Source organism: Homo sapiens, chromosome 10 (genome assembly GCF_000001405.40).
Source record: "Homo sapiens chromosome 10, GRCh38.p14 Primary Assembly".
Classification (NCBI taxonomy): Eukaryota; Metazoa; Chordata; class Mammalia; order Primates; family Hominidae; genus Homo; species Homo sapiens.
The window spans coordinates 63,798,438-64,951,870 of record NC_000010.11 but is presented as its reverse complement, the minus strand read 5'-3'; the positions used below and the strand labels follow the sequence as shown (position 1 = coordinate 64,951,870).

The window sequence follows — 1,153,433 nt, the reverse complement described above, 5'->3', positions numbered from 1 at the left end:
CAGCAACACAATAATAGTGGGGGACTTTGATACTCCACTGGCAGCACTAGACAGGTCATCAAGACAGAAAGTCAACAAAGAAACAATGAATGAATTAAAACTATACCTTGGAACAAATGGACTTAACAGATACATATGGAACATTCCATCCAACAACAGCAGAATACACATTCTATTCAACAGTGCGTGAAACTTTCTCCAAGATAGACCATATGATAGGCCATAAAACAAGCCTCAATATATTTAAGAAAATTGAGATTATATTCAGCACTCTCTCAGACCACAATAGAAAAAAACTGGAAATCAATTCCCAAAGGTAGCTTTAAAACCATGCAAATACATGGATATTAAACAACCTGCTCCTGAATGAGCATTGGGTTAAAAACAAAATCAAGATGGAAATTTAAAAATTATTTGAACTGAACCACACAACCTATCAAGACCTCTGGGATACAGCAAAGGCAGTGCTAAAAGGAAAGTTCATAGCCCTAAATACCTACATCAAAAAGACTGAAAGAACACAAACTTACTTTTTTTTTCTTTTTTTTTTTTTTGAGGCAGAGTCTCGCTCTGTTGCCCAGGCTGGAGTGCAGTGGCCCCTGATCTCGGCTCACTGCAAGCTCCGCCTCCCAGGTTCATGCCATTCTCCTGCCTCAGCCTCCCAAGTAGCTAGGACTACAGGCACCCGCCACCACACCTGGCTACTTTTTTGTATTTTTTTAGTAGAGACGGGGTTTCACCATGTTAGCCTGGATGGTCTCAATCTCCTGACCTCGTGATCCACCCGCCTCAGCCTCCCAAAATGCTGGGATTACAGGCGTGAGCCACCGTGCCCGGCCCAAACTGACATTTTAAGGTCACACCTCAGGGAACTAGAGAAACAAGAACAAATGAAACCAATACCCAGCAGAAGATAGGAAATAACCAAGAGCAGAGTAGAACTAAATGAAATAGAAACAAACAAACAAAATACAAAAGATAAGTGAAACAGAAAGCTTGTTATTTGAAAAGATAAATAAAATTCATAGACCATTAGCAAGATTAACCAAGAAAAGAAAAGAGCAAATGCAAATAACCTCATCAAGAAATGAAACATGAGATATTACAACTGACATCACTGAAATAAGAAAGATCGTTCAAGGCTACTGTGAACACCTTTACACACATAAACTAGAAAACCTAGAAGACATGGATACGTTCCTAGAAAAATACAACTGTCTTAGTTTAAATCAGGAAAAATTAGATACCTTAAGCAGGTATCTAATTTTAACAAGCAGTGAGATTGAAATGGTAATTTAAAAATTACCAACAAAAAAAAGTCCAGGACCACACAGATTCACAGAAGAATTCTACTAAACATTCAAAGGAGAATTGGTACCAATACTTTTGACACTATTCCACAAGACAGAGAAAGAAGGAGCCCTCCCTAATTCATTCTATGAAGAACTCTCCCTATTCATTCTATGAAGCCAGCATCACCATAATACCAAAACCAGGCAAGGACAAAAGAAACCAAAAAAGACAAACCAAAGGATAAAAGAAACCAAAAGACAAAAGAAACAAAAAAAAAAAGAAAACTATGTACCAATATTCTTGATGAACATAGATGCTAAAATCTTTAACAAAATACTAGCTAATTGAATCCAACAACTTATCAAAAAGATAATCCAGCACGATCAAGTGGCTTTCACAGAAGGAATGCAGGGTTGGTTTAATATATGCAAGCCAATAAATGTGATACATCACATAAACAGAAATAAAAACAAAAATCACATGATTATCACAATAGATGCAGCAAAAGCATCCCACAAAATCCAGCACACACCTTTATGATGAAAACTTTCAGCAAAATTGGCATAAAAGGGACATACCTCAATGTTATAAAAGTAATCTGTGACAACATAATACTGAATGGGGAAAAGTTGAAAGCATTCCCTCTGAGAATTGGCACAAGACAAGAATGCCCACTCTCACCACTCTTCTTCAACGTAGTAGTGGAAGTCCTAGCCAGAACAATCAGATGAGAGAAAGAAATAAAGGGCATCCAAATCGGTAAAGAGGAAGTCAAATATATTGCTGACAATATGATTGTTTACCTTGAAAACCCTAAAGACTCCTCCAGAAAGCTCCTAGAACTGATAAAATAATTCAGCAAAGTTTCGGATACAAGATTAATGTACACAAATCACCAGCTCTTCTATATACCAACAGTGACCAAACAGAGAATCTAATCAAGAACTCAACCCCTTTTACAATAGCTGCAAAAAATAAAATAAAATACTTAGGAATATACCTAACCAAGGAGGTGAAAGACCTCTACAAGGAAAACTACAAAATACTGCTGAAAGAAATCATAGACAACACAAGTGGAAACACATCCCATGCTCAAGGATGGGTAAAATCAATATTGTGAAAATGACCATACTGTCAAAAGCAATCTACAAATTCAATGCAATCCCCATAAAAATACCAACATTATTCTTCACAGAGTTGGAAAAAAATATTAAAATTCATATGGAACCATAAAAGAGCTGCATAGCCAAAGCAAGACTAAGCAAAAAGAACAAATCTAGAGGCATCACACTACCTGATTTCAACCTATGATATAAATCCATAGTCACCAAAACAGCATGGCACTGGTATAAAAATAGGCACATAGACCAATGGAACAGAATAGAGAACAGAGAAATAAACCCAAATACTTACAGCCAATTGATCTGCAACAAAGCAAACAAAAACATAAAGTGGGGAAAGGACACCCTTTTCAACAAATGGTGCTGGGATAATTGGCTAGCCACATGTAGGAGAATGAAACTGGATCCTCATCTCTCACCCTATACAAAAATCAACTCAAGGTGGATTAAGGACTTAAATCTAAGACCCGAAACTATAAAAATTCTAGAAGATAACATTGGAAAAATCCTTCTAGACATTGTCTTGGGCAAGGATTTCATGACCAAGTACCCAAAAGCAAATGCAATAAAAACAAAGATAAATAGTTGGCACTGAATTAAACTAAAGAGCTTTTGCACAGCAAAAGGAACAGTCAGTAGAGTAAACTGACAACCCACAGAGTGGGAGAAAATCTTCACAATCTATACATCTAACAGAAGACTGATATCCAGAATCTACAACGAACTCAAACAAACCAGTAAGAAAAAAACAAACAATCTCACCAGCAAATTGGCTAAGGACATGAATAGACAATTCTCAAAAGACGATATACAAATGGCCAACAAACATATGAACAAATGCTCAACATGACTAATGATCAGGGAAATGCAAATCAAAACCACAATGTGATACCACCTTGCTCCTACAAGAATGGCCATAATCAAAAAGCAGTAGATGTTGGCATGGATGTGGTGTACAGGGAACACTTCTACACTGCTGGTGGGAATGTAAACTAGTACAACTACCATGGAAAACAGTGTGGAGATTCCTTAAAGAACTAAAAGTAGAACTATTATTTGATCCAGCAATTCCACTACTGAGTATCTACCCAGAGAAAAAGAAGTCATTATATGAAAAACCTACCTGCACATGCCTATTTATAGCAGCAAAATTCACAATTGCAAAATTGTGTAACCAACCCAAATGCCCATCAATCAACCAGTGGATAAAGAAACCGTGGTATATTTATATGATGGAATATTACTTAGCCATAAAAAGGAATGAATTACTGGCATTCACGGTGACCTGGATGAGATTGGAGATTATTATTCTAAGTGAAGTAACTCAGGAATAGCAAACCAAACATCATGTGTTCTCACTGATATGTGGAGCTAAGCTATAAGGACACAAAAGCATAAGAATGATACAGTAGGCTTTGGGGACTACAGGGGAAGAGTGGGAGGGGTCGAGGGATAAAAAACTACAAATACTGTGCAGTGTATACTGCTCAGGTGATGGGTCCACCAAAATCTCACAAGTCACCACTAAAGAACTTACTCGTGTAACCAAAATTCACCTCTTCCACAATAACTTATGGGTAAAAAAAAAAAAAAAAAGGCCAGGCATGGTGGTAGGCGCCTGTGGTCCCAGCTACTTGGGAGGCTGAGGCATGAGAATCACTTGAACCTGGGAAGTGGAGGTTGCAGTGAGCCAAGATCACACCACTGCACTCCAGCTTGGGTGACAAAGGGAGACTGTGTCTCAAAAATAAAAAATAATGCAGTAAAAAACAAAAACAACAACAACAACAAAAAACCCTGAATTCGGCCAGGGGCGGCGGCTCACGCCTATAATCCCTGCACTTTGGGAAGCCGAGGCAGGTGGATCACCTGAGGTCAGGAGTTCGAGACAAGCCTGACTGATATGGTGAAACCCCGTCTCTACTAAAAATACAAAAAATTAGCCAGGCATGGTAGTGGGTGCCTGTTGTCCCAGCTACTCGGGAGGCCGAGACAGGAGAATTGCCTGCACCCGGGAGACGGAGGTTACAGTGAGCTGATATCGTGCCACTGTACTCCAGCCTGTGCAACAGCAAGACTCCAAGAAAAAAAAAACTGAATAATATATTGCCATATTGCTATATGATTATTAAATCAAAGATGTCATCTCACTCCCCACCTCAGAAGTACATTTTTTCTCAGAATTTTTAGAAATATTTACATAAAAATACATGGATATAAAAGCACACATTTTAAAAATATACAAATTGCATTGCATAAATAACTAATAATAACATTAGATTATATATATATGCTCTTATCACACACCAGCCATATTAAGGTACTCGGCATATATACCTTGTGCATATACTTACCCCAGTTCAACCCTGTTCATCATTTGCAACTCAGATCCAATTACACATCCTCAGAGAAGACTTCAAAATCCCTCCACTGTTGTTCTAGGCTAAATTCTTTTCTTACAGGTTGGCAAAGAATAGCACTGCTTTTTTTTAAAGAATGTGTCACTTCTCTAGTAAACTATAAACTTCATCAAAATATATAATACCTCTTTCTCTCTCTTTTATAACTCTAGTATCTAACATATTGTTAAGCAATAGTAGATGCCTAATAAATATTAATTAATTTATTTAATTAGTTAATAAATCTGCTGTGAAATTTCCTCGCCGTAACACTCAATATAGATGCAGTTTTTCACTTACTTTTCTATTTCTTCTACACACTTTTATCTGATATTTTGATATTTTACTATAAAAAATCAACATTTACTTTTTACTAATATTCAGTCAGATTAATTTCCTATTTATAATTGTTAATCTACTTTTTCTGTAATTTTATTCTTTGTCTCAGCCAAATAAAGTTGGTGTAAGAATTGATATATGATATGAATTTCTTGAAGTAGGTATCTTTGGATGTGATTGCTTATTTACAACTTCATTTATGTCTGCTTTGTCTTTTCCTTCCTCACACTTTCAAAAGCTGAATATGCTGCACAATTGCCTGTCTTACGGAAGTTTTATAATTAATTATTTAGATTGTTATTTAATTGATAAAGTTTCCTCACAGTACCATTTTGGCTACATTAGGAAGGGTTTTATTCATAATGCCATAGTATTGTTATTTATTCTCTTAAAGTCCTTAATTATTTTACTTATTGTTTCTTCTTGTTTTTCAATTAATTTTGATGGATTGTAATTATAAGGTTGTACATTAATTCTTTTATGGAATCTATTGACTTTTCAAAACATTTAATACCCAAGATATTATCAATGTTTATGAATATTTATTGAGTAAACACAATAAATATTTTTTATTTTGCTGCAATTTTTGGAAATTTTGACATACAACCTAATTCTCTATACACTTATAGATGGGACATGTTAATTATTTCATTACTATCCATATGCTTGTTTTGGGTTTTGGTGCCCTTATTTGAGCATAAGTTGAGTTGAAATTTTCCACTATCTGTCTCGTGAGTCACCGTGATGAAGCTTTGGTACACAGCAAGGATGGCAGCAGTACAACTCTTAAGACTCCAAAATCAGTGCTGGTTTTAGAAATTAGTATGAATGAAAATATAACCCTATGTTCTTGGATAATTTGTTATAATTTTTCACTGTATTAAGGTATTTCATTTTACTTTTTTCTTTTGAAAAAATGTTATTGATATATAATAGTTGTACATATTTTGGAGGTATATGTGATATTTTGATACTTGAATGTGCAATGATCACATCAGGGTAATAGGATATTCATCACCTCAAACATTTATCTTTGTCTTTGTATTGTGAAATTACAAATCTTCTCTTCTTGCTATTTTGAAATATAAAATAAATTATTTTAAGTGTAATTTCTCTACTGTACTATCAAACACAAACATACAGTTAGAGTATAGATGAAGTCTTTTTTATTTTTATTTTTTATTTTAGATTCAGGTAGTACATGTGCAGGTTTGTAAGAAGGGTATGTTATGTGATGCTGAAATTTAGGCTTCTATTGATCCCATCACTAAGATAGTGAACATAGTATCAAATGGGAGGTTTTTCAACCTTTGCCTTCTCTCTCCATCCCCATTCTGATAGTCCCAGTGTCCGTAGTTCTCATCTTTATGTCCTTGTGTACCCAATGTTTAGCTCCCACACATAAGTGAGAACATGTGGTATTTGGTTTTCTATTTCTGCATTAATTTGCTTAGGATTATGGCCTTCAGCTGCATCCATATTGCTGCAAAGGACATGACTTTGCTATTTTTTATGGCTATGTATTATTCCTTGGTGCATATGCACCACATTTTCTTTATCCAATCCACCACTGATGGGCACCTATGTTGATTCCATGTCTTTACTATTGTGAATAGTTCTATGATAAACATAGGAGTCACAGGAGTGCATGTGTCTTTTTGTAGAACGATTTATTTTCCTTTGGGTATATATGTAGTAACAGGAATGCTGGGTTGAATTGTAGTCCTATTTTCAGTTATTTGAGAAATCTTCCAACTTCTTTTTACAGGGGCTAAAATACTTCTTTACATTCTTACCAAAAGTTTATAAGCTTTCCCTTTTGTCCATATTCTTGCCATCTGTTATGTTCTGACTTTTTATTAAAACAGCCTGACTAGTGTGAAATAGTATCTCATTATGGTTTCAATTTGCATTTCTCTGATGATTAGTGATGTTGAGCATTTTTTACATGTGTGTTGGCTGCATGTATGTCTTCTTTTCAGAAATGCCTGTTCATGTCCTCTTCCCACTTGTTGATTGGTTTAAGTTCCTTATAAATTCTGGATATTAGTCCTCTGTCAGGTACATAGCTTGTGAATATCTTCTCCCATTCTGTAGGTTGTCTGTTTATTCTGATGGTAGTTTCTTTTGCTGTGCAAAAGCGCTTTAATTTAAGGAGGTCTCAATTGTCAATCTCTGAGGGAATTTTTTTTTTTTTTTTTGCAGTTGTTTTGAGGACTTTGTCATAAAAACCTTTGCCTCGGTCAATGTCCAGAAGAGTATTTCCTAGTATTTTTTTCTAGGATTTTTATTGTTTTTGGTTATACATTTAAATCTTTAATCCATCTTGAGTTGATTTTTGTATACGGTGAGAGAGAGCTGTGCAGTTTCATTCTTCTCTAAATAATATTCAGTTTTCCTAGCACCATTTATTGAGTAGGGAGTCCTCTCTCCATTGCTTATTTTTGCCCTCTTTGTCAAAGATCAATTGGTTGCAGGTGTGCAACTTTATTTCTGGATGATCTGTTCTGTTCTGTTCAGTTGGTGTGTCTATTTTTGTACCAGTATCATGCTGTTTTGTTTACTGTAGACTTTGATTATTAAAATGTGTGATGTTACAAAAAACATCATACATGTTATTAATATTTTTCCTTTTGATTAAGTGCCTACATTTTTAAATGAAAAGTATTGATGAGACAGGATCTGATTTGAGGGACATATCACTTACTTATATTTACTCTGAAAACTACAAGTCATTTTTTTTGGCTGACTTCTATATTACTAAAACAAGCATTTCCAATAGTTATTTCCTCCAAAAATATTTATTGACAACTTTATTTATTAGGAATCTTCAATTCAATATTGATCTTTTCATTAGATTAATCTGTCTGCTCAGGGTACATTTATTGTCTGTTATTGCACATTTCTACAATCAAGAGAGTGATTTATCTTGACATTTTATCCATAGAATAATTAAATACCTGGATGCTTTATCAAACTGACCCTGAAGTTAAAGTTATTTTAATGGATACTTCAAATGTTAATAGGAACAAATGTCAAAATTTACTTTTGATTTATAAGCAGATGTATTATGTACCTATTTCCATACCAGTTTTTTCTTCTTTTATTTATTTTTAATATTTATGGATACATAATAGTTATACATATTTGTAGGCTGTGTGATATTTTAATACAAGAATACAATGTGTAATGATGAAATCTTGGTAATTGAGATATCCATTACCTCAAATATTTATCATTTCCTTGTGTTTGGAGGATTCCAAATATTCTTTTCTGGTTATTTTGAAATATGAAATAAATTACTATTAACTATAGTCGTCTTATTGTGCTACCAAATAGTTCATCTTATTTCTTCTGTCCAACTGTATTTTCATACCCATTAACCAACATAAGTATATATCCAAAAGAAAAGAAGTTAATATATAGAAATGATATCTGCATTTCAACATTTTCTTTATGCATTTATCCATTTACATACACTTAGGTTGATTCCATATCTTTGCTATTGTGAATAGTGCTGCAGTAAATATAGAAATACAGGTATCATGTACAGAAAAAGACAGGATGTACTTCAAGATCTGGATTAGAAAATATATGTGACCAACTCAACTTTGTTTATATTTTTCTTAGAAAAATGTGGAATCTGCCTGTGTTTCTTGATGGATTCTCTCCAGTTGTTGGAAAAAGAGTGAGAAAACATAGTGAGGTGATATAAGTCACCAGCACTAAAAGTAACGTCTCTTTGGAATATATTTGGTGCTAATTAGTCTTCAATAGGACAGTGTACCTTCCATTTAGGGCACAATTGAAGGTAAAAAAATTCCACACATGTCAGAAAAAAAAGGAGAAAAGAAGCAATATATCTTTTGGAATAAGCTGCTTGCAAGCTATCTTACTTTTCTGTTTTGCTGTCCCTGCCATGCTTCTGAGTGGAATCATGAGAAAATGAGTGGAATTTACTAAGAGAATACAATCACAGTTTTGCCATCATGTGGGTTTGCATTCACACAAAAAATCAGGCTTGGGTATTATCTAAAAGCAGCTGCAGATTAGAATAGCCCCAGTGTAGCTGAAGGAAGCAGAAATTGTCCCTGAGTGGGACCCATCCTCAAATCAAAAGATTTCCAAAGAATAAGATGAGCCATCTGAATATGAGCTTAACAATGAAATTTAGAAGCACATATGAAAACTGACCGCTGAGTGAGAATTAGAAGAAAAGAAACAATAGAACACAAGGCATACATTGTGGACTTGGAAGATAAATGGCTCTAAAGTTTTTAAGTAGGTTAAAATAAATGTTTTTTTTTTTTTAAAAAAAAAAGCTAATTTGTAAAAAATTTAAAGGAGATTCTAAAAGTTAAAAAAGGTAATAATTTAAACTAAATTTTCAAAGAATAGATTTTTGTAAATTATTCACAGATTCAAATATACTAAAACTAATTAACAATCAGAAAATACAAATCAATACTACTATACAATGAAATACCATTCTACATCTATTTATTGGAAAGTTTTAAAAAATTTAGTATAACCAGTATTAGCTAAAACATGTAAAAGAATTTTTTTATTTTCTTGTAAATTTGGAACTTTTCCTGACTCTCTGTTCCAAGAGTTTATTTCCAAATATATACAAGAGAAGCTATGGTGCATGTTCAAAAAGAGACATGTGCAATAATGTTATAGTTGCACTGCTTATAATAGCAGACTTGAAAGATCTCGAATTTCACAGAAGAATATATAAAGTATGTTATAATCACGCAATGGAAAACTATGTATAGGATTTTACATATATATTTATATCTATATAAATTTATACTAAACAATATAGATAAATCCTGCTGACAGTCCATTGAACGAAAAAAGTAATTCCAACAAAATTGCATACAACGTAATAGACTTTTATGAACTTCAGAAGCAATTTAAACTACATATATTATTTAGGCATGTCTATCAATCTGATAAGATTATTTTTAAAACCAAGGTCCTTACAAAGAGACACAAATAATGCTTTATGGTCTTGAATATTTTTTATTATATTGGTCATTTCAGGATGTATGCAGTAGTAAAATGTCATTGTATTATATAGTTAATATAGTGTGTTTGATTGTATGTAGATTATACATAATAAAGTTGACCAAAAAACAAGAGAATATAACACCAAATTTAGACATTATTTACCATTGCAGTAAGCAGAGGGATGGAAGACAGATGAGAACATAGATAGAAACTATTTTCAATGATTTACTTAAGTTGGCTGTTGAGTTTAATAATGTTTATTATATATTAAGTTAACCAACAAAATAAGGATTCTGTTTCAATCCCTAGCATGGTAAGAGTTCCTAGCATGAATGAGTATTGAGTTTTATAGAATTTCTTTTTTTCTCTTTTTGCACCTACTGAGTATATGGTGAGTGTGGTTTTTTTAATACAAGTTTGCATTCCTATAATAATTCCCACTTGGTCATAAGATTGGTTTTATTTGATGATATTTTGTTTTAGATTTTTGCATCCATGTTCATGGCAGAAATTGTTCTATAATTTTTGTTCATTGAAAATCTTTCTCAGGTTTGGTAAGATTTTTCTGGGAATGAGCTTATTTTCATCTAGAGAGATTTTTTTTTTCTGTAATAAATTTTCTGAAATTTGGTATTGTATTAATGTCTTCAGATTTGGAAGAATTCACCAGTGAAGGCATCTGCGCCCGAGATTTTCTCTGTGAGTACGTTTTAATTGTGTATATCACACTCACCAGGGTAGTAAAAACAAATGGCTGAAAATATCCCTTTTGTGAATACTAGACAGCCACAGAAAATCTTATACTTGGCTGGTACAAAATTGGTTAAAAAAAAAAAACTACTTTGGAAAAACAATTTGGCAATTTGTAGCAAAGTTAAAAATTCATATACCCAATTAGCAAAACCACCATCAAGAAGCACTAAAGTATATGCGAAATTTATGTGCATTGGGAAAAGTGTACAAGAATATTCATAGCAACATGGTCTCCAATAGTAACACCAGAAATAACAAAAATGTTTATTAATAATATTTGGACAAAAACTGTGATATATTTACCTAATGGAATAGTATATAGCAACAAACATTAAAGAATGGAAAAACAATTTGGCAATTTACAGCAAAGTTATGTAAATTAAAATTTAAAATTTATAAACATAACAAACAGCAAGTAAAAGCAAGAAATGAATAGCTTGGACATGCCTAAGTAAGATTCTATTTATATATGCAAAACTATAATTTTAAGGATCAAATTATACATGCAAGGAATATAATATTAGTAAAGTGCTTGTGCCTCAAGTAAGGAGGCAAAAGAGTTTGAATAAGGAAGACAAAGCAGGAAGTGTCTGGCATACATCCAAGGTAATTCTTCTTGACTTGGTTGGTGCTATGAATATGTTAACTATATATATATATTTACATGAACTCTTTCATGTATATTAAGTATTTAATTATAAACAATCCAAAAAAAGACAAAAAAATATGCTGTAACTGTTCAAATTACAGAATCTTTTTGCATCAGGGAAGCTCCCTTTAGTATTCTCTTCAGGATGAAGAAGCAGCTGAGAGTTATGCACATAAGGACAAGAAGGATGATCAATAGTGATTCCAGACCACACTGGGGTCCATAGATGTGTGTGTGTGTGTGTGTGTGTGTGTGCGTGCATGGAAATTAGATTAAAAATTGAAAATTTTCATTTCAAACTCTTCAAACTGCTGAAAGAGGAGAGGTGGTCAGATGGGTTGGAGGAACACAAAGTTGGTTTAGAAATAGAATTTTAAAAATCGAAAAAATATTTTAGACAAATATATAATTATTTTTATAAAGTTAACTCAGAGATAATTCTGTGAAATATGGTTAACATTGAAAACTAAGTTAATTCTAGAGATATAAAATAAAATTCAAAACTTCCAGCTAAGCATAAATGCAATTTATTGTAGAGATATTTGTGAGATAACGTCTTCTTTTAGCATAATTTTAAAAATCAGTTACTTCACTCAGGTATTGCAACAAAGAATTTACCAAAATTTTCTGCATGTTAGAATGCTCCTGAGATGTGTTTCCCCCTTTTCTTCCAATTAGCGTAACATCACACTTACATAATAACATTTAAAATAATTTATAGCTATGCATATCAATTTTTATAGAGTATCATTCTTCCTACTGCTCTAACCAATAACACATAATTAAAGGTACCTGAACTTAATGACAAACAGAAGTTTCAATGTAGGATAATGTACATATTCTCAATGTGTTATACTCTTGCTGGCAGTATTGCCTATTAATATGAAGCATTATTTAAATTGTTAGTTTTGTATGTTAATGAATATTTGGAGCAATTAAGTTATTCCTCCTTTGTGCTTAGAACTAATCATATATATTTATAATGTAAACATTTTTTACCCTAGAAAATGATGATTGATCATACTTTAGCTTAACTGTCATTCAATAAACTTCTAAGACCTGGTCTTGAGAGGACAAATCTGATTTCAGCTAGCATTTTCATGAATTGAGGTCTCTGTGTTACAGCCCCTTTGAAAAATTTCACTGGACATTATTTGCTTCATTATGTAAACATTTAACTGTATGTAAGTATGCTTTTTTAGTTATGAAAATCTCAAAAGTAACAGTTTGAGATATTTTAAGCAGATATTCCAGAGAATGTCTCTACCTCTTCATGAAGTCTTTCTCAACACTGTGGACTTGCTTTCACAATTGTAAAATCAGGCGTTTGGAAGGCCTTAACTTTATTTTCACCATAGTTGACATTTGAACAATGTGGGAGTTAGGGGTGCTGACCCCCCACACCCTGTGTAGTAGAAAATCTATACATAATTCCTACTCCCCCAAACCCTAACTACAAATAGCCTACTGTACCAAAAACTTTACCAATAACATAGACAGTCAATTAACACATATTTTGTATGTTATATGTATTATATACTATATTCTTACAATATAGTAAGCTAGAGAAGAGAAAATGTTATGAAAAGTCATAAGGGAGAAAATACGTTTACTATTCATTACGTGGAAGCAGATCATGATACAGGACTTCATCCTCATTGTCTTCAAATTGAGTAGGCAGAAGAAGAGAGAGAAGAGGAGGGGATGGTCTTGTTGTCTCAGGGGTGGCAGAGGCAGAAGAAAATCCACATTTAAGTAGACCAATGTAGTTCAAACCTGTGCTGTTCAGGGATCAACTGTATTTGACTTGCTTTAGTACATGTTGTGACTGAACATTTTTTCCTTCAAAAATATATAATTCTAAATTTTTAGCAAAAATTTGATCACCTTTGACTTCATGCTGTAAGATTAAAATAATTTGTTTTACCTAGGTTCATTTGTAAAGTTGATTTTTTCAATCTAACTTGACCAATTCAATTACATCTGCACCATCCACTCCATTCTCTGAAGAGCAACATGAATTCAGTTCACAAGAAATTCAGTTCATAAGAAATATTTCTCATCCATAGACTAGAAGTCATAATGCGTTTGAGAATAGGTATACTAGGAGAGGCCATGAAGGAGAAATAAAACAAAATTTCTTCCATAGTGTAGAATCTCATGTTAAAGATTTTGGAGGTAAGATAATTCATGCTAGCAAGAGCAAAAATGTGACAACCAGTATCCATCGCTAAAGTAGTTGGATCTACTAACAAACGCCACAGGAATAAGGGTCACCTATTTGGTTGTCAGAAGACATCAGAGATTGTACGATGGCAGTCCAGATTCCAAGTCTATGAGAAACATAGATGTTAACATTAGCATGGCTGTAAGAATGAGAATAAGATACTATCCAAAGGTAGTATATGTTTTATAGGAGTAGAAAATGTCAAAAATAAAAATATAAAATATTATATTGAAGGTATATGGGAAAATCAAACAAAACCTGGCTAAAACTTCTAGTTCCAAATAGAGATTGCAGAATGAAAGTCAGCTCTTGAGAGTATTATAAGTAAAGCAGTATTTTTAGGATAAATTTTTCTGTTAAAAATAGAGAATTGAGAGGGCTGATAACAGAAAATATTGATTGCATTTAATCCTTAGGGCATCTTTTATTTTAAAAACATTTTACTGATGCATAGTATTTGTATTAATTGTGGGATACAGGTGACACTTTGTTGCATGCATAATATCTGTAATGATCAATCAGGGTATTCAGAATATCAATAACCTTGAGTATTTATCATTTCTATGTATTTTATCATTTCAAATCCTCTCTTCTAGCTATTTTAAAATATACACTACATTGTTATTAGCTATAGTCACCCTACTCTGCTGTCAAATATCTAAACTTATTGCTTCTATCTACCTGTATTTTTGCACCTATTAACCAACTTCTCTTTACTCCCCACTCCTACATACCATTTTCAGCCTTATAACTATCATTCTTCTTTCTACCTCCAAGAAATAAACTTTTTTAGCTCCCATATAAGAGTAACAACATGTGGTATTTGTCTTTCTGTGCCTGACTTATCAAACAAATACTCGTGCTTCTTGTTTTCTGTAGCACTATTCACGGTAGTAAAGATGTGGAATAACCTAAGTGCACATCAGTGAATGAATAGATAAAGAAAATGTGGTATATATACACAATGGAATACTACTTGGACATAAGAAATAATAAAATTTTGTCATTTGAAGCAACATGGATGGAACTGGACATTGTTATGTTAAGTGAATGGCATGTTTTTGGTAAGTATTCTCATTATAACCATTTAAAATAATAAAACTGAGGTCCCAAGAAAATAGCCCTATACAAAATAGTAATGTCACATATCTGGGAAGCAATTTAGTTGGGATTTGAAAGCCTGTCATTATAATAATCACTATCTTGTATAGAATATTCCAGTACTTAGAAACAGTTTATTAGCTTGATAGTTGCTTCAATAATATTTATGAGAAAAGAATCTCAAATTTACTTAATGCTTACTGTGTAGTGACAACATTGCTGCTGCAAACTCTTCTTTTATTGACATACTGAGTTTCTTTCCTACGGAAATCTCTCTTCTTCTCTACTGGATCACCTAATCAGAAAGAAACATTCTATATTACTCAGCATCATTTTGATTAAAAGTGGTTGTTGATTAAAAAAAAGTAATTTTCATTTTGTAATCCCACTGGGTTCGGCCTATTCAATAACCCATCCAGGTACATACAATACACATAATGCAATAGTAAAAGAATGCAAAATAGTGCTAATTCAATCACTGATAAAAATGATGATTGTTAGCATTTTCCAAAGATAGCTTATGTCTTAAACACGTCTATTTAATCATAACATATTAATTCTAAAATAAACTTAAAATCCTGAAAAAAGTAACCAAATTAGAGATAATATAACGTGTATGGTTAGCTCCTGTGTAAAAAAAATTGACAGACTTTTTAATCCATTAAGCAAATTATACCTTCTTTATGTCATTGCTTATTAATTACATCTTAGAGTCAGAAAGTAGTAAGTACTCTATAAGCTATCCATTTACTTTACACATTTATTTAACTTCTTATGTCATTGATTGATGTGATTGTAGTTGTGATAATTTTACTAAATCAAGTACTTTTCAAAAATCTGTTTTTCATTTCCTCAAAATCATGCACTTATTTATCTTTAATGATGTAAACATAAGAATGTATAATGTTATTGCTGCAAATGAATCTGTCTTAATTCTCAAAAACAAGAAAACTAATAAATGTTAAATACCTCATATGAAAAGGTTCACATCATTCTTTTAAATACACTTGTCCATTCATGAGTTCAAATGTTGAATAGAATGGCATTAAACCATTTTTCATCTTGTCATTGCATAAATCATTTGATTGTTTGCTAAAATTATAGATAAGTGTAAGACTTGTGAATAGATTAAAGCCTAATTATGAAAATGTATCTGGTAGTCTTGTAAAAGCCACTATAGCATTTTAATGATAATAGCTAAAATTAGATCTATGGAGATTTTTGGAATTTCTAATGCTACGTCAAAGAATCTAAGTTCCTGTTAATACAACTGGCAGACAAAATCACTGTCAGTTCTCTCTCAGCAGGTTGAATGAGTGATTATTTTATTTTGCTTAATAATAACACTGTTTACCTACATTCAAATTGAATATATTACTAATATAAATATTATGAGCAAAACAAAAAACTAAATAAAAACAAAAGGAACTTCAAGAAAAGAGAAAATAAACAATAATCACTGGTGTTATTCTTTCAAAAATGACGGCATAGTAGAGGGAGAAATAGACTTCAATTAGGATTCAGAACATAGGATCAGTAATAACCAATTCTGAGCTGTTTGAATTATTTATTTTTTTCTGTACATCAATTTCTATGGAGTTTATCTTCCACATTTTCTTTATGCCACTCTTCAATATTCTGCTAGTTTAAATGATATTATATATAGCATTTTTTAATTGTAAAATATTTTTTACAATACACTGTTATTACTGCATGTACAAATTTCACTTATTCATTTTTGTAGACTAGTGGTCGTGAAAATGTCAAAAAATACTCTCAGAATTGAATGATGGAGATCTACCTATTGTCACAAAGTGCTCCCCTATTCCCCACCTCCTCACATAAACAAAGCCTGTCTTCATTAACACAAGTATGAGTCAGAGCAAGAGAAATAACAGTAGTATGGAGCCAAGGTCTCAATCTAGTTTATTAGGTTCAGTTCCCAATGTTCATGAAGGCTGGGACATGCAGATCTTGCCCCTTATTCTATCTCTAACATCTAGCACAGGCACATAATAGATTCTCAGCAAAAGTATCTTGAATTAATTACTAAATGTATGACATTTTGACGTTATTCAACGACAAAGGTAGAATGCATGTAAGGAAAGGCTGCCATAATAAAAAATACTTAAACCATTGGGAATATGTTAAAGAAATTGGCTACCAGGATAAAATGAATCATAATATCAAAAATGTCTCCAAATATTTACAGGACTGTCATATTGAAAAGAGATTGTTTATTTTTTCTCTGTAGAACAAGCAATAAAAAATATTGAGAAGTCATTAAAAAGTTAATTTTCTGTTCCATAAAATAACAATTATTGTAGCTGGTCAAAAATGAGATGTTTTCTGGTGAAAAAAGTCTGCTTCCCTAATACTGGAGGGGTTAAATAAAAGGTAGAGAATATTTGCCAGATTATCTACAAAGGAGATTGGTGAAGTAAGATAGGAAAGGAAGAGGGCAAAGAGTCAGAATATTTTCTGTCCACACCCTAGGCACAGACCATACTAACTTTGTAACATTGAAAAATGCCTTTCAAAATGTAATGTGCAAGTGAATCACAAGGCTAAACTTTGCTGAAATGTAAATTTGGGTCTAAGAGATCTGGGATGGGGCCTGGGATTCTGTATTCTTAAGGAGCTCAGGCTGTGGGCTTTGGACCTAACTTTAAGTAGCAAGCCAAATTAATATGTTTCTACCTCAGTGTTCCATACTCTATAAATTATATAGTGCTTGTTAGCATTAAATGCAAAAATTCCCAAAAAAGTCAACATATAATGGAAAATAGAGTGTATTTTTACTCATTATTATCAGTGCTTCTTTAGGATTGTATGATAATATGATTATTTTCTTTAAAAATTCTGGAATTTAAATATACATTTTATGACTCTGTCAAAGCTAACACCTGAAAGAAAAACTGATTATTTAATAGCTGTAGGTTTCACTCTTTAAAAATGTCTTCCTCTGGCCAGGGGGATGGGGCAGGAGGGGGCGGGTGCAGAGGTAACAAAGGAAGAATAGGCAGAGCCCAGAGGATTTTTAGGGCAGTGAAACCATTCTGTATAATACAACAATGGTGGATATATGCCATTATAAGTTTAACCAAACCCATGGAATGTACAACACTGAGAGTGAACCATAAGGTCAGCTATGGCCTTTGGTGATAATGATGTGTCTTTGTAGCTTCATCAGTTGCAAGAAATGCACCACTTTGGTTGGGGATGTTGATAATGTGGGAGGCATAAATGATGATTTCATTTTTGCCTAATAATAACACCGTTTAGCTACATTCAAATGGTGTATTTTACTAATACAAATATTGTGAGTAAAACAAAAAATAACAGTATGGGAAATCTCTTTGTCTTCTGATTTTTTGCCGTTAATCTAAAACTGCTCCAGAAACAATCTATTTTTTTAAAGTCATGTTCATTCAGCACCAACGTCTTACATATAGGCATAATGGATATTAATCTCAGGCAAAACAATGTTTCTTGAAATATGAGCTGCTAGTACATCAATAATGGCAAATATTGGTGTAGAATAAATAGCATTAGGGATAGAAATTATTTTTACAAGGAAAAATGAAAATAGCTGCATATCTGTCATTTAATGAAAGGAATTTTCAATAAATGGTGATACATACCATGTTAATGGATGTAAAGTCTTTATATTGCAAAAAGCTCCAATCATTCCCAAATTCTTTCATACCTTCAGCACGATTGCCATAAAAATCCTAAAATAAATTTGTGTGGTATTTACAAGCTGATTCTAAAATTTGTTGGTAATATGAAATAATTAAGATACTTTTGAATAAAAGAACAAAGGCTGATAACCAACAATTATCAATACATAAAATACAGCTATAATTTAAATAGTGATACATTAGAGTATAAAATCACAAACATAAATAATAAATGGAGGCTTTCTATGTGTAGAAATAATTTAGTATAGGGCTTTCATTTTGTTTTGCTGCTTATCCTCTGATACTTGTTTGTAAATCTGAAGAAAGCCTTGCATTTTGATATCTAGAAGACCTTAGCTTTATCTGTACTTTTACAATACATTTTAAAAGACATATGAGATCATATAATTCCTGTTTAACTTTTTGTTTTTTTTTTTTGAGACGGAGTTTTGCTCTTGTCGCCCAGGCTCGGGTGCAATAGCGCCATCTCAGCTCACTGCAACCTCTGCTTCCTGGGTTCAAGCAGTTCTCCTGCTTCAGCCTCACGAGTGCCTGGGATTACAGGCACCTGCCACCACACCCAGCTAATTTTTATTTTTTATTTATTTATTTTTTTTAGTAGAGACAGGTTTCACCATGTTGGCCAGGCTGGTCTCGAACTCCTGACCTAGGCCTCCCAAATTGCTGGGATTACAGGTGTGAGCCACCATGCCCGACCATTCCTGTCCAACTTAAAAAGAGTTTACACATTGATAAAACTGGAAAGCAAGCATTCCAAATATTAATTATAATGTCTGGGCACTGATAATATTTAGAACTTACCTATTTAGTTTTCAAATATTTATCTAATATCTTATGTAAAACACATATAATTAGAAAAATAATAACAGATGAAAGAGATTACACTGCAGCTTCAGAACTCCTGTACTAATAAATAGGAAATGTAAGAAATCTAAAAAGATAAAGTCTAGATAGCAAGATAAGTAGTAAAAAAGCTCTGTAGGTTAATCAAGTAAAAGATTGTATGGAAAACCAACATAGATTATTACAACTACAAAAGAAGAGACATATGTATTTTTTTCCAATGGTAAAATAATAGCTGGGAAACTTGACCACTTGCTAAACTGAACATTTCTCAAACACAGCTAAATGTAGTGGCACATCTCTTTGTTGTTATATTTTATGTGAATAATAGATAACTTTTCACTAACATGTTCAAGAAGAATAGGTTGTGATGGCGCGGTGGCTCATGCCTGTAATCCCAGCACTTTGGGAAGCCGAGGCAGGTTGATCATCAGGTCAGGAGGTCGAGCACCAGCCTGACCAACATGCTGAAACCTCGTCTCTACTAAAAATACAAAAAAAATTAGCCGGATGTGGTGGTGCACGCCTGTAATCCCAGCTACTTAGGAGGCTGAGGCAGGATAATCACTAAAACCTGAGAGGCAGAGCTTGAAGTGAGCCGAGATTGTGCCACTGTACTCCAGCCTGGGCGACAGAGCGAAACTCCGACTCAAATAAAGAAAAAAAAAAGAATAGGTCAAATTCAGATTGCCTGTAGTTGCACAGCAATGTAATAGTTGGTAAACCAAAAGCTAAGTAATAAAGAAAGCTTTCTCAGTGTATTCATGATTATACAATTTTCATTACTCTGTCATTTATCTATGATAATAAAAGAAGAAGAAATCCAAGAGAACACATTGCTTGTGAAAATTGTTTTACCAAATATATTCACTGTATTAATAAAATTGTACACTGGATAAATGAATATATTTATAATAAGATTTTAAACATTAATGAATTCTAGAAAATATATTGTATATAAACATATTTTGGCATATTAGCCTTTTACAGTAACTGTATCAACTCTTTCATTTCATTTAACTTATCCCGTATCAACAACACATTCATGCTCTGATTGGCAATGTCTCCTAAAATTATTTATTTTGTATATGTTCCTAATCATATTTATGTAGACTTTAACAAAACCTTGCAAAATGATATAATTGTATTTCAAAACATAAATCTACAAAAAATGCATGTTTTTCTGTCATCAAGATATGACATACACACACACAAACATGTATTTGCATGTATTTGTGTATTATATACAGCATATTTCAGAGAACAATACAAACTATATTAAACATAGTATATTGCTACTTTTGCCTCAGATAATTTTTTGAGTATAAGTAATAATTTCAGATACATTTAATGCTTTCTGTGTACTCTTCCCAAACACACTACCAATCCTACTCAAAAGGAAGAGAAGTCCTACAAACATGTGAGGTTTTCATTTGGCAAAATATTACAACTCCCTAGATGTAAACACTGCCCTGCTTTCTTGAATAGCCAAGATTCCAAAGAATAACAAAATTAGCATCCTATACCTCAGCAACGGCATTAAAAGCTGAAAGCCTGTAAAGCAATGTGTTTGAAGTTTTGATAGAAAATTACTTCAAATCTAGGATTTAATCCCAGTCAAATTACTTATCAAATTACTTATCAAATGGGAAACATATATTTAGAATATCACTTAAAGCTCAGCATACATATATTTAAAAGTACATTACAGACTGAGAAAAACAAGGAATCCAAGAATGTAGCACAAAGAAATTTTTAGAAAGTATTTATTTGGCCACCAGAGAAAGCAGATCAATCTCTCTTATGAACATCTGTGCAAAAATCCTAAACAAATTATCAGCAAAATTAGTGCACCAGTTCAAAACCAGTATAGACATCATGACCAAGCTTAATTTAACTCACAAATGCTAAGTTGTTCTAGTATTTGAAAGTCAATTAACATAATACACATTAGCAGATGAAGGAGAAAAATCATGTAATAATCTTAATAGTTGCCAAACTTAGTTGATAATATTAAATATCTATTTTTAATGAAAAATGTTACTTACAGTACCAGAAATAGAAGAAAACTTTCTTAATATAAAATTACATATCTACATAAAATCCAAAGAAAGCACTGTATTTTTTTTTAAAGAAACTTGTATTTATTTTTATGTTGTTTATTTTTTTTAATTATTATTATACTTTAAGTTTTAGGGTACATGTGCACATTGTGCAGGTTAGTTACATACGTATACATGTGCCATGCTGGTGCGCTGCACCCACTAACTCGTCATCTAGCATTAGGTATATCTCCCAATGCTCTCCCTCCCCCCTCCCCCCACCCCACAACAGTCCCCAGAGTGTGATGTTCCCCTTCCTGTGTCCATGTGATCTCATTGTTCAATTCCCACCTATCAGTGAGAATATGCGGTGTTTGGTTTTTCGTTCTTGCAATAGTTTACTGAGAATGATGATTTCCAATTTCATCCATGTCCCTACAAAGGACATGAACTCATCATTTTTTATGGCTGCATAGTATTCCATGGTGTATATGTGCCACATTTTCTTAATCCAGTCTATCATTGTTGGACATTTGGGTTGGTTCCAAGTCTTTGCTATTGTGAATAATGCCGCAATAAACATACGTGTGCATGTGTCTTTATAGCAGCATGATTTATAGTCCTTTGGGTATATACCCAGTAATGGGATGGCTGGGTCAAATGGTATTTCTAGTTCTAGATCCCTGAGGAATCGCCACACTGACTTCCACAATGGTTGAACTAGTTTACAGTCCCACCAACAGTGTAAAAGTGTTCCTATTTCTCCACCACCTCTCCAGCACCTGTTGTTTCCTGACTTTTTAATGATTGCCATTCTAAATGGTGTGAGATGCTATCTCATTGTGGTTTTGAATTGCATTTCTCTGATAGCCAATGATGATGAGCATTTTTTCATGTGTTTTTTGGCTGCATAAGTGTCTTCTTTTGAGAAGTGTCTGTTCATGTCCTTCGCCCACTTTTTGATGGGGTTGTTTGTTTTTTTCTTGTAAATTTGTTGGAGTTCATTGTAGATTCTGGATATTAGCCCTTTGTCAGATGAGTAGGTTGTGAAAATTTTCTCCCATTTTGTAGGTTGCCTGTTCACTCTGATGGTAGTTTCTTTTGCTGTGCAGAAGCTCTTTAGTTTAATTAGATCCCATTTGTCAATTTTGGCTTTTGTTGCCATTGCTTTTGGTGTTTTAGACATGAAGTCCTTGCCCATGCCTATGTCCTGAATGGTAATGCCTAGGTTTTCTTCTAGGGTTTTTATGGTTTTAGGTCTAATGTTTAAGTCTTTAATCCATCTTGAATTAATTTTTGTATAAGGTGTAAGGAAGGGATCCAGTTTCAGCTTTCTACATATGGCTAGCCAGTTTTCCCAGCACCATTTATTAAATAGGGAATCCTTTCCCCATTGCTTGTTTTTCTCAGGTTTGTCAAAGATCAGATAGATGTAGATATGCGGCGTTATTTCTGAGGGCTCTGTTCTGTTCCATTGATCTATATCTCTGTTTTGGTACCAGTACCATGCTGTTTTGGTTACTGTAGCCTTGTACTATAGTTTGAAGTCAGGTAGTGTGATGCCTCCAGCTTTATTCTTTTGGCTGAGGATTGACTTGGCAATGCGGGCTCTTTTTTGGTTCCATATGAACTTTAAAGTAGTTTTTTCCAATTCTGTGAAGAAAGGCATTGGTAGCTTGATGGGGATGGCATTGAATCTGTAAATTACCTTAGGCAGTATGGCCATTTTCACGATATTGATTCTTCCTACCCATGAGCATGGAATGTTCTGCCATTTGTTTGTATCCTCTTTTATTTCCTTGAGCAGTGGTTTGTAGTTCTCCTTGAAGAGGTCCTTCACACCCCTTGTAAGTTGGATTCCTAGGTATTTTATTCTCTTTGAAGCAATTGTGAATGGGAGTTCACTCATGATTTGGCTCTCTGTTTGTCTGCTGTTGGTGTATAGGAATGCTTGCGATTTTTGCACATTGATTTTGTATCCTGAGACTTTGCTGAAGTTGCTTATCAGCTTAAGGAGATTTTGGGCTGAGACAATGGGGTTTTCTAGATATACAGTCATGTCATCTGCAAACAGGGACAATTTGACTTCCTCTTTTCCTAATTGAATACCCTTTATTTCCTTCTCCTGCCTAATTGCCCTGGCCAGAACTTCCAACACTATGTTGAATAGGAGTGGTGAGAGAGGGCATCCCTGTCTTGTGTCAGTTTTCAAAGGGAATGCTTCCAGTTTTTGCCCATTCAGTATGATATTGGCTGTGGGGTTGTCATAGATCGCTCTTATTATTTTGAAATACGTCCCATCAATACCTAATTTATTGAGAGTTTTTAGCATGAAGCATTGTTGAATTTTGTCAAAGGCCTTTTCTGCATCTATTGAGATAATCATGTGGTTTTTGTCTTTGGTTCTGTTTATATGCTGGATTACATTTATTGATTTGTGTATATTGAACCAGCCTTGCATCCCAGGGATGAAGTCCACTTGATCATGGTGGATAAGCTTTTTGATGTGCTGCTGGATTCGGTTTGCCAGTATTTTATTGAGGATTTTTGCATCAATGTTCATCAAGGATATTGGTCTAAAATTCTCTTTTTTGGTTGTGTCTCTGCCCAGCTTTGGTATCAGAATGATGCTGGCCTCATAAAATGAGTTAGGGAGGATTCCCTCTTTTTCTATTGATTGGAATAGTTTCAGAAGGAATGGTACCAGTTCCTCCTTGTACCTCTGGTAGAATTCAGCTGTGAATCCATCTGGTCCTGGACTCTTTTTGGTTGGTAAGCTATTGATTATTGCCACAATTTCAGATCCTGTTATTGGTCTATTCAGAGATTCAACTTCTTCCTAGTTTAATCTTGGGAGGGTGTATGTGTCGAGGAATTTATCCATTTCTTCTAGATTTTCTAGTTTATTTGCATAGAGGTGTTTGTAGTATTCTCTGATGGTAGTTTGTATTTCTGTGGGATCGGTGGTGATATCCCCTTTATCATTTTTTATTGCGTCTATTTGATTCTTTTCTCTTTTCTTCTTTATTAGTCTTGCTAGCGGTCTGTCAATTTTGTTGATCCTTTCAAAAAACCAGCTCCTGGATTCATTAATTTTTTGAAGGGTTTTTTGTGTCTCTATTTCCTTCAGTTCTGCTCTGATTTTAGTTATTTCTTGCTTTCTGCTAGCTTTTGAATGTGTTTGCTCTTGCTTTTCTAGTTCTTTTAATTGTGATGTTAGGGTGTCAATTTTTGATCTTTCCTGCTTTCTCTTGTGGACATTTAGTGCTATAAATTTCCCTCTACACACTGCTTTGAATGTGTCCCATAGATTCTGGTATGTTGTGTCTTTATTCTCGTTGATTTCAAAGAACATTTTTATTTCTGCCTTCATTTCGTTATGTACCCAGTAGTCATTCAGGAGCAGGTTGTTCAGTTTCCATGTAGTTGAGCGGTTTTGAGTGAGATTCTTAATCCTGAGTTCTAGTTTGATTGCACTGTGGTCTGAGAGATAGTTTGTTATAATTTCTGTTCTTTTACATTTGCTGAGGAGAGCTTTACTTCCAAGTATGTGGTCAGTTTTGGAATATGTGTGGTGTGGTGCTGAGAAAAATGTATATTCTGTTGATTTGGGGTGGAGAGTTCTGTAGATGTCTATTAGGTCCACTTGGTGCAGAGCTGAGTTCAATTCCTGGGTATCCTTGTTGACTTTCTGTCTCATTGATCTGTCTAATGTTGACAGTGGGGTGTTAAAGTCTCCCATTATTAATGTGTGGGAGTCTAAGTCTCTTTGTAGGTCACTCAGGACTTGCTTTATGAATCTGGGTGCTCCTGTATTGGGTGCATATATATTTAGGATAGTTAGCTCTTCTTGTTGAATTGATCCCTTTACCATTATGTAATGGCCTTCTTTGTCTCTTTTGATCTTTGTTGGTTTAAAGTCTGTTTTATCAGAGACTAGGATTGCAACCCCTGCCTTTTTTTGTTTTCCATTTGCTTGGTAGATCTTCCTCCATCCTTTTATTTTGAGCCTATGTGTGTCTCTGCACATGAGATGGGTTTCCTGAATACAGCACACTGATGGGTCTTGATTCTTTATCCAATTTGCCAGTCTGTGTCTTTTAATTGGAGCATTTAGTCCATTTACATTTAAAGTTAATAGTGTTATGTGTGAATTTGATCCTGTCATGATGATGTTAGCTGGTTATTTTGCTCGTTAGTTGATGCAGTTTCTTCCTAGTCTTGATGATCTTTACATTTTGGCATGATTTTGCAGCGGCTGGTACCGGTGGTTCCTTTCCATGTTTAGTGCTTCCTTCAGGAGCTCTTTTAGGGCAGGCCTGGTGGTGACAAAATATCTCAGCATTTGCTTATCTGTAAAGTATTTTATTTCTCCTTCACTTATGAAGCTTAGTTTGGCTGGATATGAAATTCTGGGTTGAAAATTCTTTTCTTTAAGAATGTTGAATATTGGCCCCCACTCTCTTCTGGCTTGTAGGGTTTCTGCCGAGAGATCCACTGTTAGTCTGATGGGCTTCCCTTTGAGGGTAACCCGACCTTTCTCTCTGGCTGCCCTTAACATTTTTTCCTTCATTTCAACTTTGGTGAATCTGACAATTATGTGTCTTGGAGTTGCTCTTCTCGAGGAGTATCTTTGTGGCGTTCTCTGTATTTCCTGAATCTGAACGTTGGCCTGCCTTGCTAGATTGGGGAAGTTCTCCTGGATAATATCCTGCAGAGTGTTTTCCAACTTGGTTCCATTCTCCCCATCACTTTCAGGTACACCAATCAGACGTAGATTTGGTCTTTTCACATAGTCCCATATTTCTTGGAGGCTTTGCTCGTTTCTTTTTATTCTTTTTTCTCTAAACTTCCCTTCTCACGTCATTTCATTCATTTCATCTTCCATTGCTGATACCCTTTCTTCCAGTTGATCGCATCGGCTCCTGAGGCTTCTGCATTCTTCACGTAGTTCTCGAGCCTTGGTTTTCAGCTCCATCAGCTCCTTTAAGCACTTCTCTGTATTGGTTATTCTAGTTATACATTCTTCGAAATTTTTTTCAAAGTTTTAAACTTCTTTGCCTTTGGTTTGAATGTCCTCCCGTAGCTCAGAGTAATTTGATCGTCTGAAGCCTTCTTCTCTCAGCTCGTCAAAGTCATTCTCCGCCCAGCTTTGTGCCGTTGCTGGTGAGGAGCTGCGTTCCTTTGGAGGAGGAGAGGCGCTCTGCTTTTTAGAGTTTCCAGTTTTTCTGTTCTGTTTTTTCCCCATCTTTGTGGTTTTATCTACTTTTGGTCTTTGATGATGGTGATGTACAGATAGGTTTTTGGTGTGGATGTCCTTTCTGTTTGTTAGTTTTCCTTCTAACAGGACCCTCAGCTGCAGGTCTGTTGGAGTACCCTGCAGTGTGAGGTGTCAGTGTGCCCCTGCTGGGGGGTGCCTCCCAGTTAGGCTGCTCAGGGATCAGGGGTCAGGGACCCACTTGAGGAGGCAGTCTGCCTGTTCTCAGATCTCCAGCTGGGTACTGGGAGAACCACTGCTCTCTTCAAAGCTGTCAGACAGGGACATTTAAGTCTGCAGAGGTTACTACTGTCTTTTTGTTTGTCTGTGCCCTGCGCCCAGAGGTGGAGCCTACAGAGGCAGGCAGGCCTCCTTGAGCTGTGGTGGGCTCCACCCAGTTCGAGCTTCTCGGCTGCTTTGTTTACCTAAGCAAGCCTGGGCAATGGTGGGCGCCCCTCCCCCAGCTTCGCTGCCGCCTTGCAGTTTGATCTCAGACTGCTGTGCTAGCAATCAGCGAGACTCCGTGCAGGTAGGACCCTCTGAGCCAGGTGCGGGATATAATCTTGTTGTGCGCAGTTTTTTAAGCCCGTCGGAAAAGCGCAGTATTCGGGTGGGAGTGACCAGGTGCCGTCCATCACCCCTTTCTTTGATTAGGACAGGGAACTCCCTGACCCCTTGCGCTTCCCAAGTGAGGCAATGCCTCGCCCTGCTTCGGGTCGTGCACGGTGCGCGCACCCACTGACCTGCACCCACTGTCTGGCACTCCCTAGTGAGATGAACCCGGTACCTCAGATGGAAATGCAGAAATCACCCGTCTTCTGCGTCGCTCAGGCTCGAAAGCACTGTATTTTATGGCGAAATGTTGAAAGCTATGCTTGAAATGGAAATAGGTAAGAATGGCCATTACTCCCATTTCTGTTCTATGTTGTATGGGATGTTAAGCCGATGTAGTAAGGAAAGAAAAATAAACAAAAGGAAAGGAAATATTTGTAATAGTCAAAATAAAATTGCCATGGTATTTTCTTTTAAAAATACATTGTAATATAAAGCAAAGACCCAAAGCCATGTAAAACAAACACACCGCTTAGTAAACTATTATATAACTTGATATATTCTAAAATTAAATAGAGGAGTCTTTAGGGTTTTCTATGTATAAGATAATGTCACCAGCAGAGACAATTTACTTCCTTTCCTATTTAAATGCCTTTTATTTCTTCTCTTGCTTAATTGCTCTGGCTAGGACCTCCGGTATTACGTTGAACAAAACTGGCGAGAATGAGCAACTTTGTTTTGTTCCTGATCTTAGAGGAAAAGCCTTCACCTTTTCTTCCTTGAGCATAATGTTATCTGTGGACTTGCCATATATAGCTTTTATTGTGTTGAGAAACAGTTCTTCTATATCTAATTTGTTGAGAGTTTTTATAATGAAAGGATTTTATTTTTTTCAAATGCCACTTATTCATCTATTGAGATGATTATATGTTTTTTTTCCCATTTCCATTCTGTTAATGTAGTGTACCACATTTATTGATTTGTGTATGTGGCAATATCCTTGCATTGAGTGGGGACAAATCCCACTTGATCATGGTGAATGATCCTTTTATGTATGATTATATATGGTTTGCCAGTATTTTATTGAATATTTTTGCATCTGTGGTCATCAAAGACATTGGCCTGTGATTTTCTTTTCTTGTGTCTTTGTCTGACTTTGGTATCGGAGTAATGCTGGTCTCATAAAATGAGTTTGGAAGTAATTCTTCCTCTTCAATTTTTTAAAAGAGTTTGAGAAAAATTAGTGCAAATTCTTTAAATGTTTAGTGGAATTTGGCTGTGAAGACATCTGGTCCTGGGCTTTTCTTTGGTGGTAGACTTTTTATTACTAAGTCAATCTCCTAACTTACTGGTCTGTTGGGATTTTAAATTTTCTCATGATTTAGTCTTGGTAGGTTGTATGTGTGTATGAATTTATCAGTTTCATCCTAGTCACCCAATTTGTTGGCATATAATTGTTTATAGTAGTCTCTCGGGATCCTCTGTACTTCTGTGTCAGTTGTCAACATCTCTTCTTTAATTTCTGATTTTATTTCAGTCTTCTCTCTGTTTTCTTAGTTTGTTTTCTAGCTAAGAATTTGTTCATTTTCTTTATCTCATAAAAACCGCTTAATTTCATTTATTATTTAAATCAAATTTCTTTACATTTTTTTTGAGATAGGGTCTCACTCTGTCATCCAGGCTGTGTTGCAGTGCTTTGATCGTAGCTCACTGCAGCCCTGACTTCCTAGCCTCATGTGAACCTCCCACCTCAGCCTCCTGAGTAGCTGGGACCACAGGCATGTGCCACCATGTTTAGCTGACTTTTAAAATATTTTAAAAAGGTTTTGTGGGTTCAGAGTTGTTGTACATATTTATGGGGTACATTAGATGTGTTAATACAGCATGCAATGTTAAATAAGCACATCAGGAAAAATGGGGTATTCATTCCCTCAAGCATTTATTCTTTGAGTTATAAACAATCCAATTACACTCTTTTAGTTATTAAAAAATGTACAACTAAGTTATTACTGACTATAGGCATCCTGTTGTGCTATCAAATAGTAGGTCTTATTCATTCTTTCTATTTTTTGTGCCTATTAACCATTCCCACCGCACCCCACCAACCCACCCCCAGCTACACTTCCAAACCTCTGATAACCATCCTGCTACTCTCCGTGTCCATGAGTTCAATTGTTTTGGTTTTCAGATCCCACAAATAAGTGAGAATATGTGATTTTGTCTTTCTGTGCCTGGCTTGTTTCACTTAACATGAGCTCCAGTTTCATCCATGATTTTGAAAATGACAGGAATTACAAGTTACAAGGGTGTTCATCTTATAATAATTTTAATAATGTAATCTTATAATATTGATCATCAGAGAAATGAAAATCAAAACTACAATGAGATATCTCATTGCATTTCTCTGATGATCAATATTATAAAATTACTTTATTACAATTAAATAATAATTTAATAAGGTTAAATTATTATAAATGTGGTACATATACACAATAGAGTACTATGCAGTCAAGAAAATAAAAATAAAAATAACTCTTTTTTATTGGCTGAATAGTACTCCACTGTGTATACATACGACATTTTCTTTATCCATTTATCTGTTGGTAGAAACTTTGGTTCCTTCTAAATCTTAGACATTTTAGGATTTTTTTTCTATTCCTGTGAAGAATGTCCCTGATATTTTGATAAAGATTGCATTAAATATGTAGATTGCTTTGTGTAGTATGGACATTTTAACAATATTCAGTCTTCTAAACCATGAACATGTCAATTTTTTTTCCATTTTTGTGACCTCTTCAATTTCTGTCATGAGTATTTTACAGTTTCTGTTACAGAGATCATTCCCTTCTTTGGTAAAGTTAATTCCTAGGTATTTAATTTTACTTATTGCTACTGTAAATGGGATTACTTTTACATTTATTTTTGACATTGTTCACTGTTAGTGTATAGAAGTGATACTAATTTTGTATGTTGATTTTGTATTCTGCAACTTCACTGACTTTGTTTATCGGTTCTAATAGTGTTGTTGTGGAGTGTTTAAGTTTTTCAAAATATAAGATCATATCATGTGAAAAGAAGGATAATCTGACTTCTTCCTTTCCAATTTGGATGCCCTTTACATCTTTCTCTTTTCTGATTGTTCTAGCTAGGAATTCCCCTACTCTTTTGAATAACAGGGGTGACAGTGGGCATCCTTGTTGTATTCCAGATCTTAGAAGAAAGGCTTTCAGTTTTTCCCCATTCAGTATCATTCTAGCTGCAGGTCTATCATATATGGCTTTTATTATGTTGAGGTATATTCCTTCTATAACCAATTTTTGTAGGGTTTCATTATGAAGAGATGTTGAATTTGATCAAATGCTTTTTCAGCATCGGTTGAAATGATCAAGTGTTTTTTGTCCTTCATTCTGTTGATATGACATAGCACATTGATTAATTTGCATATGGTTAACTATCCTTGCATCTTAGGGGTAATCCTCCATCCCAGGCATCTTCCAAAGGATGATCTTTATACTGCATTGTTGAATTCTATTTGATAGTAGTTTGTTAAAGATTTTTACATTGATATTCATCAGAGATACCAACCTATAGTTTTTTTTTAATGTGTCCTTGTCTGGTTTTGGTATCAGAGTAATACTGGCCTGGAAGTATTCCCTACTCCTCCAGTTTTTGAAATAGTTTGAGCAGGATTAATATTAGTTCTTCTTTAAATGTTTGGTAGGATTCAGCAGTGAAGCCATCATTTCCTGGACTTTAGTTTGCTGGGAGACGTTTTATTAGAGCTTCGACCTTGTTACTTGTTATTGGTCTGTTCAGGTTTTGGATTTTTCCTGGTTCAGTCTTGGTAGGTTTTATGTGTCTAGAAATCTGTCTGTTTCTTTTAGGTTTCCAAATGTATTGGCATATAGTTACTCATGGTAGCCACTAATGATCCTTCGCATTTCTGCATTATCAGTTGTAATGTCTCCTTTTTCATTTTTTATTTTATTCATTTGGATATTCTCTTTTTTCTTAGTTTTGTTTCATTGATATTTTTATTGTTTTCTTCATTTCAATGTCATTTATTTCTGCTCTGATCTTTACTATTTCTTCTACTTTTGGGTTTAGTTTGCTTTTGTTTTTCAAGTTCTTTAAGATGCATCATTAGATTATTTATGTGAAGTTTTTCCTCTCTTTTGATTTTGTACTTATAACTATAAACTTCTCCCTTAGTACCTCTTTTGCTATATCCCATAGGTTTTGGTATGTTGTCTTTCCATTATCATTTGTTTCAAGAAATTTTGTGATTTTCTTCCTAATTTTTTTATTGACTCACTGGTTATTCAGGAGCATATTGTTTAATTTCTATTTATTTTTATAGTTTCCACAATTATTCTTGTAAAATATCTTTTACCATCCCTTTATTTTCTGTTTATATGTGTTTTTGTATGTGAAGTGTGTTTCTTGTAGGCAACAGATCAATGGGTTTTGTTTTTTAATTCATTCACCCATTCTATGTCTTTTGATTGGAGAGTTTAGTCAACTTACATTCTATTATTCATAAGTAAGGACTTACTCCTTTTTAAGATTACTTTATTTGTTTACTGGGTTTTTTTTTGTGGCTCTCTCTTCCTTCTTTCCTTCCTCTCTTCCTTGAGTGAAGGTGATTTTCTCTGGTGATATAATTTAGCTTATTAATTTTTGTTTTTTTGTGTATCCACTGTATGTTTTTTGGTTTGAGGTTACCATGAGGCTTACAAATATTATCTTCTAACAAATTATTTTAACCTAATAACAACTTAACACTGTCTGCATAAACAAACAAGCAAAAATAAAACTAATAAAAACTCTATGCTTTAACTTCATGCCCCCACTTCTAAACTTTTTGTTGTTTCTATTTATATGTTATTGTATTGTCTATGTCTTGAAAAGTTGTGGTTATCCTTTTTGATTGGTTCATCATTTAGTCTTTCTACTTAGGATAAGAGTAGTTTACACACCAACGTTACAGTGTTATAATATTCTTTGTTTCTCTGTATACTTACTATTCCCAGTTAGTTTTGTATCTTCAGGGGATTACTCATTGCTCGTTAATTTTTTCTTTCTGATTGAAGTACTCTCTTTAGTATTACTTTTAGGACAGGTCTGATGTTGATGAAGTCCTTCCACTTTTGTTTGTCTTGAAAAGTATTTGTTTCTCCTTCATGTTTAAGGATATTTTCACCAGATATTCCATTCTATGGTAAAAGCCTTTTTCCTTCAGCACTTTAAATATGTCATGCCATACTCTCCTAGCCTGTAAGGTTTCCACTGAAAAGTCTGCTGCCAGATGTATTGGAGCTCCATTGTTGTTGTTGTTGTTTTTCCTGCTACTTTTAGGATCTTCTTTCTATATCCTTGATCTTTGGAAGTTTGATTATTAAATGCCTCGAAGTAGTCTTCTTTTGGTTAAATCTTCTTGTGTTCTGTAACTTTGTTGTACTTGAATATTGATATCTTTCTCTAGGCTTGGGAAGCTCTCTAACTTTTCTCCCCTCTCTCTTTCTCTACCTCCTCTTTAAGACCACTAACTCTTAGATTTGCCCCTTTCAGGATATTTTCTGGATCATACACGTGTGCTTTACTGCTTTTTATTCTTCTTTCTTTTGTTTCCTCTGACTGTGTATTTTCAAATAGCCTGTCTTCAAGCTCATCAATTCTTTCTTCTGCTTGATCAATTCTGCTGTTAAAGAACTCAGATACATTCTTCAGTATGCCAATTGCATTTTTCAGCTCCAGAATTTCTGCTTTTTTTAAAATCATTTCAATCTCTTTGTTAAATTTATCTGATAGAATTCTGAATTTCTTCTCTATGTTATCTCAAATTTCTTTGAGTTTCCTCAAAACAGCTATTTTGAATTCCCTGTCTGAAAGGTCACATATTTCTGTTTCTCCAGGATTGGTCCCTGGTGCCTTATCTAGTTGATTTGGTGAGGTTATGTTTTCCTGGGTGGTGCTGATGCTAGCAGATTTTCTTTGGTGTCTAGGCACTGAAGAGTTTATTATTTATTATAGTCTTCACTGTCTGAGCCTGTTTGTATCCATCCTTCTTGGGTAGGCTTTCCAGACATTTGAAAGGACTTAAGTGTCATGATCTAAGCTATATCTGCTTTAAGGCACACCCCAAGCCCAGTAACACTGTGGTTCTTAAAGAATCCTAGAGGTACCACCTTGATGGTCTTGGACAAGATCCGATAGAATTCTCTGGCTTACCAGGCAGAGATTCTTGTTATCTTCCCTTACTTTCTCCCAAACAAACAGAGTCTCTCTCTCTCAGTTCTGAGCCACCTAAAGTGTTAGGTCCTCCAGGCCCTGGGTGGGTCTAGATGTGCCATTCAGGAGCCAGGGACTAGTTTCAAAAGCATTAGAAGTCTACCTGGGGTTCCATTGCCCTGCAACTGAGTGCCAGCCCAAAAGACACAGTCCTTCTGACTTTTCTCTCACCTTTCCAAAGGCAGAGGCCTCACTTTGCAGCCACCACCTCCCCAGGCCATGAGGAGTACTGCCAGACTACCATCAGTGTTCCCTTAAGGTCCAGTGACTCTTAAGTCAGTTTGTGGTGAATGCTGACTGGCTTGGCACTCACCCTTCAGGGCAGTGGGCTCCTCTGTGGTCCAGGGCAGGTCCAGAAATGCCATCCAAGGGTGAAGTCCTAGAATATGGGACCACAAGAACCCACATGGTGCTCTACCTCCACCTCCCATGGCCTCGCTTGTACCTAAGGTGCAAGACAAAGTCCCCTTTATGTTTCCCTCTGCTTTTCTCAAGCAGAAGGAGTTCTGCACCCTAGTTACCACATCTGGCAATGTGCAGAGTCTCACCTGAAGGCAGCAATTCTCAGAGGTTCACCCAAGGTACTTAACATAGTGCCTGGGTATCATTACTTGTTACTCAGGGCCCAATGGCTCTTTAGTTAGCAAGTGTTCAATGCTGCCAGGACTGGGTTCTTTCCTTTAAGGAAGTGGGTTGCCTTCTAGCCCACAGTCTGTTTAGAAATGTCATCCAGAAGCTATGGACTGGAATGATGGCCTCATGATGCTGACTGGTGCCCTATCCTGCTGTGGCTGAGCTGGTATCTGTGATGCAAGACAAGCTCCCTCTGACCCTTCTGTATCTTGTCGTCAAGGGGAAGGCAGGGATCTCTTTTGGAGTCATAAGCTGGGCAGCCTGGGGTTAGGGTAGGGGTTACACCAGTAATACCACAGCCATCCCAGCTGATGTCTCAGTAGGTCACATGCCTCTCTAATCCACTGTCTCTGGGCCTACTTAAGCACTAGGACTGGCCCAGGGGTTGCATTCCTTATGGCCTAGATTGACTTTCAAGTTTACTTGGAGACACTATAAACCTTGGTGGCAAGGTTTGCAGAACTCAAGTTCTGACTGCTGGGATTGGTGGCTCCCCTCTGGCTAGGGCTGGTTTAAATGTTCCTTCTGTGAGTGGGTGTCAGCAGAGTTTGGTACAAGTTTTTTTTTTTTTCTGCTCTAACACGACAGCGCTGAGTTCAGTGCCTCACAATTTCTTTGTTCTCCCTCCTCCAGAGCACAGAGATGCTCTCCACACCAGGCCACTTCTGCTCAGGGTGGAAGAGGGGTGGTGTTGGCAATTCAGTATTCTATCTCCTCAGTGCCTCTTTCAGTTATATGAAGTTAAAACCAGTTACTACAAGTGCTCAATAGATTTTTGGTTCTTATGAAGTTGTTTTTTCTATGTAGATAGTTGTTAAATTGGTGTCCTGTCCTTGCAGTGTGGGGAATAATTGGTGGAGCCCTCTATTCCACCATCTTTCTCTGCCTCCCCAGCTAATTTTTTACTTTTTATTATTATTATTTTTTTTATAGAGATGGGGTCCTTCTGTGTTGCCCAGGCTGGTCTTGAACTCCTAGGCTCGAGGGATCCTACTGCCTCAGCCTCACAAAGTGCTGGGATTACGGCATAAGCCACCATACAGCAGCTTTAAATTATTTTTCTAGTCTCTATTTTATTGATTTCTTCTCTGATTTTTTGTTGTTTTCATCCCACTGCTAACTAACTATGGGTTTAGATTTTTCTTTTTCTAGTTCCTTGAGGTGTAACATTCGTGGTTTATGATCTTTCTTCTTTTGAGAGGTAGTTATTTAATGCTATAAAATTTCCTCTTTACTGTTTTTACTGTGTCTCTTAAATTTTGGTAATTTATGTTTCCATTTGTATCAAACTCAAGATACATACACACATACACAAAAACATACACATACATATATATACATTTAAATTTCCCTTTTAATTGTTTAATGTCCACATATTTATCAATGTTTTATAATTCTTCTTGATATTGATTTCTAGTTTTATACCATTGTTGTCAAAAAATGATACTTGATATGATTTTAATTTTCTTAACTGTGTTAAGATTAGATTTATTAGAATTGACACATTAATTTAATAAAATTGCAGACCACAAGATCAACATGCAAAAATCAGTAGCATTTCTATATACAACAATGAACTATATAAAACAGAAATACAGAAAATAATATCATTTACGATAGCATCAAAAAATACTTACAAGTAAATTTACCAAGGACCTAAAAATTCTGTATGCTGAAAACTATAAAATATTGATGAAACAAATTAAAAATGGCACAAATAAATAAAAACACATTTTGTATTCATGAGTTGAAAAAAATACTGCCAAAATGTTGATACTGCCCAAAATAATGCAATTCCCATCAAAATTTCAATGTCATTCCCCACAGAAATAGAAAAAACAATACTAAAATTTGTATAGACTCTCAAAAGACTCTGAACTGCCAAAGCAGTCTTGACCAAAAAGAACAAAAAGCTGGAGGCATCACACAATGTGACTTCAAACTATCCTACAAAGCTATACTAATCAAAGCAGCATGGTACTGGCATAGAAACAGAAATGTTGTTCAATGGAATAGGATAGTGAGCTCAGAATAAGCCCATATATTTACAATCAACTGATTTTTGACAAAGTTGCCAACATCCCCACAATGGGGAAAGCACATTCCTTCAATAAATGGTATTGGGACAACTGGAAATCCACATATAGAAAAATGACATTGGACCTTCATCTTACCCTGTGATATTGTTTGGCTGTGTTCCCACCCAAATCTCATCTTGAATTGTAGCTCCCATAATCCCCACATGTCATGAAAAGGACCTGGTGGGAGGTAATTTAATCATGCAGGCAGGTCTTTCCCATGCTGTTCTCATGATAGTGAATAAGTCTCATGAGATCTGATGGTTTTATAAAGAGGAGTTCCCCTGTACATGCTCTCTTGCCTGTCGTCATGTAAGACGTGACTTTGTTCCTCATTCACCTTCAGCCATGATTGTGAGGCCTCCCAAGCCATGTGGAACTGTGAGTCTGTTACACCTCTTTCCTTTATAAATTACCCAGTCTCAGATATGTCTTTATTAGCAGTGTGAGAAGAGACAAATACACCCTATATACAAGAATCAACTCAAAATGGATTAAAAACTTTAACATAAGCCTTAAAACAGTGAAACTACTGGAAGACAATATAAGAGAGAAGCTCTATGACATTGGTCTAGGCAATAATTTCCCCAATATGACTCTAGCCACATAGGTCATAAAAGCAAAAATGGACAATTGCGATTACATAAAGTTAAAAAACTTCTGCATAACAAAGAAAACAATTAACAGAGTGAACAGACAACTCATAGATTTGAAAAAACATTTACAAACCATATATCTTGTCAGGCGTTAATATCCAAAATACCTAAAGAACTCAAACAACTCAATTACAAGAAAACAAATAACCTTATTCAGAGAGGGCAAAGGACATGAATACTTAAAAGAAAACACACAAATAGACAACACATAAATGGAAAAAGTATTCAACATCACTAATAATTTAAAAATACAAATTAAAACCACAATGAGCTATCACCTCATACTTTTTAGAATAGCTATGATCAAAAAGATGATAAATAATGTATAGGCTAGAATGTAGAGAACAGAAAACCCTTATATGTTGTTGGTGAGAATGTAATGTAAACAGCCATTTTGGAAAACAGTATAGAGGTTACTAAAAAAACTAAATACATATTTACCACATAACCCAACATTCCTACTTTTGAGTAGCCAACAGAAATTTAGTCTGTATGTTAAAGAGATTTCTGCACTCTTGTGTTAATTGCAGCATTATTCATAGTAGTCAAGATATAGAGATAGCCTAAGGGCCCATCGACAGATGAATGAATTTCTAAAAATGTGGTATTCCCACAATGCTATACTTTTAGCATTAAAAAAGAAGAAAATTCTGTCATTTTCTACAACATAGATGAATCTAGAAAACATTATGCTAAGTGAAATAACCCACACACAGAAAGACAAATATTGCATGATCTCACTTATATGTGGAATCTAACAAAGTAGAACTCATAGAAGTAGAGAGTAAAATATTCATTGCAGAAGGCTAATGAGGGACAGCAATATGCAGAAAAAGGTGTTATTAGTCAAAAGGGTACAATGTTTCAGTTAGGAGGAATATATTCTAGTGATCTATTGCACAGCATAGTGACTGTAGTTAATAATAATAATGTATTGTATACTTCAAAATTGCTATAAGAGTAGATTTCAAGTATTTTCACACAGAAAGAAACGATAACTCTGTTAAGGTGCTGGATATGTTAGCCTGATTCACCATTCCAGAATGTACACATGTATCATAACAATACATCTTAGACTATAATATATATGATTATAATTTATAAATTAAAAACAAAACTGTAAAATCAAATTAAATTAAATGGATAGGCAAAGGAATAAGAATAGCAAACATTTTTAAAACTCTATTAAAGATAAAAGAAGTGCAAGGTAGAAATTTTGTCCATACAGACATCTGAACTTCTTATAAATCTAAACTTTGCAAGTATTGTGGTAATAATGAAGTAATACACAAATAGGAAGACAAAATCATTTAGAGATTTAAGGAAAAAATTCATGTAGACATGAATAGCAGATATTTCAAAAATGTCAGATATATGTAAAAAATTGGAAGGATATGAGAATATTTTCAATAAATGGTGCCAAGATAAATTTTCCCCTATATGAAAAACATGAATTTTAGTCTGTACCTCACACCATAATATAACAAACCCAATTTTCAGTGAATATTAGATGTATTACGATAGATAAAACAATACATTTCCAGGAAAGAATTATAGAAATATCATCAAGACCTTGGGAAGGTAAATATCTCTTATTTAGAATACAAAAGACACTGTCAACAAAGATATGGTTTATAAATTTAATTCTATCAAAATAGGAACTCTATTTCCTCAAACAATACCTTAAAAAAGTGAATGAGGGAAGGTACTTATAACTCATAAAACTGTTGAATGTCCTGAATCCAGAATATATAGAGAATAACTTACTTAGAATAAACAAGAAATGAAAAGATAGGGAAAAGACTTAATCGTACACATCACAAAATCAATAATAATAGTACAAAAAAGTTCTGAGTTTCATTTGTAATCATAACAATAAGAAAAAAATTAAAATTACAGTTGTTGCTACATATCTACCAGTGAAACTGCTTGGGTATTACAATAGTGTATTTTTCAGCCTTGGACTTGGGAGTAGATACATGCAAACCTTATAAAAACACTGGAAAAACACCTAGTTGTTATAATGTATTTGTTAAATTGTAATGCATGTCTTATGTAGCTTCATGAATGTATGCTATATTTTAGAATTTAAAACAGCTTAATTTTGTTTAATCAAAAAAATCCGGCCGGGCGCGGTGGCTCACGCCTGTAGTCCCAGCACTTTGGGAGGCCGAGGCGGGCGGATCACGAGGTCAGGAGATCGAGACCATCCCGGCTAAAACGGTGAAACCCCGTCTCTACTAAAAATACAAAAAATTAGCCGGGCGTGGTGGTGGGCGCCTGTAGTCCCAGCTACTTGGGAGGCTGAGGCAGGAGAATGGCGTGAACCCGGGAGGCGGAGCTTGCAGTGAGCCGAGATCCCGCCACTGCACTCCAGCCTGGGCAACAGAGCAAGACTCCGTCTCAAAAAAAAAAAAAAAAAAAAATCCAAAATACATATTATTTTCTGATGGATAAAAATAAAAAATAAGCCTTCAAAATTGGACTTCTAGGAGGATTTAAGTTAAATTCTGAATTACTTTTCTGTTGAATTTGAATGTTTATTTTGTTGACCATGTATCATGTTTATAAAGGTAAATATAATTATAAAAAGTGTAATGTTTACTGATTATCTTGTCAGTAATCTAATTAATGGGAGAGAAATTACACAAAGATTGTAATGGGTTCTATATTTGATAGTATACAAGTATGATATTCAGTTAATGGGTACAATTGTTAAAATTTTTCTCCTTTTGAATTAATTATGTAGTTTGATTTTTCCTTTTATAAAAATTAAAATATAAATATTTATTAGAACCATATAAACTTGCCTGTTATTCCCTTGTTTCTGACATGGAAAAACAGGAAATTCACATTTGAGGTGACTATGTATATTACAGAATTTTTTTAAAGATGGAAAGCAAACATTACTCTAGAACCTAGTTAGCCACACACACACATACACAAATACACACAAACATACATAGAGTCAATCCTCATTATTTGAAGATTTCATATTTGTGAATTTGCCTACTCTTCTAAAATTAATTTGTAACCTAAAAATCTATACTTGTGGCACTTTTGCAGTTATTTGCAGACATGTGCAGAGTGGTGAAAATTTTAGATCACTGTCAACACGCATTCCCAGCTGAGGTAATAGGAGACACTCTGCCTTCTTGTTTTATCTCCCATATGATAAACAAGTATCGTAAACCTCATGGTTTATTTTGTGCCATGTTTTTGCATCTTCGTTCTTTTTGTTGGTGATTTTGCTGTTTAAAATGTCTCCCAAAAGCAGTACTGAAGTGCTGTCCAACATTTCCAAGTGCAAAAAGGCTGTGATGCCCCTTACAGAGAAAAGATCCAGGAATTTAGACTACTTTTCTACCCATGTAAAATCTTTTTAATTCTCGTTAAAGTTTTATACATATTTTTCTGAATACCAGAAAAATTATGCAGGTATCAACATTTAAAAGTAAAATACAGTATCTTTTCTTTAAATTGAAAAAAATTTGAATGTTGTAATTAAAATAGCTCTATAAGTATTATTAAAGAGACAAACATCTAAACATAGCTTGATGATAGTTTTGAAGGAAAGACAGTCTTCTATTAGCAACTATAGATATTTGGGTTAAGTCATCTTCATTTTTTCTTCGATAAATGAGTCTTTTTGTCAGTTTCAAATTGTAAATATGGTTTAATATATTCATGAATAAATTCAGACTCTGTTAAACTTATAAATAAAAGCAACTTATGTGTGTACAGTTAGTCTCAATGGGATAAATTGTAGTGCACGTAAAATTGATGATTTTTACGTGTTATAATACAGCGAAATACTACGTATGTTAAAATTTTGTTTTTCAATACTTTAGACATTTTATATGTAATTTTGTTGTATTCCATTTATAATCAAAACAAGTAATTTATTTAACTCATGCTACTTGTAAGTTTAGTATATATTTATCTGATCAGAAACATTATGAATATACTATTTTGATAGAAATACTAAGCCCATTTTATTAGTTCTGTTATGAAAAATTATGGCTTCAAATGCAAGTATATGTATTATTTAATTGTAAGTGACTAAGATATAAGATGTTTAAAAATTTCGTTACTTATATTCTAATTTTGTAAGGAAAACTTTGCCATAATTGACAGCTTGCAAGCAAAACAAAGAAGATAAAACTAATGGGATGTTTCTTGGGCAAAAAATTAGAGAATATTTTGAATAGTTATTGAAAAATAAATTACTGCCTCATTGCCATCAAAAATAAATTGAAAAAAATCTGTATTAAGTTTTCTAAAATCAGACCTGGTCTAGTTTGTGATCTTCCAAAAGAAGACCCTGAGGCAAAGATACAAATAGTCCTAGTTAATATAGGAAGTTCAATTAGGGGAACAGGGAAATGGTACCTGGAAATGAAGACAGCCAGGGATGAAATATTAACCCCCATATTACCACATACCATGAAACTGCATACAAGGCAATCACCAATTCTCTGGAGTCATTTGCTGAGGGCTGCTACCAGGAGGTGTTAATTTACCATAAGAACAGACTAACACAGTTCTTCAGCAGCTAAATTCCAGGAAAAGACCCTCTGCTCCAGAGAGGTAGGTGCTGGAAGTCCTCAGAAGCCATTCAAAATGGTTAGGATCAGCCTGAGCACAGAGTCTGCTATAAATATTACCCAATATTATTTTAGCAAAAGATGCGAACTTGAATTAGACACAATTTTGTAAAGCCCAGTAAAATTTGTAGGAATAAAAAAATCACGGTAATGAAATAGTAGTATATCATGCACTTGATTTTTATAACAGGTTTTTAAAATAATAAAAATCATGCATGCACAAAGCCAAGAAAAATACAAAAATTCAAAGAGCTTTAGAAGAGAATATAAAATAGGAAAATTTCTCGCGTTTATCTTTATTCTTTCTTTCCAGATATAACAAGTTTTGTTTACTACTTAATGTTTAAATGCTTGAAATAAAAACATTACAAAATATCTGCCAAAATATTTTAGCTTTTGCTCCCTATTGTTTGGTTCTGAAACTTTACAAAGTTGAGTCTCTGGGAGTTCTTGTTCTTTATCATGTGGGTTGATACTTTCAATCAAAGGATTACTATCTTTAGCTTTGTGAATTTTTCTTGTATTTTTTTCTTTGTCAACTCCATTTGATCTGTTCTATTTTTTTATGAAAATTTGGCATACAAATATAATGCTTTCTAGATTTATATTACATTTAATTTTCAGTAAATAATCAACTGGTTTCCTATATACACTTAGATCTGTGTTCAATGTTCACCCCTCTCATTTCACATTCCAAGTTTAATATAGTTTTGTTCATTTATCCAGTAGATTTTTTATATCAATAGTCACAGCCTAATTTTCCAAAAACTCTTCCTTCTTTCATTTTGTTCATCTTTATATTAACCTCTGCATGCTGTGTATAAAATACTCTCTCAATCCTCTAGGAATACTAACATAACTTTTAAGTTATTTTCTAGTCCTCTAATAATGTCAATTTCCTTAAAGTCAGTTCTCTTTGGTCATCTGAGTGTTTTTGTTCATTTTGTTTTTCTTTAAACTATCTGTTGCTTGTGTTACTTTCTGTTTTTCTATTCAAATTTATGAAAGCAAGGTTCCCTTATTTAGTATAGATGTCTGGTGCAACTTACCTCTCTAGTTGTGTTAAGTATATTTCCCTAATTGGCTTCTCTGCCAGATGATAGACCAGCTACTCTAGAGAGAGCGTGGATTTGACATGAGGAAGCAAACTCCCCCAAACTACTGTGACAAAGATAAATCTAGGGGAGAACATTAGCTTATTTCACTTTGGGGGAAAAATTGATTCTCTCTCTCCTTCCTCCTTCTCTACACTTCCCTCAGTTCCTGAGACCCTAAGATTCTCTGTTTCTCTACACAGGAACTAATACTCTTCCTTACACTTCTTCTTAGGCAGAGTGAAATTTCTTCCACAAAAAAAGTCCCAGATTTCACCTAAGAGCAGAGGCTATCACTCCCAGCTGTAAGTTCTGTGGAGGAAAAGCATAGGCTGGCATCTGCAGCAATTTACAAATACAGTTCTCCTACCCACACCCTTCCCAGATCTTAGTGTAATTTATGCTAGGTTTGGAGCTCTCTGATGACTCTTTTGGGAAACGATGCACTTTGGTTTGTCTTAGATTCGTGTCTTCTCTACTGTTTTTTAATACTACCTGCCTTGTCTTTTCCAAAATCTCAACAGCATTTCTGGTCTACTGATATAACAACTTTAAAAAATTATATACCATAATTATTTTCCATTATTTTTCATATTGACTGTTTTGTAATTAATATAGTTTTTTTAGAGCAGTTTTAGATTTACAAAAAATGGGGTGGAAAAGACAGAGAATCCTCATACACACCCTTCTCCCCTGCACAGAGTTCACAGTTTATTTATTTGTGTGGAACATTTATGACAATTAATGAACCAATATTAAGATATCACTATTAACTACAGTACATAATTTATATTGGGGTTTATTCTTTGTTTATTCTATAGATTTTGGAAAATGCAAAATTACATATATCCATCATAATATGATTTTTTTAAATAGAGCTGCTGTTTTACAAAATGAACAGATGTTTTTTACAGTAAAATTATAAGTAGATGTGTATTTCTCCTTCACTGTTGTTAGCAAAGCTAGGTCTCTCACCTCATCATAAACAAGGTTTTATCAAACTTTAGGAACACAATGCACACACATGCATGCACAGATAAATAAATACAGATTGTTTCTGCTTTATCGTTTTTATTTTTACGAAAGTAGGATTAGATTTGTATGATAATATATATATAATATTCTATCACTTGCTCTTTGTGTGTGTGTTTGTGTGTGTGCACACACATACCTATTGTTGCATGATCACAAAGGTCCACGTAGACAATTAGGTTCACAGAAAACACAAGTTTAGCACCAAATGACTTGTTTTAGCAAAGGGCATAGGAAAAAAATATATACACTACATGAATACTGGCAATGTTCTGAACCTATTAGATGTGTGTCTTTGAGCCCTATTTCCATACCTGGGCAAGTCTGCTTTTCAGAGTGATACGCACTAACTGTGGGTGGGGGATGATTTAGTACATCACTTAATATTGAGGTCTCCCAGCTTGCTGACATCTCTTAGTTTTGCTATTACTGTATTACGTGTTTTCTTTACCCCTATTTATAATGAATACCTTTTATCAACTTAATAATTATTTCATTACATCTCCTATGTTCAATTATGAATGTGGTTTCAGCCTTTTGAACTGGACCCCAATAGATAAGGCCCCAACACCTCCCTAAGGTCTTGAATATCATCAAACTTCCATGGACAGCATGAAAGGTCTCATCTTTCAGTGAACTCTCTCTCTCTTCCTGGCACCTATTTTGCGCTCAAGACTATTTATTCAATTTTTTAAAAAATTGTAACAAGTATATTTTAACTTGTTTTCCAGAAAAGAAGAGATTTTATTATGTTTTATTCACCATCGTTACTAAATACTACATCTTTCTTGTTGTTTTTGTTTGGATGGTGTTAAACTATAACATACTACATCTTAAAAGGTTTATCATGGCCATTTTCTAAATTATGTGCATTTTTTCCTGTTTTATCTTAATTTTGTAAAAATTGAATGTAGAGAAGAATTTTTCATAATTGGTTTTAATAAAAATAAACCCCAATTAAAATATTTATAATTAATAATTGTATTAATATTTATCATAATTTTTATAGTGCTAATGTTACTATAACATTTGAATTCTATATTATCTAAATGGATGTTTTATATAACTGAGTTTATAATAATTTTATTTATACACGATTGTATTGAAATGACAGGTGAAAATTAATTATTCTCCTGATAACATGCTAATATAGTATCATAATTCATATTAATAACTTTTAGCATAAGGCCTTTTAATATGCCTGTTTCTTTTTACTTGCTTTCTTAGCCTTAAAAACCTCAATTACTGTGAAATCATTTTGCTAAATGGTTGTGACATATAAATAAGAAATCATTAGGCTAATTTTATTATCAAATTTCAAAATTTATTCATAATGTTTTTCATTTAAAATATTAATGTTGTTATAGGAATGTGTCTATTGAGACATTGGAAAAATTTAACTTCAGAGTATTTCTATAGAGAAAGAATGAAATTAACCCAACCTTAGATGAAGGATGGAGCCCAAAGAATATTATATACATCCTTGTTGCTGAAAGTTATGACTTCTTATATTTATGTAGCTAAGGAACAATTTATACATATTTTAATCAATAAATACAAATTTATTTTGGAGACTAATGTGGCAAGCCAGGTCTCACTAACAGCTGAACAGACAGGCCTCCATGACAACTGTTTCAGCACTGAGTGGTTAAGTTAAATATTAAAAGCTGATAGAGCCAGAGCCCTCATATAAAGGCTGGAATGTAGAAAAAGTCCACTAAGAGTTTTGCCTGGGCCTTGAAGCATGACAAGATAATGAAGGAATTCTTAACAGGACCCGTTTAGGATTAAACAAGTTTTATTGGGGGTCTGAAGAAACTCCCCAGACCTCCACGAACAAGTTTTATTGGGAGTCTAAAGGAACTCCCCAAACCTCCATGATTTAGAAGAGACAAGATAAGGGTAATCACCCCAGCACCTGGGCCCATCTAGATAAGCAAATTGACTGAGGCTCCGGAGGAAGGCTTTCAGGACTCAGCCTTAGTTATAGATCAGAAGTTAATCACTTCCGTCTTTAGATGAATGCACACTTACACATAGACATATAGCTTAGAAGGTCTATAAGCTCTGGAAAACTTTGTAATTTTGAGTTGATCTAGTGATATTTTCCCAGCCTTCTCTCTGTACCTGGCTACAGAAATAAACTCTCTTCTTTCCCAGGCATCTGCTTCTCATTATTAGGCTGTGAGAACAAGCAGCCTGACCCTCGGTTCTGTCCAGGAACACAAAGACATGGGTTAGTGGAGTATGGATAATAGCCAAGAGCAATAGGACCTCAAAGAATTTCTTTTTTGGACATGTCTAGGTGAAATCTATCTGCCTATTTGATTTCAAGCAACTTTGACATAGTTAGTTTACGGAGATTATGGAGAGATTATGCATTTTCCCAAACCATTCCTTGGTCTAGCTACTTACCAAGAAAGTAGACAGAAACAGAGAGAAATTCAAATGAAATTTTTTCTTCTTGGAATCTGGAAGTATGAAAAAAAAATGTTAAAGCCATGCTCAGCATAAAACCAAAAGCTATTTCTATTGAATGAGTTTCATATTCTTTCAAAGTATAATCTGAAGCTATAATTGTTCAGCAGCTTGTTACATCAATGCATTAAAGAAGCAGTGGTGTGTCGTCATGGATCTCAGAATTCTCCTTTTTATTGAAATATAGGTGACACAAATAATTTAAATTATTAGGGGAAGCCAAACTTTTAGCCATCTCTCAATTTGGTTTTTGGATAAGCAACAGCATATTTGATGATTTAGCCCTATAAAACAAACTTGATTGGATATACTGTACATTGGTTTTACTGCTAAAAATCAGGAAATCAATTTGTAAATTAATTTCAACTGCATATATGTGAAGGGTAACTAAGCACTTAACTTTTTTGATTATAAGAAATGTAACAATATTGGCATATTTGGGCTATATGTGAAATTAGTTTAAGTACTTTTAGGTGAAATCAGCTAAATTATAACTACTGAACTATAGTTGACATTTTAAATTATTATAATTACAAAGTATCCTGAAAATAAAAAGACAATAAATAGAAACACTTTTTTTTTAGGTATGAGTGATTGCATCAGTTTTAACTAACTTCATATTAAACCACAACATTGTGTGGTTCCAGATTTAGAATTTTTAATTATTTTCCCTCACGTCCTCTTTTTCCTAATCATTTTTACAAGTCAACTCAACATACTGTCTTACTTATTTTCAACATTCCCAATTTATTTCTCCATATTACTATAATTTAAACTTTAGAAAGTCAACTAAAACAATCCACCATATATTTTAGCGGAACTCTCACCATTTACTCCAGATAATGAGTAAATCATGAAGTCACATTTTTTTGGAAAGGGTGCATAGAACAGAGAAGATGGGACTAAACATTAATGTCATATTAAATACATAGTAAGTTCCCACATTTTGAATTGAAGCATTAATCCAGCATCTCAAAAAATGTGTAGGTACAATAAAATAATTATAGTTTATCATAAACATATTTAGAACACCAAAGGATTTTTTAAAAAATGAGTTATATTTCAAAAGGTCAATTTTAGATAGGCACTGAATTTACTATTCTTTTTCCTAGAATCTTTCCCATCATCTTTTTCTACAGCTTTCCATCTTTTAAAGTCCTGGATCAGTCTTGCTGGCACTTTTTGTGATCAAGGCTAGAGTCCACTAACCAATGGCAAGACCATGGGTCCTTGTAAGCAAGGTCCTCCTAAGTTAGTACCATTTGTTTATTCAGATGTTTCAAAGTGGAACATTTATCAGATAAATATCTTCCTCTTACAAATACTTTCCTATCATAGCACTAAATTGATATGTTCTTATAGGAGAAAACACTTCTCTAGTTAGGAAGAAGGAATGCAGAGGGTAAGAAAAAAGAAAAAGTGTCCTGCCTGAGGAACGGCAAACAATTTCCTCTATGCCCCAGACTCACTGATAAGAGATATATTTTAAAATGTTCTGAAAGAAAAAAAAATCCTAGTTATAATACATATAAAATGAACACAGCGCTTATAACAAGATTTCTGATGCACAAAAATGAATCTGAGGAAGCCTCTGAAAAAGGCATACAATGTTGAGTCACTAATTTACTAACATGACTACGGTGTTGTAAAAAAAGAATGTACTGCCTGATCTCTCTTAAATGTGGAACTGAAAAAACTCAAACTCATAGAGCAGCGTAGACTGGTAGTTGCCAGAGATTAGGGTGAGAGTGGAATGGGGAGATATTGGTCAAATGGTACAATGTCTCTGTTACACAAGATTAATAAGTTTTGGTATTATTAATACCAAATATTGTATCTATCGTATAGTCCAAAAACTACAATTAATAACAATGCATTGTATACTTGAAATTGCCAAAAAAGTAGATCTTAAATGTTATCACTACAAAAAAAAAAAGTATGTGAGGTGATGGATATATGATTTAGCTTGGTTTAGTCATTCCACAGTGTCTATACATATATATCAAAACATCACATTTTACACCATGAATACATACAATTTCACTCATCAGTTATGCTTTAATAAAGTTCATTTTATAAAAGAAATGCAACTCTTACTTCTCTATAGCTGATTTTATCTCCTTCATAAGCACTACCATGTTTTGGGGAGCAAACAGAATGTCTAAAATTAATAAAATCAAGGCTAAAATTTATTACTGTTCAGAAATCTAAACAGTTCATTCAGGTTTAAATTAGTCCTTTAAATTTTTCTCTTCTCCTTCCTTCCCAATTTTTCACTAGGTGCAGTGGATGAGATACTGTTTGATAACATGAGAAGACCAACAAGATCAGAACAGAAACCCTCAGGCTACAAATACATGGAAATAGCAAATAGTGCCACCACGCCCAGCTAATTTATTTTGTATTTTTCGGGGTCTCACCATCTTGGCCAGGCTGGTCTTGAACTCCTTACCTTGTGAAACACCCACCTTGGCCTCCCAAACTGCTGGGAATACAGGCATGAGCCACCACACCGGGCCAATACATAGTTTTTTATAAAGAGATATTCGCCTGTGAAAGAAATTGAATCCATGGTTGTCAGAAGTGAATAGAAAGTTAAAAACCATTAATAAGTTAATATTTTCATTAATTCAACAAATATGATTGAGTACAATGAGATCCCAGGCACTATTCAGGATTTCCACAGACATGAATGAAACAAAAGTCTTCCTAATGTCAGAGCTAAAGTAATAAACACAGTACTTTTCAATAAAATCACAGGGATTATTGGACAAGGAATGAGTATTCACACCTATATTCTTTTCTTGAAGACAAGAATGTTCAAGCACACTGAAGATGAGGAACTAAAACTAAGACAATGTAAAGAGGTCAAATCGACTTTCTCTATAAGCAAAGCAAAAGCATCATCAGTCTACCATGACTCTCAGTGAATCAAAAGCTATTTATCAGAAAAAAAAGTACATTCGGCCGGGCGTGGTGGCTCACGCCTGTAATCCCAGCACTTTGGGAGGCCGAGGCAGGTGGATCACAAGGTCAGGAGATCAAGACCAACCTGGCTAACACAGTAAAACCCCGTCTCTACTAAAAATACAAAAAATTCCCGGGCGTGGTGGCGGTTGCCTGTAGTCCCAGCTACTTGGGAGGCTGAGGCAGGAGAATGGCATGAACCCGGGAGGCAGAGCTTCCAGTGAGCCGAGATTGTGCTACTACGCCCCAGCCTGGGCGAGACTCCGTCTCAAAAAAAAAAAAAAAAAAAAAAAGCAGAAAAAAGTACATTCATGGCTTGTATCTCAGGTATATGTGGGCTTTGATTTTTTAACCAGTCTGGTAAGTTGATGAAAGAAATCCCTGCTAAATATCAGCTCCCTACAAAAACCAGTGTACTATCTGTTGACAATGCAAAGTTAAGTTCATTAAAAGTACCACAATAAGAAAGAACTCTACTTTGAAAGAGTCTTAAAAAGGGCAAATTATGAATGAATGTTTACATGGTTGTTGAATCTGAGCTTTGGTTGTCTTTTAAGGGGACTGCTTTTTGAGATTGGATAATTTTGTCACATAATCATTTAGGGTTGTTTGACTTCTTTAAGACAGAAACCTTGAAGTAATTCTTGGTAAGAAAATTGTTAGATTAATATTTAATTGCTCGGATAGCAAACAATTTGGTTAGATAAATTGGTTTCATTACTGTCTTAAATATTACAGTGAGGGTTTATAGTCTTATTCTTGTCCTCTTAAGCAAAAATTTCCCAGACCAAAGACTCAGCCCTGATCATTTGTCATCCTGAACTAGAGGATATATAATCGTCATCTGTGGAGATGATCAGTCCAGATCCGAACTGCTGATTGAGGAGTGGCCGTTATGTGTTATGTTTCTAATGGTGATCACTTCAACGTCTAGGAACATCAGGTTTTCTTATCCCTTTTCTGGATGATCAATTGTGGTTTTTAAAATTTTTTTTTATCTTTTTAGTGGGGCAGCAAATGTGCAACAGCATTCAGACTTTGCAGAGCTCATCTCTAAACAAACCAACATGACCAGCGTAAATATCTATATTCAGAGTTCATATCCAATTCTAAGCCAGAATCCAAGTGTGCCTAAATTAAAACAGGAGTTGGATTCAATCTCCAACCTGAAGAGAACAGAAATCTACATATTACATTATTCTATTATGATAGCACATGTTTCACCTGTTGAGTATAACTGTCTGCCCAATCTTATTAAATTTTTATGTGATGTTTTCTAAAGCTTTAGTGATATTTTCTTGATTCCCTGTCAGTTTTTGAACTGGATGGTTTCCCCTGTTTTCCAGGCTTTGTGTAAAGGATAAGGAGGAAGATGCTTGAAGAAAAAGGAAAGCAATTCAAAATTACCTGTGAGTGGTTAAATTTGTCAGATATCAAGTAAACATGAGGACAGGTGATTGATGATAAAAGGAGCTGGATATTGATCAAGAAAAAATGTGACAAATTCCACATTTGATTTAAATGTATAACCACTTTACATTTCCTCACTATCTTTCTTTCATTGTTAATGTCCATAATTCTAAAAAATAAAGTTATATTGTTATGTCTTGATTTTTCTTTTTTGAACATTAGCTGAAGTTATTCAGTCATTTCTTACTATAGAATAAATCAGATCCTATATCCTCTCCACCTTTTGATGGTGGAGTATATTTATGTACAGAAATAAATTATTTTAGATTCTGAATATCTAAAAATGTCTCTCTTATGTTGTCAAACTTTTTTATTTCTTGGATAGATATACAATTCTAGTTGTTAATACTTTTCTTTCACAACTTAAGGGCATAATTCTATTTTCTTTAGATATCTATATTACTCTTGAGAAATCACCTACTGATTTTTTTATACAGAGATTCTGCTTTTGCTGCTGTTTTGGTGGTAGTGGGGTTTTGGCTGTTACCTTCACTTTTACTCTTTACCCTTAGCATTGTGTCTTTATTCTTGACATCAGCATTTGATGTTTATCTTGCTCCTTGATCACTGATTTTGCTCATATTATGTGAGTTCTTTCAGGTTGGAAACTCATGTCATTAACTTTGCACAAAGCATTGTATCATTCTTTGCTAATTATTGCCCATATATTTTCTATCTTACATATTTCTGGAACTACTATGAGCCAGACCTTGGACCAACTAGATGAATCCTGCTATTCTGCCATATTTTTCCTTATATATTAACACTTTACATTTTTACCCAAGATTATAAAAGCTTTTTCAAATTTGTTATTTATGATCTAATGGTTTTAATTTCTAAAAGTTATTTCTTATGCTTAAGATAATCCCATTTCATGAAAATTTGATCTTATTTCATAAATGTCATGTCTATTCTCAACTCTACAGAGGTTCTTATAGGCTTTATTGACATCATCTGTTGTTACCTACATTTTCATAATTTCCTCTAAGTTCATGGTTTTGTTTGTATAGGACTCTGTTTATGATACGGTACTACTCAAACTAAATTTGAGTTTTGGATATAAATTTATATGTATACACAGGGCTTTACAAAGTATGATAAGCTCTATGGATAAAGAAAGACAGAGCCTATATAATAACAAACAGGCATTGTTTCTGAATAAAGAGGCAGGTAATTAGGAGTATGCCTAAATACCAGTGTTGATAGATGCTTTTTCTTGGTTAATATCTTAGAGCTATTGACATTGTTCACTGAAGAATATGTTGGGGGTTTAGTGGTACAAATGGCTTTCTTCTTGTTGACTTTTCCCTCTTCTAATACATTCTACTGGTCCACACATTTTTTCATTTTTCATCTTACAAAATTAGTTGACATTCCTCATCTAGTGTCAGTGCCTTACACATGCACACATTTATGGGTACTTTACAGGAATTAGTAAAAATGCATGCATATTTTCAGTCAGCCATGTTAAACCAGAGATCCTTTATAATATTCTTTTAGAGAAAGAAAAGCTCTATTACATATGAAAATATTTTGCTTCTGTGTTAGCTCTGTTGGCAATAAAGAGCATTAAAACATTTTTAGGAAATTATATTACAATGTAAATAAATCTTAAAAGGATACAAAACAACAAAACAAAAATACTGGTTGCTGCTGATAAAAATCTAGAAATGAAGCAAAAATAAATATTTAAAACTGAAATGATGGTAGTGAGTTGTAGCATAACTGAAGTTTACTTAGAGTCAATATTAAAGCACTGTTGATCTTAAAGCTCTACCTCATTTTCTTTCCTAATGATGAGAATAAATTAAGAGAGACAGCCAGTTATAAGGCCAAAACACTGAATAGAAATGAGGTGATGTGAGACTTAATCTTCCGCTTGTCAGTAATTAATAGTCTTTGTGATCCAGAAAAATATACTTAATATCTATTCATCTTAGGTTATCTATAGTACCAGAGAGTTAGATTGAAGGGTCCCTAGATTTCTTTATAATGTTCATTGTAACAAATCAAAAATAAGTTTTTCATATGAAAAATTATTTGAAATGTTGAAAAATAGATTACATTTATAGGTATCTACTTGATGTTTAAAAGACTACAGCATTTTAAGTCCTAGCTAGATCAGAAAGAGAAAGAAATAAAGGGCATCCAAATTGGAAAATAAGTCATCAAATTATTCTGTCTACAGATTATTTGATCTTTTAGTTTAAAAAACCTAAAGACTGCACACAAAAAATTAAAACTGATAAATTTAGTAAGCTTGCATGATACAAAATCAACATACAAAAATTAGTAGCATTTCCATGTGTCAAATAGCAAAAAATCTGAAAAAGGTACCAAGAAAGTAATTTCATTACAAAAGCTACAAATAAAATGAAATACCTAGGAATTAACTAAACAAGAGAAAGATTTTGACAATGAAAATTGTAATACATTAATGCAATAAGTTGAACAGAAAAAGCAGAAGAACATTGATGGGTTGGAAGAATAAATATTGCTAAAATGTTGACACTACCTAAAGCAATCCACAGAGTGAATGCAATCCCTATCAAAATACTAATGACACTCTTCACAGAAATAGAAAAAAAAAATTCTACAATTTATATGGAACCACAAAGGATGCAAAGTAGCCAAAGCTGTCTTGAGCAAAAAGAACAAAACTGGAATAATCATGTTACCAGACTTCAAATTATACTATGAAGCTATAGTAACCAAAACAGCATGGCACTGGCATAAAAACAGACACATAACCAATGGAACAGACTGCAGAACCCACAAAAATAGATTCATACATTTGCAGCAAACTAATTTTCAACAAAGGTGCCAAGAATATACATTGGGAAAAGAACAGTCTCTTCAATAAATGATGCTGGAAAAACTGGATGTCCATATGCAGAAGAATAAAAATAAACTCCTATCTCTCATTATATGCAAAAATCAAATAAAAGTAGATTAAAGACTTAAATCTAAGACTTCAAACTATGAAACTACAAAAATAAAAAATAAAAAATAAATAAAACATTGAGGAAACTCTCCAAGACATTGAACTAGGCAAAGATTTATTGAGTAATGCCCCACAAACACAGGCACCCAAAGCAAACATGGACAAATAGGATCACATCAAGTTAAAAGCTTCTGCACCACAATAAGAAACAATTCATGAAGTGAAGAGACACCTACAGAATAAAAGAAAATATTTTCAAACTGCCCATATGACAAGGAATTAATAACCAGAATATATAGGAAGCTCAAACAACTTAATAGGAAAAAAATCTAATCATCTGATTTTAAAACGGGCAAAAGATCTGAATAGGTATTTCTTAAAAGAACATATATAAATGGCAAGCAGGCATATGAAAAGGTACTCAACATCATTGATCATCAGAGAAATGCAAATCAAGACTACAATGAGATATCGTCTCACCCAAGTTAAAATGGCTTTTATCCAAAAGAAAGTCAAAAATAAATACTGGCAAGCATATGGAGAAAAGGGAAGTCTTTTACACTGTTGGTAGGAATCAAATTAGTACACCCACTATGGAGAACAGTTTGGCAATTCCTCATAAAACAAAACAGAAAGCTACTATATGATCTAGCAATGCTACTGCTAGGTATGTACCCAAAAGAAAAAAAATCAGTATTTTGAAGAGATATCTCCACTCCCATGTTTATTGCAGCACTATCCACAATAGTCGAAATTTGAAAGCAACCTACATGTCCATCAACAGACGAATAGATAAAGAAAATATAGTACTTAAATACAATGGAGTCCTATTCAGTCATAGAAAACAATGAGATCCAGAGTGGGAGGAGGATGGTGGAGAGGAGGCAGGGCTAACATTCAGCTCCCACCTGGGCAAACATAACAGCCTGTGGAGACTCATACTGTAGACTTTTGCTCCAAGAACCACCATAGGAACATACCAGAAAAACCAAAAGAATTCATAGACTCTTTGAAAGAAGTGGCACACTGCTGCAAATTCCATGAGATAGACAAAAAACTGTGAGTTCCCAAAGTGTGAGAGGGGGAAAACCTGCCTCTGAACACACGTCTCCGCTAGGAAACCTGAAAATTCAGATTGTTGGAGAAGGATTTAACCTTATCTAGAGCTGAAATGGATTTAGTGTGAAATATAAAAGTATAAGTGGCAGCACGAAGAGCCTTGTAGACACTCCCATTCTCCAGCTTGAGCCCAGGAAAGCCATCCGTGACTCTATCTCACAGGGGCCCTCAGCAAAGGCAGCCGGTGAAATTTGGGAGAGGTCACAGTGTGAAAGAATCTTCCAGCTGAACTTTGCAATAATTTTGACTGGGCACAAAGTCTCTTGAACAGAATTTGGAGGGCAAAGGAGAACTACTGCAGAAAGGAGCACAGGAGCCATGGTCTACATTGTGGGCGGATAGAGAGGAGGTGTGGCTTGAAAGTTGTTCTTGCTTTCTCAGCAGGGAAGCTTATATCCTGAGGAAAGGTCTGGATTCTATGCACAGCTGCTTGGAGATAAACTCTGGTCTTAACAGCCTTGGTGGGAGCAAGACCAGCCTTTCCAACATTGCAGGAGCTGGGTGAGGCCTATCTCTACCAGGTTTTCCCCACTCCCCTGGTGACAGAGGCAGCCATAATCCCCTCTGGAACATAACTCTATTAGCCAGAGAACCACCTCCTTCTCTCTCACAGTGGCTGCTGCAAGCCCCGTCCAAGGAAAGTCTGAGCTCAGACCCACCTAACCCTGCCCTGACCTGATGATATTTTCTACCCACACTGGTAGTCAATTACAATAGAGATAAACTCTTCGGAGCTTTGTGGTTCCACTCATTGCCTGAGAAACCTGAATACCTATCCTGGCCAAATTAAGGCAAGCTTATATCCCTCTTCTACTACCACAGCTGGTGCTCTTAAAAGTTGCACCTCCTGGCTGAAGGCCAACCAACTCAGGACATTACAGCAACTCATGACAGAATAACCCTGCTCCAAGGAAAGAGAAAACAACAGCTAATTCCACTGCCTGCGTCATCCTGGCTAATCGGAGGCCCTGAGTTTGTTCAGATCACTGCCAGCATAATCAGCATTCAAGAAAGCCAGCATACTAAACATATCTATAACCAAGGAATCTCACAGAGTCTACTTCACTCCCCTGCCACCTCCACAAGAGCAGGTCTTGGTATCCATGCCTGGGAGACCTGAAGATGGATCACATCACAGGACTCTTGGCAGACATTCTGCAGCACCTGCCCAGCCTGGTAGCCCTGCTGAGTGGCTAGACCCAGAAGAGCATTAACACTCAATGCACTCCAGTTCCCAGGAATCCCCATCCCTTAGGAAGGGTGAGTGCACATATCAGGGGATCACTCCATGGGATGAAAGAATCTGAACAGCAGCCCTGGAGTTCCAGATTTTTCCGCTAAAATAGTCTACCCAAATGAGAAGGAATCAGAAAAGTAATTCTGGTAATATAACAAAACAAGGTTCTGTGATACCCCCAAAAGACCACACTAGCTCTCAAGCAATGGATTCAAATCAAGAAGAAATCTATGAATTTCCAAATAAAGAATGCAAAAGTTTGACCTATTCAAGGAGATATTAGAAAAAGGTGAAAATCAACTTAAAGCAATTAAAAAGAAAAATACAGCATATAGATTAAAAATTCCCCAGAGAAATAGGTATTATAAAGAAAAAAAAATCACAACTTCTGGAAATAAAAGAAACACAGAAATACAAAATGCACTAGAAAGTGTCAACAATAGAACAAGTAGAAAAAAGAACTTCAGAGCTCAAAGACAGGCTTATTAATTAACTCCATCAGACAAGGACAAAGAAAAAACAATAATAAAAAAAGAACAAAGCCTCCAAGAAGTTTGGGGTTGTGTTAAATGATCAAACCTAAGAATAATTGGTGTTCCTGAGGAAGATGAGAAATCTAAAAGTTTGGAAAATTTGTTTGATGGAATAATTGAAGAAAACTTCCTTGGCCTTGCTAGAGATCTAGACATCCAAATACAAGAAGCCAAAAGAGCACCTGGGAAATTCATTGCAAACATATCATCATCTATGCATACAGTCATCAGTTTATCTAAAGTCAAAACAAACAAAAGAATTTTAAGAACTGTGAGGCAAAAGCATCAGATGACCTATAAAGGAAAATCTATCAGATTAACAGCAGATTTCTTAGCAGAAACCCTATAAAAAAGAAGAGATTAATGTTCTCTTATTAGCCTCCTCAAACAAAATAATTGTCATCCAAGAAATTTATATCAAGCAAAACTAAACTTTATAAATAAAAGGAAGATACAGTCTTTTTCAGAGAAACAAATGCTGAGAGAATTTGCCACTACCAAGCCAGCATTACAAGGAATGCTAAAAGTAATTCTAAACCTTAAAATAAAATCTTGAAACACATAAAAATAAAACATCCTTTAAGCATAAAACTCATGGGGCCTATAAAACAATAACACAATGGAAAAAAAAGATATTCAGAATGAATAAAATACTATCTCACATCTCAATGCTAACTCCTAATGTAAATGGCCTAAATGTTCCATTTAAAAGATACAGAATAGCAGAAGGAATAAAAATTTACCAACCAAGTATCTGATCTCTTCAACAGACTCACCTAATACATAAGGACTCACATAAACTTAAGATAAAGGGGTGGAAAAAATTATTCCATGGAAATGAAAACCAAAAGCAAGCAGAAATAGCTATTCTTATATCAGACAAAACAGATTTAAAGAAACAGTAGTTAAAAAAGACAAAGAGATACATTATATAATGATCAAAGTATCAGTCCAACAGGAAAATATTGCAATCCTAAATATATATGCATCTCACATTGGAGCTCCCAAATTTATAAAACAATTACTACTAAACCTAAGAAACGAGATAGATGGCAACACAGTAATAGTGGGGGACTTCAATAATCCACTGACAGCACTAGATAGGTCATCAAGATGGAGAGTCAACAAAGAAACAATGAGCATAAACTATACCCTAGAACAAATGGACTTAACAGATATTTACAGAACATTCTACCCAACAACTGCGGAATATACATTCTTTTCATCAGCACATGGAACATTCTCCAAGACAGACCATATGATAGGCCACAAAACAAGTCTCGATAAATTTAAGAAAACTAAAATTATATTAAGTACCCTCTCAGATCACAGTGCAATATAACTGGAAATTAACTACAGAAAGAACCTTCAAAATTAAACAAATACATGGAAATTAAATAATCTGCTCCTGAATGATCCTTGGGTGAACAATAAAATCATAATGAAAAATTTTAAAAAATCTTTGAACTAGATGATAATAGTGATGCAACTTATCAAAATCTCTGGGACACAACAAAGCAGAGCTAACATGAAAGTTCATAGCATTAAATGCCTACATCAAAAAGTCTGAAAGAGCACAAATAGACAATCTAAGAGCACACTTCGAGGAACTAGAGAAACAAGAACAAACCAAACCCAAACCCAGCAGAAGAAAATAAATAACAAAGATTAGAGTAGAACTAATTGAAATTGAAATAAACAAACAAGCAAAAAAAGATAAATGAAACTTAAAGCTGATTCCTTGAGTAGATAAACAAAATCGATCAACCATTATTGAGATTAACCAAGAAAACAAATAAGCTCATTTAGAAACAAAACAGGAGATATTACAACCAATACTACAGAAATACAGAAGATCATTCAAGGCTACTGTGAACACCTTTATGCACACAGACTTGAAAATCTAGAGGAGATGGTTAAATTCCTGGAAATATACAACCCTCCTAGATTAAATCAGGAAGCAGTAGAAACTCTGAACAGACCAATAACAAGTAGTGAGATTGAAATAGTAAAAAAAAAAAAAAAAAAATACCAAGCAGAAAAATTCCAGGATCAGATAGATTCACAGCTGAATTCTATCAGGCATTCAAAGATTTCATACCAATCTTACTGAAAGTATTCCAAAACATAGAGAAAAAGAGAATCCTCCCTAAATCATTCTATGAAGCCAGTATCACCCTAATAGAAAAACCAGGACATGTCATAACAAAAGGAAACTACTGTATTAGTCAGGGTTCTCCAGAGAAACAGAACCAATAGGATACATGTATGTATTCAGGAAAGTTTATTAAGGAGAATTGACTCACACGATCACAAGGTGAAGTCCCGTGATAGGCTGTCTGCAAGATGAGGACATTTGAAGCCAGTAGTGGCTCAGTCCAAGTCTAAAAGCCTAAAAAGTAGGGAAGACATTAACGCAGGCTTCAGTCTGTGGCCAAAGGCCTGAGAGCCCCCAGCAAACCACTGGTGTCAGTGCAAGAGTCCAAAGGCAAAGAATCCAAAGTCTGATGTCCAAGGAAGCATCCAGGGTGACAGATTAAAGCCAGAAGACTCAGCAAGCCAGCTTATCCCACCTTCTTCCACCTGCTTTGTTCTAGCCATGCTGGCAGCCAATTGGATGGTGCCTGCTCACACTGAGATTGAGTCTTCCTCCCGGCAGTTCACTGACAAATATTAACCTCTTTTGGCAACACCCTCACAGACATACCCAGAAACAATACTTTACCAGCTATCTAGGTATCCTTTAATCCAATCAAGTTGACACCTAATATTAACAATCACGAGTCCACCCCTTATCAACTTGAACCCATATATATATGCATATATGGGTTCAAATATATACATATATATTCAAATATAATAAAGATATTTTCTCAGTACAAGTATATACATACACAAACATATTCTTAACAAAATAGGAAGGAAATACTCATGACAATCACAGTCTTCAGTTCTGCAACTAGTCACATGGTCACAGCTGGTATTGAAAACTACCTTCTTCGACTACCCATTCTGTATTCTCTTTGCTTTCAGCAAGCACCTCAGCTGGTTGTGGTTTTTTACCTGGCAGAGTGACAAAAACCTTCATTCCTGAGGGGTCTGGGTCATCCACAGTCCTGCCTGGATTAGGTTGTTGTACTTTCCCATTGACCTTAATCACAGGGCATGGTAATACTGAGAGATACCCTAAGGGATCTGCTATATTCCACGCACACTCTTCCGTGCCTCCATTGTGGAGTAGTAGGCTAATTTCATCTTTATACTCTGGGTCAATGACCCCAGCCAACACTGTAACTCCCTCCTTAACCTGTTGACCTAGAGGTAGGAGAAGCCCAAAGTGACCAGGTGGCAATTTTAACTTCCAGTTTAATGGAATCATTGTTGTGTCTCCTCATGGCAGCATTCCTCCCTCTGTAATTAAGACCTCTAAGTCAGCAGAACCTAATGTAGTGGGAACAGGAAGCAAATATTTTGCTAGTGGATCACTAGGGGTGATGGTGAGTGGTGCCACTTCCAATTCCACCCCTTGATTTCTGGACCTGTGGATCCTGGCTATGGGAGAAACAGTAACATATATTGGATGCTGACTGAGAGCATACACACTTTCTGGAGAACTTTGCTCCAGCCCTGAAAAGTATTGTCACCTAGTTGGTATTGTAATTGCGACTTCAAAAAGCCATTCCACAATTCCATCAATCCAGCTGCTAGGGGATGATGGGGAACATGGCAAGACCAGTGAATTTCATGAGCCCACTGCTGCACTTCTCTAGCTATAAAGTGATTGCCTGGGTCAGAGGTAATGATGTGTGGAATATAATGATGGCAAATAGGACATTCTGTGAGTCCACAAAAGGTAGTCTTGGCAGAAGCATTGCATGAAGGATAGGAAAACCCATATCTAGAAGTAAGTGTCTATTTCAGTGAGGACAAACCGCTGCCCTTTACATGATGGATGAGGTCCAATATAATCAACCTGCCACCAAGTGGTGGCTGATCACCCCAAGGAATGGTGCCATATCCAGGACTCAGTGTTGGTCTCTGCTACTAGCAAATTGGGCGCTCAGCAGTGGCCATAACCAGGTCAGCCTTGGTGAATGGAAGTCTATGTTGCTGATGCCATGTGGAACCTCCATCCCTGCCACTATGGCCACTTTGGTCATGAGCCCACTGGGCAATGAGAGGGGTGGCTGGGGAAAGAGACTGAGTGGTGTCCATATCACGAGTCATGTTATCCATTTGATTATAAAAATCCCCCTCTGCTGAGGTCATCCTTTGGTGAACATTCACATGGGACACAAATACTTCACAGTTTTTGACCACTCAGAAAAGTCTGTCCATATACCTCTTCCCCAGGTGTATTTGTCATCAGTTTTCCAGTCATACTTCTTCCAAGTCCCTGGCCATCCAGCCAAACCATTGGTTACAGCCCGTAAGTCTGCATATAATCACACATCTGGCCATTTCTCCTTCTAAGCAAAGTACACAACCAGGTACACTGCTCAAATTTCTGCCCACTGGGAAGATTTCCCTTAACCCCGGATATCCTAAAAAGAGGCTGTAGTGCTATAGCTGTCCACTTTCAGGTGGTGCCTGCATACCATGCAGAACCATCTGTAAACCAGGCCTTAGTCTTCTCTTCCTCTGTCAGTTGATCATAGGAAACTCCCCATGAGGTGATTAGTGCAGGCTGAGAGAGAAAAGGCAGGGTAGCAGCAGTGAGGACCATGGGCTTTTGAGCCACTTCCTCATGTAATTTACTTGTGCCTTCAGGACCTGCTTGAGCCCAATCACATATATAGTACTTCCACTTGAAGAAATGCTGCTGTGCACCCAACATTGTGGCTAGATGGATCAGAAAGCACCCAGTTTATGATACGCAGTTTAGGTCATATGGTAACTTGGTGACCTATAGTTAAGCATTCAGTTTCTACTAAAGCCCAGTAACAGGCCAAGAGCTGTCTCTCAAAAGGAGAGCAGTTTATCTGCGGAAGATGGTAGGGCCTTGTTTCAAAATCCTAGAGTCCAGCCTGTCTCAGTGGTTCAACCCTGTAATCCCAGCACTTTGGGATGCTGAGGCAGGTGGATCACTTGAGGTCAGGAGTTTGAGACCAGCCTGGCCAACATGGTAAAACCCCATCTCTACTAAAAATATAAAAATTAGCTGGGCATGGTGGCACGCACTTATAATCCCAACTACTTGGGAGGCTGAGGCAGGAGAATTGCTTGAACCCAGGAGGTGGAGGTTGCAGTGAGCCGAGATCATACCACTGCACTCCAGCCTGGGCAACAGAGTGGACTCCGTGTGGAAAGAAAAAAAAAATCCTAGAGGCCTCTACTGTGATTCACCTATTGTGGCCTGCCAAAAGCTCCAAATGGCATCCTTATCTGCCACAGACACCTCAAGCACCATTGGATCTGCTGGGTCATACGGGCCAAGTGGCAGAGCAGCTTGCACAGTAGCCTGGACCTATTGCAGAGCCTTCTACTGTTCTGGACCCCATTCAATAAATGGGTTGAACTAACACACTCAAATGAGAAATGTGTGGCCTCCAAAATCCAAATAGGCCCACGAGGCATTGTGCCTCTTTCTTGGTTATAGGACAGGCCAATGCAACAACTTATCCTTCACCTTAGAAAAAATATCTCAACAGGCTCTACACCACTGGACCTCTAGAAATTTCATAAAGGTAGAAGGTCTCTGAGTTTTTGTCATATTTTTTCCACCCCCTGGCATGCAAGTATCTCACCAATAAGTCTAATGTGGTTGCTACTTTTTGCTCACTGGATCCAATCAGCATAAGGTCATCAATGTAATGGACCAGTGTGATATCTTGTGGAAGGAAAAACTGATGAAGAGTTCTGTGAAAAAGATTATGACACGAAGCAAGAGAGTTGATATATTCCTGAGGTAGGACAGTAAAGGTATATTGCTGGCCTTGCCAGCTGAAGGAAAATTGCTTCTGATGGGCCTTTTGGACAGGAATGGAGAAAAAGGCATTTGTCAAATCAATGGCTGCATACCAGGTACCAGGAGATGTGTTAATTTGCTCAAGCAGTGAAACAACCTCTGCTACAGCAGCTGCAATTGGAGTCACCACTTGGTTAAGCTTATGATACTCCACTGTCATTCTCCAAGATCCATCTGTCTTCTGCACAGACTAAATAGGAGAGTTGAATGGGAATGTGGTGAGAATCACCACCTTTGCATCTTTCAAGTCCTTGATGGTGGCACTAATTTCTGCAATCCCTGCAGGGATATATTGTTTTTGATTTACTATTTTTCTAGGAGAGGAAGCTCTAATGGCTTCCATTTGGCCTTTCCCACCATAATAACCCTCACCCTACCCATCAGAAAGCCAATGTGAAGATTCTGCCAACTGCTAAGTATGTCTATTTCAGTTTTGCATACTGGCACAGGGAAAATGACCACAGGATGAGTCCGGGCATCCATCGGATTCATTGTAAGTTAGACCTGAGCTAAAAATCCATTAATTACCTCCATAAGCTCCTACTCTAACTGGAGGACCACAATGATGTTTTGGGTCCCCTGGAATCAATGTCAACTCAGAGCCAGTGTCCAGTAGTACCTAAAAGTTCTGATCATTCTCCTTTCCCCAATACACAGTTACCCTGGTAAAAGTCCAGAAGTCTTTTTGGGGAAGGATGGGAGAAAGAGTAACAGTATACATTCTCAGAAGTGTAGTGAAGTCCTTCCCCAAAGAGACCTGGGTCTGTAAATTGGTTCAAATCTGGAAATTGATTGAGGAGTCATGATTCTCTATTTTTATAATTTGAATTAGTTTTTTGTCCACTTGACCTGGAAGTTTTCTGCTTATACAAATTAAGTAAGAATGTAGTAGGCTTCCTGTCGATTTCACTTTTAGGAACATCATGATTAATTAGCCAGTTCCAGAGCCCTACAGTAGTCAGACTATTCTGATTGCTGTCTTGCCTCTGCAGTCCTTTATTGTAATTACACCCACCTTGCCTTTGACAGTTGAGTGCTGCCACTTGGACCCTGCCACTTCAGGATCGAATATTCCCATTGCATTTAACTTTTCCAGTTGAGTGAATGAGGTTCCCACTGTAAAATTTGGTGTACAGAGAAGAACAATCACAGAGCTCCTCAGGGATTCAGGTGCTCCCCTCACAAATCTATTTTGCCAGATATTGATGAAGAATATGTCCTCTGGACCCTCTTGATTGGGATCAGTAGGTCTAAAGTGACTAATCCACTCTAGCATTCCAATCTCCCTAAGCCTTTGGATCCCTTCCTCTACATTAAACCAAGGGAGATCAGGCATTCCAGCTCGCTCATAGTGGGCCCTCTTTTGATCCATGTTTCAGCTAACCAAGCAAATAAACTATTAGAACCTTTTTAACTACTGAGCTGCAACATTAAATGCAGAATCTCATTAAATTTCCGGATACAAAAATCAATGTACACAAATCGTAGCACTGCTATACAACAACAAAGACCAAGATGAGAATCAAAGAATGATTGATGAGAATTAAAGAATCAAGAAATCAACCCCTTTTACAACAGCTCCAAAAAAAAAACACCAAATAAATAAAAGTTAGAAATATACCTAATAAAGGAGGTGAAAGGTCTCCACAAGGAAAACTACAAAACACTGCTGAAGGAAATCATTGATGACACAAACAAATGGAAACTTATCCCATGCTCGTGGATGGGTAGAATCAATATTGCAAAAATGACTATGCTTCCAAAAGCATTCTACAAATTCTATTCAATTCCCGTCATAATACCATGATCATTCTTCACAGAACTGGAATAAACAAACCTAAAATTTCTATGGAACCAAAAAAGAGTCTGCATAGTCAAAGCAAGACTAAGCAAAAGGAACAAACCTGCAGGCATTACATTACCTGACTTCAAACTATACTACAAGGCTATAGTTAAAAAAAACAGCATGGTACTGGTATAAAAATACGCAAGTAGACCAAAGGAACAGAATAGGAAAGCCAGAAATAAAGTCAAGTACTTACAATCAACTGATCTTTGACAAAGCCAACAGAAACATGAAGTGGGAAAAGGACAGCCTATTTAACCAGTGGTGCTGGGAATATTGACAAGGCACATATAAAAGAATGAGGCTGGATTCTTATCTCTCACTTTCTACAAAAATCAACTCAAAATGGATCAAAGACTTAAATCTAAGACCTGAAACCTTAAAAATTCTAGAAGATAACATCGAAAAATCTTTTCTAGACATTAGCTTAGGCAAAGATGTCATGACCAAGAACCAAAAAGCAAATGCAACAAAAAGAAAGATAAATAGATGGGACCAAATTAAACTGAAAAGCTTCTGCACAGCAAAAGAAATAATCACCAGAATAAACAGACAACACATACAGTGGGAGAAAATGTTTGCTAACTATGCATCTGGCAAAGGACTAATATCCAAAATCTATAAGGAACTCAAACAAATTAGCAAGAAAAGACCAAACAATCCCATAGAAAAATGAGCAAAGGACATAAAGAGACAATTCTCAAAAAAAGATATACAAATGGCCAACAAACATCAAAAAATGCTCAACATCACTAATTATCAGGGAAATGAAAATAAAAACCACAATGAGATACCATCTTACTCCTGCAAGAACGGTTGTAATTGAAAAATCAAAAATAGCAGATGTTGGCATGGATGTGGTAAAAAGGGAACACTTTTACACTACTGGTGGGAATGTAAACTAGTATAATCATTCTGGAAAACAATATGAAGATTCCTTAAAAACTAAAAGTAGAACTACCATTTGATCCAGCAATTCCACAATACTACCACTGAGTATTTACCCAGAGGAAAAGAAATCATTATATGAAAAGACACTTGCACATTCACGTTTATAGCAGCACAAATCACAATAGCAAAAGTATGGAACCAACCTAAATGCCCATCAACCAATAAGTGGGTAATGTGATAGATAGATAGATAGATAGATAGATAGATAGATAGATAGATAGATGTGTGTATGTGTGTATACCATGGAATACTACTTAGCCATAAAAAGGAACAAAATAATGGCATTCATGGCAACCTAGATGGAGTTGGAGACCATTATTCTAAGTGAAGTAACTCAGGAATGGAAAACCAAGTATTGTATGTTCTCATCTATAAGTGGGAGTTAAGCTATGCAGACAAAAAGGCATAAGAATGATATAATGGGCTTTGGGGACTCACGAGGATGGGTGAGAGGGGCTTGACAGATAAAAGTCTACACATTAAGTACATTGTACGCTGCTCAGGTGACAGGTGCACCAAAATCTCAGAAATCACCACTGAAGAACTTTTCCATGCAACCAAACACTACCTGTTCCCCAGAAACTATTGAAATTTTAAAAAGGTAAGAGTGTCCATGAGTTTAAGGTGATGTCCAATTCATCGCAGTGTAACTGCATGCTCTACGCATCTGTATGGCATGAATCTATGACATCACAGAGCATTTTCTTTAGCCAATTTTGAACATCAATCCAGTCCTTCCCCTTGAAAGTCTATTTGTTTAAATGAACTCTTTTGAAATGTTACAATTTGAAATTTCATTACAAATTGTTTGGATTGTAGGCAAAATTTAGAAAACTCTGTATATGTCTATTAAATCTTTGAAAAATTGGAAATTTAGACATCTTTTCAGCATTAAACTGTCACCAAAAATTAAAAGTGCATTAAATTTAAAAAAATTTCTCCAAAGCAGAACATGTACAAAGTACATTATTGAAGAAACAAAACAAGAATATAAAACAATGAGATCCTGTCATTTGCAACAATATGCCTGAAACTGGAGGTCACTATGTTAAGTGAAATAAGCCAGGCACAGAAAGACAAACTTTACGTATTCTCACTTATTTGTGAGAGCTGAAAATTAAAACATTTGAATGCTTGGAGATAGAAAGTGGAAGGATGGTTACCAGAGGCTGAGAAGGGTAGTAGGGAGTGGGAGTCAGGGGTGGGGAGTGGAGAATATTAATAGGTACAAAAATATAGTTAGATAGAATTCATAAGATCTAGTATTTGATAGCACAACAAGATGACTACAGTAAGTAATAAATTATTGTGCATTTTAAAATAACCAAAATAGCATATTTTGGTTACTTGTAAAACAAAGAGAGGATAAATCCTTAATGAGATAGATGATGGATATACCATTTACCCTAATGTGATTATTACACATTATATGCCTATATCAAAATATCTTATGTACCACATAAATATATACACCTATTATATACCCACAAAAATTAAAAATTAAAAATTTTATAAAAAGACTATAATATTTTAAGATCTTAAGACTTTTATTACACTTTATATATAGTACTGAAAATAACAAGAAGTATAATTTTTGTAACATTACTGTGTTAATATTTATTGAGTAACTTATATTTATCAAATACAGGATGTATACCAGGATGTTATTATTAAGCTGTTATTCTATAATGATAGAAGTTACTTTGGGTAATTTGACCAAGGCTCAATAACCGATTAATGACAGATTCAAACCTAGGTGTAGCTATTAAGTACAGATGACTGTGCATATTGTAACAGCTTTTCTATATAATTTTATGGAATTTATTCTCTACTGTATCTACTACTTTCTCTCTAGATTTATTATCTGTCAGTCAAAAAGAAATGCTTCTTTTATAATGTAAGAAGGAGGTTCATTTTCATTAACAATTATTTCTTACAATTGTAAAGTGATTTTTGAAAAAATGTCTTTATGCCTTTTGAATTAATTTTGAAAATTACATGAATAATATAGTCATTGTTTCTTATAGCTAGGAATATATTTGCTTGTTTTTTCTTATCATTACAGTAAAATAAGTAAACAAATGTTTTATACGTTAAAAATACATTTTCATGACTGAGAACCGTCTTATTATTTTAAGATATCTTTCAAAAAGTATTAATAGAAATAGCAAATAATTTTGAACAAGTTATCACTTTGCTTTCTTTGTTATTGCCATATTTATGTAACAATCAACTATGTAGAAAGTATCATTTTCCTATCTACAAAAGACAATACTGAAACACAAATGGGTTAAGTTAAATAACCTGCCTATTTTATTCCAAAGCTAAAGTGTGAAATAGCTGTAATTTAAACCCCAGGGTCCCTAACTCTAAATTCTGCATTATTGAACATGCTACTGTGCTTGTTAATTAATAAGTGGTACAAAGATTTGTGCAAGTAGAAAAAACAAATCTACTCAAATAAGCCTTCAACATCAGATGAATAAAGATCATGTGCACAAACTCTGTTGAGTTTCAATACTTAGCTATCAATTAAGGCAACTACTCATCATACTAAAGAAAGGACAAAGGAATAAAATTAAATATGATTTGTCTCAGCATATAATCTACTCAGGTGGACTAAATACTCAATATTTAAGTTATTTTTGAAGGAAAAACACATTAAGAAAAAATCTACATATTACAAATGTATAACTCTTGCCAACTGTGTCTTTGAAATTAGCAAATGCCTGGACGGGAAAGGCAGCAGAAAATATCTTACCTGGCTTTCCTTCGTGTGAACGTGCTTTTTCTTCTCTCTCTGATGTTAAAACCCGATGTCTTTCCTGCCTTGGTTGCTCCCTAATGCCTTCAACTAGCTGTTTTGTTAAATTATTATTTTACCTGGCTTTTATAGTTTTCATTAGTGGAAGTGTTGTTCTGCAGCCATAGAAGCTTCTGGTTGATGTTTTATGAATTGCACGTAAACATGATCTAAATTTAAAATAGGAGATCAAATTAATTCATAACGTGGTAGAATTATGCCAATTAATTATACAGAAGCAAAACAAAATGTTAGCGTAATAACATGTAGTTTGGTTTGTTACATGGGAAAATGTTAAATGTCCACGGTCCAATTTAAATAGTTTGAACATACATTCAAATGTAAGCAACTTAGTACAGTAAATTAAAGGAATTTTATGATAACTAAGCAGTGCTCCTGTACATACAAATGGCACAAAGAATTTACATAATTTGGGAAAAGAATAAAAGATAAAGAATATTTATTTGTTTATTTTATTTATTTATTTATTTATTTTGAGACGGAGTCTCGCTCTGTCGCCAGGCTGGAGTGCAACGGTGCGATCTCGGCTCACTGAATCCTCTGCCTCCCAGGTTCAAGTGATTCTCCTGCCTCAGCCTCCCGAGTAGCTGGGACTGCAAGCGCATGCCACCACGAATGGCTAATTTTTGTATTTTTAGTAGAGACGGGGTTTCACCATGTTGGCCAGGATGGGCTCCATCTCTTGACCTTGTGATGTGCCCGCCTCAGCCTCCCAAAGTGCTGGGATTACAGGCGTGAGCCACCATGCCTGGCCAAGAATACTCTAATGTGTAACAAACAAGGGGACAACCCAACAAGTGAATAGTTGAGTTGGTTTTGTAAAACTCATCTAAGTGCATGAAATCTGAAATGTTTAACTAATAGAACTTTTAGAAAATAATGTGCTGACACCATATAACAGAAATTATCATGGCCCATATTCTACATTATATAAATATATTTAAGTGAGAAAAGTAAGCAGATATAATGGCAAAACTCTTTATGGAAAACTGGAAAATAGGAATCTATATATATAGTGATCATCTGGGAGATCCCTCCAATAATGACTGTAATATACTTACAAATAATCTACAAGAGATTCAAATAAAAGATGAAGTATAATTGGTAACTATTGTCGAATAACAGGATAAAGTTTTCTTTTTTAGAGAGAGTATTCTAAATCTGCTAACATTTCAATTTTTTTCTTGTAAAATGTTTATTTCTATTTTTGTTTTTTAAATTTCAGCTTATTTTAGATTCAGTAAGTACATGTACAGGTTTGTTATAAGGATATATTGCATGATACTGAGATTCAGGGTATGATTGAACCCATCACCAAGGAGTGTGCAGGACACCCAATAGGTAGTTTTTCAGTCCTTGCTTCCTCCCTCCCTCCCTCTCCCATCTTGTAGTCCCCAGTGATATTGCTCCCATCTTTGTGCCCACGTGTACCCAATGTTTAGCTCCCACTTACAAGTGAGATCATGCAGTATTTGATCTTCTGTTCCCGTGTTAATTCGCTTAGGATGGTGGCCTCCAGCTGCATCCATGTTGCTGGAAAGGACACAATTTTGCTAATTTTTCTGGCTAGTATTCCATGGTGTATATGTAACGCATTTTCTTAATTCAACCCACTGTTGATGGATGCCTAGGTTGATTCCACATCTTCGTCATTGTGAATAGTGCTGTGATGAACATAAAAGTGCATGTGTCCTTTTGGTAGGATGTTTGTTTTCCTTGGGTATATACCAAGTAATAGAACGACTGGGTCCAATGGTAGTTCTATTTTAGTTATTTGAGAAATCTTCAAACTGTTCTTCACTGTGGCTGAAATAATTTACATTCTCACTAACAGCATATAGTGTTCCCTTTTCACTACATCCTCGCTAACATCTGTTATTTTTTTTATCTTTTAATAATAGCCATTCTGACTGGTGTAAGATGCTATCTTACTGTGGTTTTGATTTGCATTTCTCTGATGATTAGTGATGTTGAGGATTTTTTCACATTTGTTGGCAGTTTAACATTTCTAATTATAAAATGTCCCAGAAAATTAATTAGAAAAGAAGAGAAAACCATGCTAAAATCCATAAGATGTTAAAACTTTCTGAACAAAAAAATGAATAATTTTAATAAAATATATACTTTACTGACACTGAAAACATAATAATGATTACAAAAAGAAAAATAATTTAGTGTTGTCATTCTGCTTCTAATGACAAACAAAGCTGATTTTTAATCAACACAAAATGTTGTTGCTTCTCAATGAATAGGGAGTGTAATATGGACAGAATTACATTTAGTGAGCATATTGCAAACCACAAAATCTTGAAGTATACAGTAATTAAATAAGTGAGGTAAACTACATACAACAGAAAGATGGTCCAAGAAGATTACATAAGTTGCAGTCTATGCAACAGATGGCCCATATGCTTGATGGAATTACCTAAAGGCAGAAATTGTGATTTAATTAACACTGAAGAGTGCTGTTGAAATTTGGTTTACCAAATGTGCAAACAACAATAAATATGCACATTAGGAAAAATTATGCAAGCAATAACAATAATGTCTAATGAATAATTATTAGATATTTTATAGCAAAAACACAAATTTGTGACTTTAGAGGATATACAAAAAATATGTAAACTTTAAATTTCTGAACTCAATAAGTCAAAACAAAAAAATAAAGAAGTTACTTCTAAATGTTCCCACCTTTAGATGGCAAGCAAATAGAGTTAAGTTGGATTTTTTAAAAATTGTATTTGCGAGAAAACATGATCAAGTACAATTAAGATACAAATGATGATCTTTGACGTTTATACTATATGTTAATACAAATATAACCAGAACACCTTAATGAGCTCTAATCAATGAAGTTACACCAATGCTAGCATTCCAAAGTTCTTACTTTTGTTTTCATCATTGACCACACAATTTTTTGTTTACTGCAGTGCAATCCACTCTTCTCATAAGTCCTCCAAGGGACCCATCTCTGTTCATAGACATATTTGCTAGTGTAATCACCAAGTAGCTCCTTCCACATTCTGCTTTTTCTTGAGCCAGATAAAGCTTTCTCATGTTTCACTGATCATGATGCCCTCTGTATGGCCCACAGGTGGCATGCCCCAAATAGCTCCTCCAGCTTCCAACGGACATTGAGATTCTTCACCAGTGCTGAGCTACATGCAAAACTGAAGAGGGAGTTCTTTCCTCAGTCGGGGCTGCCCTTTGCGTATAGACTCCAAAGCATCATTTGTCACAAAAATTCCACTCATCTTTTATGAAAAATCTCCTTTATCTTCTATAAAATGAATCTAGTGAAGAATTAACTCAGCCATATGCATTAGTAAGAATTGGCAGGAAAAAAATACAATATATTTCTTGAAGTGAAAATAAAATAACACAAAAATATTCTGAGGGCAGATTTGTAGAGAGTTCTTCAGCCAAGAAACTAATTGCTTTATCAACCTGAGCATTATTCCCCTCAGAGCCTTAATGTTCTCAAAATTTTTTTCTTCCTAATCAAAACACCATGAAATAACACATTTAGTCTTTTTTTCCCAAACTGTACATTAATCTACTTGTTGTTTCTAATAACATTTTTCCAGATTCTATCATTTCATCACAAAAATTCATTCTAAATTATAATGAAAACTCTTGCTCAAGTTACTCTTCTAGTGTAAGACTATTTCTCCTTTATATTTTATATCAAGAGGATCTCATTTTTCCTGCAAGAATTTGATATCTTCTAGTCAAACTTTTGTTTTGTAAACAACTTTCCCCTAGTCCCCCCCCATGTACTTTAGATGAAGGTGACCCCATTCAGCACCAGTGAGTCACATCACTTGAATTTAACCAAAGGTGCATTCCATTTTCCTCTTTCAGGCATTCAAGAATGACTCCAGAGAATGAATGAGACTCAATCACAGCATTTATTGGAAGTACATAAAATGAGAATCTCCCTTTGTACTAGAACCACTGACTATAAAATTTAGGGATGTCAGGGGATACTATGTTTGGGGAGTTGCTGTGTGACAGTGAAACAAACCTAAAGAAAGCACAGACAAGAGATGGAAAAAAAATTGGCCAAATCTTTGCAGCGTTGTATGATCTTGAACACATGGCTATGCCTTGAATCAAACATATCCCTGAGTTTTCAGTTTATATGATCAAATGCATTCTTTTATTTGTATAAGCTGATCTGAGTTGAATTTATCTTATATGCTACTAGAATAAAGTCTGATTATTAAATCTAGTTGTATAAATCACTTTACTCTCCCAGTGCAATAACCTCTGTTTTATAAAGGTGAAAAAATCAAATATTCCGTGTTAGCCATTTAATGAAAATATCATTAAAATGCTATAAATGTGTTGTTTGGTCAAACTATATTATGATAAATAGTCCTGAAGATCTCTGTTCTATTTAGCAACTATGTATGTGTATGTGTGTTTGTGTGTGTGCGTAGTTACTAAATAGATCATAAATCTGATTATATATCTGTGAGTATATACATATAGTTACTAAATAGATCAGTAACTATATATGTGTGTGTATATACGCAGTTACTAAATATATATATTTATACACACAGAGAGATACACATATATGTATATATATGTATATATACACACAGAGAGAGATTGATCAACATCAAGAACAAACAGAAATATATAGCTATACAGGCATTTTTTTTTCATGAAAATATGTTATGGCTTTTAGGCATATGCATAGGAAAGAGCAGTCTGTGAAATCAATCACCTGAAGTATATACTGAAATTAAACTGAGATGCTCTAAGTGAGAATTATAATCAAAACTGGAAATTATCAGTGTGAATTTAAGATGTTATGGTTGTTAAATGAAATAATTCAACAAAACCTGTTAATCCTGTAAAATACTAGTGCAATTTTTATTTTGCTCACCACAGCCTGTGATCATCAAACATGGAAAGAGCAAAATGAATTTTCTCAATGTAAGAAAACACAGTAGAATTTCCTTATCTTGGAAAAATCCTGTAAATGAATGCATCTTGTACAGGTATGGAGTTTTTTTGGCTTCATTGTCAGCCACAGCTTTTCAAAATAGTGCTTTCACTCACGCAGATTCTTCTAGGGACAAGTATTTAGAATACTACCCTGACTTTTTGGACCACTTAGAAGATCAGAGCAGACATTTACTAAATGATATAATCTTCAAAGGGAATTGAAGTAAGTCAGGCCCTAGGATAGCTGAGAGAGCATTTGGTTTGTTACGCATCTATTTATTGTCTCTGTGACTTCCCAGGCAGCCCAGAGAACAGTTTCCTAGTCAGTCTGAAAATTGCCTTAATTCAGCTGTCAATACAAACTAAACTTGTTGGGCCCTAAAGGCTGCATGTGCAGGCTTCTTTCTGACTCCATGGAAATGCCAGAGAAGCTGACATGGAGGTAAGTCAATCGTTATTGTTCAGGAATCGCAATACTAATTCTATTCTAACACCCCATGGAAGAAGTACCAAAGATGCTGAACATCCTACATATTACAAATAAAATTCCAATTCTACTCATGTGAATATTTAAAGGGAAACAATTATTATTACATAATCAGAATGTTATCTTTCCAACTGCAGAAGACGTCTGTAAATCCATAACTTGTCAATCCGAAGAAAACAACTAAAGCCACTGAGACCTGGATAGCACATTGGTCCATCAGGCAATTCTAGAACACAATTGAGTCAGCAATATAACTTTTTGTTGTTGTTGTTGAGACAGAGTCTTCCTCTGTTGCCCAGACTGGAGTACAGTGGTGCAATCTCGGCTCACTGCAACCTCCAACTCCCAGATTCAAGTAATTCTCATGCCTCAGCCTCCCGAGTAGCTGGGATTACAGGTGTGCACCACTACACCTGGCTGATTTTTTTTTTCATATTTTTAGTAGAGACAGGGTTTTGTCATGCTGTTCAGGCTGGTCTCAAACCCCTGACCTCAGGTGATACACCAGTGTTGGTCTCTCAAAATGCTGGGATTACAGGCATGAGCCACTGCAGCCAGCCAAAACTTTTTTTATTATCAAACATGTCTTAATGTCCATCTTCCCATTCACTATTTCAATAATTTGAACATCATTTTCATTAAATGCAGTTACTCCACTCTTCAAGTGAGACCCGCAGACACTGAAGAATGGAAAGTCAAAACGCCTTACCATAACATTGAAAATCTAAGCATTAAAAATCTATTATGGTGTGGCCTCAAGTTTTTATCAGTTTTATCTAATGTTGCACAAAAATTAAAACAAAGGCCCCTATTTGCATGATATTATACTTACTTGCCTAGTCAGGAATAAAAAACAAAAAACTTTGTTTTAAATATATGTCCACAGTATCTTATGTGGAGTTTTTTTTTTTCTTTCCTAAAATACATTTGCCTCAATTATCAAACAGTTCTGTAACCACCATTTAGGTTATAGTTCTTTTTAGAAGAAACCCTTCAGCTAAATCGTAGATGACAATTTTTTTAAGTTCTTCTCAGCATTGGAGAACATTTTTTTCCTGGAGTTTTTTTCAAAAATGAAACTAACTTGTGACACAGAAATTACTGTTCTGTCAACTAAATCTAAAAAGTAATAGTGAGTGTTCAGGTGTTATGGATAAAACATTGTATCAATTCAACTCTAATCATATCACTAATAGGCAATGGTTTCCTTTCTGAAAAGTGATATGAGAATCTGCTCCCAATTTGCTGTTCATTATTTAGGGAATACATGATTCACAGTTGATTGACAGCATGACAATGATAAAGTAGCTTATGGAATTTTGATACATTTGTGTCAATTTTTGAACACTCTGGAAATAAACAAAACCATCCAAATAAGAAAATCAACCATCCTCACTTGCATTTAGCTAAAATTCAAAGATAGAGAGGGACATGGGAAAGTTTTATAGTGAATAAGAGAGAAGGTTTTTACATATGCTCTGATTGGAGGTTATTGGCATAAGGAGGCTGGAGGTGGGCTAACTAGAAGTGGGGACTCAGGTGATTGGTTAGGGGAGCATATTTGGCTTTCTTGGATCTGTCCTTATTTAGAAATCAGGTTAAAAAAAATAGAGAAGCTGGCAGTTACTGATTAAGTCCTCCCCATTCTGGGCCAATTGCTGCAAAGATTGTGGCTTGCTCTCGTGGGCTAGTTGCTGTAGAAGTTCTGTTCTGGCCTCCCAGACTAGTTGCTACAGAGGCTACAGGTCAGAGTTCTACTGTTATATATGGTCTGGCCATTGCCCATTTGTATATTCAGTTGCTCAACATTTACTGAATCGTAGAATATGTATATCAATTGAAGTAAACTTTTTTTAATTTGAAACATAATAAATAGTGTTTACGTTCTTAGTTTTCTTGAAGCGCACACACACACACACACACGAGAACACATTTTCCTCAGCACTTTATGTCTAAATCACTTTAATTCTTACAACAATGTTATGGTGTACAATTATACTAATTTTACAGACTTACAGCTAAATCACAATGGAAGCCATACTCAGATCCCTCTGATGAATCTTTAGAGTAAAATTTGACACTGACTCCTTTTAACTTTTATACAGGCCATTTTTGAAAAATTGATGTCCTCAAATTAATATTCTCCCCTTTTATCTTCTTTAAAGTTGATATTTAAAAAGATTTAAATAATTTTATGCATAGGCAACAACATGCAAAGTCTAGACTTCTGTGACTCCCAAGGGGAGTTCAGAATAATGCTGGTATTGGCCATCAATATGATCATAGACTAGTGATATTTGGAAAAATAGGGATCTATTTACTAAAAAATGCCAAAATAAAATATTGTGAAATAATAAAAATTGTGTTATTGTTCTCACTTCTCCAAATTTCTCACAGTGGATGTGTGCTATATGTATGTATGATCAGAATGAAAATGATATGCGATATAGAAATAAAGTATATTTTATTTGTTTTACATATTCATTTTCATCTCTATTATGGCTGAAATCAATGTGATTTGTAATATGCATGGAAAAAGACTCTTGTCACTGAAATAGAAAACATCTGGCAATAGCAAGTAAAAACAAGCCCTTTTAAGCATCTAAAAATGATTTGTTTGCACAGAGGGGAGAAGTGGAAAATACCCACTAAAATATTCTTGTATTGTCAAGGGAGCATTACAATAATCCTTCACTGTTCCCCAAATGAGTTTTCTTTTTTGGGTAACTTTGAATGTACTATTCTGTGGGATGTAGTAAGGGAAAAGAGGAAGGATGACAGGTAATGGAGACCTAGAGAATAAAACAATTATTCAAGGACTTCAACATTTAAGATACTAGACTATGCAAAAAATACTTTTGCTACACAACAATGAGAATGAGACAAAAATGCCATGAAAATTATGTGATACAGTATTCCTTTCTTCCTTTCTTCTCTCCTTTCTTCTTTTTTTTTCTTCCTTACCTATTATGTATCAAGCACCGTTCTAGCCACTTGTGTAAGATTTGGGAGCAAAGTGCATAAAATATTCTGTCTTCATACACTTTACATTCGAGTTACTAAAATCTTGGCTTCAGACCTGATTCAGCATCTTCGGCCTCCTAACTTTATTAATTAATACTTTTATGATTTTGGCAAAGTTTTTTTTAAATTTTTTAAACCTCAATTTCCTCACCTACAAAATGTACATAATAACATTAGCCATTTGTAGATACAATATAAATATATATTTTTAAATGTTAGCATTAAAAGATTCTTTGTTTTCTTGCAGGCCATGGGCCCAGGATGCTTAATCACTGCTTATATTTCCTTTCTCACTTAAAATTACAAAAACAATAAAAAATATTTATGCAAAATTAAAGACATCTTGTCCAAATTATGTTGGACAAATTATTCATTTTTTCATAGCAAGTTGACTTTGTTGCAACAGGCAAGCACATCTAAACCCATGGTTTTGTTTTTCATTAATTCATTCTTTGGCACGTTTTATGAGTATCAGCTCACACGGGATTGGATTAAAGAAAAAAAAGAAAACGTCTTTTACCATAGATGGTGAAAGATGAGCCTTGACATAGTGAGTCAGTGCACAGTTCTCAAAGTGATATTTGATTTTTTTAACATCATGTCTTTCAGTATGTCTGTTCACATTCTGAGCAAACTCATCAATGGCACCAAATTACTAAGAACATAATGAAAGGATGCTAACTGATGCTGCTTCAAACACAAGATGGAGAAACTTCGTGTGAGCAGTCTTTGGGTTGTTACTAGTGAATCACAGAAACTCAAGCCCTAATTGGGTCATCTCTCTGGTTAACCAGGGACATTGTGCATTCCAGAGGATAACTGATAATGTTGGGATACATTTTTCATTGTCACAGCTGGAGGGGTATACTACTGACTCTTTGAAGACAGAGGCCAAGGATGCTGCAAGACATTCTACAATGCACAAAACTACCCATCTCTCCACCATGCCAACAAAGAATTATCCAGCCCAAATCATCACTAGTACTGACATTGAGAAACCCTGTTGTAGAACAATGTGACAATAGGGAAAGAGAAAATGCAAGAATACAGCCTGTTGCCTGGCAAGAATTATGCCATCTTGAAGCAAAACTGCCATGATGACCAATGTTTGACTCCTGCATACCAAAGTGTTCTGCAGCAAAGTCTTAAAACAATGCCCACAGCATAAATAACTCCTCACAAAGATGCATATCTAACATTCCCAGTGGTCACAAGTTTTGGCAAAAAAGCCTGAGACGTGACCAACCAGCTGCACGTGTTTTACCCTAAAACCTTGCTATGTAAAAGGTATTTTCTGGAGAGCTGGTGCAGGGATCCACCATCTTGCAGCCACCTGAGACATCACTTCTTTTTGTAAGTCTCTAGTAAGTAGTTTCAGAGAAACTGGATTTGTCAGCCTCTTTCTTTGGACTTTCAGCTCCCTTGACCCTTGGGTGTTTTTTGTTTGTTTTGTTTTTTTGCATGTATTATAGCCGCTCGCCGCAGAACAGAATCAGTGGCAACCCTGGTGAATAATCCAAGCTGAATAGAGTATTCATTTAACAGCATTGAGTGTGACAATTTCCCCATCTGTTTATTTTCACTCATTCAGCCATGATTTTATTTAGCAAATATTCCTGACTAATGTAGGTACTGTACTGAGCCTTGGTGACACAGCAGTAAGTAAAAAAGACAAATTTATATAGCTCTCTATTACTTTATGTGATTGGCCAAAAATAAATAACTGTATTTACTTGTCATTATTTTGAACTGGATGTGCCTGTGAAATTAGGTAATTATACAAACAGTTCTTTCTAACCATTGGGTCACAGAAAAGGAAACAAGTATCCGATGGCATAGTAAAACTAGGATAACTAAAGATCCTCCACAATTCAGATGATATTTTCTCCTAATACATATTTTTCTCTAGTTAATATTTGGTTGTAGAAAGAGATGTGATAATAAAGAGTCAGTAAAACAGACCGAGTAAAGTTAGATTAATCATCATCAGTCACAGAGGAAACTCTGAAAAAAATATTGATAAAGAAGCAGAAGAGAGAAATTATCTAATGTTTGCTTATTTTCTTTACTTTCCACATTGCTTCTGAGTCACTTCCACGTATAAATAAAGCAGGAAGCTGCAAGAACATAATCATCAGTGACATGCTGTTAAAAAAACAATCATGATCAAAATTTTCAAAAAAGTACAAAAGAGACCAAAATGCAAGCACTATAATTGTCAATGTACCTTGGTTATTAACTCTGATGAATTCAGCAAATGTCCGATACACTTACAAGACTATTTTTTAATCCCTCAAAAATAAGCAATTGAATTAATATGACATATTTATTTTCTTCCAAGAATCCTCAAAAAAGGTTTTTTTCTTAATTTTTATTTTTATATATTCAGGTGGTACATGTGCAGTTTTGTTACATGAATATATTGCACAGTGGTGAAGTTGGGATTTTGGTGTGCCCATCACCTGAATAATGAACATTTTACCCAACAGGTAATTTTTCAACTCTCATCCCTCTACCTTACCCCCTTTATGAGTCCCCAGTATCTACTATTCCCCTCTGTATGTTCATGTGTACCCACTGCTTAGCTCCCACTTGGGAGTGAGAACATCCAGCAGTCAATTTTCCGAGTTATTTTACATAAAATAATGTCCTTCATTTCCATCCATGTTACTGAAAAAGCATGATTTCATTCTTTTTTAGGTTGTGTAGTATTCCATGGTATATATATATACTACATTTTCTTTATCCAGTCATCCACTGATAGACAGTTAGGTTCATTCTCTAACTTTGCTATTGTTAAGAGTGCTGAAATAAACATATAAGTGCAGGTATCTTTTTAATATAATGATTTCTTTTCCTTTAGATAGACATCCAGTAGTGGGATTTCTGTATGGAAAGATAATTTTATTTTTAGTGCTTTAAGAAGTCACACTGTTTTCCACAGAGGATATACTAATTTACATTCCCACCAACAGTGTATAAGCATTCCCTTTCCTTCACTTCCTTGCCAATATCTGTTTGTTTTTTGTTTTTTGACTATTTTTATAGTAGCCATCCTGACTGGTGTGAGATGGTATCTAAATGTGGTTTTAATTTTAATTTCTCTGATGATTAATGACTTTGAACATTTTTTCCTACGTTTGTTAGCACTTGTATGCATTCTTTTGGGAAATGTCTGCTCATACATATCCTCTTCCCACTTTTTTTTTTTGAGGTGGAGTCTTCCTCTGTTGCCCAGGCTAGAGTGCAGTGGCATGATCTTGGCTCACTCCAACCTCCACCTCCTGGGTTCAAGTGATTCTCCTGCCTCTACCTCCCGAGTAGCTGGGATTACAGGTGCCCACCACCATGCCTGGCTAATTTTTGTGTTTTTACTTGAGATGGGGTTTCACCATGTTGGCCAAGCTGGTCTTGAACTCCTGACCTCAAGTCATCTGCCCACCTCGGCCTCCCAAAGTGCTCGGATTACAGGCGTAAGCCACCAAGCTCGGCCTTCTTCCCACTTTTTAATGGGGTTATCAGGGTTTTTCTTAATGAGTTGCTTGATTTTCTTGTAGGTTTTGGATATTAGTCCTTTGTTGGATTCATAGTTTGAAAATATTTTCTCCCAATTTGTAGGTTGTGGATTTACTCTGCTGATTATTTCTTTAGCTGTACAGAAGCTTTTTGGTTTAATTAAGTCTCATTTGTGTATTTTTGGTTTTGTTGCATTTGCTTTTGAGACCTTAGTCATAAATTCTTGGCCTATGCCAATGTTCAGAAGAGTTTTTCCTAGGTTTTCCTGTAGGTTTTTTATTTTTTCAGGTCTTACAGTTAAGTCTTTAATCCACCTTAATTGCTCTATATGGTGAGAGATAGGGGTCCGGTTTCATTCTTCTGCATACGGCTAGCCAATTTTGTCAGCAGCATTTACTGAATAGGGTGTCCTTTCTCCATTGTATATTTTTGTTGACTGTGTCAAAGATTAGTTGGTTGTAGATATGTGGCTTTATTTCTGTAGGTATGTGGCTTTATTGTCACAGTGTTCCATTGATCTATGTGCCTATTTTTGTACTAGTATCATGTTGTTTTTGTTACTATAGAGTTGTAGTATAATTGAAAGTCAGATAATGTGATGCCTCTAGATTTTTTCTTTTTGCTTAAGATTTCGTTAGCTATTTGAGCTCTTTTTCAGTTCCATGTGAAATTTAGTTTTTTTTTCTAATTCTGTGATAAATGGCAATGATAATTTGATAAAAAGTGCATCAAATCTGTACATTTCTTTGAGCAACATGGTCATTTTAATGGTGTCTATTCCAATACACAAGCGTAGGATTTTTTAAATTAGTTTGTGTCATCTATGATTTCTTTCACCAGTGTTTTGTTGTTCTGCTTGAAGAGATCTTTCATGTCTTTCATTAAATGTATTCATAGGTATTTTATTTTTTGTGATTTTTATGTCTTTTTTATGTAGGGATTTGATGCTATAAACTTTCCTCTTAGCACTGCTTTTGCTGTAACGAATAGGTTTTGGTATGTTGTGCAGCTATTTTCATTTGTTTCAAAAAATGATTTGATTTCTGCCTGAATTTTATCATTTTCCCAAAGATCATTCAGAAGCAAGTTGTTTAATTTCTGTGTGCTTGTATAGCTTTCAGAGTGCCTGTTGATATTTTTTAGTTTTATTCCTGTGATCCAATAAGATACTTGATATGATTTTTGTTTACTTGGCCTTTATCTTATCTTTGCATCATATGCTATTTAGTCAAAAAAGCCTTTATTTCAAACACAAATATTATTTATAATTAAAATAAACAGATAAATAAGCAAACAAAAGAAAAAATTCATTTCAACTTTACAGACCAAGGTTTTTTAGAAAAACATATTGGCGCATCCTCTATGATATCTGCATTCTCCTTATGGAAAAAGAATTATTATGGGCACTATTTGTTTCTTTATGTATGATAGAAGTTATATTAAGCATTTTCCATAGATGATAGATAGATGGGTGATAGTTAAATAGAAATATAGATAAATATATTTCTATATACCTACAGATACTTCCATTCGAGATATATATATAGATAGATATAGTGCAAAATATGGTTTTATGTTGCTCTAGATGGCATTTATCTGAGAAAACAGAAATCCAAATAAATCAGGTTTGTATTAATATCACTTTTCTCAGGAGATCTTTATAGATACATATGGGAGGCTGAGCAGTGCTTTGTCAACTTTGCAGAGCTAGGAAGACTAAAAGTCAGAGCTGAATACCAGCCAGGGGTGCCAGAAGTGTGGCCTAGAAAACCAAAGAGAAATTATAGATAGAAGAAATGAAAATATCTGTACCCTTTCAGTAAAAGTAAACTAAGTAAAGCATAAAGTACATCCAGCTTCTAGTCATCAGGTTATGTCAGAAAATCTCAAAATTTGAAAATGGATTAAGGTCACCCTAGATTACTACTAGTGCTCAAAGTGATCAAAGTAAAGTGATGTTCTCTCTGAAGGAAAATAAGACCATAGGTCACACACAATTTCTTTGAATAAGTTTCCAAACACAAGTACAGAAAAAAGTCACAGATAACCATTTATGCAAGATAAAAAGATAACATAAGTGGAAACCAGCACAAAGCATGGCTGTAGAGAAAGACCCACAGATATTTCGGGTTGTGGAGTTAACAGACAGAGGTTTTAAAACAATTATAGTTGCTCTTCTTATGGAAGTAAAACAAAACTTAAACATTTCGGCAAAGAACTAAAGGTATAAAAGAACTAAATAGAATATTTTTCAAAAAATACAACTGGAATGTATTGAAATAAAAAGTAAAGTAAATAATTAAGAGCCTAGTATTATATACACTTAACAGCAGAATCAATGTAACTAAAGACAGAATTAGTTTAGAAAACATGGTTCAAATAAATTATTTATAAAGAAGCAAAGAAAGGAAAACGATAAAAACTATGAAAGAAAGTGAAGGATATAGAGGATGGGGTAAGAATGCCCGGCATACATTTCAGAAAAGACATAGCTGAGAGACGGCTAAACTTCCAAAGCCCAAAAGACTTTCAAGAAGGAATAAAAAAAATTACATAAAGAAACAATACAGTTTAACTGCATAAAACTACACACACATGCACGCACATACACACACACAATTCTAAAAGCATATATGATGTATGTAGAAGATGAGGGAAAATTGCCATCAAATAAGCAACAATTAGACTGACAGTTCACCTCATAAAAGCAAGAAAGCCAGAATACAGTAGAAGGATGTGTTTAATCTACTAAAGGACAATAATATCCATATTAGAATTCTATACCTGGGAAAAATACCCTTCAATTAGGAGAGTAAAATATACTGTTAGTGCTGGGCACAGTGGCTCACGCGTGCAATCCCAGCACTTTGGGAGACCGAGGAGGGTGGATCACCTGAGGTCAGGAGTTCAAGACCAGCCTGGCCAACATGATGAAACCCTGCCTGTGCTAAAAATACAAAAATTAGCTGGGCATGGTGGCAGGCACTTGTAATCTCAGCTACTCGGGAAGCTGAGGCAGGAGAATCGCTTGAACCTGGGAGGTGGAATTTGCGGTGAGCCAAGATTACACCACTGCACTCCAGCCTGGGTGACAGAACAAGACTCTTTCTCAAAACAAACAAACAAACAAAATTGTTAGATTGATTTTTTTTAAATTGATAGTCTTCACAATCAGCAGATTTGCATTAAAGAGAATAAAAGCTAGTTAACTTTAGGCAGGAAGTTAATTTCAGGAAATGACTTCTGTCAGAAGCACAGAAATGTGACAAGGAATAAAGAATGGGAAGTCAAGTTGAATTAAAATTGACTGTTAAAATGGATGTGGACATATAAATACATGAAAAAACAGCATATTCATGCAAGGAGAAGAAGAAGTACAGTCTAAGAGCATAAGGTCTTTTCATTTTCCTAGTAGGGTAAAGATGCTAATTAACATTAGACTTTTAAAAGTCAAGGATCCAGCTTGTAATATCTCTGACAGTAACTAATTGAATAAAAAATGAATGAATCGTCTCTCAACCATTACAAAATAAGGGATAATAAAACGTATTAAATCAGAACAGTAAGGAGAAATAGATAAATAAGAATTATAAATAAATCATAGTGGGATATTTAAATACATTTCTCAGTTTTTGATAAAACAAACAGACTCAACATTAGTAAGCATATAAAAGTTGTACCCCACAACTTCAGGATACCTGTTCTTTTCAAGGACATGTAAAATATTTTTTCAAAATGGATCTATATTGGACCACAAAGCAAGTCTTATGTTATTTCAGTGATCAGGATCCTTATAAAGCAAAGGTCAACAAATATTTTATGTAAACAGACTGTGGGTAAATATGCTAGGTTCTGTGGGTGACATGGTCTTGAGAGAAGAGAGAGAAAGGAACCAGTTAGGCAGATAGCTGGGACAAGTCCTCGGTAGAATTTCTTTTTCTAACAAAGGAACAGCTTGAAAGATCAAGGTGCAAGCACAGATAAGGGGGCAAAGTCCAACATAAAAATGCCTTCTGTATAACTAACAATGGTTACATATACATGGTAGGCTTCAGTGAATACATCCTTTCCTTTCTTGGACATACTCAGATAAGGGAGTTTGCATGGGGAGGGGCTTACTTGAAACGTGCCTGTGCTGCACAGATAAAAGAAGTTACACAGAACCAGACATGTCCACAATAGAGAATTCTGCCCCCAGCACGTGCACAGTGAGGAAAATTAAACAATATGGAGTGACTAGGCTAAGAATCTCCACATGTGCACTAAAAGGACAAGGTGGAGCTGTCAGGAATTCACACCTTATGCAAACGAAACACTTCTTAACCAGTTTTTCATGCCTTTTGAAAATGAAACTTCCCTCCCTACTAACCTGTTTATAAAAGGCTTTGTATTCAACCATAGAATGGCAACCCCTCTTCAATGTGGAAAGCTTTCTCCTTTCCCTTATTAAACTTTTGCTCCAACCTCACCTTTGTGTTTATGGTCCTTAATTCTCCTGGTCATGAGACAAAGAACTCTATGTCCTACGTCAAACAACAAAATTGAAACATTGTGGTGCACTGGCAAGACTGCAACAGTCTCTGCCATTGTAGTGTGAACACAGACATAGACAATATAAAAAAAATAATAATGAGCCTGGCTCTGCACCAGTAATGCCTTATTAAAAGAGGGCTGGACTTGCTCAGCAGGCCATAGTTAACATAGTTAACTAAATCCTCATATAGAGCATACTTCTTAATTACAATAAAATTAGGTTAGAAAAATATAATAAAAAGAAAATTGGAATATCCTCAGACATACAGAAATTTAAAATTTCACTTTTAAAGATGCCATAATTCAAAGAAAACATTGCTAGGATAAAAAATGGCTATAATACATGAAAAAAATACCTCATATCAAAATCTGTGTTACTCACTAAATGAAGTAGGGGTGCTCAGGGAGTTGGCTGATTCCGCATCTGAGGCAGGATATGAACAAGATGAGCCTAAAACCTGTTGTGAAAAGAGAAAATTAAGAAATTTTTCAAAATCACAGTAAAACCACAGGAACCATTTTAAAATTTATCCCTCAGAAGTTGAGACAATTTTTGTATCAAAAAGAATAAAGGTTTCAATGGTTTGAAACATACTGAATACTTTAAAAAATCCATTAGTGTCTAAGAGAAATGAACAAATGGTTATATGGTTAACTTTGGAAGACGATGTGTCAAATTATGAATTAGAAATTATTCATTAAAAGAAATTAAAAATTTTTGCACCCTTTCCTGGAAGAATTTCACATCAGAATAATCAAGACTCCTTGAGGGAAATATTGTAATAGAATTTTTTAGCTTAATAAACAAAGAATAAAAATTGTATTATTATAAAAACATATAAAGTCTACTAAAATAATGGATATAGTCAATAACCATAAATGGCTTCTAAAACTGTAAGTGAAATAGTGATAGAAAAATGTATAATAGATAAATCAGACAGGTAACAACTGTATCAGCTGATCACTTTCAATATCTTAAATAAAGAGACAATCAGAAAGATATGCTGGTAAAAAAGTACTCAACGTCATCTATGAAGTATTCTTTCCAGAAATTCAAATCTTTCATCTGGTCAAGTCTCTAGATTTAACTATCATTTATGAGAAATTCAGGCCAACTAGAAATATATCAAAGGCAGCACAAGATATAGTGAACACATTCTCATATTTAGAAATATCTGTGGAATAAATAACATCATATCTTCAACAAATATAAGGGGAAAAAAGCTGACAAGTAAAAGCTATAGTTTAAAAAACATTTAAAGTACATAACAACCCAATTCAATGTGTGGACCTTTTGTTTAAATTTTGACTTAATAAAACTGACTGTAAAAAGAAAGATGAAAAACAGGAAAGTTCAAAGATAGACTGGCTATTGTAGCATATTGAGAAGTTGTTATTAAAAATGTTAGATGGTAATAATGTATTGTTATTTTGTTTTAAGTATCCTGTCTTTTAGTGATAAATACCATAATGTTTACGGATGAAATCATGTGATATATATGTAAATCTCCTTAAAATGTTAAGGAAAGGATGACAAAGTGTGGGGTAGATATTGTGAAGGAAAATCTTGGGGTCTGAAAATCACTAATCTAAAGGAAAAAGTCAAGCTGGGAACTGCTTAGAGCAAACCTGCCTCCCTTTCTATTCAGAGTCATCCATCTGCTCACTGAGAAAAATGCATATCTGATTGCTTCCTTTGGAAAGGCTAATCAGAAACTCAAAAGAATGCAACCATTTTTTCTACTATCTACCTATGACCTGGAAGTCCCCTTAACACATCACGTTGTCCCACCTTTCTGGACAGAACCAATATACAACTTACATATACTGAGTGATAGCTCATGTCTCCCTAAAATGAATAAAACCAAGCTGTGCCCCGACCACCTCCGGCACATATCATCAGGACCTCCTGGGGCTGTCATGGGCGCACGTCCTTAACTTTGGCAAAACAAACTTCCTAAATTGACTAAGACCTGTCTCACATAGTTGGGTTTCACAATATCAAACAAGATTGACCATGAATTGATAGTAATTTATACTGGAATTTATGTACATGACAGGAGGGTATAATTTTGCTATTTTCTCTACTATGTATATATGTGAAACATTTCTTAATATAATCTCTTAAAACTTAAAAAAATGTGTGGGAATCAGCTGTAGTTGTGCCAGAGGAAACAATATAGCCTAGAATTCATATATAAGAAAAAAGATTATATAAAAAAATCTTATCCATATTAAAAGTTTATAAAAGAACACTAACTAAATTCCAAAGAAAATACAAGAAAAAGGTGATACAGACTAGGAGATCATAAAACTAAAATATAAGCAACAATAAAGAGAATAAAAAAGACAAAATATTTTTGAAAATCCAGTTGAGTTGGGATGTTTCTGATGAGACAGAGAAGTCAAATGTGAGAAAAATTGTAAATGATGAAAGTCAATATCAGGGATAAACAGAGGTGTTACAATAGATTCTGTAGATATTACAAAAACAATAAAAAAGTTATAGAAACACACAAATAAAATTTAAAAGCTACATTAAATGGATAATTTTCTGGAAATAAACAATTATGACACAAGAAGAAAAAGCTGAGCATTGTTTACTATTATAAATGTAGAATTTATAATTACAAAGCTTTTCATGCTTTACAGAAATATTGTATCAATTATTTTAAACAAAATTATATTCGATTTGACATAAAGTTTTCCAAAGAACTGAAAATTTCAGAAGAGTGACAGACTCGTGTTACTAATCCAGTATCACCTTTATGCCAAACATTAGGTTGTTGCAAAAGTAATTTCAGTTTTTGCCGTTGAAAGTAATGGCAAAAACCACGATTACTTTTGCACCAACCTAATAGAGAATACTGAGAGAACAGAACATTATTGGTATCTTACCTCACGGATTTTGAAGCCAAACCTTAAATTCAACAAGGTACGGAATGAATAATAAAGGAACAATATGTTGGATGTGATAATGGAATGCCTGTTTAGCTTAATATTAAAAAAGCAGTCATACTTTGCCACAGCAATATATTAAAGAAGCAAAATTGTATAACATTTTTACTAGATGCATTTGTAAAAGCACCAAACTAGGACTAGAAAGGAATTTCCTTGATATGATACAGTCTGTTTTCACAAACTATAGAGCAAACACTTTATGGTGAAACAGCAACCTTTTTTTTTTTTTTTTAACTAGGACCTTACCAGGTGAGGTAAAAACAGCTTGATTTTCAACTTCCAGCAAGTGCTTCCTGTTGCCTGAGGGCTTTCTCCTGCTGCTGAGCCAGCTTTGGTGCCCCTGTGGCAGTCCAGATGTGCCAGGGAATGAATAGCCCTAGAAGCAGCTCTCTGCATGGCTGATAGGAATTAATGCATACATACCCACCATCTGCACCCTGGCCCTTGGGGGGAACAACTGGGAGGCATGTGTCCTCCACTGATTCGTAGTTTCTTACCCATGCAAAAGTGCCAGTAGCCCACAGTAGAAGCTGGCATCCTTTATCGGCTATCTTATTTTCCTTCATTTTTTCATATCTTTAATAAACTATTTGCACTAGAATCCTAATCTCAGTGTCTGCTTCTGGGGAATCCAAACTAATTCATAATATAATTTTTGAAAATCTATTTACTTTGATAATAATAAATTCATTTATAAAATAACGTATAATTTTAATTGATTTTACAGCTATTAACTTCTCTTCTTACCATTTAAAAAATGGAAAATGCCTAACAGTCTCACTCATTTAGGATAAACAAAAATGCACTCTGCTTTAGCACAATATTTAATAGAGTCAAGCATTTCATAATCACAGGAATATAGTTCAACAGTTTCACAGGCACATATGAATATACAAACCTTTGTATGTATGTTTTGTTGTGGTTGTTGTTTTATAACAGGACTACTTCTAATTCATATTTTAGATTAGGTATAAAATAATTACAGAACAGTGATGCAATAGAGGTGGCTTATTTCCCTGTATTCTAAACATTACACATAAAAGAATTTAAGACAAAGTAACATTACTGGTTAGTTACTCCTTACACCTTACCTCTTCCTCTAGGAATGAGGAGAGATTATCTGATACAGTGGGAGAAGAAACTGATCCTCATTAGCTCATCAGCTTTTTCTTTGGAGCAAGCCTATTCACAAGATGCACGAATTCCTGTGAGAGGCTTCCTCTCAAGGAGAGCCCTGGGATTGTCTACACTACAGTATTAGGTTAGGGATGTCTGTCCAATTCAGGAGTGAAGTCTGAGTAAACCCACTGTATTAGCCTGTTCTCACACTGCGATGAAGAAATACTCGAGACTGCATAACTTATAAAGAAAAGAGATTTGATTGACTCACAGTTCCACATGGAGGCCTCAGGAAACTTACAATCATGGTGGAAGGGGAAGCAAACATGTCCTTCTTCAATGGCAGCAGGAGAGAGAAGTGGAGAGCAAAGGGGGCAACACCCCTTATAAAACCATCAGATCTCATGAGAACTCACTCATTATCACAAGAACAGCATAGGGGAACTGCCCCCATGATCTAATCACCTTCCACAAGGTCCTCCTCCAACACATGGCGATTACAATTCATATTACAGTTCGAGATGAGATTTGAGTGGGGATACAGAGCCAGACCATATCACCCACTTAGCTGCAAACCAAAGCTGTCCTTTAAATAGCACTTTCAGTTAAAAGTGGTATTTTCATCTCCATTTATAAAATTCCTACATGTATCTCTCAATGTGCTTTGAACTCAAGGGGGAAAAAGGGAGGTATTTATCAGCCCCTTAAAATCACAAACTATTGAAAAAGAATCTCTAGGGGTGAATCCAGACACTTTATTTTTAACAAGCCCCACAAATTATTTTAGTGCACACTAAGTTTGGAGAATCTTTAGAGACAATGATATATATAAGCATACAAGTTACTTTCCTGGAAAGAAGATTTTATTCAAAATTTTAAATTTGTAATTTTTAAAGCTTTCATTTAAGTTTTTATTAAGTACACAATAGAATTTTTTAAAAAAATTATTACCGTAAAATTATATTTAATCAACTAAACCTAGTTTAGAAAATAAATATTTAATTAAAATATTTAAAATGCTTATTTAAATTGAATAATGATAAAACAGTTAACATATTTATAACTCTTTCAGTGTGTTCAATGGTATACTGGGAAATTCTCTAGAATATTATCTTGATTGAGGAAGATATTTTCCCTCAACGCCCACATCTGCACTCAAGATGTCCAGATTCCAAGTGTGCTGTTCAGTGGGCCTCTGTGTATCCAACTCTCCAGGACTGTTGGTTGGGTTGATCCCAGAATGGATTGGTGGTTTTCTGTGGATTTTCAAATATTAGAAGAGCTGGAAGTTGAGACTCTCCTGTCTGTGCCCGGAGCTTTCTTCCCTTCCCTAACTGAAGAATTCTTTCCTTTTTCTCTTCCTCTTCACTTCAGCCCTCTACTTCTGGTTTGGAGAATAGACAAACTAGCTGTGTAGATATGCATTCAAATATTTCTATCTTATGCTAAAGCTAGTGTCTTTTTTCAGACTTTGTTTTTGCTTTGTGTTATCTTGTAAAGTAAAAGTGGTACTGCAGTAACTAATGACAGAGGAAAAGGAAAGCAAAAATTTGGAAAGTAAATAAATTCATAATTTAGAATACAACAAAATAGAAAGGCTAAAAATAAGAAAATAGACTTGCCCTTTAAACTTCAAAACCCATTCAAGATCAATGGAAAAAAATAGATAATGAGAAAGTGTCCATATGTGTGTGTTTCTAACCTCAGTCTTTCTCTCTCCCTCTCTCTCTAGCCTTTCCATACATATTGTTCACATGACAGCAAAGGGACAGATGGTAAATATTTTAGTGTTTATAAGCAGTCATTCTCACAACAACTTAGCTCTGTCTTGTAACGCAAAAGCAGCCATATACGTACATGGACAAATAAGCATGGTTGTGTGCTATAGTTTGGCTCTGTCCCCACCCAAAACCTCATCTTGAATTGTAATCCGCATGATCCCCACATGTCAAAGGAAAGACCAGGCGGAGGCAATGGAATCATGGGGGCGGTTTCCCTCATGCTGTTCTTATGATGGTGAGTTCTCACAAGGTCTGATGGTTTTGTAAGTGTTCCATAGTTCCTCCTGCGTTCATTCTCCTTCCTGTCACCATGTGAAAAAGGTGCCTTGCTTCTCCTTCACCTCTGACCTGATTCTAAGTTTCCTGAGGCCTCCTTAGCCATGCCGAACTGTAAGTCAATGAAACCTCTTTCCTTTATAAATTACCCAGTCTCAGGCAATTATTTATAACAGTGTGAAAATGGGCTAATACAGCATGTTCCAGTAAAACTTTACTTTCAAAAGCAGGTAGTGGGATTGCCTCCTGGTTAAATTTAAAAAGATATAATCCTACAGGGAGAAAGGGTAGAAAATTCAGTAAATGGCAAGGTACAATTTTTCAAACACCCATTTTGTAACCCACAAGTAACTTCCAGATAGTACTATAAAATCAAACTGACTTTTAAACCTATTATCTATATTCTAAAATATACAAAAGACATAGTGTCACAGACTTATTTATTACAAATAATTTTTTCCAAGAGAGTTCTTGATGGCCTCATTTAAAAATTGAACATGTGGTTTCTTTTACTCTTGACAATGAGTATTACTACAATACAGCTTGGAAGGAGAAGCAAAATGCAGGGATTTAAAATATGAAAGTAAAACTTAAAAAAAAAGTTATTGCCCTGAACTTAATTTCAATACCTTCTATTTATAGTGCTTCATTGGTGACTTTCTTATTCCATAGTGCTTTAAGACCAACTCAAATTACTTTCATTCTAGATATAAAACTCATTCTAGATATAAAACTTCCATAGGTATTTTGACATTGTCATAGTAATTAGTATTAAATATTGACAAAAAGTTTTGAAGAACATATATGCCGGGGTTTTATCAATACACTAACTAAAAACATAAAAGCCAAACTAGAATTGCAGGCAATCTTATTATCTGATTCCATTAATTTGGTTTGCATTTTTTGAATATCACTGAATTTTATTTTACTTTTCAAAGAGAAAGGCTAAAGAGGACATTGATAATTAGTGAGACCTTCAAGATTCAATCTCATGAGAACAAAAAAATGTACAGTGTTTTCTCTTAAGGTCTATCTCTTCTTTTGAGTAAGAGTGCCATCTGCAGCTGTGAATCTGGATGCTGTCAAAGTAAGCTCTTCGTGTCAGCACAATCACATCCAGGTTATGCCTTTGTGGAAGAGTAACCTGCTTCTATTTGCTGAAAGTAGGCATACCAATTTATCCAAACCCAGGCAACTCGACCCTTCAAAATAGGCAATGTTATCTCACTTATATCTTTGACTATAATTTCAAGGCAACTCATTTGAAATACTAATTTACTTTAGATATGAAAAACGTATTCTTTACATCTGACAAGATACCACATTTTAACACCGGCCACAGGTAAGGGAACGTAGTTATAAATATAGCATCAACTTCTTGAGGAATGATACACATCTATCATATAATTGAAATAAGATCTATTATGAGAGAAGTTCTTCACAGTGAGCACGTCTCCATCATGAAAATCATCCTAATTGCTAATAATACCTACAACATTTTCATTAGTTATACATATAATTATGAAAGTATATGTATTATAGAATTGGATGTCAGAAGGATCAGTATTATCAGCTAGAGCAAAATAAATATAGGAAAGCATGCTATAGTTAAAAAGTAATAAATTTGTATCCAGATGAATTGGATTTGAGTCTGAGTACCTCCACTGATGGAGTCAATTTATCACCATAAACATGTTTCCCTCCTGTAAAAATGATTTGAATAATTATTTCCTACTTGACATATTTTTAAAAATAATTCTGTAATGACATAGGAATGGGAAAGACCATTGTAAACCTCAAAGTACAGAGTCATTTTCTTGGTCATTAACGAAGAAACTCTGGGGGTTTTATTTTTATTTTTATTTTATTTTTTTGAGACAAAGTTTTCCTCTGTCCCCCAAGCTGGAGTGCAGTGACATGGTATCGGCTCACTGCAACCTCCACCCACTGAATTCAAGTGATTCTCCTGCCTCACCCTCCTGAGTACATGGGACTACAGGCCTGTGCCACCATGCCCGGTTAATTTTTGTATTTTTAGTAGAGACAGGGTTTCACCTTGTTGGCCAGGCTAGTCTCAAACCTCTGGCCTCAAGTGATCCGCCCACCTCGGCCTCCCAAAGTGCTGGGATTACAGAAGTTTTCTTTTTAAATGTATGCCAATGTTGTCTATTTTTACCTTTTTGTAAAAGTCATCTGAGATAATTTCTCCACATAGAGATTCCCAAGCCCTTTCCCTAGAGATTCCGATTAAGTCTTATTCTAGCAGATCTCAGTAATCTTTATTTTTTTGTCAAGGCATGTATGTATCTTTCTAATGATCAGGCCAGTTTGGAAAATATTGACTTATATTCTTCATTTTAGTAAAAGTTATGCATATAATGACTCAAATGTTATGGAATTTGAACTGAAATAAAATTTTAGGTATGCAATATGAAACAAAATTTCTTACTCTACTGTTTGGTCATCCATAGAAAATTTATCTTTTATTTTAATGACCAGTGGTATACCCAACATGAAATATATTTAACTGATATCTTCTTTTTGTTGGTAGAAACACATTCAGGACTTAAGGAATTCTATCATCTTCTTTATGATATTTCTTAACTAGAGGGATACATTAGAATCAATCTTGACATTTTTCTGAATATATTTGCCTAGGAAATTCATTGTCAACATGTTAATATTATAAAAAGGGAACCATTAACCAGTCATTCCTCCAGTGTTATTCCTCCTGATTAAAGAACACAGCACCTCCTATGTTATCCTATATATGAACATAAGAACATATTATCTGACCCCACAAAAGTGAAACCAGAAAAATCCAACTAGTAGAAATTCTGCAGAACGATCATTGTGGTTTTCTCAACAAATAAAGTGACCGGGAAAAAATAGAAATAGAAAGAAATGTATACATAACAAGAAAATTAAAAACTCAGACTTCGACTATAATTTACACAAATAAACAAAGGGAGATCATTTGAAATTTTCACATTTATAAGATGTCTGATTATATTAAGGAAATAATCATATTTGTTTTAGGTATCATGGTAGTATTGTGGTCATGTTAAAGATTCTATCTTTTAGAGATGCATACAAAAATATTTCTGGAGTAAACAATATGATGTCAGGAATTGCTCAAAATACTCCAAGAAGCAGAGAGTAAAAAGGTTGTGGGTGACGCTGGTGGTGTTTGGGAATGGGTGATGGGCATATGAAGGTGCATTTTGCAGTCTTTCTGCTTTTAAGTATATTCAAAACTCTCCATAGTAGACAATTAAAAATAATAAATATATATAGGCCCATCTCTAACAGTGCTGACTTCACAGTTTGGTGGTAAACCCTAGGCATCCAAATTTTAAGTAAGATGCACAGATGCTATCTGATGCACAATCATGGCTTAAACGTACTATAAAGGATGTATTTATATTTTATTATATTTATATTTGATACATTTATTCATATTTCTATCATTTCACTTATTTATATGTGGGGCATTCATACAGTCCATCTTTAATGAATCATTGAAGTAATTAAGTTTTTTCAGACTTGACAGATCAGTTTTCTTAAAATGATTGCAGATATGCCTGTGATTTTATTAATGCAGATATTAAACTTGCTATTTTCATGAAATGCAGAACTCCTGACAATAAGATATTATAATAAAGACTTAAATATTTAAACCTAAAATATTATAGGCCTTATAATATTTTAAATATGTTGGGGTAATCCAGGTTGCATTATTAGAATAATTCTATTGAGAAAGAGAAGAAAAAAATTGTTCACATGTGAGTAAATATGTAGAAGTAGAGCTCTTACCAACGAAAATAATATTGAAGCATTTTCCTTGAACACTTAGAGAAAATGCAATCATTAACATACACTGATCCATGAGAAAAGAAAAAATAATCACATCCAACTAGAATCAGTGGTTCTCAATTCTGGTTATTTTCAAATTGCTTAAAGAGATTTTTTAAAATTATCAATGCTCATACACCAAATATTTGGATGCCATTGTGTTAGGGTTGAGTCTGAACATTGGTATTATTTTTAAATTCTACAGATTATTCTAATATGTTGCCTGGTTGAGAAATATTTTGTTGTAGACAAAACAACTCTCTATTTGGATAAGAACTTTCAGGAATTTGCTCATTATATTTATTTCAAGAACAATATAACCTGGTTATAAATAATAAGGGAATATTACAATCTAACACCCAACGAGTATGAATAAATGAATTCATTTCAATTGAGCCCTTGGTGTGGATTTTTTTTTCTTACTACTGACCTGTGTGTGTTATAACAACATCTTGACTACATGTGTGTTCTTTCTAGAGAACTCTGTGGAATGTCATATGTTAGAATAAGATGAGTCAAGTACATCTTTTGCCACCACGGAGATTTTAATCAAGGCTACAGTTAAACATGATTACATAATCATGCAATCAGCAACATACATGTATTGACTGATTACTATGTGTGGGAGCTTCTATCAGTAGCTAGGAGACACCACAATGAATAAGAGCTTAAATCCTGGCGAATTTCATCCTAAAAGATAAAGTGAACAAGCAAATAAATGTAAACACAGTGCTTTCAAATTCTGACAATTACTATAGGTGATATGTTGGAGGCTGTTGGGTTCGAGGATTGTTTTGCACTTATTGCTAAGGAAAAGCTTCACTTAAGGATACTATCTGAACTGAAACAAGAATGAAGAGAATGGGTTAGATATGTTGAGATAGGGGGAATTGTTTTCCAAGCAGAGAGAATAGCCTCATCAAACATAATCAGTAAAGATCCTTGCACCTCCCAGGAACAAAGAGGAAAACAGTATGGATGAAGCTTATTGAACAAGAGCAAGAGGGAGAGATAGGAGAAAAGGTCAGAAAAGTAACCAGAAATCAAATCAAGTCGTGTAGTAGTGTCTTTCATCTATAGTATGGATGTTTTATTTGTTTTGTTTTGTTTTTTGTTTTTCCTCAAGGGCAGTGGAAAGCCTTTTTAGAGTTCTAGGCAGGGAAGTGACATGGTCTGATTTATACTTTCAAAAGGTCACTCTGGCTGCTGTGCAGAAAAAGGATTACAAGGCAAGAGTAGAAGCAGGGATCCCCTGCAGAAGAAAATTGCTGTATTCCAGGGAGGAATGATAAAATTATTACATAACATGATGAAATAAGAATAAGATGCAAGTAAAAAATCTACATCAGTGTGAATTAAAAAAAAAATACTTATGGGGCCAGGCGCAGTGGCTCACACCTGTAATCCCAGTGCTTTGAGAGGCCAAAGTAGGAGGATTGCTTGAGGCCAGGAGTTCATGACTAGCCTGGGAAACATAGTGAGACCTTGTCTCTATTAAAAAAATAATTGTAATTATATAGTGTCATGGTGCACACCTGTAGTCCTAGATACTAGTGAGGCTGAGGCAGGAGGATTGCTTGAGGTTGCAGCGAGGTATGATCATGCCACTGCATTTCAGCTTGGGCAGCAAAGTGAGACCTTGTCTCCAAAAGTAATAATAATATATATAACATATATATAATGTGTATAAATTTAATTTATACATTATATATGTTATTATATACATGACTTTTTAAAAATCATTTCACATATACATGTGCAATTTCCTAACTACACAAATTTAGACAGCAGAACTATTAGAAGGATCATCATTTAATCCCAATTTCTTTTTTGTCAAATTTCATCTAGTTGATAGACTATGAAGCTATTGTTCTGGATTTCCAAAAGCATGTGAAAACAACTCTTTCATTGAATTGTTATGATAATCTTTCACTGCTTTGTATCAATCCATATACTGTTATGAGATAAAGATAAATGGTGTGTTATAAATTTAGACTTTATAAAAACAGAATCACCTGGGCATCTTTTAAGTAAGGCAGTTATACAATCTGATTTCTGCATTATCAAGGTCACTCTTGATATTGTCTAAGAAAGTCAAGAACAAAAACAAAAGATATGTTAGATGATCTTTGCCTTTTAAAATTATGGATTAGATCATGTCACTTTCCTGCTTAGTATTCTTAAATCCAGAGAAGCTATGACATTATCTTAGGCAGCTGTGTAGATGCTGGGACATGATAGGATACATTTTGGAGGAAGATCCAAATCAGAAGTGTGATATTAAAAAAAGAAAGAAATCAAACATTGGGTTTTGAACTTTATAACTTGATGACTGTTAATGCCATAAACTGAAGTAGAGAAGACCAGGAAAAGAAACCGTTTTCGGGGAGAAATAAAGAACTGCAGTTGGGGCATGTTAAGCATATAATATCTCTTTTTTTTAAATGAATCAATTTCTTAAATTGATGTATAAAATTGTGTGTATTTATCATGTACAACGTGATGTCTTGAAGTATGTTTACATTGTAAAGTAGTTAAATCTAACTCAATTAGCAAATGCATCACCTCACATAGTTATCATTTGTGTAGTAAGATCACTTACCATCCAGTCTCAGCATTTTTCAAGAATACAATATATTGACCAAAGGGAGATGTTAAGGCTTGGGTGCATAGCTTAGAACTCAGGCGGATATTGAGGATTTGAGATGTAGATCAAAGCCACGGGCCTGAAAGTAATCATTCAGGGCACAACTAATGACCATGAGGAAGGCTGAAGACTCACCTTTAGGGTACTCTAACATTTAAAGAAGAATGAGATACCAGCAAAGACATCTGAGAGGAAGCAGCCTATAATGTAGGTGAAGAGGTTAAGGTATCTGTTAGTATGGAATTCAGAAGATAGAAGTATTGCAAGAAGCCAGTGGTAGCAGAACATTTCAAATACTGGTAAGATATAAATAAATTTTATGAATTTCTCTTCTGAGGACAGAGACTAAACAAAAATTAATTGGAGGTGTTTCAAATGAATTGATGCTTATATAAAAGAAAGAACACAAATTGCATTAGTTAAAATAGTTCATCTGGTGACATAATGAGTCTAAATTCTTAGTGGTCTGTAATCTAGTAAAATGGAATCTAAGTTTAGTGGCTCCACCAGTACCTGAGATCTGAAATGACTCTGTGGACCTCTTGCCTCCAGGCAGGAAGCAACGGAGAAGGGAGAAATAGAATAAGTAAGAGCTTTTTAACTGCCTTGGCCAGGTAATGATACATCACTTTCGTCAACTTTGCATTGGAAAAAAATAAGGAATATGGCAAGCAGGATGAGACATTTCATTTATTGGTGTTCCCTATAACAGAAAGTAATTTCACTAATTTCTAGCCAGTCTCTGCTACATGAATATTTTAAAAAATCATTTCAATATCTCTAATTATTTTATTTTATTAAAATACTGGAATATTATTCCATTGATTATGTAAGTTGGTGCCTTAATTCAATGCATTTGGTTTTGCTGCTGTCCATATCCCAGTTACAGACTTTCCTTATGATGCTGCTATGGAATTTAACTGACTTGATCTGGTAATTAATTTATCAAGTGCTCTGGAATTTATGTAATTCCCGTGTGAACTGTAGTCTATACCTTTTCATTAGGTATACTTCTCATTTAGACTGTCTCTTATATAATAAAAATATAGTATACTAAAAAGATAAAGTATTACATACTAATTTTAAAATATTCTGGCATATTTACATTCCTTATTTGAATATACATATATATGTTTATATACACACATATACATGTATATATCAGGTATATGTATATACATGTGTAGGCACTTATGCACATATATACACTTACACACAGGCATATATAGGTGTAAAGAAATATGTTTAAGCTTGTATTTTAGAAAACATCACCATATTGCACTTATCACATTAGAACACTGCCTCCAAGGCTACTTACTTATTTCCCCAAATATAGTAAGTCATTAGATATTAATATGCAAATATAGTTCAATGATAATATTGTGTTCTATATAGTCAATTTAGAAGTTCATCAAATTGGCAGGGCACGGTGGCTCATGCCTGTAATCCCAGCACTTTGGGAGGCCCAGGCGGGTGGATCACCTGAGGTCAGGAGTTCGAGACCAGCCTGGCCAACATGGTGAAACCTCGTCTCTACCAAAAATACAAAAAATTAGCCAGGAGTGGTGGTGGGTGCCTGTAATCCCAGCTACTCGGGAGGCTCAGGTAGGAGAATCACTTGAACCCAGGTGGCAGAGATTGCAGTGAGCCAAGATCGCGCCACTGCACTCCAGCCTAGGCAACAAGCGTAAAACTCTGTCTCAGAAAAAAAAAAAAAAAAAAAAAAGTTCATCAAATTATAAAAACTTCGATAGGTGGTAAATAAGAAAAGAAGGCAAGATTTTATTCATTAATGCTCATTTAAATTGAAATTGTTAACAAAACTGCTTGTATATTCAGCATTCAATAAGTTGCTTCCCTAAAAATTGGACTAATAACAAACTAGAAATTTAAAATAATGTATCTGCTGACTCCTAGTTGTACATCACTAGACATAAATTGTGATTATTTTAACATGCGGCACATCATTACTTTGAATTATGGTATTTGAAAACAGAATTTTTTTAAGTGTAGCTGTTCCTTTGGTTGAACTGTCCTGAAAAGAACTGGTTAGGTGAAGGATGATACTGTTGACCTCCTGAGAGTGCTTTGCATGATTATAACAAATGCTAATGAATTAGCTTCAGCTATCCTCGTCACTTCTAGTCTTTCCCACACAATTTTTCAAAATAATTAGCAAAAGATATGGAGGCAACCTACACTTGTGACACACATCATGTATTATAGATTAATTCTATCTAAGCTAACATTGTTCTCATTAATAATATGCTTACACCAACCATGTCAATTATTAGAAAAAGCTAAGAATTACAGAATGGGCATATATAGATTTGCCAGTGTGCTACTCTTCACTTTTTTAATGACTATAAATTCAGTTTCAGTTAGTGCTTATTTAAGAATTGGCACACTCAATTAGTGATAAAAATGTCAAACATTCACTGAGTCAGGTATTAATATTTTAAAACACTTGGAGGCCGGGTGTGGTGGCTCACACCTGTAATCCCAGCACTTTGGGAGGCTGAGGCAGGCAGATCACAAGGTCAGGAGTTCAAGACCAGCCGGGCCAACATAGTGAAACCCCATCTCTACTAAAAGTACAAAAATTAGCCAGGCATGGTGGTGTGTGCCTGTAGTCCCAGCTACTTGGGAGGCTGAGGCAGGAGAATTGTTTAAACCCAGAAGGCGGAGGTTGTGATGAGCCGAGATCGGGCCACTGCACTCCAGCCTGGGCAACAGAGTGAGACTCTTGTCTCAAAAAAAAAAATCACTTGGAGAGTACAAAATTAAGTACTTTATTTACACTACATTTTATTTGAAAAATTTTGTCCACAAAATGAATTATCTATGATACTTGGTTCTCTAAAGTGTAAGTGTAAACACATTTCTTTATACCAATATATATGCCTGTGTACAAGTGTATATATGTTCATAAATGTATACCCACATACATATATACAGTATATGTGTACATATATATTCAGGTAAGTATATGTGTGCACTGTGTGTATATATGTGTGCATATGTATGTTGTATATACAAATGTGTGTGTGTGTGTGTGTGTGTGTGTATATATATATATTCAAATAAGGGTCACAAATATGCCAGAATGAAAAATAACAAAACATCGGCTTAAGTAGAGACCAAGCAACTATGACATGCTTTCACCTAAGATTCTATGAAATAACAAAATAAATGTAAAAAGGCCAAATGAATTTAAAGCATCACAGGGAAACACAAAACAGCATCATTAAAAACAAAAAAAAATCCAGAAAGATAGAAAGGAAATAGGTTCAGATAATCAGATAATTTTAAAATGGAAGCTATAATGGCACAAATGCAGTAAGGGTAAAATACATTCATTATAAACTCCTTAGCACTTAAGCAAGCTAGCCCAACTCATACAAAAAGTGGCACAGGGCCCATTTGGAAAAACAAACTGGTTGACCTCTCCCTCTCCTGGATTTGTACTAAGCAATAAGTAAAAATGTCATTAACCCACAGGTTAAGCAGTTAGTGTGGAAATTGGAATAGCAGAATCAGGAAAATGTCTTCAATAGCTGCTAAGTAGGTAACAACCACCCTGAGATGACAATCACTAAGAAACTGAGACTTAAATCATGTAGCATACATTACTGCTATTTTACTCCACTGTAGACTAAACTGACATGTAATTTATAATCAACACTTTAAAACAACATGCAGACAATCAAGATTCATAAGATAATTGAGTAAAAACATTGAAAGAAGGCACTCACCTAGACCAATTGATCACACTTAAAATAAATTTGTAGTGCAAACAAGTTAATATCAGAATAAATATCAATACAATTCAAGTTATCTACCTACCTCAAACCTCACATAACTAATGCAAGAGGGATTGTGGGCTATAGGTAAAACATAAAACAATAACGTTTTCAGGTAAAAATATAAGAAAATATATTTACAACCTTAGGGAAAGCAATGACTACTTAAGTAGTATAAAATGTAGCAACTATAAAGAAATGCCAATAAAGTAGTTTTAATCCAAATTCAAAACATTTCTAGTAAAAGATGAAATTAACTGAGTGAAAATGCAAGCCGAAGTCCAGGAGATGTCATGTGTAACATTAATGTTAGACAGTGAAATCTATCCAGAATACATCAAAACATGTTACAATTTAATAAGATAATGTGGTAAAAATGGACAAAATCTTGAGAAGACACTTAACCACCTTAAATATGCCTACAGCCTGTAAGATATGAAAATCATTTACCATTATTAATCACCAGGGAAAAACTAAAACTTTAATGATATACCTCTACAACTCTCATTAGATTAACTATAAGAAAAGAGAAAACTCAAGGTTTAAGGGTATGTAATAAGTAGAACTCATACATTGCTAGTGGTGTATGTTAAAGACAAACACACACAAAAAATTGTAACCCAGCAATTCCCTCTTTGCTGCACACCACACAGAAAAATACAGAAATGTACAAACATGTCCACAGGTGTGTTTGTAGTTGTTTCTTTATCATTTCATCTTTTTTCTATAACCAAATATTAAATGGGGGAAATTCTGGTGAGGGTTAAAAATGTCATTTAGATATTTTAGAGATTTTGATAGATTTGATAGATTTCCTATTATTAGAATATTGGCAAAGATAAATGTCTTTCTTTTCATAATTTTTCTGCCAGAGTACTAGTTTTCTCTTTCCCCTACTTCCCTTTTTTCTTTTTCTCTCTGTATTCCAAAATAAACACTTGTTATTCCGTTTATCATTCATTTTTGCTCAGTCTTTTAAAAAGTAATTAAGTATATTAATTTTATATTGTCTATTGTCTACTATATCACCATGTCTTAGCATATATCGATGACTTAATAAATGTTTATTGAATGAAAGTATGGTATTTTTAAATGAGTAACTATGGAAAGATGTGGAAAAAATTGCAAAACGCAATTGTAAAATGACTATTTAATCACCTTGGATTTCTGTTTATTGCATCTCTATTTTCTCTGTTTCTCTTATTTCTTCAAAAGTGATGCATAAATGACCACATCCTGGTTTCAGTGTCCTTCTGTGCTTCATCAGTAATACATAGTAGCCTGCTTATGTTAAATGTGCTCATCAATGTTCATGATGTAGTATGAGCTTACTTCTTCAAGATGCACTCATTACACTGGTGATCTTGACTGGCTTATTCCTGGTGAGATGAGTAAACTCACTGAAAGGAAACTTGTTGGAAAATCAACTGGTCAATTCAAGAAGTGTGGAATCACAATGTTCAAGTCTCTCAAACTACCTTTAGAAGAACCATTTCTAGTTATTTTTATTTTTTTATTTTTTATTTTTTGAGATGGAGTCTCTCTCTGTTTCCCAGGCTGGAGTGCAGTGGCACGATATCGGCTCACTGCAAGCTCTGCCTCCCAGGTACAAACAATTCTCCTGCCTCAGCTTCCCAAGTAGCTGGGACTGCAGGTGCCTGCCACCACGCCTGGCTAATTTTTTTTTTTTTTTTGTATTTTTAGTAGAGATGGGGTTTCACCGTGTTAGCCAGGATGGTCTCAATCTCCTGACCTCGTGATTACTCGCCTTGCCCTCCCAAAGTGCTGGGATTACAGGCATGAGCCACCACGCCAGGCCTCTAGTTATTTTTTAAAAAATTCCTTAACTATCATGCACTGATACAATCAAAAGAAATTACTAGGTTAAGAATTGCATGCTTAAAGGTCAAACTGCTGTGAAAGTTTCCAAATGCTCTTCTTTTTGGTAGTTTTCTCTTCATAGACAGTGGTGAGCAGTTTGCAGACACAGGTCCATTGACCACACTTTGAGTATTGATGCTGTGAATTATATAGGAGGGGGTAAAGATCAGGGTTTCAGCAGAAAACCAATGGCATAATCAAATTGATGCTATTCAAAGAGGTTTCAGAATAGGAGTTATTTGCAAATGTATGGTCAAGAAATAGAGAAAAAACAAGAGGTAGTAATAAGAATTTCTATCACAGATGAGAATTTTTAGTCTCATAGAAGTAAGTTTTCACAACAGATAAGCTCTTGACCCAAGATATAACCTCAATCAGGCTGACCTCCAAAGAAATGTAAAAAATAATATTTTGAGGGAGCCTTAATTGAACACCTGAAACATAAAAAGATTAGGGATGATATATTACTTGGTCTATGAATAAGTATAAAACAATCGAGTATAGGCTGAAACATAAGCACTAGAGAGACAGAGGGAGGGTGATCAAAAGAAAATGGTCAAGCTAAGAAATATATATCTACTGAAGAAAATTACTGAGTTCCAGGGCATGTTAGAAAGAAAATATTGACAACGTAACATTGAGGAAAAGGATTATTGAAGAGTTGAAATGAAGCATGAGAAAACTCAACCAGGTGTGATCCAGCAATTTGTATTTGGAAGTGTGCAAAAGGTTTCCTCAATCAATGCAGAGTATACGCTGAGAAGTAATGTGAGATGACTCAGAAGTGGCCTCACTGTCATCATTTAGGGACCTGCACACTAGCAGGTCGCAGATTAAATAAATATTTTTTAAAAGATTACTGAAATAAAGACTTTCTTTAGGTGTGCAATTTATTATTTTATGCTCTATTGGTGAGTAGTGAAACAGAACTCTACAGGTTTCGTGTTCAAAATAAATCGGGGCATGGAAAATTGTTACTGCTCCCACTTCAATAACTAGCTAAGGAAATTTATTCTGAGGTTTAATGGAGTCTTTGAAAAAAAAGTTTGTTAAAAAGCAGCATCAGCACCTTTCAAAGTTTGTCATTTTCCATCTGTCACTCTGCCATAAATACCTCTTCATTTATATTATTTTTGCAAAATTAGACATAAAACATTTATTGTAGATAATAATGTCTGTCTCAATTTGTTATCCAAACTGTAAAATAAATCCAAATATGCAGTTAATTGATATTTAATAACAGTTGCATATTTGGTTAAATTATAAATCACAAGGACTTTGAATCAAAGCCTTTCACCAGGCAAGTACATAATGCACCCTTAACAGGGATTAATATTCCAGTCCTAACGATTTGAAAAAACCTATAAGCAAACACATCACCATCCAAATTATTCTCGTTCAAAAAGTTATAAAATTCTTGCCAGGTTTCTCAAATAAGATGCATGAAAAGATAGCCCTTCTTTTGTGCAGTTTATACTTTAAAATGTTACATGATTGTTACAGTCAATTCCAAAGACTAAAGTTTCAACTGTCAACCTGGATGCAAACAATGAGTTTATTGTGTTAAGGAGGTCCTATCAATAAAATTTACATATTTAAATATATTTAATTTATATTGAAAGCTTTTGATTTTAGTCCTTATTAGATTGTTGACTTACGCAGACATACTTTCAAGGTATATTAATGTGGTTCTAATAAAATATGGAATTGTAGGACAGCATTTTAAGGTGTGTTAATTGAGCAGCTCTTAATATTTTCTGTGTCATCAATGGCTACTGTTTCATGCCCTAACTGTGCAAAAATATCAGGAAAATTTTGCTTTTCTGAATAGATGGTAGAGAACGAATAAATGAATGCAACTGTCAGCATGACACACTCTGACAGTTTTTATTTGTAGTATGTTTTAACTTTAAAAAGTATAAGCCATAAAAATTCAACATGTTGAAACAATTAAAAATGTAACTAAACATAAAGCTAAACAGGTGATATTACAACTCATGTGTTTTCTATTAGATACCCATAGTCTGCAAGTTAATTTAGTTAGACCAATGTATCCGCATCATCAACAAAAATATTCATGATCATTATCACTTTTCAGCTGGCAGAAATTTGCAACAGATGTTATGGAAGTTTTCCATGTTTATATTCAGAGATGTTCAACATTCCCCTGTGAATTCAAAATAGGGAAACACAATGAATCATGTCCCTGCAGTCATAGCAAACCATACTTTGCATCATAATAACCATTTGTCTAGCGCAAATTCATTTCAGATTTGTTGCCCCTCAAAGGTAAAGGAGTTAGAAAACAGTTGGGTCTCCATAAAAATGCTCTTCCTATTGCTCAGACTAAAAAGTAAAAAATAGTTTTGTTTATAAAATGTCATCTAGAATCTAATAACCAGAGGATATCTGTTGTGTTCCATTTTATTGTTTAGCTTACATATTAATACAATATTTATTTAAAGATTATAACCCTTTATTACCACACCTTTCCAAATTAATTAAGAAAACCAATTTTTTTGTGTTTCTAAAGTGGAGAAGTACCTTACTCAGTGTATGAAACAGAGCAAGTAAATATTTTAAAAGAGCAAAAATAACTAAATCCCCTGATGTTATCAGACACCCAAATGAGCTTGTAACTACAATTTAGCATTGCACTTAGCACTGCATTTACTCATAGCAATGTCAAAAAGTAGCTCATCTTACAAGCATAAACGTTTTTCTAATATCAATTCTGAGAAGTAATTACTGTGTGGGTCTTGATATAAGCTGTGAATAATGTAATAGATGACATTTTCAACTGAATTTTCAGTAGAAATAAAAGCGTTCCTAAATGGTATAACTTAAATCACTATTGATAAACACTGAAGAAATGGCATTTAATTTTAAACCCCAAAGGCATGGAAAGCTATGAAGGCATTAGAACGGATATATAAATTTCTGGTGATGTTAGTAAATAGATGATTAGAGATCTCTAGTAAGTGAGTTCTAGCATGGTTTCTCAACATTATTTCTTTGAGTTCTAAGTTATCAAGATAGTCTATGATTAAAATGTTCCTTATTTACATAATGTTGGGAGTCATTACTTGTTTTCTGATTTTCTAAATTTTCAGAATTCATATTAGTCCATTTGAGAAGTTCTGCACGAAAAAAGCTGGTCATATTTGTAAAATTTGTATTCTAAAGGTCATTTAACTTTTTTCCTATAACATGTATTAAACTAGCAATGTCTTCTTTAATTAATATTCCAGAGGACAGATTTTGAAACTTACTTAAATGGCAGGACTGGTAAGTGACAGGTGCCCAAATAAAGTAAGTCAACTAAAGTAGTTGACCATCATGATTGGTGATCACATCATAGTTGTCTTTTCTGATGGGTACCTAAAAGGTCAGCATTATATTTGTTGTTTTTCATAGTGATGAAGCAGCTTTATATAACACATATATGAGACAAAACATGGACACTTCCTAGGGAAATTAAGAACATAGAATATGAACTTACATGGAAGACAAACTTGTCTTGTGCCAAGAGTTGAGTCAAGAGTTCTGTTGGAAAGACATTTTTATTTTTAATTAAAAAGGGCTTTGAAAATGCTTAAATTCTTTCAGGGAAATAATGATTGAAAGTATCTTACGTTAGATTCTAAGAACTGAAACTTGATATGAGGATTCTTGTCCAAGTGCTCTGTAAGGAAGAGAGGAAAGCAGGACGGGGTGGCACAAAACACTAAAGATAGTTAGATGTCCTTTCAACCCAAAAGTCTGACCTCAGCCTGATACTGCAAGAGACTCTATAACATGCTCTGGGGATTAAAGGAGGGAGTATGGCCTCTTCAGGCATCTCCAGGAATGAAGCCTGAGCAATTCTCTAGAGGAGGGTAAAGCTGTAACCTAGAGAAAGCCAATACTCTCTACCTGGTAAGAGGATATGAGGAGAACCAGCAGCAAACAGCATCTACTACAGATGTACTTTAGCCTGTTAAATTTTAAAAGTTTAGCAGTCTTTTTTATAAGTAGTGCCATCGACAGTTCATTAATATAAAGCTCAGGAAATGATTATAAGGCAATGAGCTAAAACTTAGTCACCTCCATGAACAAACAACAACATATTTATATATTTCAAATGCCATAAGGTTCAAGGAATTCAACAAATTGAAAACTAAACTACTATTCCAACTTAGCCTAAGCCCTCCTCCATTGCAATGGCACTACCATCTGTGAACAAGCTCTCTTTGGTTTTACTATGAAATATCTCTTGAATCCATTTGCTTTCTTTTTTTTAAATTGTTTCCCAGCTTTATTGACAAAAGTTATATATGTTTATGGTGTACAACATGATGTTTCAATTTATGTATACATTATTAAATGAATTGAGTCCATTTGTTTTCATTCATTCCTTAGCTACAAATTGTCAATCAAAACTATCATCTGTCTAGCTTAAATTTCAGAAAATATCTTATGTGTTTCATTGCATTTGGTTTTAATCCCCTTTAATACAGTTCCACACCACAGCTGGAGCTATCTTTTAAAAGCAAATCTAATCTTATATCCTTCCCTTGTAAAATTTACATTGGATTTCTGTAGTTCTGAGGACAAAGACTCAAACCATATATTTGACAAACTTCAAAATATTAGAAAGTCCTAAGGACCAACCCTTAGCTCTGTTGTTTTCACCATCTTCACTCACTGCCAGTTCCATGCTGAGGATACCTAGTTTTATCTCTCTAATCCCTACTTTGCCTTTGTACTCCAGACTTATGGATCCAAATTGCCCACTCAACATCTCTACTGGCTATTTAATAACTAGTGCAATATCTATTGTTGACATCTTTTTTCTTACCGTATCTACATAAAATTCATCAACACTACCATCAGCTTTTCCAGAATCTGACTCTTTTTTACAACCTCAGCATTCTAGTCTAAGCCACCATCTTCAGTCATCTGTATTTTTTCATCATAACTAATCTCCAAATTCTATTCATGTCCCTCAACATACCCTATTCTACATACAGTTGTCACCATGATCACCTTAAATACAAATCAACTGTACAAGTCCTTTTAAAACTATACAATTTATCTTCACTTTGATCCATCTAAGTCCTTCACTTTGTCTAAAGACTGTACAGGTTCCACTCCTGGCTAACTCTCTAAATTTCTCTCTCATAATTCTCTTCATTCTCATGCTATTCTAACCGTACTTAACTTTTTTCTGTTCCTCTCTCATATTTTCCCAGAATGTCGAGATAGCTTGCTCCCCTCTTTCAGATAACTGGTCAATTATTACTTTAAAAAAGGCACCATTCTACAACATTGCTCTATATCACATTACTCCTTTAATGTTGTTCATAATTATTATCAGCTCCAGATCTCTATTTAGTCAGATTGACTTCAACATAAAGCACCTTCTTTAAAAACAAGATCTTCATTTTGTTTAATTTGTACTCCCTAGTACTAAAAGTAGTGCCTGATACATAGTATTTGTTAAACAAATATTTTTGGTAGAAGTTATCGATGCTGATTCAATTTTTATTCATTCAACTAAGCCAATATAACCTTTCTCAGTTTCTTTGAATATGTGTCAAGACACACAACCAGATACTTTTCTCTTGCTTCCTTTATATTTCTTGGAATTAAAACACTTACATATATGACTAAAAGCCAGTATATAGAGAAAGATAAAATCACATGTTCTATTCTCTATGTGTATGTTTCATATCACAAGTAAAGGTTTTCTTTTCTTTCTTTCCTATTCTTTAGTTCCTATGATAAGTCAATGAATGGAGCACTACTTAACAAATTGTTCTAAATTTCAAAGGGAAAGTATTAGTATATTTTGGTAAAATGGCTACCATTGTGAACTATTGTCAAGTTAACTTGAATCAATAATGATGCCATATCCAAATAAGAATGGTTATTATACTGTTTGTTGTAAAGTTTCACTCAATAAAATTTTATTGTGGAAAATCTCTATAATACAAAAATTTTAAATCAACATTAGGGTAGATTACTTCATTTCATTTATGACAGCACTAAAATATGCAATAGGATTATGATGTTAAATTCCTGTGGCTGGATTTCAATGCTGTTCATTATCTGGCTCCACCTCGCCTCCCATCACCCATAAACTTCATTTCAGACTATTCCACAGTGGAATACTAGGTTAGTTTTACCTACACAACTATGTGCTCTTTCCCACTTGTCAGACTTTTCATTTGATTTGATCATAACACAGAGAAATCAATTTGGCTAAAAGCAATGTAAACTTAGTAGTGGTAATAATGAAATAGGGATTTATTTTTCTTATAAGAATGCTATAGGTCAAAAACTCAAGACAGAAACAGTGTCTTAATACGTTGGTATCCTAGGTTCCTGTTATATTTTTCTCCATAATATTTAGCGTCTTGACGTTTTTTCTTCCTGATTATTGCCTTATGGTTTCAAGGTGGCCACAAACCATTAGACTTCAAATACATCTTCCAGGTAGGATGGAGAGAAAAAAAGCAAAAGGAAAAGCATAGAGGCTAAAGGACTTTCCCTTAAAGAAGCCTTAGTGTGTATTGGGAAGGATGCCATTTCCAGGGAGCTTTGACCACATAATACTGACATAAACATGACAACCTACCACTCAGTACATTTTGCCAAGCTCCCAAGTATAGGCCATGGACCTCACTCTGAGTAGTAAATTATATACCAAACTTTAAAAAATTATAATATAATCTAAGTCCTCCTCAGGTTCGTATACAAACTTGCCTCTCTAGGCAATACATTTAACATTCAGTTTTCCTATATCTAGGCTGCGGATAACAATAAAATCAAATTATGGTTATGAAATAAAATTAAATTACAGTTTATATGAAGCACTTGCGCATAGTGACCATCCCCCCAAAGAATTGTTCGATTTCTTTTTAGCAATTTCTGATATTTGTATTATTACCATCTGAAGCCAGCATTTTCCAAGTGTTTTCCATGATATAATAAAAACTGTTATCTAAGAAAATAATAATAATATATTTGGAAAAAAAACCTGGGTTAAATAGATAACCAAATTAAAGGACCTGAAGAGTCTAATCATAAATAAATTTTCCCAAGCCCTATAATTTACTAATATGATTTATGAATCTCCAATAAGGACTATGACAATTAGCATTTCACAAGACTATCAACCAATAAAGCCATTTTTTTTTTTTGTGAGCAGAGCTCACGAAATTATGGCAAAGCCATAACATTCTCAAATTCCCTCTTAGTCTATGTGACGATTCTTCTTAAGTTTGTTCAGGACCTTTACGACTATGTGCAGCAACTCTTCACTGATACCTACTCTTGGAGCACAGTTTGAGAAACAATTCAGGAGACACCTGACATAATTTAGGTGAGAGAGCCCATTAGAAAGAGGGGATAGTGATGGCCTTCAGAAGGAGGGTCATGAAGGCTTTACAGAAATACAGAAGGGGGAAAAAGAAGAAATAGGAGAAGCAGAAGGCAGGAGAATATCTATACCCAGGAAGTTCTATGAACATCTCTTGATTCTTGTGCATTTCGTACCCTTAAACTAAGGAAAAGGAATTCCTTCCTAGTACAATTTTACCAGAGATGTTGTGATATTGTTATTTATGTGGTTCATAGTGACTTGTTTTACAGGCTTTCTTTTACTAAAAAAAATAAGTGAATGATCAATTAATCTGGTTATATTATGCTAGAGGGTGAAATTATATTTACACACATCCATATTAGACAAATAAATACTGAGTTGATGTGCAGATGAAAGTGTCAACTGTGATACCAAAATCAAGAGCATTGATAAAACAAGATGATACAGATTAATTAGAAATTATTCCCTGGAAAATCACCCTGTCTTCCCTCTTTGTCATCCCTCCAATATGAGGCCCAGTGAATTTGTGATTGGTGTTCAAATAATACACTATTTTCCTACGCAAAACATTGTAGCGCCCTGAGGAGGAAAAGGGCAACTGTTTTGGAATTAAACCATGTATCCTTACATATGTCCAAACAAATATCATTACTGACGCTAGGAATTTAGAGCTCCATTAGTAAATGGGAAAATATAAAAATTGAAATTAATCATAAGAAAATGGCTTCTCAAAACACCCTTGCAGTCCTATCTGATAAAACTCAAATATTATTCAAAAGATTATTTTGAAAGAGCATCGAAAGGGAAAGCTAACACTAAGATGAAAGTCACTGGCACTCACAACATATTGTGCACCACTCTTAGAGCCCAAGAGCAGATGGATCATCATCGTGAAGTCCTGACATTCTTCCAAGGGTGTACATTATTGAAATTGATGCGGGATTTTTCTCGGCCCCTTTGCCGGACTCATGGCAGGGGTGCCACCTCTACCCCTCCCCCGGTACTCAACCCCCTGTGGAAGGGAGCACGTGAGTGAGCGAGTGCAGGATTCAGCTGGCTGCTCTGGGTGCTGACACAGGAACAAGCTCCGTGCAGGACCCGTGGCCAGACCAGCTGTGTCACCTTGAGGGGAACGTGGCGGCACCCAGATGAGGGTGCCCACGACCATGAAGCCCCAGAGGGGGTGTTGCAGTGTCCCTGTACTTCTGCCATCAGCAGTTGGTTGTGTGTTAGCAGCTCAGTTGGCCCCTTGTCTCATCGTGTGGGCCAGCTGCCCTCCTCTGGCAAGGGCAAAGGGCCAGTGTGACAGCCTTTCTTGGTACCCTCACTCGGTGGGTCCTGCGCTCTTGTCCAGCATCCAAGAAGAAAGAGAGCACATGGACAGTTGAAGGATGGTGAAGGTGGAGAACTTTATTGAGCGATGAAAACGGCTCTTAGCAGAGAGGGGAGCTGGAGCAGGGACAGGAAAGCAGGCCAACCTCCTCAAAATCAGGTTGTCTCTTCCCCAAGTCAGGCCATCTCCCCTTATACCAACTGATTCTGGGGTCTTTATAGGCACAGGATGGGGAGTGCATGCTGATTGGTTTGTGAGAATGCAAGAGGTTAAAGTGAAAATAGCACTTAAAGGTGGGCACGACAGTGTAGAGAATTTGGAAAGGGTAGGTATATGCAAAATAGGTGAAAGGTGGGGATCAATTAAAGGAAAGTGCTCCAAACAGGACAAAAAGTTATCAATCGGTCTGAGGATTTAACCTGTAGCTTGGCTTTCAGGCTTTAAATTTTCTTAGGCTTGGAGGTGGGGTTTCGTCGGGTACCCACCCCTATCTGCCCCCATCTGCCTAGACATTTGGCTGCCTCCTGTCACTATCAAAATGATTTTAAATACCCACCCAGAAGTTATAGACCTTAAAAAATAGTATGCCATAATTAGTATCCGTGGACCAATCCATTGGCAGTTACCTGCCAATTGATATCAACAATGTAATTAAAAGACAGTACCTTAAATATGGTTGTCTACTGAGCATTGAAGACACATTACAATCACAATATCCCAGGGCCAGAGGTATGGGGGGTGGAATACACTCATAGAAAAAAATAGGAGCTGGATTTAACACTTTCTTCAAAAATTCTCGAAACTGATTGCAGATGAGGACTCTGTGCTGGAAAAAAAAAAACTCAATAGACTTTTTTTTTTTTTCCCCCTGAGATAGAGTCTCGCTCTGTCATGCAGGCTGGAGTGCAATGGCAAGATCTCGGCTCACTGCAACCTCTGCCTCCTGGGTTCAAGCGATTCTCCTGCCTCAGCCTCCCAAGTACTGGGACTACAGGTACCCGCCACCATGCCCAGCTAATTTTGTAGATGGGTATCGCCATGTTGGCCAGGCTGGTCTCGAACTCCTGACCTCAGGTGATCCACCCTCCTCGGCCTCTCAAAGTGCTGGGATTATAGGCGTGAGCCACTGTGCCTAGCCTCAATAGACTTTCAAAGCAAATATTTGCACAAAATTATTAGGTAGAATAAGAGACCTAGTATTTTCTAAGAAAAACAAATTTATTTCATTGAGCAGTGGTTTGTAGTTCTCCTTGAAGAGGTCCTTCACGTCCCTTGTAAGTTGGATTCCTAGGTATTTTATTCTCTTTGAAGCAATTGTGAATGGGAGTTCACTCATGATTTGGCTCTCTGTTTGTCTGTTATTGGTGTATAAGAATGCTTGTGATTTTTGTGCATTGATTTTGTATCCTGAGACTTTGCTGAAGTTGCTTATCAGCTTAAGGAGATTTTGGGCTGAGACAATGGGGTTTTCTAGATATACAATCATGTCATCTGCGAACAGGGACAATTTGACTTCCTCTTTTCCTAATTGAATACCCTTTATTTCCTTCTCCTGCCTAATTGCCCTGGCCAGAACTTCCAACACTATGTTGAATAGGAGTGGTGAGAGAGGGCATCTCTGTCTTGTGCCAGTTTTCAAAGGGAATGCTTCCAGTTTTTGCCCATTCAGTATGATATTAGCTGTGGGTTTGTCATAGATAGCTCTTATTATTTTGAGATATGTCCCATCAATACCTAATTTATTGAGAGTTTTTAGCATGAAGGTTGTTGAATTTTGTCAAAGGCCTTTTCTGCATCTATTGAGATAATCATGTGGTTTTTGTCTTTGGTTCTGTTTATATGCTGGATTACATTTATTGATTTGCGTATATTGAATCAGCCTTGCATCCCAGGGATGAAGCCCACTTGATCATGGTGGATAAGCTTTTTGATGTGCTGCTGGATTCGGTTTGCCAGTATTTTATTGAGGATTTTTGCATCAACGTTCATCAAGGATATTGGTCTAAAATTCTCTTTTTTGGTTGTGTCTCTGCCCGGCTTTGGTATCAGGATGATGCTGGCCTCATAAAATGAATTAGGGAGGATTCCCTCTTTTTCTATTGACTGGAATCGTTTCAGAAGGAATGGTACCAGTTCCTCCTTGTACCTCTTGTAGAATTTGGCTGTGAATCCATCTGGTCCTGGGCTCTTTTTGGTTGGTAAGCTATTGATTATTGCCACAATTTCAGAGCCTGTTATTGGTCTATTCAGAGATTCAACTTCTTCCTGGTTTCATCTTGGGAGGGTGTATGTGTCGAGGAATTTATCCATTTCTTCTAGATTTTCTAGTTTATTTGCGTAGAGGTGTTTGTAGTATTCTCTGAGGGTAGTTTGTATTTCTGTGGGATCGGTGGTGATATCCCCTTGATCATTTTTTATTGCGTCTATTTGATTCTTTTCTCTTTTCTTCTTTATTAGTCTTGCTAGCGGTCTATCAATTTTGTTGATCCTTTCAAAAAACCAGCTCCTGGATTCATTAATTTTTTGAAGGGTTTTTTGTGTCTCTATTTCCTTCAGTTCTGCTCTGATTTTAGTTATTTCTTGCCTTCTGCTAGCTTTTGAATGTGTTTGCTCTTGCTTTTCTAGTTCTTTTAATTGTAATGTTAAGGTGTAAATTTTGGATCTTTCCTGCTTTCTCTTGTGGACATTTAGTACTATAAATTTCCCTCTACACACTGCTTTTAATGCATCCCAGAGATTCTGGTATGTTGTGTCTTTATTCTCGTTGGTTTCAGAGAACATCTTTATTTCTGCCTTCATTTCGTTATGTACCCAGTAGTCATTCAGGAGCAGGTTGTTCAGTTTCCATGTAGTTGAGCGGTTTTGAGTGAGTTCCTTAATCCTGAGTTCTAGTTTGATTGCACTGTGGTCTGAGAGACAGTTTGTTATAATTTCTGATCTTTTACATTTGCTGAGGAGGGCTTTACTTCCAACTATGTGGTCAATTTTGGAATAGGTGTGGTGTGGTGCTGAAAAGAATGTATATTCTGTTGATTTGGGGTGGAGAGTTCTGTAGATGTCTATTAGGTCTGCTTGGTGCAGAGCTGAGTTCAATTCCTGGGTATCCTTGTTAATTTTCTGTCTCGTTGATCTGCCTAATGTTGACAGTGGGGTGTTAAAGTCTCCCATTATTATTGTGTGGGAGTCTAAGTCTCCTTGTAGGTCACTCAGGACTTGCTTTATGAATCTGGGTGCTCCTGTATTGGGTGCATATATATTTAGGATAGTTAGCTCTTCTTGTCGAATTGATCCCTTTACCATAAGAATCAATAACGTGAAAATGGCCATACTGCCCAAGGTAATTTATAGATTCAATGCCATCCCCATCAAGCTACCAATGACTTTCTTCACAGAATTGGAAAAAACTACTTTAAAGTTCATATGGAACCAAAAAAGAGGCCGCATCGCCAAGTCAATCCTAAGCCAAAAGAACAAAACTGGAGACATCACGCTACCTGACTTCAAACTATACTACAAGGCTACAGTAACCAAAACAGCATGGTACTGGTACCAAAACAGAGATATCGACCAATGGAACAGAACAGAGCCCTCAGAAATAATGCCGCGTATCTACAACTATCTGATCTTTGACAAACCTGAGAAAAACAAGCAATGGGGAAAGGATTCCCTATTTAATAAATGGTGCTGGGAAAACTGGCTAGCCATATGTAGAAAGCTGAAACTGGATCCCTTCCTTACACCTTGTACAAAAATTAATTTAAGATAGATTAAAGACTTAAACATTAGACCTAAAACCATAAAAACCCTAGAAGAAAACCTAGGCATTACCATTCAGGACATAGGCATGGGCAAGGACTTCATGTCTAAAACACCAAAAGCAATGGCAACAAAAGCCAAAATTGACAAATGGGATCTCATTAAACTAAAGAGCTTCTGCACAGCAAAAGAAACTACCATCAGAGTGAACAGGCAACCTACAAAATGGGAGAAAATTTTCACAACCTACTCATCTGACAAAGGGCTAATATCCAGAATCTACAATGAACTCAAACAAATTTACAAGAAAAAAACAAACAACCCCATCAAAAAGTGGGCAAAGGACATGAACAGACACTTCTCAAAAGAAGACATTTATGCAGCCAAAAAACACATGAAAAAATCCTCACCATCACTGGCCATCAGAGAAATGCAAATCAAAACCACAATGAGATACCATCTCACACCACTTAGAATGGCGATCATTAAAAAGTCAGGAAACAACAGGTGCTGGAGAGGATGTGGAGAAATAGGAACACTTTTACACTGTTGGTGGGACTGTAAACTAGTTCAACCATTGTGGAAGTCAGTGTGGCGATTCCTCAGGGATCTAGAACTACAAATACCATTTGACCCAGCCATCCCATTACTGGGTATATACCCAAACGCCTATAAATTATGCTGCTATAAAGACACATGCACACGTATGTTTATTGCGGCATTATTCACAATAGCAAAGACTTGGAACCAACCCAAATGTCCAACAATGATAGACTGGATTAAGAAAATGTGGCACATATACACCATGGAATACTATGCAGCCATAAAAAACGATGAGTTCATGTCCTTTGTAGGGACATGGATGAAATTGGAAATCATCATTCTCAGTAAACTATCACAAGAACAAAAAACCAAACACTGCATATTCTCACTCATAGGTGGGAATTGAACAATGAGAACACCTGGATACAGGAAGGGGAACGTCACACTCTGGGGACTGTTGTGGGGTGGGGGGAGGGGGGAGGGATAGCTTTAGGAGATATACCTAATGCTAAATGACGAGTTAATGGGTGCAGCATACCAGCATGGCACATCTATACATACGTAACTAACCTGCACATTGTGCACATGTACCCTAAAACTTAAAGTATAATAATAATAAAATAAAATAAAATAAAAATAAAAATAAATAAAAAAGAAACAAATTTAATGTCACAAATCATCATAGAGTAATTATTACCTATGTATCTTTCATAAGCAACATCCTCTTTTATGCTAGTTCTGTCCACTTTTGCACAAATAGTCAAATTGCTTTTTTCTTTTTAAAACTAGTTTCCATCCTAAACTAAATACATAATACAAGTGACAAAAGAAATGAGTCATATAGGCCCCAAAATGTTACTACAACAATGTACAATTTATTTGGAGTCCCCAATATGATTAGAAGGCTTAATGGATTACGAAATGAAACAATGAGTCTCCCTGGAGAATCAGCACAAAATTGGGAGCATTACCCCTTTTGAAAGGGATAATTAAAATACTTCTATATAGATACAAAGAGGTATAAGGGAGACTTCTAGAACTTTTAGAACTCTGAAGACAACAAACTTTCCTGTCTAGTACAAAGCTCTAGTACGTCTTAAACAATTTCTTAAACATTTCTAAAGCAGATTTTTTTCCCTTTACTATTTCTATTTATGGTGTATTCCTCAAGAGCACAGCTAATATAGCCCAAATCCTTTCTTTCTTATCCTGTCCTGGTAAAAATTCAGAATAAAAAGGTATTTGGGGGTGGCTTGGAGCTAGAACATGCTACAGGAAAGTTTTGTGTGACTTAGAACAGGTACTCAATCAGGGAGAGGTAGTCTGGAATCAGTAGGAAGACCTGGGTGTTGCAAGGAAGTAGCTTTTACTGATACAGTAAACATTGTATTGGAACTCACCTCAACATAGTTTCAATGTTCCCTATTTCTGAATGCTTGATGACTAAAGAGAAGACTGTAAAAATCTCCAAGGCTGGCGTTCATTTGTAGAAGCCTAAGCTATTGTACTCTATGACACAGCTGCCAGAAAGAAACACCAAAATAAGGAAGTGTGCTCTTTCTACAGGAGAAAAACATTCATGTTGGGAGATGTGCAAGCAAAGGGAAAGAAATTCTAGACAGCAAGCTCTGAGAGCAACTAAAGGCATCTGAGAAATAGTGTCATCTAGAGAACAGAAAAATATGGCACGAAAGCAGTAAGTAGAACTGTAAACCAATAAATATCAAGACAGTGAATACATTGTGGGGTAGGCCCCAAGGAAATGCTATTCAGTAGGGATAATAAACAATCTATAACTACATAAACTATATGGTGAAATATCACATACATGGAGCAGAAGTTGTAGAAAAAGTATTCATACCTGTGATTCTTTTTAGATAAAGAACTAGCTGGATGAAAATAATTTATACTAAAGATATTAGAACAGTAGTTACTCTTGGGAACAAGTAGCATCAGGAAAGGGGCACAAGGGAATCCTCTAGAACACTGGTGACATTCTATTCCTTGAGCTGAGGGACAATTATACAAGGAGTTACATTTGTGATAGTTTATCGATCTATATATCTATGATCTGAAGACTTTTCCTAGATAAAATTATTTGAAAGAATGTTATATTGAGCATATTAGTTATATATTTTTGGTTTGCGTTACAATTACTTTCAAGATTTTGTGTTTTGTTTGGTTTTGTTTTGCTTTTGTGGTTGCAGTGCATTCTCCAAGCAAACATATTATTTAAAAATACAGACAAATTAATCAATATTTTATTCCTGATTTCTCACTTTTGTGTCATACTTGGAAGTTGTTTCCATCAAAGGTCATTATACACGAAATAAAAGGCTCCTATGTATTTTTCTAAGAAACTATAGAGCTTTTTCCTGTTTTGTTGTTTACATCTCTGATCCATCTGGAGGTTATTTTTGTAAGGAGTGAAGTATGTTTTATTGTCTTACTGGGATTGTATTCCCTATTCATTTAACATGTAAAATCCGCTTTTCAAATTTAACAATGATCAGCACTTAAGATAGATTTTCTTGTCAATATAGAGATTTTCTTGTCAACATCATCTATTGCAGACACAGGTGAGACACAGTATGTATAGTATGATTCCATATTGCAACACCCAGTTGATTATTAGAAACATATTCTGCAATATACCTGAAATGTTAGCACAGAGTATCTCCAGGTTGTAGGTTGGCAGTAGAATCCATATACTTATCTTTATTTTCTGTTTTTCTCTATTTTCTAAATTATTTGTTTATGATTTAAGCATATAATCTTTTGTTTTTAAAAAAGCACTTTTCTGCCCTTCTTCCAAACACAAATTGACCTCCTGTTCCTCTGATAAAAAATATGAGGGTTTTTTGTTTTTTTGATTTTTACTGTGGCCTTTAGAAAGTATTCTTTCTTAACTAGTCATAGAATACCTCTTCATCCACGTTGAATTTTTCACATTGACCTGAATGCCCCATGACCTTCCATGTCTCTATAAGCTTCTACGCCTTTTTTCTGGATGCTTCTCTTTTTTTTCCTATGTGAAGATTTTCCAGAGTTCTATAAACAGTTATTTGCTCTTTTTTATATACCCAAAAATTGTAACTTTAGATCACACATTAAGTTAAATCATATAATTTTTTTCCTATACATGACTATCTCTTCCAGTAAAGTTAATTCCTGAGGCCAGGGCCTTCTATAATTTTCTTTTGTATCCCCATCACTGTTCAAGGGATGCAAATGACCAAAGTTTGTTAAATGAATGAATTACATCAAGACACCGGTAATTTTGATCTGATGTCTACAGTTTGAACCACGATGATGAGAAACAGGAGGTTAGTACCCAAATGACATCAAATGATAAATAAGAATCTTTAAATTTTACTTAGCAGAGCTGGAGAGTCAAATTTATAAATATGACTGATATTTTTAGCCCCCTCTAATTTTAGAGTACAAAGAAAATACTAAACCATAAGGGAACAGATGACAGCATTTATTATTAATTAACTAACTCACGTATTCAACAAATATAAAGTGGATATCTGACAGATTTTTTTAATATGAAAAACTTAAAATACTTGTCCTCAATGTTTCATAATTTTCTAGATGTTCAGAAAATTGTAATTAGCCTGTAAAAAATTTTGATCAAAATATACTGTTTAACAATTGGATTACTAAAAGAAACAAATATCAAGAACAGCCTGAGTTAGCTCACATGTTCCTATATTTTATCAAATAACTTTATGTCATGAACTTGTCATCAAACAAGGACAGCGTATGAAATGAATTATATCCTCTTACTCAGTTCCTATTTATGTTCTAAAAGAACATGAATATATTCTTTTTTCACACCATTGTATCCCCATATCTATCAGAATTCCTGCTTCCTAGAAGTATTTGATAAACACTTGTTAAATAAATGAAGAGTGAATGAATGAGCCATACTATCCTCTTCAATTTTAGCATTTAAATGCAAATTCTGAAACGCTGTTCAAATTGATAGTGCACAATTACCAGAGAAGGAATGCAGGAGATATAGAAAAAAATAGTACATTGGAAAATAAATACAAATGAATGCTCATTACATATATTAAGTATACAGTGCAACTCTGGAAAGTAGTTCACTCTTTACTGGGCTCTATAATGTTGTTTTATATATGAGTTTAACTCATGGGTAAATTTGTCCTAATGTGAGATACATTTTAAACATGAAATACCATAATGACAAAGTTTGAATACATTATTCTTACAAAGATTTTTGCTCTTTAATAGCCTGAAAGAATATCACAAAAGATTTGTGAGAGATATTTTCTTTTCACCTTCAGCTGAAGTATGTGGGTTGGGATAAATGGGGTAGTGTGTTTATGAGAATTTGAAAATTACACAGAACGTAATTGACTTCTCAAGATCAACTCTTTAAAATCTCTTACATACACACAAGCAGAGAAACACACCTTTTATTTTTATGTAAATGAATTTAAAACAAAGGGATTTATCATTTATGAAATTACATGGATTAAATGTTTGACTCACCAAAAATGTTCTTCAAAGGGAAAAGTCTACCTCAAAAGAATGTCTGTGTCAGAAAAGCAGCTTGTTTATCGACTTTAATGCGTTGTAATGATGTTTTACTTTTGTTTCCAGTATACACTATTACCAGAATTAATATTAAATAATTATATTTTAATTTTAGCTCTTACAAAATAAAAACTGTTAAAATCTTACTTGTAAGTAGAGTATTCTACTGGCTAATATAAGTTTCCTATTTAGTGTTTTATTACAATGCATTATGTATGCATTCATATTTAATTTATTTGTTTAAGCCTATGACCAATATAGCCTAATATATTCACTACTTGCCTAGAAACTCAATGTATCTTGGCGATTGCAGACATAAGCACACTTGTATCAGACCTTCAGCTGGCCTGATAAATGGTCCAGTGTTTTTTTCAAATCAGCTGGGACAAGTCAGGTGACAAATGATTTCCATTAGCTTCAGCAGAATGGAAACAAAACAGATCAATACAAATGATTTGCAGCAAGTTTAGATCATAAATTTCCTTTTGCCCGTGTACATCATTTTAATATAGAAGCTTTTTCTTTTCATAGCAGAGAAAAAAGTCATTAGAGAATTGAAAATTCTTGTTACAGCAAACTGTCTCTGATTTAAGGTGAGACCATTTTAATGCACTATTAGTTTTATCCAGTGGTACATAACGATATTATTTTAAAATATGGAAAACAATAAAAATGTTAATGAGCAACGTTCCAGAAAATTAATTTTATGTGTAAGCTGTGTACCAACCATAAAATGCTGAAGTCTATAAAGTAAGCTTTTTGTGTCTATTTTAATTTAGGACCTTCATTGTTTGAATATTTTTCTTTAGTTCTATTTCTTAACCATTTTTTAATAATTAGTTTTTGATCGGCAAAGTATCTTCACTTCCTTGCTTCATGTTCTAAAGATGTGGTACTCCCTTTACGTATTATGTTTCAACGGTAGCAAATTATAGAAAAAGAAGGATAGGGAAAGAAAGAAGAAGAGGATTAAAAAAATCAAGCCACAGAAAGCAAATTAGGGTTATTTACCTTTTCCCTAAGTTATTCCAGTGTATATAGATTCTTATATAGTCATGGAGGAATTTGTAAAGACCCATAGAAACATACCCAGTGATTTCCAAGGAAGTCCTGGCAGTTAATAGAATTATTTATTTATATGACTTTGTGGACCTATAAAGGCTGAGCATAAAACTATCAGTCATGCTACATGTACCAAGAGCATCCACTCTGAACAAGTTCTGCTACACCCAAGGAAAATATATGATGTAAGTGCCATTCATTGCACCCATGGGGGTCCTCTCGCTGCTGTAATAAGCAGACAGCTTTTACCTCAGTATAGAAATGGTAGTTCAAATTCATCACCACTACCTGAGAGAGAGAGAGAGGCTGGGATACATGAGGCGCTCTCCAGCTGACTACTGTTGCTGCATGAACAAGCGCAAGGGGACAGTAAGTATCTCAGCTTCTATAGCCTTTCTAACAAGTCAGTTAACCTTTCTCAGGATTATAATTTATAATTTAAATTTATAATTAAATTTATAATTTATATCACAAGCATACAGCAAGAGAAGAAGTTTCAAGATGAAAATAGAAAGAGAAACAATAAAACAAACTTGCTTTTATGACCCAAATAACTTAAAGGAGTTTTGGCTTTGTTTGGACAGTAGGGGAAGTGTACATGGGTGTGAGATTAGGACAGGGATACATTTATCCCCTCAAGAGCAGATTTTAAAGTTTCCAACGTCACCCAACTTGTCTTAGTAGCATGGAATAATTTTTCTAGACTCATAATTTGGTTCATAGAGAGTGCTCTAGTCCTGTATGAAAACCCGTGTTTAAAGCCTGACTCCATTCTTTATTCTCAGTAAGATCCCTAAAAATCATTTAAATAGTTCCTCATCAGACTACTATTTGAAAATCAAGCAAAATAATATCCCCTCTGTCTAGATCCTAATGCCTATCAGCGTCTGGTTTTCAAACTGCCCTAATGAGTCCAAAGTGTGTATGAGTAGAGTACAGTGTTAAAGAGCGTGGAGTCTCCAGTCACATTGCTTGTATTCAAATCCAGACTTTGCAAGTTACTAGCTTTGTGATTTTTGGCAAGTTTTTTAACCTCTGTGTGACTCAGTTTCTTCAACTGTGAAAGACGGATAACAATCATTCCTACCTAATAGGATTGTGGTGAGGATTAAGGAAGTTAATAGAGTAAAGCGCTCCTAATAGCACCTAAATCATGTCTTCCTATCTGTTTTAGCTGTTATTATTACTACTACTAATAGTATTATTATTATTATCATTATTATTGGTGTGTGTTCAAGAATGTCAAAAACAATTTGAAACAGGAGCTGAAGACTTGGAAGAAGGTAATAGAGGATTAGGAGTCTTATAAAAAAAAAACAAAAACAAAAAACCAGCAAACAACAACAAAAAAAGCTTTTACCTTCCAGGCACTCACTGAATTTTGTGACATATTGGAGAACTTTAGTTTGGTTCTCCTGGGAATCCAGCCATTATGTAAAATATCTGAATGCCAAGAGGTTGCTATGATGGAGAGGACTTGTGTAGCCTCGTTGGTCACCAGATTAAGCTGAATTCCTTGGTGAACCCTAGCATTAATGGCCATGAGAATGAGCCCTATTAGATGCATATTTAACTCCAAATATCAGATGACTGGCCCAGCTGACAACGACTACAACCAGGTGAGACACTTCAAGCTGCCCAGCTAAAGCTTTCTTGAATTCCAAACATGTAACATCATGAGCAAAATAAAAGGGTTCATTGTTTGATGGTGTTATGTTTTGAGGATTTTTATCATGCAGTAATAGCAACCAGAACAGCACCAGTTCTGTTCTCTGCTCCTACCTTCTTTCCAAGAACCCAACTTTTTAGCCTTTTAGTTTTCCTGCCTCCTACCTACCTTTATGGCCCTCCAGCTCAGCTCTTTGCCTGGAATCATAGTCCATTACCTTGTAATGAGCATTTGCATGTTCCATGAAGAAATGTAACCAGCTATTAGCTCATCTTTCCAAGATATATGACTCTGGAATCTTGGTCTCTCATATTATTCCTGTATTACTTTTGTATTGCCTTGAAATAACTTTTGTTTTGTTCTGCTTTGTTTTAAATGTTATTTGGCTTTTCCACTTGTAGAAACATTGGACTACAGCAAGCTATTCTTTCTTAGTCAGAAGCAAAGTTATTATTGCCTTAATAATGAAGATTGGATTCTAAAATCATTATTGACTCAATTCCTTAATTGTATGCAAAGAACTAGAACTTGACTCATATTAAAATTCAAAAGATTTTATATTAACCATAAATTATTCAGAAGTCTTCTACTTCTTAAACCTAGTGTACTTCAATAACATTCCTTCTGAACACAACCCATCTTCTTCAAAATTTCTTACTCTAAAACTAACAACAAGCCATTTATCACCATCAAGACATCCTCTGAGTCTTCTTTTACTTGGAGTCAGCTGATGTTCTTTAGAAAGAGAAAACTTACTTTCCTGTGGAGCCAGCATTACATGAGTGACCACCCAAAAGACTCCCTTGCCAGAATTCTTAATTCATCAGCTCTTTTCTGTAAATCCTCAGCCTGGATTCAGTCACATATTTCCATTTGCTCTTCCAAATGGAATTTACAATTAATTGGAGAAATGCAACAACACGTGAATTGGTGCTAATGCAAACTTACAGTTCTAGGAGCCTGTGCTGACAGAAGTGGACCTTTAGTACCCTGCCAGTTTTTGAGTATTATATATTCTATATAATGCTGGAGGTTCTAGATAGTGAAGTAAGTCAGGAGAAAAAAAGAGATATACATATTTAAAAGGAATAAATAAAATTTCACTTTTGTAAAATAATATGATTGTGCATAAAATCCATAAAAAGAAGTGCATAAAAAGAACACTTATGTAATTTTCAAATTTGTGTAACTTTTTATAAGGTAATGAGCAAGAGTAAACAAACAGACATATATTGTATGTCTATTGCAATAATTAACAATTAACAATTACATATTAAAATGCAATTTAAATGTTATTAAAATATAAGAGATCTACAAATAAATCAAACAAATATAACAAACAACCTATTTGGACAAACTATAAAATATCACTAGAGAAATTTTAAAATATCTGAATTAATAAAGTATTATGTTATCATCAGGATTATAAGATTCATTTGTAACAATGACAATTTTACCCATATTGATTACAGTTCAAAATTATAATAGATTTGTAAATCCTAGCCAAGCTTATTTAATTTCCTTTTGAACATTGAAAGGATAGAATTTGTCAAGGTTTCCTTGAAGAACAACAATGTGGCATGACTTGTTCTACAGATACAATTTTGTAATATAAAGTTACAATATTTAGTATACATACAATCGTTTTAGTAAATGGTAATGAGAAAATTAGATAGGCTTATTTGGAAAAAAAAGACTCAAATGTGAGTCATGTCAATATAGAATAAAATACAAAAAGCAAAATACTAAACGATCCAAAAGTTAATATAGATAAATATATTCATAACTTCAAGGTATATAAACATTTTCCTTTTTTTGTTTCTAAAGTACAAATTCAGTTTATTCATCTGTTTATGACACAGTACACAGGAGGCAAAGTGTTTCACATCATAGATTTCACTTCCAACTGCTTGGAATGTACATTTCTTTGGCTTACAGGAGAGACTAGACAGGAAAGCCAGGCTATGCTTACGCAACTAAAATGAGGTTGGGGGCAATGCTAATGTCATCTTCACAGGGACGGCCACAGGGACTGTTAGCCACAAGCTGGTTTTCTAGACCTGTTAGCTGGAAGCGTGGGGAGCACCGTTTCTGGAAGCTCAAGCTATGTTGGGCTTCAGTCATCTCCACCACACAGGTACAGCAGTGCTTTTTGGGTAGTCGTTCTTAGTGTCTTGCTGGATGTAATAGTACGGGGACATGCCATACTTTCTCTTGAATTCAGACCTAATTTTCAACATGTCCACTTCACTGCGGGAGACGATGATTCTGATCAGGACCTTATCTCGAGCCCCCGGCCCTTCATGGAGTAGTACAGCCAATCAGCAAAATACAGGGGCTTGTTCTGAATGCACTGGACCAGGTTCAGGAAAGCATTTTCCAGGTCTCCTTTAACCTCTTTCTTGATGCTCTCTCTTGATGGGCTGTAGCTCTTGTACCTATCAAATACTTTCTGGAGGTGGGACATGCTCTACTCGGTCATCATGCTGATCCACTTGGGAACATCAGTTCTTTTCCTCTTCACTCCAGCATCACAGAAATCCCGGGCATCTTGGTCAATCAGTTCATAATCAACGACAGAGCCATCCTCTGGTCTTCTAACATTTGCCAGGGCAAACATCAGCTTGCAGAAGTCACCATATGTGTCCGAAATAATGTCCTTCTCCAGATCAGTTTTGTACATTTCTTTGTAGACTCTGTTAATTTCCTGGAGCTCCTGGTTGGTTGTTGAGCAGATGATCTCAACGAGGGAGTCCTCCTCAGTTCCCAGCCCCTTCATGGAAGCTTTTAGCTCAGAAGCATCATACTGAGCAGGTGTCTTCAATAGGCCCAAAATGACTGTCTCCAGGTGGCCAGTAAGGCTGACTTCAGTGCTGATGTAAGTTCCTTTGTGGTCCTTCTCTGCTAGGCAAAGGCAACATCCTCTCTCCGAGCATTCCTGCTGTTGGTCAAAATGTTGACAATGGTGAACTTACCCACACCTTTTGTCCTGATGGTCCTTTCAATGTTCAAAGCATCCCCCTCAGCATCAAAGTTGGTGTAGGCTTTGACTGACCCATATGCACCTGAGGGTGTAGAGTGATGACCCTCCAAGCTGAGCTTGCACAGGATTTCGTAAATAGTATACATTTTGAAGGAAGCTGGGCCAGGCACTGAGAGCTGAGAGCGTCCCCAGATGCTGAGCCAAAAATTTTCAACAGAACACAAAAAGCACTGATCATTAAGTTTATTTTTTATTTTTATTTTTATTATTACTATTATTATTATTTTCTTTAAGATAGACTTTCACTCTTGTTGCCCAGGCTGGAGTGGAATGGCATGATCTCGGCTCACTGCAACCTCTGCCTCCCGGGTTCAAGTGATTCTCCTGCCTCAGCCTCCTGAGTAGCTGGGACTACAGATGCTGGCCACCACGCCCAGCTAATTTTTTGTATTTCTAGTAGAGATGGAGTTTCACCATGTTGGCCAGGCTGGTCTCGAACTCCTGACCTCAGTGGTCCACCCACCTCGGCCTCCCAAAGTGCTGGATGACAGGCGTGAGCCACTGCACCTGGCCTGATCATAAATTTTAAATGTAAGCTTTGGTCATAAAGATTTGATCACAAAAAAAGTTAAAGTCTGAAACCATATTTGAAAATTCTAAATAAAAGACACATAATCAGAAAACCTAAAGAATTACAAATCAATTAGAAAAATATAAACAAACAAAAAAGGGTAAAAAATGTGAATAAAGAGGAAATTGGCATGTACAGTAAAACAATTGAAAAAAAGTTGTTCAATTTCATTAGTCATCAAGGAAAAGAATATTAAAGTTTCAATAAATTGCACCCAAAAAAGAAGATAAAATTAAATTCCCATTGTTTGTATGAACGTAGAAAAACTCATACTATTTCTTTTAGGGGATATAAATTCATGCTATCGCTTTGGAAAACAGTGTGATATTATCTAGTAATTTAAAAATATGAAAAACGCAACTATTTCCTCATAGGTATATAGACAACAGGAATGTATTTATATATGAACTCAGAAACGTGTAAGAATATTCACAGCATTCATCATAAAAGCCCTAAACTGGAAACTATCCAAATGTCCATTAACAGGAAAACTGTTGTATAAATTGTGGATATATTCATCAACTGAAATGCTTTACAACAATCACAGGAAAATGGAACTACAACTACACACACTACTTTCAACTGATCTCACAAGTATAACATTGAGCAAGAGAATTCAGACCCACATTTATGTATAATGTATTATTCCATTTATATAATGCTCAAAAATAGGCAAAACTGAATGATTCCATTGAGTTATCATTCTTTAGGTAGTAATACTACAAAGAAAGTGAGTGGTTATTACCTTTACATTGAGGATAGTGATTGCCTTTAGAAGAAATGGACCAGTTTGTGATTTGAATGGGTGTGCAGGGAGCTCATATTATTTCACATCTTGACCTTGAAAGTGGTTATAGAGGTGTTAACTATATAATAACTTTTTAGCTGCACGTTTAGATTTTATGCAGTTTTCTCTGTGTTTTTAATTCAGTGTAAGAAATGATTAGAAATACTGTCAACATCTCATGTCTTTTATATTTTTCATCTTTTTCTTCATCAATCTCTGCCAATTATAATTTTATGTAAAAATATGATGAGTAAATATAATTAGAGGAGTAGGAAGAAGAATGGAAACTACTAAAGTGATACTGTGGAAATTCTTCATAGTAAGAAAAATTTTATGACAAACACTCACTGCTGCTTCAGTTAAGGGAGGTCATGTTTAACCAGACTTCTGAAATTATTTGAAAATATTACACCTATAATAGATGATAGAAATTCAATGATGTAGTACTCCTGTAATTTTCTTCAGGCAAAAAGCCATGTTACATATGAGAAATTAATGACTAAGGTAACAAGTTATTGAATAAGAGGTTAGAAATAGTGCTGGATAGAAAACTGACAGCAGCATTCCTTTTACTCACAGGCTAAAGCCATAAAATCCCTCCTCTAGTGTCTGTTTCTGGAATATTCTAACCACGAGATAAGCCATCCTCTAGGTACTGCTGAGACCTTAAGGACTGAAGGAGTCAAGGAAGTCAGGATTCCTTTAATCCTCTACCTTCAAGGGCCACCCCATTTAAAAGTTGTGCTGACCTTTCTTCTTTCTCTCCTTTCTCGCCTCTCCTCTTCTTCCTTATCTTCTCATTCATCCCCTTTTCTTAACCATTCATATGTTTTTTCACCTTCCTGTAAGGGACAGGAAGTGTGGAGCTTTCCAGCCAGAGAAAAGTAAGACTTGCCAGGTGTTTAGCAATTCTGCTCCTGTAATCTCAAGATATTGCAAGTAAAGATTTTGAAAGTAGAATCATCTATCCTATTTTTGAAATTCAAAGACTCAGATATAATTTGAATATGAAGATTAAAAATTCAGTAAAATTTTATTCATCGTTATATGCAATAATGGTCATTTTCTTAGGGAAAGTAAGGGAGATATGCCACTTTCTATTTAAGCACTTTGCTTTAATATACATTAGGAAAAATCATTATATTTGGCAATCATCAAAGTAATTTGGACAAACACACTTTTAAAAAAACACTATAGAAACTGGCTTTTCCAGCATTGTACAGTTTGGTGAACTATAATAATCACCACAGATCAGTTCATTACCAAGTCCCCATCTTCTCTTTGCTTTCAAGACTGGTTTCTAGAATCTATTTGTTAGGTTACACACACACAAACACACACACACGCACAGACACACACGTTTTCACACACACGTGTAATGTGGCTTTTTGCCTGGAGAAAAATACATACAAGAGTACTACATCATTGAATTTCTGCTATCTATTATAGATGTAATGTTTTCAAATAATTTCAGAAGCCTGATTAAACAGGACCTCCCTTAACTGAACATACTGTATATGTTCACAAACATAACAGTAGTCCCCCTTATCTATGGATTACATGCTTCAAGATTTCCAGTGGACAGCACTAAACTGTGTTTTTTTTCCTACATGCATGGAAACCTGTGTATATTTTTCATATACATAAATATCTACAATAAAAAGTTTAATGTATAAATCAGGCACAGTAAGAGGTTAACAACAATAATTAATGAAACGGAATAATTATAGCAATATACCATAAGCAAAAGTTATATGAATGTGATCTCTTTCTCTCTCAAAATGTCTTATTATACTTACTCACCTATTTTTAGGCTGTGATTGACTGTGGGTAACTAAAACCAAGGGAAGTGAAATCACAAATAAGGGGGGAATACTGCACTGTGAAAACTCTCTTATGAGAAATGTCATAAATATTATATAATTTTCTCATATTTCAGATTGAAAATATGGACAATCTTTTTAAATTAATTAATTTAATTTGTAGAGATGAAGTCTCACTATGTTGCCCAGGCTGGTATTGAACTCCTGGGCTCAAGTCATCCTCCCACCTTGGTTTCCCAAGGTGCTGGGATTACAGGTGTGAGCCACTGCACCTGGCCAGATAATATCAACAAACTTAATCATACCATAGCTGGCTTTCTCTGCACATTTTGAATGAAACCATCTTTGAAACATTGAAATGTTTTGCTCATATATGATTTGCTTTTCTAGTGCCTTAATGCTAGATTTGACTAATTTATATTAGGAAATTAATTAGATTCATAAATAGAAATTATCTTTGCTAATAATAATTGGAAGTAAGAACTTTTACCCCAGTGAACATAAATATCAAAATTTCAAAATTAATCAGAGGTTTCCTGCAGATATATCATGTATGGAGAATAAGGAGATGTCATTTCTAGGAGTATTTCCTAACATCCAAGGCTGAATTTGTTGCCTCTGCTCTGTACACCATTTATCACACTTTATTATTAATGTCTATTTTATTTTCACTTCCCCTCCAGGTCAGCACTCTTCAATAGAATATTCTGTGAAGATAGAACGGATCTGTATCTGTGCTGTCCAATAGGTTAGCTACTGGCCACATATGGTTATGACACACTTAAAATATGGCTATTCTTAATCAGAATGTATCGTAATATAAACTACAGATTATATTTCAAAAACTTAGTGCAAAATTAAAATATATAGCATTAATATATTTTTACATAGAATGCATGCTGAAATGATAATATTTTGAATATATGGGGTTACATGAAATATAATTAATTTCACTCATTTTTTCTACTTTTTAAATAATGACTACTATGAAAATTTAGAATTATGCATATAGCTAGAAATTGTAGAGTACTGTATCTCTATGAGGAGGCATGCTTTATGTCTGTGAAAAAAAAGCATTTTTCTACATACTACATACAGTATTTTGTAACACTATATTCTAAGTTATATTTTAACTTCTATTTTCTATTAAATAGTAGTGTGTGCAGGTCATAATTTACTTGGGGCCTTTTCTTTTCTCTTTTAGTGTTTCTGTTTTTGCTTAGTGCATCTTATAATCAGTTATAAGTTAGGACCAATAAAATATGTTTTCTTTCTATGTTTGCCACATAAAAACACAGTGCAAATCAGTTGATTCTTAATCCTGTGAAAATATCACCAAATAACTAAAAACATTATATTTCAAAACGCTTGAATTAGTGTGCTTGCCAAAAGGAAGCTTACCCAGAAGCTTACCCAGAAGAAAGTGCTTTCTTGCTTACCCAGAAGAAAGTGTTAGCAAATACTTAAATAAAATGCAGCTCTCTAGAGAAATAATTGAGGCAGATCAGTTTCTCCTTCTCTTTGAATATTACTATAATCACTTCAAATAAGTCTACAGTATTGACTTTAGTTAGCATAAAAGAGAATTTGAATGATGGCTTGAAGTTTGTTGACATTATTTCTAACTAATAATCATACAATAGATTTGCACTGCATGTTTACATTGGTTGGAAGGAAGGGTTGGGAAACTTTGAGGAAAGAAAATTTAAGAAAAGTAAAATTATGTAAATTTTACTTTTACTTTTCTTTGATGTTAATATTTGTTGGTTTTTTCCTTTTTTATTTTAAAAATAATATCTGAAACAAAAAGTAATACAAACAGATGGTGTCTAATCAAATATCACGGTCCACGTTAAGGCACCTCCAATTTCACTCCTAGTAGCAACTCATTCCACTTCTGTCACTTTAATATATCTGGTGATTTCCACATAATTCTTCATCATGTGTTAACATCTTTATTTCTGAATTTATCAAATTTAGAAAAACATATATTAATGCTCAACAATTAAAGATAGAGAAAAGCCTGCATCATACTAAGCCCTATTTTCCTGTGATGTACTCCCATAGTCAATAGTGTACTATGTTTAGTTTTGTGTAGATTACCTTCCTATCTTAATTAAAAAATTAATTATCCCATTAACTTATGACAGTGTCTCTTAACTCACCATGTCTTCATATTAGAAAATAAGGGTTTTAGTACTTTCATCTATTCTTCTTTCTATTAGTAAATGTATTCCTTCCCTCTTCTATTTTCTATCATTCACGTTGCTAGAATATTTATTTATTTCCTGCAACCATAACCAAGTTTTTCAAACATTGATTCTTCCATAAATTCTAAAGTTGAAACCCAATAGCCACATTTCCACTTCTATGACTATGTAAATATTATCTACAGCCAAGTTAGGCTAACTCTAAGTCTATGTATCTTTACCCTCACTTCAATTCATTGATCTCAAAAAGACAAAAGCAATTATTTCTATTTTTTAATAAAATGCATATATTTTGCAAGTGCACTTTTATAACAGTTTGTGATACCTAATTTTACCAAAAACTTCCTGGGTTTTTCTTCCACAATCTAATTTTTAAAATGCAGTTTCATGTGGCTTGAATTATCAGAGTTAATAATATGCATTCCTGATATTAAAAAAAGTGACTTTTTATCTAGATGAAATAGTAACAGTGTTGAGTATATAGTAGATGCTGAACAATTATTTGTTAAATGAATGAATAATTCATCTTTCAAAGAAAGTTTTAATATCTAGATATAGAAATTTTTGAATTCAAGAGTAAGGTTCTTTTTTTACTGAATGCAGTAGATGAGAATAAATTATTAAAATGATTCTTAATATACTTTTGATGTAAGGATACTAAGAAAGAACTAACTGGATTTTTTTAGGTCAATGATTTTAATCATATAATTCAAACCTGAAAAATATTTGAATTACACGTGAACTTTTTACAATATGAGAATAGTTGACCACAAATTTGATAACACCATATTAAATTAAACCATATTAAATTAAACCATATTAAATTAAATTAATACCATATTGTCTAATTAAAATAAATTAAAGAATATTTCTAGTCTTTAAATACACATGAAAATTAAGCATTATTTTAAGAGTATGTTGTGACTCTTTCATGCAGTAAAAATTATTAACATTTTCTTTTAAAAATATGCACTTTATCTTAAAACAAGGCATAATTAAGGTGGGAGCTAGGTAGCAACTTTTTTTTATTTTTAATTTTTAATTTTATATTAAAATAATTTTATTTTTTATTTTATCAAATATATATTTAAATTATTGATGGTTTTAAAAAGTAGTAAACTTTTAATAAGGTTAAAAATTTAAATTTTTAATATTTTAATCATGTTCATAATCCTGATGCTGATGATGAGGCATTATCCTAAATCAAGAGGTAAACCTTTGAGGTTTGCTGTAATACAGTTGGGAGCACTGTATGAAGAGATGGATGTAAAACAGTGATCTTGTCATGTCTTATTTGTAATTAATGGAAAAAAATTCATAAATGCTCATGAAATAAGTTGCTAATAAATGTCCATAAAATAAAAAGAAAATTTGCTTTCTGTGTTACATGGAATATTCATAATTAGTGTCATTTCACTTCCATTCAATGGATTTTAAAGAATTTTGACCATCCTAGTATCTTCCAGATTGTTTTCATCCTCATAAGCCCAATCTGTCATTTTTCCCATTTTAAATGATTTGACATGTTGCTAAAACAGGACTCAGAAGAATTGGCTAAATATATCTATAACTGAGCTACCATTCTTTTGAATAAATGTTTAGTTTCACTTGGGCGATTTAGAATCAGAAGCAGAAGTTCCAGGAGGATAAAATGGAATGTGAACAGTATAGACAGATTAGAACAAATGAAAGATACGTAAAATCACCATGGGAAACAGTTAAGTTTTAACATTCATTGTCATGAAATTGTGTGATAGATGTTCACTGAACTTGTGTGACACTCCCTGCATAGCAGGCACTCAAGAAAGGTGATTGATGGACTGGCAACAAGTTTCCAAACTTTGGAATTTATTTAGCATGTCAAATTGAGAATTTATTTTTAAATACTACATTTGTTTATAGTTAAGATTAATGCTATTCAACTATTCAAAAAAATCACAGTTGCAACAATTCCCTAAGGAAATATTTCCCTAAGGAAATATTTCTTTTTATCTGGCCTTATTTTATTTCACTGTGTTAGAGAGTGATAGACCATGAGGGAGTTATTCTAGAGATGACTACTTCAGGTAGTTGTGAATGCCTAAGAGATACTTCTATAAATGATGGTACTTTCATTACAAGAAATTGTTCAAGTTGCCTTTCCATCTTGACTAATATTATGAAAGTTAAGTGGCAAAAAGTCAAGGAAAAATTTTGACATACCTTAGATCAAATACTGATCATTGCTGCTTTCTAACATATAGAATTAACAGAGACATAAAACAGTAAATTCAAGTTTTGGATCCATTACATACGTAAGTTTTACTAATTCATCACAATCATAGACACAGTTGCACAAAACAACATCCTGCTGATATTCTATATAATATGTAGAGTGTTCACTAATTTTAATTTGTTTTGTTCTTTCTTGTGAGTTAACCGATTGGTTCACTAGAGGCAACGGAATCCATGAGACCATAGCAAACACATATCTCCTACAAAAATGTCTCATTTCTGGCATTGAGTTAGGAAATTTTTCCAGAATTTCCTTAAAGTAGCACTATAAAAAATATAAGGATACCAACATCTAGAATGATTAGACACTATATCATAAATAATATCAAATATCAATCCTTACACTCAACTGACATTGTAGTATTGTGGTAACAAACAGTTTACAGTGGGATGTCATTGTTTGCTTTTGCTGTGAAATAACCTACCCCAAAACTCAATGCCTAAAAACAAGAATCAATTCTGTCCAATGTCAGTATGGGTTTGAATCAGCTGGGTGGTTTTTCCACTGGTAAGGTTGGAGCTTCCACATCACCTACAGTCAGCTTGGGGCTGATTTGTCTAGAATGAACTAACCCACAGGTCTGGGGGTCAGTGCTTCCTATCATCTGTGGCTATGACCATCAGGCTAGCCTGGGACTCATTTGCATGGGGGTGATCATAGTTTTCAAAAAAACAGCAAAGTAAGGTATATTCCAAAGCAGAAGCACATTGAAGTCCCTCCTTCTATCACATATACCTGTTACCCCAGGGCTTGCTGTCCAAAGCGAGTCACGTGACCAAGTTAAGTATAAATGGATTTTAGTCTTCTCAATAGCATGGATACAAACAGCCATGATTAAATTGAGGGCTATTGCTATAACAATCTATAATGCTGGAATAATGGCTTGCTAATTAAATACAAACAAATCAGGTCTTTATATTGTCCTAGTTGAATCAAATCAATGTATTAGTAATATATAAACTTTTCTTTATCCATTAGTTCATGAATGTATTTAAATATTTATTTATTCAATTCATGGTAAAAATGTAGAATTAAAACATGACTTAAATTTAAGTTCTAAGAAAGATTTATTTATTTATTTATTACTTCCCCATGCCAATTAAAATATTTGGAACTGAATACTTAGGTATGCAGCAGAGAGAAAAAAGTTGGCTGGTCCTCAAGAGGCACTCTGAGTCCACACACACAGCCATGTAAAATTGGCATGGAGATAAAACACAAAAAGAGAATTATAAGAGACGAAACAGAAGAAAGCATCTTAATTTTAATATAAAATAATCCTAAACACAATTGTTTGTGCCTATATCCAATTAGAAATTCCTCTTCACATGCAGAGGAAGATAGAAAAGCTTAGACAAAGTGGGACTATGTTTGAGAGAGAGACGAAAAATTCCACTTGAGAAATAACTTCATACCAAATATTTTAAATGATAAAACTCAACACTGCATATACAACCTGCTTAGGTAAAATGGTAAAACACATGTAAACCTTAGTGATGATACACAGAAAGAATGAGGAAAATGTTACCATATATCTGTAATTTCACACCTAAGAAATTATGCTAAAGAAAATATTCAACAGAACATTCTGGCTTAATAACAAACTATTTTTAAAAATTGAAAACAATTATAGAAATATGGTTTAAATTACAATTGAACATAGAGATAATTGGGTAGCCATTAACATTATAATTATGAAGATTTTTTTCAACACAGAAAATGTTTAACATGTAAATAACATTGAGTAAAAATGCTAATTTATATGATTGCTACCATGTTTTACATACACACCCATACGTGTATATGTAAAAAAACCCCATAAATTTTGAGTTACAGTGGTTAACTTAATGAGTAATTGTTTGAAAGTAGAAATTATTTATATTTCTATGTATTAAATTTGAGATATAATAACATTCCTTGAAATAAGTATACCCTGAATTCATTAAAAATTCATAAAAACAATTTAAAATAAGAGCAAAATATATAAAATGAGTTTTATGCCTTAGTTACCAATTGTTTCAATTCAAATTCACTGGCTTTACTATAGGTATTAAAAGGTTGCATAGCAGAGTGGGTCAATCTATTAAGGTTTCATTGTTTTCTTAGTAAAAAGTTACTTCAAAAATGAAATAGAAAATAGAGAATTATATTTGCATTCAAAACTAGAAATTGTTCCAATAGTCCAAACCAAGCAAAGTCCTTATTTAACATAAATAACCAGGGTAACTGACTTACTACCTTACTTTTCTGTGTACATATAGTCTACAAAGAAAATATATTCAGTGTTTTAATTATACTAGGCATCATGTTATTTATGTCTCACCTATATCTAGGTAAAATACGTTTCTCAAATATCATTAAGTGAATTTCAACTTGACTTTCAAGCCAAATTATTAGTATTTCTAGAATATCCATCTCCTTTGCCCTGCTATAGAATTACTCCAAATGTAACTCTAAGTTATCAAGCTTAGAAAATTGAAATGGAAATTTAGTTGTAGGCTGTTTTCAGCTCAGTTAGGAAGCATGCAATTGCAATTGAATGCTCAGCAGCAAACACTGCTTGAGCCTGAAGGCCTTTCAAATTTTTGTTGAGCAACTCACGTAAATGATTAAAGCATATGGCAGTGCTGTCTTTTCTTTCCTCCATAAATAAAAGAAATGTTAGTAGTATTTAACTTTGACCCAGAAACACAATGCTATTGTCACTGCAAAATGTCAGCCCCATTATGAAGTTTAAGATAGATCAGGTCAGACTTGCATTGTATTTTCTTAAGTGAAGAGAAACATTGAGTAATATATATCATGATGAAAAAAAGACATTGGAATGTTTAGGGAAAAAATTATGGTAACCTGCTATTTTACTTCTGAAACATATAAACTTTATTTTGCATGGTGTATTAATGTCTCAAAGGGAGAAATGCAATGGAAAATATGCAAAATGAATAGAAAAGTTACTAATCTGTGGTATAAGTTTCGGGGGATTTCTTACCTTTCATGTAGGCTGTGAGATACCTCCAAACACCAAGAAATTAGACCTGTTAATATAATTCCCAAAATATTGGTCTATTACTGATACTGTATTAACTCCTAAGGAGATTTAAAGAATTTAAATAACTCACTCAACGTTGCTAAATACAAACAAATAAAAAGTAACACTAAAGTTAACTTTATAATATGGGCATCTGATTGATTAGGAAGAAGGTGGAAAAGGAAAAAAACAATTGGAACAGTAAATATTTCACACTTTCTCTCATGCTCTGAATTTGAAACTCATTGTTTATTTGGGAAACTTACCATTGGGTGGACCCAAAGCATGATTTTGGTTGTAGTTCCAACCTCTTAGTTTCCATTATTTCCTGCCCTTTTCATGAACCTTGCTTCATAAATCACCAAACATTGTTGGAGAAATATCATGTTTTGAAGTACATTTTTTTCTATTCCAATTACTCAGAGTTGGTTAATCTTGTTTACCTCTCAAACATGAATTTGAAAACATTATGTTAGAGCGTGTTACAGGCAAGAGACCTGAAACCTGATATTGGTCACTGGCCCGGGTGTGAATGAAAAGTAAAGCCTGGTTCACATTAAGATAATTGGATCTGGCAGCCTATAGTTTGCAAGGTGAAACCATTAATAAAATTATCCATAATGCACTGTGAAAGCCAAGTTTGCAGGATGGAGTTGCCACTACTAGAGGAGAATATGCACAACACAGTGAACACAAGACCTATGGTGTGATGGGACTGAAATTAACAGATCTAACCAGCTTAGAGAAATAAATCACAAGTTTAGATTGCTAAATTTCAGAATTAAGGTATAGACTGAAACTCAGCAATTTTCTGCAATTGTGCTGAAAGAATAACTTACCTCTTATGAGGGAAAACATGTAATGCCCCAGGTACTATTCTAGTTATAGGACAAACAACAATAAACCTAACTAGGAAAACTCCTCCAACTATAAAGAGCTATACTTAACATAGTAAGGCAGAAAAGTAATAAAATTTTCATGATGAATAGATTAGATAGATAGGTAGATAGATAGATGATAGATAGATAGATAGATAGATAGATAGATAGATAGATAGATAAATAGATAGTTTCATTTATTTAATTTAGAGATAGATGAAAAGAAAGTGAGTATCAGAGAGGGTTGTCTGTGAGTGTATGGGTGTGTCTGGGATGGGAGTCTTGTTTTTTATATAGTGGTTAGAGAAGGTGTCACTGGCAATTTGACGTTTAAGAATGACTTAAGAAAGTATTGGAATGAACCATGTGGTTATTTGGGGGAAAGAATGCTGGAGGCATATTGATTAGCAAGTACAAGAGTCTTAAGGAAGGATCATGTCTGACATTTTAAAGAGAAAGCAAAGAGGTCAATGTGGTTGGAGCAAAGTAAGTGAGCTGGAGACTTACAAGAGATAAGTAACCACAGGCTATTCCTAGGGCTTTGGATTTCTCAAGCCACGTGAGATAGTAAGCTATGAGTCTTTAAAGCAGAGAACTGATATTATCTGACCAACTTGATTGCTCTAGTAATAGTATACTCTGATAGTCAGGGTGGAAAGAGTGACATTTGTTAAAAAGGAAAAAAAAAAGTTATCTAACATTTTTGACCTGCGAAATCAAAAGAACAGATCAATGACTTACCATGAAGGGAAAAATGTTTAGGCAATGCAAGTCAGTGTGGATTTTGAAATCATTAAGTTCAGTATTGGATATTGTGATGGTTAATTTTAGGTGTTAATTTGGGCTAAGGAATACTCAGAAAGATGGTACATCTGTGAGGGTGTTTCTGGAAGAGATTAACATTTGAACCTATAGACTGAGTAAAAATCTGAGCAAAGATCTCCTCAATTTGAGTGGACATCATCCAATGGCAGAAGAAGGGCAAATGTGCTCTCTGCTTGAGCCAGAACATTGATATTTTCCTGCCCTTGGACATCAGGGCTTCTGGTTCTTGAACCTTCAATTTGGACCAGAACTTACATCATTGACACCTCAGTTCTCAGGACTTTGCACTTGAACTGTGAATTACACTACTGGTTTCCATGGTTCCCAGGCCACCAGATTTAAGCTGGATTCAAAGTAGCACTTTGGCATCCCTGGGCTTCCAGCTTGCAGACAGCTGGAAGGTTATGAGACTTCTCAGCCTTCTTAACTTCTTTGGAGAACCCTGGCTAATACAGATTTTAGTGTTTAGAGTAGTTCTAGGAAAACAAAATTTTAAGGATGAGTTTTCTGAATTGTTTCTGGGGTATCTAGAACTGATTCCCTAATCTGATTAAAGACAATGATGACTTTCTTTTGTTAGTAAAGAGAACACTGATAGTCCATGGCATGAACTGTTTATAAAAAATATGCAACATATCTGCATTGTATAATTCTAATCAACCACGTATAAGAAACAAGGAGCTAGGTGACTCTGTATATGATACTTTCAAACATTTTTGGAAAACTAATTAATATAATTATGTTCGTTGGTTACTTCTAATGTCACCGGATATGTCTATGGCCCTACCACCCTGAACACACCAAATCTCACCTGAAAATGTCACTGGATGAATTGGTAAAGAAAAGAATGTGCTCTAGGATTCAAATTCCTAGCTCAAGTACCAAATAAATGACCTAAGAGCATCTGTGTGTGTCCTGAAAGGGTCCCTTATTTCCTGTAGCTGAAGGGCTGAAATTGCTAAAACTTAAACACAAAACCTCATCCTGCAACTGGTTAAATTACAGTGCAAGTTGAACTCTCATCTTTGAATGATTTCTACTCTTAGGGTGAGGGTATTGACTGGAAAAAGAAAATGGGATCCTATATATATATATATTGCAGTGGGGATGTGTGGAACGATCTTGATGAAACTAGATACATTCACCCCTAAATTCTGTTAAGTCTTCCATACCAATGGAAGAAGTTTTCTCACTCCTAATGGAAGTGGCCTTCTAAATCCTAGTGGCACTGGTCTCTTCACCTCTGGTGACAATGGCAACACCACTCCCAGAGATATTGGTCTCCCCACCCCCAGTGACACAGTGACAATGACCTCACTACTCCCAAGGGTCAGTCTCTCCACCCTCAGTGGTATCTGCCTTTGTCTGTACTCACAATAGTCTGGGCCTTTGTATCCATCTGAGGGGATTGACCCTGCCTTCCTTGAGCAATGACAACAGTAATGGACTCCCCTAAGGCAGTTGCCACGTAATTCGAAGCTGATTTTCCTCAGGACACCCCTTATCTCTCATCTTTGCTTCCAGACCTATAATTGGACTCAAGTTTCAGTAGACTTCTAAGAGTGAGGTGTAAAATGTGACCCATGAGGATGTAAGCTACACTCACAAAGCACTTCTTGAGTTTTCTAATTTATAAGGCAGAATCCAGAGAATGTATGTGGGGATGATACTAACAGTATGGGGTAATGGTGGCAGAAAGATAATGTAGGATTAGGCCATATTTATTGATATGTGCTCATTTAGCAGAAATTCTGCATTTAATGTTGTAGCTTCTGGGGATAGAAAGCGTTCTACAGTTTGGTTGCCTGGTTAGAACAAGGACCAAAGGATGGTCCACTGTGAGCAAATTGGAAATGCTGGATGTACCTTGGTTTAGTGTAGAGAAAGTGATTCAAAGGCTTAGGAGGTTAGAATATTAGAATGAATTTATAATTTAGTAACTACCCACCCACATTGGGAGGGTACAGAAGACATACCTTCCACCACTCTATGAGAAATAAATTTGTGAAAGAAACCCCAGGATCTTTGAAGAACTCTGGGTTCACTCTTTCTGTATGTCACACTTCAAAGTGGGAACTGCAGTCACTGAATTGGAAAATCTAAATGCAATGGGAGTAACTGGTTCCTGGGGTATCAGAGACCAAGTGGTGGAACTCAACCACCAAAGGCAGGCTGGGCTTGGTTACTGTAATGGGCAGCAGGGTGAAAGCAGCAATCAGGATAGTCTGACTTGCCCAGACCTATGAAATTAGCTAGTTTAATCATGATGTACTTAGAAGTGAAATAGTAAGACTATTCTTTTTTTAAAACGTATGTATTTTTTAATTGACAAATAGAAATTGTGTATATTAATCATGTACTGAGGGCTGGCAAGATGGCCAAATAGGAACAGCTCTGGTCTGCAGCTGACAGCAAGACCAATGCAGAAGGTGGGTGATTTCTGCATTTCCAACTGAGGTACCCAGTTCATCTCACTGGGACTTATTAGAAAGTGGGTGTAGCCCACAGAGGGCAAGCAGAGCATGGTGGGGCATCACCTCACCCAGAAAGCACAAGGGGTCAAGGAACTCCCTCCCCTAGCCAAGGGAAGCCTTGAGGGACTGTGCCATAAGGGACCGTGTTATCCAGCATAGATGCTATGCTTTTCCTGTGGTATTTGCAACCCACAGACCAAGAGATTCCCTCGGGTGCCTACACCACCAGGGCCCTGGGTTTCAAGCACAAAAGTGGGCAGCTGTTTGGGCAGACACCAAGCTATCTGCAGGAATTTATTTTTTCATACCTCAGTGGTGCCTGGAACACCAGAAAGACAGAACTGTTCACTGCCCTGGAAAGGGGGCTGAAGCCAGGGAGACAAGTGGTCTTGCTCAGTGGATTCTACTCCCACAGAGCCCAGCAAGCTAAGATCCACTGGCTTGAAATTCTCGCTGCCAGCACAGCAGTCTGAAGTCAATCTGGGATACTCAAGCTTGGTTGTGGGAGGGGCATCGGCCATTGCTGAGGCTTGAGTCAGCAGTTTTCACCTCACAGTGTAAACAAAGCCGCCAGGAAGTTTGAACTAGGTGGAGCCCACCAGAGCACGACAAAGCCACTGTATCCAGACTGCCTCTCTAGATTCCTCCTCTCTGGCCAAGGCATCTCTGAAAGAAAGACAGCAGCCCCAGTCAGGGGCTTATAGATAAAACTTCCATCTCCCTGGGACAAAGAACCTGGGGAAAGGGGCAGCCATGGGCCCAGCTCCAGCAGACTTAAATGTTCCTGCCTGTCAGCTCTGAAGAGAGCAGCAGATCTCCCAGCATAGCACTCAAGCTCTGCTAAGGGTCAGACTGACTCCTCAAGCAGGTCCCTGACCTCTGTGCCTCCTGACTGGGAGACGCCTCTCAGCAGGGGTCAACAGACACCTCATACAGTAGAGCTCTGGCTGGTATCTGGCAGATGCCCCTCTGAGATGAAGCTTCCAGAGAAAGGAGCAGTCAGTGCAGCCTCCAGTGGTGAAACCCAGGCAAATAGGGTCTGGAGTGGACCTCCAGCAAACCCCAGCAGACCTGCAGCAGAGGGGCCTGACTGTTAAAAGGAAAACTAAGAAACAGAAAGCAATAACATCAACATCAACAAAAAGGACACCTACACAAAAAACCCCATCTGAAGGTCACCAACATCAAAGATCAAAGGTAGAAAAATCCATGAAGATGAGGAAAAAAATAGCACAAAAATGCTGAAAGTTCCAAAAAAAGAATGCCTCTTCTTCTGCAAAGGATCACAACTCCTCACCTACAAGGGAAAAAAACTGGACAGAGAATGAGATTGATGAATTGACAGAAGTAGGCTCCAGAAGGTGAGTAATAACAAACTCCTACGTGCTAAAGGAGCATATTCTAACCCAATGCAAGGAAGCTAAGAACCTTGATAAAAGGTTAGAGGAACTGCCAACTAGAATAACCAGTTTAGAGAAGAACATAAATGACCTGATGGAGCCAAAAAACACAGCACAAAAACTTTGTGAAGCATATACAAGTATACAAGCTGAATCAATCAAGCAGAAGAAAGGATATCAGAGATTGAAGATCAACTTAATGAAATAAAGTGTGCAGACAAGATTAGAGAAAAAAGAATGAAAAGAAATGAACAAAGCCTCCAAAAAATATGGGACTATGAGAAAGATCAAATCTACATTTGATTGGTGTACCTGAAAGTGACATGGAGAATGACACCAAGGTGGAAAACACCCTTCAGGAAATTGTCCTGGAGAACTTCCCCAACATAGCAAGACAGGCCAACATTCAAATTCAGGAAATACAGAGAACACCACAAAGATATTCCTCGAGAAGAGCAATCCCAAGACACATAATCATCAGATTCACCAAGGTTGAAAAAAAGGAAAAAATGTTAAGGGCAGCCAGAGAGAAAGGTCGGGTTACCCATAAAGGGAAGCCCATCAAACTAACAGTGGATCTCTCTGCAGAAACCCTACAAGCCAGAAGAGAGTGGGGGCCAATATTCAACATTATTAAAGAAAAGAATCTTCAACCCAGAATTTCTTTTTCAGGCAAACTAAGCTTCATAAGTGAAAGAGAAATAAAATCATTTCCAGGCTAGCAAATGCTGAGGGATTTTGTCACCACCAGGCCTGCCTTACAAGAGTTCTGAAGGAAGCACTAAATAGGGAAAGGGAAAAATGGTACCAGCCACTGGAAAACATACCAAAATGTAAAGACCATCAACACTATGAAGAAACTGCATTAACTAATGTGCAAAATAACCAGCTGGCATCATAATGACAGGATCAAATTCACATATAACAATATTAACTTTAAATATAAATGGTCTAAATTCCCCAATTAAAAGACACAGACTGGAGAATTGGATAAATAGTCAAGAACCATCAGTGTGCTGTGTTCAGGAGACCCATCTCACATGCAAAGACACACATAGGCTCAAAATAAAGGGATGGAAGAATATTTAAAAGGCAAATGGAAAGCAAAAAAAGGCATGGGATGCAATCCTATTCTCTGATAAAACAGACTTTAAACCAACAAAGATCAAAAAAGACAAAGAAGGGCATTACATAATGGTAAAGGGATCACTGCAACGAAAAGAGCTAACTATCCTAAATACATATGCTTTCAATACAGCAGCACCCAGATTAATAACACAAGTTCTTAGAGACCTACAAAGAGACTTAGACTCCCACACAATAATAGTGGGAGACTTTAACACCTCATTGTCAATATTAGACAGATCAGTGAGACAGAAAATAAACAAGGATATTCAGGACTTGAACTCAGCTCTGGACCACGTGGACCTAATAGACATCTACAGAACTCTCCACCCAAAATCAACAGAATATACATTTTTCTCAGCACCACATAGCACTCACTCTAAAATTGAACACATAATTGGAAGTAAAACAGTCCTCAGCAAATGCCAAAGAATGTAAATCATAACAGTCTCTCAGACCACAGTGCAATCAAATTAGAACTCAGAATTAAGAAACTCACTCAAAACCACACAACTATATGGAAACTGAACAACCTGCTCCTGAATGACAACTGGGTAAATAAGAAAACCAAGGCAGACATAAATAAGTTCTTTGAATCTAATTATAACAAAGACAAAATGTACCAGAATCTCTGGGACATAGCTAAAGTAATGTTTAGAGGGAAATTTATAGCACTAAAGGCCCACATGAGAAAGCGGGAAAGATCTAAAATCCACATCCTAACATCACAATTACAAGAACTAGAGAAGCAAGAGCAAACAAATTCAAATGCTAGCAGAAGACACAAAATAACTAAGATCAGAGCAGAACTGAAGGAGATAGAGACAAAAAAAACCCTTGAAAAAAATCAGTGAATCCAGGAGCTGCTTTTTCTAAAAGATTAACAAAATAGATAGACCACTAGCCAGACTAATAGAGAACAAAAGAGAGAAGAATCAAATACACACAGTAAAAAATGATAAAGGGGATATCACCACTGATCCCACATAAATGCAAACTACCACCAGAGAATACTATAAACAACTCCATGGAAATAAACTAAAAAATATAGAGGAAATGGATAAATTTCAGGACACATACACCCTCCCAAGGCTAAACCAGGAAGAAGTCGAATCCTTGAATAGACCAATAACAAGTTCTGAAATTGAGGCAGTAACTAACAGCATACCAAACAACAAAAGCCCAGGACCAGATGGATTCACAGCAGAATTAGACCAGAGGTACAAAGAGGAGCTGGTACCATTCCTTCAGAAACTATTCCAAACAATAGAAAAAGAGGGACTCCTCCCTAACTCATTTTATGAGGCCAGCATCATCCTGATACCAAAACCTGGCAGAGACACAACAAAAAAAGATAATTTCAGTCCAATATCCCTGATGAACATCGATAAGAAAATCCTCAAAAAATAACAAATAAATAATAGGCAAACTGAATCCAGCAGCACATCAAAAAGTTTACCCACCAAGATCAAGTTGGCTTCATCCCTGGGATGCAAAGCTGGTTCAACATACGTGAATCAATAAATGTAATCCATCACATAAACAGAACCAATGACAAAAAACACATGATTATCTCAATAGATCCAGAAAAGGCCTTCAATAAAATCAACACCCCTTCATTGCTAAAAACACTCAATAAACTAGGCACTGATTGAATATTTCTCAAAATAATAAGAACTACTTATGACAAACCCACAGCCAATATCATACTGAATGGGCAAAACCTGGAAGAATTCCCTTTGAAAACCGGCACAAGACAAGGATGCCCTAACTCACCAATCCAATTCAACTCAGAATTGGAAGTTCTGGCCAGGGCAATCAGGCAAGAGAAAGAAATAAAGCATATTCAAACAGGAAGAGAGGAAGTCGAATTGTCTTTGTTTGCAGATGATATGATTGTATATTTAGAAAACCCCATCGTCTCAGTCCAAACTCTCCTTAAGCTGATAAGCAAATTCAGCAACGTCTCAGGATAAAAAATCAATGTGCAAAAATCACAAGCATTACTATACATCAATAATAGACAAACAGAGAGCCAAATCATGAGTGAACTCCCATTCACAATTGAACTAACCTGCTCCTGAATGACAACTGGGTAAATAACAAAACTAAGACAGAAATAAGTAAGTTCAAAGAGAACTTGAACTTATTTATTACAAATAAGTTTAGTAATTTAAATAATTACAAAGAGAATAAAATACCTAGGAGTACAACTTACAAAGGATGTGAAGGACCTCTTCAAGGAGAACTACAAACTGCTGCTCAAGGAAATAAGAGAGGACACAAACAAATTGAAAAACATTCCATGCTCCTGGATAGGAAGAATCAATATCTTGAAAATGGCCAGACTGCTCAAAATGATTTATAGATTCAATGCTATTTCCATCAAGCTACCATTGACTTTCTTCACAAAATCAGAAAAAAAAATACTTTAAATTTCATATGGAACCAAAAGTGAGCCCATATAGCCAAGACAATCCTAAGCAAAAAGAACAAAGCTGGAGGCATCATGCTACCTGAATTCAAACTATACTACAAGGCTACAGTAACCAACGCAGTAACCAAAACAGCATGGTACTGGTACCAAAACAGATATATAGACCAATGGGACAGAACAGAGGCCTCAGAAATAACACCATGTATCTACAACCATCTGATCTTTCACAAACCTGACAAAAATAAGCAATGGGGAAAGGATTCCCTATTTAATAAATGGTGTTGGGAAAACTGGCTAGCCATATGCAGAAAACTGAAATTGGATCCCTTTCTTACACCTTATACAAAAATTAACTCAAGATGGATTAAAGACTTAAATGTAAGACCTAAAACCATAAAAACCCTAGAAGAAAATCTAGGCAATACCATTCAGGACATAAGCATGGGCAAAGACTTCATGACTAAAACACCAAAAGCAGTTGCAACAAAAGCCAAAATTGACAAATGGGATCTAATTAGAAAGCTTCTGCACAGCAAAAGAAACTATCATCAAAGTGGACAGGCAACCTACAGAATAGGAGAAAATTTTTGCAATCTATCCCTCTGACAAAGGGCTAATATACAGAATCTACAAGGAACTTAAACAAATTTAAAGAAAAAAAAAGACCCCATCAAAAAGTGTGTGAAGGATATGAACAGACACTTCTCAAAAGAAGACATTTATGCAGCCAACAAACATTTGAAAAAAAGCTCATCATCACTGGTCATTAGAGAAATGCAAATCAAAACCACAGTGAGATACCATCTCATGCCAGTTAGAATAGCAATCATTAAAAAGTCTGGAAACAACAGATTCTGGAGAGGATGTGGAGAAATAGGAATGCTTTTACACTGTTGGTGGGAGTGTAAATTAGTTCAACCATTGTGGAAGACAGTGTGGTGATTCCTCAAAGATCTAGAACCAGATTTGACCCAGCAATTCCATTACTGGGTATAAACCCAAAGGATCATAAACCATTCTACTACAAAGACACATGCACACATATGTTTATTGCAGCACTATTCACAATAGCAAAGACTTGGGACCAACCCAAATGCCCATCAGTGATAGACTGGATAAAGAAAATGTGGCACATATACACCATGGAGTACTATGCAGTCATAAAAAAGAATGAGTTCATGTCCTTTGCAGGGATAAGAATGAAGCTGGAAACCATCATTCCCAGCAAACTAACACAGGAACAGAAAACCAAACACTTCATGTTCTCAGTCATACACGGGAGTTGAACAATGAAAACACGGAGGGAACATCACACACTGGGGCCTGTTGCGGGGTGGGGGGCTAGGGGAGGGATAGCATTAGGAGAAATACCTAATGTAGATGACAGGTTGATGGGTGCAGCAAACCACCATGGCACATGTATACCTATGTAACAAGCCTGCACGTTCTGCACATGTATCCCAGAACTTAAAGTATAATTAAAAAATTAAAAAAATAATTGACCACATGATGTTTTGGAATATGTATACATTATGAAATAAAAGTCTACTAAAGTCTTATTGGATATGTATAAACAGAAAAATTCCAAGTCAAGTAAACAAAAGTGTATCTCAAATTATAAAGTTAGTCATCATCTTTCAATCAATTCTCAGACTTGAGCCAATTTATAGGCCCAGAACCCCCTTGAAGTAAGGGGGAATCCAGTTCCTCTTGAGGAAATATTCCAACAGACTACCAAAAAGTATGTTGTAAATCTTTCTCCCAGTCTTCCCCAAAAAGATCTTGGCCAGTGCATTAGGAAAAATAAAATAATCCAATTTTAGGGGAACTACTGGACGCTAGCTCTGAAATAATATTAATCATCATCGTGGCTCACCATTCAGAGTAGGAGCTTATGAAGGTCAGTTGATAAATAAAGTTTTAGCTCAGATCCATCTCATAGTGGGTCGAGTGTGTCCCTAAACCCATCCTGTGGGTATGCAATTATGCATTCCCGGTTCTAGAATGCATAATTGAAAGAGACATACATAGCAGCTGCAAGAATCCCCACATTTGCTCTCTGATCTGTGTAGTTAGGGCTATTATGATGGGAAAAGCCAAGTGAAAACACTAGAATGGCCTCTACCCATGAACATAGTAAATCACTGATAATAAAACATTCATTGAGGGATTGCAGAGATTATTAGTGCCACTGTTAAGAAAAGATGCAAGGATAGCAATTCACACCGTATCTCCATTCAACTCTCCTATTTGGCCTATGCAGAAGACAAATGGATCTTGGAGAATGACAGAGGATTATCATAAATTTAGCCAGGTTAGTGACTCCGCAGATTCCCCCCAAAACTGGGCAACAGCATCACAACAGCCCCTCTCAAGGACATCCCTGAAGGAGAGTCATGATGGAAAATCTTCCCAGTGAGTAGATCTTTGAACAGGGTACCTGGTTGCACACATTTTGCCACAAAGGAGAAATGAGAAAAAGTTCTTCTATCCCAGTTCATGGGCTGTAGCCAATGGTTTGACTGGATGGTCAGGGAATTTGAAGAAACGTAATTGGAAAACTGCTGAGAAAGAAACATCGGGAAGAGATATATGAATATATATCTCTGAAGGAAAAAAAATGTTAAAATATGTGTGTCCCACAAGAATGCTCACCAAGAGGTGACCTCAGCTGTGGAGGGGGGTTTTGAAATCAAGTGGACAGAGTAACCCATTCTTTGAATACCAGTCAGCCTCTTTCCCCAACCACCCCTGTTATCACCCAATTGGCTTACGAATAAAGTGACCATGGTGATAGGAAAAGAGGTTAAGCATGGGCTCGGCAACATGGACTTTCATTCATCAAGGCTCACCTGGCTATGGCCTCTGCTGAGTGCCCAACATGCCAGCAGCAGAGACTGGCACTGAGACCTCTATATGGCATTATTCCCCAAAGTGATCAGTCAGATACCTGGTGGCAGGTTGATTACACTGAATTATTTCCATCATGGAATGTGTAGTATTTTGTCCCTATTGGAATGGACACTTACTCTGGGTTTTTCTTCCCTGAGTGCAGTGTTTCTGCCAAAGCTACCATATGTGGATCTACAGATTGCCTTTTACACTGCCATGGTATTCGTCACAGCATTGCTTTTAATCAATGAAATCATGTCACAGCAAAAGAAATGTGGTAAGGAGGCCATGCTCATGGAATTCACTGGTCTTACCATGATCACCACCATTCTGAAGCAGCTTGCTTGATAGAGCAATAAAATGGCCTTTTGAAGGTTCAGTTACAGTGCAAGTGAGTGTCAAAACTTTGCAGGGCTAGGGTATGGTTTTTCAGAAGTCTGTATATGCTCTAAATTAGCCTCCAATATATGGCATTGTTTCTTTCATAGCCAGGATTCATGAGTCTGGAAATCAAGAGGTGGAAACAGGAGTAGCACCACACCTCTTATTGTCACCCTTGGAAATTCACTAACAAAATGTTTACTTCCTGTTCCCATGACATTCTGCTCTGCTGGCCTAGAGGTCTTGTTCAAGAAGGAAGAATGTTTCTACCAGGAGGCACAACAATGATTTCACTGAATTGGGATTTTTAAGACAAGTACCTGGCCACTTTGGGCTCCTCATCTCACTGAATCAACAGGTAAAGAAGGGAGTTATGGTGTTAGCTAGGGTGATTAATCCTGACTACCAAGGGGAAATTGAACTACTTCTCCAAAATGGAGGCAAAGAAGAATATGTCTGGAATACAGGAGATCCCTTAAAGTGTCTCTCAGTGTTACCATGCCCTGTAACTAAGGTCAATGGAAAACTACAACCCAATTCAAACAGGACTACTAATAGGTGAGACTCTTCAGGAATGAAGGTTTGGGTCACCCTACCAGGTAAACAACCACAATTAGCTAATGTACTTGCTGAAAGCAAAGGAAATACAGAATGAGTAGTAGAAGAAGATAGTTATAAATACCAGCTACAATCATATGACTAGTTACAGAAACAAGGACTCAAGCTGCCATGAGTGTTTTCTTCTTATTTTGATATATATACACACACATATATGCATTTGATATGTACACATATATATACACACAAATACATCTGTGTGTATATATTTATATACATACATATATTAAGCCAATATCTTTGGTTTCTTTTCTCTCTTTTTTTCAATTATATAATATAAAATGTACCGACTTTATATCACCATTTTAGTATTATTAATTTTACATAATAGTATTTAAGAATGGGTTACCAGGAGAAGAGAAAACCACTCATGGACTTTACCTTCTCTACTGGAAAATGGACCAACGTGCAGGATAGCTGTATCACATTAGTTGGAATTAGGACCTTATTATTGTCTTTATTTAGGTATTTGGTATTTAAGAAGAGGTTTATAAATGCCAAGTTGATAAAGGGTAGGATTGTGATGATTAATTTTAGGTGTCAATTTGACCATGCTAAGGAATGACCCAATATATGGCAAAATATTATTTCAGGGTGTGTGTGAGGATGTTTTCAGAAGAAATCATTATTGAATCTGTAGGCCGAATGTGGAAGATTGCCCTCTTCAATGCTGATGGACACCACCCAACCTGTTGAGGGCCTGAATAGAACAAAAGGTAGAGGAACAGCAAGCTTGCTCTCTGCTTGAGTTGAGACATTCATCTTCTTCTGCCCTTGGAAATTTTGCTCCTGGTTTTCTGGCACTCAGACTTGGACTAGGATTTAAATCATCAGAATGTTGGAAGAAATATGGACAGTAGAGGCCATTCTGATGAGGTATCAAATGGAAATGAGCATGTTAGTTGACAATAGATTAAAAAAAATCTTTGTTACAAAGTGGCAAAGAGCTTTGCTGAATTGTATTTGTGTTCTAGTGTTTATTCGAAGCTACTTGGCTGAAGTTATTTCTAAGCAAAGTTGTGGAGTCTTAACTGTCCCTGACTGCTTATGGTAAGCAGAAAGAAGGATAAACGGTTTAAAGTGGAATTATTAAGCAACAAGGAGGCAGAACTTAAAGATTTGAACATTTTTCAGCTTATTCATATGGAAAGAAAAAGAGACCTTTTCGTGGAAGAACATTAAGGGCGTGGCCAAGATAAGGAGATTCATATAGATGTGAACCATGGACTTACTCAGCCACCAGAGCAGGAAAACTGCCAGTTTGACTTGAAGAAAAAGGACACAAAAAGGAATAAAGGAAGACTGTCCTACTTTCTGTATTTTATAGGACAGAACTATAGAGCTACTCAGCTTCAAATGTGCACTATTCTTTAAAACCGGAGAAGAATGACCTCAAACGCAATTCAGAGATCATTAGGGCTGCCTCCTTGGTTTCAAAAGGGGAGACCATCACCTTTCTTTCAACAGGCCTAACAATTGTGCGAAGCTGTGGAGGCGGGACCACTGCCCCAGTGGTTTCAGAGGCAGGATTGTCACCCCAGTGGGTCAGAAATGTAGGACTACTGTCACTGTGTGCCTAAAAGGCACAACATTGAGCCGAAGAGGATTATTCTGAAGTCTTAAAATCTCATGGAGTTTGCTTTGTACTTTGTACTTCATACTTACTTGGAATCTGTTACCCCTTTCTTTTTTCCTGATTTCTCTCTTTTGGAATGGAAATGTGTATTTTATGCCTGTCCCATGATTGCATTTTGGATACACATGAGTTGTTTGGTTTCACAATGTCACAGCTGGAGAGCAGTTGGCCTCAGGATTAACTGTACTTTATTTAATTTAATTTAATTTATTTATTTATTTACTTTTTTGAGATGGAGTCTCACTCTGTTTCCCAGGCTGGAGTGCAGCAGCACGATCTTGGCTCACTGCCAGCTCTGCCTCCCGGGTTCACGCCATTCTCCTGCCTCAGCCTCCCCAGCAGCTGGGACTACAGGCGCCTGCCACCACACCCAGCTAATTTTTTTGTATTTTTAGTAGAGACGGTGTTTCACCGTGTTAGCCAGGATGGTCTCCATCTCCTGACCTCGTGATCCGCCCGCCTCAGCCTCCCAAAGTGCTGGGATTACAGGCGTGAGCCACTGCGCCCGGCCAGGATTAACTGTACTTTAAATCTCATCCATATCTAATTTAGAGGATATTTAGATGAGACCTTGGATTTTAGACTTTAGAGTTGATGATAGAACAAGTTAAGATTTTAGGGGCTGTTGAGATATAATGAATGCATTTTGCCTGTGAGAATAGCATGAGCTTTGGGGGACCAGAGGCAAAATGCTATAGACTGAATATTTGCTGTCCCCACCCCCAATTCATATGCTGAAATCCTAACCACCAATATGACGGTATTAGGTGGTGGTGGTGCCTTTTGCAGGTGATTAGATTTTGAGGGTGAAGCCCTCATTAATAAAATTTGTGCCCCTATGAAAGAGGCTCCCGATAACTCCCTTACCCCTTTTACTATGTGAGGACACAGAGAAAAGAAGACCACTATGCATCAAAGAGTGTGCCCACATCAGACTCTGAATCTGCTGGGATCTTGATCTTGGACTTCCCAGTCTCCAGAACCATGAGAAATAAATTTCTGTTGTTTATAAGCCACCTAAGTATGCTACTTTGTAATAGCAGCCCTTGACTTAGACAGCTATGTTAAAGTTGAGATGCTCCTTGGATTTATAATGGTAAATATTGAGTTGGCTGTTGGCTATACAAGTTCAAAGTTTAAGAGAGACTTGCAGGATAGAGATTTAACTTGGAGAGGTTTTTAATCATACTGACAATATTTAGAAATATGAAATTAGGTGAGATAACCTAGAAGAGGTTCAAGAACTTAGTTCTGAGGTCATCCAAGAAGAAAGAAAGATATAAAGAAAGCACCAAAGGAGACTAAAGAGGATCAGCTATTGAGTTAGAAAGAGAATAATGAGGGTGGGATGCCAGAAGTCAAGTGCAGAAAAATAAAAACAATTAGATGAAGACTGAGATTTGACTCTTAGTGATAGATTGGATTATTATTTGCAAATTTCCACACTCTCTCTGAATTGGAATTATACTTCTCCTATCCTATGCAGCATAACTTAACAGTATACTCCTACAGTGAGTGGAATTTCTTTTCCTAACATTGTTAATATAGGGCTCATGGACATTACTTGCTTCAGCCAATGGAATGTTAGCAAATGCAATATAAAAAGATGCCATAAAGATTTGCACAATTTGGTTCAATCTCTTATGCTCTTGCTACTTATTCTGACAAAAACATGCCATCATTCACTATGAAAAAGATATGCTCTGGATAGCAGCTGGGCTAGGGATGATGAGAGAAATGGCCAGCTTGAATCCAATCCAAATAAACAAGCCACCTAAAGCAAAGCCACTTATCTATGCCCATCCTAAATTAGTCCAGCTGTACTCAACCTGCAACATGCGGCCCTGATAATAAATTTTTTTGTAACCCACTGAGATTCTGAAGTTGTTATGCAGCATTAATTTGGCAATAGCTGGATAATTCAGTGTTGTATTTGGCAGTTTAATGTCATGTAGTTATTTTGCCAGTGCTATTTCAGAGTCATGTCCAGAACAAAACTCTGATTAGAGTGGATTAAAAAAAACAAAAACAAAAACAAAAAAAACAGGAGGAAAATACAGAGAGAATGTATAACAAACTTTTTTGAGAATCACATATATAAATGGGAAAAAAAATTCAATGATATAAATTAGGCTATAAATGTATAGTAAAAATAAATTGTCTTCATTTATTTCTTGTGTTTCAAAAAACTATAGTCAGGTTAGTCACAGTGGCTCACACCTGTAATCTTGGCACTTCGGAAGGCTAAGGCAGGAAAATCTTTTGAGCCCAAGAGTTTTAGACCAGCCTGGGCAAGTTAGGGAGACCTCATCTCTGAAAAAGAAAAAAAAAAGAAAATAGCCGGGCATTGTGGCATGTGCCTTTAGTTCCAACTACTCGTGAGACTGAGGTGGAAGGATCACTTGAGCCCAGGAGGTTAAGGTTGCAGTGAGCTATAATCACACCACTGCACTCCAGCTTGGTTGACAGAGTGAGACCCCGTCTCAAGAAACAAACAAACAAAAAAGTATAATCATGGGGTATCTTTCACAATTTAACTTCAAGTAATATGTTTGGTTCTTAAGTAAGTATACATCCATAGGGAATACCAGGTGTATTAGTCTGTTCTCACACTGCTAATAAAGACATACACAAGACTGGGTAATCTATAAAGAAAAGAGGTTTAATTGACTCACAGTTCCACATGGCTGGGGAGGCCTCATGATCATGGTGGAAGGCAAATGGGGAACAAAATCACGGTGGCAGGCAAGACAGCTTGTTCAGGGGAACTCCTATTTATAAAACCATTGGATCTCATGAGACTTATTCACTACCATGAGAACGGTATGGGGGAAACTGCCTCCATGATTCAATTATCTTCACCCAGCCCCGCCCTTGACATGTGGGGATTATTACAATTCAAGGTGAGATCTGGGTGGGGACATGCCCAAACCATCTCACCAGGAAAAGGAAAGCGTTTTATTAATTTGGTCTATATTAGCTAAAACTGAGCCTTGAGAATGAATAAGATTCTTAAGACTCAGAACTGTGTTGTATTAAAAGCATCATAATCTGCATAATCTTTTCTGATTTACTCTACTTAGTTAAATGGAATGCCACTAGAAATAAAAAAAAATCCTTTCACTCTCCAACCCCATCTTGACACTACTCCTGGGACTATCTTAAATTTAGAGCAAGTATTCTTGCCTCAACAGTATGCTAAGAAGTTTAATTAACAGAAAATTATATTTCACACCTATGTCAAGTATGAAATACATGCATAGAAAATAAGCATGGAAATCATGGGCAAACTTGCTTTACAGAACCCATCTGCCAGACATACTAAAATGGCATTATTTACCTTTTCTTGAGCAGGTAGCTAATTTCTGTGGGAATTTTTAGATGTTAAACCTCAGAAATTCTCAGAAATCCTGTTTTCTTTGCACTATGTACATGAAAAGAGTGAAAGCAAACAAAAACAAAAAATCTCTATTTGTAGTTTAGCACCTCTGGCCCCTCCTCTTTGGCTGAGAAGAGATCAGATGTCCAAATATCCTGCCCCTAGAGAGAGCACACAGATGGACCTCAGAAGGATGTTGAAGTCTGTGGGCTCCCCAGAAAGCTGAGATAGTTATATGTGAGCCCTTTTCAGGCAGGGATAGGAGAGCTTTCACCAAAACTAGTGAAATCACCTAAGCCAGAGACTTATGGATATCCATTCTAGGGAGACAACTCATCTTTTGGCCTGAAGTTATTAGATTATTTTTCTCCATTACTTTGCTGTTTTTGCTCTTGAGAAAAGGGGGTTTTTTCATCTTTCCTATGTTATCCTGAGAGTCAAATATGGTGAATAGTCGAATGGGGATAACATCTCACGAAGTCATTCTGAGGATCAGATAATTTCTGGGTGGATGGCAGGCCAGATACCTCTTTGTTGTTTGCATGTGTTTTTTCAGTTATAGAACTTTCAAAGATGAGATTGGAGTTTAGAGATATGTCCTTAAATCGTGGGACAATGACAATCCTACATGCATTCGACAAATATTTATTGAACACATTGGTAAACCAGATAACACAATCCCTGCATTCATGTAGCTTTCATTTTAGTGGTAGACAGAATGTACTACAAAGGAACAAATAAAATAACTGCAGATAGTGACAACAGCTAACATGACTAGATAAAGTTGTTCTTTTGAGTAGTCGGTCAGATAAAAAGCCTTTCAGAAGAAATGACGATTGAACTGAAACCTGGCTTATGAGAAAGTGCCAGCCAAGCAAAATCTGTGGGAAAAGCATTCAAAGCAAAAGAAAAAACAAGTGAAATACTCTTAGGGGAAAAAAAATGACCTTGGCGTGCTTTAGATGAATTCTACATAACTAGAATGTAGTAAAAATAGGGAGACTATAAGGTCAGAAAAATAGATAAATAGGGATTGGATCATGTATGAAGTATGTTACCCTTTGAAAAACATGCATTATATCTTTTAGTAATGATGATAATATTTGAAATACAAGTTGACCCATTGCAAAAGCCTGGTAATGATTTGTGAGAAGAGATACAGTATTAGGATAATGAATTCATATTGCTAAGCCACTGTAGACATAAAAAAGATTGCCTCTATGTGATAAAAACTTAAATAAATATCTAGGAAGAAAACAGGCCTTCAAAAAATCCTGTATCAGCTATATGGCTTGTCTATATTACTCTCAATATCGGCATTTTAGGGATCATCCCAATATTCCATTTATTTTTTTAAAATACATTTTTCCTTCAAGTAGTTTTAGATTTACGGAAAAATTGAGAAAATAGCGTACAGTTCCCATGTAGCCTATGCTCTGTTTCCTCCATTGTTAACATCTTATATTGGTATGGTATATTTATCACAATTAAGGAACTAATATTGATACATTATAATTAACTAAATCCATACTTAATTTAGATTTTCTTTTTTTTTTTTTTGAGACAAGAGTTTCACTCTGCTGCTCAGGCTGGAGTGCAATGGCATGGTCTCAGCTCACTGCAACCTCCACCTTCTGGGTTCAAGTGATTCTCCTGCCTCAGCCTCCCTAGTAGCTGGGATTACAGGTATGTACCACCAAGCCCAGCTAATTTTTGTATTTTTTAGTAGAGATGGGGGTTTCACCATGTTGGCCAGGCTGGTCTGGCCTGACGTCAGGTGATCCGCCCACCTTGGCCTCCCAAAGTGCTGGGATTACAGGCATGAGCCAGTGCACCTGGCCTAGATTTCTTAAATGCCTTTTGTTGTTGTTCCAGCGTAGCATGGTAGACTGAGTTGTCGTGTGCCTCTATGGTCCCTTGCTTATCACAGTGTCTCAGATTTTCCTTAATTTTGATGACCTTCACAATTTTGAGGAGCATTGGGCAGCTATTTTATAAAACGTCCTTTAATTTGGATTTGTCTGATGTTTTTCTTATGATTAGACTAAGAGTATGTAGTTTTAAGAATACCACAAAAGTAAAGTGACATTTTTATCACATCATACCAAGGAACATAGCATTAAGATGACTTATCACTGTCGATCACCTGGCTATGGTAGTTATTTTTAGGTGTTCAACTGTAACGTTACTCTTCTCTCTGCCCCCTTAGGAAACAGCTTCCTCATTGGAGTAGATTACTTACATGCGGTGTCTCTTGTCTTCAGTCTTACAAACTCTGCTCATTTCTAAAGTTATTTTGGTTGACATTTCCCTCCACCCCCACCCCTTCGGTGAGGTTATTTTATAAACTTATCATACAGTTATATCAAAGTTTGCATTCCATACTGGGATCCTCCCTAAATGATTTGTTTAAATTTGCATACACTAAGGTTCATTATTCTTGCTGCAATATTCTATAGGTTTTCACAAATGCAGTGTCATGGATCTACAACTTAACTATCATACAGAATAGTTTCACAACCCTAAAGGTTTCCCTATGTTTTATCTATTTAACCTTCTTCCCTCCTTCAACACCTGGAAATCACTTGTTATCCTTGCTATAGTTTCATCTTTCCAGAATATCATGTAATTGGAATCATGTGGCATATAGTCTGGCAAAATGTTTTCCTTGGAGTGTAGACCTGTCTTAGTCTGTTTGTGTTGCTATAAAGGAGTAGATTAGGCTGGGTAATTCATAAAGAAAAGTGGTCTACTTGGTGCATGGTTCTGAAGACTGTACAAAAAAGCATGGCACCAGCATTGCTTCTGGTCAGAGTTTCAGGGAGCTACCACTCATGGCAGAAGAGCCAGCTATGTAGAAAACATATGGTGAAAGAAGCAAGAAAGAGAGAAGGAAGAAGGTGCCAAGGTCTTTTTAACAACCAGCTCTCATGGGAACTAACAGAGTGAGAATTCACTCATATCTTCCCCCTCCACCAGGGAGGGGATTAATCTATTTATGGAGGATCTGCTCCCATGAGCCAAACATCTCCCATTAGGCCCCACCTCCAACATTGGGGATTAGGTTTCAACATAAGGTTTAGGGGACAAACATCCAAAATGCAGCAAGGAATTTGATATGGAGCCCTCCATGGGTAAATTTTACGGTGATTCTTCTTTTCCCATTGTCAGAGCCACAAGGGGGGTTGTCTCCTGGATCTTCACTATAAGAACTGGGTAGGACTATTGGGGGAGAACCCAAGATAGAGTGAGCTCCCACTAAGACTATGGCCCCATGCATTTCTCACTATCATGCCAGTGTACACTTACACTCTAAAAACTGGTCAAAGTGATCATGTAAGTGCTCCAACAGCTGATGGCCCCAGTGGCTTCTCTTCCAGATTTCAGAGTGGGAATTTGCTCGCAACTTCAGTTTTCTGTTGAGTACAATAAAAGTCATTGGTTTTTAGTTTGTTTAGATTTTCATATTGTAAGGATGGGCCTGGCAACTTCTAAGTTATTTCCATGTGGAAACTAAAACTATAAGTCCTTTATTTATTTTTCCTTAAATATGTTAATATCTTCTTACATTTTTCCTTTCTCAGGCACTGTGTTACTCGCACTAAACTTACTATCTTTCTGGGTGTTTTCATACAGTTAAGTACATTCTCAAGGAACCTCAACAAATTATACTGTCTCTTTGTCCTGTACTTTTTTTGTCTTTATTTTGTTCACATTTTTTCTTTTGTTTTTTCATAGTGGGTTCCCAATAAATTATTACCTGCATACATTACTAATTAATTAATAACAAATAGAGATATAAAATGAGAATAATAAATTCCGTTTTCAAATCTACAAGATTAAAAATGCCATGCTAACTTATTTTACATCAGTTTTATACTTGGGTTCTTTGTGACATAAGGAAGATAATAATAATTTTAAACAATAATAACCTATGCTATAAGCTAAAGAAAACCTACTAGAGATTATATGGTTATCATTAAGGTGACACCTTTTACATCAAAACATATTGTCATCATCACCAGCAGAAAATTTACAAAGGTCAATCTGGGAACTAAATGACTCATCTAGAGAGCAATTTTTCTTTATTTGCTTAACATAGACCCTTATCACTTAGTGACATTCATTTATGCAGTTGTAATAAGCTTAATAATAATCCTTGAATTAAAACTTTTATGCAAAATAATTTTATATTACATGTATTATAATTTTATATCCTTGAATTAATTTTTATTCCTTGAATTAAGATGTCATGCAAAATAAAATAATTTTATATGATATTTTATATTAATTGTAATTTTATATTTTTATGCAATAATAACATAACTCATTTCTAAGTGGATCTAAAGAAAAATCTCTTCCAAGAATTCAGCATTATGAGATATATCACCTGTTCCATTCATTTTAATGTTTTTCCTCCAATGTACGTATGGATCTTTTATTTTTCTCTGAATTGTGGCCAAAGCCAAAGAAATAATTCAAAATATAACATTGTTACCCAGACCCTACATTTATATTCTCTGTTATTTGGAGGTGATATGTTATGAAAAAATTCTACACATGACTTAAAAGTACATATTTTAACATCTGAGTCCTTCAAACTGACTTCAACCTTTATTGAACTTCAGACTTCTCCAAAAATACTCATGTTTTCTTTAAATCAACTGGTGACAGAAAGACACAAGGTCTCTCCCCATATCTAACAAGGAATAAATTACCTATAAAACCACCAAAGTAAGTAAGTAAAGTACTTTACTCAGGAAGACCCAGTTTCTCATAGTATCTAGGTGTTTTTAAAGAGGGTTTATGGAAGAGGCATTAACTCTTTCAGATCAGCCAAGGTCTGAATACATTGAAGCAATAACACAATTTTGACTTGAGAACAATATAAAGTAGTCATATAATGTAATGTAATATAATATAATGAAGTGTACTGAAAGGAATTTAAAGCCCTGGAAACTGGGTTCCAATCTGGTTCTCACATTAATTTATGTACACAAATTTGAATCTAATGAATGCTAAACTTACTAGCTTTATTCATCCCATATATTTACTGGGTTTTTCACCTCATCCCCAGTAATTAGGTTTAGCTGATAAGACATGTTATATAAAAGGCTGAATCCAATCTAAAAGAACAAGCCACTTTCTCATAAGTGTCATCTAGTAAGTTACTGTTTGGCATTGTGTTTCCTTGAATTTACATAAGCTATTATGAAAGAAGAGATAATTTTAATAACTTAGCTTTTTTTAAGATTCTTTCTTCAGTTATCTTACTATTTCCATGATGCTTCTTATGAGAAACCTCCAATTCTTTCCATTCCCTACACACTATTTTCTATGTGTAAGTTATTCATTGATGGAATGGCAATAATCTAACATACATTGATTCATGCTCCTCTGTTAATAGAGTTAAGGTGTTACAGTATTATTATTCTCAGAATCCCTGCCATTTTCTCCTTTTCCAGGAAAGCTGAGAACTGGATACCTTATTAAGCCCAATTCCAATAAATAAGTGCCTAAGCCTACCTTCTGAGAAAATAACTGCCTTCTGAGAAATGCATCTATAGACTCAAGTCTTTCTGTCTCCTTAAATGTGTCCCATAGAGAAAGGTGGAATGTCCCAGTGGATAAGTTAGGCAAGTGTTATCTGCTCTGTAAATGCAATCTTGCTTACAGGCAGATCCCAAGCTCCAGACTTGGGAGAGTACATAGAGCAGCATGGAAAGACTGCTTCTGGCTAGAATTCTAAGTTGCATTTTCCTATTCAGATTTAGCACGTTAACATTAATAAATGTATTCTCTCCCACATGACTTCCAAATCTATCTACTAAAACTTCAATATGGAAAAAAATGTATTGTGAATATGGAAATATACATTTTTCTTTTAAATTCCTTAAACAAGAGTTCATTGACATAAACTTGGAAAAGTTAATCATAGACACGTATTTATTATTTATATAGTTATTTTTTAATATGATGTACCAAAACATTAACTTGTGGTAAGATAACAAATTCACCTATATTATTTGGTTCTATGGATCATTTTGTGATATAAAAGCACACACACTTGTATACATGCACTATGGGAAACTACAAATAACTCAAGTAAAAGCTCTTTTGTATAAATGTCTTCAATGATTCTGTACCAAATTGGATTATTTCCTCTGTAGACATCGTGACTCAAGCAGTATACCTTTAATTATTTTTCTATTTGTGCTTAAACAAAAGCATTTGTTTTTATAGTCCACATTTAAAAAATATGGTTGAATATAAAAATATCGATCAAATTTGTTATTTTTAAAAAAGGTTCCCTTAACTAATCCTGATGGGAAATTCAGTGGAAGTAGATAATTTGAGCTAGATATAATACTAGAACAATTCCTCTCTGGGGACGTTTGATGAGACTCATTATAGAACCAATTACTATGTGCAGGTGAATTGTTAGACTGTGGAGATGCTGCATGGTCATATAACTATCTTCACTAAGTCCTGCTACTGCTATACTAGCATAGCCTTATTGCTGCCTGTGAAGACTGATCAACCTCAGCTCCAAGAACACACTTAACTTGATCTAACCTTAGCTTTTGTGGCTACACAGACTCTACAAGCAAGTTGATTTCATTGTTCCCCCTTTGCAATTAGTCTACTAGTCTCTATTTCTCTTTTACTGTTGCATTATTATTCTTTCCTTATAAACCCATTTTATCTGCTTCCCGATGCACTTAAGGGAACACCTCTTCCCACTCCCCTCTCCCCCGCCCCAGTTCTAGAGTTCATTGCTAAGCACTAATTTTTAATTGTTGGGAGAGAGGAGATGTTTGTCACAGTTTATTTGGGTATTTACTTTGGTTTGGTTGGAGAGCAGGAGGCAAGTGGGGGGAGTGGGGAGAAGGTGAATCTCAAGTAGTTCAAATAATACAAATATGGTCGTCACTTTTGTGGCAAATATCTGGGAATGCCTACACCAAAATCCTAATATGGAAAGTAAAATTTTATTTTAAAAATGCATTATCCATCTGCTTTTTGTAGTGTTTCTACTGTGATCACGTTACATTTGTTTCTTAACCTCTTTTATGAGCAAAGAATGGCAAAATTAAATCTAAGACTACCAATTTTATCAAGTTAGCTAGATTTCTTAAATAATAAAATACAAAGTTAATATTTCATAATGGAAATGAGCATGCTCATACACTGCTAACACAACTTAAAGAGTTACAATCTTCTTTCAGTGGCAATTTGGCAATCTGCATGTGAGTCCTTAAATCAGTGCATTAGCTTTTAGTAATTTCACTCAAGGGAAAAATTAAGAATGTGTACACAGACACAGAAAGAAAAATGCATATCACATGAGTTTATTATAAGAAATTATAGGAAATTATGCCTCATTCTATGAAACTTATTAAAAATACTTTTGATTGAGTTGTGTAACAAATTCTATGCAATCCTTTTTAAATGGTGATAGGGAAAACCCTTCAGTGACATGGAAAATTGTTCCGTGTTTATTTTTAAGTTAAGGAAAGGTAGATAAAATACTTTATGGTTTATCAACCGCAATATTTTTGTAATAGGTAGTCTTCAGCTTTTATGTGCTCAACATTCACACAGCCAAATTTTTGTATGTTATTTAACAATTGTATTTCTTGATCAGTCTTGCTAGTAGTTAACATTGTTCATTATTTAAAAAACCAAATTTGTCTCATTTTCTTTCTTTTTTACCTATTTCTACTCTTATTGTTTTTATTTCTGTTCTTCTATTTATTTAGTGGTTCATTTGCTCTCTTTTATCTACATTCATAAAGTGAAACATATATGCAAACCTGTTTTCCTTTGAAAGAAGTAGCATATCCATGTAAGGCAATAACTTTCTCTCTAAATAACACTCTAACTCCATCTTCCAGATATTCAGTTTTCATAATCATCATTTGGGGAAAATTTCTCTGTGACAAATAAAGTTCTTTAGAATTGTGTCATTTAATTTTCATATATTTGGGACTTTTTGATATCTTATTTTTATTAATTTCTTTAATATTATTTTTCTGATTTATAATTTAGTACTCTTACAGTGCATATTGTATAATATTTGAACAATTAGAAACTCAAGAAACATTTGATCAAACTTTGTGAACATTTCCTATGAATTTCAAAGAACAAATATTTTGTTATTGTGTGTCATATTCTATAAATAGCAATTTATTCAAGATGATTAATAGTATTGGTCACATTTTTATATTATTATGAGCCTTTTTTGGACTTGTTTTATCAATTAGTGAGAGATAATAAACTCTTATGCTTTTGCCTTTGGTTTCCTCAATTTTGCTTCATATATCTTGGGTCCTGTTATTACATGCAAACACATTTATAACTGTTAATTCTTCCTCATCATTTGACCTTTATATCTGTATGTAATGTCCCTATTTTGTTCTGGTGCACTTGTCTTAAATGAATCGTATACACATCCAAATTTTTCAGTGAATCCAAGCAAATTTAACAGCTTTTGTTGAGCAAAAGTGTCATCTGCCATAACAACTCCCACAATTCTAACACACAAACTGCAGACAAACTTCTTTCATGCTCCAATGTGTATGTTTATGCCTCAGGATTTGCTAACACTTCTGCAGTGGAAAACATTTGCTGTTGAAACAAATAGTTCCTTCATAAATCCCCAACTTGGCTGTGAAGATACTGACAATTTTGTTGATTTTACAAACAATCATCAGTCATGTCTCATCCAAGTAAAAATATGTTATTTGTCCATAGAAAGCTATGTTATATAAATAATAAATTTAAGGAAAAACATATCCCATTACATAATCATTATAATTGTACATTAATGTGTTTATTTTTTCATTACATATTTATTTTTTGTCTACTCTGCACAAGGTACTAGGGTTACAAAAACGAGTAAGAAGAGACAGTAAAGGGCATGGCTCTACCCCCAAATAAAGAGATGGAATATAAAAGCGAAGAATTGACTGGGTGTGGTGGCTCACCCCTGTATTCCGAGCACTTTGGGAAGCTGAGGTGGGCAGATCACTTGACGTCAGGAGTTCAAAACCAGCCTGGCCAACATGGTGAAACTCCATCTCTACTAAAAATACAAAAAAAAAAAAAAAAAAAAGCCAGACATGGTGGCAGACATCTGTAATCCCAGCTACTCAGGAGGCTGAGGCAAGAGAAGATCTTGAACCTGGTAGGTGGAGGTTTCAGTGAACCAAGATCATGCCACTGCAGTCCAGACTGGGTGACAGAGTGAGACTCTGTCTCAAAAAATAAAATAAATAAATGAAAATGAAAAATATATGTACATTTAGAATACATGATATAAGCCATACACGGTGGCTCATGCCTATAATCCCAGCACTTAGTGGGGCTATAGGGTATTTGGACAGAAATATTGAGACTTATTTAAATGACTTTTGCATAAAAGTTGAATGTAGATTAAAGAAAGTGCCTTTGAGGCAAAAATTTGCAAGAGAAAATGCATATGTTTAGAAATAAATGTGAAATGTTAAAGGGAAATTTGGTAGAAATTTGGCTAAAGTCAATTGTTCGTGTTAAGAGAAGAGTGATAACTAATGTTGGATATTTCATACATGCTACACTGAAGATTGTTTTTAATGTTGGGACATTGCTTCACTAAGAATTTTTGAGATGGAGGAAGCCAATGAAAAGACTGAAGTGGGTAGCTGACACCAATATGTTTAGTATGGACTAGATGAGAAAGAGAAGTGAGGTTGTCATAGCAACGAAGACACTACTGCAGTGGTCTAATTACATCATTGCATTCATTTTTCTAAGGATGATTTTTGTGTGTTTGTAAGAAGAGCATTTTTTATACTAGTTAATTGTTTTGAAAATGGACAAACTGTAGAAACAGTAGAACAGGCACTTCTGGTTACACCAACATGAAACATTACTGATACATTCTTTGCGGAGAATGTCTAAATGTAGCAAACTAATCTAAATAGAGATGTTTCAGATTAAAATGTTACATGATCTCCTTATTAATGTTACTTGAGTGCATATTTCAGCACTCTAGGAACTGATTTTATTATTAAAACTATCTTTTCTAAATCTTAATTTCTGGATCTCCAGTTTCAGAGTCACTTGTTGATAATTGTTGAAAATGTAGATTCCTGACTCTCACTTCATGCTTACTAAATCAGAATTACTGGAGGTGGGACCAGGAATTTGCATTTATTTAATGAAAAAGATAAGTGTTTCTTAAGCACATGAGGGTGAATTCAAACTCAGCTTTGTTTTTTTTCTTTTTCCCCCCGTGAATACTGTAAGATATTTCTGTGCTTTATGTTAGTGCTACCCCTTGAGTAGTTGTGAGTGTGTTTACATATACATGTGCTATGATTTAAGCAATTGATTTAAGCACTTAGGCACTGAAGTTTATGAACAGACATGCTTAACACTGCAGGAAAGAAATTTACAACCAATAACTTCTGTTCACAATGAAAGAAAAACTACTAAAGAAATGGAACTACTTTGTAGTGTTGATGATTTCTTATCTGAATCACACTGTTAATATCCTACATGTGATGTTACATAACACTAAATGACATTAATGTTGCAGAGGTCTAGAAACTAGTTTATTTTGATTGCCTTTGTGGGTTCATAGTGAAGCAGGATATTTCCCTGTCCCCCTTCATGGGTGGAAACAGGAGTGCATGAGCGCTGGAGTCAGCTGGCTGCTCTGGCACCAACAGGGACAAACTCCACTCACTGGAACTGGCTGTGTTCCACCTCTTGCAGGTGAGGAGCCCCTTTGTTCCACCCCTTGCTGGGGGAGCATGCAGTGAGTGAGTGCAGGAGCTGAGGCAAGTGCTTTTGGGTGCCAATGGAAGCAATTTCCATACTGGCCCTGCAGTAGCATCTGGGGGTGGACGCCCACAATCCCTGAAGCCCCAGAGAATGTTACAATGTTCTTTCAGCTCAGCCATCTGCAGATGGCTTAAGTATTAACAGCTCAGTGGGCCCTCTGCCTTTCCATGTGACGCAGCTGCTTTCTGCCAGTGAAGGCAAAGAGTCAGTGTGATGGCCTTTTGCATCTGCATTCGTGGCACCTGAGCTCTTGTCTGGTGTCCAGGAGAAATGAGGTCACACAAACAAATTGGAGGATGGTAAATGCAGGAGATTTTATTGGCAATGGAAGTGGTTCTCAGTGGGAAAGGGAGCTGAAAAGAGGATGGGGTGGGAAGGTAATCTTCCCCTGGAGTCCAGCCATCTCCAGCCAAATTATTCTCTGAAATTATGCTGTCAAGCTGTCCCTCTGAAGTCAAGCCACTTCTCTCTGATATCCAGCTGTAGTCTCTGACATCTAGCTACTTCTCCTCTCTCTGCCAGCTGAGCCTAGGGTTTTTATGAGCACATGATGGGGGGCAGGGTGGGCCATGGATAGTTTTGGAAAAGGCAACATTTGAGTGGGAAAACAGGAATGTTAAGTGCTCACTTTGGGCCACAGTAGCAGGCTTTTCAGCTTGAGGGTGGGGCCCTTGCAGGGGAACCTCCTTTTTCTGCCCATAATTTCCCTACCTCCTGTCCTTATCAATAGAGCAATACTGAGAGGTGAAGCCAGCTGGGCTTCTGGGTCAGGTGGGGATTTGGAGAACCTTTCTGTCTAGCTAAAGGATTGTAAATGCACCAATCAGCGGTCTGTGTCTAGCTAAAGATTTGCAAATGCTCCAATCAGCACTCTGTAAAAACACACCAATCGGCACTCTGTGTCTAGCTAAAGGCTTGTAAACTCACCAATCAGCACTCTGTAAAAACACACCAATTGGCACTCTGTGTCTAGCTAAAGGTTTGAAACTCACCAATCAGCACTCTGTAAAAATACACCAATCGGCACTCTGTGTCTAGCTAAAGGTTTGTAAACTCACCAATCAGCACTCTGTAAAAATGCACCAATCAGCACTCTGTGTCTAGCTAAAGGTTTGTAAACACACCAATCAGCACTCTGTAAAATGGACCAGTCAGCAGGATGTAGGCGAGGCCAAATAAGGGAATAAAAGCTGGCTACCCGAGCCAGCAGTGGCAGCACTCTTGGGTCCCCTTCCATACTGTGGAAGCTTTGTTCTTTCACTCTTCGCAATAAATCTTGCTGCTGCTCACTCTTTGGGTCTGCACTACCTTTATGAGCTGTAACACTCACCGCAAAGATCTGCAGCTTCACTCCTGAAGTCAGCAAGACCACAAACCCACCAGGAGGAAAAAAAACTCCGGATGTGCCACCTTGAAGAGCTGTAACACTCACTGTGAAGGTCTGCGGCTTCACTCCTGAAGTCAGAGAGACCACGTACCCACCAGGAAGAATGAACGACTCCAGATGCACCACCTTTAAGAGCTGTAACACTCACTGCAAAGGTCTGTGGCTTTACTCCTAAAGTCAGCAAGACCACGAACCCACCAGAAGGAAGAAACTCTGGACACATCTGAACATCTGAAAGAATAAACTCCAGACACACCATCTTTAAGAACTGTAACACTCACTGCGAGGGTCCACGGGTTAATTCTTGAAGTCAGTGAGACCAAGAACCCACCGGAAGGAACCAATTCTGGACACATTTTGGTGACCATGAAGAGACTGTCACCAAGTGGTGAGTACCGTCGGACCCCTTTTGCTTTCTATTCTGTCCTATTTTTCCTTAGAATTCAGGGGCTAAATACCAGGCACCTGTCGGCCACTTAAAAGCGACTAGCGTGGACACCGGACTAAAGACACGGGTGTCAGGCTTTCTGGGAAAGGGCTCTCTAACAACCCCCAACTCTTCGGAGTTGGGAGCATTGGTTTGCCTGGAACCAACTTCCACTTTTCCTGTACTTCCGGGCTGAACTGAGGGTCAACAGAGAGGAAAGCCATTCAGCTCTGGGATCCCAACAACAAGTTGGTTGACCCTGCAGCCATGAACGGAACTTTCAAAGTCATGTCACCCAAGCAAGACTCGCCCATCTATCCTATCTATCCTGACCCTTGCCTCCTGGGTCCTAACGCCTGTCAGACAAACTTCCTCCCACCTCCCTTCTCTGAGGCTAGTACTGCTTCTAAAAACCACTCCCTGTCTCTGGTGCTTTTCTAGTTTCTCCTATAAGAATGATTTATAGTATAAACTTCAGGATTCTGTTAACTTCTTTGGGCACCCAGGCTCACCAATCAGAAAGACTTAATTTTTGCGCAAAGCCCCATTGGAGGGGGGCCTATCTGGAATTTTAGGATCCCTCCTCAGACTAGCAGGCCTAAAAAAAGTTATTCCTGAAGCTAGGATATGGGGAGCTTCAGAAATGATATCCTTCCTATTCAAGTGAGGACAAAAGGCATCACTCTTCCCACTCTGGAGTTCCCTTCCCTCCCTCAGGGTATGGCTCTCCACTTCACTTTTGGGGCATAACATCTTTATAGGACATGGGTAAAGTCCCAATACAAACAGGAGAATGCTTAGGACTCTAATAGGTTTTCAAGAATTCATCAGTAGGGCCACTAAATATGATTTTTCTCGATCCTCCTTGTGGTCTAGGAGGACAGGCAAGGGTACAGGTTTTTGAGAATGCATTGGTAAGGGCCACTACATCTGACATTCCTCGGTCCTCCTTGTGGTCTAGGAGGAAAACTAGTGTTTCTGCTGCTGCGTCGGTGAGCACAACTATTCCAATCAGCAGGGTCCAGGGACTGTTGCAGGTTCTTGAGCAAGAGGTGTTTCTGCTGCTGAGTCAGTGAGCGCAACTATTCCAATCAGCAGGGTCCAAGGACCGTTGCAGGTTCTTGGGTGTGGGAGAAACAGACCAAAACCATGGGCATTTTTGTCTTTCAGAAGGGAAACACTCAGGCACCAAAAGGCTCACACTTGAAATGCATCCTAAGCCATTGGGACCAATTTGACCTGCAAACCCTAAAAAAGAGGTGGCTCATTTTTTTCTGCACTATGGCCTGGCCCCAATATTCTCCCTCTGATGGGAAAAAATGGCCACCTGAGGGAAGTATAAATTAGAATACTATCCTGCAGCTTGACCTTTTCTGTAAGAGAGAAGGCAAATGGAGTGAAATACCTTATGTCCAAGCTTTCTTTTCATTGAAGGAGAATACATAACTATGCAAAGCTTGCAATTTACATACCACAGGAGGACCTCTCAGCTTACCCCAATATCCTAGCCTCCCTATAGCTCCCCTTCCTATTAGTGATAAGCCTCCTCTAATCTCCCCTGCCCAGAAGGAAACAAGCAAAGAAATCTCCAAAGGACCACAAAAACCCCTGGACTATCAGTTATGTCCCCTTCAAGCTGTAGGGGGAGGGGAATTTGGCCCAACCCGGGTACATGTCCCCTTCTCACTCTCTGATTTAAAGCAGATCAAGGCAGACCTGGGGAAGTTTTCAGATGATCCTGATATGTACATAGATGTCCTACAGGGGCTAGGGCAAACCTTCAATCTCACTTGGAGAAATGTCATGCTATTGTTAGATCAAACCCTTGCCTTTAATGAAAAGAATGTGGCTTTAGCTGCAGCCCAAGAGTTTGAAGATACCTGGTATCTTAGTCAAGTAAATGATAGAATGACAGCCAAAGAAAGGGACACATTCCTACCACTCAGCAAGCCGTCCTCAATATGGATCCCCACTGGGACCCCGACTCAGATCATGGGGACTGGAGTTGAAAACATCTGTTGACCTGTTTTCTAGAAGGACTAAGGAGAATTAGGAAAAAGCCCATGAAGTATTCAATGATGACCACCATAACTCAGGGAAAGGAAGAAAATCCTTCTGCCTTCCTCGAGCGGCTACGAGAGGCCTTAAGAAAATATACTCCCCTGTCACCCAACTCACTAGAAGCTCAATTGATCCTAAAAGATAAGTTTATTACTCAATCAGCTGCCGATATTAGGAGAAAGCTCCAAAAGTGAGATCTGGGCCCTGAACAAAATCTGGAGGCATTATTAAACCTGGCAACCTCGGTGTTCTACAATAGGGACCAAGAGGAACAGGCCCAAAAGGAAAACCAAGATCAGAGAAAGGCTGCAGCCTTAGTCATGGCTCTCAGACAAACAAACATTGGTGGTTCAGAGAGGACAGAAAATGGAGCAGGCCAATCACCCTGTAGGGCTTGTTATCCAGTATGGTTTACAGTGACACTTTAAAAAAGATTGTCCAGTGTGAAACAAGCCACCCTCTTGTCCATGTCCACTATCTTGAGGTAATCACTGGAAGGTGCACTGCCCCAGAGGACAAAGGTTCTCTGGGCCAGAAGCCCCTAACCAGATGATCCACCAACAGGACTGAGGGTGCCCAGGGCAAGTGCCAACTCATGTCATCACCCTCACTGAGCCCCAGGTACATTAAAACCATTGAGGGCCAGGAAATTGACTTCCTCCTGGACACTGGAGCAGCCTTCTCAGTGTTAATTTCCTGTCCCAGACAACTGTCCTCAAGGTCTGTTACCATCCAAGGAATCCTGGGACAGCCTGTAACCAGGTATTTCTCCCACCTCCTCAGTTGTAATTGGGAGATTTTGCTCTTTTCACATGGCTTTCTTGTTATGCCTGAAAGTCCCACACCCTTATTAGGGAGGGATATATTAGCCAAAGCTGGAGCTATTATTTACATGAATATGGGCAACAAGTTACCCATTTGCTGTCCCCTACTTGAGGAGGGAATCAATCCTGAAGTCTGGGTATTGGAAAGACAATTTGGAAGGGCAAAAAATGCCCACCCAGTCCAAATCAGGCTAAAAGACCCCACTACTTTTCCTTATGAAAGGCCACATCCCTTAAGGCCTGAAGCTTATAAAGGATTACAGGATATTGTTAAATATTTAAAAGCTCAAGGCTTAGTAAGGAAATGCGCAGTCCCTGCAACACCCCAATTCTAAGAGTACAAAAAACAAACGGTCAGTGGAGACTAGTGCAAGATCTTAGACTCATCAATGAGGCAGTAATTCCTCTATATCTAGTTGTGCCCAACCCCTATACCCTGCTCTCCCAAATACCAGAGGAAGCAGAATGGTTCACAGTTCTGGACCTCAAGGATGTCTTCTTCTATATTCCCCTGCATTCTGACTCCCAGTTTCTCTTTGCCTTTCAGGATCCCACAGACCACACGTCCCAATTTACGTGGATGGTCTTGCCCCAAGGGTTTAGGGATAGCCCTCATCTGTTTGGTCAGGCACTGGCCCAAGATCTAGGCCACTTCTCAAGTCCAGGCACTCTGGTCCTTCAGTATGTGGATGATTTACTTTTGGCTACCAGTTTGGAAGCCTCATGCCAGCAGGCTACTCTAGTTCTCTTGAACTTTCTAGCTAATCAACGGTACAAGGCATCTAGGTCGAAGGCCCAGCTTTGCCTATAGCAGGTCAAATATCTAGGCCTAATCTTAGCCAGAGGGACCAGGGCCCTCAGCAAGGGATGAATACAGCCTATACTGGCTTATCCTCACCCTAAGACATTAAAACAGTTGCGGGGGTTCCTGGGAACCACCGGCTTTTGCCCAGATACAGCGAGATAGCCAGGCCCCTCTACACTCTAGTCAAGGAAACCCAGAGGGCAAATATTCATCTAGTAGAATGGGAACCAGGGGCAGAAACAGCCTTCAAAATCTTAAAGCAGGCCCTAGTACAAGCTCCAGCTTTAAGCCTTCCCACAGGACAAAACTTCTCTTTATACATCACAGATAGAGCAGGGATAGCCCTTGGAGTCCTTACTCAGACTCATGGGACAACCCCACAACCAGGGGCATACCTAAGTAAGGAAATTGATGTAGTAGCAAAAGGCTAGCCTCACTGCTTAAGGGTAGTTGCGGTGGTGGCCGTCTTAGTGTCAGAGGCTATCGAAATAATACAAGGAAAGGATCTCACTGTCTGGACTACTCATGATGTAAATGACATACTAGGTTCCAAAGGAAGTTTATGGCTATCGGACAAACTGCCTACTTAGACACCAGACACTACTCCTTGAGGGACCGGTGCTTCAAATATGTATGTGCATGGCCCTCAACCCTGCCACTTTTCTTCCAGAAGATGGGGAACCAATTCCAGACACAATACCACATGTAATATCTCTCATGAAGAGATGCTTTCACTGTCAATTGGCAAGTGGACAATATGAGGCAGTAAATGAAGATGGTGTAGGCAACATCCATCTAGGAAAAAGGGGATATACTCCTTTTTGTACTGATATTTAAATGTGGAAATAAGTCTAGCAACCTGTTGGTTAGAGTCCAGCTGGCACGTACCATAAAGGTAGTCTGAGACTTACCCAGAGAGATAGTCTATAAGGGACTCTGAGGATGTGTGAAGTATTACCAGAGGATGAGAACATCTGTGCCCAAGAGCATCCTCATAAGCACCATTATCTGCAGCAATACCAGAAGCATTCATGGAGATGTAGAATAAAACAATTTTAGTTGAAGAACATGAAATACACACATCTGAGCACATATAAGGCAATGCCATAGATAATAATTAGTGGAGATTTTCTTTTAATGATTATTCCTTGCTGGAATTGACATTTATAATTTTGATTTTAGTATTACGACTACTTTTTAACCCCATATTCGTTAGATCTATGACTTTTGGTTAGACTTTATTATCTTAGTTTAAGTTAAGACATAATACGATGACCTTGGTCAATAATTTTAAAATGATTGCTTCCCTCTTTAGCCTATGCCATCAAATATAGCTCATAGTATCTAAGAAGCAAACAAGTAGGTTTAGCGCAACTTTTCCCCATAGCTCAAAAACAAGTTTTTAAGAGGAATGTTCCATAATACATGGTTATGTACACAAATGCACAGCACATGAGATTTGCAATTTCTAAACAACCATTCAGAAAACTCTCATTGCTTCAGTGTCTATAATCACTGGGGCAACCTGTTCTCTTGCATAGTTTTTCAAGTGTATTTTCTAAAATATATTTTCCAAGTGTATTTTCTAAAATATATTACAAAACATTCCCCACTAGAGTTCTGGAGGAAAAATACATTTAGAAAATAGTGCACACCTGGAGCCTGAAAATACATTAGCTTGGACCATAAGTGTAGTAAATACTCTGAGAAGGCCTGCAGTAAAGAGACTCCTATAACTTTGATAATTCTAACTCAATCTTATTGGAATATGAAAACTCATTTTCTATGTTAAATGTATTACATGTTAGTTACACACTAGATAATTCTAAAATGGGAGTATTGTAGACCTTGTGATCACATATATATATGCATTTACATTCCAGCATAGCTACTTACTACCAAGGACCTGTCATTTGTTGAATTTCGACAAATGAAGATAGATCCTTCCCAGGGAGTTTTATTTTTAATTTGTTGAAATACTGTATATAAAGAATCTAGGAAAATCCTGTCCATATTCTTGCTTTAAAACAAAATTTTTAGTTTCTTACTCGTCTTCAGAATTTTCTAACGAAATCTCTGAAACTCTTCTTAAGTCAATATTTTGGACTTGACTAAAAGTCAAAGAAGCAGAGTCTCCGTATATTAAATAAAAATATTTATAGGCACAGAGTAGAGTTTATAAGGAATAGCACAAAATATGGAAAAATAAAGAAAATGTTGATGAGATTGTATTTGCCATCTTTAATCAAGAAATATGCTCATTTTATTTCTTGCTAATGAAAAATAAGGTCCAAATAATGCATATAATGTTACTGCAATTAGAAATAAGTTTAACTTATCACATTACTAAACTCAATATGTTAAAAACAAAAAGCTTGTGGCAAAAAAATTCTAGGTAAAGACAAATTATTACCTTCCTAAAAATGTGCAGTTTATACTTTTCACTTCAAATGACTATACAAACAAGATTATTTGGCAATATAAAAAAACAATTAAAATTTACAGACTTACTGATCTTGACTCTGTTTTGGTGACCTCTCATGTGCATCTCACCCACAAATAAGATGATATAGAAAATAAACTATCAATTTTTGCATGACATTTTGCTCACTTTTTTTTTTTTCCTGTATACTCAATATATGTGAACTATTCTCAAAATAAGGCTCCTAGGATAGGCAAGGTAGACTTTGTTTGAAAATTATCAGAAAAACAGCAACAATAAAAGGCACACAATTCACTTAGTTCCAATAATCTTTAAATATTTCTTCCCATTTCTAAATACCTGTCAAGGATGTAAAAATTTTATTTGGTTTAAGTCACTGCTTCACCATGCAGTAAGCAAAGGTTATTTGAACAGCACTCCTCCTCCTTCTTTTAAGTAATGTGTTTTGGAGAAGAATCCTTCTGATAATCTATTTAATAAAAGTTATGGGTGAGTTCAAACAAGAACGTCTGTCAGAATTTCAGTTCTCTCTTATACAGCTCTCCTCAAGTTTCCTGTTACCTCTGGGAACCAAAAATTCTGTCTCCCCATTTCTGGCATTACTTGTAAGACTAACAGTGGGAGGCAGTTATAAAAAGAGCCATGAATATATAATTAGGTGATCTGAAATTTAGCACTGGATAACATTGGTTCTCTTCGTACCTCACCGTATCATCTTAGGCAAGACAATGAGTCTTTTTGAGCCTCAAACTCTTCATCTGTAATATGGACTTTAGCTGATCTGTAAAATTCTTCTTAAATATTATATTTTGCATTCAAAGGTCCATTCTCTCTCTTACAATAAATCAAAGAAACTTTGGTAGTAAATAATAAAGTAGACTGAATCATTGTTACAGTAATGTGTTTGTGATTGTAAGCTATCTCTTGCATCCTCATACAATGCTCACTCCCTACTAGATAATCAAAATCCACGGAAGCCTTCGAAAGTCAAAGGAGCTGGGTGCAGTGGCTCATACCTGTAATCCCAGCACTTTGGGAGGCCAAGGCTGGAGGATCACTTGAGCCCAGGAATTTGAGACCAGCCTGAACAATAAAGTGAGACTCCTGTCTCTACAAAAAAATTTAAAAATTAGCCAGGTGTGGTGGTGTGTGTCTGTAGTCCTAGCTACTTGGGAGCCTGGAGTGAGAGGATTTCTTGATCCAGGAGGTCAAGGCTGCAGTGAGCCGTTTTTATGTCACTGCTATCCAGCCTGGGTTACAGAGTGAGAACTTGTATCAAAAAAAAAAAAAAAGAAAGAAAGAAAGGCAAAGGATAGCCCAGTTGTGGGACCCAAAGGATCCCTGGCTAACCAGTGGTGGATATATTGGAGAAAGATAGCAAATTATCATGTAAATCTAGTCATCTGTATTAAGGAATATTTAAAAATTGCTAATACCTACCAATGTGGGGACACAAGTCAGCTAGGAAAAAAAATATATAAGAAAAGTTTCCGGAATAGACAAGAGCTTTCATCTGAAAGGCTAGTGAGAGGAAAACAGCTTTTCATGTGGTTTTCACATCTCTGGAATTTCTCTCTTCTCCATGGATTTCTCTTATGTTGATTCTCACAGTCACCACCATACTCTAAATAACCTCTCCTCAAACTCTGTTCCCTTTTTTCCTTTTGAACCTAAGGATGATTTTGAAAAATTATTTTGTTTTTATCCTCTTAATATAGTGACATAGGAAAACATTTCAGGATTTTACTGCAAATAAAGGAAGGAAGAAAGCCAAATATACACACATTCTCTCTTTTATGTTAACTCAATTTATGACATCTCCCCACCTTCTAGAAAATTCCTCTAGGTAAAAAATAGCAAAACTCCTCTTGTATCTCCAATATTCATATTTATCACCATAATAAACTGAGCATTCATTGGTGATAAGAAAATGTGATAAATTGAATATGAGATAAAAGTATTTTAATTTAGCAGGTGCAATATTTAGTAGAGGTGAATGAATATACTTATTAATGAAATAGTGGTTTATTAAAGACATTTTCTTACTTGGAAATGTTTAAGAACAGGTACTGAGACAACAAAAAGAAAGACAACCTTGTATTCTACAAAAGGGTGGCATGATGACTTCAGGGAGAGAAATGGTTGGCCTTATGTTATAGTTGAGCACGCAGTTGCAGCACAGCTACAGATACCAATAGAGATATTTTCAACTAATTGCAGCTTGACTTGCTGTTTGTTTGCTTGTTTCTGGCAACAAACTAATTAGCTTAAAGATTTGGAGTCATCAACACTAGAATTATAAAATTCTTAAGCTAAATTTTGACACTTCTATTATTATGTCTAGCATAATAAGAAATGCATTTTACAACGTCACAACTAAGAATTAGGTAAGTTCTACACTATTTGACTCAACTATACATCCAAATTATTATGTCTATAGTTGAGATGGAAAACATCTGTGATCAGAGAGATTTCATAATCCAATGAGAAGAGGGGAAGGAGGTAGCAAATCAAGAAATGTAAGCAACAATAACCACAGGAGCATGTAAATTAACTGCAAACAGGGCTTTTAATAGATACACTGTTTTAACAGTCATTAATTGCTGAATTTTTAGTCCTGTGATCTCTAGAAATGCAGTCATATCTAAAGGTTTTCCTGCATTTCTGGGAGTTAGTGCAGTCCTTCCAATAATTTCTCCTTCTTGTTTATCCTTACAGGCAAAACAAATTTATTTATTTGTTCAAGTTAAGCTCAGATTGCTAAAAGCTTCCAATTAATAATTTATTTTTTAGAATGAAAATGAAGAGATAGTGAACTATCACTGACATAGTAGAATTTACGTAATACTGCTTAGAATCATAAGATTTCTGTGAGCAATATTAAGCTAAAATCTATCAGCTGGTCTAGGCAGCAAAACGATCTAATATAAGCCATTAATTTAGTAAAGAAAAAGAGTAATAAATGTATCTCATAATAAAGCCTAATTAATTCCATACATAATATACTTACAGTATATACACCTAATCAATGTTCAATATATTAGAAAAATCAAATGTTAATAACATAAAATATGTTATAGAAGAAAAATTCAAAATATACTCATCAGTTTTTTTAATCTGTGCCTATTTCTGATGAAATAACTATATAAGCTCATTCATTGTACTGCTTCCTTACTGCCACCAGTGTCAGAGGTTTGTTTTCTTGAATAGTTTAATGACGGCAATCTAAAGAGGTTAAATCAGAAGATCTAGAAGACAAATTGGAAGAGGTTTTTATATTTTCTGATTTCTGTAACCACTTTAAAATGCATTCATGTTTTTCAAAGATGGCATGTGATTCTACCATCTTTAATTTCTACCTTTTTATTTTACCCACAGTACCGTAAGTATAATTATATGACATAGCAAAAATCAACTACTGGTCTTATAAAATATTAGCACGAGTTTAGTATGCTATGAGCATTTGTATACATTTATCTATACCTATGTAATTATCTTAACAACACTGAGGAAATATGAGATGTAAAAATCAAGAGGATAGCCAAGTAATTTTAAGAAGATGAAGTTTTTCATAACATCAAAAATTCAAACTGAAAGTTAATGACATTTAAATTGTCTAATATTTTCTTCAGCTTTTTAAGTACTTGGGCTTCTAAAAATGCCATTTACTCTTTCCATGGTTTATAAAACTTGGAAACATCAAACTATGATAAGATTCCCATAGCCAGGCACTGCACAACATCAACCTTACAGACTCAATTAGCGAATTACCTCAAAGCTGACCAATGTTCAAATTTGAATTTTGTACTACAAAGACAAGGAAATCACATTAGTATTATTTAGTGAAAGGGATTTTAATAATTTTGAAGGACAATGGTAGAGCTGAAACATACAGACCCATCATAAATCAAGAAAATATAAAGCATTTGGCAGAATATTGTTTTTTGAATATGTATTTTATGGTCATTTACATGTCTAGAATGTTCTACCTATGAATGTTTAATAAAAGATGGTTCATAAAGAAATGAGTAAGAGCATATTCAAGCACTTTTTCGGTATCTGAGTGAGATTTAACAAGGTTGAAACCACCGTTACAAAGATTATGACAATGGGGGAAATCTAGCATGGCTGATTCCATCTTGCTTCTAGCCTCACAGGCTGGCTATCCTCATTCACTCCTGGGCATATGCCATGCTAACCATGGGAATAATTTAGTTTCTAATTTAACTTCAAAGCAATGATGCTAATAGCCCCTCTGTAAAACTGAGCCCTCTTTTCCTGTCTTTGTAAGATTAATGAAAGGCCACAAGACTAGGATTTTGGGAGAGGCTTGAATTCTGCTTGATGTAGGCCTAGTTAAAAGTAACCAGCCATTGTTCTCTAGCTTGCTTTTCTATCAGCTCTCACTGCTCAGGAGTCATGAAGCTAGAGATCATTTATAAAGAAGATTTATAACTTCTCTAATTTCTCCTATAGATGACATCACTATTGTCAAAACTTCAGATTGGTCTTTGGGATATTTTTCAGACTTTTGCATTCTGATGACCTACTGACTCCACCTGGACATGTGAGTCATACCAAGGAACTGACTCAACCTGTGATTCCCACCCAGAAACAGACTCAGCACTCAAAGACAGTTTGGACACTTCTACGATTTCATACCCAACCAATCAGAAGTGCCCATTCCCCATCCTCTTGCCCACCAAATTAACCTTAAAAACTCTAGCCTGCAAGCTCTTGAGGAGACAAACTTGAGAATTAACTCCCCTTCTTCCAATTGGCCTGTCCTGCAGTTATTAAACTCCTTCTTTGTTGCAAAACCCTACTGTTCTCATTGAATTGGCTTTTCTGGGCGGTGGGCAAGATGAACTCACTGGGTTAGTCTCACAGGATTAGTCTTATAAGCAGCAGGCCCCAAACTTTTTTGGCACCAGGGACCGGTTTTGTGAAAGACAATTTTTCCTCAGACAGGGGTGGGGCGGGGGGAAAGGTGGGGGATGAAACCGTTCCACCTCAGATCATCAGGCGTTAGAATCTTGTAAGGAGAGCAACCTAAATCCCCTAAATCCTTTGCATGTGCAGTTCACAATAGGGTTTGCACTCCTGTAAGAATCTAATGTAGCCACTGAACTGACAGGAGGTGGAGCTCGGATGGTAATGCTTACTTGCCCACTGCTCACCACCTGCTGTGTGGCCTGGTTCCTAACAGGCCACAGACTGGTACAGGTCCGCATGGCCTGGGGGTTGAGACCCCTGTTATAAAGGGCCCATACAAGTCTAGCAGCAGAAAATTACAATCTCCAGGAATACAAAAAAAAAAAAAAAAAAGAATGAAGATATCACAAAGAAGCTACAAAAATGCAAACATTAAAATTAAAATAATTCTATTTAACACACGTAATATACATTTTCAGAAAGAAATGCAACAAAATGCTAAAAAAATTTAATATCAAATTTTTTCTCCATCTTTCTGGTACTCTTTCTCAACCTTTGTCTAATGATAGAATCTTCATGACCTAAAGGAACTCCATTCTCTGTGCTTTATGTGAACCTAATCCAGCTCTCCTTTCTGCCCTCAGTCACTAAGTATTTCTTACAGGACCCAACACTTAGTGAAAAAATGGGTACATATCTATGTATCATATATGGACTGAGGGCCACAATATATGTATGGTTCATGACATGTGAAGATAACCATGCAAGAATTTACCTTTGCAGAGATTATGACAGTGAGGGAAATCTAGCATGGCTGACTCCATCTTGCTTCCAGCCTCATTCACTCCTGGGCATAGGCCAAGCTAACCATGGGAATAATTTAGTTTCTGCTTAACTCTGAAGCAATGATGATAATAGCCCCTTCGTAAAACTGACTTCCTCTTTGTTTGGGGACTGAAATTGTCTTCGTAGGACTAATGAAAGGCTACAAGATTCAGCCCACACTGAATTAGATGTTAGAAATGGAGAAAAACAATCAGATAGTTCACTAAAGGAAGACTTTGAAATCTTAGGTCAGGCAATGTCTAAAGTTATCACCAGCCTGTTAATGAGAACACATATTTCTTTTTTCTTCTTTAAGTTCAACTTCTTGGTGACAGGTTTCTGTCACCTGGAACTAGAAAATTGCTAAGTAACATGGTTCTGTTTCAACAATAAGATTGGGGAAATTTGAAATATATATCTAATTTTCTAACTATTCTACAATACATTTATGTTTTTATTATCAGACGGATGTCATATATGCTGTTAAGAACTTTGCAAATATTCTAAGATGTCATTAAATGAATAACTTTAATGATCCAAGTTGATAATTAACAAAGTGAGTAATACAAGTCCAGAAAATATCTACTTGAATACTAAAATAAGACTATCACTTTAAACCCTATGTCAAGGAGCTAAAGCAGCACCATTGTTCTGTATAACATTCTTTTGTTCTACCATTTTTTCAAAACAGCAACTTTTTCAAATTCGTGCAATGCCCCAATTTTGTAATTTAATGGCTCTTTGCACCACCAGCCTCTCCCTTCTCTTCATTGGCATGACCTATCCTTTTTAGTTTCTCATGCTCCTTCACTAGAAACCATGGCATGAAATCCACAATCTCATACTGAAATCGTTAAATGCATTCTTTTTAAGATAGTGACCAGATAAGGATGCTGTAATTTAATATAGTTCTGTGCTGTCTTTATATCTACAGATGCAGTTGGCTCTGGCCAACACGATAATAGAATAAAAACAAGAGTAAGAAATAGAACCAGCTACAATTGCCATTATGTGCAGATGATAAAATCATCTGTCTGGAAGAGCTAGTAGGATCAACACAGGAACTATTATGAAATAAAAGACAATTTTTCCAGACACAAGATAGACCAAAAAACTTCATTAAATCATTACATATTTTAATACCACCAACAATCCATCTAGAATATGTATTTTAAAAATAAGATTTTATTTATATTATCAACCAATTTATAAAATAATCCAAATAAGATTTCCAAGTTGGCTGGGCTATGGATAAACTTTTAATACTAAAATGAAAGATGTTGGCCTGGCACGGTGGCTCACGCCTGTAATCCCAGCACTTTGGGAGGCCAAGGCGGGCAGATCACCTGAGGTCAGGAGTTCAAGACCAGCCTGGCCAACGTGGTGAAACCCCATCTCTACAAAAATACAAAAAAAAAAAAAAAAAATTAGCCGGGCATGATGGTGGTGCCTGTAATCCCAGCTACTTGGGAGGCTGAGGCGGAAGAATCGCTTGAACCTGGGAGGCAGAGGTTGCAGTGAGCCAAGATTGTGCCATTGCATATTGCCTGAGCAACAAGAGCGGAACTCCGTCTCAAAAAAAAAAAAGAAAGAAAGAAAGAAAGAAAGAAAGATGTAGAGAATGATTAGAATAAAAAGGTAATTGTAATATAATATTTAATAATGTAGCTGCTATTTCTCCTCAAGTTAATATCTAAACAAAATTAAAGCCAAAGCCAATATTTCAGTTTATTTTTTTGAGGGGGGAAATGTATTCTAAATTTATGTGCAGAAAAATTTTATGAATAGCTAAATCAACCTTAGGAAAAAAGAGCAAAGAGGGGTTATCCCTTTTTTTTGAATATTAAAATATGCGACAACAAAACCACCATTAGTAATAAAAAATAATTTGGAATAGCCACAAGAAGATAAAAAAATTAAACCAACAAAATGAGAGAACAGAAACAGAACCAAGTAAACACAGGATTTAACATATTATAAAAACTACATCAAATATCATTGGAAATGATAGATGGCATATAAATAGTATTGGAAAGTGTCACACTTCCTAAGATAAAATTGGATCTTTCCTTAACATTACAAAATGTTAATGTCTTGTTAGATTAAAAGTATAAATATGAAAGATAAACCTAATAGGTAATTGAAAAAAAACAGAATATTTTATTCAAACACAGAAAAAAGATTCTCAAATAAAACATTAAAAGTTTGAATTCCAAGTGATGTCAATAAATGTGATGACATAAGAAATGCTTTTTGTTCATTGAAAAGCCTCTTAACAAAGTCAAGAAATAAATGAATGAATGAAGAAAGCATATTTGCAAATTTTATGAACAATTATTCTTCAAAAAAGGAAACTCAAAAAACTAAAGATGACATAATGTGGTCCTCAAAATAATTAATACCCGGTAAAATGCAAATGAAATTACTGAGATACTGCTCTGTACCTATTTGTCTACCAAAAATAGAACACTTTATAATGTCAGACATTAGTTGGTATTTGCTAATGCAGGAACTCTCATGTACTGACACTGTTTTGGGGAGTATGGACTGGTTGAGTCATTCTGCACAGCAATTTGGTACACTCGGTCAAGTTCATTATATGCTCTTCTATGGCCCAGAAATTCTGTTCCAAGGTATATGTAGCCTAGAGAAATTCCTACCAACGTTTTATAAGGGACAAACATGAAGGTGGTCCTTACTGCAGTATTTACGGAAGTGGGAAATTGGAGGCAACCTGGATGTCTATCGGTAGGTGAAGGGGTAGGCAAAATGGGCTGCATGTGCACATTGAAACATTATGCAGTAGTCAGAAGCAAAAGGTATATGTATATACACAGAATAATACTTAACAACTTGGTTGGACTTTCAAACCTAGGGCTTAGTGAGAAAAGTAAGAAACAGAATGACCTATTTTTGGATATATATATACACATACACACAAACATACATTACTATAACTCACTATATTATAGATATATAAATCATATGCATACGCATTTATAACAGTAATATACATTTTACAATAGCATATACAAACAATACAAGACATCTTAGAATATATAATAGTTGTCTATAGCTAAGGTGGTGGTGAGAGGAAGGGAGTGGGAAACAGGGATAAATCCAAATAAATGAATAAAAGAAAACCGAGCTAACAAACCAAACCCAGAAGGGACCTTGCAAGGACCAGTGATGGTAATTTGCCTCAAAGTGAGAAGTATGATTAATGCAAACTTCTGCTCCATATTCCCAACATAAAATGAAATATTATGATTCATCAAATTACTAACGTCTTAGTGATCCATGTAGTGAGCCAATACAAGTAATGCCATTCAACTAGTATGTATCAATAAAAATTTTAAAAACAAACAAAATAATGCCAGTGTAAAAATATCCATGATAGAATACAAAGAAGCAAGGTTTTTGATTGTTAGCATCATGTGTATGACAGGAAGGTGATGGGACAGTGGTATCAGCCAGAGAAACAACCAAATAAAGACCATAAAACCAGTGGGGAGTAGAAGAAAAACAAAAGGCAGAACAGTAAACAATAAGACCTATTTTTGTTACTAAAATCACTAATGGCTGAATTTGACTGAATTTCTTATGGAGAATGTTGAATAGGTAAAATGATCTGTCTTGGATTGAGACTAGTGGGAACAAGGAAACTGCTACAACCACAGCTGCTGTAAATGAGGTCAATGTGTGTTGTCTTATGCACTCAAAGTAGGTTTTGTGCACAGAGAAGAGTAGTTGGATGTGTACTTTAAAATCCCATTCTATCTGTAAATTAAAATTTTAATCTAATAATTTTGTGAAATGTTTAACTTAGAAATTGAATTACTCTACTTCTGCATCCAGGGAATTTTAATATTCAAATGTTTGGTCCCATTCTGATACTTAATTAACTAAACTCAATTAACATTTTAAAATAAAGTTATAAATTCAATGTATTGAATTTCTTTTTAATTATTTAAATAGTTTGACTACCAAACTACCTCTTCCCAAGCACTAAAGTAAGTCTTGTAAGTTAATTACATTAAACTTAAAAGTAAGCTAATGAGGTTTTCTTAAATGGTTTAATGCTTTTTATAAATTTAGAAAGATTTAAATATAAAAATCACAAGTTTAAATCACCTACAGAGTTAGAGATTTTAAGTTAAAATCAAAGATGTATTTTCTTGACGCTTTGTTGTGATAATTTTTATTAATCATTAAACTTATTTAAAATAACAATGCACAAATTATTCCATAACATAAAAAATAATGTTATAATTTGGATTCATTTTATTATTCTCACAATGACTTTATATTTCTCATACACCTACCCACTAGAGAAAAATAAATTCTTGTCTTCCCATGTTTATCAAGTGGATGTTTTTGTCTCATTGCATTGATTTCCTAACAATTACACTCCCAGCTATAGCACTGGTGTAGGTTGTTGCCCACAACAAGAAAGGTCACATTCAATCCTATTATAAACAGAATAGAAAAGAAAACCTCCTACCTTTAAAACGAAATAAGCACTAAATTCTTGCATTCAAGCCACCTAAATTTTCAAACTGCAGTAAATTATCCCTAATATCATTCATTACTTCAGTAGTGCTTTGCATTTATTTGACTCTTTGCATGTGTGGTAGAAGTGTCTTTTAAATAATTACAATGATAGGAGAGAGATTTTAAAAGAGAGAGATTTTAAAAATATTTTTAACATCTTAATTTAGCCAAAATAAATGAATCAGCATTCTATGCTAATTACCTCAAAAAAAAAAAGAAAAAGAAAAACAAAGCCTCCCCAAGAAATCTAAAAACCTGAGATAATAATAGTTAAGGTCTATTTTTTAAACTGGGGGCCGCCCCTCTCTACTAATAGTAGAAATAAAATATTCCAATGCTTACAACAAACCTTTTGGGAGTGAGAGGAAGCTAGAAACAGGTAGTTTCTTTCTTTCTTTCTTCTTTTTTTTCTTGTTTGAGGGGGAGTTTCTCTCTTGTCATCCAGGCTGGAGTGCAGCGGCATGATCTCGCTCACTGCAACCTCCGCCTCCCAGGTTCAAGCAATTCTCCTGCCTCAGCCTCTTAAGTAGCTGCGATTACAGGTACGCACCATCATGCCCAGCTAATTTTTGTATTATGATTAGAGACAGGGTTTCACCATGTTGGCCAGTCTGGTCTGGAACTCCCGACCTCATGTGATCCACCTGCCTTGGCCTCCCAAAGTGTTGGGGTTACAGGCATGAGCCACTGCATGCATCCGGCCTGGTATTTTCAATTAATACAAATTTTGATGTTTTCCTTGTAGTTAATGTTTTGATTTTTTACTTGCACCTACAGGTGATTTTGTTTTTATTTTATTCAGTTTTGTTATTAAGGACTTGACAGGGTTTTTAAATGAAAATAAGCCATTTAGGAAATAGTTGGTTCAGGTTCTATTTAGAAGGGTATATATATTTAATCTAAATATTTGTCAGTTTCTGCAAACCACATTATGCCTTCCAGTTAACTGAAATGCAAATGAATTAAGGAATTAAGTGTACTTCTATAAACCTGCTCTCTAGTTGTAGTTTTGCTACTCAGTAATTTAATGACCTTAAATTTAAGCTTCAATTTCCTAAAATAAGATTATAATTATTATTGAAAATGCTGTTCTGATTTTTTTCGGAAATTTTGGTGGGAAACTGCAAGAATACTGACATTCCAAGGCTTAACATGGATCTTTATCACACTGGGTAAGTGGCATGACAGTAAAAAACAATCTTGTTAAACTATGCCTGTGGCCAACAGGTAAAGGGGACTCCCTGTGGCTATCTGAGGTGCTCAAAGTTAAAACAGAATAAGGTTGTCATGGCTGGAGTGAGGGAGCAGTCACATACTCTTTGTTCTCAGAAAGATATTGTAAAAATATCACAGGACTTCCCTTTCTACACTCAAGCCAATCCAGTTCCTGTTGTCTGGATTAAGATAAACTGTAGCCAGAAAGACGGCCCCTGCCTCACACCCCCATAAAGCCCCCACCAGTAGTTTGAAAGAAATATCTGCCAGAAATTTCTGGTTTGGGGCCTGGAAGCCAACCAATCAGAGATCACCTGAACAAACCCACCAGCCTCACTACCCCATCTAATCGGAGCTGTATCAACCAATCAAAACCCAGCTGTGCTGACCAATCAAAATTAAGCAAGTTTCAATCCTTCACTTGCATAAACAAGCATTATTGGGAACTTGGGCAAGAACTTTTGCTGCAAAACCCTAACACTCTCTTTGTTCTCTGGAACACTTCTTCATTTTACGTTACAGGTTCTAAGATTCCAAGGCCCCATCTCCCTGATTTGCAAACTGTTCACTGGAATAAAGTGTCTTTCCTCCAAATTCCTTTTCAGAGAAGTTTTGTTCACAATCTAAAAAGCAGGCATGACTGGTAGTCATGGAGAGAGACAGAAGCAGCCAGTACTGTAGGAACAGAATCAGTGACAGATCTGAGGTCATATATTTGAAAATAGGTGAAAGATTGGAAGCTTACAACATCAGGAATGGTTTGGAAAATTGAATTACAAAGCACCCTGCATTAAATATTTGCAGAAATAGGTTATGAGAAGAGAAATGGTATTTTGCTTGCATTTGTGTTTGTTTGTGTGGTTCCGGGTCAGTTTTGTCTGTTTGTTTTGACTTAGGAGCACAGAGCTAGTGAGGCCACAGAGTACCTTTAGTTACCAATGCAGAGTAATTAGTTACCACAGAGTAAATGAGTTACCAATGCACAAACACTTGCAATATGTAATTACTATTTTTTAATGTGCCAAATGAACACGTAAGTCAAAATTAAGTATTTTAACATTGGGGTTTCTTATTCTGATTCAAAAATAATTATTGAATATTCTCCATATGTAAGCAATATTGTTATTGTTTTGGAAATAAAAGTAAAAACAAAATCTTCTCCCAACACAGAAATAATCTCCACAAAGTTAGTAGAAAAGAAAACACTTTTATTATTGAATAAGCATTAATACAGAATGTGGCGGGCATCACAGGCCATCTGCTAAGAGATTGAAAAGACAGAAAGAAATCTTACACTTTTATATAGTCAAATAGATAAAACTCGTATACATGCTTTCAAGATAGTAACTCGTCCTCAAGTAAAAGGACTTGACAGCACCATTTGTCATATATAGTTCACACTCACTTCACCTGGTAATTAGGGTGACCATCTGTGTTAGCTAACTGGCTTTATCCACAGGAAAAATAAACTTATCATATATTTATCATAGGAAGCAGTTTTGTAGTTTGAAACAATCAAAGTTAGGTTCCTATCCATCCATAGAAAGTGAGAGATAGGAATTTTATCTTCTTTGATTATTACATTTCAAATAAATGGCTCCCAGGTGCTCGAGGAAGACATTCTTGATCATAAAGCAGACAAACGGTCTATCTACTTTTCAAAAGGATTGACATACATTTCAAAGAGAGGATAAAGTACTTAAAATTACAAGTTTTCTAAAGTAAATATTCTAAGAAAAAGGGGAAGGGATAATTCTCTTCCCTTATTTTAACAGGGAGAATTAAGTTGACAATTTTTACTTATTCATGTATTTATTTGTTTGTTTTAAGTAGAAATAGGGTCTCCCTATGTTGTCCAGTCTGGTCTCAAACTCCTGGCCTAAAGCAATCCTCCTGCCTTGGCCTCTCAAAAGCCTGGGATTACACTGAACCACAGTGCCGAGACAAGCTTCTTATTTTAAATTTGGATTTATCCTTACACTAGACACTGTACAGGATACAGTGATGAAAAAGATAAAGTTTATGACTTCAAGACATGTATAGAAAAGGCATCTGAATTAGGACCAGAATTACTATATTCATCATCTATCCCAGTTTATAAGATCAAAGATTCCCAAGTGAATGTTGCAAAAACTTTTATTTCCATCTGACCAAATTAGAAAACTCAACTTTTCTTTATTCATATATTTTAGCATGTAGTATTGAACTCAACAATCAAATGAATCAATTAACTGTTTTTATATGTATTGATTTCAAATTGATAAAGTAATTTGATAATTTCTTAACTACTATAAGCAAAACTAATTTTGAGAAAATAACACAAAAATGCATAAACAAAACTATAACTTCCATTATTTCAAATCATATCTGTTGATTTCCACATTCAATGAGTTATTATTTATTTAATATGTATCTCCTTAGCAATAATAGGTACTCATCACTGTATCACATGCTAAAGATAATATGTTGAAAAATATATTACAACAATATTGAGATGAAAGTGGATTCAGATTCTACCTTTTTTTTAGTTTTGCAATTAGCAAGTTGCTTAAGCCCTCTGACTCTTAGTTTATTTATCTACCAAATGGTGACACTACATATGCATTTTATTGGGATAATGTAATAATTCAATAAGATTATACTTTTTAAAAATTAACACAGTATTTATTATTTAGAAAATGCTCAAAATGGTCACTATTACTTTCAATTAATATAAAAAAGATATAGATATATGAATATATGCGTAAAAGCAATTTTTTAAATGTTATACTGGCAGAATATCAGAAATTATTGGTAATCTACTTGGCCCAGCTTTAAAAATTGGTTATGGAAAAAGGCATCTGCATTATGGGGATGGGAATGTGGCCAAAAATCCCCAAATAAACAAACAAAAAACCAGCATAGAGAATCTTTAGCTTAATTCAACCTAGGTCTTTTATTGTTAGTCATAATTGCCATATTGAATATAGGCATTGTATTTTAATTCACTTTCATCTTTTATTTTCATCTGTTACCTGATTAGCTGAAAGTAAAAATAACTGGCTCTTCACCAGCAATAGTTTAAGGCGCATTGCATTACATTATTAAACCTCTCTGGTTTTCCATTTTCTCATTGCATAGGGTTTCAGCCAATCTGGTTACAATATTTTTGTGAACTATAATAAAATTATCAGAAAAAAACAGAATAAAAATTTAATACTTGCCTTACATAATCTCCAGTTGCCTTATTAGAGTCAGCAGTCACAAAATTAGTTTAATGAATATATTCAGAACAAGCAAAACAGGGAAAAAGAAAATAATCATGAACTCTGTCTATATTGTTTATTGAAAGTATGTGTATAGATGACTAATATAGACAATTGCCATTGAACTTATAGTTTTTTTCATTCCTCTATTATATCTAAACAAGCTCTTCCTTCCGCTCCAGCCGTGTAAGACATGCTTGTTTCCCTTCTCCTTCCCCCGTGATTCTGTGTCAAAGGGAAGCTCCCACATGACCTCACTTCTTTCCTATTTGTTGGAAATATTCTACAGTTAAATAGTAAGAACCTCAGCAAATCCATAACCATGCTAGCAAAAGATTATGGCCCTGGGTTCACTGTGTATTTTGGCATTAAGCCCACTGTGGTTGTATGGTTTCAAAATAATGAAGGAAGCCCTGATTGATCGGAGACAAGAGTTTTCTGATAGAAGGAGTTTCCCAGTGATGGAAAAAATCACCCAAGGATCAGAAAAGTTTTTCTTTGCAGAATGTGTGTGGGTTTGTAAGTTGTAAAGACTTAAAGTAAACTAAGAAATTAAGAAATTAAAAACAAACAAAAACTAAACAGTTTGAAGTTAAAAATTCTTCATAATAACTGCCTATATACACTTTGAATGAACACTGTGTATACCAATGTTTAAAGGTTTTAACATGACAAAGGCATTCTGCATGTTAATTTTTAATCTTTAAATTTTAATTTAGGTTGGATGATGACAACACTATTTGCATAGGATAATATATTTTTAAGTATATCTGTGTTTTGTTAGAACAGTGCTCACAGTAGAGTAACCAGTCTCATAAAAGTATGTTGATAGAAACAGAAGAAGAAACTTTTGGAAAAAATTTTAGCAAGACCAAAATTTTTGTCTTTAATTTTTATCCAGAATGATACAAGTGATGCTGTATTTTCAAAATTCACTCAGGTCTCATTAGTAGTCAGTTCCAATTCATCTCATAAATTTAAATTAGTTTTTTATAAAAGACATGAATTCTGCATCATGAGTTTCCTATGTATAGGTTTCCTTTTGGTAGAAATAAAACCAAAGTGATTTATTAAATGAAAAAAATGTTCATTGACAAACTTTTTGCAAATATGCAATATCAAGATTATCATTCACATCATTTACAATTGGTGTCAAATTTTAGAACATGTCATTACAATCTGTAAACACTGTTTTTTTCAAATTTTTAACTTTTGTGTGTGCCCTCAATTTTATCTGCTATTGATATACATTAAATTTCTTTATTGCATGAAAGTAATAAGATAATTAAAAATACCAAGCATATCAGATCAATAAGCAATTTTGGCTGTCCATTTCACTTCCTTAAAAAAAAAACTATGACAAAACTAATTTATCTTTAAGAATCACTTAGAGTTTGTTCCGTATTTCAATCACTCTAAATCCAATATTTTTTTCAATTAAACATCATACTTCTACATGCAATACCACGCACTCATAATTATTTTCCGTATTATCATAAAATTAAAATGTTAACCTTTGCATAACTCACATATAAGCCAACTTATAGTTGAGAGCTGACGAGCTCTTTTTTTTTTTTTAATTTTTTGGCAAGATTTTTTTGTGTGTGTGATGAAACACTGTGACTAAGTGACTATCCCACAGAACATAGATCTACATAAACCTTGCATGTGAAGTCATATTTATTGACAATATTATTTTTTATAGTTGTACACAATTTAGAGCTAGCATTTAGAGCTAGAGTTTATCATATCAATATTATGTTTAAGTTGCTTAAGTTCTAAAATAATTACCTTGTTGGGCTATGAATTTATCAGGTTACAATAAAAAAATACTATGGTAAGTTCATTTTTTCTATTAGTCTTCTCTATCATTAGTTAATTCTTGAATGTGTCAAGGTATAGTGTTGGAGAGCGGTACTTGAGTCAACTACTTTGCTACAGAAACATTTCTAGACAAACCCCTTTGCTACAATCATTCATTAGTTTCTCAGTAATTGTACATGGTGTTTTTATTCTTGGGAAAATGAAGTGCCATGTTATATAAATTCTGCCAAGCACTAATGTTTGTATTCAAAATATTGAACATCTGTTGTCAGCTTTCTATTTTAACACTTTTTCTTTCATATAATTCTGTGGTTTTGAATGCATCTCTTTATGTTGTGTATATAATTGGCCTTAAGTTTGATGCTTTAATCGTTTCAGCAGCCAATTCATCTCCTCAAATAACATACTTTTTAATCATTTCATCACCAATTACAGCTACAAAATGAAATCAATATATGAGAGATAATACTTCCGAGTAAAATTAGTTTGACCTTTTTTTTGGTCTTTGCTTTTTAAAAAAACTTCCATTATCACTATTTAATATACTACTGAAATAAAAGATGTGTCATTTTTTGACAAAAAATGTCCAGTTAATCTTCTTTTACCATATGTAAATTAGCATTAAAATTTTTTAGCCCTTCTTTGAAATAACTTTCATTATTGCAATTTCATATACTACTACTGAACAAAAAAATGTGTCGCAACTTTACAAAAAAATTATTATAAATCTTTACTGTCTCTATATTAGGGTTAAAATTTTGATTACTTAAATAGCTAATAATGGTAAGCTATACATTTAAAATATATCTGATAAAACCTTAAAATTTTCTGTAAAATAAATGAGCACACACATGTTATCATATTTTTATTGAATTACACCTCACAAACCAACTTTAAAACATCATGTCATCCCTTGGTCCTCCTGCGTATAACTAAAATGCAGCTCTTGCCTCTTATGACTCATCAGGCTAGTTGAGCAACACTTGGTCTAGTTTACACCCTGTTTAGTGAGACAAATCCACTGATTGTAAGTGGGATGACATAGAAACGACAATTTGATCAATAGTGTTAAAATGTACACTGCTCAATTTTTGTTCTTATTACAGGCCTGTGACGACCAACTCACAGATAAGTATCAGTCCTCCTATCACATTGAGTAGTGGCGATGCAGCCCCCAGCACCCAGCTGGTAATTTTCACAGATGGAATTCACATCCAAATCTGGCATACTTCAAAGCCCAAGAACTTGCCTCTGCACCATACTACTTCCCGAAGCTATGGGAATACTTACTTTGTACCAAATACATTTTGTACTCAATTGTTCCATTTTCTTCTCTTTCCAGAAAACAAGGCCTTCCCAGTGATTTCAAACTTAAGCTGTTCTACAACAATAACTCTACTTCTTATACTTCTCATACATGATTGGAGGGCAATTAGCAGTGCCTAAAAAAATCCTCAACATTAAAATGTAAGTTTAAGGAAGAGAGTACATTGAAAGAGACAGTCTCTAGGCTGTTTTTTTTTAAACATTTAACTGTAACATAGTTAAAACTATTTCAAATCTAAAGGGACTTTTTTAAATTTATTTTTTATTGTACTTTAAGTTCTAGGATACATGTGCAGAACGTGCAGGTTTGTTACATAGGTATACATGTGCCATGGCGGTTTGCTGCACCCACCAACCTGTCATCTACATTAGGTATTTCTCCTAATGTTATCCCTCCCCTTGACCCCTACCTCTGACAGGCCCTGGTGTGTGATATTCCCCTCCCTGTGCCCATATGTTCTCATTGTTCAACTCCCACCTATGAGTGAGAACATGCGGTGTTTGGTTTTCTGCTCCTGTGTTAGTTTGCTGAGAATGATGATTTCCAGCTTCATCTATGTCCCTGCAAAGGACATGAACTCATTCTTTTTATGGCTGCTTAGTATTCCAAAGACATTTATGTGGCCAACAAACATGAAAAAAAAGCTCATCATCACTGGTCGTTAGAGAAATGCAAATCAAAACCACAATGAGATACCATCTCATACCAGTTAGAATGGCGATCATTAAAAAGTCAAGAAACAACAGATGCTGGAGAGGATGTGGAGAAATAGGAACACTTTTACACTGTTGGTGGGAGTGTAAATTAGTTCAACCATTGTGGAAGACAGTGGGGCAATTCCTCAAGGATCTAGAACTAGAAATACCACTTGACCCAGTCATCCCATTATTAAGTATATACCCAAAGGATTATAAATCATTCTACTATAAAGACACATGCACATGTTTGTTTATTGCAGCACTATTCACAATAGCAAAGACTTGGAACCAACCCAAATGCCCATCAATGTTAGACTGGATAAAGAAAATGTGGCACATATGCACCATGGAATAAAGGGACTATATTTAATTTTACTTTTGAAATGTATTTTTATCCCAATTTCTTTCATTGTCTAGCTAAAAGAGGATTTGAGGTGATAGTGCCTTAAATGGAATGTTTGTTTCTTAGAAAAGCCATTTTATCATTGCAAACAAATACCGTAAATAAGAAAAAAGACAGAGAGAGAAATAGGAAAACTATACTATACTGAGCTTACCAAATAGAGTGTCACCATAAATAATTGCTGAGAATAGCCACTACCAGAAACTTAATTTAAGTATAAAATTATTTTCTCAGATAAAGTATGTGGGCAAAAACAAAACCAGAAAAGTCATAAGAAAGCCCCAATTCTAACAGTGAAAACAATGGATGAACCTGGAGGACACTGTGCTAGACTAATCAGATGGATAGAAAGTAGAATGGTGGTTGCCAGGCCTGGGGTGGGGAAAAGGGAGCAGTTGCTTAATAGGTATAGTTGTTTAATAGGTATAGTTTTATTTTTGCAAGATGAAAACATTCCAGAGATTGGTTACAAAATAATGTGAATATACTTAACACTATGGAACTCTACACCTTTGAAAATGGTTAAGATGGAAAATTTCATGTTGTGTGTATTTTACTACAATTTAAACAAAAATTGTTGTGGTTGCTTCTTCTCATACTCCATTTCATTGGAATTTTCAATAACCTTGAACTCTTAAACCACAATGATCAGTATTGCTATCAGTTCACATAACCTGCCTTCCTGAAATAAAATCTTTATCTATATTTAAAAATGAGGAAACATGTATCAAGTTATATGCAACAGAACCACTGCTCAAATAATATAAATATATTCATTTAAGGAAATAATTTGGGGATGAGTTAATATACTTAAATGGTGTTTGTGAGATATATTTTGACCACTAGTTCCTTTCTGGAACAGCAGAATTTATTGTGAGTAAACTGGGGGATGGGAGGGGAGCATTATGTCTTATTATATGAAATAAAATTAGTATGATATTGTATTGGAGTACAGTTTCATTTAATCGGAAGTTTGTTAAGTCAAGTAGAAGAACAGTGCCAGTAACTTATTACTGGCTTATTCTGTGAGAACTTACTTTCTCAACCTGTTTGAAAGGCACTATAGCAACTAGAAAATAAATTTGCTATTTTACCCTTGTCTCATGGGAGGCCAGGAAAAATCTGCTAAATAAAATACAACTTTCATCACACACTGATGATTCAATGTTTGGGCTTCAGGATTTTGAAGAATAAAATATCAGTGTCACCCTTAATTATGTTAAAGTTGGGTTTACCACTTTTATACAAAAAACATACAAAATATTGAATTTACAGGCGACAGGATCAAAATAACTCAAAAGGGCAAATATAGTGTGTGACAGAGACTGCTTGTTACCTAAATCCTTATCCATTATTTTTCTTTAGTAAAATAACCCAAGTTTTATTCAGCACAGTGTGTAATAAGCAAACAAAACCCATTTGTTAGCCTTCCTTCCAGCTTGGTGAGACCATGTGAATAAGTTCTAGGCAATGCAACTTAAGCAAATGTGTGTTACTTTTGTGAAAAACATAAAAATAAGCTGGCACAAATCCTTTGCTACTTTTTTTTTTTTCTTTCTTCTTTCATGGTGGCTGACTACCAAAGTGATGGCTGGGACTCTCACAGCTCTGGGCCATGGAGTCATAGGCTAAGTGTGGCCTAGTGGCTAGATAATAGAAGCCTGAATCTCTAACACTATAAAGACACTTACTTTGGTGTCTGAATTTGGCTTACATAAAAATGTAAAGTCTATGTTTTATTAAGTAATGATGACTTTGGATTGTTCTGTCACATTTAAGTAAAAGTTAGCCTAACTGCACAAATTCAAAGCAGAGTGTAAAACTATGATTATTAAATAAAAATAGGATGGGTAGAGAGGACCCTAACAGCAACAACAAAAAGGTAAATATATATGTTATTAAAATTTTATTATAGACTTAATTACTGTTTAATTTAATTTTATATTTACCATTATACATTGTGTGTGTGTGTGTGTGTGTGTGTGTGTGTATACACCTATATATGGGCTTTCAAATATACTTTCAACTATTATACTATGCCATATAATATAGTTTGACTATGTCCCCACCCAAATCATGTCTTAAATTGTAATCCCTGTAATCCACATGTGTCAAGGGAGGGACCAGGTGGGAGGTAATTGGATCATGGGGGCAGTTTCCCCTACTCTGTCTTGTGATACGGAGTGAGCGCTCATGGGAGCTGATGGTTTTATAAGCACCTGTCATTTCCCCTGCTTGCACTTCTCTCTCCTTCCACCATGTGAAGAAGGTCCTTGCTTCCTCTTCCCCTTCTGCCATGATTGTAAGTTTCCTGAGGCCTCTCCAGTCATGCAGAACGGTGAATCAATTAAATCTCTTTTCTTTATTATTTACTCAGTCTTGGCTCATATCTTTATAGCAGTGTGAGAAAGGACTAATACACCTTATATAGTATGGTATCTGTAGTTAGTTTAGAGATTAAGTGTTCTACAAAGCTTGTTAAAACAGAGAAAAGAAAATGAAGACATTTCACAGCTCTCTCCATTTGATATTTCATAGAGGTAACCACTTTTAAATTTCTCTAGTAAATTATTTAATTTTTTATGAATAGCATTTATAAATAGCATGAGTATATTGACCCTCCACCCCCATCATAAGTTAGCTCTGATATTTTGACCTGTCATTTTGGTAGATGACAATCTAGCTCTCTTTCACCTTCTTGCCCCAATAATTTTATGGACACATTTGAATTATCTGATGCATTTATGTCTTAAATTTGGTTAGATCAATATTTAGTGTTCACATTGTTATGGCTTTGTCAATGCTAGTTACAACTAAACCATATACAGCTGAGCCTGAGTAACACAGATTTAAACTGAGCAGGTCTATACATGGATATTCTTCTGCCTATACCACCCCTGAGACAGCAAGAACAATTCCTCCTTTACCTCCTCCTCAGCCTGCTCAATGTGAAGATGATGATCTATTTCCACCTAATAAATAGTAAATATGTTTTCTCTTTCTTATGATTTTCCTAATGCCATTTTCTTTTCTCTAGCTTACTTTATTGTAAGAATACAGTATGTAGTACAGATAACCTACAAAATATGTGTTAATTGACTATGTATGTTAACAGTAAGGCTTCTGATAAATAGTAGGCTATTTTTAGTAGTCAAGTTTGGGGGAAGTCAAAAGTTATATGTGGATTTTTGACTTTGCAGGGCTAAGTGCCACTAACCCCCATGTTTTTCTAGGGTGAACTTTAGTAATGCATTACATTGCGATTGCTTTTTCTTTCCCCCACATTTTGTTTTCCTTAGAGATAATCATTTTCTAGTTTTACATATTGGTTTTATTTTTCATGTTCTTAGTAGCAATTCTATACTAATGCCCCCTCAGTATTATAAAACTCCTCTTAGTGTTATCAAATTAATTATCTCTTAATCAGTTCCGTATCTTTTGATGAAATCCCTCATGGTGCTACCTGACTTGTTCCACTCTGGCTAACCTTCTCTGCAAGCAGGCTAATCACTTTTCACCTCGGGTAGAAACAGGTCATCACACCCTTTTCTAGTGTTGAATTCCATTTCCTGAATTGCATGAGTCCCTCCATCTGAGTTATTTCAAATTTTGATGAGGAACATTCCCCATTTGCATCCTGGGAAAAGTGCATAAGAGGCTGTCTTAGATGGCTGACTAATCTCCTTATCAAACAGTCATTTGGGCACAGCTTTGTGTTTTCCTAAGCAGGTTTTTCTCATTTATTTCAATATGGATAGTGTGAAAGTTTTCTGAATCTTTAAATTCTTCTTTCTGATTAATAATTTCTTTTCAGTTTTTCTACTTTTTTTTTTTTTTTTTTTTTTTGAGACGGAGTCTTGCACTGTCGCCCGGGCTGGAGTGCAGTGGTGTGATCTGGGTTCATTTCAACCTCTGCCTCCCAGGTTCAAGCGATTCTCCTGCCTCAGCCTCCCAAGTAGCTGGGATTACAGGTGCCTGCCACCATGCCCAGCTAATTTTTTTTTTGTATTTTTAGTAGAGGCGGGGTTTCACTATGTTGACCAGGCTGGTCTCAAACTCCTGACCTCGTGATCCACCTGCCTCAGCCTCCCAAAGTACTGGGATTACAGGTGTGAGCCACCGCACCCGGCCTCACTCTCCTCTTTTCAAGTTTTAGTATAAGCAATCAAAAGGAACCAGGCTACTATTTCAACAATTTGCTTACTTACTTCCTCAGACAAATATCCAGGGTTATTGATTATACATTTTATCTTTCACAAAGCAATAGAACATGAACACGACTTAACCAGTCTTTGCCACTTTATAACTAAGATTGTCTTTCCTCCATTGTCTGATAACATATTCCTGATTTCCATTTTTAGAGCTCATTAGAATGACCTCTGCTGTCTATGTTTTTACTAATATTCTGTTCAGAATCACTTAGGTATTATCTAAGAAGACTGAGGCATTGTCCACAGCTCACCTCCTCTCCTCCCAAGCTTTCACCTGAATATCCCTTAATGGTCCATTCACAGCAAAACAGGCTTTTTCTAACATGCACTTTACAACTTTTCAGCCTCTATCCATTACTTTATTCTAAATCTGCTTCAACATTTTTAACTGTTTAACAGCACCCTCACTTCCTAGCACCAATGTGTGTCTTAGTCCATGTGGACTGCTATAATAGAATATCATAAATATCATAAACTGGGTGGCTTATAAACAATAGAAATTTGTTTCCCACAGTTTTGGAGGCTGAGAAATACAAGATCAAGCTACCCGCATACACAATGCCTGGTAAAAACCTAATTCCTGGTTCATAGATGGCAATCTTCTGGCTATATGCTCAAATGGAAGAAGAGGTGAGGGATCTCCCTGGAGCTTCTTTTAAAAAGACACTACTGACTTCCCAAAGGCCCTTCCTCCAAACACCATCAATCACATTGAGGGTTAGGTTTCAATATATAAATTTTAGGGGAGTACAAACATGCAGTTTGTGGAAATCACTTTTTCCATCAGCTATTTTTTTTCCTTTTTGTTTGTCTAGGTCTCTGATTTTTATGTTAGATGTTTTCCTTAGCTAGCCAGTAATCATTGGCTATTCTTTCCTTTTAAATTTCCAATTGGCTCCAGTTATACCTATAAACTTCATTCTAACAGAACCTGGTCAGTCCATCTCATTGAGAAATCCTTAATCACTAGTTCCTCAAGTCTTTTTTAGAAGACTGATCAGGTTCCTGAATGAAGTTTTTTTTTCAACCTTTTGCTTGTTGCGGGTGCAGAGAGAGAGAGTATATATTCAGCTGAAAGCATTTGAAATCCTAGTAAGGTAATAAACTTAGGGGCTTTCAACAGTTGTTACTATTAAACTTATTTAAATACATGCTGACATCAGCCTAAATCCAAGAAGGATTAGCCTTGCCTTAATGAAAAAAAGGCAAATATTGCATTGTAAGCCATTTTTACCCAGCACAGTTGCAGATTCTAAAAGTTTTCTAATATGCCACATTGGTAGTACTTTGGAAAAGTTGATGTCCAGATATCGGGGACAGCAAATACACTAGTAATTTAAGAAGTCAGAGGTATTTGTTCAAGACTAATATCACAAAGTCATTAGTTTAGACAACATGAAAAAGAGCCAGATCATAAGAAGGTCTGAAATAAAATTAGGATTGAATGAGGATGTATTTGGGACTGGAGGGAGGGGTGTGTTAGGAAATGAGTGGGGAGAGGCAGGATGGTTTTTGACAAATGGTATAAACTTTAATGCCCAGCTGGTTTCCCACCAGATTCATCCACAAGCAGGACAGAAAGTGAAATTATCAGAAATTTCCTGACTCTTCCTGCCTACTTTCCACATTATTATTGGTCTTTAACATAGAAATAAAAATGGTTAAATTGATAAAAGCACCTGTAAGGTTAATAATTCAATTACTTGACGAGTATCTTTGACTGCTCTCTACATACTCTATTTCCTTGATTCTAAAACACTTTGGATTATAAAATACACTATCAATTTAATAAGCTTTTTTTAGAGAAAAACTATTTCTACCACATTTGATGTATATACTGATTAAAAATATCTCAATTTCAGAAACTAAAATAAGATAACCTATGTTGGGAATAAGAGACTGATACCGCAAAATATGGCATTTTAACATGCTGAACTAAAGAAGGAGGCTCATAATCTCTCTGATCTCACTACCCGCTCTCCCAACTATTGTCCCTCAATCCTCTGTCTGTCCTGAAGCACAGGAGGAAGTTCGTCTCTAAATTTCCTTTATCTCCCTAAAGTCCAGACCTAACAAACAGAACAACTGTTTTTCTTTTGCTCTCTCTTGTTTTATTACCTATTGCAGAAAAGAACATCAAGAATGTAACCACACCTGAACAGATTCCTTCATAAGATAATTTTTGTCTATGAGGATCATTCAAATTCCATGAGCAATATTTACAAGTCACTCTCTGTTCCCTATCCATTCATTCTCCCTAGTAATCATTTATTGCCCTCAACAGAATTCTTCTTCTCCCCCTTCCCATAAAATGTTTCCAACCATAACCTCTTTTGTGAGGATCCAAGCCTCCATTCTTTCTGTAAACTCAACATGGTATATGAGCTTCTTAACTCCAGTGGGGAAAAGGGTAATCATTCTGTGGTTCTTTGCCATGTGTATGTTAATAGGTTTATAGACCAAAATTAAAATTCCTAAGCCATCCAACTGACTGAATGGACACCCATTTCGGCCAAGGGAACCCAAAGAAACCTGAAACACTATTTGAGGTCATGATGGGAAGGGGGGATAAGATATGCCTCATACCCTCCTCCCTTCAGAGTTCAGGCACAACTGATCAGCATTAACATTAAAACAAAATACGTTCTTTGTAGTAGTAAGATACCAAATTCGAACCTGACTCTAGTATATCATCACATGACATATAAAGAAGGAAAGCAAAATATTTTACCCTCAAATATGAGTTTCTTTGCCATTTTTTGAAATGGTCCTGCAATGCTGCCTTTTTTAGGAGAAAATTTGCATCTGTAAAGAATCTCTATTAACATAACTAGATCTTTCCAGGCCCTCCCAATCCTAAATAGATTAATTGAGAGTCTAACACTTTTTAAAGGCCGGAATAGGAAACATTTGCCATCTGTTGTCTGTAAGGGCAGCCAGCTATGAGACTTCATCTACATAATAAGAATCTTCAGCTCCACACCCCTTATCTTAACCCATCCAATCCTCTTTATTGATTCTTTAGATCATAATTATTCTTTAGATAATAATTAAACTCTTTCAATCAACTGCCAATCAGAAAATCTTTGAATGCATCTATGACCTTTATGCAACCACTTTGAGTTGTCCCACCTTTCCAGACTGAGCCAATGTAAACTTCACACATATTGATTTATGTCTTAAGTCTTCCTCAAATGTAAAAACATCAAGCGGTAACCCAACCACCTTGGGCACATGTTCTCAGGACTTCTTGAGACTATGCCTCTGGCCATAGTTACTCATATTTAGCTCAGAATAAAACTCTTCTGGCTGGGTGCAGTGGCTCATGCCTGTAATCTCAGCACTTTGGAGGCCAAGGCGGGGGGGACATCACTTGAGGTCAGGAGTTTGAGACCAACCTGGCCAATGTGGTGAAACCCCATCTCTACTAAAAATACAAAAACTAGCTGGGCATTGTGGTGGGTGCCTGTAACCCCATCTACTTGGGAGGCTAAGGCAGGAGAATCAGCTGAACCCGGGAGGCAGAGGTTACAGTGAGCCAAGATTGCGCCACTGCACTCCAGCCTGGGTGACAGAGCAAGACTAAAAAAAAAAAAAAAAAAAAAAAAAATTAGGTGTGGTGGTACATGCCTGTAATCCCAGCTACTCAGGAGGCTGAGGCATGAGAATCACTTGAACCCAGGAGGCAGAGGCTGCAGTGGGCCAGGATCATGCCTCTGCACTTCAGCCTGGGTGATAGAACAAGACTCCATCTCAAAATAAATAAATAAATTAACTAATTAATTAATAGCCTCTTTCAAATATTTCACAGGGTTCAGCTTCCTTTTTTTTTTTTTCCATGAACAGATTTGTTTGCCTTTTCTCCAATTAACCTGCCTTCTGTGAGTTGATTTTTCACTAAGCCTTCAGAGGGTGAAGGGAGTTTTTCCCTAGGCCCCTACAAGTATAACCTATCCTTGAGAAACACAGAACTAAGCATCCATTTCTCTGCACTTGCAATTCAAGAATGTCTTCAAATAGAAATTAGCAAGTATGATTTCATCTCCATAAATAGTACTGCAAACATTGCCTCTTGAAAAAGGGCACTGTCAAGTCCTCCTCACAGAGTCAACCCGTTCAAGCAAAAAGCGTAGGGTCTTTTGCTTGTCTTATAACTAAAAACAACTACAGAAGTAATTTAAAACCTTGTTCTGAAAAATAAAAATGTTATTTTATCTTCTCTAATTTGGAAAATATATGAATGATATTTGCCTAGTGACATCTTAAACATCAGTGAATTTTTCTTCATTTGTCTGTATAAGGAAATTTGGTATTTCAAGTATGTCACTGAATGCAGATACGTGACAAAGAGATCTAACAACTGGGAGAGTGTCATGCCAGGTCAGTCTTGAGCACTTTGTAATGATATTGGGGTGGTTGAGTGGGTAGGGTGGCAGATATAATTTTCACAGCTTTAAAATATCTCATACAGCTGGATGCATAGGAAGTGTTATTAGAGATCCATCTTAGATTTGAGTAAGTATCCCCAGACAGCACCCTGGATGAAGGGGTAGAAGAATATTCCTGGATCTTATTGTTCCCATCACAATTCCTGGGTTTATTTCTTCCAGTATATGGTGATCATATGACAGCTACAGCCCCAATTTTAATGATTATCTGAGAAATGTGAAAACTTTAGTCATTTGCCAAACAACAGTGTATTGTGGAATAAAATAATTTTTTTCTGAAAATCAATTCGACTGCTTTAACTAAGTTATAAAATCAGCATGGCGCATTTTATTTTGTTTTATCTTCAGTTTTCTGAAAACGGAGAAAAGACGTAAAGCTAGGAAACAAGGAAAATATTTCCTGTTTCTATGTTCCATGCTTTAGGAGCCCTATCCATTAATTGCACAATAGAGTGATCAAAAGAAAACCAAATAACTGTACCTGATCAGCATGACTTGCTCGGATATGTCATTCATTCTCTGGCTTTCATTGTTCAGGTCCAGAGTCAGTCATTTGTTAGCAACTCTACATATCTTCAAAGGCAATACTGAGCAAGAAATAAGTAATATCACTCTGTGTATCTCATTGCAATTACATTTCTTATATGCAGTCCATCCACAGAATTAATTACACGATAACATGTCTATTTCATAACCAACCACATCTCTTTCTGCTTATATCTACTCTATCTTTTTTATTTTAAGAATTGGATATAAAAACAATTTCTTGCAAAAGCCAGTGCAACTACTTTTACTATCTACACAGAACTAGACTAGAAGTTATTTCAAGAGCAGACAGATGCTGGAATTGAGAATTTAGAGTCCATAACATCAACCCCCATAACATCTGGTACTTTTGAGAATATTTTTTATACACTTCTATTTTTTCCTGGTATTTTTAAAATCATTTATTTTTGGACTCACCCCATCACTAGTCTTATCCTCATCCTTTCTGATATGTTTTCATTTAACAGAGCTGCATTAACTCAAATAGGCATTCATTTTATTCATTCACTCAACAGCTATTTATTTTATACCTACTTTGTGCATGGCTTTGTTTTAGACATTAAAGACACCACAGATAAGATCCCTGTCCTCATGTGTTGTAAATTCTAGTGGATAAAGACATAATTTCTAAAAAATCAGCTACAAGTATAATTATAATTAGGAAAGAAAAATGTAGTTTTCAAGGAAACATGTACCAAAAGGATATCTTCTAGTTAGAGAGATGGAGAATCAGGGATTCATCCCTAAGAAGGTGACAGCAGTGTTGATCTCCCTTACTGGCACATGGAAGGTACTTATTCAGATGAAAGACCTGTGCATCCTTATAGAATTACTAGTTCTGGAGAGGAGTCAGACAAGAAGAAGAGAGAATATGCCTTAGTATGTTTTCCTGGATTCATCTGACAGCAGTGAGTTAGAGTTTTCACATGACCTGCCTCACTCATCATAACATAAGCTAATGAATGACCTCCAGATTATGCCTATAGATATGTTCCAAATATTCGGTGAAATACTCATCAGGGATCTAAGTTGAAAACAACTGAAACAAACTCTGGGAAATATAAGCTGTATATATGTAGGATAAATTTATTTGGAGGGCCAGATAAACAAGTGTGAAGTTTACATGGGCAAAACAGTTGCCTTAGCCCTCCCTCATTTTGGAGGTTGTCCACTAAAGATATGATCATCAGGACCACTAGTGATCAGAAACTTCAAGCTGCACCTCACATTCTACCATGTAGACACAGGGTCCTGTGATGGGCACTGTCACTATTGCTTATCTAATTCAATATAGCTGCAAGCTCTGCCATCACTCTCTACCCAAAATGAATTCTTCAAGGAATTTATTTTATCTCCTCAATATCTCCCCAGATAGAATCTATGTAAGTGGATCTGATTATTAGAAACTTGATTACCTGCCTGGATCAGCATAATTTCAAGCTGGATTGAGAAAGTAGACATTTGGTATGTCAGCTATATGGAAGAAAGTAGACTGCATGTTTAAAGGTGAGAATAGCCCCAAATAAAGGTTAGAGCTGAAAAAACAAACAAACAAAAACTGATGAATTTCTCAATTTTCACAATTTTGATTTCCTAGTACTCCATTTTTTTTCATCTTTAGACTTAAAAACATTTCCACCTAGCTTGATTTAACTTTCTGACATAATGTTACCTGACTTCAAATTATACTACACAGCTATAGTAAACAAAGCAGCATTGTATTGGCATAAAAACAGACACATAAACCAATGGAATGGAATAGAGTGAAATCCATACATCTGCAGTGAGCTCATTCAAGTTCACTCATGTCAAGTGAACACTTGACAAAGGTGCCAAGAACATACACTGGGGAAGGGACAGTATCTTCAATAAATGCTGCTGGGAAAACTAGATATCTATATGCAGAAGAATGAATTTAGACCGCTATCTCTTGCCATATACAAAAATCAAATCAAAATGGATTAAATATTTAATTATTAAATTAAATATTTAAGACTTAAATATTTAAGACTTTGAACTATGAAACTACTAAAATAAAACATTGGGGAACTCTACAGGACATTGGACTGGGCAAAGATTTCTTCAGTAATACCCCACAAGCACAGACAGCCAGAGCAACAGTGGACAAATACAGCCATACCAAGTTAAAAAGCTTCTGCACAGCAAAATGATAATAATAATAATAATCAACAAAGTGAAAAGATAATCCACGGAATGGGAGAAAACACTTGTAAACTATCCATCTGACAAAGGATTAATAACCAAAATAATATAAGGAGCTCCAACAACTCATCAGGAAAAAATATAATCCAATCAAAAAATAGGCAAAAGATCTGAATAGACATTTCTCAAAACAAGACATGTAGATGGCAAACAGGCATATTAAAAGGTGCTCAACATTATTAACCATCAGAGGAATGCAAATCAAAACTACAATGAGATACCATCTCACCCAAGTTAAAATGGCTTTTATCCAAAATACAGGCAATAGCAAATGCTGGTGAGTATGTGGCGAAAAGGAAACCCTTGTATATTGTTGGTGGTAATGTAAATTAGCATAGCCACTATGGAGAACAGTGTGAAGGTTCCTCAAAAACTGAAATAGAACTACCATATGATGTAGCAATCCTACTGCTAAGTATATACCCAAAAGAAAGAAAATCAGTATACTGAAGAGATATCTGCGCTCCCATATTTATTGCAGCACCATTCACAACAGCCAAGAAGCAACCTAAGAGTCTATCAACAGAAAAATGAACAAAGAAAATGTTGCACATATGAAACTGCCTTTACAAAATTATGACAGTAAGAGAAATCTGACATAGATTACTCCATCTTGCTTCTAACCTCCAAGCTCTCCTTGGTCATTCCTGGGCATAGGTCAAGCTGAATCTGGGAGAAATTTAGTTTATAGTCTAACCTTAAAGCAAGGATGCTAATAGCCCTCCCCAAAACTAAACTTCTTTGTAAAATTAATGAAAGGCCAGCCAGGCACGTTGGCTCACACCTGTAATCCCAGCACTTTGGGAGGCCAAGGTGGGCAGATTACCTGAAGTCAGCAGTTTGAGACCAGCCTGGCCAACATGATGAAACCCCGTCTCTACTAAAAATACAAAAATTATCTAGACGTGGTAGCAGGCACCTGTGATCCCAACTACTCAGGAAGCTGAGGCAGGAGAATCACTTGACTCCAGGAGGAAGAGGTTGCAGTGAGCTGAAATCATGCCATTGCCCTCCAGCCTGGACAAGAGTGAAACTCTGTCTCAGACAAAAAAAAAAAAAAAAAAAAAAGAAAGAAAAAGAAAAAAGAGCTAATGAAAGGTCACAAAGTTAGGATTATGAGAGGGATCTGAATTTTGCTAAGATCTAGGTGTCAGCAAATGACAACCGGCCATTGTTCCAGAAAGCACAAGATTTGTACCTTCTCTAATGATGCCTAATGTTAGATAACATCACTATTGTGGAACTTAAGATTTGCCTTTTGGATATCTTTTCAGACTTTTGCATTTCTGAAGACTGTCTAATTCCACCTGGACTTGTGACTCGTGTCCTAATAGTGAATACCCACTCCCTACCCAGAGACTGACTCAATGCAGGATAACTACTTTCCACATCCCTATGATTTCATCCCCAACCAATTAGCAGCACCCATTCCATAGTCCTTTGCCCACCTAACTATTCTCAAAAACCCCTAACCTCTGAGCCTTCAGGGAGATTGATTTGAGTAATAACTTTATCTCCCATGTGGTGGTGTTAGAGTAGGCAGGTAGCCAAAAATGAGCAGGAAAGGGAGCCCTCTGGGAAAATAAGTCCTGGAGATGCTGCCCACTGACAATCAGCAAAAAGGACAATGGTTACAGTAGCTACATCTGGCCTTGCAGTTAGGTTCTTCTATCCCTGAAGGGGACTTCTCAGGTCCTAGCTGGAGGTAACCATGCTAGAGGTTTTTCCCACTAACAAGTATGTGTGATCCTCCAAAACCTCATCCTAGAGTAGTCTTCTGCTCATTATAATAGTAAAAAACACACCCCTGGGTGGAGATTTTAAGCTAATGAGACATACAATATGTGTACTAGCATGCACAACCACAGAACATGCATTCCCAAAGGAATCTCCCTAAACATGCTTTCAAGTGACACTCCCTCATGCCCCTATGTGAATAATAATGTAAATTTCTCATAAAGAGAGCCCCCAGCACTAGCTACACCTGGCTCATTCTCTCAAGCTGTGCACTCTGTCTCATCTTTCAGAGTGTACTGTCTCCTTAAATAAACGCTGCTATTTTTTCAGCTGAACCAGCCCAGAGCTGTTTTCTACTCCTCTGTAGGATGTACTTTATCCTCCTTCAATAAACTCTGCTACTTAACCCTTGCTATACATCTCTTAGCTGAATTATTTCTTCCAAGGTAAACAAAAACCAAGGATTCCCACACTTCCCAGGAAAAATCCATTGACTGATTACACGTATACACAATGGAGTATTAGCCAAACTTAAAAAAGAATGAAAGCCTGTCATTTGCAACAACATGGATGGAACTGGAGGACATTGTGTTAAGTGAAATAAGCCAGACACAGAAAAACAAACTTAGCATGTTCTCACTCATGTGGGAGCTAAAAATTAAAACAATCAACCTCATGGAGATAGAGAGTAGAATAATGGTTACCAGAGGGCTGGCAAGGCTAGTGTGGGGCAGTGGGAATGGTTAATGGCTACAAAAATATAATTAGATAGAATTAATAAGGCCTAGTATTTGATAGAAAAACTGGATTGATTGATTGTATATTTAAAAATAATTAAAATAGTATAATTGGAATGTTCATAAAACAAACAAATTATAAATGCTTGAGGTGGTGGATACTCCATTTACCCTAATGTAATTATTACATATTGTATGTCTGTATCAAAATATTTCATGTACCCAGTAAATATATACATCTAATGTGTACCTATAAAAATTAAACATAAAAAATTAACATAATGCAGCTGAAAAATACTCTTACCCTCCTCCCAAAATCCAATCAGCAATTGCATCTATCTCCAAATTTGGGATCACTCAGTAATGTCATGACCTCACCCAAGAATACAAAAACCTCTCATTAATAAGCTGTGATATGTGAGCCAAAATACAAATTTCACAACCACCAACATATTTCACATAAAAGATAAGGAACAAAAATGCATACATATAAAACAACAAAAAAGTAACACAAATGTTTCATTCTTTATTTTCACAACTGCAAACAAAATATTGTAGACCCATAACGTGAGCCAAATCCCCTTTCAGACAAAATAGAACCATTCCAAGTTCTCATCTAAGGTGGAATTTTCCTTCCCCACCATTCTTCAAGGCTACCATTGTGTGTGGTTTAAAAGGTTTTCTACTCCCTTTCTGACCTGGTGCCAAACTGTATAGACATGGGTGTAAATGAAGGTTCAATACGTTTCTCCTCAGACAACTCATCAGAAGGAACTCCTGAGGCTTCAATGTAAGTAAGATATAAATGCGTTAGTAGTGTAAACCACCTAGTATTGCAATTTACTTGTATTCTTAGGATGTACAGGGTCTTAATCTCCTAAAGACCACTCACATTTCATGGTGGACCTGTCTAGGAATGTTTAACTTAAGGATTTAGTGGGGCAAATAGAGAATATCTTTGTTGCCTGTTGATCTATAATATGTCGCATATTTTGGTCTTTAATATGGGTAATAGCAATAGCGAAAAATAGTTGAGCAAAAATAGCATGGCTGTGACATTATCCCAATTTACAATCACTGCTGTGATTCTGTGGAAAGACCCAATATAGCACCCAGATCTGCCACAAACATTGTGACTACTTTTGAATCAGTTATATTCTAAAAGCCAAGCAGCAGAGGAGCTTGCCCTACACACTGGACCACCTGTAGAACCTTCTTTTGCTGGGTCTCACACGGGCATTCAGGTCAGTTAACAGCAAGTTAAAACTGCAATCCCAAATTGTTATGTGGGGCCTCTAGTATTTAAGGTCCCCACTAAGGGAGGTAGTTCTATTTCAGTAGCTATTATAACATATTGCAGCTTGAATTTTGCTTCAGGCTAGACATATTAACATTCCCATCAACTCTAGAATCCTCATTAAGGAAATCATCTTTGGAAAATCTAAAAAATTACTTCTGATCTTATGCTATGCATGTATAATATCAGATACCTGAGTCCCTACCTTGATCAGAAGCTTTGACTGACACCACCAGCTAATTAATGTGATCAATAAAGGAAAGACTTTTGATATCATATTAGGATTACTTTTTTATATTTCAGATTTATTTTATATTGGCAATTGTGTCCATGTTTTAGGAAATCCAACTGATGAAATAGTAGGAACCCCTTGAAGATACCTGAGCTAAACACATTGAATCCAAAATTTTTGATAAATGTATTCACTTTTAAGTTTGCTACTTCCTTGATCTAACACAGCAGAATTCATTCACAAAGTATTCTTTACATTTTTCTGTATTTTGAATTAGCCAAATCTTGTAACTTGGGGAGGGGAAATATTACTCTTTCTAACTTGGCTTATATAAGTGCCTTCTTGGAATATACTCTAACCTGGAATCCGTTTCTAGTTCTAGAACAGGAAACAGCAAAATGGATTTGAGTAAGGCTAAGGAGAATTAGTTTTTTGATAGAACTGTTTTCCATAGGCATTTTGGCTGGCTCCTCCTGTGTTTATGAGAAAGTACAATAGGTCAGTTCTGCAGATGTTGAAAATCTGCAAATTGGATTAAATTGTTGATACAGAAATAAATGAGAATTGCTGGAATTATCTTTGTCCTTTGCTATAACAGAATTCATGAGACTCATGTACTTTTAAAAAGTTTATTTGGCTTATGATTCTAGGGACTGGCAAGTCCAAGGTCATGGCAGCAGCATATTGTAAGACCATTTGTATTGTACTTTTTCATAACATACACAAAAGCAAAAGCACAAGAAAGCGCTTGCAAAGAAAACTAAAACAGCAAGCTGAACTTGCTTTTAAAATAACCAACTCTCTCAAGAGTTAACTTACTCTCACAAGAAGTAATTCACTACTCCCACAAGAACTAAATTACACCCAAGATAATGACATAAATCCATCCAGGAAAGCTCTGCCCTCATGACCCAATCACCTTTTAAAGGGCTCACCTCTTAATACTGTTAAATTGGCAATTAAGTTTCCAACACATAATCTTTTGGGGGACACGTTAAATCATAGCATTCTACCTCTGGCTCCCCAAATTTATGTCCTTCTCACAATGTAAAATACATTCATTCCATTCCAACAGCCCAAAAAGTCTCAACTTCTTCCAGAAAAAACTCAAAAGTCCAAATTCCAGAGTCTCATTGAATCAGATATGGGTGAAACCCAAGGCATGATTCACCTTGCAAATTCCTTCCAGCTGTTAGCCTGTACATGTAAACAAGTTACCTACTTTTAAAATATTATACCTACTTTTAAAATATTATGGTGGGACAGGCATAGGATAGGCATTCCCATTCCAAAAGGGAGAAATAGGTAAGAAGAAAGGAGTAGCAGGCCAAGTAAGTCCAAAACCCAACAGACAAAACAATGTTTAGTCTTAAAGCTGGAAAATAATTTCCTCTGACTGCTTTTTCTGCATCCTGAGCACACTGGTCTAGTCTTCTTCTAACTCCTCACCAAAATTGCCCTTAATGTTCTGTTTACAGCAATACAGATTTTCTCTAGGCTGATCCTCCAATCCCTTCCAGCCCCTACTCATTACCCAGATCCAAAGCTGCTTCCACCTTTTAAGGTATCTGTTATAGCAACAACCCCAATTTTTGGTACCAATTTTCTGTCTTAGTTTGTTTTCTATTGTTATAACAGAATATCTGAGACTGAGTAATTTATAAATAAAAGTTCATTTGGCTCATGATTTTGAAGACTGAGAAGTCCAAAGGCATGGTAGTAGCATCTGGGTAGGACTTTCATATTGTGTCATAACATGGTGAAAAAGCAGAAAGACAAGCAAATGCATGTAAAAGAGGCTGCAAGAGCAAGCCCAGCTCACTTTTATAACAATCCACTTTCTGGGGAACTAACTTTAATTCCGAGGGTAATAACTTAATCCATGAATCAATCATCTTATCTTATCTCTTAATATGGTTACATTGGCTATTAAGTTTCCAACACATGAAGTTTTGGGGGAGACATTCAAACCATAGCAAGAATGAAAAAGTGGGGCTGAGTGATGTTGACAGAAATGAGAAACAAACAGAAAGAAACAAGTATCTTCTTTCTCCTCCAGCCTTCCCATTTTCTTAAGTGTTCACTGCTAACATAGCCTACCTGGGAACCAACTGGCAAAGCAGAAAGGTGGTTTGCTGAGTGTTAAACTCTAACTCTCAAAGCAAAGAACAGAGAAGTGAATTTGAAGTTGAGGGAGAATACCTGTTATTAAGCATTGACAGCACTATCACAGGATGCCCATGATTTTCAGGCCAAGTTTTGAATTTAGATTTTAAGATATCCAGCTTGTCTATTCCTTTCTTTAGGGTGTGGATTATCACTAGAAACAACCACCAAACCCCACAATTCTTATATCATTTATCTTTTTCATAGAGTTCCATGGCAGTAGTCCCTGTGATTCTAAAAGGCACTTTTTCTCCAGGTTATCATCAGTGTTATTTTTGTTATTTTTTTAAGTCTGTGCTATGAACACCCGGAGTTTTATCTGATATCACTAGCTAGATTTTCACTGTCTTCAAATCTAGCAAGCTCCTATAACCAATCCAGATTCACTCTGAGTGGCTAAAGCAGAAAAATATGTTTCTTAAAAATATTTTTGTTAACTCACAGAATGCCCTCAAGAGGTAGAGCATTAGGCTGAGAGGATACTCAGCCAGAAAAGGTTCTGTATCATTTCCGAGTACTAGATGTAGCTTGTGATTTAAGCTCCACTAATACTAGAGAGCCGCTAACACCAATGACACTACTCTCCCTGGAAACTACACACAACTTCTGGTGCTACCATGATCCATATTTTAAACAGATCCAGAAATAATTTCTGGATTATAGTCTGGGTTAGATGAATTTGGTTGGTGGTACCTGAAACAAATTCTCATGCTTTTACTACAAAAGAGATTGAGGAAGCAAATATCTGGGATTTTAACAGTGAGAGTCAAACTCTACCTTGTAAGTTTATCATCACAATACATGAGAAAAGGGAAGGATGCCGGGCAGCCAAAAAAAAAAATTTTTCCTCTAGAGTGTTCAGCATTAAAGGTGGCCTTAACACAGTCGACATGGTCTAGAGATAACACAAGAGGTCTGATGGGCTTCTCAGGTTGTTGATCCTGTACAACCTGGGATATAACTCAAAAGATTAGGAAAACCAAATGTTTTGCCTTCGTATATTTAATTAATCTTCTTTCTGTAGTCTCTTGTTGTTAGTTTTGGGAATCTTAGGCCAGGCTATAGGTTATATACTTTTCCAGGAGTTGAGTATGGGCCCAAGATGTACAAAGAATTATTTTCTCTAATAAGTAACCTAGGCTTAGGTGAATAAAACATCACAGAGATAGATTTTATAAAGAGAGTGGCTGCATTATTTTATAAATACAGTATAGAATCAGAGTTAAAAGCCTTTGAAGCTTTTAAAATCATAAAATCATTCAATCCAACTCCTAATGAAATAAGAATTCTCTCTTCACCAACCTCAAGTCATGGTCACTTGCTTCTGCTTGACGACATCCAAAAATGGAGAACTCACAATCTCTAGATGGAGTTCATACCATTGAGACAATTCTACTTGTAAGAAAGTTTCTCCTAATGCTGAACTCAAATCTACTATGTCTTAAGCTAGATTCCCAGAAATAGACTCTGAGATGGAGATTTGTGTACAGGTTTACTGAAAGGTAACCCCTACATCAACAAGTCTGGGGGAGTGAAGGAAGTAGGACTGGGCAGTGGCAGGAGTTTAGCTGTGGTTGCAAGAGGCCTCTATTATGGACATTTGGAGCTAAAATAGGCCTTTTAAGTTGCCCTGCCTTGAGCAAAAGAACATGGGAGGGTTCTACTTACCTTACCAACTGACCATTAGACTTGAGCTATCCCCAGGGAGGGGACTTACTCTTGGGTGAAGAGACTGTATTCAGCTTAGGAAGATTACAAAGGAGCAGAAGGTCCTTGCAGAAGATCATTCCCAGCAGCTGAAGTGTTGCCTCAATTCTGAGAAAAAAAAAAAAAAAGTAGCTAAGCTCAACATTAGCTACTGCTATAAATTTATCTCATTATTTCTTGTCTGCCCTCAAGAGTCAATGAAGTTCAATCACTCTTTCACATAGGGCAAAAATATTAGGGCACACATTTTTACCTTTCACAAGTCTCTTAAGTTTTGCTCAGTTATAGTAGTTGCAATGTTCGACTCATATATTGACATGATTCTTCTTAAAGTAGAAAACATAGAATCAAATGAATTACTTAGCTGTGTTTTCATCCCACAGTGTAATCTAATCAAGGAGAAAACTATTACAACATTCTCTTGACTTCTTTTCAAGAAAGATTTCCTTGACTTGGAATCTAACCTGGGGTGTAGCAGTGAGATCACCAAATCCTAACCACGAGACCACCAGGAAGCTGCTACTGACAACCTAACTCACCCTAAAATCATATTAAATTTTAGGTAACTTCACCCCACCATTGACTTACAGCAAAGTGATAGTCAATGAATACCTGTAATTTTCTCTCATATATTGCTATTTTGCTTTATTCTCTCATTTTGTTCTTGTAGAGATAGTTTTATGTTTTATTGTACCCAATGACAGAAGCTCACGTTTCTAAGAGATTACATATTGCATCTTTCTAAACTATCAATAAAAATTTTCTAAATATTTTCTTATTCTGTATCCACAGCACCTAGCCTGAAACATAATGGGTGCTTAATTAATGTTTTTTGAATGAATGGAAGGAATTTAGTTTCTAAATGACTTGTAAGTTGTTTGGTTAAATCCAAAATCAGATAAAAACTCTCAGAGTGCCTACTCATCTGAAATGTAACCCTTATATTGTTACTTCATTGCTTTAAAACAGAGACTTGATGAAATACAATGAAGACAAAAGAGTTCGATAGTCTCATAATTCTGGTCTTATTTGTTTCAATTCCCTTGAAGTTTCTTGTGTGTAAAAAAGCAGCTTTGTTAACAGATGCCCTTGTGATTTTGAGAAGTGATGAGAAAATTCCAAACCAACTCTTCACTTTTAATTTAATTATATTGATGGAAACTTACACTGAGAGTAGCACTAGCTATCAATCAACTTTACCTACTTCTGTGCTCTGGAAAAACTCATTTCAGCATTCCCCCCACTCTTTTATCACTGTCTTCCTTTTTGTGATTAAGCTAAGATCAACCATCTTTCCAAAGATAAGTCAGAATTCCATCCAGATTCGTTTATGGTGGTCAAAGCAATTGAATGTATTTTCCCCAAGATGTAGTTCACTATTAACTGAGTTTTTGTTTCTATTGTTTTCCTCACAAGTAGAACATGTTTGTGATCAATTTCCTCTTACTAGGAATGATTATTTCTTAGTCAAGGGGTATCACATAGAAAATTTCAAGTAAAGAGGATAAGAAACAGATAGCACCAGGCTAATTTAATGGACCAGACAATTCTTCACACTCCAATTCACCTGAATGTCTGTTTTAACTACAGGACAAAGTTTAATTATTGAGGAACACTTCATATATAATTCCAATCCTATATAATTCAGAGTTATTACAGTGTGGTGCTAGGAGATGGCAGAAAAGTGGCAGTTGTATTTCAGGTGCTGGCCTGGTGTTTTACAAATTACAAGTAGTGAAAGTAATTTTTAAAAAAGTAATTACTTGAAGTTTCCTGAAAACTAAAGCTATGTATTTTTTAGTGCAAAAAAGGACAAGAACATGAAATATTTTCAGGGACCTCTTCCTATATGAAAGAATGTTAAATTTGATAAAAAAGAGAACTCATTTTCTTCAGTATGACAAGTAATGTTCTAACTGATTTCTTTGTAATAACCCTCCTAAAACCACATGTTAGAAACTGCCTATCCTCATTTTATAAATTAGAGAACTGAGACATGGTAAAGTTATGTAAATCACCCAAGTTTACAGAGCTAGCAAGGGTATTGTCTAGATTTGAGCCCAAGCAGTCTGATGCCAAGTTTATTATCTAAACAAAATACTCCTGAAATACTTCTCTGAAAAAGAAATTATCTGCACATAATGTGTAAATGCAAACTCCCCCTTGGAAAATTACTTTTATCATTAAAGTAATTTGTTTTTATTTTTATAAATTTCATGATTTACTTTTACTTCCCTATACAACATTGCAATCCTTGAAAATTAACTCAGTCAATGTTTAACTTGGTGTTATCTGTCAGGGTTCCACTATGGAATAATAAAATTGAATGAAATGACATGTTACTGGGGAGATTCTGGTGGACAAGTATGATCAAAATTTCTGGGTATAATCAAAGTTTCTAGGTAAAATCAGGAGTCTGAGGTTTGTCACTAATTTTGTAACTTTGATATATCACTTAATACCTCCAGATTTTAGAATTTTAGGTCTTAAAGCTATTAAACTAGATTGAAAAGCTTAAATCTGGTACACCATAGAATACTATACAGCCATTAAAAAGTGTGAGAGATCATTTTCTTTGTAGCAACAAGGATGAAGCTTGTAGGCCATAGGCCACTATCTTAAGCAAACTAATACAGGAATAGAAAACCAAATACTGCTTGTTCTCACTTACAATGGGAGCTAAACATTGAATACACATGGACCAAAGTAGGGAAAAAAAGACACCAGGGCCTATTTGAGGGTAGAGGGTGGGAGTAAAGTGAGGATTAAAAAATTACCTATCAGGTACAATGCTTATTACCTGAGTGATGAAATAATTTGTACATCAAATCCCCATGACATACAATTTGCATATATAACAAACCTGCACATGTACCCATGTATTAGTCCGTTTTCATGCTGCTAATAAAAACACAGCCAAGACTGGGCAATTTACAAGAGAAAGAAGTTTAATTGGACTTACAGTTCCACATGGCTGGGGAGGCTTCACAATCATGGCAAAGGGCAAGAAGGAGCAAGTCACAGATCAAGTGGATGGCAGGCAAAGAGAGAGCTTGTGCAGGGAAACTCCTGTTTTTTAAACCAACAGATCTAATGAGATTCATTTGCTATCACAAGAACAGCACAGAAAAGACCCGCCCCATAATTCAATCACCTCTCACTGGGTTCCTCCTACAGCATGTGGGAATTGTGGGAGTTACAACTCAAGATGAGATTTGGGTGGGGACACAGCAAAACCATATCAACCCCTGAACCTAAAATAAAAGTCAAAAACAAGTTTCACTTCTGATTATTTGAAACTTACCACTGTTCCTTGATCACAATCTTCATCACTAAGATTATCTGTACCATTTACTGAGCATATCCTGCATGATTTGCAAACATCATCCTACTTAATCCTCATAGACCTATGAGGTAGATATTATTCTCAGTTGAGGAGACTGAAGCTCAGGCAGGTTAAGATAACCCTCCCAAAATCTCACTCCATGGAATTAGTGGAGCCTGATTTATCCGACTCTGAAATCCACATATTCATCACAACAAGATGGCTCATGATATAATTAAAACAAATAAAGTGATAGATAAATTCCCTTAACAGCTGTACTGGTGTTTCTATTAGTCAGGGTCCATTAAGAAGAAAAAAAAAATCATAGCAATCATATAAACAGAGATAATTTGATTTTTTTATATTTTATTTTACAAGGAATTTCTATATTCCTGCTTATGTTTAATAGGCAGAATTTAGTATGAAAAAACTTTAAACTTTGTATAAAGTTGTTATTTAGGTATCTAAGAGAAATGTAAAGTATCACGAAGGTAGCAACTATAGGAAGTAGAAACCACTCCTACGGTAGAGGGAATAAAGGAAAGAGATTGGAATTATTAAAATGTGTATTTATATGGGGCCCCTTACAGCTTACAGAGAAACCATTGTTTGGCTGGTGCTGGTTTATATGGAATGGAGAAAAATGAGGCTGTTTTTGAAGATGTTGGAAAAACTGCAAATTGGATTCAGCTACTGCAATGAAGAAGCGCTGCCGATGCGTGAACAGAGACCACAGACAGACAGGAATTCCGCATGAGACAGACAGGAATTCCACAAGAAACCGACAGGAGAAAGCAAGTCTCATCTCCTTCCACCAGCCTTGCTGTCTCTGCTTGGCTGCTCTTCTAGAGGGTCTTACACAGAGCCATGGAATAATGCAGAAATGTAAAGTGAAGAGCCCCAGCTCCAATCTCAAAAAGTAGAGAATGGAAGGTGAGTTTAGAACTCAAATATAATAACATATAACTCATACCACAATAAAACTAATTATGGATCTCACCTACAGTTCCTGATCTGTAGCACTTTAGGATCAGCCTTTTATACACCTGCATGTCTATGGGAGACACTTAGCACTCAATTTTAAGTGATCTGGGATTTTTAAGTCAATTTTTCCTTTTTTCTTTCTTTCTACTTCTCATCACTCTAGTAGATTAACGACAACCCCTTCCTACCCTAATTTTTTTTACCAACTGGAATCCCAAATTATGGTTTAAAGGAAAGAGTGGATAGTAAGAAAATGGTATCAACAAGAAAAACACGGAGAAGGGAAATATGAAAAACATACCTAGTGTATTCAGACTATGATTCCACAAGACAACTTGCATATTTGAGATAAAACATTGGGTGACTTTCATTTTAACATTCTCAATGAAAGGTAGAAAGAAAAATGTTCCACATGTATGCCAGCTCTATTCTCAACACCAATACATGAAGCAGACAACAAAATAAATTATTTGTATTGTCACAATTGTAGTGGTTTCATAAATATTTTATCATCAAGTCCATTTTCTCATACAACATCCCTATTGCTAGAATTATTTTTGCCTTTAACAATAGTACTTGGCAGGTATACAACGTAGGAAGAATAATCAGCGTGAAATCTTATGTTTCTTTTATAAGAGCCTTGCCAATGCCAAAGCATACAGAACAAACTTGTCTCATCTTTTTTAACTGATGCTAGAATATAGTTTTGAAAACAAATATAGTCAACAAATATGTATTAAGTCCCTACCCTGCACCAAGGTCTAGACACTGAGAATACACAGAAGAATAAAGCAAATGGCATTTAGTTTATAGAATTTGTAAATAAGTGTAAGTCAAGATAAAAATGTGAACAAGGGACCAGAGATATGAAGAGATTAAAAGAATTATGGAAAAATATTATGTACAATTCTATGCCAATAAATTTTATGATCAAGATGGTGTGGTAATATTTAGGAAAACATAAATTACAAATGATTCAAGAGGAATAAAAAGAAGACCTAAACTATCATGAACCATAAAGAATCAAAATTTGATAAAAGTGAAACTCAATATAAGTGGCAGGCCTAAATAGTTTAACAAACATATTTTAAGTAATTTTTAAGGTCATGTAACCTGACTTAATTTAGAGATACAATTTTATTTTATTGGTAAAAAGACATAAGTATTTAAAGGCACTCAAAATTTAAACATAAGTGCAATGTATATTTATTTTATATTTCAACTGTTGAAAGAGAAACCATAGTTCTGCTCTTTTGTCCTCCAATATGGAGGGAATATTCATTAGTGTCACATGCCTGCCATCTATTGGCCACCTCACTTACCCATGGAAGGAAGAGTATATTGTTTGAGGAGTGAATTTTGGCTAAGAAAATGGGCATAAGTGACCCCCACATCTTCCCTTTCTCTCTGTTTGGCATCTGTTTATCTATGCTGTTTATCTATGCTGTTTATCATATAATATATGGCATGTTATCTGCAATAAACTCAACAGCAAATTGGCTATGCTTCCAGACACCTATGGTTTTCCAGCAATGTCAGTAACTGGCTAGGTATGTCTAATTATGGGATCTAGTTTTAGAAAACTCATTATTTTATAACATCTAACCCATGGTTTTTCATCTGACCTTTGCTTGCAATATAGGTGATTTTGTGTGTGTGTGTGTGTTTTTTTTTTTTTTTTTTTTTCTTGACAGAGTCTCATTCTGTTGCCCAGGCTAGAGTGCAGTGGTGCAATCATGGCTCATTGCAGCCTTGAACTCCTGGGCTCAAGTGATATCCTCCCACCTCAGTCTCCTGAGTAGTAGAGTAGCTGGGACTACATGTGTGCACTACCATGGCCATATAATTTTTTCATTTTCTTTTTCTTTTTTTCTAATTAGAGATGATTTCTCACTAAGTTGCCCAGGCTGGTCTCCAACTCCTGGGCTCAAGCAATCCTCCTGTCTTGGCCTCCCAAAGTGCTGGGATTGCAGGTGTGAGCTACCATGCATAGCAAGGATGATATTATTTATTACCATCTGCTTAAATGTGTTGTTCCCATCAGGAATGATATTTGTTAAATTTCCTTAAAACCCAACACTTACTAATATATTTTGCTTTAAAACTAAAAATTTTATTTTAACATTCTTCTGGAAAAATAATCATACAAGCATGTCAACTAAGCTCGAGGCAAATATAATAGAAAGTAGAATGTGAGTGCTGCTTTTCCCTATCAGGTAGATTTATAAATAAAAGAACATGTCACTACCAAATGATATGATCTGTCACTTCATGCAGTATATCAGGTAGCTATAGGTAGTATGAAACTTGGAAAAATATGAGGCAGAGGATGAACATGATAAAGTTTTATGTGCAACTTCATTATCATTCCCTCAGCTACGCTATAAACAATGTCTATTCTGAATCCACTTTTAATAGTCACCAAGAGAAGAGAGAAGAACAACAGAACAGAGAGAAGTAGATTCTTCAACTCAGCTGTCAAGTGAACTCAGGATATCAAAGGACTGTGCAATGTGTTGTCAGAGGTCATGTTCTTTGACCACTATATTTTCCCATACTATATGTTACTGGTGGCTGGTATCAGAGTTTCCCCAGGTTATCAGCAGTGTATCTTAATGCGTCTGCAGCAACTTCAATTTTTGCCTCCTGAGAAGAAAGAATTCTACTGAGGAGCACAAGGCAGAACAAGACCGAAGTGAGTTTCAGAGCAAGAGTGGAAGTTTTTTTTTTAAAGGCTGTAGAATAGGAAAGAAAGGAAAGTTCACTTGGAAGAGATCCAAAAAGGCGTCTGAAGGTCAAAGAGAGCATTTAACCTTGGTCTCCTAGGACTTTTTGGCTCACTTCTTTTCCATGATTCTTCCCTTAGGGTGGGCTTCCCGCATGCGCAGTCTCCTCTTTGCCCCTGGGAACTGAGCATGCGGTAGTGTGTTTAGGAAGTTGCTCGTATGCCCATCTGAGGCTTTCTTCCCTTTTCTGGTGAAGTGTCCCTGGAAGATCATACTTCTCTATTTTGTATGTTAACATGCATGCCCCGGAGGTTTCTTCTCCCTGGCATCTCTATTCCCTTAACACTTTAATGTTAATAGCTGTGGATCATCAGGAGATTGTCTCTCTCTGGTGCCCTAGCACTCCCTACTGAGTTGTCATTTTTAGCGAGGCAGTGTGATAATTGTTGAACCATCACCTGACATTCCTAGTGGGTGGGGGAAGAGCCCTCTCCCGCCTCACTCATCCCTATCTAACTACCTGTAACACTATACACATTTGTCTTCTGTGATAATGGAGCTGCATTTCTAAGCCCTGAATATTTGGATTTCACTTTCCTTTAACTACTGTTTATGCATGCACATACCACTTCCTTGCATCCCAACACCATAGGGGCTAGCTGCAGGTCACATGGAATAGGATGTTCACTTCTAATGAGGAAAGAGGCCATTCCTCCTACTGTCCCCTGTCTCCAAAGAAAAGGAGGAAGTAAAAACTGAAAAACAACAGACTGATCCGCGCCACTGGCCAGGCCTGTAAGTTAAAGATTAACCACCACCCTAACCACTTGTGCTGTCTATAGATCACAGACAATGGTATGGAGAAATACTTGCCTTGCTCACCACCCCCACCTAGTCACGTACCCCATGCTTGCACAATCTATCACACGACCCTTTCACGTGGACCCCTTAGAGTTGTAAGCCTTTAAAAGGGCCAGGAACTCTTTCTTCAGGGAGCTCAGTTCTTTTTTTTTTTTTGAGTCGGAGATCTTGCTCTGTCGCCCAGGCTGGAGTGCAGTGGCCCGATCTCTGCTCACTGCAAGCTCCACCTCACGGGTTCACGCCATTCTCCTGCCTCAGCCTCCCCAGCAGCTGGGACTACAGGTGCACGCCGCCACACCCGGCTACTTTTTTTTTGTATTTTTAGTAGAGACGGGGTTTCACCGTGTTAGCCAGGATGGTCTTGATCTCCTGACCTTGTGATCCGCCCACCTCGGCCTCCCAAAGTACTGGTATTACAGGCGTGAGCCACTGTGACCGGCCAGAAGCTCGGTTCTTGAGACCCAAGTCTGCAGATGCTCCTGGCTGGATAAAGCATCTTCCTTCTTTAACCTGGTGTCTGAGGGGTTTTGTCTGTGGCTCCTCCTGCTACACTTACAGAGTTCTTACCTTCAACAGTTATGATGCTCTTCTAGTCCTAAAATCCACTTCAAGAAATAGATTCTGAGCACAAACCTATGACATTGACAAAGTTCAAGCAAGTTTCTTCAGGACAGGATGTGTTTTAAAATTGAGTATGCTTTACAATGAATCATAGGTGGTGACTAACTTAAAATGCACACTTGAGTTATCACAACAGAATAGAAAAATTGGCCCTGGATTATTCAGTTTTTAAGAACAGGTTATATTATATATATTATATAATAAATTTATTGTATATGTTATATTTATATAGAGAGCTATATAATATATAACTAGATATAGTATTATAACCTCATTCTTGAAATCAGGGCCAAAGAGAACATGGCTACAAGACTAAATGTTGATATTCTACAATTTGATTGAATTTTGAGTTGTCTAACTTCTTTTAATTTAATAATATATTTCATTTAGATAATTTCTAAAACATTATCGTTTCAACACATAATCAGTACAAAATATTATTAAGATATTTTACATTTTGGGGGTACGAAGTCTTCCAAATTTGGCATGGATTTTTCACTTTACAGCCATGTCAATTCAGACACTAAATTTGTATCAGAAATACTTGATTTCTATTTAGATTTTATAAAATTTACATTAAGAAAGTAGATTCAGCCAGGCACGGTGGCTCACACCTTTAATACCAGCACTTTTGGAGGCTGAGGAGGGCAGATCACGAGGTCAGGAGATGGATACCATCCTGGCCAACATGGTGAAACCCTGTCTCTACTAAAAATACAAAAATTAGCTGGGCGTGGTGGGGCGCAACTGTAGTCCTAGCTACTAGAGAGGTTGAGGAAGGAGAATCGCTTGAACCCAGGAGATGGAGGTTGCAGTGAGCCGAGATCGCACCACTGCACTCCAGCCTGGTGACAGAGTGAGACTCTGTCAAAAAAGAAAGAAAGAAGGAAGGAAGGAAGGGAGGGAGGGAGGGAGGAAGGAAAAGAAAGAAAGAAAGATTTTTCTGAAAAGGTTTTCAAAAATTGAATTGAATGTTTAACTATAACTACAATTTAATTCAAATTAAATGAAATTAAAAATTTATTTCTTCAGCTGCACTGGCCACATGTCAAATCCTCAACAGACAGCACAACACCAGACTCAACTCCTGACTCTCTTTGCCAAGTCTTATCAGCCTTTTCCTCAGAATATGTTTCAAAGCTATTCCTTTAACCCACTTCTCTCACTCCTAAATTCTTAATAACTTTTTACTCCTATAAGACAATGTTAACTATACTTCCACTAAAAATATAATTATAATGCAGTTAACATGTATTGGCCACTTAGTATGTACCAGAAACAGTTCTCAACAGTTTCATGTGATAACTTGTCATATTATAGTAATTAAATGAATTCTATTAATACTTCCCATTGTAAAGATGAAGAAATGGAGGTGTGAGGAGATTAAATAACTTCTCCAAGGTCATACAGTTACTGAGTGAAGAAGCTGGAATTGAAACCAGCCCAGTTAGTTTTATCCAGACCCCACACTCTGTACCTTTCTGCTGCCTCTCTCACATATATACATAAAAATAATAGTTTGAGTAATGAAATTATAGATGATTTTATTATCTTCTTTTTATTTCCCTATATTTTGTCCATTAATGAAATATGTCACTTTTGTAATTTTTAAAGTTGTTTTAATAAGTCAAATAAATATCGGCTTAGTTTGTTTTTAGTATACTCTTACCTTGAGACAGGAGAATAAACAAAATGACTTTTTCAGTGTCTCCTCATCCCAGGAATGTATTTTTTTTAGCCCCCTCTAATATCAAACAAAAACAACACACATTACTACCCTATAAGTACTTCAAGATAAGTGGATAATTTTAATTTTTTTCTCTGGTTTAAACATCCAACCTCAGTGGTTCCAAACCAAAAGAATCACTTTAAATCATATACTTCTGTAAAAAATATTTCCTGAAATCTCTAATCTCTACATCCAGCATATTTTTCATATCCACACATTTCCACTTATCCCACTGCCACCATCCTCGTACATTCCCATTGTTAACCTTCTACTTGACCTCAGTCTAATCTACTGAACCAGCATCCCATCCTCACCTCATCTTTCTGCTCTCAACTTTCGGCCTACCTCAACCATGTTTACTTCATATTCTTGTTAATCCCCTCTGATTAGGCTGCTATCTGTGCCTCTGTGCCAGAAATCCTTCAGGGATTCTCTACATGGTGGTTTCTCACTTTCCAACCTGATCATTTTTGTACACCACACCTACTGCAAATTCCAACCCTTATCATTTTTGTGCCTCATACTAGTCTACACTTCAGCCAACTGGTCTCCTCGCAGTTCCTAGGATCATTTGCCTTTTCTAACTGTGGACCTTCCTCAAGCTCCTCCCTCTATCAGAAAATACCCTTCCTCCACCTCTGACCATTGAAATGCTACTGATTATTTCAGAAGCAGGTCAAGTGCCAAGTGTTCAATAAGTTTTTTTTCTCCTCTTTTCCTGTCAAACTTTACATTGCCACTTCTGCACAGTTCACCACGTTAACCTCATGTCATCATTTATATGTCATTATTTGTGTACTTAACTTTTCTGCCTACCAACATTTCTTAAGCACCTCTGACATGTCAAGGGTATGTACTAGGCACTTTATATGTGTTACCTAATTTAATTTAATCCTTACAACAGCCATATGAGACAGGTAACACCATCCCCATTTTACAGATCAGAAACCTGAGACTGTCAGAAGTTAATTAACTTGCTTGAAGTAGCATCCTTACTAAATAGCAGAGTCATCACTCATTCAAAATATTTTATTCAAATCCATGTCTGCCAGGTTTGTAGGCCCCAGGGGCTTTTCAGTATCGGTTGGGAAGTCCCTTTGGGAGCAATTAGCACTGGAGCCTCAGGACAAGGTGTATGGTATTAAAAACTTGTTTTCTGCTCCTCTCTCATTTGATTTAGATGCACTGTGCCATAGGAAATGCTCCTTTGGCCGTCAGTCAACACTTATCCTGGGATAGCACAGGGCTTGGATAAATATCATACAGGACATTTAGTTCCACTGGTGACCCTGATTATGGTAAAACTGAGAGAGGAACACCAAGCCCCAGCACACATCTAGCAGTTTAGAACTCCCAATTCTCCAACAACTCAGTTTAGGCCTCAAGCTACAACTTTCTGTTTCTTGATTAGTTCCAGAGGGATCCATTGGCTTTCATAAACAAGGCTGCAACAGCATTGTTGCCATTAGGGTCAGCATAGCCTGATAAGAGTCACTGCCATTAACTCCTACCATAGACTCACACATAAAAAATATAATATGGAGATTAAGAACAGAGAAGGGCAAGTTTACCTTGAATTGCTTTTTCACCATTTGGAGTTGAAAGTCCCCAAACTTGTTGGATCAGGTTATACTGGCAAACAAAGATTACTATCATAATGAGCTATCAGGGGAAATTCAGCCAGATATCGGGCAAAATTCACCCCTGATATTTCACGTAGTTTCTTTTCTATTTTCCCTCAGTGTCGGCCGGTTTGAGAAATAAAGGGACAGAGTACAAAAGAGAGAAATTTTAAAGCTGGGAGTCAAGGGGAGACATCACATGTCTGTAGGTTCCGTGATGCCCCAAAAGCTGCAAAACCAGCAAGTTTTTATTAGTGATTTTCAAAGGGGAGGGAGTGTACAAATAGGGTGTGGGCCACAGAGATCACGTGCTTCACAAGGTAACAGAATATCACAAGGCAAATGGAGGCAGGGTGAGATCACAGGACCAGAGGACTGAGGCGAAATTAAAATTGCTAATGAAGTTTCGGGCACCACTGTCATTGATAACATCTTATCAGGAGACAGGGTTTGAGAGCAGACAACCAGTCTGACCAAAAATGTATTAGGCGGGAATTTCCTCATCCTAACAAGCCTGGGAGCGCTATGGGAGACTGGCGCTTATTTCTTCCCTACAGTCTCGACCATAGAAGGCAGCCACACCCAAGGGGGCCATTTTGGAGACCCACCCTCAGGGGCACATTCTTTTTCTCAGGGATATTCCTTGCTGAGAAAAAGAATTCAGTGATATTTCTCCTATTTGCTTTTGAAAGAAGAGAAATATGGCTCTGTTCCACCCGGCTCACCGGCGGTCAGAGTTTAAGGTTATCTCTCTTATTCCCTGAACATTGCTGTTGCCATGTTCTTTTTTCAAGGTGCCCAGATTTCATATTGTTCAAACCAACATGCTCTACAATTTTTGTAGTTAACACAATTATCACAGGGTCCTGAGAAGACATACATCCTCCTCAGCTGACAGGATTAAGAGATTAAAGTTGAGACAGGCATAGGAAATCACAAGGGTATTGATTGGGGAAGTGATAAGTGTCCATGAAATCTACACAATTTATGTTTAGAGATTGCAGTAAAGACAGGCATAAGAAATTATAAAAGTATTAATTTGGGGAACTAATAAATTTCCATGAAATCTTTACAATCCACATTCTTCTGCCATGGCTTCAGCTGGTCCCTCTGTTTGGGGTCCCTGACTTCCCACAACAATGAGCTGATTCTCTTCCTTTTTTGTTTTGGAGTCAACAGTGTCCACTGTTTGCTCAAGGAGAGTGAAACAGGACTTGCTGGTGCCTGTGGCCAATGGGCATGTCTTCTACATCATTTTCAACCTGGCATAGGGTGTGCATCTAATGTTAAAGAAGTTGAACTGAGGCCAAGCATGGTGACTCACACCTGTAATCCCAGCACTTCAGGAGGCTGAGTCAGGCAGATCACCTGAGGTCAGGAGTTTGAGACCAGCCTGGCAAACATGGCAAAACACCATTTCTCCCAAAAAAAACAAAAACCAAAAAAAAAATTAGCAGGGCTTGGTGGTGCACTCCTGTAATCCCAGCTACTTGGGAGGCTGAGGCAGGAGAATTGCTTGAACCTGGGAGACAGAGGCTGCAGTGAGCCAAGATCATACCACTGCACTACAGCCCTGGGTGACAGGGTTTTATTGTAATATCCATTCTACAGATCCAAAAACTGTGTAGTAAGTAACAGGACTGACGCTGTTATGTTGCACTTTCCTCATACGTGGATACCCTGGGCAAAGCTATAATCCGCACCATGGGTGAGATGGAGGGGGATGGTGTGAGATTTCATCATGCTACTCAGAATGGCATGCTCTTTAAAATTATGAATTATTTATTTTTGGAATTTTCTATGTAATGCTTTTGTACCATAATTGATCATGGGTAATTGAAACTGCAAAGAGTAAAACAATGAGAAAGTGTTTTACATCACTACTCCTGAGCTTTAGGGCCATTGTTAAGAATAAGAGCTATTGGACACAAGTACTGTGATACCACACTAGTTGATCTGTTAACCAAGACACTTACTAGGTGACTAAAAGATAGCCTGTTATTATATCTTCCTCTATCTCATAATCTCTAGATAGGATACAATAAACAATGGATATAGATTATTAGGACAACTCAAATGTGAAAATTAACAGATAGCCTTGAAGCACCAAACATTTGAAGAAAACCAAGATGTTGAAAGAAATGTACCAAATTGAAACAGAAAAATCAGCACCAAATAAAAGATTTTATAGAACAAACAGAATTTTAAAAAATTAAAAATATTAATAACTCCAAATATTCAAGAGAATATCACATCTGGAGAAAAGAATACAGATCATAGAATTTTAAAATGTGATTTAAAATTAATTGAAATTTCAGTAAAGTATCATTTCATTTATTTAATGAATATTTTTTGAGTTTTACTTCTAAGTTCCAAGTCTTGTTTCTGGTAATATATTACAACAAGGAACAAAACAAAACAGATCTGTGTTTTAATATGACTGTATTTCAAGTAGGTAGAGACACAATGAATGAAAGATGTGTCTGTTATTCTTTTCTCTTTGAAACCTACTTAAAAATTTAAAAAAAGATAGAAAAGAAAAATAAATAGAAAAGGAACTACATTTTTAGTGAAAGTAGGAAATAGAAACAAGCAAAGTAAAATCTATGAAAACATGGTCGCCCAATGCAGGAAAATCGGGCCTGGTTCATGGACAAGTTCAAGAGCAGACACATGACTTGCAAAGTTTTAGAACACACATATTTGTCAAAAGTAGATGGTACCTTTCACAAAGCCAAAACTCTCATCCCAGTGAGCTATGACTGTGGGTTTCTTATCAGCATGTCCCTGAACATCCTGGAAACCGTGGACTGGAGGAGAAAATATGTTAAAAGAGAAAATATGAAGATATACTATCTTTGCAAAAAGCAAAGCCATCAGAATGGCAGAATAAAGAGGAAAAAGTAAATTGGAATCAGCTCTACAGTGTATTTTCTTAGTCAATGAACACCATCTGGTTAAATCTAGTGGTCTTTTCTTGATCTTCATTTTGCTGGGCATTTCAGCTGCATTTGACAAAAGACTAATAATATCCTCTTAAAAGCCTTTCTTCCTTTTACTCTGGTACATCAGACATACTTTATTTCATCCCTGCTTCACTGGCAATTCTTTCCCAGCATCTTTTTTTTTTTTTTTTGTCTTCTTACTCTCCCTAGTCCTTAAATGTTGGGTTGCCAAGGGCCTAATCTAAATTTTTTTTCTTTTCGTCTATCAGCTCTTCCTCCCTAAGTAATGTCATCTAGTCCTACAATTAGTACCATTTATATTCTGCAAATTCCAAAATTTATCTGCAGCCTTAATGTCTCCCCCTGAGAATTTGATTAATAGCCTGCTCCCTGCCTAACAATTCTGCTTGGCCATGTAATAGTCAGCTAACATGAAACATGCCAATGTCCAAAAATAGATTTCCAATTCTCAATCTTTTCCACACCAACAGCTCCTCCAGGAAAAACATAAAAAGAGTAAGTTAAATTTATGTAATTGCTCAGAACAAAAACATATTTGTCATTCCTGAGTTCAGTCTATCTTCCAAATTTTCACTAATATGGAGAAAGGAAGCGTAAAATGAACTCTATTGAATTGGATCATGGGTATTCGTATCAACTCATGGTATTTAATATACACACGGATAATTAGAAGAGAGGTAGGTAAACGGACGGACAGATAGATAGATGATAGACATAGATACAGATGTCTGTATATGTAAGGATCAGTATACATACACATATTTTCTAGTTCTGAGCAGTGAGAGTACTTAGCAAAAATGACACCCCAGTAGTGAGAATACTGAGTGCCCAAATGTTGGTTTCTAAACATCATTCTCCAACAGCAGGAGGCAGGCCACTTTGGAGAAATTATTGATTCCAGGACTGGGAGAGTGAAGACACAAAATGAGTCCAGAATAAGTAGGGCTACCAAAAAGTAAAAAGATAATTTTAAAAAACAGGATTTCACAATGGGCCAAAGCTTAAACAATTTGATCAACAAAATACTGACAATACTGTGTTTTAACTCATAGATCCACCTACAGATATTAAAATTAGGTGAAAGTTGGTAGAGAAACATGATTTAATAGTCTCAAAGTAGCTCCCGCAAGATATCTTTCTTTTCTACACAGGTTAATTTAGTAGCTTACAGTTGAGAACCCCAGTACACACTATCATAACCAATTGGTCCAGATTAATATCCCAAATAAGATACATCGATCTCATGAACTGTTTTGTAAGATCCACCTAAAGGATATACATTTTTTTTTGTTATTCTTGCCTACACTGCATAAACTCTTCTCATTCTGATCACAAGAAAATATCAGACAAATCCAAAATTAAGGGACATTCTACAAAATAACTGATAATTCTCCAAAAGTGTTAAGATCATGAAAGAAAAAGAAACATTGAGGAACTATTGAAAATTGGAGGTGGCTAAGGAGAAATAAGAACTAAAGGCAACACAGGATCCTAGATAGGCTCTTGGAATAGAAGAAAAAAAAAAGACATTAGTGGGAAAACTGGTAAAATTTGAATAAGGGATGTTAATTTCCTGAAGTTATAATTGTACTACAGTTATATAATGTTAACATTAATGGATTTTAGATAAGCAGTAAATAGAACCTCTCTGTACACTGTTTGCAACTTTGCTGTAAGTCAAAACTCAATTAAAAAAATGTTTTCCAAAAAATAAACAAACTGCCATGGAATATTTGTGTGGTGTGCAAAGAACTGAAATCTATACTTTTTACATTTGAAATCTATTTAGAACTGCTTTTAAGGATAGAATTATCTAATGAAAGAAATTTAATAATTGCTGTATGTGAAATTTTTGTTTTCTGACAATTTGGGAAGCTCACATTTCTTATGTCATGGAGGCTGAAGTAGAAACCTGGGCAGAGTCATCATTCCAGACAGAAAATGAACCAGAGTTCAAATAAAGACCATATATATGTCTTCCTGCAATCCTCTGTCATTGTTTCATTGCACTTCCCTTTTCCCAAAGGTCCCTTCATGAACTATGTATTATCTGTCTCTAGGCTTCCCAGAGATTCCACAACCAGAAACATTCCAAGTAACACCTCTATGATAAATTCTCAGTAAGCTGGGGTCTTTTTCTTTAATGTGTATGAAGCAGTCACTTTGGTGACTGAGACCCCAGTAAAAAGTACAAGCAACCATTCGTCTCCCATTCTATTCTGACCACATAAAACAGCAGACCTTTGCTTGACTTTGAAATAAGAGGAATTGAAGTCCCAAATCCCCACAGCCCCTCTAGCCAGACTCCCATTAACCAGCCCCTCTCCCAAGCTGACTTCTAAAAGAACGAGCTCAAATACGGATGAGGAAGAATTTTAAGGAAAATCTAAAATATTTTGATAATAATATTCAGTGTATATTTAAATTCAATAGTGAAAATGAATTAAATTTATTTAGGAAATATCCATTGGAAACCTTTTTTTTCAATCCAGTTTTTAAAAAAGTAAATCCTAAAAAGAAAGTTGACTGTTATTTTACATATATTTTACACTAATAGGTACAATTTTTGAAACACTGAATATAAGAAATACTAGCTTACAAAGATAATTTAAAACAAAATCTCCAGATAGTTTTTTTAACTCCAAAACTAATCAGTCCGATAGTTCTTACAATAACAGAGGCTACTAATGCCATTGGAGAATATAAAATTAGAAAGAACATATAGAATATTAAAAGGAATAGACCTAGAAAAAAGTATCTACTGAATCAATGCTAATAATGTCATTATTTATAAAATCACAAGTTAAAAATGATTCCATGTAAATAAACCCACCGTGATACAAAGATATAAATACTCCAAATTCAGGTTTTTGCTTTTTAACTCTTTCAGAGTGTTCTCCTGGTACACGAAAGAGAAAATCTCTCTTCTTTTACAAATCCTCACCCACTTCAGTGCTGAAGGTGGATAACAGCCACTAGAGTAAGAGAGAGTTTTTACTATTTGCCTGTTAGCTGGAGAAGAAATTACCATAGAGGTCTGTGTATTTGCATTTGCCACTAAATTAGGTGCCCTGGAGCTTTCCGTGTATAAACAGTGTAAGCTGAAACAGTGTTCAAGGGTAAAAGTTAGACCTATCAATTTGAAGATTCTTTCTTGAGGAAGTAGTCCAATCTATATTTTTGTATTTAGTAAAACACTGCTTGAAGTGGAAATCAATTCCTAAGTTAATTTAAATCTAAAGCCGTTTGAGTATCCCGAAGTCTCACAGCACCTTAAAGCATTTTGTTACAAGGTTCCATTAGGGATAAAAATATACTTATGAAATACAAAGGTTACACATTGAATTTATACATATTATATAATAAAGCATACTCTGCACATAATATAGTGATGTGAATAAAATTTAACCAGGCTTTCCTAATCACTTTGTATCAGTCAGCTATTTGATTAAAGAAATGGAATATTAATAAATTTGCACAAGCTGCTAGAATGGTTGTCAGCCTCATTATTTCTAATTCCTTTTTCCCAGAATTTTTCATACCTCTAAGTTATTTTTACAAATTTCAAATCAAACTTTAAAAAAGACGTATAAACAAATTTATAAATGACAACTACAGATTCATATAGTAGAGCGGTCATGCAATAATTGTAGTTAATTGAGATTTTGATAACCATAAAAAATTCTAAAATGTTCTTAATTTAGCAAATAGTTTCTCTCATAATCTGAGCTACATTTGAAAAGATACATGTATGACTATTAAATACCTTGCATTAGAATACAACTTGTCTTAAATGAGCCTCTCTTGGTAGCCCTAGTAAAAACTAATGTATTGCATATTTTTCTTCCCCCAAAACGAGGGATTATTATAAACTTTAGGGAAATTTTATGAAACAAGAAGATAAAGTACAGTTAGTTTCAGGCAAAACTGAACCTTGAGGAGAGAAAGGACAGTTCCTCAGAAGGAATTGGACCTTGAAACTAGAAAGCATTCTGGGGGGGCTCTCTCTGTTTCTCTTTCTCTATGCTTCAGGGTCACTTATCACTAATATGAGCCGCACGTATCAACATTTCTGATGGGTGGATTCCCCAATGGTTCAAACCAAGGTTCTTGAAGTTCCCAGCACTTACTGAAGAGCCTGACAGTCTTCTCTGAGGCTCAATTTCATATTCCTATGGAGGTGACCCCAATGTTCCCATCTTGGCTCAGTTCCTTCACCAAGAGAGGGGGATTATGAGGGGTGCACAGGATCACAAATGACTCACCCTGGAAAAATAAAGGAGGGGAAAACGTTGCCCAATTCAAAGGCATTATAATAAAATAATAATAATAAAGTTGCAAAGCAAAGTCCTATATGAACATAGATGCTACATCTATGAACAGATAAAGTTTAGCAATATATGAAAAATATAGTACCTCAAGTTCAGCTGAAGTTTATCTCAGGTATGCAAAGTTCTTTCAATGTTTAAAAACAATCAAAGCAATTTATGCATTCAAAGAATAAAGAAAAAGTTATATAATCATCTCACTAGATGGAAAAAAAAGTTTGGCAAAACTTAACACCCATTGCTTATTTAAAAAAAAGAGCCTCAGCAAGTTAGGAATATAAGAGAACATTCATAATACGATAAAGGGCATCTATAAATATGTGTTGCTAATGTAATATGCAATGCAAAATATTGAATATTTTCCCTATAAGATAGGAAGGGTGTATGGATGTCTGATTTTACTTCTTCCATTCAGTATTAGGCTGATGGCTGTGACTAATGTGATTAAATAACCCCCCCAAAAAGTTATAAAGATTGGGAAGAAAAAAATAAAACTGCTTGTGATGGTTAATTTTGTGTGTTGACTTGGCTGGGCCACAGTGCCCAGACATTTGATCAAACATTCTGGATATTTCTGTGGAGGTGGTTTTTTGGAAGAGATTAACATTTAAATCAGTGGACTATGAGTAACGTCTATCACCATCCATAATGTGAGTGGGCCTCATCCGATCCCTTGAATGTGTTAATAGAACAAAGACTAAATTTCCCTGGACAAGAAAAAATTCTTCCAGCAGACTCCCCTTGATCTTGAACTGCAACTCTTTCCTGAGTCTGTAGCCTTCTGGCCTAACCCAAAACCCATTTTGAGCTTACCTAACCTCCACAAGTCATAAACCAATCCCTCAAAATCTTGCGCTCTCTCTCTCGCAAACACACACACACACACACACACACACACACACACACACACACACACACACGTACATCATGTTGGATCTGTCTCTCTGGAGAATCCTAATTGGTATAGATATTTATGTAGGAGAAATAAAAACCTATGTCTACAAACAGATTACACAAACGTGTTTTTAGCAGCTTTATTAAAAGTAATTTTAAGCTGGAAATACCCCATAACTTCATCAACTGAAGAATGAATAAACTGTGGTATAATTATATAATGCAATACTTCTCAGCAATAAATAGGAGCTAATAGATATATGAAACTACAGAGATGAATTTTTAAATAATGTGGTCTGGTCTAGGAAGATCTCATGAAGAAAATGACGTTTTGACAAAGACTTGATGGTGAAGAATCAGTGAGCCATGAAGCTATCTGGGAAAAGAGTGTTCTGGCAGAGATAGCAAGATCAAATGTCCCAAGGCAGGAACATGCCTGACATGTAGGTGAAAGAACGAGAAAGTGGTGTGGCTTGGAGCAGCTAGTGCACGGATCACAGAAACCCTGGAAAGCCATTTTCAGGACTTTGCCTTTTTATTCTGAGTAGATGGGGAGCCCCTAAAATGTTGTCATACAGGACTCACATCACCAAGCTTACATTATAAAAGATTGATCTGCAAATTCTCTTTTCATTTAGAAAGATTTGATTCCCTTTGGCATGTATAAAAGTAAGCAAGAAGTTGTGCATTTAGTTATAACTTAATTACTGAGCTCTGTCAAGCCCAATCTCTATTACAATAATATTAATACACTTAGCAAGTATTAAGATGGAAACAATTAAAAATATTACTGTATTTCTGCAATTTGATCACTACTCTTATCAGTATTTCTCAACAATGTCATGTAAAAAGAAAGTGATCTTATCCTAAAAGTCGTACAAGCCCTAGTTGGTAAACAACATAAAAGCTAATTTTCCAAATTGCAAAATCCTAGGTGACATGAAAGAACTTGCATCTGTGCATTTGTGTTTTAGTTACAAAGAGAAATAAATGTTTGACTAATATGCAAAGCAAAGTTTGAATTCTTAACACTACTCATTGGTCTTCTCATTTATATAATGAGTTTTTTCAGAAGTACTCAGAAAATATATGTTAAAATTAATCCTTTTTGTAAATTAGGTATGAAATAATTTTCAGATTTGAGTTTATTTGTGTAGTCTTAAGGACTGTTTAACCCACTGTGTTAGGTTGAATAATGTCCATCTAGATATCCACATGCTAACGTCTAAACCTGTGAATGTTAGCTTACAGGGTAAAGGGACATTACAGATGTAATCGAATTAAGGATTGTGAGATGGAGAGACTATGATAGATTGTCCAAGTGGGTCCGATGTAATCGCAAAGATCTTATAAGAGGGAAGCAGGAGATCAGAGAGGATAAGGTCACCTAATGATGGAAAGAAATTAAGACTTGAAGACGCTATGCTACTGGTTTTGAAGATGGAGGAAGAGACCATGAGCCAAGGAATGTAGGGAGTGCATCTCTAGAAGCTGGGAAAGGGAAGGAAGAAGATGCTCCTTTCATGGTACAACAACTTATATTTCTTTGGGTATATACCCAGTAATGGGATTGCTGGGTCAAATGATAATTCTGCTTGGAATACTTTGTGAAATTGCCAAACTACTTTCCATTGTGGCTGAACTAATTTACATTCCCACCAGCAGTGTACAAGCATTCCCTTTCCTCCACAACCTCACCAGCACCTGTTATTTTTTTTACTTTTTGATAATAGCCATTGTGCCTGGTGTGAGATGGTATCTCATTGTAATTTTGATTTGCATTTCTCTAATAATTAGTGAGGTTGAATATTTTTTTCCTATGCTTGCTGGCTGCAAGTATGTCTTCTTTTGAGAAGTGTCTGTTCATGTTCTCTGCCCACTTCTTAATGGGGCAAACATAAATAAAACCAGTCTAATGTTTAAAAAGAAAATTCTCCCTTCAGAACTTCTGGCAGGAACCATCCATGCCAACACCTTGACTTTAGTTCGATAAATCTGATTTTAGACTTCTATCCTTCAAAACTGTAAGAGAATAAATTTGTGTTGTTTTAAACCAATAATTTTGTCAGAATGTGTTACAGTAGCAATAGGAAACTAATACACCCACAGTATGAATTAAAAATCAGAAATTTTCCTTTTTTATACTATGTCAAATGCTGCCAATGAAAAAATTACACTAATTTTTTTAGGAGCTTACAGTCGGAAGAATTGTCTAAAGTTTAGTCAAGCTGAAGGGAATATTAAACCTATTTTTGTTAAAGGCTACTAAAAAACTCTTGAAACCAAAGCAGATATTTATCTCAGTAAAATTCTCCACTTATATAAACATATTTGTTTATACTTTTTATTAAAAATATGGAAGTTTTATAATTACAGCAATAAATCACATTAACAAAAAAAGACAATAATTATTTTAAAGAAACAAATTGAAAGTGTCACTTTAAGCTCTTAAAATGTAAATAAAATTATTCCTAACTGGACTGTGAATGTTTTTTGTTCGAACAATGGGAAAGAAATATTACAGAATCTTGAAATTATTTAATGAGCTTATTTCTCCTTAACATGGAGGAGACCTAAGAAAGAATAAGAGAGTTGTGAAAATGCAATGTACAATTAGGAAAAAGTAGCAAAATTTTTAAAAAATTAAATACTAGTAGGGAATATTGGTGCATTTTATAGAATAATTCTCAAGTGTTCTGAATTATTCTTACAATATTTGTTGAACAAATATTATGTTGTAAAAAATGGGAAAATAAAATTATTGAGAAAAAGTATATACACTTAAAATATACATAAACTAACATATGAACATAAATAAATTGCAGTAGAACGTCTTAAATGACGTTATAGAGATAGAAGGAAAAACACTGTGGGGTTTTAGTATTAGAATATCTAGCTCTGCCTCCAGAATGAGAAACTCTTCTCATTTGGGAGGAAGTAATATCTGAACTGACTTGAAGAGGAATGAAAATCACAACACAAAAAGAGGACTGGAAAAAGAATTCAGAAGAAATATCATGTGAAAATTCTTTAAAAATAAATAACCTAATTTGTCAAGATTATGGAAAGTTCACTTTTATGGGAAAAGTAAGGCACCGTTAACATATAATAGAGATAAAAGCAGCCAAAGTGTACAAATATCAGTGATGGTAAAATAAGTAACTACATAAATATAATAATATTAGAATAGAAGCAGTATAAATAGCTACCATTTATTGAGCACTTAGGCAAGACACTCAATTGAATTATATGTTTTATAATATTTAATTATCAAACATAAGGAGAAGATTTTATGTTTGTTTTACTGATAAAGACCCAAAGTTTAGAGAAGGTAGAGAATAGTTTAGAAAATTGGGAAAGACCTTGTGTGCTCTAAGAAATTTGGAGACTAATCTCTGGAAATATGGAACAAATAAGATATCAATGTGGCCTTTTTGGTTATATTATTATTATTATTATTAGAGAAGGAATAGGGTGAAATATGTTATTAAATAAAATAACTTAATGACAACATAGAGAATATAGTTGGCAATAAAATTGAGAGATCACTGGTGATGTAGCCAATATAGTGGCCTAATTAACAGTTTGTGTTAAAGATGGTAAGATTCTTAAGCATGAGTTTTATATATTATGTACATCTGGACTCAGCCCAGATCCAGGCAATAAAATTCAATATACATGAGTTTAGCAGAACTGAATAACAAACTAGAAAAGTAAAATATTCAGAGGCAAAATGGAAAATAAAAACTATTATAATAGCCACTAAGTGGCTGATGCTTATACTTATTTTCTCACTTAATAACCAGAGAAATTTCTGAAATAATTATTAATGCAATTTTAGAGACAATACCACTGAGCCTCATAAATACATTCATTGAATATAAGAATCATCCACCAAATTCATAGTCTACAGGCTAGGCAAGAATGGCACTGGCTAGCTGGAGTTGTTCACGTAGCAGTGGCAGGATTTTGAGAATGAACAAAAATGTGCAAGGCATCTTGAGGCTAGTACATCGTCACATAGCAAGTACATCGTCACTTCTGCCAAATTCTATTGGTCAAAGAAATCACCAATTCAGGGTGGGGTAATGGATTCTACCTCTTGATTAGCATATCTGCAGGGCCATATGGAAAGAAGTTTAGATAGAAGAAGAAGTAAACATTTGGAGTTATTTTTTGTAATCACTCTACCAAAATGGGTAAGTCTTGGAGTTCCTCTTTCTGCCCTTGGATTTCTGCTACCTAAAATTAGGAGGGGTAGAGACAGACTTTCCAAAGATCTGTTGGCATTTAAGGCAAAATTGTTCTGAAAATAGTATCTGAACTATAGGCTCCTCGACACACGATCCCAGATTCTGTTCCAAGTAGCACCTTGTACAAGGGTAGGTCTTGCATAGGTCTGCTGGGAGACCTATGTACTGATACTTGAAAATTTTTGCAATGATAGAAAAATGAATCTACCCAGTTTCTCTGCTACATCATTATAAGCAAGTTATGTCACAAAATATAATTAACCAAAGCCAAAAGAACAAAAACCACAACAACAACAAAAAAAAACCAAAATCCTCTCTGCACCTATCTTCCTCTTCTGGGTTTGAACATTCACCAAAAGTTTCTCTCTTGATATGGTCCCGACACAAGATCAGATCTTATGACATTAAGCCCTGTTTATTTTACATTGATTCATTTGTTTATCTATTCAACAACTTCTGACTAATAAGATCCAATAATGGGAATTTGTCATAGCTTAATGTGATTTAAATGAGAAGAATGGGTTTAGATAACTGTTTAGAAATCTCTTTTTAAATTAAGACACTATTGGGAGTATATATGTATCTAAAACCTGATATTCAACTTCCATATTGATTGTTTGCCTCCTTATTTGCTGGTGACATAGTGGAGACAGCAACTTTAATAGTGCATTAACAAGAATAGTCAGAATGATTAAGTGTAATTTGAGGAATGGCTTGGTAAGAGTATTATATTCAGAAGAGAAAAGTTCATACGAGAGACATCGTAAAGAATGTCCAATTTTGTTTAAAGTGGATACTGGGTGGAGTAAAGACTTAATGAAGACCCGAGGGGGAGGAGTTTGTCTTTAAAAGAAGTCAGAATACTTTAAAGAGAGAAACAAAGTACGAAAAGCTGTGTGAGAATCTACAAATAGTTTTATAAGAGAAAAACAAAAAGGATACTTGAAATAGGTTATACTAATGTCTATAAGCTCAGTAATGCAGATAATGAGCTCATTTTCTGATAAGCGTTATTTAGGAAGACAGTAAGAGAAGTTCTAGTACAGTTAACTGTGGAAATTTTGAAATGGACTTGTCTGGAGAAAAAAAAGTAAGCAGAGCCAGTTAAATCTGATCACCAGGGACCAGTTAAATCTGATCAGTATGACTTGCAGTGGACCTGCAGAGCTCACGACACAGGTGGCTCATCAATAGTACTGAGCAGTGCCCCATTTTGACAAGGGGTCAAAATGAAATGGTTTTAGATAACTGTTTAGAAATTTCTGTTTAAATAAAATTACCCCAGATGCTCTGAGTGCATCATTCAACACTGCATAAAAGTATCCTGATACTTTACAGTACTAAGTGCTTTATGAACACTTTCATTAGTTATCTTTTCCTCGGCTTGCCTGAAGGTTCCAGTGTGCAAATAACTCTCAGTTAGTTCTTGGAAAGTGCATTAAGTCTTTGAGGTTTAATGCTCTAGGGTGACATTCAGTCTCTCAGAGTAGTAATTTACTAAATTGTAGGGTGGGGTGCTGTCTCCTTTATCCAGAGAAGTGAACTGGAGCAAAGAATTAAGGGACGCGTCCATATTCAAAAAGCCTACTATAGAACTGTAATAGTAGAACCAGTGAACATAGGGCACGAGTACTACATAAAAAAGAAAAGTGGGTTTCCCTTTGATAATATATTATTTCCAATTGGCTAATAAAAAGGAAGCTAGCATATAAAAAGCATGCAATTTTGTTAATTAGATCAGCGTGATCTCTGCAGTCTTCTCTAAAAGTATTCAATACTTTGGGCTATTTAAATCCATTTATCCCTTTTTGAAATAAACTAAATGGAAAGCATACTTTCAGTGGTAGATATAGCTTTCTTTTTATCTGGGACAAAGGATTTCTCTCAAACTTACCAAACATCTTGTCTTCAAGTAACAGGAATTTATTTTGCATCAGTTCAAGCTGTCCTGTCTGCCAAAATGATCCATGTTCAATGACTTTTAAAATGACTGGAGCAACTCAACTCAACTGTGCTCTCGTACCCAGGCTTTTATAAAAGCAGGGAAATTGTTTTAATATTTTGAAAGGCATCAATTAGGATGACTCCATTTAAAGCACTAAGTGGCTTAATGGCATTTTCAGTGCTATGCAAAATATTCTAGCCATGAAAAAAAATTAACTAACTACTAATATGTGGGAGCTCATTAACTTCAAAAGATATGCCTGGCATATAGAAGTCTAGTGCAGCAGCTAGAAAATTTCTGCGTAGTTAGTTCTTTTATCTTCTTAATTTAAATGAAAATGAATAGAACACATTACTCTAACCATCTAATTGAAAAATAATTTTATTGGCATAAATATGGCATATAAATGAGAATTAAAGTGTAAAATTTGCAGTATAGATGTAATATAAAATCTTTGGACAAGCAATGTGTCTAAGAAAACATTTCAATTAAATTGCTATCAATTGCTAAATTAAACATACACTATTCAGATTTGTAGAGAAGTGTCTTTGGATGAGGAGTAATAACTGTAAGCCACATTACAAGTAGGTCTAGCTTTTAATGTGTAGATTTTATTGCTGTTTTTTCTATTAATGCCAAAAGAAGGCTAAAAACACAAATAGCAAAACCAGGCAACTGTAATGAGATTATAGATTGGACTCAGAGGAAGTAACCACCTGAAACCTGGCTCCATCTGATTTTTATAGCATTCTAGGAACAGAATATTTCCCAGGACACTTATTTACTTTGAAGAGCAAAAAAAGTTAGCTACCAACCTTCATTTGCTTCTCCCAAAGATATTGTTTCCTTTACATCAAACAATGCTAACAACCAATTCTGTTCAAAGATAGTATTAAAAAAGAAACCTTTGATCTAGCTTTTGAGTATTATAAGTACATCAGATTTCCAAAAAAAAAAACATTTATTTTCAACTCACTAAAATCATATATCTTCCATTTCTACTTTTAGCGTATTCAAAAATGGATATTCAGAAACTCACAAGGAAAAAATCATTTACATGGCCTTTTATTTGGCATTCAGTATAGAAAATAAGGCAATTATTACAGATTTTGGAAGTATTGTATTATCAGTGTGGACAGTCCTATGTTAGTTTCATACAAAACAAAGAAAAACTCATTTTCAGTAAGCATTCTCAAAAACTGATAACATGAGGAATTTTCAGCTTTTATGTTTGCATTTTTCCTAATATTGTTATAGCTTACATCAAGCCAAAGAGGAAAAAAATTTACTAAGATGGAGATTCTTTCTGTTTTCCTAAATCCGTGACACCAAATATGTCAACTGTGGCATGAGTAGACAAATCAGAAAAGGAGCAAAACATAAGGGTACAATACTGATAACAAAGTCCCTAAGGAGATAGAAATTTGTTGTTGTTGCTGTTGTTGTTGTTATTGTTGTTTCTGAAACAGAGTCTCACTCTTTCACCCAGGCTGGAGCGCAGACGCATGATCTTGACTCACTGTAGCCTCCGCCTCCAGAGTTTAAGCAATTATCCTGCCTCATCCTCCCTAGTAGCTGAGACTATAGGCATGCACAACCATGCCGGCTAATTTTCGTATTTTTAGTATTTTCGTATTTTAGTAGAGACAGGGTTTTGCCATGTTGGCAGGGCTGGTCTTGAACTCCTGGCCTCGAGTGATCCACCCGCCTCAGCCTCCCAAAGTGCTGGGATTACAGCTGTGAGCCACCACACCTGGCTGAGAAATTTGTTTTGAATGTTAAATTCTGAGTATAGTTTGGGTTACAAAATTAGTATCAGTTTTCTTCTCTCTCTCCTTCTGGAATTCCAGTCAGCATGGGCAGCACTATGTTTAGATTGAATCAGATATGTACTCAAGATCTCAAAACACTTCGTAAAAAGTCACAAATTGAGAAGGTGGGGACAAATACCTAAAGTTGAAATTCGTCTCCAGTCAATGTCAATACATTAATTTAAAATATGCCTGAATATAGTTTTGAAAATTTAGTCTTTCTACATAGTAGTTCAATTCACATATTCACCATTAAATCCTGTAAGGCTAATTTTCAATAGTTACATAACCAACTGCATAGACCAAGAAAGTAGTGTGTCTGGGTCTCCTCTGTTAGACGTGAAGCTTCCTCTAAACTCCACCCTACAAGATAAGGAATCTTGCATGCTGTCAGTTAAACTCAAATGCTAGGATTATACCTCTAAAGATTATAACCAAAGATTGTTCTGTAACCATTAGATTTCCATATACATAACCCCATAAGAAGGACCTACTAGATGGAAATAATCTTCTATTACAAAGTTTATTTCAGAATAAGGCTATGCAGAAGAACTGCATTGTTCAAATCTCTCTTATTCATTAATGAATGTGATATGAAATGTAAGCTCATCTTGGACTCTTAATAGATTCTGTACAAATAAAATTAACAATTAACTTAGTATTGTCTTGTTATCTGGTGACTAAAGGGAATCAGGTTAAGGGTCTCTAATCATCCAAATTTATAGTAAAGGCTTTCATACCAAAGTCATGCCTGCTAGACACTCTCTGATATGGTAGTACTAATTTGTAACAGTGGTTAAGCATAGGAAGTCTAGAAACAATAACCAAATTCAAATTCTAACTGTATCATTTGCCAGCTATATGGCTATAACCCAGTTACTTAACTTCTCTGTGCCTCGCTTTCCCCATCTATAAAATGAAGATAATAATAATAATAAAATACACATCTTCTAGGATTGTTGAGGGGACTAATTAGTTAAATGTAAGCAAAGAAGAGTAGCTAGTTCAGGGTCACAATATGAAAATCTTCCCTATGATGGGAAAGGCAATTTAGAATAACTGTTATAAACACAGACACTGGAACCAAAATGCCTGGATTCAAATCCTGGTTCTTTATGTACCAGCTATAATACTGTAACCTTGGAAACATTTAATTAATGTCTGTCTGCTTCAATTTACTTACCTGCAAAGTTTGAAAAATAATAGTAACTAACTCATGTAGGGCTTTGTGGAAAGTCAATAGTAACTACTCATGTAGGGCCTTGTGGAAAGTCAATAAGAGGTTTATGTATAACGGTAAGTTGTTATACATAAACCTTGCTGGAAGACACCTAGCAAAGATAAAGTGGTGTGTAAATGTCTGACATCATATTTTTACTACTGGGATAAAGATTCCAAAATTGCTTTGATAACTTCATATACTGAATATTCAGGAATGTGAAGACCTTGTAATCTAGAGGGTAAAGCATAAATGTCCAAGTTATGGTTTCACTAAGTACGTTCTCTTGTAATCATACAACAATGATTTTATACTAACAACGTGAGTTGCTATAATTGCAGAAATGCATGTTGGTCAAGATACCAAACTTATAAGTGTTAAATACAAATATATCTGATCTGCTATAAAAATTGTCATGAGAAGAGAGGAGAAGGAAGTAGCTGTTTTCACAGGAACTGACCTATCTTCCATACTGGGATATCTGCTTTTATCTAGGGTAATGATCAACAACTACATTTTTACAAAAAGAAAGTAAGATCAGGGTTTGTATGAAAGTCAATATGCTGTTTGTGATCGTGTACTCTAGTTTTGCAAGTGTTAGCACTGAGGGAAACTGGATAATGGGTTCACGGATGTCACTGTATTATTCCTCACAAGTTCATGTAATCCTACAATTCTCTAAATGAAATTTTCAACTCAAAATGTGAACTTTTCCCAAAAATGGAGTCTTGCATGTCCTACCCTTCACCACAATACATCAGAAAAATGTGAATGACACAGAGAATGCAAAAATCAATCAAAAATGATGGAGAGTCTAGAGGAAAAACTATTACATAGCTATTTTAAAATACAGTGTATTCATAGAAAATGTGAGGTATCTTAAAGACAACAGATCAAGAAACACTCCTATTGAAAAGACAGTTTGTTACTCACAGTTCCCAGGAGGACATGGCATGTCACCAAGGTGGGGGAGTGGGAGGGAGTATAGGGCACATGGGAAGCACAAAAGCCAGTCAGGAGAAGGTAGAAGGAGAGCAAGTAACTATGAGCAAGAGCCTGTTTTGTGGTTTCTGCGAGAAGAAACTGGAGAGGCAGAGGAAGCAGGTTTAGGAATGGCTAGCTGGAATAATTTCAACAGGCTCTAGGGCATGGTGGCTGTCCTTAGTTGCCTGGTACCCAACCTTGGGGTAATCAGGGCAGGAAGATAGTGGCCCAGTGAGATCTAGATAAATTAAGTGGTTGGTGTATAGGTTCTGGATTACTTGGCTTATATTTGAAAAAGGCACCCCTAGGAGGAGGACTCCATTAAGTGGGGTCAGAGGGGAGGGGTGATGAGGTGGAAAGAGGCCAAGGGTAGGTGACTCAGATGTAGCAACAAGTTGTTCATAACAAGGAATGTCCAGCATGTGCATGCAGGGCAGATAGTAAAGCATCAAGTTTGCAGAAGCATGAAACATGGTTAATGCAACGTCTAAGTATAGACGCATATGCTTTCCTGGATGCATAAGTAATGCAGGCAGCCAGCATGTGCCAAACATATTAGAAGGAGACAGACCCTTTTAAAATGAATTGGTAATAGCTGAATTTCAAGTAGGGATCTGGGGCATTTGCAGAGGCAGCAGTTAAGTACTTTTTACTAATAGTTACATAGCACTCAGGTGAATACATTCATTTACACGAATTTGTCCAGGTAATTAGTTTTGTCAATTAATAACGTGTGGTATATTTTCACCACTTTTAAATTGGTATTCTTTAAAACATCTGATTTATAGAATAAATTTATATAACATTATATTAAGAAGTTTAATGAACCTAAAAAATTATTAATACAGATATTAAATGTTGTGGGTATAGAATACATAGTGGCACAGAAGCCTGAGCTGCATAATCCATTAGCTTCACCCAAACACAGATGCTTCCTTCCTTTGGGAGCTTCCAAGCATCTTTTAGATGTGCTCATTTTTCCATACAACCTTCAAGTTTTCCCAGAATGCCATGCATAGGCTAATTTCCATCTTCTCCCAGACTCACACAAAATCTCATTAGTGTCAGAAGCTTGTTCCTTCCCCTAGGCTGATCCCCAAGAAAAGCATATATTTGGTCTTGGTGATGGGAAGAAAAAAATCCTCTCAACCTCATCAAGTCATATGCTCCTTCTTCTTAAAGTCCCATAGGCCACCCTCAGTTTCACAGGAAGACTTTTTGATTTTTCAACCTCTTCTCCACCTGAGGCAAACACATTATTTATACCTATATAAAATGCTAGTAGGAAAAAGGATTTTTATTCATTTGCTGATAATCACTATTTTTTTGTACTCTCCTTTAAAGTATACCCAGCTCTTATTTTTTGTTTGTTTGGGTTTAATCATGTGGTCTTAATGTTAAATCATTACTTTCCCATTAAACTGTCTTTGCATTCCTTAGACAAAGTCCCAACCTGCTAGTCCTTGTTCTGCATGATAGGAATAGAAACACTGATACTTGCACATTATAGAGGTTTTGTGAAGACTATAAGATATAATAGAGGCAAGTCACTAAACATAGTATCTGATAAATACTAAGCACTAAAATTTAGTTATTATGGATATGATTATCTAAAAACTCTAGATAAATTATATATGGTGCTTGGTTATTTTGTTTCTGTTTCAAAGTTACTGTGACATTAGTGATATAAAATAAAAATGAGGAAGTAGATAATCCTAAAAAAGCCAGCATAAAAAATGGATTCATGATGTATTTAAGATTTCCCCTTTCTTGAAAAACATAAAAAGAAATAAATCCAGAAAAGATAAGAACAATTAGTATTTCTCAGCCATTTTCAGCTGAGTATTCACACAAATTTTTAGAGAAAACGAACAAAACATTTCTACCAGAATCTACTGCGTACTCTTTAGCATGACTGCAAATATTACGCATCTTTTCCTGCAGTGTAAGCACAGTTATTTTAAAAAAAAGCATTGGTGTCTCTACAAAATTCTGATATTGTTATTTAGCCTGGTTATGGTGATCATTTCACAATTTGTACATATATCAAAACATCAAGTTGTGTACCTTAAATATATACAATTCCTATGTGTCAATTATACATTGAGAAAGCTAAAAATAATTTTTAAAAAAGAAAATCACCATTTGACAATCATCATCACAATCATTATTGACCAAGAATCATCAATGGATCTTAAAAGTTTGACGAGAAACGGGATATTAACATAGTCTCAAAGTATATCCTAAAAATACTAAATTAATATTCATCAATACATTATTAATTAATAAACACAATATACTTTTAAATTAACTTTGCCAACTACAGTACTTGGGAGATACCATCTAAATCAATTGGTTACATTTTACCTAAATAAAAACTGGTAACAGGGCAAATTAACCTTGTGTTTTCTCCTGATACCATATACTGAGAAGAATACCGCATCACTTCTTATGCATAAATGTATAAGTCATAAGGAAACATCAGACAAATGAAAATTGAGGGAAAGTCCAAATAACTGACTTGTACTTTTCAAAAATGCCAAAATTATGAAAGTAAAGATTGTTCCAGACTGAAAGAGACTAAAGAGAGGAGACAACTAAGTGCAACAGGTGATCTTGAGTGGAATTCAAACCTATAAATGACATGAATGGCATAATCACTATAATTTCAATAGATTTTATGGATTAGATAGATTCCAAAACATCAGTGTTATTTTCCTGAGTTGAGATTGTGCTGTGGTTATACAGAAGAGTGTCGTCGTCTTTAGGAAGTACATGCTGACCTGTGAAGTAATAAGGAACATCACATCGGCAACTTACTCTCAGATGATTCAGAAATGTTAATAATTGAATGAAGACTATAAAGGAGCTCTTTGAACAATTTTTGCGTTTATTGAAAATGTAAACTGATTTCAAAATAAAATATTAAAAAGGATTTTTAAAAAGAATCAAGGTTAAAAGATAATTTGTTATTAAGTAAATAAAATAGTTTTCTGAGATTTTCTGGGATTGACAAAGCACTACGTCCTACAGCTCAACACAGCACTATATAATTTTTTCATTAAGAAACCTAAAATGTAGAATATGCAAATCCTGGAAACTTGACCAGTAATTTCTTTCTTGAAAAACCATGCAAAGTGCGGCCCTAGGAGAACAAACTGGAATTTTAACGTAACAAGAAGCCCCATTATAAAAAATAATAATAAGTAAAATGCTAATGTTTGATACATTGGGAATTCCCTGCATAGAAGACAGCAGGAGATGAAAAACAGAAGGACCATTAACACCCAGAACTCATTTTCCTCAATGCTAAAGAGAAATGTAGCCACACTGAAAACTAATGAGAAAGTAACTAAGGCAAGTGGGAAGCAGAAAAAGAGGCATGCTGAGGGTTCCTGGTAAACATCCTTAACCTGTCAGCTCTTACTTAACATAAGCACCAACAGAACTTTCATGCATATTTCCTTCTTCTTTCAGAAAATGGGAGGTCCCACTGGAACAGAGGAAAGAGGATGAGAATTCAAGTCGCATCTGTTTGAGGGATGTTGCTGTTTTTGAGGAAACTTTGAAGCCCAAAGGCGCTCCAGAAGACAGTGAACGAATGAGTATCTAGTGCTGATGAAAACAGAAATTTTCTGATAAATACCTGTTCAAATATAAAGGTGGCATAGATTCTCAGAAGTATAGCAATTATAGGCATTTCTTCATATCAAAAAAAAATCACTCAAGGAAACAACTTCTTTAGCCAAATGAAAAGGGGAATCTCAGCAGAAAGTCAAGGAATATGCATCAAGTCCACGTGGAAGAAAAGGTATGTTAAACAATTATGAGAAATAAGAAACACATTGAGATTTGAAGTTTTACATTTGATAATGTAAAAATTAAAATGTAATATAAATGGTGAGGTAAAGGTAAAGGCATAATGTAAATAAATATAATTTAATCCTAATAGGCTTGTATTGACTTTCACAAAGTCTTATCTAAACTGGATTAAACAACTGTGATACTCACCGTCTCACATAGCTACAATTTCAGTTAGTGAGACATCCATACAGTGAGCAATCTGTACCTCAATGATGTCATCAAAGACCCGAGACCTTTTTGACTTTGTTCTATGATTGTCAGCATTGACTTACCCTCTGCTTATTTTCATAAGTAAGCACCTAGAAGTGATCCAAATCATGTACCTTGTCCCCCTTCACGTTTGACATTAAAGTTAGAGTAAACCACTCCCACAACTATGAAACATTATTCCTTCCTTGCAATGAAATTGAAGTGACATATCTCCCTACTCACTATTAGACTAATAGCTGCCATCGGAAGTAATAGCATTTGCTGACTGACATAGATAGAATAAGAAGGTCAGTGTCTGAGTTCAGACACAGCATCCCCAGGGTCATATTGCTGTGTGGAGCAAAGGTATATAGTTGTATAAAACAGAGATCTGTTAGGAAGGCAGCAGGTATGAGGAAATGAAGGAGGTGGGATGAATACTGGGAAGGAAATCCAGATTCTATGTTCTCCATTTTTGACTTAATTTTAAGTTTACTTCTGCTTGTTATTGTACATAAGCACCTATGAGTGATTCAAGTCCTGTACCAGTTCCCCCATCACATTTGACAGCAAAGTCAGAGCAAACCTCTCTCCCACAACCATGAAACATTAATCCTCCCTCTTAAGATGAAGGTGGATAACCAAGAAACAGATTTAACTATATAATTTAAAGTCATAAGTATATTAACCAAATAATGATTTTTAATTTTCGTTAAACATTTTTTGCAGTTTTATTGAGATATAGTTGACAGAAATTGTATATATTTATGGTGTGAAATATGATGTTTTGATATATACACACATTGTGGAAATGATTACCACAATTAAGCTAATTAACATATTCATCACCTCACATAGTTGTCTTTTACAGGAATAGAATTATCACCTGATATAAGCTACAACAATAAAAAAAGTATTAAATATTCTTACCTAATGGAGTAACAGATATTTGAAAAAAGAAATCTAAACAAAAAGAAAATAAAATGCATCTATTTGCTATAAGAGACATGAATAGAACAGGTGACTGAGAAAAAATAAACTCAGGTGGCTGAGGAAAATAAATCCTGGAAAGAGACTTTCCAGACAAATATTAACAGATTTTAGATAGTTATAATATTAATATCATACCTTAATTTGTGTAAACTACACAAAATGTTTCACTTTATAGCAAAAAAGATTCGTTCCATAATGTGTATAACTGTCATAAATATATAAACATCAGAAAATGTAATCAATACAATTCATAAATCAAAAGTTCCAGAAGTGCAAGAATAACTTAATATAACAGGAAACAAATAGTAGTAAAATGTACATTATCACTGTCAGCCAATGAGAAATCAACTAGATTAAAAACAAGTAATGGTTGCACCAGATAACTTGAAGTGGACCTAAATGTAAGAGCTAGATTGGAAAAACATTTTTTTTTTTTTTTTTTTTTTTTTTTTTTTTTTTTTTTTTTTTTTTGAGACGGAGTCTGGCTCTGTCACCCAGGCTGGAGTGCAGTGGCGCGATCTTGGCTCACTGCGAGCTCCGCCTCCCGGGTTCACGCCATTCTCCTGCCTCAGCCTCCCAAGTAGCTGGGACTACAGGCGCCAGCCACCATGCCCGGCTAACTTTTTGTATTTTTAGTAGAGACGGGGTTTCACTGCGTTAGCCAGGATGGTCTCGATCTCCTGACCTCGTGATCCACCCGCCTCGGCCTCCCAAAGTGCTGGGACTACAGGCATTAGCCACGGCGCCCGGCCGGAAAAACATTTCTAAATAATATTACAGAGATAGGGTTACATTTCTAATTTGCAAAAATGGATAAAAATTAATTAGAAACACATAAACAAATTAAGTAACAGGCAAAGAACACGAGGAATAGTATATAGAAAAAGAAATACAAATGGCCAAATAATTACATATTATTTTTTATCTAAGAGATTAGATGATACTCTATTCCATCAATGAAGTATGTAAATGGGCATTCATATTCATATGCATTTGGTGTGGTAAAAGATTAGTGCAAATTTTCCAGAAGACATCGTGTTGTCAAAATATACAATGGTCTCTTTGAATAAGCATCACATTGCTAAATACCTTAAAGACACAATGACAAGTTTGCTAAGGAAAAAGAAAAAGCAAGAATGCTATTAGACTCAGACACGTAAATACAAAGGAAAGCCCTCGCCCAACAATGGAATCCCAGCAAATAAATTGAGCTATATATTTTTAATGAAGTGGCTTGGTGTTTACTGACAACAAAATGCTTTTCTTGTAGATTATTTAGGGAAATTTTCAAGATGCAGAACTACTTATAAAACCTGGTCGTTTTGCAGTAAATAATACAATAATACGTAAATTGACATACATGTGAGAATTTGATGTACATGTGCATGATGTCTACATGTGTGTCTATGGGTATGTGGAAATTGAGAAAATAACCATACTAAGAGATACCCTGAGAAGAACAAGGCAAACTGTAGCCCAAACACATTCAAAAGGAATCTAAATTTCAGAGTCAGAAATAATTACATGAAGTTCAGCTGTTAAGGAATGTGCAGAAATTCTTTTTTACCTTACATGACTTTATTAGAAATTTTTTTTGGATTGAAAGATAAATTGATTAAATATTAAACCCGATAAGTTTGAAACATGATAAAATAAAAGAAACAAGAAGAAAGGGCTTATAAGGTAAAAGAGAAATTAAGGAAATAGAAAACAAAGAAGATGGCGTAGATTGCATCATGAAGAAAAAAAAATTGTAACTATTTATTTAGCACCTCTTAGCTTCCAAGTACTGTATGCCAGGTACTAGGAATATGTTTCTTTTTTGGTTTGTTTTGTTTGGTTTTTGTTTTGTTTTGTTGTGTTTTTTTTCCTTCAATTTTTACGGTAAGCTCAGGGGTACATGTGCAGGATGTGCAGGTTTGTTACGTAGGTAAATGTGTGCCATGGTGGTTTGCAGCACAGATCATACCATCACCCAGATATTATACCCAGCATGCATTAGCTGTATCTTTCTGATGCTCTCCCTTCCCCTGACACCCTCCCTGACAGGCCCCAGTGTGTGTGGTTTCCCCACCACGTGTCCATGTGTTCTCATCATTCAGCTCCCCCTTATAAGTGAGAACACACTGTCTCTGGTTTTCTGTTCCTGTGTTAGTTTGCTGAGGATAACGGCTTCCAGCTCCATCCATGTTTCTGGAAAGAACATGATCTAATTCCTTTTTATGGCTGCATAGTATTCCATGGCATATATGTACCACATTTTCTTTATTCAGTGTATCACCGATGGGCATTTGGGTTGATTCCATGTCTTTGCTATTGTGAATAGTGCTACATTGACCATACATGTGCATGTATCTTTATAATAGAATGATTTATATTACTTGGGGTATATACAGTAATGTGATTGCTGGGTCAAATGGTATTTCTGCCTCTAGATCTTTGAGGAATCGCCACACTGTCTTCCAAAATAGTTGAACTAATTTACACTCCCACCAACAATGTAAAAGCATTCCTTTTTCTCCACAACCTCACCAGCATCTGTTGATTTTTGACTTTTTAAATAATCGCCATTCTGACTGGCATGAGATGCTATTTCATTCTGATTTTGTTTTGACGTTGAGCTTTTTTTCATGTTTGTTGACCATATGTGTGACTTTTTTTGAAAAGTGTCTTTTCGTGTTCTTAGCCAACTTTTTTCTTGTAAATTTGTGTAAGTTCTTTGTAGACTCTGCATATTAGAACTTTGTGAACTCTGGGCTTCCCCATAGCAATAAATAGGCAGGAGTAAGGGGTGGTGTTAAAAGGCAATATTTTCTAGACTTCAAAGGAAGGGGGCCCCCAAATGATATTTTCCCAGTCTACACCAATTTATATTAAGTTTTTTGTGTGTGTGCTGTAATTATACAAATTATTTGGCTTACTTTCAAAGTCTCTTTCCTATAACCTTTACCTATAGTTATCCCCATTGGCACCAGCAAAAAACATTATACTCATCGCCCTTTGCTCAGAGGCTTCCCTGCCTCTGAAATATTTTTTTTTCCCCAGTGTCATTAAATTCAGTCCTTCTCTGAAACAGAGCTTAAGCCTTAATCACTATATAACCTTCACTAGAAGTGAACAATTCTCTTCACCTTTCTATGGCTTAGAATTTTTTTTCTTTAAAATAAAGGGATTGAATTTTAAATCTCTTAATTCCAAAATTCCATATTCTTAAACCTCGGTCTTATAAAGTCACCTCTCCAGCCCAATATGTGAAAGTGCATTGTGTGTTTTCTAGCAAATAGAATAATTTTGAGATTAAGTTCTACATAAACTTGTCTAATTGACAAAGACTGAAAAAGGAAAATTGAAAATAATATTTTTAATTTTTATGTCAAAATATTATTTTCTTATTGTTTAATAAATGCTCGAAATATTCCTTAAGTAACATAGTAGCAATCACACACACACACACAGAATTGTAATTACACTAGACAAAAAAAATTGAAATGCTTTCTAAATTAAAAGAAAAAACAGAAGACACTGAAATACCTTAACTGCCAGTAGTGAACTGTGTATGCATGTTTACATGTGCCCTATGATGTTTTTATATATTCCAATTTTCTCCTCTGCTACAAATTTATTCCATTGGCATTTCTTTCTACTTGTGAGTCCAGGTAAGACATATCTCTGCATGTAAGCACCAGAAAACTTAGTTTTAACTATGTTAAAAAATCGTAAGTCAGTATAAATTTTCTAAATAACAGTAATTCAACAGAAGGAGCTGCAGTTAAAAAAATCACTTCATAATTTTGTCATTGAGAGACATTATCTGAAATGAAATCAGAGCCTATTAATTCTTTTGGGCTAATTCTAGATACTGACAATAAAATATTTTTATTGTTCCAAAGAAAATACCCATATACAAGATAAGGGAGGATAACAATAGTTGGTAATATAAAAGAACATCCACAGGGTTTTGGGGTGTTACTACCCAACTTAAGAATAGTGATAAGGATGTCAATCATGTTATGTAAGTTTATACCAACAGTTTTAAACTATAGAATATCTAAAAGGTGAAATAAAGAATAAGAGACTAATGGAAAAAACTCTACGCTTATAAAATAATAATATTCACGAATACGTGTAAATGAACAAAATAATGCCAGGAATAATTTTTCTGAATATACAGAACTCTATAAAAAGAGGTTAATGATTGTCAGAGACATCAAAAATAAGAATATTGGACACTAGTATGTTTTACTGAGAAATAAGTACTACCATCTTGTCTCACATATTACATGTAATATTCTTCATATATTAAAGCTATGATAAATAAAATTACAATTCTGAAATCACTAGGCTAATTTGTTATAATAGTAAAATAAAATATGTCCACTTTTAAGGAGGTTTCTTCTCAGAATCACCCCTGAGAAAGTTACATATGTATGACTTCTTAAAACTCTGTAGAATTACAAAGCTCCTTTTGAACTACTTAATTTTGAACATCAAAGTACTGCTTGAGAGAGATATACCTTCAAACAAAGTGAATTTGGGATAATTAAAAGGTCATCAAACACACCGGTTTTTAAAAAGAAAAATAAATTAAACACAGATTTACTCATTATTTCAGAGGTATTTCACAATTGCAGGCATAGTGTTTTTTGTAGATCAACTGCTTATTTTAAGAAGCAGTGAAATAAGTGGTTATCTATTATGGGGTATAAATAGAAACCTATAAAAGAAATGACAAAAACTGTACATAGTAATACAAATATATTTCTGTGCCTTGAGGTCAAATTTTCAGAGACTCCAATGTACATGAACTTTGAAAGCACTGTGATTTTGTTTGGATGTTTGTCCCCTCCAAATCTCACGTTGAAATGTGATTCCCAGTGTTGGAGGTGGGGTCTTGTGGGAGGTAACTGAATCATGGGGTGGATCTCTCATGAATGGTTTTGCACTATGACTTTGGTGATAAGTGAGTTCTCATTCAGTTCACTGTAGATCTGGTTGTTTAAAAGTCTGAGACCTCCCTCCTCGCCCCCACCTTGTTGTTCCCACTCTTATCACGTGACATGCCTATTCCCACTTCTTGTAAGCTCCTGAGTTCCTCACCAGAAGCTGAGCAGATGTTGGTGCCATGCTTGTACAGCCTGCAGAACAGTAAGCCAACCTCTTTTCTCTGTAAATTATCCAGCCTTAGGTATTCCTTTATAGTAATACAAGAATGAAATGGTACACATTAGTTTTGTAAATTGGTTGAACAAACCTATTCATGAAATACAGGACTGCAACACAATAGTGTCATAAATTAATATATTACTTTATATTATGTATGCTTGAATATTAATAACTAATTTTATCAATTGAATGTTATAAATAGAATAGAAATTTAACAATCCCATCGATATCCGAAATGTTTTAATATTTAAGTTGTTAACCAAATAAACATTTTATTGACTCCTCTCTGGAAAGTTTAAAGCTGCCTTATACATAGACACAGATCCTGTGCCTATGGGATTATAGTAGGGGCTTCAAGTCTGGTAAAAATTACTTGGAATAAGATAGAAGTGGTGAAGAAAAATGAACAGAGGACATTAGTAATTCAAGCAAAAATAGATAATGAATGTTCTCTCATTCAGAGGAGATACCAAATTTATTTTTTAGAAATGAATAAAGCAATGATAGGGCATCTACTTTCTGTATATGCTAGAAATTCTTTCTTTTATAATTTCAACTTTTATTACAGATTAAGGGGTAAGTGTGCAGTATATTGCATGACGCTGAGGCTTAGGGTCCCAGTGATCCCATCACCCAGGCAGCTAGCATAGTACCCAAAGGCAGTTCTTTAGCCCATGCCCTACTCCCATCCTCCTCTGTCTAGTAGTCCCCAGTATTTATTGTACTCATATTTACATTCATGTGTATTTAATGTTTAGCTCCCATTTATAAGTAAGAATATGCAGTATTTGGTTTTCTGTTCTTGCGTTAGTTTACCTAGGATAAGCCTCACTTAGGAGGCTTAGGAGCCTCCAGCTCCATCCACGTTGCTGCAACGGACATAATTTTGTTTTTTTTTTTTTATAATGGCTGCTTAGTATTCCATGGTGTATATGAAGCATATTTTTTAAATCAAACCCAGTGTTGACGGGCACCTAGGTTGATTTCATGCCTTTTTTATTGTGAATAGTGCTGCAATGAACATACGAGTGCATGTGTCTTTTTGATAGAATGAATTACTTTCCTTAGGGTATATAGCCAGTAGTGGGGTTGCTGGGTTGGATGATAGTTCCATTTTAAATTATCCAAACTGCTTTCCACAGTGGCTGAACTAGTTTGCATTCCCACCAACAGCGTGTAAGTGTTTCTTTCTGTCCTCAGCCTCACCAGCATCTGTTATTTTTTGACTTTTTAATAATAGCTGTTCTGATTGGTGTGAGATAGTATCTCCCTGTGGTTTTGATGTGCGTTTCCCTGATGATTAGTGATATTGAGAATTTTTTCATGTTTGTTGGTTGCTTGTGTGTTTTGAGAAATATCTATTCATATCCTTTGCCCATCGTTTAATTGGATTTTTTGTTTGTCTATTTCTTTAAGTTCCTTGTAGATTCTGGGTATCAGACCTGTTGGTTGCAGTTTGTGAATATTTATTCCCATTCTGTAGGCTCTCTGTTTACTGTGTTTTTTTGTTTGTGTGTTTTGTTTTTTGTTTTGTTTTGTTTTTTCCTGTGCAGAATCTCTTTAGTTTCATTAGGTCCTACTTGCCAATTTTTGGTTTTGTTGCAATTTCTTTTGGGGACTTAGCCATAAATACTTTGCCAAAGCCTAGGTGGAGAAGGGTATTTTCTAGGTTTTCTTCTAGGACTTTTCTTATTAGTATGAAGTCTTTCATTTAAATCTTTAACCCATCTTGAGTTAGTTTTTATATATGGTGAGGGGTAGGGGCCCAGTTTCATTCTTTTGCATATGGCTAGCCAGTTATCCCAGCACCATTTATTGAATAGGGGGTCCTTTCCTCACTGCTTATTTTTGTCAAAGATCAGATGATTGTAGATGTGCAGCTTTGTTTTTGGGTTCTCTATTCTGTTCCACTGGTACATACCTGTTTTTGCTCCAATACCAGGCTGTTTTGGGTAGTATAGCATTATAGTATAATTTCAAATCAGGAAATGTGATGCCTCCAGCTTTGTGTTTTTTGTTTGTTTACGATTGTTCTGGCTATTCAGGCTATTTTTTGGTTCCAAATAAATTTTAGAATAGATATTTCTAATTCTGTGAAAACTGACATTGGTATTTTGATAGGGATAGCGCTGAATCTGTTCATTGCTTTGGATATTATAGCCATTTTAACGTTATTGATTCTTTCAATCCATGAGCAAGGAATATTTTTCCATTTATTTGTTTCTTCTCTGACTTCTTTCATCTGCTAGAAATTCTATGTGGCTAACGATATCACTTTTGATAAGTTCTGAACGGATATGCTTGTCTTTATGAAGTTAAAAAGTATCAAGGAAAAACTACCACAGCATGTCTCATCTTCACTAATAGATAGATATGGCCTTTTGTTTGATATTTAATACTTCCATAAAACCATAAACATAGATATACATGTTTAACTGTTAATATTCTTACTTGAATAACCGAGCCATATGGTGACCATATTACTTTTTCCCATTTTCCCCAATTTACACTGCTTCTATATATGTATGTGTGTGTGTGTATATATCAATATCTAAATACTTCATGTGTGTATACAGTGTATATAGTTTAGTGTAAAGTATATACTATATACTATAGTAGATAGTATGTAGACAAGTGTATGCTTTATATATTATAATATACGATTATATAGGTATATATATTTTAAATTTATATATATGTAGAGCGAGCCAACAACCATTTGTCTTTGATAGCCATGTCAGACTATTTAACATTTTAATATGTATATATTTAATTTAGTCTTTTAAGGCACATTTGTTTAATCCCAAGAGAAAAATCTATAGAAAAATAAGCTTAGCCATATTTCAATGAACAGAACTTTAGCCTGGGTTTTAGAATTAAATCTAGCATTTAAAAACTATAATAAAATTAAAAAATCTCTTCATCTCTCTGTGTATACTTGTCTGGAATTAAAACTTGAGATAAGTAATCCATTGAAGGGTGTTATGAGGATTGGAGTAAGATGTGAGGAGGGCTACAATTTAATAGCTTCAGTAACTTTAATAACTGGAGGGATATAATTGACAGAAGTTCCAGAGAATAAAACTAGTACCCAATTTAGAAGCCAAGGCAGATATTAGCGTGTTACAGAAAGACATCTTTTTTTTTTTTAACAATCAAAGCTCTCTAAAAAATGAATTGCAATCTCTTGAAGCAATACTATTCTATCACTGGGTATATTCAAACACAAATTTTTCCTGCAATGCACTTATAGAAAATTATAGTATACATCAAATATATGGCTTTATCTGCATACCCTTGCATAGGATGTATATATGACCCAGTTGAGTAGCTCTGGTGCGGATAAAACTACTTAGGAAGTTATCCTGATCCTTCCTTTTAGACTAAAAAGTCTGTGTTTCTGGGGCAGAATATCAGGTCTAATTTACCAATTAGCAACAGGCCAAGAGAGCTGGAAGAGATATCAAGCCCCACATTTGCAGCTCATTCCTTACAGAAATACAATCATGAAAAGTGGCTCAAAGAATGTCTCCAACTCTGAACAACTACATTGGCCACATCTCCTAACTAGAAAATGAATTAGTAAGTGTTGAATGAAGAGTGGAAAATGGTGCAAAATGTAGAAAGAAATGCACTTTATAGGCAGAGGTCAAAACACGAGAGAATCTATTTTCCTTCTACCTTTCCAACACATGCTAACAGGATTCCTATGCACAATTTCCAGCCTGCTAGTTCTGATTCTACCTCCTTTATCTCCCACTCAAGAATCTTATCATTGGTTGGTAGTGAGAGTATTATAATAATTCAGTATTGCATTAATGTTGCTTTAATAGTAATTCAATACTGCTTTAATAGTAATTCAATACTACCTTAACATTGCATCAACAGTAACAAAATTTTTGTAACATATGCCTGTAAAGTCATGGGAAGCTATATTATGAAAGAATAAGTCATAGAAGATCAGAAAAGATGGGGACAATTTCTCAGTCTATTATTTTCTAGTTTCTTTATTCTGGCAAGCCTTGAATGCTTAAGTTTTTCTTTCTTTCCCACAAAAAATCATGAAAATCAAAATATCTACCTCATTAAAAAAATGTCATTTTTTCCAGCTTCCTCACTGTGTTACCCTAAACTTGTCAATTTACTCAGCTTATAAAATAAGGTGATTAAACTAATCAGTGTTGCCCAAGCTTCCCTGATGATTAGATACATCTAGGAAGCTTGTTAAACATACAATTTTACAGGCCCTTCCCTGCAGGTTCTGATCTAATGAGTCTCATGGTTCCTGAGTATTTGCATAACTAACAAGATTCCAAGATAATTTCATCAATTTGGGAAACACTTACCTAGGTTATTTTAAAAATATAAACTTCTGGGCACCACCCCAAATCTGATTACTTAAACTCCAGAGAAGACATCTTGTAATGGTAACTTTAATGAGTAACCCAGATAATTTTTTATGACTAGGCATGTTTGGGAAATTACATTGAGAAATGACAAGACTGTTAAAATCTCAACCAGCTATAAAATTCTGGGAATAAGGTAACAGATTAGATTTTGGACCAGTTTTTATAAAAAGCATCCTATCCCAGACATAAAACCCTGTTTCATCGCTGAGTAGCTCAGATTACTCTCAATATGTGGAAAAATACAATACCCAATAAAGGGAGACAGACCTTTTTGCATGTCCTGTCATTTTCTGATTAGGGAGAGGCTAAAGATAACACCTTGACTTGGTTTCTTTTTGTTTTTCTGACAGGCATATTTATCTTTTATGTACTACTTTTATTGCTTCTTCTTCCTGAAAATAGTAATCAGTTAATCAATTCTGAGGAGAATCCATACTTTCACCTGTTAACTATCCAAAGCAGACTATACTGAAAAGTGATTTACTTCTGGCTAGTAGTTCCTTAAGCAGAATGGATATCATTTTTACATGGATTGTACATTGGGCTTCATTGGCTTACATGAAACTCTACTAAGTCTCATAAGATCATGAATTAAAAATGTTGTAAAATGGAATTGTTCTTGTTTTCACTTAAAATGCATATCGGTATATTTGGTATATAGGCTTAAAAGGTATGGAATATACTTTCTCCAAACACATTCATAAGGTATTGTAGTTTTATCTCCCCTTCTTCATCTATCTAACTCCTTCAACATTTAACTCAAGATTCACCCAGTTTAATTTGGATGTTCTACTTATATACACATACAACACCCTATGCTTCATTTTATCACATATGGCATGAAAATAGAATCATTAAGTTAGTCATATCCCATACTTTCTAAGAGTGAAGACTATGCACTTTTTAAATATAAATTATGCAAATATAATGTGGTACCTGCAAAATACAATAGTAGATGCTTAGTAAGTATTTGATGAACAAATATATGATTGCTCACAATGATGACTAGTTTACTAATACATTGAATTATATAGCCTTATACTTACTAAATTATGCCTATAAGCTAGAAAATGTTCAATTGAGTATTCGAAATGTCCAGGAACCAACGCTGCATTTTAGACACACATGTAAAATCGTTCAACAAATGTTTTAATCACTCATTACATACCATATATAACTTGTACTTTTGATATTACAAAAATGAGTAATAGCCTTAGAGGTCTTACAGGCTAGCAAGATAAAAAAACATGGAAATATACTGTAGGTAATATAAGAGAGGTCTGTATAGCATGGAGTTATGTAAAGGGAAGGTCTGCTATTAACATAACTTTGAGAGGTAGTTGCATTAGGACTAGTCAGGAAAAACTTCACAGAGAACATATTGCTTGAACTTGATCTACAAAGAGAAGATATAAGGGAAATGGAGGGCAAAGGATAAGATATTCCATGAAAAGGTAGCAAATGATGAAGAAAAGCATGCTTTATTATAACTGGTTTGTTGGATTCAAGGGGTCACAAGTAGAAAATGAAGATGAAAAAGCCAGCAAAATCATCAAGAAGATCATGTTTCTCGAGCCAGACATTTGAACATTTTTTAGTAGATAATGGGAAGTAATCAAAGAGATGTAAGCATGGAACAAATATGACCAGATTTATATTTGAGAAAGATTACTTTGATAGAAGACTAGAAAATGAACAAAAAGGTTACAAACCTAAGACGGAGATATTAATTAGGCAGCTACTTCAATAGTTCTCATAGAAAATTATAAAGACATTGTATAAAGGCCATAATAGATCTTTTGGAAGAGAAAGTTTAATTCTTTAGGAATGTAGAATTAACAGAACATGAATATAAATGGAGGTATGAGAATAAAAGAATAAGTAATGTACAATCATATCCACAAAGTTTATTTTGATGACTAACCTGAAAAAAAATGAATTCACTCACTTGTCCAGTAACAAACGAATCCACAAGAATGTAAATTTTAATCAATAGGAGTTTTATTACTTAGCACAAGTAAGGAAGCATTCCTCAAAGCAGTGTCTCCCTGAGAGAGTTTATGGCGCTATGGAGAGAGGAGAGTGTGCATCATCACATGTACGGGACGGGTCCCAGTTGCTTTAGACGCAGTGAGCCTTTATGCCAGCACAAAGGTTGCATGTTCTGGTAATGAAGCTATAGTTCCTTTCGGGATGGAGACTTTAGCATGATAATGAGGAAAGTTCACTCAGGTTCATCTGTCAGTTGCTGGGGTCTGTCAGGAGCTGGTTCCAACCAACTAGGTGACCACATCCCACATAGAGTTTTGGAAAAAGTAGTCTCCAAGGCAGGAGGCTGTAAAACAGGCTGATTGCTCAAGTTGATTAATTCGTATAGTTCCTGGAGACTCTCCTTCTCTGCTTAAAACTGCATAAATAGTGGGGTCATTCCTGAAATCGAAAATAAAAGAAGAAGAGCTAGTTTATCCTAGTGTGGGAGTAGAAGTGAAGTAAATAAAGAGTTTTAGGTTTGGTTTTACAAATCTATACATATCTGTCAGACTCCTAGGACAAATATCCTATAAACTCTGGAAAAAACATGACTTTATCTTGGAAGAGTTATCCAAGATAAAGATATCTATTTTAGACAACCATATAGTTAGCAGTTTGTATCAAAACATTGCATTCTAACTGATGAGAGCATATTGTCTGTCCTAAACAATTCTGATATAAATTTTAATAGCTCACTCTTTCACAGTCAAAAATGACCCAGTTTGATGGGTAAACCAGAAATAGAGTTTTTGCCAAGAACCTAATCATGCTGGCACCCTGATTTCAGACTTCCCAAACCCTGGACTGTGAAAAATAAATGTTTATTGTTTAAGTCACCTAGTCCATAGTATTTTCTGTAGCAGCCCAGGCTCAGACACTTTTAAAGAACTATTTCAAATGTCATTTCTGCCCATCAAAGTATTTTTTGTCCAGACAGATGATGTGTTTCTTTCATCATGAAACATATAATTATTGAATAAAAATAGTAAACACTATTCTAATATCTAACTAATCTAATGCTTACTATTTACACATATTAGTATTTTCTGTATATGTTTAATAACATTTGCAAATATTTGTAAAGTTATGTGCTTTAACTTTGATATCCAATGCAAATCTCAGAACACTGCCATTTTATAGATAAGAAAAATAGGTTTGGAAAGATTATATGAGTTACTCTGAAACTCATGTTAGTGAGTGGTATGACAAAATTAGATCTGAGGTCCAACCCAAAGCCCAGGATTCTGATGACTATGCCCTATTACCTTTTAATCATAAGCTTTTTTTAAACATAAGTGAATGTGGAACATTAAGATTCATAAGCACACATTTGTTTGAACATAAAAAAGTAGATTAAAGAAATAAATACTATCAAAGGTACCTTTGAATAGTTTGTCAAATAATGTACATCAGTAAATAATTTTCTGTCTTTGGCAGTTTGATGTTTGATCTAGAAAAAAGACAAAATATTCAATTGTCTTATTTTTCTTTTGCAATCAATCAAAGCAGTATTATTTTAGCTTCATGGATTATCCTCAAGTAGAAAATTAGTTTAATCAGTTAACACTTTCAAATTTTCTTTAAAAATAAAAGTTTTCAATGCACTACTGTTTGAGGAAAAGGTTGACAATTGAAGATGGCTGGAGGCAAACAAATAATCCAAGAATATTATTTAAAGGGTCTCTATGACTTCTGCAACATGCATATGTGAAATAATATAAGAACATCAATGATTTTTGTCCTTGAATTTTTCCCTCCAAGATATCATGTTTTTAACTTTCCTGAAACATATTATTGTGAGCTCTTTACTCATTCTGTAATTTGTTTGTATCTTTTTAAAAATGTTTACAAAGCTGTGGTAAATTAAATAATTGCTCAATCGTTTTCTAAAAGATTAAGAAGAATAATTGTTGTACTGTTTAAATATTATAAAAGCACCAAATAGAAGGTAAATTGGGGCTACTTGCTAACATAAAAATAAGAGCAGCATTTAAAGGTTTATTTCTGGCCTTTAGAAGGATTTTGTATTACTTTTAGTTCTACTTCACTTAAAATAACTACCCATCTGTTATTTTCTTTCCAATTCTTCACACAATTGAGACTGACCCCATATTTACACTATCATCTTTCCAATAGATATGCTGAAATGGAACTCTGGCTCATAGACTAAATCATTTGGGTATAGGAAGGCACTGTATATAATTTATCATCACCACAAAATCTTCCAATTTTCTTCCCACTAACATTTTTTCTCAATGTTTTAATATTCAGCTCTTCTGTCAGTAAGGCTTAGCCTAAAGATGACAGGTGGTGCAACTTCTGTGGATCTCATTATCTTTAGCTTTTCTAACAAAAGTCAAAACATAACGAGAAAGACAAAGGGAGTCAACCAACCAAGTGTAATACTCTGAAACTAATTATTCACCAGCTGGCCACAGCCATTTTAATGTATTCTTTGGTGGGAACTTCTGTTAAGAGTGAATACATACATTGTATGGAAGGAATAAAACTTGACTTAGGGGGAACTACACAGGGCTTCCTGCGACTTCAAGACAGCCTATGCAGACAAGAAGTATTATGCATTACAAATGATAGCTGCTCCTGTACCATGTAACCGTAGGTGTCAATGCAAATGGGGCCAACAGCAAAAGGCTGACATCTGGCATCTGTGACAACTGCCCTACCCACATTCTCCAGCAGAAGCAAGTCCATAAAGAAAATTATATTCATGAGTATTTTAGACAGTCCTGTTTGTCTTCTGACATCCATGTGTTTTAAATCACAAACCAGGCTTCTTCCATTGTCTTTAAGAGGGATTTGTCTTTATCATTTGTGATGGCAATTTCTCAGCTAATGCATTCATTCACACTATTTTAATAATTTCTTTCTGGTTTTTAATATATACATTTGTATATATCTGAAATCTCTCTCCTTGAGAGTCTTTATTCATTTTCCTATATTAAAATCATTTGCACTAAAATATTGTTATACTATTTAGCGTATTTTTCACCTTATTACTGGATTATTGGATAATCACCATGACTGATTAACTAAGACTTGGGATATATACAAGGTCAAATTCCAGGGCTTTGTCTAAAGGAATTCATATCTTAAAGATTAATGTTCTTCAGAAGAAGATCACTCCGGTATGCTTTTGAGTGATCTCTGAGAGAGACCTGCAGCAATTCTGATGTGAGTAGGATTTCTGCTCTTGGCCATCTGGAGAGATGTAGGGGTAGGTGAGCAACTTCTCCAAGCTTCTACTGATTCACAGTGAAGAGAAGGCAGCTATAGGCACACAGAAGTGGTGCGATATAGGGGCAGCCAGAGACTAGTACAGCAGTGTAGGGTCTTCTAGAGAGCTGTGTGAACCACAAGCACTAATATAAAACCATAAAGGCAGAGACTCCTGCATAGGGTCACCATGAGACATCAATGTCAGTCAGTGACCCTTCTGAAGCAATCACTATGACATGGTTAGGAAAGGAGAGCCTGAAAAGAAACACCAAATGACTTGTTCAGTAGGACACATGCAACAAAACCTGTGAAACTCTCAGAAGCAATGAAGAGAACTTTTCAGGAAACTAATTTCCAGCAAGTAGCTAAACGGAAGCTTGATCTTTCATAAAAAGTAAAAAGGAGGAAGTTGATCCTATTTTTCCTGTCAAAAAGTATAGTTTATTTTGTTCAGGTTTTTCCCCAAAGTAGATACCATTTACTACCAACTTTGGAAAACTGATTGGGTTAAAGTGTTCCTTACAAGTACAGGGTAAAAAGTAAACACAGGCCATTTATCAACACCATTTGAAGAGTTTGAAAACTCTGAAGAGTTATTAAAATATGGATTCCTAGATTTAACACCAGACCTACTGAATCACAACCACTACATATAGGGAGCAAACATCTTTTATTTTAACAAGTTCTTCACATTGTTCTTACGTGGCAGGTCTGATAACTGCCTATAAACTAGCAGTTGAAAGCTCCAATAAAGTATTTACTACTGAAATGAAAAACTATTCAAATTCATATACTGTCTTTCATTTTAGTGTTTATTGTGCCTAAGTAAAATTTATGTCAAATAGAGATCAACTTTGACCACTCAACTTGCCATTTATAGTAAAAACTTTAATTATGTATGTTAATGTACAAGAAAGAAAAACAATATCATGTGTGAAAATATTGTACACATATCTATCATCACATCAAAGGTTACATTGATGTAAAAATTAGAATGGGTGAGTAATAAATTATTAGTAAAATCCAATTTATATATAGGAATATTTTCTATACTTATCAAATATATTATTCTTTATTTTCTAAAGTTTTCATTTAAAAATAATAGTTTATTAAACAGTAAGGTAATATGAAAGGTTAGGATGCAAAGTGTTCTTCAAAATTTTGTGTATATTTCAATAAAAATTTTATTATTCAAATATGGATTAAATACTTAACTAAAGATAATTGCTTGGCATAAATAGAATATTTTAGACATCTTTATTTAAAAAAGAAAGCATGATTTCTGATTTCATCAGAGTGAAATAAACATTTACACTGTCATAACAGTTATATGATTTTCAAAAAGTGCATTCTTCAATAAACAATACTTATCTAAAACATTCATATTTGATAATTAACAACTGGTTTTGAAATGTATAATAAACAACAGAAGTTACCACTTTAAAACTCTGGCCTTCACTTTCTCTTGTGAACATTTCTGACAATTTCAAATCTGACACACAGAGATTTACTTAAGACTATGCTAAATAAACCAATGCTAAGTACAATTTCTAAAAAATCCGTGCTTGACTGGGTCATGTTGTTGCAGCTGCATTTGCCATTTTTCCAAAGAAGACAAAATGTGATTATCCTCATCAAATTTCTCTTTGAGGAAGAAAAAATGAGACCACTGGCTAAAATAAAAATAATGTAGTTACTGGCACACTTTTTGGCTTTATGAATTGCAATAGAGAAACTCATGAGAGGAAAATATGAGATTGCTTTATTTTTTATAAACAAGCTTAGCTTTTTACCTCCATATTAATGGAAAATCAACCAGATTCTTACGTGAAGCACAGTCACTCCTTAGACTCACTGGGTCTTGTCAAGGTTCTGGAATCTCAAAGAGTATCAAGTATTTGAGAAGGGACCTGCTTTTTCTTATTAATCTATGCACACACATGTCATCGGGTCACAGCTAAGAAATACTGCTTCACATTAAAATTGTGCCTTCAGGTCTAGCAGCTCCAAAGCTGCCTTGCCACACCAGGGAAACTGGAATCTTTTACAAGGTTAAGAACCCTAGCACTTTTAGACCCACCTTTCTAAATACATGATGGAAGCAGCTCTCTCTCAGTCAAGCATCTTTGGATGTTTTCAGGAAAAGTAATCAAGTTTTCATTATTCAGGAAACCAGAAAACTTTCTTCTACCTATTCTGGGGGAATCCACCCATGTAGAAGAAATACTTTTCTTTGTCAAACTCCATACGTCTGTTTTAGTCCATTCTCATGCTGCTATGAAGAAATACCCAAGACTGGGTAATTTATAAAGAAAAGAGGTTTGATTGACTCACAGCTCCATATGGCTGGGGAGGCATCAGGAAACTTACAATCATGGCAGAAGGCATCTCTTCACAGGGCAGCAGGAGACAGAATGAGAAACGAGTGAAGGGGGAGGGCCCTTATAAAACCATCAGATCTTGTGAGAACTCACTCACTATCACAAGAACAGTATGGGGGAAACCGCCCCGTGATTCAATTATCTCCACCTGGTCCCTCCCACAACACATGAGGATTATGGGAACTACGATTCAAGATGAGATTTGCGGGGGGACACAGACAAACCATATCGTCTCAAAAGGCTTTGGTTTGGGGAAAACAAGCCGGTAAGTTTCTAAAGTGCCTTCTGCTTACAGTCCAATCAAACACTTTCTCTGAGGAAATAAAGCACAACATTTGCCTTCCTGAATGAGCAGAAATAGAAGAAAAAGTGCAGAAAATGAATAAATATCTAAAATGAAAATCAATGACATGCTCAAAATATTTTTATTCAGGTTTTAAATTTCAAATACGTGATCAATATCATTAGTCATTGGGAAAATACAACTTAAAAATCAGTAAAATATCACTATTAGAATTGTTTATGCTAAGAATGAGGCTGTGTGGTGTTGCGTGTCTGTAATCCTAGCACCTTCGGAGACTGAGGTAGGAGGATCACTTGAGCCCAAGAGTTTAAGACCAGCCTAGGCAACATAGTGAGACATCGTCTCTGAAAAATTTATATTAAAAGATAATAAAATGAGAAAACATAATACTGAGAGCTGGTGAGAATGCAGAGCAATTGCAACTCTCATGAAGTGTTGGTGAAAATTTTTTAAAAATTGCATGGCAACTTTAGAAAACAGTTCGGAATTTACCTACCCAAAGCCACATCACTCTCAGTCTTGGATATTTACTCCAGTGAAATGAAAGCATAGTTCGCACACAAACCTGCACACAGATATTTATAGTGGCCTTCCTCATAATCACAAAAGACTGAAAACAACCCAGATGTTCCTCATTTTGGGAATGAATAAATAAACTGGAAACCATACACTGAAACACTAAACTTAAAGAAAAAGTAATGAAGTACTGATATAGACAATAACATAGATTGACCTCAAAAAATTATGTTTAATAAAAGAAAGCAGACTCAAAATGCTGCATACTTTATAATTACATTTACATGACATTCTATAAAAGCCAAAACTATAGGAAAATAAAATAGGTCAGTGATTAACAGGGACAGAATGAGGAAAGGGACTGACTACCAAGTACCACATACTAAAAAAAATTAATTTTATTGTATGTACATTACATGCTATTAAAATTGGAAAAATTTTAGTTATGACAATATTATAAGAAACAATAGAAGTACTTTTGATTGGTTTCAAGAAAAGTTCTATATTAATGATAGTTTGATCCAACTTCTCAAAAGTTAAGGCAAACTTTTGAAATGTTAATAAGTATTTAGAGTCAGGAAGAAGGATGATACAGGTCTTTTATTTAATTGAGATCTGAGGTATTAAATTATAAATATTATATACTCTTTCTTTGAAAAGGTTGGATTTTTCTTACAAAATTCATAAATATTTCTTTTACTTTAATCTTTTTAAAAATATGAATAATTCACTGTTTAGAAACCTTAAAAAATTTGAAAAAGTAATAAATTGAAAGTAAAAGAAGATGATCACTATATAGAGACAATCAAGGTAAAAATTTTGATCTTAAATCTTCAATGTCTTTTTCTTTTTCCTTGTATATTTTTTGTACTTGTAAATGGATTTTTAAAAAAAATTTTTATTCATGCTTTTGTCAGATATTATGTTTGAATTGTCTTATAACCATGTATATATTATATATGCTCTATATACCATACATACTGTATATTTTCTATAAATAGTATGCATATAGTTTATATATTTATGTATGCACATATCATAGTAAAAATATTCAGTTTGTGATGTATTTCTTTTCTTACAGCAATAAACTATGAACGTATTTTATAGTTTTCTATAAAATCATGTATTATATTTTCTTAAATCTCCTTTAGAAATCATGTTGGAGCAGAAGTCCAAGTCATTTTTTTTAATCAAGAAAGAAAATACATTAATGGAAAATGAATGACGCCTTCTAGAAATACACAAAGTACAAAGTAGAATCCATTTATTTACTTTAAAATAAATAAAAATTTTTACAAAAATTAAGGATAAGAGGGTTTCAGTCTCACAGAATATGTTCTTTGCCACCATCTAAAGAGTTCAGTGACTATTTTGCTTTAATCTAGTTAGAAGATATAAAAGTGCATAAATATTACAAACAGAAAAAAAAAGGAAAGAAACAGAAAGGATAGCAGGAAGGGAGGAAGAAAGGAGAGAGGAAATATATTACCTAGTATCAAAAACCGATATGAATGTTTTTTTGAAGGCATCCACCCAAAACCCAAGATTCCAAATGCTGAAAAAGTGGGTTTAAGAAATTAGGCCGGGTGCGGTGGCTCACAGCTGTAATCCCAACCCTTTGGGAGGCTGAAGTGGGTGGATCACTTGGGGTCACGAGTTCAAGACCAGCCTGGCCAACGTGGCAAAACCCCGACTCCACTAAAAAATACAGAAATTAGCCAGGCATGGTGGTGGGCACCTGTAATCCCTGCTACTTGGGAGGCTGAGGCAGGAATTGCTTGAACCTGAGAGGCAGAATTTGCAGTAAGCAGAGATTGTGCCACTGCACTCCAGCCTGGGCAACAGAGTGAGACTCCATCTCAAAAAAAAAAAAAAAAGAAAAGAAAAAGAAATTAAAAGATTTTATTCTCATGGTCAGTATTTGTTAAGATCTTTGGATAAGTGAATTTTACTCTGCTTAAACAGACACTGGTCAAATTTAACATACTATTAGTTATTGTCTCAGGTAAAAGTGCCATATACGTAAAATTGAACAAGATATTTGTTTTTATTTTCCATTAGTAATATTTTGGTGATAAAAATAATTATTATATAAACATAAGAAATTTAGACATCTTAAATCATTTAGTTAACACTTAATGAATGAGAAAATTATACAGGTGATCCAAATAGACATTAATTTATAGACATCATATTGATATCATTATAATTGTATTCAATCAATTTATCAGCTGAATCATATGCCAAATGTTGTCTTCTTAATTGGATATGACTAAAGTTAAAAATCAAATGTGACATGATTAACTCACAAAATGGATATACTGTCATGTATACATGTATAATGACATTTTAGTCAACACACTGCATATTCAGTGGTGGTGCCATTAAGTTATCATCCCATATTTTCACTGTACCTTTTCCATGTTTACATATGTTTAGATACATAAATACTTACCATTGTGTTAAAATTGCCTACAGCATTCAGTACAGTAACATGCTGTATAGGTTTGTAACCTAGGAGCAATAGGCTATATCATATAGCCTAGGAGTGTAGTAGGCTATATCATCTAGAGTTGTGTAAGTACATTCTATGATATTTACAAAACAAAATTGCCTAATACATTTTTAATTGATGTTTTAAAGTTTAAAAAAGCCAAAAGTGGTTAATGATGCATTTCTCAGAAATATGCATTTCTCAGAGTGCATCCCCATCAGTGACACATGACTGTATACTTTAAATAATCCTATACAATATTTAAAAAGTTTTTACTGTATTTGTAAATATTTTTTCGTAAGTTTCATAAATTGTGTTTAATGACCATTTGCTACCAGAAAAAATAGGATAATTTTATTGCAGTTTGTACCTTTATGGGATCAGTGATACCCTTTATTTAAAGTTTATACTATTTCTGACCAGGCGTGGTGGCTCAGGCCTGTAATCCCAGCACTCTGGGAGGCTGAGGCAAGTGGATTACTTGAGGTCTGGAGTTCAAGACCAGCCTGGCCAACATGGCAAAACCCCATCTCTACTAAAAATACAAAAATTAGCAGGGCGTGATGGCACATACTTGTAATCCCAGCTACTCAGGAGGCTGAAGCAGGAGAATCACCTGGGAGGTGGAGGTTGCAGTAAGCCAAGATCATACCACTGCACTCCAGCCTGGGTGACAGAGCAAGACTCTGTCTCAAAAAAATTTAAAAATAAAAAGTCAAAATCACAATGGGCTATCACTTCCTACCACCTAAAATGGCTAAAATAAATAAATAAATAAATTAATTAAGTTTATACTATTTCTTCAATCCTGCACAATTTTTCAAAAACAATTACAAATGACTACCTCAATTTATTGATTTTCTTCCTATGAGTATCCCGCTTTTTAAATTTGCGTATGCTTAAATATTCCAAGTATTCTTTAACCTATTTTATATAATAGTTGGGAGGGTTTGATTACATTTTAATTACATAGATAGCTTTTCTTTGTGTTCTTATTCAAGGAAGATATAAAATGTTAAGAATTCCTCATTTTAATATTGTCATTATATTCATGAATCTCCTCACGTGATAGCCAGGCTATTCCTCCCTTCTGCAAAGCAAAAATTTCAAAGTTGCTAATTATTCTTATTTATTTTATTTTGTTTGTTCATTTTATCTTTTGACAGAGAACATTCATAGATATGCATATATTTTATTTTGTCCTCTTTAGATTTCCCACAGCCATTTGGCAATATTCAGTATTAGCCAACAATTCTTAAGTAATTTCACCATAATCTATGGGAATACCATCAATCTAGTTATCCCATGAGTAACATTTGTATCTGATGAAAAATGCATGAAGTAGGACTCCAGATAAAGATGGAGAATAGGAGGCAGGACTGGCTTGCAGCTCCCACTTGGAAGGACAGAGCAGTGTGTGGAGTCTTACATTGTAAACTTTGGCTACAAGAACTACCACAGGAACATACCAGGAAAGCTGAGAGAATCTACAGACCCTTTGAATGAAATGGATCACCACTGCAGGCTCCCCAAGTGGCCAAAAAACTGAGTTGGCTTGCTTTCTCAATAGGGAGGCTCATGGTCCAGAGCAAGTTCTCAGCCCTGGTCACAGGCTGCCTGGAAATAGACTTGATGCTGTTGACAGGTCATGGTGGGAGTGAGACCGGCCTTTAGGAATGTTGGTTGCATAGGAATCTAGTGAGGCCAGTGACTGCTGGCTTTCCCCCACTTCCCTGGTGACCTGTATGACTCAGCAGAGGCAGCCATAATCCCCTGGGAACATAGCTCCATTGGACTAGGAACAACACCCCATCCTCCACAGCAGCAGCAGCAAGCCCCACCCAATGAGAAGCAGAGCTCAAACACGCCTATCCCTTCCGACACCTGGTGGTCTTTTGCTACCTGCCCTGGTAGCTGAAGACAAAGGTCATAATCTCTTGGGGACTCTATGGCCCTGCCCACCACCTGAGAATCCTAGTGCATGTCAGAATCCTCCCTATAGGATTGCAGTTGATACACTCTTGAAAGTGCCAGCTCCTGGCTGGAGACCAACCAACACGAAACCAGTGCACTATACAAAAACACAACCAAGGACCTTTAAAGAGTCCACTTTACTTCTGCTGTCTCCACCAGAGCAGGTGCAGGTATCCATGGCTGTAAGACCTGAAGACGGATCACATAACAGGACTCTTTGCAGACACTCCCCAGTACCAGCCTGGAGCTGGTACCTCCACTGGTAGCTCTGCTGGGTGGCGAGACCCAGAAGAGCAAAAACAATTACTAAAGTTTTGCTCTCAGGAAGCCACATTCCTAGAGGAAGGGGGAGAACACCACATCAAGGGAGCACCCTATGGGACAAAAGAATCTGAACAGCTGCCCTTGAACCCAGATCTTCCCTCTGACATAGTCTAAGCAAATAAGAAGGAGCCAAAAAGACAATTCTGGTAATATGACAAAACAAGGTTCTTTAACATCCCAAAAGATTATACCAGCTCACCAGCAATGGGTCCAAATCAAGATGAAATCTCTCAATTGCCAGAAAAAGAACTCAGAAGGTCAATTATTAACCTAGTCAAGGAGAAACCAGAAAAAGGTAAAGTCCAACTTAAAGAAATCCAAAACATGATAAAGGATATGAAAGAAAAATTCTTCAGTGAAATAGGGAGCATAAATAAAAAACAATCACAACTTCTGGAAATCAAGGACACACTTAGAGAAATGCAAAATGCACTAGCAAGTCTCGGCAATAGAATTGAACAAGCAGAAGAAAGAAGTTCAGGGCTTTAAGACAAGGCTTTCAAATTAACTTAATCCATCAAAGACAAAGAAAAAAAAATTTTTTAAATGAGCAAAGGCTTCAAGAAGTTTGGGACTATGTTAAATGTCCAAACCTAAGAATAATTGGTGTTCCAGAGGAAGAAGAGAAGTCCAAAACTTTGGAAACATATTTGAGGGAATAATTGAGGAAAGCTTCCCCAGCCTTGCTAAATATCTAGACATCCAAATATAAGAAGCTCAAAATATACCTGGAAATTCATCACAAAAAGATCCTCACCTAGGCACATACTCATCAGATTATCTGAAATCAAGATGAAGGAAAGAATCTTAAGAGCTATGTGAGGGCAAAAGCATCAGGTAACCTATAAAGGAAAACCTATCAGATTAACAGCAGATTTCTTAGCAGAAACCCTATAAGCTAGAAGGGATTGGAGTCTTACATGTAGCCTCCTTAAACAAAACAATTATCAGCCAAGAATTTTGTAACCAGTGACTCCAAGTTTCATAAATGAAGAAAAGATACGGTCTTTTCCAGACAAACAAATGCTGAGAGAATTCACCACTACCAAGCCAGGACTACAACAACTGCTAAAAGGAGCTCTAATTCTTGAAACAAATCCTCAAAATACACCAAAATAGAACATCCTTAAACCATAAATCTTACAGGACCTATGAGACATAGCACAATGAAAAAAAAAAAACAAGGTATTCAGGCAACAAATAGCATGATGAATAGAATAGTACCTCACATCTTAATACGAACATTGCATGTAAACGGCCTATATGCTCCACTTAAAAGATACAGAATGGCAGGATGGATAAGAATTCACCAAGCAAATTTTTGCTGTCTTCAGGAGACTAACTTAACACATAAGGATTCACATAAACTTAAGGTAAAGGGTGGAAAAAGATATTCCATGCAAATGGACACCGAAAGCGAGCAGGAGTAGCTATTCTTGTCAGACAAAACAAACTTTAAAGCTACATCTGTTTAAAAAAGACAAAGAGGGACATTATATAATGATAAAAAGACTTGTCCAACAGAAAAATATCACAATTCTAAATATATAGGCATCTAACACTGAAGTTCCCAAATTTATAAAACAATTACTACTAGATCTAAGAAATGACATAGATGGCAACACAATAATAGTGGAGGACTTTAATACCACTCCACTGACAGCACTAGACAGGTCATCATGACAGAAAGTCAAAAAAGAAACAATGGACTTAAACTATACAGTACAACAAATGGACTTAACTGATATTTACAGAACATTTTACCCAACAACTATAGAACATACATTCTATTCATCAGCACATGGAACATTCTCCAAGATAGACCATATAATAAACCACAAAACTGGTCTCAGTACATTTAAGAAAATAGAAATTATATCAAGTACTCTCTCAGACCACAGTGGAATAAAATTGGTAATCAACTCCAAAAGGAACACTCAAAATCATGTAAATACATGAAGTTAAGTAACCTGCTCCTGAATGATTGTTGGGTCAGCAATGAAATCAAGATGATAATTTAAAAATTATTTGAACTGGGATGGGTGCGGTGGCTCATGCATGAAATCCCAGCGCTTTTGTAGGCTGAGCTGGGCAGATAACCTGAGCTCAGGAATTCGAGACCAGCCCGGCCAACATAGTGAAACCTCATCTCTACTAAAAATACAAAAATTAGCCTGGCGTGGTGGTGCATGCCTGTAGTTCCATCTACTTGGGAGGCTGAGGCACGAGAATTACTTGAACCTGGGAGGCGGAGGTTGTGGTGAACTGAAATTGTGCCACTGCACTCCAGCCTGGGCGACAGGGCAATACTCTGTCTCAAAAAAAAAAAAAATTCTTTGAACTGAACGGTAATAGTGACACAATTTATCAAAACATCTGGGATACAGGAAAAGCGTTGCTAAGAGAAAAGTTCATAGCGTCAATCTAGGAAAATGACAAGAAAAGCCTCAATCATTTTAGGAAATTTATTTGCCAAAATTAAGGACACCCCTGGGAGACAATTCTATGCCTTTCTCCGAAGATGATTTTGAGGGCTCCAAATTTAAAGGGGAAAAGATGGTATATTGAGAAGCATACAGTTTTCATATAAACAAAAGGAGCAGAGGAAAAATGTGGAGAATCTGCATTTTACATAAGATAACCCAGACAAAATGGGGTAGGGGAACAATCAGATATACATTTGTGTCTGGCGGGCTAGAGTGACTGCACCTGTAAAGATAAGCTATCAATTTGCATCGTCAAGGTGAAGTTTTAAAGCTCACCAGGCATTTCCTTGTGGGCAACATATCGGGGAGGCATGTTGCTTTTCATCTTGGAGTCATCTTATTTAGAAACCTAAAAGGGAGGCAGATTTGTGTGAACCAGTTCCCAGCTTGACTTTTCTCTTTGGCCAAATGAGTTTGGGGTCCCAAAATTTAATTTCTTTTAATAATAGCATTAAATGCCTACATCAAAAAGTCTAAAAGAATACAGATGGACAATCTAAGGTCACACCTCTAGAGCTAGAGAAATAAGAACAAACCAATCCCAAACCCAGCAGAAGTAAAGAAATAATGAAGACCAGAGCAAAACTAAATGAAATTGAAACAACAACAACAAAAAACAATACAAAAGATAAATGAAACAAAAATCTGCCTCTTTGAAAAGATAAATAGAATTGATAGACCAGTAGTGAGATTAACCAAGAAGAGGAGAAGAGCTAAATAAGATCAATCGGAAATGAAATAAGATCCAAATAAGATTAATTAGAAATGAAATAGGAGATATTACAACTGATACTACAGAAATGCACAAGATTATTCAAGGCTACTATAAACACCTTTACATGCATAAACAGAAAAACCTAGAGGAGATTAATAAATTCCTGGAAATATACAACTCTCCTAGATTAAATCAGGAAGGTACAGAATTTCTGAATAGACAATAACAAGCAGCAAGATTGAAATGGTAATAAAAAAAAAACTGCCAACAAAAAAAAAGTCCAGGATCAGACAGATTCACAGCTGAATTCTATCAGATATTCAAAGAAGTATTGGTACCAATTATATTGACACTATTCCAAAAGATCATAAGAAGGGGGAATCCTTCCTAAATCATTCTATGAACCCAGTATCACCCTAATACCAAAACCAGAAAAGAACATAACAAAAAAAGAAAACTATAGACCAATATCCCTGATGAACATAGATGTAAAAATCCTCAAGAAAATACTAGCTGACCAAATCCAACAGCACATCAAAAAAAAAAAAAAAAAAAAAAAAATTCCACACGATCAAGCGGGTTTCATTCCAGGGATTCAGGGATCATTTAACGTATGTAAGTCAATAAATGTGATAAACTCCATAAACAATTAAAAACAAAAATCACATGATCATCTCAATAGATGCAGAAAAAGCATTTTACAAAATCCAGTATCCTTTTATGATTAAAACCCTCAGCAAAATCAGATTAAAGAGATATACCTTAAGGTAATAAAAGCCATCTATGACAAACCCATAATACTGAATGGGGAAAAGTGGAAAGCATTCCCCCTGAGAACAGGAACAAGACAAGAATGCCCACTTTCACTACTTCTATTTAAGACAGTACTGGAATTCCTAGCCAAAGCAATCAGACAAGACAAGGAAATAAAGGGCATCCAAATCTGTAACGAGGAAGTCAACCTGTTGCTATTTGTTGATGGTATGACAGTATACCTAGAAAACCCTAAAGACTTATCTAAAAAGCTCCTAAAATTGGTAAATGAATTCAGAAAAGTTTCTGGATACAAAATTAAGGTACCCAAATCAGTAGCTCTGCTATACACCAACAGTGACCAAGCTGAGAATCAGAAAAACTCAACCCCTTTCACAATAGCTGCAAATAAAATAAAATAAAATACTTAGGAATATACCTAACCAAGGACATGAAAGACCTCTGCAAGGAAAACTACAAAACACTGCTGAAATAAATCATAGATGACACAAACAAATGGAAACACATCCCATGCTCATGAATGGGTAGAATCAATGTTGCAAAAATGACCATACTGCAAAAGCAACCTAAAAATTCAATATAATTCCTACCAAAATACTACCATCATTCTTCACAGAACTAGAAAAAATAATCCTAAAATTCATATGGAACCAAAAAAGAGCCCACATAGCCAAAGCAAGACTAAGCAAAAAGGACAAATCTGGAAGTATCACATTACCCAACTTCAAACTATGCCCTAAGCCATAGTTACCAAAACAGCATGGTACTGATATAAAAATAGGCACATAGACCAATGAAACAGAACAGAGGACCCAGAAATAAACCCAAATACTTACAGCCAACTGCTCTTCGACAAAGCAAACAAAAACATAAAGTGGTGAAAGGACACTCTATTCAACAAACGGTGCTGGGATAATTGGCTAGCCACATGTAGAAGAATGAAACTGGATCCTCCTCTTTCACCCCATAAAAAATCAACTCAAGATGGATCAAAGACTTAAATATAAGACTTGAAACTATAAAGATTCTAGGAGATAATACTGGAAAACCATTCTAGACACTGGCTTAGGCAAAGACTTCGTGATTAAGAGCCCAAAAGCAAACACAACAGAAACAAAGATAAATAGATGGGACTTAATTAAACTAAAAAGCTTCTGCATGGCAAAAGAAATAATCAGCAGAATTAATGGACAACCCATAGAGCGGGAGAAAATCTTCACAGTTTTTTCATCTGACAAAGGAATCTGCAAAGAACTCAAACAAATCAGCAAGAAAAAAATAAACAATTCCATCCAAAAGCGGGCTAAGGACATGAATAGACAATCCTCAAAAGAAGATATACAAATGGCCAACAAGCATATGGCAAAATGCTCAACCTCACTAATTATCAGGGAAATGCAAATCAAAACCACAATGCGATACCATCTCACTCCTGCAAGAATGGGCATAATAAAAAAAATCAGAAAATAATAGATGTTGGCGTGAATGCAGTGAAAAGGTAACACTTTTACACTGTTGGTGGAAATGTAAACTAGTACAGCCATATGGAAAACAGTGCAAAGATTCCTTAAAGAACTAAGAGTAGATCTGCTGTTTTATGCAGCAATCCCACTACTAGGTATCTACCCAGAGGAAAAGAAGTAATTCTACAAAAAAATATACTTGCACATGCATGTTTATAGCAGCACAATTTGCAACTACAAAAATATGGAACCAGCTCAAATGCTCATCAATCAGCAAATGGACAAAGAAAATTTGGTACATATACACGTACATGTATATATGTATGTATGCGTATACATATACGCATACATACATACACCATGGAATACACCATACAAAGGAACAAAATAATGGCATTCGCAGCAACCTGGATGGAATTGTAGAATATTATTCTCAGTGAAGTAGTTCAGGAATGGAAAACCAAACATTGTATGTTCTTACTCATATGTGGGAGCTAAGCTATGAGGACGCAAAGGCATAACAATAATACTTTCGATTTTGGGGACTTGGGGGAAATGGTGGGGTGTGGTGAAGGATAAAAGACAACACATTAATAAGTACTTTAGTAGTGATTTCTGAGATTTTGGTGCACCCATCACCGCAGCAGTGTACCGTGTACCCATTCATGTAACCAAACATCACCTGTTCCCCAAAAGCCTATGGAAATTTAAAGCAAATAAATAAATAAAAAGTGAAAAATGCATAAGGTAGCAATCACACTGGATGACTTAATCATTAAATATATCTCTACTACAATTGTTAAATTTCTAGGAAAGTAAGGAGTTCAACAAAAGTTCAAAGAGGAAAATTTGAGATATTAGTGAAATTATTCAGGCTTCTTGGAGAGGCTCAACACATAAAATTATTTGTTGTGTTAAGTGTTACAGTACACTAATAATAATAGCTCTGTGATTGGCAATCTTTTGTATTTATCCTACTGCATATGTGGCAATACCTAACACAGTAGGTTTGCAATGCAGAGAGGTTAAATAATCTAAATATTTCAAAAGAAATGGTGATGAGAATAGAAACTTTTTCATAACAGCAATAGTTGAAGGATTTAGATAATCTCTCTATCTTAAAGTCTGGTGTATTATATAATATAACCTAATCACAGGAGTAAAATCCATCATATTCTCTGTCCCAAGCAATATTCAGTGTCTTTATACTATCAGGATAAGTTGGGGGCCACCTGAGACCTCTGCCATCACACAGTCTCCTCATTATACAGTAGAAAAATAAGAGTGTTTATTACCATGTAATCTTATGGTAAGAACTAATGTTTTCTGCAGTGCCTAATAGTTAATATTCAATAAAAGTTATTACTTGTAAACATATCAATAATGGCAAATTAATCCATCAACATTTAGGAAATTTTCTCTTTCTGAAAGAATCAATTTATACAAACATTAACCCAAAAAGCATGAATTAAGTCTTTGTATGCTTATAGTGTGTACTTTCAATTCTTTTTTTTTTTTTTTTTTTTGAGACAGAGTCTCGTTCTTTTCGCCCAGGCTGGAGTACAGTGGCACGATCTCTGCTCTCTGCAACCTCCGCCTCCTGGGTTCAACCAATTCTCCTGCCTCAGCCTCCTGAGTAGCTGGGATTACAGGTGACCACCACCACGCCTGGCTAACTTTGGTACTTTTAGTAGAGACGGGGTTTCACCATGTTAGCCAGGCTGGTCTCGAACTCCTGACCTCAGGTGATCCGCCCGCCTTGGCCTCCCAAAGTCCTGGAATTACGGGCATCTGTTTTAAAGAATCTAGCTAAAGTCCTTAGCGTAAGAGCTCACAAAAGTGTATATATGAGAGAGCAGTTTATTTACTCTTTGAATTACAGGCTACTAAGCTGTTGAGAGGAGGTGCTAAATCTATGTTGACAGGTTCCTTAGCTACCTTTTCTGTATTGCCAAGTATTCTTACTCAAAATATGACAGCATATCACCTGGTTTCTCATATGTGAAGGGGTTTACTTTTGATCATTGTTTTTCCAAGCATAAAAATTGATTTTCAATAATTGAGGCTCAATCTATGCTCCATTGTAGCCATAACTTTGGGTACCCATTACTAGCGTAACCAGGTAAAGATGTTAATGGCTAAAAACAACTATCCTCATTTTGTTTCCATTATAGTGTGGAGAAAAAGCCTCAGGTTTTTTGAAATCAATTCAGTAGTGAACAGAATGTTAGTTTATGTACATTAATTAACTCTAAATGTTTGAAAAGAAAGATGAAGCCCCAAGAATGTATAATGACTTATTGAAATGCACCTAAGAAATTACAGGTTGATGAACTCTTCGTTATAGTATTGTTACTTATATTATAAAACCAAGGCCTTTTCAGTGATGAGGTATGAAACGGACAATTTCTCTGGAATTCATTAATTTCGTTACCATAGAGGAATTCATTCATGGATTAGGTCTTTGCTATTTGTGTGCTTTTACTAATTTTTTCAGGTTGTTTAATTGGTAGAGTGAAAAAAGCATTAAACCTTAAAGTTACTTTCTGCACTATTTAACTGGATAAACTTGGCACTTAAAATTTGTATTCCATAATTTCATCTGTAAAATGAGGCAGTTGCTTTAGACTAAGTTTCCCGAAATGCCATTACAACCTATATTCCCAGGAAATGCAACAGAGAAAGACCATTATTTCTGATCACTTTCTTCCTTTTTTTCTCTTTCCAAATTACATTTTCTTTTTCATCCTTTTGCAGAACATGTACTCCCAAGTGTATTAGGACTATCAAAAAATGAAAAATTCATGCCTTCATATTTCTTATAGAAAGTTGAATAAACCTGGTGTATCATGATGCAAATAAGAAACTTTGTAAAGAAAGTATAGCAATTTCATTCCATTTTGGAATATAGAAATGCAGAAATAATGAATTGCTTCATAGATCAGTAAAGACAAAATAAAATCTAAAAAGTAGGGCAACATTATATTACCTATATTTATTTATATGTATATACTTTTCATTAATTCATTTGTTTTATTAAGACAAATCTAACTCACATAACTGAAAAGTAATCCATTGCCAGAATTAATTACTTATATATTAATCTATGAACTATTACTTACGCTAGACCTTGTGTTACAAGCTGCTAATTAAGTATTAGGAAAAGCAAGTATCTTCTCCATCTACATGGGATATACTCTTCCTGGAAGAACAGACAAAAATTAATCAGATAACAAATGTAGAGTGTAAAAACTGTAATAAGACTCAGAAGACAGAATACTATAAACACAGCATATTGGGATCTGACTTAGTTTGGAAGAATTGGTGAAGGTTAATTGTGATAGGAGCATTGGACCTGGTATATGAAATATGCATGAATAGTATAGAACTAGGTGTATGTGTGTATGTGTGTGTTTGGGGGGATGAGAGAAGAATGAGGTCAGAATGAAAACTGCAGGATTCCAGGCCATATGGGACATTGATAGACCACTGGCAGGGTGAAGTATAAGGATTCTAACAAACAATGCTGACTTGGACTGAGAATGGACAATGAAGGTTTGGTATAACATGCAAGAACAGTGTTCAGAAGAGATTCACCAGTTTCCTTATAAGAAAATGCAATGATTCTGTATTGTATTTTTTATCTCAATGGATATGGGAATCTATTGAAAAGTCAGAAGCAAAGAATGCCATGCTCTAATATTTCCTTTGAAGAGAATACTTTATAGTCAGGAGGAAGCAGTCAAGGCAAGATATGTTGGAAGGTATTGAAGAAATCCAGGTAAAGAATAATAGTAGGCAATAGTCCGGAGAAAAACTGACAAAACATTAAGGTGGTTTTGGTAAAAGGACAAGGAAAGGATTAAAAAGAGAGAGCTGGGCGTGGGGGCTCATGGCTGTTGTAAATCCTCTCACTTTGAGAGGCTGAGGCAGGAGGATTGCTTGAGCCCAGAGTCCAAGGCTGCACTGAGCTATGATCTCGCCACTTCACTTCAACCTGCGTGACAAAGCAGGACCCCATCTCTTTAAAAAAATGAATAAAATAAAATAAAAAAGAGGACAGATTTTGCTAGAAAGTTGAAAAATAAAAGTAAAAAAATTACATGAAATTAATCAGGTAATCCTATCAACTTGTAAAATAATGTTTCACAGAATATCTTCAGTGCTGAATATAATAAGCCCTGATTTTTGTGTGTGTGTAAATGTGAAGTTTTCTTCTTTTTTAGAGGCAGAATGTCAGTCTGTCACCCAGGCTGGAGTGCAGTTGTGCAAACATGGCTCACTGAAGCCTTAACCTCCAGGGCTCAAGTGATCCTCCCGCCACAGCCTCCTGAGTAGCTGGGACTACCGGTGTGCACGCCAAGCTCTGATAATTTTTTTTGTAGAGACAGGGTCTCACCAAGTTGCCCAGGCTGGTCTTGAACTCCCAGGCTCTAATTATCCTTCTGCCTAAGCCTCCCAAAGTGCTGGGATTACAGTGTGAGCCACTGTGCCTGGTATGATTTACCAACATTTATCAATGGATTTACTCTGTTACCAATTTCTATATCATGCAGCTCTTTATAGAGGCCATTAATATTAAAGCTGATTGAATAAACATCACACGTGTATATACTTCAGTGATACAGTAATTTGATTAGGAGACTGATTCAGTGAAACTGCAAATGTTTTCTCTGAAATAGTCTGCATGTGCACAGGAGATTTTTTTCATACTCCCTAAGCTTCTGAAGATTAGCCTTGTAAATATTCCGATTGAATCTTCAGCACCAGGCCATTATGACTTCCTGCCTGCTTCTGAAGCTTTTTCTCTGCTAGCCTGGTCAGATAAAAGCTTTATTCTTCTTTTTCTCTTTCTTTGGATTTTTTTTTTTTTTTTTTTTGGCTTCTTAGACGCTGTAAACATCTGGGACATGCATCTCACTTGGAAGCAAGAGAAACTCTGTTTCAATCAGGTTCCTGGGGTGCAGGATTTAGATCAAAGCACAGTGGTGGCTGACCAGTTGGGTCCAAAATAACAAAATATATTTCTATATTAATTAGGAGGCAGTGATGCAGTAAGAGAAAGTTTCTCCTTAAAGTTGTAGGAAGTAACATTTAAAAATTTACATGAAACAGTAGAAATGCATTACACTGAAATTCTAGTTAATTTATACCTTAACCTATTAGTATGACAGATGAATACTTTTAATTTTACTCACAATTCCCCCATCTATTTTTCCAGTTACGTAACTAAATAAAAGCAAATAGAAGACAAACTTTATCATTAGCACTCTATCGATGTACGACAATACTGCTTAAGTGTTGATCTTAAGCTAAGAGATATTTCTCTCAAATAATTAGTGTGAAAATGATCACTGATGCCATCTATAATTTAAGTCATACTAAGTGTATTTGTCAGTTAATCAATATATATCATATGAATTCCAACTCTGAAGGTAACACCAAGAAAATACTAGATGGATAATAATTTCAGGGTTATCAGGGTTAATAAATACAAGCATACAATGGAAACAGAATTATTAACTCAAAGATCAATTCTCCTCATAAAAAGCTAACTAAATTAAAATAAAATCCCATAAATTCATTTACTGTTTCTGTAACAGCAAAAAATCGATTTGCATTCCAGCCTTGCCACAATGGTTATTTCCCAAACTCTACAACAAAATCTTACCTAAGTTTGACCTGAACTGCATCAAAGTTGTACCTTGAGAAATCTTATTTTCACTTTTTCATTTTCTCTTCTCAGCTCATAGGCAAACATATATTTGCGACAAAGACCTATTAATATTTTTTGTAACTTTGCTAAGAAGCATCCTGTCTTTCTTTACACTCCTATCCCATTATCTATTATTATTATTATTTTTTAACAGACAGGGTCTCACTCTGTCATCGAGGCTGGAGTGCGGTGGTGCAATCACAACTCACTACAGCCTTGAACTCCTGGACTCAAGTGATCCTCCTGCCTCAGCCTCCTGAGCCACCATGACTAGATGTGCATGCCACAACACTCAGCTAAGTTTTAAATTATTTTTTGTAGAGACAGGGTCTTATTTTGTAGCCCTGGTTGGTATCAAACTCCTGGCTTCAGGTGATCTTTCTACCTCAGCCTCCCAAAGTGTTGGGATTACAGGCATGAGCCATTGCACCCAGACTAGGACATTATCTTGTTTACACTGTTCTAAACTTCATTCACTTTATTATTACAGAAGCCTATATTTTTCACTAGTTCATTGTCTTCTTCCAACTGTCTGAAATCTAATCATTGGAATAAACTTTTAAAATGTTGTTTGATCACATCAACTCTTACACTAACAAAAAGAAGTTGTAGATAGAAGAAATAAGCTCTAATGTTTGATAGAAGACTGAGGTGACTATACTTAGCAGAAATATTTACTATATTTCAAAGTAACTAGAAGAAAGGACTTAAAATGATACCAAAACATGGGAATGGTAAATACTCAGCTGGGCATGGTGGCTCACGCCTGTAATCCCAGCACTTTGGGAAGCCAAGGTGGGAGAATCGCTTGAGCTCAGGAGTTCAAGACCAGCCTGGGCAACATGGCAAAACCCTGTCTTTACAAAAAATTAGCCAGGCGAGATGATGCATGTCCGTAGTCCCAGCTACCTGGGAGGCTGAAGTGGGAGAATCAACTGAGCCTAGGAAGTTGAGGCTGCAGTTAGCTGTGATCATGCCATTGCACTCTAGTCTGGGTGACACAGTAAGATTCTGTCTCAAAAAAAAAAAAAAAAAAAAAACTGGTAAAAATACTCAGGTTGTGGATACAGCAGATACCCTGAATTGATCATCACACATTCTATTCATGTAGCAAACACTCACCTGTACTCCCATATATATGTAAAATATTATATATTAATAAAAGAAAATAAATGGAAAAAGAAAACAAATCTTAAACAGAAAAGAATACACTTAAAAAGAAAAATATTTCCAAACTTCACATCCTGATACTTCAGGTTGCTAATCTTAAATAAATTTTAGTAAGCATACGAATTACACACAGATATTTTTAAAAATCCAGAATCAGAAATTCTCATTAAATTGGTCTGGTGAGAGTCACCAGAATCTACACTTTAGCAAATATTTTAAGCAACTCTAGCACAACTCGCCCTAGGATATACTTTAAGAAACTTAATCCTAAGTCTTACTCACTGGTAAGTTTTGTGAACAATTTGGTCTAGCTAACAAAAATGTTTTTTTTTAATTTTTCTGGTTCTGTTACTATGCTAACCCAATTGCCAAAATTTTACTATTTATGTTTTGTGTGTGTGTGTGTGATGGAGTCTCGCTCTGTCGCCCAGGCTGGAGTGCAGTAGCGCAATCTCGGCTCACTGCAAACTCTGCCTCCCAGGTTCACACCGTTCTCCTGCCTCAGCCTCCCAAGTAGCTGGGACTACAGGCACCTGCCACCATGCCCAGCTAATTTTTTGTATTTTTAGTAAAGATGGAGTTTCACCATGTTAGCCAGGATGGTCTCAATCTCCTGACCTGTGATCCACCTGCCTCAGCCTCCCAAAGTGCTGGGATTACAGGCATGAGCCACCGCGCCTGGCCTGATTTATGTTTTATAATCCACTGCAAATTTTAAATATCTACTAACTTTCATATAAACTCTAAAGCCGTCCCCAATTAGTGCCAGACATGTCATCTTTTTTCCCTGTGCAATTGTAGTCCTAGTTTCATATGACATTTATTATATACTGCTTGCATAGTTTTCCATAACAACATTAAAAAGTGCCATAAATTTAGTAGCTCAAAACAACACCCACTTATAAATCACAGTTCTATAGGTCAGAATTCCACAACAGTGTTGTTGGCTTCTCTGCTCAGACTGTAATCAAGGTGTCATCTGGAGCTTAGGATCCATTTTCAAGCTCATTTATGTTATTGGTAAAATTTACTCCCTTGCATTTTTAGGGCTAAAGTTTCTACTTTGTTGCTGGCTATTAATCAGGAACGCTCTCAGATCTTCAAGGATGTACCCAGGTCCTTGTTACCATAGCCCCCTTGATATCAGGTAAGAGAACTCCCATGTGGATCCATCTCACTCTTCTAATCACTCTGATTCATCGTCTTTTACCAGCTGGAGGAAACAATCTGCTTTTAAAAGGTTCCTGTGATTTAAGTCAGCCTCACTTGGGTAATCTCCCCATGTCAATGTCAGCTCTGCTACGTAATATAACCTAATCATAGGAGTAAAATTCCTTAAATTCACAATTGACAACTAACACCAAAGTGTTAGACAATTTTGAAACATTTTTAGCAATCTTGTTTTAATCTCTTCTAAAATATATGTTTCTAGAGAACAAGGACAATGCATTACACGTTTTTGTGTATCATGAATCACCTGTGTAATGCATCAAATACAATAGCATTCAATAAATAATTGTTGAATGAATAGGCCCTTCATGTGATAACCTCTTTTCTGATCATTAAATTTAAATGAACTAATGGAATTGGGCCTAGCAGAAGTAAATGTATAGTCAGTCATTCACTCTTGAAGAGATTGAAACAGTTGAGAACCTTACATACTGAGTTCCCTATTTTATTCATGTTAGTGAATAGTAATGCCATCTATCAAAATCCCTTGCTATCCGAAGACATAGCAAATGAAACCACCTAAAAACAAAACAGAGAAAAAATTTTAAAATAAACAACTCTTTAATGTACTGTGGGACAAAATTTTCAAGTGACATAATATTTGACCAACTGAAGAGCAAAAAAGAGAGAGACAAATAATCTTTCAAGTAATAATGAGCTAAATTTTTTCAAATTTGATGAAAACTATGAACCCATATACCCAAGCAGGTCAATTAACCTCAAGTATAAGTAATATGAAGAAAATCACGCAAGACACACCATAATGGAATTTCTTGCAATGAGTCAAAAAATATTAAAATGAGAAAAAAATTAAATACCTCTAGAGAACTAGATAACCCAGAAAGAAATAGAATTTGTAAGTGAAAATTCTCCCACTATGAAAACTTTAGAAGAATAACTTCCCTGACAAATTCTACCAAATATTTAAGGGAGAAACAACACCAATTCTACACAATAGAGTACAGAATATTGAAATAAAATAAATACTCCCTACTAATGTTATGTGACCACAATTAACACAATATCAAAACTAGACAAAGACACTGAGAAAAAATAAAACAACAGATCATACACCTCCTGAATAAACGTAAAATTTCTCAATGAAATGCTAACAAGTGGAAATCAAAAGCATCTAAATATATTACTTTATGACAAAACAGGGTTTTTCCAGCAATAAAGGTTGGTTAAAAACCTGAAGATCAATCAATGGAGACTTTTGGTTCCAAAATGGCAGCATAGATCCAAGCTGGTTTCACCTCTCCCCAGCATGAGAAAACAGAAAACAAATATACAGTGCTGGGATTATCACCAGCAATATCCCAAAACTCAAATATGAGGAAGTCAGTTTCCAGAGCTACAGAGAAATTAAAAGCTCTGAGGAGATGGTAAGAGAATCAGATTTACATATCCATGATGCCCCTTCCTCCAATCAGGAAGCATCATAAGTGCCTAAAGGCAAATATATCCCTGACAATGGTCAGAAACAAAGAGGAGAGGTGGGACTGCTATCCCCAGCCATGGAAACTCTGCCCTGTACCTTGGCCAAAGGAGATGCCAAATTAGAGTGGCCGTTCAGCAGCAATATGCTATAAGAGGTATGTGCCACAGATCCCCTGGGCACAAATCCCTAGAAAGCCTTTCCACACGGCTGGGATATCCCATTTGTGAACTTCCCACCACTCTGATTGGTTCCTAGAGTGGAGGCAAACCTTGGCTTAAGGTGCTGTATAATACCAAAAGAAGACAGTGGCCTAGTGGGAAAAAATGTAAGAAATTCAAAAGTTAAATTACAAATAACTTCTAAGAAAACATATCCAATAAAAAAAAAGTCAAACATAGACAATTGGCATAAATAATGAATTCTTTAATGCAAAGGCATAGATGTACATCCACAAGAAATGGCAACAAACATGGAACTATGACCTCTTACAATGAACAAAACAAGAAACCAGTGACTGACCCTAATGAGATGGCAATACATGAGGACTCTAACCAAGAATTCAAAATAGCGGTTGTAAATGAAACTCAGAGATCTCCAAGGTAACAGAAAAGCAATCTAGAAGCTTTATCAGAGAAATTTAACAAAACAATTGAAATTTAAAAAAAAATTCTTGCAACTTAGAAATACATTTGCTAAACTGAAAAATTCATTGGAGGTTCTCAATAGCAAAATTGATGAAGAGATGAAAGAATTAGTGTGCTTGCAGACAGGCTATTTAAAATTACACAGTCAGTGGAGAAAAAAAGAATGAAAAAAATAGATTGCCTGTAAGACATACAAAATTAATGAAGATCAAAGCAGAAATACATGACAATAAAAAAATACAGAAAATCAATGAAATGAAAAGGTTTTTTGTAAAGAGAAACAAAATTGACAAGCCTTTAGATGGACTAAGAAACTGAAAGGAGAAGACTCAAATAGATTCAGACACAAAAAAGGGGACATAACTGAGACCACAGAAATACAAAGGGTCATTAGAGACTATTATGAACAACTATATACCAACAAATTTGAATACCTACAAGACATGGATAAATTCTTGGACACATACAACCTACCAAGATTAAGCCATGAAGAAATGGAAAACCTCAGTGAAGCAATGATGAGTATCAAGATTGAAGTTGTAAAAAGTATTCCACCAAAGAAAATCCCAGACCTGATTTCTTCAGTGCTAAATTGTGTTAAACATTTAAAGAAGAACTAATAATACCAAGTCTACTCTTCAAAATAATTGAAGAGACGTAATACTGTTAAACTAATTCCTTGAGGTCAGCATTACCCTTATACCAAAACCAGATAAGGGCAAGGCCAATATCATTGATAAACATAGATACAAAAATCCTCAGCAAATCTGGCCAACTGAATTCAACAACTGAATTAAAAAGATTACTCACCGTGATCAAGTGGTTTCTTCCCAGAAATGCAAGGATATTCACCATATGCAAATTAATAAATGTAACATATCACATTAACATAATTAAGAACAAAAAACATATGATCATTTCAATAGTCACTGAGAATGTGTTTGGTAAAATTCAATGTTCCTTTGTGGAAACAACTCTCAACAAACTGGGTATATAAGAAACATACTTCGAAATAGTAAAGGCCAGGCCAGGTGCAGTGGCTCTTACCTGCAATTATAACACTTTGGGAGGCCGAAGTGGGAGAATTGCTTGAGCTTATGAGTTTGACACCAGCCTGAGCAACATACTGAAGCCTCATCTTTACAAAAACTTTGTGGTGGCAAACATCTGTTGTCCCAGCTACTCAGGAGGCTGAGACAGGAGGATCACTTAAGCCTGGAAGGTCAAGGCTGCAGTGAGCCATGATCACACCATTGCACTCCAGCCAGGGTGGCAGACCAAGACCCTATCTCAAAATAATAATAATAATAACAATAAAGGCCATAAATAACAAATCCATAGCCAACATCATACTGAATGGGGGACAAACTGAAAGTCTTTCTTCCAAGATCCTCAACAAGACAAAGATGCCCAACTCTTCACCACTTTTATTCAGCAAAATACTGGAAGTACTGGACAGAGAAATTACATAAGGAAAAGAAATAAAGGCCATCTAAATTAGAAAAGAAGATATCTGATCAACTTTGTATACAGACAACATGATCTTACATTTTGAAAAACTTAAAGTTTCCACCAAAAAAAGTTAGAACTGATAAATGGATGTAGCAATGTTGCAGGATACAAAGTCAACATACAAAAATCAGTCACACTTACATATATCAACAGCAAAAAGTCTAAAAAAAAACTAACCCCATTTACAATAGCTAGAAAAAATATAAACTTCCTATGAATCAATGTATTCAAAGATGTAAAAGATTTATACCAGAAAAACTAGAAAACTTCAATTTCTCTTATCAGAGAAATTGAAAGGGACAAAAAAATCAGAAATATATTCCATGCTCATGGATTAAAATAATTAATATTGTATGGAATATGACAATAATATTTAAAGAAATTTACAGATTCAATGCAATCCTTGCAAAATACCATGACATTCTTCACAGAAGTAGAAAAACAACTTTAAAATTTATAAAGAAATGCTAAAGGCCCCAAATAGCCAGAACAATTCTGAGCAAAACAAAGCTAGAAGTATCGGACTACCTGACTTCAACATATATCACAATGCTATAGCAACCAAATCAGCATGGTACTGGCATAAAAATAGACACATAGATCAATGGAACATAATTGAGGATCCAGACATAAATCCAAGCATTTACAGCCAAGTCATTTTTGATAAAGTTACCAAGAACACACAATGAGGACAGTCACTTTATAAATGGTGCTTGAAAAACTGCATAATCACCTGCAGAAAAATGAAACCAGACCCTTGTCTCTAACTATATGCAAAAATTAACTCAAAGTGGATTTAAGTTCTAAACAAATGACTCAAAACTATAAAACTACTAGAAGAAAATGTTGCAAAAATACTTCAGGACACTGATCTGAGCAAAATTATTTTGCATAAGACCTCAAGAGCACAGGCAATCAATGCAAAAATAGACAAATGGGATCACATTGAACTAAAAAGTTTCTGCAAAGGAAAAGAAACAATCAACAAAGTGAAGAGACAACCTGTAAAATGGGAGAAAATAGTTACAAACTATCCATTTGACATGGGATTAATAACCACCAGATATAAGGAGCTCAAATGACTCAATAGCAAAACAAACAAAAAATCTGATTTAACAAAGGGCAAAATACATGAATAGACATTTCTCAAAAGAAGACATGCAAATTGCTAACAGATAAAAATGCTCAACATCACTTATTATCAGAGAAATGCAAATCAAACCCACAATCAAACATTATCTCAATCCAGTTAGAATTTCTTTTATCAAAAACACAAGGAATAATGGATGCTGGCTTAAATATGGAGAAAGGGAAAGCCTAGTATATGATTGGTGGGAATGTTAGTACAGCCACTAGGGAAAACAGTATGATGGTTCCTCAATAAACTAAAAATAGAACTACCATGTGATCCAGCTATTCCACTACTGGGTATGTATCCAAAAAAAGAAAAAAAGGAAATCCATATATCGAAGAGATAGCTGCACTTTCATGTTTATTGTAGCATCATTCACAATAGACAAAATGGAATCAAACTAAGTATCCATCAGTGGATTAATGGATAAAAGAAAATGTGGTATATATACACAATGAAATATTATTCAGCCATAAAAGGAATGAAATCCTCTCATTTGCAGCTAGATGGATGGAAGTGAAGGTCATTATGCTAAGTGCAACAAATACCACATGTTCTCACTTGTATCTGGAGGCTAAAAAACCATATGTCATGAAGATACAGAGTAATTGGTGGTTATAGGAGGCTAGCATGGGAAGTGGGGAGGTAGGTACAGAGAGGCTTAATGGCTTCAAATATACATATAAAATAGATAAGACTGGGTGTTCATTAGATTAGTTGAATGACCACAGTTAACATTAATTGATTGTACATTTCAAAATAGCTAGAAGAGAATAATTCGAATGTCCATAACATAAGGAAATGGTGAATATTTAAGGTGATATATTTCCCAGTCACCCTAATTTTATTATTTATATGAATGCATCAAATTATCACATAGACCATGAAAATATGTACAGCTATTATGTATCAATTTTTAAAAATCAATTAATTAATTAATTAAAATATCAAAAGTATAAATGAACATCAATAAAAGAAAAGCATTCAATAAAATAATCTGTAATATCAATAGACTAAAGAAGAAAAATAATTTAATCATCTCATAGATGAAGAAAAAATGTGACCAATATTTAATCTTATTTCAAGATAAAAAGTTTGAACAAACTGGAGTAAAGGAAATGTTTCTGACCTGGGAAAAGTACATTATGACAAAATTTATAGCTGATATGGTTTGGCTGTGTCCCCACCCAAATCTCATCTTGAATTCCCTCCCATGTGTTGCAGGAGGGATCTGGTGGGAGATAATTGAATCACAGGGGCAAGTCTTTCCCCTGCTGTTCTTGTGATAGTGAATAAGTCTCATGAGATCTGATGGTTTTAAAAAGAGACAGTCCCCTGCACCAGCTCTTTCATTCTTTGCCTGTCACCATCCACATAAGATGCGACTTGCTCCTCCTTACCTTCCACCATGATTGTGTGACTTCCCCAGCCACGTGAACTGTACTTCAATTAAACCTCTTTCTTTTATAAATTGCTCAATCTCAGGTATGTCTTTAGCAGCAGCATGAAAATGGACTAATACAATAGCTAACGTCCCAATGGGAATGACTGAAGTCTTCCCCTATAGTTAAGTACCAGGTAAGAGTATCCACCCCTACCACTTCTATTCAACATGGCAAAGAATCTCCTAAACGAAGCCATAACCCAAGAAAAAGCAATAAAGTCACTGAGATTCAAAGAAGTAAAAACCAAATTTATTGTCATACAACATTATCATGCTTAGAAAACTCTTAAGAATCTACAAAAAAAAGCTATACAAAATATTCAGTGAGTTTTGCAAGCTGGGAAGACGTAAGATAAAAATATGAAAATCAACTATATGTGTGTATACTGACAATCAACAATTGGAAATAAAATGTGGAAAATATTACCATTTACAGTAGGGCCACAATTAAATAAAAATAATGTAAACAAATAAAGAAATAATATATAAAGTTAAATCTGATACAATTTGCAAGACTTGTATACTGAAAATTAGGGAATATTTCCAAGAAAAATTAAAGGAGACTTAAAGAAAATGAGTGCGATAATGTATTCATGGATCATAATGCTCAATGTTGCTTAGATGTAGTTCTCCAAAAAATGATTACAATGAAATGCCATTCAACATTCTCATAGGGTTTTTTGTTTATTTGTTTTTTTCTCAGAATTAAGAAGCTAATTCTAAAATTCATATGGAAATGCCAAGATATCTGAATAGCCAAAACAGCCTTTCAAGAAAACCAAACCAAAAAAACAAAGTTGGAAGACTTAAATCACTCAATTTCAAGATTTTATTAAGCTACAGTAATCAACTCAGTGTGGTTTGGTCTAAAAGTAGAGAAGTAAATAAATGGAACAGAATAGAGAGCCCCATGATAGATCCATGCATATATGGTCAAATAATCTTCGATATAGGTATGAAGGCAACCGAAGGGTGAAAGGGTTGTCTTTTCAACATATGGTAGCGGAAGAATTAAATATCCTTCTTAAAATATAAATTTTAATGCACATCTCATGCCAGACACAAAAGTTAATTAAAAATCAATCATCAATCTAAATGTAGTGCCCCAAACTATAAAATTTCTAAAAGAAAATAAGAAAATCATTGTGACGTTAGGATAAGTCAAGATGTCTTGTATATGACAAGAAAAGTACAATCCATAAAGAAAAAAACAGAAGCATTGAACTTCATCAAAACTAAGAACTTCTGCTCTTTTTTTTAAAATTTTTTTATTTTTATTTTTTTATTATTATACTTTAAGTTTTAGGGTACATGTGCACATTGTGCAGGTTAGTTACATATGTATACATGTGCCATGCTGGTGCGCTGCACCCACTAACTCGTCATCTAGCATTAGGTATATCTCCCAATGCTATCCCTCCCCCTTCCCCCCACCCCACCACAGTCCCCAGAGTGTGATATTCCCCTTCCTGTGTCCATGTGATCTCATCGTTCAATTCCCACCTATGAGTGAGAATATGCGGTGTTTGGTTTTTTGTTCTTGCGATAGTTTACTGAGAATGATGATTTCCAATTTCATCCATGTCCCTACAAAGGACATGAACTCATCATTTTTTATGGCTGAATAGTATTCCATGGTGTATATGTGCCACATTTTCTTAATCCAGTCTATCATTGTTGGACATTTGGGTTGGTTCCAAGTCTTTGCTATACACTCTTAAGAAAATAAAAAAATAAGGCATACATCTGAAGAAAATGTTTTCAAATCACTTACCTGCTAAATTACTGTTTTTCAGAATATATGACTCTCAAAACCTAGCAATAAGAAATGAACACCACAGCCGAGGCAGGCGGATCACGAGGTCAGGAGATCGAGATCATCATGGCTAACACGGTGAAACCCCGTCTCTACTAAAAAATACAAAAAATTAGCCAGGCATGGTGGCAGGAGCCTGTAGTCCCAGCTACTCGGGAGGCTGAGGCAGGAGAATGGCGTGAACCCAGGAGGCAGAGCTTGCAGTGAGCCAAGATCACGCCACTGCACTCCAGCCTGGGCGACAGAGCAAGACTCCGTCCCAAAAAAAAAAAAAAAAAAAGAAATGAACAGTACAATAATAAAATGTACAAAAGATAAATTACCAAGTAAAATAAAAAGGTAGCAAATAAGCATGTGAAAATATGTTCAACATCATTAGTCTTCTGAGAAATGCAAATTGAAACCACAATGAGATATAACTACCTTAACTAACCATTAGATTAACTAAAATTAAAAAGACCAACAATACAACATGTTGTTGGGGATGTGAAGGAACAGGGACTCTCATACACTGACGGTAGAAATGTAATGGTACAACCAATTTGGAAAATAATTTAGAACTTTCCTAAAAAGGTAAACATGCACACACCAAATGACTCAGACATTCCAGTCCTATATATACACCCAATAAAATGACAGTATGTCTAGAAAAAAATATTCAGAGCAGATTTATTGTGGTAACCAAAAGCTGGAAAAAAACAGAATGTCTAGCAGCAGCTTAATGGATAAAATGAATACTAATCACAATTAAAATTAAAATACTATTTATATATGGAATAACATGAATAAATCTTAAAACAATTTTATTGAGTGAGAGGCCAGATTCCATGAAATAAAAAGAGTACATATTGTGTAATTTCATGTACATAAATTTTTACAAAATATAAGCTAATCTATAGTGATGCATAAAAACAGTAGATCAGTAGTTGTTTGGACACAGGGATAGTGGAGAAAGAAAAGGCACAAGGTAGGAAATACCAAGGGGTACAAGGAAACTGTTGGGAGTAACAGAATGTTCATTGTCTTGGTGGTGGTAGTGATGGTGATGGTTGTGGTACTGTATACATATATCAAAGCTTACCAAATTACATACTTTAAAGATGTTTGTTTTAGTGTATGTCACATACATTTCACTCATATGTCAGTAAAACTGTTTTTAAAAATGAGGGCTAAGATTGATAACCAAGAGACACTCCTCCAGAGTACATGGAGGTTCCACCAAGCACAAGCACCCCTCAGAAGCAAGGGGTTACAGGAGAGGAGAGTTCAAGAATATTCATTAAAGGCATTCTGAGCACTCAATTTTGGGAGGCCCACAGCAGGTAAGAGTGAAACTCCTTGAAAAAATTCAGGCTTTCAACTACAAAGACTGAGAGGTTAGGGGATGTGAGCCAAGACAAAGGCATTCGAGGCTTTTACAAGCTACAGGGCCACTACCTGCTCAATTTAGACGAAGTCACAACAGTGCTAAAGAGAAGTCTGAGGCATGGAACATAGGGAACAAGATGGGAGAGCAAAGAGAACATCTCAGCAAATAAAAAACCTGGATGCTGAGTTACAATGCATGGAGAGATACCCCACAGTTCCAAAAATTGGCAGTTTTTCTGTGAAGCACAAGCAGATCTCTGAAATCACAGCAGTGCTTAGAACCTAAAGCCTGTATCAGAAAGTCCTGATCCCATTTTCAAAACATTTGAAGCCAGTGTTGAAATAAATCAAACTTAAACTTCAAAAAACCAGCAAACTACAGATCATCTTTTTTTTTTTGCTCCCAGTTTAGCAGTCTGACTTTCTAAAGGTAAAAATAATGTATCTTAGTCTCCATTGTCATCTATTTTTTTGTTGTACCAAATACAGATTTGAGATTTGTAGTACAAATTCAAATAATCTAACATTTTAATTAAAATACCTAAATTAAAAAGAGGGTGTGGCAGAAATATTTGAAGAGCTAATTCCCAACTTAAAAACACTGATAATCCTCAAATCCAAGAATCTTATTTAACCTCAATCAGAGCAAATAAAAAGAAAACTACACTTTACTGGAAAGGCTGACATGGGAGAATCACTTGAGGCCAGGAGTTTGAGGATGCAGTGGCTATGATCACAGGTGTGAAAAGCCACTGCACTCCAGCCTGGGTAACATAGCGACCCCACACGCCCCACCAAAAACAGCAACAAACAAAAGCACACCTAAGCACATTATAATGAAAACACCAAAAACCAAAGATAAAATGTAAACATTAAAAGCACCCAGAGGACAATGGCACACTATCCACAAGGGCAAAGTATTATGCATGATGACTTTCTTAACTAAAATAATGGAGGCAAGAAGGCAAGGCAATACAAATAAATCTTCAAAATGCTAGAGAAAAGAAAGTTTCAATCTAAAATGTTACATCCATTGAATATATCTTTCAAAAATTAAAGCAACATAAAGACAACCTTAGAATGAAAAAAGTTGAGAGAATGCATCTTCATATACCTGTACTAAAGAAATACTAAAACAAAACGAAACAAAACAAAAAAATCTTAGTCTGAAGAAAAAAATAGCACTAGGTGGGTCTCCAATTCTGTAAGAAGGAATAGAGCAAGAGAGTAAATAAAATCATGCTACCCTAAGTTTCTAAAATGTCTATTCAGTAGTATAATAATATTTAATGCTCTAACTTAAAGACAGAAGCAACTACTGAAAAAATAACACAAAGAAGTTTAGTTAAAATATCAATATAGAATATAAAGTAATATATTCATAATATTTAATTTACCGAAGAAAATAACAGAATACCTGAACAGATGAACAAAACAAATACGATAAATATGCAATCAATACCAAGTTGGGAGACTTGAACCCAATACATTAATTATTATACTGAATGTAAATGGAGCAAACTTTTCAATTAAAATCTAAGAGTAGCCAACTGTGTGTTTAAAGTGTGCTTGAAGTATTAGAAAGCATGTTTTAAAATAAGGACACTTTGAATTTAGACATTGATGCGTTAAAAAATTAAGGCAGAAAAACCTATGCAATACAAAGATTAAGTAGAAGAAAACTGGCTTAGCTACATTAATGTAAGACAAAATAGACTTAAAGACATAGACATGGAAAGATGTGTCATATAATAACACTAGAATTAATCTATCAAGAACAAATGGCAAGACTAAATGTCTATGCCCTAACAGAAATTCAAAATATACAAGAATTGACTGAATTAAAAGAAGTAGAAAACTCTACATTTATAGTTAGAGATTATAGCACATATCTTTCAGTAATGGATAGGAGAAATTGATTTTTTAAAATCGGTACAAATAAAGAAGAGTTAGCCCTAAAAGACCTAATTGTCTTTGCAGATCACTACACACCACTAACTGCATAATGCATACTTCTTTCAAGTGCTCATAAATATTTTCCGAAGTAAAGTATATATTCAGCTATAAAAGGTATCAATAATTATCAAAAAATTGAAATCATAGAGAGTATATTCTCTGATCACAACTGTATTAAATTAGATATCAATAACAATAAGATATGTAGACATTCCAACTATTTGGAAAATAAAGCACAGCCTTCCAAATAACTCATGGATAAAAGAAGAATTCATGTGAGAAATTGGAAAACATATTAATTGAAGAATTATAAAATGCAACAAAATGTGGAGAACACAGTGAACATATTTCTTAAAGGAACATATATAGCTTGAAAATACTTATAGTTCAGATACTTGGAAACCACAAAAGAGGTAAAAATTTACCATCTAAACTCCCACCCTAAGAAACTAGAGAAAAGCAAATTAAAACCAAAGTCAGTAGGAGAAAGGAAGTAATAAAGATAGAAGTGAATTATTTCATTACTCAAAGAAATAGATAAATAATGGAGAAAAATCAATGGAAGTAATAGTAGTGTTTTTGATAAACCTAATAGAATTCATAGACCTCTAGAGAGATTTATCATATTACAAAAAAGACAGAAGAAATAAATAACTGATAGCAAATAAAATACTGTAACTCACCACAAGCTTTATGGACTATGAGGAAAATAAAGTATTCTGACCTAAAGATTTATTTGAACAAATACAAAAACACTAATCAAAAATTTTTACAATCTATACATTTGACTTCACTTTAAAAACTCTTTTTCTCAAGAAACCACATTAAAACAATATGTAAAAACTACATAGTGGGAAAAATATTCTCTTTACATATGTCTGAAAAAGCAGTTGTATACTGAATATATTAATAATTCTTGCAATTCAACAGCAAAAATACTAACAAACAAATAAATATGGGCACAATAGCTTCAAACTGGAAATAACTCAAATGTCCATCAATAGGAGAATGTATCAAAAGATGTTGTGGCAGATGCATGCCACATGATAATACAGATAAATTTCATAGACATTTAAACAAAAAAAGCCAGACACTAGACAATATATACCATATAATTAACTTACATATATATTTAAAACAAAAAGAAATACAGACTGATAGAAATCAGAAAGGGGTTGCTCTCGGTGGTGGTGAAGTCCAATGTAAGAATGTTTCAATTTTTGATTAGTGTTTTTTGTGTTTTGTGTGTGAAAAGTATGTATGACCCCAACTATGTAACGTTCTGGAAAAGGCAACAACTATGGAAAGAGTAAAAAGATTAGTGATTGCCAGCTGATTGGGGGTGAGAGAATGCACAGGTGGAGCACAGAGAGTTTTTAGGGCAGTAAACCTACTCTAAATAATATCATGGTATGTATTATAATACATATATTATATATTATTAATATGTTATATTATATATTACGTATTTATCATACATATATATATAAAACGATACATCTATCCAAATCCATAGAATACACACCATCAACAATGAACCCTAAGGTAAACTATGGACTTTGGATAATAATGATGAGTCAGTGTAGGTTCATCGATTGTAGCAAATGTACTATTCTGGTGAGGGATGTAACGAATAGCAAAGACTGGACATGTATGGGGGCACAGAGTACAGGAGAAATCTCCGTACCTTCTCTCTGTTTTATCTTACATATCTATGAAAAATATTGCAGGTTACTTCTTTCCTTTGTATGTGATTAATTCACTAAATGTGCCTGTCATGGGAAACATCCCAAAATAATTTATGTAGCCAGCAGCTCATGAAAAATGGAACTGTGATCTTATGATGAAGAGTCCACTCACTTTCTTCTTAAGAGAACAAGACCAGCATATAGCATGAGTTTCTTCTAACAATAGGAAGTCAGTAACCACCAATTAATAACAAAATAACAGAAGACTGCAGAATAGAATATGCTATTCATAATTCCTGGAGATTCCCAACTATCTACCCCCCTGTTGGGGCCCCTGAAATTATTCTTATTGTGATAATATGGTCATAACTGCAGGTCGTGACCCATAATAAACCAAAGAAATAAACACCAGAACACTCCTGAAAATGCATCTCCTTGCCTACCTGAATTTATGCTCTGTTGCAAGAGCTTGCATAGCTCCGATAGTGTTCAGCATAACTGATTAAATAGGACCTCCGGTGAACTCCTTAATTGGTTAAGATGGAGAGAGCAGGGGATGGATATTTCATAGCATTATATAGAAACACTATGGGCTTGAATTGATTAAATAGCAACACCCTTCTACACTACACAAAAAGTTTCATGGTGCTGCGTAATGTAGATTTGTTTTCAGCTTAAACTCCAAAAAGAAACTGAATCTTCCCACTAGGGAGAAGCAAGAATATTATCAATGTTTTCACTCATAGGTGGGAATTGAACAGTGAAAACACATGGACACAGGAAGGGGAACATCACACTCAGGGGACTGTTGTGGGGTGGGGGGAGGGGGGAGGGATAGCATTAGGAGATATACCTAATGCTAAATGACGAGTTAATGGGTGCAGCACACCAACATGGCACATGTATACATATGTAACAAACCTGCACATTGTGCACGTGTACCCTAAAACTTAAAGTATAATAAAATTTTTTTAAAAAAAGAATATTATCAATGATCCTGCTATTACCTCATCAAAGAATGTTGACTGAGCAAAATCAGGGCTGAAGCAGAAGAGACCATTCACAGAGCCCTCACTTTAGAGACACAAAGTTATGACACTATGTGCCTATCAAAGAGCACACAATGTGGGTTTAGCATCATGTTTTGCCAACTGCATGTATCCTAAAGTTAAAGGATCTTTCCAGGTAATGTATCTACATTCAGATGTGAAGATTCAGATGCCTAAAGTCAACATAATCAAGTAATAATTACCATTTGTAGTATATAAAACTTATCAAATGAGGCTAATATCTGTTTGTGTAGGTAACGTATTAAATACAACATGATTTCTGTTTCTGACAATTTAGATATTGTGGGGGAAGAAATGACAAGGAAAAGAGTGCACGTGGTTTTACATTTCAATCCTGGACTGGAAATATTTCACTTGCTCCTCCAGATCCTTTGCCCCTTCTCCACTGTTTTGTCCCCTGAACAAACGTCAGCCTCTATGAACTGCATCAACTGACTCACCTGCCACCTGGGTTCCATTGGATCAAATCATAGTGCTAGCAGAAGATCATAGTGCAGGAGGGGAGCAAAGTTCTGTTTATTCCCTGGCTCCCTTCCTCTCAGGTCACTGGGGTCTTCATAGAGCTTTCTCTCCAGGTTCCACTAACTCTTCCTTCCTCTTTTGACTTCAAGCCTGTAAGTGATATTGACCCTCTTTGCCATCAGATGCTGCACCATTCCTGGTTGTCATCTTCCAGTGTAAATAATACCTTTATTTGCCTTCAGTTACCTAGTTTGAGTGTGTCATCTCCTTCTCGCCTGTATCCTGACTGCTACAGACACGAAAGAGCAGCTGTTCTTTTTCTCAAAACATTTTCAAATACTTTTCCTTTAGTAGAAGCATAGGCTCAATTCAGAAAGAGCTGCCAAAGAACATTAAGAGTCAAGATACAGGCGGAAGAAGCGGAGTCATACAAATAGATTTTGTTTAAATCAGGAATTCAGAATGACATTAAGAAGTTGGAGAGAGCTGTAAATATTACAGATAAGTAACTACTGGTGGGCATTTTGTCAATTTGATTAGAGCAAAATCTCCATAGCATTATTGTTGATAAAGACATGGTATTTAAAATAAATTTGAACAAACATGTATACAAAAAATATTAATTTCCTGCAAATTGTACCATAGGAGCCCTGATGTAAAAAAAAAAAAAAAACCCAGCAAAAAATAAGAGGAGCCCAAGGCAAACAGGAAATAAGCAAAGCTTGAATAATGTCAAAAAATCCAGACTGACTCAAGATATTTTCTTAGCTCTTTTAAGCTAAAATATTCCACCATTCCATCATGAGAAGGTCCATTAGATTATTGTATCAAAACCTGGTGGTAAATTTTTATAATGTTTTGCATATGTGTAGTAGATCACTTTTATATAATTTGTTGAGCCATTCATTTAATTTGAAACAACTGCCTTAACTTTTTTTTCTCTCTACTATGGCCCTGTCCCTTGACCTCCTCAGTGGGCTTCTGACCAAGCTGTGCCAATCAGAATGCTTCATCTGGGAACCTGGAATTAAGGTAAGAGACAGAATTACAGTTACACTATGTGTACAGAACATAGTGTGCAAATTTGTAAACCATGGGTAATCATCTATCCTCTCTGTTGTGGGTCCTCCCACCAGCAGACCAGCGATCCAGAGAAAGCTGGTCTGCTGAGGAAGGAGAATTAAGCTGATGTAGATGGGCAGAACACAAGTTGAGAGTAAGAGAGAGAGTGTCTTAAATTCCTGAAAGCTGCCTGCTTCCTCCTAGTAGTCTCTGGTGAGGACCAGGTACATTCCTGCCAAATTTTGGTTCTGCAAGATGATATATTCATATAACAAACAATGCTACATAATTTATTTTTTTCCTTCAGCTTAGCTTATATTGACTTCTGTCACTTGTAATCATAGTCACAATACAATATTAACTTTCCAGAGTGTGGATCCAATCTTTTTATCTCAGAAAGTAACAGCTTAAAGAATTCCTCCAAGATGGATATTTAGATTAGGTGAACCATACCTAAGGATTGTAGTCAAGATTCTTGAACTCTCTTCATCTAATTTGCCTTTGAGAGACCTTTTTCTTTATCTTGATTCAACACATTATGCTTTTATTGTAATGCAATCCAAGCACATATCAGGCAAGATCTTGAGAACTTTGGATTATAAGTATCATTCTACCTAAATAATTAAGTTGAAGAAAAACATAAGGATACATGGTGAAATACAGGCCAGTATGGAGCACGAAGGCTATCATTTCTTCCTGATTTATGATATGCACTCAGGAAGGCCCAACAGGCAGAAAGGTTAACCGTTTTTATAAGATCAAAATTGGGTTTTCTTGGTATAATAATAGGTAGAATTTATTGCATAGCTTTTGTACCTAACATTCCTCCAAATGTCCTACATTGATTAAATAATTTAACTTTTGCAATAACCCTTTCGGTAGTTACTATTTTTATCCCTATTTTACAAATAACTCAGTTGAAGACACAAGAGGTTACAAAACTTGTCCAAGGTGACACCACCATTAAAAGCTGAACAGTCATTAAAGGAAGGCGATCTCTCTCCCCAGCACTTGCTAGCTCATCCACTGTGCTAGCTGCTTCACATATATCATAAGCACAATGCATTTCACAAAACTGCCTCTGTGTGTGACTTAGGCCTAGGAAGAAATAGGGATTTCAGACAAAAGATACATACATCAAGTCCCAATAATGAAACTCTGATTTTTTGTATTACATTATTATGCATGAAATGCCCATCCCTTCCATATATTTAAAAAAGTCCTAAAACCAACATGCCAATAACAGTTACATTGAGGCAGTACTTAATGTCCTCCTTATATTTGTTCAAGTTATTTTTTAATAAAAAGAAAATGAAGAAAACCCTCATAACTCAGTAGCAATCGAAGCAAAAAATTATTTTAAAAGATACTGTTACAGTGTATATATTATACATGAAACACTGACTTTCAAACTCAGCAAAATATTTTTAATCCAGCCATATTGCTTCTGAGTAATTATCCTGGCTGTAAACACCAGTAAGTCAAATATAGGAAATGGTATGGCTTGATGTTGTGTTAACCAAGTTAATAAAAATTTTAAATAGCAGTAATAAGCTGTTGAGGAGAAAATAAAATGCTATGCTTATGGAGAGCCTAGTAATGACTCTGAGTTAGAGAATTGCAAAGAAATAGAATCAAACAGCCCTGTGCTACAAATTGCTGGAGATGTGGCACTGGTATTAGCGGTAGGAGAAAAGTCTTACTTACAGTCATATTGCTAACCATCCATATTAGGAGGCAGTTAACCAGGACCAGAATGCCTAGGTTCAAATACAAAGTCCATATTTTGGCAGAGTCATAGCTGTGGCATATTACTTAGTCTCTCAAAACTTAAGTTTTTACCTCTGTAAAGCAATGTTACTAATAAAACACACTTCTCAGGGTTGTTCCAAGGATCAAATAAAAATACATATAAAGTGTTTATCAAGATACAGAGAATATGGTAATTGCTCAACAAATATTAGCTAATGGTAACAGTAGTGAGCTTGGCTCTTTATCTCTTTTTAATTATATTAGTTTTGTTTACTTCGCTAGGAATATAACTGTTATATATGAAAAATATCAGCATCTTTGATATGAAGGAAAAATTACTGATGAAAGATTAAAGGCAAAGTAACAAAACACAAAGTTGTTAAATTAATAAAATAATTTATTATTTTATATGAAATAGAATGTCCTAGGATCAACCTGTAAATTAATACAAATATGCCACATTTCTAGCAATACCTCAGATATCAGCACATCAAGCCTTCTTTCACTCAACTAGCTAAAAGACAAGTGTTTGCCTAGAATCTACTTCTTAAGATATTCTTAAAAATTCTCAAAAAAGAGAATGTTCACTCTACACCCCCACAAGTCTCTGAAACCTGAGTTAGCATGATTTTATTCTGGAACACCTGAGTGAGTATGGAAGAAGATCACGCATCCAATGAGTTATTAGCTTCCACTTTGCTGTCTCTCTGCCCTGATGTCCACTGTCAACGCCCCCTTTTGACTCTACTGTTCATTGTCACTGTATTACCCAAGGTCAATCTCTGGTCTGACTGCAGTCTGGGACCTCTGGACCTCTGCTAATCATCACAACCCTTGGGCCACTGCCATTACCTATACTGCTGATGACTCCTCTAAAGCATTGAGCCTGAATACACCTCTCTTCAGTCAGTGGGGGAATGCCTTTCCTTCTGTGTCTCAAGTTGGCTTTGTCAAAGAACTGTAGAACTGTAGAGCTTCTGGTCACATTTCAAAAAATATCACTCAATGCTTATCCAAAATCCTTTCTCAATTTTTTCCTTAATAACAGAACAGGAAAATACACAACTAAACTGAACACCAAATACTCCTTTATCGCTAAGGGTGTTCCTGTGACCAAATGACCCTGTTCAGAGCCTATAGATGTACTTTGAAATTTCCAATGGGTGGAGCTTTAAGGAAAGAAAGATTACAAGAAAATTGCAATCCATCCCCAGTGGGTGGAGCTTTCAGGAAAGAATTCAGCCTTCAGCTTTTTTTCTCTTCTTCATTCTTTTTGTTTGAAATTAGATGAGATTCAGGAGGTACAATGGTCTTGTTGCTACCATGAGACCAAAAGCATAAAAACAAAATTATATATTCTTAGGATGAAGTACAAAAAAGATGGAAAGATCCTGGCTTCCTAAACATATCAATGAGCCATTGCATTAGTCTTGGACTATGTAACTCTAGACTCCTTATTGTTTGAGACTAATTCATTTCTTGTTCGTCTAATTTTTCTATTGTTTAGTGCCAATAGCGTTTCCAACAGGCAGAGCTTTTAATGACAGAATGTGTTCCTCTATACTTGAAACTTCTCCTTTCCCCAAAATAGAAATGGCTTACAGCTTGCACAAGAGCATATTCAATCATGTGATTACTGGAGTGGCCAGGGAGGGCATAGTTGAGCACAATTTCTTGCCCTGTGTTGACAGCACCTTCCACGCAATGATGCTGAGCCTGACCCAGTCTGTCATACTGTTTTCCTTACTTGAGGCAATTGGCTTTTAAATTCCAATTGCCTCTCTTACCAGGGCTCTCCTCTGAGATTTCTCTTCCATCAAAAAGAGATTTTGGCCAGGCACAGTGGCTCACATCTGTAATTCCTGCACTTTGGGACACTGAGACAGGTGGATGGCTTGAGCTCAGAAGTTCGAGACCAGCCTGGGCAACATAGTGAGACCCCACCTCTATAAAACAAACAAAACATATTTTTACAAATGAATTGCCAATGTGAACAATGTTCAGGAAACATCCTATAAGACTTCTGGGAATGTAACAGGGTAGCTGTTCTAACAACTCCTGAACCTCCCATCTAATTTAAGCAGTTTTCAGTTTCTGAAGTAGTATTGTTAGCCTGTCTCCTTGAACACACAAAGGATTTATGGATGGTATTAAATAACCGCACAGATCAACCTATTAGAATTTCAGCCTTGATCTGACCTAGACACTTTGAGGAATCCAAAATGTCTTTTCGGACTGGTAAGGTAGGAGAAAATTAGGTAAAGAAATCATTATATTGAAAACATTTTTATTAGATGATTCCATATATTTTCCCACTCATACATTTTGGTTTCATAATTTTATGATTAGGACTATGGCTATGTGTCTTACTTATATTTGATTTAATATTTTGTTAGAATAGCAGTCCTTACAGATACATATTTTAATTATTTATAGGCTAAGTATCTGTTTATCTAAAACATTCACATATTTACTTCGAACATTTTAAAAAATCTATGATTAAATATAAACAATATAATTATTGAAAAGTATAACTTTCAATGTTCAATTCCTCCCTCTAATAAGAAAAAAAAACACTTTCACAAAGTCCCATTTATTTTCCTATAATATAGATATGATCTCTTATTTCCTAGCTTGTTGGTTCTCTAACTTGTGAAAATCACAGATAACCACCTTTAGGTTTAAAAACAATATTAAATTCATGCTTCAAAATAAGGTGAATTATTTTAATGTAATTATTCTAGTGGTTTCAATGTGGAATCAGTCAGAAATGAATAATAATATGCAAAATTGTCAAAATAGCTGAGTTTGGACAAAAGAAAGCCAGACATTTCTTGAATTCTTCTGTTGCTATGTTATGCTCTAAGAAACAGCACATTTAATTCATACAGCACTCCCACTGACTTCTTCATGAACACTGAAAAAATCTGTTTCAAATAGAGGTAATTAGTCAGTGATTAAGAGACAGAGGATAATTAGTGCAAAAGAGAAATGACTTTGTTTGTATAAGAGCTGCCAGTCCAAAAGAAAAGAAGCCTTAGGAAAAAACTTTTTAGAAGAAGTATCTAAAGTTTTAAGGTTAATTGATTCCAAAGTTAAAAGTTCAAAACTATCAGCACAAAAGTAGAAAGTCAGGCAGTGTAAGTACACCCTTAAATGTGTTGTTCACACTACTTGGAACACTCTTTCCCATGACCTCACTTGACTGTCTCCTCATCTGATTCAGGCTCATTTACAAATGACTTCTCTTCCAAGGGGGTTCCCTGATTATTCTAGCTAAAGTAGACCTCAACTATTTACCCTGCCTTCTCTTACTCATTTTATTCATCAGAATCTGGAATTTTATCATGATTCATTTTTTTCTTGCCAATTATCACCTGTCTCTCCCATTAGAATATAAGTTGCATGAGGACAGAGTGCTTACCATGTTCTCCACTAAATCTCCAACACTTATAGTAGTCCCTGGCACATATTAGTTGACCAAATATTTGCTGAAAAAATGAATACCTGAAGGAGTTTCTTTCTTTACAAAGATCTTTATGGGGGTTAAAAGTGTTGTCTGTTGTAAAAGATTTTCTTCTCAGTAACAGCTGTATGAGATTTTCAGGTATATCTTGGAATGATGCTTAGAATTCATGTGAATTATTTGCCTGATCTTTCATTAATAAACCCTGGATTCCACCTCCTCTCAGAAGACTTCCTATTAAGTAGAAGTAATCAACTCCACAGTTGTGCTCTAAAAATGCCTTGTTCATTTGTGCATGTATCTCCTTCAATAGCAAACCACTCAGTGGTGAGGATTATGGCCGATTTGTCTTTATCATTGCCTCAATACTTAATACTGCATGTAGCATCACTGTCTGAGAAAATCACATCGCATGACTAACTCAAAACATCACTAGACACAAAATCTCTTCCCATGAAAACATTCTCTTTTCAAATACTTAATGAAGTGCTCTGTCCAATACCAATGCTGCCCAAATCTAAAGCCTCGCCCCTTAATATGACACACTTTTCTTTATGGTCCACTGGATGGCCATCGCTGCAGCTGAATGATCAATACAGTTAGACTATTTTCACAACACAATTTTTAAAATAACAGTTGTCACTTACTATATTAGCTGACCTTTTCTAGGTGCTCTAGCATCCACTCACCCCAAACCAACTAGATAATAAAAACAATATATGAATAGCATTGGTAAGCCAATAGAAATTGCTGTAACTTCTTTTTGCCTGCCCATCCTCCTACTCTAAGCAAGCAAGTTTATTTTCCATTCAGCCCCAGAAGCTCACATGTGTCTAAAGATATAGTATGACCCAAACCTCTCCATATCAGGAAAAACACTGAAGAGAGTTAAATAAAATTCTTACAATCTTAATTATGAATACAAACTATAAATGAGTTTAATGTCTGCACATTTTCGTATTATCAGAAGTCTGAAACAAAGTCACTGTAACTAACCTTCCACCTTGTCTTTGTACATTAATATTTTAGATTGCAGATTAAAATGTACATTTGAGTGAAGCTATTTCATATTTGTGGTGTATGCCAGAGACTATAGAACAGAAAATGGAGTTGAAGTTTCCACAGATGTTTATAGATGTATAAAAGGAATTTTTAAATTTACTTTTGAAAAGTCAAATATATATTCTTTTTAGTGAATAATGTGATTATCTTTTAATAAACCTCTCATTTCCTGGAAAAAATAAACACTTTCTAATTATGCCAAGAAATAAATAGAAGTGTATTTATATCAAAGCATAAGAGAGATTTTTTTCCTAAAATTATTTCTTAGAAAAAATAGAAGTCATGTTATGTTTGCATCTATATAAATACTCTCCACATAAATATTCTCATAGAACAGGGGCATGTTTAATATGACATTTTATAGTGAAGAATATGGCACTTATCTAAAGAGATATTCATCTAAAAATCCTATATAAATGCCACATTTGGATGACTATAGCAATTATTTATTTGTTTTCACTATGTGTAGTGAAAACAAAACAAAAAGATAAAAATGAAAATAGCTTTCAAATTTAAAACACACATAATAATTTTAGGATTCTGATCTTCACAATTTCAAATGCTGTATATGGTCATACACAAGCATTTAAAATCAATTTTAAAACAGTATAGGAGAATGGGTGCAATGCAGACCTGGAGATCTTTTTAGGTTCAGTTTCACATTCATTCACAAAAAAGAATGGGTCTAGTTGGCATCAGATTCACTTAAGAGGATTCAGGACAGGACATGCAGCTTCTCGGGTGGGCAGTGTTGAGCATTCTCTATCAAGAAGAGTGGACCTCACAGCAATCCATACAGCAGTCCACACAGCCCCACAGAGATAGTTCCGAAGTGAGAAAAACTCACATTTGTCAAGTTCAAGAGGCAGCCTGGCTTAAAAGTCTCATTCTCCACAGGAAACAATTTATTGTAACAACCCATAGGCATAACTTATGGGGGTCCTGGGAGCACACGCCCAGTTACAAGAATCATCACCCTTAGGGAAGCCCAACAGTATAGTGCTGCAGTAAGTCACTTGTTGTTCACTTAGAGTCTCTCTCAGTATAAATGCTATTTGCCAATCTGTGATCATTTTAATTTTAACCAATGTTGTTAATAACATGTTCTTCCATTTTAGGTTTCTAGGGAAAGAGATCTAGAAACCTAACTAAAGCTCATATTATCATGCAGAAAGGAAAAGTTTTTCTTAGCCCGTTACCCACAGATGGATTTCAGTGAAGGAAGAGTAACATGTATCACACAAACCCTCTTGCCAAAAATATTTATAAAGTCTAGGAAAGCAATATTTTTAAAAATGAAACTGTTGGAAGGCATTAGAGAACAGCCGAAAGTGGACAGAACCTTGTGAGGAAACAACCTTATGAAAAAAGAAATAAATTCGGTGAGATCTGTATAAATCCAGCTTTTATCCTGGGGCATGCTTTAGTTTGTGTACTGCATGGGAGATAAGGCACAAGCAGAAAACAGAAGTTCTGCTGGCCTAAGTTGTGAAAGATCAGAGCTCAAGACTTCCATGAGGCAGAAAATGTATGCTGATTTTAAGGAAAAGAAAAAACTGCAAGGAGAGAAATCCTAAAATCCACATATTCTTTTAATATTCTCAGCTGATGCTGAACTGAAAACACAGTGGGAAGACCCCCAAAACTCCATCAAAACTCACCATGAAGGCTGCAAGAACTGAGCAGATTTTGGTAGTTATCTAGCATTTGGGTGATAAAGTTTGAGATCAAATCCCACTAAGTTAAGGAGATCTAATAAACACAGTAGGCCTTTCACTGAAAACAAAGAAGAACCCAAAGCTAGAAGTAAGCATCACGTTCCTGGATTAAGCATACATGTATGGTATTGATAATGCTTAAAAATTCTACAAAATGAAGGTGATCCACCACTAATTTTACTCCTTACTAAAACAAACTCTGTGCTCTTCACAGAGAGATCATGGGTCCAAACTCTATTTAAAGTACCATGCACATTGTTTAATATGAAGTCAAATATTATTCGGCACGAATAAACAGGAAATTGTATTCTAAATAAAAAATATAGTCAGTAAAAATAAAGTATTAGATAATTTAGATCTTAGAATTGCCATGAGATATTTAAATAATAATAGTATATATTTTAAAGAATGTACAGGAAATTGTAGATATAATGGGTAAAGACAGGTAATTTGGGGATAGAGATAGAAATTAAAGAAAAAAATGGAGCTCTAGGATTAAAAATTCAATATCTGAAGTATGAAAATTATCTGAGCTTCAGCAAGTCATCATCTTTTGCTGGTGGAAGGTCTTGCCTTGATGTTAATGGCTGCTGACTAATCAAGACATGATTGTTGAACACTGGGGTGGCTGTGGCAGTTTCTTTTCTTTTTTTTTTTTTTTTTTGAGACAGAGTCTCTCTCTGTCACCCAGGTTGGAGTGCAGTGGTGTGATCTTGGCTCACTGCAACCTCCGTTCCCTGGGTTCAAATTATTCTCCTTCCTCAGCCTCCCAAATAGCTGGGACTACAGGCATGCACCACCACACCCAGCTAATTTATTTTATTTTATTTTTGTTGTTGTTGTTGTTGTTGTTGTTGTTGTTGTTGAGATGGAGTCTTGCTCTGTCTCCCAGGCTGGAGTGCAGTGGCGCGATCTCGGCTCACTGCCAGCTCTGCCTCCCAGGTTCAAGCCATTCTCCTGCCTCAGCCTCCCGAGTAGGTGGGACTACAGGCTCCTGCCACCATGCCCGGCTAATTTTTTTGTATTTTTAGTAGAGACGGGGTTTCACCATGTTAGCCAGGATGGTCTCCATCTCCTGACCTCGTGATCCGCCCACCTTGGCCTCCCAAAGTGCTGGGATTACAGGTGTGAGCCACCACGCCCGGCCTGTCACACCCAGCTAATTTTTGTATTTTTAGTAGAGACGGGATTTGGCCATGTTGGCCAGGCTGGTTTCGAATTCCTGACCTCAGGTGATCTGCCCACGCTGGCCTCCGAAAGTGCTGGGATTACAGGTGTGAGCCACCATGCCCGGCCAGCAATTTCTTTAAAGAAGAAAACAATAAAGTTTGTTGCATCAATTGTCTATTCCTTTCACAAAAGATTTATCTGCAGCATGTGATACTGGTTGACAGCATTTTACCCACAGAAGAACTTCTTTCAAAATTGGAGTCAATCCACTCAAACCATGTTGCTGCTTTATCAACTCAGTTTATGTGATATTATAATATTTTGTTGTCATTTCAACAATGTTCACAGCATCTTTACCAGGGGTAGATTCCATTTCAAGAAACCATTTTCTTTGCTCATCCATAAGAAGCAATTCCTTATTCATTCAAGTTTTATTATAATATGGCAGCAATTCAGTCACATCTTCCAGCTCCACTTCGAACTCTAGTTCTCCTGCCATTTCTACCACATATGCAGTTAGTTCTTCCACTGAAGTCTTGAATCCCTCAAAGTCATCCATGAAGATTGTCAGCGACTTCTTCCAAACTCCTCTGAATGTTCACTAAAACCTTCTCCATATCAGCAATAAGGCTGTATTGCTTTCTAATCATTTGTATGTTCACTCGAGTAGCGCTTCTAATTTCCTTCAAGAACTTTCCCTTTGCATTCGAAACTTGGCTGTTTGGTACAAGAGACTTAGCTTTCAGTCTGTCTTAGTTCCACACAAAACTTAATCATTTCAAGCTTTTGATTTAAAGTGAGAGGCGCCTAGCTTTTTTTTTTTTTTCACTTGAACTCTTAAATGCCATTGTAGGGTTATTAATTCACCTAATTTCAACATTGTTGTGTCTCAGGGAATATGGAGGCCCAAGGAGAGGGACAATTATGGGGGTACTGAAAAGTGGAGCAGTAAGAACACATGCAACATTTGGCCAGGCACGGTGGTTCACGCCTGGGTGGGAGGCTGAGGTGGATGGATCACTTGAAGTCAGGAATTCGAGACCAGTCTGGCCAATATGGTGAAACCCTGTCTCTACTAAAAATATGAAAAAATTAGCTAGGTGTGCTGGCACACACCTGTAATCCCACCTACTCAGGAGGCTGAGGCAGGAGAATCAGTTGAACCAGGGAGGTGGAGGTTGCAGTAAACTGAGATCATGCCACTGTACCCCAGGAGTCTGGGCAACAGAGCAAGACTCTGCCTCAAAACAACAAACAAACAAACAAAAAAACCGACCACATACAACATTCATCAATTACGTTTGCCATCTTATATGGGCATGGTTCATAGCACCCCAAAACAGTTACAAGTGTAATATGAAAGATCACCATAACAGATATAACAATAATGAAAAAGTTTACATTATTGTGAGAATTATCACAATGTCACACAGAGACACAAAGTGAGCACGTACTGCTGGAAAAACGGTGATGATAGACATGCCTGACTTAGGGTTTCCGCGAACCCACAATTTGTGGAAAAAAAAAAAAAGAAAAGAACAAAAAAAGCCGTGCATGATGGCTCACGACTGTAATCCCAGCACTTTGGGAGGCCAAGGCGGGTGAATCACCTGAGGTTAGGAGTTCGAGACCAGCCTGCCCAACATGACAAAACCCCATCTCTACTAAAAACACAAAAATTAGCTGAGTGTGGTGGCACGTGCCTGTAATCCCAGCTACTTGGGAGGCTGAGGCAGGAGAATCACTTGAACCCAGGAGGCGGAGGTTCCAGTGAGCCGAGATCGTGCCATTGCACTCCAGCCTGGGCAACAAGAGTGAAACTCCACCTCAGAAAAAAAAAAAAAAAAACCCTTAATATCTGTGAAGCACAATAAAGTGGCACAGAATAAAACAAGATATGCCTATAATACTCGTGTAATAAATGATTTCTAGTTACAAATAAAATTGTGAAAAAATGCTGAATTTTCAGTTTGTCAAACATATTTCACTCCAGACCTTTGTTGATATTGTTTCCTTTTCTCAAACACTTTTCTCTGTCATTCTTTGGCGATCTACTTCTTTAGATGACATACTTCCCAAGAAATTTTACCTGAAACACCAGTTTGTTTTAGCTGAGCACGTATTTTAGTTTCATTTAATTGAGTGTATGTTTTTTCATTAAAACCCAAAATTTGCTCAATTATGTGTCTCAATACTCTCAAAACAGTTAAGCTTGATTTACCTGTTTTACTTTCAGTATGTAACATTTACTATTCCTTTAGTAAATGCTTAGTATTTAATAAATATTTAGTAAGAAATATTTGTTGAATAGATGAATGGCATAAATTTATTGTTTAATCAAAGAAAAAGAGAGTATCAATAGACAGGATAGATTATCAATCAGAAAATCCTCCATATATATTATTGCTCACCAGCCAGATTGTGATACATATTAACTGGCAAGAAATTGCAAGTTACACTCTCTGGAAGTTCAAATAAAGAAGTTATTCTATTTTGCAATTGAAGTCCAAACTTCTGTGTTTTAACAATCTATATTCTCAAAGGAAGAATTAATAAGGTCTTATAAAAGATGGAGCTTTACACATGCCTAACTAGAAGGTCACCCAGTACGGCATAACATAGTTATCTATCTTTTTTCAGACCTGTTTTGTCATGTTTATTACTCACTTGCATCTTTTCATTCAATTAATTCATAAAAATTCTCTCTATATTATGCTATATTTACTTTTTGACATATAAATTGGTTATGTTTTCTCAGTTTGCGATTTCAAATGGAAATGTATTAAATTGGCTTTTAAAAAATCTCCAGCTATACAAGGACATATGAAAAGGAAAAAAAAAAGGAACATGCTTTTATATATTGACTGGTTTCATATTAACAAGTGTTTACAAATATATATATATATTTTGAGACAGAGTCTCGCTCTGTTGCCCAGGCCGGAGTGCAGTGGCACAATCCCGGCTCACTGTAAGTTCCGCCTCCCGGGTTCACGCCATTCTCCTGCCTCAGCCTCCCGAGTAGCTGGGACTACAGGCGCCCACCACCACGCCGGGCTAATTGTTTGTATTTTTAGTAGAGACGGGGTTTCACTGTGTTAGCCAGGATGGTCTCGATCTCCTGACCTCGTGATCCACCCGCCTCGGCCTCCCAAAGTGCTGGGATTACAGGCGTGAGCCACCACGCCCGGCCTACAAATATACTTTTTAAGCAAATACTATGTGCCAGGCATTGGAGATGAAATGACAGGGGAGATGATAGAATTTCTATGCCCATGAAACCTGTCTTCTGAAAAAAAGAAAAATTCATTGATTTAAAATACATTTCTCAAAATACTTTTTTGTGCTTTTATTATGCTCGGAAGGATAATCTTGCATCTACTTGGGTGACGAATATGTCTTTAGTATTTAGAATGCATTTAAAATATATAAAAATAAGAAACTATGCAATGCATGAATTGTGGACTTATCAATATTGTTCTTAACCGTCCATATGAACATGCGGATCTTAAATGAAATATAAGTTCTCATAAATATAATCAACTGTTAAAGTTGATTACGTAGCTTGAACAACTTAAAATAATTCTGTTCACAGTGAGACCTTTGATTATTCTTACAGGATATTTCTGATTCCTGATTTCCTAGTGTTCTTACAGGATATTTCTGATTCCTGATTTCCTAGTGTTCCACTAGGAAAGAATCAAAGAGTTAATGTTCACAGTTTGTATTCACAGACTACTCAATATAGATTTGTAAAAGGAAGTAGGCATATCTTTAATTAAGAGAAAAATGGAAAGAGTAGGAGGAACTAAAATGTGCTCAACTTCAATAACATAATTGGGAAATAGTTATTTCAAACACAGTTTATCTTTTGAAAGCTAACAAACCATCAGCATCTTGATTGCATAAGCAATTCTGTAACTGTTTTAAGCAGATACATTGAAAAAAAGAAAAAAATTAATTTCAGTCACACAATAAGACTCATCATTTTTCCAAAAAGGAGCACCTTCTACAATATAGCTCTTTGTACATTGTGTTAGTAACAGAAATGTATGAGCAAATGCCAAATTCCTGTCTTCAGAAGCCATCAGGAGATTTGGATAAAGAACTTCTTACCATGTTAAGATTTCATTCTTTTTCATCTTTCAACCTTTTACCAGCATTCTGTATCCACATCCATACACATCAATATACACACAGATATGCACAAGTGGCAATAGAACACATCTCTATATTTAGTTATTTATCCTTCAATATTAATATGGTGTTTCGATTTTTGAGCAGCAAATACAAATATTTAAAAGGTAGTTTTGAAATATTTTATCTTTTCTATCGTATATAGGTGAAAGGAATAGGATATGGCGAGCTGTCCACGTTTCTCTAATCCAGGTTAATATCTTTAAAACAAGGCTTGCATGCTTAGAATTCTGCAGCAGACAGGATACCAGGTAGAGTGATTTTAGGTCTCAGTAGAGAATGATGCAAACTCTGGGAAACTAGTCAGTGAGAGTCCCACCAAAAAGCAGTTGGTCCCCCGCTTCAGCTGATTTTCACTAAATATAAGTTGAAAGTTGCCATATTTTTAAAAATCTAGATATGTGTGCAAAATCTTCATATGTTTAAAACACTGTAAACATACATGTTTACAAATAAACACACATGTATCCTACCTGACCCAAATTCACCACATCTACTTTCAAGTAAATCATGAAATGGGCATGTCGGGTTCAAATTGAGTCTCTTGATCTTGTGTTTTACTCTACTTCGAACTTCTTAAAATGAAAAGTATAACCGTACCTTTTTAGTATAACTAATCAAAGTGCTTTCATATAAAATATCTCATTAGAATTCTGTGAAATTTGATAGATATGTTATAATTAATAATAATCTAAAATGAGTAAAACAGCAAATTAAAATGATAGTTATAGTACATTAAATATAAATAGGATCATGGAAATGATATAGCCAAACCTTCCAATTTGCAAATGAGGAAACTCTAGCTGGAGATAGTGACATATTAATTTTCATGTTTTAATAGGGGAATAATAAAATATATTTTATATACTGAGTAACAAATGTCAAAGTTATGGCAACCAAGAGAATCTTTTGAAATGAAAATGTATTGTAGTTATTCTTCAGGGCTAGTAGGGAATTCACTGGAAAGGCATAGTTCAAAGTGTGTTTGCTTGTTCATTTGTTTGTCTGATCAATTTTAAACCCTCAGTCTTTCACACGGCTGCAGGGAAGTTACATGACCTAGAGGAATTAAACCACTGATTTCCAATTTTCTGGAACCTCTACCTGCTCTCAGGGCTAATTTCACAGGAAATAATTGAACTAATATTTGACCATTTCTGAGATAAAGGAAAATTTGTGGGAAATGAGCACCAAGTACAAATAAAATCCAATTTAGCAAAAGGAAAGAATCCTTGATAATTAAGGAGACACAATTATCTACATACCAATGATACAGTGACACTTAGACACAATTATCTATGTACCTATGACACAATTACACTTAATGCCACCAAATTATACACTTAAAAATTATTAAAAATACACTTAGCTGCATTTCAGCACAAGTTTACCTATGATCTTTAGACAGTCTTCTATAAGATATATATATTATTCATGTTTTAAATAATACTATGTGCAAATAAAATTTTCACTTTGTATCAGATTATGATGTAGTTAATATTTTTCCCACGTCTTTTTATGGTATATCATTTCCCCCACGTGTCTTTTTATGCTATATAACCAAGGGATTTCTAGTGTAATCTCTTAATTTTAAAGTTAAAATAAACAAACAAACACACTTGAAGGCCAGAGGTCATGGACTTTTGAAGACAAGAGTAGAACCAGTGGTTTTACTTTATTTTAATTTTTTTTTAATTGGCAGGTGCAATTGTATGGGTTTATAGTTTCCCAAGTATCCTAAAAGCAAACTTAGTTTTCTTCCCTTGACAACCAAGCTGCCTCTCCTGAGCAAGGATCTGTTAATGCTTTAAAGCTTAAAACATGACTTTCCTAATGTGATCTCATTTTCTTTCCTTGGACTACAGTTTAGAATGGAGCTAAATAGAACTATTTCCATCTAAAACAGTTTCTATTTGTTCCCAAATATTTTAGTTCAATTCATTTTTTTCACAAATAACAAGAGAAGTATAACTAATTCAATTAAGCAGCCTATAATTTAAGCACTTTGAGAGGCCAAGGAGGGAGGATCACTTGAAGCCAGGAGTTTGAGGTTACAGTGAGCTATGATCATGCCACTTCACACCAGCCTGAATGACAGAGCAAGATCCTTTCTTTAAATAAACAAATAAATTTTAAAAAAATCATTTAAACAAATATCAAGAAACTGTAAAGAGGAAGAGTAAGATACAATCTTTGGCCCCAAGGAGTTCACAATCAAAAGGAAATTAAATACCTGATTAAATGAATAATATGTAGCAGTACGAAAGCTGTAGCAAGAAAACAGAGAGGGCAAAGTAGTTAAATCACCCTAGGTGAAGAAAAGGAGTTTTAAATGTATCAAGTAAACCAAGGAATTTGACAGTGACATCAGCAAAGTGGAAGCATGGGCTGCTCCAATTTCTCGTTCCCCATAGAAACAATGAAAAACAAGCAGAAACTGTTGGAACCAAATGATAACAAAGCATTGTGTTGTACGTACCCTCTCCCCAACCATTCCCTAGCACAGCAGTGCTCCATCTCATGAGAATGTAAGATAATGCAACCATTGTGGAAAATAGTTGGGCGGTTCATCAGAAACCTAAACATAAAATTACCCTATGCCCCAGAAACTCCACTCCTATTTATATACCCAAAACATTGAAAGCAGGGGCTCAAATAGATAATTGTATGCTAATGTTCACTGTACAGAGTTAAACAGAGTTAATCTCTATTAATCATTTTGCATGTCCAAAAGCATTTTATTTTTTAAAATCCCATTTGTAACAATACTTCAGTGACACATAAAAAATTCTGGGCAGTGTCTCCCCACATGAGGCAAGGGGAAAAAAGTTTATTTAATGCCCTAGCTCTGTTTAAATTCCTTGTTTATAGTATAATTATACTCCATGTTAAAGCACAAGTGATAATTTTACTATCATCATTTTTCTGTAAGCTACCCACTGATGATCAGTGAACACAATATCACAGTTTATTGTAGACTTGAAGCTCAGTAAAGCTTTTCATTCAATCAAATGCTGTTGGGCTATGTGCTGATCTCTAACTCCAGCCCCAGTGAATGCCAGGTATTTATCTTACTCTGTTGTACTCTAATGTATACCTCTCACATGAATTTAGAATACAAGTTGATTTGCAATCTCAATTTTGTACAGAAATATTATTCCTACTCTCATGTAAAAGTAGAGAGATGTACTATTGGTGACACAGAATTGTGATCTATATAGAACAAAGACACTAAATGCCAGGATCAAAATAATTCATTTTGTTTGGCTTTATAGTTTTATGCAGCAAAATTTATTAAAAGTACACACACACACACACACACACACAGTCACAGGCCATTAGTGTTTCTTGATTAAAGGATCTTGAATATTTTTGAACAAAATTTATTATCAAGATTATCACTCTGCTTTTTGTCCCTCCTACATGAGCTTTTCTAATTTGCCTAGGAAAAATTTCACTGGTAAAATTTCTGAGGGAAAATAAAGTTTTCACTGGATCTGTGCTCTAAGTTATGATACTCCGTGTTCTGTCTTCACTCTCCTCAGCCATGATTCCAGCTGCAAATTCTTGCACTTTGAGCCACATATGCTGTTAAATTTCATTTTGAAGTTATTGTAAATTAAGAGATTCTTATGGAATAATTTCCTCTTACTTAAATGGAACAGAACATAAATATCAGGAATGAGAGAAGGGACACCACTATAGATTCTATGAATCTTAAAAGGGTAACATGAAAATATTATAAGCAAATTTATGCCAATAAATTTGATAGCTTAGATGAAATAAACAAATTCCTCAAAAGCCGCAAACTACCAAAGCTCATTCAGGAAGAAAAAGATAACCCGAATAGCCCAATATTTATTAAATAAATTGTAGTTGTAGTTTAAACAGTTGTTCACAGAGAAAATTCTAACTTCAGATGGTTTTTGAGGGGGATTTATATAAATAGTTATGGAAGAAATAATTCAATTGCTTCCCCAAAATTGAAAAGAGAAAGAGTACTTCCCAAGTTATTCTATGCGGTTACCATTATAACCCTGATACCAAAGGCAAACAAAGGTATTATAAGAAAATAAAACTATAGCACGATGTCCCTCATTAACTAGGATATAAAAATTGCAACAAAATTTTAGCAAATTAAATTCAACAACATATAAACAAGATAATATATCATGGCCAATATATATACAAGGATGTGATGTAAACCAAGAATGTAAGGTTGATTTAAGATTTGAAAACTTGCCAATATTACTCTCTACCTTGACAGACTAAAAAACTTTTTAAAAATATGATCATCTCTATAGATGTAGAAAAGTACTTAACATAACCCAACATCCATTTCTTAAAAATGTCCTACAAAGTAAAAATAGAAAAAAATTTCCTTCACCTAATAATAAAAAAATCATTCACAAAACACCTATAACAAGCATGACATAGCAAACTTTACTCAATATTAAAGTTTTCCCAAGTGTCTTTGATCTGGATGATGTAATTTCTGATATATTTAGCCTATCAAATAAATATACACAGCCACAGAAACTAATTGGGAGTTTGGCATAATATCCTGCACAGACTACTAAAAGTAAAATGCAATTTCCACATTTTCATGTACCTAATGCTATAACTGAATACTTCTATTAGGATCATTTTAAATTAAAAATTCTGTGTATGAAAAAAGCATGTAACAAAGTAAATGATCAAATATGGCTTGAGGGCTAGAACATATAAAGACTTAAAATCAAAAAGGAAAACAGAAGCAATCCATTAGATAAATGAGCCACAACAAACACAGGCTTTTCATAGAGGATGAAGAAATAACCAATAAAAAGTGAATAGAGACTCAAACTAGGCAGAAGTTAGAAAAACGGAAACAAAACCAAAATGTATTGTTTTATACGCATGAGATTTCAAAGGAAAGTTAACAAATTCTCCCATTATTCAGAAGTAAATACACTGAACTTAGTTATCAAATCAGCATGGATATATCTCAGAAATGCAATGTTGAGCAAAAAAGTAATTCTCAGAAAAAAAAACACAGATAAAAATAAAAATATAAAAACAAATAATATAGCTTATTATGAATGTTACATATAGTAAAACTAAAATGAAGTGAAATATGAGGACTATAAAAGGATTATGTCAATAATCTCTATGAGGGAAAATGGAAGGGTTCATAGCAGGTTTGAAGCTAATAATGTTTATTTTCTAATGGCAATGGAAGAACTCAAGTGCACATTGTATTATTCTTTGTACCTTTGATAAATTACTTTTATGTTAAAAATAAAGGCCCTATTGTTAAACACGCACACCACACACGCTAATTTCTTTCTATTTTCTTTCTTTTTTTTTTTTTTTTTTTTTGAGATGGAGTCTCACCCAGGCTGGAGCGCAGCGGCGTGTTCTCGGTTCACTGTGATCTCCATCTCCTGGGTTCAAGCGATTCTCCTGCCTCAGCCTCAGAGTAGCTGGGACTACAGGTGCATCACCATGCCCAGCTAATTTTTGTATATTCAGTGCAGACCGGGTTTCACTATGTTGGCCAGCCTAGTCTGGGACTTCTGACCTCAAATGATCCGCCCACCTTGGCTTCCCAAAGTGCTGGGATTACAGGTGCGAGCCGCCACGCCCAGCCCCTAAATTTCAACATTTGTCCCTTACTGCTTGATGGATTGATGGACTGCAGGAATTTCTGTCTATAAGCAAAACTATTCTACTATTTATGCTTGAATGTCAAAAAAATAAACACGCATGTAAATGAGCTCTTTGCACTTGATATAAACAGTAAAATCTGATACTTCTCAGAGATTTTATTAAAAAGTAAAAATATGCCTTAAAATTAAACATATGCCTTTTCGTTGTAAATAATACTTTCTAATTACCAGAAGTAATAGTTTGATCATCTGCAAGTTCAACTTAAATCACCAAGCCTTATTTCTAGAATATAGGGAGCAATTGCTGTGTTTCTCTATGTAACATCACTGGGTGCCTTTCTCCAATCTGGAGAATTACCTTGACAACCAAATCACTGACTCACAGTCAGTGCCGCAATTTATCCCTAACCTCAATGTCACACCAAAAATTGTTTTGCCTACAATAATAAGGATTACTCTTTAATTAAAACTGTAACCCTTTACTCCTTTCCAATTGTCTTAAGAGCATTTCATTTATCATGAGCAATTTATAACACAGTAGTTTTTAAATAATTGCAAATGGTTTAATGGAGTACTTCCCTCAAATATGTTTTAAAAATTAAATATTAGTAGAACTTGACCTTACCCTGCAGCACATTGGGGTACGTTAATTTGCAAACAAATAGCTTTATTTCTGTTGACTGAATATAGTTAACCTCCACAAATTTAAAACATTAGCTTAAAAAATTCATCATAACTCTTTATATTCAAATCTATTTATAATCAATACACACTATTTTTGTCTGAGTCAGCTTTATAAATTTCCTATTTCTTAAACAGCCACAACTATTGAAAGAAAAATAAAAATAAGTTACATTATTTGAGTGTATATGATGAAAATGCCAGCACAGTTTTAATAGAAAATGCATTCAAATAATCATGGCCAAAGGCAATAAAATGACTTACTATTCTTTGTATGTGGCTGCAGAATCATTTTTTAAAGAGAGTTTTAATTTGTAAATCAAGTATTACAGAGTCTGAACATTAGATTGGATCCAAAAAGATAAATCATTTTATATAAAGATTACATTGTTGTGTGCCAAACATATTTCATCTGTTTTCTCCAAAATACCTGTCTAAACATTCATTTGTAACTATCATCATAGTTAATATATGTAAATATATAAATATGAAATTCTGCTGCTGCCCAAATACAACTTCTGTTAGTATTAGTAGGAATAGCACAGCCTAGGTAAAACGTAATATCCTCATTATTGTGAAAGTTAACTTCTGTTTTCCAAACTACTTTAGGAAACAGATTTATAATACAACCTACTACTGATGACTGATGGTTTTATTTAAAAAAAAACCCTAAAATCTGTCAGAATAAAAGACAAAAATCCTTCATTTCAAAATCTCAGTTTTATTGCATACAACTGAAGATATTACTTCCTGAGCAGCTATTCTTAAAACATGCACCTTTTTCTTAATCCTAAAAATAACTACTTAAGTATGAAAAATTGCAGCAGGTTGTTGGAAAGAACCTCTTCCGTGACGCATTTCATCAATTCAGAGTATAAAATCATTCTCTTCTTAAAAGTACACAATTATTTTTTCACACATTAGAAAATTCAGAATGGTGTTTTTCATGATTACAAAAATTAATTTTATAACCAACTGGGTTAATATTAGGAAAACCAAAAAACATTCTGATACAAGATAAGCTTCTTTTATGATAATCTAGTGTTTACAGGTCAAATGTGTTGAATGTAGCCAAATGAAATTAATATGAAGATTGTCATGGAGTGGGTTAGCTTGTTAGGAAGCTGCTCACTAAGGAATGAGAACACATCTATTTTAAATGCATATTTCTTCCTGATGTACTAGGACTCTCAAAATAGTTCTGTGGCCAGCACTTGCTCTGTTTCTTCTCTCTTTTCATCATACTTGTTTTTCCCCCTAAATCTATGCACAAAAATAACATACACCAAACAGGATAGAGGGAAACAATATTTTCCATTTTAGTCGAACCAGGATGATGAAGTTATCCAGAATAAAGAAGGCTTAAATGTAAATGGTTTTAAAGCTATCTTTTATAAGTGACTTTATATAATCTCATCTCTACTAGGACACCATCATAAAGGAAAATGTACAAGGAATAGAATAAAGCAATATTTGAATATTGCTCACATAGGAATGAATAATAAACTACCGGGGAGAAACTTAAAGAGCTAAAAAAGCATTGTTTATGAAAGAGAAAATAACTTAGAGGATACAATACTAAAAGAGCAAATGTAACACTGCATCTTAAGCACTGTGTTAGGTTTCTTCACCCAAACTCTTTCACTTAGTCCTAAAAATAGCCATGAAGTGAAGAGTTTAATCCCTTACTTATAAATAATGAAATTGGAGCTTTCAAGAAAAAGAATTACTTACCAAGATGGTTGAGTTATTGAAGGGCAGAGTCTCAAGTCAACACACGCCTTATAATTCCAAATAGAAGAAAAATATATAGCCTACAGATAAGTTAATGAATACTAATAAAGCTGGTGGGTTCAATTTACTAATCTGGTTTACATAAAAGTTAGGCAGTTAGGGAGATGATTACTCGTGGTCTGGGTGGTAAGAAACAAGGAGATCATTTAAAAGTATTTTTCATCTCTCTTTTTTCTTTAATTGCTTGTGTGTTTTCTTTTGTTTTGTTTTGTTGAGACAGGTTCTTTCTTTGTCACCAAGGCTGGAGTGCTTTGGCGCAATCCTGGCTCACTGCAGCCCCAAACACTCAGGCTCAAGTGATCCTCCCACCTCAGCTTCCTGAGTAGCTGGGATGACAGATGTGTGCCAGCACACCCGGCTACTTAAAAAGAAGAAAAAAAAAAAACAAGCAAGAAAAAAAAGAATTAGAATTGGAAAACAGAAATCATCTTTTTCTATTGTCTCATTCATTGATTAGTTATTAATTCAACAAATATTTTTTAGTGATAAGTAAAATGTTGATCATAAAAACAAAGTACAATCATGTGTTGCTTAACCACAGTAATACATTCTGAGAAATGTGTTATTAGGTGCTTTCATTGTTGTGTGAACAATATAGAGTGTACTTACACAAATATAGGTCATATAGCCTACTACACACCTAGGCCATATGGTATAGCCTATTACTCCTAGGTAACAAAGCTGTGCAGCATGTTACTGTCCTGGATAATATAAGCAACTGTAACACAATGGCAAGTGTTGGTGTAACAGACATATCTAAACATGAAAAGGTACAGTAAAAATATGGTCTTGAAGATAAAAACGTTATACTTGTTTAGGGCACTGACTGAATGAAGTGTGCAAGACTTGAAATTGCTCTGGGTGAGTCAGTGAGTGAGTGGTGAGTGAATGTGAAGACCAAGAACATTGCTATACACTACTGTAGACTATATAAATATTTAGAGCAAGCTAAATTTGTAAAAACAATGTTTTCCTTTTTTTAATAATAAATTAACCTTAGCTTACTCTTTTTTATATTAGAATCTTTTTAATTTTTTAAACTTTTTGACTCCTTTGTAGTAACAATTTACACCACAAATACATTGTACAGTTAACAAAAATATTTTCTTTCTTAATATCCTTATTTATAAGCTTTTTTCTATTTCTTTTAAAATTTGTAAACTTTTTTGTTAAAAACTAAGACATAAACGCACCTTAGCCTAGGCTTTCACAGGGTCAGGGTCATCAGTATCATTATCTTTCACCTCCACATCTTGTCCCACTGAAAGTTCTTCAGGGGCAATAACAGGCATGGAGTTGTCCTCTCCTGTGATAATAACTCCTTTTTCTGCAATACCCCTTGAAAAACCTGCCTGAGGCTGTTTTACAGTTAACTTTTCTTTTTATAAGAAGTACACTCTAATTATTAAAAGCATAGTTTAGTAAATACAAAGGCAGTCACATAGTTGTTTGTTATCATTGTCAAGTATTTGTACTGTACATAACTGTATGTACTATACTTATATGACTGGCAACACAGTAAGTTTGTTTACACCAGCATCACCACAAACACATGAATAATGTGTTGTGCCACGACTTTATGATGGCTATGTCATTGTGATCTCTAGGCAATAGTGTTGTTATAAGGCAATAGTGAAGCAGGATATTTCCCTGATCCCTTTGCTGGCAGGAACTGGAGTGCTTGGATGCCAGCAGGGGAAAACTCCAATCAATCGCTGCTCCACCCCTCACAGGAGGGGGTGCTCAGGTGAGCAGGTGCAGAAGCTGGGGCAAGCACCTTTGGGCGCAGCCAACAGCAAACTCCATGCTAGCCTTGCAGCAGCATCTAGAAAAGGGTGCCTGCAACCCCTGAAGCCCCAGAAGAAGTGTTACAGTGTCCTTTTAGTTTACCATCCATGGATGGCTTAAGTGTTAACAGCTCAGTGGAGAGTCAGTGTGACAGCTTTTTGCACCCACACTCGTGGCACACAAGTTCTTGTCTGGCATCCAGGAGGAATGAGGTCGCATGAACGAATTGCAGATGACAAATGTAGGGGATTTTATTGCCGATGAAATTGTCTCTCAGTGGGAAGGAGAGCTGAAAAGTGGATGGAGCAGGAAGGTCATCTTCCCCTGGAGACTGGCCATCCCTGGCCAAACTCATCTCCAAAGCTATACCATCAAGCTGTCCCTCTGAAGTCAAGCCGCTTCTCTTCAACATCCAAGCATAGTCTCTAATGTCCGCCTGCTTCTCCTCACACTGCCAGCTGAGCCTGGGGTTTTTATGGGCATAGGATTGGGGGCAGGGCAGGCCATGGGTGGTTTTGGAAAAGGTAACATTCAAGCAGGAAAACAGGGATGTTAGTTCCCAATTTGTGCCACCATATCAGGCTTTTCAGCTTAAGGGTGAGGCCATTGCCAGGGACCCACCTCTTCTGCTAAGAAGTTCCCTGCCTCCTGTCCCTATCAGTAGGAATTTTCCAACTCTGTTATAATGTTATGGGACCACTATCACATATGTGGTCCATCATTGACCACATGGTCATTATGTGATGCAGGACTGTATTGTATTGGAGGCAGTAAAAAATCAGGGTTTACTAGTAGCAAAATAAATAAATAAATAAATAAATAAATAAATAAATAAATACCTAGTAAATTATAAATTCAGATAGGACTGTGTAACTTGGCAAAATATTGTCAAAAAGACAAATAAATAAATGAGGAAACAAGTTGGATGGTAGCCAAAGGACATGATATTGAGGGTTTAGACTTGAGTTCTGCATTCATACTGCCTGAACAGCCCTCTCTGAAGCCATTGCTTCATAAAGAGAAATTCTAGAGGGAGCACAGTATGTGTGTCCACACACATAAGATCTTAGATCCTGTCCTGTGAAAATTTAGTTTTGTTGGCAGAGAAAGGGAATAAAGGGGTAAACAAATGTATAGTGATGTAAGCAAATAAGCATATAATAAAAATAAATAAATTAATGTCCTACAAAATCTTAAAATACAGAATTCTAGGAATGAGGCAGAAGGGAGGGACCTACATAGATGAGTTCAACACAAAGACCTCTTTGAAGGGAGCTCATTTAATCAAAACTATGACAAGAAGTCATCAGCAATGTAAAGAACTTAGGGAAAAGCATTTCGAATAGACACCTCAACAATGTGTGCAAAGGTTTTAGGCAAGAAAAAGTTTGGAAGAATATTTGAAGCTGAAAATATTTCTGTGCAACCAAAAGTTAGTAAGACTAGCTGGAGATGAGATTTGAAAGGTAAGGAGTGTCCAAATTTCCAGACCTTTGTCGTTGAGAAAACTGGAGGCAATGATCGTGTGAACTGTCTAATGTCAAATCAGCTGGACATAAAATAAACTACAATATAGGTCTCTTAATTCACTCTCAAGAGCGATTTATCTCTTATATATCATGGGCTCTAATGATGGACTATATAAACTCGAAAATATGTTTAGAAGGAGGAAAAGCCATTTAAAGGCTGACCTTTGCCTGCTTATGCTGATAATCAAGTATTCCATGCAAAAGTCGTAATTCGACTAAACCATGGCTACAGGATGACTGTGGTCTGCCAATTGGCATCTTTACTTCTCCAGTAATTTAAATGCCCTAATGTTAGAGCTATCCAGTTTTCTCAGTATCAATGTTTTATAATTTATAAAAATGATGTCTAAAATTTTAAAAACTTTGTCAATTTTTATTTTGGTAACAAAGAACGCAAAACCATTATAACATGTTGTAACTTTTCATTGTGCATATGTAATCCAGTTCTAGAAAAAGAACCATGCTTTCTCAGTGTTATATTGTAATGAGCTGGCTTACATGGCAGCTAAAATGCCCTGGGGGGTTTTGGATGGGAAATTAAACTCTGTCCACATTTGCAATTCCAGTAACTCTAATCTACTCTCATAGGCTGAGTGAACTTCAATTCACATCCATTTTCAGGGCCCTGAGGGAAAACAAATCAATAAGAAGAAAAAAATCAATGGAAACAAGTAGTTCACAGAAAGTTGAACAAGTCTTTAGGTTCAAAGTACAGTTTGATGGTTGGTTCCTGAACCTTGCTCATTTCCACCAGCTGTTAAGGCTTGAGAAATTTGGGATATGCATCTCATGTACAATTATACTGTTCTCTATTTTAAAAGATGCTGCAACTCACAGTGCTTGTATTTTTGTGTTTATTTCTTGCTAAAGATATCTTCGGATATATAGCATTTCGTACTTTTTAGCAGAACGAGTCGACCTGCATTGATTTGAGATTCTGCCCGTCAGTAACTAAACGACCCTGAGTAAGTAATTTTATTCTCCAGTGTTCAATTCCACAATTTATAATACAGAATATTAGTCTCTTTAATTCATGAATACTTTGAGGATTAAATTTAAAAGCACAGGCAAAGAAATTTAACATAATTCTTGAGAACTGCAGCTGCTCAATTATAGGCCTTACTATATTTACTTTATCGCTCAGACGTTTTCTTGTTGGCTTTATTTATTTTTTCTTTTTAGCTTGATTCGGCTTGAATTGTTGCAACACCAACCTTAAAATCTCATACTAGACAGACTTTTGATTTTCTATACTTTTCTGGGTAGCCACAATTGTTCCTTGACGCTGCAATGCTTAATTTTTATTCCAAACAACTTATTTCTCAAATAGCTGCAGGAGAAAAAAAAATTATATATATATATATGGCATGTGATAAGATTAATCGCCATTACAATTAATTTTTTCATTTTATTAATATAAATTAGTGCCAGATCAAAACAATACCATTCAATTTCATACAATTAATAGTCTTCAGATAAGAGAGATTTAAAAAAAGCATTTAAATTACTTTAAATGTAAAATGTCTTCCAGCGGCAACACTTTTTTTATATCTTTAACATTGTATAGCATTCTTCTGAATGTACGGTTAAAAGCTAGATACTCAATGTAAATAATCAGAGACATGAAAACGAGTATCTTGCTGTGGTTTAAATTGCTATCATTTTGATTACTGGTGATGAAGAAGATATTTTCATATGTTTTATAATTTGCATTTCCTTCTCTTCAAATGTATATTCATATGCTTTGCTCAATTTTTCTGTTTGGATGCTTTTCATTTTGCTGATTTATGAGACTATTTCTATGAAAGATAGCCTATACAGGAAAGGATGAAAATAAAAACAAAAATAATTAGTAATTTTACAACCCAATGACTAACATCTTGGTAGTTTCCTTGAGATATGCACTTTTATAATTCTAGGGTTATTTTTAACCCAATATATTATAAGAATGTTTTATACTATTAATTTTTCAAATAATAACTTTATCTTGCATACATAATAATAAATATAGTTCTCACTATAACAGGCACTGTTCTAAAAATATGTTATAAAAATTGTCAACTCATTGATTACTATGTTTTATTTATGTTTTACTTTTTCCTTCAAGTTTTTCTGAGTATATTTTTTGTTTTAAATGTCACATAGTCAATTATATGTATATATTTTTTGTAGTTTCATCTTTTGGACTCTTGCTTGGGGTGCATTATCACTCCATGTTTATACAAAAGTTCAAAGTTCATTTACATTTACTTTTTAAATGGGAAATAATCCTTAATTTTTCAGTGATATTTCTTGAGGGAGGAGTGAATGAATCTATGAGAATCAGTGGGAGTTACTGATCAGAAAAATGAGCATACTACATGAACACAGAAGTTAGCATACAATTTCAAAAGATTTGTAAACCTTCCAAAGTCCACTCATAAACAACCTACAGATCCTTGAAACCTAGGATAAAAAAGCATGTTACAGATTTTTTTAAAGCAACGTAATCAAGATTGAAATAGTTACTAATCCAGGGGTTTATAGGCTCTCCTTAATATTTTTGTTGTGTCTTGTTTTCATTATTTACAATATATGAAAAAGGATGTGCAGTGTTTTATATATGGTGTATGATACTGTGAAGAGAGAACCAAATACAGTGGAATGGGTAGAAGCTAGAAGCCTGAGTCTTATCCTAACTCTATCACTAGCTCAATGAACTCAGAAAAGTCCTTTAATTTCCCTTAGTATCCAAATCCGAATCTGTAAAATTTTTATGTATGTGGGTATATATTACATGTGTGCTATAAATGTGAGTGCATCTGGTTGAAAGGTTGAAGAGAAGAATGAACAATTCCTAAGTTCTTTTAAATTTCTTATATAAAAACCAAAGTTATGCAATGTTATAAAACCTTATTTTCATTATTGTTTTATTAAGATTAATTGTTCGTACAATCCAAAGCATAAAATTCTATGAGCTTTGATTAAAGTATACAGATATGTACCAGTGAAATCAATACCATAGTTAAGTTGAAAATATTTCCATCACGCAGAAAGCTCTTTCCTGACCTGTTTCAGTCACAGGCAACCATTGATCAGATTTTTATCAGAAATCAGTTTTACCTGTTTCAAACTTTATGTAAATTTAGTCAAAGAGTATGTAGTCTGTAGCTTGTCTTTGTTTCTCTCACATATATTACATAATGTTTTTGAAATTGATGCAAGTTGCGTGAATCAGTAGTTCCTTTTTTACTTTTAATTGGCGTGCAATATTTCATTGTATAAATATACCACAGTGTTTTTTAAATTCATTTTCTTACTGATAGACATCTGGGTTGTTTCTAGTTTGGAACCATGATGAATAAAACTGCTAAACCATATACAAGTCTATCTGTGGACATAAGTTTTTATTGCTTTTGGGTAGATACCTAAGTGTGAAATTACTGAGTCACAGAATAGATTCATATTTAACTCTATGAGAATCTGCCAAATCATTTTTCAAAGTGGTTGTATAACTTTCCACTCTCATCAACTATGTGCTAGATAGAGGTCCAGTTACTTCTTGTTCTTGCCAACGTTTGATATTCTAAGCTCTTGGAATTTTAGCCATCACCATGAAGTAATAACTTAGAATAATACCAGGTACATAAAACAATTGGTCTACCAATTCATTAAATATATATATAATACATACTCAAGTTATTTAGTTCTTATTTAATTTCTCTTAAAAATCATTTGGCATTATGAATGTATCTTTGTTAATTCTTTATTATTATTGATAATATTTATTTTGTGTTTTTTAAATATTTTCAGAGACAGTATTAAACTTTTATTTGCTAGAATAAAATATTGTGTTATGTACCTGGTATTCTATGATCTTGCTAATTCCACTTATTGGTTTTAGAATCTCCTATAAATTTCTTAGGATTTTTTTATATATATAATCACATAATTGCAAATATTTACATTTTCTTTTTTATGTGATTCTTTTCTTTTTCTTTTATTTTTATTCTGGCTTATTACTAGGAACTCCAGAACATTATTAAATATAAGTGATGAGAACAAACTTTTTTTAATCTTGGTTCCGATATTGGAGGAAAAGTATTTACTGTTTCAGTGCTGAATATGATGAAATTTTTGCATAAGTCCTCTATCAGGAATAGAGGAAATTCCCTTTCATTTTTATATTGCTGAAATGTATATCATTAATTGATATGTTATACTGACTTTAATGCCTCTATTGGGATATTTAAAATGTTTTCCCTTTAGTCTGTGAATATATTTAATTACACTGAATGTTTTCTAGTGATTAACTTTGAATTGCTGACATAGATCCTACTTGAACATGGTATATTTTCTGTTCACTGTGGGAATTAATTTGTTATATTTTTGTTGAGTATTTTTGCCTTTATGTGCCTCTATTTTATTTTTGTAATGTTTTTGTCAAATTTTTTTATATCAGGGTTATGACATCAGTGTCATGATATGAAGGTTATGGTAGTTTTATAAAATATGTTGGGAAATAATTCCCTTCTCCTTTGTGTTTTGAAAGAGTTATGTAACTTTGGTACTATTTCATCATTAAACGCTTAATAGGAATTTATGATTTAAACCATCTGGGGAAATTTTTAAATTATTAATTCATTAAAGGACTACTTTGACTTTGTTTCTTCTTCTTACAGTATTAAATAGTGGTTTTTAAAGGAACTTTTTTCAATTTCACCTAACTTGTCAAATATATTGGCATAAGAAGTTCATCATATAATATTTTACATAGAATATGTATTGGCATATCATTGTTTAATGTTTATAGTATATATCTATGATAATTTGTCACATTCTACTCAATCTTTTACTTCTTTATGTAGAACATAAAAAATTTACAACAGTAAAATTCTATTTTCCCACTCTCAGATGCCTGTATGTTTTTAAAAATGTTTCATATCTGCATATGTTATAAACTTAACACTGGAATGTTATTTTTTATTCAAATAGTAGTTTGCCTTTTAAAGAAATTTAAAAAGGCCAGGCGCGGTGGCTCACGCCTGTAATCCCAGCACTTTGGGAGGCCGAGGTGGGCAGATCACAAGGTCGAGATTTCGAGACCAGCCTGGCCAATATGGTGAAACCCCATCTCTACTAAAAATACAAAAATTAGCCAGGCATGGAGATGGGTGCCTGTAGTCCCAGCTATTCAGGAGGCTGAGGCAAGAGAATTGCTTGAACCTGGGAGGTGGAGGTTGCAGTGAGCCCAGATTGCGCCACTGCACTCCATCCTGGGCGACAGAGCGAGACTCCATCTCAAAAAATAAAAATAAAAAGAAAAAGAAAATTTAAAAAAATTAAAGGAAGAAACAAATGGTCTTACATATTTATCATAAGTATCAATTCTGGTGATCTTCATTTCTTCCTACAGATCTCATACAATTTTTTTTTTTTTTTAGTCCCTGAATATTCCTTTAGCTATTTTTTTTTTTTTTTTTTTTTTTTTTTTGCAGTGCAGGTCCCACACACAAATTTCTCAGCTTTCATTTATCTGTATGTTGTCTTGCCTTATTTTTTTTTTGAAATATATTTTTACTGGATTTACAAACCTGAATTGACAGTGTTTTGTTTTTCTTTTACCACTTTTAGAGGTGTTCTTTCATTGTCTTTTGCCTTCCATTGTTTCTGATTTTTTAATCAGTTTTTGATAGTGTGTTTGGTTACATTTGATATATGTTTTTCCTAAACATATAAATTAGATTGGCAGTTGAATTAGTGTTTCGCTGGTGCCGTAATGAATTAACATAAACTTAGTGGCTTCAGGCAAAGCAAATTTATTATCTTAGAAGTTTACAGCTCAGAAGTCTGACACAGGCTACACTGGATAAAAATAAAGGTTAGCCAGGCTGTACTCCCTTCTAGAGACACTAAATATAACCTGTTTTCTTGTCATCCTCTTTTCTAAAGCACACCTGCATTCCTTGACTCATGGTGCCATTCCCTCACCTTCAAAGCCAGAAATAACAGATGAAGTCCTTTTTAAGTCATGTCATTCTGACCTTCCTTTCTGCCTTCTTCTTTCACATTCTTTGTTTCGTTTTTTGGATTTTGTTTTGTTTTGTTTTTGTTTTTTGGTCCATGGGATAATCCAAAATAATCTTCCTATGTTAAGGTAAGCTGATGAGCAACCTTAATTTCATCAGCTACCTCTATTTCCTTTGTCATGTAAGCTACCATATTCAAAAAGTATGAGAATAAGGACATAAACATCTTTGGAGGCCATTATTCTGCCTACCACAAGACATAATTTACCGAAATGTACTGGTGTCCAATTTTACTAATTCAAATGAAGAATATTATAGAAACCATCTTTGTTTATGTCCCTTTACCCTCTCCCATTTATAATATGATTATTAAACATTTCTTCTACATACATTAAAAACACATTAGGCATCAGACAGTATTATAATATTACTTAAACCATCAAACAGCACTTAGAAAATTTAAGAGGAAAAGAAAGTTTAATTTACTAACCATAGTTTTTCTTCTTCCATGTTCTTTCTTCTTTTCTGATATCCCCATAATTTCTTCTACTGTCATTTCCTTTCTATTTAGAAGATTTCTATTAGTGTTCTTTTGGGGTAGGTAGCTGGTAACAAATTCTCTTAGTTTTCCTTCATCTGTGAATGTCTTTACTTTCCTTATATTACTGCAGAATAATGTCACTGGATGTAAAATTCCGGGTTGACGGTTGTTTTTAATTTCAGCACTTGAAAAACAATGTTCTCTTCCAATAAACAATCTGAGATGACCTCTGAAAAATGGTTTGTTATTCATTTGTCCTGAAAATTTTACAAAATTCCACAAATCTAGAAGTTCAAATCTTCACATTCACTTTAAGAATAACTAAAACTGTCCAGACCATCAAGAGTACGCATATTCAAAATATCATTGTGAATCTGAAAGACGTCCCTTTACAGAAGAAATGCATATTATTTTATCATTACAGCAGTGGAGTTGTTGGGCTTACCCAAGTCAAACAATACAGTTGGACACAAGGTCGATGGCTTAAAAAGAGTGCTGAATTGTTGCTACACATGCTTAAAAATGCACAAATTAATAGTGAATTTAAGGGTTAGCTGAATTTAGACATAGATTATCTAGTCAAAGATATCCAGCTGAACAAAGCACTCAAGATACCACCATACTTACTGACTTTACAGTTCAATTAACTCATACATTAGCTAACTTTGCTACATTGAGATGATTTTTACTAAAAAGAATAAATTGTTTCCAAACCAGTAAAGCAGGTTGTACAGAAGAGAAAGACATCCCAGAAGAAACTGAAGAAACATAAATTTAGGGTCTAGAAATAAATTCTGCATAAATTAAGTGAAAATAAAAATAAATCTAAACAAAACAACAAAATGTCATATTACTTTCCGGGCTTTACAGTTTCTTATGAGAAATCCACTGTTACTTAAAAATTTTCCCTATAAGTATGGTGATCTTTTGCTTTTGCTGCTTTTAAGATTTTTTTCTCACATTAGTTTTCAAAAGATTCACTACGCCGTGTCTTGGTGTGGATTTCTTTGGGTTTATGCTGATTAGTCTATGATTAGCTTTTTGAATCCATAGGTTTATGATTTTTGCCAAATTTGGGAGATGTTCATATTTATATTTTTAACCTCATCCCTTTTCTCCTCTCCTTTTGGACTCAATATTATGAATTTAATGTGTTTTTTTTTTAGTTCCACATGTTCCTGAGATTCTGCTCATTTATATTTTTAGTCCATTTTCTCCTTATTGCTCAGATTAGATAATGATAATTTACATTATTCTAACTTTTGATTCTTCTGTCTTCATTTTATGTTGATCTGTCCCATTGACTTTTTTTTTTATTTTAGTTATTGTATAATTTAGTTCGAAAATTTCCATTTGGCTCTTATTTATATATTCTATTTCTTTGCTGAGGTTTTCTATTTCTTTTCTGAGACTGTCTATTTTTTCATGCTTCAAACATGCTCTTAATTGCTTATTGAAGCATTTTTATTATGGTTGCTTTAAAATCTTTGCTAAATAATTCTAACACCTGTATCTTCTCTGTGTTAGCATCTGTGGTAGGCTATATAATGGATCCAAAAGATAACTACATCCTAACGATGGGACCTACAAATAACACCTTATATGACACACACACACACACACATACACACACACAAGTCTTTCCACATGTAATTAGGTCAAGGATTTTGAAATAAGGGGATTATCCTGGATTATCCAGGTAAACCCAAATATAATCACAAATATCCTTGTAAAAGAGAGGCAAAAGGACACTTGACTATGCAAGAGAAGCAGGCAATATAACCACAGAAGCAGAGATTCCCATGTTGTTACTGCCAAGTAGAGATGAAAGTCCGAGTTCAGCAGCTGGCCTCCATTAACAGTTAGGCAGAGAAGGGCTCCTACTGCTGGTTAAAGGTGAGGGTTCAGGCTATCCATTAGGGCTTCATTCAGTTTCTCCCTAGCTAGGAGGAGGGTTGCTTCATTACTGTTCCCCCACGTGACCTCCACTGATATTATGGGGGTGGTGGCATTATCACCACTGAATGGTGGTGAACAATCTGACTCCACTAGGCATCCCATCTGACACCTCCCTGGCAGGGAGAGAGAAGAACACATCATTGCTGGAAGTATGGGCATAGAATTTCTGGCTCTGCATGTGGTCTCTACAGACACCACAGTGAGGGAGGGGAGGCTCCCTACAATCTAGTGGGGGTTTATGAGCCAGCTTCCAGTTGGATTTTTCTGACATCTTTCAGCACAGTGGTTTGGCTGCTTTGTGACAGTCTGGCAAGGGTAGCTACATGGGCTCTACTTGGCCTTTGCTATTGATGGTGGTGTGTTGCAGCAGCTTTTTCTGTGGTATGTGATTGTAGTAGAATGGTTTTAGTCTAAAAAGTTTCTGTCTTGCTGATTGCTACTTTCATGGTCCCTTGGCTAGAAAGAGGAGTCTTTGTCATTTTATGTTTTTATTCACATTTGCTGACATTTCCAGTTTTTGTCTCTAGTATCCAGGCTGGGCTATGTTAGCTGGCAAGAAGAAAACCCAGGGAACTCCACTATGTTATTCCTTTGGTCCTGAGGCCCCTAGCTAGCCTGCTCTTTTCTCTCCATCTTTCAAAATCTTGTATTTGTTTAATATATATACATATGTACAATTGTGTGTATATATGTATATACACACATATACAATTATTGTATATAAAATATAAAATAATTTGTTATACTTAGTGGGGGGAATAGGAAAAAGTAAATCTACACTACCTTCTTAGAAGCAGAGGTACCCCTGTATGTTTTTAAAACCATACAACCTCTATAAATAAATGATATTCATTCTATTAATGCACATCCTTTGATAGATACTGTCAACTTTTAACTTCTCCCTACTGAGAGAATTGCTCACTGACATAACCTACTATCTTGATGACCATGCTTGCTACTGTCTTACCCCTTTTATTTCCACCTCCACCTCTACCAGTAACCAATACAAGTGATGGTCAATGGATGAAGGTCAGCAAATCCATAGACCTTCAGGAAGCTTAGCTAAGGCTGGAAGTGAGAAAGTTAGGAGAAACAAGTAAGGAGAAAAGTGAAGAAAATGGAAAAAAAGAGAGCCAATAGTAATAGAATGGAGAAAAAAGGGCCAGTCATGGTGGCTTACGCCTGTACTCGCAGCACTTTGGGAGGGTGAGGCAGATGGATCATCTGAGGTCAGGAGTTCAAGACCAGCCTGGCTAACATGGTGAAACCCCATCTCTACTAAAAATACAAAAAATTAGCTGGGATTGGTGGCATGTGCTTGTAATCCCAGCTACAAAGGAGGCTGAGGCAGGAGAATTGCTTGAACCCAGGAGGCAGAGGTTGCAGTGAGCCAAGATCGCACCACTGCACTCCAGCCTGGGTGACAGAGTGACACTCCGTCTCAAATAAACAAATAAATAAATAAATATAAAAAGAAAGAAAAAAAGGGATAAACTGTAGTAAAAGCCTTGACCGGGTAAAATTCATGTCCAGTACTAAAGAGAAATCAAGTAACAGATGTAATAAAAGCAAACACTGTGTGGTGCCTATTTTTTCAAAAACTGTTCTTGGTACTTTAAATATATCAAAATTCATATAACCCATAAAGTAACCAAATTAGTTAAGTTCTGTTATTAGACTGATTTACAGCTAAAGAAACTGGGACACAGATTGCTCAAGATCACTTACACGAGGGTTTTTATCTTAAGCCTCACATATAGTTGGATGCTATGATATTGACAATATCTCTCTGTTTTTGAGCTTAAAAATATCATTTTCATTTAATTTCATCTAACAGCTTCAGAGCCCATGCAGTCTCTTAAAAGCAGAGATAAGAAGCCAGTCATTAGACAGCAGAAACTGGAAAAGAAGAAGAAACATAAGGGAGAGGTGATCGGGCTGTATAAATTCCATTCCGGTGAGTCTTATCTCTCTGCAGTTAACATTCAAAGGTTATTCCTATGAATTCTTTTTGTATTCTTATGACAAAAATCACTTTGCTAGCTAGTTTGGTTGAGTCTCTTTTCCTTTACAACTCCCACAAATAGATTCTAAACTACAAAAAGGGAGGGGAAAAAAAACACTTTTAGTACTAAAATCTAGACAAAGAAAATCTGAAAAGGAAGCCTGCTGAAAATTCTTCTTGGAACAGGTCAGACTATTTAGATTCTAAAATTTGGTATGCTCAAATGAATTCCTCATCATTTGTAGTGACGGAAGACATGAAAACAGTTAATGGTCCTTTGCACTTATATTCCTTTCTTCACTGAAACCAGCAGCAAAGATGGTGGTTGACTCGGAAGATTGTGCCAAACCTGCCAAATAAACCACGTATGGCCTTTAATTTAAAAGAATCTAAAGAAGCAAGTGCATGTAATCAAGTATTCGGAATTCTCTCCTCCCCACCATCCAAAAACATACCTGGTCATTTTTCTCATTATTTGGCAAATACTCAACTGCATTTCAAGGTATAAATTAACAATAATCATTTTTTTCCACAGCACTTGTCAGGATAATATATAGTCACCCAATGTAAGAGAAGGTGTTCAGAATTAATAATTGGCAAGCTTAGTTTCTAGCTTGAATGGTATTTTCTGCAAAAACTAGCAAAAACGTTTTTAAAAGTAAGGCTACGTTGCTGAATTTCCACACCTTTGCTCTTAAAATTTTTAGAGATAATCAAACCCAGGTGAGTGATTTTCACTAAAATGAAACCAAGACTGTTTTTTTTTTGTTTTACATTTACAATAAGAAATTACTTCCTCAAGTCCAAGAATATTCTAAGTGTGCATGATCAGTGTCTTCTCTACATTTAGGCAAATTTACTTGGGCAGATAGATCCAATCAGTAGGTTTCTAGTGGAGCATGAAATAAGGAGAGTAAGATGAATAGAATATATATTGACATTATGCTAAAATCACCTCACCATTCCTCTCACAATCTAGATAGTCTATCACTCATAATGAAACTTCATTTGCTGAAATCCTAATGAATCTACTTCCTCACTAAATTCAACCTTGTCACCAAAAAAAAGAGAAAACAGTCCAAAAATTAGGACCCCTGAACACAGATACTGTCATTATGTCTAGTCTTTTTCTAAGTTCCCATTGCTGACAAACCCTTAATAACCACTTCTAATTGATGCATGTTTTATGTAGATATTATAGCTCAATTGAAACAATTTACAGTCAAGTTCCACCTGCCAAGATGCTTCTATATCTTTTGGGATACATTGCATGTACGTGTTTTGATGCATTAATTGTTATTATTCCAGTGATGGACCAAGAACAGTGGGCATTGGGAGAGTCCCACCCTGCAGGGAGGATTATTTTATCCCTGACACGGTATAGAAATGTGGGTCTTATGATAATAAAAAGTGGAACGCAATTTAGCTGATTTTTAAAATATGAATTCTTTCCAGACAATGCAGCACACCCTTATTGCTTCACTCTGGGATGGCTGCTTCTGTGACTCTGAGCTTACTGCTCAATTAGTGGTTTCTTCTATTATGGCTATTATTTTAATTTAACTTTCTTTTCTGTATGATAACTCTCTATTCATATATAACTCTATCAGCCAGAAATCTGTCAGGAAAGGAGAAGCCACTTTACTCATTTGGTCTGTAAATGGTTTAATGCAGCCACTGTATTAAACTGTATCTGATCCACACAGCCTCCTGAGAATGATGGCTCCACTCTTTCTCCCTCAACTCTCATACAAGTTCCTCTTATTGACAAATGCTAATTCCCTCATAGAAAAAGGGATTCTGGGAACCATGGTTCTCAGCCTTAGATTATTATGGTGAGGTGATGCTGAGTCGACAGCAAGGTGCAGCACAACAATTTAAAATATATTATATACAAGCTATCTTCATATCTGTTTTCAGTTGTACTTCCTTAAGGTCTTGGGTAAAAAAAAATCTTAGGGAGCATGGGTAAGGGAAAGTTACAGTGTTAGATTAAACTCTACTTGGGGCCGGCTGTGGTGGCTCATGCCTATAATCCCAGTGCACTGGGAGGCCAAGGCGGGAGGATTGCTTGAGGCCAGGAGTTTGAGACCAGCCTGAGTAACATAGCCAAGACCCCATCTCTACAGAACTGAAAATTAAAAAAAAATTAGCCAGGGAGGTTTGCTTGAGCAAACCTATGTAACTATGTAAATTCATAGTTACAATGAACTATGATCATGCCACTGTACTCTAGCCTGGGAGACAGAACCAGTCCCTTTCTCTAGGGAAAAAAAAAAATCTACTTATCTGTCTATTTCTAGTTTCAAGGGCTTTACTGTTGAATTCATAGTTAAAAAGTCATGCACTTTCATAAAGTTTCATCTGTAATAATAAAGCTGATTTCCTTTTCCTCTTTCTCCTCTTTTTGCTGCTTCTTATTCTTATCTGTCTCCTACCCTCAGCCCATCCTCATCTAGCCTTTGTCCACCTTACATATTCAATATTCACAATTTCGTACTCTTTCATTTATATGTTACTTTGTATTCTTATAAAGAAATGAAGAAGGTTAATAGGTTTCATTGTAATATACCATATCTCTATATATTAAGGTGAATTTAAACATAAAAGTTATATAGTTTCAATTGTTTTACAAAAATATTATTTTATACTGTAGCTCTCTGCATCTTGTTTTCTCCTGTAACTCTGTCTCCAAGCCATCTATTATTGATTTATTTCATTCATTATAATGACTTAAATATACCATGATATAAATAAACTACAAAATATTTAAGCATATTCTTATTACAAAATAATCATTTTACCTACTTTTTTGCTACTACAGTCAAAGACATCAACATCCAATTGCATATGTTGATATATGTCAGTTCTTTTACTTCTAGAAATAGATTTGCAGGGATGGCATTATTAGAAGATAGGCACATAAAATGATAAAGGAAGTCATTAGGTGACTTTTTATATGCTGTAAAACTCATTTTTCTACTATGTTTGAGAACACTCCGTTTTCCACATCCTTGCCAGTCAACGTTATCTACTTTATTTTTCCTTCTACCAATGAAATATGTGTAGTGTATATGTCAAAATGTTATAATACTTTAATAATCCTTTTCCTAATTACTAGGAAGGACAGGTCTTAATCATGTATTTATTGGTAATGTGAACACTTAACCTTGTAATAGTTCTCTTTTCAAAATATTTGCTTGTTTTCTATTCAGCTGTTTATATTTAGTACAATTGAAATTTGAATATACAGTGTTTGAACTACGGTTGGAATTACGTCCCCCCAAAATTTATATGTTGAAGTTCTAACTCCTGCGCTCTCTGGATGTGATCCTATTTGGAAACAGGATTGTTGCAGATGTAATTAGTTAAGTTCAAAAGGGGTCATATTTTCGTAGGGTGGATCCTACAAAAGAATGGCCTGTGAAGAGACAGACAAGTGCACAAGAGAGAATGCACGTGAACATGAAGAGGTGGGGGTGATGCATCCACAAGCCAAAGCGTGCTACAGATAGCCCAAAAATATCAGAAGCTAGGAGAGAGGCCTGGAACTGGTTTTTCCTCTCAGCCCTCAGAAAGAACCAACCAACATCCTGATCTCAGACCTCTAGGCACAAGAACTGTGGAACAATAAATTTCTGTTTAAGCCACCCGGTTTGTGAAACTTTTTTATGGCAGCCATCACAAATTAATACATGTAGTTACATGAAAATTTTATTTTCTTTTAGATGGAGTTGTGACAGCTACATTTATTAAATTACGTTGCCTCCACTGAAATGAAATATTACTTTTCTCATACACTAAATTTGTTATTGATGTATATATATATTCTCAAATATAAATATATAAAATTCTACATTCTCAAATCTACCAGAATCTGTTTTCTCTATTCCATGTTACTGACTTATTTGTATATATTCTTTTTTTTTTTTTTTTTTGAAACAGTGTCTCACTCTGTCGCCCAGGCTGGAGTGCAGTGGCGCCATCTCAGCTCACTGCAACCTCCACACCCCAGGTTCAAATGATTCTCGTGCCTCAGCCTCCCGAGTAACTGGGATGATAAGCACCTGCCACCACGCCCAGCTAATTTTTGTATTTTTAGTAGAGATGGGGTTTCACCATCTTGGCCAGGCTGGTCTTGAACTCCTGACCTCGTGATCCACTCTCCTCAGCCTCCCAAAGTTCTGGGATTACAGGTGTGAGCTACTGCGCCTGGCCATATTTGTATATAGTCTAATACTCATCAGTGAGATACTTTTTCTAATAGCAGAAACTTTACCATTATTTTTAAGATTCACATACTTTTTCTATGTACGGCTATTAATTGATTTTTATATAATCATGAGTCATTTAAAACTAATTCTCAACAACTAAGAAAAAAACTTCTGTTGGAATTGTACTTGGCATTACATTAAGTTTATATATCAACATTTAGAGAATAATTAAATTTGTTAAGATATTCTTTCAATTCATGAACATGATTTGCCATCATTTGTTCAAATATTTTTATATGCTTTTTTAAGGCAGTAAAATTGGTAAAGGTCATGGTTTTTAAACTAATTCATTTCTAATTTTATTCTATTTACAGAGACAGTATTTGTATTATCAATGTTTATATTACTTCTCATCTTTGGATGTGAATTCACTGAAATCTCTTTGCAACCTCAGTGTCTTTATGGTCAATTGTCATGTCTTCTGTTCTTCAGTTTTATATTTATATATGATAGAGATATACATGTATAGTATTTATAAACATAGATATATATGTACAGACATGTGTATGTATTTAAGACTCATACTTCAATCATATTCAATTTGAATTGTTTTGTCCATATGATACTCATGGACATAGAGTAGCATCACATTACTAATATTGTTCTGGCTATGTTTCTTTACTACCCACTGTCTTATGTGTATATCAGCGGTGTTCTCGTGACTTTCTGCTTGAAGTTTTTCCGCCTTTATGAGACAGTTGATGACACTAGAAAAGCCCTCAGGCCAATACCAGATATAAGTTGGAGAAAATGTTTCCTGGGTGTCCTGCCCCTGCTGTGGTCTAACTCTGAGCTCTGTTCTATATTGTCTTCCAGAATTCCTAGCAAGGATAGGTTTCCGTGGCCTGCAGCAAAAATCACTGATTAGACATCCTTTCCTGGCTTCCTTAACTTTTCCTGTATCACCTTTCTCCTACTGTACACATGCTTTGTCGGATTATCTCCCAATTGACTTCATATCATTGTCTCAGAATGCATTTCTTGGTTAACCCAGTCTGAAACAGTTTCTATTTTTCCTTACATCCCTTGCAGTTTTTACTTTATAAAAATGTTCACTATGTTAAATCTTTAAACTGACTGTAAGTCTTTAGCAAAGAAAAGTACTATGTGTTGCTTCCCTTACTGCTTTTTTTTTAAAAGAAAAATTAACTCCCACTTTGTCAGTCATCTGGATTCTAGATTGCAAACCTTGCTTTCTTCTCAATTGCTCCTACTCAGTAGAATCATATTCACTTTCTTGTTTTTAACTTTTCTGAGTCACTTTATGTTTCACAGTCCTATTATATGTCATACTACTATATTTTGTTCTGTTAGCCAATCTGAAAATTATTTTCTTTGTTTTGATAAATTAAGCCATGTGTGTTTTTGACATGACTGATGAGTTTGGCCTCAGTTATATCTAATGATAGTTTCATGTTTTACCCTTTCACAATATCATCTGTTTTAGTTTGTCTTTTCCATTTATGGCTTATCTTGTAGTTAAGACAATTTTTTTCTCTCTTTCTCCCACTTTAATAATTTTACTAAATCTGCATAGTGTATAACCATCACAACTCTACCATCCCTCTCATGCTTATTCTTTAGTACTAGTTCTATAGTCATATATGTATTCAGGGCTCACCACTCATACTATGCCAATGTCTTTCCAGTGACTTTGGTTATCTAAAATATATTATCTGGTAGGTTGCACGGGAACAATATGTCCTGAGTTCTTGCATGTTCGTGTTAGCCCACAGCTTTGATACTGAAAATCATTTTTGCCTGAATAGAAAACATTTGGCTCACATTTTCCTTCCTTGAGTATCCTACATATATTAGTCCTTTGTCTTACAGCATAAAACATCCTTGTCAAAGAGTTTGACATCAATATGTTTTTCTCTCCCGTGGAAGTGACCTGATATTTTTTCTGTTTTTTTTTCTTCTGCATAGTGAAAATACTTTTAAAAAAATTTCATTTCAAGACCAAAAGATTCACTAGAATAAGTCCCAATGTTGGCCATCGCAGGACAGTTTTGCCAGGAAGAATATGTAGTTTCAAGTCTTTATTTCAGGAAATTTTCCTAGAAATAATACATAGGTCCAAATCTTGATTTATTCCTGGAAATATTCCTAGGAAAAATAGATTAAATTTTGAAGACAACACCAGTAGGAGAGAAGACAAACTGATTCCTTGTTCAAGAAAATCTCAGGCACAGAAGCTCAAAATATCTTTTTAATTTCCTATGCAAGCCATTTTCTCCACAGTTTTAACTTTTATCTGCCACTGAAACACTTCTTAAACTTCAATTCAGCTGTCAAAAATCAAATGGAATTTCACAAGATCATGTTTAGTTTCTTACTTGTTGTATTTCTTTCATTTGAATTTGATATCATTGCATTTAGGTTGCTTTACTATAGTGTCATTATCATGATGCCCATGAAGTGATTGTTGTGAAACATAGATGCTCTGCTCCATTAATCAAATTCTAGCTCACTGTGTGGCTCATCCCACTATTATGGTTGGCAGAACCTAAACATGCTGCAACTTCCTCTCCTTACCCCATCTCTATCTTCATATGTCTTAAAAAGTATTATTCCCATACTGATTTAATGCTTCTATTTATACTATTGTAATATATCAAAGATTTCCAAGTGTCAGTACTCATATAATTAAACTGTGGTAAACTCTCTAGCCAAAAAATATCAGATTGTTATTTATAAAATTAATTTCTTTTTATCCTATAATACAATCTGATACATTACACAAAACAGTACTATATAATATTGCACTTGAGAAAGTTTTTCTACTCTGGACTTCAGTTTTATCATACATAAAATGAGGACTTTTTACTAGATCCCAAAAGTTTTGAGTATTTCCTCCTGTCACCCATTATAGAGTGGCAGGTAGAGTGAATGAAGTCCCAGGAACTCCCAATGCTTGCCTTCTCTAGCCAGAATAACTCTGAAGTTCTCTCTTTTATACACTGGAGTTCCAGGAAAAAAATGAGTTTTGAAAAATTTTCAAGGCTAAAAAAGAAGTGCTAAAATAACTGCATTGGATGATTATAAAGGTGATTCCTAGACTTTAAATGAAAACAAAGAAAGAGGAAGGAAGGAAGACGGAAGGAAGGAAGGAAAGAAGGAAGGAAGGAATGAAGGAAGGAAGGAAAGAAGGAAGGAAGGCAGGAAGGGAGGGAGGGAGGGAGGGAAAATTCTTATGCTTCCTTGATTTTCTAACTTAATCCTCGAAGATAATAATTATTTTCTTTCCTAAGGATTATACATGATATCATTAAGCCGGATAAAAAGAAGTTGCAAATGGTGTAGTGTATAGACTGTGACTGCTGTCACATGTTATTTAGAGAGAAAATATAAGGACCTAATAATCAGTTGTTTTGCATCAGTGTAGTCGCATACCTTTTTATGCTGGATCTCTTTTGTTTAGGTGGGTACCCATGATTTGTAAAATATTTTGCATATCTTTCTTAAAACTCAGACATGCCTAGCAAGAAAGCACTGTAGACATGTAATTGTGAGGGAGAAATAATCTGAGCACATCTTTGTTTACATTTCATCATTTTTGATAGTATATGCTTGTATTCAGAAAATTATTTTGCTAAGTTTCAACATGTAACCTTTATTCATAAGATTGGCTCACCTCTTGCATAAAGATTAAAAATATAGAAAAGATGAACATAAACTCTTAAGAGCAGACAACTCCTGTTTTAATATTGGTTATCATAGGTATGATGTTGTGAGAAACTAAATAAAAATCTATATGTTTTCACCTATTTTTATCTATCGGCTATATTTTGGTATGTTTTTTAATCTCAAAAATATAGCCTATTAAGCTATCACTTGTCAGAGGACACACACCTCAATACTCTGTAGTTCCAAGTTAGAGTCTTGGATAGCAAAATTAAGACGTTTGCTTGATTTTGCCTCACATGAGTTACTGTTCCTTCTAGAGAAACACAAAAAGGGATACAAATAGATAGCTTCTCCCTCTTGTGCTGTCTTTCTTAATAGGTACTGCACTTGACCCAGGAGTGGACTTTAAAAATTAATTCTAGGCCTGAACTGCTAACTTTAGCCTTTCAAGTGTAACTATTTTAGAGTCCAGTTTTTCAGAGTTGAACTCTGGTGTCCATTTTAACAAGGCTATTTTGACCCAGGGGATCTTTTTCTATGGGGCTTGGAATCTGCAAGAAATGTGGCTAAGACATAGAATGAAAATTAGCAAATGTGTTGTACATATTACTTGATAATTGAAAAAAAAGAAGAATTAAAAAGTGAATTGATTTGCTACTCAACATTATCAAAATATCCCTGACATCAATCTAACATGTCAACATGGCATACACACGAGCCATTAGCACCTACACAGGCCTGTCTACAATCTGCCCTTGTGCTCAAGGGAGGAATGGGCATCCCTTTCCTTTGCTTATCTGTTCTCGTTACCTGAGGAATGTTCTATCTACATCCTTTTCCATGCCTATTTTATCCCCTGTCCACCCCTCAAATCCAAATTCCAATTACTTCGCAGTAAATTTTCTATTCCTCAATTACTCCTGGCCACAGAGGAGTCTCCCTTCTTTAATTTACATAACACTTACAATCTTCTCCAAACAATTTATACCTAAATATAAAATTTATTTGGCTTTCTAGACATTTTAGCTGCTTTTCTTTAGGTAGCTATTAATGTTTTTGAGACGAGAAACTAGATATTTCTCTTTGCTAGCAAACTTCAACCTAGGTGCTTAAGAAATACAGTTTTTTTTAAAAATAGGAAAAAAAAAAGTCAAGACTGAATTGCAAACATGTTTCTATCACATAAATATGCATATTATTAAAATATGTAAAGATCTGCATTCCAGTTGATCAACAGCCACCGCCCCACTCCCTCATCTCCCACTCCCCCCAAGTTCTCCCTCACTAATCTGGAAGCCTCCCTTCAATCCATCAACTAAAGGGGTAATACAAGGCACAAAAGAGGATGCCAGCTCACCGCTCCAGTCTCATGGCCACTACTATCTGTTCTGAGGTGTTGTTCAGGTGCTACAGGGATGATACCACTAATTAATGCTTAATATAGCTTGAATCCAGGAGATAGTTTTTCCTTCAGTAGAGGTCTGTTCATAAAGTAAATTTTCATTCTTTTTTGCTTGGGATACAGAGTCTCACTCTCTTTCCCAGGCCGGAGTGCAGTGGCACAATTATGGCTCAGTGCAGCCTCAACCTCCTGGGCTCAAGCAATTCTCCTACCTCAGTGTACCAAGTAGTTGGGACTACAGGCATATACCACCATGTCTAGATAATTTTGGGGTTTTTTTTTTAGAGATAAAGTCTGGCTATGTTGCCTAGGCTTGTCTCAAACTCCTGGCCTCAAGTGATCCTCCCACCTAGGCCTCCCAAAGCACTGGAATTATAGGCGTGAGCCACTAAACCCAGCCTTTCATTCTTAATTTAAAATATTACCATATAATCCTTTTCCAATAAGAAAAACATGTGCTATAAAGAGCCCATGTTACTTACCAACTTGTAATATATATTCCCTTGTAATAATAAGCAAAGTGTTTTTGCTTATTATATACAGATGATGACCATATTACTTTTAACACCAAATTATTCTGCCTTTTAGAAATTAATGGCACTTAAATGATAACATAGGAAGTCAAATTATTTATTTGCCATTTCTCTAGAATCCCATTTGCATATTGGGTTCAGATATCCCTAAAATAATATTTCATTGTATTAATTTATCTTAGCTCTGAAATATGCCACTCTGTTTTTCAATAGCAATGGTGAAAGTAGACCAAGGCAAATTTTAAAATGCTTTTATAAGTAATATATCTAGAAGCCTATAATTGAAAGTAATTAAAATATTTTTGTGCTGATGGACATGCAACGAAGGACAATAATATTATTGACTCAAATATTTAACCGAACATCTGTTCTTGATCATAATTCCTTCTTAAATTATCACACTGTTTTATATTTAAGAAATCACTCTTAATGTTTTACAAGGGCAGTTACCTTGTGAATATGATATTAGAGCTATATGTTTGATACTTCATGGACTTCATGACTCCATTGGAGACATCTGCCCTTTTGGTTGCTGTGTACCTCTTTTCCAATATCCAGATAAAATGGATGTAGATGCTTTATTTGATGTCCATATGTAACATATATGATTCTACATTGTCCAGTCTTATGGAGTCATTTTTCTTATTTGAGAACCCCAAATTTAGTATGAGCTTCAATTATGAATTACTGAGGGAAGTCTTTCAATATGCTCCCCTTCTTGTTTCTGAGAATCCCTACAAAATACTTGCTTGCTCCACAAAACTATTTTGTTTCTCACTTACTACCTTCCCCAGCCATTTTACCCCAGACAGCCTTTCCATTTCTTGAAGGACCTCCCTTAGTCACTGTGACATAACCCGGCCATTTTCCTTTTTCTCCTTCCATGCAGAATGGACATTGACAAATTTCTTAATTCATTGGAACACAGGCAACAAAAAAACCTTCATAATGTTAAATTACTGTACCTAAGGATTGGAGATAAAATTAAAAAGCTAAGAAGGAAAATATAAAGGTAGATGTTCATGGTAGATATTATTCAAAAATGGCCATGAAACTTTCTCTGTTTATAGGAGCACTCTGTTCCTGCAATGAATATACAGAGTTAAATTCCCCACCCTTTGAATATGAACTGACCAAACGAAGCGCTTTGATCAATAAAATTTTATGGAAATGATATTGTATCTGTTTGGGGCCTAATTTTCAAGTGACTTTTAACTTCTACTTTTTTAGAACTCAGTCACCATGTCATCATAAAATCAGGTTATTCTACTACAAAGTGACATCCCTTAGAGAAGCCCTGGAAGATGAGTCATAAGGAGAGAGAGGGCACATGAAGGAAAGTTGAGGAGCCCTGGCTAGCAGGAAGCACCAAACCTTCAGAGTGTGAATGAGCCCTCCCTGAACTTTTAGTTCCACCCATCCCCCAGAAGAGGACAACTGGATAAGTGATCCCAGCCATACCTCCTGGAGCAGAAGAACAACCCAATTAACATACAGAATCATAAGAAATGATAACTTATTGTTTTAACATGCTGAGTTTTGGAGAAGTTTGTTATGCATAGAAATCTGAAGTCCTTGATATCACTTCTGATGGAGCCAACTTGCCAAATCCCTTCATATGGGGTCACCTGCTTGATTTCTCTTGCCTAAGCACCAACTTCTCCCCACCATCATTTAGATGCTGGTTTACTTCCCATTATGAGGAATAAATCCTTTTGACACTAACAGCCCAGGGTTCTAGACTCTTAACTCATTGGTTTTAAAATTTTGTTTGTTGGCCTTTATTGTAGCAAAATGAACATAATGTAAATTTTATCATTTTATCCATCTTAAAGTGTAAAATCCAGTGACTTTTTGTAACAATTACCAATATCTAGTTCTATCACATTTTTATCACATCAGAAAGAATCCATATTTCCCAGAGCCCCTAACAACAATTAATGGATTTTCTCATCTATGGATTTGCCTATTCTGGATAATTCATATAAATGGAATCATTCCATTTGTTTCTGGCTTCTTTCACTTAGCATAATATTTTCAAAGCCCATCCATCCAAATTATTGCTTTGCATAAAGGAAGAAAGAATTCTTCCCCTAGTTAGCATCTTGCTAGAAGTGCCACCCTACCCATAAGGAGGAAAATTTTTAAACTGTTCTCTATTTCAGAGTAAGATCAAGGCATTACTTTCATCTAACTAAGAGGTCCAATGGAGTTGTTTTCTTTCTCAAACAAAAGAGTAGCCTCTTATAAAAAGTGAATTCTATATTCACTCTTGTGGAAAAAAAAATCTCAGGCAGTTCTGTGTTTAGCAGATTGTCACCAATGCTTATACAAACTGACACAGATCCTGGTTGTGGGGGTTAATTTTTCGTGTCAATTTGACTGGGCATAGGGTGCCCCGATACTTGGTCAAACAGGATTCGGAGTATGTCTTTGAGGATATTTCTAGATGAGATTAACATTTGAATTGATAGACTTGAGTAAAGCAAATGGCCCTCCCTAATGTGGGATTTCACCTAATCAGTTGAGGATCTGAATAGAATAAAAAGGCTGAATAAGATGGAACTTCATTCACCTGCCTGGCTGTTGAACTGGAACATGGGTCTTCTCATAAACTTAGACTAGAATTTAGACCATTGACTCTCCTTGGTCTCAGACCTTTGGCCTTGAACTAGAGCTATACCACTCACTCTCCTAGGTCTTCAGCTTGCCACTACCTTTCTTGGAACTTCTCAGCTTCCATAATCATGGGAGCCAATTCCTTATAATAAGTAAATATAATATGTGTGTATATATATGTGTACATATGTGTACATATATGTGTACACATATACATACATATACACATATATACATACGTATCTATTTATATAGAGAGATTTATTATCCATTGGTTCTGTTTCTCTGGAGAATTCTGGCTAATATACATGCCTTTTTTCATTTCTTAGCAAATATACTACTAGTATATAAACTACTACAAGTAGGTCAGAATAGATGTGCATCAGCAACAATGTCTATTCACATCTCCAGAGAAAGTCTTCTCCTAAGACTCTATTCACATCTCCAGAGAAAGTCTTCTCCTTTTTTACAGTATAAAATAATTGGGGGCCAAGAGAAGATTAATACAATTGGTACAGTAAAATACTGTCTTCCTCTTCTTCACCCAATATTCTCCCCAATATAAAATAGGGAAAAAAGTAAAACTGTATTGAAAATATTGTATTTATTTAATCTCTGTTAGTATGATGTTAATTAAAACTAGTGCCTAATTTTCTCACTACAGCTCAGATAGGTCGTACTATTTTCAGGTGACCCGAGATTGCGTTTTTCAATGTTCAGTTTTCATAAGTTATGATGGAGACCACTATAAAAAAATCTCACCCCATGAGAAAAGAGAGTCAAAAGGTGAAAGTTGGTGCAAAATAAAACTGGCTTGTGTCCAAAGGGAGGGGAGATGTTGAACACTAGCAGTGCCATTCATTTAGTCTATCCTCTGATACAAGCTTCGTGGACTCATGCCTGAATCCTCAGGCAACAGAGTTATGACTCAAAAACTATGTCTGAACTAATAAATTGGAAATTTGAAAAGTCAAGGTGACAGCAGTATTAAGTGCCAGTGGCTTCAGCAATGAGACACAAAAATCTCTCAACATTGGACGGTATTGTTGTTTTAAGCAGTTCAGGGCACGAAGTACAGCATCCTTGGCCTGTACATTAGCACACCCAGCAACAGGCATCAGTAACCATAAGCCAGAAGTCAGTGGCCTCCAGCAACCAGCACTGGCAGCGATTTTTGGACCGTATAGCTGTGGATATAGGTAGCTTACCAGGTCAAGACAGTAGACAAATTGTGGATACCATATTGATTCCCACAGGACCAGCTTGCAGATCATACTGGAGATATGCCTTGAGAGGGCAATTATGGGGACTGCCAAGTCAGAAGCAGAGATACACTGATTTGTTACTGTTATGGTAAAACCCTTTGTCGTCCCTGGTTAGGGTGGCTGATTTTTATCCATAGCAATGTCTTGGCCTATCCTCTGCATTTTCTTCAATGCAGTTTATAAATTCAATGCCACCTGACCTACACAGCAAACAGTTATTTTCAGAAATAGAATGACAGAAGTCCTTTTAACTGCACACCTCTGCAGGTAAATTTGTTTCCAGCCTTTATTAGATTGTTTACATTAAGTCCACTATTTAATTTTGAAAATGAAACTTTCGATAACAAATTCAAGCACTAGTTTATGTATAGAAATTTTTGAAATATAAATTAATTTTGAATAATGCAAACTCACACTATATTGTTCAAGATGAAGCTTTTCCATTTAAATTTCATGAAAGATTAAGGCAGCTGAAAAAGAAACGTGGATGGACTCAAAGTAACAGTTTGCATTTTGATATTGGAAAACAGTAAGATAAATGGTTTTATGTTCCTTTCATTTGCATATATATGTGGCTAAAGACAGGAGAAAGGATCAAAAATCTAAACTCTGAAATGGCATTTCAACAAAACAATCTGATGACAAAGATTTTTTCATAGATCAACCAGTTTTCTTTTTTCAGCATTTCTACATGAAATACGATAAGCCTCACTTTCCCAACTCCTGAAATTTTAGGGTGAGAAATGCTGTTTTGGAAAATATCCACATGCAATCAACTTGATGTTAGCTAGAAAGTGAAAGCATCATCTCTTTCCCATGTCAATTACAATTATGCTTCAATTTAAAAAGTAATATACAGTGGTATATACATTATTCTTGAATTTAAATCCAATGTCAAACCTTCAAAAAATTCAGTATTATAACAGTAAAAGCACAAATTTATATGGTTTATTATTATTATAATATAAAATAGTATTATTTTACTTAAAATATATTAAAATATAATATATTACGTTATAATGGAAACCAAAATAAAATATAATAAGCTGATACTGGTAAGTCTCATCTGTGGCACCAGTTAATAGTCATTTTGTTTTAAAGTTTTTAGAATTGTAGAATCTTAGAATTATCTTAGAAGATAATTTCTTAATAATTTCTAACATTCTTTCCCTCATCGTTCTTCCCCTCCCTCACCTTTCTAACCTGTGCCAAGTGATAGTCAGGAAAAGAGGTGTTTGGTTACACAGCTATGAAAAAAATTCAAGAATTCTAACAATGATCATAAGGTTGCATTGATAGTTAATCTAAGGAAAAAAAATCTCTTACATGAGATGGTTACTATCCAATGGATTTATGTAATCCTGTTGCCAGAGATATTAACACTTTATTTCAAAATATGTAACTGTAACAAAATATAGTATTTTCTTTCTTAAACAATCACTTCATTGACATGTACTGAGCACATTATGTGCAAGACATTGTTGAATATCAAAACAAGCTCTTAACAAAAGGTAAAAAATATAATAATCAAAGGGAATATCTGATGGGTCATGTACTCAGCTTTTAGACAGGCATAACTTTATGTCCTTTTAAAATGTGAGAACCTACCAGCTAGCACACCAATGTACCCAGTTATCTTTTTCATTGAAGGTGCAATTTGAACTAATTTGATGACATTTAGGTAATGCAAGCCTTATGAAAACAAATAAAATGAAATAAAACAAAATAACTTTAAGATTATTATCAATATAATCTGGAGATTTATTGAGTCATAGCCTAAGCAATCACTAAAAGATGCTAAATAGATTTAGGAAATAATTGTTGCATGAGAGAAATAACACTTCGTTTTTTTGCATTAAAAATCTTGTTTATAGATCCACATACAGTTTAATTTTCTAATACCATCACATGTAAAATTGCATGTTCTATCATCATAAGTGAATATCTAGTTTTAAGGATTCCTCTTGAAACATCTGCAACATTACCTAGCAACATTATCACAGTGGTCTCCATCCATCTGAGAGCAAATGGTGAACATCTGTTTTGAACACAGTCGGGAAAAAAAAAGCAAAACAATATAAATTTTGATTATGATCAGAGTTTGACACGAATGTAGATAGGCACAGACTCCTTACATGAGTCAACTTTTAGAGTATTGTTTCTCCTCATACTTTTAGATATGTTGTGAGTATCAAAATGTGCATTGTACATATAGAATTTAAGGTGATAATGTATCAAATTAAAGCATTAAACTTTCAAGCTCTGAAATAGACTTAAAAGCCTATAGAACACCATAAGGGCTTTAAATTAGTCCTAATAAAAATTGAGTGAGTTGGTAGGCAAGTTATAAATTACTTACAAATAGGCTGCTGAGAAGTCTCAGACTGCTAAATGGGTCGGTCTAATTATATTCTAAACAAAATTACAGAATATGACAGTGTCTATTTTTCTACCACAGTTGAAGCTCATTGATTACTCTGTTGACCACTTCTTCAAATACAATGACTCCAGAATGTTGCTGGAAGCAAATTCAGGAGTAATGATGGACATTCTTCCAAAGACCTTCTCACCAGAGGAGTAAGCCAATTTTATTTTTGTTGCAAGAGTCACCTTTACTTTCTAGGCTGGCCTCGTCACTTGACTTTATTAGTAAACTATAGCAGAAGTGATGCACTGCCACTTCCAGGCCTATCCTGTAATAGACCTGGTAGGTTCTACTTTCTCTATGGGGATCCCAATCATCAGGCTGTAAAGAAAATTGTGCTTTATTACTGAATTAGGAGAGATCAGATAAAAAGCAAAGCCAAATGGAAATGAAATAAGCTGCAAAATGTATCAGTAAAGCTTTATTAGACTTTTCAGTACAGCAGCCATGTAAATACAGGTGATTGAGTGATCTCAGTCCATGCTAAGTTGAAAATATCTATACCATATCAGCAATGAAGAATGACCTCAATGGTTATATTAGCAGAGTAGACTCAGCTGAGAAAAGAATTGGTGAACTTGAAGATAAGTCCATTGAAATTCCTTAAACTGAAACACAAAGAGAAAAAGTAAAGAAAAGAAGTATAACAACATTCAAGAGCTGAGGGACAATATCAAACAATTTAAGGTATGTTTCACTGGAGTCCCAGAAGAGATGAAAGAACGGCAACAATGACATATTTGAAGAGGTGATGGTTGAGAATCCATCAAAATTTAAAAAGGACCAAGAACCACAGATGAAAGAAGCTCAAGAAACCCCAAACAGAATAAATAGTAAAAGGAAAAACAAAAACCTAGATATAGCGTAACAAAACTGCTAAGAATAAAAGAAAAGGAGGACTCCCTAAGGCAGCTACAGAAAAAAGATATATACAGAGAAACCAAGAAAGACAAAAATTACGTAAGATTTCTTTTCAGAAAATATTCAAGCCACAATAAAAAGTATCAATATTTTTAAAGTATTGGAAGAAAAAAAGCTTTCAACCAGAATTCTATAACTAGCAAAGTATATTTGAAAAATGAAAGACAAAGAAAAACAGAGAAAAATTATTGCCTACAGATCTGAAGTACAATAAATGGTAGAAGAAATTTTTCAGACAGAAGAAATATGATACTGGATAGAACTTTGGATAACACAAAGAAATAAAAAGCACCAGAAATAATAAAAATGACGGTAATATAAAATATATTTTTCTTATCTATACTAATCTAAAATATAATTAACTGTTTAAAGCAAATATAATGTGTTATGAGTCTTTTAACATATAAAACTAAAATATATGACAATAATAATGTAAAGAATATAATAGAGAAGATGGAATTTTCTCCTTATACAGTAAGTCAACTAAAGTCAACTAATGTAATATTTAAAGTTAAACCGAGATAAGTTAACGATGTATAATGTAAACCCAAGAAAGTATAACTAATAAGCCAGTCCTGGAGATAAAATGGAAACATAAATTTTATTCATTAATCTAAAAATAGAACTGTTTTTGAAGCCACATACTTCCACTTATAAGTGGGAGCTAAATAATAGGTACATACAGATATACAGATTGAAATAATAGACATTGGGGACTCCAAAAGGGGGGGTGCGGGAGGGAGGGAGGGTTGAAATACTACCTATTGGGTACAAGGTACTCTATTTGGGTAATAGATACAATAAAAGCCTAGACTACATCACTATGCAATGTATCTATGTAACACAACTGCACTTGTACCCCTCAATCTATGAAAATTAAAAAAATTGGTTTTCAGTATTTAAAATGTGTTAGGCACTGTGCCAGGACACAATGATGAACAAAACAAAGTCCCTGACTTCATAAAGCTTGTATCCTGGTAAGATGGAAGAAACAATAAATAATTAATAAAGCCTGTATTTAATACTGCGCAAAAAGAAATTAAACAAGCTATGAAAGGATTTAACAGACTGACCAATCTGGTCAGGAAGTTCTTTGCAAGGAGATGGCAATGAACAATTTTCTATTAATCCAGTAACCTTTAGCCTTATTACACCACTTAAAAATTACAGATTCTTTCATTTCATTGTATTCTCAGAAAGAATACATGGTAGTAAGACTGAATAACCTACATATAGATACATCACAATTGCCTCTTATGAGATAGAAAAGCATTCTGCATACCTATCATTTTTACTAAACACCACAGTACACTGATAAATAGCACTGTCAGCTATAAATGCTAAGCTGCTATTTCAGAGTGAATGGAAATATTCTCTAGAAAATAGATTTCTCTTTAAATGTCTGTGTTGATCTGTTTTTCAAATAAGTTTATAACAAGATAGCAATAGGATAAATTAAAACCCTTAGCCCAGTAGAAATTCTAATATTTGTTTTGAATGCTGACCCCTTAGGTAAAACACGGTTCATAATATGATTTTGATTTTCCTTTATAATCAGAACTCTTAAAGCTATTTGCAAAATTTTAATAGAAGTACTTGATATTCGTGATTCCCTGATCAGTGTAGTTATGTACAGAGAAAATTAAGGATAAAATGTCTTCCTAGAGTCTTTAAAATCTTAAAGTCGGCCGGGTGCGGTAGCTCACTCCTGTAATCCCAGCACTTTGGGAGGCCGGGGCGGGTGGATCACTTAAGGCCAGGAGTTAGAGACCAGCCTGGCCAACATGGCGAAACCCCGTCTCTACTAAAAATACAAAAACTAGCGGGGCATGGTGGCGCCCGCCTGTAGTCCAGCTACTTGAGAGCCTGAGGCAGGAGAATCATTTGAACCCGGGAAGTAGCAGTTGTAGTGAGCGGAGATCATGCCACTGCACTCCAGCCTGGGCCAGGGAGTGAGATGCTGTCTCAAAAGGAAAAAAAAAAATCTTAAAGTCATATATTTTAATTCTAAAATTTTAATTTATATTTGATATAAATCGCCACTATAAAGGGGTTACATTGAAATGACCTTATTATAGAAGGTGCATGAATTTTGCACCGTCTTCAAGCCTTGCATAGCAGGGACGGCTGCAGGAAGCTGCTCTTCTCCTGGCTGCCCCAGACATCCAAACTAAGTCAAATCTTCATGTAACTTGTTGCCTGTGGACGTTCTGCCTTACCAGACTCAGACAACTTGGTAATTATTGCATAGTGAACCTAATTTACAGTATTTAGTTACACTAACAGCAAACTGTCTGAAAAATAAATCAATAAAACAATCCCTTGTGGTATAGCATAAAAATAAAATAATTAGGAATAAATTTAACCAAGAAGAAAAAAAATCTGTACACTGAAAACTATAAAACACTGGTGAAAGAAATTGAAAAGACACAAGTGGAAAGATGTCCTGTGTTTATGGATTAGAATACCTAATATTGCTAAACTGTCCACACTACACAAAGCAATTTAAAGATTCAATGAAATCCCTATAAAAAATCCAAATTGTATTTTTCAGAGGAATAAAAAACAAAGACCCTAAAATTTATATGGAACCGCAAAAGGACATGAACATCTAAAATAATATTGAGCAAGCAGGACAAAGCTGGAGGCACCAAATTTTCTGATTTCACAATATATATTACAAGGCTACAGTAATCAAAAGAGTAAGGTACTGGCTTAAAATTAACAAATAGATTAATGAAACAGAATAGAAAGCCCAAAAACAAATTCAGACATTCACAGTCATCTTATGTTTGACATGAGTTCCAAGAATACACAATGGGGAAAGGATATTCTCTTTAATAAATGATTTTGAGAAAACTGAATATCCACATGCAAATGACTGCAGTTGGACCCTTATTTCACTCAATATGCTAAAGTCAACTCAAAACGGATTATAGACTTAAACATAAGACTTGAAACTATAAAATGAATAGAAGAAGACAGTAAGAGAAAAACTCCTTGACATTGTTCTGGGAAATAATTTTTGGATATGACCCCAAAAGCACAGGCAACAAAAGCAAAACTACAGAAATTGGATAGTGTCAAACCAAAAATCATCCTCTGCACAACAAAGAAAACAATCAACACAATGAAGAAACAACCCATGGAATGGAAGAAAATATTTGTAAACCAGCATATGTTGGTTAATATCCAAAATATACAAAGAACTCAAACAACTGAAGAGTAAAAATAAAAATAAAATAAAATAACCCAATTTTAAAGTGGGCAAAGGACCTAAATAAACATTTTTGCCAAGATATAAAAATGGCCAGTAAGTGCTTATCATAACTATTATCAGGGAAATGCAATTCAAAACCATAACAAGATATCACACCTATTCAGATGGCTATTATCAAAAAGATAAATGATAACAAGTATTGTTATCACAATCTCTTTTACCTGTGAAATCTATGCGTACAAAGTTTTAGTCATAAATAGGAATTGCACAAAGCAGCTCCATCTCCTAAGGCTGGGGCAATAAAGGAGGAATCGGGTGTTATCAGAAGCTAGAAGTGTGAAGGTGAGGGCCTGGACCTGAGCCTCAGGTTCTGAAGAGGTCGCCGCCTGACTGCTGCTGGTACCCTCCAAAGGCTGAATCTGGAAGTAGCAGAGGGAAAAAATAAACACTAGAACAAATTGCTGTTGTTTATAGGAAGGTCCTTTACTGAGATGACTCTAATAAGAAAAAAAAAAAAATGGAAGCAGCACTTTTTTTTCGTACCTCCTGCTTCTTATTTTCTCTCCATTGTACCCTATTGGAATACTTTAACAGCAAAGGAAGAATATAGTTTTCAGAATCCCAGGAGCAGAATCATAAAGCAAATGGAAGGTGAGTTCAGAGCTGAAAAACAATACCTTAATAACTATCCCAGCAGGAATACTGTAATTTCAATAGGCTGAATGAATTGTAAGTAGAGATTTTAAACTGTTTTCAATTTTATAATTCATGTCTCATTAAGTCCCAATATCTACAGTAAAAAAAAAAAAATTCATCTAAATAAACTTACCTTTGTAGAACTGGTACATTTTAAAACTTCTATTATCAAAGAAATGACTGTCAGTTCTAAAGCCCTAGAGCTAAGTATCATTCTTATGGACTGCACATTACTGATAGTGATAGAAGACAACATTTTCACTACTTCTTAGTTTTACCAAATGTCAACTGAGTTGCAAGTTGCATTAACTAGGGAATTTCCACTTAGCTGTTTTGGACATTGGTTATTCCAGAAAGTATTTCTTTTAATAATATATGCTTAGTGGATTAGTCAGAATTCTCCAGAAAAATAGAACAAATAGGATACAGAATACATATTAAGAACTATGTAAAATTATATACTATATATGAATAGATATATGTACAGACAGAGAGAGAGATTTATTATAAGGCATTGGCTTACATGACTATGGAGGCTGAGAAGTTCTGTGAACTGCCCTCCATAAGCTGAAGACCCAAGAGAGCTGGTGGTATAATTTCAGTCTGAGTCTAATGGCCTGAGAACATACTCTTGAGCATGCATTAGCTCTTAGAAGAACCAATGGTGCAAATTACATTCTAAGGGCAAAAAAAGACCAATGTCCCAGCTCAAGCAGATAGGCCAGAAGTAAAAAAGTAAATTTCTCTCTTCTTTTTTTTCTATTCAGGTCTTTAACAGATTGGGTGATGTCCACCTACCTTGGGAAGGACAATCTACTTTGTTCAGCTAACTGATTCAAATGCTAATCTCACTCAGAAACACTCTCACAAAGATATCCAGAAATAATGCTTAAGAGTTTGGGACCAGCCCGGCCGACAATGGTGAAACCCCATCTCTACTAAAAATACAAATATTAGTCAGATGTGGTGGCAGGTGCCTGTCATTCCATCTACTCCAGAGGCTGAGGCAGGAGAATGGCTTGAACCAGGGAGGTGGAGGTTGCAGTGAGCCGAGATGGCGCCACTGCACTCCAACCTGGGCAACACAGCAAGACTCTGTCTCAGAAAATAAATAAATAAATAGTGCTTAATCTGGGCACCCCATGGCACATCAAATTAACACATAAAATTAACCATCACAACAAATGAATTTATAAAACTTTAAAAAATCTTGATCTGCCATAAGTGAGATGCTTTTTGTTACATGTTCATTAAATTAGAGATCAAGGTCTATAAAATAGAAAGAAATAGATAAGTAAAAAGAAAGAAGAAAAAATGCATTGTTAGTATAGATAACTTTATATTTCCAATATATTACTCATACTAATAACTGGAACTCTTACACATCTTGTTAAGTTGATAGATTTTTATGTTATATATTTTAGGATCATTTTAATTTTCAAGTGTCATGTAAAACTGAGTTCTCAGTCATCAGTAGACATGTAATCCCTGTTATTTGGCATGGGTGCATGACTAAACTGAAAAAAATGACTGAATGAACAAATAAATGAAATTAAATGCTCTCTGCTCTGGGAAATTTTCAGGAAGACAAATTCACCAAATGCATTCGGTTTATTAGAAGTGTATATTCATCAGCACACTGGTTAAACTGTATTTTACAATATAAAATACCTAGTTACAACCTATACTCACTAGGATAAGTATTACCCTCCCTTTTGAAAAAATTATAGTACTTATCAATATCATTAATATCAAAATTGCAATTTGATTGATTGATTGATAAAATAGATAGATTGAGTAAAGTTCCTTGATTCTTGAACATTCCGGAATTTCAGACTTGGAATAGATACAAAAGAGAAAGACTGGACTCCTTATTAGTATGGGCAGGTTAGATCTTGAGAGAAAAGTTATAAAATGTGACTATGTTTACCTCGGGTTAACAAAATGAATCATCCCAGCTATATACATTCATAGCAGGTTTGAGAAAAAGTACATGCCCTTGAAAGGAAGAGGATAAATTGGGTATTGCATCTATTCGAAAACTTAATTATAAAGAATTTACTTTTGAAAATTTGCTAAGAATTTCTACAGTAATTGATTCAACTTTTCTTTGTTACTTTTATTCTATTTCAGAAATATATCATCTTTTCTTTGAGACTTTTTTTATTCATTGAAAGCCAACATAGTCAGGAAATTGGGTTCTTCTACTGAAGACACTTATCAAACAGATTGTTTCAAATTGCCTTGGCTTGGAGACAGAGAGAGTCAGTTTCAGTAAAAGCACTGTTTATTTTAAAAGGAAATATTCATTTTAAAAATACTGATTAAAATTTATTTCTCAGACTTAGAAATGTATCCTTAATACAAAGCTGTCACCATTATTTTACCTGAACAATGTTTAAAAACATTATTACAAATATATATACATATGTACAGTGTATGGAAATATTTCATCTTACCATTTATAACCAAATAACTTTAAAGTTGAGCAAGGAGCTTTCTTCTGAGTATGCATAAACAGATGTTATTCTGTTTCCTCCAAAGATAAGCCTTGGGCAGAAACTTGTATAAATTATGTCTCTAAATAAATCTCAATAATGCTTCATCTGAAATCAAACAAGTAGGTTATATAATTTTCAAATGTTGGAACTGTCTAGTCTTTTTGTTTCTAATTTAATTTTATTATTTTCAGAGAGCTTGACATATCTTAACACAAGTTTTTTATGAACTTGTGTTTCATTAAAAACTCGTGTTAAGATATGTCAAGCTGAAAATACTTTGAGCTGAAAATATTTTCTAATTTTCTTACCCTGTAACTTTTAATAAGAGTAGGTTACATAATTCCAAATACTGGGGAATGTTCTAGATTTTTTATCTTTAATGTAATTCCATTCTTTTCAGAGAACTACTCTGCTGTATTTATATCATTTGAAATACATTAAGATTTGTGCTATAGCCCAACATATGGTCTATCTTGATAAATATTCCATATGCACTTGAATACATATTCTGTAGTTTTTATATCCAGTGGTATGAAAAATTAAGTGAGCTTGGTTGACAGTTTTGATCAGATCCTTACTGATTTTTTGCTTACTCATTTTACCAAATACTGAGAAGAGTGGCTTAAAATTCTCAACCCTGATAATTAATTTGTCTCTTTTTCTCTCATTGGAGAGTTGTCATAGATGTTTTGTTTTACATATATTGTTATAGAGCTTTTACATTTACATCTAGGCGTCTTAGGTCTTTTTGATAAATTGTTTCTTTAGCAAGTGAAATACCCTCTGATAGCATTTCTTGTCTTGAAGCCTACCTTGGCTGATATTAATACAGCCATATCTCCTTTCTTTTGTTTAGTGTTTGCATGGTATATCTTTTTTTCCTCTTACTTTCACCTCTATATTTAAAGCACATCTTGATTACATCTCTGATAGTTGTGCTTTGTCTTTTAATTGCCTGACAATTTCTGACTTAAAATTGGAATGTTTAGTCCATATATATCTAATGCAATTATTGGTATAATAGGGCTCATATGTCAATATGGCCCTATTTTGCTTTCATTTGTTTTGTTTTCAAATTTTATTCTACACTCTTCTGATTGAATTAACTGATGAGTTATACAATCCAGTTATCTTAATGAATACTGCCTTTTGATTTATATTTAACTTTCCATTTAAAAAAAAATCTAGCTACTATTAAGCCTACTGTAAACTTTCCACTGCAGTTCTTGCATCACTTGTTTAGTATTTCCATTTTGTTGCATTTTTAATTTCTATTTCTCTGCTGAGGTTCTTTATATAGTTACTCATTGAGACCATATTTTTCTTGAAGTCCTCGAATGCACTTATACTGTTCTAAGATTTGTCTCCTAAATCTCACATCTGAGCCATCTTGGAGTGTGTTTCTATTCCCTCGCTATATTTTTTTGGCTATGAGTCAAAATTTCATATTTATTTGGAGAAACGGTATTTTTATTATATTTTGGATATTATAATTGATATATAGATTCTGAATTCTGTTATCTTTCTCTGCATAGTGTTGATTTTTCTTCCCTAGGCAACTATTGACTGAACTTTTTAAACATATATGGGCTTAGATTTATGTAGTGTTAGGATGGATTTACCTCCTCTAACTTGTGAGTATTCAAACTCCTAGTTCTTACTATCTCATATATTTTGGTTTGGCTATGTTTTAAGATTTAGGGAAGTCTAAAGTAGGCCTTATTATATAATGTGGGCCTTATGTCAAAGGCGTGATCCTTCTGCCATGTCAATTAAATATCCACGTGTTAACAAGGTCTCTCCACTCAGGCTGTGCTGGAACTCAAATGTCTGCTACCACATTGATTGACTTCTATTTATTTTGTTCTCCTCTCAACCCAAGAGCAGCTGATAATTTCACACAATATTCTCTGGAGAAACCATAATACTACCCACAGCCAAGGCCTTGTAGAGAGCCTCCATGCAGACTTCTGCTTCATCCTCTCTCCCTCTATCCTCATTGTTCAGCTGCTTTCTAGTGATTGCAAATTTCAGCTGCTTTACCTGTCAAGATTCTGATCTCTGCCTTCTCAGCTCAGGGCCACCATACTCTGTTTGAACTTTTTCTTTCTGCACCACAATTAGGAGGTTTCCCTTGACATAGAGCTTTGGTAATTAGAGGGTTTATTCATAAGCGCCTTCACTCAACACTTGACCTATCATCCTATGCTTAAACGTAGTTGTCTCACATAAAAAGTTACTAGATAATTCATAGACTGGAGAAGATATGTGTGGTTCTTAGGTTGAACAATATTGATTATTATGCAGTTTTTAAATGGTCAAATGTCTACATTTCTACATAAGTCCATATAAATAAATAAGTGACAGTAATGTAGAGAATTTTTGAAGAGTTTCTTTCATCAGCTGAAAAGAGACAACACAACAGAAAAACAGAGAAAAAGTTTATAAAGGGACAATTCACATAAAAGGAAATAATTGGACAATACTAAAAACTATTTCTTTTAACAATGAGAAAAATGCAAATTTTTGAGAACGACCATGCTGATGGGACAACAACTTGAGAGAGTAATTTGGTGATACTCAGTCATTTTAAAGAGCACACACTCTACAAGTGAGTATACTAAAGAAACTCTTATTTTCTTTACAAGAAAGTGATGTACAAAGAAAGTGTACAACAAAGTGATGTATAAAGATATTCACTGTGCCCATTTGTATAAATAATAAATAAGTGGAACAAACTAATACTTTCTCAGTAGAATGACTAGATGCAGTGGCTTGGACATAAAGAGGTTTATCAACATTAAATTAATCAAAATAAAAGTTTTAATATTTCTAAAGTTCTTAAAACAATTTCTATTCTTGGCATAGGCTACTTCAGTTCAGGATAAAATGAATGAATTAGATTTAAATATATTAACAAAGGTAAATACTAAAAACAATATTCATTAGAAAATCCAGTGGCAAGCGTGTTCTCAGTATGATTTTATTAATGTAAAATTGAAAACACAAAAAGCAATAGAATATAGTGTTACAAATACATTAGAGTGATAAACACCAACTTTAAAGGATATAGGGAGGGCTAAGAGAAATGGTAAGTTGGGTTTTGGTATATATAATTTTGTTTTGTTTTTCTTTTAAATGAAAATTGTAAAGCAAACAAAAAAGGAAATATCAATAAAGCTGCAGACGTGCAAATTTTCAGTTTTATTAACAGAGCAGAAACATATTATTACATCATCATTTTCAGTTCACTTGACTAACAGAGTCTATCAAAGCAGAGAAAGTGGCAGAGACATGAAAAGTTAGTTGTCTTTGCTCATGTCGCTCTGAGAAAAGGCCACAGTAATCAGTGAACCTTTGTTCACCAAGCTTATGAAACAGAAAGTCTCAATTATATAAGTCTTGGCAAAAGATTTTTTTTTTTGGAGTTTGTTGCATTATCGTAACTAAAAGTGATATGTACTGTTTCCTGTTTATAATCCAGATAATTTAAATTATTTTATCTTAGAAGTCTGAAAATTGCATGAACATTACATAAACATTTTCTTAAAGAAACAAACACTACATATGTTATTCAGACATAATCAAGGATATTGTTTATATTCACATTGGTGATGGGGTATTAATTGAATACATTTCTCATTAGTCAGGAAAACTTTCTCCTGCCATGATTGAATTGCATTCTTAGATATGTCTTTAGGGATCAACAAACTTTTCCCCTAAAGGGCCAGGTAGTAAATACTTTAGGCTTTGAGGGCCAGATGATCTCTGTTGCGACTATTCAACTCTTCTGCATTAGGGTGAAAGTAATACATATGTACCAGTAATACAGAAATAAATGGGCATGTCTGTGTTCCAATAACATTTTTTTAACAGAAACAGGTGGCAGGTTAGATTTGGTCTGCAAGTCATAGTATGACAACACCTGCTCTAGATTGTTTTTAATTCTTCTAATATTCTAGCTGGTTGTTTAATGATTTTGCCAAGGATTTTATGTATCTTTCTTGCCTATTATTTTTTATGACCCTCTGGTATGCAAAAGTTAGATACACTGAGATCTGCAAAAATAGAACACTGTGAAAATAACAAGATGATCGGCCAGTATTGTGATATAAGCGGTTTTGTCCTTGTTTGAATAGCCTCTTTCTCTTCCTCTATCTGTCTTTAGTCCCGCATGTTTCTGTTTGTTTGTTTGTTTGTTCTTTCAGAGGCATGATCTCGCTCTGCGGCCCAGGCTGCCAGGCTGAAGTTAAATGGCATGATCACAGCTCACTGCAGCCTTGAACTTCTGGGCTTAAGCAATCCTCCCACCTCAGCCTTCCAAGTACCTGGAACTACAGGCCTGCACCACCACACCCAGCTAATTTTGTTTTTAATTTTTTGTAGAGACAAAGTCTCACTATGTTGCCAAGGCTGATCTCAAACTCCTGGCCTCAAGTGATCTTCCCACCTCATCCTTTCAAAATGCCTATAGCCATCATCCATCATGCGTGGCCCAGTCTTTCATATTCTTACAGATGTGGGTGACCCCCATGTTATACTGGTGAGGAGGCTTAGGAAATTAATATAAACTTGGAACTTATGAAGTCTTTCTCATAAGACTTTTTCACAGAATCAGGTTTCAATTTCTTCTCTCTCTCAACTTCCTGTGGCATCTTGAATGCTATTTATCAATAAAATCCCATACAATTCTGCAAAACAAAGACTGCTAACATTCTTCTGTCTGGATTTATGAAGATTATACTTCTAAGAGAAATCAATCCTGGTAAGAATAACCAGAAGTCCTGAAGGCCCAAAATAGCTAGTGAGACTTGATAAGGTCTTTTATGATTTGTTAGTTAGTGGGAAAAACTAGGAAATTAGAAGAATGTGATTCGTTACAAGTTGCATCTACTTCTTAAACACAGTTGAGCAATAATAATTCGCTGAAAAAAATCCTTGCTAATTAAAAAAATAAAATGACATGAAATTTATTTTAGAGTGATTATTTGTGTCATCTGTAGGTTGCCGGAGTTTTGTGTTTTGCATCCTATAACAAAACAGATGAAACAGAGGGTTAAGAGCCACAGAGGGATGGTGACGCTCTGCAGGTGTGCTTTTCCATCAGTTTTTAATTAGGCTATGGGTGAGGCACATAAATAGGAAGTGCTGAGGGTGAATATGGTCTTTTTAAAAAAGGAAACAGTGAAAGGACAGAAATCTGTAATCATGAAGACAGACAAGTGGTACTCTGATTTTCTGTAATGTGGTTTTTGTCATTTTAATGCTTAATATTAAGATTAAATGTATGCTATGCTTGGAAGAAAATCATATTTTTATAAATTTAATTGAAATATTTGCAATTTTTTATGACTATCTCTGGGCAAACCCTTAGCGTCAAAAGAAAGTAAAAAATTAAAAAGGCTTGTTTAAAGGCACTTTCTTCTTTGTTATGTATGGCACTTTCCTGTCTTGAAAGAGAATGTTGAAGGAAGTAATGTCCCCGTGAATGTCTGATGATAATGTGCCCCTGTACTCAGGCCTTGCCTGGTGAATAATCTTATACAGTCAAATACTCTATTGGAATTCTGATTGAATTAAGTGGCACATAAAGAGTATGCATAAAAGATCATGAAATTCTTGGTGCAAAAGACTCTGAATTCATATAGCATGGCAGTCATGCCTTTGAGAAACAGACATCACAATGGGTTCAGAAATCCTTAATATTTATTGAGGGATATGCCCCAAAAAGCTAAAGGAGAGAGGGAGCAGACAAAAGCAGCCTCCCCACCAAGATTCAGCTTTAAAACCTGTGAAAGGAGAGAGGGAAAAATGAGGTATAAAAGTTTCAGACTGAAATGCAGGTCTGAGGAAGTCTCGGCCAAACTGAAAAGGAATTCCCAAGCATCGTCTGTCCTTTGGTAGAGTGGCTTGGTACTTATAACTCCATGCACAGTCCTTGGCTTGGAGCAACCCACTGAATGCAAATCATTGGCGAGAATGCTGGAAGATCCAAAAGTGCTATGAATAAAGACTATTAATGAACTGTTCTCTTCATGGCAGGCTATCATGAAGACACTTGAGTAGCACAAATCCATGGCCACCATGAAGAGGTGTTCTACGTCTTCAAACTGAAACCGTATCATGCATAAGAAAATTTGTTATAAAAATTTTGTCCAGGAAGATTAATAATTTTTTCAATAAAATGTATTTTAGGCCAAGCAGGGTGGCTCAGTCTCTACTCCCAACACTTTGGGAGGCCAAGGCAGGCAAATTGCTTGAGCTCCAGAGTTTGAGATCAGCATGGTCAACATGGCAAAACTCTGTCTCTAAAAAAAATACCAAACTTAGCTGGGTATGGTGGTGCATGTCTGTATTCCCAGTTACTCAGGAAGCTGACCTGGGAAGATAGTTTGAGTCTGGAAGGTGGAGGTGGCAGTGAGCCAAGATTGTGCCACTGCACTCCATTCTGGGTGACAAAGCTAGGCTTTGTCTCAAAAAAAATATATGTAATATAATATATATAAAACTTGATTATTGCATTTACACAAATTTATCCAATGTTAGAAATATGATTTCAGCACCAAGGACAGTGATTGAAATACAGTACATGTTCAATATGGGTTGAGAATAAACGCATATAGTTTCTCATATTTCTTATTTTAGAAAGCCCTTCAATGTATCAGTTACGTTCTTCTTTCTAGCTCAACACTATCACTTTAATAAACTTTTCTTTATTTAGCCATAATTTGCATCTTAAGTTCTCACTCTTTTCAAATCTCAATAAGCCTATGTTATAACAAATACGCAGTTGTAACAGTGAGTAAGCACATTGACCCTGAACCATGCTTCCTGGGGTTAATGCTTGGCTTCAATATTTACTAACTGTGAAAACTTCGGCAAACCAATTAACCTCTCTCCCCCTTAGTTTCCTAATAGCTTAAATCAAAATTGTAACACTAGCTGATTATAGAGTCATTATGAAGATGAAAACTAATATGTTAAAATATTTAGAGCAGCATCTGGTGTATACAGTAAGCGCTCAGAAATGCAAGCCACTATCACTCATGCTGTTATTATTAACATGGATCAAAAGCTACACCATATAATTAATAAGGCATTAGGAATATCTCCACTAGGAAAAAAAGTGACTTGATAAGGGTTTTAAAACTGGCTCAGCAATTGACCAAATTTATCACAACAAATAATTTAGTACAAACTACTGGAAACTAGCAGGACCTCAATGTAGAAATGAAGGCAGTATATAGAAAAATATGATGATAATAAAAATGTAAACATAATGTCTGGCCTAAAGTTCTGTTATGGACACTCATGGACGCAAACCTGACGATAATATGCCCCTATATCCAGGTTGCCTGGCCACTATCAGTCTATCTGGCTTTTCAGTAATTCTACTCCTGGATCGGTAACTCCATGAAGACAGGCTTCCAAGTTTTGCAATTGGCATTTTCCAAGAGATTTCTTAGTGCCCTCTGTACCATAGCTCCATAGCTTAGCTATAAAATCAATCAATGCCCATCTCCTAAACATTTTGGAAACATTCAATTAACTATGAGGGTTATGCTGGCATGCCTAGCTCAACATCAATACACAAGTCCATTGAAGCAAAAGAGTGAAATAATAAACTCTTATTTAATTCATTCATTTATTCATGTATGCATGCAACAAATATTTATAAAGTAGGTATTATATGCCAGAAACTGGTGTGAAAGAAAATAATGGTAAAAAAAAATATTAAGCTTTTCCCTCATAGATTTGTAATCTTATACAGGAGAGTCAAACCTCTTTCATAATTTCACAATCAATCCCTATTCTATCAAAAGTATCATTGCCTAAGATCCCCTACTTGACTGATAAAAAAGTAGGATATAGATTCTATAGGTGCTGCAAAAACTAGAATGAATAGTGAAGAATTAAAAAAAAAGTTAAATTGACTGAACAATCATACCAATTATTTAAAGAGTTATCTGCTATACTCTAAAATAAAATAAAAATTCTCTGTATAGTAACAACTTGGACGTTGTAAAATAAAAAATGAAATATGGAAGGATAATACTGTATTTCTTATCTACAAAAAATTTTTCTTAACTGTTGATTTATTATCTGATAGCATTAAAAAACTGATGAAGGAGTTTATAGTATTCTCTGATGGTTGTTTATATTTCTGTGGGGTCACTGGTGATATCCCATTTATCACTTTTTTATTGTCTATTTGATTCTTCCCTCTTTTCCTCTTTATTAGTCTAGCACGCAGGCTATCTATTTTATCAATTTTTTTTTTTTTTCAGAAAAACAGCTCCTGGATTTGTTGATTTTCTGAAGGGTTGTTTGTGTCCCTGTCTCCTTCAGTTCTACACTGATCTTGGTTATTTCTTGTCTTCTGCTAGCTTTGGGATTTGTTTGCTCTTCTTTTTCTAGTTATTTTAGTTGTGATGTTAGGATGTCAATTTGAGATCTTTCTAGCTTTTTGATGTGGGCATTTAGTACTATAAATTTCCCTCCTAACAGTGGTTTAGTTGTGTGCCAGAGATTCTAGTACATTGCCTCTTTGTTCTCATTAGTTCCAAAGAACTTCTAGATTTCTGCCTTAATTTCATTATTTACCCAGGTGTCAATCAGGAGCAGGTTGTTCAATTTCCATATAGTTGTGTGGTTTTGAGTGAGTTTCTTAATTTTGAATTAAGAAACCACTGTGCTGTGGTCTGAGAGACTGTTTGTTATGACTTCAGTTATTTTGCATTTGCTGGAGTGTTTTCTTTCCAATTCTGTGATCAATTTTAGAGTAAGTACCATGTGGCACTGAGAAGAATGTATATTCCATTGTTTTGGGGTGGAAAGTTCTGTAGATATCACTTGGTGCAGAGCTGAGTTCAAGTCCTGAATATCCTTGCTAATTTTCTGTCTCGATGATCTGTCTAATACTGACAGTGGGGTGTTAAAGTCTCCCACTATTATTGTGTGGGAGTCTGAGTCTCTTTGTAGAGAACTGCGACTAAGAACTCGTTATATGAATCTGGGTGCTCCTCCATTGGATGCATATATATTTAGGGTAGTTAGCACTTCTTGTTGAATTTAATCTTTTACCATTAGTAATGCCCTTCTTTGTCTTTTTTTGTCTTTGTTGGTTTAAAGTCTGTATTATCAGAAACTAGGACTGCAACTTCTGATTTCTTCTGCTTTCCATTTGCTTAGTAAATTTTCTTCCATCCCTTTATTTTGAGCCTATGCGTGACCAGGAAGAAGTTGAATCCCTGAATAAACCAATAACGAGTTCTGAAATTGAGGCAGTAATAAATAGCCTACCAACCAAAAAAAGCCCAGGACCAGATGGATTTACAGCTGAATTCTACCAGAGGTACAAAGAGGAACTGGTACCATTTCTTCTGAAACTATTCCAAACAATTAAAAAGGAGGGACTCCTCCCTAACTCATTTTAGGAGGCCAGCATCATCCTCATACCAAAACCTAGCACAGATACAACAAAATAAGAAAGCTTTGGGCCAGTATCTCTGATGAATATCTATGTAAAAAATCCTCAATAAAATACTGGCAAATCAAATCCGGCAGCACATCAAAAAGCTTATCCACCATGATCAAGTCAGCTTCATTCCCGGATGAAAGGCTGGCTTAACTTATGCAAATCAATAAACATAATTCATCACATAAACAGAACTAAAGACAAAAAACACATGATTATCTCACTAGATGTAGAAAAGGCCTTCAATAAACTCCAGCATTCCTTCATGTTAAAAATTCTCAATAAACTAGGTATCGAAGGAACATAACTCAAAATAATGAGTCATTTATGACAAATCCACAGACAATATCATACTGAATGTGCAAATGCTGGGAGCATTCCCTTTGAAAACTGGCACAAGACAAGGATGTCCTCTCTCACCACTCCTATTCAACGTAGTATTGGAAGCTATGGCCAGGGCAATCAGGCAAGAGAAAGAAATAAAGGGTACTCATAGAGGAAAAGAGGAAGTCAAAGTGTCTCTATTTGCAGATGACATGATCTTATATCTAGAAAACCCCATCATCTCAGCCCAAAAGCTTTTTAAGCTGATAAGCAACTTCAGCAAAGTCTCAGGATACAAAATCAATGTGCAAAACTTACAAGCATTCCTACACACCAATAACAGACAAGCGGAGATCAAAATCATGAATAAATTCCCATTCACAATTGCTACAAAGAAAATAAAATACCTAGGAAAACAGCTAATGAAGAAAGAGAAGGACCGCTTCAAGGAGAACTACAAACCACTGCTCAAGGAAATTCAAGAGGACACAAACAAATGGAAAAACATTCCATGTTCATGGAAAGAAAAAATCAGTATCATGAAAATGGCCATAGTGCCCAAAGTAATTGATAGATCCAATGCTATTCCCATTAAACTACCATTGACATTCTCCACAGAATTAAAAAGAACTATTTGAAAAATTCATGAGGAACCAAAAAATAGCTCATATAGCCAAGACAATCCTAAGCAAAAAGAACAAAGCTGGAGGCATCACGCTACCTGGCTGCAAACTATACTACAAGGCTACAGTAACAAAACAGCATGGTACTGACACAAAAACAGACACATAGACCAATGGAACAGAATAGAGGCCTCAGAAATAACACCACACACCTACAACCATCTGATCTTAGACAAACATGACAAAAACAAGAAATGGCGAAAGGCTTTCCTATTTAATAAATGGTGCTGGGAAAACTGGACAGCCATATGCAGAAAACAGAAACTGGACCCCTTCCTTATACCTTATACAAAAATTAACTCAAGATGGATTAAAGACTTAAAAGTAAAACCCAAGACTATAAAAACCCTAGAAGACAATGTAGGCAATAGCATTCAGGACATAGGCACAGGCAAATATTTTATGACAGAAACATCAAAAGCAATTGCAACAGAAGCCACAATTGACAAATGGAATGTAATTTAAAGAGCTTCTGCACAGCAAAAGAAACTACCATCAGAGAAAAAAACAACCTATAAAATGGGAGAAAATTTCTGAAATCTATTCATCTGACAAAGGTCTAATATCCAGCATCTACAAGGAGCTTAAACAAATTTAAATGAAAAAAACAAATGACCCCATTAAAAAGTGGGCAAAGGACATAAACAGACACTTCTCAAAGGAAGTCATGCATGTGGCCAACAAACATATGAAAATAAGCTCAACATCACTGGTCATTAGAGAAATGCAAATCAAAACCACAATAAGATATTATGTCATGCCAGTCAGAATGACAGTTATTAAAAAGTCAAGAAACAGCAGATGCTGGTGGGGCTACGAAGAATTAGAAATGCTTTCACACTGTTGGTGGGAATGTAAATTAGTTGAAACATTGTGGAAGGCAGTGTGGTGATTCCTCAAAGACCTAGAACTAGAAATACCATTTGACCCAGCAATCCTTTTACTGAGTATATACCCAAAGGAATATAAATTATTCTATTATAAAGATACGTGCATGTGTATGTTCATTGCAGCACTATTAACAATAGCAAAGACATGGAATCAACCTAAATGTCCATCAATGATAGACTGGATAAAGAAAATGTGATACGTACACACCATGGAATACTATGCAGCCATAAAAAAGAATGAGATCATGTTCTTCGCAGGGACATGGACGGTGCTGGAAGCCATTATCCTCAGCAAACTAACACAGGAACAGAAAACCAAACACCGCATGCTCTCACTTATAAGTGAGAGCTAAACAATATGAACACATAGACACAGGAAAAGGAACAACATACAGTGGGATCTGTGGTGGGGGGAGCGGGGAGGGAGAGCATCAGGAAATAGCTAATGCATGCTGAGCTTAATACCTAGGTGATGGGCTGATAGGTGCAGCAAATCATCATGGCACACATTTACCTATGGAACAAACCTGCACATCCTACACATGTACCACAGAACTTAAAATAAGAGAGATATTTCAAAAGTAAAACCAATAGCTCCTGGAGGCTAATTAGATATGAGACAGAAATAAATTATTCACTCATTTAATCCTGCAATTATTCCTCAGATATGTATTGCCTATTTCATGCCAGAAAATGGTCTAAGATCTAGAATTAAGAAGCAGACATGCTACCTTCTATGGGAAACATCTCTTAAACAAAGCGTTAAATTTCAGAGTGATAAATGCCAGGGAAGATACAAGTGCAGTGTACAAATTTTCCAGTGTGACCCCACATGCAAATAACCAACACTGTGAGTTTGATCTGAGCAACTGCACAGATTATGATGCCATTAATAGAGACACAGAATGTAGAAAGGAGGGAGCAGTGTTGCAAGCGATAATGAGGAGTTTGGTTTATACATTTTAACAGCTGACTAAATATGGATGGTTAAGTAAAAAGGCCACACAACTGATACTTGTGACTGAGAACACTTCTTCCCAAATCAAACAGGTTTGCCAATTTTTAATGTAAGCAAACAGAGCTGTAACACAACTTCATATACATCTAAATTCTCCTCATAAATATTATCATTTTAAAAAATCATGTTGTTCAAGGGGTCTTCTAGTACCAAAAGTGTTTTCATTATTAAAAAATGAAGAAATATTGATCTAATATTTTAAGTTCAATAAACATTCTAACATTATCTGGCTGTTTTTTACCGGCTATGCAGTTGGCTTTCAACTAGTTGGTTTTCAGGTAAAAAACAAAACATTGAATATTATGCCAGTTAGTCCTTAAAGGCTGCCTTCTCAACTGATCATTTGAAGGAGAATTAATGTCTCAGGAGAAGGAAAGTAGCTCCATTAAGGGTGCTAATTCCTTTCACCCAAGATAATGCCAAGCTTAAGTTAAAATCTCACTCTATTAGAGCCATCACACACCAGAAAAAGCAAAGCTTTCCAGTCACTTGCAACCAAATTCAAGATTTTGAGTTATCAAAAAATATTCACTTAGCCGGGTAACAAATTGTGTCTTCCAATGAAAAAATAAATATATTACTATGCATTTGGAATAAAAAGAGGGTAGTTGACAATTGTTCACCCTCTTCAGAAGACAACTGGCATCATGAATATATTCTATAAATCAATAACTGAAGAATGCAATTACTATCCCTCTATTACACTGATTAACCAGGTACATTGTGCTTCAAACTGGAGATTTTTTAAATGACTTGTATGATATTTTATGGTAGCCACATGACTAAAAAGAAAATCTGCATTTCACTCTGAATTATTATTTCCAAATCCACCTGCCTTCTCCCAGTAGGCAATTAGTTTGTATGATTACAGACTTCTGAGATATCAAAAGTAGGAATGAGGCCAGCCACGATGGCTCACGCCTGTAATCCCAGTACTTTGGGAAGCTGAGGTGGGTGGATCACTTGAGACCAGGAGTTTGAGACCAACCTGGCCAACATGGAGAAACCCGTCTCTATTAAAATACAAAAATTATCTGGGCATGGTGATGTACACCGATAATCCCAGCTACTCGGGAGGCTGAGGCATAAGAATTTCTTGAGCCTGAGAGGTGGAGGCTGCAGTGAGGCAAGACTGCAGAAACTCTGTCTCAAAAAAAAAGAAAAAAAATATATATATATATATGTATGAATGAATAGATGGACAAGTGGATGAAATAAAGCAAAAAGCAAACTTCTATCAATCATACAAAATTCACATGAGATCAGAAAAGACATTTATCATTCAAAAGCCTTACTTGTTTATTTGGATGAGGGTCTTTAATAAATTTTATCTGCCTGATTTCAAAAAAGAAAGAAATATCCTCTTTTCTGGACTATCATATTTTGTGCTCATATGTTGGTCTTGTACTTCTGTGGCTTTATACATCCTCTCCAAAACTCACTTCCCTCTCTTCTCTATTAATCCCATGCCAATTACACATTTCAAAATAAAACTCAAAATTATCTCCCTAAGGTATTTCTTATGTTTTGCTTTATTATCTCTTATATTTATGCTCTCTACTTATTTCAAACATAGTGGCTTTAAAAAGTTGTTTTAAGAAACTGGCTACTTTTTTGCTCAATTTGTATTACTTATCCCATTAGATGTACCCAATGTATATACTTCAAATTTCAATGTCATTCATTCCTAAATGAATTACTAAACAAACTGAATACCAATTGTGGGTATAGTACTAAGAATTAAGTTTAAATAAAGACTTGCCCTTGAAAAGCTTGCAGGGCTTATTTATTTCACAATTATTCGCCTAATAATTATATATGCCAAACACTTTAAGTAAGGAGTACTCACCATTAAGGATCTCACACAGAAGTACGTACATGTAAAAAAGAAACATAATTCATAACGAATAAACACAAGATGGAATCTTGAATTAAGTTTGTTCTAGCAAAAATATATTAGTGGAACAAGCAATGAAATTTGGCAAAGACATGTAGCCTAGTTCATAGTATTATGTCATTGTTAATACCATGATTTTTTTTTATTATACTTTAAGTTCTAGGGTACCTGTGCACAACATGCAGGTTTGTTACATATGTATACATGTGCCATGTTAGTGTGTTGCACCCGTTAACTCGTCATTTACATTAGGTATTTCTCCTAATGCTATCTCTCCCCCCTCCTCTCACCCCACGACAGGCCCTGCTGTGTGATGTTCCCCATCCTGTGTCCACGTGTTCTCATTGTTCAATTCCCACCTATGAGTGAGGACATGCGGTGTTTGGTTTTCTGTCCTTGTGATAGTTTGCCGAGAATGATGGTTTCCAGTTTCATCCATGTCCCTACAAAGGACATGAACTCATCCTTTTTATGGCTGCATAGTATTCCATGGTGTAAATGTGCCACATTTTCTTAATCCAGTCTATCATCGATGAACATTTGTGTTGGTTCCAAGTCTTTGCTGCTATTGTGAATAGTGCCGCAATAAACATACATGTGCAAGTGTCTTTATAGCAGCATAACTTATAATCCTTTTGGTATATACCCAGTAATGGGATGGCTGGGTCAAATGGTATTTCTAGTTCTAGATCCTTGAAGAATCACCACACTGTCTTCCACAATAGTTGAACTAGTTTACAGTCCCACCAAGAGTGTAAAAGTGTTCCTATTTCTCAACATCCTCTCCAGCACCTGTTGTTTCCTGACTTTTTAATGATCGCCATTCTAACTGGTGTGAGATGGTATCTCATTGTGGTTTTGATTTGCATTTCTCTGATGGCCAGTGATGATGAGTATTTTTTCATGTGTCTGTTGGCTCCATAAATGTCTTCTTTTGAGAAGTGTCTGTTCATATCCTTGGCCCACTTTTTGATGGGGTTGTTTGATTTTTTCTTGTAAATTTGTTTAAGTTCTTTGTAAATTCTGGATATTAGCCATTTATCAGATGGGTAGATTGCAAAAATTTTCTCCCATTCTGTAGGGTGCCTGTTAACTCTGATGGTAGTTTCTTTTGCTGTGTGGAAGCTCTTTAGTTTAATTAGACCCCATTTGTCAATTTTGGTTTTTGTTGCCATTGCTTTTCGTGTTTTAGACCATGATTTTGATCATTGTATGGGAGTTATATAAGATAGTAACCTCAGGAGAAGGCAAGTGAAGTCAATCAAGGCTCTTTCTGTACAATTTTGTAGTATATTGCATGTCTACAATTATTTAAAAAATAAGTTTTTTAAAGCAATGTAAAAGATACAATGAGATGAAGAGATAAATGTCTGTATCATGATATATTTCAGCAATATTCCTCTTCAAGAAAGGCCTTAGCGCTCAACTGTAGGGACTGTGGTTGTCAGGCAGCCCCATTGTCAACTCCTTTGGGATGTGCCTCAACTGCAGACAGCCACCTTGCCCAAGCCCACGCCCTTCCCAATGTCACAGGATCCTTGGGGTGTCACTTTGCCAGGCATAAATCTCTGTGGCTGGTGATGCCTTCTGCCTGAGTATTGCTTGGCAGGTTGTGCTCAGCTTATGCTACTGGTCTGGATCCCATACCTGCCAAGGGCAAGCCAGGTGTGGAGCTGCAAGGGGTGTGTGGGTGAGCAAGCATGGGGTCAGGCCACTGCACACAGCCAGACATGCCAGCTGCTATGGTGGCCCGAGCAGCTCCAGGTGCCAATGCAGCTGCCAGCTCTGTGTGAGGCTCCTCCTGGACCAGATGTACTGCATGCGGTTCCTACTGTAAGCACCTGCCTCTGGATGAGGTGAACATGGTGACACCCAGAAGCTTGGAGATGCCAGAAACCACAGAGCCCCAAAGAGGGTGTCACAGCCCTGGCTTGGGGAGCCCCTAGGTCTGGACTCCCCAAAAGGCCACAGCTCTTCTCTCCTCTTCACCTGCAATGTGGTGAATTGGTTGGGGGGGGTGTGTTTCAGCCTCGTTTGTGTTACAGCTCTTTCAGTCCCACTATTCTGTGGGTCCCAAGTCTTCCCAGTCTTGTGTCCTGAAAGGCTGAGGTACATGGACGTCTGGAGGGTGAGCAAGATGGAGAAGACCTTCACTGAGCAGCAGAACAGCTCTCAGGAGACCCGGAATGGGGAGCTCCTTTCTGCAGGCAGGTATTCCCAACAAGTGTTCAGCTCTCAGTGGAGAGGAGACCTGGACTGGGTAGGTCCTTCCCACAGCTGGTAGTCCCAATGTCTCTGTGAATCTGGCTGAGTCAGGAATTGTTATGGGCTTCGGAAGGGAGGAAGTGCATGCTGATGGTCCATGGGCAGTCATGGGCCGGCCCAGAAAAGGCACCTTAAGTTCTTATTCTGGGCAGGGACTCCACCTGGAACTGACAGCCTGGCCTCCAGGCTTCAGGCCATCTCTGGCTTGAAGGTGGGGCTTCACTGGGAACCCACCTCTTTCCACCCAGGAGCCTGTATGCCTCCTGCCACCATCAGTCATATTGTCCATAGTGCCCAAGCTGTTTCTGCAGAGGGGTGCCTACAGGCCCATGCAGAGCCAGCCTTAGCACCCCTTGAGCCTCCCTCCCGTGCTCGTCAGTGCCCAATGTCTGGAGGAGACCGAGACAGCAGGGGGTGGCATATGGGCGCCATCCCGAGTGCACACACACCTGGTCAGGTTGTGACAACACCCGGACTCGGCCTCAACTTTGCTCCGAAATCAGAGTGGGTGCTGGGAGCAGGGAAAGGCCAGGCAACGGAAGAAACCACTTCTTCTGAGACTTGTTGGGGCAGGGGACTTCCCGGGGACCCCAAGAGTTCAGAGATGTCTGGGTCCACAGCCACAGCTGGGCAGCTGCAGCTGCACCAGGGAGGGTGTGGCTCCCTCCTCCCCACCCCCCACCAACTCGGAACAGGGTAAGGCTCCCGCCTATTCCCAACTTCCACTGGCTCTGTGGAGCTTGCAGCCCCGGCTGCACCTCCTGGCTGCAGCTGGCGTCTTAGCAGGGGCCACTCCAGATGGGCCACTGCTGCCACCACCACCACAACCAGATCTTTTGACTGAGTAAAGCAGGGCTATAAAGACCTGGCCATTTCAGCTCCTGGGGACACACTAATAAGCAATACTTTCCCAGCTTCCCTTCTAAAGCTTCGTTGAACTTGCACTACAGTTTCGCTTCCTCCTTGGCCCATTTCTGCTTCCTCCTCCTTCTTTTCCAAAGGGTTGGTCCCTAAAAACACGTTGCACCCCAACTATATCTCAATTTCTGCTTTTTGAGAACTTAATCAATGCTATGTGTGAGGACTCTGAGAACACAGGGGACAGAATAATTATAATGTGACCAATGGTACTGTAATGTGAAATAAACATTCCTAAAAAGCACAGTGTGATACAAAATTGTATAATAAAATCTATATAGATACAGGAAAAATTTAGTCAGGGGAACGATACTCAAAAACATTGTGTGACAGTGACATGAAATAAACAGACAGGAACCTAATAGAAATGACATCAGCACTTATACATGTTGAATAGTTAAGGCCTTTCTCCACTCTGGCATGTAGAATGTGGGACACAGCAGACCAGAGGCTCCCAACAAGGCATCCATCCCTTGAGGAGGGGACGCATCATTAGAGATCCAATTAGAATTTTGCTCATGAGAGCAGAAAAGAAATGAAAGTTCCACTGGCCTGAGGCTTACAGCCTAAACACAGCAGAGTCCCCCACTATGTGGGGGTAAGGGGTCCAGAGATGGCTATGCCAGAGGAGACAGTGGCAAGTGTCCATCTGGTGGTAGCACCCTGCTAAGAAGAATGATCCTGTGGGAGTGTTGGCAATACCTTACCTGCCAAGTTTACTGCCCAAACCCAATTTCAGCCATTCACCTGATGCTGTGAGTTATCACACTTCCAACGCATTTCCTTTACACTTAATTTATCCAAAGTCTATTTCTTCTATTTTCAACCAAGAATCCTAAACAAAAAAGAAAAGAAAAAATATATATACCTACACATACACCAAAAATGATTGGAATGGGCTTCTCTTTCTTTTTCTAGGTCACAACAGGTCAATGCTCCACTGGACAGCTAAAAAAAATTTGCTGAACTCATTTCAAAGTGATTACTTATAAAGGCATTAGAAATTGGTGGAGACAATGAAGACTAGGTGAACCCAAACAGAATATAGTGATGTAATCACCACCCAGAACAAGAAACAGAATGTTTCACCACCTCAGAAATACCCAGCATGTCTCTCTCTGTCGCCCAGGCAGGAGTACAGTGAGGCAATCATAGCTCACTGCAGCCTCGAACTCCTGAGCCCAAGTGATCCCTCTGCCTCAGCATCCCAGGCTAAGTTTTTTATTTTTTTGGAGACAAGGGTTTTACTCTGCCACCCAGGCTAGTCTCAAACTCCTAGGCTCAAATGATCCTCCTGCCTCAGCCTGCCAAATCACTGGGATGACAGGCATGAGCCACTGCACCTGACTAAATTCGTATTGTTTTCAGCCACCAAGTTTGTAGTAATTTGTCATAGCAGCAATAGAAAACTAACGCACAGAGTTATGACATCAATAGTAAGTACAGATGACCTTTTTAGGGGCCTCACTAAAATACAACAGTCTAATGAGATGCTAAAAACAATAGGAGCCAGCCTTAAAAGAGCTGAGAGAAGATGCCAGGTAGAAGAAAGAGCTTGTACTGAGGTCCAGAGATACATTCCTTGGCATGGTTCCAAAAAGGGAGCCTGAGTGGCTGAGTTGATGGAGAAAGAGAGAGAGAGAGACAGGATGAGATGGAGCTGGAGAGGTTGGCAGAGCTCCAGCACAGGATCTGGCAGGCCAAAGCAGGGAGACTGGAGTTTATTTTAAGATCGGAAGATTGCCATACAATGTTTAAGCAGGGGGTGACAATTACTAAAGAAATGGTGGCTTATAATCTTCTGTGTGCCCCACAAGCAGCTAAGTCTCAACCAGGTTCAAAACTGTAATCATCGTCTCTTGTGCCCTTGTCAGTTGTACTGAGATTCACCAAGTCACCCAGCCCAGAAGCCTAAGAAGTGCCCCAGACTTTTCCCTCCCAGTGTAAGCTCTGTCCATTTCTCCTTCTATCCAGCCACCTTCATGCCATGTTCATTATGAGAGAAGCTCTCAGAATGACCTCTCAGCAGCATTCCTGCCTCAGTCACTGCCCATCTCTGACTATCCTCTATACTGCAGCCCAAGCCAGATGTCTCAAAGGCAAACCTGATCATACCCTGCTGAAAACCTTTCAAAGGTTCCCTGCAGTAAACACAATGGAGCCTAACTCCCCAGGCCTGAACCAAGGACATGAAGCAAGTGAAGCACTTTCCCCAAGGACAAAATTTAAGGTGGGAGAAGGGGGGTTTTGGGCACAAAAACACTCAGTAATCAAGACAAATAATGTGCTTTAACAACTTTGTAGTGGTGTAGTTTATATATCACTAAGTTCACTTGTTTAAAGTGTACAATGTAATAGTTAAGTATATTTACAAAGTTGTGCAAACATCACTGTATTCTAATTTTAGAACATTTTTATCATCCCAAAAAGGAACCTTGTACCTATTAACAGCCACTTCCTCCAGGCCTAGGCAATCACTAATCTACATTCTATCTCTAGAGATTTACCTATGCTGGACATTGCCAAGAAATGGAATTGTGTAACATGTGGTCCTTTATGACTGGCTTCTTTTACTTAGCTTCGTTTTCAAGGTCCTGTGTTGTAGCATATTTCAGTGCTTTGCTCATTTTGGTGGCCAAATATTACTCCATTGTACAGACATACTGCATTTTGCTTATTCCATCATCAGCTGATGTTCGTTTGGGTTCTTTTCACCTTTTGATTACTATGAATACTGTTGCTACCAACATTCACACAAATGAAAATACGTTTGTGTGAATATATGTTATTTATTTTGGGAGGATACCTAGGAATGGAATTGCTGGGTCATATGACAACTTTATGTTTGGCTTTTTGAGAAACTGACAAACTGTTTTCCAATGTGGTTGCACCATTTCACACTCCCGCTAGCAATGTAAGAATGTTCCAATGTTTCCATGTCCTCACCAACACTTGTCATGCTCTTTTATATTACAGTCATTCTAGTGAGTGTGAAATACAGACACTTCTCAACTTGCAATGGGGTTACCTCACCACAAATCCATCATAAGAAGAAAATATTGTTAAATGCATTTAATGCTGGCAGCACACATAGTCCCCAACTTAAAATGGTTCAACATTTCTTGACTTTATGAAGGTGCAAATTCCATACATATTCAGTAGAAACTGTAACCTCATAGTAAATTGTAAGAAACTTCTTGACTAGCAATAGTGTTTTGTCCCAATACACTCATAGTAAGATTGAAAAATTATGAAATGAAAGAAATACCATAATTTGGGGACTATCCATATTGCCTAAATGTGGCTTTGATTTCTAGTTCCCTAATGACTAAAGATGTTGAACATGTTTTCATGAGCTTATTAGTCATTTATTGTCCTTTTTTAAGAAATGTCTATTCAAATCTCTGTCTGATTTTTAATTGGGTTATTTCTCCTTTTACTATTGTGTTGTTAGTGTCCTTTTTATATTCTGGATAAAGTCCCTTGTCAAATATATGACTTTCAAATAAAAAAAGAAATACCCATCACATACATATTCAATCATTCCCCCCGAAAGAAAACCATTTTCAGTACTTTTTTATTAAAAAAATTATTTGAGTTTTATAGAAGGATAGTTGGCAATTAAAATTTATATGTATTTATGGTGTACAATTTGATATCTATGCATTGTATAATATTCACTGCAATCAAGCTAATTAAGATATCCACCACCTTACATAGTTACCATTTTCTTTTCTTTTTGCGGTGAGAACACTTAATATCTATCATCTTAGCAAATTTCAAGTATACAATGCAATATTTCTAACTACAATCACATTGTTCTACATCAGATCCTCATTAGTACTTTAGAAATTATAAAGTACTGGCCGGGCTCGGTGGCTCACGCCTGTAATCCCAGCACTTTGAGAGGCCAAGATGGGCAGATCACCTGAGGTCTGGAGTTCGAGACCAGCCTGACTAACATGGAGAAACTCCCTCTCTACTAAAAATACAAAATTAGCCCGTCGTGGTGGCACATGCCTCTAATCCCAGCTACTCAGGAGGCTGAGGCAGGAGACTTGCTTGAACCCAGGAGGCAGAGGTTGCAATGAGCTGAGATCATGCCATTGCACTCCAACCTGGGCAACAAGAGTGAAACTCCGTCTCAAAAAAAAAAAAAAGAAAAAAGAAATTATAAAGTACTTAGGTGATGGCCAATTGTGGTTCAGAAATTACAGAGGGAAATGCTGATTTTGAAATATTTTCTTAATTTCAGTGAGAAGGACCCAAAAGTGTTGGAGATAAAAAAGATTCACTTGATCACCAGAAATAAAATGGGCATAACTACTGTAATAAGCAACAAGACCAGCATGGAATGCTGTCCCTCACAGGGATCTTCAGCTATAGTGGATTGACAATGGGTCAGTAGGACTGAAATGGTTATATTCTCATACACCCAGATCTGGGCAGCAGGTTGCACCACAATAGACCTTCATCAAAGTCTTTGACCTAAGTCAGCTTATAGACCAAGGGCTCATTAAATGACAGGTAAGTTGAGGAGGAATGCAGGAATTGCTACGACATACTAAAAATGCAGACATTTGATGAATCTCTGTTCTGTATTTCTCAAAAGGACCTATAGCTATATAGCAAGACTCATTTTTACTTGGGAAGAGAAAGGTCCCAACCCAGATATTTCAGGAACTTTTGAAATATTTCTGTGCTAACATTGATGCCAGTTGAAATTTAAGATTTCTGTGCACCAAATCTATCATAGGTAATTTTTCTAGTTTGAATTTCACTTTAATCCCTGAGTACAGAGCTGGATTGTGTTTCTCTTACAGATAATTTTGATCATGTGACTGAGTTTTGGCCAAGAAAATATGAATATTCTATTTCAAGTCCTGAGTCATAAAATCCTCTGACACAGTCTTCTACTCTCTTTCCCCAAATGCCTACTGAATTGAGAGACTAACAGGAAGTGAGGTCACACAGAGGAAAAAGCCCAGGTCCTAGAGTTTCTTAGAAAAAGCCATGTGATTACTAATACCCATACTAGAGTGTGCCATGAGTGAGAAATGAAAACTTACGGTGTAAAGTTGTAAGATTTTTCACATGTATCTATAATAGCAGTTGGCATTACCTCAACAGGCTATTGCAGCACAAATATCCAAGTTGAAGTCCTTGGATTTTTCTTTGTTTCCTATCAAAAATAACACTAAAGCAATACCACAATTATGAAGAACACAGATTACTATCACCATTTTGCTTTAAAAATATGAGATTATGTTATTATGTCCTTTTTTAACTTTCCACTTTGGTCAGTGTGGAAGGGGAACATATCTTGGAGACTCAGGGTGAATAATCAGAAATTTAATCAGGTGCAACTGTTATTCTAGACCTCACATAGTATCTATATTAGCCTGTTTTCACGCTGCTGATAAAGACATACTCGAGACTGGGCAACTTACAAAACAAAAGGGGTTTAATTGGACTTACAGTTCCATGTGGCTGGGGAAGCTTCACAATCACACGGAAGGCAAGAAGGAACAAGTCACATCTTAAATGGATGGCAGCAGGCAAAAAGACTCGCGCAGGAGAACTCCTCTTTTTAAAACCATTAGATCTTAGAAGACGTATTCACTATCATGAGAACAGCATGGGAAAGACCTGCCCCCATGATTCAATTATCTCCCACCAGGTCCCTTTCACAACACATGGGAATTCAAGCTGAGATTTGGGTGGGGACACAGCCAAACCATATCAGTATCTGTGGTGGGAACCCAGATGTCCTGACTTCATGGCTCCAGCACTCATTCACTCAGCAGCCTGCACAGCAAGGAGATCAATAAGTTCTGAAGAATGGCATCTGGAGCTACAACTATCAATCCGATTGACATTTTATAGATAAAGATTGTTGTTCTCAGTGACTTGACTTTTAAAGGAAGATGAAAGATCTGCTGGTTTAAAGGTTAGGAAAAATCATGCAATCTCCCAGTAAGGGCTTTCTGTAAGAGTATAATAAGATATAATAATAATAATAATGATAATGGTAATTTTTACCATGTTTAAAAATTTAGAAATTGCTTCCATCTGTAATTGTCTACTGTGAAGTAGACCTAAAATTAGATATTAAGAATAAAAATAGATACAGAGAGCTTGGAGGAGTGTACTGAGTGTGAGACATGGATTCAACTGACTATTTTAACTTCTAAAATGTGTTCCAAAGAAGTTACTTTAAACTAATTTTCTAGACACACAACGGATGTTATATTATAACATCCGTTATAATGTAACGGATTTTTATATCCGTTTTATTATATTTTAATCTTAGATGCATTCAATTAATTGAAATTATATTAATACATGAAGAAAGTAGAGTTATCTGAGCAAATAAGGAAACATGCTTTAATCACTTAAAATTTAATAACTAATAGCTGTAATATTCTAATATCTCAATAATAATAATTGTAAATGTGGGAAACAGATCTTCCATAGATATTCCCAAGTGCTTTTCTGAAATTGGATACTGCGGATAAGAATGTACTTCAAATATAGAACATGCTTGTGCAATAGAGTTGATTACCAAAACTTACTGTCCCATACATAGTTTGATAAACTAATACATCTAATTGAAAGAAAAAAGTAGTAGGCTTAATGTAAAGTAAATATTACCAGGGCAGTTTAGTGGATAAATTGATATTTCCTATGTATACATGCAACTCTACTCCTGGAATTCCACCAAGTGATTTCCCACTGTATTGTAAGATTTTAGCACATTTTCTCCTTGCCACTTTGTATTATATTTATGTTTCATCTCACGTTCTAGATGCTAAATTTATTGAGATTAATTCCTCTAACCCCACAATGCCTAAAGCCTTCTTCCATCTTGTATATACTTGGTAAAATATTTATAACTACTGAGTAAATAGTTTTAGTATTACATAATTAATATACTTCAAGATCGACACCCTCTTTAAGCTATCTCTAGTCAATCTAATATACAGGACTTGCCCTCCATTTTCTGTTGATATTTTCATATTTTCTTATATGATATTAAATTAAGTTAAAGTTGCCTGAGGTTGTCCTCTCCATACCTTGAGTCCCTATGTATCAAACTGCAACCTAACTTAATATGCAAATAAACCAAAACCTAAAGTAAGAGTATAACAAACAGCCAAGTTTCTGCCAATCACAGTTTCTGGGTTTCAACCAATCAAAGGTAGCCAACTTATTACACCATGTCCAAATAAGGCAGATGCCTAGCTGTAGCCAATAAAATAGTTTCTTTACTTTGCTTCTGCATCCACCCTATAAAAGCTCACTGCTCACACTTCAGGGCAGAGATCTCTGAAGAGCTCTTCTTATTCAGGGAGATGTGAAATTCATGAAGCATTCTTTGCTCCAATAAAAACATTTAAATTTAATTTGTCTAAAGATTTTATTCTTTTTTAATCAAAGATCCTACAGATTTCTAAGTGTCAACTTATCCAGATTATTCTGAAGAACCCTATTTCTGTATATTGACAAACATTAAAGTCAAGGATGAATCCATTTTGGAAACAGGTTAAACAAAGCTGAACAAGTTTTTTGACTGTTGCATTTCTCAGGAAAATTGTGAATCCCAAAGATGGGAATAAAATATATATTGTTTTCCCGATCTAGTTGACCTCCAACTAACCTTTCACAGAACATATTTAGATTGAGTTAATTATAACTTACAAGGTGTTCACAAACACATAACTTATGCTATTTTTTTTATAAAAGGAGTCAGGAGGGGTGTTATTATGTTCTCTATGTTTTCATAAGAAACCTTAATCAAGATGTCCATGACTAAGACTTTCAGTGTTACTGATTTTGAGGGTGCTGTGCTCTTGATTATTTTTCTATGTGTGAAGTATGTTGCTCCAGCTCTTCTGTAAACTCATTGGTAGTAATATCTAACTGCTTTAAATCTTGTGTAGTTTCTATTCCATAGTACACCTTAGAAATGCTTATACTTGGCTGGGCACTGTGGCTCACACCTGTAATTCCAGCACTTTGGAAGGTCAAGATAAGAGGATCAACTGAGTTCAGGAGCTCGAGACCAACCTGGACAACATGGTAAAACCCCATCTCTACTAAAAATACAAAAATTAGCTGGGCATGGTGGCGTTCCTGTAATCCCAGCTATTTGGGAGGCTGAAGCAGGAGAATTGTTTGAGCCTGGGAGGCAGAGGTTGCAGTGAGCCAAAATGGCACCACTGCACTTCAGCCTGGGCAACACAGAGAGATACCACCTAAAAAAAAAGAAGCTCAATTCTGGCAAGATGGCCGAATAGGAACAGCTGCAGTTTGCAGCTCTCAGAGAGACCAACACAGAAGGTGGATGATTTCTGTATTTCCAACTGAGGTACCCTGTCCATCTCATTGGAACTAGTTAGGCAGTGGGTGGAGCCGATGGAGGGTGAGCAGAAGTAGGGAGGGGTGTCGCCTAACCTGGGAAGTGCAAAAAGCAGAGGGCCCCTTTCCCAGCCAGAGGAAGCCATAAGGGACTGTGCTATCCAGCCCAGATGCTATGCTTTTCCCATGGTTTTTGCAATCCACAGACTGGGAGATTCCCTTGTGTGCCTACACCACCGGGGACCTGGGTTTCAAGCACAAAAGCTGGTTGGATGTTTGGGCAGACACCAAGCTAGCTGCAGGAGTTGTTGTTGTTGTTGTTGTTTGTTGTTGTTGTTGTTTTGTTGTTGTTGTTGTTTTCATACTTCAATAGCACCTGGAAACCCAGCGAGACAGAACCGTTCACACCCCTGGAAAGGGGGATGAAGCCAGGGTGCCAAGTGGTCTCGCTCATTGGGTTTCACTCCCACAGAGCCCAGCAAGCGAAGAACCACTGGCTTGGCATTCTCGCTGCCAACACAGCAGTCGGAAGTCGATCTGGGATGGTCGAGCTTGATGGGAAGAGAAGCGACTGCCATTACTGAGGCTTGAGGAGGCAGTTTTCCCCTGACAGTGCTAAGGAGGCCTGAAAGTTCAGACTAGGCAAAACTCAACACAATGTGGCAAAGTGGCTGTGGCCAGACTGCCCCTCTAGATTCCTCTTCACTTTCCATCTCTGAAAGAAAGACAGCAGCCCCAGTCAGGTGCTTATAGAAAAAACTCCCATCTCCCTGGGACAGAGCACCTGGGGGAAGGGGTGGCTGTGGGCACAGCTTCAGAGGACTTAAATGTTCCTGCCTGCCAGCTCTGAAGAGAGCAGCGGATCCTGAGAAGGTTTCTCCCAGCACAGCGCTCAAGCTCTGCTAAGGGATAGACTGCCTTCTCAAGTGGATCCCTGACCCCCATGCCTCCTGACTGGGAGAGACCTCCCAACAGGGGTTGACAGACACCTCATACAGGGGAGTTCCAGCTGGCATCAGGCCAGTGTCCCTCTAAGATGAACCTTCCAGAGGAAAGAGCAGGCAGAAATCTTTGCTGTTTTACAGCCTCCGCTGGTGATACCCAGGGAAAAGGTTCTAGAGTGGACCTCCAGCAAACTGCCGCAGACCTGCAGAAGAAAGGCCTGTTAGAAGGAAAAATAACAAACAGAAAGCAATAACATCAACATCGACAAAAAAGGACCTCCCACAAAAACCCAATCCAAAAGCCATCTGCATCAAAGATCAAAGGTAGATAAATCCATGAAGATGAGCAAAAACCAGCGCAAAAATGCTGAAAATTCCAAAAACCAGAATGCCTCTTCTCCTCCAAATGATCACAACTCCACTCCAGAAAGGACATAAAACTGGACAGAAAATGAGGTTGATGAATTGACAGAATTAGGCTTCAGAAGGTGGGTAATAACAAACTCCCCTAAGCTAAAGGAGCATGTTTCCAACCCAATGCAAAGAAGCTAAGAACCTCGATAAAAGGTTACAGAAACTGCTAACTAGAATAACCAGTTTAGAGAAAAACATAAATGACCTGATGGAGCTGAAAAACACAGCACGAGAACTTCATGAAGCATACACAAGTATCAATAGTCCAGCTGATCAAGCGGAAGAAAGGATATCAGAGATTGAAGACAAACTTACTGAAATAAGGTAGGAAGACAAGATTAGAGAAAAAAGAATGAAAAGGAACAAATAAAGCCTCCAAGAAATATGGGACTATGTGAAAAGACCAAATCTATGATTGATTGGGGTTCCTGAAAGTGACAGAGAGAATGGAATCAAGTTGGAAAACACACTTCAAGATATTATCCATGAGAACTTCCCCAATCTAGCAAGACAAGACAACATTCAAATTCAGGAAATACAGAAAATACCACAAAGATACTCCTTGAGAAGAGCAACCCCAAGACGCATAATTGTCAGATTCTCCAAGGATGAAACAGAGAAAAAAATGTTAAGGGCAGCCAGAAAGAAAGTTCAGGTTACCTAAAAAGAGAAGCCCATCAGACTAACAACAGATGTCTCTGCAGAAATCCTACAAGGCAAAAGAGAGTGGGGGCCAATATTCAACATTCTTAAAGAAATGAATTTTCAACCCAGAATTTTATATCCAGCCAAATTAAGCTTCACTGGTGAAGGAGAAATAAAATCATTTCCAGACTAGCAAATACTGAGGGATTTTGCACCACCAGACATGCCTTACAAGAGCTCCTGAAGGAGTCAGTAAATATGAAAAGGAAAAACCAGTAGCAACCACTGCAAAAACACACCAAAACTTAAAGACCAACAAAACTATGAAGAAAGTGTATTAACTAACATGCAAAATAATCAGCTACCATCATAATGACAGGATCAAATTCACAATAACAGTATTAACCTTAAATGTAAATGGGCTAAATGCCCCTATTAAAAGACACAGACAGCAATTTGGATAAAGAGTCAAGACCCATCTGTATGTTGTATTTAGAAGACCCATCTCACGTGCAAAGACACACATAGGCTCAAAATAAAGAATGAAGGAATATTTACCAAGCAAATGGAAAGCAGAAAAAAGCAGGGGTTGCAATCCTAGTCTCTGATAAAACAGACTTTGAACCAACGAAGATCAAAAAAAACATAGAACAGCATTACATAATGGTAAAGGGATCAATGCAACAAGAAGAGCTAACTATCCTAAATGTATATGCACCCATACAGGAGCACCCAGATTCATAAAATGAGTTCTTAAAGACCTACAAAGAGATTTAGGCTCCCACACCACAATAGTGGGAGACGTTAACACCCCACTGTCAATATTAGACAGATCGAGACAGAAAATTAACAAAAATATTCAGGACTTGAACTCAGCTCCAGACCAAGCAGACCTAATAAATATCTACCGAACTCTCCACTCCAAATCAACAGAATATACATTCTTCTCAGCACCACAGAGCATTTATTCTAAAATAGATCACATAATTGGAAGTAAAACACTCCTCAGCAAATGCAAAAGAATGAAAATCATAACAAACAGTCTCTCAGACCACAGTGCAATCAAATTAGAACTTAGGATTGAGTAACTCACTCAAAACTGCACAACTACATGGAAACTACATGGAAACTGAACAACCTGCTCCTGAATGACTACTGGGTGAAAATCAAAATTAAGGCAGAAATAATGAAGTTCTTTGAAACCAATGAGAACAAAGACACAATGTACCAGAATCTCTGGGCCACATCTAAAGCAGTGGTAATAGGAAAATTTATAGCTCTAAATGCCCACATCAGAAAGCAAGAAAGATCTAAAATTGACACCCTAACATCACAATAAAGGGAACTAGAGAAGCAAGAGCAAACAAATTCAAAAGCTAATGGAAGACAAGAAATAACTAAGGTCAGAGCAGAACTGAAGGAGATAGAGATATGAAAAACACTTCAAAAATCAATAAATTCAAGAGCTGGTTTTTTGAAAAAATTAACAAAATAGATATACCACTAGCCACACTAATAAAGAATAAAAGAGAGAAGAATCAAATAGACACAATAAAAAATGATAAAGGGTATATCACCACTGATTCCACAAAAATGAAAACTACCACCAGAGAATACCATAAATAGCTCTATGCAAATAATCTAGAAAATCTAGAAGAAATGGATAAATTCCTGGACATATACACCCTCCCAAGACTAAACCAGGAAGAAGTTGAATCCCTGAATAGACCAATAACAAGTTCTGAAATCAAGGCAGTAATTAATAGCCCACCAACGAAAAAAAAGCCCAGGACCAGACAGGTTCACAGCCAAATTCTACCAGAGTTACAAAGAGGAGCTGGTACCATTCCCTCTGAAACTGTTCCAAAATATAGAGAAAGAGAGACTCCTAACTCTTTTTTTTTTTTTTTTGAGATGGAGTCTCACTCTGTTGCCCAGGCTGGAGTGCAACAACATGATCTCGGCTCGCTGCAACCTCTGCCTCCCGAGTTTAAGCGATTCTCCTGCCTCAGCCTCCCAAGTAGCTGGGATTACAGGCGGGCACCACAACACCCATCTAACTTTTTGTATTTTTAGTAGAGACAGGGTTTCGCCATGTTGACCAGGCTGGTCTTGAACTCCTGATCTCAGGTGATCCACCTGCCTCGGCCTCCCAAAGTGCTGGGACAACAGGTGTGAGCCACCATGCCTGGCCCTCCCTAACTCATTTTATGAGGCCGGCATCATCCTGATTCCAAAACCTGGCAGAGACACAATGAAAAAAGAAAAGTTTAGGCCAATATCCCTGATGAACATCAATGCGAAAACCCTCAATAAAATACTGGTAAACTTAATTGAGTAGCACATCAAACATCTTATACAACATGATCAAGTCAGCTTCATCCCTGAGATGCAAGGCTGGTCCAACACACATAAATCAATAAACATAAACCGTCACATAAACAGAACCAATGACAAAAACCACATGATTATCTCAATAGATGCAATAAAGGCCTTCAATAAAATTCAACACCACTTCATGCTAAAAACTCTCAATAAACTAGGTATTTATGGAATATATCTCAAAATAACAAGAACTATTTATGACAAACCCACAGTCAGTATCATACTGAATGGGCAAAAGCTGGATGCATTCCCCTTGAAAACCAGCACAAGACAAGGATGCCCTCTCTCATCACTCCTTTTCAACATAGTATTGGAAGTTCTGGCCAGGGCAATCAGGCAGGAGAAAGAAATAAATGTATTCAGATAGGAAGAAAGGAAGTCCAACTGTCCCTGTTTGCAGATGACGTGATTGTATACTTACAACACCCCATCATCTCAGCCCCAAAACCCCTTAATCTGATAAGCAACTTCAGCAAAGTCTCAGGATGCAAAATCAATGTGCAAAAATAAGCATTCCTATACAACAATAATAGACAAGCAGAGAACCAAATCATGAGTGAACTCCCACTCACAATTGCTACAAAGAAAATTAAATACCTAGGAATACAACTTACAAGGCATGTAGACCTCTTCAAGGAGAACTACAAAACACTGCTCAAGGAAATAAGAGAGGACACAAACAAATGGAAAAACAGTCCATGCTCATGGATAGGAAGAATCAATATCATGAAAATGCCCATACTGCCCAAAGTAGTTCATAGATTCAATGCTATCCCATCAAGCTACCATTGACTTTCTTCACAGAACTAGAAAAAACTACTTTAAATATCATATGGAACTAAAAAAGAGCCCATATAGCCAAGACAATCCTAAGCAAAAAGAACAAAGCTGGAGGCATCAGGCTACCTGACTTCAAATGATACTACAAGACCACAGTAACCAACATAGCATGGTACTGGTACCAAAACAGATATATAGACTGATAGAACAGAATAGAGGCCACAGAAATAGCACCACATATCTACAATCATCTGATCTTCAACAAAACTAACAAAAACAATCAATGGGGAAAGGATTCCCTATTTAATAAATGGTGCTGAGAAAACTGGCCAGCAAAATGCAGAAAAGAGAAACTGGACCCCTTCATTACACCTTATACAAAAATTAACTCAAGATGGATTAAAGATTTAAAAGTAAAACGGAAGACCATAAAAACCCTAGAAGAAGACCTAGGCAATACCATTCAGGACAAAGGCATGGGCAAAGACTTCATGACTAAAACACCACAATTGCAACAAAAGCAATTGCAACAAAAGCCACAATTGACAAATGGGATCTAATTAAACTAAAGAGCTTCTTCTCAGCAAAAGAAACTATCCTCATAGTGGAGCAGGAAACCTATAGAATGGAAGAAAATTTTTGCAATCTATCCATCTGACAAAGTTCTAATATCCAGAATCTACAAGGATGTTAAACAAGTTTATAAGAAAAAAAACAACCCCATCAAAAAGTGGGCAAAGGATATGAACAGACACTTCTCAAAAGAAGACATTTATGCAGCCAACAAACATTTGAAAAAAAGCTCATCATCGCTAGTCATTAGAGAAATGCAAATCAAAACCACAGTGAGATCTCATGCCAGTTAGAATGACGATCATTAAAAAGTCAGGAAACAACAGATGCTGAAGAGGATGTAGAGAAATAGGAATGCTTTTACACTGTTAGTGTGAGTGTAAATTAGTTCAACCATTGTGGAAGACAGTGTAGCGATTCCTTAAAGATCTAGAAGTAGAAATACCATTTGACCCAACAAGTCCATTACTGGGTATATACCCAAAGGATTATAAATCATTCTGTTATAAAGACACATGCACACGTATGTTTATTGCAGCACTATTCACAATAGCAAAGACTTGGAACCAATCCAAATGCCCATCAATGATAGACTAAAGAAAATGTGGCACATATATGCCATGGAATATTATGCAGCTATAAAAAAGAATGAGTTCATATCCTTTGCAGGGACAGGGATGAAGCCGAAAACCATCATACTCAGCAAACCAGCACAGAAACAGAAAACCAAACACTGCATGTTCTCACTCATAAGTGGGAGTTGAACAATGAGAACACATGGACACAGGGAAACATCACACACTGGGGCCTATCAGTGGGTGAGAGGAAAGGTGAGGGAGAGCATTAGGACAAATATCTAAGGCATGCAGGGCTTAAAACCTAGATGATGGGCTGATACATGCAGCAAACCACCACAGCACATGTATACCCATGAAACAAACCTGCACATTTAGCACATGTATCCCAGAACTTAAAGTTAAAAAAAAAAAAAAAGAAAAGAAATGCTTATACTTTTAGACAGCAACTGTAAGAGGCACCAAATTCTAGAAGGAATCATTGTCTCTTAAGCAACTTCTGTATGAATTTGGGAAAGATGAATTTTTTTCCAACTAAACCTAAATAAGCAACAAGAAACTGAATTTCAGCAGTTCATTTTAATATTAAGAATTGAACTGATTGGATGACATGTGTTTTGAAATTAAGGGTTTGCTTTCTTGTGTGTGTGGTTGCTATTGCTATTATTGGCATCTATAGCATGAAGAATAATCTTATCCCCCAACAGTTATACAACTACATTTCTCTATGTTTTTTAATTAAAATATAATCAGCCTAATTAATAACTTTTATGAATGCAATCACATGGACATAATTGTTGCTGTTTTGAAAACTGCAAATCAGTTTTCCTTAGTCTTAGTTGTTTAATCCAAAGTGTTGGCATGCTTCTTCACATCTCTTACAAGTGGCCTTCATAATTAATTTAAAAATATCTCTTAAGTAGGGGATTATATGTTAATCTTCAACGACGTAACTGTTACCACATTGTTGCCGTGGAGTACTTTATTATCCTTTGTAAAATACTTTATTATTTTGTTTATGCCTAGGAAGCAGAAAGGCAATTTAAATTTCTTCAGTTTACCTCCTGTCTTAATCTAGAGTCAATGCTCCTACATGTGGTTCCAACAATCGATCTATCTTCCAAAGCCTATGCTTCACATTTGAATCACCTAAAAGTCTTTTCCAAAATACTGTTAAGTAGTTCTCATCCCAGATAAATTAAATCAGAATTGCTTAGCATGTGGCCTCAATAGCATTTTTTTTTCATTCTTCAAGTGGTTATAATGTGCAGTAAGGGCTGAGAACCAATGCTCTAGGGATAATAACCACAGCATCTGAGGCTGGAAGGCAATTTCAAGCAGTATTCACCAAAGCCTGACTGTGTACATGAGAAGCACCTCTGGGACTTTTAAAGGTGCAGATTCCTAAGGTCCTACTAATCAAAATTTCCAGTGGCGAGATCCCAAGTGAATCTTGCCCATGTTGGAGTTTGAGGACCACTGCTTTGGAGGTTTCCTAAACTAACTTCTAACACATCGCAGGCCTTGACTGAATATTTTAGCCCAAATAACGCCTGTCTTTTGGAGTTACCCCCATTAAAATTTCTTCAAGGTCCTTCTTTGCAAGAAACAGTGCTTTTCAAAATCACCAGATATGTCATAAAGAAATACGTCAGCTGCTAGGGGTCAGATGACTTGAGTTTGGGGTCATTGCTGCATTATTGACAAGTTGTACTACCTTGGACAAATCACTTCCTATTTCTTATTTAGCATCTAAACTTAAGTCACACAATTGTGATGATCAGATGAGTGAATACAATAAATCCTCAAACTGATAATCAAAATCTTTTGGAGAATGTGAAAAAATGTGTGGATTCATTGGTCCACCGGAAATTTTGTTCCTCTGTATTTGGAGAATAGTTAAACATGAGATATTTCTCCTTTAAAGATTTGCAAGTGAGTTTGATAATTGCCTGTTTTTGCTGATTTCATGCACACCGTAGAGAGAGAGACCTGCTGTCAGTATCAAGGATAATAATATTTCATTCACAGATTTGTACATGACCTCTTACGAGCACTCACATCTCAGTAGGCACTTTTTCTAGAAGAGCAGCTCTCAAATTGTTAGGTGTAGTAGATGGAAATATTTGTAGCCTGGTCACTACCTCATGTGTATCTACAATCAAAGAGTTGCCCAAGGTTCTTTGTTCATTTGTTTGCTTTTCTTTTGCTTCTTTTCTCTTCCAAAAAGCAAAGGGAAAAGCATAAGGTTGGAAATAGAAAAATCTGCATTCTAACAGAGGCTGTAGTCTTGTTTTTGTGTGATCCTGAACTCAATACTTTAACCTTTATGGGTTTCAGTTTTCTCCTGTCAGTTCATGATAATAACTGTCTTACCTTCCTTAGTGGTGCTTAATAGGAAATAGAGTCATGTATTAACATTTTTGCATACAATTTTTGCATGAAGTTTCCCTAATACAGTCTGAGCTCCTAGGATTTATCCTTTGACTATTATTCATTCATTAATTTATTCATTTGCTATTTAACAAATATTTACTGAATGCATAATATGTGCCAAGAATTATGCAGGAGACAGGGGTACAGAAACACACAGCATAAGATAAGAAAGACAGATAGGACTGATGCGCTCATGAAGCTTAGAGTTCATGCTTCAGTTAAAGTATGTCATTGGTTTTAACTGAACAATTACAAAAATAGTTATTAAATTACAGTCAAAATCAGTGCTACAAAGGAGAAGCTCAGCCTATTGTGAGAATGCATTATAAGCAAACTCTCCCAGTGTCTCCCCAATATCTATGGGCAGTGACATTTAAGTTGGCACTAATTTGATTTGTGACTAGGACAGACAATGAGCTGAAGCAGTGGTGAGAGCATTTCTGACGGTGGACAAAGGCTATGCAAAAGTCCTGAGAAAGGACAATTGTTAGTGGCATATGAGGGACTGAACAAGGGCCTGAGTGTCTAAGGATCCGATGAGTAGGAGCAACAAAGAAAGATGAGGCTACAAGGTACAAAAAAGCCAGAGAAATTCCGATCATGTCTATCCTCTCTATTTTACTCGACTTTAATAGCAATGCATGCCATCAATTAAAAGGATCAAACAGCGAAGTGAAAGGATCAGATTAACACTTTAAATACATCATTATAGCTGCTGTGTGAAGACTGTCTTGGTTCACTGCATGTACAGAATCTAGGTAGAAGGGTAGTCCAGGTGGTGAATGAAAGATAATTGTGCTTTATGCTGACATGGTGGAAATAGGAATGATGAGTCAGGTGGATTAAAGAGATGTGGTCAGGCAGAGACCATTCCTCTCATTTCTATATTCTCATGACCTAGTAGGGTGTCTGGCACACAGTCCTCACTAAATGCAGGAGAAGCACACAGTATTCCATTTCATTATTGAAAAATAATGTTAGAAATTACTCCCACAGATTGAACTGAAATCTTCCTAATTTTGATTACTACTTTTATTTTCTGTTCTCTGGAAATACAGAGAACAATGTAAGAATACACACACACACACACACACACACACACACACACTTATTATCTGAATCTTGTCCACAGACACACTCTGTTGTATGACTCTCCTTTCCATATGAAACAGACTCTGGTCCTTCACATGGAGATATATATATATCTCCTATTTGTTCTGTTTCTCTGAAGAACCATGACCAATATAGTTGGTCACCCTAAAATAGGTCTTTGGCGTCTATATCTTTTAACTATTGTAGCCCACTCTTGCAAGGACATGATGTAATATGTTGCAAAGGTTAGCTTTGATTTTAAACACTTTATAAAGTACTTTCAGGTGTACAATTTCATTTGACGCCTAAAACTCCTCTATGAGGCAGGATTTATTACTCAAGTTATAAATATGAGGAAAAATAAGAATCAGAGGTGTTCAGGGATTTGCTTATGGTCATTGAGCTTTAAGAATGTGAAAGTCACATGGTTTCATCTTCTTTCATCTATTTAAATATAGTTATAACATAGAGGACATAAAACATTCCGATATCCATTGGTGCCATATTTTCCCTTCCTTCCCCTCCAAAAATGGTAGACAGGACTTAACCTCAAGGGAATTTTAGGTACCAGAGGACAAACTGTTTGAAGGAACTCTCTAGTGAAAGCCCGTATTCATCCATTCACTAATTTACTCTTTTCACCAATGTTTTTTGAGTTCCTGCTAAGAACCATGGCCAGTCTAGAATAGAATAGGAGTGGAAGATAGAATACATGGGACAGATAAACCAATACTCTGAAGAATGTAAGAGGATGCTTGTATTAGTCAGGGTTCTCTAGAGGGACAGGACTAATAGAATAGATGTGTACATGAAAGGTAGTTTATTAAGGAGTATTGACTCCACGATCACAAGGTGAAGTCCCACAATATGCTGTCTGCAGCTGAGAAGCAAGGAAGCCAGTCCTAGACCCCAGATCTCAAAAGTGGGGCAGCTAACAGTGCAGCTTTCAGTCTGCGGTCAAAGGCCCGACAGCCCCTGGCAAACCACTGGTGTAGGTCTAAGAGTTCAAAAGCTGAAGAACTCGAGGACAGGAAATATCCAGCATGGGAGAAAGATGGAGGCCAGAAGACTTAGGCAGTCTACTCCTTCCATGTTCCTCTGCCTGCTTTTATCCTGGCTGCGCTGGCAGCTGATTAGATGGTGCCTACCCAGATTGAGGGTGGGTCTGCCTCTCCTAGTCCACTGACTCAAATGTTAATCTCCATTGGCAATACCCTCACAGGCACACACAGGAACAATGCTTTGCATCCTTCAATCCAATCAAGTTGGCACTCAATATTAACCATCACAATTCTGAATGCTATGCAGAGAATAAACATTTTTTAAAGTCATTGCCAATGACCATGTGGCCACGTTAGTTTAATTGATTAGAGAAACCCTCTAGAAGATGGTAATGTTGGAGCTGGTTTTTAAGTTACAAGATGGAGTCAATTCTTCATGCCAAATGTGGGAAATAGCTTACCTGGAGGAGGGAATACCTAGTGCAAAGTTACTGAGTCAAGAATGAGCTAGTGTGTTTGAAGAACAGAAAAATGCTCAGTGCCTTTGAAACATAAAAGGCAAGGAGTGGAGTGACTTAAGATGAAGACACAAAGGAACAAGACCATAAAGGGTCAAGTTGGCCAGGGAAAAAAACGTGGGATTATTTTCCTGAGTACAATAGGTAAGGGAGAAACATGAACTGATTTGTGCCACTCTCCACTATGCACAGGGCCAGTGAGGGAAAAGAGAGCAATCTGAGTAATTGAGACAAGACAGTGTGGTGACTTAGAACAAGATGAAAAGTAATAGTGGAGGTGGGAGAAATAGAATGAGGTTTTAGAGGTAAAACTGTCAATACTTGGTGAAATACTGAATATGAGCAGGATTGAAAGAAGAGGGCAAAAAAGAAACAAGATAATTCTTGGGTTTTGGCATGAGCAATTCTGGTTGAGGGTTGAGGGTGGATAGGGAAGGAGAACAGGCCACCTGGGAAAAAGTTGGGAGTTGGGGAGAATTAATTAAGAGTTGTTTTTTGTTCAAGTTACATTTTAAAAGCCTAATATAGAAACAGAGATGTCAAGAACCAGTTTGCATGTAGAAGTCATTAAGATGAAGACAGCAGACGAGAGGGATGTGTTGGAGGAAAACGAGGTTGGATCTACTAGAAAAAGGAATAAATTACCAAGCCTAGGGAGAAAACATAGCTATGCAAGACTTGTGAGTAGCAAGAAGCTCAGAGCCAGAATTTCCCCTCTGCAGCACGCTGACGAGGTGCTTGGAGCATGAAGTAATGAACACTTTTTGTAACTGGGGAGGTAGAACTCAGTTTAGAGGGCTCTCAGCCATAGAAAATATCTTCATGTTCGTTCAGCAGAGTGAAAGCAACAAAGATACTGAACTTCGGGGGACTAGGTGGTCCCAGAATTGGGGGACCTTAAAGATAATTAATGTGGACCAAGGAATCAAGGGACACCCCCAAATATTCTGAAAACAAATTAAGTTTGGACCAAAGGACATAACACCCAGTCAGAGCCAAAGGGTCTCTGCCCTTAGAGAAGCCTGCAGTGCCAGTGAGACTCTTCATGAAAACCAACGACACTTGGTGTGTTAAGGAGAACAGAATTTACAAGAAACAGGGAGAGACAGGGCACAGCACACCTGCCCGCTGTGACCCATGCCCCTACCACGAGGTCCCATGAGCCACGTTGCTATCCCCAGCTGGTAAAATAAACTGTGAAAGAGAAAGAAATTGGGAGACAGTGTGGAGGTTTTTATTATTCTTAGAATATGTGATACATTAGAGACTATTAACACTTCTCAGTCTCACCAACTTTTCAAGCAAATATAACTAAAATATAATTTCCCTCTAACCAGCCAATGGGAGTCTAGGGAACTACAATTTCCCTGCACATGTGAGGTGTAGTATGAGTGAATTTTATGACCCTGCAACATGAGTAAAGAATATCGAGTGAGAGAAAAGCTGTTATCTAAACCAAGAAAGGCACACATTAAAGAAGTACATGGAGGAAGAATAGAATAACAAACACCCAATAGCGAGCACTTTTTTGTCTTCCAAAAAATAAAATTTGGCTTAAGAAGGAGGAAAACAAGTTATGTATTATGCTCTATACACTACAGAGACTGCAACTTCATGAAGAAAATTCCTGAACGTTTCAATAGTGAAATGATATTAAAGGTCTGTGCTTCTCTTATGAAAAGTGTAAAATGGTCATTTAGGAAAGAGTGTTAAATTGAGTGGAAACCCAGTTAATCCTAAAGAGAAAAAAAATGAGTCTCAACTAAGACTCAGAGAATAACTTTATAATCTCACTCTTTGTAGAGATAGCTGGTACATCAGATCTGACTTTTTATCCCCCCACCCCACCCGAAATCCTAAGATCTCTTACCCTCACAGGCACTTTGACCAAAAAAAAAAAAAAAAAAAGAAAGAAAGAAAAAAGGATATTCGTTACAAATACTGAGAAATCCATCCATAGTGCTTTTTTTACCTGTATAGGTTTAACACATGGAGAGGGTATTTTCGCACACACAGCAACAATTGAAATGTAATAAAATATTAATTAGGGCTAATTTTGTTTTAAGAATCCCTAAGCAAGCATTTCTCTACATGAGAATATTAACATGTGGAAGGCTTAAAAATATTTTCCTCACAAATGATATACTTTATTTTCATAATTGCTTATAAAGTTAGTTCTATAACACAGACATAATAACTACATTTTATTACAGACTCATGGGAAAATAAATTCAACCACTTTGCCATTATTCCCCTAGGCCTAGTCTTTATATGGTAACATGAAAACAATAGCACTTTAAACAAACTCTCTTGTTTAAAATTTTCAGTCTGGTTTCTATTAGAATGTAGTCAGGTTGAGAAAGCAAGGCTCAAAAAGTTAACTATGTTTTCTTTGGTGTACAGATACAAATTTGACTGTGTATTCTTCCTAGAGTGGCTATTCACAGGTCAGAGCAGCTCTTCAAGCAAGAAAGCATTTGCTCAATGTCTTCTCTCTCTGCTGCTCATGACATTCAAGGCTAAGGTAGAATGTATCAGTTGTAATTAGATGCCTGGGAGGCTTTTTCTTTCCTGTTATCCATATAATATTAATATATTAATATTAATATTATATATATATTACATGTTATATATATTACATGTTACAATATAATATATATAATTATATTGTATTATATTATATTATATTGTAACATGTAATATATATAATATATTACAATATATATTATATATATTATATATTATATATTATATATTACATGCATATATATTATATATATTACATGCATATATATTATATATATTATATATTACATGCATATATATTATATATTACATGCATATATGTTATATATATTACATGCATATATATTATATATATTACATGCATATATATTATATATATTACATGCATACATATTCTATATTACATGCATACATATTATATATATTACATGCATACATATTATATATATTACATGCATACATATTATATATTACATGCATACATATTATATATATTACATGCATACATATTATATATATTACATGCATACATATTATATATATTACATGCATACATATTATATATATTACATGCATATATATTATATATATTACATGCATATATATTATATATATTACATGCATATATATTATATATATTACATGCATATATATTATATATATATTACATGCATATATATTATATATATTACATGCATATATATTATATATATTACATGCATATATATTATATATATTACATGCATATATATTATATATATTACATGCATATATATTATATATATTACATGCATATATATTATATATATTACATGTATATATATTATATATTACATGTATATATATAATATATATTACATGTATATATATTATATATATATACACACACACACATTTAATATATGGTGAAGGGTACTGGGAATAGTGGGTGCCTGTGAAGGTGGGATGAGAGTCCGGGGGTTGAGATAAGGGCACAAGCGAAGGTTTCCCCCACACTCCCAAGGTACATTCTTTTGCACCTTTTAAATTATTTATCATGTGCAAGTAACATCTATTAAAAATCAATAAATGAGTTGATGAGAAACACAAGACACTAAAGTTATGCTGAGAAATTTAGTTCTTACCTGAAGGTAATGGGTAGCTATTAAATTGTCTTAAGATAAGGATAGCACAATTAGCTTTATAGAAAGAACATTCTAACAACATTACAACAGTCATAAGAGTATGGAAGTAGAGGGGCTGCTTAGAACATTGGTTTTCCACCTTAATTCCACCTTGGTATGCTTGAATTCCATCTCTATACATTCTAATGTAATGGTTTGGAGTGTGGCCTGGGCATCAGGAATTTTGAATTTTTCCTAACTAATTATGGTGTATAAACAAGATTGAGAACTACTGACAAAGAAGGCTGCTTAAGTAATTAGGTAATTCCTAATAAAGAGAGTCTTAGTTAAATAATGTCACAGAGGAGGGAAGAGAAAAGACAAATTCTAGAGCTACTAAGAAGATGAATGCTCAGAACTCATTGATCAGTTGGATGCAGGTTGTAAAAGAGAGGGTGAAACAGTAAAGACTGACTCCTCATTTTCTGGCTGGGCCAAATAGGTAATGTCACTAACTGAAATAGGGAAGAACAGCTGTGTGGTAGAAAACAGAATGAATTTTGTTGGAGACATACTCAGATGCTCGTGATATATGCAAGTGGAGTGATACAGGAGCAATTGACTATATGGGTCTAAAATTTACAGAACGAGCATATTGGAGATTTGGACATTGTAATGGGCAGCAAAGGCTATTGTTGGAAATTACAGGAGAGAATAAAGTACAGAAAATTTTCCAAAAATAGAACTGTCAACAGAGATGGAATAGAAAAAGAAGATGAACATTCAAAGAAGAATGAGGTAAAAAATGGGCAGAGAGGTAAGAGTTAAAACCTAGAAAACAAGGGGTCTTAATAGATTAACATAAGAGCACCCTCAAGAAAAGAATTGTTAACAGAGTTAATTACTACAGGAAAACCAAGCTGAGACAATCTTTTATGCTTTTAGCAACTAGAAGGTGCCCCTGGTGAAAGAAGTGTCAACAGAGTGTGGAGATAGACTATTGTGTAGGTTACAGTGGAGTCAATGTAATGTGTAGATGTCATGCAGTGGTTAAATAGACCCAGATTACAATAAAAGGTGAGAGTGACAAGAGAAGCGCAAGTGAAAATAGCAGGTGAAGAGAAAGATTTCTAGAAGATGACTACAAAGAATATAAAATAGATAAAGTTTGATTACTTATTAAGATTGGGGAAACATGCACATTTCTACACCAAAAGGAAAGTTATTGTGTAATGAAGCTGATGACCCAAGACAATAATGAGAAAATTCATGAAGACATGTCCTCAAAAAGGCTGGAGAGTTTGGAACCAAGATCGCAAGTAGTAGAATTTGTCTTGAGCAGGAAGATTGACATCTTCCAAGAAGACATGCCAATCCTTCCTTCCTGGGATGAAAGGTTTAAAAAGTGTAAGGATGGAGATAAGTTTGTTGGAGCTAAGAGAGGGAGAGAATTTCTCACTTGTAGCTTTCATTTCCTTATGAAGCAAGAAAAGGGATTGTCTGCAGAGAGTGAGGGAAGTTACAGGAAACAAAAAAAATTTAAGGTTTAAAATATCTGGGGTTGGAAGGCTGGGATAAAAAGCTGAGAAAGGTCATATAGAGGAACTTTTAGGAAGGAATAAGGATCCTGCTGGTGTTGGAGTCTGTGGTACATTTACTCTTCCCACACTGCAAGCGAAGTGTTGATCTAGATGCTGACAGCACAAGGAGCTGGAATTGCACACTGTAATCTGAGCCTCAAAACTTTTGAGGCCGGGCAAGGTGGCTCATGCCTGTAATTCCAGCACTTTGGGAGGCCTAGGCGGGCAGATCATTTGAGGTCAAGAGTTCAAGATCAGCCTGGCCAACATGGTGAAACTCAGTCTCTATTAAAAATACAAAAATTAGCCATGCATGGTGGTGCATGCCAGTAGTCCCAGCTACTTGGGAGGCTGAGACATGAGAATTGCTGAACACAAGAGATGGAGGCTGCAGTGAGCCGAGATCATGCCACTGCACTCCAGCCTGGGTGATCTGTCTCTAAAAAAAAAAAAATTAAAAAAATTAAAAATTGAAATGTACTTAGTAGGGCAACCAGACCTGAGGGATCTCCAGGGACCCTCACATAGCAATATGTGACTATAAATTAAAGTAAACTGCAAGTAGAGAAATAAAACAAACAGAAAGAGCAAAAAACATGTGGATGTGGAAAAACTAACAAAATGAGGAAGAGACATTTATGAAGAACATGACTGACTTGGATGAACTTGGCAGCACAGAAGAAGGAGATAGAAAAGGGATCCCAGAGATGGAAAATGATATTGAACATGGTGAGCTCCAGAAGGGGAAGGTGTTCACCACTGTGGACCCAGGAACAAAGAATTTTTGAATTAAAAAGAAAAAGAAAGAAAAAGCCTGAAGAAAATGAATAATAAATGAATGAGAACAGCACTTGAGAGGTTGGTTTCCTATTCAAGTTGCAATTATGAAGTCAATGGGAGGTGGTTCTGGAACTTACAAAAAGAGCTGGAATTTCCTGGGTAGGCAAAAGGAGGGCACTTTAAGTGTCTGAAACTGGGGCTATATGACAAATGATCAAAATATTACTTTCTATTTGCCTTACACAAAACAAGGTGAGAAGAGCAATTCTTAAATTCTCCTCAAGGAATGCAGGGACTTCTCTCTTCCTCTGACAAGACAGCAACCTGCTCTTGGCTATTTGCTGCTGGTACCCAACTGACCTTTAAAAAATAAGTTGTATGTGGAAATTGCATTTTGGTCAATGAGCCCAGGGCTCAGTGAGAGGCAGCCTTGTTAATCACCAGGGCCCTTTCTTCTCCCACTGCCGGTTTTTCCCTGGAATAAACACTGAAAAGCTGTTTTTATTCCAGGAAAAGAAGTATTCAAAGATACTGTTTCTCTCCCGCTGTAATCAACCTTCTTTACCCTAACCCTTCACATATACTTCCTCCTGCCTAATTTACTTATATATTTTTGATATTCTTTTTACACATCTTTGATTAAAATCATTATTTTTTTTAAAAAAGAGAAGTACTTTTGACTTCTTGCCCAACTGCTGGTATTGAAAACTCTTTGGAAGTGGCTAAAAATAACATTGGTGGGAAAATGCTAAAACACAAACTCTCTTGCCCGCCAGATGAGAGTTGAGGTTTATTTTGTAGTTAGGAAATTCTTTCAACTGACATATATTTTGTATGCCTGCAATAAACAATATTCTATTGGCATAGCATGCACTATACTCCACATCCTATAATTAAGCATTCCTAAAATTTCCATGAAGATGCCATTTCAAATATCACAAAAAGATGCTGAGTTTATCACATAAAATATTTAAAACAGCTCATTAACATTTGTATGAAAAACAAAATAATACTTCCACATTTTAAAAAGAAAATACTCCTTTTTAAAATCCTCAATTTATATAGTGCCTTTCTTTCTAAGCAGTTTGATTAATGTCTTCTTTCCTCAAGTGTTTGAGGAAAAGGTGTTAAAATTACTTTCAAGTAATTTAACCATGTCTAGCTGCTCAGTGTGACAGTAACAAATGGAGTCTTTCTTCCATATTACAAGCTGTCTTCAGCATCACACTATGCAATAAATTCAGATATTGATGAAAAAAGTATCTATGAAGCTATTGCAAAAGCATGTTGCAAAAGCAATTTTCCTCTAAAGGTAACTCAGCCCATTTCCAGTTTAAAGTGCTCTCTTTTCATTCTTAGTAATTAATTCTAACTAGTAAGTCAAATTCAAGTTTAGAGCATTGTCTATTACAGATTCTTTCAGTCTCTTCCTCTTGGTCTGATCTCATGCTACAGAAAATACATTGTATTTTTCTTGGAAAGGCTCAATCATCTTGTCTTACTCATTAATCCTGCCTTGGTTATCATGAGTGATGGTCATTCCTTTAACCTTGTCCCGAGCTTAGAGGCTTTTCATCCACAAATAAAAAATAAATTTGATTATATATCAAAAAAGAAAATAAACGTTCCTCCCTTTCCCTCTCCTCCCCTTTAACTCTGCTTTCCCTGCCCTGAGTATGTTTACAAATACATTTTAAAACTGTGCCATAATAAACCTGCTTGAAAATAAATATAGGAATGGAAGAATTAAATATGATGATAAGTAATGAGAATATGGTGGACTTTCTGTAATTTCAATGTATTAATTTTACAACTATAATCATCCAGTATAGGAAAGTTTTACTTGAATTTGATGGTCCTTTCCAGCTTTAGCAACTTCAATTTTTCTTTAATTTCATTCTCTTTTATTTTCTTTTTGACATGAGGTCTCACTTTCTCACCCAGGCTAGAGGATAGTGAGGTGATCATAGGTCGCTGCAGCCTCAAACTCCTTGCCTCAAATAATCCTCCTGTCTCTGCTTCCCAAAGTCCTGGGATTACAGGAGTGAGCCACTGCGTCCAGGTTTAATTTCTTTTATACAATTCATTTCTTTTCATTTTCTGTTCAGATTAACTCAGTAGATGAGAAAAAGCTTTGATTTCTTCTGGAAACAATTTGAAACTAAAACATGAACAAATGGCATTAGCACCTACACTTGGTAAGGAGTGTTAAGAGAAAAACATTTTTCTTTGCTACATTTTACACTTCTACACTGTGGCACAGAGGAAGGGTCTGGCTTCTGAAGGGCAAGTGGTTTCCAAGGATGGACAGAACTCAGATTAAATTTATTGTGCAATAGAATGAAAATACCAAGGGAGAAGGGAAGGTTGAAAAACAGATACAGGATCATGATGAATATAAGATTTGCCCCAAGGAGAGTATATGCAAATAACAGGGGCATTGCCAAATGCTGAACTGAATAAGAGACTCAAAATTAAGAATGCAAATTAAAATTTTGTGAAATATCAATGTTGGTGCCAACAGGAACACCTTGGCACTAGTGTACCTTTCCCTCTAATAATTAAAGCCAATCTGCTTATGGGGCTGTTCTTCCCTGGATCTTTCAAGTAACACATCAGATGAGCTAACCATAGCATACTAATGATGCATTATTACTCCACAGCCATAATCACCCAGGGACTGCAAAAGGTCTAGAAACAGATTCTACATATTTAAAGCACTAAAAGGAATCAGGACAATGAATAGACTATTCTGGCCTGTTTTGCCACCAGGTAGAAATGTTGATACTGAATATATTTTTCTGGCAATATTAATTTCATTGTTCAGAATAGGAAAATGTGTCATAGTAATTCATTTTCTGAGAAATTACCAGAGGTATCTTCAGAATTTCTAAAATATCCCATTTCTATCTGTTACCTCGTATTGTCCACAGATGTAAGCAGAGATGATAAATTAATATCTTCAACTAACAGTGATTCAGTGAAGCAGATCTTACTAATCTATCAATGCAGTTTTTAAAAACATGGATATAGATATCAAATCCATCTCATGAAGTTCTCTAGGAAGCCCCTACTGACTCATCGGAGTTAGCGTGTGAGATCCAGCACAGCTGAAAACAATCCTTATTCAAGACCATCTCTCCTTTCCACCTTCACAGTCAAAATGAACCAGTAGGGGGATGCTAAAGTCAAGAGGCCCAATAAGTATGAGATATTCATTTATTTACCCTCATATATTTATTGACCTTTTTCAATGTTCCTGTCAGTCACCATATTAGGCTCTGAAAATGCAATAATAAATAAAATATAGTTCCTGCCATCAAGAAATACAAAGTTTAATGGGCTTATTCCCGGAATCTCCAAACTAAAGAAAAAGTGAATGAGAATGGCAAACAATTTTCCAAATAGATTTTACTCCTTCAAATTCATGGTGGCTGTGGAGCTACAGAAACAGTGTATTACTTTATCAAACCTAAGAGACATTATCTCCATGATGCAGCCTTTGTGTACTTCTTGTTCACTAGTTTAGCACTGAAAAATATACACATAATTTGCATCAGTACATAAAACAAATATTTCAAGTGTCAGGACCGTGCAATGGGAAAACCACAGTTTTGGCACTATGAAGACCTGCATTTGACTTCCAGTTCTCTATTTACAGGTGAGTAGCTCTCTGAGCTTCAACACTCTCAACTTAAAAATAATGTGGAAAACAACGCCTGTGCAACCGCAAGAATTGAATTAAATAATACAAAATAGGCACCTGGTACACAATAGGAAATCAGCACATCTTCATAGCATTGTTAATGTCATGTGGTGTCCAACATGGATCACGGTCACAAGAACATTATCATAGAAGAAGCTATTAACAAAATACAAAAGTAATGGCAACGAATCACCCAAATAATATGCTACAATATACCAAAACACCATGCAAGAGGCACTTAGAATGGACTGACCACTTATTTATTAGCAAATGGTCATACTTGGTCATGAGAGCACCGGCTCTGAATGGATTTGGCACAAAGGAAATGAATGATGATTCTTCAGAAATCTTTCACTACTACAGCAGCAGTAAAAAAAGGCAAACAAACTCTACCTTTGCTTCATTGCTTCCCTGGGAATCAGCTTCTCCAGCCTTCCTTGTTGCTACTTGATCTTTAATTTATGGAGTCAACAGAAAGCCCTGTCTTCAGCAGCACAGATGCTAGACAAATAGCTAGGGCATTGATTTTGGTATTTGGCCAAACTGACGGCATCATTATGTTGACTGAATATCACTATCTCTAATAAAAATGCTTTATGTGGAGTCTCAGGGAAGGGACAGCACTGGCTGGCCGTAGAGAAGGAGAAAAAGAAATGCAATTAGGAAGTGGTGTTTTCTCTTGGGTTGCTTGCCCTCTGTATTTAAGCATCATGTAGAGTGATTTTCTGATGTTCGTTTTCTGCTGTTTGTTTTTCCCTTTTCTTTGTTGCATGTTAATACCACCAAACACTTGGCAGGAGACTATAAATATAATTTAGTTTCTCACATCAGTACATGTCTGCAATAGAGCAGTTAAAATATTTAATTTAAACATATATAAAATATGTAATTGAGATTTAATTAATTCTCTTACCCAAACTAACAGCATTAGCAAAAAATATATGTATGCTCAAAAAAAATGTGTCAAAAGTTTTCTTGCTTTAGACCTCCAAGTGAATGAGGCTTTCCAGCTACATAACCACAACATGAAAAAATAGTTAATAATTATTTTAAGCCCATTAAAGGTGGTAGCACATTCAAGTATAAATTAGCAATGGAAAGAGAAAACAAAGATGCAAAGAAAGCATTTGTAAATTGCAAATAAACTTTAATTTACTAAAGTACTATATTTAGTATAGTGTGAAAAAATATCTGCTTAAAAATCTTGAGTAATAACAAGCATATTAAATTTGGTCTTTTAGATTCTTTGCTGCAATGATCAATTTTATATCATTCTGTGTACTTACATTTTTTATAAAAATGACCTACATGCTACAATTTTATACAGAACATATGAGCTAGATTACTTAGCACAAGGTGCACAACCACATTGCAGAATATGCACACGTAGAAGTTATATGTTTATCTTATTCAACAGTATTAAGCCCCTGTTGCTTTTCTTTTTTTTTAATAGTATTATTTCTTTTTTCCAGTCTGTGATACCTTATTTTTTCTAATGAGGTGTGATTGACATGCAAAAAAATACATATTTAGTGTATACCTCTTGATGTGTTTGAAGATAAGTATACATGGTGAAACCACCACCATATACAATACCAAAAACTTAACCATCACCTCTCAAAGTTCCTCTCTCCCTTTTTTCCTGATAAGAACATTTAACATAAAATCTAGCCTCTTACATTTTTAAGCATGATTGACAAAAGAGTCAAATCTCTGTAAAATATTTGAAGAGATTTATTCTGAACCAAATATGAGGGTCCGTGGCCTGTGACACAGCCCTCAGGAAGCCCTGAGAACATGTGCCCAAGGTGGTCTGGGCACAGCTTGGTTTTATACATTTTAGGGAGACATGAGACATCAATGAAATACGTTTAATATATACATTGGTTTGGCCCAGAAATGTGGGATAACTTGAAGGGGTACAGGGGTGCTTCCAGGATATAGGTAGATTTAAAAATTTTCTGATTGGCAATTGATTGAAAGAGTTATCATCAATAAAAAGGAATGTCTGGGTTACTATAAGAAGTTGTGGAGACCAAATTTTTATCATCCAGATGAAGCCTCCAGGAAGCAGGCTTCAGAGAGAATAGATTTTCAATGTTTCTTATCAGACTTAAGGTCTGTATTGATGTTAAATGCTGGTGGCTTTTCCTGAATTCCAAAAGGGAAGAGAGCATAATGAGGCATGTCCAATCCCTCCCTGACTTCCCACCATGGCCTGAATCAGCCTTTCAGGTTAACTTTGGAGTGCCCTGGCCAAGAAGAATGAGTTCATTAAGATCGTTAGAAGATGCCTTAGAATTTTATTTTTGGTTTACAGGATACAATCCAATATTGTTAACTGTGTGTGTGTGCTACGATGTACATTAGATTTCTTTTCTTTTCTTTTTTTTTTTTTTTTTTGAGATGGAGTCTCACTCTGTCACCCAGGCTGAAGTGCAGTGCAGTTGCACAATCTTGGCTCACTGCAACCTCTACCTCCCAGGTTCAAGTGATTCTCCTGCCTCAGCCTCCAGAGTAGCTGGGATGACAGGTGCCTGCCACCACACCTGGCTAATTTTTGTATTTTTAGTAGAGATGGGGTTTCACCACGTTGGCTAGGCTGGTCTCAAACTCCTGACCTCAAGTGATCTGTCCACCTTGACCTCCCAAAGTGCTGGGATTACAGATGTGAGTCACCACACCTGGCCTATTAGATTTCTAGGATTCATTCAACTTGCATAAGTGATACTATATATTATTCGATTAATACTTCTCAGATTCCCCTTCTTCCCAGCTACTGGTAGTCATCATTCAAGTCAGTCATGTGTTATTTGTCATTCTGTGTCAGGCTTATTTCACTTAACATATTGTCTTCCAAATTCATCTATACTATAGCAAATGGCAGGATTTCCTTATTTTTAAAAGCTGACAAATAAGTTAATGTGTACATATGTGTGTGCATATATATATATGTGCAACAGTGTGTTTGTTTATTCATCTTTCAATAGGCAGTTGGGTTGTTTCTATATCTTGGCAGTTGTGAATGATGCTGCAATTAACAAGGGAGTGCAGATATCTCTTCAAGATCTTCATTGCAATTCTTTTGCGTATGCATAAAAGGTGGGATTACTGGGTCATATACAGTTGTAGTTTTAATTTTTTGAGAAACTCCATACTGTTTTTCATTGTGGCTGTACCAATTTACAGTCCCCACAAACTATGTACAAGGTTTCCCTTCTCTCCACAGCCTTTCTAACATTTTCTATTTTTGATGGCCATTCTAACAGGTTTGAGGTAATTTCTGTGGTTTTGACTTGCACTTCCCTGATGATTAGTGATGTTTGGGATCATTTCAATACCCTTAGCCATTTCCATATCTTCATTAGAGAGATTTTTATTTGGATCTTTTGCTCATTTATAATTGGGTTATTTGATTTTTGCTAAGGAGTCATAGAAGTACTGTATATTTTTGCTTTTCTTGACTAAATGCTGAGCCACCTATCAAATCAACAGTTCAGTGATGTGAATCATGGTTTAAAAACCAAAAATACCAATTCACAATTCTTACTGCCAAGGGTTGTCTATCTTTAATTCGTCCTGCATATTCTCAATACATTCTCCTTTCTGAAATACCAATTTTATCATCTTAATAAACCGGTAGCACAATAATTACAATTGAAGGCCTTGTTGTCAAAAAAAAGCATATGTCAGATCTCAATCCTCACACATTTTAGCTGTGCACATTCCAATTTTTAACCTTTCTGACTCTGAGTTTCAATAGCCTCATCTATAAGAATCTGAATAATAAATCATTTTATTGCTGGGAGAACTAAATAAGATAATGCGTAGGATATACCTAACATCATGACTGGAACACAGTAATTACTCTTTGGTAACATTTCTTTTGATAACACTATGTTTTTGGGGCAAAGTTATGATTTTTTTAATTTTATTTTTTATTTTTGTTAAGATGCTGTAAACAAAGGAATCAAAGTACAGAGCTGAGGCATAGTCATCTTTAATACTTATATTGATAAAATACATTAGGCTTTTGAATGTAAGCATAATTTTTCTAATAAGTACACAGATTGCATTTATTTTTAGTGTACAAAAGCTAAATCACAAAAAATTAAAATTTACAATTTGTAATAAAAGGCTACATTTTAGAAAATTCAACAATTGTATATAGCTTGAATTTCAGCAAAGTTGAAGCATTAAAGACTATCAAGTGAATTTAGTAGCATTAAATCCTGTATACTTAATAAGAAACAAATATGTTTAGAAGTCCATTATTGTTGCTTTGGACTTAAAAAGGAATAAAAAAATAATTAATATTTATTAAATGCCTGGAGACAGACAGCCTAGAGAAAGACAGCAGATTTATTTCTTACTTGCTTTCACTTCAAATCTTATTTCCCTGTAACAAAAGTTTCCTCTCATCAAGTCTTTTTGGTTGAATCCTAGAGGATCAGATTAATCTGTTCCATATTGAATAATTTCTATTCCAATGCATGATACTACACTAGCGATTACCTGGAGCAAGATAAAAAAAAATCAGGTATAAAAGAAATCGATTCCTATTTTAGTAAATTTATTGTTCAGGATATTAATTTTATATCTGGAAATGGATCTGGATCACTATGAATTTCAAACATAGGTGTGAAATTAGAAAGTATACATTTATAGTAGGAATTGAGAAGGACCCCACATATACACATCAAACTATTTTTTTCCAGTTTTATTGAGATACCGCTGACAAATGAATATTGTATCTATTTAAGGTGTACAAAGTGATGTTTTGATATACACATACATTGTGAAGTGATTGCCACAATCAAGCTTATTAGTATACTCATCACCTCACATAGTTAGCATTTGTGCATGTGTAGTGAAAAAACTTAAATGCTACTCTCTTAGCAAAGCCCTGGTATACAATACATTATTATTTAGTTACCATGTTGTACATTAGATCTCCAGAACTTACTTATCTTATAACTGAAATTTTGTACCCTTTGACCAAAATCCTCCATTTTCTTCACACCCCTGCTCCCAGCAACCACCTTTATACTCTGCCTATAAGTTTGAGCTCTTTAGAGTCCGTATATAAGTGAGACCATGCAGTATTTGTTTCTCTGTGTCTGGCTTATTGGATTTAGTGTAATGTTTTCCAAGTTCATCTATGTTGTGGCATATTTCTCTTTTAGCTCTGAAAATACTCCATTGTGTGTGTAGTTTTGTGTCACTTAACTATAGGAATATGTTCTGAGAAATGGAATGTTAGGCAATATCATCTTTATATGTACATTACAGAGTGTAATCACAACAACCTAAATGGTATAGCCTACTACACACATAGGCTACATTGTATAGCATATTGCTCCTTGGCTACGAACATATACAGCATGTTACTGTACTGAATACAGCAGAGAATTGTAACACAATGGTAAGTGTTCGTGTATCTACACATATTAAACATAGGATAGGTAAAGTAAAAATACAGTATAAAAGATTATAAATGGAACACCTGCATAAGGCACTTACCATGAATGGAGCTTGCAGGACCAGAAGTTGTGCTTGGTGAGTCAGTGAGTGAGTGCTCAGTGAATGTGGAGGCCTAGGACTTTACTATACACTACTGTAGACTTTATAGAAACTGTACACTTAGGCTACACCCAATTTTTTAATGTTATTTTTCTTCAATAATAAATTAACCTTAGGTTCTTGTAACTTGTTTACTTTATAAACTTTTTAATTTTTTGTAACTTTTTGAATCTTTTGTAATAACACATAGCTTAAAGCATACATTGTACAGCTGTACAAAAATATTGTTTTCTTTCTTTATATCCTTATTCTATAAGCTTCCTTCTATTTTTTTTTTTTTTTACTTTTTAAATTTTTTACTAAAAATGAAGACACAAACAATGAATCTAGGCCTACCCAGGGTCAGGGTCATCAACATTGCTGTCTTCTACCTCCATATCTTGTCCCACTGGGAGGTCTTCAGGGACACTAACACTCACGGAGCTGCCATTTCCTATGATCACAATGCCTTCTTCTGGGGAATACCTCCTGAAGGACCTGCCTAAAGCTGTTTTACAGTTTGTTTTTCATAAGTAGGAGTATATTCTAAAATAACAATAAAATTATACTATATTAAATTTATAAGCTAGTAACATAGTTGTTATTTTTATCAAGTACTATAATCTACAGGACCACTGTCATATATGCAGTCTGTTCTTGAATGAAACATCATTATATGGAGCATGACTGTATGTGTGTGTATATAAATGTATACACATACTGCATACACACACACATATATATATACACACACACATTTGTTTTTTTGTCCATTCATTTGTCGACAGACAGATTGTTTCTGTATTTTGGCTGCTATGAATGCGGCTGTAATGAACAAGGAAGCGCAGATCTCTTTGAGATACAGATTTCATTTTTTTTGAAGGGGGGATGCATACTCAGAATTGGGATTGCTAGATCATATGGTAGTTCTATTTTTAGTTTTCAAGGAACCTCAACAGTGTTCTTCATAATAGCTGTACCAATTTACAATTCCACCAACGTAATTGTTTGTGCTTACATACACACACATTTTTAAATTGTCAAAATTTTATTAAGTGAATAAGAAACTATGTTGAAGGCATGGATGGAGACATATTTGATGAAAGCCTATCTCAAACTCACCTGAGGAAAAAAGGCAATGTGTTCGCTGATGCAATTGATTGGATAGATCTCTCTCTTCTTGGTCAGTTCTTCTGTGGGTAGTGACCTGCACCAGGTTAAATTGTGTTCCTATTTAATTCATGTCCTCTTAGAACCTCAGAATGTGAACTTATTTGGAAACAGGGCCCTTGCAAATCTAATTAGTTAAGTTAGAGTGAGGTCATGCTAATTTAGAGTTTACCCTAAATCCAGTGACTAGGGTCATTATAAGAAGAGGAGAAGACATACAGAGATACCTAGACAAGATGACCATGTGAAGACAGAGGCAGAGGCAGAGGTTGAAATGATGCAGCTATAAGCCAAGGAAGACCAAGGATTGCTAGAAGCCTTCAGCAGCCAGGAAGTGGTAAGGAAGAATTCTTTCCTAGAGCCTTCAGAGGCCTCATGGCCCTACTGACACACTGCTTTTGGATTTCTAGTCCCCAGAGCTGTGAGATAATAAATCTCTTGTTTTAAGCCACCAAGTTTGTGGTAATTTGTGTGGCATCCCTAGGACCCTACGAAACAAATACACAATAATGTTTTGATAATAACAATAATGTTTTTATAGTAAACATTTTGAGCACAGTGGAAAATAGTTCCAGAGTGGCCACATATTGAGACAATGGATTATGATCCCATCTTTAACCACTCACTCTGTCCAAGAGCAGGAGTAATTCTGGTAGGGATTTGTTCCATATATGTTTCTCTGTCTCCCTTCTCTGCAGGGTAGGTTATATCCTCCTGCATAAATTGGCCTGACAGTAAAGTGGCCCTCCCTTTCTCAAGCCAGACTGGACCCAGCAATATGTATTTCCAAGAATATAATTATCCTCTAAGACAGGCTTAGACCTATCAAACCACGAGAAGTCCATACCTGGCAATAGTTAATACTGAATTTTTCTTCCCAGATTTCACTTCCATCTACTCAACAGTTAACACTTAGTAATACCTGGAGAGATCCATATGGAGATAGAGCTGTCTGACAGAACTTATCGCCTTCATGGAAGAAAGCAGCCAAATCCAAACCTTGGTCAATCAGAGGGAGACAGGAAATATAGATCTCAACTCTACTGCCCTCCCACCCTTTACTCTCATGCTTATGCCTTCCATTGTCCAAATCCACCTAGCATCAAGCAAGCACGTTGAGGCAGTCCATTAAAGTCAGGTGCCCACAGAGTACATAGTAGAGTAGAGAAAATGGGATTGCGAAGCTGGAGGGACAAATGGAAGGTACCCACCATAGTGGCAAAATAGCATAGGAAATAGCTGCTAGATATGGTATGAGACAGAAATGGTAAAGTTAAATGGAAGCTTGTGTCATCAGTGTGTTTATAATTTTAGATTAAGGAAATAAGATGAACTATAGATTCAGACTTTTTAGGCAAGTTGACCAAAGTATACTGAAGCCATCATATGATATTTTAATTGACTAGCCTACAAAGAAGTGAAATTGTACTCCACCTAAATCCTTCCTCTTCTGATGCCCTCACAAATTTAATTTCCAAGTGTTACTTTTGTTGTCGATCTATGGTCTTTCAAACAATCTGTATCTAGGAAGCTGCTAAATCCTGCATTACCTTAATTTAAATGCAAAGGGTGGGCGATTCAGAGATCAAAAATGAGCAACCAAAAATAAAAAAAGAAGGAAAAAAAAAAGCAACCAGCCAGGCTGATATGATTGATTGTGCTTATGCACATATCAAGAAGGCCAATTTACTCTCCCTGAAAAAGAACTTTTTTTAAAGTTCAAATGTCTCTGTAGCTAGTCCTGTGTACTATAGCCCCTGTGCACTGAGTCCAGCTGAGATGAGTGGTAGAGCTTTGTGCACCAGCTTTGTGAGAAAAAAGTCATGTTTCATATAGTCATTTTCATATTGCCATCAAAGAGGCAAACATCTAAGCAAGCAACTAAAGTTGTGTGGCAAAGATTTGACCAGGGCTGATCGGTCGTCTTTCTCCTTAGGGAACAGTAATGCCCTCTGTCTCCTTGGAGGGGTTCCCACTGCTTTTCACAGAGGAACAAGGGGCAGCTTTGTGAGAACAGCATTATATCCACGATCTCAGCTGAGTCAGGATGAGAAGAATAAAACAGATAACTTAGAATTGTTCAGCCAAAGAACTTCGCCTTAAGACAACAACGAAAGATGCCTTTAAGATTGAGAGTTTCAAATCAGACTCAAAGACCTCATTTATTGAATAAACATGTATTAAGAACATATTTTACCTGCTATACCTGAAACAGCATTAATTTAACCTGAAATTACCTGTATAAGTATTACACTACTTGAAATTTCAGCAAAGAGAGATTTCTTAAAAGCTAAACTATTCCTACAAAATTACTTAGGGTTTCCTCTAGACTTACATATCAATAAACTCAATTTTCTGTGTCATTTTAAGTTCAGAGATCGCATTGCTACTCTGGCTTCATGATGCAGTGATTATATATTTATTAAAGCGGTGCCTTGGATTACACCAAGAACGGTTTTTAATTGTACTCTAAACTGGAAAAAGAACTAAATTATCAATGAATTTCAACTAAACGGTTGATTTTTTAAAATCATGAAAAGGAAGTGCAGGAAAATTAGGATTAAAAAGGGGAAAATAAATAGATGTTAGAAGATTCTCTCACTTCTTTCATTCAAATTTTGGTCCTGAATCTTTAAAAAGTTGTTTATTTTACTTTTCAAAGGTAATTATTCAAATGCCACCTGAATTGTGAAATTATATATAGTCTTATACACAAAAAAAATACTTCTTTACAAGAATGTTTAATTTTACTGCACAAATATTCTTGTCTCATAAAAGTGTCCCCACAGCTACATCTACAGATGTGTTTAGGTATTTAAAACTTTAAGAATCAAAACTTAATTTCTTGTCTATTGTTTGTAATATACATTTGCCTAACAGCATTTTAAGCCCATTTCTATAAAACACTAATAAAAATTGGATTGCATTTCAAATTTTTTTAGCTGTTTCCCTCTTTGATGCATTTCTATTTCAGTTTGGAGAAGAATAGTTTCATAGCAAAATTGTTTAGGTTTAACCAAACATATTAATCAAATGACCAGCTCAAGAGTCTATATTCTGTATTTATTAAGTTATTTATTCAGGAAATACTTATTGAGGGATAAAACAGAAATCAAGACAAACAGGATGCCTCTGTTTGGGAAACATACAGTCTAGCCTGGTACTCCGGCAAATTAGAGGTCACCTATGTTAAAATAGTACCATGGGAAGAAATCACATTCAGAATTTGTGTAATTTACTAGCATTTATGAAGTCCCAAATTCTCATTTCCATCTTTAAGAGTGAATGTTAATAAGGAATGTAAATATAGAGAATCGGATCCAAAAGATCTGAAGACTTGGTATAAAAGCTAGAAACACCACAGCCCAGATACCATGAAGATCAGGCTGTCTTTTCCCACCTGCAAAATCAAAGGGGAAAAGGGTTTCTGCTCCTCTGCTCTGAACTCCATAAGGTTTAGCTCCTCTTAGCTCTTTGGTTGCAGAGCAGGTTCAACTTACTCCTTTTAGAGTTTTACCAAGGCAATGTGGACAGACATGGGTTTAACTTCCAGAACCACCACTTTCCTTGAGAAAGCTGCTTAATTTCTCTGCACTTTGGTCTTCTCATCAATAAAATAGAAATAATTTTTCCTATCTTATGAGGTTGACATAGAGGTTGAAAGTAATACACGTAAAGTCCCTCAAAGGAATGTATCTGGCCACCAAATAAAAGGGGGTGGGAGGTACATAATTAGTAGTAATGTTACAGGTAGTTAGTCATCAGCGGGGCAGGAGAGGGCTCTTCTCCCCAACCCACTAGAAATGTCTGGTGATGTTTAGGCAAATTATCACATTGCCTCTCTAAAAGTGATCAACTGGCAGCTGGCACCAGGGAGCGGCCATTTCCTGATGGTCCACACCTGTTAACATTAAAGTGTTAATTAAAGGCAGGGCCCAGAAAGAAGCAACTTCCTGGGCATGCACATTAAGAGACAAAATGGCAAAGTATGATCTTCCCGGTACACTCCACCAGAAAAAGGAAGAAAGCCTCAGACGGGCATGGGCATGCATGCAACTCCCTACACACACCGAGCGTGCTCAATTCCCAAGGGTAAGGAGAGCATCGTGCATGCAGAAAGCCCACCCTAAGGGAGGAATCATGGGAAAGAGGAGAGCCTATGAAGTCCCAGGATCAAGGTTAAAGGCCTCTCTTTTCTCTCTTTGACTTTCAGGCACTCACTTGGATTTCTTCCAAGGGTTCTTTCCTGCTCTAAAGCCTTTCTAATAAACTTTTACTCCTGCTTTGCAACTCACCTCGGTCTCTTTTTCTGCTTTATGCACCTCAGTCAAATTCTTTCTTCCGAGAAGGCAAGAATTTAAGTTGCTGCCGACTGGTACGAATCTGCCGCTGGTTACTCAGGGTGATTCGGGTCTCTGCCACCGGTAACAGTAACAGTAAGAGTAGCACCACAGTGACAGCTATGGTTCTGAACTAGTAGTACAAGGCGCTTTAGAGGTACAGAAACTTAGGACAGGGAGGTTAAGTGCCTTGCCTAAGAAGGAATGGTGGCAGAGTTAGCCTTAAATATGACATTCTTGAATCTAACCCCAGGCCTTCTCCCACAATATTATTATACTTTTCTTCTCTTAAACAACTGTGGTTCTAGAAACAATTTTTGATAAGCATTATTAGTAAAACAAACAGAACAACATTCAATGATTTCACCCATCTTAATAAACAATTTAAATCACCACATGCCCGGAAACACTCAGGCATTCATTAGACAGGAAAACAGAACTAGCAAAACATCAACTGCAAACAATTGATCTATTATTTATACAGAAACAACAGTACAGATTATTTAAAACCCCAGGTCTATCAAACAGTCTTTGAAATGTGGAAAAATAAAAAAACAAGAAAAAAAACTTCAGCAGGTCATTCTAAACTATTGGAACTGTAATGACATTGGTTTATTTCATGTAATGAGACTGCAGCATTATTAAAGGAAAACAGTTTCATTTTAGCAGTGCCATTACATTGCACTTTCTAGTTTTAGCAGCACTCAGTAAGAAAATGGCTAGTAATATCCATGCTGAGTATCCCCCCCAAATGTATTTAATTTGCATTAAGCAAAGAACACTATAGCAAATGCTAAGGAACCTTTCTCTCTGTCTTTTTCTTTCCCTTCCTACAGCCATCACCCAGGTTCCAACCCTCATTATCTTGCATTTCACTGTTAAAATAACCTTCTCTCTTGTCTCTTCCCCCTCATGATTCCCCTTCCAATCTACGCCCACACTCTCCTTTCAGGGGAATTGTCCTGAATCATTGCTCTGAATATGTCTCAGCGCTATGCACAGACTGCAGTGCCTCCCCAGACTCTAAACACCTGAACCTAAAATGTAAGGTTCATTGGATCTCCCCCAACCCAGGAGCAATAATTCCTACAAAAGCTTACATATCACAGCCCAAACAAATCTATTAGTTGCTTCTTAAATATACACTGAACATTCTCATTTCCACAATTTTAAAAACAGTTGTAGTTACCTCAACTGTTTCCACTCTAGGCCCATTTCTAAAATTAGAAATCTTGTGCCTGGGTGTCGTGGCTCACACCTATAATCCCAGCAGTTTGGGAGGCCAAAGCAGGAGGATCACATAAGCCCAGGAGTTCACGACCAGCCTAGGCAACATAGAGAGACTTCATCTCTACCATAAAGAAATAAATAAATAATTAATTTAAAAAAATTAGAAATCTTACACACCACCACAACATATTATCATTTAAACACAAGACCTAGCCAGGCACAGTGGCTCACGCTTGTAATCCCAGCACTTTGGGAGGCCGAGGCGGGCGGATCACGAGGTCAGAAGATCGAGATCATCCTGGCTAACACGGTGAAAACCCGTCTCTACTAAAAATACAAAAAAGTTAGCTGGGCATGGTGGCGGCACCTGTAGTCCCAGCTACTCAGGAGGCTGAGGCAGGAGAATGGCGTGAACCTGGGAGGCAGAGCTTGCAGTGACCCGCGATCACACCACTGCACTCCAGCCTGGGCCACAGAGCGAGACTCCATCTCAAAAAAAAAATAAAAATTAAAATTGAAAAATAAAAAATAAAAACACAAGACCTTAAGTTTTTGATAAGGAGATTATTAAATTATGGGATACCAGTCTATCTGGCAGCACATTGCTCAATTTTTCAAAATGTATTACAAAACTATTTAACAATAATATTAATGACACATTATTTTAGAATAATTTTTTAAATTGGACATGTAATACAGTTTACAATTATACAAAAATACATTTTCTATTCATATATAAGGGAAAGTTTTATTCAAAATAAATGTGTTTAAATGTTATCAGTGAGCTTTCCAAGATGATGGAATTATAGACAATGTTTTATTTTGTTCAGTATAAAGGTTTATGGTTTGTTTTCTTTTTTTTCAAATTTTCTATACCAACCACATACCATTAGCAATTTTATAATATAATTTAAAATTTCTCATTTTTTAAAGTCTGCTCACCTATTAATTCCACTCCAAATAATCCTGGCTTCCTAAAGCCTTTGGTTATGGCCAAACTAGATTAAACGTTTGAGGCATCAACATATTAAAACTTCACTCACCACTCTCCCTTGTGTATTTTGGACATCCATTAGAGAAGTATCTCATATAATGGCAGTTACAAGCTCAAATTATTTTTTAATAACCTGGTACTCTCCTACCTGCCAACCCCCTAAACTGATATTATCTTAAAAGTGATAATTTAATTCTAATCCCTTTAAAACACATTTCATTTAAAATAAGAAGAGTTCATCACTTTTGTTCCACTATACAGGCATAATTTAGAAACTGTGTTTTGACCATAAAGCTATGAAAATAATGTCCACTTATTAAAAGTTTTAAGTTCATAAGATGAAATCATTAATGTCTAAATGATAATGTGAGTGAAATACACAAATGAAAAAAACATCTCTTGGGTTCCTGTTATATATTATGCCATCCATTTCTCAATTACCCCTTGGATAATTAAAATCATCAATAAGTTGTTCTCTAATATTAGATAATAACCATGGCTGTAGTTCATAGTCCTGGAATAGATGTTGAAAATAGGACCTGATGCAATGTGTATTTATTTGCCTGTGATTCTAGTACCCCTTTCCTCGGAGCAAATACTTCTTTCAGGACCACAAATTAGTCTATTTGTTAAGTGATCATTATTTGTTCAGGCTAGGCAGTCAGCAGGCTAAAATTGTTTCTTTAGGGCTTACATGGCCTAATACTTCAAGCTACCATGCTTATTTGGGAGAAAAGTACTAGATTTATTATAAAATAATGTCTCCAATACATAATACTAATTTGTTTTTCCAATTTTCATGAATACCACAGCTGTAGAGTGTCAATGCCATTACCTTCTTCTTCTAAACCTGAGTATTTCAAGAAGCTCTAGTTTTGTATTGGAAGAGGAATACAGAATATCTGATATTATGCCCAAATTTCATTTATCTTTCTACAAAGATACATAGAAGAGGGAGGATGGTGGTCAGGAGGGCATTAATATTAAACATATTCTATGTACCAGGTACTTAACATAATTTAGTTCATCTAATTGTCATTTAATTATCATAAACAAGCCCATGAATAATGCATTTTTATTTCTATTTTGTATCTAAAGAAACCAAGTCTGTGAGAGGTTAAATAAATGTGCTAGATCGCATAAATAGAGACTGACAGCCAGGATTTAATCTCTAAAGCTAATGTTTTTGCCAGCATAGTGTAATAATGTTTTGATTTGTCAAGGAAGGAGATGAAAGAGGGAGAGGAGAGACAGAGGGAGAGACAGAGACAGAGAGCAATATCTAACATCACTTTTTGGATATCTATTGGATACCTCGAATTAACATATCTGAAAGAAAGCTTTTGATTTCACCCTTCTCCATCAAAAAGCCTTTTCCCTCCATCTTTACCACCTCTGTTAACATTAACACCCACCACTCAATTGGTCAGGCCAGCAACCAAGGGGCTGATGTTGATTTCTTCGTTTCCTCACATACTGCCCATTGAATCCATAAAAAATTTGTCAACTCCACCTCCAGATCTTTATAATGTCTTTGGATAGTTCTTAAACGTTGTTATACATGTGATTTTTAAAAAATCTGTTAGTGTTATTTAAAAGCAAGCTGATTTTCCAATTAGTAATTTAATACTGTAATAATTGAGACATCTGTCTACATAGAGACAGCTTAGGTCCCAACAGAGCCTCAGCAGACTGGAGGTTAAACTCCCTTACCATCTTATAAAAAGTACAGTAATAGAACCTCTGCTTCTGCTTTCTGTGCTGAGATAAGAAGCCACTTTGTGAGAAGACCTTAGAAGGTGGTCCAAATAGAAGAGCTAGAGGAAAACAGTGATTGGACCCTAAAGAGGCAGTCAAAGTCCAAAAGGCATAGGAAAAAGGTTCAGGAAACATCTGGCCTCATACCAAGAAGAGAAGCTACAATGAGAAAGCAGTGGCTTTTCCTATTGTGCCCATATAAGTGTAATGTTGCAAATACAGGAAGGAGGGAGGGTCTTTAATGAATAAGTGATAACTGAAAACAAGGTGCAAATTCTAGATGGAGACTAGTGCTGTGGACTGTATAATTTATCACTTAGCTTCTGTATATCCTAAGACAAGCTTGTGTATAAATAAGTCCTGATATATTGGGAAAAGAAAATTCACTCAACCACAATGCGCACGTGTGTGTGTGCAGCTGAAATATACTGGTTTGGGTATGTATTTGTATGTATTAAGAAATTATATTTATTATTAAATATACAATGTTAAATATATATCACTACGGACTATGAAAATAAATTTTCCTCTTCTTTTTAGGTCTTTAAAGCCCAACTCAAAATATAACTCAAAAGTTAATTTCTGCCCACCCTGGCTTGGTACAGCATGTCTTTATGCCTCTGTTGTAATAATTACCATGCTGTATTAGAATTATTTGCTACAGGCTTTTCTCCCTCACTAAAATTTTAGCATTTGATGGGAGGAATTTGCAGGACCTAGCAAATTGCTTGCTTTACAATACATAATGAACTAATGATGAATAAACGAAATAATAAATGAGTGAATTTTGTTTTCAGAAATGTATTAAAAAGTATATTGGTTTTATCTGGAAAGCTTGCCATGCATAAGAAGGACTGAATCCATGAAAAGAGTTTGACAGTCATCTGCATCAATCATTGGCATAGCCTTAGAATTTGCCTAAGAGTGGGTTCGACATAAACCATCACTTTGAAGCATCAGGTGATTTAAATCTAACATCAATGAAATGTGCATATAATTCTAAACAAGAGAAAAGTAAACAGGAGAGATGACTGCATTGCCAAATGACAAGCTCGGGGAGACTGGCAGATATAATGAGATGAGATTTAACACATACACCTCAGGATAAGTTACCTGGGGAAAAATCAGCAGCAGCTGAGATATAAAATGGAAACCCATTCTCCCATTGCAAATAAATAATGTTTCAAAAGAGTCTGGTTATACTGGATAACTTGTATATGAGATCACTTTGTAATACTGATGCTAAAAAGCCAATTGCCTTCCCAAGAGAATGAACATCATGGATCATTTCAACCAGATACACACACACACACACACACACACACACACACATACACACACACACACGAGAGAGAAAGTGCCTTCAACAGCTTTAGTAATCACCTTGATTCTACTGTCGGTAATTGGAGCCCTCTCAATACAAAAAGAACACCTTAAAGTTTAAGGAAAGGCAATAAACATCATGAAATGAATCAGAGCCTATTTAATTTGGAAAACCTTGAAAAGGCTCAGAAAGAAGGTCATTCTGTCCAGTCCAATACAATCAGCCTCTGGCTGCCAGACAATAAGAATTATTACTAACATATATTGAATCCTTTCTCTGGGCCAGGATTTACCAAGTACTTTAGACGCATAATCAGACTTAATTCCCACTGCAGATCCAAGTCATTGCTACTTGACATTGTATCCATTTTACAGATAAGGAAACTAAGACTGAGAGACATCAGGTCAATTGCATGTGGTCTTACCGCAATGAAGTCACAGCACCAAGATTTGTACCCTAGTCTCTCAGAATCCTAGGCTGTGATCTTCATCACTCTGCAATGCTTTCAGTATGCCACTCCGCTATTGATGAAACTGTAAGTTATTTTTTGTCTGATTTCTACAGTTCTCCATTAAATAAAGATGACATCTCCTTTCTCTTTACTCTGATCTCTTACCCTACTTCAACAATTTCTCTCCCTTGAATTCAGAACTTTCCAACAAATTAGGTTAAATCCTGTCTATGAACCCTTGCTGTGATGTAACTCATCTGAAAAAACTCTCTCCACCTGGCCAACTCTTCCAATCCTCTCCATCAGAAATCAACTTTCTCAGAGAACTTTAAATAGATTATATCCTGTTTTTGAAATTATATTCAATTGTTGTGCACACATTAACGTTTATTATACTGCTGCTAACACTAACATTTACTGCCTTCACCAAATTCATAATCTAGCACACACGTACCATTCATACACTCGGTTTGGTTGTGAAAAGACAGACATTTAGGGAGATAGAAATGATTTAGAAATATTTCCAAAGTTCAGCATCCAAAAAGAATGCTACTATTCACATGGAAGAAACTGTGAAGCTTCAGTTTCCTGTTCAAAGTAACTAGAACAAAGACCAGAAAACAAATCTGTGTGTGTGAAAAGAGAAGTGTTAGATCTACTAAGCCCAGCTTTAAGATGTACTGACATTTGATGCTCAGAAATTATCCACTTAAACTCTCAGCAATAGCAATGAGAGAGCACTGTTTTGCCAGACAGGATTCCCAGGTTATCAATGTTGCCCATCTGTTTCTGGTTCTATATGGTAAAACTCTGGGTACTACACTCAGAAATTTATTGTTACTTCCACATCTGGGATATGAGATATCAGATTGTGAAAAGGACACGAGGATTGAATAAATCAAAATGTAATGACCTCAGCTCTGAAGGTAGGCCTACCTGGAGGACAGCCTGCTGTTTGGAGAACAAGAGCCTAACAGCTGAATGTTAGTGCATTTTACCACTGTAATTCCATGGAAAGAAAAATGATGATGAAGCCATCAGCTATCCTGTACCATACACGTTTCATTGCTATTGAAAAATGTCCCACATCTGTGTCTTAATGCAGGCATCTGCTTCAAATTACCCTCTGATGAGCTCTACAGCTCTTGCCTAATTGGACACTATCAAAATGACATGGCTGTTACGGCTCAGCTTCCAGTTGCCCTTTATGCAGCAGTCTGGGCTCATGATGAATCTTCATCTTCACATGAAAGAGTCTTATTTTTACTACAAATTCTAAACGTAGTTGTATTAGTCCATTCTGGCACTGCTGTAACGAAATACCTGAAAGTGGGTAATTTATAAAGAAAAGAGCTTTAATTGGCTCATGATTTTGCAGGCTGTACAGGAAGCATAGTGGCTTCTGCTTTTGTGGAGCCCTCAGGAAACTTAAAATAAGGGCGGAAGGCTAAGGATAAGCAGGCACATCTTACATGGCTGGAGCAGGAGGAAGGCGGGGTGGGAGGGGGCCACTTTCAAACACCCAGATCTCAAGATAACTCACTATCCGGAGAACAGCACTAAGGGGGAAATCTGCCCCCAGGATTCAATCAGCTTCCACCAGGCCCCCCTCCAACACTGGGGATTGCAATTCAACATGAGATTTTTGGCAGGGACACAAACTCAAACAATATCATATATTCCAATAATTTGTTCAAAATATCTTGTGTATCAATCAAATCATTAGTTCTCTCCTAATAGTGCCTTTTAACTGAGTTTTTTGTTTTGTTTTTGTTTTTGTTTTGTGAGACGGAGTCTCGCTCTGTCGCCCAGGCTGGAGTACAGTGGCGCCATCTCGGCTCACTGCAACCTCTGCCTCCCGGGTTCACGCCATTCTCCTGCCTCAGCCTCCTTAGTAGCTGGGACTACAGGCACCCGCCACCATGCCCAGCTAATTTTTTTGTATTTTTAGTAGAGACGGGGTTTCACCATGTTAGCCAGGATAGTTTCAATCTCCTGACCTCGTGATCCATCCTCCTCGGCCTCCCAGAGTGCTGGGATTACAGGCGTGAGCCACCGCGCCCGGCCTTAACTGAGATATTTTTAAACGCAGTGTTCTAGAAGCAGTTGGAAACAAAACAAATAGAAATTCAATCCATCCAGACCTTTAGAGATTAGAGTTTTAGAGAGAGCAGAGATGTTTTCAAAAAAAAAACAGATAATGAAATTGAGGATCAGGCAAAACAGTTCTCTTAAGGTCACAGGTTAAACTCGTGGCAGAATTCTGACAGGGAACATTCTGCTCCCTAGCACTACCCCTCCACTCCCTCAGTTATTACTGTCACCAGTTAAGAAGCATGTGGTAAAGTCAGCACAGCAACGTCAAAGGGAAGTTGAGTCCATGCATTGCCTTTCCTTTGTTCTTGATAAAACCTGACACAATATCAAGACATCAATGAACGTTGTTGTCACAGAACATACAGAGTCAAGGCACACGGCCTTGAGGAAAGGAACAGAAAATTCAAGCATGACAGCCAAAGGCAAAGTCTGTTGTAGAGTTAATACATGGCAAGTCTAAGGAGTGGGCACAGCAGTATTTTTGTAAGATGAGCCTCACCAATAAGATGAGGGCAGAGTTTGAACCATAAGGACAGTGTTTCAGTATTAATGATGCCTAATTTTAAAAATAAAAAGATATTACCAAGGTGTAATTTATTTAAATTTCTTGCACTAGGAAAAATATGGGAGGCTATATTATAAAGCAAATCTATTTTGCTGATGTTCTTAAATTTTGCAACACACAAAAACAGCAAAATTTCATCTCTGCAAATATTTCTTAAAATATACAGTATATAGGTTATGAATAATATGAATGTATTTCATGATATAATTAATTATTACTTCTGTGAATCAACTGTAGCACTGATTTTCATATTTTGGTGAATAACATTACCATCAATTCAAATTTCCAAATGAGATTCAAAATCATCTTCATCTTCTCCCATGCCTTAAATTCCTCACCCTCTCTTTAAATCTTATTGACTCAACCTCTGCTATACTTTTGCCCCACTTGTCTACCCACAACCTATGCTTTAATTCAGTCTCATTTTATCAAAAGATTGAACAATCAGCCATAGCAGTGGCGTAACTGTTCACCTACCTCCACCCTATTTTCTCCAACCCCCAGTTTCTCTTCTGCATGGCATCAATAGCATACTTTTCAAACACAAAGCCACTCACGGTATGCCTTTGCTTCAGAACCTTCAATAACTTCCTAGGACTTACAGAAAGAAACCCTCAAAATACTTTGAATGGCCCACACAGCTATTAAATTCTGGTCGCAACCCAGTCTTTTAACCTCATCTCCAGGCTACTTCACATGTTCTATCCCTTAAACTACAACAAACTCCCAGCAGCATTCCAACACACTTATACCTTGGCTAATTATTTTTCTGCTAATTGAACTTGCTAACTTATCCACGTGATGAACTTTTACTCACCCTTAATGAACTGGCTTAAATATCCATTCTTCCATGGAGACTTCTTGACTCTCCAAGGCATAATGACCCATTTTTTGAATGCTTCCATTATTTTACCTATAAATCTACTATAACCTTTGTTATATTACATTAATGTGTACTTAAATGTATTTTTCTCATTTATTGTTCAGAATTGCTAGCAGGCAGGGACTAGGTCTGCTTGTCTTTTTATCCCCAGTATCTAGCACATCTCAGATGCTCGCATTGTTCAGTAATTAATTAATTTTTCTGCTTAATATTTTATGTCATTCTCAGTAGTCACAGTGATTGGTTGTAATCTTCACTCCAAAACTGTTAGGTATTTATAATATTAATTCCATGATGAATTCTTCATAGAAACCTTTAATAGAGCAGAAATTTCTAGGAGAATAAAAACAGAGAAATGTCATTGGATTTGGCAAGGTGGTCATGGATAACATTTGCAGGAATAATTCCAGTAGAATTGAAGGGAAATCTTAGAGGTGTTGACGAATAAAAATGAATATAACTATAACTACTATTTTTAACACTTTATAAGACTCTTCTCAGGGCTTTATGTACTTTATTCATAAAACCTGTGAAGAGGCAAGACTCTGTCAAGTAGTAATGGTTTTAGGCACATATACATATGCCCAAAATTATCAAATTGTAGTTTTACATATGTGCAGTTAGTTCTATGTTTATTATAAAGCTCAACAAAGCTGCTAAAAAATAAATCCGTATGGAAGTTGTCCTGATAGTCTCCATTTGGCAGATAAAAATGAGGAACAGAAAGATTAAGGGGGTTACCCAAATTCCCTTACTCAGCTGCAGATGAGTGTTAAACCCAATTGCTCTAACTTTAGAACCTGTGTGGGTCTGTTCCCTACTTTGCCATAACAGAAAACTCTCAGTTACTCTAGAAGTTCTGCTATAAAGGAAAGAGATGGATGCCCAGGAAGGGAGCTGCAGAAACTCAGCAGGTTCAAGCAAACATTTGTTTTTCTTCTGAGTAAAATTTATACCTATTTGAGGTTAGAAAAAGGGAGGGAATTGCTAAATTAAAATTGCACTGTACACTTATGTGCTTGCTTTAAATTATTTTATGTTTAATCACCTAGTTACAACTTTAAAGCTTCCTATTATGGCCCTAAGCATAAAAATTCCAATACCACTTATGCCTCAGGCAATATTCCACTTGGGTCAATAGTGGAAAATAAGGTAAAGAGAAGCGCCAGGACAAAAAAAGGCAGGAAAATTGAATAGAGAGCCTCCAACCCACATCCTAAGGTCAGGAGCTAAGAAGCACCTGCTGACAGCAGAATCTGCCTTTCAGGTAGAGGAACACATTTGGGAAATTCTTTAAACTGACCCTACAGGGCAAAGAGTGTGAGGGGAGGTAGACTGCCCTTTGATCTCCACTTTCTGAGAGAAAAGTTGTCAAAAAGTACAGTGGCATCTGTCCTTCATGAAGGCAGAGCTCTAAACCCAGCACACAAAGCAAAGGTACCTTAAATGTCACTTAGATTGTGCACAGACGCACTATGAATGATTTTATGCTTCCAGTCTTGAAAGTTATCATTTTGTATATGAGCTTTCAGGAGCCAAAATTTCTAAGGAACAAAATAAGAGTCTATAGACACAGTCCTAGCCATTTATACTATTCTGCCTTTCTGACAACTAAGAAAGGCCAAGCAATGTATAAGGAACAGGTGAAAATTTTACAACATTCCTGCTTGCCTGAAGGGTTTTTACTCCTCTCACTTTTAATTCTAGGTTTTGATTGCCTTGATGCCTACAGTGTTGTGAGTTACATAAAATGGTGGAGTTAAGCCATTTCTAAGTTAACTTGTAATGAGAATCTACAGTATATATTTAGCTTGTAGTGTATGTAAAGTATATAGTATATAAAATCAATATATTGAGAACAATGTAGACTTTAGAAAGAATGAGATAATGTAATCACTTCAGATATCTAAATGGGAGACTGAAATTATATATTATGGGATGAAAGAGATAGAGAATGTCTTTCTTATTTATAAAGTCTCAGGACGTCACCTCAATATTTATGAGCTCAGGATCAGTGGTATTGCAATGTGCCATTCTCTCTTCCATGCAGAGTAATTGCTGGGATAAATCATTATTACAAAATTTAGGTAATTATATTTTCATTTTTCTACATAATATATGTATATGTATGTCTATTTTAAATATAACTACATACTTATCATATATTCCATGTCAACAGTGCAGAATTTACTCCTTGTGAAACAATACAGAAATAGGATAAATTATACCCAGGTTTATTAACAGTACCCCATTCTATTTCTACACATCTAAGGATTTTTAAGTCTCAACAGGTTGCTGAATGATTTCATGAAGAAAATAATTATGATCTTTTCCTTCTTCACATTTATTACCACATGTAATTATAAACTACAGTTACTGCATTAAATGTGTTTAAATCAGTACGTAATTAAGTATTTCAAGTATGTATGTTATTAAGTGAAATTATTTTCTCTGAGTATAATTTTAGGTGACCTTATAACATTACAGTCCACACTTTTATTCAGAATGGGTCCTGGTTAAATTAACCACAGTGATTTTCAGCATTGTGATTTTAGAAAGCATGTATGCTAAGAAACACAGGGAAGGAAGTTGATATTTATAAAATATTTCAAAGGGAATGTGTAACCTAATTCTCAATTGGTGAGTTGTTATGCCTTTTATCTACTCTGTTTTAAATGTATAAGGAAACTTCATTGACATATGATTTATTCACTGAAACATTGCCCTACAAATTATGACACTGTGTTTGAGGCACTTGGGTGGTCCTAGGTGATCTGTTTTTCCAGGGGTAACTTTTCCCCTTCAGTGTTGATTTGCTTCAAAGATGAGTCTTAGACAGCATCTGAAGTTCAGGTAGTTTATTCTGGCAATGTTTTTAAAAGATAACAGCCAGAGCAGGCCGGTAGCATGGGTCAGATACAGTCGGTGCCAGATGACAACCTGATAAGAGACTATTCTCTGAGTTTGGGGGATTCTTCCCCCTTTCTTATACCTGTAGTCAGTCTGGGTCAATTACCAGGGGTTTCTTTCATAAAAGGAGTTCAAGCTATTTTTGTTAAGGATAAGCTTTGCTTTAAGGTTTATGAGAGTTCATTAGTACTAAGGTAATCTTGTCTCCTGGAAATCTCTGTGCCAGGGTTGGAAACCCTTGGGCCAGGTTGCATCATATTGCTAAGTAACACTTAGCGTTAGCCCTGTGAGATGTTTGGGTGAGCCTTATGGCCATCACTAATCCGATAGACACTGTATGTCTCATAGAGTATACTACAAGATACACTCCACTTCTTAACTCATTTCCACTGGGAAAGAGAGGCCAGGAAGAGCACAGCATGACTTTTTACTGCATCATCTCCTGCCTCAACCCTGCTTCTTCTTGTAACCCGTGAATATTTTCTTAGTGGTAACATCTCCCTACATCTGAAATCACCTTTGCCCTCTCCCTCTCACAGCATCATTTGCCTCCCACCCTCACACATACAGTCACTAATTACAACTCACACTTCAGATACTTTGTTCTATTCCCACTGGGACTCTCTGTCTCTTCTGCATTGGTCTTTCCTGTATTCGTGTTCTAATGGGGTTTTCTGCTCAGTCTTTCTTCCAGTCCAGTTTGAACCACTATCGGATCAATCTCAATAAGGCACAGCTCCAACCAGCCAACCAAAAACATCTGTTACTCTCCCTACTGTTGTTCTTCACATTTAATGGAAACAAAGAGTAGAAATATTATGACATGTTCTCTAACCGAAAAGCTATGAAGTAGAATTGAAAAGAATGATGTAGAAGGCCACTATATTTTTAAACAAAAACTACAAATTATAAAATTGTGCATGTTTGTGAAAACATACTTTTAAAAGTCTGTTGGAAATGTTTGTCTTTTGGGTAGAAGGAATTACTCTGGACTCATTTTCCAGAGTAAAACTGGAAATATCTTCACATATATCTTCACATATATCACAAATATTTACATATACAAATATGTAAATATTTGAATTCCCCTCTGTAAAATATATTAATTTTATATTTAAAACTGTGATTTAGAAATTTAAAAATTTCTTTAAACAATTCCTTCTTTATACATATGATCAAAATTATAATGACATTTAGAACATAACCATATTAGATTATCACACATTAGAAAATTTTGAAGTATACAGTACTTTACTCAGAACAAAATTAAATATGTAAACACTGTCAGACAGAAAAATAATGGAAACTGTGAAACACATACGAAGACTGACCCAGGAATCTGGTAGATCATTGTGGATTGGTCCAAAACTGTGGCAGTGGAGTTAAGAAAGACGTGGAGAGAGACTAGATATATTTGTTAGAGTTAGAGCTGATCAGAGGTGTTGATGAATTGAAGTGGGAGGTAGGAGAGAGAAATGTCAAGGATTACTCCCAGCTTTACAAAATGAAAAATCAGGTAGATGGAAATGTTTTTTCTTGAGATGGGAAATACTGGCAGTAACAATAAGAGAGAAGGCAGGGGGGCTGAGAGATGTCTTAGAGACCTCCAAAAGGAAATGTCACATACACAGCTTAATCTATGTGCCTGGAGATGAAAAGAGAGATTAGGAATAGAAATAAATGTCGGAAAAGTCCCATCTAGATGTTATATAAAATCCTCCTTGCAAATGAGATAAACTAGAAAATATGTCTAGATGGAGAAAGGAGGCCAATATTAAGATTTGAGAAACGAGAAAGAGCCAGTAAAGAAAAGTGAAATTGAGAAGTCAGGTAGATAGAAAGAAATTAGGAAAGCATGCAATCTCAGAAATAGAGAGATCGACTTTTTTTCTTGTTGTTTTTCCTTTTCTTTTTGGTAGAACATCAACTGTATCTAGTGTTGCTGAGTAGAGAATAAGATAATGATTGAAAGGTACTCATTCAGTTTCATTTCTGACAGTGTGGTAGATTAAGTTCCTGAAAATCCTCACACTAAGGATCACCAAGAAATGCTGCATAAAATACAGCAAACATTGAGCTCATAAGAAAGTGAGGAAAAGACTTAAAGAGCAAAATTCAAGGAAGAAGATGCAAACCAGAGTAGAAGATGAGCTGAAAAAGCTGCCTTGAAGGAACTAGCTAGCTCAGTAACCCAGAGCTTTCAGGGGACCATGCAAGATGAGAGAGCTGGAACTGAAACCCTGGAAGGGCAATAGCTTTGTTGAAGTAACAAAAGTATGCATGAAAAAGATCTTTCTCTAGGAAAAGAGAAGTTGTAATGGAAAGTTCTGTCTCAGCTAGGCTACAGGGAGGTGACAATGGTTTCCTTTGAGCATCTGTGGCCAATGAACTGGACCCCCTTTCATATCTGATTTGTATTTAGAATATCTTCAGGGAAACGCAAACTGATGTATTAACTTAAATGGTTGGTTTGCAGCCTGTAAAAAGTCATTTTACTGCACATCCACTTCTGTTTTCCCCATAAGACATTTTGTATTTCATCAAAAAAAATGATAGCTTCTAGAAATTGCTTAACCCAGAATGACTCCTTTCCCATCAAGTTTCATCCCCATCCCTCTGTTCCACACACACACACACACACATTCAACCAGACTGACACTACCTTGCCCACTGCCTATGTCTGACACTATCACATTTTTCTTTTTTGAAAAGATAGAGCTATTTTTAATGCTCATGGTAGTAATAATCATATTTTAATAAGTACATGGGCTATAAGATCCTTTTGAGCTGAAACAAGGTCAGATTATAAAACAAATGGATCTTTAATTTTGTGATGTTAAAACAGAAAGGATCTCAGAGATGGGCAAAGAAAAAAAACTACAGTCATCCCTTGGTATATGTGGGGGATTGGTTCCAGGACTCCCTGTCCCCCACAACATATACCAAAATCGGCACATACTCAGGTCCCACAGTCAGCCCTGCAAAACCCGCATATACAAAAAGTTGGCCCTTTGTATCCTCAGATTTCACATCCCACAAATGTCGTATTTTCAATCCCATTTGGTTGAAAAATAGCCCCATATAAGTAGACCAGTACAACTCAAACCCCTGTTGTTTATGGATCAACTGTATGTACACGAAATAATTTAAATAGCCACAAAACGTTTGCTAAATACATCTAGATCCCAGAGTAAAGGATATCAAAATCCGAGGAGCAGAAGTTTCTGAACAGAAATATAAGCTGAACTGATAATGATTAAAGTGCGAATTATTCTTTATTCTCTTTTACTATTTTCCATGATCTAAGTAGTTACGTGGCATGTTGCTTCTCTTATAAAAGAAAAATTTCTAAAAAAAAAAATAAAAAGTGGAAAAAATTGATTTCATGATATGCACATGAACATGAAGCTTTACCACTGACCACCCAGGAGAGAGACTCATTCTGAATTCTTTGGCAGTTCCTTATCTCTGCTTTGCAGTCCTTGGGCCCAAGCCTACCTTCCTTTAAAGTAGAGAAACTACCACATAATTTTTCTGACTTTTGAAAGTCAGTCTTGCCTTATTGTGTATAAATTTAGATAAGCATGCATATTCACAGACAGCTTTATATTTTTTTCAATTTACCTAGCATTTGTTTTTTAATTTCTATAATTAGAAGGAAAAATATCTTCTTAAACACTGTGGTCAGGCAGTTATGTGGATGGCCCCACTTTTGCTGACTCTTCTCTCTACTGTCAATTGTTTTGAAATGCATTCAAGCTTTTTAAAAATATTTTAGATCTTTTGTTTAGTTGCCTGAAACAATTAAGGTAAGTAAGAATCTGAAACATTTTAGCAAACAAATATTATGATGGGAAAGAAGAGCAGAATCTAAAATGACTCAGACACAGAAACCTTATGGCCCAAGCATCATTCAGGATATGTGCTGACAATGCATTTTACTTAAAATGTCAAAGAAATAACGTTAAATGAAAAAAATAGAAGTACATAAAAACTCAAATATGCCATGAGCTCAAAAAATGGACTTTGTTTGGAATCAAAGCAACCAATATTTTCAAATAAGTATGTTTGGGATCACCTTTGGGGTAGTTTGGTCCTGAAGTGCGTCCTGAATCATTCATAATGGACTCTCCATATTCACTTGCAAGACCCTGCCTGATTTCTCTCTGCACACCGTATTGCTGAATTCTGACTTGTTTATAAGTTGTTGGGAAAATTGTCCAAGACTTGGGAACAGGAAAAAGAGATGATTCAGCATCATCTAGCAGACATTCTGGGAATTACCTGATCCTATTTGGGGAGGGGGTAGGAACATCTGATGAGATTTGTGATTCACTTAGGCTAGTTTACAGCTAGCTCTATATACATAGAAGTTAAGTTACAGAAAATTGATAAAAATGCAACCAGTTAAAGCAGTTATAGTTGGCCCCTGAACAACACAAGTTTGAATTGCACAGGTCCACTTTTCTGTGGATTTTTGCAATAAATATATTGAAAAAAACTTTTGGAGACCTGCAACAATTTGAAAAAACTTACAGACAAACTGTGCACCCTAGAAATATAAAAAAAAAATCAGAAAATGTTAGATATGCCGTGAATGCATGCAATGTAGGTAGATACTAGTGTACTTTATCATTTATTACCATAAAATATACAAAAATTATTATAAAAAGTTAAAATTTATCAAAATTCATGCATACAAAAACAGATAATACATGATGACATTTGCTGTTGAGAGAAATGTAAACAAATGTAGATTCAGTATTAAACTGTAACTGCATTAAGTCAACTGTAGTACATACTGTACTAGTGTAATAATTTCATAGCCACCTCCTGTTGCTACTGTGGGAGCTCAAGTGTTGCAAGATCCACTTAGAACACCATGTGACACTAATTTCCCAGTGAGCAGTCCATCTGTCCAGTAAATTGCATGTTGAAGTAAAAAGTGATCTCTCCCAGTTCTTCGATATTATTCATTGTTTTTGGTGGAATACCATAAAGTTTCAACAATACCATGGAACCCAAATGAAGTGCCACCAATGATCCTAGACGGGCTATCAAGAAGCAGAGAAAAGTCACGATGCTACAAGAAAAAATTGAATTGTTTGATATGTACCATAGATTGAAGTCTGCAGCCGTGGTTGTGTACAATTTCAAGGAGACAATTAACTCATCTTTTAAACAGAAGATGTAAACCTATGGTATCAAGAGATTCAGTACAGTACTGTAAATGTATATTCTCTTCCTATGATTCTCTTAATAACATTTTCTTTCCTCTAGCTTACTTTATTGTAGGAATACAGCATATAACATACAAAATATGTGTTCATCGACTGTTTATTTTATCAGGAAGGCTTCTGGTCAACATAAGCTACTAGTAGTTAAGTTTTAGGGGAGTCAAAAGTTATACATGGATTTTTGACTTTGCAGGGGTGTTGGCACCCCTAGCCCCTGTGCTGTTCACCAGTCAACTGTACATTACTTTCATATGAAAGTAATGTGAATGAATTTTATCTACTAGAAGATGTTAATCTCTGCAAGACAAATCTAATGGGGAACTCAGCATCAAGGTTCCTGTGTAGCTGATCCAGTTCAAGAACATTCTAGGCCCCTCATCAGATAACTAATCCTCTATCTTGCCAGTTCCTAATCTTAATATAGTCTTGGCAATTTGGCTACTATGCCAATGTATTACATAGAATCTTCCAAGATTCAAGTATCAAAAACAAATTAAGCTTATCTCAGTGATTGGGCTTTATTGTGAGGAGCATTATTAAAAGTGGAGGGGCCGGGCACAGTGGCTCACATCTGTAATCCCAGCATTTTGGGAGGCTGAGGCAGGCAGATCACCTGAGGTCAAGAGTTCAAGACCATCCTGGCCAACATGGCGTAACCCCATGTCTACTAAAAAATACAAAAATTAGCCAGGCGTGGTGGCATATGCCTGTAATCCCAGATACTCAGGAGGCTGAGGTGGGTGACAGAGCAAGAATGCATCTCAAGAAATAAAAAGAAAGTGGAGGGAGGAGAAAGACAAAAAGTTATTTATTCCATCATATACCCAGACTCATGAAAACTTGACAACTATTAAAAACTGAAAAATCTTTCAGCATAATATACATCACATTTTTTTCTTACCCAATGACATTTCACTGGAGTGATTCATTAATCAATTAACAATAGATAACATTAACTGAACATTTGACTATCTTTCTGGCACTGTAACAAGCATTTTACATATATAATCTCATAATCCTCTCAACCATGCTATGAAGCAGATACTTCATATTCACTTTAAAGATAAGGAGTTTAAGGCGTATAATGTTTAAGTCTCTTGCCCGTGATTATACAATTTTTGCAAGTAGGAGAGCACAAATTCAAATTCCAGTGGTCTGGGTCTAAAGCCTTAGCCCCAGCATCTTTATGTTGCTCCTGCTTCTTAATTTGCCTCTTAATTTTTCTTACTACATTTTACTCTTTTTTCTATTTTAAAAAAACGAAGCCCTGAGCTCCCAGAAAACAGTAACAATTTTTTAAAAACCTACTGTTTTGTGTCTTAAGAAGTGGTTTAACACGAAGAATCATCCTTGGTTATACAACTTAACTAAGACAATGTTCTTTCTTCCTTGTGATTGGTAAGATGTGTGGATGTCTCCCTTGTTTACTTGTGACAAGACCAAGCATAACCCTCTCCCCTTTGTTTCAACGTGTTAACAGGCCTTCCTACATCCTCCTCTTTAACTGATTAGCTGACATGAGGACTGTTTATCCCCCTGAAACTAAATGTGGTAGGCAAAATAATGACCCGCTAAATATGTCCACATCCTAATTCCTAAAATCTGTGACTATGTAAGCTTACATACAAAGGGGAATTATTTTTCAAATGGAGAAAAGGTTGCTAATCAGATAACCCTAAAATAGTGAGATTATTCTAGATTACCAAGGTGTATATAATCACAAAAATCCTTAAATGTAGAAGTCAGAGTGAAAAAAAAGAGGAACTAGAGAGGTGGCCTGACATTGCTGGCTTCAAATATGGAGGAACTGGGCCGTGATCCAAGGAAGGCAGGTGGCCACTAGAAGCTGAAAAAGAGAAGTAAATGGACTATTTCCTAGAGCCTCCAAAAGGAATACAGACCTGCCAACACCTTGATCTCAGCCCAGTGAGATGTTTTTCAGATTTCTGACCTTCAGAACTGCAAAATAACAAATGTGTATTGTTTTAATACGTTAAATTTATGGTAATATGTTACAACAGTAATAGGAAACTAATGCACTAGCTAATCATAGAAACACTATTCAGATAACTGACAGAAACTTCTCCTACTTGCAAAACTACTGCAGCTGTAAATCACTCCATCTGCAACTTGTTTGCTCCTCCCCTCAAAAGTCTAAGGAAAAACCAGTCTGTTGAGAAACTCTAATCTTTGGATCCTGCAATAACCTATGTAAAGTCATCTCCTTAGTTGTCTGGTGCATTGTGTCTTGGACAATTTGGTGCCACACCACTGATAGGATCAGACCTCACCTTTGGGTCCTCATTTCCTCCTAGGTAATGAAGCCCCTTAGAGGGCCCTCTGATCCTTTCCTGACTGGTGATCTAAAGACCCAACAATGAGTCTCTCTCCTGGTCCTCTGTTCTGGACTCTTGTCCCTCTGCAGCACAGTAAGGATTTTGATTCCTTTGAGTACTGACTAAATTTTTGGTGGTGGCTTCTTTTGGTTTTATGGTCTGACCATTCGATGATTTCTATAAATGAGTAAGTGGTTCATAGAGACCTTCTCTTCTTTGGGTGAAACATAACAAAGTGTCTGGTTTGCTAGACTTTTATGTTTGTCTGTTTGTATATTTTGAGCTCAAATCAATTAAGAATTCATATACACTAAGAAGAGACTATCTCTTTAATAAGGACTGGCAAATTTTGTAATTATGTATTTACTCTTACCCCAGGACCAAAAGTCAATAATTAAAGCTATAACCTCTCTGTGTACAGTCATTCTGTATCTGTGGGGCATTGCTTCCGGGACCTCTCATGGATACCAAAATCTACAGATGCTCAAGTCTCTGATATAAAATGGCCTAGTATTTGCATCTAACCTGCACATATCCTTCTGTATACTTTAAATCATCTCTAGATTATTTATAATACCCAATACAATGTAAACACCATATGAAGTGTTGTATTGTTTAGGGAATAATGACAAGGAAAATAAATTTGTACATGTTCAGTACTCAAATTTTTTAAATTATTTTTAATCAGGTTGATTAAATCTTCAGATGTGGAACCCATGGATACTAAGGGCCAACTCTACTTTTATATGTCTGTGAGTATGGAATATTTTTCTACCTCTGTGTGGCATTACCAAACGAGATTATAAAATCTCTTAAAGAAGCTTTGTTCTGACTGGCTTAAGAAAATGCTTATATAAGCTAAATATTCCTAAAATTTGCAAACATTAGGATTTAAATATTAAATACTTTCAATGTGCTATATAAATCATATAAAAACTAATTCAAATGCCTTAAGAATTCAAGCTCATGTAATTGAGGTAAATCTTTGCAAAACAGACAAGTTTAATCTTATTGGTTTACTAAAAACAGCTGTCTGCTGGGCATGGCAGCTCACGCCTCTAATCCCAGCACTTCGGGAGTCTGAGGTGGGCAGATCACGAGGTCAAGAGATCGAGACCATCCTGGCCAACCTAGTGAAACCTTGTCTCTACTAAAAATACAAATATTAGCTGGGCATGGTGGCACATGCCTGTAGCCCCAGCTACTCGGGAGGCTGAGGCAGGAGAATTGCTCGAACTCTGGAGGCGGAGGTTGCAGTGAGCCAAGATCGTGCCGCCACACTCCAGCCTGGCGACAGAGCGAAACACCGTCTCAAAAAAAAAAAAAAAAAAAAAAATCAGCTGTGTCTTTAGCATTAACTATAACACGAGCTTATGCTTTTATTACGTTTGTGTGGTTCTTCCTAGACTTATATAGGCTTACTAATCAAATAAGCTAGCCTGTTTTATTTGCCAAATGTTTAATGTGACAGAAAAAATTTAAATATTTGTTTAACCAAATTGAATCATTATTTTGACAAACTTTATTTCAATAGAAACTGTATTTTGTAGTATGTGAGTTTTTTGTTTTTTGTTTTTTGATTTTTTTTCTTTTTTTGAGACAGAGTCTCGCTCTGTCACCCAGGCTGGAGTGCAGTGGTGCAATCTCGGCTCACTGCAACCTCTGCCTCCTGGATTCAAGCTATTTTCCTGCCTCAGCCTCCCGAGTAGCTGAGACTACAGGTGCCTGCCACCACGCCTGGCTAATTTTCGTATTTTTAGTAGAGACGAGGTTTAACCATGTTGGCCAGGCTGGTCTCAAACTCCTGACTTCGTTATCCTCCCGCCTCGGTAGTCTCTAAGATTTTTAGGTAATTTAAAACATTGAACTAATACTAAATTTACTTAATTAATGGATATACATTAGATAACTAGATTATCAGTAAAAGAATGCTGAAGTATTATTTCCTAAGCATAATTTTAAGTTCAGTACTTTTGTCTCTTATTTGTATATGATACAGAGAGACTATGTATATTTGGGTCTGTGAACATGTTCACTTTTGTCACTTTGTTGTACTATAAGAAATGAAAATGGCTGTAGTAAGCTATTAGTTTTCATGAACTCTGCTGGTCTGCTGAAAAATACTGGTGTGTGACAGGCAAGGTACAATTAATCATTTCCTAGTTTTAACTGTGAAAGAGAAGTTACTTTGGTTAAAAATTATAATCGATATATGTGTTGTACCAGGAAACAATAGTGGCAGTAAAGGTAAAACTTTGTATGCAAAGTATGAAGAATGTGCTTTTGTTAAGAGAAAAAAAGATCATAGTTTTGTCCTAAAGAAAAATGACCAATTGCTCTGGAATGACAAAGAGGAAAGTGTAGGACAAAACTTGAACGGATATAGAAAGTTGTAGAAGGTTTTTGGAAAGAGAATCTTATTTGCTATGGTCAAAGCTGGCTAAGGTTTAATGGGTTTATCTATTATGTTTTCAAAAATAATGTGCTTCTTAAGATTTTTTGGTTTTTCACATTTTTTGGAGTATTGGTCAATAAAAAGTTTTTGTTGGAAACAGTTTTTCTTTATCTTCTGAGTAATCTGCCTAGAAGGCAGGGATTCTGTGTATTATCAAAATTATTCCGTCTGTTGTATGTTGATTTTATCATGCCCTTGATTATTTAATAAAAGTTTTCTCAATCTTGAAAGGGCTAAGATTTTTACAATATTACCTCCAATGTTTCTTTCTAAAATCTTTTATTGTTACTTAGATTAAATAGGTGCCAACTATTATTTCCCAGTGACCCATGATTTTATCTTAATCAAGTATTCAACTCTCCTAAGAACTTCTGATGTTCTGCTTTCCTAAAATTGAATTCTAAATGACATCTTTTGCACCTAAAGCTGACTTCAAGATTTCCCAGAGGCCTTCTGGAAAACCACAAAGAATTGTTTTCTCTTACTTTCTAAAAAGAGAGATGCTAGATAAGTAGACCCATTTGATATGTTACTACTGCTGAGTTGTGTGGGAACCACTGCCAAATCAGAAGGGATACTTAACCTTCCCTGGGTTAAATTCATACAGGCAAATGGTTATACATATTTCAGGAATTAGGTGCTGTATGGAAAGTCCCTGGATATTTTTCAGTGTATTAGCTGTCAAAGATATGTTTTAGAGTCCTGGTATTGCTTTGCCTAATAGTAGATAATGAGTATAGTGCTATTGGCCATAATTACAGATATTTTTTAAAGTTTAACTTTGTTACAACTTTACCTCTTTAATTTGTATCTAGCATCTTCTAGCCTGGTGGTTTGCAAAAGGGCATTCACATCACTTACTTATGGGGTTTTATTAATATGCAGATGTTCAGGACCTACTCCAGAACTGTTACATCTCTTTAATTGAAAATCTTGATATATCCTCGGTACACTCTATATGTTTGGTATATTCATGTTATACTAAGTCTCAGAATTATCATAGATTATATCTGAAGGGTTTTTTTCTTTGTAAAGATTATGTACCAATTTTTATAAATTAGATGCTACATCAAGTCTTCTTTAAAAACAGGGTTAAATATTATATTTTAAGATATTTTATCAACTGTTTTTATTGATTTTCTTTGCCTGCCACAGAAAACACAGTTCTTTGTCAATTGCATGATTTTCATAGTTAACTCTTATCAGGTCTTTACCTCTTGAAAATTATCAGCAATAAATTAACCACAGTTATTTTAAGTTTTGTCATCTACAGAAAGTGTTTTTGTTTAATTTTGATGCTTCTCTAAAAGTGCTAGCTACAAGCCAGAATGTTTTGACTGTAATAAAGGATGGTCTCAGAGCCCCATGACTATGCCAAGTTCTCTTGGGTACCATCTTCTGATATTATAGTATTGCTTTAAAAACTTTAACATCATACCAGTGCACTGAGTCAGGACTTCCAGATTTCTAGCCGAAAAGCAGATGGGTTCATGAGACTGATAACCCATAATCAAGTGGAACAATAATTAATTACACAGGACTGAATGAACTGATGAGAAATAATTCTGGTTTTTGTTTGAAATATTGTTGTGTTATAATTCTCTTTTGGGGATATAAGAAACTCTCTTTTCTCCAGTGATATCATCTATCTGTATCTTTAGCTATACCTCATAACGATTTAATGGATTATGCTTTTGTTAAAGGAAATGAAATATGTATCTTTATCTCCCTGTCTGATCTTTTCAGAGTTAAGTATTCTTATTTTCTTGGCAGCATAGTTATATGCATGGGTTCAATAAGAACCTGTCCTCCTTTTAAAGAGCACACATGGAAACATTGGTTATGTGACCAAGTCTTTGCCTGGAATGTCATATTTGAGAATGATGCTCATTGAATTAATTATAACCAGACACTTTTTTTAATATACTTTAAGTTCTGGGATACATGTGCAGAACATGCAGGCTAGTTGCATAGGTATACACGTGCCATGGTTGTTTGCTGCACCCATCAACCCATCATCTACATTAGGTATTTCTCCTAATGCTATCCCTCCCCTAGCCCCCGACCCCCTGACAGGCCCCGGTGTATGACGGTCCCCTCCCTGTGTCCATGTGTTCTCATTGTTCAACTCCCACTTGTGAGCGAGAACATGCAGTGTTTGGTTTTCTGTTCCTGTGTTAGTTTGCTGAGAATGATGGTTTCCAGCTTCATCCATGTCCCTGCAAAGGACATGAACTCATCCTTTTTATGGCTGCATAGTATTCCATGGTGTATATGTGCCACATTCTCTTTATCCAGTCTATCATTGATGGGCATTTGGGTTGGTTCCAAGTCTTTGCTATTGTGAAGAGTGCTGCAATAAACATACATGTACATGTGTCTATATAGTAGAATGATTTATAATCCTTTGGGTATATACCCAGTAATGGGATCGCTGGGTCAAATGATGCTTCTATAACCAGACACTTTTAAAGGCCTATGTTTGATTCGATGAAGCCAATGCTTACAAAACCTTCAGAAAAATGGTCTGGTCTTACTTGCAGATAAAATAACCTTAAAGAAAGGTCACTTCCTGACCTTTGCTGCTTAAGTCGCTGCACCCATCAACCTGTCACCTACATTAGGTATTTCTCCTAATGCTATCCCTCCCCAACCCCTGCCCCAACCCCACGACAGGCCCATCATTCTCAGCAAACTAACACATGAACAGAAAACCAAACACTGCATGTTCTCACTTATAAGTAGGAGTTGAACAATGAGAACACATGGACACAGGGAGGGAAACTTGTGATATTTTGGAAACCTCGAGAAGAAAATAATTTAATGAAATGTATGGGTGCTGAAGGTGAAATATTATGATCAATTCTTGGCTTAGATCCATAGCCTGAGAAGGTTTTTAAAGTCCAAAGATTCGTGATAAAACTTCCAGCAAAGCAAATTTAAGAATGTACACAGTATCTAGTCCAATGTCTGGCACGTTGGCCTTGCCCAGTAGTTATTTCTTGAATAAGTGAGTACATAAAAAGTCTGTTAGCACTCTCATTTTTGGTTCAGTCAATAAAATATTTAATGAATTGGTATAAGTTGTTCTCCTAGGTTCTTGAGACACAAGGGTAAATAAGAAAGGCATCACAAAAGTTACAGTCTGTTCAATCTTTAGATAAGCATCCAGAAATCAGCCTTTTCCTCCTGTCTCCTAAAGTTGTCTTTATAGACACATTTTTCTAGAAAAATATTTGATAAAAACTTTCCTCAGGGAGAACAACCCATCCTGGTATGCAAAGTTATCTCTAAATCTACATAGATAACAGAGAAGTTTTATAGGAGTTGACAAAAATGTAAAAAATAATTTTAATAAGTGCAAATATTCAAAGGATCAAAGTTAACCAAAAATGTATGAAATTTTAATTTTGTCCTTACTCCGACCTATAAATATACTTTAAATAATATTTCTTCATAAAGTGTAATTTAAACCAATGATATAATGAGTATAGAAAATGCTTGTTTAATTTAACAAACCTGCCCAAAATGGACTTATGTGTATTACCATAATTTGCAGCATATTTCTTTTATCCTAACATAAATTTTAGGAAATTAAAATTTATGACTTTTCATAAGCAAAAGAACTTTCTTGTTCCAAATAGATCATTTAAATTAAGATGTTTGTTTTTTTATCTTCATTTTTTAGGTTATTATTTTTATATTTTTCAGCATCCTGGAAACTTGTATGATAGTCAGAGTATAATTAGGTGAAAGTGTTATGGTAAAATAACCAGTTAAAATGAAACCAGAGAATGCTATACTAAATAATATAGCTTTGATAACATTTAATATAATTTTTTGTTAGCTTATCAATCAAAGGTTTTAGACAACCACATTATCAACATATTAGTTGTTTCTTTGAATTTGCCAGGAAACTTGAATTTTCCTTGACCACATGCTGAAATAATTTCTGTTCATGGAAATTAGTTGGCTTTAGATGTTGTTTGGTTGTAAAATTATGGTTTACCATTATTTTTGTTTGTTTATAGTTAATTAGCATTTTCATTAGCTGCTTAGCATTCTTCCCACTACAGAAGTGTTTCTGTAAATTCTTCAAAACAAGCAACTAAGAAAGAGAAGAATGATATTTCAACAAATACATATACCCTTTAAAACTGTATAAAACGGGCCGGGCGCGGTGGCTCACGCCTGTAATCCCAGCACTTTGGGAGGCCGAGGCGGGCGGATCACGAGGTCAGGAGATCGAGACCATCCCGGCTAAAACGGTGAAACCCCGTCTCTACTAAAAATACAAAAAATTAGCCGGGCGTAGTGGCGGGCGCCTGTAGTCCCAGCTACTTGGGAGGCTGAGGCAGGAGAATGGCGTGAACCCGGGAGGCGGAGCTTGCAGTGAGCCGAGATCCCGCCACTGCACTCCAGCCTGGGCGACAGAGCGAGACTCCGTCTCAAAAAAAAAAAAAAAACTGTATAAAACGAAAGTAGGAACAGAAATTATCCAAGTTAAAAAACAGATGATTCATCTGGACACTGAGATATATGATTACATTTATTGAAAACACTTCAAAAAAAAGTACAACTTATTGAACAAAGTTATTGCAAGGTCACTTATTACTGGAGATAAGATCAGCGTTAAAACCTACAATAAAATCTAAATTTAAAGACTTCCTAAACTGGGGTTTCTACAATTTTCCTTAATGATTTTTTTAAATGTAAAACTCTTATTTTCTAACTTACATTTCTCTTGTTGCAATTATTTTGGAGTCAGATTTAGAATATATTAAAATATTTAGTCGTAGCAACTTTTTTTCAGAGGTCTTATGTTTACATCTAAACTGGATCTGAAGAGGGTTTTGTGTGTTTTTTGCCAGATTTGTGAGCCTGCATGCTTTCTGTCAAGCAGCAAGGGGTTGTTAAAGTCTCTTATTTAATAAATGACCCACGAATAAATGAAAATGATGGGAAAAATGTATGCCTACCATACCATTCTACATTCTACACTTCTTGTTATGCATCCTTGACCTGGACCTGCTATTTAAAGACAGCACTACCTTGCTGATATTGACCAGTTGGAATCCATTATGACTCCAAAGCAAGTCTAGGATTTCAAATACAGCAAATTTCACAGTCTGAGGCCTTCATTCACAGGAAGGTAGTCTCTTATTTCTGCCAGGATAAGATAAGAAACCACAACGGAACAAAGATAAGAAGTGCTATTCCCTGGGATGGAGGGAAATATCAGTTGCTAGCAAGCCAGGGTTTTCATCATGTAAGAATTTTCAGCAGATTCTCTGGCCTTAGCACTGAGACCACTTCAGACCAATCTCCCTGCACCTTATCAAATGCTAAGCACAAGCACTGAATTCACAAATACCACACAAATGTGTGGTTGGAGTAGGAACACTCTAAAAGTCAGTTCCAAAAATGCACACAGCCCACAGCCCCCCTTCAAATAATGCATCTTGTGAAATGGGGTTGCTGTAAATAGAGCTCAAGCTTGAACACTGTAAACACTTGCCAAGAAAAGAAGCAATTCATAGGAATGGTTTAATCAACCCTAAATTATCATCAAATTCAGCTACCTCAAATTTTGGATGCTGCCATCTCAACAGTAAAAATCGAAGGTCTGATTTGTTCTTGCTTAACGCAAATGTGGTGGGATGAGGGAGGTGGAGCTGCCAAAAACAACAGCTTGTGAAAATCTGATCTGAAGTTTATATGTTTCATAGACCTCCACCCAAACAAGATAAATATATAACTGTAAATCTTGCAAATTTTATATATGGAACTGTGGAATGTATTTGTTGAATATTATTTAAACTTTAATCATTTAAAATAGTAAATTGAGCATAGTATATGATTCTACTTTTCACAGAATCTATTTCTTTCTAAATGTGACCCTTATGGGGTGCTCTCCTCTGCCCTTTCCATTACGCTCATAACACGAACTATGTACACTACAGTTTTTATCACAATTGTATCTGTGATTGTGAGCTGCAGGCAATAATAAGAGTTTTAAAATCTAAGCAAAAATCACCAAGAGTTAATCTAACTTTTAATAATTTGATTGGGAAACTCATTCCTACCCTACAGTAGGGGTAGAAATGCCTTTCATGGTAGAAAACCTATAGGCTAAACTGAGATTCTATAGTTAAAAATTATAGAATCAAAAAGGAGAATTAAATATACTCCTCTACAAGCTTAAGTGACTTACTATCCATATGGCAGAGGTGTAATCAGGGAGCCTTAGTTGAGCACCAAAATGTGACTATAAAAATGCTTTGTATATCTATCACATGCATCCGTGTGAAGAGACCAACAAACAGGCTTTGTGTGAGCAATACAGCTTTCTAATCACCTGGGTGCAGGCTGGCTGAGTCCGAAAAGAGAGTCTGGGAAAGGAGACAGGGGTGGGGCCGTTTTATAGGATTTGGGTAGGTAGTGGAAAATTACAGTCAAAGGGGGTTGTTGTTCTCTGGTGGGCAGGGGTGGGGGGGTCATAAGGTGCTCAGTGGGGGAGCTTCTGAGCCAGGAGAAGGAATTTCACAAGGTAATGTCATTAGTTAAGGCAGGAACCGGCCATTTTCACTTCTTTTGTGATTCTTCACTTGCTTCAGGCCATCTGGATGTATACATGCAGGTCACTGGGGATATGATGGCTTAGCTTGGGCTCAGAGGCCTGACAATATCTATGTCTTTATCAATATGGAGAGAGGGAGAGAGAGGTGGGGGGAGCCTCTTATATTATCAGTTAACCTAATAAATGGATACCCCAAGGTTATTTATATTATATTGTATTATAGGAGGGTAGGAAGTGTGAGAGTCAGAGATAAGATTAAAGATTAAACCTGTAGACATGCACTAAAAATTCAGTGTCTCTTGTGTCTCTTGTTTCTGGCAAAAAGGAAGGTTATAAATAAATTCTCTTCAAAGAAATAAACTATAAAATGATCATAAGTTGAATGAATGAATTTCAGTCAGACTATCGTACCTCAAACAAAATAGCTTCCTAGATTGAAAGACTTGATATAACTTTTGAATACATTAAGGCATCTAAAAAAGACTGTATTAGAAGGCATGGTGGGTGCGTCTTCCTTGAAAATATGAGAGGTAAAGTGGCAGAAGCAAATATGGGTGCCCATCCTAGCCATGCCCACATAGGGAGGTGTCTGGGCAAGCAGACTGGATTCTGGTGATAATGAAGAAAATGCAGCATTAGTGGTTGAAAATCAGTGGCCTAAAGGTGGGATGTTTCCTCTTTTATTCTGAATTTACCGTGTCGATTTTCACAGTATCAACAACTAAAAATAAAACAAAAAACAAATTGTAAAAAACCTTTGAAGGAGAATCTGATAAGACATAAATAATTTGAAGTTTCATCCAATTTCACATTGACAGATTCTTTTATAAAATTGGATTATCTGGAAATATGGAGTCTATGTCTTACAAGAATTGACTAGAACTGAGCATTGGGCTGCTCCCTGTGTTGGTTTACACACAGTCTCTACTACTCCTTGTTTTACCCTTCACACTAAAGCAATTTTGATAGCAGTGACTATCATTGCCCTTCCACTATTTTCATATTAACTTTTTTAAAAACAGTATTTCTTATATTATGTTCCTGTCAAAAGTAGGAAAATGAAAGCAGCTACAAGGAGGGAAAGCACTGGTCATGCCCTGATTAACCTCTACTCCAAGTGACAGTTATGTTTTTAACAGTCAAGTAATAAATTCACTTTGTTTTATATGTAAGTTGACATCTGAGTAAAGCCCATTTTGGGCCACTCACTGTAAGGAATGACCAAACCTGCATATTTGTAGAGTGATGAATTCACTCAATTAATGTCACCTTGTGGAGACTGTCCTGGAAGTGGTTTTGATTCAGAACTATAATAGATTCTTTTCCAAGTGTGTGTTATGTGGCAAAACTCTGAAGACACAGCAGCCAATAATCATTGTTGATCACACAGAACAGCTCGTTATCTAACTTGTAATCTGAGTCTCAAATTGAATAAATGTATGAAAGGACTTGTAAAAATCATTGAGCCCAAAAAGTTTAGAAAATTTGTTGCTTTACAGTGAATATTTGGGGCAATAAATAAAACAATGAATCTGCTTCATCACAATAATGTTGTAAAGGCCAATTTTAAATAATTTATTGTTTGTAAGAGATAATGTGTTAGCTCTTACCAATGCCGGTACTATACAAAAAAATTAACTTAGAGTAGCTAAGAGATTTGCAAAAGGAAGTATGCTATCTTCTACCTTTCTTACTATGTTTCTATCCTGCTAGTTTTTGTTTCATTTTAAGTGACAGTGCATCTGAAAATGACTCCTCATGCCGACCAACTAATCCTTTTCTCTAGTCTCCTCCCTTCCCCAGTTAGAGATCGCACGCGGTGGCTCACACTTGTAATCCTAGCACTTTGGGAAGCCAACGGAGGCAGATCACTTGAGGCCAGGAGTTTGAAACCATCCTGGCCAACATGGTGAAACCCCATCTCTACTAAAAATACAAAATATTAGCCAAGCGTGGTGGCACGTGCCTGTAATTCCCAGCTACTCGGGAGGCTGAGGCAGGAGAATCACTTGAACCCAGGAGGTGGAGGCTGCAGTGAGCCAAGATCATGCCATTGCACTACAGCCTGGGTGACAGAGCAAAATTCTCTGTCTTGCTGTGTGTGTGTCACACACACACACACAAATCACATGAATTACACAATAAATTATTTAAGGAAATTGTATTAATTATGTATTTATGACATGCAAACCCCTGGTTTTTTTATTCTTTATTTAATGTTTATTGTTAGACAAAGATCATGTGTAGAATAGGAGTATAAGAAAATATAGATTAAAAATTAAAAGGAGAGAAATGAATGTGATTTATATTCCCATCACCTAGGTAGATATAAGTACTATTAATATTTTAGTATAGATTCCTCTAGATACATTTTTTAATTCTCTGTATTTATTTTCAGTAAAATTATCTTTGAATTGTCAATTTCTTCTAAATTTTAGAAAACATAAGTAACATCCATGCTTGCTAGTTAATTAGATTGCCCATTTCACAAATACTTTGTGACTCTTTCAGCATCTGTGTCTCTAAAAGGTAAGGAAGAAAACAAGGTGGCATTTTCTCAATATCAACCAGATATTGACAGAAGGCAGGAGAGTGAAACCAGGAAAAACTTAGAGGAAGCATTTGAAAAGGAATAATAATGTCTTATCCTCTAGGTCTAAACAGTTTGTTGATTTGAAATCTCAAATTATCAGAATAAACACACCAAAACACATACCTCTTGGTAAATTCTCCCATAATTAAACAACTACATATTGGGTTAGCAAGTCTATTGGAAACCCAACTAAATAGCATTATCAACATACTATTGATATTTTTCCTCATTATATTCTGTTTAGGAATCCATAAGATAAATGACTTTTCTAGGTTTAATTACCTCATCTTTAATAAATATACTAATATTGTCTCTCTAATTTGAAAACACTAAAGTTGACACCAGAATTTTATGGTGCCATGGTTCCACATAAACAGCAATTATTCCTCCTAAACAGTATGCAAATAATTGAATAGTTCTTTGACATCGGTAAATGCATTTGCTAACTATGTTTTTCAAGTCACATGATTTCGAAAATAAGTAAGAAAATTAACCTATATTTTAAAATTCCTATAACCCCTTGTTCAATAAAATCCTTACTCATTTTTCACTAAACACTAAATGGAGTAGATGAGTAATGTTTGTTACATAAAAAAATGGTACTTTTACTTAAGTTGGCAGAATTTTGGAAAAACCCTTCTTTGATTCTGCCAAATTCGTCTGGAAGAAAGTCAACACACGATTGTAGAGCTCACAAAGTCTAAATAAGTGTTAGCACAAAACAGTCTTTCTTTGTTTTTCAATAATTTGTTTTGAGAACATTTTCTCCCACCCCTATGCCTCCCTGTGTCTCTCCTTCCTCTTTCGATTCCTCTCCTGCCATGGAAAAAGGAAACAGCCAATAAAAGGCTCTGTCTGAAGCCAAATCTATTTTTTTCTTTTCTTTTTTCTTTTCTCTTTTCTTTTCCTTTTTTCTTTCCTTTTCTCATCTTTTCTTTTTCTTTTCTTTCTTATCTTTTCTTTTTTTTCAAAACATGAAATTCAGTTTCCCAATATTTAGTTATGTATGAAACTCTACAAGAGGTATTTAATAAAGCAAGGCTAATATTAGATGAAAAAAACGTTCATGACAAAACAGCTCTTATTATCTAGGTGAAATCAGCCTAGATAATAAGAGAGAGATAATCAGAGAGAGAGAGAAAAAATGTAATTGCCATTGAAAGTAAAAACTTTCAAAGGCAAAAGTTTTCACTTTCAATGCCAAAAACCGCAATTACTTTTGCACCAATCTAAAATACAAGGCCTCTAAACTTCCTAATACAGACTACTGAAAGCCTCCCCAGGATCCATTTTCTCTTTCCAATTAGCCCAACTGTTGGATTCATGTTATTCCTCAAATAAGTCTACCCTCTGACTAGAAAATTGGACACATGGGCCTAGTGAAAGCCAATTAGTGCAAGCCATCACAGAGAGTAGGTTGCTTGGTCAAAGTTAAGCATTTGAATTAGGTCAGGATCATCAGAATGGCTTTCAGAAAATTTGCTTAGAATTCCAAAAGAAAGGCTCTTTCCAGATGATGTAATGTTCTAGACACAGTATTATAATAAATATGATTGAAATGTGATATTAAAGGGTTGGGATCCACTTATGGTTGATTGGTATGTTTTTACGGTGGAACTTAAGAGGGGTCAGGGTGAATTTCAGTAATATGTGCTCTGTGGGACTTCGTTACTCATTAACTCGGTTTCCCTGAAGAATCAGTGTCAAGCGAGGTGGTCCAATTGCTATTAGTCCAATTACTTTATCTGTTTTAGGAAGATTATTTTAGTAACACTAAAACTTAAAACATTTTTCTACTTGTGTTATACTGACAGCAGTGGAACTGTCCTGCACCATACATACAAAATATATTTAGTAGCTGAGCCTTAAATTTGTCAGATTGACCTTCGCTTCCCTTTTTAGGGAAAAACATGACAAATTCAAATGTACAGAAAGTCCCATACAAAAAATTGCAGGAGTTTCATTCAACACTGTAAGTAAGGTCATGACCAACAGAATTCCAAATTCTGTCTTGCTTTTCCCTGATGACATTGTTTCCCTATGTCATGCTCAAATGAAGGCCATACATTCACCCATGCTTCTGCATTTTAAGGCTTAACAGAACACAAGCTCAAGCTATTCCCCTGAGACATTTTTCCAATGTCCATAAAGACTTGACACTCTGCATACATTTTTTTGTACTGTTATCATTTGTTTACACCTCTCCCCAACCAGATCATCAATTCATGAAGGGCAAGAGCTGCATTTTATTTCTTGCTACCCACAGATTTTGGAACATAATAGATATTGCATCAGTGATGATTAAATTAAAGAGCACTTTGGATGCTTTTTCTTCTTTAAGCTTTTTTGCCAGTTTCCAATCTATGTGAAACAAACCATACTTTTTCACCATTCTCATTTCTTGGTCTTGAGCAAGACAAAAAAAAAAAAATTACTTAATTTCATTGGCTTGCTCCATGAAAAATGCTTATTATTTAAGTACCACATTAACCTCAATGACACTCACAAGTTCTTTTTTTTTTTTTTTTTTGTATTTTTAGTAGAGACTGGGTTTCACCGTGTTGGCCAGGATCCACCCGCCTCGGCCTCCCAAAGTGCTGGGATTACAGGCGGGAGCCACCACGCCCAGCCACAAGTTCACATATTTATGAGATATTTCATGCTCCACAAGAAATTGGAATTCTTATTTTTCTTTCCCTTTCATTTTTTCCTTCTAGATTTCAACTTAGCATGTAGATCAATTTTGATAATCTTTATTTTTCTCTCTTCTCCTATTGTAGCCTGTGGCCTTAGGATAATTACACACAAAAGATGTTGAAATAATGGTGATGTTTATGAAATGCTCTTAAATTAATAATGGATATTTCATATACCACACAAAAATAACCCAATCCTATTGCATAGGTCCTTTGAGGTTAGGAAAAAAGGGTCATTATCAAAGAATATGCAGCTATTTACTTATAAGCTAAGCCACTTATAATTAGAATTTTAACACACAAATAGGGGGAGATATTGAGTATTGCTTTTCAAGTTATTTATACAAACTTATATAGCTTCTCTTTAAAGATTGGTTTAGAGCAAGAGAAAGATCAATGGCATTTAGCTCATCTTCTTATCTTAGCATCATATTTCATTCTTTTGCTGTTTTATTTAATTAATGGTGTTGGAAGGTACTAAATTTCTGTACGCCACTCAAATACTCTACTTCAGTCATTTGGCTTTTCTGCTTACATTCTTATTATGAAATTAACATACATGCTTTTTTCTTCCAAATTAAATACATTTTTAACTTAAAGAGAAAACTTGGAGGAATGCCAACAAAAAACTTTTCTAAATTATTTGTATACAGTATACCTAAGTCATTGTATTATAATATAAAATTATGGTAATGGTTAACTTGCACAACATTGATAATCTATACTGCCCGCAATGCAGAGTTTTCAAACTAATGTCCTTTTGTTCAATAAAATTAAGGTGTTTTTCTTTTCAGTTATATTTTCTAAGTGTATTTTCTACCACTGAAAAATTCAGTTTGAGAAACCAGGTGACAAGGTTTTCTACATGAAAAGAAGCATCCCTGGTTGGAAACATCTTGCTTCCTTGTTGCTATAGCAATGTGGTTGTCCATCATTGCAGGAAGCCAGTTGCCAACTATAAAGAAAGTCTTTCTGCCACATAAGAGCAATTAATGAACCTTAACATACTCTATCTGAAAATAATTATCTGTTGCAGAGTTTGCCAATATGTGTTCTCTGAAACACTGTCTAATAGTAATTCTACTGAAAAATGCTTTTTCATCTTTTTTAGAGGTTAAGAATATACACATAATTAGTAAGGCTAAAAGAATTTCTGTGGTAAACACATCTGAATATATCAACTAAATATGTATTTACCAAATATGTTTTTCCATAAAATCTAACTTTTACAAACACCTATTAGCATAGTACTACTGATCAGTCTCCTCTTTTTTCCTCTGGTACTATATTGGCTTTTAGTCATCACAGAATTTTTACATGCATAATATTTATCAAAACAACAAACCCAGGTTGTCTCAAATGCTATGGTGAATTCAGAATTTTAAAATGGCATAACCTTTCTTATAATCAAATTCAAAATTAGAAAAGCATGATTAACACATTAAATTAATGTCAAACATAGAATTCTATATATTTAAATTATAGATATATTTCTAAAGGTAAGACAGCCTAATGTGTAAAACAAATTTCTAAACTTTACTCATATTGCTTAGAAACACACACAATGATGTTGTTTTCTATTGTATAATAATATAAAAAGCTTGACAGGTCATCATGTTTTCAATTCCAATCTGAATCCAGAGACAGAATAACGTAGTGTGCTAAGAAACACCATAACAATACAAAGTCCTCCAGGAGATTTCTACACCTCCAGAGTAATAATTACAAATTACTACAATTAAAATGAATGAACTCAAGAGGAGTGCATGTTCAGACCCTAAGGCACAGGCGACTTTCAGATAAAAAGCCACGAAGCAGACATCTCATTTCATCTGCACCATTGCAAAGCGCTGAACGCTCCCATTCTCACAGCAAGAAAAAAGTGGACTAGCTTAAAATCAGTGACCTTTCTTAAGTCATCAGAGAACTGAGGTCACAGCAAAAATGATTATTATGAAATCTAGAGAAACGGGAATATGGAGAACACGAATTTTCAGTTTAACTGAAGCAGAAGCTGATGGAACAAGAAACTGGTAGGAACACTTGAATAGTAATTTTGATCTATTATTGGATGCTGTGGGTAGATAAGTTTAAGAGTTAAAAACTCTTGGGGGAGTCACTCTTAGGAGCAAACCTACAATTTCATGTGTTTTATTTCCAACCCCCACCAAATTCTCACAGAGAATATCGAGTAAAAAGTTCCCTCTGTTCGCAGGCAAAGAGAAGGAAAAATTAGCCATTTCGAAATAGGCCCAGATGTTCCAAAATATGTTCACCTGCATTCTAAGGAAAACTGCATTACCAGAGCCTTATGTAACCTAAAGGAAAGGCAGCTAATCAAATCCAGAGACCTTCCTGCCTCTTGTCAAGGTAAGACAAGAAAAAAGTCTAATACAAATATCTGAAGTCATAACCCAGGGACTCAGGCCAACTAAGAAAGCTGAGATTTAATTATAAGATTATAGAACACTTTTATTACCCAATAATTTAGCACCATATCACCAGGACACCAGGAAAATAACTGAATTACAACTGTGAGAGCTATAAGGCACAGACTCTATTTAAGAAAGAGTTCTTAGGGAAGCCCAAAGACAAAAGAGGAAGAAAAATTCAGAAGAAACTGAAACTTCTGGCAACTACAGCTACAACAAACATTAAACAAAGCCCAACTCTCAGCTAGATGTAATATAACTATTACATTCAGTCTGCTACAGCAAATATCATAGATGAGGTGGCCTAAACAACAGACATTTATTTCTCAGTTCTGCAGGCTAGGAAGTCTGCAGACACCAAGGTGCCAACAGATTCAATGTCTGATGAGGGCCCTCTTTTTCATTTGCAGATGGGCCATCTTCTTATGTCCTCATGTGGTCCTTTTTTGATAAGTGCACAATGAAAGATTAAGAGCTCTCATGTTTCTTCCTTTTTTTATAAGATCATTAATCCCATCATGATGACTCCACCCTTATGATCCCATCTAAACTGAATTACCTCCCAAAGGCTCACCTCTAAATGCCATCACACTGGGGAAAAGGGCTTCAACATATAAATTTGAAGAGGGAAGCAGCCATTCATTTCAGGACACTAACATAAAATCTCACATGAATTCTTATTATCTCAGTTCCTATTACCCAACATATTACATTTGGCTTAAAACAAAAAATTACAAGCCTTGTTAAAAAGAAATTTAAAAAATAGAGCATGAAAGATGAAGCAAGGATCAGAACCAGATTCATATATGAAACATATTTTGAAATTATCAGATAGAAAAATTAAAATAACTGTAAGTAATGTGAAAGATTAAAATTGAAAAATAAGGCAACATGCAAGAACAGATCAAAGTAGGCAAAAAGATGGAAACTCTAGGAATAGATCAATAGAGAATGCTAAGAATTAAAAAAAAAAAAACATGATACAAATGAACAATGCCTCTAATAGGCTCATCAGTAGACTGAACACAGCCAAGAAAAGAATAAGTGACATTAAAGATATGTCACTAGAAACTTTGACAACAGAAATGCCATGTGAAAGAAAGAATGTTATAAAAACTGAACAGATATCCAAGAACTGTAGGATAATTGTAAAAAGCATAACAATAGTATAATTAGAATTCCAGAAGGAGAAGAAAGAAAGATGCTGAATAAATATGTGAATAATAATGGCTAAGAATTTTCCAAAATTGATGACAGAAACCAAACCACATATCCAGGGAGCTCAGGGAATAACAAACAAAATGCATATCAAAAAAACTATACCTAGGCCTATGGTGTTCAAATTGTATAAAACTGAAGACAAATAAGAAATCTTGCAGGAAGTCAGAGAAGCAAATACCTTATCTACAGATGAATAAGGTTAAGAATTACGTTGCATTTCTTACCAGATACTCAAGCAGGAAGAGACTAAAATATATACCCTATTTAAACAAAAATATCACCAACCTAGAATTCCTTATCTAATAAAATTATCATTTACACATGAAGGGAAGCAACAACTTTCTCACACAAATTGAAACAGTGAATTTATCATCAGTAGACATGCTTTACGAGAAATGTTAAAAGAAGTTTTTCAAAATAAAAGAACCCCAGACCCCAGGGACCCCAGGACCCCGAACATGCGTGGCACGGGGTGGCCAGGGGCCCCGACCCCTGCTCTGCCTCGCCGGGTGGTTTGTGCTTCCACCCATGCCTCGGTATATATATATATATATAAACTTAGATTTACATAAAGAAAAAAAAACATTAAGGAAGGAGTAAGTACAGGTAAAATAAAATCATTTTTATTATTTTTAATTGATCTAATATATATTTATTTAAAATAATAATAGCAACAATGTATTGGGTGAGTTCAGTGTATTGATAAGTGAAATAAATGACAATCAAGATTATAAGAGATAAGAGAGAGGAATTGGTACTACTCCATAAGAAAGTATGTTAAGTTACTGTGAAGTAGCCTGCAAAAACTGAAGGATTATTGGGTTTGGGGTGTCCCCTAATGCACATATGACTGCAGTCACCAAAAATTTACATCACAACACTCAAGTCGCCACAAATACCTGGAAAGCATTCCCAAGAAGGATGGATACAAACAAGCTCAGACTGTGAAGATTACAGTAAATACCTAAATACCGAACTCTTCAATGCCCAGACATGATCATCCATAAGTATCGAAACCATCCAATAATACATTACCTCACCAACTGAACTAAATAAGACACCAGTAACCAATCCAAGAATGACAGAGATATGTGACCTTTCACACAAAGTTTAAAATACCTGTGTTGAGGAAGTTCAATGAAATCCAAGATAACACAGAGAAGGAATTCAGAATCCTATCAGATAAATTTAACAAAGACAATGAAATAATTAATAAAAATCAAGCAGAAACTCCGGAGCTAAGAAATTCAATTGACATACTGAAGAAAGCATCAGAATCTCTCAACAGCAGAATAGATCAAGCAGAAGAAAGAATACATGAGTTGAATACGGACTATCTAAAAATACACAGTCAGAAGAGACTAAAAACAATTAAATATCCTCTAAAATCTGGAACAAGACAAGGAAGCCCATTTTCACCAGTTTTGTTCAACAAAATACTGGAAGTCCTGGTCAGGGCAATTAAGCAAGAGAAAGAAATAAAGTGCATTCAAATTGGAAAGGAATATATTAAATAAATAAATAAATAAATAAATAAATAAATAAATGAAAGGTATGTACCCAGATGACATGGTCTTATAGTTTGGAAAACCTAGAGTCCACTGTAAAACTGTTATAAGTGATAAATTAATTCAGTAAAGTTACAGGATACAAAATTGACACACAAAAATCAGTATCATTTATACATGCTAACAGTGAACAATCTGAAAAGAACATCAAGAAAGCAATCCCTTTTTTACAAAGAATCAATATTCTTTGTACTTATTGCAAAGTTGATTCTTGGGAATGAACTTTACCAAAGATATGAAATGAGAATGAACTTAACCAAAGGTATGAAAAATCTATACAAGGAAAAGCAAGAACACTGACGAAAGAAATTGAAAAGGACACACAAAAAAATTGAAGGATATTCCATGCTCATGAATTGAAAGAATTAATATTACTACCCAAAGCAATTTACAGATTCAGTGCAATCCCTATCAAAATATCAGTGATGTTCTTCACAGAAATAGGAAACAAATTCTAAAATGTATATGGAACTACAAATGACCCCAAGTAGCCAAAGCCATCCTGAGCTAAAAGAACAAAGCTGGAAGCATCACACTACCTGACTTCGAAATATACCACAAATCTATAGTAACCAAATCAGCATGATACTAGCGTTAAAACAGGCATGAGACCAATGGGATAAAATAGAGAACCCAGGTATAAATCCACATATTTATAGCCAACTCATTTCTGACAAATGCACCAAGAACATATGATGGAGAAAGAACAGTTTATTCCATAAATGGTACTTGGCAAACTAGATAACCCCAGAAGGATGAAACTACATCCCTATCTCTCATCAAATAAAAATGGACTGGAGATGCAAATCAAAGACCTTAAACTATGAAAGTACTAGAAGAAAACATCGGGAAAATGCTCCAGGATATAAGTCTGGACAAAGAGTTTTTTGTGTAAGACTTCTAAAGCACAAGCAACCAAAGCAAAACTAGACAAATGGGATTAAATCAAGCTAAAAACTTCTGCACAGCAAAAGAAACAATTAACAAAGTGAAGAGGCAGTCCAGAAAATGGGAGAAAATATTTGCAAACTCATCATCTGGTAAGAGATTAATAACCAGAATACACAAGGAGCTCAAACAACTCAATAATCTGATTTTAAAATGGGCCAGAGATCTGAACAGACATTTCTCAAAAGAAGATACACAAATGGAAAACAGGTGCATGAAAAGGTAGTCAACATCATTGATCATCACAGAAATGCAAATCAAAACCACAATGAGATATTATCATCCCAGTTAGAATGGCTATTATGAAAACAGAGAATAACAGATGCTGGCAAGAATGTGAAGAAAAGGAACATTTGTTCAATGTTTGTGGGAATGCAAATTAGTATATCCACTATGGAGAACAGCATGGAGCTTTCTCTAAAAACTAAAAAATAGAACCACCATATGGTCCAGCAATTCCACTACAGAGTATATATCCAAAAGAAAGGAAATCAATATATTGAACAGATATCTACACCTGTATTTATTGTGGCATTATTGACAATAGTCAAAATATGGAATCAACCTAAGTGCCTGTCAAAGGATAAATGGAAAAAGAAAGCAAGGTGTGGTGGTTCACACCTATAATCCCAGCACTTTGGGAGGTCAAGGTCAGAGGATCAGTTGTGTCCAAGAGTTCACGGCCAGCCTGGGCAATATAAAAAGACCTCAACCTGTCCAGGTGTGGTGGCTTATGCCTGTAATCCCAGCACTTTGGGAGGCTGAGTCAGGTGGATCACCTGAGGTCAGGAGTTTGAGACCAGCCTGACCAACATGGAGAAACCCCATCTCTACTAAAAAAAATACAAAATTAGCCAGGTGTGGTGGCTAGCGCCTGTAATCCCAGACACTCGGGAGGCTGAGGCAGGAGAATCGCCTAAGTCCAGGAGGCAGAGGTTGCAGTGAGCCGAGATCACGCCACTGCGCTCCAGCCTGGGTGACAGAGTGAGACTCTGTCTCAAAACAAAACAAACAACAAAAAAAAACTCATCCTTACAAAAAATCAAAAATGAGCCAGGCATGGTAGTACATGCGTGTAGTTCCAGCTACTTAGGAGGCTGAGGCAGGAGGATCACTTGAGCCTGACAGGTTGAGGCTGCAGTAAGCCATGATTTAGACACTGCACTCAGCCTGGGTGACAGAGTGAGACCCCGACCCAGAAAATAATAACAATAACAATAAAATAAATAAATGCGTAAATAAATGGATAAAGGGGGCGGGGGCAGGGGTGGTGGCTCACACTTGTAATCCCAGCACTTTGGGAGGCCAAGGCAGGTGGATCACCTGAGATCAGGAGTTAGAGACCAGGCTGAGCAACACGGCGAAACCCTGTCTCTACTAAAAATACAAAAAAATTAGCTGGTTGTGGTGGCAGGCCCCTGTAATCCCAGCTACTTGGGAGGCTGAAGCAGGAGAATCGCTTGAACCCGGGAGGCAGAGGTTGCAGTGAGCAGAGATTGCGCCATTGCACTCAGCCTGGGAGACGGAGCCAGACTGTCTCAAAAAAATAAATAAAATAAATAAATGAAATATTATGTATATACACAGTGGAATATTATTCAGCCATAAAAAAGAATGAAGTCCTGTAATTTGCAGCAACATGGATGGAACTGGAGAATATTATGCTATGTGAAACAAGCCAAACACAGAAAGACAAATACTGCGTATTCTCACTTACATGTGAGAGCTCAAAGAGTGGACCTCAAGAAGATAGAAAGTAGACTGGTGGTTACTAGAGGCAGGCTGAGAATGCTAAGGTGGAGGAGGAGGCTTACTAATAGATACAACTATACACTTATATTAAAGGAACAAGTCTTGTTGTTTGATAGTTTAGTAAGGTGACTGATTCACATTAATTGATTGTTCATTTCCAAAGAGCTAGAAAAAAATAATTTGAATGTTGCTAGCATAAATAAAACATAAATATTTAAGGTAATGGTATCCCAATTATCCTAATTTTATCATAGGACTATATCAAATAATTATCACATGCCCCCTGAAAAATGTATATCTAATATGTATCAATGAAATTAATCAATTGATTAAATTTTAAAAATATATGCAAAGAACACTTAAAGTGCAACTAGAAAATAAGCAACTCAGTTAAAAAGGGGCCAAAGATCTAGACACTTCATCAAAAAAGATATACAAATTAAAAATAGTATATGAAAAGATGTTTCACATTATATGTTACTACAGAATTGCAAAATGAAGCAACAGCAAGATACAAATGCATACCTGTTAGAACAGCTAAATTTTATTTTTTGAAAACCTGACAATATTTACTGGAAAGGAAGTGAAGCATCATTCATTGCTGGTAGGAATGCAAAATGATACAGCCACTTTGGAAGAAAATTTGGCAGTTTCTTACAAAGCTTAACATAGTCTTTTCATATGATTTAGCTATCATGCTTCTAGGTATTTACCTAATTGTGTTGAAAAATTATGTGCATGCAAGAACCTGCACATGAATGCTTATATCAAGTTTATTCATAATGACCAAAAAACTGGAACCAACCAAAATGTCCTCCAATAGGTAAATGAATAAACAACCAGGATACATCTATACGGTAAAATATTATTCAGTGATAAACAGAAATGAGCTATTAAGACACAAAAAGACATGGAAAAATATTAAATGCATATTACTAAGTAAAAGAGGTCAGTCTTAGAAGACTAAATAATATATGATTCCAATTACATGACATTCTAGAAAAGGACAAAACTGGAGACAGCAAAAGACCAGTAGTTGTTGGTAGTTAAGAGGTTGGAGGGTCAGAGGCAGGCAGAGGAAGGAGGGAGGAATAGGTGTGGTATGGGGGAATTTTTAGGGTGGTAAAACTGTTCTGTCTAATATAATGGGGGAAACATAGTAATTTGCATTTTTCAAAACTCATAGAACTGTAAAACACAAATAGTGAGCCTTAATGTAAACTGTGGATTTAGTTAACAATTATGTATCAATATTGGTTCATTAATATAACACATATACCACACTAATGTAAGATGTTAAAAATTGGTAAAACTGTTGAGGTTGGGGGCAGATATAAGAAACTCCCTATGTTATTTACTCACATTTTCTGTAAATTGAAAACTCTTTCAAAAAATAAGGTAAGAATTTAAAGATAAAATAAAGGAGAACTGCATGTTCATTGGTTTTACAATTACTTTCATGGCAGAATCTTTCCTTGAGGTGGTTTCTGGCTTGAGAATAGGGTTTTTTACTTAACCATTAATGACTAAACTCCTAACTCCATGAAATTTCCCTCCTTCAGGTGTCTTTGTCTTGTGCATGAGAGATTCGTTCAAAGGATACTGTCTACTAACCAAAAGATTAATTGTGGATTGTTTGGCAGTGTAACTGATCATTCTTGACATGGTCAAAAACAGTTCTCCTTTTGTATGTTCTGGGTTATGAGCAGGGATGAGAGAGTTTGGAGGCTGGAGAGTGTTTTCTCTACTTCCACTTTATGAACATAACGCTCACGGTTTATACCTCCCTGCCTTTCTACCCCTGAAATCATCATCTTTGCAGTTGTGGAAAATAACACATTTGCCATGGGTGAACTGATCTATTTAAACGCATCAAACTATCACATCTTTAAAGTCTTGTTAAGACCAGCCTTTCTTGAAGAAAAGTATGTTATAATCCAATGGTTTCACTTGCAGAAACATTTTTCTGAATTTAATCAGAATAAATTGCATGCCATTTGGCCTGTCATTTTTTATTCTGAGCACTGATTCATACCTTGGTTAGCTCTTTCCTATGTGAATACAGCCATTTTTCTCTTAACTGAGTACATATTAGCATATATTTACAATAAAAATGTTTTTTCTTCTCTATCCCTTTTTTCTTCAGTTTTAATTTCCAATATTCTACTTCTTTCTCATAATTTATACAAAATAGTCTACCACCTTCTCTCTCTTTAAAAATATAGTAAATATTTCTGCTAGAACTATTAGACGGCTTAAAATGTGAAATTTTATACAGCTGGCCCTCCACTATCTGTAGGTTCTGCCTTCATGGGTTCAACTAACTGCAGATCAAAAATATTCAGGAAAAAAAACAATTAAAAATAACAACAGTTAAAATAATACAAATTTTAAAAATCAATACATTATAACAACTATTAACATAGCATTTACATTGTACTCTGTATTATAAGTAATCTAGTGATGATTTGAAGTATATGGAAGAATGTGCATGGGGTATACGTAAATACTACACCATTTTATATAGGGGGACTTGAGCATCCCCTAGAATGGGTCAGGGGAGGGATGGGTCCTGAAACCAGTCCCCCATAGATACCCAGATACGACTGCATACTGATTTGATTGCCTTTTATTAGAGTCAAGCTCAAGTTCAGCTAAGTAAAATGGGACAGTCTCTCAGATGAGGCAAATTGGCAGCAACAATAACTCAGAAAATATGAGGACTGTAAGAATTTATGTCAAAGGTGTTAAAAAGTACACAGATTCAATTAGGAGTCTTAGGGCCTAGATACCTCCACATTTCCCCTATAACATTACTCATCAAATTATATTGCAAATGTGTGTTAACGTATCTGTCCATCCCACCCATCTGTAAGCTTCATGAGAACGTAAATCATGTCTGTTTTTTTACCACGTTATTCCTAGCACCTAGTGAAGTGCCTGGTTATATTATGTGCTTATTAAATGATTATTAAATAAAGTAAATAAATAATCTAAACAAGTTGCAAATATTTTAACAATGTGCCAGAGAATCATAATCTACTTAAAGACTCTTCCTTCCATTCACCTCCAATCAACCCAACCATCAAGCAAGCATAAATATTTACTGCTCTTTCAAAAGATACCTAAATGTTTATTAGCAAACTTTGAAGCACAAAAATAGTCCTTTAACCTTCCATATTTTTCTACCTTTATTCTTCCTAGGTGCCCATTTCTTAGCTGAACTCCTGTAATGTCCCCTATACTTGTTTACAATTATTCACGCTAAGAAATTAATTATTTATAAAAGTGTAACAGTTTTAAGCATATTTGCAGTTTAATAGGACTCAAAGCCCAACCTGGTTGTAAAGTGCCTATATAAGTCTTTGTCCATTTAAAAATTTGAGTTGTCTGTCTTTCTTTTACTAGTTTGTAGGAGTTCTTTATTTATTCATTTATTTTTATGTTTATTTATTTATTTAAGACAGAGTCTTGCTCTGTCACCCAGGCTGGAGTGCAATGGCACAATTTTGGCTCACCACAACCTCTGCCTCCCAGGTTCAAGTGATTCTAGTGCCCCAGCCTCCCAAGTAGTTGGGATTACAGGCATGCACCACCACACCAGGCTAATTTTTGTATTTTTAGTAGAGATGGGGTCTCGCCATGTTGGCCAGCCTGGTCTCAAACTCCTGATCTCAGGTGATCCGCCCACCTCGGCCTCCCAAAGTGCTAGAATTACAAGCATGAGCCACTGCACCCAACCAGGAGTTCTTTATATAGTCTGGTTATAGGTTTCTTCTCAGATATATGCATTACAAATATTTTCTCAAATTCTGTGACTTTCTTTCATTCTGTTTATTGTTTTTGAATAAATCAAGGAGAAGGTAAATGAAGCCCCATGAACAGTATTCATCTTCTTATTTCAGTGCTTTTTGTGTTCTATTAAGAAATTACCTATCCCGCTGGGCACGGTGGCTCACGCCTGTAATCCCAGCACTTTGGGAGGCCGAGGCGGGCGGATCACAAGGTTAGGAGATCGAGACCATCCTGGCTAACACGGTGAAACCCTGTCTCTACTAAAAATATAAAAAATTAGCCGGGCGTGGTGGCGGGCGCTTGTAGTCCCAGCTCCTCAGGAGGCTGAGGCAGGAGAATGGCATGAAACCGGGAGGGGGAGCTTGCAGTGAGCTGAGATCGCGCCACTGCACTCCAGCCTGGGCAACAGAGCGAGACTCCATCTCAAAAAAAAAAGAGAAAAAAAAAGAAATTATCTATGGCAACTTCTTAGATACTACCTTATTTTCTAAAATAGTTATTGTTCCACCATTCTTATTTAGCAATATAATCCAAATAAAATTGGTTTTCTGTGTGGGATCAAGTTTTTTACATACATAAGTGATATGGTTTGGCTCTGTGTCCCCACTCAAATCTCATGTTGAATTGTAATCCCCACATGTTGAAGGAGGGCCTGGTGGGAGGTGATTGAATCATGGGGGCGGACTCCTCCCTTGCTGTTCTCATGATGGAGTTTTCACAAGATCTGGTTGGTCTTTTGCTTTTTTGTTGTTGTTGTTGTTTTGTGACAGAGTCTCACTCTGTCGCCAGGCTGGAGTGCAGTGGTGCGATCTTGGCTCTCTGCAAGCTCCACCTCCCAAGTTCAAGTGACTCTCCTGCCTCAGCCTCCTGCCCAGCCGAGTAGCTGGGACTACAGGTGCGCACCACCACTCCCAGCTAATTTTTGTATTTTTAGTAGAGATGGAGTTTCACCATGTTGGCCAGGATGGTATTGATCTCTTGACCTCGTGATCCACGAGGCCTCCCAAAGTGCCAGGATTACAGGCGTGAGCCACCACACCCGGCCTGCAAGATCTGGTTGTTTAAAAGTATGTAGCATGTCCTCTTTCACTCACTCTCTCCCTCTCTCCTCTTTTTCCGTGATAAGATGTGCTTTCTTGCCCTTCACCTTCTGCCATAATTATGTTTCCTGAGGGCTCCTAGCCATGCTTCCTATACAGCCTGCAGAAATGTGAGTCAATTAAACCTCTCTCCTTCATAAATTACCCAGTCTCAGGTATGTCTTCATAGCAGTGTGAGAATGAACTAATACAGTATTTATATTTGGTTAATCTAGCCTCATTTACTTCTTCATTGCACTGCACTTGCACATTTCTCATACACCAAATAAACCTATGTTTTACCTTAGTTTACCCCATTAAGCAGACTTGTATGCAGATAATTTACTTTATTTTATATTTATTTATTCAGACAGGCTCTTGCTCTGCCATCCAAGCTGGAGTGGAGTGCAATAGCGTGATCACAGCTCACTGTAACCTTGAACTCCTGGCCTCAAGCTATCCTCTTGCCTTGATCCCCCAAAGCACTGGGATTATAGGCATGCCACTGCACCTGGTTAAACAGCTTATTTTAAAAAGTATTTCAGGAAATTAAGAAGAGACTAAGAGTGGAACAGGTAAGGAAGGAAAGCCAACTTGAGGGTATGTTAATCAACTGTTTATCACTGTGCTTAGTCCCTAGTACCTCTTAAAAAAAGGTGTAGAATATCCTCAGAATGTTTCAACCATGACATGAAAGAGAGTCATATTTGTACATGAATTCTCCTTTCTCAATTGATAGTTTAACACCTGAGGGTGTTAAATTCATTGCAATTTCAAGTATGCATGCATTAGATTGGCTGAGTGAGCTACTACAAGTGTCTGACACAGTAGCAGACAAGTACTGGAGCAGCAAGAAACAGATTCATGGTGCAGATGTGGCAAGGTATTAATGGCTACATACTCATGCAGCTGGTTATTGCAGAGCCTGGAATAAAAAGATGAATTGAGAAGCTGTGAAACAGGAAATGCAAAATGCCTGATAAAGTTCACACCTTATACCAATAAGCTCTGCTCTACTGCAGTCCATCACAGAGGCAAGTGATCAGATGCAAATTTTGAAAAGTCTCAATACAAAAATACGCAATTAACAACCATTTTGAGGCTGAAACTGATATTTATCATCTCCCTTATCAACCATTCTAGAGTTCCCTCACTCACAGTTATTACTTCAGCAAAACCAGATTGCTTGTCCCAAAGGGGATCAAGGTCTCCTTGGACTATGTTGTGACAAGAGTAGTTGACATAAACCTGAGACAAGACAGTGAATGTGTACAGCTATCTTTAGGACATAAACATGAACTACTTTTTTTTTTTACTATTTTTATGGCCTATATAGTTGGACATTGAGAAAAATTCCTTCACCATATCAGTAGCCACCATGTGGACCCATTCCAGAAAAGATGCCATTTGTTTAGCTTAGTTGCGCTGGAAAAGTGTTAAGTTAAACAGTTAACAGCTCATTCTAATGCCAGTCTTCTCAGAGCCTTTATATTCAATGCATGCTGCGAATCTTCAATAAGGAGACACTATACAGAAACATGCCCAAATTTATTTGTTCATAAAACACTTCTCTGTGGAATATTTGGAAGAATTAGGGTTGTGAAGTACACACTTTTTGGAATGCTCTACTTAGGAGATAAGGAATTGCTGAAGTTCAGAGTCTATATTCTCATTATCTTTGAAGAACTAAATTCTGGAACATAGCAATGCACAATAAATGTTGAATAAGTGAGTGAGTAAGTGAGTGCATGGTTGAATTGACACCAACACACTGATAAGATGTGACTAGTTTGGGGCCATTTTAGTTTTTTACACCTTTTTAATGAAAGTTGTTAAATGATTGCAATGTATGGGTACTAGGCAAAGTAATTTATTAGTAGTAACTCATTTAAATGTCACTCAAAACCCTATGACATAGACACTATCATGATTTCTCATGTATTGTTGAACAAATAGAGGCTAAGAAAGTTTAAGTAACTGTCAAAGAATAAACAACCAATAGGTAGAAAGCAAGACAGAAAGCCCAGTTCTGTTTGTGTCTGAATCCTACATTCATAACCAGCATGATCATATCACTGCATTTGTCTCAAATTTTCTGCCACTTCATAAAAAGCCTTAGAAGTATAAAGCATGAACAAGTCTAGATTTTCTTTTCTTTTAGAATTGCACTGGAAAAAATCAGACCAATATTTAGTGTTATCTAGCCCTCACTTCATACTCAATACAGCTGAAAGATGTATTGGAACACCTCCAGACAGGAGAGAGTAAAACTGGACTGTATGCCAGCTTTAAAGGCTACTGAACCTTTGGATTCCTCATTTGAAAAAATCGAGACAAGATGTATTTTATAGAGTTTCCCTGGAGATTAAAAATTAGCATATAGAAGGATAAGCATCTTACCAGAATGTGAACTCTGGAGTCACACTACAAGGATTTGAATTCCAGCCCTAATATTTTCTAGCTGAGTAATCTTCTGCAAGTTAGTTGATTCATCTGTGCTTAGTTGCCTCATCGGTAAATCTGACTGGTAATACTATCTAAAACATAGGGTTGTGGAAAGAATCAAATGAATTAACATACATAGTGCACTTAAAACATTTTCTCACTCATAAGACATCTGTGTAAAGATTAGTCATGTTAGGTAATCTGTAACTAGTGCCTATTACATGTATCAGTCCCATCAGCATGTATAAAAAGCATACTGCTTTAATAAACTTTCATTGTAATACTGTCTCTGCCACTGTTAGTGATATGGCCCTGTCAACTAATTTAATTTTTCTATACATTAGTTTTCTCATCTGTAAAATGTAAACAAGAAAACTTTATCTCACAGCATTAAGACTAAATTCCCCATCATATGCAACATCCTGGAGCATAGAAGTGTTTCAGTAAAAATTAGTAGTTTGCTTTCTTCCTTCCTCCCTTCCTTCCACAGTGGGTTTGCTCTCTGAAAGTCTTAAGTAACAAGTAAGGCTATACCTTAAAAAATATATGGTAAGTCTTTCAAAGATACAATCACCAAGTACGACAATGCTTTCAAAAGGGCTTCGGATGGAAATTTAACTCAGATATTATAATATGACATATAACATATCAAACTACTTCTTCCTTTCTTGAAGGCATATAGTCAGCCCTCCATTTTCACAGATTCCACATTCATGAATTCAAACAACAAAGGATCAAAAATATAAAGAAAGAATAATAATACAAATAAAAACCAATGCAGTATAATAATTTCTGTAGCATTTACAGGCATTTACATTGTATTAGGTATTATAAGTAATCTAGAGATGACAAAGTATTTGGGAGGACATGTATAGGTTGTATACAAATACTACACTGTTTTATATCAAGGGCTTGCTTATTGGTATTTGCACACATCCTGGAACTAATCCTTTCCACCATGCCTCACCCCATGCAGATATCAAGAAATGACTATACATATACACAATTTTTTTTCAACTGGCATATTCACCAATTAATTTTGCTATCTACATTAGCAGGATGCTTGCAAGTGGTAAATAAAGACTGGAGAGAACTAAGTAAACATTCCCATTATCATAGGAATATGTTAGAAGTGAAAAGTGGCTGAAATCTAGTTTTCTTGACCAAATCTAGTTTTCTTACAATTTTCTAGTTTAAAGTAAATCTAATGAGTCAGAGAATCTTGAGTCAAATGATCTCTTACTAATGCTAAACCTCTAGGGCCCTGTGAGGTTTCCAATAGCTTTATGTACAATTCTCACCACAGCATTATGGGAAAATTGTCATTATGAATTGTATTGATGCTGTGATTAAAAGCAATCTTGCTTTATGGCCTTCAAGAGACTTAAAATATTACAACCTGGAGACAGATAAAGATGTTCTAACCAATCAGCACTAATAACACCACACATGTATATTGAATTTTATAACTCACAAAGGAATTTGACATCCATTATTGCACATCATCTCTGTGAAGTAAGCAACACAAGTATTTTCATCTAGTTTTATTAGTCCAGAAAATAAGACACAGAGAAGTAAAAAATGACATGCCCAAAATTCCTTACACAACTAGAGTACAGCTTTCATCTCAGTCTAAAAGATCTTATTTCTACCATACACTCTATTTCCCAGCAACCATGAGGAAAATAAATAAAAATTTAAAACTTCTTCAAATATAAAAGAATAGACGTGATTTTTTTAAAAAAAAGATTTTTTCATTATTAGTAATGGTTTTTGGATTAGGCATATTAGTCAAATTAACTACCTTTAGCCAAGAGGGGGTCCTTTGTTCTATCCTTACTGTTGAATTCTCCCTACTATTCATGCACCCTGAAACTCTGAACATGACGATGGTCCCTTGATCCTAACCTCCCTGTTGGAACCTCCTCCATGTGTTGTGATAACACAAATGTGCCCATTTCTTCTCCCATTCTCTCTAAAATAAATGTGTGGAAGAAACAGAATTAGGCCCTATCAATCCTGCAATAATTTTATTTGTGTGTTTGTTTTTAATTGTCCCTTCATTATTTTAAAGTACACTACAAAATACCTTTGAAATCTGTAATCTTTATGAAGGGATATAAAAACCTACCAATAATGTTTACTCTTTATCGGACATTTAGGGGACTGCTTCATATTCTCTATGATTCACTGACAATCATGATAAATAAGTAAAGTTAAAAACAAGCACAAAAGAAAAAAATGTATTGAGTACTATTAACTTTCTTTGAGAAAAATAATGTCAATAGATTTAAAATAAAGTGCTTTCAGTCCTAAAGATGCCTTTTAAATAATGTGTGAGTATGTGGGAGGGTGTGTGGGTGTGTTGGTATGTTTCAAAGAAGAAAATCTTAAAATTGAAAAGTTAAACTTGTATTTAAAAGCAAGAAGAAAAGTTCTCATCTCTGGCACATAAAAACTTCTATATTCACAATATCCCTTATTCATTGACTTTTTCTATCATCACTATTCCCTTGACTGTTCTTCACCTTTTAAAAACAGGACAAGACAGTGGGAACGGTTGTATTAGTGATAGAAACCCAGAGGGGAAACAGTCTTGTTTATTTTTACAGCACCAGGGTTCTTTCCTTAGGTGAACATCTTTGGAACTACCATCTGTGCTAGGGAGAGAAAGCTGGGGGAGAATGATGAGAGACTATTGAGAGGGAAGGCAACAATTCCAAAGGGGAAACTAAATCACCCAGCTGTCAGTGTTTTAGAAGCTGAGAATGTCATTTTGGTAAATAATCCAAGCCTCTCTCTTCGTTTCCAAAGATCTGCCTTTGCACAATGGCCTTGCTCTCACCGCTCTGCTGGGGGGCGGCGGGGGGGTGGAGGTACAGAGGAGGGGAACTGATAGTATATCAATAGTATCACACCTGACTCTGAACCCAGTCTTGCAAAAGCCCAAGGGGCATCAATTGACAGGACAAATGGATTCCTTTTTTTTGACAATGTGACCCACCTGAATGTCTCTGGTCACTTCTCCATTTTCTAGTCAGGGTTTATCAATTTAAAATGTTTTATCCGTAGTCAAATGTCCTTGGCAGAAAGAGGAACCCCCAAGACACGTTAAGGGTAGAGAATTTAAAAGAGAAGTATAGTTGTGATTTAGAGTTATAATACTTTACAATAAAATTATATTTGTTATATTAATTTTCTTGTAAAATTTAATACATTGGAATGAAAATTTAAAACAATCTCAGCATAACTCAGAAATATCCTAATAAATATAGGAAGCTAGAAGAAAGAAATAATATGATAAAGGCAATTTTAGAAAAAAAAAAGTATGCTAATGTAGAAATTTCCAGCTAGAGGAATTTGACAGATCCCTTAATCTTACTTCTTTTATTTCTCACTCTTCAATTTATAGATTTGAAGTCTCAGGCCCAGAAAACATTCCTGACTTGCTAATTCATGGTTGAACTAGATCTAGAACCCAGGTGTTGGAATCCTAACGACAGCTTTTTTGGTTTTTTACTTGATACCAAGTAGCATTTATTAAACAAAGGTTTATCGGGAATTTATAAACTAGTCATCAAACCAAAAAAAAAAATCAATCCAAAATTTTCAATGAACTAGAAATATTTTTCTGTGGTTTACCTGGCACCAATTTAAACTCCTGAAAATTCCTTTTGACATTGAAAACCTAGGCTATTGCCCTCCCCATTTTTTTGCCCATCACCACTAACAACAAAATTGTGTTTAGGTCAATTAAAGGTTAGAAAAGTACTTCACATTGTATGCTTAATTGTGATGAAGGCTGAGTTTTACTTGCAACAATAACTAAGAAAATCCAAGCCAGGATGACAAATTCTAATAGTGTTTTATCATCTTTTCTAAAAAATAGATACAGTGAGTTCATTTCCTCTGAAGCCTCATGCACTTCTGCATGCATATGAATTTGCCAAAGGAGCTACTCAGGGGCTATTAGGCTCAGATACATATACAAATATAGGAAATATAACTCTGGCTCTTGATCAAAAACATATTCTCAATGTTCTCATGAAATAGCAAGAAATGAAAAGAAATAATCTTCCCAAGCACTTGGCTTGTTATTACCTTATTTTTAATTCCATATGTCAAACAGAATCCTGGAGGGATCAGATATAATACTGGAAAGTACATTACAAGGGGGAAAAGCTCTCTATTAGTCTGATGATAAAAGTAGCTGAAAAAAAAAATGCTTCTTTTCCTTCTCCAATTTTCTAGTACAGCCTTCTGCCTGTAGGTAAAAGTGTAAATTACAAATAGAAGCTATCAAGTATCCATGTATCTGCCTATTAGTTTGTGGCTACCCAGACAATTTAAAATGAAACGTTCAGCTATGTCTCATCTTATTATCTCCAGTGGAAAGAAAAAAATAAAAATAAAAAAATTGGTGTAGTTTTATAAGAGCTACTAAGGTAGTATCATCACAATCTAAATGTTTTCATTCCAAGGAAAATCTATGGTTAATCTCTGTGTGTGATATATCAAAATGACTGTTTCAAAAAAGAAAGAAGGAAAGTTTCCAGGTAATTGGGTGAATTTTTACTTTCTATCTGATGATTTAGTAAAATGTAGATAGTGCTGAAATCCATTGCTAAAAAGAAATGGTTTATTAATGAGTAATGAATTAAAGTCTGGAATATTTTAAGTATAGAAAAACTTTAAATGCAATATTCATTGTCAAACTTCAGACTGAGTTAGAAATTTCTAAAATTACTTGATTTGGTTACTTGTATAAGGTCATGTCTCACAGTCTTATGAGATCAGATATTTTTAGAAATAGATCTAGTCAAGATGTATGTTCTGATTTGAATACAAATGGTTTTAACCCATAACGTAAACAGGTTATCTTAGTTCTTGAAAACACTAGTATTTATTGATTGTAAGTTTATAAAAAGGATTTTGAAAAATAAGATTTGTCATGAGGCAATTTTACTTTTATTTGGTCATTTTAAAATTCCATTTAAAAAATTATCAGATATTAACTTGTATAAATCTGGAAAGAGCTTCAGAAAGCACTCATTCATCTTTTGCCCATACTTAGTCTCTTTTGCTCTGTTTCAAGGTTAGAATGAGTTTGAGAATAGCTGCAATCATGGTTTCGACAAACCAGAGTCTGTGGTGGGTTGAAAATATTGTCTGATAACTAACTCTTAGCATTTGGATTCTCTACTTGTACTCCATTTAGTCTGAGAAAATACCTTGGGGCATTGTTGTTCACCATACTCAACTTCTGTTTTATCTTTATCAGATGCTGGTCAGGAGTGGTAGGTTTTGCCTTCTTGCCTAGTAATAAGTTTGGGTCAATGCATGGGAGTATGACCACGCAGCTTTAAGATCTTCATTCTAGAAGCACTGTTCAGCATCCAGGGGTCAAGGACAATGAAAGGCAGAAGGCCAAAAGTGCAAGAGAGGTGGAGATTAAAAAAAAATTAATCATTGATTAATGTATGCTACATGTGGGCTCAAGTTTTTCTTGTTTAATACATCATAGGTGTCTGGAACATCCTTATAAATATTTTCTGAGTAAATGAATAAATACAATTAAGCAGAAGGCAGGACTGAAAAGAAAAAATAAAGGAAGAAAGTCCACCAGATTCATTTTTCTCCTCATCAAAACTGTTCAAACTACATGCCATTACTTTTCTTCTTGGCAATTCAGGGAAAATATTATTAATTATTTATACTTAGAATTATTAATTTTACAATTATTTTTATTTATTTATTTTTAAGACAATGTCTGTGACCCAGGCTGGAGTGCAGTGGTATGATCATGGCTCATTGCAGCCTTGAAATTCCAGGCTCAAACAATCCTTCCACTTCAGTCTCCTGAGTAGTTAGGACCACAGGCATGTGTCACCATGCCCAGATTTTTTAAAAACATTTTTTGTAGCGATTGAGGTCTTGCTATGTTGCTTAGACTGGTCTCAAACTTTTGGGCCCAAGCAATCCTCCCTCCATAGCCTCCCAAAGTGCTAGAATTATAGATATTAGCCGCCACACCCAGTTTATTATTATTATTATTTACAAATCAACACTCATGTGAACATAAGCTAAAGGGTACATAACACAATCAGTTCCTCTTCCTTGAAAAAACATTACTCTGCTTCCCAGTAAGTCTGGAATAGTCTCCAGAGTTCTTAACACACCATGCCAGGGAGCTACTATGTATAATGGCACTGCTAAGTGTGAGAAAACCTACCCATTTCCAATGTGGATGAAATATGTGGATTGGTCCTCTGAAAAGCTGCAGTCTCATAACAAAAATATAAGCATAAAATAGATGAATTCATTCTCATCAATATTAAAAATCTTTGTGCTTCAAAGAGTATCATCAAGAAAGTGATGTGTTTACACTATAAAAAGAACAATTAAAACTCAATGATAAAATGTCAAATAATACAATTTTTAAAATTGGCAAAGGATCTGAATATATTTCTCCAAAGAATATATGCAAATGGCTAATAAGTACATGAAAAAATCTTCAACATTGTTATCTGCTTTGGTTTGAATGCAGTGTCTCTCCAAATTTCATGTTGAAACTTAATCTCCAATGCAATCATATTAGGACGTGTATTAGTCTGTCCTCACACTGCTAATAAAGACATATCCGAGACTGGGTAATTTATAAAGAAAAAGATGTTTAATGAACTTACGGTTCCACATACTGGGGAGGCCTCACAATTATGGCAGAAAGTGAAAGACATGTCTTATATGGTGTCAGGCAAGAGAGAATGAGAGCCAAGAGAAAGGGGAAGCCCCTTATAAAACCATCAGATCTTGTGAGACTTATTCACTACCATGAGAACAATATGGAGGAAGCTGCCCCCATGATTCGGTTATCTCCTACCGGGCCCCTCCCACAACACATGGGAATTATGGGAAATAAATTCAAGATGAGATTTGGATGGGGACACAGCCAAACCATATCAGAAAACGAGGCCTTTAGAAGGTGGTTAGATCATGAGGACACTGTCTTCATGAATGAGGTAAGTGGCCTTATAAAAGGACGTGAGGAAGCCTTTTTGGCCCTTTTCCTCCTTCTACCAGGTGAGGATGCATCTTGGAAGCAGACAGCAAGCTCTTACCACACATCAAATCTGCCAGAACCTTGATATTGGAATTCCCAGACTCCAGAACTATGAGAAATAAGTTTCTGTTGATTATAAATTACCCATCCTGTAGCATTTTGTTACAGTAGCCTAAACAGAGTAAGGTATTTTTCATCGGGGAAATGCAAATCAAAAGCACCATAAGATACCACTTTACACTCACTAAGATTAATAGAATGAAAAAGATAATAAAAGTGTTAATATGAATGTGGAGAAACTGGAACCTCACACACTGATAGTAGGAATGTAAAACAGTGCAGCCACTTTACAAAATAGTCCAGCATTTTCTGTAAGAGTTAAACATAGAGTTACAACCTGATTCAGGAATTCCACTCTGAGTATATACCTAAGAAAATGAAAAGCTCTGTCTGCACACAAAAAATTATACATGAATATTCAGGGCAGCATTATTCATAATAGACAAAAAGTAGAAATAACACAAATGTTCATCAGTCAATGAAAGGATAAATGAAATGTGGTATATCCATACAATGAAATATCATTCAGCGATAATAAGAAAGTATTGATACATGCTACAACAGGATGAATCTTGAAAACATTATGTTAAGTGAAGAAGCCAATTGCAATGGAATAAATATTGTAAATACTGTAATGATTTCACTTGTATGAAACGTTCAGAATAAGTAGATCCATAGTAGATTAGTGGTCACTTAATGCTATGGGGATGGATGTATAGGGAAAAGGGGTGACAGCTAATGGATTTGGTGTTTCTCTTTGAGCTGATAAAAATGTTCTAAAATTAATTGTAATGGATGCACAACTCTATAAATGTATTAAGAGCCATAAAACTGAACACTTTAAATGAGTGAATTGCCTGGTATATAAATTATATCTCAATAAAACTTTTACCAAAACATTCCAATTTAAAGAACTCTCAGGATCTTTTTTTTCCACTTTTCACATAGAGACAACTTTCATTCTCTTTGTGCAATGAAATTAGCAATGTCTAAAGAGGACCACTATTACCCAGTCAAGGACCCTGTGTTAACAAAAAGTTGTTGAAATATTCAGAATTTAACAGAGGCATGTGTACATAATATAAATATGTGTCTGGATATACACACATTTATACATTCAAATTTATACACACACATGCATTTATTATTACAAATAGCCTTAGCCAATGTTCAACAGGTTGAACATTTTCTCTCATTCCAGTCAATCACAGCTAGTTTTCCAACAGTCTCCCTAAAGGTTTTATGACCAGGACCAATTAGGCAGTATTGCTTTATTGGATTGTTAAGGCCTGCCAACAGTTTGGTGAATTACACAGCTGTCACATCAGTACATGAGTGATAGTCAGCAGAAAGACAATAACAATAACAGAAGCACCAGTGTACAAATCACAGGAAAAAGAAAAGCCTAACTGTTCTAAAATGTTGGAAAATCATTATAACAAAGAAAAATAGGCATATACTAGTTTCTGGATATTTTACATATAGAAGTGAGTCAAGAAAACAGTAGGAATTTAGTAAATGACATTACTTCATTCTTCCCATTGTGCACAGTCAGATCATTTTAAGATCTTGATATGGTTTGGCTCTGTGTCCCCACCCTAATCTCATCTCAAATTGTAATCCCCACATGTCAAGGGAGGGATCTGCTGGGAGATGATTGGATCATGGGGCTAGTTTCCCCCATGCCCTTCTCCTGATAGTGAGTTCTCATGGGATCTGATGCTTTAAAAGTGTTTGGCGTTTCCCCCTACACCTCTCTCTCTCCTCCTGCTGTCATGTAAGACGTGCCTTCCTTCTCTCTCACTTTCCTCCATGACTGTAAGTTTCCTGAGGCCTCCCCAGCCAGCCATGTGGAACTGTGAGTCAATTAAACCTGTTTTCTTTATAAATTACCTAGTTTCAGGTAGTTTTTTATAGCAGTGTGAAAACTGAATAATACAGACTTTACAGGTGTTAATAACTCTTTTTTAGAAATTACACCCAACAGAACAAGAAACATACGTATATTTCACACACCCTACCATTCCAGATACAGATAGATATAAGGAGATAGATATAATGACAGAGACACATACAGAGATGGGTATGTCTATGTCTATCTCTCCACAGACCTGTGAAGAAAACTTGCGAGTCTTTACTACAATTTTCTGAATTTATGGTGTGCCTTAGTGAAAGTTCTCTGAGAAGTCCATTGTGGATGTCAAGACAGGATTAAGTGGGCAAGGAATTTATTAGGGAAAACACCTGTGTGAAGAAAAATGAAAAAGGGAGGGAGGCAGCAGTCACCTGGAGAGGGTGAGAGGCATCAGGTCATGATGCAAGGCTGACTCTGAAAAAGGGAGGTAGGCAGCAGTCACCTGGAGAGGGTGAGAGGCATCAGGTCATGATGCAAGGCTGACTCTGAAAAAGAGAGGGAGAGAAAGGGGGTGGAAACCTCCTAGACTATGATATGGAGGAAGGAAATTTTGGCAAAGCTATTAGGGAGTTCCTGAGACAAAGTCAGCCATATCTCCCAGAAACAGGTTTGCTTTTCTCTGTCTGTCTTGCTCAGTCATTGATTTGGAGCAATCCATGGCTTCAATGCAAATGCTTTCAAATCACAGCAGCTGAAGGCTTTGGTTAACTACACTGACTGTAGATGAGAGTTTACAAGATATATTCTCATGGCAACCACACTATAATTCACAAGCATCATCTATTTCCAGAAATTTTTGTACTGTGAAAATATCTAACTCATGAGATAGTTTCAAATGCAAAGAGAGCTTTATTAATATTTAATGTAGTAGTACTACAGTGGACAGGATACTTGATTGGTAGACATTTATAAACATTTGTTATCTTTGATTTCATAATTTTCTTGATTAGATGTGGTAGATTAATTGCAGGAATGACACCAATTCCTTCCGCCTGTCCTGTATGCACATCCTTTGCAATGTGCTTTTGCAACTCCTCCCATCCTGAAGGGTGGTCTATTTTCTCCTTGAGTGTGGATTATCCTTTAAATTGCTTTGCCTAGTAGAATGTGCAGAAAGAATAATGTATCTTTTCCAAAGCTAAGCCTAAAGAGATCTTGTGGGCTTCTATGCTCTTTTCCTCCTCTACCTTTGCCATTAGAATTTTCTTGACCTAGCTTCTTAGAATATGACATTGTGTGGGAGGGTCAAGTTGGCACAGATGTCTCAGGCTGAGGCCCCATACATGTGAGAGAACCCAGCTAAGTAAGATCACTAAAGCCAACTAGCAAACTCACAGTTTACTACAGACCCATAAGAGAGCCCTGCCATGCCCAGCTCAAATCTGTAAAACCACCGAGCTGACCATATGACTTGTGATCAATAATAAATTACTGCTGTTAGAAACTTCTAAGTGGTAGGGTAATTCATTACTTAGCAGTAGCTAACTAATACATTAGTAATGAACATTTGAAAGCTTATATGTCTAAGCTTTTGACAGTACTTAATGGATTTAATACTATATGATTACACACACCACACACACACACACACACACACACACACACACACACACACACAAAACATGTCATAAGGATGTAATGACCAGTGAATGGGGCTTTTAACTGCATCCTATACCTTGAAGGAAATTCAGTGTCGTTGGTGGCCATGACTTCAGTCATCAAGAGCAGTTTTTCTGTATAGCTGTTGTTTTTATCATACTATATGATGTAGTGACTGGGATAAGGCCTAGAGGCCCTGAGTGATCATGACCATTGGTGGATGATACAGGAAAAGTATTCCCTCAAATCTCTCCATAATATTGGGAGGAGACGCTTTAGATTCCACTCAAAAGGCATTGAAAACTAACCTTTATCATCTGCTTATTTCTGGCCTCTGTAAGAGGTCTGGGAACCCAAAGGGATATAAAAGTGATCCATATCCATGGCATGGAAAATATTTAAAGTTAAATGAACAGAAAAACCATTATTATGGGATTAAAAGTTTCATTTTATTGGAAAACAGAAAGGTAGTTAAATTTCTGCTCTTAGTGTAGTACTTAAAATCTCAATCTTCCACTAGAACCCCTCTTTTTGTATTTCTAACCACAATGGATTTTATATTAAATGAATTAAATATTTTAAATCAAATCAGTCATATTCTATAGCTAGGCTGCCAAGTGTGAAAATTAGAAAGCTGCTTTTATATCTTCATTTAATTTCTGGATAGCAGTTTCCTTTGTTAGGAGACCTGCAAACTAAATGATCCATAGTCCTTACCCATAAGCTTGAAATGATGTCTGGGAAATAGGAAGTTATACACTCCCCTCCAGCAGTATCCTCCCCTATACCCATTGACGTTTAAACAAGGTCATCGAATTCTAGGCCCTAAAACTCTAGCACAGCCCAGGACATAATGATACTTTTATATACTAAAGAGACACATTTTGAGTTCTAGTTTTTTAAAGCACTATGGAGACATGTGAACTGGGCAAATCATAGACTGAAGGCTGCTAAAACTCCTGTCAATCACTCCCCTGCCCTTATTCTTCAGTCCTTGCACATTGACTGACAGAATAACTGTCCTAAGGCACAGTTCAGATCATGGCACTCCCAGCTCACACACTATCATCAACAGTAAAATCCCAAGTGCCCAAAGCCCTCTAAGATCTGGCTACAGATTATCTCGCCAGCCTTAACCCCTGATGAATTCACCCATGCACCAGCCACATCCAACTCTTCACTGTTCTCCCAATTGATTTAAAAATTTTTTTCCCATAGGTTATTGGGGAAAAGGTGGTGTTTGGTTACATGAGTAAGTTCCTTAGTGCTGATTATGAGATTTTGGTGCACCCATCACCTAAGCAGTATACACTGCACACAATTTGTAGTCTTTTAGCCTTCACCCCTCTCCCACCCTTTCCCCCTGAGTCCCCAAAGTCCATTGTGTTATTCTTATGCCTTTGCATTTTCATAGCTTAGCTACCACTTATGAGTGAGAACATACAATGTTTGGTTTTCCATTCCTGAAACTTCACTTAGAATAATAGTGTCCAATCTTATCCAGGTCGCCGTGAATGCCATTAATTAATTCCCTTTTATGGCTGAGTAGTATTTCATTGTATATATATACCACAATTTATTTATCCACTCATTCATTGATGAGCATTTGGGTTGGTTCCACGTTTTTAAAATTACGAATTGTGCTGCTATAAACATGCATGCACAAGTATCTTTTTCATATAATGATTTCTTTTCCTCTGGATAGATACCCAATAGTGGAATGGCTGGATCAAATGGTAGTTTTACTTTCAGTTCTTTAAAAAAAAATCTCCACACTGTTTTCCATAGTGGTTGTACTAGTTTACATTCCCACCAGCAGTACAGAAGTGTTCCCTGTTCACTGCATCCACGCCAACATCTATTATTTTATTATCTTTTTATTATGGCCATTCTTGCAGCGCATTGTGGTTTTGATTTGCATTTCCCTGATCACTAGTGATGTTAAGCATTTTTTCATATGTTTATTGGCCTTTGTATATCCTCTTTTGAGAATTGTCTATTCATGTCCTTAGCCCACTTTTGATGAGACTGTTTTTTTCTTGCCAATTTGTTTGAGTTCATTGTAGATTCTGGATATATAGAATGTCAGATATATAGAATGTGAAGATTTTCTCCCACTCTGTGGATTGTCTGTTTACTCTGCTGACTGTTCCTTTTGTCGTGCAAGAGCTCTTTAAATAAGTGATAGATATTTATCTTTGTTTCCATTGCATTTGGTTTTGAGTTCTTGGTCATGAAATTCTTGCCCAAGCCAATGTGCAAAAGGGTTTTTCCAATGTTATCTTCTAGAATTTTTGTAGTTTCAGTCCTTCATCCATCTTGAGTTAATTTTTGCATATGGAGAGAGAGTAGGATCCAGTTTCATTCTTCTACATGTGGCTAGCTAATTATCACAGCACCATTTGTTGAATAGGGCGTCCTTTCCCCACTTTACGTTTTTGTTTGCTTTGTTGAAGGTCAGTTGGCTATAAGTATTTGGCTTTATTTCTGGGTTCTCCATTCTGTTCCATTAGTCTATGTGCCTATTTTTATACCAGAACCATGCTGTTTTGATGACTATGGCCTTATAGTATAGTTTGAAACCAGATAATGTGATGCCTCCAGATTTGTTCTTTTTGCTTAGTCTTGCTTTGGCAATGCGAGCTCCTTTTTTGTTCCATATGAATTTTAGGATTTTTTTTCTAGTTCCGTGAAGAATTATGGTGGTATTTTGATGGGAATTGCACTGAATTTGTAGATTATTTTTGGCACTATTGTCATTTTCACAATATTGATTTTGCCCATCTATGTGCATGGAATGTGTTTCCATTTGTGTTGTCTATGATTTCCTTCAGCAGTGTTTTGTAGTTTTCCTTGTAGAGGTCTTTTACTTCCTTGGTTAGATATATTCCTAAATATTTTATTTTATTTTGTATTTTTTGCAGCTATTGTAAACAGGGTTGAGTTCTTGATTTGATTCTCAGTTTGGTCGCTGTTGGTGTATAGAAGAGCTACTGATCTGTGTACATTAATTTTGTATCAGGTAACTTTGCTGAATTATTTTATCAGTTCTAGGAGCTTTCTGGAGGAGTCTTTAGACCTTTCTAGGTAAACAATCATACCATCAGCAAACAGCAATAATTTGACTTCCTCTTTACCAATTTGGATGCCCTTTCTTTCTTTCTCTTGTCTGATTCCTCTGGCTAGAACTTCCAGTACTATGTTGAAGAGAACTGGTCAGAGTGGGCATCTTTGTCTTGTTCCAGTTCTCAGAGGGAATGCTTTCACCTTTTCCCCATTCAGTATAATGTTGGCTGTGGGTCTGTCATAGATGACTTTTATTACATTGAGGTATGTCCCTTGTATGCCAATTTTGCTGAGAGTTTTAAAGGAATGCTGGATTTTGTTGAATGCTTTTTCTGCATCTATTGAGATTATCATGTAATTTTTGTTTTTAATTCTATTTATGTGGTTTATTACATTTATTGACTTGTGTATGTTATACCATCCCTGCATCCCTGGTATGAAACCCACTTGATCATAGTGGATTATCTTTTTGATATGTTGTTAGATTTGGTTAGCTGGTATTAAGAATTTTTGCATCTAGGTTCATCAGGGATATTGGTCTGTAGTTTTCTTTTTTGTTTATGTTCTTCCTGGTTTTGGTATTAGGGTGATACTGGCTTCACAGAATGATTTAGGGAGGATTGCCTCTTTCTCTATCTTGTGGAATAGTGTCAATAGGAATGGTAGCAATTCTTTGAATGTCTGGTAGAATTCTGCTGTGAATTCTTCTGGTCCTGGACTTTTTTGTTGTTGGTAATATTTTATTACCATTTCAATCTCGCTGCTTGTTATTGGTCTGTTCAGGGTATCTAATTCTTCCTGATTTAAGCTAGGAGGGTTGTATCTTTCCAGGAATTTATCCATCTCCTCTAAGCTTTCTAGTTTATGTGTGTAAATGTGTTCATAGTAACCTTCAATGATCCTTTGTATTTCTGTGGTGTCAGATGTAATATCTCCTATTTTGTTTCTAATTGAGCTTATTTGGATTTTCTCTCCTCTTGGTTAATCTTGCTAATGGTCTATCAATTTTATTTATCCTCTCAAAAAATCAGCTTTTTGTTTCATTTATCTTTTTTTGTTTGTTTCAATTTCATTTAGTTCTGCTGTGGTGTTAGTTATTTCTTTTCTTCTGCTGGATTTGGGTCTCATTTCTTCTTGTTCCTCTAGTTCCTTGAGATGTGACCTTAGATTGTTTGTTTGTGCTCTTCCAGACTTTTTGACATAGGACTTTAGGGCTATGAACTTTCCTTTTTGCATCATCTTTACTGTATCCCAGAGGTTTTGATAGGTTGTGTAACTATTGTCCTTCAGTTTGAAAAAATTTTTAATGTCCATCATGATTTCATTTTTGACTCAATGATCACTGAGGAGCAGTTTATTTAATGTCCATGTATTTGCATGGTATTGAAGGTTCCTTTTGGAGTTGATTTCCAATTTTATTCCACTGTGGTCTGAGACAATGCTTGATATAATTTCAATATTCTTAAATTTATTGAGGCTTGTTTTGTAGCCTATCATATTATCTATCTTGGAGAAAGTTCCTTTCACTGATAAATAAAATGTATATTCTGCAGTTGTTAGGTAGAATGTTCTGTAAATATCAATATCTGTTAAATCCATTTGTTCCAGGGTATAGGTGTTTGTCTGTTTGTTTCGAGATAGAGTCTCACTCTGTTGCTCATGCTGGAGTGCAGTGGTGCAACCTCAGCTCACTGCAATCTCTGCCTCCCAGGTTCAAGCCATTCTCCTGCCTCAGCTTCCTGAGTAGCCAGGATTACAGGTGCCTGCCACCACATCCCACTAATTTTTGCATTTTTAGTAGTGATGGGGTTTCACCATGTTAGCCAGGCTGGTCTTGAACTCCTGACCTCAGGTGATCCACTTGCCTCTGCTTTCCAAAGTGCTGGGATTACAGGCATGAGCCACCACAGCTGGCCCAGGGTATAGTTTAAATCCATTGTTTCTTTGTTGACTTGCTGTCTTGGTGACCTGTCTAGTGCCGTCAGTAGAGTATTGAAGTCCCTCACTATTATTATGTTGCTGTCTATCTCAATTCTTAGGTCTATTAGTAATTATTTTATAAATTTGGTAGCTCCAGTGTTAGTTGCATATATATTTAGGATTGTGATATTTTCCTGTTGTACAAGTCCTTTTATCATTATATGATGTCCCTGTTTTTCTTTTTTAAAACTGCTGTTGCTTTAAAGTTTTGTCTGATATAAGAATAGCTACTCCTGTTTGCTTTTGGTGTTCATTTGCATTGAATGTCTTTTTCCACCCCATTACCTTAAGTTTCTGTAAGTCCTTATGTGATAGGTGAGTCTCTTGAAGACAGCAGATAGTTGGTTGGTGAATTCTTATCCATTCTGCAATTCAGTATCTTCTAAGTGGAGCATTTAGGCCATTTACATTCAATGTTAGTATTGAGATCATTCCATTCATCATGCTATTTGTTGCCTGTATACCTTTCTTTTTTTTTAATTGTATTTTTGTTTTATAGGTCCTGTGAGATTTATTCTTTAAAGAGGTTCTGTTCTGACACGTTTCCAGAATTTGTTTCAAGATTTAGAGCTCCTTTTAGCAGTGCTTGTAGTGTTGGCTTGGTAGTGGTGAATTCTCTCAGCATTTGTTTGTCTAAAAAAGACTGTATCTTTCCTTCCTTTATCCAGCTTAGTTTCACTGGATACAAAATTCTTGGCAATAATTCTTTTGTTTAAAGAGGCTGAAGATAGGGCTCCAATCCCTTCTAGCTTGCAGGGTTTCTGCTGAGAAATCTGCTGTTAATCTGATAGGTTTCCTCTATAGGTTACCTGGTGCTTTTGCCTCACAGCTCTTAAGAGTCTTCCCTTTGTCTGAACTTTAGATAACCTGAAGACTATGTGCCTAGGTGATTTTCTTTTTGCAATGAATTTCCCAGGGGTTCTTTGAGCTTCTGTCTAGGTCTCTAGCAAGGCTGAGGAAGTTTTTCTCGATTATTCCCCCAAATATGTTTTCCAAACTTTTAGATTTCTCTTCTTCCTCAGGAACACAAATTATTCTTAGGTATGGTCGTTTAACATAATCCCAGACTTCTTGGAGGCTTTGTTCATTTTTTTTGTTCTCTTATCTTTGTCTTTGTTGAATTGGGTTAATTTGAAAACCTTGTCTTCGAGCTCTGAATTTCTTTCTTCTGCTTATTTTTTTCTATTGCTGAGACTTACCAGACGTTTTGCATTTCTATAAGTGTGTCCATTGTTTCCTGAAGTTTTTAAATTGTTTATTTATGCTATTTATTTCATTGAAAATTTCTCCCCTCATTTCTTTGGTCATTTTTTTGACTTCCTTAAATTGGGCTTGCCTTTCTCTGATGCCTCCCTGATGAGCTTAATAACTGACCTTCTGAATTCTTTTTCAGGTAAATCAGGGATTTCTTTTTGGTTTGGATCCATTGCTGGTGAGTTGGTGTGATTTTCTGGGGGCATTAAAGAACCTTGTTCGGTTATATTAACAGAGTTGGTTTTCTGGTTCCTTCCCATTGCGGTAGTCTCTGTCAGAAGGAAGGTCTAGTGCTCAAGGCTGTTGTTCAGATTTTTTTGTCCCGCAGGGTGTTCCCTTGATGTAGTACTCTCTCCCTTTTCCTAGGGATGTAGCTTCCTGAGAGCCAAGCTATGGTGATTGTTATCTCTTTCCTGGATCTAGCCACCCAGCAAGTCTATCAGGCTATAGGCTGGTACTGGGAGTTGTCTGCAGAGTCCTGTGATGTAAACTGTCTGTGGGTCTCTCAGCCATGGATATCAGCACCTGCTCCAGTGGAACTGGCAAGAGGGTGAAATGGACTCCATGAGGGTTCTTAGCTTTTGTTGTTTAATGCACTATTTTTTTACTGGTTAGCCTCCTTCTAGGAGGTGGCACTTTCAAGAGCATATCAGCTGTGGAAGTACAGAGAGGATCAGGTGGTGGGCAGGGCCCTAAAACTCCCAACAGTATATGTCCTTTGCCTTCAGCTACCAGGGTGGGTAGGAATGGACCATTAGGTGGGGGTAGGGCTAGGCATGTCTGAGCTCAGACTCTCCTTGGGCAGGTCTTGCTGTGGCTGCTGTGGGGGATACGAGTGTGGTTTCTGGGTCAATAGAGTTATGTTCCTAGGAGGATTATGGCTGCCTTTACTGTGTCATGCAGATTGTCAGGGAAGTGAGGGAAAGCCGGCAGTCACAGGCCTCACCCGGTTCACATGCAATCCAAAAGTCCAGTCTCACTCCCACTGTGCACCCCATCAACAGCATTGAGTCTATTTCCAGGCAGTAGGCAGGCAGGGCTGAAAACTTGCCCCAGGCTACCTGCCTCCCAGCTGCAAAAACAATAGGGCTTTTGTACCTCCCCTGCCTGTGGAGTCTGCACACCCAATTCACACCCTCCCCCAAGTTCTGACCAGGAGACTTCTTGATCAATTCAAATTGTTACAAAGGTCCCTTCTCCCTGTGGCCTTTTCCCAGTGACTCTGGCAGCCTTCCCCAAGGACCCAGTATTTGGGGTGTCTCCCAGGTCCTGCAGGAGCAATCTGCTTCCTTCAGAGCGTCTCTGGGTCCTCTCAGCTTTCCTGACTTATTCCTGAGTCATTCTGGAGCAAAAAGTTCACAGTGCAAGCCTCCACACACTGCTCTGTCCATCCAAGTGAGAGCTGCAATCTAGTCCTGCCTCCTGTCCACCATGATCCCAGCTGATTTTTGAACTTCCCATTCTGCCTAAGATAATCCTATACTGCCCACTAAGAATGCCTTCTCAACTATTTCCGTTTGTAGAAATACTGGTATTTTCCACAGCCTCACTCAATAGCTTCAACACAAATACTAAGTCATTTGTAAACATGTCTATTTCACCTAATTCACCATAAACTCCTTGTGTTTAGGATACATCTATTTCATTTTGGCATACTCCATAATATCTGGATTTGTGCCCCAAAATTACAGGTATAATAGTAGTAACAATAATCATGATGTAATAACTTACATATGAATATGCATGAAATATGTATGTGTTTGTTTGTATATGTCTGTATATATTCTGATTTACTATGAGGATTCAAGATAAGATCACATCTCTTTTAATATTTGTCAGTATAAATATAATCCTCCAATACACCATTTAAAAATTCCTTCTTATTTCTCTCCCCCTTTCCCTCTACATACCTGGGTAGTTCTGGATGCCCACATAATAACTCAGTGCAAGAGGCAAGTCATGGACACAAAGGCCTCATCAAGGAAGAACCAAAAAACTTTCCCGTTCCCGATTGCAATTGCTGCTATCATTGCTGGAAAGAAAAGGAGACCACTCTTTTTGTGATTCAAATCAACCATTCTTTCCTTATATTTACGTAGAGGAATTTTGCAAAGTTACAGCTTTTTTGTTGAAGCTTATTCTTCTAAATAAAAGTGTCAAGAGTGTTTTTTTCACAGAGGGTCCCCTAATTCTACTACAAATTTGTTCACTTTTTTCTCACTGATTTCAGATCTGAACCCTGCAAAGGTCACAGGGAGAGAGAAACAATCTCTGTTAGGCCAAAGAAATACACAGTTGCATTCTTTCTGCAGAATGCATTGGCATAACTAATAAATATTTCTCAACTTGCATTCTTCCAAAGGAGATTTAATGTTTTACCTGCCATAAATAAAGGCAACTGATAATTTGTAAGCAAAATATCCTCTTACTTAAAAAAAAAATGAAAGCAATAAAGAAAAAAAGGGAAATGATAGGGAAGCCAATAAAAATACAACTGATTATAATTTCTCAATTTCCTTGAGTTCTGTTATGTGGGAGGCAATATATTAACCATTTTTTAAACATATTTTATCTTCTAATTCTCACAACAACCCTATTGTGCTCTACTGATTGAAATACTGAAGAATCAAGCAATGAACAATGTTCTCCATTCAAGAGTAGAACTTAGACCTGTCTGACTCCACTGTTTCTGTTCTAGCAAACTCAACTGCCCTGTTATAGCATTGGGTTAATTAAACTGAATGAAATGATAGCAGTTTCACACTACTTTCAAGATGGTAAGCCTACTTTATCCAAATTATTATCATACCTTTTCATACATTGATAAAGATATACAGAACAAAACTATATTAAGTATCTGTTCAGGGAATTTTTCTAGGATTAATTAAACTGGCTCTCTCTCTCATCTCAGTATGTTTGCACTGACATCTGTTGCATGGCATCCATACACGCTTTCTTCCTGTACTGTACCACCAGGATCTGAAGAGGCAGAAAATTATCCCTCTGCTAAAAGCAACTCCTATATTTCACAATATTGAATCACTGCATTTTGCTTTTTTTGAAAATAACAGTTTTCTGCTGTAACGTTTTATAGTGACTGCAATTGTCATATAGCCATCATTATGAGCATGCTGCATTCCAGAGATCTCTTTTGCAACCAGTATTCTTTTTATTCAGATTTTTTTCTCCTCTCATTTCCTGCATATGACTATTTTGTGAAATTGTATTTGGATGCATAAACTATGCTCTTGGACACAGCAGTTAAAAAAAATGTGCTTCTGTCTCCTGCATTGCTAGAAGCTCTATCAAGTTTTGGTGATTTTGATAGATCACCTTGTAATCTTGCCTTGTGATTATCTTTTTCATCTAATATAATAACCAATGAAGTACCTTCTTGCCTCTAAATATTCAGAGCAATGAACATACATTGAGAAGCACTCATCCTGGACAAAATCCCTGAATAATTTGATTAAAAAAAGAAAAAATCTCTTGTACTTTTCCATCATGTAGATCATAAAGCTAAAAATAGCAGAAGGTGATAAAAATATTCATGTATATGTCATATGCCTGTAAATGAATCAGATCCGTATGTAAACAGGGAATTGGAGATAAATAGAAGGTGACTGATGTGGTTAGGCTTTGTGTCCATGCCCAAATCTCATCTTGAATTGAAATCCCCATAATCCCCTCCTGTCCATGGAGAGACCAGGTGGAGATAATTGAATCATGGGGTCAGTTTCCCCCGTATGTTCTCATGATAGTTGGTGAGTTCTCATGAGATCTGATGGTTTTATAAGGGGTTTTCCCCCCTTCACTCAGCACTTCTCCTTCCTGCCATTTTGTGAAGAAGGTGCCTTGCTTTCCCTTTACCTTCTGTCATGACTGTAAATTTCCTGAGACCTCCCCAGCCATATGGAACTGTGAGTCAATTAAGCCTCTTTCATTTATAAATTACCCAGTCTTGGGGATTTCTTCATAGCAGTGTGAGAATAAACTAATACAGTAAATTGTTATCAGCAGTGGGGTGCTGCTGTAAAGATACCCAAAAATGTGGAAGTGGCTTTGGAACTGGGTGAAACAGTTTGGAAGGCTCAGAAGAAGACAGGAAGATGTGGGAAAGTGTGGAACTTCCTAGACACTTGTTGAATGGTTTTGACAAAAATGCTGATAGTTATATGGACAATGAAGTCCAGGCTGAGGTGGTCTCAAATGGAGATGAGGTACTTCTTGGGAACTAGAGCAGAGGTGACTTTGCTTTAGCAAAGAGACTGGCAGCAATTTTCCCCTGCCTTAGAGATATGTGGAACTTTAAACATGAGAGAGATGGTTTAGAGTATCTGGTGGAAGAAATTTCTAAGCAGCAAAGCATTCAAGAGGAAACAGAGCATAAAAGTTTGGAAAATTTGCAGCCTGACAATACAGTAAAAAAGAAAAACCCATTTTCTGAGGAGAAATTCAAGCCTGCTGCAGAAATTTGCATAAGTAACAGGAGCTGAATGTTAATCACCAAGACAATTAGGAAAATGTCTCCAGAGCACCTCAGAGACCTTCACAGCAGCCCCTCCAATCACAGGTCTGGAGGCTTAGACGGGAAAACTGACTTCATGAGATGGGCCCAGGGCCCGCTGGCTCTATGCAGCCTCAGGACATGGTGCCCTGCCCCAGTTGCTTCAGCTCCAGCCATGGATAAAAGGGGGCAAGGTACAGCTTGGACCATTGCTTCAGAGAGTGCAAGCCCCAAGTCTTGGCAGCTTCTATGTAGTGTTGAGCCTTTAGGTTCCCAGAAGTTAAGAAATGAGGTTTCGGAACCTCTGCCTAGATTTCGGAGGATGTATTTAAATGCTTGGATGCCCAGGCAGAAGTTTGCTGCAGGGGTGGAGCCCTCATGGAGAACCACTGCTAGGGCAGTGAGGAAGGAAAATGTGGGGTCAGGGCCTCCAAACAGAGTCCCCACTGGGGCACTGCCTAGTGGAGTTGTGTGAAGAGGGCCACTGTCCTCCAGACCCCAGAATGGTAGATCCACCAACAGCTTGCACTGCACAGCTGGAAAAGCCACAGACAATGCCAGCCCATGAAAATGGCTAGGAGGCAGGCTGTACCCTGCAAAGACACAGGAGTGGAGCTTCCCAAGACCACTGGGACCCACTTCTTTCATCAGCATGACCTGGTGACATGGAGTCAAAGGAGATCATTTCAGAACTTTAAGATTTGACTGCCCTGCTGGATTTCGCACTTGCATGGGTCCTGTAGCCCCTTTATTTTCTCCCATGTGGAATGGGCGTATTAACCCAGTGCCTGTAACCCCATTGTATCTAGGAAGCAACTAATTTGCTTTTGATTTTACAGGCTTTTAGGCAGAAGAAACTTGCCTTGTTTCAGATGCGACTACTTTGGGGGAGTGTTGGGAAGGCATAATTGGTTTTGAAATGTGAAAGGGGCATGACATTTGGGAGGGGCCAGAGGCAGAATGATATGGGTAGGCTTTGTGTTCTCACCCAAATCTCATCTTGAAATGTAATCTCCATAATCCCCATATTTCAAGGGAGGGACCAAGTGGAGATAATTGAAGCATGGGGGTGGTTTTCCCCACACTGTTCTTGTGATAGTTCATGACTTCTCATGAAATCTCATGGTTTCTTAAGGAGCTCTTCTTCCTTCACTCAGCACTTCTCCTTCCTGCTGACTTGTGAAGAAGTGCCTGGCTTCCCCTTTGCCTTCCACCATGATTGCAAGTTTTCTGAGGCCTCTCCAGCCATGTGGAACTGTGAGTTAATTGAACCTCTTTCCTTTATAAATTACCCAGTCACAAGTATTTCTTCATAGCAGTGTAAGAATGGACTAATAGAGTGACTCATGATTATTGTCATGGGTTTACCAGTACGTGATTTCTCAAGGTTCAGACATGTGTCTTATAAATCTGTCTGTCATGCTTGCAAAACATGCAGGAGTAGGGTAGGAAGTGTTATTTATGTCTTTATTTTGTTTTATTTCACTAGATATTACCATTTATGTCTTTCCAACAGCAAAAATACAAATGGAAATATTTTATTTCCAAAATATGTGAACATTTCCTTTGAGATTTGAAACGTGAACTGCTTCACTCAGTTTGAAATACTGTGTTCCCCACATCCATTGCTCTTCATTGTTCTTTTATATGAAAGATACAATGAACAGGAAGAACACATAGCTGGCTGTTGAAAGGACCTGCCACTTACCAAGTGTACTATAGAGCAAGTTTCTTAACCCTCCAAGCTTCAGCTTTCTCACCTTAGAAACTGATATAATAATATCTACACTGAAGTGTTGGTGAAAAGATTAAATAGATAATATATTTAAAGCACTTATGCAAAATATCCTCCAGCTCATAAACGGTTCCCAATAATGGTAGTTATTAGTATCCCTAATTGCCTCTAAATTTATTTTCAAAAATATAAATGGTCAATAACGATCTAAAACTTAGTTTTGGAAAGATCAACATGTATTATTGATGCCTGGAACTACATTTTCTGAATTCTAATGGCCACTGGTCAAATACACCACAAGTTGACTAAGTGAAATTTCAGTGATGAGGATTTTGTGATGATTCAAGTGCAACAAGATGACTGTAGAGTTGCTGAGGGGAAGAAGCCTCTTTCTGCTGCACTCTCCCTAAACCAGTCACTTCAAATTTACTGGCCACGCTTCCCTTAAATATAGGTATGGTGAAAGGGAGGCTGTCCTTTATGTCCTGTTATGTTACGTTGGGGAGGGAGGGATTGCTATTTTAAACAAGATAGACAGTGAAGGCCTCAGTGTTAAAATACTATTTGAGCAAAACCTGAAAATGTGAAAAAGTTATTCACGTGCATAAAATGAAGCAAAGTATTCCAGGCTGAGGGACCAGCCAGTGCAAAACACCCAAGGCATTATGTTTGTTCTGGTCAGAGATGAGTAAGGATAGCTTGGTTGGAGCCATGTGGTCAGGCTGAGTCTGAGAGGGAGCAGAGCCTTTCTTTTGCTCTTGCAGGGTCTTCTCAGAGCCATGGCTTTTACTTTACAGGAGTTGGGGAGCCACTAGACATTTCAAGCAGAAGACTATCAATATCTAATGTGTCATTTAAAGGAACCACTATAGCATCTCTGTGGATGGACTTTAGGATAGAAGAATGGAGGCAGGGAGACGAGGTTAAGAGATTATTGGCAAAAGCCCAGGTAAAGGGCAGGTTGGTGAGCAGGGGAAGCGATGAAACATGTTTGAGTTCTGGTTATATTCTAAAGGCAGAGGTGACAAGGCTTGTGAACAGATAAGATACAGGATATACTTAAATTGTGGTTAGGTCCAAAATTATTGATTTGAGCAACAAGAAGAAAGTATAATCATTTTCTTAGATGGGAAGGCTGATGAAAAGTTTGGAGGAAAGATCAAGAGTTCAATTTGGGACATGTTGATTTTGGGATTTCTATTAGACATCCAAGTTTTTAATAAGAAATTAGATATCCAACTCTGGATTTTAGGGGAGAGGTATAGGCTAGATATACAAATTTAGGCATCAACAGCATATCAATGATATGTAAAACCTTGAGAATTGTAAGATATACGGGAGTTATAGGTGCAAGGAGAATTGTTCCCTGGTATACTCTAACATTTAAGAGTTGGAGAACAAAGAAAGTAAATTTATAAGGTGGCTGATGACAGAGACATTAAACTAAAGGTTTCACTGTGTCACAGAAGCCAGGTGAAAGCATGTATATCCAAGGAGAAGGCATGATAACTGAATCAAATGCTGCCAATAGGTCAAGGGATATGTGGACTGAATTCACCACTGGATTTAGCAATGTGGAGGTAATTATTGACAACAGGAACAGTTTCAGCAAACTATTTGAGGAGAAATTAGTTTTAAGAAGGATTCAAAAGAAAATAGGAGAAAATGAATCAGAAAAAGCAAACATTAACAACTCTCTCTAGGCAGTTTGCTGTAAAGGAAGGCTAAAAATTAAGATCAGGACTCGAGTAGAATGTGAGGTCAAAAAAGGATTTGTTGTTTGCTTTGCTGTTGTGATGTTTGTTTCTTGTTGTTGTTGTTTTGGGTGGTGTTTTTATTTTGTTTCGTTTTTCAAACAGAGAATAATCTTTCCCTTTCCCCTTCTTTCCCTATGCCCTGAGGGTAGACATGGACACATTGTTGAGTTGGAAGATGGAATTGAATTGATGCAAGTGCATTCAAAAAGCTTTTCACGAGTAAAATCTTTATGAAAATATTTCTTCACAACTCGGTCTTAGCTGAAAACATTTCCTGATTCCCATGTGAAGGGAAAGCCATTATGATGTAAAATATTCTAAGATTTTATTTGGCAGTGGGATCTGTCTTAAGTATCATAGAAACCATGAATATCTCTTCGTTATCTATATTGATTAAACAATGTTTCTAGAATCTTTTTGTTAGTGTTTTAGAATCCTCAGGATGAGAAAATGCTTATTCCAGCTAGGAGCAATAATAGCCCCTTTAATCTCAGCCTCCTTGTCATCAGATCTTAGGAGGCTTCCTATTCCTGAGGATTTGGAAGTGCTGACATGATATAGCCAAATCTGACCCTGTTGCTTGCTAAAAAAAAAAAAAAAAAAAAAGTCATTCAAACTATGTTGCAGCAATTGCAGTGGGATTCCCTGGACTCATAAATGAAGAAAAAAGATTAAGGTAATTTTTCAGTGGTGCCCAGCTAGCTCACAATTTGTTGGTTTTCAGAATTTTAGACTATTAATAGAAGCAATGAATAGAATTTAGATAAATTGACAGCACATTTTATTACTTACAGATATTTCAGTGTAAACACGAAAATTATTTCATCATTCTCAAATTTTATGATAGTAGTTGTGCTTGTGTTTGTATATACATAGTAATGTAAATGAAATAAATAATTTATCATATAATGTAATAAGTATATAAATTTATGAAGTATGGGCATAAAAGGTAGTTGTTATTTCTATGAAAATTAAGCTGAATCCTTTGCAAAGTCTCAATAAATATAAATCACTAAAAAAATTCAGTAAAATTAAGTATGGTAACAAATGATTTGGAAAAAAAAATTACAAAAACTGCATTCTTCTTTTTTTTTTTTTTTTTTTTTTTTTTTTTTGAGGCAGGGTCTTGCTCTCTTACCCAGGCTGGAGTGCAGTGACGTGATCTCTCACTGCAGCCTCACCCGTCTGGGCTCCAGTGATCCTCCCACCTCAGGCTCTCAAGTAGCTGGGACAATAGGTGCATGCCACCACACCCAGCTACTTTTTGTATTATTGTAGAGGCAGAGTCTCACTATGTTGCCCAGACTGGTCTCAAACTCCTGAGTTCAAGTGATCCACCCACCTTGGCCTCCAAAAGGGCTGGGATTAAAGGCATGAGCCACGGTGCCTGGCCCAAAAGCAGAATTCTGCAGTCAACTTTCTTTCTTTTCTTTTCTTTTTCTTTTTTTTTTTTTTTTTTTGAGGCAGAGAGTCTTGCTCTTTTGCCAGGCTGGAGTGCAGTGGCACAATCTCGGCTCACTGAAACCTCCACCTCCCGGGTTCAAGCAATTCTCTTGCCTCAGCCTCCTGAGTAGCTGGGACTACAGATGTGCACCACCACACCCAGCTAATTTTTGTATTTTTAGTAGAGACTGGGTTTCACCATACTGTCCAGGATGGTCTCGATCACTTGACCTTGTGATTCGCCTGCCTCAGCCTCCCAAAGTGCTGGGATTACAGGCGTGAGCCACCGTGCCCGGCCAACTCTGCAGTCGACTTTCTTTGCTAGTATTTTTAAGTTCTTAATTCCACTGTAAAGGAAAATAATAAAGAATGCATCAATTATGTATATGTGGTCTATAAAAAGACAATTTTAATCTTCAATTATAAGTCACAGATATAAAGAATCCTTGCCTCATTATCAAAAGATTGGTGAATGAGTATGCATTTACATGTTTTAGATGTAAACAAATTAATTCCTACATACATTCATTTCTATGATTTCCTGCTTTAATCAATTTTTTACTGACCATATACCTGCTTTAATAATGTCAGAAGTTTTTATTCTATTTTTAAATATTCTGTTTTTAAATATTCATGTGTTTTAAAAATATGGATAATTCAATCTTTATGTTAAATATTGCATTAAATTCTGATCAAACAACCTTGTATTCTAAGTATTTTTCTATATTATTACAAGCCTTAGGATGATATTCAAAATATTTAACAACCAGTTTGACAGGGGCCCAACCAGCTAAAATAGACTAATGGCCAATTAGAATTTAGGTCAGTTATACACAACCTGAGTGAACAGGTGCATATCAATACACACAGAGTCATTATTTTAATAACTGAATCACTTTTCAAACAGGCTATATTTTACTTCATCACAGCACTATTCTTAGACTTGAAGATTGTTTTATTTTTCTCTGATATTAATAATTTTGCAACAAACATGCATGCTAATCACTTTCTTTTATGCTTCTGAATAGGAAATTTATTCCTCATGACAAAAGAAGGAAGAGATGAAGAGAGGAAGATAATATTTATTACCCAGTATTGACTAGCCTTCTTGCCTGCTTGCCTGCCTCCTCACTTGTTTATTTACTGAATTATTTGCTTCAGAAACTATTTAAAGCATAGCAAGTGTGAGTGATACAAATAAATCTCTTCACTTTATTTCAATTTAATTATATTCTAAAATCTAGGTTCATGCATTAAGCAGCTACACTTTCCAAAATTCTCCAAGTAATTCTTCATACCTCACATTTATTTGACTTTGAAGAATAAGAAAAATGAAGTAAAAGCAATATTATTTTTCCCTAAAATCCAAGGAACATTATTCATATGACTTAATATTCCTGCTTCTGTGCTTAAATTTTTTGTGAAACTAAATATATTCACTTTTGAAAGCACTAATGCTGGCATTATGCCAAAATGTACCTCATGCCAACCCAGAGGATTATCTGAAAATTCTGCTTCTGAAAGAACTTAGTATTTTGAAATTGATAATCTTCCAGAATGCACCAAAATGCTCTTGATTGCTGTTCAATGCATAAGTAACATTTTAAAACTGCATCCCTAAAACACTTAGATCCTCATGAATTATGAACTGTGTGTGTGTTGGGTGGGGCGTGTTTTTCCTTCTAAGCATCCTTAAGGATGCATTAGTCTATTTTAGCTGGTTTGGCCCCTGTCAAACTGGTTGTTAAATATTTTGAATATCATCCTAAGGCTTGTAATAATATAGAAAAATACTTAGAATACAAGGTTGTTTGATCAGAATTTAATGCAAAATTTAACACAAAGATTGAATTATCCATATTTTTAAAACACATGAATATTTAAAAATAGAATATTTAAAAAATAGAATAAAAACTTCTGACATTATTAAAGCAGGTATATGGTCAGTAAAAAATTGATTAAAGCAGGAAATCATAGAAATGAATGTATGTAGAAATTAATTTGTTTACATCTAAAACATGTAAATGCATATTCATTCACCAATCTTTTGATAATGAGGCAAGGATTCTTTATATCTGTGACTTATAATTGAAGATTAAAATTGTCTTTTTATAGACCACATATACATAATTGATGCATTCTTTATTATTTTCCTTTACAGTGGAATTAAGAACTTAAAAATACTAGCAAAGAAAGTCGACTGCAGAGTTGGCCGGGCACGGTGGCTCACGCCTGTAATCCCAGCACTTTGGGAGCCCGAGGCAGGCAGATCACAAGGTCAAGCGATCGAGAAAATCCTGGACCATATGGTGAAACTCAGTCTCTACTAAAAGTAAAAAAATTAGCTGGGTGTGGTGGTGCACATCTGTAGTCCCAGCTACTCAGGAGGCTGAGGCAGGAGAATTGCTTGAATCCAGGAGGTGGAGGTTGCAGTGAGCCAAGATCGTGCCATTGCACTCCAGCCTGGCAAAAGAGCAAGACTCTGTCTCAAAAAAAAAGAAAAGAAAAGAAAGAAAGTTGACTGCAGAATTCTGCTTTTGGGCCAGGCACCGTGGCTCATGCCTTTAATCCCATCCCTTTCAGAGTAACATGTGACAGTTAAGTATGTCATTACTTTTGAATATGTTGATGGAAAAGATTAAGACATGAACTTCTTGAAAGCTCATAAATTTTGCACTTCCTTTGGAAGTTTATGCAAGAAGTACTTATTATTTTTAAAAGTTTTCATCCTGAGAATTTATAAACTAAATAAGAAGAAAAATGTTCACCCATCTCTTAGCCTCGCACAGCACACTAATTCTAATATGGGAGATATGGAAACCCAGGAATCAACAAATTCCAGGACTTAGAGGTACTTTATATAACTATATAGTCCATCATTATATTATAAATGAATAAATTTATGTCCAAAGACTCCAAAGCAATTATTCATAGTGACGCAACAAATGACTTATTTGTCCAACTCATTTTCGCTACAATGTACCATCCAGATCCTGTGACTATTTTCCTCATGTAACCAACTGAAAAAATAAAATAAATCATCAAATATATTATATCTCAATAATGTTGAACTATTGATTTGAATTTTTTCCCTCAACTTACTGGTTGTTTCAGCATTCTGGAGAAAAACAAACCAAGCAATCCATAGTACCAAGCTGTAAACAACAGGCTGAGCTCTGGTTTCCCATTCCTGGGCTTCTTGACTGAATTCTCCAATTCTCCTTTCCCTACTACTATGCTGGCAGGGGGGAGGGGGAGGGGGGAGGGGGGATGGGGGAGGGGGGAGGGGAGGGGGCGGGAATGAACTCTGCCTGAAGATAAGACCTATATAGCATATACCAGGGAATAAGAAATTTGATTTCTACTGCACTGAGAGTACATATGATGCTATGGTTCTCATTTACCTGTAATCTCCATTAAAAGCAATGGGAGGTCTAATATGCTAGGTAATTAATGGATGTGGATAGATTCAAATGGATAACAGTGAAATAGACAAATAAAGCCTTCTTGAGAGTTTTGTATATCAATGTGCTCTCCATGATGAACTAAAGAAAGATGCTTTTCATGCTTTTCAATAGACAAAGGTTTTGCCCACCTCTCACCCCAAGAGTCTCCAATTTATTTTGAGTGGATGTCTAACATCCAGAACTACATTACTCTCATCTCATAGCAAAGCATGAAGTGTTTCTTCTTTCCTATCTGTCATCAGTACAGTTTTCCTAGGTTCTTACCTAAGCAAAAAGAGGCATACATTGAAGTGATTGGCATTTCAAAAAATTAGAGACATTACACCAAACTGGAAGGTACCTTGTAAGCAATGGAAGTCACCTCAAATACAGAAGTACACAGCAATTTTGTCCCTTGCCACGAGTACTTAGTTTTCAAAATGAAATCTTGAAGACTCCTCGTACCCTGCATGACCCTTCATTTCTGGGGTTGTGCTGGCACATCATTTCAAGCCATCTAGCTAAGCTGTATAATATTATAATTATACTGTCACATAAGAAGATTGCACGTGAAATTAATGAAACACCATTCACCTCAGACAAGAGCTATGGAAGCTTAGAGCACTCTCCTGGGGTGCACTTTTTCTATATCAAATCTGTCTCAAGGAAAAAAAGGAAAACTTCAAGCTAGAATGCAAAATACAATTCAAGGAACTAATTTTGCTAAATGTTTTTCTCTCTTTTGTTTTCTTTAATTTGGGGATATTAAATTTCCTCTACTCTCTCATAAACAGAAGGCTGTCTAATTAAAATCAATGAAAAACTATAAAGAGAAAAATAAAAACAAAGAAACATAAAAATTCCATATCTTGAAAATATTCAGTATCCTTCATTGGTATCCTTCATTGGTGTAATTACAAGGTAGAAAAACAAGTAATTAATTCTTTTGGGATCCCAATACTCAATATGCTCTCTCTAGATATAGCACAGAATATATATATATATGTTTTTTCAAGTTTCATGTATGAAATTTAATTAACTACATCTAGCTACAGGATTCAGGAAAACAAATGCACACTAACATCAAACAAACAGTTAAATTTTAATGATGGATTAAATTATTTTATTCTTTCCAAACAAGTCTTTTGGACATCAGTTTTAAGTCAACAAAGTAGGAAGAATATGCAAAAAAGCATTTGCCCTTTTTAACTTTCCCAGCCTTTTTGTTTGGTTCTGACATTTGTCTCCCACATTCTCTTTTGTCTACTACCTCAATATTTTCTGCACATTGCATTTCCAAACACATACTCATTAGACTGTATTCATATATTTACATGACATAAATGAATGTGGAAGTTTCAAAAGAAAAAAGGACTCAGTGATGCAGAGTCTGATTGAGTGTCCCACAGTCAGCAAGTGAGTTCAGATGGTGAGTAATTCCTCTCCTACTGCCATCAGCATCATGCTCTCGGTAGACTCCAAGTTTCTCCCTTTGCATGAAGCAATGACTGTATGGTCACCTCTCTACCTCTGTCTTTCTGATGCAAAATTATTCCACAAATACCACACAATTATTATGGAGCTCTTATTTTATGTTAGATATTTGGACCACCTACTTTATTAGCAATAGAATTTATTTACCTATACACTTACATTTAATACAAAATTCTTGCCCTCCTAAGTGACAGACACAGCTAAGCACTAGGAACACAAAGCTGAACAAGGTCATTCCCTTTGCCCTTAAGAAGCTTAGAGTATAATAGAGTATTTGACAACATATATCTATTTTTTAGTATAAAGGCCAATTTTAAATACTTTTTTTTTTTTTTGAGACAGGGCCTCACTCTGTCACCTAGGCTGGAATACAGTGGCACAATCATGAGTAACTGTAACCTCAACCTCCTGGACTCAAGAGATCCTCCCACCTAATGCTCTCAAGTAGTTAAGACTATAGGCACACAACATCATGCCTGGCTATTTTGTATTTTTTGTAGAGACAGATTCTTACTATATTACCCAGGCTGGTGTTGAACTTCTGGCCTCAAGCAATCCTCCCAATTCAGCCTCCCAAAGTGCTGGGATTATAGGTGTAAGCTATTGCATCTGGCCTAAATATCAAATAATTTTGAGTGCCATCCCACACATCAGAATAGCTGCTTTCTTACAAAAGGAAGTATAATCAAAGTAAAGTTACTATGAAATCATTCAATCTCTTTAAATTAATTGTTATTTAATTTATCATAGTATCTATGCACACATTTTAAAAACAAAAGTACAAAAATGTATGAGAAATATCATTTATCTTATTTGTGAAAAGGGTTAAGAGCTGTTTTTTTTAATTGGATTAGAATCCTAGTTGAGCCATCTACTTATCAAGTGACCTTAAACAAGGGCTTTAAAACTCTCTTTTTAACACGCTTTAAGACTTTTTTTTTAATCAAAGAAAAATGAGCAAAATAATGGTCTCTATAGTATATTGTGCCGAGACCAGCTCAGTTGTGGAGACCCTAACCCAGTGACACTACAGAAATTAAAGGCACACACACCGAAGTATAGAGTGTGGAGTAGGAAATTAGGGGTCTGACAGCCTTCAGAGCTGAGAGCCACGAACAGAGTTTTACCCACATATTTATTGACAGCAAGCCAGTGATAAGTATTGTTTCTATAGATTATAGATTAACTAAAAGCATTCCTTTATGGGAAACAAAGGTATGGGCTTTGGCTAGTTACCTGCAGCAGGAACATGTCCTTATGGCACAGATCGCTCATGCTATTGTTTGTGGTTTAGGAACACCTTAAGCAGTTTTCCACCCTGGGTGGGCCAGGTGATGCTTGCCCTCATTCCAGTAAACCGACAACCTTCCAGCGTGGGCATCATGGCCATCACGAACATGTCACAGTGCTGCAGAGATTTTGTTTATGGACAATTTTGGGGCCAGTTTATGGCCAGATTTGGAGGCCTGTTCCCTACAATATAGTATATTATAAGAGACATATAGTGACTATAGGGTTAATGATAGCCATAAATTCCACTCAGACATCTTGTAGGGCTGACACTATGCCATGTAGTGCACCCTGACCTGGCAGTTTCCAACCCTGGCCTGGGGATTTCCAAGAGACAAGACTACTTCATCATAGATGCAACTCACAAAACTTAATTCAAAGCTTACCCTTACAAATATAGCTTGAACTCCCTTTATGAAAGAAACACCTAGTAACTCATGTGCACTGAGTACAAGTAGAAGAAAGGCGGAATAATTCCCCAAACTCTAAGAATGGTCTCTAGATGGAGATCCCCAGTCAGGAGGTCACCTGACACTGACTGAATCTGGCCCCTGCCACCAGCCTGCTCCTGTTATTTGTCTTCTAAGAATGCCGCCAGAATAAACCACTTGAACATTAGACGGTGTTTAAGACTCATCTATGAGGTAAATTTGACCAAAGGAGAGAAGTCGTCCTGAGGAAGCTGATTAAGTAGGATCACTCAAGATCCCCAAAAGCAACATAGCATATTGTCAGGATCAAGCGAAATGACATATGCAAATAACTAGGAGAGTGCCTAATATAAATTGTTTTTAATACTTGATATTTTTTAAATTTTCCATTACTATGTCTACAGACAATGGCTGGGAAATATTTGAGAGTCTAGTGAATGAGGAATTGGTACAAGGTTTCTCCTTTTTCCTCCATTTGGGCTCAGGGGCAAAAGGCATGTATCTGAAAGAAAGATAGCAGCCTGCAAAGAGCCTGTGGTGGATGATGACTTTGCCAACAGTAGATATCCGTAATGGGAAAGATGAGTTCATAGTAATCCCCGGGAGAACATGGACTGTGCATTTTCACTGTTGCCTACAGCACATTTTAGGCACTCAATAAATACTTGATGTATTCATTAATTATTGCCAAAATTTGAGGAGAAAGTGAAGGGAAGAAAAATCACTTCAAACCCTGTAACTGTGGATGAAGAACCTCAAAAAAATGATTTTATCTAAATCTCGACAAACACATAAACTGGATTTTTCCCACTATGTAGAGCAAAATTCAGAATACTTCCCCAAATTGCTCATTTCTCAGCTTTATTCCAGCTTTCACGGTGCCACTTGTCCCCAACCATAATATTTTAATACCTGTGTCTTTCTTCACTTTTCTCTTATTCATTCATACCACCAATTTAGTTCAAAGAAACCGTAAGCTTGAGTTTAGCAGGGCGATCTTAAAACTCTATCAGTTGAACTGCCAGCCAGTACACAAATTCACAAAAGGAAAAAAAAAAAAAAGCAAAAACAAAAAGCCCCACAAAAAGCAAAAAAACTAAGCAGCCTACTCACCAGAGAAAGGCAAGGCAGACCTGAAAGGTAAAATCTTAAATCTTAAAATATGGATGAACTCATTATATTAAAAATATATGAATACTGTGAAGTAGAGGTAAAATGGAGTTCATTTTCGGTAGCAATGCACTATGACCCTCATGTTCCCATTTCTACTTCACTTTCCCAGAACACACAACAAATGGCACTTAAAAATGCATTTAACTCCTCTTCAGAGAATATTAAACTTTTAAAGCATTAAAGAGTGCCTGCCAACGAAAAGGAACTCATCTACAACTTGAAGATTAGTAGTTGCCTTCCCATTGAATTCTAAGAAGCAAATTTTCACTTCTTTTCAGTCATATTGCATTCAGCATACCCGTGAATTAATTCACCACAGTATCTCACATTTACATTTCGGGTTGGAATAACATTATTTCCTTCTGTATTCAGTGAGGAGGGAGTCACAGTAAGAATTTCTCTTATTCATCCCATGCCCCCATTTGGTACAAAGGTCATTAAAAGGTCATCCACTGAAGCTACAACTGGCAGGAATCTGAAGAAAATAAATGAGTTTAATATTCTGCAATACCAGCTTCCCAAAATATTGTTAATTAAAATGAAGATATTTTCTAATGTCCTTTTCAAGGATTTCTCATGTTGTCACTCAAAGTCATCAGGATGACTTATAAACCCAATGAACTCTAAGGTGTACCCTCTAGAAAGATGACTGGAACAAAACTTGTACACTGAATTGTGCTGGTCCAGAGAAAGCAAATAAAGAGTTTGATTTAGTCTATGACTGAGGCATTTTATAAGGTGGAGTATCCTGACTCAATGAATCCCATTATTGACAGGGAAATTTATCAAATAAATTACAATGTTGATGGACAGAGTCTGTATCAGTTTATTTTAAAAGCTCCTCAGGAAATTCTAGTACCAGTCTCTTTGCAAGTTATCAGCAGTAGTATTGTTAAAGGGAACCATTTATTAAAACTCACTATGAACCAGGCACTGTCATACATTATACATATATGTATAATGTATACATATATATTTCTCATATATATGCATTATAATACTTAACCTTTAAACAAGTCTGTGAGACATATATGATTTTCCTTATTTTATGGGCATGGAAACCAAGCCTCTGAGGGATTAGCTAACTTGACTAAGATCACATGAATTGTAAAAGACTATATTACAATTGAAATCTAGTATTGCTTGATTCCAAAGCATGTGTTTTTAACTCTGTGAAACTATCTTTCATCCTTTGTTTGCCCATTTTATTGTCAAGTTTGTTAAGCTGAGAACTGTTTCCCAGAAAATTTTTCTGTCTGGCGCTGGCTTAGAGTTAGCCAAAAGAGGAACTTGCGTGAGATTTGAGAGAGAAGGGAAAGGATGGAAGCAAAATAGCATATATTACTCTCTGAGTATCTTTGTCAGTCTTTAGATGTGTGTGCCCAGTGCGTTCTGTCTTGAAGACTTCTCCTCCAGCCCCTTTCCCCATCCCAATTCAACTTGACTTTTCAGGTCATACAGTCAGTGACCAGCAGCATACAAACTTCCAGTGGTTCTACATCGTTGTCCACACTTGGAAATGTCAATCTTTTTCATTTTAGTTAATCCCATGTGTAATAAAGGTATCTAATTGTTGTTTTAATTAGCATACCCCTGGTAATTGCTATAGTTGAACCATTTTCTCTCCTACTGGACATTTGAATATTGTTTTCTATTAAATGCCTGCTCTTTTGCTGAGTTTGCTAATTTTTTTTTCCATGTTGGCTTGTAAGACATATTTTATAATATGAATAAGACCTCTTTTCTGTTTATATGTGCTATAAATATCTCTTCCACCCTTTATAAAGCTGTTAATTTTATAAAGTCATCTTTATCAATTTTTTTTTTTGTTTTTGAGATGGAGTCTCACTCTGTCACCCAGGCTAGAGTGCAATGGCATGATCTCAGCTCACTGCAACCTCCGCTTCCCAGGTTCAAGCAATTCTCCTGCCTCAGCCTCCAGGGGAGCTGTGATTACAGGTAAATGCCAACACATCCAGCTAATTTTTGTATTTTCAGTAGAGATGGGGTTTCATCATGTTGGCCAGGCTGGTCTTGAACTCTTGACCTCAAGTGATCCACCTGCCTCAGTCTCCCAAAGTGCAGGGATTACAGGTGTGGCCTGTCAATCTTTTTATATTAAAGCTTTTGCCTTTTCTATCCCAAGTCATACCTGTATTATCTTCTTGAGGATTTATTGTTTTATTTTGCACATTTAAGTTTGCAATCCTAGGATTGACTTTTTTTCTTGTATATTGTGAAACAGGAGTCAAATTACATTTTATTTCTTATATGTTCAAATATCAAAAGGCCTGTTTTGTCCCCAGAGCTCTTTAGTACCAACTTTTTTATGAGGCAAGTTTCAAAATACACTTAGGGCTCTTTCTGAGCTCTCATTTCTATTCTATCAATCCAGTAGTCTATCCTTGTAAAAATACCATACTCTTTAAATCACTATGTATTTAAAATGCCTGTTATCTTGTAAAGCAAATCTTTCTCACTTGTTCTTCATAGGTGTGTCTTAACTAGTTTTTGCTTTTGTTCCATTTCCATATAAGTTTTACAATTAACATGTAAAGTTACATACAAACACACAATTTAAAAAATACTCATAATTTGATATGAATTGCATTGAAACTATTGGGGAATATTGACAGGCTGACAATACTGAATCTTTTCCTAATGTGTGAACATTGTTCATTATTCTGTTTATGTAGGAGTTTTTCAAATTCCTCTCAATATTTTCTATTTTCTGTATAGGGTTCAGTACAGTTATTTTATTTATTCCTCAAGATTTGATTTTTTAATACTACTGTAGGTGATATCTTTTTAAAATTATATTGTCTTGTTATTATTATTGGTAAGTAGAAATATATATTGATCTTACATCCACAAAACCTGTAAAGCTACTCATTAAATCACGTAATTGATTTGTGAATTGTTTTGGGTTTTCCAGGTACAAAATATGTCATCTGAGAATAATGATGGATTATTTCTGTTTTCTAATTCTTATACATTTCTCTTTTTTTCTCCTTGTTTATCATCCTGTCTAAATCCTCCAGAACAATGCTAAATGGAAATAGAAATGGTATAGCTGTCATCTTTCCCTTACACAAGTCTTATAAAAAAAAAAAAGGAAAACTTTTGTGGTTTTACCAACATGTAAGTTGTTTCCTGTAGGTTGCTTTAAAAGCCTTTTTTGGGAGTGGGTGTAGATTAGGAAATGCTCCTTGTTTTTCCAGATGGTTAAGATTTCACATACAAATAAGCAATTTCCTTTACATATAATTAAATATATTTTAAAGTTTTTCAGATACTTTTCTACCTCTATTAAAATAATCAGGCTATTTTTTTCTCCTTTATTCTGTATATAAAGTAAATCACAGATTATTTAAATCAATCTTAAATAATTTTTCATTCTAGAATAAAGCCAACATGGTTATGAATAGCATACTTTTGCAATATTATTGGACTAGTTTGGGTATCTTTTATTTAGTATTTTTACATCTATGCTAATGAGTAAAAATGAACGATAATTTTGTTTTCTCATTGTTTCTATTGATAATTCAGATGTCAATCTAATTGTTACTCCTTTGCAGTTAATTTATCATTTTTCTTTAGATGTTTTAAAATTTTTTCTCTTTATTTTTCTGAGGCTTATTGACAAAGGTTTGATGTGATTTAGTGAAGAATTCTTTTTATCATCCTTATTATTTATAAAACTTCTTGAAACTGTGATAAATACTTAGTTATCATCTCTTCAAATGTTACTTCTGTGACATTCCATTGTTCCTCTTATACTGGGACACCCACTGGTGCATATTAGCATTGTCGGTGTATCCTCGATGATTCTTACATTTACACTGAACATTTTTCAACATTTCATTTGTCTGTTACGTCTGCATATTTTCTTCTGGTCTAGGTTTCAGTTCACTAATTCTCTCATCAGCTATATCCTATATGCCTTTAAACCAACCATTGGATTATTATACTTTTTAATTTTTTAATTTCTACTTGCATTTTTTCACAGTTTAAAATGCTTTGTAAATTTTCTCAATCTTATCTCCTTGAATATATTTATTATTTTATATCAGATAATACCAATATATGGAACCCTTGTCATTTTTATTTCTTAGCTCTTCTTTATTCACATTGCCTTCCTCATTTGTGTCATTATTTTCATTTTTTACTGAACATTTTATTAGACATGTTGCATAAAATTGCAAAGAATAAAAAAAGAGAGAGACCAGGATAATATTATCTTCACCCAAGAAGATATGATTTTCCTTCTGCCAGGTACCTGGGGGTAATATCACTCAAAGATTACCTTAACTCGATTTTAGAGATTGAGATGTTATTAAAGTAAGGTACAGTCTCTCTCTCTCTCTCTTTTTTTTTTTTTTTTTTTGAGACAGAGTCTTGCTCTGTCACCCAAGCTGGAATGCAGGGGTGCGACTTTGCCTCCAGGTTCAAGGGATTCTCATGCTTCAGCCTCCTGAGTAGCTAGGATTACAGACATGCACCACCACGCCTAGCTAACTTTTGTATTTTAGTAGGGACGAGGTTTAGCCATGTTGGCCAGGCTGGTCTCGAACTCCTGGCCTCAAGTGATCTGTCCACCTCAGCCTCCCAAAGTGCTGGGATTATAGGCATGAACCACTGCGCCCAGCCTGGGTACAATCTCTTGCAGGGACTTTTAAATACCAGTTCACACTTAGCACTGGGCACAGCATTGTAGGGCCTGGGACTGAAATCCATTTTCCCTCGCATGGAAAGGATATCCTCAGCATCACAGTCTCTCTACTGCTCACTCAGGAATCAACAAACACCTTTCTCCCGTAGAAGAAAAGCAGTCCTGAAACATGGGTTAACCGACCCAGGCTTCTCTCCCTCACACATCCTGGCCTGATCATTCTTCGCTCTGTTATTAGCAACTTAATGCATTTTAACAGATGTTTTCATATCATTCCCAGGTGTTGTATCAGTGGTCAGTGGAATATTGGTGTAAATTACTTAGTTTGCCACAGTAGGAAATGGAAGTTTGCTAATCCTTTATTTTTTGTGATGTTTAGGAAAATCACTTATTCCCTCTGACCTTCCCTGTGAAAAAGGGAGAGTCCTCTGTGGAAAGAGCTCCTTTTAATTCATCTGTACATACTTCCTAATGACTGCTTCAATTCTAGCTGAGGTAGGATTATTCTACCAAAACTGAGGTAGGGTTATTGTTCATGATTATAGATTTTTATGTGTAAATCATATAAAATAAGAAGTTATATTAACGACAAAAATCCTACATATTCTAATAGAAATATATATAATTACACACCTACATACATTCATATACATGTACATGTGAACCAACTAAAATAATGGCAAGTAAAAGCATGAGGCAAAAATGTTACATGTAAGTTGCTGAACAGAAGACTGCTACTCCTTGCAGTGGGCCCATCATAACCACTCCAAAGTGAGACAAAATCTTCAAACAGATCACCCAGGAGAGAACAGCTTCACAGCAACGATCCACCTCAAAATTCCATGGAGAGTGTGTCTTCTCTTCTAATTTACCTGAGTGCCTAGAGAGCAGCCCAGACCCATCCAATCTGTGGCAACAAATCTCTTGCTTTAACAACAAAAAGTCAGAAATGAGCTCTTCCCTCTGCCTGTTCCAACCTCCTTTTCATCTGAGATAGGTTGTTGTGGAATATTGGAAAAACAATTAAAAAAATTAATAAATAACCAAGACTTCTTGGTTTATTTTCAGTTTTTAAGCAAGCCTAATATGTAGTTTTCAAAGGAGAAAATTTTTTTAAAAATGAAATTCAGTTTTGGAATTCAAATCCAAGTTGTTCAGATTTTTCAAATGTAAGATGAGGATTACTCATGCCTACCTGATAGGTTTGTAGGGGAGGATTAAGTGTGGTCATTCGTTAATGCACTTTTCATAATTCTCAGTATTTTGATCTAAAGAAGAGGTAGACATCTGTGATTATAGTGTGAATTACAATATGTGGATTTTAAAAAGCGTAACCACATAAGAATTAATGGTTGTCAAAATAAATAATTAATAATCTTACCTCATGTTTACAGAACATACTTTTTGCTCTACAATTTGCTTCTTGAACAAACCCTGTGGGAAGCAGTTGAGACTCAGTAATAAGAAAATTTTGCTTAGAGCTGGAAGATCTGGATTTAAATCCAAATTGTTACCTTTGTCAGCTGTAAAGACTTTGCAAAAATCATCTACTTTCTGCCTCAGTGCTCTTATTTGCAGACTGTGAGGATAATATCTCCCCACAGGAGTAAGTAGATAACACATGTAAAATTGCCTTCTTCTGTGGACAAGTAGGTACTCAAGAATGGCTGTTGTATTACCAGTCCCATTTCAAAGATAAAGAAACTGAAATACAGACAATTAAGAGGGTCATAGTTTCTAAATGAAGACAAAATGACAATGTTTAAAATAGAATGAAATTTTTATGAACATCTATACTAGCACTCTTCTGAATGACCATACCATTTTTCTGCATTTATGAACCACTGCCTGTAGTATGAAAACATATGCTTAATTCTATTCAACTTGTCCTAAATGATCCAGCAATCATTTTGTGCCTCAAAGACCCAATTAGACACCAGTTTCTCAGGTATAGGAATATAACATGGAACCATAATGTAATGCTAAAAAGCTCCTTATTCCTTATCAAAATTTATACCACGCATTATATATCTGAGGAAACAGAGGTCACAGGCCATTCAGAAAGAATGTGGGCAACATTAGCTATCGAACTGAATGTGTATTCGATGCTAGAAGGAACACTAAGAGTCACTGAGACTAAAGAAAATCCCGTTATCAACTTGTTTGTTTTTCTTTTGTTTCTTCCTTGTACAAGTCATGCACAATATGAAAATAAAAGAGTTATTGAAGCATATCAGTTAAGCAGGAACTGAGTTTAACAGACTTCAAAACCTCTCAAAGTGTTATATGGCTTAACGAAGATTATTGAAAGAAGAGACTTAACAGCTAATTGAAAAGATGGTTAAAAGCATTCTCAAGCATAAAGAAAATTTTCTCTCTTTAATATATTCCTAGCTGTGAAATTAGAACAATCTGTAGGGCTTCAAAATGCAACCAGAAATAAGGTTTTCTGATCAAGCAATTAAATTTCAACCAGCACAGTGATGATCAGACATTTATATTTTTTCATTTGCTTAGAAGACCATCTGGTTGACTTGGAGCAGGTGAATTCAGCTAATTTCTTTTCAGAAAGAGATGGAACTGTGTGAAGGAACTGCCCTTCACACCTGGCTGCACAGGATTCTCACTTTCCTGACCTTTCACCTCCCCTCTAGGCCCAAGGGCCAGAGAACCCCATGATTTCATTATAGTAAGTTAGATGTCACAAGCTGCTGTGATCTGCCAGCCAAGTTTAACAGTGACATTGCAAGTCTCTTTGCTACTCTCCAAGAAATCAATAATACCTCCCCCTGCAGCAGGATCCTGAGCTCAGATCACTTTGTCACATTTCAAAGCAAATGACACAGCATATGGAAATGGCTCACAGACAAAAAAGCAAAGGGGTACAGAAATATCGAGAGTGCTCAATACGAAGAAAATAAATTAAGATCTTGTAAATGAACTTCTAATCATACTCTTTTTTTCAGATGGTCATTCAGAGCCTTTTACAGTTTTAAAAATCAGAAGATTGCACTGTCAGGATTTCAAATTAGCAAATGTATGATAAATGGTGATTCATTTTAAAGTACAGGCATCTATGCCTACAGAGGTAAATAATCCATAGAGCCTAATGGCCAAGGCAGGGTTTCAGAATATACAAAAGCCATTCTCTGTTGTCCTCTACAGTATAATGACTACATGATGACTATTTCTATTTTAGTTACTGTAGTCATTGGTCTTATTAGGATTTTCAACTCACAGATGTAATAGCTACAACAAACAAAGTAAAATCTTCTGAAAGATTTTATGGAGAGAATGTGATTCAGCTCTATTCCTCACTTTAACCTTTGAAGTATTATATTTTGTAAAGGTGAGGTAAGAGAAACAGCAAAGCTCGGGTGTAGTAGCTCACGCCCGTAATCCCAGCACTTTGGGAGGCCAAGGCAGGTGGATCACCTGAAGTCAGGAGTTTGAGACCAGCCTGACCAATATGGTGAAATCCTGTCTCCGCTAAAACAATTAGCCAGGTGTGGTTGTGGGCACCTGTAATCCCAGCTACTCAGGAGGCTGAGGCAGGAGAATTGCTTGAACCCGGGAGGCAGAGGTTGCAGTGAGCCGAGATTGCACCATTGTACTCCAGGCTAGGCAACAAGAGCGAAACTCCATCTCAAAATAAATAAATAAATAAGAAACAGCACAAATCATGGGTCAGCAAATCTATAATCCATATTATAGATTAAATCTGGCCCACTGCCTGCTTTTGTAAATAAAGTTTAATTAGAACAGAGGTACAATCATTCAGTTGTATATTGCCTATGGCTACTATCTGGCTACACCTGCAGAGATGAGTACTTCAGACAGACATCATATGAACTACAAGGCCCAAAATATACTATCTAGCGCTTCACCAAAAAAAGTTTGAGATACCCTAGCCAAAGTGAAGTTGAGTTTATGCATCTTTCCCTTTGTGCAAATGATAATAGAAAAATCTCAATTCAGGTAGCCAGGCTAAGCTGTATCCTAGGCCAGATATTGCAAGAGAAGTATTTGCTAAAGGGTGAAATAGAAGATCACCCAAAAGCTTTGAGAGAAGTAGCTCAAAAATAAAAGTAAAATATAGTGTTTTCTATTTACCAAGCACTTACTGTGTTTTGGTTTCCTATTGCTGCTGTAATGAGTTACCATAAACTAGGTGGCCTGAAACACCACAAATCTATTATCTTACAGTTCTGGAGGTCAGAAGTTCAAAATATGTCTCACTGGGTTAAAATAATGGCGTTGGCTGACCCGCATTTCTTCTGGAGGTTCAACAGAAAAATCTGTTTCCTTGCTTGCTAAACTGTTGAAGCTACCCACATTCCTTGGTTTGTTTCCATCTTCAAAAGCATCAGTGACTTGTCAAGTCTTTCTCAAGCTGCCTGTTTCTTCCATATTTAAAGACTTTTGTGATTACATTGAGCCTGCCTAATTTAGGATAGTTTCTTCATTTTAAGGTCAGCTGATTAGAAATATTAATTTCATCTGCAACTTTAATTTCTTTTTGCTATGTAACCCAACATTTTCACAGGTTCCAGGGATTATGCACATCTTGGGAGGACAATTATTCTGCCCATCACACACACATTTTATTATTTAATATTCACAGCAATCCTGTGAGAGAAATATAATTATCCTTATTTTACAGTTTAGAAAACTGAGGTTCAGAGAGGCTAATTAACTTTCCCAAAGTCACAAAGCTACTAAGTAATAAAGATGAGATTCAAATCCAGTTCTTTCTGACTCTAAAGACTGTGTTCTTTTTAACATATACTGAGTAAGAGTACTCCAGGCAACACTCAAGACATTCAGTCTCTCACAGAATACCTCCTTACTCTCTCAGAAAGTACCTGGGGAGACAACATTGTATTTTGTATAGACATGATTTTTCCTCCACTGTTTGACATTGCTTGAATATGTGGAAAATATTTAGAAACAGACACATATTAATGACCTTGATAGAAACTGATTTCTTGGGGGAGGAGCCAAGATGGCAGAATAGGAACAGCTCTGGTCTACAGCTCTCAGCGTGAGCGTCGCAGAAGATGGGAGATTTCTGCATTTCCAACTGAGGTACCGGGTTCATCTCAATGGGGAGAGCCAGACCGTAGGTGCAGGACAGTGGGTGCAGCGCACCATGCGTGAGCCAAAGCAGGGCGAGGCATTGCCTCACCCGGGAAGCACAAGGGGTCAGGGAATTCCCTTTCCTAGTCAAAGAAAGGGGTGACAGTGGGCATCTGGAAAATCGGGTCACTCCCACGCTAATACTGCGCTTTTCCAACAGGCTTAAAAAACGGCACACCAGGAGATTATATCGCGCACATGGCTCGGAGGGTCCTACGCCCACAGAGTCTCGCTCATTGCTAGCACAGCAGTCCGAGATCAAACTGCAAGGTGGCAGCGAGGCTGGAGGAGGGGTGCCCGCCAATGCCAAGTTACTTGTTTGATTAGGTAAACAAAGCGGCAGGGAAGCTCGAACTGGGTGGAGCCCACTGCAGCTCAAGGAGGCCTGCCTGCCACTTTAGGCTCCACCTCTGGGGGCAGGGCACAGACAAACAAAAAGACAACAGTAACCTCTGCAGACTTAAATGTCCCTCTCTGACAGCTTTGAAGAGAGTAGTGGTTCTCCCAGCACGCAGCTGGAGATCTGAGAACGGGCAGACTGCCTCCTCAAGTGGGTCCCTGACCCCCGAGTAGCCTAACTGGGAGGCACCCCCCAGCAGGGGTGGACTGACACCTCACACGGCCAGGTACTCCTCTGAGACAAAATTTCCAGAGGAACGATCAGGCAGCAGCATTTGCGGTTCACCAATATACACTGTTCTGCAGCCACCGCTGCTGATACCCAGGCAAACAGGGTCTGGAGTGGACCTCTAGAAAACTCCAACAGACCTGCAGCTGAGGGTCCTGTCTGTTAGAAGGAAAACTAACAAACAGAAAGGACATCCACACCAAAAACCCATCTGTACGTCACCATCATCAAAGACCAAAGGTAGATAAAACCACAAAGATGGGAAAAAACAGAGCAGAAAAACTGGAAACTCTAAAAATCAGAGCACCTCTCCTCCTCCAAAGGAACGCAGCTCCTCACCAGCAACAGAACAAAGCTGGACAGAGAATGACTTTGACAAGTTGAGAGAAGAAGTCTCCAGACGATCAAACTACTCTGAGATACAGGAAGAAATTCGAACCAATGGCAAAGAAGTTAAAAGCTTTGAAAAAAAATTAGACGAATGGATAACTAGAATAACCAATGCAGAGAAGTCCTTCAAGGACCTGATGGAGCTGAAAACCAAGGCATGAGAGCTACATGACGAATGCAGAAGCCTCAGTAGCCGATGCAATCAACTGGAAGAAAGGGTCTTGGTGATGGAAGAAGAAATGAACGAAATGAAGCAAGAAGAGAAGTTTAGAGAAAAAAGAATAAAAAGAAACGAACAAAGCCTCCAAGAAATATGGGACTATGTGAAAAGACCAAATCTGCATCTGATTGGTGTACCTGAAAGTGACAGGGAGAATGGAACCAAGTTGGAAAACACTCTGCAGGATATCCAGGAGAACTTCCCTAATCTAGCAAGGCAGGGCAACATTCAGATTCAGGAAATACAGAGAACGCCACAAAGATACTCCTCGAGAAGAGCAACTCCAAGACACATAATTGTCAGATTCACCAAAGTTGAAATGAAGGAAAAAATGTTAAGGGCAGCCAGAGAGAAAGGTCGGGTTACCCACAAAGGGAAGCCCATCAGACTAACAGCGGATCTCTTGGCAGAAACTCTATAAGCCAGAAGAGAGTGGGGACCGATATTCAACATTCTTAAAGAAAAGAATTTTCAACCCAGAATTTCATATCCAGCCAAACTAAGCTTCATAAGTGAAGGAGAAATAAAATCCTTTACAGACAAGCAAATGCTGAGAGATTTTGTCACCACCAGGCCTGCCCTAAAAGACCTCCTGAAGGAAGCACTAAACATGGAAAGGAACAACCGGTACCAGCCACTGAAAAAACATGCCAAATTGTAAAGACCATCAAGGCTAGGAAGACACTGCATCAACTAACGAGCAAAATAACCAGCTAACATCATAATGACAGGATCAAATTCACACATAACAATATTAACCTCAAATGTAAATGGGCTAAATGCTCCAATTAAAAGACACAGACTGGCAAATTGGATAAAAAGTCAAGACCCATCAGTGTGCTGTATTCAGGAAACCCATCTCACGTGCAGAGACACATATAGGCTCAAAATAAAGGGATGGAGGAAGATCTACCGAGCAAATGGAAAACAAAAAAAGGCAGGGGTTGCAATCCTAGTCTCTGATAAAACAGACTTTAAACCAACAAAGATCAAAAGAGACAAAGAAGGCCATTACATAATGGTAAAGGGATCAATTCAACAAGAAGAGCTAACTATCCTAAATATATATGCACCCAATACAGGAGCACCCAGATTCATAAAGCAAGTCCTTAGTGACCTACAAAGAGACTTAGACTCCCACACAATAATAATGGGAGACTTTAACACCCCACTGTCAACATTAGACAGATCAACGAGACAGAAAGTTAACAAGGATACCCAGGAATTGAACTCAGCTCTGCACCAAGCGGACCTAATAGACATCTACAGAACTCTCCACCCCAAATCAACAGACTATACATTCTTTTCAGCACCACACCACACCTATTCCAAAATTGACCACAGAGTTGGAAGTCAAGCACTCCTCAGCAAATGTAAAAGAACAGAAATTACAACAAACTGTCTCTCAGACCACAGTGCAATCAAACTAGAACTCAGGATTAAGAAACTCACTCAAAACTGCTTAACTACATGGAAACTGAACAACCTGCTCCTGAATGACTACTGGGTAAATAATGAAATGAAGGCAGAAACAAAGATGTTCTTTGAAACCAACGAGAACAAAGACACACCATACCAGAATCTCTGGGACACAATCAAAGCAGTGTGTAGAGGGAAATTTATAGCACTAAATACCCACAAGAGAAAGCGGAAAGATCTAAAATTGACACCCTAACATCACAATTAAAAGAACTAGAAAAGCAAGAGCAAACACATTCAAAAGCTAGCAGAAGGCATGAAATAACTAAGATCAGAGCAGAACTGAAGGAAATAGAGACATAAAAAACCCTTCAAAAAATTAGTGAATCCAGGAGATGGTTTTTTGAAAAGATCAACAAAATTGATAGACCGCTAGCAAGACTAATAAAGAAGAAAAGAGAGAAGAATCAAATAGACGCAATAAAAAATGACAAAGGGGATATCACCACCGATCCCACAAAAATACAACAGAGAATACTACCATCAGAGAATACTACAAACACCTCTACACAAATAAACTAGAAAATCTAGAAGAAACTGATAAATTCCTCGACACATACATCCTCCCAAGACTAAACCAGGAAGAAGTTGAATCTCTGAATAGACCAATGACAGGCTCTGAAATTGAGGCAACAATCAACAGGTTACCAACCAAAAAAAGTCCAGGACCAGATGGATTCACATCCGAATTCTACCAGAGATTCAAAGAGGAGCTGGTACCATTCCTTCTGAAACTATTCCAATCAATAGAAAAAGAGGGAATCCTCCCTAACTCATTTTATGAGGCCAGCATCATCCTGATACCAAAGACTGGCAAAGACACAACCAAAAAAGAGAATTTTAGACCAATATCCTTGATGAACATTGATGTAAAAATCCTCAATAAAATACTGGCAATCCAAATCCAGCAGCACATCAAAAAGCTTATCCACCATGATCAAGAGGGCTTCATCCCTGGGATGCAAGGCTGGTTCAACATATGCAAATCAATAAATGTAATCCAGCATATAAACAGAACCAAAGACAAAAACCACATGATTATCTCAATAGATGCAGAAAAGGCCTTTGACAAAATTCAACAACGCTTCATGCTAAAAACTCTCAATAAATTAGGTATTGATGGGACGTATCTCAAAAATAATAAGAGCTATCTATGACAAACCCACAGCCAATATCACAATGAATGGGCAAAAACTGGAAGCATTTCCTTTGAAAACGGGCACAAGACAGGGATGCCCTCTCTCGCCACTCCTATTCAACATAGTGTTGGAAGTTCTGGCCAGGGCAATCAGCCAGGAGAAGGAAACAAAGGGTATTCAATTAGTAAAAGAGGAAGTCAAATTCTCCCTGTTTGCAGATGACAAGATTGTATATCTAGAACACCCCATCGTCTCAGCCCAAAATCTCCTCAAGCTGATAAGCAACTTCAGCAAAGTCTCAGGTTACAAAATCAATGTACAAAAATCACAAGCATTCTTATACACCAATAACAGACAAACAGAGAGCCAAATCATGAGTGAACTCCCATTCACAATTGCTTCAAAGAGAATAAAATACCTAGGAATCCAACTTACAAGGGATGTGAAAGACCTCTTCAAGGAGAACTACAAACCACTGCTCAAGGAAATAAAAGAGGATACAAACAAATAAAAGAACCATGCTCATATTGATTCTTGCTACCCATGCTCATGGGTAGCAATAATCAATATCGTGAAAATGGCCATACTGCCCAAGGTAATTTATAGATTCAATGCCATCCCCATCAAGCTACCAATGACTTTCTTCACAGAATTGGAAAAAACTACTTTCAAGTTCATATGGAACCAAAAAAGAGCCCTCATTGCCAAGTCAATCCTAAGCCAAAAGAACAAAGCTGTAGGCATCACGCTACCTGACTTCAAACTATACTACAAGGCTACAGTAACCAAAACAGCATGGTACTGGTACCAAAACAGAGATATAGATCAATGGAACAGAACAGAGCCCTCAGAAATAATGCTGCATATCTACAACCATCTGATCTTTGACAAACCTGTCAAAAACAAGCAATGGGGAAAGGATTCCCTATTTAATAAATGATGTTGGGAAAACTGGCTAGCCATATGTAGAAAGCTGAAACTGGATCCCTTCCTTACACCTTATACAAAAATTAATTCAAGATGGATTAAAGACTTAAATGTTAGACCCAAAACCATAAAAACCTAGGCAATACCATTCAGGATATAGGCATGGGCAAGGACTTCATGTCTAAAACACCAAAAGCAATGGCAACAAAAGCCAAAATTGACAAATGGGATCTAATTAAACTCAAGAGCTTCTGCACAGCAAAAGAAACTACCATCAGAGTGAACATGCAACCTACAGAATGGGAGAAAAATTTTGCAACCTACTCATCTGACAAAGGGCTAATATCCAGAATCTATGGTGAACACAAACAAATTTACAAGAAAAAAACAAACAACTCCATCAACAAGTGGGTGAAGGATAGGAACAGACACTTCTCAAAAGAAGACATTTATGCAGTCAAAAGAGACATGAAAAAATGCTCATCATCACTGGCCATCAGAGAAATGCAAATCAAAACCACAATGAGATACCATCTCACACCAGTTAGAATGGCGATCATTAAAAAGTCAGAAAACGACAGGTGCTGGAGAGGATGTGGAGAAATAGGAACACTTTTACACTGTTGGTGGGACTGTAAACTAGTTCAACCATTGTGGAAGACAGTGTGGTGATTCCTCAGGGATCTAGAACTAGAAATACCATTTGACCCAGCCATCCCATTACTGGGTATATACCCAAAGGTTTATAAATCATGCTGCTATAAAGACACATGCACATGTATGTTTATAGCAGCACTATTCACAATAGCAAAGACTTGGAACCAACCTAAATGTCCAACAACGATAGACTGGATTAAGAAAATGTGGCACATATACACCATGGAATACTATGCAGCCATAAAAAATGATGAGTTCATGTCCTTTATAGGGACATGGATGAAACTGGAAACCATCATTCTCAGCAAACTATCACAAGGACAAAAAACCAAACACCGTATGTTCTCACTCATAGGTGGGAATTGAACAATAAGAACACATAGACACAGGAAGGGGAACATCACACACCAGGGACTGTTGTGCGGTGGGGGGAGGGGGGAGGGATAGCATTAGGAGATATACCTAATGCTAAATGACGAGTTAACGGGTGCAGCACACCAACATGGCAGATGTATACATATGTAACAAACCTGCACATTGTGCACATGTACCCTAAAACTTAAAGTATAATAATAATAAAATTTTAAAAAAAAGAAACTGAGTTCTTAAAGCCCAGTTCAGCCACATAGAGTGAACTTTGTAGAATTTTTTAACGAAAGTTTATTGTTGATTTCTTCACAGATTTTAGGAACCAATCAATCACTTCCTTTGTGGATCAGCGTGACAAAGGTACACATTGGTTCCAAAGACTCAAGAGAGGAAAAAGTAGATTTCAGGATCAGAGCTAGTCTAGAAATATTAACCTAGCAACCCTTATCTAAGCACATCACTCAGAGAATAAAGGATTGCACAAACCGCTACATACACTATACAATTCAACCTATGTGGTTCTGCTGTGACTTGCTTTAGGAAGCCTGAAAATATTGATACAATTCTTATTTTTCCAGTTAGTTATTCAAATACAAATCTGTCAATATTTGAAGAAATACCAGTTTCTCCCCTCCCTCCCTTTTTCTTTTTCTTTTTTTTTTAAGACAGATTCTCACTCTGTTGCCCAGGCTGGAGTGCAATGGCACGATCTCGGCTCACTGCAACCTCCGCCTCCTGGGTTCACGCCATTCTCCTGCCTCAGCCTCCCCAGTAGCTGGGACTACAGGCGCATGCCATCACGCCCAGCTAATTTTTCATATTTTTAGTAGAGATGGGGTTTCACCGTGTTAGCCAGGATGGTCTCGATCTCCAGGCATCGTGATCCACCTGCCTCGGCCTCCCAGTTTCTCCCTTCTGAGATGCATTCATCTAAATTATCTAAGAACCTAAGTTGTTGACTCAGGTCCAAAGAGATTTGTTCAGTTTACAAAACCAACTGTAGTTTCAGTCCCCTCAAACTACAGAGAAGGACTAATACTTGTCAAACTACTGAAAATTTGATCTATGCATTCAGAGGGCCACATGCACACTGCTAATGTGATGTCTTTGTAGATTCAACTGCTGCTGTCAGAGTTCAGGACATGCTATCCCCCAAATATGGCACCTTAGCATTTGAGAAAACAGCAGAAGCAGGAAGGTCTCTCTGACCTTCTCCCACCATGCTCTCTGGAAGCAGGCCAGAAAACCTAGGAAGGTCTCTCTCTGACATTCTCTTTCACTTCTCCCCTGAAGAGTTCCATGTGCCCTTTACCCAAAGGAAAGGAATGTCATACAGGGACATCAAAAATAACTCTGAAGAAGTTTTTTTTGTTTGTTTGTTTGTTTTACTTCTGAAGACCTTGCTAAATCTGAGGACCTTGCGCTAAATCTGAAGATCTTGCTAAATCCACCCCTCCTAATTAATTAACATTAGATTGTACCCTTTTGTCCTCCAATCATACTTCTGCGTGACTGTCCATAAAAATACACAGATCTTCCCATTTCTTTCGGTCTTCATTTCTGAAGGCTTCTGGGTCATATAAAACATATATTAAATAAATGTGTATGCTTTTCTCTTGTTAATCTGTCTTTTGTTACAGGAATCTTAGTCATGAATTTTGCAAAATGTAATGAAAAGAAATTACTTTTTCTTCTCTATGGTTTTTGGTGACAAACAGGAAGCAAGACTCTGCTCACTCCTGAGCCTACAGATGAGATCTTCAGACAATTGAAAAGATTATTTTTTCTTCCCTACGCTGCTAATGTCACACTCCAGTTCTCCAAGCTGGTAGCTCTTTTAGTTCATAATCTCATATTTAGACATTTTTTATCAAAGGCAGGTTAAATCTGGAGTGACCTTTTGTCTTAGCCATCATTATGCAAAACAAGTCCTACCACCTATACTTGGGTTATTTATTCTGTCTAAACCCACAGTGATTTCCCCCTTCTTGTCAAGGCACTGAGGTCCAAAGGACCCCAAAGGGGTGCTTTCTTGTCAAAAGGCCTCAGTGAATCCTTGTTCCAAGTAGGAAAAATGCCTACCTCATTTCCAGTGAGTAGCTCTACATCCCAAGTAGTACTGTGAAGGTCTTTATCATGACATAAAAGTCCTCATGGGCATGGAGTGCTATTGCCTTATGCATAACGTAAGGATGACTTTAAATATCTTTTTCATAAATAAATTCTCCAGTCTGGTGTGGCGCCTCCATTTTGGACATGGAAGAGAGTAGCATAATTATTCATTATATTGCATTCATTTCATAATGTTTTTAGATCTCCTCTACTACTTATTTATTATCCTCAGAGAATTGAGAATATAAATAGATCTTTCTAGTAATATTAAGGAGAGTTCATTAAACATGGGTTAAGAGAATCAATTGTGATCTTCGGTCTAGTCACTGTGTTCTCTCTGGTTAGGTGAGGTAAGAAGTATTAGCTTACAAAATTGTGCCCTCCCCCCATCACCAAGGATTAGCCTCATAAATTATTTGAAGAATCTGTAGTATTTAATTTTAATTTTTTGATTTTGAAATAATTTTAGAGTTATACAAATGCTTCAGTTTTAGTATACCCATCATGCAGCTTCCCCTAAGATCAGTTTATCTAGACATAGTATAGAGTTATTTAAACCAAGACATTAACATAGAAGGAATACTGCTAACTAGCCTAAAGATGACTCACATTTTATCAATTGTTTCACTAATGGCATTTTACTGGTCTGTGATCTAATCCAGAATCCCATAACAAAGTCAGTTGTCATGTCTCCCTAGTTCCAACAGAGGACAGTTCCTCAGTCTTTATCTTTCATTACCTTGACATTTGAGGAGTACTGTTATTTTATAAAAAACAGAGTTTTGTAGTTTGAATTTTTTTATTAATTCATTTTTTGGCAAGAACACAACAAAAGTATTATTTGCAGAAAGGATATTGTGTCCCCTTACAACACATCATATCAGGAGGTACAGGATGAGGATATTATTTATTACTGATGATTGTAAAATTACCACTTTATTAAAGCAGTGTCTACAAGCTTTCTTCACTATAAAGATATCACTTTTTCTTGGAATCAATAAGCACCTTGGGAAAAGTTACTCTGGGAACATGTAAATACTCTGTTTCTGTTCATAATTTTGTTCATTAATTTTAGCATGCATCTGTGATTTTTGCCTGCAACGATTATTATTGTGATGTTTACCAAAGGGTGATTTTCGATTTTTGATGGAAATAGACAGATTCCTTTTACTTTAACTAGTTAGAATTCTACCATAAAGAAAATAAAGAAAATTTATCCCTTCTTTTCTATTTATTTATCTAATTATTATTTAGACTCTTACGGATATATAGATAATTATTTTAGTCTATGGGTTATATCACTCTAATTTATTTTTCTCAAAGTGTCTCAGATTTGGCCTTTGGAAGTCTTTCTTGTAAATTTCTATGTCCTTTCAACAGTCTCCCATCATTTTTTGAGCACTTTGTTTTCTAGCACAACAAAATATTTTGGGATCATTTCTGTGCTATTACTAGCACATGGTAAAATTTCATTCAACAATTTTCCTGGTACTGGGTTGTCATTGTTTCCCAGTCTACTCAGTTGATGGAGTTAATGTACATATATATATGTATATATACATAGATTTATATGCACATGTATTATATATACATATATACATATAAAAATGTATGTATATATACAATATGTTCAAATATTACATATCCCTCTATATGGAAACCTATAAAATTATACATATGTGTACATAAATGTACACACACATATGAAAACATATACATCTAAGAGTCATTTAGTGTGCATGTGTTTATAGAGTGTGGATAAATAGGTAGATTATTTATATGAGAGGAAGAGAGAGTAGGTGGGTTCGTCTTCCCTTTTTACTTATTTCTAAGTCCTTTCTTTGAGTGAGAATTCAGCTCTAATTATTTACCATATAGGTGCTTATTTCTTCAGTCCTGATATACATATAAAGTACTTTCATAATTGTTATCTACAGTTCTATGAGAAACAAGTTTACTAACTAGAGTATTATATTTGTGTGCAGCTCTTTTGGTCTTTAACCTAAAAAGTATATAGTCAAAATGCTGTTTTCCAAACCGACTTAAGGTTATTTTCTTCGCACAGTCTTTACTGTGGTAATGCTATTAATTTGTAATTGATTTGATTTGTTACGCTTCATATTTCATCTTCAGTTTCCCCCCTGTTAAAATTCTGGTTAATTTTAATTGTTTATATTTTGGGATATGTGAAGGATCACCATGGTTTAAAGCATCAAAACTATTATAAAAATATGTATTCATAGAAATGTCACTTCTCCCTCATCTCTTCTGCCTCATTCTTATTTGCCCAATATTTCCACACTGTTTCTACACATCCCCTGTAATTAACCAACCTCATTAGTTTCTGGTTACTCTTTGTATTTCACTTTGCACATTTTTATAGAAATATATTTTAAGAAATGTCTGGTAATATCTTTTTTCATTTTTCAGCAGGTTTTCAGATTTTTGTCTCCTCAATTTTAAAGAGTTCTTTATATATTAGTATATTAGCCATTTTTCTAGATTACGTTGAATATTTTCAGCACGTTTGTCAGTTATCTTTTGGCAATTTTCTACTTTTTCTGCCATGAAAATATTTTATAGTTATGTAGTCAAATTCATCAATCTTTCCTTTTATTGCCTCTGAATTGTGAGATGGTCTTTCCCTAGATGAGAGTTAAAAAACAAGTTACTCATGTTTTCTTTCAGTAGTTGTACAATTACATGTTTTGCATTTAGATCTCTGAAACTTTTTAAGTTCCTTCCTGTGAATGGTGTGAGAAATAGATCTAACTATGTCATCTTCCAGTGGCTATCCATTTTCCCACCACCATTAAGTCAATAGCCCATCATTGTCCCAGTGACAAGAGATGCCGCTTTTATCATTTACTACGTTTTCATAGGCATTTGGGTCTATTTCAAGACGTTAAATATATTTCACAAAACAAAAAAAACAGGCTTTTTTGTCTCTTCATCCACAAGTACCACCTGATTTAGTTGCTGTGCCTTAATAATGAGCTTAAATTCCTAGTAGGGCTAAACCTTCTCATAGTGTTTCTTTCATAGTGTTTTCTTATCTATTTTTGCATGTCGCTTTTTCATATTTAAATTTCTATTTAATGTTACTTTGTCTAACTTCATAAAAAGCTTCTTTGTATTTTTATTGGGTGTTAAATTTATAAACACAACTTTGATAGAAATGACATCTTTATAATACTGGGTTGGTCTAGCCAGGAACTGTGCATGTCATTCCATTTATTCAAGTCTACTTTTTGGCTTTTAAGAGGGCTTTAAACATTTTGTTTTATGTTTTTTGTTTTTTTATTTTTAGTAAAGGTAATACCTTTTAAATAGGGCATCTTAGCCATCTGTGCTGCTGTAACACAATACCATAGACTGAGTAATTTATAAACAACAGAAATTTTTTTTCAGTTTTAGAGACTGGGAGGTCCAAGGTCAAGGTGCTGGAAGATTCAGTGTCTGGTGAGAGCTGCTCTCTGCTTCCAAGATGCCGCTGTAATGCTGCATCCTTTAGAGGTGAGGAATGTTGTGCCCTCACATGGCAGAGGGCAGAAGTGCAAAAGGGACAAGCTTCCCTCATCAAGCTCTTTTATAAAGGCAACTAATCCCATTTACAAGGGAAAAGCTCTCATGGCCTAATCCCTTCTTAAAGGCCCTACCTCTTAATTCTATCATATTGGCAATACCTGAATTTTTCAGGGAACACATTCGAACTATAGCATAGGCTTATTGATTTCTGTATGTAAATTTGATATTATGCCATCTAACTGAATTATTTTATTGTTTACATTATTTTTAGCATTGATTCTCCAGGGTTTTCCAGGAGTCTATCCTATCAGGTGAAAGTAGAGATGTTCCTATTTCTCTTTACCCATACTTATGCCTCCATGAATTTCTCTTATATAAAAGTAGTATAATGTTAAATACTATCAGAGATTGTGGACATATTTGCATCTTTCTTGAACTTAGTGAAAATGCCTAGTATACATTTTCATTACATAAAATACCAGTTTTATGACAAAGATATATAGTATATGTTTATATAAATGTATATTTGTATATTTTATATATACACACACATATACACATATATGTGTACACACATATACACATATATGTGTACACACATATACACATATATGTGTACACACATATACACATATATGTGTACACACATATACACATATATGTGTACACACATATACACATATATGTGTACACACATATACACATATATGTGTACACACATATACACATATATGTGTACACACATATATTATCATCTTTAAAAAGTGCCCATAATCACTATTTTCTTGAATATTTTTTAGCAGGAAGTGGCTTTGAATTTTGTTGAAGGCTTTTTGTAAGCAACTATGAAGATACATGTCTTAGTCTGTTCAGGCTGCTATAGCTAAATACAATAAACTGAGTGGCTTATAAACAACAGAAATTTTCTAATAGAGCTGGAAGCTGGAAAGTCCAAGACCAAGATCCTGGCAGATTTGGTGTCTAGTGAGATCTTGATTTCTTATTCATAGATAGCTCCTTCTAGCTGTACCATTATATGGTGGAAGAGGCAAACCAGCTACCTTAGGCCTATTTCATAAGGCACCAATCCCATTCATGAGGACTTTGTTCTCATGATCTAATAACCTCCCCAAAGCCCCACCTCCTAATATCATTGTCTTCGGTTATAGGATTTCAACATATGATTCTGGAGGGAACACAAATATTCAGACCATAACAATAATCATATGATTTTTAGATGTATTAATATAGTATATGCTCTTAATAGGTTGCCTAATATTTAACCACGTTTGTATTTCTGGAATGAAAAACACTTGTCTGCGATGTATTATTTTCTTAATGTGGCACTGGACTCCATTTCTTAAGGTTATCATATGTTTATATTGATATTCAGAATTGATACTGGTTTACTTTTTGTACTGTTCTTATCAGCTTAAATATCAATGTTACTTACATTTGTCCATAAAAGGAAATAAGTTTTCATCCATTTTCAGTGATCTGGAACAATGTATAGTGTATTGAGGCCATTTTGTCTTTGATAGATTTATAGAATTCTTCTTTAAATCCTACCTGGTCTAGTACTTTTTAATTGAGGGGAGAGTGGCAGGGTTTTAATAATTATCCTTACTTCTATGGAAATTAGACTATTTGAGCTTTGATTTCAATAGGCTCACAGCTGGCTCATGCGTGTAGTCCTTTAAGAGGCTTTAAGAGGCCAAGGTGGGAGGATTGCTCAAGGCCAGGAGTTCCAGGTCAATGGGGTCAACTTTAATAATCTGCACTGTTTTAGAAAATAATCAATCTCATTAAGATTTTCAAATTTATTTTCATTCAAGCCTTCAAAGAAGCATATAACAATTTAAAAAAAAAAAAACCTTTCTTTTGTTTCAATGTCTGTTTCTCCCTTGTCATCTCTCCTTTGTATAATTTTTCATTCTTCATTTTTCTTGGTCAAGTCATTTAGCAATTTATCCATTTTGCTAATTACAAAACAGATTTTTGACTTGTTAATTAGGTCTATCACTTTTTTCTTTTCTTTATCTCACTAAATTCTGCTTTTCTTAAGCTTTTAGTAACTTTGTTATTTCTTTCCTCAATTTTTTAGCTGAATAATTAAATCATTCATTTTCATATTTTATTTTTACTGAAAAAATTATTTAATGAAATGTATTTTTCTCATACCACTACTTCAATCATATTTCTGATATGTCATATTTTTTCATTTTTTAAAGAAATTTTGTAATTTCAGCTTATATTTTCACTTCAACCAAACATTTATTAATTGAAATTTCCAGATGCAAGAGACTTTGTATTTTGTTTTGTTAATAATTTAGAATTTTATTTCATTGTAATATGAGATTATTGTTTATAATATTGCTATTTATGGAACTTACTATTTTTGTGACATTGTATATGAGTAAATGTCACAAATTTTCTAAAAAATAAAACATTTGTACATTAGTCTTTCTCTTAGCCCATTTGGGCTGCTATAACAAATTACCATAGTCTGGATGGATTAAACAACAAATATTTTTTGCTCATAGTCCTAGATTCTAAGACGTTTAAGATCAAAATGCTAGCAGATTCAATGTCTGGTGAGGAACTGCTTCCTGGTTTATAGATAGCTGTTCTCTGTCCTCACATGGCAGAAAGCGTGAAGGAGCTCTCTGGGTTCTCTTTTATAAGGGCACTAATCCCATTCATGAGAGCTCCACCCTCACAATCTACCTCCTAAAGGCACCTAATACCATCACACTGAAGGTTAGTATTTCAACATATGGAATTTTAAGAAGACACAAACAGTCTATGGTACTCTGCCAGTTACTTCCATCTTTATTATACATTTTATATATATGATATATATAATATTTATAAAGCCAGATACCACTCTAATTTTTGTACCTCTATATGATAGTTTATCTTTTGGCCTGGGGCTTTGAAGATTTTTTTTTAATCAAAATTTTTACAAGAGTATGTCTTTGAGTTCATCATTTTGGGTAAATTTTTCCAAATACCCAAGCAGCCTTTTTATTTATTTATTTATTGTTGTTGTTGTAGTTTTCTGAGGAGTGTTACTGTGTCTGGAGTGCAGTGGCGCAATCCCAGCTCACTGCAACCTTTGCCTCCCAGGTTTAAGCGATTCTCCTCGTTCAGCTTCCTGAGCAGCTGGGATTACAGGCCTGCACCACCACACCCAGCTAATTTTTGTATTTTTTTCATAGAAACAGAGTTTCACCATGTTGGCCAGGCTGGTCTTGAACTCCTAACCTCAGGTGATCTGCCCGCCTCAGTTTCCCAAAGTGCTGGGATTACAGGCAAAAGCCACCGTGCCTGGCCCTCAGGCAGCCTTTTTAATATTTACCTTTGGGACTGGTAGTAGTGTTAGAAAGTTTTCCCGGGTTATAGTTTTAAATATTAGTACTGTCCCATTATTTTGTTTTTCCTTTTCAGAGAAGGAATGTTTTTCTTTCTTAGGCTATCTTTCACTTCCTCTATTTTCTCTCTGATCCTTCTTACATTTTTGTTCGCTCATATTCATTTTCTTGATTACTTTATGCTTTCTTCCATGCCTTCTATTTTATTTTTATTATATTCCCTCTTGAAAACATTGGATATTATAATTTATTACTGATATAATTTTGCCATTGTCTTCCCTTGTTTCCTTAAGTTCAAACAACTCTTCATTTATTTCTTATTGTATTCATTTCTGTGCTAGGATTTTAATTTCTGATTCATGGTAGTTTTTCATATTCTCAAATGCTTGTGATATATTCAATTCAGTTTGTGGTTTGTTTTTCATTTAGTTTTGTTTTCGCCATTTTTTTTTTCATTTGTGGTTGTTTATGTGGAGAGGGCATTTTCCTCTGTTGTGTTGAATCTCATTTTCTGATTTTAAAATAAAAACTGTATGAATCTGTTCATATTTTTTCTCTTCATTTTTGTGCTATTGGGGTATTTTCTAAAATGACTAGTTTTATGGCACCCTCTTCTGTCATCATAACTAAATGCAGACACTAGCTGATTTCTGTTCTTTTGATTTGATGGTGGGGATGCGATTGTATGTTCTTTGGGGCTTTTGGGCCCTCTTGTTTCGTAGGACCCTGAAATATTCATCTTTTTTTTTCCTTTTACCATTTATCACCTAACTGATTAAAAAAAGTTGTATTTACTTGCATTCATTTTTGCATTTTTCCCCCTCAGAAGCTACAAATTTCAAACATTGCATGCATTTTAAGTGTCTTCCCTATGGTTTATGTTCTGATATATCAGAACACTTTTTTTGTATTTTCAGAATTAGATTGTACTTAATCTTTCTGACAGTGGTTTTTAGGACAAGTTTATACCTGTTTATTTGATTCTTTCTCCATTCCTCACAGTTTTTCTGAATCTACCTTTGCTTGCCACAAAGTCTTGGGGAAGGGAAAGGGTGGTAAGGACAGTAAGATCATTCACTGGGATTTGGTAATTTTTTCTGTTTTACTTACTATCTGATTAAAGTTTGGGAATTCGCTGTATTGAAGTTCTGCAAATTGAGTTTTTTGTAACTTTATTTTTCTTTTCTTGTTGTTCTCTATTGGTTTTGGAGGAAACAAACTTTGGGAAACATGGACCTAACTGGCTATCACTGTCTTTAAATATCAGAAGTCCTCACCTTTAATATTTTATGTTATCTATGCATCTTTGCCCCTTTCCTCCAGTAGCATTAGAATTCTGACAAAATTCTTTTACATTGTGGCCTATGGCCACAATGGCCTAGGAACAGCTTATGCTTTGTTCTTACTTTCCCAGGCTGAACATTATTTGGCTTACACAATCTGCCTTTCTATAGTATTTAAATCCAGCAGCTCTGGGGCAAAAAAAAAAAAAAAAAAAAAACATGAAAGCAATATGGTCAATAAGCAGTTACACAGATAATGCTGAATTGCTCTGTGTCCAGCTCTAGCCAGACATAAGTGCTACTATTACTATGCTGGAAATTGTTCGCATTGTAGGTAGCGAATTATAATATGCCTTAGCTTTCCCATAATGCTTTTATATTATAACAGAACCTGCATTTTTAATCACAAACATAAATTATGTGTGTAATGCAAGTTACTTTACTCTACAGAATAGCCAAGGTCCTGAATGGGGAATCTCTGGGCACCAAATCCCATCTTCCCACTGCCCATGCATATGGACCCCTCAACAAATATCTGTGGCTCATACACACTTTGCAAATATATATCCTCTTAAAGTAAGACAATGTATGAAAGACATATTAAAATGAGATTCATAATATATAGAAAAGTTTTAGTAAGCACAATGCATTCTCCAAAGTTCACGAAGAAAACTGCAACTTACTATGTATTACATTTGAAAATTTTTCTTTGAAAACTATTCTTACTGAATAATAAACAAATGCTCACTATCCAAGCAGTGCTTGTCATCTGTGAAAAAAATGTAAACAAATGAATAAATAATATATAAATACAGTGAAAGGCTTTCAAACAAGGGAATTGAATGCTGCAGGCCTTGTAATGCCAATTACAGGCAGTATAGAAACAATTAACTTGTTTTGTTAAGCATTTAAAAAATTTGCTTTAACTAGATAGTCTTCAGTCTCCATATCTTACGAAACTTTTTTTTTGAGGCAGGGTCTTGTTATATTGCCCAGGCCAGTGCCGAACTCCTGGACTCCAGCAATCCTCCTGCCTCAGCCTCCTGACCAGCTGGGATTACAGGCACACACAATCACATCTAGCTCAAGAAAACTTTTTTTTTAAATCCCTGGTAGCTGCCCAAAGCCTCTATACCATTTGTCATTCAAGCTTTTTTTTTTTTGTCGGATACATATAAATAATCATATGGGATACACACAGAGAGAGAGGAAAGACCTCAGAAATTATTCAATTGAGGCAAATATCTGAAGTGCTTTCTAATCTGAGTATCTGTAGGGTTCATTAAAAGTTTCATAAAATAATGATTCCTTGGGATTTATGGGTTACACTGTTGACACTCACATTCTTATACTGGCCCTCATTAGAGGAAACCAGGATGTGCAAAGAAAACTATTCTTGGCCTGGTTTCCCAGGGAACCAAAGTGTATGAATTTTCTATGTGGCAGTCTGTTTCTATCAAAACCACTTGCTCTCAGGAGCACACAGCAAAGTTAGTTGAAATTGGAAATAGAAAATCCAAACAAAGCATTCATTTATGAATTTAAAACAGTTTATGATCATTAAGCGATGTCAATGACTACCTCTCTATTTTCATGGCTTAAAATCCTCCATTGATTAAGCTTCTGGCCAGGGTTACTATCTACCACCATGCTGGTTGTGTACTGAACACTTCCACGTGGGAGGAGGTATTCACATAGAGTATAGCTGCATGGCGCCCATGGAGCTGTGTAGTGCACAACCCATCCAACCTCATATACAGTGTGCCTGCATCTAACATCATCTAGCACAACTGAGGTATGCAAAGGAAATTGCTATGACATCACAAAATCAGCTCATTCAAAAATTAGAGGAAAACTAAACAAGAAACTTAGTTCTTTTCTGACATGTTTAAACAAACCAAATGTTCAAAAACAAAAATACCAATTTTGAAGACTTCAACATACAATATAATTCTCTATAAGTTGGTCCTATAAACCAGTTACAGGTATTTTTAATCAACGCATTAATCAGTTTCTTTAAATATTAATCACAGATGGTTTTCAAAATATATTCATTCATGCATTTATTTAGCAAAAATTAATTGAGCCTTTACATATATACTGGTATCATTTGTAACATGGACAATCCGAAATAAAGCTTGTTTAAGGCAGCATTCTGCCTCTCTATACTGAAGGTTGAGAATACTAAATGTTCTCTCATTCTAATATTAAAATAATAACACTTTTCTATGACAATTTAACCAGTTAAATATTTACCAGAGGCAACTGGAGATTAATGTGGCCTAAAAAGTAGAAAGGCTTTTTTTTTTCAGGTTTTTTTTTGTTCTTTGTTGTTGTTATTGTTGCTACTAAAAAATAGAAATTACCCAGCACTAATACAGTCAGTAAAAACGTATCTCCACAACATAGAATACTGAGATTTTTTTAAACGATAGTCTGGACTAAAGGAGAAAAAAATCAGTAGCCATATTGCTTGAGACAAGAAGTTAAGTGACAGAAATAGAGGTAGCCTAGGAGGAAAAACCTTAACTAAAAAGCCTAACATAGAAATTCCTTTACGAAAATAAGAAGAGATGAAGACTCAACATTATCAAAAGACATACTATTCAGGTGAAAAAGGGAATAAATCTGAAGTGACAGAATTCACATATAATTCAGACATACATTCTAGCTTACTGAAGGGAAACATGTCAGGTAAAGGTAATTGGCAGTCTGATTAAGGGACTGCAGAATCAAAAGAATGTATGAAGTTTTCGGTAATGGAAGTGTCATAATATATGTGCTGGATATTGTTAATTAAAAGTTAAAAGAGAAGTCTGATTATCAATGATATTGTATTCCAAGTATAGTTTCGTGACTAATGAGACATCACCAAATATTTGTGTAAACAAGAGTCAAGTTACCCCATACAAATGAACAAGTAGAAGGTGACTAGAGTATGTTATAAAGTGTCACCCCTGAACTTCAAACTCTTCCTAGAAAGACACTGAAATGAATAACACTGCAAAAAGAGCACATGGAAGACGTTCTTGTCAGCTACTCAAAAAGGTGATAACTGCTGGGATCAATACTGGGACTCATCAAAGAATTATGATGGCTACTGGCATTGCAATGTACAGAGAGAAAAATACAACAGAATAAATTAGATCCAGTGCATATAATAATTTGCTGTATACAAATGGAGGCATTGATAGTCAATGGGAAAAGATACTAAAACTAATGTTTAACTACTTAGAGAAAAATAATATAAATTAACACTCCCCACTATAGGAAAAAAAATTGCGATGGCTCAATCCATGGAAAAGTACAAAAATTTTTTGTCCAGTCTCTCTGAGAAGAAATTCTTAAGGGAGGATTTCAGGTCTGATATCAAACGAGTCTTATTAAGAAGATTTCCCCTGAGGATTTCACATTCTTACTGGTAAATGTGAATACCCTCGAGGAAATCTTATAGATTTCTGAACATCTGAGGAAAATAGAATAAAACCAAAATGGTTCTTTACCTCCATAAAAATGGAAAAGTCTTCTCTCTGTTCCAACATAAAAGAGTAGTCGAGGGCCCCCCAAGTATGGTTTTAAGGAACTTCAGTAATCTTGGTGTTAAAGGGTAGAGGGTAGAGGAGAGAACTGATATTATAAAACATCCAAAAGCATAACAAATGGACTTATGACACATTACCCAGTATTACTTTAAATAATGAATTTATTTAAATCATACAAGCCATTGGAATGGCTGGTTCTGACTTAGATAAGCAAAACACTTCTCTGTGCTTGTAAAAAATAATTACGTTATATTTTTCTACTCTTCCCTGCCCAGATCTGTTCTTATCAAAGAGAAACTCTCAAATGCAAATCTCAAAACTGTTTTATAATGCTTTTAATTGTTATTTCCTTGCTTAGCAAAAGTAACAAGTTCATTTTATATTTTTTAAAAATGCGTGGACATTATATTAATTAGGATGCAGGTTGAAAATAACAGAACCAACCCCCGCTTGTTCAAAGAAGAAAGAGGAGAAGGAGGAGGAGGAGGCAAAAAGAAAATAGAGAGAAAAGTATGAGGTTTATTTTCTACAAGGCAATTATAAGGAAATATATTCCTATTATAAAGACATACTGGACTCAAGTAACCTGTCTAGACTGTGTCTGGGCTTCAGAAAAGAAAAGGAGCCAAGAACAGTGTAAGAATCCAGGGGATGTTTTTTCTCCTCCTCTCATCTCTGGTCTCTCTGTAGCTCTGCTTTGTACATGAAAGTATATAGCTGTATCGCTGCTCCTCAGCTTTCACATCTATATTAAATTGATTGCAGAATCCTGAGAATGCACATTTGTTTGGGCCAAGTTTGATCGGGTTTTCACTCTTGATAACTAAACTAAAGTCAGATGAAACATGACTGCGTGGAGACTACACCTGTGAAAAGTGAGGCTAGTATTCAGGGAAGACAAATTGAACAGAAACTCAGTGGTTTCAATCACAATATTACAGTTTGTTAGATATATTTCTTGATGTTATATTTTTTAAACAACTAGTAGCTGAACAAATCTAACAGATATTATGGGAACTGCCTCTCCCGCTCTGATGAATGACTCAATTTCTTGCAGAGAAAATGACCTCTCTTTACAAAATTTATAAGCTTGGGTCTAGCTGATTAAACTAAATAAGATATAGTTTTTATGTCTTATAATAATTGCTATAAATACATTTTCTTCAACTACCCTGAAAAGAATACTAATCAAAGTGCCCACATTTAAGGACATTGACTTCTTATTCCTAACATGAAGAATATATTTGTAAGAATGTAGTTTTAATATATTCTTAAGAAAAATAATAGATTATTGAACCACACACTCTAGTTGATATAATATTCAGATGAAAATTTTAGCAGGCACCCAGGTATCTGTCTTTATGTTTCCAAATTCTGAAATATCCTGAAACACATGACTATTCAATTGAATTTCAATTTCAATTCAACTGAGTTTCTCAATTTTTATGTTTCAAGTTGTAAATGGCAATTATATATAAATATTATTTTCTGATGTTTCTAGATTATCATCACACATTAAACATCTGTGGGGGATTGCTATAAGTAAAGAGAGGAGAAAGACAGAGAAAAATGTGGTGATACCCAGCTTACCGGAGTCTTCATTCTTCACTGTGGTCCTGACTTAACTGTTGTAAGTCAAAGACTGAGTTTAACTACCAGGACTTAAGTCATAACAGACATATAAGAGGGTATACTATACCACACACCTGATTCTAACATTCTAATATCTAGACAGCACTTCCCTATATCCTCCCCCATAGAATTATTATACTATACCACACACCTGATTCTAACATTCTAATATCTAGACAGCACTTCCCTATATCCTCCCCCATAGAATTATTCAGGAAGAAAAGCCTTCCTTGATTTAATAATTTGAAAGAACTAAAAAAAAGTACACATGAGGAATATCTGCCTTAAAAGGAAATGGAGGAAACATGAGATAATTTGGATAAATTTTCTGTAAATTATAAAAGTTAAAATCATTGATTATAAACAAAAGTCAAACAACATATTTATTGAAAAAAGAAGACATTAGACAAAAGTAGGAGATAAAAAATATGACAAATAATTTAAAGTCAAAAAATTCATATATATTGCAAAAATATTGTCAGGGGATGAAAGACAGGCTTGGAAAAAAATATGAAGTCTGAAAGTAAATAACAAAAAAATTAAAAGAATTAAAAGAATAAGATAGGTATGAAATACCTAAGGAGATCAAACGTATGCATGACCAGTATTCCTGGAGAAAAAGAAAAAATTTGACAGGAAATATAGGAACATGAAGGATAGGGACTTTGAAAAGACAAGGAACTTACTTGAATTTTAAAAAGACTTGGAACTTTAGACTGAAATAGCACATTAAGTCTTAAGAAAATTTGAAACAAAACGATCAACACAAAGACATCAAAGTGATGTTGAAAAATAATATATAAAAGAATGCTATTAGCACCCAGATAGAAACACAAGTTAGACAGAACGAAGAAAATCAAACTAGTTTTAAATGATTCCAGAGGAATATTTACAAATGAAACAAGTCTACAGAGTTCTGAAGGAAAGGAAATGTCATTTGAGGGCTGTATAATGAGTAAAACTACACTTCAAATATAAAGAAATTATTCATTTGCAATACACATAAGCCTCCAAAATAGTGTGCTCATCAACCTTAGTGGAAAAATGCAAATACTACCTGTTGAAAGAAATATAAACAACTAAACAATGGAAGAATCTAGGACATAAGAACCAGTGACAGGCACTGAATTTACTTAGATATGTAAATATATAAATAACAGTTTAAAATTATAAACTTTGGCTACAGAAAAGAACACAAATACTAAAATATTATCTGTGGGAAGTCTACTTCTAGGAAGATGTTGTGGACATAATTTTTTCATATTTGTTTTACTGAACACAGCCAAAAAGTCAGACTATTATAAATAAAACAAATATGAAAAGACTGTGAAAGATGGAAAGAAGAAATCAGACTGACTAGGGAGTGCAGGATGTGAGAAACAATACAGTGATAAGATCCTTGGATTTTCTTTTTGCCTCATAAATGCTAGACAGGGTGTTGGTAGAACTAACAACTCAGAAAGCCAATGCGTGCAAACTGACGTCTTCCAAAAAGCCTGCCAAAGCAACAGAGACACCACAACAAGAAACAATGGCCCCACCTCCATCCACAACAGAAAAAGCCAAATGAGGAGACTAGACTTTTATTTTCACCAGATTAGAACAAGGCACCTCACCCTTCATAATTTCTTTTATGTTTTCCTAAAAAGACTTTAACATTTTAACTTTTATATTTTTATCTATGATTCATTTTGAATTTGTATATGGCATAAAGTAAGGGAAAATGTTTATTCTTTTCTATATGAATATCTAGTTCTACTAACAATATTTGTTGAGAACTCTAACTTTCTCTTTGAACTACCTTGACATTTTGGTTTGAGATCAACTGGCCATATTTAGGTATAGAAAAAGCCCTTGGTGAAAAACTGCACTGATTCATGATAAAATTTCCCAGTGAATAGCAGGGAACTTTGTCTAATCATAATACAATCTTTACAGTTTTTTTAAGTACTTGTAGGGTATATCATTTCCACCCATTTATTTTACTTATTTGTATCTTTATATTAAAGTGGGTTTCTTGTAAACAGCATGTAATTGGATATTGCTTTTTCATCCAATCGTGTTATTTCTGCCTTCTAATTAGAGTGTTTAAACCATTAACATTTTAATTAATTATTGATATGTTTGAGTTCAAATCTACCATCTTGTTATTACTTGCTACATGTCCCATTGTACTGTGTCTCTCGCTTTCTCATGTTTTTATTTCTTTTGGGTTAATTGTGTAGATTTTAGATATTTCATTTTCTTATCCCATTATTAACTGGCTAGCATAGTTTCTGAGGGAAATCTGTGATCATTTTTCTGTTTCTTCTCTACAAAATCTGTCCATTGTGTTTAAGGCAACAAAAGGCATTGTTTTCAGAAATTTTAATTGTGATGTGTCTAGAAGTTTGTCTTCGGGTTTATACTATTATACATCAGGTTCATATGACTCCTTGGATATATGGGTTTATTGTTTTCATCAAATTAGGAAATTTTCGGTCATTATTATTTCAAATAGTTTAATGTATCCCCACTTATACTATGTTATACTGCTTAATATTGTCATACAGGTCACTGAAGATCTGTTCATGTTTATTTCTGCCTCTCCTTATACTTCAGTTTGGGTGGTTTTACTACTGTATTGATTAAAGTTAACAGATCTTTTATTGTTGTTTTTGTGTGTGTGTGTGTGTGTGTGTGTGTGTGTGTGTGTGTGTGTGTGTTTTGCAGTACCTCATCTTCTTATAGTTTAATCATGAATTTTTCATTTTTAAATAATAAATATTTTGTCTTGACAAGTCTCATTTTTTTTACATCTTTCATTTCTTTTCTCATTATGTTCATGTTTTCTTCAAATCCCTGAGCATATTTAGAATACATATAGCAGCTAACTTACATCTTTCACATTCCAGTTCTATTATCTCTGTTATTTCTGGAACTATTTTTATTGATTTATTTTTTGATTGATTTATTTATTTTTATTGATTTATTTTTCTCATTATAAATCAAATCTTCTATTGTTTAATATTTTTATTGGATGCTAGTTATTGTGAATCTTACAATATTGAGTGTTGAGTTATTTTTTCTTTTTTAAAAAAGTGTTAGATGCCTTTTTTATGGTAGACAGTTAACTTTCTTAAGGGTAAGATTAACCCTTTTAAAGCCTTGTTTTTCATCTTCACTGGAGCATGTTCAACCATACTGCTTAACTATGACCCTCATTTGAGCTCTACTGAATGCACCAGATGGTCAAATTTTCTCCATTTTAAATGACTTGAACTCAAAAATCCCACAGCCCTTGCGGGTTCTGGTAATTTTTAAACTTTCATTTCCAAAGTTGTTTCCTGCTCAGCTTCACAAAGTTTCACCTGTTGCATATGCAGTTTGATATACAGTAATGACTGTAGGAAATCCCACGTGGGTTTCTGCAACATTCCTATTTAGAGTTTCTTCTCTATTATTCTGCCCTACAATTTACTTCTTCCTTAACCTCCTCAGACTTTGTTATCTTTTGAATTAAATATAAATAAAAAACTTAGTGCTTTGCTTTTGATTCGTCTTACTATACCACTCTCTGGAAAGTACCTCCAGTTGAAATCTAGGGCAATCTTATTTGTTTCCCCTCCATCAGGATGGCAGTCCTATGCTGCCTAGTGCCCGGTGTCTGAAAACATGTTTTATTACATATTTTGTGCAATTTTCTAGTTGTTTACAGTGGAAAGCAAGTCCAATTTACTCCATCATAGCTGGACCTTGTGTCTATTTTAAAATGTCATTTGCAGCAGAGTGAAGGATGAATTATCCAGTGGGGATAACAAGGTAGAAAAGGCTGTGGCAGTGTGCAGAATAAAAAAAATAAGCATTTGAATATGCAGCATCAGTGGAAATAGAGAAAAGTAGACAGTGTCAAGACAATTTCAAAGATAAATTAAGTTTTTATAGAGAAAATATTATCAGTATTTTCTAAAACTTTGATCTTTTTAATCACATCATTTATCCCAATGAAGTATCATCATCATGTATGTATATATACACATATAAAAATATAAATATACATATTTATAGTGTGTTTTATCACCTGCTTTTATGACAAATTTTATTTTCTGTGACTACTCCAATTATGGCACTTTAAAATGATAAGACAACCCTAAAAAGCAGGAACCATATCCATATAATATTCCTTATAGGAGAATCTTTTGTAAACTTTTAAAGTATGTGTACATAGAAGAATGTAATACACTCCTGTATAATTAAAGTCACTCCAGGTTATTTCATGAATAGGGGAGAAGAGTAATACAGATAATGCAAAAGAACAGATAACTCAGCCAGGTTTTATGACTTTTGAAAGCATCATATATTATTGATGACAGATTTTAATCTTTCTAATTATCTTTTACTTAATTCATATTCTCCGAACATATATGAGATTCCATTAAATATACCACTTAATCATGACATTATTGAATACATTATATATTTTTGGTCATAGATGTATATATATACACATATTCATATGATCAAAAATATATGTGAGTGCACACATGCACACTAGTGAAGGAAGCAACATATGCAAAATATACAAATGATCACAAGAGTGTTAGAGATATAATCCAGTCATGTTAAGATGCTACAGAGGCAAATATAAAGCAGTTTACCTCTGTAGTAGGCTGGTATTTGAGCTGGTCTTCAAGGAAACAAGAAAAAGAATGTGGAGAAAGTGCCATTCTAGGCAGAGAGAAGAAAGTATACAAGAAAGACTGGCCCATAAGTATATGATGCTTTGTTGTGTTCATTGCCTTCTGCTGCATTTTTCTCAGTGTGGACTTTCAAAAAGTTTCCCTAGCAGTTTAATATCAATGACACATGCATTTAAATAGCACTGGAACTATATTAGAAGCTGACATTTTTAAACAAAAAGCTTTAGAAGCCACTCTATGAAACACGCAAGAAGAATGAAATGCATTAGATGAATAATCATTATCATCATCATTAACATTTATGAAACACTTACTATGTGATTCATGCTGTTCTAAGGGCTTTACATGTAATTAGTTTATTTAATGCTCATGATCTCTCAGCAGGGAAAAAAAGGAAGGAAGGAAGGGAGGGAGGGAGGGAGGGAAGGAAAGAAGGGAGTGAGGGAAAAAGAGAGGGAAGGAAGGAAGGAAGGAAGGGCACTTCTGCAGCCAATAGCCATTATTGATTCTTTATTCTTGTCCACCTGGCCTATGGTCCTCACCTGAAAACAGAATGAAAATAGAGTAGAACAAAATGCTCCCCCCACCCCACAACACACATGCATATCCAGATACACACACAGGCACACACATGCAAACATACACACACACACACACATATATATATACACACAAACATACATATACATATAGACACCTGCCTAATAGTGGAGGCTGTGCAACACTGCTCAGATCCTCCACCACCTTCAGCATTGCTGGGAATGCTAATGGTTCATCTCTCAGGAATATTCTTTTTACTTCATAAACAGAGGAATTGCAATTTTCTGTGGATGCTTAGTGTGAGAAACTCTGATTTTAAAAGTGGGTAATTATCAAAAAAATGAAATGAAACATGGTATAATATGGTTAGATTTTAATTTAGAAAGCACAATAGTGATATGATCAGATTTTAATGCATGATTGTGTTTTGCATCCAGCATTGATTTCTTCCTTTTTGGGTAAGAGTACTCATTTTTGTTTGAAGAACTACCCTGCTCCCAGTGTCGAAGGGCAGCATGGGATCTAGACCTGACCAAAAAATTTAACACATTCTCTATCATAGTGATTGATTTAAGAATTAGTACACACTCATAGCCAGGACAATCAAGGCTAATTTTAAGATTTGTTTTCTTTGACAAGTAAGCAAGAAAGACATTTTCTTTCCTACTGGAATAACTGTGAATGAAATAAGCCAAAACTTGTCAATGGTCATCATTCAGAAAACATCTGTAAGCAACAGACCATAACAAATAAATCGAGAGAGAGAGAGCCTGAATAAAATTACATGAGTTATTAAACACATGTTTACATTAAACCAAGCCTAAATCCAAAATTATTACTGAACTTTTTACTTGTGAGCCAAAAGATTCCTCTTTTGTCTAAGCATAGTTGACTGACTTTCTTTCACATGCAATAGAAAAAGATGTAATATAAAAATTCTTCATTCTCCATTTGGAAATATACAATATTATTCTCCATTTGGGAATTTACAATGCTATTCTCCATTTGGAAATTTACAATGTGTATTATAAGTTTCTGAGTAGCTTTACAGTAAAGAAACTAATTTACTCTTTTTTCCTTGTTTGACAAATATTCATCCAGAGTTTGCTATGTGAAGAACACTGTCCTAGATTTAGTGACTCCAGTTATGTCAATGATGGACTCAGAACCTGCTAATATTGAGTTGATAGTTAAAGAAAATATGTTTTAATGGAATATCACAAAGTCTAAGTGTTTTCTATGGTTTGGATGAGTTTTATCCTCACCAAAACTCATGTTGAAATTTGATTCCAATGTGACAGGGTTGGGAGGTGGGGCCTACTGGGAGGTGTTTGGGTCGTGGGAGCAGATCCCTCATGAATAGATTAATGCCTTCTGGTGGAAAAGAGTTTTCACCCTCATGGAGCTATGTTAGTGACCACAAGAGAATTTTTCCTTCGCATAATTTGGTCTTTGCACGTGCCTGCTTCCCTTTAAGCTTTCTGTCACAAGTTAAAGAAGCATGAGACCTCACCAAATAGGCTGCCTGATCTTGGATTTGCCAGCCTCCAGAACTGTGAGCAAAATAAAGTTATTTTCTTTATAAATTACCCAGTCTCAGCTATTTCTTTTCTTTTTTTTTTTTTTTTTAGACGGAGTCTCGCTCTGTCACCCAGGCTGGAATGTAGTGGTGCGATCTCGGCTCACTGCAAGCTCCGCCTCCCAGGTTCACGCCATTCTCCTGCCTCAGCCTCCTGTAGCTGGGACTACAGGTGCCCACCACCACGCCCAGCTAATTTTTTTTTTTATTTTTTAGTAGAGACGGGGTTTCACCATGTTAGCCAGGATGCTCTTGATCTGCTGACCTTGTGATCTGCCTGCCTCGGCCTCCCAAAGTGCTGGGATTACAGGCTTGAGCCACTGCCCCGGCCCAGTCTCAGCTATTTCTTATGGCAACACAAAATGGTCTAAGACAGTGTTCTATATAACACAGTTTAGGAAATTCTATTCTGAAAACACCTCATTAATTTTTTGTTACATTAAATAATATGCTTGACTAGAGAGGCTTCCCTTCAGTTTGCTGAAAATTCTTGCAATGACTTCGATCTGTAATATTTGTTAACTATTTATTTATTACATTAACTCTTCCTGTAGATTATTTTTGTTCTTTGTGTTTCTTAATGCCCTTTTTTTCCACAGGTGGGTATTCTAGACTTTATTATATGAGGTTATTTTCATCCATTACACAAATTCTAAGCACTTCTATTTCTGTTACTGTGACAGACCTTGAAAATTTTGCAGTACATAAAAACAGATAGAACACTGCTTTTTTTGGAGCTTTTGGTGTCATAGAGGAGACAAGACAATAATCACGCACATAGGAATGTTTTTCTCTCTTAGCCTGCATACCAACAAGGCCTTCCTTGACCATTCCATTTTATATGGCAATTCCCACACTTTGCTCTTATAATTTTGACCACTGTGTTTGCTTTTCCTCTCCATAGCCCTTACCTTCCTCTTCCTCTGACATACTATGTGTTTTACTTGTTTGCTTGTTTTCTGTGTCCTCTGCCAGGATATAAGTTCTATTGGGAAAAGAACATTTGTCTGTTTAGTTCACTGTTTTATTTCCAGACTCTAGATCAATGTTTGGTATATAATATGCATATATTACATGTTTGTTTACTAGGAATATATCATATATAGAATAATAAAATATATCATACATATATCCTCTCCATAAGTCTATTTTGTATTTCACCATAAGGCAAAACCAAAGGAGTGCTTTTGAAGTGTTTTCATGAAGCAACATGTATTTCATGATAGGTTAACATGTAATATCCCGTGGCAAATTTTTTTAAGGTATAAAATGTACAAAGATGAGCAAACTGGCTACTAACAAAATATTTTTCATGACATTTAAAGATGTTTTATTTTATAATATTAAATATGCAAAATGACATACATTTATCACAGATGGAAAATTACAAAATTCTTATATCTATTTTAAATATTGGCCTTAGAATATTAGTATAAGTTGTAAAAATAAAAGAGCACTTTTCAAGTCAAGAAAACACCATAACAGTTTTGCTTTTGTACCGAGCGGGGTAGGAAGAAGAAAAGTATCTTTTCAGAAGCAATGACTACATTTTCTCAACTTGGTTAAAAGATAGGTGAAAATAGACAAGTTAAGAGAAGATTGTTAGTTACTATAAATATTCTTTTGAATCTTTCTGGTTTTGAAATTAAGCAATATGTAAAAAGAAGTTTACTGTATTGTTCTTTTTTAGGTAGTTTTGTTCTGGTTCCAAGAATAAACCTGGAGAAGATTAGCTGTACTGTTCTTACACATTTTGTTTTCTAGCAAGCATTTTTAGAATCCTTTGGCTTCACTCAGCTGTCTGCCACTGTGCTTATTTTTTTCCTAAACTTTTTTTTTTACAGTTTTTAAGTACTTTAGTGTTAAGTTTTTGAGCAAAAACCACTCTGAATATTAATAACCAGAAGCTTCTATAAAGTACTTTTCTATAGTTGTACTAGGTGTGGTATTTTAAGAGTGGGATTTAAACAAATAAAGACTGTTTACACGTAGCAGAAAGATTAACTTAATTTATTTTCTTGGAACAAAATGCTGCTGCCATTATTTGAAATCAAAATAGTCAATATGATAGCCTAGGTAGATGAAACTTCTGAGTTATTAAAATCATTATCACTATTTTTATTATTATCACTTTTAGAGCTGTGGCCAAGGTTAATCCATAAACATAATAAGTCATGGAAATTGTTTCTTCTCTTTTTTACTTTTCTATGCGAGTAATTATTTTCTTTACTAAACTGTGTCTATGGTCCTTCATGGGACTTCTGATGTCTTAAGCTTTAGAAAGGTTTCCAAAGACTTAGTTTCCTTCTCTGAAATGGCAGTCTTAAACAGTCTACTGCGGTCTTAATCCAAAATGATTTTTACCATGTTGACAGATACAATTAGAGTCTAAAGCCCAGCAGGCATAGTCAGAAAATAATAAATTCATGGTGAGACTAATCAAACACTACTACCATTCTCTTTTTTCTTCCTCATCATCAAAACTAAGAACAGGGAAATAAAAACATGAGTAACAAATGACCCTTCCAGAGTCCAAAATGAAAATGGCCTTTTGACTTCTCCAGTAATGAAATCCAAATACAATGTGAAAAGAACAAATGGATCACTCAGCATATTGGTTTAATCCATTTTAGAAATGAAGGTCTTGCTTTCATGCAAGGTGAAAGAACTGGTCCCCAACCATTTCAATCAGAACTCTTGGTAAAACCAATCAACCACACACAAAATAATGGACATGTCAGGTATTTCCCTGCTCAGCCAATCATGTTTTATAAATGAAACACAATTAATAACTACAACCAAGACTGTATATTCTGGTCCTGCTGCTGGTACATTAGCGGGGTTTTACTTAAAAACATATTCCCAACTCCAGAATGTCCTTGTACCAGTGGCTATTTCACCATCCCCTCATTAGCTAAATCATCTGCTTAAGCTTTACAAACTTAATTCTGAAACATTCACCTGGATATTAATAAAACCTCATAAAATCAGAATTATAGAAAATTAGCGTTGGAAAAGATATTAAAGGCCATACCATTTGTGATGGTTAATATTGTCAATTTGATTGGCTTAAAGGATGCAAAGTATTGTTTCTGGGTGTGTCTGTGAGGGTGCTGCCAGAGGGGATTAACATTTGAGCCAGTGGACTAGGAGAGGAAGACCCATCCTCAATGTGGGTGGGCACTATCCAATTGGCTACCAAGGCAGCTAGAAAAAGCAGGGCGAAGAAGGTGGAATAAGCTGGCTTGCTGAGTCTTCCAGCTTTCATCTTTCTCCCATGCTGGATACTTCCCGCCCTTGAACATCAGACTCCAGATTCTTTGGCCTTTGGACTCTTGGACTTAACACCAGTGGTTTGCCAGGGACTCTCAGGCCTGCGGCCACAGACTGAAAGCTGCACTGTCGACTTCCCTACTTTTGAGGCTTTGGGACTCAGACTGAGCCACTACTGGCCTCTTGTACCTCAGCTTGCAGACAGCCTATCATGGGACTTCATCTTGTGATCCTGTGAGTCAATTCTCCTTAATAAACTCCCTTTCATACATACATATATCCTGTTTGTTCTGTCCCTCTAGACAACTCTGACTAATACACCATCCAGTGATTTTATTTAATTAATTAATTTATTGTTTGTTTGTTTGCTTGTTTTAGACAGAGTCTTGCTCTGTCGCCCAGGCTGGAGTGCAATGGCTTGATCTCGGCTTACTGCAACCTCCGCCTCATGGGTTCAAGAGATTCTCCTGCCTCGGCCTCCTGAGTAGCTGGGACTACAGGTGTGCGCCAACATGCCCGGCTAATTTTTTGTATTTTTAGTAGAGACGGGGTTTCACCATGCTGGCCAGGCTGGTCTCGAACTCCTGACCTTGTGATCAGCTCCCCGCCCCGGGCCTCCCAAAGTGCTGGGATTACAGGCGTGAGCCACCACACCCGGCCCATCCAGTGATTTTAAGTTGTGAACTATTGACACGTGGGCAGGCTTCTATAAATCCAGTTGATTCAGTAAAGGCATTTTATTTTATCTGTTTTACCTACTAGCATGACATACAGTATAAGATTCCCTTTGAGAAGAAGGTATACCCTAAACCAAAGTATGAAATTCATCCATCTAGTTCAACCATTTTATATTATATATGGAAAACTGAGACGCCTATCTGTTTCGTGACTGTGACTTCCAAGAGGCACACAGCTAATTAGCAGCTAGATAGTATAACTTTGTTATATCCTTCCTGTTGCAAAAGACACAAACTCAAGTCAAATGGGCTTAAAAGAAGGAAATTTAGTTGACATATAAATGAAAAATGCTAAATGTACTTCATCAAAAGTGAGTCAAAGCTATAATGAAGGTACAAATTGAACAGAATTCAAATAATACTGAATCATCCTATTCTTACTAGAATTTGAGAAATTTCTTAGCAACACAAACCAGGGCGATGGTTGACATAATGAGTCTGGGTATCAAAAGCCATGTGATTAGAAGACTCAGGAATGTCAAGTCTGAGCAGGAATAGAAAACAATTTGCCCTTTTGAATAATATGCTTCCTTGAAATGTACATTATCTTCCCTTGTGATGCCTATGTTTCCAGATGTCATATGGTCTCTGGGCTTCTACTCTAGAGTTTTGAGGCTTTGGTGAACTGTGCAAAATGTCCATCTTCCAGAGCAGAAAAAAGGAAAGGAAACACAAAGGATAGTGTAAAGTTTCAGGGGCAATATGTGTGAAATTGCTGATTGAAATTGCTGATTGCGGAAAATAAGAATCTGTGTTTCCTTTCTTACCTTCTTTCCTTCCTCTCTCTCTCTTATTCTTTCTTTTCACTTTCTTTCTCTCTTTTTATTCCCTCCCTTCCTCCCTCCTTCCTTCCTCTTTCTTTTTTTTTCTTTCTTTGAATACCAGTTGGCAAACTTCTATCAATATTTCCAAGTTGGAAATGAAGTACAAATTTGGCTCACAAAATATCACATAAAAGATTTTTCCAGCTGGGCACAGTGGCTCATGTCTGTAATCCCAGCACTTTGGGAGGCTGAGGTGGGAGGATCGTTTGAGGCCGGGAGTTCAAGACCAGCCTGGGCAACGTAACAACACCTCATTTCTGTTAATTAAAAAAGGGGGTTTCACCAAACAAAGCACACATACATGTGTGTGTATGGGTAGTTAAATCGATAATAGGTGATTTGCAGATTCTTCAGTCAAAACATTTTAACATTTTGTAATGAGTTTAGCATTTTCACTCAAAAACATTTTCTAAATGCTTGCTCTGAACCATAGGGACCATGCCAAGCACTGCAGCTATAAACAGAATGAGAGATACAGTGTTGGCCACAGTCCCTGTCCACAGCTCACAGTCTGGTGGGAGAGACCCATGATCATAATATAACTTGGTAATGTCTATAAATATAAATAACTGCAAACCTGGGGTGATTCAGAAAAATCTCAAAAAATAAGGGACATTGAAGCTAAACTTCGAAGTAAAAGGAATAGTTTTTTAAAAAACTAAAATTTATAGAAGTTCATTGTTGACAATAATTATGGAAACTGATTTTTTTTAATTTTCTATAGAGCCACTCTACCATGAATCTCTGCTTTACTTTTCACTCCCTTGGGAATTTGTTTAATTTCCTTGCATTCCCAAGTCACCACAGGAACTGTTTTATGTTGGCACATTGGCATGTTTGTCTATCTTGGGCATTTGCTTTCTTTCATTCTATTTTGACTTCACTTTTCTTGAACACCATGTGGCTGCAATAAACAAATGCAGCTCCTTAAGTGTTTCTGACAGGTTTGACGTGATTAAATCAACTTATGGAAATGCCTTGAGACAAGCTGAATGCTTTTCTTTAAGAAAGTTACAGGCTTTCTAAGTTGAGCAAGAGAATGTGAAAGGAAAACTAATATAACATTGGGTTCTGTTGACTCTAAGGGAAAATGTACACCAATAACATGACAAAAATTATTTAAAACCTACCAAGTCATGACATTCAATATCTGATACATATGAGTTAATAGAGCTTTAAAAAACTTTAATTGCCTAAGTACTACATTCTTCATGCATAATTTTAAAAATACAGGTAAACAAAAAGAATGAGAAAAACTTAAAAATCACTATAGTCTTAATGCCAAGTTAACCACAATTATATTTTGGAGATGTTTTTTCAGATTCTTTTCTATACATTTACTTGTTTGTATAAATATGTATTTTAACAAAAAATGGGTTCATATTATGACCTACTTTTTCCATTTAGTATTGGGCCATGAACATCTTTTTATAAATATACATATTTCCACACCATCATTTTTAATACTTGTGTTTATTATGTAAACAATACATTATTGTCATTAATTTGGGATTTTGCAAATAGAAGTGACATTCCAATAAGTATTAGTATGGCAACATCTTTGCATATAATTTTAATTACATAACATAAATTCCCATTAGAATCGCTCAGTCAGGGTACATATGCTTTTGTAAGAAGTTTTTGAGCCATACTGACTAATTCTTCTTCAGAAAAGTCCAGTCAGTGTAAACACTCTTTAGTAAGATATAATAGTGTTCATTTCGGCCAGGCGTGGTGGCTCACACCTGTAATCCCAGCACTTTGGGAGGCCACGGCTGATGGATCACAAGGTCAGGAGATCAAGACCATCCTGGCTGACACGGTGAAACCCTGTCTCTACTAAAAATACAAAAAAATTAGCCAGGCGTGGTGGCGGGCACCTGTAGTCCCAGCTACTGGGGAGGCTGAGGCAGGAGAATGGTGTGAACCCAGGAGGTGGAGCTTGCAGTGAGCCGAGATAGCACCACTGCACTCCAGCCTGGGCGACAGAGCGAGACTCCATCTCGAAAAAAAAAAAAACAAAAAAAAAAAAACAAAAATAGTGTTCATTTCTTCTCATTTTTGCCAACAACAAATGCTAACTGTTTTGTCTGTATTTTGTCAGTATGACAGACAACAATGATATTCATTGTCCTAAGTTTCATTTATTTGATTACTAGTAAAGGTGAATAAGTTTGTTTCTCTTTTATGTATTAGTTATAGTTTTTCTTCTGAGGGTTAACTATGTCCCTTGGAAATGTCCTATGAAAAGTTATGTACTTTTAAAGGAGATATATGCTTTGAAAATTTCAGCAATGAAATGCTGTGTGAAAGGGTTTAAGTCATTATGTTCCCATATCACTTTTTTTTAGATAAGATGAATGAATTTTTTTTTTTTTTTTTTTGGTCATTGCTTCCTGAGCTGCTACTGGGACATAAGAAAAGAGAAATTTCTTCCTCTTGTATTTCCTTGATATTCATTGACACTCATGATCTTGAAATTGTGAAACTAAAGGACAGTTATTTGGTAAAATGTCCTCAATTAGGGTTCGTCAGCCTTTTCTTCATGGTTAGACACAGGTTATTCATCTTTGCCAGGAGTGTCACAGAAGTCCCCTATTTTTTGAGATTTTTCTGACTCACCCCGGGTTAGCAGTTATTTATATTTACAGACATTACCAAGTTACCATATTATGATCGTGGGTCTCTTCCACCTGACTGTGAGCTGTGGACTGGGCCTGTGGCCAACACTGCATCTCTCATGTGTTCTCCCCTGTGCATCATATCAGGCCCTATGTGGTTTTGACTTGTCACATTACTGAGGATGTAAACTGGATGAAAGCAGCATCTCAGGTTTTCCCACTATAAAGTTATTCCTTTGTAATTAGTAAGTGTTTGGTGGGGAAGGATTTTGAGATTGTGTTAATATTATATGCCTCATCAAAATGAATTATTTTACTTTATTTGTGACCATATGAACTCATGGATCCCAATTTTATTTAAGATATATGATTCATTATTATCTTTAATTAATTCACAAATTGTTCTGGATTAACCAAGGGGAACCCCTTAAACATGGCTATGATTTCCCAGCACATTTTGAGCATTTCTTTATTTTCTTTGACAATAGGATGTTCCAAGCTAGGCTTGTATTTTTCTTGCCCTAGTCTGGAATTAGCTGTTCTTCAAAGAGTCTTGATTCTTTCTGTCATAGTCTTTAGAGGACAAGATCTGAGGAGCTAGGCTTGTTCATTGCTCTTGTGTTGTTGCTACTAGACTCTCTCATTGGACAGAAATGGGGAATATAGCTAGAATACACACACACACACACACACACACACACACACACAAATATACTCACATAAAAACACTTACATGTAAACGTCTTTCGATTTCTATGTACGTACATTGAAAACACAAGTTCACATTGATACTGTAATTCTAATTCAACACCAGAATGTATTCTAGTTTTCTCCCTTTCCATATTTGTAACTCTGTTTTCCAACACTGAGAAATTTGCTCTGATTATCCTTATATATTTACTGGTTTCACCCACCCTTTATGTAACTCAGCTCCCATAGTTGCCACGAACTCTTCCTTGTGTGAATGCCCTCATCACCCCACTCAAGGTATTACTTGGCTCAGGGCTCCAACACTTCACACTGGGCTGCCCATTTACACAAATGCCCTCCTCAACCTACTGAGACTCTGATACCCCACTCCAGGCTTCCCTACTCTAGGGACATTCTTTGCACCTTTCTCTTGTTTCAATAGTGCATGGCAGCTTTCCTTCCTGTGGGTGACCTCATTGTTCTAAGACTTTGACCCCCAAAGGGGTTCCTTTTTCACCCAACTAAGGTACTGACACCTTGGGCTAGGCAACCATCTGCAAGGAAGTCCTCTTCCCCCAGCCTGGACTGTACATCCTGGGCCAGGCAGCAGCCCTTCACCAGGACACCCTGCTCACCTCACTCAACCTGTAGCACCCTGACACCTTACATGAGTTCTGACATCCTCACCACTGGGCTGCCTTCCTACCTACACAGATATCTCTCTTCCCTCTGCACATTTTTCAGCATCCTACACTGGGCCACCACCTACCGACATGGACACTCTCCTTACCCTGTTCAGGGCCCCTATAATCCTCCCAGGTGTGGAGATCCACCCTGCTGTGCCTCTCCTAATTGCTTTTGGACTGAAATGCTCAAGAAGAAAAAAAAAAGATAGGAGAAGAAAAAAAGGAAAAGGAAGAGGAATAATGGCATTTTAATGAAAGCGAATTTATAGAATTCTTACCCTGATGTTTTATCACTTATAAATGGACCTTTCCTTACACAGTGGAAATGTTCTCAATGTCATTAATCAAAAAGAAAGTTGTGGGGTTTTATTCATTTTTTAAAAATGAGGTAGTTGAAGACTGAGAATGATCAAATCTTATATTCACTGGTGGGGAAAAAGGGACTCTGAAGGATTCATCTATGCTGGGCAAATAGATTACATCAGAAGCAGATATTTTGTTCCTAGTGCCAATTTAGTAAATTTTTCTAATTCTAAGAAGTGTCTACATTATGCAATTATTCATATTTCTTAGGCTTTTTCTGGGTCACTGCTCCCTTTTGAGAATCCAAGGAAAACTATAGCTTTTTTCAGAAAAATGTACATACTGATTTAGACACACACACACACACACACACACACACAACTTGCATTCAAACTCTTTTATACAGAGTATTTGACCTCCTAGTTAAGAACAGAAATAGATATTTCAATAATGTCAATATTTGCCTACATAAATATAACACAGGCACTCAATCTTTGCAACCAAACTAAACTAGGCTTGAGAACAAGCTCTGCCACTTACTTGATTCATAACTTTGGCCTTAACTTCTCTGAGCCTTATTTATAAAATGGACATAATAACTACCTCCTGCCTGTTGTGAAAAATTGAGTTTATGTAGCATTTATGGTTGCTTAGTATGGGTTCATCTTTATTATGTGACTATTTGGAACCATCTGAACACTTCACAGGATGCTTCAGTTTTCACTGCATGCTTAGTCCATCCTGAATGGACTTTTGAGAGGCCAAGTTTATTCAGTTCCTATCTTATTGGTCCTCTTGTCAGAAGGTATTTCCATATTGAGAATTTCTGAGCTATGAAAGAACCGATAGTGTGAAATATGTGTTGATGCTTTCATTAAATTCAAGATTCCAACCTACAGGCCTTCAGAGGTCCTCTGTGAGAGTAAGGTTGAGAGAAGTGACAGGAAATGGCAAAGACTACAGAAATTCTCCTAAAAGTAGCAGTTCTTTCATGGCTCTAGATCAATGCTCCAATGAAGGAATGTGAGCCTAGGTTACCAGATTATAGAAGTCTTTTGGAGAAGTCAGAAATTTGGGTTTCTTTAATACATCTTCCCAGTTTAACACATTGTGTGGTCCATCCATTTACAATATCTGCTGTAAGTGGAGACATGCCTATATGTATGTCAACAGTGGTCTATGGTTCTGTATCAAAAAAAAAAAAAAAAAGGACAAGCATAACTACATAAAAACATGTTAGTAACAGTGAGGATTTTTCTATCATCATAAGTCTATTTAAGATACTAAACAGAGAAAGCAGAACCCCAGTAAGCTCCTCAGCAATTATCCAGGATGTCCATAAAATCTAAAGAGAAAGATCATATTAATTTTACTTTTATAGCTTGAAGATGGCATCGATGGCATTATGTATGTATATTTGCCTATGATTTCAAGCTTATGGGCAACATTGTAATATTAAAAATAATTTAAAAGTGACATAATCATGAAGTACCTTCAATACATAGCCATAATTTAAACTTCAAGTATATTTATAAATTCTAGAAGCCAACAGTGGCATATGTTCTATATAGATTATTTTTATGTTTATTCAATTGTAACTAATCTAAGTAAAGTATGACTTATCAGAAGGACAACACTTTTATTTAAACATCCTCATTATATGAAAGTAATTCAATATATAGTTTTTTTTTAATTGAACAAGATTAAAGCAAAACAACACAAAGTTTTCCTAGGAAAAAATTGTTAACTTTGCAGCTGGGCACAGTGGCTCAGGTCTATCACTCCAGTGCTTTGGGAGGCCAAGGTTGGAGGATGGCTTGAGCCAAGAAGTTTGAGACCAGCCTGGACAACATAGTGTTACCCCATCTCTATGAAAAAAAAATTGCTAACTTTGAATCTTACTATAAATTAATAAAACATATTTCTCTCAGATAATGTATTTATTTCTTCCAAAGAATGTGCTTTGAACACATTTTTGCACATTTTCTTTGGCTGGTCCTATAAAACTAGAACCCAAATAAATATTCAATTCAACAATATGGGCTGCAAACACTACCAAGATACCAATGAAATACAACTACAAGCGAAATGAAGATAATCTTCAACAGAAAACTAAAATTTAAAAAGTCATAAATCTTAGTTAACTCAAGTAAAGAAACAAATTTTTTTCTGACAGTTTTACTGGCACTGATTATGACACCTTTCCCATGTTTCTACCTATTCAACTGTTTAGCTACCATAGGTTACCATAGTTACCATAGTAACAGTATATATATAGAAAAACTATAGTCAATATAAACCTCATATACAACATGAGTTTTTTTTTTTTAATACTGCTCTTCACAATATTTAAAATGTCAAAATCCAGGGGATCTGGTTGCTTTCAGAACTGAATTATAAGAAACAGCTCCTTTCCCCAAGGCGCCATGAAAAATATTATCTAAAGTACCTCCAAGGAAGTCATTTAAACTGACCATTTAGCTCAGTAGATAGCAAATAACTTCCTGGGAAAAGAAACTACATCCACAAGACAGAAAAATTAGTGCATTTCATTAGACAGAACTTCAGCAAGCAGGGCACTGGTTATTTTCAGACATGGGGATCATTATCAGAAGTGGGAATTATTAAAGTCTGAGAGATAAAGTTTTAGTACTTTTAAAAAGCACTTATTTTTTCCTTCCCTGCAAACATGTCCTGAGTCCCAAGGAGCAGGGCCACAGAAGCCTGGATGTATTTGGAATTGTTATAGCAGAGGAGACCTTACAAAATTCCTGAGTGAAACCCCACCAGGCTAAAGGCCTTATAGAAATTCCTCACCAAATTCTAACATGGTGTGACCACATTTGTATAGGACATGCATGGCATATCCATGCTAAGAGGACCTGAGACAGCTCCCAAGAACCCCCTGATGACCCAGGTAATATGGTGAAGTATTCAAAATTTTTTCTTGATTGTAAGATGACACCAGAAAGCCGGAGAGAAAGAAAGAATGAGAGAAAGAATAAGAGAGTTAGAGAAAGAGAGAGAAGACCTGAAAGAGTGCTGGAGCAAGGAAGGAAATAGAGAAAGTAAAATGACCACCAGAGACAGAAGAAAATGTGTTATCCTAGAACATCTTCTGGGAAAAAAAATACTCATTAACTAAAGCTAGTAAGAAACAGGATTCAGCAGCTAACACCAACAAGAATGAAAAGCCAGAATGATACAGCATCCCATGATGAACTGATACTTCATAACTTCCCCCTAAAACATGGGGCAGCCATAGAGATTAAAAAAGAAAAAGGAGAAAAACTCTGGATGACTTCAAGAACATCTGAATTATCTATGACAATAGTTCTAAGATAAACTATAAAATAAGCAAGCAATCACTCAATTGGCAAAGGTTATGTCTGCCCTCAGTGGAATCAGAACTCCAGGTATGATTAAGTTCGATTATTTTTAAAATAAAGAAAAATTATGTTTCCTGTATTCCTAAATTTTGTGGATTAAAATTCATATTGACACAATCTGTATTATCAATACTCCTTCAGAAAAGGTTTTCTTCTATTCTTTTCGATGTCTCTCCATTCAAATATTATAGATGCTTTGGCTTTGAGTGAGGTGGTTCACAAAAATCCAACTCCTATTGTCAAGTATTTTCTCACTTGCCATAATAATAGCAATAATAAAAATGAATAACAATAACAATTACATAGCAGTTGCTAAATGTCAGGAATGGCTGTAAGTACTTTAAATATACAAATTCATTTAAGCTTCACAAACATGAAGTAGGTTCCTTTGTAATACCATTATACTAGATAAAGAAACCATGGCACAAAAAGTAAATCATGTGCCAGGAAGTGGCAGAACCAGACCGGAACCCAGGCAAGCTCCATAATCTGTGCTCCAAGCCACTATGTCTCTTTCATCAGTCTTCGAAAACTTTACTTCCAAGACCTTTCACACTGTCTGGCACATGAGCATTTAAAAGATACTGATGAAATTAATAGATAACTTTATGGTATCATAACATTCTAAAATTATTTATGTACCATCACTAATTTAAAAGCTTGTCCTAAAAATCATATGGAACCAAAAAAGAGTCCTCATATCCAAAGCAAGACTAAGCAAAAAGAACAAATATGGAGGCATCACATTATCTAACTTCAAACTATGCTATAAGGTTGTAGTCACCAAAACAGCATGGTATTGGTATAAAAATAGACCAATGGAACAGAATAGAGAACCCAGAAATAAAGCCAAATACTTACAGCCAACTGATCTTCGACAAAGCAAACAGAAACATAAAGTGGGAAAAAGCCACCCTATTCAACAAATGGTGCTGGGATAATTGTCAAGCCACATGTAGAAGAATGAAACTGGATCCTCATCTCTCACCCTATACAAAAATCAACTCAAGATGAATAAAAGACTTAAGTATAACACCTGAAACCATAACAACTCTAGAAGATAACATCAGAAAAACCCTTGCAGGCATTGGCTTAGGCAAAGACTTCACAATCAAGAACCCAAAAGCAAATGCAATAAAAACAGAGATAAATAGATGGGACTTCATTAAACTAAAAAGCTTCTGCATAGCAAAAGAAATAATCAGCAGAGCAAACAGACAACCCACAGAGTAGGAGAAAATCTTTGCAAACTATGCATGCAACAGAAAAGTAACATTCAGAATCTATGAGACACTCAAACACATCAGCAAGAAAAAAGCAATCCAATCAAAAAGTGGGCTAAGGACATGAATAGACAATTCTCAAAAGAAGATATACAAATTGCCAACAAGCATATAATAAAATGCTCAACATCACTAATTATCAGGGAAATGAAGATCAAAACCACAATGCAATACCACCTTACTCCTGCAAGAATGGCCATAATTGAAAAATAATAGATGCTTGCATGGATGTGGTAAAAACGAAACACTTTTACACTGATGGTGGGAATGTAAACTAGTGCAACCACTATGGAAAACAGTGTGGAGATTCCTTAAAGAACTCAAAGTAGATCTACCACTTGATCCAGTAATCCCACTAGTAGGTATCTACCCAGAGGAAAAGAAGTCATATGAAAAAGATACTTGCACACACATGTTTATAACAGCACAATTTGCAATTGCAAAAATATGGAACCAGCCCAAATGTCCATCAATCAACGAGTGAATAACGAAAAAAATTATATATATATAAAATACATGTTTTATATATATATATGCATATGCCACAGAATACTGCTCAGTCATAAACAGGAACAAAATAATGGCATTCACAGCAACCTAGATAAAATTGGAGACCATTATTCTAAGTGAAGTGATGCAGAAATGGAAAACCAAATATCATATGTTTTCATTCATAAGTGGGAGCTAAACTATGAGGGCAAAGACTTAAGAGTTACACAATGGACTTTGGAGACTTGGGGGAAAGGGTGGAGGGGTGAGGAATAAAAGACTACACTTCGGGTATAGTGTATACTGCTAGGGTGGTGGGTACACCAAAATCTCAGAAATCAGCACTAAAGAACTTATCCATGTAACTGAATGCCATCTGTTCTCCAAACACCTATTTAAACAAAAATTTAAAAAATAAAATAACATACTTCCTCTAGGAAAAAAATATATAAAAGCTTATCCTATTGCTGTACAGTTAAATGGTATTAAAAATAACACTGTGAAAAACAACCAGATTTAAAAAATAGGCCAAAGACTTTAAAGATAGCTCTCCATAGACAATATAAAGATGGCAAATAAGCATCTGAAAAGAAGCTCCACACCATATGTCTTTCAGGAAGTGTAAATTAAAACAGTAATGAGATACCACTACACACCTATTAGAATGGCCAAAATTCAGAACACTGACAATACTAAATGCTGAAGAGGATGTGGAGCAACAGAAACTACCATTCATTGCTGGGGGAAATACAAACAGTACAGCCACTTTGGAGGACAGTTTGGCATACTCTTCCCATAATTTCCAACAATCTCACTCCTTGATAACTATCCAAAGGAGTTGAAAACTAATATCCACACAAAAACCTACACATGAATGTCTACAGCAGCTTGATTCATAATTTTCAAAACTTGGAAGTAACTATAATGTCCTTCAGTAGATAAGTAAACTGTGTTACATATTGTCAATGGAATATTATTCAGTGCAGAAAAGGAGAGTTATCAAGTCATGAAAAGATATGAAGGGAACTTAAATGCATGTCACTAAATGAAAGAAGCCAATTAGAAAAGGCTACATGCTATATGAGTTCAACTATATAACATTCTGGAAAAGCCAAAACTACCAAGACAATAAAAATATCAGTGTTGCCAGGGGTTGCAGTAGGAGAGTGGGGCATTGGAGGATTGAATAGGCAGAGCACAGAGGATTTTTAGGGCAGTAAAATACTCTACGTAATACTATCATGTTCATATACGTGTTTCCAAACCCATAGGATGTACAACAGTATAGTACACTAGTAAAACAGTAGTACACTAGTAGTACAGTAGTAAACCCCAGTGTAAACTACAGACCTTAGGTGATTATGATGCATCAATGCAGGCTCACCAATTGTAACACATACACCTTTCTGCTGAGGATGTTGATAATGGGGGAGGCGATGCATGTGTGGGGACAGGGGTATATGGGAACACTGTGTACTTTCCTCTCAATTGTGCTGTCAAGCTAAAACTGCTTTAAAAAGTAAAGTCTTTATTAAATACATAAATAAATACTATGATGATCATTTTTATATATTAGATTTTTTCCTTAATTTTGACATACAACTTAAACTAGGTGCCTAAAAGGGAATTATTAAGTTAAAGAATATGAATGCCCATGTCTCTTTATAATTATTACCAATAATTGTTTTCCAGGAAATAATAAATTAGTATTAACAATAATTAATAATGTATAATAATTAATATTTAATCACCAATTGTTTTCCAGATAATTGTTTATTATTAATAATTATTATAATATTGATTATTATATAATAATTATCTTGATTATTACATAATAATTACGTTATTAATTATTATGGTTAATTATGTTATTATTATATAATAATGGTTTCCAGCCTAATAATGTAACTGCTACCAACAGTCTATTGTTTCACCTCATAATTGCCAAACTTTGGATATATAAATTTTTTCTTCTTAATAGTCAAATATGCCATGTGATTATTGTTTTGTTATAGTAGGTAGCTAGGCAGGCATGAACAGGACAGGAGAGGACTCCCCTCCCCAACCAGGAATTTCAGGTGACCATCAGATGATGGTCAGGCGGTTATTAACTGTCTCTCTAAAATAATAACTAATCCAACCTGCACCAGGGAAAGACATTCTCTCAGTAGATAGGAAAAACCTGAAACTAGGGATCAGCAATTTCCCAATAAGATCTCAGGAGGTGGGCGAGTGGGCTCCAGCACGCACATTAAGAGGCAAAACGGGGCCGGGCGCGGTGGCTCACGCCTGTAATCCCAGCACTTTGGGAGGCCGAGGGGGGTGGATCACGAGGTCAAGAGATCGAGACTATCCTGGCCAACATGGTGAAACCCCGTCTCTACTAAAAATACAAAAATTAGCTGGGCGTGGTGGCGCACGCCTGTAATCCCAGCTACTAGGGAGGCTGAGACAAGAGAATTGCTTGAACCTGGGAGGCAGAGGTTGCAGTGAGCCGAGATCACGCCACTGCACTCCAACCTGATGATAGAGCGAGACTCCGTCTCAAACAAACAAACAAAAAGAGGCAAATTGTTAGCATTTAACTGGCATATGACCTCCTAGGGACTTTTGACTGGTAAAGCAAAGAACGGCTGAAGTGAGTATATGTACAACTCCAGTAAACACACTGCGCATGCTCCCCTCCCAAATACCAGCAGGCCCCTGTGCCTGTGGACAGCCCATGCCCAAGGGAAGAATCAGGGTGAAGGGACAGACGCAAGACACCAGAAGCAAGACGTCTGCTTGGCCCTCTTCTTTCTTTCTTTACTTTCTTTCATTCCTGTTGTAAAGCTTTTTAGTAAACTTTCACTCCTGCTCTAAAACTTGCCTGGGTCTCTCCTTCTCCCTTATGCCCCTGAGTCAAATTCTTCTGAGAAGGCAAGAATTGAGGTTGTTGCCGACCCCTATACATTTGCTGCCGATAACAGTTTGAATCTGCATTTCTTTGATTACTAGTGAAGTTAAATAAGGTTTTTTGAATTGTTTATTGGCCATTTGTATTTCTTTTATCTGTTTCACTGCCTTTTTAAGTATAATCTAACTCTAAATTAACTATTTGTTTTTTCTTATTTTGCAAAATGTTTCTTTTCGCCTAGAAAATATATTGCTATTTTCTTTTGTAATAAGCTACGTAACAACAAGTCCCCCATTCAAAACAAGTAGCAGGATAAGGGCACCAAAGGGCAATTCTAAGAAAATCGAATCTTCTACCGAAGGAGCATATAGTTCCAAGTTCGACTTCCCTCCCTTAAACAAACAAACAAATAAATAAATAAATAGAGGCGTAAGTTGAATATGTATATTTGAAGCAAGTTAAAAGACATAAAACACAAATTGAGCAAATAGCTTCAGGGGACCTGTATTTATTCATGACCATTAGTGTTCCAAACCATAAATCTATTTAATTAGATTTAATTACAATACTGCTCAAGACAACACAGAGATAATAAAAATCTGACAGTGGCATTTTATATATTGCTAGAGGGATTGTCTGTTTATGCAAATAACTGACATGCCTTTGCTCAAAAGTACTAATTGAATGAATTGTTAAAACTATATGGCTAATGAGGGAAGTCAAAAAGGAACAGCCTGAATTCTTCAAATTTCAAAGCTCTTCTGCCTTCTTTTCTACTGGGACCTATGACTCACCAGACAAAGTAGAATGTAATAGCCTAAGCATTCAGGGAATGGGAAGCACTCCAGATCTTCTTCATTTTTCTCAAACATTTAGCAAAGTTAACTACTGCCTTCCTACTTGATATTCCTATATTTATCTGCCTGTTGCATGATAATGTATCTATTTACAGGTCTTTTTCACCTACAAAGCTATGAGCTCATTGAAGGCAAGTAACATGTCTGGCTCATCATGTTATTCCTAGTGTCTGTAACAGTCTTTGCCATATGAGAGGTATTCAGTAAAATTGTTGAATGTGGGAATAAATGGGCACTAGGAAACACTTAAAATGCCAATAATAATAGCTTTCATCATTTCTAACTTTGAAAGACATTTTTAATCATATATTCTAAAATCAAAATCTAGCCTTGATCATTTCAGACTATGTACCTTGCACCAACGATAGCTCTATAAAATTTCTATACTCTGTCACAGCCAATTGACCATGATGAATAAAAAAGGAGAGCTTTGGGGATCAAGATGCTAACAGTAAATAAAATATCAGATCCAGATACACAAAGTGGTCATAAGACTCTCAAATCTCCAGCCACCACTTTATGTTTCTATTGTGAGGGATAAACAAGGGACCTTATGACATTTGAAAAATACTGATTAGTTTATCTCTCTGCAAACTGATTCTCTAAATGATCACCCTGAGTAGAATATAAACTAATGCCTTCAAACTTTTGGGCAATTCCAGCCTGCAACACACTGTGTACACACCTACCTGTTCCCCGCAAAGATGTACTCTCTCCATCAAATCTTCCATACATGTACAATGGTTGTTCATCTTTGTATTCATTCACACTGCAATAGTAAGTGAGCACCTTGTCATCCTAAAGACGACAGGATGGCTAAATAGTAGAAAGGAGAGCTTTGTTGGTGATATCATTTTACAAGCCAGAAAGAGAAAGTCTCCAGCATAAATTGAAGGTGTTCTCCAAAGAATGGAAGGACAGGTTGTGTTTTATGCCTCACAGGGCTTGCATCATACATACCCAGCAGGTTTAGGGAAAAGCTATACAGATTTACAAGAGGAGCTGAGTGCATGAAAATTGGGTATACAAGTATGTAACATATATTCTATGTTCACTTTAGGGCAGGGTTATAGCATTAAAATGAGGGGGAATTTGACTGTTTATGTCAAAAGGTGAACTATAGGACACAAAGACAATTTGTGTGCAGCCTCTTTAGGCTGGCTGAAACTGGCCTAAGGTGTGCAATCGCTTATCAGAAAAGAATAGAAGGCCAGTCATCTGTCCAATCAGAGTTGGACCTGATATCTCCTGTTGTTAGGGAGCTTAGCCACAGGAATTTAGGAATTTGCTACACCAGCCAGGCCCTGAAACTTTCACCCATAACTTTGTTTCTTTAACATTTGGACTTGTCTTAGTTGTTAAGTAGGCATCTATTTTGGTCTCTCAGATCACAACCTACTATTCCAACACTGTAGTAACCTCTGAATACCATAATTTCTAAACTTGCCAAGTGACATTGCACATCCTAGAGACAAAGGAAATAAGCTGGTGTTTTCCAACCTTTTGCATATTGTAATATACAGAGAAAGTGCAGGTATTGCCCAGGAGCAGATGAACTTTCTCCTGCTGGCCACCCCAGCCCTGCCCACCTGATTCTAGGCTTAAGGAATGAAGCATACCTATGTAACTCCGTATAAGATGGAGGCAAAGTCAAGTCACCAGGCACAACTTGAGGTTGAATCTAATGTCTGTCTCCGGTCTCATTTGCCTAGTTTCCAAGTAACCTTAGTCAAATTCAGCAATACCTCAAGAATGAAATTCATGATTTTTCTCCCTGTCTCTTCTTCATCCTAAAGTTGATGCTGAGGAGACTTAAACTTCAGAAGGTTAAATGCTGCAGGGTCATCAGTGGTATATATGAACAAAAAAAATTTAAAATAAGAGGCTTAATTTTTCCTCTTACAAGGTAGGAGACGGCAGGGCATGGTGGCTCACACCTGTAATCCCAGCACTTTGGGAGGCTGAGGCAGGCGGATCACGAAGTCAGGAGTTTGAAACCAGCCTGGCCAACATAGTGAAACCCCGTCTCTACTAAAAATACAAAAATTAGCCGGGCATGGTGGCAGGCACCTGTAATCCCAGTTACTTGGGAGGCTGAGGCATGAGAATCACTTAAACCCGGGAGGTGGAGGTTTCAGTAAGCCGAGATCGCACCATTGCACTCCAGCCCCAATGGCAGTTCAAGACTCCGTCTCAAAAAAAAAAAAAAAAAAAAAAAAAGTAAGAGACATCCCCCTTCCTTTTCTTTGAGCATAAATTCCTTTATAAACTTGTAATATATAAATGTATGTAAATCTTTTTATAAATCTCTTTTGCCAGTTTTGCAACCCAGAAATGTCTTTCTCAAGGATCTAGGAGCCAACCCCTAAAAATGTAAATATCAAGTGATACAGCATCCCATCTTCAAGTTTCTATGAGAGGGTAGGCACCTAATTTCTCTAGGCACCTAGCTCCAAGTTGCAAAACTACTTTCTGTCATAAAGTTATGGAAAGTGCATTGTCTTTTGTATAAAGCCAGTTATCTAACACAGATGTTCACTCCAATTACCAGATAAATTTAGGATGAACTATGTGTGGCAAATGGTGCTGTCAAGTCCTCTTACTTGAAGACTAGTTATTGTTTATCTTGAAAATATGTATGTAATGGGTTGTATCTGCTTGGCTACATAAAAGAGTGAGATTTCTTTTCATCTTTGCAATATCTTAGCAGATTGCCTGCAATGTGGATCACATTCTGGTTTCATGCCTATTCAAAAACAAAAACTGTTTTCTTTCTAAACTACCTTTGTGCAGAGGTTTTCTGGGTCAGAATATTTGCTTTTAATTATATTTCCCCAGCAGGAAGGAGTCATCTTTCTTTTGGTTCTTGCTTGCCTCTTGATTCAAATGACCGTTTTCTTTTGTTTGTTTTTTTGTTTTCCATCTGACACTTAAGCATGCTCTACACTATGCTAGTAATCTATTAGGATGTAGCTATGTCATCATCCCATCCCTGATGGGATGGATCAATTAAGCTGCCCTAGTTGTCATAGCCTGGCCACCAGCCCCTTGCCTGCTCAGGGGCTTCTTTCTCTCAGCTAACATCCATATGATCTTAAGGACCTATAGGCACTTTTTGATGCCTCCCATCACAGTCTGGGAAGTCTTCAACCTCCTCTTGCCAAGACATACTGCATCACTATTTCTGTTCTCTGTGGCAGCATGATGAGGTTCTATGAGGTTCACTTTTCCCTAGGCCTTACACATCTCAGGGATTCCTAAATTTTCACACATCTACTATCAAGATCTGGATCAGGCTGGAATGAGGGGCAGGGCACAGAGCTCCCACACACCATCTAACACTTCTTTCTAGACTCTTCTCTCCTCCCTAGGACCAAGGGTCTTTTATCTCATAGGGAGAAAGGAATAAGTCAAAACAAACAAACAAAAAACTGCCTGATAGCTTCTTTGAAATATTTTCCTGATTTACATTGCAAATGTGCTTTTTAAACATAAAAGATAAGGACTTTAACATATTTGTCTTCTATTTTGACCACGCCTTGACCATGAACAAGGTTCTTAAAGTAATTACAAATAAATTATCCCAGGCGTGGGGGTGGCAGGGAATAATCTATCACAGCCCAACATATCATACACTGCATATACGATTAGGGGTAAAGTCTCAACTTCTCTCTAAGCCTGGTGTGGTGGCTCATTTCTGTAATCCAAGCTACTCTGGACACTGAGGTGGGAGTATCATTTGAGTCCAGGAGTTTGAGAGAAGCCTAGGCAACATGGCGAGACCCCATAAGCTGGGCATAATTGCACATGCCTGTAGTCTCAGCTACTCAAGAGGCCGAGGCAGGAGTTCTCAGGAGTGCTAAAGAGGAACTCCAAAGCAGGAGGCCCAGGAGTTCCAGGTTGCAGTGAGCTGTGATTGTGCCATTGTGCTACCGTATGAAGGATGCAGTGAGATCAGGTCTCTAAAAAATTAATTAATTGATTAAAATTAAAATTAAAAAATTAGCTGCACTTGGTGGACCTGTAATCTCAGCTACTCAGAAGGCTGAGGCAGGAGGATGGCTTTAGCCTAAGAGTTTCAGGCTGCAGTGAGTTATGATCATGCCACTGCACTCCAGCCTGGGCAACAGAGCAAGATCCCATCTCTAAATAGACATCTCTCTAAAATTCCTTTCAATTAATATCAATTTCAATTTGTAGAGTAAATATTGATTATTTGTGTTTTTCTTTCTTCCTTATAACACTTGCACAATGCCGTTTTATTTATGGCAAAAACCTCAGACACCTTTTTTTGTTTGTTTTTTAACTTTCTACAAAGAAACCACATTTAGTGGGTTTCCCATGTTTGGAGTTTTTGAAAAACAGTTCACCTTGGTAGAAGCGAGGACACTAAATAGCCATTTGAGAACTTAAAAAAAAATCAACTGTAGAACCATTGTGAGGACTAAAGAATCAAATCAATAAGATCTCCTGGCCTCTAGACTAAATAATATGATGAAAAACTTGCAAGCTAATAAAAATCAATACATGTTCATCTCTGTGTAGAAAAACTCAATATATTCAGAGCTCCTCTACTTAACAAAATGTATTGCAAACTCTGTATCAATAGAGGTGAAATATGTTAAGGAATGTGGCTGTGAGAAGTCATTTTACACCTCAGTTCCTTAATACTCGATCACAGAACTTGACTCCAGCTATTCACAAAGTATGGAGTACATTCTCATATATGGAAAGTGACCAAATTTTCTGAGAGGAGGCACAGAACTTACCGAGCTACACATCTTCTGTACCTCTATCTGTCTTTGCTTGGTCTACAATTGCCTGCCAAGGCTCAGATAATCCACTAACATCATTAAAAAAAAACTTCTTGGCATGACGCTGCTCATGAAAGCCGAGAAAAAGAAACCAAACAATTTGATAGTGCTATAAGGCAGGCCCACATGATAATTTTTTAAAGAGGAATCAGACATATATAAGAAAGTCAGAGATCAGTAGATCTCTGGTTATATGTGGCTTAGCCCAAGACAGACAGAAAGGCTCTGGAATTTGCAGTATTAATTGGATTCTTTCAAAACAGTTAACACCAATATTCATTTTGTATCTACTAGAAGAATGTCTGAAAATGGTCAGAACCTGATTCTTCGAAGTAGGAACTAGGCAAGTAATAGATACTTGATAATTTTTTCTTTTATTATTATTTAACTAATATGTATTGAGAGTTATATAAGATACTAGAGATACAATAGTGAGGTTCTTTTAAAATTATGATACTATTCCTAATGAGCTTTCAGTCTACAAAAGACATGTGTGTGTGTTTTTAATCAGAAAATGAATATAAATAAAAAGAAAAATTTAAAACCCCATTCTCTCCTATTAAGTTGTTGCCTACTACCACAGACCTTTTTTCTAGTTTGAAACAATTTAAATCCCCAGAAGTACAAAGGATAACATAACAAATACTGATGTGTGCGTAGTGGCTTTTTCCTCTGTCACCTTAGCTAAACTGGACACGCATATCCTAGTATTCTCTTCCCCATTAGATTCTAGATAAAGACTGGCCATAAGAAAATACTCACAAGTTTTGGAAAGTGGAAGTGAAGCTGCAGCAATTCTGCTGCATTTTTTATAAATTAAAAATTACAGCAGCTCATGCCTTTAATCCCAGCACTTTGGGAGGCTGAGACAGGCAGATTACCTGAAGCCAGGAGTTTGAGACCAACCTGGCCAACATGGCAAAATCCCATCTCTACTAAAAATGCAAAAATTAGCCAAGCTAACGTGCTAATGTGATGGCACATGCCTGTAATCCCAGCTACTCAGGAGGCTGAGGCAGGAGAATCTTTTGAACCTAGAGGTGAAGGTTGCAGTGAGCTGAGATTGCGCCACTGCACTCCAGCCTGTGTGACAGAATGAGACTCTGTCTCAAAAAAAAAAAATTATATTCATCTATATTTATGGGGTACAAAGTGATGCTATGATATATGTATGTAATACATTAGTGTTAACTGCAGTCACTTTGCTGTGCAACAAATCTCAAAAAATTTACTCTGCTTTTTAACTGAAACTTTATACCTTTTGATCAACATCTCCTCACTCCTCCCAGCCTCCAGCCTCTGGTAATCATTTTTCTACACTCTGCTTCTACGAGTTTGATTGTTTTAAATTTAACATATGTATGAAAATGTGGTATTTGCCTTTCTGTGTCTGGCTTATTTCACTTAGCATAATATTCTCCAGTTTAATCCACATTATTGCAAATGATAGAATTTCCTTCTTTTTTAAGGGTGAATAATATTCCATTGTATATATATATCACATTTTCTCTATCCATTCATTCACTGACAGACATTTAGGTTGTTTCCATAATTTGGCTATTGCGAATAGTGCTGCAATGAACATGAGAGTGCAGATATCTCTTTGCCATAACTGATTTCATTTCCTTTAGCTATATACTTAGAAGTGGAATTACTAAATTATATGGTAATTCTATTTTTATTTTTTCAAGGAACCTCCATACAGTTTTCCATAATGGCTGTGCTAATTTACATTTCCACCAACAGTGTACAACAGTTATCTTTTCTCCACATCCTCACCAACAACTGTTACATTTTATCTTTTGAATAGTCACTAACAGATGTGGAATGCTATCTTATTGTGGTTTTAATTTGTATTGCCCTAATGATTAGTGATAGTGAGCATTTTTTTCTTACATCTATTAGCCATTTGGAACAGAATAAAGAGCCCAGAAATGAACCCATGCATTTATGGTCAATTGTTTTTTTTGACAAAGATGCCAAGAACACACAATGGGAAAAGGACCGTCTCTTCAATAAAAGGCATTATATTATTAACATAGTTAAAGTACGCCTTATTCCCTTTTCTAGTTTCAATCTTTTTGCTCCTTTCCTAGAAACAATTGTCATGATTTTGATATCTATTTTCTATGCCATATATTTTATGTTTTACTATTTATAAACAGCATATCTGATTTGGAATCATTTTGAAATTTTTCATAAATGGAAATATGACAAACATTACTTCAAAAGGTAGTTTTTAAAGTCATCATTTAAGGTTTATAAGTTGGTTTTAGTTTCTGTATTTCACTGCCATATAATATTGCATCATATGAATATACCATATAGTTTCTATATTTTTTACTACAAACACACTGCAGTAATACCCTTTATATATTTCCATATGTATATATGTTTGTATACATATTTTATATTTCCATATGTATATATGTGTGTGTATATATATATATATAAACATATACAGATCTTAAGTCTTCAGTGCAATAAATTTTTACTTGTTTATATGCATGTATAGGCCAGTATGTAGAACAAGATATAGAAAATTTCCAGCTCTACAGTAGCCTCCATGTTTAGTTAATTTTATGTGCTTTTAAACTTTACATAAATGAAGCCATACAATGTGTACTCTTCTGTATTTGGCTTTTTTCTTCAACATTACGTTGCAGTATAGAATTCATCTATATTGTACATCGTACTATCTGCATAAGTCATCAGCGCAGTGCAGCATAAATTGCATGAATATAATATGCATTGCAAAGCCATTCACTGTTGATGGATATCTGGATTAGTTTTAGTTTGGAGCTATTATGTATAATTTAAATATAAATATTTTAGTATTGGATTGATGAACCATAAATACTGGAGTTTGGGGGGCCAGAAATAGTTGAATATCTGCAGTTTAAGATGGTTAACCTAACATCTGTCTTGTGGTGAACATAAAAGCATTCATTTCCCTTCAGGACTTGGCAACAAGAGAGGTTTACCACTGAGATCTTCCTTTAAGAAGTAACTTGTCATTCAACTGTAAGGACTACAGTTAACTGATAGCCTGTAGCTGGTGGCACCTTCAGGACCTACATCATCTTTTGATCTGAGGTCTCACTCTTCCTGGTCAGTCTACAAGGAATGACTGAACGGAGTAAGGTTACCAGAGCCAGACCATCCTTGCCAAAGCCAATTCCACTAATGGGAATTTCCTCTGGGTTGTCCCAGACTGTCAGATAAGCATCACGGTATGAAGTCTTTCTCTGCTCAATCCTGATCCTTTCCCTTTTATCATTTAGAAATATTACTCTCCAATAAACTCATAATCCTAACTCAATTTGATGCCTAAAGCACCCAACTAGTACAGTTGGTAGCAGGCATATTATGAGGAAGCAGGCAGTGCAATGGGGTTTTTAGACTGGATTGTTCTGTGTTTGACTGGCAATAATAACTGTATGGTATGTGGGGCACATGGCACAAGATAGTGAACCAATTGTTTAAACTTTCATCAGTGGTGAGTTGGGAAAGTATTGTAGTGTAGGAGACCACCCTGGCTGGTCCACTGGCATTTGAGAAGTAACAGAATCAGTGCATATAAGTACTGTGGAATTGGCTAATTATCACTAACTATATAGATGCCCTACAGACAGATAATGAAAACTTTGTGCCATTAACAACTAATTGAAAGTATGCAGGCTAGAGGATCTATTAATGTAACTTACAAAGAGCCCCTTATTCCCTATCTTGGAAGAGTAGAAACAGCTAAAGACAAAAAAACTGGAAATTTAATATTTAGAGTTACAAACCTTTAAATATGGTTGAGTGCTAATGCAGGTCTGTTATTTCAAGTCCTGGTCAGAGAAACTTGGGTCCTTGATATATGGGATGGGGATATCTTGATGAATGCCCTTAAAGACTGGCTCTCCAGCTCCTGTACACCAGGTTGGTAACACCCTCCATGTTAAGAGTTGTAAGCAAGCTACATCTTAGACAGTACTTAGTAATGAAACCAACTTTTTAAAATTTTTATAAAAATGAAGTACATGAAATAATATCTCACTGTGATGTTATTTTGCCTTTTGTTTATATCTTTACCTTATTAGCCAAGAATTACCTCTTCATATTTCTCATATTAAAATGCAGGATTCTTTAAATATTGTGGGCACTAATTATTTGCAGATTAAACCTTATAATTATCTTATCCTAGAGTGTGGCATATCTTTTCAGTTTTTAATGGTCTCACTTGAGGCAAAGAAGTTTTGACTGTCAGGCTGGGCCCAGTGGCTCACATCTGTAATTCAAGCACTTTGGGAGCCAAGGGCGGGAAGACCACTGTAGTCAGGAGTTCGAGACCAGCCTGGGCAACATAGTGGTACCCCATCCCTACAAAGAGTAAATAATTTTTAAAAACTTAGCCAGGCATGGTTGTCCACATCTGTAGTACCAGCTACTTGGGAAACTGAGGTGGGAGTATGGCATGAGCCCAGAAGATAGAAACTGCAGTTAGCCATGACTGCACCATTGCATTCTAGTCTGGGTGACAGAGCGAGACCTTGTCTCAAGAAAACAAAAAGAAAGAAATTTTTATTGTAATTGAATTTATTAATTTTACCATGTTTTATTTACAGGATTTGATGTTAAGAATTCTTTTCCTATTCAAGATCATAAAGATTTGCTCCTACATTTTAAGAGTTTTTAATTTTGCTTTTTATATTTATGTCTTTAGCAAAGTTTTATTTTTCTGTATGGCATGCAGTAGAAAACTCCTTTAAGTTTTATTCTTCACTTGTAGATAACAAAGTGTCTCCGCATAATTTTTATATAGTCTCTTGATATAATTTGGATGTGTGTCACCACCCAAATCTCATATCGAAATGTAATCCTCAACGTTGGAGGTCCCATCTAACAGGAGATGATTAGATCATGGGGCAGATTTCTTACGAATAGTTAGCACCATCCCCTTGATGCTGTCCTTGCAATAGTGAGTTCTCATGAAATCTGGTCATTTCAAAGCGTGTGGCACCTTTCTCCTCTCTCTCTTTTCCTATTTTCGTTATATGATGTGCCTGCTTTCTTTTTGCCTTATGCCATGTTTGGAAGCTCCCTGAGGCTTCCCCAGAAGCAGATGCCACTATGCTTCCTGTACAGCCTGAAGAATCATGGACCAATTAAATCTCTTTTCTTATAAATTACCCAGCCTCAGGTATTTCTTTATAGCAGTGTAAGAACAGACTAGTACAGATAATTGGTACTGAGGATAGGGGCATTGCTATAAAGATACCTGAAAATGTGGAAGCAACTTCTTAACTGGGTAACAGGCAGAGATTGGAAGAGTATAAAGTGCTCAGAAGAAAACAGGAAAATGAGGGAAAATTTGAAACTTCTTAGAGACTGGTTAAATAGTTGTGACCAAAATGATGATAGTGATATGGACAGTGAAATCTAGGCTACTGAAGTCTCAGTTGGAAATGAGCAACTTATTGGGACCTGGAGCAAAGGTCACAAGCATTATGCCTTAGCAAAGAACTTGGCTGTATTGTGCCCATGTCCTAAGAACTGTGCAAGTTTGAGCTTGAGAGTGATGACCTGGGATATCTGGCAGAATAAATTTCTAAGCAGCAGTGTTCAAGAAGTGGTGTGGCTGCTTCTAACAGCCTACACTCAGATGCAGAACCAAAGAAATATACTGGAACTTATATTTAAAAGGGAAATAGAGCATAAAAGCTTGGAAAATGTGCAGCCTGGCCTTGTGGTAGGAAAGAAAAGCCTGTGTTTAGGAGAGGAATTCAAGTGGGCTGCTGAGCAACCACTTGCTAGAGAAATTTGCATAACTAAAAAGAAGACAAGTGCTGATAGCCAAGACAATGGGAAAAGGGCCTCAAAGTCATTTCAGCTATCTAAGATGCAGCCCCTCCCATCACAGGCTCTGAGGCCTAGAAAGACAGAATGGTTTTGTGAGCCAAGCCCAGGGCCCTGTGCAGCCTCAAGACACTGCTCCCTGCTTCCTGGAAACTTCAGCTCTAGCTGTGGCTTAAAAGGGCCCAGGTACAGCTCAGGCCACTGCTTCAGAGGATACAAGCTGTAAGCCTCAGTGGCTTCTATGTGGTACTAAGCCTGAAGGTACACAAAGTGCAAGAGTTGAGGCTTGGGAGCCGCCACCTAGATTTCACAGGATGTATAGAAAAGCCTGAGTGTCCAGGCAGATGCCTGCTGCAGGGGCAAAGCCCTCACAGAGTACCTCTACTAGGGCAGTACAGAGGGAGAATGTGGGGTTGGAACCCCAACACAGAGCCCCCACTGGAGCACTGCCTAGTGGAGCTATGAGAAGAAGGCCACCAACCTCCTCCAGACCCCAGAATGGTAGAACCACCAGCAGCTTGCACCTTGTGCATGAAAAAGCCACAAGCATTCAACTCCAGGCCTTGAGGCCAGCCCTGGGGACAGAACCATGCAAAGCCACAGGGGTGGAGCTGCCCAAGGCCTTAGAAGCCCACAAGATTGCATCAATGTGCCCTGGATGTGGGACATGGAGTCAAAGGAGATTATTTTGGAGCTTTAAGATTCAGTAACTGCCCTGCTGGGTTTTGGACGTGCATGGGGCCTGTAACACCTTTCTTTTGGCTGATTTATCACTTTTGAAATGGGAATATTTACCTGATGCTTGTACCCCCACTGTATCTTGAAAGTAATTAACTAGTTTTTGCTTTTACAGGCTCATAGGTGAAAAGAACTTGCCTTGTCTCAGATGAGACTTCAGACATTGGACTTTGGGCTTTTGAGTTAACACTGGAATGAGTTAAGACTGAGGGATTATTTGGAAGGCATGATTGTATTTTGAAATGTTAGAAGGACACAAGATTTTGGCAGTACCAAGGTCAGAATGACACAGTCTGGATGTGTGTCCCCACCCAAATCTCATGAAATGTAATCCCCAGTGTTGGAGGTTGGAACTGGTGGGAGGTGATTGAATCATGGGGCAGATTTCTCATGAATATTTTCACACCGTCCACTTGGTACTGTCCTCGCAATAGTGAGTGAGTTCTCATGAGATCTGGTCATTCGAAAGTGGCATCTCTCCACTCTCTCTCTTGGTCCTGCTCTTGCCATGTGATGTATCTGCTCTCCCTTTGCCTTCTGCCATGATTGGACACTCCCTGAGGACTCCCCAGAAGCAGATGCTGTACAGCCTGCAGAACTATGAGTCAATTAAATCTCTTTTATTTAAATTACTCAGTCTCGGGTATTTCTTTATGGCAGTGCAAGAATTTTTCTTTCTAACCTACAATTCAACCTCCTTTATATATCTAATTTTTATATGTATTTCAGTCTATTTCAGTGCTCTTTAGTCAGGTCCATTAGTCATTTGCCAGTGGAGACTATTCTCCAGTATCCTGCTTACCACACATTTGATACCTAATGGGTCAAATCCTCTTATTCTTTTTAAAAATTATCTTGGCTATTCCCAGCCTTTTTTTCTATCATAGAAATTTCAAAATCAGCTCATTCACCACCATTAAAAAAATTGCACTTTTTTTCTATTTTTTTCATGTTATTTTATATACATTTAACTAGTTTTCCATCAATGTGAGCCAACATTTCGGATCTTCCACTTTGTACTCCCTCCTCAAATTACTGAGTATCCTCAAATTGTTTGTAATACATTTTTTCTCTTACTCTATATGAAGCTGATGAAGTAACTGGGAAAATGGTGAAATGGCAAGTGCTGAAATTATTAAGTGGACTAGCAGCAAATTGTCAAACTGAGATCCATAAATTAAAGATGTTGTGAGGACTCTTGGTTTTCAGATTCTCTCAGGCATACGTGAGACACAGACAGTTCCTTACCCCAGAGTGAGTGTAATTCAGGCCATTAATGCAATCCCCCTAAGCTTTCCTGGAACCAATAATGCTGTGCAACCTTCCAAAGGAACCATGGGTGGCCGGTCTGTTTCTCTATGGGAATCTAATGCTCTCTGAAGACTGGACACTCTTATTCACGTGGGAAAATAAGCTTTGCCCTAGACTGTCAGAAAAACAAACTTTCTTCAAGACTTCTGGTTCTGTGGCCACACTTCTCCCACACCCACAAACAGTAGATGAAAAACAAACAAACATAAACACATTTTCTTTTTTTCAAAAATTTCAACCATACAAAAACATGTAAAAGAGGTGTACACATGTACCCTTCACTTATATCTATCAACTGTTAATATGTGCCACATTTCCATTTGATGATAGATGATAGATAGATACATAGATACATGGATAGGCAGATAGAGAGTCTTAGTCCATTTGATATGTTATAATAGAGTACTAGAGACTGGGTAACTTATAACCACCAGAAATTTATTTCTCATAGTTCTGGAGAATGGGAAGCCCAAGGTCAAATTCTCAGCAGAATTAGTGTCTGGTGAGGGGCCACTTCCTGATTCATAGATGGCCATTGTCTTGCTGTGTCCTTTCATGGTGGGAGGGGTGAGGGAGCTCTTCAGGGCACTAATCTTATTCATGAGGGCTCTGCTCTCATGACCAAATTACCTATCAAAGGCCTCACTTACAATATTATAGCATTGGGGGCTAGGATTTCAACATATAAATTTGGGAGGACACTTTCAGTCTGTAGCACACAGATGATACATACATATAAGTGTATTACATATATATAAGTATACATACATATAAGTATATATACATACAAGTATACTTTGATGTTATTGCTAAACTATTTGAAAGTAACTTTTAGCAATAATGACATTCATTTCACTCCTCACAACTTCGATGTTTATCTACTAAGAATTAGGATATTCTCCCAAATAACCAAAATAACTGTATCATACCCATAAAATATAAAACTTACAGAAAATACTATCTTATATGCAGTCTTTAAACATAAAGCTCATGCAACTATTTTTTAAATTTTGATCCAGGATCCAATTTTGGTACCTTAGATAAATATCCAAAACTATTCACTCTCCCTTCTCTTGGATTTGGCTCCAGCCATGTGACTCTCTCCAACCAGTGAACTGTTAGAAGGCTTTCAAATGTGCTGGCTTGTGTGTTTCTTTCCATAGTTCCATGAAAAGAGCTTCCTGCAGGGTGTGTTGGCCCTAGGCAGGCAGTCCCTTGAGTCCAGGAGTTCAAGACTAGGCTGGGCAACATAGTGAGCCCTCACCTCTACAAACAAAACAAAACAAAACAAAATTATCTGTGCATGATTGTGCTTGCCTGTAGTTCCAGCTACTTGAGAGGTTGAGGTGGGAGGATCCCTTGTACCTAGGAGGTTAAGGCTGCAGTATGCCCATGATCATGTCACTGCACTCCAGCCTGGGCAACAGAGCAAGACCCTGCCTCAAAAAAAAGAAAAAAAAAAAGAGCTTTCCTAGCATAGAAATTGTGCTCTGAAATAACCGTATGGTAGCAGAGACACCCCAGCCAATCCCCACATCCATGAGCAAAATAAGTGCTTATCATTGTATGTCACTGAGACTCCATACTTGGTTGTTATGCCACAAAAGCCAAATGATAAATCAATGAAAGATCCACATACATTTAGTTATCATGTCTCTTTGGTTTCCTTTAATCTAGAAGAGTTCTCCTCCTCATTCTCTCCCTCACTACATGCACCTTTTCAGATTTTTCCTTTCAAGCTATTGACATTTTTAAAGAATACATGCCAGTTGTCAGGAAGGACAGTCCACATGATATAGATGTGTCTGACTGTTTCTTCATGAGAAGATTCAGGTTAAATGTTGCTGGCAAGAATACTGCATTGGTGAGGTTGTACTTCCCATTGCATTACATTAAGTCACATAATAGTTTCTCTGGCTTCTAATAATGCTGAATTTGGTAACTTGGTTTACAAAAAGTTTGCCTTTTTTCCTGATTTTAGAGGTAATTCTCTCTGTTTGTATTTAACAGTCTTTGGGTTGATACTTGAGATTACATGACTATCCCACCCCCAACAACCTTTTACAAAGGGTTGCTAAAGTGACCATTAATGATGCATGCCTGAATCAATTTTTAACTTATTATTCATTTTTAAATGGTGATTTTTGGCCAGGTTTGGTGGCTCATGCCTGTAATCCCGGCACTTTGGGAGGCCGAGGTGGGCAGATTGCTTGAGCCCATGAGTTCAAAACCAGCCCGGGCAACGTGGTGAGACCCTGTCTCATTAAAATAAATACATAAATAAATAAAATAAAATGGTGATTTTTAAAATCCTATAACAATTTCTATAATTCTTAACTGATATTCTTTTGTAAAGAATGTTTCCACCACATATAGTTTATTATTTTAAATTATGGTCTTATGGATTATTGTCTGTGTCAATGGTTTATAATCCATTAATAAAATTCATTTTTGGATGCTCATAATGTCCCAAATTCAGTCACAGGAAGCCCATTTCAAAACTTCCAGTATTGTCTTATCAGTGTTCCATAAGGGAACATGGACAACGTTTCTAAAGTTCACCATATGATACTGTAAAATCTTTATATATATTTTGTTTATACATTCAAAGAAACAGAATTGGCTGGGTGTAGTGGCTCACGCCTGTAATCCTAGCACTGAGTCCGAGGCGGGTGTATCACCTGAGGTCAGGAGTTTGAGACCAGCCTGGCCAACATGGCGAAACCCCATTTCTACTAAAAATACAAAAATTAGCCAGGTGTGGTGGCTCATGCCTGTAATCCCAGGTATCTGGGAGGGTTAGGCAGGAGAATCGCTTGAACCTAGAAGGTGGAGACTGCAGCAAGCCAAGATCATGCCACTGCATTCCAGCCTGGGTGACAGAGCGAGACTCCGTCTCAACAGAAAAAAAAAAAAAGAGAGAGAGAGAGAAGCAGAATTGTGAAGTCAAATGGTAGTTTCATCAGTCACAATCTATGCAGGAGACCAAAATCACACAGCAACTTGAACATAGAACATTTAATATAAAGTTATTAACTGGTAATTGGTAACTAGAGTGACAGGTGGTTGGCTCCTAAGGGATAAAGAAAAATTCTAAAGAATAGAGGAATATCAGCTATAGGGAATAACTACTATCCCTGCAACTGAAACAGAGTAACAAAGGAAGAAGAAATGTGAGAGAGACACCCTCCCATGAAGAGGCAGAGATTTAAACCACTGGAGAGGCAGTGGCTATGTCCCACTTGATGGCAGAGAATTTTGCTGAGGTGCTTCAGGCCAAAGTTGGCAAACAGTAAACCATTGACTATGACAAAAGAAACTTGGTGGGGGGCTCTTGTGGAAGAAAGGAAATATTTGCTGTTGAACAAGCTGGGAAGCTGAAATAATTGCTTGCCAGGAGGCCACCAGGAATTATCTCTCAATGGGGCATGTTGAAGTTTCTGAGAAACCAGCAGGGGTCCCTGTGACACTCAACTGGAAGCTACCTGTGTGGATGCTACTGGAACTCTGGAGCTGAGCTCCACTGGGTGTCCCACATACCAGCCAGGCATCACAGAAGCTAGAAAAAGGACAGCACAGTGAAACCTTGCAGGAAATCTCCCTCCTACCATCTCTTTCTAGTGCCCTCTGCTTGTGAATCTTAATATCATGCCAGTTGACAAAGGAGAAATGTTCACTAGATCCAGTTCCAGTTTGGTAAGCAGAGCAGCAAAGGCAGATTTGGAGATAAGAGGTAATAGGTTTGCAACATATATAACAGATAAAGGGTACCCTCTAATTATATACAAGTCTCTTGTACATAGCAGGTGTTGAAAAATGTTGCCCTCTTCCAGCAATGTGCAAAAAAGTCTTTCTTCCTCAAAGCTCTACCAAATAGCACAAGCTTTCAATTTGTTTGTGAATTTTATGCATGAGAAATGGTATTGCAGTATATTCTTAAATTTTAACTTGTGAGTAATGTTGAGCATCTTTTACGTGTTTAATGGCTATTTGTATACTAAGTCTGTGGGAATGTCTGTTAAATGACTTTTGTCCATTTTTCTATCAGGTTCTTGTTTTCTGTTTTTTGTGGTTTTTTTTCTTTTTCATTGATTTTAAGAGACTTGTATCTAATAAGAGAGATTACCCTTTATCTGTGAGATATGTTGTAAATATTTTTCTTGCAATCTGTCATTTGTCTTTTCACTTTATTTATCATGATTTGTTTTGTTTTGCATTATTTTGCCAACTTGCTGATTTTTTCCTTGTCTTTCATTTTAAATCATGGACAAGGAAACTTCTTTTATACCCAGAAATGCACTCATGTTTCTTTTATTTCTTGGATAGTTTCAATTTTTATATTTCTGAATCATCAGTAATTCACTTAGTATGGTGTAAGATATATTTTCCCAAATAATTGTCTAGTTTTTTAAGTAATTTCTCCAATTATTTGAGATGATGTTCTTATCATCTTTTAACTATGTGTATGAATGTTCAATAGAAACTAGAAAACTGTGGCTGGAGAAGGGGAATGAAATGGTTTACCTTACCAAGTATGGATATAAAACATATCATAAAGCTTTTATAATTAAAATAGTGTGGCATTGGTACAGAAATGGAGAAATAGATCAATGGAATAGAATTTAAAGTCCAACTACAATAGTGATCAGGCAAAACAACACAGCCAGTTCTGAGTTTTCACCTTAGAGAGATATCAATGAAGTAATAGAAGTGGGCAAAACTGTTACATAACAAACTACCCTAAAAGTTATTGGGTTTAAACAAGAACCATTTTAGGTTATTATATCTCATGACTTTATAGGTCAAGAATTCAGCCAAGGCTTTGCTGGGCCATACCTCTGCTCCACATGGCATTCATAGAACAGTTTTCAGCTGACAGATGGACTTATCTGTAAGACCCAAGGGTGCTTCATCTACATTGGATGGCTGTGCTCATCTGGCACCGTCATCCACAGTACCTTCAAGTGGCCTCTCAGTCATAGGCATTTCATGGTAGTGGGCATCTTAAGTGGTAGCACAGGCAAGGCTTCAAGGTGGAAGCTACAAGGTCTATCTGACCTTGCCTCAGAATTTTCCCAGTGCCTCCTCTGCCATATTCTATTGGTTATTAACACATCACAGGTCCAGCTCCAATTCAAGCAGTGGGCCTGTGTGAGTACCAGAAGGTGTGGTTCACTGGGGTGGCAGTATATCTTTGGAAACTGGCTACCACAAAAATGAAAAAAAGGAATTTAAAATCTATATTGCAGAAGAAATATTAAAGAATGCCGGCCAGGCATGGTGGCTCATGACTGTAATCCCAGCACTTTGGGAGGCTGAGCCGGGTGTATCACGAGGTCAGGAGATCGAGGCCATCCTGGCCAACATGTGAAACCCCATCTCTACTAAAAATACAAAAATTAGCCAGGTGCAGTGGTGGGTGCCTGTAATCCCAGCTACTCAGGAGGCTGAGGCAGAAGAATGGTGTGAACTCGGGAGGCAGAGGTTGCAGTGAGCCGAGCTCATGCCACTGCACTACAGCCGGGGCAACAGAGAGAGACTCCATCTCAAAAAAAAAAAAAAAAAAAAAAAAAAGAATGTCTTCATCATTAATGGGCAGGATAGGAGTGAGGTGAATAAGCAAATAAAACTTACCAAAGGAAAAAAAAAAAGAAAACACAAAAGAAAGTCATAAAAAAACTATATAGTATTAGGTAATTCAGACAGTAGAGTCAGGAAAAAGAATGGTCCACACTGTAACACGTTAAATAGGAGCATGAAGGGTAGAGACTGAAAAGAGAAATTTTCTCTATCCTACACAGAGAAAATTGAATTTCTTAATAAAGTTGTCATGGGTAACTTTTAAGGAAGGTATTTGTGTAAAGTGATGACTAATAATTGTGAAGTCAAATAATAAGAGGTTTTGAGTAGAGAGTGAAAGATGAAATAATTATGCCCTCTCTTTACTATATTTCAAAGATTTAAAAAGATAAAAATCTAAAATTTTGAAGAATTATCTCTAAGTAAGGCTGAAATTAATAAGTGTATTCCTATCACTGGGTCTATCAAAACACTTTTTAAAAAGCATTGTTACTGAGGTCTTCCCAACAAGTTCAGGGAAGTAATATAGAATACAGAATGAAAAATTCATCAATATTTAGAAACTCTAGTAACTAATCAGCACTTAATTATGTCTTAATTTGAAATGATAAGTAATTATCAAGTAAGAAATCAAGTAAAAATGGCAACAAGTATTATTGAATATTTATTATGTGCATCCACTATTCTAGATTTAAAAAAGACAATATTATACTACATAAATTATAAGAATCAAGTGATATTTGTATTATTCATCTCTCAATACAGATTAGCTCCAGGCATGGGGATGTACCATGGCATACAAATTATCCATATCCTATTAAATTAGATCTGAAATGACATTCAGAGGCTGTTCTTACTATTATAGTATTCCCATGCCACTAGTCTCTGGTGAGATGTGGAAAAGCTTAGAATGGAGATGGTATACAGTGGAGGAATCACAAGGAGATTCTGTAGGGCTAACAAAAACAGCTAATTTAAAAGTGAAATATTCAGTAAATCAAGCAACTATTTTGTATAAATAAGGAGTAGACATTAAGCTACCTGAATACAATGCCCAAACCTATTTCTTCCATTAGAGGAGTAATATTTAGAAAGTTTAAATGTGATTTTTGTCTTTTGCCTTTTCTAGACCATTGGAGACAATCATTTGCTTTTGGAAAGATTGGATTCTATTGCAAATAAAATGCAATGTAAAAGAGCAAGATAATATTCAGACTTTGGCATGTAAACTTACTGTCTACAAAAAGAATTTTCTATATTTCTTTATCCTTCCACCAACCATCCCCATTTATCATAACAGCAAATAAGCATGAATGACTCAGATCATAAAGCGCACTTCTAGCATACAGGATATTCCCCTTCTAGTGATCCATGTTTGAATAAGGATAGGATGTAGCATAAGCAAAAGAAAAGCCCACGGTTTTCCTAGCACTAGAGTACAGAAGCAAGCAAAAGAAGAGAAAATTGGAAGAAAGAAGAGTGAGTAATTATTTCTCCTACTTTCCCTGTTGGAGCCTCTGCCTTAGAGAGAAAGGAGGTATGTGAGGTACCTAAGAGGGAGGGCAGAGGGAGCTCTTTCTGTTTGTGACTGGCTACTGTTACCCCACGGTGACATTAATGTATAGTTGGTCAGCCCTGGGAGTTAGTTCACTCAGTCACTGTTGGTTTCTGGGCAGCATAGACTGAGCTCTGAAGGAATAAAGCGATTACTGGGGAGTTTCCATAGAGATGCCTCCCTAGTGAAGGAAGTAGAGCAGATCACCCAGATAGGAATAAACACAAGTCACATCGGACCTCACAGGGTTCTATAGTGCTGAGGGGAATAAGAAGAGATGTTCCTCAAGGGAGGAACATCAGGTCCTGTCCAAGTGGACAAAATCCAGATCACTAATAAACTCAGATAAGCATGTAGCCACCAAGGCAAGTAGCCATCAAACAGACAAAAGACACTGTCCTTGAGGCTACAGGAGCCAACAATACTATGGCTGAAGACCTCGACTCTCCCTGTTTATCATGAGTTTGTATAAACTCTTACCTCCTCATGCTGCCCCCTCTCCTACAAACACACAAATACACATACTTTATTAGAGAATGTCCAGGAAGCGGGGTAGAAACCTGAGAAATCTGGGAGATTGAAATTTGCCCTTTTCCTTGACGACTTCAGTATTACTGAAGGGGCTGTTTAAATTATCCAATAAAATTAATTTTAAAACAATTTGGACCTTTTGTTCTTTTCCATTAGAAACCAGAGGAAAGGAGGAAAGGAATGTGTAAAGAAGGTCAGAGCTTCTAGAGACAACATTTAAAATGAAGTCTGTAGACATTCAGGTATCAGGTTGCAGTGTTACATGCTAAACTTCTCTGTGGCCAAATTTCCGTGAAGTGTTGGATAGACATGTGACAAAAGGAGGTCGGAAGAAGTACGCAAGGAAAGAAAAAGGACTAAAATATGTTTTTATTTGATTTTACTTACAATTGATATGATTCAGTGTTTTGTGACATGTAGACATGTCTGTGGCTGTCTCCTAACACTTACTGCTCAAGTTCTCTCATCAGTAGATATTAATAATAACAAATCAGCAGAGTAATCCGAAATAATGTAATTACTTATTACCCTGAAGAGTTCCACTGAAGGCTGTTGTCAGCTAAAGAGAAAGAACAAGAGCCCCATAAAATAAGGTAGGTTTTTAAGGCTAATAATTCATAGGCTTGCTAAACTTCAGACAAAGTTATTACCCCAGGAGAATCTTGAGATGTAGCAAGTAAATGTTTTTTTTTCCCTCCACAGACCTAGATTTAAAGAGACTTAATGGAAATGGTAGGCAAAAGCATAGGATTAAAATATATCATAATAATAATTCCAGTGTTCTAGAAAAGGAACTCTTGACAGAAAGAAATGAAAAGAACATATAAAAGAGAAGAATACAGATAAACTAGTATTGCCTCTGACAGAAACCTCACTAGTTTATTAGTCTTCATCCCTAGGAGTTTACAACTCATAAAAAAGTTCCAATAGGAGTCCTTTTCAGATTATATATTGTTAAAGTTACCCAAAAGAAAGACTGAATTACATTTACTATGACTAAGGAAATCTTCTGATCATAGAAAATGCATTAATGCTTAGGCAATAGTAAATTGCTAAACATAGAACATTTTTAGTCTATTAGTGGGTCTCAAAGACTCAAGTGTGCTACAAAGGCAATAAAATTCTAAAAATAAACAAATATGACTAAAGTACATTTCCCTAGGAATAGGTATAATAACTTACTTTCAGATTACAAAGTCCCAAGTCTGAAATATGTGAGGAGAGATAAAAATATAGTCAGGTAGATAATAATACCATATGTCTGCTTTTAATCTAGGTGCTCTGTGATGACATATAGATTAATTGAACCTTACAGTCAAGGGACCTCTACCCTATCAGGGAAGAGATGCATAAAATAACCAAGACTTGAAGTTGATGTAAGGAGTTCAGAAGAATGGAGAAAGTAATCACTCTTAAGCTGGAACAATAAAAAGAGCATCATGGAGGAAATTGGACTTAACTGGTTATCAATTACATTAAAAAGATGGAGAGTCATACAATAGAGAGAAGAAGCATGACTAAAACATGAATGTACAAAAACTAAAAGTGTGCATCTTCACCTGGAATGTAGCAGCTACCTTATAATGTGGAGAAAGGGAGGGAGGTAAAAAAGGAAGGGAAAGAAAGAAGGAAGGGAGGGAGGGAGAGAGAATGGGAGGAAGGACCAAGATACAGAAGAAGCAGGGAACAGAAAAACATTTTAAAATAATTAGAACTAACATCCTCTGAGATAGGTGAGATTGTACACATTGAACAAGAATAGAACGCTATTTTTTTTTGAGATGGAGTCTTCCTCTGTCACCAAGGCTGGAGTGCAATGTCGTGATCTCAGCTCACTGCAACCTCTGCCTCACGGGTTCAAGCGACTCTCTTGCCTCAGCCTCCTAAGTAGCTGGGATAACAGGTGCATGCCACCACGCCCGGCTAATTTTTGTAATTTTAGTAGAGATGGGGTTTCACGATATTGGTCAGGCTGGTCTTGAACTCCTGACCTCATGATCCACCTGCCTTGGTCTCCCAAAGTGCTGGGATTACAGGCGTGAGCCACCGTGCCTGGCCAAATTCTACTTTTTTAAAAAGTGAAAAATATTAGTATCTTTTTGTGAATAGTTGTATGACATTTATGTAAAATATTAATGGAATAAACTGGATGAAAGGTATACAGGAACTTGGTGTACTCTTTTTGGAACTCTTCTAAAATTATTTAAAATTTCATTTTAAAATTTAAAAACTTTCAAAGGAATGAAAGAAAAAATATATTTTTCAAGCTTTTCTCTTCAAATACAAATAATATGAATGTGTATTCGAAGATATTTTTGTGTATATGTAGATATTTGTATTTGACTCTGTGTGTATGTATATATAAACATCTGAATATTTTAATAGACAGTTTGGAAGACAAATTTGGTAAAATTCCCAGGAAGTAGAACAAAAAGATAGAATGAACAATTCCCTTCCCTTCCTGGTATAAAGGAGTTGGAAGGTAGGGAAGGGAGGGAAGGGTCACCAGTAGTATTTGTTACGGTGCTCAAGAACACAAAACACTAAAGAAGAAGGGCATGGAGGCTTCTGAAGACATGTTTTCAGTGTGTCCACTGGCAATCAAGGATGTGAGGTGCCTGGGCACTATTGGGTAGTGGGAGGGATTAAATGGCAGACAGAAGAGTCAGTTGCCAAAGTTGAGTGAGCAATTTATTGGGCAAATAATAAATTGATTAAACAAATGTGGTGCATAATGAGAACTAGGTTTTTCACTGTTAAAGAATGTATTTACAAACATGGAAAGAGAAAGGGTAGGAAGACTTTGGACTAAAATTGGAGGCTTTAATATGAAGTCATGGTTTTTGAGTGTACATGTTCTTATACACATATGTATTTAGAAAAGGTAGTGAATACACCAAGTAGTCAGATCTTGGCTTCTAATAGTCATCCTCCACTAAAAGAAACTGGAGCTTCTTAAAGAAATGACTTTTTCCGAGTTCGATTTAAAGACAGTAGAAGATGAACCTCAGACATCTTGTGGTGCCAGACCATTATTCTCTTACACAGAGAATAATGAGAGTGTATCAAAAAAACATAGGAGCTATCTTGAAGTTGCTCCTACTGGCCTAATCTGGGCCAATTTGAGCATGAAAATGATGACAGTAAGTAATTAGAAATCATTGAATAAAATAGAAATCCATAAGTTTGCACCAATATAAATAAGTATATGGATAAATAAATGGCAGAGAAGAGAAAGTTCTTCATTACAGAAGAATAACAGAATGACAACTTATAAGTGTTTCAAAAATAATGAATACATAAATCACCGCTATGTAATCATCACAGTAATAGCTAATTCAGCCACAGGTGTGGGCTGGAAGAAAGGCATCAGAGCAAGGAGGGTCTGGCCACCTGCTTGTACAGCTTATTTTTGCCCATAGCCCTTCTTTTGCTCAATACTGGATGGACCAGTTCCATCTTACTATGGATTGATCCTAGGTCTACTAAACCTTTTGAAATAGTGAGTCTGACAGAATCCATTTTATAATGGATATTTCTATCACATGGTGTTCCACAGTCAACTCTACCAGTGCCTAGTATCACTAGAGTCCAACTCCACCTGTGCCTAGTAGCACTAGAGTCCAACTCCACCAGTGGCTAGTATCACTAAAGTCCAACTCCACCAGTGCCTAGTAGCACTAGAGTCCAACTCCACCAGTGCCTAGTAGCACTAGAGTCCAACTCCACCAGTGCCTAGTAGCACTAGAGTCCAACTCCACCAGTGCCTAGTAGCACTAGAGTCCAACTCCACCAGTGCCTAGTAGCACTAGAGTCCAACTCCACCAGTGCCTAGTAGCACTAGAGTCCAACTCCACCAGTGCCTAGTAGCACTAGAGTCCAACTCCACCAGTGCCTAGTAGCACTAGAGTCCAACTCCACCAGTGCCTAGTAGCACTAGAGTCCAACTCCACCAGTGCCTAGTAGCACTAGAGTCCAACTCCACCAGTGCCTAGTAGCACTAGAGTCCATCTCCACCACTGCCTAGTAGCATGCCAGGAATTATTATTGAAAATGTAACTTTCCACTACAGACTGTTGACTGGGGCTTGCCATAAACCTCACACAACACCTTTCTTCACCACAGAAACCTCTAATACCATGGGTTCTTCTGGGTTATATGGCCCTTCTCACCACTGGACCTACTTCTGGTGAGACTATTATTTGCCTTTGTTCACATTAATCTGCATTGATAAATAACATTTTTTAAATGAGGGAAATAATGGCTCTGTTAGATGGTCACTTCACACCTGGAATCATGGATGCAAATCTGGAGACTGACTGAAATTTAAAAAGAAGTTGTATTTTTCTATTTGGTGGCATCCCTGTCAGATCACAGATGACTGGTACAATCTAAAGAGAGGCAGATTTCAGCTGTCTCTAAGGAAGTACTAGTAGACATAGCTGTTCAAAAAGGAAAAGGGCAGTGTCTAAAGGTAAAGAGCTCCCTGTTCTCAGGAAACCGCTTGGATGATTTGAACATCATATGGGAAACTGGGCTTCATCAATGGTTTGTAACTAAGGATTCAAATCAGAATACCTGGAGTGCTTTTCTTTCAAATCATGTATTAATAACTGAGACCTGGTGATTCTCATTCTGTAGATCAGGAGGCTGCTCAGGTATTTCTGATGAGCATCCTCTCTACAGAAATCTGTATACTTGAAGGTGACCTTGAAGTTTCTTCTAACACTGAGCTCTTGTTTTACTTAGTTGTAGTTTTAATTGGATATAGAAAGCCAGTGGTAACTATACAACATTTAAAATAACACAGATTCAAAATAAAGACTCTTGGTTTTTCCATCATGAACATGTAAACTAGACTTAGCAAGAGAAAGTAATTACAAACACAGAAAAATAATTTATCTCCAGTCAATATTCTCATCCCTCCTTTTTCTTCCAAACAATTGATTATTCTGTAATTTTGCATGTGATCAGAGATAGGGAAAAGCAAATAAAAAAGCAGACAGCTATTCAACAGAAAATTCTGGAGCTATTTCAAATGTGGGTAACTATGTCTTATTAGATTATATTATTACTCTACAAAGCTGGAATAATTGGTCTCAGTAGAATGTGCTGTGTTTGTTGAATTCCCTCTGAAAATAGCTTTATTTCTTTATTTCCTGAAAAGGCTAAATAATATTATAAATATAATATACATCATGTAGTTTAAAATATGCCCAAGAGGAACACATAAGAAAGCTCAGACAGGGTTGCAATCTTTAAAAACAAGGAGGAAGCATTTTAATGTAACATTTTTTTCTTTCACAGACTATAAACATTACAAAATTACAGCCCCATTACGTAAGGTTTAGAAGTGAATAAAATACTACTTTTGACATTCTTCAGAAGATAATGAAATAAAATATATTTTAACCACACTGAATAATAAAGCTGTAAACAAACTGCAGAAATACCTTCCTTCCCACCTGAATAAAACAAGTATTGGTTCAGAGTCTTGCTATTATTCTGAAGTGTCTGAGGACTTCCTAGCAATCTTGATGATGACTGAAGTTCAAAGGTCTGTTAAATAAACCTTAAATGACCATTCACTCTGTTAAAAGTTAACTAGCTAGATTTTGGCATTAGAGAGACTTGAATTAAATGTCTAAGTTCCCATACTTTTTAACTGTGTGAACTTGTGTGAACCTATCTCATCTTACTAAGTTAGTCAGCCAGTCAATAAATACTTAATGAGAGTGCTAAGCACTAAGGCTTAGTAATTAACAAGATAGACACTGCCATGTCCAGAAGGCCTCATGGGGTTGAAGCTGGGCAGCAGGGATGGGGTAGAAGGACTCAGGGACTAAAATAAAAAGAAATGTATCCATCATGGGAAGTTTGATCTTAGATTGAAAACAAATGGCAAACATTAAAGGATTTTAAGTAGAGAAGAAAGGTAATATAATTTTAATTGCAGACAAATCCTTAATATCATATAACACATATCCCTTCCAAAGACCTTATACCTCATAAAAATATTAAACTCACATGTATCAAATCATTGAAAAGTTTAACAAATTGAATCTGTAATTGCTAAAATTAAAAAGAATGATGATAGTAAGTGTCATCAAAGAGGGGAAGTAACTGGAACCCTCATACATTCCTGCTGTGAGCATAAAACTATAAAATCACTTTGAAAAACTCACAGTTTCTTGCAAAGGTAAATTACACTTACATGTGATCTAGAAATTCTATTCCTTAGTATTTACCAAAGAGAAAAAATATATATCCAAAAACAACACTTAGACATAAATGTTCGGAGCTTCTTTTTTCACAACTGCAAAAACTAGAAACTATACTAACGAACATCAACAAAGGAATACATAAATCACCACCCGAAAAAAACCACCCAACACAAGGTACTACATACTATATGGTTCTACTTATATAAAATTCAAAAACTGGCAAAACTGGCATATAATCATAGATATCAAAATAGTGGTTGCCTATGGAAGGTGGGGTTTTTCTGGAGCGGGACAAAAATACATTTTGAGGGTTATGAAGAAGTTATATCATTTGGTGGTAGGTAAATGAGTGTTTATATACATCAACAATTTTTTTTTTTTTTTTGAGATGGATTCTCGCTCTGTCACCCAGGCTGGAGTGCAATGGCGCCATCTCAGCTCACTGCAACCTCCACCTACTGGGTTCAAGCCATTCTCCTGCCTCAGCCTCCCGAGTAGCTGGGACTACAGGTGGCCGCCACCATGCCCAGCTAATTTTTGTATTTTTAGTAGAGACGGGGTTTCACCATGTTTGCCAGGCTGGTCTCGAACTCCTGACCTCAAGTGATCCGCCCGCCTCGGCCTCCCAAAGTGCTGGGGGTTACAGACGTGAGCCACCACGTCAGGCATCTCTTATCATTTAAATCTGTGTTTCATGCATATAAGTTTTGTTTCAAAAAATAGACTTTGTATCCCTTCACTTAAAGCACAGTTGAGAAAAGACCATTGAATCAAAGTTTACCAGATCACATAATAAATAAATAAATACATAAATAAAAGGTTAAGACAGCATTCTATTATAGGAATTTCTTGCCTTAGTTTCCTCATCCTGGGAATCAGAAATTATAATAATAATTATAATAATAGGATACAGTTATAATAATCAGGTACTGAACACTCAGTCTACATTGTATAAGATTCACAACACATTCCTTACTTTCAGAGAACTATAAAGGTTAAACAGTAAATTCTGACACAAGTCCTCCATTTTACCTTGCAAAGGAAGCTGAGGGACACGTTCTCATCTGATCAGAATGCTCTACTGTGTGTCCATATTGCTTGTCTATTCAGAACTGCTTGTCAGTTCCGGACTGAACTTCTGTTTTATGCTCCAAGGTGCAGATTACTGAAAACCAACAGTTACTCATCTTTTCTTATTATCCCTTGAAATGACTACATGAGCTCTTGGAAATGAGGTCAGTAGAATCAACGAAGTTCTATGTCAGTGGTTATATGAATGATTCTCTCTCCACTCTATACATGGAAGAGGGGCAGCTGGACAGAAGTACAGAGTCTTTGAGAGAAAGATGTTACTGTTTGGAAGAAATGCTGCCATATCTTCACAAGATAACCCTTACAGTGCTGGCAAATGCAGATTGAATATCCCTTATCCAAAATGCTTGGGACTAGAAGTGTCTCAGATTTCATATTTTTGGGGGAGATTTTCCTGTATACTTTGTACACATAGACTAAAGGTAATTTTATATTTGTAAATGAAAGAATGTTTGTGTACATTGAACCATCAGAAGGCAAAGATTTCACCATCTCAGCCACCATGTGGACAATTTGTGGTTGTTTGGCATTGCTATCATTCCTGACTCTGAATTCATATGCTACCAATAAGCAATTATTTTCTTACACTTATCCACACGCAAGTCCTTAACAGTAAAAAAAAAAAAAAAAAAAAAAAGACATACCATTAATGCAGTGAAAAAATAATGTGTTTGGGGTAACTAAGCAACCAGAATACCTGTATCTGCTGGTAAGCAATAGTAACAGCAAGCAATGGCAGGATTTCAGTTTCCACCTATGATGCTGTGTTTTAGTTAAAAGGTTACTGTATTTTATTCATGACTGCCGTTAGTGGTGTGTCTAGCCTGCACACATGGAATTTTATTACCCTTTGTGGGTATACTTGCATGGGGGAATCTGGGAATATCCAGAAAAGATATATTACAGCTAAAGAGGTCTGGGAGGATAATTTTTCTCCTGGACACTTAACTATGTTGTACGCCTTTGTTTTGACTGTGTGACCTGTTACATGAGGTCATGTGTGGAACTTTCCACTTGTGGCATAATGTCAGTGGCTCCAAATGTTTCAGATTTTTTAGAATTTTGGATTTTGGATTTTTGGATTAGGAATGTTCAGTCTGTATCAGGAGTCATGGTAGCCAAGCTCACCACTGACACTTGCAGTATAGGACAGGAGAACAAATAGAGGCCCATGTACCACATGGGCCTATATATTTAAAAGTCATAAATCAAGTTTTAAAAACTATTGAATAAAATCTTTCTGATCCTTCTACTTGAACAAATATATATTCATAATGACAGAATTAGAATATAGACACGTATATACATACATAGATTCACATATACATGCATAAATCTATGCTTGTTATATGAATAAAAATGATAGAATATTATTAATTAATTAATGGTAATATGTGTGACTTAGTGTTCTATTGATGGGCCAACCGTATGATTACATATTTATTCCATAAAATTTATATTTTCTTTCAGATCAACAAAACCACTAATGAAGCTGTCATAACTGAGATTCTCACATAATTTGTGTTATTGACAATAATAATCTAAAGAATTAAAAAATATAAATGTGTCCTAAGTCTACAAAATTTGAATATATATTTATAATACTATAAATTTAAATTAAAATTATTTTTGTGATTTGTATTTTTATATTTCATTTTGTAAAATATTCAAAACTATCCTTCACATTAAAAGGCAAAGTATAAATTATAATCAATGAATATTAAAATTTTAAATAAAAATCATTGAAAAAATCCAAGTTTCACATTTAATTTTTTGAAAATGTAATTAAATCTTATTACATTTTATTATACAAACAAAAGTAAACACAAACCTGGCATTGAAATTTCATCTAGTTGCTAACTAAAGAATCAGTACCACACTTCTTGATGTCATTCATGTCTTGACCTACCTATAAACAAATTTAAATCATATGAATCACTTAAGTTTGCAAAATGTTTTTCAGGCAACATGGACAACTATTGGAAACATGACTTGGAAAACAAAGAATAGCAATATAATGGGCACTCAGTACTACTGGGAATAATACTTAGTTTTTGTAAAAATGTACTATAGTCTTACTTTCAGAAAGAGTTTCACAAGTTTATTCATTAAATTTTCTTTTAACCAGCATGTATACTACTCAAATCCTTCCTGTGTTACCAAGTATTGTCTCTCTCTGACTTCCTGCATAGGCACAAAGAACAGAATAGAGAAAGAACCCTTTAACACTAGCCTAGGGGAAGTATTGTTAGTAAACCCTGGACTTACTGCTTCTGATTCCTCATACCCAGTGTTGTAGGAGTTCAGTGACATTTACATTTTTGAAGTCCAGGCATGTCCTTAATGTAGCATTTTTTAGTCCATAGGTCTATGAAAACACTAATTCCCAGTGGAGTTAGAGGATACTCTTTGAAACACAAAAGTACTGCAGTTAAATATTAGAAAAAACTATTTCATAATAGCTTGCTTCTTGGTAATTCATAGTGCACATTATCATATTATGAGCTCAGAGAAGCCCCAAAGAAAAGAAGCCTGTTTAACTTTGTTTCTCTGAAACATTTGACCACTAAAACTATTTTTCAACAGGAGAGTGCTGACTTTGGTGTTTGCTATGGTTTGAATGTATCCTCCCAAAAGTTCACATGTTGGAAACTTAATCTCCTTAATCCCCAGTGTTGGAAGGTGAAACCTAATTAGAGTTGATTGAGTCATGTTGAGTGGATTAATGCAGTTTTTGTAGGAGCAGCTTAGCTATTGCCAGAGGAACTTGTTATAAAAGTAACTCCCATCCTTGGTCCTCACTCTTTCACAAGTGCTCACTTGCCCTTCTGCTCTTCCGCCGCTGGACAATACAGCATAAAAGTGCTCACAAAATGCTGGTGCTGTGCTTTCGAACTTCCCACTCTCCAGAATTCTAAGAAATAAATTGCCTTTATTTGTAAATTATCCAGTCTATGGTATTTAGTTACAGCAATAGAAATTGGTCTAAGACAGTGTTCTTTAAAATCAATGTAGAAAACACTGCTTTAACATTTAAATGTCTAGTACATTTTTTCCCCATATGTCTTTCAACCAGCTTTCCTACCAACGAATTCATTAACACAGGAAGGAATTTACATTTCCTTATTGCCTAAGTCAGCAATTGCCATGACAAAGCAAACTGACAATTTTAGATCTCTAATAAGTACAATAGCAACCATTAAATAAGGAAATCAATTTTAAGTTTAGAAAATACCAGGTGAGGCCGGGCACGGTGGCTCACGCCTGTAATCCCAGCACTTTGGGAGGCCGAGGCAGGCGGATCATGAGGTCAGGAGATCGAGACCATCCTGGCTAACACAGTGAAACCCCGTCTCTACTAAAAAATACAAAAAAAAAAAAAAAAACTTAGCCGGGCGTGGTAGCTGGCGCCTGTAGTCCCAGCTACTCAGGAGGCTGAGGCAGGAGAATGGAGTGAACCCGGGAGGCGGAGCTTGCGGTGAGTCGAGATCGCGCCACTGCACTCCAGCCTGGGCGACAGAGCGAGACTCCATCTCAAAAAAAAAAAAAAAGAAAAGAAAAGAAAAAAAAGAAAATACCAGGTGAAACTTCTCTTTACTGCTGGTTTTGAAAGCATGACAGTCTGGCTGAGAAACTGTCACTTGAAAGAAAGCAGGAGGGGTAAGAGCATTGAAGTTTTCACCTGCTTGCCCACAATGTCACCTGATTGGACACTATTCAGTCAAAACAGAGAGACCTTTGTCGGTTTTTCTTCCTCTGTGACTGCTATTACTTGAAATCAATTGTTTTGCCAGGCAAGTTCCATTGAGACTTAGATCACAGGGATCAAAACGTCAATCTGTCTCTAAGGAATCAATCTATTTCCACCCATCTGAACACCCATTGTCTAAAAAATAGCAAATAATCAAATTAAAGGGAAACTGCAGTGATTTCTAATTTGGGATGCTATCAGCAAGTCCAAGAGATGGACTGTCAGAAATAAATTTACTACCTAACAGTTAAAGAAATTGGGAGCTTTGACTTGGAAACCTAAAAGGAACAAGGCAGAGGACAAAGCCTTATGCATTAGTAGCATTTTCTGAGGAAGAGTCATGAGGTGAAGAACAAGAGTGTTACAGAGATTGTAACTATTATACCATTTAATACCTAATTTCCAGGCCGGGCATGGTGGCTCATGCCCGTAATCCTGGCACATTGGGAGGCCGAGGCAGGCAGATCACCTGAGGTTAGGAGTTCGAGACCAGCCTGGCCAACATGGCAAAACTCCGTCTCTACTAAAAATACAAACAAATTAGCAGGGCATGGTGGTATGTGCCTGTAATCCCAGCTACTTGGGAGGCTGAGACACAAGAATCGCTTGAACATGGGAGGCAGAGGTTGCAGTAAGCTGAGATTATGCCACAGCACTCCAGCCTGAGGGACGGAGTAAGACTCTGTCTCAAAAAAAAAAAAAAGAAAAAGAAACATTCTGTTTAATGTAAGGAAGGTTACAAGCAAAAAACAAAATGAAAACAAAGAAAGGAGTAGAAGCATAAGAGTAGTGAACAGAAACTCTACCAATCATTGTGCATGTGTATACATTTGTCAACCTTCTCTCAAACTTGACAGGAGCTCATAGCAGATTTTGATTGGCTTACAATAAGTCAACCTAAGACTGAAAGAGAAAGTTCATTTATTCCCTGGTCAAGTATTTGCCTTGTTCCTTCTGTGTACTCAACTTGAACATTAGAAGATTAATGCCTACCTCGGTGTGAGAAGTGGTGAGTAAAAGATGTCTGGAAAGTGTGATATGAAGCAAAGGGAAACTTACTTTCACTCTTACTTTTGACTTTGGCCAATCTTAAATACATAACTGGTGGATTTAAATATTAAAGGTTTATTTTGAAAGTATCACAAATAAGTGAAATTTAAATATAATAGGAGAGGGTAAGATACTACAGCTTGATAAGAAAACCAGGAGACTCAAAAACCTATTCCCCACCCGCTAAACCTGGTGCCCACTTGAAGTGAGTGTTTGAGAGGCCTCAATTTTGGTGGCTGGGAACTCAGAGTTAGAACACGAGTCCACTGAAAAGAAGAACAAAGCCAGGATTTTTTTTTTAAAAAAAAGACCAGAAGTTAGGCAAGTCAGACCCACTGAGGAATCCAAGAGTCAAAATCTGTGATTAGAACTAGCTGGAATAAGGGCCACAAGGACTTGCAGTACTCCAGAAGTTGTACACTGTTTTGCAATGGCCTCACCCACTTGTATGTTGGGGTAAAACACTCCCAACATAACTGGGAAGATTTTTCTGCTCGGATACAAGTTTCAGGTGCTTTTCTGAGCCACTCTCCAACTCCCTACAGTGTGTCTTCTGCCTTCCAGCTATAGGGACCTAAGAAACTCTTCGCTGTGTTTTTTACACAAGAACCTTTATATAGACAATGAACTCTAGAGAACGGACAAAGGAATGGGCTGCACTTTTCCCTAAGAAAAGTTCCCAAGGTTTGAGTGAAAATATAGCCTAGAGTAGATAATTAAAGATGTAAATGGAAGGAGTGCAGGAGTGGAGAGGGGAGGGTGAAGGTTGGGAAGTGGGGGAGAAATGACTTCCTTTTTGATTTATGACTTTAAGAGACAAATTTTTAATTTCATTTATTCTTTTTCTAGGTGGTAGGAAGAGTTATTCTTTAGTGTGTTTAATCTAATTTTGAGTTTACTGCATTATAATCTTAAAACTTTTTACTATTCCTCAATTTTGAGATTCATTAAGATGTATTTCATATATTTTAATAACATTTTTATGAAAGTTATTTGTGTACATGAAAAAAGATGGAAGAGATATTTTTGTTACTAGGTTAAAACTTTCTTTACACAAGTATAAAATCATGTACCACGTAACATTGCAGTCAACTTTTCAGTCAATGACAGACCACATATACAATGGTGATCTCATAATATTATAATACTGCATTTTTATTTCACCTTTTATATTTTTAGATATGTTTAGATACATAAATACTTACCACTGTGTTAGAATTGCCTAAAATATTCAATATAGTAACATGATGTATAGGTTTGTAGACTAGCTGTTTGTAGGTGTATAGCAGACTGTACTATGTAGGTTTGTGTAACATTTGTAATAACTGCCAAATCTTTGTGAATTGCACTCTTTATTATTATGACATTTCCTTCTTCATCTCATTTTATGTTTCTGTACTGAAACCAATCTTGTCTGATATGAAAATTTGTATCTGTATTTAAGTTATTTGTATTTGTCTTGTTTTGGTCACTCTTTTTAACTTTTCTGGGTCAAAAGAAACAATTTTTGAGTCAGTTTATTAATGAGTATCTCTTATATACAGAATCTATTTGGGGTTTTTTTTTTGGTACAATCTGAAATTTTCTTTTAATTGGTGAGAATAGCTATTTAAATTCTTTGATAAGACAGACATATTGGCCTTAATGCTGTCATATTTTCTAGTTTAATGGCTTTATGCTTAGTATTTGTTTTCTTTACTTTGGTTTGAATTTCTTCTGCTAACTGTAAAGCTTGCATTTTTTCATTATAGTATTTAGATTTATATGTTTACATAATGCTCTAAATTATCTATTTTATAACTATTAACTCTGTTGTGAGCAATAATGAAATTAATATGTGCCTTCAGCTCCTTATCCTCTCTCATTGTCTTCCATCAAACACTTTGGTTTGTGGGTACAATTTTTTTTTTTGTTTGAGACAGAGAGTCTCACTCCATTACCCAGGCTGGAGTACAGTGATGTGATCTAATCTCACTGCAACCTCTGCCTCCTGAATTCAAGTGATTCTTATGTCTCAGCTTCCCAAGTAGCTAGGATTGCAGGTGCACCACCATGCCCAGCCAATGTTTTGTATTTTCAGTAGAGATGGTGTTTCACAATATTGGCCAGGCTGGTCTTGAACTCCTAACCTCAAGTGATCCTCCTGCCTTGGCCTCCCAAAATGCTGGGATTACAGGCGTGAGCCACTGCACCCAGCCCATTGTACTACTTTGATGTTTATTTTGATTTTTTTTACTACATGTCCTCATATCTCTATTATTTGATGGAGTTTTAAATTATTTCTTCTGATCCCTTGGTATAAAAGATATGAACATCCATAACCTTACTTACCCTCTCTTCTTTTATTCTTTCCCCTCCAAACATTCTCTGAGTTTGTAATGATACTATTTTTATTAACTGTACCTTAAATAGTCTTATAGCACCATTATTTAATTTATCATCTTTTTAATCTGGGGCATTGGGAATATGGAAAATCAGTATTTTTTAACTACTTGCTATTGTCTCTTTCTTTTCCTCTCCAAACTTGTATTACTTATATCATTTCACATGCCAGGACTTATAATCCGTGATAGAAATTTATGTTTTAAATTTATTGGAACCATTATTTTCTTTTCTAATTTTTTGTTTTTACTTGTCTGTAATTTTTACTTTAAAGTATTGGCTGAATATGGTTTGTTCTCTATACCTTCTTCAAGAATTGCTCAAAGACCCACCATATCCTGAGTTTTACACATTAAATAATGTAAGTGACTTTACCCTTGAACAACATTTTGCTGGAGGGTAAAATTAATAGATTAGACTTCCTTTTGTGAGGGCTTCATAGACTTTGCTTCACTTTTAACCACTCTTATCAACGCTTCTTTGGATTTAGGGTGCCCTTTAAATCTGTATAATTGAGTCTTTATTTATTTCTAGAAAGTTTTCCTGTATCAGCGGAACCAGCCCCCAATATTTCAACGTGGGTCCTTTCTATTTTCCTTAAGTGTCAGCTGGTCTGAGAAATAAAAAGAAAGAGTACAAAGAGAGAAATTTTACAGCTGGGCCTCCGGGGCTGTCATCACATATTGGTAGGACCATGATAATGACCCCGAGCCGCAAAACCAGCAAGTTTTTATTAGGGATTTTAAAAGGGGAGGGGGTGTACGAACAGGGAGAAAGTCACAAAGATCACATGCTTCAGAGGGCAGTAAAGATCACAAGGCAAGACAAAATTAGAATTACTGATGAGGGTCTATGTCCCGCTGTGCATGCATTGTCTTGATAAACATCTTAACAGGAAACGGGGTTTGCGAGCAGAGAACCGGTCTGACTAGAATTTACCAGGCTGGAATTTCCCAATCCTAGTAAGCCTGAGGGTCCTGCAGGAGACCAAGGTATATTTCAGTCCTTATCTCAACTGCATAAAACAGACACTCCCAGAGTGGCTGTCTACAGACCTACCCCCAGGAATGCATTCCTTCCCCAGGGTTGTTCCTTGCTGGGAAAAGAATTCAGCGATATTTCTCCTACTTGCACATCTGTCTATAGGCTTTCTGCGAGAAGAAAAATATGGCTCTATTCTGCCCGACCCTGCAGGCAGTCAGACCTTATGGTTATCTTCCCTTGTTCCCCGAAAATCGCTGTTATTCTGTTCTTTTTCAGCGTGCACTGATTTCATATTGTTCAAACACACGTTTTACAATCCATTTGTACAATAGTGGTCCTGAGGTGACGTACATTTTCAGCTTAAGAAGATAACATGATTAAGAGATGAAAGTAAAGACAGACATAAGAAATTATAAGAGTACTGATTGGGGAAGTGATAAATGTCCATGAAATCTTCACAGTTTATGTTCAGAGACTGCAGTAAAGACAGGTGTAAGAAATTATTAAAGTATTAATTTTAGGAACTGATAAATGTCCATGAAATCTTCACGATTTATGTTTTCCTGCCTCAGCTCCAGCCAGTCCCTCTGTTCGGGGTCCCTGACTTCCCATAACATTCTTGCCTTATATCTATAAATGTTTTTTTCTTCCATTATATCATTTTTTACTTTGAACCCCTAACTTTTGGTACTTGGATATCCTTTGCCTAATTTTATCTTTATCTATTTTTTTGTACTTTTAACTTATTTTTTGGTTCTCTCTCCTTCATTTCTTACTCTACTCTAAGTAGTTTCCATTCACTCTTGTACACTTTCCAATTTTGCCTTCATTTCTGATTTTTTACTACTTTCATAAGCAAGACCAAATCATATTTCATCTCTTTTTCTCATCTTGCTGTCTTAACCCAAAGTTCTTGTATATATTTTTTAGCTCTTGCTAAAAAATGGTGATTGCTACATAATTTTTTTAAATTCATAACAAAATATTTAGTCATAATTTTTATGTACTCTATGGAATGATTTTTCCTGTGTTATTATTCTGCCATTTGCTTTTGCTGTCATTTCTTTCTTCTTCTGTATCTTTTATGTATTTTGTATTGGCAGCTTTTTTCATATTCATCATCACTGAAAGGAATTTTTCTTAGATCATATTTGTTCTACGTTCATGTTGTAGAAATGCCAAGATTATGTTTCAAGATAGCAGAAATTTTCTTTATGGCCCAGTGCCTATGAGCCCTTTTAAGCTCTTTATTTTCCATATACGATTAAGAATGGCAGCTTCAGGGCTTCTCACAGTGTAATGTCTTTCCAACACCTGCTTTATTGACAGATAACTTCCACTACCTTATCTTTGTAATTGAGCCCCATGGCCTCTATGTTTGAAACACAAACTCGGTCTACTAATCCATGCAGCCAAACTCACAGTTGCCAGCTGGGTTACTACTTTAGAGTGTGACTGCAACTAACTTTAGACGAGTCCATGCTATTGATTTCTTAGAAATCTGACTCCCCTCTCAACTTCCTCTTCAATTTCTATTTTCCTTGCTTTTGATAACTCATCTATTTATTTTGTAATTTTGGATTTGAGGGATTTTTTTCTAGTTTAACTGAAGCTGGACTGTATATTTCTGGTTTTTGCTGGTTTGTTTCCCACTTCATTTGATTTACAAAAGGAAAAAGAGGAAATGCTGTCTTTATTTTCCACCTGAATAGCCCAGAAGAGGAATGAAGAATTAATGAAACTATAGACAAAGGGGACTTTACTGTGGCCACCTAAATAAAATTAATAATAACAAGGTGAATTTATTATTATAGCTAATATTCATTAAACATTTATGATATGCCAAGAACTATCCTAAGCACTTCACATCTATCAGATTATTTCATCCTAACACCAAATCTATGAAACAGTTGTCTTTTTTTTTTTTTTCATACAGGGGTCTCACTCTGTCACCCAGGCTGGAATGCAGTGGTACAATCTTGGCTCACTGCAACTTCCACCTTTCAGGCTCAAGAGATCCTCCCACCCCAGCCTCGGGGATAGCTGGGACCACAGACACATGCCACCAAGCCCTGCTGATTTTTTGTATTTTAGGTAGAGATGAGGTTTCACCATGTTGCCCAGGCTGGTCTCAAACTCCTGCACTCAAGCAATCCGCCCACCTAGGCCTCCCAAAGTGCTGGGATTACAGGTGTGAGTCACCATGCCTGGCCAGTTGCCATTGTGAGCACCATTTTACAGATAAGAAAAGAGAGGCTTCAAGAGATTAGATAATTTACAAAAAAGTCATACAGCTAAGAAGTGACAAATTCAGAATACATACTCAATAATCAGACTTCAGAGTCTTCACTTTTGACCATCATACCATTTTGTTTCCCAGTACCTGATGAGGTAAAATTGCTTTTTAGAGATTCTTTGACTTTTGCTGGGATATAGGGAGCATGTAATCATGCCCTAATCAGAAACTACCTGAATGCACTATGTAGGTGGGGTGGAAAGGAATTCACTGGCTCTAATAGGAAATTTCTGCATGTGTTCCATGGAAAGAGAGATACAGGCTTGCATAACTAAAATTCTACATACTGTAAGATTAGTGGAAAGAGAAGGAGCTCATAGTTTTGTTCCTTTAAGGACAACTAGATTCCAATATGATTAAATAAAGGCAGATGACCAATAAATTGAAATCATTGATTTACTGATTGATTTTTTTTAAAACCAGAGAAGGTGCTCATTATGGGCTAATAGCCACATACATTAAGCTTTGTAAAGTCACTGATAATTTCTATTCTTACCATGTTACCAATACAACTAAGCAAATGCAACATTCATAATATTAGGATATCAAATATTAGTCAAATGATCAACTTTCTTGACTCTCTTGAACAACTTTATTCTAGCCAAAATTTCTCCTACAGAAAATACATATATTTCAATAAGTCAAATCTGCATTCCCATATTGGACCACCAACTCATACAAAAGTTTTTTCTCTAAAACCTGTCTACTAACACCATGAGCATTGTGCTTTGCACCAAAAAGACGACCTCTTATTTTATGTTAATATATATTCTTCAAAAAGACAAGTGAAGAAAAATAGGTCTGTTTTTATGTTGTGCATGAGAAATTAGGTGGTTAATTTTCAAGGGCTGCCTCAATAAATCCCAATTGAATTAGCCAGTATTAGCATGTGAAAGCGATCAAGAGACACTGCAAAAACACAATGTAAAATGAATACGAATGATTTGGTTCCAGATCTGATCAAATAAAGTGGAGGATTGAATTAACGAGTGAACAAAATTAAGTGGAAATGGCAGTATTTCACAGCTAGTCAGCTGTGTCTATGAAACATACTACTGAAAGTTAGACGACTATTCTGAACCTTTTATTTTTCCTCTCCAGAGGTATCTCCAAAATTGTATGTACTAATTGGATTTAATATCCTTCATTATTTGGTGTGTAAAGTTGTATTTATTTCTCTATAAGATATTCAAAGCAATAAAATGATAACAATTATCTACTGAACATTTACTGTATTCTATGTCAACCACTGTTCTATAGTCTCCATAAACATCAATTAATTTATTTCTATTTATTTAAATCGGGTATGGGAGGGAGGAAAGAGCAAATGAGATAGACCAAATTTTTTATAAGGTTCCTAAACTTTTAACATGTCTGTAATTGAGACAGACAGGTGGGAGGGGGTCCCCGGAAAAACTCCAACTGGCCTGTGCGCTGGAGTGGAACCTCAGGAAGTTCACTCTCTTTGCAGTGGGAAGGAACATTGCCCCTCCTCTTCCTGTGTGGAACCTGGGATTCAAATGGCCAGTAGGGATGCACTCTAGCAGGGACTCTGGCCTAGCAAGAGTACCGGTTTTCCCCTTCTCTTCCTTTTTCATCCAATAAAACTTTGTCTTACCCACCATTCAAATTGTCTGTGAGTCTGAATTTTCATGGCTGTGGGACAAAGAATCCTGTCTTTAGCTGAACTAAGGAAAAGTTCCTGCAACATAATGTTACTGTTGGCATAAGTATGAGGTAGCATAACAGGAGTAGCTTTGAAATCAGACATTCTTGAATTTCAGTTGTGAACCATTCACTTGACAAGCTGGGCTACTAAATCTATCTTGTTCTGCTCATCTTTATAAAGGAATTTTGAAGGTTTTTCTCAAAAACTCATTTTAAGAAACAGAAATAATATAACTAAGATTTTGGCCTGCTGTTGGGATATAACAGGGGCTTATTATTATTATTTTCAGAGTAACAGTGGTTGTTTCCTGGGATACCAGTGTTTCTACTTAATTCTCCCTACACATCCTAATGCCACTATTTCAGAATAAAAATTGAAATAGTATCTTTGATAAGAAGACTGCTAGTAGAAATAAGGGGAATCTTTAAGCAGAATTTTTAATGATTGAAATCTGCTCTGAGTAATAAGAATAATTTTTCTTCTGGGGACACCCCAAAATAATGCCCATTATTTTATTAAACTAAAAATAGTTGCCAAGTGGAGTGATACTGTGGTAAATGCTGTAAATGCTGTGTGTGTAAGAAACAAATTCAGGGGGCCATATAATACTCTGTGGATGGAAAACACTTGCCTCTTAGAGAGCATCACTTACCTCACATAAAAGCATCCTCTGAGGTGGTTAAAATTTCTTGTTGAGTCTTCCTTAGGAATAAATAGAGTTAAACACAGAAAGATTGCTTAAAATGCCAAGCCTTTCCAATGTCTTATAAGCAGCGGAAATTGAAGTGTTTGCTTTTTTCCTCTACTCAATGTACAAGTTATTCATCTCCACTGGAACGTGAGTGTATATGGTGCTACCTTAGGCTGTTCTGCTGCAGTAGAGTCAGTGAAATAACCTTCTGCAATTATTACAGTATTTATAATCCATTCTAGTGTGCAAATCAACTAAGAAAAAAGGCAAGTCAGAGTCCTAACATCTTACAATAGTAGAAATGTAAGCATAGAAGATTTGAATAGATTAATTTTTCCTTGCAGTTCATCTCAAATATTTCAACTGTGTTAACCCCAGGCTGAAAGTCTTGAGAGGATAGCTATGCGATTGCAGTGTTGTCTTGTAAAAGTTCATCTGGTTCCTGTATTACAATGGATGGCCTAAAGTTGAAGATCAGCATTTCTATAGACATTAGCCTTCAACTGACTGATGACGTTCTGTTGATAGATTTTTGGTTTCCACTCAGCCCAGACCTCCCTCCAGGAAATTGGGAAAGGAAACTGCAGCAATGAGGTTCTCTTGGTCGTTCTTGCTTACACATTCTCCACACTTATCTTGATAATATCCAATGCTTCACTTTTATTATCTAGCCTTTCAGAAAAACCTAGCTGGCTTCTGGCTCTTGCTTTATTCTTGATAGTCATTTCCTAGAGGTAGCTGGAGACTGCTACTCTATACACAATTGGCTTCGTGCAGTCAGACCGACTGAGCTTTGTAGAGGTGAAGTTTAAGGCTGAGTCCACCCAAGGGCCTCCCAGAGTGGAGTCTATCAGGGAGAGCATAGTAATTCAAGTCACATTTCCTTCTAACAATGACAGATTTCTCTGCAAGGTTAAATATGAATACATGCAGAAATGAATCATTTCATGTAGGGATTAATATAATAGAGTCATGTGCTCATAAATACCCCCATTCCTTTTGAATGACCACTTTTATGCAACATTATTGCTCACAGTAATGAACAATATAACCTTTCAACTTTGCAAATTCAAATAGCCAATGAGTTGATTCAGGAAGAATAAAAGTAGAAAAATAAAACCAACAGATAACCTTATAGTCAGTTACTCTGAATCATGCACATCTGACATATGATTCTGTGATGAAATTTTTTTCACTGTTTTATTTTTTGAGTTAATATCCTATAATGCATTCTAATAGATGGCTACCAAAGAAGTTTGTAAGATTCTTTCATTTTAGGCATTGCTCCTGAACACTTGAGATAATTATTTGGGTGTTATTATCCTGAATCTTTTTGGCATTACAACTTCCTAGTTTTTAATAATGTCAACTCACTTTCACCTGGTGTGGAAACCAGACACACTCTTAAGCAGCTCAGTCCAAAAGAGGTCTTCCTAAGATTATCACCCTCACGCTCCTGCTGTTGCTATTCTGTACTCCTTAATGATTCAAGGAAAAATTCTTCCTGGTCATGGCTGATTGTCAGAAAAATGGAAAGGATAATGGGTTACTGAAAACGATGAGCCATTTGGCACCTGAAAATCTAGTCTTCACATAGCCTCTACATTCCTAGGCTACTAAACCTCCCTTGGTCTCAGTTTGCTCATCAGTAAAATGAGAAAGACTAGAGTTAAGTCATCTTTAAGGTCCCTTACAGTCCAGATATTCTTTCATTTTATAATCCTATGATTCTTCCATTTCACTACTTCTTCAGTCAGTTCTAATGAATTTTCTCACCAGTGCAGAGCTATACATAATCTATTACTTCAGCTAAAAGTAAGATGTCAGGAGACATCTCAGGATATCAGAACAGCCTCTCCTTCAAGATCCAAATTCATTTTTTCTGGTCTTTAATGCTGTCCCTTCCACTAACAACCCAGTCAAACTCCTGAGTGTTACAAATTTTCAACATCTATTTATGTCATCAACCTTGATGACCTAGCTTTTGGATTTTCTAACTTCTTTTAACCAGCATAAACCATGCCTTCCTTCACCCCCTATCTGGAATTCTTAACTGTTAAATAGTCAGCATCCATCAGATGACTGTTGGCCTTACCCATCTACCAGCCCCACTATGCTGCAATTGACTTTGGCTCCACACTAAAATGCTAGTGATGACAAATTGAGAAGTTTATGTTTCTCAGTTATTTTTCAGATACTTAATGGATGCTGTCTATAGGCAATACAATGTGAAATCTCCTAAAGAAGTCAAAGAATGGTGAAGACAAAAGTCACTGTACCCAAAGAAATGTTGAGTGTAAAGGAGTTTGAATAATACAATAAGGAGAACAAAGAATACATACTGACTACAGAGCAAGAGCTGTCATCGTAAAAATCTTCATAAACATTGAAATTAATGTTAGCATTTCATTCTAAACAAGAAGCATTCATTTATTTTATTTTATTTTTGTCTATTTTCCACTATTTACTTGAATGGGTGTTACATGCACATGACATCATGATACAAAATGCAAAATGTACAAAAGGTAAACTGAAAAAAAAATTTCCCCATATCTGCCTATATTTCCCATCTGTGAATGTCCCCATGGGACATTCCCTTAGCTCTCTTTCAAAAATGCAACCACAATTTCTTAGTAACATGGCTTTAAAATTTAGTTCCAATTATATGATGAGTGATAAATCATCCTACTGATTCCAAAGGCCAGTGTTGCATGATAAATTGAAAATGCTAGCTAACATTTTAATTCTTAAAGCTACACGATTTTCTGAGTCTAAAAAGAGTTCCTGCTTTTCCAACTCCATGAATGCATGTACATTTTGAATTATCATCTACTTGAGCAAACAATCTATTGGCTATCAGAATTCTCTTCCTTTCCATGCTGTCTCCACTAGCCATGTGCTGACCTATACTGTCATTATCTCAGATTACATTTACTCTGTCACCACAAATTTAATTTCAGGCTAACATTTAACTTTAGTAAAAGCCAAATCGATGCAACTTGTTGGATAAGAAATATTTATCTGTATTTATTGTGTGGCAGGTATAAATCTCAACAAAATTAAGATTTATTTATGCCTGTTAATCTAATACATTCTACTGTAGCTGCTCTGAAAACAGTGAATTAAAATTGATACCCACTCTGGCCCAGAATCATCTGAGAAATGAAGACCCTACATTGTCAGTAATATTGTTTTTGTCATAAGATTTATTGATGGCTAAGTGAGAGAGAACAGGGAGAGTGTTTGCAAAAATTACTACTAAACCAGGTGTACAAAATGAAAATCTAAGTTTTTGTGGACAATTCTGCTCAATGTTGATATATAATTGTTATTCATTACCATGTTTTTTAAAAAACATAAAATGGTTTTTCTCATATATGTCTTAGCAATGCCTAAAGCATATCTTTAGCTAGTTTGACAGATCTTGCAGTAAGTTAGAAAAAAGCAGGACACTAACACTTACAACACCACAGTCCAGAGGTGTCAGAAAAATAAAAGAATCAATATTAAATCTTTTTCTCAACAAATTTGATTTTTAAATTAATTTAACCTGTCTGTTATCAAAAGTATTTTTTTACAGTTACTTACCTATTTTTATGTAAAATGAGTTTTGCATATTACCGTTGTGTTTTATTTGAGAATTTTTAAAGGGGAATTATTATCATTAGATTTTGAAAATTATTCTCCAAAATGAAGACATTTTTACTAAGCCACATGTCTTGAGGGTATAGAAAGAAAAGTTTGTGATTTACTTGCTCTACCATGATGTTTACAGAAGGACATGAGTGTCTATTTGAAAGCCTATTTTGAACATATTTATCCTTCAGACATATATTTTTGCTCATGTAACAAGAGATCTGCATGTTGATGGTCCAGGGGTTGAGCTCTGGTTTCACAATATGGTTAGTGTCCCAGGCGATCTGCTTTCTGCTTTCCCATCATTAGCAGAGTCTTCTGTCTTCATGCTGCCACCTCATTGTAATGATAGCTGTGCCATTTCCAGCAAGAAGAAAGGGGGAGAAGGAAGGGACAGTACTGTAATTGTACTAGGAGAAAAAAACCTTTCTCAGAAAATTCAAGCAGGTATTTGATCTTACCTTAAAGGTCAAATGGCCAGCCCTATTTGTAAGAAATCTCTAGGAAGACAATGCATTTTACAAGAAACATTGCTGCCCCAAACAAAATACGGGCTTTGTCATTCAGACAAAAGGACAATGGCTATTGGGTTTGCACTTACAGTATAGGCCACTCTCCACCACCGCCACAGGGCTGGGATATGAGAGAAGCACATGTCAGCATTTATGGAGCTGAATGGAAGTCCTGAAGGAAGATTCCCAAGGCCATGCTTGCACTGAGGACGAATGATCAGAGGATAATTTCAGGCCATTGATGACCCAGTGACAAGATAAGTTTATGAAGAAACACATTCTATAGCTTCACCTGTTTTCATGAGTTATAAAATGAGGAATCTGTGAAGTGGGCAAACCAGGTTGGGGTGTGGAATACCCAGTAGCATGAACAAGGAGTAACTCCAAAAAGCAATGAGCAGAAGTGACAGCTCAGTTAAGGAAAAGAATATGTGTTAAAGTACGAACATCTTCATGGCTCCTGCCTTCCCTCTAATAGCAGCGGGCTCTCCTCAGAATCAGAACTAGTGCAGCCACATTTCCTGAAAGATAGTGCAGAAGGGACGCTTTGCTTAGCATCTCTCCAAATCCTCACCGCTTACTTTGCCCAGCTCTCTCTGGTTATACTTTAGCTTTAAGGACACTGCTTGCTGCAGCCTGCTCTCCATTCTGTGCTCGAATCTGCTGTCTTCCTACAGTGGCTCCAGTTATCCCCTGCTGCTGTTTCTCAGCACTTTTTATGCTATGCTGCTGTGGTGGTCATACAAACAATGTCAGTCTGTTTGCACAGTCCCTTTGTAACAATGAAAGCATGGTATAAACAACTGAGTTGGTTAAAAATTGACTGGGTTGAGAATCCTAATCCCAGGACCCTCACAGTCATACATGCTTGAGCTGATAAGGACTTCTCACCTCATTACATCTCCTCCTACTGTCTTACCAGAGATCTACTTAAGTAAGTAATGCACTGTGATTTAAGACATAATTTCCTAAATTATCTCTTATCTCAGATAAGGTACTGCCTGCAAATTTTGCCTAAAATTTCATCTAGATCTGGATTTTGTGTATTTGTTCATTTTTTGTTATTCTGTTTTTTAAAAAGAGGAAACAATACATTGTCATTGTTAAATTGGATCCTTCTTCTTGGACCCCTTCTACGTTCTGGTCATATTAAAATACTTCTCATTCTCTATGTGCACCATTATTATTTTACACAAATGACCTTTGCTAATGCTCTTTCCTATGCTTCTGATGTCATCAATTGGCTTAATAAGTCTTCAGCTAGCTAATACATACCATTTATTTTCTACTTATAATAACGAGATTCAAATAGTTATATGGCTCTGACTGGAAGTTGAAGAGCCTCTGCAAGGGTAAAATTTTTCATTTTTAGTTTTTAAGGAAGAAAATAGCCTTTGCAGAAAGTTTTTGGAACTCACTTATATTTTGGGAGAAAGGACATTGAGACCACTTTATTACCATAGAATTTCCCTGGTGTAGCTTTTTTGGCCATTTACCATGACCTCACTATGTGATAGCAAAACTCAATGCCATTGAGCCTGAGCTCCCAACAATCTGCATAGTCTCTGAAGTTGATGAGACAATGACTATGTTTTGAATCAAATATATATATAAATATATATCAATATAAAGACAACTATAATTTACAAATATATATTTACTTATATATGTAAATCTTAAGTCACAAAAATTCACCTTAATCTTTAATACAGCCAATTTTTCTGGAGTCAACTTAATACCTTCCCAGATCTAAAGGATGATAAAGAGAAAAATTCACTGGGAAACACAAGTCTTTAAAAATATAGCTTTTTTTCTTTCTTTACTATTATCAATCAATTTGTCTATCAATCAAATCAATCAATCAAACAAATGCAGAGATACCATAGTCTCTAAAATCTAGGTTTCTTTGACCTTTCAAAAAAGTTTATAATTTTGCTCATTCAAGTTTATGTTTCTAAGCAGTGAAATGTCTCCAAAAGAAACAAAAAGGGTAAGAAAAGTTTGGTTATGATATTTTGTTATTCAAACCATCCACCATTTCACCTTAAGTTCTTACCCAAACCAGAAATGTAAATAAAATAAATGATTTTGGTGAGAATTAAATAAGCAGAATAAATAAAGGTTCTGAGCCAGAACTAAATTCATTAATTCAAAAAACATTTTGGTTACTGTGTATATGTCAGCTACTGTATTAAGTATTAGGAACACAAGGATAAAGTATCGACCAGTGCCTCAAGGTTCTTACCATTTTCCCTTTCTTTTCTCTTCTCCCTTTCTCTCATTCTTCCATAGGGAAGACTACTTCTTAGGACTAGGACATCAAAACCAGCCTTAGGGTTTATTATTCCTTGAATATACCTCACTAAGGATAGACGTAATTACTTCACTTTCTAAAAAACATTGGAATTCACAAACTTAATAATAGTTTTAATGGACAAACATTTCTGGTAAATTTGGTAAATGTTTTATATAACTTGCATACGTGCAGAATAAGAATATGAATTGTTATAATTATTAAAATTTAAAAATGACAGTTTGACACTTAAAATGTGTTTTTTCAAGGACACTTGTAATAAAGCCTTAAAAGGTAACAAGTGAAGATATGACAATACCTTTACAAAAAAAATTTGACATTGATGTTAATCAGCAAAGTCAATTATTCACAGTGACACAACTGCAAACTAAGGCAAACAGTGTAGACACATATTAAACTCCTGAAAATTGTCAAAGACATGATTTTTAAAATTTGACTCTAAACATAACAAATTGTTTCATACTAAAGAAACCAGGCTCTGGTATCTGTCTTTCTTTAGATTACCAAAAAGTGAGACAGGCATAAAGATCTTAACATAATTAAGATTTTTTATGCCAAAATATTTCAGTTAGACTAAAATGACACTGCATAATAAACAAAGGGCATAATTCACCTGAATTCATAACTGGTATGAATAGCTAATATACATTAGCTAGCTAAAGACTATTAAGCTAGCTGAAGATATCAAAAGCATACGAAAGTATATCAGCAAAGGTCATTTGGTTAAAGAAAATGGTGCACTTGGAGAATAAGAAGTATTTTAATATGATTGGATTGAGGAAGGATCCAGGAGGAAGGATCAAATGCAAAAATGACAATGTACTGTTTATTCTTAAAAAAAACACACACACATACACACACAAAAAAACAAATTTTAAAAAGCCAGATCTAGATGAAATTATAGGCAAAGTATATAGGCAGTATCTTATCTGGAAGATTTAGGAAATTATCTCTTAAATCGCAATGCATTACATTCCTAAGTAACTCTCTAGTAAGACAGTAGGAGGAGATGTAGTAGGATGAGAAGTCCTTATCAGCTCAAGCCTGTACAACTATAAGGGTCCTGGCACTAGGATTCTCAACCCAGTCCATTTTTAACCAACTCAGTTGTTTATACTGTGCTTTCATTGTTACCAAGGGACGGTCCAAATAGACTGACATTGCTTATATGACCACCATAGCAGCATAGTATAAACATGCTGAGACACAGGAGCAGGGTTTAACTGGAGCCACTGCAGGAAGATGGTAGATTCCAGCATAGAATGGAGAGCAGGCTGCAGCAAGCAGTGTCCTCAGCTAAACTATAACCAAAAAGAGCTGGGAAAAATAAGCGGTGAGGATTTGGGGAGATGCTAAGCAAAGCATCCCTTCTACACTATCTTTCAGGAAATGTGACTGCACCAATTCTGATTCTGAGGAGAGCCCACTGCTATTAGAGGGAAGGCAGGAGCCATGAAGATGTTTGTACTTTAACACAGATTCTTTTCTTTGACTGAGCTGTCACTTCTGCTCCTTGCTTTTTGGAGTTACTCCTTGTTCAGGCTACTGGGTATTCCACACCCCAACCTGGTTTGCCCACTCTGCAAGTTCCTCATTTTCTAACTCGTGAAGACAAGTGAAGCTATAGAATGTGTTTCTTCATAAACTTATCTTGTCACTGGGTCATCAATGGCCTGAAGCTATCCTCTGATTACTCCTCCTCAATGCAAGCATGGCCTTAGGAATCATCCTTCAGGACTTCCATTCAGTTCCATGAATGTTGACATGTGCTTCTTATATGTCCCAGCCCTTTGGCGGGGATGGAATGTGGCAGACACCACCAACTTCCAACTCAATATCCATTTTTACTTTTGCCTTCAGGACCTGGCCATATTTCCTTACACCTGTATTTAGCCATGTTTCTTGCTAAAAGCCTTGTCTTCTTAGATGCTCCTTACAAGTAGGGTTGGCTATTTAATACTGCTTGACCTTCATGATATGATCAAAAGCCTGTTTGAATTTTTTGAGAAAGGTTTTCTTTTTTTTTCTAACATAACTACAGTACTACCCATTGTAGATAATGCAAATACTACCTTCCCTGTCAGAACTTCTTCAATTATCCCAAGCGTTGCTCAGAGAAAATTTACAGTCTTAAATATTTATAGTAAAAGACAAGAAAAATGATAGTAAATGACATAAATATTCAACTTAAAATGTTAGATAGAGAGCAACAAAGTAAAACAGAAAAAAGCATAAAGAACAAAAATAAAAGCATAATTTATAAATTAGGTAATAAAAAAATAGAACAAATAAACCCAAATGGTCTCATAAACTATATTAACTATTAGCTATTCTAATAAAAAAAAAATGGAAAAAGACAAGAACTGTTTTTCAGGAAATAATAAAATGTGTATACTTCACCAAATAGGAAACAAGACCAGCAATGCTTTTCTTTTCTTTTTCTTTCTCAGGCAAAGAAATTTCTTTCACAATGCCTTTCTTTTGTTAAGTATAAAATATTATAATTTATGCGAAGTCCCTGTCATAGTACATGGCACATCAGAAAATGTTAGTTTTTTATTGGCTTTTCTTGTTTTTAACATAGAGTGGGTGGGAGAGATAACCAAAGTTTCTATAATCTCACAAAGAAAGAATGTCTGTTGCTGAAAATGGAACAGCCATTGTGACACTGAGGTGGCAGCGTGAGGACGGACGGCTCTGCCAATGATGGCAGAGAGGAAAGCAGAAAGCCCAGGAAACGGATGGCATTGTGAAGCTAGAGTCCCAAACCTGGGCTGTCTCCATGCAGACTTTTGTTACAGGAACAAAAAGTATATATTTGGAGAATAAACATGCTTGGAAGAAAAATATGCAAAATAGACTCCTCTTGTTTAGGTAAGGAATAATATGTTTAGTTGGGATTTTGTTTCATGGAGCCCCAGATAACTCTAATATGTATAGGATTTGTTACCTGGATTTAGGGTTTTGCAAGTAAAAAAAAAAAAAGATAACAAAATGAGAGGGGTGAAGAAGGCAGGGCTATGGGCTATTTGAGGAGTCCAGCATTGCAGCTGGACAGAGTTGGTGATTCTCTTTAAACATTTGATGCAACTGTTGCCTGTTGTTCCTTAGTGAAATGACCAGAGGCTGATGAAGGCTTTTGCTTCAGGAGAAATGGTAGAAAAAAACATGTTTCTGGATGCTGTTTCTTCTTGACACTCTTAGGACAGCCCAACAAAAAAGATGAAGTGAAACTAGAGTGAGCCACTCTGCAACAGAGGTGGAAAGATCAAATTAACTTCAAAAGATGGGCAAAGGCTTACCAAAAAATTAAGCAAATATTATTATGTTAATGTTAGCTAAGGTTGATTTAGGTCAAAAATCCTTAAGTTAAATGAAAATTACACTGTATAATAAACAAAGTGTACAGTTCACAATGTATACATAACTGGTATAAATATGCACCATTTTACTAAGGAAATAAGAAATCCAAAACACTATTAGTGGAATACCGGAATTCATCCATCTCAGTACATTAACAATCAAGTCAATTAAGAAAATAAGATTCTAAAAGAGCCAAATATCATTACTGAAAAGAATATCTAATATATATAACTGAAATAATCTGTAATTGATATATATGATAGGCATATATGACATAGTTTTATATCAAATTCGGTACTGGAGAAATATATTTTATTTTCAAATGCCTTAGGAAAAGCAAACTAAAAGACAAAAAGACATAACTTAAAAACAAAACAATTTATTCACTAAAAAACTCTTGAGTTAGAGAATCTAAGTCCAAATTGCAGAACATGTAGGAAACACAGATCTTTTTACATGAATTTCTTTAATTACTTCTTAAAGTTATTTTATTTCTTGTTGTAAGGCATAGACTTGGGCTTTGTTTTGTGATCTAATATGAATGTCACTTTATTTTAATAGTCCATTTGTATTTTTTATATGACAGATAAAACTGGTCTTAATGTGTTACAGAGGTCCAAATTTTCTTATCCACAACTCTGAAATCCAAAAGTCTTTAAAAATTGATAGTATTTATTTAACTAATTTGATGGCAAAACCTAACCTGAAATGTTATGAGGCTAATTATAATATTTGTTTAGCCTACTTTCTTTAAAAACAAAATGTTTGGCTACAAAAATATTATAAAGTGCTGCTCCAGACCTCACCACAGGTGTTTAAAGTATATGTTGTCTACACCATTTTGTGCTTCCGAAATATGAACAGTTCTAAAGCCCAAAATATAATGGAGCCAAAGGACTTCGGATAGTGATTGTGCACCTATATAATCTTACATTTTTCATCCTTTATAGTTTTATTTTTTCCAGCTTTATTGAGGTATAGTTGACATCTTTTACAAATCTAAAAACTACTTTTACTTTTTGGTCTGTTTGCTTGTTTTTGCATTTATTTCTTTTCATGTATGAGAAGGTTTGTGTTTTTGCTCTAATGATCACCTTTTGTTACTTGAAATAATACTCTTAATCTTCCATTTCTCTAGATCATATTCATTCATATCTTTATGTGAGCAATAAAATTTCTTTCTTTTACCTCTGCCCTCCACTGTCTCCTCCACTAACCAATTTAATCAACATATTTTTTCTAATACATAAATTTGTGATTATAAATGTATTCCATAAGAGTCTTCTGCGATGCAGATACTTCCTTGCTTTGTCACCATAGAGCCAGACTGTTGTAAGGGACCCTGAATGGTCTGAGATTTCACCCTATTCGCAAGCAAAACATTAGCCTGCCATGTTTCATGGATGCTAGTAGAAAACATGAGACTCCAGTGTTAGAAACAAAGGACTATTTAATGCACACAACAGTAATAGTGGCCAGTATCAGCATTTTTGCACTAGAAAACTGAGATCCCATTCTCACAAGGCTATTCAAAGAGGGCCAGATGACACTTGCACAAATAGTAGTTTGCTTTATAAGACAGGATCCCTGAGCATAGAAAAATGTAATATTTTATAATGAGCCATAAGCTTCAGTACCCTTTGCTCTGGAAGGAGACATCATCTTGTTACATTGTATAGCAAGCATGCCACCTTTTGCTCCAGAGGGAGACACTGTCTTTTTCTTCTCAGGTCATACATTGTACAAAAACTCTTAAAACAGCAGTTTAGAAAAAAGGACAGTCAGTCCTCTGCTTGCAAGACATATAGAAACACGAGAGCTCCATGGAGGATTATTCACCATCAATATCTACCACTCATCTCTACACCATTGTGGCTTCTGGAGAATTTTTCCATGAGTATCCTCTATCAACCAGTCTAATCTGACCAAAAGTGTCTGGGACCAAATCATTTAGAAGTGTCTCTTACAGCAATTAATTGAGGCTGGCATCACAGGACTCCAAACCACAGGGTGAGGCTAACCTGAAATATCTTGCCCCCTAAGGTCCTAGAAACAAACAGCTCAATAAATCCCATAAACCAACCTTAAAATGCCAGATGGCTTTCTCCTCAATTTTCTGTGTTGACCTTGCCACCTGGCAGGAAGCATTAATTCAGGGATGTATTAGCAATTGCACAGACTCCTCCTGGGCTCACAAGGAGGAAGCTTCTAATAATTCTTTTCATCTCTTCTTACTCTGACCACTTTATTGAGATTAACATGAGTGCCCTCCAGGACCAAAATGGTGACACTGATCACTTCAGCTAAAATCAGGAGCAAATCGTGAACACATTTTCTAATTGAATGAACACCACTACAGGGATAACAGCCCTCAGGATGTGAATGAATGGTCAGTTATCTCTCTAGAAGACTCTCCTTTATAACCAAGGGTAGCCTCATTGTGGAGAGATCTTCATCATCATCTGGGAGCTACCCTTCTTGGAACCAAGCTGTATAAAAGAAAGCTTCTGCAACCGGCTGGTGCGCCATTTGCTCTCTCTGTAGCGTTCATGGGATTTAAGCTATGGATATCCAGGTGCACCACTCAGTGTAAAACTGTGATCCTATTGGCTCTTTCTGAAAGCTACTGCACTATGTTTCTCTGCTTTGTCCTGCATTTCGGCTGATCTCTTCTATCTCCATCGCTTTTCAAATCCATTTCATATATTTTGGTGTCTAGAGTTTCACTTGATTTTTAGTTTTGTCAAAAGTAGTTCTGATTTTTGTTTCTCAATATTGATCTTTTGAAAGTTTACAAGGAGCTGAATGGGGACATGCTGATTTTGTAAAATCACATTTAAACCAGGTGCCTTGGGAAATTCTGTTAAATACTGCTCACAGATAAGTCGATACACATAATTTGCAAGAATGAAATAAAATCTTCATCTTTCATGTTTACCGCTGTGTATTCAGTACCTAGAACACTGTCTCACAAGCAATAAATACTTGCTAGCATAAGAAAGTCTATGTACATATAAATTGCCTATCGTTCATTTAAAATATAATTCTTTCTGGTATTTTCACATAGCAGCCAAAAAGAATGTGGCAGATATGTAGATATGGATATAGATGGAGTTCAAACACCTAAAATTGAGTAAAAGAAAATTGCCAAACATTTCATATTAAAAAATTTCCTTTATATTAATAAGAAAAAACACAAGACAATAATAGCTAATCTCTAAAACTAAACATGGATGTGTGCGCATCCATGATTGAAAAAGAAGTCAGGGTATCAGTCAAAGGGCCTTTAACCTTCTCTATAATATTTCTTTTTTAAAATGAGACTGTAAAATAATATACTTGTATAATTTGTGATTAATTGAAAGCCATATCTTATTTTTACTGGGAGTTAATGTTGTATAGTGGAGTACCTCTCTTTCTCCCCCAGTAGATTATTGTCACAGATCAGAGTTTTCAGAAAACAGACTCACCTGGAGAAGGAGAGGTATTATGGAGGTTTTTGAGAGAGTGCTCATTGGAAGCAGTATCTACAAGGGATGAGGAAAGCAGTGTTAAGCGAAGGTTTGTCTGTGATACAGTTAACACACAGACTCCACCAAGTCACAGAGATTCCAGAACTAGGATGGTGTCTTGGAGTAGCTCTGTTAAATCATGGTAAAAAAATATAGACTTTATTTTATGTATATTAGGCACCCTTTGAAGGGTTTAGCTATTTAGATTTTATATTGATCATTCTGCCAACAATGTGGAAGAGAACAAAACAGAAGGAAACAAGATGAATCACAGACTTTTTCCATAGTTCGAAATAAACACTAATGAAGCTCTGAAATAGAGCAGTTATGGGGCCAGGCACAGTGGCTCATGCCTGTAATCCCAGAACTTTGGGAGGATGAGGCCGGTGGATCACCTGAGATCAGGAGTTCAAGACCAGCCTGGCCAACATGATGAAACCCCGTCTCTACTAAAAATACAAAAAATTAAACAGGCATGGTGGCAGGCACCTGTAATCCCAGCTACTCAGGAGGCTGAGGCAGGAGAATTGCTTGAACCCAGGAGGTGGAGGTTGCAGTGAGCCGAGATCGTGCCACTGCACTCCAGCCTGGACAACAAGAGCAAAACTCTGTCTCAAAAAATAAATAAATAAATAAAATAAAATTGAGCAGTTATAGTAAAAATGAAGAAAATTAATTAGAAAATAGGATTTGGTTCTGCATAGGGGTAAAGAAGAGAAAGGAGTATAAAATGATCTCCAGTTTTCCAGCTAGTGTGACTAGGTAGTGGAATTAAGTGAAATCAAAAACACAAGAGAAGTAACAGTTTTGGAAGAGGAAGTCCATTAGGCCCTTCAAACCAGAGTGCGCCTTGCTCACCATTTTATCCCCAGCCCCCAGCATAATGCTAAACATGTAGCAATATCATCAAAAGAGAGAGAATTAGAAAAGTCAGGAGAGTGGATGAAGTGACATTCAAGACCCTTTTCTAGTACATTATTGCACTTAAAGAGGGAACCCTGAAAGCAATAATACTCTAATCTTCTGAAATCACTCCTTGCAGAAGTGTCTGAAAACATGTTGTCTTTCAAAGGGAATGTCTAGATGACGTCTACAGAAGGCTTTAGAAAGTCAACAGAGATGCTTTGGGCTTCTGCAAAGACTTGATCCCAACAATGTCTGTTAAATATATTGAAACATACTTTAATTATTTTTAAAGCTGTACATGAAAATATACACTCAACTGTGTACTTGAATCACATCTGAGCACTTCAGGGACCACTACTGTATTCATTTGTAATTTTATTTTTAATTTTTGACAGTGAAAGTAAATGTTATAAATTTAGGCTTACAATATAAATTTATACTAACATAATAACTATGTATATATATATATATATAGTTCATGAAAATTCATATAAAAGTGGTTATATTATTTTAAAATACATGAAAACACTGATTTAGGTTTATCTCTTCATTTTATAGACAAAGAAATTTAAACCTGAAAAAGTAAAATGATATGCCCAGGACACACAGCACATCAGTGAAAGAGATAGAGCTAGAATTCAATTGTCCCAAAGAAGAGAATGATGCTGTTTTCATTCTACCACACTGCTGGGGAGAGATGGAATTTTCATTCAGAGAACATCCTGCTGCCACTGTTAAGTAGTTACTTTACCCCTTGTAGATACTGTGATTGAGTGATTCGAAAAGCATTTATGGAACATATAAAGGTCAGGAAGAACCATACCATTTATCTAGGAAGCAAAAATTAGAGTCTATAAATTATAAACAAATGTAATGATTCTGATATAAAGAAGAGTCATGGAGAATGAATTAAACCCACGATAGTCTGTAGAAAGAGATTAATTACAAGCACATTATCAAGGTGAAGTCCGGGCTGGTGAATAGATAAGGGAGAAAATAAGTTTTCTGCTTCCTTTCTTTACTAAGGAAATTATCTCTTATTTTCAGTTTCTCTTGCAAGCTCTCTTCAGAGGTGCGTTCATTTTCTCAGCCAACCAGGTGTCATTCATCAAATGTTTCTTGTACAGTGAGGGAGCAATCTATGCCCCCTAAGAAATGCTAGGAAATAATCAAAGAGAAAAATGCTAGGAATAATCAATGAATTGATTGCTTCATTAGGTAATGGTAATTATCTTCATGGTAGATAATGCATATTTATTTTTATCTACCTATAGTTATTACAGTTTTGCTAAACTAGCCAAGTTCTTATATATAGTATTATAATCACAGTAGACTTTACATGTTCTCATTTGATTCTACTTCACCTTAAAAAAACTTACTATTTTTCTCTTATCATAGTAAGAAGTGATTAAATTAGAATAAGGTGAGCATACTTCTGGTGTAAAGAAACAGATAGTACACATTTTAAGCTTTGCAAGCCATATGGTCTCTGTCAGATCTACTCAGCTCTGCCACTGCAATGTGAAAGCAGCCATAGACAACATGTAAATGACTATGTCTGTGTTCCAATAAAACTTTATTTATGGACACTAAAATTTGAATTTCAAAAAACATTTGCATGTCACAAAATATTATTATTCTTTTGATTTTTTTCAACTATTGAAAATGTGAACTCATTCTTGGTCTGCAGGCTATACAAAGGCTAGATTTGGTCCAGAGACCATGGTTTGCCCACTCCTGAGTTAAAACTTTAACTTCATTATAAATTTTACCTAGAGTCAAATTTTGATTCAGGGATTTTAAGGAAGAAAAACCATCTTCAGATATATATTTGACTCCATGGAGGGTTTGAAATTATTTCCTGTTTGAACATGACATGATCAAGAAACAGTATCATGGAAAGAAGAGAACTGAAATTGTGAAGGCATCCATCACAGTAAGCAATCAATGTTCCTCATGTAAAAAGCAACCTTCTGTGGCTCTGTGGAATTATACTTTGTCCACATTTATTGCTAGTGGAGAAGCTGTAAAATTTTGAGCTTGCCAGCTCTGCTGAGAGATCATGAGGCATACTGAGCTTGCTGCAAAATATGTACCTGGTCAACCCTGATCATCAATTCATGGTTAAAAAAACCACAACAATAGCAAAACGCATCTGCAAAGTGTACAAACCTAATTATCATTGGTCAAGAACCTTGGTCATAACAATATGAAACTTACACTATGCAATTCAAATCGGAGTTCGGTCTTGATTCACACAACCAAAATTCACCTAGAGAACTGTTCAAAATTTGATAGACAGTTGTCCAAACCTTAATTTCACAAGTCGTTGAAACATCTTCAAGTCTTAACTGAGATTCCACATTTAGGAAAGCTGGTTGGCATGCCCAAGTCATGGCTAAATTCCAAACTTCACTAACATCAAAATATTTTTATCACCTCACCCATCAGTGAGAATTCTTAGTCTCAGCAATTAGTACTTGGAAAAACCAGGTGTTATTAGTACTTTGTAGAATGATGCATCTCCCTAAGCCCCGCTAATAAGTCAACATTCTATTGGTTCTTTGAAAGATGTAACATCAACCAACTGTTCAGTATTAATGTTGTCTTGCTTTTCTCATCTTTGGCCCTAATTTAGAAGTTAATTATAACATCAGTTACAGAAACAGATTTTTAAAAATTTAGAATCAATATTTGGGTAAATGTGGGCTTTTTCCTTCTCCACACATCCACTGCATTGGAAGAAATACTTCCCTGCTTCAAAAACTTTAGGACCAGTACCGTCATATATGTATGTATATACATACATACATATATATGTATATGTGTGTGTGTGCGTGTGTGTGTGTGTGTGTGTGTGCGTGCGCGCGCCTGTGTGTGTACAGATTTGTCCATGGTTCCTGGCTCATAACTTCATAGCCCTTCTTTTAATATTACAGTGCTTCAGGCCTCAGATGCAAGCCTCAGAAAACAGAATCTCTCTCTCTCTCTCTCTCTCTCTCTCTCTCTCTCTCTGACAGTCTCCTGCCTTCCTTTCACATGTTCTTTTTTCTTCCCAAGGGAAGAATCTTTCCTTGCCTTTCTGTCTTGACCACAAAGAAATTCTCTGGGCCAGGCACAGTGGCTCACGACTGTAAATCCAGCACTTTGGGGGGTAGAGGTGGGAGGATCACTTGAGCCCAAAAGTTCAAGATCAGCCTGGGCAAGATGGCGAGATCTCATCTCTACAAAAAATTACTACTAAAAAAAAATACTACTGCAAAAAATTACTATTTTCAACATCACTGGGTGGGATTTAAAACAGTTCACTCATAATATTATTTCAGTTCGGAAATTTGAAGCTGGTCACTATAACATGATCAATTCTTCTCTCATATTCAGCCCCTTTCATCCACTCATTCCTATTATCTGAGACTACATTTATCTTCTCTTCTAGATGACAAACTGAAGTGGATGACAATTATTATGCAAAATATACTCACCTATTCTATATTACAACAGAATATACCCCAGAAAAATTTCTAGAGAGATGCTCAAGAAAATTTACTGAAATAACATTTATTGATTATACACACACACACACGCACTCATATACACACATATATACACTGATTGTATATATTGTCTACCAAAATATAATAGTATTCATCCGTAGCTAAGATACAAACTGAAGAGTTGAGTGATTTTATTTTAAAATATATGCAAAATTTTTGTTTTATTATCAACTTTCAGTGTGCTTTGGAAAACAAGAATAAAAGGTATTAGTAGATATGTATTTTCTCCCTGTAAGGTTTTCATCTCTTATTTTACCACAAAAGCCTATTTTCTAGGGGCCTTTCCATTTTAATTCAATCAGTTGCAAATTAATTTTCTGGGGGAACAAAAGGTAATCCTGAGAGATGGTGTATGATTTTCATATTGCTTTATTTTTATCTTTAGGTTTAAAAAAGAAAACAATATTAATGAAGTTGATAGTAATAATCTTCCTTTCATGCAATTTTTTTAGATCTCATTATGAATTTTTTAGTTGTTTAAAATACGTTTATAGTCAAGGTTCACTGCTATTCAAATGAACATCCGCCAATTCTCCAAATGTATTAATCATGGCATACACAAATGATGTGATAAACTCCAGGAATCAAAGAGAGTTAGTTGTAACACGCAGTCTTTCTATGTGATATAATTTATACATATTAGATGCAACCAGGCTTGCTTTCTTTTGGTGTCCCAGGTTTTTTTCTTTATTTATTCCATTACCCCCCGACAGCTAATTTTTCCTCTTTATCAATTTTTCAGAAGCAAAGAGATTTATCCCAAATACATTAGAGGGATATTGCATACAACTAAAAAGTTGCTAACTACAAGAGAACTAAAATACTTATGAGGAAAGTGGAGACCCAGCTTGTATAGACTTAGCATTATCAAGCTCTCATTGAGATCTTCTCTTCCTGTCATTGCTGCACATTTGTCAATAACTTAGAATCTATATTCATAGAGAGCAGCTAAAAACGAAAATTCAAAGGCCATGGATCTCCAGTCCCTGACAACAGTAACTTCACCAATTTGGGGATCTATCTTTATAGAAATGGAAACTGCCCTTTCAAAGTTTCCATGACCGCTTGCTTATTCACTGCTCAAGTGATGTAATTATTCTTTCAACTGCTGATAAGCAAGGAGAGGTGGTACACTCAGTTATAAAGAACCTGGGACACTCTAATACTCTGCAGCCATCGCAACATGATGGATATCATGGGGTCGTCAAATGTAAGTCATAGACAAAGATTACAGTGTCATCAAAACTGCAAGATTTCAAGGGAATCATACACTCTGACTCTTTTTCTCTTAGACCAGACATCTGTCCAATTTCTCCTCAGCTTAAGTAACAGAAGCAGTTTTCTTGATTACAATGACACACTGGTACTAGAATGAAAAGCAACCTTGTTGCTCCATCTTAGATATCTACAGGACAAAAGCTGTATGTGTGCACAAGCATGTGAGTGAGCACATGCACATGAGTGAGTCTCCCTGATTTGTTCATTCCCAGGATTCATTTGTCTGACTTTCTCAAACCGCCATGGTTACATTACACTTGGGGAATGACAGTGCCTTGGTAGTAGATTCATTCCTCAAGTGTCCTTGCTTTGGTCTTTGAGATGCTTCCTCTGGCAACATTGACTGAGGGTTTATAGTTTTCATCCTTGGAAATAAACCAGGCCAGGTCCTCCTTGAAATCACAAATCAATAAGACTACACTCAAATAGTGGTTTCAGAAAGATAGCAATTTTTCTTTTTCTTTTTTAATGTGGCAATTTTACTGACTGCTTAGCATTCTGTAATCAGAAAGTAGTTAAAAAGCATTCAAGATTATCCTTGATATTTAGAACCCTTTTTCTAACCATATATCCCTCGGGTATCTGAAGGGCATAAGCCATGTCTATAGGGCGCTTTCTCACTGACCCAGTCAGAGCACTGGTAATGAGGGAGAGCTCTTCTGAAGACCTTATGGCCCATGCCAGCTTATCTAATAAATGAAGTATTAGTAACAAAGTAATTGATTCCTCAGAATACAAACACATAAAGTATGTCAGGCTAGAACGAATCTCCTTTATTTGCTTTACAAAATACAAAGAGTACAGGGTTGATTTTGGAAAGGAAACCAATCTATGAATATAATATATAGGTAATATATATCACCCTCTCACAGAAGGAGATTGGTGGTTTCCAACTCGACTGGTAAGGTGACGTGAATGAGAAAGGAAGGACATCATCAAGAGACAGTCACTTTGTCTCAATTTGTGGGACATAAGCAAGGCCCAAAAGGCATGAATCCTGAGATAAAACAACAAGATGAATACTCCCCCTGCAGTCACCAAACAGCATGTGTTCAGTAAGTAATGGGCTTCTTTTTATGTTTCATCTATCAAACTATCGTGCACTAAATGCTCCTTGCTGCCAAGCCATATATGTGTGTGCTTTCTCATGGTGGGTGCTTAGTAAGTGCATCTGGTTCGCCATGATCTTCCTTTCATGTAGTTTTCCACATAAAGGGAAAGACTGTCCAGTTGTCACCAGTATGCTGAAGTAGGTGAAGCCCCCTTCTCCTTTTCCTTGCCTTGGTCTCCACCATCACTTTAAGTGACTTCTTGTTTTCCCCCACCCAAACTATCTCAGGGAAGGATGTGCTACGTAAGGAACCATTGAATCTTCGTGCAAATCCTCCTCAGTTATGATGGCTTCAATCAGAATTGGTTCTCTGCATGATTGCACCATGTACAATCTTCTCTATGATTAGACAATGTAAAAACCATTGTAGTGATGGCCATCAGATCATAACCTGCACTCGCTGTGTCTCTGAGAACTTCAGCTTTTCCCTAATTTGAAATGCGAATTCAATATGGCACAACATCCCCCACTACTGTACATATTCAAAAATATTTCTCCACATAATCCCCCCTTACACTCTTAAATGTCTTAAGCCCTTTAATGTCTTTACATTGCTTATAAGGGGGACAAATTTTAAAGTGCTTAATGAGACCTCATGATCTCACTTGCCTGTTCTGCCCATGTCAGCCCAAATGCCCCTGGTTCTCTGTGCTCCGGTCACAACTATTGTTCTCTGAGTTCCTCAATGGAATGTTTTCCTTCCCACCTTTGGGAAAATATGGGCAGTCCCCTTTCCCTGCCGACCACTGCGTTGGTCAGTCAGCTTATGCTAATTATCACATCTCCATTTAAATGTCCCTCTGATAGCACATGATAGCACATTTGTATATGGGAGAATAGGATTAATAAGGAGATGTTAAGAAACTTCTGGATTGTGAAGTTAAATTATATACAAAAAATTAACTGAAATGGTGAATTTATAGTAGACACTGAGAAAAACAGACAAACTAAGGAAAAGACTTTTGCATTTTTGACACTTTGAGTTGTCCAAGGACAAATAGCCAGTGAAGCACAAAGTTCAGCCTAGACTGAACTGTAAAGGTGCCATACCCGACCAAGGCCCTCCATAATATTAATCATAAGAACACCATATGCAAATGAAGTCAATAGTAACTAAGAGTAGAATAACATGTGGATGTGCCACCTCCTCTTTGGGGAAGGCTCAGGAGAGGAATTTCGGAGGGATCGGTCAGACGTACAAAGCACAAGTTGACAGAAGATAGGACTTGGGCTATAAATTAAAGAGATCAAGTGCGCCTGAGAGCCACCACCAAGGTTATCATGGTCAGGATGCCAACAGTGACTCACTTGTTCTGCCTGAGGCATTGTTTCATGGAAGGAAAACTCAGGGCTCAGTGATTCTACAATAACCTTTATTACAAAATCAACCCATCTTCAAAGATGTTCAGTGAAACAGCTTAGATTATTAGTATTTGTCTTAGCTTACAAAGAGACTTCTCTTCCCCTTACCAAATTCCCTTCTAAGAAACTCACCCAAAGCAGTTACTGTAATAAATACAAGAGAAGAGAAAATAAAAAGTTGATCGCAATTGTGATCAAATGTTTATGCTAAGATTTTTAAGCTCTGTCTCACCAACTAGACTGTAAACACTAGTGAGAAGAGTCTGTTTTGGTGACAGACAGTTGCTTATCATGTTGCCTGGAACATATTTGGAACCCAATAAATAGATGGCTGGCTGAATGAGTGGCATGGAGAATCTACGTAATTGTGGGTATGTTTTCAACCAATTGATGCTGGACATAGGAGAAGACCCTGACTACAAAATGGGCAGCAAAATGCGGTGAGTGCTAACAAGAAGTAAGTAGAAGAAGATACTCCAGGACAAATTTTTCCACCTGATGGCAGTCTCACAGGGACAAGCTGATTTTCCTTCTTACTCATAAAATTGTCCTCCCACCACCTCCATCAACATATAATATTCTTCTCTTATATAATGTGTTGAAGTTGGAATTTGTGCAGTTAGGAAGGGGGATTTTTCTCTTTCTTATGTAAGTCTTACTTGAAGTGACTGTTTCTGAGATTTGTGGTACATACGTATCACAACTCCCATGGATACTGCAGTAATCTAATATCAATTAAAGGGCTCTTAAACATCTCTGAGATGATTGGATTTTGTTTGCTTCAACAAAGACCCCTAGAACACCAGGACAACTAAAAATAGGTATACAGATAGAGCTCCTGAAATGAATAACTCTCTCTCTGCCTTTAGATTTTATCTAAAGGGAATTTTTGTTTAATTGTATAACTTCACAGTTTATAAAGATGAGTAGAGAAAAAATAGAGGAACAAAGATTCTGCCCTAAAATCTCAGGGCACGTTCTAAAATCTTGGTCTGGCCTTTTTTACCCATACAGAAAGTCATCTAATGTCTTGCTACTCTAAGTGTAGTTCACAGACCAGCAACATTCACTTCACCAAGGAGCTTAAGAAATACAGGCTGAAGTCCCATTCCTGACCTAACAAAATTGAATCTGTGCTTTATCAAGCAATCCAAATGCCTGTTAAAGTTGGAAAAGTACTGATCTGGAACCTATGGTATATGATGAAGACCTTGGGTTTATGTGTTAAACTATATTTTAGTATATTTTAAATCTAAATTCTAAAATTGAGAGTGGAAAAGATGATTCTTGAGGCACACATAGATGAAAGAATTTCTTTTCATAGGAAGATACAAAAATTTAGAAATCGTCAGAGACTAAATCACACAGTTCCAAAAGGCAAATTTAAACTGGTCTAACCAGAAACAACAACAAAAGCATTAATCATTCCCTTTCCATTCCCCTTCCTCTAGCTTCAGATCTTCTCACAGATAAGAAAGCCAGAGGGGTAATGTCCTATCCCCAGAGGAAAAGTCAAGAAGTCAGACAGAGCTCAGCACTCAAAGATGCTGTAAGAGAGCCCAGAAATTAGAAACAGTATTCTTCATAAAATAAAAATAGCAATTCCATTTCTAAACTCTCATTTTTTCTCTTCCAAGGTACTTAAAAGTTCTGTCTTTATTTTTACACAGTTATACTCATTTATATAATTCCTCGGCTTCCACATTAGATTATAAATTCCATAAAGAAAATGACGGATTCTTACCTGCTCAAAATATCTTTCAATTGTTTGTAAAAATTATTACATACTTTTGTATCATCCACTTTTCAAAATATTATAAGGGAAAATTAAACTTACGCAAGTAGAAGTATATGATTTAATTTCTCTTTAAATACTATATCCCAAACCCAGCTCAAGTGTCACTACCCCAGTGAGACCTTCCCTGGCCCTCCCACTTCTTCCTTTCTACTTCCTGAGCACTTTGGCCTTCTCTCCCCTATAGCATCTACATTTTGTTGTGAATTACTTACCATCTGTCTCTGCACTTGACTAAGATTTCTTTGAAGGCAAGGCCACAACTCAAATGTATCTAGAGGATTCCAGCCCTCAAAAACTTAGGTAAACTTGAAACAAATTCCACAGCCTATGTGAATCCAAGACCTTCCTTGCTTTTTCAGGACACTCTGCTCTTTCTTCACAATGGTCCCTCAGTTTCTGGTCCATCCCAGTGCATGTAGTCTCTGTTCAGTGACCATACTAATTTGCACATGGACCTCAGTTATATGGATATTTGCCACAAGAACTGAATCATACTCATGAGTGAGTAGGGACTTGGCTCATAATTTGGTGCAGTAGAAGGGATAGACAACATTGCACAGCACACAGATTTTCTGCCTCAGGTGACCTGTGCTTTCATGCTTTGCCTGAGCTCAATCATGTGATCTTCCTGTATACTCTAACACCCCTGGAGGTGTAACCAAGATCATGGCCCCCAAACCCAGGCCAATCTGTGTTCCTCAGCATTCAGAACTTCTGTTAGAATGAAATCTTTTGTGGGAACATGGATGGAGCTAGAGGCCATTATCCTTGGCAAACTTAAGCAGGAACAGAAAACCAAATACCGCATATTCCCACTTATAAGAGGGAGCTAAATGATGAGAGCTCATGAACACAATGAAGGGAACAACAGACACTGGGCTCTCCTTGAGGGTGGAGAGTGGAAGAAGGAAAAGGAGCAGAAAAAATAACTACTGGGTACTAGGCTTAGTAGCTGGGTGATGGAATAATGTGTACAACAAACCCCTGTGACGCAAGTTTACCTGTATAAAAAACCTACACATATACCCCAAAACCAAAAATAAAAGTTAAAAAAAGAATGAAATTTTTCCAATTACTACATTACTCCATGCTCAGTAATGTTTGTTCCAGTGATGTTTATTCAAAAAATTATTTCACAAATGATCTTACAACTAGGATCTGATGAACCTGCTGAACTCTAAATTGCAAGGAATAAAATTCTTAATCTTATGATTTCTTTCAATCTTCCAAAGGGGAAAACATAAATGTGCTTTTTTTAAAATATGACTTTCTCTTGAATTAGACCAATAACCACTACCTATAAATACAAGACTCAGGAGGAAGATCATCAGGAGATAATGCTGAAAATGCAGCTCATTCATCAGGATTCTTAGTTGCCATTCACAGAATCCATTCTACCTAGTCTGGGTTAAAATGGATTTGTTATGGAATATTAACTCACTGGCCTATAGGGTGTTTGTAAAATAGGTTTGTCTCTAGGAAAAACTTTCAGGAACATCTCCTAAAAGCAAACTGCCAATGTTGGAACAACATTGTTTCTGATTCTTCCCATGGAAATGGGGAAAAATCCCCATAAATCATTTCCAAACTATTGCCTCTTCTCAGTATATCTGATCAGAATCAGAAACCCAGGTCTATATGCCTTCAAACTGGCTGGATGGGAAACAGGGAAAGGTAGGCTGTTTGGAATTATATTTATGGAGACAGAATCCACAGTATAAATTGTTAGTATGTGGATTGGCTGCCAAGAAAGTTGAGGCAGCTATGAATAGCAGATATTCCCTATCTGTACCTATGTACTAGACTGTGAAACGTCTAGAATGTCATACCAAGTAGTGAGAACTTTCTTAGTTAGGCATTGGGATTCAACAGTATTTAGTGCAAGGGAATGACATAAGCAAAGCTATCTTTTAGAGTAATACTTCTAACAAAACATGAGATTAATTTCATGAAAGAATATAGGTACGATGTCACTGTACAGGCAGGACAATAATGAAAAACTGCAGAACGAAGCACAGTAAAGAAACTATTCAGCACTTCTTCTTATTTAATCTTCATGAAAGCTTTGGTAGAAACTTCTCATGGGCACCCATACCCAACTGCCAACTGCCCTCTTGTTTAAGCCCCAGAAAGTACTACACTTCCCATCCATTTGTGTGTAACTAGCCCTGGTCAATGCAGAAAGGGGAATGTGTCACTTTCGAGTTCGAGTTGGAACATAATACATGACAGTGTGAGACCACCAATCCCCTCCCTAGCCCAACCCTTCCCTCACACCCTGCCCCTGCCCCGTGCTCATTCTTAGCCACAATGGAAGCACCTGCTAAAATAGATATTCTGTCATCCTGGATCCTTAGTGACTGGGATATGCAGAGCCTCCTGCTACTAATCAGAGAAGAGTACATAGTATGAACAAGATAAAAACCTGTGTTTGTTAAGCCACTGAGATTTATTGCCATTCTCATTTTTAGCTAGAGGCAATGATACTTAGAGATATTATCCAATATCATCCAGGAAGCCAGAAAGTATATCAAAGAAATGGGATTTGTTTTGTCATTGTGTGATTGTGTTTTCATACTGATTTTTAGGAGTTTTTTATTGAGGATGTTAATTTTGTAAAAGTTAACATAAATCTGTGGTTTGTATTTGGGTGCTTTGTCACAATGTCTTTATTTATTTATTTATTTATTTATTTATTTATTTATTTTGAGATGTCACCCAGGCTGGAGTGCACTGGCGCCATCTCGGCTCACTGCAATCTCCGCCTCCTGGGTTCAAGCGATTCTCCTTCATTCAAGTGATTCTCCTGCCTCAGCCTCCCAAGTACCTCGGATTACAGACATGTAATGCCACTAATATTTTTTGCATTTTTTTTCAGTAGAGATGGGGTTTCAAAATTTGGCCATGCTAGTCTCAAACTCCTGACCTCAAGTGATCCACCCACCTCAGCCTCCCAAAGCGCTGGGATTACAGGTATGAGCCATCCCACCCAGCCCACAATGTCTTTAAATTAAGCAAAATTTTAAATTTTGTAATAGGTCAATTTTTTTCCTAAAAAAAAATTTGTAATAGGTCAATCTTTTTCTTTAAAGTTTGCTGTTTTTTCATCGTTTAAGACATCTTTTCCCACTCCTTAAGTGATAACAATATTTTTTTCTAAATATTTTAAATTTGAGATGTGTGCACAGGCTAACTGATTTTGCGTATGGTATAGGTTAACAGCCTATTTTTCCCTAGACCTGATAACCAATTTTTCTAGAAACATTTCTTTTAGATTTTTAAATTTGTTGTCAGAGTTGTAATAACATTTTCTTTCTATTCTTTTAATCTTTCTCAATAACAATGATTATATCTCATTTCTTATTTCTATCTTCATATGTATATTTTTACTCCCTTCTCTTTTTCTTGGACAAGCTCCAAAAGGTTTTGTTTTTTATTGCTTTTCTAAAAAATACAAATTAAAAAAGCAGTAGAATTCATCTTTTCAACTATTTGAAAAGATTATTTTATATTTTTTACCTTGATATTTTATCTTTAAAAATGTCATTCTTTTTTATTGTCTTGTTTCCTTTTGTTAACCATTTTATGTAATTTCATTAGATTAGAACTAAGTTCCTTTGTTATTTCTTTCTTCTTTAAAAATTAGACACTTAAGATGACAAGTATTCATCAGAGAATAGTCGTTTTGGTGCTTATAGGTTTTACCATGAAGTATTTGACTTACTACTTTCTAAGCAGTTTGTAAGTTAAGTTTTAACTTTCTCCTTGATCCGAAGGTCATATTGAAATGCTCTCCTTAATTTCCAAGTAGTTATGCTTTTTATGTTCGCCTTTACATTACTTATTTTCAATTTTATTGGACTATGAACAAGAATATGGTCTACAAAATTCCTACTTTTTAAAATTTGTTGAGCTCTTTTTCTGTTAAGAGGCAATATGATTCTATACATATACCTATTAAAGTTAGTTTATTGACTGAGGTTTTCACGTCCCATAGGCTTTACACTTCTATTTCTACAGAATCTTCCCAATTCTGAAAGTGATATATTGAAGTGTTTTATTATAGCAATATCTTTAACAAGCTCTCCTTATACGTTTAATGGTTTTTTTTTTTTTTTTTGGATTTAGCTTTTATGTTGCTTAATCCATGCAGATTTACCATGAGTTTACCTTTTTCATAATTTGCACCTTTTCTCATTATAAAGTGTCTCTCTTTAACATGTTTTGAAGTTTCAGCCTTATGTTATAGTTATGTTGCCCCTTCTTTGCAGTCTCTTTTATCTATTCTTTTTTCTTTTTAAAATTAATTTTTTAATTGACAAAAATTATATTTATTTATCATATACGACATGTTTTGAAATATATACACATTGTACAATGGCTTAATTAAGCTAACTAATGCATGTATTAACTCACAAACTTATCACTTTTTGTGATGAAAACACTTAAAATCTACTCTCATTACAATTTCCCAGAACACAATACATTGTTATCAGCTATAGTCAATAGAGCTTTTGAACTTATTTCTTCTATCTAATAAAACTTTGTGTCTTTTAAATAAGATCTCTTCAACTCCACTTTTTATCTATAGCCCCTGGTAACCGCCATTTTACTTTTCTGCTTCTAGGAGCTCAACTCTTTTAGATTCCACAAATAAATAAGATCATGCAATGTTTTTCTTTCCACGCCTGGATTATTTCATTTAACATAATGTCCTATGGGTTCATCCATGTTGTCTCAATTGACAGAATGTCCTTCTTTTTCATAGCTGAATAGTATTCCATTGTGTATATATACACCACATCTTCTCTATCCATTTATCTTTATCTTTGTTTATTCTTTACTTTTACTTTTTGTATAATTTTGCTTTAACTTTTTGTAAATAGCATATAACTGTTTTTCTTAAAAAGTCAGAGTATATATTTTAATGAAAAAATTCAGTTCATCTGATTTAGTGTACTTATGACATGTTTGACTATTTTCTATATATCTTTATGTTTATTATCTACTTCAATCTTTTTATCTTTTTAATTTGACTTAATTAAGTTGCTATTCACTCCAATTAATTTCTATTCCAGTTTTACCTTTCAAGCCAATCTGACAGAATGTTCTTTTAATAAAATAATTTAGAACGTTCACATTTAGTGTAATGGCAGATGTAGTATATTCCATTCTTTGCATTTTTACATTAAAACTGCATCTTGCTTACTTGTTTTATCTTTTTATTTTTGATTTGATCAACTTTTTTTGATTCAGTTGCTACATATTTATCTTATTTTTTAATTTAACTTTCCAAAATGCTTTTTAATATCAGAATTTAGCACATTAAGTTTTAGTATAATTACTTGTATATTTGATTATTTTTATCATATGTTAACATATCGTTTTACTTTTTTGTTCTTCGTTTTTGCTTTTTGTTTGATCAGGGTGTTATTCATTCAAGGAACTATTCACTCCAGCTTTTTTCTCTGTCAGGTTGTAATTCTAGCATAGTGTTACATCTTATTTATGGTTTCTTACCTTGCTCCATGCACCATATACCTTTTTTTGTTGTTGTTAACTGTTCTCTGAAAACAGGACACTGGCCATGTCCTCTACTAAGAAGCTCTAGATTTCTCAGCTTAACCTACCACTTTAAGATGAGACTTTTAGAATACCTACATTCTCTCCATCTCTGAACCTCTTACCCCATCTGTGCCTGAGGAATTTTTAACACTTTTACATCCTTCATTTCCCCTTTTGTTCAACTCCTGGATTTTTCTGAAGTCACTTACACTTTTAATATAGTTATAGAATTGCCCTTGCAGTGTGTCTTTTCTATGTCAAGAATTCTTTTCTATGTCAAGAATCCTTACTTAACATTTATATCACAAATTGTACAGCTTTATCAAGTTAGATATTATTTATTATATGTGCATGTTTATTGAAAATATTGTTGTTATCACTTACTTTCTGCACACTTACTCTTCCTCTATCTTGAAGTTGCTGTTTTAATTTGTGCATTTTTATAAAAATTAAGCTCTCTTTGAATATTTTCCTCTGATAGGGCAAATTAATTATATGTTTTCTCAAATCATATATATTTTAAATAGTTTTCTACACTCTTAAAAGTGAATCATACATTCCTGGATAATAGGTTCTTGAGATTAAAAAAAAAAAAGTTATTCTATCATCTTCTGGCTTCCAGTGTTTCTGATAAAAAATCCGAAGCCAGTTGAATTAAGTTGACCCTTGAACAACACAGATTTCGATTGCGCGGGTCCACATATATGCAGATTTTTTTTCAATAAAAGTTATACCAAGTGTGCCTGTCTCTGCTACCTCCTTTCCACCTCTTCCACTTCTTCTGCCGATGCCACTCTTGAGACAGCAAGAACAACTTGTCCTGTTCCTCCTGCTCTTCAGCCTACTCAACATGAACAAGATGAGGATGAAGATTTCTATGATGATCCACTTTCACTTACTGAGTAGTAAATATGTTTTCTCTTCCTTATGATTTTCTTACTAACATTTTCTCTAGATTACTTTATTGTAAAAATACAGTTACATAAATACATATACAAAATATGTGTTTATCGACTGGTTATGTTGATGGTTATGAGTAAGGCTTCTGGTTAACAGTAGGCTATCAGTAGTTAAGATTTGGGGGAGTTAAAAATTATAAATGGATTTTTGACTGTGTGGGGGAACTGCTCCCCTAGTCCCTGCATTGTTCAAGGGTCAACTGTATTTTTCGTTGTTGATACTATTAAATTTTAATGCCTATTGCTGCTGATAGTTTCCTGAATGCAGACAGGAGGTTTCTAGACCTCAGCAGATTATTTACTCATCAAATAATGTGCCAGTTCCCCTGTGCCCCAATGTATCCCTTTCGGAGGAATGCAATGAGAATTAATGCCACTTTTACATATACAGTGTCTGTATTATAGGTGAAGAATGTTGAAAGTTTTTACATTTACCTAAGAGAAAGGGGCAGCTGTCTATCCTTCCCTTTGGAAACTGTTTCCTTGGGAAAGCAATGGGAAGGACCCTGAGTTCTTACTCTACCCCTCTGGAATATAAGTAAATCTCTCCAAGGGAAAGGTAAAACTAGACTCAACAGCTTTACAACCTATGGATTTCTCCCGTGTTCCGGATCTGATCTCCCTTGAAATGTAAATATATACCATTTACTTCAGCAGAAGTAAATATCTCTAAACTTCTATCTAGTAAGTCAAAAATTAACTTCCAGGCTGGTCTTTCAGCCCAGGTCCTAAGTTTTGATAAAATTTGTTTCAAAAGGACCTAACTGTGCAGAAAAATAAAAATGTTTACATCACCATAGATATTTACTGTATGTAAGCTTAAGAAGTTTCTCTGTATTCCCAGAATTCAGAATTTTACCAACCTAATGCCCGGGTATGTATATTTTCTCATCAATTTGCCCAGAACTTACTGCATTCTCTTAATGTGCAACTCAAGTATCTATTCATCATGAGGGCATCGTGAAATGATTATTACAGTCAAGCCAATTAACATATCCATGTCTCATATAGTACCTTTTTTCAATACTAAGAGCCCATAAAATCTATTTTCTTAGCCAATTACCAATATGTAATACAATTTTGTTAATTATAGTCCTCGTACCACACATTTGAGTGCCAGACTTATTCATCCTACATAACTGCAATTTTGTACCTTTGACCTACATCTCCCCATTTACTCACCCACCTGCCCCTACCCCCATTTCTGGTAACCACAATTCTATTTTATTTTTCTATGTAGTCTATTTGTTTTAGATTCTACCTATAAGAAATATCATGTCATATTTTTTTTCTGTGTCTGGCTTGTTTCACTTAACATAGTGTCCTCCAGGTTTGTCCATGTTGTTGCAAATGGTAGAATCTCCTTCTTTGTTAAGGCTGACCAATATTCTATTATAATGTGTGTGTGTGTGTGTGTGTGTGTGTGTGTGTGTGTCTCACAATTTCCTTGACCATTCATCTGTTGATGAATGGACCTCTAGGTTGTTTCCATATCTTGGCTATTGTGAATAGTGATGCAATGAACATGAAGGTTGAGATATCTCTATGAGGTGCTGATTCCATTTCCTTTGGGTACCCACGTAGAAGAGAAATTGCTGGGTCATGTGATAGTTCTATTTGTAATTTTTTTGAGGAATATTTATACTGTTTTTCATAATAGCTGCATCAATTTACATTCCTACCCACAGTGTACAAGGATTTTCTTTTCTTCACACCCTCACTTGTTGTCTCTTGTCTTTTTGATAGTAGCCATTCTAGCAGGTGTGAGGTGATATCTCACTGTGTTTTTATTTGCATTTCCCTGATCATTAGTGATGCTGAGTATCTTCCTCACATCTTTTGGCAATTTGTATGCCTTCTTTGGAAAAATGTCCATTCAGTTTTTCATCCGTTTTAAAATTAGTTTTGTTTGTTTTGCTATTGAGTTATGTGTGTTTCTTATATATTTTGGATATTAACCTCCTCAGATATATGGATTGCAAGTATTTTTACCCAATCCATAAGGTGCCTTTTCATTTTGTTGATTGTTTCCTTTGCTGTGTCTTTCTTGTTTATTTTTGCTTAGGTTGCCTCTGCTTTTGGTGTCCTATCCAAAAATGCATTACCAAGATCAAGGAGCATTTCCCCTATTTTCTTCTATCCCCTAGATTTCTTGAGGACTATAAAAGCCAGACAAGTTCACATGAAGCCGATATTAACTTTCTGTCAAGGGTCTAAGATCTGTTACATTCAGATCCTATTCTTGGAGCTGTCTGACTTTGCCCCATGAAGGAAAAAACAGTTCCAGCTATCCCTGGCTGGATTTCCTGAGGCCAAGACTCAATTACTGTTAGCCCCAGCAGTTGCTTGGCCAGAGAGGCACCTGGATTACAGTGGGGAATGGAAGCAAAGCACAGAGCTACAATTTGAATATATTTCCTGAAGGGAGAGACTGTTAGGTCAGAGAAGCTAAGAGATGTAAAGAGGCAAAATGGATAGTGTTTAACAGTGATTGTAGGTTGAGAATGAGGTGGAAAAATAAAGAATAATTGAAGACTTCTAGCTTGGAAAACTAGGCACCTAATGTAATAACAAAATCAGCTATTTCTATTTATCAAATTCTCATTACATCTTGGAGTTCATTGCTACTGCATTTTCTGCGGCTCACTCACTCTTTGAATGACACATCTGCTTTGAAAGAACAAGAATAAAAAAAAAAAGAAAGAACAAGATAACTCTAACAACTGTCATAAAGAGAAAAGGATACAGAAAACTCATTTCACCCACAGGTTTACTTAATGGTCAGGGCTACCCTGACTCCAATGTCTAAATGCACCCCCAACATCACCCCTATCGTCTTGTTGCCTGTTTGGCCATTGTCAGCTAAAGAACCTGGGAATAACATTCTTGGCATAAAAATCAATCCCAGTGTGAAGCTGAGAGGTTTGTTTGTTTTTTTTGTTTAAACTTCAGGTAAAGATGTACATCATGACACACTGTAATAAATTGCTTGGCATATTAGTACTCAGAGTGCAATTTTATAAACCTAACTCCAGCACTTTAAAGTATGCATTCAGATGGGCTTAATAAAGTCAACTGGTTTTGCTGACATCTAATAATCAGTAAGAGGAGCATTGCCATTTATACTTGCAAAACACAGTCTGTTTTATGTTATTTGTCCTTGTATCCCTGAAAAGGCATGGTATTCATGATGGTTTTTCACTCTGTAAAAGTTATAAAGCAATTCCACTTGTTTACTTAAGAGTTATATTTATCCATGTTCTTTTGAACAGGAACAGTTTTTAGTGGAAATATATCCTATGTTCTTGCTAGTATTAGACCTTGAAAACTAGAGTGATGATAATAATACTAATAATGGTATAGCTTCAAAAATGATGAGCAATGCAGGGAAAGATTAAAGACTGGGTACTAAGGGACCCAGCTAACTGGTGGAAGATGAAAGGAAAAAAAATAGCTGAATATAATGAATCTCCACTACAATGAATGCTGAACTAGAGGAGAACAGGAATGTAGAGTAGTTTACTCTCATATTGTTCCAGAAAGAATTTAAGACTCCTTACATGAATGAGACAAGATAACATAATGGAAATTTTAAAAGAACACAAAACAGGAATAAATGTGTAAAAATTAGTTTGAAATAAGTTTAATTTTAAAAATGCATGTTGCAAAACCAACACAAATGCTATGAAAAGCCATAAGTTTGACCCTGGGCTTTTCCATAGACAACTATAAAATGGAAATGCCATGTCAGTTACACAATTCCCATTATCTATAAGATGGAAACTGTCCAGTTGCTCACAAGACCCACCATAATTGTGGAAGATGAAGTCAGACAAAAATATCTCCTCGGATTCCCTGTGCAGGTAATTGTGCAGTGTAACGGCCCACATCCTGAACAGAATCTTTACAGTAAAGGAAAGAGTGAGAGTCACAAAAATGTTTCTTAAATTGTCCCTCAGCCACTCTGGAGCAACAAACGAAAGCACATTTTAGTTAAGAAAAAAAAAAACACTTAACAGAAGATACTAATAAAATAACGCAATAGTTCTCAAGTGTTTAGAAATTCTTAGCAAAGACAATATGGTGCTGTATGAGCCCTCAATGCTTTCAGGTCTCCAGAGAGTTCTTTATGACCTTTCAGAAATAACCCATGGACCTTCACTGGGCACCAGTGCTTTAGAAACAGTAAGAAGAGAGATGTTAAAGGAACTCAGAGAAGAGAACTTATTGGCTGGATGGTGAACTAATGACTCAATCTAATTTCTCATTCCTTTGGGCCCAGCTATCCTTGGATATCTTTCTGATTTTCATAAGATATGAAAAAAGTTTGGAGCTGTCATAAGGAGCCCCCTGAGGCATTCAGGATCCACAATCTTTAACTCAGAAGGGAGGGCCACTCTTCTATGAAAAATTCCAAGTTTGAGCCTCAGAGTCATTTAACAAAAATCAAAGAATCTGTTATCCTTAAACCAGAGAGTATGAAAGTAGAGATTTCAAGTGACCAGGAAAATAAAAGCAAGAAAACAGAATAGACCCTTTTCAATCTGAAGGTAATTTTGAATGACAGCAATAAACAAGAGAAAGAGATGATAGCAGAAGGGCTGACATAAATCAGTTTCCTGTTTACAAAAATCTTTACAACTGGATAATGACAGATCATCAATATGAAGTGAGAAATTTTACATTAGTAAATATCAAATATCAAAATAACAGTGTGGAAAAATTACTGCCATTTGCTTTTTCATATCTGCCTTCCAGAGTATTACCAGATCTTCATAAAGACTTGCATGTGGTAATTGCATATTGTTTTATTCTTCTCTAATCCTAGGTGCTAAATGCAGAAACTTGAGCTAAAGATAAAATGGGGCTTAAGAAGATCTAAATATTTTTACACTGCTACTTCAAGTTTTGAAATCTGAGTGAATGGGGAGCAATTCATTTTAACCTCCTAGACTTTCTGCTGTCACCCTAGTTTTACCAATCTCTTCAGCCACTAACTGCTTTTACCCAATGGCAAAAAAATTCATAAGTCATATCTTGAGACGAAGAGACTGAAAAAGAAATAGTTCTACCCGTGGCCCTAAGATCTACTCTTCATTAAGATGAATATCAATCTTAATGTAATCATATTGAAGGCCAGACAGGCTTTGATCAATGGCATCTAGGCGACTATCAGAGTAACTGTTCAGAACACACAGATAACAGCAAATGACAGGGACCAATTTCAGAGCCACGCTTTAAAGTACATCAAGACAGCAATGACAAAGACAAGATAAAAGAGCAGAGGCTGGAGGCTGCAGAAGTCTGAATCATAGTCTGACTATCTACTCCCCAATTGCACATTTTCACGTGGGAAGTCAAACCAAAAAGAATAGGAATCGGTTAGCCTTGCAATTAAAGGAGAGCAGTTTCCTGTGTTGCCACCTAGTAGAAAGATTTCCAAATTAGTATAAAGTTTCCAAATTAGAAGTCTAAATTTGAAGCATTCTAGAAGTCAAAATCACTTGCAAGCCATTAAGGATGAATTGATTTTCCAATACAGCAGCAGCAAGCTAAAAGCAGTTTCTGTTCCTTTGAGACCCCATCCTGTCATCAAATTCTGGCACTAAAATTAAGAAACTTGAGAAAGATTTAGTAATTATAAGCTTCTAATTGCACACTTTATTCTAATAAGATTACATGGTCATTCTGAGACTCTGAGCAAACGTTCTGAAATGGCCTTACCAGAGGTTTGCATAGAAGAGAGTTTCTTTCCTAATCTCAGTTCTACTCCTATGTAAGAAAATATCTTATTAAAGCATTGATAAAACCATTTCAATATCAGTACGTTTGCTCTGCCTTCTTCTAAACAAAAGTCTATTCTCATCACTGTCAGGTTTCCACTATGCTTCCCTTTAAATGTTCTCTCTGAAACAAATTCTAAACTGTTTGTTTTCAACAAGATACTAATAGGTGTTCTGTGAGAGGGAAAAAACGTTTACATAGGCAACTAAGCTTAGGGCTGGCTGGTAAAACAAACTAAAATAGATTTCTTAATTACAGGATTTCTCTTAAGCATTTACCCTCTCAATGAAGAAGAGGCAGCATTTAGCATCAGTTGAGCCCCTCCTTCTTTTGTTTTTCTTCAAATCATTATTTTTATCTTTCAGACTTAATTCCCATGGAACATAGAAAAAGCATCTTTAAAAGGCCATAATAAGAACGAGACTGTCAGGTGGAATTAGTGAGCCTCAGTTAGTGGAATGTACCTGTGGTACAGAAATATACTCCTTGAAGGCGCTTTATCCCACACGCCAAATCAACCTGGTGACCAGTTTCTCACTCGCTCTAGATGGAGAAGCCTGATCTTAGGGCTCCGATGCCCTGTGTGCCAGGACCCAAGCCTGTATTATACCTCTAGTGAATGTCTATCATCTTTACCATGTTACCAGCTTCAGCAAAGAAATGAGATTGCCATCTGTCCCTTTCTGACTGTGGGTGGTTTAGAAAAAAGGAGTATAACAGTCGAACACTATATAGGTCCAAAGGGAGGTAGCCTATCATCAGATTGTCAACCACAGCCTAGTTGGGTTAAATAAGCACATCCTTGGAAATCCAAGTTGCTTAGTCTATACCGGTAACTTCATATGGCCTTCGAGCATTAGACTGCCTGATTGTGAAAGTATTATTTGCTGTAGGTAGAACATTGATCATGGATGAGAAGCCAGGCCTGCTTCCTCTATCAAGCTGTTCTCTGAGATCTTTACTACAGAGAGTTCACCAGGATTCCCATATCCCTCCAGAAATGTCAGGCAATTCAGTTCAGAAGCACTCACCTTGGGCAGACATGAAATTTGATTAGCAGATAATCTATTACCAAAAACATATGCTGGCTAATAGAACCAGAAAACGGCATCCACAGAAGCTAATCCAATATCACATGTCTGGAATTCTTTCCAATACACCATATCATTTTGTCCATTTAATCTTCTCTCCATTCAGGTATGTATCAGCCCCCAAACAGAGCCATACCTAATCAAATTCTCTAAAGCATCTCTGTCCCCATCAATCCACCATTTTACTTCATAGCATTTAGAATTATGTTGTTTATGGTATTTACTATCTCTTTTATTCCATTAGAATAGAAGTTTATATGCAAGTATCTTATCCCCTTTGTTCCACTTTATCCCAAGTATTCAAAACAGTGCCTGACATTTAGTAGAATTAAAGCAAACCAGATGATCAAAGAAGAGAAATCCACACTTTCAGTTTGCAAAAATCTTAATTCCCAGCATTGACATTCCTTTATAGCAACATTCAGTCTATAAAGGGAAATTGGGATATCTTTTTCCATGGGAACTTTTAAGGAGATAATCACCTGCCTGAAGTGATTAAAGGGCTCTTCAACTTGGAAGCAGGACCCTGATTCTCATGGCCCTACAGGGGCGGGGTGCAGGGGGAACATTCTGTTTATATCTGTACTAACAAATCATCTCTATTCACCTTCTGTGACCCCAGTCTTGGATCTCCCTGGATTCTAGCAGTTACAAAGACCCAGACAGTTTCCCAAATTTCTTTTCTGATGAATTGCCTGGTGCATCTCATAATATTAATGTCCATGATTTTGGCTGGCAACAATTCTGGTGTAATTAAATTAGTGTCAGACTCACACTATTCACCTGATCAGTTTCATAATTTTCATGGTAAAATAGATATGGCCAAAAAATTCTTAAATAAAATGAAGTAAAAAAAATCTTTAATTCGTTTCGATGATTTTCAAGGACTGGGGAAACACTACAGGGTAATATTTTTAAACCCATGGAAACTATAAAATGCTGTCAGCTCTTAGCTATCCTGCCTTCCCAGTATAAAATCCCTAGATATTTGGATATGTTTGCACTGCTGACAGAATTTTTACTTTTAGCCTGCATGTTTGAAAAGTCAGTATGAAACATAAAACAATTTTTAAAATCAGGTTTGCTAAACCTAATGGTCCAAAGAAATACAATAGTGGACGACCTAAGGTCTGTTAGGTTTAAGAAAGAGGAGATTCAGTTGGGAAAGACAAAAGGTAAGAATAGACCAGTGGGGTCACAGGCTTTAATTTTACAAATGCATTCCAATATTCCCATTCAAGATATCTCCCTCAGTCAATGAAGTGAAGAGTAAACTCATAAGATTTACTGCACACAGCCCCTCTGCCATTATAATTCGGGGTGTGTATCTTTCCTCTAAATATACAGAAAATTAAGGTTTAGGTTAATTCAACTTCAAATTATTTTTAGAAAATTATCATTACATAATCACTTCTGGGAGAGAGATCACTCTTCTGAAGCTTACCTGAGTCTGAACATATTCTGAGTACCATTCCAATGCTTCATAATTACTATAGTATGAGTTTACTTGGGTTTGATGCAAATGCATATTTAACTACTGCAAAGAGCTTTTCAACCATGAAACTATATTTTTCTTGCTTAAGTACTTACTATACTCATATTTCATCATGAATATTTTAGGAGCTAACTCCCCCCAAAAGAGTTAACTTTGACTCAAAACAAACCTTTGAGTTCAGGCTTTAAGTCTTTACCTCCTTAAAATAATTAGGAAAAATCCTAATAATATACCAGCCCAAGACCTAATTTTTTATGTTGAATTTTAAACTCCCAATCTAAACGGATAATGATTATTCTCCAATTAAAATGATGATGTTCTATCTTGATCAGAAATTCAATACATATTTATTGACAAAATTATGTTCTTCTCTTGAATGTTGCAACATCAAATCATGATATTGCGAGGGAGATCATTGTGACATATGGCACATGGCCCCAGGATTTGCTCCAACCCAAACACTCAGTGTTACTAAGATAGGTATTCAGCAAAGGCTTAACAGAGTGATTTTCTCTGGGTACCTTGGTTCATTGATTTGATAGGATTTCTGCGCATATATATATATATATGATTTGACCAATCAAAAATCAGCTGTTTGAAGGGTGTTTAAGAAGGAAGGCAGCTATAACCAAACAAGTGTGAAGGACTAATCCTACTATTGTTTAGGGTCCTTTTTCCATTAGCAGAAGCCTGCCTATGAGCAGCAGTAAAAACCCACTTCCCAGTTCTGCTCCCATTGGACCTTCACATGCTCTGTCAGGCTCCCTGCTTGTCTAGCAGCACTGAATCTCTTTTACCTGTAACAACACCTCATAACATCTTGGAGGCCCCCGGGGAAGCACTAATGGTGATGGATGACCCACTGATTCCCTGAGGAAGTAGATACTATCAATACCACTGACCTGCTCTGCTCATTAGTAGGAGAAACAGCAGCTCCTCACTTGACAGGGGTGGTAATGGAGAAGGACTTCTGAGTTGAAACAGGAGGGTGAGCTGCCACTGCAGTAGGAAGGAAATATTTTATTCTCAAAACACAACTCCCAGGAGGAGCAGAAAGAGGAGTTGGTGAGGCATAAAGATTAGATTTTAGTCTCAATTCCACTGTTAACTAGAAATAACTGGAGGGAAATTATTTCACTTTTTGGTATCTCCATTAATCAATGTAGTCATAGCAAAGTAAATAACATTTATGAAACACAAATTATGTGCCAGAAAATGTGCTATTTTACATGTATTATGACATTACATCACATATTACTCTTTGGGATAAGTACTCCTGTTAGTAACCCCATTTTACTCAGGTAGAAATATGAGTTTTTGAGAGTATAAAAATTTACTCAAGCTAGTAACATGAGAAATTACTTAATGGGTACAAGGTACATCATTTGGGTAATAGATACCCTAAAAGCCCTGGCTTGACCACCATGACTGTTTATATATTTATATTTATATATAAATATATATTTATATTTATATAGACATATATATTTAAATATATATTAATATATAAATATTTAAATATATAAATAGTTTATATATACACATATATATATAGAGAGAGAGAGAGAGAAACAAAATTATGTTCTTCTCTAGAATGTTGCAACATCAACTCATGATATTGGGAGGGAGGTCACTGTGACATATGGCACATGGTCCCAGGATTTTCTCCAACCTAAACACTCAGTGTTACTAAGACAGGCATTCAACAAAGGCTTAACAGAGTGCAGTAGGAAGGAAAATTTTTATATAATATAATTATGTTCTTCTCTAGAATATATATACTATATATATATAGTAATGGAGACCTGGTTACCAGAAGCAGCTAATAGTAGTGTCGTATTTCTAACAAGATGTTGGATAGAACATAGAGATATCATGATTTGTAGTGCTTGGAAATCCACACAAATGGACACATGACTACTGTCATGTGGCCATTTGCAGGCTTTCAAATAATTTCCAATGCCATTTGTGTCTAACACTGCTCCTACATTCTCATACTTCCCTACTTCCACCTGGGTATCTTCTGCTCCCATTTGGACCATAGATGAATTATGGGTTTTTCATGGTTTGCTCATCTGTTTCCTCTGCCACACGTGATAGTTCTCTGTTGTGCTGTCACTTTTGTGAAAATGTTGGCATCTCTTTCGCTTTTATGTCCTCTAGTCATGAGGTTGAAAAAACCAGTGGAGCTTAATATTGGCTCACTCAGCCTTGGATTTGTAGATCACACTTCTTCTAGATAGGATAACTAGGGCAGAGAGTAAATACGCAATGTAAAGGTCCTTTTTTTCAGGTAATATCTTTTGTCTTTATAAAAAGGAACAGAAAGAGGAAAAAGGCAAACAATGCAGAGGCTATTCTTCAAGAATGGAATTATTTATTAGTAAGTGGTTATTTCTGATTAAATGTAGCATTAGGGGATCTGAAAACATCTTACCCTCCACAAAATGTCTCCCACACTCAAATACAAACTGCTGATATTGTTACCCTCCAAAAAGTCATTTATTTATATTAAAATATATTTTGTTAAAATATTAATATACTTTAAAGGGCATCTTTACCTTAATATAAAGTAGCTTTATTTTATTTTCAATTTGAAAACAAAATTGTCCCAAAGACAATGGAAAGTGCTTGAGGTACCACTGTAATTTAAGGCAAAAGATAGAAGGTTACTCTAGAGCCAGCTCTGGTCCTCTAAAGTCATTTTCAGTCCCTAAAAGTAACTAAAATAACAATTATGATTACATTGCTGGCTCATCCTTACAGTGCTACAGTCTTTATGTAGCATACATGATCTCATGCTCTTCTTATCTTTGAATGTTAGAATAGAGGAGAACAACATAGGGCTTGCCTTGCATGTAAGATTCTATGCAGATTAGAAAGAGGCCATCAGAACCAGGGACCCTGACCGATCCTCTCTGTGGACTATGGCGTAGATGACTGCTTGAGTTTAGAAATGTGAATATTCCATGCCCAACACAGGATGATAAGGTGTAGATCTTGGAATCTGTGAGAGTGCAGTAGAAACACTAGCTTGACTCTAAGTCCCATGAACAGCAAAGTTGCTCAGACTGCAAATTAGGATCCTGATGAGCAGATGAATGACCCTGACTGATTTAATGCTAAACCCTATGTTATTGTGGGCAGTGTAGAGGGAGCTGGGTGACTTAACTGCAGAAACACTATCTCTGTGCAGGAAGGTGAGCCCTGGTTTGAGGAAACTGAGGAAGAAAGAGAATAGATGCCAGAAATTCGGTGGGGTTGACATTAGGATTAAAGCCAACTAGTCATTTGCTCTGAACACTTAAGCAATAAGTAAATAAAAGAGTTTTGCTCTGTTTTGCCACCAGTTCATAAGCTAAACTAGACGTGTTATTTCTGTCTCTAATTTGCTCATCTATAAAATTGGATACTACTTAGTCTCTATCCCCTTCAGGTTGTTACAAAAACATTTTCCTGTGTTTTTATAAATAAACAAGACCATAAACATATTCTAAATAATGAGCTTCTAAGTATATAGGACATTGGACTTGAAATCAGAATCTCTGAGATTAAGATATGACAACCCTGGGGACAGAATCCTTGGTTCCTACTCCTTGCTCTACTAGTCACCAGCTGGATGATTTTGAGATTACTTTTGGTTACCTCATCTTTATGATGAGGATAATAGTAGCCCTACTACATGCAATAATTATGGGAATTATGTTAGTTAGTATAGGTAAAGCCTTAGAATAATGTTTATTTCATAATATGTACCAAATACACATACTATTGAATTTTAATCCTAGAACTGCCATTAATTCACTGTACGATGTTCGCCAAGTCATTTCGTTTCTGCAGGCTTTCATCTTCTATTTAAAATAAGGATTTCCATTTTAAACAAATGATTTTTAAAGTTCCTTACAAGGGTAAATTTCATTATTATCTACATAATTTTAATTTACTATACAGATCAGTTATACTGTGCGTTGCATATAAAGAGTTAAATGCTACAAACCTCTTAGTTGATAATGACATACTGTCATCAGCATCTTGGAAATATGATAGAAACAAAAATAATGACAGATAAAACTGATAATGCTCTTAGCAAAAGGAAGTGATAACTGAAAATAGCAATAGAGACACTCCTTGTGTTAATAAATGGTATGAAGAAAATATAAATGACTCTGTTGCTATAAGCCAGTCTGATTCTCTTAAGCAAAGAAATAAGACTGTAATTAATGCACACCATTTGCAAATATAGGGAAAGGAGACGATTCCTTAACCACTAGTTGCAAATCACAATATAGAAATTATAGCCAATTATTTTAAATGGACTGAAATTCTCATATGTCAGCAGTGAAATCAGTCCTTTGAGTTCTCCCACGCATAGCTCTTACATAGGCAAGAGAGCCAGATGGCTTTATGACCTCTACGTGCTACTGTCTGTGCAGAAACAGTGATTGTAGAGCTGTTCTGTTTCCCTGGATGCTTCCAGGGAAAAAGTCGGCACCAGATCGCTCCTAATGCTCAATGAGTCCTTGAAGCTTTGAAACCTACTTGTAATTTCCACCTGGGACACATGGATGCCAACTAGATCATATCCCAGACAAGTTATTGTCTCCCATTCTGCCAGCTAAGTTTCTTGACACTGCATTAGCAGAAAATCTAGATTAAGTAACCTTACTGCTAAAAATAGCATTATGTTTAACATTGTTCATGTTTGTTACTGGAAGAGCATTCTTTTTTTACTCAGAAAGCTTAAGGTGTTTCCACATTTCTATTTCCAATGTCAGTCACCTGAGTCCCTTCTCTTTCACCTACCCAGAGCAAGTTGACAGTAGTTTCCCTGCCTCCTGGATGTTTGCCAACTTTGTGCTCCACTCCCTGGGCCCTAAGCCCCTAGGTGCACAGTTTATACGTTCTATGTCAGGTGCCACTTTATTGAGCCCTGAATTATTTCTGAAACCTCAACCCTCTTATCGCTGGGTCCTCTGTCTTTTGCATCATTTTATTTCTAATTATTAATTCTCTAACTAATTGTTGTGACATTGGAAAGCACTGTGCTTGGTAATCCAAGTATACAGCCCATTTCATACTCATTGACCCGTCCTCATACCCTTTGTAAATAAAAGTTGAAGACGTTACCTTGAAATTTCTTCTAAATTTATATAATCAAAATACACTTAAGCCTGTGACCCCAAATAAGTGAACTGCCACTTTCAGTGAATAGTTGGGGCTCTTATCTAAAAAAAAAAACACTTTAGAAATAGATTACTACTATACATCATGAGATCAAATCAAACTTAGTTTCCAACTTGATTTAAAATATTCTATTGTCAAAACCCAATATATGCCTATTTTTTCCTCATTGATTTTAAAGCAATAATCTTTAGTGAGAGAATATGAATGCTTTTCTTATGCCTTCTGCCTATCAGAACACTTGTTTCCAGTCCTCTTACAATAAAACATTAAGAATCTAGTTCACATCATGCTGTAACAATAAAGTTCTGTAAAAACTGAAGGGAAATACATCTTCAGTGAGATTCCATCATCCCTTATTAATACCATAATTGAGGTCTATAAATCTGTTTCTTATACAATTCATGCAATAACATATTAATGGATTGTAAATGACATGTCATAAAACTAGGCATTAAGTATTGCAATTTATATTTAAATGTGCTTCAGACATAAATAAATGCTCTATAAATAGCAGTCTTTCTCAAGTCAGAAGATAGAGCCTTCCATTTACTTCTAGTAGACTTGGGAGCAGAGTCATGACAGAGTATGTTGCTGTCACCAAATTGTTACTGTAGTTTGGATGAAGTGGTTTTTGCTACATTTTAAATAGTTGATGATTTTCAAATTGTTCAAAAGTTCTTCAAACAGAAACAGCTGCAAGTACTGCCTTTATAAGTCAAGCCCCTTCAGAGAATGTCAGAACGTTTTTACCTGCCCTGAAGCCAGCTGGTTTGACAGAAATGCTACTGCCTGGTCCAAATAAAGACATGACGGAAAGATGAAGTAGAGTAAGAACATGGCATTTGGAATCACAAAAAGATCACTATCACACAAACTCCTCCTCTGTTCCTTTGTTTCATATGCTCTGTAAATGGACATGGAGACGTTGTGATGTTTACCACTAAGTAAACTGGCAGGAAAGACACAGTTAGTCAGGAGACTGTAGAGCAACCACTATTCACAGCACCCTTTAAGTAAGCAGCGTGGCTCAGAAGGAGTAAAAAGTACCTAGTGTAAGTGCTACTACGTGAAAATAAAGTTTTAATCCCTGCACAAAGTTTAATTCCATTTCTGTTTGGTACCTGGGATTCCAAAACAAATTCTAACACTGCAGTGTCTCTCATTTCTGTTGTGTGGACATACCTTGCCTTAAGTTGTGGGTATGTGTGTGTCTGTATGTGTGGCTCTCTGAGATCTCATCTCTGACTTTAGGAAATCTGGCACATCTGAATACTTCAATCAGTTCAAATGACTGTTATCCCTACACGAGTCTCACTACATAGAGGGGAATAAGCATAGACTCACGCATGTTTGCAAGATGACAGACACCCATTAAACACCAGCCCCACCACTCTTGGGACCTGAATGAGCCAGAAATATCTGAAGGAAAGTAGAGGTAATGTCCTGTCATGGACAGAGTGGGAGATGCCAAGTCTAGGCCTGAGATTTGATGCCATCTTAAGCCTCATTGGTATTTTATGGACAACCATGCCAGAATTACATTTTTTTTTCTTAAAAGGTGGGGAGGGCAGAAGTCCAGGGGAATTGGAACGAACTCTAACATCCATTGTACTATTAACACATGGCTCCATGAGTGTCAATGTCTCAGTCCTATCCATGAGATTCCTTCCTAGATGTTGCTTTACTGATCCCTACATCAATCCTGCCATTCCAACTCCAAATATAAACTATTTGCTTTGTAAGCTGCGTAGACTGTAATTTTATTTTTTCAAGTAATACATTCCCTGGGATTGAACTGAAACGATCCATCCCTGCCAATATTCTACTCTGCTTCTGCCTTGAAATATGACTGGGTCATCTGTAACCAGAAGCCCTGAAGGACACCTACAGGCATCACTCCCACCTACTGTCTGTGCCCCTCCCCTGCCTCCCTTGCTCTCCTCTTTGCTGTCCTCTCATGCAGCAGTTACTGAGCACCACTGCATGCCAGGCATGTTCTAGATGATCAGAGAATAGTATTTGTAAAGCGTATCACAGTTTATAGCTGTGAAGTTCAGTCATGGAAACAGATCTTGTGAATGACACATTATAAATGTCTCATTTTAGAGGTAATGAGACAAATTGAGAGAAGTGTATTCACTCATCTGAGGTCCCCCCACAAGCCCCCACCCCCACTAGAATATGTGCTGTATAAAAGTAGGAATTGTTCTCTGTTTGATCCATTGCTGATTCCTAGGCATCTAGAAGCGCCACTGGCACATAGTAAGCACTTAATAAATAAACAAATAGTTGCATTAATTTAACATCAGGCCAGGCGTGGTGGCTCACATCTGTAATCCCAGCGTTTTGGGAGGCCAAGACAGATGGATCACTTGAGTTCAGGAGTTGAAGAACACCCTGGCCAACACGGTGAAACCCCGTCTCCACTAAAAATACAAACATTAGCCAGGGATGGTGACGCATTCCTGTAATTCCAGCTACTCAGAGCTACTCGGAGCTACTCGGAGGCTGAGGCAGTGAGCCAAGATCATGCCACTGCACTCCAGCCTGGGTGACAGAGCAAGACTCCATCTCAAAAAAAAAAAAAAAAAAAAGTAGCATCATAGCTGATATGTGACAGGGCAAGACTGTAAGACTGAATCCAGGTCTTCTAAATCCAAATCTATGAAACCTGTCGTAGAAAAGTATGGTAGTTACAGTCACAGAGATCAACCTTGATTACGGATACAAGCAGCTATGTGTGCTATGTAATACCTAGATCTGTGCCTCATTTTTATCTGTAAAATGGGAATACTTTTTGAAATGATAAAAAGAGTTAAAGACTATAAAAGAGCTATTACAGTACCAGGCACCTCATAAAGTCTTCAGAAAAAAAAAAAAACACTTAGGTTTGTTTCCTCTTATATTATGTTCCTTCTCCTTTTTTTTTTTTTTTTCTTTTCATATGACCACCTCTTTCCCTAACCATTTTTTTCCTGGCTTTTTTCATTGTTTTCCAATTGTTCTTTACCTCTATCAAGGATAATCCACTAAATGGCTTAATTTTAAAGGTGGTTTAAAAAATAAAACAGGTTTATCTTACTCTCCCATGACTGCCTATTTGGAAACATCCCCTATGACTCCAGAACTAGAACAAAGTCCCAGGAGAGTCCAAGAGATTCACAAAGACTATGATTCTAGTATCTTGTGAGAATAAGCCCCTGTCCCATTATTTGTTCTTTAAAGAAATTTGTTCTTTCTCAAGCAATTATTCCATAGTGGTATTCTAACTGATTTCACCAAAAACAGTAATTCCAAACCCCCATACCTCCTTTTTTTTTTTTTTTTTTTAAGATTCTCTGTTGATGTAGATTTCCCTCAGGTTATCTCTGGTTGCTCAGCCCTTTTTTTTGTTTGTGTGTTTGTTTCTTGGCCACCAGGTTCTGTCTCATTCTTCTCTTTAATTATTGCTAGAGCCCTTTGAGTCTGCCACCCTCAGAAAATAGAGTTGTTGCTATTGGTTTCCCAGACACTGTCATCCTTGGTGATCTTTGCTCTACAGATTTTTCTTTTCCATAATAATAGCTTCCACCTTTTTGTCTAATTTTCAAAACTCACCTTTCTGCAATAGGAGTTTTATGTTCCCATGCTTGGCCATTTGGTCTTTTTAACTGTTTCTCACTTAGGGACTAATAATCAGTTTAAGGTACTGAATCTACTGGTGTTGAACTCATAGGCAGATTGGCTATCCTTCCTTTTCCTCCATGATTACACTCTATTTGATGATTTTACCTTTAAGTGTTCAATGTTGTGTTTAAAAAGTACTTCTTTGCATTGTAAATTCCACACATCATACTCTTTTCATCTCACCTATATTTTATGAGGCTTTAAACTAGTGAAACATGCTAGTTAACTGAATCTAAAGGACCTGCTTAATGCCACTCTCCATAAAGGAACTTGAAAATTTTCCATTTGAGGCATGTACATCTTTCCGGTTTCTTTAAATCTGGAGCTTCAGTTAGGAAACTATGAGAAACAAATATTGGCAGACCAATTTCATCAGATATGGCAATGCCTTTGCTTTGCTCTTTGCTATAATTTCTGTTATAAGAAAAGAAGAAACAAGTATTAAGTTCAAATTATCCATTTTAAAATAACTGTGAGCCACTGAAAAAATTTTAAAATAGACATATATAGTTTAGCATTTTCCCAGACTCTTTGTCCACTTCAACCTTTGTAGGATAATTCCTCCGCCCCCAACTCATTTATGTTGACAAACTTCATCCTTCACTCTGATTCTCCTGAACCTTTCACTGCAATGCCCCATCCAAACCTGCCCTCCATGTGCAGCCACCTGATGTAAAACATTCCCAACACCTCATCACATCTAAGTTTATCATATCACTCTATTATTCTCTTCTTGCCCTTCTTGAGTCATTAAAGTGACTCAAAACTAATCCTTAATTTTATGTTAATAGACATTAACGTCTAGAAAGGTGACCCTTCTCATGTGACTTAATTATATTTTAAAAAGGCCTTTAATGTGTAAATTTGAAATATTATTAAAATGGTTGGAATGTTAAGTTCCAAAGCAGATGAGCAAGTGAAATATAGATGGGTGATAAGGGGGGTCATGTCACCTTCTGATCACACTATGTAAAAAGCTTTTTGCTCTGAGCCTAAGCATGGCTGTCTCCGCTTATCACTGACTGTCACCAGATAACTAGACGGCAGAAGGGGCTGTCTCCAGTGGAATCTTGATGAACTAATCAACCTTCTTACCTTTGGAGACATAGTGAGTATGAGTTATTAGCTGAGTTTCTGAATGCAAACAGTCAATGCTCTCTGAAGGGGAATCCAGTCACTCAGACATTAAGCGGGTATTTTTTTAAAAATCAGTTAAATATAAGGTTTAAATTTTCTATATAGCCTGAAAAGTTTGAATGTTTAATTCAAACTAATTTATTGAGCAATGGCATTTAAGAAAATGGAAAGATACAAAGGGACTTTCATCAGATGATAAGTGGATAAGAGAGAAAAATGCAGACAGATGAGCCAGAGTTGTGTAAAAGCTGGGAGGCTAGCAGGGCCTTGTAGATAGCCAAGCTGACTGGGGAACAGAGATAAATGGGAGCAGAGATCAGAAAGTTCATCCTTACCCTGCTGCCCGTGGTGAAAGGAGACTTGCAGTGTGTGAGGTACCTGTCTCTAATCGCATGTAAAATTGCAAAACCTGCAGGGTTACTTTGATATGAACAAGGTTAATGTGCTACTCAAGATTAATTGTGGCTTCACAGAGAAATTTATTGAGGATGAGGGAATCTGAAAGTGAAAGGAGGGGCAAACGCCTTGTTAGAGATTCATCACAAGGGGGTGATGGATGAAAGCCTTCAGAAACCAATAATAGGATTTTAAAGATTCACATAAGCAGTATTAAGGCAATCTCCAGTGCTTACCTTAGACAAACTAGAGTTAGTGAATGGCAGAGTAGTGTGGTTAAAGCTGTGAGGGGAAACACAACTGGCTATTCCACAGTGGGTCTTGTGAACTGTCTGTGCTTTGGTTGGCTGATAATGGGTCCTGGGTTTAGTTCTCTACATGATGCTTTTATAGATTTAACTGTAGATTGATCATTTCAAAGACATCAAAATAACCATCAGAAGGGCTGATAGTGGTTATGAGCCTCTTAACTCTATAGTGAAACAGACCTGGACTGGAGTCTCACCTATACCACTCATTGGCTGCACAATCTTGGGCAACTGACCTAACTTCTCAAAACCTCTCTCCTTCATAAGAATAACAGGAAAAAAATAAATGTGCCAATTTATACTTTATTTCAAGCATTAAATGAGACCATGAATTTCAAATGATTAGCAGAGTCCTTTAGTGCTCAAGAAAATGAGATGTCATCATCAGAATGATTTTCATTGTTGTCACGATCAGAGGTAATAGTAATCACAGGTACAGAAACACAACAAAGGAGCTGTAGAGTCAAACTGGGGTACCCAGTTGATATAGTTTGGCTGTGTCCCCACCCAAAACTCATCTTGAGTTGTAGTTCCGCTGGTGGGAGGTAATTGAATGATGGGGGCCGGTTTTTCCTGTGCTGTTCTCGTGCTAGTGAATAAGTCTCATGAGATCTGATGGTTTTATTAAGACCAGTTCCCCTGCACATGCTGTCTTGCCTGCCACCACGTAAGACATGACTTTGCTCCTCCTTCACTTTCTGCCATGATTGTGAGTCCTCCCCAGCCATGTGGAACCGTAAGTCCATTGAATCTCTTTCCTTTATAAATTACCCAACATCAGATATTTCTTATCAGCAGTGTAAGAAAGGATTAATAGACCAGTGCACCATTCCCACCAAAGTATTCTGTGTTATAACCAGAATATCTATGATTGGTTTTTCTCTTCCATAGATAAAAGAGTAGAATAACCATCTACCTCTTCTTTATTAAGAGGCTTATCAGGCACAAAAAGTGTTTGTCATTACATCATCATTTCATGTAGAACATGTTACAATTAATTAGATCATGCTTATCTTACTTTTGGAATTCACTGCTGTTTTAGATGAACTTGAGTAGGTAACCTGGACTCAGCTACATTAACTGTATATTCTTTCAAGGTGTAACTTTCTGGGGAGATTTCCACAGATGGCTAATAGATATGTGAATTCTTGCTACTCTGAACTTCAGCAGGTAACGTGCTTTAATTTTGTTCACAGATTCTTAGATTAAATATGGTTTTTGAATTCTGATGTTCTCCATGTATTTACTGAATAATCTATTGCTTTCTTAAAAAAAAGAAGAAAGAAAGAGAAAGAGGGAAAGAAATAAAGAGAGAGAAAGAAAGAAAGAAAGAAAGAAAGAAAGAAAGAAAGAAAGAAAGAAAGAAAGAAAGAAAGAGAAAGAAAGAAAGAGAAAGAAAGAAAACTAATTAGGCCATGAAGGCTCCTCCATCATTAAGGGGGTTAAGGCTCTTATGAAAGAGGCTTCATGCAGCATCCAGCTAGCTTGCTTGCTTGTTCCCTGCCCTCCTGCTGTGTGAGGAAACAAGAGATCAGCACTCACCAGACAACCAAATCTGCAAGCACTTTGATCTTCGACTTCTCAGTTTCCAGAACTGTGAGAAAATAAATTTCTGTTCTTTTTGAATTACGCAGTCTCAGGTATTTTGTTGTAGCAGCACAAACAGACTAAGACATTATCTTTGATGACAAAGACTCAGATAATTCAGCAATCTATTCTAAGCTCATAATAACAGTTTGCAAATGACCAGTTAGAAAACTGTGCCCATGTGTTTGCAGTGGAATTTGACATGTCTGAGGCTGTGAAATTATGGCTAAAGGAATTATGGTATAAAAATCTTGGCTTAATTATAGCCATAGAAAACATAACAATGGTGACAAGAATTTCTTAGTAAAGGTAGGAAAAAATGTGTTTTCTTTTAAGAAAGGAGGGAATTTGAAGATGACCTCCTTGCTAGCATGTCACACTGAATAACAAAAACAGAGTGCATCATCTGTATTTTTAAAATTTATTCAGCATTTATTAAACTAAAAATAAAAGAACACTATTACAGACTCAGGCGGTGTGATAGCAGTGAATAACATAAATTCAATCCCTGAAGTCATGAAACATTCTGAACAGTGGGAGGAGAATCAATTCATAAAGAAAAATTAATAATAAATATGAGTTCATGCTATAAAAAAAAGCAAGAAAATATGGCTAGAATTACATATAGAGTAGACGTGTAGTTTGGGAGGATTATATTCTGGTCATTATTGATTTTCTTTTACCATATCCAACATTCCTTGCCCCTTGCTGCAGAACAGAACTCCCATTTGTCTTTGGGAAAACAAGTTCATTTCTACCCTCAGTCTATGAGTTTCAGATAATGTTTACTGCACCCCCAACACACACAGAGACAATTACAAGTTCTCATCTCCACCTCTGGGGTGGATATGTAATCTCGCATATCTAATCAGAGCAATACAAACCTTGGCCCAAGTGATTAGATTGATTGGATAAATAAGTGGCACATGATCCAAGCTGAGCCAATGAGAACCTTCTTTGAGACTTTTTTGGAACTATTGGGAAAGATACACTCTCTCCTTCTGAGATCTCTGCTGTTAGGACCATGTAAGTAGAAGCTACTAGGGGTCACCTTTGTAAATAACAGAGAAAACCTACCTGAAAATGACGCAAAAGTAGAAGTATAATTGAGAGATGAAAGACACTGAGCTTACTCTGTTTCCTGAAAACATGCATCTAGCCAAGACTAAGCTATCTGAAAACTTGAAAATATGACTTTTGTGTTATGTGAGCTAGCTAATTTCCAATGCTATGCAAGTTAATTTAAGACTTACCTTTTTTGTCCCATATACATGAAAAAGTTTTTATTAATTTGGCAATTAACAGTGGCTGGGCATTTACTGCATTCTAGGCCCAGCGATAGCTAACACTGTGTGCTGTTACAAGAGTTATCACATTTAATCCTTATCCTTTTTTAAAAAAAAATTTTGGAGATAACAAGTGTGAAGTTTAGAGATCTCACATAGCTTGGCCAGGCTCACAGCTTGCAAATGGGAAAGCTGCAATTAAACTCTGAAGACTATGCTCTTCAACAAAACACAACACTGCTTCTCTGTTCAGGCAGCTAACAGCACTTGCTGCCTTATACCTCAGCAAACTCTGCCTAAGCCCCTAAAGCCCCAGGCTACTGGCCTGGAAATGGTTCAAACAATAATATAGCCAAGAGAAGTCTAGAACCCTTGAACGCTAGGTCTTCTCTGCCAATTTCTGCCTAGAATAAAATCAAAAGGACAATATATCCAATGCCCTAGATAACCACAGCTACTAAGACCCATTTACATAGGATGCATTCTTTATATTTAGCACTCCCTAAAGCATATCTTAAATTCTACAGGCAGCCCAGGATCTTGTTTATGCAGAAGGGATAGGAGAAAATAGAAAAAATCTTCAAAAATATTTTCTCTATATACTTCTAGGAGACCATGTAATATACTTTAGAATAAATGTGTGTGTCTGTATATACATACATACTTATATACTGTATATATACAATTACATATACATGAATAAACATAACTTCACTATATACACATATACATTATGCATATTTATATAGACATATGTAATGTACATGTATATATTTGTATATTTGAACATTTATGCATATAAAATACATTTTCTAGAATGAGCTAACAATTAACAAAATAAGACTATCCTAGTTTAAATGGAAAATGGCTAAATTGGAGTTGAAAGAGCTCGAGAGAGTGGTTTAACTTATCTTTAATAAGTCATAATTTGAGATTTAAGAAAAGTTATTCTTTTAGGCCTAGAAATAATAACTATTTCTGAACATTTGCCTTCTATCTCTAAAAATTACTAGAGCTCATTGTGGATAATGGGTATTTATTAAATAATAACTTATTCAAATCATTTGAGACTACATAATAAATAGAAACCTGATTGACTTGTCAACTGAGGTCTGGAAGAATTTATAAAGTAATTGCACATATAACTGAAATAAAAGCAATCAGACTGTGCTTTTACCAGTTTCCATAGCAAATTCACTTTCTCGTAGTAGAGAAGTTGGGAATGGAAAGGGCACAATGACGACTAGCACCACATTCTGCCAACAGCCCCTCCAAGCTGCCTTCATTCATTAACCTAGCCTAATCTTTCAAACAAGGTAGATCTACACCATTGGACTAAATCTCAGTCAATTCTGGAAATCTAAACAATGTTGAGCAGTGGAACGAAAGGTGAAATTCTCATGGAATATGAGACAGTTAAAATAATAATATCAAACCTCTTATTTTTATTTTCTAGAAAGAAAATCATCCATAGTTAACTTTGATTTACAATGACTGTTTTCTTCCCATGCTTACCAGCATCTTAAGTTTTTCTAATAATACGGTTGCATAAAGTTACTTCGTCTATCTAGGCTGAATAATTCTAATCTGTTGCTAGATACACATATTTCAGGTTAGTCCACAGTTCATTGTTTGAGAAAGATTACTAATATAGATCAGTAACTTAGAATCACCCTGTAGTTTTAAAAAATAAAGATACCTGGAGTCCACCTGAGATCCACTGAACCACAATGCCTGGGCATGAGGCCCAGACATGTGCATTTCTCTAAAATTCCAACAATAATTGTCATGAAAATCCACCACTGAGAACAACTGAATTCCACTGAGAACAACTGAATTCAACAATTTCTAAAGTTGTTTCCAACAATAATTCTGTAATTTCTTTGACTTAGGCCTTTAAAAACTAACCATTTTTTAATGAACTCATAAATCCTTCTAGAACAATTAATTTTGATGAACTCTATAAATATGTCTCAAAAGCAGTTGCAAAAGTAGCAGTGTTTATGTTCAGGAATGCCTTCAAGTCAAGTAAAAGTCATTAGTTGCATAAATAAATAGAACTCTTTTTCCCTTCATACAATAAAAAGTCTGGAGATACACAGTTATTGACTTGACTCAGAAGCTCAGTGAGGTTAAGGTGATCTCTCTAGTCACAAAATGACTTTTGCAGTCCCAACTACCCTGACTCCATTCAAGGCAAAAAGAAGGGTGAAGAACAAGAAAGGATGGGTAGCTACAACCATCTCCTTTAACCAGGAAAGCAAAAACCTTAATAAATACCTTTTGACTAGACTTCCAAGTAGGTATTCTCGACAAAACAGGGTCTTAAGGCTGCCTCTAGTTGTAAGATATCCTGAGAACTGGTTTGTACCAGCCATAATCTATTGCCAGGGCCAAATACGTTGTCATCATGCCAACTGAAAAAAAAAATAAAAAAGATTCTGATTGATAAGTAAGAAGTTGGATATTGAATAAGAAACATTGCAAATAATTAAGTCAACTTTAATGAAAAAAGAGATAAAGTTCAATTATACTTTGTAATAGAAAATCATAATACACCATAATATAAAAAGTCCATATATTTATGCAATTTCCAAAGAATAATTTCAAAAAATTTTTGATAAATAAACTCATGGGTCTAACAAATGCATATTCTCTCTAAGATAATTATTTTGAAAAGTAACATTTATTTGGATGCATAAGTTCTTATGTTACATCATCTATTCCACCGATTTAATCAAAGACCATTATTGTCTTACACTGCTAATCCAAGATGTTTATCTAATAAGAAATAAATCAGGAGCAAATATAATTGTTTTATTTAAAGTCACTGAAAGAATTTTAAAATCCATCAAACCTTTGTTCAGTTTGACAACAGGTATAAAAGCCTTAAGATGTGGCACACATTATTGGCCTTGGCCATTCATTTTAGAGAATTTTATATATAGAATATAATACAAAACTATCTACAAATGTTTGTTATTTTAACAGCATAAAACTTTTAACTTATTGAATTGTCCAATAACAATGGATTGTTATATGAAATATACATTCACGTGCTGGTATACCATTTAGTCATTAAAAATAATTAACAATCAAGAAGACTACTAATCACCTGGAGAAATGTTCAGGACATATTAAATGAGAAAAAAATGTACCAAATTATATGCAGTATGATCCAAATTATTTATGTAATAATTTATTTATGGAACACATGCTAGATGTTAGTATTCGAATGTATTTATTCATTACTAGTTATTTGAATGTATTTGTTTCATTAGATTCTCACAACTGTATGAGATAGGTTATATTATTCTCCCCATCCTACAGGTGAAGAAAGTGAGGTTTAGAACGGTATGGTAGTTACTCAAAAACACATAACTAACAAGTAGCAGAGCTAGAATGTGAACTCAGGAGGCCTAGTTTTAGAAGCTGAGCGTATATGTCTACAACGATATATACCTACAGAACAATTTTGGGAAAATGCACCAAAAGGATAACATAAGTTATGTCTGAGTGGTGAAATCACCATGTTTCCTATATTTTTAGAAATTTTCAGATAAATATATATTAATAATAATCAGAAAGTATGATGATTATTTGATAGGCTTTCAAATCCAGTAATCACTTAATAAGCTTTTAAACCTGATTTGGTAGGCAATCAAATCAGCCAGGGCTCTACTCAACAACTCCTAATAATATGAACTCTACAAAGTGTTATTCATCTGTACTGAAAAATGAGACTTTTCTAAATTCGCAATTCATGAAATAACAGCTTATGCAAGGTATCTCCTATACAGTTTTCTTTAAGTTCAATAGTCTTGTTACAGACATCATAAACTGGATTCATAGAAAGGAAATAAAAGTCATGAAAATTCATCCATTGTTTCATAAAATCAAGAAGAAAGAAAAAAGGAAATCCTTAAAATATATTTAGAAACTACATAAATTGCATTCAATGAACAAGCATGAGCCAGTAAAAGAACCTGGAGAACCTATACATAATGATGTATAAAAATATCTCCAAGACATTTTCAAGTAAAAAACCAAGAGTAAGAACAACACAAAAAGAAAATATTTGTGCTCATTAATATGCATGGTATGTATATTCAGCATTGTACGAACCTCCAAATATATAAATACATGCATATAAATGAATAAAAAGTGGTCTGAAAATACCTTTATCAAAACCGTATAGCCCAAGGTTATTAGCATATTCTGGCTGAGGAGTAAACTTGTGTGGAGAAGTATAATGGGGGAGCTTTGAGTTTTTACTTTACATAAACCTGTTTTATTTATTTATTTATTTATTTATTTATTTCCAGACAGGGTCTCACGCTGTTGCCCAGGCTGGAGTGCAGTGGTACATTCATGGCTCACTGAAGCCTTGACCTCCCAAGCTCAAGCAATCCTCCCACCTCACCCTCCCGAGTAGATGGGACTGGAGGCGTGCCTCCATGCCTGGCTAAATTTTGTACATTTTGTAGAGATGGGGTTACACCACGTTGCCCAGGCTCATCTCAACCTCCTGGGCTCAAATGATCAGCTTGCCTTGGCCTCCCAAAGTGCTGGAATTACAGACATGAGCCACCCGACTCTTAATCCAAGATTTTAAAATAATGTATCAAATATACTCATGTTATACAATTTTTGAAGGAATGTAAATAATTGCATATGGATTCTCATAATTGCCATTATTCACAGTCACCATACTTACTATAGTCCATTTGGATTGTTGATGTTGTTTTACATATGTTAATAATAACTCTTTTATATACTACAGCATGTGTTTGATCAGTACAATTGTAGAAAAAAAAGGAAAATTAGTTTGCCTCCATAAGCTTAATGGGAGCAAAGCTAAATGGATTTTTACTTTTGGTTTTGAAAAGAAAAAAATGATTGTTCCATCTGCAAATAGTGTTGACTATTTGATTCTATCACAAAATGAATATATGCATAAAAAAAGAAAGTGGGCAAAAACAGTAGACATAGTTTATAATGCAAAATTTGTTTTCTTCTCTGTGCAACAAGACAATTGAAGCATTCTGCATGTATAGTTAGAAATATATTGTAGCCCACGTATTGAGTCCATTTGACCCAGAACAACGATATTATTACATTACACTTTTCCTTTCTTCCTTTAAAGGTATTTCTTCCCAAATGAAAATTGAAGGGAAAACCCTTTTTTTCCTTCAAGCCCTGAATAAATAATCAGCTATCACATTCAGATACACAACAAACAAAAACACCTAGCAAATCAGTTTAACCAGCAATATCGCAATATTCTCAATAGAATCACTGTTTAATTTAATGAAAGATGTTATTGGAGAAGAAACTTATCTAGTAAGGTATCAGTATAGACCAACATCCTTTGAAGTATTAATTTCCTTAAAATATATTTCTAGTAATATTTAACAATATTTACTTACTGAACAGCAATTAACACATATTAACTACTTGTGCTTTTTAGAATTTAATGAAGCTAAAGGGATTATTTTAGCCAAGTAATTTGGTTTTGCCGAAAATGATGCTGGTACACTGTTAAATTCAAGCCGTCTATTTAAATAAGTTAGATTTTTTTTCCTGAATGTTTATTTCCAGTGATGTTCTATTTGTTAATATATAATCTTTCAAATCTGGCATCTTTCTTATGATCTGAGCTTTGGCAGTGATTAATTCTATATTTTTAAGCCAAGTGCTTTCTGGGCCTCAGATTTCATATCTGTTAAACGGCCTTCATAGTTTCTTCTTTCACTGAAATTCTATGAAAAGTTTTGTAATTATTTGGGCAGTTTAGAAAATAAGCACAGAGAATAAAGTAATTATGTTCAGTTAACCCTAAAATTCTTCTTTTTTTTTTTTTCCGAGACGGAGTCTTGCTCTGTCACCCAGGCTAGAGTGCAGTGGCATGATCTCGGCTCACTGCAACCTCCACCTCCCGGGTTCAAGCAATTCTCCTGCCTCAGCCTCCCAAGGAGCTGGCACCTTAAAATTCTTTAATGCACAATAATATATTGTAACATCTTTTTTCCCTTGATTAATCATTATTACAGACTCAGGTTTCATGTATCTGTATAACATGAAACAATAGTACTTTGAGCCTTTCAAAAATAGAAAAGGATCATATAGAAAAAGAAAGAAATATACTTTAAGGAAATTAATACTTAAAAGGATGTTGGTCTACATTAATTACCTAACTAGACAAGTTCCTTCTCCAATAAAATCTTTCAATAAATTAAACAATTCTATTGAGAATATTGTGATATTGCTAGTTAAACTAATTTGCTAGGTGTTTTTGTTTTTTGTAAATGTAAGTGCAATAGCTGCTTATTTTATTTGAGGCTTGAGAAAAAAAGGAAATATGAGTCGATTTCAGATTTAGTAAATAGTTTCCATTATATTTTCAATTCATAGTTTAAGCAAATCTTGCCTACAATATTTAAAATGGAAATGCTTATCTTCATGGAGATATGATAATATATAATAGAACAATTCCAGGCTGAGGGTGATACTGAAATAAGAAGAATCTAAAAGTACAATGGTACAGTGCCTGGTTCAGTATTTTTGCTCAGCAAATACTTAAATTTATTTCAAATATTTCCAAATTTGATAATTATCTTAAGTTCCAGATGTAAAATGAATTAATTACTTTGAAAGGGAATAGTGATACTACCACAGCCATCACAGAATGTGGAATTAACTGTTCTCCATTATGCAATTCTCGATAGTATTTGCTATCACTTTAATGTATCTTACTAACCTATTAAATAATTCATTCAGAACATATTTATTGAGGAATTATCATTTTACCCACACTATTCTAAGCATTGGGGATACTGGAGCATATGAGGCAGAACAAAACCCTTACCTTCATGGAGCTTCCATTGCAGAGGAGGAAACAGATATAAACAAGATAAAAAGTAAATTATATAGTACATTACATAGTAATAGGTACTAAAAAGAAAATACATGGCTGGGCGCAGTGGCTCACGCCTGTAATCCCAGCACTTTGGGAGGCCAAGGTGGGTGGATCACGAGGTCAGGAGGTTAAGACCATTCTGGCCAAGGTGGTGAAACCCCATCTCTACGAAAAATACAAAACTTAGCTGGGCATGGTGGCACGCGCCTGTAATCCCAGCTACTTGGGGGGCTGAGGCAGAGAATTGCTTGAACCCGGGAGGTGGAAGTTGCAGTGAGCCGAGATCGCGCCACTGCACTCCAACCTGGGAAAGAGAGTGAGAATCCGTCTCAAAAAAAAAAAAAAAAGAAGAAGAAGAAAATATGTCTATTTTCAACCATTTCCTTGAACCATAGACAGCATTTCTTAGTCATGGGTTTTGTTTGGCTTGGAAAGCAAACCTATTCCAAACCTTTTCATTTCTAGAGGAATCTGAGTTGTCATTTTTTGACCTTTTTCAGTTCATATATACTCCTATTATAGTATAATCAGAGGCTTACAGTATCCAGATTCACCAATGTTTGGTAGGAGAATAACAGGATGCTTTTAAATCCCTCTTTCATGTAAATCTCCTATGCACTCATCTCCCACAATTATACTGGTACATTTCCATAGTCTCAAGAAGTCCTCAGTATATGTTCAGGAATGTAAAGATATGGTCGGCCTTGGGTGTCCTACTGAGCTTGCCAATAAAATTCTGGCTGAAGAAGTCAAATTATACAATGGACTATTCCCATCAATTAAACTTTATGCTTTCCCCATTAACTAGGCCACCTACTGGGGCACAGGGACACATGCAGACATCCATAATTGTTTAGTTCCAATAAACAGAAACTTCCACTACTATAAAGGATGAGTGTGATTACCCAAATTTGTTTTTTGTGCAGGTCCTATAAAGACAAACCTCAGGGCAAAAGAAAAGCTGAATAGTTTGTGCTTAAAAATCAGCAATCAGCAAGCCTCAAGTGCCGGTAGATGTAATACATTATTGACTAACTCTTGATTACACTGAGAAAGAGTGGGACTATTGGCAACCCATGCTTTCATTTATCTTACGAGTGAAACACACATTTTTCTCTGTCCCCTAGGGACCAAAAAGAATGCTGGACACTGAGTCAATCAGACACTTGCTTTTTCTTCAAGGAGTTGACAGACGGATACCGACACCTAAACAGAGAGTATCCCAATGTCCTATCCTAGGTAAGATGATAAGAAATGAATAGGGATGTATAGGACCTAGAGAAGGTGTACCTAAATTAATTTTGAAAGAGGTTGAGTAGGGAGAGGGGATAGCACTCAGAAAAGAAGTTCTGGAAATAACTTATGCCTGAGCTGGGTTATCTAGATGAAGGAAGGAAGAAATTCAAGGACATAAAAATGAAACCCTGTGATGTGTACCAGAACTATAAGCAGTTCAGTGTTGAACAGGAATAAATTTGATGTGAAGAACAGTGAAAAATAAGCCTGAGAAGATGCAGGGGCCAAATTCTGGAAGCTTGGACTTCACTCCATAGGCAACACCTGAGGCATCGACTTGTGTTCAGAAAGAGGGTGGTACTCATTCAGATTAGTGGAAGGTGGCAAGCATGGAATTGGAGGTTATTAGTTTAATCCAGGAAGGACATAATAAAAGCCTAACTAGGTAGTAGATGCTGGGATTAAGCAGGAACATTGCCAGGACTTGGCAACTGACTGATATGAGAGTGAAAAAAAGAAAAGTCAAATATAACTGCCAGACTTTTACCTTGTATATAATGGGTAAAGAACTTCTGGGGCGTCCCAGGTTAAGGGGTTTGTTTTCAGAGACTATTGTATGCCATCTACACTTAGAAGACCTGCAGGGAGCTGTAAACACAGCCTTTTGAGTTTCATGTCTTTCTCTTAAAGGTGATCCAATTTTCATTTTAAAAATTTTTTATTAATTTAATTAAATTTTAATGATTTAGATATAAATGTTCAGGATAAAATGTAAGAAACACAATAGAATATACTGTGTTCCCCTTTGAGATGCTTCTGTAAAGACTTTCATTACAAATAAATTTTTTTCTTGCTCACTGTGTGGAGCAGGGGAAGGATGATACAGATAGTTAATAGAGTTTATAATTCCATTAATAATAATAATATTAATAATAGTCTACAATTGAAAGGAAGAAAGGAGAGAGTATATATCATATATTAATTTACTCTTCTCATGAAAATTCATTATGTATCTGTTACTTTCAATTTACAAATGGGAAAAATACATTTTATAAAGGTTAAATAAATGGTCCCAGATGACACTGAAAGTAACTTGTAGAGTCAGATTTTTTAAATAAATAAAATAAGAACTATCATTGACAAAAGGTCTAATTTACATCTAACCATCATATTTTTATATGTTCCTTAATTCAGTCTCTTGGGGTAGGTAGCAGTGTTTTGATTTTTTTAATTTTTATTTTTTGCCAAACTGTCTTGCAAAGTGACTACTATTTTGCATTCCCACCAGGAATAAATGAGAGTTTCTGTTGCTCCACATTCTTACTGCTTTGATTTTTATTATGCACTATAGCAGAGATTTGCCTATCCTTGAAAGAAGTGTTTCAGAAATCTATAAATATGTCATTGAAATCTTATATTTTTGTTTTTAAACTAATTTTAAAAACCATTACAAAATAGAGTTTGGCAGTTTCTTACAAAACTAAATATACTCTTACCATACAATCCAGCAATCTCATTTTCTTCGTATTTTCCCAAGGAGTTGAAAACATATCCACACAAAATCTGCACACAGATGTTTATAGCAGCTTTAATCCTAGTTGTTAAAACTTGGAAGCAACCACGATGTCCTTTAGAAGATGAATAGATAAATAAACTGGAGTATATCCAGATAATAGAATATTATTCAGCATTAAAAATAAATGAGTTGGCTGGGCATGGTGGTTGTAACTGATTACGCCTGTAATCTGAGCACTTTGGGAGGCCAAGGTGGGCAGATCACCTGAGGTCAGGAGTTCGAGACTAGCCTGGCCAACATGGTGAAAACTTGTCTCTACTAAAAATACAAAAATTAGCCAGGTGTGGTGGCACATGCCTGTAATCCCAGCTACTTGGGAGGCTGAGGCAGGAGAATCACCTGAACCTGGGAGGTGAGGTTGCAGTGAGCTGAGATCACACCACTGCACTCCAGCCTGGCCGACAGAGGGAGACTCTGTCTCAAAAAATAAATTTTTAAAAAAATGAGTTATCAAGCCATGCAAAAACATGAAGGAAACATAAATGCACATTACTGAGTGAAAGAAGGCAATCTGAAAAGCCTAAATAATCTATAATACCAACTATATGACATTCCAGTAAAGCTACACAAACAGTACAAAGATTAGTGATTGACAAGGATTAGAGGCAAGGAAGGAGTGAACAGGCAGAGTGCAGAGGATTTTGAAGGCAGTGAAAATACTCCGTATGAGAGTATAATGGTGAATACATGCCATTATGCATTTATTCAAACCCATAAAATGTACAATACCAGCAGTAAACCCTAATGTAAACTGTGGGCTTTAGGGGATTATGAAGTGTCAATGTAGATTCAACAATTGCAGTAAATGTACAACTCTGGTGGGGACTGTTGATAATGGTGGAGGCTATGCATGTGTGGGATCAAGGGATATATGGGATTTCTGTACCTTCCTCTCAACTTGGCTGTGAACCTAAAACTGTTCTAAAAAGCAAATCTATTTAAAAAAAACTATTGCAACAACATACACACATCAATCCCAAATTATAGTACATTAGAGAAAACCAATATGTTAATGCTTATTGCACAGTTAAAAGGTTTTGTGAGAAACCTCTAAATATAACATCTCTTCTCATACCTACTTGAAAAGTACACTGTGATTGCATGGTGTTTTAAAAAGGTTGTATTCACCTAATCTGTTTGAATGTCAATTTTCTCCATATTGTGAAGCTAACACAGATAAATAAAAATTTAGGTACTGAATTAAATGTTTGTGGTTATCAAAGAAGCTACAATTAGGATATTCAAATGCATTTTATGAAGTAAATTTTAGAAAATGTATTTTACCAAAGCATGATTTTTTTTCCTGTTTTGTAAATTGGGATTTGAGATAAAGTTTTACTTTACAAGAAGAAATCCTGCTTCAAATGAACAGCAATGAGCTGTTAAAACACTGTAATATAAAATATATGTATATATGTATTTTTTATACAGAGTCTCATTCTTTGGCCAGGAGTGCAGTGGCACAATCTCGGCTCACTGCAGCCTCCACCTCCCGAGTTCAAGCAATTCTCCCACCTCAGCCTCCTGAGTAGCTGGGATTGCAGGAATCCACCACCACGCCCAGCTATTTTTTGTATTTTTAGTAGAGATGGGGTTTCACCATGTTTGCCAGGCTGGTCTTGAACTCCTGACCTCAGGTGATCCACACACCTCAGCCTCCCAAAGTGCTGGGATTACAGGTGTGAGCCACCATGCCCAGCCTAAAATATTTTTCTTTAAAAAATGTTTCTATTTGGTTAGTCAACATGGCCCCAATTCCATACAAGATTTATAATCCATTCCTGCATGATTAGGAATGCTTCTGGAGGCAGACTATATTCTGAAAGCTAAGGAGACCTTCTAATGCCTGAAGATGACTTTACTCACTGTTTTATTCTTTTAATAAATTTATTTTTTAAGATGCTAATCTCAATATAAATCATATAAAATATGAAGCTTTTAATTCTAGTTGATTCAATTTTGTGATTCACATTTCCCTATATGCCTACATTTAATAACTTTTCTATTTTCTGTAACACATAACACTTGGGAAGATTTAAGAGTCCAATAGTTGCTGACTATTTGCATGGCAGATTACCAAAGGAAATATTGCTATGTGAAAACAAACTTTTTTCCCTGACATTTGAGGTTCTTAGTTGCTGGACATTTTTTAAATCAAACCAGACACTGACTAGAACACTACAGTCACTCTGCCCTTAATTGTCTCAGATACATATTTGGATATTCAAGAATATAAGCAAACAAAAAACCTAGCTTTCTGCTTTTGGGAGTAAGAATACTCAGCTGAGCTGGCTGGCATACCAAGAAATCTGCTCACCTTATATAGGTGTGTGCCACAGGCAGTAAATGGTGATGGTGGCCTTCCTAGCATATGATTTGAAAACCATCATGATTTTAGAATTGCCTTCAGAACATTTAATGTCATTGATTGAAGTTTTTATGCAATATCTCTTATGATCCCAGCCAAACCCTAATCTTGTCAGAGGCAGGGATCATCCTTTATAGACCCCAAATGACAAGAAGTGTCTTGCATGTGGTGAGTAAGCATTGGACAAGGCTTGTTTATACGATTGATCTAAACCTGCTCACTTAACAAGGAAATCTTCCTAAGCTAGAAGTCTTGGGTGCAGCCTAGAAGTTAGCTAACTTTGGGCAATCTGGCATCGTTTCAAGCTAGTTATAGCTCTAACAAAATGTGAGCTTGCTTCTGTGACTTTCAAAAATCTATCATGGCCTTGCTAGGTAATACCTAAGTCACTTCAAAATCACAGTCTGATTGACAGGCAGTCTTTTCTGAAACTCACATTCTATTCCTCATTCGGTTCTCTTCATGCTGCCCTGGTAAAGTGTCTGTCACTTCCTCTTAAAAAGCAGTGAGAGAGAGGAGTGTGTGGACTTCATGTCAGGAGCAGTTGTCTTCTCTTCAACTCTTAACCCTGCTCACCAGGGTAGACGAAGTAAAGAATTTAATTAGTCTGGGTTGAATCAGACTACGTGAACAAAAAATACAGAAAAGCTTGGAGAAGCCTGGAAATTTTAGAGAGAAAAGGAAAGAACCCTCTTGATGACACCACCAAAACAGTCATCTGGTTTTTGGTCTGAGAACTGTTGTTAGCACCGTAGACTTTCAGGAGTCTGGGAAGCTTCACCTGTGGTACTTTGTTCCCCTTCCTTCAAAAAAGATGCACCATGAGTGGTATGGGCGAACAGAGATCCCCCCTATCTTCCTTGGGCTCCTGAGGAAAGAGACTCTAGGGTCCTGAGATGTGCCTGAAGGAGTTTTAATGGGATATGTTCTCAGGAACTACTATGAGGGAGCAAGGAAATCAAGACCAAACAGAGACAGAAGCCAAACTGGGACACAGTTGCAACTGTGGCCTTTGCCAATCACTCAGGAAGCTCTAAAGCTGGGAAGCCCTTCAGGGGTGTCTGTCATTGAAGTAAAGGGGCCAGATCTTTGTATCGCCCAACAGCAACCAGTCATTGAATGTGGGCTGTCCCTGGGAAGGGAGCACCCATCAGTAGAGGGCAATTCCCAGAAAGGAATGCAGTCTTGAGCTATCAGCGGCCAACACTGCCAATCTCTTAGGAATAAATGCCTAGTTCTTTAAGGGGGATCTGAGTGGCATTACATGATGTCACTATCCCCACTCAGCTGGCTAATCAGTACCATCAGCAGAAATGATCAGGATTAATTGTGACCCTAGGGCTCAGAGTCACTACATTTCACCCTCTGCTGAGCAAAGTGCTGACCATGTGCCAAGCACTCTTCTACATAAATTATCTCATTTGATCTTCTTAACACCATAAGGTCTTACTTGTCTCTCGATGTGCATGTAAAGAAACTGAGGCTTAGAGATACTAAGCAACTTTCCCAAGTTCATACTACCCATTAAGGCACTAATAGAGATTGAAAGTCAGATCTCTCTGAATCACAAGTGTTCTGTACCAATGCGTAGCATTCAAAATTACATTTTGTTGTTGGTGGTGGTGTTGTGTTTTGATTCCTGACCATCCCACAGATATTCAGGTGTGAGAGGTGGGAGCTAAATATATTTACATACAGAAGGAGGAGTGCAAAGTCTAGAGAGTTTAGATTTCTGAAAAGTTACTAAACTATACCAAACCACGTGCCCAAGCATACACCTTTGAGGCCAATGAGGGAGGGAGGGAACTCCTTGCCAGCCAGATGAGCTGAATCAACATCACTATCTGGAACTCTCATGAAATAGTGGACCTAGAAATGATGAATGGGGGCAACAGTGCCGACCATGGCTTCACCTTCAAAAAACAGCATTTATAAGATTCTTTTCCTCAAACTTCCTCCCTGTATCTCCTCTCCCCCAAAGCAAAATCCAAAAGCCTATAAAAAAAACTAGATATGTACTAAAGGTCAGGAACTTGATTTGAATGGTGTTCTAACTGTGTCACACATCAGCTTCAGGTTGCTTTGTTCATGCAACCTACTGTCTTTGCAGTTATTTCCTTTTGTGTCTCCTGACTTCTTCCCAGAATAACTATTACGTCTAGTTCAAGAGCATGTCATAGCAGATATTTCTCATCTCAACTACACAAAGGTACTATGTAATTATGGAATGTACTGAAAGGACCTTGGAGGAAAAGCAAGTTAGCCATCTAATAAGAAAAAATTTAAAACAGAACAATCAAAAGAGACTATTTTCAAAATGTTTTTCTGCAGGTGTACAGGATGATTTTCCTATAACAATCACTATTTCATGGTCCAGCATGATTTCCAGAATATTACATGTACACTGGCAGTCTTAGTACCTGATGATTGAAAACAGCGTGTTCCTGGACATCTCGCTTCAAAACAAAGCAGAAATAATTGGATCTTCCTCTCTTATTTCTCTTCTCCCCCGCCAAGACAGGTGGGCATTGTAAAGAAGACAAATTACTAAACTGGTCAAAATTTTTCATATCTTAGGAAGCACTTGAGCAGTCAAGGAATTATCTCTTATTTTCTATATGAATTAATTTAATTAATGTAGTGAAATATTGATGAGGCTCCCATTTAGAGCCCAAAATATAGTAGGCACTCAATATATATTTGTTAAATTAATAAATGCCCATCACCTACTTCATTAAGCCTTCCCATTTATTCTTGTGGAATTAATCCATTCCTCCTCTGTGCTCTGACAGCATTTTGCACACTTTTTATAACATTCTAACATACTGACTTTGACCATATTTAGTGAAAGCCTGTGTCTCTTTCTCATGCCTTAAGGGCATGAAACGGGCCTCATTCAATCTACGTCCCACAGGTTGTCTTGCACACAGCAGGTCTCAATATCAATGTTTTGCAGATAGATTTGGTGATCTGCTATTTTAGGACCAATCAGAATGACCTGTGAAATTGATTAGTCACAGAAGACAGAAATTGGCAGGTGTGCCAAAACATTGTTGCTGGGGGACAGTGGCAATACCTTATACCTTGACAAGGAAGGTGAATTCAATTCTGTTAAGTGCCCATGGCAATGATGTAGCATATTGCAATGCACTCTGTCTCATTTTGGCATTGCTGCCCTCTCCTGCCATCTGCAAGCAGCACGACACTCTCAGGCTGAAATCCATGGTTGCCATGCTGACAGTGTGCTTGGGTTGAAAGAAAAGAAGGCAATTACCATTCAAGCTAAACCCAGGTCCACAACCAGGAGAGTAGCCAAAGTTCTTAGTCTTGGCCTGTGATGCTGAGACTTTGCTTCTCCAGGTTAATTTGGGAATAGTTGAATGGTCATTTATTTCATGCCTCTCTGAATAATCATTCCCATTTCTTCATCCATGCCTTTGCTCATGAGAAACAGTAAAATGTAGTGGTTAGAAGGTGAGCTCTGGAGCCAGGTGGACTTGATTTGAATACTGGCTCCACTGTTTTTAGGTTGTGTCCCCTTAGGCAGGTTACTTAACATATCCGGGGTTCATTTCCTCTGCAACAAAGTAGAGTAATAATAGTATTTAGATCACAAAGTTGGTGTGAATGTTAAATACATTAATGCCTGGAAAGCATTTGGAATAGTGTATAGTGCAGCCTAATTAGCTAATCAATTGTCAGCTACACTGAGGACACTGTGTGTGACATGATGAGGAGTTGGAATTTCCTCTGAGTGCATCTATAAGCCAATACAGAAGTTTAAGCAGGAGAATGGTGTGACCTGATTTATTTCTTAAATATCACTCGGATTACTCTGAGGAGCTGTATTGGAGGGGAATAAGTGGCAATGAGGAGAGGAGTTAGGAAGCCACCATAGTAGACCTGGAAAGGAGTGATGATGGCTTAGGGAAGGTGATGGCTTACCCTAGACAGAGTAAGCAAGATGAGCTATATTTTGGGGTTGAAAATGAAATGTGCTGATGGACTGTGTGTGGGAGGTGAGGGAATGGAAGAAATCCATGATGATTTTAGGTTTCTAGCTTTGGTTGTGGAAGCTTAATGATCTCATTTACTGAAATAGAGAAGATTATAGGAGGAACATATTTTGGAAGGGAAATCAAACTTTCCTTGAGGAATTTTAAGCTTCAGATGTCTATGAGATGTCCAAACAGAAATTTGAATTAGCCTGGATTTTAAACCTGGAAATCATATGAAATATCTATATGGAGACATAAAGTTTCACAACGTATAGATCTTTAAAGCCACAGATAGCAGCAATATCTGCTGTGGCACTGGGGTCGACATAAAAGAGAAAAGAGGGCAGAGTCCTAAATGTCTCCCAAATTTTCAGATCAGAGACAGAAGTGTATCAAGTGAAGGTGACTGAGAAGAACAACCAGGGAAATAGGAGGAAAACTGGAGAGTGTGGTGTCACCAAAACAGAAGAGAATGTATCAAGAAGAATAATGTCATCTGATATGTCAAAGACTGCTGGGTGGTCTAGTAAGATGAGAACAGAAAACTGGATATTAGATTTGGTGACATGGAGGCCTATGTGACTTGGACAAGAATGCATTTGGTGTAATATTGGAAAGAAAATGCTAAATGGAAATGAGTTAAAAAGTAAGTAGTGGTAAAAAAATAAAATGGAGGCTTTGTAGAGAAGTTTGATATTGAAGGGAAGAGCAAAAGGCTATGGAACAAAGAGACAAACTCCACTTTCGATGCTTTCAGCCCCAATCACTTTCACACCCCACCCGCCTCTGGGCAAGGGGAGAAAAAGCCATGGGCTCACTCTCGTGGTGCTGGTGGGAAAGTTCAAAGCACACAAACCTCAGGCAACAGGCAGGTCCCCATCACACACCACTCCAGCCTCCATCTGACCAATACCAGCCAAGCCATTCACCTTGCTTTACCTTGCTTCACTTCAGACTGGGCAAGAGCCCTTCTCTGTGGAGAATCCTTTTTCTGTTTATTGTATAAACAATACACTTTCTTTCATCTCTTATTAATGCCTATGTGTCATTCATGCCAACATCTGTGTAATTTCCTGGCAGGGGCTGCCCAGTATCCAGCAGGAGCCGCTAAGCACCCAAATGAAACACAGACAGAAGCAGGATTCGGGGCCAAGGGACAAATGGGCATTGTTTTAATGGAGATGGGATGACAGAAAACATGTCTTTATGCTGATGGAAAATATCCAATAGAGGATGAGAGATTGATGAAGCAGGAGAAAGAGGGCATAACTGCAGGAACAAAGTACTTGCCTTGTGTGGTAGAAAGGAGGTGGGGTCCAGAAGACAAGGGCAGAGGCTGGGCATCCATAGGAAGAGAGACATTTCCTCCACTGTAACAGAAGAGGAGAGGAGAAGATGGGTTTTCAACTCAAATATCCCATCCTTGAGCCAAATAGTCTAAGTGAGTGTAGTAGCAATGGTGTGCAAGACAAGGAGTGATTGAGTCAGTGAGAAGTTAGAGAGAAAATGTATACAAGTCTGAGAAGTGCAACCTGTCTACAGGCCAACAGATTGCAAACCCTGGGGCTGCACATAATACTCCAGAATCAGCGGCATTCCCCTTTTGGTCCCCCTGAATTACTCCTGTCATTAATTTCCCATGAAAACATGAGACTGGTCAGAAGACAAAGACTATACACCTGAATGGTCAATAGCAGCTTCACAATGGTTGTCCAGATTCCCACTGCAACCTCCCAAGCTTCACTTTTATCTCCATCCCAGGAAGGGTTTCTTACTAAGAGACTGTGGGAATTTCAGTGATAGCCACAGATAACAGTAATTTCCATTTTCATTTTTATTTCATTTTTAAGTTTTTTTTCAAACCATTTTATCAGTTGTCTAGATATCTAAAGGTAAACTGTTAGTTATTGATTCCTTATATGTGTTTTCCTTGAGATTCATGAATTGTATTTTCAAACTAGGAAAGCAATTCATAATTCCTTTGGGAACAGCATGCTGAATAGAAATGAGTATATTTCCACAGAAATGGACTCATTACTCTGCCAGTATTGCATACAGCCTTATGAATAATTGTTATAAAACAAAGGGGTCTTACAGGAAAAAAAACTTTGCATTTATCTGATATTATACTTTTGCATGGAAAACAATTTATCCTTTTACATTTAATTTGCTTTGGTGGTGTTTGCTACTTTCCTTGTGCTCAAAAGATTGGCACAGTCTGAAATCTGGAAATGTAAAAGAAATTTTAAATATATATTAGTATAAAATATATTAACAATATAAAATCAATAGTCATTATAGTTTGACTTTTTTTGATCTTTTTACTCTAAAATGTAATCTAAATAATAACAAAATAAATATTGAGCTGAAGAAAAGAAAAAGGAAACAGTGATTTTCATGTCTGCTATGTGGCGGCACTAGGTTTAATGTGTTGTATGTGCGTCATCTTCTCTGAAGTGAGCATCATCTGCACAGATGAGAACACTGAGGTTCAAAGAGTTTAAATAATTTGTCCAAAGTAAAAAAAATCTAGAAAATGGCAAAGCCACAATGTAAATATAGTCCTCATTTTTAAATTTTTTTTATTGCTTCTTCTCAAAATAGAGGTTAAAGGAAAGGTGAAAGATTCCCATTAAACTCAAAAACTCATAACATCAAGTAATTTTAGACATTTGACATTTGATGATTGACAATGACAGAGTTTTCTCCTTTTAAATCACTGGAATTGGATGTGGCTAATATTCATGTAGAAGTCATGAATCTTTAACTGTGGTGATTAATCAACATTTCCTTTCTGTGATCTAATTACTGCCTTTTATGTTTGCGTGGTCAGAAAATAGGAGCAAAAATAAAGGAGGGAAGGTGAAGGGTGATAGGAATTCCTTAGTATAACTCTCTATGATTACACAGTGTTACCTATACTCCAAGTCAGCACACCAGTATTTAACAGTACAGAGATTAGAGCCCTGTAGGAAGTCAATTTTTAAAGTCTCTAGAAAGGGCAGTTTGGTGAATTGACACAATATCTTCAAATTGCAAACAAAATGAAGCACTCTCACACTATTATTTTAAAGGGAAACATTCACATCTGTGTTCATGTTGATTGATACACAACAAAATAGCAAGGCAGTCGTCCTTTCTCCTGCCCTTTTTTTTTTTTTTTTTGAGACAGAGTCTCACTCTGTCACCTAGGCTGGAGTGTAGTGGCACAATCTCAGCTCACTGCAACCTCTGCTTCCCAGGTTCAAGCGATTCTCTTGCTTCGGCCTCCTGAGTAGCTGAGATTACAGGTGTGTGCCACCACACCCAGCTAATTTTTGTATTTTTAGCAGAGACAGGGTTTCACCATGTTGGCCAGGCTAGTCTCGAACTCCTGACCTCAGGTGATCTGCCCACCTCGGCCTCCCAAAGTGCTGGGATTACAGGTGTGAGCCACCACGCCCAGCCTCTCCTGCCTATTTTTAACTGACCATACAGCATTGCTTCTTTAGTTGATTTTAGAGTTTAGGTAAGACATAGAAGCTGTCTTATGTTGTAGTAAGAAATACATTAAACATGTCAGTGGCTTAACACAGCAAGAGCTGTTCTTCATGTTGCATGTCCATTGCACATTGGCAGTGGGGGCTGATGGAGCAGCCATCAAGCCAGAGCTTTGTTGGTCAGACTGATAGAGCAACACAGCATGAAGAATCAGAGATGAACTCTCGAGACTTCTACCCAGAACTCACGACTTCTTTTTTTTCTTATTTACTTATCTGTTTATTTATATTCATAAGATACAAGTGGAATTTTGTTGCATCCATAGATTGCATGATGGTGAAGTTAGGGCTTTTAGTGCATCCATCACCCAAGTAACATATATTGTACCCATTCAGTAATTTCTCATCATCCACTCCCCTCCTACCCTCTCACCCTTCCACTCCCTCCACTGTCTATCATTCCACACGCTATGTTCATGTGTACGTCTTATTTAATACCCACTTATGAATGAGAACACGTGGTATTTGTCTCTGTGCCTGACTTGTTTCACTTAGAACAATGGCCTCCAGTTCTACCCATGCTGCTGAAAAAGACATGATTTCATTCTTATTTATGAATAAATAGTCTTCTATTGTGTCATAAATAATGATATACATTTTTCTTTATCCAATCATTCATGATGGACACAAGTTGATTCCATATCTTTGCTATTGTGAATAGGGCTGCTATAAGCATAGAGCTGCTGTTATGTTTTCAGTATAATGATTTATTTTCCTTTAGATACGTACCCATCAGTGGGATTGCTGGATCAAATAAAAATAGTAATTCTATTTTTAATTCTTTGAGAAATCTCCATACTATTTTAAGTAGAGATTGTACTAATCTACATTCCCACCAACAGTGTATAAGAGTTCCCTTTCCTCCACATCCTTACCAACATCTGTTATTTTTTGTCTTTTTAATAAAAGCCATTCTGAGTGGTATAAAATGATATTTCACTGTGGTTTTAATTTGCATTTCTCTGATGATTAATGGTGAGCTTATTTTCATGTGCTTATTGGCCATTTGTATGTCTTCTTTTGAAAAAAAGTCTATTCATGTCCTTTACCCATTTTTAAAAAAATAACTTTATTGAGATATAATTCACATACCATACAATTCACCCCTTTAAAGTATACAATTTAATGGCTTTAAAAATATTAAGAATTATGTATCCATCACCACAGGCAATTTTAGGCCATTTTTATTACCCTCCCTTCCAATTCTTAATTGTTGTCCCCGCCAATTCTCCCATCCTTTTATCCTTAGGCAATCAGTAATCTATTTTTTGTCTCTATAGATCTGCCTATTCCAAACATTTCATATAAAAAATTATACAATATGGTCCTTTGCGACTGGCTTCTTTCACTTAGCATAATGTTTTATTTAATTTATTTTTTTAATTTTTATATATTTGGGGGTATAAGTGCAGGTTTCTTACATGCATATATTATGTAGTGGTAAAGTCTATTTTGTCCACTTTTTAATGGGATTATTTGTGGGTTTTTTTGTTGAGTATTTTAAGTTCCTATTTTATTGTTCTAAATAAATCATGTGATCACAGCAAACTTCAAAGGAGCATAGAAGTGCAGTGTTGAAATGTGGGCAAGGAGAAAACCTGAAACACTTGGTGGAGAGCACTGGTAGCCCCACCATAATTACTTCGTATGCCTAAAACTTTCTGTTACGGGGGAGAACCACAATAAAAGACAGAATATCAGAAGTTAAGAATCCAATCAGCAAACAAAGAAATTTTTTCAAAAGTCTGCCTCGAATGTGTAAGTTGAGTCATAAATTAAGAACAAGATCTGTTTACCAAGGAAAGAGAGAAAATTCCCCTTGAGAATGGATCATTGAAAACTCAAAATGAATTTTTTCTTAGGAGCAAGATTACACATGGCGTTTGTGTTCTTGTATTGTTCTACAAGGGTTTATTTAACCTATATATAAAAGAAAATTAGAACTACAGAGAGTGGTGGCCTTAAGATTGAGTATCTAGGAGCAGAAAACATTACAGTTAAGTTAAAAAATAAAAAGAGGTAGAAATGAGAAAGCTTTCCTTCTTGCCTTTGAGTCACAGGCTTGATCCTAAGAAACATTTTTAATAGATAAAGTTGACCCTGTTACCTGAATTCTGTACCACCAGATACCATTGTCCTTACACAGTCATAAACAACACAGAACCCTCCACTCAGAACTGTTGGAATCTCTAATGTTGTGCCAAGATCCAAAATTATTTCCTCCTTTATCCAGTACCAATTTCCTCCATTTTAATGCATTGATCTTAGATAATCATTAAGTGAAAAAGTGTGGCTTAGTGGAAAGAGGACATAGATAAGCATCAGGGAATATGGATTCTAATCTCAGCTCCAGAATATACTTTTCAGGTTACAATTTTGTGAGGTACTTTATAAGTTTTAGTTTATTAATCTATAATATAGAAAGGAAAATATAGAACAAACGACTGGCATAGAATCAAATGAGATAATAGGAAAAAGTCTTCTTTCAGAATTCTGAAAGTAGCATAGAATTGTAAGGTGTGGGTGTGATGATGATGATGATCATGATCATGATGATGATAATATAGAAAGTAATGGGATTAAGACCATGTATAATATTTGAAAAACTGATTCTTCTATAACCCAAACATAGATACTTGCATCTTCAAGAGAAAGCTTATTATCCCAACCATGTTAGTTTCTTGAGCAGAGACAGTTTCTTTCATCTCTGTCAGTCATGGTGCATAGCATATACTCAATAAATGTTGCATTGCTCCAAAGAATAAAGAAAAAGATAATGTGGGCTAAAGCACAGAACATACCCTATGAAATGGAAAGAAGAAACTATCCTGAAAGGGACAAAAGGAAGGTGGATCCAGGAATTGAGTGAAGATCCGGTTTCACAAGATTGAGGGCGGTTTCATTTCCATAGGGCCCTTGAAAGACAGGAATATGAAGACAGCCTTTGCAGAGCAGGCTGCAGCAGAGAAATGGTTCAATATCAAACAATAGCAATTATACACAAGCCACAGAAAGTGATGTTCCAAAGTAATGAACCTCTCAGGAGAGTGACTTTTTAACCACATTTTTAGGTATTCTTTAGTAAAAAATTAGCGGCCAGGCACAGTGGCTCATGTCTGTAATCCCAGCACTTTGGGAGGCCAAGGCAGGCAGATCACAAGGTCAAGAGATCAAGACCATCCTGGCCAACATGGTGAAACCCCATCTCTACAAAAAATACAAAAATTAACTAGGCATGGTGGCCTGTGCCTGTAGTGCCAGCTACTCAGGAGACTGAGGCAAGAGAATCACTTGAACCCGGGAGGCAGAGGTTGCAGTGAGCCAAGATTGCAGCACTGCACTCCAGCCTGGTGACAGAGCCAGATTCCGTCTCAAAAAAAAAAAAAGTAAGTTTCTAAATGGTTAAGTTTTCAATATTCCTGTATGAGGGGATCTTCCCTTTCATCCTCCCATTTGTTTTTCTTCCTGGTTATATTATATTATATTATATTATATTATATTATATTATATTATATTATATTAATTATATTATATTATATTGTATATAAATATATACTATAATATATATACCAGGCTGAATGAAGACATGGTAATTCAAAGTCAAGAATTGTATCTTCCTACTTGGTTTTCTTACTTCCCTGACCTCATTTCTCAGGGAGATAATTAGAAGTTCAATGTTGAACTCATCATTCTTTATTACTCAGCTGGACTGGCCCAAAATTTACCTTCAAAAGTGATTTTTGCTGGATAAAGTGATGATTGGAAATGAATGATATGAGATCACATCATATTATTTTTTCCAAATTCTGATTTCTAAGTATTTGCAGAATAGTTCATTACAGAAATAATGTGTATATATATAATATGTTACATATAATATTAATATATATAATAATATATACATTAACTTGCTACACACATTCCTGCTATAGCTTAAAACCCAAGTGGTTATTGGTAACTTGTTATGGGATGCTTTATACAAAAGTGAATTACTTATGCACAGAATAAATTACTGCGAGTTTTGAATGAAGTATCTGATGGGTAGCAAAAAATGTATAAAGAAGTGATAGTGCAGCTTTTGTCAATCAAGGACAGGATTAATTACTAGCAATATAGACAGCCTAATGAGACAGGTTGATTAATAGGACAGGGATATGGAGTCTTTCTAGTCCTTCACTTGCCTTGTCCTCTACATAAAAATCAAACCTCTTCTTCTAGAATTCTGCTTAATCAGGCACACTGAAAGCACAGAACCCCAATGATCCCAAGAGAGAGCTTTTCATTTCATGACAGAATTGATTAAAAGACACTTTGCATCTAGCTCTAAGTTGAGGGGAAAAGAGTAAGATTAGAGAGGGGCTATTTCTCTCAATAATTTTTTTTAAGTATCACATTTGTGATAGATTTATATGTAATATAATTATACATTATTTATATGTAATATAATTATACGTTATATTATATGTAATATATTATTTATAAACATCATTTCTGTAATGAACTTCTATTCTGCAAATACTTAGAAATCAGAATTTGGAAAAAATAATATGGTGTGATCTCATATCATTCATTTCCAATCATCACTTTATCCAGCAAAAATCACTTTTGAAGGTAAATTTTGGGCCAGTCCAGCTGAGTAATAAAGAATGATGAGCTCAACATTGAACTTCTAATTATCTCCCTGAGAAATCAGGTCAGGGAAGTAAGAAAACCAAGTAGCAAGATACAATTCTTGACTTTGAATTACTATGTCTTCATCCAGCCTAATCAAATGGGAATGAATTCAAGAAAGATGGTAGCTAAAATGCAACTGGAAAAAAAGCCCAAACTGTTTACCTTTATGTCATAGAGGCTGATCAAAAGCTACATACTGGTCTTTACTCCACTCTGTCCTCCTCTCTAGCTCCAGTCCTGGCCTAGATGAATCTCTAGAGATCTTATCTGGTCTGAGTACTCTATGATTTAGAAAATTCAGTGTAGCAGATAATAGTTTCTAAAAGTTTTGCAACAGCAATATTTTTATATTTCCACATTCTCTTCCAGAACCTTGCCACTCCTCATTAAAATTCAGACTGCCTTCTATCCCCTTGAACCAAAAGAATGTGATAGACATGATGTTGTGCAGCTTGCAAGGATAGCTTGTAAAATACAACATGGCTCGTGTTTGGTGCTGTCACTCAGAATGCTTGGCCTTTCAACCCAGTTGCCATGCTGTGGGGAAGCCAAAGGAGCTCACACAGACAGGCCCATAAGGGGAGGAACTGGGGCCTCTGACCAATAGCCACATGAGTGAGCTTGGAGCAGACACTCCAGCCTCAGCCAAGCCTTCGAACGACCGCAGACCCACTTGACATCTTGACTGCAACCTCATGAGAGAGCCTGAATCAGCACCACTCAACAAGGTTTATTATTTTAAGTCACTAAATATTGGAGTAATTTGTTATGCAGCAATAGATAACTAATGCATCTTCCCATTAGGGTTATATGACTGGAGACAATGACTTTTTAACCATACACATGACACATATGAAAACATGGTAAGGTACAAACTTTCAGTTACAAGATACCATAAGTTCTGGGGACCTAATGTACAGGATGATAAATATAGTTAGTAATGATGTATTGTCTACTTGAAATTAGCCAACAGAGTGGACCTGAAGTATTCTCAACACTCTCCAAAATAGTAACTATGTGAAGTGATGAATATGTTAATTAGCTTGATTCTGGTTATCATCTCACAATGTATATGTATATCAAAACATCACATTGGACATCTTAAATATATGCAATTTTTATTTGTCAATCATACCTCAATAAAGGTGGGGAAAAGAAAAACATGGCAAGGTAACTACTTAGTGATAGCATTAACAACAAAGGTAGCCCAGATGCAGTGGCTCAGGCCTGTAATCCCAGCACTTTGGGAGGCCAAGACAGGATTTCTTGAGCCCAGGAGTTCAAGACCAGCCTGGGCAACATAGTGAGAACCCGTCTCTACAAAAATTTAAAAAAGTTAGCTGTGCACAGTAGCATGCCCCTGCAGTTTTAGCTATTAAGGACACTGAGGCAGAAGGATCGCTTGATCCCAGGAGTTTGAGGCTTCAGTTTGCTGTGATCATATCACCCAGTGCACTCCAGCCTGGGTGACAGAGCAAGACCCTGTCTTTAAAAAAAAAAAAAAAGAAAGAAAGAAAGAAAAATTAAAATTAAAAAAAAAGGGTGGACAGCATGTGACACAGAAGGAGCCAGGGAGAAGGAAGTGTTCATATGAGTGGAATAAAGTATTTCCAAGGAGACCAGAAACAACACATATAAGAGAAAGACCCAGAGAAGGCGGTGAAGGAGAGAAAAACAGCAACTAGAGAAAAGAAAGGAAATTTGGTTTTCATGGCATGTTTTAAGGCAGCTGAAATTACACCAATTGTCTGTGACTGCTGAAAGCAATGGAAGTGATACCCATGTTCAAGAATCCTGATTCGTAAGATTCCCCAGCAAAAGCCAGTACAGAAAGGAAACCAGGAAACACTCTGTCTTTTCAATTACCACGAGTGAAGCAAAGGACACTGAAAAATCAGAATTTTGGCAGCATGAACAAGTCACTTTTTGTACTCATGACAATTCTATTTTGTTCTGTTAAGGGATTTGTGTGAAAATCCTACGACATGAATGCCAGCAAAAGTGTAGTGGGGGATCATTCTTACTTCAAATACCCTCAGGGTCTCTGTGAGGGAAAACTGTGCCAGAGAAGAATATCTCATACAAGAATAGACCATGGGTAAACCACAGAAGGGTTTTTTTGTTTTTTTGTTTGTTTGTTTTGTTTTGTTTTGTTTGCATCCTGGGCCATATTATGAATAATGAGCAACTTCTGAGTAAAATAAAAGAAATAACAGCATGGATGCCATATTTTAGGCTTTCTTAAGAAATCCTTGAGATCATGTGTATTTCAGAATTCAAAACCTTTTGGATTTTTGAAATGTAATCTGTGTATATGCCAAGCATATCAAGTCAACCAGAGAAATATTATTAGGTTAATATCTACCATTAACCAATACCTAGGTTTTAACCAGTCACTGTGTTAATCTTATTTGATTCTTCCATCTGCTCTGGAAAAATGATAAAACTGAGGACCATAGAGATTCCCAAGATCACAGGACTAGTAAGTAAGCATATTTAGGACTCCACCTTGAACCAGACTTCAAATCCTCTGCCTTTAATCACCCTACTGTATTGCAGAAAATTCAAGACGTGTCGAGTTGTGTGTGTGTGTGTGTGTGTGTGTGTGTGTGTGTGTGTGTTTTATGTTTTTGTTTCTGTTTCTTTTTATAGAAGTAATAACAATGTTAAGGAACTTAGGAAAGATTACCTATAATTTACCATCCTGACATCAGTTATCACCTTTGTTTATCTTGTTTTTGGTCTTATATCAGGATAGAACCCCCAGGAAGAGCTACAGAAAACAGTAACTTCACTTGGGATGGGGGTGCAGATAGGGACAGTGGTGGTGACCATAATCTAAGATTGAGAAAAAGGAACAGCTAAAGAGAAATGGACATCATTTCCCCTACCTTTTTGGAATTGTGAGTATGTGCAGAAGAGTAAAGTCAATCTCCTAGAAGCAGAGTTTAGAATGGTAGTTACCAGAGTCTGGGAGACTGGGGAGATATTGGTCAAAGGATACAAAATGTCAGTTAGATAGGAGGAATAAATTCAAGAGATCTTTTACATATCATGATGACTGTAGTTAATAACAAAGTATTATATACTTAAAAATTGCTAACAGAGTAGATTTTAAGTGTTCTTACCACAAAAAAAAAAAACCATAAGTAGATGAGGTAATGCATATTCTAGTTAGCTTGATTTAACCATTCCACAACATATACATATATAAAAACATCATGTTCTACACAATAAATTTATACAATTTTGTTTGTCAATTAAAAAAAGAAGAGCAGACAGTGATAGAACTCCAAAGAGGGGTTTTCTTTGCAAACACTAAGGATGATTTCAGACAGAAATTTAGGTTCTCCAGGTAACAGGAACAGAATCAACTAAAAAATAACACCAAAGGATCAATTGGCAAAATGGTCTTACACCAGTAGATTTCTGGAAGTACTACACATATCAGAGCATAGAACCAAAGTGATCTACTGGGATATTCATTGTGGGAAGTTATGCACCATAAAATTGCAAGACATGACATATGTTGATAATTTTCAACAAGGCTCTTTCTGAAATATTGTCTTAGGAGCATTGGCAAATGGAAAATCAAGGGGCTTCCCCGCATAGCTCATTGTCACCAGAGCTGGGTAAGTCCCCAAACAACGTGAAATATGTTACTGCCTCCCAGTCTCAGTTCTGCAGCAAACCAGATCATAATAGCAACATCTCTGACACTAAGGTCATCCATTCATGAGACTTAAACCCTTCTTAAACATTTGCATTATATAATAACTCTACTAGAAAAAGATAAATTTATATCTTAAGCTAAAGCTTCCTAATGAAAAACCATCATGTGGGTAGTAATTTGATGTAAATATAAGGGTGCTATAAATAATAAATGTGTTAGTTCAGGCACAGGAATTGGGATAACATTAACCAAGAAGATAAATTAACATCTTAAACACAAAAGCAATAGTCAAACTACCATAGTTTCCCCTGATCAGCTACTCCCACATACAGGAGAAGCACCAAAATCAGCAGTCAGTTGTAAATATTAGAAAACAGTGCCTTAGCAATTCATGAGTCAGGGGTAGAATCATAGAAAACTGTAGATAATAACTTTCTACTAAATAAGATTTTTAAGTCTGCATCAGCACTTAAGAGTAAGGATGGAGTCTGAGTTTCTCCACAAGATAAAGATGTCTGAAATTCATATCTGTTAGAGAAAATTAAATCTAGTTTAATTTGCTATGGCCATTAATGCCTTTAAACACAGCAGAGTATCTGACTTGAAACAAATTATTATTGAAATATAAAAAGTGCCTAATTCATGGATTTGATGATTATTTTTTACTTTCTGTAGACATTAGCTGCATTAAGTCTACAGCTCTGACACTGTAATTTCCTGGAGGTAATAAATGTGATGCTCTTGACATAATATTATCAAATACCTCATTCCCAGCAATGCTTGGAATAGAGTTCCATGCCTAAAAGTGTGTGATTTCAGGGCTAATAAGTGGATACTAAATATCTCATTTGTCCTTTCACAAGGACAATCTGTTAAAAAATAATGCACAGGTTTTCATTCAAAAATTGAAATATGGAGTATGAAATCCTAGTATTTCTCTTCTGAATTTCAATCATTCAAATCCTTCCCATTTATCCCTTTATTTAGATGGCAAGCTCCTGCTTCTCCTCTAATATGCAGTCCCAATGTTCTCTTTCTTGAGCCCTTTCCAGACTCTGCCATGAAGTATGTGGTCCTCTTCTTGCTTTCTCCATAAGATTCTGCTTTAAAAAATAGTGTGTATTGTTACTATTATTTGTTTTTTTACATGCTGTTCTTCCATTATTAATGTATAGGTTTGTCAAGGACAGAATATATGCTTTCCTTATTTCTACAACCAAAATGACACCTAGCATATACTAACTTCTCAATATAAGTCTGTAATGTGATGAATATATGACAGAGGACATAAGTAATCATCTGCTCTTTACCTAGCATGGTGCTCAGCATTTTTGTCACATTATCTCCTTTACTTTTCCCTTCAACATTGAGAGTATTATTATACCCCTTTGATCAAAGAAAAAAATCAGGCCCAATTGGATTGTTAGTGGCTTGTCAGAGCCCTCATAAATAGTAATAGAAGGTGTATCAAACCAAGATTCTTTGCTACAAAGCTTTTTCCACCACAGCAGTGGACAATAGGCATGTTTACAGAGAGCCTTCAATGTGATTAAACAATATCTGAGTTATTTTACTTCCATGGAACTGAATAGAACAGTTTAGGAGACAAAGGAATGATGTGGATTGAGTGAAGTGAGTAGAATCTTTAAGAATTTGGTGCAAATACAAACTTCCTATGTGATACAACCATATACATCCAAGCAGCTATAAATTAAATGAATAAAAATTTATGCTGTCTCCTATATCAAAGAGAGTAAATATTTATTTCTAGGAATATTCCTCATCTCCCCTTTATTGAAAAATTATATGTAACACTATTTTTGTGGCTAAATTTATTCTTTAATATCTCTGTCTACTCCAAAACTAGGCACCCACACTAGAGCAGGGAATGTTATCTTACACAAAATTGTATCCTACCAAACACATTGTGGTGACCAACAGTGAGTAATAGTTTAGGAAGTATTTGTAGGGAAAGATACACTGACCAGTAAATGCAAGTATAACAACAATGGATTTATCCATAGGTCATGTTTGGTCCACAGGACAACAGTCTATCAGGAGCTTGAACTAGATAATCTCAGCAACACTTTAGCCATGTTTTCACTCCTACCCTTTCTTGAGCACCTACATCTAGAAATGGCATTCCTTGTATATCATCCTTAATTCTCACAATAGCTCTATAAGATGTATTTTGTCTTTTTTGTGTTTTTTGTTTGTTTTTTGTTTTTGTTTTTGAGACAGAGTCTCACTCTATCACCCAGACCAGAGTGCAGTGGCACCATCTCGGCTCACTACAACCTCCGCCTCCCGGGTTCAAGTGATTCTCCTGCCTCAGCCTCCCGAGTAGCTGGAATCACAGGCATGTGCCACCACACCCGACTAATTTTTGTATTTTTAGTAGAGATGGGGTTCTGTCATCTTGGCCTGTCTCAAACTCCTGACTTCAAGTGATCCGCCCGTCTCGGCTTCCCAAAGTGCTGGGATTACAGGCGTGAGCCACTGTGCCCTGCCTATAAGATGTATTTCTATGGCCCTGTGTAAATGATGAAGCTAAGACTCAGAGGCATTAACTAACTTAGTTAAGGTTACCCAATGAGTAAACATTATAGCAAGCCCATATGACTCCAGAGCTCATACACTGTCCACTAACCACCCCCCACAGCTCCTTGTAAACCTACATGAAAATAATTACACACTGATTAAAAAAAATAAGGTATAAAAACTCTGCGATTACACTGTTAGAAACTTGCCAAGAAAATAATTGTTAGTATGGTGAGTATTTGAGAGTTATTTTTTCCTGACAGAGAGTGATTGGGAGTGGATAGGCTCAGACAATGAGGAGGAGGTGGCAAGAAAGCACATGTGGGATCCATGGCCTGTCATTTTGAATTGACAACGAAGACAACGAAGTTAATTGCTGCTCTTAACAACCCTAGCATTATTTAGGTTGTTTTTGGAATTTAAAAAAAAAACAGTCCTGCTAGTCACAAAATTTTCCTTAATTCCAACGATCCCAAGTCAACCTTGTTCATAGAGATCATTCAAAGGAAGTCAAATTTTGGCTATGGTCTATGAAACATTCATCTCAGATACAAATATGCATTTAAAGCTGTGAAGGAAAAAACACATTTCACAGTGAGGTGATCTGCTGAAAATAAGTCAAAAAGTTTAAAGTAACAAAACTGTAAGTAAAATGATTAGTCTACTTATATAAAAGTTTGTTGCTAAGCAACCACATCAATGGAATATTTCAATTATGATTTGAAGTTCTTGAGCTCCCCGTAGCAGTAACAAAAATAGACATTCCATAGCTAATGAAATCATCTCATAAAATATGGAAACCTGAGACAAATTTTCTGAAACAATGTGTCCCAAAAACATAGCAACATATTAATATTAAAACATAGAGTGAGGACCTGGTAACTATAATTTGTTCTTTTCCATTGTACATTGACATTTTCCCACCCCAAACAAGCTCTTTTGTAGTCTACTATGTTCTTTAACAGTCAGTGAAATAATTGGATATATATTTTCTTTTGGAAATCGTAACTATAGTCATTAAGCGGGTGAGTGATGAGGTAGTTATACAACCTCCAGAGCTTCATAATTCTCTTTAAAGCACAAATTTTTCATCTTCAGATTTTAAGATCTGAATTATTTTTTGTATAAAACAAGAATAAATTGGGATGCCTTACTATTAACTGCCTGTTATAAACTATGAAATCATTTTTATATTTGAATGTATATGTTTCTTTCGTTCACTGCCCCCACTTGGGAGGTGGCCGTCATTACAATGAAATAGTAGAGGCCAGGCTTAGCAATGCGGTGTGAAACCATCAGCACATCCCAGCTTCCCCCAGGCAGACTCTACCCAAAACAATCCCCAGCAAATGATTTTTGGTTCTGTGCTTAACAACTGCCCCTAAAAACATGGATGAAATATTATCTTATAACCAGTTTCAAAAACTAACTTTTTATTTAGATTAAAAAATGAAAAGTAACGCTTTATCTGTCTTAGCTTGGGGTCCCTAGGAGTAGGTTCTGAGCAAGGATTCTGCTACAGATGGTTAATGTTGGAAGTGACCCTACCAAGCAAAGGTAAAAGACAGGGAGTGAGAGACAAGAGAACAGGAATGGAGTCTATGAAGACGTGTTATTCAAGCAAGTTGCCACTTCAGGGAACTTGAACTTAATTCTCCAGGAGAGTGCTGGGAAATGAAGTAGCACGCATGCCCTGGAGCTATCTCACATAGGGGTCAAGGAGCTGGGCTGCTTCTGGGAGGAGCGAAGGCTTTAATTTCCTGAAACTTCCTGCAAACCACTTGAGCAGAGGAACACCTCAGCTAAAGAGATGCTAGTGGTTGCAGTTGAATTTCATGACAATGTGCACCAAATTTGTGAGGCATCTTGGGCACTGAATGGAGTTAATACTTTGGGGAACATTTATCAGCCAATAACCAAGGGGAATTGAGGTTAAACACATTAGCTTCCTTGCCATTCACATAGGATAACTCCAAGGCATGTGCTGTATTGATGTTCAGTGTTCCCAGAAGCATTGAGCTCTATATACCCACAGCAGTAACCTGTTTGATGTTATCTGTCTGGGCTTCACTCTTTTCTTTTGCTCACTTCCCCTGCTGGAATCACCTGCCAAATAAAGTACTTGCATTCACAACCTCGTCTTATGGTCTACTTCTGGGGAAAAATCAACCTGAAGAGTAGAAAATCATTTTAACTTGTTATCCGGATTTTTGCAAAATAACAACCGTTTTGCAGCAGAGACATCAATAAGAGGCAAGATTGATTTCCATTAGTAGCATAAAATATATTTCTTCCTCTATTTTCTTCTCCAAAATGCCCTATCCAAATTAATCATCTTACTTCTTCAGTATTGTAACTCTTCTTATACAAAATACCCAAATTTGACAATTGGACAATAGCATATTAAAGCAATTTTCTTGGCCTCTCCAAAAAGATCACTCTGCCTGCCTCAGTAATTATGTCATCTGGGATTTTCCAGGAGACTTACACAAAATCTAAGGGGATTTTCTCTCTCTTACTACAATTTGACCATACACATTGCTGCCAAATCAATATTTTAGCACATAGCTGTAATGACATCACTCCCAAGTTTAAAAACATTTAGAGGCATCATGCACCATGGTTCCTACAGAATTAAATAGAATCTCCTTGACCTGATACACAAAATCTTCCAAAATCAAATGCTACACTGTATAATCAGAACCAAATTTTCAATAGCAATTATCCTACTGTACTCAATAAAGGGTTTTTGGACATGTGTTGTGTGTGGGTATTAAGCTGACCAACGATGCAAGTTTGCCTGCAACTGACTGTCTCAGTTTTAACACTGAAAGTCCCATGTCCCAAGAAACCCCTCAGACCCTAGCAAACTAGGACAAGTGGTCACCCTACATATGACAGCACCCACTGCTGTAGTGTACTTATTTTTCACACTATCAAGGAAAAAGCTATGCTCAAATAAATTAATGGTCTTATCTTTAATGGTGTATGTGGTTGAAAGAAGGAATCTCATATGCCAACAAACACGGTGAGGGGGAGGAAATGCACGTAGAGTGTGAGTGGTAACAGCAGTATGTACCTCATTCATTATTCATTGAAATCAGAATCTTAGGACCTTTCCTATTTCCCCCAAACTTTTACCTGATATTCCATTAGAGCTAAAAACCCACCCCAATAACCTCCAAGGTCCCTACATATTTGGGGTTTCAACTGTTTGCTCATATTGTTCCCCCCACCACCTTGAATGCTCCCCTTCATACCATCCCATCAACTCCTATCACATGGGATCCACTCTCTAAGACCCACTCAGATGCTGCTGTCTCCATAAAGATGTTGTTATTTCCTGTCCCCAGTTCCAGGTTTGGTTTCCTCTTCACTTTGAGCCCTCACTATATTTTGTTCCTTTTTCATGGCACTAAAGGAATTTCATTGTTTTAAATGCATGCAGAGCTTTATAATCATACTTTAGTACTATTCTTCACAATTCCTCTGTGAGACCCTTGCACACAGCATGAATTCTTGCTTTCCTCTGACACATGAGGAAGCTGAGGCTGATGATGGTTAGATCAGCTGCTTCAGCTTAGAGCTCACGGGTTGTTGAACCAGAATTCAAACCCAAAAATTCTAATCCGAGGTCTAGCATAGTGCTCCTTACTCATAATCATATGTAATCAACTCACTAGACTTCAAATTATTTGAGGTATTAAAAACCATATATTAATTGTGACTGTACCTTGGCAACAACATTTAAGCAGAGATTTTAATCCTGACATTCAAATTTCTCCCTCAGGTAAACCCTATTTGTTAGCACTTACAGCTGCAAATGTGTTTGTATAGGATAGTCCTCATTTGGATTTCTTGTAATTTGGTACCATACCTATTCCTTAAAATGTCCTTCAGACCAAGGATACAGATTTAAGAGGATCTGTGAGGCAGAGCTCATAATTATGAAGCCAATTTCTCCCCTCCTTTGGCACAACAATCTACCATTTCTTAATGCAGTGTTCCTTAAATTGTGAACTATAAACTATCTGCACCCATCTTCAATAGAACATTCCAGGGCCTTTTAAAAAAGCAGATCCCAGGCCAGTTATGGTGACTCACACCTGTAATCTTAGCACTTTGAGAGGCCGAGGAGGGTGGATCACTTGGGCTCAGGAGTTCAAGACCAGCCCAGGCAACATGGTGAAACACTGTCTTCACAAAAATTACAAAAATTAGCCATAGCCAGTAGTGCCAACTGCTCGGGAGGCTGAGGTGGGAGAATCATTTGAACCTGAGAGGCAGAGGTTGCAGTGAACTGAGATCGTTCCACTGCACTCCAGCCTGGGTGACAGAAGTGAAACTCTGTCTCAAGAAAAAAAAAAATGCAGATCCGTATAGCCTACCTCAAATGTATGGATTCAGAAAACCAAGAGATGGGGTTCAGGAATGATGATCTTTATGGTTAAAGTTTAAACTGAACTTAAACATTAAAGTTTACCCCTAAGCCTAGCATATAAAGTTATCATAAATATAAGAATATTACCTTCTACTGGAAACTTCTACTACTGCCTTTCTTCTACTTTACGAATTCTAGCTTCAGTCTCCATCATGTCTGTGGCACCCTTTCTTTCCTTCTACATCATTCCAATCCTACCTGAATGTCTAATCCAAATTTCAGCTCCTCTAACATCACCTCTCTTTCCTCTGATCCACCATCATTGTTGCTGCTGTTGTTATTGCTATTGATTTGATTGGTACCATGCACTGAGCACTTACCATATGTCCATCATTCTACTAAGTGCTTCATACAAACTATCTCTCTAACTCCTCAAAAAAGTCTTGTGCAGTATCTTCTGTTATCATCCCCACTCTTAAGATATTAAAACTGAAGTCAAAGAAGTTTGGCAACTTGCCCAAGACCACACCACCTGTGAGGGGCAAATCAGGACTGAGTCTCTCTGACACCAAAGCCCACACCTTCAGTGACTTCACTGTGTGCTTCTTTGACAGTGCCTTCAGTACAATGTTTCAACTGTGATAGGCACCTGTCATTGCGACTAGTCATGGTGGTCTCCTTGGGTGGTCTGATGAGCAATAAAGCACACTGAATCATTCTTACCAGGAATGATAAAATCTAAATGAGGTCAATTCCTCAACCTGTCATACTCGTTTGTCTTATTTTAATTTAGAAGGAGAAAAGTTCATGATCAGAGCCAAATGATTTATTTTACTTCCATTGACAGAATGGCCCCCTCTACAAACAAAAATGTTATAATAGCGCATTTTTGCAAGATGCAAAAATACTGAAAAAAAATGCAGCACTAAAGATACTGAATAGGCATTTGATAGCCAAGCAATAACAACAACGATAGCAACAATGATAATAATAATAGTAATACACAGCTAATATATATGGTGATCACTACACACCAGGTACTATGGTTAGTGTCTTTGTATCTAATTTAATTCTTATAACAATCCTAACAAGTAGACATCCTTATCATCATCCCCATTTTACACATGGGAAAACCTGGGCTCAAAGAAGTGAAATAATTTGTACAAGTCCACATAGCTAGCTGTGGTATGGAAAGGAAGTAGTCTCAAATCCTGGTGTGCTTGACTCCCAGACTCAACCTCATTGCTGTTCTGCTCCACTAAGGAAGGCTCTTATTAGGAATTTTGAACTGATGATTGGAAATTACTTTAAAAAAATTAAATAGTAGAGAAAGAAGCATATTTCACTCCATAAATAAAAACCAAACTGTAGGTTATCTGTGGATTTTCAAGGAAGACTGGAAAATAGTCTTCCCTGTCACATCAATGAATCCAAATAGCTGCCAGTATAGTTTGGCACCTGTCTCAGTCCATTCAGGCTGTTATAACAGAATACCATAGACTTGGGGGCTTATAACAAAAGAAATCTATTTCTCACAGTTCTGGAGGTTTGAAAGTCCAACACAAAGGGGCCAGCGGATTTAGCATCTGGTGAGGGCCTGGTCTCTGATTCACAAATGGCCGCCTTCTTGCTGGGTCCTCACATGGCAGAAGAGGCGAAGGAGCTCCCTGGGACTTATTTTATAAGGGAGCTATTCCCATCCATAAGGGCTTCACCTTTATGACCTAATCACCTCTAAATGGCTCCGCCTTCAAATACCATCACATCAGGGATTAGTTTTCAACATATAAATTTTGGGAGGAGGCAAATTCTCACTCTATAACAGCACCTAAACACAATGCATTTTATTAAAATTCAGCTTCGGCGGACTATAGTCTCAACTAAGGTTGGCATTGGTCCAGAAAAAGAGTCTAATTTTCAAGTTTCTCTCAAAATAGTTGATATTTGTCTGTCAAGGATTATTTCACCTAAAAACCATAAAGCAGCTGGGCATACAAAATTTCCCAGTGAAAGAAAAGTTTCTCAAAGATTAGCCAATGAAGTAGAAAACTTGTTCCGATCAGGCAAACATTCCATTAATATGGTTTTACCTTTAATATTTGTATCGGAATAGAAGGAGAGGGGTAGGTAGAAGACTGGAAAATATAAGACAGTAAGACAGTACTGATTTTAGTTGATATTTTCTGTGGAAGTTCTGTTCTCAGATTCCTCCTATACTGTTCCTTTCCACATTAGGAAGCAGGGAGAAGGAGACTACAGGGCTCACCCTCAATATCAAACCTAAGTGTTGGAGACTTGAAGACCTTTGGAATTTGCGCACACACACACACACACACACACACACACACACACACACACAAACTTCCTAGATATACCTCCACAAAGTTAAGACACAATGCCATGACTAAGCTACATCTAGCCCATATTAAAATTCTCTCTTGGGAAAATATAGCGTCCTTCTCATCTAGAAATTTAGCAGAACTATGTCCATTTCTATGGGGAACCTATAAGAAAATGAGTCGTTAGTAAATGGCATGTAAAAGTTTCCCAATATTCTAAAGTGTTACATACACTGTACTCTTCTCATCCATCACAATGACAAAGCTTTTTATTACTAGATACACGAGGAAAATTGTTTTGTGTGACTGATTAAAAGTATATATTCCCTGGCTAAGGAACTTTATAGGCTGTCTCTGGGTGGGATAACAGATTGCATTTGATAATCCACTCATCGCAGGCAGAAGCTTCACATGGCACTTCCTAATTTTAATACACCTCATATATTTGCTCTACTCCCTAAACCCTGAGTGTGCCTATTTCTTCTAGTGATTTTGCTTCTTCAGTATGCATCATCTGCCAGTTCTCCTCTGAAAACCTTCCCACCACATGTCAAAAAACCATCCCTATTGGAACACTCCCAAATAGTTCTTTCACTTGACTTGTCTTTTCACATTCTCTTTATTTTAGCCCTCATTTTCAATGCAAGTATCCTACTCTATCTCTTCTCTCTCTTTATTCTTCCTCTGTTTGGCATTAGTTAGTTCTATAAATGTGTTTATTATTTACACAAATTCAATAATGATATGTCTTCGGGACACATTTCATGAAGTATGCTAAACAATCAAATTTCACTTTTTTCTTTATCAGAAAAGTCAAGGGCTCAAGTATTATTCTGCACAGAAAAGCTGTTGAATTGTCAGGCAGTTTCTCCAGACTCCGACAGATATGGATATACATAAGAGTAAGAAAGGAAGGGGGTTGCATCTTTATTGTAACCCTAGGGGAAAATAATATCCTCAGGGTTCAGTTTCTGTGGAACATTCAGGGACAGAAGTAGCTTTTTACACTTCCTACAGCTTGAAGGACCCTTCCCAAAATTTCAATATGGTGGTGTTTGCTTTGGGGCAAACAAGGAAAATTATATTCCAGCTCCTGGTTTCATTTCTCAAAGTTTTTAAAATGAGAGTTGGCCCTTTAACAACACAGGTTTGAACTGCATGGATCCATTCATATGCAGATTTTCTTCCTCTTCTGCCATTCCTCAGACAGCAAGACCAACTCCTCCTCTTCCTCCTCCTCAGGCAGTACTCAGAGTGAAGATGACTTCATAATAATCAACCTCCACTTAATGAATAGTAAATATATTTCTCTTCCTTATGATTTTCTTAATAACATTTTCTTTTCTCTAGCTTACTTTATTGTAAGAATTCAGTATTTAACACATACACAAATATGTATTAATTGACTGTTTATATTATCAGGAAGGCTTCTAGTCAGCAGTAGGGTATTAGTAATTAAGTTTTGGGGGAGTCAAGAGTTATCTGTGGATTTTTAGCCAGGACAGTGGCTCACGTCTGTAATCCCAGCACTTTGGGAGGCCAAGGTGGGTGGATTACTTGAGGTCTGGAGTTTGAGACCAGCCTGGCCAACATGGTGAAACCCTGTCTCTACTAAAAATACAAAAATTAGCTGGGCGTGGTGGCAGGTGCCTGTAATCCCAGCTACTTGGAAGGCTGAGACACAAGAATCACTTGAACCCAGAAGGCAGAGGTTGCAGTGAGCCGAGATGGTGCCACTGCACTCCAGCCAGGGCTACAGAGTGAGACTCCATCTCAAAAAAAGAAAAAGTAAAAGAAAAATAGTTATCTGTGGATTTTCAACTTCACAGGCAGTGAGTGCCCCAACCCCTGCATTGTTGAAGGGTTATTTGTAAGTATCTAGACAAAGCCAAAAGGCTTTAGAAATACAACTAATGAATCCATTTTAAGCATGGCTCTTACTGTTTCCTATGCCAATACTGGTTTGGAATTAAAGTGGCATCATCAAGAATTTCACCTGTGCCTTATGGGCAAAATACAAGCATTCATCTTTTGAAAAAGTCTTACCTTATTTAAATTATTTAGAATTAATCAGTTGTTCTTGAATATCATCAAATGGGAAAGGCTAACAATAGCTTTTAAATCAACAACAAATTATTGAGTTTCTAATGTGATATTCCACATGTTATTTTGTTAATTATTCAAAACAATTGCACATTATAAATATGGTCTCATTTTATAGTTAAAAAACACCCCTGAAGATTAGAGAAGTTGAGTAAATTCCCACAAATCACATCTAGGTCTGTGTATCCTGAAAGAAAGTCCAATTTTTCATACTTTCCCTTCCTTGCAGACACTTTAACACATAAGCAGAGAAAGCACTAATAAAGGAGCTATTCTAGCCTTATTCCTGACTACAAAGAAAGAACTACTTGGACATGTGGAAACCCCAGGACACCTGAGCCAAACTGACTATATTATTCTGGAATCTGTGACAGACAGGAAGAAAATACCAGGCAGAGTCAGGTATAAGCTGAAGACTTTAGGAAAGCAGATTTAAAAACATGAAAAAGAAGAATTAGGACATCTTCACTCAAGGATGCACAAAGAGAATTGAATAACTCCTGAAGAAAGATTGGAAATAAAATCTGACTATATGCATTAAAAATCTCAATGCCACATAAAAGGTACCCCAAGAACTGACATTTTGAGAGCTCTTTCTGAGCACACATTAAACTAACAAAAAGGGGTGGGGATACTGGGAGAAGGAACATGAAGCCAATGTGAATAGAAGACAGTTGTGTGAATCTGCACTGACAGTGCCATAGTGTGATGGTTAATATTGAGTGCCAACTTGATTGGATTGAAGGATGCAAAGTATTGTTCCTTCGTGGCTCTGGGAGGGTGTTGCCAAAGGAGATTGACATTTGAGTCAGTTAACTGGGAAAGGCAGACCTACCCTCAATCTGGGTGGGCACAATCTAATCAGCTGCCAGCACGGCCAGAATAAAAAGCAGGCAGAAGAACAAGGAATGGCTAGACTGGCTGAGTCTTCTGGCCTCCATCTTTCTCCCGTGCTGGATGCTTCCTGCCTTCAAAAATCGGACTCCAAGTTCTTCAGCTTTGGGACTCTTGGACCTTCAACCACAGACTGAAGGCTACACTGTTGGCTTCCCTACTTTTGAGGTTTTGGGATTTGAACTGGCTTCCTAGCTCTTTAGCTTATAGATGGCCTAATTTGGGACCTCACATTGTAATCCTATGAGTCAATACTCCTTAATAAACTCCCCTTTATATATACATCTATACTATTAGTTCTGTCCCTCTAGAGAACTATGACTAATACACATAGTGTCCATAAGATTCCATAATGATCAGCCATTCATTTAATAACTATGTCTTATAGACCATAACGTGGCAGATGTTGTGCTAGACACTGGAGTTAACAGTGCTCAACAAAACTCACACACATCATTTGCTCTCAGGGAGCTTATATCCTTCTCCTCTAAGTCATGACCTCCTTTTTCTCAGCCTGAAGCCAATCAACAGAAGTTGGCCTATAATAAAACTATGTAATTATAAATTTTGATAAATGCTGTGAAGAAAAAACACAAGAGGCTGAGAAAAAAGGAGACCATGACCTAGATGATAGGCCCTCAAGGGAGAATTTTCCTGAAGCAGAGTTAGCCAGTGTGTGTGTGTGTGTGTGTATGTGTGTTTAGAAAATTGTCCCCCAGACTGGGAACCACACGTTAAAAGGCTCTGAAGGGGAGAAGTCTACAGCCAATCCAAGAACCATAAGTGCCAGCTTTGGCAGGAAATGCAGGGCAGTGGGAGTCAGGCAGGGCCTGGGTCAGCGAGACCTAACAGGTCATGGGATAGATCTGGGTCTTTCTCCAACGAGGCGATTTAAGCAGGAATATCACATGACCAGATTTGCATTTCTAAAGCTTATTCAGGCTACAATATGGGAACCAGAGAGGGAAACAAGGCAGACAGAAGAAAACCAATTATAATACGATAACAGTCCAGGCAAGAGAGAATGGCAGCTCAGACCATGAGGGATGCAATGTTATTGGAGCAGAATGGACTGATTGAGAGACATTTAAGCAACAAAAACACCACAGTTTAGTGGCTGAGTGATGGATCTGAAGGGGGAGGCGTGGGGAACAGGTATGGTCAATTATGCTCTGAGTCAACTTATACTCTCACTCATGGCTTTTTGCAGAGGGTGGGTAGGAGGTAATGGGTAACAAGTTCTTATTATTTTAGTATTTTTTACTCCATAATAACCTTTCCTCTTTTCTTTCTGCCAATTATATGTTGGTAGAACTGGGTCATTTAGCCTGTAAAGTATCTCAGATTCTGCATTTGACTGATTACTTCCTGTGTTATTATTTTAACTTATTCCTCTACCTGCTGGGTTTCCTGTAAAATATGGTAGATCTGAAGACTCGATTGATTCTGGTTCAAACTATTTTTTTTTCTTTCGGCTAGAATACTTCATAGGTTACCCATATACTTCTTGCTACATCCCATCAGAAGAAACAACATGTCAGAGGCAGCACTTTTAGTGATGCTGGAATTGATCTGGGGGCTTAAGCGCCCCATTCCTTATAAAGTTTCTCTTACACCTTTTGCTTAATGGTTTTAGCATCCACCAATGGTGGTTGCCTCAATCCACTAAAAAAAAGCTACTTCAGTAAAATAGAATAAAAGTACACTGATTTTAGCAAAATGTGATACAGCCTCACATAATTTCTTCATAGAAATCAATTCCAAAGGCCTCACTCCAGCCTCGCCAGCTTGGACTCCATCTGTCAAGCTGTTCTGGTTGCCCTCCAGCAGCTCTGTGTACACCTTCTCAGTGGCTCCCTTAATTCTTCTGACTCAAAGTGTAACCATCAATGTCTTATCTTCTGTCCCTTTTCTTTTCTCTCTCTGCCATCTCTTTTTGGTAAATTACATTCATTCCTTCCAAACTGCCATCAGCAACATTTCATAAAATCATAACTCCAGACTCAATCTGAGTAGAAATTTTTGGTTGCCAACTAGTCCCTCACTCTGCTATAAATCATGCACATCACCTTTAATCTCCAAACCACCTTCAGACCCCTCTCTCTGCCAAGGATATCATGATTCTCTCAATCACCATTGACTACTCCTCCTACTCCTTCTCCCTAACCATCCACATCAGTAAGTTGACAACTCTGTGCAATCTTCCTCCAACATATCCCTCTCATTTTTCTCTTCCCAAACCACTGCCAGCCCTCTAGTACAGGTCTTCATCTCTTGCCTAGACCACTGCAAATAGCTTCTTGATACCTCTCCCACTTTAAAAGGCTCTGCCCTGTACAATCCACCCTAAACATAGGGCTGGAAAAAGCCCCTAAAAGCACAGCTAGAGTTCCCCTGTTCAAATAGTTTCACTTTCTACCCAAAGGAAATACTCAGCTAACAAAGGAAATACAAGCTGTTCATGCTACCTGCAATCTGTCCCTTTTACCTTCACAGACTTTGTCCCACCCATGCATTACTCAGGCCTGCACCTCTGCACCACTGCTGGTCTCTGAGTCTCTACCCAGGAATCATACCAATAGCCAGCTCCTCATTCCTGATGCCCAAACCATCTTCGATTACTAACAACCTACTCATTCTTTTTCCTCTTCACTAAATGACATATATATATATATATATATATAGCAATCAAATAATTGGCAATGAAATATGTAGATATGTATATAATATGCATAATATAATATGCATAATAAAATATGCATAATACATACATATCTACATATTTCATTGCCAATTATTTGAATCACTAAGATATTATATTCTTTTTATAACAGATTTTCTTTTCATTCTCTAGTTCTTTCAACCTAAGGGAATAATTTAGTATACTTCTTTCTATAATTGCTTTTTATCTTATATAAAAAATAGTTACACAAAGATAAATATTTGGTAAATAGTTTGGCTTTTAAACAGATCATGTGATACACATGATACATAATATATAAATACATATTCTGCAACTAGGTTTTCTTATATAATTTACATGCATATGCTTTCACTGCAATTTATAGAGATCCACTTCACACATATTAACAATTATCTCACATACTGTAATATAGATGATCCTTAGCTTATTCTACCATTCCCCTAGATCAGCATTCAGTTCACCCCCTTTTTTAACAATTAGAAACAATGCTGAAATAAACATCTTTGTATTTAAATTTTTATAACTTATTGAGTTTTTTTTTTAATCAATTCCCAGAAGTGAATTCTGGTTCAAATAACATGCACATTTAAAATCTAATAAACTACAGACAGATTATGTCCCAAAAGTAATAATGTACTCTTAACGACAAGAGCATATGAAGGTAAGTATTTTTCCACACCTTTTCTAATGATAATGCATTTAATTTTTTTCACTTTCATCATGCAGTTATTTGAAAAATGTTATCTTGGAAGTTTAGCATTACATATACCTTATGAATTTCTTTCCTTATTCTTACATGCTAGATATCTTCCTTTTCCTCTGAAACCTTTGTAACACATTTTTTGCCCTTTTGTGGAACTTTTCATTTTATACTTTATGCTGAATTGGTTTCTTATTTTATATCTCTACCATATTGTAGCTTAAAAGGATAGGTCTCCTATCTTCCCTGTTCATATAACTTCCATAATATTAGCACAGTAGCAATATATAGGAGATGATCCAATTTTTGTTTAATAGAATCCAGTTGATCAGTTAGAGAAATGGGAGCTCAGGGCTAGGAATTAAGTGTGTATAACCCTGTGTCCTCTAGGAGGAAATTGCAAGTGGATTGCTGCAAAATTTTATCACTGGCAAAACAGTTGAACAAAGCAGATATAGGATGTTCACTTATCAAATCTACTGCTCAAACATCCAGGGTAGGTAAAGCCAATCGACAGAGTATGACAACATCAGGATGTTTATAAGCCAAAACCATGGGCAGAAGCACATCCACAGGGAAGCACAATATAGTAAGAAAAGTTTTTTTTCTTAATTTGTAGGAATCTCATTTTAAAATAAACTCAGATGAAATGTTTACCAGTGGATAAAAGATAAAGATTATAGCTCAGCATAAAAATGACATGATAACACCTAAAAGGCAGCAGAGCTCACATACCCTGAATAGGGCAATATTCAGGTTATTGAAAGTTGCCTTACGTACATTATCCAATTTCACACACATAAGCACACACATCCCTATGCAGTAGATACTTTTATTATTATTATTATTATTATTATTATTATTATTATTATTATTTTGAGATGGAGTCTTGCTCTGTCGCCAGGTTGGAGTGCAGTGGTGTGATCTTGGCTCACTGCAACCTCTGCCTCCAGGGTTCAAGCAATCCTCCTGCCTCAGCCCCCTGAGTAGCTCGGACTACAGGCACGCGCCACCATGCCCAGCTAATTTTCATATTTTTAGTAGAGACAGCATTTCACCATGTTGGCATGGATGGTCTCAATCTGTTGACCTCGTGATCCACCTGCCTTGGCCTCCCAAAGTGCTGGGATTACAGACGTGAGCCACCGCGCCCGGCCTATTATTTTTTATTCTTATTATTTTAATCCACATGTTGCATATGGGGAGTTGAATTTCCCAATCATAAATTGTACATGCAGGGGAACTGAGTTTGGAGCCCAGATATGTTTGAGTCTAGACTGCCTATAATTTCTCACCTAAAGAGATACAAAAACAGAGACCTGATAGGTTGGGCACCGTGGCTCATGCCTGTAATCCCAGCACTTTGGAAGGGTGAGGCAGGCAGATCACGAGGTCAGGAGTTCGAGACCAGCCTGGCCAATATGGTCAAACCCCATTTCTACTAAAAATACAAAAATTAGCCAGGCGTGGTGGCGCATGCCTGTAGCCCCAGCTACTCGGGAGGCTGAGGCAGGAGAATCGCTTGAACCCTCAAGGCTGAGGTTGCAGTGAGCCGAGATTGGGCCACTGCACTCCAGCCTGGGTGACAGAGAGAGACTCCAGCTCCAAAAAAAACACAGGGGCCTGATAAATCTTTGTCAGCAGTGCCAGAGACCATGATTTCCTTCAGCGGGAGAATGGAAAGATGACATTTGAACCAGTCCAGACTTAGCACTTACTATGCTAGCACAGAAGTTAGAATCGCCTAAGAGTCGAAAGCCCAGCAGACAAAATAAACCAAACAAACAAGCAATGTTCTACCCTACACACTTACAATTAATTCCTAAGGATAAAAAAAATTCCAAAGATGACGTAGATTTACTTTCAAAAAATATAACAAAGCAAATCTTTTTTTATATATATATACTTTAAGTTTTAGGCTACATGTGCACAACGTGCAGGTTTGTTACATATGTATACATGTGCCATGTTGGTGTGCTGCACCCATTAACTGGTCATTTAACATTAGGTGTATCTCCTAATGCTATCCCTCCCCCCTCCCCCACCCCCCTTCCTGTGTCCATGTGATAAACCAAGCAAATCTAATGGAATATGTAACAAAATAAATCTAACAAGTTCAAACAGCACAATCATTTAAAACTGTGATTAAGTTTTGTTTCTAAACTTTTTCTTTTTTTCTTAGTGGACTACACCCTGTGTCTCCTGAACTTGAGCCACCTGTCATATAATACAAGTGTTAAATGCCACATCAGCAGGTCCGTGCTGTTTGCTCAGAACCTCAACCAGCTCCTTTTAATTAATCCTGTCTAATTCTTTTGCTTCCTAAAGTTACTAATGTTTGCTATGCTTTTAAATATTGGCTTTTTTGTTTTTTCTCACTTCCTCTTTGAGCCAATAAGGCACTGATAAAGATGGCATTTGAATTCATTCCCCTCCATTGGATTAAATCAGGGAATGTCTTTTTTCTCTGGGTGGATAATGCCCAGGAACTCTAAAGTCTAATCTTGATAGAGATAGAGATAGAGACAGAGATGATAGAAACAGAAAAGTAGAAGAAAGGAAGCTATGACTCAGAGAAATCTCAATTCAAATTTTCAAGCTCACTGTTGCGGGAGCCTGCAAAGCATATTTAACCTATTTGATCCTCAGGTTTTTCATTAATATCAAGATAATAATAGTATCTACTTTATAAGATTTTTGTGAGAGTTAAATTAGATGGTGCACATACAACCTATAGTAAGTTTTCAATTAGTGGAAATTATAATTAAAACTATTAGCAGAGTCAGTCATGTTTAGACAAACTAAAAGGAAATAAATGTCAAAATAAACTTCTAAATGCCATGAATATAAATCTAAAAATTATTTTTTAAAAATTTCTTTTTATCTCTGTTTCTGATTAAAGACAGGATTCAGCTCAATTTCCAAGGAAATGGGAATTACTGGGGCCTCACTTAGATTCCAAATGAACAGCAAAAGGGAAGCATCTCACCCTCTTAGAGGGATGCTGGGATATTTGAAAAGCAAAAAGTTTTTTGGATATGTTTAAAAAGTTAATGTCTCTCCCAAGAAAGGAAAAGGACAGCAAGGACTTCAAGAGATGAAATCATACTGTGACTTGTATTATAGGTATTGGACAGAATTTCATTGAAGGCACATTGATGGCAAAATGTGGAAGAAATCCCCAAGAGGGCAAAATAACAAATTCATCCCCCTTTCTTTTCCCCTCCATAGATTTTAACTATGTAGCAGTATATCCCCATCTCGTCTAGGTAATTGTAAGGCATGCATTTTTAATTTTGGTAAGTGTGCATATTTCACTAAGCGGCTCTCATTGAAAGAGTGATCATCCATAAGCTGTATCAAATCAAAGCATGAGTGTCAGCCACTTGCACAGGGAAAAATGTATTAAGTGAAGTGACTGAAGGATAGCAATAGACACTGCTCCTCAAAGAGCGGTTGGGCTCTAATGCTTAATCAATTAGAGGCCAAATAGTGTCAAAGTTTAAAAATTTTTTTAAGTTTCTTCACTATTCTCAGTGGGGAGAAGAGATAGGATAGGAGATTAGGCAACCTTGTGTGGTTTTAGCAGAGTTAACACAACTGGATGAAGGCAGAGGATGAAAAATGAAAGTGATGGTGAGATGAATTATTAATTTCCTAAAGTCCAAATCTGCTTCAGTTGGAAGTGGAGCTATGATTCAGAGAGATTTGATAGAACCAAAATCATGTTTTTGGTTCCATTTGCTATAATTCTTTTAAAACAGACCTTGCACTACTGTATGGAAGGATCACAATACATTAAAACAGGTTAAATCTCTCTATCTCTTGCTCTATCGTTGCAATAACATATAATCATTTTTTCTACTTTAATTAAAATCTAATTTTTTGTAGTCTGATTTCTTCTGAGTCTGAGTTTTTGTTCCAGACTAACCCACTAAACCATTTTAAGGCAGTAATTTTAGAAGGATCTCTGAGTAAACGATAGGCTATTCTCATTTGGCATTTTATACTTTTAAAACCATAGTATTGGTATTTTCATGTCCTTTGTTTTCCATAAAGTAATTAAATTAGTCCACTTCTAACAAAAACTCCATCATCAGTGAAAATCAAAATAGTCAGAAGCATGTGTTAAGTCCAAACATCTTTTTATTTGTTAGTTCCATTAGTCAACCTTATAGAGCAGAAGGGAGGAATGGAGGACAAAAGGAACCCCATACAAGCACCGTGCCATTACGGTTCGAAGCAAAATCTTTTTACTCCTCGCAGGGATCCCAAGAGGTAGTTGTTATAAGAAAATGTCCATTTAGAGAGTTTAATCATTTAAATTCACAAAGCAAATATGTGTCTGTTCCGGATCCAAACTAATGATTAAATCAGGAGAACACATGAAGAAGCTGTCTACAATGAAAAATACATATATCAGTAGAGGTTTCTTAAGCTTTAGCTTAGAAAACGTTCATGCAGGAAAACACTAACGCAAGTCAGAGCTCAAAAGAAAAAAATCTAAAAACCACAGGAGATAAGTTCTCAAATGAGCAGGTAAGAAGAACAAACAAAACCTCAGTGAAAGAATAAAGGGCAATCTTCATTCTATATGGCCAGAACTTGATACAGAGAGAAGGGAAAATGGAGAAGAGAGGAGAATGGACAGAGAGAGAGAGTGTGTGCGTGGTAAACTGAAAGCTGAAATCTAAGGACCAAGTAAAGAGAAAGAGCCAGAGAAAATGTTGGGTATCATCTCACAAGTGGAAGAAGACATTCATAACTCTCAAAGTCAATGGTCTGAAATTGTCACAGCCAAGAGGAACCTAAGGAAAATGACAACTAAATGTAACATGTTATCCTTGATGGAATCTGGAATTTAAAAAAAAAGACATTAAGGGAAAACTAAAGAATTCTTAATAAAGTATGGACTGCATTTAATAATAATATATTAATAGCATTCATTAATTGTGACAAACGTACTATGCTAATGTAAGATATTAATACTAGACGAAACCAAATACAAGGAAAATGAGAATTCTCTGTATAATTTTTTTGAACCTAAAAGTATTCTAAAATTAAATGTTTCTAAAAGAAGTCAATAGTCTAAACGCATATTTTTATGGTAATTTTGTCCCAAGGAAAATCCTGAGAGGATAAATGCAAGGCTTCCAACTCCACCCTCAAGAGGGGTAAGGAATAAGGACCCTTAAAAACAAAATATTGGTACAGGTCTTGATACCACCGAGATATACTCTTTATTTCACATTGCAATAAATCTACTGATTAAGAAATTAAGAGAACTGTGCCTTAAAACACACACACAACACACATTGTCTTAAAGTTTTCAAGAATTTAAAATTTAGCCTTAATTTTATAAAGGCAGGAAATCAAATAACCTTCTGTTTATTTAAACAAATTACCTGGAAAATGCAGTCTTAATCAAGTAATACCAATTAAGCATCTCCTTAAGCATACTAAACTTCTGTACCTAGAGACAGCCAAGAACATCAGACCAAATGTAATTAACTAGTGGTTCACACTAGATGGATGATCTTGCATCCAAAATGAAAAATTAAAAGGACTCAATGCCACTTCTATTAATACTATCATTAATACTGTAATACCATTAAGCAGAAAAAGGTATAGTGGTAAAAGAATCATTGCACACATAGCTCAGTAACCAGTCACTAACACAATAGCTATATAAAAAAGGACCCTAAAATAAGGTACAAAGAGAGACTATCCCCACATTACTCTGAGTATCTCCCTCAGCCTGCTCTGTCCACACCTGGAAAGGTATTTGTGTCTCTGCAACAATCTTCCATCTCCCATCAGGCAGCTGAACCTGAAAAATTTGAAATGGACCTTAGGCTTACTGTGGCCATTTGAGTTCACATAAAATCAGGACACTTCCCAAGGGAATCTATTGAATGTCAGGTTTGAGTCAGGGTTTTAATTTCACAGTAGATTTAACCGAAGAGACTTAATTTTACCAAATTAAAAACGCATGTCTTACAACAACCCCCAAACCCTCCAGGAATGAACTCAGACAGAGAAAGTTTGACCAGAGCCTCCACTAGAAAGAAAAAGACAAGATGCTAGATGCCCTAGTTTAAAACCTCAGAGGCTCGGGATGGAGGAAAATGGAGAATTAACACTCTGTAAAAAAGACACTGTTCTTGATGACTGGAGACAATTTCTCCAATCAAAGGGCGCCTATCTGCCCTCAACACACTCCTCCACAGTCCACTTTTATATATGTGCAACACAAATTGTGTCCAAGCAACTCACAGAAATTGATAGGAGGAGAATGATGGCTAATATTAGTAGTCAATAATATGCTACTGTCTTCCATGCATGTGGGCATGGGTGAGATAGTGAGGGAATGAAAACCACCTGTGAAAACTTAATCATGGAAAAGAAAAAAGAGAGAGGCAGGGTGGTTGGAAGAAGAAGCAAAGCAACAGATATTAGCTGATGAGAAAAATGCCAAGTAGAGAATAAAATGAGTAACGGCTAATATTAATGCATCACTTAGCATGCGGCAGACACTGCAATAGGCCCTTACACACATTATCTCAATTTCACAATGAACTTGCAGTCTAGGTATTATTCAAATTGTATAGTAGAAAAACTGAGGGTAACTGACATTACTTGTCTTGCCCTAGGAACAGTTTAAAATGTTAGGCACAAGACAAAATCCCATGTCAGTTTAATCTTCTCAGCCTTTGCTTTTTTCATTACACTATCCTGGCTGTCCAAGAAAGAAAGTTAATACCTGGGTAATGTAATCAGTAAGATAAAATGAGTTCCAAAAGATTTACTTATGTCTATAAACCTTAATCCTCCATCCAGGTTGTAAACTCCTTAAAACAAGGACCAATCGGTTCATGTGCTTCTAGGTAAAACAATATTTTACAGTTATATAAAAGTGATGAAGCAAAAAATATGCTTCTGTAAAAAACTGAGTTTGCAGGAGCTAAACTGAGGCATTTCACCAGTAAAATAAAATAACAGTGCTCTGTTACAGAGTAAAAAGTTGATCTGTCAATCTGTGGATCTGTACACTTAAGATTATATATTTAATTGCATGTAAATTATATATCAATTAAAATCAATTAAACTAGATAGATTCTAAAGGAAAAAAGTGAGCACTGATTTCTTTTATTTCCTTTCCTTTTCTCTTTTCTTTTCTTTTTTTCCTTTTCTCTCTTTTTGAGATGACATCTCGCTTCTTCACCCAGGCTGGAGTGCAGTGGTGAGATCCTGGCTCACTGCAACCTCCACCTCCCGGGTTCAAGTGATTCTCATGCCTCAGCCTCCCACGTACCTGGGATTACAGGCGCCTACCACCATGCCTGGCTAATTTTTGTATTTTTACTGGAGATGAGGACTCGCCATGTTAGCCAGGCTGGTCTTGAACTCCTGACCTCAAGTGATCTGCCCACCTAAGCCTCCCAAATTGCTGGGATTTCAGGCATGAGCCACTGCACCTGATCTGATTTTCATTTTTGATTATGCTGGATGTAGCAGACCAACACTCCTTTTAAGAACAATATGAAAATTCAGCTCAAATATAAAAGTAAATTGTTTGAAGGAATTGGATTGCTGCTGAGAAAATGAAAATTTGATAAGTCAGAATTCAGGAGAGAAGAAATTCAATAAGATAAACCCAATGTTCTGAGTTCAGTTTCTCTTCTTATGACATATGTATTTTCTTTGTTAAGAGAAGAGACTGAGAATCCAAGAAGAGAGTGGCTACTATGAAATCATCAGAGACTTCAGAAGTCTTTTAAAGTTGAAGGGACAAAAATTGCAGTTTAGGGTGCTGATTCAGGCAGAACTTAAGAAGCCAAGATCCCTAAAGAATAAAGGTTCAAAGAAGTAAGACCAACAAGCAATAGCGTCTCCCATAGTGCATTTGCTAAATACCTAAGCTGTGCAGGCCAAGAGGCTAAAAGGCCAATAAGAAATAGCTGAAAAACAGAGTAAAATCTTAGTAGTCTCATGATACATAAGACAAAGCCTAATGGTGCATAGAAGTAAAAAGTGGAGTTCAGTGCTGCCAACAAAGAAGGGCCCAGGAAATTCCTCAGGCTCACAGTCCGGACACTTGGAGGACTATATACCAAGAGTGAAAATGACCCGAAGGAAAGAACAAGCTGGATATAAACTATAACTTCAACTGCAGGCCTGATCAAGGTCTTCTCAGGCTGTAATTAGAATGAGGTGATCTGCTCTACCCTTCATGCCTGTCAAGAGATGGGGTGAACCCTTTCTTGATGTACATACCACCACCCAGGGCTTCTTTATTCAATTATATGTAGTGTGAAAGATTCAACCAAAAATTAGCTGATATTCCAACAAATAAGATCAAGGGAAAAATGATCTCTTGATCAACAGAAACAGATCCAGGTGATCCAAATTTTCAAGTTGTCAGACATAGACTTTAAAATAACTATGACTAATAGTCAAAAACATATATCATAAGATGAAGAATTTCACAGAAAATTAGAGGCTGAAGTAGTTGCAAATTTTAGATGTAGAAACTTCAATAACTGGAATTAAGAACTCAAGAAGAACTAGGTATGGTGACTCATGCCTATCATCCCAGCACTTTGAGAGGCTGAGGCAGGTCGATCATTTGAGGTCAGGAGTTCAAGACCAGCTTGGACAATGTGGTGAAACTTCGTCTCTACTAAAAATACAAAAATTAGCTGGGCATGATGGTACACACCTGTAATCCCAGCTACTCGGGAGGCTGAGGCAGGAGAATTGCTTAAACCCACGAGGCGGAGTTTGCAGTGAGCCGAGATAGGGCCACTGCACTCCAGCCTGGGCGATGGAGTGAGATTCCGTCTCAAAAAACAAACAAACTAACAAACAAACAGAAAAAGAACTCAAGAGGAGTGTAACCAAATTCAGCACAGATTATAGAAGATTAATGAAGTTAAAGATCATAAAAATTATACAAACTGAAGCAGAGAAAAAAATTGGTGGAAAATACATAAAAGAGTGAAGAAGACACATGAAATGCAGTGAAGGAAGGAAGAGAAAGAAGTGGACAAAAGCCAAGTTTGAAGAAACAACAGCTAAGAATATTTCAAAACTGAAAAAGTTTATCAAGCCACTTACTCAAGAAGTGCCACAAATCTTAAGTAGGAAAACACAAAGACCATACTAGAGTAAGGGTATATTATAGTAAAACTGCTATACACCAAAAGCAAAGAGAAAATCTCAAAAGCAAGACAAGAAAAGACAGATTAATTTCAAAGTAGCAACAGTATTAACGATTATTACAGAAATAATGAAAGCCAGAAAACTATGGAATGGCATTTTTTTAACATACTGAGAAAATATATCAGCAAAAGTAGAATTCTGGATTCAGGAAACATGTCTCTTAAAATGGAAGGTTCATAAAAATACAAAAGGACAGAATCTATTATCAGTAGACCCACGTTGAAGAAATACTCGATAAATTTCTTCAGGCAGAAGAAAGATAATAAAGAAAAGTAGAAATTCAGAGAAAATCAAAACAAATAATATTTTCAAGGGTTAAAATATGCATAGAAATAAAATTCATGACAGTGATAACACAAAAGGAAGGAGGAAGTAAATTAAATTAAAATATTATACGGATTCAGCATTATCTGAAAAGTAATAAAAGTGCTGATTTTTTATTAGCCTCTGATAAGTCAAAGATTAATGTTGTAATCTCCAGAGTAATAACAAAAATGATAACAAAAAAGAAACTTACCAGCTAACAGAAGGGAATATTGAAATACTTTTTAAAAACACATGATTTTTCTAAAAGTAGGTAAGAAAATTTAGAAAAGGGTATTGATATGGTTTGGCAGTGCCCCACCCAAATCTTATCTTCAATTGTAGCTCCCATAATCCCCACATGTTGTGGGAGGGACCCAGTGGGAGGTAATCGAATCATCGGGGTGGGCTTTTTTCATGCTGTTCTCATGAGAGTAAATAAATCTCATGAGATTTGATGGTTTCATAAAGAGGAGTTCCCTTGCACATGCTCTCTTGCCTGCTCCTCCTTCATGCCTTTGCTCCTCCTTCACCTTCCACGATTGTGAGGCCTCCCTAGCCATGTGGAACTGTGAGTCCATTAACCCTCTTTTTTAAATAAATTACTCAGTCCTAGGTATTTTTTCATAGCAATATGAAAATGGACTAATACCAATACCAATATCAATCTACTATTGGCACCAGTAGAGTGGGGTGCTGCTGTAAAGATACCCAAAAATGTGGAAGCAACTTTATAATTCAGTAACAGGCAAAGGTTGGAATGGTTTGCGGGGCTCAGAAGAAGATAGAAAAATGTGGGAAACTTTGGAACTTCCTAGAAACTTGTTGAATGGCTTTGACCAAAATGCTGATAGTGATATGGACAATAATGTCCAGGCTGAGGTGGTCTCAGATGGAGATGAGGAACTTTTTGGGAACTGGAGTGAAGATCACTCTTTCTATGCAAAGAGACTGGTGGAATTTTGCCCCTGCCCTAGAGATCTGTGGAACTTTGAACTTGAGAGAGATGATTTGATTTAGGGTGTATGGTGGAAGAAATTTCTAAGGGGCAAAGTTTCAAAAGAAGCAAAGAATAAAAGTTTGAAAAATTTGTAGCCTGACAATGCAATACAATAGAAAAACCCATTGTTTGGGGAGAAATTCAAGCCAGCTGCAGAAATTTGCATAAGTAACGAGGAGCCAAATGATAATCCCCAAGACGATGGGGAAAATGTCTCCAGGACATGTCAGAGACTTTCGCAGCAGCCCCTTCCATCACAAGCCCAGAGTCCTAAGAGGGAAAAATGGTTTCCTGGCTGAGTCCAGGGGTGGGGAAGGGGCTGCTGTGTGCAGCCTTGGGACTTGGTGCCCTGCATCCCCGCCTCTCTGGCCCATGGCTTCAGAAGGTGCAAGCCCCAAGTCTTGGCAGCTTCCACATGGTGTTGAGCCTGTGGGTGCACAGAAGTCAAGAATTAAGGTTGGAGAACCTCTGCCTAGATTTCACAGGATGTATGTAAATGCCTGGATGTCCAGGCAGAGGTGTGCTACAGGAGCAGAGCCCCCATGGCAAACTTCTGCTATGGCAGTGCAGAAGGGAAATGTGGGGTTGGAGCCCTCACACAGAGTCCCCACTGGAGCACTGCCTACTGGAGCTGTAAGAAGAGGGCCACTACCCTCCAGACCCCAGAGTGGTAGATCCACCAATAGCTTGCACTGTGCACCTGGAAAAGCTGCAGACACTCAATGCCAGCCTGTGAAAGCAGCAAGAAGTGGAGTTGTATCCTGAAAAGCCACAGGAGTGGCTCTCCCAGAGAGGCTGGGAGTTGCCGAAGGACATGGGAGCCCACCTCTTGCATCAGCGTGACCTGGATGTGAGACATGGAGTCAAAAGAGATCATTTTCTAACTTTAAGGTTTAATGACTGCCCTATTGGATTTCAGGCTTGCATGGGGGCCTGTAGCCCCTTGGTTTTGGCCTATTTCTCCCACTTGGAATGGATGTATTTACCTAATTCCTGTACCTCCATTGTATCTAGGAAGGAAGTAACTTGCTTTTGATTTTACAGGCTCATAGGCAGAAGGAACTTGCCTTATCTCAGATGAGACTTTGGACTTAGACTTTTGAGTTAATGGTGGAATGAGTTAAGACTTTGGGGGACTGTTGGAAGGGCATGATTGTGTTTTGAATTGTGAAGACATGAGATTTGGGAGGGACTGGGGTGGAATGATATGGTTTGGCTGTGCCCTCACCCAAATCTCATCTTGAATTGTAGCTCCTATAATCCCCATGTGCTGTGGGAGGGACCCAGTGGGAGGTGATTGAATCACGGAGGTGGGTTTTTCCCAGGCTGTTCTTGTGATAGTGAATAAGTCTCAAGTCTCATGAGATCTGATGGTTTTATAAAGGGCAGTTCCCCTGCATGTGCTCTCTTGCCTGCCGCCATGTACGATGTGCCTTTGCTCCTCCTTTGCCTTCTGCCGTGATTGTGAGGCCATGTGGAACTGTGAGTTCATTAACTCATTTTCTTTATAAATTACCCAGTCTTGAGTATTTCTTCATAGCAGTATGAAAATGGACTAATACAGGTACATAATATAAATTGTTGAAATAGAAGTCAAAACTAAGATAACGGATAGTAAACCAAATGTATAAATAATTTTATTAAAGTTAAATGGAATAAGTACATCAATTACAAGAAAAAGATTGTCAAACTGAATACATAAATGTGCCTCAATAATATTTGGCTTACATAGACATACCTTAAATATAAGAGAAAGTTTAAAAGTAAAAAATAAATGTAAAAGAATATAATGAATAAGCACTAACTGAAAGAAAACTAGTGTGGCTATATGCATATCAAAGAGACTATATTTTAAAGTAAGAAGCATCACTAGGGATAAAGACTGAGAGTTGTCATGTGATTTAATGATTATCTGCAAAATATAATTATTCTAAATTTGTATGCAGCAAATAATACAACTGCAAAACATATCAAGCAAAATGAGACATAACTAAAGGGAGAAGTAGACAAATATACAATTGCAAAATATTTTAGTATTTCTCCCACAGTAATTGGTAAAAAGAAGTAATAAATAAAGGAAAAACGTAGATGTTCTGTGCATAAAGATTAACAAGCTTGACCTAATTTACATGTATTGATTATCATGTCAATAAAAAACAGAATAAACCCTCTCTTCAATACTCATAGAAATTTTACCAAAATTGGCCACATGGCAGACTATAAAATATAATTTCTAACAAATTTCAAAGGAATGAAATTATGTAGACTATATTATCTGACCTGGAAGAATTTAAGTATGAAACCTTTTTTTTAAGAAGGATGTCATGCAGTAATTTTTTTTCTGTGCCCAGATGATTTCACTTAGCATGTCCTCCAGGTTCATCTATGTTGTCACAAATGAGAGAATTTATGTACTTTTTATGGCTGAATGGTATAACACATTTTCCAAATGTACTCATTCTCTGATGGACACTTAGTTGAGTCCATATGTTGACCACTGTGAATAATGCTACAATGAACATGAGAGTGCAGATATCTCTTCAACATACTTTTTCTTTTTCTTTGAATATATATTCACAAGTGAGGTTGCTGGAATATATGGTAGTTCCATTTTTTTTCAGTTTTTGAGGAACCTCCATACTGTTTTCTATGATAGCTGTACTAATTTACATTCCCACTAGCAGTGTACAAGGATTTCCTTTGCTCCACATTCTTGCCAACAGTTTTTCCTTTGACTTTTTGATAATAGCAGTTCTAATAGGTGTGAGGTGATGTATTATTGTGATTTTAATTCGCATTTTTCTGATGATTAGTGTTCATGTGGAATTTAAAAATGTCAAACTTTTAGAAGCAAAGAGTAAAATTAAAATGGTGGTTACCAGTGGCTGGGAGAGGTAGAGAGATGGATGGGAAGATGTTGGTCAAAAGGTACAAAGCTACAGTCAGACAGAAAGAATACTTTCTGCAGATCTATTGTACAGTATGATGACTATAGTTAATAATAATAAATTGTATACATACAAATTACTAAGAGATTCTATTTTAAATGTCCTCACCACAAAAAAGCATTAGGTTATATATATGTTAATTAGCTTGATTTAATTATTCTACAATATATACATATACAAATAATTATATTTTGTATACCATAAATATGTATAACTTTTATTTTTCAATTAAAATAAATTAAATAAAAATAAGGATATTCTCAACATAAGCATTTAATTTAAAATAACTCATAATTTAATAATGCAGAAATCAAAATGGAAAATATTTCAAAGTCAAGGATAATGAATGTACAATATATCAAACATGTTGAATCCATCTAAAACAGTGCTTAGAGAGAAATATATAGCCTTAGATGTATTTACTAGAAAGAGAAAAGCTTAAAATCTATGAGCAAAATATCCATTTCAAGGAGCCAGGAAAAAACAGTAACTAAAATGAACCCAAAATGAAGTAAAATAAATTTTAAAAGCAGAAAATAATGAAATGTAAAACAAACATACAACAGAGAAAAATTCACAAAGCCAAAAATTCGTTGTTAGAAAACACTAAGAAAATTGATTCACCTCTAGCAAAGCTGATCAAGAAAAAAACATAACAAAGAATGCCAAAACTAACAAAAATCAGGATTAAAAAAGAAACCACTATAAAACTACATATGTGAAAAAATCTATAGTTAATATTGTAAGAAACTTTGTCACAAATGTTAAAGTTTTGCTGAAATGGGAAAATATTATAAAAACACAATTTACGAAATCAGATATTCAATAGAAAATAAGAATAGTCCAACACCCATTACAGAAATTAAAACTGGTAATTTAATTTTTAAATCCACAAAGAAATATCACTAGTGAATTCAAAACATTTAAGAATTCTGCTTCTAGTGAATATATAAATGGGACACATACCCCAACTGGTTTTATAAGGTCATTATATTATTGATATTAAAACCTGATGAGGACAAGATAAGCAAAGAAAACTACAAATAGTCCAGTCTCTTATAAACATAGATGTGAAATTTATAAACAAAATAATGGTAAATAAAATGTAGTGATATATAAAAAGGATAATATATCACTACAAATTTATTTCTGCATTTATTCCATAAAATCATTTTTTAACATGAAAAAATGTAATTAATTTAAGTCACTATGTTAACAACATAATGCGAGAAAATCATATATCCTTATTAGTAGATGTAGGTAAAGCATTGAATAAATTCTCCTCTGCAAACTAGGAGGAAAAAAGGGAATGTCTCAAGCTGATTGTGTATATTTACCAAAAATATAAGAGTAATATCAACCTCATGGTAAAATACTGAATGCTTCCCAACTAAAATCAGGAACAACATGAAGAAGTCCATTATATAGTAATGTTTAGAAAGTCAAGCAAGGCATGACAGCACATTCCTTGTAATCCCAGCTACTCAGGAGGCTGAAGCACTTGAGCCCAGGAGTTTGGACAACATAGTGAGACTCCCATCTCAAAAACAGACAATAAAAAGAAAGTCATAGTCAGTACATAAAACAAGAAAAAGAAAGATGCACACATTTTCAAAAAGAAGAAAAGTAAGTTCCATTTTTCACAGAAGACATGATTATATATGTAAAAATAAAAACCTTATTAATCAAAAGTAAACTACAAACTATTAGAATCAGTGATGCCATTAGATAAAAGGCCAATGTAAGGTGTAAGGTGAACCAAATAAAATTGCCTCTTTTTTTTTTTTGTAGGTCAAAAAATGTTGACTGTCATCAATTTCACATGGCTTAATCCAATAAAAAGTAATTGCGTTTTTATATGTCATCAAAGCAATTAAAACATGAAACAGAAAAAGACTCCATTTGCAACAGCATCAAAAAATACCAAATTACCTAACAGTAAATCTAATGAAATTATGTACAAGACCTCTTCAGAGAAAATTACATTCACTGTTCAGAGAAATACTAAGTTTTATTAAATGGAAGAATAAGAAAGCCTATTATTATAAAATGCCAACTTTCTAAAAATTGTCCTACTTGCAATGGTAAAACCAATCAAAACCCCAACAAGTAATTTTTATAAAAATATATATGCCGATTCTAAAATCTATAAGAAAATGCAGGCCGGGCACCGTGGCTCATGCCTGTTATCCCAGCACTTTGGGAGGCCGAGGCAGGTGGATCACGAGGTAAGGAGATGGAGACCATCCTGGACAACATGGTGACACCCCGTCTCTACTAAAAATACAAAAATTAGATGGGCGTGGTGGCACGTGCCTGTAATCCCAGCTACGTGGAAGGCTGAGGCAGGAGAATCACTTGAACCAGGGAGTCGGAAGTTGCAGTGAGCCGAGATGGCGCCACTGCACTCCAGCCTGGCGACAGAACGACACTCCGTCTCAAAAAAAAAAAAAAAAAAAAAAAAAGAAAAGAAAAAGAAAATGCAAAAGAATAGCCAATTCAAGCTTGAAGAATAAGAGCAAAATTATGGGCCTTGCATTACCAAAGGCTTCTTTTGAAACTACAAGTGGCCGTGTGCGGTGGCTCATGCCTGTAATCCCAGCACTTTGGGAGGCCGAGGCGGGTGGATCATGAGATCAGGAGCTCCAGACCAGCCTGGCCAATATGATGAAACCCCATCTCTATTAAAAATACAAAAATTAGCCAAGCGTGGTGGCGCATGCCTGTAATCCCAGCTACTGGGGAGGCTGAGGCACGAGAATCCCTTGAACCTGGAGGTGGGGGTTGCAGTGAGCCAAGATTGCACCACTGCACTATGACCTGGGCAACAGAGCAAGACTTCCTCTCAAAAAATAGAAAGGAAAAGAAACTGCAAGTATAGCAAGTATAGCTTGAAATGTAAATGTTTTTCAGTGTTGCATTGGCCCAAGGAAATACAAATAAACCAATGTAACAAATTAGAGGTTAGAAATAGGCCAACAGTATACGTGGTCCCTTTAAGCTGATACTAAAGAGCAGTGAAATATAATACTTGGTCAACTGGATATCTAAGTGGACAAAATGAAATTTGGCCCTCTAATCACACTATTATAAAAATCAACTAGATTTATATGTATATAGATACAAATGTAAAACTTATAAAAGAATATCTTCATAATTTGAGTTAGGTTACTGTCTCTTGAACAGAACACAAAGAGCACGAACCACAAATGTATACATTAATAAACTTAGACACATTAAAATAAGAACTTTATTCATCAAAAAGACCAAAAAGACTGAAAATACAAACTGCATAGTGGTAGATAATGTTTTCAATACACATATTCTAATAGTGTTATATTTAGAATATATGAATAAATTTACAAATCAAAAAAATCCAATAAAATGGTTAAAATACGTGAATAAGCACCCATGAAAAAATGATTATGCACATGAACAATATATATATTTTATCTGGAAAATATATTAGTCATCAGGGAAATGAAAATAAGAATCACAACAAAATACAACTAACTACACACACATCCATACCATTATGGCTAACATTATGAATACTAAAAAGACCTAGTGTTATAATAGAAAGGCTGTGAAGCAAATACAGCTCTCATACCTAGCTTATGAGATTGTATATTTGGAAAATAGCCTATTGCTTAGCAATTCCACTCCTAATATGTAAGTGCATATGTCCAACAAAAGACATGAACAAGAATGTTCACAACAATACTACTTACAAAACCCCTTAACCAGAGTCAATCCGACTGTACATCAATAGGAGAATGAGTAAATATGTTGTGGGAGACTCACACAAAGTAATACAGTGACCCTTGAACATGTAGGGGATTGGGACACCGACCTCTCATGTAGTCAAATCCACATACAACTTTTAACCCAAAACTTAACTACTAACACCCTACTAGTCACCAGAAGTCTTACCAATAGCATGAACAAGTATTTTGTACATTACATGTACTTGTTATTCTTATAGTATACACTGTATTCTTATAGTAAAGTAAGCTAGAAAAAAGAAAATGTTATTAAGAAAATCATAAAAAAGAGAAAATACATGTGCTATTCATTAAGTGGAAGTGAATTATTATAAAGGTCTTCATCCTCATCCTCTTCACCCTGAGTAGGCTGAGGAGAAGGAAGGAAAGGAGGAGTTGGCCTTGCTGTTTTAGGGGTAGCAGAAGCATAAGAAGGGTAAGAGGTGGAAGAGGAGGCAGGAGAAGCAGGCACACTTGGTGTAACTTTACAGAAATAAATGATAATTTCTGTCTGACTTTTTTGCTTTTTCATTTACCTAAAAATGTTTCTATATGGTACCAATCCTTCTTCTACCATTTGCTTTAGTTTCAGTGCCTGTATCATAGAAAAGACCATGTCATGAAAGAAATCAGAAGCAGTCTTGAATAATCAGAACTCTTTTGCCAAACTGTCTAATGTCAATTTGTTTTCTAGCACTGCTTCTTTTATGTCTTCTTCCTTATCATCTAGCACTGATTTGGAAGCAATCATTTTCATCATTATCCTCTGTTAACTCCTCTGGCATGATGTCTATTAGCTCTTGAATTGCTTCAAGATCTACATCTTGATGCACTTCACAACCTATCTTTTTGCCCATATTCACAACCTTTTCCATTATTCCCTTGATTAACTCTGTCATAAATCCTGTGAATTCATGCACATTTGGACACAGTTTTCTCCAGTATGAATTTATCGTTCCAGGCTTAATGGCTTTCATGGCTTTTTCTATAACAACAATGGTATTTTCAATGATGTAATCCTTCCAGACTTTCAGGAGGTTCTCTCTTTCAGGGTTCTCTTCCATAGTGTTGACAATCCTTTTCATAGAAAACCTGTGTAAGTAGCCTTAAAGATCCTTATGACCCCCAATCTAGAGGCTGAATTAGAGATTGAAGCTGAAAGCTAATAAAATTGAATGGGAAAATAACAACTTTAAAAAAACTTCAAAAAATCTAATTTGCATTTTTATTCAATAACATCAGAGTTTTGTGATAACACTACCCTAAATCTCAGGTTTCCACAGATGTTAATTTTATTATTAAATACTCTAAGACTAGGCCAAAGTTGTACAATAAAAATAACCTCACCTTTAAACCAGGAATTCTACTGGGGGAACCCGCCCCCAATATTTCAATGTAGGTTCTTTCTATTTTCCCTAAGTGTCAGCCGGCTGAGAAAGAGAAAGAGTACAAAGAGAGGAATTTTACAGCTGGGCCTCCAGGGGTGACATCACATATCGGTAGGACTGTGATGCCTACCTGAGCCACAAAACCAGCAGGTTTTTATTAAGGACTTCAAAAGGGGAGGGGGTGTACGAACAGGGAGTAGGTCACAAAGATCACATGCTTCAAAGGGCAAAAAGGAGAACAAAGATCACATGCTTCTGAGGCCAATAAAGATCACAAGGCAAAGGGCAAAGCAAAGATCACAAGGCAAAGGGCGAAATCAAAAACTCCTGATAAGGGTCTATGTTCAGCTGTGCATGTATTGTCTTGATAAACATCTTAAACAACAGAAAACAGGGTTTGAGAGCAGAGAACCGGTCTGACCTCAAATTCACCAGCGGCCATTTATAGACCTCCCCCCAGGAATGCATTCCTTCACCAGGGTATTAATTATTAATATTTCTTGACAGGAAAAGAATTTAGTGGTATCTTGCCTACTTGCACGTCCATTTATAAGCTCTCTAAAAGAAGAAAAATGTGGCTCTATTCTGCCCAACCCCCAGGCAGTCAGACCCTATGATTGTCTTCCCTTGTTCCCTGAAAATCGCTGTTATTCTGTTCTTTTTCAAGGTGCACTGATTTCACATTGTTCAAACACACGTTTTATAATCAATTTGTATAGTTAACACAATTATAGTGGTCATGAGGTGACGTACATCCTCAGCTTAAGAAGATAAGAGGATTAAGAGATTAAAGTAAGAGAGGCGTAAGAAATTATAAGAGTATTATTTGGGAGCTGATAAATGTCCATGAAATCTTCACAATTTATGTTCAGAGATTGCAGTAAAGACAGGCATAAGAAATTATAAAAGTATTAATTTTGGGAACTGATATGTGTCCATATTAAAATGAAATCTTTACAATTTATGTTCCTCTGCTGTGGCTCCAGCCAGTCCCTCCATTCAGTGTCCCTGACTTCCGGCAACAGCATTCCAATTTGAAGTTTTTAAGGCTAGCTTTTAAAGGTAGTTAGTTTTGTCTTTCAAAGAAATGTTTTGTATTTGATCCAAAATGATGGCCTTACCTTACCTAAATTATTATTTTTTTCTCAAAAAAATTGAGGGAAAATGCAAGTCCTAGAGATAATGAGATTCAATTATCCAAGATGCAGAAAGAAACAACAAAAAGACAATGTTAAGCACAGGAGGTAACAAGGAGCAAATGAGACAGGGAATGGTGATTTAAAAAAAAAAAAGATAAAAATCTGCTAGTAAAACTAGTATATGTCAAAAAATTCAAATACTTTCTAAAAAGTGGCAAGATCTAAAAAAGTAAAATCCACAGTGAAAAGTGAGATAACTGACAATACTGTCAGTTGTGATTCACTTGAAAAGAAGCTCAAACAGAAAAAGTTGAATTTATTTTTTTGCTTGAAAATATGATCAATTATATAAAATATCTCAAGACACCCAGCTCAAGAGGCAAACACTGAAGAAATATTCCATGTCATTTTTTGAAGTTCCCTACAGTTTCAAAACTATAAGAGAAGGGTATTATCAGTCTGAAACTAGGTTTCTACATAGCAATGATTAATCTTTTCTTAAACTAATTGTGGGTCTGCAGATCAAATCATGAACCAATAAACCAGGCTGAAGATGAGTGAAACCATTCATCAAATAGCAGCCTCCATCCCTGCATTCCTTTGACAAGAGACTTTGCAACTGACAGCAGACTTACAAATACTAACTCACCTGATACACTGGCCAAACAGACATACAAGGTTGATCGAGAGTGGCTTGAAACATATGAAAATGGCTAATAGGAAACTAAAAGGGAATTCTGAAGCCTCCTTAGGTATTCTGTTACTTGCTCATTCATGCCTTTTGCAATACTTTTGATTTTCTCAGTCCTGCTCATCCATACTGACAGTTCAGCCTTTTAAAGCATGAGTGCAATCAAGAAACCCCCAAACTCCTACCCAGCTACAAATATTTTTTTTTCTGATCCTTGCCTATACAGGATAATTCTCAAGTTATTTATTCTCTATTTCCCTCCCACATCCGAGTGTTTAAAGGTCTCTATGCCAAACAGAACCATTACTGTGGGAAGAGGGAAGAGAGTGGTCTGATATTCTCTCAAAGAAATAATGGGGGGAAAAGGTATGTCAGACCCTTGCCCAACATATTTTGCTGAGCTGAGGACCCTTAACCCACTCACACAATTCAATGATGGTTCAATGGGCCTAAATGAGAGATATCCAAGTGGGAGGACTCAGAACTTGCAGGAGCTTGGAAGATCAAGTTTTACCACAAAAAATCCAGTGTATAAGGAGCAATATAAAAGGAACAAGCAAAAAAACGAAGAGGATCTTTGACTTTTGAGACAGGACCACCTATGTTAATGGAGTCTCCGGGATTTTATGAAAAGGAAGTTTTCACTATGAGTCTTTGAGAAAAAATGTATTGTCCAACTTCCTGGGGGAATAAGACTTCTAAGAGCACAGGACAAGTGATGATTGTTTCTGATTAATAGCAATTATGTCAGGAGGAAGTCTACCTGACCTAGGTGTTAAAATAACCACCTCCTCTCTTTCAATGCGTAAAACTTTAGAGGGAGTCGAGGCTTCCAACATAGCCTGTCCTTGAGCTGACTTTTTAACCGTGACCTCAGATTCTCTCATATCCTTACTCAATATCTATTCTCCTACAAATTGTGTACAAAATTACAAGTCTATACAAACCTTTGCTTGTTTCTGGTATACTATAATGCTGGTTTTCACTCAGGTTCTGAGGTCAATGGCTTCAGAAAAAAGAATTACTATGAGTGAATTTTGGGGTGGAAGTAGCCCATGGACTATAAACTCAGAAGTTACAGACCCTAGCTAGACTGGATCTCACATTAGCCAGGCAGGATGAAAGGACTGGGAGAGAGGGATAGGAATTTGTTAATAAGCATATATATTTCAGATGAAGCAAGGAAGTCTACAGACTTAAAAGGTCAATGAGCCTATGAGTGGGCATTGCCTGAGGATGTGAGGCCTTTCCTCAAGACAGATTTTCTTTCTCATTCCTTCCCAGCCACAGTGGAGGTTAGAAAGATATCTACTAACACAAAACACTTTCTCTGCTCCATCTGCCTCAATGATGTTGTGATAATTAAAAATGCCATGTGCCAGTAACCCTACTCCCAATAGAAAACTCATATTTGCCAAGCAAGAGCTCAGAGACTATATATCCTTTCCATTCCCTCTCACTTCTCCTCACTTCTTAGTCTTCTGTGATGCCTCATTACTGTCCCTCCACTTAAAGAATGTCCCTCCAATGCCAGCTAAGAAGTCAGAACAAATACATGTTGATTTTTACATCTACAGTCCAATGGTATTCTCTCTGTGATTAAATCAATCATTATGTATTTTTCTGAGATTCTGCAATGTGTTTAATCAATCTCTAAGAACTTTAGAATTATCATGAATCTGTTCCAAGTTAGACTGTGTGCAACTTGAAGGAAGGAGCCAAGACCTACACACAAATAAAATAACTAATAGAAGACTTTATACAGAATCTTAGAGGTATACAGTACAAGTTCAATAGGATTTTAGAAGAAGTCTGTCAAAAAGGATTATAGTTCTCAAGGAAATATTTGTGAAGAAAATGCAATTTTTGAGTTATTTTTTAACAAGCATTTATTTTGATCACAAAAGTAATAGATACAACTTAAAGATTCAAGAAATACATAAATACAAGGAAAGGTAAACTTTGTCCTCAAGATCACATGCTTCAGAAATAACTACTGTTAAAAATATGGTTTCTACTCTTCTGCCTTTTTTCCTTACAATGTATACATACCATATTTTACCTCTACTACAATTCTCTTTTTATTCATGGTATGCCTTTATCATGTTTCCTCACCAGGACGCATAGCTGCATCCCATTTTTAAATCTTTCTATAAGATATGCCATAGTATAGATATATGTAGGAGGAAATGTTGGGTTCAAGCAGATCGGGGGAAGGTGACAGAATTTTGGGGGAAAGAGACAGAGGGAAAAGGACTGATCTTAGCATATTCCTAGGATAGTTAGAAAATGACCATCAAACTAGAGGAAATAGTCGACATGAGGGTGGACAAGGAGCCAGATAATAGAAGGTATTGAAATCAAGCAAAGAATTTTAGATTTGGCAGAAAATAGAGATTCAATGAGGCCTTTTAATTCTGGGAAACTACCCTACTTTAATGCACCATGTTTGCGTGGTAAACTCACAGGTGAGCTGTTACCAGCATTAGGTAACTGAACTTTGTTCACATATCAAAATATAAAATACATGTTTAAAGAGTAAATGATTTTAGGGCCCATTGCATTTATATTGTGGTAGTGCACTAGAAGGAACTGAACTTAGCAGGTATAATTTGTTAAAACCCATAGCTAGGTATCAGATGGTGCATCCTTCTGTGGGCCCAAGAAAGTAGATTTAAAGTGTGCGACTGGCACTGGTAAAACTGCTGGTCATAGCCCTTGTCTTGAGTTCCCTCCCTAAATCTGCATCTGGCAGATCTCACCTTTTCTTTTTTCTTTCAACAAATAACTGAAGTGATTCCCTGGCATGTTCCATTTAAAGCCAACTGACTCTGATTGGCTGGGTTGGTGACTGTGCTTTGGAAGATGAGAAATGGAAGCAAAAGTCTCCCAGTTCCTGCTGTGACTCAGTCCATACACTGAGCATCGTCCTCAGCTCAACAAAAATAAGAATGGCCTAGAAGTATAAAAACTCACACTTTCTTTGGTATATATCTGTATAATTGGAATCTTTAAATTGCTAATTATTCTCATACTATATATGCAGTTTAAAGCACTTTTTAAAAATAAAAGATAAATTTAAAAAATCAAAGTATTCATTCTTTGCCTCTCAGTAGACTTTTTCTCTGAGTGTAAATCCTGTCTCTTTCCCCCATATTGGCAACCTCTGCTATATGAACTCTAGTTTAATGATTTGGACTGACTTGCTGGGGGGCGAATGATGAACATTTTTTTTCTATTTCTCATTATAAGTGCTAGAGTCAGAGGCCATGGGTTTGCTGTAATGAAGTTATCAATTTAACTGGATCAGAAAATGAGGACAATAAAAATTAGCAAATACATTTTCTTTCTATTACCAAATCTTTTGTCAGGCCTCTTTGACTAGTTTCTGACCCATGTTCCCATCTGGCTCTATTGATGTGCCCACTCTTGAGTGATGTCTACTCAAGGTCACTGTGACTGCTTTGAAATTCAGTCTGGGGAACTACATGACTCCAACAGCGGAGTTGGGCCTAGTATCTGGTTCAAACACTTGTAAATGCTAGACAACTGTAAACGATGTGGCAGATTTGTTCAAATTTATACAACCAATATTTGCTGTGAACACTGGAAATACAACAGTGAACAAATAGAAAATCCTCTCCTCCATGAAGTTTGTATTCTAATTGAAGATGAAAATTTTAATTTCAAAGGGGTTTCCTTCTTAAACTGAGATTTTTTGCTCTTAGATCTTACTCAGTGAGGAACCTAGGATATATATCTCCATTAAACATCAGATATTTCTCCAAAGGATAGACTCCAAAGGCTTCTGGGTAGATGAAAAGAACACCTTTCCCCTTGAAGTCTTCCTAGGTAAGAGGCTTAGATAAGATTTTTACTGCAGTTCCAAAAGCATCCAACCTTGAGGTGCCCATGATAAAAGGATTCACTGATTAGAGCAGCCACTGCCAAAGCAACAACAGCACCCTTGAGATTGCTCTTGGTACCATAACCAATGCAGCTTGACTTTTTCTGCTTGTCTTAAATCTTATGTACATGATACAAATATTGATAATTATCTGCCCTTAGGTATAGAATAACCCTTCTTCATCACTCTTTTCTATAGTGGCCAAAACCACTTTCCTAATACTGAATTTATAATAATCTTAGCTAGCTGAGAGAGCAGAGAGGGCTTGAGAAGACTATCAGCCCTGATACCTTTTGCACTCTTTGTATCTCCAGAGTAGCGGTATATAAACCTGTCAGTGTTGTTCCTCAGGATTGATATGTTTTTAAAGCATGTGTTGATAAATGGTTCTCCTGACCTAGGATGCCACGGTGAGGGCTTTATTACAGACCTAAGGAAAGTAAAGAAATAATGTTAGAGCCAGGCATGGTGACAAGTGCCTGTAGTCCCGGCTACTCAGGAGACTGAGGCAGGAGGATTGCTTGAGTCCAGGAGTTTGAGGCTACAGTGAGAAATGATCACTCCACTGCACTCCAGCCTGGGTGATAAAGTGAGACTTGTCTCTAAATAAATAAGTAAACAAATGAATAAATAAATGTTTAAAAAAGAAATAGTGTTGGGTCTCAGAAAATTATCCAAATGGAATGGAAATAATACCAAAACATAAAGCTCTTTGGTGATCAGGACTTAATATTAGCCACTGAAACACACACACACACACACACACACACACACACACACACTCACTCACACACATCACACCTCACTGGTCTTTTTCTCCTAAGGCTGTTAAATAAAAAATATGAAGCAATATTTTTTATTGGCATTCTCCTAAGACCCATATGAAAGTTTAAGCACCTGCATACCATTGGCTAAACTACATGATCTTGATTAAGAAAACAAATTGAATACATTAGAACATTCCTTTGGCAAAATCACATAAGCTAATACAAAATTATTTTTGATCAGTTATGTGCATTATAAGCAAAACATCCTTACTATCTGAAACTTGAACATTAATAAGCTTCTACCTCCTATTTTTTCTAAAGGGACAAAAAAACAAATTAAATTTAGAGATAAATTATCTGAGATTAGTAAGAGAATTTAGAAAGACAATTAGATTCAAAATTAATATTCAAAACCCAATGCAAGTCTCAATTCCAGTATGAAGAAAAGAGGGCCTAACAAATTGATGATCTTGCAAATAACAGCTATAAACTTAGAGCAAAATACAAAAACCAACTACAGGAAGCCTCTAGAGATTAAAAAAGAGGCAGTTTGGAAAGAATCAAAAATTGGAGCAAGTGATTAGCATAAATTGGTTCCAATTTTTCATGTGGTTTTTCCTTTAGGGTAGCTAAAACCCCAATGGAAAGCTCACCATGTTCCTAATCAGAGTAACCAGGAAAAGAAACCTAGGGGACCCAGGACCACCAGAGAGTGAGGGACATACCCTAGAAGAGAGAAATTCACAGAAATATAACCCAAAATTTTATGTTTAAACTGTTAAGATGCCTGGCTGACCTCTCAAACACTTGTTCATGCACATAACCTGAAAGCCTCTTAACAACTCAGGTTTAAAGAATTGAATTGAGATCTGAGCTACTACCCACCAAAGGCATGATCATTTGCATTTTGAATCTAGCCAAGTTAATTATATGCTGTATGATTTGTTAAGGCTACCATAACAAAGTTTCACAGACTGGGTGGCTCAAATAATAGAAATTTACTTTCTCACAATTCTAGAAGCCAGAAGTCTGAGATCAAGATGTTAAAAGGATGAGTATCTTCTGAGGCCTCTCTCCACGGTTTGTAAATAGCCATCTTCTCCCTGTATCTTCACCTGGTCTTTCCTGTTTATGTCTATGTCTAAATTTTCTATTCTTATAAAGGCATAAATTATAATGGATAATGGCACACCATGAAGACCTCATTTTGACTGAATTCCCTCTTTAAAGACTCCATCTCCAAATAGAATCACATTGTGATGTGGGGACAGTTGGGACTTCAACATATAAATTGGGAGTGGAGGAGCAGTTCAGTCTATAACGTCTGCTAAAACATTTAAGTTTTCACAGCAATGTAACAAAATCCAGAATCTCCACAACAACATTCACAATGTCAATTGTATACAACAAAATCACTTGAAGAGCGAATAAAATGTAACATAATCTCAAGAGAAAATCAGTCAGCAGATGCCGGCCTCAAAGTAACCCAGGTGTTAAAAATTATCAGATAAAGACTATAAAACAGCTATTATAACTGTGCTGAGTGAGAACAACAAAATATTCTTATAATAAATAATAAAGGATATCTCCACAGAAATATATATCAAACCAAATGAATATAAAACAATTGCATTTATTTCTATCAACAACTAGAACATGAAAATTTTAAAGAGTGAATTAGTCTCAAAATATATATATAGTAGGAGTAGTTTAACAAAATATGTATAAAAACAAGGTGAAAGACTCATAAAACTTTGGAGAGATACAGTCAAAGACCAAGAAAAATGAAATATCATGTTCATGAATTTGAAGTTTCACTATTGTAAAACTGACAACTGTTCCAGAATTTTTTTCCCTTTATTTTTAGTTATGTAATAATTGTAAACTAAAGATGACAACAGTAAGATACACAGTAATATTGCCATATATGTATATAATATGTAAAGATCAAATCAGGGTAATTAGCATATCCATCACCTCAAAAATTTATCATTTCTTTGTGTTGAGAATATTCAAAATCCTCTCTTCTTCTCTTTTGAAAATAAGCAATAAATTACTGTTAATCATATTCATTCTACAGTGCTGCAGAACACAGAAACTCATTTCACCTATTTAGCTGTAATTTCGTATCCCATACCAACCATCCCTCCCAACTATCCTTCCCAGTTTCTAATAGCCACTTTTCTACTCTCTGGTTCCATTACCTCCAATTTTTTTTTAACTTCCACATATGAGTGAGAACGTGGAATTTATCTTTCTATGCCGGACTTATTTTACTTAACATAAATATCCTCTAGTCTTATTCAGGTTGCAACGAATGGCAGGATTTCAACTTTTTATGACTGAATAGTATTCCATTATGTATATATACCATATTTTCTTTATTCATTTGTCTGTGGATGAACACTTAGGTTGATTCAATATCTTAGCTATTGTGAATAGTGCTACAATAAACATGAGGGAACAAGTATCCCTTTGATATACTGATTTATATTCTTTTGGGTAAATATCCAGTTGTGAAATTGTTGGATCATATGATAGTTCAATTTTTAGCTTTGAGAACTCTCCATAGTGATTTCCATAATAGCTGTACTAATTTACATTCCCACCAATAGTGTATAAGAGTGGCGGGTGCCTGTAGTCCCAGCTACTCAAGAGGCTGAGGCAGGAAAATCAGTTGAACCCAGGAGGTGGAGGTTGCAGTGAGCACCACTGCATTCCAGCCCGGGCAACAGAGTGAGACTCCATCTCAAAAACAAAAAACAACGACAAAAAAAAGGGTTTCCTTTTTCTGCACCTTCGTCAGCATTTATTTTTTGTCTCATAATAATAGTCATTCTAACTAGGGTAAGATGATATTTCACTGTGGTTTTGATTTACATTTCACTGATGATTAGTAACATTGACCATTTTTTTCATATATTTTTGTCCGCTTGTATATTTTCTTTTGAGAAATGCTATTCAGATTCTTTGCCCAATTTTTAATTGGATTGTTTGTGTTTTGCTGGTCAGTTATTTAAATTCTCTGTATATACCCTGGATATTACTCCCTTTTCAAATAAATAGCTTGGAAATATTTTCTCCTGTTCTCCAGGTTGTCTCTTTACTCTCTCGATTGTGTACTTTGCAGTGCAGAAGCTTTTTAGTTTAATACAGTCCCATTTGTCTATTTTTGTTTGTATTGCCATTGCTTTTGAAATCTTAGCCATGAAATCTTTGCCTAGGCCAATGTCCTAAATCAATTCTCCTGTTTTCTTCTAATAATTTTATAGTCTTAGGTCTTACGTTTAAGTCTTTAATCCAACTTGAGTTTATTTTTGCATATGGTAGAGATAGGAGTCTAGTTTTCTTCTTCTGCATATTGATTTCTACGATCAGAACACTACTGATTTCTGTATGCTGATATTTTATTGTCCAACTTTACCAAATTTTGTTATCAGTTCTAAGAGTTTTTTGGTGGGGTCTTTAGGATTTTCTAGACTAAATTTATGTCATCTGAAAAAAACGGACAATTTAACTTCCTCTTTACTCATATGGATGTCTTTTCTTTCTTCTGCCTGATTGCTCTGGCTAGGACTTCCAGTACTATGTTGAATAGGAGTGATGAAAACAGGCATTCTTAATTCCAGTTCGGAGAAGAAAGGCTTTCAGTTTTTCCTCATTCAATATGACGTTAGCTGTGGGTTTGTAATATGCGAACTTTATTATTTTGAGATATGTGCCTTCTATGAGGTTTGTAATATATGAGCTTTATTGTGTTGCAATATGTGCCTTCTATGGAGTTTGTAATATATGAGCTTTATTATGTTGAGATATGTGCCTTCTATGCCTAATTTCCAATAGTTTTTATAAAGGGATGAGGAATTTCAACAAATGCTTTTTCTGCAACTATTGAGATAACGATACGGTTTGTGTACTTCGTTCTGTTGATGTGTTGTATCACATTTATTGATTTGTACATGTTAAATTATCCTTGCTCCCCTGGGATAAATCCCACTTGATTATGATGTGTTATCTTTTTGACATGTTGTTGGATTTGGTTTACTAGAATTTTTGTTGAGACTGTTTGGTTTTGCATCAATCACGGACTTAGCCCGTAGTTTGTTGTTATTGTTGTGTCCTTGTCTAATTTGCTATCAGGGATATTCTGGCCTCATGGAATGACTTAGGAAGAATTCCCTCCTCTTAAAATTTTTGAAATAGTCTGACAAAAATTGGTATTAGTTCTTCATTAAAAGTTTCAGCAATAAAGTCATCCAGTCCTGGGCTTTGTTTTACTTGGGTCTCTTTATTACTGATTCAATCATGTTACTCATTATTAATCTGTTCAAGTTTTCTATTTCTTCCTGGTTCAATCTTAGGAGGGACTATGTGTCCAGAAATTTATTCATTTCAACTAGTTTTCCAATTTGTTATTGTATAGTTGTTCACAATAGTTTCTGATGATTCTTTGTATTTCTATGGTTTCAATTTTAATGTCTCTTTAATTCCTGGTTTTATTTATTGGAGTCTTCCCTTTTTTCCCCTTGGGTAGTCTAGCTAGCAGACTATTAATTTTGTTACCTTTTTTAAAAAAGGTAACTTTTCATTTCATAGATCCCTTGCACTTTTTAATCTCTGTTTCGTTTAGTTTTTCTCTGATCTTTATTATTTCTTTTCTTCTACTACTTTGGGCTGGTTTGATCTTGCTTTTCTAGGCCTTTGAGGTGCACCGTTAGGTTGTTGATTTGAAATCTTTCTACTCGGGGGATTACCGGGCAAAATTACTGAATAGGAACAGCTCTGGTCTTTAGCTCTCAGTGAGACCAATGCAGAAGGCGGGTGATTTCTGGATTTCTAACTGAGGTACCCGGTTCAACTCATTGGAACTGATTCAACAGTGGGTGCAGCCCACAGAGGATGAGGATGGGTCGCCTCACCCAAGAAATGAAAGGGATCGGGTAACTCCCTTCCCTAGCCAAGGGAAGCCATGAGGGACTGTGCTGTGAGGGACAGTGCTAACCGTCCCACATACTACTCTTTTCCCACAGTCTTCACAACCTGGAGACCAGGAGATTGCCTCGGGTGCCTACAGACCAAGGCCCTGGGTTTCAAACACAAAACTGGGCAGCTGTCTGAGCAGACACAGAGCTAGCAGCAGGAGTTTTTTTTTTTTTTTTTGTACCCCAGTGGCACCTGGAATGCCAGCAAGACAGAATCATTCACTCTGCTGGAAAGGGGGCTGAACCAGGGAGCCAAGTGCTCTTCCTCTGTGGCTCCCACCCCCACAGAGCCCAACAAGCTAAGATCCACTGGCTTGAAATTCTCGCTGCCAGCACAACAGTCTAAGGTCGACCTGGGATGCTCAAGCTTGCTGTGGGGAGGGGTGTCTTCCATTACTAAGGCTTGAGTAGGTGGTTTTCCCCTCACAGTGTAAACAAAGCTGCTGGGAAGTTTGGACTGGGTGGAGCCCACCACAGCTCAGCAAAGCCACTGTAGCCAGACTGCCTCTCTAGATTCTTCCTCTCTGGGCAGGGCATCTCTGAAAGAAAGGCAGCAGCTCCAGTCAGGGGCTCATAAATAAAACTCCCATCTCCCTGGGACACAGCACCTGGGGGAAAGGGTGGCTGTGGGCGCAGCTTCAGCAGACTTAATGTTCCTGCCTGCCGGCTCTGAAGAGAGCAGCAGATCTCCAAGCACAGCGCTTGAGCTCTGCTAAGAGACAGACTGCCTCCTCAAATGGGTCCCCGAACCCCATGCCTCCTGATGGGAGACACCTCCCAGCAGGGGTCGACAGACAACTCATACAGGAGAGCTCTGGTTGGCATCTGGCAGGTGCCCCTCTGGGACAAAGTTTCCAGAGGAAGGAGCAGGCAGCAATCTTTGCTGTTCTGCAGCCTCCACTGGTGATACCCAGGCAAACAGGATCTGGAGTGGACCTCCACCAAATTCCAGCAGAACTGCAAAAGAGGGGCCTGACTGTTAGAAGAAAAACTAACAAACAGAAAGCAATAGCATCAACATCAACAACATCGAAGACCAAAGGTAGATAAATCCAAGAAGATGAGGAGAAAACAGCACAAAAAGGCTGAAAATTCCAAAAACCAGAATGCCTCTTATCCTCCAAAGGATCACAACTCCTTACTAGCAAGGGAACAAAACTGGATGGAGAATGAGTTTGACGAATTGACAGAAGTAGGCTTCAGAAGGTGGGTAATAACAAACTCCTCTGAGCTAATGGAGCATGGTCTAACCCAATGCAAGGAAGCTAAGAACATTGATCAAAGGTTATAAGAACTGCTAACTAGAATAACCAGTTTAGAGAAGAGCATAAATGACCTGATGGAGCTGAAAAACACAGCACAAGAACTTTGTGAAGCATACACAAGTATCAATAGCTGAATCTATCAAGTGGAAGAAAGGATATCAGAGATTGAAGATCACCTTAATGAAACAAAGCATGAAGACAAGATTAGAGAAAAAAGAATGAAAAGGAATGAACAAAGCCTCCAAAAAATATGGGACTATGTGAAAAGACCAAACCTACATTTGATTGGTGTACCTGAAAGTGATGGAGAGAATGGAACCAAGTTGGAAATATCCTTCAGGATATTATCCAGAAGAACTTCCCCAGCCTAGCAAGACAGGCCAACATTCAAATTCAGGAAATATAGAGAACACCACGAAGATACTCCTCAAGAAGAGCAACCCCAAGACACATAATCATCAGATTCACCAAGGTTGAAATGAAGGAAAAATGTTAAGGGCATCCAGAGAGAACGGTTGGTTTACCCACAAAGGGAAGCCCATCAAACTAACAGCAGATCTCTCTGCAGAAACCCTACAAGCCAGAAGAGAGTGGGGGCCAATATTCAACATTCTTAAAAGAATTTTCAACCCAGAATTTCATATCCAACCAAACTAAGCTCTGTAAATGAAGGAGAAATAAAATATTTTACAGATAAGCAAATGCTGGGAGATTTTGTCACCACCAGGCCTACCTTACAAGAGCTCCTGAAAGAAGCACTAAATATTGAAAGAAAAAACTGGCACCAGCCACTGCAAAAATATACCAAAATGTAAAGACCATTGACACTATGAAGAAACTGCATAAACTAATGACAAAATAACCAGCTAGCATCATAATGACAGGATCAAATTCACACATAACAATATTAACCTTAAATGTAAATGGGTTAAATGCCCCAATTAAAAGACATAGACTGGCAAACTGGATAAAGAGTCAAGACCCATCAGTGTGCTGTATTCAGGTGACCCATCTCAGGTGCAAAGATACACATATGCTCAAAATAAAGGGCTGGAGGAATATTTGCGTTGCAAATGGAAAGCAAAAAAAAGCACAGGTTGCAATCCTAGTCTCTGATAAAACAGACTTTAAACCAACAAAGATCAAAAAATACAAAGAAAGGCATTACATAATGGTAAAGGGATCAATGCAACAAGAAGAGCTAAGTATCCTAAATATATATGCACCCAGTACAGGAGTGGCCAGATTCATAAAGCAAGTTCTTAGAGATGTAAGACTCCCACAGAATAATAGTGGGAGACTTTGACACCCCACTGTCAATATTAGACAGATCAATGAGACAGAAAATTAACAAGGATATATAGGACCTGAACTCAGCTCTGGACCAAGCTGGGAAAACTGGCTAGCCATATGCAGAAAACTGAAACTGGACCACTTCCATATACCTTATACAAAAATTAAATCAAGATAGATTAAAGACTTAGATGTAAGATCTAAAACCATGAAAACTCTAGAAGAAAACCTAGGCAATACTATTCAGGACATAGGCATGGGCAAAGACTTCATGACTAAAACACCAAAAGCAATTGCAACAAAAGACAAAATAGACAAATGGGATCTAACTAAACTAAAGAGCTTCTGCACAGCCAAAGAAACTATCATCAGAGTGAACAGGGAACCTACAGAATAGGAAAAAATTGTTGCAATCTATCCATCTGACAAAGGTCTAATATCCAGAATCTACAAGGAACTTAAGCAAATTACAAGAAAAAAACAACCCCATCAGAAAGTGGGTGAAGGATACGAAAAAAACACTTTTCAAAAGAAGACATTTATGCGGCCAACAAACATATGAAAAACATCTCATCATCACTGGTCGTTGGAGAAATGCAAATAAAAACGACAATGAGATACCATCTCATGCCAGTTAGAATGGCGATCATTAAAAAGTCAGGAAACAACAGATGCTGAAGACGATGTGGAGAAATAGGAACGCTTTCACACTACTGGTGGGAGTGTAAATTAGTTCAACCATTGTGGAAGACAGTGTGGTGACTTCTCAAGGATCTAGAACTAGAAATACCATTTGACCCAGCAATCCCATTACTGGGTATATCTCCAAAGGACTAAAAATCATTCTACTATAAAGACACATGCACACATATGTTTATTGCAGCACTATTCACAATAGCAAAGACTTGTAACCAACCCAAATGTCCATCGATGATAGACTGAATAAAGAAAATGTGGCACATATACACCATGGAATACTATGCAGCCATAAAAAAGAATGAGTTTATGTCATTTGCAGCGATGTAGATGAAGCTGGAAACCATCATTCTCAGCAAACTAACACAGAAACAGAAAACCAAACACTGCATGTTCTCACTCATAAGTGGGAGTTGAACAATGAGAACACACGGACACAGGGAGGGGAACATCACACACTGGGGCCTACTGGGGAGTGGGGGGAAAGGGAAGGGATAGCATTAGGAGAAATACCTAATGTAGATGACAGGTTGAGGAGTGCAGCAAACCACCACGGCACATGTATACCTATGAAATAAACCTGCATGTTCTGCACATGTATCCCAGAACTTAAAGTATAGTATTAAAAAAAGAAATATTTGTACTCTTTTGATGTAGGAATTTTTTACTATAAACTTCTCTCTTAGCACTGCTTTTGCTTTATCCCATAGGTTTTGAAATGCTGTGTTTTGATTTTCATTTGTTTCAAAAAACTCTTCGTTTTCTTTTTAGTTTATTCATTGACTCAGTGGTTGTTCAGGAACATGCTGTTTAATTTCTACGTATTTGTATAGTTTCCAAATTTTCTCGTTATTGATTTCTAGTTTTATTTCATTGTGATCTGAGAAGATACTTAATTTTGATTTTTTTTAATAAGGTGAGATTTGTTTTTTGGTCTAACATGTTCTATGTGCTGATGAGAAAAATGTGTATTCCAGAGCTGTTGAATGGAATTTTCTATAAATATCTGTTAAATCCATTTGGCTCACACTAAAGGTTAATTTCAATGTTTATTTATTGGTTTTCTTTTTAAATGATCTGTACAGTGCTGAAAGTGTGGTGTTGAAGTCTTTGATTATTATATTAGGGCCCCATCTTTCTCTTTAGCTGCAATAACATTTGCTTTATATACCTTGGTACTCCAAAGTTTGGTGAATATATATTTACCATTGTTATATCCCCTTGCTGATTTGATCCATTTGTCATTATAATGACCCTCTTTTTCTTTTTTCATGTATTTTGACTTAAAGTCTATTTTGTCTGATATAAGTATAGCTACTTCTGCTAGCTTTTGGTTTCTATTGCTGCAGATTTTTTGTTTTTATCCTTTCCATTTCAGTCTATGGTTGTCTTTATAGATGAAGGGAGTTTTTTGTAGATAGCATATATTTATTTTTTTTAAAAAATCCATTCAGCCAGTCTATAAATATTAATTAGAGAATTTAAAGTGTTTACATTCCAGGTTGTTATAAAAAGGTGAAGACTTACTCTTATTATTTTGTTGTTTTCTGATTGTTTTGTTTATCCTTTGTCTTTTTCATTCTTTCATTGTTTACCTTTATGAATTGCTTGTTTTACTGTAATGATAATGCTTGATTACTTTCTCTTTCTCACTTTTATATCTGCTCTAGCAGTGAGTTTTGTATATTTTCATGATGGTAAACATTATCCTTTTGCTTCCAAAAGTAGAACTCCCTTAAGCATTTCTTGTATAGCCAGACTAGCGGTGATAAATTTTCTCTGTTTTTTTCTTGTCTTGGCAAGACTTTATTTCCTCTTCATTTCTAAAGGATAGGCATGCTGGATATAGTATTCTTGCTTGACAGTTTTTTGTTTTTTTCTTTCAGCACTTAGATGATATCATTCTACTCTCTTCTGGCCTATAAGACTTCTACTGAGAAATCTGCTATTAGTCTGATGGAGATTCCCTTATATATGACTTGATATTTTTTCTTTTGTTGTTTTTAGAAGTCTCTCTTTTTCTTTGGCTTTTGTGAGTTTAACTATAACATGCCTTAAGGGAGGCCTTTTTGGATTGAATTAATTTAAACATCTTTGAGCTTTCTGTATCTAGATGTCTATATCTCTCACACATACTGGGAAATTTTCAGCTACTGTATTATTAAATGGTTTTTCTATGCCCTTTCCTATCTCTTCTTCTTCTGAAACTCCAAAAATTTGAATATTTGTTCGATTCATGGTATCCTGTATGTCACGTACATTTTCTTTATTATTTTTTATTCTTTTTTTTTTCTTTTTTTGTCTGACTGGGTTATTTCAGAAAATCTGTCTTCAGGTTCGGAAATTCTTTCTTCTGTTTGATCTAGTCCATTGTTGAAGCTCTTGATTGTATTTTTCATTTCATTAATTGAAATCTTCAGTTTTAGATTTCTGTTTGGTTCTTTTCTATAAAATCTCTGTTGAAATTTTCATCTAGGAGGTTATCCTGATTTCTTCATATTATCTGTCTGTGTTCTCTTATATCTTGCTGAATTTCCTTAAGACCATTATTTTGAATTCCTCTTCAGCCATTCCATAGAAATTTTTTTCCTTTGGCATCTGTTACTGAAGAATTATTGTGTTCTTTTGGAAGTGTCATGTTTACTTTCTTTCTTGTGTTTCTTTTATCCTTATGTTGCTATCTGTCCATCTGGTGTAATAGTCATTTCTTCCAATTATATGGATTGAATTTTTTGGGGGAAGGGTTTTTTTCTTTAGGTTTATCTATAGTGTTGGTTGAATAGGGTGCTTTGGCTTTGATTCTAGATGGGAGTGAAGGCTGCAGTGAGGCTTTGCTATATGGGAGCATCAGGCAGACTGATCCTTGGGTACCCGGGTGGCACATGCAGACACCAGTGGTGTCAGCAGGTGGTCAGATATTCCAGTTCTCAGGCCTCAAGGTGGTGTACACAGGCACCAGCAGTGGTGGCAGTAGCGCTTATCCAGGCTGGCCCTTAGGCTCCCAGATGGCATGCACAGGCACCAGTGTTGGTGGCGACAGGCTGGGCAGAATGGTTCCCAGGGCCTCAGACAGCATGCAATGGCACCAGTAATGGGACATGGGGTAGACCAATCCTCAGGCCTCTGGACAGTTCCCATGGCCACTAGCTGCAGTGAAGGCAGTGGGTTATGGCAGGTGGGGGTGAACCAATTATCTGGCCCCTGGATGGTGTGCATGAATGTTGGCAGCAGTGGACAGGGAAGGCTGGTCTTTAGGTTCTCTGATGGCATGCATGTGCTAGCCAGTTCTCAGGCCCCCTGAAGGTACACACAGGTGTGTGGAGGCCCCATTGCTGGAGGGGGCAGGATTGTTGTGAATGTTTGCAGTGCCAGGAAGATGGCTCTCAAGCTTTGGGGAGTACATGCTTTCACTTCCTTTGTCCTTGGGGTAGCCTCTCTCATGTTCTGGATTGCCTTTTCTCTGGGGTGTGTGGGCTAGAGTGCTGGAGACATGGCTGCACCACTGGGTCCAGTTGGTGTTGTAATGCTGCAGTCCTTGGGGTAGATGTGGGGGGATGTTAGTGCAGCTCCAGGGAAATGGAAATGCAGGGGCTATTGATCTTCAGTGCAGGATGTAGTCTGGTGGGGGCTGGGCTCTCAATATGGCATTGCAGGCTGCAGCAGCTTGGCTCTTGTGGGTGAGTAGGACCCAGTGTGAATTTCCCCTAGAATAATATAGCTGCATGGACTCCAGATAGCTCTTTATACTAGGCTCAGGTCCTGCGAGGGCTGAGTGGATTGCAGGCATCCATGGTGGGAATGTGGATTATTCAGGATTTCTTGCTTACCTTTTCCCTGCAATCGGGATATCCTCCTGGCTCTGAGCCAATCTGGGATGGGCTGGTTGCTTCATTTTCCTTTCCTTCTGTGCCTCAGAGAATTCCTGTTACTTCTCTGTTGAAATCCAGTGATCTCTCTTAGGTACTCTATTCAATGTATCCCAATTTTTCATTTATAGATTCAATACAGCACAAACAGAATCTTAGCAGGTTAAATTATAAAACTTGATAAGCAAATTCTATAATTCATGCGGAAATAAAATGAACAAAAAATAGCTTAGACATACCTGAAAAGGAACAAAATGGGTTGGCTATATCTACCAGATTTTAATCATAGTATAATGTTATAGTAATTAGGACAATGATGCAGACGCTGTTATTGGGAACCTAAACTAGTATAGCCATTATGGAAAACAGTACAGAAGTTCCTTGAAAAATTGAAAATATAAACACCTTGTAATCCAGAAATTCCACTTCTGGGAATATATACAAAGGAAATAAAATAATTATGTTAAAGAGATATCAGTATCCCCATGTTCATTGCAACATTATTCACAATAGCCAAGATACGGAATCAACCTACAAGTTTATGTATTCAGCCTTAAAAAAAAAACAAGGAAATTCTGTCATTTGTGACAACAAAAAGAACCTGAAGGACATTGTATTATTGAAATAAGCCCAGCAGATAAAGGAGAATATCACATTTTCTTACTTATTTGTGGAATCTGAAAAAAGTTGAACATATGGAAGCAAAGAATAAAATGGTGGTTATCAGAAGCTGCAGCATAGGTGAGGGAGTAGGGAAGATGCTGGTCAAAGGATATAAAATTTCAGTTAGATACAATAAGTTTAAGAGATCTATTGCACAACATGGTGTCTATTATTAATAAACAATGTATTTTATTCTTGAAAATTGCTGAGTGTAGATACAAAATATTCTCACCACGAAAAAAGATAAGTGTGCTTAATAATGCATATGTTGATTAATTATATTTAATTATTCCACAATGTTTACAAAATGTTTCAAAATGCTATGTTATACATGATAAATATATATAATATTTATATATCAATTTAAAACAATGAGGCCATGTATGGTGGCTCATGTGTGTAATCCCATTACTTTAGGATGCCAAGATGGGAGGATTGCCTGAGGCCAGGAGTTCAAGACCAGCCTGGGCAACATAGAAAGGCCCTCATCTCTATAAGAAATAATTTTGTTTTAAATAGCTGGGTGTGGTGGTGTAAGCATGTAGTCCTAGCTACTTGGGAGGCTGAGGCAGGAGGATCGCTTGAAACCACTTTAGCTTAGGATGTCAAGGCTGCAGTAAGCTCAGTGAGTCACTGCACTTAAGCCTGGGCAACAAAGCAAGACCTTGCCTCTAAAAAAATTAAAAATAGAAATAAAAAATTATTAGTTTAAAAAGAAATAATGGTGTAGAAAAGCAGTATAAAAATCCGAGATACAGATCTTGATCAGACAGTTGATTTATAGCCATTGTCATTGTAGAGTACTTAGAAAAGGATAGTCTTCAATGAATGATGCTAAGACAATAAAATATCCATATTGTTAAAAAATAACTTTAGAGATTATTCTCACACTACCTACAAAAAATAAATTCCATGTTCATTACCCATACAAATGAAAAAGTGAAAATTATAATTATTTTAATTATAATATTGTAGAAGAATATTTTAAGGCCTCATAGTAAGAAAGCTTTTATAAACAACACCAAAAAAAAAAAAAACTAATCATAAAGAAACAGGGAAATAAATTTCACTATATTTAAAATTAAGAATATCATTCTTTATCAAATACAACATAAAGAGAATTAATGATAAGGCAAAAAATATGGGCAGAGAAGAGACGTGTAACATATAAAACTTGAAAAGAGCTAGTATTTAGAATACATAAAGATTTCCAACATATCAATAAGAAAAACCTAAGTCCAGTAGAAATACAGACAAAAAACTTTAATAAGCAATGCACAAAGTATAAATTACCATTAAATAAATAAAAAGGCAATCAATTTTATTAGTAATCAAATAAATGCACAATGCAAACACAATGAGAAAATGGTATACACCCAACACATTGGAATTATGTAAAAGTCTGACAATGCCAAATGTCTGCAAGAATCTAGAGCAATAGATCTCATATACCACTGGTAGAAATGCAAATTAATACCACCACTTTGCAAAGCAGTTTGACATTTTGCAAAGATATGCACAAGCATATTTAAGCATTTCCACTCCTAGAAACATTCCCTATAGAAACATTTGTGCATGTGCACCAAGAGACATGTATAAAAATTAGTAAATAAAATTTTGGTGTATTCTTTTGACAGAATACTACATAGCAAATAAAGTAAAATGAACTATAGTACAGTTACATGTGACCAACTTGGCTAAATCACACAAATGAGCAATGGAAGAAAGACACAAACATTGGCTTATTTCACATAAAGTTTATAAACAGGCAAAGTTAAAATAAAAAATTAAGGATTATATAACTAAATATTAAAATTATTTTGAAAAGCAAGTTAATATCACAACAAAAGTCTTAGTATCAGTTACACTAGAGAGAACAGTGTGGGTGATTACCAAGAAGAAAGACCCAAAGGGGATCTCGGGTGCCGAAAATATTTGTACACAAATATTTATTTTACAATTCTTCAAGTTATATAATACATGTATGTCTTATGTGCTCTTCTGTAGGCATATTTCAAAATTTTTAAGATTTATTATGATAAAAGAAAAAATGTCTATAAAACAAGGCTTTTCATACATGGGATGAAACTTACTTAACCTTTTACTTCCTCACCAAGGTTAGATAATCACGAATAGAACTTTTAAAAAGTTGGCTAACACTCATTCATAATTGCTATGAAAATTAAGTGAAATTATGTGTATTGTCCATAAATTCCCTGACATTCCTTCCATAAAAGGTGGAGTCTAATCTCCTTCCTTCTAAATATAGACTGGCCTTAATGGCTTGCTTATTTAAAAAATTGAAGGGGGCTGAAATGACACTGCATGACTTCCAAGGTTAAGTTAGAAAAGATAAAACAGCTTTCATCTAATTCTCTCTCTCGAGGCATGTGCCTTGAAATGAAGCCATCCCAAAGCTACAATGATGGGGAGAACATGTGGGGAGATTATGTAAAGAGAGAGAGCTATACCTGAGAAATCTCAGCTGCTTAAGTCTAGGCACCACGACAGTAAGGGTGAAGAAACCTGGAAGGCGACAGTAGCCTCAGGCACAGACTGCAACTTCATGTGAGAACCTAAACCATAGTTGCTCAGCGCAGGCACTTCCAACTACTCGAACCACAGAAACCTGAGAGATAACAAATGATGTCTGTTGTTTTAAAGCATTCTGTTTTGAAGTTATTTGTCATGCCACTGTAGATAATCAAATCACCTAACTACCTCACTGGGTTTTGGGAAAGGTTATATTAGAGGATGCAAGTAAAGAGTTTAGCATAATGCCCAAATCATAGTAGACACTATGTTTAGCTGCCAATATTGGAAGAGGTTTTGAGCAAAACTGAGACGGAAACAGAGATGAAGATCTGGTAAACCTGAAAGCAAGGAGGAGTCTACAAGTTGTTAGTGGTCTGGCTGAATTCCAATGGAGCCCACAAAGTGGCCTTTTACTTATGCAGAGTAGGTAAGTGAGGAGGAGTAACATCCACTTAAAAGAGCCTGGATAGATATTTCAGGGTTCCAATAGGTCAGTAACTACAAAGGATCAATCCTTGCTCAGTAGAACAGTGAATGAAACTGTTTTTAAAGGAAAAAATGTTTTGCCATTTTCACTTTTTTTTTATTTCCTGCATATGGCAGACATGATTCACACTGGTTTAAAAGGTGTTTGTATGTGTGGAGCAGCAGATTAGGTTGTAACTAAGCTATTTGCTTAGAGAACAGTCACTCTTACCTCTGGCTCTGATATTGTCCAATCGCTTGGGAGTTGGTAAATCTGGTGAAAATTGATGAAGCAAGAAGAAAATCACTGTACTGATTTTAAATGAAAAGTAAAATACAAGACTAAAATTTTAATAAGGTCAATAGCTTAATACTAATTTTATTTCAGATTCCTCTAGCAAGAAAGGAAGTGAAAAAGGAAAAAAAGATCTACTAGCAATTACAGGAAGTCAAAATGGAGCAAAATTGCATTCATGCAAAGAGCTCAAAGAAGACAACTAATCTTTGTTCTAAATACAACATGGGATCCTCACAGGTGGGCACATTAGAAAAGACCACTGATCAAGGACCAATCACTGCAGCAAGTATGTGAGTTCCATAGGTATATCTGAATTTCAAAAATAAAAAGATGCTCTCAATAATTCAAAGTTATTTTTGAAGTTTTCATACTTGAAGATAATAGCCCACTGTGATTGATAAGATAAAACGATGCTTTGAAACACACACTCTTCTCTTCTTTGAAACACACTTTGATAGTGTATTGTTGGAAAAGATGCAACTGAAAATCATGGAATTGGTGAAGAGACGAGTCACCATTTGATGTCATTTTGTTAGCCTGTAAGACAGGTCACATTAAGCTCTATAAGGATCAACCTTTTTCCTCCCGTATCTGTCTTGCCTTTGAGCCTATTTCTTCTAAGTGCACTAGGCAGTGGCTTTCAAATATCTTTTTTTTACATCATTTACAGTTAGAATTACATTTTACCTTGTGACCCAGAATGTATACATATTCTCACACACACACACACACACACACACAATTTCTGAGACAGACAATAGATATACACACACATATGTATGTATCAGAGACTTAAGTTTTATGAAATAATGCCAACCCTAACCATGTACAATGTCCTCTGATTTTTTTATTCTATTCTCTTTTAGTCTATTATTCTGTTCTATTCTATTTCTTTTCTTCATGCTGGTTATTCTGTTCTATTTCTCTTCTTTCTAAATGCTAATATGATACAATAAAGGGATTTTATAACCCACTAGTGGATAGTTGACCAACACTTTACAAAATACTGCACTAGGGGTATTGTAAGGTCCTTTCACAGTTAATTTTGTTATTTTCCCCATAAATTGCTACATTTTCAACCAGTAAATTCACCTCATTTGAGGTGTTAGCTGTCTAGAGATTTGTTTGAATTTCTGTTCACTCATTCAACAATCTTTATTATGTCAAATATAACTTTCATAATATCAAATGTGCCACACATATAGGCATGAAGGATATAATAGAAAACAAAAACAAACATAGTGCTACTTTCAAGGAGTTTAAGGAGAAAAAGGAAGACAATAATTTTTGAAACTTTTATAAAATGTATAACTTCACTAATATAAAGTCAAAAAATGATAACTACTATAAAGAAAATAAGCAAGATTCAGTGACAAAAAATATATGTAACTAATATAAGAGATTTATTCAGATGGGGTAGTCAAAGAAGGCGTTTCTCCAAAGATGACATCTAAGCCAAGCCCCCATTAGTTGCCTTGTAGTCATTGATCACCTTCTTTTTTATTTTAATGTGGTCTTAACTAGGGCCATGGCTCCCAAGCTAAATATTCTATTTCTCAGTTTCCCTGGCAGCTAGGTATAGCCAAGTGACTAAACTGTAGTCAATGGGATATAAGCAGAAGTGACTGGTGCTATTTCTAGGTATTGTTCTTAATGCAATTGGACATGCATTCTCTTGATCTTTTCCACTTGCCAACTAGTTGAGACATAGCGTACACTGGGAATCGGACCTAGATATAGAAGCTGTGTGTGAGAATCACTGAGCTGCCTACCAAACCTGGATCACCAACCTTTCGGCTCTCACTTAAAAAAATATAGAAGCTTTCATATTGTTAAGCCATGATATTACAGAAGCTCTTTGTTCTGTTTCCAAAATAAAATATTGCAAGAACTTAAAAATGGAAGACACTAGCCATTGAAGCATGGAGTTATTGGTAGTGGTTGAGGGGTTAGGGGTGTTAAAGGCAGAGGGAATGATAGGTACAATGCCCCTAAGGAAGAGAGGATTTTCTAGTGTTCCAGGGAACAAAAGGAGGCTGATATACCTGGAGTGTAGAAGGTGAATGAAGAATGGAACAAGATGAGATTGGATGGTAAGGGTAAAAGCAAGGCTTATAACAATAGTGTTTTGAATAGGGGTGATAATAATTTTGCCAAGGTGGATTGGGAGAACTCCATTATATTATGTATTAAACATATTGAGCAGTGTCTGGTATACATTAAGCACTTGATTCTTAGTAGTTACTTCTCTTCCCTTTCTTTGGTTCATTCTGAATCTCCAAACAATCTGCTGTTTCCTCCTGTTTAAAAGAAGAGAATCTCTACAGCAGTTCAAACTTTGTCTAGGAATCTTTTTATCTCCTGAACTGATTAAATGATTGACTTCTAAACCCACATGGGACAGATACTTCTCAGTCTTTGTCCTGAATGATGGTTAATATTTTCCTCAATTCTGCATGAAGGACAGACCCACAGAGATGTTGTGAATTTTATTTGCATTAATTTTAGTAAATGGTCACATCTTTCCTTTACTGAGTATTTAGGACAATTAATATCAACATTTATTTTTGTTTTATTGTTATGAAGTAAAAATATTTTTACCTCATTCAGCTCAAACCACAAACAATATAACCCAATTTACATTCATTCTCATAGCTTATTTCAGCTGTCTTTTGTGCTAAACCTGCCAGTAAATCAATTTTAATATTTAATACTTTAATATCTGCAAGCAAAAGGTTCTGCTTTTATTTTAATGTCAATATGTCCAGCTTGTATAGGTCTTTAAAATGATTTGCAGCACATCCTACTGGCATGCAGAGATAAAAAAGAAATTACAAATACTAAAACAAAATCTGTTTTCATTGACAGAAATTTCCAGCTGTTTTCTCAAAAACCATCAAATGTAATGAAAGAGGTTTGAAAGATTTAAACACAAAGGTTGCCTAATTAGCTGGATACACTGGAAATTATACCACCAGGTTTGTAGATATACAGCAAAATAGGCTGCTGTTTTGCACTAGGATGAAATTCTAGGAGCACTATAATTTACTTTCTATTATTTTTAGTAGGGATTCAATGAGAACTAACTGCAGGGCTCTAATTTATCAGCATCCTAGAAAGATGTTTTCACATTTTCTTTTAATGTACTAATGAAAATCTATACCAAACACATTTAGATGCACCAATAAATTCTTTGGAGGGATGGCAAAATAAAAATTATTTAGGCAATTTGGATAGAACTTGATTCTTAGCTTTAAATAACGACCATTATTCCACTAAACTTAAAGAAAAAACAACACAACACCCACTTCTCTCTGACAAACTGCTCACTGAGCCATCCACTCTAAAGGTCTAACACAGCTCATAAACTGTGAATAGGTACAGGAAGAAAAAGCAGGATGTAGCATTTTGGATGACTGGACCATTGATTAAGCCTCAAATATAACCTTGTCACCTGCAAATAAATAAATAAATAAATAAATAAAGAAGCACAGTCCATTAAATTCCTCTCCAAACTAACTGCAGGAATACTTTTATGGAAATAACTTTTAGGTTTTCTGAATAAAAATATTTTAGTAGTATTCTGACCCAGAACATTCTGGTAATGAGTCATTCAATATAATTGTGCTTTTCTGATAAGCTGTACATTTAAAACATTTGATTTGGAACTTTATGATCTTTCTTAAATAGAATATACAGAATGGAATTTACTCTTTACTGATGATTCAAGGCCATCATTTTGAAAAACAATCATCCCATCCTGCTGTGATAAAGAGATGTTCTCAAAGGCTATTGGGTTTGAGCAAGCACTAAATAACACTGGATGACTCTGACTTTTGTGATTTTGAGTCATTGTATACCGTGATTTCTTTGTGATTTTTATTTGCCAACTGGGCCTGTTTTTTGCTCACACAAACATATGTGGCTTTGGAGTCCTGCAAAAACATTTTGAATTCTTGCTCTGTGCCTTAGTAGCAATAGGACTTCAAACAACTTCCTTACCTTTCAGGGACTCAGTTTTCTCAGTTACAAAATAGTGTATTATACCATTAGTATGAAGATAAATTAAGATGAGTTCTTAGAATCATCCTTTCTCTATAATTTATTTTTTGGATATGAATTCTAATCAGAACTTTCTAGTAGTATGAGGTTGCCAAGGTTATCTTTCTGAATATTGCTATAACTTCAACCAAAGGCAAAGAAACTGTGTTTTAGTCATCAAAGTAGTCTTACTGCATATAAAATTTAATTTTAACTCAATCTCTGAAATATAAGAATATGAAAGACCAGAGAAATTTTAAAGCTTTCCCAAAGTCATACTGCTAATGGAAGAATCTACATGTACCAGGTCTTTTTCATGATTTAATTTCAGTATTTTTCATCTACATCTTGCTTAATTCATAGTCTCAACATATTCCAGGTGGTATGGGAAAGCCCGTGTATAGGGCTTGCATCTTTGCTGCACTTTTGATGAACTAAGATAAAGGAATTGATTAGATTCAGTATTAAATCCTGAGGGAAAGCTTGTACCTTCAGAGTCAGAGTCTTCTATCCTTCCAATTGAGGCAGATTTCTTTAAACTGAATCCATTGATATGAGTTCTAGTCTTGATTTTGCCACTTACTTCCTGAGAGTTTTAAGGCAGGTTGATTAATTTCTCTGCACTTTAATTTTTCATCAATCATAAGTGGCAGCAGAATTAAACAGAAGGGTCTTTTACAGCTCTAACATTATTTAATTCTGCTGTAATGATCCACATGCTAGGGTTACCTAAATGTCCATACCGATCTCCTTAACGCCTAGCCTCTGACAGCATCACCCAGTGAATTTTAACAACTGCACATAAGTATGGCATTCCACACTTGTCTATTGTCATCAGGTTACAGTTTGAAAGAAAATATAGGAGATAGCATCATATTATTGGTCTGGTTACTTAGGCTGAAAAAGTTGTGGGTATGTTCATATGTTGCAAAGTGTCTACTTCTGGATGTACCAAGAAGCTTAATATCCAAAATTCTCAAAGTTAGTACTATTCCCACTTTTCAAACAATAGTTACCTCCTAATTTAGCCCCTGATAGAAGTCTATAATGTTAATATACTGTGATTAATGAGAGAAGTGATTGGTATGCTTTGTTAGATGATCATCAGCTATGTTTGCCAGTGTAAAAGTTCCTAAGTTTCATTTTTTAAAGATAGAAGTATTGGAGTAGCAATATTTATTATCTTTGGAAATGAATACACACACAGCTATAATTTGCTAGGCTCGTATATATCAGGGACATGATCGCTGTTTTATACAGGTTGTCCTCAACAGAAATGTAAATCATCACAAAAAATGCCAATATACTTGATATTTAGCTCTAATCAACTGGGAAAGTAACAGACTATGTAGAAACAATCAAGATATGAAAAAAAATTAAAGAAATTCCAGTAAGTATGAACTTGTAAGTTTATCTCCCTGAAAAACATATCTATGGGTTGTAAATCATTTGTCACTATGTACTATATTTATTCCTCCTTTTTGAAGTTTTGGGGGTTACTGGAAAAGGGAATGATGAGGAAGACAGTGACCCAGTTGGTCTTTCTTGAACAACTAATTTGATTTTATTTATATAGTTTTTTGTATTTAGCCATTGTACTTGATGTTGGAGGATTTCTAATTTACAGAAGAAAAATTTTAGAGGTTGCTTTGGATTAGATGTGGCCAATATAAAGAAAATTCTTTTTTATTGAATTTAAGAATCCAGTAATTGATGTCCATTTTTCAAAATATTGCTTCAGCATCAACAAATATAAATTAAGAGACTTCGGTTTGAATGACTAGCCTCACCTGGGTTTGAACCCCAGCCATATTACTTACATGCTGACTGACATGAGGCCAGTGACTTATATTTTATGTGCCTCAGTTTTTCCATCTGTAAAATGGGGATAATAATATTACCTACCTCATAGGATTATTGAGGGGATTAAATACAAAAATGTGTATAACGTGAGCAGATTAGCAACTTGCCTGTAATTCTTTGCAACCTCCCTGTAAATCTAAAACTATTCCTAAATAAAATGTCTATTTAAGAATAGTTTTTTTTTAAAAAAAAGTACAGTATCTTGCACACTATAGTGCTAAATAAATGTTTATTATAATGATTATTATTCAGAGTTCTGTTTTCATGTCCTGGTTCTCCAGTAAATACAGGCAATCTAGCATAATGGTTAAGAGCATATTTTCTCCGTCTAAACTTCTTAGGTTAAAATTCTAACTTGGCCACTGACTAGCTGTGTGAACTTGGTAAAGATTCTTAACCCCTCAGTATTTCAGTTTCCCCATCTGCCAAATGTGGATGATAATAATAGGATCTATTTCCTAGTATTACTGTAAGGAACAAATGGATTTATATTTGGTGTACAGTAAATTTTCAGTAGTGTTAGAAATTATGATTATTATTATTGTTGGTGATGCTATAGGCAAGGTAGATCAATATTTGTCTCTGAACGTTAACGAATATAATGACAACACATTGTGGATTTTACAAGACAGTCTTGATATTTAACAAAAATTGCCCCATTACCCCCTCAAATACCTTGCCAGCTGTCACTATTTCCTAGTCAAAAGATATGGATGCTATATTTCTATTTATTGTTCACTGGAAAACAGAGACTTCTTTATAGTCATGCTGTAATTGGACTGGGCAGTAAAGCTCATGTTAGACCCCTGTAAGAAAGAATCCACTGGCAAGCCTGCTAGACCTCCTTGGCAGATAAAAAGCAAATCTGACACTGAAATGCCAAGAGGAAGTCATTCAATTCTCTCAACCTGAGTTTGTAATGTTCTCTACTTAATTCCTCAGAGCTGCCAACACCAACTTTTTAAAATTCCCTTGGAACAGGAAATTTACCAAAGTGCTGATGGAAAAAAATGACTTAAAGGTTAATTTTGTATCTTTAAGAGAAGAAGGCTGTCTTTTCACTAGGCCGATGAGAAAATGTAACTCAAGTTCTTTGATTACTGCTTCATCTAACACAGGGCATATCATGTCCATAGCAGGCCACCATGTGACATGTTTTTAGAGCCAGAAAGAGAGAGATTAGTGGATAGAATTTGATCCAGATTTTTTGACAAACATCAGAGCTACTGATGAATCCCAAGTTTTCATGTGAGTTTTGATAGTGAGTTTATTGTGAAAGTAAAAATGTACTTGCCTCTGAGATGACAATAAATAAACTAACTGACTTTACCTCTAATTCTGCCTGAAGGCACATTTTACTAGCACAATTAGATTGCTTGGGTTCAAAAATTTCTTAGAGGATTGTTTGTCCTGAGATATTTCTTACAGCCAAGAACAATGTTTATTGTGTCCTCTTGTCCACACTGGAAGCTGTGGAAGGTTACTAATACTTGAAGGCATTTGGCCTTTCTCTTGGCCATATGGCACTCTTCATCTACTCTGCTGATCCACATTTAGAAATGTCCCGACCTTCTCATTTGCTGAGACTAACAATTGGCAGCAGGTTTTCTACACTCTCCTCCCCGGGTCTAGAAACAAAGTTAGTGGATCTAACTCCATCTAGTTCATGCACGCATTTTGCTTTTGTGTGCCATATTTTTCTAAGCACACAATTGGAATAAGTGTTAAAACTAGATTTAAAAAGTAAATTCATTCTGCTAACATGCATTAAGTTCCTTCTATGTGCAAAGAACTTTGCATAATGGAAAATAAAACACAATTCTTGCTATCTAGTGAATCAACACTATGACAAAAATCTCTTATAGAAAGGCTATAATTGTTTGCACCCCTAACATGGGTTATTAAGAAATGGTGGCCTAAGGATGGCAGGGACTCAGAGAACTTGAACAAGCTGTTGAACTTCAAATCCTGTTTCTACCACTTATTAGTTGTAAGGCCATGCAGGAGTTACTTAACATCTCTCATCCTCAGCTTCACTGCCTTAAATCTATAGTGTCATCTCCAGATTTATTTATTCATAATGTTATTTATGAATCTAGTTCATAGGATTACTGCAAGAATTGATTACAATAATTCACAAAAAGCACTTAGCCTACATTATTAGTATTGGTGTTGTTTTTATTTGACCAAAAGCAAAGCAGATCCAATTTTTTCTAACCCAATAACAAGCATAGGCCAACCACATAACCTCACTGCTTTTAGCTGTCTCTTCAGTCTGATGGGCTAAGGATATTCACTAACTCCCTGTCTCTCAATTTCTGTTTCTCACCCTTACAATAACGTTGGGATTTTGAAAAACCTGACACGTATTTGAAATGAAAAGCATTGTCTGCATAGTTTCCCTAGGAAAGAAATACAGCAAATTAAGTAAATTCATATCACTGAATAGCCTAAGCCACGTGATTGTCACACCATCCCTGGTGACTTAAGAGATAGAGGCAAGATCATTACTTAGGTGAACTTGGAACGTGTTTTTCATTAATCTGCTCATCACATTTGATTAACAAACAAGCATTGTGTTTCCTCATTATTAATGGTTGGCTAGGAAAATGTGGTACCTGTGAAAGCTGTCTTTTATTATATATTCTTAACTTCTTGCAGAGACTGATGAGAAGGAAAGCAAGCAATAACACACAGTAATAGTCTACCCAGGCTATGAACTTAAACACATATGAGTTCTCATTTAGCTTTCACTAAATTCGAATTAAGTCAAGACTTTGTATGTACAGAAAGCACATCTCAGATTATCCAAAATATTCTTGATTTCAAATATTTTGACTCATTATCCCCATGAGGTTATTCATATTTGTCAGGCAACGGAACTGATTTTTGATTCATAAAATATGAGAACTCTATTTCCAGACACCCTAATACATACAGAGAAAAAGCCTGTTCTGTTTCATCTGCAGCCTTGAACACCAGTAATTTTCATTCACTCCTGTTACAGTTGATGTCAAAAAAAACCCCACAAAGATTGAAGTTTTAAAGCCTGACAAAGCATGGACATAGGAATGGAGCAGAGAACTTTGTTGCTGTGACCTTTGAAATAGATTAAATGTATTTTCCAAAAGCTTTCTAAAGTATCTAGTAAGAGAGAAAATAAAAAAGATGCAAGCTCTATGTAAGGGCTTCTGTGAAATGCCCATTTTTTCAGTTCTTTTCTTATGAACTGACTGGGGGTGAGAAGGTGACTGTTTGATTTTGTGTCAGGGTTTCAAAGCCTCTATCTTCTCTGGACTCAAGGCCACTGATGACACCAAAGAACCCAATCGGATGTAGCACTTATTAGAGTTGTTAACCTCCGGCTGAGTCATCAGAGAGCTGTTTCTTTAAGCCACCTCAAAAGACAGCTGGTCATTTTCTGAGACAGTGGGGAACCTGGCCAAAAACCCCAGCCATAACTGCATTCTGTGTGCACTGATTCCAAAGGCCTTGGCTCATCAAACACCAAACCAATGAAAAAACCATTACTTACAGCTGAGAAGATGTATTTGTTCTTAAAGGACAGCGAGTTGCTGTCATTTGAACAGACATGGTATGCCAAGTTACACACTATTTGGATCCAGAAGGGCAGAAAAATGTCATTATATTCTGAAAAAAAGTGATTTTTACAACTCCAATTAGGCCTCTGACCCCTTAGCCCTTGACTTCAGATAATCTCTAATGCTCCTATCTTTTCCAAACTGCTCTACTCATTCACAGAAAAATCAAGCTGTTCAATTTCATCAACTTTTCTTTTCCCATTTTTGGGAAACAGTAAGGAAAAAGGCCAGATTTGGAATAACAAGACATATGTTTCTGAACATGTTAGAGCATATTTTAATATCGTCAAAAGTGGGACATCATTGCCTAAGAAATTTTCTAAAAATGGAATAAAAAGCTTAGTGTTCAGGAAAGTTCTGCCTGATAAAATAAGGAATTGATGACATTTTTGATAAAATATTTTTACTGTGTATTAAAGCATTTTTTAAATCATTCACACAATAAGGAAATTTAAAAGGGAATTGGTAAAAATTATTAAGGTTTAATCAAGCTATTTTTCCATTTTTTTCATAATCTAGGATGAGACTAATTTTCTTATATTTGGGGTTGGAGCAAAAAAGAAAGTAAGAATTCCTGTTACTTGCAGAAAGTTATTTGTGGAATACACAAAGGAGGAAACTCGAAGAGCTGGTTAGAATTTCTGTGCATGCCACTGAGTAAACTGTGAGCAAATTAACTTGTGTTTTTCTGTTTGTTTGTTTGTTTGTTTGTTTTAAGATTCTGTCTGTTTTGTTTTACAGAGTCTATAGCTCCCAGATTACTGCGCTTAGTAGTTATTGTTATTGTGGCCCAAATACCATCCCTGCTGTTGCAGCTGGTGAATTTACCAATATCCCAGGCTATTTAACAGTCTGTTTTTAATCTATTGGAATAGAAAGAGCCTTACTCAACTAGTAACTAAGCTTCCATTCCATGTACTACTGATCCTGGTCCTATTCTAACCTTGATTTTGAGTTCCTGAAATTAGACTCCTGTTTTCTTTTTCTATACCTGAGCTATGACTTGCTGCCTTAAATAGATCACTTGTTTTTCTAACCTAGGACTTAGTTCTGCTTTTACCAAAATAATGGGTTAAATAACATGCCAAAACAGATATGCCTATGTCCTAACCACCTCATACCTGTGAATGTGACCTTATTTGAAATTAGTGTCCTTGTAGACGTAATTAAGGATCCTGAGATGAGATCATCCTGAATTTAGAGTGGGCCCTAATCTAATAACTGGTGTCCTTAAAAGAAAAGGGAGAGAAAGATTTGAAACACTCAGAGATACAGAAGAAAAAGGTGATGTGAAGACAGAGACAAAAATTGAAGGGATATATCTATACACCAAGGCATGCCAAGAATTGCCAGCAGCCACCAGAAGCTAGGAGAGAGTCACAGAGCAGAGGAATAGAACCTCCAGAAGGAACCAGCCCTGTTGGCACCTTGACTTCAGACATCTGGCCTCCATGACTCTAAGAAAATAAATTTCTGTTATTTTAAATCACCAAGTTTGTTGTAATTTGTTATGGCAGCCCTAGGAAACTAATATAACCAATAACCCTGAGGACTGAAGTCCTCCCATGAACTCTTCACTGAACGTGGTGCCTTATGGCAAGAACTACCTAGTATCAATCACAATGTACATGTATCTTTTTATATTGTCTGCTCATACACTTGGCCTGCCTGTCTCCACTATACCCAGCTACCAACCCATTCTGGGCCTTATTGGCATCAACAACTCATCTATCTGGGCATGGTGTTCTGCCAGACAGCCCAGATTTCTACTGAGCCTGATGCTCAATGGCTCAGTACCACTGAAAGGATAGTTCTGCTTCAAGGAAAAAAACAAAACAAAAAAAAAACCAACCTAACTAGTATCTCTAAAATAAAGAATATAATTGACTTACCTTATGTCACTTGTCCATCCCCAGTCTGGCCAGTCATGGCCAGGAGGATGGAATCAGATGAAATCACTGCTTATTCTACAGTATATGTGAAAACAGACATTTTGGAAGTGTGTGGGAGGAAAAGGAATTATTAGCAGAGGAAATAAATGGCTTCTCTACTATCTCCATCCTTGTAGGTGGAAGCTGAGAGACTCATCTTTTCATTGACCAAGTCCTCAAAAGGAAAATTATCTCTGCATAGTCCTGAAATATGTCTCATTTGTTTGGTGTGAAATGACAGCTGCCCATTCATAATGTCTCCTGCTGTCATGGAGTTTACAGTCTAGTAAGAATGACAGTCATTAAATATGTAATTACACATTTAATTTCAGAAGGGGAAGTTTAAGGTATGATAGAGGTATATAACAACAGAAAGCTAACTTAGAGTCAAAGAGGTCAAAATATGACAGAGACAGCGGTGGGGAAGCATATAAGAATATGCTTGAAGAACAGAAATAGAACCAGTATGTCTGGTCCACCTTAGTAGTTGGGCTAAACTAGCCCTAGATAACAGTTACTCTAGATCTCTCCTAATAAAGCTTCAAATAAACCTGAAAAGAATCAAATGGGACCACAAATAGACTGCCTAACAGAACAAAACAAAGTTGAAAATTCCATAAAGGAAGGCAACAAAATCCAGACACTCAACAACATAAAATTTACAATGTACGGCATCCAATCAAAAAGTACAAAGATGTTGGAACATATGACACACAACCAGGAGAAAAAGCAGTCCATAGAAACAGACTAGAAAATAATAAAGATAATGGAATTGGAAGACGAGGGTGTTAAAACAGCTATTAGAAATATGTTCAAGGATTAAAAAAACATGAACAGAGTGAGAAAGGAAATGGAGAATATTTTTAGAAGAACCAAATGGAATATCTAGAGAAATAAAAACTTTAGTGGATAAAAGAAGACTTGTTTGGCAGAACCACAGAGCACACAGGAAAAACTGGAATAGGATGTGGCTGGAGAGTTATGTAGACAACTTCCGGAAAAATTTGGAAGCCATGGTATAATTTGGAACTTTTACCCTAAGGGATTGGGAAAGTCATGCATATGAAGCAAAAAAGGGACCATTATTGTGGTGAGCTGAAAATACAGCTCTTCCTAATTTAGCTTTTCACTAGACTAGACAGAAAAGAAAGTGGAGCTCTTTCTGCTTCATATTAGTAAATCAATGAACTGGTTCTATGTGGGAAACTGGAGCTCTTAAATAGTTCACTGACAACGCACACTTATACATCATCCTGGAGTAGGGAAGTAGGAGGCACTCTCATAGCTCTCATCTAATGGTTATTGAGTATCTGATATATGCCAAGCTTTCTTCTTGAAATGGAACAGAGCTTTGAACAAAAATGTCTGAGGACCTATCCTCATGGGACTTTATAGTCATAACAGAGAAGAGGGTGTTCACAGCCATTTTCTTGGTAAGAACTGGCTCAAAAGAGGATAGAAGTTTTAGTCTGGGATACAACAGATTTTAGAGCATGTGAAGTGACGTAGCACCATTTACTTTCTTGAATATTTAGAAAACTGTTTGGTTGTATTTAAGTGAAATTTTAAACTTTTAAAATTGTGTTCTATTCTGAACCTGATAAGACATGTCTAAGTCACCAATGAAATGGTTCAATTTTTTAAATGAACAAAAGATCAGATGAATTTTACTTTTATTCAACCAATTAAATTTAACCCAAACAAATGAAGTGTCACTCTCAATGGATCATTCCTTTGCATTAGGCTTTTAGCTAACAGTCTCTTTTGTTTGAAGGTATTGATTTTGATAATATTAAATGACGGCTATTATACTGTCAATAGCTCATGGTGATGGAAGGGAATAGAAGTTAGAAATCTATTTCACTTGTAGATTTCTTGAATAAGATAAATTAACATTAGGTACAAGTTTATCTATGATATTTTGTTTTCCAAGAAAAAAAACTTGTTTGCCTGTGAATCTTCTGTTTTTAAAAACATCTTTGTTTAGAGTCTAATCTAGTTAATCTCAATAAAGAGTTTATGCAGTTATCCAAATTACTTAAATTCTCTCCAAACTGTTAAAGTTCGTGACAGAATCTTGGAAGGGTAAGACTTAACCAACTCTTAATTATTCAAGCTAATGGTGGCCTGCAGTGTGTGAAATGTGATGAGCCTCTCAGGCCAAGATCAATGACATCAGGCTGAGTGTCGAGAGCCAGATGTCGTGACTGAGGACATCCCTGGGATAAAGACAGGAGCTGAGGCTCCATTAATCATCATGAATGAATCCATTTCTTATTCCTCAGGCAGACATTGGGTACTGCCGTGTTGGTAAAGAAACAATAATCTTTAAAATAAAAGCTCGTGGTTTAAGTCTTCTTTTCTTGGAAAACACCAAAGTTCCTATATTTTTGCTATAGACTTTTGTCTACCAGGTATTAGATAGGAGTTCTAAATTTCTTTTTTTTTCCACTGGTCTAATTTTCTTTTTTTTTTTTATTATACTTTAAGTTTTAGGGTACAAGTGCACACACAACATGCAGGTTTGTTACATATACATACATGTGCCATGTTGGTGTGCTGCACCCATTAACTCGTCATTTAACATTAGGTATATTTCCTAATGCTATCCCTCCCCACTTCCCCCACCCCACAACAGGCCCCAGTGTTCCCCTTCCTGTGTCCATGTGATGTTCCCCTTCCCGTGTCCATGTGTTCTCATTGTTCAATTCCCACCTATGAGTGAGAACATGCGGTGTTTAGTTTTTTGTCCTTGCAATAGTTTGCCGAGAATGATGGTTTCTCTTCAAAGAATCAATATGTCAGCATGTTCAATTCTTTACCTTCTACTTTTAAACTTAACTTCCTCATAAAGCAACCTTTTTCGATTACCTGCTCCCCGCTGACTCATTTCAATCACCTGCTCCACCCTGACTGATTCTGATTACCTTATCCACCCTGACTCATTCGAATTACCTGCTCCACCCTGACTCATTCAGATTACCTACTCCACCCTGACTCATCCAGATTACCTGCTCTGTCATAACCACTTTTCCCGCCAAACCACTCACCCCGTCACTCTCTTTAAATTAGCCAGTCGGAATTAGTTTAGCCTGTGCAGTCTAACCCTAGCCAATAGGGTCAGCAGCAGCAGCAGGGGCCACACATGTCAGGGATAAGAACCCCTTTCCCTCTCTTGTCCAAGTGTGCGCTCACCATTGTTCCATCTTTAAGGGTGCAACCTTCTATAGAAGTACCTTGCCTTGCTGAAAATTAACAAGAAAATTTTATATTCAAGTGCTATTTATTTTTTGGCACTGAAACTTTATATATAACACAAGGAACCTCAAAATATTTAAGAATTTAAACAGACCAGGAAACAAGCTCATCAACTCTTGAGTTGATGACCTATGAACCATCAAGGCACAGACCAATAGAAATGATTGAAATTATATTGCTGTATTCATGTTTAATGCTCATTTACTCCAATGTTGCTGCCTAATCTGACTGGAGTATGGCAGGATAAATATCTAGAGATGCATCAAGCTCTAGAGCTTGATTAATAAATATGTAAATTAATTTATCATCTTAAATTTCAATCAATAGCTGCAATTTATTCCACAGAAAGTATTGAATCTCTCAATGTGCCAGGCATCATGTTAGGCACTAAAGTTCTAGGGTACTCTCTTCAGGAGCTTCACAGTTAATTAAGAGATAAGCAAGTAAACTGAAAACTACAAAGCAATAGTAAGTGTCTTTGATAGAAATAATAAAGGGCATTATGGGAGCACATGAATAATATGTGACTCAAAATAAAATGATATCTGAGCTGCAATATGAAAGATAAGTCATATGTAAAGGAAAATATTCCAGGCAAAGGAAAAGCATGTATAAAAGCACAGAGCCCTGTGAGTTGATGATACATATATTGATATATAAATGGTCCAGCTTCAAAGGGAGAATGGCTCAAAGGACAAGAGGTATGAGTTTAGGCTGGAGATGGAAAGACAAGACCTAAATGATTATTCTATGTACAGAATGATGGTACTTTAAGCAGCTCTTGAAATCCCATAGCCAAAGTCCCTGGTACATTTTTAATTCAGAATGAGAGATTAAAATATGCTATTCAGAAAAGAGAAAGGCTTAGTTAATACCTAATTCACCAAAAAGGTGCACTGCTAAAAGCACGGGTGAAATAATCCACATCCTCTTTGAAATCCTCCAGATATTCCACCAAACAAACCCTAAGAGAGGACAGGTAAACCGATGATATTATCACGGAATCACCTAAAGTCTTAATAGTCAAAGTTTTTCCACAAACCAACAGCATCTGTCATCATCTGGGAGCTTATTAGAAATGCAGAACCTCAGGCCACAACCCAGACCTGCCTTGTCAGAATTTGCACTTTACCAAGATCCCCAGGTAATTCTTGTGCACATCAAAATTGGTGACGCACTAATCTACAGAAGAGCTTTCAACCCTGGATATACATTAGAAACACCTGGAAAGATTTCAAAACTACCAAGGCCAGGGATCCCCCTTTAGAGAGCACAGTTTACCATTAAATCAAGTACGTTACCAGGTTTTTTTAATTTGTATAACTAAGCAGAGAACATTTCCAGGCATCAGATAGAAAACGAAGAATAAATAGATGCTATTGCAGGGGCAAAATGAGGGGTTTGGTTTTAATGTTAATGTATGCTTGTGGGACATACAAAAAGCTACGGTAAATGAATGAGCAGATTGACATAAGGATGAGTGAATGGGATATTTATGTGAAGTTTTTCAGTAATCAACTAGTTATATGAATCTGTGATCTAAGAGAGAAGTCTAGGATAAAGACATAAAACTATGTAGAAATTTTGGAGTCATCAAATACAGAGGGGTAAACACTGAAAGCACTAGAATAGATAAGAATGTGAATAAAGTGAGAAAAGTAAAGGTCAGAATAGACTCTCTTGTGTCATAAACTTTTAAAGGGTATGCTCAAAAATGAGATTACACTACAGCATCCAGACAAGAAGATGAGAAATCAAGAGAGAAAAGCACTATATATACCAAAGAAAAAGACAGTTTCAAACTGACATATAAGTAGTGTCAACAACTGCAGCAACATCAGAAGTACAAGACCTCAACAGTATCCTTTTGGCATTGCCATCTAAGAGTTCACATATAACTTTGGCAAGAAGATGGATGGAATAACAGCCAGATGGTAATTCACTGAGGAGTTAATGGAAAATGAGGCAGTATAAATACTTAGTTTCTATTTCTCTTTCAAAAAGCTTGACAATAAAGATAAAATGAAAAATATGGTGATAGCTAGAAGAAGGCGTAGAATGTAAAACCCTAAGCTGCACTCAGGAAGTCCACAAACTTGTCAGAAGCTTGAGTGCTGGATCCACTAATTGCAATGTTTCTAGTGTAAACACACATTTCTCATAAGCATATGTATTTTTCCATTATAAATGTTTACGCTTCTAGTATATTGTTGGGGAATAAAATTGCCTATTCAAACATGTTAGACATAGGTTCTGTGTAGACACAGCTATCATAAAGTTCCACATAAGAGACTGTTGCCATAATGTGGTCCCACGGTTTTAAGTTTCTTTTAAATTGGTTGGCCAGTTAAATATTTAGATGAAGAGAAACATGACATTCAGATGGTACTTTATCACTCCACATAAATACTGTGGTTTGGTCATAATGTTTTATGACTTACAACTATAGGACTTGGAAAACTATTATTTTGGTGCAACCTACTTTATTATTGTGGGAAAAACAGAGACAAAGAAAGTGAAGAGCGATAGGAAACTGAATTGAAATTAAGGATTCTAAATTCTTAGTTCTGATTAATAAGTTAGATTTGCATATTTTGATTTTTATCAATTAGTTTTAAATCAGTCTCCTGATTTTAAATGGTGAAGGAATCCAACACAGTGGAGAGAAAAGGCATTATCATTAAACTTTTATGAATTTGGAAATTGAAGGGAAGGATGACAAGACCCAGAACACAGGTGACAATTAAAAAACACTGAAAAGTCACTCCTTTCCTAATTTTAAAATAGAACAAAACATGCATGCCCTTTCAAATTCTCACAATTGGTTTAATGAGATAATGTACATCAATGCACCATAAAGTATTATCTGAATTTACTTCCCAGCATTATTGAGTCATATTTTCATCACCAAGACCAGCACCTAACACCAAAAATAAAAAAGTACCCTGGAAATTAAACAGAAAGGCTATATCTCTGAAGTAAGCACTCTGTGATGTTTTGTAATGGTGCCCATTGCAAAGGATCATAGATATGTCATAATCATTCGCTAGCTTTCCCTCAGTAGTGCAGTATATACACAGTTTGTATACATTTCTATGTACATAAACTCAAGATAATTGCTTGGTCTTCAGTTGCCTAGGTAAAGTATTTTCCTAGATTAGGTTAGTTGGAACAATCTTGCCTGAAAAAAGACCTTTTAGTTTCTGAATAGACCAAATCTCTACCTGCATACAGGATAGTGACAATTTTTGGACAGTTGTTTTGAAGTAATGGAGCTTTAATAAATTGTGTCCAGATCCAAGTTTAGACCTTACCCTTCAATATTAAACCACATTCTCCCTTTCTGTGAAGGAGGAGATATTCACACACACCCACAAAAAAAAACAGTTATTGAAACACTACTGTGTCACCCCTTTGTCTGAGAGCCAGAAGGCTGAGGCCACTTATATTCCATCAGCCTCCTGGAGCCCAGAGCACTGAACTGGTTCTAGAAGTTTTGGCTCCTTGGGTGTAAGAACTGCAAGCCACTAACAAAAGTTATCATATAGTCTCCCCTGCCTCAGGCCATATCCTCGCTGACCACCTTAAAAATGACACTTGAGTTTAATTTAGAATCTTAAAGTGAACTACGTCTACCAGGTCTCACCTGTCATCAAAAATTACTTCCCTCTATGCTCTGCTTCCTCTTCCTGTTCTACTATTCCACTTCTTCCGAAACTTATTAAAAAGTGCCAGACAGAAACCTCAAGCCAAGTAAATTTCACATACGTGTGTGTGTGTGTCTGTGTGTGTGTGTGTGTGTGTGTGTAACAGTGTCTAAGGACTCGAGCTTTAAAGTCAGAACTAGATTTAAATCCAGGCTTTTTGACTTACTAATGCTGTGACCTTGGGCTTGTTATTTAACTTCTCTGAATCTCAGTTTTTCCATCTGAAAAAGATAGTGATGTTTACTTCTTGCTTTTTGATTTTGGGGGATGGTTAAATGATGCAGTGCATATAAATCATATAGCACTGTGCCCAGCACATACGTTATTTTTACTATTCTACCTCCTTTTTAGAAAAACCCTATGCATGTCAAAATGATCTCCTTGAAGTGATAGGATAGGCCTTCTTCCATGCCTTCTTACCATAAATGAGGGAGTACAGTGGTGGGTTAAGTGACCCTTCTCTGTCGTCTCATAGATCCCAGTACAAACTTCTTAGTGCTTAGCACTTAGAGTGAAATAATTGGTTTACCTATCTGTCTTTTTAGTAAGCAATAAATCTCATAAACAAGCTGGATCAACCAAAGCCCCTAGAACAGTGTCAAGCACATAGTCGATACTCAGTAAGTACTAAACTGGATTGAATTGAACACACTTTAAAGGTGGGAGACTTCAGATGTGCTTAAGAAATAATGAATGCCCAATCTGGCTAAAATTGAGGAGTGCTCGAAGGCTGTAAAGGTGACTAGGGTCAAATCTGTGGCCTCCTTGGAAATACTCAGACCACAAACATACAAACATTCTTTGTCCATATTCAATATCATATCACTCAGACAACAAAACCTTCTTAGAATTCCATCCTCTTCATAACAAGAGAACGTTCTAGTAGATGTAAAGACTCACTCTTTCTATAATCCTTCTCAATGCTCCCTTGTCTATCCTTCAGAGATGGTCAAATTTCCTGTCCTTGCTAGTTTGAGAGACCAATTCTCCAGCCAGCTTACTTTACCCAAGAAAATCACAGGCTCAGGGCAGTGGGCACACAAGGTGACTTTGCTGGCCTCGGCTCCTCAGCAATGCCTTCTGTCAGTTTCTTACCACAGTCCCACTTCCTGCTTACCTGTTGCAAACCTCCCTGTGTGCTAGGTGGTCTGCTCATCACTCACCACTCTGAAATAAACTCTTGCTGCTATTCAGACTTCAGAAAACTGAAGAAACTTGCACCTGTGATAAGCAGCAAGGTCTCCAACAAACACTGCCATTTGGAACACTGGTTTCTACTAGGTCTCACTTATCAAAAACAACGAGCTTCTATGCCTTGCTTCCTTTTCCTCTCTTACTATTCCATTTCTTCCTAAACTGGAACCTTTTACCAAATAAATTCCACCTACATTTATGCGTGTGTGTGTGTGTGTGTGTGTGTGTGTGTGTGTAATGGTATTAAAAGCTTGAACTTTAAAGTCAAATTGAACTACGATTGAATCCAAGCTATATTACTCACTAACTCTGTGACCTTGGGCAAGTTATTTAATTTCTCTGAGCCCAAATTTCCCCATTTAAAAAGAAAGGTAATGGCATTGACTTCTTGATTTTTTGGTGATGATTAAATGACACAAGCACATAGATCAGTTAGCTTTGTGGCCAGAATGTAATGGCCTCAAAGTCACTTCATACATGCCATGTGAGTGTGTATCAGCAGCCTCAAAGACTATCATTGCACCTCAATTTTAGCTGCTCTGGAGGCTGACTACCTATTATCTATTTTTGATGTGCCACCCCAGAGCTACCAAAATGATTTTGTGATTGACGCATAGGTTATGTTTTAAATTGAACCATGTCTGACATCTACATGTTTTTACAAGAGAAAATGATAGACAGCCAGAAACTTATTTTCATTTGTATGGATTCTCATAAACTTCCTGTCTTTGACTACTACAGGAGTCCCCTTCAGACCAATTCATCATTGCTGTAACATCAAATTCTGTTATCTGTATATCATGGCAGTGATTAAAACACAGAAACTTTAGCCTAGGCTGAAATCCCACATCTGCCTATAACTGTGCAATCTTGAACAAGTTATGCGACCTCTCTCTGCCTCAGTTTCTTTGACTGTAACGAGATCATAGTAATAGTGCCTACTTTGCAGTATTTTTGTGAAATTAAAATAATAAACATTATGTCTGCATGTTCACTTTTACTACTTGTAGAGTATAAATAATTAATACTACAAACATTTGCTAATTGGTGATTATGTGCCACCACTCTATTTAATGCTAAAATAGTCAAAGATGACACAGCACCTGACCACAAAGAGCTTGCAGAAAAAGTCTGATCCATATGAACACACACATATAATCACACATTTTAGGCTATAAGAATGCCTAACATTTTGAAATCTGAGATGGCCAATCTGTTCACTTTGGCTTCTAATTGTTGTTTGCCTCTTTAATCAATAATAAGTGTGGATTGATATCTGGACCCACCACTTGGACCAGCCTTCCGTAGGATAGATTCCTAGAAGAATGTGGACTATAACCACCTCCCATTACTTATTACTGAGGTCCCTGCATCAAATCACATTCTTTACTAATCAAATCATTGCGTGAAGTCCAAAAGTTATCAAAGCTCAACAACTTCAATCAATTCTTAATTTTATAAATGGAGACATGGAGAAGGACCCTCAATTTGAGTAAACAAATAATAAAATAATGTGTGACTTCCCCTGAATTGCTTGAATCATTTCTAGCTTACAGAATATGATGGAAGTGGCATTCTAACCTGGATATAATTTCTGGAAACTGAATAACAAGTTCATGGACAAAGTCGGTGTTCCACCATTTGTGAAAAGGGAGGGGATTCTCTTTACAAAACACCTGCTACTGCTCTTAGCACCTGGCTGGGCCCCCTGCCCTTTGCAGGCGGCAGTGCCTTGCACTTTCTCTCCATAATAAATCCTGACTTCAGTTAGCTGGCCTCGAGGCTTAGGTTGTTCTGTGCTACAAAGACGAGATCTTTTAAAGACCAAGAGCAACTGCTGCCTCTTAGGTCATTGCCTAGGAAGTAGCTAGTCCTCAACAGGCCAACCAACTCCAGGCCACAGGAACTAGTGCCTTAACTTACCTGGTTCCTCCTTTGCATCTACACTGCCCTCTGCTGCTTGTAATCCCAGGATGCCCTGGCCGTTCTCTGGAGTTTTCTCTGCTTCAGCATATTGAGGGAGGTGGATTCTGCCCTCCCACTTGTAGTCCTGATGCTTCCTGATTCAAAGGCTGCTTCTGTCAACCCCTGGTGCTCCTCTCTCCTATGATTCTGTTCTTTGTTATCAAGAAGTGTTACCACAGGGCTAGGCTCTGAACTGTGTCCCAGTGAGAGGTGACAGCGTGCTGGCTGCCCTCCCTCGCTCTCGGCGCCTCCTCGGCCTCGGTGCCCACTCTGGCCATGCTTGACGAGCCCTTCAGCCCGCCGCTGCACTATGGGAGCCTCTCTCTGGGCTGGCTGAGGTCGGAACCGGCTCCGTCTGCTTGCAGGGAGGTGGGGAGGGAGAGGCGCGGGCGGGAACCGGGGCTGCGCGCGGCGCTCGCGGGCCAGCGCGAGTTCCGGTGGGCGTGGGCTCCGAGGCCCTGCATTCGGAGCGGCTGGCGGGCGCCACCGGCCCGGGCAGTGAGGGGCTCAGCACCCGGGCCAGCAGCTGCGGAGGGTGCGCAGGGTCCCCCAGCAGTGCCGGCCCGCCGGCGCTCCGTTCGAATTTTCGCTGGGCCCCAGCTGCCTCCCCGCAGGGCAGGGCTCGGGACCTGCAGCCTGCCATGCCTGAGCTTCCCCTCTTCCCGCCGTGGGCTCCTGCGCGGCTGGAACCTCCCAGACAAGCACCGCCCCCTGCTCCGCTGCGCGTGGTCCCATCTACCGCCCAAGGGCTGAGGAGTGCCGGCGCAGGGCACAGGACTGGCGGGCAGCTCCACCTGCGGCCCGGTGTGGGATCCACTAGGTGAAGCCAGCTGGGCTCTTGAGTCTGGTGATGACTTGGAGAACCTTTATGTCTAGCTAAGGGATTATAAATACACCAATCAGTACTCTGTGTCTAGCTCAAGGTTTGTAAATGCAGCAAACAGCACCCTGTGTCTAGCTCAAGGTTTGTAAATGCACCAATCAGTCCTCTGTGTCTAGCTAATCTAGTGGGGACTTGGATAACCTTTATGTCTAGCTAAGGAATTGTAAATATACCAATCAGCTCTCTGTAAAACAGACCAGTCAGCACTCTGCAAAATGGACCAATCAGCAGGATGTGGGTGGAGCCAGATAAGGGAATAAACGCAGGCTGCCCCAGCCGGCAGTGGCAACCAGGGTCCCCTTCCACGCTGTGGAGGCTTTGTTCTTTGCTCTTCGCAATAAATCTTGCTGCTGCTCACTCTTTGGGTCTGCACTCGTGAAAGTCTGCAGCTTCACTTCTGAGCCAGCGAGACCAGAAACCCACCAGAAGGAAGAAACTCCAAACACATCCTAACATCAGAAGGAACAAACTCCGGACACGCTGCCTTTAAGAACTGTAACACCCACCGCGAGGGTACGCGGCTTCTTTCTTGAAGTCAGTGAGACCAAGAACCCACCAATTCCGGACACACCAGGACAGTGATGTCACCCTTGGGTTCTACTCTCTGCTGGTGAGTTGAAAGGACTATATAAATGAATTCACATAAAGTAGTCAAAGACTGATGCTCAAGGCTCAATGTGAAACACTTCCCCAGAGGCATTTTGGTCCTTTCTAGGACTGGCCATGGGTTAGTAGGGATGATAATTATTTGGATATAACCATTAGTCTTTATTGATCACCACTTTATATAAAGCACTCATTTGATTTATTTTATTGTCAAATGACCCTAAAATTAGGAATCTTTACCCCCATTTAAAAGATGAGGAAAATGAGGTTCAAAGGGTTTTTCTGTTTTTGTGTTGTTGTTGTTGTTTTTAACAGCACAATGTCACACAAAGACCATGTTCTTGCTGCCTCCCTGGATGAGGGAGCTTTCTTTTTGCTCTTTAATCACACCATCAGTGGCTTCCAGCTTGCCCCATGGATAAGGCTGACCCTATAAGCAAATATAATGAGCTGAGCACAGATATATTTTCACTCCTAAGTAGAAATTTCTGATCTATGAAGCCAGCCTGCAAAGGAGTCAGCAGCCTGAGTCGTCCCAAATTTCATACAATTTATAAAGGGAAAGAAGAAAAGCCAATTACAGCGCTAAATATAAAATGACCCACGGAGCTGCACCACGGAAGTCGCTCTTGCTCTGCTGTCTAGGGTCACCTTCAAATCGGCAAACAGGTCATTCCCCAACAATGGAATATTTTCAACTTAATTGACTTGACAAAATAGCAACAAATTAACCACTCAGTTGTGTGTGTGGTTTTTAATCTTTTTTTTGTTCCAACAAATGACCAAGGATATGTGCTCTTCTGCCATACTGATTTAACTTAGGCAGCAGGAATTAAAGTCACCGAAGACAACAAGTGACATCAACTTTATGCAACTAATTTCAGTGCTAATGAAAACTTTTAGTGTACTTGTCTGCTTTATACCATGCTGTATTCTGGTAAATGATGCCGCCTTTTGTTTTGGAATCACAAATATAAAGTTCTCTGCTGAGAAAACATTTTCCATCTCTGTGGACATGTTCCAGGTAGCTTCTCTGAAGTAAACTATTCCCAAATAACTGTTTAAGGTACTTCATCCTTAGCTGAGAACTGAAGTTAAATTTAAAATAATGAGTGACTTGCGAAACTAAATTGAAACTCCCATTAATTATAAAAAATGAGTTAATATTTTAATTTTTCTCTCAAACAGGTTTTTGTAACATGATTATTATGCATGATGAGGGCACAGTTATAAACAGACATCCATAAAATGTCAACGCAGATATTGTGCTTTAGTTTGGTGTTAGCATTATGTATGTCTACATTTTTTGTTGTTGCTGTTGTTGTTGTTTGTTTTTGAGACGGAGTCTCGCTCTGCGCCCAGGCTGGAGTGCAGTGGCGCGATCTCAGCTCACTGCAAGCTCCGCCTCTCGGGTTCAAGCCATTCTCCTGCCTCAGCCTCCCGAGTAGCTGGGACTACAGGCGCCCACCGCCACGCCCAGCTAATTTTTTGTATTTTTAGTAGAGACGGGGTTTCACCATGTTAGCCAGGATAGTCTCGATCTCCTGACCTCATGATCCACCCGCCTCGGCCTCCCAAAGTGCTGGGATTACAGGCATGAGCCACCGTGCCCGGCCCCTGTATGTCTACATTTTAAAATTCAGGGGAGGAGAAGAATTCATGGACATCTGACCTACATTTAGTCGTGCTGTATGTAATATCACATTTTTTGTTTGTTTTATTATACTTTAAGGTCTGGGATACACGTGCAGAACATGCAGGTTTGTTGCATAGGTATACACGTGCCATGGTGGTTTGCTGCACCCATCAACCTGTCATCTACATTAGGTATTTCTCCTAATGCTATCCCTCCCCCTGCCCTTCACCCCCCGACAGGCCCCGGTGTGTGATGTTCCCCTCCCTGTGTCCATGTGTTCTCATTGTTCGACTCCCACTTATGAGCGAGAACATGTGGTGTTTGGTTTTCTGTTCCTGTGTTAGTTTGCTGAGAATGATGGTTTCCAGCTTTATCCATGTCCCTGCAAAGGACATGAACTCATCCTTTTTTATGGCTGCATAGTATTCCATGGTGTATATGTGCTACATTTTCTTTATCCAGTCTAACATTGATGGGCATTTGGGTTGGTTCCAAATCTTTGCTATTGTGAACAGTGCCACAATAAACATATGTGTGCATGTGTCTTTATAGTAGAATGATTTATATCACATATAAAGACATACATCTTTCAGGAGACCTTCCCAGCTTAATTCTTTCCAGCTCTGATAATAATGTAATTTATTATTCTCAGATATTCTTTATCTGTTCATTAAGTGTGTTGCCTATCTTTTGTCCCATTAATATAACTAGTACTAAGCAATGGACATCACTGCTAGGTGTTACTATTGGGTTCCATGGGTGCTATATGGCTATATTTTGGCTATTACATGGTAAGGCAGTTACACATGCCATGCAATTTTTTGATGCCAAATAACAGTGCATCTGCTCTATTCAGTAACACTTGAGGGCCTAAAGAATGTACCCATCTGGACTATAGGGTAGAGTCAGAAAAACAGCGTCTGAAAAGAATGTAAGCCATTTTTGAGGCTTCCTCTGGCTTCCTGGGAAAAGTGATGGGTCATGGGGGGTGGAAAAAAAGGCTTCTTTTCACCTGTTCTGTACCAAGCTCTGAAGTCTGATGATACCTACACTCCTGGAACTTTCCAGGAAACACGATCTCAAGCTCAGGGCCACTTAGTATTAATCAAAACGTTACCAAGAGGAAAAACATTTAGCACAATTGCTTGAAGAGCAAGAATGTTTCATTTCTCTAAATAGTATAAGATATGCCCCTGAATCGAGGCCAGGTTAATGCCCATAAAAACTGAGAAGACGACAGTGCTTTCTTCTGATATATGCAAATTGAAATAAGCCATTCTTCAAAATTACAGAAAACATAAACAAATGGTGAAAATATAAACCTACTTTTTCTTGATTTTTGATTGAATAATTTCACTAGAAATTACCCAATTTTTATTCAACAGACACATAATTTGTTGGTGCCTTACACTCTCTATTAGTTTGCCCATGGGATAACCTACCATTATCCAGGCATTCAGCCAGACTGGCAAAGGAAGAGGTACCCAGACTGAATTATATTCCCCAGCCTCCTAAACTACCACTCTTGCCAGTAGAGCTGATTTGCACGGATTATTTCTTGGGAAGAGAATATCTATCTCTATTAAGGAATCATTTTTAAAGAAAATTTTGTCAGCACATGTATCATAAGAATGTCGTCCAGGACACTATCATAGAACCCATATATATATTTTATGGACTTTATATATTACAGATTTTGTGAATCATGCAAACACCCAGTTTTCTCTTTTCAACTTGGCTTGAACTCTTAGACCCAAATATGTGGCTACCCATGGCCAGCCAGCACATAGGTGTGTGTGTGACAGATGTTCTCTGTCTCTTCTACTTAATGATCCCATCCTTATTTTTTTCTATCCACTTGCTGTCTTTTTGAAAATTATTTTAAACTTATATTTATTGGGTTTTTTAGAGACAGGATCTGACTCTGTTGCATAGGGGCTGAAGTGCAATGATGCAATCATAGCTTACTGTAACCTCAAACTCCTGGCCTCAAGCAATTCTCCCATCTCAGCCTCCTGAGTAGCTGAGATTACAGGTGTGAGCCACCAGACCCTGCCACATGTTATCTTCTTATCTTTTTTATAAGACTCCCCATTTTTATAAGCATGTTTTGAGTCTCCTAGATGCTGTTTTATGGATATTCTTGATAAACCTTATCAAAAACCAATAGTCTCAGAGGGCCACAATGCTTTGAGTGCCACTCAGGGGGTTACCTTTGATTCTTAGAGACGAGATGAACAAAATAACTGTCCTCAGGCCCCACTGAGTCCCATGATCAGCCTGGGAAATTTCACAGCACTTAGTAAATAGAAAAATGTAAAATAAGAATCTTCAGAAATTCCAAAGGCTACGATTTGAACGTATTTGAGACAGAAAAATCACATCTTATTATAAATATCAGCCTTCTGTCTCCACCACAGGAAATGTTTAAAATCTAGTCCACAAAGTGAATGCCTTGGTTAGGGGTGCAACCCCACGAATTTACAGTCAGACGACTGACATGGGAAGGATTTGGGTTCACCATCACCCTTAACATTATGAATGCCAGACTGATGTCAGTAACAAATTAGGTTCTGAATTCCAACTGTGAATCTGCCTTAAGAGGCAATTGGTCATCCTGAGAAGCAACCTGAAGAAGCACAAAGAACACTAGGAAAAAGAGAGGAGACCAAGCTGCATGTCTTGTCCAAGTAATTTAAACACTCAAAACCTGGGCTTTCTTTTCTATACTATTAAGAGGTTAAATTACATGATCTCTAAGGACCCTTGCACAGCTGTAGTTCAAAGAATTTCTGAATTGAAATAGTGTTTCCAACCTCTGCCAGGCCTTATCCGGTAGCCATCAAATGGTCATTAACTCTGGTTACCAGCCATTGTGTTTGTACACAGAAAACTGACCTCATTGGTGTCCCCTTGGATTTAAAATTGCTGGTGATAAACTCCCCAGAAGTAATTATTTCTGCTACACTGGTGTGCAGCTCCAATTTATGGCAATTACATACGATTAGTCACAGCTTCCTTATCCCTTTACTCTTTAGGTTTTAGCATTCAGAAAGGACGGTCATTCCAGAAAGTATGTGCACATCAGCATAAATATATCTAGGCTTCCATTAAAGAGTATCTCTCAATTTTCCCTGGTAATTGTGGAGAAAGGAAGAGCTCTTATTTTCTGTACCACTTATAAAATTGCCCACAACTCAGACTGGCAAATTTCTGACAGAAAGAGAAATAAATGGAAAGAAAATCCTAGAGGACCTTGAAATTAATTTTATGTATCTTATTTTTAAATTACCACTGATAAATATTTCTGTTCTTTAAGGTTTCAGCTGTTATCCTATGGCTTGACTTTCTGTTTTCATTTCAGTAGATAATTGCCTGCCTCAGGATATTGTTCTTTTTTATAGAGAGAAATTTCTCATATCAGATTTTAAGTGCTTTCTGAAATTAACTCTTGGGTTTCCATATTGGCACAGTCGGGAATCATTCTCCAGTGAACGCCTATATGGAGAATGCTACAGATCTCTCCTCTTTGCTTTTTTCACCAAATATGAATATTTGTATTTGATTCTTGATGATAGTGCAGAGCTTGTTGGGAAAAAAGAAACTGCATGCACAAAATTGAAACAAGCTATTTAGTTTTACAATGAACAAGTTATTTTCCTTCCATGTGACTAGCAATCCTGTAAAAAACATTAAACCAACACAGTTAAAGTGGTAAAGAATAGATGCTAAATAAACATCTGTTGATGAAATGAATGAATGAATATATGAGTTATTTTCATTGACATCTTTTAATTGATGGAACAAAACAGTCTCACCACACATGAGGCTATAACAAAAGCTATTCAGTTGCTCAAAGAAATGAACGAATTTTTTAACTTTCATTCTCTTTACTAGAATTTATAAATAAATGTAGAAGCTTTCTGGATCTTTTCAGATTGGGTATCTATAAGCTTAGAAAGTCTCCATAGGGAAAAATACTAAAGAGTATTTCAGCTAGCAGAAAGAAGTGATTCTGTAGCTGAAATAGATCTTAGGGATCATTTTAGTCCAGGCAACAAATTTAGTCCAAGGGCAAATCAATAAATGTGATACATCACATCAACAGAACAAAGGACAAAAACCATATGATCATCTCAGTAGACACAGAAAAAGTTTTGATAAAATTCAACATCACTTCATAATAACAACTCAACAAATTAGTCATAGAAGGAAAATACCTCAACATAATAAAGGCCATAAATGACAAACCACAGCTAACATTATACTGAATGAGGAAAAGATGAAAGCCTTTCCTCTAAGAACTGGCATAAGCCAAAGAGGTTACTTTCACCACTTCTATTGAACACCATACTGGAAGTCCTAGCCAGAGCAATGAATCAACAGGAAGAAATAAATGGCATCCAAATTGGAAAAGAAGTCAAATAATCCCTTTTTGCATACAACACAATCTCATATATAGAAAAACCAAAAGACTCCACCAAAAATTTTTTAGAACTGATTAAAGAATTTAATAAAGTTGCAGGATACAAAATTAATATACAAAAATCAGTAGCATTTCTATACACCACATTTCCACTGTCCACAGGCCATATTTGGCTCAGATATACCTTTGTGTTTTAAAGGTGTGATTCAAAAGCCTCTAGCCAGGGCCTGTACTTTGGTTCTCTGTTGACATCAGTATTTCCTGATGTGTTACACAAGCTGATTTTACGTTTCTTACCTGCCTAGCCCTGTCATCATTGTATTTGTGACTTCTGATTTAGGACAGTGCTCTTAAGGCTGCAACAACTGAGGCTCAAAGCAGGGCCCTGAGGTAGAGCAGGGATTACAGCTAAGCCTTGCGATTGAACTCTAGTCCCAGGACATTTCCAATAAGCAAAGAGAGTTTACTTTTCAAACAATTGGAGAGGAAGAACTAAAACTTTAGAATGGCCCTTTCATTTTAGTCCACATTACAAATGCATATCATATTCAGAAAATATAGGTCATTTAATTGCAAAGGAAATTAGGTCCAGTGGCTGTGACTAGGGTAGGATCACACAGCCACCAAGGGTACAGCCACTTAGCTGCCAAAAGTGTTGAGTACTCCAAAAAGTACAGCCAGCAATGCCTCAGGGCAGTGTCTCAGTGGGGTTGATTTTTCCCTCTAGGAACATTTGGCAATATCAGAAGACATTTTTGGTTGTCACAACTGCAGGGTGGATGCCACTGGCATCTAGTGGGTAGAAGCCGGAGATGCTGCTGAACATCTTATAATGCACAAGACAGCTCTCCACAACAAGGAATTATCTGGCCAGAATGTCAATAGTGCAAGATTGAGAAACCCTGCTCTAGACAATAAAGATATAAATAAAGTGATGTATCAGAGTTCAAGTTCAAGGGACAGGGCCATATTAAGACTTCTTGAGGCCCATTTATCACATCCTACTGTCCTCTTTACACCCCCAAAAATTAGTTTCGGTGTCCAGCAAGGACACCAAAAAACTGGTGTCCCAATAAATGGGCCTCAAGAAGTCTTAATATGGCCCTGTCTCTTGAACTCTGATACATGCCTGTCTACTATTCTGTACTTAGCATGTGTGTAAAATGAAATTAGTGGAAGAGAATTCGTATCTTGAGGACAATCGAGCAAGAGGATAGTAGAAAAGGCATGTATTCTGGAGTGAGACTCCTTTGGTTTAAATTCTGGCTCTATCATTTACTAAGTTTGGCAAATTACGTAACATTTCTCATCTCAAACCTTTTCCTCACTTTTTCCATCTGTAAAATGAGAGTAATAATAGTAACTTCTTTGTAGGAGGATAATGACATACCATATGCAGAGTATTTGGCACATACCTGGCATTTAGTAAACCATCACTCTTTAATTTCACTTCCCCCACTCTCTCCAGGAGGACATAACTGGTATCTGAGTTTTATAGATGAGCTAACTGAGGTTCAGAGACCCTCTTGGGGCATTGGCAGCAGCGGCAACTTAAGAGTGGACTGGGGTACAGTAAGGAGTAGGCATATCTCCGCCACCTCCCTCCCCACCATGCTACCATGGTTCTCTCTCTTCTCTTTTTGCACACATAAGCACCTCACAAGTAGAGGCCTTTGATTACAACATGAAAACTCTTTCCAGAACATGCTGCTCATAGCTTGTATTTTCACTTTTTAACTTTCTGTTTTCACAACAACAACAACCTATAGCATTGAAACGGTTTCAGAATAAATAAAACGTTTAGTTTTATAAAAATTTGTAATTTCTTATTCATTATTTATATCTCTTAGTTCATGCACTGCAATGTTTTATGTTGTATCAAATTTTAAATGATAGTACCATCCCATAAGTAAATGATTAATTACAAATGGAAACATAGTTAACTTTACAGTGAAGAAACCTGGTGGAGATTCCCTTTACCAAGTGATCAAAGTTAACTCCTTGTTTCCTGATTTCATGCACTGAGGACATGTTCTCCCTTAAATTATATTCCCGCCAAACAAAGCATAACAGGAAAACATCAGGCAAACTGAAGTCAAAGGACATTCTACACAATGAATCAGGAAGGAGAATAACTATAAAGAACTTCATTGGAACCATGGACGAAGTTTCATATCAACTTGCATTACTTAACAGCATTATCTCAGTGTTAATTTTTTTATGTTGCTCTTTTTACTGTAGTTATGTAAGAGAATGTATTCACTCTTGGGGCACAAAATATTTAGTGTTAAAAGCAATGACATGCTGATAAACTAGCTCTCCAGAAAACAGGTTAATAAAGAAAAGCCTTGGTTTGTAGTCTTTACATATTAGTCTGTTGTCACACTGTTGATAAAGACATACCCGAGACTGTGAAGAAAAAGAGATTTAATGGACTTACAGTTCCACATGGCTGGGGAGGCCTCACAATCATGGCAAAAGGCAAAGAGAGGCACATCTAACATGGCGGCAGACAAGAGAAGAGACCTTGTCCAGGGAAACTTGTGTTTTTTTAAAACCATCCGATCTCATGAGACTTATTCACTATCATGAGAACAGCATGGGAAAGACCCACCACCATAAGTCAATTATCTCCCACCGGGTCCCTCTCACAACACGTAGGAATTATGAGAGCTACAAGATGAGATTTGGGTGGGGATGCAGAGCCAAACCATATCAATTTGCTTATTTCTGTTGTATAAATTCTCCCACCATGGCTGATTTCAAGCTATTCATGAAAAAATCACTGAATATTGAAATGGGAAGAAAGGTGTACAATATATTTCATATATATGTATTTATGTATATATATGTACATATAAATCTGCAAGTGTAGAAAATGAGAGATAAAGCAAATATAGTAAAAGGTTAATCAAAGAATATAAAGGGAAAAATGAGAATTCATTGTATTATTTTGAAATTTTTTGCAAATTTAAAATATCATTAAAATACTAAAATTCAAAACCATTTACATGGTTACCAAAAAAATATTTCTTCAGATCATCAGAATGTTTTGCAGTATTTTTTAAGGGAGCATTATAACTGACTGTAACTGTGTGCAGGACATTCGCATGTCAAGCTTCAGGGACACTGAGTAAATCACTCAAGGTCAATGCATTTCCTCTTATGCAAGGGGTTAAATGTTAAAGTCAATGAATATTTTGTAGAGTTGAAAACACTCTTGAGGGCCCTAAACTCTCTATTAAGACAGTACAGTACTGGCCTTCAGTTAACTCAGGCAGTCATTCTACCGGCCTGGAGCTGTTTGCTGTTCCTTTACTAGAACCCCAGATGAAGAAGTTTAGGGATCACATTTTAATTTAAAAAAACAAAAAGTACCTCTTGACCATTTAAACACTGGGACCATACTTAGCACTGACAGATGTTCAGTTTGAGGAAGACGGCTGTGCACACATTCAACTAAAGGAATAACAGAATCATTGCTCACACTGGGAACACTATTTAAATTCTCTCTCTTTCTTTCTCTCTGCAATTGTAAGTTTCAAAGCCAGAATTTAAACTCCTTTAACTGTAGGCCAATTATTTTCCACTACTTCACATGTGTCTCCAGCAGACACCGAGCTAAGGACCATTTTGGGGGACGCTACATTTGGACTTGGAGGAGAAAGAACAATAATGAGGAAAGGCTAGAAAAGACTGATATTCGTTCGTTTTGTGGGAGCTAAAAGTACAGAAAAACTGAGAAATTGGCAATGAATAATACCAAATGGAATTATAAAAGTCAGGGAAATGAAGATTAGAAGAGATCATAGGATTGAGCAACTAAGCAGTATTTTGGCCTCTCACAAAATAAATTTGACTAGAGCAGTAGGAACAATAGCCAGATTTAAGTGATAAGAGGATGATGAGGAAAAAGATACGGTGGGTATCAGCTATCCTTTAAAAAACAGTAGCAAACAAAAGAAATTGGAAGTGACTAAAGATTAAAGGAGTAACAGTCTCTTTTCCAGATTTTTTTTTTTTTTGGCCCCTTAAGCTCACCAAGTACATCACACAAAAACTCTGTGATTGCCTACTCCTATTCACCTGAGTGATAGTGCTCCTAAAATATTCTTTAAGTTGTTTTGGTTTATTTGTGATGTGAAGCTATGCCTATTTGACATGTGACTTTAGGGAGAAACATGACTTAGAAGAAATCAAGTAGTGCATACAAACAATTCTGTATTCACAGAGTTGGAGACTACAAATGTATCTCTCGTGGGCAGTCTACTTTAGTCTCTAATTGAACAAGGACAGAGCTGCCACTACCAAGTTGGCCTATCAGATAACATCAAAATTCTACTTTTCCCCTCCACTCAGTAGAATTTACTGTCACTGACACATGGTCCTTCTGCTTATGTTCATGGACTGGCTTTTCTACTTTAGGCACCAAGAGTGGTTCATGAAGTATGAGGTTATTTGCACAGGTGGCACCAGCCTGCATCCTTCCGTAACATCCTCCTGTGAACCACTTTAACAAGTAACCTGATTACAGCTTGATAAAAGCCACTGCTATTCCCAACCCCATATTTATACAATTATGATCATTTCATTACTAAATTAATAGTTCACTTAAGTTTCAGAAGTGCTGTCAAGAGAAAGCAGTTATTACCCTGGCTTTGAAGCACTCAAACTAACAAACAAAAAACAGCAATACATTTGTAGATGAGGATTACAATAATATTCTAGAATATATGCATTTCTGCTTTGGTAACTAAAACACAAAGCTAATATTTGTAAGCAGCAAGAGTTACTTTCAGGAAAATCCTATGTCCCTCTAAAACTATACTGAGGGCCCATACCCCACCCATTTGACAACCACCACACTCACAACTTTTCCCCTTGCCACTCTATAACTCATCATTTTATTGCCTTCCCAAATAGAAATGCTCTCTCTCATCGTCAGACAATGTGACCAGATATTTGGACGCAAGCAAGATGGGATAATCAAACATCACGTAATTGTGAAAAACTGCCAATCAATTTAGTTCTTACTAAAGTTTTTGTAAACCTACATCTTATAGAAATTTTGAATATTATTCTCAAAATGTTACCCAGTATTATATTACACATAATTAAATGCTGATGTATTGATGTATTTTTAAGTAGCTTTGTCTCATTTCTGCCTCTCTCTCTCTCTCTCTGTCTCTCACTCTTTCTCCCCCCTGCACATATTCTTAAAATAAATTAAGAATAATATTTGACTAACTAGTCATGAAGTTTGGGCTATGGAGGGGTTCTGGTTGGTCACACTTACTTTTTCTTCCCTTTTTATCTTCTCTCTGGGATTATTTCTGGGTTTTGAATTAGGTTCCTAGGGCTTTCATTACAAATTACCCCAAACTGAGTGACTGAAAAAAATAAATTTATTGTCCCTCAGTTCTGTTGTCTCTTGAGAGCTCTAGGGAAAAATCTGTTTCCTACCTTTCTCAGCTTCTGGCTTCACCTGCAATCCTTGGTGTTTCTTGGCTCCTCTGCCTCCATCTTCATATGAAGTTCTCCCTGTATGTCTCTGCCTGTGTCCAAATTTCTCCTTATAAGGCCACCAGTCATATTAGGTCAGGGCGCAGCCTAAGGGCTTTATCTTAACTTGATTATATCTGCAAATTTGTAGATGTACCAGCCTGCAGCTAGTATTTCCAAATGAGGTCACATTCACAGGTACTTCAAGCTATCTTCAATATATCTTTTTCTGAGGAAGGATACACAATTCAACCCATAATGTCTTTGTTCATCATAATACAGTTAATTATGCTCACTATTTTGGTCATATCAGTACCGCTCAGTTAAAAGCCCAAATTACTAGAGAGATCAGGTTTCTGTTTTTACACTACATGATGCCACAGGATGGTGGACATTGTGTTGTATTCCACCAACTAGCTGAATATCTCAGCTATGTCGAGGTAAGCATCCAGACATCTGGAAACGTCTGGAGTCATAGGTATTAATTCCATTTTTGGTCACTGGGCAGTCCTAAACCATTTTACTTTGTAATAATTATAGAGACTCAAAGTTGTATACGTTCTTAGAAGACTGATATTTGTATGAAACAAAATTACAACTTAGATCATTCATATAGTCTTTGCTGCCCACTCATTTATTTGTTTTCACTCTTTATTTCAAAAGTGATACAGATTTATTGCAATAGGTCAAATAATATAGAGGTGTATGCAAAAGTTATAATTAATCTCCTTCTCCCATCTTCAATCTCGTGACTGTGAGATGACCAACACCATCCTTCTACATCTTTCTCAATGCTCATAAATAAACATAGACAAGCCTATACATTTACATCGGATGGTTTTCATTTTTGATCAATAAAAAGAGAGTACCATGCATATTAATTTTCAGCTCACTTTTTTCACTTAAAATATCATAACAACTTTCAAGGTCAATATGTATAGATTAAATTCATTCTTTTTAATATCAATGTAGTAGTTCCTAGTATTGCCAACCTGTGATTTATTCCACCATTCTTCTTAAACTGGACATTCAGATCTTCTCACATACTTTTTATAGAAAACATTCTCATCCTTACCTATTCCTATAGTTATAAAATAAATTCCTAAAAGTTGAATTTATGGGTCAAAAGATATGTGCATTTTAAATTTTTAAAAGATTATAACAACCCCATTCTCACCAATAATGTGCCTTCTTCCCTGTACCTTCACAAACACTGGAGTTATTGATATCCTTTATTACATAAATGAGTAAATGTTTTTCCTGTGTTTTATTTTTTCATTAGTCTTTGATGCTTATAGAGGTCATGTCACATACCACACAACAAAAACACAGACCTTTCCCAGAAAACATTTCTGTTTCTCTCTAGAATATAGAAATTATCTTAAAATTTAAAAATTTTTAATGACTTTCTACTTGTCTTATCCATCAATGTAACTGTGCCCTGGTATGTTTCCTGCTGAAAATAAAAATTGTTTTAGTAACAAGACAGAGTTTAATTTTTTAATGAAGATTTCCAGATTTTCTAAAACTTTGTGATCTGAAAAAAATGTTAGTTAAACATTTTCTTGAATTGCTTATATCAGATACAAAAAGGATATAAATATGCAAGCAGGCATATTTGATATAATGTCAATTGAAAATTTTTAAAATCTTAGAAAAAGAGCACATTAAAAAGTGTGTGTTTATGAGGTGCTTCCAAGTTAAATGAGATATTTAAGAACACTGTATCAGTGAGCCTTTTGTATTTTTTGTATGACTACAATTTCAATGTACTTTAGCAAAGTCACAAGGAGATTTATAATTATTTTCCAAATAGCAAGCCCTAGAAAATCTAATGAAAATATAATTGAAATGTAAAATGTGCATATAAGTTTTGACTTGATATTTCAAAGCTTGTAAATATCATGTTGGGGACAAGAGATAAGTTATTTATTTCAATTTATAGATGTCTATAAGGTCATGAAAGTTATGAAAGAACTAAATAAAGCTGTTTTAATGTCAGTTCGACTAAGTGTTAGCAAACTTTAATTTCTACAGCTGCCTTTGGCCATTTCTTCAGTGATAGAATGTACTAGAATTACTAAGGGAGTTAGATTTTATAAAGGTATAAGGTGGAATTATACAGAGCTGAATAACTTTGTTATTCAGTTTTCCATAAGAATATACAGCCCAAGAATAGAAAATAACCAAACACTTCTTTTATCATGAAGTCTATCTAACCTATCTAACCAACTATAGCTTGGGTTTTTTTGTTTTTTTGGTTTTTTTTGGGTTTTTTTTTTTGAGACAGAGTTTTGTTTGTGCTGCCCAGGATAAAGTGCAATGGCACGATTTCAGCTCACTAACCTCTGCCTCCCGGGTTCAAGCAATTCTCCTGCCTCAGCCTCCCGAGTAGCTGGGATTACAGGCATTCGCCACCAAGCCTGGCTAATTTTTGTATTTTTAGTAAAGACAGGGTTTCACCATGTTGGTCAGGCTAGTCTCAAACTCCTGACCTCACGTGATCCACCTGCCTTGGCCTCCCAAAGTGCTGAGATTACAGGCATGAGCCACCATGCCCGGCCCAAATATAGCTTGTTTTTATCACTTGATCTTTCCCAATTATTTGATTTGTCTGGAAATGTATAGATACAGTACTTAAGGGAAAAACTATATTCTCCTCTTAGCCATTTATTTCTCCAGTGTTTCAGGGCAAAGACCTGAATGCCCAGTTTCTTCATATATAATTTGGGAAGGGTAAACTTGATGCTTTAATGAATAATTTCTGAGGACTGATTAGAGAATCTAACAGTTCTTTTTAGAAGTAGGTAGAATGGAATTAAGGGTTTAAAACTGCATTGCTTCCCTAATAATGAATAGTGAATGCATTCAAATAGTTAGGTATAGTGACAGTAATAGCACTGAAAATAACAATGAGCAAGTTTAATCCCATGGCCTATCCCCATGACCAGTGTCTTAGTTTGTTTGTATTGCTATAAAAGAATACCTGAGGCTGGGTAATTTATAAAGAAAAAGAGTTTATTTGGCTCATTATTCTTCAGGCTGTACAAGAAGCATGGCATTTGCATCTCCTCAGCTTCTAGTGAGATTGTCAGGCCACTTCTACTCATTACACAGGGTGAAAGGGAGCCAGCATGTGCAGAAATCACACAGCAAGAGGGGAAGCAAGAGAGGGGAGGTGCCAGGCTCTTTTAACAACCAGCTCTCCTGGGATCTAATAGAGTAAGAATTCATTCACACCCCCATCCCAGGGAAGGCATTCATCTACTCAAGATGGATCTGCACCCAAGACCCAAACACCTCCCATTAAGCCCCACCTCGAACATCAGGGATCACATTTCAACATGAGATTCAGATGAGTCAAACAAACCGTTCAGGGTATGTAGTTAAGTTAAAAATAAAAGAAGAAAAAGGAAAGACCAAAAATAAAAGTTTATGTCCAGCTCTCAGCTCTGGGTCTTTATGTGGATCAGCTTTATTCTCACGGCTGGATCCCATTCAGGGGGCAGTTTAAGACCTGTAGAACAAGCAACTCCAGCAGGAGATACAGATGAGGAGAGAGCGTTCCTTTCACAGAATTTCCAGCAAACTTTTTTTTTTTTTTTTTTTTTTTTTACCATTTAGCCTGAATTGAGTCTCTTCCTCTGTCACTGTGGCTAGGAGATAGGACATACCCAGTGGCTTAAGGAACCCCTGGAATTGGCTGCAAGGGCAAGTCCATTGAAACTGAAATGGTAAGAATGGAGTAGGCTTGACCATTTTGTGACCGAACTATAATTTCTGAGCTCAAAACAAAAAATTTAAAAAACTATGGCAAATTTGAAAATATATGTATTTTTATGTCTATTCTTCACCCTAACTTTTATACATATTTCGTCTCCAAAATTAACTCTCTTACTGGTTGTTTCTCATTTTTCCAATTTCCTGAACTTTATTTTACCTTGGATGAGCTTTCATGAAAGGCAGAGTTCTCTGTAAGATGAACAAAAGGTATTAATGCATTTTCCAAAGCAAGAAATTTACCAAGGACCCTCAGTTAAAATTTCAGCACCAAAAAAAAATCTTTTATTGAAAAAAAAAATTACTTAAATTACTTAAAATTACAAAAATTACTTAAATTTTTGTTTTGTAGGAGATAACATCCACTCACTCTGGTTATGGGCCTGTGTGCCTACCTAAGGGAAATTAGGCCCCAGTCAGTGAAAAGAAATGTACTTATCTAGTTTCTCTAGTTGATTTTAATTTTGTTTCTGTGAGAGTTTGTGATTGTAAATTTAAAGGATCTCAATGGTTGATGAACCTTCCTTTTGATTCTTCCAAACCTGGCACTGCTGCCTGGAAAGCATTCGGCCATCCACCCACCGTCTGCAACCAGGGCCCCAAGAGCTGCCTTTTGCAATGTTACACAGCAGTAAAATGCAACGGTTCATGCAGTATACCACTGGCTAACATATTGGGAGCATGTGGCCCAGTTATACAGTCCATTTAAAAACTTCAACCATTTATGCCCATATTAGACTTAATGTCTACCCTCTTCGCCCCACCTCCTCCCTAGCACAGCCCTGCTATGATTTACAGCTCACCTCAGGAAGCCTGGCCATTATTTACTTCTTTGTATCTGCAACTGCATTCTTCCAGCAGCCTTCTTCTCTAGGATGTCATTGCTGTGCTGTAGGGGCATGCTAATACCAAGGATGAGGATACCTTTGAGACGTCTCACTTACTTAGAGCTTAAGTAGGGGTCTCTCTTGAATCTCTAAGACTTCTTCGCTAAGGTGACTCCTATTTCTCTGGGGTTTGTTCTCATCAATGAAAGAATACTCGTCATAAGCTGAGTTGAACAAGTAGCAATGCAAGAGCCAGGATGGAACCACCTAGTATCTAGTTTGATCTTACTTTAATCATCTAACCCAGTTAACATATGAACAAAAACTTGATCATTTCCATATTGCAGCTTTTAGATAGCAGCAAAGGCAGATAGTGAGAGAAGCCTGAAAGCTATGAAGCCAATATAAATTTAATGGGTCAAAACAAATTTCTTAGCACTTGTTGTTCTTTAAAGACTCTTAGCAAGCAATCCCTCTTCTTCCCAGGGGACTTCAAGGCAGCCATTCCTGGATTATTTGGATATTTCATGGTCTTTTACCCACTACTCAACAAGTATAATCAAGCACAGCATCCATTTATTCTAATAGTAATAAAAAGCATGATAAAAAGCATGGATCAGTGCTTTGTGAGACTTGAATTCCAAACAGAAGTGTTTTGTAGAAATTTAATATGTATAAAGCTGATTTCTACATATTGATTTTATATGAACTTCAAAGGGCATAAAAAAACACAAAGTGGAATTTTAAAGAAGAGACCCACAAGGTAGTATGAATCAAATCCAAAAGATTTAGAACAGATGGCTGTTTTTGTTTTGTGTTGTTTTGTTTTTTTCAGCATTCTCGGAAGAAGGCAAGTTCCTCTGAAGCAAAGACTGTTGTTACCCCATTCTAGGACATTGCACCCACATAATATTTAAGTGCAACTAGACTTGCAAGGATCTTGGAAAGAAGGAGTATTTTACTAGTCATAGGAATAAGTTTCTTTTCTTTTGGGCTAGATTTTTTTTTCTTATCCTAATAACAGCAGCAGCAATAATGATGTCAATAATAGCTAAGGCACACTGAGCATTGAGCTTCATGCTGGACACCATGACAGCATGTGCACCATCTTTATTTACTTGGACAATCTGAAATCTCATTGCAACTCTATGACGCATTTACTCCCATTATCTCCATTTTAAACAGAAGTTATTTGAGGCAATAAGAGGTTAAATAATTTCCTCAAGTTCATGCAGCTAATAAGCAGCAGACCTGGGATTTGAACCCAAGCCTCACCTGCATCTGAATCCAGAGTTCATTTTCTTCCACTGGGAATTAACATCTTACACTATTTTTTCATCTTTCCCTGATAAAAATGTTAGCATCAGGGCTATCTCCTGATATGTGAAGACTCTTTGGGAAGCAACGATTTTTATTGGCAGACACCTTTATTTGCTTTCCCAATGTGTCTTGTTTGGAACATTCTCCAGAATATCAGGGAAAAGTATGCGTTTATTCACTTTTGGTCACAATGGGTGTATTAAAATGGCAAGAGTGTTTGAAAACATTTCTTGGGAATTGTTTAAATCTCTAAGGACTATTTAAAATAATTTCCAAATAAGAACCAAAAAATTAGATAATAATTTAACTGTGTTGGTCTTCCTGCTCATAATTAGATGACAGGTTTAGTTGTTTCTTGACACTGTTCCTAGTTCTTGGTAGTAAAATTTTGTTCTCCTAATAAAATGAAGGAAGGACAAACTTCTCATTGAATGCTCTAGTAGCTTTTCCTGTTCCTGTAGATGGAGTCTAAATCTTTATTTCAAAGTGGAAGATTATAAAGTGGCAAGGAGGGTATAGTGGGCATAGGCAGTGTCTACTTGAGGTAAGCTAGAATTCAGCCTTAGTTTAAGTCCCTCCCTTAATTGTAGAAGGGGCAACTTTGAGTGACCCTTTTTAGGCATGCAGATGTATATTTTGCCTAGAAACATAAAGTGGGGGTATCTTTGGTAAAATTGTGCTCTCACTGAGCCTTTTTTTCAAAATACACATTTAGTATAGTGTTTCGTACAAGGAAATCTTTAAGACTGAGTGATTCCAATTTTGGAGAATGTATTGCTAAACATTACAGAGGCCCTACCCTACAGATGGTGATGAATGTGCTTTCTGAAATGGTATGGAAGTTGGTATTCTAATGCATCCCAGGGAAACAGGAGTCTAAACTCCAAAAAATAGTGGTGACATGATCACAAGGTCTCCTATCTGTAGGGGAGAAGTGAGGCTTGGCTCCTAATCCAGGGCTAAGGATAGAGGTAGTTAATACAGGACTCATAAAGTGTCACGGCAAATACATGTTTAGTGAATTTCACATTCAATTTCACATTTTCTTGTTGCAACTGGCTTATCTTATGCTCAAGTCTTGAGATTTAAAAATGTTAACTTTGCTTTGGATTAATAAAGGAAAGCTGTATCCAAGCTTGGGGAAGGTAGAAAGAGTCCTAGAAAAGTCATAAGTCAGAGCTGCCTGAGGCAGTTGTCTGGGACCAGTGATGGCAAGCAACAGCAAATTGAAAAGGGAATAGACCTGTCTATCCCTAGGAATTGCCTAGATATGTGTACTTTTCCTGTCTATCACAGTAATCCCACTTCTAAGTGGGGGAATGTCTGAGGGTCAGATAAAACATTTGATAAGGCTGAAGTCTGTATGCTGTCCATACTGTTTGCATCCCTGTGGAAAGGGAACCTATTATTATCTGCTGTGGACTCTCTTGCTTGTGACAACACAGTCACAGGAACTGGCTGGAGGATAGGTCATGCAAGGGGAAGGGAGAGTATGGTATTCTCTTTTCCATCTGAGTGACTCTCCTTTTACTTGTCTTAAAGTTGAAGAATAATTCATCAGTGAGTAATAATAACATCCTGCACTTATATAAATTGTTAAACTGTCATTTTTTAAAAAAACTATCATCTGTTAGGACTTACTATTTGTTGTTAAGGCACTAAATGCTTCACACAAATTATTTAAACTCCATAGCAACTTCATGAGGTAGACCCTATCATTATCTCTATTTTACAGATGGGAAACTGAGACTCAGAGATATAAACTAATTGAAACCAGCCTAATTATTCCATATAACTGATGTTTATTGTTTCTTTTGAATAAACATAGAAATTCATCCTCCCAATCTTAAAGCTTGAGAAATTTACCATTGTCCTATCTGAATCCCTTTCTCTGGAAACCAAACATCAGGCCTCCCAGATAGTATCAAGGAACTGAAACTTACCAGATCACTGCATCTGGACAATGAGGAGTCAGGCCTTTCACCCATGATGATTGCCTAACCAACTAACTGCTTCTTGTTGACCAACTCATCTTCCTTACCCCTCCCTAGTTCCCATTTTCCTACATGTACTTAAATTTCTGTTATATAAACGCCTAATTTGAGTCAGTAAGGGAGATGGATTTGAGACTGACCTCCCATCTCCTTGTCTGCAGCACCCAAATAAAACCATCAGCCCTGGAAATACACATTGTTTCAGTGATTGGCGTTCTGTGCTGGGAGCAGCAAGACCTAGACCAACCCCAGGTGTTGCGGTAAAATACTGTACCCAAGGTCACACAACCAAGAGGTAACAGAGCCCATTTGACTCAAGAGTGTGAGCTCATCCTCACTATACTATCCTGCCTCTTGCTTCACAAAGCACTTCCCAATCTAGAAAATGTGTTTGATTCTCATTAGTGGCCTGTAATGGAAATAGGAAATGTATGATTATTCTCCATTTTTCATAAAAGGACACTGATGTTCAGAAAAGCTATATTACTTATCCTAACTTGCCTAATGAATTGTTAGCAGGGAAAGGACTAGAACTCTATTCTCTTGACTCCTGGTGCTATGTTTTCCCACTCCCTTACAAATAGGTGCAGTGACATTAATTAGGTACTTACATGAAAGTGACTTTGCTGGTTCATATTAAAGAGAACTGAATAAAACATGGTCCTGACCTGCAAGAAACTTACAATCTCAGGACAGATATGTAACCATTTCTAATTTTGTTCAACAAATGTTTACTGACCATTGAATATATGCCAGACACCAGACCAGGTGCTGAGAAGGAGAGATAATAAGAAGCAGATGCTTCCCTCTCTGAGCTCACAGTGTAGGGAAGGAGGTGGGTGTAAGAATAATGTTGATACTGTGGAACAGGGATTATGGGGAGGGAGAAGTTCTTTACTCTGCGATCATGTATTCAGAGAATCTTCACAGAGGGGTGACACACAAGGAGCACTTAGATGGGTAAATAGGAATTTTACACTTAAGGAAGGCAGAAAAGATATCCTAGAAATCAAGCTGCATCTATGAAGGCCCAGGAGAAGATAAAAACAAGTGCAGACCATCTGGAGAACGGATCAATACTAGTAGAGCGTGACCTGCTAAGGACCAAGAGGGGAAAGGGGAGAATGGGAAAGGCAGGCAGAAGCCAGGATGTGAAGAGTCTTCATTAATCTGTTACAGAGGTCGGTAAGGAATATCTGGTTGCCAATGGAAAAAAATGCAAGTGCCAGAAAGAATGAGGTGTTTGAAATATGTAGGAAAGACTCCTTCATAATCTTATGAAAAATTGCATAAGAGCAATTTTTCATTCCCAAAATACAAAGCTGCTAGTTTATATTTTTTTAAACTCTCAGCAGACAAAGTCTTTCATTCTAACCAGAATCAACTGACCAATGGGTCTGGGTCATGGGATTATCATAATCCACATCCGTGAATATTTTCCAGGTTTATATTGTGATGTCTACATTTGAACTAATTTGCTGTGCACCATCTGTTTAAAAACGATCTTCACAGGTGGCTGGCTGCCTGTCAGATGCCTCACACTTTGTCACACGCACTGCAAGATTTAAAAAGAAAAAGCTTTTACGAGTGTATTTTTTTAGTGTGTTTGTATAAGGGAGTGAAAATAATTATTGCCAAAGAACACGGTGAAATACTTTTATTAAATACGTGTAGAACGGTATGGAGGCGTAGTGGTGGTGAGTGTGTGGGTGAGAGAGACATGCAGGGATGGTTACAATTAAGAAAGGAAAGATGAACTAGCATTCTCTATTCTGATTGCTACAAATGCCTTACCTGCCCTCATTTTCCGCCTCAGAACAGTAATTAGAAGCCTGGCTAATAATAGTTATTGGATTTTATTTGGCTGTTTTGTATGATATGAAGGAATGGAGAGAAAGAGTATGTGTGCACACATGCATACCAGCATATGAATGTGTGTGTTTGTGTGCATGCAGGTACACGCATGCACATTTGTATGTATGTGTATATGTGTAGGCAGTAAAAAGCTCTGGCCTGCAAATTCTACCAGCCAAATGATATTTGTAGAATTTTTTCCCACCCCACCAACTAATTATCCAAACACTAATGAGAATGTTGAACATAGCAAAATGCTTTATTTCCAGAGAAAAAGAAAGGGTATAACAACCTAATACTTACTATACATAATGATTGGAGAGGAGAAAAAGAAAACCTGCCAGTGAAGAAATCTTCTTTTGCACAGTAAAGTAGAGAAATTCAACTTGATTATTTCCAGAATATGAACTAACCTGGGAGATGAGATCCTATTTCCTAACTTAGGGTTTTCCATGGTCCGTCTCCCACCGCGGCCTCATGGACAATAACTGATTTTTGTTTTCTTCAGGGAAGAACAAGTAGGTGGTTGATTTAGAGACTGTTGGGTTGGTTCAATTTTCAGAGCAAGTGATTTATTGTAGATCTTTCAGAATTGCTCTTTTAATAAGTTTTGTTTTGTTTTTAAGGAATGACAATGATAACTGGGATTTCTTGTCCTCTGACCAAGCAGATAAAAATTCTCAAAGGATAAGTAACAACAGCTTTCCTTGTCTCATTTTTGCCTAGGGAAAAAAAGTTTTCTATCCTGCTAAAATCTAACAAGGACACAGAGCTGCAGTGTTGTTTTGTTCCCTTTGAAGGTCAGTCTGCAACAAGGTTGGCATCCAGGAAGCAATTCAATTCTGTTTAGGGATTGTATCTGGTAATTACACTCTCCTTAAATCTATGCCTGAGTTGTAAATCGAGAAGAAAACCTTCTAGCAGCCGCCCCATGATCTTTTTTAAAAGGGCAATTCCAAAAAAGTTCAAGAACCTTCAAGGTGCAGGCAATTCTTTGATATTTTGGAGGATTGTGATTAAAAGTCATTAGATTTAATTATGTGTAAATTAGGATTCATCCTTTAAAAAAAAAAACAGTAAAATCATTCATACTGTGCACTTTGTACTGGATGGACTTGTGAATATGCATAAAGCAGGGTGGTTGTGCTTAATTTTTTAAGGCTATTTTTTCACTATTTCTAGGAGAGAAAATGAAACCAAGTCATTTTTTAGGAATAAATAAATGCATTTTTAACCTCATGGATTGAAAATTAAATATGTAAATTTTATTTCAACATCCCTAAGACTCTTGGCAAATGTTGAAGCATACTGGGGAGAGATATATTAAAATTCCACAGAAAAGGACAGAATCAAATGTACATCCTCAATGAACTTTGCTCTTTTAGGGCATATTCTCCCTTGGTACTGTATTATTGATCTGGAGAAACTCGTAACATGGTACCCGTAACCAAGGATAACAAATACCTCATGCATAACATCTCTTCATTCTCCTTCACCTTGCAGATGTTGTTAACCAGTCATAGGACTCATTTGTGGTGAGTCTGGAACATTACTTCAGGATTCTTTTCAACACAATATTGCACGCGTCTCTATAAAGCCACTGGGGCTAGAACTTGAAATTTTAAAAATCTGCTTTTCTGTGTTAGACCCTTCATGATCTTGGCCCATTTCCACAGCTCCCTGACATGCTATTGCAAGTAAATGTATACACCATAGTTATGGGACTAAAGGAAGGGCTTGGAGTATTCATTGTAGTGGTAAAAAAAAAAAAAGACCTTTAAATTGGCTGTGGCTGGTTTTCCATAGGTGGTGAGCACACCTCTGTTCTTTAATTCCATTCTACCCAGGACAAGCCCCTCATTTAATTAGTTACTTCTGTATCCTTCCCTTGGTTGCTTTTCTTCCCACATTCCCTTCCTTTCATTATTTACAGGAAGACCTAGAATTTCAAGGTCTGCCATTCCTTAGAAGTATATGAGTGCCCCTAGAGGAAAACTAAACAAATTAGAGAAATCAGCAAAACACACTACTATTCTGGAGTCTGTATTTTATGATAATCTACTGGATCAAATTTAAAATGATGGCATTTTACATTTACTTAGCATGAAAGCTTAGCTGGAGCCACTTTTGTACAGACATTGAACTTCGATAATCTTGTAATATGATTTAGGGAATAGTTATGTTAAGATGGCAAACCTATTCTAATTGAGTAGAACGTGTCTGAAAAATCAAGTTTCTAAGACGGGGCATCTCGTGGCAATGGAAAACAGATTAGCATTTCCCTGGCGCCATTTATGTATTTTATTAATTATCCAGTAAAACCATAAAAATGTCTTCATCATGAAAACCATTAGTGCCATTTTGCTACCTCAAGTTTGTATACAAAGAAAAGAGGGTTGATCCTTCCATAAAGGACTCAAAACTTCCATGTATTTCCTGATTGTACTGCATGATACAGTGAGAAAACAGAAATATAATACCAGCAAAAATTTAGTCTCTAAAGAATTTCTAGCATATAACTAATCTGGAAGAAGTTGAGTTTGTTTTATTGTTTCTTCCTATTATTAATTTATGATAAAGTACAGCACATTTGTTAGAGAGCTTACTTTTTCATCTGAAACCTCTCGTTTACTTCATTCACCTTTTAATATGCTAGTACCGATTATGTCCATAATAGCACAAAAGAGCTCATGCGTCTGCCATGAAAAATCATATTTTAAAAGTATTTAAATGATTTTCATTCTTATAATAGTTCTTACATTATTTCAAAGTAAAGAAAATAGTTTGAGCACTTAAAAATAACTCCATCAAGGCCAAAGCGCAACTTGCAGCAGTCATTGTTGAGTAGAGATTAGCAAATGCTACTGAGGCAAAAACCTCTTTGCCTTCAGACTATGAGCCAGAGCTGGTGAATGATAATAAGGGGTTAGTGCTCCCCAAAATAAGAAGTAATGCTTCTTAGAGTTGCTGAATTCTTCTTAGTAATGCTGAAGTGCTTACTTAGGATTTTTCCCTGAAACAGAGCTTGAGACAAGATTAAACCCCTCTGTTGTATCTGGGTGTAGATTTTTAACGATCCAGTAAAACAATTAGATAATGTTTGCTAAGAGTTAAACTGTTGATATGATTAGGTAGTTGGCAACTAATTTTGTTTGTCCCCTTGGTTCCAGTAACCAAGAAATATTTGCGTATGAGGAGGGAAAGTATTAAGAAAAAGGATATTGTTCTTTTTCTCAAAGAGTTTGGAGTCTTATATGAACTTATGAATATATCAAGATAAATCTCAGAATGTTCACTCACAGATATTTCTGGAGACATGGAAAATGACAAGGATATAGATAACGCTCACTTGCCAGGAAGAGATGTTTATACATTTCAAAAGTTGCCAATGGGGGATATTATTTAAATAAAGTTTGATGTGCAATATTTTCGTTTTAACCCTAGAGTAAGATTGGGAGATCTATTTAATTTTAGTACTGCAAATATTGCTTTATGCTAAGGCAGAAAATCTAAACCATTGAATTTCTTTCTTATATAAAATAGCAAAGTTTTTTTGTTTATGTTAAGAATTTGACGGCGCGCGTATGCGGCCGCGGCCGCGTGACGCATTTTCAAATCTTCAACCGCTGCAGCCCCCTCGTTTGTGATTTGCGCCTTCCTCCTCCGTGCCTTGGAGCCGGATCCGGCCCCGGAAACCCGACCCACAGACGCGGTACCTCTACTGCGTAGAGGCCGTAGCCAGCGGAAGTAGAGAGGCGGCCGTCCTGTCAACAGACGTGGGGAAGCCTTGCTTTCGCGGCTGCCCGGCGCGACCCTTTCTCCGGACCCAGCATGTAGGTGCCGGGCGACTGCCATGAACTCTGGAGCCGTGAGGATCCACAGTAAAGGACATTTCCAGGGTGGAATCCAAGTCAAAAATGAAAAAAACAGACCATCTTTGAAATCTCTGAAAACTGATAACAGGCCAGAAAAATCCAAATATAAGCCACTTTGGGGAAAAGTATTTTACCTTGACTTACCTTCTGTCACCATATCTGAAAAACTGCAAAAGGACATTAAGGATCTGGGAGGGCGAGTTGAAGAATTTCTCAGCAAAGATATCAGTTATCTTATTTCAAATAAAAAGGAAGCTAAATTTGCACAAACCTTGGGTCGAATTTCTCCTGTACCAAGTCCAGAATCTGCAAATACTGCAGAAACCACTTCACCTCATCCCAGCCATGATGGAAGTTCATTTAAGTCACCAGACACAGTGTGTTTAAGCAGAGGAAAATTATTAGTTGAAAAAGCTATCAAGGACCATGATTTTATTCCTTCATATAGTATATTATCAAATGCCTTGTCATGGGGAGTAAAAATTCTTCATATTGATGACATTAGATACTACATTGAACAAAAGAAAAAAGTTGCATTCACTCAAGAAATCAAGTACTTCAGTAAGAGATGGGGGCAAAAGAGTTGGTAGTGGTGCACAAAAAACAAGAACAGGAAGACTCAAAAAGCCTTTTGTAAAGGTGGAAGATATGAGCCAACTTTATAGGCCATTTTATCTTCAGCTGACCAATATGCCTTTTATAAATTATTCTATTCAGAAGCCCTGCAGTCCATTTGATGTAGACAAGCCATCTAGTATGCAAAAGCAAACTCAGGTTAAACTAAGAATCCAAACAGATGGCGATAAGTATGGTGGAAACTCAATTCAACTCCAGTTGAAAGAGAAGAAGAAAAAAGGATATTGTGAATGTTGCTTGCAGAAATATGAAGATCTAGAAACTAATAAAATACAGTGTTGGATCCCTTTCTCCTGTTTCTGCAAGTGTCCTGAAAAAGACTGAACGAAAGGAAAAAGTGGAATTGCAACATATTTCTCAGAAAGATTGCCGGGAAGATGATATAACGGTGATAGAGCAGAATTTCCTGTATAAAGAGACCCAGGAAACTGAAAAAAACTTCTGTTTATTTCAGAGCCCATCCCCCACCCTTCAAATGACTTGAGAGGGCTTAACAAGAAAATGAGTAATAAATGTTCCATGTTAAGTACAGCTGAAGATGACATAAGACAGAATTTTACACAGCTACCTCTACATAAAAACAAACAGGAATGCATTCTTGACATTTCCGAACACACATTAAGTGAAAATGACTTACAAGAACTAAGGATAGATAACTATAAATGTAACATACAGGCATCTGTTCATGTTTCTGATTTCTGTACAGATAATAGTGCATCTCAACCAAAACAAAAGTCAGATCCTGTGCTTTTTCCAGCAAAGGATCTCAAGGAAAAGGACCTTCATTCAATATTTACTCATGATTCTGGTCTGATAACAATAAACAGTTCACAAGAGCACCTAACTGTTCAGGCAAAGGCTCCATCACATACTCCTCCTGAGGAACCCAATGAATGTGACATCAAGAATATGGATAGTTTACCTTCTGGTAAAATACATCGAAAAGTGAAAATATTATTAGGACAAAATAGAAAAGAAAATCTGGAACCAAATGCTGAATTTGATAAAAGAACTGAATTTATTACACAAGAAGAAAACAGAATTTGTAGATCACCGGTACAGTCTTTACCAGACTTGTTTCAGACTAGTGAAGAGAAATCAGAATTTTTGGGTTTCACAAGCTATACAGAAAAGAGTGGTATATGCAATGTTTTAGATATTTGGGAAGAGGAAAATTCAGATAATCTGTTAACAGTGTTTTTCTCGTCCCCTTCAACTTCTACATTTACTGGCTTTTAGAATTTAAAAAATGCATACTTTTCAGAAGTGATAAGGATCATATTCTTGAAATTTTTATAAATATGTATGGAAATTCTTAGGATTTTTTTTACCAGCTTTGTTTACAGACCCAAATGTAAATATTAAAAATAAATGTTTGCAATTTTCTACAGAATTGAATGCCTGTTATAGAAAAATTACAGAATAAACTTGTGACTGGTCTTATTTTACAGTTTAAAAAAGAAAGAATTTGACACAAATAAATGGAAAGATGTCCTGTGTTCATGAATTGGAAGACAATATATTTAAGATGTCAATGCTACCCAAAACAATCTATAAATTTAATGCAATCCCTATCAAGATCCCAGTAGTGGCTTTTGGTAGAAATAGAAAAATTTATCCTAAAATTCATATGGAACCTCAACGGACCTCAAATAGCCAAACAATCTTGAAAAAGCATAACAAAATTGAATGTCATAATTCCTGATTTCAAAACTTATTACAAAGCTTCAGTAGTCAAAACAATGTGGTACTGGTATAAAGACAGACATATAGACCAATGAAAATAGAATCAAGAACCCAGAAATAAACCCTCACATGTACAGTCAAATGATTTTTGACAAGAGTACCAAGACCATTCAATGGATATTCTCTTCAATAAATGATACTGGGAAAAGCGAATATCCATATGCAAAAGAATGAAGTTGAACCCTTACCTTAAGCTGTGTATACAAAAAACCCAAAATGGATTACAAACCTAAGAGTAAAACTATAAAACTCTTAGAAGAAAACATATGGGATTGGATTTGGTGATAATTTCTTAAATATGATACTAAAAGCATAGACCACAAAAGTAAAAATAGATAAGTCGGACTATGCCAAAATTTAACATTGATGTGCATCAAAGGATAAAATCAACAGAGAAAAGGCAGCCTACAGAATGGGAGAAAATACTTTCAGATCATATACCTGACAAGCGGTTCATATCCACATCCATAAAGAACTCCTACATCTCAACAACAAAAATAAAAACAGCCTAATTAGAAAATGGGCAAATCACTTGAATAGACATTTCTTCAAAGAAGATATACAAATGACCAAAAAGCGTACGAAGGGATGCTCGGCACCACCAATCATTAGGGAAATCACAAAATAAAAAAATTACAATGAAATACTACCTCACCTTCCCCATAGTGGCTAATATTTAAAAAGAAAAGAATGAGTTTTGACAAGGATGTGGAGAAATTGGAACACTTATACACTACTGATAGAAATGTAAATATAAAATGGTACAGCTGCTATGGAAAGCAGTATGGCAACTCCTCAAAAGAATAAAAATAGAGTTACCATATGATCCAGCAGCTCTACTTCTGGACATATATCCAAAAGAATTGAAAGCAGAGTTTCAAAGACATATTTGTACAGCTATTATTCACAATAGCCAAAAGGTGAAAGCAACATAAGTGTCCACCAACAGATGAATGGATAAACGAAATGTGGTATGCACATACAATGGAATATTATTCAGCCTTAAAAAAGGAGGAAAATTTTTACACATGCTACAACATGAATGACACTTGAGGATAATATGCTAAGAGAAATAAGCCAGCCAAAGAAAGACACATACTATATGACTCCACCTATATAAGGTACCTACAGTAGTCAAATTTGTAGAGATAGAAAACAGAATGGTGGTTACCAAGAGCTTGAAGGTGAGGGGAGAATGAGCATTTATTGTTTAATGAGCATAGAGTTTAGTTTTGCAAGATGAAAAGAGTTCTGAAGACTGGTTGTGCAACAATGTGAATGTACTTAACACTACTAAACTGTACAGTTAAAAATGATTAAGGTGACAAATTATATGTTACGTGTATTTTACCACAACTTAAAAAAAGAGAGAATTTGAGAAGTTCCTGTATACTAAGAATTAGGCCTTGGGGTTTACAGGTCAAGGATTCCTTTCCCTGTCTTTTATTATATACTCCATTTCAGACTATGGTTCCTAAAATAATCTTCATATGCAGGGTATTCATCTTGTATTCTAGTCTCTTATAGTCAAGAATGTATCCCATAAACTAAAGAGAAGTTAATTCCTTTATTAATTGAGAACAAACAAAAATGGACAGCTTAACTGAGTCCTGCCAAAATTACTGACTCAGGAAATCATGAGATATAATAAATATCACATGTATAGTTTGTTATGAAGCAGTAGATAACCAGAACAACTGATTTAAGAATTTAGGTTGTGAAATCCTCCCCCTTTCCCTCCAGTAGAAGTGACTGGAATTAGATGATAGAGGAGCAAACAGAAATGTAACTGTAGATTGATGTCAGAATGAAAATGAATTTGGAAAAAATTAAGCTCTTCTCATTTCAGCATAAATTTAGACACTTATATTCTAGAAAGTGATGATCACATGGAAGAGGACCAGCTAAGCACTGATTGTATACAACAATTCATTTCATATGAGAAAATATTAGCAAGGAAATGGGAATTATTGCTAGCTTTTGCTTGTAATTGCATGCTCTGTGCTCATATTTTGCCTATAATACCTAACACTATCTTATGTACCTCTGCCACCTGCCCATCATTTACTGAATCATCTCATGAAGTTGAACTAAGTAATGGGAGTTAAAGACCAGGCATGGTGGCTGACACCTGTCATCCCAGCATTTTGGGAGGCCAAAGCAGGAGGATTGCTTGAGCTGAGGAGTTCAAGAGCAGCCTGGGCAACATAGGGAGACCCTGTTTCTACAAAAAAAAAAAAAAAAATTTAAAAATTAGCCGGGTGTTGTGGTATGTGCCTGTGGTTCCAGTTACTAGAGGGTCTGAGGTGGCGAGGTGGGAGGATCGCTTATGCCCTGGAGGTGAAGGCTGCAGTGAGCTGTGATCATGCCACTCCACTCCGATGTGGGTGACAGAATGAGACCCTGTCTCAAAAAAAGGAAAAAGAGAGGTAGATGTCAGAATGGGGCAGAGAAGAAGAGCCTGGCACATTAGAGTTGCTGATACAGAACTGGGGAGATACTGCTGTCTGCTCAGACAGCCAACAAAATCTCACACATTGAACTTTAGTAATTAGCTATGTTTCATTCTCCACCCAAAGAGTTGCTCATTGTGCAGTCTTGAACGTGATGGACCAGTAGCCAATTTCTAATACTATGCTGAGAAATAAAAAAGAAAATTGGAAAGGAAAATGTACTTCAAATTTAAATGTTTTCTCTGAGTCTGACAAACAGCAGAAGAAAATGGTTCAATCAATTCAGAGACCACCCTTCATTTCATATACTAACCAGGAGGGCTGCGTATATTTTACCTCTAACCATGACCTACTAGTATTTGTTTTTGACATTTTCAGAGGTCAGACCTATTACACAACAAGCAATTTCATTCAGCTTGGAAATTGTACTTTGTAATTACACTACCCTTCAATAGTCACCCTGACTAGAATGTAAATAATCCAGGGAATTATATGGCTTAACATACTTATACATTTAAAATAAAGCTGGATGTAAAATTTAAAGCAGGGGATATGAACTGATATCCATGCTAGTCTTCTCCATAATCCCCAAACCCATATCCATGCATTTCAATTACTTTGGTATATATAATCTTTTAAACTCACAGTATTTACTAGCTTGTTTCTTTTCAAAATAGCATTTGTTTAGGAAGAATTCTATTTGGGTGTAGTTCTTCAAGCCCTCACAGGAGATAAGAGAAAAATGTTATTTTATGTACACTGAATAAACATTATTTTGGCTTGACTTTAGGTTGCTTTCCAGCATCTAATATTGTCTACTTAACTATTTACAGCCTTAGTCTCTTCATTTGTAAAATAAGGGTATATATTTAATACTCATATGCAGCCAGAACTCTACACATATTTTCCATGTAGCCTTGCAGGAGTAATATTGACCTTTCTATGACTCAGTTTTCTTATGTGTGAAAAGGGGAGATTATATGCTTACATCATAGTGTCTTGTGAGAACTAAATGTACACATCTTAGCAAGTGCTTTGTCAATCTTGGCACTGATGATGATTATGTTGATGATGATTATACCTACCCAAAGTAGTTGTTCGAAAAATTATAGCTATTGTTTTTAATATTATTGAATTTAAAGAAGATCGGGTAAGTCCCATGCCATATGTATTTAGAACAAAAAAACAACCAATTCTGATTTAGAATCAGTCTCTCAAAAAATAATCCAGGTTAGTAATTTGTTGAGAACCTAAATCCATTACAAAGATGACCAGAATAAAATGACCAATTTTCAATGGTTTTGTTCAGTAATTCTCAATTGCGACTATTATTACAATCAACTCCAGATCCTTCTAAAATGACAACCATGAAGACCATAGTCCTTTCTCCTCAATAGGTCTCAGCTGTGGTAGCTTTGCAGGTGATTGTTGTGTGCAGTCTTGAAAGGCATATATTTAGTCATTTGACATATGTCTCCTAGATTGGGTAAGCCACAGCTAGGCACCTAGTACTGAGTAGAGGCCTCAGCAAGAAAGAACAACAAGCAATGTCAAAACACATATGTCTTTCTATCCTTCCTTTTTAAAATTTCCATTAACTCAAGACCCTATAGCTTCATTTTAGGAAGTAAAACGGGGTTAATCTTAGTTCCTGAATAAAATACTAGATAAGGAATTTCAAACATTCACAAAAAATTCAAACAGTTATTCATGGATACTAATTATTTTTTCAAAGATCAGATATTTCAGTTAAAATAAATATTCCTGAGAGAAAAATGACTAAGTTAATCTCATCAATCAGAGCTGTGAGAATTTTTTAGGGACCTCAAGAGAATACGTCCAAAGTTAGAAGGATGAGAAGATGGGCTCCAAAGTTTCTACCTTATTCAACCACACTAGCCCTAATAGTATTGATTTTACATTTTAGCTTGCTCTTAAGGAAAAGTTAAACAGTAAAAATGAATCTAAAATGAGCTAATTTGCTCATTCTTCTTTTTATTATAGACCACCAGATTTTTTCAAGTTTGTATCCTAAGGTGAAATTATAATTTTGCAATTAGCCGGCTATTTTGAATTATGCTACCAATGTCTGGGTAAAGAGGGGCAAACAAAAACAATTTTTTAAGTGCTAAATTCATCTGGTATCATTTCCATAGATCAAGTGAACTAGGTAATTACCCAAAACCTCACTTATTTTAAAGTGTGCAAACACAGCAGAGCATGAGGTTTGCTATATTTAATTTCACCTTCACTGTAGAAAACCAAATCCTACACTAAGACTTCCAATAGAACAATAATGACAATGGGGAATTGAAGGTCCCAACCTCTCCTTCTAGGGAGAGGGAGAGGGCCCAGGTAGGGAATGAATACCAAACATTTACAATCTTTGAAAAAAGGGCTGATTGGAAATTGCTCCTGAGAGAAGATCAAAGGTTGGGGCTTTGTAGAAAGAGGAACAGGCTAGTTTTAAGATCAGTTTTTTAATCATAAGTCTTTGTCAGTCAGCTCAGCACAAAGCATCAAGGCCTTTGCAGGGTAGAGAACAATTTTGACATACAGAATAAAATGGGCAAACAGGATGTAAAAGGAAGTTTAATGAAAAATTTTGTGTAGATTTTTAAAATTGGATTTGGCTTTTTTTAAAATAAACACTTTAAAAGTAAAAAATAGCCAATGATGTCAAAAGAAAACGTAATAGCATTAAAGCTGTCCCACGTGACTGGCACATAGTATATTGGAGAAAGCATGGGCTGTCATGTCAGACAGACCAAGGTTCAAACTCTGACTCTACCACTTACTAGCCATGACAAGTTACTTACTTTGAGGCTTCACTTCCTCAAATGTATAAGGAGGCTCTAGTGTATGCTTCACATAGAATTGCTCCAGGAATGAAATGAGATATTTACTGTTAAGTTCTAGGAAGACTAGCTCTGATGAACAATAGATACCAATTTCTTTCCACTGCCTCACCTCCAGAGATCTAGATAGAATTGTCTCTGATTAACTTAGAAGCCATCTCTAGCTATTGGCTGCCAAGGTACAATATCATAATGGCTATACATGACTATGAACAATAAATGATGAAGTACTCTGATTAATGGGTGGTGTTTGGCTTCTGAGCTGTGACATCCACCAAAATTGGTGGTCAGCCCTTTATTTTAAAAGTTTGGTATGTGGATAGCAGTATCAGCCTCACTTGGGAGCTTATTAGAACTATAGGCTTTCAAAGCTCACCTCAAAGCTACTGAATCAGGATCTGCATTTGGAAAATATCCCCAAGTAATTTGAATGAACACTAAAAGTTAAGATATACAGGTCTGACCCTACACCAGCCTCCAAAATCACTTTGTTCTCCAATTCAATTGGTTGTAGACCTAACTTCTAGAATAAAATGTTTAAAATTCAAATTATCTCAGGAAAACGGGCTAAATTCCTACATTTAATGTTTTCAGATACTCTTAGCCCTTAGATGTTTTTGTCCACAATGAAAGGCTTGCATATGATTTTTAATCTTTGTCTTTCTATAATAGATAGAAGTGTTCAGCCTAGCAAACATTCATAAGTTTTTAAAGTAATATTCAAAAGTTAACAATTTCTTTTATAAATATAGACTAATTTCCATGGCACCCTAAATTTATTCAAGTAGCTTAAAATAGTTTAATTTCATTTCTCTGAAATGAATTTTAATTAATGTTAAGATATTTTTAATTATATAAAAGAAGATTTTTTTTTAATTCTATATTCTCTCTTTTCTACACTCATGAGTGGACCAAAAACAACCCAAGAAATTTGCATTAATCATTTTTTAAGAAGGAAGTTGAGGCAGAGCTCCCTCTAAAAAAAGCCTAACAAACATCCAAAAAAGGACAAGGATCTCCCTTGCTAGGGATTAGCGTCCTGAATCTGATGTTTAAGGGAGACCTCAGAATTCTCATTTTCCAGACCAATGAAGCTGAGGTAACATTCAAGGTCAGGCGCAGTGCCTCAAGCCTGTAATCCCAGCACTTTGGGAGGCCGAGGCGGGCGGATCACAAGATCAAGAGATCAAGACTATCCTGGCCAACATGGTGAAACCCTGTCTCTACTAAAAATACAAAAATTAGCTGGGCGTGGTGGCACACGCCTGTAGTCCTATCTACTAGGGAGGCTGAGGGAGGAGAATCGCTTGAACTCGGATGGCAGAGGTTGCAGTGAGCTGAGATCACGCCACTGCACTCCAGCCTGGCAACAGAGCGAGACTCCATCTCAAAAAAAAAAAAAAAAAAAAATTCAAGCCACTGAAGCAGGAAAAGTAGCCGGGTCTAGTGAGTAGACCCTTCCATCTGGACTATAAAGTAGAGACAGCACAGAGGAGTAGTTGAGAGGCCAACATTTAAAATTAAAATTAATTTTAAAATCACATTTTTTATGCAGGCTCTGCAAAGGGTTAGTTGCATGATTCTGAGCATGATACAGTTTTTTCTAAAGCTCTGTGTTCTCTTCTACAAAATGAGGCATCATGAACCTCACTGGATTATTATGTGAGTCAAATTATAGTGAGTGAATATATGTGGAGCATCTGACATAGTGCCTGCAGGTAATGAGAGCTTAGTAAATTACATCTATTAGTGTCATTGTTTGTGTGTGGGCCTTCGATTAGGAATGCAGATCACACCTCCCTCCATCAGATTCAGGTATTTCATCCTTACGTACCCTACATTGTGGGAGGTATAATACATGTGTTGTGACAAATAACTTATGGTGGTATTTAGACAAGAAGTTACAGCATCTTACTTGACTGAGCATTTACCTTGTTCTAAGCACTTTTCAAGATGTTCTATGTATTTTTTTAATCTCTTAATCTTCACAACAACTATATGAGTTATTATCCCTATTTTATAGAATTGGAATCTAAAGCATAAAGAGAAGTACCTTGGCCAAGATTATACAGTAAAGCAGCTGTAGTGGGCAGTTATAATTTTTTATCTTCCTACCCAGCATCTTAAAATTAGGAAATGTTTGCAGAGGGACCTTGTTATGGACACGGAATGTTGTAACAGCTAATTTCATATGTCAACTTGGATCAGCTTTGATGCCTAGTTATTCGGTCAAAAACTCATCTAGATGTCACTGTGAAGGTGTTTTTTAGATGTAATTAACATTTTAATCAGTAGGCTTTGACTAAAGCAGATTACTCTCCTTATTGTGGTTGAATGTCATCTAATCAGTTAGAAGTCTTAAGAGCAACCAGTGAGATTTTTCAAAGAAGAAGGAGCCTGGCCTCGGGACTGCAACAAAGAAACCCTGCCTGAGTTTCCAGCCTGCCTGGCCTGCCCTGTGGAATTTAGACAAAACTGCAACATCAACTCTAACCTGAATTACCAGCCTGCTGGCCTGCCCTACAGACTTCAGACTTGCCAGCCCCTACAATCACATGAGCCAATTCCATAAGATAAAATAAAGTGGGAAACTAAAATAACCTATTGGTTCTGTTTTTCTGAAGAACCTTGACTACACAAATGGGGACATAAATGTCCTCTTCCTACCCCTTGAGACTTAAGGGCATGGGCACAACCAATCACAGAGGGAGGGAGAATTAAGGGCATGGGCACAACCAATCACAAAGATGGAGGGAGAGTTAGGAAATTCTTCACACTGGCAGTGGCAGCAACATTAAGAGTGTGCTGGTGGCAAATGTCCAGTGGCAACAGCACCAGAAGCAGCAGTTTCCTTATCAGGTAATTCCTGAGATATGACTTTGGCTGTGTTCTCCACTGCCAAGGCCCTCTTGGTTTTCTACGCATTTCCTGACACTAGTTTTCCAGCTTTAACATTGATTCTGTTCATTATCCTCCCTATAGTTGGCTTTTTTGCTTAGAGCCCAGTCTCTGTGGCTTGCAACCAGACAACTCTGATTATGCAATGGTGAAACAGTGGTAAGAATCAGGGAGTCTAACTCCAGTGTCTATCTGACCTTTTATCCTGCTTCCTATCACCTCTCACAAAACTTTCCATTTGGAAAGGACTTTAGCAATCAGATTCAATTTTATTGAGAAGGAAACTGAGACATGAACAGTTAATCAAAAACAAGGATTCTCTAAATTTCAGTGGAAATGATAAATAAGATAAAAAATGATTCCAAGTTACAAAGTATTATATAAAGGAGTGTGTGTGTGTGTGTGTGTGTGTGTGTGTGTCCCAAATCCTGTTACATCTAAACTAGGAGTTGAAGCAACAAAGAGACAAAGAATGAATAAAAATACAAAATAGAAATAACTCTTTTATGTTTAAGGAATAGGAACACTCCACAAACTCCAGCAGAAGATGGAATAAGTTGAGTAAGTTGAATTAGAGAGACTCTGGAGCTATAAACTAAGGGATCTTAGCCACAGATAAGATGGTAGTAAAGAACTACATTGGAAATAAAGAGGATTGCCTGACTATCTACAAACCAAACCCCGAGTCTACCCAACTCCAGCTACCTTCTCCCAGCTTAGGTCCTAGAGCTCTGGAAGGCAAACATATACTCCTCAGTCAAGAAATTGGAAGATATTGCTCCAGAGATTCCTCTGTTCCAACGAAAAGAACTATAGGTAATGGCATCTGGAGTAGCCTCATAAAAAATAAAACTCCTACCCAATCCTGATTGTATTATTATGTTTATCAGTTGAGAAGCCACTGTCATGCCCATAGCACTCCTAATCGCTATCTCAGTGCCACATCCCTAAATATTAACAGAAAGCCAAGACCTTCAGAAATTTGAGAAAAGCCTCTACAATAAAAATGATGGTTTAAACTTCAATAATCTAGAAGGGAAGCCCTTTATAAAATATATTCAGTTCTTTAATGCTAAGGACTTCTGATTTTTAAGAAGTCCAGGAAATCTTGAAATAAGTTATGACATCAAGATGATGGTACCAATTGACAAACTTCAGGAGAGGGTTTTATGAAGATGGTTTTATTTCTTCGGTGCTGTTGACCCTAAAGATGGGCCTTTAGTAATACAACCCAAGTGAATTTCTGCCCTGCTTCCCTTGAAAGTGCAAAGAACAGCAACTTTGGAAAACTGAACGCTTGTCTAGAGATTAACATTCAAATGAACAGGATTTGGAACTGGAATTTATTTCTGAGGTCCAACAATCTAGTCCAAAAAGTGAATTCACATCCTACTCAAAAAATACTTGGAAACTGATTCTTGAAGAAAACACTCAGAAAACAGTAGTACATCCAGCATTATCATGCCAAAAGAGTGGTCTGTGACTTAATTCCTGGAAGTTCAGCGCCTGTCAAAATTTGGGATATGAATCCCCCAAACTGATGAATAACACCTACTGGGAAAGCACTTTCATGTTACACACATCTATCCAGGCAGTCTAGCCTGGGGAAATTATTTCTGATTTAGAATAGGGAAAAAATGAGCAAACATCTGCTAAATCTCCATGATGGGGCTTGGCCTATTGATGCAATTTTAACACAGAATGGTCATAAACAATGGTCTATAAAGTACATTGTTCCCACCTCTCCAGTGAAACATTTTGAGTAATTCCCTTTTCACTTGACCCATTGCTAACTAGAAAGAGAAATCTAAAATGTTTCTCTTGCCTTCCTTTCTTTAGCTTTTCCAATTTTGTCATTGTTAAGGAGGCGTGATTTTTCTCATGGAGGGCTTACATAGCTCCAAAGAATAAATCTGTTACATTAGTAAAGTAAAAGTAAATTTAATGTAATTTATCCATAGAAATTTAAGAGCAGCGATAAATAACAGTAATTAAAATATGTAGTAAGCACAGCTTTCAGTCAGAAAATAATAGAGAATGGGTCAGTCTCTTCACTTTTCATCTCCTCCTATCTCTCACACTTAACCTTTTCCATGAACCCAAGATACCTGCTTCAAACGGTGTTTTTCCAAGAAAATGGAAGGTGGAGAAGATGGCTGTTCAGTCTCCTCAAAGCTGTAGAAATAGGAGGACCCACAGTCCTGTTAAGCAATGGCCTTCCTATTGCTATTGGATAGCTCATCTTGACGTGAAACATAGCAAACTAAAATAACGTGTAGTGAAGAAATCTTACCTTTGGATGTACAGCCACTCTCACTTTCTAAATTGGAAGGCACTAAATTAAAGGACCATTTCTTCTGTAGCTCATGAGGTTGAGTTTAGGTGAAATTTCCCGGGAGGAGCCATCAGGAACAGAAGTTGAGGAGTACCGAATGCCTCTATCTAAAAGAGGGAAAAGAATCTGAAGGGGTGATCCAAGCAGGGGAGTTCCTAGGCCTGCAGGCAAATGAGAAGAATGTGAACAAATAAACCTCAACTAAGTGGAGCAAGGAACCAGGAGAAACACACTTGTTGGGGATGGTCAAAGGCATTTTGAAACATGAGTGCCTAAGGTTCATGCTGAAGTTACTGTTTTCTGCCTCACAAACACCATCTTCGTAAGCCCCACCACACTTTTGCTAAAGTATGCTACATCTATGAGTGGGGTGAGTGTGTGTGTGTGTGTGTGTGTGTGTGTGTGTGTGTGTGTCTGAGAGACAGAGAGAGAGAGAGAGAGAGAAAGAGAGAGAGAGGAGGCACTAAGTTTCCCATCTGGGAATATACAAGGCAGATAGGGAAGACAATGAGGAAGTACAAAGCCCTGAGGCAGAGGAGCCCACAGGAATGCAAGCAGCTAGTCAGCTCATACATCGTGGAGTATATTTTTAACTCTGAATCAAGGATCAGAGAGATTCTTGCACCAGTCTTACAAAACCCAAGTTCTATTTAGTGAAACAGATTCAACGTAATTTCTAGTTTGACATATTGGCATTTATCATCTTTGGTTTTGGAAGAAACTAGATGGAACAGGGGCTGGCTCTATAACTATGTGGCTTGTATTCTTCTCCTTATGATCCACCTGAAGCACAACTACTTATTTTCCTTAAAATTTCAGCATTTTTTAAAAACTTATTTTTATTGCAACTAAAAGAGGTATGGAAGACAACTCAGGAAGATTTCAGTTAAACCTGTCTTGTACGTTATTTGGGTTGCACCACTGTTCATGCCCTTGTGTATCTGAAAAAAAAAATTAAACCATGCAAATATTTACTTCTGTCTTATGTCCATGCAGATAATTCTTTCTCCTTGGAAATGCCTTACTTATTTCCTTCATCTCAATGGAGTTGAAGTTCCATCTTCCTTCCCTTTTGACTTTTGAAAGTTTGTCTTTAAAAAATAGATTACTGTTTCCCCTGAACTGAAGAAAAAAAAATAGTTCTTTTCATTAGGTTATTATTCACCCTTTATGTTTGCCTTTTCTTCTTTCCTGTCAGTACATTCCATTAAAAAAGTCTTGTTCAATAACTAGCTGGCTGAGTTCATTTTCACATAAATTTATTCATATCACAGCAGCTACTTGGCAAAGAATTCTACAAAATTCACTGACCTTGAAAGACAGATAGAAATGGGGAATGCTCTACCTCTTCATACCAAATGGGAGAATATTTACATGATGGTTTTTAGATACTAGAGGCTGCAGTGTATAAAACAATACTATAACTGTTTATTAAGAGTGCCAACTTTATTCCCTTTGGACTATGGGCTTATTATTTTGATGACAACCTGCCAGTAGTCGTTTTCTGTGAGACTAGTGTGTGTTGCCCAGTAACATGGGCAGAGGTTCCTGAACAGACTGCCTCAGTCATTATGATCCATATGGCCAAGCAGAAATGAACGGGCTGGGGAAGGAAGGTTCTTGCTCTATGTCAGAGTCACTCAGCTTGTCCAAATGACAAGGAGAGAGCCTAATCATGTGACTTTTTCTTCGTGTGCTCATTCATTTAATATCACCTCTTCAAGTCTTCTCTAAGCACTTATCCTGTGCATCACCTTTCTGATCTTCAAGATGTTCTTAAAGAAAAAGAAACATCATATTTTATAGAAAGAATGTGGAGAAGATTCAGAAATCTTGTGGTCCATTCAATTTATGAATCCAATAAAAAGGAAACAATACTGTCTTTATCATTTTTGTGCTCTTTACGGGATCCACCAATGTTATTATGAGAAGAAACAATTATATCTCCCAGAAATTCAGAAAGAAGAAATTCACCTGAAATCCTATGACCCTTCAGTTATCACCATTAGCATTTTAGTGACTGTCTTTTCACATACTTCTGTGACTATACTCTCCTAATTTAAATAAATGTACAGAAATCCCAATAAAATGTCTGTATCATTAATAACTTGCTCTTCTTGTCATTCTGTCATTAACATCTCTTTTTCAACAATCTACTGTGTATTTTTCTGTGTGTGTCCTTCTCCAAGTACACATATGCATATATGATATACATATATGTACATGACCCAGTTACAGTTTCATTCAGCAGGGTGAGGAGAAATAAAGACTTTAATATCAGCCAGTACTCATATTTGTCCTTGTTCTATGCCCCCTCCCTACTGATTTGTGTCCAGATTCTTGGGAACAAAAACTATAATTAAAATCCTAAGGAGGTACTTCCCTAAAGACTTCCAGAGGCCTCTGAGAGAGTGGGATACAGCACAGAAGGAGGCTATCTCTTGCCTGCCCCACAGAACACAGTGCAGCTCTGGGCAAGTCAAGGCCAGAGTACCCAGGGGAAGACTACAGAGGAAGTAACATGTGCAACAAGACCTAGCAAAGGCAGTGAAAAGATTGCAAAAAGTGCTAAGAAAGGAATGGTTCTTAACTAGAAAAGACAAGAGGCAATTTAGTAAAATAGAGAAGAGCACAAGCACTACAGCCAGAGTGCCTGGGTTTGAGTCACTTACCAAAGTAAGTAATTCCCTTAATTCCTCAGTGCCTCAGTCTCATCAGCTGCAAAATGGGAACAATAATAGGGCCTCTCTCATAGAGTGTATTAGTTTCCTAGGGATGTTATACAAAATACCAAAAACGGGATGGCTTAAACAACAGAAACTTATTGTTTCACAATTCTAGAGGCTGGAAGTCCAAGATCAAGGTGTTGGCAGCACTGGTTCCTTCAGAGGGCTTTAAGTAAGAACTGTTTCATGCCTCTCTCCTAGCTCCTGGTGGTTTTCTGGCAATCGTCACCTTGTCGATGTATTGATCCAATCTCTGCTTTCATCCTCACATGGTATTCTCCTTGTGTTTCTGTCTCTACACATCATCTTCTCTGTGCATGTTTGTCCCTATGTCCAATTTGCCTTTTTTATAAGGATGCCAGTCATACTGGATTAGGGACCATCCTTCATTTTAACTAATGACTTCATTTTAACTTGATTACCTCTGTAAAGACCCAGTTTCCAAATAAGGTCACATTATGAGTTACGAAGGCTTGGGACTTCACCGTATCTTTTTGGGGGAGACACTATTCAACCCATAACATAGGGCTTTTATGAGAAGCAAATTAATTGGTGTTCATGAGTGCTTAACACATTGCCTAGTTTATAATAAGCACTACAAAACCATTAGCTAGCATTAATAATAGAGATCAGTTTTATGTAAATTAAGAGAGAAATAATGTACAGACACACCTCGTTTTATTGAGCTTCACTTTGTTGCACTTCACAGATCTTGCAATTATTATTATTTTTTTTTTTTTACAAATTGAAGATCTATGGCAACCATGTCAAGCAAGTCTATCAGCACCATTTTTGCAACAGCATGCCCTCACTTCATGTCTCTGTGTCACATTTTGGTAATTATTGCAATATTTCAAACTTTCTTCATTATTGTTCTATCTGTTATGGTGATCTGTGATCAGTGATCTTTGATGTTACTATTGTAATTGTTTTGGGACACCACGAACATTTCCCAAATAAGACTGCAAATTTAGTCAATCCATGTTGTATGTTTGAACTGCTTCACCAGCTGGTCATTCCTCTTTCTCTTTCTCTCTCCCTCTCCTCAGGCCTTCTATTATTTGAGATACAAAAATATTTAAATTAGGTCAATTAATAACTCTGCAATAACCTCTAGGTGTTCAAATGAAAGGAAGAGTCACATGTATCTTACTTTAAATCAGAAGCCAGAAATGATTAAGCTTAGTGAAGTAGGTATGTTTAAAGCCAAGATATACTGAAAACTAGGCCTCTTGCACCAGTGAGCCAAGTTGCCAATGCAAAGGAAAAGTTCATGAAGGGAATTAAATACACTACTACAGTAAACACAGGAATGATAAGTGAAACAGCCTTATTCCTAATAAGAAGAAAGCTTCAGTGATCTGAATAATAGATCAAACCAGCCACAAAATTATTATAAGCCAAAGTCTAATCCAGAGCAAGGTCCTAACTCTTTTCAGTTCTACCAAGGCTGAGAGATGAGGAAGCTGAAGAAGAAAAGTTTGAAGCTAGCAGACATTGGTTCATGAGGTTTAAGAAAACAAGCTGTCTCCATAATGTACAGTGCAAGGTGAAAAAGCAAGTGCTAGTGGAGAAGCTGCAGTGAGTTATCCAGGAGATCTAGCTAAGATCACTGATGAAGGAAGCTATACTGAGCAATAGCTTTTTAATGTAGATTAAAAAGCCTTATATTGGAGGAAGTTGCCATCTAGGACTTCCATAGTTAGAGAGGACAGGCCAATGCCTGGCTTCAGTGCTTCAAAGGACAAGCTTTTATTAGGGGCTAAAGCAGCTGGTGACTTTATTTGAAGCCAATGCTTATTTGCTATTCTGAAAACCCTAGGGCTCTTGAGAATTACCTCAAATCTACTGTTTCCTTCTATAAATGGAACAACAAAGCCTAGGTGGAAGCACAACTGTTTATAGCATGGTTTACTATTTTAAGCCCAATGTTGAGACCTACTGCTCAGAAAAAAAGATTCCCTTCAAAATATTACTGTTCATTGACAATGCACCTGGTCACCCAAGAGCTCTGATGGAGATATACAGGGAGATTAATATTTTTTCATCCCTGCTAACACAGCATCCATTCTGCATCCCATAAATCAAGGAGTAATTTTTACTTTCAAGTTTTATTATTTAAGAAATGCATTTCCTAAGATGATAGCTGCCTTGGATAATGATTCCTCTAATATATGTGGGCAATGTAAATTAAAAACTTTCTGGAAAGGATTCATCACTCTAGCTGCTATTAAAAACATTCGTGATTCATGGGAGGAGGTGAAAATATCAACGTTAACAAGAGTTTAGAAGAAGTTGATTCCAATCCTCATGGATGACTGTTTCAAGACTTCAGTCCAGAAAGTAACTGCCAATGTAGTAGAAATAGCAAAAGAACTAGAAATGGAAGTGGAGCCTGAAGATATAACTGATTGCTGCATTGCAATCTCATGCTAAAACTTGAAAAGATAAAGAGTGGCTTCTCATGGATGAGAAAGTTTCCTGAGATAGAATCTACTCTTGGTGAAGATGCTGTGAATATTGTTAAAATGATAACAAAAGATTTAGAGTATTACATAAACTTAGTTGATAAAGCAGCAGCAGGGTTTGAGAGGATTGACTCCAATTTTGAAAGTTCAACTGTGTATAAAATGCTTTCCAACAGTACAGAGAAATCTTTCAAGAAAGGAAGAGTCAATACATGTAATTGACTTCATTATTGTCTTATTTTAAGAAATTGCCACAGCCACCCCAACCTTCAGCTGCCACAGCCTTGATTAGTCAGTAGCCATCAACATCAAGGCAAGAACCCCCACCAGCAAAAAGATGATGACTCACTGAAGATTCAGATGGTTGTTAACATGTGTTAGGAGGAAAGTAGTTTTTAATTAGGGCACATACTTTTTTTTTTTTTTTTGAGATGGAATTTTAGTCTGTCGCCCAGGCTGGAGTGCATTGGCACAATCTTGGCTCACTGCAACCTCCACCTCCTGGGTTCAAGCAGTTCTCCTGCCTCAGACTCCCGAGTAGCTGGGACTACAGGCGTGAGCCACCACACCCGGCTAACTTTTGTATTTTTTAGTAGAGACGGGGCTTCACCATAGCGAACAGGCTGGTCTCGAACTCCTGACCTCGTGATCTGCCTGCCTCAGGCTCTCAAAGTGCTGGGATTACAGGCATGAACCACTGCGCCCAGCTGGGCACATACATTTTTAAACATAATGCTATTGTACACTTAATAGACTATAATACAATGTAAACATAACTTTTATATTCACTGGGAAACCAAAATATTTGTGTGACTTGCTTTATTGTGATATTCATTTTACTATGGTGGTCTGGAACTAAACCTGCAATATTTCCAAGGTTTGCCTGTATCGAGTGAATGTACCTGGCAAGAGAAGCAGTTTGATATAATGCCATGTCGTAACTGATTGGATGACTAATAAATTCATATGAGACGGTTGGAAATCTCCAGAAAGTTTGAAGGAAAGATAATAAGGGGATGAAGTCCTGAGTGAGGAGTTATGATCTAAAGCCAGTGAAGGAAAGTTCAAGAAGATTGCAGTGATATAAATACAAAAAGGACTTAAGAAAATCCCTGAACTGCCCTTTACTTGCACAAGGAATCAATACAGTAGCCACACTAGTGTTTTCTCCACCTGGTGCTCTATAGGATTGCATGTATAGGCTCCTGAATCATTTTTTAGCCCAGAAGATTAAGGATAGGCAGAGGAAATCAAAAACATGAAATATATGAGTGCTAAGGGAGGGTGTTAATATAAAGTAGAAAAACAATATATTCATTTAAAATAAAAACAGTATTCATCTTTTGGGGTAAATACTTACATAGTTCTAACCAGCTCACTCTCCCTGAATGCAAGTCATGTGGAAAGTGAAGTTGTCTGAAGGTAGCTTGTGACGGTAAAACCAGAAGAGAAGAAGTTAGTTCTGTGCTTTAAATGGTTAATAGCAGCAGGTTCAGATAGGATGTTGCATCTATCCCTATGATAAAGTCTGACTCACAGAAATAGAGAGTACAATGGTGGTTACCAGAGGCTGGTGGGCAGAGGGTGTAGGGGAAAAGGAGACATTGGCGAATGAGTGCAAAGTTCCAGTTAGACAGGAGGAGTAACTGCTGGTGTTCTATTGCACATCAAGGTGAGAGTTAATAATAATGTATATTTCAAAATAGCTAAAACAGAAGATTTTAAAGTTTTCACCACAAAGAAATGATAAATATTTAAGGTGATGGATATGCTAATTACTCTGATTTCATCATTCCACAATATATACATGTATCAAACCATCACTTTGTACTCATAAATATGTATCATTGTTATTTACCAATTAAGAAGAAAATACAAATTTAAAAATGTAAGATAAAAAATATTTTTTAAAGCTATAACTGCTGAGGTCGCAGAAGGGGTTCCATATGTGTTTTTTGTCTTTGTCCTAGGCAGTCTGTCCATGCGCAGACCCAGGCACCTGTACTTCCCACCTCTGCCATCTCCACACCACTCCCATAGCAACCTGCTGACACATTCTCTATACAAATTGCAAGGTGATTTAACAAGTGAATTTTCCCCCGAATATTTTCTGGCATCCCTAAGGTCTCCCCCATTCAGGAAGTTAGGCATGCTGTAGTCACTGCCCCTGGCAAAAGGATGACAGTGCAGAAGGCCAGAGAAAAGGAGTCTTTTTGACTGAGTTTCAATAAGCTAGGCTCTGTGAGGGGAGGGATGAATCCTACCAAGACAGTAGTGGATTGGGCAGAAAGTAAATCTATAAGAACAAGGTTTCCTGTCCCAGACACTAGAGACATTTTCAGGTCTGAGGAGGGAAGTCAGAGTGTTCATCCATGAGATATTAAATGCTAGTCTGTCCTCAAAGGGGCCCTGGACCTTGTCGCTATCTCCCTAGGGAAAGAAATGGAGGTAGATACCTGAACTGATTGAAATTAAATTTTTATCCTTTGGGAGAACAGCAGCTCAAAAACCAGAAGGCAAGTATACTTACAGGAAAACAATGCTTTGTATTAGCTGCAAACACTGAGTTTATAAAGAGTTTCTCACTACACATTAATACCAATAATCAAATAATAATTTAGTGTCCCTTTGGCCAAAAAGTCATTGTAAGGAGACTGCATCTCTCTGCTTTGACCCATGCATTTTGATTTACAGTTGAAAGTTAAGAAAGCAATTTATTTATCCTATTTTCATTTTTTTCTTTCAGTTGAACACAATATACCATCTATGTCATAATCCAATAAATCCTAGTTTACCTATTGGGAAGACTAAACAGAATAGTTGAAATTAGAACAATGTCAGAAAATACAGAATATATGGTCTGCACTTTTAAGATAATACATTATTTTTGATACTTCATATAAGGAGTCAAATAAAAAACATGATAGAACAACTACTACTTCAATGCAGAGATTTTTTAATTCAGAAATCACTCATACTATTTTATCTATTGATTTACCAACATGCATCTGTAGAGCATCTGTACAACTTTAGTTTGTGATTTCACATTAATAACAAAATTATTGAATTCTCAGAAGTTTTACATTTTGATATTTCTAATTTGGCTTCAATTGGGCATTTCATTCCAGAAAAACCAGACTATCGTACAATGCATTTGTCTGGCAGAAGGCTCTCAAACTGTAAGGAGAATATTTAGCATTGATACTCAGTACCCAATTTTAAAATTTTAATCAATTGGCTTAAGCACAAGGTCACTTATTTTTAATAGGTCTTCCCTCTTGAAAATTTTAAATGGCTCACTCACTCATCTTTAATAGCCTGAAAATAATTGAAAGAGAAAAGCTTATATCTTTCCAGCTGCTACCCCACCCTCAACCCCACACACACATATACAAACCCAACCCAATTAAGTATGCACAACGCAGGAATAAGTCAAGACCGAAAGGTTAAGAAATGCACTATTGATCAAAAGTCAGAATTTTTTAGCTGAGAAGAAATTTTCAGAAAGTGACAGAAGACACTAAAAATAGGATATGTATTTCATGAGCTAAACTGTAGTATTGGCCCACATTACACAGAGTTCTCAGAGAGCATTCGTAAAGTTAACCAAAAACTTTCAAATCGCTACCGAAGAAGTGAGACCATAGGCCTCAAAGAAGAGCAGTGGGATCTAATGATTTGAAATCATGGTAAAAACTCTCCTGGTCTGCATGGTTCATTTTCCTTTAAGCATTTTAGAAAAGATTACAATACTGGCTCCCCTATTGCCTCCACATGTGAAATATTTCTTTAAACCCAGAAGCTGGAGGCTGGCCTTTTGGATACAGAGTGTTTGTTGTTTAAGGAAAAAGCCCTGTTGAGTCCAAAGAGAAGCTGAGACAAAAACAGGAGGGGGTCAGAGAAGGAGAGGAAACATAACATCTTTCTATTCTTTCTAATGCATTATTCTCCCTCTAGGGAGATAGATACAGATATTTTTCTCTCTAAAAATCAGATTTTTCTTCACTTTGGCAGGAGATAGAATTGGTTTGTGAGCACTTTGTGCTGTAAAACTTTGCCTGGAGCTGAGTTTCTGTAGTACAGAAGGGTCATGACAAATCTAGATACAAAGAGAATAAAAAAAGAAAAAGAAGAAACCATGTGTTCAGTACTGACAATATAAGAAAACTGTTCCCTCGTTTGAATGAGGTCTCAGTTAAGTGATTGAAATCTAAAACTAGTGTATTCCTTCAAAAGTTGGAGTCTTAGAGGATTTTGATAAATATGCAGGCACCCCAAATCTGAACAATACATTGATCTCTGTAGAACATGCTAACATTGTCTCCTTCAGTTAAGCTGTTCTGACATGCTTCTAAATTTTACTTTTAAAAAGTTAACAGTTTTAACCAGCTAATGCTCTTTTATATTGATTGTTTTCCTTTCTTTCTCCATTTAGAGTAACTAAAATGCTTCCCAAGTCAAGATCAAGAAGTGGTAACACAGTATATGTTTGAGATATTTTCCAAAAGAAAAAAATCTTACCCCTTATTTTAGTAAGATTGAAATAATAATAGCTCTTATTTCAATCATCATCTTATTTCCTCCCTACAATGCGCCTGAGTTGGGGAGAATAGATATTTTTAGTAGAAAAGAACTCAGAGCTATTAACTAAGGACTGATTCCCTTGGACCTCACTGTCATCATTTTTTTTGTATAGTACCACATAACTCCACCCTTGTATAAGGATAAAAGAGCCACTTGAATTTCAAAATAGACAAAATGTTACATTTACCAGAAGCTGGGCTTTTCAACAGCCAAAGCCTGGCAAACATTATTAATCATCAATGAAATGCAATACACAATAGCTAAAATTAAAAGGACTGCCAACATCAAATGTTGATTAAAATGTACAGCAACTAAGTAAAATTGCACAACCATGTTAGAAAAAGTTCTAGTAGTTGCTTATAAAACAAAACTATTGCTTGTAAGTTTCTCTCCTAAATATTTAGGTAAGAAAATGAGACCATATGTCCACAAAAAAACTGTACAAGAATGTGCATATCATCTGTATTCATAATAACTGCAACCTGGAAACAACCTAGGTGTCCACCAACTGGAAAATGGATAAGAAAATGTGATATATTCATGTAATATAATACTGCTCAGCAATGAAAAGGAACAAACTACTGATAAATGCAAGAACATGGATGAACCTCAAAAATATGCTGCAAGAAAGAAGCTTTACACAAAAGAATACATACTACACAGTTCCATTTATATAAAAGAGGCAGAAAGTAAGAACAGTGGTTACTGGGATGAGGAGTTTGGGTTTACTGGGAGGGGACAGAAGGAACTTCATGGGCTGATGGTTAGATTCCCTATCTCTGTTGGAGTTTTTGGCTGCAGAGATTTAAGTGTTTTCTTGGAATTTATGAAAAAGTACACTAAACATTTGTTCATTTAATTGTATATTAATTTACCTCAAGAGAAAAGATATATCAACAAAAACAGAACTCATTGATGACAGATGTACTAAAATCCTGAGAGGAGAAGTGTCCTGGTACCTGCAACTTACTTTCAAATGTATTATATATAAAATTTTTAAAAGATGAACTGATGAATGGATGGATAGAAAATGTGTTAATTTCCTATTGCTGCTATAAGAAATTACCACAAATTGAGTGGTTTAAATAAATACCAAGTTATTATTTAACTGTTGTGGAGATCAGAAGTCTGAAATGAATTTCACTTAGAGAGTAATCAAGGTGTGGGCAGGGCTGTGTCCCTTCTGGAGGTTCAGGGGCAATTCATTTCTGTACCTCTTCCAGCTTCTAGAGGCTGCCCACATTCTTTGGTTCATGACTCCTTCCTCCATCTGCAAAGTCAGTAGCACAGCATCTTCAAACCTCTGACTCTCCTGCCACTGCCGTCTCGCTTACTCCGACTCTTTTAAGGATCTTTATGATTACAGTGAATCCAAAGGAATAATACAGGATAATCTTCCCATCTCAAAGTCCTTAAGGTCATCACATCTATAAAGTATCTTTTGTCATGTTAGGAAGCATATTTACAGCTTCCAGAAATTAGGACATGGACATCATTGGGTGGGCCAATATTCTGCCTACCACAGAGGGACAAAGAAATGAATGGATATTTGACAAAGCAAGTATAGCAAAATGTTAACTATAAAATCAAAGTGGTAAGTATATATGTTCAGCGTAAAATCCTTGTAACTTTTTGGTTTGTTGGAAATGTTCTATAATAAAATATTGGAGGAAAAAGCTGAAGCTTAAATTCTAGCCATGAACAGTAGCTTGGCAAAACCTTTCTGTGTCCACAGAGGGAGCCAAGAGTGTGAGTGGAACCAAAGAGACCTCATAGTCAAGATGAGAACCAAATGGACACAGATACCAGAGTGGACTGAGAATCGAAGTGGAGACAGCCCAAGGCTGTGGAAATCTGGTACAGAAGTGTCTGAAGGCTGGTGAACAGGGATAGACACAATCAGCTAACACCAAATCCAGAAGCAGTTCTATTCTCCTGCCACTCCTCATCATGCTTAAATGCACATAAGCACACCTTTCTTGCCACGAATTCTGGGGAGAAGAGGAGGAGAGCTAAAACTCAATTGTTTGTTCATAACCATGAAGTGATAGTCAAAAGATGGAAGTACTCAAGTGCCAGGATTAAATTTACTCAGCCAAGTAGTATTAGGCATGAGATAAAAAGTAGTCTTATTGTAAAAGGAAGATGAAACTATAATCTTTCAAAGACTGAGTTTTCATTCTATAAATTCATAACTGTAAGATTCATACTCATTCTATAGATGAAGAAACTGAGGCCCAGAGAGGCAAATATTCTTGTTTTCCAATTCAATTTCCTTCCTACTAGAACAGAGTGAGAAAAGCTGATGAAAAAGGAACAGATGGAAACTGAGAGCATAAAGAGAGAGGTTTTACTGACAACACAGAGTAAATCAATTCTTAGAATAATCTGACAAAGAAAATAGTAGAAAGGAAAATTTCCCAGTTTATTTTTTTTCACAATGTGAGATTTTATGTATCTTCTTGATATTCAAAAATTATGGCTGCCCTAAATTCTTCTAAAAGGAAATTTCTTAAAATAAAACAGTATTGCTTTATATTAATAGTGGCCCAACAGCCTTTCAAATAAATCCTGTGCCTCTCCTGATCCAAGTAATATGATACAGAGTCAGGGGTAATATTCAAAATATGTAACTTCCAGATGGCAGGGGCATTTACCAATCAAAATAAACACAACTGTAACTATCCACATGACCATGAAAGTCAAACCTGTCAAATATCCGCCTTGTAGCCAGTGTATTTCATTCTCTGGCATTAGGAGTCATCAGGTCCATAAATTGATTCTTACTTAAACAGCAGGAAAACATTTGAAGCAGCAAGGTAATATCTTGCAATAATTTAAGATTAATCATAATAGCTAAGCCATTTAATCCAGAATTCCATTAAATATCTCCTATGCTTAACTAAAAACACATGTGCATAATTGATGCTATCATCTGAATGTCCCCCAGAATCCATGTGTTGAGACTTAATCCCCATCGTGGTGGTAATAAGAAGCAGGGCCTTTTGGGAAGTGATTAAGCAGAGCCCTTAAGAGTGGATTCACGCCTTATGAAAGGGCTGAAGGGAGTCATTTTAGGCTATTTTTGCACTTCTGCTCTTCCACCATGTGAGAACACAGCCTTTGTCACCTTTTGCCCTTTCATCCTTTACACCATGTGAGGACACCTAGACACCACCATCTATGAGAAACAAGACTTTTACAGGCACAGCATCTGCCTGCGCCTTGATCTTGGACTTCCCAGCCTCCAAACCTGTGAGAAAATAAATTTCTATTCTTTATAAAGGACCCAGACTGTGGTATTTTGTTATAGCAGCACAAACAGACCAAGACAGTGGGAAAGGAAAGGTTTTAATAAATTATCTGTTGGTATAAAATGCCCTTGAAAATAGGTCTTACATCTTAATGCTTTGTTGTACTTAACACATGATCATGTATATAAAAGGTGTTCAATAAATACTGTTGAATGAATGAACCAGAATACAAATTTGTTTTTATCGTCTCACATTCTTTTACTTAATTCACTAAAAACACTCACCTTGAGAAAAACTTTTTGTGTTAGCAAGGTCATAACTTTCTTACAGGTTCAAATGGGAGGTAGATAGGAAACACAGATTTTTCCTAGAATGGAATAAGCTTAAAATGTAAGAAGATTAAGTTCATTCATGCAGAGAAAGTTGATTAGCCTTCTAAGACTGCTGAAAATCTTCCCAGCACCAAAAAAGAAAGAAATTTACCAAACTAGAATATTTTCTGAGATGGAACGTTTAAAAGATAATCATAGGTTTGCACCTGGGAAAAAGAACAGCTATGCCATTACTTATAAAGCTAAATAGGATTTTGATGCTTCTGTGTTTAGTGCTTAACAAAACATAATAGTTGCCAAACATATTAATCCACTTCATTAGGCTTTAAGTTAATGAAGTCATAAAGTCAAGAGACCTTTCTTACCATGATATCAAGGTTCTGGTACAGTGGGATAATAAATACCCAGGGGTATCTTAGGTTTCAAAAGAAAAAAAAAAGGCCTATTCACCTAATATCATCCTCCAAACAGCTCTGCTTATGTTTTGAGAGAAGGAAAAATGCAAGAGAGAAATTAAAAGTATAGTCCTGCATTATTTCTCCAGACTTTTAATACAGCCCTCCCCACAACCCAACATAGGACAAGATCTCTACCAATGATACACATTGAAGAATTCTATTTATATTTTTTAAGTGGGGGTGGATTCAGGTTATTATACAAAATGAGAACCCAGTTTACATCTTGGACACTTGGAAACTTGCTAGTATTTTGAATTCTTTAATACTCGGGTAAAAATAGCCTTGATTGATACTAGGGGAAAAACTTAAAGGTTTTGGGAAATTTTGTTCTTCTTTTCCTTTACTTTATTTTCAAAATTTAGATAAAAGACATACACATGGATTTCAAGACTCAGTCAATACCTTGACATTTGCTGCTTTGAGTTTTCTTTGGTTTTCAATATGTCATGTTTTAACTGCTACTCTGCCTTTGGCTCTTTCTGGTAAACATGTCTCAGGAGAACTTGACCAGCCCTTGAAGAGCAAGACATAATACTGAAATCCAACTTATGTTCCAATATCACTAAAACACATTGTCCAGGAAGTCCAAAATACATTTTTAGCATTCTAGCCAGTGGTGGAGATTCAAAACACAGATAATCTACCCAAACTACAAGAAAGGAAGCTCCTATTAATTACAAGAGATAATTGTTTGTATTCTTCTTTTTTTAAAATGTAGTTTTCAAACTGTGCTTCCCAATATGTTGGGGGTGCCAGGGAACCCTTTAGAAGCCACCACGGGAACAGAAGGGCAAGGAGACTGTGTAAGTGGGGTTCCTGGACCTATCACCCCACTCCAGCAGAGCATCCTTTACTAGCTGAACATATGAGGCTTCCTTTAAAAATGTTTTAAACAATGGGAGGGGCACTGGGGGCAATGAAAGGCATTTGGAGTTCATGGAAATGAGTTTGAAAACCACTGTTTCAAAATAAGGAGTACCTCCCCAAAAAGTAATACTTTTTTGGTAAGCAGAGTGAAAACTTTCTTCAATAATTAGACCAAATAATGAAGACTTCAGAATGTCCTTCTCTGATAATATTAACATGATCAAATGGTGGAAGTACTGCTGAAAATAGGCCTTCCATCTTAAGATCTCTTGCAACTAGACACAAGGCTTGGGACTTCATTATATGTCATTTTCCAAATGAAACTTTTATTCTGTGAGTATAACATTTGGACTCTGGCTCTTTTTCTTTCTGAACTGAACTTTCTAATTCTCTCCATCCCCTCGTGAAACAGAGACTATGATCCAATTGCGTGCCACTGCTTCTCTTCAAACAAGCCGATTATGTGTCAATCAATTAGCCAAATCAATCCATGAAATGCTATGTAGAAAATGTCAGTAATATATTATTGGCTGTTTTCTTACTTAGATCTGTGAGGTGAAGTAGAGGGAGTCTGAAGAGTTGCTTATTAGTGTTTGTCTCACTCAGCTCATAGTTTTGCTTTTCAATTTCAGTTCTCTAGTTTATGTGTCAGGTGAGGGTTCTAAAATTATTGCACTCAGCCTAACCAAAGGCGTCTGAGTTTATATTTACTGGTGTAAATAGCAATTTAGCAGGGTGATGGTATTTGTTACACACAAGCAATTTGAATTCAGTCAATTTTATTTGCAAAATTCAGATTAGAGCTGGTATTAAATTCTCCACAAGAAATCAGACAAACAGAACCAGTAATGTGCTATGAAATGAAAGAAACCCAAACAACCTCAGAGGCAGTTTGGCTCTGCCAGGTGATGTTATTAAATTTGGCAGTGTGAGAAAAGGGTTGAAAGAATACAGCCATCCAGGACTATGGATTCAACACAGTGAAGTTGGAAAGATTAAGGGATCTAGCCAAAAAAACAAACAGGGACAGCCAATAATCATTCAGCAACACAGATAGTAAGAGCTATTCCTAGCAGGCTCCACAGGATCCCCTGAATAAAACCTCAATGGACTGGAATTTCTCAGAAAGGAGCATGAATTTGTAGTTGGATTCACCAGAGGGGATGTCACTCAAGGACCTGTACAGACTATTGTGCTAGTTCAAGAGGAAAATAAAGAACGGAAAAGGAGGTAGAAGGGTTATAGTGAGGAAATTGGCAAGTAGCTTAGGGTTAAATACATTCTGAGCAGCAGGACAAAGGAAAGTGTGTGCACCTAGGTTCTTATGGATTTACCAGGGAAAGGGGAAACTAAACATAGAGTTTAGGAGTAGGAAACCTAATGAATGAGTAATAAGGTGACGAAAATATCCAAATGAATCAAATACTACAACTGACCTAGAAGCATCATTCTTTTCCCTGAATTTTCTATGTTCTGTCCCTACGAGTCTGCCCATGGTTCCTGCATATGCCATGAAGTTTCTCAGTTGGGGCTGAGCCCTTACTATTTTCTCTACCTAGAGAAATCTCCCATTACTGTCTATGAAACTAGCTAATACATTCTCATTTATTGGGCTTCAATTTAAATACCTTTTCCTCTAGAAAGCATTCCCTGATCTCATAGCCTATTATGAATCCATCTGTTACAGGTTCCAACAGCACTTTCCATTTTTGAGACACTAGCAGGATTCCCTGCTGGAAAATCTATGAAAGCAAGGGCCATATCTACCTTATTGACCATGATGTCTGCAGTACCTAAAAAGTACATGGAATGATGCTTAATATTTTCTTAATGGATGTAAAGGAGAATTCATTTGACAATTGCCATAGACCCAAGTGTATAGTAGTAACTAGGCTCACAGCAATATCTTTGTAGTCCTGTCTCTTTTACCCATTCCTCCACCTCCACTTCACTCTAACATGTGGTTTAATTAAGAATCTCATGACTCACCTTTGGCAGATGCTGCAAGTTGGCTCACACAATTCTTATTTCCAACCCCATTTTCCTTTCCTTTGCTTTCTCTATTACTCAGGATAGGCGAAGTTATGCTGTGATAACAACCTCGAATTTTAATGATTTTTTTTAAAAGAGCTTTATTTCCCACCTATGCAAGTCCACTAGAAGGCCAGGCAACTCTCCAGCACAGCTGTCTCCCATACTAGGGCTCAGTGATAGAGGCTGCTTCAGTTTGGCAGCGCCCTCGTAGTAAGCTTCGTTTCTGTGCTTGCTGTGGTGTGGAAGGGAGCATAGAGACCCACACAATGGATCCTGAATGCTTTGGCTTGAAAATGACACATGTTACATATGCCATGTTGGGAAAAACTACCCACATGACCACACTTAACTTCATGGAGTAAGGAAGTGTTCCTGGAAGTAGAGGAGAACTGCATAATAGTAGGTATTAATAATAGCTACAACATCTTCTTCTGCCCTCAAGCCTGGAAAGCTAAATGCTAATTTGTTAACCTCTCTTGCAGTTAGGGGTAGCCATGTGATAGGAAGGAAAATTTTTCTTTACCAGTTCACTTTCAAATATTCCCAGGGAAGGCCTCTGTCTAACCTGATGTAAGACAATTGCCCAGCCCTGGAACAATGACTTCAGTTGTCCTTCAGTTGTTCAACTTGAATCAGCTGCAATATCATTTCACCTTCAAGTATCAAAAAAAACCATCACCAGCTTAAACAAATTTAGGAATGAACCACTGAAATGCTTTCTTGGCATGTTAAAGCTACCAAGTCAACTCTAGCAGTTGCCTCTATCTGTAGTTCTTGACATGTGAGGCAAATAAGCCTCTAAATTCATTTAAGCCAATTCTTCCGGGGGAAAGTTGAGATGATTTAAGTCCAAGATTTACTGTAATAGTGCCATTCTGTTGAGATAACCAGTCTGAAAGGAGGAAAAAAAAGCCCACAGAGAGAAGCAAAGACTAATGAAGGAGAGAAAAAAAAGAGAAAGAGAACTGAGAGCTTTCAAGCTCAGGGTTCCAAATAATGTTGTATAGCACATTACACCCTTCAAATCACTTTCCTAGCTATTGTCTGATTTCAAACAATAATTCTAATGAGACAGGCAATGCAGACCATTGGCAGGGTATATCAGAGGCTGGAAACATGAGGGCTAGTACCAGATTTGTCACCCATTCATTGTTTAGGCTTATATGCATGTCTGTAAAATAAAGGGTTTGAACTAATTTGGTATGGTAAATATGAACTCAGCCTTTGATCTTTAAATAGCATCAAATATTTAAATATTTAATCCATTCATTGACTGTATAACTTCTGGTAAATTTAATCAGCTCACCTAAATTTCCATCATTTCATCTAAAAAATTGACATGACAACATGGTCTTCATTTCATTGTTGTGACAACTAAATAAAATAATTAAAAGTAAAGCATCTAGCACAATGCGTGATCCATAGTAGATCCATGATAAACATTGTTCCTCTGCCACTCCATTTCTCTTCTCCCAAGGTTTCCTGTACCATGAAATTATATTCCCATTTTACAAATGAGTTTACTGAGTCACCAATGGTTAAGGACTTGCTCAGATCAATTTAGCTAGCCAGGGTCTAAAATAAGATCCAATTCTGAAATGGGATCAGAATCTATATTTCTAGCCTAATAGTCTTGGTGCTATTTCCATGATGCCAAAATCCCCACATTCCCTTCAATTCATCTGGCATTTATTAGGCATATTCTATGCAAAAGCATCATCCCTTAAGGTACCACACTCCTTTCATTGTCATAATGTCCCTACAGGCCCAAGATTTTATAGTATTATATAGTTTGAGACTTTAAAGAGATGTTAGTGGTCATTTACTTTAACTTTCTACTGAAAACTGGAATTCCCTTTACAGCATCCCTGATGTGTGGCCAGCCTCTCTTAGGCTATTCCAATACAGACACCATTGATAATGAAAATGCTGTGTCTGTAGTGACTAGCTCTATTTTAGTTGCTAGTGTCAGAAATTTAACTCAAACTACTCTTGCTATTAAAATATCTGCTCATATACTAACCTCTTGATTTAAACCAGGTTTCAGGCATTTCTCAGTCAAAGGGCTTGACCATTCCCATCCACATCCTATCTCTACTCTGTTTCTCCATCCCATCCATGAACCAGTCACAATATCACAGGGGTGCAATATTCTGATGTCTCAAGCCCAAGACTCATAGCCAATCCTGTTGTCAGGAGCAGGGTCAGCACCACTAAACCCTAAGGACTGTGGATGGGCAAGGGGCACCTCCCAAGACAATCAGGATAATATCACCAAGAAACAAAAATGAAAATTGAACAGGCAAAAACAACTCATTCCACTACGATGCTATCTTTTTCTATATTCTGCGTCAGAAAAGGAAGTTAAAGACTTCTTTTCTAAAACCTTGAAAGTTAAAATAAAGCCAACAGTTGAAAGATGCCCTGCATTGTACTCTATCTGTTAGGAATTCTCTTGACTGCAAGTGAAAATATCCAACAAATACTGCCTTAAGCAATAGAAGATTCATTTTTCTTCCAGAGAAAGTAGGCAATTTGGGACCCCCCATTCAGTGACCTAAGTGTCAAGTCTGAGTTGGTGATTCTGGTGTTCTCTTAATATTTTCTCATGGCAGCAAGATAGCCACACCACCTCTAAGTAGCATATCCCCAAAGGTAAGAAGCATGAGGCAGTGGGAGTGGAGGGCAATTAATGTACTTATTTCTGACCTAGAAAAGAAAGCTCTTTCCCAGAAACTTTCAGAAAAGTTATCTTTAATTCTCTCTGGCTGGAACTGGGTCACATGGCTACATTCAGCAGCAAAGGATACTGGGATCCACCTCTCCAGGCCCTGTAATGGGAGGATGACAAAGGGGAAGGGATGAGTAGGTCCTGGCTTAGGGTATCAACATTGTCTACCATAAGTATGTTAGCAAATGTATTTTTGATCCCTTTTCCTTTCACTCACCCAAATAAGGCAATTTTTCCTATTCTATGCAAGGAGAATTGGTCTTGACTTCATCACCTCACCACCTTCATAATATTCCAAAAGCATAATTAGACCTTCTCAAAATACTCACTGAATGGTAAACTCTATAAAAAAAGAAAAATCAAATGTTACGTTTATATGCCACAGAAACTAGCACAGTGCCTGGCAGATCACTGACATTCAATAATATTTCCAACTAAACCAAAATGCCCTGCTCACAAATAATTATTTTCCCCAATATAAATCAAAGATCAAAAACTATCTATTTGCTTTTAGAGTGCTTTTGCTTTTAGTTGTAACTGGTGTTCATCCATACATAGAAAACCATTTCATTGGAGTATCATATGCTGATTTGCTGGTTTTTTCTCTATGCATAATAAAGTGATCAGTAAGCAGAGCAAACTTCAGTAGCCACATGCTCTAACCCAGTGGTTCCCAAACTTTCTATAAAAATTCTATGTCAGCATTACCCAGGAAGTTTTTAAATACAAATTTCAACTCATTTCAGTCCCAGAATTTCTGATTCTTTGGGTCCCAGATGGGGTCTTGGTAACCGAATTTTTTTAAAGCTTCAAATTTCAGCTGAGCTTGGAACTACTAGTTAAACCAACTAAATCAATTAGCTCACAAACATTAAGTGTGTCTATTTTCATTCACACTTTGCAGCCTTTTAGAAAACTTGTCAAAGGTTTCCCCACTACCCAATGATCACTTTGGTAACTACTAAGAAGCCTCAAACAGTTGAAACCTTTCTAAGAGATAAGGAGCATCTTACCAATGGGGTCTTCTTGAAAAGGCAATTTTAGTGCCTGCCATGTAAACAGTAGAATTTGCCAATTCTGTGGCTTCCAGAAACCAGCCCAAAGACAATTCATAAACCAAAGTTACCAACTGCTCCTGCTTCCCCAGAGGGAATTCCTTATTCCCACTCTCTATAGACAGAAAATCCACATAAAAGATGGACACTAAAACATCACCTTGCCTATATCTGATGCTCAGTCAGACATGGGATGGTTCCTTGTTGTTCTTTTCCACTTAGATTTTTAGTTTTGCCCAATTTCCCTAGCTCACTGGTCTGCAAAATCTTTGAGCTAATTTGTCCCTCCCACCTCCCCCTCCCAATCTTAAATTGTAAGCCTAGTGACCCCAGATATCAAAGCAAGCCCAGAAGCACAATCTCATTCATTTATTCAGCCAATAAAAGAAATGGTCTGCTTCCAGGTGCATTATTTTTTCCATCTGCCCAATAAACATAGTGATGTATATCAGAATAAACAAATGTTCCTTATTACAATGTATAATCCACTGGCATTAAGATATACCATTTCTTATCCATTGGAATTAGGTTGTTTCAATCAAAGCAGAACTGGTTCTAGATAACATCTATCTCACTGAAAAGTCAATGTGTGACTCTCGTTATGAAATGCATCAATAATCTACAAAGAGGAGATTTTACCAAGCAAGACAGGCAAATCTCCAGGTTATCAGGCAATAGCCGCTGTTTTAGGCCTTTGTTGCTTCTTGAAGGGGGAACAAGAAGCAAATTGGTTTCAACACAGAATAAATGGCACAGAGGACTCCTGCCCTGGGGAGAAGGAGATTGCCAATAAGGAGGTAATTTCTAGCTCTTGGCTGCTCTGTTCACTTTTGCTCCCTCCCACCTTGAGTTAACCGGCACATTGAAAGAATAATAATTCAGCAGCACAATATGGTTAATGAAATCTGATACACTTACATATCAGCCTCAGAGCAAGAAGGCAATCTCCCTACTGTATTTAATATTCCTCATATCTGCCTAGGTATGTTAGGCTTGCCTTTGGTCTACTTGTTGAAAGAATAAGAAATGTACAGGTAAGTGAGTATAATAATTAGGGTTCATGGTCTGTGAAGGAAAACAGGTTAATGTGTTATGGTTTGAAAAACCTGGGAAGGTAAGGGCAGGAGGTAAGGACTTAATAACACTTTCTAAATATGTAAAAAGCTACCATGTGATATATCCGAGTACTGAGCACAAAGAAATAAGCTAAATTATAACAAGAGGTGTGATAATTATTTATTGGGAAAAATATTGTAATATTAATTGTTGCTAGTTATTAAGGGCAGTTGCAATTATCTGAGAAAATAGGCTCAGAGACTTGCCCAAGGTCTCACAGGTAAGTCTAAGGTAAAGTTGGGATTTGAACCCGAGTCTGACTTACTCCAATGTACAGACCTTGTACATTGTTTCTCCATGGAGAAATAATAAAAAATGACCTCAGCTTATTCTTTCACCCTCATTAGTGTAACTAACATTTATTACTTTATTTTAGGTCCTACCTTCTCCCAGTCAGAATGGTCATGGCTTTGTCACTATTTGTAACAAAACCTTAAGCTAGAATAACTAGATGTTTCATAGCCAGGCAATGAAAAATGTGGTGGATTGTGAAAAATACTTGCCACCCCTCCCTGGAATCTACCTCCCTTTTGGAATGCATCCTTGTTCTGGTGACATTAAATTTGACATTAATTGATTTATGTTGCCCCCTCTTGCAGGAAGTTTGTACATCTCCACTTTGTTGAACCCAACAATGTCAACATGACCTTCATGGGCCAGTGAAATGTAGGCAGAAGTGATACATGTCAATTCCAAGTAAGAACTTTTAGAGCCAGCTCATGTTTGCCATGTCTTATTTCCCTTGGCAATGGGCTGTCAATAACCCAAACAGGGCTTCCCTATCAGCAAGAGTAGAAGAATGATGACAACAATAAGCAGAATCACAGCCGACTTGCGACAGACATTCAAAATGAGCATGAAGTAAACCTTTGTTGTAATCAGTAAGATTTCAGGGTTGTTTGTTACTGAAGCAAACAATAACCTGACTAATATGAAAGAATGACCCTGATTTCTGCATTTCAAGGCTTTCTAACGAGTTCCAAAAACCAGGATGTATGGGGTTAATACAGGATGGGTTGCCATCCTGACTTCTTCATCCAAACCCCTCCATCCAAAGTACTTCATACAAACGCCTCCCTCAATCCCTTAATTTGAGGGTCAGGAAGGAAAAATATAATTTTTTAATCTACATTCAGAATATTTCGACAGAATATTTCTGTTAAAAAATATATAAAAACAAAAATTTAAATTTAAAAAAACACTGGCAGAACATTGCCCAAAATTGGACATAGTGGTTAAAAACAATCCCTTTGTAATCAATCAGACATGGGTTCTAATCTGCCAGTTACCAGATGTGACATTTGGGGCATATTAGTTCCTGTATCTTCAAACTATAGTTTGCTTATTGGTAAAACAAAGACAATAACAGTATTGTGGAGATTATGGCCTCAGAGGGGATTGTGGGGATAAAATAAAGCAAAGTACATAAAAGCGTTGCCCCATGCCTGCCATGTGATAAAAGCACATAAAAATGTTACTTTTATGAACAAAGGCACTGCAGGGGATAAAAGGATAAATCACAGTCTAATAGGATGACAAAATGCAATCACAAATAACAATAAGGTAATATGTTATAAATGCTTTAAGACTGCTACCAACAAAGTGCCATAGGAAAACAAAGGAGAAAAAGAAAACAAGTATAACTGGAAAAAGAGAAGAGAGGAATGAAAAGACTTCATGAAGAAGGTAGCATTTGAATTGGGCCACCTATACTATTCAAACTCCTTTAAATATGGATCCACAATCTATAAATGTTTCCTAGATTTAGCTACAAGAAAAAGTTTCTGTCTTCTGAAAATTCACAATCTTTCTCTTTGATCGTGAACTTGTCATGCTTTTTTTTTTTTTTGATATTGAATGTTAGAAAGATACAGACAAATACAATATTTAATTTAGGGAATTATCTCAGTCTTTGTTCTACCTTTCTTCCTTATGGCTTCTGATTTTCTCTTGATCATTCTTTACTGTCCTGAGTAAACTTTATATCTGTATTTTTATCATAAGCTGCCTCCAGTCCATTCTTGCTTATTGTTGGAGTATATGCTGTAAATAAATAAAATATATTTGTATCTTCCTTCTGGTATTTCTAGAGTGTATTATTTTGGCACCTCATTCAAAGATAGAAAAAGAGATTATTCATTCTTCTGTGGCTTCTACAGAACTTGACAGAACAAGTAATAAAATTGGCCAAGCCAGGTTGGTACCCTACACTGTGGTGTCAGTAATTAAAGTACAGATTCTAAGTGCTGGTTTTCAGGTTAGATTCAATTAGCAGCATTTCTCACTTTAGCAAGAAAGAAAACATAACCTAAAGGCAAGGTCGCTGTTACTCAGCTGAACAGCAGTTTTAAAGTGAATGATATGTTTTTAGGTTGGGGAAGATACCAGTAAGACTACCTTTGTTCTCTAGAAGAAAAGCAAAATTTTTTCAATTCAAACCAGTGAAACGATCTCATGTATTTCAACCACAAAACAACTCTTTAAATAAGATAAAACTCCAGCTTTCTTTTCTACAGAAAAAGTAAGAGAAAAATCAAGGTCTTCTATAATAGAATACTGCGTTTAAAAGTAAGTTAGAATTCAAATTCAAATGTTTTGCATTAGCATATACTGAACAAATACCATTTTCAGAATTCTTCTGAGGGGCATAATTAAATTGATTTTACATCATCTGAATAAAATAAGTAAGGTTGTACCATATAGATACTAAAACGATTAGCATTTTTGTCAGTTGATAGAAAAGCAACTCGTGAAAACTTATATTATCAGCAAAACAAGACACCAACAGATTTATCTGTATGAATTGGTCATTTGAAGCTCTGAATTATTAATTTTGTTGTAGTCATTGATGCAATGCCCTTTCATAAAACCAAAAGGAAATGTCTCAGAGGCATTTTAAAACTAAAACGGCCAGCCTGCTAATCATATCCATCAATAATTGTTACCGGGGTGGCAAAATAATACATCGTTGTCAAAATTAAACTGTCATTCAGAACAAATAGTACAGAATTAACAGAGAATGTATTCTATTCAACTACAAAACAACTTTTTAAATAAGATAAAACTCCAGCTCTCTATTCTGTAGAAAAGCAAGAGAAAAATCATGAAAACATTTAATATAAAACATGTTGTTAAAACACAATATATGTTTTAACAACATGTAGCTGCACTTCTCAAAAATTATTGTAGAAAATAGCACATCCTTCTCACATAACATAAGATTTGCTATGATATAATACCATGTCCATTTCATAGTTTACCTTCATAAGGGTTGTTTATATAGACAAATTATAAAATAAAGGGGAAAATCACAAATACTCCTATCTCCCCAAAATGACAGCCACTGTCAATCTTCAGTTTACCATCCTGGACTATCTATCTATCCATCTATATGTAAGTATATGTATTCTACAAATGTGACATGTACCATTGTATACACTATTTAAATGATTTTCAATTAAAAGTATCTTATGAATCTATTTTATGTGGCTACATCATCATTTTCCGTTACTACATGGATTCCATTTTTCTAATTTAACATATTTAATAAATCCTCTATTACTGGGGATTTTGGACAGTTTGCTGACTGCTATAAATAGTCTAGTAAAATTATCTTTAATTTATAGATTATAAATCTATAAATTATAGAAGGAAGCAATAATAGATAATTGCTTCTGATAATTTTCTCTAAGTGGAATGTTCTGTGTCAAAGAGAAAGCACCTTCTTAAGGCTTTTGATACATAGTCCCCAACTGTAAGAGATTGTTCACATTCCCTCGTGCTCTCCAGTATGAGATATTGGTACTCTTTTAGAATCTTGCCTCTTACAATATGTATGTTTTAATTTCTGGGTAAGTCTTCCTCAATCTCTAAGCATTCAGGTGATCCTTAGAGGGAGATTCAACCAAGGATGCTCTCCAACTCAGTGGCTTGTTGTATAATCTGAATCACGCATGCTTTTTCAAGGGTGAAAGTGTACAGTATCAATCTAAATCCTTCATTATGAGCTTATTAACATGGCATTACTACAAATTTGTTTGACCTATTTCTGGAATATCTTACCACAGAGCACATCACCTGCAGTTTGAATAAATTAGCAGTCAAACTTCAGTTCTTTCAGACACCTAGGGTAAATTTCTGCTTCACTGAACTAAATGATACCCAGGTATCTGTAATTTACTTAATGGTATCTTGGTGGTCAAACAGTTACAGCACTCTCCATCATAAAGTGCTTTAAAGGAAGAATTTTATTCACTCCTAAGATTCTAAAGAGAAGAACTTAACCTTTATGCCTAAGTATTTCCGACATTATAAATTAAAAGGAAACCGATTGCAATTATAAATGAGCATTGTGAAACATAAATTGTGAATGTCAGTGCTGAATATCATTTAAATCAACCATGAATATTTCTACACTTCTAACAGGTCTGTGTGAACTAAAGCCTTTCTTTTCACATGATTAGAGGTTATCAGGCTAAGGTATTTGCCTTGATTCTGTAATTCTACAACAAAAAGCCCCTCTAGGGTTTTGTGATAAAGAAAATGGGAAATGGGAGGCATGCCATTTAAATACCAACTCCTAATTGCAAAAATGTGAATATGTAAATCCAATTACATACATTTAAGGATTAGGTATTAATTGGATGTGCCTTGATATAAATTGCACAGTCAATTCTTTTATTAGAAATGATCCTCTCTTCCCATTTTGGCATTTGGTAATAATCGACAAAATATCATAGGTTCTCCCTTGCTCTGCGATTTGCCAGGACGATATTACAGCTCACACAGATCAAATATCTTTGTTCTGAACTCTAGAGCCATCAGGATATGTGCTAATGCTTTACTTGAAAGGAATAAAAAAAAGTTGTCATGTTAATATGACTTCTTAGCCACTGGGCATTTAAATAGACTCAGGACCACACACCCTGACTGGCTGATGGGAAGTGAGAAAAGGTCAGATGGCAGGAGGCAGAGTTTGTTCAGACACAATTTACAGAATGTTATCTGAGGACTTGTACCTCTTCACTTCTGCTTCACTGATATCACAGAAGAATATGAGACCCCTTGGAATTCTTCTACATTCTCCTCTTCCTTGCTTATAGCACTTTGTTGCTACCAACTTATTTCCAGTTGAACATAATGTCCTCTACCTACAGGCAGGGTGCAAAATGCAAAAATGGTACAGACATGAGAGAAGATGCAAAAATGAGCAAGAATATCTTGAATTTGACAGAATCTTGATTTTAATTCTGGCTCTGAAAATGATTATCTGTGTGACTCAGAAAGTTACTTCACCCTCCTAGCCTCATGTCTTGGTCTGTGAAATCAGAAAACAACCACATCACACAGTGGGATGATTGAATGAGATGGTTAATGTAAAATGCTTCAGGTACATACAGAAAAGTGTGCTAGCCATATTCTACCTTTATTACCCTCAGGAGCTTCTGTTCTGAGAGGTGGGATGCTACAAGAAGGAACTAGGAGATAAGACATATTCATAAGTAAGCATGATTACACACGTAACACAAATTACACTCAGATATCCAAAGACAATAGAGATTCTTTACTTTCTCTGACTGAATTGATGACTCCCACAAGTCTCCCACCCATCTGGATAACATGAAAAAAAAACCCAATAAACTTGATAATTTAGAGTGTATGGATCTCTTCAGGTTTAATTTGTCTCTTTAGATGACTTGTTCTCTTTCAAGCAAATGCTTCAATATTAGGTGCACTTCTCCTCCCCTACATAGTACAGGGTGTGGGGCTCATGTGTCTTCAGGGAGGCAGATGAGAGGTGGTGGCCTCAGATTTTTCCCATGTCCTTCAGATCATTGCTAGTCTCTGTTTCAGAGTACTGGTCTACCCTGCCTCCTGGATCACTGAGACATAATTAGACCCTTCTGACCATCTGCACATTGTAGTGGCACCTATTCACCTGTAGAGTCCTTGTTCCTATCCTTTTCCTCTAGCCATGAAATGTGCCCACCTATAGCCTCTTTGTTCCAACTCTAGGCCTCTGCTGTTTCAGCAAGCATTTCTTGCTGAAACAAGAAACTCTCTAAGCAGGGCGTGTGGGCTTTTTGTTCCCTTGCATGCTCTTCACAAGCTGCAGGGATCCAGGAGCCTCAGCTTGGGCTCATCTATATAGCCCGTACCCCTGCCAGTGGTGTTCTGCCACCTCCAAGGCGTGTTGAACATGGCCAGTAACAGGCTTCCCTGAAGCTGGGAAGTGTGCCAATAGCTCATTCCCATTGCATAAATCCCTTTTGGATGCTTCTAGCCTCCCCACCAGGCCCCTTACACCTAAGGGTTCCAACCTGAAAAAGATAAATCAGGACCTATATCTGACCTCACTGCCCCATCCCTAATGTCTTTGCACTTCTTCCAAGACCAGGATGAAATAAGCTAGCTTTTCTTCCATCATTCTGTCTGATAGGACATTTTTAACATTATATTCCCCTTTTTCCCAAGACGTAATTTTCCTTTCCTTTCCTTGGGAACTTAATAATGGATGGGATAAGAAGAGAGAAACTGATTTGTCAATAAGGGAATTTAAATCAGAAGCATTCAGGAAATAGTTTAGTTATTGCATTAGCTATATATATATATATAAAATATGGTATATCAGTGTAATGTAATGTAAAGTGTGGTAAGTGCTGTATGAGAAATGGAGATTCAGGTTTCAGAAAGCAGTGGTAATTATATACATATTGCAGACTCTGCAAACACAATATCATAGGTAAACAGATATATAGAGACCATATCTATCCAGCTTTGAAGAAAACAAGTCTTATTTGGAAAGTTCTGAGTTCCAGATACTCATTTCCTACATTCCTAAATTCAAATGTGTCCTGGCCCAGATCCACTTCTGGATACGTGGTTGTGAGCAATTTTAACTTTATTCCAAACTGCTTCCACCTCTAGTCAGTGTCTCCATTCCCTACAGTTGTCCTGCAACTCCAGCCCAGGAGAAAGTAGCTCTTGTCTGCAAACTCAGTTTCTGCAGTAGATGACAACCAAGAATCTCAACTACAAAAGCCAACAGCTTTTCCTTCTGTCCATAGAATTCTCAATCCTGTTCCTTTCCCTCTTTATCCCAGCTATCCTGTACCTCCAATAGATGCCTGTATGCCCTTTTACTCACTCTGTCTACAATTAGATAAGAAGTTTATATTATTACCTGAAAAGACAACCAACAATAGCTACAATATTTTACCATTCATTCATTCAATAAATATTTATTGAGAGCCTACTTTGTGCTAGACAATATTTTAAGCAGTGAGGATATAATGGTGAGCAATGTCCTAACTCTCATGGAGCTTATTTCTAGTGAATAGGTAGGTAGGTAGATAGGTAGGTAGGTAGGTAGGTAGGTAGATAGGTGGATGGATAGATAGATAGATAGATAGATAGATAGATAGATAGATAGATACCAATGAAAAGCACCTTGAAGAAAAATAAAGGTTAAGGAGAAAGAGAGTGACAGTATCAGGGTAGAGGTGTTATTTTGTTTTGGACATTGTGATCATGGAAGACCTTTCCAATAAGAGATATTAAGCAAAGAACTGAAAAAAGTAAATGAATAAGTTTTGTGGTCCAGATGCAAAGTCAGGGCAGGATATATCTATCTGGGAGTCATTAATGGTATTTAGTGCCTAAAAGTAGATGAGATTATCAAAGCAGTGAGAAGTAGAGATCAGAATCCTATGCCCAAGGACATTCCAATTTATAGAGATCCAAAATAGGAGGAGAAATTAGCAAAGGACACTGAGAAATGGTGTCCAGTGAGGTATGAATGAACTAGTCTCAGTATAAAAAAAGATAGCATTAAGGCAATAATCAGCCATTTTTTTCTATTATGGATATTTTAATATGCCCGGGTTCTGTGACAACACAAAGATGAATTAGACAATGTTGTTGCTCTCTAAGAGAGTACCACTCAATATTCATAGTAGTCAGTGTTCTAAAACGGTGCCCAGTGATTCTTACTTCCTAATATGCACACCCTGTGTAATCACCTTTCATTGAATGTGGACTGGACCTAGTGACTTGTTTCTAATAATAAAAAGAATATGGCAAAAGTGATGTAATGTCATTTCTGAGATTAAGTTATAAAAGGCTGAGACTTCCACCATGCTGACATTCTCTCTCCAGCTGTTCTTACATACTTTCCCTGATGAAAAGAGCCACTTAGCAAGGGACAAATGGTGACTTCCAGCCAACGAGCCAGTGAGGAACTGAGGCCTTCAGTCCAACAGCCCTCAAGTAAACTGAATTCTGCCAACAACTATGTGAGTGAGCTTAAAAACAGATTCTTCCCCTATTGAGCCTTCACATGAGACCACAGAACCTGGGTAAACACCTTGATTACAGCCATCTGAGAGAGACTATGAAGCCAAAGACCCAATTAAGCTGTGACCAGATTCATGACTCACAGAAACAATGAGATTTTAAAAGTGTTGCTGTTTTAAGCAATGACATTTTGGCCAATTTAGCACTCAGCAATAAATAATGAATACATTAAGGAAAATCCAAGAACAGAAATCAGGACACTGCAAAGCAGCATTTATATTGGCTCACTTCCCCACCCCTATTTCAGGCACCTGAAGCTCTATGATAACAGTCATAATCACCTTAGTGTGAATTATACTGTCATTGAGTCAACTTTTCTCCAGTATAACTGTAATTTAGGTCTTATTGCAAATAAAAGAATGAAAACACTGACTGAACAAGCCAGAATAAAAACTTTCAGATAAAAAGAGACTTTCTTGGCACCTTTGAATTAACTCTGCAGAAAATAGTCAAAGGATCTGGCTGTAGTTTATACACTTTAAATCATCTCATTTGTTTTGCAACTCCTCTCTTCTCTCCTGCTGACTTTTCAGCTAGTCCATCCCCACCTTCGTGACATAACTCTAATTTAAGCTTTTATCAAAACGATTATGATTTCCACTTCACTGCCCTTGAATGCTGTGGAATTAAGATACCAGCATAATTAATGGACCACCTTGCTAACACTATTTCTTCTTCACATCACAGAGGAAATGTCAAGTCACATTTCCTTTGGAAATCAAGACTACTAAGAGATTTCACTGTCACTTTTAAGTTAGTTAAGAAATATCAAATAGTCAAAGACATATACAGGAATAGTTATATGTTCACACAATAATCATATGGGCTTCTAAATAGTCTCCTTCAAAAAAATATTTAAGGGGACATCTCATTCCAAAAAACTAGCAGACTGATTTAATGAAAATCAGTTACTCATCACAAATGGCCATAGAAATTCTGGATAAAATATAACAAAAATTATCTTAAGCACATAACTGAATGCAAAACAAAACTAAAAATTTTTTTGTTTGTTGAAACTAGGGGAAACATAAATCCAGAGTGGAAGGGCAGCAGGTTGCTCAATTCCAGGGAGATTTTATTCTAGGTAAATGGCACTCCTAGAATTAAACTGAAAGGTGGGAAAAGTGACATTATGCCTGAATAGGAGCTCTAAGGGCTGAGGGGTGGGGTCTTAAACATAAAGAGGAGGCTGCATCCATATGTATTAGTCTCCTGTGGCTGCTGTGACAAAATACCATGAATTTGGTAGCTTAAAACAACAGATACATATTACCTTACAGTTCTAGAAGCTACAAGTCCAAAAATCAAGGTGTCAGCCAAGCCTCACTCTCTCTGGAGGCTCTAAGAGAGAATTTATTCTTAGCCTTTTGCAACTTCTGGTGCCTGCAGGTGTTCCTTGGCTTGTAGACCACGCTAATCTTTGCCTCCTCTTCATATTGCCTTCTCCTCTGAGTATCTAAGCCTTCCACTTTTCAGTCTGTCTCAAATCTCCCTCTGATTCTATCTTAAAAGGATATATAGACACCTGTCCATTGATTTAGGGCCTACCAAATGATTTAAGATGACCACATCATCTCAAGATTTTTGTTTGTTTTTATTTTTATTTATTATTTATTATTATTATGCTTTAAGTTTTAGGGTACATGTGCACAATGTGCAGGTTAGTTACATATGTATACATGTGCCATGCTGGTGCACTGCACCCACTAACTCGTAATCTAGCATTAGGTATATCTCCCAATGCTATCCCTCCCCCCTCCCCCCACCCCACAACAGTCCCCAGAGTGTGATGTTCCCCTTCTTGTGTCCATGTGTTCTCATTGTTCAATTCCCACCTATGAGTGAGAATATGCGGTGTTTGGTTTTTTGTTCTTGCGATAGTTTACTGAGAATGATGATTTCCAGTTTCACCCATGTCCCTACAAAGGACCTGAACTCATCATTTTTTATGGCTGCATAGTATTCCATGGTGTATATGTGCCACATTTTCTTAATCCAGTCTATCATTGTTGGACATTTGGGTTGGTTCCAAGTCTTTGCCATTGTGAATAATGCTGCAGTAAACATGTGCATGCACGTGTCCTTATAGCAGCATGGTTTATAGTCCTTTGGGTATATACCCAGTAATGGGATGGCTGGGTCAAATGGTATTTCCAGTTCTAGGTCCCTGAGGAATCACCACACTAACTTCCACAGTGGTTGAACTAGTTTACAGTCCCACCAACAGTGTAAAAGTGTTCCTATTTCTCCACATCCTCTCCAGCACCTGTTGTTTCCTGACTTTTTAATGATTGCCATTCTAACTGGTGTGAGATGGTATCTCATTGTGGTTTTGATTTGCATTTCTCTGATGGCCAGTGATGATGAACATTTTTTCATGTGTTTTTTGGCTGCATAGATGTCTTCTTTTGAGAAGTGTCTGTTTATGTCCTTTGCCCACTTTTTGATGGGGTTGTTTGTTTTTTTCTTGTAAATTTGTTTGAGTTCATTGTAGATTCTGGATATTAGCCCTTTGTCAGATGAGTAGGTTGTGAAAATTTTCTCCCATTTTGTAGGTTGCCTGTTCACTCTGATGGTAGTTTCTTTTGCTGTGCAGAAGCTCTTTAGTTTAATTAGATCCCATTTGTCAATTTTGGCTTTTGTTGCCATTGCTTTTGGTGTTTTAGACATGAAGTCCTTGCCCATGTCTATGTCCTGAATGGTAATGCCTAGGTTTTCTTCTAGGGTTTTTATGGTTTTAGGTAGAATGTTTAAGTCTTTAATCCATCTTGAATTGATTTTTGTATAAGGTGTAAGGAAGGGATCCAGTTTCAGCTTTCTACATATGGCTAGCCAGTTTTCCCAGCACCATTTATTAAATAGGGAATCCTTTCCCCATTGCTTGTTTTTCTCAGGTTTGTCAAATATCAGATAGTTGTAGATATGTGGCGTTATTTCTGAGGGCTCTGTTCTGTTCCATTGATCTATATCTCTATTTTGGTACCAGTACCATGCTGTTTTGGTTACTGTAGCCTTGTAAGATAGTTTGAAGTCAGGTAGTGTGATGCCTCCAGCTTTGTTCATTTGGCTTAGGATTGACTTGGTGATGCAGGCTCTTTTTTGGTTCCATATGAACTTTAAAGTCGTTTTTTCCAATTCTGTGAAGAAAGTCATTGGTAGCTTGATGGGGATGGCATTGAATCTGTAAATTACCTTGGGCAGTATGGCCATTTTCACGATATTGATTCTTCCTACCCATGAGCATGGAATGTTCTTCCATTTGTTTGTATCCTCTTTTATTTCCTTGAGCAGTGGTTTGTAGTTCTCCTTGAAGAGGTGCTTCACATCCCTTGTAAGTTGGATTCCTAGTTATTTTATTCTCTTTGAAGCAATTGTGAATGGGAGTTCACTCATGATTTGGCTCTCTGTTTGTCTGTTGTTGGTGTATAAGAATGCTTGTGATTTTTGTACATTGATTTTGTATCCTGAGACTTTGCTGAAGTTGCTTATCAGCTTAAGGAGATTTTGGGCTGAGACAATGGGGTTTTCTAGATATACAATCATGTCATCTGCAAACAGAGACAATTTGACTTCCTCTTTTCCTAATTGAATACCCTTTATTTCCTTCTCCTGCCTGATTGCCCTGGCCAGAACTTCCAACACTATGTTGAACAGGAGTGGTGAGAGAGGGCATCCCTGTCTCGTGCCAGTTTTCAAAGGGAAGGTTTCCAGTTTTTGCCCATTCAGTATGATATTGGCTGTGGGTTTGTCATAGATAGCTCCTATTATTTTGAAATACATCCCATCAATACCTAATTTATTGAGAGTTTTTAGCATGAAGGGTTGTTGAATTTTGTCAAAGGCCTTTTCTACATCTATTGAGATAATCATGTGGTTTTTGTCTTTGGTTCTGTTTATATGCTGGATTACATTTATTGATTTGCGTATGTTGAACCAGCCTTGCATCCCAGGGATGAAGCCCACTTGATCATGGTGAATAAGCTTTTTGATGTACTGCTGGATTCGGTTTGCCAGTATTTTATTGAGGATTTTTGCATCAATGTTCATCAAGGATATTGGTCTAAAATTCTCTTTTTTGGTTGTGTCTCTGCCCAGCTTTGGTATCAGGATGATGCTGGCCTCATAAAATGAGTTAGGGAGGATTCCCTCTTTTTCTATTGATTGGAATAGTTTCAGAAGGAATGGTACCAGTTCCTCCTTGTACCTCTGGTAGAATTCGGCTGTGAATCCATCTGGTCCTGGACTCTTTTTGGTTGGTAAGCTATTGATTATTGCCACAATTTCAGATCCTGTTATTGGTCTATTCAGAGATTCAACTTCTTCCTGGTTTAGTCTTGGGAGAGTGTATGTGTCGAGGAATTTATCCATTTCTTCTAGATTTTCTAGTTTATTTGCATAGAGATGTTTGTAGTATTCTCTGATGGTAATTTGTATTTCTGTGGGATCGGTGGTGATATCCCCTTTATCATTTTTTATGGCGTCTATTTGATTCTTCTCTCTTTTTTTCTTTATTAGTCTTGCTAGTGGTCTATCTATTTTGTTGATCCTTTCAAAAAACCAGCTCCTGGATTCATTAATTTTTTGAAGGGTTTTTTGTGTCTCTATTTCTTTCATTTCTTCTCTGATTTTAGTTATTTCTTGCCTTCTGCTAGCTTTTGAATGTGTTTGCTCTTGCTTTTCTAGTTCTTTTAATTGTGATGTTACGGTGTCAATTTTGGATCTTTCCTGCTTTCTCTTGTGGGCATTTAGTGCTATAAATTTCCCTCTACACACTGCTTTGAATGCGTCCCAGAGATTCTGATATGTTGTGTCTTTGTTCTTGCTGGTTTCAAAGAACATCTTTATTTCTGCCTTCATTTCGTTATCTACCCAGTAGTCATTCAGGAGCAGGTTGTTCAGTTTCCATGTAGTTGAGCAGTTTTGAGTGAGATTCTTAATCCTCAGTTCTAGTTTGATTGCACTGTGGTCTGAGAGACAGTTTGTTATAATTTCTGTTCTTTTACATTTGCTGAGGAGAGCTTTACTTCCAACTATGTGGTAAATTTTGGAATAGGTGTGGTGTGGTGCTGAAAAAAAATGTATATTCTGTTGATTTGGGGTGGAGAGTTCTGTAGATGTCTATTAGGTCTGCTTGGTGCAGAGCTGAGTTCAATTCCTGGGTATCCTTGTTGACTTTCTGTCTCGTTGATCAGTCTAATGTTGACAGTGGGTTGTTAAAGTCTCCCATTATTAATGTGTGGGAGTCTAAGTCTCTTTGTAGGTCACTCAGGACTTGCTTTATGAATCTAGGTGCTCCTGTATTGGGTGCATATATATTTAGGATAGTTAGCTCTTCTTGTTGAATTGATCCCTTTACTATTATGTAATGGCCTTCTTTGTCTCTTTTGATCTTTGTTGGTTTAAAGTCTGTTTTATCAGAGACTAGGATTGCAACCCCTGCCTTTTTTTGTTTTCCATTTGCTTGGTAGATCTTCCTCCATCCCTTTATTTTGAGCCTATGTGTGTCTCTGCCCGTGAGATGGGTTTCCTGAATACAGCACACTGATGGGTCTTGACTCTTTATCCAATTTGCCAGTCTGTGTCTTTTAATTGGAGCATTTAGTCCATTTACATTTAAAGTTAATATTGTTATGTGTGAATTTGATCCTGTCATGATGATGTTAGCTGGTTATTTTGCTCGTTAGTTGATGCAGTTTCTACCTAGTCTCGATGGTCTTTAAATTTTGGCATGATTTTGCAGTGGCTGGTACCAGTTTTTCCTTTCCATGTTTAGCGCTGCCTTCAGGAGCTCTTTTAGGGCAGGCCTGGTGGTGACAAAATCTCTCAGCATTTGCTTGTCTGTAAAGTATTTTATTTCTCCTTCACTTATGAAGCTTAGTTTGGCTGGATATGAAATTCTGGGTTGAAAATTCTTTTCTTTTAGAATGTTGAATATTGGCCCCCACTCTCTTCTGGCTTGTAGAGTTTCTGCCGAGAGATCTGCTGTTAGTCTGATGGGCTTCCCTTTGGGGGTGAGCCAACCTTTCTCTCTGGCTGCCCTTAACATTTTTTCCTTCATTTCAACTTTGGTGAATCTGACAATTATGTGTCTTGGAGTTGCTCTTCTCGAGGAGTATCTTTGTGGCATTCTCTGTATTTCCTGAATCTGAACGTTGGCCTGCCTTGCTAGATTGGGGAAGTTCTCCTGGATAATATCCTGCAGAGTGTTTTCCAACTTGGTTCCATTCTCCCCGTCACTTTCAGGTACGCCAATCAGACGTAGATTTGGTCTTTTCACATAGTGCCATATTTCTTAGAAGCTTTGCTCGTTTCTTTTTATTCTTTTTTCTCTAAACTTCCCTTCTCGCTTCATTTCATTCATTTCATCTTCCATCGCTGATACCCTTTCTTCCAGTTGATCACATCGGCTCCTGAGGCTTCTGCATTCTTCACGTAGTTCTCGAGCCTTGGTTTTCAGCTCCATCCGCTCCTTTAAGCACTTCTCTGTATTGGTTATTCTAGTTATACATTCTTCTAAATCTTTTTCAAAGTTTTCAACTTCTTTGCCTTTGGTTTGAATGTCCTCCCGTAGCTCAGAGTAATTTGATCCTCTGAAGCCTTCTTCTCTCAGCTCGTCAAAGTCATTCTCCGTCCAGGTTTGTTCCATTGCTGGTGAGGAACTGCATTCCTTTGGAGGAGGAGAGGCGCTCTGCTTTTCAGAGTTTCCAGTTTTTCTGCTCTGTATTTTCCCCATCTTTGTGGTTTTATCTACTTTTGGTCTTTGATGATGGTGATGTACAGATGGGTTTTTGGTGTGGATGTCCTTTCTGTTTGTTAGTTTTCCTTCTAACAGACAGGACCCTCAGCTGCAGGTCTGTTGGAATACCTGGCCGTGTGAGGTGTCAGTCTGCCCCTGCTAGGGGGTGCCTCCCAGTTAGGCTGCTCAGGGGTCAGGGGTCAGGGACCCACTTGAGGAGGCAGTCTGCCCATCCTCAGATCTCCAGCTGCGTGCTGGGAGAACCACTGCTCTCTTCAAAGCTGTCAGACAGGGACACTTAAGTCTGCAGAGGTTACTGCTGTCTTTTTGTTTGTCTGTGCCCTGCCCCCAGAGGTGGAGCCTACAGAAGCAGGCAGGCCTCCTTGGGCTGTGCTGGGCTCCACCCAGTTCCAGCTTCCTGGCTGCTTTGTTTACCTAAGCAAGCCTGGGCAATGGCGGGCGCCCCTCCCCCAGCCTCGCTGCCGCCTTGCAGTTTGATCTCAGACTGCTGTGCTAGCAATCAGCGAGACTCCGTGGACGTAGGACCCTCCGAGCCAGGTGCGGGACACAATCTCTTGGTGCACCGTTTTTATAAGCCCTTCGGAAAAGCGCAGTATTCGGGTGGGAGTGACCCGATCTCCCAGGTGCCCTCTGTCACCCCTTTCTTTTACTAGGAAAGGGAACTCCCTGACCCCCTGTGCTTCCCGAGTGAGGCAATGCCTCGCCCTGCTTTGGCTTGCGCATGGTGCGCGCACCCACTGACCTGCGCCCACTGTCTGGCACTCCCTAGTGAGATGAGCCTGGTACCTCAGATGGAAATGCAGAAATCACCCGTCTTCTGCGTTGCTCAAGCTGGGAGCTGTAGACCAGAGCTGTTCCTATTCAGCCATCTTGGCTCCTCTCCCCCATCTCAAGATTTTTAATCACCTCTGCAAATGCCCTTTTTCCAAATAAGGTAACATTTACAAGTTCCAAGGATTAGGACACAGATAAATCTTTGGGGCCATCATTCAGCTCATTACACTATGGTTTTAAACTGCTTGAGGCAGGGAGGTGGAAAGACATCTCTGCATAAAGTAAGAACCCTCAGAACACGATTCAATCTGTAGAACAGGTATTTGAAAAATTCCACCCAAAAGACCAAAAGATGACAGAATGTTTGCAGTTTGCTCCAGGCTCTAGTTGAGAAAGAATTAAAAGCCTTCTAAGGAAAATATAAAAAAACAAATACCAAGGCCACACAACATGAGTGTGGGATCGAAAGGCATACTTAACAGAGTGGTACACATTGCAAGCCTGGAAGTTAGCAAAATTTTTCCAAGACCCATGAAAACCCTGGGATCATACAGAAGCAAGTGTGAAAATCACTCTTTAAGAACAAATCCACAATTCAGAGAACACAGGATTCCCACAGAAATTATATTACTTCAAGGATACTGGAAGACTTAGGTTCTAGTTGCAAACATGTACCTGATCTGTAGCATTGCTAAGCAGTGCAGGCCCTGTTTCCTTCCTTTGAAAATAGAGGCTCTACCATTCCCCCAGGAGTACTACAAAAAATTAGAGGGCTATGTGTGGAAAGATACCATTTACAGATATGCTTACAAAGACACATAATGCATATAATGAACAAATATGCATGCATATGGTCCCTTTAGTCCAACTATTGTACAAGTATGAAAGTTGAAAGATTCTTCTGAATAACTTATCTGGCTTGGTTACATTCAGAAGAGGTTGTTCTGTGTCACAGAAAGCAAGAACAGAAATATAAATGCAAGCATTTGTCACCTTTAAGCATCAAATGAAAAGATTTTTAATATTTAGAAACTCACTGACATTCCCCCTAGAAAGTCATTTCCAAATACCCTTTAAAAAGTGAATGTGTAATGGAAATTTTAAGTTTCCTATTCATGGCTTTATGCCACTGTGTTTCCTAACTTTTGAAAATCAATAGAAGCTATTAATCATTTTTCCCAAAACCCAGGGATTTGAGATGTTTTAAAGGTGAACTGCAAAAGTTTGGAACAGATGTTCAAAGAAGAATGTACCCACCAGAGCAGAAAAACTACTCCATGAGTTACAGATAATCATAGGCATTTTCAGTTTTTAAATTATTATGGCCACATCTCTTGGGGCTTCAAGTAGGATCTCAACTTCAAAGGTGTCATAATAAGACAATATAACCCTGAAATCATGGGTAATGAAATAATTGTAAGCTGGGATCTTAAACAAAGACTTTGATCTCTGAATCATAGCCCAGGGCCAGGAATGTCTTGGGGTTTATTGCTGTGATTGTTAATGTCTTTCTCCTTTTTGTTTTGCTGAAATATTCATAGTTAGTGTGGCAGTGTACTAGACTAGAGGCAGGGGAAGTGCCGCCAACTGAAGAGTATTTGAGTCATGAGAGGCATTCTGACTGCAAGGTCTTCTTTTCCTAGAGTGAGACGACTTCTGGGAATCATGAGGTGACTTCTGCAAGATGGTACCCGTTTTATTTTAGAGAGGTGGCTGTCTTGCACATATTTGTGCAATATATTTAGAATCATCAAATATATAATAGTAGAAAGATCAACTACAGTTGATGAATTCAGTTTAGAGCTGTGCTTCTCAAATTTTAGCATTCATCAGAACCACCACAGGGACTGTTAAAACCCTGGGCCTATCCCGGAGTTTCTGATTCAGTCTGTGTGGGGCAGGGCCTAATAATTGGCATTTCTACCAAGTCCCCAGAGTTTCTAATTCAGTAGGCTGCGATGGGGTGATAATTTCCATTTTGAATAAGTTCCAGGTGATACCACCAATGCCATCTGATCTGAGGACCACACGCTGAGAAACACTGGGTTAAATCAAGGGACTTTGGACCAGTTGTCAGCAAGTCTTTAGAACAAACTTTTTTTTGTTTGTTCCCAAATAAAATTACCATTGGAATGAAGACCTCAGTAGTGCTCAAGCACTAGAATATTGAAGAATAAATATAGACGAGGGTGTTAAAGACAATAATAATGGCAGTGATGACAGCTGATATTGTTACCATGAGCTAGGCTTTCTTCTTTAATCCTCACAGTCACCTTTTAAGGGATATATTATTTATCCCATTTTTCAGATTAAAAAACTGAAGCGCAAATATTTCTAAGCACAAAATCTATATATTTTCAACTTCACGGAACTGGTAAGAAATAACAAGATTAAAACCAGTGCCCGGCTTTTAAAGATTTTAAAAGTCAATTTCCTACTGATAAGGTATTATTGGTTTATGCTAGACTAACACAAAAAGTGATATCAGTATATTATACTTAATATTGACTGTGGATAGGCTAAAAAAAACAGTTCAGTACATCTAAATAAAGTTACTCCCATGTTGTTTTTTTCTTCTCTTCTAACTCTATTAACTTTTATACCTCTAAAACACAAGTTAAAAAATCCGTCCAGGTAATACTAAAGGCCCAAACAATATCATGGGCTCAGTACTGAGGTCCCAGGAAGGATTAGCCTCGTTAGAGCAGACTAGGTAATTAGGTCCTTATAGAATCTGAGCACTGCAGTGCCTAGTCGTCTGAATCACTTATAAAAGCCATGTTGTCTCTACTAGAAGCAGCATCTGTAGGTCTCGGAAATAGAGTGAGGTCAGCTTTGACCAAAGCTTAAAGCTTTGTCTTCTCATTTATGCTCATGGGCAAGAGCAATCAGAGTTACTGAATTCAAGCCAGATTATGATTGGCCAAAAACAGCTGTCTTTCTCCAGTACCGATCAGTGGAGATAGGCATAGGGTCAGGGCAAAATTTTGTTACCCAAAAGGGGTCCTGATCAAGACCCCAAGAGGGGGTTCTTGGATTTCACACAAGAAATAATTCGGGGCAAGTCTACAGAGTAAAGCAAAAGCAAGTTTATTAAGAAAGTAGAGGAATAAAAGAGTGGCTACTCCATAGGCAGAGCTGGACATTCCCGAAAGCAAGAGGAAGAATACATCCACGTTAGGTACAATAATTGTTTATACACAAGATAACAAAACAAAAAATCATAGGGGAGATGTGTTCTACTACAAGGGCTTTTAACAAAGGATTGCTAATCTTTGTGTAACTACTGTCTTCCACAAGAATCTGTATTATTATCTTTAAAGTGAAACTCTAAGAATGCTTTTGTTCTTAAGGTATTGGGACATCAGGACATTTCCTGGGTCTGTTAAGTCCTGGGTCTGTTCAGTAAACATTATTAACTTGTTCCCTTAGCTGTAAACATCCTGTGACTAAGAATGCCTAACCTGAGAATGCAGTTCAGCAGGTGTCAGTCTCATATTACCTAGCCCCTATTCAAGATGGAGTTGCTCTGGTTCAAACGCCTCTGACAATTGGATGAGGCAGTTGGACACATTCTGAAGAAAATGCCTTGGCAGTCACTCATGACACAAGTGTGGGGACTGTGGGAAAGAGCACAGAGACAGCCCAAAAGACATGTGTAATAAAGCTCCTGTTTGATGGAAATTCTCATTTTAGCCTGGGTTAACTTTTTGGGGTAACCCTTAAGAAGTGGTCAGTACTGTAATGAAATACCTTCTTTTGTTAGAAGAAGGAAGATATCAAGATTTTAAAAAATAGACTTTTCAGTGTGAATTAACTTATTCAACTGAAGGGGGAAAAATTACCGCCAACTAGGGCAACTTCAAGTTGTAATTAAGAGTAACTCTCCATGCTGTGGGCTGAGTGACATCTGGTGCCTGTCCTGGAATCCAAACAAGTCATCAGTAAGACACTTTAATTAGTGCACAACTCCACACGCCATGATGGTATTGCCAGATCCCCAGAATAGGGCCAGAAGCCAGATTTTCATGCTTGCCCTTTTTTTGAATTTAAAAATCATTCTACTTTTCCTCAAAAAAAGTTATAATATTCTCTTTTCTCTTTGGGTAGCATGCCAAATAAAGGCTTTCACATTTTAAATAGTTATTGATCCAACTGATTTATGAATAAAAAGACATAGAGGCAAATGATTAGATGGGTTTTCCTCCTGCTGCTTATGATTAGATTTTGAAAATGCTTTTGTATCCAAGTCAAAACAACTCAAGTCTGCCCTCTAGAGCCAGCCTCTTCCCCCCACAGAAAAACCCATCATGTTCGTCTGAGCCCCTGTAACACAGGAGCTCCAGTCAGAAAATGGAGACCCGCTCCCTATGCATCCAGGTGAACAAATAAAGAACAAAGTGGCATTTTTTAGATGGAGCTGAGTCTCCATTCCTAGAAACCTTTGCAGACTCAACACTGAGAGGACACCCTTAACCTGTTGAGAAAAATTACACAGGGCTGGGAGTCAGGGCACCTGGGCTCTAGGGCAGCTCTGCCACTCTTTACTAGAAGCTAATTTCTACCAAGCCAACTTTGAAAAGGGAGTTAAGGCACCAGCCCATAAGTCACTAAATGTGTCTTGGGAAATGCTTCTCAGTTATCTGGGTCTCAGGTTCCTTTTCAATCTGTGAGATCAGATGAGACATGCTCTAAGGCACTTCCAACTTTAAGTCTCTATGAGCAATCATTGGCATGCCAATATGGGTTTGTATGTGCTCAGTAGTTTGGAATCTGACTTTCATACACATCATCCTTCGTATTGGACCATTACAACTATTCTAGGAAGCAGACAGAAAAGGTGAGAAAAGAGAAAATCACAAGGGTCAATAATGAGTTATTATGATTTAGCAGAGTTATAATCTAGGTTTTCCACAATGACCCAGAAAATGTGAACAGTAGAACAGGTTATGGATGATTCTGTGAAAAGACAAGAATTCCAGTACTCTTCACCTCACCACTTACTGACTGAGCCAGGCTGCCCTCACCTGCCTAATAAGGATGCTGGACTAGAAGATGCTAGCATCCCTCCCAGCATTACCACTGTATGAATTTGTGAAGTGCAAAGCAAGTTATTATTCAGCAACAAGCCAACCTCTGATCTGGTTCTTGTCTTGATAAGCTGCCTAGGACATAACCCCATAATTTCTACAAATGTAGGGATGATTCTTTGTTCTCACCAGAATAACGGCTATTACATCTCCCAGAGCTTGACCTCCCATTGAGTGTGTGACTTATCCTTGTCACTGTAATCTCCTGGTACTAATTTGGACTTTCTAGGAAAAGCTTCTCCCAGTTATCCAGCTCTCTCCACCCCTCTCCAAATGCCTGTGACATATTTCTTTGTACCCACCCCTCCCATCTTGCTCTCCAGGCTACCTTTCAAACCCAGTGTTTCCTCTTCTCTGGCACCCACCATCCAGGTACCAGCTTCTTCCTTTCTTTTTTAGCCTGTGAGTTTTGCAGAGTTGGTGGAGGTCAATTTTGCCGTGAAGGTGGCAGATGTGAAACCTATCCAGCAAGTCTAGATGCAAGCTGGCTGGGGGAACCCAGGTAACAAATGGTGGAGTTAACATACATTAGTGAATTATTCTAGGGTAGACAAAAGAGGAAAGATTTAAAAAGAAAAAAAGTAACCAAGCACTATTCTCTTTCTCTGTCACAATGATGTCCCTGATGCCTGGAACTTCAGCCCCGCTGACTCCCACCCCAGGAGCTTCCTGATGTTTACAGAACAGGGCAAATACTGGGATTCTGGATTATTGGAAGACTCTTTGACATCATTTTAGTCCTCAACAGAAGTCCCAAATTTACCAACAAATAGGTCTACTCTTGGATTCCCCCACTTACTTATACACACACACACACACACACACACACACACACACACCCCACGATGATAGCTTTTAATCAACCCCATAATACAAATCACCATCATGTGCCTTGTACAGAACCAGCCATAACCAGTCACATCTTGCCATGGGTTTAGCAAGAAGACTGGGAATTGCTGAGATGTCAGGACTTAACTTGTTGTGGGCAAGAGCAGCTAGCTCACCTCCAGAACCTCAGGTATTCCTTAAACATTTCCCAGCCTAGGACTTAAATTAATACTAAGGCCTCAGGGCTCATTTACAACCTGAGAATAAAACCTTGCCTTTCTCTAGGCCAACTCTGCTTACATTCTGAGTACCCAGACACACGGCTAAAACTATCCTTTCTATTCCTATATCCATGAAAACTACCTCTTCTCAGCAAATCTAGTCCAGGTCAGATTACAGTTTTCATGAGCTATTGGAGTAGCTTGGAGCCAGATACCAGTCTGCCACCTTCCCCCAAATCACTACCACATACATTTCCCACATTGCTGGCATAGTTCCATTTAGCTGCTTCCTGCCTCAAAAACTGTCAGTCCTGTGAAAGAATTTCAGTCACCTCTGCCTGGTATTTAAGTCTCTCTATATGATGCTCCCCAAACCAGTCTCATCTCCCACACAATATCCGCTGCTTTTCAAACTCTGATCCGTGGTCATCACAGTCCCCTGGGCATAAGCTGTCCTTTCCCTACCTGTACTTGTAAAAGCCTCCTCCTATTCGTGAAATCTCAGTTCAAATGTCTTTTCTTTTAGGAAACCTTCCTTGACTGTCCTCCTTGTCATCTATCACTCTTAGTTTTTGTAGAATTAATACCTCTCTCTTTTATCTACCCACCGTAGTTTATTTGTATTCTAAATCTCCTATCACCTGCTGCCTACATGATAATTATTTGCAAATCTGCCACGTCATCCTTCATTAGGTTTGATGACGTTGATGTTAATATCACAGTTTCCATGGAGTCTGGCCCCATCCATGCCTTACACATAGTCCGTGTTAATAAACATTTTCTGAGCTAGACTATTCTCTCCTGGATCCCCATTATTTCCACACGATGAGCCTTATTTATCCTCACATGAATAATGGGTTTATACAGAAATGGGTAACATTTTTCAAAAATAGAAAAGAATGACTGCTCTATTCATTTTGCTAAGCCTTGCCCAAAACACATTTTCATGAATGGCTTCAAGAAAAGCATCTTTGGAGATAGGTTAGCAATAGTTTTCTAGTCTAACCTCCAACAGAGTAGTACAGAAAATTATCCCTTAGTATTCTCAGTGATGGGAAACTCACTACCTCATACTTCCTCTTTAGAAAGTGAAACTGTAAATAACCTAAACCATATTCCTTCATCGGAGGCAAAGGGTAAAAGTGGCTCTTCTCTGAACAGTTAGCTTGAGAATAATTTATGGCAGTTAATTAAACCCTAGCCTGATATTTTCTATTTTTAAAGGGGCAACCAATTATTTACTTATTCATTTCCCTTGATGTGCTTAGGAGCACTTTTAAGTACACTGTCAAATGTCAAGCAGAGGAGAGTGGCAGCCTGGAATTAAAGCAGTCATTCTATGCCTAGGGCTCAGCTTCCCTTGGTCGGCTGGGCACTATGACTTAGAAATGAGACTCTGTTATGCTCTAGTGCTCTGCACTTTTTTCACATTTCATTAGACAAAGTTGTCAAAGGTGGTATCAAATGGCCAAATAAATCAAAGCTTGATCTATCTTCATTTCCCATTACTTTACTGTCTATTTCTAACATAACCAGAGTTCATTCACAAATCTCTGATGCTTTGCAAATGTCAGATGGACTTTCAGTTTCTCCTTGAAGAGTCTTCCTATCAAGTCATAATACATACACCTCTGTTATTTCACATCTAGGGGAGTTTGGTCTTTAAACATTAGCCTGTAGCAAAAGGCTTTGTTTCCCATGTTTTGGCTCAGTTTCTCATACAGCGTACATGGAGATGTATAGGGTAGGAAAATGTGAGCAACCATCTCTACCACCATGGCAGACATTGCTAATTAATCACAGCCGTCTTTCCTGATGAGCCCAAATAGGGCTTAGCATTTATCACGACTGTACTCCCGTCAGTCACTACCAACTAACCAGAGTTGGAACAAGAGCTAAAACCTATTTGCTATCTCAGAGTCCAGTAAAAAGTCATCCTAGGTCACTGAAAAGAATCATAGAATGCTAGAGCTGGTCAGATCAATGGTTCGTTAAGCTCAATACCCTATTATAGAGGCAACTACAAAGGAAGGGCTGAGAGAGGGATCCGTGTCCTCTTTGACATCAAGCTTAAAAGCTATCTCCCCTTGCTACTTCTGATGGAGCTGCAGTTCATAAAATTTACCCAAGGCCATGTTGAATTCTAGTATGCAAATGAACAATAACTAAGTCAGTAGAAGTCTTCAGGCATGCATAAGGGCTGGGCTGGCTGTTGGCAACTGATCGATAAAAATTTCACCAAGATTTCTTCACACGCTCAGTGTTGCCAGTTTAAGGTGAATGGTGCTTTCATTTTTTGCTTTGCATTTTTATTTGTAAAGCCCTTCTTTCCGGATTCATATTTCCCGTTACAGAATCTGTGGACACATCATATTTTTTGTTTCTTCATAGTTCGCAAACAAGTATTGAGTACCTGCTATGAACGATATTGTTATTTCCATTGTGATTCCCCCATACACACTACACTCACACACAACACATGAGGCATGCTTTTATCTCCAGATAGCCACACGATTCCCTGTCTCAGTTACTTTAGTCATTACTAATTACCACTTTCCACGTTCCTGTGAGGCCTCCTGTCTTAGCCTGTTTCTACTAACAAAATACCTAGTCTATTCCTATCACAAAATACCTTAGACTGGGTCATTTATAAACAGTCCATAAATACCACTGCTGATATCAGAAAGTGGGGTCTTTGGGAAGTGATTAGGTCAAAAGGGCTCAGCCCTTGTGAATAGGATTAACGCCCTTAAGTTTCAACATGTGGATTTTGGAGGGACACATGCATTCAAACCATAGCAGCTTCTCAGCAAGCATGTCTAAGAGTGCAAACCACACCCAAATAAATCATTTCCCCTTCCTGCTTAATTTTCTTCCTCACACTTACCACCATCTACCATACTCTATATTCTACTTATTTTTCTTATTTATGTATTATCTTTATCAATCACTAGGACGTAAGTGAGTAGGGGTTTTTGTCTGTCTTGTTCATTGCTGTATTCCCCAGCATCTAAAACAATGCCCAATGTATAGTAGGCATTCAGCACATTTGTGGAATAAATGAATAGATAAGCACTCTCAGGTAGATAGCGTTATTATTATCCTACCAATAAGGAAACACAAGTTCAGAGGGGTCAAGTAATTTCTGAAAGATCATAAATACCACCTCCCCCCATGAAATGAAAGAAAAAAGAAGAAAAAATTACCTTAAACATTAATTCTGTTAATTTGGAAGTAGGTTCAATTAGTGGACCATAGAGATATCATACTTTTCATGCATCCAACAAGCATGTAGAGTCTCTCTGTCCTGTTCCTGTGTTTAGGGCGAGTTCCTGAGCTCGTGTTAAATGTTTTGTGACTAGCAGTGTTCCTCCAAGAGTCCATCTATAGTGGTGTTTCTGAACCAAAAAGACAACAGCGAATATATTCCAGGCAGGTGAAAAAAAACACACTAATTGCATTCAATTCCATAACAACAATGACTTCTATTTGGAAAGCTCTTAACGTTTTTTCAGTGTGCTTTCACATAGATTTAATTTAACATCACCCTTGTGAAGCAGATGGTATCCGTGGTATTATCTCCATTTTACAACAGAGAGAACAGAAAACCAAAGCAACCGTGTGATTTGCTTAAGATCATACACTAAACAGTAGACACCCTTGAAGCTGGAATTGGTGAAATAAGACAGGCTTGGACCCAAGTCAGACAAACCTCGGTTCCCATCTGTATCTTACCTCTTCTAGTTGTGTGACTAGGGGAGGTTAATTAACTTCTCTGAGTCTCTGTTTCTTTATCTACCAAATGGGGACCCTGTCCCATCACAAGCCTGTGGTGGGTGTAAAGGTCATGATGTCTGCAACACAGGAATCCCAGGAAGTGACAGGGCCATAATAGGAACACTTAATGTCACCTCTCATTCCTGCCCCGACCTTGTCTCTGTTTTTCTCCCTGCCTACCCAATACTCTGCCAGCTAGAACAACTATATGACTCAGAATGTAGACACATTTTTTATGGACTTATTTTAAAAGCTGCTACACATTTCAGTGAATTTATCATTAACTCAGAGAATTCAAGGCCCCATAGGGTATTTCACAGCCTAAATGCCAGATGTACTTATAGGAGGCCAAAGCATGTGTGATTAAAGTTGGGAACAGCTACTGACTTTCTCAAATAAAATCTAAGATACTGTGGTTTAGTTGAAAGCCTCCTGTGAGAATTATTTTTCACTATAAAAATGCAGTTCTTTGGTAGCAGGTTACAGTAGTCTTAATGGGCTCCAAATGAACTGTCAGTTTTATAGTTCATTGAGCAGATTCATTTTGATATTAATTGGTGTTTTCTCATCTTTCACCTACAGTGTTTATATGCATAGTATACCTCTCAATAAAACAAACTTAACAGCAGGGATCTGGCACCACAGCACTGGTAACAATGTTTAGTTAAAAGCATAAAGTTTGTTACAAGCGTAAAGCATTATTGGTTGGCAAACACTGAGGCCATTTTGAAAAGCTAAAGGATTCCCATAATGGTTGCCAAAATCCAATTCCACTGCTGAATTCTCTGGACTGCCTTTTATTTCTCTGGTGCAGTGAAGATGTATATGCCTATCACTATGCACACAACCTAGTACACAGTGTACATATGAGATCCATTGACAGGTTTAAAGGGACTTTGCTATGTTAGCCTAATGGTCAACAGTAATAAATGCAAACTAGTATTTTCACTGTTTCTGATTACCTTAATACATCACTCTTAAGACAGCAGCAAATATGACCCCGAAGGGAGCAACTATATTAAGAAAGGAAGCAAAAGCCATCAACTTCCTTATATTTAAACCTTAACTTTTGCTTGTGAACATGGACAAGGCTCATCAGACTTTATGCTTGACATGACTTTAAGCTAGGTCAACTGGGCCCAGGACTCCCTCTCTGTAACTCCTCAGATCCATCTTAGGCCCACAACCCACCCCATGTGTCTGACCACAAACATTTCCTGCCTTATCTTTTCCCTTATTGTGATATCTGAACAGTTTGTTACATTTTAAGACCCCGCCTTCTTCTTTTCAGAGTCACAGTCTTAGCTCTTCCTCCTCTCTGAAAAACTCAAGACTTGCTACAAGGTGCCATCGTTGAAATAGAGAGCCTCACCAGGCACCAAATCTACCAGTACCTTGATCTTGAACTTCCCAGCCTCTAGAACTAAAAAACAAACTTCTATTGTTTGAAATTACTTCATCTGAGGTTTTGTGTTATAGCAGCAGGAACAGACTAAGACATTTACTTATATCCAAACTTGTATTATTTTTTATTTGACAGCAGTAATACTTGATTGATGTCTCCTCTTATTCAGAATCTACGATTCACAGGTCACTTAATTAACTAAGAGCACAAAAATTAAGTGGAGCACTCACCACTGTTTTTGGGTTAATGTTTCGGATTCATCAACAGGCTCTAACCTAGCTGAGAACAGAAATTGTATCTGACTTTGTTCATCTTTTTGCCTCAGCATCTAGAACAATACCAAGCACAGAGTAGATACTCAGTTTATGCTTGCTGAATAAATTAGAACATGCTTTTCAAGCAATAATATGTATTCATTGTTTGTCATGTTTTTTGTGCTTGAAATAAATCATGAGCCAAACAAGCAAAAACTCTTGCCCTCATGGAGCTTACACTATGAGAAAATAAGCACAATAAATTTTTTAAATGTGTAGTATGGTAAATGATATGTGCTATGCTAGGGGAAGGGAAGCAAACAAGATGATAAGGATCAGGAATTGGGGTGCAGGGATGGACTGTGTTGCTGTTTTAAATGGAATGGCCAGGGTAGGCCTGGAGGGAAAAGTGATAATTAAAGACCTGATGGAGGTGAGGAATTTACCTCTCCAAACACATGGGAGAAGAGTTTTTCCAGTCAGGAGGAAGAGCTGGTGCAAAGGCCCTAAGGTGAGAGTATTCTTAACTGAAGAACAGGAAGGAGACTAGGATGGCTGGAGCACAGTGAATGGGAGAGTGGTAGGAGATGAGACTATCAAGAGGCTGGATCACAGAAGACTTCATAAATCTTTGTAAGGTTATGGCTTTTACTCTGAATGACATGGATAATTGGCACAAGTTTTGCACAGAGGAGTAATATGGTCTGACTTGCATTTTCAAAGGACCACTGTGGCTGTTGTGTTTAGAATAAACTAGAGGGACAAAAGGGAGGAGCAGCAGGGAGACTAGTTAGGAGGCTCTTGCAATAACCCAAGTGAGATAGAGTCATGGCTCTGGCCAAAGTGATTGCTGTAGAGGTGGAGACAAGTGGTTAGAGTCTGGATATAGTTTTGAGATAAAACCAACATATTTTTGGATGCTCATGCCCACTTGTTAATATTTATATATGTTGGAACAGAATTATGGTTATCCCTATAATGGCATGCCTTTTCCTTTGCATTCCAGCTTGGGAAGAGAAAAGGATGCAATGCAGTGGGAACTGGCATAAAATCTAGGTTATGTTTGTGGAAAGTACGGAGCATGTAAATGTTAGATAAGATGCCGGTCAAGGTACAAGAAAAAAAAATTCTAAAGATTGAGAACTTTGCTGTTGAACAATGCACTAAAGGGGTCTAGGCATTTGAGCTGAGCCCAGCTTCTGCTCTAGCAGCCAAATAAGCTAAGTTCCCTGAAGCACTTTTTCCCTTGGATCAGGGTCTTAGCAGTACCTACATTTTAACTGCTCCTCTTCTTGTCTCCTACATGGTGTCCTGTTCTCCCTTGGTACTCCCCTTACCATTCTCTGAGTATGTATAATCCCCGATTTGGGATTCATCTGTGGCTTCATTTTTAGACTTTTGTATGAAAGAAACTCCTTTTTGAAAAATCCAGCTTCACGTGTTTTATTTAATAACATCACAGGCAATTAGGAACACACTTGGGGGAAGGGAGGCAGAGTTGAATGGATTGCTGTGTGGGAGAAGAGTGTAGGAGGTTAAGTACTGTAGGGAAAATGCATCTGTGTGATGTCTCCTCAAAATGCCCTAAGCCTCGGCCATTTGACTCTAGTCTTAGCTGTGCTCTGACCTGCCAGGGCTGGAAGGGCCAGTGGAGAACAGCCTCATGTAGTCTGTTCATTCAGGGACTCTCCTTTAAGAAATGGGCTGACAGAAGAGCTCCAGCTCTAAGATTTATGCTGGTGGGAAACAGTAATGCATTTCAATGAGAAATGATATATCCCAAAACATCTCTTTTTTTCATTACACTGAGGTACAAAGTTACTATATTTATTAGATTTTTTAAAAGTCATAAACCATTTAGAGCCATTATCTTACAGACAGATTTGGAAATGTCATACAAGGCTTCCATAGGTATAAATTAATATGCTATCTTAACATCAAATGAAAGTTTTAGGCTCCCCAGTGAGAACCAAAGTCATATTTTAGTAGAACACCACATAGATTTCCAACTGTCTTAGTTTTTGCTCACTGGAATTGCAATTTTTCACCCAGAATGCAACATAGTTCTTTGACAATAGAAGGACCAAAACCCAGTCTCTCTGTATAATCTTCTATAGTGTGTGTACACAGTATGGATATTTGGATATATTTTCATTTCTGTTATTTCACTGAATTCAGTGATAACTCTATCATGGAAGTCTCATTACTCCCATTTTACAGGTGAAGAAATTGAGGCTGAGAGAATTTAAGTGATTTGGTAAGAGTGTAAAAGAGATAATAAGTGGTAGAACCAGAGTAGAATGCAGAACTGCATGACTCTAAATTAGTGCCATCAAGTTCTGTGGGGTGATTCAGGATTCAGTAAATTTATTTTTGTAATACATGTCACGCACACGGCCAGACACGGTAGCTCACACCTGTAATCTCAGCACTTTGGGAGGCCTAGGCAGGCGAGTCACTTGAGGTCAGGAGTTCGAGACCAGCCTGGCCAACATGGTGAAACCCTGTCTCTACTAAAAATACAAAAATTAGCTGGGTGTGGTGGTGGGCACCTATAATCCCAGCTACTAGGGAGGCTGAGACAGGAGAATCGCTTGAGCCCAGGAGGTGGAGGTTGCAGTGAGTAGAGATTGTGTCATTGCACTCCAGCCTGGGTGAAAAAGTGAGACTCTGTCTCAAAAAACAAACAAAAACAAAAACCAAACAAACAAACAAAAAAATATATCATGCACACATCACTTAATAGACCCCAACATAATTACCGTGACGACACTTGGCAGCAGAGGGCCTCTAAGAGGGTGAACAGAGGATCTTCTCTTTGCCTCCCTAGCTGCACTCAGCACCCTTCCCCACTCTGATGTGTGCCCCAGGAGGCTGACCTGAATAGACCAAATCATCATCAAAATTTCCTTTGCTCTCTGCCTTTCCACTGGGTTTGGCCAAAGGGCAGAACAATCAGGAGACCACAGGGAGGCAAGAAGGCAAGGCTGAGTTCTGTGTTCCCTCAGTTTCTTTTTGGCAGGTTGCCTCAGATGGTCTGCATCCTTCAAACAGAGACCACAGCTCCTCCAGGGGAGTGCTCGCTGCCTCTAGATACTGACAAACTCTTAGATACTGACAACCTCTCCGCCTCCCCTCTTCTCTGGATACGAATGGGAAGAGTACATGGCAGTGTCTAGCCCTCAGCTTCTGCACTACCCATAGTAGCTTCTCTACATTTTGGCCCTACTTTCCCAAATAATTTCTTTATTAAACTCTATAAATTATCCAATTTGAGTGTGCCATCTGTTTCCTGCTGAGACCCTGACTGACTCAAGGGGCTCCTTGTTGATTTTGCTATCACAACGGGGATTAGTAACTAAATTCCTCTGGAAAATAATTCCTAAGCAAATGCTCCACTAATGAGAAAATCAAGCTCGTGTTGATGCAGAGGAGACAAAGTCAAATGGAGCAGTCATGCAAGCTTCACTAATGTGAAGGATCCTGCCAGGGTTTGACTGACGACGTAGAGTAGTCACCTGTGAGAGAACCAGTTCTAACAAGAGGAGAGTGACCAGTTGATTCATGTCTGTCTCTCAGGCTGGCCTCACCCACATGCCCAAGACAACTGGCCAATGTCGCCTATTAGGAGAGGCAGAGGACCACATGGTAATAATATTAACATGAATATTAATTATACCAGCAGATCTCTCATGCATGCTAATTATTAATTAACATAATTGATAGATAAGGCTTTTGAGGATCAGAGAGGTTAAGTAACTCAATCATATGCACACAGCAAGTAGAAGAGCCAGGATGTGGACCAAGCTCTGTCTTTCTATGAAGCTCATTAGAGAGGACTCATGAGCCCTAAACCATCCCAGAACCCTGGTTTCACTGACTCTGGTTTGGCCTTTGTTTCTGACACTGGTTCTCACCCTGGTTTGGTTTCTGGTTCATATTTGCTACTTGTATTCCCCTTACCTCACAATGTGGCTTCAGTTCTCTATAATTACCATTTCCATGATGGATACCCTCCTTTCATTCAGCTCAGTTCCACAATGACCCCAAAATACAGTACCTGCTTCCTAGAAGTTGTGTTTTGGTTTTGGTTTGGCTTTTCCTAAGCCAACATTGTTGAAAACCAACAAAAATCTCTATGAGGCTCAAACCTTATTCTTTGAAAATCCATTTTCTTTCCAAGAAAGAAATTATCCAGGAGAGAATTACACCAAGGAGGAGTCATAGATAACAAACAGCTTTCAATAGCAATAGATCTAAACCCTTAGAAGCTCAACTTAGTGACCAGAATTTATCTGAACTCCTTAAAAACTACCAACCCCTAAAACTGACCTGCAATGGTTAAATATTAGAACTTCAGAACTTACAGAGTTCTGAAGATTTAGGACAAGGTTCATACAAAAAAAAATAAGAAAATTCCAAAACCATCCAAATCCAAATAATCACTTTTCTCACTAGCCTGCTCATCTCTGAAAAAGAGCTGTTGCTGTTTTGTTTTGCATTCATCTGTAGAGAACTTTGGAATTACCCCCAAAAATTCCAAAATTAGCAAATAACAATTTTCTGATATTTTTCAAATAAGGGAGCAGTGATGCAAGTTCGGGTTATGTGTTCCTTTGGGTCCTTTTCTTCAGATTGTCCCATGTCATGCTCAGGGTTGAGGTCCAGCCCCAGCTAAGGTCCGAGGGGAGTGGGTGGATGTGGGGCAGGGAGCTGGAAGAGCACACGAGAGACAGCAGGTAAATGAGACATGGCTTTATTCAGCAGCTCCTTCACAGTGTCACTGTTACATTTATACACCACACAAACAATAGTGGCTGAGAGCCAGCTGGTGAGCTTCTCTATGTTATGTCTGCATGGCGATGATTGTATAAGACATGGGACTGTGCACTTGTGCCCCAATCCCACTGAGTCATCTAGGCTGTTTACCTCGGCCTATGCCTGCTGCCCTATGCCTGCTTGGCTGCAGCTCAGCCATTTTCCTTACACCCCGTATGGTCTTCATCCTTCAAACAGAAACCACAGCTTCCCTAGGGGAGCTCTCACTGTCTCTAGATAGAGATAACCTTTCTACTCCCTCCTTTTTCAGGGTAGGGGTAAGCTCCTTACTAGTATCTACAATCTCTAAGACCTAGAAATTTGTAAATGAGTAATAAATCCTAGGCCTTGAGAAAAATCATCTGAAAAAACACTGTCCGCCTCAAACATTGCATTTCTGCACTAGAATTAGTATGAGACATTAACGATAAAAGGACTTCTCAGGAGTTTATTTTCTCCTTTTGATTCTTATTGAAACACACACACACACATTTTATTCCCTTTCTTTCTGACTTTTCTGATGTCAGATGCACCTGTGGAGCTAATTGAAAATGCTAAATTTTCAGTCTCTATCCTAGGCCTTTAATCAGAATGCTTCACAGCTGTCTCTAATCCCAATTGTTTAATTGGCCCACCTGAAGGCAAGGGGGCCATTTTCCCTAAACATCTTTCATAATCCTTTTCACTGAGTATTCTGATAGCTTTGGCTGAAAAATCAAGTCCACGAAAATAAAAGCAAAATATTCCACTTTGATCCATATACCCAAAGCCTGAAGAAAAGTTATAATCAGAAGTCATTACTAACAACAGCATCTTGCATCAGTCTGCAGCCTTACCCTTTGCACAGCTCTTTCATAACTATTATCTCACCTGATCCCCACAATAACCCTGGTTGGCTTGGAGGATTTACAGCAGAGCTTTCTCACTGGGAAATATGTGCTAATGTCAGAAGAAAAGACAGACATTACCCATCATCAAAATTATCTTGGAAAACACCCTTCAAAAAGACAGTTTGTTAAAGACCAGTATAATACCATCTTTCAATAAGCGTGATACAGTATTAGAAGAGGGGGCTGTTTCTTTGATGAAACATCCAATCAGAGAGTTGGTTGTGTTAAGGAGCCATGTTATTGGGAAAATATATGCGTGCACATTTTATGCCCACATACATAAAATTCTGTACCAGAATCATACAGCTTATGTGGACTACTTACACCCTATATAGGATGCAGCAATTGAAGCAATGGAGATCCACTGGAGTAACATCACATTCATACCTCCCATGTCATGCTGACTTCATGGTTTATGCTCACTGAGTGGAATGTGAATGAAGCCATTCACACTACTTAGATTCTCTCTATCCTCCTCTCTTCCTTCTTCTCTCCCTGCGAAGTCCATATAGTTATAACACCTATATGGTACAAATTCCACTGTGCCTCCAATTTACATGTGAGGAAATGGGGCTATTAATGCCAAATAAACTGTATGAGGTTTTGACTAGCAGCTGACCTCTTACTACTGCAGACACAAAAGGTGACCATTGATACTAGGACTTCACCATTAATGATCTGAAAGGGAGTGGACTTAGCATGGGAGAGTACTCCTCTGCACCAGGCACATTGACATAGATTCATATTTACTTCCTCCTCATAGCAGCTCTGTAATAAAGGTATTATTACTACCATTTCAGAAAGGAGGAAAATGGGTGCAGACACATGAATGGTGGAACCAGCAGTGAAGTCCATGTCTCTCTGAGGCCCCACTCCAAGCCTTGGCTGTGAGTTACTGAGCTGGGAGTGGGGGTGCCCCTTGAAACATACTTCAGTGTATCTATATACTGACATCCAGGCCACCACCTGACAAGGGTGGGGATGGTTCAGGAACTGCCAGTCGACCAGCTGGAAGGACTTTCACCACTATTGATCTGTACAAGTCCTTTGCACTAAATGTTGGGAGACCTCCAGTTCAAAAATAGCCATTCTCCCTATAGTTGCTCCTACAGTTTGGGGAATTTAAAAATCAATCTCTTGTTTTCTCCCCTGAAAAAGAAGAAATGCTACGCTACCTAACCATGTACCTACCTCATTGGAAGGAGTTTCCATAGATGTGTACCCACTGAAGTTCATAAACAACTTCCAAGTGAACCAGCCAGTTTTGCATCAAGTGAAGAGTATGTACTGCAGAACTCATAAACGGCATTTTGACAAAGTGCCAACTTTCCAGGGCTTCTCATTGTATTCCTATGACAAAACTAAGCCATGCTCAGTTCCCTCTGATGTATGACTCCCATGAATTAAAGATGTTCCTTGACACTAATTCACCCTGCCTCTTTGACTGCCCACTGTGCCCTTTGCATTTGTCTTGAGAGTGGGTGAGCTCCTGAGGAGATAAGGTTCCCAACGAAGCTCTCTATTATCACACTGTACAGGGTCACCTCATTAAGCAGTTGCTATCACCTACTAATGCAGCAACCCAGGTTCCAGTTAATGCCTGTAAGGATTTTTTGGAGAATTTGGCAGCAGGGAATTTTGGCTCTCTCTCAAGCTCAAAACATAGTCTCTGAGAACATTTATGCTACTGAATAAAGAACATCTATGTGACTAAGAGAAATTCATGATTCTCTCCAAGAAGATGATTTCCCAAAACTTGTACTAATTAACCAATTAACAGGGGTGGGGACATCAATTTGATTGCTCTGCATCCTCTACTAAGGATGAAAGTCTGAGGTAAGCGGAAAGAGACCCAGACTTAAAGTCCATATACTTGGATTTCTAATCATAGTCTGCCTCTACCTAGCGGTGTGTCTGGGCCAAGATACTTCATGTCTCTGTTTTTCAGTTTCTAGTTTATAAAAATAGATGAGTATCTTAGATAATTCTTTAGTAGTCACACAATTATATGATTTAAGTCCTTCTCCTGGGCTTCATTTGTATGCTGTTCTCTAAACTATCCTTGTTTAGACTGGGCATGGTAGCTCATGCCTATAATCCCAGAAGGGATTGGGAGGCCAAGGGAGGAGGGTCACATGAGGCCAGAGTTATAGCCCAGCCTGTACAACATAGCAAGACCCCATCTCTACAAAAAAGTTTGTTTTGTTTTGTTTTTTTAATTAGCCAGGTGTGATGGCATGTGCCTATAGTCCTAGCTACTCGGGAGGCTAAGAGGCAGGAGTATAACTCAGGCCCCAGAGTTTGAGGCTTCAGTGAGCTATGATCATGTCACTATATTCCAACCTAAGTGACAGAATGAATTCCTGTCCCCATGAAAATTTAAAAAATAAAGTATCCTTGGCCAGGCATGGTGGCTCACGCCTGTAATCCCAGCACTTTGGGAGGCCAAGGCGGGCGGGTCATGAGGTCAGGAGATCGAGACCATCCTGGCTAACATGGTGAAACCCCGTCTCTAATAAAAATACAAAAAATTAGCCGGGCATGGTGGCGGGTGCCTGTAGTCCCAGCTACTCGGGAGGCTGAGGCAGGAGAATGGCATGAACCTGGGAGGTAGAGCTTGTAGTGAGTCGAGATCGAGCCACTGCACTCCAGCCTAGGTGACAGAGCAAGACTCCATAACAAAAAATAACAATAATAAAATAAAAAATAAAGTATCCTTATTAAGATGGTAGAGGTGAAATGACATTATATCAGGATACTTTTGGTTCATGATTTATCATCTTTTCAAAAGCATCAACTTTAAATTGTTTAATTTCTAGCTGCATTTAAAATGCACAAAAATATTGTCTAATCAATACTGTGGCTGGGCACAGTGGCTCACACCTGTAATCCCAGAAATTTGGGAGAACAAAATGGGAAGATCGCCTCAGGTCAGGAGTTTGAGACCAGCCCAGCCAACATGGTGAAACCCCCATCTCTATTAAAAATACAAAAATTAGCCAGCATGGTGACATGTACCTGTAGTCCCAGCTACTCAGGAGGCTGAGGTAGGAGAATCATTTGACCCAGGAAGCGGCAGTTGCAGTGAGCTGAGATTGTGCCACTGCACTCTAGCCTGGGCGACACATCGAGACTGTGTCTCACACACACATACACACATACACACACACACACACACAAATACTGTGGTGAGTGGTGGTCATGGTTTAGGTATTCATAGGTAGGCTTAGCCAGAAAATCAACTGGATGAGAGATAACAGAAGTGTACTTAACTAACTAATGTTAATGCTGGAACATTGCCGTGCTTTATTCATTGCCTTGAAAATTGTCTTAGAAATAGAATAAGAAATCTTCAATATCATCACATTCGGAGGATACTTGCCTTCCAAACGTGACTCTCTATTCCCACCCACATACTTTTCTCATCTCATAATTCTTTCCTGCTTATTCCCTCCCAATTTACAGCTTATATTTAAGAAAATTCACTGACAGATAATATTTTTTTCAAGATGGCAGAAGACCCAAATCATATAAGCAAGACATAAAATAGTCTAGCATAGCAACTAGCCCCATGCTGAGCCAAGGATATGCACTCAATAAATACTGATTGGCTGATTGATTGATCTAGTGCTGGGAATATTTCATTCTCTGTCCCACTGTGCTGAAAGGCCATGCACTTGATGTTTCCCATTTAAATGATCTGTGTCTCCATCCCCTGAGCTGTAAAGTCCAGGTGACAGCATCCGTCTCTAACATACTATTCAGAATTTTACAGAAACTGATGGGATCATGACTGCAAACTGTTTTGAGATCCTCAGAAAAAAGCCATCCACCCACAGAAAGGCCATGTGATCAGGAAGTGTTTATGTATGCAATGGGTGTCAGCATTTCCCAGGGACAACCTCAGGAAATTGGAGAGTCAAACATGCATACAAGCAAGAGTGCACTGGAGGAGGTTCATGCATTATGGATTTCTGACCAGCTATGAATAATACAGTGCTCAAATTTTAAAATGCAGTAAGTAAACTATTAGATGCCATTAGTGTTATGTACATAAATTTTTTAAAGCTCCATGTAAATATCCCATAGTCACTTCATTTAATTGTGATCAAAGGAACATATGTCCTCAAATCTACTCTAAGCCAATGGAGGTAGTTTGGGGAAACACAGGGCTGAATGAGTTGAAGAGTAATTGCAAGCCTCACTGGGAGAATCCCAGATCTATTGGACTTTTCTAATCTAGCACTGATTTGTATGACTACAAAAGACACTGGCTACATTTAAATATTTTTGAAAGAAAGGAGAGAGACTATTTAAAAAGGAGAGAGCTAAATATATCAATTCAGACTCTTCAACCTGTTCTAAATTGCTAAAGCAAGTAGTTGAAACGTTGAAATGGAGCTGTAGACCTTTACGGGGAAAGGCCATCAGTTCCCAGAGATGCAAGAACAACCATCCAGAGAATGCCAGGTGGCCCTCCCTCCCATGCGTCACTGTCTTGGTCTGTTTTCTGTTGCTATAACAGAATACCTGAGGCTGGGTAATCTATAGAGAACAGAAGTTTATTTGGCTCAGTTTTGGAGGGTTGGAAGTCCAAGAGCATGGTGGAAGCTTCTGGTGAGGGCTTTCATACTGCATCATAACATGACAGAAAAGCAGAGGGTAAGGGAGCATGTGCAAAAGAGACAAAACCTACAGGGAAGCCTCTGCTTTACAACAAAACACTCTTGCATGCAGTGATTAATCCAGTTCCATGAGAATTAATCCAGCCCTGAGAGGCATTAATACCTGCTCATCTTCACAACCCAAACACCTCTTAAAGGTCCCACCACCTCTCAACACCCTTATATTGGGAATAAAATTTCAACATGAGTTTCATAGGGGACAACCCATATTCAAACCATTACAGTCACCAAGGAGAGGCAATGGAATTGCTGAATTAATTTCAGGCCCTAATCTTACCCTCAACTGCATGCTCAGAAACAGTGTTCCAACAATGATCAGACTTAATGTTACGTACTCAGACTAACACAGCCTCCAAGAAACTGTTATATACAACAAGAATGGCAGCTTATAATTTTATGAAGAGAATAAAACTATCAAGCAGACAACATTTGCATTGGCCTAACCAGTATAGTCTCCCCTTATATGAAAAGCCAAAATGTTAGAAATTTGCTTCATCAGCTGAAACAAGAGTTGAAGAACTTTTTCCATAAAAGACCAGATAGTTAATATCTTCGTCTTCGTGGTCCATATGGCTGTGTGACAGCTACTCAACTGCAAGCCAGATTTGGCCTGTAGGCCATAGTTCGAAGACTCTTAACCAGAAAAATGGAAGTTGATTATATTATTTAATGCTAAATGACACTAGGCTTGAATAGCTTTCTAGAAGGATATTACCACTGGATACTTACTCTTAAAATGTTCAAATTGGCCCAGGGTTAATTTCTTCTCTTTCTCTCCTCTTGGAGATATGCATGGCTGGCAATTTTCTTTTGGAATGAGATATTCTTTCTTGCGCAACTTCGACACTTCTTATCTTGTAGTTTAATTAAATAAAGAACACACGTTTTTAATCTTATAAACAAAACAAAAAACAACGGATAGATAAGAAATGGTTCTGACTCTCTTAACGATTATGATGGGATGATACCTGGGCTCAAGGTGAAACCACTCATACCAAGGACCCAGATTGCAGCCTGAGAAATCTTTGGCTCAGGCTTCACCCAGCATTATTGGTGCTCAGGTAACGACTCACTCCTTCTGTTTATTTTGATCTGGTCCAAGTGCTGGAAAATTCCTGCACGGTCTTCCGTCCCTCAAAAGTCAGAGGCAATAAACTTGTAGCTGTAAAGCAGGAACTTGGTGGACAACAGACTAAAACAGCCTTTGTTTTGGTTTGGTTTTGGTTGCAGAAATTGGGTCAGTACTATAACATTCCTGTCCAGGTTTCCTGGAGTTCAGGTTCTTCAGGAATTTGTGGTCCCTGGCACCATGCCTCTCCTCAGGCCTTTGGAGCTGCCAATGCATTTTAACCCCCATTTCTCCACAGCTTTAGCATCTCTCATTGCTGACGAACTCTATCTGCTCCCTCAGCTCTCTGTGAGCCAAATGGGAGAAAGCTTTCCCTCTTTTGACATGATGGCAATCTGTGCCCAGGCGTCTACAAATAGGCTATGGATGCCCTGAAATAATAGGCCATATTTTTTATGTAGATGAATAGGTACATTTTTTTCCAGGAAAGATAGACAGTTTTCCACAAATTCTCAAAGGAGTCAGTGACTCCCCCCACCAAACTTGAAACAATCACCTTGTCATTGATTACCGTGGAAATGCATCAGATACAGATTTACTTATATGAATTCAACTGTATGCACACAGCAGAAAGAAAGACATCACAAAGAAGAAGAAATCACAATTTACATAATACAGATATCCATCCACTTTTGTATCATGAGTACATACCCAAGGGTGAGCCTGAGATGCAGACATAAATCTGCAGTCTCCAACTGGGAATAAATGCTCAATGAGATTATAATGCTTTTTCTAAGAAATACAAGAAGTACATTAAAGAACATTATTCAAGAAGGATATTCTCTCTAAGACTATGATAAATTCTGTCATAGACCTAGAAAGAGGAAAATAATACACACTTTCTCCCAGAAGAGTTTGTATTCCTCCTTCCTCTCCCCTTGCGTCTTTTATTTTCTTGTCCCTTCACATTACCATGCCAATACCCTTCTCTTCTACCACCTCATTAGAAATACTGTCTTTGGAATTCCATAGAAGGCATCGTCGACATCACTCCTGGCTGGAAAATACATAGTGCTTCCATTTTTTCTAGATGTGGGTTTAATTTACAAACCATAGCTAACATGCTGGAAGGGAAGCATGGACAGATGGAAATATAGCCTCAACTTGAACATCAGCCCAAGCTCTCTGTTTAGCTACTTGGTACCCTTACAGAATCATTGCTCCTGCCCCAAAATGATGAAACTTTTCACAGAACATAGAGCATCCATTCAAGCTAAACCCAGGGCTCTTGCAACCCACCTGAAAATAGCACATGAGTTCTAGGGACTAGTAATGGTGAGTTTCCGGAAGAAATAGCTACTCTGGAATTTCTCTTCTCAGATAAATTCCCAGAATTGATCTCTTCTCAGAATTTTTAGATAAAAGTCACAGATATTATTAGAAATATTTAGCATTGAAAATAGCCTAGAATCCAAATCTATCCTTCTATCCTGCAAGGCCAAATTCAAGTCTCTTCTCTTTCCTGGGGCCTTTCCTGAATCTTCTAACCAAAAGGATGTTTCCTTATGCTCTGAGCTCCATCAGCAATGGCCACCTCGTTCACTTTTTCACTTATTCACATATAACCTTCTGTGATCACTTGTCCTGTTGAGGTGCATAAATTTTAAGCTCAGAGAAGCCAGGGCCAAGGACATATATTGCCACTCTTTTACCTTCATCCTCTTTCTACCATTGTACTTTTCACAGTATGTTCAAAATATAATAGTTGAATGAATTAATGAATTATAGAAACTAAAATTTAAAAACAGAGAAAATTGGAATCACACAGAAGTATTGTTCTCTGACAAAATAAAAAAATTTTAAAAGCAGTGTCAACTAAAGACAAGCCAGAGGCTTCTGAAGGCAAGAGAATGTCCTCTGAGAGCAAATTTCACTAATCCTCAAGCTTTCCTCCTGACCTAGGAAGTCAATTAGCAAAGAAAAAAATGGAGCCCCTATCAGCTGGCCTGCTAATAAGGCACATCAATAATGTTCTACAGCAAAAAAGGCATGGACATAAATTTTTAATTTTAAATATAGATATTTAAAATGAGAGCTTAAGGGGGAAAAGATCATGGATTTGCATGCAAGGCAACACAAGTGAAGAGACCAGCACTGTTTTGTGGAGCTGGGAAGAGACTCTCCAGCATGTGAATAGGAAATACCCTGATCCCCTAGAAAGTGAGGTACAAACTGGATGGGTCCAGGCAAAGAGATAGAGATGCTGTGAAGGTCCAGCTCTACAGCACAAGGCAGCCCCAGCCACCCACCCCACAGGTGGCATGATGGATTTACAGCTGAAACAACTGAAAACAGCAATCAGAGCCACTGCCAGAGGGTAGTGAGTAGTTCTCACCAATAGGACCCCAGCTGCAGAAGTGGGAGAAGCAGCAGCTTGGCTTGGCCAAGGAGAATAGACCACAGTGCCTTGGCTACAGAAGGAAATGTTAATGAGGCCACAAAGGAGAGAGTTGAGTCCTCTACCCTCACCCTTAAACACAGCCACAGGAACTCCAGCCTCAGTCTTGTATCTCCAGGATCTAGTGCAGTATCTGTGTCATAATAATTGCTTAATAAATATTTGAGGAAGGGAAGGAGAGAGACAGATAGAAAAGGAGAAAAAGGGTTTGGCTGGTGGCAGCTCAAATAAAATGATTTGAATGTTCATTATGGTTACCCATAAGCCTTTATTCGTCCTTCCCTTGGCTGTCTCAGACCTAGAAATGTCTATAATACTTCCATGGAAACATACATAGAACCAAAAGAAAGAATTGCATCTGGGGAAATAAAGAGCAAAACAATCAATAAAGACATTCTTAACTATGTGTAGTTATTAAAGATATAACTATGTATAACCCAACCTGATGTGGAAAATTTAGGCATAATAAATACCAAGGAAATTGTGAATCTTTGAATCAGCTTATGATGACTCACTTGGTTTTTTAGAAAAATTCTCTCTCCATCCGGGAGACATTGTCAGCCTGTTTTTAAGCAGTCTTTTTAAACCTCTTATACTGGGAAGGGAAGGATGCATCAAATTATGTCACATGAGTAACTTGGATTTTTTTATTCATTGTGAGGCTTTTCAAATTATGAAAGCAGTCTGTACATGTTTACAAGGTGAAACCATGCAGAGTTCTATAAAGAGCTAATCATCTCCCAGCACCACCGCAACCACCTCCACTCCATCTAACTCTCACCCCTTGTCCCAAATGGCATAGAATTAATAGGTTGGTATGTGTCACTTCATACCTTTAGACTCATTCATCTAAATGTACTCAAGCATGTATATAGAGAGAAGAATTTAGTCATTGGATTTTCCCTAAATAGTCTCATACTTTTAATATACGACTTGCTTTTTTTCACCAAACAATAGAGCATAAGCAATCTTACAATACAGACTAAATTATTTACCTTTTATTCTAATTCTGTTATAAATGTACACAGTCAGAGAGAAACAATTTCACATAAATAGGATCAGAGCATATATGAAGTGGTATACAACCCTTCTTCTCTTCTGTTCAGTCTTTCTGTTTTTTTAAATCTTTGTCCCTCCCTTTTTCTATCATCTCCTTCACCCCACCACTATTCAGGTATCTCATGTTAACAACTAGATATGTACTCCTCTGCACTTTTCATCATGGTCCTACGACACAAATACATAAATATCATTAATTACAAGATGCACAATTTTGTTATATGCCACTGAGAAAGAGAAATTATCCAAACAAAGGAGTCTAATAGAAGCCCCTAACTTAAAGGCAGGAAAGGAAAGAGCTCTATCTCAGAGTCAGGTTAAACAGGAAGTAAGCTCTTCATAAAGAACAACAAGGAAGATTTCGTTCCTCTACCTTGACAACGGGAGAAAGAAGAAAACAAATTCTCTCCTGAGAATTTGATCAGAAGCTAATCATCACACAGACTTGGGGTATGAATTCACACAACCAAAGAGATTCTCAAAAAAGGAAATCCTCACCAATAGAATTTAATTTAAAGTGGCCTCAGTTTAGTAAGACCTTCTGCAGGTGACCCATAGAAGCAAACACAAATCCTCTCTAGAAGAACTTGATTTTGATGCTGACAGTGATTATAAGACCATTGTTTGTAAGATGAATTTGATTTGCAGAGAGTTAAAACATAGAGGGAAAGTATTAAATATAAGACATGTATAGATTTTGTGCCTATTTATTTTATAAAGGTGACTATTACATGTTTCTCTACATCTTACTATTGTCATTTAATAACAGCTTTCAAAATGTCTTCTAAGACAACAATATGGCCCGGCTCATTCTTTTTTAATGCCTGAATGATACTTCATAGATTGAATTAACTATAGTCTATAAAGCTGTTTTCCTATTTATTGATGTTTGCTTTCTTTTTCTTTTTTTAACATGTATTCTTAGTATCTGGTTATTTTCCTTTTGTGGCATGATATCTTGGGAGTGGGTTAAGGGTCTGTATAATTTTTGACATCATTAGATGTTTCCCATAGTGTATGAGAGTATATACTTCCCCCCATCCCCATCAGCAGTAGTTGGCACCACTTTTCATTTTTGCCAATCTTTTCTGAATCCACAAAGGCATCCCCTGCTCTCCTGTGCCTCAAGGAGGAATACTTAGAGGAGGGAAAGTGGGTTTTCACATCCAGTGTGCCTCTTTCACGTTCAGCCAGGAACTAGAGGCCAAGTCAAAGGCTGGTGTGCCTGTCCTTCTCAGGAGGAAACAAAGTCACAGGAGTTCACTGATCCTCTGAGCTGGGACAACCTTGGCCATTGCCCGTGTCAGGAGGATAGACCTGTGCACAAAAGACTGAAGGGTTAGGCCAAGTTCAATATAATAGTCCACCATTAGCTTTAGGAAGCACTTTGGGGTCCAAAGGAAGCCGAAAGCCACACTGGTCAGATGTATGCAAGACAGCAGCATCAGCCAAAAAAAAGGATTTCTTAGGAGTGCCTGCAATCTCCAATAAGAGAGAAAGTAATCGGCCTAAAATAATGAAAAGCCTGTTTAAAAGACAACATGTCAGTGAGGGTCCCAGATCACAGGCATCTTTTACCATCTTTGACCACAAGAATGAGATGGGAAATGATAAAGGAATGTCAATTGTAGTTCAAAAATGAAGATCCAACTTTCTCATCACTTAGTGCTATCATTTCCTTGCCATTAGTAGCCCCGGAAAGTCATCTGAGTTGCACAGAAGATACTTCCCAAGTCTCTGCTGCCACCCACAGTTTGAGGTGGAAACAGTGGTATAAAGTTCTAGAAGCATGCACGAAAATTATGCTCTCAGTTGATCTATGTATGTATTGATATGCTGTATTTGTATCATTTTTACAGTATGTATACTTATGCATGCATGTGCACGTGTGTGCATGTGTGTGTGCATGCATACACACACACAGAGTGCCGTTTGGTAGGTGGTGAATAAACGGGGTATCACTTAAGTTCAATTAAACTGACTCTAGGTTTGGCACTTTTCCCACAGCAAGTAAATCAGTAATGTTGGAATTGAACTTGTCATTTAATTAAGCCTTTGCATTAATGGTCCCATGGCCTTCAGAGACATCTTTATGTCTAACTAAACCAGTTTGGATTGTCTGGGTAAAGAGACAGTACCTAAGAGCATGGAGATGTTGCAAATGAAATCAAATGACAAAGGCTTCTTTCCGTCTAGGATGAAAATGTTGCAATATTCTAATTGTGGAGAAAGATGTTTTTCAGTTGAAGATCAGACTGCAGTTGAACACTCCAATAATTCATGAGGTGGATATTATTACCACCATTTTACAGATAGGAAATAGAAGCCCCAAGAAATTAATTATTTGCTTTCCCAAATGCTTCCCTCAACTGGCAACAACGAGCACTCACTCAGAGCTTTACAACCAAGGTTCATTTTTTAAAATAATAATGATAATAATGTTTTAAATGTTATCAAAAGGTAAGGTAGTACCAAAAAATAATTCCTCCTGAAGAGTGTATTTTCACCTGTAGTCCCAGCTACTCTGGAAGCTGAGGCAGGAGAGTCGCTTAAACCCAGGTAGCGGAGGTTGCAGTGAGCCGAGAACACATCACTGCAATCTAGTCTGGGCGACAGAGCAAGACTTCATCTGAAAAAAAAAAAAGAGAGAGAGAGAGAGAGAGTATTTTCACAGAGAAACTCTCTTGTTGCAAGAAGTATTCTTCACTCCAAGATTCTTAACCCTCTGACAGCAGGTTTCATGCAAACTAAGTCACAGCAATTCCTACAATTGCCAGTGAATTCCAACTTGGTGACTATGCCACCTGTATCAGTCTACTTCTGCCACGCCCAAATTACTCCAATAAGAGAAAGACTTATGTGCCCAGCATGTCTACTTATTGTTAGCTTGGGAAATAAACAGCATCATCCTTACATCAATCATAGAAAATATTCTGGAATTCCAGTTTCTAAATTAGCAGGAAGTCCAATCTTCCCCTGGGCCTTCCTACCTCCACCAAGACATATGAGACAAAAGCAACAGTAAGTTGATTAAAATACCTGTGAGACAATCACACATAAGTCTGATACCAATTCCTTCCCAAAGATGGTTATTTCTGGGTTATATCTTAAAGGACATCCTGGGCAGGACGTGTGATTCCCAGACTAGGAGGTTACCTGCCAAAGTCAGGCCAGGCACTTTCCAGCCTCTCATCATTAAGCTTTCAAAAAACTGGAGTCCAGACTGGCCCAGGCCAACTGGTTTAAACTGCACATCCTTGGTAGGAGAGGTCACATGGTATCTCCAAACTGGGCATACCCTGAGAGGCTCAACATGAACACTCCAGAGCCAGATTGCGTGAGTCCAAATCCTGGCCCTGCCACCTTCCTATCTGTGGCTTTGGGCAAATTACTTAACCTCTCTGTGCCTCAGATAACTCAGCTGCTCAATGGTGAAAATAGTGCCTATACACTTCTTTTTTTAGAACTGCCCCCAACAAATAGTAAGCAATCCATGGATTTTACCTATTAAAATTGGTATCCAAAGATAGTAAATAAAAAAAATAAAAACCACTTTAAACTAAGCACGAGAAGTTCAGGGAGAAAAAGCCTATGGAATGAAATTGACTGAAATAATTTCCTGCTTTTCAGTCAGGTAACTCTTTTGCATTAGCCAAGGTTACAAGCAGGGCATGCTGAAGACTTCTGCAGGAGGCCAGCACCTGCAGAAGTTGTGAAAATTGGCTCCAGCCCTGAGAAACTCAATCTGCCACATTCCAAGTACTAAGGTTCATTGCCATTTTTTTCCTTTAAGTTAAAATTTTAAATTGGCCCGTGTCATGTTAACCTAAGTCAGAACCTCTACTTTAAAGTTCAGAATTCAATTAGCAAGGACAAGTAATTACTTTTACCTCCCTGGCAGGCAATATTCTTCAGAGAGAGGAAGTTCATACTTCACTTCTGGCAACAGTTCTAAGATCTGTTGCTGAAGACCTTGACTCCCGTATCCCCTGGCCAGGAAGCCAGACTGAGCACTGGACCAGCCCCAGCTGCTGCCACTGGATGCCCCTCTCAGCAGGGAATAGAAACCCAGATCTGTTATCCTCAGCTCCAGAAAGGATCTCTTAGAATGCTGGCTGGCAAAATGTGCAGAATGTTTTGCTAACAACTTCTCCACTCAACCCTCAGTAATGGTCACCCATTAAATATTCACATCAGTAACTTTAAGACTCTGTGTGTGTGTGTGTGTGTGTGTGTGTGTGTGTGTGTGTGTGTGTGTGTGTGTGTGTGTGTGTAGATGGTTGCATTTGACAGCTGAGCCCTGGGGCTGCCACCATGTGCTACAAGTGCATCATACCTGGAATTAGGAGTCCAGAGTGTGATTCCTCACCCTACCACTCACTAACTATGTAACCTTGAGCAATTCACTTTATATTTGTGAGCCTTCATTTCCACCACGTGTAAATACAGCTCCTAGTATCTTCCTCTTAGATGTGTTCAGTGATGAGAAAATTAAATGAGATCATTTATATGAGAAGACTTGGAAATGTATAAGACTTGCTATTATTCTGTAGAATCAATTCCAAACAAATATCTAAAAGAATAATTTTTTAAACTCTCCCAACTCCCCCCAACATACTGCATACAATCTTGCAAGCTGTTTGATGGTAAGCACTGTCTTTCATCTCTACATGTCCAATGTCTAGCACAGTAATTGAGACATAGTAAGAGTTTACTGAATGAATAAAAAGGCAAATGACTGATCAGAGACTGGACAAGTCCTAAGAGCAGATATCAACAATTACGTGCTTGTCCTGAGATCTTCATTTGGCATTCTGGTTTGACCCAGGCCTGAAAACATAGAATGTGGCTAACTGGAGATAAAAAGAGGAGGCACAGAAATGTACAACACTGAGCAAAGCATTCACTTTTTTTTTTTTTTTTCTGAGAAGGAGTTTCACTCTTGTTCCCCAGGCTGGAGTGCAATGGCATGATCTCGGCTCACCGCCTCCGCCTCCGGGGTTCAAGTGATTCTCCTGCCTCAGCCTCCCGAGTAGCTTGGATTACGGGCATGCGCCACCACACCTGTCCCATTTTGTATTTTTAGTAGAGACAGGGTTCCTCCATGTTGGTCAGGCTGGTCTCGAACTCCCGACCTCACGTGATCTGCCTGCCTCAGCCTCCCAAAGTGCTGGAATTACAGGCATGAGCCACTGCATCCGGCCCACATTTAAATCATATTTTAACATAGCAAAGTACCTAAAGGCAATGGCAACAATAAAAAAGATAATAATTTGTCTTTATTTAACATATATTTTGAATATTGTAGGAACTGACTTTCCTCCTAACCCAAGATCAACTTCATTGAAAAAAATTCTGAGGCTCAGGGAAGTCATCTGCTTGTCCAATGTCATCCCCCCAGATGTCTCCATAAAAATCTTAGATCTTCAGACTCTGCACCAGTGCCATGGGCCTTAGGGGTACACCAATGTGATCATGAAAGGACTCTCAGATTTAGAATGGCACACAGCAGCAGTCATCCATCCTGACTTATCTCTGCTTGAGATACAGATATCCTGCTGCTAGAAGGTTCAAATGCCCTTACTCTTAGGCTACTGAGAAGACAGCCTGGCAATAACAGAGGTGTCCTTGCCTCACCAGCAGAGGTAGTGTAGAATTCCTCTACGTTCCTAAGCCCAAACAGCCCTAGGTATAGGAGAGTTGCATGGTTACAGAGCTACAGTCTCTCCTTACCATCACCCCTGCCCTGACGCTCATTGTCTTGGCTTCTTCTCCAACTCTCAAAAACTTGGTCCTGAGTAGCCCCATCTGCTCAAGAAATTGGAGCAGCAGTCATCAGACCACAAATATTACCAGTGATGCCACAGTACTCCCCAACCCCAAATCAGGCCTCTGATTTTCACAAGGGCCCAGATCAGTCTTGGTGTGCTACCGATTTAGACATTATGATTTTGACCAGCAGCCTCTTTCTTTGGGGCCACTTCTATAGCCCAGTGGGTCCCCTAGACCCTGTACACCATGTCCTGGCCTCCTCCTCGTCCCCACCTGTCACAGGTTCCCAACATCCTCTGTGAATACAAAGGTCCTTAGAAAGACAGGATATTTTACAGCTCTTCCCTAAAGCAATTTACTACAACTTTATGGCAAAAATGACCGCTATTCTTTAAATGGAGCTTGTTCACTGAAGTCTCAAGTGACAGTTTACTTAGCTTTGCAATACATTAATACCTGTTTTAAAAGCAATCAAGTCCTATAAATTAAATATCAGCTGTTCTTACATGGCTCACATTTGAGGCCCTTCAGCATTAAGCCAGAGAGACTTTTTGGACAGTTGTTGATCTTTTGTGAGCCCAGTTGTTTTCTGGAAACAAAAGTAGAATTAGATCTCTGCCCTTACTGCTGCATGCTTAAATTTGCTCCATGACTCTTAAAACCCCAGAGCAAACACATGATCTTGAGTTCCAGGAGGAAGAGAAGTTGACTCTGAGTGCAAGCCCTGACTCCTATGACCTAGATCTCAATGGATTCAAGATAGGCCCAAGAGAATCAAGTAGCAGGCCTTAATTAATAAGCAGCGCTCTTCTGAAGGTAAATCTTCAAGTCATCTTATTGACTACATGGGAAACAGCAGAAGAGAATCGTGGCAGCTAAGGAAGAGGATGGTATTGATCAACTTATGTAAAAGCCAAGCTAATTTCCTTGCCCAGATCAAATTCCAGGCAGAACTCTTGTGTCCTTTAGCTGCTTACCTCATACTTGTAAGGTCCATAATCTAAATTATTTTTTCAGTATTTGTGTTCATTCAACAAACATCAGTTGAGTATCAACTACGTGCCACGCACTATTCTGGGCAGAAGGCATACACAACTCCTACCCTCATCAAGCTTATGCTATAGAAGGGAGAGAGATAATACCCAGATAAATAAGCAAATAAGATCAACTCAGATCCTAATAAATGTCTAAACACCAAAACGGATAATGTGATAGGGCGACTGTGGGAAGAAAGGGGATGGTTCACTGATTCCTGCACCCTCTGAGTCTCCTTCCTGAGGCCTGGTCAGGGTCAGGGAAAACTAGGTCCCACAGGGGGTTAAAGCCTGAACCTGGCTTGATTAGAAACAGAGATCTTAATATTAAAGAGACCTTAAAGCAACAGGCAACCCCAAGTCCTCAGAGAGTTAAGATTTACCCTGGCCCCTGTTTCACTGAAGACTCTGAGGCAATTGCCAACTGGCCTTAAGGCACACATCCTGGAATCTTCTAAGGGAGTACTGACATCCAGGAGTTCTGCTTCCTTGTAGTGATTCTCCCACAGTTCAGTGACGGGTGCTCAATCTTGGCTGCACACTGCAGTCGCCTGGAGAGCTTGAGCTGTAAAAGCATCTGACACCTAAGTCTCAAGGGCCCTGATTTAATGGGTCTGAGGTGCAGCCAGAGTATTAGAAGCTTCCAAATCTCTCTGAGTTATTCTAATGAGCATCCAGGGATGCAAACAACTGGTTTAGTGTGCCTATCAAAACTACCCCTAGCACTTGTTTGAAATGCAGATTCCTCAGGCCCCAGGTACTTTGGTTCCAAAGCTTAGGCTGGGGCTCAGGAATGTGCATATTCTTGGCAAACACAAGCTTCTGATGCAGGAACCAGCTACTTACAAACTACTTGAAAACCTCAGTTATATCAAGGGTCAGGGATGGAATTATCTCCAATACCATCTTTATAGAGGAAAGGAAAATCTAGGTTAGTCCATGAGTGAAAGGGAACCTAACTGCCTGCAGAGAATTTCATGTGTGTAAGGCCCCACAAGCTCTTTACCTGCTTTCTAAATTAAATATTTAAGTTACTTTTGTTTAAATGCTGTTTTTTCACAGCTTTAAATCTGACCATGGCAAGTCAGGACTCAAACATTTTGAAAGCTCTCATCTACCCTTATGCCTGAATGCCCCATTTTGGCACTGTTGCTCCCAGATTCCCAAGGAGAAGGAAGTCCCTTTGCAACATTGTCATTCTCTGTTCACACGGCACACCTGCCGCAAAAGGCGGATAGGCCTCAGCTCCTCCTTTTGGAAGGCAATGCTGTGGTTAAGGGGAAAATCTCAATTTCGAAGTAATTGGGGAAACAATCCTCTCAGTGCAGAATATGTTCAAGAGATCTTCAAACAGAAAAGCTGCTGAATGTCCCCAGCTAACGGGGGGCATCAATTGGTATAAAGCAATTGGCTAAATCTGTCTCTATATGCCCCAGTAGTATGATAAATGTAAGGAGAGAGGAATTTGTCTTGGTATTCCACAATGTGATAAATGACAGGAAACGTAATTGTGTAATGCCAGTAGCACCAGAAAATTGCAAATCTCCAAATGAAATGTTCCTTTCAATCACATAATCAAGTAACTGACGGGGCATTTGAGATATTACCTAAATTATGGCTAATTTTCTGTAGTGGCTTTCTGCACCTTGCTCTGCTGCATGGGCAAAAGATAGGCAGAAATGAACATCATTAATTGCATAAAAAGAAGCCTCAGTGGCCTTGCTTCCTGACACTTCCCCATGCCAATAATTCAGCATATCACATACATCTGCGGCCATGGATATTGTGTGGCCCTCACAAGGTACTTACCACAGGGGGTATCCTGATCACCATGGAGACAGCAGCTGGGGTTTCGGATGCTGGTTACCTTAAGAGAGAATTTTAAAAGACAGTGGCATAGGTAGAAATTGTAGGCTTTGGATCAAAACTGTCAGAAAAGGACCATTATTTCTTATTAATTTTAAAAGACAGAGATCTTCTCCTGTGAAGCAGAAGTGCTCTCAGGCTGTACTTATATCTATGGGGGAAAATTATTATATTAGAAAATGCATCACAAAAATCCTTTAATGCTTTGATTGAACAGAAAAGCAAAAACCAACTTGAGTTGACTTAGGCATAAAATGGAAATTTATTGTAAGGATACAAGAGTGTCAAGGCAAAGATGCAGCAGGGTCTCTGTAACCCAGAGAACAGTTGTTCATCATTTTTACTTTCTGGTTCTTTTTACATATGTGTTTCTTATTTTTTAGAAGGCCAATATTTTCTGCTACTCAGTTGTTAACGTGGCTGGGAGAAGATGGCTGTCTTCAAGTCATAAGTTCCCCGGTTACAATTTCAGACAAGGGAGACTGACTGTGTCAGGTGCATTTCCAAATTTGCAGGTCAGGGATACTGTGTGGTCCAGCTTGGGTCAAGCACTCAACACTGATCCAATCCCTTATTTTCAAGTAGGTGTTGGGTCACATTATACAAATTGACTCAGAGACTCATTCCTAGAATGGGGAGCTAGGGCCAACAGTCAAGGGGGTCATTTTGAGCTGGAAAAGTACCCTCCTAAGGCAATTATTACACAATTATTATGTCATTTGAGTCTCACAACCACCCTCTGAGGGAAGAAGCTCAGTTGTTATTATATTTATTTGACAATTAAGGAAATTCAGGCTCAAAGAGGGCACACAACTAGTAAATATTAGAGCTGTGGTTTGAATCTAGGTCTTCTGGTTCCAAATGCTGTGTAGGAAAAAAACAAAGCACAATTGCCATCCTCCTTTGCCTTTATGTATTCTTTTCTTTATTGTACTTTTCCTGCCTGAAACAGATCCAAATTCATTCTTTCAATCAACAGTTAATAAACATATGCTTTATGCAAGGTATTATGCTAAACCTTATGAGAAATATGGGGCCTGCCCTCAAAATGCTCAGCATTTATTAAATGAGACATTTAGCAAATTCACCTGCCAAGACTCCTAGGACTGCCACATAATACAGCTCCAAGGGGCACCATTAACAACTGAGTTTTGTCCAGACACAGCAGCTCATGCCTGTAATCCCAGCACTTTGGGAGGCCAAGACAAGAGGATCACTTGAGGCCAGGAGTTTGAGACCAGCCTGGGCAATATGGTGAGACTCATGTTTCAACAAAAAAGAGAAATAAACAGTGAGTCTTGGGAATGCACCCCGTAGAGTAGCGCAGTGTATGGTGTGAAGTCCACCATTAGCTGCAGCTAAACTCACGCGTTCCTTCCACATGTCCCTTAGAAGATGGTTAATTTCTACAATTTAGAGTCTAACTGAAATAGGAATTGTAACTTTAATGTTTCCAGAAACTTGGAGGTCTCTAACATTAAAAATCCCGTATTGAAGTAGCTGCATTTGTAGGGGGAAAAATGACCTGCAATAAATGGGGACACATCTCAGCTGTGATCTCTTGATAGCGTTCTTGGAAGTTCCAAAGCCTGTGGACACCTCTAGTCTTCCACAGGATGGCTGGACAGTAGCTACTCCCACAGGGAGGAAATCACAAGGGCTGCCTGAGAGAGTTCCCAAGGTGGAAAGGCTAAAAAACAGAATTATCAGAGGATTACGTGGAGACACAGGAGGCAAAGGAATGACCGGCAAAATGAGAGGGGGAGCGTGAGAGCAACACAGCTGAGGACTCTCCATAGGGCAGGCCTGGACGGAGGCTGGGGCCTGCACTAGGGCTGGTGGGGAAAGAGGACAGCAAAAGGCACTTCATGTTTTACTTCTTCTCTCCAAGTTGCATGGTCTGACCTCTGATGTTTCAGTCCAGTAAAAAGCAGGCGGACCTTTGTGTTAACACTGCTTTTTCCAATGCCTTTTTGTCACTTTCTTAATGATCATGATATCAGTAAGTTACCTTAGTTAAAATTGTTGGAAAAGTACAGTTTTGAGATAAGAAGCTCTGGAGAGCATTTGTCTCCATACTCCACCCCCACAACCCCATCTGATTATCCACACAGGCACTAATCAAATCTAACAAATAATTTCCAAAATTGCATGGGATTAACTGGTCTTTTCTACCATATGTTGAAAATCAGAGCACAATTTACATCTGTTCCATGTACAGGCCATAGTACCAAGACCCACACTAAAGTATCAAGGCAGGGAAAGTCTCCTTAAGATTACACTTGAATTTGAAATCAAATGTACCTGCAGACACTCAGAGAAGAGCTGCCTTCATCAAACATGGAACAACAGGAAATCTTTTATTTTGTAGTTTTCCCATGAAAAAGGAAAACTGCAGGCACTTAACTCAAACCCCAAAGTGCACAGCTAAAGAACACCTGACACCATGAGTAAATTGCAAATGTATTCTGTTTTCCTACAAAAAAAAAATTCATTAGATGGTACACTTCCGAATGTACTGCTCGTAGCGACTGCCTTGCTAAAGACCAACAGTGCTCATTACCAAGCGGTGCAAGAGCCCAAGGGAAGAGACTGAATTGGTTTTTCAAACCATTGACAGTCTCTAGAAAGTCTGCAGTGTTTACTATTTTAAAATTAAACATCTGGTTGAAAGATCTGCTATTTTATGATTTTTTATAACAATTCAAAAGTCACATTTAATTTTGTTCTTTCTCCATCAGAGTTTCAAGTAACTTTACTTTTGATCACAATAGCTCCATAAGCCTTGGGCTTACAAAGATAAAAGGAAAAACATTCCCCTTATATTATCTATGTTCGGGTCCACCCTCACCTTATAAAACTCCTCCCAGGAAGCAAAACAAACTAGTTATGTTTTTCCTTCTAACAGTCTGCAGCAGTTGAGCGTGACTGTGGGTTTATGGTGCCTCCACAGATTAAAAACAATCCCACTTAAAATGTTCAAATCAAATTCACAAGCAACCTAATGAGCTGTGAATGTAAATGTAAATGCTTTACTAAGTGAGCACCCATAAAAGAATTATGTGCCCTAAGTAATTACGTGCAGATGCCAAATCTCAGGAGTTCAATTTGGGACATTTCTCAGCAATGGGGTATCTTATGTTTATCCTTTAGTATCAGCACTAACATTAAGAAAAGGCACCTATTTTCTAGAGTAGAGCATCAGCTGCAATTTGTTCATTGTGTGAACCCCTTCACATCCCTAGTTCCCAGTAGGGCCTCTGCCTTCACCACCCCATACCTACAGGACTCTTCCACAGAGAATGCAGTTTATTTGGCCATGCAAAATTTAACTACTGAGCATAGTTTCTGTAGAGTTGAACAGAATTTGAAATAGATAACATGTACTGCTTGATTACCACATGACAATGATGGAAACAGAGTCCACAACAGGAAAATTGTGATGTTATCAGACTTGGCAGTTCCAGACTTCATGCCCAGGTCCCACTGATCTTCACCGGCACCCCCTGCTCCATTGCCAGATACCGAGTCCAACGTTCTCTTCCCAGACAAGCAAGGATCTGCCATCTCTGCTTAAACTTCTGTGACAATTCATACTTCTTAGTCATATCTCCTAGACATATCTGTCATTATCAAGTCTTTTAACTTTGATAAAATAATCAATGCTTATCTCATCCAAATAATTTTTATCCCTTCAGCCAGTCTTCAGGGAGACATTTGAGGGTACGTTAAAAGGGGGCTTTTCCCTGTTCCTCAGGTCAGTCTACTCCTCATGCTAGCCCTAAAGGTTGACTAGCCTTGGATCCTTTAGGGACTGGGTCAGAAAGGATATTAGTTTGACTTTTTTCTAGAGATCCTCCTACTCTCACAAGTTTAATGAACTGCCAGCTACAAGTGCAGAGGGCCTATTTCTTAGCCACTAAGTTGACCTGTCTTGCCCAAGAGTTACTGGCTTTTTTATATGGGTCCTACCAATGGACCTCTCAAACCTTATCCATTAACTCTAATTTCTCCTCATCAATATCCTTACTCCAAGAATTTCAGGTGTGATCACACTTATTCATCAGACTAATCATCAAGTTACTCCTTTGGCACTGAAGTCAAATAATTCTTTCATGTAAAGGATTTATACATGTTCCTTGGATCATGCTTCAGGTGGTTATTTTACTCGGTGCACACACAGACACACACACATACCACATGGGCAGAAGTCTTCACTTGTAGCCACCCACACCAGAATTGTGATTATAATCAAAGTAGGGAAATTCCCACTGGCCCCACCATTAGTTCATTTTCTAAAGGAAATTGAGATATCGCTATTCTTCCTCACTAGAAGAAGTGAAGAATGTGCCAGTGATCATCTTAGCTGAGTGGTAAAGTAACCCTAGAGACTATAAAGAAAAATTATTCAAATTCTTGAAACATCTCTCTCTCTCTGTCTTTCAAAATTGTTTTGGTCACTGACATAGAACTGACTTGTCCATGCAAAAACCTTTCACATCTCCTTTCTATGCCATTCTAAATGAAGTTGAAATCTTTAAAACTTGTAAAGGTGCTACAAAATCTAACTCCTATCTAAACTATCTCTTCAATATTCCCTTCTTTTATTTCTCTTGGCATGAATCCATTGGTCCAATGACTGATCTATGTTCCACAGTAACATCTTTTTCATTCCTTCCTTCCTTGAACAAAAAATTCAGTCTCGCCTTTGCCCCTTTGCTTATGCTTGTCTTCCACTGGAATGCCTTCCCCAACCATTCCACTTCCATTCAAAATTCTACTGAAGTCCCACTTCCCTCCTGGAGCTTTCTCAAACATACCAGTCCATGGTGCTCATCTACCAATGAAATCAGTGTGCTGCATTATACCAAGAATTAGATAAGAATTAGATAAAAAATGGGCTGAAGGCCAAGCTCAGCCATTGCCAGCTGTGTGAACCAGGGCAACTCACTTATCTTCTTTAAACCCAAGTTCTTTTATCTGAGATAGAGGGATTGGAATGATCTCAAAGATTCATTCTAGTTCTGATCCCAATAAAGTCTTTGGGCCTTATGATAAGCTTCCAGGTACCCATCCATGAGTAAATAAAAATACAGAACCCCTAACATGCCCTATGCAATATTTGAAACATGCTTATACTAAAAATTATTTACTGTTTATCTGAAATTTGAATTTACCTGTATTTCATCTGGCAACCCTACACATAGGTCCATGTTCTATAATTGCCAGTCAATTTAAACAATCTGGAGACAGGGGTTGTTTTACCCATCCCACACCTAAAGTTTCTGCCACAGAGCCATATGAAACTATGCTTCCACATGCTTTGTGATCAATGAGCACCAACTCCCTCAAACTAAAGCTGATTCCATGAGCAAAAGCTCATAGAAAATAAGTGCTTTACCCTCTTCTCAGATTAAAATTTTAAAAACTAAAGAGCTCAAACTCAGCTGTTTCTTTCCAACTGTCTTAATCCCACCTGCTGCTGCTTTGCCTTACACAGACAGATGCCCCATAAAGAAGCCCATAAAGAAGCTCAGTAACCAGTCCACATAAATCCCTTACTGGTTACCCTTCCCTCCGGCCATGTATATGTGGGGAACAAGAGCAGTTCCTTTATTACTTGTGCTCAGTTTGTTTATGAGACTCTATATATCTGGCTGTTATAAAATACTCCCCATCCCCACCCACACCCTCTTCTCTCCACTTAGTCAAATGGCATGTCCTGTTTCTGCTTCCCATAAAAACAGACACATTTATCCTTCTATATGGAAGGAAGACATCCTTGTTTTATTCTGTTGAAAGGTAGACCCTCTTACTTCTCAAGATTAAGTATTATAGGGTCACTGCCTACATTAAATTGAAAGAGGAGATCAATCATATGTCAGAGAATTGCTGCTACTGGGTATCAAACAGAAGCTGGACCAGAAAGAGACACAGAGTAGAAGTCAGGATAGGAGTCAGCCTGGACTCTGCCATTACCTCAGTATCTCAGTTTCCTCTTCTGAAATGAGAAATCCCAGCCTGACCACTGGTAAGACCCCTTCAGCTTTAATGTTGTATGGTTTTAAGCAAGATTTACATGGAGGCTAACTGAGAATTTAAGCTCAACTAAAGGAACTGAGGTAAATACACCATTTACAGCAAATGATTCTGATGTATAATAAACACTGCTTCCTCTACAAGTATAATGGAAAAATACCACAGAAACACCCAGATCATTTATCTACCTCAGCAACAGCACTGTACAAAGGAGCAAAGACTCTAATCGTGTATTTATTTCTCTCTTGTTTTGATCCAAGGCTGAGGCGTGACAACTAAAAAGAGACAGACAAAAGAGAAAGACACTGAGACAGAAAACAGAGGAAACGCAGTTACTTGGCTCTAGCCATGAACATTTCTCTTAAGTTTTTCATCTCATGGTATGTCAACTGACTTCCTAGACAAGCATCCTCCTAAGACTTATCCCAATATGCTCTGCATCTCAATGTGTGCCTGCCACAAAAAAGTAATCCCAGACCCAGAGGTAAGCATAGTTTGAAAAGTGCTAATCAAAAAGTGCTTATCACATTTTTCTCTGACCATTGTAAAAGAGAGGTTTTAAAAGAATGAGATGGAGGACACTGCCCTGCATTAAAAACATGACAACAAATAATTCATGTACACATTTATGCTGGAACACTTAGAGCCAAAATAACTGGACAAATGGTGGAAAATTCAACCTACTATCCAAACATCTAGTCTAATCAACTCAAAACTTCTAGATATTTGGGGATATGGAGACGTAGGACAAAATATTTTCCACTTTTTACTTGGGTGCTCTGGGAAAAACCACATTAGTGGAACAGCACATGGAAAACTCTCACAGATATTAGAGTTTTCAAATAAGCATTTTATGAAGTGAGAATCAATAGGTTCTCACAGCTCTCCAGAGGAGCTGTATGTCATCATCAGCTAAATATTTGCTGTTATTATTTTCCCCACGGAGCATTTGGTAAAATACATTCAATTCTCTTACAACCATAATGGCATCATTAAATGCCAGATGGGGTCCTCTGAGAGCCATTCAGTTTGTCCCCTTGCCCCCGGGGCAAGTCCACACATAAGCTACTGCAAAAACAGTGGTGTCAAATTCTAGCCTAAAAGATCCCTCAATAAAGAGACACAAATTCTCAGAAATACCCACATGAAAATGCTACATGAACTAGGGTCATTTTCATGGCTAAATTTCTGGAACAGAAGTGTGAAGTATATTCTGGAATTCTTTTACAGCCAAAAACTCCCTAGACGTGCATTTCCAAAAATGTGTTCCCTCCATGTTAGTAGGTCTTCAGCCTAACAATGATTTTATTGGACAAATCGGTTTAGGAAACATTGATTTAAGCAAAATCTATTTCTTCTGCTACAGGAATTTCTCAGAATGTTTAAAGTGTTGTTGTTTTCCTTATATCACCAAAGATTCCCTTTTATTTGCAACATGATGTTAACATACTAGAGTGGTCCTTTTTTCTTGTTTTTCTGTTTTATTTATTTTTAATTTTGGGGGGTACATAGTAAGTGTAGATATTTGTGGGGTTCATGGTATCATCAGCACTACTGTCCCCACCCTACCCAGTTCTCCCCCCACCACCACTGTCCCCACACCCTACCCAGTTCTCCCCCCACCACCACTGTCCCCACACCCTACCCAGTTCTCCCACCCACCACTGTCCCCACCCTACCCAGTTCTCCCCCCACCACCACTGTCCCCACACTACTCAGTTCTCCCACTCACATTCAGATCTCATATCAAACACCTCTTCCTCAGGAAAGCCCTTCCTTAGCCCCCTAGAACAAAGATTAACAAACTATGGCCCAGGGGCCTCATCCATCCAGCTGCCTGTTTTGCATAGCCCACAAGCTAAGAATGGTTTCTGCATCTTTAAGCGGTTGAAAAAAAATCAAATGAAAAATTTTGTAACATGTAAAAATTACACAAGATTCAAATTTCAGTATCTATAAAGTTTTATTGGAACATAACCACGATCATTTGTTTACATGTTGTCCATGAACTACTTTGACACACTACAACAGCAGAGTTTTGTAGTTGGACCAGACCATTTGGCTTGCAAAGCCAAAAATATTAACTGTCTGGTCCTCTGCAGAAAAAACTTCCCAACTCCTATTATTGACTATATGCTTTCATAGCACTGTATGTAAACTTTTCTCTTATGAAAGTTATCTCACATTTAAATTTTATACTTACTTGATTACTATAGTAATAGTTGTCTCCTGACTAGACACTGAGTTCCCTGAAGGCAGGGCCCAGATTTGTTTTTTTTCCTAGCCTTTTATTTCCAAATAGCACAGTATCTGCCACATGGTAGATATTAACTAAATGCATATTGGTGAGTGAGTAAGTAAATACCTCCTGAAACTGATGTTCCGTAACACATGACTTGGGAAATGGTACTCTATGTACATATCCTCCAGCTGGTAGGAAGAACAAAGAGAAAGATTTGCTTGCAGAATATTTCACCAAAATTATGTTATAAACAGAGTCTAAATCAGCAAAAGGGAGGCTTTTGGGTCTTAAAGTTTCTCCACTCTAAGGAAATTGAAGTTGCCACAGCCGCACTCATTCGAGGCCTCTAGGGGTCCTTGAAAATCAAGTGAGGAAACACTCAGAGCCTCAAGGGGGCTTGGAGCTATCCAGAAAAGTGCTGGGCCCCTGGAAGAAGCTGACTAATCGAAAGTATGTAAGAAAAGAAAAGGAGTCGGATATGTGTGAGATGCGACTCCCAGAATTTGCAAAGACTAAAAGGGACTCAATGAGAAAAAGAGACGCCTGTTTCTCTGGACACCATGGATGTTTATGATTGCCCAACAGTGAAATTTTTTTTTTTTTAGTAATGACCCACATTGCAGCCCATCTAGACTCAGCAGTCCTAAAGGAAGAGCTACATGATTTCCATCACGTTCTGGAACTGCCCTCTGACTCCTCTCCCATTTTGATCCAAATCACTACTTTTCTCATCAGACACTATTTATGAGGTTTAATGCATGGACTTAGGCATTACCAAGAGCCTACAGACATGTGTCAGCAAGACGTTGTTTCCGTGAGTTTCAGACCAGCTGCATTCGATAGTTATTTGCCAGCCTGTCTTCCTGATTAAAAATGAGAAGACAGGCCTTCCAAGGAAGCACAGAGTAAAACCATCAGGCCTTTCCTGGTTTGAAAAGAATCAGGTTCTTTTCTATTTCCTCACCAACAGAGCATTTCTCTTCATTGATTCGCTATTGAAGAAAACTTTCATGAGTTACTACTGTGTACCAGACACTGTTGAGCAAAGTCATTCCTGGCCTTGGGGATCTTGCAGTGTAGCGGGGAAAACAGACATTAACCAGATAACCACACAGATCAATAACTATTTCCAAACTCTGATAAGGACTTTGAAGTAAAGCTACAGGGCTCTGTGAGTGTGTGTAATGGGGAAAGTGTCCTTAATTGTAAGGTCAGGGAGGGCTGCCTAAAGATGTGACATTTGAGCAGAGATATTAAGAAACAGAATTTTCTCAAGCACCTGACCTCCCAAAAAATAGTTTTTGGCCTGAAATTCTATGGGATTTCCACCTGGAAATCTCCAGTTATTGATATATTTCAAGCAAACTAAACCAGAAGTGAAAGCAACCACTGAAGTAGACTGGCAGCAATGCTCCAATTTTCTAATATTGAGAATTAGACTCTCTTTCACATGATGCCACAGACAGAAGTATTGGTAGAAATTTTCCCAGGCTTCCTATAAATTTACCTAGAGTCTTTTATAATCTCGATTTTATAGATGGAAAAATCAAGGAAGAAAGAGGTCAGGCTTCACGCAAGGTTGTAGTGACATTCCTCCATCCAAAAAGAAATAAGCTGTTTACTCCAGAGCCATTTAGATGGGTCCTGAGTCAAGAAGAAATCAATAGGTGGATTAGGTACTTCCTCATGTAAGGTATCAGCAAGCAAGAGGCAGACATTTGACATAACTGGAGCCCCATATATGCACAGAGCCTGTCTCTGAGAGATAAGGGAAGAGGATGAGTGTGTTTTAAGAGAGATTCCTTTCCTTAAAATGAAAAGAACAGAGAAAATAACAGACCAGGGAGGACAGGATGCCCTATTCCAAACATTCACCATAAGCTAAGAGGATTATGTGCTCAATGTTAGGCTGTGCCCTCTGAAGGTCAAAAGTATGAGCTTTTAAGGAATTTAATCTAGTTGAGAAAATATTACACACCACACACACACAGAGATCAATACAGCTAAAGTGTGGATCAGATATAAATCATAAGAAGAGCATGGAAAAATACTAGAGTGGTCAGAAGAGACTGCATGATAACATTTAACTTTTGCTGAGCACTTACTATGTATCCCAATAACTCCTAACATTCACCAAGCACTAATTCATGCTTTAGCATTGTGCTAAGTGTTTTAACACATTCTCTCACAGGTAGTATGAGTGGAGCACTGTTTGAAAGATGAAAAAATTAAGGCATGAGAAGTCAAGTAATCTGACCAAGTTTTGCCAGCTAGCATGTGGCAGAGCTGAGAGTAGAACCCAAGGTCTATTCATGACTCATGATAGACCCTCTGTTTCTGTAGAATTAGGTAGAAGAGATTCAGCTGTCTTCATGCCTCTCTCAAGACAAGTAAATCTTCTTCATCTCATTTATCATTGTAACTGTTATCAATAAAGATATTTTCAGGGCAAAGCTGGGATTTAATCCAAGCTATCTGGCACTAGAGTCTGTGCTTTTAATTTTCATACTAGGCTATCTTTACAAGAAGGAAAGAGAAGAATTAATACTTAGGTAGAAGAACACAGAGAAGACATTCTTTTATTCATTCATTCAACAGACACTTTGTGCCTGGAATTGTTCTCAATGCTGGAGATACAGCATATAAACAAGGCATAGTTCGTTTTCTCATGGACCTTACATTCTGCTAAATGTAAATAAATATGTGACTAAGCTACATAAGTGAATAAATGGTGTCTTAATGCATGATATATACTAGAAGATAATAAAGCTAGATAAGGAAATAACAAATTTCAGGGTAGAGATGTTGATTGTGCCATTTTAAATAGTATAGTGACACAAAGTCTCTCAGTAATAAAGGGGAACAACTTCGTAGAGCCCTAAAGGAAGTGAGAAAGTCATGTGAATATCAGGAGGTCATTCCAAGCAGAAAGACGATCAACTATTGGTATTTTACCCCATTATCACCTAACTGGAAATCTAAGGATGATCTTCCTCTACCTCTTGAAATTGGCAGAGGTCCTTGGTTGAATGTCCTGGGAGATTCCTTTTGAAGAGACACCATACATGTCTTTGTGACTCTCAGCCACCTGGGTTGTCACTATGTGACACCAGAAAAATTCCCCATTTGCTCCAGAGATCCAAGACACATGAAGATTCTTTTTGCATTCCTCTTTGCAGTCACTTTTTATTTTGGAAATTCTTCTACAAGACCTCCCTGTGGAGCATTTTTTTTTTGGCTGAAGGACCTTTTTGAGAACCTGACAAAGGCTATAGATTCTCTCTCTCCAACCACTCCCAAAAAAATCATGTGCCCTAGAAATGATGTGTAACATTACCTATCCTTAAGCCCATTCATGGACATCTCCACACAAAGTCTACGGACTTTAAGTAAAGAGTCCTCTTTATGGAGTCCCTTTTGAGGGAGACTCAGACACTCTCACTCTCAGGAAGAAAGCCCTGCACTATCTGCAGAACCATCATCACTTATTGAAATGTCATAAGCCACAGGGAATTCCAGGCAGCACAGGAACAGAGCAAAAGAAACTCTCACTGATACTCCTTGTAATCATATGCTCAGACCCCAGACAACTCTTGAGCCATCACAAACTAGAAACTAGGAGGCTAGACAAGGGGGACATGTTAGGAGAGTGGCTTTCACGATGCATGCCACTGTCCAGGACACACTTTTGCTAGTGAAACCATGACTACTTGTGATATTCATGTTTCTATTTACCACAAGAAATAGAATTCCTTAAGGGTGGAGCTGTGCTTTCCTTATATTCCAAGTAGCCACCAAGATGTTAAAAGCCACTTTAAATTAGTTAAACACAAAAGCAAATAGTTATAGGCTCACATGTCCAATACGATGAAACTTACAGATATGGATGGACTTAAAAACTACTAGAGCCAGGGATTTTAATATTTTCCCCTTTCTTCATATTTTCATCTATATTTATATAAAAATTATATACCCATCTTTAGGTGTTTTCCTATTCTTTGACTTTTCTCTCTTGGTCACCTGTCCCCATGAGATAAAAATATGGCCACAGATGCTCTGGGCTTATATCTGAACAATATGTCCAGAGAAAAAACGAAAAGCTAAGGAGCTTTGCTTCCAGCTCCTGTTTGAAAAACGGCAGGAAGGATTTCTTCTTTGCCCAGTTTAAGTCACATATCCATTTCTAATTCAAGCTCTGTGGCCAGGGAGATGAGGCACTATGACTGGCCAATTTCCTCATAATACATGAACATGACTGGAAAAGGGAGATTATTTAAGGTAGGCATACTATGACAAGAAGAAGAATAGTGAATGGATGCTGAGCAGACAAAACAAATGGCTTTTGCAAATAAACATAATATTGATAAACTCTAATGATTTTCCACCGTGTCCTAGATACTATGCTTAAGTATGTTAAATAGATTATCTCATTTATCAATCATTCTACAATTAGTTGTTGATGAGGTAGCATGAGGCTAGATTGTGAGCAATCCTGAAATCTAGGCTAAGCAAAGCAATCCCAAGCAAAAAGAACAAAGCCAGAGGCATAACATTACCGGGCTTCAAATTATACTACAAGGCTGTAGTAACCGAAACTGCATGGTACTAGTAGAAAAACAGACACATAGACAAATGGAACACTATAGAGAACCCAGGAATAAAGACGCACATCTACAACCAACTCATCTTCAACAAAGTTGACAAAAATAAGCAATGGGAAAAGGACACTCTATTCAACAAATTGTGCTGGGAAAACTGGCTAACCATATGCAGAAGAATGAAACTGGACTCCTACTTCTCACCATATACAAAAATTAACTCAAGATGAATTAAAGACTTAAATGTAAGACTTCAAACTATAAAAATTACAGAAGAAAGCCCAGAAAATACTCCTCTAGACATTGGCCTAGGCAAATAATTTATGATGAAGACCCCCAAAAGCAAATGCAAAAAAATCAAAAGTAGACAAACAGGACTTAATTAAACAGAAGAGCTTCTGCACAGCAAAAGAGACTTTCAGCAGAGTAAATAGACAACCTACAGAATGGAAGAAAATATTTACCAATTATGCATCCAACAAAGGACAAATATCTAGAATTTACAAGGAACTTAAATGAATCAACAAGAATAAAACAAACAATCCTAATAAAAAGTGGGCAGAGGAGATGATCAGACACTTTTCAAAAGAAGACACACAAGCAGCCAATAAATGTATGAAAAAATGCTCCACATAACTAATCATCAGAGAAATGCAAATCAAAAGCACAATGAGATATCATCTCACACCAGTCAGAATGGCTATTATGAAAGAGCCAAAAAAAAAAAAAAAAAACCAGACGTTGGCGAGGTTGTGGAGAAAAGAGAACACTTATACACTGTTGGTGGGAATGCAAATTAGTTCAGCCCCTGTGGAATGCAGTTTGGAGATTTCTTGAAGAAATAAAAATAGAACTACTATTCGACTCAGCAATCTCATTCCTGGGAATATACATCATCCTACCAAAAAGACACATGTGCTAGTATGCTCGTTGCAGCACTATTCAAATACCAAAGACACGGAATCAACCTAGGTGCCCACCAGTGGTGGACTGGATAAAGAAAATTTGATACTTGTATACCATGGAATATTATGCAGCCATAGAAAAATGAAATCCTGTCCTCTACAGCGACATGAATGCAGCTGGAGGTTGTTATCCCAAATGAGCTAACACAGAAACAGAAAACCAAATATCACATGTTCTCACTTATAAGTGGAGGCTAAATCTTGGGTTCACATGGACATAAAGATGGGAAGAATAGACACCTGGGACTCCAAAAGGAGGGAGAGGAGGAGGGGGTTGAAGGCTGAAAAACTTCCTATTAGGTACTATGCTCACCGCCTGGGTAACAGGATCAGTAGAAGTCCAAACCTCAGCACCACAGAATATACCCTTGTCACAAACCTGCACATGTACCCCCTGAATCTAAAATAAAAATGGAAATTTAAAAAAGAAGAAATATAGAAGAATAATAAGAAATAATTTAATAGCATATAAGGTAATGGTTAGTATATAATACCAATCATGTATTGCTATTGGAGAGCCAATAAAGAATTTGAGGGACAAGTCTACATTAAAAAAGCGATGCTCAAGGGTGTTTAGTGCAGCAGTTGGCTGACTCTGTCACCTGTTTCCAATGACTGAATGGTGGTTGAAAAGCAGCATGCAAAGCCCTGAGTCTTCAAACTCTGGATGAGATCTGAGAGTTTTCTTACCAAACACCTCTCTATGTCTTTATGCCCTACAAAGAGTCTTCCTTTTCCTGTTCATTAATCCCTAGCAATAAAAAGGTATAATGGTAGTGCTGAACTGAGCCGTATTTATGGAAACATCACCTATTAATTCCAGGGCTCACCCACCAGCTCACAGGAAAGATGAACATTTCCCTCTGGCAGATAAATGCAAGCTTCAAAGTAAATTTGAAAGTAGTGAGCACATTCTGTTATTTTCCCTCTTAACAAGGCTTGATGAAAGCAATCTCCATAGAGGCTGCTTAATTGGGCAGGGAGCTCATCTCTGAGCAGCTCTGGCAGAAGGAACCAAGAGCTGCTTAGAACATTTTGTCTTAAGGTTACCCCTTTTCCAAGGAGGAAGGGGAATTTTTCCACCTGAACTGCCCCAGTTCCACACACCTCAAGGGTCCTCCAGGGGACCCCTGTCAAGTGGCTGTTTTGAGTATTTTCTGAACAACTGGCTCCCTACCTTATTTCCCAGCACAAACTCTTTGCTTTTCTAATTACCCTGCAGGGGAAGGTACGCTGTTTACTTCCTGCTCCCAAAAATATGCAAGCTTTGTTTCCTGCTGCTAAGATGCCCTGAGAAACCAATGCATATTAGTAATCATAGCCCCTCTGGACCATGTGAGGGAGGTTCAGAGGCCAGCTGTATCCTCTGCCCCAAAGGACCACCTTTGCAGACAGAGGCACTGAAGACTGTGGAACCAAACGAAACCATCATCCTAGGTGGGTGAGTTCTAAATTCAACCTCAGCTGGGAACTCATACCCTGCCCACCCCCAACACACTTACATAGCAACAAACCCCTCTGCAGCCTTCCTCACTGCCTTGAGACATCCCAGGTCCTCCCAAACCTGTGTGACCACCATGTCAACCAGGGACTGCGCTAGCAGAGTGAAAGGAACAATAGTAATGGCTAATATTTATAGGACATTTTGTGTGCCAAATGCTTTACATAACTACCTATTTTTATGCCCATGACAACTCTATGATTTCCACATTTTAGAGATGAGACCTGAGACTTAGAGGGTTTATGCAACTTTATCCAAAGTTAACATAGCTCTTTACTAGGAGCAAAGCTACTGTCTCTCTGATGGGGCTGGGAGGGTTGGGGCAGTAGATGCTCTGAACCAATACTGCTTCCCAGGGAAGGAAGTATGTCCTGGGAGCCTCCACTGTTTTTTCAATCAGTCAATCAGTGTTTACTGAGAGCTATTATGATGCAAACAATATACTAAAACAATATTTGACATGCTCTCTTCTGTTCAAAGAACTTCCATTCCAGCTAGTAGACAAAATGTATACACATGACAATTCAATACAAATATTCCAAATAGCAATATAGAAAAGACAGTTGAACCTAGAATAACAAAGGTTCTTAACCTGGGGTCCCTGTGGATGGTTTTAGGGAGGTCTAGGAACACCCTTAAATCATACGCAAAATTTTCTTCATATGTGCAATTTTCTGGCTTCTCTTAGGTCAGTGTTTCTTAATCAGATGTGATTTTGCCCTCCAGAGCTATTTGACAATGCCTAGATACACTTTTGGTTGTCTCGGCTAAGAGAATGCTACTGGCTTCTAGTAGGGAGTAGAGGCCAGGAATGCTGCTGAACATTCTATAATGCATGGAACAGCCACCCACTACATCTGCATTAGATTCTCCAAGGCCTCTCAGTCAATTCTAAAAAAAAATTAAGAGCAACTACACAAGAGCTTTACTTTTCCAAGGAAAAGCATGGACAAGAAGTATCTTTGCAGCCTTATAACACTTTTGTCATGGCTCACAGATGCAGCTGGATTGCTCTTCTAAGATTCCAGTATCCCTCAACATCTTGCTAAGTAACTTTCCACAAAATCTGAGCACTAGATTTTCTTGCTAAAGTCCCATGGGTTGTAATGTTCCTGGGCACTATGTTTGCATTTCCACCAGGACATTCAACACAGAAGACATTGAAAAATGGTGAACCCATCTACCAAGACATAGTGAACCCATTTGGAAGCACAGGGTGAGGAGGCATGACTCCATCATGTATTAAATCTATGCCCTGGTGTCCACACTGAGGACTGGATTCTAGGCAGTAGAAATATGGTTCTGTGAGAAGTTTATAGACCTGAAAGTCAGGGCACCTGGCTGTCCCATCAACGAACTCTGGGGACTGAACCCCAGTTTCTCTATAAAATGCAGGACTTGAGGTCTGCATCTGCCAAAATTCTACCAGAGACACAGAACCAGTAGGAGATAGATATTAAGGGATTATTGCAAGTCATTGGCTTATACAATTGTGGGCTAGGCTAGGCAAGACCAAAATGCTTAGAGCAGGCCACCAAGAAAGATAGGCTGGAACTCTTGAACATAGGCTGAAGCTACAGTCACACATGAAATTTCTTCCTCTTCCAGGAAACTGCAGTTCTGCCATTAAGACCTTCCACCTGATTGAATTGGGCCCACTCACATTACCCAGGATAATTCCCTGTACTTAAAGTCACCTGATAATGAACATTAATCACATCTACAAAATACCTTCACAGCAACCCCTCATTAGTGTTTGATTGCGTAACTGACATATAAAACTGACCATCACAGACTCCATGGTGTCTTAGTTTGTTTTGTACTTTCAAAAGCTTCAATTTTAATATTAATCATCCTGAACAACAAAATGTCATTTTTAGGACTGAGATCCAGGCACAGATACACCAAAGGGAGCAACTCTGAGCAATTGGCTCAAATATTAAGTTAGGTCATGAGGACTCGGGCTTAGGAGGCAAGGTGCAAAGATACAGATCTGGCCACACCAGGGTCTCTCTTAACGCAAGTCAAGGAAGGTTTAGAGAAAGTGCTGCTAAATAGAAGCTTTTCTTCCAAAATGCAACTGGCAAACTGTCCATCCACCCTAGGCAAGGTCTTTTAAGGAACCAATTATTTCCTGGAGAAAAAATAAAGTATTGATACAGAGACCATTGTGTTTTCTGGCATTTATCCAGATCTTAGAATTACTGAATTTTTGAGCAAGAAAGGATCTTAGAGTTAATCTTTTTTAACTCTCATTCACATTACAGATGAAGGGACTTGAGAACCAGAGAGATTTGTGAACCACAGTGTCAAGAAGCTCCTCAGTGTCACAGCCAGGATAAATAAAGCATCAGAAGTCCCAGGCCAAAGCTCTTTCAACCACTTCTGCTTCCAACAAGCCAAAGAAATGTGTACAGGCCTAAAATACAAGACTTCTACCTCCTCAGCAAAGCCTGCAAGCAAGCTCTTTATTGCTGGCATTTACCCTGACAGATATCAGTAACTACAAAAGGGTATGCTGTTAACGCACGATGACAAATTCCAAAATTGGCTTGTTTTCACAACTGTCACTTTTTAAGAGGTGAATGACCTTTCTCTGGTTCTTTAAAAACCACTGGATTTCAGCCAGTGCAACATCCCCGCACTTCCTCCCACAATCGCTTGCTATGAAAATGTCATTATTCTATTTTGGAGAGGCTAGAGGAGTTGTGCTTCTTTTATAATAACTATTTTTTTCTGAAAGGGGAAAAAAAATCATGAAAGCCAGGACTGGAAAAGTTTTCATGGATCAGTCACACTCCCAACATGCACAGGGGGAGAAAAAAGTAGAAAATACAATGTCAAATCCCATATGAAAGATGTAATCCCTTTACCCTCTATGGGAAGATCTTTTGTGGCTTTATTTTGATTCAGGACTGAGAAATGTCTTGTTGCCCATTTTCAAAACTGCATCGGCCTCCAGCAGCCCTCTCCCTGATAAACCACCTAATCTGAGGGATAGAAATAATTCCCCCTGTCCAACATTCAGCTCCAAATTCTCCCTCCTGAACCCTATTATTTTGGAATTTTTGGTAGCAACAAACAGAAATAGGCAGCAAGATTAAGAAACAACGAGATAACATGTGGGTATATGTGCACGAAAGTGCTTATGTACCTAGGTGCCGAGGCAAGAGACTGAAGGCACAAACTGTTTCAGTATAATAAAGAAAATAGTTAAAATAAGAATAGTCATAATACAAATTAGATATAGAGATGATCATGGACAATTATCAATCATTATTATAAACATTATTAATCATTAGCTTTTAATATTACTCTTTGTTGCATTACTAATATGACCTAGGAATAACCGGTGGGTATAAGGTCAGGTACTGAAGCGACATTGTGAGAAGTGACTTAGAAGGCAAGAGGTGAGCCCTCTGTCACACCCATATAAGGGCCGCTTGAGGGCTCTTTGGTCAAGTGGTAATGCCAGTGTCTGGGAGGCCACCCATTACTTAGCAGACCGCGAAAGGGAGTCTCCTTTCCTTGGAGGAGTCAGGGAACACTCTGCTCCACCAGCTTCTTGTGGAAGGCGGGATACTATCCAGGCCTGTCTGCAGTCATCCAGAGGCCTAAACTCCTCCCTGTGGTGCTGTGCTTCAATGGTCACGCTCCTTGTCCACTTTCATGTTTCTCCCGTACTCCTGGTTCCTCTTTGAAGTTCGTAGTAGATAGCAGTAGAAGAAATAGTGAAAGTCTTAAAGTCTTTGATCTTTCTTGTAAGTGCATAGAAGAAAATGCTGACATATGCTGCCTTCTCTCTCTGCTTCGGCTACCTAAAAGGGAAGGGCCCCCTGTCCTATGATCACGTGACTTGCTTCACCTTATCAATCACTTCGAAGGTCCACCCTCCTTACCCTGCCCCCCCCTTGTCTTGTATGCATTAAATATCAGCGCGCCCAGCCGTTCGGGGCCACTACCGGTCTCCGCGTCTTGATGGTAGTGGTCCCCTGGGCCCAGCTGCTTTCTCTTTATCTCTTTGTCTTGTGTCTTTATTTATTACAATCTCTCATCTCCACACACAGGGAGAACACTTGCTAAGCCCCGTAGGGCTGGGCCCTACAGGTATATATTTCACAAATCCTAAATAGTGACCATATATTATCTCTGAGAAGTTCTGCCCTTAAGGACTAAGGATCATCAATAAAAGACTCAATAATAAAAAGTATTTTCTTTTTCCCAGGATAAAACCCAGAGAGAGAGAGAGAGAAATACTGCTTTAGTTGTACTTCCTGACACTAAGTAACACAACCTTGATTATCAATGGCCTATTTGACAGGGGTAGAAGTAAGGGAACCCCCTTGCCAAGGATGAGGAAAGATCGGTTGGTTTTCATTGCTTAATGCTTGTACAGTATCTTTTGTGTAAATTTCAACATAGCCTAGTCTCTAGGTAGTAAGCCAGTTGCCTAGAGAGATCAACTATGTGAGTGAAGCAGTGGAGGCAGGAGACTAGTGATATCCCCGATGTAATGAATCCATTACATTGTCCATTACATTGACTATCCTATTATCAGGACTGAAATTCCCACAAGTCACTTTAAAGACTCTTATTAAAAGTACATTGGGGCCGGGTGCAGTGGCTCATGCATGTAATCGCAGCACTTTGGGAGGCCAAGCAGGGCGGATTACCTGAGGTCAGGAGTTCAAGACCAGCCTGGCCAACATGGTGAAACCCCCTCTGTACAAAAATTAGCTGGGCATGATGGTGGATGCCTGTAATCCCAGCTACTTGGGAGGCTGAGGCCAGAGAATCGCTTGACCCTGGGAGGTGGAGGTTACAGTGAGTGGAGATAGTGCCACCGCACTCCAGCCTGGGCAACAGAGCAAGACTCTGTCTCAAAAAAAAAAAAAAAAAGTACATTGGTTTTCTAGCAGCATAATATTCTAATGTGGCACCCTTTTCTCCTTCTAGGCTGCAGTGCTTCCCAGCAGATAGATCTTCTCAGTAGGGGAAGCATATTATAGAGTAGCAGCTGAAAGCATGGTACCTGGCATCTATAGCCACACGACCTGAGTTTGCGACCCAGCTCCATAGCTACAAGGTATGTGACTTGTGCAAATTATTTAACCTGTGGACTCCTTACTTTTATCTGTGAAATGGGGATAACAAGGGCATCCATCTTATAGGGCTTTGGTGAACTTTAAATAAGATAATGAATGCAAAGCATATAGTAAGCCCTCAATAAATATCAGCCATTATTCTGGGTCCAAGCTCCCCAACCTTCTTCGTATTAAGATGTATATTTTGAAAAAAAAAAAAAAAAGTTAGTGTCTGCATGGGGAACCAGGCCAAACTAGGCTGCTCATAGACAAAACAGGGAAACTTCCAGGGAACCCAATAGACAAAACAGGGAACCCAATAGAAGAGATGTATTTATTACAGCTGAAACCACACATTATTCCCAGATGAAAATTTCTCCTGTCCATACTGGATTTTTACTTCATTTTACAGGCAACATTTCTCTCAGGACGCTATCTCGGTCCCCAACCCACACACTGTAAATTTTTAGCCAACTCTGTTCTCTCTCTTTCTCATAAGCAGTTATAAGCCATTATTATTTTTTTTACCTTTAAGCTCTGTTGGACTTAATATAGGCCATTATATTTCTAACCAATATAAACAGAATTCTTCTTTAAAGGATTTACCCCACACAATATCGCCAGAAGCAGGGTCATCAACAAGTCTTATGGTTAGAACAGGTAGGTGAAGAGTAATTCTGAAGTTGAGGATTGCCATCACCCAAATCCCTGCTTGCCATTTTCAAGTATATCACACTGGCTGGAGGGTGAGGCTGAACCCAGGAAGGCCTGAGGAGGAGGTAAACCCACCAGGCCTCCACTGCTGCCTTCATTCTGCCCTTCTCCACTCAGTCATTGCATCATCTCCCTTCAGACTGGTGTTCTCATCCTTTCAGTCACTTGGCAAATATGGCCACCCTTCCACCTTCAACTTCACATGATAAAGGAGCAGGTTGACTCAGTTGCCCACTCTGTGTAATCAGCAAAAGCATGGCAGCAGGTGAGCCCATGACAAGCAGCCAGGGCCCACTCCTAGGATACAGTGCAGACATTTGGGAGAAAGCTCAGTTCGCAAAGAGAAGGTCACAGATTGAACCAAAGACTGACTCCATTACACCGTCCACACATTGACCATCCTATCATCAGTCCTGAAATTCTCACAAGTCACTCTAAAGACTCTTGTTGGAAGTACACTGGTTTTCCAGCAGCATAATATTCTAAGATATTTTCAGTCATTGATGGCTAAAAATGTGTGTAGACATGAAACAGAAATGTTTTTGACAGAGGTATGGAGCCTGAACACTCATGGAGTAAAAGGCAATGTAAAGGGAGCAGTTCTCCCACACAGAAGTGCCCTGGGAAGACAGGAAGCTGTCTGGATACATGCAGGAAAGCTGGGAGGTGGGAAATAAAAAAAAGGGGAAGGAAGGAGGCAATGAGAAAGGGACTCTGAAAACAAACACATAAACCACCCTCACAAGTTTTTCCACAGCCAGGGATGTTCAAGGCCTGTGGCATGAAAAGCTGTTTTAAAACCAGCATTAACCAGTGACCCCAGTTCTCTCCAGAAAATGGGCTGAAATGAAAAATTAGAGCTCGGTAGAGGGTAAAATTGTTCTGCCTGGCACAAAGGAGAATTTACTACAAGACTATAATTCAAATGAAAAACCAGAGGACATAGTTTGACAAAGAATATTTGTGCTATTTCAGGGCGAATAAGGCAGTCTGAAGAATGTACTTTGGATATTCAAATATTGGAAGTTACTTGATACCACAATGGTATACAAAGAAAGAAACCAGAGCTAGGTAGGAGGTACAGTGAATTCAAGTGATGGAAAGGGAATATTGAACCCATTTTCAATTTTAAGAAATAATATAACAAACAACAATATATAAAGCCAGAGAAATTTTGCCAGAGAAAATTTTCCAGGGACTGATTAAGGTTACGGTTCTATCGAACTGGAATTCACCTCATACTATTAGTCAACAAGCTGATATTAATTAATATGTCACAGACTGCTTTCCAGCAGGCTTTGTTCCTTTCACTGCAGTCAGACAATATTAATTTGACCTATGATTGGTGAAATGAATTGCTTTTGAAGTTGCCTTAGTTTCTGACATCTCTCAATGCAATATCAAACAAGGGATAATGCCCTTCAATTCTCAACAACCCCCTTCAAAAACAAATAACTGTTATTTCTCATCCACTTCCTTGAAAAACTCTCACCTTTTGCTTAGAACTCATACATAGATGAAGATTCAGATGCAAGTAACAGAAAACAACTTCAACAGAAAACAACTTCGCTCTGTCGCCCAGGCTGGAGTGCAGTGGCACAATCTCAGCTCACTGCAACCTCCGCCTCCCAGATTCAAGCAATTCTCCTGCCTCAGTCTCCCAAGTAGCTGGGATTACAGGCATGCACCACCATGCCCAGCTAATTTTTGTATTTTTGGTAGAGACAGGGTTTTGCCACGTTGGCCAGGCTGGTCTCGAACTCCTGACTTCAGGTGATCCACCCACCTCAGCCTCCCAAAGTGCTGGGATTACAGGCATGAGCCACCGCGCCCAGCCTAAACTGAAATTTCTAAGTCTCACTTCCAAATTTCTAGACAAGAGAACCTGATCAACCCACCTTGACCCAGCTCTGATTCAGACCTGTGTGACTGTCCCCCAATTTTTCCTACCTTGATAGCATTCCTAACTTCTGCTTATATTTTGGGCTGTTGGTTCCTCTGGTCTCCCTTTTTCTATCTAGCCAACCACTCTGCTTTATATCTTTTAGAAATATCTAAAAAGTTTATGCCCTGCTCCACCCATATCACCCTTCCTTGTTTTCCATTGCTTTTATGAAAGCATTCCCTCTGTATTGTCTCAAAGGAATTCTGTTAGGAGGAAGTAGATGTGGGTAACCTGCCTGCCATTTTAACACAATTGCCCCCATTCTTCAGCTACTTCTTGTTACTGTTCTTTATAGTCCTTCCTTTTGTCTAGTGCTATATCAAAGCATAACTTAAATTATGTCACTCCCCAGATCAAAGCCTTCAAAGACTCCCAAAAGTCTCCCAATGGCAGCAGGTACAAATTTCTTATCCTGACATTTAAGATCATTCATTATCCAGCTCATATAACTCTTTCTGGAAAACTGACCATTTGCCTTCTTGAACCTAATTCTTCATTCTAAAGTGCCCATTTGCTGCTCTTCTCCAAAGAGTCGCCACATGTAAGCGTTTTCTACTATAACTTTGCTGATCTCTTTCCTCTGCCTTACTGCTTATGCCAATTCCAACCCCAACAACCATTAATCCTACTGACTCTCAAACATTCAGACCTCCTCTTGAAGCCTTCTTACCCATTCAGGTCACTGTCATATCTTATTTCAGAAAAATCCATATAACTCTGAACAAATATTTCTTTTGACAATTATCTCCTCATTCCTTGTTTTTCATTGCTGCTAGATATATTATCTCTCCCATTAAATTATAAGCAAATGAGAATGTCTTTATTCATCTTTTGCATCCCCTACAACACTTTACATTGTACATAGTACTTTCTCAAAAAGAATGAAATAAAGGTGGAAGAAGAAAATTCAATTTTTGCTTGGAGCTTATTCCTTCCTTTTTAACATTCCATCATAATTTCTATCACATTGCATTTCCAAAATCATTTTATTATATGTTGCACTTCACAAAATTCGCTTTTACGTATTTGGAATCATTATTGTAGCCTTGATAAAACCAAGATCCAGGTGTTTCACTCTTAGAATAGTTTCCTATTCACAGAAACACAACCCAGCAACCAAATATAACTTCAGACTGAAATCTTTGATTGCATTTCTCAAAAAGCACAAAGGGAATTCAAATACATGGTCCACAGTACCATCTATAAAAATCCCTCCTCTCTTCAATCCATTTCCATCAAATCTTGCAGCTACTCTGCAGAATGTCTCGCTATAACCTTCACACCCTCCCAAGCTCTTCCACTGCTCAGTTCAACACTGCTTTGCTTCCCTTACCTTCAGTCAAGATGGGTTAATCAGATTCCCTGTCTTAAAAAATTAGGAGTATGACTAAGATACTTTGGTTCAACTTGAGCCGATCTTTTTAATGTAAGCAAATTCCACCCGTCATGGGAGAAGTCTATTTGACAAAGGAGAACTCTCCTACAGAAAGAAAGATATGCCTTTGCAGGCAGAGAATGAGTGGGCAGGGGAACGGGTTGACAATTATAAAATTCTCTTAGCCGTGGTAGCATGAAATCTTGTAACACCATGAATTTGACATTTAAACTAAGACAATGGTCTAAGAGACCGCTGTCTCCCCTCTTCATGCTTTCGCGTTTTAGGAAGAACTTGGAAATACACAAATAAAACTATCAGCGAATATCAAAACACATGACAAGTAGAAAATTTCACAGCTCATGGGTGTTTCTATGTAAGCTGAAGGAGAGGAGAAAGGCATCTTAGAAAAGAAAGAACTTCTGATGAATTTTACATATTTCAAAATTTTAAATAAACAGGCCAGGAAATATTTCAGATATGTTCTGCAGGCTCACCTGGGAAGCTCTCCAGAAGAAAGGCTGGCTATCTCAGATATCCAGGGATGTTCGATTGTCTTGGTCTGAAGGCTCTGGCTCTAGAGACAAAGGTGTGAGAGGCTGTGATGAATTGCAGAGAACTGAGGGAGCCACATGGCTCCCAGTCCCATGACAGGGCTGCCCCTTTTGCTGTGGACTTGCAACTGCAGAAAGCAGCTGCCCTCACACAACATACCTCTTTCAGCTCATCTAGTTGTCTAATATTCATGCTATTTGTTTCCATTTTCTTTTGAGTTATTTTACTGAAATCCATTTCATCTTTATGCTCTTTCACTTTTGGCATGTTAGTTATTTCCTGCACTTAATTTTTAATCCCATCAACTTTTATACTTTTCACTTCCCATCCTCTTCCAATATATCTTAATCTTTTATCTCTTTTACGGTCACGGTTTTAACCTTTTATCTCATTGCCCTCTGGCCTCCTCTCATTTATTCTAAATCTCATCCACTTCTTCCTTTTATTTATTTTTTAATGTTAAGCCATTAACCTTTATTTGGGGTTTAATTCTCTTTTTTTTCTATTCCTCTTTATTCACTTTCTTTTTTCTATCTGACTCAATTTTTTTAAGTTAGACTTTCTTCTAAATATCTACCTTTCTTCATAAAATGAAAATGTGTTCTCTCTTCTTCCTCTTCTCCCCTTATAATTTTTTGTACTTAAAATTTTTATTTTTACAACAACTGGTAAGAAGTAAGGCCAAAGGGGTGCTGACTCCATACACAGGGGAGGCCGGAGACTTTCTGCTCACCTTTCACTGTACCTGTAGGCTGCCCTCCAGACTCCAGAATTCCCCACACCCCACTATCCCCAGGGACCTCCCAGTCCTATTTAGAAATCTCAGAACATTGTCACCTGGAGAGATAGAAAAACCTAGGAAGTAATGCTTTCCAGGGCTCTAGTTTTCCACATAGTAGGCTCACTTAATTCTCTCGAACCCATAGATTCCTGTTACCTTGATCTGTCTGGGTTATACATGAGGCTCTGCAATTATTGTTGTATCGTCATGAGAGAAGGGGACTTTTTAAAAAAATTCATGGAGATGTAAGAAAGCTAAAAAATAGGAATATATAGCAAAGATGATAGGCAGAAAGAATGAATGGGATCAGAAAATGGGAGAGAAAAGGGCAAAACATCCCTGAATTTAGGGAAAAACATGTCAAAAATATTCCACAAGCAAGTAGGTAATGACAGGGAAGCACCTCCCTAGAAAGAACTCCCAAATACTGTGGGAAATATTTGACAAAGTATTAAATTTAGTGTGACTTGTTGAACCCACTAATTCAAAGTGGCCTTTGAATTCTTCCCTTCGATCTTGATTTGCTTTCCCACATTAAGGCTTACTGTCAGATATGCTGTATCTTTGATTAATTATCAGATATTTACTTGACCTATTTTGGAGAATAAGGAATTCCAATACTTTTAGTACATCCAATGCAACCCTACCAGAGGCATCCAAAAACAGATAAATAGATTTCCTCTAGATTTTATTTTGAAAATAGGTATGTTAACCTACATGCAAAATTTCTCAGCAAATGAATCTATAATCAGAACCTTGTGGTGCTGAATGGGGCTTCTCTACCCTAGAAGCAAGCATCACAGATTGTATCAGAGTCAGCTCTCTCTTTCCATTATCATCCTTAAGAATGATGCTACAAACGGAGTGTCAATTCTTCACACAAATGTATGAAAGCCACCCTGCATTTGGTGGTAAACATTCAGGGTCTTATAAATTTTTGTACCCTAATTTCATTTCTGCCTTTACGAGTGTTTTTTTCGTATGATCAGTTTCTTCTGTGTTCATTTTTTCACTTATGTATTTTGTACTTAGTTTTATCTTGACATTATTTATGTTAAAAAGACTAATCTTTTCTAGAACAAGTTGATAATAAATAGAGAAACACTATTTAAAAGTTACAGGACTATAATTAGTTGTGGTATGTAAACACTGGGGAGTAAGTACATCTTTTTGATCATGGGAGTTACAGGACTTACACAGTTGAAGTAGTTTTTGCCATATGGCCAATGCACACTGCTGAGATAGACTCATGATAGGAATAGAAGTTACGAAATGACTGCAGCGGGTGATGAGCCAATGGAGAATAATAAAAGATTGAAAGAGCACATACCAAGGAAGAATCTGCTACGTGTGGTGACACACACTAAGTATACAGAGAACTAGTTTATATTAACTATCAGGTCTTGGCCAAGTTATCAAATGCCTCAAAACCTCTTGTTTTCTCATCTGCAAAATGTAAATAACCAAAACTTACGTCAAAGAATTTTTCTGAGGATTAAATGAGATAATACATGCAAACTGTTTAGCATAGTGTCTTTCATATAGTAAATGTGAAATAAGTGTTATTTAGTTTTAGAATATAAATAAATGAAAATAATTAAAGATAACTTCCAGGATTTGAGCTGGGTGACTGAGGAAATGGTGATGTAAGTGACAACATTAGATAGCTGTTCTGGGAAAGAGAAAATTAGTATTAGGTTAGGTTACTACTTTTAATGGCATTTAAAGTAATGGCAAAACTGCAATTAATTTTGCACCAATCAGCCGGGCGTGTTGGCTCGTACCTGTAATCCCAGCATTTTGGGCGGCCGAGAAGGGCGGATCACCTGAGGTCAGGAGTTTGAGACCAGCCTGGCCAACATGGCAAAACCCCGCCTCTACTAAAAATACAAAAAAAATTAACCGGGCATGGTGATGTATGCCTGTAATCTCAGCTACTCGGGAGGCTGAGGCAAGAAAAGAATTTGAACCCTGGAGGCGGAGATTGCAGTGAGCCAAGATTGCACCACTGCACTCTAGCTTGGGTGATGGAGTCGGACTCTGTCTCAAAAAAAAAAAAATTTGCACCAATCAAATATTATATCAGGATAGAGTTAGCATATTCCCACATGCTTCCTATCTGCCTTAATGTAAAAGCTGCAAAACGTCCATTTCCATTGCTTCCTCTTTCATTAGCACCAGCCCACTTGGATGGATCTGCCTGCTTTATTTACGTGCTATTTACTACTTCTCCCTGATTATTAATGAAAATGTTAACTAAACCTCTCCCCTGTGGCTTACCACCAGACACCTTTTCCCAAATGGGGGTATGCCATAATTTATTGTGAATCTTTTACTTTTCTCCTCTCCAATCAGTTTCCAGAATCATAATTGGCTTTTTAAACAAAACAATTGGAACTAATTCACGGAGTATATTATAATCACATCTGCCACATCTACAAATGGCAATTGATATTCATTAGCTGTAAATCCCCAAATCAGAAAAACCAAAAGGGAATAGGATGGACTAAAAGGAGTTTATGGGGGGAAAAGTCTAGAATATTCTGTACCCTTTAAGTGGTGGAATGATGTGTGAAATAGGCCCCTAACCCCCAAGGCAAGTCAATTAAAGTTTTCATCACATGATGATATAACCAAAGGTCTTTATTTTTAACATATTGAATATCTTATTTCCTTTGTTTTCTATTTTGTCCTATATTATTTGAAATTTTTCTTAGAAGGTTTTTATTTTTCTTACTTCCAATAGTCTTTTCCAGTAAAAGGTATTTGCTTAAATTAGAAATCATAAAATAACATCCAGGATTTGTGAATTGAGGTATATGCTCTTTTCTGAAGAGAGTACATGCAACCACAGAGGCCTTCCTTTTGCCATAGCTTTGGGAGGAAGAGATGTAGAACCCATATACAATAGCATAAGAGAAAAGTGACCTTTAGGACAAAAGTATATGGGGTACAGCTGCAAGCTCACATTTTATTAGTTCTCACCTGCCCCTAGGGATAGTTGTGGCCCCAGAACTACAGAGTAAGTTAAATAGCCAAGGTGGAAATAAATGGCCATTTTATTCCTCCACTAGACATGGGATCCTCTGACCAGGTTCCCCTGTGGGTATATGGGCCAGCAATCCTGTCATCTTCTCACATTCACAGGGTCCATAGCTTTAACTTCTCATGTTCATCATTGGGAGGTAGTCTGGTGTCAAGTATAGGCTTCTGAATCTCGGCTCCATTGCTTACTGACTCTTCAACCCTCAGCTTCCACACTTGCAAGAAGAGAGTAATACCTACCTGGCAATATGGTTCAAAAGTCTTAGTAAAATCACTGGTATCAATCATATCCTAAGGAGGGTGATGGTGAATGCCAAAGATGAGAAGTTGGTTACCTGCTCATATCAGAGAATATCTGTTTTTTTAAAATAAAAAAAAGCTTTAATGATTTTAAGTCCTGAGTTTTAATGCCTAATATTTTAGAGTTTCAGGCCACCTGCCACAAGAAAGATTGCAACTTACACAGAAAGCTAAAGAGAACTGATGAAATTTTTAAATGAGTCATGGATTCCATAGCTGGTGCTATCTGCCTTTGTGTTAGTCTAATGAGCACCTAATGACTCCGTATAACTCAGCCAGGGAGAAAGTAAGGAGGGTAGGCAATTCCTTATACTGTCAACCTAGGTTTTAAGGCTAAAGTAGAAACTTCAAATGAAAAAAAATATTTCTTTCCAGGACCATTGAACAATCATTTGGTTCAGTGTCTTTTCAAAGGAAGGCAATTGAGTTGAACTTCCTTTAGGATATTCTGCTGCAGAAAAAAAAAAAGACGTCTTTGAAGCTTCATGCAATGAGCTCTATCAGTCAACTTAAGGAAGCTGATTTAGCAAAACCAGCTGCAAGAAACTAAACACATTCAGAAGTCAGCCTCTACTTCCACATATATTCCCTGAAATCTTGGTCCCTCTCTCACTGTAGCCCCCACTCTGTTCCTCTGCAGTATCATCTGGAAGAGCTGGAAAACTAAACAGAGTTTATAAATCTTTGTGCTTCAGATGAAGCTTACTTGAGTTTCTGAATCCCATCTGTTACATATTCAACACTTCCCTTAACTTCCCTTTAAGCACTTTGATGCTGTTGTATTGCAAAAGTGACCTTCCAGGTACAGGAAAATGGTACCTCTGAGTTAGTAATCACCTGTTACATTGCCTCTAAAATGGCCATGAGGCTCTATAGATTAAGAAGAGTGCACTCCCCTATCCCATTAAAATCACTACTATTACCCTGAAAGTGGTGATGCTCCCAGGAAAAAGGAATTACAAATACTTGACCCCTTCCTGCCCATCCAAGAGTGAAAAATGGCAACTATTCAATGGGGGGGGGGGTGGGGGAGTGGAAGGGACATTAAAAATGAGCCTATTTCTCTCCTTCTCATAGAATACACTGAAGAAAAATTAAATCTGGGGAGGGGTAGGTCTTGCTGACAGCAAAGATTTCTGACATTTGAAGAAAGAATTCTCTTCACAGAATAAAGCTACAAAGTAGATCAAAAACATAGTCTCAGTTCTAGCTCTAACAACATAAAGACCATTACAATAAATCATTTCTCCATGGAAGGATCTCTTGTATATATGAAGCTGTCAGAAGTCTCCCTTATACACATAAAGGGTACTACATTATATACCCCAAAAAAGAGTGCTATAAAACTAACTTGAGAATGGGAAAGATAAATGAACACCTACAACAGAGGTTGGGCAATTCCTAAATAGCAAAGGTCAGGAAAAATTCCTGGAGTAGGACTTTGATGCATTTCTATTCTCTTCATGACTGAGTGTGTCCCAGTAACACCCATCAATAAATGTCTGCTGGTGTTTTATAACCAGCTCACTTTTGCTGATTTCAGTTTCCATCAGTTTTTCAGATAGAATAGCAACTTGTCACAGCTCCATAGGATAAAACCATGAAGCCTTCTTTGTTTTGGTGCTGGTAGCTTTTTATCTATTTATTTATTTTCAGTGTTCCATGGTTGCTATGAGCATCTCCTTTCTGATTGGTGTATTCAATTGCTGTTCTGCTGAGAATGGTCTCACTTCATAAATCTGTAATTAAAGAAACCAATGAAGAATGTGGCAACCCCAAAGTTGAGGTGTATTTCTGACATGGGTCATATCTCTGCTCCTTTTGCCAAATGATACTGAAATATTCACGGCAAATTAGCATACGGCACATCCTGTTTTAAGAGGAAATGTTGCAGAACAATATCTGTAACTGATGCATAAAATATAAGTTTTCTATTTTCACATGCAAAAGCAAACCCACATATATCAAGGGTTTATTACTTGAGATTCTTCAAGTCAATAAAATTTTCCCTGTGGTATCTAGAACATAACAACTTAATTAAGTGTTCTCTGGTTTAAATACTTTGCCTTTAAACTTGTATAGAATATTCCATAAAGGTTTTTGTCATATAATTTTGGAAGACTGGATGTGAAAAAGGAATCTTCATCTGCAGGTGGTTTTTCCTCCCTTGGTGTTGATCTGGGGCAGAAGATCACAGATACTAGAGTTATGCTTTAGGTGGTATATTTTGCCTCTGTATATATTGTGAACATAAATGGTGTGTAATGGTCAAAAAGTAGAAGAGAATACTTTATTTAATTTCTTCCTAAGATAAAGTAGTTGAGCTAAAGACAGCTAAACCCACACTGCACCATGACTGACTGAGTCTTAGAGGAAATAAATCACAGTGAGAAAAAAATTCTTATTTCTAGTGTTATCTGTTTTGGGGCAGAGAGACTGGCCAGCAAGAAGCATATTCAGCTTCATTAGACAGATATTTGGGGAGAGGCTTGTCAGCGGTCCACTGGCCAATTGTGCACATAAATTCCCAACTCCAAGTTTGATGACTGTCAAGTTGGTAGCTTGATATCAATCACAGCAAGAGTATTTACCCCACAGAAATCAGCAGACACTACACAGGGCTACCCTTCTTCCCCCTTGTCCCATGCATCACCACCACCACCACCAACCACATCAGCTGGTAAACATTTACCAGCACACTACTGATTGGGAGCGACTATAAATAGTCTCACATAAAGTCACAGAATGGGGCTTCTGTGTAGGTTTTCATTTATCCTATTAGGGTAGTGGTGACCTGAGTACAACTCTACTACCAAGACCCAGGCCCAAATTAAGACAGGAGCTTGCACAGCCATGTTAGGAGCCATTAACATCATGTCTGCTATATCTAGTGTGACCATGTGATGGTAAATTGGTACCCCAGAGAGTGGGGTGCTACTATAAAGATACCCAAAGATGTGGAAACAACTTTGGAACTGGGTAACAGGCAGAGGTTGGAACAGTTTGGAGGGCTCAGAGGAAGATAGGAAAATGTGGGCAAGTTTGGAACTTCGTAGAGACTTGGAGGGCTCAGAAGACAGGAAGATGTGGGAAAGTCTGGAACTTCCTAGAGACTTGCTGAATGGCTTTGACCAAAATGCTGATAGTGATATGGACAATGAAGTCCAGGCTGAGGTGGTCTCAGATGGAGATAAGGAACTTGTCAGAAACTGGAGTAAATGTCACTCTTGCTATGGTTTAGCAGAGACTGGAGGCATTTTGCCCCTGCCCTGGAGATCTGTGAAACTTTGACCTTGAGAGAGATGATTTAGGGTATCTGGTGTAAGAAATTTCTAAGTGGCAAAGTGTTCAAGAGGAAACAGAGCATAAAAGTTTGGAAAATTTGCAGCCTCACAATGCAACAGAAAATAAAAACTATTTTCTGGGGAGAAATTCAAGCCCACTGCAGAAATTGGCATGAGTAACAAGGGGCTGAATGTTAATCACCAAGACAATGGAAAAAATGTCTCCAGGCCATGTCAGAGACCTTCACGGCAGTCCCTCCCATCACAGGCCTGGAGGTCTCAAAAGGAAAAATGCTTTTGTGGATCGTGCCCAGGGCCCCCCTGTTCTGTGCAGCCTTGGGATACAAAGCCCTGTGTCCCAGCTGCTTCAGCTCCAGCCAAGGCTAAAAGGGGGCAAGGTACGGCTCAGGCCCCTGCTTCAGAGGGTGCAAGCCCCAAGCCTCGGCAGCTTCCATGTGGTGTTGGTCCTGTGGGTGCACAGTAGACAAGAATTGAGATTCAGGAACCTCTGCCTAGATTTCAGAGGATGTATGGAAACACCTGGACATCCAGGCAGAAGTATCTTGCAGGGGCAGAGCCCTCATGGAGAACCTCTGCTAGGGCAGTGTGGAAGGGAAACATGGGATAAGAGCCTCCAAACAGAGTCCCCACTAAGGCACTGCCTAGTGGAGCTGTGAGAAGAGGGCCACCATCCTCCAGACCTCAGAATGGTAATCTACCCACAGCTTGCACCATGCACCTGGAAAAGTCATAGGCACTCAATGCCAGCCCATGAAAGCAGCAGGAAGGGGGGCTGTACCCTGCAACGCCACAGGGGTAGAGCTGCTCAAGGCCATGGGAGCCCACCTCTTGTATCAGCATGACCTGGATGTGAGACATGGCATCAAAGGAGATCATTTTAAGGTTTAATGACTGCCCTATTGGATTTCAGACTTGCATGGGGCCTGTGGCCCCATTGTTTTGGCCAATTTCTCCCATTTGGAATGGGTTTATTTGTCCAGTGCCTGTACCCACTTTGTATCTAGGAAGTAACTAACTTGGTTTTGATTTTGCAGTCTCATAGGTGGAAGGGACATGCCTTCTCTCAGATGAGACCTTGGACTTGGACTTTTGGGTTAATGCTGAAATGAGTTGAGACTTTGGGGGACTGTTGGAAAGGCATGATTGTGTTTTGAAATGTGAGGACATGAGATTTGGGAAGGGCCGGGGCAGAATGATATGGTTTGGCTGTGTCTCTACCCAAATCTCATCCCGAATTATAGTTCCTATAATCCCCACATGTCATGGGTGGGACCTGGTGGGAGGTAATTGAATCATGGGAGTGGTTACCTCCATGCTATTCTCATTATATGAGTGAGTTCTCATGAGATCTGATGGTTTTATAAAGTGCTTTTCCCCACCTTCACTCAGCACTTCTCCTTGCTGTCACCATGTAAAGAAGGGTATGTTTGCTTCCCCTTCCACCATGATTATAAGTTTCCTGAGGCCTCCTCAGTCCTGAGGAACTGTGAGTCAATTAAAACCTCCTTCTTTTATAAATTACCCAATCTCGGGTATTTCTTCATAGCTGCATGAGAATGGACTGATACAGACCGTATGCCCATTTCCCTGGGACATTTTCTAGTTTATGCCTATTTCCTGTCTGGTTTGAAATTTGTACCAGTTTTCATCTTGTAATAACAAAAGTATCATTCTTAATAGTTGTATTTTTGGAAAAGGAGAAATACATTTGATAGATTTCCACTTTGTACTTCCAGCTTCTGCCATGGTCTGGTATACTGTGTGAGACACATGTGCAGTGGAGCAGAATTCTCACTCTCATGCATGAGGAAATCTCAATAATTAAAGAGATAGATTTTTAAAACTCATAGTCACTTTAATACTTGGTTAGATCTGACAGATGACAGTGATAACTCATTTAATTTTCTGACCCTTTGCAGACAGTCCCTTTGTGGAACAGTGGCAGAGTGCCTACTGATAACACAAAGTGTGCTCTGCCACTAGCACCCAGAGACTAATACCTTGTTGCAGCCACAGTTGTAGGGGGAGAAGCATCTAATGCTACTACTGGCACCTCTCGGCCAGTGGGTGGACAGGCCCCATGACCTGTGCTAAAATCTGCAAGCTACACAAAGGTGCAAGGTGTGGAGAGGGAGGGCTCAATGGCAAATGTGAGATATTACAGCTTGGACATATAAAAAAATACACATAAAAATTGAGACTAAGCAGTCCTGTTGTAGAGGATATACACCCAGTAGTAAAACTGCTAGATTATATGGTAGTTCTATTTTTAAATTTTGAAGAACCTCCACACTGTTTTCTATAATTGCCATACTAATTTAAATTCTCACCAACAGTGCATAAGGATTTCTTTTTCTCCACATCCTCACCAATATTTGTTATCTTTTGTCTTTTTGATAATAGTCATTCTAACTTATGTGAGGTGATATCTCATTGTGGTTTTAATTTGCATTTCCCTGATAATTAGTGAGGTTGAGCACTTTTTCTTAAACCTGTTGGCCATCTGTATGTCTTCTTTTGAGCACTGTCTCTTCAGATCCTTTGCCCATTTTTAAAATTGGATTATTTGTTTTCTTGCTATTGAGTTGCTTGAGTTCCTTATATATTTTTGATGTTAACCCCTTATAAGAAATATGATTTGCAAATATTTCCTCCCAGTTTGGAGGTTGTCTCTTCACTCCCTTTATTGTCTCCTTTACTGTGCAGAAGCTTTTTAGTTTGACATATTCCAATTTGTCTATCTTTGCTTTTGTTGCCTGTGCATTTGGGGTCACACTCAAAAAATTATTGCCCAGACCAATGTCATGGAGCTTTTATCCTACGTTTTTCTTGTAGCAGTTTTAGAGTTTCAGGCCTTAAATTTAAGTCTTTAATTGATGTTGAGCTAATTTTTGTATATGTTGTGAGATAAGGGTCCAATTTCATTCTTCTGCATGTGGATATCCAGTTGTCACAACACCATTTATTTAAAGGATTGTCCTTTCCCAATTGTGTGTTCAGAGCAATTTTGTTGAAGATCAGTCGGCTGCAAATGCATGGATTTATTTCTAGGCTTCCTGTCCATCTCCATTTTTCTATTTGTCTTTTTTTTATACCAGTGCTATGCTGTTTTTGCTTACTGTAGCTTTGTGGTATATTTTGACATCAGATAGTTGATGCCTCTAGCTTTGTTCTTTTTGCTCAAGATTGCTTTGGCTATTTGGGGTCTTTTGTAGTTCCATACAAATTTTAGGAATTTTTTTTCTATTTCTGTAAAAAATGCCATTGAAATTTTAATAAGAATTTCATTGAATCTGTAGATCACTTTGAGTAATATGGCCAGTTGAACAACATTAATTCTTTTAATTCATGAACATAGAATACCTTTTTATTTTTGTGTCTTCAATTTCTTTCATCAATGTTTTACAGTTTTCAGTGTGTTGGTCTTTTACCTCCTTCATTAAACTTATTCCTAAGTAATTTTTATGCTATTGTAAATGGGATGGGTTTTTTCTTTTTTGAAATTTTTTATTTATTTATTTTTAAATTTATATTCTTTTCTTTTCCCTTCCTCTTCCTCTCCCCACTATCTTTCCCATCCTCTGATAACTACCATTCTACTTGCTATCTTCATGAGGTTCACTTTTTTACCTCCCATATATGAAATCATGTGATACCTGTTTTTCTGTGCTTGGCTTATTGCACTTAATATAATAGCTTCCAGTTTCGTCTATGTTGCTGCAAATGACATGATTTCATTCTTTTTAAGACTCAATAACATTCTGTTGTGTGTATACACCACATTTTCTTTATCCATTCATTCATTTTTGGGCACTTAGGTTGATTTCATATTATGGATATTATGAATAGTACCACAATGAACATGGGAGTGCAGATGTCTCTTTGATATATTGATTTTCCTTCTTTTAGTGTATACCTAGTAGTGAGATTGCTGGGTCATATGGTAGTTCTATTTTCAGTTTTTCAAAGAATCTCCGCGCTGTTCTCCATAGTGGCTGTACTAATTTACATTTCCATCAACAGTACATGAGTGTCCCCTTTCTGCACATCCTCACCAGCATCTGTTATTCTCTGACTTTTTGATACAAGCCATCTTAACTGGGGTGAGATAATATCTCATCATGGTATTGATTTGCATTTCTCTGATGAGTAGTTATATTGAGTATTTTTTTTGTTAACCTTTTGGCCACTTGTATGGCTTCTTTTGAGAAGTGTTTGTTCAGATCTTTTGCCCATTTTTAAATCGGATTATTTGTTTTTGCCACTAAGTTGTTTGAGCTCCTTATATATTCTGGTTACTAATTCCTTGTCAGACGGACAGTTTGCACATATTTTCTCTCATTCTGTAGGTTGTCTCTTCAGTTTGTTGATTGTTTCCTTTGCTGTGCAGAAGCTTTTTAGCTTGTTATAACCCCATTTGTCTATTTTTGCTTTGGTTGCCTGTGCCTTTGAGTTCTGTCTTAGAGAAAATAAAAGTCTTTGCCTAGACTAGTGTCCTAAAGTGCTTCCCAATGTTTCCTTCTACTAGTTTCATATATTCAGGTCTTAGATTTAAGTCTTCAATTCATTAATTCATTTTGAATTGAATGTTGTGAGAGATAAGGTCTAGTTTCATTCCTCTGCATATAGTTATCCAGTTTTCCCATTTATTGAAATGACTGTCCTTTCCCCATTGTATGTTCTTAGCACCACTGTTGAGGATAAATTTGCTATAAATGCATGGACTTATTTATGGGTTCTCTATCGTGTTCCACTGAAATATGCATCTGTTTTTATGCCAGTGTCATGCTGTTTTGCTTATTATAGCTTTGTAGTAAATTTTCAAGTCAGGTATTGTGATGCTTCCAACTTTGTTCTTTTTGCTCAGGATTGCTTTAGCTATTTGGGAACTTTTGTGGTTTTATATAAATTTTAGGATTTTTTTCTATTTGTGTGAAGAATGTCATTGGTATTTTGATAGGGATTACAGTGAATCTTTAAATTGCCTTGGGTAATTTTGGCCTTTTAACACTATTAATTCTTCCAATCCCTGAACATTGAATATCTTTCCAGTTTTTGTGTCCTCTTCAACTGCTTTCTTTCAATTCCTTTTATTAGAGTTTTATAGTTTTCCTTGTATAGATCTTTCACTTCTTTAGTTATATTGATTTCCAAGTGTTTCATATTCTTTGTAGCTATTGTAAATGGGGTTGCTTTCTCTAATTTTTTCAGATTGTTTGTTATTGGCATATATAAATGCTACTAATTTTTGTGTGTTGATTTTGTATTCTGCAATTTTACTAAATTTATCAGTTCTAATAGTTTTTTGGTGAGTCTTTAGGTTTTTCCAAATATAAGATCATGCTATCTGTAAACAAGGCTAATTTGACTTCTTCATTTCCAACTTAGATGCCCTTTATTTATTTCCCTTGATTAATTGCTCTGGCCAGAACTTCCAGTATTATGTTAAATAACAGTTGTGAACATGGGCATCTTTGTCTTGTTCCAGTCCTTAGAGAAAAGCCCTTCAATTTTTCCCTGTAAGGTACAATGTCAGCTATAGGTTTGTCACATATACTTTACTATTTTGAAGTACGTTCCTTCTATATCCATTTTAATAAGGGTTTTATCATAAAGGATTTTGAATTGTATTGAATGCAATTTATGTTCTTGATTCTGTTAATGTGATTTATCACGTTTATAGATTTGCATACATTTAACCACTCTTGCATCTCTGGGATGAGTGCCATTTGATCATGGTGAATGGTCTTCTTAATATGCTGTTGAATTTGGTTTGCTAGTATTTTGCTGAGAATTTTTACATCTATGTTCACCAATGATATTGGCCTGTAGTTTTCTTTTTTGTTATATCTTTGTCTGGTTTCACTATTAGGTTAGTATTGGCCTCATAAAATGAATCTGGAAGTATTCCCTACTAGAAGAAATGGATAAATTCCTGGATACAACAGCCTACTGAGATTGAACCAGGGAGAAATAGAAAATCTCAACAAACCAATAACAACTAATGGAACCAAGCCATAATAAAATGTCTCCCATCAAAGAAAGGCTCAGGACCTATGGTTTCACTATTGCATTCTATGGAATGTTAAAGAGAACTAATACCAATTCTATTCAAACTATGCAAAAAATAATTGAAGAGCAGGGAATACTTCCAGATTCATTTTATGAGGTCAGTACCAATGTAATAGTGAAACCAGACAGATATAACAAAAAAGAAAACCACAGGCCAATATCATTGATGAACATAGATGTGAAAATTCTCAGTAAAATACTAGCAAAAGTACCTGTAAAATTAAAAATATTTAGGCTAAACTTCCTACACATTTAAATACCAAAAAAGCAGTGAAAGTGTACACCATTTAGTTGCATTTGCTATTGTTTTACCAAGCACCTTAGCATCTGTAGAGAAATCATTTTATTTTATTGATGGAAAATATTATACTCTACCAAGAAGAGCAATTGAAAAAAGCAACAATTGCCAACTTATTACCATAAGACACAACTTTAAAGAAGATGAAAGGCAATTTGTTTAAAATAGTCTTAAGAATAAGACTATATTTAAAAAAATTCTTCAGAAAAATTCCAGTGACACAGTACTAGAGAAAACATAGCTAAGAATCTGATCAACATATATGAATATATACCAGGAAGAATTATACTGCTTGTATTGTTTTTAAATATTCAGATATTTGAATATTAAGTTTTTATTTTGCTTTACAATTCATAGATATGTTATTTATTTTTTAATAGATTTTTTAAATAGCTATTGAATGGATTGGTTATATAAATTCACCAACAAAATAAAACAATTTGATGGTCAGCAAATAATTTTGGAGAACATAATTTTAATGATTTTTAATCACCTCTTTGATTTTCTAAGGCCTCCCAGTTTGGATGATAAATTATATGGTCACTCTAGCCCTGGCCCATCATAGAAAAATAATAATTTCTATTCTGGGACCTACTGCAGAAGAAGAGAGAACTCAGCAACTAGTGCCACTTCCATTTTTTCCTTTTGACCTGTGCTAATAATTAGAGGATTTGTTTTGTTTTCTGGCCTCATAAAATGAATCTGGATCTGGTTTTTTTTTTTTTTTTTTTGCAGTTGCAAGATTTAATAGAGTGAAAACAGAGCTTCCATAAAATGGGAGGGGACCCAAAGGGGGTTGCCGTTGCCTGCTCGAATGCCTGGATTTATATCCCGATCATTGTCCCCCGCCCTGTGCTCTCAGGTGATAGATGATTGGCTATTTATTTACCTTCTGTTTTTGCCTAATCAGCATTTTAGTGAACTCTCTTTACTACCTGATTGGTTGGGTGTGAGCTAAGTTGCAAGCCCCGTGTTTAAAGGTGGATGCGGTCACCTCCCCAGCTAGGCTTAGGGATTCTTAGTCGGCCTAGGAAATCCAGCTAGTCATGTCTCTCAGTTCCCCCTCTCGACAGGAAAACCCAAGTGCTGTTGGGAAGGTTGGCCGACAACCACTCTAACTGTTTCCTGCTGAACTGGCGCATAGTAGGGGTCGTGCAGTTGAGATTTCCTCGGGAGGGGTGCCTTCGATGTCACTAGCATCGGAACATGGGCTAGCAGGCCTGTCCAGGGGTCCGCGGTGGATCTTAGTCATGGACTGCATCTGGGGCTTCATTTGAAGAACAATTTGTAGTTTTACAACTTTGATTCTGGAAGAGACAAACTTAACAAGGAGGTTAAAGATACAGGGATTTAAATGTATAGCCTGCAGTGCAGGGGATTATTTCTTTGGCACACTTCACAGGCCCTGACTATCTGCTTGACAGTTTTGAAAAGGCCTCGTCCAGTAAATAATGATTTGGCCATCTGATGGGTGTTATCAATACCTAAGTGAAAGGTTTGGTGAAGGGTTTTAAGTAATTTCCAATGGTTAGCTGCAGGCATGAGGACATAGTTTCCTCCCCTCAGGATAGCTAGCCACCGAAGAAGGAAAAATACTTTTGGATTTGTTTTCTTTTTAAGCATCCAGTGTTAAGCCTACAGGTGGGCCAAGGAAAACTGTAATAAGCTCAAAGTAAATTATCAAGGCACTTTATAGAAACCATTCAGCAATACCATCCAATATATTTATTGTATCAATCCTCATATAAAGATTTACTTTTACACTTTTAACATTTTATTTTTCTTAATCAAAGATAGAACTATCTGTTTGACCAAAAATTGTTTCTTTCCAAACTCCTGCCCTCACATCGTATAAGATTAAGTATGTAAGTGATGAAGTAGCCAGTGGCTTTGTTTATTTTGAATAAGTGCTTGATTCAACAACAAATAGTAGACAGCTAATTAGCCATGGTAGTTTTCTGCTTTAATATTGCCCAATCAACCAGGGAAAGAATGATTCCCATTGAAAACTCAGGAGTTCTGAGTTTGAGTCCAAAGTTTGAGCAAACTATCCATTATGTACTGAATTGTGTTCCCCCAGAAAGACAGGTTAAAGTTCTCACTCATAGTTCTTCAGAATGTGAAAACATTATTTGGAAATGAGATCTTTGTAAATGTAGTTAGTTAAGTTACGAAGTCTTACTAGGCTAAGGCGGGCCCTTAATACAATATGACTAGTATCCTTATAAGATGAGGGAAATCTGGACAGAGACACAGGAAGGAAGAACACCAAATAAAGACAGAGGCAAGATTGGGGTGACGCAGCTACAAACCAGGGAATGCCAAGGATGGCCAGCCACCACCAGAAGGAGAGGGGCCTGGAACAGATTTGCCCTCAGGGACCTTAAAAGGAACCTATTCTATTGATACTTTGATTTAGGACTTCTGGAACTGACAGACAATAAATTTCTTTTGTTTTAAGCTACTCTGTTTATAACACTTTGTTACTGCAGCCCTAAAAAACTAGTACACTCTCTAATCCCTGTAACCCTCAGTTTCCTCCTGTGTACAACGAGTGCACTAGTAAAATCCACTCTCAAGCTTGTAGTGAAAATCAGAGTACTTAATGTCTGGAAAAGCACTCTGTGAACTGTAGAGCACTAAACCCATGACACAGACACCTTGGAAGGAAGAAGGATCCACAATTCCCCTCCTCTGAGACTTTCCCAGGAACACATCCCGCCACCTGACCCAAGAAGGCAAATCAGATTTTCTCTCTTATGAATAAGGAGTTGATACCAAAGCTCTGATCATTCTGTGTAGAGCACCTGACCTGAAGGACAACCACCTTTTTCACTGCACTGGAAGCAAGGGGAGAGAGTCTGCAGGGAGAAAGGGATGAAGCAGAGGCCCAAGAAACCTGGGGATGTTAGGCCACACAGCCCCAGAGAAAGACTCACAGGATATCTGCATGGTTCCCTCAGGCTTTCTCATTCTTGCTTCACACCCTTTCCTCTGGACTGTAAGCACCTTGCACCTGCATCATTTCCTGTACTCCTCTGTCACTGGGAGGATGTCAATATGAAGCTAAAATATAAATACATACAATGGCATTAAAATGATAGAATATAAGAGATAAGAGGTGAGAAAAAGGGTGGGAGGGCGTGGTGGGGGAGAGAGAGAGACTGAGAGAAAGACTCAGGCTTACTTTTTTTGACAGTTCAATATAAATCGTGCAAACTCTGGGCTACACCCCAACTGAAAGGCTACAAGAGCTATAATTACTGCATATTAATGACATCACTCCAATTGATTTTGAAAAGAAAAGCGCTACGTGACATTTGCTAACATTATTTAGTATTTCTGAGACCTCAATTTTATCCCCTATAATGGTTGAACAAACTCTATTAGTGGTTCATAAAACTGGGGATGCTGGAGGTATAGGGGTCGTTGATATTTTCTGAATTTTGAAAGTAATTCATTAAATAATAATTTAAAACTTTCTAGTTTTTTTTGTCATCAACCCTTACAAGCCCACTAGAAAAAGTTTCTTTCTGTTAAGCTATTCTTCTTGGTAACAAGTTAGATCAGCAACTCTGCATGCATTTGGTTAATTTGTCCAACGATTTTTTGATAGACTTAAAGCTTTCCAATCACAGAGTTCTGGGTAGCAATGGCTATCTCTCATAAGGAAAAAGCTAGAAACCAAAGAAAGTGATTTTGAAGCTCCCTTTTGGCTGTAATAGTCCAAGAGTCTTCAAAAATTGGGGGTGGAGCAAGGTGGCCAAAAAGAATACTCCAGTGATCATTTCCCATAGAAACATCCTTTTGAACACGTACCCATGTGGGAAGGTACCTTCACAAGAGCTAAGGAAATCAGGTAAGAGCTCTCAGTGCCTGGTTTTAGCACAATAATAAGAAAAGACACATTGAAGAGGCTAGGAAGGACAGAGTCTCACTGCCTGCTTCACCCTTCCCCTAATTCCAAGCCTGGAAGCTTGGAGAGAGGCATTGCTTGCTTCAAGGAGGGAGAGTGGAGTGAGTGCAGGATTTTGACGTGGAGCCTGGTACCGGGCAGAACTCCAGGTCCCCATCCCAGGCCAGGGCCCGCAGATGGATCGTCTGGACCCTCCCGGGTGCCAGGCCTTGGTCCTGGTGGGATGGGCTCATGTCCGGCCTGCACGGCTGAGGGCGTCTCCAGGGGCTTCGGCCACACGTGAACTAGAGGCAGGCAGGCCGGGGATATGCCGGCCCCAGCCGTGCACTGTGGGTGCGATCCCCCTTAAGGTCAGCCTTGGTGGCCACGTTGCTGCCTCCACCATCCCGCCCCCAAAGCTGGGCAGCACAGTGCAGAGAGCGACTCCGTCCGCTGGGGAAGGGGAAAGCGCTCAGTGCAGGACTTTGTCTTGGAACTCAGCACTGGCCCCCACGAGCCACTGTGAAATCCGACATTGGCTGGTTTCCTCCGTGTGGCAGAACCAGATAACCCCAGGCTGGAGCCTGCGGACGGAGTCGCTTGGGGGACCCGCGGCCCGGTGTGGCGGCCTCGTGCTCTGGGCCGCCTCGGCGCCAGCTGCCTCGGTGGCAGGCAGGCCACAGCCGCGTGAGCCTGGGGAGTAGCCCTGTGCTGGGCTGGTCTCGGAAGCTGCGGACTCCGGGTGTGGCCCAGCGTCGGTCAGCTGTGGTGGCCACGGCGCTGCCGTCCCATCCCTCCCCCAACCCCAGGCCGCCGGGCACAAAGAGAGGCAGCGTCTGCTTAGGGAAAGGAGAGAGAAGTAGCCTCAAGACGTTGCCTTGGAGCCCAGTGCTGGACCCACCAAAGTGAAGCCCAGAGCTAGGCAGAACTCTGCAGCGCCGGAATGGAGCATCTGGACCTGCCCCAGCCTAAGGCGGAAACTCACCGAAGCTTTTTAGGTCCCTCGGAAACAAGGTCACAGGCACACCTGGGCTCAGCGCGCCCTCTAGTGCTGAAAATGTGGCAACACACAAACCACGGACTTGTGGCAAACGTGGGCTTAGGGTGCCATCTAGTGCTGAAACAGCAGCAGTGAAAGAGGTTCAGAGACGGTAACAGAAGGCTTAGAGGCTCTGGAAGGACGGGGACAACGTCAGTCTTTGAAGACTGGAATAAATACCTAGTCTTTCGACACACAGACTTGTCACATGCCCACAAGTATCAATAATAATATTCAGGGAACCAAGACCTCACCAAATGTACAAAATAAGGCACCGGGTGCTATATGAACAGGTGCCCAACATCACTCATCAGGGAAATGCAAATCAAAACTGCAGTGAGACATCACCTCACTCCAGTCAGAGTGGCTACTATCAAAAAATCAAAAGATAAGTGTTGACAAAGATGTGGAGAAATGGGAACCCTTACACACTGCTGGTGAGAATGCAAATTAGCACAGCCATTACGGAAACCAGTATGGTGGTTCCTCAAAAAGCTAAAAATAAAACTAACATATGATCTAGCAATCCCACTGCTGGGTGTATATCCAAAGGAAATGAAATCAGTATGTAGAAGAGATATGTACATTCCCATGTTCATTGCAGCACTATTCACAATTGCCAAAATATGGAATCAACTTAAATATCTATCAATACCTGAATCGATAAAGAAAATATAGTGTGCATATACACAATGAAATACCATTCAGCCATAAAAAAGAATAAAATCCTGTCATTTGTGGCAACATGGATGAACCTGGAGGACATTACATTAAGTGAAATAACTAGCCACAGAAAGACAAATATCTCATGATCTCACTCATATGTGGAATCTAAAACATTGTTCTCATAGAAGTAGAGAGTAGAATAGTGGTTACCAAAGGATGGAGAGTGGTGAGTGAGGAGATGATGAGAGACTACAGTGAGTTAGGAGGAATGCATTCTGGTGGTCTACTGCAAAGCAGGATGACTAAACAATGCCATATTGTATATTTTAAAATAGCTAGAAGCTGTAATCCCACTTTGGGGGGCCAAGGCAGGTGGATCACCTGAGGTCAGGAGTTTGAGACCAGCCTGGCCAACATGGTGAAACCCCGTCTCTACTAAAAACACAAAAATTAGCCCAGCATGGTGGCAGACGCCTGTAATCCTAGCTACTCAGGAGGCTGAGGCATGAGAATCTCTGGAACCCAGGAGGCAGAGGTTGCAGTGAGCCGAGATTGCCCCACTGCACTCCAGCCTGGGTGACAGAGTGAGACTTTGTCTTAAAAATAAAAAAGCTAGAAGAGGGGTTTATGAGTGTTCTCATCTCAAAGACATAATGTTTGAGGTGATAGATATGCTAATTACTCTGATTTAATCAGTTCACAATGTATACAACTATTGAAACATGTTGTACCCCATAAATATGTACAGTTATGTCAATTATAAACTTTTTAAAAAATAAAATAAATTGCCCATCCTAAATTTCTAGAATTTGCAGTAATAACTCATTTTTTAAAAAATAGAAAAAAAATCCAATCCTTTAAATAACACAAAGATGACAAAGGACAGATAAAGCTTTTCAGCTTCAAATTTTCTCTGATACAGAAAAGTGACTGTTCCAAAAACAAACAAAAAACATCCTTTTCTTCAATCAGGAGTATCTGGGTGAATTCCAAGAATCCAAAAATAAAATAACTAAATTTCACTGATTTTATTTGATCTGTCAAAGCCAGATAAATAAAACTTCTCTCAAGTCAGGCCTTTCAATTTGTTTTCTTCTGTTTTTACCCTGCAGTAACTAGGCAGAAAAACCCTATCCCGTTGCCAAGGATCACCCAGATCTCAAGAAATCAATTCTCTGGAAACTCCTCATAAATCATTTGCTTCCCAAACAGCAATGGGCCTGTGAAATTGAAAACACTAAAAAGTACATTATGAAAGTAAAAGTTTCTTTAAAAGCCTTCACGGTTCGCGGAGGCCACATGCACCTTAGGCAACACCAGCAGAGCAGCAGGAGGGGAAAACAGCCGGCATTATTGAAAGGCACGTGGAAACCATAAAAGCCACAAGTCGAGGAGGAATTCTAGAATCAGTACACATGGAGGAGGGCCAGCAAGGTGCAGGCTGTGGGCAGTACCACTCAAATGCCTACAACCCACAGCTGAGAAAAAACAAAAAAAGCTCACACAACACAAGGTGATTATGACCAATGAGTTATACCAACTGGGAACTTCGTAGAAGCAACATCCTACACCTTGATTAGTTTCGTGTTCTCTGGGGAACCCTCGCACAGTGTTAGGCACGGAATGTTGCTTACTCATCCCTATCAAGTCAAAGGGAGTTTTTAAAGGAATGTAGGCCACCTAACTTATGTAATTTAACTGGGTTTTGAAATGAGAACATACAGAATCACATAAGTTTAATGAAATCCTTGAAGAGCCTGTACCTCTGGCCTCAAATCCTTTCAAGGAATGAAAGGGGAGCAAATTTGGAGTAGATAGAAGCACCATTTGGTTTGGAGTCACATTCACAAAGGTCCTGAACTTAAGCCATTTGATGGTATCCCCAAATAAACCTACACACATATGGTCACAATATCCTCTGGCAGACAGAATAAAGACAGTCATCCTACAACCCTGTAAGCTTGTGTCCCCTTACTGAAGTGCATATGAGTAATAGTTTTATAAATACTGTAATTCTTTTATGAATAGCCAAAGGAGTTAAAAGCAATTATATGTAAACATTTATACTGCCATAACTGTAAGCTGCTTTAGTCATTTTTAAATTTTTAAACACACCAGTAGACTCAAAAAATCGTGATGGCTCTGTTAGGAGCTTCTCAAAGTGAGGAGAATCATGAAATGAGATCTGCCCAGGCCAGGGAGTCCTGCATTACATGGGCCAAGCAACAAACACACCTAAGCAAAAACTGTACACAGAAGGAACTACAGCTTTTCCACTGAACTCCAGGGCTTTGCACAGTGCCAGTCACACAGCCACTTTGAAAGCTGAGCACGTCCACATGTCCGTAGCCTCCTTCTGAGAAAAGCAGCCATGGGAAATGATTTCTGCCAAGGTCACCATACTGTGTTCTGTGAGACCCACTATCACGGCCAAGGCTGATTGGTCAAGAGGTTGGTGCCTGAGCCAAGCCACCTGCCAAAAACCAGCAGGCCTCGGGAGTAGCCTGACAGGACAGCCTTGCCGGGCAGGATGCTCTATGCTGGACAGGAAGCGACTAAACCAATGACATTCTCAAGGAGCTTCAATACTTCCAAGAGTCAGAAATCAAGAGAGTGATATGGAAGCCAAAGGCACACAGAGAAAACTCAACATGCGGAGGTCATAAAACAGCAGAAACCACAAGTCACAGAGAAGAGTGGAAACAGAAGACACTCAGTAGCAGGAAAGCTACAATCCCTAGAGAGACTGAGGAAGGATATGCTTATTCAGGGCTATGACTGAGTCTCGGGGGACAAGAATAAAAGTGGATTTAAACTTGATTACCTTTGTGAAGATCCTATAGCCAAATAAGGCCACACTGCAAAGTAGTGGGGTTTAGGACTTCAACATATGGATTTTGAGGTGGCAAAATTCAACCCATAATAGTGTCCAACAGTCAGTGTGACTGGTATCCTTATAAAAAGGGGAAATTTGGAGACAGTGTGCTCACAGGAAGAACGCCCTGTTAAGATGAAGGCAAAGATTGGGGTGATGCATCTATAAGCCAAGGAACCCCCCAAATTGCCAGCAAACTACCAGAAGCTAGCGGAGGGCCACAGAGCAAATTCTCTCTTTCACAATCCTCAGAAGGAAGCAACCCCATTGACACTTTGATCTCAGACTTCTAGCCTGCAGAACTGAGAGACAATAAATGTCTGTTACATCCCCAGTTTATGATACATGGTTAAAACAGCCCTAGCAAACTAACCCAGGCACGGAGCGCTACCGTTGAGTGAGAAACATCTGCTCTGTTCCTTGAGGCTGACTATTTGGCTACTGAAAGGCTTTCTGTCTTCTATCCTCCCGCTCATGTATCCCCACAATAACTCCCATAACCTCAGACAACCCGAGCCTGTCTGCTCCCTGGAAGCTGAAAGAACTTCAGTAACTCAGTTGGAGTGCAGGCAGCAGTGTTTGGGAAGGAGTAAATGAAGCAGTTGGAAGCAAAGAAGCTGCTGCTTTGGGATCCGCAAATCAGAGGATCAGGAAATGTGAAACAACTTTCCTGACAGCTTCAGGGAGTGACATCCAGGCAGGAACTCGGCGGCTTGGCAGAGCTGGAGGAGGATAGCAGGTGAGCCTGGGAAACCTACATCCTGGCAAGCTTCTTGCTGGGGGGAGGGATCTGGTCTCCCAACCACTTGTTGTTCCCATCCAAGCCACTCTCTCCAATAGAACAGTTCCTGAAGGCACTAATAGAGATCAATTTTCTCTATTATTCGGGGTCTGCAATGCAGCAAATATTTCCGAAGCCAGCCTAATCTCTTAGCAAAGCCCCTTGACTCCCCCACACAGCTGTTTTTAATGGTGGACCAGGGACCACATCATGCAAGCACTTTCTGGGTTCTTTTACACTTCCTCCTTCCCCTAAAGCTCATTTTCCCACAGCCTGCATTCACTGGATGCCTGGTGTGAGGAAAGAACTGGCACATGTCCTGATTCAGCCATCTGTGCTTCCTCTCCCCACCAAAGTGAAAATGCATTCAAACTAAATTATTTTGAAAACACATTCTCTCCATTCAAGTTCTACTTCAAGACCTCACAATAGAGGGCACCTCCACGATCTCATTCCTGGCAGCACTTGAATGGGGGCTGCTGAACAATACACTCTCAGTACTTGCTCAGAAAGAAAGACAAGACTTGGGACGAAAACAGGTGAAAGCTCTTCCGAGATTTAGAGAGACAGGACCCGGTGCCGAATTGCTTTCCAGGCGGTCAAGCCGCATTGCTCATTACGTGGAGTGAATGGGATGATTCCAAACCAGCCCTGGACGAGGTGGCAAGTGAACATGTGCTTTAATTGCTGCTTATTCAATGTTTAAATTATACGTTTTTATATTTAAGCCAGTGTTAATTTATTTTGCCTTTTTATACCTTTACATTAAATAAGCTTTCCAAAAGGCTTTAAGGGGAACAAACATTTTTGACTATTTTCCTTATGCCAGACCACATAATGGGCTCACAGTTTATCTCATTTTATCTTCACAACATCCCTTTGTAATGAGTACTTTTATCTTCATTTTAAGGAATAGTAGTAATCCAGCTCAGAAAGGTTAGTTAACTCATCTAGGACACACAACAAATAGGCAGAAGGAGCAACATTTGAACCTAAGTTTTTACCATTACACCCTTCTAGAGATAGATGGAGGGTGACTTTTAGTATCAGAGAAAAGATTATTTGGATGCAGTGATTAAAACATCTCCTCTATTATTGATTCTTTATATTTCTGAGATAAATCAATTAGTACCACTGTCAGAGTGTGAGAATCAACCATTTCTAGCATAATTATGTATCAGTAATTATTGATCCCTAATGAACATAAACTCTATTTTAGGATTGTGGCCAGTGAGGCTTAGAATGGTTCTTTAGGAATCCTCTAGTCCCACAGAAACCACATTTTAGACTAAAATTTGGACTAGAAGGATTCCTCTACAATGTCTAAATAGCAGTTACAATTTTTATTTTGCTCAATTGAGAAGAATTATAAACTAGAATCAAAATGTAGTGGTGCTTTCTTTTTTTTTTTTTTCCTGAGACAGAGCTCCACTCTGTCACCCACGCTGGAATGCAACGGTGCAATCTCGGCTCACTGCAATCTCTGCCTCCCCAGGCTCAAGCAATTCTCCTGCCTCAGCCTCCTGAGTAGCTGGGATTACAGGCATGCCACCATGCCCAGCTAACTTTTGTATTTTTAGTAGAGACGGGGTTTCACCATGTTGGCCAGGCTGGTCTCAAACTCCTGACCTCGTGATCCGCCCACCTTGGCCTCCCAAAGTGCTGGGATTACAGGCGTGAGCCACCACAACCAACCAGTGGTGCTTTTAAATGAATTAATCACATTTATTGACCACAATAGATCTACAAACATTTTTAAAATTTGTGGTACTTGTGGACAAAGGCATATTACTTATTTCATCTACAGCAATGATTGGTTCATATGTAGATGCAGATGCCTTAGAAAAACTCCTCAGGCCCTCCAAGAGACTTTTGCCACTAGGCTAGGAAGCCCCAGTCCAGGCCAGTCGCATAAATGGAGACAGAGAAGCCCAGAGGAGAAAGATTTGTGCCCAAGGTCAAGCAGTAGCAAAGCCAACACTAAATTCTGAATTTCCTGACTTGCATTTCAGCGCTCTTTTTCCAACCTGGAAACAGCCCATTCAGTCAATAACTCACCTCCAGTGCCTTTTCCTAAAGCATTTACAGTCAGGAGAACAAATTCAGGTATGCAAAAATACAACTTTATTTTTCTAAAACAGAAATGTAATGTGTTCCTTGAATCCTTTTTCCGTCAAGGGTAAAAATGTGAATCATGGTCAATTCTGAGAGTTCGCTCAGTCAGTTCAGGATTTCCCTCTTCTATAGGAGTTGCATCTGGTGCAGGCTGGGGACAGAGGAGATTACACAGTGTCAGGACGTTTGAGGTGTCTGGGCTTTGAGTGTCATCCATCCACACTGCCATCCCTGAGCTGTAACTCATCAGCTGAGTCCCAGGATGTCATTAACCTTCTACTGTGCCTCCACTGAGGCTGACATCTGTGTTCCCCGCCTGGTTCCTGGCCATACCTCTCACACCAAATTTCAGTCTTCCTTCCCTTCTCCCAGCCTTGAGGACTCCTAGGGTCCCCTGACTTTCCCTCAGCTCTCCTAGGCCCCTCTCCAGGGCAGGGCGAATATTTGATTGGTCTCTTGTGCCTTTCTCTCACTATTATCTCTGCCTTGGGTTCCAAAACTATATTTTGAAACTCAAGAGCAAGAAATGACTCCTTTTTCTTACAATCATTCTTTCTGTGGCCTCCCTTCCCTAAAGAATAAGAAAGACATGCAGCTGTGAAAATGCACTGGTTAATACTTCAAGTCGTTGTCTTGCTACATTTTGCTTTGCAATAACTAAAGTAATTACAACTGCGTTAGTATCTCTATTAAAATTTCTTCCATTTAAGTCATTAACATCTTTTACATAAATCACCCCCCGTAATATAACTGACATAATTTCTGGCCCAAAAAAAAAAAAAAAAAAAAAAAAGAGTCATGGAAGATATCCAAGAGAAATGTATAAGCTCTGCAGAAAAAAAAAAAAAAAGCAACATGGGTCTCCCAGGTTCCCTCACTAGAGAAGAGAATGAGAATCATATGGCTGTGAAGTGAGATGGCCACAGGTCAGTTAAGGCGTGAACATGCACGGAATAATAAGTACTCTCCAACTCATTTAAGTTGCAGCTTAAACTGTCTGACTTAATTGTCTCTAAAAGTTCCACTTGCCTAATACTGTTCCTCTTTCTCTCTGGCATGGCCGGAATTAGTCACCATCAGTGAACTGGGAAATGAGGTCCAGTCATTGCCTCCAGAAGAACCCCCCTTCCCACCCCCCAGCTAAATGAGATCAAGTCCAGATGTCAACAGAACTTTCTGGTCTAAGAATAAAAGCAGAGCCAAATAACCTCAACAACCCCAATTTTCTATCCTGGCCCCTCATTGCTCAATGAACTTCTAATACCCCTTGTCAAGCCCTCTGCCCTACCCAAAAAGGAACTTTGTGGGTACTGAAATGCCACTCTGTCTGTTTCATCTACCACAATCACCAGGCACTGTCCCTGATGATGGGGCCCTAATAAAAGACATCCCCCCTGCACCAGCCTGCTCTAAATTCCAAAAGTTTTGCCATTAGTTTCCTTTTGGCAAGATCACTGACTGTCACTGTATTTTTTTAATGTACAATCTGAAAAGTATACAATTATATGAGTCATCATTAAGCTATGAAAATCCTAGGTAAAATTATCTAACCAGCTGCAGTGAAAAGGGAACCCCTAAATAGAGAGAGTGGAGAGGATGGGGATCATAAAAAGGCATCAAATTAAGAGCTAAAGTAGCAGGCACAGTGAGAACACATAATGAGAGGAAGCACAGAAGAGAGATGCGGTACTGAGTGGCAGAGGAGGCAAGAGAAAAATAGAGGAGAGGTAATACACAATGAGAATGAAAAGGTCAAAAAGAAACTTGGCCTAATGCTTAAGCAGAAAATAAAGTGACATAACTGGCTTTTCAGGTCAAACCCAAAGTAAGACTCTCTCTTGAGAAAGGCATAAAAAAAAGTTCCCTCTAAATTATAATTGATCACCAGAGTTATCAGCTACAAAATGATGAGTGGTGTTGGCTCATTTAACAAATCTGCACCCCTTCTGATTACTTTTATTCAGAGCTAATTTTAAAAAGCTCAAACCTTTAATAAAAATGGCAAAAAGATGATTGCAAAAGCACCTGAACCTCAACATAATATTTCAAGGTGTGCTCATACTGGCATGATAGACCACAGGACAGTTACCTCCCTTGACCTGAACACTACACTCTGATTAATGTAGTCTAAGTTGGTATTGTTCTCTAAATAAAAGCCCTACACCAGCAGTTCAGGCTCAGCTTCTGATCAACAAAATTCCCAAGATCTTTTCCCACTAACTTCTATTCAGCCAGGTCTGTCCAGTGCTGTATATATTCCATTTTATTTTTGTATGTTTGACCTTTAACTTGAATACACTTCTACATACTTGTCTCTGTAAATGTAGCCTTGCCGTCTTAGCTCATCATTTCAAACTTAGAATCTATCTGCTCTATATTTTCTGATCTTCCTACATTTGTGGTCATCCTTAACTGACTAATGATGCCTTCTAAATTTATCTAAACTGTATAAAGCCATTGGAGCCCTGTGACACATTACCAAGAACTTCTTTCCAGGCTGAAAATAATCAAAATTAATTAAGAAGTTATAGAGGTACCTAACTGCATTATCATCAACCATCCCCAGGGAAAAGAATGATGAAGATTATAAAAAGATGATGACCACTATGGTCTAAATGTGTCCCTCAAAATTCATGTGTTGGAAACTTAATCCCAATGTCATGATGTTTGGAGGTGGGACCTTTTGGAAGGTGTTTAGAACTTGAGGTCTCCACCCCCTTAAATGGGCTGACGTTCATATAAAAAGGGCTTACAGGAGTGCATTAACTCTCTCTTGCCCTTCCAACTTTTGCCGTATAAGAATGCAGCCACAAGGCCCTCACCAGACCTCAGATGCCAATACCTTTGAGACAGCCAGGTGATAAGGGGTCCCCAGAGAAACTCCAACTGGCCTGCGCACTGGGAGGAGTGCACGCTGGGGTGGAGCCTTGGGAAGTTCGTGCCCCTCCTCTTCCTGATGGAACCTGGAATTTAATCTTCGAGGTGGGAAGGGCACCTAGCAGGACTCTGGCTTTGCGGACAGTCCCTGTTTCCCTTTCTTTCCTTTTCACCCAATAAACCCTGCCCTTCTCACCCTTCAAAGTGTCTGCGAGCCTAAATTTTCATGGTCATCTGACGAGGACCCCATTTTTAGCCAAACTAAGTAGACAGTCCTATAACACCTTAAGCTTGGATTCCCAGCCTCCAGAATTGTGAGAAAATAAACTTATATTCTTTATAAATTTCCCAATCTGTGGTATTCTGTGATAGAAGCACAAAACAAAGACAATGATTGTTTATGATGATCCACCAACATTTACTGATCATTATGTGTCAAGCACTGTGCCAAGTGCAGTATCTAATTTAATCCCACAACTATACATATATATATAAAACTCTTTGATATATATACATGTAACTCAAAGAGTTACATAATTTCCTTACAATGATGCTGCTAGTAAGTGATGAAGTTGTAATTTTAAAAGCCAGGCCATCTTCCTCCAGAGCTAGGCTCTTAACTACCCGATTCTGCCGTTTCCACATGATGCAAGATTTTATTTGAGCCTTTCTAAAATCAGGATATAAAGGCTAGAAGGGTCAAAAGTAATATGTGAAAAACAAAGGATCTAGAAGAAAGGTCCTTGCCCTCCAGTAACTTACAATCCTGTTGGAAGAATAAGACTTAGAAAATAAAGCTATTTTAGAACAAATAGTTTATTGTAGTGCTAAAAAATGAGAATCAGATCTAAGCATTCTTTTTCAGCTCAGTTCTCCAACTTAAAGTTCATAGACTGGAAATTTATAAAACCACAAAGAAAAAGACTAAGGAAAAAATGAATAAGGCCTCCCCCTGGGAGGATTTAGTAAAGAATAATTGAAGTCCATGGAATCCCCCCAGACTGACCATTCATATGCGACTTGGGGATAGAGGTTCTTTAAAAAGTCCTGTAGAGCCAGGCCAGATGCGGTGGTTCACACTTGTAATCCCAGCACTTTGGGAGGCCGCAGTGGGCAGACTGCCTGAGGTCAGGAGTTTAAGACCAGCCTGTCTTAAGATGGTGCAACCCGGTCTCTACTAAAAATACAAAAATCAGTCGGGCGTGGTGGCGGGTGCCTGTAATCGCAGCTACTCGGGAGGCTGAGGCAGGAGAATTGCTGGAACCCAGGGGGCAGAGGTTGCAGTGAGCCAAGATTGTATCACTGCACTCCAGCCTGGGCGACAGAGCAAGGCTCTGTCTCCAAAATAAATAAATAAATAAATAAAATTTAAAAAAAATTCCTGTAGAGCCAGAGTCATTGGGTTCTCCCTCAATTAATATCTGAGGTGCCCAGAAACTGCAATGCCCAGGCAATAAGCCATCAAAGCCCCAGTCAAGCAGAAACATAGTCCCACTGAAGTTAGTGGCCTAAATTCTTCAAGTCAGATGCAGTAATCCCAGAATTAAGTTTCATCAAGTTAAAAAAATCTGATTACCAACCAGATTATCCATTATAATCTCAATGCCCAAAGATAACAAGTTATTCACGGTCTGTCATCCCAATTGTTCTCAGCAAGTAAATGAGAGAACATGCCTTCAGAAAGACGCATCTCAGTCTCTGTTGTGTGACCTAGGGCAGGCACCAGTCCACCTCCAAATTGCTGTAATGATCATGGGAGATAATGAATGGGAAATTGTCTTGTAACTTGAAAGGTATATTTTTAAAGTTATTACCTTCACTAGATGTTTGGGAACAGATTATTACTCATATTAGAAAAGCCCCATATGATAAGCAAAGTGCTCCATAGTCAAACTCGTCTACTTCATTGGCCTCACTCTTCCACTCCACCCTCCCACCCCTACCTCACGTCCACTCCCGATACTCCATATCCGCATATCACCCCAAAGCACTCAGTGCTTTCTTATGCTTCTGTTCCTTTGTCTTGATAAAGATATGATGCTAAAGAGGCCAAATACTACTCTTAAAGAAAGTTAATATTAAAACATAGAGGAAACTTTTGATCTCATTTATTTCCCATTATCTGACTTTATCCCCTCTAGGCAGAAAATCTTAATAACCAAATATTTGCATAATGCCTTTCTTTTTATGTCCTTGATTTCAACCAATTGCTTGAGAATATTTCCCCATCTCTCCAATAGTATCAAACCCAGTGAACTGATATGTTAATTTTAGGTAACTTGGGATATTCAGAGCACTTTGATGTACAATTATAAATCATAAACTAGCAAAGAAGACAAGGCCTCTGGAGAAGGAAATGTCAGAAACTTCTCCTCCTGCTTGTTTCATTAGGAGAGTTGTGATAGTAATGGGAGGAGGCTAGATTGAGAAAATAATCATATGGGGGTTCAGGGAATATTTGTGAAAGTTAGGTTTAGCAGCTCTGTCTAACTTCTTGGTCTGGTAGATGTCGCAAGTTTAATAAAATTTCCCAGATCTTTGAGCCAAAGTCTCTTTTAAGATACCCCAGAAAATCAAGAAGTCATGACAATTAAAGAGTCCTGTACCAGCACATCCTGTCTTCACTGCCTGCAAAGCTCACCACTCTCTTCTCCATCCACAAACTCCCATACTCCTTTGAAGCAGCAGCTGAGCCGCCACAACCTCGAGCCTCTCTCCTGATCACAGCATCACATAGACAAGGCTTCAGTGGAACCATGACAATTAGAATATTTATTGATTGCAGCACTTACAAAATTTGAAATATTTGAATAAAAAATTTTCCATAAAACTTTGGCTCCTGTTTACTTATCTTTAAGCCTAAAGCTCCTAGCACAGTGCCTGGAAACGAATAGCTAGAAAAAATATTTGTTTATATGTCAAGAAAAAAACATTTACTAGGCTCTTGCATAAGCATCCTCAGGGATTTCTCTTCAATTCTAAAGCTCACACAAGCTCAAAAATGCTTAAATGGACGTTGAATTCGTGTTTCATTGTGCCAATCCCTTTTCATGGTGAAATTCCCAGAGCCTGAAAAGGCATGGATAGATTCCCAAACCCTATATTTTATCACCCACCTGCGTTATCCTCTGTGTACTGTGATGGCTTGGTGGGGATGAAATTGACAGAGAGAAAAAGAGGTAATTGACGGAGTAAAATTATCACTAAAAAGTCAGCCTTGAGGACACACTGCAGCACACCTCTCTTATTCACTGTTAGAATAAATTAATCATCTGAAGTTGTCTACAAGGCTCCAAATATTGCCCTGAAATGACCAAACCTTCACTTTTAGCATTCGTTGAAGGGCTAATTGACTTCCAGAAAAGCAGCCTGGCTGGTAAATTCATTGCCAGTTTGAAAAAAAAAAAATCCTTAAATTTAAATTTAAAAATATTTTTAAATTATTTATATATATACATATTGAAAAGAATATTTTCTATCTCCACCTACTGATGCATATCTTTAGCATATGAATATATTATCTTTTAAATCATCAGATTTAAAAGCTTACAGACTCACAACACCATTCATATACTGTAATTATTGGTTTGTCCTCCAATTATCTTCCTAGACTGGGGACTCTTTGAAGGCAAAAATGGGTCCTGCTACTCTTTCTATCCTTTCCAAATTCCTTGCCCTGACGTAGGAAGCACTTACAAAATGCACTTGAATAAATTAAAATGTAGTTATTGTCATTTCTAATAATAATAGCTAACTTTATTAATAGTTTCATTCAATTCTCACAATGATCCTTTGAGGGAGTACTATAAATACCTCCATTTTAGGTTGCATTGAGTGGAGATCGTGCCACTGCACTCCAGCTTGGGTGACAGAGACTCCATCTCACACACACAAAAAAATTCCGTTTTATTTATTTTTCATTTCAACTTTTATTTTAGATTCGGCGGAACATGAGCAGGTTTGTTACATTGGTCTATTGCATGATGCTGAGGTGTGTAATATGATTGATCCTGCGTCACTCAGGTAGTGAGAATAGTACCCAATAGGTAGTTTTCCAACCCCTGCTCCCCTTCCTTCATCCCCACTCTGGTAGTTTGCATCTTTATGTCTATGTGTATCCAATGTTTAGCTCCCACTTACAAGTGAGAACACATGGTGTTTGGTTTTCTGTTTCTGCATTAATTTGCTTAGGATGATGGCCTCCAGCTGCATCCACGTTGCTGCAAAGGACATGATTTTGTTCTTTTTTATGGCTGCGTAGTGTTCCATGGTATATATGTGTCACCTTTTCTTTATCAAATCCACTGTTGATGGGCACCTAGCTTGATTTCATGTCTTTGCTATTATAAATAGTGCTTTGAGGAACATATGAATGCATGTTTCTTTTTGATAGACAGATTTCTTTTCCTTTGGGAATATATCCAATAATGGGATTGGTGGGTTAAATGGTAGCTCTATTCTAAGTTCTTTAAGAAATCTCCAAACTGCTTTCCATGGTGGCTGAACTAATTTACATTCCCACCAGCAGTATGTAAGCATTCCCATTTCTCCACGGCCTTGCCAGCACCTGTTTTTATTTTTGTTTTTTTAAGTTTTTAATAATTGCCATTCTGACTGGTATGAGATGGTATCTCATTGTAGTTTTGATTTGCACTTCTCTGATGATTAGTGATGTTGAGCATTTTTCCATATGTTTATTGGCAACATGGATGTCTTTTTTTTAAATTATCTCCATTTTAGAGATGAAGAAACTGAGGCCTAAAGAAGGTAAGTAACTGACCCTAAGCTACATAGCTACACAATAGAGATGATAGTAGACTTGACTTTAGTAAACTCCTTATGTTTTCAAAGCTCATGCCTGTGTTAAACCACTGTTGCATACTACCTCTGTGAATTTCTAAAGGGACCCAATTTCATATTTTTGTCCTTGTGCTTAGAAACTATGTAAGCCAGGCTAAGCTTACCACAGTAATGAAAAATCCCAATAATTCAATGGCTTTCACAGTAGAGGTTTATCTCACATTTCACGTCTGAGACTCTAGGGAATGGCAGGATCACAAGATGGAAGGAGCCTTGGAGTCTTCTGCCTGATGCCCTGCATGCAGCTTGCAGATGGAGGAAGGGAATGGGGCCATTCTCAGCAGAAGTTACGCTGGGTCAGGCCAAAGACGACACCTGTTCTAAGCCAAAAGGCTTAGACTGATGCACACAGCTTCCACTCACATCCTATTGGCCAGAACTCAACCCTGTCACCACCACACCTAATTGCAGGGCAGAGTGGGAAATGGGCTCCCACTGTGAGGCCAGTAGAAAAAAAGGCAGATATGGGTAAGCACTAATAGCTTCTACCCCAGAAAACTAAGGGACTCAAGATTTAAGCCCGGCATCAGAGAACTTTAGAAGCAGAATGCTAAGATACTTTTCTCTTACGTTATCTTCCAAGCTTCCTATTTTCTGTTCTTCACTCTAAACTACTGTGACCCATTAGCAACTGCAGCTTCTCCTACTAACCTATGCCAATATTACCTGAAGAGTTACATTCAAATCTCTAAAGTATATCCTTTATCTTTTAAGAAAATAAATACTCAAAATGTATTTCTTGCCCTATAGGTGTATTAGAAAATGTCATTTCCATTGCATGAAACTGTTTCCCTTCAGGAAGAATTTATTGCCAGATAACCTTTAACAATAAATTCTCTGAACACATTTAAGGTTTTTAAATTACTTGTAAATATTGTATTTACAAAAATGATTTATAATAAATTAGGATCATAGATTTGATAAAGCAGAGTGAACCTATGGTACATTGAGTGCGAACACAAGTTATATTTCATTAATTAATTCATTCATTCAACAAATATGTATTAAACACCTATTAAGTTTTGTTGCATACCAAACCCAAGACCCAAACGCCAAACACCAATAAATACAATACAGTTTTTTTGGGTTTTTTTTGAGACGGAGTCTCGCTCTGTCGCCCAGGCTGGAGTGCAGTGGGGCAATCTCGGCTCACTGCAACCTCCACCTCCCGGGTTCAAGCAATTCTCCTGCCTCAGCCTCCTGAGTAGCTGGGATTACAGGCACCCACCACCATGCCCAGCTAATTTTTGTATTTTTAGTAGAGACGGGGTTTCACCATGTTGGTCAGGCTGGTCTCGAACCCCTGACCTTGTGATCCACCCACCTCAGCCTCCCAACAATACAGTTTTATATGATGAAAATATTAAATAAGATTTTATAAGACAACCTTGGATCAAAAATCTGGGCCTATTTTCCTAACAGTGTTCCCATACCTCAGCAAATCAGAAGGTACATGTTTAAGTTACATTTAGTTCTGTCTATCAAATGTGGACAGAAGACTGTTCTCTATAATCACGGGGACCCAGAAAAATGTAACTAACTCTCAGAAACTTACCCATTTTCTGAATTCCCTTCAGTTTACAATTAATTATCAGTCAGAGTTGACAACTAGTTCTTACTTCCCTAAGACCCTCAAGACTAGCAATCAAGATTCAAATGCATCAAGATCACCCACAACAACTCAGTTCTTAAAATTAACTCTGAAAATTGCATTCTTTTCTATGTAAACCTAAGATCCTGAGGAGTACATCATTCCAATGGTTTATACACATTGCCAATCATCAGAATCACCTGGAAATTTATATTCATATACATTTTATAAAATTTCTAGTCTATATTCCAGATCTTTTAAATCAGAATCTTGAAGACAGAGGTCTGGCAATTCATGATCTTGAAAATCTACCCTAGTTAACTCTTACAGTGTGACCAGGCATTAAGAAACATTGCATCTTTTAAACTTGCCCACTTTCGGTTAGATCTACCTTAGGATACCCAAGGCCTCACATCATTGTAGACAATCACCCAGGTCTTAGAAGGTAGATTTCTAGCTACCATCTTTCCTCTGCAGCTTGACTCTAAGTCTCTCAGAAACACTTTTTTTTCTTTACAAAACTTTTACCTTGGAGCAGTTCTCTAGTAATTCCAAACCAGAGGCAAGTAATGCTCTCATTATCGTAATCACTTCATCAGTCTACATTTTAATGGACGCATATCTCAAACCCTTTTCAAAACCCAAATCAGAGAGGGATTTTAAAAGAAACAAGTTAGCACTACTTTAAAACCCATTTTCAGTCATTCTCGCATCCTTAGTAGAAATCCGTTAAGACTTTAGAAGTCATTAAGGGGTGGCCCTGAAGGTTTTTTGATTGTCAGAAAGTGTTATTGAGATGGATTTGTTGAAGAGATGCTTTATACCATTTCATATTCCTGTCAAAGTTTTATTAGATTTCTAAACTGAAGATAAATACTTTATTTTTAACCATAACAATCTGAGGCTCTGAGAAAGAAAACGAGAAAGTCAAATTATCCTAAACCTTAGTATGGAAGATGGAATTGCACACTTTCAAGTAGAACTGGCTGTAATTCAAATGAAGCAGGACCTCCGCAAATAACAAATAACAACCACAACTAAAATTGGGACAATAATATGTGGAAAGAGCCAACCTTCCAAACTGATTGCTTGATTTAATTTCCTTATTTAGTACAGCTTTATCTCATTCCCTCTGGCAAAAAAAAAATAATATATATATATATATATTTAAATTTCCCTTATTAATTCCTTTAGTATGATCACAAACCTCAACAGGCAGGCTACTTGAGAAACAGTTCATAGACTCTCAGAGCTGGAGAAAGCCACAGGGATTACCTAGTCCAAACGTCTCTTCAATACAAGAATCCTTTCTCTGGTGTCATTGACAAAGAGAAGCTCAACCAGATTCTGCTTCAAAGATTTCAGGGAAATAACAAGGACTGACATTTGTAGGTCACTTTGTAGATAATAAAGCACCTTTAATCATGTTGTTTCCCTTAAATTATATTGTAGATGATGACATGGAGATTTTGAGAGATTAAATGACTTGCTGTGATGACACAACTAACAAATGGCTGAATTAAGTCTTTGTACTAAAAAGTCATATTTCTTTTCCGTCTTGCCTCCCTGGTGAGAGTCAAGGGAGGCTTTGTTCTTTGCAAGGCATTGCACTACAGCTGACCCTTGAACAACATGGGTTTGAACTGCAAGGTCCACGTATACTCTGATATTTTTCAATAAAAGTTACACCGAGTGTGCTTACCTCTCCTACATCCCCTTCCACCTCCACCACCTCTGCCTCTGTCACCCAAGACAGCAAAACCAACCCCTCCTCTTCCTCCTCCTTCTCAGCCTACTCAACATGAAGACCGTGAGGCTGAAGATCTTTACAATAATCCACTTCCACTTAATGAATAGTAAATATATTTTCTCTTCTTTATGATTTTTAGTAATATTTTCTTTTCTCTTGCTTACTTTATTGTAAGAATACAGTCATAATATATATAACATACAAAATATGTTAATTGACTGCTTATGTTATCAATAAGGCTTTCGGTCAACAGTAGGATATTAGTAGTTAAGTTTTTAGGGAGTCAAAAGTTATACATGGATTTTGACTCTGCAGGGAGTCAGCACCCAAACCCTCATGTTGTTTAAGGATCAACTGTACTTTATTGAACAGCTATAATGATTTAAAAATTCCTAAAGAGGCAAAATCTATTTCCCTGTAACTTTTAAGAATTTTAACAGAACCTTTAATAGTGCTTAGTTTATGACAGGCACTATTTAAAGTACCTTCCATATATTAACCCATTTAATTCTCTTTACTATGAAATGGGTACAATTACTATCCCCATTTTACACATAAGAAAACTAAAGCTGCAAGTGACTGGCAAAGCTGGAATCTAAACCAAATTAGTCCATCTCCAAGTCCAAAGACCACCCTGTCTCTCACTCTACTGTGGGAACTGCATTCTAAACTTTGAATCAACACAAAATAAAATTGCTTTTTTGGCCAAAAAATAACCATGAAAATATTTGAAGATAACTATCAAGCTCCCTCTTTAAGATTTGTATCACTCAGGGTTCCATCAGAGAAACTGAACCACTAGAAATGATACATAAGATAAGAGATCTATTACTAGGATTTTACTTTCACAATTGTGAGAGCTAAACAGTCTCTGTAAATCTCTTGTACTTATGTCTGAAGCCAAAAGTCAGAAACTCAAGGCTTGATATTTGATAAAATTAATTTTTTACTGTTTTATTAAGAGCATTCTTTTTTTTTTAAGAGCATTCTTAAGTAAAACTGGCTTTAAAAAAAAAAAACTACAAGAGCATGGGAATGAAAAATACAGTGATCACAAGTACAGTTTGGAGCTACTGCTTTGATTCATGTTAAGCAGCTAGACATTTACCCACCACTTTTGTTGAGCTATCAGTGCAAATAACAACACAGTGCAAAGGAAAATAATATCTTAGTATTATTATAAAAATCACTTTGAACTTACAGAGCCTCTGAAATGGATTTAGGGACTCTCAGGGGTTTCTGGGCCACACTTTAAGGACCAATGATCTCTAGTATATCCAAGAAGTTCTGGCATGTCAACTTAATTTAGAGTAGGCCACCTTTGGATCCAGGTTTATATCAACCAACCAAGCACCACACACTCATACACACAAACACACACACGCACACACAATCTCTTTGGATGAGAATCCTCATTGCCTACACACAATTCAATTGTGCTTGCACACAGAATTCCAACTCCAAAACAAAAGGAACTTCAAGCATGGCACTGTTATAAGTGGTCTGTCTTCCCTCATTGTAGACATAAAGACATATTTAAGTGAAAAGGTAACACTCTTTTGAAGGAAAAGCTTTTATAAGATTAGTATCCTCTATTCTCATTAAAAGACAAATCATTCCATAGGTCCCTTGAGAAGTTTTTCCTAATATCCCACTACATACTTGTTGGCTTCTGTCCATCATCCAATTATCAAGACCATTTTTAATTTTGAGTCTGCTCTTCATACTTTGTGCCAGGAGGACTCTTGGAAATCCTGAGCTGCAAATTGGAGGCAGTTCTTGACTATTTCCCATGTGACGCTCCCTCCTTTATCTGAGGAGAAATGGATGCAATTGTCACTTGTGTTTTTAGAGCATGGTACCACAAGACCTTGATCATTTCATCCCTAAAACTAATTTAAGACATTAATAATGAAATTGAAGCAAAAAAAAAGCCAAACAAAATATATCGTTTCTTTCAGATAAACTATGCATAGTTGCTACCTGTAATATTTCCATTAGTGATTACAGGAAGCCCATCTCTCAATGTCCCCAGTAAAAGCAGAAATTGGGTGTCACCGCCATCAATCACTTATAAAAGAGAAGCTCCAGCCATCTCACTAGTTGGAGGCAGTGACCACACTGTGACTATGGATACCAACTGTTGCCAGACCTCTGTTCTTTCACTAGCTTAAAATGGAGGAAGGGGGAGCCCTGAGTTCACTACAGTCCAAACTAAAAACAAAAGGAAAACACCTGATAACTGGAGTAATAGCTCATTATTACTTAAGAATATACTAAGGAAACAAATGAAAAGGACTTGATTGAAAAAGACACATAGTTGACTTTGTCATTTAAAAGTCTGGCCGCTGGGGGTGTAGCCAAGATGGCCAAATAGGAACAGCTCCAGTCTACAGCTCCCAGCGTGAGCAACACAGAAGACAGGTGATTTCTGCATTTCCATCTGAGGTACCCAGGTTCATTTCACTAGGGAGTGCCAGACAGTGGGTGCAAGACAGTGGGTGCAGCGCACCGGGCGTGAGCCGAAGCAGGGCGAGGCATTGCCTCACTCGGGAAGTGCAAGGGGTCAGGGAGTTCCCTTTTTCCTAGTCAAAGAAAGGGGTGACAGACAGCACCTGGAAAATAGGGTCACTCCCACCCTAATACTGCACTTTTCCAATGGGCTTAAAAAACGGCACACCAGGAGATTATATCCCGCACCTGGCTCGGAGGGTCCTACTCCCACGGAGTCTCGCTGATTGCTAGCACAGCAGTCTGAGATCAAACTGCACGGCGGCAACAAGGCTGGGGGAGGGGCGCCTGCCATTGCCCAGGCTTGATTAGGTAAACAAAGCAGCCTGGAAGCTCGAACTGGGTGGTGGAGCCCACCACAGCTCAAGGAGGCCTGCCTGCCTCTGTAGGCTCCACCTCTGGGGGCAGGGAACAGACAAACAAAAAGACAGCAGTAACCTCTGCAGACTTAAATGTCCCTGTCTGACAGCTTTGAAGAGAGTAGAGGTTCTCCCAGCACACAGATGGAGATCTGAGAACGGGCAGACTGCCTCCTCAAGTGGGTCCTTGACCCCAGAGCAGCCTAACTGGGAGGCACCCCCCAGTAGGGGCAGACTGACACCTCACACGGCCGGGTACTCCTCTGAGACAAAACTTCCAGAGGAACGATCAGGCAGCAGCATTTGTGGTTCACCAAGATCTGCTGTTCTACAGCCACCGCTGTTGTGCAGCCACCGCTGCTGATTCCCAGGCAAACAGGATCTGGAGTGGACCTCTAGCAAACTCCAACAGACCTGCAGCTGAGGGTCCTTCTGTTAGAAGGAAAACTAACAAACAGAAACGACATCTGCACCAAGACCCCTTCTGTACGTCACCATCATCAAAGACCAAAAGTAGATAAAACCACAAAGACAGGGAAAAAACAGAGCAGAAAAACTGGAAACTCTAAAAAGCAGAGCACCTCTCCTCCTCCAAAGGAACGCAGCTCTTCACCAGCAACGGAACAAAGCTGGACGGAAAATGACTTTGATGAGCTGAGAGAAGAAGGCTTCAGACGATCAAACTACTCCAAGCTACAGGAGGAAATTCACACCAATGGCAAAGAAGTTAAAAACTTTGAAAAAAAATTAGACGAATGGATAACTAGAATAACCAATGCAGAGAAGTCCTTAAAGGAGCTGATGGAGCTGAAAGCCAAGGCTCGAGAACTATGTGACGAATGCAGAAGCCTCAGGAGCCGATGCGATCAACTGGAAGAAAGGGTCTTGGTGATGGAAGATGAAATGAATGAATTGAAGCAAGAAGAGAATTTTAGAGAAAAAAGAATAAAAAGAAATGAACAAAGCCTCCAAGAAATATGGGACTATGTGAAAAGACCAAATCTACGTCGGATTGGTGTACCTGCAAATGACAGGGAGAATGGAACCAAGTTGGAAAACACTCTGCAGGATATTATCCAGGAGAACTTCCCCAATCTAGCAAGGCAGGCCAACATTCAGTTTCAGGAAATACAGAGAACGCCACAAAGATACTCCTCGAGAAGAGCAACTCCAAGACACATAATTGTCAGATGCACCAAAGTTGAAATGAAGGAAAAAATGTTAAGGGCAGCCAGAGAGAAAGGTCGGCTCACCCACAAAGGGAAGCCCATCAGACTAACAGTTGATCTCTTGGCAGAAACTCTACAAGCCAGAAGAGAGTGGGGGCCAATATTCAACATTCTTAAAGAAAAGAATTTTCAACCCAGAATTTCATATCCAGCCAAACTAAGCTTCACAAGTGAAGGAGAAATAAAATACTTTACAGACAAGCAAATGCTGAGAGATTTTGTCACCACCAGACCTGCCCTAAAAGAGCTCCTGAAGGAAGCACTAAACATGGAAAGGAACAACCGGTACCAGCCACTGAAAAAACATGCCAAAATGTAAAGACCATCAAGGCTAGGAAGAAACTGCATCAACTAACAAGCAAAATAACCAGCTAACATCATAATGACAGGACCAAATACACACATAACAATATTAACTATAAATGTAAATGGGCTAAATGCTCCAATTAAAAGATACAGACTGGCAAATTGGATAGAGTCAAGACCCATCAGTGTGCTGTATTCAGGAAACCCATCTCACGTGCAGAGACACACATAGGCTTAAAATAAAGGGATGGAGGAAGATCTACCAAGCAAATGGAAAACAAAAAAAGGCGGGGGTTGCAATCCTAGTCTCTGATAAAACACACTTTAAACCAACAAAGATCAAAAGAGACAAAGAAGGCCATTACATAATGGTAAAGGGATCAATTCAACAAGAAGAGCTAACTATCCTAAATATATATGCACCCAATACAGGACCACCCAGATTCATAAAGGAAGTCCTTAGTGACCTACAAAGAGACTTAGACTCCCACACAATAATAATGGGAGACTTTAACACCCCACTGTCAACATTAGACAGATCAACGAGACAGAAAGTTAACAAGGATACCCAGGAATTGAATTCAGCTCTGCACCAAGCAGACCTAATAGACATCTACAGAACTCTCCACCCCAAATCAACAGAATATACATTTTTTTTAGCACCACACCACACCTATTCCAAAATTTACCACATAGTTGGAAGTAAAGCACTCCTCAGCAAATGTAAAAGAACAGAAATTATAACAAACTGTCTCTCAGACCACAGTGCAATCAAACTAGAACTCAGGACAAGAAACTCACTCAAAACCGCTCAACTATATGGAAACTGAACAACCTGCTCCTGAATGACTACTGGGTACATAACGAAATGAAGGCAGAAATAAAGATGTTCTTTGAAACCAACGAGAACAAAGACACAACATACCAGAATCTCTGGGACACATTCAAAGCAGTGTGTAGAGGGAAATTTATAGCACTAAATGCCCACAAGAGAAAGCACGAAAGATCCAAAATTGACACCCTAACATCACAATTAAAAGAACTAGAAAAGCAAGAGCAAACACATTCAAAAGCTAGCAGAAGGCATGAAATAACTAAAATCAGAGCAGAAATGAAGGAAATAGAGACACAAAAAACTCTTCAAAAAATTAGTGAATCCAGGAGCTGGTTTTTTGAAAGGATCAACAAAATTGATAGACCGCTAGCAAGACTAATAAAGAAGAAAAGAGAGAAGAATCAAATAGATGCAATAAAAAATGATAAAGGGGATATCACCACCGATCCCACAGAAATACAAACTACCATCAGAGAATACTACAAACACCTCTACACAAATAAACTAGAAAATCTAGAAGAAATGGATAAATTCCTCAACACATACACCCTCCCAAGATTAAACCAGGAAGAAGTTGAATCTCTGAATAGACCAATAACAGGCTCTGGAATTGTGGCAATAATCAATAGCTTACCAAACAAAAAAAGTCCAGGACCAGATGGATTCACAGCCGAATTCTACCAGAGGTACAAGGAGGAACTGGTACCATTCCTTCTGAAACTATTCCAATCAATAGAAAAAGAGGGAATCCTCCCTAACTCATTTTATGAGGCCAGCATCATCCTGATACCAAAGCTGGGCAGAGACACACCAAAAAAAGAGAATTTTAGACCAATATCCTTGATGAACATCGATGCAAAAATCCTCAATAAAATACTGGCAAACTGAATCCAGCAGCACATCAAAAAGCTTATCCACCACAGTCAAGTGGGCTTCATCCCTGGGATGCAAGGCTGGTTCAACATACGAAAATCAATAAATGTAATCCAGCATATAAACAGAACCAAAGACAAAAACCACGATTATCTCAATAGATGCAGAAAAGGCCTTTGACAAAATTCAACAACCCTTCCTGCTAAAAACTCTCAATAAATTAGGTATTGATGGGACGTATCTCAAAATAATAAGAGCTATCTATGACAAACCCACAGCCAATATCATACTGAATGGGCAAAAACTGGAAACATTCCCTGTGAAAACTGGCACAAGACAGGGATGCCCTCTCTCACCACTCCTATTCAACATAGTGTTGGAAGTTCTGGCCAGGGCAATCAGGCAGGAGAAGGAAATAAAGGGTATTCAATTAGGAAGAGAGGAAGTCAAATTGTCCCTGTTTACAGATGACATGACTGTATATCTAGAAAACCCCATTGTCTCAGCCCAAAATCTCCTTAAGCTGATAAGCAACTTCAGCAAAGTCTCAGGATACAAAATCAATGCGCAAAAATCACAAGCATTCTTATACACCAATAACAGACAAACAGAGAGCCAAATCATGAGTGAACTCCCATTCACAATTGCTTCAAAGAGAATAAAATACCTAGGAATCCAACTTACAAGGGATGTGAAGGACCTCTTCAAGGAGAACTACAAACCACTGCTCAAGGAAATAAAAGAGGATACAAACAAATGGAAGAACATTCCATGCTCATGGGTAGGAAGAATCAATATCGTGAAAATGGCCATATTGCCCAAGGTAATTTATAGATAAAATGCCATCCCCATCAAGCTACCAATGACATTCTTCACAGAATTGGAAAAAACTACTTTAAAGTTCATATGGAACGAAAAAAGAGCCTGCATCGCCAAGTCAATCCTAAGCCAAATGAACAAAGCTGGAGGCATCACACTACCTGACTTCAAAGTATCTTACAAGGCTACAGTAACCAAAACAGCATGGTATTGGTACCAAAACAGAGATATAGATCAATGGAACAGAACAGAGCCCTCAGAAATAACGCTGCATATCTACAACTATCTGATATTTGACAAACCTGAGAAAAACAAGCAATGGGGAAAGGATTCCCTATTTAATAAATGGTGCTGGGAAAACTGGCTAGCCATATGTAAAAAGCTGAAACTGGATCCCTTCCTTACACCTTATACAAAAATGAATTCAAGATGGATTAAAGACTTACATGTTAGACCTAAAACCATAAAACCCTAGAAGAAAACCTATGCAATATCATTCAGGACATAGGCATGGGCAAGGACTTCATGTCTAAAACACCAAAAGCAATGGCAACAAAAGCCAAAATTGACAAATGGGATCTAATTAAACTAAAGAGCTTCTGCACAGCAAAAGAAACTACCATCCGAGTGAACAGGCAACCTACAAAATGGGAGAAAATTTTCGCAAGCTACTCATCTGACAAAGGGCTAATATCCAGAATCTACAATGAACTCAAACAAATTTACAAGAAAAAAACAAACATCTACGATGAACTCAAACAAATTTACAAGAAAAAAACAACCCCATCAAAAAGTGGGTGAAGGACATGAACAGACACTTCTCAAAGAAGACACTTATGCAGCCAAAAAACACATGAAAAAATGCTCATCATCACTGGCCATCAGAGAAATGCAAATCAAAACCACAATGAGATACCATCTCACACCAGTTAGAATGGCAATCATTAAAAAGTCAGGAAACAACAGGTGCTAGAGAGGATGTGGAGAAATAGGAACACTTTTACACTGTTGGTGTGACTGTAAACTAGTTCAACCATTGTGGAAGTCAGTGTGGTGATTCCTCAGGGATCTAGAACTAGAAATACCATTTGACCCAGCCATCCCATTACTGGGTATATACCCAAAGGATTATAAATCATGCTGCTATAAAGACACATGCACACGTATGTTTATTGCGGCATTATTCACAATAGCAAAGACTTGGAACCAACCCAAATGTCCAACAATGATAGACTGGATTAAGAAAATGTGGCACATATACACCATGGAATACTATGCAGCCATAAAAAATGATGAGTTCATGTCCTTTGTAGGGACATGGGTGACACTGGAAACCATCATTCTCAGCAAACTATCAAAAGGACAAAAAACCAAACACCGCATGTTCTCACTCGTAGGTGGGAACTGAACAATGAGAACACATGGACACAGGAAGGGGAACATCACACTCCGGGGACTGTTGTGGGGTGGGGGAAGGGGGGAGGGATAGCATTAGGAGATATACCTAATGCTAAATGACGAGTTAATGGGTGCAGCACACCAACATGGCACACGTATACATATGTAACAAACCTGCACATTGTGCACATGTACCCTAAAACTTAAAGTATAATAATAATAAAATAAAATAAATAAAAATAAAAGTCTGGCCGGGTGCGGTGGCTCATGCCTGTAATCCCGGCACTTTGGGAGGCCGAGGCAAGGTCAGGAGTTCAAAACCAGCCTGGCCAAGATGGTGAAACCCTGTCTCTACTAAAAATACAAAAATTAGCCAGGCACAGTGGCAGACGCCTATAATCCCAGCTACTCGAGAGGCTGAGGCAGGAGAATTGCTTGAACCTGGGAAGCGGAGGTTGCAGTGAGCTGAGATCGCACCACTGCAATCCAGCCTGGGGTAGAGTAAGACTCTGTCTCAAAAAACAAAAAAAAGTCTGAAAAACAATTTCTGTTCAGTGCCTTATAAAATGACCAGTTATGTTCCAAGGAGTCTGACTCCATTTTTTGGATGTTTGACTAATGATAGCTTTTAAGCTTCACCCCTCCCTCACTGCCTTCTGCTCCACATCTGGTACAATGGACTCAGTGTTGATTCCCCACAATATTTATCTGTTGAAACCCTAATCCCAATGTGATGATATTAGAAGGTGGAGTATTTGGGGCATAATTAGGTTATGAGGGTGGAGCCCTCATGAATGGAATTAGTGCTCTTATAAGAAGAGGACATAGAGCTTACTAACTCCTATTCTGCATATAATGATACTGTTACAAGTTGGCAGTCATGAACCAGGAAGAGAGCCCTCATCAGAACTGATCATGCTGGCATGCTGAGCTTGGACTTCCAATCACCAGAGCTGCAAGAAATATATTTCTGTTGCTTATAAGCCATCCAGCCTATGACGCTTTGTTACAGCAGCTGAAATGGACCAGGACATCTGAGTAAGCCAATAAGAAAGCCCAGGTGTGCCAAAAGAGACTGAAACCATGCTAGTCCCTCCTCCCATGCAGGAACCCTTGCATGGGCTCCACCTCCTAACCACAATAAGAACTCTGAGCCAGTCTCCTTTTCTTGCTCTTTCAAGCCATTTTGGACCTGTTTGAGAGACCTACCCTGCTCTCCAAAAACCTCAATTACAGAAGGAATAAACCTAATCTTTGGAACTTTGTGAATGTGATAGGATATCTCTCCTGTGAATCTGTCATGTTATATGGCATAGCTGACCTGAGGAGAAGAGATTATCTGGGTGAGGTAATCTAATCACAGGAGTCTTTAAAAGCAGAGAACTTTCTCTGGGTGGTAGCAAAAGAGCAGCCACAAGGGGAAGTCAGGGATTTTAAGCACTAGGCGATTTTGACATGCACACATGAAAAGAAATACAGATGGCTTCTGGGAGCAGTGAGTGTCTCCACCTGACAGCCAGCAAGGAACTTAGACATACACCTGCAAGGAACTGGATTCTGTCAACGTGAATGAGCATGGAAGGCTATTCTTCCCCTGAGCCTCCAGGTAAGAGCCCATTTTGGCCAACAGCTTGTGAGACTCTGAGCAGAAAACCTAGCCAAGCTGATCCAGACTTCTGACCTACAGAACTGTGGGCTAATAAATGGGTGTTGTTTAAACCACTAAATTTGTGGTAAATTGTTATGCAAGCAATAAAAAAAAAATGTGCTAAGAGTGTGATGCTGAGACCTCACCAAAATTAAAAACTATAGGTTGCTTTCTACACCCAAAGAGGTTAAAATCTAACAGGAAAGTATATATACTAACAAAAAGGAACATGTGACAACTGCTGTAAGGACTATCCAAAGAAACTGCTTGACTTAGGTCTTTTTGGCTGCTATAACAAACTATCTTAGACTGGGTGGCTTATAAACAATGGAAATGTTTTCCCACAGTTCTGGAGGCTGGAAAGTCCACGATCAAGTCACCAGCAGAGTTGGTGTTGGTAAGGGCCTGCTTCCTGGTTCATAGACAATGGTCTTCTCCCTCTAATCCCACATGGCGGACAGAAGGAGCGTTCTCTCTTGGGCCTCTTCTATGAAAGCACTAATCCTAATCATGAGAGCTCTTCCCCCATGACCTTATCACTTCCCAAAGATTCACTATCCTAATAGCATCACCTTGGAAGTAAAGATTTCAACATATAAATTTGGGAGGGACATAAACATGCAGACTATAGCACTGCTATAGAACAGTGATTCTCAACCAAGGGCAATTTTGATCCCCAGGGGACATTTGGCAATATTTGGAGACAGCAGAAGTGCTGCTAGCTTCCAGAAGGTAGAGACTAGGAATGCTGCTGAACATCACACAATGCACAGGACACTCCCCCCAAAGAAAAGAAGAATTATCTGGTACAAGACGGCAATAGTGCTGAGGTTTGGAAACCCTGCCGTAGGAATAGAGAGAAGAAAATTAATTTCAACTGAGGATTTTGGCCCAGCTCCTTAGAGGTGGTGATATTTGAGCTGGACAGTGAAGGATAAGTAGGATTTTGAAAGATAGGGGTGCAGGTAGCAAGAAACTACCCCTGGGGTCCCTGCTTGGACGCTACACCAAAGTACACACAGGCAAAATATGGCATTGGTGGGTAGTAAGTAGCCACTCCCCCCACCCCTGTTCCCACTCCCACATCCTCACATGGTTTTCCTTTTAGTTGGTACCAAGTTCTGTAACTTCCCAATGTGTCACTCAACAAAAAGAAAATTAATTTAGAAATTGAGGTACATGACATGATGTTAGAATTTATGAACGATACAAAACACAATAAACCACGACTCGTGCCTTCAATATGTTGACAATCTAAGTGATGAGACAGTCTATCCACAAAGAAGTGCATCAAACTTAATTTTATTAAAAGTAACTGCACCACTCCTCACACCAGTCAGTTACCTCAAGGAAATTCTCCAAGTATGCCTCAACATGTATGAGATGTGCAGTCAAATTCCTGTGTGAATTTTAACGAAATGAGTTAATTCGGTGTATTGCCCTCTCTTCCCGTCCTCCACAGAGTCTGTCTTGCAAGGCAGTCACAGGAATTCAGCCCTCCACAAACTGAGAGCCTTCATGTACTTACTGCTTGCTTGTTCACTGCAGTGCTCCTCATTACCATGTTTATTATACTTTTGCATACCCTTGGTAGTCAAGAATGCAGGACTATTGTTAAACCCAGACAGGAGGAAAAATACAAGAAACTCACTCTCTTCTTTGGCACTCAATGTTTATCAAAGCCATTAGAGGGGGAGAAATGAATCTGTTGCTAATAGCATTTTCATTCTGGATAGCCCTAAACAGGAGCAGCTGGGCTGAGATTGCCATTTCAGAGTTCACGAGGGACTCTTGCAGCTGTCACATCTAAGCAAGTCTTTAAAACCATTTCTCAAAGCCAGACTTATTTGAAACAAGCATCTGGTGACAAATGTTGAAAGAATAACAAAACCCTCTGTACTCTGGGTTTCTTGACCTTCATGTTTATTAACGTTCAGCACTTCCCCACCCCTCTCAAAATTTCAAAACCATACCACTGAGCTCTACTAAATGCACTCTGCTGGAGACAAGTAAAATAGAGTGGATTTCTATGCTTCTCTGCTTGACAAAAATAAACCCATTAAAAAGTTATGATGTCAATTGATGAAAGAATGCAGGGAGCAGATTTGCTCAACTCTCCATTGGACAGTGGGTACTTTTTAGTTGAACTAAAACTTGAGCACTCTTCACTAAATCCCCTTATGATTAATTCTGTCAGCCAAGTAGATTATTTGTATAAATTTTTTAAAATATAGAACTTCTTTCACAGACAAGGAAGATTCCTCTTTAACCCCAATTTTCTCTCCAGAGTTGCCTGCAGAGAAAGCCAAATGCTTCCCAGAGCCCATGAAAACTCTCCTTTAGTGGCCTGGATAGAATTGGCCAGTCCATGAATTCTCTATCATTTCAATGGTTGAATTCAACTTTACAGGAATAGCAAAAAGAGACTGACCTTGTGCTAAGAGGAGGAAGTAAGGAGAACAGAAGTAAGGGACTCCTTTGAAATCTGCCTTATTGAAATGGAATCCTAAGACCTCTAATCATTAAATACAATCTATTTATTTTAGGAACAACTCAGTATGCCCTGGATTAACTCAACACATAAAGATAGGATGAGACAGTTAACCTCTACCCTTCCTAATACACCCAAAAGGCAGGAAACACTTAGACCATAAAGTTAAGGGTTATTTATTAAAGACGCTGAGGAAAGGAAAGAGGTTATGGCACTAACTGCCCATCAACACCATGGACAAACCTTTGTCCCAAGACAATGTCATCTGATGGATTGTGCCAAGATAGATGTAACTCATAATTGATGCAATATGAGTGACTTCTCTTGACACCTGTCTTGACCCCAGCTGGCCTGCCCAGTAGCATCTACAAAAAGGAAGCCATGAGTTGAGCTCAGTTTCAGTGAAGTATCCAATAAAACAGCATGCATAATTATAGCATGTCCTTCAGATTGTAGACATTTCCTCAAACTCTTTTGTCATTAAAAGCAGAGTTCTACTCTTTATTCACCCATCCTTTCTGTGTGCCACCACTTCCCCTTTCTTCCTTTATAACACACACACTCACACACACACAAACTCACACTCACACACACTCAGGTTGCTACATAAGAAGGAGGGAATTATTCCCTATTGTTTGAACTACTTTGTCTTACTTAGCATATTAGTCATGGTTCTCCAGAAAAACAGAACCAATAGAATAGAGGGAGGGGGTCAGGATTTATTAGGAGAATTGGCTCACACAGTGATGCAGGCTAACTAAGCAGTCCAGAAGGCAGTAACGGAAAGAGTGGTGAGAAACAAGGCAAGAGACATAAGCAGGGACTAGATCAGGAAAGGCCTTGCAGCACAGGATTACATATACATATATATATTCCAGCTATTGTAAGAAGCCATCTGGGTAGTTTGAACAGAGGAGTGGCAAGATTAAACTTAATTTTTTAGAAGGATCATTCTGACTGCTGAATGGAGAAGCTCCATGGAGTGGCAAGTTAGAAGCAAGGAAGCTACTTAGGAGGCTCATGTAGTAGTCCAGGAGTGGACGAGGGTAAACAAGGACTAGAGTGGACAGTGTAGTAGCATTGGAGAGGTTAAAAAGTGGTCAAATCTTAAAATAAAAAATAAAAAGCCTACAAGGTATTTGGTCTGGTAATAGTCCTCCAATTTACTCCTATAGAGACAGTGAAGAGAGCAGGTATAGGGATGGCAGAGGACATGAACATATTGGGTTTGAAATGTCAACTGAACATTCAAGAGTACATGTGAAGGTGGCTGTTAGCCAGTCTAGAGTTGAAGAGAGAGACTGGAGCTGAAATGCAAATTTAAGCCATCTGATAAGAACAGGACTTAGATCCATGGGCATACGATGTGAGTAGGGTGAGAAGAGCAAAGGTCTAAGGATCCAACCTAGTGCTCCACCATTTTGAGCAAGGTGAGAAAAAGCCAAGAAAGTAGACTGAGAGGAAGGAGTCAGTCAATGTGGTGTTCTGGAAGCCAAGTAAAGAAGAGATTTCTTCAAGGAGGGTGTGAATCCATGGAGCAAATGCTGCTAAGAAACCAAGGGTGGACCTGGGAACTGACCATTGTATTTAGCTATGTGGTACTCCTGGACTTGGGCCCTGAATTAAGTTTTTTAAGGGGAGTGATGATGCACAAAAGCCTGGTTTGAGAGGGTTCAAGAGAGAAGGGGGGAAAGTGTAAATAATTGGTAGAGACAAGTCTCCTGAGATTTACTGTAAATGGGAACCAAGAAATTGGGCAACAGCTAGAGAGGAAACTGAAGTCAATGAAGCTTTTTTCTTTTTAATAGAAGAAATTACAGTGTGTGTATGCTAATGGGAAAGACCCAGTACAGAGGAAAAAGTTGATGATACAGAAGAAAGGGAAGAAATTTTAGAAACAATATCCTTAGTATCCCAAAGAGGTGTGGCCTCCAGTGTACAGGTAGCAGGGTTAAATTTAGTCAGCAACCCACTGGGCATCCGGATTGGGGTGACGGGGTCAGGAAGCAGGGTATATAGGTAAAAATACAGACTGATTAGAAGGTTTCATATGGGAAGATACAGAAGTTCTCCTCAGATTGCTTCTTTTTTTCTCTGTAAAATAAAATGGGCTGGCTGAGGAATCCTGGTCATTTGAGGAGAGAGAGGTGTGAAATAGAGTGAGTTGACTAGTAGATGTAGTAGGATTGCTGTGCAGTCTGTAGGAGTTTGTGGTCCTAAATGTACCCAAACAGAATAAACCCAAATCCTATTATCCTATGATCTTCATGTTTCCTCTTTCTAAGGTGAAATAATAATACTTTTAAAGAAATTATATCCAAAGAAAAAAAAATCTAGTCTCTTATTCTTGAACTTTATGAAGATTTCTAAAGCATTTATTGATAATGATTGAACCCAAACTTCAAAATAAGGAATGTATGTTATGCACTGCATAACCATGTTTCAGTCACTGACAGACTACATATACAATGGTGGTCCCGTAAGATTACAACGGAGCATGTATAGAAACCTGATATATGGCACTTGATACTGGCATTGCAGATCAAGTAGGGGAAATGATTGATATCCAGTAATGGTGCTGGGACATTTGGTTTTCCATATGAAAAAATATATACAAATGAAAATCTCTGTACTATCTAGGTTTGCGTAAGTACACTCTATGATGTTTGCACAATTAAGTCACCAAAGGATGCATTTCTCAGAATGTATCTCATTCATCAAGCAACATGACTATTAATATATTAGAAAAATATATAAATTTTATGGGAAAAGGGATTTTTGTTTATTTTGTTCATTATTGTATTCCCAGTGCCTATAACAATGCCTGGCACATAGTTTGTAAATGGCCAATAAATATTGAAAATATGTACATTGAATAAATGTATGTACATATTGTAGTATTATACATACACTGTATGAATCCTATACAAGCATCTATCCAGTGATCTGTAATAACAGGATGTCCCCAAAGTCTTAGTCAAGTTTTAAGCTTAATAACTTTCGAAGTATAAATGCTACAAGCCTACAAAAAACATCATTTAAAAGTTAAATTATTTAACTTTCTTATATGTTTATATAGTTTTGTGAATTTTAAAAAATAAAGATTTTATTTCAATGTTTTGCTTCAGTTAATATTTGTCACCTTGAATAAAGCTTGAAAAAAACTTAACAATTTATTATTTTAACCTTACAAATCTCAGTAAGTATATAAGAAATGTAATTTTTTGTAATTTTGAAGTTCTTAAAGCTTAAAATTAAACTAACATTTTTTTGACACCCTGTATATATAAGCCACAGAGAGTGGATTGTATCAGTCCCTGGTTCTTCTTGGGGAATATAAAGATGAGATTTTCCCAAAAACTATAAAAATCTTAGAAGAAAACCTAGGCAATACCATTCACATCATAGGCACAGGCAAAGATTTCATGACGAGAACATCAAAAGCAATTGCAACAAAAGCAAAAATTGACAAATGAGATATAATTAAACTAAAGAGTTTCTGCTGCAGGAAGTCAGGGACCCTGAATGGAGGGACCAGCTGAAGCCATGGCAGAAGAACATAAATTGTGAAGATTTCATGGACATTTATTAGTTCCCCAAATTAATACTTTTATAATTTCTTATGCCTGTCTTTACTGCAATCTCTGAACATATGTTGTGATGATTTCATGGACATTTATCACTTCCCCAGTCAATACTCTTATAATTTCCTATGCCTGTCTTTACTTTAATCTCTTAATCCCGTCATCTTCGTAAACTGAGGATGCATGTCGCCTCAGGACCCTGTGATGATTGCATTATCTGTATAAATTGTTTGTAAAACATGTGTGTTTGAACAATATGAAATCTGGGCATCCTAAAAGAACAGGATAACAGCGATTTTCAGGGACCAAGGGAGATAACCGTCAGGTCTGACTGCCTGCGGGGCTGGGCAGAACAGAGTCATATTTCTTTTCTTGCAAAAGCGAATAGGAGAAATATCGCTGAATTCTTTTTCTCACCAAGGAACAGCCCTGGGAAAAGAATGCATTCCCAGGGGGAGAACTCTAAATGGCCGCTCTAGGAGTGTCTGTCTTATGCAGTTGAACATAAGGGATGAAATACGCCCTGGTCTCCTGCAGCACCCTCAGGCTTTCTAGGATTAGGACATTCCAGCCTGGTGAATTCTAGTTAGACTGGTTGTCTGCTCTCGAACCCTGTTTCCTGTTAAGATGTTTATCAATGACAATGTGTGCACAGTAGGACATGGAGCCTCATTAGTAATTCTAATTTCATCCTGGCCTTGAGACCTTGCTCTGCCCCCATTTGCCTTGTGATATTTTATTGCCTTTTGAAGTATGTGATCTCTGTGACCCACTCCCTATTTATACACCCCTCCCCTTTTGAAATCCCTAATAAAAACTTGCTGGTTTTGCGGCTCAGGGGCATCATGGAACCTGCCAACACGTGATATCACCCCCGGAGACCCAGGTGTAAAATGTATTTCTTTTGTACTCTTTCTCTTTATTTCTCAGACCGGCTGACACTTAGGGAAAATAGAAAAGAACCTACGTTGAAATATTGGGGGCTGGTTCCCCCGATAAGTTTCTGCAAAGCAAAAGAAATTATCATCAGAGTCAACAGACAGCCTACAGAATGGGAGAAAATACTTGCAATCTATCCATCTGACAAAGGTCTAATATCCAGAATCTACAAGGAATTTACAAGAAAAAAACAACCCCATTAAAAAATGGGCAAAGGACAAGAACAGTCAGTTCTCAAAAGAAGATATTTATGTGGCCAACAAACATATGAAAAAAACCTCAACATCACTGATCATTAGAGAAATGCAAATCAAAACCACCATGAGATGCCATCTCATGCCAGTCAGAATGGTGATTATTAAAAAGTCAAGAAACAACGGATGCTGGCAAGGCTGTGGAGAAATAGGAATACTTTTACACTGCTGGTGGGAATATAAATTAGTTCAACTATTGTGGAAAACAGTGTGGCAATTCCTCAAAGACCTAGAACCAGAAATACCATTTGACCCAGCAATCTCATTACTGGGTTTATACCCAAGGGAATATAAATTGTTCTATTATAAAGATACATGCACACATATGTGAATACTTGCAGCACTATTCACAATAGCAAAGACATGGAATCAACCCAAATGCCTGTTAATGATAGACTAGATAAAGAAAATATGGTACATATACACCATGGAATACTATGCTGCCATAAAAAGGAATGAGATCATGTCTTTTTCAAAGACATGAATGGAGCTGGAAGCCATTATCCTCAGCAAACTGAGGCAAGAAAATTAAGGCATGTGGAACTTAATACCTACATGATGGGTTGATAGATGCCGCAAACCATCATGGCACACATTTACCTATGCAACAAACCTGCACATCCTGCACATATATCCTGGAACTTAAAATAATTTTTTTTAATGATGAGATTTTCTGGTCTAGTCTGGACCCTCTTCTATGAGTCTGGTGCAGAAGATGCCTCCTTCTTACCTACTATTTATTACTGATCAGATGTAGTGCTTGACCAAGCACAATCTTTAAGACCCTGTGGCCTGGGCCCTGTTCAAGGCTCTACCTAACTTCTCTGCAGGATGCACTGCCACTCAGTGACATTGTCATTTTTACTCTCTGCCCTTAGAGGTCTGGGACCTCTCTGGTGGCTGCATTCTCCCTGCAAGGTCAGCACAGGCAATCAGAAAGAGTCCTGCTCCTTTGGCCCATGGATCTCTCTCTGCCTGAAGTAGGAACCCAAAACAAGTCTCTCACTTGGGCAGTGACACTTTCTTTATAACAGCCCCCAGGAAACAATAGATCAGGAGAAAATTGAATTTACCTAGTGTCTGTAGATCCCTGTATATGTTTTGAATGGAAGTCCAATTTACTAATTAAGTTACTCTGCTGTTACGGAGAGTTTTGCCCAAGGCTAGTTAGGAACAAATGCTTGTAACTTAGCATTTTTACTGGAGGGTTTTATTGGTCTGTCTTCCACTTCCCACTACTAAAACTTAGAGAAAAGAGGGAAGGAGAAGAGACAAAAGAGAAAGCAGGTAGTTAAATAGCACTTGAGGGAGGAGACTCCTGCTGACATCTGTCAGCCAAGTGTGCAGAAGGCTCTGGGTGAGGTCAGCACAGAGGAGAGCACAGTACTCAGGCCATCCACCTGCTATGGGGGTCCCAATTGACTCATCTGAGCCATGGGGCCTCCCCAGCCCACTTTTTCTGCATTCCAGACCCGCTACCTATACAGAGAATTCCTACCCAGTACTTCAGCATTCATGCACACAAAGTGCTTAGCACAACCATCAGCACATATGAAATACCAAATGCAGACCTCTTTGGTTGTTCCACAGTTTTATCACTTTATATTGTGTGCCCCTTTTATTTATTTATTTAATTTTTAGCAACAGGGTCTCACTCTGTCACCCAGGCTGGAGTGCAGTGGCCCAACCATGGCTCACTGCAGCCTTGAACTCCTGAGCTCAAGTGATCCTCTCACCTCGGCTTTCTGAAGTGCTGGGATTACAGGCGTGAGCCACTGTCCCCAGCCATGTGTCCCTGTTTAAATTGAATATTTCATATACAATCAGACTCCTCACTATAAAAAATAATAATTTGATAATACATGTCAGTAATTGATAGGAAGCTTAGAAGCAGCATCCTATTTGTTTAGGTCAGGGCAGATGCCACACAGAACTTACTTTATCATGTAATTTTCCTGTTAGGAGAGTCATTTCAAATTATATGGCTTGCCTTTGAAATACGAAGTGAGAATTGCAACAGAAGTAAAAAAGTTTTTAAAACGGTATCAGAAAATAAAAGGTTACCAACAAATGTACAAAGTATATTGCCCTGAAAAACACATAAAATTATGGTAACAAGAAAATCTTAACATTTAAGTAATTGACATAAAATCATATTTTAATGCTTTATCATTGAAATTTTGAGGCATACAAAATGAAAGAGAAAAACACAATGAAGAACCAAGAATCCATCATCTATTTTCAACATATAGTTATCAAAATGTGTTTTGATACCCTGGTTTTCTCAATTTCTTCACCCTCTATATACCTACTAATTTTTAAACATTTTTTACAAATTCTAGAAAGATATTTCATCTACAAATTCTTAAGCGTAAATCATTGAAGATTATGAACTCCTTTACTAAGTTAATTAAAATATCTTTAACACACATAAATATATCAATTATTTAATATCAAGTATAAAGTCAGTGCTCAAATGTTTCTAATTGTGTAAGAAAATGTTGGCTTTTACAATTGGTGCATTTGAATTTAGATCTAAACAATGTACCCACTGTTATTTTATTTATTTATTTATTTATTTATTTATTTATTTATTTATTTATTTATTTATTTTTGAGATGGAGTTTCACTCTTGTTGCCCAGGCTGGAGTGCAATGGCGCAATCTCAGCTCACTGCAAACTCTGCCTCCCAGGTTCAAATGATTCTCATGCCTCAGTGTCCTAAGTAGCTGGGATTACAGGCGTGAGCCACCATGCCCAGCTAATTTTTGTATTTTTCGTAGAGACTAGGTTTCACCATGTTGGCCAGGCTGGTCTCGAACTCCTGACCTCAAGTGATCCACCCACCTCGGCCTCCCAAAGTGCTGGGATTACAGGCATGAGCCACCACACTTGGCCCAATGTACCCATTTTTAGTTGGAATATGTCATACATTTCTTATTTTTTACTCTATAAGTTCCTCTTTCCTCCTTTTATTTTCATTTGTTTATTGAAGAAATTAGAATTCCCCACATTCTATATTTGTCATATTGCAATCAATTGCTGTTTAACACATTCCACTATCCCTATATTCCTGTAAAAACAGAAATAAATGTTGAGGCTTTATTAGAATCAGGTTCTGGTTTGGGAAGGGCAATTCACAGTTGCTGTGTGGTTTTTATTTTATCACTTTAGAAAGCACGTTCAGTCCTGTTGTTTCTCTGTGCTCTTAAAATTAATCCTTCAGTTCAAATATTGTCAGCCTTCTTTATCCATTAAACATTTCTTTCTTACCAACATTTTACCAAATCATGTTATTGGCCATTAATGATCATTAACTAGATATATTATTTTGTTAAAAGTAGTAAAAGCTGTCTATTTCTAACTCTGGCATTCCTTCTGCAATTATTAGCTGGCATTTACTAAATACATTTTTCCCTTATCAACTCTTCAGTGTCCCTAAAATTAAGTCTGTTCAGGAAGGACAGGATAAGTGTTTGGTGCTTTCTTCTTACATGTCTGTTTTTGTTTTGGTTTTTGGTTTTTTGGTTTTTTAAAATTTAACTTTTATTTTGAGTTCAGGGGTATACATGCAGGTTTGTTATATAGGTAAACTTGTGTCATGAGGGTTTGTTGTACAGATTATTTCCTTGCCCAGGTATTAAGCCTAGTACCCATCAGTTATTTTTCCTCATCCTCTTCCTCCTCCCACCCTCTACACTATAATAGGCCCCAGTGTATGTTGTTCCACTCTAGATATCCATATGTTCTCATCATTTAGCTCCCACTTATAAGTGAGAATATGCAGTATTTGGTTTTCTGTTTCTGTATTAGTTTGTTAAGGGTAATGGCCTCTAGCTCCATCCATATCCCTGTGAAGGATATGATCCCATTCTTTTTTATGGCTGCACAGTATTCCATGGTGTATATGTACCATATTTTCTTTATCCAGTCTGCCATAGGGCATTTAGGTTGAATCCATGTCTTTACTATGTGCATAGTGCTGCAATGAACATACACATCCATGTGTCTTTCTAATAGAACAATTTATATTCCTCTGGGTATATACCCAGTAATGAGATTGCTGGGTTGCGATCCTCTATCTGGGAAACCCCACGGTCTCAGCCAAAAAGCTCAGGAATAGTCTAATTTCCTCTCTTTCTATTTAGGTTCCCTTTATTTCTCTCTCTTGTCTGATTACTGTAATCAGGACTTCCAATACTATGTTGAAAAGGAGTGGTGAGAAAGGGCAGCCTCGTCTTGTGTCGGCTTTCAAGGAGAATTCTTCCAGCTTTTGCCCATTAAGTATGATGTTAGCTGTGAGTTTGTCATAGATGGCTCTTGTTATTTTGAGGTATGTTCCTTCAATACCTAGTTTATTGAGAGTTTTTAACATGAAGGGGTGTTGAGTTTTATTGAAAGCCTTTTCTACATCTATTTAGATAATGTGGTTTTTGTCTATAATTCTGTTTACGTGATGAATCACATTTATTGGTTTGCATATGTTGAACCAAGCTTGCATCCATGCATAAAACCTACTTGATCATGGTTGATAAGCTTTTGGATGTGCTGCTGGATTCAGTTTGCCAGTATTTTGTTGAGGATTTTTGCATTGATTTTCATCAAGAATATTGGCCTGAAGTTTTCTTTTTTGTTGTGTCTCTGCCAGGTTTTGGTATAAGGATGATGCTGGCCTCATACAATGAGTTAGGGAGGAGTTCCTCCTCCCAATTTTTTGGAGTAGTTTCAGTAGGAATAGCACCAGCTCTTTGTGCATCCAGTAGAGTTCAGCTATTAATCCATCTGGCCTTCTGCTTTTTTTTTGGTTGGTAGGTTATTTATTACTGCCCCTATTTCAGAGATCATTATTGGTCGGTTTAAGGATTCAATTGCTTCCTGGTTTAGTCTTGAGAGGGTGTATGTGTCCAGGAATTTATCCATTTCTTTTAGATATTCTAGTTTATGTGCATAGAAATGTTCATGATATTTTCTGATGGTTGTTTGTATTTCTGTGGGGTCAGTGATAATATCCCCCTTGTTGTTTCTGATTGTGTTCATTTGAATCTTCTTTATTCTTCTTTATTAGTCTAGCTAGTAGTCTATATATTTTATTAATTTTTTTTCAAAAAAACAGCTCCTGGAGTTGTTGATCTTTTGAATGGTTTTTCACATCTCAACCTCCTTCAGCTCAGCTCTGATTTAGTTATTCCTTGTCTTCTGCTAGCTTTGCGATTCATTTGTTCTTGGTTCTCTAGTTCTTTTAGTTATAATGTTAGGTTGTTAACTTGAGATCTTTCTAACTTTTTGATGTGGGCATTTAGTGCTATAAATTTCCGTATTAACCTGCCTTAGCTGTGTCCCGGAGATTATGGTATGTTGTATCTTTCTTTTCATTAGTTTCAAAGGTCTTCTTGATTTATGCCTTAATTTCACTTTTTACCCAAAAGCCATTCATGACCAGGTTATTCAATTTCCATGTAGCTGTGTAGTTTTGAGTGAATTCCTTAGTCTGGATTTCTAATTTGATTGTACTGTGATCTGAGAGGTTGTTTGTTATGATTTCAGTTCTTTTGAATTTGCTGAAGAATGTTTTATTTCTGATTATATCATCAGTTTTAGAGTATGTGCCATGTGATGATGACAAGAATGTAAATTCTGTTGTTTTGGGGTGGAGAGTTCTGTAGATGTCTGTCAGATCTATTTGGTTCAATGCTGAGGTCCGTTCCTGAATATGTTTTTTAACTTCCTGTCTCAATGATCCGTCTAATGTTGTCAGTGGGGTGTTAACATCTCCCACTATTATTGTGTGGGAGTCTAAGTCTTTTTGAAGATCTCTAAGAACTTGCTTTATGAATCTGGGTGCTGTTGTGTTGGGTGAATATATATCTAGGATAGTTAGATATTCTTATTGAATTGAACCCTTTACCATTATGCAGTGCCCTTCTTTGTCTTTTTTGATCTTTGTTGGTTTAAAGTTTGTTTTGTCTGAAATTAGGATTGCAACCCCTGATTTTTTCTGTTTTCCATTTGCTTGGTAGATTTTTCTCCATCTCTTTATATTGAGCCTATATGTGTCACTGCATGTGAGATGGGTCTCTTGAAGACAGCATACCAATGGGTCCTGGTTCTTTATCCAGATTGCCACTCTGTGTCTTTCAATTCAGTCATTTAGCCCATTTACTTTCAGGGTTAGTATTGATGTGTGTGGATTTGATCTTGTCATCATGATATTAGCTAGTTATTTGAAGACTTGTTTATGTGGTTGCTTTATAGTGTCACTGGTCTGTGTACTTCAGTGTGTTTTTGTAGTGACTGGTAACAGTCTTTCTTTTCAATATTTAGTGCATCCTTTAGTAGCTCTTGCAAGGCAGGTCTGGTGGTAATAAACTCCCTCAGCATTTTCTTGTCTGAAAAGGATCTTATTTCTCCTTTGCTTATGAAGCTTAGTTTGGCTAGATATGAAAGTCTGGGTTGGAAATTCTTTTCTTTAAGAATGTTTAATATTGGCCTCTAATCCTTTATGGCCTGTAGGGTTTCTGCTGAGAGGCCTACTGTTAGTCTGATGGGCCTTGCTTTGAGGTGGCCTGACCTTTCTCTCTGGCTGCCTTTAATATTTTTTATTTCCTTTTGACCTTGGAGAATCCAGTGATTATCTGTCTTGGGGATGATCTTCTTGTGAATTATCTTACTGGGGTTCTCTGCATTTCCTGAATTTAAATATTGGCCCGCCTAGCTAGTTTGGGGAAGTTCTCTTGGATGATACCCTGAAATATATTTTCCAAGTTGGTTCCATTCTCCCCATCTCTTTCAGGAACACCAATGAGTAGTAGATTTGGTCTCTTTCCATAATCCCATATTTCTTGGAGGTTTTGTTCATTCCTTTTCATTCTTTTTTCTCTATTCTTATCTGACTGTCTCATCTTAGAAAGGCATCCTTCAAGCTCTGAGATTCTTTCCTCTGCTTAGTCTATTCTGCTATTAATACTTGCAATTGGATTATGAAATTCTCGTAGTGTGTTTTTTAGCTCTACCAGGTTGGTTATGTTCTTTTCTATACTGGCTGTTTTGTCTGTCAGCTCCTGTATTGTTTTATAATGATTTTTCACTTCCTTGGATTGGGTTTTGATGTACTCCTGTAGTGCAATTATCTTTGTTCCTATCCATATTCAGAATTCTATTTCTGTTATTTCTGCCGTCTCAGACCCAGTTCAGAACTCTTTCTGGAGAGATGATGTGGTCATTTGGAGGAAAGAAGGCACTCTGGCTTTTTGAGTTTTCAGGGTTCTTGCACTGATTCTTTCTCATCTTTGTGGGCTTATCTCCCTTCAATCTTTGAGGTTTCTGACCTTTTGGATGGGTTTTTTTTCCTTTTATAGTATTTAGTGACCTTGAGGGTTTGATTGTAGTATAAGGTGGATTCAGCTAACTGGCTTCATTTCTGGAAGACTTTAGGGGGCCAATGCTCAGCTCCCAACCCCTGGACAGCATCCTCCAACTCTGGAGGACTTATATTGGGCCCCAACTTTGTTCTCTGGCAGCAGAGAACACAAGGTTAGGAATCCACTGTGCTGTGGGGGCCAAGTTGCTCCCAGACCACTGGTCACTACACTCTGATGCATGGTGTCAGCCAAAGCATTTTGTAGTGAGATCCATCTCCTAGCAGAAGAGTGCTAGTGGGTGTCAGATTGCCTGCCTCCCTGCAGGTGTTTACTACAGTGGGAGAGGCAACACAGCTGGGCAGGGGGGTGGGAGCAGTGGGGGTCCCTGCTGGCAACTGTGTGCATGGTCATGCTGGAGGTAGTGTTGGCTTGGGGGCAGGGCACTAGCAGGAGCAAGTCAGGGTACCTTATTTTTGCCTTGAAAGCAAGAGTGGTCACTCAGGGTAGGGAGGATCCACTGTTCTCTGCACAGTGTTAGTGCAAGGGCAGGGTGCTGGCAGGGGTGAGGCTGGCTGGCTCTGTGCCTACAAAGGCTCCATCTGCAATAGCAATTAGTAGGGGGAAGGGAGGCAGACTGCACTCCCATGCATTGGTGGAGCAAGAAAAGCCAAACCTGCCCACACAGATGCACCAGCAAAGCAACGTGGGGTGTTGTTGTGGGTCCCAGGGGAAGCTGTTGTAGTATGGCTGGTGCATGGCCATGGGAACCCCCTGCTGGAGCAGGGTGCTAGTCAGGCATAGTCTACCAACACAGACGCTATTAGTGCAGGCTCCCAGAGCACCTCAGTCTGTCCTGCAGGCAGACATAGCCAGGCTGGGGCCTTGGGAGAGGCCAACAGACAAGGGGGTGCTCAGGTTGAAGTGGTCCCATCTGATAGAAAAGGCTACCCTGCAGAGTTCAAGTCTGACAGTTCCCCTAGGGCTAAAGTCTCCTATGGAAGCAAGTCGAGCCTAGGAGGATGGCTGCCCCAGCCATGCTCCACTGTAGATGCTCTTACAACAAACCCTCAAGGATCTACATCAGCCAGCTTGCTGCCTCTATCACTTCTCTAAGCAGCTCTCCTTGCCAACTCTAATGTCTGTGGTGGTCAAGGGGTCTCCTTCTGCCAGGGTTCCACAGGCCTGTGGCAAGAGCAGGTTGTTCCTTGACAGTTCAATTCACCCATTCCCCCAGAGCCCTTGGGGGCTAGGAATGAGTCCTGGTGCATGGTATCTCCATGCAGGGTTCCCAGCTACCTCACACTTCAGCCCAGCTTCTGTGTTTTTCCTCTGTGCACTTTCAGTGCCTTCTCTCTGCAGATCTGTTAGGAGCCTGCCAGTCATCTCTGTCTCTTCCATGGGAGCAGTTCCATCTGGCTTCGTCTAGTCAGCCATCTTGCCCTCCCCATGTCTGTTTTTGAATAAGGACATATTTGATGCTGTTAATACTTTGCAATTATTAATATTTCAGTGCTCAAATTGTCTCCCATGTGGGAAATGAGAGCATCTTTCAGTTGGCTCTTTTGCCCTTTGGACATGACACAAATGTCATGATAGGTTGTTGTAAGTTATAACATGGTTTTTCTGTCTTATCTTCCTTATTTCCTGCCCAAGACGCAAACCCAGCCATTATCCAAAACTTCCTGGCTAGTTTTAGTGAGGCATTATTCTTAGAACCTACCATCTGAGGGAAAGGCATACTCATTCTGAGTGGATTGAACAATGTCTCCCGGAGCTGTCCAACAGAATGTTCTGCAATGATGAAAATATTCTATAGCTGTACTGTCCAAGATCATAGTCACTAGCCATGTGTGGTACTTGAGCTCTTGAAATATGGTTAGTGAGACTTATCCGAATTTTTCATTTTATCACATTTACCTTTAATTATTTTAAATATAAATAGCCATGTGTGACTAGTGGATACCTTATTGGGCAGTTCAGATCTACACCTTGGGGATGGTGTTTAAAAGTGCCACTGAATTTCTCTGACACTTTTCCTATGAAGAGTTAAGGTCTATTCTTCCCCTCTTCCATTGATCTAGGCGGGCCTGTGACTGCTTCTACAATCACAGAAAGGTAAAATGGATGTGATGTAATTTACGAGTCTAGGTCATAAAAGTCCTTTTGGCTTCTGACTGGCTGTTTTGAAACCTTCACTCTCCTTATGCCCCCTCTGAGAATGCTCAAGAGCTAATTGCCAAGCTGGAAGCCCAGCTACACTGAGCTGCCATACTGGAGAGATGATGTGAAGGCACTTCAGTTGACATGTCATGTCCACCTCATCCTCAGCAAGTCACTGGGTTTGTGAGTAAAGCCTATTTAGATCCTCCAGACCAGCCCTTTGGCCAGATGAGTGATTCAGATGAGAGCAAGAACGTAAGAATCATACAGCCCAAATTCCTGACCCACAGAATGTATAACAATAGCAAAATGGTTGTTCTTTTATACCACTAAGTTTGATACACTGCCTAGATTAATAACAAGCACTTGGTTAAATATATTATGGTATAAACCAGTTAGACTATTTGACAACCAATAAAACAGTCCTTACGGAAAGTAATTATATAGAAAATTATTATTAATAATATTAAGTATTAAAATACATATGTGAATTGATGATAACTATTGAAAACACATAGAGGAAAAGACAGTTGAAGGAAATGCACCAAAATATTAACATATATTACGTCAAAGTGGTAGGAACAGTAATTTTTCTTTCTTTATTTTCTAAGTTTTCCATATATGGCACATATTTTACAATGAAAAAAATAAATAGCTTAATACACAATTTCTTAAGTGACAGAAGAGAAAGGAAAATTTCTGCTTACCAGTTGCCTGAGATACCTTCCTACCCAAAAGCCCTCCATCACTAGGCAAAAGTGGTGGTCAAAGCTTTGCTCATCTACCTTCTACCACCCTCTCTCTGGTGCCTGGAGACTCAATCTTCCTCTCTGGTCCCCCATCCATCCTAAAAATGGATAAAAAGAGACCTGGGCACTCTTGCCATATGAATGCAGGGATTTCTAAAGGGCAGCTTCCTACTTGTTTCTCTCTTCTTCCAGGCTGCCCCAAAGAAATGCAGGGCTCCCCATAGTAGTGTTAATTACCTTGAAAGCATGACCTTATAGGTATCACCAGCAGCTAGAATCCAGAGGTGAATGTAGGTTTTATGAGGCTCATCCAAAGCTTTTAGAATTTGAAGGGGAGCCTCTTTTAGAAATCCAAATAGCACATTTACCCACAGAATCCCAAAGGCACCAACTCCCAGGATGGGGGAAAAAAAGGATGTTCTGACCTCCTGCTGCACCAGCAACTGTGCTGTGCAGGACTCCTTGAATATTCCAGAGCAAATGCAGGATCCATGTAGCCTCGCTCCCCTCAATTTCTCAACAGCACTTCCCCTCACTAGGCTCTCTGATGGTGTTGCTCAGTGTCCCAGTGAAAGACTGAAGAGCCTTGGGCAGTGGACAGTGGACAGTGAGGGTGGCTGCCTCTCAGAGGGGCGCCAGTGGCATTCTCAAGGGCCACACTCTCACCTGCTCACTTATGGAGTGTGGGGCTCCCGAGTTCTCCATAGGAGAGCTTGCTCTTTCTGTGCGTATTTCTTGCTTTAGGTCATCTGATGAAAACTTGCCTCTCTCCTTATTTAGAAGAGCCTGTTAGGGCTCAAACTCATGACAATAAATATTAATCAAAATTTCCAAACCAAAGGTGTAAGTATAGTTTTCTGTTTAAGTATACATTTCCTTCTCCTTTTATTTGATAGTTGGTCTACAAATTCTTTTTTCTTAATGAACAGACCAAGAGAAGAATCTTCAAGTGGACTTCAGGCGGATCCTACTCCATGTACTTTCACAAGAGATCTAGTCCCTTCCTTGCATTCGAGGCCTCTCCAGCATCTGAACAAGGAAATAACATTGGGACTGCTATCTGCTGAAGTCTCTGCTGCAGCAAATGGTACTGTGGCCACCAGTGGGAGGGGCATACTCTACAATCTCCTCCGAAAATGTGAGCATTCTCAAAAGCACCCTTCATGCCATTTGGGTATAAATGAAGAGAAAGGAAGAATATCGATCACACAGTGCTTGAAATTTCCTGGAAGCTGTTACTTCATGCTTATTACATAGTCACCATATGACCTTTTATTAGTTGTTTGCAGGCCATTTCTCCAACTAAATTTTAAGCTCTGGTGGTAAAGGGTCAGGGTCCTGCCATTTTATTTTCATACCCTGCACCCTTGCAAAATTCTAGGCTCATACAGGAGCTTACTAAAGCTTGCCAGAATATTTGAATTAACTAACATAACTAACTTCATAATTAACCACAAATTCATATTAATCATGCTAAATGAGGGAAGATGGCATTGAGCCATGTTGACAGCTAGCCTACACAGAGCATCACTGTGTGACACAGAGTTTCTATGGGGACTCCAAGGAGGAGGCTGGGAGCTCTGAAAACCCCTTTCAGAGGCAGAATACTTGAAGGAGGAAAATATGTTTAAATGGGGCAAAGGGAGATTGTCAAGAGAAGATAATACCCCGTTTTTAAAAGCCCTGTCCTAAACCACTCAGGCTGCCCAAGAATGGAGCAGGGCATCTCACAAAGCCACAGCTGTCCTTGCTGGGCAGATGAAAGCTGAGTCTGAAGGATCATCTGCAGGAAGAGCTGTGAGTCCTCTACGGCCGTGTCTAAATTTAGGTGTCTCTGATTCAAAGTGGCAAGCCCAACATACCCCGCACACCATCCCCTCTCCTTGGAATAAAGAACAACAGGAGACCACGCCCCAAGAAAAGTATACATGATGGTGCAAGTACAAATTGGCCACTTGGCTCACCTCAGGGAGCGTCCTTCCCAGGCCCCTTCCACATTTCTCTGTGGTTCGGTTTCCAAAGAGTCTGGCTTAAGCACTGCCCTCCCTGCTACCCTCCTGCCTCACTTCTAGAAACAGTTCCTGAATAGAAAAACATTCCAGTTTCTACCTAAGGTACCAGACATGTGAATATATTAGTTTTCAATTGCTACCTAACAAGTTGCCACAAACTAAGTGTCTTAAAACATTTATGTATTATCTCATGGTTTCATGAGTTAGAAGTCCAGGCAAGTGGAGCTGAGCTGCTTAGGGCCTCACAAAGCTAACATCATGGTGTTAGCTGGGGCATCAGTCTCATGTGGAGCTCAGAGTGTTCCCAGACTCACTCAGATTGATGACAGAATTTTGATTCTTGCAGTTGTAGAACTGAGGCCACATCTTCTGGCTGGATGTCAGTTGGGGGCTGCTTTCAGCTCCCAAAGGCCACCCTAAGGTCCTATCCATGTGGTCCCCTCCACTGAAAGTTCTAGTGCCTGCTCTGTTTCTGTCCCTTTTAAGGACTCACCTATCAGGCCAGGCCCACCATGGATAATAGGATAATCTTCCTTTCCCCATAAAGACGAGCATAATCACCAGGAGTGATATTCATCATATTCACAGGTCGTGCCTATCCTTAAGGGGAGAGAGATGATACAGGGTATCTATATCAAGGAGCAGGAATCTTGGGGACCATCTTAGAATTCTACTGCCACAGTGAGTACAGTATATCTAAAATGTACTTTGCGTTTTATCTTGCTTAAACACTTTCTTATATATTGGCCCATGTTAGCAAGTTAAGTTAAAAAAAAAAAAAAAGTTAAGTAAAAACTATAAATAGCACTTAAAGGAGAAGGAAAGAGGCAGAGGTCCAGAACTCCAGTTTGCCATTTGCTCCCTCCTCCCCATATCAGCCAACCTCAGTTGTTTGCAGTAGAGAAATGCACATGCCTGAGATCCCGCTGACCAAAATGTCACCCAGCACTTCTGTTTATTATTCATTGGGCATTGTTGAATTACACTGGTCATTTCACCCATTATGTGCTAAATGATGTGCTAAATCTGGAGCATGGGGAGAAAACAGGGAAACCCTGGGGGAAGATTGCTTTGGGATGGGCTGACCTGGCCCCCCTTGGCTGCACGTCTGGGTTCAGGCCATCCTCCCATCTCCCCTCCCTAACCCTGCAGAGAGTATCTGCACTTCAGGTTAGTGCTGGCAGCTCTAGAATTTCCTGTACATGGGAATATACAGGATTCACCCCCTCTGTGTAAGGGTTCTTCCACTGAGTGTGAAGTTGTGTGATCCTCTCTGTTGTTGCCTGTTCTCAAGATTCGTTCCCTTTATTACCTGAGTAATGTGATTGCACCACAGTTGGTTTTCATTGTCTCATAGATGGACACCTGAGATATTTCCAAGTTGTGCCTATCATGAATAAAGCTGCTGTGAACATTCTAGTATAGGACAAAAGGATGAAAAGAAGTTTGAAGTCTGTCTTCTGTCTTTTAATCTTATTTATAATTTTTAAATAAAAGGTTTCTAATTTCAATGGAGTCATTTCTTAGAGTAAGTTTCATGATTTTTTTAATTTTAAGAAATCCTTTGTATTCTAAGATTATAAACAGCATCTCTTACACTTTTTTCTAACCCATCATAATTTTGTTTTTAATAGCTAGTATCTGAAATTCATTTTTGAGATGGCTTGAGTTGAGGATCTTAGCATTTCCTGCAGACATACAGCCAAGACCTCAACTACATGTATTGAGGAGTCTGTTATCTCCCAACTTTGCATTCTTTTTTCCCTTCTATGAACTCTCCCTCAACCATCTGCCTCCATGGTTCCAATAACCAAGTAAGCATTGATAATGCCAAAGTCTTTCTCTAGCCAAGGATGGCAACTCCATGGACTCCTCTTTTTCACCTACGCATGTTCCTGTCATTCAATCTAATGGCAAATATTTCTAAATATGCACAAAATCTAACCACAGCTTACCAGCTATACCACTTTCACTGTGTCAAAGTCATCATGACCCATAATTTGGACTCCTGCCTTAGCCTCCTGACTGGTTTCCCTGCTTATCACCCCAGCAAATTAGAATAATCCTGTTAAAACTTACATCAGATCATGTCATCCTTTGCCATAAACTCTCCAAACATTCCCATCTCCAGTAAAAAGCAACCGTCTTAAAGCAGCCTCAAAGGCCCTACCTGACCTAGGTGCCCCCTGCCCATTCTGTCCCCTTTACTTCCACTCTCCCACTTGCTGACCCCATCCCAGACCCATTAACTGCTCCTGAGAACACCAGCTGTTCTTCCTATGGGCTTTGCAGTGGTTACTCCTGATACCTGAAATGCTTTTCCCTCCAACACCTGTGTGGCTCACTTGATTACCTCCTTCTGAACTTGGCTCAAATCTCACCATCTCAGGAAGCCTTGCATTGCCCACCCTGTTTAAATTGAAACCTGTGCTTTTCCCTACTCCCATCCCAATCCCCATGTACTGCTCTTGTTACCGGCTCCATAGCATTTGTTACCTGCTAATCTACGACATCACTTATTTATTATATTTCTTTTTTTATTTCCTCCCCTCCAAATGGAATATAAGCTCTATAAAGGCAGGGATTTTTACCTTTTTGTGATTGATTCTACTACCACAGAGTGGTCCTTAGCACATCCCAGATATTCAATAATGTGTTAAACAATGAGTAAATGAACTTCCTTCTGAATATTACCCAGATCTTCCACAGGTACCTCACACTATTAACACTGAACTTACCGTATTTTTGCCCAAACTACCCATGTCCACCTTACCCACACAAGATTACTAGAATAGGCCTGGTCTCATTACAGTTACCTATGTCACCTTCCTCTACTATGACCTCCTTGCCATCTCACTGTCAGCTCCTGAAGACCAGGAGCTCATTGCCTCATCTTTGCTTGGTTCACTGCAGTTTCCCACAAGCCTCTTTGCCTCTGTTCTGGCTCCCATTTAATTCTTGCTCCTCATGCAGCCACCAGCATGTTGCTAAAATCTACATATAATCTTGTCCTTTGTTGGCTTACAATTCTTTCACGACTCCCCTTACTTTCAGGATAATGAACAAATGCCCCATCATGGTATTGTTACCAGTGGTGAATCTGTACGGGTCTTCAGCAAACTTGATACTTGCCTCCTTGGAGGAAAGAATTTGGCTGAGGGGCACAAGTAGGATTAAGTCAGAGGGAGAGACCAAGGCAAGTTTCAGGGCAGGAGTGAGAGTTTACTAAAATGTTTTAGAGCAGGAGCAAAAGGAAGCAAAGTACACTTGGAAGAGGGCCAAGCAGGCAACTTAAGAGGTCCAAGTGTCTAGTTCAGCCTTTGACTTGGGGTTTTATACATTGACATGGCTCTGGGGTTTTCTTTTCTCCTCCATTGAATCTTCCCTTGGGGCAGTCTGTTGCTCAACTACTGCATGTGCAATGTCGGTCAGCATTTGGGAGGGTGACCACATGTACAGTGCATTTACTAAGATTGGGCACATACTCTCTGGGGGCAAACACCCCCAGGGGAACATCATACATCAGTCATTTTGCTTCTTAGTTCACATGCTTCAGCCCACTTGCCCAGCTTCTGAGATCTTATTGGGAAGTTGCTGATCACCAGCTCTAGGTGTTTTCTGTCTACTGGGAGACTGTCTTACCCTGGAGCCAGCTGCAACCAATTATCATTTCAGAGAGACAGTTTAAAAACCACCTGACATCACGTGATGGTCGCCTGACATTCCTGGGGTGGGGGGTCCTCCCCTGCCTTCCTCACATCTGCCTAACTACCTACTCTAACATTCCTGCCCCCAAGAGTCCAAGACCCAATTCTTTGGGAAAATGGACAAAGGTCAGTCTTCTGTAACTGCTTCCTGCTGTCAGAGGGGTGGTAGTCGTTGTTCTGTGTGTCTTGGCCTCTTGCTAGCTGTCAAGGCAGGGTGACTGTGTGGGTGAATCTGTTGGTGAAAATGGTATCCAGCCAGGTCAGAAGGAGACAGGGGCAGGATTTTACCTCTCTCATATTCCACTGATGGGCAGTCTAGGGCTTCTCTGTGGAAGGGTGACTCTTGAATACTGAGAGAGCGGTATCCCTCACTGAGGATCATCTGGAGCTTGATGGCCTGAAGACAAGAGGAGACAAATTGGGTATTAGATTTAGAAGACATGGACCAAAAAGGAGCAAAAGTAGGAGACTAACAAGTGGGCCTAAAAATGGAAGAACCCAGAAGAATCATTACCAGGTTCCATCCCAATCTAACCAACCCTGAGAGGCTCATTCTCGTAAACAGGAGGGTCAATTTATGAGTTGTCTGATGTTGTCTTGTACTTTTCCCAATTGGCCGACCCCAAAGCAACATTTTTCATCTAAGGCTAAACAAATTCCTCCCTGTTCTGCCATTAACATATCTAGCTCTCGGCAATTTTGGAGGACTACAGCTGATAAAAAGTCCATTTGTTCTTGCATGGCTGTTGAGGTTTTAACCATGGTATAATATTGTTGGCTACTTCCACTGAGAGTTGGCTATAGGTCAAGGCTTGTGTGACTCCAACAATTCTGGTGTATCAGCTATAATGCTAAGTCCCGTGAGAAGGGGACTTAATTTCATGGCCCTCTTCATCTTGGGCAAGATGTAATGCCCATAGATTGGTACTGGAAGAGAGAGATTGCCAGGGGCTATGAAGATGTCCAGGGATACATAGCCTATGGTACAAGTTCCAGTCCAATTAGTGGGGAGGCATTGGTGAACTAACTGGTCACAAATATAGTGACTCCTCACGTCTTAAGACAAGTAAAGATGTCAAAATGAAATAAAATTCTGACTCTTTCCAGCATAGGTAAGGGTCATAGCTAACTCCATATGTCCCCAGGTTTTACATAGACTTTAATGACTTTAAAGTAGGCAAGCTGTACAGTTATTAAGAGTCACAGTAGCAGTTTATGACCTTAAAGTATTTAGTAGCCCTAATAACCTTTAAAATCATACAGCATTTCTTTCATAAATTCCCTTTCACAAATCTTCTCATGACTTATACAGACCATCTACAACATGCTCGGACTTTCTGACTTGTCCTAAACATCCCTCTTTTTTAAACCAGTCATTTTGCTTTTGGACAAGAATTTGCCATGCAAGATCCTTTCTCATATAAAATTTCTTTTCTTTATAACTTTCCTTACCAAAAATACCTCTACTTTCATAACCTTTGAATTAGACAAAAGCCATTTTCCTACTGTTAGGAAGTTATGGTTTGTACTACATGTTGCTGTGTGAGTCCTGTGAAGGGGGAGCAGGTGGGGAGGTTATCTATATACTGTAGAAGTTATCATCCCTCAAGAGATTGCTCAATTAGATTTCTTGTTAGGGCTTTTCTGAATAAGATTGGGCTATTTCTATACCCCTGAAGTAGGACTGTCCAGATTGAAGTTATTGGTTAAAGATTTAGGTAGCTTTCCCAGAAGAAATAGGGTTATTAGCGGGAAAGATGAATTCAGAGGTTGGGCAAATATTAAGCAGGCACCCATCTTGAAAAGTATATTTTTGCCAAAAGGGGTTGGGCGTATTTAGACATTAACAGGGACTGCTGGAAGAATGGTAATTGATCCCTTAAATAATATAAAGGGATGTAAATCTTTTTTCTTTGGAGGGAGGGCATGCCATTTGCCCCTATTACCCGACAGTATTTGAAAGAGTTGCTCAGAGAAGATTAGCACTAAGTAGGCAGCTCTTGAACACAAGAGGGAAATTTATAATTTTATTTGTAGCCTCTAGAGTTGCCCTTGGATTTGTTCCTTTTGATCAGAATGGAGAACCCCTTCAACTCAAGGCCTTTATTGGATTGAAGTCTGGCCTGTGGGCATTTCTGACTCTCAGGACAGTCCTTTTTCCAGTGGCTGAGCTTGTGGTAGAGGGGACAGGCCTTGTGGAGCTTTTTTCCACTTAGCCCATTGAGGCATTTTACCTTCCAGTGGCCTGGTTTTCTGCATCAATGGCAGTTCTCTGGAGTAGTGTCCTAAGGGCAACCTGGAGGGACCTGGAGAGCTTGTAAAGCAGCCAATAGTTGAACCTCACTTTTGTCCCTACATTTCTCCTTCTCCTTAACCCTGTCCTCCTTATTCTGCTCTTGGTTATAAAACACTCAGGATGCTAACTTGAGGATTTCCTGCATATGGGCTCTGGGTTCTAAGGCTGACTTTTGTAATTTTCTCCCAATTCATTTTTAGGCTAAACAGTATTACAAAGGAACACCAGTTTTTTATTTTAAGCTTGTGTGGCGGCAGGGGCAGTGTGAAGCTTTTCCCGGTTTTTGAGGATGCATCAAGGGATGTGTCCTATGGTATGGAGACACAATTACCTATCTGCGAAGAGCGAACAGAGGAGACAAGAGGGAAAGAAGGTGTCCCCTCTAGTTTCCCTACTATCTTTTTCCTGGACTTATGGCAGACCAGAGTGAACAGGGTATCCCCATTCATCCTAGGGGTTCCAGATGAACCGCTGCTTATCAGGTACCCCTAACCTTGGTCCCACCTTGTTTTAAGGAGGTGTGATTAGCCATTTTTGAAGAGAGAACAGAGAGAAAAGAGAAGAAGGCGGCATCCCCCTCCTTGTTCCCTTAATCCTGTGCCTATCACAAACTGGAGTGAACACAGTGCCCCCCATTCATCTTAGGGGTTCTTGAAAGGACTGGTGCTTACCAGGTACCCCTAACCCTGGTCCCATCCTATTTCTGGGACCAACCTTCATCTGTATTCTAGTGGTAATCTGTTTTGCACCTATAGCCTGGGACTAGCCTTCATCTCTGCTCTATAGGTACTCTGGTCTCTTGCACCTGTGGCCTTGGGGTAGCCTATATCCTTGTCTCCAGGACCTTATAGTGACTCTTATTCGAGCATTCTAGCAATAAAATGATCATCTCTTTTCTCATATTCCCATTTCCCATGTTCTTTAAGTAGATGAGAAGTCTGTTTTTCAGCCAACTGCCACAAGGGGGCTGGACGGCCCCCCCTTCAAATATAATCTTGAAAGTCCTGATGCATATTGAGAAAGATGTAGAAGTGATTAGAGAAGAGGAGGAAAATTTTTATTTGGGGTTGTCTTCTGGGATAACATGCAGAACAAATGCTTAAACAGATAGAACAATCCCTCTGCTACCAGAGGAAGCAGGAGGAAGCCAGAGGGATGCTCATGGAAAGACTCTATATGCTCGCAAAAACAGCAGCCCTTAGATTTGGAGGGCAATGTTTATTTGCCTTCTCGACATAAAAGAGGAACCTCTGGAGAACTTGTAGCCTGGGATAAGGGCTCACAGATGACAAAGGAAGAATTCTCCTTCCTTCAAAAAGGTGATAACTCAAAAAAGCGGATAGGTGGTGTCCTTAAAGGGCCATAAAGTGAAGTCCTATGCAGGTAGACAAATAGCTTCAAAAACCACCAAAAAACCTGACCCTGGAGTATAACAGGGACAAAAAGCATATGGTAAGTCACAAGGAGCTGGCAGAGCCAGGGTTCCAATTAGTGTCTGTCCTGACAATGAGCCAACAGACAGGGGAAGGGCTGAAGGTCATCTGAGCTGGAAGAGTAAAACCAAGTATAAATCCCATGGGATATCCACAATGGAGCCCATGTCTTGGTTGCCAGGCAAACCCAGCAAGAGCCATGGGCACAGGAACAACAAATGGAGTGTGTGTTAAGGTAGAGAAGGAAGTCGCACAGCATGCAAAGTGAAAGCAGAGAAAAGGCAGACTTGCTCCCAATGCAGATGGTCCAGCGGGTGTGCAAGGCCATTTCAGAATACACACAGAGAAAACAGGAGAATGGGCAGTGCCGCTTTTTGGGAAAGAGCCTGTTTTAGTTGAAGAATCAGAGGAAACCCCAGACATTACATGGCCTTAGGCTTTAGCCCTACCACTCTCGTAAGCCTCCTGTCCAGGAGGGCCATTAGTGTCTCAGGTCTACTCAGTGCAGACTCTAAGGTCCTTCCCACCCCTGCAAGCCTTTCAGAGTGAGCTGAGAGATCAGCTGTGGGGAGCAGAGCTATTGCAGCTAAGAGGAAATGTTCTGGGAGTGGTCAGTAAGCAAGAGAGTAAAAGGGGTGAAGGAAACCACATACAGGGGTTGAATGCCTCCAGCTGAAGAAGGCAAGGTGTAGAGACATCTTACCTCTTGAGAATGTATCCAAGTCATGGCAACAAAATATGTTACCAGCCATCAACCCATACAGATCTGCAGCAGATTTGATCCTTGCCTTCTCAGAGGAAAGAATTTGGCTGAGGAGTGAAGTAGGTTTAAGGCACAGGGAGAGACTGAGACAAGTTTAAGAGTAGGAGTGAGAGTTTATTAAAATGTTCTAGAGCAGGAGCAAAAGGAAGCAAATTACCCTTGGAAGAGGGCCAAGCAGGCAACTTGAGAGATCCAAGTACCCCATTTAGCCACTGACTTTGGGATTTGTAAATTGGCATGGTTCTGGGGTTTTCTTTTCCCTTCCCTTGATTCTTCCCTTGGAGCAGGCTGTTGCTCAAATGCCTCATAAGCAATGTCAGTCAGCATTAGAGAGGGTGGCCACATGCATAGCGCATTTACTGATGTTGTGCGCATGCTTTCTAGGGCCAACTTCCCTTTACTGGTCAAATGCCCCTGGAGGAAGGTCAGACATCAGCCATTTTGCTTCTCAGTGCACATGCTTGAGCCTGCTTGCCCAACTTCTGAGATCTTATCAGGAAGCTTCTGATCACCAGCTCCAGGTGTTTTCTATCTATTGGGAGGCTATTGTCCCCAGGTGCCAGCTGTGACCAATTATCATATCAGAGACACAGTTTAACAACTGCCTGACCATTGCCTGATGGTCATCAGACATTCCTGCGAGTGGGGTTGGGGGGCCTCTCCTGCCATGCTCATGTCTGCCTAATTACCTACTCTAACAGTATATACGTTTGTCCACGATCTGTCCTGGCTGAGCTCTGCAGCTGTACCTCCCAGACCAGATTCACTGATCAACTACACATAACTATTTGCCAGGGGTCCCACTGTATATTCATCCATTTTGCATTGCTATAAAGAAATACCTGAGACTGGGTAATTTATAAAGAAAATAGATTTGTTTGGCTGCAGGCTGTACAAGGATGGCACCAGCATCCGCCTGGCTTCTGATGAGGCCTCAGGAAGCTTACAGTTATGGTGGAAGGTGAAGTGGGAGCAGACATGTCACATGGTAAGAACAGGAGCAAGAGAGAAGGAAGCAAGAGAGAGGAGAGGAGGTACCATGCTCTTTTAAAGAACCGGCTCTCACGTGAACTGATAGAGTGAAAACTCACTCATTATCACAAGGACAGCACCAAGCCATTCATGAAGAATCTGCCCCCATGACCCAAACATCTCCCACCAGTCCCCACCTCCAACATTGGGGAACACATTTCAATATGAGATTTGGAGGGGACTGTATTAGTCTGTTTTCATGCTGCTGATAAAGACATACCCAAGTGTTGGGAGCAGGCCCCCCAAAATCTGGCCATAAACTGGCCCAAAAACTGGCCATAAACAAAATCTCTGCAGCACTGTAACATGTTCATAACTGCCCTAATGCCCAAGCTGGAAGATTGTGGGTTTACATGAATGAGGGCAAAGAACACCTGGTGCACCCAGGGTGGAAAACTGCTTAAAGGCATTCTTAAGCCACAAACAATAGCATGAGCAATCTGTGCCTTAAGGACATGCTCCTGCTGCAGGTAACTAGCCCAACCTATTCCTTTAATTTGGCCCATCCCTTCATTTCCCATAAGGGATACTTTTAGTTAATTTAATATCTATAGAAACAATGCTAATGACTGGTTTGCTGTTAATAAACACATGGGTAAATCTCTGTTCAGGGTTCTCAGCTCTGAAGGCTGTGAGACTCCTGATTTCCCACTTCACACCTCTATATTTCTGTGTGTGTGTCTTTAATTACTCTAGCGCAGCTGGGTTAGGGTCTCCCCAACTAAGCTGGTCTCAGCACCCAAGACTGGGAAGAAAAAGAGGTTTAATTGGACTTACAGTTCCACATGGCTGGGGAGGCCTCAGAATCATGGCTAGAGGCAAAAGTACTTCCTACATGGTGGCAGCAAGAGAATATGAGGAAGAAGCAAAAGCAGGAACCCCTGATAAACCCATCAGGTCTCATGAGACTTATTCACTATCATGAAAATAGCACGGGAAAGACCAGCCCCCATGATTCAATTACCTCCCCCAAGGTCCCTCCCACAACATGTGGGAATCCTGGGAGATAAAATTCAAGTTGAGATTTGAATGGGGACACAGCCAAACCATATCATTCTGCCCCTGGCCCCTCCCAAATCTCATGTCCTCACATTTCAAAACCAATCATGCCTTCCCAACAGTCCCCCAAAGTCTTAACTCATTTCAGCATTAACCCAAAAGTCCACAGTCCAAAGTCTCATCTGAGAAAAGGCAAGTCCCTTCTGCCTATGAGCCTGTACAATCAAAAACAAGCTAGTTACTTCCTAGATACAATGGGGGTACAGGTATTGGGTAAATACGGCCATACAAAATGGGATAAATTGGCCAAAACAAAGGGGTTACAGGGCCCGTGCAAGTCCAAAATCCAGCAGGGCAGTCAAATTTTAAAGCTCCGAAATGATCTCCTTTGACTCCAGGTCTCACATCCAGGTCGTGCAGATGCAAGAGGTAGGTTCCCTTGGTCTTGGGCAGCTCTGACCCTGTAGCTTTGCAAGGTACAGGCTCCCTCCTGGCTGCTTTCAGGGGCTGGCATTGAGTGTCTGTGGCTTTTCCAGATGCATGGTGCAAGCTGTCAGTGAATCTACCATTCTGGAGTCTGGAGGACAGTGGCCCTTTTCTCACCGCTCCACTAGGCAGTGCCCCAGTAGGGACTCTGTGTGGGAGCTCTGACCCCACATTTTCCTTCCATACTGCCCTAGCAGAGGTTCTCCATGAGGGCCCCACCCCTGCAGCAAACTTTTGCCTGGGCACCCAGGCATTTCTATACATCTGAAATCTAGGTGGAGGTTCCCAAACCTCAATTCTTGACCTGTGCACCCACAGGCTCAACACCATGTGGAAGCTGTCAAGGCTTGGGACTTCCACCCTCTGAAGCCACAGCCCAAGCTCTACGTTGGCCCCTTTCAGTCATGGCCGGAGCAGCTGGGACACAGGGCACCAAGTCCCTAGGCTGCACACAGCACGAGGACCCTGGGCCCGGCCCACAATACAACTTCTTCCTACTGGGCGTCTGGGCCTGTGATGGGAGGGGCTGCCATGAAGGTTATTGACATGGCCTGGAGACATGTTCCCCATGGTCTTGGGGTTAACATTAGGCACCTTGCTACTTATGCAAATTTCTGCTCACGTCTTGAATTTCTCCTTAAAAAATGGGTTTACAGAGGCCTCAGAAATAACACCACACATCTACAACCATCTGATCTTTGACAAACCTGACAAAAACAAGCAACAGGGAAAGGATTGCCTATTTAATAAATGGAGTTGGGAAAACTAGCTAGCCATATGGAGAAAACTGAAAGTGGACCCCTTCCTTACACCTTATACAAAAATTAACTCAAGATGGATTAAAAACTTAAACATAAGACCTAAAACCATAAAAACCCTAGAAGAAAACCTAGGCAATACCATTCAGGACATAGGCATGGGCAAAGACTTCATGCCTAAAACACCAAAAGCAATGGCAACAAAAGCCAAAATTGACAAATGGGATCTAATTAAACTCAAGAACTTCTGCACAGCAAAAGAAACTATCATCAGAGTGAACAGGCAACCTACAGAATGGGAGAAAATTTTTGCAATCTATCCATCTGACAAAGGGCTAATATCCAGAATCTACAAGGAACTTAAACAAATTTAAAGAAAAAAAAAAACAACCCCATCAAAAAGTGGGCAAAGGATATGAACAGACACTTCTCAAAAGAAGACATTTATGCAGCCAACAAACATGAAAAAAAGCTCATCATCACTGGTCATTCGAGAAATGCAAATCAAAACCGCAATGAGATACCATCTCATGCCAGTTAGAATAGTGATCATTAAAAAGTCAGGAAACAACAGGTGCTGGAGAGGATGTGGAGAAATAGGAACACTTTTACACTGTTGATGGGAGTGTAAATTAGTTCAACCAGTGTGGAAGACAGAGTGGTGATTCCTCAAGGATATAGAACTAGAAATACCAGTTGACCCAGCAATCCCATTACTGGGTATATACCCAAAGGATTATAAACCATGCTACTATAAAGGCACATGTACATGTATGTTTATTGTGGCACTAGTCACAATAGCAAAGGCTTGGAACCAATCCAAATGTCCATCAATCATAGACTGGATACAGAAAATGTGGCACATATACACCATGGAATCCTAGGCAGCCATAAAAAATGATGAGTTCATGTCCTTTGCAGGGACATGGATGAAGCTGGGAACCATCATTCTCAGCAAACTGCATGTTTTCACTCATAAGTGGGAGTTGAACAATGAGAACACATGGACACAGGGAGGGTAACATCACACACTGGGCCCATCGGGGGTGGGGGACCAGGGGAGGGATAGCATTAGAAGAAATACCTAATGTAGGTCATGGGTTGATGGGTGCAGCAAACCACCATGGCACATGTATACCTATGTAACAAAATTGCCCGTTCTGCACATGTACCCCAAAACTTAAAGTATAATAAAAAAAATTAAATAAAATAAAAATGGTTTTTTCTTTTCTACTGCATCATCAAGCTGCAAATTTTCTGAACATTTATGTTCTGCTTCCCTTTTAAAATGGAATGCTTTTAACAGCATCCAAGTCACCTCTTTAATGCTTTGCTGCTTAGAAATTTCTTCCACCAGATACCCTAAATCATCTCTCTCAAGTTCAAAGTTCCACAAATCTCTAGGGTAATGGCAAAATGTCACCAGTCTCTGGTAAAAGATAATAAGAGTCACCTTTGCTCCAGTTCCCAACAAGTTCCTCATCCTCAACTGAGACCACCTCAGCCTGGACCTTATTGTTCATATCACTATCAGCATTTTTCTCAAAACCATTCAACAAGTCTCTAGGAGGTTCCAAACTTTCTTGTATTTTCCTGTCTTCTTCTGAGATCTCCAAGCTGTTCCAGCCTCTGCCTGTTACCCAGTTCCAAAGTCGCTTCCACATTTTCAGGTATCTTTTCAGCAAGGCCCCACTCAACTGGTACCAATTTACTGTGTTAGTCTGTTTTCACACTGCTGATAAAGACGTACCTGAGACTGGGAAGAAAAAGAGGTCTAATTGGACTTACAGTTCCACATGACTGGGGAGGCCTCAGAATCATGACAGGAAGCGAAAGGCACTTCTTACATGACGATGGTAAGAGAAAATGAGGAAGAAGCAAAAGCAGAAACCCCTGATAAACCCATCAGATCTCATGAGACTTATTCACTATCATGAAAATAGCATGGGAAAGACCGGCCCCCATGATTCAATTACTTTTCCTAGGTCCTTCCCACAACACATGGGAATTCTGGGAGATATAATTCAAGTTGATATTTGAATGGGGACACAGCCAAACCATGTTAGGGACAAACATCCAAATCATATCACACTGGCTCAAGATCTCATATCTCTCCCGGACTTTTACATACTGTCTCCTTAACCTGGAAATAGCCCTTTTCCACCTGGCTGCTTCCTCTTCCTTAAGACACAACTCAAGTTTCTTCTACCCGAGACTTAGTTTTATGTTGTTAGTCACTCCCACTGCCCTAATACTGACCTTTCCACTTGTATTTTTGGTCTATTCCTCTGTCCTCCCTAACACGTTGTAAATTCATCTGGAAAAGAGACATCTTTCAACTTTATATCTCTAGGGCCTAGCGCAGAGTCTACTGTAGAGTCATAATGAATAAATGTGAAATAAAATCAAATGTATGGAGCTGAGGGAAATGCTTGTACTTTTCTGTCTTCTCATCTTATGTAGGTTCTCCTGTTATGACATGACTTAGAGAAGATTGCACCATCAGCAACTAAGTCTAATGGAGACACAGCAGGTCTGTAAGGTCAGCCAGATTTAAGTGAAATTATAATTCTTAAGATTTGGCATTTTAGTAGCATTAGAGCCAGACTGGTTATTTTTCTAAATAGATCCTGTCTAGATACTTCCCTGAAGAAAGGATATTTCCTGATTTTTTTAAGCAGCATGATACAACTGTAATATGTGTTATATTAACATTTTCAATCATTACAGAGCAGGTGGAAGCTCTTCCTTTCTTTGTTCTTCCAGGCCATGAGCCCAGATGCCAGGCCCATCCTTTCTGAGTATGAATGTGTGGAGATAACTGGCAGCTGTAGTCTGAATGTATCCCCCAAAATTCGTATGTTAAAGAGCAATCACCAATGTGATGGCATTAAGAGGTGGGACCTTTAGGAGGTGATTATAGGTTAGGTTCTTATGAATGGGATTAGAGCTCTTATAAAAGACCTTGCTCTTTCACTCTTCTGCCACCTGAGGACACAGTGTTTACTTTTCTTTTGCCTTTCTGTTCTTTCTGCCATGTGAGGACACCTAGGTGGCACCATCTCTGAGGAGTGGGTCTCCACCAGACACAGAACCTACCAGCACCTTGATCTTGAACTTCCCAGTCTCCGTAACTGTGAGAAATAAATTCCTGTGGTTTAAAATTAGCCAGTCTCTGGTATTTTGTTATAGAAGCCCGAATGAACTCAGACGTTGCCCTAAGTCTACATTTTTTTGTCAAATACACACACACACACACACACACACACACACACACACACACAAACATTGTTAAATGATGAAAATTGTAAAGTGTGATTTCCAAATATGCCTCAGGGATGATCTTGCCTGCAGGGAGGTCAGAGTGATGGGAGAGTAGCCAGGAGGGAGGAGGCAAGAGCAAGACGCCGGTCTCTCCATCCTCTGGACCTCATGTCCTCCTGGGTTGCCATTGCTTATATTCAAAAATGCCAACTTCAAACAACAGCATGTAAACTCATAAAGTATGGGCACTTCCACTTCTATTCACTGGCCACAGAAAACTGCACAGTTAAGTCTGGCTCAATATATCACCATTCATGCAAGTTAATTCTTCCTCCAACATTGAGTCAAAGAGCAAAGACACATGAATTAGGAAGAACAAGGCTTTATCTATCTATCTCCCCATCCATCTGTTTATCTATCTATATAATCTGGGAAAGAAAGATAAGGGCCCACTGAGACAAATGATTAAAGAGAATGGGGCAGCTGTAGGAGCAGAGGGTAAACTGCTAGTTACAAGACAAGAGGAAAACTGGCCCAGGGCTTCAGATTGCCAGGCTATTTAGGCAAAGCCAGGTATGGCTTAGTCGATGATGTGTGCAGAGCCCTCTTCTACTCTCTACAGTGGAAATTTTCAAGTCAAGTATGTGAACTTCTGACCAGCCTCATTTGCCCCACACCCTCTGACAGACATATATACCACCCCAAGGTGCTGGTCCTGCAGCTTGCTGTTAGAAGACAGACAGAGGGTTAAATTTGTTTGACATAACTCCATAAAACTGAGCCTCTTTCCATCAGAGTGATGGCTATTCACGGGGGACAGTGGTCACTGCAGCCTGCCATTTTCAAAGAAAGCTTGTGTTTCTTAATTGCACTAGGAGAAGGCAAAGGGTGGATGGCACCACATTTCCATTTGCCACAATCCCTGCTGCTAATGAAAGTGTCCCAAAGGCAAGGCTGATGTTTGCAGTGATCACATCAGAATTGGAAGTATTCTAACCAAAGGTAGGAGCAAAAGTGTCTCCAAGCACAGGTATTTTCTCAGTAGTGCTGTCTCCTCAAAAGTCAAATGGGGTACCATGGCTAGGTGACCAGGTATTCTGACTCAGACCAAAGCAGAAATGTCTCCTGAATCATGTACAGCCTTGTCCCCTCTGACTGTAACAGAAGTGTTATGTGTAATGAGTACCCCAGGAGCTCAGAATGATAGTAGGAAGAGAGGCATTTCCAAAAACAAGTTCCATGATGTCCCTTCCCATTGTACCATCTGGACTTTAACCACATGGGCTCCAGGTGCTCTGATTGTATGTGAGAACATAAGGACCTGCAAGCACAGGTATGCACTAGCTGCTGCTATTCCTAAAGATGAACTCTGATCAGGCACGCCTCAGGTGCTCTGATTGTAGGCATGAAGGAAAGTATCTCCAAGCATGAGAGGGGTGCTGATCTCTCCCACTGCAACAAGTGTGCTCTGGCCAGGGGGACCCTAGGAGCTCTGACGGAAGTTGGGAAAAGAAAAGCCCAACACAGGTGTAGTGCTGGCCCCTGTGACTGTAAGAGATATGCTCTGGCATGACGGGTCTCAGCTAATCTGACCACAAGAAGGAACAAAACTGTTGCCTGGACCTTGATTCTTCTCCATGGGACTGACTCCTCCAATAGTAACAGATGTGCATTCACCCAGCTGGCTCTGATTATAGACATGAAAGAAAGTATCTCCCAGATTTGCTCTTTGTAGAGATGGACCAGATTGCTCTAGGCCAGCAAGAACCTGGTACTCAGGTCTAGGTGTCTCAGCTCAGGAAACCAGTGTCTGCTCAGTCCTGCACCAAAGCTGAGTGGTCTAGATATGGATCTTGGACTAAGGCAGCCACACTCATCCTAAAGCTACTGCAACCCATAGAGGCCACAGATTCCATAAACACAAATGGGTCTGCAGTAGGGTTGGCAAACAGTGAACTATTGCCCCCAAGTCCTGGTGCAGACTCTAAAGCCAGAATTAGTAGCTGTACCAACTAAGAAAATGCCTGAGGTGCAACCACAAGCCAGCTGGGTGATGACAGGGATGTCAAAGGTAGAAAATGGAGACGTCAAATCCATGAAGCTGATTGAGTTGTGCTGCCATCTGGTGGTTAGGATGTGGCAGAGGTTAAATCAGGAGCTTGTGCTGAGGCTTCCTGGTTTCCAAAAGGGAAAGAGCCAACAAAGCTGGTAGCTCCAGGCTGCAGCCCATCAGGGACCTGAAATATACACAGGGGGTCAAAATGATTTTGCAAGTTGCATTAGGGCCACTAACCAACTGTGCCAATGCTGCCTCTGAGTAGCATATTATCTGAACCAGAGAGCTCCGTGGAAAATGGGAAGTATTCGCTGGAGACCAGGGAGACCAGAGATGACAGCCTGGGGAAGGAGCTTAGTATCCATATCAATTTCATCAGAGTCAGAGGTAGGATTGGATGTGGACTCTGCTGAGGTGCTGACTACAGGCATAGAGGCAACTACAGAGGCAGTGATAGGTAGGCCAGAAAAAGCAGAGGCACTGGGGAGAGTGGCTCCTGCCACTGCCCACTAGAGATCCCAAATGTGGATGAGTGATGGCTCTCAGCCCAAGGGAAGATTGAAAGTTGTGGTGGGGCTGCTGATCATAAATGCAAGTGGGCTGGTGGAGGCTGGGGCCTTTGCAGGAGATATGCGCTCCATACTGAAATGTGCCTGGACAAATGGGAGGCAGCCTCACTCTGGAGCCTGGGAACACCTATTTCTTCTCTCAGTAGTGCTGGCTCATCCAGTAGTAACAGGATTGCTCTGAATAAGTGGGCCTCAGTTACACTGACCATATGCACAAAAGAGTCTCCCAACACAGTGTGGCTGGCTCCTCTCACTGTGCCATCTGAACTTTATCCAGCAGGGGGCCACGTGGTCTCACTGTAAATGGAAATGCGTGGGCCTAAGCACAGATATGGGGCTGGCCCTGTGCTGCTACGGATGCTCTGGTCAGGTGTGTCCCAGGCGCTATGACTGTAAATATGAGTAGAGGTATCTCCAAGCACGGAAATAGTGCTGGCCCCAGTGACTACAACAAATATGCTGTGGCCAAGTGGGCCCCAGGTGCTCTGAAGAAAGGTAGAAGCAGACAGAAAAGGACCCTCAAGCACAGGTGTGGTTCTGGCCACTCCAACTGTACCAGATGTGCTCTGGCACGGTGGGTCCATGTGATATGACCACACACACAAAAAGTGTAATTTCTTCTCATTGGGGCTGACTCCTCCAGTAGTAACAGATATGCTCTCAACCAGGAGACCAGTGCTCTGACTACAGACAGGAAGAAAACTGTCTCCCAAGATCAATTGGCTCTCCATAAAAGTGCGGTCTGCAGCCTGGACAACACGGTGAAACCCTGTCTCTACTAAAAATACAAAAAATTAGCCAGGCGTGGCAGCGTGTGCCTGTAGTACCAGCTACTGCAGAGGCTGAGGTAGGAGAATTGCTTGAATCCAGGAGGCAGAGGTTGCACAGTGAGCCAAGTTCACGCCACTGCACTCCAGCCTGGGCAACAGAGCGAGACTCTGTCTCAAAAAATAAAAAATAAATAAAAAATAAAGTGGGGTCTACATTTGCAACAAGGATGCTGTGAGCCATCAGGACCATTGTGCTCAGATTTAAGCCTCTCTCAAAATGAGTTCTGGAACTGGGTGACCCCCTTGGTTCCTCACCAAAGCTGAGTGGTCTAGACATGGATCTTGGGCCTAGGGCAGCCACACTCACCCTAAAGCTGCTGCTCCCCACTGGGGCTGCAGATTCCATAAACACAAATGGGCCTGCAGTAGTCTTGGCAAGCAGTGAACTACTAGCCCCAGGGCTAGCATTCTGGTGGGGGCTCTAAAGCTAGAAGTAGTGGCTGTACCAACAGGCAAAATGTCTGAGGTGCATCCAAAGGGCAGCTGGGTGCTGAAAGGGATGCCAAAGGGAAAATAAGGATGTAAAACCCACGAAGCTTATTGATGCTGTCAGTGAGTGGCTGGGCTGCAGTGGAGGTTAAGTCTGAAGCTCTTACTGGGGCTGTCTGATGTCAATAAGTTACCAAAGCTGGTAGCTGCAAGCTTCAGCCCAGAAGGGGCTCAAATGTGGGCTAAACAGTGGCTCTTGGGCCACAATAACTTTGAAAGTTGCATTTGGGCCACTGACCAACTGTGCAGACAAACTGGTGGGAACAGGCTGAGGTAATGCTGCTCCTGGGTGACATGTTCTCAGAACCAGGGAGCTCCATGGAAAATGGGAAGATGTTCTCTCTGGAGCCTGAAGGAGAACTCAGGAAGAAAGCTTGAGAAGGGGGAGTGATGTCCATGCCAGTGACATCAAAGTTCAAAGTAGCTAAGAGTTCAACCGTGCAGACGTGCTGGTTGCAATGGAGGACATGACTGCAGAAGCAGTGATAGGCTGGTGGGAGAAGGCTGAGTACTGGCGGAGGTGACTGGGGGAGGGTATCCATGAATCCACTGGAGAGTCCATAGGTGACTCTATTCTGCAGGAGGCAAGCTAGGAGAAAATCAAGGTGCTGGCAGGTGTGAGGAGGACAGTAGTAGAAGACACTCCAGCTATGACTGAGGGATGGGAATGCAGGTCCTCTGTTCTTATTACTAAGTGGAACCCCCAAAATGAGCTTGAACCTAAAAGGAGAAAGACAGTCAGCACAAACAGCAAATGGAGAATCAGGAGAGGAATGTGCATCTCATTCTACAGTCAGTCTCTGGAGTGTGAGAAGATAGAAGGGCAGACAGGACTGGGGCCCTGGCAGACTGGTCAGCTAAGTTTGCAACTGGGAATGTTTTAACACGCAAGACCCACAAGGTGAAAGTGACCAGGGGCAGGATGTTTTCATTCCCTACAGCAGGCAGAGCAATAGAACCCACAGGCTGAGTGACACTGCAGTCCATGGTGGCTTCAGTCTTAACTTCCGATATGTTATTGAGCCATTGACACTCAGCTTTCTTCTCTAAGCTTAGGTCTTCTCTAATGACTAGACAAGGAAGCTGAGGAGGGGAGGAAGGCAGCTCACCTCCATCCCACAACAGTAGCAGTGGCGGCAGCAGCAACATTGAAATTTTCCATCAACGAGGCCTACAGCTGGCAGATGTGGGTGAAGAATTTCTCCTTGACAAGCATCTAAATGGTGTCTGGAAGCTTTTTTCCCTGCTAGTCTCCTCCAACATCAGTGAGTGGAGAGCTCTCCGACGGCCTTCATCAAGCACTGTCTCTGTCAGCCTCTTGAGCAGGGGGGAGCAGGATGAGCTCTTTGAAGACGTCTGGGCTGTCTTTACTCAAGCCGTCTTCTGGGAGCCCAGATTGGAGGTCTCAAGACAGAGACCCTCGACTGCACCGGAAAAAAGACAACAGTCCAGTGGCCTCCATAGGCCTAGATGCTGATGGCTTAGTGCTCCTACTGCCACTGTATGCTGATGATTCACCCCTGCTGCCACGGGGCCTCTTCTCTGATCCTGCCACCGTTGCTCACTAGTTGGTGTCCTCTTCCTTCGCTGTTTCTTTCCTGTCCTCTCCTAGGGCCCTTCACTCAGTCTCCTTTGGACAAGGATCTACCCAGTGATTGATGGCACCAGCCTCAAGGGACGACTAGCGGCTAAGGTGGCAAACGGAGGATGGTCTCTTTGCTCCCAGGAAGAGGGATGTTTATTGTTCCCGGGTGGCCTGATTCTTCGAAGTGGCCCATTGGAACACAGAGTGTCCCCCCCAGACACTGCTCAGAACGGAGGGCTGAGCCTGCTGCTGCACAGAGGCAAAAGCTCGCAATGCTCATAGAACAACCCGCGAACAGGGCCCAGGAGAGCTGCAGGGAACCGAGCGATCTGGCCAGGCGGAGTGGCGGGGGCGGGGGAAGGGCGGCGCAGGGACCAGTGGGCGAAGCTGCCAGTGAGTTGCCTGTGAGGAGCCGTTTGAGCTCTGTTGTAGTTGCTAGGCGCAGAGATCGCCTAGCTATCGACTCTGCTCGCAGGCGGCGCTATCCCACGCGGTGCTGGCGACAGTCACTGGAGCACGTGGCAAAGAAAGGGCGCACCAGCGAAGGGCGCCAGAGGGCAATCTTAGCCGCCCACCCGGCGTCCTGTCGAGCGCTTCGGGACCTCCTGCCTCTGAGGCAGGAGTTTGGGCTCAGGTGGGTCCCACGCTGTTGGGGACTGTTGAGGACTGCCACTGCGGAGGCCCGGACCCACAGGGCCTGCGAACCCCTCAGCGCCTGGTACGGGGCGGCAGCTTGGGAAATCAGTTCCCGTGTGTCCTCTGGTCCTTTTCCCGGAGTCACTGAGAGGCAGAACATGCTCAAAGCCAGAGCGCGAGAGCACCCCATTTCCTGACTGAATGGAGGTGGCTTGCATGCAAGGAGGGTCCAGTAAGAGGGGGAAGGGCAGGAGACAAGGGACTTTGGATCTCGTGCGGCATCTAGAACGCCTAGGGTTCCAGGATTGCAGCAGAGTATGTGCTACGGTGGGGCAGGGACCCCAAGCAGCACAGGCGCAACTACCCTAGACTTGACTGTTCCTTTCGAGTTGCCACCACAGACGACACCAGTTTATCCCCACACCTCCACCCCATGCTTCAGAGCTAGGGTCAGAGATGGGGATGCCACCTTCTCTAGGAACCTCGCGAGTGCCTGGAGTCAAGTGCGCTTCTCTTGGCCACCCTGCAAAGGCCAGATCCCAGAGTTTCATCAGCTGACACGTAAAGGACATAGATAGAAAAATACAAAAAATTAGCCGGGTGTGGTGGCGGGCACCTGTAGTCCCAGCTACTCGGGAGGCTGAGGCAGGAGAATGGCGTGAACCTGGGAGGCGGAGCTTGCAGAGAGCCGAGATCGCGCCACTGTACTCCAGCCTGGGCGACAGAGCAAGACTCTTGTCTCCAAAAAGAAAAGAAAAGAAAAGAAAATACAATAGCTTTTTACGTATTGACCTTATATATTGGGAACTTGCTAAGTTCACTTTCCACTTCTGATAGTTTCTTTGTGGATTCCTTAGGATTTTTTTACATACACGTTTCCTATAAGTAATGACAGTTTTACTCCCTCCTTTTTAATTGGTATGCCTTTTATTCCTTTTCCCTAACTTCTACATTTACAAGGACCTCCAGAAAAATGTTGAACACAAGTGGAGAAAATGAATATCCTTTTCCCGTTCCCTATCTTAAGGGGAAAGTATTCACTATGCAGCATAGTTAGGGTTTTTGTGGAAGCTCTTTATCACATTAAGGAAATTCCCACCAGTTCCTACTTTTCTGAGAGATTTTTTTGAAAGGGGTGTTAAATTTTGTCCATTTTTTTTCACAGCTGTGGAGATATTTGGCTTTTCTCCCTTATTCTCTTAATATGGTGAATTACACTGATTAATTTTTAAATGTTAAATCAACTTTGAATTCCAGACACAAACTCCACTTGGTTATATTACATCACACATTTTGATGGATTTTATTTGCTAAAATCTTGTTAAAGATTTTTATGGCTATGCCCATGAGGGATATTAATCTGTAATTTTCTTTTATTGTTAGATTTTGGTATTAGCACTTACTGGACTCTAGATTGACTTAGGAAAAGTTGTCTCTGTGCTATTTTCTGAAAAAATTCATCTAACACTGGTAAGATACAATAGCGTCCTTATGCGTTTGACAGAATTCACCAGGAAACCTATGTGGATTTGCAGTTCTCTTCCTGGGAAGATTTCTGTAGTCCTTTACTATCCTTAAATTTCTGGAAGATATATCATGATGCTCCCCATTTTTATGCCTGATATTAGTAATTTGAGTTCCCTCTTGTCATTCCAAATAGGAAGATCAGTCTTGCTAGAGATTACCAGTTTTATTTTGTTTGGAAAATAAAAAACACACAACTTTTAGCTTTGTCATTTTCTCTATTGTGTATTTTCTTCTATTCTTTCCTTATTGCTACTTGCTTTGGATTTAACATGCTCATCTAGTTTTTTCTATTGTATGGAAACTTAAATTACTGACTTTTACATTTCTCTTGCTTTTTAATAAAATAAAGCTACAATATTCCCTTAAGCACTACTTTAGCTGTATCCCACAAATTTTTATTTGCTGTGTTTTACTTAGTTCAAGATATTTTCTCATTTTTCTTGTCATTTTCTCTTTGACCAATTGTTTATGTAAAAGTGTGTTTTGCTTAATTTCCAAATATGAAGATTTTCAAGATACCTTAATTGCCATTGATTTCTAATTTAATTCCACCAGGGCCAATTTTAAGTTTCCAATCCTTTGAAATTTTTAATACTTTTTTTTTGTTCAGCTTAGTCGTATCTTCATCAACATTCCATATGTACTTGAGAAATTACGTTCAGCTATTCTTGAGGATAGTATTTCCAAATCTCAATTAGATCAACTTACGCCTTCTATACTCTTGTTTGTTAGCTACTTGCTTTAATAATGGATGAGAAAGAGATATTAAAATCCCCTACTATGATTGTAATATGTCTACTTATTGCCTTAGTTTGGTCAGTTTTTGCCTCATGTATTTTGAAGGTCAGCTAAGTGCATAAACTTTTAAGAAGTTTATCTCTTCCAAATAAATTGACCTTTTTACTATTGGGACATGTTTCTTTTTATAGCCAGTAGTAATTCTTGTCTTCAAGTCTGATTTGTCTGATATTAATTTATCCATACCATCTTCATTATCTTTAGAGTGACTAGCATCCTGGTTCACCAAAGAATATCCTGCTTTAAGCAATGAAAATCTCACGTCTGGAGAATCCCTCAGTCCTGAACAAAATGGATGGTTGGTCACCCTAGCTATCTAGTACTTGCATGGTATCTTTTTCTATCATTTCATTTTCAACAAATCTATGTTTTTATATTTAGAGAGTACCTCATTTAGATTGCATAGTTGGGTCTTGCTTTTTTCATCCAATTAATCAACCTCTGCCCTTTAAATGGATTTTTAAAATACTTTCAACTTTTATTTTAGACTCGGGATATATGTGCAGGTTTGTTATATGGGTATGTTGCATGATGCTGAGGTTTGAGACACAAATGATCCCATCATCCAAATAGTGACCATAGTACTCAATACTTTTTCAACCCTTGTGATATGGTTTGGCTATGTCCCCACCCAAATCTCATCTTGAATTGTAGCTCCCATGATTCCCAAGTGTTGTGGGAGGGACCTGGTGGGAGATAATTGAATCATCGGGGCGGTTTCCCCCATACTGTTCTCGTGGTAGTGAGTAAGTCTCATGAGATCTGATGGTTTTATAAGGGGAAACCCCTTTTGGTTGGTTTTCATTCTCCCGTCTGCTGCCATGTAAGACATGCCTTTTGCCTTCCACCATGATTGTGAGGCCTCCCCAGCCACATGGAAAGTGAGTCCACTACACCTCTTTTTTTTTTTTATGAATTACCCAGTCTCAGGTATGTCTTTGTCAGTAGCATGAAAATGGACTAATACACCTTGTTCCTCCTCCCTTTCTCCCCGTTGTGTTCCCCAATGTCTATTACTGCCATCTTCACGTCCATGTGTACCCAGAGTTTATCTCCTACTTATAAATTAGAACATGTGCTATTTGGTTTTCTGTCCCTGCATTAATTCGCTTAGGATAATGGCTTCCAGCTGCATCCATAATTTTATTCTTTTTTATGGCTGCATAATAGTTCCTGGGGTACACATACTAAATGTTCTTTATCCAATCAACCGTTGATGGACACCTAAGTTTATTCCATGTCTTCGGAATTGTGAATAGTGCTCTGATGAACATACAAATGGATGTCTCTTTTTTATTTTCCTTTGGATACATACCCAGTAATGAGATTGCTGAGTCAAATGGTGTTTCCATCTTCAGATCTTTGAGGAATTGCCACACTGTCTTCCACAATGGTTAAAATCTTACCAACAGTGTGTAAGTGCTCCTTTTTCTCCACAACCTCACCATCATCTGTTATTTTTTGACTCCTTAATAATAGCCATTCTGAGTGATGTGAGATGAGGTTTTTTCATATGTTTGTTGGCCACTTGTGTGTTTTCTTTTGAGAAATGTCTATTCATTTCCTTTGCCCACTTTTAGTGGGGTTATTTGGTTTTTGCCTGTTGAAATGTTTAAGTTCCTTATAGAATCTGCATATTAGGTCTTTATTGGCTACATAGTTAGCAAATATTTTCTCCCATTGCAGAGGTTGCCTGTTTACTCTGATGATAGTTTGTTTTACTGTGCAGAAGCCTTTTAATTAGGTCCCAATTATCAATTTTTTGTTTTGTTACAATTGCTTTTGAAGACTTAGTCATAAATTCTTTCCCAAGGCCAATGCTGATAATGGTGTTTCCCAGGTTTTCTTCTAGGATTCTTACAGTTTGAGGTCTTATATTTAAATCTTTAATCCATATTAACTTTTATATGGTGAAAGGTAGGGGTCCAAGTTTCCTTCTTCTGCATATAGCTGGCCAGTTATCCCAGCATCATTTATTGACTAGGCAGTACTTTACCCATAGCTTATTTTTGTCAACTTTGTCAAAGACCAGATAGCTGTAGGTGTGCAGCTTTATATCTGGGTTCTTCATTCTGTTCCACTGGTCTATGTGTCTGTTTTTGTACCAGTACCATGTAGTTTTGGTTACCATAGCTTTGTAGTATAATTTGAAGTTGGGTAATGTGATGCCTCCACTTTGTTCTTTTTGCATAGGATTGCTTTGGCTATTTGGGATCTTTTTTGGTTCCATCTGAACTTTAGAATAGTTTTTACTAACTCTGGAAAAAAACTATATTAGTAGTTTGATAGGAAGAGCATTGAATCTGCAGATTGCTTTGGGTAGTATGCCCATTTTAAGAATATTGATTCTTCCAATCCATGAGCATGGGCCATTTTTCCATTTGCGTCATCTATGCAATGCTTTGTAGTTCTCCTTGTAGACATTTTTCACCTCCTTAGTTAGATGTATTCCTAGATATTTTTGTGTGTGTGGCTATTGTAAAAGGGATTATGTTCCTGATTTGGCTCTCAGCTTGAACATTATTGGTGTATACAAATGCTACTGTTTTTCATTATGTTCATTTTGTATCCTTAAACTTTACTAAAGTCATTTACCAGTTCCAGGAGCCTTTTGATGGAGTCTTTAGGGTTTTATAGGTATCAAATCATATCATCCATGAAGACAGTTTGAATTCCCCTCTTCCTATTTGGATGCCTTTTATTTCTGTCTCTTGCCTGATTGCTCTGGTAAGGACTTCCAGTACTATATTGAAAAGGAACGGTGAGAGTGGGCATTCTTGTCTTGTTCTAGTTCTCAAGGAGAATGCTTCTAGCTTTTGGCTGTTCATCGTGATGTTGGTTGTGGGTTTGTCATAGATGGCTCTTATTTGAGGTATAGTCCTTTGATGCCTAGTTTGCTGAGGGTTTCTATCATGAAGAAATGCTGGATCTTATCAAATGCTTTTCCTGCATCTATTGAGATGACCATATGTGTTTAATTCTGTCTATGTGGTGAATAACATTTGTTGATTTGTGTATGTTGAACCAACCTTGCATCCCAGGAATGAAGCCTACTTGATTGTGATGAATTAACTTTTTGATGTGCTGCTGTATTTGGTTTGCTAGTATCCTGTTGAGGATTTTTGTGTCTATGTTAATCAGGGATATTGGCTTATAGTTTTCTTTTTTCGTTGTGTGTTTGCCAGGTTTTGGCATCAGGGTAATGCTGGCTTTGTAGAATGAGTTAGGGAGGAGTTCCTCCTCCTCTATTTTTTTTTGAAATAGTTTCAGTAGGATTGGTACCAGCTCTTCTTTGTACCTCTGGTAGAATTCAACTATGAATCCATCTGTTATTATGGGCCTTTTATTGGTTGATAGGTTTTTTTATTACTGATTTAATTTCAGAACTCCATATTGGTCTGTTTAGGGTTTTCATTTCTTTTTGATTCAATCTTGGGAGGTTGTGTGTTTCCAGGAATTTATCCATTAAAAGAGTTGTTTAGTCCAATTATAGTTAACATAATTGTTTATATGATTGAGTTCAAATCTGCATAGGATAGAAGAGTTCTAGGTGTTCCACATTCCTACTTACATTTGAAATGACAGACAACTTTTAAACTTTATTCTGGTGAATGTGTAGTGGTATCTCACTGTGGTTTCAATATTCATTTTCCTGATAACTAATAATATTGAGCACTTCTTACATACTTATTGAAACACTTTCAGTCTCCTTTTGTGAAGGAGTCAATACCTGTTCCTTCCAAGGGTTGCTTTAAGAATATTTTTTAATCTGCATAATGTATAGTGTCAGCACATAATATCAACTGCTGTAATTCCTATTGTCATTATTGCCATGGATTGCTCTCCAATGTGGTGGACATTATGTCCTCTTTCTGCACCACTTCATTGCATGCTAGGCTTTGCTGTTAATTCCCTCAATTCCCACAGAAAACATTACCACCAGTCTTTTATGGAAACCAGACTTTTATTAAAGGCTTAGAGTCATGGTAGGAAATGACAGCATCATACAATATAGGCACTAGCTGAAAGTTAAATGTTAGACATCACTATCCTAAAACTCTTGGATAGTTCCTTTCATCATCTTGCTTATTCCTGGAGCTTCCTGTTCTCCTCAGTTTCTCCTTACCAGGTCTTAGATCCCTTAACTCTTCACTCCAGAGTTACTCATGGATAAACTGCTCTCTCTATTGTCTTGCACACTTCAACCCTTTTTAGACTTTTATTCTCTCTTTTCAGAAAATTTCCTACAAGTGAAGACTAGAGCTTTTCCTTTCATACTAAAAGATGCTCATCAAGATATTTATCAAAAACAAAGTGCCTTCTCTTGAGTTTGAAATGTTACCACTCTTTTGGATTGTCAAAATGTTTGTAATTAGTCACTATTTAATTACGAATGTTTCTGTTCTATCTTTAAGTATATATGTTATATCTGAATGTATTAATTAAGAGGGGACTATTCATCCCATGTTACAGCTAAAATAGCTGAGGCTCATTGATGAAGTAATGTTCCAAGTTGCACAAACATCAAACTTGAATTCAAACTCAAATGCACCTGACTCTAGAAATTTTTTCTCCATCCACTACACCACATGCTTCCCCCATGGAACTCCTGAGCTCCTGCACATTTCCTCCCTCTCTATCTTCCCAAGTTGAATTTCTTATTCAATTTTCTCTTGGGTCCTAACCCTTACTACTGTTTGACACATGAAATCATATCACTATAGGAAGTCACCAAACATCTGAGCCTCAGCAATTTACCTGTGAATTGGGAAGAGTAGCTACCTTTTGATTGCTAGAAGAATTCATTAAACTAACGTATTAAAATGTTCTATAAGCAGTAAACACTGGATTTTATTTCTAGCAGTGTGGTAGATTAGAAACTCCACCATTTAAATCTAAAAATACTGGATAAAACATTTAAAAAAAACCTTTTACTGAATGACTGAGCTGGTGATGTGGCAAGGGAATTTCTCAGAGAATAGAAATGGTTAGAAGGCATAAATTTACTTGGCTAAGGGAGAACTGAATCTGCCGTTTTCTCTGGAATATCTGCCTATCCCTATTGGCTCAGAGCCTCAATTTTAATAGATTATGTGTGCTGAGGCAGAAGACAAGACTCAGCTTGCAAATTCCCACACAAACATGGGATTTCTAAAACATGACACGTTCAATGAGTAAATCAGAAATAAATAACGAATCTGGCACAGATGACGATGAAGATACATGCCTACATAGGCCTTGGCTCTGGGTTGGAATGACAGTAGACAGAAGTTTATTTCTTGAGAATTCTCAAAAACCTCTTCTTCCATAGACTTGCAGTTGGACTTCATTCTATCTAAAACATCCAAGCCAATAATTTTGGCTAAAATGGTCCTGAACTGATAATGCCCCCACATGTCACCTATACACATATAAAAGAATTACTAAACCACACATGGATGCCTCTGTCACTTGGGAGGTAGTGCTCAGTGTTGACATGGTTCAACTCATAATCCTACACATCTGTCATCATGTCTAACAACATTCAGGTCCCGGGGAAATGTTTCTCCATATCCCTTGCTCTGTGTCCTGGAAACAAAAGGCAGCTGTGTTTCATTTCCAGGAAGGTCTGTGGATTTTGCCACTGCCAGTGGTGTCAAAGACTAACACCATTTTGGAGTCTAGGGGGATTTAGCTACAGATGTTGTTAAATTTTTAAAAAGACAATTTTGTCAAATTCCTCTTCCCAGAAAACACATATCCAGTGGATTTTTTGCATTAAAAAAATTATCCCATCTCCACAGTGCCCAGCATCTACATTTCTATTTCTCTTCAGGTTCCAATTCAAGGTTTTCTACATTGCTTCACAAATTAGTACAGCATTTGTGATAACTGCAGATGGCAGAGGAGGAACATCTGCAATACTTAACAATTCATATTTCTTTTATATTTGTATATATGTAGGTCTGTATACAACCACTAAAAATCATGGTAACAACAGTTTACATTTGCAACTAGGACACAGAATGCTAGAACTGTGAGTTGTATTTTCAGAAAACATTTAATACTTATATTTTTAAAGATAAATGCTAAGTTTCACTTACATTTTTCTTTAAAAGTTTACATTCATCATATAAATTATATGTTGCCTTCTAATTTTAATAGATAATTTTGAATATTCTGAAAGAAAACTTTGTAATAAGTAATTGTTTTGAAATGAAAGATTAAAAATAGATTTTATAGAGTGAATATAAACAAATAAAACAGCATTTATTTACTCATACAAACTTTGGCCCCTCAAGAGAACACCTAGATATGCATAATAATAATGAAATTCACTAATCTCTGATATTTTGACAACTTCCAGTCACCTAAAAAATTATATGTTTTCAAATACTTTTAGGTGTCATCATTATGAAGGTATATTTATCAAGGTAGGAGGATAAAACATTGCATTTAACAGTTTTTGGCTTAATTTATTACTTTTAAAAACTTAGACATATGGTATGTGAATTCCATCTGTACTCTTGCAAATGCTGTACTCATTACAAATGTTAGAAACAAGCCTGGCCAGGTCCCTGGAAAACGCAAAACCAACTTCTTTCTGGAAAAATCCACTTTACACTCAAACTTCAAGTAATTCCCACAGGTAAAGTTCTAAAGGTCATATTATAATTTTTAAAAATCACTAAGCACATGAGGAAATAGGCTATCACGATTGAGATATAGCAGAAAACACAAATTTGCAATATGACCAGCTAAGATTTAAGATACTAGAATTATTGGATATAATAAAAAATAATTATTTTAATATGGCTATAGTTAGGAAGTTAAGAGATTAAAGAGACACAAAGGATAGAGTAAGCCCAACATGTCCATCAGCATTCCAGAAGGAGCTAATTGAGAGAAGAGGGAATAATATTAATATGCATATATGAAAATCTGATATATGTCAGAGGGATGATGCAAATCAGTTTTTGAAAACATGGACAGCTCATTAAGGTATGCCAGAACAATTGATTAATTATCATGTGAAACAAAAAATGAACATGAATTCTTATTTTGAAACATACTCAAAAATATGTATACTTATATGTATATGCATCTATTTGAGATTTATATACATATACATGTACGTAAATATATACATGTACATATACCTGTATATAAACATATGTATATTTGTTCACATGTATATACACATATATAAATACATGTGAATAAATGTATATATGTATATAAGCATATGTAAATTTATAGACATATTTAAATACATACATATACATTTAAATATACATATATTTAAATATATACATATATTTAAATACATATACCTATATACATATACATATACACATATTTAAATATACATATATTTTAAAACATATACAGTTACACATATTTTTATATATATATTTGAATGGCATAATTTGAATGAGATTCTTCTAGTTAACGTAACCGGATAATTAATCTCAAGTGCAAAATATTCGTTGCCTACACATAAGAATGGATTAATTTTTCCCCACTGTCATGTTTATTGGCTTTTTTTTTTGAGAACATAAAGGTAACACAAGCTCATTTAGAAAACTAATGAAATATATATACATATAGGTATATCTGTGTGTATGCATATGTACCAAAAACATTTATTTTTGTTTTAATAGCAACCATTTAATACCAAAAAAAATATTTATTTTACATCTCTAAGTCCACAGCCCTTTTCTTGGTGCTAAAGGAAAAAAAAATCAGTAAGTTTCACTGAGTTTTGCTTTGACATATTAGCTTTTAATTCCTGAGAATCCGGAAGAGAATGTTACTTAGCAAATGGGAAACTTGCTGATCAGTTAAAGAAGTCTCTGGAAATTTAAGTGATTTCTACCCTACAATCACTAGGGAAGAAAAATAACTAGAAAATGGGGAAAATAAAGTCTGGCAAGTCTGCCCAGAGCCTGGAGAAAGAGAGACATACTCCCTCAAGAATACACAGCAGGTTGTCTGTCTTTTTGAAAATCTTGATTGCTCAGGGCCCATGATAGTTAGTGCAAGACCAGAAGGTAGCTTTCTGCAGGACCAGGTGTCACAGTTCCATGGAAACTTGAGGAAGTTCAAACATCTATTAAAGTGACAAAGTTTATAATAACTTAGTTGTTAAATGCCTTTTTGCTGTTCTCTGAACCCATGAACTGTCTTTCTTTCCTCTGTTTGGTGTCTAACATTTATCTCCTAATATATATATATATATATATATATATATATATATTTATTTATTTATTATTATTATTATACTTTAAGTTTTAGGGTACATGTGCACAATGTGCAGGTTTGTTATATATGTATACATGTGCCATGTTGGTGTGCTGCACCCATTAACTTGTCATTTAGCATTAGGTATATCTCCTAATGCTATCCCTCCCCGCTCCCCCCACCCCACAACAGTCCCCAGTGTGTGATGTTCCCCTTCCTGTGTCCATGTGTTCTCATTGTTCAATTCCCACCTGCGAGTGAGAACATGCGGTGTTTGGTTTTTTGTCCTTGTGATAGTTTGCTGAGAATGATGGTTTCCAGCTTCATCCATGTCCCTACAAAGGACATGAACTCATCATTTTTTATGGCTGCATAGTATTCCATGGCATATATGTGCCACATTTTCTTAATACAGTCTATCATTGTTGGACATTTGGGTTGGTTCCAAGTCTTTGCTATTGCGAGTAGTGCCACAATAAACATACGTGTGCATGTGTCTTTATAGCAGAATGATTTATAGTCCTTTGGGTATATACCCAGTAATGGGATTGCTGGGTCAAATGGTATTTCTAGTTCTAGATCCCTGAGGAATCACCACACTGACTTCCACAATGGTTGAACTAGTTTACAGTCCCACCAACAGTGTAAAAGTGTTCCTATTTCTCCACATCCTCTCCAGCACCTGTTGTTTCCTGACTTTTTAATGATCGCCATTCTAACTGGTGGGAGATGGTATCTCATTGTGGTTTTGATTTGCATTTCTCTGATGGCCAGTGATGATGAGCATTTTTTCATGTGTCTTTTGGCTGCATAAATGTCTTCTTTTGAGAAGTGTCTGTTCATATCCTTTGCCCACTTGTTGATGGGGTTGTTTTTTTCTTGTAAATTTGTTTGAGTTCATTGTAGATTCTGGATATTAGCCCTTTGTCAGATGAGTAGATTGCAAAAATTTTCTCCCATTCTGTAGGTCGCCTCTTCACTCTGATGGTAGTTTCTTTTGCTGTGCAGAAGCTCTTTAGTTTAATTAGATCCCATTTGTCAATTTTGGCTTTTGTTGCCATTGCTTTTGGTGTTTTAGATATGAAGTCCTTGCCCATGCCTATGTCCTGAATGGTATTGCCTAGGTTTTCTTCTAGGATTTTTATGGTTTTAGGTCTAACATGTAACTCTTTAATCCATCTTGAATTAATTTTTGTATAAGGTGTAAGGAAGGGATCCAGTTTCAGCTTTCTACATATGGCTAGCCAGTTTTCCCAGCACCATTTATTAAATAGGGAATCCTTTCCCCATTGCTTGTTTTTCTCAGGTTTGTCAAAGATCAGATGGTTGTAGATATGCGGCATTATTTCTGAGGGCTCTGTTCTGTTCCATTGGTCTATATCTCTGTTTTGGTACCAGTACCATGCTGTTCTGGTTACTGTAGCCTTGTAGTATAGTTTGAAGTCAGGTAGCATGATGCCTCCAGCTTTGTTCTTTTGGCTTAGGATTGACTTGGCGATGCGGGCTCTTTTTTGGTTCCATATGACCTTTAAAGTAGTTTTTTCCAATTCTGTGAAGAAAGTCATTGGTAGCTTGATGGGGATGGCATTGAATCTATAAATTACCTTGGGCAATATGGACATTTTCACGATATTGATTCTTCCTACCCATGAGCATGGAATGTTCTTCCATTTGTTTGTATCCTCTTTTATTTCGTTGAGCAGTGGTTTGTAGTTCTCCTTGAAGAGGTCCTTCACATCCCTTGTAAGTTGGATTCCTAGGTATTTTATTCTCTTTGAAGCAATTGTGAATGGGAGTTCACTCATGATTTGGCTCTCTGTTTGTCTGTGATTGGTGTATAAGAATGCTTGTGATTTTTGCACATTGATTTTGTATCCTGAGACTTTGCTGAAGTTGCTTATCAGCTTAGGGAGATTTTGGGCTGAGATGATGGGGTTTTCTAGATATACAATCATGTCATCTGCAAGCAGGGACAATTTGACTTCCTCTTTTATCTCCTAATTTTTATATGGCATCTGTATTAGTCTATTTTCATGCTGCTGATAAAGACATACCTGAGACTGGGAAGAAAAAGAGGTTTAATTGGACTTACAGTTCCACATGGCTGGGAAGGCCTCAGAATTGTGGAGGGAGGTGAAAGGTACTTCTTACATGGTGGTGGCAAGAGAAAATGAGTAAAATGCAAAAGCAGAAACCCCTGATGAAACCATCCAATCTCATGAGACTTATTTACTACCGCGAGTACAGTATGAGGGAAACCGCCCCCATGATTCAAATTATCTCTCACCAGGTCCCTCCCATAACACATGGGATTTATGGGAGTGCAATTCAAGATGAGATTTGGGTGGGGACACAGCCAAACCATATCAGCACCAGAAGAAAATTCAGACTTGGAGACAGAAAAAAATATAAGCAGCCTATTTGCAAACAGATTAGCATTTGATTTGTATGAGATTCTCCTAGTTAAATTAATCCAGTTATTAATCTCAAGCAGAAAATATCCCTTTCCTACTAAGAATGTATTATTTTTTTCCCACTGTTATATTTACTGGCTTTATTTTGAGAACATAAAGGTAACACAAGCTCATTTAGAAGTATGAGTAAAAAGTAAAAAGAAGACAACAAAATTTACTCATAATCTTACTACCAAAGATAATAATACTTTTTAAAAATCTATTGTCTTTCCTTTCTCTATAAATACACATTTTTTATTTTTGGAAAGTTTAATAAAATGCAAACACTGTTTTTTTTATTTTACACCAACATTAACATCTTTAAAATTCTTCAAAAACATATTCTTTTTCTTGAGATGGAGTCTCGCTCTGTTGCCCAGGCTGAAGTGCAGTGGCTCAATCTCGGCTCACTGCAAACTCTACCTCCCAGGTTGAAGCAATTCTCCTACCTCAGCCTCCCGAGTAGCTGGGACTACAGGTGTGTGCCACCATGCCCAGCTAATTTTTTGTATTTTTAGTAGAGACGGGGTTTCACCATGTTGGCCAGGATGGTCTCGATCTCCTAACCTTGTGATCTGCCCTCCTCGGCCTCCCAAAGTGCCAGGATTACAGGCAAAAACATCATTTTTAATCACTACAAATTTATTCCACCATTCCCCTTTTTTCATTTTTAAGTGGGATCATATTTTTACATTTTCTTTTTTCTTTGTGTTTGATTCCTTTTTTAGGATTTACTTGTGAAAGCACAATTTTCCTCCCCACAACAGTGTTTAACAGTTTAGAGATCTCTACAGTCTTCTTTGTGAAATTTTGTACCCAATATTTTTGAAATTTTTTCCAATTTGACAGGTAAAAGTTGTATCCCTTGTTTAATATTTATTATAATTATTACTAGGGTTTCTGACTTATTACTCCAGACTTCTGCATGCTTCTGTTTCCCTCCCCCTTCTGAATCTGTATGACCCTTCTTTCACTTCCAAATGTAAATCCCAGACACAGAGCTCTACCTTTCCCACGACCCCATCGACTAATAAACTGCCCCCCTAGACAAACACCCAGGCAGAGGTTATGGCCCTCAATACCTAGATATGGGGATATTGATGGTATAGAATAAACAGCTCCCTTCACTTGCACTGGAAGTATAGAACCAGCCAGATGGAATGGACTTCAACTCAGATGTCTTGGAGTACGTCTCAGCTCACGAGAGCCAACTATACATTTCTTTTCTCAATTCCATGTTCAATGATGTCACATTGGCTGCTCAAAATTGTTCATGGTGAGAAGATTTCCACCATTAATCAGCAAATGCTACAAATTAAAGCCTCCCAGTGCGCCACCACCCCACCAACACCCCACCGAGAGACAGTTGTTAGACATTTAACAGCATTCTGCTACCTACTTCCACTTCAGGCTATGGCAGATAAGCTAGTATCAGACTAACCTTCCTGCTTATAACACCTAGAAAAGCTGTATACATTTTTTTTATTGTTTGACGGAACATTACCACGAAGCCAAGATCTGGGTCTAAGATCCCAGAGAGAAAGAAGTGTTGAGAAGTGAGCCTGATGTTACACTCCCCTGACACATCTGCTGATGCCCAGGCAGCATGTGAGCCACTAAGCAGAAAGTCATGGCTAGCAGGTATAGGAGCTGAGCAGAGCTTTCAGCAGTCTCAGGGGCTGCAGAGAAAAATCCGAATTTTTTCAGGACCTACCAAAGAGGAGGGTTCCTAATAAACACTCAGGCTTTCATTTGGGATTTCTGAAGGGCAATACTCCAGGAATTTAGGTAACAGGAGCCACCAAACCCTCAAAAAGAATAAAGTTTGGCTCAGATTTAGATCAATTCCAGACTAAAGTAAGGTAAACCTCCTCATCCTAACTGCCTGCTAGTCACGAAAGTAAATCCTCTTGAGGGCTTATAGTAGAACCAATAACCAACAATAGCTAGCAATAAATCTACTAAAGATCTACAAAGCTACAGGAGAATTGTAGATCTAAATGTGAAAGGCTAACAATAGAGCTTCTAGTAGATGTCACTGAAATTCTACATGGTATTGGAAGTATTTCAAAACACATGTACACCATTGTCCATAGCAGTATTATTTGTAATATTTAAAAAGTGGAAATAATAGAATGCATAAATTGTGGTATATTCATTCATTGGAGTACTACACCACAGTAGTATAAAAGCACAAACTACTGCTAAACACAACAGGATGAATGAATGTCACAGACATAGTGCTGAATGAAAGAAGCCAATGCAAAAGAGTATATACTGTATGATTCCATTTATATAAAGTTTAAAAATGGGCAAAACCAATCTATGATGTTAATAATTTAGCAGGAGAGTAACAAGAAGTATGAGGGGGCTTCCAAAAATGCTTGTATGTTTTGTTTCTTGATCTGAGCAATGTTTACAAGCCTTGTTCCTGTGAAAATATAATAAGCAATCGACTTATGGCTTATATGCTTCTCTGTATAAATGTTATATTTAAAGTTTATTAAAGGATATCTAAGAGATAGCACTGAAACTCTTCGCAGAGGTGAAACATGCCACCTGAATCAGATAGGATCCATGATGCAAGTGACAGAAAAATCTAATTCAGACTGACTTTGAAACTAGTATGAAAGTCCAAAGAAAATCTGCAAATGACCAACAAACATATGAAAAGATGTTCAACATCACTGGTCATTGAGGAAATGCAAATCAAAATCACAATGACATGCCACCTCACACCCATTAGGATGGCTTAAATGAAAAAGATAATAGCAAAACTTGGCTAAGATGTGGAGAAATTGGAACACTCTCATACACTGCTGGTGAGAATGTAAAATGGTACACCCACATAGGAAAACTGGCAGTTCCTCACAGTGTTCAACAGACTTACCATATGATCCAGTGGTTCCATTCCTAGGTACATACTCAAATGATAACATATATCCATAAGAAAGCTTACATAGTAATGTTGAAATGTCATTATTCACAATAGCCAAAAATGGAGACAAGCCAAATAGTATTTGGCAATTAAAAAAAAACGAATGAAATACTGATGATACATGCTAAAACATGGATGAACCTTGAACTTGTGATGCATAAAAGAAGCCAGTCGCAAAAGACCACATATACATATTTACATGGAATGTCCAAAACAGACAACTCTAAAGAGACAAAGAGTAGATTAGCAATTGTCATGGCCTAGGGCTGACAGTAGGGAGAGATCAGGAAAGGGAGGTTGAGGAGGAATGGGGAATAATCACAAATGGGAATGGGGCTTCCATTTGCAGTGATGAAAATATTCTAAAGTTGATCGTGGTGAAGGTTGCACAACTCTATATATTTACTTACATTTTAAAGGAGGATTTATTTGAGAAAAATAAAAACACAACAGAACATGGGCCACTTTACACAATAAAATAGACAATAGTATACATATTTTTGTAAGTTTAAACACTCAGGTATACCAATGACAATCACATGGGTATAACAGTTATGAATAGATAAATTGTGTTCATAAAGAAATAGGTCAAAGGGAAATATATAAATGCCTATTACTCTGGTTGGCAATTGTGCGTACCTAGCTTTGTAAATGCGATCATACCATGATGAACAACCTGTCTTTTGATGAAATCAGTCAACAACCACTGTGGGTCACCCCCATATATGCAGTCACCCAGAGAGCCAGGATCTTAAAAAATGTTATCTTTCACAAATGCAGGCGTACAAAAAGGATATCTCTTCATTTGCTGAGGAAGTTTCAACGTTTTTTACACGCACAAACACAGTGCTTACACACAAATTCAAAATTGTGATAGATCACTTTCATGGAGTCAAATTTGCCAAAAAAATGCATAAAACTGGAACTCTCTAAAACTCTCTATATAGTTTATACCTCCAGTATTGAAATAATGCAAAAACAAAACACATAGCATAGCAAATTGTAAAATAATAATGCTGACAATTTAAAATAGTGCAAAAAACATTTAAAAGAAAAAGAAAAACAAAAAACTTAAAAGAAAATTCAACGTATGGAAAAAATGTACTATAGATTATGGGCAATTGCAAGGAAATAGTTAATAAGAGCTGACTGACTTTCACAATCATTATATTTTGAAGTCTTACATCATGAAGAATAGCTGCTTTTTATCTTTCAGGACATGGCTGTCTCAGATAATATTTTCACAATCATTTTCTATGAAGTACTGCTCTTTTTGAAATTCTTCTATTTCTAATTCTTTAAAAAGTGTGTCTTTTTATCATACCATGCACATGATTATTTTTGAACCAGTCAGTAACATCTCTGACTTCTTCAGGCAAATGTGCCTTCAATGCGTTAAAATCTCCTGGAACGTCATTAGCCAGGAGGAATGATGCATTTTTAAACTGAGGTTTTTGTCATCACCATATTATGGCTAATCCACTCATCTGAATTTTCTGCCAAATGCAAATAAAGATAAAAACAAGGTGATAGTTCTACTTAACATGGTGCAACTAACATGACGTAACTATCCTGCATACAACTGAAAGCACATTAATCCCTTCCAAAGAATTCAGCTTTCAGGATTTTAACATTTGGGCTGTTAAGCTTGAGATTGTAATTTTGAGGATTTTAGACATTAGGGATTTTAATCTTTAGAGATTTCACATTTGAGATTATGGCTTTCAAGATCGTGTCTTTTGGGATTATGATCCAAACCATCCCAAGACACAACAATATTGAATTTGGGCCAGTTAAGTGTTCAAGTGAAAAGAAGAGTTGCCTTCTCTCACTTTAAATCAAAAGCTTTCTATGTTTAAGTTTAGTGAGAAAGGCATGTCAAAAGCTAAGATTGGCATAAGAGGCCTAGGTTTTGGCCTAACAGCCAAGTTGTAAATGTAAAGGAAAAGTTCTTGAAGAAAATTAAAAGGGCTACTCCAGTGAATGCACAAATGATAAGAAAGTGAAACAGCATTGTTTGATATGGAGAAAGTTTTAGTTGTCTGGATAGAAGATAAAAACAGCCACAACACTTCCTTCAGTCAAAGACTAACCCAGAGTAAGACCCTAACTCTCTTCAGTTGTATGAAGGCTGAGAGAGGTGAGGAAGCTGCAGGAGAAAAGTTTGAAGCTACTAGAAGTGGGTTAATGAAGCCATTTCCAGAACTTAAAAGTGCAAGGTGAAGCAGGAAGTGCTGATGCAGAGGCTGTAACAAGTTATCCAGAAGATCTGGCTAAGATAACTGATGAATGTGGCTACACTAAACAACACATTTTCAATGTAGACGAAACAGTCCTATATTGGAAGAAGATACCTAGGACTTTTATAACTGGAGAAAAGAAGTCAGTGCCTAACTCCAAAGTTTCAAACAACAAGCCTGACTCTCTAACTAGGGGCCAATGCAGCTGGTAACATTAAATTGGAGCCAATGCTCATTGACCATTCTGAAATTTCCAGGGTCCTTAAAAATTATGTTAACTCTTTCCTGCCTAAGCTCTATAAGTGGGACAACAAAGCCTAGATAATAATAGGACATGTATTCACAGCGTGGTGTACTGAATATCTTAAGCCCACTGTTGAGACCTACTGCTCAGGAAAAAGAAAATCCCTTCAAAATATTACTATTCATTGACAATGCATCTGGTCACCCAAGAGCTCTGATGGAGATATGCAAGGACATTAATGTTTTCATGCCTAACACAACATTAATTCTGCCATGGATCAAAGAGTAATTCTAACTTTCAAGTCTTAGTATTTAGGAAAGCCATTTTGGTTTTTGGGTCTTTTGTTTTGTTTTGTTTTGTTTGGGTTTTTTTTCGAGGCAGAGTCTCCCTCTGTCTCCCAGTCTGGATAACAGTGCCACAATCTCAGCTCACTGCAACCTCCGCCTCCTGGGTTCAAGAATTCTCCTGCCTCAGCCTCCCAAGTAGCTGGGATTACAGGTGCCCACCACCACACCCAGCTAATTTTTGTATTTTTAGTAGACATGAGGTTTCACCATGTTGGCCAGGCTGGTCATGAACTCCTGACCTCAAGTGATTCACCCTTCCTAGCCTCCCAAAGGGCTGGGATTACAGGCATGAGCCACTGCACCCATCCTGGAAATACATTTTGTAATGCTATAGCTGCCTTGGATACTGATTCCTCTAATAAATCTGGGCAAAGTTAATTGAAAATCTTCATGAAAAGATTCACCTTCTAGATACCATTAAGAACATTTATAATTCATGGGAGGAAGTCAAAATATCAATACTAATAAGAGTTTAGAAGTTGATTCCAATTCTCATGGACGACTGAGTGGTCTAAGACTTCAGTAGAGAAGATAACCACAGATGTAGCAGAAATAGTAGGAGAACTAGAATTAGAAGTACAGCCTGAAAATGTGACTAAATTGTTGCAATCTCATGATAAAACTTGAATGGATGAGGACTTGCTTCTTATGGATGAGCAAAGAAAGTGGTTTCTTAAGATGGAAATTACTCCTGATAAAGATGCTTTGAACATTGTTGAAATGAAAACAAAGGATTTAGAATAGTAAAAAAGGCATTTAGAATATTACATAAATTTAATTGATAAACAAGCAGCAGAGTTTGAGAGAATTTACTCCAATAAAACGTTATCCAACAGGATCACATGTTACAGAGAAATCTTTCATGAAAAGAGTCAATCAATGTGGTAAATTTTACTGTTGTCTTATTTTAAGAAATCGCCACAGCCACGCCAATCTTCAGCAACATCACCCTGATCAGTCAGCAGCCATTAACGTGGAGGCAACACCTTTCACCAATAAGAAGATTATGACTCGCTGAAGGCTCAAGTGATCATTAGCATTTTTTAGCAGTAAAGTATTACTAATTAAGGTATTTGCATTTTTATAAATAATGATATTGCACACTTAGTGGATTACAGTATAGAACAAATGTAACTTTTATATGCCCTGGGAATATAAAAACAATGTGTGTGACTCACTTTATTGCAATATTTGCTTTATTTTAGTGGTCTAGAACTGAACCCATGATATTGCCAAGATATACCTGTACTTAGTTTCTGACCTATTCACTAATTTATCAGTATAGGTGAATGCCACCTTCAAGTATTCAATTGAACACCTAGGTCACCAAATATATATAAAAACATAAAAGAAGACCAAAACTATGTCTACCATTAGAATTGTGATCAAAAGCATGTTTACTTACAATTTCTATTTTGGCCTTCACCTCAAACCTGAAAGATAAGCAGGGTGGGTATTATTAACCACATTTTATAGATTAGTAAACCTAGGATCAGAAAGCTTTTGCCCTACTTTTTAATTGGTGACAAAGCACAAACTGGAACAATTATTTCCTGGCCCTTTACATATGAGTGTCACTACTGAACCATCCAGTGTGGCAAGCATTAAAATGTTTTCCCTAAACTTGAAGATGCAATGACCCATCCACACTTTTGCTTGATTAATCACTAAGGAACATAAAATCACATTAAACATTTCTATGCGACAATGCTAGGCATTCAGTAACTACCGACAGATCCATTCATGTGACTGTGAGGTCGTGAAACACAGAAAACCAATTAGTTGTCTACCTACCATTCAAATTTATGTCACCCTTTAGTCACTTATTCTAGCCATCTGAGCTAATTCATGGTTTTTGCAATTAAAAAAATACTGAAACATTTCTAAATCTAAGGACATACTTTGAGTGAACACCAAACAGTTTGTATGGTAGATTGGGTTTTTTTTTTTTTTTTTTAACTCAGGTAACTAGCAAACTTTATGTTTAAAAAAAAAAACTCACCGTGTTACTGATAATCGAAAATGGATTTACTTAGCTGGGTAGCTTTAATTAGTTTGCTGGTACTCCAAAGACTTTTGAAAGAATGGGATTTTTTTCTAATACCTGTAATGCATACAAGTGTTAAATCAAAGCCAACTCCAGCAAAATCTAATTCTAAAAGCCCCAGAGTAAAATCAAGATAAAATAATTTACACCACAACCACTGCATCAAAATAGAAAGAAGTCTCTGAATAGTCCAATAGCTACCACCACTATGATTTTCCAAAGAAAAACAGAATTTAAGATTTTTCTAATAAATCCCACATCTGTTACATTTCTGTTGCTCTCAGCTTGTCTAAAAGGGTTATTACTTCTAAAGCATATCAATTTAACAAGCATATCATATAGTAAAGACAGACGGAAACATACTAAAATGAAAAGAGAGACAACTCCTTGATGACAAAATTATATGTGTCTTTCTTTTTCTTTTCAAATATACACTTAATGTTGCTATAAGATTATTACAGTCCCCCCACACTCCATCCCCAGCTCTTGGTTCTTCAGCTTTGGCTTCCCTGGTTCTGAGGCCTTTAGACTTGGACTGAGCCATGCTACCAGCTTCCCTGGTTCTCCGGCTTGCAGATGGCCTATCCTAGGATTTATAGTTAAGATTGTTATTTAATAACTAAAAAGCAAGAAAAACTATCAGGCTTACCAGGGACAGTGTCTCAGCCTTAGTGTAGCACCACTTAGAGAATTAGGACTGTTGCTGTGCATGGTCAGCTCTGCACCCACCTATTCTTTGACCCCAGAGGGCTCTCTCCATTTCACTGGGTCTGTGCTTCTCTACCAATGAAATGATGATACATAAAATGACCTATTCTACCTCATATATTAGAAGAGCACAAAAAGGATTCACACAAATATGCAGCTATCCAATTCAGGCGAAGAAGGTTTGGCAAGTTGGAAGTTGCTTTTGAAAACCAAGTAGACAAAACACTGTACTAGGGATTCTATTCAGTGCAATAAAGAAAAAAAAGGCAGAAGGATTGAAAGACAAGAAGAAAACTGCTGTCACTGATTGCAGATACACTAATGTGTGAGTAGAAAATAAAAAAAAATTTACAGATAATGCATTGAAATTCATTAGTGAATTTGGCAAGTTTCCTAGATAAAAGGCCAAAAAAAAGGTAATTATTCTATGTACTAGCAAATAAATAGAAAACAATGTTTTAAACGCCATTATACCTGCATCTTAAAAACTTAAACACGTAGGAATAAATCTAACAAAAGATGTACAAGACTTCTACATAGAAGCCTATAAAACACTGATTGAAAGAGATACTGGTATAAGAAGTCAGTTGTCTCCAGATCCCAGCAGGGTGTTTTTTATTTTATTTTTAAATTGAGAACTGATTCAAAAATTTTTTTCTTTCTTTCTTTTTCTGTGACTCAAAATTGTATGTGGAAATGCAAAAGAGCAACGATAGCCAAGACAAATTTGAAGAGGAAGATCAAAATGGGAGGATTTACACTACCCAGATATCAAGATTTTTAAATCTTTAGTAATTAAAACAGAATAGACAAATAGACCACTGGAGCAGAAGAGAAAGTCGAGAAACCGGCCCACGGTTTTATGGAGAATTAATTTATGTCAAGGGTGGCACTGCACAGCAGTGGGTAGAGGAGTTTATTTTCAGTAATGGTGCTGAGTAAATTGGATATTCTTATGAGAGGGGGAAGAAACCCTCACCCCTACCTCATGCCATAGACAAAAAATTAATGTCAGGTTAATTTTAGATCTAAATATAAAAGTTAAAACAACAGAGATTCTAGATGAAATAACTTCATAACCTGGAGGTTAGGGAATAGATCTCAGAAATAGTATACAAAAAGCATTTAAAGAAAATGACTCATAATTAGACTACGTTAAGGAAAATAACTAGGAATAGGAACACCTCCAGTCTACAGCTCCCAGTGTGAGAGACGCAGAAGATGGGTGATTTCTGCATTTCCAACTGAGGCACCGGGTTCATCTCACTGGGTAGTGTTGGAAAGTGGGTGCAGGACAGTGGGTGCAGCGCACCGAGCGTGAGCCAAAGCAGGGCGAGGCATCGCCTCATCCGGGAAGCGCAAGGGGTCAGGGAATTCCCTTTCCTAGTCAAAGAAAGGGGTGACAGACAGCACCTGGAAAATCGGGTCACTCCCACCCTAATACTGCGCTTCTCCAACAGTCTTAGCAAATGGCACACCAGGAGATTATATCCCGCGCCTGGCTTGGAGGGTCCTACGCCCACGGAGCTACGCTCATTGCTAGCACAGCAGTCTGAGATCAAACTGCAAGGCGGCAGCGAGGCTGGGGGAGGGGCCCCCGCCATTGCCAAGTCTTGAGTATGTAAACAAAGCAGCCAGGAAGCTCAAACTAGGTGGAGCCCACCGCAACTCAAGGAGGCCTGCCTGCCTCTGTAGACTCCACCTCTGGGGGCAGGGCATAGCCAAACCAAAGGCAGCAGAATCCTCTGCAGACTTAAATGTCCCTGTCTGACAGCTTTGAAGAAAGTAGTGGTTCTCCCAGCACGCAGCTGGAGATCTGAGAACAGACAGACGGCCTCCTCAAGTGGGTCCCTGAGCCCTGAGCATCCAAACTGGGAGGCACCCCCTATTAGGGGCAGACTGACACCTCACACGGCCGGGTACTGCTCTGAGACAAAACTTCCAGAGGAATGATCAGGCAGCAACATTTGCTGTTCACCAATATCTGCTGTTCTGCAGCCTCCGCTGCTGATACCCAGGCAAACATGGTCTAGAGTGGACCTCCAGCAAACTCCAACAGACCTGCAGCTGAGGGTCCTGTCTGTTAGAAGGAAAACTAACAAACAGAAAGGACATCCACACCAAAACCCCATCGGTACGTCACCATCATCAAAGACCAAAGGTAGATAAAACCACAAAGATGAGGAAAAAACAGAGCAGGAAAACTGGAAACTCTAAAAATCAGAGCGCCTCTCCTCCTCCAAAGGAATGCAGCTTCTCACCAGCAACAGAACAAAGCTGGATGGAGAATGACTTTGATTAGTTGAGAGAAGAAGGCTTCAGATGAACAAACTACTCCGAGATAAAGGAGGAAGTTCAAACCCATGGCAAAGGAGTTAAAAACCTTGAAAGAAAATTAGACGAATGGCTAACTAGAATAACCAATGCAGAGAAGTCCTTAAAGGACCTGATGGAGCTGAAAACCAAGGCACGAGAACTACATGACGAATGCACAAGCCTCAGTAGCCGATTCGATGAACTGGAAGAAAGGGTATCAGTGATGGAAGATCAAATGAATGAAATGAAACGAGAAGAGAAGATTAGAGAAAAAAGAATAAAAAGAAATGAACAAAGCCTCCAAGAAATATGGGACTATGTGAAAAGACCAAATCTACATCCGATTGGTGTACCTGAAAGTGACGGGGAGAATGGAACCAAGTTGGAAAACACTCTGCAGGATATTATCCAGGAGAACTTCCCCAGTCTAGCAAGGCAGGCCAACATTCAAATTCAGGAAATACAGAGAATGCCACAAAGATATTCCTCGAGAAGAGCAACTCCAAAACACATAATTGTCAGATTCACCAAAGTTGAAATGAAGGAAAAAATGTTAAGGGCAGCCAGAGAGAAAGGTCGGCTCACCCACAAAGGGAAGCCCATCAGACTAACAGTTGATCTCTTGGCAGAAACTCTACAAGCCAGAAGAGAGTGGGGGCCAAAATTCAACATTCTTAAAGAAAAGAATTTTCAACCCAGAATTTCATTTCCAGCCAAACTAAGCTTCATAAGTGAAGGAGAAATAAAATCCTTTACAGACAAGCAAATGCTGAGAGATTTTGTCACCACCAGGCCTGCCCTAAAAGAGCTCCTGAAGGAAGCACTAAACATGGAAAGGAACAACCGGTACCAGCCACTGAAAAAACATGCCAAATTGTAAAGACCATCAAGGCTAGGAAGAAACTGCATCAACTAACAAGCAAAATAACCAGCTAACATCATAATGACAGGATCAAATTCACATATAACAATATCAACCTTAAATGTAAATGGGCTAAATGCTCCAATTAAAAGATACAGACTGGCAAATTGGATAAAGAGTCAAGACCCATCAGTGTGCTGTATTCAGGAGACCCATTTCACGTGCAGAGACACACATAGGGTCAAAATAAAGGGATGGAGGAAGATCTACCAAACAAATGGAACACAAAAAAAGGCAGGGGTTGCTATCCTAGTCTCTGATAAAACAGTCTTTAAACCAACAAAGATCAAAACAGACAAAAAAGGCCATCACATAATGGTAAAGGGATCAATTCAACAAGAAGGGCTAATTATCCTAAATATATATGCACCCAATACAGGAGCATCCAGATTCATAAAGCAAGTCCTTAGTGACCTATAAAGAGACTTAGACTCCCACACAATAATAATGGGAGACTTTAACACCCCACTGTCAACATTAGATCAACAAGACAGAAAGTTAACAAGGATATCCAGGAACTGAACTCAGCTCTGCACCAAGTGGACCTAATAGACATCTACAGAACTCTCCACCCCAAATCAACAGATTATATATTCTTTTCAGCACCACACCACACCTATTCCAAAATTGACCACATAGTTGGAAGTAAACCACTCCTCAGCAAATGTAAAAGAACAGAAATTACAACAAACTGTCTCTCAGACCACGGTGCAATCAAACTAGAACTCAGGATTAAGAAACTCACTCAAAACTGCTCAACTACATGGAAACTGAACAACCGGCTCCGGAATGACTACTGGGTACATAACGAAATGAAGGCAGAAATAAAGATGTTCTTTGAAACCAACGAGAACAAAGACACAACATACCAGAATCTCTGGGACACATTTAAAGCAGTGTGTAGAGGGAAATTTATAGCACTAAATGCCCACAAGAGAAAGAAGGAAAGATCTAAAACTGATACCCTAACATCACAATTAAAAGAACTAGAGAAGCAAGAGCAAACACATTCAAAAGCTAGCAGAAGGCAAGAAATAACTAAGATCAGAGCAGAACTGAAGGAAATAGAGACACAAAAAACCCTTCAAAAAAAATCAATGAATCCAGGAGCTGGTTTTTTGAAAAGATCAACAAAATTGATAGACCGCTAGCAAGACTAATAAAGAAGAGAAAAGAATCAAATAGATAGACGCTATAAAAAATGATAAAGGGGATATCACCACCGATCCCACAGAAATACAAACTAGCATCAGAGAATACTATAAACACCTCCCTGCAAATAAACTAGAAAATCTGGAAGAAATGGATAAATTCCTCAACACATACACCCTCCCAAGACTAAACCAGGAAGAAGTTGAATCTCTGAATAGACCAATAACAGGCTCTGAAATTGAGGCAATAATTAACAGCCTACCAACCAAAAAAAGACCAGGACCAGATGGATTCACATCCGAATTCTACCACAGGGACAAGGAGGAGCTGGTACCATTCCTTCTGAAACTATTCCAATCAATAGAAAAAGAGGGAATCCTCCCTAACTCATTTTATGAGGCCAGCATCATCCTGATACCAAAGTCTGGCAGTCACATAACAAAAAAAGAGAATTTTAGACCAATATCCCTGATGAACATCGATGGAAAAATCCTCAATAAAATACTGGCAAACTGAATCCAGCAGCACATCAAGAAGCTTATCCACCACAATCAAGCGGGCTTCATCCCTGGGATGCAAGGCTGGTTCAACACATGAAAATCAATAAATGTAATCCAGCATATAAACAGAACCAACGACAAAAACCACATGATTATCTCAATAGATGCAGAAAAGGCCTTTGACAAAATTCAACAACCTTCATGCTAAAAACTCTCAATAAATTAGGTATTGTATTGATGGGATGTATCTCAAAATAATAAGAGCTATCTATGACAAACCCACAGCCAATATCATACTGAATGGACAAAAACTGGAAGCATTCCCTTTGAAAACTGGCACAAGACAGGGATGCCCTCTCTCATCACTCCTATTCAATATAGTGTTGGAGGTTCTGGCCAGGGCAATCAGGCAGGAGAAGGAAATAAAGGGTATTCAATTAGGAAAAGATGAAGTCAAATTGTCCCTGTTTGCAGATGACATGATTGCACATCTAGAAAATCCCATCGTCTCAGCCCAAAATCTCCTTAAGCTGATAGGCAACTTCAGCAAAGTCTCAGGATACAAAATCAATGTGCAAAAATCACAAGCATTCTTTCACACCAATAGCAGACAAACAGAGAGCCAAATCATGAGTGAACTCCCATTCACAATTGCTTCAAAGAGAATAAAATACCTAGGAATCCAACTTACAAGGGATGTGAAGGACTGCTTCAAGGAGAAGTACAAACCACTGCTCAATGAAATAAAAGAGGATACAAACAAATGGAAGAACATTCCATGCTCATGGGTAGGAAGAATCAATATCGTGAAAATGGCCATATTACCCAAGGTAATTTATAGATTCAATGCCATCCCCATCAAGCTACCAATGACTTTCTTCACAGAATTGGAAAAAACTACTTTAAAGGTCATATGGAACCAAAAAAGAGCCCACATTGCCAAGTCAATCCTAAGCCAAAAGAACAAAGCTGGAGGCATCATGCTACCTGACTTCAAACTATACTACAAGGCTACAGTAACCAGAACAGCATGGTACTGGTACCAAAACAGAGATATAGACCAATGGAACAGAACAGAGCCCTCAGAAATAATGCCGCATATCTACAACCATCTGATCTTTGACAAACCTGAGAAAAACAAGCAATGGGGAAAGGATTCCCTATTTAATAAATGGTGCTGGGAAAACTGGCTAGCCATATGTAGAAAGCTGAAACTGGATCCCTTCCTTACACCTTATACAAAAATTAATTCAAGATGGATTAAAGACTTAAATGTTAGACCTAAAACCATAAAAATCCTAGAAGAAAACCTAGGCAATACCATTCAGGACATAGGCATGGGCAAGGACTTCATGTCTAAAACACCAAAAGCAATGGCAACAAAAGCCAAAATTGACAAATGGGATCTAATTAAACTAAAGAGCTTCTGCACAGCAAAAGAAACTACCGTCAGAGGGAAGAGGCGACCTACAGAATGGGAGGAAAATTTTGCAATCTACTCATCTGACAAAGGGCTACTATCCCGAATCTACAATGAACTCAAACAAATTTACAAGAAAAAAACAAACAACCCCATCAACAAGTGGGCAAAGGATATGAACAGACACTTCTCAAAAGAAGACATTTATGCAGCCAAAAGACACATGAAAAAATGCTCATCATCACTGGCCATCAGAGAAATGCAAATCAAAACCACAATGAGATACCATCTCCCACCAGTTAGAATGGCAATCATTAAAAAGTCAGGAAACCACAGGTGCTGGAGAGGATGTGGAGAAATAGGAACACTTTTACACTGTTGGTGGGACTGTAAACCAGTTCAACCATTATGGAAGTCAGTGTGGCGATTCCTCAGGGATCTAGAACCAGAAATACCATTTGACCCAGCAATCCCATTACTGGGTATATATCCAAAGAATTATAAATCATTCTGCTATAAAGACACATGCACACATATGTTTATTGTGGCACTATTCACAATAGCAAAGACTTGGAACCAACCCAAATGTCCAACAATGATAGACTGGATTAAGAAAATGTGGCACATATACGCCATGGAATACTATGCAGCCATAAAAAAAATGATGAGTTCATGTCCTTTGTAGGGACATGGATGAAGCTGGAAACCATCATTTTCAGCAAACTATTGCAAGGACAAAAAACCAAACACCGCATGTTCTAACTCATAGGTGGGAATTGAACAATGAGAACACATGGACACAGGAAGGGGAACATCACATACCGGGGCCTGTTGTTGGGTGGGGGGAGTGGGGAGGGATAGCATTAGGAGATAGACCTAATGTTAAATGACGAGTTAATGGGTGCAGCACACCAACATGGCACATGTATACATATGTAACTAACCTGCACGTTGTGCACATGTACCCTAAAACTTAAAGTATAATTAAAAAAAAAAGAAAAATAACTTAAATACAAAAAAAAAGGTTTTGTTAAAATATACCATCAAAAAAGTGAAATGAAAAATAGAAAAATATTTACGAAATATCTAGCCAACGAAGAACTCATATTCAACATACATTAAGAATGTTTATTTACATGTTAGACAATCCAGTAGATAGTTGAGCAAAAGCCATGAACAGGCACTTTTTAAATGAAGATATCTGAATAACCAACAAACACTGATGAAGGCATTCAGCTTCATTAGTCATCAGGGAAATGCAAATTTAAAAACTGCTATGATTGCTACACAACACCAAAATGGCTTAAGCAAAAAAGACCTAGTAATATCAAGTGCTGTAAGGAATGCCAAGCTGGCTGGGCACAGTGGTTCACACCTGTAATCCCAGCACTCTGGGAGGCTGAGGCAGGAGGATTGCTTGAGGCGAGGAGTTCGAGACCAGCCTGGGAAACATAGCAAGACACTCACCTCTAAAAAAATTAATAAATAATAATGTAGAGCAACTGGAAGGCACATATGCTGCTGGCGTGGATATATAAAGTTCAAAAACAGGCAAAATTTACCTTTAATGCTAGAAATCAGAATGTTGTCACCTTTGGGGAGAACATGGTGGGATAAAAAGACTGGGAAAAAATACACGTCAGAAGGAGGGGCTTTTGAGGTATAATCTCATATTTTTATCTTCATGGAGATTACACAACTGTGTTCAATTTGTTGGACTTCATCAAGCTGTACACTTTACACATGTGTATCTCCCTATATATACAGCAGTTGTTAAAAGTTTGCATAAAAATTGAACCACAGGTATTAAGAACTAGAAGACTATAGTTAATAGAAACAGTCAGACTATGATGCCGGCTGACAAATTTTCTGAAAATTCTGCAAATCTTAAGGCATAATTCCAAAATTAGGGCAATATCCCTTGGTTCACCAGGTTGTTTTTTTTTTTTAAAGCTTTTTATACCATCTCACAGCCAAGGCCTCCTGGAGATGTTTTGCCTTTAACTAAGCTAAGAAATCTGGCAACTGTGGAAGTCTGAAGCTTTAGTCATTTTCTTCAAATGCTCCTCCAGACCTTGAGCAGTAGAGACAACTAGCAGAGAAGAGAGGACACAGAGGGCCATTAAATCTCAGCATGGGAAGGAAGGCTTAGAAGTCATCAGTCAAACCTTATTCAACACACAGGAGGCATCCTGCAGCATTGTGGCAGGTAGTCACTTAGCCTCTGCTTCAGCATCTTCAAGGTCAGAAGCTAAGGCAACCTATTCCCCGGATGAAGAGCTTTCCATGTCCGCAAGCCAGCCTACGTAAAGCTCCCAAATCTGCCCCTCTTTAACTCATACTCTTTGGATATAAAAGAATAAACCCTCTCCAAATAGCACCTTTTCAGATATGAAAACAAATAGCATGCCTCCCGATAGTTTCTCTTCTTTACACCAAATATCCTTCACTCCTTCTCATACTAAATTGGACACTGTCAGATTGAGAAGAGTTTTCCTCTTCTTCCTTGAAGGACTTTGAAGCCAATTTGATTCACCTTATCAGAGGTCCAGGAAATGATAAAATCTAGCCATGGGAGACAAGCATGGCCAGGCCAATTTTGTGTATAAGCAGACCAGGCTGTTGCCTTTTCTCCACGATTTGAGGGACAGAGAAATTGTCATATTTATTTATTTTTAGACAGAGTCTCACTCTGTCACCCAGGATGGAGTGCAGTGGCACCATCACAGCTCACTGCAGCCTTAACCATCCTGGTTTCAGGTGATCCTCCTGCCTCAGCCTCCCAAGTAACTAGTATAGGCACATACCATCATGCCAGCTAATTTTTGTATTTTTTTGTAGAGATGTGGCTTAGCCATGTTGCCCAGCATGGCTTGTCTTGAGCTCCTGGTGCTCAACCTATCCTCCCACATCAGCCTCCCAAAGTGCTGGGATTACCGACATGAGCCACCACGCCCAGTAGAGGGGCAGAGAAATTTTCTATGAATAAAACATTTCCCCACTTGCCTACCTCAAAACCTGAAATTCTCATATAAATCACAACTCTGTGTTAACGCTTCAAAGATTACCATGAAAAGACAAATGTTCATGTTTGGTCATGGGATAACATTAGAGAAGAAACTAGTTTTGAGATTAAATAGAAGGCTGAGGAAGTAGATCATGGGGCAGGTGCATTAGTGGGGAGTGAGAAAGTACATGCAGAGTGAGACAACCCAAGAGGACAAATCCAGGGAGAAACCAGAGTGTGGGGCACCTAGGAACTTGGACTAAATGAAGGTATAAACACCTAGAAAGAAAAGTCAACTGAGAGGGAGAAGGAAAATGGACAGTTTTTAAAGAGCTAACTCTTCCTATAGGCAGAGACATGGGATCTCTCTTCCATCAGAAACTCCTTAGACTGGTAGGTGGCTCTGAAGCAGGAGCAGGAAATTCTCTCTCTTTCTCCTCACCCCACCCCCACCCTATCTCCCTATCTCTCTCATGACAGCACTTCTGTGGCAGGCCAGGTCTCACTAACAACTGACCAAGCAGGCCTCCATGACAACTGTTTCAGCGCTGACTGAGTGGTTAGGTAAAATATTAAAAGCTGGTAGAGCCAGCACCCTCATATAAAGGCTGGAGTGTAACAAAAGCCCACCAAAAATTTTGCCTGGGCCTTGAAGCATGATAAGATAACGAAGGAATTCTTAACAGGACCCATTTAGGATTAAACAAGTTTTATTCAGGGTCTGAAGAAACTCCAGGCCCCCACAAACAAGTTTACTGGGGATCTGAAGGAACTCCCCAAACCTCCATGATTTAATAGGAGACAAGATAAGGGTAATCACCCATGGCACCTGGACCCATTTAGATTGAGTAAATTTACTGAGGCTTCAGAGGAAGGTCTTCAGGACTCAGACCTTAGTTATAGATCAGAAGAAGTTAATAACTTATGTCTTTAGATGAATGCACACTTACACGTAGACATATAGCTTAGAAGGTATATAAGCTCTGGAAAACTTTGTAATTTTGAGTTGGTCTGGCAATAATTTCCAGGCCTTCTCCCTGTAACCAGTTACAGAAATAAAAACTGTCTTCTTCCCCAGTTCATCTGCATCTCGTTATTGGGCCAAGAGAATGAGCAGCCCTACCCTTGGTTTGGTCCAGGAACACTTCCTTCTCCTTTCCTTTTTGTCACTATGCAGTTGGCCCACCAGGAACTGTCCTTGCCAGTGAGATCTGACATTCCCCAGCTTCCATGCCAGTAACTGGGTAAGTGGATAAATCACACCAGCCACAATCTGCATCCAGCTGCCCTGAATTTGTTGAGGGTAGGAGGAGTAGGAAGCTCCATTTGGGCTTCTGGTCTAAGTTATATCCTTCAACAGAGTTAAGTCAACTGCATCAAGACTATATGGAGGAAGGGCAGTTATTGGACAGCTAATAAAGCTTCATTTCAAACCCGTATGTCTCAGATTGTCTGTTCTTAGCTGGCAACCATTCAAATACAGGAGTAGCAAAGAGTGTTTGGCACCCTTAACTTCCAGCTGAAGTATACTGATAGGTGAGATTAGTTCTTTTGCAAGTTCTCCCTTCTATAAACATGTAAGCAAAGGTCTTCTGGCATAATGCTTTGAAATGAAAGAAGAGGCTTTATAAGGTAGAGATTTCAGCTTATGTGGAATTTTTTCATAAATAACATCTGTAGATATAGGATGCCTAAAATATTTACAAGAGGCTAGAGATATGGGATGCAGTTTCACACAGTAGGAAAGTAGCAAGTTCAGGAATAGAACACATGGTGTCTGCCTCTTTGTCTAGAGTTTCAATGGCCTGCCTTGCAGCCCACTGGGACTAGGAATTTTAGCCCTGCCACTGATGAGGGTGATGTGTGCCTCAGGGTCCTTTAATTATTGGTTGTAAGAAGGCATTCATTCTCTTCTGCTCACATGTTAATGTAGAGAGATGGAAAATCTGATTGTTCATCCCACAAATCCTTTGGTTTGTCACACCCACACCTGGGACCACATGCAATGAATTAAATTAGAATAACTGTTGATTTAATGGCTGCTTTGGAATTTTCTTAAAAAAACCTACCAAAGCTTTCTTTAGCCAGCTCTGTTCTTAAAAAGATAATTACACTTCAAGTTGGGAGACATTAACCATATCCCTAGGTAATGGATTTTGAACTTTGCAAGATTTATGGCTGCTTCTTCCTATTTAAAGACACTCAGCTCAGAAGATTGCATAGTTAAGTAGAAATGACAATTACGCATCTTCTGTTTCACTGAAAGCCTTTGGAACTTGGAAAGTAATCAGAAGGGTTGTTTTTTTTTTTTCCTTTTCTTATTTATTTTTAAAGAAAAAGAAAATTGGGCCGCAAAAATCAGAAATTTAGAACTAGAAAAGGCATTCAAAACCATTTTGTCACAACCCAGAGGAAACTGGCCAAAATACATCATAGTAAGTCCTTACTATTAATTTTCTATGTATTTTAAAGTTTAACCTTTATATCAACTTTATAAGTAAGTGCATAGCCCCATTTTTTAGATAAGATTGAGACTCAGAGGAATTACATAATGTTGCTTAGGACACACAGCTGCTAAGTGGAAGAGGTTGAGGTTCAAACTCAGCTCTGTTTTATCCTGAGGCTACATTCCTAACTCTCATTCAATCTTACCCCTTTCTTCCCTATCCTAAAAGGTGTCCTCAGTTACTCTCTGTCATGTCCCTCTTCCTTCATGGGATATCTGATTATCTATAATTATCTTGCTTAGCATCTTGTTTGCATTCTGTGTTCTCCCACTAAAATAAAAGCTTCATGGAAATGTCTGTCAGGTGCACTGTTACTCCCAGCTCCTAGCACATAATAGTCACTCATTCAAATGTTTAACAACTATTCTTGTTCAAAAACTTAGTCAGAATTCAAAATAGAACCAGAACCCAGATACCTACTGGCTCCTAGATCAATGCTTATTCCATAGTCATAATTTTCCATTCACCTGAGACTAGGGAGACTTTTCTATCCACTTTCTAAAGCCAATGGTGCCAACATTCCACCTCTTGACTTGCCTTCATAATAACCCTCCAACCCTGGCTAAACACCTTCTGCATACACAAAACTCCTCTAGGAAGAGTGGGTATATAAAGAAATATAAACTCAGGTCCTTGGTCCCAAGGACCCAAGGGATTCACAGTCAAGCTAGAAAGGTGATATGCCTTTAAAAAGTGACTCCCACCGCAAAGCAGCCTATTTTAAGTATCCAGTGAGCAGCTGTTTGTGACAAAGTTTGTCTTCCTGCAGAAATTTCAGTTCCAAGGAAATCTAAAGCATCACTAAGGTGAGGAGAAAGGAAGACTCCAATTTGCCAGCTCTGACATCTCCAGCACCTGCTGTTAATCACACACCTGCACTCAGGCGTGATTTGGCGGCTCCTGTGATTGGCCATTTCAATTGCTGTCTCTGTAGATCACCGTCCCAGCTGAATATCCAGAGACCACATTCATCAAAAGCATAATCTGGGCAGAACGTGACTGTTCTCCCAAAGCCAGAAGGATGGCATCAGAAAAAAAAAAGGGGGGGGGGGCAGTAATTTTAAAGAAAAGTTGGTTGTCTTTGAGGATAACGGATAACGGTTTTTATTTTTGCTATTAAAAGGACATCCTTGGTTCCTCTGGTATGGTTTCAAAACTACCAGAGTATTTATTTTTGACCACCCATAAGAACAAACATGATGCTAGCCAGGAATTCAGCAACTATCATCACAGTACACAGAGGATATTAGAATTCTCAGTACCTGAAAAATAAGCCGGCAAGTCGGTTAAGCGATATCAAAGGCAGCAAGGTGGGGTGGCAGAGCTCTGTGCTGAGAGCCTAGTGAGTAGGTACCTAGGGTGGTAGCTTCCTTCTGCCTGTCCACAAGCTCTCCCCAGCTGGGGCTTAAAGGGAAGGCAGGAGGCCCAGGCTGAACCAATTACAGGACCCCACCCCTCAGGTCCAATGACTGATCCAAGCCAGGCTTATCAGAGCCCTTCTCCAGCATTTTCCTCATGGAGCAGGAAGAGAAGAATCCCTCTTTTTTCTTTGGTTGTGAGGTATAAGGATGTAACCCAGAGCTTTCTGCAGCCATGTGGAGGAGTCAGAGCAAATGAAGCCAGCATCCAGAGAGGATCTGGAATAGGAAATAGTCAATTCCCAAATCCCAAGTTCCAGTCATAGACCTTTCCAGAGCCACCTCTCCCTGTAAGTCTTGTGTAAGTTACCCAGGGTCTTTCCAATAATTACTCTTATGCTAGTTACAATTGAGTCACTGTCACTAGCAACACAAGAATGACTGGCTAATAGAGAAATTAATACCCAGAAGTAGGGCAATGCAAATGGCAGACTCTTAGAATTAGGATAGGCTTAGTTGATATAAGGTAGAGGTGAATGCAAGATCCCTCCATTCCCAGCTGGGAAGGCAGAGTCCTCCTTAAAGGAAAACAAAGCAGGTGTTAACCATTACCTGTTATATCTTTGCAGACAGACCATGATAACATTTTGGTGGTTTGGTATAAAAATATTTTAAAAATAAGGACATGCTGGATAGTTCTTATGGCCTTCAGTAAGATCCTTCAAGATGAAAATAAGTCTCAATCCAAATTGGCATTTCTTAAAGCAGATAGGAGAAAATAAATAGATATGTGGTGTTGTTAAAACAGAGGCACTTTCTGCCTTTGGCTAGTGATCCAAAGCCGCTGAGGGTCAGACAGCCATGCTGCCTGCAAAACCATCAAAGATGAACCCTTTGCCCCACAGTAAAGTCACTGCACTGATAAGGAGAGGGGATAGTAAGGAATAACTCAGAAATGGGAAAGGCAGGTCACCCAGGCTTCTCCCAAACAATTCCTGCTGTGCACCTCTTCCTAAGGAAGAATAGTAAGTTTTTTCATCATAAGGCACAAATGATTGGGATGTAGACAGAAGCCTGATTGCAGATGAGCTCTGATTTATTTCAGCCTATTGCTTCAGTTGCCCTGAGGCAGGGGCCAAGGAAGAAGTTATTAGAGAGGCCATGGAAGGACAGGCAAAGTCCTATAGGTTTGTTTCTAAAAAACAAAACCTTCAAAGGCAAGGTCCAGAGTCAAATATTATGACTCAATAAGATTTCTGGTTGGCTATAAATCAATAGAGCCCATCATAATGAATTAAACATTGAAATCAAACTAGCTCTTTAAAAGAGATATTTTGCTGGAGAAATTCCTAAATTAGAAGCCTTTAAGCATTCAATCTCTAAGGTAAACCCCTGGGTCGCTGTAACTACAAAGATAGCAAAGGGGCTTCTCAAAGAATATTACCCTCCATAGGCAGCCCCTCTACCTATTGTGGCCATGGAGGGAAACAATCAAGGAAAAGAATGCCAAAAGGCTGAATGGCCATTGGGCAAATGGTCGGGCAGTTTGGGAGGTCAAGATGGGTGAATTGCTTGAGCTCAGGGGTTCAAGACCAGCCTGACCAACATGGAGAAACCCCGTCTCTACAAAAAATACAAAAATTACCCCGGCATGGTGGTGCGTGCCTGCAGTCCCAGCTACTTGGGAGGCTGAGATGAGAGGATGGCATGAGCACAGGAGGCAGAGGTTGCCGTGTGATGAGAACATGCCACTGCACCCCAACCTAGGCGATAGAGCCACATCTTGTCTCTAAAAAATAAAAAAAAAAAGAATGCCAAAGACCTAAAAGTAAAGAGAGTAAAAATGACAGAGAGTTAAAAAATGAATATGGCATACAGTCCTATTGAGTGGACTATGACATATTCCCTGGAGTGTAGCTATTCTGTTTTTCCTGTATTGTTGTATCTTGGATGGGTTAGAAACAGTTAAGTTAGCCCCAACACCCATAGATTTCAGAATCTCCAGCGGCTATATCTGACCTGACTGAGAGGCATTGTCTTAGTTCATTTGTGCTACAATAACAAAATACCACAGACTAGGTAATTTATAAACAATAGAAATTTGTTTCTCACAGTTCCGGAGACTGAGAAGTCCAAGGTCAAGGCAGCAGCTGGTTATCATCTGGTGAGAGTTTGGCCTCTGTTTCCAAGATGGTGTCTCATTGCTGCATCCTCGAAAGGGAAGAAATGCTGTGTCTTCACATGGTAGAAGACAGAGGGCAAGCTCCTCAGAACGCTGTGTGAAACCTCTTTTATGAGGATCTGAATCCAATTTATGAGGGGAGGAGCCCTCCTGATCTAATCACCTCTTAAAGGCCTCGCCTTTTAATACCATCACATTGACAACACCTGAACTTTGAAAGGTACACAGTCAAACCATAGCATGCATATCACCCAAGACCTTGCACCTGGTAATGGATGCAGTAGTTGGGTGATAGTTTGGGACAGCTGTCTTGAAGAAGGGGGATTATACTTGTCATTACACATGGATCTACTGCATTTTGTAGGCAGCCGTCAGAATTTTATATATGAAACTAAAAGTGTGTGTGGATTATGATGTCTGGGGCCTCACTTCAGACACAGAAATTGGTCCAAGGTAGGACCCAAGCCAGGTCCATCAGAGTTATTTTCTAGGTTCGTTCTGCTGGAGCTTCTGGGGAAGGTTTATCTTTCTCATTTGTTATAACCAGGAAGAATGTAACCTCAGAACTGTTGGAAAGCAGCATCCCCAGTGCCCCTTAAGGAGTCTTTGTGCAAAACAGAAAAATGTGCCTCTTCCTCAAAGTGTTTTTGTTAGAAAAAACACTTGAGTGCCATCTGCTGGAAATGTATCATAATAAACATACAAATCTTTGAGTGTGGTATGATTTGTGACACTTGGATGGAACACACTTGTACACTGCACACCATACATGGCAGCCCCACTGATAACCATGTCCCTACTACCTGGGGAAGTTTGACTCAATGATATCAACACCCCAAAATTGGCAGACATGAGAAGGTGTGAGAAATTCCCGTAGGCTTCAAGTTTTTTGGCTCCGGTTCCAAAAGTTGACCTGGCTTCTGTATGTCTTTCTTTCATTCTGTAAACAACTCCAAACTCTTTTCAATATACTCTTTTTGTATTAAGCTTGCAGCTCACTGAAATTTGATTTTTATTCCTTTTAATCAGAAGATTCCTGGCAAATATATACAATTTTACTCACTCTCTAGCCATATAACCTTACCTAAGTCACTTTACCTCTGGGAGCCCAAGATTCCTGAGCTATAAATTGAGCAACAACTGAGGCCAAGGGGGAAAGCATGTGAGGTAAACATACGTGAAAGGGCTTTGGAATTGTAATATGCTACAAGATGGGAGGGACTACAGGATGATGATGAAAATGAGGACGATGATGATAATTCAGATAGAGCAAGACAAAATGCAAAATCCATTCCAATTGTTTTGCAGCTCTTCTGTCTTTCTTCCAAGCATGGGCAGATTTTAATGTAGAAAGGAAGAAAAAAAGACAGAAAAGAAAATACAAATTTAGGTCAGAATCAATAGGCATAGGAGGATTGATTGTGCCCTCTGAACAAGAGGCTCAGGACTCTGTCCTACCCTCTTCCAACAGGAAGAATTGGATATGGATAATTGTGCAGAAAACATGTATGATCTGTAGCCATGAAAAGTAGTCCCTATCCAAAATCAATAAATTAAAAGATAAAACCGGAGACATCTTGTTTTCTTCTTCACAACCTGTTTAATCAGCTACCTATTAAACACAGTCCTTGGCATATCAACAAATAGAGGGAAAAAATTCCAGTTACTCTCAGAAACAAAAGAGTAAATACAATTAGCAGCTATTACTAACCCAGGTCAAAGACTTTTACCTATGCTCCATGTTAGTGGAGACAAAAGTCAGCAGTTAAACAATCAATCAGGTTGAAAATAGAGGGTTCAACATGGGGCACAATCTACTAACTGATCATCGCACATAAGCAGAGACCAGCATTCACTGTACTTTGAAACACCAGACTGCACTCTTTCATCAGAATGATCCAGTATATTTATTTCATCCTGACCTTTTCCTTATTTTTCCATACCTTAACTAATTCATCTGAGCTTGGCAGATTAATTAGTTAACCAGCAAATCTTTACTGAGGCACACCATTTGCAAAGCTCTGGGCTAATCAGTTCAGGGCCTATGAAAATGAGTACAGATATGGCTCCTGCCTTCATGAAATGTGAAATCTAGGTGGGGAAAGAAAACAGTCACATATGGAAGTTAAATCTTCTTAGTTCATTAATGAGTTTATTCACCCATTGATTCATTCATCAAATACTTATTCAATACTTAGGTACCAGAAGAAAAAACTAAGGCAAACATGGCCCCTGACTAACAGAGGCTACAGTCTACCCAGGAAGAGAAGTGTTAAACACTTTATTTTCATCTATAATTGATGCTATCAAGGACACCTACATGATGCTTTCAGTACATTAATATTTTTTCCTAAGAAAGTCACGTGTAAGTTAATGATCAAAGGATGTGTGGCAGTTAACCAGGTGAGGAGAAATAAAACATTTTAGGTAAATTAAAAAAAACACATATGAAGAAACTATAATGGGAGACAGCTTAGGACATTAGAACTAATTAAAAGGAGACCAGAGGGTCTAAAGCACTGTGAAAAGGAGGAGAACAGGTCAATATGCAAATGAGAACTAGACAGGGGCCAGGCCATGTTAAGAATCTTATACTAATAGCAATTAGAAGGCATTCAAGGATTTTAAGGAGTATCAGGATCACATTTGCATTCCATGAAGATTAGCCTGGCTGTGTGTGTTAGGAATGAATTGGAGGTTGGCAAAAGCAGAGTTAGGAGGCCAATCAGAAAAGGTGTTTCAGCCTGTGAACACAGCCTGTGAACATAGCAGATGACCAGGTCATACCAACAGCCACCACCTCACAGTCAGCACCACAGTCCTTTCCCAGCTCCTTCTGACGTTATCAACCCCTTAGATTAGAGGGAAAAGCTCTCCAGATACCCTAAAATCCAACTTAAACATACTTTCCCTATTCCCAAACAATTCTATAAAAGGCATTTGGGTTCCATGATTTAATGAATACTTCAATTTAACTTTTTGGTGACTTTGCTTTTCATTTTTGAGCAGTTTTATAATTAAGAGGGACCTACCACACTTCTAAAGATTCTCAGAAAAAGGCTATAAGATACTGAAAGAGTTTAAATATTAGTTCTGTGGTATAGGCAAGAGACGCTAAAACTGCTTCAAAGTATCCTAAAGGCTTTTATGCAGACAATGAACTGATATCAAGAGGTACAGTTTCATGTTATTCATCAGGTCAAATTTTTGTCCACACTTGAGAAGTCAAGGAAGCCCCAAGGCATTAGAAGAGACAGGAAGGGGTAGGATCCAGTATGAAGGTAGAGGAGGGAGCCTTAGAATGTATGAGCCACTGCTATCCCATACAGGGCCTATGTCCAAATTGGATAAAGACTCCTCTGTCTCTGGGTAGTAGCAGCGTACCAGAACACAGAGTTTGGTAAACTGAAGACAAGCTAGACTTCAGCTCCCACATCCCTTGACTGGGCCTCCTCAGCTAGTAAACAATCTGTACAATATGCAGCAGCCCTGGACTTAAAGAGAAGGCAACAAGGCAAGCTCTCTGAGATGAAGGCAAGGTGAGCAGTCTATGGCACAGTGGTTCAGATCAGGGACTCTGCAGCCACAATATGGTTTTGAATCCTGCTTTACTAGCTGTGTGCCCATGGACAAGTTACTTGATCACTCTGTCCCTTGGTTTTACCATCTAAAAAATGGGAGAAATAATAGTACCCACCTCAAAAGAATGTTATAAGAATTGAGTTAATATTTGGTACATAGTAATCATCATTTACTTAAGTGTTACTTAAATGAAATAAATAAAAAGGTATAGAGTGAGTGGGATGTTTTCTCTGTATTAGGCAAGGCCATTTTGCTATGTAGCAACCAAACATGTAAAAAGCAATTTCTACAGAAAACTGAAAAAGGTTACAGGGCCATCTTAGAAAGAATGATGCCTCTGGTATAAGAACTGATGCTACCTATGAACATCCCTTGTCTGAAAGACTTCAGAGTCATCTCCCACTTTCCAAGATGTTCCGCCTTTAAGCTACTGTTTGCTCAGGAGATTCTTCAGTTCCAGCTGCTACAAGGAAAGCTGAAATCAGTAGGCAGCAAAAATTGAGAGCAACATCACTGCTCCCCATTTCCCGAAGTCACCTGAATTCATGCTGAACACGGGAGAATGATTCTGGCCTCCCCAGATGGTGAATACTTTCATGCGCCTTTTAAAAATGCTCATCTCACTCAAATATGTTTCTCAGCAGGGAGTGTCTACCTGCTGCTTGAATGCTCTGAGGATTAAGGGAAATTGTATGCATACACTAATGGCTACGTTTACTCAACAGTTATGGGAGAAATGAATATTTTGACACAAAACAACACTTTCACCTTGCATTATCAGTTCAATCATTCCCATACAAAAGTGTATTTCCCACTAGAAAAGATGACTACATTACTCACTGATCTATCTTAACAACTAAGGAAGGTCAGGGCAATGACAAACATACATACCAATCACCTATTTAGGCTACCTTCATCTGCTTGCCAAAAAGCCCTACCTGTAGCACCAAGAGAGCTGTTTAAAAAAAAAAAAAAAAAAAGCCCTGGTTGCCAGTACAATCTGCAGTGACCTAAACCTTCTGTGAGACATTAGTGACATTCATAGCAGGGAACATCTGGTCTAGTAAATTATTAGATTACTGAGCCAGACTCAAGTCAATGCCACGGTTTGTGGCACTCCATTTCCACACTGGCATGGTCTTCTCTGTGAAAGGTGCCCTTATTTTTCATCTTCAAACTTAAGAAGTAGAATTAACTTCAGGAGTTAAGTATGATATTAACCATTTGAAGGATCTACATTCATTAAGGTTCAATACAGAAAACAGAAAGAGCTCTAAGTATTTTCAGCAGGAAAAGATTTACTGCAGGGAATTTTGGAGTTTACAAAATTAATGGAAGGGCTAAAGGAACATGTTCTAAGATGGGCCTCCAGGAATGACTGCCAAAACAATAGAAAACTGGCCCACCTCTGAGGCTGCCGCTGGAGACATAAATGCAAAATTATACCCATGTGTAGCTGGAGCCCAAGAATTAGAGAGCAGAATCAAGATGACACTGCTGCCATGATGGCCTCTCAATACTTGGGAAGCTGGAGATTAGACACTGGAATGCTGATGCCAAACAACTCACATTCCCCCATCCTTGCTTATGAATAAAAACAGAAAAAGGAAGCAGGAAAAGGGCTTCTACCTCCCTCCCACCTTGTATATCTTAAAACAAAAACATCTAATTGGAACAATCTATTTTATATCCAGAGTCCTGTTTATAAAAAGGTGTTGGAAATGTAATTTGTAGCTTTTTAACCTCTTCATAGAGGATAGTAAAATGTAAATTGAGTAAGGCAATCAAAAGAATTCACTACATGACTTCTACAATGTTCCCAAAATATCTTCACTTCCCTTGTGCTAAAATATGTGGAAATCTATTAAAGAGGATTCCTTTGGATGAAGCCTTAACCCTTCCATGAGCCACAGAAATAATTCCTGGAATTAGTACAACTTTAAGCCATTAGCACCTTTGTGTAGATTAGTGTATTTAACCACTTACCAGAGACCAGGAGGTACCAAAGCAGCAGACCTTACACAGACAAAGAGGAGAAACTCAGAACCAGGGGAGAGTAAGTACAAGTGTAGGGAGGGGACAGGGATTAGGCACTAAAATTATGGTTCTCTTTCTTTGCCATTAAAGATTAGGCTGATATGGCCGAAAAGGCACTGTCTCACACAGGCACTTGGCATTTATCAGGATGAGGATGAGAGTAGATAATCTGTGTACCTTCATCGGAGGACACTCCCTACCTAGACATGAACACAGATGTCCCACTCATACCCTCTCCTGAGGACTGAGTAAGCCCAAATAACACTCCCACAAAAACATGGAATGGGTCCCAAGAACGGCAGTCAGTGCCAGCAGTTCCAAACTGCAGACCGACAGAACAAATCCATTCTCTGATACATTTTATTTGCCCAGGCCAGGGATTATTTAGAAACTGTAATTTGACTGTCTTTAGGTAGGACATAAACTTGCCATTTCCAAGCATGCTCTCACCTTTCTCTTATATTTTTTTACCTAGCAGCATTCCACATTGACATCACCATCATGGCCACTACTGGTCTGTTCTTTCTCCTCCTTAAGGGAAGACTGAAGACTCAGGAGCCAATGAAAATAAATAAAATTATCAAGCCCAATGGGTAAGTAAGGGATCATCAGTGGAAGACAGAGCTAAAAGTAAGAAACAAAGAAGTGGATCAGAGCCGGAGGCTCCCCTCTAACTGTCATAAACACCATACAATACTCTTTGCTGTTATAGACCGGGCAGCATGGTGCCTGGTGTATCATCTTGGCCTAGAGGCACAGAATCAATATGAGCACCTTGGATCTGGGAATGATCATTGCACACAGCAGGAAAGGAGAAGATGGAGGTCCTGGGCCATTGCCAAGTAAGACTACTCAGCTCTTCTCTCACTTCCAATAAAAGAAGGGAGGAGCCTACTTTGGCAACTGGCCAGGATTCCTGCCTGGGAATTAGTCTTGCCTGATGGGTAGCGCATCCCAGGCCTGTTCATCTACCTGCCAGATATTAAGTTGTTTACCGGGCTGGAGGAAAGCCCCATGGCAAGCCATGATAATTATCCAGGCTGACTGCTCTCTGCCTGGGCTCCTCTCAGAGGCTTGTCCTAGTCCCAGGGAACTATAAACTAGTTAACAACTCAACTCTAATTAATAAATTCCTTAATGAAGATATAAATGCCCACATTTTTATCCTTTACGATGTACTTTGGGCTTTTTTTCCCGTTAAACAGCTTTACTAATGTCTCTGCTTCCTTCTTTTTCAATTCCCACTTTCACATTTGTTTCTGGTCTCTAAATAACAGCCACTGACTGTCTTAGCTCTTTAAATCCATCTCATTCAATGCCCCACTGCTATCTGCTCCGAATCTTTTAGGGTGTTTTGTGCGTTCCTTCGAAGCACCATTGCCAAACTGTGAGAAACAGAAAAACCTGCTGAGATTTTCAAATAGAAAGGGCAGAGGCTGTGTGACTATCTACATATATGGAAACAGAAGAAATGCCACGATATTTGAAAAAGGCAAGTGTGGTCATCATCTTTAAGAGAAAATACAAGAAAGGTGACTGGAAACCAATATCGTGCCTCATTGTTCTCTGCTGAGGGCAAGATTCTAGCTGCGGTCCTTAGACTAAAGGCATGGAGTGTCACAAAGGTCATACATAAATATCTGAAACTCCTTTTTATTTGTCAAACCTTAAAAGTTGATTTTAACTTAAAACATATAAGTATATATCTATTCACCACACTTTCTTATATTACGTAAAATTTCAAACCTATACAAAAATAAAGAGAATATCATGACCTCCATTTACCCATCTCCCAGTTTACTAAGAATCATGTGATCAAGTTTATTTTACCTTTATCCACCCAGTTTTTCCCACCACTTTGGATTAACATGAAGCAGATCTCAAAAATTTTATTATTTCATTACATCTTAATAAGAATTCTTATAAGATCCATAGCTGTACAGGTGCCCAACACAAATTTTCTCCAAAAAGAATGACTAAAACAACAACTAAATAAACTCACTTCAAGTAGAATGTCTTAGGGAGAACACTGAAATTCAGCAAGGAAGTGATATAAGCCTTCTGAAACACAGAAACCTGGGGTTGCAGCATAGAGAGGAAAGCAAAGCACCCAGCCAAAAATTGGTCAGAGGCGAGGACTCCCCATTGCAGTGAAAAGGTAAGTGGGATATCCCCAACAGTCCCCATGCCTAGAGTCCACATGGCTGCATTGATCCAGAAAAGGAACCCATGTGAGGCCCCCATCTCTGAGTCCTTGGGACCCCAGTTACTCAATGCCATTTTGAGAACAGAGACAATGCTAAAGTACATCCTTCCCCGGGGTCCAACAATCTTGCAACTTCACATTCCTAGGGCCTTGTCATCACCTCATCATGCCCCAACAAAGGCTGCAATACCATGACCCCACCTAGACTCAATGGTACAACTATAACTCCAGCACTTGAGCCAACAAAGTACCCAGGGCCCCAAGAAACAGACACTCCAGCACAGAGGGGAAGTCACCCCCAACACTGCAGAAACCAACATGCACACACCCTGACGACCTAAGGATGGGCTCACCTGGTATCCCTTGTTCCTGGCAAAGCCATGCCACTGCCTCCAAAAACACTCTCATTCTAGGCCACTGAGGCACTTGCAGACACTTCTGACATTCATTATAGCCAAAGAAATCACACAAAAAGTACACTACTGCACCATTCAGAACCAGAGCCAAAGCACTCTACTCAACCAATACTACAGGTCACACCTACAGGAAAGTCTTTCCCAATGAAAGCTTCTCTGTAAAATTGGAAGAGGCAACTGTCCTAATAGATGCACAGATATCAATGTCGGGACACAAGAAACATTTAAAAAGCAAGAAAAAAGACACCTGAAAAAGAACACAATAATTCTCCAGTAACAGATCCCCAAATATATATCCTGGGCCATGGTCACTCATATTGGCTTAGAATAAATCTCTTTAAATATTTTTATGGGCACATGTTCTGAATAGCCATTTTTCAAAAGAAGACATACAAATGGCCAAAAGATATATGAAAAAAATGCTCACCACCACTAATCAGAGAAAAGCGCATCAAAAGCACAGTGAGATGTCATCTCATCCCAGTTAGAATGGCTATTATCAAAAAAACAAAAACAAAAACCAAAGGCTGGTGAGAATGCAAAGAAAGGAAAACTCTTATACACTATTGATGGAAATGTGAGTTAGTACAGTCATTGTGGATAACAGTATGGAGGCTTCTCAAAAAACTCAAAGTAGAACTACCATATGGCCCAGCAATCCCACTACTGGGTCTATATATAAAAAAAAAAATTCAGTATGTTGAAGAGATATTTGCACTACCATGTTTACCGCAGTACTGTACTCAATAGCCAAGATATGGAATCAAACTAAGTATCTATCAACAAATGAATGGATAAAGAAAATGTGGCATATATACACAATGAAATGAAATACTATTCAGCCATAAAAAATAATGAAATCCTGTAGCTCACAGCAACATAGAAGAGCCTTGGGGAGGGGGTGGCATTATATTAGGTGAAATAATACAGAAAGACAAATACCAAATATTCTCACTCCTATGTAGAAGCTGAAAAAGTTTATTACATAGAAGTATAAAGTAGAATCATCCTTACTAGAGGCTGGGAAGGGAAGGGAGGTTGGAGAATAGGGAGAGGTTAGCCATCAGATACAAAATTATAGCTAGAGAGGAGGAATAAGCTCTAGTGTTCCATAGCACTGTGAGATGACTATCACTAAGAACAATTTATCGTATATTTTTCAAGTAGCTAAAAGAGGATTTTGAATGCTCTCAGCACAAAAACATAATAAATATTTGGGGCAAAGAATATGCTAATTACCCTGATTTGACCCCTAGATAGTGTGTACATGTATCAAAATATCACACTATACCCCATAAATATAATTATTATGTGTCAATTAAAAATAATAATGGAATACATAACCAAAAAAAGAATGATTGTAAGAACCAAGACTGATAGCCTCTAAGCATCAGTGTTAGTGAGTGGGCTCTGGAGGTAGACATCCCACCTATTGAGGGCCTGAATAGAACAAAAGGTGAAAGAAGAAGGGATTCACTCCTTTCTACTTCCTGCCTGTCTGCTTGAGCTGGGACATTGGTCTTCTCTTGCCCCTGGACTGGGATTTACACCTGGTTTTCAGATTTTCAGACTCAGGCTGAATTACACATTAGCTTTCCTGGGTCTCCAGTTTGCAGGCAACAGATGGTGGGTCTTAGCCTCCATAATTGCATGAGCCAAGTCCTTATAACACACACACACACACACACAGACACACACACGCACACACACACACACAATTTGTTCTATTTCTCTGAGAAACCCGACTAATAAAATGCTGTAATAGGTCTGCTGGAATATATGACCTCTAACCAGTTCTCTGTCCTCAGATATTGTGGGACTGTTGTTAGCTAAATTCCTCATGTACTCTCAGGTCTGGAAAATAGCACCACCTGACCAGCAGTTTATAAATTTCGGGGGAGGTTATGGTGGGATCTAGAAGTTTCCATGAACTTGAGGCAAAAGAGGGCCAAGATGAAAAGTGCCACTATTAAAGGATTTGCATTATTTTGAAAGCAAGATTTTGTTTATTAAAAAATGCTTCTAGGGCCGGGCACGGTGGCTCACACCTGTAATCACAGCACTTTGGGAGGCCGAGGAGGGCGAATCACCAGGTCAGGAGATCGAGTCCATCCTGGCTAACAGGATGAAATCTCGTCTCTACTAAAAATACAAAAAATTATCCAGGTGTGGTGGCGGGCGCCTGTAGTCCCAGCTACTCGGGAGGCTGAGGCAGGAGAATGACGTGAACCCAGGAGGCAGAGCTTGCAGTGAGCAGAGATCACACCACTGCACTCCAGCCTGGGCAACAGAGCGAGACTCCGTCTCAATAAATAAATAAATAAATAAATAAATAAATAAATAAATAATAAAAATAAAAAATGCTTCTAGTTTGATGACTTGATTCACCATCCCCTTAGTAAGTGATGCTCACAACCTCTCTTCCTCTAAAGCTGGGTTTTGTGGGGTTAGGATTAGGAAAGGCTTGCAATGACTGTGTAGTATCCTGGTGCCCTAACAGGTCTAGGTGGTGAAAGAGCACTCATGGTTTCTAAAGGCAGTCACTGGAAGCAAAGAAACCTCTGGCACGTAAAGATCCTTCTGCTGATCTTAGTAAGAAAGGAAGCTTTCTAAGTGGATTTTGTATCTCGAAACCCACCTTGAAATCTTTAAAGGACACTGATAAGGCCCTGACAAAATGGTTAACCATGTCCATCAACCTATATCATAACATTATCCCTTTGAGTCCTAATTTTTTTAAATCTCCTCAAAGATCCATTACTAAAATGCATCCATTGCCTTTGTGTTAGAGAATGAGCAGCAGAAGAAAATGGTATGGTCCAGGATAGGATTCAAGGACCATTTAGGGGTAGCAGGTAGAAAGAGTGTCAGTGACAACTGGGGATAAGATAGGTCCCCCAGATGAGAATAGGCAATGAGCTGATTCTAGAGAGTAAGACAAATCTCAATGGATTGGCTAGATCTTAAGGTCAAAGTCAGAGTTAAGAAGATCATAGAGTTTAAGATCACAGAACTGGTGAATAGAAATCCAGCTGTGCTTCTCACTCGAGGTGGGTACCCTGTGATCATAACACAGCAATGTTGGCCAAGGAAGGGTCAGAAGCATACAGGAAGTTCTTACTGCTGATTGAGGCAAAATCTGATACTAATTTACATTCATTATCTGTGGTAGAAAGAATGTGTCACCTCCTCCTATTGAATGTGGACATATAATGTAATTTCACTCCCACGATTAGTTTATATTATATGGCAAATGTCTCCCACCCTAATATAAATATCTTGTAAGATTTTCTATATTTCATTTTTCTCCATACACCTTCTGATCTCAAATTCCATGCCGCTTTGGGGATTTCATGTTTGACTCAACTGCACAATAGCTGATGTATATGCATCCTAAGGAACCTCCTCCAGGAAGCCTTCTCTGACAGCTTTTCCCTGAAATTGAGTCAAGCACTCAGCTACGCAAAATGCACAGAATGTATCCATTGATTTAGCTCTCACCATTTTAAAAAGGCATGGCATAAATTTCAAAAACATAACAGGGTTTTTTTAATGAATACAAGAAATTTGAATGAGGGAAAAATAAATTGAGGAAAAGTAGAATAAACTCAGGGTAAAGAGTAAGACGTAAAATGCCTGACACAGAATCTTGCTAGAAATGAACCACAAAATCTGGCTCTCAGCTTTCTAGCTACCAAAACTAAGAGACAGACTCAATCACTTAAGTAATCCACAGTGGCCCTATGTTTGCTTGCTTGTTTGTTTTTAAGAACACCTGTTCCTAATGCTGTCATCTGAGAAATTTATTCCTCTGGTCTTCACTGATCATTCGCATCCAAAATGTGAATGATCAGTGAAGCAGCTTAGAGGAACAATCTGGTTTGAACATCTGCAAAACACCCTATTTGTCCCCATTGACAGAGGTACCGTTTAGGGTCATTTAACCCCCAAAATGAGTAAAAAGCAAAATTTGGGGAAGAACACCCAAAGAGTGGTGACCAAGGAACATCAGACAGAAGAATAATCACTCCGTGATTCAAGACCACAGAAGTCGTCAGTGAGTGCCAAATAGTGGAATCCAAGAAGACAGAAAGAAACAGGCAGCAACTGTCAGGGAAGGCTCCAGCCTGGAGGAACAAAAAGTTGTTGAAAAAGCAGAGAAGATCTTCAAGTCACAGACAGATGTTAAGAGGAAAAGATACAGTGCCAGGAAACAGAACATAGAACCATCCAGAAATATCCCCACACACGGGCCTTAGGGATGTCAAATTCCCTATTACTGCACCCTCTCTTTAAAGATAAGGAAACTAGGCCATGTGCGGTGGCTCATGCCTGTAATCCCAGCACTTCGGGAGGCCAAGGCAGGCGAGTCACGAGGTCAGGAGTTCAAGACCAGCCTGGACAATATGGTGAAACCCTGTCTCTACTAAAAATACAAAAACTAGCTGGCTGTGGTGGTGTGCACCTGTAATCCAAGCTACTCGGGAGGCTGAGGCAGGAAAATCACTTGAACCCGGGAGGTGGAGTTTGCAGTGAGCTGAGATCGCCCCACTGCACTCCAGCCTGGACAACAAGAGTGAAATTCCGTCTCAAAAAAAAAAAAAAGATAAGGGAACTAAATCCCAGAGAGCACAAGCATCTGTCTGACCCCAAAGTCACATGGCCAATGTAGAGCTGACATCTGTGACTCTATTTTCCACTTTTGGTGATAGGAAATGAACAGACATGTAACCCTCCCCAAGCTAGTTAATGGCTGTCTTGGCTGAGGAAGCCAGAAATGAAACATGGATGAGAAATAAAAGTCATTTGGATAGAGTAATGCTTACTCTCCTTTTATTCAGACCTCTACTACTGCTGTGACATTTATGTAAATAAGGTCATTAGTAACCTAAGAGAATTATTGGGATTATTATAGTGCTCAGCGTATGGAGTGCTTACTATATACCAGGCACTCCCCTAAATATCCTCTTTGCAAGATCTCATCAAATCCCACAACAATCCTAGGAAGCAGAAATTGTCTACATATCAATCAAGAAAACAGCCTCAACAAGGTTAAATGATTTCCTCCCAGTCACACAGTTAGTCGGGGGGTGGGGGTGGAGACAGGTCTGTTTGACTTTAAATGTGTGTTCATTCTTCAGCCTCAGAAAATATTTAACCTTCCATTTAGTGGGTAAGAACAAAGGAGGTGTGTACATATCTATTACCAGGACAGATTCATTCAGCTTTAGGACCTCCCTACAGAAAGGAAAATGCAGGACAGGGCTGTGTCATACAAGCATCTCAGCAGCAAATACACTCAGGGTGCTGCCTGTAATTCCACTTCATGGCTCTCACTCAATATAATATAGGGACATTTGTATACATGCAAATATAATGCAATAAAGGTAGTGCATGCATGGAATCCGACGCCCTCCTGCTCAGTCTGCAGCAGGAGGTCATTTGTGAAGCTCCCCGGAGCCCTGACCCAGGGCTTCACTCCCTGAATAAAAGCAGCCTGAATGGTAAATGTGCTTGCCTTGAGCCAGTGCCCACTGCAGTTTCCCTGCTGGATGGCAGTTCTTATTGGACCTGGTACAGTTCTTATTTCACAAATCAGAGCTTAAACCTTCACAAGAGGATATCGATTTGTGCTGTCAACACAGCAAGAATCCAGAGCGGGGAGCTGAGGGAGTCTGGCCCTTTTAATCAATATTTTCTTACTCATTAAAGCAGATGTCTGATTTAACTTTTGATTTTAAGCCAGACTCAGAGACTGAGAATCAGTCTTCTGATGATGTAATCTTTACTGGGCAACAAAATCTGCCCATTGCATCAACATCCCTGTCTCCCTCTCTCTCTCCTTTTCCCTCTTCCTCTCTTTACTCTTCTGTAAATTCTGTACTTGATGTTTAACCCAGGCCCAGCCGATACCTACTTTCTGCTACTTTTGCCTCAGAGAGATCCAAAGGGCAACCTTCAGCCCAGAGCCAAAGCTGCCCAACCCCAGGATTCTATTGTTCCTGGGATGGATGCATCATCCCAAGAAATAATGTTTGCCTTCCTGGACTGTTTAAATCATCCTATTCAGATGGAAACCTTTTAAGACTTAAAGATTTGAGCAGATAAAGAGCAGTGAAGATCAACAAACTTGTCAAAGGATAATTCATAAGAATCATAGTCCAAATGCCTCCCTGGGAGTAATTTTAATCTAACATTCCTCTCAAACCTCCTGCTCATTTAGGCAGCACTGCATGGTGCAAAGAACACAGGATTTACGGAAGTGCAGACCTCGTTTGGAACTCCAGGTTAGCCACTCACTAGCAGTGGAACTTAGGGTGAATAATTGTACTATAGACTAATTTTCTTCATCTGTAAAATAGAGAAAATAACCACTGTCTCATGAGGTTGGTATGGAAATTGAGTTAGATAGAATAAATAAAGTGCTTCTCGGGTTCGTTTCCCAGCCAACGCAGGAACTCATTTAAAATAAAACAATAAAAATAAAAAAGAGAAAGTGATTTGTAATCACATAATTGTAGTTTCATAATCACTCATGATCTCATAACCAGTAGCCCATAGTATATTCTCAATAAATGTTAGGCCTTTTCTTTGTCTTTCTCTCAATTTCATCTCTCTTTCGCAGTACCCCCACTCAGTCTTTTTTTCTTCCTGTTTTTCCATTTTCTGCCACCTTGCTATTGATATACCTTAGGCTCTTCTTCTCACCATCCTCTTTAACTGGACTTAAAACCACAGACTGTCGGCACCAGAAGACTCTAAAAGAATGTATACACTTTTAGATAAATAACATGCCCCAGATCACAGCTACTCAGCAGCAGACCACAGGCAGCATTCAGCCCTCCTGACTCCCAGGGTCTCACATCCTAGTCTCTCTCTCTTTCAGAGTTTTAATTCTTGAAGGTGATAGCTCTCACATTTCCCAGAGAATAACCCAAAGTACACCGTCTGTCTCACTAATTCTAGAATAAAAATAATTAATACAGCTCTAACTTAAAAGTTTGATATGATGGTGTATTCATTTCAGTTAAGCTGTCTCAAATCTTACTTTTTTTTTTTTTTTTTTTTGCAACTCTGAGCTATGGAGTATCTTTTCTCTCCCACTTAATGTCATTGGTGGACTGAAGCCAGTACATACTGGCTCATGAGAGCCAATTCTTAGCATCTCTTTCCAATTCTGCATTCAGTGATATCACATTGGTAACTTGATATTGGCAGTGGTGGGAATATTCACGTCATAGAAATTGGCAACCACTATAAATAGGCTTTTTCCCCCACAGATAACCAAGAACCAGTTGTTGAACACTTACCAGCACACCAATGCATAAGTTCTCCACACATTTGTTTGTTTATATACATACGCAGAGGGGCCATGGGGAAAGAGAAAGAGACATGATTACTTCATGACTGTAACACTCTTTTTCTAGGCAGTCCTGTTTTGCTTTAAGAAATGTTTAAGTTTGCTTTTCCAATAATGATATCCTACAGAAGCCTATAAGCTTTGCCCTGTGTGCACAAGATAATGAATTTAGGCCTTTGGAAATTGGTCACCTGCTGGTCATGACAAAGGCTCTATTAACACTCGGTCATGTAAATTTGCTCTGCCTTGGCTCTTTAGAAGATGAAAGTGTCTGCTGGACCATGCATACACCTGCATCAGTTTTATCCTATTGATTTCAATAGAGAGTATAAGATTGTGAGGATTTTAGTCTTTAAGAATCTCTGTGAGTTGCTATTGGCATCATTGAGCATTTCATTGTTCATATCCACATTCCAATAAAGCTCATTTCCTCCAAATATAATATCTGCTAGTAGTCAAAAGGCCATGCAGTGGGCTCTGAAGCCAGATGGCCTGGGATTGATCCCAGCCTAATAGGATTGTCCTACTTACTAGGACATTCCTCGATCTCTCTGTGCCTAGTTGTAAAATGGGGATAATAACAATATCCACCTCCCCAAGTTGTTATGAGGATTAAATAATAATTAGTAATACATATCAAGTGCTTAAAACAGTAGCTGCTGGCACACGACAAGCATTCAGTAAATGTTAACTGTTAAGAAAGAGTGGAGATAGAAAGTTTATCACAAGGTTAGATATGCAAGCACCAGATTCTAGCTGCGTAGGTGAGGATGAGGCTTGGAAAATCCTTAAGGGAAAAGTTTGGAATATTGCTACTAGAAGTGTACGTCAGTTCTCCCAGCTGTCAGGGGCTCCCAGAAGCTCTGTGATGGGAGGTCCTCCTGTCCTCTCTTCTCTCCCACTGAATGACTCAGGCAGGGATCTTCCAAACCACAGCAGTTGGAGAGTACAGCTGGGCCCCCTCTCCTTATCTGAGGCAGGAGTTCAAAATCTTAGTCCCCAGGGCAGACATGAAGGGTAATATTCATATGCAGACCCCACCGCCGGCTTTGACAATAGTCTGATGATTTATGGATTAGGCACAATTCCTGCATGGGAGCCTCACCTCCACCTTATGATGGCCATCGCAGAACACAAAGGGGTAAGATTCACAGCAGTAAAGGAATTAACCTCTAATCTAGTCATCAGGCTATTGCTCAATATTCTAATTCTTCTCCTTCTCTTCATGGAGGATCACACTTCCCCTTCTTGCTCCTTGTTAGGCAAGTTTGTATGTCTTATTTTGGCCAACAAAATGTGAACAGTAGTGATATGTGTCTCCTTCAACCTTCAAGAGCCAATGAGGGATTTGCCTGCTTCCTTCTGCTGACCGCAGTGACTGGAGACATTCCATATAAGGTTTCATCAATTTTTATCCCTGAGTGTGAATAACCTGAGAAGAGCCCCCAGATTACCCACAATAGACACACAGTATAAACAAGATAAAACTTCACTGTTTTAGGCAACCAAGATCTCAGGGATTGTTTGTTCCCACACAAAGTCTATCCCATCCTGACTGATATAACCTTAATTCTACTCTAATTTACACTAAAAATATCAATAAGATATTTGCAAATTTCTTTCCTTTATTATTGGTGACAGATTATTTATAACGTACCTCATAACAAATCTCAAAACAGAGAAGTTAAAAATCACTGATTTACAGAAACGAAGTTTATTTTTTATAAAATTCATGTTACAGTTTTTCTTTTAGCAACTTAATTTATCTTCATTTTCTTTATTCTTTATTACATAAAGTGATCCATTTAACCTTAAAATTTCTTTTCTGTTAAAGACTCATGCCTAAAGGAAATCAAACAAAAATCCTCCAAAAGCCTAACAATGTAGACCTCTGTAGAGGAAATTCAATGGCAGAGGAGTGGCTACATCAGCGATTCCTGCTACCTTTCCCTGGAAATTCCCCCCTTCCCCCTTTATCTCCTAATACCACTACTCCAGTCTCTATGAATTCAGTGCCTCCCCAACTGGATTCTTACTGCACCTATACTTTTTCTCTTTCTCAGCAGAACTGAAACAAATTGGCATTTTTCAAAAATAATTTTTCTTGAAGGAAGATAGAAAAGGTGAAAATAAACAGAATATAAATATATTAATAGAAAATACAAACAAAATAATTCATGCAGTTAAAAACAAAACTGCTCAGAGGGCCACCATGATAACTTGCCTTTGGCTCCAGTTTGGCTGGCAGTGCCTGCAGGCACCTTGCTTGAACTTCTTCCCTTCTTGTTTCTGGCCTCCATATGGTGAGAAGCATCTTGTCACTTACTACATGGCCACAATCTAACTAAACATCTTGCTCCAATCAAGGACCAATGCCAGAACCACTTTCCTTGAATCAAATGTCTTCAGCCCTCTAACATCCTCCCTCTCGGTCTCAATTATTCTGATTTAAGGACACCACATTTATGATTCATTCTCAGGAGAAGAGGGAGAGGCATCCTTAATCCCCACTGCTGGAGCTTGCCTTCCCAAGCTCAGGTTAATAGTTTTGTCTATTTCTATAACTTACCTTGTCACCAGCACAGTGCACTCAAATACACATACATGTGCACACCACATATGCTCATAATACTAAGGAAAGTGACCTTATCTAATCAACATAATTTCCAACATTGAATCAACATATATATCTATAGGGGCTATATTTATATAGCATATCAGTTAAGAATATGAGCTTTGTGCAAATAAACACAGCTTTAAGTTTCAGCTCCAGAATGTTGTAGCTGGAGATCCAAAAGCAAATTATTTAATTCGCTAACATCTGCTTCCTCAAGTGTAGAATAAGAAGAATAGTAGTACGTACCTCATAAGATTGATGTGAGATGATTCACATAAAGTGAGAGAATCAATGTAAAGCAGTTAGCATAGTGTCTGGAACGTAGGAAGTACCCCATAACTTTTAGCTAGTAGTGGCAGTGGTAGTGGTGGCAGTGGTGGTGCTAGTGCTGTTGGTGATGGTCATGGTGGTAATCGTAGCAATATTATCTGAAATTGTCTTATTTTTCCATTACCCTTACTTTTCTAACACAGCTCCCATAGTTCTTCGGCTTTTTTTCCTACTGAATGCCCTATAGAGTAATTTTTAAGTTCTTTAGAAATTCAAAACACTTTAGTAATTATCACCTATTCTGAAATATTACCCATGTTATCAGCAAGACATTGCCCATTCCCCAGTGCTTCAGAGCTATTCAAATTTGCTGATCTGACAGTGATGCCATCCTGAAACCTTCAAATAAAAGGCTTCCCTTATTTCCTGCCAAACCACAACATCTACTTGCTTGAAACTCATCCAGATCAGATTCAGTCCTGTTTTTGGAAACACATAAGTGCCCTCAAGAGAATTCAAACACTTAGCAAGGTACTGAGCAATTAAACTTTGATGGTCTATTTTAGAAACAGAAAAAGGAAAGGAGAGGAGTCATAGTGAGGGAAAGAAAGAAAAGGGAGGTAAATGTAAGTGGCTCAGCTGGGTTTAGGGGAAAGAGGAATGTGTCTACTCATTACGTGCTTCCCTTTGGAAGGAAGTCAAATGCTTTCATTGAAAAGCACACAGAAAGCTTTCATGATTTAGTACACAGACAAACTCATAGATTAAGGCAAAGAAGGACCTAATGTAAACAGATGCAATCAGATATTATGTATCTCAGATGTCATAAATCTAGTCTGGTCTGGTTGCAAGAAGCAGGCAGTGTGACAACTTTTGGGGTCTTCCTGGCCTAAAAGCTCTAATTAGAAGAGCATGTCTGCTATTTGGTCCCCTTCCACTATTCTTTTGGGGAATTATTCTACTATTCTTATTCTAATCAAGAAGTCTTTGAACAAGGAGTTGGACTCAGCTTCCTCTTTGATGATTGGCTCATCCCCTAAATATTTCTACCTCTGGCACAGAAAGAAGGGCCTAAAAAATAGCCCTCAGTCTTCTCTACTGTATCTGAAATAACTATGGCAGGTCAAACATCCAAACCAAGCAGTTTTTTGAGGAAACACATATCTATTGGTCATTTGCCAAGTGCAGACACCCATGCTAGGCACTGTGGAAATACAAAGCCTATGAAGTCCAGTCTCTGCCTTCCAAATGCTCACAGTCCAGCCACTTAAGGGAAGAAAAATTCTCCACCCCATGCTACCAGGGTGGCCTCAGGATTTTACACTAGGCCCAGCCCATTCTAGCCCACACTGATTTGTATCTCCTTCTTAGGAACCAGAAAGGAATTTTCCGATTTCATTAGACACTAGGATAAAGGGAATAAGCCTAGTCATATCTTGCAGATAAACCAACCATTTAAATAAAAGACTTTAAAAGAGGTGACTCCTATGGCAAGACACAGAATTCCAAGTTCAATAGCTCAAAACAGCAAAAACCATTTGCTGAGAGGAAATAATTGCCAATGATGGTGATCTGTTCTTTCATCAAAGTATCTTGTGCTTCGAAGACAGAAGAATTTACCTAAACTCCATCTGGGATCCAAGTAGGGCACAGAGAAGAAAGGTGCACTAAACCATAGAACTCTCATTACTATGCTCCAGAAAGATCCCCAAATCCCCCCATGGGTTAAATAAGAGAAGAATGGACAGAAAATTTTGATTCCTTTAGCTCAGAAGGCCCTTCAGATTAGAGGACATGAAAGAGTCATTTCTGAAAATTTCCCCAGTAATTCACCCTGATAGTAACCCATAACTCCCTGAGAAATATTTATATGTAATATACCTGTAAATTCTGAAACCATTTGAAACTGATTTTTATTAGATCACTTTGAGCTTCCTTCTGATGTACTAAGATAATCCCCAAAATTCTGATAAAACCCCAAACCTCCAGGAAAATCCACAGAAGGGGCCTGGAGGTGTATTCTGAACCAGTTGGATGTCTGTTGATCAATCATAACATTAGCTTAACTAACTAGAAAACTAATCATTAGTGACCAAACAAGCACATCATGATCTTTGGGTTTGCATTGATATTTTCAGGATCACTAATAAAAGCTAACATTGTATTAGTCTGTTCTCACACTGCTGTAAAGAGACTACCTGAGACTGGGTAATTCATAAAGGAAAGAGGTTTAATTGACTCACAGTTCTGCATGGCTTGGGGAGGCCTCAAGAAACTTACAATCATGGCAGCAGGGAAAAGGGAAGCAAGGACCTTTTTCACATGGAAGCAGGAGAGAGAAGCCAATGAAGGAGGAACTTGCCAAACACTTATAAAACCATCAGATCTCATGAGAACTCACTCACTGTCATGAGAATAGCATGGGGGAAACTATTCTCCCATGATCCAATCACCTTCCACCAGGTTCCTCCCTCAACACCTGGGATTACAAGTCAAGATGAGATTTGGATGGGGACACAAAGCCAAACCATATCAAACATTAATTGAATATTTACCATGTGTCAGAAGTAAACTGTGGCAAAGTGAAATTAAGTAACTTACAATCAGTCACACAGCTAGTAAGGTTGAACAGGGTTTAACCCTGGCTGGAAAGCGCGCCAAACAGGAAGATCTGGCTACAGAGCTTTCACATTAACCACATGCTCCAGTCTACACCCTCCACAAACCAAATGACCTGCATCAAGTGCCACCTTATGTTTCTATCAAGCATTTTCTTCTACTTTAAGAGAGTTCACTACCATCTAGTTAAGGATTAAAATCTTATTTATCAAGCCTGCAGCCAGGATATTTTTCCCTTTTAAATTTTTGTGAAGATATGGCAATAACACATAAGAATCTGACTTGCTTTGTCCATTGTCTTAAAGCCATGGCTCTCAAGTATGTCTACACATCAGAACCATTTGGGAATGTTTCTTTAAAGATGAATGATGTCCAGAAAATTAACTCTGAGATTCTGATTAAATGACTCATGGGTGGATCCTAAGAATCAGTATCTTTAAAAACATTTTCCAGGGGAGTTTTAATGCATAGTTAGGATTAGGAACTGCTTCACATTACAGGAAAGGAAACCCATGCTCCTCTGAAAAGGGAGGAATCTGGATTCCTTTGCTAAGGCTGGCATAACCAAACACCACAGCCGGCTTGCTTAAACAACAGAAATTTGTTGTCTCACAGTTCTGGAAGTTGGAAGTCCAAGATTACAGTCTTGCTTCCTCTTCTCTTGGTCACTCTTCTGTGCATGCACCTCCCTCCCTCCTATAAAGATACCAGTTTTATTGAATTAGGGCCCCACCTGACCAACCTCATTTTAATTTAATTGCCCCCTTTTAAGACCCTTTCTCTAAATGCAATCACATTCAGAGATGCAGGGAATTGAAATTTGGTATGTTAATTTGGAAGGAGGGGGGCAAATTCAGTCCATAACAAAAAGAATCATAAATTATTTTTCCTTCCAACATGATCTCTTCACCTCTTCTCCTTCCAGTTGATTCAACACCCTGCTGCCAGATGAATCTGCTCAGATTATATCATTCCTCTACTCTAAATTATCCACAATCCCCATTGCATGAAAAACAATGTTCTAAATCCTTAGCCTGATCAAACAGGCTCTTAACTCTGCAGCCCAAGTTCACCATTCAGCCTCACATTCATCTTCGCCCTAGGTGACCTACCCCTCCTGCTGAACTGGTCCTCCTCAGGAAACTCCTGTTTCTTCTTATTCTGGGTTGCAAAGCAATCCAGTTTTGGCTGGGCCTACTCCTCAACTCATCATCAGGTGGTGGGGGGAGGGTTGACTACTCATTTTCTTTCTCTCTTTTTTGACTTTATTCAGGAATGATTGGCAAATAAAAATTGTATATATTTAAGGTAAACAACTGGTTGTTTTGATATATGCATACATGGTAAAATAATCACTATTAAGAGCTAACTGAAATACTCATTACCGCATATTGATTGATTGTGGTAAGAAATGCTTAAGATCTATCCTCTTAGCAAATTGCAGTACAGTACATTATTGTTAACTATAGTCACATTGCTGTACCTTAGGGCTCCAGAACTCATTCATGGTCTTGTGTAACTGAAACTTCTACCCTTTGATCAACATCTCCCATGTCCCTCTCCCTTTGCCACATTTCTTTCTTTTACCAAGACCCTCTTCCCTGAAGAGATTTTGAATTTCCCAAAAATGTGACTGTAACAGTCACTTTTTCCTTTGGCTCAGGAATTCCTCCAGACTTTGACTCCTTCAGGTCCCCTTGAACACCTGCACTAATTGTCTCTCCTTTGCACGGAGCTCCCTCTTCCAGCACAAAGCCTATATGGATTTGGAGGTCCAACCTCAGACTGCTAACTCCAGCTTTCAGCCACTCTCCCTTGGCTCGAAGCACAGCCATCTCAGGCCTGCCCCGCACACCCATCAGAGAAGGCTCTGGGTGGGCAAGGGTCTTCATGTGTTGTGTTCACTTAGGTGTCTCAAGAGCCTAGAACAGTGCCTAACACATTGTGGGCACATGGTAAAGATTTCTTGAGTGAATGAATGCATGAATGGGCACATCCATCAGGACCTGACTGAGGATGAGGAATCATTCCCACTTTGTAAAGTATATTCACCTGTGTTGGGGGGAAGGCCCTTATTTCCACTTAAAGCTGTCTATCACGTAATGGGTTATTTAACACAGTCATAATACCTAGAACCCTAATTAATACTACATAGCATTTGTATTACCCTTTGTACTTTTCAATGCATTGTCCCATTTATTATCTCAGTCCATCCTCATAATGATCTCATTTCCCTATTACAGATAAAAAATGAGGCAGAAAGGTAGCAGGACTTGATAAAAGTCACAGAGCTGGTTGAGCACAGAGAAGGGATCAGAACTGGGGCCCCATCTGCAGCCCTGGGCTCTCCTGGTGCTGCTACTGCTGGGCTGGTACCATGCCCTGTCAGACACCATCAGGCACACATCACCATCAACACTCACAAATCTGCTTGCTGCACCCAAAGGGATTGTGCAGGATGTTGATGAGTTTCATTCGGGAAAGAAATAGAAAGCTTAAGTAGCAGGTGCTTTCATTCACTCTGTACATCTGGGGTATTCACAGGTTCCTACCAAATCAGGATAAAAGAAAAAAGCTATTATTATGTAAAATTATAACTGCTCCTTAAAGAGAGAAAAGAAAAAATGAGGAGTGACTAGTAAACACCCCTTGATGTACAAAGATGGACCTGATGGTGAGTTTAGAAGAAGGCTAGCAAGAGCCCAGCTGTTGTGTCAGGAATCTGAAAGCAGCTTAGCTAGGTAGTTCTGGCTCAGGGAGTCTCACGAGGCTGCAGTCATCTGAAGGCCCAACTGGGGCTGAAGATTTTACTTCCAAGTTCACTCACATAGTTTCTGCCATGCCTCTGTTTCTCACTGACCAGAGGCCTGAGTTCCCAGCCACATAGTCCTGTTCATGAGGCTGTTCACAACATGGCAACCAACCTCCCCCAGACTTAGAGATTCGAGACAGGGCATGAAGCAGGGACAGATGAGGGTGAGGTGCCTAGGAGAAAATGTAAGGTGGCCCTTATGAGACCTCCTCCAGCTCAAGCCCTGAAAGAGTGTTCAAGACAAAGCTGCAGACTTTTGTATAGCCTCATTTTGGAAAGGATATACCATCTCTTCTACCATATGCTAATATGAGGTGACTGCACAAGGGTGTGAATTCCAGGAGTGGGGGATTATTGGGGACCATCCTGGATGCTGGCTACCACAGAAGTTATTCAGCTTTCAGGCCACACACATGCAAGTTCTCCTGTAGATTATGTTTCTTTCTAAAATCCCCAACTGGATTCCATCAGACAGGTGTGCGTTACCAGGAATACAGCTAAATGGGCTCTGTCTTTGCAACAGCATTATTAGTAAAATCCTTTTAACAAATGTCTGTGAGGCAAGCACTTCCTTAATTAATTGATGTAGGAAGCAAATGATGTGGCAGTATACCAAGGAGTTTAGGGTTTGGAGTCAATCATCCACATTTGAATCCTGCTTCTGCTGATTACTAGCTGTTGTGACCTTGGGCAAGTCACTCCCCTTCTCTGAACTTTGCCTTCATATCTAGAAAAATACTAGCTCCTAAGGAACTCATGAGGAATATGGCACAATTCATTCATCCCTTTAACAGGCACTTCCAAGTACCTGGCTCATCATCAGTGCTGAATTAAATGCTTGTTAAATCCACATCTAAACCTAATCTGATTGTCAAGGGTCTTCCTCAAATATTACAGGAGGATATTAGGAATTATAACTGAAAAAGCTTTCACATACTTTGTAAATGTCTTTCCTTATTCTATTACCTCTTTTTAGTCAAATTGCTTTATTGTCCTAGGAATGTTTCCTCATCTATAAGCTGTAAAAAATTAACTATAAGTAAAATTAAATATGCGGCTCAATGAGGAAAAAGCAAAAAGTGATGGGGGAGTGTGGAGGAAGGAGGAATTAAAATGGTGGATACTGCAGGACATTTTATTTTCTGCTGTTTCTTCTTCGTTCTGTAAAGTTATGGTACTATGATTTGATCTATTTATCTCCCAAGATTATTGAGAATCAGAATGAATGTTTAAAGAGCAAATATTCCACTGTATCTGCCAGAGTGCCTGATACTGTAATAGGAAAAAAACAACAGAATAATTGTTTGTTGACATATGAAGCAAGACTTTCTAACGTTGTTTTCTTTTCACCAAAACCAAAAGGGTCTAAAGATTCCTTTAACCTCTGGCTTGTGGTCCTGCAGTGGTGGCTAAACTATATCATCAAGAAACACCTTGCAGGCATGCACTTCCCAGCTCCACCTCCTCCAGTTCCAGTGTTTTCATGCTGGATTCCTGCAGTGGAAGAAAGACACTAGGAAGAAACAGCTAAAGCGACAAAAACATGGGGAATGAAAACACCGTATTCTAAAGTCTGCTATCAGATAGTCAAAGACAAAACAGCCATTATTGTCTACAATTAGAATATGGGCTCTGATAGGATTAAGAAACCCATTCAGTGTGCTCTGTGTGGACCAGCAGGAGTCAGGGACGACAAAGAATGCTGGAGATGTGTGACTTACAGAGTGAGGCTGGAAGGTGGGAAAAAGGAGGAGGATGAAGAAAGGAGGCCAATAACATGGCAGAACCCGCAGGACCAGAATATGCCACTCCAAAATATGAAGGATTGCTGAGCTGACAGCAATTAAGAAGAAGCAGATACAGAAAAGCTTTCTGCCTTCCATTTGCGTAAAAGCAGGACAAAGATTTACAATCCCAAAAGGTATCCTGTGCACCCCTCCTCTACCAGGGAGAACAAAGGTTAACCATTGAAAACTACTTTGGACACATCATCTGGACGTGATACCAGAGGAATCTATATTAACAAGCTTTACTAACTAACCTTCACCTGCCTTCCCTCACGATGCTGTCCTTAGAGATTCAAAGTCCTTTTTCTTTGTCTTGTCACTTCTCTAAAAATTTACTCTTCTTTGTTGAAGATGTTAAATTGGCTGGAATTCAAAGCCACTTCTTTGAGAATTACTCATTCTCTGGGTGTCTCCCATGTATATATGAAATATACATGTTAATAAACTTCTGTTTATTTTTCTCTTGTTAATCTGCCTTTTGTCACAGGAGTCTGTTCCAACTAAGAAACTACAGGGGTTATTTTTCCCCTATAGCAGCCAGTGAGAAATTCCCAAAGGAATGCACAAGAGACATTTTAAAATCAGTGTTTGATATTCAACTTTAAGTTAATTCAACATCTTCAACAAAGAAGGGTAAATTTTTAGAGAAATAACAAGACAAGGAAAAGGACTTTAAGTTGTTCCCTACCCTGGGCTGTGTTTCTTTTCCATTATCCGCAAACCCTAAAAAAAAAAAAGGCTTACTATTCACAACAGATTTGTGTTGATTGTGCTTTCAGAAATTAAGGACAAAGATGGGAAGGGGTAGCGTCCAGCCTGGAGCAAAACAGAGAGGTCAGTGAGTGCAGGATCCAGAAGCACAGACTAGAGCAGGTAACCACAGACAGGCAGGCAGCCCCGGGGACTGACAAGGAAATGGAAACCTGCCTCAGCAAACCTGCTATCCCAGGGAAGGCACTGGCACACCCCACATGGTACTTGGGATGGGGTTTATTTATAAATCACTTAAACCATTCTATCACAAGACCAGAGGATTTGAGAACATTTGACAACATATATTTGTATGTATGCATACATATATATGTACATGCATGCATGTATAATGCACATAGTTAAGAATATATGTGTGTATATGTTGACACTTAAAATAACTTGATAACTGCATGTGCTTAGATGATATAATGTATATAAAATGCTTAGCTCAGTTCCTGGCATACAGTGTTCTTCAGTAAGTATTACTTACGCAGGAGCATTAAAAAAAAAGAACCCTAACACCTGGTCCTAGATTTCCTTTCAGGAACAGGCAGTGCTTTTATTTAGAACAATGCACAAAGGTGAAAGATGCAATCCTGAGAGCAGGAACTGTTGTTTGGAATCGCTTTTCCTCCCGACTCCCTCTCCAGGACATAGGCCAATGTCTTGAAACATTTTTTGATTGTTGAAACTGGGGGTAGGAGGACTGGTGCCTAGTAGGTTGAGGCCAAGGATGCTGCTAAACATCCTAGAATGCACAGGACAGCCTCCACAACAAAGCATGGTCAGGTCAATATATCGATAGTGTGAAGTGAGCCAAAGAGACAAAGCAACAAGTGTGATTGATAAAGTGTTCTGCATTAGAAATAAACAGTAATTCATAAAGAGAGAAGAAAAGAGAGTTAAGGAAGCAAGATAGAAGAAATATGTCACCACTACTGACACATTGGCCTGACCATTCTTTGTTGTGGAGGCCGTCCTGTGCGTTCTAGGATGTTTAGCAGCATCTGTGGCCTCAACCTGCTAGACACCAGTCCTCCCACCCCCAGTTTCAACAACCAAAAAATGTCTCAAGACATTTGCATATGTCATAGGGAGAGAGTGAGAGGAAAAGAAAAAGATGGCTAGAGAAATAATATGACCAAAACGCTAGAGAACTTTTAAGGGCTAATAATGTCTAATACACAATCTGGGATTGTTTTCATAGATCTCAACAAAACCCTTCCCTTGTCTCCCCAAACCTTCAGTAAAAGCTGCCACATGCAAAGACCTTGAGTAAATAGATTGTGCAGGTGGTGTGTGTGTATGTGTGTGTGTGTGACAGAGAGAGAGAAAGTAAGGAAGTCTCACATCTGGGTCAGAGAAAAGAGACAAGCATCAAACCCCCCAAAAAAGAATAGGAATCCTGTAGAGGCAGAAAGCCAGAGACAAAAGTGCCTGAAATAATAAAAGCACCTAGGAATTAGAGAACTCTGAAAGATGGGATATATTTTTCCAGAGCACTTGGAATGCGGCTTTGAACCACACTTTATGTAGATCATAAGGGACAAGGAGTCTTAGCTTCCATATAGATTCTAGCTCTCATAATTATAAATTTTAATGTAAGTTCATTTTATACAGTCATTCTCAACTATTTCAGCTTTTGTATAAGGTCCAAGCTCAAAGAACCCTCCTGTATTTTTAAAAAGAAGTACTTAACCTGAGAGATTCCGCTTGCCCACAGCATATGAATGAGTCCAGGGAAGGCCAACCAGATAGGCAGCACTGGCTTCAAAGTGGGGCCAGAGCCCACCGTAAGTCCCTCTAGGAATGTCACACATTATAATAGGATCAAGTATGATGAAAATACAGATGTGAAGTACTTTAAACTGAGATGTTCTACTTAATAGGCAAAGAGATAAAGCAATTATTTCCTCTGTCACAATGCTATAAATTCGAATATGGTCTGTGGAAGGAAAAGGTGATATGTATTGTTGCAGGTCAAAAAAAAATTGAAAAAGAAAAGTAAAAAAGCAGGATTCAGAAAGCTCAATTTGAAAATAACAGAACCTCTCCCAGGAATGACAAACACTAACTTGCGAGCAACAAGAAGGGTTAGCACCAAAGATCAGTTGGCTGACAATTAAGGGAGCACAATAAAACCTTGAAATGCTCTGCCCTGAGAGTTGTTACCAATGTGTAATGGAATTTAGCAATAAAAAATAAATAAAACAATAAGAGCTTTCTATTTTCTGCTAGTATGAAATTTCTGACAGCTCATCTAACCCCTTGGTGTCCAGATCTCAGAAGCCACTTAATGAAACAATGGTTGTCCAAGACCAGAAAAACTCTGCAATAATAGTTTCCCTGCAAACCATGAGTCAAAATAAATAAGATATAGCCTGACACTCAGCCTCTCCTCCAAAGGTTTTAAAAAACCAAAGTGAGGGCTAACCTCCTCCATACAGGCCATGTCAGTTATCTGGACAACATCACAAAAGTATACACTGCTTGTTGAGTGAACTGAGCTCCAATCAACAGAGAAGCCTTCTTTGAGCTCCTGACAATTTAATTTAGCTTAACAATTACATCTGCAATTTGATCATAAAACCTTTCCCTCTTAATGGCCAATAAAAGTGATGCTTCCCCTAAGACATGGAATCTAACATGATTAAGGGGGGAAAAGAAGAGAGTCTAACTTATTTGATTCAACCAAACCTTCCCCTCAACGTTCACACCAGTTATCCATCCCAATCTCTATCAATCTTCTTTGTTGTGACTGCCTATTGATTAGATTGGCAATACACAGAGAACGATGTGTGAGTTCTCTCTGAATTGATCCTCAAGGCAGTGGAGAGAGTGTCTCCAAAGAGTTCTCCTTCTGTGGGGTTAAGGTGGAATTCAGAGCAGTTATTTGTTTTTCTGCTATTGAGTAACCATTTTACTATCTATATGTATCCCGTAACATCATGTCATTGTAAACCTTGAATATACACAATAAAATTTATTGTTTTTTTAAAAAAATATACAAATTCAACTCCCACAATGTGGAGGCCAGAGGTCCCAAATCAAGGTATCAGCAGGCTGCACTCCCTCTGAAGGCACTAGGGGAGAACCCCTCCTTGCCTCCTCCACTGCTGCTGGCTGCAGGCATTTCTTGGTTTGGGCTGCATAACTCCAGTCTCTGCCAACATCTTCACATGGGTTTCTTCTCTATGTATCTAATCTCCTTCTGCCTTCCTCTTATAAGGGCACCTGTTATTGAATTTAACTCCCATTGGGATTATTCAGGATGATCTCACCTCAAGATTCTTACTTACATATGCAAAGACCGTTTTTACAAATATGGTTATATTCACAGGTTTCAGGGGTTAGGACATCTTTTGGAGGTCACTCTATAATTCACTACACTGGTATTACCTGAAGTTCTTTCATTACATTTTTGCTTCCCCAGGCCACGATTAGATAGAGAAAAAAAAAAAAAAAAAAAAAAAAGGCCGGGCACCGTAGCTCACACCTGTAATCCCAGAATTTTGGGAGGCCAAGGTGGGCGGATCATCTGAGGTCGGGAGTTCAAAACCAGCCTGAGCAACATGGAGAGACCCCATCTCTACTAAAAATACAAAATTATATGGGCGTGGTGGCGCATGCCTGTAATCCCAGCTACTCAGGAAGGCTGAGGCAGGAGAATCACTTGAACCCAGAAGACAGAGGTTCGGTCTCAAAAAAAAAAAAAAACAAAAAACCATCAGCAGACTCTTTCCCCCTCTTTTCCACAATTCTTCCCCTGTAACAAGAATATGATAGTAGCTAACATTACTTGCCCTCTTTCCATGTATAGGCCACACTATAAGCATTTTTATGTTTTCTACATAAGGATTAAATTTAATCTTCATAAAAATCCAATGAGGTAAGCATCACCTTTATCCCCATTTTATAGATGAGAAAATAAGCAGAGGAATGTTAAGGAAACTTGTCATGTGTCCCCCAGCTGATAAGCAAATTAAACAAGGATTTGAACCCAGGCAGCTTACACCTTTTTTGACAACTTTATTGAGATATAATTCACATACCATATAATTCACCCATTTTAAATATACAATTCTATGGTCTTAGTGTATGTATATATAAATACATATTTTGTTTTGTTTTTTCAGACAGAGTCTCACTCTGTCCCCCAGGCTGCAGTGCAGTGGCACGATCTTGGCTCACTGCAACCTCCGCCTCCTGGGTTTAAGCGATTCTCAGGCCTCAGTCTCCCAAGTAGCTGGGATTAAAGGCTTGCGCCACCATGCCCGGCTAATTTTTTTGTATTTTTAATAGAGATGGGGTTTCACCATGTTGGCCAGGCTGGTCTCAAACTCCTGACCTCAGGTGATCCGCCCACCTTGGCCTCCCAAAGTGCTGGGATTACAAGCGTGAGCCACCATGCCTGGCCTTGGTCTTAGTATATTCATAGAGTTTTGTAACCATCACCACAATCAATTTTAGGATATTTTCATCACCCCAGAAAGAAAGACCTTATCCCTTAGCTGTCATCTCCCAATTCCCCATTCCTTAGGGCCCGGGAACTGCTAATCTACTTTCTGTCTCTATAGATTAGCCTATTCTGAACATTTCATATAAACGAAATCATATAATATGGCCTTTTGGGACTGGCTTATTTCCTTTAGCAGGAGGTTTTCAAGGTTCATCCATGCTGCAGCATGCATCAGTACTTCATTCCCTTTCACGGCCAAATAGTATTCCATTATATGGATATACCATATTGTGTGTATCCATTCATCAGGAGATGGACATTTGGATTATTTCCACTTTTTGGCAGCCTGTACTTTTAACTTCTATGCTCCAGGTATTTCCCTAATCTGAAGTAATTCTCTCCCCAGCAAGATCCATCACCATGAGCCAAGAAGATAAAATTACTCTAAAGAAAAAGTTTCAGGGAGATATTTAATGACTCAGAGTTTTCATCTAGAATAAATGGGAAATAAGTTGTGAAGAATAATTCTCTTGTTTGGCAACCCTTTATTATGTCTCCACAATCTCACCTGTACTTTTAACTCATCCTTGCACTTACCTGATTGTCATGAATGCCACAAACTATTATTAAGGGCAAACTGTGTATCAGGAATTATGGGACACAGAGATCCTAACTGACTTCCTCAAGTCCCACAGCTCATCAGGAGCAAAGCTAGTCAAGGAATCCACATCCCCTGCCCTTAGGATCATTGCTTTTTCCTTTGCACCACAGGGTCTTCCTTACCTGTCTGAATCCTTAATACTGCAACACTTATCTATCCAAGAGAATGCCTGAACCAGCACATTTCTTTAAACTTTTCAGTATAGACAAGTTTAACATATGTAAAAGTAGAGAGAATAACGTAATGAGCCCCCATGTTCCTTTCACTCTGCTTCAAGACAATTATCAACTCATAAGCTATTTTGTTTTATTCGAACCCCTCCTACTCCTCCAGCAGTGCGGTGGTAAATGCAAAACCATCAGCTCTCCCTGGAGAAATCCCTGATTTGTAGATTTCTGTGGCTGACTTCAAGTTACCAGCATGATGTTGCCAACGGAGGATTGGAAAGAGATGTGCAGAAGCACAGTTATATAGTATTTTCACCACATAGATATAATCAATGCAATAATTTCAGGAGCACAGATCATAGTAATTGTAGTAAAATAACTAGCAAGCAGTAAGTTTTGAGTATTTATTAGCTTCTTAAAATTTTTTTAAGTGTAAGTTCATAGAATTTAATTTTTAATAATGACTCTTTACCACCAGCTCACAAAATTCCTGAAATTCTGACAATCAATTATTTCCAACAAGTACAACCTGGCTCTACCTCACCACTGCACTCTTCCATCCACAGATTACTTTAATTCCAGACATTACATTACTTTATCCATAAATATTTTAGCACGTATCTCTAAAAGATAAAGACTTTTTAAAAACAGAACCACAATATTATTATCACCTGTAAAAACTTTAGGCTGGGCACGGTGGCTCACGCCTGTAATTCCAGCACTTTGGGAGGCCAAGTCAGGAGGATCCCATGAGCCCAGGAACTGGAGACCAGCCTGGGCAACGTAGGGAGACCATGTATCTATAAAAAAAAACAACTAAAAATCTGCCAGGTGTGGTGGCACATGCCTATAGTCCCAACTACTTGGAAGGCTAAAGAAAAAGGATTGTTTGGGCCCAGGAGATCAAGGCTGCAGTGAGCCATGATCACGCCACTGTACTCCAGCCTGGGTGACAGAGCAAGACTCTATCTAAAATAATAATAATAATAATAATTCCTTAATATTCCCTCATTGTTCCCTAACTGACATGTAAATTCTTAATAGTTTGTTTAATTTAGAATGCAAATAAGGTTCCTAAACCTTTCATTGATTCATGTGGCCCAGAACACTGTTTTAATTTACAGTTTCTCTCTCTCTCTCTCTCTCTCTCATGCTCCCTGTCTCTTTTTCCATGCAAGTTGTTTGTTTATTTGTTGAAGAAATGAGAGAGTGGTTGCCCTTTCAGTTTTCTTTATTGGCAAAAGCTCTAACCTGGTAATAGAACTGGATGTCCATAAAGTACAAAGCATCTGCTCTGGGAATTCCACTCCTATGGGCACTTGTGGCTTAGCTCTTTAGGGTGGGCATCTGCTGCTCATGACCAATAGAGTCCTGGCCATGAAAATCCTAGTCCTATAATATGAAAATGGAGTTTTTTTAAAAATACTGAAATCAAAACAAACAAGCACGTATTTGGATAGTTAAAACACGGAGAACAGCACTCCAGCCCCCACCACCTGATGGGGAAAGAAATACCTGCCACCACATTCACAAGCCCGCTATCACCAGCTTTCAAAAATGGCAAGCCCACTCTCCTCCCGCCGCCCAAGATGCCGAAAGGAAAGAAGGCCAAGGGAAAGAAGGTGGTTCCGGCCCCTGCTGTCATGAAGAAGCAGGAGGCTAAGAAAGTGGTGAATCCCCTGTTTGAGAAACGGCCTAAGAATTTTGGCATTGGACAGGACATCCAGCCCAAAAGACACTTCACCCGCTTTGTGAAATGGCCCTGCTATATCAGGTTGCAGCGGCAGAGAGCCATCCTCTATAAGGGGCTGAAAGTGCCTCCTGCGATTAACCAGTTCACCCAGGCCCTGGACCGCCAAACAGCTACTCAGCTGCTTAAGCTGGCCCACAAGTACAGACCAGAGACAAAGCAAGAGAAGAAGGCTGTTGGCCCAGGCCGAGAAGAAAGCTGCTGGCAAAGGGGACGCCCCCACCAAGAGACCACCTGTCCTTCGAGCAGGAGTTAACACCATCGCCACCTTGGTGGAGAACAAGAAAGCTCAGCTGGTGGTGATTGCACACGATGTGGATCCCATCGAGCTGGTTGTCTTCTTGCCTGCCCTGTGTCGTAAAATGGGGGTCCCTTACTGCATTATCAAGGGGAAGGCAAGACTGGGACGTCTAGTCCACAGGAAGACCTGCACCACTGTCGGCTTCACACAGGTGAACTCGGAAGACAAAGACACTTTGGCTAAGCTGGTGGAAGCTATCAGGACCAATTACAACGACAGATACAGATACGATGAGATCCGCTGTCACTGGGGCAGCAACGTCCTGGGTCCTAAGTCCGTGGCTCGTATCGCCAAGCTCGAAAAGGCAAAGGCTAAAGAACTTGCCACTAAACTGGGTTAAATGTACACTGTTGAGTTTTCTGTACATAAAAATAATTAAAATAATACAAATTTTCCTTCAAAAAAAAATGGCAAGCCCAGGTCACCTTTTGTCACATTCTAGCAAAAAGCAGCAGAAGCAGGGTTGTAAGGCAAAGAGAAGGCTGACTAGTTTGAGGAAGAGTTGGCAGGTAATACTAGAAAGCTCAACTGTCTGAGATCTCATTAGAAAACATCAACCTTGAAACTTCAGCTTTCTCCTTTCCCAAGGAGTTCTGTGTGGGCTGCTAGGGTTTCGGCACCAGTTGTCACTGCAAATGTCGTTTGGCAGGGGCAAGAAGCACAGGAATCTCTGACATGCTTCTGAAGGGTTTCAGAGATGAATCAGCGCTTCTGCATTTTTCTTCTTATTTTTTTTCTTCCCAAATATAGTACCGGGAATGAAAACCTCGCTCATCCTATTTCCCAAACTTGGCAGTTAAGACAGTTTTATTGCACTGCTTTATTAAAGCGTAGCCATAGATTTACATAATTAAACCAAGGTCTGCTTTTCTCTCCCCCTGCATCTACATCTGTCACTCACTGCAGTGTAGCATGGTAATTCCAGCTCCTCTGCACAAGTGAGAACTTGGGAGGCTTGGGGTGGCATCACCCCCTGGTACCAAGGAATATTCTCTGATGGAAAAAGAGATGATGAGTTTTGACCATGAGTGGAGATAAATAATTTCTTGCCTTTCAGCAGGAAGCTACTGGGTCTTTTTCATTGCCTCTTAGAGCTGAAAGGGCCCTTGAAAATAATCTCATATAGAGGGTGCAATCTGGTAATTTGGGCCTGATTTGGCCCACATATTTTTTAATTTGGCCCTTGTAATGTGTATGTTTGCTTTTCATTTGAATTAGTTATCAATACTTAAAATTGAGAAATTCATATAAAAAGCCAAATTTAGGGCTTTTCTTGAAAAACTTGTTAGTGTTGTCCATGTGGGGGCCTTCATTTCCTGCACACCAGGCACCTCTGAGCTGACCAGCAGCTGCCCCCTTCAGGTAGGGCAGCGATCTGCAGTTACTCACAGTTGTCCCCACTCCTCTATCTCTGCATCCACCTGCAGTTCGCACGTACCTGACCCTGTAAAAATTTGAGTTTGTAAACTCCTTCACATTACAGGTTAAGAAGAGAAACTCCACACAGATTCCTAAGTAGTTAATGACAGATCCCAGGTTTCCTGACTCCAAACAGTATGAATAACCATTTATTTGATGGAGGTGTCCAAAGACCTGAATTCTGACTCCAGCTCCATCGCCTATTGGCTGCGGCATCTAAGCTCAAGATTGAACCTCACTGACACACACATTTCCTCATCTGTAAAATGGGGCTGATGGTAGCATGTTGTCCACCTCACTGGGCTTATGAGGACTAATGTGTTTATGGAAAAGTTGAGAAAAGGCAAAAACCCTATATAATCTTATGCTTAATATTATTAGTGGTATTTTCATGATAATATTTTCATTTGCAATTTCCAGCTCACAAATGTCTACATTATTCCAAAATATTATTTATTAAGTACACCCCTCAATTCAACTCAATGAGTCCTTACTAAGCATCTACTATGTGTCCAGGCTTATATGTTGATGTGCAGAAATACACGGGGAGATGAGATTGTAAGAACACAGTATAAATGAAATGACTGACAAAATATGTGGCATATAATACATAATACAAGTTATAAGTCTGTATGTTGCTTAAATAACATAAGATGGCTCCCAGAATTACATTTCCATAAGATGGCTCCTAGAACCTCAGAAGCCTGAGATAAGAACCTTTGCATTCTCTATTCTACAGTGTAACAGCAGCAGCATAAGTACTACCAATTATTGAATACCCATAAATGCACCAAGCACTGATCAGAGCACTTTACATGAATTATCCCCATTTAATTCCTCACCAACTCTATGGGGTAGGTGCTTCTTTATTCTGCTTTTCCAATTGAGGAAATTGAGACACAGAGGTCAAGTGACTTGCCCAAGGTCACACAGTAAGCAATGGAGCCAGTAATCTGAGCCATGCTCTTACATACACCAGTGTGCTGCTTCTCTCACTCCCACTCTGAATCAAGCTCCCTGTGACTTCCTTTAATCCTCCACACACACTCTCTGCCCTACCCCAACTCCAAGTCTCTTAAGCTCATTTCCTTGACATTTTTTAACCCCTCCAGCCCTCTCCTTTCCTCTACCAGCTTCTGCCTCTCCATTTCCTGTCACAGTCAAGCAAGCCCAGTCAGGAATATTTTCCCTCCTGCCTAGACCAAATTGTAATCATCACAAAGATGATTGTTTACTCATTGCCCTCATCACACTAATGCTTATTAGGCTCACATTACTGCTGAAAGGGAGTGTGACTTGATCTTCAGTGAGTCATTAAGTGCAACCAACACTCACCAAAGGAATTGTAAATTGATGGTTGTGATAATCCTCCTAATAATCAGTTTCTTTTTGATGACCTCCTTGTTATCAGCAAGTATGTTGAGTTGTTATAGAACCTTAATAGTCCCTGTGTTGGCAAGCCAGCCTTCTGGAGAGAGAGTCCAAAATGCACCGTGGATATGCATTTCGTGAATATGCGGGTGGGGTTACATGCACACAGATATTGATTTAAATTCTGCCTGGTTCCATAAACTACAACAAGATGCTACAAAAGAAAAGCAGGTGGAAAAGGAAAGAAAAGCAAACAAAGGATCACAAACTGGGACCAGAAGTAAAGCTAAAACTGCATAAGCACAGACACTACCATAGGCCACAGATTTGCCTCTTATGTTTTCAAGAGCCCACTGTGAAAGGAACAACTTGGTCATTTATTTCACTAACGGGTCTCTAATAAAAATATCTAAAATGGTTGGTGTAAGAAGTACAATTAATATTAACAAGACCACAAGGGAATTTCACCTGTAGAGTCCTTATAAGAGAGACTTTATAGAAAGTAAACAAGCAATGACCTCAGTAATACCCTTACAAGACTCACAAGGATAAGAGTCATCTGTCTTTCGCCTACCTTCATTGTAGATGATGGTAACATAGCCAAGCACAATTCAGAAAAAGTGATTCTTGGGGTAGGAGGAGGAGGAGGGATGAAGGTGCGCAAAAGGTTGAATCTGCATATATTAATATATGTTAGTACATATTATATATGCGTTAATATGTAATTTTTTTAGTTGTTACCAAAATGTACCAATTAAAGGGATATCTGTTATACTACCTGCAAGTATAGTGAAAATATTAGCCAGCAACTAAGATTCCTACAACTGGTAAGTATAATCATAACTGAGTTTGCTTCCTGACCATGCCTCTCTTAAAATCATGGTAAATCTAAAAACATTACTAGTTCCAATGTGTATGCCTCTGCCTCTTATTTCCCCAGAGCTCACAGTTTTCCCTGTGAGCAGACAGTCTGTGATTAAATACTTGGGCTCAGGAACCAAGCAGCTTGAGTTTCAATCCTTACGTCCTTTATGACTTTGAGTGGGATATTTGACCTTTTTATGCTCTCATTTTTTGTAAAATGGAGGTTCCTAATAGTCTCTACTTCATAAGGTTATTGCAAAGATTAAATATTAATAGATGTAAAACCCATGAAGAGTGCCTGGTACACAATAAGCACTCACAATAAATATTGCCATTGTTGTTGTTGTTGTTATCATTATTCCATGAAACTGAGTCTTAGTTTTTGTGTGCTGCCTTCTCACTAAACAAGAGCCATTGATTAGGAAGATCATGGGTCTCTGGGGGCTTTCCTTCAGAAAGAACTTGATAATACTATCAGTAATCTCTAGTTATTCCATGATTTGCCTCCCAATTAGATTGCAAGTTCTATAGCATAATAGATATTACATAGTCCAGCCTTCTCATTTTACATTTGCTGGAGAAAACAGATTGTCAGTGCAACTAAGTAATCTCCAAGGTTAAACAGCCAGTGACTGGCAAACCAGATCAAGAAATAAAACCAGCTGGGCACAATGGCTCACGCCTATAATCTTAGGCACATTGGGAAGTTGATGCGGGAGGATGGCTTGAAGCCAGGAGTTCAAGACCAGCCTGGGCAACATAATGAGAGTCCATCCCTACAAAAAAAATACTAAAATTAGCTGGGTGCAGTGGCATGCACCTGTAGTCCCAGCTACTTGGGAGTGGCGGGAGGATCACTTGAGCCAATGAGTTTGAGGCTGCAGTGAGCTCTGATGGTACCACTGCACTCCAGCCTGGGTGAGAGAATGAGATCGTGTCGCTATAAAAAAATAAAATTAAAAATTAAAATAAAAAAAAAGAAGTAAAATCACTTGACTTCCAGTCTAGTCCTTTTACCATTAGGGCATCTGTCATCCCACCAAACCTATGACACACAGCAGCCTCTTCTACTTTCTTATCTATTTCTTAGTATAATGATGATTCTCAAATGTTCCTTGCCTACCCAGACCCTTCTCCAGTGCCACCCAGCCAACCACCTGCCTAACACTGTCACCTGGTCATCTCACAGGCATTTCAAATTCTACTTGTTCTGATGAAACTCATCTTCTTCTCTAATATGAAAATTCCCCTGCATTTTCTCTCCCTACTGTCCACACAATAACACACGCAGAAAAATCAAATTTGTCCCTGATTCCTCCCTCTCTCTTATCCCATATACCCAGACTCTGCAAGCATTGCTTACAACACCTACAAATTATTTCCCAAATGTGTCCTTTCCTAATAATCCCTAAATCACTGCCTTAATTTGGTTTAAACTTTTCTGCAGCCATTCGACTTGTTCCTCTTAAGAAATTATAAGCTCTCAAGAAAAGCAGAAAGTAAATAGCACTTACTGAGCCCTTATTGCATGCCCAGACACTGTGCTAGGAGCTTATATGTGCTGTGATCACGACTCACATGGTATCCTAATTTTACAGATGAGGAAACCGAAGCTCATTCAAACTGTTTATAAATGCTGGAATGATGTTTGAAAACCAACAAGAGCTATTGTAACAGCCTAAAACTATTGTTATCAGAGCCTATTACAACTCTAAACCCAAGGGAAAGAGGAGGGAGTAGTTACCAGTACCCAGAAGAGAGAGTAGCTGTATGGGAAAGGCCTTCCATCAGGAGCTGTGGCATTTAGTAGAGGCATGCAGCCAACCACAACGAATAGGTAAGGAGAGAACTGGAAAAAAAACTATCTTGATTCCCTCTCCTCCTTCCATCAGCCAAATCCACCTGGAACCTGAGTAGCAAGACAGCTCATCAGTGAAATCCATGAGTCAGCCTCCGCAGTCCCAGAACAGGGTATCGAAGACAGAAGGTAGATCTAGAGAGGCAAACAGAAGAAATCCAGCAGCACATACAACTCGTAAACGATGGAGCCAGGATTTAAACTTAAACCTCAGTGGTTCTGCATTCCTTCCTACAAGTCTATGAATTTATAATATTGTGAGGTTTCTATGGGCAGAGAATATTTCTGTCATATAGGAAGCATTGAGTAATTATTTACTGAACTGAACTGAAACTAGACAGAATCTAATTTCATGGCCCAAGTGAGCAGGGCCTCTCCTTGGAAGCTTTGTAAACTGAGTTATATATGTTTAAGTGTTCACTTATCTCCCTTTCTTAAATCACTCTACCTTACACTGGAGTAAACCTTTCTATAAAGGGCCAGAGAGTAAATATGTTCAACTTTGCAGGCCATATAGTCTCTTGTCACTACTACACCACTCTTCACTTCACTCAGAGTGAAGGCAGCCGTTGACAATACATAAACAAATAGGCATGGCTGTGTACCAATAAAACTTTACTTTTGGAATGTGAAATTTGAATTTCATACAATTTTCATGTGTCACAAATATTATTCTTTTTTAGAATTTTTTCAACCATTTAAAACTGTAAAAAAAATTATTAACTCACAGGTTATGGAGAAATAGGCAGTAGGCCACATTTGGGATGTGGGCCAAAATATGCTAAACTGTGTCTTAATGAGTCCATCTGAATGCTCAGGAAATCCTCTGGGGCAGATCATCACACTTGTAAGGCCCTTCCTGACTACCATGCCTGTTTAAAACCTTATCTGACCTGTGCCTCATCTCCTCCAAGTCTTGTCAACTAACCACGCTCATCTGAAGAAGTAGTCCAGAGTGAGGGCTTACCTTGTGATTATGAGGTACTCTCTGCTCAGTGAAAACCACTGTGGTAGCTGCCATTTATTAGCTCTTACAATGTGCCAGTGACTGTACTAAGCACTTTACATGGATGATCCTATTTAAACCTCACAACAACTCAAATCAAATTCCAAACAGCAGCAGCATAAATGATTAAAGCAAGCCAGAGATAATGGTGGGGATATTGGCAAGTAAGAGCATAATGCTCTGTCTGAAAGGAACTTTACTGCCAAAAACCAAAAAAGGCACTGAAGTGAATATAGAGGCATATGACTGAAGGACTGAGATGGTCTTGCTGAGGTCACTCAACCATGAAATAAGGGAACTTCTGCCTAAGAAGGAGGGTATCCTTATTTCCCAGGGTAGATGGACATTTATCTGCCCTTATCAATAAGGGGGAATAGCAGTGGGATTTAGAGGCTTTAAAGTCTCATTCCCAATGTGCATGTAAAAGTATAATCCCTGCCTTTCCAACACTTCTAAAAAGCATTAGCTCTAGAAAGACAATGAGAGTGGAAAGAGCACAGATTCTGGTAATCCTACAATCCTGACTCTAGGATTTAGACAAGGGGAGATCTCAGATAAATTAGTCTTTGGGTTTCAATATAACATCTACCTTACAAGATAATAGTGAAGATTAAATGAGAGCATGTATGAAAATATGAGCAAAATGCCTAACTTGTAGTAGCCATGTAAAGCGGGTCTCAGTACATGGGAGGTAGGAACAATCTCTCTTGGTCTAAGCTTAGGTTTTACTGAGCCAAGCTTTCTCCTAAAGAGCAGCTCAGAGAAAGAACTCCAAACACTTCTCCCGCAGACTCATCCTGTGAATCCAGTCCAGCTCAGGATGCCATACAACAATTCATAGCTGACAGTTCACTTTCTGAGGGAGCTGGTAGAATATGATGAGTTTCAAAGTCATTTGCACTAACCCGGCTTGGAATTTACTCAGAGTTTGTACACTTTGAAAAGCTTTCATATCCTCGGTTTGCACCCCAGAAAGAATAACAAATTTCATTTTGAGGTTGACAAACCTCCTTTATCCATCCCAGGCTCAACCACCTAGAAATCAGAGCCTTTGGACTAGGAATTGATTGTTGTCAGCTTGTCAAGAGAAATCATACTCAAAGAGACTATTTCCTCACTGTCCCTGCCAGCACCATCAGCCTGCATCACCCCACACACCACCATCACCTATTTGTTTCCCCCATTTGCTTTTACTGTATAACAATCATTACAAACATCTCTTCCATACCACATCACCCATTGTAAGTACTTAAGAACAGGGGGGACCACGGCTTATCCTTCTTCGGTGACACCATATCACTTGATGAAACGGTGCAGGTACAAAATTGAGGGACTCAGATGCCCAGGTAAAGAGTTCAAATATCAATCTGAAGAAGAGAGAAAGGCCATTGATGGTTTTGGATTAGAAGTAATATAGCATGGTCAATGCAATATTTGGGGGAATTTTCTCTGACAGTACATACATGAAACATTGGAAAGAGGGAAAATAAGAGAAGAAAAAAATTAAAATCCAGCAGACCCATTAAGAAATAATTATAATCAGTGAAGCCTGAGATAGTGAGTGTCTAAAATACAATCGTAGCAACAAACAGGGAGAGGAAAGGATGGTTTTAAACACATTCTGAAGATGGTGAACTACAGTATCCTCCAGGGTAGGAACCACAGCTGAGTTATCTTTGTGACTCCATTTACTCAGGACTGATATGCAGCCAACATCTGCCAATGCAGCTCTACCAGCTGTTAAAATACTGAAACACTTCATTACTTGTGAATATTGAAAGCACCCCTTTCCTGAAACCATGACCCACCCAACCCCGTGCATGCCCCACCACCTTAGCCCTCCTGGAACTCCCTGAAACAATGCCTCTTCCAAATCCAGGAACTGAAGAGTTTACGCCTAGCGCAAGCGAAGGCTTTGAGGACCTTGCTCCTGTGCTAAAGCTGATATAATTTCTGATTGGACAGTCTCCTTGCTGACTGTTACATAAAATCATGCCTTTCTGTTTAGCCCAGCTCCTGGTATACAGTAAGTCATGAAGGAAAGAAGGAAGTGATGGGAGAAGGGAAGGAGGAAGGAAGAGAAAGACAGAAGGAAAAAGAAAGGAAGGAAAGAGAGGAGGAGGAAGGGAGGGTAGGAGAGGAGGAGGAAGGGACAGTGGGAGAAGAAGAGAAAGGAAGAAAGGAACAGATTTTGATGACTGATTGGATATGGAAACAAATGAGCAAAGAAGTCCTATACAACCATGGTCATACAGACTTATGTGGCTGTGTGGTTATTGTTTTCTTTCAGAAAAAGGGAAGCAGAAGGAATAGTTAGGGCGAGATAAAGAAGGGTATGTTCTCTTAAAAATAAACTGCATTTGAGCAAAAGCTCATATGGGAGAAATAAAAATCAGGAAGGATTGGTTGGAAGCTGTGTAGTCCATTCATTCCTCTCTATACTCTAAAATCTACCTCTTGGATAGCCCAGGCCAGAGGAGAGCTGTGAATCTTATGGACATCCTTCAAGAAACTTCTTTAGGCTCTTGAGGTCCAGTGATTGTTCTACTTCTGAGAAGCTGGATGGCTTTTATTATACAGACAATGAACTGTGTAACTAATCTTAGTTAGTCCTGTAAAGCCAAATCTGTGGTCCTCCTGCAGCATGTGTACCTCTGGGGAATCCACTCTATGGCCCTATTCTTGTTTTTCTTATTTTTCCCCACCCATCTCTAATTTGTGTTATCTTGTTACATGACATGTAAGCTCACTTAAACTGTTTTTGAACAAAGAGGGGAGTAAGGTAACTCATACTGAATTTGAACTAAAGATGGGATATTCCAATGAAAATATCCAGTTGATCCAAATGTCCAAAATCAGTTCTTCATTGGGTTTCAGTGTGTGGGAGGCACTGTGAGAACTGCATAGATGTGGAAGACATGACCTCTCAGAGCTCACAGTCTTTGGAGACAATGAAAATAAGCATACATCAGAAAAGATGGCACAATCTGTCAAGTAGCACTTGATTAACTGCAGAGTGAATATCACTTGTAAGTACTTGAAGGAGAGAGTGAAATCCATGTTAGTCATCCCTTGTGTCCTATGTGCTGAAAATGTCCCTCGGTGCTGCTATACAATACAAGGATGGGGCTTCTGCGCCTTGGAATTTCATTTTATTTGGTATGTGAGCACCACTATGGTTGGATTCTCTCCAAACCTGCAGATACACATCGCCCTTGTTATTTTGGGTGCTTTGTTTTGTTTTGTGGGGATACCCCACTGATTTGATGACGTGGCTGCTCATTCTCAAAACACAGGCAAAAGAATGGAAAGGCAAGGGAAACCCAAACAGTGAGCCCAGAGGAAAGATAGAAATGAATTTATTAACAAAATATACCAACTATCTAAAGCAGTCATGTGCCATCAACACAAATTAATTATCAAAAGATGATTAGAAATGTATGGTGAAAGAGACAAAGAAAACCTGTATTTGCCTCTAAATAGCCATTACCTCTTTCATCCTCATTGCCTTTTTTGTAAAAACAGTAAAAGCAAATCCTTGCCACATTCTCCCTGAAACCAGAGGTCTTCCAGGTAGGCAGCCTCATGTCAGCATTCCAAATGATAGAAGGATAAGTCATGGCCCCAGCCTCATGGGGCTGTGTGGGTCCCATGAAAAAATTCTCTAAAAGCTCTTGGAAAATGTACCAAATGCTACATACACATGCCCAGGAATTTATTTTTAGGGTGGAAACAAACAGGTCCTTTAAGATGTCTTCAGCAAGCTGAGGCAATTCCAGATCAAGAAAGGCAGATAATTCTGGAGTCACGTGCCTTTTCTAAAAGTTCAGAGCTGGAAACCATTCCAGAAGCCCTATGCAAAGGTCTAGCACCCCATGAGTAGATAGAGAGATACCATCCGTCTACAGGAAATAAAAGGTCATTTAGACAAGCTTGCCAGAACAAAAGTTTAAATTCCAAGATTGGCTTTCTCTAAGCAAAAATGTGCCAATGTCTCCAGTCTCATTCTATGCTCATAGGTGCTTGTTTCCCACACCTGGAGAACCCCTCTCTCTTGGATCTACCTCCCCACCAGACCCTAAAGAATGCCAAGAAGTGACCCACTCAAAAACAGTCTCTGAGAACCTACAAAGTCCCAAGCACTGTGCTTGGCACTGTGAATACAGAACTGAAACAAGGTCTTGATTTTCTAAAACCAGAGATTCTAGTGAGGCTACAAGCCAGCAAATTAGCAATCTCAAAACAGAAGGTTGCTCTGAGATGGTAAGCAATGGTGGCAACAAGAGTATTGAGGGACATAGCCAACCTAAGAGCAAGGAATGGCAGCCCCAGCCATGGCAGCTCAGGAGCCAGCCTGATGACATGACATTTGTCCTTTGGCTGTGAAGGGCTGCAGCAGCTTCAAAAGCTATGTCAACCACACAGAGGCCTGGAGACCAAAAGGAAGCTCTGAGAATTCCCTGTAAAATATGCAAAAGATGGTAGCTCCAGCTGAGCAGATGCTCAAGAGAAGCCCCAACTGTGTCGTTAACAGTAATGTCGTCTTTTGCCAAGTCCAAGAAGCCTCTCCTCGGCCTGTAGCCCCACACGTTTATGAGGATTCTCCTCCACCTACCCCAATGCTCCCCTGAATCAACACCCCCATGGAGCACCCCAATGGGTGTTTCCCTCCCTTTAAAGCTCAAAAAGGAAAAATAAAAGGTAAGATGCAAAAAGATTAACATTTTCAAAGTAAAGTTTTTTTAAATCTGACTTTTCTGAAGCCCCTTGGTGCCTCCCTCTGGTTCACCATGAATGACCAGGACAGACAGATTCCAGCCACCTTGGGATCCCAGCCATACCAAAAAGGACCAAGGGAGTGACAGATAAGTGGGAAACTAAAGAAAAATATGTGGAATTTTCAGGCTGAACTGAGAGCCTGAAATTCCTTAAAGAGTGAAATATAAATACTCATTGTCAAAGGCCATATATGTAAATTCAGCAATTTGTTGAGAAATAGAACTAGTTGTAAACTTAATATTAATAGGAGCTAGGGATAAAATAAGACATAACTCTTGCTTTCACAGAGGTGACAGGTGAGACAATAAATAAACCATGACCCTAGAGAGTAAGTATTAATAACAGACATACAAGATACTGAGAGAAGGGAGAGTAATTAAATGGAACAGGGACAAAGGGGAAAGAAGGAGGAGGGCAGATCATGGCAGACTTCCTAGAGCAGTTGACTTTTGAGTTGACTAATTAATGCTAAAATATGAATGGCCTGTACACAAACATTTATAGCAGCATTATTCATAATAGCCAAGAAATGAAAACAATCCCAATGTCTGTCAGCTGATGAATGGATAAACAAAATGTGATATATCCATATAATGAATATTATTCAGCCATTAAAAAAATGAAGTATTGATACATGCTATGACATAGGTAAACCTTGAAAACATTACACTAAAAGAAGCCAGAAACAAAAGACCATAGATTGCATGATTCCATTTATATGAAATTTCTAGAATAGGCAGATGCATAGAAACAGAAAGTAAATTAGTAGTTGCCTAGGGCTGGCATTTTGGGAGAAATGGGTATGGGTTTTCTTTTGAGAGTAATGAAACTGTTCTAAAATCGATTATGATGATAGATGCACAACTCTGTGAATACTCTAAAAACCATTGAACTATACACTTTAAATGGGTGAATTGTATGTGAATTACATCTCAATAAACCTGTTTTTTAAAAATGCAAGTAGCCTCTTATGCCTTAATTATTAGTTGATAACTGCTTGTCTGCAGGTACTTTGAAAACTTCACCTCAATGGTCTGAGAAACGCAGGTACTTTCAATAGACAGAAAGAGTAAAGGAGATATTCTGGTCACCAGGTCTCCTGCTTTGCCCATGCCAGGAGCACACCGGCATTTCCCCGTGCCTGAGCAGGCTACCTCTCTCCTTACCATCATCAGTCTGTTCCTATGACAATTTGCATTAGCCCTATTTGGAGGTCCTCGGAGACATCCCTTTGTGCACTAGTCATGTGGAACAGCAGGCTGGAAATACTAAAATGCTCATTACTGCATGGAAAAATGATCTCAGGCTAATTCTTAAATGAACATTTGATTCAGTATAAGTCTGATATAATCTCTCCTCTTTCTGACAATGATTCCACTATGCTACCATCTGCAGAATTCCGCTTTCTCTCTGAAAGCAACTTCCTGCCTGGATAATACAGTCAGTGGAAACGCAAAAGGAGAGCCATATGTCACAATACATGCACATTGCATTCCATGCTCGCTCTCTTGTCCCACTATTATTTTTCATGCCAGTCACTAGTTATGAGCGTTTGTTGCTTTAAATGACTTCCTCCAAAGATATGCTGGATTCAAATTCAATTAGAAGTGGAAAGGAAAAACACAGCAAGCAGCTTTCTCCTTATGTCCAGCTCAGTAGGAACTCAGATTCTGAATACTGCCCAGGAGATCTTTAGCCATCTTTCCTCACATACGGTTTCCTTTTCCTATAATTTAAAAGGACTAGGATGAATGAACAGACACCTGAACAATTCTGTGGGCTAAGCAGAACCCCCAGGAGTCAAATCTGTAGGTTGAATTCTCCAAGTTCATACAACAGACGCTCCAGTTAATTTTCTCATGTGACCCGCATTCCTTCCCAGACTATCTTTCCTGCAGTCTTTTTTAAGCAGACAAGAGCCCATGGAACCCGCCCTCTGACACACTGGATTGAAGCGGAAGGAGCACCTGGGATAATCAATGTCTCTCTCCCGAAAATGTGGAATTGGAACAAAGAGACTATATATAGTGAGTTGAATTTGGATGTGGGAGCTTAAAGGTCACGTTTGGTGGAGGGTAGAGGGAAGAGCTGGGCCAGCCATTTCTTAAAGTGTACAAGAAGCAACAAAGAAACCCATGTGGGGTGGAGAAGAGAACAAAGCCAAGAGAAGAAGGAGTCTGAGAAAAAAAAAATGTAGTGATCTCCCTAACTCTAGGTTTCTCATCCTCAGCATTATCAACACTTGGGGCTGGATCATTCTTTGTTAAGGGAACTGTGCTGTGCACTGTAGGAGGTTTAGCAGCGTCTGTGGCCTCTGCCCACTAGAAGTCTGTAGCTCACATCTCCCACCCCAGGGTAAAAAACATAACTATCTCTATACATTGCCAAATGTCCCCTAGACAGCAAAGTCGCCTCAACTTAAGAACCACTGCCCTGACTAAACATTTGTTTATTTATCCCTCAACAGGCATTATGCAGGGCAAAACCCAAGTCATCCTCAACTCTCATCATTCATATCCTGCATCCAATCCATAATTAAAATCAGCCACCTCTGCCTTTGAAATATACCCAGAATCCAATCATTTCTCATGACATTCATTTTGACAACTCTGGTCCAAGCTACCCTCATCTCTCCCTGAATTATCCCCAAAGCCTCCCACCTGGCCACCCTCACTCTACCCTAGCCCGCACCAGAACATTTTCATATAGCAGCCAAAGAGAGCCTTTTAAAATGAAAGTCTCCTCATGTCACTCTCCTACTTCAAACCCACCAAGGTCTTCTATCACTATAAGGACCAGTCAGAGTCTTTATATTGGCCTATAAGATCCTTGAAGATTTTGCCCCCACTTGTCCCTCTAATTCACTTCTTACTGCTATCCCCCTTACTCATTCCACTCCAGTTCCGTTGACCTCCTTGCTGTTCCTCAAACATGTTAAGCACATTCCTGTCTCCAGGCCTTTGCAAAGGCTGTTCCCTCTGCCAAGAATGCCTTTCCCCCAGATATTTGGCTTGCTTCCTCATGTCATTCAGATCTCTACCCAAATGTTTCCATATCAGAAGGGCTTCTGTGATTACCCTTTTTGAGATAGCAACTCCCATTGCCTCTCTTCCCTACCACCCCTACCCTGCTTTACCCCATGTATTCATTGTGTTTGTTTATTATCTGTCTCTCCATCTAGAATATAAACTCACAAGAGCACAGCTTTGCCTTGTTTACTGCTGTGTCCACCAGCCTCTGACCTAAGCAGTGATGGCGCTGCTGAATGATGTGCGGACTACTGTGAGTGCAAAGATGATCACTCTATTGCTTTATCAGAGCAAAACTGGAAATAATCTAATTCTCTAACAATGAGGCAATGGTTAAATAAACTATGACTTATATGTGCAGCGATTTAAAAACTTATGTATTCAAGGTTTCCCAGGTTAAATTGAAATCTTGCCAGTAAACCCTAACATAACTTCCACCAACTCCACAAAATACTTGTGGAACCCAGACATAAATGAAAACTGATGTAACTGAAAACTAGGGTTGTATATCAACCTGTTCCCAGAATCTGGGAGGAATTTTCATTAATAACAAAGAAAATAAAACCAGACTCTCTTGTAACTTCCAGAAACAGAGTCTGTACACTTGAAAGTAGGTAGATGTACTTGTCAGTACTCCCTACTTCCGGCTCCCTGAATTAATCAACTAGTATTTACTGTGCAAATACCAAATATTGAAAGCTGTCCAAAATGCTTTAAGGTTATAAAGATGTCTCAGACCTTAATAATAATCACCAGAGCAGTAACTATTATGCCACCCTACCTTTGAATGCTCTGCACTGCTGAAGCACACACACTCCAACAGGGACTATCTTGCGTGATCTTCATGATTGCACTGAGACAGGCAGAGGAAGGTTTGCTTTCCTGTTTGACCTCTTTTCAAGAAAAATTTATCAGACTGGGATAAAAACAGGGTGTTCATCTGAAAAGATTGTCCCAGCTGGAGTATGTACTGAGAGGTGTGCAGAGGAAAGAAAACCACTACACGTGGATGAAGCATCCAGCGACTGCCATCAGAGGGAGCCATCACAACACGCAGACCGGAAGGTGCAAAGGGAGGCAATAGCGCCACGGGAGCCCAGCGAGGGCCCCCAGCCGCAGCAGTGCGGCTGCGCAGTGGGAGTTGTAGCCATGGGAACAACCTAGGGACCTGGCAAGGAAAGACTAGGCCAGACCTTAGCACCCCCTGTCAGGGACTTCCTGCTGGTTAATCCTGCTTCCTCTGCCAGCAGGAAGTCAGCTAGCAAAGAAGCCCCAATGATATAGTCTACAGCAGGCAGCCTGCCAGGGTGCAGAGCAGGGTAGAAAATGGATCGGAAGGGCAAAGGTGAGGTAGAGTTGGGAGACTTACCTGAGGTCACATAGTCAGCTTCACCTGATTGTCAGGAAAGTAACCCTGTGAACCCTAGCTGGGGAGAAGAACCTAAAGGCAAGAGAGAGAACCGTTCTATAGGACCCGGGAGGATTTGCCATCATCTGAAGGAAGGTAGGGTTCCATACAGTCTCTGGAAGATGAGGTAAGAATAGTCAGTGATCCAGTTTGATTATGTAACCACATGGAGCAAGAGCTCTAAATTTACCATTGAAAATATCTTCCCAACAATGTCAGGCAGAAAATTGTTAGGCCAGCCGGGAAAGGCTCAGGTCTGGGAAGAGTCATTCCAAACCCAGAAAAACAATGACTCAGAAGAAATGATCTTCCATTTCCTAATTCTTAATTCTTAATACCAAATAAAATCCTTCTTTTTGCAAGCTAGAGATTCCCAGCTAATCATGCTGTGTTTTGCTCTGATTAACCTTTGATATAGGCATTTCCTCTTTTTTTCTTTTTTTTTTTTTTTTTTTTGGTTGTTTGATGCCAAGCTCTCCTTAAAGGTCAGTGAGCATCATACCTAATCTGGCTTCTAATTACATTTGTAAACATTTCAGAATGAATAAATGCCAACATAATTAACCACCCGGCATATTATCTGCTCTCTCCCTTTGCCCAGAGTACAGATATCCAGCAAAGGAGCAGCCCAGGCTCCTCTGACACTCATATTTGTGATATGGAAATTATTTGATTGAGTCTATTTAAATCAGAGTTTCCTAAGATTCATTGTCAGGCCACTACTAGGCACAAAGATCACCTGAGGATCATAGTAAAAATACAGATTCCCGAGCACTTTGGGAGGTCGAGGCGGGCAAATCACGAGGTCAGGAGATCAAGACCATCCTGGCTAACATGGTGAAAACGCATATCTGTTAAAAATACAAAAAAAAAAAAAAATTAGCCGGGCACGGTGGCGGGCGCCTGTAGTTCCAGCTACTCAGGAGGCTGAGGCAGGAGAATTGCGTGAACCTGGGAGGCGGAGCTTGCAGTGAGCCGAGATAGCGCCACTGCAGTCCAGCCTGGACGAAAGAACGAGACTCCGTCTCAATTAAAAAAAAAAAAATACAGATTCCCAGATCCTAGTCCTAGAATTCTAATTTGTTCTGGCTGGGGTGGGGCCTAGAAATCTGCATTTCTTCCTTATATTACTTTTCCAATACTGATATAAAATCCAGTTTGTAAGCCACTGATTTAGATCATTTTTCCCTTGGCATGAAGTCCATCATACTCAGTCATCTCTACTCTTATCCCCTAGTCCATAGTACCCCTTACTTGCAGGCTCTTTTATGACATTTTACCTTCTAAAGCACATTATCCTGACTCCCTCTCTTCTAATTGAGAGGGGCTAGATGATCTAAAAATTTCCCTTCAGCTTTAACTTTCTAGGAATTTATGATTCACTGGCACAGAAACGGTAGAGTGAAAATTCAAGCATTGCATAATTTGTCCCAAGGCCTATCAGTGGTCCATCCAGTGTTAATGGCCTTCTTCATTCTACTAGTGAACAGAGTCACCAGGCCAGCACCTCCACACCTGTGACCAAAGGCAAACCCAGGGCCAACATGGCAGGCTGGGCAAAGAAGCTGAAGCAAGGTCCCAGCTCTTTCTAGGACCCACATTAAAACCTAAGGACTACTTGCCAGGCCAATTGGCTTCACAAACACTATGTCATCTCTCTGGGAGTAAAAAAGTAGGCACCAAGACAAGGGAAATCCCCCAATAAGATGACTAACTCTCATCCTTAGCAGGCTGTGTCCCCAAGCCTGTACAAATCCTCAAGTCCTGCTCTGTCTTAGGGCTTTTGTGCTACTATAACAAAATACCATAAGCTGAGTAATTTGTAAACAATAGAAATTTATTTCTCATATTCTGAACACTAGAAGGTCCAAAATCAATGCACTGGCAGGCTCAGTGTTTGGTGAGGGCTGCTCTTTGCTTCCAATATGTTGCTGTGTTCTCACATGATGGAAGGGACAGAGGGGCAAAAGGAGGCGAATTCATTTCCTCATGTCCTTTTAGAAGTGCTAATCCTATCCTTGAGGGTGAAGCCCTCGTGACCTAATCACCACCTAAAGGCCTCACCTCTTAATATTGTTGCACTGGGGTTGTGTTTCAACATGAATTTTGAAGGGGACACAAACACTGAAATCATAGCACGCTCAGACTGCCCTTTTCCCCAGACGGCTTCCAACTCTAACTCACTATGCTTGCAGCAATTCCCAATCTTGGTAATATCATCCCCCTAGAGAACACTTGGAGATGGGAGCTGGGGGGACCGGGACTGGCTTTTTTGGTTGTCACAATGAGAGCATGCTGGAACTTTGGCAGGGAACCTAAAAATCATGCAGTGGGCAAGACAGTTCTGCACAACCAAAACTGTCTCACCCAAAATGCCATTAGCACCCATACTGTGAAATCAGAATCACTTACAGTCTGAGCCACACAATTTAGCCCTTAATTATAGCTCTTTGTCAGGAGAATTTATTGCAGCATTGTTCAGGTAGCAAAAGCCTAGAAACAACCTAAAAGACCATTGATAAAGGGGCTATTAAATAAAGCGTGCTATATTCATACAAAAGAATTCCATTAGAATGAGGGAGATCAATATGTACTGATACAGCACAATATCTGAGATATTTTATGAATTTTAAAAAGCAAAGCACAGGAGAGTATTATAGTATGTCTCGTTTGGTATTTTGGCAAAAGGAAAGGTGCTATATGTACGTATATGCCTTTATATAGAAAGAATCTCTCAGAGAGCACTAAGAAACTGATTAGAGGGAAAGAGAACCAGGGCAAGAAGGGTAGGGGTGGGAGAGGAACTTACTTTCTACCTTCAGTACTTTAGAATTTTTACTATGTATTTTTTAAATATGAATAGCATCTCTTTGGTACTGCTGTTGTTCTGCATTTGTTTGCTTTGCCCCCTGCAACTATACATTAAGTTCCTTGCAGGCAGATATATTCCCCAGGGCACTTAGCACAAAGCAGGTGCTGGATATATTTCTATTGATTTATAAATTAATGGATTTCTGAAAGAACTCAAGCCAGGAAAATAATTCCTTTGAAAACCAAAATACGTACCCAGGCAGACAGAACCAACTGGGAGCTTTTTTCAACCTGGGCTTTCATGCCTGTCCCTCATTCAGAGGGAATTCAAAGAAGATTAGAGTGAGGCTGGGGATTTTACCAAGATGGGCCACTTTTTCCACTTCAGCTACGCCACATTCACTCTAAGCTACTAGACTGACCTTTGTAATGTCCCACCTGTGCGATGCCAATTAAGATGCTGAGGACTTTTACCTACGTTAACTCATTTGCCTCTTAACGATCCCATGAGACAAATACATTCACCTTCATATCTTAGGAGAATGGGATGCAAAGGTTATGACTTACTCAAGACCACAGAGAATTTGAAGTTAGGGTCATCTAATGTTTAGTGCTTTTTCCTATACAAAGCTATAAAACACAATCTGGCCTGTCTTCAGAATGACAGGACGGCAGAGTTACATCTGCGGGACCACATCTCAGGACCTCCACCTACAAGCTTGAGACTTAGGGCAAATTAAGTGGCTCCCCTGGCCTCATTTCTTCATCTGAAAACAAACAAAAAGACAGTGCTTCCCTACCAAGGTTATTGGGGCTGGAATAAAATGATATGCTCTATAAAAAGCATTAAGCTTTGAATCTGAGTCACAGTAGAAGCTCAATAAATATAAATTTATTTCTTCTTCCTCCTTTCATGCTACCAGAGTTGCCCCTCCAAAATTCAATTTAATATGATAACATTTTCTATTCTAATGTGTTTATATTGAAACTTTCCAACACTTTTTTTGCACTACAAAATTCAAGATATTGGTGACCCTCTACCCCTCTATTCTTTTTTTTCTTTTTCTTTTTTTTTTTTTTTTTTGAGATAGTCTCACTCTGTAGCTCAGGCTGGAGTCCAGTGGTATGATCTGGGGCTTACTGCAACTTCTGGCCTCCTGGGTTCAATCGATTCTCCCTGCCTCAGCCTCCCTAGTAACTGGAACTACAGGTGCCCACTTCTACACCTAGCTAATTTTTTGTATTTTAGTAGAGACGGGGTTTCACCGTGTTGCCCAGGCTGGTCTTGAATTCCTGAGCTGAGGCAATCCACCCGACTTGGCCTCCCAAAGTGCTGGGATTACAGGCGTGAGCCACTGCACCCAGCCGACCCCTCCATTCTTTAAAAAGTTACTGCAATTTTTTAAAGTTCTGGGCCAGATGCGGTGGCTCACCCCTGTAATCCCAACACTTTGGGAGGCTGAGGCATTTGGATTACTTGAGGCCTGGAGTTAGAGACCAGCCTGGCCAACATGGCAAAACCCTGTGTCTACCAAAATACAAAAACTAGCCAGGCATGGTGGCATGTGCCTGTAGTCCCAGCTACTCAGGAAGCTGAGGCACTGAGAATCACTTGAACCCAGGAGGCAGAGGCTGCAGTGAGCCAAGATTGTGCCACTGTACTCCAACCTGGGCGAAAGAGAGAGACTATGACTTGGAAAAAAAAAAAAAAGTCCTGGTTGGGTTTCATGAAGACTTTAACAGGGACTTTTATTACCATTCTTCAGGAAAGGCAGTGGTTCGCCTAAAAGGACAGGTGTGACTTGCTCCTGCCAGTGTGGAAAATAAACAGACAATTAATTGCTTTGGATCATGGTGATAATGATGAAAACAATAATGAAACAAAAGTTTGTTTCATTAAAGTATTAACGATTTTAAATTGTCTAAATAGAAAGTATGATTTTGGCATGAAAATTCTCATGTTAGTACCCATGTCATTACCTCTATTAAGTAAATTTAAATGAACAGAGGGAGTAATGTCAGCAAGGTGGCAGAATATGAGGTCCTTGCTCATATCTCCTCACAGAAACATTAATTTGTCAGCTATCAACAGACAAAAGTACCTTTATGGGAGCTTTGGGATCCAGGTAGGAGGCTGTAATACTGAGGAGGGCATTTTGAGAATGCAGGTCTATGCCCAGGTGGTATGCTCATTGACCATGGCCCCAGCTACAGACCCAGAAACAGCCCCATCCCCCTGTGGACTTGGTTACAGCCCAATTTGGCCCTGGTTCTGCTACCAGCACCATCCACCATGGGACCTGCAAGGAGCCAAGAGGAAGTAGTTTAATATATTCAAAGTGTTAAAAGGAAAAAACTGCCAACCAATAATACTACACCTGGCAAAGCTGTCCTTAAGAAATGAAAGAGAGATAAAAGATAAAAGACTTTCCCAGACAAACAGAAGCTGAAGCAGTTTATCACCACCAGACTTGTCTTACAAAAAAACACTAAAGGGAATTCTTCAAGTTGAAACAAAAGGATCCTAAGTAACAACATAAAAACATATGAATGCATAAAACTCGCTGGTAAAGGTAAATATATAGTCAAATTCAGAATACAGTAATGGTGGTGCATAAATCACTTTTAACTCTAGTGTAAAGGTTGAAAGACAAAAGTATTCAAAATAACTATAGGTATAATAATTTATTTATGGATACACTATATAAAAAGATGTAAAGTTTTACTGAAATAGCCTAAAAGGTAGTAGAGGGGAAAGTAAAAGTGTAGAGTTTTTATATGCAATTGAGGTTGTTATCAGCCTAAAATAGACTGTTATAATTCTAAGATGTTTTACGTAAGCCTCATGGTAACCACAAAGAAAAACCTCTATTAGATACAAAAGAGAAAGAGAAAGGAATCAAAGCATGTCACTAAAAAATCAACAAATTACAAAGGAAGACAGAAAGAGGATAAAAGTAACTACAAAACAGAGAACAATTAATAAAATCATAATAGTAAATCCTTACCTAGCAATAATTACTTTAAATGTAAATGAACTACATTCTCCAGCCAAAAGACACAGAGTGGCTGAATGCAACAACAAAACAAGATACAATAATATGCTGCCTAGAGGAGACTTTAAGGACACACAGAGGCTGAAAGTGAAGGGATGGAAAAAGATATCCCACACAAATGATAACCAAGGGAGAGCAAGATTAATTATACTTACCTCAGACAAAATAGACTTTTAGTCAAAATCTGTCACAAGAGACAAATAAGGTCACTATATAATAATAAAGACATTAATTTCATCAAGAGAATATAACAATTGTAAATATATATGCACCAAACATTGGAACACCTAAATATATAAAGCAAATATTAACAGAACTGAAGGGAGAAATAGAAGGGAATATAATAATACTAGAATAGGGAGAATAGAAGGGAATAGAATAATACTTTCAACAATGAGTAGATCATCCAGACAGAAAATCAATAAGGAAATAGAAGACTTGAATAGCACTATAGGCCAGGTGGACCTAATAGACATAGAGAACATTCCACCCACAGCAGTAAAATATACATTCTTCTCAAGCACATATAGAACATTCTTCAGGATAGATCATATGCTAGGCCACAAAACAAGTCAACAAATTTAAGAAGACTCAAATTACATTAAGTATTTTTTCTAACCACCTGGTATAAAATTAAAAATCAATATCAGGAAGAATATTTGAAATTCATAAGTATGTGGAAAATAACACATTCATTAACAACCAATGTGTCAATAAAGAAATCAAAAGGAAAATTAAAAAGTATTTTGAGGCAAAAATAGAAACAGCATTCCAAATCTTATGGGAAGCACAAAAAGCAGTTCTAAGAGGGAAGTTTACATTGATAAATACTACATTAAGAAAAAAAAATCTCAAATAAACAACCTAGCACTACACCTCAAGGAACCAGAAAAACCTAGAACAAGCTAAGCCCAAAGTTAGCATAAGGAAGGAAACAATAAAGATTAGAGAAAGAATACATGAAATAGAGACTAGAAAGACAATTGAAAAGTATCAACAAAACTGAGTTAGTTTTCTAAGAGTTCGTTTTTTGAAAAGAAACAAAACTGGCAAACCTTTAACTAAACTAACCCAGAAACAAAGAGAGAGGACTCAAACAAATAAAAGCATAAATTTAAAAGGATACGTTACAACTGATACCATAGAAATACAAAGGATCATAAGAGACTACTATCCAATAAATTGTATAACCTAGAAGAATGAATAAATCCCTAGAAACAGACAACCTACCAAGACCAAATAATAAAGAAACAGAACATCTGAATAGACTAATAGTGAGTAAGAAGATTGAAGCACTGATCAAAAACATCCCAATGGAGAAAAGCCCAGGACTAGATGACTTCCTGGGTGAATTTTACCAAACATTTAAAGAATTAATTTCAATCCTTCTCAAACTCTTCTTAAAAATTGAAAGAAAAGAACACTTCCATATTTATATTACAAAGCCAGCATTACCCTCATACCAAAGCCAGACAAGGACACTACAAAAAAAGGAAATGGCAGGTCAATATTCCTGATGAATATAGATGCAAAAATTCTCAACAAAACACCAGCAAACCAATTCAACAGAACATTAAAAGAATTATACAGCATGATCAAGCTGGATTTATCCCTGGATGCAAGGATGGTTCATTGTATGCTGATCAATAAATATGATACACCATATTAGCAGAATGAAGGATAAAAATCACTACTATCTCAACAAATGTAGAAAAAGCATTTGACAAAATTCAACATCCTTGCCTGATAAAAATTCTCAATTAAATAGAGAAACAATGTACATCAACATAATAAAGGCCATAGCACAAGTTCACAAGTAATATTATACTCAGCGGTGAAAAGATGAAAGTTTTCCTCTAAGATCAGGAAAAAGACAAGGATGCCCATTCTCACCACCTCTGTTCAACGTAATACTGGAATTACTAGCCCAGAAAATTAAGAATTAAAAGAAATAAAAGTCATTCAAATCAGAAAGGAAAAAGTTAAATACTCTCTGTTTGCAGATGGCATAATTTTATTTATATAAAATCCTAAAGACCACCGTGAAAACTGTTATAAATAATACATGACTTCAGTATAGTTGCAGAATACAAACGTAACATACAAAAATCAGTTGTGTTTCTATACACGCTCCAAAAAAATAAATTAGGAAAACAATCCCATTTATAATAGATACCAAAAAATAAACACTTATGAATAAATTTAACTGAGGAGGTGAAAGATCTGTACACTAAGCAGCCTAAAACATCAATAAAAGAAAGCCAAAAAGATACAAACAAATGGAAAGATATCTAGTGTTCATAGATTTGAAGAATTATATTCTTAAAATATCCACAGTACCCAAAACAATTTAGAAATTCAACGCAATACCTCTTCAACTTCCAAGAGCATTTTTTACAAAAAACGTTTTTTAAAACCCAAAAATTTGTATGGAACCACAAAAGACCCCAAATAGCCAAAATAATCTTGAGTAAGAAGGTAAGAAGAAAAAGGTAGAGGTATCACACTTCTTGATTTTAAACTATAATACAAAGCTATAGTAATCAAAACAGTATGGTACTGTCATAAAAACAGACATTAATTGGGATGCAAGGATGGTTCAGCATATGCAAAACAATAAACATAATACACCACATTAACAGAATCAGAATGAAGGATAAAAATCACAATTATCTCAATAAATGCAGAAAAAGCACTTGACCAAATTCAACATCCTTTCCTGATAAAATCTCAATTAAATGGGGAAAAAATTTACTTCAACATAATAAAATCCGTATATGACAAGTCCACAGCTTGTCAGTGGAAGAGAATAAAGAGCCTAGAAATAATCCCATGCATATACAACTAATCTTTGACAAAGGCATCAAGAACACACAATTAGGAAAAGATAGTCTTTTTTTTTTTTTTTGAGATGGAGTTTCGCTCTTGTCACCCAGGCTGGAGTGCTAGTGGTGTGATCTTGGCTCACTGCAACTTCCGCCTCCCAGGTTCAAGCGATTCTCCTGCCTCAGCCTCCCAAGTAGCAGCGATTACAGGCATGCACCACCATGCCCAGCTAATTTTTGTATTTTTAATAGAGATGGGCTTTCACCATGTTGGCCAGGCTGGTCTCAAACTCCTGACTTGAAATGATCCGCCCGCCTCAGCCTCCCAAAGTGCTGGGGTTGTAGGCGTGAGCCACCACTCCTGGCCAAGAAAAAGATAGTCTCTTTAATAAATGATGCTGGGAAAACTGAAATCCTCATGCAAAAGAATGAAATTGGGCCCTTTTTGTACACCCTTTTTGCTGAAAAAATTAAAAATAAAACTGACATATGATCCACCAAAAAAATTACCTCAAAATGGATTAAAGACTTAACTGTAGGAACTGAAACTATAAAACTCCTAGAAGAAAATGTTGAGAGAAAGTTCCTCGACAATGGTCTTGGCAATGATTTTTTTTTTTTTTTGCTATAACACCAAAAGCACAAGCAACTAAAGCAAAAATGAACAAATAAGACTGCATCAAACTAAAAAGCTTCTATACAGCAAAGGAACAAGCAACAAAATGAAAAGTCAACCTGTGGAATTGGAGGAAATATTTGCAAATCATATATCTGCAAGGGATAAGGGATAAATATCCAAAACATACAAGAAACTCAAACAACCCAAGAGAAAAAAAAAAGTGGAAGCATCTGAATAGACATTTTTCCAAAGATATACAAATGGCCAACAGGGATATGGAAAGGTGCTCAATATCCCTAATCATCAAGGAAATACAATTCAAAACTACAATGGGACATTGTGTCACACCTATTAAGATAGCTGTTATCAAAAAGACAAATGATAAATGTTGGCAAGAGTGTTGAGAAAAGGAAACCCTTGTACATTGTTGAGGGGAATGTACATTGATACAACCATTATAGGAAATAGTATGGAGGTTCTTCAAACAATTAAAAATATAACAACCATATGATCCAGTAATCCCACTTCTGGGTATACAGTCATGTGTCACTTAACAACAGAGAAACATTCTGAGAAATTCATCATTAGGCAATTTTGTCATTGTGCCAACATCATAGAGTACACTTCCACAAATCTAAGTGGTATAACATACTACACACCTAGGCTTTATGGTATAGCCTGTTGCTTCTAGGCTCCAAACCTCTACAGCATGTTACTGTACCAAATACCGTAAGCAACTGTAACACAATGGTATTTGTGTATCTGAACATATCTAAACATAGAAAAGATACAGTAAAAATATGATATTAAGATCTTAAGGGACCACCACCATGTTTATAGTCTATAGTTGACTGAAACATCATTAAGTGGTGCGTAACTGTATATCCAAAAGAAATGAAATCAATATGTCAGAGAGATATCTGCACCTCCATGTTCATTGCAGCTTTATTCACAATCACCAAGATATGGAATCAACTTAAATATCTGTCAACAGATGAACAGATATATGAAATGTAGTACATGCACAATGAAATACTTCAGAGTCATAAAAAAAACAAGAAATCCTGTCATTTGTGACAACATGGATGAAACTGGATGACATTATGCTATGTGAAATAAGCCAGGTACAGAAAGATACTGCATTGTCTCACTTATATGTGGAATCTGAAAAAGCTAAAGTCATAGAAGCAAAGAATATAATGGTGATTGATCATTATAGAAATGCAAATCAAAACCACAATGATATACCATCTCACACCAGTCAGAACAGCTATTACTAAAAAGTCAGAAAATAACAGATGCTGCTGAGGTTGCAGAGAAAAGGGAACACTTATACACTGTGGGTGGGAGTGTAAATTAGTTCAACCATTGTGGAAAGCAATATGAAGGTTCCTCAAAGAGCTAAAAGCAGAAATATTCAACCCAGCAATCCCATTAGTTTGTATATACCAGGTGAATATAAATCACTCTACCATAAAGATACATGCACGTGAATGTTCATTGCAGCACCGTTCACAATAACAAAGATGTGGAATCAACCTAAATGACCAAAAATGACAGATCGGATAAAGAAAATGTGGTACATATACACCATGGAATACAGCATAAAAAGGAATGAGATTGTGTATTTTGTGGGAACATGAATGGAGCTGGAGGCTATTACCCTTAGCAAAGTGATACAGGAACAGAAAACCAAATACCACATGTTCTCACTTATAAGTGGGAGCTAAATGATAAGAATTTATGAATACAAAGAAGGAAACAACAGACACTGGGTTCTACTTGAGGGGGGAAGGTGGGAGGAGGGAGAGGAGCGGAAAAGTAACTATTGGGTACTGGGCTTAGTACCCAGGTGATGAAATAATATGTACAACAAACCCCCATGACACATATTTACCTACGTAACAAACCTTCACATGTACCCCCAAATCTAAAATAAAAATTTTTAAAAAAAGACAGAATGGTGACTGCCAGTAGTGCAGGGAAGCATGGTGCAGAGGGCAGAATGAAGAGATGTTGGTCAAAGTGTACAAACTTTCATTTATAAGATGAAGTTCTGGGAATCTAATGTACAACACTGTGACTACAGTCAATATGACTGTATTGTATACTTGCAATTTGCTGAGAGTAGATCTTAAGTGTTATCACCACCAAAAAAATGGTAACTGTGAGGTGATGAATGTAGTAATTAGTTTGAACATGGTAATCATTTTATTATATAAATGTATATCAAATCATCGTATTGTATATCTTAAATACACATTATTTTATTTGTCAGTTATACCTTAAGAAAGCCAGTGGGAAAAAATAAGAAAAATAAACGAATAGAATGTTTCTGGTTGCACTAAAGCATCAGGCATTACTCAGAACAAATATTTGTATCTTTTAATGACATTTGCAAAAGATAAATGTAATTATAAAATCCTAAAATGGGAAAGTTCCTAGTAAGACCATACAGTTCAGCCACTGTTCTGCCTCCAAGAAAAGCTAAGGAAAATTATTTTGAACATGCAGCCTTATATCATTAAAACAACAAAATCATGTGCCTATTCAGTGAGTTCTTAAGGGGCAGAAAAGTTAAAATCTAATCCCTCAATCAACCGGTGCAGAGTCTCTCAATCCTGGCTTCACAAATGCCCAGGGCTATGCCTCACCCCTCAGATATTCAGATCTCAGTGGTTGCAGTGGGATCCTGGGAAGTGATATTTTTTTAGCCTCTCCAAATATTGTAATATGCAGCCTGGGTTATGAATCTCTGATCGCTCCCTAATATTTTTAACATCTTTATTGAGATATAATTCACATATCATAAAATTTATTCATTTAAATTACACTTCAGTGGTTTCCTGTATGTTCATGGACTTGTAAAATCACCACAATCTCACTTTACAACATTTCCATCACCCCAAAATAAAACTTGTACCCATTAGTAGTCAAACACTATTCCCCACCCTATCCTTCCCTCAGCCTTAGGCAACCACCATTCTACTTTTTCTCTCTACTAATGTGACTACTGTAGGTACCTCATATAAGTGGAATCACACAATACTTGTGTCTGGCTTATTTCACTTTGCATAATGTTTTCAAGGTCCATCAATGTTATAGCACGTATTATAACTTCATTTTTTTAATGCCTGAATGGTATACCATTATACGGATATAACAATCTTTGTTTATCCATTCATCAAGTGATGGACATTTGGCTTGTTTCTACTTTTTGGCTATTATGAATAAATTTCCCAAATATTTAAAAGCACTTTCAAAAGCTCTGCTTTTTTAAGTAATATAAAGCATGCATGTAACAGCTTGAAAGCATTTTTTGGGAAGGGAACATCAGTACTCACCCTTCTCTGTGGCGGCTTCCTTTAATCTCACTACTCTTCCAGTGTGGAGTGCAGAACTGAACACAATTCTTTTAACACTGTCTTGGTGGAATTTCAATGTCTAATTGCTTTGCTCAGCCTTACATTCTTGACACCCATGTCAACAATCCCACTGTATTTCTTTTTTTAAACGAGGATATGGCCTCACCTAGTCAGCTTATTATTTATTGTGACTTGGAGCAGTCTTTTCCCACACACCTTAGTGCAGAACATCTTAACACTTTTGGGACTTTCAAGTCACTCATTTCAGCAGCAACAGCAGCAACACCATACCTCCAACAACTCTCTCTTCCTCTCTCCATTCAAAACTGTATGAAACAAGCTCTCACGTTAGTCAGTTCATCTCCTTTTGAAATCAGACCAATGCTGTTTCCTTGGGCAAATTGCATATGAAGGCTCTATCGTAAAAATTAAAGTAACTATCATGTACAGGCACTTACTTTCAAGTACTGGGCTAAATACTTAACACAGATAATTTCATTGTATACTCATAACCAGCCTGCAAGATAGGTACCATTGTTTCTATTTTACAGATGAGAAAACTGAAATTTGGAGCAACATACCCAGTACATGCAGTGGATGAGTAACAGTGATATGGTTTGGCTGTGTCCCCACCCAAATCTCAACTTGAATTGTATCTCCCAGAATTCCCACGTGTTGTGGGAGGGACCCAGAGGGAGGTAATTGAATCATGGAGGCTGATCTTTCCCATGATAGTGAATAAATCTCACAAGATCTGATGGGTTTATCATGGGTTTCCGCTTTTGCTTCTTCCTCATTTTCCCTTGCCACCACCATGTAAGAAGTGCTTTTTGTCTCCCACTATGATTCTGAGGCCTCCCCAGCCATGTGGAACTGTAAGTCCAATTAAACCTCTTTTTGTTCCCAGTTTTGGGTATGTCTTTATCAGCAGCATGAAAACAGACTAATAAGAATAACACCAGATTTCCACCCAGATCAATCTGGCTCTCTGCCTCTCTATTATATATCCTCTTCTGCTTATATAATCATGGAATTACTCAACAGATAATTGTGTCATAGTTATGCCAGCAACTATGCCAGACCTATCGGATACAGAAATAGGCAAAGCAAAAACGATTCCTGCCTTCATGGGGTTTACCGTCTAGTAGAGGATAGAGACACCAATTGTATTGTCCCACAGTCATATAATTACACACTGTGAAAAGTACCATGAAGGCAAGTTGCACTGAACTGAGTGAGTGTGTCACCTGGTCTAGTAGGGTACCAGGGGAGGGAGGGAGTGCTCCAGCTCCCCAAGAAAGTAACACTTGAAGTCTGAAAATCTTCATCCTGGTCCACAAAGAAATTCTGGAAGTGGGATCAGTGGGAGAGGAGAATTTTCTGAGGAAGAGGCTTACCTGGCTGAGATGTGCCTCAGCAATAATGCTGGCAGGTGGGCACCTGGTTCACCACCCTTTCCCCACAGACTTTCTTTGTCCTCAGTTGCCTGTCTCCAGGATGTCTCTTGCATTTGTCCTTATTTCACTTCATGCCACGTGCCTGGTTGTTCCTTCAGCTTACCAGAGCAAATCAGCACCATCTTCTCAATGATCCACAACCACAGAAAACATTCCCACTGAAACCAACATCCATTCAGAAAGGAGAAGGTGGCCCAAATGATTAAGAAACATGTTACACTCTATTTGGCTGGTTTAATTCCAAAAGGTTAAGAGAATATTATTTCCAGGAGCCAGAAGTGGAGAGAAAAAAAAACAAGTCTGCTTTTATGCAGACATCCAAATTGCTGCAATATTAAAGCTGCTCTGGATTGAAGGCCGTGAACTGTGCTGCTTCTGCTCCAAGAGCCTTGGTTTTGCTGCCATCTGCTGCTCCACGCCAGGCAGTGCACTGCGATTCACCAAGGCCTTGCTACACAGCCAAGGCAAGAGGGAAAAATGAAGAGCAGGTTCCAACTCCTGGGCTGAGAGGGCTGCTCCCTCCGGGAAATGGTTGGGCAGCTGGGCCTGGGGTCTGCTGTTTTTGAGAAGCCAGACTCCCTCTTTTAGAGCTAGGGAAGATGCACTGATCGAATGACAGCAGAGAACTTCTGAATGTGGTGTTTTCACTCATCCTGCTGACCTGCTTAAACGCCCTCCTCTGAAATGAATACATCCACTCTACCCTTGGGATCAAATCGACACCTCTCTTGACCTGACCCTGACTTGAGTCGTCTCCAACCTGACTCTTTTTTGTTTTTTCTTTTTTTGTTTGTTTGTTTGTTTTTTGAGACGGAGTCTCACTCTGTAGTCCAGGCTGGAGTGCAGTGGCGCAATCTCGGCTCACTGCAAGCTCCGCCTCCCGGGTTCACGCCATTCTCCTGCCTCGGCCTCCCGAGTAGCTGGGACTAGAGGCGTCCTTCACCACGCCCAGCTAATTTTTTGTATTTTTTAGTAGAGACGGGGTTTCACCTTGTCAGCCAGGATAGTCTCGATTTCCTAACCTCGTGATCCGCCCGCCTCGGCCTCCCAAAGTGCTGGGATTACAGGCGTGAGCCACCGCGCCCGGCCTCCAACCTGACTCTTATACTCTGCTCCAACCACACTGTGAACCATACCGTTGCCCCCACCCACTTCCCTCTTGCCCTCCAGCGTTTGCCCAGAACGTTCCTAAGGCTTAAGTGACCTATGATACCTGCCCATCCTCTTTCCTCTCACTCTTACCCAACACAGATCTCGGCTTAAAGGTTATGTTGCCTGGAAAGTCTCCAGCCCTTCCTCGCCTTCCCATGTCCTCTCCCAAATGCTCCCCTCTCACTCGGTGTCTCTTCCTGACTTAAGATCTACCACACTCACAATGGAGAAAGGGGAGACACTTAGATCAATGGAACAAAATAGAAAACCCAGAAAGAGACCCACATAAACATGACCAATTGATTTTTTAAAAAAAGCAAAAGCAGTTTAATGAAGAGAGTCTTTTCAACAAATAATGCTGGAACAGTTGGATATCCATATGTACAAAAAAAAGTGCTTCAATCCACATCTTGTACCATATACAAAAATTAACTCAAAATGGATAACAGACCTAAATATAAACCTAAAATTGTAAAATTTCTCGAAGAAAAATCTTTGTAACTTTGAGTTAGACACAGTTCTTAGATATAACAACAAAATTGCAATCAATAAAATTTAAAAATTACTTGCTTACGCCTATAATCCCAGCACTTTGGGAGGCCAAGGTGGGCAGATCACTTGAGGCCAGGAGTCTGAGACCAGTGTGGCCAACATGGCGAAACCCTGTCTCTACTAAAAATACCAAAATTAGCTGGGCGTGGTGGCACATGCCTGTAATCCCAGCTACTCGGGAGGCTGAGGCAGGAGAATTGCTTGAACCCAGGAGGCAGAGGTTGCAGTGAGCCGAGATCATGTCACTGCACTCCAGCCTGGGCAACAGAGCGAGATTCCATCTCAAAAAAAAAAGAAAGAAAGAAAAGAAAAATTTAAAAATTGGTAAGTTGGGTTTATTAAATTTTTAAGTTTTTGCTCTGAGAAAGACATAGCTAGAAAGGACAAACTGGGAGAAAATAATTGTAAATTTCACATCTGACAAAGGATTTGTATTGAGAATATATAAAGAATTCTCATGAAGAAGGAGGATGGTTTGAACCCAGGAGTTCAAGCTGCAGTGAGCTATGATGGTGCCACTACACTCCAGCCTGGGAGACAGAGTGAGACCCTGTCTGGGAAAATAAAAAAAAAGAATAATTCTCAAAACTCAACCACATCAAGCAAATCTAGTTTTTTTTAATGGGGAAAGATTTCAACAGGTACATTACCCGGAAGATATATAGATGGCAAATAAGCCTGTGAAATACATTCAATATAACTAGTCATTAGTGAAAAACAAATTGAAACCACAATGATACTATTACATCACTAATAGAATGGCTAAATTAAAAAAGAAGAATATCAAGTGCTGACAAGGATACAGAGCAACTGGAATTCTCATACATTGCTGGTAGGAATGCAAACTGGCATAACTACTATAAAAGAGTGGAAGTTGTTTCATCTTAGATTTATTTTATCTCTAAGTAGCTTCTTATGAAACTAAATATACACTTACCATACAACCCAGCAACCTCGCTCCTGGATAATTACCCAAATGAAATGAAAACCTGTGTTCACACAGAAAATAATATGTAAATGTTTATAGCAGCTACATCACCAAAAACTGGAAACAACCAGAATATCCCTCAAGCTGGGAATGGATAAACAAACTGTGGCACATCCATTCAATGGAAAACTACTCATCAATAAAAAGAAACAAATAATCAATACATGCAACAACATGGATGAATCGCAAATACACTATGCTATGTAAGAGGGCAGACCCAAAAGGCTATATACTCTGTATGGCTCCATTTATATGACATTCTGGAAAAGACAACTATAGAACTGGAGAACAGATTGGTGGTTTCCAGGCACTGGGGAAGAGGGCAGGCTTAACCACAAAGAGGTAGAGGAAATTTTTTTAGAGGAACAATGGAACTATTCTATATCATGATGTGTGATAGTTATATGACTCTATGCATTTACCAAAACTCACAGAACTATACACTTAAAAAAATGAATTTTATTGTATGTAAATTTTTAAATAGAAAAAAAATTAATCACACTCGGGGCAGCCACTGATATATACGATGCCTTGGCAGGATTTGCAAAGAGGCTCCCCCTCTGTGACAAAAGTCCCTGTAGTTCTCATGTCTGCCCTGGAAGAGGGGATGGAGACTGGGTTTTAGCCCCACTTGCCTCCATTATCTCCCCCTAGGCCAAACTTTGCACAAACTGCTCAGCCTTTTCCAGTCATCGTGGCCTAGATTATAATCAGCTATTTATTCATCTGTTTCCCTGCTATCATGAGTTTCTCAAGGAGCTTTTCTGATCCATCATCGTAGCCCCAGCAAGCTGCCAAGTGGCCGGCACAACAAGTATTTGTGGAATGGATGAATGAATGATCACTACTTCCCAGAACTCATCTCTGAACAGCCCACTCACAGCGACATCTCCTTCCTATGAAGTCCTAGAAGACATATCTGTGCCTCTTATTTGTCATAACTAACAATAGAGGCAGTAACTCTATATTGACATAAATGTGGATAGACAGGTTTCTTCCCAGCTAAATTGTAAGCTCTTTTATGGAAGAAAAAGGCACACAAACCTATGTCCCATACAGAGCCTTGAATAGTGCCATATGCATAGGAAGAGCTTAATAAATGTTAGTTGATATGCTGAAGAAACATAATTTTTTCTTAAAAGTATATGGAGAAGAGAAATCACACTAAGAGGCAGAAAAAGACATTAAATAAAACCATTAACATAATCAAATAATTTTTGATTGACAAGGTTTTAATTTTCTTTCTTTGTTAACATGGATATGTGTTTCTATTAAAGAATAAAAATGAGCCAAAGGATTAATGCTAAGTAAGAAAATGCAGTGCTGATAAAAGTGAACGTTCAAATGTTTTCCTCTATGTTTTCATAAATAAGGTTTGTATTTCTGTATATTCTTATATCTCTGGAGAGAAACACGGTATATGAAAGGAAGCCATTGTGCAGAGACACAGCTCAGCTTCCAATTTGCTTTTAAGGATATCCATCTTGTAAATGGGGATAAACTGTAACACCAGGCTTCTATCTTTCAGTAGGAAGAACATGTGCAAAGCATTTCAGGATCCTTGAGGGAAAGGGAAAATAGCTAGCTATTGACAGCATTTTTAGGATGGATGTTGATAATATAGTAAAAGCACTCGAGTATTCGAGGTAGGGGAGGCAAATGTGGCTGCAACATCAAGCATCCCATTTGATCACCAGGATAGAGCTGCCCCGTCAACTGTAATCCTCGGCTGCCATCAAGGTGCCCATCAGTATTAATGTTACTGTTAAATACAGCCAGTTGACTGCGGTACTAATAGAGTTAATAATAGCCACATAGCCAGACAAAAGACTAGAAGCAGGCAACCAAACTCAACCTCAGAATTTCATTCAAGAAGTGCAGGGCCTGCCTCCTGGCTTGCATATGTGTCTCCCACAGCCACAGCCAGGGAGCAGAAACGTTATTCCTCAGGTCTGACAGTTCTATGTTTCCAAGACCTTCCTTTACATCTCACTGACTTCCTTTCAGACTGAATCTTGTCTGCTCTGGGGAGGCACGGAGGAGCCTGTGACTTGTGAGTTCCAGTAATCATTGTACATCTCTGCTTCTGCCTTTGCCAATGAGCCTGATTTTAGGCAGAGAAAGAAGATTCTGCCTAACAAAGTAGGTAAGAGGAAGGTCTCAGAATAAAGAGACCAGGGTTCTGCCACTTACTTCCTGTGTGTCTTTGAGTAAGTTACTTGACCACACTAAGTCTCAGTTTTCTCACCTCTAGAATGGAGATAATAAAATTTACCTCATAGGGTTATGTAAGAGGTGGATGGGATAGTGCACATAAATGGCTCATTATAGGGCCAGACACATAGCAAGCACATAATCAACAAATGGTCATCTTTAAATGTTTTTAGTCATGCTAAAGGCAAACTGGGGAAAGGGCAAGAAAAGTGACTTCAATGCCACTAACTGCATTTCCAAAAAAGAACCTGAACATTCCTCCTGGTGACTCCCTGTAAGAAGTTCACCATAGAGACATCTGCACCAAGCCTACCCCAAGCCCTGCTGGTTCATGTGTCAGGTGGAATCTTTCTCTGACAGTCAGAAACCAAAGCTGCCCCCACCCAGAGACACAATACGCCAATGACTGCCAATCCCATTTCCAGATCAAATGTGCACTTGCTGACTGCTTTGAACAGGTCATTTGGCTGACTGGTTTCCAAGAAAGTCACTGACTATCAAACTAAAAATCTGAGGCCATTTATTGGTTAATAGTCCAGTCCCAAATCACAGGTGGGGCTGGCCGCTGGCAGCTCTGGGAAGAACAGTCATCCCATCCTTGGCTCACACACACCTCAGTTCTCTTCTGAACTCTTTTACCCTCTCCAGGGTGCCTTCATGCTCCTTTCAGAAAACCTGAGCCCCTGGACACCTCATCGTCTCATGTTCTAGGCCAGTCTCCTGAGAGACATTTTACTGATCCCTGACCCATCAGAGATCCTTTTCCAGAGGTTTGAGTGTTTTGAGGCATTGTCCTTGAGGTACTATAGCAGTGTGATTAAGAACCTAAGCTCTAGAATCAAAATGCAGCCATAGTGACTTTGGCCAAGTATTTCCTTTGTTTAAATAAGGGAAAAATACTAGAACCTACTTGAGAGGATTGAATGAGATTTCTAAAGCTCTTGGCACATAGTGGCACCTGGTGGATAAATGCAAAACAACAACAAAAAAAATTGTTTCATATTAGCATTAGCTACCCTATGGAAAATGAACAGACATGCCCCTGTTGAGAAAGGTAAGAACCCACAGGTGTTACAGCCTGGGGGAGAGGCTGTTTCTGCAAAGCAGGGAAGTCTGTCTAGGGAGCTCTTTACCACCCACCATCATTACTGCCAGGCCCCAGCTCCAGGATACTGAGAAATGCAGCAGCTCCTTCCTTGATTAGATTTCAATATTCCAATCGCTAGACCCTTGCCACTGTTTCAAACGCCTTTCAAAAACTAAGAGGCAAGGAAGAGCTTTCTCAGCAGCTTCCAGTCAATTCTGAAGAAATGCCTCTCATTTTTCTCTACTAAGAAAGCAATTTGCCAAGGGACCTATAGCCAGGAGGAAAGGCTTGGCGTTCTTTGGAGATTTATCGCCATCTAGAGGATGCACTGCCACAGTGCAAGACAAATGTGGCCGAGGAGATTTCCCCGAAAGGGGCTTCTCCTCCCTTCTCGGCTCTGCAGCCTTCCAGAGGGCGTGACGCCGGGGATTGACAGTCTGCACGCCGTCCAAGAGGGGAAAGCGTGCCATTGAGACAACTTGCATTTCAAAACATCAAAATACAATCCCTTTCTTTGAGTCCACTGTTCCGAAATGCTTAATTATTTTAAGGGTCTTTTCCTTCTTAATTTCTTGGAGATTGTTATCTGTTAGAGATTCTCACGGGTACTTTTCTAGAGGTGGCATAGCCACAGTCTCCCTGGTGCTGAGGGTGGAGGGGGAGCTGTACTAACCCTAGGTTATATGTGTACCACTGTATGTGCTATTCTACGGAGTGGCTGCGATTTGGTGGAAGACAGAATTTGATCTGTGAGCTGTGTGAACATGGTATAGTACACTCTCGTACTTTTCCTCTTCAGTTCATTCCTTAGTCCCCCACTGTTTCCCTGAAACTGCCTCTACCAACATCTTTTTCAGTCTTCCCGTCATGAGCCTTACTTCCCCTGTTCGAGACGCTCCCCGCCTCCTTTCTGACTGCTCCCTCATACCTTCATTCGCAGACATCTTTCTCTGTCTACTTCTTACATGTTAATGCCTCCTCGGACTTCTACCTCTGCCCTTGTTTTTGTTTCACTTTGCACAGAGGTCCTCAAGTTTTATTGGGCATCATTATCAGCTGAGGAATTTTTCCAAAATATACAATAGAGATGGCTACATTCCTAGAGATTGCACTTCGGGGACATCTGTACTTTGAATAAGTTCCTTAGGTGATTCTGATGTGCACCAAAGGTTGAGAACCAATGGGCTATTCCTAGGAAATTTTTACTTACTGTCATTAGTAAACAATGCTTAAACAGTAAAAATTGCTTAAACAACCACACATACTCTGACAGTTCCAAATCTTGCGCATAACTAGGGTTTCACTGGCTGTTACCCATTCCTGACAATGCAGAATCCCAGTGTGCAGCCAAGTCGCTACCAAGTACTTCTAGAGTCCCCTGGGGTTGTCTCATGGACACATTCAGCCCACTGCCCCATAGTTACCATGTACCAAACTCAGTTCCTGCCTTCACCTTCACCTCCTGGCTCCCATTGTTTGGGTGTTGCTGCATCCATTGGGCCCCCTGCTGTTTCTGCCAGACACCACAGTGTCTTCCTGCAGCCAAGGCCAGCAGGAAGCACTCGAGCAGACCGTGTTCTGTTGAAGAGTGGGCAAAGCTAGTTGTCTTAGAGTAAGTTCCCCCAAAAGCAGAGCCTGGGGCAAGCACTTGGGTGCAGATGACTTATACGAGAAGTGATGCAGGAATCTGGAGTGAATGAATGATAAAGTGAGACAAGAAAAGAGGAAAAGAAAATATAAAGATGTGTTATCCAAGTACCATTGGAAGAAACAGGGCATGGTTCAACCAGGGCCCCCACAAAGCATACAGGATGGCTCCAATGCTGCCCACCTGCAGGACTAGTATCTGGAGTATTTAGCCACTGGCTCCCAATACCTACTGATTGAAGGTTGCTCCCAAGAGCATTGGCTCTCCTGGATTTCTGGGCTGCAGGTGCATATAAGTCAAGAGGGCTTCTACAAAGCCAGAGAATACCCTAAGAGAGACATCAGAAAGATACACAAAGTGAGCCTCAGTTCACCAGAACCATCTGCCACAGCTCCAGCTGAAACTAGAAATGGGCAGTGGGGAGGTGGCATGGGCACCAAAGGCATCTGCCACACTCTCCCCCTCACTTTTTATGTTACACACTGTGCAAGGAGCTCAAAGCAGTGACATTTATTCCCTAATATCGTTTTCAGAGAGTCCATATTTTCAGTTTTTCTTTGTAGCTTCCAACACATATTAACCCCTGGAACGAATCCATGTTGTTCATAGAATCACCCACCCCCTGTAAGCCAAAGCCATGAGTCCCCGAGGTGTAAGGACTGTGGGTATGTCTGGTGCCCTGGAACATCCAGAGGAGCTTTACTTGGAGAAACTCAGGCAAAATCGACAGGAAAGCCTCATAATCTCTTGCATTGGAATAAGTGTCTCCTACAGAGCTCCTCCAACCCCAACAATTCTCCCGATGTGTCTCCATGTGTCTAAACACCTGTGTGCTGTGGCTTTCTCCCATATGAAGCCCTAATTTTAGGTATCTCCAAGCCAGATTTTTGCTGTATTCCATAAATCTTATACCTACTGGACACCTTGACCCAGATGCCTCCCAAGAAGCTCTAACTCAACACAAATAAACCTGAACTCATTTTCTCCCCTCCCAATGTCACCACAAATCCTCCTTCCCTTCCTAAATTTCTCGTCTCCATGAATGATACCTCTATCTGCCTGGTAGTCCTTAAGAAAAACCTAAGAATCACCCCAGGTTTGACCTCTCCTTTTGCCATACATGTTTAATTAATCACAAATGCTATTCCATTGACAGTGAAATTTGCCTAAAGTGAATTTGCCTAAAATTTGTTTACCTGAAACCTATTTGCTTAAGGATATTTTTTCTGCCAAAAATTATGAATTAAGCGTTATGAATTAAGTTTTTTCTATAGCCAGTGTTTCCCAAAATACTTTGAACCTAATTTTGTATTTTACATAGTTATGCATTAGTTTTGCAAAATTATACCACTAGTATGATAAGTTTGTACATTTGGGGGTGTCTCTATTTCACATACTTTTTCACACTCCAAGTATTTTTTAAATATGCTATTTCTAGCAATAAATATTTATAAAATCTGCAGCATTTCAAAAAGAATTTTATCCAGTTTACTCATTTGTATTTTTTCTTCCCTGCATTTTGTCTTTTGTTTGTTTTGCACAATGTACAGTTTATGTATGTATTAACTAAATAGAATATCTGGTATCCAATGGCATCTGGTAGCAAGAACCAAGTATAAAAAAAGTTTGGGGCTGGGCACAGTGGCTCACACCTGTAATCCCAGCACTTTCGGAGGCCGAGGTGGGCAGATCACTTGAGGTCAGGAGTTCAAGGCCAGCCTGGCCAACATGGTGAAACCCCGTCTCTACTGAAAATACAAAAATTTGTCAGGCATGGTGGTGGGCGCCTGTAGTCCCAGCTACTCAGGAGGCTGAGACAAGAGAATTGCTTGAACTTGGGAGGTGGACGTTGCAGTGAGCCGAGATCACGCCACTGCACTCCACCCTGGGCAACAGAGCAAGACTCTGTCAAAAAAAAAAAAAAAAGTTTGGAAAGTAATGTCCACACAAAGCCTTGCACATAAATGTTCATAGTAGCATTATCCTTAATAGCCCCAAACTAAATAATCCAAATGCCCATCAGCTGATGAGTAAAACACAAATTAGCAATAAAAATGAATGAAATACTGATACATTACAACAACATTAATGAATCTCAAAAATATGATGAACAAAAGAAGTCAGACACAAGACAAGGAACACATATTGTATCATTCTATTTACATGAAATCCTAGGAAACCAGTGACAGAAGGCAGATCAATAGTTGCCTGAGGCCAGTAGTTGGGGGAAGGATTGACTGCAAAAGGTCACTATTAGGAAACTGAGATGCAGAGAGATTAAGCTACTTGTCCATTTCCACAGAGTTAGGAGGTGCCTGGGTTCCAATCCCAATTGTGTTTTCACCAGTCTCGCTGTGTCTCTGATCACAAGTTTCATAACATCATTTCATTCTAGTTCACATCTTCCTAAGATAAGTCAACTTGCTTAGATATAGAACAATGTGTCTCAACCTTTTTTTTCCATTATTGTCCCCTAAAGACCTCTTTTAGGTATTTTTTTAAATTGTCCTCCCCATGATATTGCATATATGTTTATGCACTGTAGCTTTGGGAAGCCACAAACCATTGTAATATCTAAGTTTTTTGCTCCCCCACCCCTGTGAGGCTGCCAATCACAATTGTCACCTCCTTAGAGGTGATATTTCTCTATTGAAAGGCCAAGTCTAGAAGACACCCCTTTGACGCAGAAGTGTAAAACGTCTTGGTCTCATCATTAGCACATTTACAAATGATCCATGTTTATGTGTTAGTGTCATGTGGCCAACTGCTTCTATTTTGTATTGATTTATTTCATCTCAAGCACAGAGAGGCAGAGTTTCAGAATCACCCCTTCCCCAGGGGTGCACATATTCCAAACATCTAGCCTTCACTCACTCACCACACCCTTCTGGTTAGAATGAATTATTTTACACAATAAAATTCTGAGTGGAGATGATTTTGAGTCAGAAGAGTCCAGTGGTTAGTGTCATTTGTGTTTTGCCATGCCTTTTCCTTTTCTAGCACAGATAGCAACCCCATCTGCCTTTGGAAAACTCTCTTCCCTTACTCCACATGGTTCTGATGAGGCTGCCAAGTACAATACACCACCAACCCCTGCTTTCAGGTATCTGAGGCGTGTGGCCTAAATTGACCAATCCCATGTCTTTAAACTCATGATCACTGTGATTGGCCCTGGGGCGGGCATATGATAACAGCTAGGTCGATGGGAATCATTACCTGTGATGTAAAATACGATCACTGAGAAAAAGAAATTCTCTATATCAAGAATTCTAAGGCTATAACCCCAAAATAAGTCCTAAGATAATGCCTTGTGCAAAATTTAAAAGTATGTCTTACAAATGCTTCCTACCCAGCCAACCTCCAGCCCTCTCTCTAGGTATACAGTAGTCCATAGCCATAACCCTGTGACTAGTACAGTCAAACACATAAACACACACACACGCACACACCCATCTTCTTATGAGAGAGAGAGGTATACTGAATAAAGAAATTAACACCAAAATATAAGTAGCATTATGAATTATCTACTTCCAACAAAGAGAACTAGGTAAGGAGGCAATATTTAACCTAAAAGGATGAATCTTAGAGATAGATATTATCATTTGGGTAAAAAAAAACTATATTGAGGCAGATAATTTTTATGCCTCCCAAATCACACCAGGTAAATAGTTATTAAATGTATAGAATCAGCCCTGCTTTATTAATCTCCTGGAAGAGGGACGCTAAGTATAAAACCAATCATTAATCTGAATTTCATAGGAGGATTTCTAGCTCCAAATTCTATATGTAATTTACTCCTTCCTATTCTGTATACGTCAAGAACCACAGATAATTATTTCACACATTCTATTTAGAGAAACTGTTTACCAAGTTTGATCATTCTTCATAGAGCCAGGACCTCCGGTGATGAACAGAATATGTTGGAGGAGACTTTAGATGCTTTGTATAAACTGATGTTTAAAAACATTTATTGTTCCTCCTGAAAGTAATAAAATTCCAGCTGCCCAACATACAGGGAATTTAATTTCCTATGAATAAATATAAGTGGCCAGATTCTTAAAAAAAAAAAAAAAAGAATGGGCTACATTGATCAGAGAGCCATGTTGTACTTAATACTTGCCATCTACACATGACTACACACACACACACACACACACACACACACACATGCACACACACACACCTGCTGTTGCCATAAGAGACCAATACTATATTGGTCTCCCAGTTGACTGACAGCAGAATGATGCTGGGAACATATTCAGCTGAATGGCTGAGGATACTCTAGTGACTGCTTACATGTATGGCACCAATGGTAACAGCCAATGGGTAAAGAGCAGTGTTTGAAAGGGCCAATTGCATCAAGTAATTTCATGGCTGTTTATAAAGATTCATCTCCCCAAAGTCTGATGAGGCTGTTCTGCCAGTAACTATGGGTCTGTTTTGATGCCTGATCTTGACTGAACACAGCTGTTCTTATCTCCAGAGACAGGTATCCTGGAGTTCATGAAAGACGTGTAGCTGATTCAGGTAAGGACAATCAAATAAACAAGCCTCCTTGACAACAGAGTGGCTGGCTTCACAGTACCACCTGAAATACACACATGGGACACCATATATCCTACTAATAAGTGCCCATGTTGCTTAAAGTGTATTAAGTAACACAGCATCAAGCCTGAGGGACTAACATAGTGATCAGCCCTCTCCTCTGCCCCCAGCGCTGCCCTTGAAGTAAACCTGACCATCTCATTTCCAACTTCTTTTTGGATGAAGTCTAACTCAAGATCTCATGCAATTGACTCCCAAGGGGCCCCTACCTCATCTTCCAGAAATGACTAAGTTGTAGCATATATTGTATCTAAATCCAAGTTATAACGCCGGCTACATACAGAGGTAAAGGGAAATTAAATTTGATTACATTAAAAATGTAAATGGCAATCCAAAATGCTTTTTTAAAGCAACAGACACCAAGAATTTTTAATATTTATTTACAAATGGGACCAGAAAGGGAAAGACCAATGGGAGGGCTGTCTGAGAAGGATGAGCACATGCCACACCCCAGGTCTTGACATTGCCAAATATTTGGCAAACACTATCTCATGTAATCTTTACAACAGACCTACAAGGTAGGCAATAATGCTCGTATTTTACAGATGAGCTCATTTAGACTAAAAAAGTTAAGTCATTTGTCCAAAGTTGCATATATACTGAGTACTGAGCTAGGATTTCCTTCCAGACCTATCTGGCTCCCAAAGTATTGTCCCTTAACCACAGTGCTATGCTGTGCTGTTTCCCCAGAAGGCCTTAAATACTTCACTGCCCCACTCCCTGGCTTCACAATCCTAACCTAGTGATATGGTTTGGCTGTGTCCCTACACAAATCTCATTTTGAATTGTAGTTCTCATAATCCCTATGTGTGTTGGGAGGGACCCGGTGGGAGGTAATTGGATCATGGGGGCAGTTCCCATATGCTGTTCTTGTAATAGTGAGAGAGCTCTCACAAGATCTGATGGTTTTATAAGAGGCTTTTCCTCACTCATTCTTCTCCTTCCTGCAGCCATGTGAAGAAGGACATGCTTGCTTCTTCTTCCACCATCATTGCAAGTTTCCTGAGGCCTCCCCAGCCCTGCAGAACCATGAGTAAATTAAACTTCTTTCCTTTATAAATTACCCAGTCTCGAGTATGTCTTTGTCAGCAGCTGAAAATGGACTAATACACCTAGTCCATGAGGAATCAATGCTTGCTGATGATGGGAGAGTCTTCCCATTACGCCTGAAGCCAGCCTTGATGACAGTTTAATACAGTCTTATCAACATTAACCCCAGGAACAGCCAGGGCTAACAATGGACTCTCCTTACCTTTTAAAAGGCTTTTTCATTGAGAAATACAGGAATTTGCTTTTTTGCTGGAAATCTGGGTAAGGAAAGCTAAAAAGATATCATGCTAAATGACAAAATTCTGGCTCCTTATGGTGGTAGACAGTACACAGTATTCTTAGCTGGCAAGTCATCATCAATTTACCTCTCCATTTGTCGGCCAAAATTATAAACCCACAGAGTAAAAGGACTTTGTGCAAAAGTCAGATTTTCCCCTTGCTCACAAAATGATCAGAGCCAAGTGAATAACAATACTAATGTCTGATTCCTGTAATGGAAATTGGTTTATGGCTACACTGAACTCATGCTTCACATTGTTTCCAGTATCTAATTGGTCTAAGACTTTCTCACTTTTCTAACAGGTACAGAGAGTAAAGAATTTTCAAGGAAAAAAAATTATGTGCCCATAAATAACTATGATTTGGCAAGAAATATTTTTAATTATTTCCTAATTGTTAAAATATGAAGTAGAGTATTTGAATGAGAACTACAATGAGATATGTATGAAAGAAACATAGTGAATCATATTTTACAGGTAGTAAAATAGATCCACAGAGGAATTGAATGATTTATGTGATATTACAGAGAGTCTGAAATTTGAACTCAAAGCTGTCAACACCCAGCTTTGCGATTACTTCCTGAAAAATTATGCCTCTCACAAACCAACATCCTACCAAGATCCTAAATTCACTCTTGCCAGGATGTCTGAATAGACTGAACCATCTATATCCATTCAGAAGTTTAAATGCGAGTGTTTTGCTGTCAGGATATTAACCCTAACATGATTCATCTACTCTCTATCAAATGTGGTACCAATTTCTGTCTTGTTGCCAGGTCTAATCCATCACAACTGTCATCCAACACATTTTTTTAAGCACAGTTACTTCAGACACAAGTTGAAGAGAGTTTCACTTGAAGACATAAGATTTTATCTAATATTTTTCTTAAACTTGAAGACATACACCAGCAAAACTACTTAACTTTAAGTAGAGTGCAAATCTAATCTTAATTCCATTAAAATAAGAACAAATGAGATAGTAATTTTGCTTCACCAATAAGTCATTTTGCTTGAAATTTCTACAGAATTAAGCTCTCCTGCTAGAAGTCCACAGTGAATGGATGAACTTTCTGAATACATTTTTTAGATGATCCAGACTCTACTAAAATTTCACCATTATCAGCCAACTACATGTAAAAGAAAATCTGTGCAACCATGTGATATGTATTTTTTTTCTTTTCCAGCAGCACACCAAATACAGAGGCAAGTGTCTCTACATTTTCAGATACTATAGATGTGTCACTCTCAGATGACGACCAGACCCCCTTGGTGCCCAACTGCCCATCAGGCACAACGTCGTCACCAAGCAGATATTAAGGTGAGGGAACTCACTCCCTTGTTTCCGTGTAACATGGGCTTAAAACAGGTCTAATTGGAAACAATTGGAGTGTGGCCATTTTGGGTCTAGAAAGAATAGAGAAAGAGAGAGTTTTTTAAAAATGTTTGTACCTGAGCACTATATGTGGCTGTTATATAAGTACATTATAAACACAACTTCTAGGGGGAGGCGATTCCAAGATGGTGGAATAGGAACAGCTCCAGTCTACAGCTCCCGGTGTAAGCAACGCAGAAGACAGGTGATTTCTGCATTTCCAACTGAGGTACCGGGTTCATCTCACTGGGGCTTGTCAGACAGTGGTTGCAGGACAGTAGGTGCAGCCCACCGAGCGTGAACTGAAGCAGGGTGAGGCATCGCCTCACCCGGGAAATGCGAGGGGTCAGGCAATTCCCTTTCCTAGCCGAGGGAAGCTGTGACAGACAGCACCTGGAAAATCGGGTCACTCCCACCCTAATACTGTGCTTTTCCAACAGTCTTAGCAAACAGCAGACCAGGAGATTATATCCTGCACCTGGCTTGGAGGGTCCCATGCCCACACAGCCTCGCTCATGGGTAGCACAGCAGTCTGAGATCAAACTGCAAGGTGGCAGTGAGGCTGTGGGAGGGACGCCCACCATTGCTGAGGGTTGAGAGGTAAACAAAGCGACCAGGATGCTTGAACTGGGTGGAGACCACCACAGCTCAAGGAGGCCTGCCTGCCTCTGTAGACTCCACCTCTGAGGGCAGGGCATAGCCGAACAAAAGGCAGCAGAAACTTCTGCAGACTTAAATGTCCCTGTCTGTCAGCTTTGAAGAGAGTAGTGGTTCTCCCAGCATGGAGTTGGAGATCTGAGAACAGACAGACTACCTCCTCAAGTGGGTCCCTGACCCCCAAGTAGCATAACTGGGAGGCACCCCCAGTAGGGGCAGACTGACACCCCACAAGGCCAGGTACCCCCCTGAGATGAAGCTTCCAGAGGAACGATCAGGCAGCAACATTTGCTGTTCAGCAATATTCGCTGTTCTGCAGCCTCCACTGATGATACCCAGGCAAACAGGATCTGTAGTGGACCTCCAGCAAACTCCAACAGACCTGCAGCTGAGGGTCCTGACTGTTAGAAGGAAAACTAACAAACAGAAAGGACATCCACATCAAATCCCCATCTGTATGTCACCATCATCAAAGATCAAAGCTAGATAAAAACCACAAAGATGGGGACAAAACAGAGCAGAAAAACTGAAAATTCTAAAAATCAGAGCGCCTCTCCTCCTCCAAAGGAACGCAGCTCCTCAACAGCAATGGAAAAAAGCTGGATGGAGAATATGACTTTGACAAGTTGAGAGAAGAAGGCTTCAGATGATTAAACTTCTCCAAGCTAAAGGAGGAAGTACGAACCCATCGCAAAGAAGCTAAAAACCTTGAAAAAAGATTAGATGAATGGCTAACTAGAAAACCAGTGTAGAGAAGTCCTTAAATGAACTGACGGAGCTGAAAACCATGGCACAAGAACTACGTAATGCATGCACAAGCTTAGTAGCCAATTAGATCAACTGGAAGAAAGGGTATCAGTGATTGAAGATCAAATGAATGAAATCAAGTGAGAAGAGAAGTTTAGAGAAAAAAGAGTAAAAAGAAATGAACAAAGCCTCCAAGAAATATGGAACTATGTGAAAAGACCAAATCTACATCTGATTGGTGCACCTGAAAATGATGGGGAGAATGGAACCAAGTTGGGAAACACTCTGCAGGATATTATCCAGAAGAACTTCCCCAATCTAGCAAGGCAGGCCGACATTCAAATTCAGGAAATACAGAGAATACCACAAAGATACTCCTCGAGAAGAGTAACTCCAAGACACATAATTGTCAGATTCATGAAAGTTGAAATGAAGGAAAAAATGTTAAGGGCAGCCAGAGACAAAGGTCAGCTTACCCACAAAGGGAAGCCCATCAGACTAACGTGGATCTCTTGGCAGAAACTCTACAAGCCAGAAGAGAGTGGGGGCTAGTATTCAACATTGTTAAACAAAAGAATTTTCAACCCAGAATTTCATTTCCAGCCAAACTAAGCTTCATAAGTGAAGGAGAAATAAAATCCTTTACAGACAAGCAAATGCTGAGAGATTTTGTCACCATCAGGCCGCCCTAAAAGAGCTCCTGAAGGAAGCACTAAACATGGAAAGGAACAACCCATACCAGCCACTGCAAAAACATGCCAAATTGTAAAGACCATCGATGCTAGGAAGAAGCTGCATCAACTAACAACCAAAATAACCAGCTAACATTATGATAACAGGATCAAATTCACACATAACAATATTAACCTTAAATGTAAATGGGCTAAATGCTCCAATTAAAAGACACAGACTGGCAAATTGGATAAAGAGTCAAGACCCATCAGTGTGCTGTATTCAGGAGACCCATCTCATGTGCAGAGACACACATAGCCTCAAAATAAAGGAATGGAGGAAGATCTACCAAACAAATGGAAAACAAAAATAGGCAGGGGTTGCAATCCTAGTCTCTGATAAAACAGACTTTAAACCAACAAAGATCAAAAGAGACAAAGAAAGCCATTACATAATGGTAAAGGGATCAATTCATCAAGAAGAGCTAACTATCCTAAATATATATGCACCCAATACAGGAGCACCCAGATTCATAAAGCAAGTCCTTAGAGACCTACAAAGAGACTTAAACTCCCACACAATAATAATGGGAGACTTTAATACCAAACTGTCAACTTTAGACATATCTGCAAGACAGAAAGTTAACAAGGATATCCAGGAATTGAACTCAGCTCTGCACCAAGCAGATCTAATAGACATCTACAGAACTCTCCACCCCAAATCAACAGAATATACATTCTTTTCAGCACCACACCGCACCTATTCCAAAATTGACCACATACTTGGAAGTAAACCACTCCTCAGCAAATTTAAAAGAACAGAAATTATAACAAACTGTCTCTCAGACCACAGTGCAATCAAACTAGAACTCAGGATTAAGAAACTCACTCAAAACTGCTCAACTACATGGAAAATGAACAACCTGCTCCTGAATGACTACTGGGTACATAACGAAATGAAGGCAGAAATAAAGATGTTCTTTGAAACCAACGAGAACAAAGACACAACATACCAGAATCTCTGGGACACATTTAAAGCAGTGTGTAGAGGGAAATTTATAGCAGTAAATGCCTGCAAGAGAAAGCAGGAAGGATCTAAAATTGACACCCTAACATCACAATTAAAAGAACTAGAGAAGCAAGAGCAAACACATTCAAAAGCTAGCAGAAGGCAAGAAATAACTAAGATCAGAGCAGAACTGAAGGAGACAGAGACACAAAAAAACCTTCAAAAAATCAATGAATCCAGGAGCTGGTTTTCTGAAAAGATCAACAAAATTCATAGACTGTTAGCAAGACTAATAAAGAAAAAAAACAAGAAGAATCAAATAGATGCAATAAAAAATGATAAAGGGGTTATCACCACTGATCCCACAGAAATACAAGCTACCATCAGAGAATACTATAAATACCTCTACGCAAATAAACTAGAAAATTTAGAAGAAATGGATAAATTCCTGGACACATACACCCTCCCAAGACTAAACCAGGAAGAAGTTGCATCCCTAAATAGACCAATAACAGGCTCTGAAATTGAGGCAATAATTAATAGCCTACCAACCAAAAAAAAGTCCAGGACCAGACGGATTCACAGCCGAATTCCACCAAAGGTACAAGGAAGAGCTGGTACCATTCCTTCTGAAACTATTCCAATCAATAGAAAAAGAGGGAATCCTCCCTAACTCATTTTATGAGGCCGGCATCATCCTGATACCAAAGCCTGGCAGAGACACAACAAAAAAAGAGAATTTTAGACCAATATCCCTGACGAACATCGATGCAAAAATCCTCAATAAAATACTGGCAAACCAAATCCAGCAGCACATCAAAAAGCTTATCCACCATGATCAAGTGGGCTTCATCCCTGGGATGCAAGGCTGGTTCAACATACACAAATCAATAAATGTAATCCAGCATATAAACAGAACTAAAGACAAAAACCACATGGTTATCTCAATAGATTCAGAAAAGGCCTTTGACAAAATTTAACAGCCCTTCATGCTAAAAACTCTCAATAAATTAGGTATTGATGGGACATATCTCAAAATAATAAGAGCTATTTATGACAAACCCAGAGCCAATATCATACTGAATGGGCAAAAACTAGAAGCATTCCCTTTGAAAACTGGCACAAGACAGGGATGCCCTCTCTCACCACTCCTATTCAACATAGTGTTGGAAGTTCTGGCCAGGGCAATCAGGCAGGAGAAAGAAATAAAGGGCATTCAATTAGGAAAAGAGGAAGTCAAATTGTCCCTGTTTGCAGATGACAGGATTGTATGTTTAGAAAAATCCCATCATCTTAGCCCAAAATCTCCTTAAGCTGATAGGCAACTTCAGCAAAGTCTCAGGATACAAAATCAATGTACAAAAATCACAAGCATTCTTATACACCAATAACAGACAAACAGAGAGCCAAATAATGAGTGAACTCCCATTCACAATTGCTTCAAAGAGAATAAAATACCTAGGAATCCAACTTACAAGGGATGTGAAGGAACTTTTTAAGGAGAACTACAAACCACTGCTCAATGAAACAGAAGAGGACACAAACAAATGGAGGAACATTCCATGCTCATGGATAGGAAGAATCAATATCGTGAAAATGGCCATACTGCCCAAGGTAATTTATAGATTCAATACCATCCCCATCAAGCTACCAATGATTTTCTTCACAGAATTGGAAAAAACTACTTTAAAGTTCATATGGAACCAAAAAAGAGCCCACGTTGCCAAGTCAATCCTAAGCCAAAAGAACAAAGATGGAGGCATCACACTACCTGACTTCAAACTATACTACAAGGCTACAGTAACCAAAACAGCATGGTACTGTTACCAAAACAGAGATATAGACCAATGGAACAGAACAGAGCCCTCAGAAATAATGCTGCATATCTACAACCATCTAATCTTTGACAAACCTGACAAAAACAAGAAATGGGGAAAGGATTCCCTATTTAATAAATGGTGCTGGGAAAACCAGTTAGCCATATGTAGAAAGCTGAAACTGGATCCCTTCCTTACACCTTATACAAAAATTAATTCAAGATGGATTAAAGACTTAAATGTTAGACCTAAAACCATAAATACCCTAGAAGAAAACCTAGGCAATACCTTTCAGGACACAGGCATGGGCAAGGACTTCATGTCTAAAACACCAAAAGCAATGGCAACAAAAGCCAAAATTGACAAATGGGATCTAATTAAACTCAAAAGCTTCTGCACAGCAAAAGAAACTACCATCAGAGTGAACAGGTGACCTACAGAATAGGAGAAAATTTTTGCATTCTACTCATCTGACAAAGGGCTAATATCCAGAATCTACAATGAACTCAAACAAATTTACAAGAAAAAAACAAACAACCCCATCAAAAAGTGGGTGAAGGATATGAACAGACACTTCTCAAAAGAAGACATTTATGCAGCCAACAGACACATGAAAAAATGCTCATCATCACTGGCCATCAGAGAAATGCAAATCAAAACCACAATGAGATACCATCTCACACCAGTTAGAATGGCAATCATAAAAAGTCAGGAAACAACAGGTGCTGGAGAGGATGTGGAGAAATAGGAACACTTTTACACTGTTGGTGGGACTTCAAACTAGTTCAAACATTGTGGAAGACAGTGTGGCGATTCCTCAAGGATCTGGAACTAGAAATACCATTTGACCCAGCCATCCCATTACTGGGTATACACCCAAAGGATTATAAATCATGCTGCTATAAAGACACATGTAACATATGTTTATTGCGGCACTATTCACAACAGCAAACTCTTGGAACCAACCCAAATGTCCATCAATGATAGACTGGATTAAGAAAATGTGGCACATATATACCATGGAATACTATGCAGCCATAAAAAGGATGAGTTCTTGTCCTTTGTAAGGACATGGATGAGGCTGGAAACCATCATTCTCAGCAAACTATCACAAGGATGGAAAACCAAACACCACATGTTCTCACTCATAGGTGGGAATTGAACAATGAGAACACTTGGACACAGGAAGGGGAACATCACACACCAGGGCCTGTCATGGGGTGGGGGGAGTGGGGAGGGATAGCATTAGGAGATATGCCTAATGTAAATGACGAGTTAATGGGTGCAGCACACCAACATGGCACATGTATACATATGTAACAAACCTGCACGTTGTGCACATGTACCCTAGAACTTAAAGTATAACAATAAAGAATAAAAGAAAAAGAAAAAAATAGAAAAAAAAATGCTAGATTCAGTTGCATCTGCGGTGTTCCACATTCTCTATTTCCGCGCCCCCCACCCCTGCTTTTGCAACTGCTGTTTTAGGGAGAAATTCATTCTTTCAACTATGGCTTCTCCTTGAGAATTGTATGGGATACCAGTAATGTGTTTAGTATTCCACATAGAGAAAAATGTAGCTAGAGCTTGGCTAGTATAGCCTGGGGCATTATCTGTTTTAATAGAAGCTGGAATGCCCATCACTGCAAAACACTGCAAAAGGTGACGTATAATACAGGCAGAAGACTCTCCTGATTGACATGTAGCCCAAAGTGAGAAAAGGTGTCCACACATACATGTACATAAGCTAGTCTCCCAAATGAGGGAACATGTGTGACATCCATTTGCCAAAGAGAATTAGGTTCCAATCCTCGAGGATTAACTCCTCCTGTAAAAGATGAGGAATATACCATTTGGCAAGTTGGGCATCACCAGATAATAGCTTTAGCTTCTTTCCAGGTAATGCTGTATCTGCGTTTGAGACCAGAGGCATTAATATGGGTTAAATTGTGAAAATGTCTAGCATTAGCTATTGCATTAGCAACTAGGTGATCAGCCATTTGATTCCCTTCAGTCGAAGGTCCTGGAAGAGGTGTATGAGCCCTAATGTGAGTGATGTAAAAAGGGTGCATTCTACTCCTAACTGCTGTTTGCAATTGGGTAAATAAAGTCATCAGTTGTTCATCTGTATGAAATCATAACTGAGCATTTTCAATTAAATGTGTGGAATGAACCACATGTGAAGAATCAGAAATCACATTAATAGGTATATTAAAAGCAGTCAATACCTCAATTACAGCTACAAGCTCCACTTTTTGAGCTGAAGTATAAGGCATCTGAAAAACTTTACCTTTTGATCCAGAGTAAGAAGCTTTACCATTACTAGATCCATTTGTAAAACAATGAAAACACTTAGCAGTCTGCAGGTTGTTTACCGCAGGAATTGTAAATGCAAACCGTTCACAGTCTTGCTCAGCTAAGGGGATAGTAAAGAAACAGTCTTTTAAATCTATGACTATTAAAGGCCAATTTTTTGGAATTATAGCAGAAGAAGGCAATCCTGGCTGTAATGCTCCCATAGGTTGTATAACTGAATTGATGGCTCTTAAGTCAGTTAACATTCTCCATTTACCTGATTTTTTCTTAATTACAAAAACTGGAGAATTCCAAGGGGAAAATGTTGGAGCTATGTGCCCATTTCCTAATTGTTCAGTAACTAATTTCTCTAAAGCTTCCAGTTTCTGTTTACTTAGCGGCCATTGTTCTATCCAAATTGGCTTATCTGTTAACCATTTTAAAGGTATAGGTTCTGGAGGCTTAGCAATGGCCACTATCAAAAATTATATCCTAATCTTTGGCGGGAACTTTGTCTGTTCACTTGAAGTGGTTCTTTCAAATCTTGCAAACTTTTTTCTAGTCCCATACCAGGGACATACCCCATTTCATGCATCATATGTTGACTTTGAGGGCTATATAATTGTTCTGGAATTGGAACTTGTGCTCTCCATTGTTGTAATAAATCTCTCTCCCATAAATTTATAGGTACAGAAGTTATAATTGGTTGAATAGTCCCAGGTTGTCCATCGGGCCCTTCACAATGCAAAATATAACTACTTTGATTTACTTCAGGGGCTTTACCAACTCCAAGTATGTTAAATTGAGTGGGTTGAATTGGCCAAGCGGACGGCCAGTGCTGTAGAGAAATGATTGAAATGTCTGCTCCTGTATCTACCAAACCTTTAAATTTCTTTCCCTGAATAGTTATTTCACAGGTAGGACGTTTATCAGTAATTTGATTCACCCAATAAGCTGCTTTGCCTTATTTATCTGTGCTTCCAAATCCTCATGTTCATTTAATTTCACTTTTCCCCATTTCCACATACGGCACAATCAGGAGCTGTGCTATGCACTCTTGTGGCTCTGCTTTCCAGGGAACAAAAGTAGATATAACAATTTCAATTTCCCCATTGTAATCTGAATCAATGACTCCTGTATGTATTTGTACCCCTTTTACATTTAAACTAGACCTGTCTAGAACTAATCCTATCATCCCTGCTGGCAAGGGTCCACAGACTCCTGTTGGGACCTTTTGTGGGGGTTCCCCAGGCAGAAGGCTCACAGCTTTTGTGCAGCATAAATCTACTGTGGCACTACCGGCTTTGGTGGGGGACAGACATTGTATAGGCATGAGGGAATGGCCTGAGCTGGAAATGCCCTGGTTTGGAATGGGGCCCGGGACGGGCCCCTCATAGCGTTTCCCGAAATCGGGTTCCCATCTTTATCAAACTTAGAGTGACACTGATTAGCCCAGTGTTTTCCTTTTTTATATTTTGGACATATTTCAGGCTCAGCAGTTTTCTTTTTTCCCCTATCTGGCAGCTTGACTTGCTGATTTTTTCTACATTCTTTTTTAGTATGACCATGCTTCCCACAGTTAAAACAAGCTCCAGGAAATGGAGTATTTCCTTTATCCACTCTCAGTCCTGCCATTGCCTGTGCTAGCAGAGTAGCCTTATGCAGACTACCTCTGATATCATTGCAGGCCTTGATATAATCAACTAAATGTGCTTTCCCACTGATAGGTTGCAGAGCTGCCTGGCAATCGGGGTTAGCATTGCCGAAAGCTAATAACTGCAACACTATATCCTGAGCAGCCGAATCTGCAATCACCTTTTTAAGAGATTCCTGTAACTGAGCTATAAAATCCATGTATGGTTCTTTTGGTCCCTGTTTTATAGCACTAAAGGAAGGGTATTGTTCTCCTGTTGAAGTGATTTTTTCCCAAGCTCTAATGCACACTCCTCTAAACTGCTCTATGGCATCATCCTGCATGACCACTTGTGCAGCTAAACCAGCCCAGCCGCCAATCCCCAAAAGTTGGTCTGCAGTTATATTAATTTGAGGTTGGGCCTGGGTGTTGCGAGCAGCCTGAATGTAAGCTTCATCTGCCCACCAAGTTTTAAATTGTAAGAACAGAGCAGGAGTTAGACAAGCTCGAGTAAGAGCATCCCAGTCAGTAGGAATCATCCGACTGGAAACAGCAACATTCTTTAACAGTCCCATTACAAAAGGAGAACCTGGTCCATACTGATTAATAGCTTGTTTAAATTCTTTGAGTAATTTAAAAGGAAAAGGCTCAAATGTAGCTATAATATTTCCCTGTTGATCTGGGGGGTGTATTCTAACAGGGAACTGCCAAGCCTCTAAATCACCCTCTCGTCTAGCTTGCTGAATTCCTGCCTGAATAGAACTAAGAGCAGTCACTCAAGGCACTGCTCGAACAGTCACTGGGGCAACTACTTTTTGCCCAGTGTCCTCTGGAAAAGAAAGATCCGGAGGGTCTTTTTTCTTCAAAATAATAAGGAGGGGGTGCAGAAGGGTAGGGATGAACCTCTCCCTCCTTTGCTGCTTTAGCTTTAGCTGGCAAATAAACCTGCTCTGTAACCTCTTCTGATACTTCACTATACTCTTGTTCCTCCTTGTTATCAGTGTGAAAAAGTTCCAAGGTGAAACGAACCAGACCCCATACCTGTCCCATTGTTACCCTGATGCTTCCAAGCTTCCCTTCTTACTCACCACAGGGATTGCTTTAAGAGTACTCAGGTGTCCTCCAGCTAGTTCCACATTCTCCGACTGTCACTCCAGCGACCCTTTGACCTGGATTTGAGCCCCCACATATGGGCGCCACTTGCCAAGACCAGCTCAGTCGGGGAGACCCTAACCCAGTGGCACTAGAGTAATTAAAGACACACACAGAAATACAGAAGTGTGAAGTGGGAAATCAGAGGTCTCACAGCCTTCAGAGCTGAGAGCCTCCAACAGAGATTTACCCACATATTTATTAACAGCAAGCCAGTCATTAGCATTGTTTCTATAGATATTAGATTAACTAAAAGTATCCCTTATGGGAAACCAAGGGATGAGCCGAAATAAAGGGATGGGTTGGGCTAGTTATCTGCAGCAGGAGCATGTCCTTAAGGCACAGATCGCTCATGCTATTGTTTGTGGTTTAGGAATGCCTTTAAGCGGTTTTCTGCCCTGGGTGGGCCAGGTGTTCCTTGCCTTCATTCTGGTAAACCCACAACCTTCCAGCATGGGCGTTATGGCCATCATGAACATGTCACAGTGCTGCAGAGATTTTGTTTATGGCCAGTTTTGGGGCCAGTTTATGCGCAGATTTTGAGGGGCCTGTTCCCAACAGGTCACGTGCCTCCCAAGTCCATCAGACTCACTATCAGACTCACCTAGGACTCACCATCAGACTTACCTAGGAGTTCTAGTCCTTGTGGCCTAGACTGCATTTCAAATTTATTTAGAGCCCCACAGTACTTAAGCCCATGGTGGTGAGGCTTGCCAGAACTCAAGTTCTAACCACTGGGATGCACAATTTTCCCCCCTGGTGAGGTTGATTTTAATACTCCCTCTGTAAACAGGCATCAGCTGAGTTGAGCCCAGCTTTGCTTGCTGCTATGGCAGGGCAGCACTGAGTTCAATGCATTTGCCGCACCCACCCTCTCCCAAATGCACAGATTCTCTCTCTGTACCACACAGCTGCTGCTGAGGGGTGGGAGAGGGGTGGTGTTGGCAATTCAAGACTCTTTCCTACCTTCCTCAATGCCTCTTTCAGCAATATGAAGTTAAAACCAGGTACTGTGAGTGCTCACCTGGTTTTTGGTTCTTATGAAGGTATTTTTTTGTGTTTAGATAGTTGTTCAATCTGTGTCCTTTCTAGGGGAATGATCAGTACAGCCTTCTATTTGGTCATCTTGCTCTGTCCCTCCTACACCCCAGATATTGAAAGAAGTCTTAGAGGTTATTATGGAAGCTCAGATGAAAATCTTTGAAATACCACAGAGAAAATAAGAAGTATCTGAGGAATCAAGTTGAACAAAAGCCCCAACTTTCAGAAAGAGAAAAAAGATATATTATGAAGTCTACAGACTGTCGTGTAAAAAGGGACTCCTCACCTTGGAATATGTGACTACAGTGGTTCTCAGCCCAGACTGCTAGGCTAGATGAGATCTATATAAGTGGCAGTATCTTCTAGGTGATTCCAAGTTTAGCCACAGTAAAGAACAACTGTGTTACTAGCGTAGCTTAGATGACCACTTACCAGAAGATACAGAAGCCTCTCAGGTTCTTTTGAATTCCATCATTCCTCGTCCTATGAAAAGTAAGTCCTAAATTTTGTGATGTAGAATCTATAAGTGGCACATGTAATGAAAAACACAGTATCTGGACTCAAAAGTCTCTGTGTTTCTACCTCATTGTGTTACCACTAGGAGGAAATGAACTAACATGAGAAAGCTTATTACTATTATTTTGTTAGCCTAATCTCACATCCATTATAGGCAGGTCACATAAGGATAGATACAAGTATATTGGAAAAAGCATAGGCTTTGAAGACAAATGCTTCCTCTGTTATTTATCAGCTGTGTGTCCTCCGGCAACTTATTTAAATTCTCTGAGCTTGAATTCATGATCTATAAATTAAGAATAGTAATACCTATCTTAGAGATGGGACTGACTATATAATTTGTGGGCCCCAGTACAAAATGAAAAACTTGAGGCCCCTTGTTCAAAAATAACTCATGATGTCAGCAGCTGAGCACTAAACCAAGCATGCAGCCTTTGTAAGCCAGAGACCCTGTTCAAATGCACAGTTTGCACACCTATGAAGCTAGCCTTGCTTTCAGACTTGCAAAGAGTAAAGACAATATAATGTAAAACCCCATCATTGTGTTTGTGTAAGTATTCAAAGGTATCTATTATTAGGATCCTTCTTTCCATTTTAGCATTTCTCTTGCCATTAAGATAAAAAAGAATGGCTGAATATACAAATAAATGGCTTCTGGAAATATCTGACAGAATGAAACTGGAATTGACTTTTAAGATGGAAAATAATAGTTAACATTTTTCCCACAGAACCAGCAACAAATGGTGTATATCCTGTGGGAAAGTTAATCAGAATTGCAAAGAATAGAGATCACAAATTTACTAAAATGCCTCGCAGCTTAGGATGACACCTCAGTATGAGAAGAGCAATTGATTTTAGGCTAACATACACATAAAAAGATTTAATATATTTAATTTTTTTTTATTTCTAAAGAAAAAAAACATTAACCATTCTCCACACACATTTGTTTAGTAGCTACCACTATGCTAGGCCAGCAAGACCAGTAAAACTGAGTTGTGGCCTTCAGATTGTTTTCAACCTCCCCAAACAGGCAGAATTAACATAATTACCTACCATCCAGGCTACCATCACTGCTAGTTAGGGTGACTCCAACACACACACCCAGTTCTGCTCCCTTTCAATTCATTCTCCACCCTGTGATCAGAGTAATTTTTCTAAAACCTATCACTCAGGCCGAGCATGATGGCTCACGCCTGTAATCATATCACTTTGGGAGGCCAAGGAGGGTGGACCACCTGAGGTCTGGAGTTTGAGACCAGCCTGGCCAACATGGTGAAATCCTGTCTCTTCTAAAAATACAAAAAATTAGCCGGGCATGGTGGTGGGCACCTATAATCCCAGCTATGCGAGAGGCTGAGGCAGGAGAATCGCTTGAACCTGGGAGGCAGAGGTTGCAGTTAGCCAAGATTATACCATTGCACTCCAGCCTGGGCAACAAGAGCAAAACTTCATCTCAAAAATAAATAAATAAATAAATAAAAATAAAACCTGCCATTCCTCTGGTTAAAATCTTTCTGTGGCTGCCCACTAACCTGAGAATGACATCCAAATGACTTTATATGGCAGATAAAGACCTTCACCATTTGGCCTCTTGACCCTCTCCACTCCCATTTCCACTTTTCATTATATTGTCCCTGTTCCTTTTAGTTCTACAGACATGTTGATCTCTGCTAGTTCAGGCCCTCAGAGAAGATCTAAGATGAGAGTGGATGTCTGTACTAGTCAGGATTCTCCAGAGAAACAGAAGCAACAGAATATATAGATTTCCATATAGATATGGATAAAAGGATATCTATTATAAGAACTGGTTCACATGATTAAGGAGGCAGAAAAATCCCATGATCTTCCATCTGCAAGCTGGAGTACCAGGAAAGCTGATGATACAATTCAGTCTGAGTCCAAAGGCCTGAGAACCAGAGGAGCCAATGGTATAACTCCCAGTCCAAGTCCAAAGGCTCAGGAACCAGGATCATCCATGTCTAAGGACAAGAGAAAATGGATGTCCAAGCTGGGGAAGAAGAAAGAGTGAATTCACCCTTCCTCTACCGATGGATTGGATGATGCCCATCCACACTAATGAGGGCAATCTTCTTTGTTCAGTCTACCAATTCAAATGCTAACCTCTTCAAGAAATACCCTCACAGACACTTCCAGAAATCGTGTTTTACCAGCTATCTGGATAGCCCTTAGCTCAATCAAATTGATACATAAAATTAACCATTACAAGGTGCAAGAGATTTATTGACTGTCAAGAAAAAATGAGACGAACCAAAAGTAGGCAGGAAGAGATTTCAGACTGCAATGTATGCCTGACACCTATGAAAGGATAAGGAGAAGGAAATAGGATTGGGTAGGAAGAGTTTCAGGCTGCAAGAAAATTTAAAGTGACCACCAGGCTTTTGGGGAGTCCTTGAGCCCAAAGTCTCCCATTAGAGGAGTCCCATATCCCACAGAGATGAGTCTGTACCAGTAGCTTCTCAGGGCCCAGTGACTGTCTGGGAGCAGTCCAGGGCATATGTGGCCATGGTGTAAACTCAGTTGTGGATCAGAGGTGGAACAATGGGGCCATCAGTCAACTGTGCTTCCTACAGCAGGAGATACAGTTGGTTCATTTTCATGACCATCAAATTCCACAGATTATACCTCACAGATCTATTTCTCTATGCAGGTTTGAGGAGCAGCTCCTCTGTGGTTCCCAAGGCCTCCCTCCCAGAAGGGAAACTTAAGAGGCAGGTTAGAAAGATGAATTATGGTTGCCACCACTGTAGTTAATCTCAGTGCCACAACAGACACTCATCCTTGCTCTCCTTCTCTATTCATTTTATGTTCCCTTCTCCCTTAGCTGTCTTACCTAGTAAAAAGAAGTGCCTTCGGACCATGATGCAGGTCTGATATCTGTGAAAGGGGCAGGAGGAGATTAGCTAGAAAATTCTCAGACTGCAGTGCAGTCCTATGGAAGTCTCAACTAGGCTGACAGACATTACCTGAACAAAAGTTGCCCACAAGAGAAGCCATGCATCCTGTAGGAATAGCCTGCATTAGTAGCCCCACCATCCTCAGTCATTGGCTGGGAGCCAACTGGAAATGTATGGCCTTGATGTGAACACAGTAGTGGATTCAGAAGGGGTACAGCTGAGGCTGTCAGTCAATTCTGCTCCCTGTAGCAGGAGATCCGAGTGGTGCATTTTCATGGCTTCCATAATTCGATTGTCAAATCAGACTCACAAGAATCAGATATCTTACTCAATGTCAAGCATCACTAATTTCAAGGCCACAAGGACAGGCAAAGCAGAAAGAGGTGCAGAGCTCCAACATAGCTCCTCATGTTCTTTCTTGCAGCATTAGGGTCCACTCTACCACAGATTAACATATGAGATCTCTAACTTGTGTACACAATCACTTCACTTATACATCTGCTGCTGATCCTTTCCCTCAAGCTATTCTCTGTGCCTGACATGTGCATCCTCTTCCTTATTCTAACACCACCTTTTTATTTTTTTGAGCTTCAATTTAAACATCACTTCCTTTTATGACTCCCCAGATTAGGTTATTTGTCTCTGTTGTGTGCTACAAAAACTCCGCTGTACTTCCTCTGCTATGGAACATGTCATCATTTATAATAATTGTTCATCTTGCTTTATCTGTCTCCTTCACTAGAATATAAGCTGAAAGAGAAAAAGAAAGAAATGTTCTATAGTATCCACCACTAGACTATGAGAGAGACAGAGAGAGAGAGAGAGAGAGACTCTCTTGCTCATCATGATATATCCAATGACTATTACACTAGTGGCATATGGTTAAGATTTAGTAAATATTCACTTTATTAATTATAGACTAAGTTCAATGGAAGCACAGAGGAAGGAGATATTGATTATGTCTCGAAGGGAAATGGGAGTAAGTATCCACCAAGACCCATAAAATATTAAGACTGAGTTGAGGCTGGTGATAGGCTCTGATTCACACAAAACCTGACTTCCAATCTAGTCTTCTCTGAGTTCTGTTGATAATGGCAGATAACCAAGACAGAATGAACATAGAAGGGGACAAGTTCTCTTTCCTATTGTGAAGATGGGAAAATGTTTAAAGGCTTAAATTCTGGGAAGCAAATTATAATTTCAGAGGTGATTTTTTTTTTATTTCCAAGAACTCAGGACAAGATAAAGGGAGGAAGCAAAGGAGAAAACTGCCAAAGAGAATGTGAGGTTTTCGTCTAGTAAGTCTCTTTGTCTTTCCTTTACATAAGCATTCCGTAAATGAATGATTTTAGCCAGAGGAGCAATATTACTTCCCAGTCCCTCTGAGAGTTCCTTCTCCATCAAAATAACCCATCAGCAATGAAATCATAATAGCCAGAGTCTCATCTTTTTAAAGTTAGATTTATGGATCCTATCATGATCATTAGGAACATTACTTATCTAAGCAAAACAGGAAACAAATAGACTGCCCAGGGACACACATCTCTGATAAGGTACAGCCTGTAGTACCACAGTAGAGAAGCCATTAAGAATCCCAAATGGCTTCCCAATTCATTTACATACACGATAGCAGAAATTCCCCGATTCCAACATTATCTAGTCTCTTAAAATGAATTGCTAGATTCTGCAATCCCACTTCACATCTGCTTCGTTGTGAAGAAGAGAAATGCATTCACGGTACTCTCTTGCGTGGAAGAGTTCTAGAAATAAATACAGAGAGAAAGAAGGTTTCATAACTTCATCCCTCTGCTATCATTTCTAGTTCCCTCTCTCCCATCCCAAGTCTTTCCAGACTGTGCTTGCCTGAACACCAGATATCCCTATAAGTCCAAGTCAAAGCAGTCTTAGGCATAGGCAAAATTGATGGTCATCTGCATGGTGCGAGACCCAGAGGAAAACTTCTCACTTCCAGAAATTCTGTCTCTCTCTCTCTCTCTCGTGCGCGCATTTGTATTTGCATTAAGACTGAAAATTCTATTCTCACAATTTCCTTCTAACAGAGAAAGGTGTCAAGAGAAGTCATAGTCTTGGATGGTTATAGGACTCATGTGCGGTCACTTTTCCTTACCTGCAAACGAGCTTTCCTGACAGTATAGTCCCTTCTCAGATGCGATGTTCACTTGCCTTCAGATAAGAAACAGAGTTTGTCTGGATCATGAAGCTGGAAGAAGGCAGTCATTTCTATCAGCTTGCAGCCGTTCTTCACCAGCCTCTCTTAGAGAACAGGGCTTCCTACCTGGGAGGAAGGTGCCATTTGTCCCCTTCACACAGATGAAGAAAGAGAGCCAATAAGAAATCAGTGCAGAAAAGCCCACAATTGTTAAGTGCTTCACCTCTGAGGAGTTCCATTTCATATCCAGCTGGTAAGTACTAGTTGCTCTGTCTGGGAAGCTCATGCTCCCACTTTTCATGTGGCCAGCTCCTTCATATCCTTCAGATGTTAGTTCATTTGTTATCTTCTCCAGGAGCCTTCCTTGGCCACCCAAACTAAAGTTGGTCATCTCTATTTTCTCTTACAATTCCTTATTCTTTTCCTTCATGGCACTTAGCATAGTTTGTAAGTATATGTTCTCTTTTGTTTGCTTATATTCTGTTTGTACACTTGACTGTAAACTCCTTGAGAGCAGACATCATCCCTCAGCTCAGTGCCTAGTAGAATACCCCTGTAGATAACAGATGTTCAATAAACATTGCCCAAATAAATGGTTGGCAGAGTTGCATTTCTAATCCAAATTGAATCATCATTACCATTGTGCAAACTGCCTTCCTGTAAATATGTGCCTAAATTCCACTTGAAGCCTGGAGCCTATTATCCAGTGTAAAACTTTCCTAAACAATTTAAAGATTTCTTCCAGTGGAGATAAATGTGCTTGCACAAAATTTCTGCTTCTCTTGCTTCCTCCCCATCATGCTCCAGAGTCCTTGGAGTTGGTGATCAGCTCAGCAACCTCCTAACGGCATTCTCCAGGCCATTCTCATTTCTACTTCACAGCCTCCCACCACCACCCCTGAGGTTCAAACCATCTGATTCCAGCAGCTGATAAGTTTTTAGTATCTGTGTTTACTCATTTATCCTGAAAGGTGGCATGAGTTTTCTGGAGCTTATCTAGGAAGACAGCTGTCTCCTCTCCCCGCCTGAGAAAGGGAGAGTGCTTGACTAGAGAGAAACTTTTTCTCCCTAATATAAACAAATTCTCCTTGGAAAAAGAATGGAAGGATCCCAAGTTCTTATCCTTCATAATGTCAATAAACATCTCCAGGAGGAAGACAAGCATCTTCAATTCACAACCCCTGGAATGTCTCTGTGGTGCTGAGTTTCATCCCTCTTCTAAAATGGAAACACTTAACTGTGTTAGTCCAGTTTCATGCTGCTGGTAAAGACATACCCCAACTGGGTAATGTATAAAGGAAAAGAGGTTTAATGCCTCACAGTTCCATGTGGCTGGGGAGGCCTCACAATCACAGTGGAAGGCAAAAGGCATGTCTTATATGGCAGTAGGGAAGAGAGAATTTGTGCAGGGGAACGTCCCTTTATAAAACCATCATATCTCATGAGACTTATTCACTACCATGAGAACAGTATGGGAAAGACCTGCCCCCATGATTCAATTACCTCCCATCGGGTCCCTCCCATGACATATGGGAATTGTAGGAGCTACAGGTCAAGATGAGATTTGGGGAAGGACACAGCCAAACCATATCACTTGCCTTCAGGAAGGTAAACCTCTCAGGTTGGTCTCTCACTATCTAATCACCCTTTAAATACTAACACTTGTCCTTTGACCCATATGCCAGGTTTTCGTGCTCAGAAAGCCCTAACCATACAGAAACAAAATATTTTCTGTACAGCCTCACACTACCCTGGTCCTCCTCAAGCTGCCATCTTCCAGTTTCCTGTTCATCCTCCCACTTTCATCAGCAACCTTAGATATTCGCTCTTGAATCTCCTCTAAGTTCTGCCACCATTCTGGAGAATTCTAACACCCATGTGGACAAATGTTAGAGAGGTGGACAAGCCTGATATTCAACAAACTGAGATAACTAACATGATGGGTGTATCAGTCAAGATCAAGTCTGAAAAACAGAAGCCACTAGATGCATCCAAGCATGGAGAATTTAATACAAGGAATTAGAGGCAGCTGGAAAAGCTGGGGGAGTAAAACTCAGGAAGCTCATTGCTGAAAACTTCAGCCTATAGCACGGACTTGAATGCGTTACAAGAAGCTCACTAATAAGTTTCCTCCAACTTCACATTTTCGTCTGACCTCAGAGATTCCTGAGGGAGTAATGGCCTCTCCTCCACCACCTTTTAGTTTCCTCTCACTGGCAGAATCTAATTTAGCTTCAAGTGAGAAGAGAGAAGAAAATTCTGGGAACTTCACTTCTCTGCCCTGCTAAAGAGACCATCCATAGAGATGGAGCTGATTGCAACCTGACAACAGGCAGTCCAGCACAAAAGGTAGAGACATGGTCTTTCTCTGTTTATTCTCCTAGCTAAAAGCATTTCTGGCCCAGATGTGGTGGCTCATGCCTATAAGCTCAACACTTTGGGAGGTCAAGGCAGAAGATGAGCTCAGGAATTTAAGACCAGCATAGGCAACAGAGCGAGACCCCATCTCTACAAAAATAAATAAATAAAATTTGCAGCTGGGCGTGAATTTACCAAATAAAATTTGGTTCACGCCTGTAATCCCAGCACTTTGGGAGGCCAAGGCGGGCAGATCACAAGGTCAGGAGATTGAGACCATCCTGGCTAACACGGTGAAACTCTGTCTCTACTAAAAATACAAAAAAGTAGCTGGGCGTGGTGGCGGGCGCCTGTAGTCCCAGCTACTCGGGAGGCTGAGGCAGGAGAATGGTGTGAACCTGGGAGGCAGAGCTTGCAGTGAGCCGACATCACGCCACTGCACTCCAGCCTGGGCGACCGAGCAAGACTCTGTTCTCAAAAAAAAATAAATAAATAAATAAAAATAAAAATAAATAAAATTAGCCAGGCCTGGTGGCATGGACCTGTGATCCCAGACATTTCGGAGGCTGAAGCAGGGGAATCACTTGAGCCTAGGAGGTGAAGGTTGCAGTGAGCCATGATCATGCCACTGCGCTGCAGCCTGGGAGACAGAGCAAGACCCTGTCTCAAAAAAAAAAAAAAAAAAAAGGATTTCTGGAAAACACTTTCACCCATGGTTTTTGTGTTTTTTCATCTCAAGTGATGGCCTCTGGGAGCCATTTCCTAGAGGGAACTGATTTCATTACATATTTGGTAATTCTGATCAGAAAGTTCTCAGCATTCTTTCCAGCAACAATAAACATTCATAGATGATAATACCCCCAAACCATCTTTTAAATATTAAATTAAAATACTGAATACAAATTCACAAATGGAACAGACAGCTGTTTGAATCTTTACAGAAATGGTTCCATTGCAGCATTTTCAGGGAGCCCATTCTGGAGCATTTCATTAGGGAAGAGTTGCCCCTAAAATCATGAAATTCAAACCATGAATATCAAATATCCTTTGATGTTTTAGGTTTTCATGATTGAAAAATTCTGTGCTTTTTTGGCTACATTAAATAAAAATGAAAAAGTAAAATGGTTGAATGGATGGTGGCATGAAATCTCTTTTAACTCAGCATGAACCCACAGAAATGAAGAAATATGAAAAGTTCATTGGTTTTAAAAAGGACTGAACTCATTAATGAGAAAAGAAAATGTCTAACTAACTTGAAATTAACCTTTTAGGTCTTGCAAGATAGAAACACACCTATATGGTCTGCTTTCCAAACTTAGTATTTACCACAGTATTTTAAAAATCGAAGTATGAGAAGTATACCATAGCAAGATGGGTGGTGCCTTGCTATAGTGTAGTACTTACTAAACAATGGCCATGTAAAGGCTAAGAAAGCAATTAAGAATGTGCCCTGGAGGCAGATGATGGAGAATAAAAGTATAGATGTTTCATGGGATACAAAAAAATAGATCAGTAATCAACTACCAGTTGACCTGATATAATTGGAAAACTGAAGCTAAAGAGATAATCTAAACTGTGAAGAGCCCTCTAATTTATAATCCAGTGTGTATGGCTGGCCACAGAAAGGAATCGCCCTACATGAACCTACCTTCTCCCTGTCCCCCCAAAGAGGTGGTGGCCACTTCTATTTCAGAACAATAATTGAAGCTCTTTCCTGCACTTCTCACTTGTCTCTGGTCCTCAATGCAGAGAGTTCCTCTTTTTCTGAATGAGAATGCTCATTGTCAAAAGCACCTAGTAGATACATCATTCTATTCAACAAGTATGTGTTGGCTCCTCACATTATACCAGGCCCCATGCTAGGTTTTGAGGGTACAAGTCAAAGAAAACACAGTCTTATCTCACAGAGCAGATGAGAATAGAGAACCCAAATTATTGCCTATCCAGAATCCTGCTCTTTTTTGGGACTAGTAACCTCCTACCAACATCTGGATAATGCTGGGTGCTGCCATGTTCTGCTTTATTCCACAACCCCTTGGCAGAGTTGATTGATCCAGAGTAGGCACCCCACCCAACCCAAACCAACCCAGACACTGCCCTGACTTCTCTAACTGAAAGTGGAAAGTCAGTCCCTTTCTGAGAAGAGACGTTATCAAGTGCAACGCTCTTGAGCTATCAGTAAGTAGCCATGTTTCCCACCACACTGAGGAAAGTTCCTGAGAGAAAACAAAAGTAACCACAGTAAAACTGTGAAAAATTAGGCAGAGAGAGAGAAAGAAATATGCTCTTATGGAACCTCAGTATTTTTTAGATGTCGCAAGTGTGTGTGTGTGTGTGTGTGTGTGTGTGTGCATGCACATGTGTATGTATGAAGAGAGTCTGGAAGAATGGAATGGTAAAAATACACTTGAGGTAGGACATGAAAGTCCTTATAAGGTAGGCTAGGACTTGCTTTATCCTAATCAAAAATGAAGGGGCTCATTGAAAGATTTCAATCACAGAGTCCTAAATCTCTTCACTCCAAACTCTCCAAGATTTAGCTCTAGAATAAAATCGCCTAAGGCTAAACCAGTGGTGCTTGGTGGTCCCTTTCTTTCTCCCCCGCCACACCCACTCCTGGTACTGAGATCCCTTTTATAGACTGGCTCTGGAATAGATACGAACTCTTCCTTATACCCTAAGTGAGCCTTTGAAGATAAACTAACTTTATTCTAAGGTGTAATAAAAGGGAATTCAACATGAAGAATGTTGAAAGACTGGAATCATGGTCTGTTGGGCATGTCACTTTCAGGTTTCAAATACTTCCCTAGAAGATTTGCTCCTGGGTCTCACAGGTGCTGTTCTACCACATACACCATCTGAGATACCTGCCTTGGAAATCAAAGAAGTGTTATGCAACTCCACTTCTTGACTTAGCAAAAAAAAAAAAAAAAAAAAAAAAAAAATACAGGCACAGTGGCTGTGGCTGTAATCCCAGCACTTTGGGAGGCCAAGGTGGGTGGATCACGAGGTCAGGAGTTTGAGACCAGCCTGGCCAACAAAATGAAACCCCATCTCTACTAAAAATACAAAAATTAGCCGGGCATGGTGGCATGTGCCTGTAGTACCAGTTACTCGGGAGGCTGAGGCAGGAGAATCACTTGAACCTAGCAGGCGGAGTTTATGGTGAGCCATGATCGCACCACTGCACTCCAGCCTGGGCAACAGAGTGAGACTGCATCTCAAAAAATAAAAAATAAAAAATTTCAACCCACCACTCCTGCCAAACTTCAACATCTTCATGGGTAAGAACAAGTGAGCCACATTTCCACTGTGCCACCCACTAAGGCATTTCATCTTTGTTTGATTCTAATTTGAGAGTTACATTTCTTCCTTGTGTAACTGATATCTATAAGACACTAGCCTTCAACATAAAGTGGGAGTATTTTAATCCACATACAGAGAGAGTGTAATGACTGTTGTATGTATTTAATAAAAACTATTCATATAGAATAACAGAATCCTAGTTCTTACCAAAGGAGGAAAGTTTAGGTGTAAACTGATAAAGACCTAATCTCATGCTGATGAGGAGCGAATCTCCTCATGAATGATGAGGATGAATAAGAAATATGTTTGAGACATATCTAAGTGATATAATTAACAGAACTTGGTGATAAATGAAATGAAGAAGAGAAAGCGGTCAGAATGATTTCCAAATGTTTGGCTTAAAAAAACTAGATGTTCTCAAACTCCTGACCTCAGGTGATCCGCCCACCTCAGCCTGGCAAAGTGCTGGGATTACAGGCGTGAGCCACCTGGCCAACATGGTGAAACCCTGTCTCTTCTAAAACTACAAAAATTAGCCAGGCTTGGTGATGGGTGCCTGTAATCCCAGCTACTCAGGAGGCTGAGGCAGGAGAATTGCTTGAACCCGGGAGGCAGAGGTTGCAATGAACCGAGATCACACCACTGCACTCTAGCTTGGATGACAGAGCAAGACTCTGTCTCAAAAAAAAAAAAAAAAAAAAAAAAAAAAAAAAAAAAAAAAAAAAAGATGGATAATAGGCCCATTAGCCAAGAGAAGAGAAAGAAGAAGCAAGGAAACTTAGAGGAGAAAATGATGAGTTCAATTTTGGACGTGTTTTATTCAAGCCTACTGCTTTACTAGGTAGTTGGAATATGAATTATGAATGAGAGTTATATGAGAGTTATAGCAATAAAGCTAATCCAGTAAAGATTACCAGGAACACAAAAGTAATTCAACAATGTTAGGTGTATTCAACTTGCTGTAACAAGGGAGAACGCACACCATGAGAAATCTTGGGGCATCTAGATCGAGGTATAGGAAGAAACTCTGCAGGGTTAGGGCTTTTCCTTGATGATTTTTAAGAGAGACTAGGAGAAATGGGGATCTTCACTGGAACTGAAAGCTGTCATGAAGTGAAGGCAATAGTATACTGGGTATATCAGTAGTCTTTGTTCAGAAGGCAGAAGGAACGGAGAGGAGCTTAAGAGTCATTGCTAAAAAAGCAATAATCACTCAAAAGAAAGGGGATGTTAAAGCATTTTACAGCTGCAATGAGACCTTGGGAGAAATACTGTGTTCTGTTAATTTTGCAGTTAGCTCAATATATGTGCCTATTATCACATATTAACTCTTTCAGTCTTGGGTATATAATTGCTTTTCTAGACGTTTAGCTGTCATCAGCTTATGATTGGTCAATTGTGAAAGGTTAGGTGTGCAACTAAGGGTAAGACTCTTTGGCCTACCTTACTCTCATTGATCCATAACCCTAGTCTTTCACAGGACAATCGCTTGCCAAAATGTTTGCAAACACGGCTTCGACCCATCTACCCACTCACCCATCATCTTCCTTTTTCCAAGTCAGGAAGCCATTCCTATATAAAAATTCTGGTGCTGACATGAAATGAGGATTAAAAACATAGAACCTGAGAATACCCTAAAGAGATGGGTATAGAAGTAAAAGATAAAAGTATGTGGTGTTGTGAATACAAAGAGAGAACACCTTAAGAAGGAGAGAGCAACCAACAAAACCAGATGCTGCAGAAATAAAAACCAGAAAATATCTACTGAATGAATCATGTAGGAAATCATCTGCATAGTGGAGACACAAGCTAGAGTTCTACGGAAAGTGAAGAAAAGAAGACTGCAAATATAGACCACACTCTTAAGTATGATGCTGTGATACAAAGGAGAAACAACAGTAGTTACCATGGACGCAAAGGCAGGAAAAAATCTTTGTACATATCTTCAGACAAAGGAGAGTTGAATATTTTTATACGTGGAATGGAAAAAGAGCTAATAGAGAAGGAGAAAGTGAAGATCGAGGAATGACAGAATAATGAATGATGCAATTTCTAGAGGCAATGGGAGGAAGAGATCAGTGTGAGGGTGGAGGGCACATATCTTTTGATTCCAAATGGAAGGAGGTATGACGTGGTATGGTTGTGGGCAGATGGGAGGGCAGGAACAACTTGAAAGTGTTTCCACTGGTGACCTCTATTTCCCAGTGGAAGAACAGGCCAGGTTATCTGCTAACAGTGAGGAACTTAGGTTTAAAATACTCAGGGAAATAAGATTATCAACACTTTATACATATTTTAATAGTAATAATAGTTACTATACAGTTTATCTTATTTATTTATTGTTACAATCTTTTTTCAATAACAGTGTCTTTCCCAAGATGCAAGATGCAAAAAGAAATTAATTTTGTTTTGTAGAAAACATGCCTGTCATGAAGAATTTTTAAAATTATTTTATATCTTATATGTGTATATATAAAAAAGGGGAAAATTTGAAAAATACTAAAACCAAGTCAGCAGGGGCTACTATGGAGGGTGGAATTAGAAGATATTCTCCCTTATAATTTTGTGCATTTTAGTTTCATTTAAATTTCTTTTTATAACAAGTATCATTGTTTTTTCTAACCTGAAAAAACAGAAACCATTCTAATTTGAAGGAAAAAAGTTAACTTTTTCAGTGTTTGGTGCCTTGATTCAAAGTTAAATGCCTGCATGATTTTATGACTCAGAACTGGGGGTTCCTAACCTTCCCAGGTCTCAAGATGCCCTCAGAGATTAAGGGGGAAAAAATGTAAAGAGGAAAGCATTCACTGGCTGATGACAAAGACTGTCTCCTTCACCAAACTTCAGTCAGACTCCCCTGGGCCCTCTTCTCAACTAGGCCTTAACTTTGAACCTGATCCTGTACTTGCCAGGCCTGCATTGCCCAGTCTTAGCAAGAATACTGCTAAGTTTGTTTAGAGAGACTCCCCCATCCTTGATATGTGATCACCCTGGCCTGCCTTCAGCAAGAATATTAAGTCAGTTAACCAAATATCTACCCCCTACCCTTAAACATTACTCCTAGTAATTTTTCAGCCACTGACTCCCTCATTCTGCTCATTAGCTATAAATCCCCACTTGTTTTTTGTTGTTTTGTTTTGTTTGTAGAGATGGGGTTTTGCACATTGCCCAAGCTAGTCTCAAATTCCTGGGTTCAAGTGATCCAACCACCTTGACCTCCCAAAGTACTAGGATTACAGGCATGAGCCACCACACCCAGCCCCCACTTGTCTTTATTGTATTTTATTCATATAGAGTTGAGACTGATCTCTCTCCCCTATTGCAATAGAGTCAACTCCTATTACAATAGTCTTCAATAAAGTCTTCCTCACCTTATTAACAAGTGACAGAATTTTTTTCTTTAACACTGATACAGTAGCTTTGTGGCACCATCAGCATCCCAGCCTCATATCTTTCTTCTCCACCATCCTTAGTACATGTCTTCTAGCCTCACAGCCCTACCATGGTTTGCACCATGGCTGCAAAATGGCCATTACAAATCCAACCACCACAATTCAATTTCAGATGGAAAACAGGAAAGGGAAGAGGGGCTTGCAGGCTGAGTTAGCCCCCTTTTAAAGGTACTTTCCATGAAGCTCCCATTCAGTGACTTCAACCTATATCCATTGGCCAAAATTAGTCACATGTCCACCACATCTGCAAAAAAGGCTGGGTAATGCAGTTTTTAGTTGGCACATTGCCTTCCCCATCAAAGAGATTTTGCCAGTAAGGACGATGAGGAAGCTGGTATTGAGTAGAAGACCAGCTTCCACTTCTGAATAATAAAGAATCTTTGAGTACACCTTATAGATAAATTATTTAGCTTTTCCTATAATTGAATTGGTGTTTCTCAGATTTCCCACCCATGCTCTAGATCATACAACCTTCACACTCCAGGTGATAGTTTCAAGCTGGAAGCATACCAGAAGGTCACAGGACCCCAAGCCCTGTCTCCAGCAGTTCCCCTCCCTCCACTCACAGGTAGGAGCACCTCTCTGACTCAAGTGTAACTTGGCTTGCCCTCCTGGCTCTTCCCCAAGGCTGCACTGCAAAAACTCCTGCTCCTGCTTTGCCACCTGGTTTACTTCCCTTTTCTTTTCCCAGCTTCCAGGTACTTTTTTTTTTAAATTATCTCCTTCAGGAGTGACTGGAAACTTATATGAATACTGGCTGCAGCTTATATAAAATAGGAACTGAAAGTCTCACAGTTTCAGAACAACTTTATGGAAATGAACAAATGTTTCAAAAGGGGAATATTACTGGAAATGCAACACAGGGATTCAAACACAGATAGAGACAAGAAATAGAAAGGAATAAAGAGGCAGAGAAAAAAAAGAAACAGAGTCTGTCCCTCTCTCTAAGCCTTCCTGAAAGATCCTTATCCGACACATACAATATAGATAGATTTATGGGGAAAAAGTAGAAGCATGATGCTCTCAGAGGTTTTCTTTTCCTTGTCAGATTGTTGGTTTCTTAAGAGCCAGCATGCCACTTGTGTATTCCAGCAAGGACCTAGAATTCTGGTGGAAATTTGGTACGTCCTAAGTGATGATCCTTTCTGACATAAATGATACATGTTGAAATACTAACATGGGAGCTGGACAGCATAGCCGGTGGCATAAATAAAGTCAACCCTTTCCACTGGGCAAGCTACAGTATAGAAGAGAGGAATTTTTAGGAGGAAAAAAAAGGCTTGAACAGACACTGTAGCAGCTCTATGAATGTTCACATCACCACATGCACAGTTTTTTGTTTTTGTTTTCTTGTTGTTGTTGTTGTTGTTGTTTTTGAGACAGAATCTCACTCTATTGCCCAGGCTGGAGTGCAATGGCATGATCTCAGCTCACCGCAACCTCTGCCTCCCAGGTTCAAATGATTCCCATGCTTCAGCCTACTGAGTAGCTGGGATTACAGGCACCCGCCACTATGCCTGGCTAATTTTTGTATTTTTAGAAGAGACGGGGTTTCATCATGTTGGCCAGGCCTGTCTCAAACTCCTGACCTCAAGTGATCTGCCTGCCTCAGCCTTCCAAAGTGCTGGGATTACAGGCGTGGGCCACCGTGCCTGGCCGCATGCTTTGATGTGTGGAGAAACTGAGCCTCACAGAGTCTAAACAATTTACCCAAGTTCACACACAATCTATTTGGCCTTCAGGCTTTGTCATATCACCAACTATACTAGTGAAAAACTTAAAATAAGGATTAACATGGCTCTCTCTTAATTTAGGTATTTTCTCTCTGTCCCAGAAAAATTTGCATTAAGTGAAAATTTGAATTATAAAGCCTATCTTTGGCATGATCTTACAAGAGAAAATTGAAGCTGCATTCAATGCTAAACCATGATTTTTAAAAAACGCTTTTTTGAAGCATAAAATTGTTCTTGAGACAGAAACTCCTGTACACCTCTCCTCCTCTATATGCAGGTTTCTCAAATTACTTAAGAAAGACTAAAAAGTTTCATTATTAACTAGTACTACCTCAAGTATATTTCCAATGAACATTCATCGGGACAGCATTAGAATGAGGGTCTTAAAATGCCCCAGAAAGAGAACAGGAGAGGTGCACTTCCTCAGAGGCTGCTTGATAAGGTGCTTTCTGAATTTCACACAGGGAAGTCGACAGGCAAACAAACCACAAGGGGTCCAAGCCATCCTGACACTGGGAGTTTACTGTGTAAATGATTCTTTCTCCCTGAGTGCCCTGTCCGGACTGCCCTGTGATCCTCCAAGCCTCTGGGGTTCTGCTATAGTTTGGATATTCGTTCCCTCCAAATCTCATGTTGAAATTTGATCCACAATGTTGGAAGTGGGGCCTGGTGGAAGGTGTTTGGGTCATGCAGACCGATCCCTCCTGAATAGCTTGGTGCCATTCCCACAGTAATTAATGAGTTCTCATTCCATTAGATCCACAAGAGCTGATTGTTTAAAAGAGCCTGGCACCTCCCTTCTCTCTCTCTTTCTCTCTCTCTCTCTCTCTTGCTTTCTCTCTCACCACATGATGTCTGCTCCCCTTCACCTTCTGCCATGAGTGGAAGCAGCCTGAGTTCCTTCCCAGATGCAGATGCTGGCACCATGCTGCTTCTACAGCCTATAGAACTGTAAGCCAAATAAATTTCTTTTCCTTACAAATTGCCCAGCCACAGACATTCCTTGATGGCAATGCAAGCGGACTAAGGCAGTTCTACCTGCATCCTTCAGTCAGCTATCCATTAGGTGCACTGTCCCTTTTTCAGGGCTGTTTCTCAGAGAAGATTGCCAGAGCCAGCTGTGACCTTTGCAATCGGGATGCTCCCTTAGCTCTCACCTAGTCCCTTCATGTGGGTCTGAAGCCTCATAGGGCAGAGGATCATGGAGCTTCCCTTAGCACAGCAGGTGAGATTCCTGCTTCTCTCTCATCTACAGATTTCAATCTCCCAACTTGTGATTTCTCAATCATTCTTGGTTTCACAATAGCCTCTGAGATGACTTACCGTATCAGATAGCAGCTCAGCTATAACAAAGATCCAAAGCAAAGGGCACTCAGGTGGGAAAATGTGCAGAGTGAAAAAGCCTGGGACTGGTATGACAGCTCCCTAGCTCCCTGGTGGTTAGTGGAACCAGCCTAGACCATAATTATGAAAATAACAATAATGAATACTCATTTAGCATATGCTATGTGCCAGGCACTGTTCTAAACACTTTACATATTTTATCTTAGTTAACTCAATCTCCCCCTGAGGTAGGTATTATTACTGTCCCTATTTTACAGATATGGAAACTGAGGCTGAGAATGTTTAAGGAATTTGATGGCAAAAAAAAATAGAGGAGTCAGAATTTGAACCTAGACCAAGGTCTTAACCTGGATTACACTGCTTCTAGAATGAATTGCTCCTTAAGTTAAGATCTTTATAAAGGTCAGGATTCCTTAAACATAATCAAAACAAAATATTTAAAACTATTGGCCAGGCACGGTGGCTCAAGCCTGTAATCCCAGCACTTTGGGAGGCAAAGGCAGGGAGATCACCTGAGGTCAGGAGTTCGAGACCAGCCTGACCAATGTGGTGAAACCCCATCTCTACTGAAAATACAAAAATTAGCCGGGCATGGTGGCGAGTGCCTGTAGTCCCAGCTACTTAGGAAGCTAAGACAGGAGAATTGTTTGAACCCGGGAGACGGAGGTTGTAGTGAGCCGAGGTCTTGCCGCTGCAATCCAGCCTGGGTGACAGAGTGAGACTTCATCTCAAAAAAAAAAAAAAGAAAGAAAGAAAGAAAAAAAAAAAAATATATATATATATATATAGTACTAGAAAACCTAGATTCCACAATTGTTAGTAATTTGCCAGGTTTCTTTTTTCTGTTATATATATATATATATATATATATATGTATATATATATATATATATATATATATGTTGTTTTTACTGAACCATTTAGAGACATCATGACTCTACCCATCATGCCTAAAAACTTCAGCCTACATCTCTTAAAAGAAAAAACATTCTCCTACATAACCACAGTACCATATTATGTTCAAGAAAAGTAACAATAATTCTTGAAAGCATTCATAATTACCCAAAGATCATGTTATAGCTTTTGTTGAAACAAAACCTTTTGTTAAAATGAAGATCTAATCAAAGTTCATGCAGTCTATTCTGTTATGTCTCTAGTCTTTTTTAATTTCTTTTTTAAGACATTGACTTTTTTGGAGGAAAAAACCCAGACTCACTGTCTTATAGAATGTTCTATATTCTGAATTTGAACACTTTCTAGCAATATCATTGAACTCATTTTATATCATCTTTTTTTCTGTAAATTAGAAGTTAGGTCAGGACTAGAAGCATGGTTAGATTCTAGTTAAACATTTTTTATTAAAATATTGCATGCATGATGTTGTATACTTTGTATTTTGTCACATCAGGAGAAATATATCAGATTGTCCTATTCTTAGTGATGAGAATTTTGATCACTCAGTAAAGATGGAGACCACAAGATGCTTCTATTTTAAAATTACATTTTTCCCTTAGCAGTGAGTATGAATGTGGGTTGAGACCTTTGTATTATGTGAATATCTTGTTTGACAAACTTTTTCACTTAAAGGTTTTAGCATCCATTGATGATTCTTGACACTAAAAAAGTATTTTTTAAGGCTGCAAAACAGTGACTTTCTATTTGCAACCATGTCAAATGTATGAGCTGGCATTCTCCCTTAAAGGGGAGCTTTCTCTCTGTAGCTGAAAGAATTCTTGGTCCTCCTAAAAAGGCAGGGCAAATACTTAATATTTCCCTTCTTGATATGGTTTGGCTGTGTCCCCACCCAAATCTCATCTTGAATTGCAACCCTCATAATCCCATGTGTCATGGAGGGACCTGGTGGGAAGTGACTGGATCATGGAGGGAGTTTCCCCCAGGCTGTTCTCGTGATAGTGAGTTCTCACGAGATCTGATGGTTTTATAAATGTCTGGCATTTCCCCTGCTTGCACTCACTTCTCCTTCCTGTTCACTGTAAACAAGGTACCTGCTTCTGCTTCACCTTCCACCATAATTGTAAGTTTCCTGAGGCTTCCTCAGCCACAAGGAACTGTGAGTCAATTAAACCTCTTTTCTTTATAAATTATCCAGTCTCAGGTATTTCTTTATAGCAGCGTGAGAATGGAATAATACACTTCTGATGGTCAATTTTAGAGTAAAACATTACTATAATAGCATCTGCAATAGTAGCAAGTAAGTCCTCCCTCTCTTCTCTTCAATTAGTCATAGTCATTATTCTTTCTTATGTTTAAATAGTCCCCCATTGTGGTCAATAAGAGGATTGTCATATTGCCTTGAATATTCTTTTGACACATCCCCATCAGTCTTTGAGCATTTCCCTGACTTTCTTGCCCAACAAGATGTCCCATTTCACTTAGCATTTTTACTGCCCCCAGGCTAGAATCAGCCACTTCTTCGGGAGCCCTGAAGAATCAGTATTTCTTATATTTCTAAAACAAAAATATAATGAAATGTCCCAAAAGCAACCCCTACCAACTAGTATCTTTAATGAGGTATAGTAAATTAATTGATTAATTTACTAGTTAATTAATTAAGGTCTTGGTTGGATTTTTACTATCAAGAATAAATGTTTAAAGTAATAGATTTTATCTTCTTTAAAATTATGGCTCCCTAAGGAGTCAAAGAAATGATGGATGAGTGAGGCCAGAACTTAGGAATTTGATCCTTGTAGTGAAGAGCCAGGCTCAGTTCCTAACTTCATGGGCAACCAAAGGACAGAATCTTACTTAATCTTTTTTTTTTTTTTTTTTTTGAGATAGAATCTCACTTTGTCACCCAGGCTGGAGTGCAGTGGCATGATCTCCGCTCACAGCAACCTCAGCCTCCCAGGTTCAAGCAATTCTCCTGCCTCAGCCTCCCACATAGCTGGAACTACAGGCATGCACCACCATGCCCGGCTAATTTTTGTATTTTTAATAGAAATGGGGTTTTGCCATGTTGGCCAGGCTGGTCTTGAACTCCTGATCTCAAGTGATCCACCCACCTCGGCCTCCCAAAGTGCTGGCATATCAGGCGTTAGCCACTGCGCCTGGCTGAATCTTACTTAACCTGACAAACTGTCTTTCCCAGAAGACATACAAATGAAACTTAATTTATTAGCCTGTTTTGTTCTTTGCTGTCACCACCGTTAAATCATGACATACTAATCACATCAACATTCCTAAATCCTAAGAGGACTTTGCTCTAACTCTAGTCTGTGCCCAACATATGGGTAATATAAAAACAAAGCGGGTCACATGAACCAAAAATTTCCCCTTTTGCATCAAAGGAAATACAGAATGTTTTCATTAAATACCAAGAAATTTCCAAGAAGCCAAAATCCACCATGCTCCTCTAAAAAATATTACACTTGATACCTTAGAACCAAGTTCACTTTTACATTCTTAGAAAGTTATAATTATGTGAATAAACTAAATTACTCTATAGTCAGAAAGTCATTGAGCTTTGTTATCAGATCAAATGTAGGTTTGAATGCCAACTCTAAACTTTATGAAGTCTGTGACCCTGGGAGAGTTATTAAATTTCTCTGTGCCTCAGCATCCTCATTTATTAAGTGGGTTGCTGTGAAGGTTGAACAAGATAATTCATGAAAGTACATATCATGAAGCCTGGAGAATAAATGCTCAATAAGGGTTAACTATTTCTTTACTGGCTTTCTTGTATTATCTGTAATGACTACAATTACCAATGCCACCTGCATTAGTCATATTAGGCAAAGTGATGCTTCAGTGACATATTAATCCAAAATCTCACAGGCTTAAACACATAAAAGTTATTTTTCACTCAAACAAAGCCAACTGTGGGTTCTGGTAACTCTCTGATGCAGCTTTTCCCATGTGGTGAGTCAACAACTGTATTTCTAACTACTATTCTCTCTCTCTCTCTCTCCTTCTTTCTCTCTCTCCCTCCCTCTCACCCTCTCTTTCAGCTTTGATGTCACCAATATGACCAAACTAAAATAAATACATGGGAAATCTTGAGTCCTTCTAACCTGATGTTTAATCATTATCTTATATAGATTTATTTCCTATAGAAATTAAAGTCAAAATAAAAAAATTTTAATTGCAATGGTACAAAAATTGATAATTTCAAATCACAATTCTCAAATCCTTGAAAAAAATGCTTCACAAGAATATATTGTTTTCGTAAGAAAGGATCTCATTATTCTTTATTCAGATTGAAGTATAATTAACAAATAAAAATAAAAATTACATATATTAAAGATGTACAATGTGATGTTTTGATATACACATACTTTGTGAAATGATTACCACAATCAAGCTAATTAACATATCCATCACCTCACATAACTACCTTTTGTGACTGTGTGTGGTAAAAACACTTAAAATCTACTCTCAACAGATCTCAAGTGTACAATACAGTATTAACTATAATTACCGTGCTGTACATTAGATCTCCGGAACTTATTCATTTTGCATAACTGAAACTTTGTATCCTTTAACCATCATCTCCCCATTCCACCCCTACCCCAGCTCCTGGCAACTACCATTCCACTCTGTAACTCCATGTGTTCAACTTTTTAGGTTGCACATATAAGCGAGATCATGCAGTATGTCTCTGTTCTTGGCTTATTTCACTTAGCGATGGCTTCCAGGTTCATTCATGCTGTCACAATTGACAGGATTTTCTTCTCTTTTATGGCTAAATAGTATTCCTGTGTGTGTGTGTGTGTGTGTGTGTGTGTGTGTGTGTGTGTGTCACATTTTCTTTACCCATCCATCCATCAATGGACACTTAGGTTGACTCCATATCTTGGCTAATGCTACAATGAACATGGGAGCGCAGATATCTCTTCAACACATTGATTTCATTTCCTTGGAATATATACCCAGTAGTGGGATTGCTGGATCATGTGGTAGTTCTATTTTTCATTTCTTGAGGAACCTCTATACTGTTTTCCATGACTGTATTAACTTACATCTCCATCAACAGTGTATGAGAGTTCCCTTTTCTCCACATCCTCATCAACACTTATTTTTCATTTTTTTGATAATAGCCATCCTTACAGGTATGAGATGATAACTCATCGCGGTTTTAATTTGCATTTCCCTGATAATTAGTGATATTGAGCACTTTTTCACACACTTATTGGTAATTTACATATCTTCTTTTGGGAAATGCCTATTGAGTTTTTTGTGTTCCTTATATATTTTGGATATTAACCCTGATCAGATATATGGCTTACAAATATGTTCTCCTATTCTATAGGTAGCCTTTTCATTTTGTTTATTGCTTCTTTTGCTGTGCAGATGCTTTTTAGTTTGATGCAATGGCATTTGTCTATTTTTGATTTTGCTGCCTGTGCTTTTGTGGTCATATCCAAAAATGTACTGCACAGACCAATGTCAAAAAGCTTTTTTCTACAGTATGCCTAAGTCTTTAATCCATTTTAAGTTGATTCTTGGATATGGTTTGAGATAAGAGTCCAATTTCATTCTTTTGCATTATGATATTTAGTTATCCCAACACTGTTATGGAAAAAGACTATCCTTTCCCCATTGTGTATTCCTGACACCTTTGTTGAAGATCAATTGGCAATAAATGTGTGTATTTATTTCTGGGCTCTCCATTCTCCTCTACTGGTCTATATGAAATTGGTCTATATTGTTTATATGCCATACTATTTTGATTACTATAGCTTCAAAGTATATTTGGACATCAAGTAGTGTGATGTCTCCAGCTTTCTTATTTTTGCTCAATTGCTTTGGCTACTCAGGGTCTTTTGCGGATCCATACAGATTTTAGGATTTTTTTCTATTTATATTAAAAATGTTAATGAAATTTTGATAGAAATTGCATTGAATCTGTAGATCTCTTTGAGTAATATTGATATTTTAACATATTAATTCTTCCAATCCATGAACATGGGATGTCTTTGTAGTAAAATACCACAAATTATTTTTTAATCATATAATTAAACATGAAATACTATTTTGGCAAATAAGACAATAAAGTAACATTTATTTGTTGACACTCTGCCAAATAGGTATTACATTTAAATATCCAAAACCTGGGTTTTCCAATTCCTGCACTCCCGTGTTTCCCCAAATGTGTTTCACAAAGTCCTCATCCCAAGAGATATTAAGAGGCATTCTGTGAGATAAGGGTTCTACAGTCAAAAGGTTTTGAAAATGGTGGGTTAAAGTTAAACAATTTTCTTTCCCACACAACTCATCGGAGTCTTTGCTATGTTTATGAGCACTGTAAATCTCCAAAAAGCACATACAAGGTGACTTGCTGTTTGTTTGTTTACAGAGTTTTTCAAGCATTTAATGTTTCTCAGAATATATTTTGTGAAACACTGTGCTACCCCTCACTGCCTTACTAGCCTCTAATCACAATGACTGAGCTCTGGAGCTGCAAAGACAACATGATATGGAACCGAAGATGGCAGAATGCCAAGCGCAGGCCTGTAGATCAACTGCTGACAATTTAGAAGCACAGTACTGCTTAGTTTCCTTCTCTCTTCGGCAATAAATTTAATTTCTTCCAGAAACTGCTGTTATACCTGAAAGTATCCGTTGGGTTTTTAAATGATAAACGATGGTCTTGATCTTGCTATATTAAATAAGAAAGAGAGGTTTATTGGAAACATTCTGGGGTAGTTCAGAGTTGTAAAGGAATAACCAAACACCACAGCCACAGGAAGGACAGGAGGCAGGGTCACTGCAGACACTTGTAGAGCAGAAATTCAGGGACGGTTGCTTTTGGCTCCAACCACCAGATGACCCACTCCATACATCTTCTAGCTGAGGATAAACCCTAAAGTTTCAAACTTCCAAAAGACGATGTTGATTGGCCTAGTTTGGGCGAAGTGCCTACCACCTATCCCACTCCTTAAAGGTCATGGTTGAAGTCCCATGATTGGCCGTCCCACCAGAATGACATAGAGTGGAGGAGGAACAATTCCTCCAAAACACAAATGCTAGAAAGAAAAAAAAGCAATGTACTTCACACTTAATCAGCGTAACAAGTTGACCTGTGCCTTAGTTCATTCTACTATTTCTACTCCTACTAGTTAGTTCTTTATATTTCTTGCATACCACACTGGAGCATTTCTGATGGCCAGGTTTTCTTCTTCAATCACCTTCAACAACCATGACAGCCTGCCTTTCAAAGAGTTCAACGAGGATCTTGGTAGGTTAAGTCCTTGTACCAAGAAACCTGGCATTGTTGATTAATAATGTTCAAGAAAGAATCATTTAGTCAAATTATCAACTAAACACATTCATTCTCAGCAGCCACACAAAGCACAAGGACAGAAAATGTAAGGCAATGTGAGAAGCAGAAAGAGGCAGGGTTTAAAGACAAATATAACAAATCAATTCATCCTGACCTCCAAATGACCCAAGTAAAGGAATTTAGTTAAGCATCTACCTTTTCCCCATCCTTGAGTCTATTGGCCTTAAGTTTTTCTTAGTAATTCGAAATTCTTCTGAATTATCAATTTCTGTGTAGAAAGAGGGGAGTCTGTTCTATAATAATTCTTGCTTTTTTTTTTTTTTTTTTGGAAGAGGGAGTCTCACACTGTTGCCCAGGCTGGAGTGCAGTGGTGCGAATTTGGCTCACTACAACCTCTGCCTCCCAGGTTCAAGCGATTCTCCTGCCTCAGCTTCCTGAGTAACTGAGATCACAGGTGTGTGCCACCATACCCAAGTATTAGTACAGACGAGGTTTTGCAGTGTTGGCCAGGCTGGTCTTGAACTCCTGACCTCAGGTGATCCACCTGCGTTGGCCTCCCAAAGTGCTGGGATTACAGGCATGAGCCACCACGCATGACTTATAATCATGCTTTTTGATCACAGACAAAGATTGCATCCTTGCCTCTGGTGGAATTCCTTCTACCTGAAAAAACTTTTCTTTGGGCTACAGTTTTTCTAAGTATTTATCCTCGGCACACCTTACCTTGCTAAGCAGAAATGCTACATGGAAGTCATATTGTTGGCTGAGTTTTACTTTTATTAATTAATATTAATAAAATTAAAATTAATATTTTTGAGCCTTTTAAAAAAACTTTATTAGCAAATGCTTATTTGGGCTTAATTATTTGGCTCTTTGTTGTAGCAAAAGTCTCAATCAATTTTACAAGAAAAGATAAAAAGAAAAGCATGATTTCTAACCAAGTTTTACTACTGCATTTATTTTTATGAAATATTGCTTTTTAGTCACCTGTATTCTGGGGCAAAGGTAAGTTTTACATTATTTTTATTTACTTACACATTTTATTACATAGAAAACCAAAATTCAAGTAAGAAATCATATTGCTTGAGACAGGACAAAATGTTGGGGACAATGACATGCAACATATCTTGTACTTTTTCCAAAGAAAATCTTTTACTTAATAGTCAAACTCTACAGAAAACATCAAGAATAGAACAATCACACACCCAAATAGTGACAAAAGGATGCTAGCTATGTTCTGTTATTTTAGTTTTCAGCTGTTTCTTTTTTGAAAACATGGGGCTTTGTGCTCTTTAGGGAAAGGGGATCTATGAAAGGAACATTTGCCTTCTCTGTGTCCAGTCCTGGGGAAGGGGAGAGTTGCTGTCTGCAAATGCACTCACCACCATTGACTCAAACAGTTGAGAGAGAGAAGAGGATATATAGTAGAAATTAAAACTCTGCCTACTCCCCAACACCACATAATGCCTCAGGCACACATGAATCTATTGAGTAGTATCTGAAGACAAGACTTGTAGCAGGCATTTATCTTTGAAACAGATTTAAATAGATTTGTTTTTTAATCTACTTTAAAATGTGTACTGAGTAAACCTTAAATAGTAAATCTCAAAATAGGAAGAGAGGTCATTTACATTTAAGGAAACAGAATTGGTTAATTAGAGCTAAAAAAATTATAGCTCTGGGTATGCATTTTAATTTGGTTGGCTGTCAAGGGCATTGTTGTCCTGAGTAATTATGAAACAAACTCACATATACAGGAAATCATCATCTAGGGAGGGTTTTCTGCAGGTAGAATGACTATTAATAAAAATCTTCCTTTTTATCCTCGACTGTCCTCTGGCTGTCCCAACAGAATATCAAATTAAAGACAAATTTTTTTCTGGTACTTAACAAACATCATGTAGTTTTGGCAATGATGAAATCTACAGTACTTGGGAATAACAGTTGGGTCTGCCGGTAGGGGGAGTGCGAGCCAAGTTTAGCAATAGAGAGCTTCAGAAATGGGAATTTATGGGAGGATTCTAGGAGAAATGGGCTTGCAAATAGTATAATAAAATGAAGAGTAAAGCCAAAGTATTGATGGCAGGGCTTCTGTTGGTGCAAATGCATGGGCCCTATTGCCCAGAGAGAAATATCAGTAGCCTGTGGAAGTGACAGTAGAGTGTGGGCACAAGAGATTCCATTTAATGTGTGTATCATAATTTATTTAACCCTTTATTTCCATAAACACCCCATTTTTGTTAGTTTGATTTTTGTTTTTGTTTTGTTTTGCTAGCACACATCATGCTGGGATAGCTGTCCAAAATAAGAATTTCAGTTGATAAATAGGTTACTCATTTCTCCCACAGACCTATATTTCATAAACCCCTAAACCCCTTGGCTTATGACCCCACATATTATAGTATCTGATTAAACCTTGCAGATTTTGATAAGGATCTTTTGTTACCCAAATTGTCTAAGTTTCACTTTAAGTAATACTCATGCAGTATTTTTCACTAATTCATTAACTATAGTTCCCTTTCCCTTAGATACACTCGAACTTCAGTCCCATTTCCAAAAAAAAAAAAATTCCTCTTTCCCTCCACCAGATATCAGATCCTTCTATTTCCAAGAGAGGCCTTCAAAATTCTATACCAGCTTTTCTCCCAGTAAACAACAGGTCTTGGTCTCTTAAAATAGTTTAGTACATGAGGAAAGATGAGAATTATGCCAAATGCTACTTTTGAAAACATTCTTTTTGCAGAGTTGAGAAAACAGTTTTTAAAAATTGAGACTTTGTGAAGCGTTGTGGTATTTATTCATCTTTAGTCAAGCCATAGAGAGAAGCCCTTTAGAAGCAATGGCTTGGAGCCTCCAAAATCCCAAGGTTCAAATTCTAGTTTTGAATGTACTGACTAGGTGACTCTGAAAGAGTTACCTTAACTCTCTAAGCCCATGTCTTTATAAAATAGAGAAATAGTAATGACTTTTCAGAGCTGTTCGAAAGAAAGAGACAACATATGTCTCTGGGAGTGCTCAATAAATGACTGCTATTCTTAATGAAACAGTAGCTAAATCCCATTGTCTCCATAAATATAGATTCCCAACTCCTTCTACGAAAGAAGTCTAGGCCAACAGATTCCCATTGTAAAACAGAATAGTTCTTCTCTACAAAGGGTTAGGCTGCCAGAGTTAAATGCCATGCCGTTAGGTCACTCCCTTCCCCTGAGTATACAGAAAGATGGCTTCAGCCATGCCACCCTGCTGGATATCTGAACAACTTCTGTCTAAATGCACTAAAACACTAGGCTGGGAGAGCACATTATGTATGCATTAGGTCTAGAGATAGAATGAAGGCTGAGAAGATAAATGAGAAAGACCACTGTGAACCAACAGAACAATCAATCCTGAAAGGCACAGAAGTAATACAAGGAAAAAAAAAACAGTTTTAATGCTAATGGGCATCCACAGAGAAATTAGGACACATACACACATACAAACAGGCTTCCGGAAAAAAAAAAGCAATCAGAGAACAACAAATTCAATAGAGGAATTGAGGTTATTCAATTCTGTTAAAAATGCACCTGGGTACAGTTTACATTATTTAGGTGATGACTACCCTAAAAGCCCTGATTTGACCACAGTGTAATCCATGCATGTAACAAAATTGTACTTGTACCCCACAAATTTATACCAAAAAAACTGCACCTAACCTGAAAGATATAGTCGGGGCTATTTTCCAGAATTCAAAGAAAAAATACTGAAATAGAGTAAAGATATGAAGGATCAATCCATAAGGTCCACATCTGGATAACAAGAGTAACAGATGAGAGAACAGATACCCATGGAGGCTGCACTGAAGGAGAGGTCTAGTCTTAAGATTAAAAAGGCCCACCAGGAGCCACAGGGTTCATAAATGAAAGACCCACACCCAGACACACCAAAGATTAAAATGATAAAGGCATAAAAAGAATTGTACAGATGTCTATTAAAGGGTTACCTTCAAAGAATGAGAATCCATTGGTATCAGACTGCCTATCAGAAACACTAGATGCCAGAAGACAATAAGAAATCAAGCTGAAGTTCTAAGGAAAATTATTCTGAACCTATAATTCTATACTAAACTATCCATCAAATTTGAGTACAAATTAGACACTTCCGGACATGCAAGAACTCATACTCAAAGTCTCCCTTCTATGAACCCATTCAAAAAATATCCATGTGAGGACATTATAACAAAACACAAAAGAAGATCTAAAAGTGAGAATAGAAAAGGGGCAGAGCAAGATGGCTCCACTAATCATCCCCTGCCCAAATAAGAACACCAATTTAACAACTATCAGCCAGGTACCATGGCTCATGCCTGTAATCCCAGCACTTTGGGAGGCCGAGGCGGGCAGATCACTTGAGGTCAGGAGTTCAAGACCTACCTGGCCAACATGGTGAAACCCTGTGTCTACTAAAAATACAGACGTTAGCCAAGCATGGTAGTGCATGCCCGTAATCCCAGCTACTCAAGAGGCTGAAGCAGGAGAATTGCTTGAACCTGGAAAGTAGAGGTTGCAATGAGCTGAGACTGTGAAACTGCACTCCAGCCTGAGTGATGAAGTGAAACTCTGTCTCGAAAAAAAAAAAAGACATATAAATTTACTACATTTAAAAAAATGTCTGTTGATCTGTTGCCTACAAGAAATACTTCACCTATAAAGATATACGTAAACTGAAAAACCGAAACTAAAGGGATGGAAAATGATATTCCATGCCAATGGAAACCAAAAAAGAGCAGGAGTAGCTATACTTATATCACAAAAAATAGATTTTAAGACGAAAAATATAAGAAGAGACAAAGAAAGTCACCATATAACGATAAAGAGATAAGTTCAGCAAGAGGATTTAACAATTTTAAATACATATGCAGCCAACACTGGAGCACCCAGATACATAAAGCAAAAAGAGAGATAGACTCCAATACAATAATCGCTGGAGACTTCAACACCCCACTTTTAGCATTAGACAAATTTTCCAGACAAAACCAACAAAGAAACATCAGACTTAATCTGCACTGTGGAACAAATGGATCTAATAGATATATATAGAATATTTCATCAAAGGGCTGCAGAATACACATTCTTTTCCTAAGCACATGGATTATTGTCAAGAATAGACCATATATTAGGTCACAAAACAAGTCTTAAAACATTCCAAAAAACTAAAATACTATCAAGCATCTTTTCTGACCACAATGGAATAAAACTAAAAATTAATAACAGGAGGAATTTTGGAAACAATACAAATACATGGAAATTATACAACATGCACCTGCATGACCACTGGCCCAATGAAGAAATTAAGAAAGACATTGAAAAAAATTTTGAAACTTAATGAAACACAACATACCAAACCTATGGGATACCGTGAAAGTAGTACTAGGAGGAAAGTTTATAACTATTAGTACCTACATCAAAAAAGACAAAAAATCAACTAAACAACCTAACAATGCATCTTAAAGGATTAGAACAGCAAGAGCAAATCGAACCTAAAATTAGCAGAAGAAAAAAAACAATAGGAGCCTGACCATGATAGCCAACAAGAAGCAACTAGTGTGCACCACTTTCAGGGAGAAAAATATAGAGGGTGAGTAAATATAGCATCTTCAACTGAAACATCAGGAACACACATTGGGATTCACCAAGAAAACAACTCAACCCATGGAGAACAGAGAAAAGCAAGGCAGGACAACTGCCCACCCAGGAGTGACACAGAGCCAGGAGCCTCCCCTGCCCAGAAAAACAGTGAATGAGTTAGCAACCCTGGGGACCCATGCTTCTCCCACGGTTCTTTGCAACCCTCAAGTCAAGAGATCCCCTCGTGAACCCACTCTACCTGGGCCTGCGGTCTGACATGCAGAGCAATGTGGAGTTTCAGCAGAGCAGCCGCTGGAAGTTTTTGATACCTGGACTTCCCAGCAAAAGTAGCTGCAACTCCAAAGCAGGGAGTTAGACTCCTGTACATACCTATAAGAAAGGGGCTGAATCCAGGGGGCTGAGCAGCAACAGTCTGTAGGTCCCACTTCGATGACATTTTGCAGAATAAGAACCACTGGCTTGGAACTCTAGCCAGCCACTGGTAGAAGCATTACACCTCCTTGAGATGGAACTCCAAGAGGGAGAGGTGGGCCACCATCTTTGCTATTAGCAGCATTACACCTCCCTGAGATGGAACTCCCAGAGGGAGTGTGGGCTGCCATCTTTGCTGTTGCACAGCCTTAGCCATTGTTGCCTTCAGTGCAGCTGCCCTACAAAAAAGCAGACAGACTGCTTTTTTACCTGGGTCCCTGACCCCACTTCTCCTTACTGAACAGGACCTTCAGACTGGGGTCACCAGCCACCCTTGCCAGTGTTTTCCAACTGGCAGTGGTTCTGAGCCTCCCTGGGTTGGAGCTCCCAGGGAGAAGGACAGGCCACCATCTTTGCTGTTCCATAGCCTTAGCCATTGGCATCCCTGAGAGGGATGGAAAGAAAGCAAACAACTTGGGAAACATATTTCAGGATATTATCCATAAAAATTTTCCCAGCCTTTCAAGACAGACAAACATTCAACTTCAGGAAATACACAGTCTCTGAAAGATTCAACACAAGAAGATCCTCCCCAAGACACGTAATCATCATATTTTCCAAGGTCAAAATGAAGGAAAGAATGTTAAAGGCAGCTAGAGAGAAAAGGCAGGTCACCTACAAAGGGAACCCCACTGAGCTAAAAACAGCCCTCTCAGTATAAACCATACAAGCCAGAAGAGATTAGGGGCCTATATTCAATATTCTTAAAGAAAAAAAAATTCAACCAAGGATTTTATATCCAGCCAAACTAAGCTTCCTCAGCAAAGGAGAAATTTTTTTTTTCAAAGAAGCAAATGCTGAGGGAGTTTGTTACCACCAGACCTGCCTTACAAGAGACATTGAAAGGAGTGCTAAATATGGAAAGGCAAGACCATTACCAGCCACTAAAAAAACACACTTAAGTACACACACCAGTTACACTATAAAGCAACCATACAAGCCAGCATAATAACTAGCTAACAACACAATTACAGGACCAAATCCACACATATCAATACTAATCTTGAATGTTAATAGGCTAAATACACCATTTCAAAAGCACAGAGTAACAAGCTGTATAAAAAAGCAAGACCCAAGGTATGCTGTCTTCAAAAGAATCCATCTCACAGTCAATGACACCCATAAGCTCAATATGAAAGGATGGAGAAAAATCTACCAAGCAAATGGAAATCAGAAAAAGAAGCAGGGTTTGCAATCCTAATTTCAGACAAAATAGACTTTAAACCAACAAAAATAAAAAAAGACAAAGAAGGGCATTACATAATGGTATAGAGTTCAATTCAATAAGAAGACCTAACCATCCTAAATATATAGGCACCAAACACAAGAGCACTCAGATTCATAAAGCAAGTTCTTAGAGACCTACAAAGAGACTTAGACTCCCACACAATAATAATGGGAGACCTCAACACACCACTGACTAACAATGAGACAAATCAATGAGGCAGGAAATCAACAAAGATATTCAGGACCTAAATTCAACATTGAACCAAATGGATCTGATAGACCTCTACAGAACTCTCCACCCAAAAACAACAGAATATACATTTCTATCATCGCCACATGGCACATAGTCAAAAATTGACCACACAATCAGACATAAAAAAAAATCCTCAGCAAATACAAAAGAACTGAAATTATGCCAAACACACTTTCAGACCCCAGCACAATAAAAATAAAAAATCAGACTGAAAAAATTGCTCAAAACCATACAATTACATGGAAATTATACAACCTGCACCTGAATGACTTTCAGGTAAATAATGAAATTAAGGCAGAAATCAAGAAGCTCTTTGAAACTAATGAGAACAAAGATACAACATACCAGAATCTCTGGGGCACAGCTAAAGCACTGTTAAAAGGGAAATCTACAGCACTAAATGCCCACACCAAAAACTCACAAAGATCTCAAATTAACAACCTAACATCACAACGAAAACAACTAGAGAACCAAGAGCAAATCAACCCCAAAACTAGCAGAAAGACAAGAAATAATCAAAATCAGAGCTGAACTGAAGGAGATTTAGACACAAAAATAAATTCAAAAGATCAACAAGTCAAGAAGTTGTTTTTTTTTTCAAACAAATTAATAAGATAAATAGGCCATTAGCTAGACTAAGAAAGAAGAAAAGAGAGCAGATCCAAATAAACGCAATGAGAAATGACAAAGGCAATGTTACCACTGACACCACAGAAATACAATCATCAGAGACTACTATGAACACGTCTTTGCACACAAACTAGAAAATCTAAAAGAGATGAATAAATTCCTGGACACATACACTCTTCTAAGACTGAGCCAGGAAGAAATTGATTCCCTGAACAGACCAATAATGAGTTCTGAATTGAATCAGTAACAAATAGCCTACAAACCAAAAAAAGTCCAGGACCAGATGGATTCACAGACAAATTCTACCAGATATACAGGGACGAGCTGGTACCATTCCCACTGAAACTATTCCAAAAAATTGAGAAGAAATGACTCCTCCCTAGCTCATTCTATAAGGCCAGCATCATCCTGATACCAAAACATGGCAGAGACACAGCAAAAAAAGAAAACTTCAGGCTAATATCCTTGATGAACGTTGATGCAAAAATCCTCAACAAAATACTGGCAAACCAAATTCAGCAACACATCAAAAACTAATCCACCACAATCAAGTAGGCTTTATCCCTGGTATGCAAGGTTGGTTCAACATAAACAAATCAATAAATGTGATTCATCACATAAACAGAACTAAAGACAAAAACCACACAATTATCTCAATAGATGCAGAAAAGGCCTTTGCTAAAATTCAACACCACTTTGTGTTAAAAACTCTCAGTAAACTAGGTATTGAAGGAACATACCTCAAAATAATAAGAGCCATCTATGACAAACCCATAGCCAGCATCATGTTGAATAGGCAAAAACTGGAAGAATTCCCCTTGAAAACCATCACAGAACAAGAATGCCCTCTGTCACCACCCTATTCAACTTAGTATTGGATGTCCTGGCCAGAGCAATCAGGCAAGAGAAAGAAATAAAGAGCATCCAGATAGGAAGAGAGGAAGTCAAAGTCTCTCTCTTCACAAATGATATGATTCAATACCAAAAAATGCCATAGTCTTGGCCCAAAAACTCCTTTCAGCTGATATACAACTTCAGCAAAGTTTCAGGATACAAAATCAATGTAAAAAAATTACTGGCATTCCTACACACCAACAACAGCCAGGCTAAAAGCCAAATCATGAAGGCAATCCCATTCACAATTGCCAAAAAAAGAATAAAGCGCTCTGCCTCTGCGCTCTGCCTTGCCTCTCCCTTCCCTCTCCCCTCTCCCCTCTCCCCTCTCCCTCTCGGTCTCCCTCTCCCTCTCTTTCCACGGTCTCCCTCTGATGCCGAGCCGAAGCTGGACTGTACTGCTGCCATCTGGGCTCACTGCAACCTCCCTGCCTGATTCTCCTGCCTCAGCCTGCCGAGTGCCTGCGATTGCAGGCGCGTGCCACCACGCCTGACTGGTTTTCGTACTTTTTTGGTGGAGACAGGGTTTCGCTGTGTTGGCCGGGCTGGTCTCCAGCTCCTAACCGCGAGTGATCCGCCAGCCTTGGCCTCCCGAGGTGCCGGGATTGCAGACGGAGTCTGGTTCACTCAGTGCTCAATGGTGCCCAGGCTGGAGTGCAGTGGCGTGATCTCAGCTCGCTACAACCTCCATCTCCCAGCCGCCTGCCTTGGCCTCCCAAACTGCCGAGATTGCAGCCTCTGCCCGGCCACCACCCCGTCTGGGAAGTGAGGAACGTCTCTGCCTGGCCGCCCATCGTCTGGGATGTGAGGAGCCCCTCTGCCTGGCTGCCCAGTCTGGAAAGTGAGGAGCGTCTCTGCCCGGCCGCCATCCCATCTAGGAAGTGAGGAGCGCCTCTTCCCGGCAGCCATCCCATCTGGGAAGTGAGGAGCGTCTCTGCCCGGCCGCCCATCGTCTGAGATGTGGGGAGCGCCTCTGCCCTGCCGCCCCGTCTGGGATGTGAGGAGCGCCTCTGCCTGGCCGCGACCCCATCTGGGAGGTGAGGGGCGTCTCTGCCCAGCCGCCCCGCTGAAAGGAGGAGACCCTCTGCCTACAACCACCCCGTCTGAAAGGAGGAGACCCTCCGCCCAGCATCCGCCCCATCTGAAAGGAGGAGCCCCTCCGCCCGGCAGCCGCCCCGCTGAAAGCGAGGAGTCCCTCTGCCCGGCAGCCGCCCCGTCTGGGAAGTGAGGAGCCCCTCTGCCTGGCCAGCCACCCCGTCCAGGAGGGAGGTGGGGGAGTCAGCCCCCAACCCGGCCAGCCGCCCCGTCCGGGAGGGAGGTGGGGGGGTCAGCCCCACGTCCGGGAGGGAGGTGGGGGGGTCAGCCCCCCGCCCGGCCAGCCACCCCGTCTGGGAGGGAGGTGGGGTCAGCCCCCCGCCCGGCCAGCCGCCCCGTCCGGGAGGTGAGGGGTGCCTCTGCCCAGCCGCCCCTACTGGGAAGTGAGGAGCCCCTCTGCCGGGCCAGCCCCCCCGTCCGGGAGGGAGGTGGGGGGCTCATTGAGAACGGTCCGCGATGACAATGGCCGTTATGTGGGATAGAAAGGGGGGAAAGGTGGGGAAAAGATTGAGAAATCGGATGGTTGCCATGTCTGTGCAGAAAGAAGTAGACATGGGAGACTTTTCATTTTGTTCTGTACTAAGATAAATTCTTACTGCCTTGGGATCCTGTTGATCGACCTTACCCCCAACCCTGTGCTCTCTGAAACATGTGCTGTGTCCACTCAGGGTTAAATGGATTAAGGGCGGTGCAAAATGTGCTTTGTTAAACAGATGCTTGAAGGCAGCATGCTCGTTAAGAATCATCACCACTCCCTAATCTCAAGTACCCAGGGACACAAACACTGCAGAAGGCCGCAGGGTCCTCTGCCTAGGAAAACCAGAGACCTTTGTTCACTTGTTTATCTGCCAACCTTCCCTCCACTATTGTCCTATGACCCTGCCAAATCCCCCTCTGCGAGAAACACCCAAGAATGATCAATAAAAAAAATAAAAATAAAAATAAAAAAAAAAAAGAATAAAGCACCTAGGACTACAGCTTACTGGGGAAATGAAAGATCTCTACAAGGAGAATTATAAAACACTGCTCAAGAAGTCAGAGATGACACAAACAAATGGAAAAACATTCCATGCTCATGGATAGGAAGAATCAATATCATTAAAATGGCTATACTGCCCAAAGCAATTTACAGATACAATGCTACTTCTATCACATTATCAACCACATTCTTCACAGAAGTAGAAAAAACTACTTTAAAATTCATATGGAACCAAAAAATAGCTCAAATAGCCAAGGCAATCTTAATCAAAACAACAAAGCTGGAGGCATCATGTTACCCAACTTCAAACTATACTACAGGGCTACCATAACAAAAACAGTATAGTACTCGTAACAGACACATAGACAATGGAATAGAATAAAGATCCCAGAAATAAGACCACACACCTACAACCATCTGGTCTTCAACAAAGCTTGCAAAAACAAACAATGGGGAAAGGACTCCTTGTTCAATAAATGGTGCTAGGATAACTGGCTAGCCATATGTAGAAGATTGAAACTGGACCCCTTCCTTACACCATATACAAAAATCCACCCAAGATGGATTAAAGACTTAAATGTAAAACCCAAAACTATTAAAGCCCTGGAAAACCACCTAGACAATACTATTCTGGACCATAGGAACAAGTAAATATTTCATGACAGAGACACCAAAAGCAATTGCACAAAAACAAACGTTGACAAATGGGATCTAATTAAACTAAAGAGCTTCTGTACAGCAAAATAAACTATCAATAGATTAAATAGACAATCTACAGAATGAGAGAAAATATTTGCAAACTATTCGTTGACAAAGGTCTAACATCGAGCCTCTGTAAGGAACTGAAACAAATTTACAAATAAAAAAACAGACAACCCCATTAAAAAGTGGGCAAAGGACATTAAAAGACACTTTTCAAAATAAGATATACATGTAGCCAACAAGCACATGAAAAAAATTCAATATCACTGATTATTAGAGAAATGCGCATCAAAACCCCAGTGAGACACCATCTCACACCAAAGGGCTATTATAAAAAGTCAAAAAAATAATAGATGTTGGCAAGTTGACAGAGAAAAGGTAATGCTTGTACATTGTTGGTGGGAGTGTAAATTTGTTCAACCATTGTGGAAAGCAGTGTGAAGATTCCTCAAAGACCTAAAAACAGAACTACCATTTGACCCAGCAATCTCATTGCTGCATATATACCCAAAGGAATATAAGTTATTCTACCATAGAGACACATGCCTTTGCATGTGTTCATTGCAGCACTATTCACAGTAGGAATGCATGGAATCAACCTAAATCCCATCAATGGCAGACTGGATAAAGAAAATGTGGTACATAAACAACATGAAATACTATATGGCCATTAAAAAAGAATGAGATTGGCCAGGCACAGTGGCTCACGCCTGTAATCCCAGCACTTTGGGAGGCTGAGGTGGGTGGATCACAAGGTCAGGAATTTGAGACCAGCCTGACCAACATGGTGAAACCCTATCTCTACTAAAAATGCAAAAATTAGCCAGGTATGGTGGCACGTGCCTGTAATCCCAGCTACTCAGGAGGCTGAGGCAGGAGAATCGCTTGAATCCAGGCGGCAGAGGTTGCAGTGAGCCGAGATCGTGCCACTGCACTCCAGCCTGGGTGACAGAGCAAGACTCCGTCTCAAAAAAAAAAAAAAAAAAAAAGAATGAGATTATATGAGATTATATCCTTTGCAGGAAGATAAATGGAGCAGAAGGTCATTATGCTCAGCAAACTAATGCAGAAACAGAAAATGAAATACTAAGTGTTCTACTTACAAGTGGGAGCTAAATGAGAACATGTGGACACAAAGAGGGGAACAACTGACACTGGGGCCTACTTGAGGATGGAGGGTGGCAGGAGGGAGAGGATCAGAAAAAAAAATCTATCTGGCAACAGATCTAGTAGCTGGGTGATGAAATAATCCGTAAAACAAACCCCCACGATATAGGCTTATTTATATAACAAACCTGCACATATACCCATGAACCTAAAATAAAAGTTTAATAAAAGAAAACAAGACATAAAAAATAGTAACAAAGATCAGAGCAGAAATAAATGAAATTGAAATGAAAAAAGTACAAAAGATCAATGAAATAAAATGTTTGCTTTTTTAAAAGTTAAACAAAATAGATAAACTGTTAGCCAGACTAAGGAAAAGAGAGAAGATCCAAATAAATAAAATCAGAAATGAAAAAGGAGACATTACAACTGATACCACAAAAATCCAAAGCATCATAAGTGGCTACTATTAGCAAGTATATGCCCATAAATTGGAAAACTTAGATGAGCTGGACAAATTCCTAGACACATGCAACCCCATTATTAATTAATAACCTCATTATTAATTATCAAGATTGAACCATGAAGAACTCCAAAACCTGAACAGACTAACAACAAGTAACAACATCAAAGCCATAATAAAATGTCTCCCACTAAAATAAAAGCCAATAAAATAAAATAAAATAAAAGACACATCAAAAACAGAAAACAATAGGACAATATCACTAATAAATACTGATGCAAAAATTCTCAACAAAATATTAGCAATCCAAATTCAACAATACATTAAAAAGATCATTCATCATGACCAAGTGGGATTTATCCCTGGGATGCAAGGATAGGTCAACATATGCAAATCAATCAATGTGACACAGCATATCAACAGACTGATAGACAAAAAAATATGATTACTTTCAATTGATGCTGAAAAAGCATTTGATAATATTCAACATCCCTTCATGATAAAAATCCTAAAAGAGCTGGATTTCAAAGGAACACACCTCCAAATGATAAAAGCCATATACAACAAACCCACAGCTAGTATCATATTGAATAGAGAAAAACTGAAAGCCTTTCCTCTAAGATCTGAACATGACAAGGATGATCACTTTCACCACTGTTATTCAGCATAGTACTGCAAGTCCTAGTTAGACCAATCAGACAAGACAAAGAAATAAAGGGCAATCAAATTGGAAAAAAAGAAGGCAAATTATCCTTGTTTGCAGATGATACGATCTTGTATTTGGAAAAACCTAAAGACTCCATCAAAAAACTATTAGAACTAATAAATTCAGTAAAGTTGCAGGATAAAAAATCGACATACAAAAATCGGTAGTGTTTCTATATGCCAACAGTGAACAATCTGAAAAGAATCAGGAAAGTAATCCCATTTACAATAGCCACAAATAAAATTAAATACCTAGGAATTAACATAACCAAAGAAGTGAAAGATCTTTATGATGAAAATTATAAAACACTGATGAAAGAACTTAAAGAGGACACCAAAAAATGGAAAGGTATTCTATGTTCCTGGATTGGAAGAATCTGTATTGTTAAAATGTCCATATTACTCGAAGCAATCTACAGATTCAATGCAATACCTATCAAAATACCAATGACATTCTCCACAGTAATAGAAAAAAAATCTTAAAATATATATGCAACCACAAAATAACCCAGAATATCCAAAGCTATCCTAAACAAAAAGAACAAAATGAGGAATCACATTACCTGACTTCAAATTATACTGCAGAGCTATAGTAACTAAAACAGCATGGTACTGGCATAAAAGTAGACACATAGTCCAATATAACATAATAGAGAACCCAGAAATAAATCCACACACCTACAGTGAACTCATTTTTTACAAAGGTGCCAAGAACATAAACTGGGAAAAAGATAGTCTCTTCAATATATGGTGCTGGGAAAACTGGATATCCATATGCAAAAGAATGAAACTTGATCCCTGTCTCTCACCATATACAAAAATCAAATCAAAATGGATTAAAGACTTAAATCTAAGGCCTCAAACTATGAAACTGCTACAAGAAAACATTGAGGAAATTCTCTAGGACATTGGTTTGAGCAAAGATTCTGGAATAATATCCCACAAGCACGGGCAACCAAAGCAAAACTGGACAAATGAGATTACATCAAGTTAAAAAGCTTCTGCACAGCAAAGGAAACTATCAACAAAGGGAAGAGGGAACCCACAGAATGGGAGAAAATATTTACAAACTATCCATCTGACAAGGGAATAATAACTGGAATATATGAGGAGCTCAAATAACTCTACAGAAAAAATTCAATTTTTAAAATGGGCAAAGGATTTGAATAGACATTTCTTAAAAGAAGACATATAAATGGCAAACAGACTTATGAAAAGTTGTGCAATATCATTGATCATCAGAGAAATGTAAATTCAAATTGCCATGACACATAATCTCACTCAAGTTAAAATGGCTTATATCCAAAAGACAGACAATAACAAACGCTGGATGTGGAGAAAAAGGAAGCCTCATACGCTGTTCCTGGGAATGTAAATTACTACAACTACTATAGAGAATCATGAAGGATTTCTCAAGAAACTAAAAATAGAATTTCCATATGATCCAGCAATCCCACTGCTGGGAATATCCCCAAAAGAAAGAGAATCAGTATATCAAAGGAGTATCTACACTCCCATGTTTGTTGCAGCTCTTTTCACAATAACCAAGATTTGGAAGCAACTTAAGTGTTCATCGACAGATGAATAGATAAAGAAAATGTGGTACATATACACAATGGAGTACTATTCGGCCATAAAAAAGAATGAGATTCAGTCATTTGCAACAACATGGATGAAAATGGAGACTATTGTGTTAAGCGAAATAAGCCAGGCACAGAAAGACAAACATTGCAGGTTCTCACTTATTCGTGGGGTCTAAAAATCAAAACAATTGAACCTGTGGTGATAGAGGGGAGAAGGGTGGTTACCAGAGGCTGGGAAGGGTAGTGAGGGGTTGTTGGGGAAGTGAGGCTGCTTAATGGGTACAAAAATAGAATAAACAAATAAAACCTAGTATTTGATAGCATAACAGGGTGACTAGTCAATAATAATTTAATTGTACATTCTAAAATAACAAAAAGAGAATAACTGAATTGTTTGTAATACAAAGGATAAATACTCGTGGGGATGGATACCCTAGTTCTCATGATGTGATTATTATGCATTGCGTGCCTGTATCAAAACACCTCATGTAACCCATTAATTACACACCTACTATGGACCCACAAAAATTAAAAATTAATTATTAAAAACAATACTAAATAAATGTGAAAATAAACAAGTAGAATGAGCTAACCCAAAAGAACTACTGAAGAAACACTGTGCATCAGGGTGGAAAATAAATTACTCCAGATTAGAACAGTAAGTCAGAATCCTGTAAAGGATGTAATTAGGCTGAAGGAGAATTCCATTACACAAATGTATAATTAAGAACTACAAAGTTCCTAGAGATAAAATGAAGACATTACATCCTTTATATAAAACAGAAAAAGAAAGACAATTAGAAATGCCAGGAAAAATAAAATAGTATAAAAGAAAACCATTCTGCAAACATGATGCAAAGTAAAATGTGATGCATTTTGAGCAATCTATTGGCGTTTAAAAAAAAGAAAAAAGATATCCATTTCCCTTAACATTTTCTTTTTGCGTGCCTTTATTATTGGTTCAACTGTTTGGTTTGATAGTAGGCATTTACTGCAAATACAAATGTGTTAAGTGTTTCATGGCTTTGAAATTTTAGAGTCAATCTGCAGTCAAAAAATAAAAATCAAGTATACCTATATAAATGTAAATAGTATTAACCTCAATAAGATAAGAGGAGAGCTGGGTGTGGTGGCACGTGCCTGTAGTCTCAGCTACTCAGGAGGCTGAAGTGGGAGGATCACTTGAGCCCAAGAGTTAGAGGTTACAGTGCCCTATGATTGGGCCACTACACTCCAGCCTGAGTTACAGAGTAAGACCCCATTTCAACTAAAAAAAAAAAAAAAAAAGATTGAAAGAATAATGTAGCTGACAGAAGTCAAAAGTGAGGAGAGGAGGGAGAATGAATATTGCTAAGTTTTTCATCTTATGTAATGGAGTCAAAGGTACTGTTTATATATGATGGATCAAAAATAGATGTTTAAGCAAATAAACTATCAAGGCAACAAGCAGGGAAATTAAAAATAATTACAAAACTAACACATTTGGGAGGTAGAAGGGTAATATAAATGTGAGGTATATGAGTGAACAAAATATCTGACAGGTTAAAGTACACTATTTACAGCTATTAAACACAGTTGTTAAATACTGTGAAAATACAAAACAGATACACAAGTAATTGTGATTATTTATGAGGATTGGACTTGGGATTAGGACATCATATAAATTCTTCCATAGTGTTGATTTTTTTACTATGTGCATATTTTATTTGTATACTAAAATAAATACCTATTTTTTTAAAAAATGAAGACTGTGTGGTTCCCATGCTCCCAGATGGACCCCAATGATCCCTGCTTCCCACTATCCACGTCCATGAGTAGTCCCCCTCCCAAGATGTACAAAGATTGTTCTGTGTGGTCAATAACAAGTGGTATAAGTAATAGTGTATCACTTTTTTGTTGTTTGTTTGTCTGTTTGTTTGAGACAGGGTCTTGCTCTGTCATCCAGGCTGGAGTGCAGGGGCACGATCTCAACTTACTGCAACCTTGGCCTCCCGGGCTCAAGTGATCCTCCTGTCTCAGCATCCCGAGTAGGTGGGACTACAGGCGCCTGCTACCATGCCTGGCTAATTTTTTGTAGAGACAGGGTTTTACCGTGTTGCCCAGGCTGGTCTCGAACTCCTGAGCTCAAGCAATCCACCCGCCTTGGTTTCCCAAAGTGCTGGGATTAGAGGCATGAGCCATATGTCACTTTTAAGATTAGCTTGGAGAAGATGATGGCTTCCGTCGTGGTTGCTCTCTTTCTCAATAGATCTGTCTCCCAGCTCACTAGCCCTGTGGAAAGTTATGTTGTGAAAAGCACTGTGGAAAGGCCCATGTGGTGAGGAACCAAATCTTCCTGGGAATAGTAACATGAGAGAGCTAGAAGAAGGCCTCCCAGCCCAAGTCAATTTTCCATATGCAGCAGCCCCAGCCAACAGCTTGACAGCAACTTCATGAGTGATCCTGAGCCAGAACCACCTAGCTAAACCTCCTGAATTTCTAATCCTCAGAAACTTTGGGAGACCAAAAGTTTTTGTTGTTTTAAGCTTCTATGTTTTGGGGTAATGTGTTATGCAACAACAGATAACTAATACAGATTGCTATCCCTGGAGAAATAAAAGCGACTGAAGACCCATGTTTGCATGAGTCAGGAGCTAAAGCTAGGAGCTAAAAAACCTGAGTTTTCTAATCTCAAGAGAGCTCTGGCTAGCAATGTCATTGATATGGTAACTGGACTGTGACCAGAAGTCCCATTGGCTGCCCCAAACTCACTGTAACCCAAACTGAACTCATGAGCAGGCCTCTCATCCATGGCTTTCCATTCCTTCTTCATAGGCCCACTATCCTCCCATACACCCAAACCTAACATATCTTAGCCTGCGTTATTCCAAAAGCAGAGCCAAAGACGATGGCTTACATTCAGGTAGCTTGGTAGTGGAATTCCAGTGGCCAGAAGTGAGAAATGGGAAAGTGAAACAGGAAAGGAGTGAAAACCACTACAAGGATGTCGCATCAAGTTGGCCACCACCACAGACTACTGGCTGCCCAATCACCATCTGAAATGTGTCTCAGCACTCTCCACCAGGAAGAGGAGGAAGTTATGTGTCTATCAGCTTCCAGCACCATGGGTCAAAAGTTGCCTCCAAAGGGCCTTAACTCCCCCAGTACTCCCCTGCTATTAATACTGAGAGCCAAGAAGGTCCTCAAGGGCACAGAAACCCCAGGGCAGGAAGTCAGCAGCTCTTGGTTCCAGCCTGAAAGGGTTGTCCAGGTGAAACTGCATAAAGTTGCCGGAAACCCGAAAGTAGCCAGTGCTATGGCTCTGGATGGAGTAATAGATGAGGCCAATAGGATTTGAAGTGCTGTACAGGACATGTCTAATACAACTCACATCTAAATGCCGCCAAATCCTTTCTATTTTTCAAACGTATATCTCACCCATCTCCTCACCTCTCCACTTTCATAGACACTTACTTAATCCAGGCTCTCATTGCCTCTTGCAAGAGTCACCTATTCTAACAAATGGAATAACTACCAATGTTACTTCTCTTTAATCAAACAAGCCTAGTCACTCTGGGTCAGAAAGTAACAATGGTTGTGCCTCCCAACTCCTCCCTGTAAAACAGCCCAGAGATGGGCTGGGCTGGTCACCCAGGAACCTTGGCAAGGAGAATGATTCTATGCTGGACCGGTCTGTCAGAGGACTGCACAGAATCCCAGACTGGAACCAAGAGACGTTTTTCATCCCCACTGTGGCAATAAGGTGTCACATAAGGTGTGGCAATAAGGCAAGAAGTTGTCACATATTCTAGAGAAAGAAAAAGAGGCCGTGGTAAATTCAGATAAATTTGAGATTATCTTTCCATGTTATACACTATGGCTCTCAAAAATATATTTCAACATTTACAAAAAAATCATCGCTATAACTTCACAGCTAATTGGTTCCTCTGTAGGTTGTACCTTGCCTAGGGAAATCCATCCCCTTACATACTTTATGAATTAAAATATTAAGCAACAGTCCATGTTTTTTAAAAGTTGACGAATCATTTCTTTTTTAATTTCCTTGCAGGTTTCTTGGCTTGATCTCTGCTTATATTACAAACATGTTCAGCAGATCTGAGGAAACTAGATTCTAGTTTCAAAGGTTGTTCTTCTATGCATACTACAAACCTAATGTACCTTAATTACTTGTAATTCATTGTATTGTAAACTGAAATCTGTTTAATTAGTTTTAATTAGCTTCATCATAAACGAAACAGTTGATCGTTACAGGTTGTCTTGTTACACTGATGGAGAACACCTGGAATGGATAATTAGTTCCTCCAACAAATTAACTTGAACTACAAACTGTCACTGATAATTATTTCACCCCCTTCCTGGGAGAATCCCAAGATTAAGATAATAGCATAGAGTCAGCATAAAGTCAAGTTAATGCTTTGACAGAGTAAAATAATAGTAATGTGGAACTTTTCATCTGTCTTATTACAACTCCCTCTAAAGGGGTGTGAGTCTCTGTATGTGAGCATGTATGTGTTTAAACACAAACATTTAACTATATATGCCATTAGTATGCACACACACATATGTACATATAAATATATTGTTGTATATATGAAAACACACATTGTACACACTTTTTTTTAACTCTTGCTACTATCTTTATGGAAACCAAACTAGGACAGAAAACAGAAGTTTACTGACACGTTTAATAAAGAGTTACCCAAGGAAAGACTAAACCATCAAAGAAGCATTTTTCCCATAACTTCAGAGGAACAGAATTTTTTTCCTTTCTGAGAATGGGATTCCTTGGAGACACAGACTTCCTTTCTGGGTAAATTTTGGCCACTAAAAGTCCACAGAGGGAAAGCTTACTTATAATGTTAAGTGGAAAATGCAAGGCACAAAACTGGATCAACAGCACGATCCCAACTATATAAACAATATGTTGAAAAAAATTGAAAAGAAATGTGCCAAAATGATAACAGTGCGTGTTTCTGAATAAGCGTTTCTTCTGGCTGTATTCACAGTTTCCAAATCTTTAATAACAATCTTGTATTAATTTAATAGTTGGAAAAGCTCAACTTTAAAAAATCCATGGAAACCTTGATTATAGAGAAACTCACTAAAAAGCCACATTGACCAGGCAGCAAATGCCAAGGTTATTGCAAGGGGATGTTTTCTACCTCAGAGAGGAAAATTGAAAATTGAATTTGTTTTGCAAGATTTTGGTTTGGGAAACTTCAGCTGTGGAATCTGAAACCCTGTTTAAAAGATAAGCAGACAGAATAAGTGGGCTTTAAGCTATTGCAACAGTTAATTTCTAGCAATGATGATGCCATTTTATATTGGTGAAAATCTTCAGAGTTTATAAAGAGCTTGTCACAGCATAATGATTCTTGGTTTGAGACCCAGAAAACCTCAGTATGAATCTGGTCTCCACCTGTAGTAGGCTACAATGAATGGAAAGGCATTTTATAAACTGGAAAATGCTCTAAAAATGTCATTGTACGGGATATTATGATACAGGCAGTACATCACAGAGGTTTGATTTTCTTTTACAAATGAGAAAAAAACGGCACACAAAAACTACCGTGATTGTAGCATTAATTGTAGTAGGAAAAAACTTGAAACAACGTAAATATCCATCAGGAGAATGAGCAAGTAAGTTCTGAAAATGAAATGAATTAGAGCTATACAGATCAACAAGTATGAACCTCACAAACCTAATTCTGAAGCAAAAAAAATGCAGCTTTGGAACAATATATAGAGCATGTTATCATATTTAAAAACATCCAAACAGTATTCTTTATATCATTTTTAGTAAAAGTATAAAGACATCCATGGGAATGTAGGTACCAATACAGGACACAGGACTGTGCTTACCTGCCAGGGAAAGAGAAATGCAATCAGGGCTTTATGTTTTCTTAATTATGCTGAGAGTTGAATTATGCTGAGAGTTGAGAGTTACAGTGGTGTCCACTGTATCATCCTCTAAAAGTGAAATATTTCATCATTATTATTGACTGCTCACTATGTTTCTAGCATTATGCATTTTTCCATACTTTGTCACATTTAGTTCTCACCAAAGTCCTATAAGGAAGACCTTGCTATCCCATTTTCACAAGTGAGGATGCCAGCTCAGTCCTCTTCAATCACATGCCCAGGGTCACTCAGCTAGCACGTGGCAGTGGAAGGCCTAGGATTTCTTTCCATCTCATATCACTGCCTTCAAGGATCTTAAATAAAAATTCAGTAGCCCAGGAACTAGGCTTGGGAAGAGGTATCGGAATAGATTGCAACCCTTCTATAGTATGCATCCAACTCTGACTTTCCCTCCCTGAGCATTCTACGTGTTGGAAATACCACCTTAGAAGGAACACTGCATGTTCTCACTTATAAGTGGGAGCTGAATAATGAGAACACATGGACACATAGCAGGAAACAACACATATGCTGAGGTCTGTCAGAGGGGGAAGCGGGGGAGAGCATCAGGAAGAACAGCTAATGGTTGCTGGATGACGGGCTTACTAGGTGATGGGATGATCTGTGCAGCAAACCACAACGGCACACGTTTACCTATGTAATAAACCTGCACATCCTGTACATTTCCCCCTGAACTTAAAATAAAAGTTGAAGAAGAAACAAACAAACAAAAAAGGAGCTGCGGCTGTTTTTCCCAGTGAATGAACTTTTATCTTCTCAACAAAGAAGATACGACACAGCTACCTCTTTTACATTTAAGTTCCCATCACGTCAGGCAGCCTCCAGCCCCACCCCCGGAAGGAACACACAGTACTGCTGGATCTCTCTCCAGGAAGTAAATGTTTTCACAGGATGGTCATAGCTTTCCCACTCTCAGTCAAGGCTTTTTTCACACTGCTCGCTGTCTGTGGTTTTATTATTTATTTTCGTTTGAATGGGAGGAATGAATAATTGGCACTGAGTGGGAAATACATAGACTGTGTGACATAAATCCTGACTTGAGTCCAGTTCCATGGTCTCAGCCTGGACTTTGTTGTACTTCCAAGAACAACAGAGTTTAGGGGACTGTTATTACAAAGACGAACTTTCTGAGAGTTTACAAAATTCTTATTTTTCCCTATCAGTGGATTCACCACTTGAGGCCAGCAACAGCCTGCCACTTGTAAGACCGAGAAAGTTGAGTCTGTATTTTACCGTTGCTATATATTACAGCCTAGAGGGGATAGGATATAAAGGACCCTGTCCTGGGAACCAGGAGACCTGGCTTCTACTTCTAGATATTTCTTCTACCCACTTCTGCCTCAGTTTTTTTTTATTACTGAAACAACAAGGCTAGGCTCAATGAACTTCCAAGCTCCTTCCAGCACAACATCTATGGCTCCATAGATGCCATGTTGAAAGGACGCCTATCACATTACAACCCAGAGATCCTGTAACAATGCTCTTGGCTTTCTCCCCTGTGGTTATATAATTGTGAAGACAGTGGCCTGAAGATAAATAAGTTAGCCCAGGCATCTCTGAGCATCAAGGTCTTTGGGATTATTGTTATGTGCCAGGTACTAAGCTGAGTCCATCTTCTGAAACACAGAAAATGGTCAACATGGATTAGGTCAGTGCAGAGAGGTGGCATGAGATACACACTGAATGCTAGACAAGGTGAGTGGGACAGGCTTCTCATTTAAGTGGCCCTTGGAGGACAAAATTCAAAGCAGGAAGAAGTGGAGATGAGGCTGTGGTTACTAGATTAGAAATGTGGTCAAGACAGAATAATCCATGCCTT

General features: G+C 37.4%; 8 long non-coding RNA genes and 6 pseudogenes across 20 annotated transcripts, besides 27 other annotated features; 8 read left to right on the top strand and 6 right to left on the bottom strand.

The window, feature by feature from the left end:
- Positions 1 to 10,164: 10,164 nt before the first annotated feature.
- LOC102724863 (uncharacterized) lies at positions 10,165 to 18,633 on the bottom strand. Its single transcript, XR_428756.5, has 3 exons — positions 18,543 to 18,633; positions 15,100 to 15,193; positions 10,165 to 13,903 (listed from the first exon to the last, which is right to left on the bottom strand). It is a non-coding gene; the product is annotated as an uncharacterized LOC102724863 (long non-coding RNA).
- An 8,719-nt stretch (positions 18,634 to 27,352) lies between these two features.
- Positions 27,353 to 50,735, top strand: LINC02671 (long intergenic non-protein coding RNA 2671). Its single transcript, NR_134456.1, has 2 exons — positions 27,353 to 27,634; positions 48,446 to 50,735. It is a non-coding gene; the product is annotated as a long intergenic non-protein coding RNA 2671 (long non-coding RNA).
- Positions 31,151 to 31,320: an enhancer, noted in NCBI's record as "experimental_14489 CRE fragment used in MPRA reporter constructs". NCBI's record gives its function as "activates a minimal promoter by MPRAs in K562 erythroleukemia cells, with activity observed for both the introgressed and non-introgressed 10:66680394 variant alleles {active_cell/tissue: K562}" and the evidence as "EXISTENCE:reporter gene assay evidence [ECO:0000049][PMID:34662402]".
- Positions 42,813 to 43,013: a silencer, noted in NCBI's record as "peak978 fragment used in MPRA reporter construct". NCBI's record gives its function as "represses an SCP1 promoter by STARR-seq MPRAs in K562 erythroleukemia cells {active_cell/tissue: K562}" and the evidence as "EXISTENCE:reporter gene assay evidence [ECO:0000049][PMID:32103011]".
- Positions 45,047 to 45,216: an enhancer, noted in NCBI's record as "experimental_14444 CRE fragment used in MPRA reporter constructs". NCBI's record gives its function as "activates a minimal promoter by MPRAs in K562 erythroleukemia cells, with activity observed for both the introgressed and non-introgressed 10:66666498 variant alleles {active_cell/tissue: K562}" and the evidence as "EXISTENCE:reporter gene assay evidence [ECO:0000049][PMID:34662402]".
- Positions 47,537 to 47,706: an enhancer, noted in NCBI's record as "experimental_14431 CRE fragment used in MPRA reporter constructs". NCBI's record gives its function as "activates a minimal promoter by MPRAs in K562 erythroleukemia cells, with activity observed for the non-introgressed 10:66664008 variant allele {active_cell/tissue: K562}" and the evidence as "EXISTENCE:reporter gene assay evidence [ECO:0000049][PMID:34662402]".
- LOC105378336 (uncharacterized) lies at positions 48,632 to 136,917 on the bottom strand. The gene is made up of 4 exons (XR_946020.2): positions 136,869 to 136,917; positions 84,929 to 85,004; positions 67,962 to 68,173; positions 48,632 to 48,715 (listed from the first exon to the last, which is right to left on the bottom strand). It is a non-coding gene; the product is annotated as an uncharacterized LOC105378336 (long non-coding RNA).
- Positions 64,005 to 64,174: an enhancer, noted in NCBI's record as "experimental_14377 CRE fragment used in MPRA reporter constructs". NCBI's record gives its function as "activates a minimal promoter by MPRAs in K562 erythroleukemia cells, with activity observed for the non-introgressed 10:66647539 variant allele {active_cell/tissue: K562}" and the evidence as "EXISTENCE:reporter gene assay evidence [ECO:0000049][PMID:34662402]".
- Positions 69,468 to 69,637: an enhancer, noted in NCBI's record as "experimental_14356 CRE fragment used in MPRA reporter constructs". NCBI's record gives its function as "activates a minimal promoter by MPRAs in K562 erythroleukemia cells, with activity observed for the non-introgressed 10:66642076 variant allele {active_cell/tissue: K562}" and the evidence as "EXISTENCE:reporter gene assay evidence [ECO:0000049][PMID:34662402]".
- Positions 110,228 to 110,397: an enhancer, noted in NCBI's record as "experimental_14285 CRE fragment used in MPRA reporter constructs". NCBI's record gives its function as "activates a minimal promoter by MPRAs in K562 erythroleukemia cells, with activity observed for both the introgressed and non-introgressed 10:66601316 variant alleles {active_cell/tissue: K562}" and the evidence as "EXISTENCE:reporter gene assay evidence [ECO:0000049][PMID:34662402]".
- Positions 124,994 to 126,343, bottom strand: ANXA2P3 (annexin A2 pseudogene 3; annotated as a pseudogene). The gene has a single exon (NR_001446.2). The product of NR_001446.2 is annotated as an annexin A2 pseudogene 3 (transcript).
- Positions 141,072 to 141,749: an enhancer, noted in NCBI's record as "H3K27ac hESC enhancer chr10:66569879-66570556 (GRCh37/hg19 assembly coordinates)". NCBI's record gives its function as "activates a minimal SCP1, AML or CMV promoter by ChIP-STARR-seq in naive H9 embryonic stem cells {active_cell/tissue: H9 hESC(naive)}" and the evidence as "EXISTENCE:reporter gene assay evidence [ECO:0000049][PMID:30033119]".
- Positions 150,972 to 151,172: a silencer, noted in NCBI's record as "peak975 fragment used in MPRA reporter construct". NCBI's record gives its function as "represses an SCP1 promoter by STARR-seq MPRAs in K562 erythroleukemia cells {active_cell/tissue: K562}" and the evidence as "EXISTENCE:reporter gene assay evidence [ECO:0000049][PMID:32103011]".
- Positions 155,652 to 155,852: a silencer, noted in NCBI's record as "peak974 fragment used in MPRA reporter construct". NCBI's record gives its function as "represses an SCP1 promoter by STARR-seq MPRAs in K562 erythroleukemia cells {active_cell/tissue: K562}" and the evidence as "EXISTENCE:reporter gene assay evidence [ECO:0000049][PMID:32103011]".
- Positions 158,227 to 202,787, bottom strand: LOC107984239 (uncharacterized). Its single transcript, XR_001747475.2, has 3 exons — positions 202,659 to 202,787; positions 201,899 to 202,004; positions 158,227 to 158,368 (listed from the first exon to the last, which is right to left on the bottom strand). It is a non-coding gene; the product is annotated as an uncharacterized LOC107984239 (long non-coding RNA).
- Positions 188,699 to 188,988, top strand: CYP2C61P (cytochrome P450 family 2 subfamily C member 61, pseudogene; annotated as a pseudogene).
- Positions 188,705 to 188,999: a silencer, noted in NCBI's record as "tiled region #14987; HepG2 Repressive non-DNase unmatched - State 24:Quies". NCBI's record gives its function as "represses a minimal TATA promoter and a strong SV40 promoter by Sharpr-MPRA in HepG2 cells {active_cell/tissue: HepG2}" and the evidence as "EXISTENCE:reporter gene assay evidence [ECO:0000049][PMID:27701403]".
- A 56,144-nt stretch (positions 202,788 to 258,931) lies between the features above and the next one.
- On the bottom strand, positions 258,932 to 1,079,282 carry LOC124902439 (uncharacterized). Of its 10 annotated transcripts, none has more exons than XR_007062161.1 (6): positions 1,078,895 to 1,079,282; positions 961,494 to 961,602; positions 891,666 to 891,745; positions 650,219 to 650,355; positions 260,361 to 260,429; positions 258,932 to 259,378 (listed from the first exon to the last, which is right to left on the bottom strand). It is a non-coding gene; the product is annotated as an uncharacterized LOC124902439 (long non-coding RNA). The 10 variants fall into 10 exon arrangements; XR_007062160.1 differs by lacking the exon at positions 1,078,895 to 1,079,282 and adding an exon at positions 1,064,195 to 1,064,580; XR_007062163.1 differs by lacking the exons at positions 258,932 to 259,378; positions 260,361 to 260,429; positions 650,219 to 650,355; positions 961,494 to 961,602; positions 1,078,895 to 1,079,282 and adding exons at positions 860,620 to 860,662; positions 866,649 to 866,706; positions 908,464 to 908,590; positions 910,405 to 910,451.
- Positions 306,973 to 307,173: a silencer, noted in NCBI's record as "peak972 fragment used in MPRA reporter construct". NCBI's record gives its function as "represses an SCP1 promoter by STARR-seq MPRAs in K562 erythroleukemia cells {active_cell/tissue: K562}" and the evidence as "EXISTENCE:reporter gene assay evidence [ECO:0000049][PMID:32103011]".
- Positions 321,033 to 321,233: a silencer, noted in NCBI's record as "peak971 fragment used in MPRA reporter construct". NCBI's record gives its function as "represses an SCP1 promoter by STARR-seq MPRAs in K562 erythroleukemia cells {active_cell/tissue: K562}" and the evidence as "EXISTENCE:reporter gene assay evidence [ECO:0000049][PMID:32103011]".
- Positions 325,012 to 362,461, top strand: LOC105378335 (uncharacterized). Of its 2 annotated transcripts, none has more exons than XR_946019.3 (3): positions 325,012 to 325,128; positions 334,509 to 334,628; positions 362,371 to 362,461. It is a non-coding gene; the product is annotated as an uncharacterized LOC105378335 (long non-coding RNA). The 2 variants fall into 2 exon arrangements; XR_946018.3 differs by lacking the exon at positions 362,371 to 362,461 and adding an exon at positions 338,075 to 338,326.
- Positions 330,949 to 331,491, top strand: RPL17P35 (ribosomal protein L17 pseudogene 35; annotated as a pseudogene).
- Positions 444,663 to 445,187: an enhancer, noted in NCBI's record as "NANOG hESC enhancer chr10:66266441-66266965 (GRCh37/hg19 assembly coordinates)". NCBI's record gives its function as "activates a minimal SCP1, AML or CMV promoter by ChIP-STARR-seq in naive H9 embryonic stem cells {active_cell/tissue: H9 hESC(naive)}" and the evidence as "EXISTENCE:reporter gene assay evidence [ECO:0000049][PMID:30033119]".
- Positions 475,063 to 475,263: a silencer, noted in NCBI's record as "peak969 fragment used in MPRA reporter construct". NCBI's record gives its function as "represses an SCP1 promoter by STARR-seq MPRAs in K562 erythroleukemia cells {active_cell/tissue: K562}" and the evidence as "EXISTENCE:reporter gene assay evidence [ECO:0000049][PMID:32103011]".
- Positions 565,509 to 566,338: an enhancer, noted in NCBI's record as "OCT4-NANOG-H3K27ac hESC enhancer chr10:66145293-66146122 (GRCh37/hg19 assembly coordinates)". NCBI's record gives its function as "activates a minimal SCP1, AML or CMV promoter by ChIP-STARR-seq in naive and primed H9 embryonic stem cells {active_cell/tissue: H9 hESC(naive and primed)}" and the evidence as "EXISTENCE:reporter gene assay evidence [ECO:0000049][PMID:30033119]".
- Positions 566,339 to 567,169: an enhancer, noted in NCBI's record as "OCT4-NANOG-H3K27ac hESC enhancer chr10:66144462-66145292 (GRCh37/hg19 assembly coordinates)". NCBI's record gives its function as "activates a minimal SCP1, AML or CMV promoter by ChIP-STARR-seq in naive and primed H9 embryonic stem cells {active_cell/tissue: H9 hESC(naive and primed)}" and the evidence as "EXISTENCE:reporter gene assay evidence [ECO:0000049][PMID:30033119]".
- Positions 591,308 to 591,602: a silencer, noted in NCBI's record as "tiled region #9231; HepG2 Repressive non-DNase unmatched - State 24:Quies". NCBI's record gives its function as "represses a minimal TATA promoter and a strong SV40 promoter by Sharpr-MPRA in HepG2 cells {active_cell/tissue: HepG2}" and the evidence as "EXISTENCE:reporter gene assay evidence [ECO:0000049][PMID:27701403]".
- Positions 781,981 to 783,118, top strand: DBF4P1 (DBF4 pseudogene 1; annotated as a pseudogene).
- Positions 830,721 to 831,313: an enhancer, noted in NCBI's record as "NANOG-H3K27ac-H3K4me1 hESC enhancer chr10:65880319-65880911 (GRCh37/hg19 assembly coordinates)". NCBI's record gives its function as "activates a minimal SCP1, AML or CMV promoter by ChIP-STARR-seq in naive H9 embryonic stem cells {active_cell/tissue: H9 hESC(naive)}" and the evidence as "EXISTENCE:reporter gene assay evidence [ECO:0000049][PMID:30033119]".
- Positions 860,689 to 860,983: a silencer, noted in NCBI's record as "tiled region #9742; HepG2 Repressive non-DNase unmatched - State 23:Low, and K562 Repressive non-DNase unmatched - State 24:Quies". NCBI's record gives its function as "represses a minimal TATA promoter and a strong SV40 promoter by Sharpr-MPRA in HepG2 and K562 cells {active_cell/tissue: HepG2 | K562}" and the evidence as "EXISTENCE:reporter gene assay evidence [ECO:0000049][PMID:27701403]".
- Positions 907,448 to 907,742: an enhancer, noted in NCBI's record as "tiled region #2403; HepG2 Activating DNase matched - State 5:Enh". NCBI's record gives its function as "activates a minimal TATA promoter and a strong SV40 promoter by Sharpr-MPRA in HepG2 cells {active_cell/tissue: HepG2}" and the evidence as "EXISTENCE:reporter gene assay evidence [ECO:0000049][PMID:27701403]".
- Positions 909,656 to 910,156: an enhancer, noted in NCBI's record as "H3K4me1 hESC enhancer chr10:65801475-65801975 (GRCh37/hg19 assembly coordinates)". NCBI's record gives its function as "activates a minimal SCP1, AML or CMV promoter by ChIP-STARR-seq in naive H9 embryonic stem cells {active_cell/tissue: H9 hESC(naive)}" and the evidence as "EXISTENCE:reporter gene assay evidence [ECO:0000049][PMID:30033119]".
- Positions 910,340 to 910,419: an enhancer, noted in NCBI's record as "active region_3448". NCBI's record gives its function as "activates an Ori minimal core promoter by ATAC-STARR-seq in GM12878 lymphoblastoid cells {active_cell/tissue: GM12878}" and the evidence as "EXISTENCE:reporter gene assay evidence [ECO:0000049][PMID:35858748]".
- Positions 910,440 to 910,519: an enhancer, noted in NCBI's record as "active region_3447". NCBI's record gives its function as "activates an Ori minimal core promoter by ATAC-STARR-seq in GM12878 lymphoblastoid cells {active_cell/tissue: GM12878}" and the evidence as "EXISTENCE:reporter gene assay evidence [ECO:0000049][PMID:35858748]".
- Positions 910,600 to 910,689: an enhancer, noted in NCBI's record as "active region_3446". NCBI's record gives its function as "activates an Ori minimal core promoter by ATAC-STARR-seq in GM12878 lymphoblastoid cells {active_cell/tissue: GM12878}" and the evidence as "EXISTENCE:reporter gene assay evidence [ECO:0000049][PMID:35858748]".
- Positions 910,700 to 910,749: an enhancer, noted in NCBI's record as "active region_3445". NCBI's record gives its function as "activates an Ori minimal core promoter by ATAC-STARR-seq in GM12878 lymphoblastoid cells {active_cell/tissue: GM12878}" and the evidence as "EXISTENCE:reporter gene assay evidence [ECO:0000049][PMID:35858748]".
- Positions 914,567 to 922,552, top strand: LOC105378333 (uncharacterized). The gene is made up of 3 exons (XR_946014.3): positions 914,567 to 914,738; positions 916,793 to 916,886; positions 922,333 to 922,552. It is a non-coding gene; the product is annotated as an uncharacterized LOC105378333 (long non-coding RNA).
- Positions 975,059 to 975,228: a silencer, noted in NCBI's record as "silent region_2412". NCBI's record gives its function as "represses an Ori minimal core promoter by ATAC-STARR-seq in GM12878 lymphoblastoid cells {active_cell/tissue: GM12878}" and the evidence as "EXISTENCE:reporter gene assay evidence [ECO:0000049][PMID:35858748]".
- LOC100420828 (nuclear pore associated protein 1 pseudogene) lies at positions 975,254 to 978,149 on the bottom strand (annotated as a pseudogene).
- RPL7AP50 (ribosomal protein L7a pseudogene 50) lies at positions 1,048,606 to 1,049,487 on the top strand (annotated as a pseudogene).
- LOC101928859 (uncharacterized) lies at positions 1,064,777 to 1,092,228 on the top strand. 2 transcript variants are annotated; one of them, XR_246119.4, is made up of 4 exons: positions 1,064,777 to 1,064,917; positions 1,083,654 to 1,083,792; positions 1,091,079 to 1,091,122; positions 1,092,151 to 1,092,228. It is a non-coding gene; the product is annotated as an uncharacterized LOC101928859 (long non-coding RNA). The 2 variants fall into 2 exon arrangements; XR_007062169.1 differs by lacking the exon at positions 1,092,151 to 1,092,228 and adding an exon at positions 1,091,311 to 1,091,396.
- Positions 1,092,229 to 1,153,433: the final 61,205 nt, after the last annotated feature.